The sequence below is a fragment of the Rattus norvegicus genome, chromosome 10 (assembly GCF_036323735.1).
Source record: "Rattus norvegicus strain BN/NHsdMcwi chromosome 10, GRCr8, whole genome shotgun sequence".
In the NCBI taxonomy this organism is placed as follows: domain Eukaryota; kingdom Metazoa; phylum Chordata; class Mammalia; order Rodentia; family Muridae; genus Rattus; species Rattus norvegicus.
In genome coordinates this window covers 50,841,999-51,995,431 of record NC_086028.1, presented here as the reverse complement: position 1 = coordinate 51,995,431, position 1,153,433 = coordinate 50,841,999, and the positions used below count along the sequence as shown (strand labels likewise).

The 1,153,433-nt window shown below is 42.2% G+C and overlaps 4 protein-coding genes, 2 long non-coding RNA genes and 6 pseudogenes across 33 annotated transcripts; 4 read left to right on the top strand and 8 right to left on the bottom strand.

Moving 5' to 3' along the window:
• Positions 1 to 15,821: 15,821 nt before the first annotated feature.
• Positions 15,822 to 47,251, bottom strand: Pgam1-ps11 (phosphoglycerate mutase 1, pseudogene 11; annotated as a pseudogene).
• Positions 47,252 to 48,226: 975 nt separating this feature from the next.
• Rpl15-ps7 (ribosomal protein L15, pseudogene 7) lies at positions 48,227 to 48,848 on the bottom strand (annotated as a pseudogene).
• A 146,909-nt stretch (positions 48,849 to 195,757) lies between these two features.
• Positions 195,758 to 196,759, top strand: Eno1-ps14 (enolase 1, pseudogene 14; annotated as a pseudogene).
• Positions 196,760 to 234,151: 37,392 nt separating this feature from the next.
• Positions 234,152 to 234,847, bottom strand: Rps2-ps29 (ribosomal protein S2, pseudogene 29; annotated as a pseudogene).
• A 28,049-nt stretch (positions 234,848 to 262,896) lies between these two features.
• Positions 262,897 to 264,728, bottom strand: LOC102554448 (glyceraldehyde-3-phosphate dehydrogenase-like; annotated as a pseudogene).
• A 7,018-nt stretch (positions 264,729 to 271,746) lies between these two features.
• On the bottom strand, positions 271,747 to 305,419 carry LOC134480810 (uncharacterized). The gene is made up of 2 exons (XR_010055662.1): positions 305,293 to 305,419; positions 271,747 to 271,997 (listed from the first exon to the last, which is right to left on the bottom strand). It is a non-coding gene; the product is annotated as an uncharacterized LOC134480810 (long non-coding RNA).
• Shisa6 (shisa family member 6) lies at positions 304,276 to 598,626 on the top strand. Of its 2 annotated transcripts, NM_001415765.1 has the most exons (6): positions 304,276 to 305,657; positions 327,574 to 327,734; positions 440,980 to 441,075; positions 585,823 to 585,879; positions 590,112 to 590,264; positions 592,294 to 598,626. In NM_001415765.1, the coding sequence occupies exons 1-6, from the start codon at positions 305,014 to 305,016 to the stop codon at positions 592,842 to 592,844; spliced, it is 1,662 nt and encodes a 553-aa protein (NP_001402694.1). In that variant the 5' UTR covers positions 304,276 to 305,013; the 3' UTR covers positions 592,845 to 598,626. The 2 variants fall into 2 exon arrangements, with proteins under 2 accessions (NP_001402694.1, NP_001178851.1); NM_001191922.2 differs by lacking the exon at positions 440,980 to 441,075.
• On the bottom strand, positions 480,782 to 631,527 carry LOC120095122 (uncharacterized). Of its 3 annotated transcripts, XR_005490297.2 has the most exons (5): positions 631,400 to 631,527; positions 554,754 to 554,847; positions 528,300 to 528,520; positions 498,223 to 498,358; positions 480,782 to 491,830 (listed from the first exon to the last, which is right to left on the bottom strand). It is a non-coding gene; the product is annotated as an uncharacterized LOC120095122 (long non-coding RNA). The 3 variants fall into 3 exon arrangements; XR_005490296.2 differs by lacking the exon at positions 528,300 to 528,520; XR_005490295.2 differs by lacking the exons at positions 528,300 to 528,520; positions 554,754 to 554,847; positions 631,400 to 631,527 and having other exon boundaries at positions 491,522 to 491,830; positions 498,223 to 498,671.
• Positions 631,455 to 998,636, top strand: Dnah9 (dynein, axonemal, heavy chain 9). 17 transcript variants are annotated; one of them, NM_001427097.1, is made up of 69 exons: positions 631,469 to 631,926; positions 641,074 to 641,270; positions 644,301 to 644,459; positions 645,756 to 645,886; positions 654,778 to 654,989; positions 656,740 to 656,973; positions 668,928 to 669,095; positions 671,973 to 672,089; positions 675,785 to 675,935; positions 677,231 to 677,345; positions 680,812 to 680,880; positions 682,980 to 683,106; positions 683,710 to 683,965; positions 685,024 to 685,265; positions 689,993 to 690,128; positions 707,098 to 707,294; positions 707,385 to 707,809; positions 718,292 to 718,514; positions 719,549 to 719,715; positions 740,880 to 741,750; positions 745,144 to 745,274; positions 745,927 to 746,053; positions 749,127 to 749,279; positions 750,425 to 750,550; positions 752,633 to 752,872; positions 753,484 to 753,644; positions 765,593 to 765,749; positions 773,350 to 773,454; positions 783,091 to 783,248; positions 787,332 to 787,470; positions 790,999 to 791,286; positions 794,709 to 794,919; positions 799,416 to 799,543; positions 801,791 to 801,899; positions 803,234 to 803,381; positions 810,961 to 811,135; positions 816,488 to 816,661; positions 817,106 to 817,313; positions 829,650 to 829,815; positions 832,267 to 832,369; positions 832,822 to 833,061; positions 848,464 to 848,625; positions 854,278 to 854,474; positions 863,319 to 863,481; positions 873,990 to 874,113; positions 883,672 to 883,814; positions 884,213 to 884,374; positions 884,531 to 884,764; positions 896,372 to 896,632; positions 916,319 to 916,744; positions 925,798 to 925,917; positions 929,642 to 929,830; positions 933,043 to 933,278; positions 936,740 to 936,862; positions 938,351 to 938,555; positions 941,110 to 941,274; positions 949,750 to 949,890; positions 954,225 to 954,395; positions 955,712 to 955,834; positions 962,131 to 962,324; positions 965,362 to 965,510; positions 974,955 to 975,082; positions 979,154 to 979,381; positions 982,939 to 983,130; positions 984,037 to 984,228; positions 985,875 to 986,045; positions 990,211 to 990,393; positions 995,400 to 995,789; positions 998,182 to 998,636. In NM_001427097.1, exons 1-69 carry the CDS (start codon positions 631,516 to 631,518, stop codon positions 998,407 to 998,409), a joined length of 13,455 nt encoding a protein of 4,484 aa, NP_001414026.1. In that variant the 5' UTR covers positions 631,469 to 631,515; the 3' UTR covers positions 998,410 to 998,636. The 17 variants fall into 17 exon arrangements, 14 of the variants coding, with proteins under 14 accessions (XP_038943229.1, XP_038943220.1, XP_038943221.1 ...); XM_039087292.2 differs by lacking the exon at positions 749,127 to 749,279 and having other exon boundaries at positions 631,456 to 631,926; positions 998,182 to 998,630; XM_039087293.2 differs by lacking the exon at positions 979,154 to 979,381 and having other exon boundaries at positions 631,456 to 631,926; positions 998,182 to 998,630.
• A 1,999-nt stretch (positions 998,637 to 1,000,635) lies between these two features.
• Positions 1,000,636 to 1,022,901, bottom strand: Zfp18 (zinc finger protein 18). 4 transcript variants are annotated; one of them, XM_006246695.5, is made up of 7 exons: positions 1,022,806 to 1,022,901; positions 1,015,175 to 1,015,662; positions 1,013,934 to 1,014,141; positions 1,013,470 to 1,013,561; positions 1,007,764 to 1,007,848; positions 1,006,870 to 1,006,983; positions 1,000,636 to 1,001,888 (listed from the first exon to the last, which is right to left on the bottom strand). In XM_006246695.5, the coding sequence occupies exons 2-7, from the start codon at positions 1,015,559 to 1,015,561 to the stop codon at positions 1,001,104 to 1,001,106; spliced, it is 1,671 nt and encodes a 556-aa protein (XP_006246757.1). In that variant the 5' UTR covers positions 1,015,562 to 1,015,662; positions 1,022,806 to 1,022,901; the 3' UTR covers positions 1,000,636 to 1,001,103. The 4 variants fall into 4 exon arrangements, with proteins under 4 accessions (XP_006246757.1, XP_006246758.1, XP_006246759.1 ...); XM_006246696.5 differs by having other exon boundaries at positions 1,006,870 to 1,006,980; XM_006246697.5 differs by lacking the exon at positions 1,006,870 to 1,006,983.
• A 25,467-nt stretch (positions 1,022,902 to 1,048,368) lies between these two features.
• Map2k4 (mitogen activated protein kinase kinase 4) lies at positions 1,048,369 to 1,153,084 on the top strand. Of its 6 annotated transcripts, XM_063268626.1 has the most exons (13): positions 1,048,371 to 1,048,554; positions 1,059,182 to 1,059,214; positions 1,079,258 to 1,079,360; positions 1,097,076 to 1,097,189; positions 1,102,175 to 1,102,349; positions 1,118,274 to 1,118,393; positions 1,126,131 to 1,126,250; positions 1,128,261 to 1,128,312; positions 1,130,657 to 1,130,784; positions 1,145,184 to 1,145,261; positions 1,147,880 to 1,148,028; positions 1,149,631 to 1,149,676; positions 1,150,608 to 1,153,084. In XM_063268626.1, exons 1-13 carry the CDS (start codon positions 1,048,446 to 1,048,448, stop codon positions 1,150,719 to 1,150,721), a joined length of 1,341 nt encoding a protein of 446 aa, XP_063124696.1. In that variant the 5' UTR covers positions 1,048,371 to 1,048,445; the 3' UTR covers positions 1,150,722 to 1,153,084. The 6 variants fall into 6 exon arrangements, with proteins under 6 accessions (XP_038941354.1, XP_063124696.1, XP_063124697.1 ...); XM_039085426.2 differs by lacking the exon at positions 1,097,076 to 1,097,189 and having other exon boundaries at positions 1,048,369 to 1,048,554; XM_063268627.1 differs by lacking the exon at positions 1,059,182 to 1,059,214 and having other exon boundaries at positions 1,048,372 to 1,048,554.
• Positions 1,084,357 to 1,085,565, bottom strand: LOC134480643 (THAP domain-containing protein 5-like; annotated as a pseudogene).
• Positions 1,153,085 to 1,153,433: the final 349 nt, after the last annotated feature.

Here is a 1,153,433-nt window from a genome sequence, read left to right as displayed (position 1 = left end):
ATATGCTCAGTAATGACAATAAATTACATTACTGGTATTTGTATCTATTTATTATATTTTTATTACTTTATAGTATTATTATTTTTAGAGTATACTGTTTCTAATTATACAGAGAACTTACGTAAAATATAATGCTGTGTTGTATGTTAGTGTTTCTCAACTGCAAGAAGAAACCAAGAGGAGCAACTGCCCTACACCATCTAGGGTTGTGTTCATACAATGATAGTTACTGACACCTTTTCCAGAACATGGCTGGGTCAAGAGATGGAGATACAGGACAATAAGAAGGAGGATCCTGCTCTCACCAGGACCAGCTGTTTTGGTCTTTGCTATAGTATGCTTCTCCTTATTTTGATAACCTCAGGTTAGTCTCCCCTCAAGGAACATTCCCTTTCATGCCCTGGCCCACAGGGAAGTCAGCAGAGGTTGGGGACCACCTAGAAGAGAATGGGGGACAAGAGATGTGTCAAGACAAGAGTCTGATCAAGGCAACAAATTTATTTTTTCCCAAGGCTGAATTTATACCATAGCAGGGGTAACAGAGGGAGGGGAGAAGTGGGAAACATCTACAAAAGCCAAGGACACAGAGCTCTTGTGGTCAGCTGATGTCAACAGGATGTTGGTTTCTCAGAAAGGTTACAAGTTTGTCATATCATTAGTCAGCAGGGTGTTGGTTTGTCATATCACTGGGCATCCTGACCACCAGATTTGTATTAGTCTTCTGCAGCTGGCTGGGGATTTTCCATGAAACCATTCATACTTAACTCTAACTATAATATTAACATCAATAATGGAGGAATTTAAGGGCATTGCTCCCAACACTTTCACATTTTGTTTCCACCTGGATTTAGAAGAATGTACTGTTGGCTCAAGGGCTGGACAAGTGAACACAATCCAGCCAATCAGAGCATATTTTTATTTATTTTTCTAAGCACAGTGATTGGCTTGTGGAGAGAACACAACAGTGACCTGTTGGAGACAGAATCTTCTCTATGCATGTCTGTGGAGAGCTCTAAAGCCTCTTGTATTTTGATGTTGTTTTCTTGCTTTAGGTTTTGGAAGCTTTCTACTATAATCTCACTTAAGAGTTTTGTTTTTTCCCTTTGATATTATCTCAGTTTTCTTCTTCTCCACGGATTCTCAACTTTGGGCTTCCCAGACTTCTTGGAAGGATTGGTCATGTTCAGTATTATTTTCCTTTATGTATGTTTGAGTGTGTCATTCTCTTGATTTTGTTCTGCATGAACCTCATTCTTTCATTGTAGGCAGCTGGTGATGCTTCCTGATGTGGGTTTTGTTGTGTTTTGTTTTGTTTTGTTTGTATTTGATCAGTTGTTTTTGTGATTTCTAGAATTTTTGTTTGGTTATTTTTCAGTGTTTCAATTTCCTTGGTGAATCTTTCTTCCATATTTTGGATTTTTCTTCAGTGTACCAACTGTTTTGTTTATTTTGGAGCCTGCCTTATTGAGGTCTTGAGCAGATATCCTTAGTTTGTGTAGTTTTATTTGAGTCTGTTATATGATCATTGATTCTTTTTAAAAGCAAGAATCTGCATTTTTTAAAAAAGATACTTTACCTATCTCGGGTGAAGGGGAGCTGGGAAGTGGGGAGAGAACCATAATGAGTCATAGACTTTTATCTTTGTGTTTCTTTGTTATATTTTATGTCATTGTCATATGTTGGAGTGAATATGTCTTCAAGTTTTAACTTTTTATTATTACTTTTTTTTTAACCTACTCTGTTTGTTAGCTTGCTTTATTTCCTGTGAGACATCTTAGGGAGTTAGCTGTTGTGGGTAGTTTTGGCTACTCCACTTTGAGCTCCTGGTGGAGTCACAGGTGAGTATCCACTCAGGAGCTATCTTGGATCTGTGAATGGAACACACACACACACACACACACACACACACACACACACACACACACCAGTTAATCTGAAATTGCCTTGGCTAAGTCAATGACCAGGCACTCTTAAATCTTCCCCTGTTACCCAGGGCCAATTGGGGAAGTGGCCAGTGGCCACTTACCCAAAAACTCACATGGCTGGTTGGCTTTATCTCCTGCCACTACTGCATCCCCTTCTACCCGAATCCCCTGAGTTTTTCTGCATCCTACCTGAGCAACTCTCAGTGTCCCACCTCTGTGGTCAGCCATTGGCCAATGGTATCTTTATTGATAGATCAAAAACCAACTGGGAACAAGGGTCTTCAATGTCTGGACACACAAATTCAAGGTATTAGCACCAATCTCCAACAGTTAGCTTCACTAGAAATTCATTTTCTGCAGTTATGCAGGCAGAAGGCACAATATTCTCTCCACCCCCTTTATTCATTACCACCCCTATTTTGGTGTACTTGTAGGGAACCCTTTTGCTATATATTGTATGCCTAATGTGGTTCAGAGACAGTGGCATCACAGTACAGTTAGAAAAGATTCAAACAGATTTTTTGGTTTTGTTTTTTGTGTTTTTGTTAAGAGCATAGGTACCAGTAGTGAAGAAGAAATGGGGAAAGGAGGAAAGAAAGGTGCAGTATGAATAAAAAGGAAGGAATATGGGTAGGAAGTATGAGAGGTGGCAGGGCAACTATTTTACATGTGCGAATGTAGAAGGCATGTTTTTAAAATGGGTGTATTAAAGCAAGGGATGGTAATGAAACCCTTCTCTGGGAATAAAGAGCTTAAAACACTGCCGCTTAACAATGTAGAAAACTGCAAGTAGATATACAAATAACTAATTAGAAAAAAGAAAATAAACCACTACAGTATTAGAAAAAAGATGTAACAAATATAAAATAATAGAACTAAAACATACATATTGAATAGCCAAGCAACAATGGCCACTCCTGCCACAAAGGGCAAGGAGTCTGCTCCCACCTGCATTCTGGGCTGTTTGTGTTCGAGCTGCACCTGTGTGCAGTCCAGCTGAGTGAATCAGTGACGCAGCACAATGGTCAAGGCTGACGCCCCAGCACAGGAGCTGACCTATGGGAAGGCTGGAGAGATCGGAGCCTCAGCATGTCCATGCCATGCTCACAGGGAAGATGGCCAGGCATGAAGACATTGGTGAGGACATTGGTCACAGTGGGTAACAGGCAGAACTGAAGTATTAACTTGCCGATGATGCTTATGAGGTGATTGGTTGGGCCTTGGCATGTTTGCTTTATTAATTACTTTTGCCTTGATGTGACCAAATGTCTGACAGATGATTCTAAGGCAGTAAAGATTTATTTTGATTGTAGAGGGGTCCATGGAGACTTGATCTCAGGCCAAGCATATACTTACTACACATAAATCTATGAATTTCTTTTTTTGTTTTGTATCATCTGCCGGAATGAATAGGTCTTCTAGTTTTAACTTTTTATTATTACTTTTTGAAAAAAAAAACAACTCCATTTGATAGTTTGCTTTATTTCCTGTGAGACCTCCTAGAGCGTTAGCTTCACTAGGAATTCATTTTCTGCATTTAGTGCTTGGAATGTGTGGTGGAGATTAATTCCACTAGTCTTGGTGCACAGGAAGTATAAAGACACAACAGGAAGCAATTGTGGGAAGGTGTAGCAGCTGAGAACATGTCCAGTGAATTTTCCCAAGTGTGCCTTTCCTACTTTTAACCATTTCCCATTAATTTCATCATATTATGTCCTACTATAAATCCATGTGAGAGTTAATCCATTCCTGAAGTCTGTAAGTATCTCTGGAAATGCCATTGCACACAGAGCTGGGCCTTACTAACCTTCGATCAATCAATCAATCCAATTGAGTTGACAACCAGGATTAATCATCACAGTGGGGCTCTATCTTTTGAAGCCAAAACATCCCTTACTAATAATGCCAGAGGAAAATTGAGGAGGGAGATGAACCAATTACTCATTGAACCACATTGTGAGAGTGGATGACACACGGCAGCTTGAGATCTAGATGGGGATTTGGGGGTAGATGTATTTTATGGAAAAATAATGACCGTGGGGCAGCTCACTCCTTCATGATGGATGACACATAGTTTCTGTAGACACAGACATCCTTTCAGTTACTTAAAAATTCCAGAAAGTTGGGGGCTGGAGACAGGGCTCAGCAGTTTTTTGTGAGTTTCAGAGTGTTTGCTGTTCTTCTAGAGGACCAGAGTTGGGATCACAGCATGCATACTGGGTGGCTTGAAACCACTTGTAGCTCCAGGGGATTAGGTAACCCCTTCTGGTCTCATCAGGCACATGCTCATGCTCACCCCCATCTCTCTCTCTCTCTCTCTCTCTCTCTCTCTCTCTCTCTCTCCTCTCTCTCCTCTCTCTCTCTCTCTCTCTCTCTCTCTCTCTCTCTTACACACATGCACACACACACACACACACACACACACACACACCCCTTTAAAACTGCAGCATTACTACCAACAAAAACTAGATGAAGACCAATAGGAAAGATTATAAAAATAAATGGGTAAGGTATATGTGTAGTAAGTTATATGCATAGTAAGATATATGTGTAGTAAGGTGTATGTGTAATAGGGTGTATGTGTAGTAAGATATATATATGTATATATATAGTACGTTTATGTGTAGTAGGGTATACATGTGGCAAGTTATATGTGTGGTAAGGTACAATATATATGTAGTAAGGTATATGTGTAGTAAGTAGATATGTAATAGGGTATATGTGTAGTCTCAAAATAAGAGCGAAGAGCAACACAAGGAAATGAAGAATAGGAGGGTTGGTTGTACATTACATAGCGAGACTTCAATGACAAGGTGGTTTACTTGAGACTTTGAGGGAAGGAAGGAAATTTGCTATGGCCAGAGCCCTACAGGTAGAGGGATGAGATACTAAGTTTCAGAGAGTGGAGTGGAGAATGAATCACATTTTCTGTTTTAATTCCTTAGTGCTCTTGTTTGGGTCACACAGGCTGCTATCTCTGTTTCTCTAAGGGTTCTTCCTAGTCTGGACCTTATAGCAATGTTAGCTGTAATACAACACCATTTCACTGAGTTCCAATGACACAGTAAAGCTGGTGGAAGGGAAGCTTCAGATGATCTCTGTAAACCTCTAGTTGATAAGGCCTGTGTCCCTGGGCTGTGGCCTCCATGGCTGTTTTCAGGCTTTTTAATTTTTCTCCTGGGTAACAGAGGATGAGCATAGGAGGATGCGATTGGAGATATTTCCTGGGGAGAGGTGGGATTGAGGCTCTGGTTTGGTCTTCATCCTGTGGCTTATGTTATAGGATTGCTCTGAGTGTTTCACACGGCTACTCTTCTCACCACAATGGCACAGCCGGGAGGACCCATTTTCACTGTGAGAACCTGGTAAAGTTCTTGGGGATAAAACAGGGGAATTGTGCTTCTTTCTATAGAAACTCCCAGGAGTTTCTTTTAAGCATTTATATTAGCATACATTATTTCTATTTAATGAGTTTGTTCTGACACTTTCAGACATGTGCATAATGTATTTCAATCATATTCAATACCTCTTGAGATGCAATGAGTTTCATTAGGACTGTTGACAGGACCTTGGCCGAGAGGTTATTTACAGATGCATGGGCACTTAACTGGTAGCTGTATCACTGGAGAAAATCTCCCTCCATCACCGAGCATTAGCTACATCTATATTCTTAGGATGTTGTGGGGACCCAGGAGCTCCTTCCCCTACATCCAGTACTGATAGGATCAATCTTGTGGAGATCTTGTGCAGGCAATTACAGTTGCTTTGTGCTCAAGTGTACAATAGCCATGTCATGCCCAGAAGTCATCATTTTACACACACACACACACACACACACACACACACACACACACACACACACACTTTCTCCCACTCTTCCATTTTTTTCTGTACTTTCAGTGGTATTGTCTGAACCCTGGCTAGTCATCAGCAATTTCTTGCTCTCAAGTTACTCCATCCCCTCTGGCAATTCATGTGAGTGACTGTTTTAGTGTCCGTACTAGTTTAGTCTCTTTTAACCTCCACTCCAGGCAAGCAGGTCTCAGCTCTGACTTTCTGGATGCCCTTGTCACTTACTATTCTAAGATGGCAGTTCTCAGTGCAATCTCTAGGAAATGTCCTTGAATTATTCATCTTATTTTTTTTTTTGCAAGGAGGAGGTGTGAGCATTTCTAAGAATTTTTGATGTTAGAGATGAAACAAAAGTCCACCTCATTTATACTTTAAAATATAATTGGATAGTTAGACCCCTGATGAAATTATGTTGGTTAAAATTCAAGCCTGAGCTTCAGTTAGTATGCAAATTGCCAACTATCTGATGGTTGGTAGACTGTGGTAGCTTGCTCCAGCTCCGTTACTTTTCACTTTGTATTCTGTCTCATTGGTCGCCATTTTCTGTGTTCTTCTTGCAAATTTTCACATATAAAGGGGACATTTTTTTCATGTAATTCAGCTGACTATGCAGAGCACAGTAATGTAGTTACATGGAGATTATTTCTGGCTCTGTGACTGGCAGGCAAAAACATGGGAAAGATAAAGAAAGGAAGAAAAAATGGAGGAGGAGGAAAGAGAGAAGGAAGAGGGGACAATGCAGAAGAAGCAGAAGACAACATCACCTTTAGCTCTTATAATATTCTGTCCCCGAGCTCAAGGAAGAAATTCTAATTTCCATCCTTCTCAATTTACATGGACCTCTGATGCTTAAGAGAGATTTTCTGTGTGTTCTGCACTCAGCTTCTACAGGTGGGGTGGGAGGGGAGATGATGGAGTTCTTATTCTGCCTCCATTTTTTATCAGTGATCTCTGACCTTAGACAAGTAGCCAAGCATCTCTGAGACTCATCTTATATTTTAACAAAGATTTATTCACTTATAATATATTTTTATTTTATGTGTATTGGTGTTTGTCTGCATGTTTTTCTGTGTAAGGGTGTCAGATCCCCTGGAACTGTTATAGAGAGTTTGAGATTCCATCTAGGTGCTGGGACCCCATGTCTTCTGGAAGAGTAGCCAGCACTCTTTTTTTTTATTTTATTAACTTGAGTATTTCTTATTTACATTTCGAGTGTTATTCCCTTCCCCAGTTTCCAGGCAAACATCCCCCTAATCCCTCCCCACCCTCCCCCCATTGCCGCCCTCCCCCCAACAATCACGTTCACTTGGGGTTCAGTCTTAGCAGGACCCAGGGCTTCCCCTTCCACTGGTGCTCTTACTAGGATATTCATTGCTACCTATGAGGTCAGAGTCCAGGGTCAGTCCATGTATAGTCTTTAGGTAGTGAGTAGCCAGCACTCTTAACTGTTGAGCCATCATCTCTCCAGTCCCTATCTATCTATCTATCTATCTATCTATCTATCTATCTATCTATCTATCTATCTATCTATCTATGTATATGTCTCACACAGTGTGTGAATTGCACCCATATATGCATGCAAAGAGGAGAGAAGGGGTGCCAGTGGTCTCTTGAATCCATATCTACTCCTTTGAGTCATCTCTCCCTAGGGCTTATGTTTTCTTTTATCTGTTTCTTTTTCCCAGCTGGGTTGGAAGCCAGCAAGCCCCAGTGACTCTCTAGTTTCTGCTTCACCCAGAGCTGGGGTTACAGGTGTGTACTTGATACCTGGATTTTTATGCAGGTGCTAGGATCTGAACTCTGATCCTCATGATTGTTCAACAACTGCTCTTGACCACTGATCAATCTCTGCAATCTCTGACACTCATGCTCATATCAGGAAAGTATTTGAACTTGTTTTGTATGGCTAACGTGGGATGTTTTATGTGGAATGAGTGATGCTATGGCCAGTTTATTAAACAAATTATTATTTATTTTTAGCCAGTATCCATGGGCTCCACCTTGGGAAGTTTTTGATGACTAGATTTTTACCAAAATAAACTACTTTATATAACTATGACCCCAAGGACAGCTGTTTTCCCTCCTTCATCCAAACTCAATTACTCCTTCCCTTTAATTTTTTAACCTTCTAGCAAATGAGATTTTGCTGTTGTTGTTGTTGCTGTTCAGGTCACATATATTTGCCTGCTGGCCTGCCCAAACAAAATATAACACGCTGAGTGGTTTTGCTGAAGCTCCAGAAGCACAGAATCTGTGATCAGGTTCAAGGTAAACCAATTTGTAGACTGGTTTCCTCTTGAGGCTTTCGAGAGAGACTCTGCTCCAGGGCTTCTTTGAGGGTTCATGTGGCATCTTCCTTCCATGTAGATCTTTGTGTAGAACTTCCCCTGGTTGAAAGGATGTGAGTCATATTGGATTCAAGTCCATTCCAATGATCCTACTTTAACTTTAGTGCCTTTGTGAAGACCCTGTCTTTAAATATGATTTCATTCTGAAATATGCAGGGTTATAACCTCAAATGGTATATTTTCCGAGGGAGGAAGTTATTCATTCTGCAGCAGTTACCTTGTTGTAATCCTTCTCTGCTGCTGTCTTCTACGCTAGGGCTCCTCATCTTGAGAGTTCTTCAGATTCCCTGTAAGACTCTGCCACCTGCCACATATACAGTTTTCAGTTTCAAACATGTTGTTCACCTTAGTCCCGACTTCGGGCTGCCATTCTGCTTCCTGATCCACTGAGGGGAAATGTTGTTACTAGTTGGCTGTTCTCCTGTAGTTACTGTGTTTGTCTTGGTTTTTGAAAGAATTCCAGAAAAATCCCCCAGTAACCTGTAATTTTATCCCCTTGCTGTCTTTTGTTGAGCTGCACACTGCTGGGTACATGACAGAGGATTCTTAGCCTTATAGCCAATCAACATGCATTCATGACATCTGTAAAGGTTATTATCTCTTTAGGCAGACACATCTGTAACTGTGCATGTCTCAGAACTGCTGGCTCCCAGCTTTTGGACAGGACTTAGAATGCATGTGTGAAATTGCCTTTGGGATTCTCTGTATTTGCATGCTTAGATAGTCTGCCTTCATTTCGATATAATGAATGTACCCGAGTACCTACTGTGCTCCAAACACTGGGCATAAATGAATTCGTAAGATGTGGCTGGTGATCTATGAGAACTTTTGTTCCAGGAGAAGGGACCGGCTGAAGAGGCTTAGAATGGCATCGATCTCATGATGTGAATTTCTGAATTTTGTTTAATTTTAGAGAGTACCTTGGAGCCTCTCCATCTCCTTCTCTCTCTCCACTGTTTCAGCATGACTGTGATGATTTCACTTGACTTTATTCCTTTGCAGTGTTCCTAGAATGTATTTAAAACATCAGAGTGGACAGTGGGTTATTTGGGCTGTGTGACCTGGCCCTGCCAAGGCCCCTGCTTCAACTAGACTCACCCTGTTTCTAGGATGCTATTTTCTACAAGCACAGGAAGCCTTTCAGCTGGTCAAAGCTGGATAGTTCTCCTCATTCCAAGGGCTAGGTATGGGGCTTATCTACTACACCTGGCCAATGTCTCACTTTCTCTGGCCTTCTGGAAAAAAATGCCACTTCTTTCAAAGACATTTACTGGGAATCCTCTGATTTCATCTCAGATGTTTGCTTTTCTTTCTTTTTAAAAAAATTTTTATTAGATATTTTTATTTACATTTCAAATGCTATTTCCTTTCCTGGTTTCCCAGACATAAGCCCCCATCCCCCTCCACTTCTTCTATAAGGGTGTTCCCCTCCCCATCCTACCCCCTTCCCATCCCCTAACATTCTCCTACACTGGGGGTCCAGCCTTGGCAGGACCAAGGGCTTCTCCTTCCATTGGTGCCCAACAAGGCCATCCTCTGCTACATAAGTAGCTGGAGCCTTGGGTCAGTCCATGTATAGTCTTTGGGTAGTGGTTTAGTCTCTGGGAGCTCTGGTTGTTAGTATTGTTATTCTTACGGGGTTGCAAGCCCCTTCAGCTCTTCCATTACTTTCTCTAATTCCTCCAACGGGGATCTCGTTCTCAGTTCAGTGATTTGATATTTTCTTTTCTTTATTCTCTTACAACACTCATGTACTTCCCCTCATCATGGTTCATGTCTATGTATTTGTGTGGGAGCTTATTTAATGTCTACTTTTCTTAGTGGATTTTGATCCTCAGACCCAGGCAGTCTCCTTCTTTAGCTCCTATGTCCAGAACAGAGTCCACAGGAAATGAAATTTCTGGTGAGATATGCCTTTAATCTTTCTGGTCCACCATGCTCTCTACACACTCGGTGATTCCAAGTTCTAGAGTCGAAAACCAGATCTTCTGGTCCCCAGTTTCCCGTTCTGTTATTCCACTCCAGTTTCCATGTGTCCTTTAATAGTCATCTTGTCAGCCATAGTTACATCACTTCTTTGTTTACTTGTATGGTCCAAAACATATTCTCTGGAAAGTGCTGGGTGCAAGAAGTTTGCAAAACAAGAGCTTGGGTTGGTATTTACACTTACTTCCCCTATTTTAAATGCGTATATCTTTTACTGGGGTGAATAAAACAAGGCCAGTGGCAAGTGAAGCGACTGTCAATTCTGTCTACTCTCAGCCTAGGGCAATATAATAAACAATGTGTGTTTAAGTTGAACTGGTTCTCACTTATAAAATGGGTTTTATCTCATGCCAGTTCTTATGCAATAGTGGCTGCCAAGAGCATGCTGCTGAAGGTCCTTCATGAGACTCTGCCTGACTTATAGTAAAACAGTGTCGCGGTTGATTGGCAACATCTATTTTGGGCCCAGTAAGCTGCAGCAGTGTGTGCCCAAACCTCCTCCCACTGTCCTGTCTTAGTTGTGGGTTCATTTACTAGCTAAGGGAAGATGGAACGTCTCCATATTTTTAACAAGCCCTGAGTGAAGATTGCCTTTTCCCTACTATTTTTTTTAACAGGCACATTGTTTCCAGAAAGTAAGACCTACATTTGTTTAGAGTTCTGCACTTTGGCAAATGTAACTGCCACCCAACCAAGGCTTAGAATAGTTTGTTCTCCCCTATAAGTTTTCCTGTGCCATTTTGCAGCCCTTGTTTCCTTTGTCCCCAGCTAACTCATTTTCCATCCTCATAGTTATGCTTTTCTAAGAACCTAAAGCATGCTTTGGCCCTGTCTTCTTCCATTCAATGCAATGAGTTGGACAAGTGTATTTATTAGTCTACGAGACCGGTTCCAATGCAAAGTTTATCAAGATATGAATCAAGGAGATAGGAACTCCAGAGTTCAACAGAGTCAACTAACCTGAACCCTTGGGGACTCCCAGAGACTGAACCACCAACCGAAGAGCATACATGGGCTGGAGTTAGCCACCCCCCAATGTAGCAGATGTGCAGCTCTGTTTTCATGTGGGTCTCCAAGCAACTGAAGTGGGGGCTTTCTCTAAAGCTGTTGCCTGTCTGTGGAAATCTGTTCCTCTGGCTGCACTGCCTGGTCTGGGCTCAGTGGGAAAGGAGAGGATACACTTAGCCCTGTAGAGACATGAGGCACCAGGGTGGGGGGCATACCTAGGGGGGAACCTCCACTTTTTCAGAGGAGAAGGGAGGGTGAATGGTAGTGACTTGGATGTAAAGTGAATAAATAAATATATAAAAGTAAAACAGAGAAATAATCAGTGCAAAGGACTTACCAACTGGCTGGGATTAGAAACATCCCCTAAGGTCTGTGTGTTTAAGGCTTATTTCCTAGCCCTGATATTGTGTGTGATGGGTCCTTTAGAAGGGCCATAGTCTGAGGTCTTCAGGTCATGGGGATATGGCCTTGAGAGGAATTGTGTTCTCTTCATTGTTTTTGTATTTTGCTCTGGAGTAATTTTGTACTACTATGTTCTCCTGCTATAGACTCATCATACACTCAAAGCAATGGGCTCAGCTGGTCTTGAACTAGAACCTCTGAAAACAGGAAGATTTTCTCTATAAGTTGATGATCTCAGGTATTTGTTACAGTAACAGAAAGCTAACACAGTACTTAAAATATTTTAATAGGTGAAGAGAGTCAGTGTTCTTCAAGGAAGAGGACCCTGGTAATATGTCCATACTTCTGTGGCTAGCCCTGCACTCAGTGGATATAGTTGAATCAATTAAGTATGAAAAGGGACATGAAGGGACGGGGGTGGGGAAGGGGGTTGACAGAGACTTGGAGGGAGATCAAGTGCATGTGATCAAAATACATTATGTACATGCATGAAGTTATAAAAACAAGTCAAATATTTATTGAACATATTAAAATGTAATTAATATGCTTATGAATACTAAATTATATAGTAAGGATATGTTCCCCTGATTCTAGATCTTTCTCCCTAATTTGTCTTTGTGTTTGTATTTCAAGATATATTAGCATGAGACAAATTGTGAGTGATTGTACATGGGGAGACATTTGATTACCATCTGGGACTTTCACAAAGAAGGCAGATGACATTTGAGTGGGATTGAATAGTGGCTAGACCATTTCCTTTTTGGAAACTGTTTATTATTAATTAGAGTATCAAAGTATTCATTTTTGCTTTTCAGTGACCATTTGGGCCTTTCTCATTTGCAACTGAACCTTATGGCCATGAACAAGCAGACACAATGGTTTCAGGCTGAGATGCTCATTTGCTTTTTCTTTATTGTAACAAATATTGACTAGTCACATGCTACTTATAAGGCTGAGCTCAAGGTGCCTTGGGTGATAAAGAGGAGAACAGACATAGTTTTACTGACTTAGTTCTAGGTCATGCTTATTTTTGCTCTGTCCCCATGGTCCCCTTTCTCCCTATTTTCTTTCATAAAAGATTTGAGTCAGTTTCCAAAGTCACTTGGGAAATGAATTATCAAAAAACACGGGTAAGATATCATTTTAGGAGTCAATATACTTGCCTCTCAGGAACATATGCCAAATTATCTTATAGAGGCACTGGAGATGGGCACAGATCAAGGTGTGCCTTTTCTGGAGACTGAAGCAAGGACATATGATCAACAATCTGCTTGCAAAGACAACCCAGTTGTTTAAAGTTTCCATCTTGCTGAGTTGGGAAAAATTGACTCTCTTGGGTCTTCATAAAAAGCAGGAAACCAAAACAAACAAACAAACAAACAACAACAACAAAGCCAACCAAAACACTTTTTGATTCAGCAGAAAGCATCTCAGACTCGACTCAGTAATACATTCAAGAGCCAAGTGTGCTCAGCTGAGTCTTCGGCATCCCTCGGTGCAAGCCATACAGAACGGCAAAGTTCAACTTTGTCAAGTAAATAGGACAGCAGTCAGAACAAGGCCACCCAGGTGAGCGGCAGCAGTCCAATGGTGTGAGTTGACCCATCAGGAAGACTTATGGTTTCCAGAAAAGAGATGAGTAGCGCTCCTTCAGATAATCCTTCATGAATATCTAGTCTCAAAACCAAGATCTTTGGAGGGTATGGACAACACAGCCATCTGAATAAGCTAGAACACATGTATTCCCTGTTTCTATGAGGGGCTGATTCACACATGTTGACAACAGATAAGGCAGTTGGCAGGATAAGAGAGCTTATTTAAAGAAGCACGAGGGCTGGAGAGATGGCTCAGTGGTTGAGAGCACTGACTGCTCTTCCAGAGGTCCTGAGTTCAAATCCCAGCAACCACATGGTAACTCACAACCATCTGTAATGGGATCTGATGCCCTCTTCTGGTGTGCCTGAAGACAGCTACAGTGTACTTATATATAATAAATAAATCTTTTTTTTTAAAAAAGCATGAAGACTATGGGAAGTGTATTTGAACACAGGCCATCTTCCCTTAACACGAAGATGTGCTAAGATCTTTAAACGTAGCCTGTCACCTCTACCTTCTATATTGCCCACCATTTTATGGGAAGCAAATGGCATGTGGAGACATCAGTGGCCTGAAAGCTTGTGGGTAATGGAAACGCTTTACTAAACCAGGTGTCTCTGGACTCAGAAATGGCACATTCCTTGGTTTTGTCTGTTTTAAATGCTTCACTGTAAAATAAGGTATGATATACTGGTGTATTCTTGTTGCCCAGCTCATACCATGAAGGGCGAGGGGTGGAGTTTATGCTTTTCTCATGGCCTTGATTTCATTCTTTTCTTGCCCTTCTTCATCCAGAGACGGCTACTCTCCTTGATTGGTACCATTCCTGTTAGTTTTATGTTACTATAGCAGAACACCTGGGATAAGTTGTATATAAAAGGAAGCAGATTTATTTGGGTTCATGGTTTTGGAGGCTCCAGTCTATGGTTGTTTGGTCATGATGCACATCTTCAAGCTGGGAGTATGTGGGAAGGTATCAGCTAGGAAGCAAAAGAGAGCCAAGAGCAGTGCAGAATCCTCTAATTCCTTTCAAATGCTCCCCCATAATGGTCTCTCTTTGGGCCTTGCCTCCCATTAGCATGCCTCTGGGGTCTAAGCTGTTAGCACAAAGATCTTTGAAAGGCATTCTAGATCTAAAGTACAACAATTCCTATGAATGGTTTTATATTTACAAATTTTGTTCCTAACACTAAGAAATTTGCAATGCTGAAGCTGGCGAGATAGTGCAGTGGTTAAGAGCACTTGCTGATCTTGTAGAGGATCTGGGTTTGGTTCCCAGCATGCAGAGTGGGTGGACCACAACCGCGTGTAACTTCACCTCCAAGGGATCCAGCACCCTCTTCTGGTTTCTTTGGGCACCTGTGCATGCATACTCTCACCTAGATGCGCACACATACCCAAAGGTTGAAAAAAAGAAGCAAACAAAAAACAAACAAAAAAAACCCTCTAAGATTTATATACAATGTTGTTTTGGACATTTCAAAATGTTGAACATCTAATGTTATATTATATACATTTGTATACTTCCTATTTTTCTTGCTCAATTATATGCATTTTGAGTTCACATCTTGATAGAATTTACATCTGTTCATTCATACTTATGGGTGAAATTCCATTATGGGGCCTGAATTTACTCTTCACGTAGTAGGTATTTTGGTTTTTGTCTTTTATTTCTTTTAATGACTTTTACTTTTTGAGATTATAATATAAATACATCATTTTAAGCTTTTCTCTTTTTTTGTAAATTTATCAGCGCTTTGAGAATTCAATACAATTTTTAAAATTATATTTATTTTATTTTTTTAAATTGCTCATTACTCCTTTATTGTACTGATCTGAAAAGAGACTTAGTTGTTATGCCTAAATGAGTCCTGACCCTTCACAGTAGGACCAAGCAGCTAGAACATGATTCAGACAATGAAAGACAAAAACCTGGACACGATCAAGGGGCTTCACCTCTACAAAACAAGGCAAAGGGATCCAAACACAGCAAGAGGTTCAAGGAGTTTATCCCATTTGATATGAGGAATGGCTTATTTTCTGGTGACCACACAGGACTGTTTCAACTGGCACTAGCAACCTCCGGGTTGCTTTTGTGTGCTGATATATGTATATATTCTTTACTTTTTTTTTTTTTGTAAAAGTAAATGTAACACATAGACTTGACAAGAATGATCCTAACCTTCTAGGGCCAGCAGCCCCTTTAGGGTCAGAGAGAAAGTAGGGTCTTTTAATCACCATGATGTTACTTTCACTCTCCACTAAAATGACTATGTCCCCAGTTACCTAATTGTGAGACGAGTGCAGGACGGGTTCCAGGAATAAAACTGGACCGCAGCTTCTTCTCATTGGTCAGACCACAGCACAGTTCCTCCCTGACTTCTTCTTAAGCAGACCCTTAGTAAACAAAGAACTAAGAAAAACTATAATTACAGTCTCTCAACTCTCCTGGTAGAGGGAGCTGTCCCTGGATGTGGACCAAGAATCTGCACCCTCAGAGGTGTTATTTTGGCTAGATTCTATGAAGGGAGTGGGTGCAAGGGATAAAATACTAAAACGAAAATGGTAGCCACAGGTCCCCATCTGCAGCTACAACATAAACTTAAGATCCTAAAGATGTAGTCAGTGTGGCAGGTGCGGGGGAGAGTGCAAGAGGCAGGACCAGGCAGGGAGGGTGTCGGGGTAGGAGTCTGCCTCCTCGCCTTCACTTCTTCACCTTGCCCTGAGCGGCCGCAGCTTCCATGGCTTTACTCGCGATCTCCTCATCTCCCAGGAATTTCATGGGCTTGATGGGCTTCAAGTTCTTGTCCAGTACGTAGACGATGGGAATGCCGGTTGGCAGGTTCAGCTCCACGATGGCTTCTTCTGAGAGACCCTCCAGATGCTTGAGGATCCCCCTAAGGCTGTTGCCATGGGCAGCAATCAGGACCCTTTCCCAGTTCTTGATCTGGAGGACAATTTCTTCATTTCATAAGGGCAGTGCTGGCAATAGTATCCTTCAGGCTCTCACAGGATGGTAGCTGGTCCTCAGTAAAGGGTGCATACCTGCGATCCTTGCTGACGTTGCTGTAGAAGGGATGATCAGGCTCCATTGGAGGCGGTGGAACATTGTAAGATCGTCTCCAGATCTTTACCTGTGCCTCACCATGCCTCGAAGCAGTTTCTGCTTTATTGAGACCTGTTAGACCCCTGTAGTGTCGCTCATTGAGGCTCCAGGTCCTAACCACTGGCAACCACATCGGGTTAATGGCATCCAGGACTGTTCATGGAGTCCAGATTGCTCTCTTCTACACAGAGGTGAAGCAGATGTCAAACTCATAGGCAGCATCTTGCAATGCCTGCCTGCCTCCTCGTGGCCTGCTAGGCTCAGGTTGGTGTCAGATGCTGACGTGGTTCTCCAGGTTCCAGGCCCTCTCGCCATGCTGAATCAGCACCAGTTTGTGGCAGCCATGGTGACGGGCAGAGGATGTGACAGCAACTCAATTATATTTATTTTTTTCTAACTCTTCTCAAATATACCTCCTCTTTTATACCCACCTAACATTGTGTCGTTTCCTCCCTCCCTCCCTTCCTTCCTTCCTCCCTCCCTCCCTCCCTCCCTCCCTTCCTTCCTTCCTTCTTTCCTTCCTTCTTCCTCTTCTTCCTCTTCTCCTTTTTTCTCCTCCTCCTCCTCCTCTTCCTCTTCCTCCTCCTCCTCCTCCTTCTCTTCCTCCTCCTCCTTCTCTTCCTCCTCCTCCTCCTTCTCTTCCTCCTCCTCCTCCTCCTCCATTTTTTTGCACCTATTAAGGCCAGTTTGTGCTGTCCATATGTTCCTCCTATATGTGTGTCTTCTGCTGGAGTGCAGTCCATTTGCCAGGACTATACTCTTAAAGGAAACTGATTGTCTCCCAGCTGCTATCATGGTCCAATAGCTCTTAGGCTAGGGGAGGGATTTTTATGCTCATCATCTCCCCTCTCAGTGATGGAATTTGGTCTGGCTTGAGCTTGTACAGGTCTTGTGCATTCTGTCAGAGACACTGTGAGTTGATGTCAGCTGACCTGGTGTGTCCAAAAGAGACTGTTTACTTTCATTCACCAACTAACTTTGTCCCTCCCACCATGTCTGTTCCATCTGTGCCTCACCATGCCTCGCAGCAGTTTCTGCTTTATTGAGACCTGTTAGACCCCTGTAGTGTCGCTCATTGAGGCTCCAGGTCCTAACCTTTTGAGGAGGATCTGCAATACAGATGTTTTATTCAGGGTTGTGCATCCTGTACAAGTCTTAATATCTGCACCTTGACTAGCTGTGGGTTTCAGAGTTGTAGGATATATATATATATATGTATATATATATACATATATATGTATATATCTCAATGGGGTGGTTTTTTTGTTTGTTTGTTTGTTTTTATGGTATAAAGTGAGAGCAAGAAAAGCCAGTGTCTTGTGGGGTGTGAGACTCTTCTGGGAAAGATGTATCCTGAGATCTCATGAGACTTTGAAGCATTATGCCAGGCATTCAGATGAAAAACTAATTTGTAATTAATAGCATCTATAAAATAGCTACTCTAAATTAAAACATAAAATATTCATCATAACTTTGATTTGCATGAGTTTTCTAAAAATAAAACTGCCATAGACTTTGCTTAAAGTATTGTGTTCAGTTAAAAATTTTGTCACATGGCCACCATCCTGGGCGCTAACCTCTCCAGCGTTGTTCCACTGGGGCAGTTGGGATTTTCACTGCACATGTCTGACCTAATAACAGATTGTGTGATTCTATACCAAAGTGTGTTCTAAATCAGTTAAGCCGTCTTTTTTTTTTTAATAAATGGAATGTTAGGGGAGGAAGCATTTTGAAATCACCTGTCAAAGAAAGGATTAATAATAGCCACAATATATAAAGCACTCCTATATTTGAACAACAATAGAGAGGAAAAGTCTTCAAAATGTCCTATTTGAAAACAGGCAAAGAATTTGAATAGAAAGACATTTCTCCAAAAGAAAAAGGGCCTGGAAGCACTTGAAAGGGTGAAACTGTCAATCCACAGAGAAATGCACATGAAGGTTCGAGCAAAATGCCATTTTGCACCTGGTACAGGTACTGCCCAACTGGTACAGTGGTTCCACAGTAGGAATACAATTTCCATACGATCCAGAAATGCTCTGATTTCCTACCCCTGAAATGGAAACTAGGAATTGAAAAGACATTTATACAATTACATTCAGGCATGCTTACAGTAGCCAAAAGATGAAAATGATCTAATGGTCCACTGGCATATGAAAGGCGGAATAAAAGTTAGCATTCACACACAAAGAAGATTAGCCAATAGTCAAAGAGAAGGAAGTCATGACATTACAATACGAATAAACTTTGAAGACCTAATGTTAGATGAAGTAAGTCTCAAATGGATATGTTACATAATTTCATTTATATTAGAGTATTCAGATTCATAGTATGCTAGTAGACTAGCATTTGGCAGGTGCTGGGGGTAGGGGTTGGGGAGGAGAATTTTTTTTTCTGTTTTTTCTTTATTAACTTGAGTATTTCTTATTTACATTTCGATTGTTATTCCCCTTCCCTGTTTCCTGGCCAACATCCCCCTAGCCCCTCCCCCTCCCCTTCTACATCTGTGTTCCCCTCCCCATCCTCCCCCCATTACCGCCCTTCCCCCAACAATCACGTTCACTGGGGGTTCAGTCTTAGCAGGACCAAGGGCTTCCCCTTCCACTGGTGCTCTTACTAGGCTATTCATTGCTACCTATGAGGTTAGAGTCCAGGGTCAGTCCATGTAGTCTTTGGGTAGTGGCTTAGTCTTGGAAGCTCTGGTTGGTTGGCATTGTTGTTCATATGGGGTCTCGAGCCCCTTCAAGCTCTTCCAATCCTTTCTCTGATTCCTTCAACGGGGGTCCCGTTCTCAGTTCAGTGGTTTGAGGCTGGCATTCGCCTATGTATTTGCTGTATTCTGGCCATGTTTCTCAGGAGAGATCTACATCCGGTTCCTGTCAGCCTGCACTTCTTTGCTTCATCCATCTTGTCTAATTGGGTGGCTGTATATGTATGGGCCACATGTGGGACAGGCTCTGAATGGGTGTTCCTTCTGCCTCTGTTTTAATCTTTGCTGGGGAGGAGAATTTAGTAGATAGAATGTTTCACCTGAGGGAGGTGAGAAAGTTTGAGAGAAGGATGTTGAAGTGGTGACAGTCTCTAAGAATTTTAAACTCTTTTTAAGTTCCCTGAACTGTATGTTTTATGTCATATACAGTTTATCATTCTCTTCAAAGAAGACATGTGCATATTGAAACATCTTCTTATATAGCTTGTTGCTTTTTAATACACAGGTTTGGGAGCTGAGACTGTAGCTCAGTCAAGAACGTGCTTGCCATGGGAGCCGAGAACATGAGTTCAACACCAAGAATTAATATAAAAAAGCTAGATATAGCTGTGCATGTGTGTGATCCCTGTTCTGGGGAAGCAGAGACAGAGGGATTCCTGGGGCTCACTGGCCAGCCAGTCTGGCTGAATAGGAGAGATTTGAATTCTGTGAGAGACTCTGTCTCAAATGAAATGTAGAGCAAGTAAGATCTGGTATCAATCTCTGGCTTCCACACACAAGTGTGTATGTCTCCCCCGATAGACACATATACTCACATACGTAAGAAATGCAATAAAACTATAGTTTGATGTCAAATGATTTTTTTATGAGTTAGACCTCCCTCTTCCTTCTTCCTTTGGCTCTCTCTTTCATGTTGCTAGGTAGCTCAATCTGGCCTAGAACTTTCCATGTAGCCCAGGCTGGCCCCACACTCATGATTCTTAACTTTCTTTGTGCTAGAATTGCAGACATGTGCCAGCATGTCTGTCCTAGAGAAATCTACAATTAACAAGTCATGTTTCAAAAGGCATTTTCTTTCACAGGTCTAATCCCCTTGAAAGAACAATGTTCTTTTCTCTAGGAATAGGTGCTAGCCAACACACTACCAGCTGCTAGGTAAGAGTCTCTTATAAGACCCTTGAGCACCATTTTGTGAAATAGATCACCCTTCCTCCTATGAGCTTAGGTATGGAATGGAGGTGGCAAGTACTTGTCAAGGCTAGACAAATGAGAAAAATAAATCCTCCTTTTTTGATTCATCAAAAGCTTAAATCACAGGAATAATTGCTGAATGTGGGTAGCGGTGGACTCTCAAGCATTTGGTACATCCAGGAAATTCAGGTATGAGACTTGTTGATCTGCATCAGAAGCCACTGGCCACAGAAATGGATGCAACCATCCAAGTACTCCAAGCATCCAGGTTGCTACAACAGTCTTTGGAGTTGGACGTGCTGTAGTCTGAGGGTGCTAAGCTTGGTTGCCTTTTCTTTAGGAGCTACACCAAACTTCCCAAGGTACAAACCCGACGAAGATGACCTGCTGACCCCAACTGATGGGTGGACATATTAATTATTTTATTATTTTTCCCAATGACCCCCCCTTTTGAAACTAACAATTTAAAAACATAGTAGGAATTCTCTCAGTTGCAAAAGTCTTCCTCACTCCATGGGCTGCTCAATTTGCCTCTGCACAGTTCTGAAAGCTTCCTACTTTGAGAAAGCTGTTCATCCCCATTCTTGTCTCCTAAGAAAAAACTAGTTCAGAAAGGACAGGACTCTGAAAAAAATGGTTTAAAATGCCACAAAGAAAGAAGTAGGAACAGGAGTTTGGTGAGAAGAGAGGATCAGCAGGAGAAAGAAATGTCATACCATTGGGAGCTGCATAGGAATATCTGTGAGCAAAGTGAAGACTTATATAGAAAAATTTTAAAAATGCCATTTTTCTGTTCCCTAGCACAAACAGTTGCAAGACATGGAATCTTTGTACAGTGAATACCTCACTTGGGAAATAAAACCAAAGAGAAGAGATAGTAATAAAAACACCAGAAGAATTTGAATCCTTGAACATATACTCTACTCTAGTGAAATTCCCATTAAATCCTATACTAAAGACCTACTTGCCTTGTTTACTATTGCCCAACACAGTAGAACTAGCTTTCAGGGAAGCTGAAGGGCAGCTAAGCATGGTGGAATGGGCTTTGTACACCCAGCCACTAAGGAGTCTGAGTCATATGCATTACTTATCTTAGATCTTTGAGGCCACCATGGTAAAACCCTGCTTCCAAAGTAGCCCATCAAAACCAATAATCAAGTAAAATATAATATGACGGAAAAGGAGATAGTGAACACATGGGCTAACATTAGAGATGAAAGAGGAGTCTTCCTACTAACCCTACAGAGAGCAAGAAAGTCGATAAGGAGCCTTTCATGGTGGCTCATGCTTGTAATCCCACTAGTTTGGGAGCCTGAGGAAAGATGATTTCAACTTGAGCTGACCTTGAATCACATAGTAAATTCTAAGATAGCCTGGGCCACAGAGTGACATCATGTTTCACAAAACAAAACAGAAACAAAAGAAAACAGAAAGATAAGGAAATTACAAACAACTTATGATCAGAAATGAGGTACTCAGATGAAATAATGTCTTAAAGATATGGACCACAAAAATCTCATTAAAAAATGGACAATTTAAATAAACATATCTCTATTAAGGGAGTAAAATCAGTACTTAAAATCTTCAATTGAAAAATGCACTCATACCAGTCCCAGAGTTCTATCAAACACTGAAAGAAAAAAAAATAACAGCAAGTTCTCAACTCCTTCCACATAGATCATTCTATAAGACTATCACTGTATTAACATCAAACTCTATTATACACCTCAACTCAAAATAGCTTAAAATAAGTCAAATCTAGCAAAGTATATAAAAGATAAGGTATGACCCACTGTGGCTTGCCTCAGGAATGCAAGGCTAGTTTGATGTTTGTAAGATAGTAAAGGCAAATCATTCCAAAAATAAATAAGTAAATAAAATAGAAAAGGAAAACTCAATGAACATAGCAGTAAAAGCAGAAAAGCTTCTCGACAGTTTTGGGCAAAACTCATATGAAACTAGAAATGAAGTAAGTTTACTTTAGTGAATAGAGAATGCATAGGAAATGCATACAGTTAATACCAGTATTGACTCTAAGAACCTTTGTGCTTTCTCTTAGGATCTGGAATAAGCAAAAGGTGTTCTTTTCAACATCCTTAGTCAACATCTTCCTGGAGGACCTACTAGTATCCATAGTAAACATAAAAAACATACTGCTTCCCTATACATTAGGAAAGAACAAACAGAATTATGAATTTCAAAAGGCTACAGTGGGAAAATGAAGCATTCACTATAGATCTAATAGAATGTATTCAGGGACTCAGGACAATATATGAAGAAAAGTATGAAACACTGATGAAAGAACTCTGGCAGATCACAGTGGTGTGTAGGTGTATTTTTTAAAAGCTATTTTATTGAGTTCCTATACCTATCAGCCTTCCAACCCTTAGTCCACCTTAGTCCCTTCCAACTTAGCAACACTACGTAATGGAAAGGAGGCATAGATCTCTTAGACTACTTCCTTTTGATTAGGGACATTGAGTTCCTTGGGGGCAAGTCCAATCTTCCTTGTCAGGATAACTAATTTCTTCTTCTCTTTTTACTCACAACTGCTTGACAAACTGCAACAACAGAAACCAGCAGCAGCTGCAGTTCCTCTCAGGGATCTCCCATTTCTACTCTCTCCAGAAGCTCCAGAATTAAACTATCTGCAGCTGGCAAAAAATCACACCCCTGCTAGTGCATGAGGCAAATCATAATCACCTGCTGTGAAGCCTGGGATTAAAACAAAAACATATTCACAAAATGTAATTGAGTTTTTAAAGAAACTAAAATTCACCTGGGGTGGTGGTCCAGGTACAAGTTCATAGACTGACAGTTGTATTGTCAATATATAAATTTTCTTAACTTGAGCACAGATAAATGGCAAAGTTGGTTAAAACCTAGAAAGTTATTTTGATAATATTGACAATTCCAATCTGAAAAACACATGGAAAGGTAAAGATCCTCCTCACAACCCTCAGAAGTTGGGTATAGTGGCTCATTTTTGCAATTCTAGCACTCAGTGGCTGCCTTAGGAAGATCAATGTCAGCCTGGGATTCATATTGAATACCAGAGCAGTCTGGGTTACAGACTGAGATACTATATCAGAAGCAAATCAGACCAAGCAAACCTAACCAAACCTGAGATACAGAGTGATCTGTACCCAAACCAAACCAAACCAAATTAAAAAACCTAAAATTAATGGGAGAAAAGGAGTCCAGCAAAGGTAGCACGGTACAGAAAAACAAAGTTAGGGGGCGCGCATGACCTATTTAAGACAATATAAAGTTATCATATTCAAGACAGTATAGTATTGCTCAATGTAAAGACATACAAATTGATGGAAGAGACTAGAAACTACACAAAAATACAACTATCCAGATAGAGGGAGAGGGAGAGGGTGAGGGCGAGGGAGAGGGAGAGGGAGAGGGAGAGGGAGAGGGAGAGGGAGAGGGAGAGGGAGAGGGAGAGGGAGAGGGAGAGGGAGAGGGAGAGGGAGAGGGAGAGGGAGAGTTAACTGAATTTTTGACAGATTGTTAAGTCAACTCAAAGAGGATTTACAAACTTTTCAACAAATGGTACAGAGGCAATAGACTATTCATGTGTGAAAACACTGAATCACTTATAACAACTACAATCTTAAGCCTTTATATCTTACAAAAACTAGTTTAAAATAGACCATAGACATATGAAGAAACTATAAAGCATTCAGAAGAAAATATAAGAGAAAATTGAGGCATCCTATACTTCATGATGGGTTTTACTGTGTAGATTAGCCACACACCAGAAGAAACACTTCACAGGTGAATTTTTTTTCATAAAAGTCTTAACTCTAAACTATATAAGAGGTGTATATAAAAAGAACCCAGTTGAAAAATAATCTAAGAAAATTTCATCAAAAGGATTGTAGACAGCAAATAAACAAATGAAAAGATGCATAACATCATTAGTCACCATGAAATTGCAAATTAAAATCACAACAAGATACCATCATACCAACGAGGGTGGCTGAGCTCCACAACATTGGAAATAGTAATTTCTGGAAGCTGTTTAGAAATGAGAGTTGTAATTCAGTGCTTGTGGGAATACTTAATGGCATAGTTACTTTGAAAGACAGCTTCTCATAAAGCTAAAAACAATTTTACTGTATGCACCAACTCCTTCTCTAGGTATTTACCTAACTGATATAAAACTTATGCCTACACGTGCGCTTACAGCATCTCTATTCATAATCAATAAATATTAGAAGCAAGATGGCTGTCAATAGGTTATTGAATGAGATAACATTGTATATGTGTACATTGTGATATTATGGATGGATTAAAAGAAAAGGGGTACTGAGCTGTGAGAAAACATGAATGGGTATTACATGCACATTGCAAAATGGTAGGGAAACTTGGCTGAAAATCCTACAAAAGTTATGAAAAGGACGAATTTGTGAGGCAGTGAACAGATAGATTATGGTGAGGAATTTGGGGAGGGGCCACATTGGTAGGTGGAATATAAGAGTGATTTTAGAGTGGTGAAATATTTCTTGTGCTTCTGGAAGGATGAGAAAAGGACAGCACATATTTGTCTAAAATAATATTTCATGAAAAGAATGGACTTTGCAATGTGAATCTAGAATTTGGGGAATACAGAATACTTAGTAAGTTGCCATATATATATATCATAAATGCATACATATCAGAGTTAGTTTAATGCAATTATATATACTGACTAGTATACATATAGAAACCAGGGGTAGCCTGGGCTATGTACACAGTGAGACACTGTTTCAAAAGAAAGCTCTTTTGTGTAGAGGAATTTTAAGCAATTTATGTAGTTTCTACACCTTTGAGGAGGTGGAACATAGGAGCCCACATCCAAAATATGGGCTCTGGATGGTACTGTCCTCCCTAAAATACATACCACAAAAAGAAGAAAAGGACTAACTTTTCAGTTGGAAAACACAGCAAATGCTACCCTCCTCAGATGATCAGCACTGGTGACAACAATGACAAGCCATGGTAATGTCATATCATCACAATATGATGTGACACACCTCTGTGGCCTTCTTGTAATCTCCAGATTCTGGAGTAATCATGAGACACATTAGTCAAACCATGAGAGAAAGATTTTTCAAAACACTATAAAAGTCTAAAGGTTACTCAAGATAAGCCAAGTTCAATAAACTACCACAGACCAGAGGGGCTATGGAAACACAATACCAGATGGGAAGTGGTAAGCTGGGCAGGGCCCTGAGTGGAACCAAAGAATGAGAGATAAAAAATGAAGGACAGAGAGGCAGTGTATAGACATGAGTTGCTAATGGTGAAGTGGTGCTGATTTCTTAGTTGTGGCTGGTGAGAACTTGTGAGTGTGAAGCGATATAAGACACCAGTCAACGGGAAAATTAGGAGTGGTACTCAGTGTTCTCTTAACTTTCCTATGAGTCAGAAATTATTCCTAGGAAAGGTTCTTCAAAAGAGAAATGACCTATTGAGTCCAGTGTTTTTTAAACAAGAAGCCAAAGAAGAAACGGGGAGGTACAGAGGGGACTGATTACTGGTTTTTATTGGACCCAACCCCTGTGCTATCAGCTGTCTATTACAGGGTGAGTGTGAAGCCATCAACGTTTCTGTGTCACTTACAAACAAAACCCATGACTTGTCATTAAATTAATTGAAGTTTTGAAGAACAAGCCTGTTTTCCAGTTTGGCGTATATAGTATGCTTTTCCAAAGACAAAATGACAGGGGGTGCCACAGGGGGAGAAGGCTAAAATTGGAGAGACAGTGTTCAAGGTTACATTTCTGATAGCAAGAAGGGGTCCAAGCCACATCATCACTGAGGACATTCTAAAGTCAAGTTCAAAATAATGACAAGTATTATGGTACATTGGAAGAAGGACATGTCATTGGCCAGATCATTTCATTGGCAGGTACTCCTGGCTTTTGAGGTTCTCAGTGGATTCCATAAGTAGTCAGTGCTATGATCTCACATTAAGTCATCTGTATTTAATTTGTACATGACCATTATTATGCTGCCTATGAATTCATTTTTGGTATTATATATATGCACATATATCTAGATAGATTTGAAGGAGACATATGTGTCTAACATATTGAAAAAATTCTTGTTAATTACTAAAACTAATGCCATGAAAGATATAGTTTTCACAATCTTATTTTATTTACTTTTAAATTTATGTCTATGCCTGCTATTTGTGAACTACCCAAAGTGCATTCTAGGAAGTAAACTTGGGGCTTTGCAAGAGCAGTATGCAACGAGCCACATCCCTATCCCCTAGAAGATACAGTTTTAAATTTACCAATTGATTTTCAAGCCCTTTTAGAGACTGTAGAATATGTTAGAATCAATGCCAAGGACAAGTCAGTGAATATAGACAATTGGGCATTGGTCCTTAACTACTCGGATGCTCATACCTGGATATCAACTCATTGCTTTAGCTAATGGCAGTAATCAGCAATAAGTAACATAACCCCCAATTCTGATTCAAGAAAAAAAGTGATGGAAAGTTTGCATGCAGTGAGGTCACAGAAGCTTTGGTTTCTTAGTTATGTGTTTACACACTGAAGGCTTGGTCTCCAGATTAGGGTGTTTTGGGGGGAGGTTTTGGAAAGTTTAGAAGGTAAGGCCTAGATAGAAGAAGTAGGTCATTAGAGGCTGTCCTAAGCCTATCTCTGGCTCACTGCTCCCTGTCTGCCATAAGGTGAGTAGCTTCTGGAACATGATTGCACTACTGTGAAATTGTTCCTCATCATGGGCCCAGAACCAATGGAGTAAAACCAATGGACTGACACCATGAGCTAAAATGAATACTTCCATTAAGTTGTTTGTAGGTATACCTGTATAAACACAGAGTAATTGACACTCATAGGCCATGGGTTTGTTTTGTTTTGTTGTTTTGAGACAGTTCTCAAGTAGCCCCAGCTGGCCCGAAACTCACTGTGTAGCTAAGGATAACCTTGAGCTTCTGATCCTCTAGCCTCTACCTTCCAAATTCTGGGACCCCATGTGTGTGTGTCACCATATGCAGTATTTGTAGTACTGAGGATCGAATCCAAAGGCTTTTTGCACCTTATATAAGCACTCTAGCCACTGCAGGTATTGTTGTTTTTGTTATATGGATAAATTACTTTTCAAAAGATGATCATTGGCCTATACCCGTTTGTATACACGTTATACACAAAGTTTATACCCAGAAATAAATATCTATCTTTTCTCCTGCAAGATATATTATATGTTACAGGATGGTCAGTGGGAACCTAGAATTGTGGCGCAGACGGAGCTTCTGTGACCTATGTTTTCTACATGCCAACATGCAAAAACTTAATGCCCCTTTGCATTTTTTGCTAACCAAGTGCACAATGTGACCATAATCTTTACAGGTTGAGGGGTAACAGCAGACCAACACCAGTTTCTTTTCATTTCTCACAATTTCCTAGATGGTAAGTTCATTCCTATCATAGGTTTTAGCAACAGAGGGACATGACATCTTTCCTTGACAGCTTTCACCTTTTCACTTAATGGAGGTATTTTGTGATTTTGTGATTTCTCTTCGACATATCTGAAACACCAGCATCACTACTCTTGTGCTTTGGGGTCATAATTAAGTAAAATAAGGGTTACATGAACACAAACAGTGTGCTACAATGATAACTGGCAACCAAGATGGCTGCTAGGTGACATGTGAGCAGGTACCACGGAAGGCATGGATATGCTAGACCAAAGGCTGACTCTATTCTAGGAGAGACAAAGCAGGCTGGAGTCAGATTTCATCACACCGCTGAGGATGACACACAATTTAAAACTTATGAATGATTTATTTCTGCAATTTTCTGCTTAATATTTTCAGACTGCAGATTATTGAAACTATGAAAAGTGAAACTCTGGATAAGAGGATCCTGCCTTACTCAGAATATGGAAGTTTTTCACTTTAGTCTCCCTTTCCTGCCAGCAACCACTGCTATCACTTTCTTTCTATAAATTGTTGACAAGAAAAGTGAAATAAAAACTCAACACATGTGACTGAAATCTCCCAGATATGAAAATGGAATATGGACCCAAGAGGCAAAAAGAACTAGAAAGGGAACTGACGAAGATTGGAAACACCCAGACAGCAGACAAATGGCTATCAGTGAATTTGTCGGGATGGGAAAATTTAAAGCTTTCTTTAGTTGATAGTGGAGGAAAACTAGAAGTGAGACTCCTCATCTTGAAAGGTTTTTGGATCTCAGAAATATAAGTACCAGGGACCAATCTGGGGATGGAATTGCAGAAAAGGTGGAAATAAGAAACATAGTGTATTGGATGTGGGCAGATTGGACTCACCCAAATCTCTGTTCTAAGTCCTTGGAAAGTTCAATTGCAGACTCAAGGGCAAAGCTATGGGTACAGTGCTGTGTTAGTTTTTCATTGTTATGACCCAAGTACACCATACATCATCTAAGGGAGGAGGGATCAGTTAGGTTCATGGTTTCAGAGGTGTTAGTCTATCATGATGAAGACAGTGCATTAGAACAGAGCAGCTCATTTTCTGGCAGCCACACACAGAGAAAGGGATATACAAGAAGGACTCAGTGGAATAGAGGGCTCTCAAGGACATATTCCAGTGATACACATCTTCTGACAAGGCCCCACTTTCTACCTTTCACCCCTCCTAATAATGTCATCAGAGTATGAATCCATCAAGAGATTAATTCATTCATTAGGTCATTGCCCTCATGATCTAATTGTTTCTGGAAGAACCATTAGAGAGGCTCATAGAGACATACTTAATTAATCTCTAAGACATTTCTTAATGTAATAAAATGGACAAGATTAGCCATCATAGGTGCATTAAATGGAAGGAAAGAGAAAGTATGAATCTATAAATAATTAGCTCACTCAGCTTTCATTCTTTCCTTGATTCTGGAAGGCTGTCAGGCCACATCTTCAGGGAGAAACTAGAATTAGGTATCTCAGTATCTGTGGAATATGACCCAACAAGAGAAAAGATATGGTAAAGTTGGGAATTTCTTCACAAAAATGTCTTTACCTGGTTGCCTCCATCAAAAGTGTTCCTCACTGTGGACTTAGCTAGAGTCTGATGCTGAGGAATTTAGCTCTGAAGAGTATAGCAGACAGAAGAAGCAACACCAATGGCCTGGGAAAGACCATGAAGGTACTCCATGTGCTGGATAGTTTTATGTCAACTTGTCACAAGCTAGAGACATCTGAATGGCTAGAACCTCGATGGAAAAATATGCCTTCTTAAGATCTGGTTGTGGGGCATTTTCTTAATTAGTGATTCATGGGGGGAGGGCCCAGTATAGGTAGAGCCATTCCTGGGCTGGTGGTCATAAGTACTATAAGAGTTCAGGCTAAGCAAGCCAGGGTGAGCAAGCAAGTCAGTAAGCAGCACCCTTCCACGGTCTCTTCACCAGCTTCTACCTCTAGGTACCTGTCTTGATTTTATTTGATAATAAACAGTGATATGGAAAGTGTAAGCCAGATAAATTCTTTTCTCCTCAACCTGCTCTTTGGTCATGGTGTTTCATCACAGCAATCGAAGCCAAAACTAAGACACTCCAGATGGAATCCAAAGGCTGAGCCAGTCAGCTTTCATACACTAACTCCATACAACTCCCTCCCCCATACACATCTATTCCTTCTTACAACTCTAGTTAGTGGTATGAACCTAGGAGAGTGGAGCCTAAGTATGAGGTAGACTAAAGTCTCATGCAATAGATGACTTTACTCAGGGCATCGATTTATATTCAGAGAGCATTCTGAGGGTTAAGCAGGGTCATGTTAACAAGGCTCAGCTGAGTTCAAGTTGTATATAGTCACAAGGGCAAGATTGTATGAGCTTAGACTGTATACAGTCAGGAGAGCAACCCATACTTGAATACATCACCTAAATAATAATGGGCAAGATGATGAGTGATCTAAAGTAAACACACTCCTTTTTATTACACATGGGAGGGGCACAAAAGTGTATTCCAAAGACAACCTATGTTATAGAGAAAGGTTTCAAAACCTTTGCCTTGTTTCTTTGAAGTTTTTCCACAACTTCTCAAAGACTTTGCTCACACAGCTTCATTCATGGACATCCCTTTTTCCATTTTCTTTCACATTTAATTAGGATAGACAACTTGTTACTGTTTTGTTTTTGTCACACACACACACACACCCACACACATACACACAAACAGGCACACTAAGTATATATACACATATACATACTTACATATGTATATACATAATTATATACATATACATATATACACACATAGATAATACACGCACACATATACAAATATATTCACATGTACGAATATGCATATATACACAATGTGTGTGCATAGTGCATACATATGTATACATACATATACATAGATGTATACACACACACACACACACACACACACACACACACACACACACATATCCTTCCTTTCTCTTTTTCCTCTCCCAAAGAACATAGACCCATCTGGTTTCCAGGGTCTCTGTGGCACCTCCTAAGAGGCAGAACTCTTCTGTTTTCTGACAGTATGTTCTTACCTTCCTCTCCCTGTTTAGTTCATCTCTAGCCAAAACTCTGTTATCTTGTCCCATAGTGTTTTCCTTTAGAAGTCCCATTTCTTGTTATATTTACTTCTGCTTTCACTCCATCAATCCCATGGAGAATCACTAGTCTTTGTGTACATTTTTCTTTTCTTTTTACAACTTATTTATATAATAGTCAATATATTACATTAGCACACCCAGAACTACCAGTATCTCTTTACTACTTGAAATGATTGATTGGCTCCAAGGGGGTGAATGCTTTCCTGTTGATTATTACTCTATTTCCTAGTCAGTTGTTGATGATGATGATGGTGATGGTGATTGTTGGTGTATAGTCTCCTACTTTGGGAAGGAGTATTATAGAACTTGGTGCCATGTACACCAATATGATGCCTCAATCTTACTACAGTCTAGACCCTTCTTAGCTTTGAAAACTTTTCCAATGAAAGGAGGTTAATCAAAAGAAAAATTTCTATGTCCTCTTCAAAATCTATCAATCACACAGTAGTGTTCCACCAGTAAGAGTAGACAATAACCTAGACAAAATTCCAAAGAATCCAAAAAGATGTTTATACATATGTTTCAAGAAATCTCAAATACTACTAATAAACCCTTGAGTTAATTCAAAAAGTACAAACAGGAAATGAAACAAGGAAGTCAATGGAGGATATGAAAGCGTCATTCAATAAAGATACAGAATTCTGAAGAAAAAACCCTAGTGAAATGAATCTGGAAATGAAAAATTCAGTAAGTCAAAAGAAAACCTGGGAAAACTTATAGAAGAATAGATCACAGAGAAAACAGACTATCAGGACGTGACAGCAAGGAAGAATAATTAAAATATTCAGTGGAGGACAAAGATACATTAACGAAAAGGTATAAAAGGAGCAAGAGAGATCTTTAGGACACCATGAAAAGACAACACTAATAAAGTATGGGTGAAAAGAAGAAAAAATCATCCATGCTGAAGGCATAGGAAATATTCCCTATTAATCACAGCAGAAAATAAAAAATGTCTAGGGAGAGGAAGACCATGCCAATACATGGGCACATAAAACTCTAAACAGAACCAGAAAACTCCTCTCAAAATGAGACAATTAAAATGCCAAGTGTACAGAACAAAGAAAGTGTATTTAAATGTTCAAGAAGTAACCACAAAGTCACATTCAAAGGCAGGTCCATAAGAATACGAGCAAATTTCTCATCAGAAGCTTTAAAAGCCAAAGGTATTGGAATGCCAACTCAGACGTAATAAAGCCATCTGTCATAATGAAGACAAGAGAACACATCTCCATAATACAAGCAGGCTTCAGGAATTCATGGGCACCAAGGAAGCTCTACAGAATATAGAAGTTCTTAAGATTGAACAGAATGATCAATACATTCAAGAGGTTACAAGGAATAATTAAAAATGATAGACTAGTGGTTACCAAACAAGGATTAATTATTATTATTATTCACATTATATACACATATGAAATGACCCAATGAAACACATTACTATATAAAATTAATATATACTGACAAAACATAAATTAAAAAATTAAACTATCTTGAATTGCTTATACGAAGATTCCTTTATTGCTGGGGAGTACCAAGACCCAGTGGAAACTCTCTGTTATGCCAGGCCAGGCAAACAAGAGTCTCAGAGGAAGCAGAGGTAGGAGTAGCAGAAGTGAAGCTTGCAAATCTTCCACTTACAAAAGGTAGATCTCCAAAGATGCATGGGGGAACAGAGGCAGCACAGGAATACTGGATGTGATGGAAAAAACACTTTGGAGTTAAGAATATGATGCAAGATGAGATATTCAATACATACATCTGGAGGATAATGTTGAGAGACTCCTTTACAGGTGGAACAAAAACAATAAGAATAACAACAACAATAGATCAGTTTGGCAGGTTTGATGGCTGAAGAATAGGAAAGGAAGGAGAAATGGATAGAAGAATGTTTTGAAGAAGCATCTTAATTAATTCTCTATTTTTTCTGATGGATGAGTTCCTAGATTGCAAAGAAAACCAGGTGTGTGTCAAAACAGAATTCCTCGAAAGAAAAAAAAAGATAGATCTCCTTAATTTTAGAACCTGTGAGAAAGAGATAATGAGACAGGAGTGGGAGGAAGGGAGAAAAGGAGGGAGGGAGAGGAATGAAGAGAGAGAAATGTGTCATTTTGAAAACTTTGATCGAATACATCAGTTTATTCAGCGAGCCAGGTGACAAGAGATTGACTGTGGTCAGAGTTCTGTGATAAATTTCCCACTCCCAGCTTCTACCATCAGTCAAACTATTATTCAGGTGCTAATGCAAAATTGGTAGCTCTCAGATCTCATGAATGTTGTCATCAATGTCCACTTGCCTATCTGTTTGAAAGTTGGTGGAAGATCAACTGTTGAAACAAAGTAAATAGAAAAAAAGATTCAAATATAAAATCCAGGAAAACAATGGCACTTGAGAGGATGAAGGAAGGCCTGAAAGGTAAATGGTGACCCCAGGGACAGGAAGTCAACACATTAATCCTCCACTTCGGTTTGAGTAGTAGGGGTAACACAGGTGAACATAGAGGTTACTTAATGGGGAAGACAAGTAAACATAGAGGTTACTTAGAAATATATGTTGTTCACTGTGGTTTGAAAAAAGGATCCCCTACACATTCATGTGCTAGAAACAACCTTGACTTGTGTTGGTATCATTGGAGGTAGAGGTGTCGGGAAGTAATTGGTTAGCATCAAGTGTGCACAGGTCTCCAGAATGGCACGAGTGATTACGTAAGAGGAAGACAGATGCATATTAGCTCACATGCCCTGCCTTACCATGTGTGCATTCCTGTCATGCTATGCAGCAGGAAGGCTCCCGTCAGATGCCAAACAGAGGCACACATGCCATTGCCATATTCTTGGACTCCCAGCTTTCAGAAATCCAGGCCAAGGACATTTCTGTTTTGTATACATTATCCAACCTGTGTTTTGCTATCGCACTAGAAATTAAAGTACAATGGAACCAAATGCACCCGAGAGGATATTCACAATGGTAAGAGAGTTAGGCAATAATAAGTGAGAGATACTCAGAAAACAAAGGAAGTAAGAAAGTCAGAAAAATAAAGCAGTAAGAGACTGCATGGATATAGTGCTTTCAGTATGTTTAGCCCATGGAAAGTGCTTCTTTTAGGAGGTGTTGCCTTTTGGAGTAGGCGTGGTCTTGTTGGAGGAAGTACATCACTGTGGGGGTGGGCTTTGAGGTCCTATGCCCAATGCAGAAGAGACCTGCCTCCTAGCTGCCTGAGGAAGATAGTCACTCCTGGTTGTCTTCTGATCAAAGTGTAGAACTCTTGGCTTCGCCAGTACCATGCCTGCCTGCATTCTGCTATGCTTCCTGGCATGATGATAATGGGGTGAATCTTTGAAGCTGCAAGCCCACCCCAATTAAATGTTGTCCTTTATAAGATTTGCCTTGGTCATGGTGTCTCTTCACAGCAATGAAACTCTAAGACTAGCTAACTAAGGTGAGCTAAAATAATAGCATATAATAAAACAAGGTAAGTAATGCATATGCGTCTAAGCAAACTGTGTTGAGTCTACATAGAAAGGATGGAGGAGGGAGTGTCATGTTTCCAAAGAGCAGGAAGAGCTGCAGCGGGAGATCTGAATTCTCATTGCTTACAATAATAGCCAAGAAGCAAAACCTAGTACCTGAAAAATCTAACACTCAGGCATGGTCTCTAGGAAAGTGGAAGTAAATAGAAGAGAAATGAATACATAATTGAAGAAATTGAAAGCTGATGCCTCTAAGGAATTGGAATTAAGGGTATATTATTATTTAAGCCACATAAAACAACTTTTCAACAGTAAATAAATTGATATGTAAATAAGCCAGGGAAAAAGGAATGAGATGAAGGAATTTTACTAGTGGAAAATTTCGTATATTTTGTCATTTTTAAGAGGTGTTTCTAAAGAGGTATTTTTCAATGACCTATTTAAATCTTAAGTGGCTTAAACTATCAATCTTCAGCATAGAATATTATAATTTTAAGGTTGAATAATCAGATATGAGGATTTTACAAACAGACCCGACTTAGGACAAAAAGTTCACTGATTGAAAAATGATTCTTTTCCATCAATTGTGACTTCCTTTACAATTTTCTTGTCAGAAGAAAACCCAGTGATGCATTCTGTAAAATCATATACAGGGAGTGCAGCATGCATAAACACAGAGAATGGGCCTGATAAAGAACAGACAGGGACTCTTGGGATGAGGCACTCAATCTTTTAGTTTGTACTCTGTTACTCTGGTGTCTTACTTGAATGTGGCAGGCAGTTTTCAATGACATCTTTTAATTTCTTCAGAACAAGTAAGCCTTGGTCCTTGCCATTTGCTGAGGATTAGTGCTATATGACTCAGAAGAAATGATGTGATTTAAAAACCAACAAGATGAAGAATTTAAACAAAGCACCGTTGAGATGGGTACCAGTAGCTCAGCCAAGATTGCAGCCAGTACTATCTTGTATCATGAAATGAAAGTCTGTTTCTGATGTAGTTATGTACCCTTTAATGAAGGGCATATGTTCTACGAAATGCACAGTTATAGACATCATAGAGTATATTTACACGAAAGAAATCAAAAGTAGCTCACAGCCCCACTCTAAAGTCTGATGCCTATGATTAATTCCTGTTGTTGCTGTTTATTACCAATGTACCTTGGCCTGGGACAAGTTACTTAAGCTGTGAGTTGGGACAACAGCATCCACCTCACCATCATCTCAGTTTTTTCAAGATGCAAACAGTTACCATTCAGAATATGCCAGGCATACAGTAGACATTCGTTTACACACGCTTACAGAAAAGTGCATCTCAGCACAGTATACAGAAAATGGATCTGACAAGTGACTCTGAAAGTCTGTCATTCCAGGGTCACCAACCAAATAGCTACATTGGGAAGGATATGTACAAACTGCAGCAGGTGTGACTTCCAGTCTTTGTGTTCACTTGCTGGACTCAGGATGCTCTGCGTGGTCTTGAACTATGTATGTAGACTCTTAGAGCTGGCTTTCAGTCTTCTATGCTGAAGGCCACTGCTTGGTGTTGCCTGGAGCTACTTCTCATATGGACAGTTATGGTGGCATTGCATTTCTAAATGCTTTAATAATGGGATGCAGACTGTGGGGTGAACTGCATCCATGCTAAGTCTTCAAAAACTTGAGTGTGATTTAAACAGCTACGGTAGCAGTTTTCCCCTTGGTGCACACTCTGAACACAGTTTGCTGCCGTCCTTTGAATTATGAGAAATGCCTCCATTTGGGGCTGAAAACCCATACTTAGACGAAAACAACAACAAGACTCTTGGGCAAACTTCACAGGAAGAAACTGTGTGTCTCTTGATGGTGGGAGGCACAAAGGTGCAAAGTACAGCGTATTCTGAAGCAGCACCTCACAGGCACAAACTAACACTATCTGCTCAGTCTCTCAGACACCCCAGCTGCCAGCACATGGGCAGATGTTCCCAGAGCAGTGCATCAAGCCAGAAGCAGGACAAGTCTTCTTGGCCTCCAACCCAAAACTTCACATGGGAAAGCATCAACATTCAAATTCATTTTGTTAAATGTCCTGGTATGCCAAAATAATCATGATATGATGCAGGAGTGTGGAGAGGTGGTGAAATATATATATATATATATATATATATATATATATATACATATATATATATCAGTGTGATAACATTAGAGAACATTTTTTAAACACAAGAAGCATCGTGCGAAATATCACCACTCAGACGCAATTTCTAGAATTTATTTTTATTCTTGCTCTTTCCCCCCATGCTTGTACTTTCTCTTCCCCCTACAAAGCAGTAACTAGTCTTTTTGCTTAGAGTTATAATAAGAAATTACCCTTGGGAAATTTAGTCTTATCATTTAAAGCTTAAAAGAATGCTACCCAACTTATCTTTTTATGCACTCACTGGATTTTAAATTAATCCTTTCTGTGGCCACTTAGCCTGCTGCCAATTTACATTGTACTAATATTGATGGTTTTAGCTCATATTTGTTTTTATTTTTAAGTCTAGTGCATTAAGTAAGATTACTAGGTTAAAGGGTACGAAGACGTTTATGACTCAACTCGTTCTTGTTTTTGCTGTTTAACTGAAATAGAGTCTTATTATGTAGCTCAGACAGTCCTTGTGCTTGTAATCTTCCAGCCTCAGCTCTTTGAGTGCTGGAATCATGGGCCTTTCATAATAGTCTGGCTTCATTTCCTCCTCTTCCTCACCCTCTTCCTCCTCCTGGTTTAAAAATAGTATCTTATTTATTTATTTTGTGTGCATGTGTAAGGATTTGTGCATATCTCTGCCCATATCTGGAGATCAGAGGTTGACTTGGGGTATTCAGTTTTTCCCTTTCACCATTTGGGTTCCATGTGACCAAACTCAGGTCTTCAGGCTTGGCACATGTGCCTTTACCAGCTGAGACATCTCTCCAAGCCACCCTCATCCTGAGTGCATCTGAAGTTCCATTTTCATAAGGAAACATCAAGAAGAAGTGGAAACATGTTGTAAAATTCTTCTATTACATCCATTCATTTTGCCTATGTGTAAGCACACACACCCTGAACTTGTGTGGAAGTCAGATGACAACTTGCAGGAGTAGGTTGGTCTTGTCCTTCCACCTCATGAGTCCTGGAGATTGAACTCATGTCTTCAGGCTTGGTGGCAAATTCATCAGCCCTTTGAGCCACTTAGCCAGTCCTAAGGATCAGAGAAACAAAGCAGAATGGAAGTGTCCAAGGCTGGACTAGTAAAAGGAAGGAACAGTAAGTTCCTGGGTAAATTCTAACCAGGGCTCAGATACTTCTTGAAACAGTTTTCAGCAGGAGGTTGCTACTTTTCATATGGGGACATTTGGTAATACCCAGGAAGACACAGGACCACAATGGAAAATCATCCACATGCTAGTAAGACAGGATGTTTGGTAGGCTAAGTGTGTGAACCACTTGTTCCTTTTATGATGGGTATATCAAGATACAACTTCTTCATAAACCAAGGGTGTCTTTAGTACTGTGAGTGGGCCATCAATTTGGGACTTGTGGGTGTATCTGCTACAAGTGATATTGACTGGGAGGAGGGGGAGCCTTGTAGTTGATAATCACTGTCCTTAGGCTGGGTTGTCTCCTGTCTCGTGTATATCCTTCATCCCCTTTTCACATTCCCACAAAGTGGTGATTTTGCAACTGATATAGAAAACTGACCACACACATTTATGCCATCTTTTTTCCTGAGTTCTTAAAAATGTGGAAGAAATCAAGGGGCACAGGATATACTTAGAAGGCCTAAAGAGGACAGCATGGTAACCTGAGGCCTGCCAAGGAGACTGCATGGTGAGCCCATAAAATGTATGTAGACAGGGAGGAGGCAGCTGAGTCCGCTCTTCAGGCATCCCCACCATGGCTCTGAGAATGTGAAGAAGCTTCTGGAATCCTTCAACCCAGACTAAGGAGAGTGATTATCAACTACCAAGTGCCCCACCTCCAGTCAATATCACTTGTAGCAGATACACCTGCAGGTCCCAAATTGATTACCCACTCACGGTACTAAAGACACCCTTAGTTTATGAAGAAGTTGTATCTTGATACACCCATTATAAAGAGAACATGTGGTTCACACACTTAGCCTTCCGAGCATCACTTCTTACTAACATGTGGATGGTTTTCCACTGTGGTCCTATGTCTTCCTGGGTATTGCCAGTCTCTGCCATTGTCCAGCTTGAGATAGGATTGTACTGCATATCGTGGGTCCAAGACAATATAAAAATTCTAAATTTGAAGTACAATTTCTGCTGAATGTATAGTGCTTTCACACCACTGTAACGTGAAGTATAAAGAAAATAATGAAAAAAGAAAGAAAGAAAAGAATGTGTCATAAGATGGGGGTTGTTGTATACTGATAACTTTTGCTGTGCCACAATAGATCACTAAAACAGAAGAGGAAAATATAGGCACAGTGTTAAAGGAGACTATGAAAAGGAGAGAAAGAAATGATCCCAGGAAAAGCAGAACATTAAGCGAGATAAGAAGCCATCACAGAACACAACTTTGGCCCTTGAAGGTACCATGACATGCTCAGTTCTTCTCTGACACTGAATTCCCTTGTTCATATTATAAGCCATGTTTTTATGAGTAGCCATATGTGCATTGTTGGCTTTTAGGATAACTATAAAATATCCCCTAGGGTATTTAAGAAAAGCACAGGAACTTCCTTCTCATTCATCCCATCCTCCGAGGCAGGCTATCTGGTCTTTCTGAGAATCCTTCTCTCTGAAGACACAGACAAAGAGGAACTGAAACAGGCCACGATAAATTCACCTCTGTTTATTCTGAGTAGATCACATCCTTTTCTTCCAGCCGAAGTTGGATAAGCTTGTTGACTCTTCATCAAATGTAGCATTAACAGTCATAGTTTTCCTTTGGAGTCCTCATCTCCGAAGGTTTGGTGTTATTATAAAGCATAGTAAATAATTTTTATGGTTTCTTCTTAATAACCTTGTTTTAGTCATAGAAACCTGTGATGTTAATCTTGACCATCAACAAATAAACGGGGTGGGAAGATGGACCAAAATGTGGGCAGTACCATCCCAGTCAACCCCAGTGTGAACATAATAGAGAAGGATATCACAGTAAATATTAGTTTTCTCTTGTCTTCTGATTGGGAGCACAGTGTGAGCACTGCTATGACTCCCTGCAATGTAGCGTTGTCCTTAGAATTGTGAGCCAAAATGACCTCTTCTTCCCTTAAGTTGCCTCTGTTATTTGTTTTATTGTGGCAATGAGATAATTAGCTAATCTAGGTATATGAGAATCCCTGTGCATGAGAAAAGAGTATTTTTCTTTAAAAAAATTTCACTTTTTAATTGTGTATGTGTACATGAATGTGGGTGTCCACAGAAGCCTAAAGAGGGTGTCAGATTCTCTGGACCTGATGTGAACAGATGGTTGTGAGTGGCCAGATATGAATAAAAGTTCTCTTAGCATCTGAGCTAACTCTCCAGCCCTCTCCCCCTATTTAGTATTTTACTTCTCTCTAGTACCAACTTCCTTGGTCAGATCCCCTGTAGTGGGCTTCCTGAGTCAGGCTAGGTGAATTTTTTGTAAAAACTCCTGATCTAGTCAGATACTGTGCAAGAGGTCACCTGATCCCCCAGCTGTTGCTCTTGAAAGCTCATTGGCCAGGGTCATTTACCTGGATGGAAAGTTCTCACATGCATGCATGACATCACCAAGTACCCATCACTCCTCTGGCCTGTTTACTTTTAGTTGCTTTGTTCCTGATCAACATACCCTGCCAGGGCCTTCTATGTTAATCAGATCTCAGATAAGCCTTGTCTTAGTCAGGGTTTCTATTCCTGCACAAACATCATGACCAAGAAGCAAGTTGGGGAGGAAAGGGTTTATTCAGCTTACACTTCCACATGCTGTTCATCACCAAAAGAAGTCAGGACTGGAACTCACACAGGTCAGGAAGCAGGAGCTGATGCAGAGGCCATGGAGGGATGTTACTTACTGGCTTGCTTCCCCTGGCTTGCTCAGTTTGCTTTCTTATAGAACCCAGGACCACCAGGCCAGGGACAGCACCACTCACATTGGGCTGGGTCCTTCCTCCTTGATCACTAATTGAGAAAATGCCTTATAGTTGGGATTCATGGAGGCGTTTCCACAATTGAGGCTCTTTTTTCTGTGGTAATTCCAGCTTGTGTCAAGTTGACACAGGAAACTAACCAGTACAAGCTTCTTCTGCTCCTCCTTCGCAAGTGAGTGTTGACAGGTTTATGAGGCAAGGTCTCCAATTAGTCAATCTCATGCTTTGGGGAAAATCATATTTAAACTCATCGCAGTCCTGTTTCATCATTTATGAAGTAAGAGGCTTTATATATATGTAGTCAGACTCCTGTTTCTTGGGTTCCATTTTTGTGCACTTAAACACCTGTGCATCCAAAATATTTTTTAAAAATTGTATCCGTAATAAACAAGCGTAGACATTCTTATTGCAACCACTCCTTAAACAGAATGGTCTAACAAACGTTTATATTCTATGAAGTGGTGTAAGTAGTCTGGAGGTGGTAAAGTATACAGGAGGATATTTGAAGATAATTAGCATATGCTATGACATCTGTGCAAAGTTCTTGCACATCTATGGTGATGATATCTTCAGGAGATTCTGGATTCTAACATCCATGTACATCAAGGTGTTCCTACTATTACAAAAATTCTCTCAATTTAATTATAACAAAGTATGCATGTAAATTAGTATTAATAATGCTTAGTATATAATATGTTAATAACTTAATATTAAGTAAATGTAAACTAAATATTCAGCAGTAGGACTTTAGTTAGATAAACTATGATATAGTTTATCAATTAACAATTAAAAGATCAAATGATAATTCTTTTTAAAAACTTTATTTTATTTTATTTGCATTGATATTTGCCTTCATGTATGTATGTGCACCATGTATGTACCTGGTGCCTGTGGAGGCCAGAGGAGGGGATCAGATTCTCAGGAATTAGAGTTACAGGTAGTTCTGAGTCACCATGTAGGTGCTGGAAACTGAACCCAGGTACCCTGCAAAAGCAGGACCTGCTTTTAACCATAGAACCATTTCTCCAGCTCCCCAAAGCATTTTGTTGTTGTTGTTTTGTTTTCTTGTTGAAACAATGTATGGCCAGAACTTGATATGTAAACCAGGCTGGCTTTAAACCCTCAGACATCTGCCTGCTTCTGCTTCCTAAATACTAGGATTATAGGTGTGAACTCCCATACCTGGCGATAATTCTTTTAAAATGTTTTTTTTTTTGTTCATTGTATTTCACTGGAATGCATTCATGATAGAATGCTAGGTAAAAATAGTGTGACATTTCAGGATAACATTTTACCAGTCCCTACTAGCAGATTCCTGCACAAGTCTTTATGAATGAAATGAAAACACACACAAACACAGCACAAGGTCAGTAGTATTACCCTGTATGATTGTACCATCAGTAATGTACAACCATAAAAGTGCATTTCCCTCCCTCCTTCCCTTCCTCCCCCTTTTCTTCCTCCCCCTTCTCTTTCTTGAAGTTTCTTTAATTTTTGGAGTTAAGTCAATTACTTAACCCCTGCCTAGCCTTCCCTTACTCCAGGACTCTGAGAACTCTTTAATTCTCTCTCCTGCGGTATCTAGAAAAAATGCCTCATTGCCACATTTTATCCTGCCTTGTAGTTTCTGGTTAGCACACCGGTACCCTACTGATTCTGAGCCTGCTGATGGCCAAGCCCTCGATTTGCTTGCCGATACTATCTACACTGTGATACCTGGCACAGAAAAGGCCAGACGCACATTGGATGAGTGTTTAATAAACCCATTCCTGAAACAATCTTCTGCAACTTTAATTCTGAACCTTAACATTACCAGCTACTTTTCATTTCCCACATAAATAATATCTCTGACTTTTTTTTTTCTTAAACGCTTTGTCTACACTTGAAAGAAATAGTCTCCAGATGTTCATGAGAGTTTGGGCTGGAGAATCCTTTGAGGGGAAGGTGACAGTATCAGACAGCCCATACCTACTGCCATCAATTATTTCTTCATACCTCTGTCTTTCACAGCTGAGGGTTCTCACTCACTTGCAATTCAGCTTCTCCTAGAAATGTCAACACAGAGTAAATATGCTATTCTAAGGCAGGAGGATATGCTGGCACGATCCATCTAACGGTTATGTTGCTGGAGGTAATGAATGAATTGGCAATGTCTTGTTTGCTCAGCTTTTCTCAATTAGCTATGAAACACCGAGAAGAACGGGAATGGGGATGTGAAGGATGGGGGAGGATGAGTCTGTGGACTTCAGTGACTCCCATGAGGAGCTGTCACCATTTGAGTCCTCTTGGAGTGCTCTATGCTTGTGATGTTCTCTATTTAGTCCCTTTCTCTAATGCCAGAGAATTAGGATTTCCCATCAGGAGTACTGGAAGGAATATGTCCGAGATGGAAGGGGAGGTCATACTGTACATGAAATGCCATTAAAAATCTTCCAACAACATTTTTTTTTCACAGGTTTTGATGAAACAAAATTTGGATGTGCCTGGGAGGAGACCAGTTTGACTTGTGCAAAGATTCACTATGGTCACAGGTTAGCAGGTAGGTTCTCTGTTGTATTTAGTCACTTGTATTTTCTGCATACTGTAAACTGTGTTTTCTTTGCATCTGTAATTGATCTAATTAATGTGCATGTTGATCTGTTTTACTTACCTGTTGCTGTGTTTGTATAAACGGTCTTAGTAGTTAGCAAGCATGTGTCACTCTTGGAGTCATTCACCCTCCCCTGTCTCTCTCCTTTTACTTGAAGGATTATCTCTGCTGTCAGCATGATCTCAGATAATACCACATCTTCTCATTCATTTTTTTGAGAGGGGGTCATTTATAACTAGACGGTGAGATCGAAACCAGCCTGAGTTTCTGATCTCTACCTTCCAAGTCCTGAGATTACAGGCATGAACTGTCATGTCTGACTCAACTCATCTCCTTGATAAACCAGTCCCTGTCATGGCCACCCTTTAGTGTAATCGGTAGGCTAGCAGTTCTTCAGCTCTGTGAAGCTTTCCTTAGCAATCCAAGCAAAACCAGTTCAAAGGATACTCACAGATAATCCCATATGGTATCCGACACATTAAGCATATCCTTTGGCTTTCTTCCAGAACAGCATGAAGCTTAATTTCTTGAGCTGATTGGAAAGACCCCAGCCCTACCCATTGAATCCATTCCCTACCACACGAACCAGGTTCTAATTCCTTGAATATGGCTTCCTGGTTTGTTACACAGCTGTGCTCTTGCTACGCCCTGTACTTTTGTCTGTGATACTTTTCCTCTACTCCTCAAAAATCCCATTTGCATCCTTCAAAACCAAAATGATCCATCATGTCAGCAAGCATCATTTCTCATTCCTTCCTCTGGGTTTTCACAGTCCTTTAAACAAATCTATTCTCTGGCAATTACCCCCTGCCTTATAACTATGCGTTCACACTTGTTTGTCTGTTACTAGACTATGAACTTTTCGAGAGCCAAGAGCTGTCATTTATCTCTGGAGAGTCAGTGCTTAACACAGAGCCTGCCTCATTATAGATTCTTAATTCATGTTTATTGAATTTATTAATTAAGCCATAACCAAGGCATCACCATCCATTTAATTGCAAATGAAACTCCACAGATGAGATTAACAGCCTCATTTTGATCAGTCTCGCTGGTAAAACAGTGACAGGCATGGTGCTTCACATAATGCCAGCCAACGAAGAGTAAAGAAAAGCACCCAAAGGGCACTGGCCTTGCCCTTGAAGAACTTACGGCACAGTTGGAGAGGTAAGTTTTTCATGCACAAAACAGGCTGAGGGCAAAATTGAGGCTGTTAGAATGCCATGCACACTGTAGGCTTGAGCTGTGGGCTCTATCACCAACTGGGCCAGGCCACGGGGGCATTATAGTCGGGCTCCCTTGGAGAGGATTCTGTGAGCATGGAGCAAGGCTACAACTCAACCAACCAATCAACCAACCAACCAACCAACCAACCAACCAACACTCAACCAACCAACCAACCAATCAACACTCAACCAACCAGCCAACCAGCCAACCAGCCAACCAGCCAACCAACCAACCAACCAACCAACCAACCAAGCAAGCAAACAATCAACACCTGTAGTTTGGGGATTGACAAGGAACTTGAGAGAAGATAGTCTATAAAGGTGAGATGGTGCTGGGAAATGCCACCCACAGGGATTAGGAGGTATCACACTGAATCAAATCTTTGCATACCCATGGGAGAACTGTGTTGTGTGACATCATCAGAGATTGACAGTTAAAACAACCCAGTTCCTCCCCTTTGATTTTTCCATGTACACAATCCTCCCACAACCTTAGTTGTTTGGTTCAATAATATGTGATGGGGTGAGTGTTTCTAGGTGGAGTCTTCCTTTGACCTTATCATAGCATGCACCACCCTCTACCCTAGGCTAGTGCAGAATCATCCTGTGAAGGATGCTCTTTCAAAGCTCCAAACATTCTGGCGCTTCCCTCTGATGTGACTCATTGACGTGCTGCTGTGCTCATTGGTTTATTCTTAGAGAAAACAAGCATCATCCTGTATCTCTTCCCAGCACCTGAAACAAACTAGGAGCTCAAGAAATTCTTGCTCCATGAATAATGCATGGTGTGCTGTCCCGCATGGCAGCCAGTCTATTCTTGTCTCCAGTTCCACCCAAGTTCATTGACAACTCAAGTCCTATACAGTGAATGGCAAGATTCCAACCCCTCAGAATCACCTGGTGACAAGCAATGGATGGACAGGTTTGCCCAGCCATCAGCTGGGCTGTCCACCCAGCTTGGGTAATAAAGATAGCAAAGCTTTGAGCCTGGAGAGGAATGTCTGCAAAGTACAGAAACAGACATGACCCAGCAGCCCTAGGCTCCTCTGATAACAAAAGCTTTCTGAGCAATGGCCCTTCAAAGCAACAAATCAAGACAGACAGCCTGCCAAAAACGTGCGGACTAAGCAGACTCTGAATCCCTTACCCACCAAGGAACAGCTATCCTAGCCCATCCATCAAGGAGACAACTCAAATTAGATGGTGCAAACATCAAGGAGGCTGAGTCTGCCTTCATGCACAGAGAAATGCACCCTGATTTCTTGGGCAAACTTGCCCCAAATGACCCTCCCTCCACATCCCAGGAACTTGAGGAATGAATCTGTTTCTTTGCCTATCACATTTTTCTTCATCTTTTGAGATTCTGCCCATAGCATGTCGTTAAGAGCAGGTTAAGAGCAGGTTTTGATATTACTGTTGTCAAGGATCTCAACAGTATTCAAATTCTGATTTTCTGATCACCTCTTCCTTCCCAAAGAGGTACACACAAGGAAAAGCTGTACAATCCCCTTTAACCTAACACTATAATGTAGGGCCCTTGGAATGAGCAGAATTGGGTTATAAATCTAACCTGGTACCCAAGAAATGCTTCTGTCTTCTAAAGGAGAAGACTATCACTTCTGGCTTGAGGAAGAGGCATTGAACCCAGCAATCCTAGTCTATGAAGGGTTGGTGATATTATCTTTGGTACTACTGCCATGAGGATTCATGAAGAATAACTTACAGTGTTGTATAGTTTTTGCTCTCTTTCCCTCTTCTAAGCCATAAAGTAAAGTGAAACAAACTTAGACTTCTGTTCTTGGAGTATAGGTAAGGGGGGGCCTGCAGAGGCTGAGCCACAGAGAATTGTGTTCAGACCTCAGGTCCCAAAATGAGACACAGCCCATCTCACCCCTGAGAACTTTCTTCCTTATCTGATGATTCATTGTCAGGCTCTTCCACTGGGAGTGAGGGTAGCCTCTGAGCTCAAGACCATACCTACTGTCAGACTAATCCAGTCTATCAACATGTATAGTCTGGTACAGCACTGAACATTTTCTAGATGAGCAAGTCGAAGTACAGAAAGCTAAAAATTACACTTCAAAGGTAACATACCTGATTAACTCCAAACCCTGTGTGAGCATTCCATTTGGTTTTCTATCTCTAATGCTAGGCTGAAACTAACTTTCACTGTAACCTTTATTTATAGTCCTTTATTTGTTCTCTGGCATGATCTAGAAAAAATTTCCATCATTTGAGGACTGTTAGATCATGTCGTTCAGTGAACTGTAAGACCCATGTGTAGTTGAGAGGAATGATGCCCAGGAGGCAGTCCTGGGTCCCTTTTGTTCCAACCCTTTCCAGAACGAACATCTCTGGGCTCTTTCAAGAGTTATAGCAAGAATAAGACAAGAGACCTTATCATTCTTAAAAAATAAAAATAAAACCCAACTAATGCATCTGTTCGTTTCTCTCTGGAAATAAGACAAAAATCAAATATTGATTGTTGGTTGTCCAGCTATGGCCCTTGATAGACCAGCATAAGGCCAGCAGAGATGAAAGGCTTCAGCACAGTGCTGTGTAATTTGCTACTTGGTACAGCTGAGGAACAGCTTGGGATGCTTCACTCAGGCCTTTTGTCCCGGGATAAGAGTTTAACTTGGACCACTTCTCTAAGTTCTGGACTCCAGCAATCTATGCTGCTTCTTCAGTTTGATGTTTCCTGGACTTTCTAACTCGAGGTTTCCCAACCTGCACTACAATCTCTCTATCTTGAACACACGTCTCTCCCTCACTCCTCTGACACATGCTTTTATTTCCCCATAATTCATTAATTCATTAAGTTAAATAGTATATTTACTATTACCTTTATCCTAAGCATTGTTCTGGTGGGCAGCTAGAAAAATTGATGCAAAGGAAAGATATCTCAGTTTTCATGGGACTCGAGTTAGAAAATGATGGATAATTGGCTAGGTACACCAATTTCTGCCAGCTCCTTGGTCCTTTCCACATCTCAGTACAATCATTTGCTGGCTGTTGGGACCAAAATCTTGAAGTCTGGTTTGATCTTTGCCTCTTATTTTCATGCTCAAGTTTGCAAACAAGTTTCAGTGTCTCCAACACCTACTTGGGATGGGGTCAGTGTAGCGGTGTTGGGAGCAGATGTAGTCAGGCATGATCACTAGATGTGTCTTATGCTTTCTTTGTGGAGAAAGAGGAATAGAAGAAAATATTTTACTACATTCTTCAGAGATACAGGATTGGAATCAGTCTCCAAACACAATCTCTTTTGTAACTAGGGCGATCTGCACTGCTGTATCCTTTGGTTTTCTATTTCTTCTGGACTCCATTCTTTAAGCTTCAGGTCCCCAGTTTCTCTCCTGGACTCTGAGAGCTATTGGTCCTTATCTTCCATTTGTACTTACTCCAAGGTAGATCCCATGCTGGGTCTAAGAAGCCTAACTGATACACAGGCACTCTAACCCACCTCTGTACCCATGATCCCTCTGCCTGGGTTGATGGTTTTAGAGATGTCTTGCCGTGTTCAAAGGGGTTCAAGTGGAGTAAGCTAGATGATTTTTTTTTAAAGCACAAAAGCACGGCATATGTCGTTTCTGCAAGACAGTCATCAAATGACCGGTTGCAAGCTGCCAAATGCCCAAATGCAAGGAAGCAACAGCATTTCTCCACAGTGCTCACACAAAGACCAGCTGGCCTTCAGGGACTCAGCTGGCTTCTGTGCTGTTTCCGAGTCCTAGCAGCAGCCAGAACTTTCTGTGTGACATAGGGTGAAGGCTGAGAGCTCCTTATGTTGACTGTAGAACTTCCTGCTTGTAGATGTTATCTAGAATCTGGTTTCTGTCTTTTCTCTCTGCCCCTGGGCTGGGGGTGAGAAACAGGGGTTTCATGCTTTGACATAGCCTGTGTACTTCTCTTCTTCCTGAGACCAAATATTTCCAGTGTCAAAACCAAAAGTGATCATGTCATCAATCTTCTGCCAGGACAACTGCATAGAATGACTGGATGAAGTTAGGTGAGAAAAATCACACCCCGAATGTACTAGAATGTCTGCACCATGCTTGCATTTTCTTTGTTTATTTTGACTCTCCTAAATTGCTTATTGGTTATGATTTTTACAAATATGACGTGTGTTAGGGGTAACAGTGGAGCTGGAAAGTATTGGGCCTTCTCTAGGCTGCATGGTGAGATCCACCTAGAGTTCAGTGGAACTTGTGGCCCTTTCCAAGGCCACAGCTCTTGCAGTCAGCAGATATCAGCTCACACATCTCTCTGTGCCTGTGGACTGGTTTGGTGATCCACTGAGTGTCAGGATTTCTTCTGACAGCTTTATGGAATGGATCAATGAGGATAACCTCCAAAAATTTATATGTGGAATCTTCAACAACCCAATAGGGATTCAGGACTCTCAAAGCCCCATAATGGCGCCCAACTCTCTGCTCAGCAACAGACTGAAGGCTTCAGGAAAATTTCAGTTGGGTAACACCATGGGAGACAGACAGACTTGCCATAAGTTGTACCCTTAGGAGCCAAGTGTTTGTGACCACTACATTGGACATGAATCTTATAAATGACAAAACCTTGTTTAGCCTTGTATCCCAGTCTTCATGCTTTATTGGGCCAGGTAGGGCAGGGAGCCCTGTGCAGTGCAGAGGAGAGCTGGCGGTATTGCCAGCAGCAGACCTTCAGAAGAAAGCACATCATGTCGGACTGCTTCTTTCTCCATAGCTCCTAAATGTATTTACATGCACCCATCTTGGATCACCTGAAGGCTGCCGCCAGAGGAAAGGAAGAAGCCTTCCTCCCACAATCCTTTTTGTCCCGTGCTTGCATTTTCATTGATGATAGACTCACAGTATGTGGGATGGTTAGCTCAACAAAGAACTGACAGTTTGAATTTTATAAGGAGTTGCCCTGTGTATAATGTCATTTAATCTTCACATAAATTTGGAATTAAGATGTCATTATGAAACCCATCACTTTGTACACATAAAGGAAAATACAATCTTTGAATAGATGTGTGTTTGTCTCTCTATCTCTGTCTCTGTCTCTGTCTCTCTGTCTCTCTGTCTCTGTCTCTGTCTCTCTGTCTCTGTCTCTGTCTCTCTGTCTCTCTCTGTCTCTGTCTCTCTCTGTCTCTCTCTGTCTCTCTGTCTCTGTCTCTGTCTCTGTCTCTGTCTCTCTCTCTCTCTCTCTCTCTCTCTCTCTCTCTCTGTATGTGCATGTGGGGGAGGAAGCTCCAGTGGCTACTGCTTGATAACTGCATACTGACAGGATGGTTACCTCTGCTCAGGATCCTTATGGACTATCAGCCTGAGCTGGCCAAAAGTATTTTCTACATCACTGACACCTCTTTCATACAGCTATCAAGAGATGGCCAGGAAGGAAACCTTTTTGTATGTGGAATTTCTTGGAGCACACTTGGAGCACACAAACTTATCCTCATTTTTTTGCAATGTAATCCTCCTTTGGCCTAGAATAAATGGAGACTTCTGCTCCTTTGCCCATCTGTCTTAGTCAAGGTTTGCATTCCTGTACAAACATCATGACCAAGAAGCAAGTTGGGAAGGAAAGGGTTTATTCTGCTTACATTTCTGCATTGCTGTTCATCACCAAAGGAAGTCAGGACAGGAACTCCACAGGGCAGGAACTTGGAGGCAGGAGCTGATGTAGAGGCCATGGAGGGTGTTGCTTACTGGCTTGGCTCCCCTGGCTTGCTCAGCTTGCTCTCTTATAGAACCCAGGATTGCTAACCCAGAGGTGGCATCACCCACAATGGGCTGGTCCCTTCCCACTTGATCACTAGTTGAGAAAATGCCTTATAGGGATCTCATGGAGGCATTTTCTCAAGGGAGGCTCTGTTCTCTGTGATAACGCTAGCTTGTGTCAAGTTGGCACACAAAACCAGCCAGTACACCATCTCAGGTAAGTCCAGACTGGGAAATATTTTCTCCTTGACAGTTCTACATACCAGTTTTCCAGAAAGCCAAGAGAAATGACTGCTTTGACTTCTCTGCATTCTTTTGTGCATCTAATGTCTTTAGTGATAAGAACCAAAGTCATCTCCTTTCTCGCACTTATCTTAGTGATGTGGTGGTTTGACTAGGAAAACTTCCCATAGGCTCATATACATGAATGCTTAGCCATCAGAGAGTGGTTCTATTTGAGAAGGATTAGGAGGTGTGACTTGTCAGAGTAGGTGTGGCCTTGTTGGAGGAAGTGTGTCTCTGTGAGTTTGCTTTGAGGTTTCAAAAGACCATGCCAGTCCTAGTTCTCTCTCTTGGCCTGCAGGTCAGGAAGTGGCTCTCAGACACTGCTCCAATGTCATGCATGGACTAACCCTCTGAACTTGTAAGCAAGCTCCCAACTAAATACTTTCTTTTTTAAGAGTTGCTTTGGTCATGGTGTCTCTTCATAGCAATAGAACAGTGATTTTAAAAGTTGGTTCCCTTCTATCCTCATATCCACAAATGATGCATTTCTAAGGCTCACCTGGTTCTTTGGAAGGGCTGTCAGATGCTTTAACATGTGTCTGTTGGGTATTTATTTCTGTGTGTATGAAAATGAAGCAGAATGGCCCTCACTGTTCATGCTTACCTAGACATTCTGCGAGAAGAGGAGGACTTGCCAGGCTCAGGGTCTGTTTCACCAGCCAGCATCATTAGAATTCTGCTCTAGAAAATATTAGGCATTGGCTCAGTAGTCCTGACTTATACCTTCTATTATCTCTCTTAATTTCTCTAATTTTACACCTTTGCCTTTCCTCTCATCTCTTCTTTCTGTGTTGAGTCTCCTACTCAACTACAATCCTTTGATATTTCTCTTTCACACGAGAACCCAGAAGTAAGAAGAAATTTATGCCAGAACCCAGGTACACTCCAACTACTCATATCCTAAACACTGGTGGGCACACACAGAAAGGGAGAGCAGGAAGATTTCTAAGAAAACCAAGGAGAAGTTCTGTTAGAGCACATCTTAGCTATAAACAAGCCTGCGAGCCATCAGGCAATACTATTAAAATGCAGAGACTGATCGAGGAGGTCTGGGGTCTTCATTTCTAATGAGCTGCCAGGTGATACTCATGGATTTCATACCTGAGGAATCTGGATTAGTACTACTGAAAGGTGGTCCAGAGACAACCCATGTAAGCACAGCCCGGGAGCTCTTATAAACACATAGTGTGAGGGGCCCATCCCCGATCCATGGAGAAATGTTGGCTTCTCCTGGGTAGCTAATTACTGTCCCGTCTTGTTTGTTTTGTGGCAGTGTCTTCTTCTTTCCTATCACACTCCTTCAGGATTATGTAACACAAACAGTTACAGCTGCTCTGGGCAGGACTTGGTTAAATTAGGATCTGGTCAGGTAGGAAAATCACTAATTTCCCTAAGGAGCCCCAACAGTCCTGCTGGCAGCTGGCCCTCCTCTCGGAGTCGTTGGAAGCTGCAAACAGGACCTTGTGCAATGTTTGCAGAAGGTAATGTGGCTGAATTAATGATGATGCAGGAGCCTTCACAGAGGTGAGGCTTGACTCTTTTAATTGAACCATTTCTCAACCCCAGTGCCGCCTTGCTGCCACCGCTACAGTCTGTACTCTCCACTCAGAGACAAACATATTGCAGATTAATTCTCCCACTCGAACTGATAAACTATCTGACACATAATTTATACTCATTTATTTCTGCCTTAATCTAGCTCGACTCTTTTTCTACTACTCTGTCAGCCGGAGTGCTTTGAAGGAAATTCATCTTTAGTGTACACAGCTCACACAGAGTCCAATCACTAACTATAGAAGACGTTCAGAGGCAAGGAAGGTCTGGGCTTTCTAAATTCCTTCTGGCAAATACTCTTAGACATCACCATGCTTGAGTCCTTTCCATAAGATAAACCATATTTTGTTCCATCCCAAATAAGTTTTCCTCAAGCTGTTCTATCTTAATGTGTAAACTTGCTATACATGGCTATTTTTCCATTGCATTTTGCCATCTGCCCAGCCCATCCTGTCCTATTTGCCCAGACACCTTCCCTAACTGAAGATTTACACTCTAGGCGACCAAAGCCATGCCATTTAGCTAGAGACAGCTGTCTTCTTCACTGTCTTTTTTCATGAAGGGAAGACCTGCAGTTTTGATTATGACCTCTATAGCCCAGCTTTCCATGATTTCTGGGCCTTTGGCCTTGCTTATACAGGTCCCTACGGTTATGTCTTGCTACAGCTAGTCTCTATGCTAGTATCTAGTTTTAGATATAAACTAAAGTGCTTCCAGAAACACCAAAACTGGAAACTCCACTTTTATATTTAGATAGCAGTTTCAGTATTTGTTAGCACCCTTCCTCCCAGTTGGACTCCTATTTCTGTGCTTCCAGAATGTCCCATCCTGACCCTGTTCAGGATGTGGCAGGACCCAGAGATCCAGCTTATCTAGTCATAGTCTCCTCTGGAGACTGAGAGTACTTGATGACTCTCTGTAAGAGGATCTGAACAGAGTGAGGGGACATGGAGTTAATGGAGCATAGCTAGCAGGTGTGTTCATGGCAATCCCATGAGCACTTTGAGAGACCTATTAAGGCAAGTCATCAAACTTTCTTGGGATAGAGAGTATGATGGGAGGAGACAAGTAACAGTTAAGATTTTGGAATCTGCATGATGCTCTTCTACCATAAAGCAAAGGCAAGGAGTCTAGAGCCAAGCAAAGCATGATTTTAGATTTCAATCTTTCATTCTAGAGGACAAAATAAAACAGGACAGCACTCTGTATTTCTTAGTAAGTTTCCAAGCTGTGGATATTCTTAGATGTCACTTGAGACTGTGTATCTGGGGATGCCTGGGTGCATGCCTGTATAGGGGAGTGGTAAAGATTCCAGAAGAAACTGTTTTTCCTTGATAAGGCCTAACTCCATGATCAACCCTTTGGGCACTGTTTATTGGATTTCTACTGACCTCTTCATCCTCACATGATCTGTCATGCCATTGCTCTGAAGAAAGTCCATTGGCATTTGGTCACCACCCCTTGGCTGAATCTTTAGAGACATTTCTACAAGTTAGGAAACTGTCAGATTACACGCATGTCTTTGGTACTGGCTCTGAATGGGATTTGGCCTTATACCCTTATGCAGGGTCTTCTTCAATTCTTATAAAAATGCTAACCCTTATAACCCTAATCTCTGGTTTTATCCCCACCTGTTGTACATCCCATTCCTGGACCACATCTTTGGTTCTGTTAAGATGAAGATATCTTGTGTAAGGCAGGGGATAAAGGAGAAAAAAACGCAGGTGAAGAGAAATGATTAAAAAAGAGCCTAGAGAGGAAATGAGTGTCTTTGGCAGTACAGAGGAGGTAAGAATGCCCTTCTCTGTTTCAGGCAAGAGGGAGGGACAAGATGCTGAGAAATCTCCATGACTGAAGATACTGGGGATCCCCCAGCATTCAGCAACTACTTAGCCAAGCCCTGTGGAGCCTTCCCAAGCCCCTTGCATTCTGTCACTGTTCGTGAACTCAATCTGTCTCTGATTAAGTTGGGAGTGAAGAAGATATCTGGAGCTAGAATCTTCAAACTAAAGCCAACTGCTTCATCACTAACTTTTATTTATAGACAAACAAGTGATCTCAACCCTAGAAGAAACTGTGACAATTCCTGCCCCTTTGCAGTACATGCTCAACAAGTCCAGGGCTTAGAGTTGAGGATGCTCAGAATTGAAGATGCTCAGAGCAATGGTCAACCTCATCTTTAAGCAGGAGGAATAGATATGAAAATGTGAGGTTATTCTACTGAGAACACGTCTTTTTGGCTACGTGTGAGATTTCAGGATGCTCCGAAAGTAGGGATAACAAAAGCTAGTATTCCTCCAGAAAGGATTCTTTTGCTTATCTCAGAAACAGTGTTCTTGGAGCAGAGGCAAGGGCCTCTGGATTTATTTCCATGTTCAGTGAGAGCTAATCATTGCTTTTGTGCATAGCAGGCATTTCTCCATTCTTTTACCATTCCTTTTCTCCGTGCTCTCCTTTTTCGGTCTTTTTTCTTCTGTCAGTCTAAGTTTAGACACAAACATCAGAAATCATGCTAAGTATTCCAAACATAGGGAAACCACCAGTTGGGATACATTGCGAAGGCACTGGATGGGCTGAGAGATGCACAAAGAGGAAAACTAGCTACTCCACAGTTTGGGAACAGCAGGAAACTAGTACTGCTTAATGGCTGGAGAAACCCAAACAGAAGTTCTACAGCCCAGCAGCTCATGGTACTTGACACTGCTGGGGGCTGTAGAGACTCATTGGGGCATTGCAGAGGGAGAGAGTCTATTGGAGGATACAGCTGCTGGCTAATGCCACGGCTGAATCCTTGCATTCTGCAAGTGCTGGTCACTCTGGCCATCACATACTGCAACCCTTGTTAGTATAGACCAGAGCAAGAGAGGACGAGAATGGTGTGAAGGATAAGAAGGTAATGATTGATAAAAGGCATTAGAGAATTAAAGTGGTGAACTCAAAGCAGTTTATGTCCCTGCAAAGCCAGTCCTCAGTCTAGAATGGCTACTGTGCTGAGTGGGTGAGAGAACGGGTTTTAACCCTCAACATCACAAGCCTCTTCAGCCTCTCCTCTTTGGCTGAGTAATCAGGAAGGTGCAATCTTACATTCATCTAGGTTTTCTCTTTCTCTCTGTCCTTTTCATTTCCCCAACAAAAGTTACTGACAGTGTCATCTCTATATTTAATGTTTTACATTTTGTTTATTGTAAAGCTTTCTGGGATGGTGGCCTGGGTAGGTCAGAAGCTTGTGAGACAAGCTTGATGGTTCATTATTTTCTACTCTGAACTTAGGGATGTGGTGGATGTAGCTCACCTGGCTACACTGGCAGACTCTAGTAGGGCCTGGTGTTTCCTGGTTATCTGTCTTACGACTTAAGATGGCTCTGGTCACTTTGAAAAATGAACCATCAGATATCAGCCTTCATATTGATGCATTCAATGAACACCTATACTTGTACCAGGAATTACGCTAGCTGGGAGACAAGGGGGTGGATTCAGAAACAGGAACAATGGCAACATCTCCTCAGGTGCAGGCACATGAAACATACTCCCTTTCCTTTTTAGGCAGGGATTAAGAATTGCCACTGGAAATGGGCCCATCCAAGTTCCCTGTATCTTACCCTTACCTGGACTGCTTTTGCTTAAAGACCATAGGGCAATCTTTGAGTGACTCAGAGGCAATGAACTGCTGTACTCACTGGACATTCCTGGGCACTATGAAAAGGAAAAGGGCATGTGAAATAGAGTATTTACCTCAGAACCCTACAGTCTCATGAGGACATGTGGCATCCCCAGCATTGTGAACAGTCTTACGACTCTGAACTGACTTCTTAAAGGCTGCTTGTAGGGTACACAGAAGTTCAGTGAGAGTGAGTAGGGTCTGGAGAGGCTTCCTGGGGAAGAGATTTTGGCCTGGGCAGGAATGGGTTGCATCCCAGAGATGAACACAGCAATCTTGGATGTGCACTCAACTCATCCTTATGTTTTTGGACACAACACTGCTACTTGTGTCTTCTTCATGCTATGGGAAGCCAGCATTAGAAGGCAGAGATACTCAGAGCTCACTTTCTTCCCTTTATCACAGTTTTAGTCTCATGACCTTACCCTAGTCAATCACTTGAGCCTGTGGGACTTGAACTCATGATGAGGGGATCATGACTCACTTTCTGATAACACAGATCTAGAACATATGGAATCTTGTAGTTCCATCCAGTTGCAGCTCCATGACCTGACCTGACTCATCCAAGCCCAGGGGTATGAGACCTCTAATTTACATGGAGCAATATAGAATCCAGAAAGCCCTGGTTCTTCCTTCTCAGTGCAGATCCTCATTCTGTCTTTGCTGTAGTGCATGTCTTGGAGCTGCTGATCCAATTAGATGCCTCCAGGTTTATTATTCTTGTTGGCTCCTATGCAGGTCCTTGCATATAGGCCCACAGAGGATAGCAGCCAGGTAGGCATCGATTCTCATGGAGGTGAAACTGTCAGCAGGCAAGAAGGTGAAGGGCGACATGGGCATGGGTTGTTCTTTGTTCCCTGTCTGCCTTTTACCTCATATCAAAGTCTAAAGTCCTGCAGCTGGTAGTGGGCACCTCAAGGCCCCGCAGATTTCCCTACAATGAACCACGACAGCTTATCAGATTTCCAGTTCGTTTCTCAGACAGGGATGCTACTGTCCAGAGAGCCTCATTAGTATCTTGCTGGAAGGAGACCAGGTAGACTTCCTCTCTTTTCCTCCCCAGGCTCCAATGTGGCAGTTTCCAACCAGTGTCTCCTCTCCTTCCCCTGGCACTGTGAACTCTTATGCTGGAAATACAGCAATGCCTTGCAAGATGGAGATGAAAGGAAGAAATTATGCATTTATTTGCTGAAAACTTAAGATAGATTGGAAGAGTCACCTTTTCCAACTCTCACTGAATTCTAACATGTGCTTTTTTTTTTTTTAGCTGAAAGAACAAAAGTGGAGCCATGGAGATCTGAGCTACTGTGCCTATGGATATAGTTATGTATGTCACCTATACCTATGTCCTTTCTGAAGGAGGATAGAGAGGACAACTGCCAATGATACCCCTTCTCCTGCCACGGGCTGGTTCAGCAGAGATGACAGTAGGGTACTCTAGACTCTCAAAGTATCCAGGAAGCAGCAGCTAACAGGGAGTCTTTCAAAACAGCATGTCTACACATCACCCAGGGAGCTTATTAACAAGCCCATTCTAGTACAGTAGGTTTACTAAGGGTAATTGAACATTCCCAGGCACTGCTGTGCAAAATGAGGACATTTGTTGATTCTTCTAGAATAAAATCATTTCTGACTTCTTTAGTAAAGTTCTGATGATTCCTTTGTTCTGCTGGTTTCTAAAGTTCTGATGGTTCCTCTTTTCATGGGCCCGCTAAAATATGCCTCTTAAACTTAGCTCATCATGTGAAAAAAAAGATAGATGTCAGTGAAGATGTGAGGGATGGACCATTCTTATATTGCTTTGTAGGGACTGGAATGATCCTGGAAGAATAGCAGAATTCCTGAGAGATCAAACTTGTAAGCTGAAAGGAGCTATAGAGCTCTTGTCCAATTCTCATTTAATGATAGAGAAGGCAGTGGAGGGATAGTTGAATGGTACAGGGGTTTCTTGTCCTGTGTAAGGGTCTGGGTTTGATCCTCAGGAGTGTATCAATCAGTCAGTCAGTCAATCAATCAATCAATCAGTCAGTCAAATGAAACTATTATCAGCTTAGCATCAAATACAGCATGACCCATCAATATTGGTTGAGTTCATCAGTATCTTGCTTTCCAAACCCATCAGAATAAGGGACTTTTTGTTATTCATTTTTAAAAAAATATTCTCCACTGAGAGTTGTTCCAGTTTGATTTCTGTTGTTGTGAGAAACACCATGATCAAAATCAATGGAGGAAGGAAAAGGTTTCTTTGGCTTGTACTTTTATATCACAGTCTGTCACATTAGGGCAGCAGCTCAAGCTGGGAAGCCAGAGGCAGGAACTGAAGAAGCAGAGGCCATGGAGGAGTACTGCTTATGCACTTGTTTCCCCACATCTCGCTCAGCTACTTTGCTGGTACAGCCCAGGCCCACCTACAACTGGCAGTGCCTTTTTACATCAATTAGCCGTTAAGGAAATGTCCCCACACACCTGCCCAGAGGTCTATCCTATGGAGGCAATTCCTCAGTTGAGACTTGTGCTTTCTGAATGACACTAGTTTATGTCAAGGTGACAAAAACTAACAGGTGTAAGAACTGCAACTCAACATTTCCAGAGACTAAGAACTTTTCCTCATAAGGTGCATGTTCTGACTGTGCTGTATGATGTATGGGGCTAAGTCCCCCCCAACCCCAGTATCAACCAGTGTATAGTTTTATGTGAAATGTGATTTTTAAATATTGGTAATTCAAATGATAAGAAGAAATAATTCAGATTCAAAATAGGAAACATCACAGTTAAGATCGGTTTCCCGCAGAGGACACCAGCTTGCTCTCAGTCTTTGATCCACATGTATGTCAGGGACTGGAGAGTGGGATGTCACAGTGAAGAGCTAAGGCACAGAAAGAGTCCTTGCTGTCTTCCTTCTGACTCTCTCATCCTGAGGAAAATTTCTTGTCTAAATAAAGAAAGGAAGCATGCTGACAGGCAGGATGAGGGCAGTTAATCAAACTGCAGAATTCTCGCTTCATGTATCCAGAATAAGATAAGACATTTGAAAGATTTGAAGTCAGCTCAGAGCATTCTTGGAAACTGCCTTCAGGAAGAGTGTGTCGGTCACCTTACAGCAGGCAACTGGGGATTTCTCTGAACTGATTTAATAAGAAGACCATAGAAAGTTCCCGACATCCACCTTCACACTGGCTGAGAAAGTCTGTGTGGTAACCTCAGGGCAGCTGAAACTATAGTGTATCTGTATGGTAGAAATATTTGATGAGTATTTGACTGAAGCATTAGTGCATTGTAATGTTTCTTTACCATTGTCTACTTGGGTAGACTGAGAGATACTTCAGGGATCAGTGTGGTGTACCCATTAGGCCTTACCATAGACAGCTCACTTGGGCCTTGATGTATGAAAATATGACAAAACATAGCAGGTGGGGGCTATTTTGAAGAAAGCAGATCATTGTGTGGGTATTGTTGTGGCTGTATATTGCCCTAGCCCTTTCTGGCATCCATCTTTTCTCTTCTTCCTGGCTGCACAGTGTGAATCACCCTTCTCTTCCATTATGATGGACTGGAATAAATCCTCCCTCTTTGTAAGTTGTTTGTCATGTATTTTTGTCACAGCTATGCAGAAATAACACACACACACACACAATTAACTTTCACAAATTGAAAATGTGGGTATGTATTGGCTATTTTTGCCTACTTCTTTGTGGTTTCAGAGGGGTTTCAGGCCATAGATGATTGGCCCTATGCTTCCGAGACAGAAAATCACAGAGATGGGGACATGTCACATAGGACAGCTATTCACACCATGGCTGATACATGAAGGAGAGAATAACCGGAAGCAGGGCTGGGCTATAACCTTTAGACTCCTACCCCTAGAGGCCCAAATCCACTCAATAGGTCACCTCCTAAAGATCCTACAGTGTCCAGAGCACAAGTCTGAGAGGGTCATTTTAGATCCAAGCCAGAACATCATGGAACCATGGCTCAAATCCAAAAACTACAAGGCGTCTTCCAAGACCCCTTCATATTCAATTTTCAGTTATTCCCTTCAAAGTGACCACTATTCTAACCCCTGATATCCTGGTTTATCTGCCTTCCCATCCACTTATCTTCTACCTGCCCATCTACCGCTGGGAACAAATTCTGAAAAATGTACTATATGGCTTTATCACTGTGTGGACACAGCAGTGTGACTATAAGACAGACATGATAGAAATTGCTTGGTCTGGGCCCTTGGTTTTGTAAGGAGGCACAGTAAGCAGGAGATGGATAAGGATGCTGTTGGCATAACACCGCATCATCTTTCATTGTAACTTTCTTTTCTGAGTAAAAGGAACATGCTCTAAAATAAGGATAAAAGCAGAATGTAGCAAATCCACATGTGTTATCTTTATCTGGCTCTATGTATTGTGCCTATGTGTGTGTGTTTTGCTGACTGATGAATGGAGAATCTATTTCCATCAACATGAACAAGCAAATCATGGGTTATTCTATAATAATAACTCCAATCACTAGGAAGTAGGGAAATTTGGTTCCAATATAATCTTTTTTTTTAAATAGGATTTTTATTTATTTATTTATTTATTTTTTTTTGTTCTTTTTTTCGGAGCTGGGGACCGAACCCAGGGCCTTGCGCTTCCTAGGTAAGCGCTCTACCACTGAGCTAAATCCCCAGCCCCCCAATATAATCTTATGGGACCATGTTACATCACACTATTTTTCAGTGAATAGGAACAAATAGTTTATTCATTCTAGAGAAGAAACTAATGGTCATTGAAAGTAATGATATCATCAAAGTCCAACTTGATCAGTCAATGAGCTTATCAGGGTTACTGATATGAGTATAGATGAAGGGTTACTTATAGGAACATAGACAGCTCAGAGCAGCTGCACCAGAGAATGGGCAATATGGGTAACAACTCATGAGAACCCTGGAGCATCTTCCCAGCTTTCAAGCAACTCCACAGGTCAGAGAGTCTCTCCAGAAGTCCTTATTGCTTTTATAACCTTGGGGAAAAGAACTTGTATGTCTAATAAGTTTTAGTAACTTTCTGAGACTTGAGAGTTGTTTACTTCCTGAGTCTTAGGAGCCTCCCTTTAGAACTTCCTGAGTGAACCTCCATCTAGGACGGACTGTTCCAACTCAGGAATTTGCTACAACAGACCGTTGTTGCTGTTGAACAGACTGTCTTTTTTTCTTTTCTTCTTCTTTTTTTTTTAGTGTATGACTATATATTCATGTTTGCTTTTCTCAGTTTTTTTGAAAAGCAATTATTTCATACTGTGTACATTTATTTGTGGCATATCACTGCTGTCTACTATTATATGGGTCTACCACTATCCATTCAATAATTAACATATATTTGGGTAATTTCCATTTGGGGCTACTCCAAACTATTCCACTATTAGATTTTGGTGTTATTTTACATTTTTGGATATATGGATGGGAATAGTATTTCTGGATTATGGGATGTACAAATGCTAAATCTTTGTACTGCCATCAGCAATCCAATATGGCTACATGAGAGCCACACTGCAGTGTTTGAGAGCTCAGATTGTGCCACTTCCTCACATTGCTTACAGAACAATCTCCTCTTTCCTCAGTGGTGATAGACAGTATACATTACTGCTTTGATTTATATTTTCTATGGTGGCTTGTTGAGTTGACCAGCTAAAAAATGTCCAACAAGTATATGGCTCAGGTTGTCAGTATTTCTGTTCACTGACTGAAAGAACAAGATGCTGTTCAGTCTAAACAGTGCTTAGACCTGGTGTCTTAGCTTCAATATTGACAAACTTCTTCTTTCTATTTGTTTGAGCACATTTTCTTTCAACTACTCCAAGGTCATAGAGGTGCTGTTCCTTAAATCTTATAACATTTTACATTCAAATTTCAAATAGAAATCTGAAGATTTTTTTTACCACATTTTAGTGACCCCGCCACCCCCAATTTCCACTGAATGTCTAAGAGGCTACAATGTTTGCAGCAAAAACTCCAAACCAGCTTTTGGGCTTTCTGTCATTCATTGTCTGGAAGACAGCTGGGCAGCTTCTCTATGCCTCAATTTCTTAATATAGGACAAGTCTTCTTGTAAGGACAGTTTTCTTGTAAGGAGTGGCTATAGTGACACAGCTTTTGTGCTTTGAGCAGGTGACCCTCACTCCCAAGAAGTTCATGTGTTAGAAACTTCGTCTTAATTGCAGTAACACAGAGAAGAAGTAGCTGGGTCTTGAAGGCTCTGTCTTCCTGAGTGAAGTAATAGATTAATGGACTGATAAGGGAGTGGTCCTCATTATGAGAGTGAGCTCTCTCTAGTACACTTGTTCTGTCTCACTATGTGATGCCCACTACCATGTTAGGATGCAGGGACAGCCTTTACTAGATGCCAAACTGATGCTTATACCTTTTGCTTGAGATTTCTTGGTTCAAGAAGTATGAGTCAAATAAACTACATACAAGGTTGAGAACAGGAGACTCTGACTCTTGGAGTTGCCTGCAAACAGGTTAGGTGTCTCCAGGATTCTAGCTTTCTTGATTTGTTGCTCATGCTGGGGTGGGCATTCAATGATCAGGACCTCACATATGATAAATGCTTATTAGGCCCTAGTTTTTATTAATGGGCTTACATAACAAGAAAAGAGAAAGAGAAAGAAGATTATGGAAGGCAGACATGGGAAATCAGTGTGTTAAAATGCTGCTGAGGATGGAGGGGAAGGGATAGAAAGCCCTTTACTTGTCTTTCTAGAACATGGGACAGCCATAGTGTAAAATTCAGAAGGTTCTAAGGCTTTTATTCTGGAAAGGCAAAGTAGCAAGCTCAGATAGTTCAGTCATTCTTGCAACATTTGTACCCTTCCATAGGGTGTGGAAGATAGAGCATATGCAGTCCCATTGATCACCTTGAAGTCATGAATGGATATTGATTGGTCAGTTCATTGGGAAGCACCATGGTTCTGGGTAGAGTGTGCTCTGCTGGTGGCCCAGAAGTTCACTTCCTTACCTGTTTTCTAAGAGGCAGATTGATTGTCCTCTGGGGTCAGGACAGGTGATTTTCCCAGAGCTGGGTCCTGTGCGACAATGGGTGACTCCAAGCATTAGAGATATCTCTGGGACACTGAGTTAAGATTCCAAGAATCTTTTCTGGATTTAGTAGGAGTAACTATAATACATTGTGTGTAAATTTCATTTGTATTTTATTTTAAAAATATTGAAAGTTTATTACAAAGAACTTGCTGATTAAGAGGTGATACAGAACTCTCTTAGGGACAGGAAAATGTGCTAATATTCTCTCTCTCTCTCTCTCTCTCTCTCTCTCTCTCTCTGAAATCTTCTGGTATATGTCTCAGAGAGAGGTAATATGGTAACCATATTACCAGCCATCCTACTAGGGGATCAAGAGATCAGACTCATTGAAGGAGTACAGTTCCCATAGTGGGGCTTGAGAGGAAAGTAGGCAGAATTGGCCACCAATCACCCAAACACCCCCGATTCTCCCATGTGGCTAGTTATTTTGGATTGTTGTGCACCTTACCCTCTTCCTGTGCAGCCATTAGCTACTTCTGCTAAGTAGCTCTTTAGCTTAATTCTAGGAGGTTATTGTTGGGTTTGAAGAGGTTGAACCCAGAAAGATACAGGCTGACCCCTCCCTAGTCCCCACTTTCAGAGGCCCAAATATCTGCCCTTGGAGTCTGACTCAGGTACTCAGGCCGGTCCTGAGTAGGAGATGAACTCAGGTATGTATTTAGCTCTGTTTGTGAAGTACAGTTGCTTTGTCCAAGTTTGCTCAGTTCAAATGAGAACTTTCTGCTTACTTAATTGTTTACAGAAATTCACACAAATGAGATTAGCATTCACAAAAAAAAGAAAGACAACAAGATAATTAAGTCTGATTACTCCAGAGCAGGTTGGTGACAGCCCTGGAAATGTGCCAACACTAATTGGCTGGAGATATTTCCCCTACAGTTAATTGCAAATGGTCATTGAAAGCCCTTGAAATTAACTCAGGTCCCCTCAGATGAAGTGTGGAGAAGGGATTTAGAAGTGTGAAGGAGACCAGGGCTTGGGAAAGAAACCCACCAGAGATATCTGGTCCTTTCTGTCCCAGAGCAAAAATTCACTCACATATTGTCTCTTCTTTAAGCTAGGTTTTCTGATGATCCTATAGCACAGGAAAGAAGGTGAGGAGGAGGGATGAAGGAGAACATGAGTTCCTGTCAGAGCAGCTAGCTTAGTTTTCTAGGATCTCTTCTTAACTTTGATTCCATTGTGACCTTGGGCAAGAACTGCATTGGGAATGGAAGGGACACAAAGATATCACAGTCCTCAAAACACAAACCATACACCTATGATGCTTTTGAAAGGCAGGGTGATAGGCAGAGAATTTTGGTGACAGAGTACAGGGTCAGAGGAAGAGAGAAGAACAGATCCAAATTAGATGAATCTGAGATTTCATTGGCAAAACCCCTTTGAAGTTGGAGCTTAAAGAGTAAAATGTAGGTACATAGATAAGTGGGAGAAGCAGGAGCCCTGAGTCAAAAGATATCCCGGGAGTGGTGCATTGAGGGCAGTAGCAACATGGCAGTAAGCCTGCAGTGGTTTGTCAGGGACAGCTGCCCTGGTCTTGATACCAATGAATAGTTCTCAATGCCTACTGAGCAGAATCTTATGGGAATCAGGGGTTTCCATGAGTCATCAGGAAGGTACACATTCTAGGGTACAGAGTAGCACAGTAACATAATCATTTCCTTGCCTTCCTAGTCTTTGCTATTCATGGAAAGATGAGCCTCATCCTCCCTCTGCTTTGGACATGGAAAGTGTCTACTTCTACTTTGTTGTCTATAAACAGTTAGGATAGGAATGGGATTAGGAGCTCTGACAAGTCCAAGAGAATCATGGAGATTTTAAATTTCTCAGCACGTATGTTGTGGCTTGTGAGGCTAGGTTATACAAATGAATGTTTGGCCATTCCAGTAGCCACATTAAAATTCCAGAGGAGTCAGCTCCATGAACATGAGGGAAAGACAAAACAAAACAGAGGAGAGGGATAAGATGAGGGAGATGTTTAATACCAGCTATGTTCTTACCATACAGTCATTGACTAAGGCTATGGCTTGGATATAGTTGAATGTATCCCCTAGGGGTTTGTGTGTTGGCAGCTTGTTCTCCAGTGTGGGCATTAGGACAAGTTGGAGTCTTTAAAAGATATGGCCTACTCAATGATTAGGTCATTGAAAACACTGCACTTGGAAGAAATTAATGTAGTTTTCATGAAATTGCTTTGTTCTCACAAAAAGATTGTTACAAAAGAGTGAATCTTCTCCTTGACCTTGGATTTCCTGTCTCCTGCTACAGCGTTTCTCTCCTGTTTGTGCTTATGTCTCAATGCTATCAGTATGTCACAGTAAGAGAGAGCCTCCTGCAAGCAGGTACCATGAGCTAAATAAATGTCTTTTTTTTAATAAAGTACCCAGTCCTGGGTATTTTGTCATAGCAATGGAACCGATATTTTACATTTCCTCAATATATATTGTGCTTATTACTTATAACTCAGAGTCCTGTTAGAGGATTACATTTTCAGGGATAAAAAAATAGATGTACTAACTATATATTGCCAACCATATGCAAAGTGAAGCTTGAATTTCAGTTGAAGCTCCATCAAGAGCCTGGATGATGAGACACCGCCGGAACCTGAAGGAACAGACTGGATAAACAGTTCTCTGCACCCAAATCCTGTGGGAGGGAGAGCTAAACCTTCAGAGAGGCAGACACGCCTGGGAAACCAGAAGAGAATGCACTCTGCACACATCTCGGACGCCAGAGGAAAACACCAAACGCCATCTGGAACCCTGGTGCACTGAAGCTCCCGGAAACGGCGGCGCAGATCTTCCTGGTTGCTGCCGCCGCAGAGAGCTCGTGGGCAGCACCCCGCGAGCAAACTTGAGCCTCGGGACCACAGGTAAGACCAACTTTTCTGCTGCAAGAGACCTGCCTGGTGAACTCGGGACACACAGAGGCAGAATTCCTCTAGGACCAGGCACTTCCTGTGTTTACCGGGAGTCCCACACCCGCGGATCCAGGCCCACAGCAGCTCTCTGCTCCCAGAGCCCGCGGGAGAGAGACCTCACTGCCTGATCAGGTGGGCACTCCTGAGGCTGCAGAGCAGAAGAGACCACCAACACTGCCCACCCCTGCCCACATCCCTGGCCCAAGAGGAAACTGTATAAGGCCTCTGGGTTCCCGTGGGGGAGGGCCCAGGAGCGGCAGGATCCCTGCGCCTGAGACACCGCCGGAACCTGAAGGAACAGACTGGATAAACAGTTCTCTGCACCCAAATCCCCTGGGAGGGAGAGCTAAACCTTCAGAGAGGCAGACACGCCTGGGAAACCAGGAGAGACTGCACTCTGCACACATCGCGGACGCCAGAGGAAAACACCAAACGCCATCTGGAACCCTGGTGCACTGAAGCTCCCGGAAACGGCGGCACAGATCTTCCTGGTTGCTGCCGCCGCAGAGAGCTCGTGGGCAGCACCCCGCGAGCAAACTTGAGCCTCGGGACCACAGGTAAGACCAACTTTTCTGCTGCAAGTGACCTGCCTGGTGAACTCAAGACACAGGCCCACAGGAACAGCTGAAGACCTGTAGAGAGGAAAAACTACACGCCCGAAAGCAGAACACTCTGTCCCCATAACTGGCTGAAAGAAAACAGGAAAACAGGTCTACAGCACTCCTGACACACAGGCTTATAGGACAGTCTAGCCACTGTCAGAAATAGCAGAACAAAGTAACATTAGAGATAATCTGATGGCAAGAGGCAAGCGCAGGAATCCAAGCAACAGAAACCAAGACTACATGGCAACATCGGAGCCCAATTCTCCCATCAAAACAAACATGGAATATCCAAACACACCAGAAAAGCAAGATCTAGTTTCAAAATCATATTTGATCTGATGCTGGAGGACTTCGAGAAAGACGTGAAGAACTCCCTTAGAGAACAAGTAGAAGCCTACAGAGAGGAATAGCAAAAATCCCTGAAAGAATTCCAGGAAATCATAAATAAACAAGTAGAAGCCCATGGAGAGGAGTCACAAAAATCCCTGAAAGAATTCCAGGAAATCATAAATAAACAAGTAGAAGCCAATAGAGAGGAGTCACAAACATTCCTGAAAGAATTCCAGGAAAACACAATCAAACAGTTGAAGGAATTAAAAATGGAAATAGAAGCAATCAAGAAAGAATTCATGGAAACAACCCTGGATATAGAAAACCAAAAGAAGAGACAAGGAGATGTAGATACGAGCTTCACAAACAGAATACAAGAGATGGAAGAGAGAATCTCAGGAGCAGAAGATTCCATAGAAATCACTGACTCAACTGTCAAAGATAATGTAAAGTGGAAAAAGCTACTGGTCCAAAACATACAGGAAATCCAGGACTCAATGAGAAGATCAAACCTAAGGATAATAGGTAGAGAAGAGAGTGAAGACTCCCAGCTCAAAGGAACAGTAAATATCATCAACAAAATCATAGAAGAAAACTTCCCTAACTTAAAAAAAAAGAGATACCCATAGGCATACAAGAAGCCTACAGAACTCCAAATAGATTGGACCAGAAAAGAAACACCTCCCATCACATAATAGTCAAAACACCAAACGCACAAAATAAAGAAAGAATATTAAAAGCAGTAAGGGAAAAAGGTCAAGTGACATATAAAGGCAGACCTATCAGAATCACACGAGACTTTTCTCCAGAAACTATGAAGGCCAGAAGATCCTGGACTGATGTCATACAGACCCTAAGAGAACACAAATGCCAGCCCAGGTTACTGTATCCAGCAAAACTCTCAATTAACATAGATGGAGAAACCAAGATATTCCATGACAAAACCAAACTTACACAATATCTTTCTACAAATCCAGCACTACAAAGGATAATAAATGGTAAAGCCCAACATAAGGAGGCAAGCTATACCCTAGAAGAAGCAAGAAACTAATCGTCTTGGCAACAAAACAAAGAGAAGAAAAGCACATAAACATAACCTCACATCCAAGTATGAATATAACAGGAAGCAATAATCACTATTCCTTAATATCTCTCAACATCAATGGCCTCAACTCCCCAATAAAAAGACATAGATTAACAAACTGGATACGCAATGCGGACCCTGCATTCTGCTGCCTACAGGAAACACACCTCAGAGACAAAGACAGACACTACCTCAGAGTGAAAGGCTGGAAAACAATTTTCCAAGCAAATGGTCGGAAGAAGCAAGCTGGTATTTGATATTAGCCATTCTAATATCAAATAAAATCAATTTCCAACTAAAAGTCATCAAAAAAGATAAGGAAGGATACTTCATATTCATCAAAGGAAAAATCCACCAAGATGAACTCTCAATCCTAAATATCTGTGCCCCAAATACAAGGGCACCTACATACGTAAAAGAAACCTTACTAAAGCTCAAAACACACATTGCACCTCACACAATAATAGTAGGAGATTTCAACACGCCACTCTCATCAATGGACAGATAATGGAAACAGAAATTAAACAGAGACGTAGACAGACTAAGAGAAGTCATGAGCCAAATGGACTTAACGGATATTTATAGAACATTCTATCCTAAAGCAAAAGGATATACCTTCTTCTCAGCTCCTCATGGTACTTTCTCCAAAATTGACCATATAATTGGTCAAAAAACGGGCCTCAACAGGTACAGAAAGATAAAAATAATCCCATGCATGCTATCAGACCACCACGGCCTAAAACTGGTCTTCAATAACAATAAGGGAAGAATGCCCACATATACGTGGAAATTGAACAATACTCTACTCAATGATAACCTTGTCAAAGAAGAAATAAAGAAAGAAATTAAAGACTTTTTAGAATTTAATGAAAATGAATGTACAACATACCCAAACTTATGGGACACAATGAAAGCTGTGCTAAGAGGAAAACTCATAGCGCTGAGTGCCTGCAGAAAGAAACAGGAAAGAGCATATGTCAGCAGCTTGACAGCACACCTAAAAGCTCTAGAACAAAAAGAAGCAAATACACCCAGGACGAGTAGAAGGCAGGAAATAATCAAACTCAGAGCTGAAATCAACCAAGTAGAAACAAAAAGGATCATAGAAAGAATCAAGAGAACCAAAAGTTGGTTCTTTGAGAAAATCAACAAGATAGATAAACCCTTAGCCAGACTAACGAGAGGACACAGAGAGTGTGTCCAAATTAACAAAATCAGAAATGAAAAGGGAGACATAACTACAGATTCAGAGGAAATACAAAAAATCATCAGATCTTACTATAAAAGCCTATATTCAACAAAACTTGAAAATCTACAGGAAATTGACAATTTCCTAGACAGATACCAGGTACCGAAGTTAAATCAGGAACAGATAAACCAGTTAAACAACCCCATAACTCCTAAGGAAATAGAAGCAGTCATTAAAGGTCTCCCAACCAAAAAGAGCCCAGGTCCAGACGGGTTTAGTGCAGAATTCTATCAGACCTTCATAGAAGACCTCGTACCAATATTATCCAAACTATTCCACAAAATTGAAACAGATGGAGCACTACCGAATTCCTTCTATGAAGCCACAATTACTCTTATAACTAAACCACACAAAGACCCAACAAAGAAAGAGAATTTCAGACCAATTTCCCTTATGAATATCGACGCAAAAATACTCAATAAAATTCTGGCAAACCGAATCCAAGAGCACATCAAAACAATCATCCACCATGATCAAGTAGGCTTCATCCCAGGCATGCAGGGATGGTTTAATATACAGAAAACCATCAACGTGATCCATTATATAAACAAACTGAAAGAACAAAACCACATGATCATTTCATTAGATGCTGAGAAACCATTTGACAAAATTCAACACCCTTTCATGATAAAAGTCCTGGAAAGAATAGGAATTCAAGGCCCATACCTAAACATAGTAAAAGCCATATACAGCAAACCAGTTGCTAACATTAAACTAAATGGAGAGAAACTTGAAGCAATCCCACTAAAATCTGGGACTAGACAAGGCTGCCCACTCTCTCCATACTTATTCAATATAGTTCTTGAAGTTCTAGCCAGAGCAATCAGACAACAAAAGGAGGTCAAGGGGATACATCGGAAAAGAAGAAGTCAAAATATCACTATTTGCAGATGATATGATAGTATATTTAAGTGATCCCAAAAGTTCCACCAGAGAACTACTAAAGCTGATAAACAACTTCAGCAAAGTGGCTGGGTATAAAATTAACTCAAATAAATCAGTAGCCTTCCTCTACACAAAAGAGAAACAAGCCGAGAAAGAAATTAGGGAAACGACACCCTTCATAATAGACCCAAATAATATAAAGTACCTCGGTGTGACTTTAACCAAGCAAGTAAAAGATTTGTACAATAAGAACTTCAAGACACTGAAGAAAGAAATTGAAGAAGACCTCAGAAGATGGAAAGATCTCCCATGCTCATGGATTGGCAGGATTAATATAGTAAAAATGGCCATTTTACCAAAAGCGATCTACAGATTCAATGCAATCCCCATCAAAATACCAATCCAATTCTTCAAAGAGTTAGACAGAACAATTTGCAAATTCATCTGGAATAACAAAAAACCCAGGATAGCTAAAACTATCCTCAACAATAAAAGGACTTCAGGGGGAATCACTATCCCTGAACTCAAGCAATATTACAGAGCAATAGTGATAAAAACTGCATGGTATTGGTACAGAGACCAACAGATAGACAAATGGAATAGAATTGAAGACCCAGAAATGAACCCACACACCTATGGTCACTTGATTTTTGACAAAGGAGCCAAAACCATCCAATGGAAAAAAGATAGCATTTTCAGCAAATGGTGCTGGTCCAACTGGAGGTCAACATGTAGAAGAATGCAGATCGATCCATGCTTATCACCCTGTACAAAGCTTAAGTCCAAGTGGATCAAGGACCTCCACATCAAACCAGACACACTCAAACTAATAGAAGAAAAACTAGGGAAGCATCTGGAACACATGGGCACTGGAAAAAATTTCCTGAAGAAAACACCAATGGCTTATGCTCTAAGATCAAGAATCGACAAATGGGATCTCATAAAACTGCAAAGCTTCTGTAAGGTAAAGGACACTGCGGTTACGACAAAAAGGCAAGCAACAGATTGGGAAAAGATCTTTACCAATCCTACAACAGATAGAGGCCTTATATCCAAAATATACAAAGAACTCAAGAAGTTAGACCGCAGGGAGACAAATAACCCTATTAAAAAATGGGGTTCAGAGCTAAACAAACAATTCACAGCTGAGGAATGCCGAGTGGCTGAGAAACACCTAAAGAAATGTTTAACATCTTTAATCATAAGGGAAATGCAAATCAAAACAACCCTGAGATTTCACCTCACACCAGTGAGAATGGCTAAGATCAAAAACTCAGGTGACAGCAAATGCTGGCGAGGATGCAGAGAAAGAGGAACACTCCTCCATGGTTGGTGGGGTTGCAGACTGGTACAACCATTCTGGAAATCAGTCTGGAGGTTCCTCAGAAAATTGGACATTGAACTGCCTGAGGATCCAGCTATACCTCTCTTGGGCATAGACCCAAAAGATGCCCCAACATATAAAAAAGACACGTGTTCCACTGTGTTCATCGCAGCCTTATTTATAATAGCCAGAAGCTGGAAAGAACCCAGATGCCCTTCAACAGAGGAATGGATTCAGAAAATGTGGTACATCTACACAATGGAATATTACTCAGCTATCAAAAACAATGACTTTATGAAATTCATAGGCAAATGGTTGGAACTGGAAAATATCATCCTGAGTGAGCTAACCCAATCACAGAAAGACATACATGGTATGCACTCATTGATAAGTGGCTATTAGCCCAAATGCTTGAATTACCCTAGATGCCTAGAACAAATGAAACTCAAGACGGATGACCAAAATGTGAATGCTTCACTCCTTCTTTAAAAGGGGAACAAGAATATCCTTGGCAGGGAAGAGAGAGGCAAAGATTAAAACAGAGACTGAAGGAACACCCATTCAGAGCCTGCCCCACATGTGGCCCATACATATACAGCCACCCAATTAGACAAGATGGATGAAGCAAAGAAGTGCAGACCGACAGGAGCCAGATGTAGATCACTCCTGAGAGACACAGCCAGAGTACAGCAAATACAGAGGTGAATGCCAGCAGCAAACCACTGAACTGAGAATAGGACCCTCGTTGAAGGAATCAGAGAAAGAACTGGAAGAGCTTGAAGGGGCTCGAGACCCCATATGTACAACAATGCCAAGCAACCAGAGCTTCCAGGGACTATGCCACTACCTAAAACTATACATGGACTGACCCTGGACTCTGACCTGATAGGTAGCAATGAATATCCTAGTAAGAGCACCAGTGGAAGGGGAAGCCCTGGGTCCTGCTAAGACTGAACCCCCAGTGAACTAGACTGTTGGTGGGAGGGCGGCAATGGGGGGAGGATTGGGAGGGGAACACCCATAAGGAAGGGGAGGTGATTAATCAAAGTGCAATTACTCTGAAAGAATTTGCTTTGTTTCTTCATGGCAGTCTTGAGGTAGCAGAGCTCCTTTCTCTGGAGTCCTGGAGAATTTGGGCAGTGACCTCTCAGATGCCTTGCTCCTGGACATTTCTCTGACTGCAGGTCTGATGATTTCTAGATTCTTCCTGGGAGCCTAGGCAGGTGTGCTTGGACTCCCTGGGTTCTGCCTTCTCCCGTCTCACCACACTGCAGCCTGGACTCTCCAGAACTCTGTTTCCCACCTCGCAAAGTAAGTGTGACCTTAGCGGGACCGCCGCAACCTCAAATTTTACTTGTTTAATTGTTGCTTTTTTATTGTTGTTGTTCTTATCTTTTTTTTCTCTCAGTCTTTGGCACTGGATCTGAAGAAAGAAAAAAAATCCCACACAGAGCATTTTCTGGGGTTGGAATTCTGGCTCCAGATAGGCCCCAGTGGAGGATCTCAGCTAGTTGAAATAAGACTGGTCTCAGGCAGTATGTCCCAGTAGAGACATCTACTTTGTAGTGTCATTGTGTGTCTAAAAAACAATAAGGGGAGAAAATCTTGAAGGAAATATGAAGAAAGATAAGAAAGTGAGCTGAGAGATGGCTCTGTTGGTAAAGTGCTTTGTGCAAGCAGGAGGACTTGAGTTAGAATCCTCATCACTCATAGAAAACCTGGGTATATGTGCACATGTCTGTGGCTCTAGTCTTGGGCACAACAGAGACAGGAGGAGCCTGAGGGGCTTGCTAGTTGCCAGACTAGCAGAAAAGGTAGGTCCCAGGCTCCATGAGAGATTTTTACCTCAAATAAAAAAAAATATAGACTGACAGAGAAAGGTACCTGGCATCAAGTTGTAGCCTCCACATGCACATATATGGGTGAGTATATCAGTACACACAATGCATGTACCACCACATACACAACACACATCAAATACCACAACCACCACACCACCACCACCACCACCACCACAACCACCACCGTCACCACCACCAACAAGAGGAGAGCTAGTAATAGGGCTGACAGCCTGATCTTTACTGAGAGGGGCTTGAATTTTAAGACATATACCTTGGAGGGATGAGCAAGGTGCTATGCCCTTACTTGGCTGGGCTCCAAGGCATCTGTAGCCTCACTTTATACAACACACTATTCTGCCTGCTGTGAGCATCTCCTAGGTCCTGGTCTGTAGTCTATGAAATCCATGAACATTTAAATGTCCTGCTTCCAGGAGCTTTTGTCATGGTAAATATCACAGGAAGATAATAACCTTTTGAGCCTTCCACAGGAATAATAGTAATACCTTTTGATTTAATGAGATAGGACCATGGATCTTATTGGAGGTGGAAATAAAGAGTATTCTATGTTTTTTCTTGGATGGCTGGGTGCTTAGAAGGCTTCCTGGCTGTGGGCCTTGGTGGCTGTTATTAGTGTCGCTTCCCAAGTGCACCTGCTTCTTTTGCATTTCTGGAGCTTGATAGTATTGCTGTTCCTGGGTTCCCTGCAGTTGGATATCCTCAGCTCACAGACACAGGGAGCATCTTCCTGGGGCCATTTGTTTTCTTTTCCTAAGCAAGGAATGCACAGGGCATTATCTGATTCTGGGGCAGAGAGCACGGGAGAAATTATAAATATTGCAGAAGTAAGTGGATATGTGACTGTCATTTCATTTGTTCTCCAGGAACTGTATCTGAAAAGGTGTGAGGCCTGAGAAAGTGCCATATGGTGATGCTGGACCTGCAGCATTGACCTGGAGCGTTGGAGTAAGGACAGGTTGAGCGGTGGTCCTCTGAAAAGCAGCTTCAGCTTCAAGTTCCAGGCCCTGCTGGCAGGTGGGAGGTTAACTCCATGCAGCTACAAGAAAGTAATGGGCCTGTATGTCAGGAGATATGGGAGGGTGAGAGAGAGAATACCCAGGGCATAGCTTCCAACACTTCCATTTCTGACCTCACTGTAGGAGTTCAGAGTTGGGCAGAGAGATCCTTTCTTCAAAGCATTTGCCTACTTCTGTTGTGCTCTCAAGCCTCATTTCCAACAGGATTATAGGCTATTCCTTTCAGAGTTCAATGCCAGGAATTGGAGGAAAAAGTAGGGAGTACCACTTTCTCCTATCATCTAAGAGGAGGGCATGCAGGTCAAAGTCAGAGCTACTTTTCTGGCAAGCGTTATTTTAGCATCAGGAGAAGGTCTAGGGTCATTGACTGGTTGTGAAGGGCAGTGTCAGCATCTCTGTTTAGTCACATCTCTGTAGAACACAGGAGTGACATCTGCTGCCCTGCTTCCTTTATTAGCAAGAAGAAGGTTGAATATGAACAGAGCATGTGACAGACCAAAATGAAAGGGTCATTATGAAACCCATCATTTCATATAATGAATTCATGGAAATAAAGGACCCCCTTATAGCAAAGATGTCTTCCATGTAGGTGTGAGGGTGTCTAAAAATCTTTTCAAGCTGAATTTGCTCACACATAATGAATGATGGACCTCCCCAGGTGTATATACCTCTCCCTTCTCCTTGCCATGCTTGCTTTTCATCGTCAACAGCTGTATCTGCCAGTCATCTTTGCTTGTCTCACTTACCTGGCCTTAGGAGCTCTGGGCTTGGTCACAGCCCTAGATTCTGGGCCACTGTGATGATTAACCTATTTCAATAACAATTTGGCACAAATTTGAATAACCAGAGTAGGGAGCTTCAACTGATGAGTTGTCCTGATTGCTTTAATTTGTGTGGGAAATGTGAGAGGCACATTCTGGAAGATGAAGGTCACTCATCCTTTGCTTACCCGGCCTTCCCTCTTGCCCTGAGTTGATTTACTCTGTTGCTGCTGCTACTGATCCCTTTGCTAATATCAGAACTAGTCTTCACAGGCTTCCATCACTAGCTAAGGACCATCTGCTTTCCGGGAAGGTCTCAGGTTTTCTATACCGGATTAGGGACTGCTGAGGTGCCCACCCCAGGAACTAAACAACTACCAGGGAGAGGCAGACACTATGGGCCCACTCCTGCTGCTGGGCATCCAGGTTCAAGGATCAAGCAGCTAACTGGTTCTCATTCCCTTCAGGTGTGGGACAGCTGTTGTTGGTATTCCAACACGGTCCGATTTAACAATCTCTCTCTCTCTCTCTCTCTCTCTCTCTCTCTCTCTCTCTCTCTCTCTCTCTCTCTCTCTCTGTGTGTGTGTGTGTGTGTGTGTGTGTGTGTGTTTCCTACTTTCAGTTCCATTTCTCTGGAGAACCCTGACTTAATATAGCCACTTAGGATTCTGAGCATTCTCCTGAAAGTTAACTCACATCCTAGCAGATTCACTTCGTATTCTTGTGACAATGCCCTTCATTTATGGAACTCTTTAGACTTCCACATCCATTATTGAATTCTCTTCTCAGGGGCTTCTCAAAACTCACAGCATGAATAACTGCGGCGAACACATGCTATTTGTAGCTCTTTTTTCCCCATCAGGAAAGCCAAAGCCATTTACACAAACATTCAGTTAAGGACATCGTACCTCTTTGTGAGCACAATAGAGTCCGAGTTTCATTCATTTTTTTAAATCTCTGCTGTTTCTCTGTTTTGCTAGAATGTGCTTTGGTCTTTTAGAACATCCCTCTCTTGATTATATTATATACATTCATACTTCAGACTTTCTGTGGTCTTAGGAAGTATTTATGCTCGATATCCCTCATTCTTTATTTTTCTTTTACCATCTTCTGTTTCAATACACCACTGTAAGTGCTTCTGGTGTCAGCTTTTTAGCCACACCTTCCTTTTTCTGCTATGTCGTCTCTCATTCCCAATATTTAACTTGATCCAGAACTCTGACAACGTTTCCCAATGGTATGCATTCTCCTCTCTAACCTCTGTGATTCCTATTAGAGCTTACTCCCTTGGTGTTCTTCAAACAGAACTCAGCAACCATTCACTCATTTATGTAGCCTTTGAACCAATGTTTATTGAACACTTGATACGTGTTGAGTACTGTCCTGGGCATTGGTGACATCCCATGTATAGGCCCTGCTCTCATGATCTTATGCTTGTACAGGGAGATAAACCAAGATTTACGTAATTAAGAATCATCATTCCAGGCAGCATAACACACTCTGAGGAAGATGAAGAAGAGTAAGGTGATAAATAGTTCTAGGTCTGAGTACCTGGAGGAATGATGCTGGAGAAAGACTTATATGAAATGTAGAAGCAGTTGTGCCCTGAAGAAGGAAGATACTAGGTGTGGGGGTGCTCAAAGGCAGTAGAACACTGTACCTTCAAGGGACAGCAAGGTAGCTGATGCTGCTGAGCTTGGTGAAGGAGTGGAGAGGGAGATAAGGGGTGGTTGTCAAGCTGGGCTTCTAGGTCACACTTAGTGTCTGGAATTGAATGCAGTAGGAGGAGATGCCCCAGAGAGTGAAGGGCAGGGGTGTAATCTGGCTCATGTGACAGAATGAAACCTCTGATTTCCAAGTGAAGGCTGGAGAGCAGGTAGGAATGGAGGAGAGAGCTCTTTTAGGATGCCACACTAGAAACCCAAAGCAGGTAGTGGTCCTTTTGGATAATGTAGCCCTGATGGAGGTTAGAAGAGACTGGATTTAATGTGTGTTTTGAGGACAGAGTTGGTATTAATGCTCAGGGGTTGCTCTCAGAGGAGGAGAGAACCTTATACCACCTCTATGCTTTTGAATTCACTGACGCTATACAAAGTGGCACTATAAATATGGCAGGAAAATCGCTGATAAAAGATGAACCATAGGAAATCAAAGGCTTGAGTTTAAGGACTAAGGGATACAGCAAAGAAAGAACTGTAGAATGAGTGGAGATCCTGTAGATGTGGATTGGGGTATAAATACTGCTTAAAGTCATTGGACTTGACAGGATCACTAGAGAATAAGCAAGGAGGGAAGGAAAGTGGCCTGAGGACTTAGCCTTGGGGAAAGTCAGACTTTTAAAGGTTAAGAAGAAAAGTGGGGGTCAGCAGAGAAGATTTAGAAGCCACAGTCTGTGATGGAGAGGGGAGAGCAGCAGAGTAATGGCTCCCTGAAGCCAGGAGAGGAAATCTTTCAAGGAGAACAGGATGGATGAGGTCAGCTCTTCTGTACTTTCAGTGAAATCTCAAGCCCAAATGCCTTGTCCCCTTTGCAGATAAGGAAGCTGATAAATCAATACTTTAAGGAGGATTTGTTTCTAGACGAATATAAACCATAGGGGGAGGAGCCCGCTTAGGGCTACACTTCAGCATTCTTTGCCTTAAATAACATTGCAAGCCTTTAAGGATGATTTCCAAAGAGAGGATAACAATTCTGCAGGGCTCAATGGCACCATCCCTAGGCAGGTAGGAAAGTTAAATAAGCAGGAACCTGTGAGCCAGCCAGAAGTAATGTCCTCCCATGGCTCCTGTATGCTTTAGGTTGCGAAGTGAGTTCCCTGCCTTTTATTCCTGCCCTGATTACTTTCAGTTATAGATTATGGTCTCAAATTGTAGGCAGAAATAAACTCTGTAAGTTACTTTGGTTAGAGTGTTTTATCACAACAACAGAAAGGAAACTAGAAAACTTCAACTTCGGTTTGAATATGAAAAACTCCTAATCTTCCTTCCCCCAAACCCTTCATGTGTAACATGACTGACATATTGGTACTGTCAAAAGATGGGGGCTTCCCATTAACCTTGTGATGAAGACTACATTCCACAGAATAGATCCCAACCACCCACTTCCTCTGACATACAGGAAACCAGTTTCTCATGGAGAACTTCTCCCATCAATTTGTCTATTATGGAGTTCCTCATGATATTTTCTCATAGAGCCAAGCTTCTGTATGTGGCCATTGTCTTCGTTTATAAGCACACATTGAACACTGAGTTGATTCCTCATCTCTGTCCTCACCATCAGGCTTGACGTTTGTGTCCTTCCTACAATCCCATTTCAGCAGAGGCCAGCTAAAAGAATGCAAGGCAGTATGGAGGGAGTTGTTAAACCTGGAGACCTGATGCCCTTGGAAATCTGGGTACAGTTGCCATGACTCCAGAGATCTAGCTTCCCTTTATCAGGCTACCAGTGAGCTTGCTTTCAGTCCACAGGATTCTGCAGGTCTTTGCTCCTCTCAGTCAAATAACTTCATGTGCAGATACTTACTCTGTCTACTCTACCCCCTCATGATGAGTTTCAGCCTGTGGCAAACATCCATCACTCACATATATTTCAATGAGTGTGGGTGTCATGTGACTCACCTCCCAACAGAACTATTACCTCTGTCCTCCACATGATTCTTCACCTGCCACTTCATGCAATGGCTCTGCAGTCTTCCTCATCTTGAGAACACTCCAAATTCTTTTGTGTAGAACACCTTCTTTGGCACTCTGAGGCCTTGAAGTCACCTGATGCTCACAATTGGCATCGGCCCCCAGGCTTGAAGACATCTAAGGAGAGTTGAAGAAAGAAGCCCTTATGGATTTCCCTAAAGAACATCCATATTGTAAGGGGATGGGAGATCTCATCTGATTTCCATTCATTCATCAAAGTGGCGCACAGTGCAAGGAGAGAAAACTGTGCGAAAGTCTGCCCTTTGTCTTCTTTGAGCAGCAAATCTATGAATTTAGAGAAAACACGGACCTTAGAACCACCAGGACTTTAATGACAAATACTTTCACCATCACTCCAGATTCTGGTTCTGCCAATTTGTGTGGAACCTGGCAGCAGTATCTTCTATGTCTCCAGTAGGGATTGTAACATGCGAACAGGGTTCAGGAGCTCTGATGGAAACTCGAAAACCAAGAGTCAGTAGACATCCCATTATTCATAATTCTACTTTTTTAAATAAGATTTATTTATTATACATAAGTACACTGTACCCTGTAGCTGTCTTCAGACACACCAGAAGAGGGCATCAGATCTCATTACAGATGGTTGTGAGCCACCATGTGGTCACTGGGATTTGAACTCATGACCTCTGCAAGAGCATGCTATCAGTGATCTTAACCACTGACCCATTTCTCCAGCCCATAATTCTACTTTTAAATGGATGGAAAACCCACAGTTTGTCATTTCAGAATTTAAAATTTATTCTTCTCTTATACAATACATCCTGACTGCAGCTTCCCTTTTCTCCCCTTCTCCCAGACCCTTCAAATCTCCCCTCCTCACTCACTGCTTCTTCTTTTCTTTTCAGAAAAGAAGTGTCATTTCTATTTTTAAAAAATTATTTCTTTTATTTTATGTGTATGAGTGTTTGGCCTGCGTGTCTGTATGAACAATGTATCTGTGCTTGGTGCTGGCAGAGGGCTGAAGAGGGCATCAGCTCTCCTAGAGCTAGAGTCACAGATGGTTATTCACGTCCATGTGGGTGCCAGGAACTGAACCCAGGTCTTCTGCACTAGCAACAAGTACTTTTAGCTACTGAAGCACGTCCCCAGCAGAACAGTATATTTTTCTTTTAAAGCTAGTTTTAGCATTTTAAAATTTATCTCTCACATGTTTGGATGTGTTTGAATTTCTTCTTTCAGAAAGGATGGATGGTGCTATCCCTTCTAAGTCCTGGCATAGAGATGTTCTTTCACTGTGCTTTCTTGGATGCTCCTTGGGTTGTGTCCGCCTGGCATGTCTAGACTATGCTGTGCATGTGACTCTCCTGGGGAGTTCATTAACTTTCTGGTTGAGAAGCTCAGAGTGGAGCTAAGATTTCGTTTCTAACAGGCTCTTAGAATGCTGCTGCTACAGCGGGTCCACGGAGCACAATTTGAGTAGCAAGAGTGAATTGGAGCAGTACAGTCTAGTGTTATTCCCACTAGACTTTCCACTTCTTTTCTTTTTCAAATGCCTTTCAGGAATTTACCTTGCTATCTTACCATGAGATCCTCATAGTTACACTGCTAAACTGATAAGTATAATTGTAAAGTCAACCATGAGGCATTGAGCCTGCTATCTGATGACATTCTGTCTGCTAAAGCTAAGCAGAATCAAGTTGAAAGCCAGCTAGAAAGTTATGTCATCTGATACCATCACTTGGACTCCTAGGGTTTAGCCATACTTGAAGATTTATCACAGAGTTCCTCTGGCAATGACTACCTTCCTCCAGGCTGGTCCAGGGACACTATGAAGTCCCAGTAGTGAACCGCTTAGAGGCAATTTCCAAGGTGGAGCAAACCTTCAATGCTGGTTGAGAACTGCAAAGTTTATTACACAATAATGAGGGAAATGACTAAACTTGTCTGCAGAAGCAGACTTCTGCAGTGGACACTGCCCAGGCCTATGGGCTCTGGAGTAGTCCCTCAGTGCAGCACAGAAGAAGAAAAGATAAAAATCAAGGTAATTAGCATCTCCCTTTTGTCATCATTACTTATGCTTCATGCCTCTGAGTTCCTCTTTTCCAGTTCTTAAAATGTTTCACAGGTTTCTTTGCAAACTGGAATCACCCCACCGTGATATCAAAATAAATTATTTTTGCAGCCCTCATCCTCTTTCTCCTAAATGTCTTCGTTGTGACATTTAGTAATCCCTATTTTATTTCCTCCATTACAAGGTCAACTTTTTTATTTCAACACATGGAAGAGAACACATGAGAAGACTTTCTGTCCCTGGTTTATTTCAGTGAATGTCCTCCAGATCTGTTTATTTTGCTACAGAAAGAAAGTATCTGATTCTTTTTACAGCTGAACAATATCCCATTGTGTATATATGTATATATATATAATATATATATGTATGTATATCACATATTCTTACCCACTTATCCATTAATGGACACGTTGCTTGGCACTGTATCTTAGCTGTTGGAAATAATGTGATGAGGTCGGACTATCAGGTGTCCGGTTGATGAGCTGATTCAGTTTCCATTGGATATATACCCAGAAGTGAGATAGTTGGATTCTATTGTGGATTTATTATCAATATTTTAGGCGTCTCTGTATTTTTTGTGCTCCTGTGTTGGGATTTGATTCAAGGCTTTATTAAAACTGAAACTTTAGAAAGAGGTCAGTAGGTTGGACTTTTTTCTTCTATTTTCATTTGAAAAAATATTATTGTTGTTGAGCTACCAAATATTGATAAAGGACAAGTTTTCATCCCAGCTCTCTACTTAGAAACAGGAAAGGAATATTGTGCCTGTGCAGCCTGCCATGTCAGCCCCCTATGAGAAGCAGTCAGATCACTATATATTCTGACAAGCTCAAGACTGAGTTCATGCAAAGCAAGCTAAGAGGTTGAAAAATTGTACCAATGATCTCCTAATGCATAAGGATTGTTCTACAGGGGCAGGGGAATATATCTCAGTAGTAGAGCGCTTGCCTAGCCTAAATCAAGCCCTGGGATCAATTCCCACTATCACAAAAAAATACTTATCCTACCACTAATGGAGGCGATGATATGTACTTATTATCATTTAGTGTTTGTGGACTGGAATTTCAGCACAGCATTGACAAATACCTCTAACTTAGAACATTTCATATAGCTACAGTCAAGGCTAGAGCTGTGGGCTGTCGGAAAATCTAATTTGGGTAGAGTGAGCGTTTGTATCTTAGTTCTCTCAAACCCATTGACAGATGGAAAACTTTGCCACACAGGCCTCTTCACTGGGGTGCCTCACAGTTTGGTATCTGGCTTCCTCCAAGAAAAGGACTGAGAAGAGAGGAAGAGAGAAAATACCCAAGGCACAATGCAGTGTATTTATACCCAACCTGTCAGAAACAAGTCTACATGCTTGGGCCATGCAAGAGGGTAGATGTTAGTAAAACAGATGGTGATTGTTGGAAGCATCTTAGCATTTGCTTAGCATGGGAATTTATTAAGGAATACAGTTGTCACATTTGAAGTGACACCAGACATTCCCCCAATGCCTTCTGTTTCATGTTCTAGGTCAGAGGTAATGGCTTCCCAACGCCTGTACTCAGAAGGTACATTCCTTCTGCCTCATTAGTTGGTGATGGTTGAGGCATCAGTTGAGAGGAAATCTTCAGAGCTTAGTCCCCAGACTGCATGACAAAGGGATACTGGTGAACATGGAACAGTGTAGGTGGGATCCAGCAGAGCAGGCAACAGTTAGTGGAGTGAGTGTTGCTTGTACAATGTCAGAAACCAGGTGGACTAACAGTAACAAGTGCCAAGAGAGAAGCCTCAAACCTGGTAAGAAGGGCCATGTTTTGTTCAAATCCCCTAGAATTCCTAGGCCCGTGTTTTCTAGCCTTTAGGGAATTATCAGCTAAGCAAGTATTGTCTAAAAGTCCTTTGTCCACACACAGATGCAGAAGATGGTGTCTAAATCAAGAGAAAGCAGGAAGTCAAATGATACTGTAGGTAGGAGACCTTTACTGTTTGCTGAAGGGCCCCCAAGGAACACTGACATCACTTTCCGTCTATTACCTCCCACTGTTGTCTTTTGTCATTGTGACATTAGGTTTTAGAAATGACATCTAGCATTTAGCCTCCAGGTGCATGAGCCAGGAGACCCATGTGTGAGCTTCAATCAGAGGAATGCGTGTTTTCTCGTCTCAATGAACCTGCCTGCAAGTACAGAACATGGCTGAGATGCAGAGCTGTCTTCCTTTGTGGAGAAAGCTATGTGGGTGTTATGGTTATACTGCAGATGGTAGCATCCTGTTCGCTGGGAACATTTTGTAGAAATGAATATAAAGCAAGAAGGGCATCTAAGTATGAGATCACTGGGCAGAATAGAGTAGACTCTGTCAGCAATGGGCATGATCCTTCTGGTGTGCCTTCATCTTCCCTTCTACTCCTTGCAGGGCTCTTCTGTCCTATTTTCTGGGAGCCGGTGAGATGTATGACCTCAGTTATCTGTTTACCCCTCACCCCTCCAGGGCTTCTGACTCTTGCAATGAGATTTGTCTGAATTCAAATGGATGGATGGAAAACCAATTTGATCTCATGTATTTCTCTTACAAACTTTACAAATTTGCCATTTAATGAAATAGAAGATAATCTGTGGAAGAGGGCAGTTGGATGTAATCAAGTACATTGTATATATGCATAAATTAGCAAAGAACAAATAAAAGATATTCTAGATGAAGGTATAAAATTTTTTAAATTTATTTTTATTTTACATGTTTTTCTTATTTGTTCTTTGTCAAGTTGATACAAGCTAGAGTCATCTAGGAAACTTTGTTTGAGAAAATGCCTCCATCAGATTGGCCTGTATGTGAGTCTGAAGGACTTTTATTTTATTTATTTATTTATTTATTTATTTATTTATTTATTTATTTACTTACTTATGAATGATTGATGAGGGATGGCCTGGCCCACTGGGGACAGTGTTAATCCCAGGAAGGTTGTTCTGGGTGGTATAAGAAAGTAGGCTGTAGCCTACCAGAGAGTTGATGTTCCATAGAGTTGCTACCTAGGTAGAGGGGTGCACCTGCTCAGAGAGGAAAAGGAAGGAGAATGGGGGAAGGATTGTGGGAGGAGGTGGCCGGGAGAGGGACAGTGAGTAGGATATAAAGTGCAAAAAACAAAACAAAACAAAACAAACAAACAACACCCCCTCCCCCACAAACATTAGGCTAAGCAAACCATAGGAAACAAGCCAGAAACAGTGGTGTTATTTCATGGTCCCTGGTTCAGTTCCTGCTTTTGGGTTCCTGCTTGGGTTCCTACCTTAAATTCCTTCAACAATGACACCTTTATCCCAGCACTTGGGAGGCAGAGGCATGTAGATCTCTTGTGGGATTGAAGGCAACCTGGTCTACAGAGCTATTTCCAGGACAGCCAAGGGTATACAACGTAACCCCTGTCTCAGACAAAATATTGGGGCATGTAAGCCAAATAAACCCTTTCCTCCCCAGGCTTTTTTGGTCAGTATTTTATTATAGCAGTTACTTACCCAACTAAGAGAATACGGGTGTTTTTTCTGAATATATATCAGGGCACTACATGGTTGTTAGATCCCCTGGTGATGGAGTCCCAGGATGTACACTACCTGACAAAGATGTGGGGAACTGAACTCAGGCCATCTGAAAGAAGAAGACATTCAAACATAGAGCCATCTTTAAGAAGACAATCTTGAAACTGTTTCTAAAAAGTAGGATAGGAGGGAACTTGTTAAATCTTCTACCCTCAAGTCAAAGATATATTTCTATTGGCAATTCAGTTTAATATTCATTGAAGCCTTTTGATTGGCAGGTTTAGGTCTTTGGCTTATGGATATTTCTCTGCCATTACTTTGTTTATTGTAGCTCACTCTCCCCCATCAAGCACGCCATCGATATGTATTTTGGCTGTTTGTGAGCTATCTATTTGCAACATCGTTTCTCTCATGACTTTACTTCTCCATCTCCTCTTATTTTGGGTGGGCTCATCAAAAGAGTCTTCCACAGTGCTGATGTGATTTTCTTTCTCCCTCTCGCTGTTGATTCTTTTCTCTTCTCTTCTCGTGCATTTAAAACAGTTCTTTTCAAGTGTTTAATAGTAACACTCTCTGCTAATTTCATCTAGATCCCTTTTTGTAACTCCTTCTCAGCAGCTGCCTTTTGATCTCACTGCGTCGTCTTTTGTTCTAATATTGTTGACAATACAAGATGAATGTCTACAATTTATGTCTGTTTCCTGCAGCAAACCTTTTGAGAAAGAACACACTTCCATTGCTCCCACAGATTGCCCTCTCCATCTGTGTTTAGAATCTCTTCGTGGGCTCCATATTATTTTGCTTCTGAGTTTTTCTGTCTGACAACAATGAAGTATCTTTCTGTGTCTGGAATTTTCAAACTGGATGGGTGGAGTCTTCTGAGATACATTTCAAAGGCATTTTTAAAGCTTGGAGGTTGCCTGAGGATACGGAAATGTGTGACTGGGTGATGTACATCCTGAGGCAAAGTTATAGGTTAGGGACACTCACCTGCATTGTCAAATATCTTCCCGGCCTTTTGTCCTGGCATATTGGAAAGAGTCACTGTGATGGTGAACTGTCAATATGATGGGATTTGGAATAACTATGGAGCTAAACATCTGGGTGTGTTTGTGAGAGAGCTCCTAGATTGGGTTGCATTTAGAAGACCCATGCTAAGTGTGTATCTATGGTACCATCCATGGTTTGGGGTCCTGGGCTGTATGAAAAAAAAAAAAAAGAAAATGAACCGAAAGAGCATTAATTGTTCTCTGCTTCCTCACTGCAGATATGACTTCATTAGCTGCTTCAAATCCCAGTTCACATGATGGTCTGCGTGTACCCTTAGACTGGGAGTCAAAATAACCTTTTCCTTACTTAATTTGCCTTTGTTAAAAACTGCCACGTGGGTTTCAGGAATCAACTTCACGTTGGTAGGCTTGACCCTTTGGCTAACTTTCCTTACCAACAGAGTCATCTCTCTGGGTCCCTTAAGTTGCTTTTGTCACACCAGTGAGACATAACATAGCCCTAGAATGGGGAATAGTAGTGATGTTTGTAGTACACCATCCCCGCCCCATTTGCTATTCAGAGCTGCTTTCTATATCCTGATCTATCCATGTGGTGGTTGCCCTTGAACTGCCCAATTGTCCCTTCTGGTATCTCTACTGCTCAAGAAGAAACTCCCCATACTCCATTACCACTTACTTACCACATGGGATTTCTTAGCATTCTCTGAATCTTCATATGTTACGTGTGGACTTGCACAGTTAGCCTCTCACATGAACCATCATGTTTGTTCTTATGCTCAGAGTACACCAACATATATTGTCACCCTTCCAAAGCTTACCCCTCTTCGAGCATCTCATCCAGTGCTCCTCATTTACTGCTGGTGTTTGTAATGTCTCACAGCTGGAGTTACATCTCTTGTTCCTTCTACATCACAACTGCATTTTCCGTTTGGTAAGTTGCATTTTAATTGCTTCTTCTATCTCCCAAGTTTGCATGGGCGGTCTGAGTTGTCAAGGTTGTGCTTTAATCATCTTTATTTTTCCTCTTTGTTCTTGGCATCTAACAGACAGTTCAGCTAGTGATTGTGAACTAATTGAGTGAGGAGGCTTGATACGCTTGATATGCCAGCAAACAGGGTCTTCAATCTGAAAGTATTTGCTTTGTTTTTTGGTTTGAGAGAGAAATGGGTCGTTCAGATGGGAACTCAATTGAGACTGGATGTTAAAGGTGCAGTTCTCCTGGCTTTGTGTCGAATCTCTGGTGAGTCTTCTACTTGTATAACCACAGAACAGCCCAGAGCTCCCAACACATTGTCTTTGCTCTTTAACAGGTACAAGTATTTTCAACCATGCCCGACTCTTCAAAAACAAATTCTGCTAACTGTTAATTGGGAGACACTTTTAAGTTTAAAAGAAGACAACCCATTTCGTCATGTTCATGTTTTTCAGAATCGCACTACCTCTGCAGCAAGGTGCCTGTCTCTTTCCTGACAGAAATGTGGAGCATATGATGTCAATCCTGCTAGGTACCTGTTACTTTCAGTATTTCATGCAATTGTCAATGGGACAAGAAGGTGTCTTATCTTAATGACACTTGTCTAGTGGTTCTGGAAGGGAGGTTGAAATGGGGCCAGGTGAGAACTACGTTCTGGTTTTTCCCTAGAATCTATCAGCAGATAGAACTGCATGCTGTTATGCCTTTAGAAGCAACTTGTCAGTCAGCTCAATAGCTGTTCAGAGCTGCTTTCTATATCCTGATCTATCCATGTGGTGGTTGTCCTTGAAGTGCCCTATTGCCCCCTCTAGTATCTCCACTGCTTAAGAAGAAGCTCCCCACATTCCATTACTGCTGCAGTACTTACCCCATGGGACCACCTAGCAGTCCCTGAATCTTCATTTGTTACGTGTGAGCTTATACAACTAGCCTTTCACATGAACCATCATGCTTGTTCCTATGCTCAGAGTGCACCAACATATATTGTCACCCTTCCAAAGCCTGTGGGTTCTTGACTTTCTGTTTTGAGTTTTAATTATTAGAAGAAAAGTGACACACAAGTGTGATGTATAATTTCAACTCTAACTTCTCCAATACATGGTTCTGCTGCCTCCTCACGCTAACTGCAGTATTCCATAGCATTGTGACGCTTGGTTTATGTTGACAGTGAGATCTGCTTTCCCCTTATTCAGTTTTTCCACTAACCATTCAATGGTAACTGCAGGATCCTCTTTTCCATAACACACAGGCAGGTCTTTAGAGAGGCTCTTGCTTTAACATAGGGCTTCTATTTTTTTTGGAAATACACTGGGATTGGGTATAGTGTTGCCCAGAAAGCAAAGGAAAACAGTAATTTGGATTATTTCAGGTCACTTCATGTATAATTTGAGGTATCTCAAATTGGAACAGGAAGTTTTCACTGAGATTATTATCTCCCCAACAGCCCCCTACACACACACACACACACACACACACACACACACACACACACACACACACACAAACACACACAGGATAATTTATTTCAGTTTTCCCTGACAGTATATTAAAAGTTGTGCCACATTCATAGTCTCTAAATTGCATTGTGGACACTTGTTTGATAAATAGGACAGAGTCATGTCTCCACAGGACTGTAAAATGTGTTTTACAAACACCGTTTGCAACAACCAGGTCGTCCACTGGGGCCTGGAAATCTTCCTGCCACGAGAGACTCTCATAGGTGTGATAATTATTATGTGATTTACACCATTTTATTCATGTGGTGAATTCACTGCCTACCACATTATGCAGAGGTTGGAAGAAGCAATGATAAGATCTTTCAAAGCTCAGGGAGAACTAGAGAAAGGTGATTAGTGTTGGAGTTTGGATATGGAATCTCCCTACAGGCTCATGATTTAAGTACTTGGCTCTCAGCAAGGCTCTGAGATTTGGGAAGGTTCTGAAAATTGGGAGGTAGAGACTTTCTGGAGGAAGTGAGGCACTGGAGGCCATCTCATAGCGGGTATGACATCCCTACTCACTTCTTGTTGTGTATTATGCTTCCTCGTCCACAATGTTATGAACAGCCTCTTTCACCACCATGAACAGAAACACTCCACCACTGTCCTCACCACAATGGACTGAGATCTTCTAGAACCATGAGCCAAATGGGCTTCCTAAGCTGCTTCTGTCAGATATTGTCATCATAGTGACACAAAAACAGCTAATACAGTGAAGAAGACTAGGAACAGGATTACAGAAAAGGACTGATAACAGGGATTTTGATATAGACTGGAAAATCCTTTGATTCTAGTTTCTAGGGATTAAGATGGATGGCTTGGGAATGGTTGTACATCTAAACTAATATTTTAGTTTAAATAATCTATAATTATATATGCATACACATACACCATATATTTTTATTATATCTACTCTTTATTTGCCCCTCCAATTCCCTGCGGGTCCCCAAATACATCTCCTACCCAGCTTCATTTGGCCTTTTTTTTCTTTTTCTTTTTAATTAACTTGAGTATTTCTTATTTACATTTCGAGTGTTATTCCCTTTCCCAGTTTCCGGGCAAACATTCCCCTAATCCCCCCCCTCCCCTTCTTTATGGGTGTTCCCCTCCCCACCCTCCCCCCATTGCCGCCCTCCCCCCAACAATCACGTTCACTGGGGGTTCAGTCTTAGCAGGACCCAGGGCTTCCCCTTACACTGGTGATCTTACTAGGATATTCAATGCTACCTATGAGGTCAGAGTCCAGGGTCAGTCCATGTATAGTCTTTAGGTAGTGGCTTAGTCCCTGGAAGCTCTGGTTGCTTGGCATTGTTGTTAATAAGGGGTCTCGAACCCCTTCAAGTTCTTCCAGTTCTTTCTCTGATTCCTTCAATGGGGGTTCTATTCTCAGTTCAGTGGTTTGCTGCTGGCATTCACCTCTGTATTTGCTGTATTCTGGCTGTGTATCTCAGGAGAGATCTACATCTGGCTCCTGTCGGCCTGCACTTCTTTTACTTCATCCATCATGTCTAATTGGGTGGCTGTATATGTATGGGCCACATGTGGGGCAGGCTCTGAGTGGGTGTTCCTTCTGTGTCTGTTTTAATCTTTGCTTCTCTATTCCCTGCCAAGGATATTCTTGTTCCCCCTTTTAAAGAAGGAGTGAAGCATTCACATTTTGATCATCTGTCTTGAGTTTCATTTGTTCTAGGCATCTAGGGTAATTCAAGCATTTGGGCTAATAACCACTTATCAATGAGTGCATACCATGTGTGTTTTTCTGTGATTGGGTTACCTCACTCAGGATGATATTTTCCAGTTCCAACCATTTGCTTATGAATTTCATAAAGTCATTGTTTTTGATAGCTGAGTAATATTCCATTGTGTAGATGTACCACATTTTCTGTATCCATTCCTCTGTTGAAGGGCATCTGGGTTCTTTCCAGCTTCTGGCTATTATAAATAAGGCTGCAATGAACATAGTGGAACACGTGTCTTTTTTATATGTTGGGGCATCTTTTGGGTATATGCCCAAGAGAGGTATAGCTGGATTCTCAGTAGTTCAATGTCCAATTTTCTGAGGAACCTCCAGACTGATGTCCAGAATGGTTGTACCAGTCTGCAACCCCACCAACAATGGAGGAGTGTTCCTCTTTCTCCGCATCCTCGCCAGCATCTGCTGTCACCTGAGTTTTTGATCTTAGCCATTCTCACTGGTGTGAGGTGAAATCTCAGGGTTGTTTTGATTTGCATTTCCCTTATGACTAAAGATGTTGAACATTTCTTTAGGTGTTTCTCAGCCATTCGGCATTCCTCAGCTGTGAATTCTTTGTTTAGCTCTGAACCCCATTTTTAATAGGGTTATTTGACTCCCTGCGGTCTAACTTCTTGAGTTCTTTGTATATTTTGGATATAAGTGGCCTTTCTTTTTAATAACTCACTAGACCTGTTAGTGTCGTCCCTACATGTAGTAGTTTGGAGCATCTGCTGGAGGTTAGGCAACCTACCAATGGCCACATACCCAAAGCAATGCTACTCTTTCTTCTCCAGAAGCCACCAAGAAGAGTCAAAAGCTCCCCAGCAAGAATTGAAACCCATTTTGACCCTTATTGTTGTTTAATAACAACTGAAAATTCAATATCATAAAGCCAGCTTTAATATGAAACACACATTGTGGGGGCCCAGCTCTAGAAGGGATGGCTTGTTTTATTTTAAAAATATGAAGACTCCGGTTGGAAAACTCAAGAGTGGAGTGATCCGGAGCTGCTAATGCCTGTGGATAAGGGCTCAGGTGGCACTAACTCATCTGGAATGAGTACACCGCTAACACAGGCGCCTGAACTTCCTCACAGTGTAACAGCCTCAAGGCAATGGCTTCTCACTTTGTGCTTAGCCACTAAAAGTCTTTTATATGAATGTTCGCATGGGCTGATTTTTATGACATCACTTTGGAAAACACAAAACAAATCTTCTATATTCTTGATTAAATTTGTGATAAATTCAGGAATTTCAAGGTGGAGATATAATCCATTTATTGGTGAGAAAGGTGATGAGGAGTACTGGTGACATACTTCCAAACCATTGAAGATTTATAGTTTATTGTACCCACCCTACTCAGGTTTTGAGGGATTCTTCCAAGGATCTTACTGTTCACAGCCATGCCACTCTGAATAAATCTCAATACACCACAGGTAGACGCTAAATAAGTACACATGGTTGTTGACATAAGAGAGCAGGAACTTTCTAGAGTAAAAGCATTGTTATTATGGTGGAGGAATTTGATTTTTAAGATGGCAAAAATCAATAGTAAAATACACTACGTTCTGCAAGACAACAGAAAATGTCAACAACAGAGTGAACAGCTCTGCTCATGAGCTATGAACCCCAGGGAGGTTGAGACAGTCTGTCCTTTACTTTATCTGAAGCTTGCATAGTTCTTGGCTTGTGAGATGTGTTCAGTTGATGCTTTTCTACAGTTGGAAAAAATTAATCTTAATCTGAGTTGACCATCACACTCCTATGAGTTCAGGAAAAGGCTTGAAGACATACCATGGAAGATAAACTTAGATCAAAGAGACTGATGTAATTAGGATAGGTTATGATACTGCCTTTGGATATGGAAACAATTACTAAGCAGCAGGGGAGGAAAGCTTTACCTGAAATATTCCAAAGGAGTAATTTAAGGACAGTGGTAAAGTGTACTGAGATAAGCTTCACAAAGAATTGTCACAGTATAGAATATATTTCCAACTTTGATTCACCGTTTAAGCATGACACAGAAATATTTATCTGTATGAGACTGAACATATTTATAATATGGGAAATATGGCAGTTCGATCTTATCTAAAGTCTGTTTGATACACATGAGTCAACACTGATAGCTCTTTAGGAACCATATTAGTCTTGGTTCAACCAAATGGGAAATTTGAGAACCCATACCACAGAAACATATTTGGTACATGTGTTACTAAAACATACACTTTACTTCTGATTCCCAATGAGTGGCTCCTTGTAAAACTCTCAATAGTTTAGGGACAGACTGGAAAAGTCTGAGTGACTAACAGGATGTTCATGGTCTCTGATTGAAGTTCATAAATACTGGTGGAAACTTCCAAGAACAGAGGTTCTTACAGTAACACCTCTACCATGGCATCAGTGTCACAGGGAGGTCTGTCAGAAGTGAAAATTCTTAGCCTTCAAAACTAAACCAGAGACTTAGCTGTGAGTCTCTAACTCTGTTTTAGTAAGAAATCCAAAACTCCTGATACAGGCTAAAACCTAAAACCACTGAAATACATCACGTATAAGGTTCTTCTTCACTGGGACAAATTCTACACAACCCCGATTTCTTTAAGAACAATGACCACCCTTCACATCACTGGGACACAGCTTTGTGGCTTAGGTTAGATCACCGACCAAAGAGTACACATAGAGAGACGCATGGCTCCACCTGCACATGCAGCAGATGATAGCCTTGTCGGGCATCAATGGGAAAAGAGACCCTTGGTCCTGTGAAGGTCCAATGCCCCAGTGTAGGGGAATACCAGGCGGTGAGGTGGGAGAGGGTAGATGGGTTGGGGAACACCCTCATAGAATCAGGGGGAGGGGGAATGGAATAGGGAGTTTTCTGAGGGGAAGCCAGGAAAGGGGGTAACATTTGAAATGTAAATAAATAAAATATCTAATTAAAACAAAAAAAAAACAAAAAGAAAAGAAAAACAAAAAACAAAACCAACAAAAAAAACAACCCACAAATAAAGGTCTCATCTCAGAAGATCTCAAGAGATTTGAGATCTCATATTCAAATCATATAGCTCCACATTTCCTGTATTTTCTGCCCTCGCAGAGTCTTTCTTGAAATTCAAGCTTCAGATGGGATCTTACTCAGCTCTCCAGAGGGACTTGTACAAAGCTCATGGAGATATTTTTCTTAAAAAATTTAGACCCCTGTGAAGCTTCAGTATTCTTACTGCTTTGTAAATGTATGTATGTATGGGTATATCAATTTTATTTAGATATATTTCATCCAACTAAGGTGAATACAATTTTGTCCTATTCCCGGAGAACAAATGCTAAAGTGTCCTCAACCTGGGAGCTCTTATCTGAGTCTGTGGTTCAGCCTTTTCCTTTGCAGATTCTCCAGCTAAGAGTTAAGAGAAGCGATCCAGGATTGTACTCTGGTCTCCAGCCTTTTTTCCCTGAGCACTTACCATGACATTAGAAATCCCCCAAAGCAGGATGGATGAGGCACATCTCCATTTAAAACTCTTAAAGAAAAGTAAATGTCAAGATGTTTTTTATAGTTTAGCAACATTGGTATATGCAAATTGCATGCCTCTATTCAGAAGATATGGCATGTCGGGATTAATTTTCCTTATTGTTACATTAAGTAGAAATGACTAGTCATCTATTTAACTAACTAAAACACATTGAATGGGAAATAAAATCGCTGCCCTAGAGCCCTTTCTGACACTAATGTATGCATGTTTATCTCTGCCTTCGCATTCTACTAGACAGTTGGGTCTGTGAGGATGCTTCTAAAAGTGTTTTCAAAGGAGGAAGAAGTTGCTCTTATAGCCCTATCTAGACATGACTGGCAGCTGTTTAGCATGGATGGGTTAAAAGTGTCTGTGGTGCTGCAGGCTTGAAAACTGGTGTCCAGAGTTGAGTTCTGGTATTGGTGAACTCTGCTTGCCTCTGTGCTTGATTAGGTATTTGAAATGTTAAATACAGACAGTTAGGAAAGAGAGATGGATATGAAAGAACAAAGACAAGTTGAGGACCCGGGGACAAATCAAAACTGATGGTTCATGTCCTTTGACTTCTCGGGTGGCTGGAGAAGTTGGTATCCCTCCTTATAGAACCCAGGGGGCAGCAAAACTGAAGGAGGACCTGGACAAGGGTGAGAAATACAGATGAGCTGTAGGTTGGCAGCAGGAGGAGGAACACAGAAATCAAATGACTGAGCTTCACTTCCCAGCCTCCAAGTCTACAGAGATCTCTTCTGTGCACGAGAATGGCACCGCCAGTAGGATTCTGAGATTCGCAGTTCAGCCTATCTGAGAGGTTGCATTGCAAAGCAGCCACATGGAGCTAACAACATGACCGCTCTGTGTGCGTGCTATGAAGACTGCACTGAAGAAGCACCTGTAGCTATTTATTGCCGTTATGGCAATGTTCACATGTGGGTCCCAGTATGAACAGTCATCTAAGTGCAGAAGAGACTGAGCTAATGATCTCTTGATCTCAGGCTTTTTACATTGGAATATAAGAAAAAAGACACATGCAGACAAGGCACTGAACTTTTATCAACTGTCATGAGGATGGCATCTCAGTGATTATTTTGTTCAGATGATCAGTTTGGGGCTCTTGATCCTTAAGCGTCAGAACCCCTCTTCTTTCAGTTGTGTTCAGAGCACATCTATCATTCGTGCATTTTACACTTTCTGACAACTTATATTCTGTGACAGGGACTATTAGGCTTTTCTTTATGATGCAGAGTTGTCACTTGGAAGTCAGCTATTGTAACGTTCTATAATGGGACCAGTTGTATTTGGGACAATTTAAGCTGACACTAAATGGCCCCATGATGGGTATCATTCCCCTTGCTGGCATTTCCCATGATTTTCATTCTTCTTACCAATGATGGTATTGCCCCTTCTAACTTTCTGCTTTCATCTGCTATAGATTGAGAAATCAGATAACTAAGCTTGTTAAAACTGTGCCCCACGCACAATAAAACAAGCCCCAGTGAAACCTGAGTCAAACTCATTTTGTCGTAATTTCCCCTTTCTTAAGAGCAGTGCAATTTCAGTGGTGTTTCTTCCATTGTGTGTGTTTCTAAGAATCACAGTGTGCTTCTAGGCAGAATGGAGGCATTTTCAGCAAGCAAGGTTATGTGGTGCCTACTGGCTTCGTTCTCTGCACAAACAAAAGTTTCCTCACAGCTCTAATGATGAGAATTAGTAGGAAGATGTATTGAACATGTTGGCATTAGAAGGACTTGAGCTAAAAGGGACGTTCTTGTGGCAACTGAGGTCATTATCTCTCAGGTTTCTGCAATTTAAATTCATCAAGAATGTTCCTTGGCCCATGGAACTTGTATTAGTAATTTGAGTTTATTAGTTGCATATTTTACTGCTGTCTCATTCTAAATTGTATCATTGTAAAAGACTTACAATGTGGAGCTACACATAAATCCTCATAGTGTGTTTAACAGCAGTCTGCTTGCTTGTGGGCAGAGAAGCAATTTCTTTTGAAAAGAAAAGTTACTTTACACTAAGCTGCAGCCCTGTCTGTCAAATTAGTCTAATTTTGGCTTTCTACTAAGGTTAAGAAGAAATCTTTTCATTTTGCCTATCTAGGAACTGCTTTTTCCTTCAGTATACCTATTGGCAACATTTAGTTTTGCCTTGCAATGCTGTGTAACACAGTAATAGAAATGGGCTGTGGGTGCAAGAGATGTGGTTTAGAATCCCACCTCCTCCAAATTACTAGTTGCATGACCTTGAACAAATTAAATTTCCTGATCCCCAGTTTCCTTATCCATTCAACAAAGATAACCGAAGTAAGGATCTGTTAGAAGGTTTCTGAAGATTAGGTAAAACAGTTCTTGCAAAGTGATGAGAATCATGCTTCCCCCACGTGGAACACTTACATGTGTTGGCTATGGGTTCTGGGTTTTCAGTCATTCCAAAGCCTCCAGGCATCAAATGATGCTGAAATAAAAGAAAATAAAATGAAAGGAAGAAGAAGCAAGCACTCAAAGTTAATAAAAGTTAATAAAAATATTGCTGTCAGTCCAACTTATTTAATTACAAGTACTTTTAATTTCAGAGGAGACTGGGCATCCTCATCAGTGTTTGGCAATATGCCTGTGCTTGAGGTTAAAAAAGTATGATCTCTCTCTCTCTCTCTCTCTCTCTCTCTCTCTCTCTCTCTCTTTCTCTCTGTGTGTGTGTGTGTGTGTGTGTGTGTGTGTGTTTGAAGGGGCAGGCGCATGCACACTTACATATAATGCTTTTGCAATCAAAAGTGAATTCAGTCATTGAAATCTGGCACAAAGTGACATTATCTTTACATGATAAACAATATAACTTCTGCCAGTCACAGTCTGTTTGTATAGTAGAAAGTAAGACACTGGTAAAGTAAATCCCATTGTACTCAATTCAGAGAAGTACATTTGATTTGTCTTTTTAGTTCTACCTTGAGTCCTAGACCATAATGGGACCCAGGATAGTATCCAAAGGATGACTGAGTCAACAAATCAATGGAGAAAAAGAAAAATAAAACAGAAGAAAGAACTAGGAGCTGTCAGCAGGAGTCAAGACAATGCATCGAAAGGGAATACACAGAATAAGATACAAGAAAAAGGAAATTGGTAGATAGCCGCATTTCAAGGTGTATATAGGTCTAGTGGGTGAACCTTCTCCTGGTGGCTCTGTATGGTGACTGGGTGATCTGAGAGGTAAAAATAATTCAGCAACAAATGATCAACTCCAAATGGAGCAAGGCCTCCAATTTAAACCTGAAACTTGGAAACATTTAAAAGGAAAGTTGGGAAAACACTCTGGCATTTGACAGATTTCTCATTCTCATTACAGTCACAGCATAAAGGAGGAAGCCCGTAGGTCCCCAGCCTCAGGAGTTTTCACAAGCTGCCTTAGTTTTCTCTTCCTTGTCTGGATTTGCTCATCAGAAGTGGCCGGAGGAACGACTGTCACCTGCTCCTCTCAGCCACCGGCATACCAGTGATTGAGTGCGTCTCCTAGGTCTCACCTCTCTTTCTCTAGCACTGTCAATGCCTTCAGAGAGCTGTTCCCATTTACAAGCATCCATGTCACTTCTTGCAGTAATTGTTCAGGAGCCTCCCGAGCCGCTGGCTATGGGCTGACTCTGACCTCTAGCTCTTCCAACCTGTGCCATTACTGTTCAACTTCACAAGTCAGCTCCAGGGCCAAGCTGTGGGATGAGGAGTCTCATGCCTTAAAGAAGGCAGAGTGAGAAGCTCTGAGTCAGGATCCTGGCTCCAACTCTCTGAAGCTTCACAGTCATAGGTGTGCTGCTTTATTTCCCTGAGCATAAGAACCTCAATGCGGGGTGAAGATACTGATCTCCCTGTAGAGTCTCCCCCTCTAAGCCCTGTGGCCAGACAGTGGAAAGCTTACTCCAGAGTAGATGCTAAGAGACTAAGTTGTAGTTTGCTCCTGACATAACTCTACAAGCCATGTTTACTCTGTGTTTTGACACTAGGGTCCTAGAGAAACCACAGAACATTGATAAAAAGAGACCACTCAAGTCAAGAATGTTGCCTGTCTATCCAGTTGGATGTGCTCATATGCCCCATATCCAAAGAGTCAACCAACCCCAGACTTAAGTCTTTAAAAAACACTTTAGAAACATGTGTTAATTGTGCATACAGATGAAATTGTCATGATAGTATGTTGGGAGATACCCAACATACCTGGGGCAGGGAGTTGGAAAAAAATTGGGTTGGAACAATTTCAGAGTTTCAGTTATGTTACACAAGTAACTTCCGGAAATTTGCTCTGTAGTATTATTGGTAATTAAACATGTGATATTGCATACCTATAACTTTTCAAAGGAAGGTCAATGACAAACAAAACAACAAAGTCAAGTTGGGGAGATGAAGCCTGAAAACTGGGTCCCATCCCTGGGCCCATGTAGTGGAGAGAGAGAGAGAACTAACATTTACATGTTGTCCCTTCACACCTAAACACTTGTTGAGTCAAGTGTGCACCCACAGGTGTACATATGTATACATGCAAAATAAAATTTCATTTGTTTATTCTTAAGATAAAGAACAGCAAGACCCTTAAAGGCTGAGAGGGCATAAGGAGACTTTAAGACAAGACCTGCCAAGTCAGCTGTTCCTATGTTTCTTCTTGGGTGGCTGTACTCTAGGTTATTCCATGTGCCAATTGCAAACTGTACACATGAAGTATGGGCAGTCACTGACTCCAGTTGAGTGAAGTTGTTTAGAATGTGTGTAGCTTAGCTTACTTGCTGTCTTATCCTTGGCAATGAAAGTCGACACTTGGAACTTTCGTTTCCATATCTATAAACAATCACTATGAGCTAAGAGCTGAGCTAAGAGTTGAGCCTTCCAGCATGTATGTGGCAAGCAGAGAGGATAGGCAGCGGGTCTGACTAACTTCTGGTACCCACGTTCACTGTATTCACAATTTGGTCGGAAATTTAGGGTCTGCTGTGAAAACTCAATCATGATAAACTAGGGGAGGGAGGCAGTAAGAAGTCTTTGCCACACCACTGTTAAGACTGGTTGGGAAAGTCTAGTGGCTGCAAATCAGGTCTCTAAAGTCCACTGGGCAGTAAGTACTTTCACTGGAATTGTTCTGTGTGCCTAGGGTAGGTCCCTCAACATTTACAGGATCTAGAGGTAACAACAATGAAAAGCAAAGCTACCATAAGTCATCAATTGCTGGTGGCTGGTACAGTGCTAAGGGGGAAGAGGAACAGAAGTGACGAGCTGGGGACAAAATACTGCTCGGAAAGAAGATCTACACAAGGTTCAAGAATCAGGCCAGGCTTAGGCTGTGACAGTGAGCACTGGTTATGAAATGGCGACAGAGCAAATTCATAGCGAGACTGGGCTAAGACTCTGTCTCACAAAAATTAAGAGCAATGATGAGATTGTGAGAGAAGTCAGTAATTGATTTCCATGAAGCTTGCTCTGGACCTCACTGCAGAACAGCAGGCTCATGGTTTGGGGCCAGGATACAGAGATGTCTCATGGGTGGAAGCCATTGGTTTCACAAATGCGAGTGGAGAGCCAGGCTTCTCCCTGAATGGGAAGAGCAGGGGAAACTCATCACAAAGCACAAATGCTTGGGACTGATTCTTCTCTCTAGAAGTCCTGTTTCTAAGGACAAGAAGACAGAAAAGAGAAGAGAAGAAGATATGTATCCTGTTCCTACTGAGTAAATAAACCAAGGCTGGAAGTAGTGGCAATGTGACGATGGCAAAGAAGAGAGGCACATAGATGTCCCTTTTCTCTAATGACAAGGCTTAGGAAGTTCTGAGAACAGCATATAAGGCTAAAAATCATATGAATTTTGCAAGTCTCAGAAGAAGCCCAAGGCTATGCAATTAATTTCTTCTTGGAAGACTTCTGCCAGCTGCTTTGGAGCCCACAGATGGACTCCAGGTCCAGCGGAGAAGCTTCTCTTTCCTTCCCGTGCTGCTTTCTGACCAAACACCTCAGAGCTCAGTTCCTCTGGAGACAATCTGCACCACCCGGCAATACATGTTGTCTGGAAAAGCAAGTGTCGAATGCTCCCTTGAGAAAGAATTGAAGGAAAAGCAGAGCCATGGAATGACAAAAGGAGACAGGAGAGTCATAAAGGTACAGTGTCTTCTTAAACTCACATAGGAAGGATTCAGGTAAGGACTTTTGATGGACAAGCAGAGCAGAAGCTCTGGAAAAGTCCAAGGGACACTTGGAGAGATCAAGGTTTATCATCTAAGCAAATATGTGTAATGAGGACAGAAACTTAGTGGGACAGTAACCTGAGGAAGCTGGTGCCAAGAGCTATCCCCGCTTGAAATTTTTTCTCTCCTCACACATTCTAGGCACATTTATCTCCTTGCCTATGGGTTCTGGTGGTAGGCTGTTATTAACATAAGCCAGCTCTTACTATACACCACAATCTGCTCAGAAGGTGGTAGATATGAACTCATTCCATTTCCACGGAATTCTATAAAGCATTGGTTTCTGTTGTGTTTCATTTAATTGATGCGAATTTGAATAACAGCTCATTATTTTTCTCACTTTAAATGAACAAGTGCACTACTCTGGGAGCATTTGCAAGGTGGTACAATCATTGCCACTAAGCTGTTTTAGAAGCTTTTCTTCACCCTCTAAAGAAAACTTCTACCCATTCATCTATCTCTTCCTGCCCTCTAATCTTTAAAAGCACAGCCTCTGGAGTAAAATTCCCTGAGTTCATTCAGTTTGTGGACTTAATGGTCAAGGAACATAGCAAAAGGTACATAGCAAAGCTGGAAAGCATTTGAAGCTGGGCATGGAGGCACAGGTCACACATCTGTAAACTCAATGCTGAGGAGAAACGCAAAGGCAAGAGGACTCCAGAGCTCATTGGCTAGCTAGAGTAGCCCAATTGATAAGCTTTAGGTTCAGTAAGACATCCTATCTTAAAAAAATAAGATACACAGTAACACCCAGAGAGTTGAACTCCGTGTTCCACAGGCAATCATGCATATGAACATGTAAATAACACTTATAGACACAACTTCACATATCCACACCTATCTATCTATCTATCTATCATCTATATCTCTATTATCTAATCCATCTATCATCTATCTGTCTGTCTATCTATCAATCATCTATATCTATTAATCTATCTATCTATCTATCTATCTATCTATCTATCATCTACCTATCTATCATCTTATCTATTAATCTATCTATATCTATCCATCCATCCATCATCTACCTATCCATCATCTTATCTATCTATTAATCTATCTATCTGTCTGTTTGTCTGTCTGTCTATCTATCCATCATCTACCTATCATCTATCATCTATCTATCTATCTATCTATCAATCATCTATCTCTTTTAAATAAATTAATTTTAATGTTTTATTTTCCTTTTCTGCCTCCTCTCTCTCTCTCTCTCCCTCTCTCCCTCTCTCTCTCTCTCTCTCTCTCTCTCTCTCTCTCTCTCTCTCTTGGGGGGGTAGGTGAGGGTGTCTGGGGCTTATGTGGAGGTGAATCTTAGGCCAGAACCTTTAAGCCTTGAGCAACCTCACTAGCCCAAATCTTTCCTTTTTATTGCTTAAGATCAATGTAGTGTGGTAAATTTTTCTTTACTTTCTAGACACAGCAATTTTGTGTTTCCCCCCAAAAAAGGAATTAAGAAAAAAAGATAAGTTTTCTAATGACATATTTCTTGTTGTTTTACACTTCCATTGCTTTGCATTTATAAAATACACTTTATTGAATTGTTCCATATTTTTTTGAAAAATCTGTTTTTTTCTTTCTCTTATAGATTTGGAAGCCAAAATGTCTCACCAGAATGTCAACATGGTTAGGTTCTGGTAAAGGGTCCTATCTGGGTTGCATGTTTTGTAAAATCCTCACAAGATTAAAAAAAAGAGTGAGAAATCGCTTGAATGTTATTATGTGGCATCCATTCCATTCATGAAGAGTTGGGATGTTATTGCCTCCTAAAAGTAAAGTCTTCGTTTGCTATGGGGTTGGAGTTCCATATGGGGATTTTGGAGGAACACAGACATTCAGGCTTGGCTTCTATCTTGATCCTTACTAACATTGTTTTGGCTTTGTTGCCTTATTTTCCATGATTTCCCTGTAAACTAATCTTGTAAATGGAGTAGCATGCTTGCAGTCATGTATATGTGTTGTTTCTGCATACTTCTTATGACATCACATCCTAAGCTTGCTACAAAAGACAAGATCAGCACATAGAATTCTTGTTGTTTTTATACATCCAAATGTTAGTCTGATCAATTTTATTATGGATTTTCAAGGTAGTTGCTTATTTCTCCCAGATGTTTAACTTTAGTTTCACTTCGTGTTAGAGCACACAAATCAGTCCTTCAATGATCACTTCATGGTGAACTGGTATCTTTCAACTCTGCTGTTTTGTCTTGGGGAAGAAAAGTGCTAGGACTTTTACATCAAGGGATCTTGAAGATTATAAGTATTTCTATGACTTGTGTGCATGGATTCAGTTACATCCCCACTAGCACTTCCTTGAGGATTCTGTGCATGTTTTCCACACTGTCCCATGGTAAGGATGTGGCCGTAATTAAATATTGACTTGAGGTTAATTTCACTCTCCTCCTTTTTTTATGTTTTCATGGTGGGGTTGGAGATGTTTAACAGATATCCTAGGATGCCTGCAATGGTCTCTTCCTCCTTGTATTTGTGTGCCTGAAATCCCTACCCTGTGCTAATAGCTGTATTTCCTGAATGATCTTTAATAAATATCCCAGGGCCAAAGTAGCCTAGTATAAGGCTGAGGAATGGTTGTGGCAGTGGCTTGCTCATACCCTCTCACTTTCTTAATGTCTTCTGTGTAGACTTGCCAGGCCCAACAAGTAATAATAAAGGGTTCTAGGTAATGAGCTATGTGAGCAATAAATAATCTTTTAGTATAGGTCTGTACACTACATTGTTTGGGACACAGCAATATTATAAGGTGATTGTTTATCTACAATTCAACACATTAGGCATTGTGGATTGCATCTGGCATTCAGGTTTAGGGGGAAAGCCAGCTGTCATACTGTTATCTGCTTTAAGGAAATAGTCTATGGCCAGAATTAGAGGAGAGAAACACTAGAGTCCCCGAGTAACTAAGTCTGACCCACAACACTGTGATGAGCCTGAAGGCGAGCCTGCCCCAGTGGAGCCTTGACAAGACTGCAGCACCTAAGGGCCACAGCCTCTGCCCTGCAGCCCAATTCCAGCCTCACCTGGAAATACATAAACTGTACAATAAAAATATTTGCTTTCTAAGCCATTATACTTTGAGTATCAATAGAAAACTAATGCAGGTGACCAGAGAGACTGCTAAACTACAAGTCTTTGCTGGCCTCCTCAGTCTACAGGACGGCCATGTGAATGACTTTGAATAACCTTCGTTATTCAAACCATATGCTGCACAGAATATACAGTGTTAACTCATTAGCTGAAATTTTTAAAAACATTTAAGGGGATTGTTGTTTTAACTACCTATATCCATCAGGTTATCATACCACTTGCTATATATTTATATAATTCAAACAATGATTTATGAAATGAAACTTTCCCACAAAAACAATTTTAGTTCCTAGTACTTATTAATCATTCTCTTTTTGTTTTGGTCAGAGGACTCTACATGTCTCATAGCTTTAACTTCTCATCTTTCAATAGTTTTCCTCATCTCTCTCCCCAAGTTTTCTGTTTTCTTTTAAACTCTTGGTTATTCCCAAATTTTCAATGTCTCAAGCCCCATTGCCTTTCCGCTGGCTGCATTTCTACATTATTTAGTTTTCATTTTATATCTTCTGCTGCTGCCTTCATTTCTGAATTGGCCTCATTTTTTTTCTCCAAGCTTTACCAACACTATTCTTTATTGTTCTTTTATTTCATATTAACGCTTTAATTTCTTTCAGAATTCTGGCTGTGATTTTTTTTACCTGGTTGTTTTCCAACAATCCCACCCTCTACCATTTGCCCCGTGACCTGCTTTCCTCTCCTCCAGTTCCCATTGTCTTGTTTCTCCTGTGGTCATTGCTCTTGTCCCAGCGGAATACATATTTCTTGCATGAGTTCATTAGGGTTGATGGTGAGTGATTGAAAGACTAAGCTGAACATGGTGATAAGCAACCTGAACTGTGGTTCACTGTCTCTCAACACCTTTTCAATAGGACTTTCCCTTACTTCCGTTTTGCTAAATTCTTCTTGGCCATAGGGAACCTTCACATGTCATGGTTATTCTTGGTGGGAGTGATTTAATCTCAAATTTGGTAACTTTAAGTACACATCTATCTCTCGTTTCTCCTCCATAAAGGCTTTCTTTTATTAAGGTGAGAATTTATATAACCTCATGTCAGCCCCACATCCCCAACCCACCATTCTGAGTTATGAGTTTTCAGAAAAACCCCTCAACTGACATGAACCTCAAACCTTTCCAACTGAAGAATCCCAGAAACAATCTTCCTGAGAGTTTTGTGTCCAACTGCCTTTGTTCAAAACCTCAGAGGCGAGAGTTCTCTCTTGACTACATGCTGGCTCACCCGTTCCAATTTTAATTGAGTACCTTTGCCTTCCTCATCAGCTCCGTTTTGAAGCTTTAAGTGTGTTTCCCATCCTCATCAAATTCAAAAGAATTTCCATGGGTTCTTCTCATTGCCTTTTCATTAACTTTCAAAAAAGTAAAATGAGCAGAGATTGTTTTTATTCCTAAGAAAATGCATACTTGTTATAAGACATTTAGACAGAGAAAGGAAGAGAGAGAGAGAGAGAGAGAGAGAGAGAGAGAGAGAGAGAGAGGAGACGAAGAAGAAGATGAAGAAGAAGGAGGAGGAGGAGGAGAAGAAGGAGAAGGAGAAGGAGAAGGAGAAGGAGAAGGAGAAGGAGAAGGAGAAGAAGAAGAAGAAGAAGAAGAAGAAGAAGAAGAAGAAGAAGAAGAAGAAGAAGAAGAAGAAGAAGAAGAAGAAGAAGAAGAAGAAGAAGGGTAAATTTTCCAACCCATCTCTGCACATAGTAACATAATATACTACTCTTTTGTGGATGGAGATACTATTTTAAAATCAAATTTGCTTTGGATATTAGATATTTCACATTAGCAGATACAAAACGTCGTCCTCTCCCTTTCCTCCCATTTGATGCAGTAGGCATATTTCTAGAAGTGCAAGCTCTGACTTAATCCTCATTTCCCAAGATTACTATAGCACAGGCTCTTATCCAAACGTCTAGAAACGTCTATAATACTCGGTCCACTGCAAAGCTTTTTCATTCCCCAAAGCCAAGGCATGACTCTGACTGCAGAATCCACAATTATGTTCACAATACTCTCAAAATTTCAGACCATGTCCAGCAGCCTCTAATCTCCTGCTAAACCCTAAACCACTCCAATGCCTACAATTCCTTCCCATTTCTATCAAGGCGGCTGGAGGTGCCTTGACGTTCGCTTAGAGGCTCTCCTGTCTGCTTTCCCTAGCATCTTTGTGGCTTGCTTTCCCACATGGCTTTGTTCAGATACTTGGGTCAAAGCTATTTCGTGAAAAACAGTGGCAGATCAAAAGGAGCAAACATACCAGCAAGTAATTAAATCAGGAAGTCAGTATCTCCTCGCAGCATGCCCAGGCACTTACAGATAAACTGCTCAGTCTACTCTTCTCCCTCAAACACTACGCGGACGACAATTCCACATGACTCAGAACATTGAGAGGATTACATACTGTTTTCAATGGGAAGTAATTATGACTTGAACCTCACACTTACATATCAGGGCTCCCTCAGCACACTTTAAAGATATGAGTCTTGCAAGTGGGACTTCATAAAACTAAAAAGATTTTTGCACAGCTAAATAAACAACCAACAGGTGAATAGAAAGCCCACAGGATGGAACTCTTTGCCAGCTACACATCTGACAGAAGATTAATAGCCACAATGTACAAAGAACAACAACAGCTAAATACCAAAGAGTCAAAATTAAAAAAAAGTATCCCAAATGATCCATTGGAAAAGTGATCCTGGGACCTGAAGAGAGGGTTCTCAAAAGAAGAAAAAAGGGCAGACAGATGTCTCAAAAGATTTTTCTCTCCCCTAGTAGTTAGGAGGACTGCAAATCAGAACAACTTACCCCTGACCAGATCAACAGAACAACTGACAACAAATGCAGGAGGGGATGTAGGGAAAGGGAAGCCTCTCCCACTGTTGGTGGCATTGCAAATCAGTGCAGTCACTATGGAAATCAGTGCAGAGTATTCTCCAAAAGCTAAAAATAAGTCTACCATATGTCAAACATCAATTCCTGGTGTATTCCTAAAGCATGTGACACCCATCTTCACAGACTTGCTCAGCCATGCTTATTGCTGTTGTGTTCCCAATAACTAAGAAATGGAAACAAACTAAATGTCCTGCAAGCTATAAATGGCTAATGAATATGTGGTAATATAGGCAATGGAATATTACTCACCTGAAAAGAACAATGAAATTATAAGCTTTCTTGGTAAATGGATGGAACTAGAAAAGATCATATTGAATTAGATTACGGAGACTCAGAAAGACAACTATCCCATGTGTGTTCTCTTTCATTAGAAGCTCCTACCTCCACATCTTCAGACTTGAATCTATCTTCTGCAGTAACTACAGAAATCAGGAAAGTAAATGGAATCATGGCCAGGATAGGAGGGGAGGGGAGCAATAGGCAGGAACATAGCAGAATATAAATGATCTAAATCAGGGAAATGGGAGATGGGGGCTCTTTGGGGAGTAGGAGGGATATAAATACAGAAGGTGGAAAGAGGGTAAAAAGGAAGAGCAGGATCGTGACAGGGAACAGATGATAGGGGAAATGGGAAGAGGGGACTCTTTAGTGAAGGGATTGGAGATAAATACAGAAAAATTGGAAAAGTAGTTAAAATAACAGTGAGGATATATTTAAAAAAGTTAAAAATGAATCATACTATTAACCATTTACCTAAACAAAACTCATAGTACACTTACTAATTCCAGGTATGAATAAATGTACATGTATAGTTTTATAAACTTTTCTCATCTTGGTTGATGCTGTTCCCTCCGAGAGCCAGAGACCACCTAACAAAATCTCAATACCAGCCATGAGAAGTTCTCTTTTGAGTTGTTTGCCAGGGTCGTGAGAGCAACTCCCAAAACATACAGCCTAGTGGAACTGCCTTTAGTTGTCCCCCAGAGATGGAAGGTAAGTTCCAGTTCCTGAAGACATTATGTACCTCAGAAGCAGAGCCCAGAGGTCCCTGAGTTGGAATCGACTTAAATGCCCCATTTCTGAGGACCTGGTTTTATGGTTGCTGAGGGTGACAAAGGAAGGAAGCAGCCAACATTCATACCTAGCCATGACACCTATGAACTACATAAATGACTAGCATAGCATACTAGCTCTAACGGTGTAGTACCGTCACACATACCTTGGTGGTAATCAACTGCTCCCTAATTGAACTTGAGACATGCTCAACACGAGGGAAACCATACTAGGTACAGGAATCCTAGGTAACCTCTCAATGCTACTGAATTCATTCTAATTGGAAGAGACTCTATCACCACTAATTTACTAAACCAGAATAATCTCTAATAACAATCTGTAAACATTTGTCCTTATACATACAGATAAATGTAGTCTTGATCCCTCATCAAGGAAACTTTGCAATAGACCGAAAGCACTACAGGAAAGAATAACCAAGCAAAAATGTAGGCTTCTGGAGCCCAGCACTAATGTGTGTCTCTTACTAGTATCAGAAGCTACACCCATAAAGTATTGCTAACATGATTCTCCAAATGTGAGCTGGATAAGGATGACACCAGTAGACATAGCAAAGTGTATGGGAAAAACCCACGAGGTCTCAACCTTACACAAAGGACTAGAGGCAACTGAGGAAAGCAATGGGAGAAGTTGTTTTCCCTGGCAAAGAGCACACAGTTGGTTGTACAGTGCTGAATGATCAGCCCTGAAAACATGCATACAAGAAACATTATATGGGCTCAACAGGTTATAATTTGGAGTGTGTGTGTGTGTGTGTGTGTGTGTGTGTGTGTGTGTGTGCGGGTGCATGCACAATTAGTGAAAAAGGAGGCCACAAATTTAAATGAAAGTAAGAAGGAATATATGAGAGGGTTTTGAAAAAGAAAGGAAAAGCATTGTAATTATATTATAATCACAAGTATAAAATAAAAGTGAACATTATAAAAAAGATATGACTCTTTGGCTTGTTTTGCCCAGAATAAGATACTTGGACAAGGGTTAAAGCACAAGCACATTTTCCAGGTGGCCTGGGAATCAACTGTACAACAAGACAGAAGGTGCACAGAGACAGGTCACCAATGTAGACAACCAGACCAGACTCATTTGATGTCTGAGAAGTGGCATGGAACATGCCTAAGAATTTTTCCATGAATGAGAAAGGTATCAGGAGTATTTGTCTGAGGCTCTTTTTCTGTTCACTATGATAAAATATTCTGAAAAAGCAACTTAGAGGAGAGAAGGTTTATTTTAACTCAGTTCCATCACAGCAGGAGTTTGAGACAGCTGGTCATGGACATCCACTGCCAAGACAGCAAGAATTGAAAACGCACACTCACATTCTTTCTTGTGCTTGGCTTGATCTCCCAACTCACACAGTTCATGACACCTTTCTATGGAGTGGTGCTGCCCACAATGAACTGAATCTTCCCATATCGATTACCTAAATTATAGCAATCTCATAAAGACATACCAGAGGTTAAACCAATGTTGAACCATAAATAAATCTCTCATTGAGACTCTATTTGCAGGTGATTGTCAGTTGTGTCAAGTTGACAGTTAAAGGTAGCCATCGCAAGGCTTTAAACTCTGATTCCTAGGCCTGTCACATTGATTTGAGTCGTTAGGTCTCTAGTGAAATATGTGCCTGGACATTCTTAATCATCTCCAAAGTGACGGTGATGCATCCACTCTGCAGGTCACACATGGAGCAACTGAAAACAATTGACTTCTGTAATGGTTACCACTGTGACTAGACCATGAGCCTTTGTTGTGCTTATCTATGCGTGTGTGTGTGTGTGTGCGTGTGCGTGTGCGTGTGTGTGTGTATTATGTATGTCTGTGTTTATCTACATATGTGTGTATATACACTGAGATAGAGAGATGCTAGATTGGTAGTTAGATAAATAGACAGACAGATAGATGATAGCTTAATAGATATGTATCACATGACCAGGTAACATTACTTCTGTCAGGATAGTGATAAGAATGAACCATTGTTTGCTGGCCACTCATGAGTATTTACATGGCATCAATATGGTGGACCATCACAGTGTTCTACTGAATTTCCTACAGTTCCAAAATTATTTTGGATTGTATGTGGCAGAGGAAATGAAAGGTAGCATTTAGTCCTAGGCAGAAACTATAATGTACACTACCGTCCTAGGTAAATGAAAACTGATTTTGTTCTTCTCTGTGCTGGGTATTGCCAGATCAATAGATTTATATACCAAGAGCTTCAAACTGTGGTGATCACTAACAGTAAGATACCAGGATGCTGAACAAAACAGGTTCAGTGGGATCTAGGGTTTGTTTAGATTTACAGTGTTTTTCTATGCTCCACTTGGTTTTTGCAAGTGTCATAGCAGAGAATTAAATGAGATTGTGAGGACAGCTACCTCTGCAATCAAGGTTTTGAGATCAATGCTAGAGGCTGCCATTTCAGCTGGGATGAGTTATTATTTTTAATTTACTCTCTTGGCTGAGATAGTGAACAATTTCAGGAGTTTCCACTTGGCCTTTCATACTATAATGGCTCTCTCTCTGTGGGTCAGGAACCAATGTGAAGGGTCTTCCAGCTGCTAAGTGTATCCAGCCCAATTAAGTGCTCGGAAACCATGAAAATTATCTCAGTGTGGGTTGGCAGACGCACTGCACGTTTATGAAATGGACATGGGCCAAGAGTTCATTTGTCACCTGGTTTTCACAGCCCTGCTCTAACAAGGGTATCATGCTGATGGTGTCAGCTAAGACTTCGTTCTAACTACCTTCACATATCTGGGGTGGAGGGGCATTCTGTAGCAAACCATGAAGTTTGCACTTTAGGGTGTTTTCCTTTCTGTTTAATGCATATCCCTTGGAGGTGGATTGGGGAATTTGTACCACATGTTATTGCTGGGGCTTTGTTCGGTATTCTTCTAGAGTTCCCATCATCTCCTCCACTGGCATGACTGAATTCTAGATGTGGGAACTAGCTCAGATCTGGACATCAAAGGGGAATTATTTCACCCTCTAGATTGGGCAACACCCAGCAGTGTGATCAGCTGACCTTGCTCTATTATGATTATACAAGCCAGGCGGTACTCTTGATGCCACCCAAACAAATTTGCTGTTGTCTGTCTTTACTACAGATTCCTGCAGTTCCAACCTTCCAGCTTTCTACCCAACTTTGTTGTCGATTTTGATCAGCAAATCTATCTTATTACTGATGATTAAGAACCTATGTCATGCCTCTGCTGTTCTAGAATTCTGTAACTTCCTAGAATTATAACAGACTAGGATACTACTGTCATGGCAATAGAGCTAACAACCTTAGACTATAACGGAAGCTACCACTGAACTACTTGATAAAATCATGGTCCCCTTCACTAGCACATCTTTCATTTTTTTCTGGCACTTTGGGCTTTCCTAAGGAACGTAGCTGGTGTGCTGTCTTGTCTTATATGAAAATCCATACTAACATGCATGCACCTGAGAGACTTCTGACACTTTCCTCAAATGTCTACCATGGCAACCCCACACCTCTGCTTTATTAGTTCTGCAAAACATCATTGTTTCTATGTGTCAAGAAGAAGCATTTTCAGCAGAATATTTTCCTCAGCTCTTGCTATCCTTGCCAGGTTATTAAACACACAGTCACCCGAGAGTTTGCCTGAATCAATCAACTTTCCACTTCCCAGTCTTAGATTTCAACTTCTTTAGTCCATCACTCTCTAGAGCCCAGTTACATTTTCTGAAACCTTTACAGTGCTTGCCAACCATGCCCTGAAGATCTTTTGCAGAATAATCACTTTATTTTCAAAGAGTAGATAGTATACCTTTGCTTGAGTCCCAGTGAATCGTGACCTTTATTGTTATTGAAAACATGAAAAGAGAGCTCAAGAAAAAGATGAGCTTGGTCTTTCAAGGCTTGCTCCACATGAGCTAGGTTTTAAAGATGTACAGGCAATAAGACTGGTATCTAGCAAACAGGATGTGGCTGCCTCTGTTGACTTTCAGGACTCAGAGGAATCTGTTGCTTTGGGGTACTCAAAAACCAGCACAGGACACCTGACTAGCTTCATACTTAGCATCCTCTGTAACTCTGACACTCTTACAATGAAGCCATGGAAATTATTTCTAGTATTGTCTCTCATTAGGAAAGGAGAGTCCAGTGCTCCATGAATGCTCTCTGACATTCCCACCAAGCTCTGAGTTGCTAACTGGTCTACCTGAGACTGTTATTGTCTCTCTAAAAAAGTTATAGAGAAATATTATTGAGGTTTAACTGCTAGAAAGTCTGGGCAATACAATTTGACAAGATTGAATATATCCACACACCTTTGAATCTATAACTATAATTATGTCATGAAGCATGTCCATGATTCCCTAAGTTGCCTTGAATCCCTTCATTTTGTTTTGCTTTTGTGATGAGACTACTTAACATGAAGTTTACTTTCTTGACAAATTTTGAAGTGTGCGGTATCATACCTCCAATGATGGGCACTATGTGGCAAAATAGATCTCTAGAATGTACTCATTGTGTGGAAATGAAACCTTATACATGAAGGAAATCTCTCCATTCTTCCCACCCAACTTTGTAGGAATCTCCAACTCTGTTTCCCTTTTCTAGCAGCTCTACTGCGTTAGATGTTGGATGTTAGCGGAATGTTTTAGAGAATAGACTCTTAAATGGTAGGAGCACTTACCTATGCATAAGTTTAAATTTGGTAGTGATTATGGTTTAGATATGAAATATCTCTTGGCTGACTAAAAACAAAAACAAGAAATCAATCTATGGCAATCTACAAGATTTTATATAGCCAAGAGGAAAGTGTAATAAAACCATAAAGTAATTCTTCCATCTTTGGCTGGTTTTTAGAATGGGCAATCTGTAAAATTTCAGAAAATGACTAACCAACCTCACTTGGACACGATTAAACCTCATTTTTTTTTCACCGATAAGCAAAAGAGAACAAAAACAACAAACTAATTTAAGACTTACACTTTCTCTTTGAAAAGAACCCCAAAGGCTAACATCAGATAAATGTCTGGGTTTGTTCCTTTCAGAATAAAATGAATTTTAATACAGCAATGATATTGGACCATCTCCCCTAGACTGGGTCTGAAGACACCATCCTCTCAAATAAAATCATACTGTTCTAATTCTATGGTGTCTTTGGCCTTTGTTCATTTATGATTGATAGATTCCAAATTCCAGGCCTCAAAATTCAAATGATACTAAGGGATGCCAACACTTAACCACCATGCCTGCCTCTGTATTAGTTATTTTTCTGGTGCTGTGATAAAATATCATAACCAAAAGGCAGGATAAGGAAGGAGGAGTTTATTTTGGCTTACAGTTCCAGAGGGATAGTGTGTATAGTGATGTGAGACTGGTTACGTTTTGTGAGCCTATAGAGAAGAGAGCAGGAAGCAGGAAGCCTACCACCAATGTTATACTTCCTCGAGCAAGTCTCCACATCCTAAAGGTTCCATTATGTCCCCTCGAAAGATATACCAACTGGAGACCCAGTGTTCAAATACCCATGAATACTAGCATTTGAGAGAAATCTAGCGTTCAAACCATTACAATCTCCTTCTACCATGGTCGTCTGGGTTAATGCCAAGTAATGCCTTACCTGCCTCTTCTTAGTATGAAGGGAGGGATATACCCAGCCAGCCCTGCTTAGTTCAGAAGTAACCTAGAATATTTGTCATACCATTCTCCAAAGAATGTTATAATAAAAATAAATACACAGGTTAAAAATAAAGATAAATGTGTTAAATCTTTACTACCTAGCTTTCGTAATTCAAGAAGTTGTTCTGTATGCTACGGAAGAAGAAAAGAATATCAGTGTCTTTTCTAACACTGGAAACTAGTATTACTTAGCACTGGATCCTGCATGCTGCAATATCAGTCACCCAGGCAAGATATGCTCACTGGTGAAATAGCAGCATGACTCTGTTGAACTTGAAGCCTATTTCACAATCATAGATTTATCCCTTGTACTGTAAACATGGTCAAAATCCATGATTAGGAAACTCAGAAGCCTAAGGGGAGAACCAATTAATGTTGTCTCATTAAGTGGTCATATTATTAAACTGCCTTTCTAAATATTATGTTTATAGCCATAGATTTGTGCTGCCTTCAACCTTCATCAAGAAAAGCTTCTTATTGCAGTGGGTAGTGATTAATGAAGAGATTCACTGCTGTTCAGAGTGCTGTGAATAATAGACTTTGAGAGTTCAGTCATAGATAGGGCATCAATCCCACCACACTACCCCAGGCTCAAGGAGCATCACAGGGATAGAGAGAATGAAACAGCCTGAGAATGTGAGGGAGTGCTGTGAAATGCTGTCCTGTGGACATGATTGCTGACTGTACATACTAACTTAGCACAGTTATCTTCGCCTGCACAGAACTATACAAGTTTAAGCCAGTTAAAAGTTACATCATGGAGGAGTTTGGGTCTTCCAAATCTCCACTCTAAGCTTAAGAATTGTCTTAAGATGTAGACAGACTAAGAGAAGTCATGAGCCAAATGGACTTAACGGATATTTATAGAACATTCTATCCTAAAGCAAAAGGATATACCTTCTTCTCAGCTCCTCATGGTACTTTCTCCAAAATTGACCATATAATTGGTCAAAAAATGGGCCTCAACAGGTACAGAAAGATAGAAATAATCCCATGCGTGCTATCGGACCACCACGGCCTAAAACTGGTCTTCAATAACAATCAAGGAAGAGTGCCCACATATACTTGGAAATTGAACAATGCTCTACTCAATGATAACCTGGTCAAGGAAGAAATAAAGAAAGAAATTAAAAACTTTTTAGAATTTAATGAAAATGAAGGTACAACATACTCAAACTTATGGGACACAATGAAAGCTGTGCTAAGAGGAAAACTCATAGTGCTGAGTGCCTGCAGAAAGAAACAGGAAAGAGCATATGTCAGCAGCTTGACAGCACACCTAAAAGCTCTAGAACAAAAAGAAGCACATACACCCAGGAGGAGTAAAAGGCAGGAAATAATCAAACTCAGAGCTGAAATCAACCAAGTAGAAACAAAAAGGACCATAGAAAGAATCAACAGAACCAAAAGTTGGTTCTTTGAGAAAATCAACAAGATAGATAAACCCTTAGGCAGACTAACGAGAGGACACAGAGAGTGTGTCCAAATTAACAAAATCAGAAATGAAAAGGGAGACATAACAACAGATTCAGAGGAAATTCAAAAAATCATCAGATCTTACTATAAAAAACTATATTCAACAAGACTTGAAAATCTTCAGGAAATGGACAATTTCCTAGACAGATACCAGGTACTGAAGTTAAATCAGGAACAGATAAACCAGTTAAACAACCCCATAACTCCTAAGGAAATAGAAGCAGTCATTAAAGGTCTCCCAACCAAAAAGAGCCCAGGTCCAGACGGGTTTAGTGCAGAATTCTATCAAACCTTCATAGAAGACCTCATACCAATATTATCCAAACTATTCCACAAAACTGAAACAGATGGATCACTACCGAATACCTTCTACGAAGCCACAATTACTCTTATACCTAAACCACACAAAGACACAACAAAGAAAGAGAACTTCAGACCAATTTCCCTTATGAATATCGACGCAAAAATACTCAACAAAATTCTGGCAAACCGAATCCAAGAGCACATCAAAACAATCATCCACCATGACCAAGTAGGCTTCATCCCAGGCATGCAGGGATGGTTTAATATACGGAAAACCATCAACGTGATCCATTATATAAACAAACTGAAAGAACAAAACCACATGATCATTTCATTAGATGCTGAGAAACCATTTGACAAAATTCAACACCCCTTCATGATAAAAGTCCTGGAAAGAATAGGAATTCAAGGCCCATACCTGAACATAGTAAAAGCCATATACAGCAAACCAGTTGTTAACATTAAACTAAATGGAGAGAAACTTGAAGCAATCCCACTAAAATCAGGGACTAGACAAGGCTGCCCACTCTCTCCATACTTATTCAATATAGTTCTTGAAGTTCTAGCCAGAGCAATCAGACAACAAAAGGAGGTCAAGGGGATACAGATCGGAAAAGAAGAAGTCAAAATATCACTATTTGCAGATGATATGATAGTATATTTAAGTGATCCCAAACGTTCCACCAGAGAACTACTAAAGCTGATAGACAACTTCAGCAAAGTGGCTGGGTATAAAATTAACTCAAATAAATCAGTTGCCTTCCTCTATACAAAAGAGAAACAAGCCGAGAAAGAAATTAGGGAAACGACACCCTTCATAATAGACCCAAATAATATAAAGTACCTCGGTGTGACTTTAACAAAGCAAGTAAAAGATCTGTACAATAAGAACTTCAAGACACTGAAGAAGGAAATTGAAGAAGACCTCAGAAGATGGAAAGATCTCCCATGCTCATGGATTGGCAGGATTAATATAGTAAAAATGGCCATTTTACCAAAAGCAATCTACACATTCATTGCAATCCCCATCAAAATACCAATCCAATTCTTCAAAGAGTTAGACAGAAAAATTTGCAGATTCATATGGAATAACAAAAAACCCAGGATAGCTAAAGCTATCCTCAACAATAAAAGGACTTCAGGGGGAATCACTATCCCTGAACTCAAGCAGTATTACAGAGCAATAGTGATAAAAACTGCATGGTATTGGTACAGAGACAGACAGATAGACCAATGGAATAGAATTGAAGACCCAGAAATGAACCCACACACCTATGGTCACTTGATTTTTGACAAAGGAGCCAAAACCATCCAATGGAAAAAAGATATCATTTTCAGCAAATGGTGCTGGTTCAACTGGAGGGCAACATGTAGAAGAATGCAGATCGATCCATGCTTATCACCCTGTACAAAGCTTAAGTCCAAGTGGATCAAGGACCTCCACATCAAACCAGACACACTCAAACTAATAGAAGAAAAACTAGGGAAGCATCTGGAACACATGGGCACTGGAAAAAATTTCCTGAACAAAACACCAATGGCTTACGCTCTAAGATCAAGAATCGACAAATGGGATCTCATAAAACTGCAAAGCTTCTGTAAGTCAAAGGACACTGTGGTTAGGACAAAACGGCAACCAACAGATTGGGAAAAGATCTTTACCAATCCTACAACAGATAGAGGCCTTATATCCAAAATATACAAAGAACTCAAGAAGTTAGACCGCAGGGAAACAAATAACCCTATTAAAAAATGGGGTTCAGAGCTAAACAAACAATTCACAGCTGAGGAATGCCAAATGGCTGAGAAACACCTAAAGAAATGTTCAACATCTTTAGTCATAAGGGAAATGCAAATCAAAACAACCCTGAGATTTCACCTCACACCAGTGAGAATGGCTATGATCAAAAACTCAGGGGACAACAGATGCTGGCAAGGATGTGGAGAAAGAGGAACACTCCTCCATTGTTGGTGGGATTGCAAACTGGTACAACCATTCTGGAAATCAGTCTGGAGGTTCCTCAGAAAATTGGACATTGAACTGCCTGAGGATCCAGCTATACCTCTCTTGGGCATATACCCAAAAGATGCCCCAACATATAAAAAAGACACGTGCTCCACTATGTTCACTGCAGCCTTATTTATAATAGCCAGAAGCTGGAAAGAACCCAGATGCCCTTCAACAGAGGAATGGATACAGAAAATGTGGTACATCTACACAATGGAATATTACTCAGCTATCAAAAACAACGACTTTCTGAAATTCGTAGGCAAATGGTTGGAACTGGAAAACATCATCCTGAGTGAGCTAACCCAATCACAGTAAGACATACATGGTATGCACTCATTGATAAGTGGCTATTAGCCCAAATGCTTGAATTACCCTAGATACCTAGAACAAATGAAACTCAAGACGGATGATCAAAATGTGAATGCTTCACTCCTTCTTTAAAAGGGGAACAAGAATACCCTTGGCAGGGAAGAGAGAGGCAAAGATTAAAACAGAGACTGAAGGAACACCCATTCAGAGCCTGCCCCACATGTGGCCCATACATATACAGCCACCCAATTAGACAAGATGGATGAAGCAAAGAAGTGCAGACCGACAGGAGCCGGATGTAGATCGCTCCTGAGAGACACAGCCAGAATACAGCAAATACAGAGGCGAATGCCAGCAGCAAACCACTGAACTGAGAATAGGACCCCCGTTGAAGGAATCAGAGAAAGAACTGGAAGAGCTTGAAGGGGCTCGAGACCCCAAAAGTACAACAATGCCAAGCAACCAGAGCTTCCAGGGACTAAGCCACTACCTAAAGACTATACATGGACTGACCCTGGACTCTGACCCCATAGGTAGCAATGAATATCCTAGTAAGAGCACCAGTGGAAGGGGAAGCCCTGGGTCCTGCTAAGACTGAACCCCCAGTGAACTAGTCTATGGGGGGAGGGCGGCAATGGGGGGAGGGTTGGGAGGGGAACACCCATAAGGAAGGGGAGGGGGGAGGGGGATGTTTGCCCGGAAACCGGGAAAGGGAATAACACTCGAAATGTATATAAGAAATACTCAAGTTAATAAAAAAAAATGAAAAAAAAATGAAAAAAAAAAGAAAAAGAAATCGATGTTACAAGGGTGGCTTATCAAGTGCTAGCTTAAGAAAACTCTACCTCCTGAGTTTTCTTTTAGTTTAGAACTTTAGTTTAGAACTAGACTGGTGGGGGGAGGGTGGCAATGGGGGGAGGGTTGGGAGGGGAACACCCATAAGGAAGGAAGGGGAGGGGGAGGGGGATGTTTGCCCGGATACTGGGAAAGGGAATAACACTCGAAATGTATATAAGAAATACTCAAGTTAAAAAAAAATTGTCTTAAGTTTGCTTTCTATTCCTGTGATGTGAACCATGAAAAAAAAGTATCTGGGGTGGAAAGGGTTTGTTTCATTGAACATCTGACACTTATGACCCATCGGGAAGGGAAGTCAAAGCAGGTACTTGGAAGCACAAACTGAAACAGAGACCATGGAGGAATGCTGCTTATTGGCTTGTCCCTCCTGGCTTATTCAACCTGCTTTCTTTCACAATCCAGGTCCACCTGTCCAAGAGTGAAACTACCCTCAGTGGGCAGGACCTTCTCACATCAATTGTCTATCAGAAATAATAACGTACAACCTTATTTACTGGCAATTTTCTCTGGTGAGGTTCCTTCTTTCAGATGACTCTAGCTTATGTGGGGTTGACAAATCAAAATTAAAACAATCAAAAATCAACTAACTAACAAATACTGGAGCTATTAGCAGTTGATGAGTAACAACAGTTTCAGGAGTCATCCCAGGCCTATTGTCCACGGAGTGACTGGCACTCCTAACTCTGCGACAAGAAGGGATGATAATGACAATATTGCCCAAGGATGGGTGCAGGATATTCTTGAGAACAGCTAGCAGGTGAAACATGGCCATCAGAAGTTACTATAGCTTATCCCTTCATATAAAAATGTCTGGGAGTAGGAAGTGGGAAACTCATCCATGGAGAGAATGTTTTGCCCTGTCTAGAGCTCTTGATTAGTAAGTCCAGTGCAATTGATTAAGTAGGGATTCCCCAGTCATAGCTCAATGGTTACAATGGCATGGTTTGATGACATCATTTATAGCTGTTGTTATTCGTTCCCTTGAAGGGTCATCTGAGAGGATACGCTACTGTGCCTACGACTCTTTCTATCAGGAACTCCTGTTGAATCCCTAAACATGGTTTCCCCAACCTATTTCTGCTGGACATATGTAGATTTGATGATGTTATCTTTGATTTGTTCTCTCAGTTGCAATATTGGAATGAGAATTCTGGAATTTTGGTTTCTTTAAAAGGTAGGGAAATATTACGAGAATATGATTTCATTTTAATCCCAGGTGTGGGAATATGGAGCTGCTTCATATCAGCTGACTCTGATTTTCCTCGTGCTCTAATAGAGGCATGGTTTTTCCAGCTGCAGGTAATTTCTACGATTATGCGTTGTTTGGAAATCTGGGAAAGTTTCAGGGGGTATATAAATGCTAGAGCCCTCATAAGTGAGGTGGGTGGATGGTGGTCATTCAGGGGGTGGGTTGTAGTTAGTGGCCATGCTCAAGGAAGAAAGAAATTAGATTAGGAGATCTCTATTTCTCTCTCTCCCCCTCTCTCTTTGTCTCCTATTTAGTAATAGGCGGTAGAACTGGGAGTAGGGACTAATAAAGGAAAAGAACCCACAAAATAGCAAAAGACTGGCTACAGGATACTCCAGTTGTTTGCTCTGTCCATGCCTCATTCTCTCTGATATTTGCTGTTTGCTCATTTATTTTTGCCTGCTACACGCTTAATAAATGTATCCACTTCAAACTTAAAGCACTGCTGTTGTAGATCATTCTCCAGACCCACACAGAACAATTCCTCTTTCTGCTTCTCCATCCCAGGTGCTCCTTCCTATGCCCTTCCCCATTATGTATGCTTGCTGTCTTCCAGGCAAGGAAGCCCATGACAGCTACCTCCAGGTAGCTGGAACTGCTCTTGACATCTGCCTCTGAGTGGCTAGTGTTTCTCACTCCACCCATTGTCCTCTTTGACTTCCACATTACCAGTCAGACCACAGGCCTCATTAGGCTACAAGAATGTGCTCCTTCGTCTGAATAACAAGCATGGAGGTGTAATACGGCATGCCATTCTCCAAATCTGCACTAGATTTTCCCAATGTACTTAGAGTTTGAATCCAGTAGTGTCTCTTCTAATCACATAAGGTGCTTTCATGTACAAAGATACATTACTTTTTTCATAGTTACGCTATAGTCTATACAAGTCCCCAGCCCCCGAAGCCCCTTCCTGCCTTCCCTTACCTTGCCTTAGGTTTCCAGAGCCAAATGAGTGGCATTTAAGATTTATTTATACTCATTTTATGCATATGAGTACTTGCCTTCGTGTTATACATGCATGATGGGGGCTAGCAGGGGCCAGAAGAAGAATGTCGTTGGTGTGCTGGGAACTGAACCTGGGTCCCCTGGAAGAGAAGCAAGTGTTTTGACCACTGGGCCATCTTTCCAGACCCTCCACTCAGTATTTAATTTCTGAGAATTAGAAGCTTTCTCATAAGAATAACTTCTAATGTGGAGCTCTTAATTCGCCTATAGAGATAAATGGATGTATAGAGGAGGGGTTGGGTGGGGGTGGGGAAGTGAAAACCCACCCACTGTGTCTGTGTGCCCTTTCACCCACCCACTCCCACACTTATCTTAGTCTATGGACCTAACCCAGAGTGATGTCCATGCTATAATATTTTGAAACATTCTATCATGTATGTTATATATTATCATATATATATAAACACGTTATCGTTTTGTGTGTGTGTATGCGTGTGCAGCCTGTGTGACGGTTCTTGCTTTCTACCTTGTTTGGGAATGGGTCTTTTGTCCACTGCTGTGTATGTCAGGCTGGCCGGTCCATGAACTTGGGGTCTTCTTGTATCTGCCTCTCATCTTGAGGTAGGGGCACTTTCACTGGAGTCACAGATGCAAACCACAGCACGTAGGTTTAAGTGGGTTCCGTGGCTTTTGATATCAGGTCCTCATGTTTGCGTAGAAGATGCTTTGCCCACGGAGCCAACTTCCCAATCATGCTTCGTAGTTTCAGGTGTCGCAAAATGGTGTACAAGGAGCAGTGCTTCTCTCCTCCAACCCTATGCGTCAGCCTCCTGATCTCCCTCCTGTGACACAGTCACTACTACTCTCTTTCTTCCATGCCTTTTCCAAATTGCTATATGCATATACCAGCCTGTATAGCCCTTCTAAAGCCCTTTGTCCCTCTGCAGAATCCTGTGAATGCAGTGTCATGTTTGGGTAACAGAAGCAATTCTGAGGGTGACACACAATTCATAGGGGGTATTCCCCCTGAGGGTCAGTTCCAGGAGACAGAAAACCAAATCATCTACTGTATTTCTTGGGGGAACTTGAAGTCTGTGAACAGTTATGCAGGGCTGAGTTTGATGAAGGTAGTGTAAATCTCCCACCCTACCTCCCTCCTTTTGTAGTACCAGCCTCTGACTGCTCAGTAGTGACTGACTATTAATTACATAGATGGAGTTTTGCAGGGAACTATCTAGACCATAGAGCTTTCTCTTTGTAGCACCAGTCCTCTGTTCACCCCAGAAACCTGCCTGGGCAGCCCCAAGGAGACCTCCACCCCCATCACTCTTCTCTGCCAATTCCAGCTCCAGGCGGATGCTTTGGTTTGTCTGAGCTAGGGTACAGTTTGCAAAAGGCTGTGATTTTGTGGGAGTTGAGACTGTGAAGCAGCCATTGTTTCCTGGATTAGAGTTTAGGCATTCCTAGTCACACCCAGCCTCAGGCTCCAGGAGCATGAAGAAACCCTATTTACCAGCATTCAGTAGGCCTCTGGGTGTTATTTCAGATGCAGAATAATTAGCAATATGCCCAAGAAGCAACAAAGCCTTGAATGGTATTTAGTGACAATTATTCAGCCAAACCATTGCTTACTATTATAGGGGCTTATTAGCACCAAATTGTTTCGATAGGAAGTGGCATCAGCAATAAAAATAATGGCTGCAGCTTGCTGTGCAATCCCAGAGTCAGCAGAAAGGGGCTGGAATGTATGCATGTCTCTTTTACATCCCCCAGAAATACGAGGGGACCCACTGCGATGTGTTGGCAACAGGAACTGACTCAGGTGGCTCAGGGAGAGGGAAGGCGGGGCTGCTCTCTGCCAATGTCTAGGGTTTTTTTTCTCTTCAAGTTTGCTCATGCTGGGAAGGACTGCACATACAGAAGAGGCTCCCTCTGTTTACCTGTGCCTGGCTCCCCTTGCAGAGAGCAGAACACTAGGCAGGAATAAGCTAGCATTCTCGAGCTCATCTTTTGGATAACTTGTACTCCTTATACCTAGAACGTGACTTCTGGAGGGGACTTAACAGAAGTCTCGACTGTACAAATCAAAATGATGAGTGCTCCAAAATGCCTTTTCACTTATCCAAGGTCACAACTGGACTAGTGTGAAAGTCAGGGCAGATTAGGTAATCCTGTTCTCTACATTTTCTGAGCAGCCTGGGTTGAAGCATCTAGTTTCCTCTACTGTAGCAGAGAACACTAGTCTGCAAGCAGTGTTTTCAGGCTATCAGTAACTTGAGGACATCGTGGTGGAATTTCAGGGCATAGAGTAGATGTGGAACCCGGTACCTGGAACAGGACGCATGATTCTATAGCTTTGGCTTAGCATCAACCACTACTGTCTCTGGCAGGCGAGCATTCGCACTCATGCTAAGTTTGGGGCTGCGCTACTTTCTGACTGTGGGCACTGGTTGCTTAGAGACCTGGTACCCCTTCTTTGGGGGCCAGTTCTGACCGACTTTGGGAAAAATGAAAAAAAAAAGTGTTACAACAACAGAACTTGAGATGTACATAAACAGAAAAATAATTAATAACCAGATGAAGATAATGAAGACGAATAGAACTCTTATTTTTGCCTTTTAAAGAAAGTCAACTTACATAACCTGTCCCTGAAGGACCGTTGACAGTGGCTGGTGGCTGGATGAAGGCCGCCACTGTCCACAATGGTGTAACCACTCATCAGCTGCCCATGCTGCAGTGACTAAGCCCCACTCAAGGCCACACGGGAAGCTCTGTTTAAACCAGTGGGTCACACACACAAGAAAGACATGAAGGTAGGAAGGGGCCTTGGGGAGGAGAAATGTTTTAGAAAGAGAAGGGAAGAGGATCAAATAGAGTGACTGGGTTAACTCATTCATTCTATACATTGATACATTGTATCCATGGATGAAACTATCAAAGAATAAACCATTGAAAAGATCTAAAAAGCTTTGGACATATTTGCAGCTCAATTTACTTGTTTTCTACAAATACATAACCTACAGAGCAGCTTGAATAAATGACCTTTGAACTGAGTACACCAAAATTTCAGTGCTTGGTTCTCTGGGGACTTGATAGAAATATCTAAAAGATTTATTTTATTAAGCTATGGCTAGGTAAAAGAGTAATTCATGAAAAGATACAAAATTTTTTCTATCGATATAGGGCAGAGGGGTGAAAATAACAAATAAAACACAGTCTTAAAAAAACAAACACATGAACAAACAAAAAACCGAAAAAACTAAGTGTATCCAGAACAAGGGGAGTGATATGGTTCCAATATATTTGGATGTTTGGGTAATAAATGCTACATGAGTCTTAGTATTCTCTGGCTGGTATAAAAAATACCTCAGGCTGAGTGGCTAATATAACAGAAATATAGTTTTTACATGTCTGGAGAGGCAGGGTGACAGAGTGGTGAGTTCTGTGAGGGCTTCTGCCCTAGGCTGGCAGGGCCACCTTCTCACTGTGTTCCTCCATTTTTTTTCCTCAGAAGGAGTATATAGAAGTATTCTCTCCTTTTATCTACTTACAGAAGCATGGATCCCATCAGAAGAGTTCCACTACCTACAAGACCTCAAATAAAGCTAATTACCTCCCAAAGGCCCCATTCCAAATTCCATCATATTGCAGGTTAGGGCCTTAACATGAGTCAGGGGAGCTATAATACAAAATACCTTACAGTTCACATAGCCAAGTAAAATAACGTTCAGAAGGTCAAATGTAGGTCTTTGTTAAATTAAGAAAACCCAGTGTAGACAAGAGAGAAGGTGGTAAAACAAGGGCTAGGTCCTAAAGCAAAGGAGCTGGCTCCTTCAGGCTGTGGAACCCTTGCCGAGCTAACCCTTGTGAGGGAGACTGATTGCAAAACAGTTGGCTCCCCAACACCATAAGGAGCTTTGAATGGGAAGTATTGTGACTTTTAAATATAACAATGCATACTAAAGAGAATTAAGAACTTTATTCTTAATAACTTTTCTGCTGTCCAAAGGCCCATAAGGAAGCAGCAGGTCGACTCTGCATACTTAGTGTCCGGATGCTGGCTCTGGGGGAATTTTCTAGGCAGCTTTCTGCACAAAGCAGCTATGGCTGTCCTCAGTTTGCAGATACCATCACCACACAAAACCCACACCTTGGAAACCATTCTAGCCTTGCTTAAGTGGTCTTGCTGGGTCTGACACTAAGTTTATATCAAGCAATGGATTAAGACATTGACTATCTGAATCAGTTTAGATTGCCACCGTCTCAGCTTTTCTAATTTCTGTAAGTAGAAAGGGGAACCATGTTGATGTTTTCACAAATTAATAACTAATAATAATTAATGTGATACAAGTAAAAGGGGCAGGTCTCTTGCCTTTGCACAAGAGACTGAAGCTGACTGGATAACCAAAGTGAGGCACCTGGAAGTCCTCTCACCCCTGGTCCAGCACCTAACAGAATGTAGTTGACTAGATGATCCATCACACTCAGTTCCTTCCTCAGGAATATGCACACTTTCTTTCAGTGTCATAGAACGAAGTTTAAGAGCCAGGGGGAGATAATCCTAAATTCTACCCACACTGTCTTAGTTTCTGTACTATTGCTGTGAATAGACACCATGACCAAGGCAACTCTTAGAACTGGGAGCTTTCACACAATTTTAGAGGGTTAGTTCATTATCATCATGATGAGAAGCAGACAGGCAAGGTACAGGATCAGTAGCTGAGAAATTTACATCCTGATCTACAGGCAGCAGCAGAGAGAGAGGCGGGAGAGAGAGAGAGAGAGAGAGAGAGAGAGAGAGAGAGAGAGAGAGAGAGAGAGTCAGAGAGAGACAGAGACAGAAACAGAGAAATCTCAAAGCCCACCCCCAGCAATATGTTTCATCCAACAAGACCACACTCCAGCAAGGCCAAACATCCTAATCCTTCCCAAACACTTCATCAACTGGGTACTAAGCATTCAAATACATGAACCTATGGGGGCCATTCTCATTGAAACTACCATCACAGACCAAACATGTAATGGATAAAAAAACTAAAATTAAAAAATGACAACTGCATTGATAATAAAAAGAACCAGAACAATTTGAGACTAAAGCCTTTAAAAAGTGTCAGTTGCAGAGCAGGTGCGGGAGATGTCAGAGTCTCTGGTTCTACTGGAGCCCTTGCCAACAGTCTTAGAAGCAAGCATACAGAACAGAGTCTTACCAGATTCCATGGATTGTCCTCAAGTTGGGGAGGGATACATCAAGAGCACTGGAGCTTCTAAAGTGTATAGGTGCCTAAATCCAGTCTGAAACTTCTCCACCACCATGGTCTTGTTAGAGACAGGAAACACATCCAGGAACAGTGGACTAATTGTAATCAGGGGGAGGTAATTATCATCAGGAAGAAACAAGGATTCAGAAAAACAGAGGACATAGGAAATACTCAAACAAGATCCTCTGAGGAAAACTGGAGGGTGAAGAGGAAGAGAAGCTATGGAGTCTCAGAAGAAACAGTGACCATCTGTGGGCCCTTGTAAACTGAAGGAACCCTTGTACTTACAGAAACACCACCCACCAAATCCAGAAAACAAGGGAAATTCTATGAGACAGTTTACCTCAATTTAAGCTTTTATATAATGAAAGCTAAATTAAATTATTAATAGGAATGAGTATTTAGGCTGAGATGACCCCAGACCTCTTCAATTGTACAAAGAACACACAGAGGTAGGGGTGATTGTGAATGAGCTAGTAGAATTGGGGAAGTGAATGATTTGTGCAGGAGGGGAAAGAGTAGGTGTGCAAGAGACACTGTGAATGGGGCTGCCAGTGTGTTTTAGGAATACCCAGAGGCCAGTCTGCTGGGGTGAGCAGATGAAGCCATGAGAGATGTGTTTGTATGGGTGAAAGAAAGTCAAGTCAAAGAAAGCTGACTTCTTCCTTCTTCCTTCCTTCCCTCCTTTTCTCCTTCCCTCCTTCCTTCTTTTCTCTTTCTTTCTTCCTTCCTTTCTTTCTTATACTAAAATATGACAAGACCATGGGGGTTTTAGGCAGCCATACTATTTGTGCTATGTTCTAACCTAATTGTTAAGAAATTATTTTAAATGTATTCTCAGTGCACATGTGTGTATGTGCACACACACATGTTAATTAATGGTACTGAATATCTCTACACTATATACTTAAATCAATACAATGTATCACATCATGTTTCATAAATAAGTACAATTATGATTACTTAATGTTAGTTTTTATTTTGTTTCATTTTTTTTGAGACATGATCTTACTGTGTAGCAGATAATGGCCTGGAATTTACCAGGTAATTCAGTTTAGTATTGAACTTATGATCTTCTTGTGTCCATATCCCAAGAGCTAGGACTAAATGGATGCTCTACTATAGTTAGCTGTTACTCAGTTTTAGCATCATCATTTCTGCTGAATCTCTGGTCATAAAGGAGAAACCATGGGTTGCATCATTCTGTTGGGTGGTCCAGAATGATGGAGATAGCAATGATAAAATGTAGTCATATTTTAAGTATTTAGTAAAGTCTTGGATGACAGAGTTGACCGAAGCTAACAAATAACACCCCCCTCATCAAAAATATTGTAGAGGAAAAAACAATGATCACAGAGGCCCAAAGCTATGTAGGTAGCAATAATACATGAAAATCCTCCAAGAAATAGAAAAGAAAATCACGAGCAAATAGTCAGATGCAAAAGATGACGTAGTAAATTAAACTTAAGAAAAGGTGGAATTGGCAAGCCTACAATGAAGACCTGAGTAAAGCTAAGAATAATTAATTTCAAATGTGATTAGTCAGTTTGGCTTGGTGCCTCATTTCAAACATGTTTAGCTCCATAGAGTAAGGTGAGGAATGTTTTGACCAGATCTATGGGCAAACCAGGAATGTGTGGTGGCATAAGGGAAGGAAGTGTATGGGGGCTGGAGTGATTGTCAAGACAAGTTACAAACTTAAGTGGAGAAAGGCTGACAACTCAGTGAGGAAAGGGTCTTTGGGATTTATTGAGTTTAATCTTAGAAGAGGAGAGACAATGATTAGGGAGCAGGAGAATGGAAGGTTAGTTTATGGACATTTGAGATTTTGCACCCATCGCAGTGATGAAACAGAATCTCTGTGTGATATTATAACTTATAATGATATGTAATTATTATTATAAATTATACTATCTATAATATCCATCTACCTATTCAACCATCCATTCATCTAATGTTCTTTTAAAGATCCTTAAATATGTTATAATTGTCTAGGTGATAAGTGTTATGAGAAACAAATGGACACTTCTTTGTCATTTTTAATAAGCCATCTTGAGCCACTCTCAAGTATATGACCCATTGAATACACCCCGAAGGATTAAAACTGGTTTCTAGAAGAACCCGCAATGTGATTCGTGCCTGGGAAGAGTTGATATTAGTTGAAGATCAATGATCAGCAATTCAATCATACATACCTCTATAATGAATCCTTCTAAGAAGCATGGAAGGATCAGGGTCTGAGAGCTTTTACATGGTCAACACGTGGAGGTCCTGAGAAAGCAATGTGCACAATGAGTATGGGACCTCTGTGCCCTTTACCCACACCTGGTCTGGGCAAACTTCAAAATGCCTGTGTTTTAGTACTGTCCTTGATAATCAATGGACAATAAAATCAATTCTGTGTTTCCTGGATCCTGTGATGACAGACAGAGGTGTGTGTTCCGGAGAAGGAGGGTTGCGTCTAGTGGCTGGACTCTTGCTTTCTCATTTATGCTGCAGTGGCTAAACATTCACCTCACAGGTTGCACACAAAGGCAGTAAAATGGTATCTATAAAAAGCCAGGCACACAGTGGCATTCAAATCTGAGTGCTTTTTCTCCTTCCTCTGACTCATACCAGAAGCCTGGAAATTACATCAAGTAGATGTTTCCATTTTTTTCCAGGTTAGAAAACAACAACCAGAAACCCCAGAGGTAAATTACGCCCTCAATATGACTGGCAGAGCTGAGAGGAAATAGGTCCGCCACCAGAGTGGATGCTCTTTAAGGTACATGGTACCTACAAGGAGCGAGCTGCTTAGTCACATCCAGCTTTCCCTCTGTTGTGATGATGCAGAAAGTGGGCTTTGCTTCTGGTATTTTTTAAAGATTTACTTATTATATATAAGTACACTGTAGCTGTCTTCGGACACACCAGAAGAGGGCATCAGATCTCATTACAGATGGTTGTGAGACATGATGTGGTTGCTGGGATTTGAACTCGGAACCTTTGGAAGAGCAGTCAGTGCTCTTAACCACTGAGCCATCTCTCCAGCCAGGGTTATGCTTATTGAAGAGACACCAGGCTTCAGGTCCTCAGTGAACGGATCATCACTATGACCCAGAAAGGCCATCACCATCTCTGTCTTTCCATCCCTTCTGTCTTCACATCAGTATGAATCACTACACAGTGAGCAGAGAAGCTGGCCTATTCTGCAGGGGCTACTTGTGAATATTCATTATCATCTCATAACATGTGTGTGACACTGTATACATGTATACAAAACTTTTGTATATTCTCATGAATTGAAACTTAATGGTGGGGGAGGATATTCTTGAGAAGTAAACATAGGAGTGAAAGTCCATTTCCCATGTTGTAACATATGTGAGAGAGGCAGTAACTTCTAGGCACTCTGAAAATCTCAAGGTATTCTGTTCTGGGAGCCAATGAGCCAACCAGCACACCATCTGTGAAGGACCAGCACAGACAAGCTATACCTCAAAGTCAATGGGAATCTGCCAAGCCAAGCTGACAAAGGGGACTCTCCAAACATCACCTGCTAATCAGCCCACTGAAAATTGATTATCAGTAGAGAGGATTCCCACATGACACTTGTTACACATGGGACCACTAGCCTAATGCCCTGTATAAAAGGCTTGGCTTATGTATGACTAAGTCATGTTTAGTGATGAGCAAAATGTCTGTCTTTATTTATTAAAAATGGAGTGAAGACTGTAGGGGTCCTTCTGCTCTCTGCAGTTCTCTAAGCCTAAAGAAAACACAGCTCCTTGCCTGGGCTACTCCAGGCCTTCATCTTCTGGTGGAATCCCTAGGGGAGTAATCCATCACCACAAGGTTCTGATTTATAGGACTGTGGAGGCTGGAATGATTCTACAGTCTGCTCAGTTTTTTAATACAACCATTGTTTGTTTAAAACTGGGCACAGCTAAACTTTAATCCCAGTTTTTAATACAGAATAATGAAAAGGATACTATGAGTACATTGGTAAGTATGGTGGTTGGGATGAGAATAATCCCTGTTTTTATATGTTTGAAAATTTGGTACCCAGGTGGTGGAACTATTTGGGAAGGATTAGGAGGTGTGGCCTCATAGAAAAAGTATGCCACTGGGATGGGTGGTCTGAGGTTTCATAAACTCACATGTAGTGATGAATTATTAAACCATTTGTGCTCCTGGTGGGTCATGAGCTCACTGAACCTGCCCAAGAACTCTGGATTCATGAATGAAAGACACACGTGCAGCGATATTTTTAATACACCTTGACTAGCTCAAAGGTCAAGCACTTCCAAACCTCCCCACCGCTAACGAATACTCCTCTCTGGTATTTTTTTAATAAATATCTGTTAAATCTATGTTTTATCTCTGCTACCCCAGACACAATCAGGAGTCACCTTCCCATATTCTTTCTTTCTTTCTTTTATTTATTTATTTTTTGGATATTTTTTATTTACATTTCAAAGGTTATCCCCTTTCCCAGTTTCCTCTCCATAAACCACCATCCCCTACCCCTACCTCTTCTATGAGGGTGTCTCCCCACCCAACCACCCACCCCTTCTTGCCTTCCTGCACTGACATTCCCCTACACTGGGGGGTCCAGCCTTGGCAGGACCAAGAGCTTCTCCTTCCATTGGTGCCCAACATAGCCATCCTTTGCTACATATGCAGCTGGAGCCATGGGTCTGTCCATGTGTCCTCCTTGTTGTTGGTTTAGTCCCTGGGAGCTCTGGTTGGTTGGTATTGTTGTTCTTATGGGGTTGCAAACTCCTTCAGCTCCTTCAGTCCTTTCTCTAACTCTTCTAATAGGGATCCTTTCTCAGTTCAATGGTTGACTGTGAGCATCCGCCTCTGTATTTGTCATGCTCTGGCAGAGCCTCTCAGGAGACAGCTATATCAGCTTCCTGTCAGTATGCACTTCTGGGCATCAGCAATATTGTCTGAATTTGGTGGCTGGATCCCCAGGTGGGGGTAGACTCTGAATGGTCATTCCTTCAGTCTCTGCTCCAAACGTTGTCTCCATATCTCCTCCTATGAATATTTTTGTTCCCCCTTTTAAGAAGTAATAAAGCATCTGCACTTTGGTTGTCTATCTTCTTGAGATTCATGTGGTCTATGGATTGTATCTTGGGTAATTTGAGCTTTTGGGCCAATATCCACTTATCAGTGAGTGCATACCATGTGTTTTTTTTTGGGGGGGGGGAATTGGGTTACCTCACTCAGGATGATATTTTCTAGTCCCATTCATTTGCCTATGAATTTCATGAAGTCATTGTTTTTAATAGCTGATTAGTACTGCACTGTGTAGATCTATCACATTTTCTGTATCCATTCCTCTGTTGAAGAATATCTGGGTTCTTCCTGCATTCTTTCATATCAGTGGGACTTTAAGTGTGATCTTTCTGCTTCCCTCTCTTTGTCTCTTGTTGGTAAATCTAAAAGTCCCACCTCCCTGCCCAGTCATTGGCTATTGGCAACTTTTTCAATCAGAGCCAGACGGAGGCAGGCTTCCTTTAGCCTATGTGAGGGACACTGTAAACAGTTTTTTTTGGGGGGGCGGGGGGTAAATATAATTGGCATGAGAACACAAGTCACTACTCATACTGTTCCCAGTTAGCTCTCTCTCTCTCTCTCTCTCTCTCTCTCTCTCTCTCTCTCTCTCTCTCTCTCTCTCTCCTCTCTCTCTCTCCATTTGTTTCTGCCTCATACTGTGGCTAAGGATGTAAACTCTCAGCTACTGCTCCAGCTCTGCCCACGTGCTCTTTGCCATGTTTCTTATCATAAGGTCATGGATTCTAGCTCTCGGAAACAAGTCCCCAAATTAAACACCTTCTTTTATAAGTTGCGTTGGCCATGATGGTTTATCAGAGCATTAAAAAGTAACTATGACATAAGGCTAAGAAATATCAAGTGTTTTAGCTTCTTAATTACATTGGCCCACTGTCCCTTGGTCTAGACGGTCTCTGAATATTAGAAGCCAGATGATTCCTCAATCAGGCAGTCTCATATCCTTTATGAGTTATGTTCGTTGTGCAGTAAACATAATTTGATGAAATCCAGAAATCAGCTTCTTAATACATTTCAGGCCAATGTCATAAGCATGGTAAAGCCAGGGAATAATTCCCATCAGTAGAAGTGTTACTACTGCTGTATTTAGAAGCTTTCCAATCGCCACATTACATTAGCTCATTACAGGAGCTCATCCTCCTGCTTCTGCCTCCTGAGTACTGGGATTGTAGTTGAGAACCACTATGCACAGCTCAGAACTCAGTCTCTTAACACTGAAATAGATATGATCACCTTTCTCATTGTGCAGATAAGTAAGTCAGGGTTCTTGTATATCTCTCTCATATAACAACATAGTAACAACATAGATGCGCACTTGCTGTGTGTTGTCCCCGCATAAATTACAATGGTGTTTAGAGGCCTAAGATAGCCACTTACTATCTCATATCATTTCCAAAGCAGAATTCAGGAGTTCCTTCATTGGATACTTCTAGGTCAATGTCTATCCTGAGGTGATGAAATGTCTGTCTCCATCACCCCAAAACTTGACCAAAGCTGGCAAGCTAGTTAGTACTACTAGCAGAGGAAGCATCTGTTTCTTACTACTGAGCCTCTCTTACATACCCTATCAATGTTTTAAAAACATATTATTTTTTGGTCTTTTTGTTTTTCATTTTGTTTTGTTTTGTTTTGTTTCTTTTGGGGAGAGAGAATGAGGTGGAAGCTATAGTTTCTTTATAACTTATCCCCAGAAGTCACACTCTGGTGGTTTTGCCATAACCTATTGGGTACACAGGGACACCATGACTTATAGAGACCTGCTTCTGTAGTCCTACAGGACATGTTAGAGACTAACAGAATTGGTATTTTGAGTCTTGTCTTAGTTTTGTTTCCCTTTGCTGCAATAAAAATATTAGAGCAAAAGCAACTTAATGAAGAAAGGGTTAATTTAGCGCACAGTTCCAGGTTCTAGCCCCTCACAGCAGGAAAGTCACAGCAGTAGGGGTCTGAGAGAGCTGACACTGCATCCTTAGTGGAGAAGCAGACATTGGTAGTGTTCCATTTTCTTTCTCCTTTTGCGTATCCCAGATTCATCATCAAGAAATAACATCACTCACAGTAGGTGGGTCTTCCAACATCAATTAACATAATCAAGATAATTTCCCATGGGCAAAAACCAGAGGCCCATTTCCTTGGTGCCTCTAGATCCTGTGAAGCTTACAATTAATAGTAACTATTCACAGGTTTGCTCTTTGTTAAGCTGGATGCTTGGCCATTTCAGGATATTGCCTCCCTAATGAAAACCATCCCTAAAGAGTTCACTATGTTTGATGGCCATGGAAAAGCAAATAATAACAAAGCAAGGAGAACATCATTGTCCCTAGTGCTTCTCATTAAGCTACTGCCATAATTCACTCGTCATATCTAATGATGAGGCTCAGAGTAATTAAATTATTTGCCCAAAGTCTCAGAAGTGAAATCAAAAGGATCTTTCTGTGTGTGATTGCTGTGCACAGTGAGTAAATAAGAGTGAATGGAAGCTCCTTACATGAAGTGAGAATGACGTCAAGGGAGCTCTAGCCTGTGGTTGAAAATGAGGAGCAAGAGACACAAAAGACAGACAAGAGGCCTCGAGTTAGAACTGTAAAGCAGGCTGCTGCAGATAAAAGAGATTACTACCTGGCCGGCAAGCCTCTGAACTCAACAGCAGGATAAAACTTAAGAGTCAGAAAAAGGAAATAATGCTTGGGGTACGGACTACATCATGCCAGCAACTGGATCCACTTCTGTCTATCTTTTTCTAAGATGTCATTTTGTTATCGTAAAGGTAAGGAAACCAAAGAAGGAAAAGTGAGAGAGAAAACTTGATTTATGAGTGTCGAGCCTAAATCATACCCCCACCAAAAGGGCAGACCCACTGATTTATCCAAAACTGAGTCTAGGCCTATCTTGACATGGACTATAAGAGGATTTCCTGCCATTAAGTAAAAGCCAGCATTCCTCAGGAATTTGTGAATCTGGTTCCCACCTGGCCAAAGGAGTCATTTCCCTTACTTCTGGCAAAAGGGATATATGGTTCTTCACCAGCATATACTGGGGTTCCGGTAAGCATTTCAAGGTTCATACCTTGAAATCCTAGCCCCCTTATCTCTTTCTCCACCCTAAACACCCAGCTCATGGGCTCCCCTCCTCACAGCTGGTTATCCTTCTTATAACCTGGCTATTCTCACCATCACTATGCTCGCTGGTCTCTATTCCTTGCTATTCTACCCTCTTTCACAGGTATCCCTGGCCATGTTCAGTCTGCTGGCTATGTTCAGTCTACTTTTCTCTGCTCTGCATTCCTTCAGATGCCTCTGGTGTTCTTTCTTTCATATCTATAAAAAGACCTTCCCATATTATGGAACAGTCACGTTGGCAGTTTTTGTTTTCTGTTTTTTTTTCTTTTTTTTAAACTGTATCTTTGCATACAATGAACATCTTTCTAGGCAAAGCATATATAAATGTATAGTAAGGGATCATGATTTGCCGAAGAATGATACCCTGGAATCAGACTCAAATGGTATGTTTAAGTTTTTAAAGAGTGTTTTATTCTGCAAAAGTCCAGCATGTTGGGGCCTACCATCTACAAAGACAGAGAGACCCCAAAGTGAGCTCAAAGGCCTGATTTAAAGCACATTAGGGGGATTGCAAAGAGGGGTAGGTAACCTCTGTCTTAATCTTGGCTCTATCTCTAGGGACATTCCAAAACCATTGCTAGGGCCCTGGGTGGAAGGGTAAGGCATGGGGTGTGGGAGTGGGACTGGAAACTTGTTGAAGATCTGGAAACTGCTGTTGACCCACTGTCCTTTTCTTAGGCCAGGTGGTGGGGCAGCTTCTGAGGCTTGAACTTGCCTGGACTTGCCTCATTCTTGGAAACAGAAATTTGGGTCTTATCTCCTGAACTACCAATTTGAAGTCCATCATGGAGTCAGCCCAGCCAGTCTCAATGTGTGTGTGTGTGTGTGTGTGTGTGTGTGTGTGTGTGTGTGTGTGTCTGTGTCTGTGTCTTTGTCTTTGTCTGTGTCTGTGTCTGTGTCTGTGTGTATGTCTGTGTGTAAGTAGGAAATACCTTACAACGAAAAGCATTTTAAATAGTACCCATGTCTGTTTTCCTGTTATTGCCCATTATCCATGGTGTAGCTAATACATAGCTTTAAAAGTGCAAATCATAGGCAAATGGAATGAACTAGAAAATATCATCCTGAGTGAGGTAACCCAATCACAGAAAAACACACTTGGCATGCACTCATTGATAAGTGGATATTAGCCAAAAAGCTCGAATTACCCAAGATGTAATCCACAGACCACAGGAAGGTCAAGGAGAAGGATGACCAAAATGTGGATGCTCCCACTCCTTCTTAAAAGGAGGTAAAAATATCCATAGGAGGGGACATGGAAGCAAAGTTTAGACAGCGACTCAAGGAATGGCCATTCAGAGCCTGCCCCACATGTGGCCCATAATTATACAGCCACCAAAACCAGATAAGATTGATGAAGCTAAAAAATGCATGCTGAAAGGGACCGGATATAGATCTCTCCTGAGAGACACATCCAGAGCATGTCCAATACAGAGGTCAATGCTAGCAGTAAACCACTGAACTGAGAACAGGACCCCCTTAGGGGGAATTAGAGGAAGTATTGAAAGAGTTGAAGGAGCTTGCAACCCCATAAAAACAACAATGCCAACCAACCAGAGCTTCCAGGGACTAAATCACTACCGAAAGACTATACATGGACTGACCCAGGGCTCCAACTGCATATGTAGCAGAGAATAGCCTTGTTGGTGCACCAGTGGAAGAGGAAGCCCTTGGTCCTGCCAAGGTTGGACCCCCAGTGCAGGGGAATATGTGGGGAATAAGGGAGAATGTATGAGGGGAATACCCATATGGGAGAGGGGGAAGGGAGGGGATGGGAGTTTATGGACAGGAAACCAGGAAAAGGAATAACATTTGAAATGTAAGTAAAGAAATATATCTAATAATTTTTTTAAAAAGTCCAAATCCCAGGTATTAAATAGCCACAGAGACAGTGGGCATTTGCTTACAGCATGTGAAGTAGTAGAGTGTACTTAGAAACAGGTTATGTTCATTACCCATACTCTAGAAAAGTTTAGATTATTTGTAGAGAAAAGTCTCACCCAGAGAATCCTCTGCAGGCTATGTGCAGGTTAATTCCTCATTGACTATAAGCTTAGGTAGAGGACCTTAGTATATTCGATATGAGTGCAGAGATAGTGGGAGAAGAATGAATTGGTAGGAAGGAAGAGATTTACAACTATTCATGATGGTCAAGTTTGGATTGGTCTCCTTGTGTATTTCTTTAGATTTCTGAAAGAGCAAATTGTAAGATGCAGATGTCTATGTCTTCAGTTTATTGAAGACAAAAGTACACAATTGTAGGAGGCAGACTATTGTGAGACAGGGTAGGAAGAGCCAACCAATGATGCATCACTATGGTTACTGCTGTAGAGAACTCAAGTCCTTGAGTGTCTTAGAGTATCATGCAGACTACTTCCTAGATTTCCCTTCCTGAAGAACAGGAGTGACATCCCTCTGCTGGGCTGGTGGTCAGGCTCCATAGGCTGAACGTTAACCTGAGAAGCATTAATGCCTTGTCCTTTCTTCCAGAATCAGGAATCTTCTGGTCCCCTTTGTTTAATTGTTATTAGCCAGAAATGTCCTACAGGGCCCTCTACTGAAAGGGACTATGGGACACTGAGCTGTTTTGGTGAGGCAGCTTATGAGTAAAGGAGCAGTCCCCAAGTGTGTTAGCTATTTCTCTTATCATTGTGACCAATATCTGACAGAAGCAACTTAACGAAGAAATAATTTACTTTAATTAAATTTACATAAGAGCTATTCTATCAAGATGGTGAGGGTATAATATTAACTGCTCATCAGTTTTCATATCTTAATGGACCAGAGCATAGTAAGATCCAAAACACACCCTGGCCTTAACCCTTAAGACCTATCTAAGCAGACTACATTTGTTAGCTACGTTCCATGTTCCAAAGGTTCTAGAATAACCAAAAATACCACCAGCAGCTAGGAAACAAATATTCTAACACACACAAGGGGGAACATTTTATAATGAAGCCCCAGTAGTAAGGGTCACCCTGAAGGAAATCAGAGAACAGCCCGTGGGAATGTGTGGGAATGGATATTGCATGGCTAGTGGCATTGGACACATACGGTCTCTAAAAAGGTCTCATAGTGTTCCAGACTGAAAGACAGGCTGGGTAAGCCCTTAGGCTCTACAGACCTGGCTATCTCACAAGTGACTATACTCCTAGTTGGGACTGCTCATGCTGGTGGTAGTGGAGGAGATGAATCCATGAGTTCTCTTGGAATGAGTAAACGAAAGCATAGACTTCCTTTCTCACTTTGTGCTCAGGCTTTTCCTGAGGAGAATCTTGCAACTTGATTTATCCTTTCTCGAATCATCCTATCCAAAAGAGGGTATAAGATGAGAAATACATTTCATCCCCATCTCTCTCTCTTCCCCTTCTGGTTACCATGGGGAAACAGTTCTGAAAAAGGTGTAACAGTTGTGACCATGGCAACAGGATAATTGACATCCAGTCTGAAAGTCATAAACTTAATGAAACTATAGTTTTTATTGCACCTCACCCTCATCCCTGATTAAATCAGATCTGCATAATGTGAAGATATTAAATTTCCATGTTTCTCATTTCATCTCCCCTGCCAATAGGAAGGCTCTGTTGTGAGGAAGTCCTCCAGTGGGCTGGGAACCTCATTGCTCCAGATTTTGCTGAAAAATGAGTTTTAATAATTGGTGCTGGCTTGTGTACAAAGCAAAGCAGACTTCTGAGAAATGGCCGGATTCTGGCTCTGGAGATATACAGATGCTTTCCTCTGGCAGGTGGAGACTTTATGGAGGTCTGTGGAAGCCATGGAGGGAGAATAAGACATCACTGGGAGCTACAACATCTGAGAGACACATTGATTCGGGAAACAGTTCCAGAGCATTATGTTTGGGCAGCAGCTCTGGGAGACTGGTGTCAGTGGTTGACACTCACCTGGGCTGTTCCCTCCAAGAGGCTGACTTCTAGCATAACCAGTGTGAACATAGTGTTGGGGTCAGAATCAATAGGGGTCTGAGTCAATGAACAGTCATCCACAGTGTGATGGTGCTTCAGGTGCTGTGTGAGGCTCTCTAAGAACATACAGATCAATGATATTGATGCTTATGCTGTAAGAACTTTCACTGTAACAGAGAGGAAGGATGTGAGGGGAACAAGGGATAACTTTTAGCAAGAGCTTTCAAGAGAGCATCATGGAGGCATTGCCCTTATCTGGTACTTAGGTATGTCAGAGATCTTATGGGATGTTCTTCCTGCAAGGAGACTTTGTCTTTTGGTATGATCTGATTTTATTTTGGAAAATAAAAAAAGAAACAAAACAACAGGACAGAGGTTACAATAAGGAAATGGTTCTCAACTGGGGACACAGTTGGCCACTTCCCTATACCCAAAGGACATCTGACAATGATTGAAGACATATAGGTAGAGATCAGGCCTGTGGCCAAGGAGTTGTTCCCTCATTTTAAAACTTGCCAGCTAAGGAGCACCTGCTACTTTATTTTCATAAGTTAAAAAAATATTAATAAAACATACAAATGAATAGTAGCTATGAAAGGGCTAAATTTGAATAAATCCTTGGAGTAGTTCCACTGTTTTCCTGGATAGAGGAACTGCAGCCCAGAGACATTAAAGACACTTTGACAGTCATATAGTCTGGAAATTGTCATCTTCCTGCTGTGTAAAACCCAAAGATAGCATCTCCACCCTGGCCCCTAGGTTTTCTCACTCAAAAAGGAAGGTGTCTATTTTCATATAGTCAATTGTTTTAAATATGGCCCAGACAAGCAGATCTATAGCTGTCAAGGGGCTGTCTCTTTTGCATCCAAACCATGAAGAACTTTGCCTTTGGAACCCTCAGACTCAGTTTCTACACATGGCTCCTGAGCAGTATAGCCTGGGCTAAGCTTCATCTGTGACATCCTGAGGGCTCCCTAGTTCTCTTTCTGGATGTGGATCCTCCTTCAGAGTCTCTGGACTTTCCCCAGCTGTAGGAACTCCGATCTTATGTAACCTCAGTCAACTCTGCTTCAACAGCTCATATATGACTCTGCCTTTGTGGTCATCCATTTTTCTTTGATCTCCTTCAAATCTCTCAAGTCCAGCACCATTCCCATTCTAAGACACGCCATAAAGCTCTGAGCACAATGGATTTTACCCCTAGCCTACAACTTCCACCTTAGTTTCCAACCTTTTCAACAAATGTGGTTACACAGCAGCATGGCCCCTGGGCACCATTCCTTGGAGAGGTAGGAGTTGATCTGAAACTTAATACATTTGGCTTGGTTTCCAAGACTCATGTTTTGTTTTGTTTTGTTTTTAAAGATAGTACCACCTGAGGAGAGAGGAAATGTGCTCTTATAAAGCACTTAAAATTAATTAATTTTGCAGTGTTGGGAATCAAATTCAAGGCTATGGACAGGCTTGGCAAGGAAGTGCTCTTGCAACCAATGATACCCTAGCCCTTTATTTTACTTATTTTTACTAACAAAGTACTTGTATTTTTGAAGCACAGTTTGTCCTGGTCACTGATCTATTGCTGTGAAGAGACATCATAACCAAGGCAACTTTTAGAAGAGAAATCATTTAATTTGGGGGATAATGACAATTCCAGAGGTTTAGTCCATTATTATCATGGTGGGAAACAACGTGGCATGCAGGTTCTGGAGCAGTAACTGAGAGTTATGTCCTGATCTGCAGGCTGAGGGAGAGACAACGGGCTTCGCATGGATTCTTGAAAACTCAAAACCCATCCTCAGTGACAGACTTCTTCTCACAAAGCCATACCCCCCTAGTCCCTCTAAACCTTTCAAATACCGCCACTCCCTAGTTACTAAGCATTCAGATATGAGCCTATGGGGGCCACTCTTAGTCAAACCACCATGCAAGATTACTTCATATTGGGCATCTCTAACATTAAAAACAAAACAAAACAAAAAAATCCTAAATGTTACAAATTGAGAAACATAATAAATGACAACATACCTCAAAAAGTTTTAGAATTCAAAGTATTTTGAACTTTATATATTCAGAGACAGTCATAACAATGGGAAGAGACACTCAATGGCTGCTTCTCCTTATAAGCATCTCAGATAAGAAGCTTCGTTTAAAGTATACTGTTCCAAATTCCCCATTCATCCCTGGAAGGCAATAAGGACAGGAAATGGTATCCTGGAGACTTGGTGAGAATCATCCTGTTGGTTGCCAGACACTGCCACTCTCTGAGGTTTACCCTGTGTCAGACAGATTCTGTCTGTCGCCTTTCCAGCAACTTCTACAGAATCATCATCCAGGGGTAATGTCAGTCTTCAGTGTTCTATATGTAATAGGTGGGTTCTCTAGCTCTCTCTGACTCTCTCTGTCTCCCCTGTCTCTGTCTGTGTCTGTCTCTCTCTCCTCTCTCTCTTCTGCCAGTTTCCCTTCTCTCCTAAATGTTCTAAGAGGCACAGCATAGCAGAAGGAACTCACCAGAGAAACTACCCCTGACTGCAGTTTCTACACTGGTTCAGGATCTGCTCTCTGACTGGTTACTAGGTTCTATGGTCTTTGCAGAATCAACCCAGCCATCCTGATGAAAGGAGGCCCCCTGAGGCAGAAAAATACTACCTTTAGCAGGCATAAAAGCCAGTGTGGATCCTGAAGTCACTAAGAGTGTGAGAGGATAGCTGTTATTTTCTATACTCCAACTCTATATATCTATTTGATTTGTCTTCTCACAAATTCCTGGCTTCAGGGAGGGCTGCACAAAAACAACAGCAGTTATAGACTGCAGCTTTCTTGCTTCCCCAGGGGTTCCAGCCCTTAGGGTGGCAGAATAATACTTATACAGGAGAGGTTGCCTTGCTAGGGAGAACTTGCTAGAAGGAACTTGTCACAATGCCTCTGTTTTCAATGACCGTGAGTCACTGTGAGCTGTTCTAGGCAGTGCTAGGAATGTAAGTCTGAGGACTGAGGCAAGACTTCAATCTAGGGTACAAGAAAGATAGATATGTGGGTCTCTAGTCTCTTTCTTCCCTACTTACCACTGTGCTGCTCAATCAATCAAATATGACTGCCTGATTTTTATTTTGAATGTGTAGGAAAGAGTTGTCCTATAAATCTGTATTTTTTTTCTTAGTCACACAGACCTGTGAAGAGCCAGAGAAGTTATACTCTGTCTAGAAACTGTCAGAAATAAAGGCGGTGACCTGGCTCCCACTTTATTATCCTTGCTAATGCAATCTTGGGTTTTCCTTCTATAATGTTAAGCTAATTGGTTTAAACCCTTTTATAAGGCAGGCAGCTGTGAGACATCTGTGCCATTCAGAAGTCTCTGATCTGGTATTTCATGACTCACAATAAACATTGGGACGGTCTCTACAGTTAGTATCTACTAAAGGTTCTGTGTCTTATTAGTTATGATTGCTTGAGGTATGGCTTGAAAATGTTGACTCCAGATCTTACTGATGTCTAATGAATTTGAAGATTTATGAAAGAGAAAACTTGACTCGGTGGTCCCAAGCCATAGCTGCCCCACAAGATTCTCACTTAATGGCAGTAGAATGAGGTCAGGGAACAAATAAGTCTGAAGTCTGAAGAGTCTTGATGAGGACAGCTCCTTCCAAGGCTGATGGTGGCCTTCATCTCTTTGTGTCAGTCCATTTCTGCAACTGAGGAGTGACCTTGCTTCTAGCAGGAGCTTATCACACTTTCCTGTTGCCAAAAGAACTTGAATGACTGGGGTATGAAATCACATGCTGCCTTCAGATATTTATCATCAGACATTATACATTCATTGGTATCAACAGTTAAACTTCACTGATAAGACTGATGATATTACTGTTTATTTAGTGATAGGAGCAAGAAAGGAAGGAGAGAGGGAAGGAGGAATAGGATAGAAGGAGAAAGAGGAACAAGGGAGGGATGGAAAGAGGGAAGTAAGGAAGGAGGGGTGGGAGGGAGAGAGAAAAGAAGTAAATCAAAGCATGAATCACGGTGGCATGGGAGTCACAGTTCTCAACCTGGGAAGTCAGGCAAAATGAGACCAGCAGAGAGTATGGACCAGATGTCTAGCCTTGAACATCTGAGCTCAGTTTCAGAGCAGACAGGTAAATGACCACCCGAGTTCCTGAGTTCTGTGGGACATCCTGTTTACAGTGGACAAAGATTCTATGCAGAGAGACAGGGGCTCAGGTGCAGTGAATTTAGACCCTTCAAGAGGTGGAGCAGAAATCAGAGGGTCCAGGGAGCACAGAGCAGAGCAGCTGGGGTTCCCAGAAATCAAAAGCAGAGCTGTCTTCAGTTCTGTGCTTCTAGGGACAGTACTGTCATCCAGCATTTATGGGATGGATAATGGCTTTCTTAACAGGTCATGGGACAGAGGAAGTTTAGAGATTTCCCCAGAGAAGCAGGCCACACAAGATAGTTTGCTACCTACCTACAAATCTCAAGATGCTGCTCCCTCCCCCCAGGACAGAGCTGTAACCAGTAGAACAATCACCTAACATTTCCAAAAGTTCTGTGTTCCATCCCCAGCACTGGGGAACAGGGGTGGGGGGGATGCTGGAGGAGGCAGCCAATGCTAGGTCCATTAGAGCAGCTTTCTAAATCTTCCTATTTGACCTCGGGAAGCCCCAGGGGAAGGTGCTCCCCGCTTTCTCAGAGGTGTGCTCATCCAGGTATTGAGCTTCACACCTTCCCTTTTCTGACCCCTTGTACTCAGTCTACTGTGGCTCATTTCTTGCCCAGTTTGTTCAGGCCTGTCAGGCAGTTCTACCAACCAGCAGTGGATGAGGACAGCACTGTAATGCCATCGTCTTTTCGCTGAGCCCCTCAGAGTGGCTGTTTTCTTGGCTATTCCTATACAGGAATTTGCAGTCTACATGGGAGATACGGCACAGCCTCTGGCTGCTGCCCATTACAACAACACATTGAGGCACCTGTCTCATACAATATGGCAAAGTCATTTCAGGAGACACGGAAACATAGTCAGGGAAACCTAGACAGATTCTGCAATCCTCAAATCCAAGACACATTCAGGAGCCTCGTCTATCCATGCTCCTGGGGTTGTTTTCTTGGACACGTCTTACTGAATACTTTCTGGCCTCCCCTGGGTGTGGAAAGGGTTGCTCCTCGAAGCACCACTACAAATTCGAAGCATTCAGGCCTTAACAAAACTCCCTGTGCAGAACTGCACACCAGCACAGCTTGTCTGTGGGAGGAGATGTTCTCTCTGTGCCTGCTTGAAAGGTTGCTTCCGAGTTCAGTGTTCCAAGACAGGGAAATGAATGGGGATTGCCTGAACCACCCTTTAGCTGAGAGAAATCAATGAACTGGATCAAGGATTTGGAAGGAATCCTTTTGCTCTTTTTATTCCTAAGATTTACGAGTTAGTTTGGAGTCAGTTAACTAGTACTTTTGTGGAGACCTTTCTCCTACTTTGCTCACACTTGGTGGTCCCCACTGGGGCTGAACACTGGAAATATCTCCCATGGCTTCTGCTCCTCAGGTGGCTGTGTCTCCCAACTATTGCTTCCTCATTGCTTTTTATTGCCACTATCTATATAACCAAGTCCATGTATGGCAAAAAAGCTGTCTGAAGACACTCTCTCTCTCTCTCTCTCTCTCTCTCTCTCTCTCTCTCTCTCTGTGTGTGTGTGTGTGTGTGTGTGTGTGTGTGTGTGTGTGTGGTGTGTTATGCATGCAGGTGACTGTGGAAAGCTCCAAAAGATCCAAGGTCACAGGTGATTGTAAGCTGGCTGACTATGATGCTAGAAACCAAATTCCAGTTCTCTGACAAAACAGTAATGGCTCTGAATCTCTCAGCCATCTCCCCAGTCCCCTCTTTCTGCTTTGAAGACATTTCTTTTTTGTTCTCCTATCTTGGTATTTTATAGCATTAAGGAGTCTTTATGTTATTAACTCACTAGATAGCCACAACTTTCCCTATGACTTATAAAGTGTCTACACAGGTAGAGATTATGCTATAAAAAGGTTACATAGTCCAAAAAATTAACTGGGATTTAAGGTATGCTTTGACTCAAAAATAAAACCACAAGGGACATACAACAAACATATGCCTTTGATTCACAGAACTTTTGAAGCCAGAACATAATAGGAGAAGAGAGAGTCCATGGTAGCATGATTATATCCCCTTTGCATCCCTAACCATTGCTGGATACAAGTGTAAATCCTAGGTTCTACTGCTGACCTACTAAGTTCATTTGAGGAATGAAAGGAGAATATCAGAACAAAAGAAACAGCTTTGAAGATGGAGGAAAGGGAGGACAACTATCTCTAGAAGTTAAGAAGGCAAGAAAGCAAACTCTTAACTCTAGAAGAACATTGCCCTGAAGACCCCTTAATTCTATTCCTGCTTTGGATTTCTGACTTCCAAAACTATACGATAATTTTTCCTCCCCTATCTCTGACCCTTGGCCACCTCTGAAGACAGAACTTCAGTTGGGAAAACTGACCCCAGAGTCATGAGACATGGAGAGCAGGCCTTGTCTCTCACATTGGCTCTGGTGGTGAGGGTTCAGGTGTGCCAAACCTGTGGTTGGAGTACTTGACCTGCCACTCCACCACTCCTCTGCTGTGAGGTGAGGTGGACTCAGAGGTGAGGCTCTCCCTCACTTGCCCCTGGCCATCTGCAGCCGTTGGGTGATCTGGCCACAGGATTATGAGAGCAGGGAGCTGGCCCTGCCTCTCATTTGGGCAGCACAGTAGAGCTGGCCTCAGAGGCAGAAGCTCAGGTAAGTAGTTCTGTGCGCATGGATGAGGGTGAGCTGGCCTTGCTACTTGTCTGCCCTGAGGTGGAGCAGAGGTGATGCTCCATGTCCCCAGACTACAGCTGGCCCTGGGGACATGGAAGCTGGAAAGCCGGCCCTGTCCCTTGCCAGCTACAGCACTACGGAGAGGGAGTACTATACCTCACCTGGACATCACCAGGGCAGAGCTAGCCCTGGTGGTGTGTGTGCACGCTAGACTCCCTGACAGTGAGAGCAGGAGAACTAGCCCCACCATTCCTATGCCATGGGGTAGCCTGGGAGCAGAGGTCATGGATCACACTACCACTACCACCACCTGTGATAGTCAGAGAGCTGGCCTTGAAATCTCGAGAGAGCTATCAACAGCTGTAGGGCTCAGGAGAATGGGCTCTGCATCTCACCCAAACAACACAGTGGAGCTGGCCCTGATGACAAAGGTGTGGGTGAGCCATCCCTGAGGGCATTAGAGTAGACGACATGACTATGTCTCTTGCCAATGACGGCATTGGGTTGCCTAGTTGGAACAGTGTTGAAACTCTTACCCTGGTGGTAAGGAAAAGGAAGAGCTGGTGTGCTGATGAGCTCAGGTCAGATCCAGGGCTTTGAGTAGGGCCACCCCCATATCTGCATCATCTGTGAATGATGGGGGGCGGGGGAGGAGAGGCCAGTCCTGCTGATCCAAAACTTCAGGATCTTTATGACACAGGACAACAAGATAAATGGGAAGAGCATCCAATATTGATGGTGTCATAGAAGCCAGAGACCTTGAACATATCCAATCATTCATTGCGAAGAATGAATATTTGCAAGTGAAGATGGATGGATAGAGAGATATATTGTGGGACACACTATGATGTACTACAGCTTCCCCAATGAGATGTTTACTATATTTTTATCTATTTTTGCTTATTTGTGTGTTTTTTATTTTGTGGGGGGAGGTTAAAAGGGCAGAGAGAGGATATGAGTGGGGTTGGGTGTATTGGTGCGAGACTCACAAAGAATTAATAAAAAGATTTTTAAAGATAGTTACTTTTATTGTCTTCAGTCACCATGTTTGTGATAACCTATTGTAGCAGCAAGGAGTAACTGATACATACTTCCTATTTCAGAGTATGTTAATAGGAAGATATAAACAGATATAAACTTAACTATGTTTTCAAGTACTTTCTTATATCTCTTCCTGCCTCAATTTGTCTTGCTTTTTATTTTATTTGCATTTTTGTTTTCGTGCATATGTGCGTAATATATGAATGCATATAATATCAGGTATCTTCCCCACCTTAGTTTTGAGATAGGCTTTCTCACAGAACCCAGAGCTCACTGATAAGGTTAGGCTGAGTGGACAGTGAGCTCTAGGTATTCACCTGTCTTCATTTTCCTCAGTGCTGACGTTACAGGTATATGTCACCATGACCAACTTTTTAGATGAACCTCAGGGATCTGAACTGAGGTCTTCATGTTTACATGGGAAGCATTTTACTGACTGAAGCATATCACTAGTGTATTATTCTATGTCTAAAACTTCCAAATCAAAATCAGTCTCCTAAGTCTCCTCTCTTTTTGCCTGATCTCTGTCACTGTGTCCTCTGGCACTCCCACCCTGTGATCAGCACTTCCCTTCAGTTTTCTCTTAGAATATTGCTTGTCAGACATGAAATGCCCATGATGCCTCATGCCTCTTCACACTACCTTTTAAGAGGTTGAGTTTTTTCACCATTGCTGTTGCCACCTCCAGGCTACAATTATCTCTCTTCAGCAGTCCCCCTTGCTAGAAGACTATGCGACTTTGCCCATTACTCTCCCCACTTCTCTCCATTGCCAGGCACTCCCCATCACTTCCTGAGGTTCAGTACCCTTGCAGTCCTGTCCACCACTGCCCCTCTGCTGCTGATCAAGAAGCACACTGGCCACTAATGATGAGCTCATCCTCTCCATTGAGAGTTTCCAACCGTCCATCATCTCTCCCTGTGGCCATAGCTGTTTATTTTCATCCTCAGGTACCAAATCACTCAGAAAAATCTAATTTGGAAGTCTCTATCCTCACACTGCTTCACCTACGCAGAATCCCCAGTCATAGCATTCTTGATCTTGTGGGACTTCACCCTCCACCCTCATTCCTAGCTACCTAGCTACAGATCCCTGGCTTATTATGTCAGTCACCTCTGCGAGACTGAGAAACAAAACCAAAGACAACTTTCCTGTTGTGCCTCTGTTATACAACACAGGAAAAGTCTGAGACCCTCACACACGGAAAGGCGCATGTTTCTATTAAAAAGCAGTGATTGGTTCTCCAGCAAGCATTGGCAGTATGACCTCTCACTAAATGCAATGTTGGCACTACCTAGAGAATGTCATCAGAATCTCGCAGGTCAAGGACATATGCCAATCCTAAGTCCAGACGCTCCTGCGCTCCTGATACATCCATCACCTGTAGATTAGAGTTTCCTATGGTCTTGCCTCAGGCTGAGTCAGTGGCTAGAGATTTCTGTATTGGTTTATTGTAAAGGATTACAATTGAAGATTTATAGAATAAGGCTGGTGACAAGGGACACTGAGATCCATTTCCTGTCTGGATAGACACCCTCCAGGAATTTCTGAGTGATCGACTGTCTAGAATTCTCTAAACTCTGTCCTTTTAGAGTTTTGTAGAACACTGTGTAGTTATAATTGCTTAAATGATTAGTTATTGGTGATCAACTTAGCTTTCAGCTCCTGGCCCCTTTGTTCATAAAGGTTGGAACTGAGAAGTCTCAGGCCTCAACGTCTACCTTGGTCTTCCTGGTTATTTGTCCCGAACCTGAATTTACTTAGGGACAATCAGTATCAACCATAACTCAGTGCATTAGCATATAAACAGCACCCACATGGAAAATGCAAGGATCCTATGGGCTGCACGCAATCAGAATGAAGATCAAATCACATTTCCTTCAATGTAAATTCCCTTAAATGTACATTTGTCTCTTGAAGCTACCTCTAGTCTCATGGTGCCTGGTGACAGTAGCCCTTGCTGAAGCCACCTGTTTGCTTTCTCCATTGTCTGCATTCAGATATGGCGGAACTTTGTGGTTTTAGGTAGAAAAATCACACTGCCAGATTAAAAGCTTGGCTTGAAAAAAAAAATCACAGCCCAGATCATCATGTGAGCTGACGCACGTGTCACCTTTGCTATGAGACCTCATCCATCATACCCTGTTGTGACTGTTCCAGGCTTTCCTTCTGCCTCACCCCCTCCCCACTCTCTCAGTTCCTAAGGACTCAGTTGATGCTTTCTTCTCCTACTTGCTAAGAAATGTAAATCATGATCAAGAGGGCAGGTTCTTAGCCTTCCTTCAATGAGTAGATGACCTCCTTCAGTTTATCCATGTCTCTTTCACTTCTTTTGTACCCAAGGAATCACTCCACCACTACACCATGCTTTGTCTTGTTCTCATCATGGAGTAGCATACACCTTTGCTTGTCTAAGGATTTTGTTCCTTTCTCCTTCTTCTCTCTCCCTTATAGGTTTTTCTGGGTGGAAATATGTAGCTTCATGTGCTTATATAACCACATAAGGAAAAACTGAAACCCAAGACCTAAGTTTCTACTTTCAGAATTCTGATACTGACTAAGGGCAAGGGGTGTGGCTCAGTGGTGGGACATAGGTCTGGCATGTGTGAGGACCTGGGATTGAGTCTCAGAATCACAAGTGGTAATTGGGATGGACCAAAAGAGCAAGTGTGAAGAAATTATTAAGCAAGAAGAGAATTTTAAAAAACAAAACTAAAACAAAATCAACCAAACCAACAACAGCATCAACCCAAAAAAAAAAAAAAATCAATGAAGCCTGAAGTGAGAGAGGTTTTGCTGTCTGGAGTTTGTTTGTTTTCTGGAAACAGCTAGTTAGCCTCAAATTTGCATGAATTTCCCTGCTTCTGTCTCTCAAGAGACACAATCGTGGGTGTTTTCTACCACAGGAGACTGAAAAGTTAGTTCTTTGAAAAGATCAGGAGTCTGATACATCACAAGGTTGATTCAGACAAAAAGGAGAAATTGCAAATTATCAGTGTTACCAATGAACAGGAAACAGTCATTATGGGATGCAAAGCTACACAAACAGCTAAAAGCACTTACTTCACCTCAACACATTTAACAATGCAGATAAAACTGACAGTCTTTGAAAAACTCAACCTGCCACAGTGGCACAAGGTGGTCTTGAATCTATTCCCCAATTAAACCTGATCTATCCTTATTTTCTTTTGCTCTCTGCAAGTTTCAAGTTTCAAGAAGGAAAAAAAATAGGTCAACATGAGCTACTTGAGAGAATAGAGAACCTGGCTATGTCAGGACAGAGGTGATCTGATGGACTTATATCATAGGCTTCCCATAAAGCCAAATGCTCATGCTTTGTGACTCCTTTTAAATGAAGTCCACAAATATACAAAACAAAAAGAATTTATTATGATGAGTTTTAGAAAGTGCAAAAGACACCAACAATTCTTACGGAGTAGTAGGAGTGAATTACAGAGGTGATAAGACAGTCCATGTATGTTTTGAATTACAATATCCATAAACTTAACACATTGTCAGAATAAAGGAGAGTAGGTGGACTTGGAGAGCTGTCTTAGTCAGGGTTTCTATTCCTGCACAAATCATGACCAAGAAGCAAGTTGGGGAGGAAAGGGTTTATTCAGCTTACACTTCCACATTGCTGTTCATCACCAAAGGAAGTCAGGACAGGAACTCACACAGGGCAGGAAGCAGGAGCTGATGCAGGGGCCCTGGAACTCTCTGTTAATGAAGAACTAAGGGGGGAACCATGCACAGAGCTTGATTTATAGCATGGGATATCATATTTCTGTCTTACACCATTTTCATTTACATAGTTCGTATCAGCACAAAATGGAGGGCAATTGTGTTCCCTATGAGTCCCATGCTTCAGATCACTGAAGCCAGAGCTAATATGCGTTCTAGACCCTGCTTCTCATCACATTATACTGTAAGCAACTTCGCATCTTTGCGATCATCACTTTTAATGGCTACCCTCTGGCTTCTTAATACTGAAACTCAAGTTTTATCTCATTATTTTACCTACATTAAACGTTAGTGCTACTCCGAGTGCTACAATTGGAATGTGCCCCACAGGTATTCTCATTTAATTATTTATGTTCACCTTGTCCTGGGGAGGACTTAAGGCTGCTTGAAAAGACACATCAAATGTAACTAGATAGAGAACACTTAAAGCTAGATACTAAAAGAAACATGAGGGTTAAAAACAGGGTTTTGTCAAGGATCTTTAAGGCAGGAAAAACAGCTTGATAAAACTCATAGGTAGAACATTTAGTCTTAGAAAATGCCATTTAGTGGGTGTTTTGGTTGGGTACCATAACCTCAAGTATCATCTGGAGAGTAGACAACGAGGTGGCCAAATGAAGTTGTTTCTTAAAAGAAAAATAGTTTTCCGAGGGTGCAGCCAGTTTATGAGATGTCTATAAAATTGATACTTTCACTTTAAGGGTATAGCTTAATTTAGTTACAGTATTGCAGAGCTTTTCATCTGTGAATAGCGGTGACAGAATGATGGGTTTGCCTATAGCTCTACTCCCCCAAGTCCTGAGAAAACAACCCCATCTTTCTGACTCTGTATCTTATCCTTGGTGAAATGGAGGGCAGGAAACAGGTTCCTTATTGTCTGGCTAACTATTTACTGAAGAAAGACATTTAAAGGATATTTATTGAAAGCACATATGCTTAGGCAGGTTTAGCAACCTCTGCTCTTTTTGATTGTAGTGGGTGGGGGGAGGGAACATGAGATATCATTTCAGATAGAGACCACGGTATTGAGTAAATGATGTGTTTAGGCAGCCATGTTGTTAAGACTTCAGGAGTATTGCTTCTCTGACTTCTAGACATCTTACAGCAAACTTCTTTTTCCTCTGGTTCCAACAGTCTTTCCATCCTCTCTTCTGTTATTATCCCTAACTCTTAGGGGGTTGTATGATAGATCTGTCCATTGGGGCTGGGCACCAAACTGTCAACTGTTCTCTGCATTTTGATCAGCTATGCTTTTCTGTAATGATCTCTGTTTATTGCAAAGAGAAGGTTCCTTATTGAGGGGAGAGGACTTATCTGTGGGTGCAAGGACAAATATTTAGAAAGTAGTTGAGGACCATTGTGGCCTCCTCCAAGTTCTCCTCCAAGATCCACGACCTCACCTATGCTGGGTAGTTGACTGGGTTTCTAGTGATAGGCATGATTTCTCTTTTGTTGAGTGAACCTTGAGTCTGATTAGAGAGCTAATTGTTGCTATCAAAGTATACATGCCAATATTACACCCTTAAGGATATCACATCATTAGTGTGGTTCATAGGCATTATAGCTGGGTAGGACTGTTGTTGCTTCTCTCTTTTGGAAGCTTGCATGGTACCTTCTAGTACCACAGAAGCTAGCCTTAAAGAAAAAATAGTCTTACTCTGAGAAAAGCCCTGAGTTAGTTATCAAATAGCAAGTGGTCAGTCCTGAAATCACACATGCACATGTATAGGCACACACACACACACACACACACACACACACACACACACACACACACACCATCATATGGACTGAGCAAGTTGAGCAAGTTTTATCTACAACTTTAGGAATATACATAATAACAAGTAATGAAAAAGAGGCCTTGAATTTGAATGAGTTGGGGGGAGGGCATGGGAGAGGTTAGAGATAGAAAAGGAAGGGGGGAAAATGATGCAGCTATATTTTAAATTTTAAAAATATTACAAAGAAAATAGTGTGTGTTCTGGGACTGAAGTAAATGGTGTGTGTAAGCATGCACTATTAAAAACTCACTGTTTCATGAGATGAGACAGATGCATGAAGACAATACCATATGATCCCACTCATTTGGGAATCAAAGAAATGTTGCTCATGTTGAAGTGGGGAGTTGAATGGTTAGAATCTGGGACTAATAGGGGGTAGACAGAGAGCACGAGTTGTAGATTCCCATAGTCAGAATAAGCTATGCTGTCAATCAAAAGGTAGCTAGAGTCAGAGACAGCACACTGAGGACATATCCCAGCATTATAGGATGTGCCTTAAATTCTAGCACTGGGAAGACAGAGGCAAGCCAACCTCTGTAAGTTTCAGTCTACATAGTAAGTTCCAGGAAAGCCAGCACTACATAGTGAGGAGAAAAAAATAGAGGGCAGAATTGTTTGTTCTCAGCAATAAAGAAATAGTAAATGTTTGAGGTGATGGTATTAATAAGTTAATTTGATCATTACCCATTGTTTTCTTGTAAGAAATGTCACACTAATTTCCAAAACTGTGCCCAGTTATTTGTCAACAAGAAAGAAGAAACTGGTGCATTGATTAGGGAACAGATCTTTGGAAAGACCATTCTAAAAGGAAGATGAACCATCTCAGCAAAGAGAACACCAAAGGGACTCATGTGCTAAGGAGTAGCTGAAGTGTGACTAGAACCATGAGTGTGGATACAAAGGGGCAGGTGGATCCAGGGATCATGGTGCCAGGCCTAGAGACTTAGGCTCTATCCCACACGCAAACAGAAGCTACAGGGGTTCCAGGCTATAGAGTTGCATGATGGGGGCAGAATGAAAGGCAGATTGTAGAGGAGGGGATAGGAATAATTGGTAGGAAGTGTCTAGGCTCTAGATATTCACCAAGTATTAATTAGTTTGAACTACTAATCAATGGGAGAAGTTTGTAAGGACAAGGATGTGTTTAGAACTAGAAATGGTTTTTGTGTTGGAGAAAATCAAGTCTTTCCATTCTTCTCTTTTGCAGTGCAGAGCAGGCACAGGACCAGTTCTATCCCTCCAGATTCTGACGGTCAAGGTCAGGATGAGAACACACCCTGTGGCTTTCAGTGCTGCCCCAAACTACCTTGACAGTGTGGGCATCAGCAGTGCCTACACCCCTTGTACTTCCTCTGCATCCCCCTCCATCTTCTCCTAGGCTAGCCACATTTGTTCAATAATGTGATGGAGCATCGTGGCTTCTACAGCACCCTAAGACCAAGGTCATAGATACTCTGAGAATTGAAGGATGTTCTGGTGCACTCCATATGTCCAGATCATGTGTTTGGGTCCCAGAACATTTTAGGTTCTTGCCAGTCTTTGCTTTTCAACTGTCTTGAACCCAAAGCTCCAGAATCAAAGGTGAAGAATCATGTAGTCAGTTTAGCCTCCCCAAGGTCAAATGTCAAGAATAAAAATGATATATTGTGTCTCCCTGTCTGTATGTCTACCTACCTACCTATATCCCTGTCAATATTTTTTTTGCTTCTACAATTGATTCCTAGTTGAAATAGCAAGAGTGATGTTAGAACAGGTAGAAGCAAACTGAAAAGAAATAAGGCCAATTGTAGTCCTGACTTACTCTGAAAACTCTAAAAGACTTTCCACAAATGGTATAATTCTAGATATATAACAGCACAGCGTAAGTATTCTTGAAAGAATATTATACCATACAAAATAAAGACATGGTGTAGATATACAATGGAGTGTTAAGCAACCTTTGAACAGGAAGAAGTTTTTGCTGCACATGCAGAAACTGAGAGGACAGTTTACTAGATGACACAAGTCATGTATGATATGCATGATCTCCTTTTTCAAGTTTGAAGACACTCTGTAGCCAAGGTTAGCCTTGAATCTACTCTGTAGACCAGACTGGCTTCCAAATAATGGAAATGTTTCTGCCTCATCCTCCCAAGTGGCATAATTAAAAGCAAGGGCCACCATGCCTGGCTGTATTATTTTACTTATACAAAGAATGTGGAAAAAATTAAATACACATGCACAACGACTAGAATAGAAGCCATAAAGGGTCATGGAGAAAGGCTGGAGAGTAGGGAAGTATTTACGGAGTCTGTAAGGAAGTAGTTACAAGGAACAAGTTGTACAGATTCATCATATAACTCGGCAACTGGAGTTGATAATAAATGTGTCACATTCTTGAAAATTGCTGAGAGAGATTTTAAATGTTCTGAAAAAAAATGAGATGTATCGAGGTGAAAGATAAGCTAATTGGCTTGATTTAATCATCTCCCAGTGTGCTCATACATCAAAACATGGCAGTGTACACCACAAACAGAAACACAATTTTTCACTTGTCAATCACAAACCTTGGAGAAGAGTGCGTGATTGAGCTCCACTCACCAGGAAGAGTCACCCACCATGGGCTTCCTCAATGGGTTGTGCAGAAAAGGCAATGCTGGAATTGTAGCTCACCCTACTTACATGATCACTCATGTCCTCTCCCGTGCCAGAGCTACATATTAAGAACAATTGACCCCTGTACTGCCTATTAATAATTTACTACTTTCTTGGTTGGGTATCAATGGGTGGTAGATTGAAACTGCTCCTGCAATATCAGTGCTTTGTAGACTTGTCTATAGCTCTTGTAAACCTTTGACTGGAAAAGCATATTGACAATTTGTTAAGCAATAACCAAAGCCCAATATTGGTGCATTGCAAGATAAATCAAATGCAAAGTAAATGTAGTTTCCGGAGAGTGGAGGTTTGGTGTTTCGCAAATTGAACAAAATGTGCATACTTCCAATCACATACAATAGATTGGGGAAGCCAATAAGCATTGCAGTTTGTTTGCAGGGGGTTCTTAAGTAGTTTCATTGCCAAAAAATATCTTTTATCTGTTCACTGTGGGTTTTACATATACGCTCCAAAGAGCTGATGCCTTTTTACAGTCAGAAGGGAGCCTGAGACATGCAATGTTTAATGCTCTCTGCTTAGCTCATAGTTGCAGAAGGTAGACCCAGGGCATGCCTGTGAAAGGCTCCCTCGGCAAGTGATGACTTCTTTTGCACTTGGTTTTTCTCAAATTCTCTTGGAGTTGCAATGTACCAAGCCTGGGTCACCAATTTATAAATTAAGATGTTTGTCTGGAGGGTTCTTAGAAAAGTTGTTTCTTTGTTGATAGGAAAGCCATAAGAAGAGAGTGCCTTTGTGTTTCCTTGTTTTGTTTGTCCTGCTCTACCTCCTGCCCTATCTCTCAGTCTCTGCTTCCTGTGTTTGAAAGCAGCTGGGGGTTCATTGCTGAATCAACTATACGACAACTATAAAATGTCAAACTTCCATACTGGGGACAGAGGAACAGAAGGCTAGGAACAATGTGGGTCTCATAGAGAAGGCTGGCTGGACATCTTAGTGGTGTGTGAGAAAAGTTTAGGTTTATGACTTTGCAAGGCAGTGTTCTACTCCTAACAGGAGCCACTCTAACCTGACTTTTCAGACTCCACCCACTCAGGCATTGGGTGAACACGGTGTAGAATCCCATCTCACCAGTTCGGAATGCAGGATTCAGGTCTTTCAAAAAGTACTGTCTAGTGTGTTTAACTGTCTCAGTAATAAGGTTATATCGAGTCTTCTTTTTTGATAGACCGTGTACTTGTCATATGGGAACTGTATTTGTCATGTCGAGACACAAATACTCTATTCTTCAGTGACTCTGGGATCTGTGACTCAATGTGACAGTCTGCTCCCAACACATTAAGGTTCTTGTGTGGAAAAATCAGAACACATGAAGGTGCTTTAAAACTTATTTTTATTTTACATGTATGCATGAGTGCCTCCTTATCTGCCAGATCCCCACATGTGTGCCCACAGAGGCAATAAGAGGGTGCTGATTCCCTAGAACTAGAGTTTCATATGACTGTGAGCTTCTTTTTTTTTTTTTTTTTTTTTTTTTATTAACTTGAGTATTTCTTATATACATTTCGAGTGTTATAACCTTTCCCGGTTTCCGGGCAAACATCCCCCTCCCCCCTCCCCTTCCTTATGGGTGTTCCCCTCCCAACCCTCCCCCCATTGCCGCCCTCCCCCCATAGACTAGTTCACTGGGGGTTCAGTCTTAGCAGGACCCAGGGCTTCCCCTTCCACTGGTGCTCTTACTAGGATATTCATTGCTACCTATGGGGTCAGAGTCCAGGGTCAGTCCATGTATAGTCTTTAGGTAGTGGCTTAGTCCCTGGAAGCTCTGGTTGCTTGGCATTGTTGTACTTTTGGGGTCTCGAGCCCCTTCAAGCTCTTCCAGTTCTTTCTCTGATTCCTTCAATAGGGGACCTATTCTCAGTTCAGTGGTTTGCTGCTGGCATTCGCCTCTGTATTTGCTGTATTCTGGCTGTGTCTCTCAGGAGCGATCTACATCCGGCTCCTGTCGGTCTGCACTTCTTTGCTTCATCCATCTTGTCTAATTGGATGGCTGTATATGCATGGGCCACAGGTGGGGCAGACTCTGCATGGGTGTTCCTTCAGTCTCTGTTTTAATCTTTGCATCTCACTTCCCTGCCAAGGGTATTCTTTTTCCTCATTTAAAGAAGGAGTGAAGCATTCACATTTTGATCATCCGTCTTGAGTTTCGTTTGTTCTAGGGATCTAGGGTAATTCAAGCATTTGGGCTAATAGCCACTTATCAGTGAGTGCATACCATGTATGTCTTTCTGTGATTGGGTTAGCTCACTCAGGATGATATTTTCCAGTTCCAACCATTTGCCTACGAATTTCATAAACTCGTTGTTTTTGATAGCTGAGTAATATTCCATTGTGTAGATGTACCACATTTTCTGTATCCATTACTCTGTTGAAGGGCATCTGGGTTCTTTCCATTTTATGGCTATTATAAATAAGGCTGCGATGAACATAGTGGAGCACGTGTCTCTTTTATATGTTGAGGCATCTTTTGGGTATATGCCCAAGAGAGGTATAGCTGGATCCTCAGGCAGTTCAATGTCCAATTTTCTGAGGAACCTCCAGACTGATTTCCAGAATGGTTTTACCAGTCTGCAATCCCACCAACAATGGAGGAGTGTTCCTCTTTCTCCACATCCTCGCCAGCATCTGCTGTCACCTGAGTTTTTGATCTTAGCCAATCGCACTGGTGTGAGGTGAAATCTCAGGGTTGTTTTGATTTGCATTTCCCTTATGACTAAAGATGTTGAACATTTCTTTAGGTGTTTCTCAGCCATTCGGCATTCCTCAGCTGTGAATTCTTTGTTTAGCTCTGAACCCCATTTTTAATAGGGTTATTTGTTTCCCTGCGGTCTAACTTCTTGAGTTCTTTGTATATTTTGGATATAAGGCCTCTATCTGTTGTAGGATTGGTAAAGATCTTTTCCCAATCTGTTGGTTGCCGTTTTGTCCTAACCACAGTGTCCTTTGCCTTACAGAAGCTTTGCAGTTTTATGAGATCCCATTTGTCGATTCTTGATCTTAGAGCGTAAGCCATTGGTGTTTTGTTCAGGAAATTTTTTCCAGTGCCCATGTGTTCCAGATGTTTCCCTAGTTTTTCTTCTATTAGTTTGAGTGTGTCTGGTTTGATGTGGAGGTCCTTGATCCACTTGGACTTAAGCTTTGTACAGGGTGATAAGCATGGATCGATCTGCATTCTTCTACATGTTGCCCTCCAGTTGAACCAGCACCATTTGCTGAAAATGCTATCTTTTTTCCATTGGATGGTTTTGGCTCCTTTGTCAAAAATCAAGTGACCATATGTGTGTGGGTTCATTTCTGGGTCTTCAATTCTATTCCATTGGTCTATCTGTCTGTCTCTGTACCAATACCATGCAGTTTTTATCACTATTGCTCTGTAATACTACTTGAGTTCAGGGATAGTGATTCCCCCTGAAGTCCTTTTATTGTTGAGGATAGCTTTAGCTATCCTGGGTTTTTTGTTATTCCAGATGAATTTGCAAATTGTTCTGTCTAACTCTTTGAAGAATTGGATTGGTATTTTGATGGGGATTGCATTGAATCTGTAGATAGCTTTTGGTAAAATGGCCATTTTTACTATATTAATCCTGCCAATCCATGAGCATGGGAGATCTTTCCATCTTCTGAGGTCTTCTTCAATTTCTTTCTTCAGTGTCTTGAAGTTCTTATTGTACAAATCTTTTACTTGCTTGGTTAAAGTCACACCGAGGTACTTTATATTATTTGGGTCTATTATGAAGGGTGTCGTTTCCCTAATTTCTTTCTCGGCTTGTTTCTCTTTTGTATAGAGGAAGGCAACTGATTTATTTGAGTTAATTTTATACCCAGCCACTTTGCTGAAGTTGTTTATCAGCTTTAGTAGTTCTCTGGTGGAACTTTTGGGATCACTTAAATATACTATCATGTCATCTGCAAATAGTGATATTTTGACCTCTTCTTTTCCGATCTGTATCCCTTTGATCTCCTTTTGTTGTCTGATTGCTCTGGCTAGAATTTCAAGAACTATATTGAATAAGTAGGGAGAGAGTGGGCAGCCTTGTCTAGTCCCTGATTTTAGTGGGATTGCTTCAAGTTTCTCTCCATTTAGTTTAATGTTAGCAACTGGTTTGCTGTATATGGCTTTTACTATGTTTAGGTATGGGCCTTGAATTCCTATTCTTTCCAGGACTTTTATCATGAAGGGGTGTTGAATTTTGTCAAATGCTTTCTCAGCATCTAATGAAATGATCATGTGGTTCTGTTCTTTCAGTTTGTTTATATAATGGATCACGTTGATGGTTTTCCGTATATTAAACCATCCGTGCATGCCTGGGATGAAGCCTACTTGATCATGGTGGATGATTGTTTTGATGTGCTCTTGAATTCGGTTTGCCAGAATTTTATTGAGTATTTTTGCGTCGATATTCATAAGGGAAATTGGTCTGAAGTTCTCTTTCTTTGTTGTGCCTTTGTGTGGTTTAGGTATAAGAGTAATTGTGGCTTCGTAGAAGGAATTCGGTAGGGCTCCATCTGTTTCAATTTTGTGGAATAGTTTGGATAATATTGGTATGAGGTCTTCTATGAAGGTTTGGTAGAATTCTGCACTAAAGCCGTCTGGACCTGGGCTCCTTTTGGTTGGGAGACCTTTAATGACTGCTTCTATTTCCTTAGGAGTTATGGGGTTGTTTAACTGGTTTATCTGTTCCTGATTTAACTTCGATACCTGGTATCTGTCTAGGAAATTGTCCATTTCCTGAAGATTTTCAAATTTTGTTGAATATAGGTTTTTATAGTAAGATCTGATGATTTTTTGAATTTCCTCTGAATCTGAAGTTATGTCTCCCTTTTCATTTCTGATTTTGTTAATTTGGACGCACTCTCTGTGTCCTCTCGTTAGTCTGGCTAAGGGTTTATCTATCTTGTTGATTTTCTCAAAGAACCAACTTTTGGTTCTGTTGATTCTTTCTATGGTCCTTTTTGTTTCTACTTGGTTGATTTCAGCTCTGAGTTTGATTATTTCCTGCCTTCTACTCCTCCTGGGTGTATTTGCTTCTTTTTGTTCTAGAGCTTTTAGGTGTGCTGTCAAGCTGCTGACATATGCTCTTTCCTGTTTCTTTCTGCAGGCACTCAGCGCTATGAGTTTTCCTCTTAGCACAGCTTTAATTGTGTCCCATAAGTTTGAGTATGTTGTACCTTCATTTTCATTAAATTCTAAAAAGTTTTTAATTTCTTTCTTTATTTCTTCCTTGACCAGGTTATCATTGAGTAGAGCATTGTTCAATTTCCACGTATATGTGGGCATTCTTCCCTTATTGTTATTGAAGACCAGTTTTAGGCCGTGGTGGTCCGATAGCACGCATGGGATAATTTCTATCTTTCTGTACCTGTTGAGGCCCGTTTTTTGACCAATTATATGGTCAATTTTGGAGAAAGTACCATGAGGAGCTGAGAAGAAGGTATATCCTTTTGCTTTAGGATAGAATGTTCTATAAATATCCGTTAAGTCCATTTGGCTCATGACTTCTCTTAGTCTGTCGACATCACTGTTTAATTTCTGTTTCCATGATCTGTCCATTGATCAGAGTGGGGTGTTGAAATCTCCCACTATTATTGTGTGAGGTGCAATGTGTGTTTTGAGCTTTAGTAAGGTTTCTTTTACGTATGTAGGTGCCCTTGTATTTGGGGCATAGATATTTAGGATTGAGAGTTCATCTTGGTGGATTTTTCCTTTGATGAATATGAAGTGTCCTTCCTTATCTTTTTTGATAACTTTTACTTGGAAATTGATTTTATTTGATATTAGAATGGCTACTCCAGCTTGCTTCTTCTGACCATTTGCTTGGAAAGTTGTTTTCCAGCCTTTCACTCTGAGGTAGTGTCTGTCTTTGTCTCTGAGGTGTGTTTCCTGTAGGCAGCAGAATGCAGGGTCCTCGTTGCGTATCCAGTTTGTTAATCTATGTCTTTTTATTGGGGAGTTGAGGCCATTGATATTGAGAGATATTAAGGAATAGTGATTATTGTTTCCCTTTATATTCATATTTGGATGTGAGGTTATGTTTGTGTGCTTTCATTCTCTTTGTTTTGTTGCCAAGACGATTAGTTTCTTGCTTCTTCTAGGGTATAGCTTGCCTCCTTATGTTGGGCTTTACCATTTATTATCCTTTGTAGTGCTGGATTTGTGGAAAGATATTGTGTAAATTTGGTTTTGTTTTGGAATATCTTGGTTTCTCCATCAATGTTAATTGAGAGTTTTGCAGGATACAGTAACCTGGGCTGGCATTTGTGTTCTCTTAGGGTCTGTATGACATCAGTCCAGGATCTTCTGGCCTTCATAGTTTCTGGCGAGAAGTCTGGTGTGATTCTGATAGGTCTCCCTTTATATGTTACTTGACCTTTTTCCCTTACTGCTTTTAATATTCTTTCTTTATTTTGTTCGTTTGGTGTTTTGACAATTATGTGACGGGAGGTGTTTCTTTTCTGGTCCAATCTATTTGGACTTCTGTAGGCTTCTTGTATGTCTATGGGTATCTCTTTTTTTAGGTTAGGGAAGTTTTCTTCTATGATTTTGTTGAAGATATTTACTGGTCCTTTGAGCTGGGAGTCTTCACTCTCTTCTATACCTATTATCCTTAGGTTTGATCTTCTCATTGAGTCCTGGATTTCCTGTATGTTTTGGACCAGTAGCTTTTTCCGCTTTACATTATCTTTGACAGTTGAGTCAATGATTTCTATGGAATCTTCTGCTCCTGAGATTCTCTCTTCCATCTCTTGTATTCTGTTGGTGAAGCTTGTATCTACAGCTCCTTGTCTCTTCTTTTGGTTTTCTATATCCAGGGTTGTTTCCATGTGTTCTTTCTTGATTGCTTCTATTTCCATTTTTAATTCCTTCAACTGTTTGATTGTGTTTTCCTGGAATTCTTTCAGGGATTTTTGTGTCTCCTCTCTATGGGCTTCTACTTGTTTATTTATGTTTTCCTGGAATTCTTTCAGGGATTTTTGCGATTCTTTCAGGCATTTTTGCGATTCCTCTCTGTAGGCTTCTACTTGTTCTCTAAGGGAGTTCTTCATGTCTTTCTTGAAGTCCTCCAGCATCATGATCAAATATGATTTTGAAACTAGATCTTGCTTTTCTGGTGTGTTTGGATATTCCGTGTTTGCTTTGGTGGGAGAATTGGGCTCCGATGATGCCATGTAGTTTTGGTTTCTGTTGCTTGTGTTCCTGCGCTTGCCTCTCGCCATCAGATTATCTCTAGTGTTACTTTGTTCTGCTATTTCTGACAGTGGCTAGACTGTCCTATAAGCCTGTGTGTCAGGAGTGCTGTGGACCTGTTTTCCTCTCTTTCAGTCAGTTATGGGGACAGAGTGTTCTGCTTTCGGGTGTGTAGTTTTTCCTCTCTACAGGTCTTCAGCTGTTCCTGTGGGCCTGTGTCTTGAGTTCACCAGGCAGCTTTCTTGCAGCAGAAAATTTGGTCTTACCTGTGGTCCTGAGGCTCAAGTTCGCTCGTGGGGTGCTGCCCACGGGTTCTCTGCAGCGGCAGCAACCAGGAAGACCTGTGCCGCCCCTTCCGGGAGCTTCAGTGCACCAGGGTTCCAGATGGTCTTTGGCTTTTTCCTCTGGCGTCCGAGATGTGTGTGCAGGGAGCAGTCTCTTCTGGTTTTCCAGGCTTGTCTGCCTCTCTGAAGGTTTAGCTCTCCCTCCCACGGGATTTGGGTGCAGAGAACTGTTTATCTGGTCTGTTTCTTTCAGGTTCCGGCGGTGTCTCAGGCAGGGGTCCTGCCGCTCCTGGGCCCTCCCCCACGGGAGCCCAGAGGCCTTATACAGTTTCCTCTTGGGCCAGGGATGTGAGCAGGGGTGAGCAGTGTTGGTGGTCTCTTCCGCTCTGCAGCCTCAGGAGTGCCCACCTGACCAGGCGGTTGGGTCTCCTGACTGTGAGCTTCTTGATGTGGATTCTGGGAACTGAACCCAGGTCCTCTCAAGACCCGCAAGTGCTCTTAATGGCTGAGTCATCTCTCCAGCCTCCACAAAGTTTAAATGGTCTTAAGTCAAGATGCAAAATCCAGGCCTGCCAAGTTCACACTGACAGGGGAATGTGCGTGCGAAGATAAGTTTCATCAAGTTTTCCAGTAATTAAGTCAAAACAAGACAAAAAAAAATCAAATGAATGAAGAAAGCTCGGGGTGTCAAAGAGGAGAGTTGACAATTTAGCCTACTCCTTGCAAGAGTTCTGCAGTTCATTTTCTGACAGCTGGCACTGAACAGGAAGAAGGAGGTGGTTACCATCTGTGGCCAGGACTGGATCCCTCAGGTTTCAATGGACAGGGATAACTCCATGGGGCATGTGCTTTTCATTTTCAACTTTTAAAAATAGTTCCTTATGCGATATTTCAAACACACAAAAGATTGCAGGAATAGTGTAACACACATTGATATTTGACAGATGTTAACATTTTGCCACGGGCTTTGGATGTTTTAAAAATAAACTGTGTTGACACGCGGAGGCCCCACATCAACCTGTCTCCTTATTCCCTTACTTTGCATCTCATGTGGTGTGTCTGCAAAATTAGACCACCTGTACAGCTAAACGTCTGCATTTATTAAGCTGTCCATAGGAGTCTGCTGTCAGAACATAGGTTGCTTGCGGGTTGATGCTTCTTACCCTACCAGACCCCCTTAGATCTTTTAATATATACTAGTCCTGATTTACTATAAACACATGTTCCTCGCCTCACTCCATCTTCTGATTAACTTCCTCTCACAAGTCTGCAGTTATATGTAAAGATCCTTAGAGACAGTGATGGAGACAACACAATAGATTAATCTTAACTAAACATGTGTTGCCTTCTTCCCAACCTCAAGGTGAACTTCAGAGCGTGGGGTGTCCTCCTTATGCTGCTTTACTCTTAAAAGGTAACCCCATAAGAGGCAATATTAGTACCAGCTCATGTCTTTGAAGAATGGGTATGGACACCCTAACTCCAGCCCAAACATCTGCCTTCCAGTTCTTTTTGCACCCTCCTTTGGCCCAAGTCTTTAAATCAATGTGTCCAGGCTGGCCTCTATCCTCTTCCTGGTTTGTACCTATTGCAGACTCATCTTTCACGGTAGTGCTTAAATGTTAAATTGAGCCTCTTTCCTTCCCTATCCCAGTTCTCAAATCCCTTGTCCTGGCAACAACCCTAGAATACAGCTTTTCCAGAAGGACATCTTATATTTCTTTAAGCTTACTGGGGGCTGGAGACATCACCGTTCTCAGGTACAAGCAGCAGGAGAAGGATGTTTTCCCATTGTCGGTGAGATGCTATGCGAATCCGTTCTGATTTAAGACAGTTGATTTACATGTAGGAAGCAGAGAGTAAAGCCAGGTATGGCAGGTAACACAGAGCTGTCTTTCTTGGAACACATCTGTAAGCCCAGTGCTTAGGAGGGAGTCTGAATTGGAGTTCACAAGCTCAAGAGCTCTAGAGTTCTGTACCGGCCTGGGTAACATAACAAAACTACAGAGGGGGGTACGGGTGGGAAGATCAATGCTTTCCAGGTTTTAAATCTCCTTAATGCAATTAAAAGTTTCATGAATTCTCATTCTTTGGATTATAATAGCTAATACAGATCTACCCTGAAAACCACCATTGCCTTTTTAAATAATTTCTAGGTAATGTTCGCTTTAATGCAGCCCCATACCACATACTTAAAAAAGATAGGGTACTTGTTTCAATACATATCACACTGGAAGAAAATCATCCTAAAGTCAACAATGTATCATAATCTACCCACCCCATTCAGTGCTCTTGGTCCTGAGAATGGGACACATAAGCTTCTGAATGATGGCAAAGAAGGAAGGAAGTTTTATATCAGGGGATGCAATTGCCTCAGTACAGAACATTGCCCGTTTTGTTTATTACTGAATGCATTATATCTTGGGGACTCCAATCAGTCCCAAGCAAATTAGAACACTTCCTCTTCTCTTTGTCAAGTGTTGGAGGGGTTTCTAAGACGCAGTTGAAAGCATTCTGCAAAGAAGAGGAGTCTTCAAAACTGGGAAAGGTTTACAAGTTCAAGGTTCATTGCCTGACACCATGGCAATGTCTCCACAGGAGTTTCCACAGGCCTGGGAAGAATTAAAGATCACTAGTGACTTGAAACTATGAAAGTAATGGACAAAATGAAGATCAGCAAGATACCACATGACATTTCCCAAATACACTTTTTGGTATGTGACCATCAAAGGAGGTTGAAAATCAGAGCCTGGTGGCAGGCTTCCAGAGTTTTCACCTGGGTGTTACTCTACTAAGGTACAGGGCAGGCTACTGTGGGCCAAAATAATGCATCTAAATTCCCGCTGCACCTGCCACTGGGCTAAAGGTATGTGATCTACTGGTTCATTCTGTTCCCAGGCCAATGATCCTACTTAAAGGAAAATGTAAAGTCTGTATAATTCTACCATGTTCCTATTCCAGTTACCAGAGATCTCCAATTCTTTACAAACTCTCAAAAAACAGTTTTAGTGTGATCAATAAAATCTTAATGTGATAGCTAAGAAACACATCTTTATGAGCTCAGGGCCAGTTTGGTCTATATAGCAAGTTCTAGACTGCATAGGGTTAAACAGACAGATGCGCAGACAGGCAGGCAGATACACAGACAAATCAAAAAGTTCACATTTTTTACATTTAAAAAGTCAAACATGTGGATTGATTCAAGTTGATGGTAGCTACCAGCACCCAAGTGACCACGGAGGAGCTCATAGGGCAGCTCCACTGTCCCCTAGGAGGCCAGGGCCAGCAGACCCTGCCTGCAGCATGGAGCTGCTATTGCTACACCTCCCACGCTGCTCACCCTACTTGTGGCTGGGTGAGCCTGGGGCCGATGAACAGCAACCAAGATGTCTTGGGGCATCCTGTACAGAAGGTCTGCAGTAGCCTGGAGCTCTCATGGATCCTCCCCCTGACACTTGCCCAGCCAAAAAATAACCCAGACTCTGGGCAACAACAGAATATCCAGTTGTTGAGATGAGTTTCAGAGATAGTTCAGTATTTATGGTGTTTCAGAAACCATACATCTTGAACCAGAATAATGACTCATTGCAATAAGTATTTGTATATAGAGCTATTTGTGTAGAATACACACACACACACACACACACACACACACACACACACACACACACACAGTGTGACACCCTGAAGTTTGCAGTTACTTCTGATACTAATGTGCAATGGAGATGTAGGAAACATGGTGGGTAGTAGGATGTCCAAGATGGAGAATGGTTCATTTCTGAATTGAACCTCCTTGAAAACCCTCTATAGTGCATGCTGCTATAAGAAGCCATGTTGATGCCCATGGATTGGGTTGCTACCTCAGGTCATATGGATGTCCGTGGTCTATGCTGCTGCCAGAGGCCATGTTGATATCTGTGGTACCTACTGCCACCAGAGGCCATATTGATGCCTATAATCTGTGCTGTACTGCTGCCAGAGGCCATGATGAGATTCATGGCCCATCCTGCCACTGGGGACCATGTTTATGTTTATGGCCAACTCTGCTGCCAGAGGCCACGTGGGAATCCACGATTTATACTGCTGCTGGTTTTGTGGGCAGGGAAGTTTCTTTTGCAGTGGTATTGATGACTGAGGACTCATGATTAGAATGATAGATATTGAAGACTTCAGGGATGACCTGTACCCAGCCCCTCAAAATGAAAGAAAAAAGAAAGAAAGAAAAGAAGGAAGGAAGGAAGGAAGGACGGAAGGAAGGAAGCATCTAGAGAGGAAGCCATTGAAGAGTCCCTTAAAAATTGTGGTAAAGATGCTGAAGTGTAGGACCTCACAGTTGAAGTCTTCTGACAGACAGGGCGGGAGGTGGGGAGTGGTTGGAAAGAACTAGGTTATCCTTAGGGGTCTGGCCCCTGGAACACTGGGAGTTTGGCCATGCTCTAGTGAGGAGTATATAGGCAACACAAATTGGAATTGGCTATTCTTCTTCTTCCTCTTCCTCCTCCTCCTCCTCTTCTTCATTTGGGGGGGGGGGGGCAGTGAGGTCACAAGGGTGAGAAGGGTGGACCTGGGAGGAATGAGAGTGAGTATCATTTGACATTCCTAAGTAATCAATAAAAATATTACGTTGGGGAAAAAGGTCAGGTATGTTTGTCCATTCTGGGCTTCTCTCCAGAGTATTTTGTTTGACACACTCTCTGAGTTCAAGAAAGACCTTGTGCTTTCGGTCACCTACAGGTATGTGTATGCATTACTTTCCCATTGCTGTCACCAAAATACCTGACAGAAACAGCTAAGGGAAGAGGAATATGTTTTGGCTCTTGGTTTCCATATGTCCATTTCATGGTCTCTGGATCCCATGTACTTGTATGCATCTTGATGGTGGAAGAATTCAGTGAAGGAGAGACAGTCACCTCCTGTCATTTTTTTCCCAATAAGACCCCTTCTAAAGTTTCTACAATCTCCCCAAAATGGAACCTCCAGCTGCAGATTGAGCATTTGAAGCACGAGCCAGAGGAAGATAAAAATGTCCTCAGTAGCCAGGTGGCGGTGTGCATACCTTTAACCCCAGCACTTGGGAGGCAGAGGCAGGAAGATCTTGGTGAGTTTCAGGCCAGCCTGCTCTGCAGAGTGAGTTCCAGGATATCCAGGGCTACACAAAGAGAAATCCTGTCTCTCAAACAAAAACAAAAACAAAGCAAATTTTTTTTCTGGTATTTTCAAGGCTGAAGTGTGTAAAACCCAGGACTCTTATTTTAACTCAAAAAGGAATTCTCTACTGAGATGCTTCTGTCTGAGCATTAAATGCCTCATGGCCATAATACATATTGCTTTCCTTACAAAAATAGTTTTCCCAATTCAGTAGGACAAAGTAGAAATTGAACAGCATTTCTTTGTCATCTGTTAATGTAATAGGATCACTCCCTGTGTAGTCCGATTAAATGTAATTAAAACAAAGCTTGAAATCATCCTCATGATTTCTCTATTTTTGACTATATGTTTTATTTCTAAATATAAGCTTTGATTTGTCACAGAAATTGGCTGGAGAGAAATGAAATGTGTTATTAAGGGAATGGAAGAAATTACTCATGAATTGTAAGAGAATTAGTCCTTCGGGGACTGAAATTTATTATAGATCTGTATCAAGTCAAAAACAAATGGTTTAGAGATGAAGAGCTCAATTAATGATCAGCCTGCTCTTTCTTCTACACCCTCCCTATCGATGGGGTTGAATGATTTTGGTTGGTACACAGAATGAACTTGCCTGTGTTTACTAGTTGACTGTAGATTTGCCACCGTAATTAGTCAATACTCCACAGTACTATTCAGATATACTGGACATAACCGATCAAACTGTCAGTAAAGGCCTTCCTACTTACATGTGGTTTCATGGCCCTAAGAGTCAGTGTTCATTTCTCAACCAGTTCAGTTCAATTGAAGATATTCAATACTGAATGGACATGGAACAAGTTGCTTTGTGTTACAAGTAAAGACTGTTGAGTAAAGACAGCTCTCCAGCTGGCAATCTTTGCATTGCCATATGGGATCTTGGATATAGACACAGGCAAGTTGTATACAATTCCATAGGATAAGGGTTAAGCAAAACGGCTAATGAATTGGCCTAGGGATGCAGGGGGTCTTATGGAACTAGTATAATGGAAGTAGGTCTTAGGTTCTGGATAGAATGCTCATGGTTAACAGGGGAGAAAGGAGAGTATTTCTGACAGAAGACCCCCATATGGCTAACGGTCTAGATGCAAAACACTGCTATATATTTGAGTGCTGGGAGATGTCTGTCATGTTGGAACTTTCTATGACTAGGGCTCTCAGAATTTATGGATATCCATGTCGATGGCCATCATCAGGGTCCTTCTACAAGTATAGCTATGGCCAGGAATGACAACAGCACAGCTACTCAGAGACGAAGAGTCCTGGCCCCTCTCTGAACCTGCCTTTTAAGAAATCACCAGTTGATTTTGGTACAGTTCATTTAATTTATCGCCTCTCAGGTCATGTGTGAGTATGCTATTTTTGTTCTGCTAGGAGTTTCTTCTAAATCTTTAAAAAATATGTTGAAATTTCTGGATTTACTGAGGTTTGCTCTTCAATAATGTAGCAGTTACTCTTAGCTCCTTGCCAGGATAATTTAACACCTTGCCTTTCTTTCCACCCGCCTCCTCCCTCTCCCTTCTCTACCAAGGCTAAAGGTGTCTCTGGCTTGTTTTAGCATCATGTCATAATCTCTATTTTGCTCTCACAGCAGTAATTCATATAATTTTTATTATTTTATAACTACATTTACTACAAGTATTTAGACCCTGTTCCATATGCATGTGAATTTAATCTAGCTGTGTTCTGAATACCAGTGTCCTTGCAAAATGCAAAAATCAATACTTAATTATTCCCCATGTGATTGCTTTAGGAGGTGGGGATTTTGTGATAGAGACCACATGATGAGGCTGGTCAAGAACACCAGAGTTCTTTACCACATGATGACACAGCTAGAAGATGCCACTTGTAAGCCAGGAAGTGCCTCTTAATAGTCACCCAATACTCAGCCATCTTGCTTTTGGCATTCTAAAATTAGGAGGAAAAAATTTGCTGTTTTAAGTCACTCAGTCTAAGGCATTTTGCTATAATAGTTCCCAATGGTTGGTTCTCTATCCCCATCATAGCCTTGCTTATTAACTTTGTATTGCTATTCTTTCTAAAGCTTGGACTTCACCCTTCCTCGAAGAGATTGGTGTGTGTCTTTTCCTAAACTTGAAAATAGTAGTTCTGTAAGAGATGACATTCATAGGCCTAAATATTTTCCTGTCAGGATTTTCTAAGTGTTTGTTTATTTTCTGTCATTTAATGTTGAGGAATCCCAGAGGTTCTTCTGGTCTCTTTGAGATGATTGGGTAATTTTACCTAGATGACGGTAGGATTCTTTATTGTTTAATTCTTTTTCACCAGAGAATGAGCAGCAGATGAAATGTCAGCATGTGACTATAGCATCTGAGTAGAATAGAATAAGCCTGTTTCCTTTTATTATTTTTGCCCAAGAATCAATGAATTCTTTTGATGCGCAAATTCAAATCTTCTCTCAACTCTAGGCATCTTCTTTTCATATATTTTTGGAAATATTTTTGTTTCTTTATCTTGTCCCTTTCCTCAGGAAATGGTTATCTATAGTATTAAATTTCCACTGCCTTCCTTTCATCTTCTAATTAATGTCTGATTGCACCCATCCTCTTGCTCTCTCCCTCTTTGGTGATTATAGGTGATTTGTAAAATGAAAACGTTGCTCGTCGTATAATTCAATTTTGCAACTCTTGTCATTCTCCTCCTGGCTTCTAACTGTTGCTACAAACTCTGAAGGGGTTTCTCTTTTACTTTTTCTGTTAATGATCCCATACTACGTTTATTTCTCATATTAACTCGACATCTTCTGTTTACTGAGTATACTCCCTTAAACATTCCATACTGTTACATGGTCAACATTTTTGATTGCTTTTGATGAATGTGTCCTGAGATTCTTCATTTCTTGTTTCTATAACTTTTCTTTTTAAATCGTTTATGTTCTAAGCTGTGTTTCATGCTCTTCTATATTTGTTCTGATCTTTACTACCCCTTCACATTTTATCCCCATATCAAAGCAGAGGATTCATAGCTGAATGGTAAGCCACCATATATTTACCTGGTTCTAACTAGCATCAGTCTAGCTCAGTCCCTCAGTAGTCCCATGTCCTGACCAGGGATGAGATGAGGTGTGTGTGTGTGTGTGTGTGTGTTGTGTGTGTGTGTGTTGTGTGTGTGTGTGTTGTGTGTGTGTGGTGGGTGTGTGTGTGGTGGGTGTGTGTGTGAGTGTGTGTGTATGTGTGTGTGTGTGAAGAAGGGAGCTGGACCTGAGAGGAGAGCTCACTTTCTTCTTTGTGCTCACTGAAACAGCACCACAGGATCACATTTTCCTCTTCAGCTTTTCAATTCGAAGAGGCTCCATATGCATAAACCAGACAGATTTGTCTCCTCTCTGCTCCTTGGGGGCTACTCCTGTCCCTGTGGTTTGAAAACACTATTTGAACATGAAATGACTCAGTTACTTTAGCTAAAACTCTACAGTGTGAGAAATAGCTAATAGAGTAAATCTCCGATGATCTCCTAGTCTCTGCTTCTTCAGACTGTTACCAGAGGAGTAAGGGGAGTTCTTCAGCCTCCTCTCTCCCTCTCCACCCACACCCTCCAGAAACATCCATAGCTATACCATGAACTTTTTCTTCTAGCCTAGCAAATGGCCTCGGGTGCTACTAACACAGTGGGATGGTGCCATTCTCCCATACCCCACCTGAAACCTGAATCAGAGATAACAGCTTGAACTGCTAGACTTTCCTCATCTATATCTCAAAATGCTGAAGAGCTTTCCCAGACATGAGACCTACACTCTGATACGATGTCTTCACTGAATTTGCTGAATTTGCCCGTATCCAGAAGTAACTGTGCACTGCTTTGATGACGGTAGCTCCATCATTGGTTTCATTCCTTTTTTCTGTCTTTTGTCATACACACCCCTGGCTATTCTGGTGTGTTTCTGGGACAGAGCACAGATGTTCATTTTAATAGTGCCATTCATTTGCTAAATATCTCCCAGATGTTTAATGGTTCCAGACTTGCGACAATGGGCTGTGTTGCTGATTGTCAACCCAATGCCCTTTGTGACCCTACATGTGTGTCTCTACAAACTGCAGCCTTGGTACTAGGCTCATCCTAGACTCTGACAGCAGAACTTTTAGGGATCTTGGAAGAAGGAAATGAAGCCTGTGTTATACCATAATCCTTCTTGTTGCTGTGTGTGGCAATGTGGTCATGCCAATAGGTTTTGAAAAGCAGCAGTGGGGTCCCACACTCCCATTATTAGCCCCACCATGATCCTGATTCTCACCTCTCTCTTCAGCTGGGAGGTCATAGCTGTAGTGCCCTGGGTTCCCCTCTGTATGTTCCATGGGGCCTTCTGCTGCTCCACATGCACTACTGAGGTACAGCAAGGTCCCTTACCCTCAGATGAGTAGAGTCCCACTTGGCAGGAGAACTTCTGCAGACTTTGAGGTCCAGTATCTCCTACCTCCTTCTTTCATTTCCAAGCTCTAGTCGTAGCAACTCATTCTTGTTCCTAAGCAAGAATTTTTGTCTTTGACCTTTCAGCCAACTCACTCAATTCATTCAATCCCCTGCATTCAATTTCTTCCATCGAAATGACTGGTTTGTGTTGTTTTCTCAGTAAACCATGACAGATGTGAAAATAGAGCGAAGTCCTACAGACCTTGTCATCTGAATCTTGCAAAGGATATGGACAAGTGAACTTGAAAGGATGAAGATGATTTAAGAAAAACATTTTGGTAAAAATAAATCCAGGCTTCAGTGGAGCCACAGAAGATCGAAACATGAACTTTATTTTAGGGGAAGACAGAGAATACTGCCTTTTAAATGAGGTAGCATCTAGGAGATATGCAATTCCTGTGGAAAGGAGGAAAGGAAGAATGGGTATTCAGAGTCATTCGTATTTCACCCAATTTGATGAGTAAAAGGTGGAGTCAAAGAAACAAGATCTTGAATTGTTGTATATATTCACATGAGAGATGTTAACATAAGTTAGGGCATAAGAGGTGGGAACAGCAGAAAGAGGCCATGTTTTGGAAACATAATAGATTAAAAACAGAATTAGGTCTTGTCTCAGTGAGGCAAAGAAGAATCAGGAATTCAACAATTTACAATGGATTTGCTGGTGTCCTTTATTCTGGTGGTGTGACAAAACACAACCAAAAGCAAGTTGGGAGGAGTTAGTTTTGGCTTACAATTCTAGGTCACATGCTGTCATCAGGGAAGTCAGGACCAGAAGTTAAGCAGGAACTCAATTTACAACCCATTGGGAAACACTGCTTGTTGGCTTACTCTCTGATAGTTCACAGGCTCAAGCTCAACTAACTTCCTATACAGCCCAGGGCTGCCAACATGGATATGATACCACACAAATGGGTTAGTGTAGAGAACGGCGCGGCGAAACAAAGATGGCGCCGACATCCAGCCTTGTCTGGATATAAACGACTTACTGCGCATGTGCAGGCTTGTCCCCTTGCTAGGTCTCCCTCTAGTGGTGAACAGCGGTACTGTACATGTGCGGTTTATGCACCAGGTGTTAGTTGACCGTTAATATGCTAATGAGGTGATTCATTCTCCGCCAATCCCTGGAGGACAAGTAGTGGGGTGATCCAAGCCCCACCAATCCCTGAGAGATAATTAGCATACTGTTGTCTATATAAGCCAAGCGATTTTGCTGCTCGGAGTCCCTGTTCAAGAGAGCTGTAACACTGAGAAGAGCTGTAACACTAAGAAGAGCTGTAACACTGAGAAGAGCTGTAACACAGTAAAGGCTTGCTCGCAGAAGAATCCTGTTGCCTCGAGTCGTTCTTGCTGGCGGGACATTGGGCACGCAACAAGTGGTGCCGAAACCCGGAAACCAACATCGCGGGTGCCGAGGGGACCCTTCAGTGTGCTGAAGAGGATTCAGAACTGAGAGAAGGTAAATTAAAAGGTAAGCTTCGAGAGGCATGCCCCTTTTTGGAAAAGAGCATGTCAGAAACGGAGCAGAGTGAGAAATTAGGCTTCCGAGAGGCATGCCCCTTTTTGGATTTAAGAGAGCATGTCAGAAACGGAGCGGAGTGAGAAATTAGGAGCGCGCAAAAAGAAAAAGGTTACTAAAACAAAAGTGAAAGAGATACAAAAGGCAGAAGAAATGCCGCTGGAGGAAAAAATAGGTATGCCCCGGAGGACGAAGTCATCCGGAGAGGATACTTTGTATCCATTAAAAGAATTAGAAGCCTTAGAACTGGCTGGCAGTGACTCTGAGCAAGAGTTGTCAGAGTTGGAGGAGGAGGAATTAGAGGAAGAGGCAGCCATATATGAGGAAGAAAGATATGGGCCTAGGTGGAGAGCCACTGTGAAGAAACCTAAAGTTATGGATCCTTTGTGGGCAAGGCTGGTAATTTTGTTTCTTTTTTTCTTTGTGTGGGATAGAGAAGCCACTGACTGCAAGCTTAAGCCCGGACCAAAACCTCTTTGGCAAATGGTCCCTGCCTGCTTAGAGGATAAACGATGTGAGGAAGCCGTTAGGACAGGTCAGAGGGTCCTTGCAGAGCAACAAGAAAGTATGTCAGAGGGAGAAAAGGTCTCGAAAGAAAAAAAGAAAAGAAAAGGAGATAAAAGGAATAGAGAGAAGGTAGAGATAAAAATGGGGTCAGTGCAGCTTTTGTTGTGGCTCAAGTTGAGGCTATTGTTAGGTATGTGATTAGGCTCTGGAAACCTCACAGAGTCATACTGATCAGATTTGATAGAGGTAGACCGCCTGAAAATTTATTCAGGAGAATCAAACAAAAAGATAAACTTGAGTGTGCCTACTTGGATTCCTGGTCTCAAGGAGATTTAGCAAGTGACAAGGTGCTTCTCTTAAAAAAGCAGTTTCAATCAGCCCTTGGAGCCTTGCACCTGTAGCTAAGATATGTGTAGCCACTTCAATTTTGTTTTCTGACTGGTTTTAAATGTATAAATATTCTCTACATGTCTTGGTTATGGACTATTGGCTTTTAAGTTATTGGATATGGTTTAAAAAATGTAACATTGATAACAGAAAGTTGACATAAAACTGGTAAAATTTAAAATATGCTCATGTTTCTGTTGATACTTGTTCCGGTATTATACACGCCACTCTGATGACTGGTGAAAAAGCTCGTAATGCCATTAGTCATTGCTTAGAGGCATGGGCAGCCTGGGGAAAGCCTGATAGTCTCAAGACAGACAACGGGCCTGCCTACACTGCAAAGTCCTTTCAGGCATTTTGCCAGACAATACAGGTCGGTCATACTACAGGCTTACCATACAATCCCCAAGTCAAGGAATTGTGGAAAGAGTACATTGTATCTTAAAAGAGCTTATACAAAAACAAAAAGAGGGAATTGCCAGCAGCTGAACACCAAAAGAACAACTTTCTTTAGCTCTTTCTACTCTAAATGTCTTAATTTTGGATGTGCATGGCCGCTCTGCCGCGGATCGCCATGCTGCTACTATACCTATAACTAATGTAGAAGTAAAGTGGAAGGATGTCTTAACTGATGAATGGCGTGGCCCAGATCCCGTGATTTCAAGATCTAGGGGAGCGATTTGTGTTTTTCCGCAGAATCAAGAAAATCCAATTTGGGTACCTGAGCGTTTGACTCGAAAATTGCCTTCTGCTCTTCCTGAAGATGAGACTATGAACCCTACTATTACTACTGGGAATGGTAATACAGGTTAATTCACTCACCCTGTGGGCTATTGCCAGATCCTGGCCAGTACCCATGCCAGTTCATAGCAATTCTACTGTTTTGAGAATAAGACTGGCAAACATAATCTCTGGCCTTGGTTTCAATGGATGCTGTCTAATGAGCAAGGGGCATATACATCCCTGACCCCCTTTGCTAGGTTGATGGGAGAGAACTTCGTGCTGTATAATGTTTCAGCTACCAGAAAAAGGTGATACCAGGTTGATCAATATACAATCTAATAACCTCTTGGTAAATATTACTGCCACTAGTACTTCAGTATGTGCTAGATCACCTTTTTTCTGATAAGCACTAATGTAAGCAGTGGTGCTTTAAATTGTAATAGCTCTGATGTAGTCTGCTATTTAGCTGAATGCTGGGATGGCACCAATGACACCGCAGTGATGGTTAAGATTCCCTCCTTTGTGCCAATCCCAGTGGAGGCAAACCCAGATAGCTTTCCTATTCTTAATTTTCTGAGAGCCAAAAGAGATTTTGGAATTATGGCAGCCATAATTTCAGCCATTGTGCTGTCTGCTGCCGCAGCTACCACAGCTGCAATCACTATGACCAATCAAATACAGATGGCTGAGACTGTCAATCAGAACTGCAGTGGTGCTAGAGATACAAGAAGAATTTAATACCCATTTGGCATCTGGCGTTCTATTAGCCAATCAAAGGATAGATTTAGTTCAAGAACAATTGAAGCACTGTATCATATGACACAGCTGTCTTGTGTTTCCTCCCTTAGAGGTTTATGCATTATTCCTTTGCGAGCTAACTTTTCTCAGAATTTTCAACAGAGCAAAGAAATCTCGAATTATCTGAAAGGAAACTGGTCCATGAAAGCAGAGCAACTATCAAGACAATTGCTGATGCAGATTGCTGTCCTCAACAGCACTAGGCTGGACCCCATCACAGTTGAAGACTTTACCTCATGGGTTACCAATGCTTTCTCCCTTTTTTAAGGAGTGGGCAGGCATGTTTGTCCCGGGGAGCTATTGTCCTCCTGGGTTGCGGAGTAGGTCTCTGGCTTATTGGCCGTTTAAAAAGAGAACATGCCAGACACAAAGTGATTGTTTACCAGGCTATGACCACCATTAAAAAGGGTACTTCTCCCAACATATGGCTGGCCTCTTTGAAAGATCAAGAGTTCGCCCTAGATCATTTTTGTCACAGTCATGTGGAGTCATTGTATCCAGGGACGGGCAACTTTCCTCGAGCTCGGACCAACCCAAGACACGGGGCCCGGTGGCGATAGGGTAACTCTATGACGGGTAAGGCCGAGTTTGGATGAGAACGACCTAAGACAGGAGCAATGACAAGATTGACATGACACCCAAATCTAGACCAGTCATTTTATTAAACAAAAAAGGGGGAGATGTAGAGAGCGGCGCGGCGAAACAAAGACGGCGCCGACATCCAGCCTTGTCTGGATATAAACGACTTACTGCGCATGTGCAGGCTTGTCCCCTTGCTAGGTCTCCCTCTAGTGGTGAACAGCGGTACTGTACATGTGCGGTTTATGCACCAGGTGTTAGTTGACCGTTAATATGCTAATGAGGTGATTCATTCTCCGCCAATCCCTGGAGGACAAGTAGTGGGGTGATCCAAGCCCCACCAATCCCTGAGAGATAATTAGCATACTGTTGTCTATATAAGCCAAGCGATTTTGCTGCTCGGAGTCCCTGTTCAAGAGAGCTGTAACACTGAGAAGAGCTGTAACACTAAGAAGAGCTGTAACACTGAGAAGAGCTGTAACACAGTAAAGGCTTGCTTGCAGAAGAATCCTGTTGCCGCGCGTCGTTCTTGCTGGCGGGACATTGGGCGCGCGACAGGTTAGGTCCTCCTACATCAATTAATAATCAAGGCAATTCCTCACAGACATACCCACAGACCAACTTAATAAAAACAATTATTCAGCTGAGACCTTCCTCCACCCCAGCCAGGTGATTCTAGGCTGCCTCAAACTGATAGTTAATAGAGTCAATGCTGAACAGTACACTTAGTATTTCTATAATATACTAAGTGTACTGTTTAGTATATGTGTAAAAACTTTTATAGTCCTGTTTGTGTGCTAGGGATTCAAGTCGGAGCTTTGTGTTTACTAGGTAAATGCTTTATGGCTCAGCTACACCATCAGCCTCAGGAAAGAACTGTTACAGCTGTATCTGTGATCAGTGCCACTCAATAGGGTTTGAAGAACTTTGTGGGTACCTTGTTGTCATTCATGGAATCTGACAAATCTCTGCAGCCAGACAGGAGTAATCTTTTTCCCTTTATTTCTACTTCCAACCACCTCATTGCATGAAGGACTTCAAGGGACTCTGTCCTCATTTAATTTATTGTGGTTGCAATAAACTCTGCAGTCAGAAACAAAGTGTCCATGAAAGAGTTTATTTATAGTTCACCATTGAAGAAGACAAAGCAGGACTTCAATGTAGGAGCTTGAAGCAGGAACCATGGAGGAATGCTGCTTACTGGCTTCCCTCTGGTTTGTTTAACTCCTTTTTTTTTTTTTTGTTTTCTTTTTGACACAATTTTTTTTTTATTAACTTAAGTATTTCTTATATACATTTCGAGTGTTATTCCCTTTCCCGGTTTCCGGGCAAACATCCCCCTCCCCCCTCCCCTTCCTTATGGGTGTTCCCCTCCCAACCCTCCCCCCATTGCCACCCTCCCCCCATAGACTAGTTCACTGGGGGTTCAGTCTTAGCAGGACCCAGGGCTTCCCCTTCCACTGGTGCTCTTACTAGGATATTCATTGCTACCTATGGGGTCAGAGTCCAGGGTCAGTCCATGTATAGTCTTTAGGTAGTGGCTTAGTCCCTGGAAGCTCTGGTTGCTTGGCATTGTTGTACATATGGGGTCTCGAGCCCCTTCAAGCTCTTCCAGTTCTTTCTCTGATTCCTTCAACGGGGGTCCTATTCTCAAATCAGTGGTTTGCTGCTGGCATTCGCCTCTGTATTTGCTGTATTCTCGCTGTGTCTCTCAGGAGAGATCTACATCCGGCTCCTGTCGGTCTGCACTTCTTTGCTTCATCCATCTTGTCTAATTGGATGGCTGTATATGCATGGGCCACAGGTGGGGCAGACTCTGCATGGGTGTTCCTTCAGTCTCTGTTTTAATCTTTGCATCTCCCTTCCCTGCCAAGGGTATTCTTTTTCCTCATTTAAAGAAAGAGTGAAGCATTCACATTTTGATCATCCGTCTTGAGTTTCGTTTGTTCTAGGGATCTAGGGTAATTCAAGCATTTGGGCTAATAGCCACTTATCAATGAGTGCATACCATGGATGTCTTTCTGTGATTGGGTTAGCTCACTCAGGATGATATTTTCCAGTTCCAACCATTTGCCTACGAATTTCATAAACTCGTTGTTTTTGATAGCTGAGTAATATTCCATTGTGTAGATGTACCACATTTTCTGTATCCATTCCTCTGTTGAAGGGCATCTGGGTTCTTTCCAGCTTCTGGCTATTATAAATAAGGCTGCAATGAACATAGTGGAGCACGTGTCTCTTTTATATGTTGAGGCATCTTTTGGGTATATGCCCAAGAGAGGTATAGCTGGATCCTCAGGCAGTTCAATGTCCAATTTTCTGAGGAACCTCCAGACTGATTTCCAGAATGGTTTTACCAGTCTGCAATCCCACCAACAATGGAGGAGTGTTCCTCTTTCTCCACATCCTCGCCAGCATCTGCTGTCACCTGAGTTTTTGATCTTAGCCAATCACACTGGTGTGAGGTGAAATCTCAGGGTTGTTTTGATTTGCATTTCCCTTATGACTAAAGATGTTGAACATTTCTTTAGGTGTTTCTCAGCCATTCGGCATTCCTCAGCTGTGAATTCTTTGTTTAGCTCTGAACCCCATTTTTTAATAGGGTTATTTGTTTCCCTGCAGTCTAACTTCTTGAGTTCTTTGTATATTTTGGATATAAGGCCTCTATCTGTTGTAGGATTGGTAAAGATCTTTTCCCAATCTGTTGGTTGCCGTTTTGTCCTAACCACAGTGTCCTTTGCCTTACAGAAGCTTTGCAGTTTTATGAGATCCCATTTGTCAATTCTTGATCTTAGAGCGTAAGCCATTGGTGTTTTGTTCAGGAAATTTTTTCCAGTGCCCATGTGTTCCAGATGCTTCCCTAGTTTTTCTTCTATTAGTTTGAGTGTGTCTGGTTTGATGTGGAGGTCCTTGATCCACTTGGACTTAAGCTTTGTACAGGGTGATAAGCATGGATCGATCTGCATTCTTCTACATGTTGACCTCCAGTTGAACCAGCACCATTTGCTGAAAATGCTATCTTTTTTCCATTGGATGGTTTTGGCTCCTTTGTCAAAAATCAAGTGACCATAGGTGTGTGGGTTCATTTCTGGGTCTTCAATTCTATTCCATTGGTCTATCTGTCTGTCTCTGTACCAATACCATGCAGTTTTTATCACTATTGCTCTGTAATACTGCTTGAGTTCAGGGATAGTGATTCCCCCTGAAGTCCTTTTATTGTTGAGGATAGCTTTAGCTATCCTGGGTTTTTTGTTATTCCAGATGAATTTGCAAATTGTTCTGTCTAACTCTTTGAAGAATTGGATTGGTATTTTGATGGGGATTGCATTGAATCTGTAGATTGCTTTGGGTAAAATGGCCATTTTTACTATATTAATCCTGCCAATCCATGAGCATGGGAGATCTTTCCATCTTCTGAGGTCTTCTTCAATTTCTTTCCTCAGTGTCTTGAAGTTCTTATTGTACAGATCTTTTACTTGCTTGGTTAAAGTCACACAGAGGTACTTTATATTATTTGGGTCTATTATGAAGGGTGTCGTTTCCCTAATTTCTTTCTCGGCTTGTTTCTCTTTTGTATAGAGGAAGGCAACTGATTTATTTGAGTTAATTTTATACCCAGCCACTTTGCTGAAGTTGTTTATCAGCTTTAGTAGTTCTCTGGTGGAACTTTTGGGATCACTTAAATATACTATCATGTCATCTGCAAATAGTGATATTTTGACCTCTTCTTTTCCGATCTGTATCCCTTTGATCTCCTTTTGTTGTCTGATTGCTCTGGCTAGAACTTCAAGAACTAAATTGAATAAGTAGGGAGAGAGTGGGCAGCCTTGTCTAGTCCCTGATTTTAGTGGGATTGCTTCAAGTTTCTCTCCATTTAGTTTAATGTTAGCAACTGGTTTGCTGTATATGGCTTTTACTATGTTTAGGTATGGGCCTTGAATTCCTATTCTTTCCAGGACTTTTATCATGAAGGGGTGTTGAATTTTGTCAAATGCTTTCTCAGCATCTAATGAAATGATCATGTGGTTCTGTTCTTTCAGTTTGTTTATATAATGGATCACGTTGATGGTTATTCGTATATTAAACCATCCCTGCATGCCTGGGATGAAGCCTACTTGATCATGGTGGATGATTGTTTTGATGTGCTCTTGAATTCGGTTTGCCAGAATTTTATTGAGTATTTTTGCGTCGATATTCATAAGGGAAATTGGTCTGAAGTTCTCTTTCTTTGTTGTGCCTTTGTGTGGTTTAGGTATAAGAGTAATTGTGGCTTCGTAGAAGGAATTCGGTAGGGCTCCATCTGTTTCAATTTTGTGGAATAGTTTGGATAATATTGGTATGAGGTCTTCTATGAAGGTTTGATAGAATTCTGCACTAAACCCGTCTGGACCTGGGCTCTTTTTGGTTGGGAGACCTTTAATGACTGCTTCTATTTCCTTAGGAGTTATGGGGTTGTTTAACTGGTTTATCTGTTCCTGATTTAACTTTGATACCTGGTATCTGTCTAGGAAATTGTCCATTTCCTGAAGATTTTCAAATTTTGTTGAATATAGGTTTTTATAGTAAGATCTGATGATTTTTTGAATTTCCTCTGAATCTGTAGTTATGTCTCCCTTTTCATTTCTGATTTTGTTAATTTGGACACACTCTCTGTGTCCTCTCGTTAGTCTGGCTAAGGGTTTATCTATCTTGTTGATTTTCTCAAAGAACCAACTTTTGGTTCTGTTGATTCTTTCTACGGTCCTTTTTGTTTCTACTTGGTTGATTTCAGCTCTGAGTTTGATTATTTCCTGCCTTCTACTCCTCCTGGGTGTATTTGCTTCTTTTTGTTCTAGAGCTTTTAGGTGTGCTGTCAAGCTGCTGACATATGCTCTTTCCTGTTTCTTTCTGCAGGCACTCAGCGCTATGAGTTTTCCTCTTAGCACAGCTTTCATTGTGTCCCATAAGTTTGAGTATGTTGTATCTTCATTTTCATTAAATTCTAGAAAGTTTTTAATTTCTTTTTTATTTCTTCCTTGACCAGGTTATCATTGAGTAGAGCATTGTTCAATTTCCACGTATATGTGGGCATTCTTCCCTTATTGTTATTGAAGACCAGTTTTAGGCCGTGGTGGTCCGATAGCACGCATGGGATTATTTCTATCTTTCTGTACCTGTTGAGGCCCGTTTTTTGACCAATTATATGGTCAATTTTGGAGAAAGTACCATGAGGAACTGAGAAGAAGGTATATCCTTTTGCTTTAGGATAGAATGTTCTATAAATATCCGTTAAGTCCATTTGGCTTATGACTTCTCTTAGTCTGTCGACATCACTGTTTAATTTCTGTTTCCATGATCTGTCCATTGATGAGAGTGGGGTGTTGAAATCTCCCACTATTATTGTGTGAGGTGCAATGTGTGTTTTGAGCTTTAGTAAGGTTTCTTTTACGTATGTAGGTGCCCTTGTATTTGGGGCATAGATATTTAGGATTGAGAATTCATCTTGGTGGATTTTTCCTTTGATGAATATGAAGTGTCCTTCCTTATCTTTTTTGATGACTTTTAGTTGGAAATTGATTTTATTTGATATTAGAATGGCTACTCCAGCTTGCTTCTTCTGACCATTTGCCTGGAAAGTTGTTTTCCAGCCTTTCACTCTGAGGTAGTGTCTGTCTTTGTCTCTGAGGTGTGTTTCCTGTAGGCAGCAGAATGCAGGGTCCTCGTTGCGTATCCAGTTTGTTAATCTATGTCTTTTTATTGGGGAGTTGAGGCCATTGATATTGAGAGATATTAAGGAATAGTGATTATTGTTTCCCTTTATATTCATATTTGGATGTGAGGTTATGTTTGTGTGCTTTCATTCTCTTTGTTTTGTTGCCAAGACGATTAGTTTCTTGCTTCTTCTAGGGTATAGCTTGCCTCCTTATGTTGGGCTTTACCATTTATTATCCTTTGTAGTGCTGGATTTGTAGAAAGATATTGTGTAAATTTGGTTTTGTCATGGAATATCTTGGTTTCTCCATCAATGTTAATTGAGAGTTTTGCTGGATACAGTAACCTGGGCTGGCATTTGTGTTCTCTTAGGGTCTGAATGACATCAGTCCAGGATCTTCTGGCCTTCATAGTTTCTGGCGAGAAGTCTGGTGTGATTCTGATAGGTCTCCCTTTATATGTTACTTGACCTTTTTCCCTTACTGCTTTGAATATTCTTTCTTTATTTTGTTCGTTTGGTGTTTTGACAATTATGTGACGGGAGGTGTTTCTTTTCTGGTCCAATCTATTTGGAGTTCTGTAGGCTTCTTGTATGTCTATGGGTATCTCTTTTTTTAGGTTAGGGAAGTTTTCTTCTATGATTTTGTTGAAGATATTTACTGGTCCTTTGAGCTGGGAGTCTTCACTCTCTTCTATACTTATTATCCTTAGGTTTGATCTTCTCATTGAGTCCTGGATTTCCTGTATGTTTTGGACCAGTAGCTTTTTCCGCTTTACATTATCTTTGACAGTTGAGTCAATGATTTCTATGGAATCTTCTGCTCCTGAGATTTTCTCTTCCATCTCTTGTATTCTGTTGGTGAAGCTTGTATCTACAGCTCCTTGTCTCTTCTTTTGGTTTTCTATATCCAGGGTTGTTTCCATGTGTTCTTTCTTGATTGCTTCTATTTCCATTTTTAATTCCTTCAACTGTTTGATTGTGTTTTCCTGGAATTCTTTCAGGGATTTTTGCGATTCCTCTCTGTAGGCTTCTACTTGTTTATTAATGTTTTCCTGTGTTTCCCTAAGTGTGTTCATGTCTTTCTTGAAGTCCTCCAGCATCATGATCAAATATGATTTTGAAACTAGATCTTGCTTTTCTGGTGTGTTTGGATATTCCATGTTTGTTTTGGTGGGAGAATTGGGCTCCGATGATGGCATGTAGTCTTGGTTTCTGTTGTTTGGGTTCCTGCGCTTGCCTCTCGCCATCAGATTATCTCTAGTGTTACTTTGTTCTGCTATTTCTGACAGTGGCTAGACTGTCCTATAAGCCTGTGTGTCAGGAGTGCTGTAGACCTGTTTTCCTCTCTTTTAGTCAGTTATGGGGACAGTGTGTTCTGCTTTCGGGCGTGTAGTTTTTCCTCTCTAAAGGTCTTCAGCTGTTCCTGTGGGCCTGTGTCTTGAGTTCACCAGGCAGCTTTCTTGCAGCAGAAAATTTGGTCTTACCTGTGGTCCCGAGGCTCAGGTTCGCTCGTGGGGTGCTGCCCAGGGGCTCTCTGCAGCAGCAGCAACCAGGAAGACCTGTGCCGCCCCTTCCGGGAGCTTCAGTGCACCAGGGTTCCAGATGGTCTTTGGCTTTTTCCTCTGGCGTCCGAGATGTGTGTGCAGGGAGCAGTCTCTTCTGGTTTCCCAGGCTTGTCTGCCTCTCTGAAGGTTTAGCTCTCCCTCCCACGGGATTTGGGTGCAGAGAACTGTTTATCCGGTCTGTTTCTTTCAGGTTCAGGCGGTGTCTCAGGCAGGGGTCCTGCCGCTCCTGGGCCCTCCCCCACGGGAGCCCAGAGGCCTTATACAGTTTCCTCTTGGGCCAGGGATGTGAGCAGGGGTGAGCAGTGTTGGTGGTCTCTTCAGCTCTGCAGCCTCAGGAGTGCCCACCTGACCAGGCGGTTGGGTCTCTCTCTCACCGGGTCTGGGAGCAGAGAGCTGCTGCGGGCCCGGGATTTGCGGGTGTGGGACTTCCGGTAAACACAGAACGTGCCTGGTCCTAGAGAAATTCTGCTTCCGTGTGTCCCAAGCTCACCAGGCAGCTTTCTTGCAGCAGTAAATTTGGTCTTACCTGTGGTCCCGAGGCTCAGGTTCGCTCGTGGGGTGCTGCCCAGGGGCTCTCTGCAGCGGCAGCCAACTCCTTTTTTTAATATAGTGCAGATCCACCTGCTTAGTGATTGTACTGCTCCCAGTGGCTTGGGTCCTCCCACACTTATCACTAATTGAGAAAATGCCTCACTTGCCTACAGACCAATCTGATGGATACAGTTCCTCAGTTGAGATACCCTGTTCCCAGGATGGTCAACCAAAAGGAGCCATCATACAATCCTCATAATTTACACTATTACTTAGGGGACACACACTTCTCTATTTTCTAGTTCCTTCAACCTTGAATGTTGTCTTTGCTCTTCATTGTATTGAGTAAGATAAAAATTAGAGGTTTTTTTTTTCTCTATAAAGTAATTCATTCTCTCAAAAGCTTTACTGAACAAGACATTACTGAAGAATATATAGATGAAGATGAAGAATATATTGTATTCACATCACAATAAACAAATCTAAAACCATTTTTACATATTTCTGTTCTATTAAAGCTTACACCATCCCTACACAGAAGGAGTTTTTGTGTTTTATACTTGCCCTTCTTTTTCCCCATCTTGGCTGACAAAGCTCAATTTTTCTGGAGACCATATACCTTCCTCAAAGGAAATACTTCACTTTACCTCTGCTAGAAGAAATTTAAAGTGTGGTCAGCATCTGGCGTAAAACTTGCATACTTAACACCACCATGATGTATCTAGTTCATTTACTCTTGCTATAAAAGTATATCTAAGGCTGGAGTGATTTAGACAGAAATTTGTTAGTTTATTCATTTCTCAGTGATTTATTTATGTCATATTTCACACATGAGAGAAAGTATATGACCCTTGTATTTCAGAGTCTAACTAGTTTTAGTTAAAAATGACGAGTATAAAAAATTGATACATTTTTCTACAAGGACAAGATTTAGTTCTTCCTAATGGATAAACACTGGAAGCCATGAAAGTAGGAGGGATCAGGGAAACAGGGAGAAGACAAGTGTCAGATGATAACTGGGCCATGGAGATAAGCACCATCACATATATTTGTCTCATTTGGAAAATGTCATAATGTAGCCAGGATTTTGTATAATTAATATATACTTCTATGTTTTCTTTATTGATTAAATTATTTATTCACTTTACATCCTGACCAAAGCTCCCCCTCCCTCCTCTCCTCTCAGTCCCATCTTCTCATCTCCTCTTCCCTTCTATCCAACCCTCCTCCATTAGAAAAGGGGATACCTCCCATGAACATCAATCAGCCCCAACATATCAAGCCTCACTCAGCAAGTCCAGGTGCCGCCTCTTCCACTGAGGTAACCAAGGTAAGCAAGATTAGGAGAAAGGGATCCGAAGGCAGGCAATGCTGTCAGAGGTAGTGGCTGCTTCTTCTCTAGGAGAACCATGTGAAGACCCAGCTGCACAACTGCTACAAATGCGTGGAAGGCCTAGGTCCATCTCATTTATGCTTTCTGGTTGGAAGTTCAGACTCTGCGAGCTTCCATGGGCCCAGGTTAGTTGACTCTGTAGGTTTTCTTGTGGTTCCCTTGACCCCTCTGACTCCCTCAATTCTTCTCCACCTCTTCCCAAGCTCCAGTCAACATTTGGCTGTGGGTCTCTGCATCAGCTTCCAAAAGTTTCTGGGTTAAGCCCCTCAAATGAACTTTATGCTAGGCTCCTGTCTGCGAGTATAGCAAAATATCATCAATAGTATCAAGGGTGGGCTCCATCGCATGGCATGGGTCTCAGGCTGAGACAGTGAATGGTTGGGCCTTCCCTCAAATTCTGTTCTATCCACCCCTGCATATCCTATAAGCAGGGCAAATTGTGGGTCTAAAGTTTTGTGGCTGGGTTGGCATTCCAAACCTTCCATTGGAAGATTTGCTTGGTTATGGGAGATGGTCAGTTCAGGCTCCCTATCCCCCACCCCCACCCCCATTTCTGGGAGTCTTAGTAGGATCACCCTCCTAGATTCCCGTTGTCCTAGGTTTCTAGCTCTTCCCATACAAGTCCCACAATCCAGTTGCCTCTCCCAGTTCTCTCTCCTTCTGTCTTTTCCTACCTTATTCTTGTTGTTTTCTTCCCTAACCTCTTCCCCACCAGGTCTCCTCCTTATATCCACCTGGGATGTCTAATCTATTGAGATTAAAGCATTCCTCCTTGAGCCCTCGTTATTATCTTCACTGGCTCTATGAATTGTAGTATGGTTATCCTGTAATTTATGACAAATATCCACTTATAAGTGAGTACATATCATGTATGTCTTTCTGGATCTGGGTGATATGTTTTAATTACATCATTTGCCTGAAAGGTCAAGATGTCATTGTTTTTAATGGCTGCATAATACTCCATTGAGTAAATGTGCCGCATTTTCTTTATCCATTCTTCAGTTGAAGGATATCTAGGTTGTTTCTAGCTTCTGGTTATTACAAATAAAGCTGCTACGAACACAGTTGAGCACATATCCTTATGGTGTGGTGGAGCATCTTTTGGGCATATGCCCAGGAGTAGTATAGCTTGGTCTTGGGGTAATACTATTCCCAATTTTATGAGAAACTGACAAATTGATTTCCAAAGTAGTTAGACAACTTTGCACTCCCACTAGCAATGGAAAAGTGTCTCCCTTGCTCCACATTCTTACCAGCATGGGTTGTCATTTGAGTTTTTAATTTTAGCCATTCTGACAGGTATAAGATGGGATCTCAGAGTTGTTTTGATTTGCATTTCCCTGATGACTAAGGATGGTGAACATTTCTTAAAGTGCTTCTCGGCCATTAAAGATTCTTCTGTCAAGAATTCTCTATTCAGATTTGTGACCAGTTTTTTACTGGGTTGTTTTGTTTGTTGATGTCTAGTTTCTTGAGTTCTTTCTATATTTAGGATATCAGACTTCTGTCAGATGAAGAGTTGTTGAAAATCTTTTTCCATTCTGTAGGCTGTCATATAGTACTTTTGACAGTGTCCTTTGCCTTATAGAAACTTTTCAGTTCCTTGAGGTCTCATTTATTAATTGTTGATCTTAGTGCTTGAGCTGTTGGTGTTCTGGTAAGGAAGGTATTCCTGTGCCAATGTGTTCAAAGCTATTCCTCACTTTCTCTTCTATCGAATTTAGAGTATCTGCTTTTATGTTGAGGTCTTTGATCCACTTGGACTTGAGTTTTGTGTAGGTGACAGACATGGATCTATTTGCATTGTTCTATATGCAGACATCCAGCTAGACAAGCACAATTTGTTAAAGATGCATTCTTTTTTTCCATTGTCTAGTTTTGACTTTTTTTGTCAAAAATCAAGTGTCCATAGGTATATGGATTTATTTCTGTTTTTTAGTAATATTTCACTGATCAACCTGTATATTTTTATGTATCATGTAGATCTTGTTACTGTAGTACAGGTTGAGATCAGGAATGGCAATAACTTTAGAAGTTCTTTTATTGTACAGGATTGTTTTAGCTACACTGCACTTTTGTTTTTCCATATGGCGTTGAGTATTTTTCTTTCAAGTTCCATAGGGAATTGTGTTAGATCTGTAGATTACTTTTGGTAGGTGTTTTAAGTGTTAATCATGCCAATTCGTGAGCATGAGAAATCTTTCCATTTTTCTGATATCTTCTTCCATTTCTTTCTTCAAAGATTTGACCTTTTGTCATAGAGATCTTGCTTGGTTAAATATCATCAAGATATTCAATATTATTTGTGGCTATTATGAAGGGTTTTGTTTCTCTAATTTTTTTCTCAGCCTGTTTAATATTTCTTATATAGGTAGGCTACTGTTTTTTTAGTTAATTTTTTTTATCTCCAGCCACTTTGCTGAAGTTGTTTATCAGTTGTAGGAGTTCCCTGGGAGAATTTTTTTGAGGTCACTTATATATACTATCATATTATCTATGAATAGGTATACTTTGACTTCTTCCTTTCTAATTTGTATATCCTTAACATTCTTTAGTTGTCTTACTGCTCTAGCTATATTTTCAAGCCTTATATTGAACTGATACTTTAATTGAACAAAAAAAGATGGACAGCTTTGTCTTGTCCCTGATTTTAGTGGAATTGCTTTGAGGGTCACTCCATTTAATTTGATATTGGGTATTGGCTTCCTATATATTGCCTTTATTGTGTTTAGGTATATGTCTTGCATCCATGATCTCTCCAAGACTTTTATCATGAAGAGGTGTTGTATTTTGTTAAAGGCTTTTTCACCATCTAATGATCAAGTTTTTTTTTTCTGTTTGTTTATATGGTGGATTATATTGATGGAATTTTGTATCTTGAACCATCCCTGCATCTCTGAAATGAAGACTACTTGATCATGGTGGATGATGTTTCTGATGTATACTTAGATTCAGTCTATGAGTATTTTATTCAGTATTTTTTCATTAATGTTCATATGGGAAATTGGTCAGAAAATCCCTTTCTTGATTGATTCTTTGCATAGTTAAATCGCCATGATTGTGACGTAATAAAATGAATTTGGCAGTGTTCCTTCTGTTTCTATTTTGTTCAGCAACTTGAGGAGTATTGGTATTGTCTCTTCTTTGAAGCTATGGTAGAACTCTCCAGTAAAACATCTGCCCCTGAGCTTTCTTTTAGTTGTAGGACTTGTAATGACTGCTTCCATTTCTTTAGGGGTTATAGATCTATTTAGATTATTTACCTGATTTTGATTTACCTCTGATAAGTGGCATCTATTAAGGAAATCATCCATTTTGTTTAGATCATCCAAGTTTTTGATGATAGGTTTTTTGAAGTAAAACGTAATGATTCATTGGATTTCCTCTGTTTGTTGTTATGCCTCCTGTCATTTCTGATTTTGTTAATTTGAATATTCTTCCTCTACCTTTTAAGATTAGTTCCTGCCATCTAACCTTCTTGGGTGTGTTTGCTTCTTTTTGTTTTAGAGCTTTTAGGTTTGCTGTTAAGTCAATAGTATGAAATCTCACTAATTTCTTTATGAAGGCATTTAGTGCTTTGAAATTTTACTACTTTCATAGTGTCCCATCAGTTTATATATGTTGTGCCTTCATTTTTCATTGACTTCTAGAAAGTGTTTAATTTATTTCTTCCTTTACTCAGTGGTCATTGAGTCAAAAGTATTTTGGTTTCCCTGAGTTTGTAGACTTTCTGATGTTTCTGTTGTTATTGAAGACTAACTTTAATTGATGGTGGTCTAATAAGATTCAAGGGGTTATTTCAATTTTATTCTATCTGTTGAGTCTTTCTTTGTGACCAACTATATGGTCAACTTTGGAGAAGGTTTCATGTAGTGCTGAGAAGAAGGTATGTTCTTTTGCATTTGGGTGAAATAGTTTTCAAATATTTGTTATATCTACTGGATCCATAACCTTTGTTAGTTAGTTTCATTATTTTGTTTAATTTTGCCTTGATGACCTGTCCACTGGTGAGAGTATCATGTTGAAGTTAATACATGTAGTTCAATGAGTGATTTATCTTAAGTAATGTCTCTTTTACATATGTTGGGGTCCTTGCATCTGAGGCATAAATATTCAGAACTGACCCATTATCTTGGTGGATTTTTTTCCTTTGATTAGTATAAAATATACATCCCTAGATTTTCATTAATTTTGGTTGGAAATCTATTTTATTAGTTATTAGATGGATATTCCAACTTCTTGGGTCCATTTGCTTGAAAAATCTATTTTTACCCCTTTACTCTGAGAAAATGACTATCTTTGATGTTTAGGTATGTTTCTTGTATGCTACAAAATGGTGAACGGATCCTGTTTTTGCATCCATTCTGATAGTCGGTGTCTTTTTTTGGCAAATTTAGTCCATTTATATTGAGAGATATTAAAGACCAATGATTGTTAGTTCATGTTATTTTGATGTTGTTGTTGGTAGTGTGTGTGTGTGTGTGTGTGTGTGTGTGTGTGTGTGTGTGCGTGCGTGCGTATTTCCCTTCTTTTGGTTTTGCTGGTGTGATATAATTTATTTCTTGTGTTCCATTGGTGTAGTTAACCTCCTTAGGTTTGAACCTCCTTCTAGTGCCTTCTGTTGGGCTGGATTTGTTTATAGTTACTGTTTAATTTTGTCATATAATATCCTGTTTCTTCCATCTATGGTGATTGAAAGTTTTGCTAGACATAGTAGTTTAAGCTGGACTTTTGAGCTGGAAATCTCCTTCTTCTCTTTCTCCTTCTCCTTCTCCTCCTCTTCCTCCTCCTCCTCCTCTATTTCTATTATATTAGATTTCATCTATTCATAGTGTCATAGTGTCAGAAACATTTTAGATGTAACATCATCTTTGACTGATGCATCTATGTCTTCTATAGTCTCTTCTATACCTGAGATCTCTCTTCCATCTCTTAGATTCTGTTGCCGATGCTTGTGTCTATAGATTTTTGCTTTTATGTAGGTTTTCCATCTTTAGGGTTCCCCTCGGTTAATGCTTTCTTTATTGGCTCTATTTCCATTTTCAGTTTTTGAACAGTTTTATTCATTTCTTTCACCTGTCTGATTGTATTTTCTTGTATTTGTTTAGGGGATTTATTCGTTTTCTTTTTAAAGACCTCTACCATCTTTATAAGGTTGGATATAAGGCAATTTCCTTGTGCTTCTGCTGTGTTAGGATATGAAGAGCTTTCTGTAGTAGATACCTGGGCTTTGGTGGTGCTCTATTGCCCTAGCTCCTATAGAATATGTTCTTACATTGGCTTTAGCCATTTGTTTGTCCCTTGTGCCAGCAAGTCTCTGCGAATGCAGGAAAAGTTGTATGCTGGAAAATGGAGCTCAGGAGAAAGACTGCAGTTTACTGCTGTTGGGTGTGCTTTAGAGAGACTTGACAGGCAGGGGAATGGGGGTGAGTGGTGTCTTACCTGGTTGTCCCTGGTGCTGGCAGGCCTCCAGGAAAGCAGTCAGAGCTGTGAGGTGGAAAATGGAGAATAGGGGATACTTCTATTATTTTTAAGGTGAAGAGCTCAAGGTTCTTGAGGCTTCTGCATGACTTCCTGTAGTAGCCTCAAGCTGCCTCATCTCCTAGAAGAAAGCATAAGGACAAATTGCATGTACAGAAGGAGAAACAGAGGAGGCAACCTCACCATGCAGCAGCCTCTGCCTGCAATAACCATCCAGCAACCCTGACATGTGAAGGCAAAAGTTACTCCTGGGAGAAAGACACTAAACTTCCTCATGACCCAATCAACACAAGGCCCCATCCATGTCTCAGTCTCATTCTTCTGGGAATTGGGATATCAACACATGAACCTTTGGAGAAAATTATCAACCATAGTATGGTTCTCAAAATACATAAGGATCTCCAAAAAATAATGTCATACTTGTTAGAAGGAACCTCAATAGTTTTTGCAAAGAACCTCAAGTTGGAGCAGTGGTGGTCTGAAAGTCTTAGTGTATGTTGTGTATGACATGTGAGGTTCAGCATAGAAATCCAAACTGGCAATGTGAACCCAAAAGTCTTTGTTGTAAATTTATTCTATGTTGTAAATATTATTTTGTCTTCTATTACTTTCTGTTGTTTTTAAAGTTCTACTTTACAGAGACGGAATACCTCTTTGCAACCTTCACACAGAGAAAGGACCACACAATAATCTTCAGATTGTTTCATCTTCATGTAAGCGCATCTGCCAATGGTGTGGGAGCTAAAGCGATGAGCATCAAGTCCACACTGCATCCCTACACAAACTGCAATCCTAATCTGACATTCTTCTGTTGATATGGATTCCTGGCAGTTACATGTTGACAATAATAGCAGTCTCAGCATAGTAGGATCCTGGTTGTCACAGCACAGGGAAGAGCCACTAGTTGTTAGGATCACCCATACTAAATGTTATGTGATGGTGAAATGAAATTTTTTGTGTTTATCCCTAAACATCCAGTGGTTTCTCTAATATCAAAACAATTTTATCACACACACACACACACACACACACACACACACACACACACACATACACACAGGGGTTTTGAGACAGGATTATGCTGGAAATCACTCTGTAGATCAGGCTGGCCTTGAACTTATAGGGATCTACATGCCTCTGTCTCCTAAATGCTGAGAGCAAAGGTAAGCACCACCACTACCCAGCTTATCACAGATATTTAAAGGTCCATGAGAGGACAATTAGTTTGGCGAAATTTCCAATAGTGTGAGGATGGTAAAATGGAGAGAAAGAAAATCCCCATTAATTACGTTTTAGAGGACAGCAGCAGTGACTCCACAGGGTTTCGTGATTTATTTATTCATCATTTATTAATTTAACTCCAGAGCACAATATGCATGCAAACTATTCTGCTGGGGTACATGGTAAATATAAAAATAAGATGCCATTTTATATCAAAGTCGAACTGTAGTAGAATTACATAAATTACAACAATAATTTAAAGTAAATGATTAATTATAAATATGTGTCATTGTATACATTTATCAAAATATTATTTTAATGTGCTTCTCAACTAACTTCTTAATGCTAAGCTTATCATCTGAGAATATATGACTTCAGATAATTTAAAGCTTATATTTCATGTCTTTCTAAGAATTTATCTTATCCTCCTATTAATTTCATCTATTAACAAACATATCAAATTGTTTAATATCTATCTATGTAATCTTTGAGGAACATAAGCATTACCATATATCATCATAGGTCTGTAGTTTATACCAGATCTATTTTATACCTGGGAAGAAAAATTATTAGAAAGAGAAAATTCATTAAGAAATTAATTTATTTGTTGAACATATATTATAAATTGAAATTATATTAATTAATTCTGCATTGCTGTGATAGAGTGTCTAACATAAGCAACTGAAGAAAAGGAAAGATTGATTTTGTCTTTTGGCTTCAGAAGGGTCATTCTTGTTCACTAGGTCACATACCCTTGGGAAGAATATCAAGGCAGTGGGAAAATGGAGGGCAAGACTATTTGCCTCATAGTAGGCAGAGCTAAGAGGAAGATGAAGAAACCAGGTATAACCTTCAAAAGCAGGGCCTAGTGACTTACTTGCCACTTTCTAAAGCTTCTAAAACTTCTCAAAAGATAACCACCACTTGGGAATCAAACACATGAGAATTTGTGGGGGACATTACTCATTTGATGCACAACAGATGTTTCTGATCTTGATTTGCAGGTAAAAAGACTGAGACTTTATCCAAGTCAAATGTATATTAATAGCCTTAGAAAATCACATTGAAATCTAAGCCAATGACTGAGAGCCAGAACAGACCAGTGTAGATTCATTATGCAGATCAAATTTGGAACAATTACTTTAAGGCGATTTTTAGAAGGTGTTTCAGATAGGATCCTGGACATTTGCTGAACAAGGAAACGAAGGCAGATGTAGTTATCACTAACCAGGTCTGTCATTCAACAGACCTACAAGATCTTTCTGGGAGAACAGTGTCTCCTCTTATTATTCTGGGTACCACCAGCCTGTCTGTAAGCTTCTCAGGCTTTCTCCCCAAAAAGCAGGCTGCTGGAAAGAGTGTGTTTGGGAAGGTAGGAACTATTCTGCTTGTGTCTTTTCATCTTCATGCCATGGAGCTAGTGGCAAATGGTGTGAGGCCATGTGGAAGAGTCTGCTTTTCTATGCCAAAGCAAGGAGCAGCAGCTCATGGTTTGTCACTCCTGATGGTGCCCTGAAGTCTGTAGACTCCTGAAATGTTGGGGCTTATATATGCTTATAGAAAAGGTACAGGGCCTAGGTCCTGACTCTTTTCTTAATATCCTTATGTCTGTGATTGAGGAAAGCTGAGTAGAGTGGGAGGTACTCTCAATCTATTCACAAAACTTAATTAAACCTTTGCAAATTGGAAGGCTCTCTTAGTAGATTTTTGTCTCACACTATTCTAATCACAGAATGAGAATCTGAATCTCAGGCAGGGGCATATCCATTTGATGTTTGGGTTATACATAGGAAAACTGAATAGTTTAGAGTGTGAAGAAACCGCCATGTTCCTACCTAGTCACTAAACTTTTGGTGACACAGTATATGGAATTAAGAGTGAATTGAGGTGGTGCCGAAAGATTCCACCTAACATTTGCAGGGGAATTATGAAAAGTCACAACACAGCCAACTCCACTAGCCTCCAGGATGTTATCAAACCACTGTAGATTCACATGTATGTGAATATATTTTTAAGAGAATATAACAAGAAAGCCTGTGAGACTCAACAGGAATGAGAGCGCCATCCTGTAACTACCATGACATCACTGATGTTCAGCATGGTAGGAGGCACCACAATCTGTACACAATGACACACCCCATTTCCTGAAATTATGTTTCTTTTCACTTAAGTCTCAGCAGGAAAGGGAATTCACTACAACTGCTTTAAACAAAGAGAATTGTGTGAAGGGATGGCTGCCAAAATGTAGGTAGGATTCAGGATGCAAAAACATTATGTGGAGACTAGCCACAGGGAAAAGTTATTGCATTCCCTGTGATATTAACTGAAGGAATACAGGAAGAACAGAGTATCTTTAGAGACACATGGGAGATGGGACAGTAGGGTAAAGGTCACACAGTAGGAACAACAGCCACAGAGGGAAGTCAGAGATCAGTGGGAGAGAGGAAAGCACATCCTAGTCATGCTCTTTAGTCTCCATCTCCTGTTCATAGTCTCATTGGCTAATTACAACCAGTAACCATCTGGAGAGGCAGCTTGGGTGAGAGAAGAGATCCACTGGACAGAAGAAAAAGTAGCAAATGAAGCTCTTGGAAGTTTGAGGAAGGAGTTGGCAGATGGCTGGTGTCTGGTATGTATCTGCTTTTACAGGAGGTTGAGATGGGTAAGTATTCACTAATACATATGTTTGAGACAAAGTGTTTTAGCAGGCATATTATCAGAAAAGATTGGCCTACAGGAAAACATAGCTGAGAAGTGTGTCTAAGCAAGGTCCATAGCTTGACCCAAGAGAGTAAGCTGCCCTGATATTTCTGAATAGTGCTGTAGTGGAGTCATGGCTAGGCTCTGACATAATGGAGAAGCACATGAAAGGCACCCTGTATGGCGGTCAAGCAAGGCTAGCTGGAGACACGATGTTTTCAAGGAACTCCTGGAGGAGATAAACCAGTTCTCTACAATCTGATGGCAGCCTTAAGAAATGCAAAAGGTCACTTAGAGAGCAAGTGCTTTCCATGCATGAGCCATTTGTAGGTTTTGGTTTATAGGCAGTTTCTACTTTTTAAGATATATGACCTCTTGCGTTTTCTCTTACTGGCTCACCATTCTTGTGTCTGTAATTGAGGAAAGCCAAGTAAAGTAGGAGATTCTTTGAATAGATTTATAAAATTTTGCAAGTTGAAAGGCTCTTCTAAAGGATCTTTTCTCATACTATTCTAACTATAAAATCAGAAGCTGAAATATAAAAAATTCATTTTGTCTGTAGAGTATCAATTTGAGGAAGATCCATAGTAACCCTTATCTGGATATTTCTGGCATGTCAACCATATCCTCTACAATGTAGCTGCAAGGATCCTTCTAAAGTACAAGTCCATAAAATAGGATGCTTGCTTATAAACTGTGTTGTGTCCCATTGCTCTCAGGAAATGGCCAATATTCTTACAGCTGCATCACCAATCTGGTCACTGTCTACTATTAGTCTTACCATTTTCCAGCCTCAGTGCTCCCTTTCCTCCCCATCCTTCCTCTTGCTTTCCATTCATGAGCCATCTTTAGGTTTTGGTTCAGAGGCATTTCCTACTCTTGCATTTTCTAAGGCTGACTTCAGATTGTAGAGAACTATTTTATCACCTCCAGGATTCCCTTGAAAACATCTTACATGAAAACTGCCCAATGTGTGGTACAAAATGAAGTGTGTGATCTTCTCATTAGTTTTTCTTTTAATCATCATAAAAGAAGTCTTATAAGTCATACTCCACTTTACAAGCAATGCATAACGATGAAGCCCAGCTCCCAATTGAGCAACCATCCTGGGAGTTCTCCATCTCTTACTGCAGGACCCAGAGGCTGTGCCTGAGATCGATAACATAGGGAGTCTTCTGGATAACTTCATGCAGCATGCAGGAGGCTACAGTGTTATGTTTGAGGAAGAGTTTATGAATACTTACATACACAAAAGAGGTCACAACATCAGGCCCCTGGATTATATTGATATTTTATTGTTACTGAATTTATAATCAGAAAATAAAATCATCCAATCATCAATCAGAGAAGAAAATACTTCTCTGTATGTAGTATGTAGTGAGAACCACTATCTCATATTAGAAACCATTTGGGGTCCTCAATTTAAAAAATTAAAAAAGATAAACATAAAACTTGTCTAAACTAAAGTAGATGTCAAGGACAGACAAAATAATCCATAATTAAGCACTGTTTGGTCAGTTGATGGCACAAGCTATGATGAAAAATGGGCCAGAATCAGAGAGGGTATGCAGCTGGGTTGGTGTCTTTGTAGAGAGATGGTCAGGAAAAGCTTCTTTGAAAACTAGAATTAGCTGTTCGGTGGGAGCATGCACCTTTAATTCCAACATTCTGGTGGCAGAGGCAAGCAGATCTTTGAGTTTGAGGCCAGCCTGGCAAACAAAGTGAATTCCAGGATAGCCAGGGCTACACAGAGAAACCCTTTCTCACCACCACACCCCACCCCAAGAATTAGCACAGATACCTGGTAGAAACTGGTGGAAATGAAGGAGAAGGCTATATAATATTTAGGGAAAGAGCATGCAAGGAAATGAACAGCAAGAAACAATACCCCAATACTAGGGGAAAAGAGAGGTCAACGTGTGTAAAGGATGGTTCTGATGGTCCTGTCCTGCAACTGGTTCTTGATCAATCAAAAGAGATACCAGTGACCAATGACTGAGGACGGGGCACACTTAGAGTTATGCAGAAGGACACAGGAAGAATTGGGGGAGGGAACTGGGGAAGGGGAAGGAGGCAGGAGATAAAGTCAACCAGCTATATGAATTTTCTGTTGGAGTGGTCAATGGCCTCTCTATCTGATTATGCCTGGAGTGGCAGGGGAGGTTTATGAGTGCCCAGTCATTGAGTTAGCAAAGGTATTTTAAGATTAACTGGTGTGTGTGTGTGTGTGTGTGTGTGTGTGTGTGTGTGTGTGTGTGTGTGTGTTGTTTTTGTTATCCATGGATCTAAGGGGTTCTGGGTGGGGCTGGAAATGCAGTCAGCCTGGAGCTTAAAGCAGGGTAGCAAAAACACTCACTATAAGTGGGTTCATGGTGTCACAAGAAGTACTGGTAGGAAACAAGGTCAAAAATATAGCCAGAGTTGAGGTGTCACAGGACTATGGAAGGACTCCAGGTGCTGTTGGATGGGAGGAAGTCACTGGAGGGATCAGAGCAAGTACCATGTTTTCAGAGGGACACTCCAGCATATACAGAATTGAAAGCAGAATGAGAACCACTAGATAGGCATTGTGTTGGTTTGGATGAGAAATGTCCCTGACAGTCTCAGATATTTCAATATTTGGTCTCCAGTTGGTGGTGCTTGTTTGGGAAGATGTAGGAGGTATGGCCTCATTGGGAAAAGTGTGTCACTGGAGGCAGAGTTTGAGAGTTTAAAAACCCATGACTTTTTAAAAATTCAGTCTCTCTGCTTTGTACTTGTAGTTCAAGGTGTAAACCCTCAACTTCCTGATGCAGCCACCAGGCTTGCTGTTTGCTATGCTTTCTGCCATGACAAACTCATTGCCTTCTAGAACTATAAACTCCTTCTATAAGCTGCTTTGGTCATTGTGGTGGTTTGAATAAAAATGACCCTCATAGACTCCTATATTTGAATGGTCAGCCACCAAGTAATGGAACTGTTGGAAAGAATTAGGAGGTGTGCCCTTCTTGGAGCAGGTGTGTCATTGTTTGAGAAGGTATATTACTAGGGATGCTGTGAGGTTTTAAAAGCCCATGGCAGGCCCAATCTCTCTCCCTCTGCCTGCTGCTTTCATATAAGGATGTAAAGCTCTTGGCTACTGCTCCAATGCCATGCCTGTCTTCTTTCCACTGTGATGATCATGGAGTAATCCTCTGAAAATGCAAGCAGCACCCAATTTAATCTTATCTTTATCTTATAGATTAGATGAGAGTATGAATGTAAGTAACAAGGGAGAGATAATCCAAGATTGGTGCCCTAAGCAAATGGGAAACAGGAGGAAATATTTTCTAAGTATAAATCTGAAAATAAAAGGAATTTATGCTGAGAATATAATTTTTTTTCTTAAAAGATGTTCAGTCTCAATAAAAAAATGGGAGAGGTACAATTAAAATGGAAGAGAAAATTAAACAGGCATGACATCAATGAAGGTATATGAAGGACTGGTAAATACATGGAAAAAATTAATAAAAGCATCTACAGCAATTTAATTGGAAGTATCATGAAATACAAATACATACCAAATACAAAAGCTCAAACATAACAGGCTAATTATTGCAAGTGTTAAAGAACCCATGGAGAATTTGAAAGCCTAATGCAACTGTTCATGGGACTGTAAAAGTCTATCACTTAGAAAATAATTTTGTGTCAGTATCGCTCTGGTACAGAGTCATGCTCATTTGTCTGTCCTTAACACTCTCTTTGGCGTCTACAGAACCCTCTTTCCTTCCTCTGCAGTGATCTGACTGCCAGAAGTTCACCATGTCTATTCTCAGGATCCATGCCAGAGAGATCTTTGACTCTCATGAAAACCCCACTGTTGAGGTGGATCTCTACATCACAAAAGGTCTCTTCTGAGCTGTGGTACCCATCAATGTATCCACTCGCATCTTTGAGGCCCTAGAACTCTGAGACAATGATAAGGCTCACTTTGTGGGGAAGGGTGTCTCAATGGCTGTTGAACACATCAAAAACACTATTGCAGGGCTTGGAGATTTAGCTCAGTGGTAGAGCGCTTGCCTAGCGAGCGCAAAGCCCTGGGTTCGGTCCTCAGCTCCGGAAAAAAAAAACAAAACAAACAGAACAAAACAAAACAAAACAACAACAACAAAAAAAAGCACTATTGCACCTGCTCTGGTTAGCAAGAAACTGAATGTAGTGGAGCAAGAGAAGATTGACCAGTTGATGATCAAGGTGGATAGCACCGAGAATAAATCTAAATTTGGTGCAAACACCATCCTGGGAGTGTCACTGGCTGTCTACAAAGCTGGTGCTGTGGAGAAAGGGGTGCCCCTTTGCCGTCACAGTGTCGACTTGGCCAGCAATCCTGAAGTCATCTGCCAATCCCAGCTTTCAATGCGATCAATGGTGGTTCTCATGTTGGCCATGTAAGAGTTTATGATCCTGTCTGTGGGGACATCCTGTTTCCGGGAAGCCATGCACATTGGAGCAAAGGTTTACCACAACCTGAAGAATGTCGTCAAAGAGAAGTACAGGAAAGACGCCACCAATGTGGGTGACGAGGGCGGATTCGCACCTAACATCCCGGAGAACAAAGAAGCCCTGGAGCTGCTCAGGACTGAAATGGCAACGGCAAAGGCCGGCTCCACTGACCAGGTTGTCATCGGCATTGATGTGGCTGCCTCCGAGTTCTACAGGGCTGGCAAGTATGACCTTGTGGTGGGGCTCTGCACTGGGCATCAAGACTGGTGCCCTCGGCATGTCTTGAGTGCCTGGCCAAGTACAATCAGATCCTTAGAATGAAGGAAGAGCTGGGCAGCAAACCCAAGTTTGCGGGCAGGTCCTTCAGGAACCTGCTGGCCGAGTAAGACAGGGACTGGAGATCCCTGGAGCTACCAGAGCCTCTGTCCCTAATGCCACCCAGGTGGCTCAAGACCAGCCCAGTGCTTGCCCCTCCCATGTCACTGTTTCCTTAGATGTGCACCCCTAACCACCTGGAGCCCTGCTGGAGACCCCAGCTTTGTAATCATGTGATTGGTCTGAATCATTGTTTCTGTCACCTGACTTCCCAGCTAGTGTCCGGAGCCCTCAGAACTCTAGTGTAATCTCTAGGGTACCTACACCATCAAGACTCCCCCAGTGGTATACGCAGAAATAAAAGCCCCAGAAGCCCCCCCCCCAAAAAAAAAGAAAGAAAAGAAAATAATTTTGTGGTTTCTTAAAAGTTAAAAGCAACAAGCCGAAGTACATCAATTGCACTCTTATCTATTTGCCTAAGAGAAAGAAAAAGCTATGTCCACACTGAAATGTAAAGGATTGTGCTTATAGCAGCGTTATTCATGCTATACAAAACATAACCAAGACTGTCTTAGTGAATTTTTGTTTTTTGCCAATTTGCCACAAGTCAGAGTCATTTGAGGAAAAAGAATCTTAACTGAGAAAATGCTCCAACTAGATTCACATGGTAGGAGATATTTTCTTGATGAATGGTAGATGTGGGAGGGGCCTAGCCCACCATGGGTAGTACCACTACAGCTGCAAGTGGTTCTGGGTAGTATAAGAACACTGACTGAACAAGTCATGAGGAGCAAGCCAATAAGCAGCACTCCTCCATGACTTCTGCTTTAATTCCTGCTTCTATGTTCCTGTACTGGGATCCTTCCCTGAGTACTCTCAGGGATGGGGTGGTGACCTAAGAGTTTAATTGAAAACAACCTTTTTCTCTCCAAGTTGCTTTTAGTCATGGTATTTTTATCATAGCAATTGAAGTCCTAACTAAAACAAAAACAAACATCAATAAGCTAGAGAAACACAATGTGATGCAGCCAAGCGGTGGAATTCTTCTTGGCAGTAAGAAGGAGTGAATTACTGATGCAGTTACAACATGGTAACCATTACAGTAAGCCATTATGATAAACACCATCATTTCGAGTAGCTTCCTCTACCAACACTCACACTGAAAGTTAATTCTCCAGCATGATAATACTATAGTTATGAAGCTGTTAAGCGAAATTCTTATGGTTTTTAGAGGGATTGATACTTTCACTCTGGATTAGGTTTTGGCTTTTGCAGGACTTCATTGTTTACTCTGAGAGTAGATTATTTTAAGGCAAGACCAGCTAGCTGTCTTGACAACTACTCTTTTGCCAATGATGTAGGTCTGGGAAGCTCTTGGGTATAAAAGACAGATTGATATCTCAACCCAGTGATCAATCTTCATTGTTTACTTGACTGGATTTTTAATCATTAGGAGAGACAGTTCTAGGTGTTATCTATTGAGAGTGCATTCAGAAAGATTTAACTGATGGGGAAGACTCACTCTAAACACAGGTGGTACCATTCTAACTTCAATGAATACAAATGCTAAAAAGAGAAAGGAGCAGAACACCAGCATCCATCTCTTTCTACTCCAGAAACAATGTGCCCAGAGATCTCACACCTTACCATCATATATTGTGCCCACACCAATGGACCGTACCCTTAATCTTTGAGCCCAAATAAATTCTTCTTTCCTTAAGTTGATTTTCTTAGGTATCTGGTCACTGTAATGAAAAAGTATGTAATGCATAAAAATGCATGCCAAATTTCTGTGATAAGCCTGGTTAAGTAGTCAGAGCCCTTGTGGGAGGACTATACAAGAGATTGACATTGAAGATTCACAAAGTCCCAGAATTCTATAAGCAGCGTTTAACGAACCATTCTTAGAGAAGCTTGGGACACCATATGCCTAGAGAAATGTGAATAGCAGTGAATGGGCTTACAAGGTGTCAGAAGGCAACAAGGACTTTGCAGGGTACTTGACTAGAAGATCTAAGTAGTTTGGTAGAAGAAGTCTCTAGAGATCACATTGTTCAGGCTGTGGTATTGTACTCACGTATGCAGGGAGAAAGCAGAAAAATATGAAAAAAAATCTACAGCTAGGCAAGGGAAGGAGTGTGGTGCAAATGAAGGGAATGAAGAGAAAGCAACTACAGTTGGTAAATGGATTACAGCTATAAGGAAATATTCATTCTTTGCTAAGACAACAGGAATGGTGATAAATGGATTAGAGCTATCAGGGAATCTCCACTCTTTACTAAGACAACAGGAATGGTCTTGAGGAAAAGATGCTAGCCACTGATTGCTCTGGCATGTGAAATGTAAATTCATTCAAAGGAGAGAAACTGAGGAATGCTGTTGAAAGGGTTCCCTCCTCAAAAACAACTCATTCCCTTCAGAAGGTGTTTCCTCTGAAGGCACTGAGACCACTGAAGCTATTGTGGAAGGGGGCCAGGCTACATCTTAAACTGTTAGCAGAACTTGGTAGTATCATCCATCTGGTCTTGTATGAATGCAGAATTTAAGAGATAGTGTCATGAACACTTGACTCAGTTTCCATAAAGGCCTCTGAGGTCAGGAAATGAGTGTCAGGATCTAATTCCTTGAGAGGAGTCCCAAGACACCATTGCATCAAGCTGGGAAAGTAAAGCCCAAGTTGCAGTTGAGAACTCAGAATGTTGGAGATGCCAGGACTGAAGAATGTCTGAAAAGGAAAGTTACAAGTGCCAAGAGGAGCCATATCAAGAGAGAGGCTGTGTGTATTGTAGGCAGCAGAGCTTGAGAAGGACAGACAGACCAAGCTTAATGCAGCACAAATGCTGCCACCACAAGCTCCAGATGTTGGACTCAGAGTTGCTGGGGTTCATTGTTTGAATTTCCATCTTGTTTCAGTCCACTCTCTCTGCTACCCCTCCCCCATCCCTCCCCTGTGGAATGGGAATATTAACTTTGTGCCATTGAGTGCTGGTTGTTTGCAACTTTATTATTATTTTTTTTTATGAGGCTCACAATGAAGACATTTTTTAAGTCTTGGAAGAGACTTTGGGCTTCTGAGAAATGTTAGGAATGTTAGTACTTAGTTAATTCTTGGGGATTAATTACCTGCATTTTACATCGTGAGATGGTCAGGAGTGTTTTGTGGACGAGGGATGGGATATTAATATTTACAGTAATATGACTGAGTGTCAAGTTGATAGGTTGTGGACTTTTGATATTTAACATTCATTATCAACTTGGCTGGATTTATTACAGCCTAGAAGAAACACCACTGGGTGTTTATGAATGTTTCCAGGGAGGTTTAACTGTATGTAGTCCCTCTCTGCATTTGGGTGACATCATCTCATGAGCTAGCATTCCTGTGCTCAATAAAATAGAGAAGGGAGAAGTCAAAAGAACCATCATTCATCTCTCTCTGTTTCCTGACTGCTGAAACTGCATGATCAGCTGCCTTATGCTCCTGCTGCCTAATGTGTTGTTTAGGTTGATTTACCTAAAACATCTTTCAGTATGCCCAGATTGATACAAATGAGAATAAACTAACACAAGCCCATATATTGGCCAACATTTGCATATGCGATGTCTTGATGGGAAGTAACTGATCAGCTGAGGACCATTAGAATAGGTCTGGAGTCAAATAGACTTGATCAGCACTACTGGAGGGTTGTGCTGAGTAGCTGGGAATGGTTTACAGCACCATTTCTCTGTGAGAGTCAAACAGTTACGATCAGCAGTTGTCTCCATCATGGGAAACATTATTGCCTTGAATCCTGCACCAAGGATGCTTGGAGAACTAACTGGGTTATTTTAAAGCCCAGGCAAAGTGTTGGTAGAGGTACTTTATGGTGTGAGAAAAGGAAAACAGCCATGAAAGGTTGTGTGCCTTTGCATCTTCTTAATAACTGGGCAGTTGGTAGAATTTGATCTGGAGCATGGTTTTATTGTGATATCACCACTTAGTGAGCTTCAAGGACCAGTCAGAGACATAATTCTCCCTGTCTTTCACCAATAGCAGCAATCAAATTCACACACACACACTAAGGGCTTGCTTGCCTTACTTCAGTCTAAATACACACAGTCCTGTTTCGCCAGTACTCATCTCAGATAAATTCATTCAACTTTAGTATTCAAAATGCAACTCAATGAAACTCGGACTCAAATGATGATGAAATCTCGTCTCACCTTTTCTCGTTCATCCAGCTAATGTTCCATACAATGCTCCCCTCTGCTCCTAGCATGAGGAATCTCCAAAGAGGCACTATGCATATCCAAAGAGCTAACAGAGGTCATGCTTGCCTCTTTGTTAGAACGAGGCATTATAAATGGTGCTTTCTAGACCTGGGGACTCTCCTCAGCTGGGACCTTAGTGACACTTGAATTAGGACCATGTTGCCTCCAGTGCTAATACCAAAACATGGCAAGGCTCCCTGCTAAATCTGAAGAGCAATTCCTCCTCTCCTCCCCTTTCTTTCCCTTAATTCATTCACTACTCCCCGGCCCCCACCCCCTGCCCTGCTCACATTGCTATGACAGGCAAAAATCAGAGCCTGACGTTTCTGCCCATTGACCTTCCATGGTTAAGGGAATGGCTTGGGCAGATCCTCCCATGTCTTTCAGACCTGCAGAATCAGATCTCTGCTCATATGCTGTGAACTCTTCTACGACAAGGTTACTGTAAACAAGGATTCAGTTCTTCTAAGCAGCTCTTAGTGGCATTCAGTTGTCGGAAGTAGGAATGTAGTTGGTGAAAGTAACTAGGGTCTCATGGAAAAAAATCCAACCAAGATCTCTTATTTGATGTTTTTACACAAAGGCATTTAACAGGAAAATACAAAGGTAATTCATGTAACGTGTCAGGTGAGCTCAGGGGAGTCCTGCTTTCTGTCTACTCTGTACAATAGGCTCAGGTCAACAAAACCCAGTAGGCTTCAACTCAACTAACATGCAGTAACCAAACTTTCCCAGAACCATGGTCTTTCATGAACTATCTGATGCATGCCTTGAAAGAACACTACCTAAGTTCTTTACTAGCAGCTTATATTGGACTATTTCAGCAACATTCATTTTGTTTTGTTTGTTTTGTGTTGCTGGGAACTGAATTCACAATTTTGCACAGGCTGAGCAAGGGCTCTCCCATTGAGCTAGCCACTCGGCCAGTCAGATTTCCTCAACACCCATGGAAATCGATTTCTAGCATTTGTGACAATCATGGATATTGATTAAAGATCTTGCAAAGTTAAAGAGAAGCAAAGCACTTCTAGTAGCCGCTTCTGGAACTTGGGCTTTTCCATCAATGTCAGCTTGCCTCGGTGGCAGAATGGATTCTTGTTGAAAGCATTGAGTAATGTAAGGTAAAATCAAGCACATGCATAGCCAACACCATCTATGCTGGGACACCCCACTTTGTGAACATAGGATACAAAGGTTTTAGGGTACACTATTGCTTACTGCATTCCTTGGGGGCTGCATCACCACTAGTGATTGTAAGATTCACCAGGCATCTAAAATGTTAAAATGTGAGAGCAGTAGTCTTCAAATTGAAGATATACTTAAAAGCAAACTCCAAACACAATTGCCATAGGCCAAGTAAGCTCTGTACTGAGCTGTATGTGGGCATGCCTTTGATACTGTTTTTCTCACGGAGGAAAATAAGGTCCTTTTTTCCATTTGACTTCTGGCTCTCTTGACTCCAAGCCAGATTTGGCCTCTTGTACCTACTTTAACATCTATAAAGAAATTTCTCTTGGAAGAAATTTCCTCTGGTTTGTTTTAATAACTTGAACTTGTAAGTCAGTATTTTTCAACTTATGAATTGTAGAACATGTGTGTGTCAGTTTCAATTCAGTCTTTGGTTAAAACTGAGTGCCCTGTGTGCCTCAACTGAATGTAAAGTCTACATCTGAACAAGACCTCCCGCCAATTTCAGGAAATTCCAAGATTTAAGAAAAACTGCTTAAAGAGGGAAACATACTATTATGGAAATGCCCTTTTACCTAAAAGATAAAGAGTTTCAAAAGCCATAATGAAGTAGGAAATGTCTGCCTAGAGGCTCACAAACCCATCTCCTCCTTCTAAACACAAACTGAATTTCATTCTCCAACTTTGGGCTGTGCTAGAAGGACACACTACTGAGTTAGGGCCAGTGAAATACAGGTAAAAATATGCTTGCTGCTTCTGAGCTTGGCTCCAAATATGCCTTTGGGAACCTACACACTGTTACTCTCTGTGGTGGTTTCAATGAGGAAGGTCCTCCATAGGCTTAGGTGTTTGAAGACTTGGTGCCCCGTGTGTGGTACCATATGAGGAGGTCATGCAGCCGTGCTGAGGGAAGTACATAACCAGGGGTAGGCTTTGAAAGTTCACAGCCTCACCCCACTTCCAGTTCACTCTGCTTTGTGTTTTCAGTTAAAGATGTAAACTCTCAGCTTCCTGCTCCTGCTGCCATGCCTACTGCTTGATGTCATACCTTCCTGACATGAGGGACTCTCATCCCTCTAAAGCCACAAACCAGAATAAACTCTTTCCTTCTTCAGTTATTTTTGCTCATTTTGATGGTGAATTTTGGTTGTCAATGTTACTATATCTGGAATCAATGAAAATCCAAATAGCTGGGTATGCTTGTGAGCTTTCCTTAATTGGATCGTTTGAGGTGGGAAGAAACATGTCAAATCTGGGCCACACTGTCTGGTGGCAGCCCACAGAACCAGATATGGAAAAATGAAGCTTCTACCTTTTGCCTGCTTGCTCTCGCTCTTACTGGTAAGTTCATCTGTGCTATATCTGAGCCATGACTTCACTAGTATTAGAAGGGACCTCCTTAGGTTTCCAACAGTAGACTGAAGACCAGCAGCAAGAGTTCTCCAACATTCCAGCACAAGATTGGGACTACTGAGACATTCAGTCTCATAGAGTGAACAGCTACCAGGTTCATGGTTTGACAACCGAGACCCATTAAGCCACTCAAATAAGTCATGTGTATGTGTCTGTGTGTGTGTGTGTGTGTGTGTGTGTGTGTGTGTGTGTGTGTGTGTGAGTGTAATAAGCCAGTCATATACATACATTCTTTGCAAAGTCTGGAGATGCAGCTCAGTGGTAGTGTTCTTGCCTTGCATATGCAAGGCCCTGCGTTTGATCCCCAGCACTACCAGTAGGAAAGGGTTTGTTTTTACCACTTAGCTCTTCAACCCTAAGCACTCAAAAGCACTGCCTGCTTCTTAGAATGTAGCATAAGGGAAGCTTAAATCGGGAGAGAGTTTGAGGAGCTGAGAAGAGAGAGGCCAAAACTTGTTGGCCAAAACTGCTACAATGTGAAAAGCAAAAAGATGCTCCAATATGGATGAGCCATCTGGGGTATGTTTCATGTCTCAGACAATTGAGCTTCTATAATGAAATGCCAATCATTTGAAGCAGTGCTTCACAACCTTCCTAATGCCGCAATCTCAATACAGTCCCTCATGCTGCAGTGACCTCCAACCATAAACTTATTTCATTGATACTGCATAACTGTGACCTTGTTACTATTATGAATTGTAATGTAAGTATCTGATATGCAGGCTATCTGACCTGTGACCCGTTTCACAGGCTGAGATCCACTTATTTAAGGCAAAAGCAATGCATTGCTCACAATTTTGGAGGTTATCAAGTCCAAGGTCAAGGCACTGGTATATTCTTTGCTTGGGGACAGCTGATCTCTAGTGTTGTTGTTCTCCATGTGTTCTCTAAGATCAGATAGATAAGCTCCTCAGCTCTTTTTTATAGAGTCCCAAATTCCATGAGGCACCCCATCTACATGACCAAAGGGACCACCTCCTAACACTATCACACTGAAGACTAGATTTCCACATATGGATTTTATAAGGACAAAAATATTCAGACTGTAGCGCTCAGACATGTTCCTCTCTTGTGTCAGTGATTATATCTGCCCCCACTTATGTCTCACATAGGAAATGCACTTGCACCAGAGATCTTTCCATGATAGACTAGGAAAATTATTTATCTAAAAGACAACACGACAGAGGTTGAAGGCAAAGATGGTCTTTGTCCTCTAGGGAGAAATCGAGAGTGATCTTTAAAATCCTCACACAGCTTGGCTGAAGAATTTAAGGGAATCCTAAAGACTAGAATGTGTTGCAATGTGAGAGAAGGTAAAAATGAAGAGGTAGTATAATGCTCTAACAGGATGAGGTTTGGGAGCAAGACTGGGAAGAGAACTATAGGATGCTCCCTTGGCTGGTACCAACTGTTAGGAACATTTTTAGTCTGGTTCTTTCTCCATTAATGATATAGCCTCATTGAGATCGATTGGTACCACCGATGCAAAGGAATGAGAGTTAAATGTTTTGAACACCCGCTTGGATGAAGAGGACACATATGTAGAAAGCCTTCAGAGTACCTGGGAGGTTTTAGTAGAGCTGTGGACATTTGGAAGTGATTTAGACATTGGAGGAGGCCAGAATGCTGCTCAGGCAGTGTCACTGGCCTCTGGGATGCTGTGGTAAGCTGTGCTCATCCCTTCCACGATGGCGGTCTTCCCAATGTTCTCAGCCCCTAAGGTGAAAGAATCATAGACCCAGCGACCAAGTTGAAACGTGGAGGTTTGCAGCTCAAAGGCTTCTTGGCTTTCTAATATTGCAGCCATGAAACTTCTCTATTGAAGCCAAATGGCTTGATGCTGCTGACTGCTATTCAGAGTTCCTAGAAAGTGGCCTCTCATAAGAGTCAAGGCCTGAAACAGGGATTCTTTGGGAAAGGCCCCAGTCGTCAAACTCTGCCAAGAATTGGCAGCAATAAGTAAAAGATTTCTGTCTTCTTTATTTCTACATCATTTGTCCATTTCTCCAACACTATGTGTTGAATACCCTACCTTTTAACTACTGATTCAGAATGCCAACTTCCTGATGGCATCTGGCCTAATGTGTTCTTAGATCCATTATTGGGCTTTGTACACTCTTCTTTTTAATTCTCTGTGAAGTACAGAGTTTGAAACATATCTTTCAAATCAAACTAATTAATTACACTATTCAGATGTTCAACTTCCTTATTTTTTTCCACTATTCGTCTGTCAAAGGTTTAAGGAGGTATAATGGGTTTCTCAGCACATTCTAATTCTGTCAATTTCTCTATGAATATCAAATATTTTGCTTTTACAGATTTTTGATGCAACATTTCTTTCTCCAGATAAAAGTTTGTGTCAGTTAATGCTCAGTGCAAATTGTAAGTTTTAGCAAAACAAAATGAGGCTTTAGGTTTTGAAAGTCATAAAGAAAAGGAGGTCGCTTGGTTTCTGTCTTTTCTCAGAATCATTTCATAACTCCAGAGAGAAACTGGCATCTCAATTCTATCTGTAACTAAATCAGAAGATTTCTATGGCCCCTAGTAGCAGTTTGAGGAGAGGCAGGTAAACATGTGGATATTAAATGGCTTAGTGATGGGACAAGTTCAAAGTCATTTACAGCAGAGGAGAAATGTGTCCAGAGTGGACCATGTATCCAACTGTGTGAGCTCCTGGGAGAGTCAAAATCAAGGAAGATGGCACAAACCCCACAAATACATAGACAGTGCCCTCTGCACTGCCCTCACTATCTGAGATAGCCAGGAAATGACTGGCAATATAAGAAGAGATGAAACACTGTAAAACATTGAACCAGGGCACCTTGAAATGGACGCTAATGGTTGAGTAAGGTCAACATGAGATACAGGACTCAAACCAGAGGAATCACCCAAAAGAGTACATGTCAAGTAATGAGAACACTGACCTACTTTATAGCTCTTGGTGAAAAGCTGGACAAACATTACCCTCCCCCCTCACCCTTAGAAAAGAAAGAAAACCTACCAGCCCTGACAAAAGTTCAGAGGAAAAGCTAGCCGGCTACACGTTTGTCATATAGTGAAATCCACCAAGTCTGACTGTAGCTTTATATTCGTAAAGGTGAATGGAATCATGTGAACTGAGAGTCAATATTATGTCTCTGAAGAAACATGTGTGGTTAGTTATGTGTCCATTTGACATAAGTTATAGTCATTTGAGAGGAGGGAACCTCAACCAAGAAAACAGCTCTGAAAGCTCACAAGATTGCCCTGTAGGCAAGCCTGTAGAACATTTTCTTAATTGGTGATTAATATGGGAGGGTCCAGCCCATTGTGTCTGGTAACCACCTTGAGTGGGTAGTCTGGGGTTATATAAGAAAGCAAGCCATGAGAAGCAAGCCATGGTGCCAGTATGCAGCACTCCTCCATGGCCTCTGCATCAGCTCTGTCTTCAGGTTTCACTCCTGTTTGAGTTCCTATCTTGGGTTCCTTCAGTAGGCTATCGCTTGAGATAGTTAAAGTCAAACAAACCCTTTCGTCCTCAGCTTGCTTTTGGTCATAGTATTTCATCATGACAATAATTCACTAATTAAGAGAGCTTCCTAACTGAAGAATAAAAGCAAAGAGAAAAATGAGGAAAATGCAGAGGGGAGGATAAACTTTAAAAAAAGTATAATTAATGTCCTCGGGAATAATACAACACAGTTCATCCGAGAAACAAACATAAGATGTTTATAAGATGGGGACTGAAAGGGATCAGGAAACAGATTTGAAAATTAAAAACTAAATTACCATCATTTAGAACACAACAAGAATTTGGAAGTCGAACTTGCATATCTTTAAGAAATTACAACAAAATAATAAAGAAATAGATGAGGGTAGACTCCATTTGTTAAGTTCATATAGTTAAAGGAATCTCAATTAAAGGAATAAGGGAGAATGCAGAGGTATAAATTCTACTTAGCTGAATGACACAAGGCTCCAGTTGAGGATTAACCCAGAGCCCGGCATGCACATCAATACACATGTTATCAAAGCTGCTGGTCCTAGAGGCCAGATCTCGAATGGGTTACTTTACATATCCATTTGATTGGTCTATGAGATGCCACACAGCCAGTGTGACCTTGTTTCTAGCCTACGTGTTAAAGGCTAGGTCCTAGCTTGGTGCTACTGGAGAGAGAACCTTTAAGAGGTGGATTAGAGAGCTCATTTCATGTCTTTGAGTCATCCTGATATTTCTTTAATAGAGGAATGTGGGATTATCTTTTCTTTCCTAGGCTTTGTTTATGTTTTGGTCTGCTGGCCTGGGTCTGTTTTTCCCCTGTGGATAACCAGGCACCATTGTACATCAGGCTGGACTGGAAGGAATAAAGCTTAGCCAGGTGGGTAGGTTAGCAGGATTTTAGTCAGCATGAGTGCAGGAGAAATAGCCTTCTCTGGGGATGGTTTTTCAGTGAAACAGTTATCCTTCATTGGGGGCAAAAAGGGTTATATAAACTCTGGCAGTAGGTAGGGTTTTCAGGGGTGGTGAGATCTTGGGAATACTTCATTTGCATGAAGAGGAGTTCCTGGTGCTTGATGGACATGTCTCTATAAAGAGAGAGTAAGTCTGACCTGTAAACTGGTCACCAGGCTCAAGGATGGCATGGGTTCTAAGGTTACATATTCTGGGACATGCATTCCCAGAACAGTAAGGAAGCAGTCCTACTCCTGCCAATCATAGGAAGAGATTTTTGGGATTTGGAGTCTCAACCTCACTCTTTCTTCTGACTTGCTTTCCCAGTATCATGGCTTTCTGGCCCAACACTGGTCATAAGAAGAACAGCCTCTTCTACCTGTTCCCCTCTGTGATGTGTTGCCTTGCTACAGACCTGAAAGCAGAAGGGAGGACTACTATGTGCTGAATTCTCTGAGGCTGTGAGCCAGTCATCACTAATTAATACTAATGATGAAACGCCCTCCACCAATGGGAGCCATCCTCCAATTTGCTGAGCCCCAAAAGAACGAAAAGCATAGAGGACTGGAGGTCTTCCTTCATTTTCCTTGGGCAGAGATGTCATGTCCATCTTTTCCTGTCCTCAGACACAGATGCTCCTGACTCTTCCCCATCCCCCAATCCATCTCCCAGGTAGTATGTCCTAGGATTTCTTGGCCAGCAGGCTCTGTTTGCAATTTTCTTTTTGGTGTGTATCTAGTCCCAGATCCTATTGGATCCTGTCTTTTTAGGAAAGCACCTACCAATACAGATTACAGATCCTAAAATTACACAAGGCATGGTGAGAAGCTGGTCACCAAGGATAGGTAACAACAATAAGACTGGATTTGGGAAGGATAAGAAATCAAGCAAGAAGCAGATGCTGGGTGGGGGGGAAGCTTCCAAATACTCCAGCCCCACCCCTACTCTCCCTTTTTTTCTAGAAAGAAAATCTAAGGGGTGTGTTCCAAACTAATCTGAGTAGTTACACACACACACACACACACACACACACACACACACGCACACACACACACAGAGAGAGAGAGAGACAGAGAGAGAGAGAGACAGAGAGAGAGACAGAGAGAGAGAGACAGAGAGAGAGAGAGAAAGAGAGAGAGACTCACTTCAGTGTGAGTCTCATCAGTCGGCACTGTATTATAGGGTCACCCCTAACATCCAGGCAGTGTAGCAGCACACATGTTTAAAAAGACGTGTGGTGCCTGAATAAAATTGAGGTTTTGATAATAAAGCCGAAAGAGATGTAGAAATTGGGAAGCCTAATCAATAGTGTCTGTCACTGATGATTTTAATTGTCATTAGGGTGTCAACAGTGTCAATAGAACACATTAAGAACACTTCCCCCATGTATGCCTTTGCCTGTGGGCAATGCCTGACCCATTCATTTACACTTCCCTCTGGTTATTTGATTCATTCTTGAGCTGGTGGATAGCTGCAAGCGATCTCTCAATATATGACCCATGCACTGAAGTATTTCAAATATTCTATCATTTGAAACCCTTTTCAGGAGGGTTGTGACACACGTCTCCCTGGGACTGCAATGGGCAAGGATTTAACTCTTGCCATTCTCTCTCTCTCTCTCTCTCTCTCTCTCTCTCTCTCTCTCTAACAAAGATATAAACAAGGCCAACTCCCCCCCCCAAGAAACACAAACATACCAAACAAACAAACAAATAAAAATAAGCAAGCAAAAGACCAACAAGGCAAAACAAATGCCCAAACAAAACAAAATAGGAAAAAAGGTCTACAAAAATATCTGTGAATTTGTTTTGTGTTGGCCAACTACTCCTAGTCATGGGTCCTGCCTTGAAGTGTGGTTGATATACCCAATGAAACTTCATTGGAAAACACTGACTTCTCCTTTTCCAGTGGTTATCAGCTGCAGACAGATTCTTGGTTATGAGTGGGAGCCTCACCATGTTCATTCCCCCTTCTAGGTGCTGGGACTCTGTCTGGGTTGAACCTTATACAGGCTCTGGGCCTGCTGCCATAGTCTTTGTGAGTCCCTGTGTGCCCCAGCCTCGTTGTATCTGAAAACCACTGTTTTCTTTGTGTCTTGTATCGTCTACAGCTTTTTACAATCTTTTCATCTCCTCTTTCATGTGCATTCTTCATCCCCAAGGGAAGAGTCTTGATAAAGGCATCCCATTTAGAAGTGAGTACTTTAGAGTCTCTCATTCTCTGCTCATTGTCCAGTTGTGAGTCCCTGTTCTTGATTCTCATCTACTGCTAAGAGAAGCATATCTGAAGATGGTTGCATGAAGCACTGATCTATGGGTATAGTAATCATTGTGGTGCATTGTGTGGAGGTGTGTTTCTGGGTTTTCAAGTGTTAATTCAGGCCTGGCTATATACTGTGGTAAGACCTTGGTATTGTTATTTCTATGACCCATCATAGGTCTCACTTTTTGTAAATAATCATCTTTCCTCACTAGCCTAGAAATCAATTTATAATTGTTTCTGATTGGCTGTAATAAAGAACTGTCAGCCATTAGCTGGGCAGAAAGTGGAGGGTGGAACTTGGTGGGCAGGGAGGAAGAAGAGGAGGAGGAAGAGGAGAAGGAGGAAGAGGAGGAAGAGGAGAAGGAGGAAGAGGAGAAGGAGGAAGAGGAGGAGGAGGAAGAGGAAGAGGAAGAGGAGGAAGAGGAGGAAGAGGAAGAGGAGGAGGAAGAGGAAGAAGAAGAAGAAGAAGAAGAAGAAGAAGAAGAAGAAGAAGAAGAAGAAGAAGAAGAAGAAGAAGAAGAAGAAGAAGAAGAAGAAGAAGAAGAAGAAATGAAATAATGAGATGCAGGAGATGTGCCAGCAGGCATGGAGGTGGATGACCAGACCAGAACAGAGAGGTAGAGCTTGCCACATGGCAGGACATTGTGCCAGGAGTAATAAGGTTAAGCTAGATAGTTGACTGGGAGACAGCCTTAGCTAAAATGCCTAAACTTTAAAACATTAAAAAGCCTCTGTGTTATTTTTCATACTGCTGGTGGGTCCAAGAAAGTCTCACTGTAAGTAATATGTCATTTTCAGTCATTTTATTGCTGTATTTCTTTAGCAGAATAAAAGTTTTGGGTTTTCCTCTGGGCCCGAGGCCTATTTAGTCTTAGGTTCTTGGCCACTTTAACAATGACTGGCATAGATTCCATCTACTGAAGTGAGCTAGCATTCTATAAGAAAGTATTTGATTTTTCTCTTAACATTTGTAGTACTATTGTACCAGCCCATTTTGTAAGCAGGTCACTGTTGTAGGTCATAGGGTGCGTCTGGGAGAGATTAACTATTGTCTTTCTCCTCTGGTACTATGCAAAATGCCTTCAAGTACCGTGAACATTAGTCAATAGTGGCGGTGAAGCTTCTCATTATGCACCAGTTCAGTTTCTCTGTTTAATGTCACAAGTAAATATTGTCTTCAGCCACAGCACCTTACTATCAGGTTCTGAAGAGCAACCAACATATCCTTGGCATTGTTCTGTGTTGAGGAAACAGACTTTCGGCTCATATGATGTTTTTAACTTTAGATTTATGCATTGCACCCTCTTAATATAATCTCCATATTTTATAGTTTTCTTCTGATCACTTCTGCTGCATCTTTGCCTCTACTTTTCTCTTAATCTCCTTAGATATTTTTGTGTCTTGACATAGATTTTAGAATAGGACACACACATTTGTTTACAGTTTGACCTAATCTGAAATTCTGTCTTTTCCTAAGGAAGCAGGGTGTGTTTGCTTTACTAACAGGAACATTACATCTGATCTTTTTTCTGTTATCTTTTTGTACTTTTCTATCTTTTATAGTTTATTTGCTTTTGGACGTTTGATAAAAGCATTTAGCATATTGAGCATTTAGCATCTTTTTAGTCTTACTGATTTTTATCACTAATTTTCTTTTAAAATGCCTTTTAGAAACAATTTCTTGAAATATATGTCCTTAATTATGAGAACCAGAACCGAAACACAAATCCAATTTACACATTTAAAACAAAGTACAGCTTGTGCTGTCTGCCTCCTTTCTGTGTCTTTCTCTTCTGTTAGGGTCTACATGCACTTTCTTTTCACAACTTATGTTTTATATATTTTTACTAATTCTTTGAGACTTTTGTACATTGTAATTAGATCATAGTCACCTTTTCTCCAGTTCATCTCAGATCCTCCAATTTCATACCCAACCAACTTTGTGTCCTGATTTTATTTTTTGAATGTTATTTAATCTTTTTTTCAAAGTCCAGATTTTATCTCCCTTCCAGTCCACCCTCTGACTGTTCCTCATCCCACACCTCTCCCCGCCCTGTTTCCACAAGGATATCTCCACCCCACACCCCCACCTCCCATCCTACCAAACCTCCCCACTCCCTAGGGCCTCCAGTCTCTTGAGGGTTAGGTACATTTTTGTGGTTTGCCCTGGAGTTATCTGTATTTTGATCCTAACTCCGCTGCCTCAAGGACTGCTACCTACTTAGGACTCAGGTGACTTCACTAGAACCTCTCCCCATTGAATTTGTAAAATACAGGTGAGGGGCAGGTACAAGATAGAAGAAGACCTGTCATTGGATGAGAGGAAGGATCGGTGGGAGAGAAGTTTGAAGGAAGAGGAAGAGATTGGAACAGAAAGGAGAAGAGAGGAGGGAGAGGGAGAGAAGCCATGGTAGGTGATGTTAAGATTCTGCTCTGTGTATTTACAGGTTGTTATTAATGTTCTTAAGGGATGGACTTTGTATGTTTAGGTCGGCAATTATATCTTATCAATTGGATCTAAGGTTATTGTGTTGTATGTTCTTTCAAGACAAGATTTAAGTGTAATGGAGTGTGGAGCAGCTGGTCTGGGCCGCCATGAAATTGGAATGTGTGCTTCTGGCAAGATATCCAGCAGATATCTTGGGGCACTGCGGTGCCAGACCAAGTGGGGATAAAAGACAACCATACTTTTTTTTATTTTTTATATTTTTACAACAACAGTACATCTTCTCTGACTGAGTCCAGTCCTGGCAGTATATGTGTTGAGGGGCTTATATCAAAACTCCATTCAGTCTAGCTCGTACTATGTATATACTTAGGTGTGTGGCCATCAGTGCAATTTATTAGACCTGTCAGAGTTCACACTCTTAAATAGAACCAACCCTTCTGATGGTTATCAATTACCAACAGTTCCTTAGCTAGGGGGTGGGCCTTCATGACCACACCGTGCTCCATGCTGGGGAGTCCTGTTTGTTTTGAGCTTGTATGTGTCTTATGTCTTTAATGCAAATCTCTATGTATCTCACAACGTACTTTTTGAGATTTTCCACCTTATCAACTTATTTATTCACTCCTATATTTGTTTTCAGTGGGGATTGTCACCTGGATCTTCCCACAAATACCAAAATATAAAATACTGTAATATTCTCACAAACCTACGTATATACTCCTGCATGCTTAAAATTCTGTCTAGATTACTCATGGCCCATAACAAAGTAGAGTTGCTATATACAAGATTCAGGTGGTATTTAGAGAATCATGACAAAAAACAAAAGGTCTGTCCACATTCAATGCAAACACGATTTTTCTTCAAGTATTTTTATCATGCAGTTGATTGATTTTACAGATACTGAATCTGTGGCTATGAGGCCAGTGACTGTACTTCTGTCCACATAACCAAGCCTGCTCCATGTCTGTCCTAGATGGCAGGATGGTATTGCTCAGTGAATTCTAGAGAGAACCACTGTCCTGCTTTCTGGGCATCTGAAGCCAGTCAGAGGAAGCTCTGTGGTCCCAGAAGGACACGGGCAGGAAAATGAATGCCCAGGGGATGTGCAATGGGTAAAGTACAGGAGACACAACAACCTGTATTTAATTTCTAAGGAAGATGCCCTAGTGGTGGTGATTGGTAAGGATTGTGTTGACTGTTCTCTCCAAAACTGGGACACCATCATAGAGAAGAATGTATAAAGTCAGAGTAAGAAGAAATACAAACAAATCAGTGTTACAGGAGCTTGGCTCCTGGTATGAAAACAAGAGAGGCAGAAGAGTGAGGTGGGCCATTCCATGAGGTTCAGAATGACCCTGAAAGTCACACTGAAGAAAGCTCCTGCTGGTGATTCATAAGAAGGATGTGAATGGCAGAGGGTGAGGGTCAAGGCTGAGGATGGAAATGCAGCAAGCTCTGAATACTACTTAGGACATTTACAATAAAAATGATGATTGAAGTGAAGAGCCACCAAGAAGGAAAGAAGCAGAGGGTGCCTCTGGATTGTTTCTTTGGCTAGACAGGGGAGCCTCTTCATGATCCACTCCAAACCCGTCCACTGTGTTTCTTGCTTAAAATCAAATTCCACTAGAGACGATACCTCAAAGAAATAGCTCTGAGGTCACTGGCCACAGATTGGATTTGGTTTGGGGATACAGTCCACTGTCAGAGAACATGAGATAGTAGAGGTAATTTCAAACCCTTGTAAGTGATGTCTATCAGGTAACCCCCATTTTTCCCACCTCAGAGTCTCACCTGACCCCTATAAAGTCTTTCATTTTTTTAAGTGGAAATCATTTGTAACAGGTGCTATGTCCACTGTGAGTATGGGCTGAGTGGTCAGCAGGCAGGTAGAACCGATCTTCTTAATGAGGTTTAGTTGTCTCACTGAACCCATGCACCATTCTTATCATCATCCCATGGAGCTTGGCGATTCTATTTCTCTTCATTCTTTATTTCTCATTGCATTTAACTTGCGGAAGTTTTCAGTAACATTTCTTCAAGTTCATTCATTCGTTTCTCCTCTTCTAAGTTCCTAATGACTGTTATTATGCTATTCTGGTTTTACTTTAGATTTTCCTGGAGTTTTCATCTCTTTGAAGACCCATCTGTTCTTTCATGCTGTCTGCTTATTCATTAGAGCCCTTAGCATGTTAATCACAGTGGTTTTAAATCCCCAGTCTAAGTCCAGTGTGTCTGCCATATTTGATTCTGAGGCTTGCCCTTTTTCTTGAAATGCTGTTTTTGTTTTTCAGTAAGTCTTGAATTTTCTTTTTCCAACTGAAGTACTAGGAATTAAACTCAGGACCTCATACAGACTAGGCAAGCGTACTACCCCGAGCTATGTCTCTAGGCCCTTAATCTTGTCATTTTTATTGTAAGCCAGGCAGGGTGTACTGTGTGAGAATCAGGACGTACTGATTCTCACTGCTTTGCCCCAGTAAAGACTGCTCACTGCATCTCCCTATTTGTCTCTTCACCTGTGAGACAACAACTTTCTGATGATCTGAGAAGAATTGTTGGTTTTTAGTTTGGTCAGCTGTTCCTCCTGGTGTGGGTGGGAGAGATGACTTCAAAGCTCCTTCCACACTGCACTAAAAAGCTAAATAAGACCTTCATTTGTGGTTTCATTCCCAGGAGTTTATACACTTTCTTTGGGTTTTTTAGAACTTTAGAATGAAAGCTTTTAACCAAGCTTTTCTATTGCTTACAATCACAAGTAAGAACTTGACTCTTGCTCTGAAGGTGTTCAATGAGAACCACATCTGTTCTTACAGACCTGTAGAAGTTATAGGAGCCTCCCTCCTGTTTTAAAAATAAAGATGCCTAAATTCAGGAAGGTAAAGTCACTTTCTCATCATCACAGACCCAGAGTCCAAGTGCAAGACTCCTGAGTCAGTTCAGTATTTCCCCCAAGGTCTTTGGGTGTCCCTGGTCTATGCTCCCCAGGACAATGAGGTTATCCGACCTTCATTTATAGATCCAATGGTCTCCACAGCAAATACTTTGGAAGAAGAATGGACAGAGCCTCCTAGGGAGCCGTGATGCTGGGAGGAAATGCTAGTGTGATTTGGAGCCGGGAAGAAGCATTCTGGCAGCAGTAGGATATATTGCCTCAGAAAAGCAGGAGTTAGAGGCTACAGGAATATGGGTCACCTTTCTTACTCCCTGGAGTTAATTCAGCACCCTGTCTGATTCACTATTGTCTGCATACTGATGCCCTCTAGTGGTATGAAGAAAGTTTTCCCCCACTCCAACCCCCACTTCTACAAGAAACTTCCAAGATGGAGTTCCCAGGAAGGAAGTGGGAAAATTGTCCACCCCCTCCATCCTACCCTCTGGCTCAGAGTCTTCTCTGGCCTGGTCTTTTTTTTCCTGCAGACACACCCTTTAACTTCTTTTTATTCAGTAATCCAAAGACATTTCAAACAACAAGTGCAGCAAAGCTTTGCCCATATGGAGAAACATATGCACCTAGGCCTGAGCACGGGAAGAGAGCACCGTGCAACTATTCCGCACACTGAGATGTGCACACACAATTACATACGTTTCTGAGGGAAGAAGGTTTTAGAGACCCCAAGGGGTGTGTTAATAAAATTTGAAACCCACTTTTGATAACTACTATACAAAAGTACAAATATAAAAGGTGGTACAGAGCCTTGGAAGGGCTTTCCCGACAGCTTCAACGTGAATAATCTTCCCACATAGCCATCTGCTTGTGCGCACACAGGGAAGAGACGTTGAAGCTGGAGATGATTTTAATTCTTAATATTCCTCCTGGAATTCTGTACCCAATGGGAATGAAGTCACCTTGGAAAGTCACACACTTAACTCCTATAATGTTCTTGCTGCTCAGAATATGTGGGCTTGATTCTTGGAATTGGCTTCAGGTCCTATAGAATTTTCCTTGAAATACCATTCGTAGTAGCAACTTTCATCTTTTATCAGGTAGGTGCAGAGTTCTTTTTTTTTTTTTTTTTTTTTTAAGAACCAGTGAATGCTGATAAGTTCTGCAATACGTGGTCAGGCTGTTCTGTGCTATTTTTTTGGTCCAGAATAAAGAATCATTTTTAAAGCCACCAAACTTTCTTATACTTTCTTTTGTAGCTTCTCTATTGTTCTGTGAAGAAGTTTCCTTGAAAAGAAACACCAAAAGATTTTTATCAATGAAAAAGATCATTTGCATTTAATACGTGTGCAGGGCCATAGACAGGGCTTTTCCAGCGGCCCTCAACCTGCAGGTTAACGTCCCTTTGGGGTTTAATATCAGAAATTCTCCATACCAAATGTTTATATTACTACTCATAGTAGTGGCAAAAATACAGTTATGAAGTAGCAATGACATTATAATTTTATGGTTGGAATCACCACAACACGAGGAAATGTGTTAAAGGGTTGCAGCATTATGAAGGTTGAGAATCACTGTACTTTATAGTCCTCCAAGAAGAACAATGGTTGGTGTTCCATTGCTGAGCTCTAAGATCTGAGCATATGGAGGCCAGGCTGACTACTCAAGAGTATATACACTCAAATATACCAGAGACACCAGGAAGAATTCCTTCCTAGCAAAGCTACCTTAGGTGACCAGCCTTTCCTCAGACACCCCAAGATTTCCAAAACAATTAAAGATTACAAGAAAGTCTGAGACGTTTCCACCAAACCTTCTCCTCCTCTCTCCTCTATTCAAGGTCAAACCTATTTCATGGTCCGATGTTTCTCCTAGCTTGTCTGGCTCCTTCATTGTTGTTGTTGCTATTGTTATTTTTCCCAGGTATTTCTCCCAAAAGTTCCTATGCCTTTAGTCCCATCTTGGTTTTCACCTCTTGAAGAATCTGGTTCAGCTTTCCATCATGGACACTTTCACAAATGTTATAGTTTTTGCTTGTTCCGCTAATCATGTAAGTGTACTAGAGTCAGACTCTGTTTCTCTACTTCTCCTTGTTGATATTTCTAGGCCTCAGTCCTTGTGCTTCATTTCTGTGGAACAGAAAAATACTGGGTGCTTCTTCCTTGAAAACACTAGGAACTATCTCTCTACCAACATTGAAAACTGAGCCCAGTTTGCAGACACCGGAGCCATTTTGAACCTGATTTGAGTTCGTCAGGCATGTAAGTGAGGCCCTTTCTATATTCAATGAGAGCAGAAGAGAACAGTCAGAATCTGAGTCAAAGTCTGAGAAGCCTGAGAAGCAATCTGACTACCTTTGGAAGGTGGACACTGTGGTAATTAAATATTGCTAATCATTAAAGACCAGAACTAGAACTAGTAATGATCCACCTCACTCTCAACCACTTTAGCAAAAAGCATCATGCTGCCTGGCTCCCACAGCAGATGCTCAGGTTTCTGAAATCACAGTGCCTGCCAATGGCAAACTCGGTTCTTAATGAAAACCTTCTTTGTCTCCTGTCTTATGGATTTCTCCCCGCAACTCTGTGGCATGAGAGAGAAGTAAGAGATGGGGGAAGAAGACCATGTTGTGGCTTCTCTCATTCTTACAAGGACACAAATGCATCATAGGTGCCCCACCCCCATTGGCTCATCTAACTCTAATTCTCTCCCAAGAGGTGTCACCTCCTCATAACATCTTGCTGGGAGTTTGGCCACACAGATGGACTTGTAGGGATCCTCTGTCAGTGATTGCTACTTATATCCACAGTGAAGGAGAAAAGTCCTCACTCTATACTGTGACAAAATATCTCAAAGAAACAAGAAAGCAGGGCACCAGTTGATACAATAGGGAGCATGACAGAACAGAACAGCTCAGTGAGCAGCCAGAGAGGAGATAGCACAAGGCATGGCGTCCTGGATGATGACATCAGTGTTCTATTTGCTCCAAATAGGCTAGAAGTCCCAGGGCCTCTTAATGATCTATTTAGATTCTCAATTCATCAATTGATGATGATGATGATGATGGTGGTGGTGGTGGTGGTGGTGGTGGTGGTAGTGGCTGCAAAACCTGGTTTCCTTTCTTCCCCACTCTTGGGAGGACAACTTTGAGACTAATTGTTTGTTACTAAATGTCTAGGCCATAGGCTTTGGCTCATTCCTTGACTAGTTGGTAACTTGTTTAACTCACTAAAACTATTCTATGTCTACTACTTGGTTAGTTACCTCTCCTTCAGTACTGGCCTGCTTCTTCCCTCAAGTCATCCTCAGCATCTCCTTCAGGGTCTTGGTCAAATTTCTCCCTGCATCTCCTTTTATTCTCTCATTATTTCCCAGAATCCTCTCTCTTCCTTCCAATGTCCCACCTCCTATTTCCTGCCTCAGTTCATTGGCTATAGGGTTTTTTTTTTTGTTTTGTTTTGTTTGTTTGTTTGGTTTTTTTTTTTTTTTTCATTAACAGGTATTGCTTATGAGAGATCCTCTCTACAAAGGTTAAACCAACCATTGGGTCAAAGCCCTCACTGTCTCCTCACAGGTCAACTAGTGGTGTATGCTAGGAACTGACAATGGAGACTAAACATTGCAAACACCCGCCTTCTCGCTTGAGGGAATCACTGGCTTCGGTGTCATTTCCCTTCCTTCAGCGTATGATCAGGATGACACTCAGCAAAGCTAGCACTACCTACCTACTCCCCACACACTGCTATAACATAAAAGAGAGAGAGGAGGTGGCATTTTAGAGGAATGTCATGTTCACAAAAAGCACATCTCTTTTCTCCTCAGTGTGAAGGGAGGGAGCCATTAAGAGATTTAACTCTAGCATGAACAGTGTCTGATTATCAGGAAACTACATCAGTTCATTGGGCCTCTCCCTGTCAACAGGATCCCAAGGCAAGATGGGATGGACAGATAGCCTTCACGGGTCCTAAAGTACTGTATCATGAATCCAGAGTAATTTACAGATTTACAGTGGGGTCACCCCTGTTAAAAACACTAGTAAATATCCACTGTTAAATAACTGGCATACTAGCCAGCCATAGTAGTGCATGCCTTTAATCCCAGAACTTGAAAGGCAGAGGCAGGTGAAGCCCTCTGAGTTTGAGGCTTGCCTGGTCTACATAGTGTGTTCCAGGACAGCCAGAGCTACATAGAGAGGACCTGTCTCAAAGAGAGAGAGAGAGAGAGAGAGAGAGAGAGAGAGAGAGAGAGAGAGAGAGAGAACACAGTCTGGAAACATAATGCACAGAAAGAATCATACCTTTTAGCTACTCAGTATTATAGGAGAGATGAAAACGGACAGAAATTAATGAGACACATGCTGTTTCCCTCCCTCCATTGAGCCCCAATATAAGCATGGTATTCACCACCTCTGTATTCCAAACTAGTAGCCCCAAACCTGTCCTTCATATTAGGATAGAGAGAGCTTCCATAAAAGAAGAGGAACTTTACACTTGATCTTAGTCAAAAGGCCGAGAAGTGCTAGAAGAGAAAGTTAGGCATCTAAAATAAACAACGGAGGCCAAGAAGAGACAGGTGGTAGAGCTCATTCTTAGGTTCAGGTAGACCGCAAGGCTGGGGAAGAAAGACCATAGTTGTAGGAACTGTGTGAGTTGGCTAGACACCTGCCTCTTCCTGAGATTCCAGACAATGACTTTGGATTTGAATCTCCTGTGGTTCACACAGAACTTAGAGGAGTGTCTGTCTAGTGAGTGTATGTGCTGGATGAAGCTCTAGTCTACTGGTAGAAGGGATGGCAGAAGGCCCTTTTAAAGTCCTGGGTCACATTAAGCTTCTGGAGCATTCCTGAACTGTTTGTGGAGAACATTGCTAACACTATCCATTTCTGTCATCAACAAGGGAAAAGAAAGACGCTCCCAAGAAGATATCTAGGTAATCCAATAAACGCTATGATAAATTCACTTTTCTGGAGGCACTTGTGACTCTGGCTGGTTTTCTGATCCTGCACTGCATACTTAAGCTCATCCCTCAGCAGGCCTCTGCTCTGAAGAGTCAACTCTGGGTACACACATATCTCTCTGTTTTACTTGAGGCACAGTCTCACCTGAATGCTTTACTCCATAAGATTGTTCACTCCTTGAGTCTGTCTTCCATTCCAGGCATAGCTGTTGGACATAGTTGGTACTGCTTCAGGCAGAGATGAAGAAGCCATTTGACAGTGCTGGCTTTATGATCAAGGGAGATCAGAATAAAGGTCAACTTCATTTGAGCATGTCATATAACCCAATGTTTGTTCTTGTTCTGAAATTGGGAAACAACTGTGGCCAGGACCAAGCCTTCCTGGTCTTTCCCATCAGCCTTTGGAAGTCAATCTTTTCATTATTTCTGTTCTGTGGATCCACAGTTTCTAGAGTACCACTTTTCCTTAGGAGTTCAAATCAGAATGGTCCTAGACAGAAAACTGGCTATAAAAGTCAGTCAAGTTGGTTTTTCCAAAACATTCTTTTGAAGTATAGTTCATATATCATATATAACTCAAAATGTGCAGTTTGATGGTTTTTGTATACTCAGAAATAGGTGTGAGTATTAAAATAGTGCATCTTTAAAGATTTTCATCGGAATGGACTCAGTGAGTCTTTTGTATATGGCTACTAAAATTGAAATAATATTTTTTAAATTTTATTGACATCATGGTATGCATCGTATGCACCTCTTTTGAATTATGCCAAAATATAACACGGTTGAAAATTTAGCATAGGACTGTATCTAAGGGAAAGAGGCTAAGACAGATCAAAAAAGTAAGAATGAGCGTAGAGTCCTGGAGTTCACCTAGCGATCATGAAGAAACTATAGGTAGCTGTGGGTAGCTGACAAAGTAATAGCAGAAACTCGAAAAACAAGATGGCTTTGTGTTTCTGTTCTAGTGACTTTTGTCTTTTAAATCACCTATGCATAGTTTTTTTTTATGCAAAACCATTCCAAAGGAACCGATTATGCCTCTCCTTTCATTTGATTCCCCACCCCCACCCCCATATGCCGTTACTCACTCTCCCACTTTTAGACGAGATTTGTTAAGACTGCGTCCATGATCTCCACCCTCACATTATTCTCTCCACCTCGAGCGTTGATCCTCCCTCTGTGGCTCCAGCCTCTCAATTTAAAATCTTACATTACTAGGAAAACAAAACTATCCTTTCCCTTCTGACTCCAGGGAAGAGAACAGCCCTTGGCTAAGAATTTAATCTAGCGCTTTCAAGAAGTAATTACAAAGCCTCTGTTAGGCCTTTGTGTAGTCCTGAGAGCAGTTCTTAAGAGGCATAAAGCTGGAAAATGGGCCCATTTCTTATTTCCAACAGACCCTAGGGGTCTTCCTCAGAAAGGGTGAGGGCTCTTGAACTGTTCAAAGATACATTATATGAAGTGTTAATTACACACAGATGGGAGGCACTGAAAACTATGGGCACATTAAGGAAATACTCCTCTTCTATTTTTATGGGTGTAGAATGTAATATCTCTGATAATTAATATTAGTCCTTGGGAGGGGTGTGTGTGTGTTCATAACGAATCTCCTGGCTCTCCAGCAAGTAATCAATACACTACAAGGATTGTATACAACACCTTGCAGAGTGGAGACTTGCAAGGGAGGTGATGAAGAGCATCCTCCTAAACCCCAGAGGCTTAGTGAGACATGAGAGCTAACCTTACCACTGCCCTCCGTGGGATATTCTCATAAATAACAGGGTGGAGGGGTTGCAGGAAGGGAGGTGCTGATTGCACTGAGATCAGTCTCTGTAGGAAAGACAGCAAGGCCTTCTTTAATGAGTTGAAGGGTATAGGAGGGAGGGTATAAGGAATGGCTTTTTGATAAGGAATGAATTTGAAGTCAGGAGAGGACTGGGGACTAGCCTGGAGCCTGGAGGGCATTTCCCATAAGCTCTATGTTGTATATGCTTTCCCTGGGGCTGCAGCAAAGGCATTTCACTTACAGAGTTTTAAGTGTCTGCTCTTTTAGTACAGTGGCTGACTACAGTCTCACAGAAGCATTAAGCTGAAAACACAGAAAAACAGATGAAGGGATAACTAAGAAGATGGCTGACTGGATGATAGGGAAGTGTGGTGGTTTTAGATCGAAAATGTCTCCCACAGTCTTTAGAGATCAAATGCTTGGTTCCCAGTTAGTGGTGCTGTTTGGGAGATGCTGGGAGGAATGGTCTGTTTGGAGGAAGTGTGTCAACTTTCAGTTTAAATACCCAACCATTCACCATTCCCAATTCACATGCTGTTTCCTGCTTGTTGTTCAAGCTGTGAGCTCTCAGCCTACTGCTCCAGCCACCATGCTTGCTGCCGTGCTTCCCATCGTGCCAGACTGCTCTGTTAAGAATGCTATCTCTGGAACGATAATGTGAAATAAACTCTTTTTCTCTAAGTTGCTTTGGTCATGGTGTTTTATCACAGGAACAGAAAAGTAGCCAATACAGGAGACAAGCAGAAGGCAGGCAGTGCTAAAATAGATGTAGAGTTAGGTAAATGACAGACAGATAGACAGGCAGATGACAAAGAGACAGGTGGATAGAAACAGAGGTAGCCAGGAAGACCAAAAGGACTGACAAGAATATGTATAATGAAGAAACTTGGTTCTGCCCAATTTGCCTTTCTGTGGGTGTCCATGCAGAAGAAGAAAAGCATCCCGAATAGAAATTTCCTCTCAGGAGAATGGTCAGAGGCCAGAGCTGGAGCTGTGGGAAGGAGAGTGGTGGTGGTAGAGTCCTGGGAGGTGTGTGAACTACACCTTCCTCGTCCTGCACATGTGAGAATAAAGTGACCTTTTTAAAGGGAAAGAGGCTGGTGTGTGGGTTACTCTGCTCAATCCCTGAGGCCATTTTCTCAAATGTCACATGCTTTACTAAGTTTTACAGGAGCTTGTTCACACTAGAAAGAACCTCCACCCCCATACCTCGGAAAGTCCAGAGCCCTTAATTTAGGGCTCCCTTAGGAAACTTAGCAACTTTTGTTTAAGATGAGTTATTTTGCACAGATACTGTTGATGCCTCTACTTCCCTCCACCCCATCCCTGTCCACTTTTACTCCCCCTCATCCTGCCTTCTTCCAAGAGGATGCTGAGCAGCGAGCATAGTCCCAGCAGACTCCAGACCCCTGGGCTTCAGCTGGTTTTGGCCCACAAAACAGTTTTACAGAGGAAAGAAATAGGTTAGGTTGCTCAATCCTTTAGTTTCCTCCAAGAGGTAACAAAAGGTCACAGAATTTGGGTCACTGACACTGAGCTCTTATCTCCTTCTCAATCACAGAATCCACCTTGTGCCTTAATCCTGCAGGTTCTGCTGCTAACCCAGAGCAGCACAGTAACCCTTGAGCTTCTCCTACCTTGGTTCCTAGGCATGTTTTGCTTCTCATACACAAAATGTTCCCTGTCGAGGCTTGGTCTGGCACTCCCTTACAATACTGTAAGTAAACACAATCTAGAAACACACAGATGCTTGGTTTAGGCTTGCTTCTGACCCAGGACTAAATTAGATGCTTACATATGACAGCTTTACAAGCTTCGTTCAAGCAACAGTGTGCCAATCTTCCTGCACCCAAAGAGATTTTCAACCTTGACATTGTTGACACTTGGGGACCTTTGCACAACGGCCATCCTTGCAGCTTGTTTAACAGCATACCTGACTTCTGTTTTTCAAGTACCCACTAGCAGTTCAAGTCTGATGTGATAGCTGACAGTGTTTGAAAACATATCCACAGATGTCCCCTGGGGAGCAAAACATAAACTGGTTGAGAACCACTGCCCTAGGCACCCACTTTCTGGCCATTTTAGCAGTCACATCACTTGAAACATTATTATTATTTCATAGTAACAGTCTACAGTCTACATCTATGCCTACATCTATGCCTACATACAGGCAAACAGTGGAAAGCACATAAAACAATCCATCAACATGGCAGACTAGAAGTTGCACAGCCTAATATTTACTAATGCATGTTTACATATAAAAATATCTGAAGAAGGCTTTTATGGCTAAGGAATCAAGGACATCATCTCTTATTTTCTTGCATAAAATATTTGCTATCAAGTTAAAAAGCTCATTTGAAAATTGGAAATATCATTAAATATGATTTCTGTGACCTTTACTGTTTTTCCTGTGCTCAGATCTTTAAAAGAGTGTGGGTGCAAATGAGTTACTAGTGCTAAACACAGCATAGGGTAGAAGGTGACCAGAAGACAGGAGTCTTTTCACACTACCATGATGGGAACACAGTGTTCAGAGAAAAGTCCTTAGATACCTAGGCATTCTTCACAGGCACACAGGAGTACACCAAGGCATTTCTTATTTTGCTACCCTCCAAGAGACCTATGAATGCTAAAAACCTTGAAAGTCTCTCTGTTCGCTTTCTTCTTCTCTCTTCTGTATCCATTTGTTCCTCCCCCACTTGTTCTCTCTGCCACCAGAGACACAGATTAACACTGCTGAGGAACTCCAAACCCAAAAGCCACGAGTCCCAGCACATGGCAGCACCCTGGCTGGAGCTCAACCTTTTATTAACCAACATGACAATGCCACCTTTTTCAAGTTTTCCTGAGCATGTGTCTTCTTTTCTTCATTCCTTGATTGTCCCCTAGAAGTCAATCTCTGAAGCTGTACAAGTCCTGGCAGTTCATGAGTGTTAGGGAAATTACAGGATTTCCACTGAATGTTCTCTAAATGCCCATAGGGTCTCTGAGAGGTGAAGGTCACCAATGCTGTGATATTGTGAAGTGGTAGCTCCTTTTGGATGCAAGGTTTAGTGGAAGGTCATCAGGCCATTCATTGTCCTTAAAGGGAATTTCAGGTCCGTGGTTCTTCTTGCCCAGCCCCACCCCCTTTTGTAACATGGACTGAGGGCTTTTCCTCAGCTTCACACTCCTCCCACGATGTCATTGCCCTGTTGTTGGTCTTGAAGTGAAGGGCCCAATTGACCATGGACTGAAGGCTTTGAAACTGATAGTCAAAATAAATTTTTTCTATAAGTTACTTTATCTCGGTCACTGTTTTTTATGGTGACAACAAGCTGACTGCCACAATTTTGGTGCATAGAATTTTGCTCAACCACTGTCGATTCCATCTCAAAGTTTCAATTGGCAGTTTAAAGGAAGAGTGTCAACGAGAACAGGCTTGGAATACTAAGAAAACTCAATATATAATACCAGAAAAGAAGAGATTTGTAAAAGAAGGATATGATAATAAGAGGATGAACCTTGAGACAATTCTTGATCCTGGGGTACTCCAAGGGGTTAAGTGCAAGAATTATGGTGAGTTTTTACATTGTTCCCAGAGTCTATGACAGAAGATGTATTGCTTTTAAAAGGACAATGACATAAAGTCAATCACAACAATAACAAGCAATTGAAATAGAATTGCCATCAATCAGACAAATACATCTGTGACTTTGGTCTAAACTGAATTAAGAGACTGATTGTTCAATGGATTACAGTTGAATTACAACGGAGTTCTCCCTATACCATGAAGCAAAATATGGTGAGACAAGTGGTACCTTGCTAGTTGGAGAAGGTTGTGGCTAACTGAAGTCTGCATTTTGCCATCCACTTCTAGTTAATATCCTACAGTTCAGACAAGACAGGCAAGGATGCTGCTTTATAGCCTTCTTTGCACATCCTGTGATGTTAACTTCATCTTTCCTCTTTACACTGACCACCTGGGTACCTTTTGCTAGTGTCTTCCCTCCATTTAAGCTGTCCTGAAGCTCTGTGATGGTCAGGGATGGTCTCTGCTCTTTGAATCTTTGCCTTCTCCTTAGACTTTATTGTTTTGTTATTTAAATTTTAAGTTATTTTATGTGTATGCATGTTTTGACTGCATATATGTATGCACATGAATGTATTCATGTATAACATAAGTATGTCTGGTGCCCTAGAATGTCAGAGAGGGTATCTTGGCTTCTAGAATTAAAGTTAAGGATGGTTGTGAATCACTAGCTGGATGCTGGGAACTGAATGCAGGTCCCTGCAAGAGTGACAAGTGCTCTTAACTACTAAGTCATCACTCCAGTAAGTTCTGTAATTTTATTTTATTTGAGACAGAATTTCACCTTATAGCCTCAGTTGACTACAAAGTTACTGTGAAGCCCAGGCTGAGCTGTAACTGACTGTTATCCTTCTGCTTCCTGAATTCTATGATTATATGCAAGGAGGTTTTGACCTCCTTGGAACCTTAAACTCATACAGTATAGAGCTGTTTCAACAGAACATAATTGTACTAAAATTATTTGACAGTTCATAGTGAATGGGGAAAACCCCATCCTGGTGCTCTGGTATCTGAAGCCTTACTATTCCTAGAACGAGTTTCTTCACAGGTCTGGGCAAGCCCTAAAGATAGTAGATGGGGCATCTTCAAACTGACTTCCACAAATAACATACTTATACTCCAAGCACCTACGCTTTCAAGTGCTTGCCCACCTAGCTACTATCCAACTTCTCTATTTATTCAAATGTCATATCATATATGGAATATTAGACAAGGGACAGCTTCTATGTCCTAGAGTCTACAAAACTAATTGTTTTGTTCAAGTTAATCAGTTATATGCTTCTTACCTGATGTTGCCATTCCCCTCCATGCAAACCACAATGCAAGCACCTACTCTTAAACTATTCTCCTGACATCCTCTCAAAGCATGGCCCCGTGTGATGAACCCTGCCTCCTATTTCTATGGACTATACATAAAAAACCTGTTTTTCTTTCAAAGCAGTTATTTCAATGTCTACATATCTCCCCATACTTGATTGGAACAAATTTTGGGTATGCGTTTAACCACATCTAATCAAAGACCCTCTCTAGTTGATGGTGTGTTTCATTTGTAGTTCTATGAAGCTCTGGAAGTGAACTCAGAATTCCATTGGTCTCAGACAAATATGAGTTGAGAGCTGATGGTGATCAAAACTAGGGATGCTCTGCTTTGTGGTACCAGCAAAGAAGTACCATGAAGAGAAGAGAAGAGAATGTTAGCGTGGTTTACTTGACGGTGATTGTGATACAGTATTTCCCAGCTTCTACCCTTGGGGAAAAGTCTCTGAATTCAAGAAACCTGAGGCCATAAAGAGGAGAAGCATGCATGAGGTAAGCATGAGTCTTGCAGAGAGTCAAGCATCCTGACTGTGGTACTGTGCTGGTTAATTCTTTTGTCAGCTTGACATATGTAGAGTGTTCTGGGGAGAAGAAACCGGAATTGAGAAAAGCACCTTCATTAGATTGGCCTGCAGGCAATTCTGTGTTACATTTTCTAATCAATGAGTAATGTGGGAGGGCTTAGTCCACCCCAGAACAGGTGGTCCTAGAGTGTATTGAAAAGCAAAGTAAGCAAGCCATGGTAAGAAAGCCAGTAAGCAATGCTCCTCCATTGCTTCAGTTCCTGCCTTGTCCTTCCTCTGTGATGGAGTTGAGAGTTCAGAGACGAAACAAACCTTTCCTCCCCAAGTTGGTCTTATCACAGCAACAAAGGAAGCAAAAGCAGTCTAAGGCAGGTACTTGAGTGTGTCTTAGCATAAATTGCTTGAAATCATCTTGTCTTGTTCCACATTCTGCTGCTGATATCACAATGCTCTCAACTGAGTAAGCCACAAAGCAAAGAGGTTCATTGGGATTCTTGGTTCTGGCCGAGGCCAAGGCTGCCTTTGGTGATGGCCCCGCTGGTAGAGAGATGAGAGGCAAGGAGTCTGCATGTGTGTCTGATGGTCTCTCTCCTCTTCGAGTAAAGCCACCAGATTCATCTGTGGGAATCACAGCTTGCTAATTGTATGAACCACTGTTGGATTGAAGATCCCATCCAACTAATGCTTCACAGTGGAGATCAAATTCCAACATCAATCATAGAGAAATCAAACCAGATTCAAATGACAGAGTGGTCCAGGAGATAGAACAACCTTCTTGAAAGGCAATATGACAGAAGGCAAGCTGTTCACCACATTGGAAATAAAAAAGGACTGAATGTACAAACAGGAGTAATTTGGGATAACTATCAAGGTGTTTTGAAGCTCAAATAGAAACAGTTAGGGATGTAAACACATGCTCCTGTGCTCTGTGTCCAAGCAGAGGTCTGAGAGGCCATCCTTGCAAACAGGCTGAGAATCAATGCAGGGGGCCAGTGAAAGAATGAGGCTGCTGCTTTGGTGCCCTGCAGCTGGAGCTGAGCTAGGAAATAGCCTTCAGGGCAAAGTAGCAGGGTTCTGCAAGAAAATCCATCCCAGCATCTTCAGCTGTAGTGGGCAAGGGCCAAACTGCCACACTGCCACAGACACACATGAGAAGCTCAGGGAAGAAGAACTTAAGAGGGGCTATCCATAAACACTCTGGGGAGCCCAGCATGAAGAGTGAGACTGGGGGAAATTACAGAAACCAGGAGAAAGTCAAAGCCAGCCACATGGGGTATCCAGTTCACCTTAATGCACCTTCATTTTAAACCACAGATTGATTTATTGAGAAAGTCTGGATGATATTCCATTCAAGCTTGGCTCAGATACCTTACCCAGGGAAGCTCTGACAACCTAAATGCTGATCTCTTGAATTTCCATACCCTTCTGCCCCTCCACACACCTTTCCAAGGTTGTTTTCTAGAAGAAAAATGAGAGTGTCTTGCAACCCACTGGGGCCAATAATTCATTTGGAAACAAGTGGCTTATCTCTTTGATCTGGATGGCAGCTAGGTTCTTCTGTATGAACTGCTCCCACACTGGGGACCCTGCTGGGTACCATTGACTTGCTGCTAGTCAGGAACCAAGGGATGTTAAGAGAGGGAGGGAGGCACTCCATACCTGTGCTGGCAGAGGTTTAAGCCTGTTAAAGGAGATATGAATACATTTTAGTTAGCAGCTGGGAATGCAGTCTCTCATGAGTAGGTGGCTTTGGGAAAAGTGTCATGGAGTACACATGCTGGACAAGAGGTGTGGCTACTGCCACTGAAACCTGAGAAGGGGGGGTGATAATCCTCCAGTGCCCCCACACCCTTCCTACTCTGAGTCTAAAAGCCCCTTTTCTGTCACCTTAGATAGAACAGACTTGAAAGGCTGCTGGTATTTTGCCTAAACCAAGAGCTGGGTATCTTGCTTTAACTATGCCTGTCTGGCACATTCAGTCAAAACAGCCCTGATTTCTGAGTTAATAACTCTGTCTGAGCAGCTATTCAACGACTCAAGAACAGAAACCAGCCCACAAATAAGCCACACCCACACTGTGGGAGGTACTCTTCTACCTCCTGACTTTTGGTGCTTTAAAAAGTTATCACTGGGCCACTTAGTGGTATAAACCATTTTTCCATTTTCATAGTTTTTCCTATTATGACTTTAGGGAATGTGCAGTATTCTGTGAGTTCATTTTCTGTATACCTACAGAATGTGCCTTAAAGAAAACGATGTGTTCTTCAAAGTACATCTTTAGTTCTGTATTTTTAACAAACTTAATGAGAGTGTTCTAGGACTCAGAAAAATTTCCCTCCCTGAACATGGGAGCATCCTGCTTCCACTGGCCTAATTCTTGGCATGGGCTCCCTTGGGTTTCCTAACACTTCTATGTATGGAGTCCTACATGTCTTTCTAAACACTGATCTCCTGCAAAGCAAAACTAAGTAGTTTAAACTCTGCATTTCTTACACTCCAGAGAATACCTGACATGTATGGTTCTCGTTTAAAAAAATGTAAGATTTTACAACTATGAAAAGGATGCTAGTAGCTTCAGAGGTCTTCATTATAAGTGTTTGGGGTTTTAAAAATATGACACACTAAAATATAACACTTCTTCAAAGTTGGATGTTTCAAACAAAAGGACATTCTCCTGCACCCACCTCCAATCTGACTCTCTCCCCTTTTCCTCCCTTCTAAGGCAGGAAAGGGAGCTTCCTTTGAAGTTCCCCAGCCTCCCTGAAGTTCCTGCTCTCTGGAGGACTGACTTGTAGGAAGAACAACTAAGAGTTCATGGCATACGAAGAGAAGAGGTAAATATCCAAAGACCCAAAGACAGGGCATCAACTTGGAAAAGCCATTATTTTTGAGCATGGAGTACTAGGTATGCAGGTCTCTGAGTTTCAGGCCAGCCGAGTCTATGTAGCAAGGCCAGACAGACCTGCGTAGTGAGAACTTGTCTAAACAATCAACAAACAAACAAAACATAAGACAGAAAGAAAGAAAGAAAGAGAGAGAGAGAGAGAGAGAGAAAGAAAGAAAGAAAGAAAGAAAGAAAGAAAGAAAGAAAGAACAAAAGAAGAAAGGAATCATAATTCTTCCAAAGTTGCTTACATTCCCACTTCACTTCTTCCAATGAAAAGGGAACTCGTCCTTTCATGCTCTGACCTTTCCTTGCATCTTTTGTACATAACTTTCATGTGTTTGCATATTCATCGAATTATGCACTTTTTTTCTGATATCCAACTGCCAGGTGCTTCATAGATGCAAATGGTCAGACCATCGGCAAGATGCAAAGAGAAGGTTCTTCCTGCCTTACCTACAAGCTGTGACAGTACCATGTCAGGTAGGTTCGGCAGAGATGCTTATTAAGATGAAGTTCCTGAGAAATAAACAATCTGCATCTTAGAGGGAAGACCCCACTGAATGAACCATCACAATTGTACGTCTCTATCCTGCTCCTGGTCCTCAGCGCTCGGGTGGCTAAAGTGTGGTGTGCAAATACCATGAGGCAGAGCTGGTTGTGGCAGCTAGTAGCCAGCAGTTTCCTCAGAGCTCTGTCAACCCCACTGGAGTCTGTCCTTTTTAACCTTTGTTGGGGCAGAGCAGAGTGAAGCATGAACTGAGGCACTGAGATAGCCACCAGGAGATACCTGGAGCATTAGCTGTTGTTCTCACAACTGTGACAAGACAACTTAACGAATACAACTCAAGAAAGAAGAGTTTATTTTGGTTTCATTGTGGTGGGAAGGCATAGCCACCGGAACATGAGGCCTGCAGTCAGGAAGCAGAGAGCAAACAGGTAGTGAGGTCCAATTATTAAAATACCTCAAGGCCCACCCTTCAGGATGCCCTTCCTGCAGAGTCCACTTCTAAATGGCATAACAACTTTCCCAAACAGCACTGTCAACTGAGGAGCAAGATTTCAAATACACTAGCCTCTGGGGCGTGTATATCCAAACCATGTCACCTGGGTTGTGAGGGAAAAGAAGAGAGGGGACATGACTTCTGTCTTGAATGTATTAATCTCCATCAGGCCCATGTCAGCCATCAGTCATCAGTAAATGCCACTGCTTGCCTGTACTGAGCCTGGCAGCCAGAAGCATGTGGGCAAATGGGTTTCTGGAGCACGTTCGGGAGTGGGAAATGAATGGGTCTCATTGCTTGAATTGAAATCACCTGAATGAGCAAAAGCTGGGTTAGAGATGTTGCCTAAGGCCGCACATCATCTTTTCTTGTAGCAGGAAATGGATAGAAATGGAGGTTGAATAATGCCTTCTTTCTTCATGTTTTATATATGAACCCATCATTTCTCTTAATGGAAAGACTTTGAAACCGCAGAGCCTGTAGACTTGGAGAGACGGCAATATTACCTAACAAATCTGAAACTCAGTTGCCTTGCAATGAGCTAGCCAAGACAGGGATGTCACCCTCTCCACAAGGGGGGAGTTTGCAAATGATCTCAACTAGCCCCAGAGTCTCCTGGTGCCAGCTCGCTGGCTTTTCCTATTACCTCCTTGCATGTTTGGCCCAGCTAAGGTTAGATTACATTTCCAGATTCATATTGTTTATTTGCTACTTGCAAAAATCACTCAATGTTTGCTCTGTAAAACAGGAATAAGGAAGAGGTGAGGCCCTTACCTGGTGCACAGCCCCATGGCTGGCCCTTAGGCTTTGCATGGGTCTCAGTGCTGAGCTGTGAGGTGATAGGAGAACAGGTAATGTGGGAAGCTGTGCTGAACTTTGCCCTTGAATGCTCACGCATCACAAGCAATGTTTGCTGGAGCTCACCTAAACCCAGGACAGACAATTCTCCCATCTGACCCCAACATAGAAATCTCTCAAGCACAGGAAAAAATGAGATGGTGGGCAATCAAGGTAAATGTCAGTACTTTAAATTCCCAACAATTAAAAAGCTCCAGGGAGGGTCCTTCAGACAATCCTGTGTACATGTTCTTCAGTTAGATTTGATTAAAATGGTTCATACATGAAATGGGACTTAAGTGGGAAAGAGTTTAAGTTTCACCACTATTCCCACCCTCAGTTTTCTCATTCATAGAACCTTAGATATCATCAACTTCATCCAGATATGATGTACCCTAAACAAAATAACTGAAGTGCTTGGCACAAGGTCTAAATTATCAGTAATTAGAAACTGGCATTAAACTAATGTTAACATGTAGAAAGAAAAATAATATATGCAAACCTGTAGTTCTAAAGAATAGCCTCAACTCTGCACAGTCTTTTCAACTAGCTTCCTTACCAAGAATGGCATAGCATCCCAGAGCTGTGATCCATGTATACATGTTGACCCTGTCTATTTCCACCAAGATACGAACAGAGGCTGGAGGGATGGCTCAGCAGTTAAGAGCACTTGCTGTTCTTTCGGAAGACTCAAGTTTAGTTGCCAGTGCCCATGTTGAGAAGCTTACAAATGCCTGTAACTCGTGTTTATTTTCTGGACTCCTTCAGCACTAGGATGCATGTATACATGTGCTACACAGACAGACAGACATACACATAAATACATGGTAAAAGAAATACTTTAAAATTATGGATAATATCATAGACAGAAAAGAATTAGGGTTAGAAAGACAAAGCTCCATTGATTAAATACTTGATTTTAGTATCAAAGTCTTATGCTCACTAATATTTATAATAATAATAATAATAATAATAATAACAGCAACAATAAAAAAACAAATCTTACTGATTCAAGGCCATTCATTTACTGCTGTTTGAAACTTATTTTCTTTTTCTTTTTTTTTGGTTCTTTTTTTTTTGGAGCTGGGGACCGAACCCAGGGCCTTGCGCTTCCTAGGCAAGCGCTCTACCACTGAGCTAAATCCCCAACCCAACTTATTTTCATTTAGATGAATTCTCCATTCATTTTAGAGAGTCTCCTCATCCTTTGCCATCCTTCTAGGTAGGAAAAAAATCACAAGTTTATGAGATAAACATGGGCGGAGGCACTGTGCTGGGTAGGTTTTGGTCAACTGGACACAAACTGGGATCATCTGGGAAGAGGAAACCTCAGTTGAGAAGATCCCTCCCTCAGGGTGGTCTGTAGACAAGCTTGTAGGACATTTCTTAAAATTAATGATTAATGTTGGAGTGTCAACTGTTGTGGGTGGGGCCACCCATGGGCAGGTGGTCCTAGGTTCTATAAGAAAGCAAACTGAGCGAGCCAAGTGGGAAAAGTCAGAAAGCAGCATTCCTTCATGGCTTCCGCATCAGTTCCTGCCTCCAATTCCTGCTCCGACTTCCCTTCATGGTGGATTGTAAGCTGTAAAATGAAACAAACCCTTTTCTCTTCAAATCACTTTTTTAAAAAACAGGCTTAATTCATTTATTTTTCTTGTATAAAAACCCTCATGTGGTAGCCAGAGCTGGAGCCTGGGTCCTCTGAACAGAGACTCTGGTGTGGGTTTTCACAAGATGGTCAGTGAATTCCTGATAAGGTGACTTGGTAAACACAGTCTCTTTCCAGAGGTCAGGGGTCAGGTAGCTGTAGGTCTTGGAGATGGCATCAAAGGTGGCCTTGGCAAAGTTGCCCAGGGTGCCCTGGCTGAAGTGTAGCAGTCATCTATACCGGCCATCATTAGTAGCTTCTTGGGTACTGGAGCAGAAACAATGCCAGTGCCTCCGGGGGCAGAGATGAGAAATACCAGCACAGAGCCACAGTGGCCGGTCACCTTGCATGGCACAGTGTGGTGCTTGCCAATCTTGTTCCCGCAGTAGCCTCTCTGCATGGGGACGATGGAAAGCTTGGCCAGGATGATGGCCCCTAGGATGGCAGTGGCAACCTTCTTGGAACACTTAACACCAAGACAAACGTGGCTATTATAGTCCCCAATAGCAACAAAAGCCATAAACCTGATCCACTGGCCAGCCCGAGTCTGCTTCTGCTCTGGCATGATTTTCAGAACCTCATCCTTTACAGATGCAACCAGGAAAAAGTCAGTAATCTCAGACTCCTTAATAGGCAGGGAGAACAGGTAGATCTCCAAGCACTTGATCTTCATGTCCTTAACCAGGCGGCCCAGCTTGGTGACAGGGTTCCATTCCTTGTCTTCAGCTTTACCTCCACAAGCCCCGAGGCCTCAACCATGACCATGGCCTGGTCCATAACTGTGGCCCCTAAGACTGTTGCGGAATCCTCCACAGAAGCCGCTGTGGCCTCCCTCCTGGTCCTCTGGACCCTCCCGCTATACTGGAGTCATCCGCCTTTTGGTGTTTTCCTGAAGAAGGAGGCAGGGACAAGGAGGAGGGGAATGGGGAAGGGAGAGGGGAAGGAGGAGGGGGAGGAAAAGATGTTCAAGTCACTTTTGATCTAGGGGATTAATTCAACAATAGAAAGTGGATCTGTGTGGGTGTGTCCCTACCTACCTGTCATGAGCAGAGACAGCTGTTGGGGTGACTGATGTAAGGTGTGGCTGGTGTCCTCAAGCCTGGACATCTGCTCCTGATGTGTATGATTTCCAAGGTCACGCCCATGACTTGTCATCACCCACCTCTCTCCCAATACTTCCAACGCATACATGCAGTTCCACGGTTTGAAAGCTTTGACAATGTATCTCTCCAAACATAATGCTCTCCCCTTTCTACAGAACAAGATTTAGCCCTTCTTCAACATTCCTCTATGTAATCTCCTGTCTGCAAAATAAAATTCAACCTCTTCCTTCTTGATATTCTAAACAAGCTTCCTGAAGCTCAAAATATTTATTTTACCTTTGTCCTTCTGCATGCCTGTTTGTTAAGAATCAAGGTTATGGTCTCTGCTACGGAGTTAGCACAAAGAGATTAAATCCAAACCTTAAGTCTTTTTACCTCAGCTCCTTTTTCACTTTATGCTCTCATAGTCTACAGGTGGTGGGTATGAATATTCTTCCTTAATATAAGGAGAAAGATAGACTCTTAAACCAGATTCAGTGACATCTAACTTGCTCCTTCACACATTTTCTGCCAGCAGCCCAGAGACACTTTAGGTAATTGTCCCCTAGTCCCCATGTGTACTATGGTTCTCTTCCTCAACAAGCCAGATTCAAGGCAAGATCTACAATGTCCACAAAAGGAGAGAGGGATGTCAGCTCTCCTTGTTTCTAAACTTCAGAGAGTGGAGTGGGCATAGTAATGGGAGCATAATGCCCCCTCTCCCCAAATCTCCCCAAATGGAAAGGCCTTTCTGCTATACTTGCCTAATAACATTATTTCTGTATTTCTGGTGAGGGCTGGGGACAGACTCAGCCAGAGGGGTGGCTCAGGACCACGATTGTGTTCTCACGAACACATTTCTTTATCCAACTTCCCTTGGTTTATTTTTTAAGATTTGATTTTTACTATCTTTAATCATGTGTAGGTGTGTTGTCTGTATGTGGGTGTGTGCACAGGAGTGAATGCAGGTACCGAAGGAGGCCAGAGGCATTGGATCACCTGGAGCTGGAGTCTGACCTTGGATCTGGGAATTGAGCCAGGGTCCTTTGAAAAAGCATCAAGTGCTCTTAACTACTGAGCCATATTTCTAGTTCCTCAACTTCTCTTGTTGAATGCAAAAGTCCGTTGAAGACATGGGGCCATATTAGTCAACTCTATTATCCTCCTGCAATTCCAAATGACTCCTAAGATTAGACAAACACATTTTCCCAAGTCCCTGAGGCAGCCACAGACGAGTCCTTGTGCCATCTTGTACCTTCCATCTCTTGACTTTGCCTTCCCCAGGGCCTGACAAGAAGCTCACCCTCAAAAACTGGAAAAGCAAAATAGCTCTTTCTTTGGGTCTTAGGAATTATTTTTGAAACACAGGTTCAAAAGGGGGGAAAGTAGGAGTTTCTAGGAGACTTTGCAGATTAAAAGGGATGGGGAAGTGTTGTAGAGGGTGGCAAGTATGGATAAATAAAATAGAAAGTTACATAAAGCAAAAGTCTGATAACCTTCCATTGTACATTGTAAGCATGGGGCATGGTGGAATTGTCAGGATTCCCAGTCCTATAATTCCAGATGCCAGCTGTTCTATGGGTGGAAGTGACCAAGCTTTAGGCAGCAGCTAGAAGTGTGCAGAAGTCTTTCCCACTTGCTAGCCTCCTGATTCTTTAGATATATATCCCAATGTTTTTTCCCGTGTAACATTTCTATCATGTTCACTAGGCTAGAGAGCTCTCCACTGAGAACCCCTAACCTTTTGCCATCTATCTTCAGTAATAGCATCTTCTGGAAGCTGGGACACAGAATCATCAAATTCAGTTGGGAGAATCTAAGGAGGAGTACATTGCAAGTCTATGGTAGAGTCGCACATTGAAGAAAGGGATCCCAAGTTCGGATTCAGTGTTCTTTTCAGCAGGTCAGCTATAGCCAACAGATCACAGCCAGCTCCTCAGTGTCCCAGGGCTAACAACAATAAAGACAAAAGCCATCTGCTAGACCCTCCCCTGGAGGCCCCTGCTGCAGTTGCCTTTACAGACTTACAGCAAGGCATCCATGGTTGTGCTGGGAGCAATTACCAGAGTTTAGAAACATCAGCTCAGATAAAATTAGATTTGACCTGAGAGATTGTTCCAAACACCAACTCATCCGCCTTTAATGTTCTGAATCCTATCAAATAAAGCATTGTTGTCTCTTCTCAGCTTTAAAGCCAGTGTCTTCATCAGAGAAATAGACCCGTTTTTTTTGTTAAGTTCCTTAAAGCTCTCTCCCCGACAGGTGTTGTAATGGGCTGGCAGATGTGGCTTGTGTTGATTTGATCAAATGCCACAGCACGTGACTAGTGGGGAAGGGAGTTATCATTTGTAGAGTTACTGCCCAGAGCCATAGAATATTGGCCAGGGAAGTATCTACCCTTTTTGTCCATGAAGAAACTGAGGGCCAAAACTGAGGGCACCTGTCCACAGGCATGAGGATCAGACTCCAGTCTTCTTTCACAATGGCTTCTGATGTTTGAGGAAAAGAGAGATGGTTAAGTGAAACAGACAGAATATGACCCCTAAAACTTTGGCTTCAGGATCTAATGATTTATGCCAAGGAAGGGAGACAGAGTCAGAGGACAGGGAAGCAAAAGCAAATGGGAAAATGAAGTCCTTGAGGGGAAATAGGACACAATCATATTCTTCACTACTTCATCTACAGCATCAGCTCTGTCTTTGATGCCCAGTGGATGATTAGTCACTACGTGAAGAAGAGGAATCGAAGGTGGAGAGAGGAACAGAATAAGTGGGCTGAAGACAATCTCATTCTGGAGTCTATGCGTTTTGTACTTACAATCTTGGGTTCAAGTTAGGAAGTTTTCCCTCCAGTGAATGATTTGTTTCTTCCTTTGTTTTGGAATTTGGAATTTGTTCTTTTTGTTTTCTGAGGGCTGCTGTTTCTCTGGGTTGTTTTGTTTCATGCAATTTAGAGATTGAGGTTGCTGAAAGTCAAACATCTGGATAAGTAAAACACTGTGAATTTTCTTTTTGAGTAATCTTCCCAAGTTCATATAAGAATAGCTACAGCCAAAACAAAGAAAAAAAAAGTCCTAAGTCTATCAAAACACAAAGTTCTGTTCCACTTGTTTGTCTTGGTGCCCTCCCATTTTCCCGGGTACTTTCGGGCTTACATTTTGCTTCAAGTGCAATCTAGTTTCTCTATGTATTATTCTTGTTTGCTGTTCTTTTGACTTGTAGATCTGACTACCAGTCTGAGACTGATAATGGTCACCCATCCATCCACCCATCTATCTATCCATCCATCTACCATTCAAAGGATAGGTGCCTCTTCTGTGGAACACACTTTGCATTATCTGCAGTGAGCGAAGCTCACCCCCTGGCTTTACACTCACAGGTAATATGAAGAGGTATTAGAAATATGATCAAGATTTCCAGAGGTGACAGATCAGGAGTCAGGCTTTACATCTAGGAGGTTAAGGCCTAATCAGAAGGAATAAATCCTGGATTCTCAGCATAGCTTCACATGGGGTTACCAAAAAGGCAAAAAAAAAAAAAAAAAAAAAAAAAAAAAAAACCACAGATATCTACAGTCTCACTCATAATAACATCAAAGTTATGGTTAGGGAATAGCAACAAAATAACTTTATGGTTGGGGTCACCACAACCTGAGGAATTGTATTAAAGGTATTAGGAAGGTCGAGAACCTTAAACCAGTGGTGGTTTAAGGTCACCACGATCCAAGTCCTCTCTGTTCACTCCACTCTCTTCTTATCATCTTTACCCCTTCCTCCCATTAGCATCAACTATGAACTTGACACAGAGTTATCTGAAGCAGTCTCAACTGGGAGATTGTCAGGGTCAGATTAGCCTGTGAGCGTGTTTGTGGGGTGGGCCTTTTCTTGATTTCTGATTGATATGGGAAGGCCCAGTCATCTACTACAAATGATGCTGTCTAGGCAGGTGGGCCTGCGTTGTATAAGAAAGGTACTGAACATGACCCTGGAAGCGAGACAACAAGCAGCTGTCCTCTCTGGTGTCTGCTTCAAGTCCCTGCCTTATACTCCTGCTAAGGCTTCCTTAGATGGTGGACTGTAACCGCTAGGCTGAAAAACCCTTTTCCTGCCCAGGCTGCTTTTGGTCAGAGTGGTTCATCACAACCAAAGAAAGCAAACTAGCACACCCCTGGTATGCAAGTGAAGGGCATTCCCTACACAGAATCCTTTAGATCATTTCTGTTGTAAGACACTTGTCCTTACTTTTTCCTCTGAGTAAAACGTTCCCTTTCTAGCTCTTCAGCTGAGTCCCATAATCTAAGACTAGTCTCCTACTCTGCTGTAGAAAAATTTAATTGCCACCTAGGGTTCCGCCCTGCCTTTGACCATTTAGCTCCAGGATAAAACACACACACACACACACACACACACACACACACACACACACACACACACACACACACAGCTTTTACAATTGCAATAAGCCTTAATCAGCACAAGAGTTAGGCAGACATCCATCCTCTATGCTATTATGTCTATTTCCCAGTCAATAATCTCCTGGTATAATTTGCCATGTTTCATCTGGGCTGCTCTTAACTCCTATTAACCAACCCACATGGCCATTATTTTATGACTCACCTAACCCATGGTGGATTCCTCCTCCATTCACCTTCTTCTCCTCCCCATTGTGCTCTCCTCCAACCCCAAGCCCGGGAACCCTAAACTCTGCCTATGTCTCTTCTGCCCAACTATTGGCTGTTGGCATCTTTATTTACCAATCAGAAATAACTTGGGAGCAAGGTCACATAGTGTCATTTGTTTCTACATGTGGACTGTCTCTTGTATGGGGCAACCAGGTATTTGGGTGCCTGGACCTAGCATTATAATACATAGCAACAGACCAAGCCATGCTCTTGGAATCCTCATTTTGAAAACCAGGACACAGTCTATGGCCATTCAATGACTTGCCCAAGGCCATACAACCAGCAAGAGAAGGGTGCTAAGACTTGAGCTAAGGCAGTTTGTGCCAACAGATCTGGCTCATATCCCCACCCTACAGTGCCAATCTCATGGTCAGAACCAATGTTACATGGTTTCCATGTTACAAACTTTATATCAGAGTATGTGCTTTCTCTATGCCTCTTCTGCTCACAACTATATCCTCAACACTGAACAGAGCCTGGCATACAGTGGGCACCTGGAAAATACTTCCAAATGAATGAATGGGGGGAATGTTGGAAGAGAGAAAGTATATGTGAAGAAAGGTTAGAGGTAGTTACTTCCAGATCAAAAAAAAAAATGTATCACAGCTTACCTTAGGGCGACCTCTGAGAGCAAAGCTACCTATATTCTTTTGCATAAGTGGTGACAGAATCATTAGAAATACCAGACAAATAGGAGCAGATACAGTGGTCAGTGGTGAAGTATTAGAAAAAACAAGGCTTTGGGGGATGGAGAGTCAGAACAGGCCTTAAATTACATTGCAGAAATGAGTGTAGTTCCTATCCTGACATGTAATTGGCACACTTAGAGGTCCTTTCCAAAGAGTATCCATGGTGCAACAGGAGGAAAATAACTCCCTGAAAGGTCCCCGTGGTGCCAATAACCTAGGAGTCCTCTCCAGCTGACCAAGTCTAGATGACATAGCAGATGGTGTTAATGAATCTGAAATGACTCAAGCTATTTCTTTAGCCTGCAGATTGCCAATTCCTCCCTGTTGGTAACAGGTCACTGATCTCTACAACATCAAGTTACAGGGTGTGTGGTGGCCTATGAGCACATCATTTCGTTGAATTCCCAAGATGGTGGTGCTTTGAAGGCAATGATTTTCACTGATGGCTGGGACTTGCTGAGATGGCCCAGGCATGCTGTGTTCTTCAAAAGGAAGCTGGAACTCAACATTGAGATTCTGACCCATGGTGCAGTCTTCCCACTGCTCACCCTCTGGCTTTCTAGTCTCTGAGAAGAAGCCCCGTAACATAAGAATTGAACGTTGTAATTTTCTATCCAAACATGTCCTCAGAACTTTGGTTGAATTAGTGATGATAATTCAGGTGTAGAAAGTTATAATGTGACTTAACTCCTCCAAATGGTGACTAAATTTACTAACTACTTTCTCTGTGCTAGAGACTTTTCTAAGGGTTTGTTGGTGTTCTAGCTTGCTTTCTATTGCTTTGATAAAGGCTGACCAGAAGCCTCTTGATAAAACAAGGATTTATTTAACCTACATCCTGATCACAGTCTATCATTTTGGGACACCAAGGCAGGAACTCAAACAGGGGAGAAACCTTGGAAGCAGAAACTGAAGCAAAGGCTATGGAGGAACACTGGTTAACTGGTTTACTCTCTATGACTTGTTCTTTGATTTTCTTATACAACATAGAACCATCTCCCTAGGGATGACACTGCCCACAGTGGGCTGGGCCTTTCTATATCTATCAGTAACCAACCAACCAACCAAAAACCCAAAATAAATAAAAACAAACCAATAAACAAAGTTTTTAATAAGCAAAGAGCAAACAAAATACTCCACAGACTTGCCTACAACAATCTGATGGACACATTTTGCCAACTGATCTTCTTCTTCCCTTTGATGCTAGCTTATGTTGAATTGAATAAAAAGCAAACCAAGATAGCAGATATCATCTCACTGAATTTTAGAACAACTCTGAGCAGTGGAAACTTTAAGAGTGTTGCACAAATGAGAGACAGAGACATAAGGAAGGTGACAGCTTATTGGAAGTCCTTCAAGCAGTGAGTTGTATCATCTACATTTGTCCGAAGGTTTTCCTAGTAACTGCATGATTTGACTGTATTAAAATGTACATGACTTCCAGCTTATCAGCACACCATAATCTAGGAAATAAAAGGTACCATAGTGACTAGACTATGGAGAATTCCTAAAGTTTGGATTTTTCCCTTAGAGAATTGCCTACGTTTTCCCTTCCCAATGCCTATGTTTGGCTTTCAAGACCAAAACCAAAGATATGGACACAGCTGTTCTTTATCCCTTCATAGAGTCGACTTAGGAACTCAGTGTCTGATACAGGATCCATACTGAGGACCAACCCAGTGACCGCATTGGCAAGCATTGCTGAATTTTAGATGAACTCCTTTAAGTTCAGCCGATATGGACCATAATGAAGGCATCTATACAGATGACTGATATGAAAAATGTATAGCAAAGTTTGGAGCAACTTTCTTTCTCATCTAACTATGGGCGAAACAAGCTGGCCCAATTTAGTCTTACTTAAACTATGACATAGGGCATTGCTTCTATATCACAAGTATTTCTATATTAGTCTATAGGACAAATATCAACTATTTACTTCTTATAGAGCTTCCTAGAGCCCTGGATATTCCAGGAGGCAATCGAGGAGGGCTGTGCACAGTGCAAAATACAATTGGATATGGCTCTTAGTCAACAGGTAGGATTCTGGAACCTGCCTGTGGGAGTTCTTTGGGGATGGCAAAGAGTCAGAATTTTGTCTGTTCCCTTGGTTAGAAGAAAAATGTTTTCAGGTCACACAACTGGGATCCATTGGGGCACAGGGCTCTTGAGGTAAAGTAGGCTTCTATCCATGTGGGTTCTTGCCCAGTATCTTTACTAGGTTTGTGAATAAATAAAACTATTTTTATATTCTTCTAAGATTATTGTTCATTGTTCCTAGATTTATAAGTCCCTAAATTTAGAGAATTTGTCTCTGTGGTTTAGTTTCTTCATTAATGATACCGTTTCAAGATATAGGATCCACATGGGTGATTGGTTAGGGTGCAAAGACCTTCTTAGGGTGTTTCCCCTCCTGATTAAATCACATAGCCACAGGTTGCTGACCACAGGAATGAAGACTGTCTCATAGGGTGAAGTGTGGACACGGAGAGCACATGTGCTGCTGGTCCTCAGGTTGGGTCTTGATGCAGAAGAGAGAAGAGCTTAAGTTAAGCAAGTTTCATTTCTTTTTCCGAGCATGTGTGTTAGCAGGCATTCCTCCTCTTTCTCCAGATGGAGAACTGGGAACATGGACAGCTGCAGGCATCCCTCTACATTCTTCATCTAATATGATAGAGTGGGAATTCACTCCTCCCTGGAAACATAACAAGTGGGCAATTTGTGTCACCAGAATGGTAATGGGCATGTCATGGAGACTATGACTCCAGAAAGTAGTGATTCATGTCAGTGGAATGTGTGAAGAGGGCGGAATGGGGGGATTACTCACAAAGTAACCATGCTTCCCACTCTTCAAAATTCTCCTATCCAAAATAAAAGAAAACTTTACAAACACACACACACACACACACACACACACACCACATACACACACACACATACACACACACCATACCACACACACACACACACACACCACACACACACCATACCACACACACACATACACACACCACATACACACACCACACCACACACACCATACCACACACACACACACACACACACCACATACACACACCACACCACACACACCATACCACACACACACACACCACATACACACACCACACCACACACACCATACCACACACACACACACACACACACCACACACACACACGAAGCTTAACTAGACAGTAACATATTCTGTGTCTCTTTTCATAACTTTAAAGACTTCTCTGGAATCTACCACTAAAAAAAAATGTAGATGTGCTCCCTCTGTGAATTTTAATGGCCTGAGGTCTCCTGACCAATTAATTAATCAATGGTTTATGGAAATAATCAGAATACACCTATCCATCCAATAGTTTTCACTGTCATTATAAACTCAATGTAATATTATGCCCAGGTCTTTGTCTGTGCTAGAGCCCAGATAAAAGCCATTTGGGAACAAAGACTAGGATTTGAAGAACAAGGAATTAAAAGCAGAAAAGATGTGCTCATCGTTCTAACATGGAAACCTTAATGACCAAAATCAAAGATACAGACATATCTTCTACTTTATCCCTGAGTAGATAAATGTGACCCCACCCCTGATGCGACATTCTATTAAATTGACTAGATTTATTGAATGCCTACCATGAACCACATATTAAATCCAATGCATTATCTAATCCAATTAGAGAGGAGTCAGTCCTTTGAATGAAGCTGCAGAGGTTATTAATGTCTTCAAGGTTAAGATGCAGGTAAGTTGAGCCACCAAAGTCAAGTCTATTTCATTCTTAGAGTCAAGTTTACTGCCATTTGTTTGTACTCTAAAAGCACAATGCTCCCTCTTCACAGAACAAAGTTTCACACTCATTGGCCATGGAGGCTAGTCTTTCACCCTTGAAGACTTCGAATCCAGTACAATGACTCCCACCATCTCCCCCCAACCCCCGATGCCCAATCATTTTTTTACTAGACAACAATATATTCTCCAACTTTACTTTTAATCACCTCATAGACTAGATTTAAACAACACAGGTTTTGTTTCCTCAAGAGGAAGTTTCACAGAAGAAGCAGTCACATACACCTGTGAGGCACTGTTATCGGATACTGCTGTGGTTTGGATGTTTTACCTTGAAACTCACACTGAAATCTGACTGACATTATGTAGTGTAGAAGGTGGGGTCTTGAGAAGGTGATTCAGTCATGAAGAGAAAGTTGTTCTGGGGGTGCTGTATCACCTCTCTCACAGCTGCCGCCCTCAGTTACAGCAAGCACAGGCTGTTGTGATGGAAAGCTGCCTCTTTCTTGCATGCTACTGAACCCTTCTAAATTGCACCACACCTTGAACAGGACAAAGTCCCCATTAGCAGCACGACACAGGACTAAACATTCACTAGTACATGAGCTAAACAAGTACCTGCTCTGTGGTATTTTGTTATATTGACAGCAACTGGAATAAGAAGATCACTGAAAAAACTCACTCCTGGTCCAGACATAGCAGTTGGGCCTCTGATTTATTATTATTTTTTAAATGGTATTAGATGCATTAAAGCTGATTAATACTATGCTGGGGTGTTCTCAGAGTCTCCAGAAAACTCTTGATATATACAAAAGGCCTCTAGGTTATTGTATCTTCTGTTTGTTTCTGTTTTTACTTTTGTTTTTGGAAGGTGTTCACTTTAAATCATACTCATTAGCTAATGCTGATATTAATCAGCTTGGCTAAATGCAGAGTCAGACAATAACATCCTGAAAGGTGTTCTGTTGAAATGTATCTGCCCCTTAGTCTGTCAGGGCTTGTAGGCAGAACACAAATTTGACTTGAAAAGAAAAGATGTGGAGACCATGCGATGAAACAGAAAGAAAAGAATAAGAAGGTAAAGGAAAGATTTATGGGTGACCCTGATACTCCAAGAATTTCGTACAAGAATCACAAGGTCTCTGCTAGTAGAGAACAGACCGTAAATATAAAATATTTCCAGTTAATAATTTATTGACGAACATAACATAGTGCTTACCATGTGCCAGGTGATCTCCTGAAATTTATTATATATATTGATTCAGTAAACCAACCTGACAATCACATGAATTAGGAACTATGATTATTCCATTAAAAAAGAAAAGAAAAGGAAGAAAAAGGAAAGCAAAAGGAAGGAAAGGGGGGAGAGAGGAAGAAAGGAAAGGGGGAGGGGAAGGGCTGAACAGAAAATGAAAGCAAGTTTAGACAAGTAATCTAAGACCATTGGTACTCTATGGCATAGCTGGGATTTGAACCCAATCAGCAAGGCCAGAAATGATGTAACTCCTAACAGTTTGCTCTTAAAGCCATTTTCTAATTCTTCTGAGATGTCATTGCTCTCCAGGGATGATTAAATCGGTGCCTGGGTCCTGTGTCTATCTTAACACATGCTGCAGCCATGGAATTGGTCAGCCCATGCTAATGGTAGTAATACATCCACTTACTTTCTTGTTTTAACTGTCATCCAATGCTCTGGATCCATCGCAAATCCTGGAAGTCACAGTTGGTGCTTCATTGTGACACTGACCATGACTATTGATGTGACAGAGAGTAGACAGGTGAGTGAAGGCTGAAAGATCTTGGTGCACCTACCAAAGATAAAGTTCTGGAAGGGTGTCTTAATTTCTTTTCTTGGTTTCTGTGATAAAATACTCTGACCACAGCAACTTAATGGAGAGAGCATTTATTTTACCTCATCATGCTTCACTGGGGAATTCAAAGCCCTGGGAACTTGAAGCAGCTAGCCATATTGTACCTGTGGTAAAGAATTGTAAACAATGGAGGATCCGTCTTCAGCTTACCTTCTCTGCTATTATAAAACCTAGGATCCCATGTCCAGGGAATGGTTCACCCACAGTGGGCAGGTATTCGCAACTCAATTAAACGCCAATCAAGATAATCCCCAGCTCCCCAAGCAGGGCCAGAGGCCCATCCCCCCAGTGATGTTAGATTCTGTCAAGTTGGCCATCGCATTGGTCATGTTCACTTTCCCATCTAAAAAAAACGGATGTCTTCACCTCCTTCTCTGTGGTTCCAAGGTTGTGAGGTTCATTTGGAGAACAAACATGAACTCTTTATCAACGGGAAACTGATGGGTAGGAGAGCGTCTGAACAAAACTCAACTTCTAGAGCAAAATTGTTGAGCCAATATTTTATAAACTTGAAAGGTAGTGGCAAAAATCTGTTCAAATTCCTGCTTATCTGTTTCTACGGTCACTGCTCACATGAAATGGATGAAAACAAACAGCTACAGAGTATCTGGGGCCCTCATAGACGTGTCATGGCATGAGACAGTGGTGTCACCTTGAAACACGATATGGCTTTACTATGGGTGAATAGGTGTGTATGTTATAACACAGGTATTCTACTTGTGAGTGTGTGTCTGCATACCAAAAATATGTAGTAGACTGCTCATTGTAGGCCATAAACTGAAAATTTCCCAAACATTCAGCAGTCATGAATGGGTAAATAAATATGGTATAATCATATCTGACATACTATACAGCAGTATACACACTGTGACTGAACACCACAATCAAGATGACTCTCACAAGACGAATGTTGAGTTGAAGAAGTCATACCACATACATATAATACTCGATATACAGGTTTACCTTTATAAAGATTCTGAAAAAGCAAAATTTATTGTGCCAGCTAGTTTTATGTCAACACAAGCTATAGTCACCAGAGAGAGGGGGGCCCTCGTTTGAGAAAATGCCTCCATAAAATCAAACAAATCTGTAGGGTATTTTCTTAATAGTGATTAATGGGAGGGGGTGCAGCCCATTATGGGTGGGGCCATCCATGGGTAGGCGATCCTGGGTTCCATAAGAAAGCAGTCTGAGCAAGCCATGAGGAGAAAACCCGGTAAGTGGCACCTCTCCATTGCCTCTGCCTCATATCTTGCCTCCAGGTTCCAGCCCTGCTTGGCTTCCTACCTGCCCTGATTTCCTTCAGTGATGAACTATGGTGTGGAAGTATAAGGCAAATATACCTTTTCCTCCCCTGCTTTTCTTCATGGTATTTTAACACAGAAATCCTAACCCTAAATATGTCAAAAATTGGTGCTGGCATAGTAGGGTAATGCTGTCACAGACCTGACCATGTTTTGGGGAGGATTATAGAATGACTTTTGGCACTTGGTGTTAGAAAAGCCACCAAATATTGAGAGCTCAGTGGGCTATTCTCTAAGGGCTTGAAAAATAAAAATGTTAAGAGATAACGGAAGCCTGGCTTATGAAGTTTCAGAGAAAAGTAAACATTCTTCCAGGTGTTTTGTGTGAAAATATGTGGTATGGTCACCTGGAGTTGAAGAATTGGCTGTGATAAACAAGATATTAGAACCACTAAAGTTAAGCCTTTGCTTTGATGGGATAATTGATGCTGGGTAGCTGGAGCTGAGAAATTTGCGGTGATTAAGAAGAGACCGGCATCACGGAGGTGAAATCTTCTGGCAAGTGTTTCCTCAGAGTCAGCACAAAGAAGCTATGTTCCAGAGGCAGCTAAGGTTGTATCTTATTGGAACCCTAACTTGGTAATGTGTAAGAGTCATCCTGGTGCTACTGTTCTGTTTTTGTTTTTTGTTTGCTGGCTTGTTTTGTTGTTTTTGTATTTTTTGTTTTTAAAGACACGAAGGGGTCATGGAAAAGAGCTGAGGCTTGACACTGTGAGAAGTCAGGAGAGACCATTGGTGAAGGTGCAACTGGAGTACCAGTGGAAGTCCCGATGAAAGGTTCATCGAGAAAGATGAGGCTCTGCACTGTGTAAAGATCCCAGAAGACACTATTGGTAAATGTGTAGTCGAGTTGCAGCAGAAGACCCCAGCACTTTGGGTGTGGCAGCACCACGAGACAGCTGCCAAGAACAGCGCCTTCATGGAATGGAGCTGCCCTGAGTCTAGAAAGTAAACTACTTGTGTTCTAGGTGAAGCAAGAGATGCATCCTAAGCAAATCGTTTGGAGGAGGCCAGGAGATCATGAGTGAATCTCAGACTTTATTGAGTTATTCATATGGCTGAAGCTTGGTTTTGCTTTGACCTGATTGTGACTGTGCTCTGGTTCTGCTCTCTTGAAGAGAAAGTTTTTAATTTATTTTTGATTCTATAGGAGTCCACAGTTGAGATACTGAATTTAAAAAAAAAATAAGGTTTTAAAAGAGACTTTGGATTTTTAAATGACTGAGTTTAAAAGTGTCTGAGTTTGTAAAGACTGTGAGACTTTTAAAGTTTATAAATTGTTTTATATTGTGATATTTATACTGACGTGGTCTTAGGGATGAATAACAAAGTAAAGGTTGTGGCTTAACAGTGATGTGCTTGTGTGTCAAATTGACAAGGGGTCAGTTGTGCTGGCTAGTTTTATGTCAACTTGACACAAGCTATAGTCATCAGAGAGGAGGGAACCTTAACTGAGAAAATGCTTCCACAAGATGTGGCTTATGAAAGTCTGTAGGACATTTTTTTTAGTGATTGGTGTGGGAGAGTCTACCCTACTGATGTAGGTAGTAGGGTTGGTGGTCTTGGGTTCTATAAAAAAGGAGGATGGGCAAGACATGAGGGAAAAGCCATGTGAACTCCTCTGTGAACTTTGCATCAGCTCCTGCCTCCAGGTTCCTGCCCTGCTTGAGTTCCTCTGCTGACTGCCTTCAGTTATGGACTAAGATGTAGAAGTGTGAGCCCAATAAACCCTTTTCTTCCCAACTTTTGGTTATGATGTTTCATCATAGCATAGGATCCCCAACTAGGACAATTATTCCATAATGTCATAAATCTCATGAAAGTTGATAAAAATATAGGCATCTGGGGTCAGGTAATATTCTGATTCTTAAGCTGAGAGCTGTTGACAGGACCATATGCAGTTTGCCAAAATTGTTAGGGGATGTGCAGCTTCCTGAATCTGTTTCATGCCGTAATTAAGTCTGCGCACTTGCATGCACACAGAGACACATATACACGCTTCAGCCTTTGCCTCTCAAAGAAATAATTAGGCTCCCTTTAGTAGCTCCCGAGAAATCCAAGTTCCCCACAGGAATGCCTATTAAAATTGCAAGATTTTAAAAAGATGCAAACGTACAGCACTCCAAGTTCAGCAGTCAAATCCGGTGTCTAGCACTGGAGGGAACTTTATGTGCCTCTCAAGACTGCTGCTCCAGGATTGCAAAAAATCTAAGCAGACTGCCTGTGCAATGCTACAGGCAAGTTTGCCTTTTAAAATATGTGAAAGGTTCCTCATCTTTTCCCAGAACAATGGGACAAAACTAGAGATCAGACTCAAGTCTTTGCACATGCTAAGATCATGGTTGACCACTGAGGCATTCAACAGCACCCCCATGCCCTTTGCACAGTTTTTACAATTAAAGTTATGCCAACTAGGATGATATTGCTCTACTGAAAAGGATTTTAAAAAAGTATGACCCCATTGCTTAAGACATCACATATTTGGCATAAAGGGTTGGTAAGAATCTGTTTGGATCCAAGCTGGAAACCTGAGGACCAGCTCTCATAGTTTCAGAAGGAGCCATACAAACTGCCCATGGAGAAAAGCAATTAATAATGTCATTCATCCACGATGACAACAAGCCACAATGACAAGATATTCTGGAAGCTGCAATGGTGGTACTTACATCCTGGGGTAGCCAACAGGCACCTAACAGTATTTTTGGCCCAATTAATAGAAGGGAATTCGTGCTTGGCACCCTAAATTTTACCAAGTACCTATGGCTGGGGAGGCCCTGGACTCTAAAGGAGAAACTTCTCTAGCAAATCTCCTAAACCAGTAAAATCTGTAACTGAATTTTAAACATTATATTCACAGGTAATTTAAGCTCAACTCCCTCACCAAAGAAGCTTCTGTTTGAGCAGACAGATCAATACAGAAATCCAAAATCTGTCAAACTGCAGAGATCAAATGACCACGGGGTGCCCATTCCCAATTAATACATTTACAACACAAACCCTTAAGGCTCAGGGAACATCAAAAAGGAGATGGTGAAAAGATTGTATGAACCAGAGGACCAGGATGCCTGCTATGATATAATGTCTTCTAAAAATAGCATTGAGGGAGGGAGTAGTCAGTCTGGGAGGAGTGGGGGTATATATGTCTAAGATATGTTCTAAAAAATTCTCGAAGAATTAACAATATTGTATATATAAATAGATGTAGGAACCTCAAAGTCTGCCCTGAAGTGGGAATGGAGGGTCTGTGGTTACACAGGGGCAGACTGGCAGGGACCTCTCCCCTTCTCCCACCCTTGATCTCTCCCCAACAATGAAAGCATTTCAGTTAGTGTTGGTGCTAAATTAAGAATCCATTTCTTATGTAGGTTCAGGAGGATATTTTAGCCACAGTAGCAGTCAGTCTAGCTCTGTGGGTCTTTTTCTATGACGTTTTGTTCATTCTTAGAAATATATTTCCTTGGCTGGAGAGATGGCTCAGCTGTTAAGAGCACTGGTTGCTCTTCCAGAGATTCTGAGTTCAATTCCCAGCAGCCACATGGTGGCTCACAACCATCTGTAATGGGATCTGATGCCCTCCTCTGGTGTGTCTGAAGACAGCAACAGGATACTCACATACATAAATAAAAATCTTAAAACATATATGTATTTCCACAGTGTATGTTTCCTCACATTATGTTATCCACCTCACAGTTCTTGTCAAGCTTGTTGATCATTGCAAATGCTATCTGGTATTACTGTCTGTGCCATTTTTTAGGAACGGTTCAAATTATTTATGTGTTTGGCATGCAACCACAGGAGAATTTCTAATCAAATGTCTATGTTTTTGTTTTAAGAAAAATTTCCAAAAGCAATATGCGATGATTTTCATTGTGAAAGGTCTTGAGTGAAAATGTTCTGTTTACTTAAAACGTATACTAAAGTTTTACGCAGTGTGAAGTGCCCTATAAGAAAGAAAATTTTAAAAAATGAAAAAAAGCAAGGAATAGCCTTCCTACAAAAAGGAGAGAATTGTAACAAGGATAAATAGGATAACTGAAAATGGTGATAAATGTACAAAGGATTGGACAGCTTTATCGTTTGTGAAATAAATGCAAATTAAAATAAGATTCTTAGGCTGATATTTTAATATAATGTTTTATTAATTTTTAAGAATTTCATACACACTGTGTATTTTAATCATATTTACTTCCATCCATTTTTTGATCCGAAATCTTCTACTTTATTTACCCCAAAGAATCCAAACCAGGATCTCGAGGTCATAGCTGCACCCCTCTCTGATTACTGCTGTGCTGTTTACAATGTCCAAGATGTGGAAACAATATGAACGTCTGCCCAAAGATGCATGGGCAAAGAAAACATCTAATATACATATAGATGGATGGATGGATTATCCAACATTTTACAGGAGGGAGGAAACAATTGAGTTTGTGGTAACATAGATGGCCCTTGAAGAAATTAAGCTGAATAAAATGAGTCACACAAAGGAAACTATGGACCTGATACTCTGATATAAGGTAGCTAAAGCAGACTAACCCGGAAGTAGTTCAATGGACTACCGCTTATTTGGTATATGCAAATCTCTGTGTTCAGCCTCTAGCACTGCACCCGCACATCCGTGCATATGTGTGAGTGTATGTGTGTAGATAGATAGATAGATAGATAGATAGATAGACAGATAGATAGATAGACAGATAGACAGATAGACAGATGACAGAAAGATGGGCAGAGATAGAGACAGAGATGTAAATAGATAGATAGATAGACAGATAGATGACAGAAAGATGGGCAGAGATAGAGACAGAGATGTAGATAGATAGATAGATAGATAGATAGATAGATAGATAGATAGATAGATAGAGTTTTCATACTTACAGTAGCTGATAATAGAAGTGTGGCTGCCAGTGAATAGAAGTGGATGCTGTAACTTAATGAGTTAATATTATACAAAATTAAAAGTTCAGAGATCTGCTTCACATTATCGTTTCTGTTATTAAAATGCAAATATTGTGCACTTCTCACAATAAATACTCTTGCTGGCCCAAAGGGGAAAAAAATCAAAGGGTCACAGGAAACTTTTCAAAGCGATACATATGCTTATTATGTTTGTTGCGGTGATGGTCTCATAGTTCTACACATGTATCAGAGCTCATCAAATTCCAGGCCTTACACATACGTGATTATCTGCACACAGAGTACACATGTCTAAATAAAGCTACAAAACTCTTGAGAAATGAACAGATGGAAGAGAGACATCTGGAGTATAATCTCTCAGAAGTCAGGAGAAATGTTTCCATGTAGGATATATTTATGAATATATTTAATCTCAATGAATATATTTAATCTCAAGAATATTAAAGACATGGATATTACCCAAACAGTCACTCTCATACATTGTTGGTGAGAACAGGGCCAGAACGTCCCATTTAGTCAGCGACAAATTTTTCATCTTTTTTTTTTTTTTTTCGGAGCTGGGGACCGAACCCAGGGCCTTGCGCTTGCTAGAATTTTTCATCTTTAAAATGTCCATTTTTCTCTACACGTTCATTTATAAGCTTCCGATGCTGTAGCCCCTACGGAGTGTGAAAGTGTGAGAAGACACAGATAAGAGGATATTCCTTGCAGGTTTGCTCATACGGAAAAATGGAAAAGAATGTAAACATGAGTCAACTGGAAATTTAAGAATAAATAATAGTACTGCCACATCAACTCGTTCAACGTGAAAATAAGGTAGGGAAAGAAAATGCGTAGTGTAATCTAATTCTGCAAGACAAACAAACATTTGTCTAGGCTTAAACAGTGAAACAATCGTACAGGAAACCCTTATTTGGGGACAGTGTGGTGACAGAGAATGCCACTTTCTGCTTTACGTATTTTTGCCCTGTCTGAATTTTTACAATATGTTTCGAAAGCTGTTGGACCAGAGAAAGACAATAAAGGGTTTTTAAATAATTTAGACTATGCTCCAAATGCTAGCGATGTTATGCCTGATGGCTGGGAATTTAAATGATTTTAAATATTTTTTTTGTGCCTTTTGTACTTTAAAAGTTATCTACCACGAATATCGTCTCCTTTTCAAGTCGAAAAGTAGGTGAATTTTTAAATAATTATATGTAATTTAAAATGTAACATATGGTCAAAATCATGTGAAAAAAAAAATAAAACGTGCACAGCATAAAGTCTCAAAAGACTTACAAGTAAAAGCTAATGGTAATTAAATGGGTGGCGGGATTAGAGGAGAGTTTTCCTTCCTCTCCTCATTTGCAATCAACAGCTGAGTGATTTGAAGATCAATGGTTGGAATGACAGTAGATTCGTCATTATTATAATTGATGTGCTCATTAGCACCTAAGCTCTCTCCCCTGGTTTCTTTCATACTTGCTATTTCCATGCAACAATGTTAATTATGGTGATAAAGTACTGGAGTGAATGGCTAGAAGCAGAGCCAAGGGTACCATGGAGACAGGCTGACAGAACAGCCTTGGGTCCATTGTGTCCTACCTCCTACCTTAACACAAGTAGGTTTCTGAGCCATATGCAATTATTGGTGCCTTTGCTGAAGATGACCCAGGAAACATGTAACAGCTTCCTATGAATAAGTTGGCCCACAATTCAACAAGTAGCCAGATAGGTGGCATTTCTCTTTCCTTTTGTAAACAAAAATGGGCAAATATTGTGAGCCAGTACTTTCTAAAACAAAACCCTAGTGTCAAAGGTTATATTCGGAAGGAAGTGGATGAAGTAAACAGTGAGGAGAGCTAGCAGCCTAGTCCCCATACCATGAAGCACCTTGTCTTTCTGAATCTCTCACCTGAAAGGTCATTGCCACCGCGCTGGTGCCAACCACCGACTTTCATAAGTGGTCCGAGCATAAATAAAAACATTTATATTTCCTCACAGAACAGGGTGTTTTTTTAAATTCTCCATTTTAAGCTATATCATGATCACAAAAACAAGATCAAACTCCGAAAAGATGCAACCAAAAGGTAAGTGTGCTTAAATCCAAAATGCTGTCTTGCACGTTTGTAGTTAATTTTTTTTTTTTTAGATCCTTCAAAAGAAGAGATACAAATTTGGGGCATGCAGTTGATATTTCCTGTATATGTGGAAACCCTTCTTTGTCTGAGGAGCGTTTTCTTCTAAGGGATGTTGGAGTGTCGCTTTTTAGTTAAGATGTTCTGTCATCTACTGTAAGCATAATTGTATGCTGATTTCCCATCCTCTGCTTCCATCATCTGCTATTTCTCTAACTAGAATTACCTCCCTTTTTCTTCTGTCCTTTTAAAAACAGCTCCAATTTGTCCATATGTCACTTGTATGTTTTTCTTTTCCTTTTAGGGTCAGATCTCATCTTCAACTGTCTCTAAAATGTTAGTTTTTCATCATCCTTCTGTCTGCACTTACGACACACCCCCGTCTTTTCATTTAGAACTTTCTCCTCATATGTATATATTTTATTACACAGCAGAAAGTAATGCCTTCCATGCTCTAATGAGAAGTCCAAAATAACTTCCTAATGCTTTGTCCTTGAGATTGAAGTACAGTGCCCGTTTATATACAAGTTCTTGTTTGTTTTGAGGAAAAGAGCTGGGTACAGAAAGTGATATCGGGACATTTTAAAGCATAGGTTACTTTCTTTGCAAATAATTTCTGGCTGCTTCCCATCCTACAGGATCTCAGTATTTCCCATAAAGGTGTGATAGAGGAATATTTTATGAATTATGAATAAGAATAGTGAGGGGAAAATAGGCATCTATGGCCCAATCTATTTCAGAGACGGGGGTCACAGAACTTTGAAAAAGTCTGTTTACTGTGTCAATACTCAGACGCTCAGGTACTCTGAGTTCGCTGTGGGTTTCTAAGAACTGGTTGGGCCTATCAGGCAGTCATCCCCAGACTTCACTGTCAGCGCTAAACACTTTCCTGGACTCGCTTGTCAAATATTTCCTGGAAGACACTGTGAGAAACAGTGTTCTAATTTTCATACAGATCTCTTTCTTACTCACCCTCTCTCTGCCCATACACGTAAGTGAGAGGCTTAGCGTGGCAAACCAGTCACAGCACATTAACTCCATAGGACTATGCAGAAAACCGTGGAGTGTATGTAACAGGGATGCACATAAGCCAGGAGTATCAGTGGTGCCTCTATCATCCACAGCAAAGAGAGGGAAAGATACATTCGGTAGCAGAAAGATGTTCAGACTGTTTCAGAAACTCTCCACATCCTTCATTCCGTGTACATACAGTCTAGAAAAAAATGAGTTTTAATATCTGAGCAAGTTCTATCATGTCAGAGCAGCCTTGGTCTGACATAGTCCCTAGTTTCTTGCAAACTTCAGAGAGTGAGACAAGGAGGGACGAAGAGGCTCACTGATTCCAGCACATGTAGAAGCAGGGAAGTTAAGCCTCGGTGATAAAGCAGCTGCAGACGGAGTACCCAGGGAGGCTGCACTAAATCTGGAACCCGGATCTCCCATGCTCTCCATGCTAGACCAGGATACCTAGCAAATGATTATAAAAATATCTAGATTAAAGGATGTCTCAGCCTAGGCCTGGAGAGATGGCTCAGTGGTTAAGATCACTGGCTGCTCTTCCAAAGGACCTGGATTACATTCCCAGCACCCACATGGCAGCTCTCAGCTGTCTCTCACTCCAGATCCATGGACTGCACTGCTCTCTTCTGGCCTCTAGTAGCAGGGACATACAGGCAGGCAAAGCGTCTATAGACATAAAATGAAGATAAACAAATCAGTTTTAAAAGACTGTCTCAGTCTGTTCTCTGTGGCCCACAAGTTAAAGCCAGACACTAGGCAAGTTGTACGAGAGAACAACTTGTTTGTTCTGGCGCAAGTTTTTTACGTAAGTTAAAGCCTACCTGTGGCATAATCCTACAGCAGCATCAGCAGCAGGTCAGGGCATTGCAGTGCAAAAGACAGAGGGAGTACCCTTGTGTAAGAGACAAACTCTTGAGAAGATCTATGACCCCATTGATCTTAAAGAGATTTACCCATTTCTGTGGGCTGAGTCTTAATCACCTTTTAAAGATCCTTCCCCTTAAAACCTCAGGATGGGATATTAATTGTCAAAATGCTTTTTGCAGAGAACAAAGCAAAGCCTCAAGCAAGAATACTTTATTATACATATTTTATCATTCTAAAAGAATTGCAAAAAAAAAAAAAAAAGCTTTCTAGCCTCCCCATTTGGTCAGGTAAAAAGCAAAGTGCTAATTTATTCATTCTTTCATTTACCGAGCATCTGCTAAGTAACAGTCACTCTATGGGGGCAGGAAGTTTAGTGGAAAAATTGGTATTATCCTTATGCTATCAAAATAATCACATAAATAAATATTACTGGGTTGATTTTAGCAAAGTGTATAAGTATTAGACCCATATAGACACAAAAAAAAAAGCTGACACAGAGCAACTAAACAGAACAAATAGTGATCTACGATCCAAAGAATTAAAAGACCTTAAGAAAAAAAAAACAAGATTATTTTTGTGACTATCCCCATTTGTTTTCTGTTGTTGTGATAAAATACTGACCAAAAACAACTCAAGGAAAAAAATATTTATTGGCTTATGGGTTAGAGGCCGTTATCAAGGGGAGCCAAAGCAGGAAGTCAGGGTAGGAATTGAAGCAGAGGCTATGGAAGAATGCTGCCTGCTGACTTGCTCCCCATTGGTTGTTCAGCCTGCCTTCTTATAAACCCAGGACCACCTGCCCGGGATGGTACAGCCCTCAATGGATTGACCTCTCCCACATCAATTAAATAAGAAAATGCCCCACAGACAGGCCAATCTGGTGGCAGTAACTCCTCAATAGAGATTCCTCTTCCCAGGTAGTTCTAGGTTTGCGTCAGGTTGACAAAGATTAAGACAGTCACCAAGGAATGCCACTTGTCAGAGAAGTGATAATAGAAACGATACTATCAACACTTGTCATGTCTTGAAAGGGGCTGTAGGGTGTACGCAGCTCTACGGTATATAAGATTGGTTTTGAAATAATTCCTTACATGGAAAACCCAAATGAAGCTCTTACCAGCTTAGTCATGCAGTTATTACTGTAGAAACAAAGAAGCATATAGAGAAACCTGAGTTGAATTTTACCTCTCAGATAGTAGGCAGGCATGTGGGAGACCTCTTTTCCCCGTGGTTTGTTTGATGTTTATAGGAGACATTTTAGATCCTGGAAGATAACTCAGAACTAGAGAAGCCATTGCTGAGCAGGGCACAAAGTGAAGCCCATAATGTTAATCCCAAAGACTCAAGGAGGAAGACTGTCAACTCCAGCCATCATGGCTACGTGAACTAAAGCAAGCAATTCATTAACGCAGCTTTTTTATTCATGCACATGGGCTGCCTCCCCCTAAAGCAGGGTTCAAGAGGTCAGCTTTGGACCTGAGGAAGACGATTTTTATAGCTCTTGGGTAGGGGATTTTCAAGTAGGTGGGCAAAATAAGTAAGGTTACAGGAGAAGAACATAAGTATAACAGGTTAGTCCTAAGGATTTCGTGAAACAAAGACATGACTGCAAGATGGTCATAAGGTAGTCATAACAATAGGTACTCATAACAACAGGCACTCATAACAATAGGTAGTAATAATACCCCTTTGAAATAAAAGTAGGAATACAAGGTGGTTATAACTCTTTGAAACAAAGACATGCTGTTTCTGGGACAGGCAGTACAGAACCATTTGTCGTTAAGGTTACACGTGGGGCGTGTTTTAGAAACAGAAGTTTAATCATAAACAGGAATGAACCTAGTTTGTCTTTACTATAAGATTACTTTTAAGCCTGAGATGGGGCAGGCTGGTTCGCCAGTGCCAAGTTGAGTGAAGGTCTTATATCCTCTGCCATTTCTGTGCACCTTTCAGAAAGGCCAGTGTGTACTTCCCAGATTCTACCAAAGAGTGAAATAAAGAGTTAAGCACATGGTTCTGGCACCATCACCCACCTTGCTCTCAGAGCCAGGCTGTGTGGACCATTAACATTGGTATTCTTCATCCTGTGTGGTCTGAGAAGAGTAGCGGCTACTTCTCTTGAAGCTGGAGTGTGGCTTTGGAAAGAGACCAGAAAGCATTTTCCACACCATGTGGAGTCTTAGTTCTCTTTCGTTTAAATCCCGCCCTCTTGAAAATTAAAAGAGATCACAAGTTTTGTGTCTGACATATCAGTAAGAGCACGAGAAATACCATCCCCTTCCCATCTCCTGCTTTTTCAAGCTGTCTTTTCTCTAACTCACGTCGCATCATAATTCACCTGGGTCTGAGTTACATCATGGACCAGGCAAGGCATAGGGTAGGAGGTGATGACTTGAAGTTCAATTTAGCTCAAGCTTCTCAGGAGTCCCTCATCAAGCCTCTCAGGAGTCCATCATCATAATAGATGCCCCACTGGGAGAGGAAGCAGCAGAAGCTGGAACTTCAGTCACTGTGGTCTGTAGGGGTGAATTCCAGAAGGTTCCCCAGCAACAACCTATGCAAAACAAGGCGGGGGGGGGGGTTAGAAAAGGGCTGGCATTGCAAGTGTACATGCCTGCCAACAATTCCACACAGTTGCGGTTGGTGGGGGAGCATGCGGAGTGGGGGTGGGGGGTGGCGACTCTGCTGGAAACTAGCATTTCATTTGCAGCTTCATTTGCAGTAGAAAAGTTGCCATGTGTAATAATGTCAGCCACTGACAGTTGGGAATCAGTGGTTCCTGGAGCGAGCCACCACCACACAAGTAATTTTCACTTTGCAAGTCAGAATGACCCTGGGAGCTAGGTGCTAGAGGGGGAGGGAGTGTGAGTGTCTGTTGGGGCAGGTTTGGGCAGAGTGTCCACGGGGCTTCTGATGGCTGTTTCTAGCCCATAGTTTTTGCCACTTGCACAGCTCTTCACACCATAAACACATTGCCTTTGTGGTTTGAGGAGCTCTCAGGAGCCTCTCCATCTCCCCTGGAGGCAGAAAGAGGAGGGAGAATGGCAGAGGGATTGAAAAATAGCAAGCAGAAGAAACAGCTGTAGAAAGCAACAAATAGAACCTCAGGTGACCCCAGGAGTGGTGGTATTGGTATTCTCCGGAAGCCGGATAGCAACCACAGCTGTCACTGCTCTCTGGATGCAGACTGTGCAAGTGGATGAAGGAAGACTTCCTTTTGCTTCTCTAACTCTCTAGGCTTAGTTGCTCTAACCCTGGAAAATGTGAGAGGAAATGGGATAGGAGAAGGTGGGCAGTGGGTGTGTGTGGGCATTTGAACCAGTGGATGGGGCAAAAAGAATGGAGAGGGAAGGGTTCTCCAACAACAAAGAAAACAACCACACAGCTCTGTGGAGGAATCGCAGAGAGCTAAGTTCTCTAAAGTAATCATGATTACCGTCATTATCATAAACAAGCGAAATGGTAATTAACTTTGTAAAGGGCAGCATCCTGTGGATGGCTCAGAGATGCCCCACCCACTTTTTGCTCCGGAACCCACGATGACATCCCCACCCCAGCCCCGTGAGTGAGTGCACAGCTTCTTCACTCCAGAGACCCTTGCTTTCAGCGCTGGGGAAGAAAGGGGAAGTGCTCAAGTAAAGGGGCCTAAGAACCCAGAAAGTTGGACTCAGTATGGAACAATTCAGGGGATCTGAGGCTCCACTTCAGGGTAGGTTCTAAGCAATCACTCACCCTACTCTGAGGTATCTACTCTCATCACTTTGCTCAGTTTGAGGTTTCCAGTGACTTCCTTAAGCTGGAAGGCTATGAATGGACTTAAAGTTTCCCTGTTTATGGAAGGCTTTTCCTGCTTCCCCACTCTATTAGATCACCCACCAGGGATGCTGCTGAATTTGCCATTAGCTCACCTGATTCCTTGGGACCCTTGAGTTTTTGACACATTGCTACTCTCAGCATCAACCTGGCCTCTTTCCCTCCCAGTTCTGCTCTGCCAGGATTGCTGGGTCTGAATTTCTAATTTAGAGAATTTAGCACTCTGTGAGGAACATCTTCCGCAGACCCAACAATCTCTTAACCGTTTCCCATGGAGTTCACAGGAGGCCCAGAACACACTGCACAGGAAATGCCAGGCCATCCTCGCCCAAAGACCCGTCTGCTTTATTTAGAGTATGTTACAGATTCTGGAACGTTGGTGCTGGGGTTGTGTAACCCACTGAAGGACAATTGCTGCAAAGAAGACAGATTTCAACCTTTGCAAAGAATTGACAAGCTTAAAAAAATAATTCAAGCCGTGTGATTTTTTTTTTTAAACCGAGGCCTGCAAGTCATACAGGTTGCTTGTAAAAACAAAAATTGATAAAAATATTGTAAGAAAATCCAAATTCAGAATAAGCTAATCGTAGTGATTTAGATGAACAGAATCATATCAGCATGTGGCATCAAGATGTTGACTAAGAGCAAGGTTGATGCAAATCAGAGAACAATGAAAAAGAAAAACCAGCAACAACTCAGAAGCCCAGAGGAGAAACTAGGTTGTTCCCTCTTGCAAGAACTATCAACTCTGGGGAATTTTAAAGCAGTTCTCTGGTTATAGGTAGGATGCCAATCCCTCGCCCCCCCCAAGAAAGTCTATAAACTCAGAAGAGACAGTAAATTTATTAGTTAGCACTCAGAGAATGCTATCAATTTCCTTAGGTAGAAACTGAAAACAATTACATTTATAGAGGACCTAAATTTTGGTGGCTGGGTTTTTATTTTGTTTTCATTCTGTATAATTGTCTCATCATATTTTAAAATATAAATATAGCAATTTTATCACCATACACTGTCATGCCTTGGCATTTGTTCTCTACATTTTCCTTTCTTTTAAAAATTTTTAAAAAGATATATTTACAATGAATGGGTTTTGCTTGCATACAGGTGTGTGAGTTTGTTGCCCACAGAAGTCAGAAGAGTACCTTGGATCTCGAATCCCCTGGAACTGGAGTTACAGAGGGTTCTGGGCTAACATGTGGGTGCTGGGACCTGAACCTGGGTCCTCTGCAAGAATAGCCAGTGCTCTTAACTGCTGAGCCATCTCTCCACCCACCCACTCATATCCCCAGCCTTCCTTTCTTACAAAGAACACAGTAACACATTGCCTTGTTCAGAATTGATCCCTGGCTGCAAGATGTTAAGCAGGCACTGAATTGGTTCTCCTACAAGGGGGTCATGCACATCAGCATTGGAAGCATCCAGAATGTTTGCCGAAAGCATTGACTCCCAGGAACCCAGGAAAGGTCTCCTTTTCTTAGATGGAATTCCCAGGAACCAGAGCTAAGATCAGATTTGGAACAGAACTCAGTGGTAACTATTTTCTAAAGCTATATGAAAAATTTCCCACTCCAAACCATCTTCTGTTGGTGATCTTTGTGGTTGTGCTGTTGGGAACTAGACTGTAATCCCAACTTCTCCAATCTGCCTACAGACATGGCTGTTTGCATCAACAGAGCATTACAGACGTGGCATCATGTGGCTTCTGAAGCTCAGAAGAGCAATGCTTTCCACTTTGTTCTCAATAGTCCTGAGCCTCCATAAGTTTACCCATGATAAAACCAATGACCCACTGAGCAGTGTCTGAGATTTTTTTTAGTCTTGGCCAAAGGAATAGGAAAAGCAGGAGATTCGCAAACACTAACAGTAAAATATATATTCAAAATAAATAGGAAGAAATAATGGGCTCATAAAAGAGAAAATGCTCACCTTTTTACTGAGAATGGGCAAAGAATTCTGCCCTAATCCTGAACTTTTTTCATGGTTCTTTCAAACCATGGGAACCAACAACAGGCACAGTGATTGGAGGGTATGTCATTTAGAATGAACGTAAAACTATAAAGAAGTTAAAGGTTGTCTGGTGGTCACTCTAGCAGACATCTTAGATACAACCAGCTCCAGTACACCCTTCGAGAAATATCTGGCCTCAGGCAGCCTGTCCTCCAAGTTGAATGAGGTATGGTAGGAATCCAGCTAGACCACATAGGTAGTATATAGGTAAGATAATAGAAGAGCTCTCTAGCATTCTAGTGGATACTTCCAACCTTCCAGTCATTCCAGATACTTAAGTAAGGTGGTCCCAGATGATTCTACCCAAAAAGACAGGCCCTCCCAAACATTGCAAAGATTAAAAAAATTGACATTTAGGTTGAAATGGCATTGTGGTTAGCCTTAATCATTTACTTGATTAACATGCAGGAGACCACTTGGTCCTCAATGTAGCCCAAAATGTCCATTAGTGAGTCCTCAGATGCCTGGTTCACCACTTTCTTGATATCATCATACTTGGCAGCTTTCTCTAGGTGGCATGTCAGATCCATGACCAACACGTTGGGAATAAGAACATTGAAGGCCATGCCAGTGAGCATCCCATTCACCTCTGGGGTGACCTTGCCCACAGCCTTGGCAGCACCAGTGGATGAAGGGATGGGGCAACCCCATGGCCGTCACACCACAGCTTTCCAAAAGGTGCCATCCATAGTCTTCTGAGTGGAAGTGATGGGATGGCCTGAGGTTGGAAGTCCTACCATGATGGCAAAGTTGTCATGGATGAGCTTGGTCAGAGGGACTAAATAGTTGGTGGTGCAGGAAACAATGCTGACAATCTTGAGTGAGTTGTCATACTTCTTGTGGTTCACACATGGTTCATACATAGGGGGCACTGGCAGAAGGGGCAGAGGTGCTAACATTTTTTGGCCCTACCCTTCAAGTAGGCCCCAATCTTCCCCATGGTGGTAAAGATAGCACTAAGCTCCACAACATACTCCACACCAGCATCATCACCCCATCTGATGTTAGCAGGATCTCGCTCCTGGAAGATGGTGATGGGCATCCCATCGATGACAAACTTCCCATTCTCAGCCTTGACTGTGTCATTAAACTTACCATGAGTAGAGTCATGCTGGAACATGTAGACTACGTAGTTCAGGTCAGTAAAGGGGTCATTAATGATAATAATCTCCATTTTATTAGATGAGGCAGCAGCCATGGTAACCAGACACTCAATACAGCCAAATCTGTTCACTCTGACCTTCACCATCAAGTGTAAGGGAAAAGGCTGGCATTGTATGAGAAGATGCGGCTGCCTGTGCAACACGGGAGCACAGAGACTAAAGCAGTGTTTTCAACAGTCCTAATGTTGTGACCCTTTAATATAGTTCCTCATGCTGTGATGGCCCTTGTCCATGAAAATTACTTTTGTTGCTATTTCATAACTGAGATTTTTACTACTGTTAAGAATCATAACATAAACATCTGATATGCAAAATATCTGATATGAATTGGTACCCTTGTGAAAGGGTCATTCGACTCCCAACGGGGTCTCCAGCCAAAGGTTGAGAACCACTGCTCCAAGTATTTAAAGATATGGCAAATACCAAGAAGCATCTCAGTGTCCTAGAATATATATTCTAAGGGTGGCAGGGCAAGCCGTGTCTGGGGTGAGAGGTGGGGGTATATCAAATATTATATTACGTTACATTAATAGTGAACATAGGGTAGCACTAAACACTGTGAAGACAAGAGAACAAAGTCTTGCGACAAGGAGGCTCTGCTGTAGGTTAGGTGGTCAGTGAAAGCCTCTTATGGGAAGTGCTTGAGTGCAGCTCAGTGTTTGCTTTGCTGTGGCTTCCTTAACAGGGGGCAGGCAGCAATGTGTTAACTCATAATCCTGGGGACTTGCTGGCTACCAGTCTAGGTTGGAGGCAGGAGCCTGAGGGAGGTGTCTTCCTGACCTTTGCCTTCCTCACTTGGAACTCTTCCTATACGAGGACCTAGATCTTCAATTCTCCTTTTCATATAGGACATTTCCTTGAATACTTCAATTATGATCCTATATTGGGGCAAACCTACATTCTAGGTTGTGGGGTTAAGACTCCTGCATGTGGATTTTGATGAGAAAGGACACAAATTTAATTCTTAATTAGCTCTGGAAGATAAATGTCCAGTGATATAACAATGGCAGACTATAAACATAGCAGAGGTAGGCATTAAGTGCATTAGGCAGCCAAGAAGAGATCAGTGGTCCATGATTGTCAGATTGGAGTATTAGCTTCGTAACCACCGTGAACATTACATCAGCTTTACTCTGGGGCAGGAGTTGGAGGAGTCCAGCTGTCACACGCAATCAGTACTGAACCCTGTCAGTCCTGACTCCATCTCGCTCCCAGACTCATTCTCCTCTGCATCCACCCTGGCACAACTCTAGCCAGGCATTTATATCGCTGTACATTATTACAGTTGTTTTATTGATTTTTATGCTTTTTGACTCTCTGGTCTTCTTTATACATTCATCCTCTGATCCCATGGACTTGTTTTCCAAGCTTAAAATCTGATCTGGTCCAGCCCATCCTAAAAGTTCTCCATTATCTTGCCAATGTCGTAACGTGTAAAATAGAATCCTTCATGACCTGTAGGTTTATCAACCCAGTGGAACTACAGACAGTTTTTTCGGACTCTCGCCCATCATTCTCCAGACTCACTGGGGCCTGTTTTTGTTTATGATTTCATACCATCTTTTTCTCTTTATAGATACTCTGTCATTCAAAGAGGCAACTCAAATAGGAACACATTTCACTAAACAAACAAAATTGCCATCCTTCCCCACTGTCTGCAGAATACCTCCTCCTGTGCCTGGGCAAAATAAACTATCTCCTGTCACTGTTCCCTTAGCACTTTGTTCAACATTTATTACCCTAGATAACATTTATTTGTTTGCTTATCAGTCATTTGTCTCCCTCGATCAACCATGAGGTCTCCAAGGCTCTTGTATAGCAGGCATTCAATAGATGTCTATCAGACCCAATTGACTGGATACAGTAATACAAATAAAGGCTTGAATCATGGTCCTTAGGTCACCCTCCATACAATCACTACCCTCTGGTCACAGACACCACTGGAATAGCATGAGCATTCATGGAAAGCCCCAGTGAGTCTCTTTATTACCATCAATATGCCTAGGCACAAATTCAAGTCTCAATACTGTCACAAATTAGGATGCTTGTGTTCAGATCATCTTAGTCTTTCTATGCCTTTCCTTTTCATGTATAAAATGAAATATTTGATCTGGGTAGACTTTAATTTTTTTAACTTGGCATTAGACTCATCTTTTGCAGTGAAGTCACAATTTATATAAGAGCATGTGTGTCTCTTCTTGTTATACAGTCTTAAGGGGTATAGGTTTAGGGATGCTGTTAAGATCCTCTTCTTTCTCTTCCCCCATTCCTGAATTATAACCCTAGACACTGCTATTACCTTCAGATTTTAGACCTGAGCATCAGAAGGAAGCGTGTAAGTGTGAAGACTAGAACTGTCTCCTATTTCACTCATGAGCTCTTGGCTTGTGGTAAATTGAAGCTGCTTCTCTGAAGATCCCCCACTTAGGAAGCATTGCTGAACTTCTCTCCTAGCCTCCTGGACTCTCTTCCATTAATTTCCTTCAGTCCTCATTAGCATGTTTCTCCTGCAGACTTGGAAGCCTGGAGCAGTTCTTGCAGCTAATTTAACACCTGCAGGTTTTGAGAGTTGGTGGAGAAAATGCATCAATAAAATACACTCTTGCTTGCTTTCTCGGAGATTTTAAATGCAAACTCTTTAAAGGTTAGACTTTTGTTGTGATTTCTAGTTGTGTTTTCACATCAAGTCAGATGGTAATTAATGCTCTTGTCTTTTCAGATGTGGAGAGATGAAAAGCAAGTCAGAATGAAATCGGTTTTGCTATATGAATGGCCATCTTCAAGAAGTAACCTCATGTTTCAGATGCAGGCTTGGGTTTTTCTTTTCCACAGAGTGACAGACTGCCTTAGAAGTCACCTGCAAAGCCAAGGGACAAATGTAAGTAGGGCCCAGTGTATGGGTGGAACTAAGTCCTTCGATTTGGGCATTGGGAGCATAGATGGAAACTGGCAAACTGTCTGCTTCAGTGAAGGGCACAGGTGTAGAATGACACCAAGAAAGCACGGACCAGAAAATCACAAGAGGCTTAAAGAACAGGTTCTGCTCGGTGTGCATTGGGATATGTCCAGATAAGCTGGTCCTACGCTGAAGAGATCTTAAATATCCTAAGTAGAAAACTCAGTGCGTACATCTTCCCTTCCAAGCATCCCAGCCTGACAGTATGAGCACATGACTGCTTTGAAGTTGTGGTTGCTGCCGCCTCAGTCCAATATTATAAGGGGTTTATTCTCCAATAAAACAAACTATTAGCAAAACCCAAGAGAGGGTTTGCTTCCAAGAATGTCTGAGAGAGAGATTTTGAGTTCCTGCTGGAAGGACAGATGGGTGTGCCACTCTGAGGCTGTTTACTTGGGAGACCAAAGGCTACTCTAGTGGTACCGTTAGAGCAAGGTACCATGGGATAATTCTCAGAAACATTCTGACCCAGTTGTTGGGGGGGGGGGGTGTGCATTTGACAGGCAGCCCTTCCTTGGAGACTTCTAAAGGCACAGCCCTTAGCCCTTGATCAGTGAAAGGTGTCAGGCAGAGACTAGGGGAGCATCAGTCTAGCCCCACCCCAGAGTAAGAAGAATTTAGTGATACTCAGACTACTTTGTGGAGGATTATGGGAGATAGAAAAATAACAAAAGTAGAGATGTGCTCGTACCTCAGCCAGGTGCATACACTAATAACCAGGAGCAGTTGGGGGACACAGAGACAGTTGGTCCCAAGGCAGACAAGGTAAGATTTCAGGGGAGCTGTTACAAGCACTTTAGGAAGAAAGCCTAGTTAGGCAAGGGTACTTATCCCAGGTAAATGATTCAGGAGGTACATTGTAGTGAAAAACTGAGAAAGGAGATTTAATCAATGTGGCCACCCTTGGAAGTACATATAAAAGGGCTCAGGAAACCCCAAGTTTATCTTCAGTGGGAACCTGGATTTAAAAGAACTAGCCAGGGGTAGAGGTATGTATAGTTAATCAGTTTTGATCAAGGTGTCATCTGGTTGGTCAGTCCCGTGGTACTTATTCTGCAAGGTGGTTTGAAGAAATCTATATACCTTGAGGGGGCAGGGAGTATAGGGAAGAGCAGTGGAGGAGGGGAACAAATGAGGACAAAATAAAATGAGGTCATGACCTCATTCAACCCTGTAAGAGAAGACAAAAAAGCAGACTCTTCCAGTAGAAAGCCATGAACCCTCAAAGCTGACTAGGGTAGATAGAGAATTTAAAATTGGATGTCTGATTAAAACCTGGATGCTGCCTTCATTTTTGAACCAAGAGCAAAGAGAAAGTCAAACAATTTATCTTTCCAGGTTGTAACTATAAGAATGTGAAGATAGGACAGAATATGGCTGAAGTGGTGAGAGTTCTGAGCACTTCTTTCAGGAAGTCATGATATCACCAGGATGTAAGGAACACATGTGACTGTCAGTAAACATACACAGAAGGCACACTCAAGCTTATTAACAATTCTCTGTAGCCTAACTTTGATTTCTCAGCAGCATATATGAAGCACATATTAAGCCAGACCCTGGTAGTACATACCTTTAATCTTTCTCAGGAGGCAGGGGCAGGCAGGTCTCTGAGCTTGAGACCAGCCTGGTCTACAGAGTGAGTTTCAGGGCACCAAGAACTACACAGGGAAACCCTGTTGCAAAAGATGAGGAAAAAAATCAGACTGAATTTCTAAGGGAGAAACACAGGGAATGTCATTGTTTATCTGATTCCTTTTACATATTTCTTTTGCAGCTTGCCCATTTGTGATACTTTTTGTGATAGTTATTCCTCTTTCCATTTCTAGTTTGAAAACTGTCTTATAAAAACACTTCATGTTCTATATAGTCTTTGTCATACATGATACAAGTACATGATACAAGTTGTTTTTTTTTTTAAATCTGGTTTGCTACTTTACTTCTCAGCCTTATTTTTGTGACTATAAGTTTCTAAAAGTTTGGGTCCTCTCACTTGTCAATCTTTTCTCTATAATTCCTAAGCTCATTATTTTTTAAAGCCTTCTGTGTCGCGTCTACTTCTAATCCTCATCTGTCCTGACCGTGTACTGCCCTTGCCAACCTTCCTCCCTTTTTCAACCTTTCTTGTTCTTTGTTTTATTTGAGGACTTTGGTAAACAGGCTCTTCTTATATAAGAAATAAAAAGACATACCTGTTGGATTCTTGTTTGTCCATGAAGTTCTTTGCTGTTCTTGGCCTTAATCTTTGTTGATAGCTTGGCTGGGTATAGAATCCATACTAATTCCTTCTTGGAAGTCTGAGCATATTATTACTTTTCTACCTGGAACCCAGAGATCCTGACCAGAAATGGCTGTCTGCTTGTCTTTCCATGAGTTATTTCCTCTTTGCACCTCCAGAAGCTTTGAGGACATTCATTTTATCCTGTAGTTTTTCTACTTTATTCTCAGTATCACTCTTTCTTAGGCATCTACTCTGAGCTCCAGGGATTTGTTGTTATGCTTTATTTCTCCAGCCATTTACATTTTTTTGATTCATCTGCTTCTTCCAGAAAGTCTTCTAAGATTATTCTTTGGTCTCAGAGATTTGCCACAAGTCTCCTCATGTTTCCCTTGTACATTTCACTTTCCCTTTTGCTCCAAGTTCTGAGAGTCTTGAGTTCTCTAGTTTGCTTCTCAGTCTTATAAAAATCCTTATTCCGTAGAGACTTAACTTCAAAATTCCTTCTTACTAAACTTTTTGTCAGGTTTAAAATAGTCTATGATTTATGCCTTTTCAAAAGGCATTAATCCTAATTTGTTGTTACAATATTTTTTGAGCCAATCAGCAGAAATATTTTAAAGTAGTTCTAACCTTCTTCCTACAGATTATATCTTTTCTTCTGAGATTTTGAGTTTCCACTGATCATTCAATTTTTTCTTTCTGATACTTTACATTTTTTATACTTTCAATTTTGGTTAGCAAGTGCTTCTTTTAATTTAATGACATAGATAGATAGCTGATGTTAATTTTCTCAGCTGTTGTCCATGCTTCTCTTAAAAAGAAATACTAAAAAGAGATCACAGTCAGCAGACATGATAATGATAGTCTGCCTTGGAATATTTGAGGACCAGGAACAAAGAAAAGGTTAAGGATTCCCATAATTTCTGGTGCCAAGATTGTTTGGGGGAGAAGAGCTCCCGTGAACATCACCTTTATTATTTATCTTGCTTTCCTCAATTTCTTTAGAAATGTTCTCAGTATAGATCAGTTTATCATAACCATTTGTTGGCTTTTCTCACTGAAGAGCAGCATTTGTTGCCTCTTTCCTGAGTCAGGGAGGTTCTGTAAGCACTCTGGCTCAGAATACAATTGAAGTAATTCTATCAGTTCTGGCCTGACTCTCCCTGTCTCTTTACTATATGGGGAATCTCTTTGGCATGTAAGACATCCAAGTATCTGGAGACCATCATGCTATAAAGAAGCCCAGGAAGCCACAGGGTGCTGTGCAGAGCTGAAAGATGATCAGACTACATATTTCCTACATATGTGAATGACTTGCTCCCAGGACCATGGATGAGGAAGCCTTCGACTAACCCCATCGGCTTCATCTCATCTCTCTGCATGTATCTGATAGAGAAAATCATTAAGCTGAGCTCAGTCAGTCCACAGAAAGGTAAGAGTTGATAATAAACCATTGTCATAGGCATAACCTTTTAGAGTGATAATTTTCAAAGCAATAATTACTCATTACATATTTTCCATTGCATTAGAAAGACAATTTTCATCATGAAGTCTTTTCACGCTACCTTGTCCAGGATAAAATAGCATCATCAACTCTCTTGACCTTTGGTAGGGATAAAACACAGTCCTATAAAAGGCTTAAAGATGAATGCTAAGTCTGTTCTTCCATTTAAAAGTCTTAATTTGACCTTCCTTTCATCTTTTAAAGGCCTAGAGTCTTGGCTCTGGTACTCTGACTGTTACACATTCTACTTCATCTTTGACCATTAGATAAAATCAGACATCCTCCATGAAATTCTCAAAATTTAAGAGTACCTATCCACCTCTTATGAGCTTGTGCATGTACCTATGACTATGTGAGTATGTACATACATTTATGTGTTGTGTGTGTGTGTGTGTGTATATGTGTGTGTGTGTGTGTGTGAGAGAGAGAGAGAGAGAGAGAGAGAGAGAGAGAGAGAGAGAGAGAGAGAGAAAGAGAGATATTTCCAGGTAATCCTGGGGAAAAATTGAAGAGAAAGTGTATACTCAGCTCAGACTGCCATTTAGAATCCGAAGCCTATTAAATTCTAAAGCAAAACACAGTGGTAAAATTGTGCATTTTATTTTATTTTTATCTTCATTTTACATAATGTTAGGAGCACTGAGCATGCAAAGATGGTCTCTCATCTACTAATATTTTATAAAAATAATTACTTAGAGTAATTCATTAAAAAAAGTACTGCAATGAAAATCTCTAAAAGACAGTGCTACATTTTCTAATAGAGTTAAATCTGGCCCTGTTTCTCACAGACTTGAGTAGCAGAGGAGACAATGTCAGTTAGTGGGAGGGAATTATGACATATAGTTTTGCCATTAACATGAAAAGTTCTACAGCTAAGTCTTCCATGCTCTATGAACCTGAAGAGTTTTTGTTACACACTGTAGGCCCTTTGAGTGAAAGAAGAAAATACCAGTATATTAGCTGTCTTTTTGCTTGAATATATTGAAGACAAGAGATATGCCTTTGGAATGTGAAAGGAACTGGGCAAGGACCCCTACCAGGCTCTAGACTCAGTTCAAAGGCCCCAGCTAGGAGAAAGAGGTGTCAGCAAATGACCTGATGTGACTTCTGGGAGCCATGAGACTTTCATTAGCTCTGGCTGCTTGTCACGCTTGTCAGAGTTCCCTCACAGATGCAAATAACTCTGATTTAGAGTGTAGGGGCTTAATTGGTTCTCTTTCTATTTTTAATGCACCAATGCTCTGGTCTCTAAAGTTCTGGCTAATGTTTAAGGGAAGGGCATTCAGACCAAGTAGAAAAAATAATCAAGACTGACAATGTAAAAGCAAGAGGTCAGACGGTTTTGACAGGACCAGACATATTTCAGTTCCTGAGAGGGTCAAAATGTTGGTCTCTCTTAAAACTGATGTGTATTAGTTGATCTAATAATTCCGAAGAATACTTGGCCATACTGATAGTTAGGCAGTCAAGGAAGGCCAGGCCATAGGCACTGGTGACCCAGTGCTCACTTTAGGATAATTGAATTTTGGCCTGAGCCTTAGACATTCCATGCAGAAAAGACAAAGTCACATAATTCACGCACACACATCTAGTTTTTTAATGGCCCTGGATCTTTATTGTTGTTTTTGCTAATATTTAGATGAGCTTCTTTGATGTTTTCTTCTCCAGCAGGTCAATGAGTTATTCCTTCCAACTCACATACATTCCTTCCTGGGTTCCTGGTAAGTACTCCATTCTCTGGACTTGTATTTTCAGTGACATCTCAGTGGCCATGTTGGGCTGGCACTGGCATAAACATTCTTTGGGCCTGCCTCTTACTCTTTCCATGTACTCTCCTGACATTCTGAAGAAAAGAACGGCAAAACAGGAGTCAGAGATGACTTAAGAAGGAACAGATACAGCCACATCCCCACTTCCCCCAAAATCAATAGAGCTAGGGAGAACACTGTTGTTAAAACCTTTTAAGACTCCTGTTTAGATAGACTCACCATGATTTCCCTCCAACCTTTCTTTTAGAGCAGATATTTTCAAACTTGAATAGATTCATGAAATCACCTTGGGAAATCAATTAAAAAAATCAGATGAGAAGTTCTGATTCATGGTTCCAGAGAAAGGGCTGGAAATGGCATTTCTAATAAGGACACCCCACCCACCCACACACTAGCAAATGTTGATGTAGGTGGAATACTGACTCCATGCTGAGAAATGATAGGAACACATTAAATAGAGTAAGCCTTGCACAGCATGGAAAACTGGATGCATTTATTTAATATGAGGAAGGTCTTCCAAAGGAAATGCTGTGCACCTATTCTTTTATAGAGGTCAGGAGCAAGGACCTTCCCATCAAAGGGGAATGAAGGTGGATACTGAGAAGTTCAAATGTACTCATCATTGACAGTTCCAGGTAGACTCCACATGAGGAGAGTCTAGAGAATAGATGGGTATGCTCAAGAATAATTCTTGAGAGGCTGACGGGATGGGTAAAGGTACCTGCCACCCAACCTGATGACTGAGTATAATTCCAGGGACCCTCATGTTTAAAGAGAACAGATTACTGCAAATTATCCTCAGATATTCACCTACATACCATTGCCCTGAACACATGCATCCATGTACACACACACATGTGCATGTACACACACAAGAACACACAATAAATAAATGTAATCAGACATGTAAAGGAAACACCTTTTAGTCCTTGGGACAAACAATCCAATAAAAGACACCCAAGGGTCAGGAAGAAAGACAATTACCTCAAAAGAAAAGTTTATAGAGGACACTTAGTTCAGCCATCAAATGTATTCTTAGGAGAAACATTCCAGGAAATGAACATGAGAAAGAATCAGTCGAGATGTGTTATGTCAAGATGGTTTTATCTTAACTTCTAAGTCTGATCAATGGGTACTGCTCCCGGGGGGGCAATTTGTTAAGAAAGACTGTCAAGTCATTTCCAAGCTTAGTAGAAGATTAAGCAAATGTTGATTGATTAGCTTTCATTGCTCTGGACGAGCAGAAGGACAATCAGGTACGACCTTCCTTACAATCTCTGTTTATAATATCCCCCAAATTTCATCATAGCAGGAAGAATCAATCCTCTCTCCCTCTCCCTCTCCCCCCTCTCTATCTCTCTCTCTCTCTCTCTCCCTCTCTCTCTCTCTCTCTTTCTCCATTCCTCTGACTTTTTTTTTCAATTCTGCACAAGGGAGTTGGCATGTGAACAATTATAAACCCATTGAGATTGTGTTTTCATTGTTAAAGATGCCAGCCGTGCTAAGAAACTTTCAAGTGCTTATCTGGTAGACATCTAGACCCTCTGTCCTCATCCACTGTCCATCACCACACTCTTCCAGCCTGGCCTTCCATCCTCCTTCATTCTTTCAGTTCTATGAAGAAAGACATGTAAGCTGGTCACTTTGAGTGACCTTTCAAGTCCTAAATTACTAGGTATTGCCCCCTCTTACCCCCAGTAATTTCCTGGTTTCAAAACATAAAAATGAGCTGTATTTCATGAGTGGGTGGTTGAGTATGCTTTCCTTCAAAGAGTACTCCTTTAAGGTACCTATTTGGAAGAAAATAAAGTACGTATAATTGAGAGGCTAATTGCCAATCAATCAAATCTCTTCATTTGAGGGAGTATCTGTCAGCACTTTACAGACCTAATTTGAGTTAAGGCACATATGTGAAAGAAATATAAATATGATATACAATATTTAAAAAGAAATATAGACTCAATGTCTTCAATAATTCGATTTTTCCTTCTCTTCGGTTCTGAGTCACCTTCTTCAACTGCAGTCAATATATGTTTTAGTTAGCGAGCGTTACTATTGCTTTGAGGAAACAACATGACCAAAGCAAAGCCACTTGAAGGAGGAAAGAGTTTATTCAGCTTTTGTTTCCACATCACAGTTCAAGATGGGAGGAAGTCAGGACTGAACTCAAGCAGGGAGCTGATGCAGAGCCCTTGAAAGAGTGCGGATTACTCCTCATGGCTTGCTCAGCCTGTTTATAGAATCCAGGACCACCCACCCAGGGACAGCGCCACCTATAATGGTTGGGGTCCTGTGATGTCAATCACTAATTAAGAAAATGTCCTACACATTTGCATACAACCTGGTTTTTTATTTTTTATTTATTTTTATTTTTTTTAACTTGAGTATTTCTTATTTACATTTCGAGTGTTATTCCCTTTCCCGGTTTACGGCCAACATCCCCCAATCCCTCCCCCTCCCCTTCCTTATGGGTGTTCCCCTCCCCATCCTCCCTCCATTGCCGCCCTCCCCACAACAATCACGTTCAGTCTTAGCAGGACCCAGGTCTTCCCCTTACACTGATGATCTTACTAGGATATTCAATGCTACCTATGAGGTCAGAGTCCAGGGACAGTCCATGTATAGTCTTTAGGTAGTGGCTTAGTCCCTGGAAGCTCTGGTTGCTTGGCATTATTGTTCATATGGGGTCTCGAGCCCCTTCAAGCTCTTCCAGTTCTTTCTCTGATTCCTTCAACGGGGGTCCTGTTCTCAGTTCAGTGGTTTGCTGCTGGCATTCGCCTCTGTATTTGTTGTATTCTTGTTGTGTCTCTCAGGAGAGATCTACATCCGGCTCCTGTCTGCCTGCACTTCTTTGCTTCATCCGTCTTGTCTAATTGGGTGGCTGTATATGTATGGGCCACATGTGGGGCAGGCTCTGAATGGGTGTTCCTTCTGTGTCTGTTTTAATCTTTGCCTCTCTATTCCCTGCCAAGGGTATTCTTGTTCCCCTTTTAAAGAAGGAGTGAAGCATTCACATTTTGATCATCCGTCTTGAGTTTCGTTTGTTCTAGGGATCTAGGGTAATTCAAGCATTTGGGCTAATAGCCACTTATCAATGAGTGCATACCATATGTGTTTCTCTGTGATTGGGTTACCTCACTCAGGATGATATTTTCCAGTTCCTACGAATTTCTACGAATTGCCTACGAATTTCATAAAGTCAATGTTTTTGATAGCTGAGTAATATTCCATTGTGTAGATGTACCACATTTTCTGTATCCATTCCTCTGTTGAAGGGCATCTGGGTTCTTTCCAGCTTCTGGCTATTATAAATAAGGCTGCTATGAACATAGTGGAGCACGTGTCTTTTTTATATGTTGGGGCATCTTTTGGGTATATGCCCAAGAGAGGTATAGCTGGATCCTCAGGCAGTTCAATGTCCAATTTTCTGAGGAACCTCCAGACTGATTTCCAGAATGGTTGTACCAGTCTGCAATCCCACCAACAATGGAGGAGTGTTCCTCTTTCTCCACATCCTCGCCAGCATTTGCTGTCACCTGAGTTTTTGATCTTAGCCATTCTCACTGGTGTGAGGTGAAATCTCAGGGTTGTTTTGATTTGCATTTCCCTTATGACTAAAGCTGTTGAACATTTCTTTAGGGGTTTCTCAGCCATTCGGCATTCCTCAGCTGTGAATTCTTTGTTTAGCTCTGAACCCCATTTTTAATAGGGTTATTTGTCTCCCTGCGATCTAACTTCTTGAGTTCTTTGTATATTTTGGATATAAGCCCTCTATCTGTTGTAGGATTGGTAAAGATCTTTTCCCAATCTGTTGGTTGCCGTTGGGGATTTAGCTCAGCGGTAGAGCACTTGCCTAGCAAGCGCAAGCCCCTGGGTTCGGTCCCCAGCTCCGGAAAAAAAGAGAGAGAGAGAGAGAGAGAGAGAGAGAGAGAGAGAGAGAGAGAGAGAGAGAGAGAGAAAAGAGTATTAGCTGCTCTCCCAGAGGACCTGAGCTCAATTCCCAGCAACCTCCTGGTGGTTCTGCCCATCTATAATAAACTCTGATGACCGCTGCTGGACATACAACCTGGTCTTATTGAGGCACTTTCTCATTTGAGGTTCCCTCGTCTCTGATGACATTGGCTTGTGTCAAGTTGATATAAAAGTAGCCAGTACTACATCTGATTGCTTTCTTGTTCCCACCCCCATCCCCTTCCCAGAATATTTTTTCTTTTCCTAACAATTCCTAGTCTTTCAGGCTGTCCTGGAAATGCCGACTCCAACCGTTTTAACAAGTTGTGCATTTCTGCTGCTTGGCTCCTTCAGCCTTATTCAGTCCAGTAATATTGACACTTTGAACTTTTGCTGGGAACAAATATGGCCTGTGTCTGTTCCTTGCTAGAACCATCTAAGCCCTTGAAACTTCTGCAAGGCATACTGGAATGAAGACGCAGACATAGGAAAGACAACTATTTTTGATGAACTGCTTAATAGAGAAAAAAGAAAAGAAATCCACAGCCAAGACCACTTGTGGAGTTTTCAGGCAAGTGAGTACATTTCTCTATTGTTAAATCCAGTCTAAATCACTTTCTTCTTCCTCTGGGCCATATAAGCTGATGCACCTAGTCTAATCTAATCTGAGTGGGGAGGACCCAATGCATTAGCACTGCATTGTTTTGCATGGGTCAACTTCTCCTTGCCCAGTTTTCTCTCTTTCTTTTTTTAAAGATTTATTTTATAATATTTATGTGAGTACACTGTCACTGTCTTCAGTCACATCAGAAGAGGGCATCGGATCCTATTACAGATGGTTGTGAGCCACCATGTGGTTGCTGGGAATTGAACTCAGGACCTCTGGAAGAGCAGTCAGTGCTCTTAACCGCTAAGCCATCTCTCCAGCCCCTCTGTTTTCTCTTAAGTGAGACTTGAGAAAGCAGGGGAGTAGACACCTGAGAATGACTGCTGGCAATCTTCATCTTGATCCTGAAGAATCACCTGCATCTTCTGAATCAATATCATTTATATAATGCGAACAGGAAAGGAATGTGTGGGTATGTGTGTGTGTGTGTGTGTGTGTGTGTATGAGAGAGAGAGAGAGATAGAGAGACAGAGACAGAGACAGACAGACAGACAGACAGACATGTGGTTGTAGATGGAGATGCTTCTGTACTGTTGGGAGGAATTAATCATGCAAAACAGTGAGATATGCGGAGACAAGCATTAATTTGTCATCCTGGAAGCTGAGCTTCCTAAACCTTAGTTTGCAGTAAATCGAATCATTGTCAAATATATTAAGCAAATAAGCTAAAACTCTAGTATGATTTGCATATTCAATCCTGCTGCCAGTGCACATGCTTTCCGTAGAACTTCCCCGCCACGGTTTGAATCCATGTTAGCATAGCTGCTCGAAGAAGAGCAGGATAAAATGGTGCCACTGAGTTTTACACATGGGAAGGGGTTGCAGAGAGGAGTCCACCCATTACAGATGGTTTATTTCTGAGAGTGAAAATAGATGCGGTAACCTTCCATGTAATATAACCTTAGGAACTCCATTTGCAGTCAGAGGAGAAAACATAGCAGGCTCTACAATGACTGTGCAGGAAGGAGGCCCTTCAAAGGGCAAGAGGCTTCAGGGTCTTGGAGCAAATAAAATCTTCTGTGAGAGGATGGATGGGGTAGGCAGCAGTAAGAACTAGTTGGCAATCTCCCTTGCTCACCTTAGTGATGTCATTACTTAGACGTCGTGCTCAAGGCTCAGATGCAGGGCAGAGGTTTGGCTGTATCTTGGCAGCATCTGATGCAGCCAGAGGAACTACAAAGTCACCAGCTGAGCTAGGCTTGCCTTACAGAGAGGATGAAGCAACCCTTGAGATTTAGAAGCACTTTTTCTTGGAATTGTCCCAAGCTGCTTGAACACTCTATTGGTAAGTTAAAAAACAAAACAAACAAACAAAAAATAAAAACAAAAAAACAAGAGGTGTCTCATAAATGCATTTAGTGAAATCATGTCATATAGGAGTAACTTCGGAATTAAAAATGAAATATAAGCCAGGGCATAAACATGTCCTTTGGGTTTTCTTATCAACATAGTTCTGAGGGCAGGTGCCACCACCAGACACTGGGGGACTGAGTCACTTTCTACTTGTCCCCATGCACTTCCCTAATGATCACCTCATCCCCACAGCCTGTCAATGCAGTGGCAATGGCTCAAGTTGCTTTCAATCTTGAGGATACAGAGTGGGTTTCTCTTAAAGTTGAGTGTTTCTCCTTTTAAAAATGTCACTTTTTAATTTACTTTTTATTTGGTGATGTTGAAGATCAGAGCCAGGGCCTTGTGCACCCTGACACTGAACTTACACCCTCAGCCTAGTCACTTGACTCTTAGTGTACCATTAAGATGCAGAGCTTACCATCTGAATATCAGGATATCATGCATGGAGAGAAAAATGATCTCCCTGGCACCTTCGACTCTCATCACAAAAGTTCTTTCCAAAATCACCCAAGTGATTTTTTTATATTTCGTAAAAATTGAATTAATATTTGTGTGGTGTGTGTGTGTGTGTGAGTGTGTGTGTGTGTGTGTGTGTGTGTGTGTGTGTGTGAGTTTGCACACACCAAGGTGTAAGATCAGAGGCAAGTTTGAGAAATCAGTTTTCTCCTTTCAACTTCATGAGTCTTTTATAACTATCAGGCCTGCACTGTCAGACAATAATTGCCTTTACCTCCTGAGCCATTTCTTTAAAATATATTTACTATTGTTGTGTGTGTGTGTGTGTGTGTGTGTGTGTGTGTGTGTGTGTGTGTGTGTGTGTTTTCTCTCCTTCCACCTTGACATGGGTTTCAGGGAATTGAACTCAGGTCACTAGGTTTGTCAAGCAAGTGCCTATACCGGTTGAGCCATCTCAGTGGCCCCGTTTTCCCTGCATTTTAAGCACTATAGGCAGGGGAAAGGATATGTATGTCTCCATCATCCTCCACATAATGGCAGATGGTGCATGCTATACTAACCTTGGCCCTTTACATCCCTATCCATGCAGATAAGTTCATATCCACTTCTAAAAAGCTTTCTTATGCTTTCACTGTATTGTTCCTTCAATGATTCTTCAAAGGATCTGCACACACATGGTTGGTCTTCCTGCTCCATCCAGTGCCTCCATAAATAACCTCATCCATGCGCCACCTTGCATGCGTATGACTTTACATGAAGGCTACATTGGCAGGAATGGAGCTGCTGAGTCGATGGGAAGTGTATGCTTGCGATTCTGAGAGATGTCTGGCTGTTCTCCACATGAAGTTAAGCCCTTTGAATTCTATCCATCAGTCTAGGAGACTCCCTCTCCCCCTGCACAGCCACTAGGGTGGGGCTGCCAAAGCTCTTTTGAGTATTGCCAGTTTGAGTGCTTACAGAAATGTTATGGTCATAGGGGAGATATCTTAGTGTCAGAAAACTTGCCCAGCATGCAAATGGGCCTGAGTTCTATCCCCAGCACTGAATAGAGGAAAAAAAGGGGAAGGGAAGGGGACGATGGGGGTAGGAAGGGAACGGGAAGAAAGGGATAAAGTTTATGATGGTCTGATTTTAGTTTCCACTTAAAACTGAAATCTATATCTGAACATGTGGGGTTTAAGTCATCTTGTCATTTTCAATGAACGGCCTTTCATCTGTCTGTCCTGAATGTGAGGCAGGAGCTCCCCAGGTATCAGAAAAGATAACACATCATCTGAGAGAGAACCACAGTTATTTTGTCGACTTGCTGCTTGTCTTTGACCTTACTCTGTGGGCCATCCATCCCTCCCATTCAGAACTTGTATTGCTAATTTTCTTTACCCAAATCCTCACTTTCTTCTAGGAAATTTGGTTCTCGTACTTATGGAAATGTAATTCTGAATCCTTTCTACTCCACTTTTCTCAAATGCTAACAACAGCGCCACTAACAGAAAATTCACATTGATGTCCTCTGTCAACACCTGTCAGATTCCATTAGCTTTGAGCAAGCACTTGCTATGTATCCTGAGTTCTGGGTATGGTCAGGTGTGGGTCTGTGTATGTTGAATCACCACCAGGGTCCGTTTTACTGTCCTCTAACAACAACAGGCACTTTCTCCCTACATTCCTTTCAGCCCCCAAACCCTGGCAACCATGAGTCTCTTCTCTATCCCTATCCCTTTGGTATCTCAAGAACCATCATGTAAATAGAAAATAGTGCTATGGGTTGGGAGAGTGAACCTCAAAGGTCCACTTGTAAAACTGGTCCGCAGGGTAGACGCATTAGGAGGTAATCTGGGCCTTTAAGAATTGTACCTAGTTGGAGTTCCTTATGTTTTGGGGGGTATGCCTTCAAAGGGAACCACTTGACTCACCCCCTCCCTATTCCTTTTCTCCATCTATCTCCCTGTCTCCTTTTTTTTCTCCGCTTCTCTTTCTTCCTTCTAGCGTCTAGTGTGATCCCTCACTCCACGGGGAGCTCCCCCTTTAGGTTGCCCAAACTTGTAAGGGTGCTCATTTGCCCAAACTTGTAGTCAAAGCTTCCAACAGTAAGTTCAAGAAACCTTTCTTCTGTAGGTGAATGGTCTCAGGTACTTTGTTGTAATAAGGTGAGGCTGACAGATACATGAAGCATGTAATGTTTGGGGTTTGGCTTTCTTTCTCACTGTTATGTGACGCAGATATGTTGCCTTTTAGCTGTCCATTATTGAAAGACTTTTTCTTTTCCTAATTTTGGGTTTTTTAGCAAGTGAAGCATGCTCACGTTCGAATGCATAGTCCTGCCCTTATTTCTCGGGGATGCAAGTCTAAGAGTGCAGGTGCTGACTCATGAGGTCACCGCATCTACTTTTCTAAGAAACTGACACATGGCTGTACCTTTTACATCCCCCATTGACAGCACAGGAGTGACTCCAGGTCTGTGTCCTCTCAATGGCACTCAGGGATGTCACTGTTTTTCATTTCAGCAGTTCTGATAGGAGTCGGCCAATTTCTCATTGCCATTTCAGGTCTCCCTTCCCTTATGACTAATGCTCACCGCTCCACGCATCTTCATAAGCCCATGTTTCATCTCTGTAGTTCCTTTAGCGAGATAGGCTTTTGTTCATAGTGTTCGTCCTGCTCCTGCCTCTCCTTTGCCTTCTTTGTGTTTGTTTGTTTTAAATATTCACTCTAGACTTTTCTTTATATATTCAAATAATAGCCTTTGGTTAGACCTGTAGTTTTGAAATATAATCTTCTAGCCTGAGCTTTTTGTTCTAGTTTCTTAACAGCTGTTTGTAGAGGACAGAAGTTAAGTTTTATGAGGTCCAACTGATCTATCTAAGCTTTACTTGGTTCGGGGAAGGGGGGACAAGGGACATAGTATACATACTGTTTAAGTGTGTCAGTGGCAAACACGTTTTCTGAATGATCCATGGAAAAAGTGGCTATACAAATAGAACACTGGACTGTAATATTTTTAATCACCTCACAGACTAAAGACAGTTAAAACTTGTACTAGAAGGGTGATTTAGTTAAACACAGTGAAGTATTCATCTGATAGGGGTTTGGTTCATAGATCTTTCTGTTCCCCCCAGAGTGAACATATTTCTTTGTGTGCATTTAGGCAATGGGACGTAATCTGGAATCAGATAGGTCATGGAACTCTTTTATTGCTTAAGTGACAAGTAGAAGATTTCCCTAGCTCCCACCCTTTTTAAAACAATTTCCTTTGAACCCACATACCACTTTGAACATCTTTTTATGTAGTACTCAAAATCATGCATTATAAATTATTTATATTTACGGGTAAAGTGTGTGTGTGTGTGTGTGTGTATGTGTGTGTGTGTGTGTGTGTGTGTGTGAAATATGTGCATACTTGTGTATGCCAAAGGAGACCAAAGAGGGCATCAGGTCCCCTGGAACTGGAATTATTGGCGGTGGTTTCGAGCTACCTGATGTGGGTCTTCTGTGAGAAGAGCACGTACCCTTAGACCTCTTACCCATGGAGCTATCTACCCAGCCACACATTAAAGGTCTTATGATGTGTTGTGGCAAACATGGACTTTTGGAACTTTAACTTTTTCAAAACCTACTTTTAATGATGGCTCTTGAATGCTTTAACCTCCCCTTAAGCCCACCACCCACCAGAGGTAGTAGAAAAGAAAGGACAGGGAAGTGTACCTATTTAGAAAGGTTCTTTAGAGTAACTCCCAACTGTGTTGTCTAGAAATTGGCAGTTCAGTTCACAGGTCAATAGCAGCAGCTTGATCCACTTGCGAACACTTCAGGAACACACGGGCAGTCCAGCTCACTAGAGTCAGGATAGCAAACAGGAATCAGCAGTGACGGCATTACCCATCAGAGACAGCCAAGCCTCAGCCTCAGCCTCAGCCTCAGCCTCAGCCTCAGCCTCAGCCTCAGCCTCAGCCTCAGCCTCAGCCTCAGCATGAGTCAGGAGGGACCAGGAGAAATTCTCAGCTGTGCCTTTCTCAGAGAAGCAAAGATCAGTGAAGACAGGAGACTCACAAGCATTGCACAGCTAGCTCTGTAAGCAAGCCTAGCTCACAGCTTAGCCTCCATCTCTGACCATTGTGTCCTATGCATACCCTTCAAGCATCAGGTGTCCTCCACGGGTCTTGTGTCAGCTGACAACACTCCGTGAATCAGCCTGAGTTCACAGAAGCAGCAAGAAACTACACTAGCCCACCAGAAGTTTTATGGTGCATTTTCCTCTATGGAGTCCTCACAAATGCAGCTCAACTAGGCAATGTAAGGTGGACTAATATATGTATATTCTTAGCAAAGAATCCATTACGTGTCTTTTCACATGCTTGCTTTAGCAGAACATCCTTTCACCTGTGTCTGCTTCCGCTAAACGCTTCTTCATAAGTCTGCCTTAGTCTTTCACCTGTGTCCACTTGAAGACCACACTCCTTTGCCTGTTTGCCCCAGCAAAACTCCCTCCAATGCAACTAACTTTCCAAAGAACCCTTAAGTGTCCACTACAGACCTTCAGGGCAGTTTGGTGCGTGCCTCAACTCAGCAGGCTAGAAAAGAGCTGTATTTTGAGATCCATGCATGTTTTTGTCACTTGTAATTTTAAAAGTCAGTTGGTGAAAAAAGCAGCATGTGGACCCTGGATGGTCTTGCACCCTTCATGCTGTCTAGAGACCTCAGTGGAGCCCTGAACCTGCCTGCTTGTCTCCTGAGCCAGGGCTCAGTGTTTAAGGTCCAACACTGATCCTTTTGTTTCTAGACTAATCTGAGCTGGCTCTTGCCTTGGGGGAGAAGTCCTTGCTTCTCCATGCCTGGGATCTGAGAAGATTGTACAGGAGGCAGCTTCTCAGAACACACTACTCCCCTCTCACTCCAGTGGTTATTAAGTTTGCTCTTGCTGAAACGTTTGGCAAATCCTGGAAGACAGGCAGGCAGACGGTGGCCTTTGCAAACCATCTCAAACTCCTTTCCTGGCTACCACCAGTGATAGCTCTATAGGAATCTTGTCAGGAAACACACAGGATTCTTATTCTTTCCTGCACCCAGAATGACAAAGGAAGAGTAGATTCGAGGGCCTGGTATTTTACAGAGCTACTCTGCACAGTTGGAAAATCCAGTACACAGAAAAGCAGTTGTCAAAAAGCCAGCCAGGAGAAGGCCCAGGGAGTGTGGTGCTCTTAGAGAAAGGGCCAAGAATGTCAGTAGCTCTTCTAGAAGGAGGGTATGAGAGGAAGTATAACTTCCACTATTTCAACATGGTGGCATCAGATGGAAATCCATGGGTTCTTTGGCCCTATTTCTGTGATAAAACGGAAAAATCCAAGCAGGAGTTGAGTTGTCTGATGAGATACTAATTCATTCTCTCTCTCTCTCTCTCTCTCTCTCTCTCTCTCTCTCTCTCTCTCTCTCTCTCTCCTTTCCTTTCCTTTCCTTCCTCCCTCTCCCCCTTCCTTTCCCTTTTCTCTCCAAGGGAATCAGACATACTCTTATTTTTAAGCCAAAACTGAGATACTCACAGGACCAGTATGATGACATGATTAACCGAATCACATGGCAACTGACGTTTTACCACAGAGTCTTCATTGTCTAGAGCCACTCCATCATTTCTTCAGAGCAAAATTAGAGGTAGCTGAGGGAAAGGTAGAACGGTGGCTTTGCCCAAGGAAATTTAAAATCTAGTCCACCTTTCCATGGTTTCTGTAACTTTTAGTCTCTCAGAGATAGCTGCCTTGTTTTGCAAGTTTCTCCCCTTGTCTTGAATTAGTAGAGGCTCAGGGTGCCCAAGACCAAGTTCTTAGCACCATGGGGATTTATTTGCCTGAGAGAGACAAAGGGCAAGGAATAAGAGACAAATTCAGGAGAGAGAGGAAGAGGGAGAAGGGGAAGAAAACAAGGGAGAGGGGGGAAAGGGTATTTGTCCTGAGGCGATTTAAAAAATATTGCCTGTGGATAAAGCAGAAACAGATGTAGCCCACAGGCAAATGGAGGCTTGTAAAGGTAAATTGGGAAATCCCATGTTAATTGGATGAGCCAAAAAGGGATTCAATGCTTTGAGTACTTTGCTGGACTTCAATGCTTTGATAGCTGGACCTTGGTAGTCAGTCTCAGGAGGAGGACGTGGCTAAATAAGGGAATGGACTTTGATGTAGTCTAATGCTTTATATTTGTTTTATTTTGGTTTAAGCAAGGGAGAGGGAATGAAAGAGAAGGCCTGTCAGAGCCCAACCTGCCACTTGGGCTGGTTAGAGTACCTTCAGTGGGTATCTATGTAGCTTGAGGTACTGTCCTGTCACTGGATTCATGACTAGTGTTTGATGCCGATTCCTGTGGTTACAACTCTGTCCCTCTCCTCCTTGGTTCAGGACTTAGAGTCGATCTCTACCAGCTCAGCTTCCTCTCTGTCTTGGTTAGTGCTGCTCCCATGCTCAACCCTTCCACCTCCCTGTGTCTGCTATGTGGTCACTGAATCTTCCTCACAGTAGGTCTCAGGAGACTAAATCATTTTCATACAACAAAGATCCAAGAGCAGCTCAGAGGAGCAAGCCAGACTTGGACCCAGCCAAAGCCTCTGGTGCTTAACTGCATGGATGCCTCCTGCTGTAAGTTGTTGTGACCTGTATATTATAAAGTATAGATATAGAAAGTAGATATAAATATAAATATATTAGTAGATATAGATATAAATATATCTACTTTCTATTATCTATTTATCATTTGCTTATCTATCATCTATTTATTGATCTATCATCTATCTGTACCTATCATTTATCATCTATTTATCTGTTTGTATCTATTGCTATCATTTATATATCATCTATCATCCCTCTATCTCCCTATCTCTCTATCTCTCTATCTATCTATCTATCTATCATTGTGTATAATACTTGTAGTTAGATACTACAAAAGTACTTTAAAATGGGTACCAGGCCCAAAGACCATCCCAGCATACAAACCCAGTGAAGCCTCAGAATTGACTTGAATTGCTTGTTTTGTCAGCAAGTAAAACTCAACTTTTCCTTAAATGTGAGCATAGAAGAAAATACAACCCAAGTGCATCCAATGAAAAGTAGCTAATCACCTGGTTCACAACTAAAAAACTTCTACTTGCCTTTCCTTTATTTCTATTCTCAGAAAGCATTTGTTTGAAGCTTTGTCATGATGTCCTCTAATTTATAATTGCTTCCCTCCCTCCCTTCCTTCCTTCCTTCCTTCCTTCCTTCCTTCCTTCCTTCCTTCTTTCATTTTACATCCTAATCACAGCCCCCCTCCTGCTAGTCACCCCCTTACATGGCTATTTCATTCCTTCCCCTCCCCTTCACTTCTGAGAAGGGGGAGATTGCTTCTGGGTACCAACCCACCTTGGCACCCAAAGTCACTGTAGGGCTGGGCACATTCTTTCCCTCTGAGGCTGGAGAAGGCCGCACAGTTAGGGAAACAGAATCCACAGGAAAGCAACAGATTCAGGGTAAGCCCCAGCTCCAGTTGGGGACCTACATGAAGACCAAGCGTCACATCTGAGATATATATATATATATATATATATATATATATATATATATATATATATATATATATATATGGATAGGTCCAGCCCTTGTATGTTTTTTGGTTGATGGTTCAGTCTCAGGGAGGTCCTAAGGGTCCAGGTTAGTTGACTCTGTTGGTCTTCTTCTGGAGTCCCTATCTCCTCTGGGTTCCTCAATCCTTCCCCAAATCTTTCATATGACTGCAGGTAATGGTGGCACACACTGGTGGGATTTGCTGAAGGAGGCAAAGGCAGGAGAATCATGAGTTCGGAGGCCAGCTGGCATACACAATCGCTTCTTATTTGGATGTCCTAAAGTTTTATTACATGTCTGTCAACCTTTTAAAGAACAAGGGCAAATAGGGCCGGCTGTACGTCTAATTGTCTTTCCTCCTCTTCTCCATACCCCTTTGCTCTGCCTTCAACCCTGGTATATTCTGTTGGAAAAAAAAAAAAAGGAGACCAACTTTAACTTCTGCCTTTTCCATCCAGACTTTTGTACTGGGAGCTCTCAGTGCTTGTCTGTTGCTGGGGATGTATGAACGGGGAACTGGAGAATGAGACAATAGCTGCTTCCCCATAGTGCCTGGCTCTATGCTGTGTTGTACACAGGGTGCTGGATTTTGAAGGTCAGAAGTTCCTCTTCACTTCCTTTCCAAAGCAGACTTTATGCATCTGCTCCTTATCAAAGCAGCCGCTTCTCTTCCCCAGGGACTAATGCTGAGGGAGGGGAAGGGCATGCACATAGAACAAACAAGAAAAACACGCGAAAGCTTTTCAAAAAATATCTTGCTTCTGTTTTCCACAAGAGGAAGAACTCCCTCTGGCAAACACATAAACACGACCTCTCCCCAACCTACCCTGTCCTTCAGGAATCTTTGGGACCAACAGAGAAAACCTTGAAGAGGGTTGCCCAAAAAAAGCTTTCTGCCTTTTAGAAGGGACAACAGTAGCTTTTGGGTTGTGGTGTCACAAAAGGTGCAACAGGCTATCCATGGTAGCAAGCGCTGTCCGGAAGGAAATGCCCCTCCAGGGGAAAGGCATCTTTGACCCTTGATCTGTTCAGCTGCCAGTCAGTCCGTGTGTTTGGTTTGCTCTGGGGAATCTCTCCTGGGTTGAGAACTAGACTATTTGCTACCCACTGCCTGGATCTTTCTCCTCAATTTTGCATCTTATCCTAACAGCATCCTTGGGTGATCTTTGTATCCTTGCTCATTTCTAGGTCTGGGTTCCTTGACCAGGTCCAGACTGGATTAATTAGCAAGGACTTTTGTACACCTTGCCCACCTCAGGATTTCTCTAGAGCTTTGATGATTTCATTTTTAACACAAGCCATCTCCTCTCATCCACATTCTGAACACTGTCTGGAATGTTATCACAAACTCTGGCTACGTGACAGAAGCATGTGAGAGGGAGAAGGATGAAGCGAGGCAGTGACTGTCAGCTGTACTCTTTTGAATTAGTGCTGAAGTCAAGCATCTATTTTTTTTAATGTACCTTTTCCCCCCCAGGGAAGATATACACAAAACTCTAAACAGTATTCGCCTCAGGGTTTGGGAAGAAAAGTGGCCTAGATGCATTGTGGGAGAAAGTAGGGGTACAGTGAGCCTGTTAAAGGGAACTTTGGCCTCATCTATGGTATTTTATTATTAAAATATAAGAATGTATTTATATATTGCTTATGGAATTAGGAGGTGGTAAATAAGTACACAGGTCTAGAACAAAAGGTAGAGTTTGTTGGTGTTGTTTTTGTCTTGTCATGACAAGATCTTTCTATATAGCCTAGGCTGGTCATGAACATCGTTTTGAAATCACTAGCTAGCTTACATTTGCCTTGGATTTGCTAGCTTTGAACTCGTAATCTCCCTGCTTCTGTCCCCCAGTTGCTGAGAATACAGGCATGCACTATTACACCTGGCTCTAAAAGATAATTTTTTTAAAAGTCCATAAATCCAGAGTCTACATATATAGAATATAAGGTAACACAGAACTGCCAATCTGCAGTACACCAATAATGCATGTCTTTCTGTTTCTGGAATGTTCTGTCCCTTGATGCATTGGCCATGTTAACCCTGGGTGCTGACAAATATTTGGTGAATGGCTGACTTTCTTAGAGAGAGCAGAGAATCAATTCTCCAAACAGAGAGGAGGTGTAGCCAAAAATACTGAGCTGAGATACCAACAAGGGAGGGGGCATGTCCTTTCATGTCTGTCTGTCTGGAAACGAGCACCAGGGTCTTGGGCACGGAGCACTCATCAGCTTACTGTCATCTCCGTGCTCCCTGTAATCTGGCACTGTGTGTAGTTTCAGGGAACCCATCAGCAGAGCATCTTCTTCAAAGGCTCCCAGAATGATAGAAAATAAGAATCAGTGCCTGTCACACAGGAAACGTGTTCTCACAGCAGTTGGGACTCCAACTAGACTTCCACGCTGCGCTCTGACATTCTGCATGCGTATTGTGAACTGCCCCAGAGTGTACCCAGATTGGGAGTGGAGGCGATCACCCCCTCCCCTTAAACTGCTGTTCTCTCCATTTGTTTCCTCAGATGCCAACATGGTTCTTGTTGCATTAATGTGTCTGGGAAAGCGAGAAAATGGGAGCGGCATTAATTAAAAAAATATGTCACTTGAGATAGTTTGAGCTAACTTCTCCTAATAGTCACTCTACGGTTATTTTTAAAAATTTACTCTTGGCAGTTGTTGGTGCAGAGAGGGGAAAATATCAATGTTAGTGGAAGCAGAGAAATAAGAGATGTGAAAAGAAGGAGGTCCCAGTGCAATGAAGTTTGCCCATCATCCACACATCTGTGAGGCCATCTTTAAAGGTACTCCAAGGATTACTAAAAAGGCAGGAGAAAATAACTGTGATCCTAACATGACATGGAAGGACAGGGAGGTTGTGGTAAACTCAATTAAGAGAAATAATGGTGTTCTCCAACCAAGAGAATTAGGAGGGCTTTGAGAAAGGCCAAGTCCAGGGCTAGTATGAGAAACACACAGAGAGCCTGGAGGGCTCTGTGGATCTAGGGAGGAAGGAAGTGCTCAGAAAGCAATCAAGACAGGAATTTGAAAACCTAGACGCATGTGTCCAATTGATACACAAGCCACCTAATGAAGTATTCAATGGACAAAGCTGCAAGAATTTGAGGAAGAAAACAAATCATGAACATTAACATAAAGTGTAAATAAATATAAATGGCTAACCACGATGGAGAAAACTGTCAAAAAATAATGTCTGGCTAGCACTGGTGAAGATCAGCACCATCATTAATAGCATGTGTCTGTAGGATATCACATTCGTAGTCTTCTTCTCTGAAATTCTTAGTTATGAGAAAAACTCTCAGACAAATCCAAATTCCAGGATCTTTTATAAAAATACCCTACTGGTGGTCTTCAAACTTTGAAGATTTCTCTTCATGCTAGGCACTAGAGCAGTGGTTCTCCATCAAATGACCCTTCCGCCGAGATCACATATCAGATATCCTGCTTATCAGATGTCTATAATTCATGACTGTAGCAAAATTATAATTACAAAGTAGCAATGAAATAATTTTATGGTTGGGGTCACCACCAAATGGGTTACAGCATTCGGAAGGTGGAAAATCACTGCTCTAGAGGAACCTAAGCTACAAGAGCTAAACGAAGCGCAGAAATCTGGGTGTGATTTTGAAGTGGAAAAGGGACACTGGAGAGCATCTGAGACTCCAGGATGAAGTAGTGGATGTGCTGGTGTTGGTTCGTGCATCTCTGAACAACTACCACAGAGCGGAACTGGAACGAGGTTACAAAGAAGAAGACTGTCCATGATGGTCATCAGAGCCACCCCCACAGCCAACCTTTTCAGGATGACGGTCACAGCATTTAAAATGCCATGCTTCCTAACACTTGTAGTTTCAGATGGTCTCCTTTAGAAGTAAGAGCAGTATTTTCAGCTATCTTATTCATTTGTACAGCCTTAGCAACAGAGTAGGGAAACTGAGCAAAGGAAGCAAATTTGGGGATGGATCCACGAAGTTGATGTTTGCATTATACAAACTTAAATTCCCAAAACAACAATAACAACAACCAAAAAGCCCACCTTTTATATGCACCCAGAGAAAAGAAAAAGGGTTTTGCCTTTCCTTGACTTTCTATAAGAATGAAGTTTCCCTTGTAACTGATGAAGTTATATTTTCACTCAGTCACACATACCTTTAAGAGGATGTCCTAATAAATTCAGTTCTTAGCAGCTGGAAGCCGCCTTCGTTTCACTTGCTGTTGCTCCCTTATTCCTCTGTTGACCCCCTTGCTTCCTAATCAAAATCACAGTTTCAAAATTAAGTAAAGAAGGGGTTTTGTTTTCTTAAACCGACCTAATGGGCGAGCGGATGGATCCAAAGCCTGCTTCCCAGAGCTGCCACCTCTCTATTTGTTGTGTTAACCAATTAAAAGGTGTTACTCTCTTGGTAATAAAGTGTGGCCTGTTCCCTGAGTTTATTGTTTCGCTTGCTAGCTGGGATCATTTGGGTCTTAATTTCTGGCATCCTTTTGGGGGTTTGGGAGAGTGGATTCTGTTTGGGTCACAACCATTATCAGTTGAAGTGAAGCTGTTGAACTATTCATTTCTTTACTTAGGAGTCTGCTGTTAGTAGGGCTGGTAATAAAGTCAACAACATACAAGGATAATTGTGGGAACCTCATAGAACAGTTGTTCTCCATAGGGGCAACTGTTTCCACAAGGAATGAGTCCTTGGTGATGTTGACGTGCCTCATCTGAGTTGGGTGTTCAGAAAGGAACAGAGTAGCAAGGCTTTATAATTGCATTTGTCTAAATATCTGGATAATTAATTTAATAAAGTGAGTAAATGCCATGTTGCTTCCATTCCCCTCTCTACTTGAACACAAAGCTAATGAGAAATTGGGCAAGATTTTAATGTCATGGAGGATGTGTACTGTGTTTCTAAAACTGCTTGTCCCTTGCTGCCAGAACTGGTTCGGTTTGACTTTTGACCCTGCCCTTCTGCTTTGATGGGACTGAGAGATTTGACAGAATGAAAAAAAGCTAAGACTGTTACTGGCCTTTTGATTTTCCAAAATGATTTCACATTTAGGTTACCATTCGAATGCACAAATCAGGGCTTGCCACACAAGTCGGTATCCCTCTCTATTGGTTAAGATTTGTTTTACCACAAAGTTTTAGGCTATCTTAGTAGGGAAAGCTTGATGGATTGAGTGCTGTGGGACATGTGGCAGACAAAAAAGCAGAGAGTTTAGGCTGCAAAAAGTGATTATCAGGGTTGGGGATTTAGCTCAGTGGTAGAGCGCTTGCCTAGCAAGCGCAAGGCCCTGGGTTCAGTCCCCAGCTCCAAAAAAAATAGAAAAAAAAAAAAAAAAGAAGTGATTATCACCTTCAAGGCCCATCCCTAATGATGTACTTCTAGTAGGCCACTCCCTGTACACTCTGCAACCTTTTAAAGCAACATCACCACTTGGCAACCAAGTCTTCAAACACATGAGCCTGTGGGTAACAATTCATATTCAAACTATAGCAATCTTTCTATTTACAGCAAAGAAAACTGAGCTACAGGTTATCACAGAGCAGTCACAAAGCTAGTAAACAGTAGCTTTGAAGAATGCAAATCTGATTCTATCTTTTAAGAGCTTGCCCTGTGTGTGTGTGTGTGTGTGTGTGTGTGTGTGTGTGTATAAATATATGTCAGCAGGAATCAGCTGGACAGATCCACACTCAGCTAGCGCCCATGGACAGGAAGTAGAGTGTTGAATGCCTGCTGCTTACCATAGTGAATGGATCTTCTCATCTCAACTAAGGCAATCCACATAACCCCTATGGATATGTCAAAAGGCCCCACTCCCAGATGATTCTAGATTGCCAGTTTGACAACACTAGCCACCATAGTATATTATATGTGCACATATATTTTTGATAAGGTTTTGAATTCATTTGTTGGGTTGATGAAAGAGCTCCTAAACACAGACACTTGTACAATGAAGTCTTGCTGCTTTATCACCAGCCCTAGGTTAAGAAGTGCTGTCCGAGATTCTGAAATGGGACACTGAAACCATAGAGATAAGAATTAAGACCAAGTTCTTTATTCCTTTGCCAAATTTTCTTTCTTGGAAGTTGGATCTATTTTGTATATTCTGAAACTAATTGTCTTAAAAATATTCAGGTGGGATATATGCGAAAATGGAAATACATAAATAGGAAAAAAAACCTTTGAGAAGCTATCAAGAAATTGGGATGAAGCAGATAAAGACAAAAAACAACAGTCAACTAGGTGCTTTTAATCACGGAGCTATGCAAGCACCATATCATGTCTACTTATGGTATTCACTCGGGGTGGGTGGGAGACCTTCAGACAGGTTTGGGGTAGAAATGATTTAGAACAGTGGCTCTTAACCTATGGGTATTGACCCCTTTGGCAAACCTCCATCTCCAAAAAATTCATGCCATGATTCATAACAGCAGAAAAATTATAGTTATGAAGTAGCAATGAAAATAATTTTATGGTTAGGAATCACCACAACATGAGGGACTATATTAAAGGGTCACAGAATTAGGAAGGTTGAGGACCACTGGTTGAGGACCAGGTTCTATTGACACTTAGATTGCTCCAGCACCATGGCTATACATCCAGGTTCTGCCAGAAGCAGAGAATCTATGGCTTGCAATTAGTATCTTCTGTGCCGCGAGTTTGCAAGGCATTTCATAGCCAGGTTCATCGTCGCTGTAACTTGACCCAGTGACAATGTCTTGCCCTGCCTTGTCAGTTTTTGTGGATGTCCTTATTCCCAGCTGCTAGATGGACATTGAATCATTTTTCCTGCTCTGAGTTCTTCCTGTCTGCAGAGTTTAATTCACTGCCCTGCCTTGACCTCTTTCTTTGGTGTAAACTGTCTGGGCTGACTGCCTGGTTCCAAATGAGTCTTCTGTTTCTTTTTCCACATGTGCTTTCACTGACGTCTGCCCACTTTAAGTGGCTCTAGCACAGGTCTGGTGTTACATGTCTCAGGATAATCCCAGGCTCAGTTTCTCATTTCAATCTATGAGTCTCCACAACCCTGTAGCTGTCTCAGTCACCACACCAATAGGTTTACAACCTTCTTCTTCCCTTGGTATTTTAGTGAGTAGGGGAGTCCTCCTGGTAGACTTATGGTAGGTAGAGGATTTATAGGAAGTTCATCTACTGTTCCCAAGACTTGTCTGCGGGTGCTAGAGCTGTAACAGGGACTGGAGAATGAGCTGGAATGAGAAATGGGCTTGTTCTTGTAAAAATAAGTTAGGCGTCTAGATTCTCAAAAGTTTGTTTTTAAAGGTCCCAGGTCATCTATTAATTCCCTTACCGAGAATCTTTGAGCTATCCCTCTTTTAATTGATACCTGGCTCTAACAAAACCTGCCTCAACACAGTTATGCTGTTCTGCCGTATCTTGATCGGGGTCTCCAATGTCAGACAAGACATCTGTCCTCTGAAATAATTCCAGGATCCAATTAGCAATTTTGAAATCCGATGCTAGGTAACAATCACAAAATTGGCCCTTTTCAGCTGAGTGACCTCAGTGCTTTTAATGATGGTACTTGCCTATTGAGTAATTCACCCTTTCCTGGCACTGACCCAGCAGATGGTCTGGCGAGCTGGTGTCTACTTCCTGACAGAGAATCGGGAACTGCTGCTTATTCATTTGACTATATTAATGGCAAGTTTGTACCTAGTCAATAGGATTAGATCAGTGGGTGAGATGTAATTGCAAGCTTATTTTTTTTCTATTTAAAGGACATTAAAGAACTTTTAAAAATAGATCGTATGCACTTTTTCTACTAAAAATAATACTTTGTGTGGTATGTTTCACAGTTGTCAGAAATGGAGCTCAAGGTGAGCTGGATGACATAAAATGAACATTCTAGAATGGGACATGATTGATAGGAATCTTGGGCCAAGAAAATACCTCATCTATGTATAATGCACTTGTAAGAGGACTCTTCTTATTTTATGAGGAAATATATTTTGAATTATTAATTCATTGTGGTTTTGAATAAAGTGTCAGTAAATTCCAACCAAAGGGCAAGTGTGACAGTGAGGTCCAGAATCTATGCAGGCATATATGGGGGTGGTGACATGGACTCTTTTTCTATCTTCATTTGGCATATTCTTTGTTATCACCCTTCTCTGGGAGAGCTAATCCCAGTGTGTATCTCCTGAGCTGAACAGCAGTGTTTGGTACACGTTGTTGGTGTCCCTTGCAGGATTACCCCTTCATTTCATAAATGTTTCCATTTCTGACAATAAGGCTGCATAGTTAGAAGAGACTTCTGAAATCATGTCAACATAAAATAATAAAGCCATGCTTGAACTATTCTGACTGCCATCTCTCACTGAGCTGTTAGGCAAATAGGATTAACTCTGTGTGCTAATTCCAACTAGAGTTAATGCCTGCTGGCTATTTGGAGCTCTGTATGTTGTCAGGTTTTCTGAGACTATAACTGGTCTCAGCAGGAAGGGTTTCTATAATTGATTAGTGATGTCTGCTGTGGGCGCAGGAGGGGGAAGTTATAGTATGGAACGGGGATGAACTGAAATATTAAGTAGAAAAATCATACTCCACAGACCCAGATAAATGTGTGTTGCAAACAGTTCTTTACAAACTCACCCAGAAAATACATAACTCACATGGCCTGTCTTATGACCCAAAACATATGTGTAGATAAAAGACTCATTTATATTTATATGTATGTGTGTGCATGTTAAAAGAAAACATAAAACTTGTATTTGTTGGATGCTATAATCACATCTTACTCTTAAGATCTATATCAACTCTAACCAGCAGGACTTTGAGTACTTTAGTACCCATTGCACTAAACATAAAGAATATGACACTGGATGCTTCTGGATTGTACCAACAAAAATGCAGCCCCTTAGGGGGACCATCCTTCTGCAAGCTGCTAGAATATTGAGAGAATCAGTGACCCATGTATTAGATCACTCAGTTATGTGTCTAGGGCATCCAATGAGGTGGTTTGAATCTTCAAAGGCATCTTTCTCATTCTGTAGTTGCTGACCTAATGGAGAGAGTCCTGTTCTTTAGAGCTACTGGGCATTCATTTAGGAGGAAAAGACATTCCTAATCTGCTCTCAGAGAAGCTCGATCTTCTTCCTCCAAGCCTCTGGCATATAATAGAATGAAGGAGGCAGCTTTCATGAAAGTGTGTACCAGATTGCAGATCAAAAAGTATAAAATATTTTGTGTATTTTTCAGGGTCTACACAGTGCATAGCAGTGAGTGGTCAGATGGTTACCTAATGGCTGAATAAACGATAAAATGAATGAATAATGAACCCAAAGATTTGTTAATCCTTGCCAGACTAACCATAAGGGTAATTTGAGATCATCCTTGCTTTTCCATTGTCTAGTTTAGACCAAAAGTAAACCAGAAGTGAAATTCCTAAGAGTGCTTATCTTATTCTACAATATCACAGCTTTATTTATAAGCATGTATCCTGACCAATTCCTGTTGCTGCATTTGTTAGGTGAATAAATCAGGGTCTACTTATTCAGAATCTCCCACCTGAGTGGGTGTGTGTGTGTGTGTCTTGAACAGGTCATGAAAAGGGTAACCATTCTTAAATTGACCTAAGTTGGTATCTGGGTTTCATTGAAAGAAAGAAAGAGAGAGAGAGAGAGAGAGACGGAGGGAGGGAGGGAAGGAGGAAGGAAGGAAGGAAGGAAGAAAGAAAGAAAGGAAGGAAGGAAGGAAGAGAGAGAAAGAAAGAAGAAAAAGAAGGGATTTTGAGACAGGTATGCAAGTGGAAAGAACATCATATGAACGAGAAGCCAGCCAGCAACAGGCTTGGCCAAGGACAAAGGCCGGGATGAAGCTTACCCTCTTTGTTCTCAGAAGCTGCCAACCTCTTGAACCATGAACACATTCTAGTTATTTAAATCTCTCAATTTGTGGTACTCTGTAATTCAGCCTAGGAAAACATTGAAGTATCTGACAAAAATCTGTTGGGACATAAATTACCTCTAAGCCATATCTGTTTTTAACCTGAACTCTTGGATTTAACTTAGCTGGCAATTGTGACATGACAGCACACCATAACACTGAATGGCTTAAGACACCTGGCATTCCTGGGATCTATCACTTTCGTTTGGGGCTCAGCTGGTTGGTTGTTCTGGTTTCACATTGGCTCAGTGCAGGGGTATATTCCTTTGGGATCTTGGTTGGTAATTAAATGTTCAAGCTGTTTTCTGGAATTCCAGGATATCTTTTTCATGGGATCTCTTGTCATTTGGTACTCTAGGTAACTGAATTTCTTACAGAATAGCTAGATTCCAAAATTGCAGAAGTAAATATCACCAGGCCTCTCCAGGGGGAGATGCAGAGCCAGCACAATGTCTCTTCTACCATATTCTCTTAGGCAAAGCAAATCATGACATCAGCTCCAGATTCAAAAGAAAATATATAGACTTTCTTCTTCTTCTTCTTCTTCTTCTTCTTCTTCTTCTTCTTCTTCTTCTTCTTCTTCTTCTTCTTCTTCTCCTCCTCCTCCTCCTCCTCCTCCTCCTCCTCCTCCTCTTCCTCCTCCTCCTCCTCCTTCCTCTTCCTCCTCCTTCTCCTTCCTCGTCCTCCTCCTTCCTCTTCCTCCTTCCTCCTCCTCCTCTTCCTCTTCTTCTTCCTCTCCTCCTCCTCCTTTTCTTTTTTCTTCCTCCTCCTCCTTCTTCTTCCTCCTCCTCTTCTTCCACTTCCTTCTACTTTTCTTTGGAGAAATGGGATGGAATGTGTTTTCTTCTCTCTCACCTTCTCAAAGCTGCTTTCCTTATACCCATCAATGACTCCATCTGTAGCACAGAAAACATAACAGCTGCTTAGGCTGCCCCATTCAAAGTCTGTAGTATACATAAGACTTAGGGTGGCTTCTGGCTTCTCCAGTGCTCTCAGCTACACAATGAAACAAATGTCCACATTGAGGTTCTCAATGTTCTTCCCCTATATTGACTCAGTTAGATACACATTTGGTTATTTGTTGCTGGATTTCAGTTGTCTGTGAGCATAGTGTTGATGCCAATATGCCACCAGCATACCTCAGTCTGTGCTTTGTCATGCTTGGTAGAAGAGGACAGCTGATGGTCCCTAACCACTGTGCCGTGCTGGTAATTATCTGGATCTCCAAATCTTGTGTCTCTAGAGTGTTCTATTAGAATGAATACTATGCTCCTGATACTTTTCAAAACTACAGTTGAGACTGATGTGTTCCTTGGACACTGTGTCTAGTCAACTCAAATTATTCTCCAGAACAGTTAACATGCCTTTCAACCCCAGACTTTGTTATATATGTCACAGTTAGGGTTTTATTGCTGTGAAGATACACTATGATCATGGTAACTCTTATGAAGGAAAACATTTAACTGTGGATGACTTACAGCTTCCGAGGTTTGATCCGTTATCACTTTTAGGAAGCATGGTAGTGTGCAGGCAGTCATGGTGCAGGAGAAGGAGCTGAGAATTCTACATCCAGATCAGCAGGCATCAGGAAGTAAATGTAACACTAGACCTGGCTTGAACACTTGAGACCTTAAGCCCTCCCCATTGTGGTGCACTTCTTCCAACAAAGCCATACCTACTCCAACAAGACCATACCTCCAAATAGTGCCATTCCCTATGAGCCTAAGGGGGCCATTTTTATTCAAACGGCCAGAAAATGCTCATGCTGACTTTCCCACCAATACTAAACTTACCTGTAAACTTCCCCTAGTTGCTCCTAGTGAACTACAGTTCCTCAACCGAAATCTACCTGTATCTCCTCACGACATCAGGTATGAAAGGACCCTCACTATGCCTAGCACCCACATATTGACACCACCTGCTCCTTTCTTTCTCAGCTATAGTGCTCACTTGCTGTAAACAGAGCAGAGGGTATGTCTACACACTCAGAGGACAGCTATGCTCTACCTTCCAGCTTGAACTCAGACTGATGAACTGTGAGATTGATTGTATTATCTCAGACCCTTTGGGTTAAAAAAAAAATCTCAGGGAATAAAACTGGAATGCATTTTCTAAGATAACATAAAAGTACAAGGTGATCAAGCTGGTTAGATAGGTAATTGTAGTGGCACTTGCCACCAAGCCTGATGACCTGAGTGTGATTTCCCTGACTCACATGGTGAAAACCCAACTCCCCAAAGCTGTCCGTTGGCCTCCACGGATAAGTGCATGCACGCACGGGCAAATGGGCATGCGCACTACCCCCCACAGACACACACCTAAATAAATGCAAATTTAAAAGTATATCTGTAGACAGACTTCAGATGATGCTATACTCAAGACTCAAATAGTGCTAACGGGACCATGTTTCTCTGTATCTCTTGGCTCAGTCTAGTTCCAGGCCAGCACCATTTTGGACTTCCTGTGAGGACCTCAGTAGCCACAGACCATTTCAGGGGGAAAGAGTGAGCCTTGTCACTTATCTCACTGGGTGAGGTTTTGTCACCACCTCACTCTGAATATCCAGGCTGATTAATGTGTGCTTTGCTTCTGTGTGGGACATACAGGCCCCTATGCAGATCCCTTGGAAGGATAGTCAAGGGAAGCAAACCTTTACAGTAAAGACGGGGGACAATACTACCCTGAAACATTACGCTGCACAAGAAGTTCCTCAAATGCACACAATTCTGGAGTAATGGGCTTGAATTTTTCAAGTGAGCTAAAGTGTATAGGCTGCATTTCACATGAATGCAAAAATGTCATCTTCATATGAGGACCACTCTAAACTACATGCTTGCTGTGAGCCAATAGATTGATTTGCCCACCAGCAACAGTAACACAAGACAATGTACTCTAATTTTCTGATTTATATTTAAAATCAGAACTAGTGGCCTTAGGATGTAGTTTCTAACTTGTCACTCTAAAGGACAGAGCAAAAGCCATGAGACTGCTAACAAGAATGGTGCTGGGAGAAATGGGGGACTCAGACACATTCATTCAATGTGTATTTCTGAATGCCTGTGGGACGAGATCAGAACTTTCTGAAGTTGATGTTTGGCATGCAGGCTTTTCTAAAAGAGCAACACCAATGAGAACAAAGAAGGAAGCAGGACTGTGAGATAGACCCCAATAAAACCTTGGTTCCAGGTTGCTCTGGGACTTTATACAAAATGAACTTACCATAGTTTTTGTTTGAGACTGAAATGCCTTTGCCTCAGTATCTCCACTGTGATTAGCCACTACATGTGACCTTCTTGGGGGAAGCTTGTGTGCTCCCAGAGGAGTTGACTTCTGAAACTGAGGAAGAACCCAGAGGATCTGACAGCTAGCTGAAAGGAAGTCTTTCAGTGTCTTTCATAGATGACTGGCTGTCAGTCATGGTTGTAGGTGTCTAGAATACAGTAATCTACAAAGCTGAATCCAAAGCCAGTATTATAGCTGAAAGGAGAGAGCAGAGTTGTCTGAAGTCCATCAGTGATAAATGCTGTGATGGAAAACATCCCACAAGGATGTGCAAACCCAAGACAGTGAAAGAGGTTCTGGGTATGGGCACTGCACCCTTTCTATTTGTCATACTTAAACAGAGCCTTCAGGGTGGAAGAAAGAATCCCAGGCTTGCCTTCAAGAAGGGAATCTGGGCAAAGAGCACATCTAGTACAAAGGCTCTTAGGGAGAAGAAGAGTGCCAGTGTGGTTGGAAGGAAGACGTCAAGAAACACGAGAAGGAAAAGGGTTTAGGACAGTTAAGGACCAGGTCATACTAGGCTTAAGAGCAAAGTTCATGTGTAGAGGCCATGGTTTATAATGGGTATAGTGAGTATAGTCAGAAAAGACAATAGATAAATCTTCTTGGACATAATCCCTAGGCTATGCTCAGCTCCTCTTTATAAAGGTAAAACAGAAGCCAACAGAACTGATAGGTCAGTACAAAGTTTCATAGCTAATCCAAAACCCTAGAGAAATCAGAATAAAAGAACTGTTAGGAACTATATTGGATACACTTAATAGAAAATCCACATTCAAAAAGGTTTAGTGAGAGAGAGAGACAGAGAGAGACAGAGAGACAGAGACAGAAACACACACACAGAGGGGGGGGAGAGAGAGAGAGAGAGAGAGAGAGAGAGAGAGAGAGAGAGAGAGAGAGAGAATGAGAGAGAGAGAGAATGAGAGAGAGAGAGAGAGAGAGAGAGAGAGAGAGAGAGAGAGAGAGAGAGAGAGAAAACATGGAGCAGAAGTGAAAGGACTCTGGATAAGTCCAAGAGTAGCTACACCACTCCGTCCATCATCCTTGGAACACCAGTCAGGATGAATTAAGATATACAAAGTTAACAGACTTTAGTTCTAGAGGCTTTTTAAAAAACAGAAATGCGTGGGCATGCCTTTAATCCCAGCACTTGGGAGGCAGAGACAGTGGATCTCCATAAGTTCAAGGCCAGCCTGGTCTACAGAGTAGACAGCCAGGGCTACACAGAGAAACCTTGTCTTGGGAGTTAGGGGGAAGAAAAATGAAAAAAAAAAAAAAACAAAAACCTAAAGTACCTATTTTATCTTTCAGTTATCTTTGCTTAGATCAGCTAAGAACCTTAGGTATCCAAACCACTGTCATAACAGAAGATTGCTGATCTCTTTGCGTCAGAAGGAAACAAGAACTGTGCAATGTGGTGCTACTGTAATTAGATGCTCTGCTTTAGAGACACCACACATAATTTCTAGTCACAACTCACCGAACGAACACTACTTGTCTATTTATCTTCCTGTCTTAGGGTCTCTATTGCTAAGAAAAAAAAGTCACTGTATCTAGAAGCAACTTGGCACAGGAAGGGTTTATTTTATCTTACACACCAGAGTCCATCATCAAAGGAAGTCAGGGCAGAAACTGATGCAGAGTCTATAGAGAAGTGCTGTTCACTGTTTCGCTCCCCACATCTTGCTTAGTCTGCTTTGTCATATACCAGGACTATTCTGCTCAAGGGTGGCACCACCCAGAATGGGCTGGTCCTTCCGCATCAATCACTAAATTAAGAAAATGTTCCACAGGCTTGCCTGTAGGCCCATCTTATCAAAGCATTTTGCTCCCTTGTGGTTCTCTCTAGATGTGGCTTGTGTTAACATAAAAAAACAAAGCAAGACACCAGCCTTTTACAGGAGGACCACCGTTGCAATCCCACTGTATGCTTGAAGGGCAGAGTAGAGACATCTGGTTAGCAGTACCAGTGACTATCAAGCTAAAACATCACCCCCACCTCATACCCTGCCGTCCAGAGCAAGTATGCTCAGAACAGGTGAATTATCACTACTTTTACCAGCAAGAAAATCCACCCAAACAACCCCCACCAGAATACCTTTGTTTACACAAGCTAGAACTAAATCATAGAACCATTCCTAACCAATCCTTGTTAGAAGGAACGGGTTAGTAAAGCTGGCTCAGACCAATTGGAACACACCTTCTAGAAATAAGGATTGGGACACTTTCCCCATAGCCTTAGGGCTCAGGAAAGTTGGTATGGGTTTGGGGAAAGATTCTTCTTCTCTGGAGCATTTAAATGGGTCAGATCCACAAATAAAGGACATTTCGGTACTGTCAAAGATCTGATGTTGAAATAAAAAGGAAAAATGGGATGGGGTTAGGGGGAAAGCACAGTGGAGGGTAAGTCACATGATCAACCCTAAAGAAGGAACAGGCAGCATATCAATAAAATCAATAAAAATCGAGTGCATTACAAAAGGATTGGAATAAATAACTTTGAACATGTCAGCCAACCTAAACACTATTTTTGTAAGATTTTTAAAATATTTTTTTTGTTTTTTATTGGATACTTTTTATTTACATTTCAAATGTTATTCCCTTTCCCTGTTTCCCATCCATAAGCACCCTATTCCATACCCCTCCTCTTCTTCTATAAGGGTGTTCCCCCTTCCTAACAACCCCCAATTTCCTCCTCCCAGCCCTGACATTCCCCTACACCGGGGGGTCCAGCCTTGTCAGGACCAAGGACTTCTCCTCGCATTTGTGCCCATCAAGGCCATCCTCTGCTACATATGCAGCTGAAGCCATGGGTCAGTCCATGTGTAGTCTCTACCGAAACACTATTTCTGTGACTCTGATGTCACTGTCAGTGAGCCCAGGGATTCACTGCATACTTGTCCCTGTGAAACCTAGTCAGTTTTCCTTTACCTGTGCCATTGATGAAATCTCCCTACAGTCCTGCATGAGAACGACTTACTCTTCTACCTCGGAGAGTGGCCAGATGCACAAATGGGGTCTCTGCATTAATGAAGGAGATGGAAAACACTAGAGGCCAGGAAGAGACTGGCTCAGAAACCACACACAGTACTCACATTCAAAGGTGGGGCATTGTTTTCTTCAAATATACTTTCCTGAGTACCAAGTATGTGGGACTATTTTTTTCCCCTGAGTCTTCTGTTCTTGCCCTGGGAAGTTGGGCAGACCTCTCAAAGGCACTACTGTCTGACCACTGTGAACTGTCCCGAGCCTGCTCTGGATGACGTAAGAATATCATCGTCGCTGTAGGCATCACCTCTCACATGTCTGGGCCACAGCTTCATTACTGTGCACCTGGGTTACAGCTTCCAAACTGCTTCCCCCATGTCCAGTTCAGTCAGTGTTCCGTCTTCCAATAGACTTGAAGGGGCCACGAACCTATAAATCTGAGGGCATCTTCTATTAGAACCAACCAATATTTTCCCAGCAGTTGTCAAATACATACAAATTCTTTGGCAGGACCTACAGTGCCTCCTGGCTGCCCTTATTCAGAAGCCCCTCTAAGGCTTTCACCATTGTGTTTGCTTAGCCCATCCGCTCTGTTTCTCCCAGTTTCCTGGTCTCTGCTGGAAACAATCTTACATCTTGCTTGCTTTTTCTAACTCCTAACCATTCCTCATCAGGCATTTCACTAGCACCCTGAGAACTGTATTAGACCCTCACTGCTCCCCTCCTGGGCTATGCTAGAAGCCTGTATCCTGCTCTCAGAATAGGCTGTGCCCATCTCTGTCATGGACACGAACATGCCGTGCAGAAATCATTTGACCGTCTCCTCTGTAAACGATCTCCTGAGAGAAGGGCTGTTTGTTATTCTTTATATACTTTATCTTAGCACTTCCCAGTGTGCTTGGCAGTACCTGCACTAAAATGATCGTTAACAGAGCCACTAAGAGACGGCACTGAGGAAATAGGAAGTGCCAAGGAAGAGGAAGAAGGAAGAAGGGGTTGAGAATGAGTAGCACGTAGAGAGTTTCTAGACCAGTCTGCCAGTCTTCTCATGTCAGGTAAAAATGTCCCTCCGTGCCTTGGACTCTGGGTTTCAGCTCCAATTCAGTCCATCCATTTAACACCAGTTTTCCTGAATGCTGAGCGTTTGTTCGAGTCACACCCTGAGCGGGACTGAGTGGACGACCTCAGGGAAATTTCTCTGTTGCTATCATTCCAACAGCCTGCCTCTGTCTCCCACCAAAGTTCTCAGGACTCCTGGCTGTCGGTTGCTGTCTTCTCAGTTCTCCCACCTTCTCCAAGAACACTCACCAAACGAAGACTCTGACTCCCTCTTGGGGTGGACACATAGCTTAGGAAGTCAGACTCTTGGGTTTCCTTTCAGCCAACCTGGTCTCAGGGAATGCTTACTTCACTCTGGTCACAAGGGAACGCCTCTCCTGTCTCCCCTTAGCGGTAACGACAGAAGTATAGGGTTTCCCCAAAAGGAATCTTTAAAATCTAGGTAGTTTTGTTTTTATTTATTTATTTTTAAACTCTAGTCTTAACGCTAGAAAAAAAAAGTTGGAGAAAGAGGCAATTCGCCAGGGCTGGAGTTATGTCATTCCTTCACCAGTGACGGAGGAGAAAGGAGTCTTAAGTTCATAGCACTAGGTGGCTCAATAGCCACTTGACCTCTGGCCTCAGTGTAGGAACCTGTAGCAATGGGCTTGACCTCTTATCTTGGCTGTGAACATCACCACTAGGGAGAGGCAGAGGCTTGCAGAAACCCCAACTTGCTTTCTGGCAGTGCAAAGACCAGACTGAACTAAAAGCGGGAGGTAAGGTGGAGGGGGCTGGGTAAGGGAGGGTTGGAAATACTTGACTGAAGGGCTGGAAGGACAATGCCAGACGACGTTTGACCCTGCCGCTAGCCAGCTCCAGAGGGCTCACTCTGGCCTTGCTCCGGGGTGTGGATAGCGGGGGTGAGCTCCCTCTTTGCCATCTTAGTCGCTTAACTGGTGTCCCGGCTTTGGTGACGCGAAGCTTCGAGGGGGAGTTGGGGGTGGGGGAGGCAAAGAGGAGTCCTGCCGTTCCCCAACCGGGCGCCCAGGCGTGGAAACGTGGGCGGCGGCGAGCGGCTGGCCTCCCTCCCCGCCCTCCCCGCGCGGCGCTCCCGCGTGTGCGGCTGTGTGAGTGCGTGTGTCTCCCTCTCCCTATCGCACACGCTCCGGCACTAGTGCAGGCGGTTCCCGGCTCTGCTCACTCGCTCCGGCCGCTGCGCTCCCGCCTAGCCGCTGCCGCCGCCGCTGCAGTCGCAGCCGGGCATGGTGAGTGACTGAGGTGCAGCCGCGGAGCACCCGGGCTGCCCTTCCGACCCCAGCCTCAGCCGGCAGCACCGCCCCCGGGCCAGGCGGCGGGGTGGCTTCCCCAGGGGCTCTACGTGCGCCCTCGGGCCACCGTCCCAGCCGGGACTCACTCCTCGAGGGCTGAGCGCTCCTTCTCCGCTCGGCTGCCGGCTGCTCCCCGTACCCCGTGACCGCTGCCCCGTCTCGTCCCGCAGGACCTGCCCGGACGGGACCACACCGCCGCCGCCGCCGCCTCCGCCTCCCGGAGCCGCGCTTCGGGGCCGGCCTGAGCCGAGTCGCGCGGGGCCGCCGCTGCCGCGGGCGGGGGATGGGGCTGCCCGCCTGGCGCGCGGAGCCCGCAGGGGGAGCGCGGAGCCGGCGCGCAGCCTGAAAGCCCCGCGCAGCCCGCGCCCGGCCGCTCTGTGCGCTCCCACTGCCGCCTGCGCCTCGATGGCGCCATCTCCCCGCCGCTGACTGGTCCGCCTCGCCCTCCCAGCCCGCGCGGCGGCCCTCGGAGCCCGGCCAGCCTCCCGGGCAGCGGCCTGCAGCCCGCGTCCGCCCGCGCCCTCCCGCCCGGCCCCGCCATGGCGCTGCGCCGCCTCCTGCTGTCGCCTCTGCTGCTGTCGCTGCTGCTGTCGCTCGCGTCCCTGCACCTGCCGCCCGGCGCAGACGCCGCCCGTGGCCGCTCCGCTAACCGGACCCTGAGCGCGGGAGCCGTCGGAGGTCGGCGAGCGGGGAGCGCCCTGGCCCGAGGCGACCGCGAGCTCAACAGCACCGCCCGTGGGTCCGGCGTCTCGGAGGCGGGCAGCCGGCGGGGACAGTCCGCAGCGGCGGCGGCGGCGGCCAGCGCGACTGTTACTTACGAGACGTGCTGGGGCTACTACGACGTGAGCGGCCAGTACGACAAGGAGTTCGAGTGCAACAACAGCGAGAGCGGCTACCTGTACTGCTGCGGCACCTGCTACTATCGCTTCTGCTGCAAGAAGCGCCACGAGAAGCTGGACCAGCGCCAGTGCACCAACTACCAAAGCCCGGTATGGGTGCAGACGCCCAGCACCAAGGTAGTGTCGCCGGGGCCCGAGAACAAGTACGACCCAGAGAAGGACAAGACCAACTTTACCGTCTACATCACTTGCGGGGTGATAGCCTTCGTCATCGTGGCGGGTGTCTTCGCCAAGGTCTCCTATGACAAGGCCCACCGCCCTCCGCGAGAGATGAACATCCACAGGTGAGGGGCGCTACTGGGTGCCTGCCTCGAGTCCTCAGGCCTCGCCCATCTCTTAACATAGCCCCTGGCCCTGTCCTCTCTTGCATACTTCTCCCCCTTCTAAGTCACTTCTACCGTTGCTTCCTTTAGGAGCAATAGGCTCTCCCGCATTCCCTGGGAAGCAGCTAGGTAGCTTTCGTGGTTAGAGGGATTTGCAACACAAAGTACCCATCAACGGAGTTTCAGATCTTCAAGGATAGGAATTTCACAAATTTCCCAATCCCTAGGCTCTGCTTTCCGTGGTGCTCAGACACTTTACTATGGGCTGTACGGTCCTTATTTTGTTGTTGCTGTTGTTTTTGTATTTTTTTTTAAACTGGAGTGTCGCTTTAATATACAGAACAGAGCAGTGTGAGCACCTCACCGAAAAGAAGAGCAAGCGTGTGAGGGGGGATGATCCCAGGTGTTAAGTGCAGGAGGCTATGGAAAGGGTGGTCACCTCTGCTGGGGAGAAGGTTCCCCATTGCGTGTTGACAGAGCACAGAGGGTAAGTCTTCCAGTGGGGTGTTTGTCTTTCCTGATGAGGCTGGAGGACTTCTCCCAGGACAGACCTCATCTAGGCTATCTTTTACTGCACGCATGGTAAAGACAGTGAGGACTGTCCCTTCCAAAATGTGTAACAGGAGCTGAAAACCTGACAGTCCATCGCTCCACTCTGATTTCCTTCCACCCATGTCTCTGGCTCCCAGGGAGATCATTGGAAAGTCAAAGCCAAAGGGATAACAGGAGCCCAGCCTCTCCTTTAGGAACTGCACAGGCAGAGGATGCGGAGTCAGCTGTGCTTCCAGCGTCCCCGTGAAGATGAATGGTTGGATGTGGCTCCAATGAAAGCCCTGCCCCAGGAAACACTTCCATTTCTGGGACAGAGTGGGCACTGCCCTAGTTCCCAGGCACAGCCCCCAGTCCACTGCTTGTGAGGTGACCCACCAAGCCCGGCCTGATCCGTCCACTTTTACCTCGTGTCTGCACAGTGCTCATTATTCCCATGGCTTGAAAACCTCCCGTCACTGCTCTGAACATTAATCACCCCTACCTTGCTAAAAAGAGGAAGGAAGGCAGAAATTTCTAGGCATGCTGAAAGAGCTGAATCTGCCTGCCCCTCCCCCTGATCTAGTAGGTGTTGGGAGAAGATGTCAAGGACTAGACTTGGGTGCACTCTGGAGGGAGCATCCCTTCTTAACCCCTCATTACCTGACCTTGTTGTCATAGTCCTCCTTTAGATACTCCCCGCATGGGCTTACTCAACATCCCTTTGGCCTGGAACTAGGCTTGCGACATTGCTATGTAGAAGATGGGCACGGCGAACAAAATACCACCGTGGCAAGACACTACTTCCTATGAATTTGTTTGGTCTGGCAATGAATTCTCTCTTGGCTTAGCTGGCAAAGCAAAGCCTGGCTCAGGGGTAGGTGCCTTTCTGAAGCAGATGTGTGCCACTGTTCCTCATCTGTCACCTCTGACTCAGGACTCAGGGACTCATCTCTTCCCTCCTGTCTTGTTTCAGCAAACCCATGCTGACTCTTACCACTTTCTAGTTGATCCTCACAAGCATCTCGGGGTTTCTCTCTGCCTTCTCCACTCCCCCCCCCCCTTGCACTCTCCCTCCTCCGCCCTGCCTCATTCAGTTTGTTCATCTCCGCTTCTGTTGGTAAAGTTGTGGCCTCAGAGATTAAAGTCAGATTACAGCCCCATGAAAACTGATATCGCCATGTGGTTCTGGAGAAGTCACTTGTTCTTAATGTTCCTTTCTTCTTCTCCACCTATTCCTTCTGTCCCACATTGGGGGAGGGGGCAGTTACTGGGGATGGGAGAAGGAGAGAGTGAACCTTGGGAAAAGAGCTGACTGAATTTCATGCCTCGGACCATTATGTAAATATGCGATGTTTCTCCCTCAAATTCACCTCCTGATTTCATTCAGTTCACAGCACCTCTCCAGCAGCTGCAGCCTCGCCTGATGGGTGCTTCCGAGACCATCATTCTGGTACTGGGTGGATAGGGGACAATGCTTATCAGTGTTTGTCAGCAGGTGGGGATTGGGGGTAGGAGGTCAGTGGTCATTAAGGACACTCAGGAGTGACCTTGAGCAGGTTAGGGGACTTCTTTTTCAGTTCTGGCAAGATAGCATATGTCCTGGACCTCTTCCTTCCAAGTGTGTCAGGGTGAGTGTCCACATTGCTCTCCCATGCTTCTCTGGACAGGAGTGGGAAGGGCTCATCTTCCTCTGCTTATACCTCAGAAGCCATTGCTTGCCACACCTGGGTGGGGATGAGCAGTTGTGTCGTCTGTGTTGTTAGAGAGGCAAGGTAGGGGGAAGGGACGGTGCTGTAGGAGATATGGATTCCCAGTAATGAGTTTTCCTTGGGAAAGTGGCGGGGGTGGGGCAAGAATGTTCACAGTTAGAGGTCAAGTAGGGAGATAGGAAGTGCTTCAGTTCCCTGCCTTTTGAAGTAGTGCAGCCTCGATGTGCCCTTACAGAAAGGGAGAGCAGAGCTGTTGTGTGTGAGCTTCCCTGAAGATAGGCAGACTTGCCCTTCCTGCTCTGGGGCAAGTGGACCTGAGTGTGAGGGAGTTTCAGTGAGGAAGGCCTCACTGCAAAGGGATACTGTGGGAGTTTGAGAAAAGATGGAAGAGGGATAGGCCATCTGCTCTGCCGTAGTGCTCAAGGCTGGGTAGCCCTCTGCTTGCCATACGCATTTGCATTCCTCGTGGGTCTTGCACCTCTCCCTCCCTTGCAGGGAAGAGCAGAGTTTGCTTTTTCTAGAAGTGATTAGCCCTCACTAGCATGATTCCGAGTGGGAGGTCAGTGTCCGGAGGGGAGATAGCCAGCTCTCTGGAGATTCTGACAGGCAGGCCTGTGGGAATGATGTGGACACACCCATATCCAGCTGCTGGGGCTCTGGGGAGGAGAAAGCGATGTTAGATCTGGATCAGGGTGTCTCACTTTCCAGGCTGGAACCCCAGGGCTATTAGAAGCTTTATCCTTTTCTCATCCCTGCTTTAGAATTTCCTGGGTTAAGGCTGGAATCACAGGCATCTCCTGATAGTCATGTTTCCTGAATGCCCCGAAGGTTGTTACCTGGGACTATTTGCCCGGAGAATCATGGCTTTGTCCTCCAGGAGTATGGGCCTCTGCCCAGCATCCAGCCTAGGAGGCTGGCCCCTTTTGACATTCTATTCTGCCCTTCAGTTGTCTCACATCCAACACAGCCCAACCTATTCTTCCTCCTCACCATGAGCTGATTCATTAATGTCTTGGAGATGGGAAATCACTCTAAGGAGGAACCATGTGACTCCTTTTTAAAGTGGCTAATTAACAGATGGGTTAGGATGGTGTTAAGATGCTGTAGACACAGTTGGTGAAGTCAGAGGTGCGTGTACAGGGCTGGGGATATGATGGGAGGTGGGCAGGGAAGATGGGAGGCTGTCAGAGAAGCAGAGCCTGGGTATATGCCATCAGGAGAAGAGGAGGGTATTCGGAGTTAACTCATCTGAAGCGTCTGTCTCCGAATTAACGTTCTGATTTCTACAGTAGGTCAGGGGAGACTTTGCTTTGCCTTGTCTCTGTCTGGAAGTCAATTACCAGCCAGGAGAGCTCCACTTTCCCTTGCACACCATCACTGCTGTAACAGGACCACTCCAGAGCTGAGCAAGTGAAGAACCTTTCTGAATACCAGGAGACAAACTGTCAAACCCTCTCCAATCCTCCAGTTTTTGAAGTGAGCTTTCCATAATGAATTGATCTGAACACAGCCAGCTTTTTTTTTTTTTTTTTTTAAACTCCAAATACAGAAGGTTGGAGGGAAAGGGAAAAAAAAAATCTTGCTTTGGGCTGAAGTCCTTTACCCTTTTCACGTCTCTTTTTCCCTGTGAGTTAAAAAAAAAAAAAAAAAAAGAGTGCACAGTGCTTACAGAAGTTTTATGAAGGAAGGTTAGGGCCAGGACCCTAGGAAGGCAGAAAGAGGATAACAAAACTAAGAAAGAGAGAAAGAGATTGGACAAAAGGTTGATGGTTATCTCGGAAGGGACAGAGCCGCACTACGGACCCTCCCACAGGCGTGGTTTCGTTATGGTTCTTGGATATATGTGGATACACTGCAAATGAGTCTGCTCACCTTCAAGAGGGCAAGAAATGGTTCGAAGTTCAAAGCACACGCCCTTGACACTCAGGCTAACAGACTTTATTCTTGCTTTTAGCAGCAGGACCATGCAAATGCTCCTCGACTCTCCCGAGACCTTGAGGACACTCTAGGGTCAGGTCACTCGCAGTCTTCGAGTTTCTTTTCTACCCTGTCCACAGGCTCAGGAGACTTGCACGTCTGCCCCACCCTGTCCTGTCTTGGAGTACATTCATTTCAAGGAATCTGCTGCTAAGAGACTGAGGGCTTTCCCTTAGTTCTAGTCTCCTAAAGCACCTGTAGAAGACAAAATGTAATTCATTGTTTTCAGCTGACTTGAAGGAGCAATTGCATTGACTGGGGTGTTGGTTTAGATCAGTTGTGCAGAAAGCCACAGTTAAGACATCTGAAATGTGCAGTGATTAAATGAGGTCAGCTATCACAGACAGACAGACATTCCTACATATCTGGAATAAAAAAGGTAGTGATACCTAAAAGAACTTCCCCTATCTAGTTCCACTGGCTGATTTTTCAAAGGCCTGGAAGGATATGCTTTAGGTCTTAATTTTTATAGCCTGGGAGAGCCTCTACCTACTGCATGTAGGAGTTAGCTTTCTGCTCCTGGCCGTCACAGTCGCCAGCTTCCTTCTTCCCTAGGTCCATCACGTCACCTCAACTTTCTAAATAGCCTGCGTCTGAGATCGTCAGACTCAAGTGCACTTTGCCTTACAGACTTATCATGTTCTTTGGCAACATATGCTTTGTGAAATCACAAAGTCATGGTTTGCCGTTATGGCTGCGTAAGATGTCTCCGGCGGAGAGGGACTCACGATGGGATACACAGAGACCTAGGCTACCTTCATCGCAAACACACCTTCGGTGGTGATTCTCTTCCTCTTTAGTTTAAAAGACTCAAGTTCATGATTTTTCCCTGAGTTACATTCATGACTTCCTATTTGTACTGATCTCACTGGCAGACATTTAGAGGGGGAAGAAGGCTGGGTGTGGAGAGTTTACCAGCAAATCCTAACAGAATTCAAGGCCCGTGACCACGAGCCTCTAGTAGGCTTATTGTAAAAGCAATCAAGGCAGATTGTTAACTCTATTTTTTATGTTCTTTTTTTTTCCTACAAGTGAAAGCAAAGTCTTAGGAAAAGGCAGACTAACATTCTATTATTTTTCCATCAGGTTCAGAATCATGAGCTTATTCCTACAAGCAATCTCACTCTGTAATTTTATAAGTGAGCTACTTGAAATCAACAGAGCATAGGTCACAGTGACACGTGTCCCAGCTGCTAGTTGAGTTAACCTTCGCTCAAAGCCCTGGTGTCTAGACCCTAGGCCCAGGCTTGGCCTCCTCCTCTTCATCAAGCATTGTTTTATGCCTGGTTCTTAGTCATCAGCAAATAACTTTAGATAGCTGGAGATGTGAGTGAGTGACAGTTTTTTTTTTCCCACTTCCCTGTCCTGGCTCTTGAGTCTTGCAGGCCTCTGTGTTTCCATCCACCAACCGGATTTCTTTCGATTGTCCCTGGTCGGTCTTTTTATATAGTTTCTCCGCGTTCTTTTCTAAAGGGCAATAACCTGATTTAAGCATAATCCTTTAATAAGAGGTGAGTAATGCAGACTGTTGAAGAAGGAAAATACAGCATAGGCCAAAGGAGGGTGGACGAGGGCAGGGAAACACTGAATAACAGTGTGGGTAGAAGTCTGAAATTAAAAATGTGGCTCTGGGTGTTTCTGCTCTCATCTGGAGGTGGGGAAAGTTGTTGAGACTTATCATGTCAGTGACTTATCATGTCAGTGAAGATCTTCGGGGCGCGCACGTGTGTATGTGTGTGTGTGTGTGTGTGTGTGTCTGTCTGTCTGTCTGTCTGTCTGTCTGTCTCTTTGCCGGCCTGCCTGCTTGTCTTGCCAGAATTGGCCTCCAGGTATATGTAAGATCACCCTTTGAGACACAAGATCACAGTTCTCTGTTCTGGATCAAGAAACCATCAGCCGGGGGTTCGGGGGTGGGGTAGGGTGGGGTGGTGGAGAAACCATCAGCCAATGGAGCTGGAAGTTTGGGCCCATCATTATATGAGATGAATCTCTATGACATGATGCCTGAGGGCTTTACATTAGAAAAGTCAGATCCTCCCTTTGGAAGAACTGGTGTGTCTGTGTATATTGAATTCTCTTTCTAAGTGGTCTCCTTGAGAGGCCATGTGCTGATTCTTCTTCTGCAAATGGTTCCCTAGCACTTCTCTTGGAAATACTTTGAGACTCTACGTCCGGTCACATTGGCTTTCTGTAACCACAACTTATTTTCACCCTCCCAGGGAGATCTGGTTTATTTAAGCAGTAACAAGTCATGGATCAGGTTGGTGAATGGACAAGATGATGGGAAACTACAGTGCCTTCACTAACGAGAGCCGCTAGGAGTAGCATTTCTACTATCTTAAAAGGTAGGAAGGACCAGAGGAGGACAGAGCCCCTTACCTGCCATGACCGTGCAGACAGGGCTGCTTCTCAGGGAACAAGATTAGTACCTCTTAGGCTAGACCAGTTTCAAGTGACAGCAGTGTACTTGCTGGGCAAGCTGTGGGATAGTTGGGAAGGAAGACAAAGGAAAGGAGTTGAATATGCATCAAACATTTCAGATAACTGCTCAAAAAGAGTGGAAAAAAAGAATGTCCCACATTTCTGCATAAAATAGTAGACAGATCGCTCAATTTAGCTTCCTGCTTTGATACTGAGGGTAAAGGGACCCAGTTTCTTTGGGATGCATGCAGGGAGGAAACCTGGGATCAGAGCCCTGTTCACTGCCCTGTGCTCTCTGTCACAGGGCCACCGCCTCTGCAATTCTGTATTCAGATGGGGTTACCACTTGGGTCGGACTGCATAGAAATTTGCAGATCCATGGAGATGAGACTGCCGCAGCATTTCTAGAAGATTCATAACAACCATTCTTCATGGCTGCCTTCTTCCCATGCCCCCCAAATAGATATTTATGGGATAGGGTTGTTGGGGCCAGAGAGTGGGCTGACTGAACCAAGAGCAAGTGGCAGGGAGACACCCACTGCGGTCTATGAAGTTGGGGACAGTCATGACTGTGCTGTCGCAGATAAGTACTTTCCCCCACTCTCCGTCACCCACTCTCCGTCAGTGGTTGGGGGAGTGGGGGCCTAGGCATATAGATCAGTCCCATGGCTCCTCCAATATGCGGCAGCCTCTTTTAAACACCTTTGAGGGAGTCCGTTCGACTATAAACTTGGGTAGTGGGTGTCAAAAGGTAGGAGTTTTTCCTGCAAGCAATTTCCACTCTTATCATCTGTGAAACTCAGGAAAGCTGTGAGGCCCTGAGGTTTCAGTTGGATGAGGTCTCAAGCGATAGTGCCTGAAAACTTACTATGCACCAGGAGTCCTGATCTGGATCTGCCAAGCCAAGTCTTACTGTAACCCTGCCCTCAACCCCCAGAGTATAGAGCCCTATTTTACAGATGAGGAAGCCTACTCAGAGAAGCATGACTTGCCCAAGGCCAGGCTACCAGTATGTCACTTATCTCTGTCTTCCTTTAGGGTCCAGAAAAATCAGTCTTCCCCCTTCCTAAGAGAATGAGAGATAGCCCCAAATGCATAAGAAAGCCCCTCCACCTGCCTCTGGGCTGACATGTCACCATAAAGGACAATAGGGCCAGTGACCTCTTATCCAGGGCTAGTAACACCCCTGCTTAGACTGCATGTGAGGTACAAAGGTGCCCAGTACGGTGAGAGGGTCTTGTTTCAAGGGTGGATACTGTTGGCTTAGATCGTGAAAACATACAAAGATGTGTAAGAATCGAGAAGAAACCTTGAAGTTCATTGAGGGAAAAACAAAAGGAACCCAACCCCTTGTGTAGTTCAGAAAGAAGCCCTGGGCAATTGTGCATGAATCATAGGCTCGGAGAGAGATGAGAGGAGCTAGGAAGTGGAGGAAAGATTCGGTCTAGGGAGAGGATGAACCTCAGGGCACCCCCAGTTTTAATTACGGAGGACTGCAGCTTGCTAACCGGTCCATTTATCATAGTCCCTCTCCACCCCACTTCCCCATTTATAACACCTGATGCTGCACATACAAAAGAGCTGCAGCCAATTCTCTCACGCCCATTCGAGTTATATCCTCTCTCACTTCTGTCCCACTAACTGTGCAAACTCCAGACTTGCTGCTTCTACAGGACCAGGTCATAGGCCCTGAGAAGGCACAGGAGGAGGGAGGAATCCTGACACATCCTAACGGCCACAGTGGGGTGTGGCCTTCATTCAGCTCTTATGTCTAAGTGTCAGCGTGGGGCCTACATCCTTGGTCTGCAGTACCTCAGCAGGGATACGGGAGCCAAGTCTCTAAACATGGAAGTTGTTACAGTAGCCTCCGGAAACCTAGCTCTGCACAGCTCTGGTTTGGTCCTCTTGCTTCCTTCCAGCCTTTTGCCTTCCCAGGATCCTCCTTGCCTAAAGTCACTGTTGCTGTCTCCAGTGCCGAAGCACTAGCAAGGCTTTGGGTGGCTAGAACCTTGGCCCTGTTCCCTAAAGGTGGTAGAAGAGTCTTTGCCTCCTGTCGGCCTTCTCAAGCATGCTTGCTATCCCTTGGGCTTCTGGCATTTGGTTTCATGTCCTGTTCCTATTAGCTTCTGCATCAAAGTCTCATTAATCAGGACACCTGTCTTCTGGACATGTTTATTGTTCTCCAAGCCATATGTCCTCTTCTGGGAAATGTGGGTTCCACCCTTTTCCCTCTTCCTGCACTCCAGGGAACTTGAACCCTGGGATGGGCTATTAATTAGGTACAATCTGAGAAAGCCTTATATAACTCTTCCGTTCCCTCCTTCCCTACATTCCGAGGCTTAAGCCCTCTGCTGGGTTCAGTAGATGGGTTCCGGGGAGAGAGAAGCAACAGTTGTTGGGAAGTGTGTGTTTGTTTTTCCAGTTCTGGAGTCAGGGTCAGATTTCAGCAGGAGAGTTGCGAGCTCACACTGACTGCTCTTTCGGAGGGTGAATGAGGTTCACATCAAGCCGCCTCCATGGAGTGATTGGCAGGAGACTAGTCTAAATGTGGATGCTGTTTCAGAACAGGAGGAAGACTACGGAGCATTGTCCTCCTGTTCTGGTCCTAGTTGGCTGTCTCTGACTTATTACCATGTCAAGAAAGCTGCCTGGAGTGCCCTGGGAGGAACAGCCCACAGGTTTCAGGAGCCAGTAGAGGTCATTTCTGGTTAGATGACCCACAGCCAGGACACATGCAGTGAGTATCTCTTCTCTGGAACCTGGAGCATTTGCAAAGAGGACTATCAGGTCTTTAAGCCAAGAATCTGCTGCGTTTCTGTCTTCTTTTTGAAGTCACAACAGTAAAATGTATCTTCTTGTGACTTTCCATGTCTCTTCTGCTATCATCACTTTTTTATTTCTCCCTCTCTTGACTCCTGGTCACTTCTGTCTTGTCTTTCTAACCCCTACTTTCTCCAGCTCTTCTTCCTAAATCCATCCAGCTGTGGCTTCATTAAATAGCATCGATTCAGATGCCACTAATTCAAAATTTATCCAAATTGGACCAGGACAAAGTTGTTTTTACCTCTCTCGTCTGATAGAAAGCCGCGATGAGCAGATTAATAGCTCAGATAAGATTGCAAAGTCTGTGCGGGGCACGTGCACTACAGAGAAGGACAGATTGTCTGAGCCAGCCAGGTAGACAGTTGGCATGTTAAGGACCAATTGTTCATAGCTATTCAATAAAGTAACTTCTAATGATCGATTTTATTTTATTGTTTTTAAATTTTATTTAAAATACCACAATGGCTCAAGGAACAGTAAGAATGTTATTTCCTGGCTTAGGCCCATTTTCAGCTATTCTGGAAGCAGAAGCAGGATGACCACAAGTTCAAGGGCTACCTGGGCTGTAGAGTGAGTTTGAGCAATTTAGTGAGACCCTATCTCAAACTAAAAAGTCGAGGACAGCAGCTGGGAATAAAGTACTTGCCTGGGATGCATTGTCCCAGGTGAAATCCTAGTATTGTGCCCAGGTGTATGCATGCACATACAGTTTTATCCTGAATGTGTTTGGTAATTTCATTCCTGTATCACCTCCCCAAATTGCTACCGAATGAGTGTTGCTCGACTCCCTTCAAAACACCATTTGAACTCCCTCCAGGGACTCACTCAGATTCTCTCTCTTGTTTCTTTTATCATTTCATTTTCTCCTGTTCTTAGAGTCCACAGCATTTTCAGCTTTGAGAAATAGTGTTTGTTTACGCTGTCGTAGCTGTAGGACCCTGTGAGGAAAAACGTACCAGCAGCCAACTTCAGACAGTGGACCCTACTTATGGGAGACAGAGGCTCTTTGTTCCCTTTGAGGGTCTTGCTCAGTGGCCTGGGGTGTGTAAATCATTGTCCTAACACCACTGTTTGGAGGAGGCAGCTTCACACCTCCTGTAGGAAATGACCTGAAAGCATTCAGCAGGCTTCCTTGCCTCTTCTGGATAAGGCACTTTGACATCCTTCCCTTCATCTGCATATATATATATATATACATATTCTCCAGGGACAGATAACAGAGCTCTTTCTCTTACTTTGGGGGTTGTCATTCATTCTTTCCTGCCTTGGAACATTTTCTGAATGTCAAGATAGGGAGCTGCTTCCACCACTCCATCTCTCTGATCTTGGTGAGTCCTTTCGTCCCTCTGGTCTATTAACAGGATGTAGGATAAGGGAGAATACACTGTAATGGTATGGACTTCTAGGGCTCATTCTGACCCCAGAACACCTGGGAACGTCAGGCTGACAGGTGACATCTCAGTTAAAAGAGCAGTATCCCTGGGGATGGAGGAGAATGTACTTTTCCTTATACATCCCTGTATTCTTATCCTGTAGTCCTTGTTGAAGGACAAAAATATCCTTTGCAAAAGGCCTCATAATAATGCTTGGTTTTAGCATGTTTATCTTGCAGATACTCTTGTCAGAAAGGGACTCAGAATGCCTTTTAGGTCTCTTCTCTCTGGACATTACCTCCTCTCCTCTTGGGGTGTAAGTGTTCGTTTATTCACTGATTCTGCAGACAGTCTGGTCTACTCTTAGAATGCATTTTTAGTTGACGTTCATGGGGAACCCAAACTGAATCTTCCCCTTCACAAGACTGCAAAGCATCTCATAGGCAGCAGTCACCCCATCATCTCCTCAGTATCCATCATTTGAATCAATATCCATATCTGTGAGTCTTCCCATGGGACCTGGTTTTAAGTCCCTCTAGTTCTGCAGAGACCATTTATCTACCACAACAACCGCACATCTTCCAAACTCAGCTTAAAGATCCAAAGGGTTCTTTAGGGAAGAAAAAAGAAGCTCAAGGAAGTAACTCTTCTTGGTTGCAAGTTCCATTAATAGGGCTGGTCGAGAAGTGTCAGCTTCATTTGGTTAAACTGGAAGAGTGCCCAGCATAATGTAAGCTACTGAGTGACCAACTGAGTAACATTCACATGAATATTATTTACTGGAGCGTGAAAATGATAATGTGTATACTTTTTTTAAAGAAGGAAAAGATGGATAGATAAATACAAAAAGGAAGAAAAAAGAGAGAAGCAAGAGAAACTGAATACTTTATAGAAAATACTTGCTTAGTCAAGTTGATAGGTTTGTCTTCTGAAGAAATCCAAGGATTTGCGCCTGTGGTGGGTCCTCTGGCTCTCTATGGGCCTTTATCCTGATGCTTCCTTGTATGACAGACAGTACACGATCTGATCCGTAATGGCCTAGTGCAGAAGAACGCACACTGTCTTTGCACCTGCCTCTCCAGGTCCAAGTACAGGGTTCAGAAACACCTGCTGTGCGAGCATGTAGGCTTCTTGTCATTAGGCCGGGGTGGGATATGTGGTCTGTGGGTGATCCCTTCCAAGATGACCGTGCCACAGCAAGACCACGTGATTGGAGAGTGTTCTAGTCAGCTTTGTTGGATCATTCTCCATGCCTTCTCTCTTCCACCTGGGCTATGCTTGTGTTTCTCTAGGCTGAGCCCACTTAAGATTTAGTCAAATATTTATTTAGCTTCCTTGGCACCAGACTCCATTGTAAGTCTTTCACTAATATTAACTAATTTAATAATCTTCATGATAATCTTAAGAGGTAGATGATACTAATTTTTGCCCTATTACTTGGACTTAATTTTTAAATGAGGAAACAGACCCATGGGAGTATAAGTAGCTGTCTGATGATCATTAGTGTATGAACTGGCCACTATTCCAAAGTAGGCTCCCTGTTTAGAATCCCAGTATTTAGCCACCAGGCTCTGTTGTCTGTGTTTTGCTCACCTAGAGACCGAGGTCTTTTAGCAGAAGCAATAAGGAAAACAAAACAAAACAGAACAGAACCTCAAAACCAATAGAAAAACTGAATGTACAATAAGTTCGTACGCCACATGCAGATGCTTTTATAAACTCACCTGTCATGTGATGGGTTTGTGGTTATACCAACACATCTTTGTAACAGTTCTCCCCCTATCCCCAGGCCCCAGGCCTCCACTTTCAGTTAGCCAGTAACAACACTTGACACACTCAAATCTGATTCATTCTCAGATCATCCAAAGATTGCTGGAAAGTCTGTTCGGTCTTGATGCTTCTGTATTTCTTAGACATAGATAAATTTGCATTATGGTTTCTGAGTTCCGGAAGAAATACATGGAGATGATGCTGGGAATGGGTTTGCAGACACTGCAGACCCCTGGCTGGTCACCTGTTAAGAGCCTTACATCGGGCAGCAGTAACTGGCCCTACTTACTTGAAAAACATAACAAGCAGGCCGCCCTTTCCTTGCAGAGATGTTTACTGGCCGTGATGAATTCCAATTGTGCCGGGGACAACTCAGACCTGCAGAACAGCTCAAGGCAGATGCATAGACATTGTTAACCAACAAATGAGATCCCGCATCCATTCTATGCCTCTGTGTGAGAAGAGCGGTCTTGTGCACACACAAAGCCAGCAGCTGTGTTTTCAAGTGGACTGTGCGAGAACTGGGAATAGGGAGAAATAAATTAAGCCATTCTCCTTGGTCCGAGGTTATTAAAAATATGTTCATTTCAGTTGTCCTGACTGTAGATTTTGGAGGATAAAAAAACTCTGACTGCCCAGAAGAGAATGTCAAAGGAGAGGTCAAAGAGGACACCAGCTTGTCCTTAAGTTTAGTGCCAGGAAGAGCTCAGTTATCTGGAACTCAAATAACTGGAATCCTTTACCTGGATTAGAGCATCTATCTATACATTACTTCTAGGAAAATGGAAAAGAAGCTATGAGAGATTTTCAGAAAAAATGAAAGTCAAATTCCATACTCTGTCTTGCAGTTTTGTCAATGAGTTCCCTTTCCTGAACGATACACTTTGCTTTCTCTGTGAGAAGGACCAACATGATGAGTGATGGCCCCTCTCATCAAGAACCCTAATTCGTCATAACAACAGAAGAGAATTAATTGTATTCTTTTACAGGGGCAAGGATGTCTTGAGAAAATACTTCAGAAATCAGGAGCATTCTGAGTTGTCCTCAGGACTGAGAACATTAGCTTCAGTAGTTTCTTTGCTGACTAGTCTACTTCAGCCTTTTACAAACCTCCACTGCAATCTCAGTTTCTTCCCGTTCTCTCCCCAAAGGAGAAGGGCACGGCTGGGATCTGCCTGTCCATCTAGCCTTGCTCTTGGTGTGGAACAATTTACTAGACTGCAGCTGAGCATATTTTCTTCTTTATGGGGCTTAAGCATTTATGTGACTCACCCAGAAATGTAGCTGCTACTAAATGCCATGTGTATTATTTCCAGGGACCCCACAATGGGGTGTTAATAGAAAAAAAGACTTATAAGATGAGATAGGGGGTCCCAGGTTTCCACGTCATCAAAAATCTAAAGTTTCATTTTGTGTTCTGTTGGCACAGTTGTTTTTAAACTTGGAAATTCATGAAAGCCAGGGGACCAGAACTTGGCAAAGCAGTACTTAGCTTCCCATTCTGGCATCCAGCAGAGCAGCGATCTAATGAGGTATAGTGGCACCTGGATAGGATTTCATTTGACCGAAAGGTTAGCTGCTAAAATCTGTGATGTTTCATCGTGGACGGTGTTAATGACTCACAGTGACAAGTAGACCCGAGCAGATAAGAGGTCCACTAAGGATTGAATACTCTGAAAAGCTTTATTGTTCATAGACCATGGAAGGGTCAGAAGCGGCTAAAACTGTGTTCGGGAGACTGGAAGGAAGGATGGATAGATCAGTGAGTGAACAGGATTAATGAATGTGTGGGTGAGTGAGTGAATGAATGAACAGGTGGGGAGATAGGTGGATGAATGCCCTGGGTGGTTAGGTAGATGGGTGGAGCATAGATGAATAGCTGGGCACATAGAAGAATGGTTGGGTGCATGAATGAGAGGATGGACCAATGGTTAGACAGGTAGGTAGAATGGATGAATGGGTTGGAAAGTGAATGGATGGATATAGATGAATGAATAAGTGAGGTAGGTAAAAATTGAAGCTAGTGAGTATCTGGTCTTGACCCAGTCATTAGTAATTGCATCCACATGCTTACCTATCACCTGCCATTTGCTAACTAGAAGGCCATAGCGTAAAAGTAATTTTATTCACCTGATGTGAATTGTCACCTCAGAGGCTTACTGCCTCAGTCAAGTAACCTAGGCCTAGTCCTGGAGACTTCTAGCCTCTATACCATCTAATCTAGGCCTAGAATGTTTTCAGCCTATGAGATTTACAGCTGAATAAGCTCACCCTTTCTTGTTCCTTCTGATCTCTGGCTGGCTGGTTCAACTCAGCTGTTCTGGCACAAACTCCTCTCCAAGCTGATTGATTCAATCTGGCCTCTCTCTCAGCCTCTGACTGAATTACTCTGCTTGGCCTCAAATGAACTCTGGCAATCTGGTCTAATCTTCTGGCTCCTTCTCATTCCCTGTCTCATTCGGTCTTGACCTGTGTCTAGCTTGTTCTCTCTTTAACCTCTCTCTGTAAAACTCTCCTGGTAAAACTGCCTCCTCCTTCTCTCTGCCCCTGCTCTTTATAAATGTCTGGGTAAAATTGTCTCCTCCCTTCTTTCTGCATTGCCCTTCAAGTGGCTTCCCCTTCCTCTCTCTTCTCATGAGAGTTGGGTGTATCCTATTCTGTCCAATCTTTCTCTGATTTGTCACTTTGTCTGCCACTCAATTAGATAGCACTTTCAACCCCTGGTGCTTCTTTCTACAAACTAGCTTAACCTTCATTGTTCAGGATTAAAGGTGTGTACTAAGGATGTGTCTGTATCACAGTCAGAGGGATTAAAGGTGTGTGACAAGGTATGAGCCACATTACAACTAGAAACAGGATTTTTTTCTCCAGTAAACAACACAGTCTCAGGGTTTACAGTGTGATGTAAAATCCTGCAACGTAACGGTGGCTCCTGATTATCAATTTAAAAGGCCTAGAGTCATCTGGAATGGGGAACCTTAGTTGAAAAAAAAAATGTCTTCATCTGATTGACTTGTAGGCAAGCTTGTGGGAGCATTTTCTTGTCTCATGGTTGATGGAGAGAGCCCAGACCACTCTGGATAGTGTTACCTATGGGCAGGTGGGTCCTAGGTTGTATAAGACAAGCTGAGCAAGTTATAGGGAGCAAGCCAGTAAGCAGCATCCTTCCGTGGACTCTGCTTCTATTCCTGTCTCCAAATTCTTGCCTTTATTTCCCTCAATGATGGACTGTGATTGGAAAACATAAGCTAATAAACCCTTTTCTTCCCAAGTTGCTTTTGAGCCTTAGCATTTATCACAGAAAACAAAAACAATAACAGCATAAAAACAAAACAAACAACAACAACCACACACACACACACACACACACACACACACACACACACACAAACTTGGACCCAGGCCCATCTGGCGAGAGCAGAAAAAAATCATTAAAGAGGAGAGTGAGAATACATGTAAGAGGTCGTCTCTGGGTAACAGAAGATGCCCAGGCTCAACTCAGAAGCACACATTGAATTTTTGTTCCATTTATTAGAGTACTGAGCTAAGTCTTAGTCTTAAATCAATAGTAAAATTTAGAGTACTATAGATGTAAATATCACAGTGCTAGAAGCAAAGGCAGGAGGGTACACTCAGGTCTAAGTGCTGTTCAAAGGTAAGGTGGCATTTCCACCCTCCTGATGACTAAAGCAATGCCTTGGACTGAAGAGGGCCCATGTTTCCTGGCCTGAGTAATCAGAATTGGATTGTTTCCAATTAATTGACCCTCTCCCATGAAGCATGCACAGTAGGAAACTGTAGGAGAGGAGGGAACAGTGAAATCAGCAAGAAAATGTATTTTTAAGGAAAGAGTTCCTGGCCTTGATATGTTAGTGCAGTCAGCATGACGGACAGGGAAAGAGGGTCAGGGTGAAGGTGTTCTGCAAGTTTCCAGATGAAGTACATTTGTCCTCACCTGTGATGGGCACCAGGTTCCTGGTGGGGTGGAGCCCTGCCCTTGCTCTCTCACATGGTCAGCTGTCTGTCTTTCCCTCTGGGTTTCCTTCTTTCTAAGCTCCAGTCTCTGAATATATTTTTTGGAATAGCTTTCTATCCACATTTCCTTGAGACTATTGACAACATTACTCAAGATTTTAAGCAAATAAATAAACCGGTCTTGACCCAAATCACTCATTTGCTAATTGTTTCTGCATGCCCAGATATCACCTGGCATTTGCCAAATTAGCAGGCCCAGCTGGAGAGAACAGGAAGCTCTGAATTGCTCTCTCTCTCTCTCTCTCTCTCTCTCTCTCTCTCTCTCTCTCTCTCTCTCTCGTGTGTGTGTGTGTGTGTGTGTGTGTGTGTGTGTGTGTGTGTGTGTCTGTCTGTCTGTCTGTCTGTCTGTCTGTCTCCTCCTGCCCTGGCTTCTGGTCTGAATCTCTCCTTCTTCCCTCCCCTCCCCTCTCCTCTCTTCCCCTCCTGTTCCCTCTCATATCCCACTTTCCTCCTGTTCTAACTCCTAACTCTAACTCTTTCCCCAACTGGTTACTTTTTCCTTGCTTTGCCGCGCCTTGCTCCCCCAGACCCTGACAGTTGCTGCCCATTCTTTCAAAGCTTCTTCAATTATTCCTGAGGGACAAAGTTTCTTTCCTGTGGTTAGAAAGTAGCTCAGTCCTTAACCCATTTCCTCTGGCAAATCCAAATTAATTAGGTGAGACCAGGATCACACATTTCAGAATTAGAATAATATTTATCAAACGCCCTGGAGAGTTGAGCGATTGAAGGTGGAGAGGAAGCAGAGCAAAGAGGTCACTGAACTGAGGGAATGGGCACGAAGAAGAGCTGGCAGATGTACCCTCAGACCTCTTGAATGTGGTAGTGGATGGGGAGCTCTGTGGGAAAGGCTGGATTCTGGAGAATGTTAAAGACCTGGTAGAGACTGGAAGCCTATGGCTGGTTACCATTCCATCATGGAAATAGCATACATTCAGGAGGTCATATGCTATTATATGGGAGGTTTGAGAAACACATATTCCAGACAACCCACCTTTCCCACTTGGCTGGGATCCTAGCTCAATCCAGTCCATTGGGCCACAGAAGATCACTCTGAACCAGTTTCCTGTAATCACATGGCCTAGGCACTGGAGGCCACAGCTCAGCAATATCCCAGTTATAACTCATTGTCAAGTTTTAGCCAGATTTCACTTACTCAGATTCCCTGGGCCTGCTGCTTTTTAAGAAGGTGGACATTTAAGCAAGTCTTCTTGGGGGATGAGTTCCTGGAGCTGCCGGTCCTGGGAGATAGACAATGAGGTCAAAACACTTAGGAAATCCCACTTACACTGTCTCTATAGACAAAAGTATGACACCAGACAGAGTTTTTTTATTCCTTTTTCTGTTACATCCAGGCAAGTACCACGTCTTGAGGGACCACGGAGACTCCAATAGAGAGAACACTCACTTTAAGGTCCCTTAGACACTCTGTGTCCCCAGAACCTGCTGGAATTGTCTTGATTAGATGTTTGTGGAGTTAGCACCTAGTTTACACAGTGCAGAGCAGATTTCCCAGGGGTTCCTCACCTCACCACTGTTGATACTTGATAACTCTGTTATGATGGGTGGCCTGTCCTGCCTACTGTAGGATGTTGGGCCCTATCCCTGAGTTCCACACACCAGATGCCAATAGAAACTCTCTCCTTACTTGTCATGACAACTAAAATGTCTCCAAATATGGCCAGTTGTCCCAAGTTAGAAAGGAGGGGACAAAACCGCCTCCACTTAGGAGTAGAGTAAGTCCTCCTGATCAAAGGGTTTAGCCATGTGAATCCATTCTTCATGGACATCAGAGAAGTAGGGTGGAGTCTTGATGTTTTCCCCAGTATTAGCTTTAAGGAGATGACATTTCCCTAGTGAATTGTTCATCTTCATATTTCTATAAGTACAAGTTTGTAGTTTTTTATTCTGTCTTGTGCAGCTGTCCGAATTATTTAAACGTTGTGTTTTATTATCATCCCCTAAGAGAAAGTCTACACCTATATTGGCTCTCTTTCCCCATGGGTTTACTCAACCTGGTGCTTTATATAGACCTAGGCTTTGTGGATGTCTCCTTTCACTCTGGGTGGTGTGTCTCAAGGCTCTCCCATGCTGTGGTGTCTATCACTACCCCTTTCCTTTTTATGACCAATTAATACTCTACTGTGTGGGTGCAAAACATTTTGTTTATCCATTCATTAACCAATGAGCATTTGGCTTACTCCTACCCCTTGGCCAGTTTTTCATGGCGCCTTTAACCTTCTTCACACACAAGTTCTAAGCTGATCTATCTTCATTTCTCCTAAAAGTAGGCTGGGCCACGTATTTGCTGTGTTCTTAGCATTTTGAGGAACTGTTAAACTGTTTACCAAAGGAGCTGCCCTATTTTACATCCCCAATAGCTAAGTGTGGAGAAGCCACATTTGTATCCTTGTTGGCCCTTGGCATGAACTTCCTGCTTGGTTTTGACTTCTGCAGACATATGCAAGGGTACCACAATGTGATTTTGATGGGCAGTTTCCTCAAGGGATTAATAGTGCTGACACTTTGAAGACATTGCCTGTTTGAATCTTGTATTCATTTTAAACTAAAGGTGTTTTATTGAAAGTTTGGATTCTTTCTGTAGTTTTTTTTAAAGACCTATTTTGTGTGTGTGTTTTGCTCAAATGTAGGTGTGGGAACCTTGTGTGTGCCTGGTGTCAGCAGAGGTCAGAAGGACATCCGTTGGATCCCTGAAACCGGGGCTATGGGTGATCATAAGTCACCACCTGCATGCTAGGAACTGAACTTGAGTTCTGTACAAGAGCTACAAGTGCTCCTAACTCCTGAGCCATCCCTCCAGCCGCCTCTCTGATGTTTTTACAAGCATTTTCTCCCAATGTGTGGATTGTATCAGCTACTGTGAAGGCTTCCTCTGGGCTAGTGATGGTTTTAATATCTCCACTTGTTCGTACGTCGCTATGTCTCTTAGACTTTTGAGTGTCATGTGTAAGAAATCATCTCCAGATTAAGAAGCCACAATGACTTACATTTACATTTTAGGACTTTATAGTGCTTGGATTAATGTTTATGTGTAGAATCCCTTTGAACTGATTTGTATGTATAGTGTGAGATTAAGATCTAGCAGGGAAAACTAGTAACTCCTAGCCATTTTTAAAAAAATGTTCTTTCTCTACTAATATTTGAAAAAATTTAAAAAGTTTAAAGATTGTATTTTTAATTTGTATGTATGCATGTGTGTGTGCGCATGTGTGTATGTGTGTGTGTGTGTGTGACTGCATGAATTTATATGCACCATATATGTGCTCAAGGAGACCAGAAGAGGGTGTTGGAATCGCTTGGAATTGGAGTTTCAGACAGCCGTGAGCCACCCAACCTGGTTTCTGGGAACCGACCCTGGGTCTGGAAGAGCAGTGTGCTCTCTCCTAACCGCCGAGTCTTCTTTTCAGCACTAATGTGTGGCTTTCCTCTTTCTTTCTTTTTAAGTTTTTAGACTATAAATGTAGAAGTTTGTGCTTGCGTTTTCAACTATATTCCTTTGGTCCATATGTCTATCATAATTTGCAATTCAGTCTTTTAAAGCATGAAAAGATGATAGGAAGATGTCTCTAATAATCATAAGGGTGAAGATATAAAGATACCAAACTGGATGTGGGATTGAAAAGGATGCATGAAAGAATTCAGTTTTAGAATCAGGAAAGATCTTAAAGCTTGTCTGGTGCTCCACTGACAGGGAAAATTATTAAATTTCTGTGTCAAAGATTAAGATCTGTTGAAAGTCTGTGGCTGGTCATTGGCAGATCTGAGAGACCATCTTTTTTTTTTTTTTTTTAACATTTTCTTCCTTCTTCTCAGGCCCTGAATGATGGCTCTCCAGACTGGCCCTGAACCCTAGGCTAGCTGAGTTTCCTTCACGGGATACTTGGCTTCTGTTTGGCCCTCACTGCCAGTTCAGCAGAGCGAGTGTGCTGGGTGGCAAGTGTCTGTTCTTTCTTTGACAGGCTGAGAGCACAGAAGGCCAGCTAGGGAAAGCACTTGAACATGTGAAGTTGCTGTGTATGTGCCACTAAATGATAAGATTGCCAACCTGAAGCTCTTCAAGATGGGTTCACTGTGTCACAGGCAGCACAGCAGGAGGGAGCCATTCGCTTAGATACATCAAAGGGGCTGTGGTTGTCACTTCTGAGGGGGATGGAGCTCTGGAAATGGGGATAAGGAAAGCCTTGGGAAGGGCTGAGATAGCTCAGATTGAAGGTTAGTGCCTTAGGGAGACTCTGAGAAGACAGAAGGGTTTTTGCCCCCTTCATGCAAAACTTGAGGCATAGAGCTTTAGCAGGAACAGGCATGACAGTGACAAGGAGTGCTCTCTGCAGTGGCTTGCCATGGTCTTCTGCTGCTCCCTTTGATCATTCCCCAATGTCCCTCTTTCCCAGGGCCAGTGGGTATCTCACGTCACATATAATGAGGGATTCCTGTCTAAGACCTGGTGGCAGAGAGACTTGCTTTAATTTGTGAGTCCCCAGAGGACAGAAGCAGGCACCTTTCCACTTGTCCCTGGAGCAACTGATGCCTGCATCAAGTAGTCCGCACTACATGCATGTTTGGAAGTGGAAGCTTGGTGTGAGTTAATCAAGCCAGAGCTCTTGTCCCCGAGTCTCCGTTCTTGCAGTTTCACAGTGTCCCTTCCCATTTGTACATGCCTCATCCTCTAAAGTGTGTTTACCCTCATTGTCTGCCCCCATCCCTGCATCCTGTTCCTTATCTTTTAAAAGTCTGTCCTGCCTGTCTTGGCACTTAAGACAAGACGGGCTGTAGGCTGCATGCTGCCCTTCTGCAAGTCAATAACTTCTAACACATGCTCCATGACATATATTTTGGGGTACAGAGGTTGGGCCACTTGATTAATAGTAACCTTTTGATAAGTGTCAGCTTTTTCCTGTAGGGCCATTGAGACTCTGAGGGTGCTGTTGTGGCATATATGGGTATCAGGAAAACTAGTATTTTGAAAGAGCTTATTGTTTACAGGTATGGAATGAATTACAGAATAAGATGCTATGCTCACACCCTTTCAGGGTCAAGCCAACTTCTCCCGCTATGCTCACCTCCCAGGCCAGCAAAAGGTGAAACTGTCTTTCGAGTGCTCATGATTGTACCTCTGACTCCTTCCATACGGTTTCCAAACTGAGTGCCTATGACTGTCAGCTTGTCACATTGTGGTTGTGTGCACCTCAGTGAGGCTCACTGTGTCCTTTCCTTGTCTAGGGCTCTGGCTGACATCCTAAGACAACAGGGACCAATCCCCATAGCACACTGTGAAAGAGAAACCATCTCGGCCATCGATACCTCTCCCAAAGAGAACACGCCGGTCCGATCAACCTCCAAAAACCACTACACCCCTGTGCGCACAGCCAAGCAGACTCCAGGTAAGTGAGAGTTGCTCATCTCTAAGTTGTATCGATGCCGAGGAGAGGTTGTAGTGGTGCTGCTGAGAGATTCTAGTGACGTTTCTGCTGTGTCTGGGCAGGTTGTGGAGCGTGCTGCAGTGGCGGACAGACAGGGCAGGTTTGTGTAAGTGTTTGGGGACTATCTTTCTGGGAAGGTTTGGTATGAGAGAGACTAGCTCTGGGACAGACAAGGACTGATGGCCCATCTCTGATTTTTATAGTGGCTGGGGTAATTCTCTAATGTGAAATAGAGCTTGCAGCTGCCATGGCTTACACATGTGACAGGAAGGTCTGGCCCTGTCCAGGATGCCAGATGTGTAAGAATAAGGGCTGCATTTGGATACAGAAGCTGTTCAGCTGTTGGAACCCAGAAAGACAGGAATGGTACCTTCATTTTAGGATGACCATTTCCTGTGAGATATAGAGTCCTTGGATTTAGGATGAAGTATCCTATGTAAGTAGGGAACTGGAGGATATAAAAGTCTATAGACCCTCAAACCCCTTATATAATTATATATGGATGGCATGGTGGTGATCCTCCTGTTTAAGCGGTTTCCAGATTCCTAATACAATATCCACACTATGAAACTTGCTTGCTCTGCCAAAGGCTTTAGCAAATAATGAGGAGAAAAAGTGTGTAGTTGTTCAGTAACTACAATTTGGGCTAATAGCTTTGATTCACGGTGGGTTGAATCCCATTGGGTTGATTGGTGTGGCTGGTGGGACCCTGCAATTGCATGTGTATCTGCAGATGATACACAGGGGCGCTGAGCTGCCTTTTGCTAATTTGTTTCCCCATCATGATAACCCTGTAAAGGCAACTGGGTGGGCTTTACTTTACTTTTCTGATGAATTAGTTTAGGAAACTCAGTAACTTGGACAAGATGAATAAGGCATACTAATAAGAAAGGAAAACCTGTAAATGCTAGTTATATATCAGGATATTGATCTAAATATTATTCAGAGGTTTTATAGGTATATTATTATTTATTCTTTGTAGCAATCTTGAAAATATTTATCTCCTACTTTATATGAGGTATGTAAAGGTTAACGTTTCCTAAGGTCACATGGTGAGTAAGAAAGCATCAGGATTCAAACTAAGACAAACTGATTGCAAACATCAGGATAAAAAGAAGAAAAAAATTCTATCCTTCCCCAGTTAGGTTCAGCACTGTAAACTGTCTGAATGGACAGCCCACTTACCAATATGCTTGGAAGGTTATATAACCCTGTGAGAATTATCAGCTAGCTTAGTCCTGATCTCACTCCCAGACACACAATTTCTGCTTTGGATCTGGACTCTTCACATCTGTTACCCTAACATCTGCCACTTTATCCAGGTCTGAACTAAGCCTGCAATAAGGGTGTAAAGTCACCAGGTGGCAGTAGCTGTGCCTGAGTCCTAATTGTAGCTGAGATCAAATCTATCCCATTTATGCTTTAATTCTCCTGAATCTATCAAGTTGTTCTTGCCTTTAATATAATAGTCTTAAATCTTTTGAGCGTCTGATAAAAGCTAAAGGTATTCTCTGAATACGTATGCCTATGAATACAGACACATATACACCTAGCCAATAGTTTGTAGAGGATCAAAGGGTTCCACAGGCCCCTCCAAAGTTAGGTGTCCCTGCTACACATGTAAAGATGAGTGAATTTTCTGGACAGAAGACTCCTCCAGGGCATTTTTCAATGGAGTACACTAGATCCTTAACATGGGAGCAGTAGAGGGAATCTTGGTAGAAGCATCTGGAACAGCGGCCACCTACCGGGTTATGTACACATTAGAATCACCTAGAAACATGTTAAAAGTGCTGGTGTCCAAGAGCCATAGAGTAGGCAGGATCTCTACAGATGAGGCAGTCATTAGTGTTTCAGAATCCTCCACAAGGTGGTTCTGACATGTAACTAGAGCGAAGAGTCACTCGGCCAGTTGGAGCCTGTCCCTGTTAGGAGCAAAGACACTAAATGCCCAAATGGCCCAACTTGGCTACATGTTGGAATCCTGTAGGAAGCCATAAAAATTAAGGACAGCTAAGCCCCATTCTCAGATATCACGACTTAATTGATTGTGGATGGAGGATGTGCTGTGAACATAGGGAAGTGTTCCCTAATGCAAAGTTTGAAAACAGTTGGCTCCAGGGATTGTCTATTGAAAACTGTTCCTAACTTTAATGTTCTTGCTAGCTATGAGTATTTTTATTTATCTGAAGATTTATCATTTGAAGCCGGTCTTCTCTAAGAATTGTGCTTGTGACTGGAATTTCTGGCCACCCAGGCATCAAAGTGCCCCCGAGTGCTAGTTCTCACCTTTCCGTTCAATTTTCACTGTCTTCATTTACAGACGGATTCAATGAACGGTGTTGATTTGTCCTCAAATACCCTCTACTGTTTTTTATATACTTTCTTCTGGTGAGTTGAGAGGGAAAGGCACTGCTTACATGACTCAGTTATGTTTCAAGAATCCCTCCTCGTATTTCTCAAATTACAACTCTCCACTTAGCGTTTTGGGACGAGAATGCCTGGGAAGTATTCTCAGTAGCGGAGCTGAAATGTACAAGCGATTTCACAAGCTTCATCTTCTATAGCTTGTATCTAACAGGATGCTCTTCCAAATAGCGGCTGTCCTTTGCCACACAATGTTGCAATTTGCACAGCCGTTTAAACAGAACTTTTGGGCACACGTTCAAAGTGGAAATTTACTGTGATGTTCCCGCTCAACCACCCACCAATTGTAGTAGAGTAGCTGAGGTCCTAGGGGGATATTAAGGAGGCAGGCATCAGAGAATGGAGTGGTTCTATCATTCAACATGCTGTCCTGGAACCAGTTGCCTGGCATCAGCTAGGAATTCATGAAACCTGTGGGGCCTTCAGTACCCCAGAATCTTACCTGCAGAACAAGGCTCTGTATGTTGGTGAAAAAGCTTAGCAATTTGAGTTTGAGAAGCAAGGAGAAGCGTGGGTATGCTTGGAGTACCTTTGAGTACTGTTTGTGATCCACACCCTTCTGACTTTCTTGTAAGCGACTGTGGCTACTAGCTTCTACTGCTAAGTGGTTCCTGCAGTTCAAGGTTGAGGATTCAGACAGACTCTGACTACAGAAAACACTCAGTATCAGCCATGAACACAGTACAGAAGCATATGCATAGTTCCTGGGAGGCAGATCGAATGGATGAGGGAATGAGGTGTTCTGAGGACAGGTGGAGTCTGGCATGATCAGGGTTTGGAAAGTTGAACAGTCATGCTCCTTTGGTATGAGGACTGGAGTGGTGGTCCTTCAGTGATAATAGAACATGATAATCCATGCAGCATAAGTACTGTGCATTGAGCACTTGTTATGTACTGGGTACTCTGCTCAGTACTTTGTGTGCAACAGAATGGATCCTGTAATGTTCTTGCGCTATTGAAACCTCTAATCTCTGAGTCTTTCACTTCTACTTTTCTAAGAAACATCTTCCCAACCTCAGAGGGAGCCATACTTGAGCCTTGAAGATCAGGGAAGCCTATTTTGTCCCCCCTACTCCTCAAGTCTAACTGCTTGTGAACCCTTATTGTTCAACTGGTGGGCCACGGACAAGCAGCAACTCTCTAATGAGAGCTGGTTTGAATTCCTAGTTGTAGCTATACCATGGATCCATAAGGGTTCTTGAAAATATAACGCTTGGTTCCCATCATGAAGATTCTTATTTATTTCCTCTGAAGCAGAACCCAAGTATTAATATAATAATTTTCAAAATTTTCTACACCATTCATATGGTCAAAATTGAGAACCAAGTTCCAGAGGGAGACATCCAAATAGGGAGAATATCCTTTTCTCCCTATTTGGTGTGGAGTTCAAGGTCAAGACAAAGCCCCAGGGTAGGAGCTGGCTGGTCAGTTAGTGGGCTGGTTGAAAAGTTCTCTACTGGTGGCTGTGGCTGGGGGATATAGAGGATTCAGACCCTTGGAAGAGAGAGGGCAGGTTACTGTGCATCTGAGAGGAGGATTGTGGAGAGAAAGAGGCACAAACAAAACCACCAGAATTAACAGAAAGACCCAGACAGGACTGTACCACACTTGGTGTTCCAGATCTCCAGAGGTCAGGGCCTAGAGGCTTGATATTCATAGAAGGAACCCGGGAAGACCGAATGTGTTCACTTGGCTTGGGCTTCTCATAAAGAGCTTGTATCTGGGGATAAGTGTGAGGTGTCCTCTCTGGCAATAGACTACCTGTGAAATTCCAGAATTTTGCTCTCCACCTTTGAGGATCCAGTGAGGCATCAGCTCAAGGCAGTAAATATTCCCGCTGTCTCCTCTGCTGTACACTGTGAAGGAGCACTTAGTCACCTGCTTACTGTTATAACCACAGCCTTCAAAGGCCAACTAAAGTCAACAACAGGATATGATGGTTGGTGTCTAAGGGACTGAGATTAAAGACTCAGTAGTGACAGGGGAGTGATTTGCCAAAGTTTGTCCCACCATCCTTGGGGGCCTGATATGAGTTCCGTCTGCCTTCTGCTTCTCTCTATGGCTTCTACTTATGCTAACTTCCTTGACAGCTTTCTTGTTTTGTTTGTTTGTTTGTGTGTGTGTGTGTGTGTGTGTGTGTGTGTGTGTGTGTGTGTGAGAGAGAGAGAGAGAGACAGAGAGAGACAGAGACAGAGAGAGACACAGAGACACTGAAAGACACAGAGAGAGACAGAGAGAAAGTGACAGAAAGAGGCAGAGAGAGGGAATATATATATATAATATAATATATATATAGAGAGAGAGACAGAGAGAGACAGAGAGAGACAGAGAGAGACACACAGAGAGAGACAGAAAGAGGCAGAGAGAAGGAATATATATATATATATGTATATATATATATATATAGAGAGAGAGACAGAGACAGAGACAGAGACAGGGAGACAGAGACAGGGAGACAGAGAGACAGAGACAGAGAAAGACAGAGAGAGATGAGAAATTTTGGTTAGATTTTTGTTGTTTGCTTAAGTTTGTTTTATTGAGATCATCTCTCAGTATCTTGGAGCTTACCGGGTAGGTTAGGCTGTCTATCCAGCAAGCCCCATGGATCTGGCTATTCACCTCCATGCCCAGTGTTGTTTGTTTGTTTGCTCGTTTGTTTGATTTTGTTTTCCATGAGTGCTGAGATGGAACTTAGGTCCTCACACTTGCACTGACTTCCCTATCCCCACAGCTCTTGTTCTATATATTCTGACCTCAAGGTATTGCCCCTCTCTGTGACATGACTCTGAATGTCCTAGCAGCAGACATTTGGGAGGTGACATCAGTGTTCACACGGGCCTGAGTGGACCCCTCACCTGTTCACATTACCTGATCTGCTGTCTCCTGAGAACCTGCCCCAGCTAAGATCACTTATGTGCCCATTTGTTTCCATTCTCCATTAGAATGTAAGTTACACTCTGTATAGGCAAAGACTTTATCTCTTTATCACTGCTCTGGGCTCCTCAAACTAGGCAAGCGCTCACAGTCCTCTCCTCCTCTCTGGGCTGATACAGCTATAGGCTGGGAGCTTTGCACCTTTGGCTTGGCTCAGAGAACCTGTAACCCAGGCCGCCCACCTACTCTGCTCACCATCTCCCCCCCGGGAGGTGTCCCAAAGTCTCTTGTCTGGGACAAGCTTGGGACTGACTATGAAGTTAGAAAGATGTGCTCTGCCCTTGAACTCAGGGGAACATCTGGGTACGCTCTACCTCTTATCTGGGTGAGAGGTAGGCTCTTCTTTTTATATCAGTCATCTGAAGGAGCAAGAATGTTTTGTTCTGAGTTGGCAGCCTCAGACATGTTGGGGTGGCTGAGGTTGGTTATCCTAACCTGGTCCTGGCCAGAGAGAAAATGGAAGCCCACAGGGGTCACCTGGGTGGGAGGCAACACCAGTATCAATGTGAATACCAATGTCCAGGATATTAGGATAGCTTTTGGTGTGAAGGGAATGCTACCTTAAGTGTGCTGGCCAGGGTGTTGGTCCCAGCAGACATAGCTGGTGAGCATTACATATTGACGTTGATTTTTTTAAACCTCTTTTTATTTTTCAATTATTAAAGTGTTTGAAGGCAAGTGTAGCTTAGTGATTCACATTTCATTCCATTAAAAAGATCTGATACAAAGGTCCTCAGTACCTAGCCTCCACCTGAGTTCAAGTATTGGCAGTGTATAGATTTATAACTAGTGCCGTTTGTAGATTAGTGGAGTCCTGTGTCCACTCCACCACAGGGCGTGGGCTATTCCAGGAGGCTGGACGTGGAAAATTTGTGCTTACCCCATCTCCCTGCCACTGGGCAGATGTTGGGCTGTGGGAAGCCACTGGGCACTGCTCCAGAGCTGTGTCTGAGAGCAGGACACAGCCAAAGCTGGCTTGGGGATCCCTAGGCCTGCAAGGAAGCCGGGGCCATCGGGTTCTCAGGCTCTTGGGCATCCAGGTGCCACTGGGATGCCATGGAAGAGCTCCTGGCTTTCTTTTACAGACATCTCTGTGTCTCAGTTTCCTGGTCTGTAAAGTAAGACAGTAGAATACACTCTCTACATGTGTCCTGAGGCTTGAGTGCTTTACTGACTTCTAGCACATCCCTTAATCACCAGGCCTGCCCCAGAGCCCAGCATCCATGAGCTGTGTACTGACTGTTCAGGAACTAAGTAGGAGACCAAAACCTCTACTTTCTGTCTGAAAATCTACTAGGTCCCCAGGCACAGGGTCAGGTAAACTGGGAGTCCCAGGATGGTGTTGAAGAACAGGCACATCAGTGCCTATGGAAACCTGATGTGTTCCTCTTCTCCTGGCCATGAGTTGCAAGGTACTGCTGTAAACATTCACAATCCTGCCTGGCTCGGAAAGCTTGAGGACTTTTTAAAGCACCCCCGCTGGCTGACTTATTTTAATCTTGAAAGGACTCTATGAGCCAAACACTACCATGCCAACTTCATAGGGGAAGAAACGGAGGCTTGGGATAGTAGAATCTTTTACTTGTCTGTGATCACGTAGACAAGAGGGGCTGTACTGTCCTATATAAACCGAGACACACTGGCCCTAGAATACAAGCTCTAATGAGTTAGAGGGGCACTGGGGCCCATTCCAGTAGTGGGAAACTTGTCTTGTGGCTGAGAATCTTTACTGATTCTGGTGGCCCCATGCATGGGCCTGAGGCTGCGTGGAGGACATCCAAGGGGGCTACTGTTTGCTCAGCATAGAGTGATGTTCTCAGTGATCCCTAAAGCAACTCCGTGAAGGCCTTGAGCAGGTAGAGTAGCAGCCTAGGCAGTTGGTGACCCTGGAGCCCTATCTGTGTGCAGGTGCTATGCTGACACATTTATGTGAATGCTATCTTCCTGGGAGATGAACCTCAGGAGCATAAAGGGATAGGACTTCCCATCCACAGGGTCCAGGATCTAGGTAGGACATAACTCCTGTCTGAACAGTAATGTCTGGAACTCACTCTCCCCATTCACACTTCCTTATGATCCTGGCAGCTCAGACAGAACTAAAATCCCCATCATAGTCCTTCGTGCTGAGTGGCAAGTAGATTCATTCCTACTTTGTAATTCCATGTTGCCCAAAAGCTGTCTTTGTATGGCAATACCAGGGAGGGAACATTGTTCTAGTTTATTTCTCTGCTGTGATAAGCACCATGACCAAAAGCAACTTGCGAAGAAAAAGCTTTACTTGGCTTATAGATTATAGTCTGTCAGGGCAGAAACTCAAGCAAGAAACATGGAGGCAGGAACTGAAGCAGAGGCCATGGAAAAGTGCTGCTTACTGGCTTGATTCTCCTTGCTTGCACACTGTTCTTATACGATGCAGGCCACCCTGCCCAGAGGTGACAAAACCACAGTAGGCAGGATCTTTGTGCTTTGATCAGTAAACAAGAAAATGTCTCACAGACATGCGCACAAGCCAATTTGATGGAGGCGATTCCTCTATTTAGATTCCTGTCTCCCAAGTGTATTAAGTTGACAGCTAAGATTAGTTACCACAAATAGCCTTACTCAGTACAAAGTGGCTTTGGAACATTGATGCCCAGGAGCTATCCAGACCAGCCATGCCCATTTCGTCTTCTTTTCCAGGAATGTCACCCTGTTTGGCTGCTGCACAGAGTTGGCTACTTGGATAGGAGTTACCTGAATGCTAGACCCCTGATCTTTCCACCAAAGAGTATGCTGAGTGGAGGCAGGCAAAATATGGTCTCATTCTGTGTCCCTGAGAAAGAAGATGCTCCCTGAGATGTCCAGCAATGACTCTTGAAGCAGGGGGATTTAAATATGCTCCAGATGTCCCCCAAATGAAGTGTGGGTCAAAGGGCATGCCTAAGCACCAAGGACAGGGTTAGAATTCTAGGTCCCTCCATGAGTTGGCTAAATGAAGGAACCAACAGAATGTGATGTAGTGGTGAGAGTTTGGAACTCAGGTAAGGAAGTGAGGTGTAGAGGGCACAGGAAGGATGGTAACTACTGGGGCTCTGAGGCTCTCAGTCTGTGTATATTGCTATAACAGAATACCAGAGACTGAATAACTTACCACGAAAAGAAGCTCCGTTAGCTCCATGTTCTGGAGATTGGGAGGTTCAAGAGAGCAGTGTAAACATCTTTATAGTCTGGTAAGTTCTTGTTGCCTCCTCAACTCATGGCAGAAAACCAAGGATGAGTGGATGTGTGTGGAAAAGAGGAAAGAACTGCCGTGAGATCTAGCCCAGTCCCACAAATAAGTCATTCAGACATTTAGACCTAGACACCTCCCACTGGACTTCCCCTTCCAAATAGCCACCCCAAGGAGGTAGAGGTCTAAGATCTAAACTTGGGATGCATGCTTACAACTTCACAGTGGTCAGTGTTCTTGAGCAGGGAGAGCCCAGCCTCTAGCCTGGTGGCCTTTAGAAGTCTTTCTCTGCGAGGCCTATCACATGCAGAGTAAGGATATTTGGAGGTGATGGAGTTAGCCACCTGTATCCAGGCAGGAGCCATTCATGGTGTGTGGAATGCACATTAACTGTCATGAGCATGAGAAGATATGAATCACATTTTAGCTCATAAACTTACATTTAAGACCTTATCTAAACCACATATGTCATCAGCCGTACTGGTACCCCATCAGAATCACAAGCCATTAGCTCCAAGCACTCTGAGGAAGGATAGGCATCATCACCACCAGCAATACCATCATCAGCTCCATTAGGAGCAAAAGCAGCAGAAGGATTGAATGGGCAGGAAGATGCAGGAGGAATCACTGGGTGATGCTGAGCTAAGGACAAATCCTAGAAGGGAGGGATGCTTATGGGTCTAAAGTCCTGGCAAAGAAGCAGTTGTCATTTTCTGTCAACAGACAGTGTTTGAAGAATTAGGACAAAGGCCAGGAAGGAACTGGAACTTTGTGTACTTTTGGAGAAAGCTGCACCGGTCATGGTTTGTCGTGACACACGACAGTGGGAGCAAGGGAGGTTGTACCCTCCAAAGAGACTAAGGGGAACCTTATGATGACCTATGGTGACAGGCTTCTAGAGGAAGTGACCTAAGGACTGCATCTTCATTAGCTGTATATTGACAGAGAAAGGAGAGGGAGGACCTTGAGGGACATTAATACCTTTGTTCATTCTGAGGCAACTTGGGTGCCTTTCTGGGTGTTGGGTGGGCATGAACAAAAGTCCCAAGTCCCTGGCATTTACCCTAAACTAAACTCACAAACATGTAGCCTAAAGCAAAATCATGACAAGTATTTTGAAGAGTAATTGGGTTGGAGGCAGTAGAGAGTGATGGGAAAGGCAGAAAGAGCCTTGTCTGTGGGAGAGAAGCTAAAGAATGAACCCAAATGAAGGAAACACCTGTGACTGTTGCAGAAAGTAGGCGGAGACACAACGTTGCCAGTAAAGATCAGGGATGGAGGTCAGAGAGGTAGGGCTTGTGCATCACAACAGAATCTTGGGACTCCCTCTGGATACAATGGGATTCCATTGTAGGGTCCCCAGAAGAGGAGTGCTGGCATCTTGACAATGGATCCTAGAGGGTCAGAAGTGGCAAAAAGGGGATGGATTGGCTGGAAAGGTGTGTCATCTGGGTGATGGGAGAGAAGTGGAGAGTTGGACTAGGCTGTTCATAGAGGAAGGAATGATAAGAACAGTCTCCTGGCTTACTTGCTTTTTTTTAAAACTTACTATTCTGAACAATTTCCAACCAATGGGGAATTTGTCAGAATGATACAATGGCTAGCAATATCATCTTAGCAGTTCTGAATACTCTGTTTCTCTTCTCAGTCTTCTACTCTATCATAGTTTTTATTGCCGTCATCTTCACCACCACCAGCAGCAACTGTTTCTGTCATCATCACCAACAGCATCTCTAGCAACATCATTGTTGCCATGGTTGCCATTATCATTACAGCCATTGGTTCCTATCACCACCCTTATCACTGAACCATGTGAGCATCAGTGACCTGGATCATGGCTCTTCCTTCCTAAACTGCCTTACCATGCAACGATCTCAGTTCAAGATGGTTCTCTTGTGTAACCATAATAGGATGGCCAGATTTATAAAACTGGCCACTGCTCTCAATGGCCAATACTGATAAAAAGTTTGAGTTTGATTTTATGCTAGAAATGACAGTATTGGCTAAAGGTTACATGAGGGCCACTGGGAAAGATAGGGGATAAAGATGGCTGAACTCTTTTGGACCAAATCAAGTAGTTAATTGGATTAGTCAGATCTGTGGAAGGACTTTAAGTGAATAGCTGAGAGGTCTTTCCCTAAAGAGCCATACGTGAGCGGGTGAGCAAAGTTAGTCCTCTAATTCTCTAAAAGCCATTGCTGGAACTACCAGAAAGTCTTCTATATTTCTTCTGTATTTACTATGTGTAAATACAGAATGTCCTCCTTCTGGGATCTAGACCTGACTGCATCCACCTGCATCTCTTTTACTCGTCCTACAAAACAGACCCAGAATCACTCATTCAATTCTAAGTGCTTTGTGCATAGGACCAGGCCTAAGTTGCTCACTCTATTTCCAGGGTGCAATACAGTCTGCACAGGTCTTGGCACTCAGTAGGCCTTAGCTAACTATTTATTGATTTAATAAAGGGCAGAGTAAATTGCCCATATTTAGTACATTAGTTTGCTGCACCAATGATTACAATGTGTCCTTGGCAATGATGGAACACCTAAAATAATAGTTGATCATACAACAAAGAAGCTCGCCTCTCTCTGCTTTAGAGGGAATCAATCTAGGGATGGAATTTTTTTTACAATGTAGAGGATCAGTCTCATTCTATCTGGTCACTCTGGTGTCCTAAGCATGTGGTTTTGTGGCATGGCCCAAGACGGCTGTCCAAACTCGTGTCATTATGTGTGTCTTCCAGGCATCAGGTAGAAATGAAAAACAATATGGCGCCCCTTCCTTCTCCGTTATCTTGACAGTTCTAGATGAGTACTCTAGCCTTACACATTGTTCCCGTTCCTTTTCTTATTTGTTTTTAAATTCTGAAACAGACTCCCAAAAAAGTTGACCAAGTTAGTCTTTTAAAAAATAATTCATATAATATTATGTGCATTGGTATTTTTGTCTGCATTCATGTCTGTGTGAGGGTGTCAGATCTCAGACAGTCCTAAGGTGCCTTGTGGGTACAGGGAATCGAACCCTGATTTTCCAGGAGAGCAGCTAGTGCTCTCAACCACTGAACTATCTCTGCAGCCCCAACCAAATTAGTTTTAAACTCACCCTGTAGCCCAGGATTTACAGGTCAGGATTTGTATCTTCCTGCATCAGCCTATCATGTAGCTGGGCTAACAGGTTTACATCATCAGGCTTGCTTAGTGCTTTATTTATTCTTTGCATTTAAAGAAAATCAATATTTTTTTAATTAAAATAGTCACATCACTTCCCTTCCTTCCCTATAGACCCACCAAGCTCCCCTCTTCCAGCTTTTCCCATGTTCTATTTCCTTATGGATCAGACCAGATCCTTGCTTAAAGCTGTCCACCACTCCTTTTGTCACTTTAATCAATGGTCTTTAAATGATGCATAGAAGTTAAAGAGGGGGCACCTTGTATAGGGAAAAATATCTCTTGGGAGCCAATTAAGAGTCTGTGTCACAGGTGTTCAGGAGGGGACCACATGGCCTTTCATACCAGAAAGTATGGTGTAAAAAGTCACCAGGTAGGATGAACATTTGTGGCTACCTCTGTTACCTACGGTCCTCTCAGATGACTATATCCTTGAAAGGACTTTGATGCTAGGCCTGGCCAGGCCCAGCCACTGGTCACTGCTAAGGTAAACACAACAGCTAGATATCTTGCTCTTTAATTGTACATGGTGACATGGACCCCACTGAGAGGTGCTCTCCAGGGATGCCAGAATTCCAGAGGATACTTGTCAGGAGAGTCCCTACCCTCATATCCCTCCAATCAGAGGCTGCTATTTTCATCCTCGAGTCTGTTAGGAGGTCTGGGGTCTCCAGCCATAGTTGCAGAGCTCTCAGCCCCTTGGTGCTGAATGGTGAGAAGGCAGCCCAGTTAGACTCAGAAGGAGGGAAGGCAGCCCAGTTAGACTCAGAAGCATTCAGGAAGCCACATATTCTGCATAAAATATGTGGAGGTTTGAGCAGAACTATCTAGAGCAATGTTCTTTCTCAGCCTGTGGGTCAAGACCCCTTAGTGGGGAGTTGAATGACTCTTTCGCAGGGATGACCTAAGACCATGGGAAACACAGATATTTACATTATGATTCATAACCATAATAAAATTACAGTTATGATGTAACAATAAAAAGGTTACATTTTAATTTAATGGTTGGGTATGGGTGGGTCACCACAATATGAGGAATTAATTGTATTAAAGGATTGCTGCTTTAGGAAAGTTTAGAACCACAGTTCTAGAAGGTATGTGGGTGTGGGCCTTTGCCTCAGCTTTACTCCCTACAGAGGGGAGGGGGAGGAGCCCACGCTGGGGGGGGGGAACCCACACCTGCAGGCTGAGACCCCATTCCAGCCCCTTATCTCTTCCATCTGCTCAGGACTCCAAGCTTTGCCTTCCTCTTTGTGTGCACGGAGCTCAGGGACTTATCCCAGCAGCTTAGATCCAGGATGAACTAGATAAGCCTGCGCTTTAATAAACGTGCTATTTCTTTCCCTTAAGAATTAGATAAAAGGAAATGGGGCCTTAGCGGAGGCTGGCAGGGTGGTAAGACCAAACTCGTGGCTGAGGTAGGCAGGAGATGCCACCTGCCAATGGCTTGGGGAGGGGACCCTTTGTAGAGGTACAGCATGACTCTTTTCTGGCAATGAAGCACTCTCCTATTTTCTACAGAGAGAAACCCAAACCAGCAGATCTTGCTACTCGGTGGATTCCCCTGGCCTAAGAGAGCCATTTGAATTCTTGTTTTTTTTTTTTTTTTTTTTTTTTTTTTTTTTTTTTTTTTTCGAGCTGGGGACCGAACCCAGGGCCTTGCGCTTGCTAGGCAAGCGCTCTACCACTGAGCTAAATCCCCAACCCTGAATTCTTGCCTTGAATGTTGTCCCTTCGCCTTGAGCCCTTGCCTACAATCATGTGGGAAGGTCCCAAGGAGAACGCCAAGGTATAGTCTCATAGGGCCTGTGGCTGTCAAAGGAGAAGACTTTGGCACTAGGCAGAGAGGGTTTTGAGGATCCGGCCCCATTGGTTTCTCTCTGCGTGAGAACCCCAGCATTGACTTGCTGGAAACTGGTGGATGTGGCCCATAAACACTGACTGACTCTGCCTTTGCCTCATCATTATGGAGTCTAGATGGGTAATGAACTGTACATGGAGGGAGGCTCTCCCTCTATGACTGTGGGGCAGGAAGCTGGGGAACATTCTAGGGTGATGGTTCTGGGAAGTCAGTAATGGTGTTACCTCTGTTTCCAGCCAAGGGCAAAATGTAGAAAGGTTAGTTTCTTTTCAAGGTCAAGGTCAAACCATTTGTCTTGGCAGTGTCTTCAGCTTGTCAGACAGGTTCCCTTCACTCCCCTGGCTGGGCCCTGCTTTCAAACTCCCTGTTATTATTTTTATTATTATTTTTTCACAGATCTAAGGTCAGTGTGACCAAGAACTGCAAAGAGGATAGGAGGAAGGGATTGTAGAGAGGGTGGTGACCTGCATTCTCATTTGCTCTCTTTAGCAGACTCTGGCTCTCTGGGTAAATACCCTGGCTTCCTTGCTTTTCCTATGAGTTTCGGCGGTTGGAGGAGTAGCAAGGGTTGGCTAGCCTCCCCTTACCTGTGGGTCTGAGTGAGCCAGAGAGACTGGGTGGGCCTTCTCTAAGCAGGAGAGAGAATTTCTTTTGCATGTACACCCTTACAGAGGACCCCAAGAATGTATAAGCCTCCATGGCATTTCTGCTTCTGCCATTATCATGAAAAGATTTGCTGAAGCACTTTTTAATTTATTCTCAGTGGCCTCTGGGTATTGGATTTGCTAAGAGTAAAATTTACTCCATGTAGATTAAGATTTATGGATCCAAGATCAACTATTATATTTATTGGTTGTTCTGCAGATTCTAAAAAAATATACAGTGTAAATGAATGGGACAGATGACAGGCTTCTTGGTCAGAAAGAATTTACAGTCTCAGTCGAGCCACGTTTGTGCTGATGCTGTAGGTGACTGTGCCTGTAGATGTGTCCCATTTCTACCATTAAACACTCACGTTTTTGGAGGATGAGGCTGCAGAAGCTTCCTGAGACCGAGTGCATAATGTGGGAGGTGGGCACAAACAAGAGTCATGCATCCCACAGATCAGAGTTCTAACATGTGAATCCATTTGAACAGCGAGCATGCTGTGAGTTCATTTATTCTCCAAGGCTTTGTGGAGGGCCTTCTGCATAGCAGGCACTGGGCCAAGGGCCTGGAATGGTCCAAATTGGCAGCCGAAGAGGTGTTGGATATTGACAGTGACCTTGAAGGGTAGATAAGACTTAGATGTCATAGAGCTTTGGAGACATTGGCCAAGATGGGACTGGAGTGAATCGAGAAAAACCACCAGGATAGAAACATAAGGCTTCATATGGGAGTGCATAAATCTGCCCTTCAGTATCGTTGTGCTTAGTGGGGTGGGAGGAGAGAAAGATGACAGAGGAGAGAATTGGAAACAGGCTATCGAGGCCTTTGAATGCCAGGGCTCAGAGGGAGTATCAGAATGGATACAGTTTTTCATCCACGTTTACACTCCCCTTCTACAAACAACTGGCCATTCACATTTCTAGCCGTTGCTAGTACATAAACCATGATTAATAACCTCATAACCCGCAAACTTGCAAACTCCCCTTACTCATTCTATATTCCGTTAGCATTTCATAGAGTCCTTGGGATTCCATTCACAGAAATCATGTCGACTGTAACCAGGCCTTTCATACCCAGGAGCAAGGAGCCTCTCATTGCTTTTTCCTGCCTTATTGCACTGGCGAGGGCTGAGTGTACGATGTTGGACCAAAGTGGTGACAGTTTTGTTTCCGGTCCTACCAGGGAACCCAACATTCATTTAGCGATTGTTGCTTAGTTCTGTGTTTTTATCACGATGAGGAAGTTTCCTTTTATTGCTAGTTTGGGCAGGGATTTGGACAGTAATTGATGTTGGGTTCAGTCAAAGTTCTTTTTCTTTCTCCCAGTATGCACAGAGATAGCACATGACCTTCCCTTACAGACACGTAGCAGAGTGAATATGTTGACGAGTTTTAAATATAAAACTGTTCTTGGATTCCTGGGGCAGACTTTTCTTGGTCATAATGTTTCGTTGGATGTGTTACTAGATTGGCTTTGTTAAAATGTTGAGTGCTGTTTACAACTGTGCTCTTCAGCATCCTGGCATTCGTTTTTCTTGTCATCCTTTATGTTTTTGGAGTAACGCTGACCTTCTGCTATGTGTGCAGTGTTCCCTCCCCTTTTCTGTATTGCACACTCCTTGTAGAACTGGACAGTGAATCCACATAAGCCTGGAGATATTTAAATAGAACGATTTTTACCTGCACATTAATTTCTTTGATAGGCATACAGCTATTTAGGTTTGCAGAACAAATTTAAATGAGTAAGCATGACTCAAAGAAAAACACTTGAACCCTCTGGCCCTGAGCACCCTCAGAGCGTCCTTCATTCGGAGTTGGCTGCCTGGCTTCAGCTTGCTGAACTGGTGCATGTACAGTCAAACCATCAAACTAATCTTCAGAATTTTCACTTAGTAACTGAAGAGAGATTTTGTTTCTCAGAGTTACTGACAAGGGACCCCACAAAAGGCAGACTGATACTTGCTGTCCTTTTAGACAATGTATGCTGTAGAATTTAGTACGCGTGTAGCACATACATATTTCCATGTAGCATTTAGCACAAATGATCGTGCAAGTCTATGTTCCCCAGATCCATCTATGGAGGAAGAAGATACGGTTTATGTTTAATCGCTCACCCTGATTTCAGAACTCTACATGATTTTCTGGCCATCATGCAGCCAGCAGATAATAAACCCAAGACTTGAACCTGAATCTTCGGACTCAGGATTCATTTCTCTCATTCCTTGTCTGTCTAGTTCCAGTCATAGCTCAGCCACTGAGCTGTCTGCTGCAGAACTTACCAGTGAATCTGTAGCCTCATGCTGGATGAAAGACTGTCCATGTTAATCCTTCCATTCTGAATTAGGTAAACAGAGCTAGTCACACTGAAGTGGTGTCGGCTCTAGTACAATGTGTGAAGCTCTAGCACTGGACTCCGTGAACCCAGGTATGGCTTCAGAATGCATAGATGCTGGAAGAGTACAGTTTCTGAGCCCTGGAAGACCAGCCAAGGTGGGCATAATCAAAATAAGAAATTAGCCACATTTCAGTAACACCAGAACCCCAGGGGCTGCCAATCCTAAGTGTGTCTCTTCTTTCTCCTCTGATGTCTGATGTCATTATGGAAGCATAGTGGAAAACAGTCCACAACAGAGCTGGGGTTCGGTGTATGCTGTTTGGTACATTCATTTCTTTGATAGCCATACAGCTATTTGAGTCATAACACATTACAAAGAAGAATGCTTGCCTACAAAGCCCTTGAACACGTTGCTAAACCCTTTGACCCAGAGCACCGAGAGTGTAGATCACACAGAGTCAAGGTGCCTGGATGCTTCTGTGTGATTTCAAGTCCCTTTTAAATTCTCCTACATTTTACTTGCTCAATCACTAATATATTTTTGTGTTTTGCAGAAAAGCACTAGATTGAAGCCATGGCACCCTACACTTGCAGAGCCCCTCCCCTGTGCACATTCCCACTGGCCTGTAAACACCGAGTGAAAGAATTTATATTACTTGGGGTCATGTTCAACTTGAAGTAACAGACGACTGACCAGTTAGTGGTTAGCAAATGAAGACTGCTTTGTTTGCGAACCAGTTCTAAAGGTCAGGCCATTTCTGGAATGGATCCGCTGCTCAGAAGTGGCTGCTGAGAACTATACTTCTCCCTCTCCTCTTCCATCATCCTTACTGATGGGCCTCCCTCCTTATGCTTGCTACTTTATGACCTCAAGATAGCTGCCCTACCTCCTGGCTTTCTAGCTACTTTCCAGGGAACCAGTGAAAGGCAGCGCGTCTGACCCTTATTTAGCAGGACATATTGCTACCCCCAAATAATTGTTACTTGTTTAAAAGGAACAAGATAAATTGACCCATGTCTGGACAATGAACAGTGCTTGCCAAAGCTTTGGGGTGTCATTTTGTCTCTGCCCTGAGTTTATATCAGACTTTCTCTATGAAAAGGAGCTTCTGGTTATATGATCACATTAACACAACTCCCTATAATAAAATAATCAGGAGGCCTTTTGGACAATTCACTGTTTACCTTGACTCTGGTAGTGACTTAGGTCCCCCAAGCACTTATGCTTGCATTGGCACGATCCTATTTAAACTCAATCCAGTCTCTGGATCAGGTGGCAAGACTTCCATCCTGCAAGGGAGAAATTTGGTGATGGCTTCAGCACAGGTCCTCTGCATGGAAGGTCTGCCACACTCTCTATCTCTTCTTTCCATGGCTCATGGGTTCTTGGTTATTGTCTGGACAATGTACACAGTGTTGGTCCTGAGACAAATGCATGGTCAAGGAGACCTAAGTGTTTTGGTCTCTTAACTAAGCCTCTCCTATAGGTTGGCTGCTGTCCAGCTCACTTTCCATACCATTCATCTTGGTACCTACTACTTTGTTAGCACAGGATATGCCTTTCACTCATGGGAAGTCAACATGGGACTATTCATGGAATCTCATCTTCAACTGATCCACTAGCTCAAATATACAATCTACCTGCAGAGACTCCCAAGTTCTGCAGTCTCTGCTGGCTTTGGTTTGATCTGAAGAACTTCAGATGCATTGTTAGAAGTCTGAGCTGGAATTAGACTCTCATATCCCATTTGGTGTGTCTGACAGACAGGGACCGATTCTTCATCTTCAGTCTTAGAGGTGTTGTTGCGTTGCATTCTCTTCCTTCCCTTCATCCAGTTGCAAATAACACATCTGGGGCATAGATTCCCACCCCCTCCATTCTCTGCAGGGAGCAATCCCTTCTGTGCTGCTGGGAAAGCTTGCTTCTTAAAGAAGTTGGTGAAGGATGTCATTTATAGGTTTGGAATAATGACACTCTTGTAAAGAATACATCCTACTGATTCTCAGAGGCAAAGTGATCCAGTTTAATACAATAGATGCTAATGAGAGCTTCATTTGTATAAGGTGCTGATGGGATGGGTCTTTCTCTCTCACTGTTCCCTGATGAGTATGTGTGGCACCTGTGCAGAATACAGGGTCCCATGGGGTTTGTGTTCTGTGTTAAAAAACCAAAACAAAGAAAACAAACAAAAAATGGCCCAAGTACTGCTCAGGGGACTACAAGTGACCCTGTGACACTTTATAGAAATGAGTGGCTGTACAATGAGTGTCTTGGGAAAAAAGGCCATCCTTAAGTGTAAGTGTATAGTTCACACAGACAGATGGAGGTGAGGCCCCACCTAGAAGATGTTTTAACTGGGACACTTGCCACTAAAACAGGAATAAGGGTAGCCTGTGAGAAATATTTGGGGGTCCTGTGGCCACCCACACCCAAATGTTTCAGTTCCCATCCATCCTGTATCATATCTACCAGACACTATCTTGTTGGGGTGAATGTTGGTGAATACATACAGGTCCACTGGGAGAAGGGCACACAGTCCTGCACACAGTTTCCTTAGCTCTGCTCCTAGTCTTTGGTTTTGATGTTCTCTGCTCTAGTAATTGCCTCATCCCATTGCTACCTGTGAAGTCCCTGTCATAACCCAAGTCTGAAAGGGTCTCTTCCTCAGCGCACACCACCCACTCCTGCCTTCTACAGCTTTGCCTGGTGCCTCTAGGCTGGCTCCCATTCCTCCTGCCCTTTAGTGAAGTTGAGCATCTGGATGCTGTTGAAACACAGCCAAGGAATATCATGGCTTGTCACTGGGAGGGAAGAGTGCTAGAAGGAAGGGGAGGCTTTACTCTTTTGGCTTACGATTTAGTTCAGCTTCCCTGCCAGACAACCACAGCCTGGTCACAAGTCCTCTATGGACCATGCATTTTGACATCTACTCATTGGACCAGAGAGTTGATAAGAAACTCAAAATCCATATACTACTTTTGCTCACTAACATGCTCGGGAAGCTCACAGATGCAGGCCTCTGAATGCAGCCCGGGAAGAAGAGCACAGGAGGGAGATTCTTAGTGCTGTGGGGATAATAGAAGAGGGGAGCGAGTGTCCTGTGTGCCTACCACAGGGGTTCAGGCTTAGGCTGAAGAAGGAGGGGTGTGTCCCTCCTTCTCTGCTCCTGTTGGAAATGACTCTATGGGAACCTCTTTCCTCTACAGAAAACAGTGAAAATACAGCGAAGGCTTCCTCCCCCAAACCCCCACTGATAATTGCACTCAAAATTGCCGGCTGACATTTGGCCTTTATTTGCACACATATCTGAAATTTAGAATGGAATTGAGCTTTCAATGGTCTTTCCAAACTTGCCGTCTTTTGTTTAATGGATCGGAGCTATCTCTACACCTCAGGGAACGCCAGGAAAGCACTTTGATTGGCAACTCCCTTCCTTGATAGACAATTTCAGCCATCACTAAAAATGATGGAGTATGTGTGCCTAATGAACAAACTCCTGGGTTCCATCACTCAGGGGCTACAGGTTGTCAGCTCGAGCTCATCCTGCCACCCAGTCATCATGCACTACAGTCTGTGGCCACGTACACACAACACTGGGACTCAGTGTTCGCAAGCAAGCACTGTGTGGCTGGCTCATCACTGACTTCTCAGGGCCCTGTCTCTACAAGAGACTCTGAAAAAAGCCCATTCATGATGCTGTAATCTCAGTGGCAAGCTACCAGCATCCCCCTAATCTGACCTTATACCCATCTCTGACTGCCAGTCATAAGACTGGCCCAGGACTCAATGTATATCCAAGTCTGGCTTTGACCTCATGACAATCCTCCGGACTCAGCCTCTTGAGAACTGGAATTGCAGTCGGGGGCCTCCACACCTAGCTGAGATCTCCTCTGTTGCTTCTTGTCTTTCTCTCCCTGTTGGAGCATGATTTATTCACTAGTTCCTTGACAGAAACTCATACTCTGTTAACCACTATTACAAACAGTTCTACAGTAAATGATGTCTACAAAAATTTGTGAATAGCTGTCTAATTATGATCTCAGAATAAGCTCAAAGAGTGTCAAGGCTGACTCAGAGCCATGCCAGTGTTCAAAGACTCTTAATCTAACCCCCGAGTCTCTCTTCCCCTGGTTACACTCCTGCAGTTTGCAAATGCTAGGCCGATGCCCAATTATTCTTGCCACTTTATTTTTATTCTTCTCTGTAAGCTTTAGAATCCGTTTGTCAAAATAAATTTGCAACAGGGATAGATTTTATTTGTTAGTGTGTGTTTGTGTGATAGGTTAATTTTAACGGCATTTTATATTATAAAACCAAGAATTGCTATCTACACAGAGATATTTTAACGTATCAGTAAATATGTTTTACTCAAACTTTCCTTTTTTTCTGGTAAAATGCTGGATCTTTTGTATAGTTTTCTATGATGGTGAAAGATGTTATTGTCCCCTCTTTCTTTAGTCTCTGCCACAACTAGCTCTTCAGTGCCGATATTAAATGATTAGCTTTGGGTTGGTGACATGGCTCAGTGGGTAAAGGCATTTGTCTCAAATCTAGACAATCTGAATTCCCCAGGATCCATGCAGTTGGGGGTGGTGAAGAAAAGCAACTCCTGCCAGTTGTCCTCTGACCCCCACATCAACACCGTGAGACACTTTTCTTAGTGTTTCCAGTGCTGTAATGAAGTGCCATGACAGAAAGGAAGTGGGGAAGGAAGGAGTTATCACTCTTTCATATCGCTGTTCAGCATGGGAGGAAGTCAGGACAGGAGCTCAAACAGGGCAGAAACCTGGAGTCAGGAGCTGATGCAGAGGCCATAGAGGGGTGCTGCTTACTGGCTTGTTCAGCCTGCTTCTCCTCTCTCTCTCTCTCTCTCTCTCTCTCTCTCTCTCTCTCTCTCTCTCCCACTTCCCCCCTCTCTCGCTTTTATTACTTGTTTGTTTTTTCATCCTGCTTTCTTATAGAACCCATGACCCACAGCCCAGAGGTGACATTACCCACAATGGGCTGGGCCCTTCCACATTAATCACTAATGAAGAAAATGTCCTACAGGCTTTTCTACAGCTTGATCTTATGAAGGCATTTTTTAAAATTGAGGTTCCCTTCCCTCTGATGAATCTCACTGTGTCAAGTTGGCATAAAACTAGCTAACACAACATGTGTAGGCAAACACACAAATAAATGATTAGATAGATAGATAGATAGATAGATAGATAGATAGATAGATAGATAGATAGAGAAACTTTTCTAAGATTAGTTTTCAGGGCTGAGGGACAGTGCAGTGGTAGTGACCTCAGCAGGAGCAGCACCAAAAAGCAACATTTTTCCTGTATGATTCTGTCATTGTCAAACTTTTTGAAAGACGTGAAATGTGGTGTGTTCTCCTATTAATTTTTTTTGATTTTTAAAGTCTATAATCTATATTCCTGTTGGTTGGTACCAATGCTAACATAATGCTTTTGAGTGTCTTTACTGTTATTCATTTTTTTTTGGTTCAGTTTCAGCAGCTAGTTCTCCTAGAGAAAGCAAAGTGATGGTGAGGGCATCTGTCAGCACTTGTGTGGAAACTGGTTTATTTTTCCTTCAAAGACACTGTTGGTTTGTGCCTCATCTTAGTCTTTAGCAAATGGTATCAAATGGTTAGCCTAGGGTCTTCCACAGGGTAAACATGCCAACTATATGTTTGCTATCTTTTCATCATGATATAAACTCACCATCAGATATATTTATGAATTAAAAATGAATGTTAAATTTGGCTACTGACTTTCATAGGAGGGTCTATTTAGTGACCTCTTAGTATTATAAATTAATACTAACAAATGCTTCATTCTTGGGATATATTTTTACTTATGCATATGTATGTATGTGTGTATGTGTATTTATGCCTTTGTGTCCCATATGTGTGAGTGCCCTCTGAGGCCAGAAGAAGGTGTTGGGATCCCTGGAGCTGGAGTTACAGGCAGTTCTAAGCCACCCAACCTGGCTACTAGGAACAAAACTCAGGTCTCTGGAAAGAGCAGCAAGCACTCCTAATTGCTGAACCATCTCCCTAACCCTCTTGTCTTGGAATGGAAAGCGAGTTTGCCCAAAGTTTGTCATTTTAAAATAATGCCGGCTGCCATTTTGTAGTGTTTAGTAGAGTCGGGGCATCTGTCTTCATGAATTTAGCTGGCGTCTGTCAGTGTCTCCTTAGACTGCAGATTTGGTTATGCCAATTGGCAGAGTGAGTTAAAACTGCCACCATTAGCTCTCTCCTTACCTCTCTTCCTCCCCACCTCCATCAATTCTTTCCTATGTTACCCGCTCCTTCTTACCTCATTTCTGTCTTGCAACCCAATACTCTTCTTCTGGAAAACATTTACTTTTAAAAGATTTATTTATTTTCTTTACGTATGAGTGTTTTGCCTCCATATACATCTGATCACCACATGCACTCCTACGGCCTGCAGAGATCAGAGGAGGCCATCTGATTCCTTGAATTGGAGTTATAGAGGGCTGTGAGGTACCATATAGGTGCTGGGAACTGAATCTGGATCTATAAAAAAACAAGAATGATTCTTTTTTTTTTTTTTTTTTTTTTTACTGCTGAGCCATCTCTCCTGCCACGGTCTGGAAAAATTTAAAGGCTTAATTACTCCTATGATATTCCATTAAGCAAGAATCCTATTAAATTTGAACTCACAGATAAATGTGTATTCATAGACATTTCTTGACAGGGTTTTAATGTCTTCCGTGGTCATTGTAACTTTTAGACTTTTTTTTCTTAATTTGAATTAATTCTGGCAATTTATACTTTCAAAGAAAATCACCCTGATCCACTCAGCGTCCTGGCCTCGAGATGCAGGCAGCTTCCTACCATTTAAAACAGCTCTCTGGCTCATCAGGGACCAGTTCCTCTTTTGTATCACTGAACACTATGCTCCCGAACCCTTCTGACTGCAGTTGCCAGAGATTTAATTAGTCGTTTCATAGAATGTATTAGAATTGGATTCTAATTCTTTTAATTTTATCGTTGCTGGTTGCTGCCTAATTATAAGAGAGGTTAACACTGCGAATTAGTTGAGAAAAGCAGCTATAATTGAATATAAAGGTTTTTATATACACTATTTCTGTTACCAGAGTGTCCCCAGTATCTGTGGTTGCTGTTCTGAGTTATACTCTTACCCAAAGATCTGGAGAAATGGCTTTAGTGAGGAGTGGTGCTTTCCTGAAACCTGAGGACCTGAACTCAGTGCCTTGAATCCATATGGTAAAAGGCAAATGACTTCCACAAATTGTCCTTTGACTTTGCCATGGCATATACACCACACAGACATCACACCCCCACCTCCACCCACCCACACCCACACATATGCACTCACTTACTCATGTACATAAATGTGTGGGCACACAGATACACATGCTCAGGTGCATGCACAGTAACTAAAATGCCTGAATGTTTTTTCCTTAAATGGTGGGGGATTTGTTCATATTTTGTTATTAATGTATAATTTCAGTGCATTTTAGATATAGCATTCCTAGCATGTTATGCCCAACTATGGGCAATTTCAAGTTTTGTGTGTATATATGGAATAGGATATGGTCTACTTTATATGGAAATTTAAAAGAACATTACACATGACTAATGTAAACCAAATAAATGCAAATAATTAATTATGTTATTAACTATTCTGTCCTTTTTTGGTTCATTTGATCAAAGTTGAAAGAGGGGCCAATGTTTTCATTGTAATTATGTTTTTCTTTTTCTGGTATGCACATAACTAATTATTGTAGCATGCATCATTAAATATTGTAAATTCTGTGTATGTTAACATGTGCTAGGATAAGTTCCTTGGGCTGACTTCAAATTCTCTGTGTAGCCCAGGCTGTCTCCTAACTTGTAGTCCTTCTATCTCAGGCTTCCAAGTACGGGGATTATATAATCCTGGCTCAATTTATAAAATTATGGGAGTTCATATCACAATGGCTGTTCAAAACCTTCCCTCTCATTCCCTCTCTGTGTATGTGTGTGATGCGTGTGTGTACACAGGTATTATAAACACTTACAGACACACGTGAGTATTGTTACCCCTGACCTTGCTTGTCTTCAGATTCCTCATGCACTTTCACTCATTCCTCTTGCTTCGTCTTCCCATACCCTGCAGTTTTAGGTCCATCTCTTGGCTGCAATGTAGAGAAACATTCCTTTTTGTGTCCCTAGGGAGACACACTTAAGGCTCTGACATATTCTCATGTATATTTATTTGATAGCTGTTGTACTTAGTTCACATATTTTATTTTTTCACTTTTGATTAAGGAAAAAATCTCTCCCTACTGTTTTCCTTCAACTCTTTTGCTATTTTTGCCTCTTTTATTCTCCAGTGGTTTGGAAGATAGCCAGTTTATTTTTATTCTGTTGGTAACTCCCCCTCTCCTTTTCCCATGTCTTGTCTTTTTTCAGCTTTATTTAGAATAACCTGGGGGGAGGGGCATTGTTTATTCCTCTATCTAGAAGCTGTTTGTCAAGGGACTCCCCCCAGTCCTATATTACAGGTGCAAAGAGATGGACAGTCAACAAGCAAGGTAGCAGTCAGAATTCCGCAGGAGAATGTGCTAGAAAGTCATGGTGCACGGGAATGTCTTTATTGAGTCTATTTAAGATGCTATGACAAAATGCCCAGTCTAGGGGCTTAAGACACAGAAATTGATTTCCTTTTTCCTCCGAGGCCTTTCCTTAGCTCTCAGTTTGCTAATGGTCAGTCTGTCTGTCTTGTGTGTGTGTGTGTGTGTGTGTGTGTGTGTGTGTGTATCTGTTTGTCTCTCTTTTTCTCTCTGACTCCCACATATTCTAGTAGTATTGTTTCAGTAATATGTGTTAAAGTTGTTCTTACTTAAAACAGTGATTCATTAAAATATATTAATTGTAACTTTTAATTTTAATTAAACTTTTTTGTCTTGGTTTTTCAGGGCAAAATTTCTCTGTGTAACAGCCCTGGCTGTCCTGGAACTCATTCTGTAGACCAGCCTGTCCTTAAACTCACAGAGATCTGCCTGCCTCTCTCTCCCAAGTGTGCCACCAAAATTAAAAAAAAATTAAAAATTTAAATATTTTTAAACTCTTGTTTTGAAGTTTGCAGCACGATGTTATAGATATATAGGGATGGTAAGTGATTAGTTATGATGTTATAGATGTATAGGGATGGTAAGTGATTATTTACGATGTTATAGATGTGTAGGGATGGTAAGTGCTTACTTATGATATAGATGTACAGGGATGTTAAGTGGTTACCTATAATGTTAGAGATGTACAGGGATGGTAAACAATTACAAACTGAAACAGATGAGCATATCAGTCATCTCACTTGTGAAGAATGACTGAAATCTTATTTAACAAAGTCTTGGGTTTCCTCTCTGTCACTGTCTGTATGAGCCACCTTCTCTATGTGTCCCCACATGTCCTCTCTGTCACTATCTGCATGAGCCACCTTCTCTGTGTGTCCCCACATGACCCTCTCCATCACAGCCTTTGTGATCCATTTCTCCATGTATCCCTCCATGCTCTTCTCCCTGTGGCTGTACATGTGTGTACTAACCCTTTCTTTATATAGGACATCAGTCAAATTGGTGTAGGGACAACCAAAAATACACGGTTTAAATAAAATAATAATTGCAAATCCCAAGCGCTAACAATATAATGTTTTGAGGCATCTAACATTGAGGAATGGCTGAAGCAAGCTACTTGATATAAGCATTGCTTTACATACTTCTTTTTGTAGCGAGGGGACTTAAAATCTACTCTTGGCAACATTCAAGTACACAGTGCATGATTAATAGCTACAGTGACCAAGTTGCACAATAGATCTCTTGACTTTATTCTTCCTGTCAAATTAAGTCTGTATCCTGGAACTAATGTCCCACAACCCTCCATCACTCTAGTGACCTCATCTGAACTGAGTCACTTCTTTAGAATCTTAGCTGCAGTTATGGTTGCATTCTAGGGCACAGAATTCCACATACTAATTTTGGGGAGACACACTGCAGCCTGCAGCAGCTTCAAGAAGCAACTTTATGCTGAGGTGTGGGTAAGGTAGCCATGAGGAAACAGAGGAAAAAGACTATAGAGAGGGATTAGGCAGAGAACCATCCCTAGCATGGGAAGGGACAGGGTGAGTCTAAGGAGCTGTAACTTAGCCACTTGGGTTTGGGGGCACAGAGAGTGAGAGAGAGGTTTGTTTAGTTTGGCTTGGTGTTTTAGTCGGTCAGAAGCTGTGATCAATGACTAGGCTGAGTTCGGAAAGGAAGGACTACTTCATCTACCACCTGGGCCTTTGGGTAAAGCTGCAGCCCTGGATCAGGGGAATACACAAAGGTTCTTCCTCTGCCTGTGCTCCTTGTTGCCAACCTGACATCTTGAACAAACGCATGCCTGGAAGTCTGAAAGACCACTGTTGGTTTCTTTCACATCATTCCCAAGGAGGATGATATATCTAGTTCACAGCTGGATTTTCTTACCATTGACAGCCAACAAAAGAAATTCACACGTTTTTCTCAACCACAGCCGTGGGGTCTAAATGAATGTGTAGTCATTCTTTCTACTAATGTATATTGAGTGTCTATAAAGTCTTAGGCACACCCAGATTTAGCAATGCAGCTGAGGACAAGATTCTAAGGCTAGTGTTAGAGAGAGTCAGGTAGTAAATAGCAAATATGCTTCCATTCCGGTGTAGAATTCAAACACAAGATTCATTGTAAGCCTTTTTCTTTTCATTTTGCTTCTTTTCTTACTTTTCTTTCTTTTTTTTTTGAAACAGGTTCTCACTTTGTAGCTCTGGCTTCTTTGGAACTTACTATATAGATAGATCTGTCTGGCCTCAATCTCACAGAGACCTACCCACCTTTGCCTCCTGAGTACTAGGATTAAAGGTGTGTGTCAACATGAGTAGCTTAAAGACAAAAAAAATGGTATCAATGATGAGAAATTGATATAAATGAATAAGTGGCATAACACATGATTTGAGGCAATTCTGGCAAACCACCTCAAAGGGGAGAAGAGGAGATATGTTAGTCAGGATTCTCTAGAGTCACAGAACTTCTGACACAGATCTCTCTCTCTCTCTCTCTCTCTCTCTCTCTCTCTCTCTCTCTCTCCCCTCGTCCCTTACCCGCCAACACACACACACACACACACACACACACACACACACACACACACACACACACACACGAGTGACTAACAGGCTGCAGTCCAGCTAATCTAACAGTGGCTGGCTGTGAACAAAAATTCCAAGAATCTCATAGTTCGACAGTCCCAAAAGGCTGGATGTCTCAGCTGTTCTTCTGTACATGCTGGAATCCTGAAGAGGTAAGCTCGGTGCCAGCAAAGGAATGGATGTTCTAGCAAGGTGAGGGCAAACAGGCAAAGAGCAAAAGTTTCCTTCTTCTATGTCCTTATATAGACTTCTGGCAGAAGGTATGGCCCATATAAATGTGTTTCTTATTGCCTCCAGATCCAAATTGAAGGCCTGTATCTTCTAGCCTTCAGATCCAGATCAAAGGCAACTGCCTCAGATCTAGATCAAAAGTGTATGTCTTTCTGGATATTAGTTCATTCCAGTTATAGTCAAATTGACAACCAAGAACAGCCATCACAGGAGGTTAAGTAGTTCATGAAGAACAGAGAGAATAGTGGTTTAGTCCATGCTGTAGACAGAGATATACAGAGAATGGTTGGTGTATTCAATGATTTTGAGGTGAAATAAAGGAATGACCACTCTCATCACCACTGGGCTTAGTTTGTTTATGCACTCCGTGTGGAAATAGAGAAAAAAAAGTAATAGTGACAGATCACAGTATGAGACCATTAAAACAACTTAATGAACCCAAAGATTAGTTAGCAGCCAACAGCACAAAACTGGAGGCTAGAAATTAACATTTTGCCCAGGCTATGTTGGAAGTATCCACAAGCACCTGGGATTAATATCTCAAGTGCTGAGGAACAGCCGGGCTGATGGATAAAGATGGGGGCTATCTGCCGCTAACAATGGAAGTGAAAGAGTTGTATCTCCTGGGAAGGGAATGTTGAATCAGCAAGAAGTGAACCCAAAACTTGCCTACTGATAACTTGCAGTTTGAGACTGGTTAAAAGAGAAGGAAGTTGACCAGGAGGAAAGAATAAGAAAACACAGGGGTTGCATTGCTCCAGAAGCCAGGAAGAAAGTATATTTGGAGGAGGGGGAATAACTTGTCCTATCCACGGCTGTGGAGATGCTATGCCAGCTTAGAACAGAAAGACACCCCCAAGGACTGTAACATGAGAGTCTCCCAAAACCTTGGAAAAGAAGTCTCTATGGTGCTTTGCCAATTTTGGTGGGATAAAGAGGTGGAGCTGGGGAAGCAGAAATGTCACTGAATATACAGGTGACATTTGGGAATTCTTGCTTGGAAAGGAAATGAAGAAAGGTGCTGGAGGGGACATGCAGTTAAGAATGCATCCTCTTTCAGTGAGATCTCAGATATGTGTCTGCCGTTGAGTTCTATCCAAAAGATAGTATGACACCAACTACAGAGAAAGAACACATAGAGGAGTTGCATCCAAGAAAAGTTGAGCCAATTACTGTGTATATGAGTTTGCAGTTGCTTAAGGGAGACCTTCATCGGTGGTAGCTCAGATAACACAGAAAATTAGTTATTTCCTTTCTAAAAATGGGTAAATGGTTTCTAGAGTTGGGATGCTGCTCTTCCTCTTTTCCTCCTCCCCTTCTTCCTCCTCCTCCTTTATAAGGCTGTTCACAGACTCGCTCCTCCATACAGCTTGTTTCCATCAGCTCCACAATCCTTGTACTGAGGCTCAGATTAAGCTATCACTGGATCCACATTCCAGGGTTCATGGTGAAAGCAGGGCACTAAAGGACCCAGCTGTGTTCTTTAAGCTGTGACCTGGAGGTCTCAGGTGTCACTTCTCTTCAGGTCTAGGGAGTCAGAACTTGCTCGCCTGGTCATGCCTAGCTGCAGAATGGAGCAGGATTTGTAGTACTTCACCCCTACTGTTCTTGTGACTGGCTGAACATTAGGTTTCTCTCAGTGTAGAAGAGTAGTCATTGGTCTTCAATCCTGATCAAAGTTGAGCCCTCTTCAGCAGCTTCTGACAGCCAGAAAGAATGAATCCCCAGGTAGGGTAGGGAGAGATTGGCCTTCAGCAAAAGAACAATTTAATCCTTTGTGCTACCAAGAAGAAAGTAGATGTTGATGCTGGAGGGTTTCTGGGTCTGGCGGTGAGAAGACAAGAATATTCCCAGCCCATGGGTGGCTTCTGTTTTCTATTGTATTGAAGGTGAGGTCATCAGATAGGAGCTCAGATACCTGAAAATTCTAAGTGAACTGAGCAGAGTAACTGCTTGCACTCACGAGTGTTTATTCTGCACCAATCTTGACTGCAAAATCTTTGTGCCCACTCATTTACACGGCCATTCAAAGAAGAAAAGAGAGTGCTGAAACTCAGAGAGATCTGAGTATTTGATTTTTACTCCATAAATGCTGAACCCCAACTGAGGCTTGAGCTTGACTGGCTCCATCCCAGGACCCTTTCCCTTACTCTGTGTATCAACTGCTACTATTCTGAGACCAGAGAAATGAGGCTGTTCGAGCAGCATGTTTCCCACTTGACATGGCTAGAAATTATGGTGACACGAATGAGTTCAACTGTTGGGGATTTAGCTCAGTGGTAGAGCGCTTGCCTATGAAGCGCAAGGCCCTGGGTTCGGTCCCCAGCTCCAAAAAAAAAGAACCAAAAAAAAAAAAAACAAACAAAAAAACCAAAACGAATGAGTTCAATTGCCTAGTTGTTCCCATCAAAGTTCAAGTTCAGCTGCTGAGTGTAGGAGCAGAGAAAGAGGCATATAGGTTTAATCAGTGTGATCTACATCCATGTGGCAAATGCATATTTAGGTAGGAGCTGGAGACTCTGGGAAATACCAACATTAGCATGACAGATTTCAGAACCCAAGAAGGATGTGGTACTGGGTAGGAGGACAAGAAAGAGCCTAGGAATATCACAGTAAGCAAACAAAGATGTGAACCTGCTAGGCAGTGATACCGTGGTGACATTCAAAGGGAGAGTTTGGAGAATTTTATAGATTCTGGTAATCCAAGACCCAAGATGGGAGTCTGGAGTTGGATGTATGGGAGAAGGCCCAGGAAGACCCAAGGACTCTGATAAATGGCTCCCACAGGCAAACCATGTGCCAGGTCTATTTGCAGCATCTGATCAACCAGACAAAGCTCATTTCTGGGTTGAGGGGATGCGTGTGGTAGAACTTCGATTCTGCACCTATGTTCTTGGATATGTTGACTTGTCCAGGAGTAGTAAAAAATTGATGTCAACCAAAAAAGGTTTACTTGGCTTCTGAATTCCTTTTTTTTTTCTGTGACTTGTGGCAGCTAAATTTTCTGAAACTCCCATGGATTCTTCCTTAAATAAGATGGCTACATCAGTGGTAGCAAATGAGGAGTGACCAAAGTTCCTCCTGGTGTCACTGTGCCCTCTAACACATTATAGTCTCTGTCTGGACTTTAATGTTCTCCCCTATAAAATAAAGTGATTGGATTGGTATAATCATAGCTAATATTTATTGAGAATCACTCTGTGCCAGATGGTGTTCTAGGTGATTTACATATATTATATTACATTTAATTGTCCCGACAGCTCCATCTGAGGTAGATATCATTATTTCTGTTTTTCTCGATGAAAGAACATAGACACAGAGAATAAGCAGCATGCCACATTCATTTCCTATTGCTGCTGTGACAAATTACTACAGACTTAAACAGCACAAATTTATTCCCAGTGATTAAAACGACACAGATTCATTCTCTTATAACTCCGAAGTCCAAAATAAGTTTCACAGGGCTAGCATCAGGAGCTTGTCATAGCTGGTCCTTTCTAGAATCTGTAGGTGAGAGAATCCTTTTCAATTAGTGTCTGGAGGTTGCCTGTCCTCCTTGGCTTATGGCCTCTTCCTCCATCTTCAGAGAGCCTCCATCAGGCCTCTGTTGCTACCCTTCACTTATCACCTTCTCTGTATTTTACAACTGGCTTACTACCCTCCACTGGCAAGGATTCTAAGATCCATCAGGCCATGCACATCACCTCAAAAGTTTTTACTTGGTTTTATCTACAGAATTCCTCTTTCTGTAACAGGACATAGTCACAGGCTTAGAAATTAGAATATAAATATGTTTAGGATGCATTATTTTGTCTCTTACACATATCAGAAGCACATGCTTTTAAACAGTACAGACCTAAGCCCTGGGTATTCCCAAACTGCATTGACTCAGGAAGGAGATATATGTGGAATGAAAACTTCCTCTCTTTCTGCTGCTGTCAATGGAGCATCAGCAACTGGCCAAGTAGAGCCCTTGTGTCTCTTGGAGTACAAATGAAGCTTTTGAATCCTTGGCAATATCTTTATTGGTTCAATCAGTTGATCTGAATGAGCACACACAACCTCCCTTCCTGTTCCATTTTGACTCCTAAGATTTCACTTGGATATGACACTCAAGACTTACACCAAGAGGTTCCAGTGACCTCTTATTGGCCTTAATGGGTTCTGTTTAGGGGAAATGATGATGTTCTTTGTAATGTGGTAACTAGAAGTCCATCATGCATCTGATCCTGAGTTCCTGTGAGGTTTGTGGATCTTTTCAGAGTTTAGGCAGTAGGAAAAGGATGTGGGACAACCAACAGCTGGAGGACAAAGCTCTGCCTTCCCTCCCCCTCTGCTCTGGTCTCAAGAACATACTGTGATTACTGAGTCCTGTGTATAGTGGGGGAGAGAGAAAACTCACAGCATGTTCATACAGAATGAACACAAGCAGCCTTCAACAGCAGACAAGGAAACACTTCTAATGGGGTCCTTGGAAGTCTCAAAGCCAAAGGAAGTCTTCAGTAGGGCCACCTGGCATTCCATCCCTTGTTTCATCTTGACCTTACCCTATTGGAGTGTCAGAAACTCCCTGGAATCCTTCATCAGACCCTTCCACTCATCCACGACCCTCACTGGCACTCATTCCTGCAGTGGAATGCTGTTGCTGGGTAAGGAGAGGTGGATTTTCAGCTGACAGACAGGCTGTTGGTCCCTTGGGCTTCACTGCATTCTCTAGGTCCCCTAGCCACACATTCTCCAGGGCATGCCAGGAGGGTCAAAATTCCATTGCAGCCAGAGGGCATGGAATGTTGACCTTTACTAGTGTCTGATTTTCTATTTCCTTGCCCCCCTCCCCATCCCCAGGCTCAACTAAGGCCTAATGAGCAGATCTAAATGATGACAGAAGTTTGGGTCAATATGCCCCTTAAAGAACCTCTTTGCAGAGGTGCTGAACAAAGAGCTGTGTGGGACTTAAGGAACACAGGATCCATGACAGCAGGCACGAAAGACTTTTGTCCTTCAGTTGTTCTCATTGCCACTGTCTTCCCTGCCTTGTATAGCCAGAGGCAGTGTCAGGGCACCATTCCACACTTGGTGCATTTCCACGGAGCTTCCTCCAAGCAGGATGAGTCCTTGAGGAAACATGAGTGAATGTCACACAGGTAGGAAAAAAAAGGTATTATAAGTATGGCAGTCACAAGGGAAGATTCCCCTGTGAGGGTTTATGACAAGCTATAAGGTTCTTGTTTGCATATAGTTTTAGGCTTGTGGCTGGAATTTTCTGAAAGAATGAAAATGTTTTACAGGTTTTCTTTTCTGACAGCAAAACTGGAGGTGTGTGTGTGTGTGTGTGTGTGTTTGTGTGTGTGTGTGTGGAGAGAGAGAGAGAGAGAGAGAGAGAGAGAGAGAGAGAGAAGCCCATAGAATGCTATGCTAGAAGGAATCCCCCACATTTATCAAGTACAAAGTCCTCATTGTACAGATGAGGAATTTGCCCAACATTCAGCTGTCTGGAAGTAGGAGACCAATGGGAAGAATCTAATCCTGTGCATGCAGATATTTTTTCTGATCATTCTCTCCGTGACCACCTATGTGTCTGGTTCTCTGTATTAAAGTTTCTAAAATCCACAATTCCTGGCAAGGCATATTGGGGAGGAGGGAGAGAGGACAGAGAAAAGCAGGGAGAATGACTGGGAGGAGAACCAGGAAACTGTATGGGGGGAAGTAGCTGGAGAGCTTTAGCTAGCAGCCCCTAGAACATCTGGACTGGTCCAAGCATGCTGTTGCTTCCAGCACGAATAGCTCCACTTCTGGAGAGAAGACAACTCCTAACTTGGCAGTTCTACACATAGGGTCATCGCTCTCAATAGCACCAATAGCAGCAGCAGCGGCAGCAATACCCAGGGACTGTGGGTTGCTATAGAGACGATGTGGGCCTGGCGAGTGATACGGAGATTGATCCAGGTAGAGTGGGGAGGGGTGTGTGAAGTTTGAGGCTTCTTGATGGAAACCTAGGGAAGTTCTCCTAGGTCGTGTGGGATAGTGACGGTCACCTCTCATGTGCACGTGAGAGTGGTTCCTTGTGTGTCTGAGGGCCTCCTGAGAAAGAAGATGAAGTGACTGGGGTGGGGGATAATTTCCCACTTTCATGCATTACTGGGATCTCTGTGCCTGTGGGAGCATGTGTGTTTGTGTGTATGTGTGTGTGCGTGTGTGTGAGTATGTGTGTGTATGTGTGTGTGTGTGCGTGTGTGTGAGTATGTGTGTGTGTGAGTATGTGTGTGTATGTGTATGTGTGTGTGTATGTGTGTATGTGTGTGTATGTGTGAGTATGTGTGTGTGTGTATGTGTATGTGTGTGTCAGTGTAGGAACTGAGTATAAGACTGTGGCTGTGTGTGTAATTCACAATGTAGTGGGAATTGAGATTCTTTGTGATTACTTGGCTGTAAATGTATGTGAGTGCATATGCACAATTGTGTGGCTTTTCTGAGTGATTTTGAGCTTGGTTGTGTGTGAGGTTTTTTTTTTTTGGTAATTATGGATGTGACTATGTGTGTTTGGTCTGTTTATATATGTGGCGTGTGTGTGTGTGTGTGTGTGTGTGTGTGTGTGTGTGTGATTTTGGGTATGTAACAGTCTGAGTGTGTGTGTAGTTGTGTATGGATGCCCATGAGAATGTGATTTGTGTGGTGTTTGAACTCATCTTACTCCATCAAAAGGTAATCAGAAACCTCCTCTCGCTGAGAGTACACAGGAGAGAGCTACCCTGAGCCTGAGCCAGAGAACCTTCCAAGATACAGAGAGCTGTCAGATCTAGTTTTCTCCAGCAGTATTTATTTTGTGAGCCCTTTCACCTGAGGAAGTTTTAATGCAACCCTGTTATATAGGTATACTAACTAGCTGTATAAACCAAACATTTACTGACAATAAACCATCAACTTATTTTAAAACAATTCTTTGAAATACACATAGTTTTATTTATGCAAGATGATAGCAAATTTGCATACTAATGAGATGTATGTGCTTGTTTGGTCTAGCACAATATAATCATAAGATGCACTAATTTGATACATGTTGAGGAACGAGAGAGAAAAATATTAAAAGTTGTTGTTTTCTATAATTAAACCATTATGTTTCTCTAAGAGCAAAAACTTTGTATGCACAGTTAAAACCCTGCAACTCATAGCAGATAATAGTCTTGAGTCTAAGCTGCTGCGAGTGGTGCTCGTTGACATTGTGCGGTGTGAGAGTACAGGAGGTGCGAAGTGTACATTTAATGTCTTGAGAACCAAAGTCGCTGCTATGTCATGTGCTCTGTCAGGGGCAGGCATGGCTGTACACAATTCCTACAGGTTCGTTATGCACTGTGCTTTGAGTTAATTTTAATCGTTGTACATTCAGAAGCCTTTAACTATTTCCAAATGTTTTTGTGACTCCCTACACTTGGTTTTGAGACCACAGATTGTATTATGACCAATGTTTAAGAATCTCTGGTCTGGGAAAGGTTGGAGGGAAGAGAGGGTAGGAGGAAAATGTAATTTTACTATAATCTCTCTCTCATATATATTCATTATGTAGATATAGTCATAGGCATTATATACATCATATGCACATATGTATACATCATATACATATGCATGTGCACATGCACACACACATACATATACACATACATATACATGTTCTTCTCTAGAGCCCCAGCTGTCCCCATGCTTCTTTCTCCTTAAATATCTACAGCACTGATGAAAGTGGAAACAAAGCTACATGACAATCTCCTCATTTTATGAACTGGAGTAGGATTGTGTAGGGTTGGGCACTTAATACTAGTATGGGAGTGGGGCCAGGGATAGGCTGTTCTTCTTGGCCCATATTGTGCAGTTGTATCCTTGTACACTGAAGTGGCTTAAGGAGTATGGTGGTTTGAATGGAATGCCCTTGTCTCAATAGACTCATGTTGGGATACGTGGTCTCCAGTTGATGGAACAGTTTGAAAAGTATTAGGAGGTGTGGTCTTGCTGCCACTGAGACAAGCTTTGGCTTTTCAAAAGACTCAAGTCATTCCCTATGCTCTGTTAGCCTCCCACTTGCTGATCAAGATGTAGGCCCCCAACTGTTCTTCTACCATATCTTTGCTTCACTCCCATGGGATACTCTCTAACCATAAGCCCAATTGAACATTTTATTTTTGACTTGTCTTGGTTGTGGTGTTTTATCACAGCAATAGAAAAGTAGGTAAGACAGGAACACTGGGCAGAATGTCCATGGACGGCCATCTTTCAGTTGCACTACAGATAGGCTCCCAGAAGGGCAGGGAGATGTTAAATATGAAGAAGCAAATCAATTAATACCTTAGACTCTGTACTTGTGGAGAGAAGAATGGAAATAAGACGGTGGTATCATAGGTCCCCTGCAGATAGGAACACTTTCCTTGAGGCCCCTGGCAAGTTTGCATTTTTCCTGGGTCCCTGATTGAGTAACGGAAATGAACAGAGTAGTAGAGCCCAAGGGTGCAAGGAACTAACCAAGAACTCCAGAAAGATGAGTGGCACCATGAAGCGATGGAACAAGGCAGAGGCTTGATGAAGAGAAAGATTGAGCTGGTAATCAAAAATCTCATGGTAAGTGATGTCCTGGGTTGAAGACCCACCTTTTCCTGGGAACCTGGATTCCAGCACCTACAATCAAGAGAAGGGCTGTTGTTGTCCTTAGCTTGAGCTTGAGTTTGCAGATCCCGTGTGGCAGAAAGGAATAGTTTAATTGCTAAGATCCTATAGAGGATCCCCAGAAAGAAGCAGAGGGCACGGGGTGCGGAGGAAGTGGGAAGAACAGTGTTCAGCAGCATTTTGAGCTCCTCAGGAAAGAAGTGGTTGGTGGCAAGCTGTTGTCAGGAGAGGAGATGATGGAGGGTCAATGCTGAAAGGTAAGACCATCAGGGCAGCTACTGAGGAAAGAGTAAGGAGACAAAAATCCAAAGTAATTCTTGAGATCTATTCCTTGTCCTGATAAAACTGACCGTGTAGGGGTGGTTCTGAGAACATGGTACAATCAAGTCCCATACCCCTTGGCTGTAGCCAAGTGAAACTTCTCCCTACGAAACTTCTGTGTGAGTGGTTGGAGAAAGAAGACCCAAGGCAGCTAATAAGGATGGTCTGCTAGTGGGCTTCCTCTGACCTCTGCCTCTACAGACAGTTGTGTTCAGATTTTCTTTGCTTCAGAGTCATTTATCAGTGATCGGCTTTAAGGTCACTTTGACCTGTGGTGTTGGGGATTTGGAGCATATCCATATATAGCACATCTCACCCCTGGCTGAGCAAAGCATAGCCTGTAGCATATCTTCTCATGAGTTGTTTAACGTCCTTTGTGCCTCAGTATCCTCATTTGGAAAGCAGGGCTTCCAAGATCAACCTCATTGGGAGTATATTGTTTGTATTGAATAAGCAAGAGCCTTTATAAAGCACTTAGAATATTGCTTGTGTTTGGTAAAATTAGCTATCTCTGGACCTTTGTGCAATTCTACTGATTATGAATTGATAATCATATTTTACAGAAATCAAGATTCAGTGAGTTTAAATACATTTTGAAGAGCCATTAACAACACATGAGGAAGAGGAGGAGAAGGAGGAGGAGGAGGAAAAAGAGGAGAAGGAGGAAAAAGAGGAGGAGGAGGAAAAAGAGGAGGAGGAACAATGTTAATAGACATTAAATATGGCTTCTGCTTGAGAGCCCTGAGATGAGGAGGAAAACACAAGGCCATGCTGCAAAGTTTAGGTCCTTTCCAATTAACAGTTGTCTGGGCCCTCAAGGCCCCTTGAATGACTCATTGAAGTGTTCTAAGGGAGAGATCCAACATGAAATCCAGGAATTGAAGGGAACAGCCTTACATTCCCTCCCTCCTTCACTCCCTCCCTCATTCCCTCCCTCCCTCCTTCCCTCCTTCCCTTCCTTCTTTCCTCCCTTCATCTCTGCAATTCCCCAAGCCTGTAGCTTTATCAGGAGAGTCAGAGCTAAGCTACAACCACCTATGAATCCCCATGGAATGAAAGAGCTTAGAGGAGGCTTCCAATCTCACAGCCTTTGCCCTGAGCATGCATGGTTGCTCTTATTTCTCTCATTTTCAAATGGACAAATTTCAAGGACAACTAGGAAATGATGAAAGTGTGTTTAACCATGATAGAGTAAAGAAAGCATCGTTAGTGGACACCTAGCAGTGGTTACCCTCCAATTGCCTCTTCCCTATCTAATCCTATACATCCTATAACATGCAACAATGAAAGAGAAAGAAAATCCACAAGAATGGTTACAGAAAAGTAGAGTGGTAAGCACTTGCCCACTTGCTCTGCTGGATGAGAATCTTGATTCAACAACAAAAGAGACCTTGCTCCTGGTTCCCAGGGAGGGTCATTGTCTATCACCACTATGTTACATGACCCTTTTTGTCTCCTGTACCACCCTTGTCCCCTTTGACTATGCTTGGATAGACATTGGTGGGCGCACCACCATGGAGGGAAAACTTCCTTCTGCTTTCTTCTTGTACACAATCAAACCACTATTCTTAACATGGCTGTTTGAAGCATTAAATAGTCGCAGACATTTCCAGAACTGACTCAGTCTTTCTTAGGCATCCTGATGTACAGTTTTGGCTCTGTTTGATTTCCTGCTATTATGGGGCTATGGTGGTCATACTCATGATTTCCTTGATGTACTTCTCAAACTTAGTTTTACCTTTTGCTTCTTTAGCTCTGTACCTGTCCCCTTTGTCTTAGTGGTGGCTATCTTTAAGACTATTTAAAACCTTAGTGTATAAAGCCTTCAGTTAATCTTGGACACAAAGATGTATGGTTTTATTTCACTGAAACCACTGGCAAGATTTGAGGAAATATTTGAAGAAAACATTTCTACTCTTTGCTGCTCAAGACACAGCAGCTGACAGCCATTCCAACTCTGTGCTTAAAGTGTAAAATTTTATTCTCATTTTGTATCTGTTTACAGAGTTCCATGGGAGTAACACTCTTCTTTGGTATCACACAGGGGATAATCTGCACTAATACAGAGGTGGTCAATGTAGAGACCCCAGCAAGACAACTGCTGCCAACAGAACTAGTGTCAAATAGACCAGTGACCTTATGCAGTGCTATATGTTGAAGACCATGTTCTTTCCCAGTTGTTTCTTTGCCTTTATTAAGTAGTTGCTGTTATCTGCATGGTCCAGATCTATTCTGGCACCAGCTTTCCACATAAAATAAAAAGGAATGTGAGAGAGAGGAGGCAGTCAACCATCAGGTTCAACCTAGAAGTGGCACTGGGGGCTCTCACATTCTGTTAGTGAGGTAACGAACACATGATCACATGTAAGAGAAAGGGAGATGTGTATGGCTCTTGGGCATCAGAAAGTGGTTCTATCGCCTTGGACATGCGTCAGCCATCTCCATCATCCATGCCATGGGCTGTAAGTCCGTAGAGTCATGAAGTCTATCCTAACTCAAGAACACAAAGGATTCAGATTTGCCATATAACTTCACATAATGGCACATGCTGTGTAGAAAAAGTGTTAAGGGCTTTTCAATAACCCTAATTATTGTTTAAATAAGTTTAGAGAATTCCTAGAAAACCGTTTGCTTCACAGATAAGAATGCTTAAGCAATGTTTAGTGTCAATAAGCAAATGAAGGCATTGAGAAGAGGCTGATTTTTCTGGTGCCTTCAAGTAATATAGTGGAGCTTGATGTCTCAGCTGCCATTCTGATTAGTGTGACTTGGAGTAGGGTAACGAAATGGGTACCAGAGACTAGAGGCCCACATCACGAAGGTAATTGTGATCAAACAGGCATAGAAGGACCCTATAAACTCCTCATCCAGCCTCTACTTTTATACATGGAAAATCTGAGGTCCTAAGTTTCCACCAGGCGTCTTGCCTCTACATGCTTTCTACCTGGGTGATGGCTCTGTTATAGGAGGCAGATGCTTGTGTAAAAGCGCAGTGAGAGATATCTACAAAACTTCTTCACAGATCCCTGAACATTCAATGACCTGCCTATGGCTGGACATCCCTTCCACCCTCAAGAGTATGAATGAATGGAGCAGATCTGTCTGTTCCTGGTACAAGTGCTGTGTTATGCCTTCTGCATCCAAGAGGACCTGGAGTATTTTCTTAATCTCTTCTACTGAGAGCCAGATATCTGAGGCTTCCCTGGGTAGTGTCCAGAACGTACTGACCACCCCCAGATACTGAACTCCACCGCACTCACTAAGCCTCTCATTGCATCACCTGATCCAAAAGGCAATCAGGTTTGTCCAGTGTGATTTGTTCTTTAATAAAGAAACTCAGTGATCTCATAGCTGATCTTTGCCCAGGGCTCAGGCTGCAGCCAGTACTGGAGTTCTGTTTGATAAGTATCCACAAGGGACTCTCTCCTGCCTTGGTGGCAATGAAGCAGGCAACAGCTGTAAAGATAATACTTTGTTATGTGAACTAGAGACCAGACAGCCTTTCGGAGTGAACCTGCAGACACAGAGCAAGTGCATCTGTAAGCATGTAGGGCACCCATTGTTTAGTTTTCTGAGAATCAGCATGGCTGCTGGAACTTGGGTACATCTCCCAGACATTCTGGAAATGGATGTGTGTGTGCTGCTTGCGGTTTGGCAGAACTTGCTTTCATCCTGTGGGAAGAATAAGATGCTTCCCAGGTCTAATCACAATTGCTTTCTGCAGTAACTGCATTGATTAGACTGTGTGTGTGTGTGTGTGTGTGTGTGTGTGTGTGTGTGTGTGTGTGTGTGTGTGTGTGTGTTGGGACTGTATCCATCCTACCAGGGACTCTTCTCATAAGCGATCTGACTGCTGAGTTTTTCCTTTAGGACCCAAGCAAATGCCTGAGCAGTGATGGGACTAAGTGAGCAATCCTTGGTTGGTCTCCCTTTCTGTGTGTTTGTGTCTGTGTCTGTGTCTGTGTCTGTGTCTGTGTCTGTGTCTGTGTCTGTGTCTGTGTCTGTGTCTGTGTCTGTGTCTGTGTCTGTGTCTGTGTCTGTGTCTGTGTCTGTGTCTGTGTCTGTGTCTGTGTCTGTGTCTGTGTCGTCTGTGTCGTCTGTGTCGTCTGTGTCGTCTGTGTCGTCTGTGTCGTCTGTGTCGTCTGTGTCTGTGTCTGTGTCTGTGTGTGTTTGTCTCTCTCTCTCTCTCTCTCTCTCTCTCTCTCTCTCTCTCTCTGTTGTTTTTGTTTGGGCTTTGAGTTTCTGATATTTTCATTTTGTTTTAAACTTTTGATATTACATTTTCCCCCTCTTGTGAGTGATAACTGCATTGTGTTAAGTGGCCATACTCTAACGCATCATCAATAATTTACAGAGTGGTTTGTCAATAACTTCGGCTCTTTATTAAATCAAGTGTGTTGATATTCCCCACACAGGCATGGCTTTGCCCCAGCATCCTGTGAAATCTCACTTAGCACATTGTACAAATAGTGCCTCTCTTAGAGTTCTTCCTGCTTAGAGTTTCTCAGGAATAATCTTTTCGGTTTGTTTCCCTTTGGTTTTTATTCCCCAAATCTGGGGTAGAAATAGAGGATTCATTTATTCACACATTCATTTATTCGTTCTATTTTTAGCCTTCTTTTTTCTCCATTAATTAATTAATTAGTTAACTTTACATCCAGACCAGAGCCCTCCCTCATCCTGCCCCTCCCCTCACACAGTCTGTTCCCTTGTTCCTCTTCCCTTTTCCTCTGAAAGGGTGGACACCGCTCTGGTTATCCCCCTACTCTGGCATATCAAGTCTCTGCAGGGTTCGGTGTATCCTCTCCCTCTGGGGATAGACAAAGCTGCCTAGTTAGGGGAATGGGATCCACAGGCAGATTTAGGAACAGACCCTGCTCCAGTTGTTGGGGGATCTGGACGAAGACCAAGCTGCATATGTGCTACATATGTGTGGTGCAGGGGCAGTCTAGGTCCAGCCTATGTATGCTCTTTGGTTGGTGGTTCAGTCTCTGAGAGTCCCTGAGGGTCCAGGTTAGTTGTCTTTGTTGGTCTTCCTGTGGAGTTCCTATCCTCTTCTAATTCCTTCTCCCAACTCTTCCATAAGAGTTCCTGCGCTCTGTCCAGTGTTTGGTTGTGGGTCTCTGCATCTATTTCAGTCAGCTGCTGGGCGTCTCAGAGAGGACAGTTATGCTAGTCTCACGTAAAGGGGGTAAAACAAGTCACAGGAGGCAGATAGAGGGAAAGGGAGATGGGAGAGTTCAGATTCAGATGTGGGGGAAGGGATAAAAGAGAGGGCCAGAGGGCCCGGAGAATGAATGGGTGGGTGTGGGTGGGGAGCATCAAAGACCTGGGATCCTGGAGGCTCTGAGAAGTCTATAGGGGTGACTTTGGCTGAGACTCCTAGCAGTGAGGATATCGAACCTGAAGTGGCCACTTCCTATAGCCAGGCAGAATCCCCAGTGGAAGCCAACATAGCCACAAAACTTTAGACTCAAAATTTGTCTTGTCTGTAAGAAATACAGGGACAAAGATGGAGCACAGTCTGAGGGAATGGCCAGCCACTGACTTGAGACCCATCCCATGAGCAAGCACCAATCCCTGACACCATTAATAATACTCTGTTGTGCTTACAGACAGAAGCCTAGCTTTGTTCATTCTGCTAAGCATTCTAAACCATTTCTCTAGTCTACACGTTCTAGAATCTCTCTTACAGTTTACAGGAAGAAGGACATAGGTTGGGGGCATAAGTTCCCTGTCTTTCAGTCTAACCAGAGAGTGACACACAGGACTCTGATTTTCTGTAGGCAAGGTCATATGCTAAAGTCATATGGTGAGGTCAAATATAAGGGTAAGAAAAGTGAGGGTATGTAGGGTGTGTGGTTCAAGAATCAGGTTGTAGCTGTGCCATGGAAAATGGAGAGGCTGCAACAGGCAGTGCACATGACATATGCCATGGTCGCCAAGTTTGTATGAAGCCTACTAAATAAGGCAAATGTCCAGATTCGCAATACAACTTCAATCATCACACTGTGTCAGGCACCGTTTTAGAATGGAGACCCCAAGAACCCATGTCCTACTTGTGGTACTGCTGTCATCTCAAGGAAATTGACAGCAAATAACCTGATCCAAAGTCTCAGAGGCGGGCAAAGGGATATGGGATAACCACACTTGCCCCTTAAAGGAAGTGGTGCAGAACATCAAAGATAGAGAAGACAAGGCCCTAAGACTGGGCTGAAATCGGGTTGTTTGGGGGACATCGGGAGCCTTAAATAGCTGGGATAGAACATGGGTCAAGAGAAGAAAGGAAGTGCTGGGACCTTGGCAGGGAGAAGGGTGTTACACATAGGCCAGCTCTGTGCTTCACCTAGTGATTGTGGGAAGTATGAGGAGCAGAAGAGACAAGTCCTGTTTCTGCTGGGGAAAGATCTCGCCTGGATGCTGTGTAGAGAGGAATCCTTGAAGTGTTTCCCTAAGAAAATTGCTCTTTTATCCTTGATTTCCTTGACTTTTACTTGCTAAAATTCTGAGTTATGAGCGTTGTTAATATATTACCATGTATTTTTTAATGATGAAATTGTGTAAAGCTATGAATTTTCTCTTTATTACAGCTTTTGCCACTTGTTCCTGCCTTTGCTTTATATTATGCTCATTGTTGTGATTCTCAATTCTCAAATAGTCTGTAATTACAATTTGATTATCTCCTCAATCCCAAAGTTATTTCAGATCACACTCTTTTGGAAACACCATCTGCTGTTGTTTTGGAAATGCACACCATTTATTTATAGATCAATTAAAAAGCAAAGTCTACCCACCTCCTTTGCATCTCTGTGTCAGTCCTTGGGATAATGGGTCCAAATAGACCTCATGCAAACACATATGAAACATTATAAAAGCAGTTGTTTCTGCTAATACAATGTTATAGACACTTTTCTGATTCCTTTACTTACTCAGCAGTAAGCTACGGCTGATTCACCAGACCTGTCTCTTTCTTAAATGGGTCCTTCCTTACATGGGATACATTTACTAAATTATTTCCCTAGTAATGAGCATCTAGATTGCCTGCAGTTTTTTTAATTTATATTTTTTTCTTGGGCAATACATTTTGCAGGCTATCAGACCAAAATTACACACATTTTGCTTTTGTAGACACAGATATGATTTAAACTGGGTGTCTAACCAGTACCGTCAGCCATCTATCTATCCTGTGTCTGTTTCCATGGTGCAAATATTGCCTCCATGGGGGGATTTCAGGCTACCAACTGCTCTAAAAAAGTCTTCAATAATTAACTACATACCCTTGTAAACTGGTACCAATCAATTTAAACTGATTCCATTGCACCCCTGGGAAAAACCATATTGCTTTCAAATGATTGAATTGATACATACCCTCCGTGTAAGTCAGGGCGAATCTTTCTATTGCTCCAGTAGTCCTGAATATTAAGATTCTGTTTTCCCATATGGAATATTAAAGTTGTATTTCAGTCTTATTTAGTTTCATTTTTTCATGTGTTTACTGTCACTTATACTTCTGTGAACAGCCTAATATTACCCCTACTCCTTATTTCTTTAAACATTTTATTTTAGCACTTTCTACATATCAGACATTCCTTTAGCTGCTAAGGCTGCCAAAATGAACCACACAGGTCCTAGTCCCAGCCCTTGAAAGCATATATTCTGAGGAATAAAATGACCAGAAGCAAGTAGCCAGGAAGTTACAGTTATTAAAAATTTGAAACAAGCTATCTGAGAACTAATCTAAGAAATCTAAGGGGCCCTCCTTTGCATAGTCTCTCTGGGACTTGCAGACGGTGGAGGAAAGGGGTATGCGTGCAGAGGCTGGATGGAGGATTGCTACATCCTCTCAGGCTTTCCAAACAGCAGCATGCAAAGGTTCTGAGAGTTCTAGGAGATCCAGAAAGACCAGCAAGGCACAGCGTAGTTCTTATAAAGGAGTGCTGGGCGAGAGAAGGGAGAGAGAATTAGGTCTGGCAAGACCCTGTGAGGCTGAACTTCTAATCTACACATCTTGTCGTGTATTAATGTTAAGTGGAGAATTGAATCCTGTTAGAAATAAAATCAGAAACATCCCTCCTTCTGTTTGGGGGAAGACAAATGATGGAGAGTTGAGAGGAGGGAGGGAGGGAGAGAGGAGGGAGAGGGGGAATTGAGATAGATAGAGAGTGTGTGTGTGTGTGTGTGTGTGTGTGTGTGTGTGTGAGAGAGAGAGAGAGAGAGAGAGAGAGAGAGAGAGAGAGAGAGAGAGAGAGAGATCGTGGGCAGTGTAGTCTGTGTTGCTGTAGTCCTAGGGAACAATCCCAGAGCCCTGTTAGAGCTGGGTGGTGGCATCTGGGGACTGAAAAAGCAACTATTTTTCTTTTTGTGTGTGTAAATGACTTGGCAGGTAGGTATGTAGACTTACTGCTAGTTACTATGCTGTTATGTATGTTTCAAGTATTTCCCACCAGTGATTATACCAGATCTCATTATTCAAGTACTAAAATTTTAAATTCTCTTAGGCCAGTGATATGGCTCAGCTAGTAAAGGCACTTGCTGACAGACTTGACAGCTTGAGTTCAATACTGAAATTGTCATCCTCACGTTGTTCTCTGACTTTCATTGTACACTGTGGTAAGACTGTACAGTGGGTGTACACACACGCACATGCACACACACACACACTCATATACGTAAAAAAATTAAGCAAAGCTAGATCTTTTTCCCTTACTGGTACTGCCTTTCCACATTGTAATTAGGAAGATCTCTCTCTTTTGTAAATTTATATACAAATGTGATTTTATTATTTCTTTCCTCCAATATTTAGATGAGTGGATAATTAAATTTTAAAACGAATCTTAAAATTACTTTGGTCTATAAATAAGGGAGACTAAATTTATATATGTAATTTACTATGTACCTTTATATTTTAACATGGTATTTTTAGACTGGAGCTCTAAATACATTTTTGGGTCTGGAAATGTAAATCTTTCATGCTCCTCTTTTATACAAATATGCATTCTTGTGAATATTCATGTGTATTCACTTTGCTATATGACTTATAGAGTCTGCTTGTCAGAAAACCCTCCCTCCCACTTCCACAGTGGTTGTGTGAAACCTTCGTCTTTGCTCGGGGAGAGCTGACGTGTCAGATGTCTCGGGTTTCCCCATCCACCGCTTGGGCAAAGTTCCCATAGTTTTATCTAATACTTCTCACAAGTTTATCATCACTTTTCTTATTAAACAACTGGAGTTACTTTTCATTGGATTTTGCCAGTGTGTGAAAAAAAAAAGGTATCGATCCTTGTATGTTTTACTTCTATCTGTTCTCCTTATTGAATTTTACTCGTAGTTTTAATCATGTTGACGGCCTTGAATTTTATGACTGTCCTATCGTCCGCAATGATGACAGATTTATGGCGTCTATTTCGATATTGCTTAATCTTGCTTTTTAAAAACTCAATATATTTATTGCAAGCTCCATAAGAAAATGGTGGGTAACAGGTGCTTATAGAAATATCTTTTAGGATTTATCAGTAAGATAACAATTTCAAATTATCCAAAGGTGGGATTTTTTTGAAGGTTACTAAAAATTACCTCTTAAATGTCTTTTACAATGATTTTTTTTATACTTACTGTTACAATGACATTTATCTTCTTTTTAAACAATGAGTATTATGTAACCTGTTTTGATTTTCTTCTGTTGAACCTCACCTCCACCCTAGAACAAATTCACCTTTGCCTTGATGCTTCATTTTCATATTGCACTGGGAATTTGTTTGCTTGGATTTCATTTAAATCTTTGCATGAAGATTTATAAATAAGATCGCTTTGGACCTTCCCTTTCTCCTAACAACCCTCCTGTGTTTGGTCATGAGAAGCTGAACAGAGAAATCTGATACTTCTCTTTTATTTGTTGAAAGGCATTTGATCATTCAAACTCAAAGAATGTCAGAACTCCACCCCCAACACTTCTTTTAATGCTGTGGAGAGGTTTCTGTATCAAAGAAGTCCCACATTTTCTTAAAATTTGACCAAATTCAGGCCTGAAATGATCTGAGCTTCGCTGACTGTAAGAGAAATAGTTCTGTGTCTGTTCTTAAACTTGGTTGTTACATATACTGGAATTTTTATTATATCTTGTGCCAGCTTAAGCAAAAATTAATGTTTCAAACTTGGTGGCATAATGATGAACATGGTATTTTAGAAACACCACCAGGGCGATTTTACCATCCCTCCTGCTATTGCTTCATTGTTGCTCTTGGTGCTGTCAAGAGTTTTCCTCATTTAGCTAAGATCATCCTTCTGGCCTCTTGTCTGTTGGACTTTTCAGTAATAATGGGCTTGACCTCACAACCTGCTCTGTCTTGTCATATTTGGTAGATTTCTTCTATGTGCATTAGTTAATTCCATCCATCTGTTTATTTAGAATTATTTGGTTTTATTCATTTTTACTTACTTAAAAATGAATTTAAGGGTATCATTTCTCCTCTAAGCAAGGTTGGTCATGCCTTCCTAATTTCAAAATATAGTATCTTCCAAACAACGTGTAATTTCAGCATGAGTATCTGTTTTACACTTGATGATTCAAGAGTTCTTATGTTAACAACTGAAAATCTTCCAGATGGCCATTATTTTGGCCATTGTTCCTTTACAAATATTTACTTTTGATGTGAGGTTGATGTCTTTTAAAGATTTTTCACCTTGAGAGATTTACTGAGCTCTTTGTGTGGCTAAGTGATTAATCCATCTAAATGTTTTATGAATGCTTAAAAATGCTTTTTATGCTGGTATTTGTAGGCTTTGTTGTGTAAACCATATACATCCTATGTAAGCTTGTGCTTAATGTCTTAAACAGCCCAGGGAATCAGTGTTGTTACATTATAATTGTAGTATTGTCTAGCTTGCTTCTATTTCTTCAAATGGTTCTGTTTCCCCATTGTATTTTGTTACTGTTTAAAAATAATCAAGGTTACTATTACTTTTCTCCAGTGGTTCTAACAAAATAATATTATCTTTTTATCCCCTTTCATAGTTGTGTTGCTTTGCCTAATTCCCTAACATTGCCAGTATTGACTTCTTATTGATAATAAAAAAATAGTTTTGTTTAATATTTTCTGTTTACAGAGTATATTATAATAGACAATATTTATTGTGTATGTCTAAAGATACACATATAGTCTAATATGGAATATTGGTATTTAGGACCAATAATACCCTTGATTGTGGTTTCATGAGATTATGTCACTTAGTGACATCATAGCTGTTTTATTTTGTATAAGAGTACACTCTGGTGTTTGCATAGCACAAAATCACCTGAAGAAACATTTCTCAGAATATATGCCTATCATTAAGTGGTGGTAGTTATGGGTGACATGTGTATATATGGTTAGCTGTTATTGTTTTTACTTCTTAAGAAGACTGGATGGTGGGTAAAGAGATCTGGGACCCAACTTTACTTTCCAGCAACCACTCTGGGTGGCTCAAAGCCACCTGTGCTTTTGGCTCCTGGAACTCCAACATCTCTAGTCTCTGCGGGACCTGAACTCACCTGTATATACCCACACAGAGGCAAATACACACAGACTTTAAAAATAACAAAAAGCAAATCTTTTAAAAAAGGATTTATTTATGTATTTTATGTATGTGAATACACTATCATTATCTTCAGACACACCACAAGAGGGCATCAGATCCCATAACAGATGGTTGTGAGCCACCATGTGGTTGCTGGGAATTGAACTCAGGTCCTCTGGAAGAGCAGCCGGTGCTCTTAACCACTGAACCATCTCTCTAGCCCACAAAAAGCAAATCTATAAAGAGAATAGTTGCAAAAGAATCAGATATGTTTCACAGCTATGGTGAGCTTTTTTACTTTATTTCCCACTGATATCTTTGCCACTATTCCCTTCAGTCATCCCTCCTTCTCTGTCTTTCTTTCTTCCTCTCTTCTCTCTTCTCTCTCTCTCTCTCTCTCTCTCTGTGTGTGTGTGTGTGTGTGTGTGTGTGTGTGTGTGTGTGTGTGTGTGTGTGTGTGTTTGGGGGGATTAAGACATCCTTCTTGAACATAACAATATAATTATCAAACTAAAAATATTTCTCTTATATTAAAATTAGATTCAGATTACATTACCATCACACTGAACTTCAATATTTTGAAGTCATTTTCTCTGACACCCATTTGTGTATTTAAGTATAATACCCATTTCTTTTCATAAATGAATTTATTGTTTTGATCTGTGAAAACTAAAAGAATTTGATTTGATTTGATTTTTTTTTTGCCAAAATCTTTCTTTATTGTCTCTGAAGCTCAGGCTGGCTTTGAACTCCTACTTTTCTTAACCAGTTCTTCCTAATTAGCCAGTATTCCAGGCCTGTGCCACCAAAACTGGCCTATCCTCTTGAAATTCTTTCTTTCTTCAGTATTTCTTGTTTTAGTTATTTTAAATTTAAATTCATTTTTTAAGAATTTTATACATGTGTACTGTGTTTGCACCATTTCTACCCTCCCCCTCCCTTTGTAACTTCTCCCAAGTTCACTAACTCCTTCCCAAATTTATGATCTCTTCTTTATTATTATTGTTTAACATGTTTAGCACACGCATACACACACACACACATACATGCACTTAGACACACATCAGTACACATATACATACCTGCATGTACCCACACAGAGGCACACACACATGCAGACACACACACACACACACACACTCACTTAGTCACACATAAGCACACATATACATACCTGCATGTACCCACACAGAGGCACACACACATGCAGACACACATACACACATACATGCACTTAGATACACATAAACACACATATACATACCTGCATGTACCCACACAGAGGCACACACACATGCAGACACACATACATGCACTTAGACACACATAAACACACATATACATACCTGCATGTACCCACACAGAGGCACACACACATGTAGACACACACACACTCACTTAGACACACATAAGCACACATATACATACCTGCATGTACCCACACAGAGGCACACACACACACACACACACACACACACACACACACCCACACAACCCATTGAACCTATTTAGTGTTGCTCATGTAGAACTGGCCGTTTGGGATTGGATAACCGTTATGGGTGTCCATCCTCAGAAAAGATTGATTCTTCCTCTCTGAGCAGCCATTAGTGACCTGCTCATCTAGGAGTGGGCCCTGTTGACGTTGTGCAGGTCTTGTTCAGAATACCACACTGTTAAGATCTCACAGGCGATGCTTCCTGCAATGTAGAAGACACTGTCTCCAGCAGATATCCTGGTCCTCTGGGCCTTATAATCTTACCACACCCCCTTCGATGATGTTCTCTGAGCCTTAGAGGTAGGCATGGCGTATTAGATTAATCCATTAGGTTTGAATGTCCCATGGTCAGTCAATCTTTGCGTTTTGACCAGTTGTGGATTACTAAAATTGTCTCAGTCTGTCCCCAAAAGAGACCGCTTTGATGGAAAGTAAGAGCTATCCTTATCTGTATTTAAAAATCTTAAATCTGTATTTTAAGTTATTCCTAAAAGAAGAATTTAAAGTGAATCTAGAACTTATGCCATTTAGAACAGCAGCTGACATAGGTTATCCTCTAGAGTCCATGACCTCACCAAGCCCAGGTGGGTTGCCTATGCTTGCAGGGCCAGGCATGATTTCCTTCCTACTGAGAAGGCCCTAAGTACAACTAGATGGCTGTTGGTCAGCATCAAGGTGTAAGTGCTTTTGTTGCAGGATGGGGGATATCTTGCCATGTTGGCTGTTCTTGTGATTCCTAGGTTTTACAGATGGCTAGGACTATTGCTTGCTTTTCTCCATTAGCAGCTGGCATAGCACCTTCTGGATCTGGAACTATGAGACCTAGTTCTAAAGGAAGAGGCTTCCAGGGCAGTTCCTAGGTTCATGGTGGGTGGCTTCAGCAATAGGGGTTCACCCGTTGCTGGGCGACATCTAAAGGAAAGGGCAATTGCCTCTATTTCTTAGATAATTTTCTCTCAAGCTGCCTTCAATGCTCTTTACATCGCTACCATGATTCTAACCTGTCATTCTGCTTAAAGATTGCTAACCTGTGCTCAGCCTTGTCTCCTATGCTCTTTGGCACTTCACGGGGTTTGTGTTTTCATGATGTGTTATTTCCTAAGAACCGTGTTTCTTTTTAGTGAGAAGATAGTCTTATTTTCCAGGTATAACATTCTCAGATACCGCTGAAGGAACTAATTTTATTTTGAAGCTGTTTTCTGCTTCTTGAGTTAATTCTCTTTTGGGGTTCTTCAGTTGATTCTGTCTGGTACTTCTTTTCCATGGCGCTGGGTTTCCTCGAAGAGTTGAAAATTAGGGATTACCTCCTTCTGGAGTGAATGCTCTCATCATCTGAATAAGGCACTACGGGCCTACCCCCTTTTTACACACTGGAGGGAAATGAATGGCATGATGGCTTTATGATTATTCAAATTATTCTGTTTCTCTATGCATGAGATGTAAGGATTATTCAAAATATGTTCACTGATTCATCAAACGGTTTAGCTGACATTCACTGAGATTATACTAGAATTGTTAGGCATTGGAGACTAAAATAGGAGTGGTCTGGGTTGTCTCATGTCAATCCTATTAAATGGATTGTGGGGATGGAAGTGAGGAGGTAGGTTACAAGCTGTACAGCCATCATGCTAATTAAATACTGAAAATGTAGAGAGCAAAGTTTTGAGTCCCTGGAGGTATTGCCAAGTGGTAGTGTGCTCACAGGTACCCATGAGATCCTGGCTTTTATCTCTGGCACTGAATGAAAGCACAGTAGTATGAGAGAGAGAGAGAGAGAGAGAGAGAGAGAGAGAGAGAGAGAGAGAGAGAGAGACAGAGAGACAGAGAGAGAGAGACAGAGAGGAGAGAGAGACAGAGAGAGACAGAGAGGAGAGAGAGACAGAGAGAGAGAAAAGAGAGAGACAGAGAGAGACAGAGAGAGAGACGGAGAGAGAGACAGAGAGGGAGAGACAGAGAGAGAAGAGGGAGAGACAGAGAGAGACAGAGAGGGAGAGACAGAGAGAGACAGAGAGAGAAGAGAGAGAGACAGAGAGAGACAGTGAGAGAGACAGAGAGGGAGAGAGAGAGAGGGAGAGACAGAGAGACAGAGAGGAGAGAGAAGAGAGAGACAGAGAGAGACAGAGAGAGAGACAGAGAGGGAGAGACAGAGAGAGACAGAGAGAGAGAAGAGAGAGACAGAGAGGAGAGAGACAAAGGGGAGAGAGAGACAAAGAGAAGAGAGAGACAGAGAGAGAGAAGAGAGAGGAGAGAGAGTCACACAGAGAGAGACAGAGAGAGAAGAGAGAGACAGAGAGGAGAGAGAGACAGAGAGAGAGGAGAGAGAAAGAGAGAGAGAAGAGAGAGGAGAGAGAGACAGAGAGAGAAGAGAGAGACAGAGAGGAGAGAGAGACAGAGAGAGGAGAGAGAAAGAGAGAGAGAAGAGAGAGACAGAGAGGAGAGAGAGACAGAGAGAGAGGAGAGAGAAAGAGAGAGAGAAGAGAGAGGAGAGAGAGACAGAGAGAGAAGAGAGAGAGACAGAGAGGGAAAGACAGAGAGAGAGACAGAGAGAGAAGAGAGAGGAGAGAGAGACAGAGATAGATAGAGAGAGGAGAGAGAGACAGAGAGAGACACAGAGAGAGAAGAGAGAGACAGAGAAGAGAGAGACAGAGAGAGAGAAGAGAGAGAGAAGAGAGAGAGACAGAGAAAGAGAAGAGAGAGACAGAGAGAGAAGAGAGAGAGGAGAGAGAGACACACAGAGAGAGACAGAGAGAGAAGAGAGAGACAGAGAGGAGAGGGAGAAAGAGAGGAGAGAGAGACAGAGAGAGAAGAGAGAGAGATAGAGAGAGAGAAAAGAAGGGAGGGAGGGAGAGAGAGAGGAAGGAGAGAGAGGAGGGAGAGAGACAGAGAGAGAAGAGAGAGACAGAGAGGAGAGAGAGACAGAGAGAGAGGAGAGAGAAAGAGAGAGAGAAGAGAGAGGAGAGAGAGACAGAGAGAGAAGAGAGAGACAGAGAGGAGAGAGAGACAGAGAGAGGAGAGAGAAAGAGAGAGAGAAGAGAGAGACAGAGAGGAGAGAGAGACAGAGAGAGAGGAGAGAGAAAGAGAGAGAGAAGAGAGAGGAGAGAGAGACAGAGAGAGAAGAGAGAGAGACAGAGAGGGAAAGACAGAGAGAGAGACAGAGAGAGAAGAGAGAGGAGAGAGAGACAGAGATAGATAGAGAGAGGAGAGAGAGACAGAGAGAGACACAGAGAGAGAAGAGAGAGACAGAGAAGAGAGAGACAGAGAGAGAGAAGAGAGAGAGAAGAGAGAGACAGAGAAAGAGAAGAGAGAGACAGAGAGAGAAGAGAGAGAGGAGAGAGAGACACACAGAGAGAGACAGAGAGAGAAGAGAGAGACAGAGAGGAGAGGGAGAAAGAGAGGAGAGAGACAGAGAGAGAAGAGAGAGAGATAGAGAGAGAGAAAAGAAGGGAGGGAGGGAGAGAGAGAGGAAGGAGAGAGAGGAGGGAGAGAGACAGAGAGAGAAAAGAGAGAGACAGAGAGAGACAGAGAGAGACAGAGAGAGACAGAGAGAGAGAGAGAGAGAGAGAGAGAGAGAGAGAGAGAGAGAGAGAGAGAGATTGATTTCCTCTCGTGTTCTGGGATAAAGGTTGTACTTGCTTCCTTTCTACACTCATGAACTTGCATCCTGACAGAGAAAGAATTAACATGGGCTGGATTTATGTCGCTCATCTAGACACGTTGAAGAAAGCAGTCCCAACTGGTAGCTGTGTTTTAACTCTCTTTGGGATGCTTCACAGATACCCTTGATGCTTAACAATTAAGTGACAGGCATTCTGCTTTCAGGAAAATAATGGGCCTTAGTCTTCTAGTCCTTGATTCTCTAGTGATTCTGTGTGAGGGCGGGGTGGTGTAGGGCAGAGACGAGACAGATCTCCCGTTGATACTGCAGGAGCAAATTGAGATATATTTTCTCCTCAAAACGTGAGCCCTGGAGTGATATATTAGCTGACATTTCTGTCATTTTTTGTCATCTTTTCTCACATGTCACAAGGTGGCTGCCATAGAGCCACGTGTCTCATTTATATTCGAAGCAGGACAGTGAAGATAAGGGATGATTTTGAATTTCTGTTTAAGTCTTTATTTATTAAGAAAGCTAAGCAGTCTAAGACCATTTCTATTTATGTGTTATTTCCTGGGTTTAGATAATGTGGCCACCTCTATGAAGGAGGGTAGGGAAAGGAATAGCTGGCATTTCCAGCTTCTTTAGAGAACTCAGGCAAATGAGAGAAAATAAGTTTTATATTTGTAATTAGTTTCAGTCAAGGATTTGAGGTTTGGCATGGTGGCTCCATTTGTCCCTTTTCATCTCAGCCTTTTACGTTGCATTTAAAGAACATCTATTACAAATGTGAGAGTACATCTTGCTTTAATAGATAGCATGGCAAGTTCTGGCTTGTAATCGCAGTGTTTACACAACATATTTAATGTGATTACGCCTGACCCTCGATATCTCTGGGTCTCACATTTGAGGGCTCAGGAAACCACTAATTAAATATATTATTTTTAAATTGCACTCCCCCAGAAAATGTACATATGGGTTCTTTGGCCCTAAGTAATACAGAATTATGACTTAAAGAAAACTATTCTATCCGTACTTGGTATTATAAGTAATTATAAGATGTAGAGATACATATAGAGTATGTGCAAACAATGGTGTTCTACTTCACAGAAGAGATTTGAGTACCTGTAGACTTTGGGATCAGTGAGTCATCCAAACCAGATTCCACTGGATACTGCAAGGTGAATGCACATGGAGAGCTGACTGCAAATTTCCTGCTTGGGGCTGGAGACATGCCCTGCTATTTAGTATGCTCTGAAGACTGTTCCTGTAGAGGACCTAAGTTGAGTTCCCAGCACAGAAGTCAAGTGACAAAAACTGTAATTCCCCCACCAGGGGACCCAGTGCCAAGAGGCCTCCATGGACACTGCATTCAGATGCTCGTGTACGTGCAAATGCGTACACACACTTTGTGTTCGGTCTGCTTCCTCTGTCTTCTCCCTTTGTCCGTCCACATTATCCAATGATGATTTTGTTATTGTTCTGTTCTTTCCCTGGATTTTCTTTCCTGTGGTGTATTTTTAGATATGCCCTTTTCCCCCAGTAATTTTGTGACCACTCTAGGAATTATTGTGTCTTTAACTTCCCAGGAGCCCTCATCACCACACATTCATATCCTATGCTTTGCGTACAATGTGAGTTTTACCCCATCTGAATCACTCTATTTTTTGCTTATTGCTAATGCACATTTTATATTCATGGGTATTCCACGCGCCACATTCTTATATGTTTTTCCTCCAGAGTGCATTGAAGAATATTTACTTTATCCTTTCTTCCTGTTTAACCTGCTTGAGAGTTTTGATCTTTTTATATATGTGGTTAATGTTTAAAAAACATCGTTTGGGGAAATTTAGCCAGTAATTTGTTCAGATAGAATTATTTTTGGCATTATTCCCTCTTCTTCTCCTCCATTCCAGTGATACATATCTTACAGGCCCCGGGACATTTAAAAATAGATGTTTTTTCTGTTTTCTTTTTTTCTTTTTAGATTGGATAATTGTTCCCAAGCTCACCAACCCCTTCAGACATCTTTGAATTTCCTTCATTTTCAGTATTGTTCTTTTTTACCTATAGCATCCCATTCAACTCTGGTTTTAGGACACCCCCTTTTTTTCTGTTCGCATTTCCTATCTTTCACTTATTAATAACATTTTTTCCATATGACGCTTGAAGATATTTGAAAGCATTGTTCCAAGATCCTTGTTTATAATTCTATTAGCTACATGGTATTTCTCCTTGGCTGTGAGTCACCTGTCCCTGCTGCTGCTTCTGTTTATTAGCTGGTTGATTTGTTTGAGCCCGGGACCTTACTCTATAGCATCAAGCTGGCCTCAAACTCTGTGCGGCCTGAGCAGCTTTCAAATACTCTATCCCTCGTGCCTCACCCTTCTGAATTTCTGCTGCTTCTGGTGTCCAGTTATTTTTCACTCGTGTGCTAGACAATATGGGTGACATGTAGTTGAAGGGTTGGGTGTGTAATGTTCTTTGGATGCCGTCCACATTTGTATGGCAAACAGTTTTATAACTAGCAGGGTAGCAGGGTAGCCGATTCGTGGATGATTGGGTGATTATTTAGTCTTTGTAAGTAGAGTTTCAGCTTGTAGATGGTGCCTTAGGGATAGAGCACCTCACTCTTTCACTGTGAACTCCTTAGCTCTGATTGTCCAACCAGGGCTGTAGCTACCAGTTGATGAGAGGGTTTTGAACTCTGTTAAGCACACCGCCTCCAAGCACCTCTGCTCTGCTCGGCTTCACACCTGTACTCTGCTCACATACATCGCTGTGTATTTTACCAAGCTGTAGAGCCACCCCCTGTCAGCCATAAGGACCCTTTATACCGCTTTCTCTATTTTATGAAACTGCTTCAATAACTATGGTGCTGGCTGGGTTCCATTCGGGTGATTATGAACCATGTCTTGTGCTTTTTTCCTCCATAACTCAAACCTGAAAGCTCTTCTATTCTGTCTGGTTTCACGCGTGTTCATAGCTGAAAGGACACTCTACTAGTAGCTCTTCTGTGATGGCTCTCATGTTTGCATTCTGAGGCCTTATTCTGGGTTTTAAATTTATGTCTATCTATCTGCCTGTCTTTCTTTTAAAAGGATGGATGGGTGTTTGGCCTGCATGTGTGAATGTGTACCATGTGTGTTCCTGTTATGCAGAAGGCTAGAAGAGGTTATTAGATTCCTTAGAACTAGATGGTTCTGAAAGAGCACATGACTATTGGGACTTGACCTCAGGTCCTCAGGAAAAACAGCATACACTTTTAACCAGTGAGCTATCTCTCCAGTTCTGTTTTAAAATGTCAATTATCTGTGTATATGTATATGTATATGTGTATGTGTATGTGTATGTGTATGTGTATGTGTATGTGTATGTGTATGTGTATGTGTATATGTATGCCTTTACATGACACTTAAACTTGTGGTTCTTTTCCTGAAGCTTCCTTATGTCTTCTGAAATTTCTCATGTCTTTACCTATTCTGCACAACCTATCCTGAAGTTTCTTCAACATATTTTAAAGTTCCCTATATGTGAGTCCAAAATCCAAGTCACATCTGCATTTGCTTCTTTTCAATATGTGCCATGTTTTCCATTTCTTTACGTTTGTGGTCATCATTTACTGTGTAGAGATTATGGGTCATGTGTTTACATTTGGAAGCACTCCATGCCTTTTGTTAGCATTTGCTTAGATGACTGATGGGTTATGACCTCTTAAGTGCTTGGTTTCGCTCCCTTTGGATGGACATGTCTCTTTGCAGTTTGGCCTTAACTATCAGGGATATTTAAATAGTCCTTGGTTCTGCGATGTGGTCTGCTTCTAAGGCGTGGTGTTCTGGAGCTATGGTTAGTATTTAAGCTGCACATTAAGTTTACCTAACCTGGGGCTTGAGGTTGTAGCAGCTGACGTCTCTTCTGGGCTCTTTCACTTTGTAGCTCTGGCTTTTCCTTCCCGCTCTCTGAAGTCAATGGATAATTGGCAGGGGTGTAAGTATAGATTTTGAGGCTTTCACCTCACATGATCCCCTCATTTCTGGAAATTTCTTTTCTTTTTCAACCCTTCTAAAAGCAGCAGTCTCCGTCATCTGATTCAAGAATGATACTTTGGCACCTAGCTTGAATTCTAAATGTTCCCGTCCATGTGCATGGTGCGACTCGTCGGAACGTGTTGTAGGATTTGTCCGTTGAGCTACATCATATAAATTCACATCTAATCAGACATGGATCTCTTCACTCAAGGGCTGGACCCTTCCAGTTTCTGCCTGCTTTTGATTTTTCCTTATACTGTTTTCAAGTAACTCGGCTTATATTTTACTATTCTTGCCCAGAAGTTATAATTACTTCCAGGTAGTTAGCTCAGTGGAAATCCTTATCGGGACTAAAGACACAGACATGTCATTCTTCTATAAAAACACTAGAATTGAAAACTTAGTTTTATTAATTAAAATTCAATATATTCTTTTCCGAAGAATACCCGATGTGTTTGGTTCACTATAAATGCATTTGCCTTATTTATAAATGCAGTGATTCAAGTGCAGAATTGCAGGTTTCTTTTTGAGTTTGTTCATCAAGTAACTTACAGAAAGACGCATGGAGTCTGCTGGAGTCACTATTAGAGTCCTAGTGCAGCTCTCAAAATGCATGCATTGGAAAAGTAATTCCCAGTGTAAGAGTGTTGAGAGGCAGGAGATGTTATAGGGGTGGGGGCTCCACCTTTGAAAGTAGCTTTAGCTGAACCGTTGTCATTGGGGCCTGTAGGAATAGGCTTGTTTTCTTCTGCTAAGAACTGAGTTTCTCTCTTGGCCTGTGCTTTCTACCATATGCAAACTATGGAGGCTATACCAGATGCCAGGTCTGTGGACTTGAATTTCTCAGCCTCTATAACTGGGGCAGAATAAGTTTTTTTTCCTCCCATATGAATTTCACATACTCAAGTCTTCTACACAAAGAATGCTAAGACAGGAACTTAGCAAAAATGTTGAGTTATGTCTATTCTTACAGAGTAAATCTGGCTTACATGTCTATGGGATTCTTGTTTTAGAAGTTAGTTTTGAAGTTTTTTTTTTTTTTTGGAGGGGGAGAGACATTTTTTAAAACATCATTTATTTGAAAAAAAATCCATGCAATATACGTTAATCACATTCTTTTCCCTCCCCTAACTTTTCCCAAATCCTCCCACTTCCCTACTTTGTGTTCTTTTTCTCAAAAACGAAGAAAAACAATAACAATGAAAATGGTCACACTAAAAAGGAAAATCATTAAGACAGTAAATATTAAAACAGAACTCATGCAAACACACAAAAAACCATGGAGTCCATATTGCGTTGGCCAACTACTCTGGGCAAAGGGCCTATCCTGATGTATAGTTAATATTCCCAGTTATACTCCACTGGAGAAAAATGATTTTCTTTTTTCATTAAATATCCATTATAAATAGCTTCTTTAGCTGTGGGACTTTATATCCAATTTTTCTTCTGTAAGTTGGGGATTTTGTCTGGCTTGAACCTGTCTAGGTCACATCTGATCGTTCTATCTCCTTTTCTGAATAGTTTCCTAAGTCTTGGGAGGAGAGGTTTAATAAATACATCTCACTTAGAACAGAGTGCTCCAATGTGTCTTACTCTCTGCACATTGTCTGATTGCGGACCTCCATTCTAATAACTAGGCACCGCAAGAAGATGCTTCGCGGATGAGGGTTAGTGATGAGCTCATCTATGGGTATAGCAATACGTCATTAGGGTTTATTATATTGCCAGGTTCCTTTAGCAGAATAATAGCAAGTTCTCCCTTACTTACTGGAGTAGGGGTCCATAACCTATCTAGTATCAGATCCTTACCACTTTAGCAGTGTCACGCATAGGTGCCATCTCGTAGAGTGGACCTTAAACCCATCTTAAAGGTGGTTGTTTACTCTCATAGCACCTTTGCTGCTATCACATCAACATAACCTGTGGGTAGATTTTTGTCCTAGGCCATAGAGTTTGTAGCTGGGTGATATTGGTTACCTTTCTCCTCCAATGGTGTAATAGTACCTTCTAGAACTTTGGACACTAATCGTTGGGGATGAAGCCTCTAGTTTAGACACCAGCTTTATTTCTCCAAGTTGGATGACATAAGTAAGTTGTGTCTTCAATAATATGGTCTTACCTTCATGTCATGAAGAGTAACCAGTAGTCTTAGCAAAAGCCTACGATATTTTGGGTAGGGAGTCTATGTGATCTCTGTGGCCAGTGACTCAGAGTGTCGTAACCTAGTCCTAGTGCTGAAGGTTTTATTTGGTGGCATAAGATGTCTAGATGGGATATTGTCTCCCCTGGTATTCGGCGACTCTATTTACATTTCTCTTATGTATGTATACAATGTGGGAAGCTCCTTCTGTAGTAGGTTGCCATATGGTTTTTTAAAGGTCCTTTAGTGTTAGTTGTCTGCCCCCCCCATATCCCCTCCCTTATCCTGCCTTCCCATTCTCTTCCCTCATTTAATCCTTCTACTCTACTTTTCCTCTTTATTTTTCTGTAACACTGTACTCTATTTCCCTTCCTTAAAATGTCCCTCCCTCTCCACTGGTTCCTTAGCAGTTACCTAATCTGTGTGGCTATTTGTATCGAAACTGAGATGTCTAAAGCTTAAAAGCTAGTATTCACATAAAAGAAAAAAAATGAAATATTTGTCTTTCGGGGCCTAGGTTACCTCACTCTGGATGACTAATTTAACTCTATCCACTAACCTACAAATTTCATTTTTCTTGACAACTGAGTAATACTCCACTGAATAAATCCACAATAGTTTCATTATTTAACCATCATTTGGTGGGTATCTAGACTGTTTGTGATTTCTGGCCGTTATGAACAAAGCAGCAGTAAACAGGGAGGAACAAACATTTCTGAAGTAGGAGTCAGAGTCTTTTGAGTGTATGCATGGGATTGGCAGCGCCGGATCCTGTATTAGATCAGTTTTCATCCTTTTTAGGAACCTCCACCCTGATTTCCATAGGGACTGCCGTGGTTTGCACTCCCACCAGTAATGAATACGTGTTGCCCTTCCCTACAGCCCTGCTCACACGTGCTGTCATTTATTTTATCACTCTGACTGGGCTAAGATGAAATCTCAAAGTAGTTTTAATTTGCATTTCCCTGATGACTAAGGGTGTTGCACATTTTTTAAAAAAGAGTCCCTCAGCCACTGTGCTCCATCTTTTGAGAACTCTCTGTTTAGTTCTCTGCCCCATTTTTAAAAATGGGTTGTTTCCTTGATGTTCAAGGTGTTTTGTTGTTGTTTCATGGGTTTGCATTTTTTGCTTATTTGTTTTATTTTTTAGTTCTTTAGATAGTCCGGATACTAACCCTCTGTGAAGTTATTGGCAGAGATTTTCCCCCCAGTCTGTAGCTGCTACTTTACTCTGTAACTGATCCTGTCCTTTGGTGAAAACAGAAGTTTTCAATTTCTTCTACATGTAGCCATCCAGTGTGACCAGCACCAGCTATCTTTACTTCAGTGTGTATTTTGGGCTTCTTTGAAAAAAAAAAGAAGAAATAAACAAACAAATAAACTAACATGTGTTCATTGGTGTGTGCATTTGTGTCTGGGTCTATCTAGTCTGTTGATCAATATGTCTGTTCTTATGCCAATACCATACTGTTTTCATTACTATGTCTCTGTAGTATGACTTGAAATCTGGGATGGTGATACCTCCAACAGTTCTTTTAATATTTAGGATTGTTTTAGCTATTCTGGAAATTTTTTTTGTTTCCATACAAAATTCAAAATCGAACCTCTCAATTTCCCTGGAGAATTGTTGAGATTTTGATGGGATGGTGATGAATCTGAAGATTGATTTTGGTATGATGGCCATTTTCACAATATTGGTCCTACTGATCCATACACGTGGGAGATCTTTCCATCTTCCGGTGTCTTCTTTAATTTTCATAAAGTTTTCATTACATAAATCTTATACTTATTTGGTTAGAGTTACTCCAATATATTTTATTGTGTGAGTTTTTGTTTTCCCTTTGAGATACTGTGGAAAGTATTGTTTCTCTGATTTCTTTTTCAGTCGTTTGGTCATCTGTATATAGGAATGCTGCTAATTTTTGTGTGTTGATTTTGTATCTTGCTACTTGGCTGAAGGTGTCTATCAGCTTCACACCTTTCCCAATGTAGTATTTTACGTAGAAACTCACATCATTTGCAAGTACATGTATGTTAACCACTTTCTATTTGTATCCCCTTGATGTCTGTAGTTGTTTTATTGCTCTAGCCAAGACTCAAGTGCTGCGTTGAATAAACATGGAGAAAGCGGACAAGTTGTCTTACTGCTGATTTTAGTGGGAATGCTTTGAGTTCTCCTTTGGATGGTGTTGTCTGTGGGTTCCTGTGTATTGCCTTTATTATGTTGACCTATGCCCCTGTGTGTGGGACATTCTTAAGGTTTGAGGAAAGGGAGAGAGAGTTGGGTCAAGGGTTGACAGCAGCAAGTCACCCATATCATGAGCTGTGGAAAGTGTTTTCAGATCAGGTGCATTAGCTTTCCTTACCTGATGCCTACAGGTACAAGCATTTTATAAATCATTATTCAAAGACGCAACAGAACATGGAATTCCTTGATCTGTCAATGAGAACAGGGTGAATTCTTCAAAACTCACACCGTTCTAGTTCTAATTTTGCCCAAATTTGAGTCGCATATCTTAAAATAATTCCCAAACCACAAAATAATGAGAGACGGCTCTCATCAGGCCCAGCTACCTTTGTGTTAGAAAAGGGAGCCTGAGACAGAGAGAAAGTATTACGAAGGAACATAGTGCCGGGCCAGGCTAAGGGGACGTTCTGAACTTGGAAGATTTGTGTTCCTATTCCAGGTCTCTTGAGGCTGAGCTTACCAAGCATTCCTTCCTGTGTGTTCTTCTTCTTTTTTAAAAGACATTTTTTTTGCCCCAGTGAGAACCTAATTCCTGATCTACTATCCCAACTGTCACTGAGCTTCATTAAAAAAAAGAAAAACAACAACTCAACTGTTGTTTAGTTTACATATCTGACAAAGAATCCACTTTTTGCTTATATTTTCTTTCACTTTTATCTCTCCCTTCCTCCTTTCTTTTCTTCCCTCCCTCCCTCCCTCTCTCTTTCTTTCCTTCCTTCCTTCCTCCCTCCCTCCCTCTCTCTCTCTCCCTTTCTTTCTTTCTTTCTCTCTCCCTTTCTTTCTTTCTTTCTCTCTCTCTCTCTCTCTTTCTTTCTTTCTTTCTTTCTTTCTTTCTTTCTTTCTTTCTTTCTTTCTTTCTTTCTTACAGAGCCTTATTCTGTAGCCCAGGATGGCTGCAAACTTACAGTATTTCTCGTGCTTAAGTTTTCAGAATATAGGGCTTACATGAGTGAGTACCACCAAACCTGAACTTTCCTATACATTTGCTTCACCCTTAAGTCTGCATCCCAGTTCACACAAACTGTCAAGTTTGAGAAGGAGGGCTATTCCAAATAAGATGACGGAGGGAGTCCTGACACCTGTCTTCCCACTGGTACAAGCACCTCTATTTCTAGGCAGTAACAACGCAAGAACACCCACAGTTCTAAATTTCTGGCCCAAACTCTCTTGGGAATCTTTCCCACCCATCTGCAGCTCTTCTCAGCTTTGGTGTGGGTTTTCGTCCTATCTGAGATTCATGTAAGTGTGTCAGACTGGCACCTGTAGGCTGTCAGAGATGATGCCCATACACAAGGGAAGACTTGTTTCCTGTCGGCGACACCTTTCTTTTCCCCTGTAACATAATACCCTTAGGGAGAATTATCTGTGAATTTGGCATGAAAGGAAAAATAAGAAACTCATTTTTTTTGTCCACCTGGCAGATCATTCTTGAATTTCTCCTGGTTGCTGTGCCAAGCAAGACAAGTTGTTGGTCAGGGGCTCTGCCCTAGAGCTCGCAGTGAATGAAATGGCCAAGCTTCCTGATGATGAGATTGTCTTGTCTTAGAAATCTGTCGTGTTCTTGGTTGATTGGTGAGGAGTGTGTGTTGGGGGACACACCTGTGCACTTGCCTAGGGACTAGAGCATAGTGCTTGTGTCAGCTTATACTTTACTCTTCCGTACCATCGTCTCGCATTGTACCTGGGATTTTTTTCTGTGAACACCTGAGAGACCAAGTTGGAGAACCCAGAACTAAATTCTAGAGATCAGCAATGTATGCACTCTAGGCTGACTTCAGAAGCTCAAATGATTATGTCAAGTCACTGCCAACCTCCATTATGGTTGTACATCAACAGCTCAGATGAAAGGATAAGGAAATCTCAAGGGAGGCGATGGAAGCCGCCCTAATGGATATGACCGGTTTGTAGCACAGCTGTCTGCAGTCTCTAGTACCTTCTCCACAATGGTAACTTTCCTCAGCGTCTTTATCCTGCCCTCTTGGTCCTCACAGTCAAGCAAACTGACTGGACCCCGAATTCCTAGTATAATGTGTGTCTCTAACTTTTTATGCAAAGGCCAAACGTCCCTAGAAATAGAAACATGTCCTCATTCTCACATACCGTCCCGGCATGCCAGCCTACCCTTGATCCAGGCTAGGAACCCCCCAAAGGGAAATGAGAGACTTGGGGGGCAAACCAAGGCCTAAATGTGGAGCAGCATAGCTGGGCTCAGTGCTTTCGTTCCTTGGGCTGAAGGGGCAGCAGGGGACTGGCAGGTGGAACTGCAGGCCAAGCTGCAGAAACAGAACAGTGCCAATACTTTTCTAGGACTGTATCTCATAAACTGGGACATCCACAATATTTCCTAAGCAAACTAGGTTACCCTCCCCGCTGCTGCAGCTACCCGAGGGCATTGGGCAGCTGGGTGACCCAGAAATGGTCATCTTCTTGTCCGGCTCCATCTGGAATTCCAGCCCCCAATTCCCTGGTACTGACAGCTCTAGGTGGAAGGGAGCTTGACAACATCAAATGGAATCAAGTCCATTCTTATTTCAGGAAGCTTATCCCAAACAATAAAGAGGGAGAGGCATAGGCTGTCCTTTACAAAAAAAGGCAGAATTAGGAAGCAAAATAGCAATAAATCTTCCCCCATCTACTTTGTTTTATAGTCCAAAGAAACATAGTGATTGTAGAAAAGTGTGCCATGTTGAAAAAAAAAAAAAGCCTTGAAATCAAGAGACATCGATTTGGGTCACTAAACTTGGAGAAATTACTTCCTCTCTGGGCCTCATTCTCAGTGGGACAATGAATGGATTGGCTTAGATGGTTTCTGAGTCTCTTTTGTGCTCTGAATGCCTAGCTTTATACATGATGTCTAGTTAACATTGCTAAAAACAGTAAGAAGCACAGCCACTTATCTTAGGATGCTCTTTCTCAGTCCTATACCTGAGTGCCTGCCTGGCAACCTTGTGTTTTCAAGATCCTACCAAGTAGTATTGAGCGTCTCAGACAAGGACAGAAAAGGCAGCTGAGTTCCCCTTTCCCTCTTAGAGCCATGTCCTCTCATGAGGTCATTCCTACTTCTGTATATTTGAGTCCTAGTAGTAGGACTCATTTGTGTGAAGGGTAATGTTGTGCTTTCTAAACTCCTAGTGAATTAGACAAGAAGGCAGGGTCTGCAGTCACCGAATATTATGGTTAATCACCACCAGAACTATTTTGACGTTGTTGTTGGTGGGACTAAGCTTACTTACTTGAGACTGATCGGGTGATTCCTCTAGTTTGTCTATGGCTACAGTGTGGTTCAGTAGAGAAAGGTGCCCAGAGTACATTTCAGCTAGTGCCTATCGGGCATGAGGAACTCCGGGCATTCAAATTTCTGTGTGAAGTCATTGAGCAGCACCCTGCCCACCTTGGAGGCTTGCCCTGATTACTTTCTTCAAGGGCCACCCTTTCATCTCCTAGCATTCCATAAGGAGCTTGAAGAAGAGGCAAACTGTCTTTGTCATATCTGTAGCCCTTATGTCTCCAGCAAGGCAAGACCCTGAGGAAATAATCTAGGGCAATGGTGTGCCTGTGCGCATGTGCATGTCTTGTTTCAAAACAAGGTCTCGTTATGTAGCTCAGGCTGACCTGGAACTTTTGATTCCCAAGTCTCGACCTCCTGAATGCTGGGATTACAAATATGAACTACCATAGTTTGGCTGGCAATGAGATTCTGAAATAGCAAATCAGAGGTACAAAAGACATCTTGCCGTAAGAGCTTCTACTTTATTTCTTATCCCCAAATGTTAAACTTATTAGAGTCAGTTCCCAATTGTGTCCTGGCCACAGAACTCTGTGGACATTTTAGCTTTCTGGATGGAAATAAGAGGTGGACTGGTGTTGAAATGCACTTAAAACCTCTATGGAGGCCATGTGACAGGGAACTATGTCCCCGTATATGGTTTTGGAGGCAGATTTGTTAGCCTTTCCACTATTGGGATGGTATACCAGATATTAGTAATTAAATTATTTAGGCTTATTTATTTTATGTGTATGAGTATCTTACCTGTATGAATGTCTGTACACTGTGTGTATGTCTAGGGCCCACAGAAGTCAAAAGAGCACTTAAGTTCTCCTGGAGTTACAGACAGGTGTGAGCAGTCATGTGGACACTAGGAATTGAACCAGAGTCCTCGGCAAGGGCAGCCATTATTCTTACCCATCAAGCTTTGTCTCTATTTCTGACACAAACAGTTCAAAAGGAGATGTTTTAACTCACAGTTTCAAAGGTTTTAGCCATGGGAAGCAGAACATCATGGCAGGTGTATAGATAGCAAAAGCTACCTGTTTCCTTGTGGTCAGAACGTAAAGACAAAAAGAGGACCTGGGACCATCTTCTAGAGAAGCCCCCTCACCCTGTGACCTACTTCCAGCTAGGTCTCACCTCTCAAACTTTCTTATACCTTCCCAAGTCCCACCATCATTTGACTGGTATAAAACTTTTCAACACATAAGACTGTGGTGAACAGTTTACATTGACCTATAGACTAGATGAATCTAACAGCTGAATGATTGAAACATAGACTATAAGGCAAAGACCAGAATAAGACCTGCCTTTCTTTTACATCCATCCATGACAAGGGGAATTAGTCCCACGGCATGTGCCGGGAACACACACTGACCTGAAACAGATGGACTGTATCATGAATTAGTGCAGTGTGAAGAGTAGTTCTCTCAGGGATGAGTTTCTGCTCAACACTGACCAGTGGTTCACCTTAAGAGATGGTTGGTTTTTCCATCAGAAGAATGAATGTGGGACCACAAATACAGTTCATGCTCTAACTAGATTCTTTTCTTTCATCTTTTGGAGAGAAGGCATCACTTTGTAGCCCAGGATGGTATCAACCTCACAGTCCTTCTGCCTCTGCCTCCCGAATACCTACCTACATGCAGCAATTTGTCTAGATATGGCTCTTGAAAAGAGTGCGAATGTTTCAGTTTACTGTTTTAGTGAAATCTTTGTCAGTTTGGGGCACTGATTAATCCAATATTGGTCTAGTGACAGGGAAAAAGTGGTATAACCTGGGACAAATATGTCTTTAAGAGGAAGAGGAGCATTAAGAGAGGGAGAAGAGAGGGAGAGAAGGTAGTTGAGATTGAGTATGATCAAAATTTCTTTTTTATTCTATAAGCACCACATGTACATGAAATTTTAATAGGTTTGAAAAATCTATATAGACCCTATTAAGAATAAACTCACTCTTTTGTTGGTGTGACATAACTTATTCCTCTGTCAATTGCTAATTACACAACCTCAGGCTGGTCTTCTAGCCCCTTCTGATTTAGTTTCTTGTTTCCAAGTGAAGCTAATGAACTGTGGTAAGGGCTAATGACCAACAAAGGATGGGAAGCATGTTGGTGGGGCATGGTGTCCTGCACCTGTGCCACATTCATGCAGGCTCTCCCACATCTGTGATCTCGCAGAACCATGCTAAGGAACCATTTCTCCTGTGAGGAAGTGGGAAACTCATAGCTCTGAGGCTGCCCTCGAAAGGATCATCCAGAACCCAGATAGCAGCATGGTCCCAGTCTTGACCAATACACAGATATGTCTTGAGAAGTTAGAAAGGTACTATATCAGAAGTCCTTAGGAGGCACCTGGAATTTATTAAGCACTAGGGAGAGAGAGAGAGAGAGAGAGAGAGAGAGAGAGAGAGAGAGAGAGAGAGAGAGAATGAATATCATGAAACAGGTGATAAGAATCCTTTGATAAAAACTTCAATAAAAATCATTAATGGTAAAACGACCGAGTTTCTCTCAGAGTTTGTTTTTGAAGAAGAAACAATGTGCAGATGAAAAATCAGCATGGGGAGAAGAGGGAGAGAAATATGTGGTGGACAAGGAGAAATGTCCAGAAGCGGTGAGCAGGAAGGAGAGGGAGACTGACTCTCCATAGAGCCCTCATGGAAGAGGGGAGAGTTTTCCACTGTCCTGTCCAGTGTTCCCGGCAAAGTGAATGCAACGGCTTCCTTCTTGCTCGGTTGTGTTTCTGCTAAGAATAGTGATTATAATGAGAATTTAGAACAATGCTTAATAAAGAGCCAGAAAGTTAGCTGTACAGAGGATAGCTGTTGTAGGACAGAGAAAACCAACCCAAGTCATTTGGAAGACAACAACGTATTTACCTATTGTAGAGAACGTGTCCAGACACTGTTGGATCAGGGTGCTCAATGATCAAGGCTCAAAGCTTTGCAACCATCTACACCCTGCATAAACCATGTGGTATCTGAGGCTTCCAGGATGTTTCTCTCTGGCTCTAGCTCTGTCTCTCTGGTCCTTTCCCTTCAACTACATCTCTGGTCTAGCCACCAGAGGTATGTGGCTCCATCCGGTACCGCCCATCTTAGATTTTCTTGCTCAGTAGGTCCAAGGAAAAGTAACCCTTTTGTTGTATTACCAGCAAGTATTCTGGGATAGTGGCTGATCTGGCCAAGAACTACACCATCTTCAGGAGATGGAGTAGTCTTATTGGTCAGACTGCAGTCCTCCAGTTGTCACTCAAGAACTCCAGAGTAGAGGAAACACCCCTTCTGAACCATGTACAATAAGCAGTATTGCTGTGAATTGGGTCTGACATGATCCCCTAAAATTAAGACTCAGGGTTGGGGATGGGGAAGCTTCATCCCTTCACCTGGGCTATATTAGATGCCAGTGGAGATGGGCAGGGCTGGCATCTACTAATGTGCAGGCAGTAGCCAAGGTAGCTCATTGGGACTATCTTTTGCCTTTCTAAGAGTGATGCTTTCGAGGTAAGGGGGAAGACTTGAGGTGGGAAAGATAAGGAAAGAGATAAAATTAGAGGTGCTCTTAAAGAAAGCCTATATAGCAGTCTTAGAGGATTCGTGATCAAAATCACCAGGCACAGATCACCTTTCCTGCTTCTCTTAATGAAGGAAGCGCTTCATTATATGCAGAAACACAGAGAGGAGAACCCCACATCCTTAAGCGGACACGCTGGCATAAACTTGTCATCCTGGAAGTGTGTAAAGGGATGTAGAGACCAGAGGATTGCTGTGAATTCAAGGCCAGCCTGGACCATAGGAATAAGACCTGGTCTCAAAAGAACTGGAGAAAAAGGTCCCAGGTGTGTAACTTGGAAGAAGTGTCAGCATAAACACACGAAGATAAACCCCAGAAAGTAGCCTGTCATTGAAGATAACTGACAGTTGTTACATATTGAGTATCGATGTTAGGCTGTGTGATGGGGCCGGGATGTGGTCTGCACTTTTGACGACTCTCAGGTCGGAGCACAAAACCTCCATGCAGATGACAGGATTGCCATCCCAAGGTAAGTCTAGTTTTGGAAGACAGCACATGGAATTCCTATGCAGCCCAGAGATGTGTGAAATTGGGAAGGGAGGAGATGTTTTGCTAACAGACCTAACTGGCAGTCTCTGAGGTGTGTGGCAAAAGCCCCACCATCAAATCCCCTGTGATCACCACCCCTCAGTCAGCTGCACTGACCACTCCATGACCGTGGAATGACTGTCTGTCCCATAGCATCTGCAGGAAGCCTAGCAGGCTGAGACTGTCTAGTTCCTTATTATCCATCATTATCAGGCTGACTCTAATTGAACATAAGCTATTCCCTTGCATAGCTTCTTCTCTCGAAAACCGCAGGCCAAAAGAGGACAGAACCAGTCACATCTCCCCCTTTGCACTGCCTGCTGTCGACTGGGCCTTGCAAAATGCTGCATGTAAGTTATCTCAGGTGAATTTCACCACGGAATTTGCAAGACCAATTAAGTAGGATTTACAATGACATTTAAAGTAAGAAAGGCAGAGCCTGCTTTCTTTGTTCTTGAAAAGTGGGTCTATGGGTGATTTCCTCTTCGCAGCTTTCTATCTATTCCTACCTTTAATGACTATGCACTTTATTACTTTTTTAAATAAAAAGAAACAATGCACAGTTAAAATAGAAAAGATGGCAGGCATTAAGCTGTACATGGATCACAGCGCTCACATTCACTCAGTACTTGCCCCTTCTCCTCTGCTCAGTGTTACACAATTCATAGGCACACACTCCATTTGCTCTGGGGTTCTCTTTCCATCTCTCTGTCTCTGTCTCAATCCCCCACCCCTACCCCCAGCTCGCTTCCTTTTTTCTATCTCTCCCCACTCAGCTGTGTCTCTCACACAAACACCCAGGCATGCTGTCGTCCCTCAGCCCCTTCCTGACCTAGCTCCATACCTAAATGCACGTCTCAGTGGTGGCCACTTCCCTGACTCTGGGTCTTTCATTCACAGACACACTCACTTGTCAGTCAGACCTCAGTCTCTTCCTTTCTTCTCCCAGTCTCTGGATTCCCATCCATCTTCTTAGCTTCCCTCCTGCCCACCCCTTCCGCCTCCTCCTGCTTTTCCCTTGCAAAGCACACACTCCCGCTGATGAGTTGTGCACACTTACAACCACAGGAGTTATGGATTCAATTATCTAAACTCTGCTGCCCTCCCCCCAGGTTGCTTGAAAAGTGAGGACAAGTGAGCCTCCTAATTAAAACGTTACCCGTCTCATTGGAGCAAACAGACAGAAGCATGAGGCTGGGAAACAAAATGGAAAGACAAGAACTCATCTACCTTCCCTTAGCTGGATGAGTCATCCTTGGGCTCTCTCTGCTTTTACACCAGCTCTCTGCCACTCTGGGCATAGCATAGACTGGGGACAATTTGCTTTTTGTCTATCCCTCCGGGTAAAATGATAAATTCTTTGTCTGGACACTTTGGAATAAGCATGGACTGAATCAGGGCTTGGCAGCAATCCATGGACTCCCAAAACTTTTGAAAAAGCTCTTTGTTAGTTGTCAGCTGTAAAATAAACACATCCCTGGCACCTCCTACCTCCCATGATGCAGAGTGGATGTGAGCCATATTTGATTTGCCGCCCTCACTTTTGGTTGAGTTTGCTTGCTTTGTTTGCTGAGACAGATGCAGCTCCCTGAGAACTGGCTGGCAGTAAGCTCCTCCCAGTTGATAAGGCTAAGCAGGAGTGGGTAGGCTAGACACACACAGAGCTATAAAATACCCCCACATTACCAGATCAGTTACCAGCTCACTCCTAATGCTTTGGAAAAACAATGAATAAGTTACTGGACGGACTCGAGGGAGCTGCCTACCACATGCTATGCCATGGGTAGCCTTTTCAACCTCTGGCTCCAAACTCATAGGAAGTGTCAGTGCTATTGTCCTTGATTTGTAGAAGCCTCACACCAGTGGAGCTGTACATGCCCAGAAGAACTAATAGGAACAGAGAATCCTCACTGGTCAGTAGGATCAGTCTGTAGACATCTTTGGCTTACTTCCTGGTGTACCACATTTTTGCTATGTGATGAATACATATCAGAAAGTCTCCCTTGCAGGGTGTTCGAGGACAGGGACTGGTTTTGCAATATAAGGGATGTTTATGTTTCAGTCTTTGATGCTCGGGATGTGAGGATGAATGGGTTCTTCTAGACCCTGTAGAGAGCAGACCCATGAAAGCCAAGGGGTTGGAGAGTAAGGCACAATAAAAAGTACATATTTGGTCTTTGTTCTTGGTTCAAGACATAGAGATCCTAAAACTTTTCATTTCGTGACTGACAGGAATGAAGAATGTTCTACTATTGAGTCTCTGTCCTTGCTTCCTGATCCAGAATTAACTCCTTCAGAATTTCCTGGTGGTGAGGGTATTCTTCTTCTGGTGAAGTAACGGTTAGTGAGCTGTTAGACAACTCTAGCAGGAGGATAGACCTCAGGAAGGTCAAGCCTGAGTTGTACCTTAGAACTTTCAGTTTCCCCCCCTCCAGAAATAGAATGAGAACTGAGTCAATAAGACAATCTGTCCTCACACATGACAATACTTCTTTAAACCCTTGTACTGTGGGGCTTAGAGAGCTTCTGGTTGGGAACACACAGAAGTGTTGGGGAGAGGGACCCACAGCCCAGCCCTCACCTTGTCCAGCATATCTCTCCATCTAGTTGTTCCTGAGGACTGTCCTTTATAACAAACTGGCACATTTAGTAAAAAGCATTCCTGAATTCAGTAAGCCATTCTAGAAAATCACTGAGGCTGCACAGGGGCCCTTTGGGAGCACCCCATTTATAGTAAAGTCAAAATTAGAGGAACCTGAAACTTGAAACTGGAGTCTCAAAAAGGGAGCTATCCTATGGGATTGGGGTTTTAAGCTGTGAGGTTTGCCCTAACTACAGTCCATTAATATTAGAACTGAATTGGATTGTTAAAAATCCACTTGGTGCCTGGAGAGTCGAAAAATCGTTAATATTCTCTCTCTCTCTCTCTCTCTCTCTCTCTCTCTCTCTCTCTCTCTCTCACACACACACACACACACACACACACACACACACACACACACACCACAGAGAAAGTGAGAGACTGTGGGATTGAGAATAGATAGACAAGCTTCTGTTCTGGGCAGGAAAGGGTGTCCCTGCAGGTCTAGGAGAGGAGCATGTGTGCGTGCTTGTGCCATAGGGATACAGGGATCCCTTCCTAGAAGTCCAACCCTCAGATTTTACAGCATCATTTCTGTCCCAGTGCTCAGAGCAGATGATGATGAAATACTGGCCTTTCCATGGCGGTCTACAGGATCCTTAAACACTCTATGCACGTTGACAGGTGGCACTTTAATATCTCCTCTTAGGCTGCAGGGAAGAGCTTTCCCTCAGCAACTCAGAAACAATGATGGTTTTATAACTCAGAGACATAAGTATAAATGTATGGCTTTCTTCCCTATTGCAAAAACCTATGTACCTTTGACCTTGGAGGTTGGCTTTGGTTCTGGGATCCAACAGTTTGGCCCAACTCTCTGCTTGAACACGTGCTGTATTGCACATCTTTATTCAGATATTCAGTGCTCCCTCTGAGGACCAGCTATATAATGTCTCTGACCAATGGATGCTGGTGAATAAGCAAGCTAGAGAGGAACTGAATGGATAGGGTCCTCCCTGTGATTGCATAGAGCACTTAGAGCAGGGGAGCCTGGAGCCTGAATGCTGTTGTGATCCCTGGGGCTGCCAGGACTTTGAGGTAGAAAGAGAGGGACAAAGTACTAATGTTTAATACACTGTACGAAGTACAATAGATATTTTGATTCTCTTGTCATGGGATCTTGTGGCAAGGACTTTGATTCTCAATGAACTACCTTCTAAGGCAGTGGTTGTCAACCTATGGGTCACGAGCATTCATGGATCTCAGAACTCCTGCATGTTAGATATTTACATTATAATTCATAACAGTAGGAAAATTACAGCTATGAAATAGGAAAGGAATATTTATGGTTGGGTTTCACCACAACATGAGGAACTGTATTAAATGGTTGCAGCATTAGGAAGGTTGAGAATCATTGTTCTAAAGAAAGAGCATGGAATATTTCCTGCAAGTTATCAGGTGCCCAGAATTTCAACAAGCAGAAAAGAGAATGGAACAGGGTTGGCCCTTTCTCTGATGACACCACACATTGCTGAGGAACTTGTGTATGTCATACTAACTCTAAATTCACCCTTCCTGATTTGTACGATAAAGGAGGGGTTACAATATGTTGGCTTGGAAGTTCAAGTGGACACCTACAAAACTGTGAAGGGTCAGCTAATCCCACAGATATTTTATGGCTCTAACCTTACAAATGCTTGTTTTTCTAAACAATCTTTCTGTGAATGTGGGATAGAGAGGGAAGCTGAGAGCAAAACCAGGAACAGAAAGGGCCATTCTAGAAGGAGAGGGTGAAGAGAGGACAGGTGCCATCAAATTTAATGCTAATGTCCCAGCACAGCCTTGAATGGACCCTTCCCCAGAAACTTCTTTATTAGACTCATAGAACATGTCCTTTACTTCCCCATTTGATGCCCAGGGTAGTCCACATTCATTCTGAACCCAAGATGTAGTTCTTCAACCTCATCTGCCTGGCACTTGCAAAGGCTGACAAAGAAGATTTGGGGTGAATGGAGGGAGAAGCCACAATCCCCCCTCCTCCCCTCCAGCCACAAACACAGCCGTCCCCTGACCATCTCCAAGGAACATCATGCAATTAAAGGGCTGACAGTTGCCATCTGTCCTGTCCTTTCCCGGTCGCCCAGGGCACAAGGATTCAGAGCTGGCACATTGTGATACTCAACATTGCTCATGTCACCTCCGATTTTTTCCAGAAAGTCATTAAGCAGACCTGTGTGTGAGCTGCTTCAGTGTCTTTAAAGCCCTCCAGGGCAGGCAGCACAGAGGTGGTGAGAACACACACCAGGATTCCTCAAGTTCAAGGTAGTTGCAGGCAGTACTAATGGAGACGAGAGACCATAAAGTCATACAAGGATGAACAGAAGAGGACTTAAGCCTCAAACAGACTTGTTTTCTTTCCCTTTTTGTTCCTTTGATTTAAGATGGACCCTCACATTCTCGCTAGGACCTCACAACTACAAAGATGTTGGACATGCCTTAGTTTAGATTTTCTCAAATAGTGGGGCTGGGGCAAGAGCTTGGTTATAGGTAGTTTATTTTGGAATGCATCTGAGGAGCAGAAGTGAAGGAGTAAAATGTTTGACAGAATAGCAGGAAAAGCCCATCAAAGGCTATGTGTTTGGACTGTGAATTGCATCAAGAATCCAGCCATTCTTGGGACTCTTGGCAGCATACTGTAGTACGAGCCTTGGGATTATGCCACAGCAGCTGCAAATAGCTACCTGTCCCCACCATTCTGGAGGATCAATTGCCTCTACTTCTGGCTTGTACCTTGGTTGAGCACTGGCATGTGACACACTGGGTATGGGAGACTTGCAACTTGCATAGAGCTGTGCATTGCAACTTTGGTGAGATCAGACTCAGGGCAGTTGTGCTGGGATGGGCCTTTTCCATCGGGTAGCACTAGCCAGGGTTTGATCTAGGCCCAAAGAAGCAGGGGTCTCTTTCCTTTGAGAATCACTTATAAATTATCTCGGGATAGTTCTGGAATCTCTATAGATCATTAGGTCTTTAGTACTGAGGTAAAAGCCAAATGAAACAGGATGGAACTACAATTCCAGCACTGAGCCAGGGCTTGCTGAGCAAGCAGGCAGGCTAACCAAAACTTCAAGGTCCGGGTTCAGTAAGTGTCTTAGGCACTGTTCTATTGCTGTGAAGATACACCATGAGTAAGGCAACTCTTAGAAAAGAAAGCTTTAATTGGGGTCCTTGCTTACATTTTCAGTCTAATACCATCAAAGCAGAGAACATGTTTGCATGCTGGCATAGTGCTGAAGAAGTAGCTGAGAACTATATGAACTGTATCTGGGTATGCAAGGAGAGGGGGGGTGCACTGACTGATACTAAGCCTGAAATGGGGTTTTGAAACCTCAAAGCCCAAGTCCAGTGACACACTTTCTCCAATAAGGCCATACCTACTCCAACAAAGCCACATCTATATGATCCTATGGGCTACACTCTTATTCAAACCATCACACCAAGAGATCTTGTCTCAAAAAATAATGTGGAGAGTGATAAATGAAGATACCAGATGTGAACATCTGGTCATCACATATATGTACACAAAGATGCACATATACTCTTGCACATGTATATATGTACACAAAGATGCACATATACTCTTGCACATGTATGTATGTACACAAAGATGCACATATACTCTCGCACATGTACACACACACACACACACACACACACACACTCTCACACTATGGAATCCAGGAATGTATGTGAATAGTATGCAATGTTGCTTACAATATTGAAAAAACTAGTGATAATTTAAATATATAGTGATAGAGGATTATTAAACTCTAAGGCCACCTAATTGCCCCTAGCTTATTAAAGATGCTGTCACTGATGTGTATCTGTTGGCCTGAAGATATGTTTATAATATGCTAAGTGAATAAATAAATTAAAAATCAGTGAGAATTTTATGGTTGAGATTTTTTACTGGAATTATTTTGATATGAGTGAAAAGCTCAAGAACAATAAATCTCCAAATGTTTAAGTGGGAAGATTGAGTGTTTGACCCACCAACACTGCTTTTTTTCAGCTTGTGATGTCTGGTGTTTTATACCACGGCCATGTTCCCTTTGTGTGCGCATAGAAGTGATTAGTCCTTTCCTTCTCCTTCTCCTATCTCTCACAGCAGAATAGCATTGCAAACGATGAGTGTACAAGGAGAAGTGAGGAGAGCCAAAGAACTCTGCCACTAGCACATGAGGAAACGTGAAAATATTTTCATTTTGGATATTTGGTAACCAGAGACAGACAGACAGACAGACAGACAGACAGACAGACAGACAGACAGGCAGGCAGGCAGGCAGGCAGACAGGCATGCAGGCAAGTAGATTGAGATGGAGAGATAGTTATTTGAAATAGAAATAGAAAGATAAAGATAGAAATAAAAAGATAAAGAGGAATAGGAGAGAGGGGGGAGAGGGAGAGAAGGAGGAAGGGAGTGAGGGAGGGCACAACCTGAGCATGTGGATATAGGATCCAGACTGACATGCTTTTGAGGGTCCAGGAAGTAGAAAAGAACACCTAACCTGCAGCTGAGACAGAAGCAAGACAAGCTAGGAAAGTCAGAGGCACTCAGAGGTTAATACTAAAGAAGGGCCCTGGATAACCCAGGAGAAAAACAGAGGGACAAACAGTTAAAGGCTAATTGCTGTTCTAATTGTGGCAACCTAATTAAGGTGTGATGACCTTGGGTACCTGAGCTTCGCCTTCCTGTAAGTGTTTCCTCAACCATTTTAAAAGCAGAGAGCTCATGGATTTTCTAGGTTCAGCAGCACACAGCCTAGATAGGATCTTGAAAGCCAGGAGGTATTGAAAATCTGCTCATGGCTAGCATCACCTCTCTGTCTCCCCAGTTATAGGGCAGTTTAAGCCTCTAGCTCTAAAGACATTGGCCAAGGAGCAACTGTTAGTAGAAAACTCAGCCTAGAGCCTACAGCTAACTACAGTGTGAGCATGACACTGTGAACCTGGGTACAATGTGGGTGTTACTTGCAGAACCAAGAGTCTATTGGTTTTATTGCTGCATAACAGACTATCCCAAGAGTCAGTGAATTAAATAACACCTTATGATGTCCTGTAGTCCTAGGGATGACTAGATTTCTTTTGGCATTGCACAGCCAGTTCCTGTGGCTGATTTAGCTGGACCAACTGGGACCTGAAGTCATCTATATCCCAGAGGGCTAGGTTTCTCTCTCTTGCACTTTCTGACTGTCAGTTGTCTAGGCTCTGATTCTTATGTGTTCCAAGAGGTCCACAGGCAGATACCTGTGCCAGCCTAGGCCCAGATATGGGCCTACTTTCCTTCTGTTTTCTAATGCTTAGCAAAAACAAGTTGCAGGGCCAGAACCAAGGGGATAGAAAGACAGCTTGACCTTCTGAAGGAGTGGCTACATGTACACTGAGTAATATGAGGGTTATTGGGAATCACCTGCAGACTTCTTAGTCCAGGAGCCTACTAGGTTGGTGTCTCCAGGATAATTTCTCGGCTAAAGAAATGATACTCTGTTGTATAAAATGCCTCCTAATGAGGCTATGATTGTGGGTGGTGTTCTTGGGGCTATGAACTATAATCATGGGCACCATAGAGTGGCTCTGGAAGGTGAGCCTAAGCAGCATTATGTCCCAGCCAGTCCCTATAAGGGTGAGAGCTATCAAACAGGGCAGGTTAAGTCTACGAAGGGCAGGACTGTACTGATCTCTCCTTCAGAGCTCTGCGACTCAGCTCCATTTGCAGAGGCAATGCTCAGCAGCCAAGGAGCTGTCTGGAGACCTCTTTGAAGGCCCTTCATGGATTAGCAATTGGTGGATCATGACAGCTATCCTACTGTGCCCTCCAAGGAAGACTTCATGAGGCAGCTTTCTGGCTAAGGCACACATCTTCCTAGTATTAGCAACAAGGGTGGGGCACTTCCAGTGAGCTCAGTGATAGTTGTAGCTTAGGCCCAGGATCCCTCCACTACTCACCATAGTAATCCTGCAGTAGTAGCAGTAGCAATGATAGTAACAGTGGCAGCCTTTCCTCACTGATTTGCTCTTCTAGGCAGTCCTTCAAAGTCACTGCTGTCACTGCAAAGCCATTATACACATGAGGGCTATGGAGGCATGTTAATTCAAAAATGTCTTCAGGGAGACGCAAAGCAGAGTATTTATCCTTAAGTACTTACCCATGTTCCTTTGATCAAAGGTGGCTAAAGCTCGTTGCCCCAGATTTTCTTGCATTGTAGAATGGTAGAGCCAATTTCAACAACACAGCAGAGAAACCCCAAGGGGCAGAAAGCATAGAGAAAAGAGCTACTGAGGCCAGCTGCTAGATGCCCGCCAGTTGTCACTGTAACAACTGCCAAGGCAAAAAGGAAGGGCAGAGAATGTGAAATGGGCATCAGCCATGAACGACTGGTATGCGGGAATGACACTATCTTTTTTATTCCCTTTGCCTTTCTGTCTAGGGTCTCATCCAAGTAACTGGGAGATCCTGCTATATTAGACTAGAGCTCAAACTTGAACTTGCTTCAGAACTCCCTTGATGGTCTATCAATACCTAAATTAGGAAGCATCATTCCATACTTTCAGATTCTTTAAGTCTTAGTGGACCTGAGAAGTCCCCAGATAATGTTCCCAGACTGAGTCTGGAGATATCAGATAGAATCAGTGAGTGTTGCCATGTACCTCAAACTCAGCAGTGTTTTGAGGTGAGGTCTTCCTTTTATCTTCATATAATGGGGTTCATCTGGGTAATAACCAAGCCAGACCTAGATGCCACTGATTGGTGGTGTGATGGTTTGAATGAAAATGCCCCCCATAGGTTCATACATTTGAATATTTGGTCTTCAGTTGGTGGAACGAACTGATGGGCTTTGAGCTTTCAAAAGCCTGTACCATTCCCTGTTAGTTCTCTCTCTCTCTCTCTCTTCTCTCTCTCTTTCTCTCTCTCTCTGCCTCATGCTTATGAATCAGATGTAAGCTCTCAGTTACTGCTCAGCACTATGCCTGCCTGCCTGCCTGCTGCCATGCTTCCTGATATGTCATAGACTCAGCCTCTTAAACTATAAGCCTCATATAAGGTCTTTCTTCTATAAGTTTCCTTGGTCATGGAGTTTACAAAGCAATACAAAAATAACCAAGTCAGGGGCTGGGGATTTAGCTCAGTGGTAGAGCGCTTACCTAGGAAGCGCAAGGCCCTGGGTTCGGTCCCCAGCTCCGAAAAAAAAGAACCAAAAAAAAAAAATAACCAAGTCATAGTTAGTACCAGGGCGTGGGCTATTGTTGTGACAGGCCATGGTATTCTTTGGAGGAATGTGGGAGACTTTGGAACACTCCATTGGGAAAGTGGTTAGACAAGTGGAGCTAAATGGGCTGTTCTAGTAGAAGCTTGGAAAACAGTAGTGACAAGAATTATGTGGACTGTGAAGACCCAGCTTAGGAGGTTTCAAAGGTGGACAAATTTAGCAACTGGGCTAGAGACCATTCTTGTGATATTTTGGCAAAGAATGTGTCTTCTTTTTCCCTTTGTCCTAAGAACCTAAGAATCTGAAGTTAAATTGAAAAGTGTTGGACTAATTTTGTTGTCAGAAATTTCAAGACAGCCTAGTATTGACTCTGTCAGTTGGTTACTAGTAAACACTCTTATGCAGATCTACGTTCAGTAAGAGTGAGTGAGGCAAAAGAGAAGAACTCAATGTACAATTACATTTGGAGAGTAAAAGATCACCAAGAAATTTAATGTTGGTGCCAAGGTTTGTAGTGAAAGAGATAAGGAAAGGCTTGATGTGAAAGGAAATACAGGCATTGGTGATTGGGGGTTGAGGCAGCAGGGCACACAGAACTAATCCTGCAAAGGAATTTTCTGGTCCTAAAAAGCAACAACAAATCAAATCTTATGCAAATGTAACTCAAGGAAGGGGCCAAGCTCCATCCCAAGTAGGCAGCTGAACTTGACACTATTTGACACTTGATTCTGGCTTTAGTTTTAGAGGCTACAATGTAAAGAGGCTATGGAATCTTCTTCTGCAGGTAAGAAAGCTACAGAGGCCAGGTGTGTGACAGGGCAGTCTGTGATTGGATGCCCTGAAAGGCCATTATATGAAGTTGTAAAAGTGAAGCCTAGATTAGAGACCCCAGGATATTAGAGGTGCCAGAGCCATGAGATGCTGACAGGGATTGCTGTAAACAGTGAGTGGAAATAGCAAGAGAGAGAGAGAGAGAGAGAGAGAGAGAGAGAGAGAGAGAGAGAGAGAGAGAGAGAGAGAGAGAGAGGAGAGAGAGAGAGAGAGAGAGAGAGAGAGAGAGAGAGAGAGAGACTGTAGTCAGCAAGAAGGAAGGAAGGATAGAACCATTTTACACCTTAAAACCTCAGACATGGAGCTACAGGATGTGAAGTTTGCCCTACTGGGCTTCCACCTTACTTTGGTCCAGGACTGCTGCTGTATATCCCATTCCTCCATTTTGGAATGGTCATGTGTATTCTGTGCTACTGTATGTTGGAAGTATGTAATGAATTTATTGATTTTGAATTTACAGGGAGTAATAGTTAAGAAATTCCAATGAATCTCAGAAGAGATTTTGAACTTTTAAATAGTTAAGAGACTGAAAGACTATGGGAACATTTAAAGTTGGAATAAATGCATTGTGCATTATGATATGGCTTCAAGCCTGTGGGGGGCAAGAAATAGAATGTGATCAATTGAATGAGAATGGCCTCCATAATGTCATATATTTGGATGATTGCCTCCCAGTTGGTGGAGCTATTTGGAAAGGAAGTGCTGCCCTCCTTGGAGCCGGTGTGCCACTAATGGGCGTTTTGGCGTTTTTTTTTTTTTTTTTTTTGTTTCTTTTTTTTTTCGGAGCTGAGGACCGAACCCAGGGCCTTGCACTTGCTAGGCAAGCACTCTACCACTGAGCTAAATCCCCAACCCCCGTTTTGGCGTTTTAAAAACTCATGTTCTCTCTCTCTCTCTCTCTCTCTCTCTCTCTCTCTCTCTCTCTCTTTCCTCTCCCCCATCCATGTTTGTAGATCAGATATAAGCTTTCAGCTACTGTTGAAGAACTCTAATATCCTAAAACCGTTACTCCAGAATCATTTCTTTCTTCTATAAGTTGCCTTGGTCATGGTGTCTTATCACGGCAATAGAAAAGTAACTATGGCAAGCGAGGATATCACTAGGGTGTACTAGATTAAAATAATAATGAGCGGTGGCTGCATAGATGAATTCTACTCCAACATGATACCCTTTAAAGCTGAAACTGGTTCCACCCTGCTTCTGGTTCTGTAGCAATGGTCAGACTCCCCAGATGTTTTAAGGGCTAGGTAGACAAGTATGGGATCTGAAACAGAATACTAGTTAGTAGGAAAGGATTGTTTGCTTGGTGACAAAATCTTTTTGTATAATTCACTGGTCATTTGCATACGTTTGGATTATTTTTCCTTTTAGATCCCCTTGGGTAATGCAGAGTGAGTGTTTATGAGCCCACCGCATGACAGGAATGTGTCTTGTTCTCCACAAACCAGTGGACACAGGGAGGGTGGACAGTGGAAACTCATCTGAAGACAGAGGTTGGAGCTAGAACTAGAATTAGTCTTGTCTTATGAGGGAAAAAATGAAGACCTATAGAAAAGAGATTTCAACATTAGCAGGGAGGAAGGATTAAAAACCAAACCTGAGTGATAAGACAGGGGCAGGCCGGAGGTGACAGTGAGAAGGACCAAGGAAACAGAGAAAGTGTGGGGACGTCAGTAGGTGAGCAACTGAGATGTATGTCTCCCTGGCTTGGAACAGTCTTCCTTCAGGTTTTCATGTGGTAAAGCTATTTGGTGACTTTATAGAGAGCACTCTGCAGTATACTTTACATATCATATTTATCAGAGAATCAAATGTGTACCAGAACCTAGGATATGTAGTTCACGCTCCTTGTCTTACCTTAGGAAGTAGCTCTCTGTTTCCATCCCACACGTGAGAAATCACAAGCATAGCAATGGCAATTAACTTGGCCAAGATCAAACCAAATTTCATCTGCAAAGTTGGGATGCAAGCCCAGTCTAACCCTAAAGAGAAAGAAGTAGGTGAACAGCTGATGAAGGCAAGGCATCCTGAGACAGGAACATGAAGAGTCTAGAACATTCCAGAACACAGAAATTGGCATTAGAAGAGAAAGTTAAGCCCAAGAATAAGACTGGTTACTCTTCCCGTAGGAACCCTGACTCGATGCCATTGGAGAATACCAGTGCTCCCTTTGCCCTGAGGCTCTTGGGATTGCCCCTCCATTGTCTCCTCCACTCCTCTTCCATGGACCAACTTGACCTAGAAATAAAGATCCACGAGAACACAGAAGCCAAAACTCAGAGCTGGGCTGACAGTAAACAGGTTTTTTTGTTTTGTTTTGTTTTGTTTTCAGAATGACAGAGCTAATTGGTGATCCATAACAGAATGTGAAAGTCTCCTTTGTTTACAGAATATAGTAGCTCGGTGAGGCATAATGGCACCATCAGAAATGTGTCCTCCTGAATTAATGAGGCCCCTCTCCTCCACATGTTGATAGCGCATATGGAGACACAGCATTTAATTGGGCCCTGTTGCTTTGAAATTTGTGACGGTCTGGTCAGGAGCTAGGCAGAAGCAGATCATTGCTTTTATTTGTAGGACTGAAAAAGAATTTGTACACTATTTGTTTATGTAAACAAAGATAAGTGGTCCTGTCGCCTCAAAAACATAATGTCTCAAGAGAACATATGGCCACATACCTGTGAACACGAGCATCCTCACTACAAATAATATTTCGATTCTTTATTTGAATCTCATGTGGCCCCAGTTGACCTTACACTCTTGATCCTTCAGCTTCTAGGGCTGATATTACATGCATGTGGCTTCTATGCCTGGCCCATGTTTTGACTCTTACTAAAGCAGGATTCAGTGACTTGGTGGACAGTTGTTGGTAAGTTAAAATGGTATTCAGTACTCTCTGTGTTTCAAGTAATTACTTAACACAGAAATTTAAGTGGTATATAATCATAACTTCTTTAAAAATAACCCATGATCTCCGATGAGTCTCTTCATTCTCGATCTGAACTGATGAATCAAGTTTTCTTCTTTTTATTCAGCGGGTCCTCGTCTGTGTCTGACTTCTTTCTTTTTTCCTTTTCTTTCTTTTTCAAGAGAAAAACAACTTCTATTGAGCCTGTATTTAGCAGTCTACTCAATTTGTATATTTTAATGTGCAAGATCCTAAGTAGTAAAATGGAATATATATTTCATGTTTGTATCAAGATTGCTCATTTCCAATCCACATAATTATCCGATGAACAACTTATTCTTCACACTGAGGCAGAGTTGAACAAATAGAAGCAAATATCAGCACTGGAACTGGGGAACTTAGCTTTCGTTTTTCTCTTCCCACGCACACAGCTCTGATTTCACTAATGCAAAAGAGCATAGGTGTAACTCCTACAGCACGGAGGTTTCATAACGAAGAGGCCTCTGACCAGGGTATAATACACGCTAATGGCTCTGTGTGGCACAAAAACCCCAGGCTTAGGTTTATGTCACACAATCAGATAGATACATCCATCTCTGTCTTACAAAGAGGTATAAAACCTTGGCCAGCAGTAACATTTAAGTAGAGCTGCTGGCCTGTCGGTTTGCCACTCCACCTCTCTATCATATATCATCAATGGAAGAGTGCACGACTTGATCACCTGTTGGCATCATATTATTGTGTTCATATCGCAGCTTTCCCTCTGGGTCAGAAGGGAGCTGTCTGTCAGCTGGTGACACATGCCCAGAGCTTTTTAGGTTAACACCTCTTGACTCTGTGATTTCTGTTTGTTTTGAAGTAAATGCACCAACGTGGGACTCTTGGTGTGTGTGTGTGTGTGTGTGTGTGTGTGTGTGTGTGTGTGTGTGTGTGTGTGGTATGTGTATGTGTGTTCCTGCATGGTTGGTTTAAATAAAGTCCTTTGAGTAAAATTTGGTTGCTCCCAGCACCCACAGTAGGAGTAACAGTAGCAGTTATTTCTTATGTGGATTTTATGGCTGAACATTTGGAAGGAAAATTATAAATGCCAGTGACTCAGCCTCTAGCCAGGCAGCCTAGGACGACGCTTAAGTCTTGTTCTAAGGGCAAGGGCTTTGTTTACAAAGATCCAGTGCTTTCCAAATGTCTGCAGTATCCTCCCTGTCAGTCAGCATCAACTGTCTCCTTAGTCTGATAACTGACAGGAAGGAAGGTTAATCGGAGAGTGGCTTGGGACGTAACTCAGTGGTGGAGTGTTCAGCCAGACAAGTAAGAGGCCTTGCATTCAGATTTGAAAACTCAAATCAATGGATTTGAGTCGGGCAGAAGTTCAGTATACAGAGAGTCCGTCAATATGAGCCTGCATTTAAGATCCCTGCACCAGGCCCTATGTTAACAGATACTAATGGACAGTTGTACAAACCTGAGACAGAGAAGGGTATAAAGATGCCTTGCCCTTATCTAACCATTGCCTTTACCATCCCTTCTGCTTTCCAATATGATGGATACCTTACCAGTTTTTCTTTCTTTTCATTTTTCAATGCCAAATGGAAATCTCCATAGATCTCTGGTTATCACATGTCCAGAAAGAAGTGCTAGGGTTGTGAATGCTATTCAGTGGCAGGATGCTTGCCTATCATGCACAGGGCGCTGGGTTTAATCCCCAGCCCCTCTGGTCCTATCTGTCTTTCTGTCTCTGTCTTTCTCCTTCTCTCTCATGCAGCGAATAACATGATACAACTCATGTCACTCATAAGGGAACAGGAAAAAGGGGTGGGATGCAGAATGGCAACAGAAACATGGAGCTGGTGCCTTTTCTTTGACAGCAGTGGGTGAGACAAGATCAGGAGTTGAACAGTGTGGTTCATGTGAATAAGACCATCTATTTCTGCAAATGCCAGTGTGTATGGAAATACAAAAACAGAATTTACCACCCTTCAGAGAGTTGGTAGTAGTTTGGAGAGGAGAGATGATGACAATTGCTGGGCATATAGCTCAGTGGTTTCCTGTGTTCTCAGCATGTGTGTGTTGCCCTATTCAAGTCCTAGTATCACAGGAAGGAAAAGAATTGCATGGGAGGAGAAAATAGCTATGGGTGGCACAGTTCTGACACACCCCAGCGCACCCTGATCTTTCCCACCCTGATCTTTCTGGCACTAGGAGCACCAACTCTTTCAGGAAGCTCAGTCCCCTTGAACAGACTTCTTTTGTCATTAGTGATCTGGTGCCTTATCTACTCATTCTTCACAGCTCAGGGACTCTCACCCAGCAGCTGCATGCACTCTTGATGTCCACTGCAAAAAGGCTCTCTCCAATGCCAGAAGCTCAGATTGTAACAGTCAACCAGGGAACAAAATGTCCACGCCCCATTCCTCAGCTTTTGAGCACCAATGACCACATAGTTAACAAACTGTTTTTTTTTTCTGATGTATTTGTCGTCTCATATTTGATGTTGTTGACCTTGTTCCTCCTGTTGACATTCTCCTTGATCCCCCAGCAGGAACGCTCTGAGCATCCTGTCTATTTTATCCTGATCTCCTAGCAGATCCCAGCTTCCCGGGGTTCTTTTTCATTGTCCGACTTCTGAAATCTTATTTTTCTTGAGGTTTTTTTTTTTTCTTCAGCATTTACCCTCTCCCTCTTCCTTCCCCTTTTTTCCCACCTATAGCTTTCTCTCCTGACTTCACACCTCTCACTTTTGACCTCTAAGGAAATCTTTTGTAAATCTACTTCTGTAGCTAGAAAGATGATTCAGTGGTTCAGAAAACTGTTTTCCCTTTCAGGGGACCAGAATCGGGGATATGGAGGCTGGGAGTTGGGGTTTTTCAATTCCCAGTAACCACATAACAACCATTTGTACATGAAGTTCCAGGGAGATGTGACACCCTTTTCTGACTTCAACAGACACAGCGCCAATTCAAAGATATACACATAGGCAAAACAGCCATGCATGTTAAATGAAAATTAAATAATCTTAAAAAATTCTGCTTTCCCACTTCTGATTTTCTACTTCCCTTTACTCCCTCCAGTCTGACTGTTTGATGGACAGAATGCACCTAGACCAATAACCTACCTAGGACTTTAATGTATCTGCCACCTCAAACACAGAACTCTGACTTACCTCTTCCGTCTTCTCCCACTTAATACCCTAATTAGAGGTTCAAAATACCATGAATTATCACGAATCCCTTGTTCTACACAGTTCATCAATAGAACTTTGTTGTGTGACCATAAGGCAAGCCTGTTTGTTTCCCTTCTTCCACTTGACATTATTGTTTTCATTCTGTGAATGTACATTGCGCAACTGCTATGCATTTGGATCTCTGCCAGGGTGCAGAGGCACAGCAAAGAAAAGTCACGTTTCTTGTCCTTATGAATCACAGAGTCTAAAAGAAAGAGAGACTCGTAGACAACTGTAATGGACTTTGATCAGAGTTGTAATGGAGATGCTTAAGAAATGACAGAAACAGCAGAATTCCATTTGTGGGAAGACTGGGGAGAAGGTTAAGGCTGGAGATGAAGCTTGAATGACAAGAAGGGTTTTACTGAATAAGCACTTGGGCGACTGGGTCTACCAGGAAAACCTATATAGCGATACGCAGAGACGTCCAAGAAAGATGATTTCGGAGAACATGACATAATTTGATATTTAGAATCCAAAGTCAGATATGTCAGGAGAAAAAGGCAGGGCATTTAATGTTATGTTAAGGAGTTCACCATCTACCCTTCAGTCAGCAAGAAACCATTAAGGGATTTGGAGTTAGAGAGTGACATGACCTCATTTATGTACCAGAAAGATTGCTTTGATCGTCTACAGTTATTGAGTGGAGAGAATAATAGAACAAAAGCTGAAAAATAGCAAGCAGGGGATTTGAATCGTCCTGTAAAAGAAGATTGACAATGGACTTAGGAAGGGATGGGGCTAAGCTATGAGATGGGCGAATCAGCAAGACTTAGTGAGATAAAACTATAGTTTATCAACAGATGAATGGATAGAGGAAACAGATGCGGTATGTATATAGACTGGAATACTATTTATCTCTACAAAACAGATGTATACCTTTCACTGGTGACCACATGGATGAACGAATAGCATTATTTGTGGTGCAATAAGCCAATAATTCAATGACAATACCATGTGATCTGTCTGGTTTGTGGAGTCTAACAAGTTGATCTCTAAGAAGCATAGAGTAGGTTTGTGATTATCAAAGGGAGGGAAGCATGGATGATGGAAAGGTTAGACAACTGGTACAAAATTTTATAGTTCAGAGAAACACTTTCTGGCATTCTGTCGCATAGAAGTGTGACTGTAGTATTAAACTGTACACTTCAAGACAGCTAGATGAGAAGAAGGCAGTCTCCTTCCAGCTCTGGGAAGACTGACAGGTCTGACTATGGTCCCAGGGAATGTTGCCACCCCATGGTGGACACCGAGGGCACCTTGGTAAATGGGACAAAATGAGGGATGCTTTGAGGAATAGAAAAAACATAATTTTCCTGTTTGTAATTTAGATTTTAATGTTGTTCTGAAATGGAACCCATCATCCCTGCCTTCTGGGATTACATACTGGAAGAAGACATCTGTTTACAGAGTTGTTCTGGGCATGCTGTAGAAACTCATGTTTAAATAATTTTGTTTGAACTATGAGGAAGAGAAGCATGGAGATGGAGCCCAGTAAACTCTTCGCTTTCTTTCTATCGGGTCCCTCTGCCTCAGTATTCCTGGAGTTTTGAACGGAATAATCTTTTGTTTTGTAGAGGGCTGACTGATCAGCCAGATGTTGGTCAATCACTCTAACTTCTATTTTAGGACATAATACACCTCCACCCTCCCCAGTTGCAATGAGACAAAATGCTTCCAGATGTTGACAGATGTCCCTTGTGAGTGCAAAATCACTACTAGTATAGAATCACCACCTTCTACTAATGCTTCTCAAATCCTAGTGAACAGAAAAATCACCAGAGACCCTTACCCTCATGCAGATTCTGGGACAAAGGTGTGTTTCCAACAAAGACCTATAATCTTCAGGCCGTTGGAGCCCACTTGGAAGAACACTGAAACATCCTGGACTAGTGTTGGAGTGATAGGAGAGGTTACCAGGGCCTCTTCTCTTGTTAACAAGAATGCCCACCAAGCAGAGACCCACCCACCTCCTGTCCCTTTCTCCACACTGTCAATTGGGGGGTTTTGTAGAGCAGATGGGAATAAATTAATGAGGCACATTTGAGCTGTGCTGGCATTGCCTTCGAGGTCACATGGAAAGCCTCAGGCATCAAGAGACTGGAGAGGCCTGGAGGAGCTCACACATCAGCTCAGGCAGCTGTGTCTGTGTCCACTGGGTGTAGTTCAGAGGGTACAACCGCTAATGGGACCAGATGGTCTGAGCCTTGTTTGCGAGCATGGGTCTACACCCCCCACCATACTCACACAGTGATTTCCCCATGTGTTCTCTCTCCGGAAACAGAATGGGCATTTTTAAATGAAACGGGACTGGAAGCTTGCTTCCTCTGTTTGCATGCCACGGAGCTCTCATGATGTGAATATGTTCAATCATCTAACTGGCTTCAAAAGTCTTATTAGCCAGCTTTCCAAGAAGCAAGCAATGTCATGATGTGGACCAGAATGGAAAAGAGAAGATGCCTCTCTGCTCCCACTTACTAAAGTGGGATGGTGGGTAGCTATCATTCCTAAGGATAAACCAATTCTTCCTGATGATTTCTTGACTTCAAACTTTGCTCTGCGCACAGTAGGTGAAACTTATTATGAAACCTCCCTTCAAGAAAGCCAACTGAGTATCATATTCCAGACCTGCACTCAGGCCCTAAGAGAAAGCAGACTCCATGGCCTCTGCCAACTCTGCCTACCCTCAGCCCCTGGGTAGCACAGAAGTATTCTAGCTCACCACCCTGAGAACTGTCTTCACCAAGTTGGAACTCCAAGCTATGAAGCCAGGGCCTGATTTCCTTTTACTACTTTTATTTGGGCATGTTGAAAATGAAGCCTATTGTGTCCCCCACACCATGCACTCCCCAAGTTGGGGGTGGTGAGGAACTCTAAACTGTGGGCCCTAGATATCCCTGTATCTCTTTAGGACTAGTGATGAAGGCTTCGTGGCAGCCTTTTCACCAGCTCAGCCTTTCAGTTCTGTAGGTACCTGAGGCACTGAAATTACAGTGGCAATAGGTAACAGTTCTTGCCACACCTTGAAGACTGTTCCTGCCTGTGTTGCTGACTGCTGTCAGTGGTGAGCATATGTCCAAGCTTCTTCCTTGCAGCCTGCTTTATGACTTCCTTACGGGTTCTCCCTGTAGTGCATGTGTAATACTCCACTGTTCTATCACACCTAATCTGTTCTTTATCTAGAAGAATCACTTCAGGATAAAGGGCAGGGAGGGCAAAATAATAGAATACATGAAACTTGGGGCTCAATTCTAAGTTACACAGTGTGTGTGTGTGTGTGTGTGTGTGTGTGTGTGTGTGTGTGTGTGGTGTGTGCGTGTGTGTGTGTGTTCATGCACACTGGCGCACACACATGCCAACACATGCACACACACACACCGCACACACACACACACACACCCCACACAGCACACATACACATACACACACACACAACACAGACACACACACAACACAGACACACACACAACACAGACACACACAGGACAGGTATTACTCTAATACCTTGTGGTTAGAAACTATTACTATTTCCCAATGCTTTATGAAGCAAGGTATTGCATTACTAGAGTGCAATTGGAACTAGCCTCATGGAGAGATATAACTGCCCCCCCCAAAAAAAACAAAACAAAAAAACCCCAAAAGTACAAACTTTTTTTTCTTTCATCATCCCACTAACTCTTGCTAGCATTGACATTTGGCTGAAAATGGAGGCCAAGACCTATGATCCCGAGACAGCTCCCTAGGGCCCAGAGCAGAGACAGGAAGCTGATAGGAGGTCTTTGGGACTGGTCAGTCAGAGACATAGGCGCAGGGATCAGCATATGTCCTTTTTCATCTTCAAGATGATCTGCATGTGACTGGCAAATGCTCCATGGCTCTTGCACTCAGTGTAAGAGAGATATGCTGACTATACCATGTTGCCCAAGGAGGAACATGGCAGCAGAGAGCAGCGGAGTAAGCACCACACCAGCTGTTATTAACAGACAGACAAGATAGGAACATCGATGACATGTGTGTACATTAACTGGCGTGAAGATTATCTGTATATGGAGAAATTTTTCTATAGACCTAAGACCCCCAGATGAACCATACGATATGCTGTTCCCATGTGCTGTAGGGTTGGACTAATGAGCAGACTCACAGCAATCTCCTATCTTCCTTGTTGATATACAACCCTTCCCACCCCAGTTGGGTACTTAGAGCCTCAAACACCAGTCTAGACAGTCTGAATTACAGATAGCATGCAAACTACCCATGCAGACTGCCTTCAGCTAGTCTCCTTGGGACTCTCCGAGATGGTCGGTCTCACTTGCATGAAGCCAGCTCCCAGAGCTGCCATTCAGCAGATGCAAACATCCTACACAATTACTCTCTTCCCAGTTGCAGCAAAGCAGCTTCCCCTAGCCACATCACTGGAACATCTTATTTAAAGTTCACACCGAGTAGATGAGAGTGTTAATGGCTTAGTCTCTCCTAAATGAACAAGAGAACCGGGAGGCCTTTTTTCGATGGCTGATTGCTGCAGACTTGGTGTCTATCTGGCTTCCGAGGGTCCTGGCGCTGAATCTCGGTGGATAATCCTTAATGAACTGTCAACAGTACAACATTACTTGTCCATTCAGGACACCAGCTCCCACTCCCAGAACCCAGGTCCCGTGGTGCCCCTTTCACATTATTCAATGAAGTCCCCGCTAGGTGAGTTGGAGTCTGATGCTATCTAAATGCAATAAGAGGACCTCTGTGGTAGCAAAAGAATGGTTTTCTTGGCTTTCCCAGACAAAGGGAACTGGGACAGAGAGCAAGTCCCCAAGCCTCATACACACATCATTATGCTTTCTGTGCCAAGAGATGACTGCAGAAAGCCAGCAGGGAGGCAAGACACATTAGCTATCCTACGGTGGTAAGAGGAGGCCTTGCTCTGGGTGGCTCTTACACAAGCCACAGCTTCATTTTGCTCAGTGGTTGATTACCCTTTCCCATCAAAATGCACCCTCTTTCCAAAATGGAGTGATTTTTCAATGTAGAAGAAATATCTGTCTGTTGAGAAACACCTGGAAATTGTATTCCATGTAGCAAATCTCTTGAGAGTGACTGTTATACCTTCCTCCCGGTCTATGTGCATATCTCCCTGTATTTTCAAAGATGTAATCACATTATATATTCACTGTAAACATTTTGTTTACCTAATGGTACTTCCTGAGGCTTTCTCCTAGCATTAAAATATTCTAGAAGCTCTCCCAGCAAATGACTGTGTGGCATCCACCCTTTGAATATAGCTTAATTTATTCAGCCATCCTCTTGTTGATCAAATTGAGGTTGGTGTACTTTTTCCATTATTATAAATAAGGCTGTGATGACAATCACTGCACACAAATCGCTGTTAGGTCTGTAATTATTTCCCTTGGATAGAAGGGAATTCCCTTGCTAGAGTGGAATTACTGAGTCAAAGGGCGTGCACGTTTTAACACTGTTAACACTCTAATAGCTCATCGGTCTATCGCCTTAGAGAGATACTGTTCGACTTATCTTCCTTCCTGTCCATATAGCAAATGTTCCCCAAGGACACTCAGCTCTTATTTGTAGGAACTTTTAAATATATTAAACACATTTGCTTTTAAATGTACAAGTTTGAGGAAGTGCTTGTAGCATAAAATTTACCATCTCGACCATCATTAGATAAACATTGTTCAGTAATATCTATTCTAATTGTTATAGGACAGATCTCCAGGATATTTTTTAATCTTGAAAAACTATAACCTTGTACCCATTAAACAATGACATTCTCCCCTCCCCGCGTTTTCCCCAGTCCCTGGCTACCACTATTAGACTTTATAACTCTACACATTACACTTCTCTGAATAGCTATGTGGAATCAATATAGTTTCTGTTGATTTGTTTGTTTGTTTTTTAGCTTATTTTACTTACCATAATGTCCTCAACTTTCATCTGTGTTGTATGTGAGGAGATTTTTGTCCTTTATAATATTTTACTGTACATGCCTACCACATCTTACTTATTCACTCATCCATTAATGGATACCTTGGCTAGTCCACTCTTTGGCCATTACAATGTGAACAATGCTATGAACATGGGCTCATGTTTGTGGTGACTTTTTACATAATCTTCTAAAATGATTTCTATAAAATGCAACCTGTTATATTTTTTAATTTCTTCCTCATTTGATCTCAGAGTAGGCATCTCTTACCAAAGATTAGGGAGATATTCAAATATTTTCTACTGTTTCTCTTCTATCTCTCTTTTCATACTAAAGTCTGGACGGTACAGAACTAATGGATGGTTTAACTAATATCATATATTGTACTCTTGTACACTGGTAAAAAAGACATATCAATTCAAAATTCCTCAGATAAAGGAAGCGTATTCAGTAACATGAGGCTGAGGCACCAGCAGGAACCCCCTCACCACCACCACGTTCCTCTCTGGTCCAAGGCCTTTGGCCTTCACACGATCTGGTGAGTTTCATATGGCTTTGAAGTATCTTAAGAGAGACCCTGGAGTTATATATCATTTTACATGCACAATACTTAATCTCTTAGTTTCAAACCTTGAGGGAAAAGTAAGATGAGGTTTAACATAATTCAAGGCTTGTTTGCCCTTGTGTCTGTTTGATTTTTATGGCCCCATCAGTCAGCTGTAATCCATTATCTTTCTTTATCTTTGGCTTCAGTGTTATCTTTCCTCTGTCTTCATTCCTTCAGCTTATTAACATCTTTTTCCTGGCTTTTCTGTTTTGTTCCATTTATGTATTCTTACATCCATGCCATTCTGCTTTTAATAATATAGGCTCCTTGGTGCAAGACGTTCCCTTTTGAATGACTTACTTCCTTTGGACATTCAGGTTTTTGTTGTTTTGTTTCGCTTTTTTACATCAACTTAAAAGACTATCATTTTCTGTGTGAGAGTAGTCGATGAGAATGTTTGTCCACAACGGGTGTCACATCCCTTGGGACTGGAATTCCAGGTAGTTGTGAGCCTCCATTTGGGTGCTGCTATTGCACACTGGTTCTCCGGCTGAACAGTCTCCAGCTTCTTTCAACATCAACTTTTGATGGAGTCTTTTTTTTGTAATCCTACATATGTTATTTTTAAAAGAATTGTTTTGAAACTAATGAATCATTAGTTTGAAGGGAAATTACAACATATAAGATTTCTTTCTACTTATTTTTTGCATAAAAAGTCAATTAAAAGTTTTCTATTTTAAAATTATTTTATATGTTTGAATGTTTTGCCTGCATGTCTGTCTGTATGCATGCATGTATGTATGTCCACTACATGCATGCCTGATACATGAGGAGGAGAGAAGAGGGCATCTGAGTCCCTGAAGATTTGAAGTTAGGGATGGTTGTGAGCCACACTGATGGTGCCAGGAATCAAACTTGACAACAAACTTCTGAGCTGTCTCTCCAACGCCTGATATTTTCTTTATAAAAATTAGCATGGGCTCTGAACACTTGATTCTCTTTGTCATTGAACAAAGGATGTACAAAATTAATCTTCACTCAGCATTTTTGCTGAGCAAGTGAATAAAGGAATGTTTGATTTAGTTTGTACCTCTGAATCCAGGCTCTACAGTGCTGGGGCCTCGAACCCATAGCCCCATGCATGCGAAGCACACGCTTCACCACTGAACTCTACCCCTAGCATAATGGCCGTGCAACCCAAAGGGGCGTAGAGAACTGAGATAATTATGTGGGTGGCTTAGGGGGAGGCATTTGCCTGCTGCAGATAAAGCAACAGTGCCATGACTCAGCCTCAGATAGACCGTGAGCAAGCAAACTGAAATTGTTAATTAATTAACTCAGTGCACAGCTGATGATTGCCCTGTGCAGGGTCTTAGGCTACATGCAGGGTGGCTGAAAGGGTGAGATGCATTCCTTCTTGTACATCCAGAGGGTGAGACCCAAAGAACCAGGAAGCAGGGTCCCAGCATTGCCAGGAAGAAGACTACGTGTGCGCTGCAGGTATTCACAGAGACGATCTCTCGCAGTCTTTAGATTTGGGGATGTTTCTCTCTCTCCCCTCTAACAGGAACAGACTGTTGGCCATATGCCTTAGCTCCCTGGGGGTTGCCAGCAGTTGCTCCAGCCCAGGCTTTGGTGTACTTTCACATTCTGTAATCTTCCTGCTTTGCACTGTTGAGCTTAAGTCTTGGGCTCACATTCTTCTTCCTGGGCCCATTTTTTTTTTTTTTTTTTTTGGAACCTGACCTCTGTCTGCTTCCCGCCTTGTGACTTCACTAATCCCACTTTCCTGCAATATAGTACATCTTTATTTCTCCTGACAGTCTGAAAAGCCACAGGCTTTGGAGTAAAGTAAGCTTTGCTCAAATCCCCAAGACTTACCTTGCTCACTATGTGGTTTTTGACAAATGATCTAAACCAAGAAGGACTTTACTTCCTTCTGTGCCACATGGGGGTAATTAATGCATGCGATTTGAGGTGGTTTCAGCATTTCAATTAAGTGAGATTTTATATGATGCTCATAGTCAAGTGCTACAGACAGAGTGATTACCATTTCTTAATAAGAGGTCCTTCCCTGTGGATCAGAGGTCTCCTAAACCCAGAGACTTATTACATATCATCTGGTTTCAGCCCGACTTTATCCTTCACTGAGAACACTTTTTACTTAAGTATTTGAAGGAGTTCTGAGCCTTAAATTCTTGTCACCCGTTGCACTGAGTTTCTTGGGAGAATAAATGTCTTCAAGCCAGCTGCTGAGATGAATACTCTCTGTTTCCTGGCTTGTATGGTCCACACTTTCTTGGAGTTTCTCTCTCATGTCTCACCCGCGTGTCATCACAGCTACTATGGCTTTATTAGAGACAAAGCTGGCGCTTTGGCTCAGGGCCCCATCATTCTGACATTTTTCCTGCATGGAGTCTCTTCTGCCTCTGCCTCTGCCTCTCTGCCTCTCTGCCTCTCTGCCTCTCTGCCTCTCTGCCTCTCTGCCTCTCTGCCTCTCTGCCTCTCTGCCTCTCTGCCTCTCTGCCTCTCTGCCTCTCTGCCTCTCTGCCTCTCTGCCTCTCTCTCTGCCTCTCTCTCTGCCTCTCTGCCTCTCTTTCTGCCTCTCTGCCTCTCTCTCTGCCTCTCTCTCTGCCTCTCTGCCTCTCTGCCTCTCTCTCTGCCTCTCTCTCTGCCTCTCTCTGCCTCTTTCTCTGCCTCTCTCTCTCTCTGCCTCTCTCTCTTTGCCTCTCTCTCTCTGCCTCTCTGCCTCTCTGCCTCTCTGCCTCTCTGCCTCTGGCTGGCATCACTGTGAGTTTTCTTTCTTAAGAAGGAGGCTTCCTGAGCTGTTCATTATCAGGGAATCAGCTCTCAATGGTCACACCCTAAATCCCTGAGCCGAATGGCGAATGTGGACCCTCTGAGCAAGATAAAGGCAGCAGGCTGATCCATCCTCACCTACTTTCCTCTGAACATTATGTTTTATAATTCACTCTTTTCTGTCCTGACCCCGCCCCCTGCTAATTAGGAGGTAAAATAGGTTGGTTCTTAGAGCCTTTGTAGTTTTGATGGCCTGTGGTTTATAAACCTAACTAAATATAGACATTTAGGGAGCTAGAATACCAAAAATATTATAGTTCTCTTCACTTAAATCAAGTTTAAGAAGCTACAGAAATATAGAAACATATTTTAACGTAAAGTATTAAACCTAAGTATTGAATATAATATTTACCTATACCTGTCACATCTCTGTCTGTCCATGCATCTTCCTCTTACTGAGCCACTAGAAAAAAATTACAGGACGTTTCTATCACAAGATTCCTTCATAGCCATTTATATTCTACATGTAAGATAAGCACTATTCTGACTTCTGTCATCATCAAATAGCCTTGTCTTTCTTTTGGGCTTGTTTCAAAAGAGCTTGCTTTAGCCACTACACGAATGGGATCTTAGAATATGTATTCTTTCACATTTGGATTTTCAGCTTCAAAGTCATTTATGTTATGGTGTCTGCTAATAGTGTGTCCTGTGCAGAACTGTATCTTGCAGACATGCTAGAATGTATTCATTCAATCTGTATTTGTTGAGAACTCTAATATTTCCGTTTTCACATTTTAAATAAAGCTGTAATAAATAATCTTGTACTTGACTGAACATATACTCATGTTTCTTGGGTAAATACCTTGGTGTGGAATTGTTGGGATCTAGAGCAGGCATATTTTATCTACAACACTTTGTAAAAGGTTTATCATTTCATATTCACACTAGCAGTGTGCTAAGACCCCCATTTGCTCTATATCTCAACAATCATTGGTATTCTCTATGGGTCATAGTATTTCACTGTGGTTAAGAGCATTGCAGAAGAGGGGACAGGAAAAGGGTAAAAGCCAGAGGCAGTGGAAGACTATATGGAAACATCTCTGGTCATAGGAGAGCTGCTGCATGTATGAACCTGTTACAGCATTCACAAGACCTGTGTAAACCCAAGGCAGACCAAATCCTAGCCAGGAGAGGGAGTTGGGTACAAAGTCCTATCTCAAGCCTGAATAGATTTGTAATAGCTTCTGGGAAATGGAGGGTCAGTTTTCTCTAATGGTAAGACAGATACTCTCCAGTGAAAGGTTATACATCCAAGAATATTTGGTGCAACACACATTGATCCTAGAGAGTTTAAAAGGGGGCATCACAACCTTGGCTAGATAAGGAAATAACTCAGTAAGAACTAGCGATGATGGATATGTTTGAAGTAATTTGGGAGAGAGGGTGTATGTTAGCTTCAGGTAGAGGGAATTGCAGATGCAAAAGACTGTGAGACGGATCTGAGCAAGGCATGCTGCGAGAGCAGATCTTCTGATACTCCTGCACTGAGGAATGAAGAAGTTGGCCTAAGTCAGGGAAGCCAGTAGGGCAGTAGCATAGAGCGAATAGTATTTTACTGTTATGAATATGCAGCCCTGGAAGATTTTAAGAGGCATAGCATGATCTGCCGCCCTTATTTAGGTGACTTTGCATGTGTGACATCGTGAACAGATGCCAGTGAGTTCAGCTGAAGTAACAGGCTTGGTTCAACTTCTGCAGGTCAGATGATCATTGCTTGTGTCGTTAGCTGGTAGCTGGCTGATGAGATAGAAGAGAATGCCTCTGAGATGAATTTACAGGCAGCTGTGGAAGTATTTGCTAACTTCAGGGGACGGGGATCAGAGATAGAGATGACAAGGATCTTGATTGGGGTGATCCTTATGAGGCAGGCTTTGGGAGAAGCTCTTTGGAGACTGTTGAAATGATGAAGCTTTCTTTCCACGACCATGGATTGTTTTGTGTTCCTGTATCAAAATGCCTGCAGTTGGATAATTTATAAAGAACTTTTCTCTTTGTGGTTCTTGAGGTTGGGAATCTGGGACTCAAGATCGCAGAGCTGTGTCTAGTAAGAGCCTTTGTAGTGTGTCATCATGACTGAGGGCTCCCAATGGGGAGAGAAGGACCGTCATCTTACCCTTGTTATCTGCTGAAGGTCCCGCTCTGTATATCAATGTATGGATTTACAGATTAAATTTCCAATGCTTGAACCTTTGGGGACATATTCGAGACTCAGCAGCTCTGAGAAGAGTATGCTGAAATCCCAGCCCCCATGCCTGTGAGTCTGATCTTACTTGTAAACAGGACTTCCGTTGATGTAATTACAGAGGTTCTTAATCCAGTCCCACAAAGGCTTATGCTAACAAGTGGAGAGGTGAAAGGAGGGATTTATAAGCACAAAGAGAACTTCAGGGTAGATAAAGTTACTATCAGGATGGCTTTGGTCAAATTTCACTGTGAAGGCTGGCAAAGAAATGAAGCACTGGCTGGGGAGGGGGCCATGGGAGTTGCATTTAAGGTGGTGAGCTGAGGGATGAGTTCCACTGTGGATGAGTTTATTGAGGAGAGAAATCGATGCTTTGAGGATGAGGGGATGAGCTGAAGATGAAAGGAAGTGGATGCAACAGAGACAGGGATAGTGCACTTACCAAAATGCAGGAAAGACAGAGAGGAGATGATAAATGTAAGTACCCTGTAAATGAGAGCCCCTTCCTTGCACCTCAGCCTTCTCTAAGGAGGAGAAGGCAAGGTCAGAGGCTGAAGGATACAGAAAGCAGAAAATGTTGGAGATCTCAGGTGTTACTGTTGCTGTGAGGAAACAGCCTGCCCAAAGAGAACTTGGGGAGGAGAGGGTTTATTTGGCTTACACTTCCACATTCCTGTTTACCATCTATGGAAGTCAGGACAGGTACTCAAACTGGACCTGAACCTGGAGGCAGGACCTGATGCAGAGGCCACGGGGTGTGGGGCAGGGCAGGGCAGGATTGCTGCTTCAGAGCTTGTTCTACATGACTTACTCATCCTGCTTTCTTGTAGAACCCAGGGCTTTCCACCCAGAGCCTCCCACCCAGGGTTGACTTTACCAACAGTGATCCTTATGACATCTTTCACTAATTAAGAAAATGCTCCACAGCCTTCCTTACAGCCTAATCTTACAGAGCAATTTTTTTTCTAAATTTTCTCAAGTCAAAGAGGGGTCTCCCTCCTCTCCAGTGACTCTAGCTTGTGTCAAGTTGACATAAAAGTAGTCAGCACACCATGTTATACTCCATAAAAACTCTGGGAACTGTACTATGTTGTGGTGGTGGGCCTGGACTTGTGGTCCTTACCTCTAGAAAATGCCAAAAAGACACAGAGTTGATTGAAAAATACAGGCCTTCATAGATCTAGGCACACCCTTTATATATACATGCTTTTTTGTGTATCTATTCATTAAATTCTTTCAGTCATCTAATGAGGAAGACTCTACTATTTTTCTCTTTGTTTTAAATGTATGACTGATGAATGAACTAGAAATTTTAAGTAATCTGTCTCAAAATAGACAGCTAATAAGAAATGGAGCTGAAATTTTAATCCAGATGGTCAATGTAACCTTCCAATCCCCACCCCTACTCCCACACCTGAGATAGGACCATGCTACTGACAGTCCCTAGCACTAGGTATCATTTCTCCCTGACAGACTCATTCACTTAGATTTGAATGGCAATGACAATCACTTATTGAGTTAACATGTCTAGTTAGGGTTTTAAACACTTTATATGAGTTAATTAATTTAGTTACCACAAAGTATGATTAAAGGTATGATTAAGTTGTATAACTCATATCCTTTTACAGATCATAACCATAACTGGCCCAAAGTCCCATGGCTCCTCAGTGCAGCTGATAGGGCTCTGTTGCTGGTGTTTCTGCTGGGCAATTGTGATGGGATGATGTAGGAAGGGGTGGCTATCAGCATAACCACTGCCATTCCAATGGACAGGGAAAGAAAGGTACTGGGAATCTAATGGTCCATAAGTTAAATTAGTTTCTCCCAGGAGAGTCAAGAAAAGCTGTAGTTTGTAAGTTGTTCTCTCTGATTTCTGCTCAGACATCAGAATAGTCTCTGCTAAATATTTCAGAAGAGGTAGAGTACTTCAAATAGAAGTGGATCAGAGAGGGGCCTCTTGAATTGAACTCCAAGCCTCTCATATGGCCCACGTTTCCAAGAACTAGAACCAGTAGATGATGCCAAGTTAAATGTCCCACACTTATGCCATGCAAATCAAGCAATGTCAAACTCTGGTTGCTTCTGAGCAATGCTCCATCCCCAGAATGGTGGTTGAATCCACACAGCATCTCATGACCAAGGTGAAGAACTCAAGACCACATGGCCCCAGGGCAGATAGGTGTGAGACACGACATTTCCTTTTAGATGAGATATGAACCAGAATTCAGCATTTTCCTAGTCTCTTTTTTTTCCCCAAATAATCTCCACATGCATTTTAGTGAGTTCCTTAAACCAGGGAGGGACAAAGACATTACCAGTATAAGCTAGAAGCGGGAGTTCCCTGGATCATTGCAGAAGCTTGAATCCAAAGGATCTTCTTGTGTTTCTCCTGAAGCATTTCGAAATGTTGTCAACATCTTCTTGTGGTAGTAGGGACAATAATTATCTTTACTGAGTAAGTGTTCTGTGTATTATGTGCGTGTGTTAATACTTACCTTATGAGGCAGGCACACTCCCATTCACCAAGGAGAATAGCTGAGGCTTGAGAAGCATTAGTGCTTTGCCCAGAGCCACTGATCTGGTGTCAAAGCCATACTGATTTATTGGAAGCCTGTGTTCTTATCCTCTCTGGAGTTAGTTGGCACCTCAAGCTTAGCTTCCCTGGGACCATGGTAAATGGCAATAGCCCTCAGTCTAAAGAGTCAGGGCATGGATACGAGCCTCTGTCCTAAATCATTGTATAGCCATTCTGACTTCGATGATTAACTTCTCCAAGACTATTTCTTCATCTTCAAAGTGGGAAAAACCAATAAGATTTTTCCTGTAGATAATCAGAGGTGCTGTCTGCCTTAGCACCGTGACGCATGGTCTGAATTGAACAAAGTGGTAGCAGTTTCTCAGGATTCCCCTCACTAAGCCCATTAATTTGGTAGCACTTGCAGGAAGCACAGTAGTTTTGTAGAAACAGATGAAAACGGGTCTTAGTCTGCCAGAGACTAAGAAAGTACACACCAGCAAGTGATAACAAGAGGGGCCTCTTCAATTCACTCAGGTCTTAGGGCTCAGAGGTCTACCCTAACCTCCATGACCTTGCAAGACATTTGGAGCAGTGAGAGAACGAACTGTTGTCCCTGCAGAGAGCTCCTGCATCTTCCACATCCTCTGCTGGTCCTCTTCAGGACTGCTCTTGGCCAGAGTCCCGCTTAAGACAATGAGGCAGCTCTGAGATTCTGATTGGAGTCAAAGACGGGGATTTGGTTTGGCTGGGCTATCTTCCAAGGGGATTGCAGCCAACATAACTGAAGAGAAAATAAATGGTGCACTGGGGTCCTCTGGAGTAGAAATAAGCTTTAGTGTCATTTCCTCCTTCGTCAGGCAGGCTGTATGCACTTAGAGACTTTGGGAAGAGCGGTGGCCTGGGAAGGCAGAGGCCAGCAGTCATATCTCCATGACTTTGGGCTGCTGACCCCCTCCCAACTTCATTTTCTTCATCTATCAATACAGAACCTAAAAAGGGTGACCTCGGACACACCTCTAGTTATAGTTCAGCTTCCTCTGATTCTGCCTTCAAGGCAGGAACTAGATAAAGGGTTTACACCACATCCAGTTTCTGAAGGTTGATATTACCATTTCCAAAGGGCACTCTCACCTTTCTCCTTGGCAAATAGTTAGGAAACACATGAGGTATGACTTGGAAAGTTTTATCTTCATAGCAAATAATCTTCTATTTTTTTATTTTCTTTTCTCCCCACTCCCTGGTGCTAAAGATTGAACACAGGGCCTTGCATATACTGGAGGACTCTATGTCTCCAATGACACAGTGTTAGCAAATTGTCTGTGCTGACCTCGAACTTGCTTCCTCTTGCCCTAACAAGTTGAATAATTGAGATTGTGCTACTACACTTAGCTAAACTGTGTAATACATTAACTCACCCCCAAACACACAATTATCCCCCAAGAATATATAATATTTAAGATATGCTGGTAAAATCTCTTGTTACAGTGAATAAAGTTGACTTAGAATTTTCCCTCAACCATGCTCTTTCTTTTTCTTTTGCCACAGCTTTGAGGTGTGGATAGAAAAAAATATGTCTGTTTTTGTTTATTTGGATTTTGTTTCCAAAATCAAACACCTAAACCAATAAAACTGAATAAAACATTTATTTGAACTAAAAGTGTGTGTGTTCCATTCTGGAGGATGCTTCCTTGTTGGGTGGTTATCAAGCAGGGTTTTAGTATCTCGGTCTCTACCCCCACCTTATTTGATCTCTTCATTCTTCTATATCTAATGGCATCCTCCCAAGACTGCACTGTAGAAAGAAGAGTTTCATTCTGATGTGGTTGGATCCAAGGCTTTCTGTGACCTTGAGAATGCTCCCTGCTTACTGCTCTTGGCTTACATACTTCTTCTGTCCATGAACAAGTCCTGCAGTCTAGGGTTGTTCATTCAGAGTCCTCACAGCTGTGGCTACTCGCCTTCATGGAGGTGTGGCAACTAATTTCTGGTCCTGGTCCTTCTTGTCTTCCAAGGTTACATACAGCCTAGGCAGAAGGAAGACCTCAGGAGGTTGTTCACAGTAGAGAGGTCTCATCATGAGCCCTGGAGTACAAGGTCACCATAGGCTTGTGTGAGCAAGTACCTGAGTCCTCAGATGAAATAAATAGGGCATTTCTAGTAGCTACTTGTTACAGTTTTAAGGTGAATAGAGCAGTCATCCTTCAATTTCCTTTGTTAGAATCGGCATGGAAAATCACCTAGTTTGTTTGGCAGGAAGAACCTAGGGATGCTTTGCCTCCTAGTTCTCAGCTCTTCCCTTATAGAGCTAGGCTGAGGTTCATGGGAAATGGAAGGAACTCCAGGGGGTCCACTAGGGGAATGAGGCCTCAGTCTGGATGCAAAAGCTGGGGCTCTCCATCACTTTCTGACTGGGCCTCTTTCTGGTCCAAGTTCAGTTTAAAATTCATGCAGAGTGAGAATCCCTCAGGAGCTCCCTGCATGGGAAAGAGGGAAGAGTGGGCTTAACACAAGAGCATAAGGAAGGATTATTATTAGCCTGGAGCACCCTAGGAAGCCCTTGAAATACCTTTCTGCATTAAATCCTCACCACCTTTCTGTGAGGTGGCTGTCAGGTTGTCATTTACACAAGGAAAAGTGACTGGCTTCCCTGGCCACCTTCTGTTTATAAAATGCCCTGTATTGGGTTTATTTATTTATTTATTCTTATTGTTACAGAAGAGAGGAAAACACTGAGCCTAACCCCTCTTCCCAGTTCTCAGATGCTCTATAAATATTTTGAAAAGTAAGGAGATCACATGGTTAAAATTTCAAACAGTAAGTTAGTACAAAATCAAAGTTAAACATCGCCCAAGCCCTCTCCCGAGGGAATGAACGTTGTAAGCAAGTTTATTACTAGAAATACATGTTGCTTGCATAAAACATCATACTTGCAATGGGCCTGCAAGATATCCTTTTTGTATAACTTCTAATCATTCTTTCTATAAAAGCGATCATACTGAGACATTGTTTTGTGCCTCACTGTATAGTCTTCCTCTATCTCTTTTTCCTCCTCCCTTTTTCCTATCTTTCCTCCTCTTCCTCATTTTCCCAAGCCTTGGAAATTATCACATTCAGCATACACTGCTCTGCCTCAATCTTTTGCATGGTTGCTCCTTGCTGGTTAAAGAAAAAAATTGCAATCAAAACTGCACTGTCTACTCTGGTTCATATCTTGTGGAAAAATTGGAAAGCACGTAGGGGAAATTTCCCAGTAGTCAAATGGCAAGCCACTTAGGTACTGTTCCACAAAGTAATGGGGGTATTGCCACCATGTTATTGGGTATCATGGAATTCTTAGAGTTTTGTGAAATTGATTCGTTTTTTTAAAGACATACTGTAAGGGGCACGCACATCTTTTATCCCAGGACTGGGGAGGCAGAAGCAGGCAGATCTCTGTGTGTTTGAGAGCAGATTGGTCTACATAATCAGTTCCAGGACAGCCAGGACTATGTAGAGAGAACTGGAATAAAAACAAAACAACAAAATCAAAACCAACCAACCAACCAACCAACCAAAAAATGCATATCATATTTTCATTTACATTTTCTTAATTAAGAGTTAAGTTTAGTTATAATTTTATGTATCCACTGGCTTTCTCAGGTAGAGTGGAGCCAGCTGCAAGTGGGAGCAATTGTCTGTTTCCAGTTGATGTACACTTTTTTGCAGTTGGTGTGTCAGTGACATGATTCAACTGTGTGTTAGCCAGGGGGCAGCCCTTTATCCTGTGCAATGAAGTCTCCCACTGGAATTTTATATGTCCTCCCTCTGTTGTCTGGGACATAGTTTTGCACAGAGGAGTTTCAAGTTGTGTGTGTGTGTGTGTGTGTGTGTGTGTGTGTGTGTGTGTGTGTGTCTGGCCCTCAGTGTCCTTCGAGCTGTCTCTCAGCTGCTCAGAGCCCCCACTCCATGTGAGCTCTAAGCGCATGCTCTGCATTGCAAGCAGGCTCCAAAGCTGGAGAGCTCTAGCTCTGTCCCTGTGGCGGCTCTCTGGTTTATTCCACCCTCACTTTTCTCACTGTTCGCAAACCACCTTCACTATGGCAGCTCCAGGAGCCTTTAGCCCCACTGCTGAACATAAGGATAATTCTGCAACTGTTTAAAACTGTGCAGTCTGCTTTACCAACCTTTCCTTGGGGAATGTTAGGGTTCCGAGGCTGATTGAAGATTATAAACACATGCAGCCAGGATTTCAGAAATCCTGTGGCTTGCCTCTTCTTGGCACATTAGTCCCAGCAGGTGCTTATGGGTAATTTTAAAACTAGAGACTCTTTGTTGTCTTTGTTCTTGAAAACATTGATGATGTTTGAAATTCCTGAGGAAGAAGAGTTCAGTCAACCCAAACAAATCTATTAATCATCAAACTACCTATTCATAGCAATACCTGTCTCTCCATGTCCCCTTTATCTATTATATATCTAACCATTCATCTATCTAGTACTTTAATTTTATTACATCTATCAGCAAATAAATAAATTATTTAGAGGTTGTCAGGTCTAAAAGAAACTACTTAGGACAAATGGCTATCCATGGTGCCTATTAGTATACCACAGCGCATCTGACTTCCAGGCTCTCATGGCATAGCACGTACCTATTACACAGTCCTTCTGACTTTTCTCAGCTCTTCTCACCCCATTCCCTACCCTAAACTTCTCTAGCTCATGGGCTTTCCTCTCCCAGCTTCTCATTTCCATATAACCCTAGCATTTTGTTATGTACTCTCTTTTATCTTTCGTTCTTGGTCCCCCCCCCATCTCTTGTCCCGCTCTCTTTATCCCCCGCCCCCCGCCATTTTTCTATGACCCAGTCTGCTGGCCATATTTAGTGTACTACTTTCGCTCTCTGCTCTGGACTCTTCCTGATGTCTCTGGCTGTACTCTTCCTCATATCTACAATAAAACCCTTCTCCACAAGCATATGTCTGAGCTCTTATGTCCTCTGCTTATATATTGATGAGAGGTAAGTCAGCAGTAGAGCACTTAGCATGTACAAGGTCTTACGTTCCATTGCCAGCACTGAAACTAAAGAAACAAACTAAATCAACCAACAACAACAGCAACACACACACACACACACACACACACACACACACACACACACACACACACACCAGAACTCTAGCTGCACATCGTAGTATAACCTTCAATTATGGCACTGGGGAGGTTGAGGCAAAAAGATCATGACTTTAAGCCATCCTGGAATACATAGCGAGACTGAATTTTAAACAAATGAACAAATAAATAGACAAAACAGAATTATTTGTTAGTCTAACACACCTCCAGCTTTCCAGTATAAGAAACAGAGCACAGGATCAGTTCCCAATAGCTTTTCTCAATTATGTTTATGTCCTCACTACAGAAGTAACTGTTACCTTGAAACATGTATTTAAATTTTTGCTGAATGTCTTTATATTTGTGTAACATTATGCATGGCAGTGTCCTCAAACACTATCAAATATTATATTGCATATTTCAAACCTCCTTCTCTATCATGCCACCCCATTTTGCTCCAGTTTGCTTTGTGTACTCAGCATTAGGGCTCAGACCCTTCATGTTGATATTTGGAGTGTCAGTGTGCTTCCTCTCCTTACATTTCATTTTGTGCTGCTGCAGAATTATATTCGATGACTGCACCATGGTTCCTCACCTCTTTTCCAGAAAAGATTGCAGAAGATTGTAGAGCCCCTGTCCCTCTTGATTACAAATGGTGCTGCATTGAACTTGCTTATGCATTAGCTCCTCATGAACTCTCAAGGATTGGATTGCGGTGGATAGCTACAAAGTCACTGGGTCTGACTTCTATGGTAGCTATACTCAAAGCTGTCAGCCACTCACTGCCATGGGGCTTTTCAAGGCAGCTTTAGCAATTGCCCTTCCACCAGGATTCTAGTCAGAAGTCTTGGGCATTTACAAGTGTGCCAGTCTACTGGCTGTGAAATTCTGCTTCATTACGGTTTTAATTTGACTTTCCCTGATTGCTTCTGAGACTGAGCACCATTTTATGTGTATTGGCCCATTGGGTTTTCTCCTCTATAAGTTGCCTATTTGTTTTTTGTTTTGTTTTAACTCTTTGGCTTGCTTTTCCTTTTGATTGCTTTGAAGATACTGATGGTCTCTTGATATTATTATCTATGTGTTTTCTAGCCTGCAATATATAGTTTTAGGATAGTTTTTGATGTATCATGATTAAAAGCTTTTCAATAGTTTCTTCTCTGGTCTAAAATTCTATATTCATTGTCCTATATTCTCTTTTAACAATTTTTAGGGTTGATGTGATATATTTAGGTTCTTAGTGCTCTTTGAATTGATTTTTCTGTTTCTTTATGTATGCATTTAACTATGGCGGTATATTTTCCCCACTGTCCTATTTAACAAAACCCCTGGATGTTTTTAACTAATTTTACTATTCTCTTTTCCTTTCATTATTTCCAGTGAATTTTGAAGTAGGCAAAAGGAAGTAAAACATTTTTATTCTAAAGTATTAATGAATTCTTTAAAAGGCCTAACACTAACATTCTGGGGGTTGCGTAATATAGATTTTGTGTATTAACGTATTTAACCTTCTCAAAGGGAATGGGTAACATTATTATGTCTGTATGGCTTGGCTGGGTTTGAAATGGCGTGTCAATTGAATTCTAGGTTTAAGTGTGCCTCTGCCAGGATGTTTGTTTGTCCCAAGAACAAAGGAGTGGGTCCTGACACTTTTTAAAAACAAAACCTTTATGTCTGAGTTTCTGTGTGCATGTGATTACATGGAGGGCAGAGGATAGTATTGGATGCCCTAGAGATGAATGTGCAGGTGATTATGAGTGCTGGGACCCAAAACACTGGTCCTCTGTGGATGTCCTTAAACCACTGAGCCATCTTTTCAGCCTCCCCAACATTATTAAGAGCGTGGTTTCAGTTCCTATAGATTTCCTGTTTTATGTGTTTAGATTGATCTTTTTTTCTTTAATTTTAAGTAGGATTTGTCTTCGTTAGGGTTCCCATTGCTGTGAAGAGACACCATGAGCAAGGCATCTCTTGTAAAGGCAAACATTTCATTATGGCTGGCTTACAGGTTCAGAACTTCAGTCCATTATGATCATGGCAAGAAGCAGGTCAAAATGCAGTCAGCCATGGTGCTGGAAGAGCTGAGAGTTCTACATCTTCACTGAAAGGAAGCCAGGAGCAAATTGTTTCCAGGCCGCTAGGAGGAGGGTCCCAAGGCCCACCCCCACAGTGACACAGTTCCTCTAACAAAGGCCACACCTACTCCAACAAGGTTACACCTCCCAATAGTACCACGCCCTGGGCCAATCATTTTCAAACCCATAGCACCTTCTATCTGGCTATATTTAGATGTTGATCCCTTCTAACAAATTGTTTGAAGACTTGATTCTTTCTCTGGATCTAAAGACTGACATCTTCTATCTGCTCAGGAAAACAACAATTAACTTTTATTTATTGCTTCTGAACTGTCCCTTCTGTCCCTCCTCAGGGAGTCTTACTTGAAATGGCTTTCGACTCCTAGAGTGTCTGCCTGTCCTACAACTGTTATCTCTTTGTCTTTCTCCCGTCATGTGCAGCATGCATCTCTCCTTGAACACAACATCACCAGTTTTCCTCCCCATGCAGTCTGTTGTCCAGGAATGTAGCAGGCCCCCATTCTTGCTTGGTTTGTTTCTGTCTCATGGCTCCTGAAGTAACTTCACAGATTCTGTTGCGTACTATAGAAATCGCCATTTGGATACAATCTCATTTCCCCATCCTTTTTCTTGCAGCAACTCTCCTTTATAGGAAGAGGTCTTTCTAACCTTTTCTTTTCAGAACCAGGAGCACACAGCCCAATTTCAGGAGCCCAGTCTTGACCTCTCTGCTTTAGAAACTTCCTATCTGGGAACAGTTTCCCCTTTGTACTATCTCAGACTTGTGGCTCTCAAAGAGATTTGGGAAGGGCATGGGATTCTGACAGGCAGTCAAGACAGCCTGGTTAGAAACCAAGACAAAACCAAACTTTAGCGTTTTGTAAAAAGCTGTCAGTAGTTCCAATGAGGGCATGATGGTAGCACCTGGGGAATAGATGTCATCTCAATGGTCTTCCACCCAGGCGTATTCAGCAGGTTGTGACATGCATGCTCTAAAGCCTGAAGCCACCGTACTCCTGCTTATAGAGGGTATGTTTCTCTGTCCTGTGGCTTGTAGACTCTTGAGCTTCTTTGTCAACATATTTCACACAACCCTTGTTTACTTCTACCTACAGCCCTGGTACATTCATGGTTGCTTTTCTGTAATTCCAGTTTCCATAAAGAGAACCTGTTCTCCCTTGTCCTCTGGCTCTGGTGGCTGACAGACAGGGAGATTGATGGCAGTTTCTACTGGATGGAGAATAGAATGGTTCTTTGAGTGACATACTGTGGAATTGGAGGTACCTGCTCATGTCCTTCACATCAGTCCATCAACTCAGTGCATCATCATCAGGAAACAGAAGAGATACTGACTCCTTTCTTCTGATTGACCACTGGCACGGGACTTCTCTTTTTATCAGTCCATCTTCCCTTGTTTGTACAGAGGTTTTTTATATCACTCTGGACTTGTTTCTGGGTACAGCTGAAGACTGATCCTTTACTAGTTCCAACAAAACGTGGCCTTTGAGGCTTGCATCTCATCTGTTTCCCCTGGTGTTTGGATGTTGTTGCTGTTGCTGTGACCAGACGCCTGCCGGAAACAACTTCAAAGGCAAAGTGTTTGATCTAGCTAAGAGTCTAGAGGACTCAGTCCATGGTGGGTAAGGCATGACAGAGTGGATCTGTGTCAGGAAGGAGAGGGCACTGAAGCTCTGCCTGCTTTCTCTATGTCTCGTATTTCCAAATGCTCAGCCTATGGTATGGTCAGGGTGAGGCTTTCCTATAAGTCAGTTCTCTGTGGATGCATCCTCATGCTCCTCTCAAGCATGCCTCATTAATCTTTAGGGTTAGTCTACATACGGTCTGGTTGATAGTGAGGATTAATTATAATAGTCAAGAACTTATTAGAAATACAATTTTCAGGACTAACTACCCACCTAGAAGATTCTGGAGGTCAGTGACCTTTGTGTCATCCTGGGTAGTTGGGTGCTCACTCAAGTTTGAGTACCACTGAGCAAACCAAAGTTGAGGTGGTCACTGTGCTTTCCATATCAACCACATAAGCTAATTCCAGAAAAACACCTTTAGAGATACCTTTGAAGATCACATAGGAGTTGGGGTGGTGTATACCTTTATTTCCAACACTTGGTAGGTCAATATGTGAGTCTAGGGACTTTGAGGTCAAACTAGACTCCACCGTGTGACCCTGTTTTAAGACAAAGAAGGAATCTGTAGGATTGGTTTCCACATAGCTTTTCAATTTATTAACTTAAAATTCTGCAAACTGATTGACCCCAGAATTTTTCCAACCTCTACTATGCTCCTGGTCCTGCTTCATTAGCTATCAACACCATTTATTCTTTTTTTTTCTTATGCAGAGTCAATTTCCATGAGTTTGGATGTTGCCACCCAGAATTTTCCTCCTAGGGTTTCTACTATTTACCTTGGGCTCAGTCTTGGAGAAGAGTAAGAGCTGCTCTTCTCAGCTGAGGGTTGCATAGACATTTTGGACTTGGAAGGCTGCAGACCTGGGTGGGATTGAATTGGCACTGTTGCCCAGTTCTAGTTTTTATGAGGTGTTGAAATAGCCATGTACCAGTCAGATGGCTAATACAAATACAGACATAGGTGTCTCCCAGTTTTGACCTCTTAGTCTCAGTCTTTTCACCAATAAAATTGGAGGTGATATTAAAACAATAAACATAATAAATGATTTGCAAGCAGTATTGATTAAAAGGTAAAGAAAGTAATATATCCAAAAAATGTGCGTAAACTATAAAATACTAAAAAGTATCATCTATTGTTATGTCAAAAGTCATGCTTGCAGAGAGTCTCCATCCCTCTGCCTGTCCTTCAGTAGAGTGATCCAGAATCTTCAGTTCTCTTTCAGACAGGCAGAGCCCCAGAGCACTAGAGTAATGCTTAGTCCTGAGGGACCTTGTTCTTCTGACAGGTAAGAATGATTTGTAAACAGTACAGGCTCTGTTTTATGTTCCATCTTCCTTAGTATTGATTTGTTTATCAAATTTTTATTTATAAGGGCACAAAATAAAGCAGCCCAAATTCTGCAGGATGCATCACAGGTTCTGAATTAATGAGGTCCAAATTTATGAGGGCTCTGGATTGTTTCCTCCTTTCTATGATGGAGTAAGGGAACAATTGTGCTTGTTATGGAAGAGAGGGTCCTGGTGTGCCTTTGGTTGGTAGCATGTACCTTTTACATGCCTCCCCTCTCCTCTTGGGAAGGATGATTTGTCCAGCTGCCAGCAGCTGTCACATAGCTTGAGATTTGAGCAGAAGCCTTCAGTTCAGCGCTGACAGAGCCATAAAGGTATGAATCCTTACTACACTTCTCCAACAAGAAAGTCTCCTATAAAAAGCTGAAGAGTGGATGATCTACTGCTTTTCAGAGTCATGGGACCAGTGGCAGGGTTCTTATGACATTGTTATCCTGGAACCAGGGACCCTGATAGAATTGCAAGCTCTTGATTTTTGTCTCGTGTCTGCTAAATCCATCTATTTAAAATGTTTCCAGTATTCTGATCTATGCTTAGGATTGGGAACTGGGCTAAGAAGGAAGGAACAGGAAACAGGCTTCACTTTCCAGAGGAAGATTTCTAGAGCCTGAATATAAATAGCACCTGCAGGGGCCCCAGAAAATGGTCAGTGACCTTCCCTGTTCACATAAGTCATTGAGTTTGGGTTGTTTCTCTACTTGTCCTCGGGCAGGCAATGGGCGTTAGCACTAGCTATTCACTAGAAACCAAGGAGCTTCTTTAAAATATGTCTGATTCACCGGCCTCAGAGTCAGAATGTCTGAAGTTTGTCTGGGCTTCTGAACTTTTCAGAGTTCCAAGTTACCATGTGTTGAAGCCTCCAGTACATGTTTGCTAAGAGAAAACAATTTTGTTTTGTTGGCATGAGATATAATTTTTCTAGATATTTATTTTGTATTTATATTAGAAATTTTTGCATTAACTATAGAAATAAGTTACAAAATAATAGCTAAAAAGAGAAATAATTAGCTCTTAGATGACAAGGTACTTGTGTATTTTCCTTCAATCACTTTTCTTTGTGTCTTTTTTTTAATGCACCGGCTGCATATGGTTCTTATTATATTTAATATCTCATTTTCAAAAACTTTTTTACTGTATATATTACAAGTTCAGTTTGTAAAGCACAGTGTGGTGATCTGAATGCTTAGAGACTTTCCTTCACATCTGTATGTGTACTGAGGGTGTTTCTTGATGGAGTTAATTCTTCACAGTATTTACAAGCCCGTGTTTCAAGCACACCTATTTGAATGTCACAAGTATAATATTAGCTTTTTTTCTCTCTAAATTTCTTCTTTCATGGTCCTTAACCTGCCCTTGTCTTTTTCTTACCTCAGTGCACATGAAGAGGTCCGTACCTTGCCAGTTAGAGGATAGAGTTTTATTGCATGAAGTCAGGAAAGGAAAACAGAAAGATGTTGCCAGTGTTTTATAGCCACCATTCCACCTGCCAGCTCAGCTGTTGCTGTGTTTCTTTTAACTTGCTGGTCTGTGGTCCCATGAGTTGTGTATGAATAATGGATACACACGTGCACACACACACACACACACACACACACAGAGGGAGAGGGAAAGGGAGAGAAAGAGGGAGGAGGGAGGGGCTACCATTAGGCCCATTCCTTCTTGCTTTAGAAGAGAAGAAAAACAAAGGTGAAAAGCAAAAAAGAAAACCATCTAGTAACCGTAGACAAGAATTCGGGCAATACAGAAAAGTAACACTCATGCGCCAGTCTCTCCAAAGTAGCTGTGTATCCTCTGTTTTTAAAACGCTTTTTGAAGACTTTATTTACTATTTTTGTGTGTCTAGGTATTTTGCTTACATGTTTTGTCAGTACACCAGATACATGCAGAGGGCACAGAAGCCAGGAGAGGGTGTTGGACCCTCAGAATTACAGATGTTTGTGAGGTCTGTGGATGTAGATGGGTGGCCTTAATCACAGAACCATCTTTCCAGTCTACATCTGTGCATCCTATCTCAACCTTTTCATGTCTTTTTATAATGTAGTTACCTGAAATTTTACAGCTCTGTTATTGTATTTAATATATCACGTCCTCGACACTTGTCAACTTTAGGAAAGGATGGTGGGACAAGGTTAGGGGCCCTCACTTCGCTTGGTTCTCTGTCTGACTTGTTCTTCAGGATGGCAAAACTGCAGTATGCAAGTAGTTATGATTTTACATCTGGGATTTCAATCTCTTCTTGGACTTCAAAGACATGGTGTGGTCATTGCTGGTGATGCGGGTTGGTGTCCGTGAGCAATGATAACAACCCCAGAGCACAGGTCAAACAGCTCACACTCTATTGTGCCCTGTTGCCAAATTCCAATGTTCAGCAATCATTTTCAACTTTAGATGCTTCAAGTTGATCAGCATGTGACTCTAGTATAAATTGAGGAACATTGTAGTGTACTTAGTGGTCATTCTGAAATGCCGCAGTCAAACTATGTGTTGTCCTTTCTTCTACTTTTAATGAAACATTAGTCTCTGTCACATAGTTATATACATATATATATAATATATTGTATATAATATATATAAGCTGTGTATAACATATGTGTATATATGTCTCTGTATATGTAGCAATATATTCTCAGTAATATATGTGTATATATTATATTTATTATAATATATGTAATATTTTCCTTGAGCTTGTGGCTTACTGCTGGTTTGAACATAATCACACCATCATTGTTGGGCAAGATGGAGCTGTGATTGTCTTCTGTGTTGCTGTCATGAATGTGTCAGGTAATTCTGACCATCTTCTTGCAGGGCATTATGGGAAGGATGCTTACCGAAGTGGAGGACCAGATCTCCATAACTTCATCTCATCTGGATTTGTCACATTAGGAAGAGGACACACGAAGGGTACAGTGGAAACCATTTTTTACTAAAATACAGAGGTTGCCTAGGGAACCCAAATCTGAAATGTGAAGATGGTGTAGAGTCCTGAGGCTTACCCAGGAATAAGTGGGGTAGCTCCATGGCAGCATGCCCTGGGCACAGAGATGACCAGGTGGTCACATTTATGACTTTAGAGGGCAAAAGACCTCCAAGACACATCCATCCTGCTCTGTACATGATGGGGACACAAATGTTGGTGGCTCCCTGTGGGAAGGGACCACAGGCAGCATGGTGGGAAATGCGACCACTGGATGCAGTACTTGTAAAGTGTGTGTTTGCCTCTGGGCTGTTATTCCCTTCCCTTTCAAAAGTCCTATCTTATACTCAATGTCAATGTTCTGTATTGTGAGTTTCTAAGCCAGCGTGCTATGTGGACAGTTTTGGCTTCCTCGGTGTGTCTCTGTAAAACTCTGTGATGTGGGCACGAAGGGAGAGGTTATTCAGACCTTCAAGCTGCAAGATGAAAGCTAAGCTAGCGTTTCTGCCAAGCTGCTTTACGACCTAGCTGACAGCTTGCAGAGCATCTGCGCAGGGGTATGGAATCCTCCACGATTCTGTCTTTTGTTTAAATAGTCCTACTAGTGTTGTGAGCATTCTGTCACTGGATCCCCGACTCCTTTGATTACCTTCCCAACACCTGTGTGCTGTTATAGACCAAATGTGAACCCTGTTGTTGGGATGTTCCATTTCTGTCTTCCTCTGAAATATTTGTCTGTTTCAAGTGTGAGTGAACAAGGACTTCACATTTTCTTACCTTCTGTGCCCCTACTTTTTAAATTCCCTGTGACGTGTGTTTATCCTATAGAGAAAATGATAACTGTATCTGTGTATGTATTTTCTGATGTCTATTTGTGTCTAAATAAAGTTTATTGAGGATACAGGTGGCACTTGTGGCTATTAAGAGTTGTAGCTGTTGCAGAACGGGGGGATGGGCTACACAGTTAAACACAATCAAACTACCCCAGAGACACTTGTACCAACTCAAACCTGGAGTTACCAGCCCCTACATCTCCACTTAGTGGTAATTACTGATTGCCATGAAACAGAGGCTTTAAAACTCAACATTTTAAAGCAAAACAAACACTTAATATCTCCCCTGGTTTTCGTGGGTTGAGGATTTGGAAGCTACTGAATTTGGAGGATCTCTTGTGAGTTTTAAGTCACCATGTTATGCAAGGCAGGATCATCTAAAGTATTGACTGGTGTTGGCAGATATAATTCCAACATGTCATACTTCCATGGTACTATATTGACAGGAGGCCTCCGTCCCTCCCCATAACACTCTCTCTGTGAGCTTCTTGAGTGATTTCATGTGTTGACTGAACATCCCTGGAGTGGTTGGTTCACAGAAGAAAAAGACATAAGCCACAGTGTCTTTTGTGACCAGATGTATTGATTGTACACAGCATGATTTTCACAATATCTTGTAAATGTGAGTTCTTTTCAGAATAGGAGATGGCTATCCAGAGACAAGAATTATCTGGGAGGTCAGGACATGGGGCACCATTTGGGAAGCTGACTTTTTATTACATATACCTCATGGAGTGGAGTTACTAATTTGTTTTTCAAACAGAATCTAACACCTTGCCAAGACTTCTCAACTGTATAGGTTCCCACTCTTATCCCAGCCCCTTGAAGGTGGTTCAAACCATAACACCAAGCAGTGAACTCTTTGTATTGAACAGAAAGCAAATAGGAGGTAAAATACAAGGTGTCCTTGTGTTGCTCCGTTTGCACCGTGGAAACAAAGTCAGGTCTTGACAACATGTAAGAGAATGGCATCAGAGGAGGGTCCAGAGATATCTGTGGGAGTAAGGGAGTTACTCTCACCAGGGATGAGTAATGAACAGAGAACCACACCCTCGGCAGGGAAAAGCTTGCAGTAGAAGTGCTCTTGTGTAGTAGAAATAGGAAGGAAGTGTTTATGGTCCTATGTAGCAGCAGAGCTACAAGGCAGTAGAAGGTGCTGGGATTGTTCCAAGCTTACCTGGGGGATGGAAACATGATGAGAATATCAGAGCTTCTGCTCAGTAAACATCTTCCTAGACCCCCATGAGGGGTCCCTGAATCAAGAATTTTCTCTAAATGATACTTGCCAGAGAAGACTCTGGATGTGATCAACCTTGACGTCTAGTAAAAGACATCATGAGGTCTGAGGCAGGAAACATAAGAAGGGAGCAAGTTTTGAGGACAGTGCTGAGGTTTTCAAGCTGTAAAGCCCACAGCCCTTATGCTAAGTTAATAATCTCAACAACAAAGGAAGTTGCAATGTGTCTCTCCAGCACTTGCAGCCCCAGAGATGAGAAAGATCTGTGGTAGGACTGTGGATATTCTAAAGATTGCACAAATAACACCCAATTTATCTCTGACACCCTGAGAAGGGAAGAAGCCAGGATTTGGTCTTAAAATTAATAAAATGCATAGATTTTAGCCAACAGTGATTCTGGGCAAATGGCCTAAAAATAATAAGAGTACAGAAGAAAACATTGTCAATGAGACAAGAAAAAGACATTATACTACAGGAGGGACATTTGGGGCAGCAGCATGGTGGGAAACACTGGCCCTGGAACCAGCATCTGCATTTGTTCTAGGAGGGGAGAAAACAGAAGTATGAAGTTTTCTACCTGTATCTATCCATGGCTTTGGGTGATAACCAGGGCCAAGGGACTAATGTGCTATTCAAAGGCTGGAAGAAGGAGAGATGCTAAGTCTGCTTTCAGAGACCCACTTCCACACTTCAGTACTACATCAACTGAGAACACTCCGCTAAGCACAGTCTTCTTTGTCTGGGCTCAATGCTGTCTTCCTGTAGACCTTCACCAGGCTTTGACACATCACTCTGGACAATGCTGACATCTCCCACCTGTACATTGGTCAAATGCTGTAGTAGTTCTGTTTTCTGTAAAGATTGAAATCAGGTATTTTCATCTAGAAATAAGAGGTGTGCATGCATGGGCCTCTATGGAATCATAGGCATGTGCCATGTACACATTGGAATCTAGGCATGAGCCCTCACATCATCAATAGATTGTAGCAGGAGACTCTGTAGCTCTTTGACTGAAAGAATCCAGCTTAGATACTTTCACAGTTTCAGGAGCCAGGGGAGTGAGTGGGTTGAACTGTACTAAGGTATTTGCAGGCTGGACTCCAGATAAAGCACAGAGCTCAGAAGGCGTCCCAGTCACCATGGCAACAGTGAAGCAGGATGAACAGCAAGAAAGAAAGAAGGTTCAACCAGCTTGCCTGAAAATGGCCTGTATGCAGCTGATACTACATAGGATCATTCTGTAATGTAGTTTTCTGTGAGGGAGGAGTGTATGGGCACATGGATACAGAGTAGGAAAACTCTTGGGCTCAAAACCAAAGGCATCATGACCCTCTATCACCACTTGCTTTCTGATCTGTAACATGGGACAACTTTCATGTATGGCCCATGCCTTTTCACTGTTAAGTAATGACTGAATTCTAAGAATCAGCCATTGGCTGGGAGTGTTCAGAGTTTTTCAAGGGTATTTCACATAATCCTAGACAACAAACAGGGTATTCCCTGAATCCAGTGTTTAGGAAAATACATGCCAACCACATGGTGCTGTTATAATTGAGTCAATTTCACATAATATCTGGCTGTTAAAATTGATGTGTTTCAGTCAAAAGTGCACCTGAACTCATGGAGAATGCTGCCTTCACGTAGTGAATACATCTCTTGACATAACTGCTTTTCAGATAAAACCAAAAGATAACAGACAAATAAAACCCACCACAAGACCTTTGAGAGTATTGGTTGGATTCTTCCTTTGTAAGCTTGCCCATTTTGCTCAACAGTGGCTAATCTACAAAGCTCTCCATAGGCCTGTTAACAAGAACACCTCCTACCCTTTAGAAAACTGAAAGGATGCTGCCAGTCATCTGGCCCTGAACTCTGTATTTAGAGTGGTGCCAGCTGTAATTCAACCATGGAGGCGATGTGAGGATCATAGTTTCCTATATACATTTCCCGAGTCACTCAAAGTCCATGTGTGGATTAACACAACCCTGTTGACCTTCATGGCATCTACTTGAGGAAAACAGGCTACTTTGCATTGAAGACATCAGATTCATGCTGGCCAAGAAAATAGCTATCATCTCTCCTTGGCTCAAGTCATTCTGAGAACTGATTGGGTTGAAACGACACACTGACTGATATCTTAGTGCAGCATCTGAACTGAACTCTATCACTCACTGTCTTGATTAATGGTGTCCTTGAAACTTAAACTACATTCTGAGTCTTGGGACACACATGCCCCTGGGTAATATTTACATGTAGATTTCCCATTATTGGCCAGGCTTGTAAAATAGTCTCTCAGAAATAAGGGGTAGTGGAGGGAATCAGGATGTACTGCAAAGGCTCTCTGCTTTAGGAAATGTCACTTCTTCCCTCTAAATATGAATACTTGTTTTAAAAGCAGAAGAACTTGGATACTATTAGATCTCTCATGATCTCCAGTAGTGAGACATGAGTGAAGGCTGTGGTAACTTTGGAGTGATGAGATCATTCCTTATTCTACAATATCTATCTTTCCAACTTTTCCCGTGACAGGAAGGAGTCTTGCACAAAGCCTGTTATACCTTAGAATACAGGGCTGTCCTCAAGGTCTCTTTGGGAGAGATGAGAGCACCAGGTTCTTCAAATTTTTTTCTGGAGGCTCGCTCTTCCAACCAGCCAGGATTTCTTGCTACTACTATGTTTGTGCTCTCTCGGCTTCTAGAATAGCTTTGTGGCTACTAGTCTATCTGCCTAGCACTGACGTTGGCGCTGACTGGTCATCCAAGTTGGGAATCTCCCTTGCCATGAGCCAGTCTTGGCATCTGCCTCCCTTGTCCTCTGCCATGTCACAACAGCCAAGCAATCAGACTACATCCAAGTCACTGTGGTCTGTGGCCAGGAGAGAATTTCCTTTCTATGAAGAGTTGTCTGAATTTCATGGGTGGCCTAGAAGTGGGACACATGCTCCCAGAGCCCCACTATATGAACCATAGCCATGTTAACCTAGAGTTTGTCCTCTACAAACACTAATAGCTTTGAGAAATAAATAGTCTCCAGGCCTCTAGGCTATGTCATATTTCCCTCTAAATACTGATATAAACTTCATTAGATGATCAGTATTTTTTAAAAAATGGCAGAAAGAAGAGTGTCACTAGAGGAACACATGCTTAAAGCTTGTCTCCACACCTCCTGTGTAGCCTGGACTTCTGTAACATCTATTGGTAAGATAACATCACAATGCCACCCACTTTTCAAGGCTGATAGGAAGACTGAAGGAGAAACACATGCACCAGCATACTAAGGACTCAAGTAAGGCCAGCACTTCCTATGCTCCCCCGCCTCGGGGTGCTATAGAGTAACACAAGGGCATGTACCAGGGCATCTCTGGAGCTAGTAAGACGGGCAGATTCACAGACTCCAGCACAAACTGACAGGGAAACATCATTTTAAGAAGATTGCAGATCATTCACACACACATGAAGATTTAAGGAACATCAGCACAAAGCAATTTCCCTTTTAAAATCTTGAGTAAATTCTCCTGCGGGATCTGAAGGTCACATCCATTTCTGAGATTTGTCGGTCATACCAATCACATCAGAAGCCAGATTTCCTAGCTGGGAAGGAAGACAATTGAAAAATGAGGAGTACTTGAGCTGGGAGGGGGAATACAGAATTATTTCTTAGTATTATAACACCTTATCCTAGATAGGGAGTGAAATATGGCAACCGAGGCACGGGCAGTTGCCTATTGTATTTATATTCATCTGTACGTTGAGTAAGATGAGCAGAAACACTGTCAGCACTTGAGAAATTGGATCATATAATTTCTAGCAAGTAAGGAGAAAGTTCCGTTCAGTAGATCCCAAAGAGAACAGAGGAGGTTAAAGAAAGGAAACATGACGTCTGCCTAAAATGTCCTAAGTGGTCTTCTGTAGGACACTGGAGCTGAGATGGTCTCTGTAAGGCAGGATAGAAGGGGAAGCTAATAGTTGGATGGAACATATATTTCCGGTATATGAGCTACCGATGTGGAAATGGCGGTAAGGTGAGAGTTTAGACATTGTTAGGGGCATCACAGGAAAGTGGCCAGAGCATAGGGCACCTGAGGAGACACCTCCAGGGAAGACATAAGAATGGGAGGTAGAAAGGTAGGCTGGAGGCAATGTCTCAAATCATCCCAGGCACAACTTAACAGGTTGAGTTAAAAAATTCTACTGGGAGTTGGAAAGAAGAGAGATGGGGTGACATGGGAGGATGATGGGTGGACAGTAAGGAACTTTTGAATAGGATTCTTGTATGCTGTTGTATGGCAAAGTGACTCTGAGTAACAGTATTGTGCTGCCCCCTTTATTGGACTGAAGGAAGGGAATTTGAATATTTGATGGTACAAATATGATAACCACACTGTGACCATTGTACCTCATTAACATGTGTCACTGTGTGTGTATACACATATATACATAACCTATTTAGTTTAAAATATTCTAGATACCTATTGATACCTAGATTCCTATTAATCCTTCTTCCTTTTTATTCTTAAACAAAATAATGAAACAATGCAATCACTCAATTAAAGGGGCCTCTATTGTCAGGTGACTCCTCCCTGGGCATATATGAACATAACAGTGACACGCCAGGCCCTTGGCCTCTGCTCTTTCCTAGAGAGTGTTCTCATTTGCATAAATTTATCCTGCAGCAGCCTGGGCTGCAGAGAGCTAGAGGGAGCTGAAGAAGCTCATGGACCAGTGGTCTATAGAGACTAGCTACAGCCTCTGTTAAAAATGTTTCATTATGCCGGGCCTCAGTTTCCTCTAACTAACTAGAGATGCATGAGACCCTTGTCCTTTGATATTTTAAAATCATTTTGATTGGGCACCCACTGAGCATAACGATGCAGCATCCAGTGAAACAGGCAGCTTTACCTCAGAGGTGACCTAGGTGACAGAACACAGAGTACTCAGAGTGATCTGTTTGCCAGCTCTGAAAAGCAGTGACGAGAAGCCCTTATCTCTGGAAGCACAATGGCAGGTAAGGGTGGTGCCCCTCGGGGTTAACAGCGGAAGTTCATACCTCAGCCCCGAAGGTCCTTCTGCCAACTGTTCTTAAACGTGCAGTCTGGCTTCATAGGGCCCTGAGCTTATGAAGTATTCAGCCCTGGATCGGATGAATGTTAGCACTTGTGTTCTCCATTGCTGCCCAGTGAATCATTTGTTCTCTTGCCCTGGGGGAATAATTCTGGGGAAGCATAATGCTTTTCTGCTTTTTTCACTAAGAGCAATTGAACACAGATGCCTGGAATTCATTCAATGTTAACTTGCAGGGCCGAGGCACAGGAGCCAGCTATACACAGACTGGGGGAGGAGGGCAGATCCTACAGAGGCTCATGCGCCTGCTGATGAAGAGAAGTGTCCCAGTGTGAGCAAAGATTGGGAAGCGGAACATGTGAGCTACTGGTCCAGAAATAAGTGGAGCTTTAGACTGTCCGGCTCTAAGGAGCAAGGCCCAAGTGGTTAGAGCTAAGGGTCTTTGGCAGCCTTGAGTAGGACCAGATGATGACAGCTGGTCAAAGGGGCAGACCCTGCTGTTCACTTTGTGAGTTGACTAACCCTGGGGGGGGGGCTGCAGTTTTTACTCCTCAGCCCAGTTTCTGTTGTTTGCTTCATCCCCATCTTCAGGAGACCGCATTTAAGAGATCATCACATTTGTCAAGGGACTGGGAAAGCCAAAGGCTGTAACTATTCAATGCTTTTTTGGAATTCTGGTGTCCCCGTCCCACTAGCAACTTGATCATTCAAGCAAAGCCCTGGATACTGCTCATGATACTTGTCACCTCTGTCTCCTTGATGGCCAGTTCGGAGTCCGTCCCTATTCTTTCCCTTCTCTTGTTCCTACACATGTTGTCCCCTCTTAGCCAGAATTATAGTCAGCACTTCTCTTGCTTCCTGTCCTGACAACTTGCAAAATCTCTTTTAAAGCATTTTAAAGCACTCTTCCATATTCTATGCTGTTCTATGGAATGATCTTACTTTACCCCAATTTAATGTGACTTTACCTACCTCATCTACTTAGCCTGAAGCTCACATCTGTTGTGAATGTTGATTTTATAGACTCTCAATGGCTCTTTATTGGAAACTTGGAACTGGATTCATTCATCATAAAAGTACTGACTGAGTTAAAATTCCTTAATTATCAATATATACACCCTCTTCCTCTCTTTTCATTTTTATTGGTTGGCATGACCCCAAAACAAAACCTCAAGGCCACGCACTGCCTAATTTGCTGTTCAAGGTTCCTTATTGGTAAATCAGGCAAACATTGACTTCCTTTATAGGCATCCTTCCCCAGGGACGTAATAGTCTTACTGGACTAGGAGATCACTACTCAGAATTCTACTTGAAGTTTCTTTTCTTAACCTTTTTTCCTAATTCATTCTGCACTGCTAGGTAATTTATCAATAATAAATGTTTATTTTGCTCACATTCTTGAGGGTAGGAAGTCTAAAATTGAGAGAGACCATCAGCAAGTAAATTCTTGCACTAAAGACACCACCATCATAATGACATTAATCCTCCCTTGAGGATAGAACCTTGATATCTGCACTTGTAAATTTAATTCACAATATTTCTATCCTCAGTGGCTGCAATAATCCATCTCGGGTGGAGTCAGAAGGTTGGCTCAGTGGCTAAAAGCATTTGCTACTCTTCTACTGGCACTGGGTGTGGTTCCCACAAGCACTTGGTGGCTTACAGTTTTCCTTAACTTCAGTTCCAAAGGCTCTAACACCCTCGTCTGGCCTCTGTGGGCACCAGACATACACACTGTGTACATACAGTACATTCATGCAGACATTCACATGTACTAAAAAAATTAACAAGAACAACAACAACGAAACCAAACCAAAACACCCCGCCATTGTTTATATAGCCAGTAGCAGGTTTATTTTTAATGTTGCTATTTAGATAGTTTCCAACACACAAGAAAATAACAAAAAATAGCTCAAGCAATTTAATACTCTCATTCAATTTTCCAAAGTTTAACATTTGATCCCATTTGCTTCATTTTTCTTTTGCCTTTTCTATCTCTGCGTCCTTATGTGCAAGAGCACCCATGAAAACATAGAGAGGTGCATCACATATGTTTTCCTAAGTATATGCAAAATTTTCCTGCATTATCAAAAATGAATTGCAGGTATAATGGCCACTTAGTCCCAAATACTCAAGTGAATATCCCATAAAACTAACTCTTCCTTTCATAACCACAGTGTAATTATCAAAGTCAGAAAATTGACAGAGAGAGGAAGCCTAGCTAGCTTTTATACAAATATGTCACAATAAGCAACTGTTTTTCCTAAACCAAACCTGCAAGTTATTAGGTTTATTTCAAAATATCTGACTGCATTTGTTGCTATTTGCAAATTGGGCTCTTGCACTATTTGTCCTCTGTAGCCCAGTTACATTTGTGTGGATGAAGACAATTGATTCCGTTCGCTGTACATTCTGTCTCTCTGGTGATTTCTCTTATTGTGAGAGTTACGTTTATCATTGACATTCTCGGTAGTGTATCATATCATATGCAGACCGAGGCAACTTCTGTACCTTATCTCTAATTAATCTCACTTGTCTGCTAGCATAAGCTTAATGCCTCCAACAGAGTGTCGGGTGATAGCAGTTCAGAGGGGCACTCCTGCTCTAGGTCTAGTCAGTGGGAATGCCCCTAGACTATTCCTAAATCACTATCCTTAGCAATGAGATAGATAGGTAGAATAGGGCATAGCTAGAGAGGACAGGCAGTTAGGTAAGCAAATATATAGTTGTAGAGAGACTCACATTAATTTTCATTAAAGAAGTGTTCGTTCACTCCTATGAGACTTGTAAACATATTTATCCAAGGTGAGCATTGAATTCACTTCTTCAAAGATTTATTTTTCCATTTTATGTATATGAGGGCACTGTCACTGTCTTCAGACACACCAGAAGAGGGCATAGTATGCCATTACAGATGGTTCTGAGCCACCACATGGTTGCTGGGAAGTGAACTCAGGATCTCTGAAAGAGCAGTCAGTGCTCTTAACTGCAGAGCTCTCTCTCCAGCCCTGAACATTGAATTCTTGTGAAAGATTTATATCTACACTTTCTTCCTTTCTATTAACATTGTACATACAGCAGTTGGTTTACTAACACTGGATCCATTCATGATTATATACATATATATGAGTATATGGTTTTACACACACACACACACACACACACACACACACACACACACACACACACACACAAATTCTGTGATATTACTTTTCCTCTATAGTCTTAAACTCATGCTTTATAGACTTGGCATGTGAAGGAAAGTTCATCCAGTAGTAAGATTCTAGGATCATACTTCTGATTTTTGGAAGCATTGCTCCTTGCCATTGAATTGCTTTGTATATATATATTTGAAAGTCTGATAGCAGCTTAAGTCTTTTTCTTTAAGCCTTGACATTTTCTGTTCTGCTTCGGTTCTTGTGGTTTGGGTTATTGTTTTGTTTTAAGCCTGTTAGTTTTACTAAGACATTTGCATATCATCCTTCCTAGGCCAGACATCCAAAGTCCCACTCTCTGAGCCCTGACCCCTTTAGGAGATTCCCATGAAGCCTTTTAGCAGTGAATTATCATTAGGCATAGAAAGAGAGAATGCTACCTGCATTTTCTGACTCACCTCAAAAGGGACTCATACTCCTTCCCTCAGAGCATAGCTATATTAAGTGAAAGTTCATTGACAGTCCCCTCTAGCTTCTCAGGATGAAATCATGATATCATTTTGCACGATTCTGTTGGTGTGCATTTCTTACGTCATCCTTGTTGCATGTATTCCCCTCCAAAGTATCCTTGAGCTCCTTCACGTTGGTCTAGTCCCTCCACAGAAGCCTGCAGGACATATTTCTAATTTAATTGAATAGCTGCCTGCCTGACAGTCCTACCAGCCATCACTTTGCTCTCCACTTCCCCACAGCCCATTGCAAATGAATCTTCCTTTATTGCCGTCTTTTTGTATGTGTGACTTCTGCTTCGAATCCTAGCAGAGCTCCCAGTTCACTACCTAGGATTATCAGTTTCTCCAACTTCCCAGTAGTTCTGACTGTCCTTTTTATCGGCTCAAGCCTTCCATGGGTGCCTTGCCACTCACTGGGCACAAAAATTCCTTCTGCATCCATAAAATCAGACATGGTTTTTCCCTATATTTTCAATGATTTTTAATCCTCCATGTGTTTTACTGTTCAACACAAATCTCAGCTTTATTTTTTACCCCATGCATTTCAGCCTCTAAAGGGTTTCCCACATCTGGAGCCTGGAGCAGTTTTTACACTGGCATACCAGTCTTTAAAGCATTTGTTGACGTATAATGTTATTTAACTGTCTGTGTGTATTCATATGTCATGTGTTTTTGGTGGTTCTCTGATCCCTTTGATTAAACCAGACTTAGGGCAATAGTATAGGGCAAAGAAACCAGGTCTTACCTGGGGGCCTCTTTATCTAATACATATTTCTAAGGCTGACTCTGGCCTTGTCTCAGTTGGATAAATGTTTTAACTCTGTTAATAGCTTTCAGCACATTTAATGGAAAGTTCAGAGTAAGTCACCTTGCACCCAAAATTACGTGATGGAGCTCTATAGTTATCAAGCAGCCTGTGGTGAGATACAGCAGTAGAAAGAATTAGCAAAGCCTAGCAAAGGTCTTCCTCCCCCTCCCCAACACACACAACGTTTACATTTGGGTAATCCTTTGAAGCCATTTTGTTTCATGTGGTGCCTCAGAAATGTAGACCATTGGGGGCTGCAGCATCATGTAGCTGCCTGGAGCAAGCATCCTCTTTGTTGAAACAGTAGAGGAAGAAGAAACCTGCATACTGCTTCTTGAAAACATCTACCCTGAACTGTCATCTCAGCTTTCATGATCAGCTTTCATCAGTAGCCATAGGTCAGACATTGTGCAGAGCACTGAGCAGGAGGTAGAATGCAGCCTGTCAAGAAACTGCAATGTTGTCACTCTTCCAGGAGGAGAGGACCATAATCTCCAGTGGTGATGCCTGGAATTTGAATGTTCAGATTGCTCTCTCTTGTACACAAAATATACTCTCTCCCACCAAACACTCAATGCCAATGTCATGGTATAGAGTTTAGAATCTCTGATCACAGAGTGATACATGGCAGTCTCTATATCTGGTCTACAAGGTCTCCTCTTCGTGCCCCTACAACTCTATAAATATGAGAAACAAAAGGCATGCTCACTCTGAATGCACATACTACTGCACACAAATTACAGAAGAAATGGGAAAAAACCAAATGCTTACTGATCACTGGTCATTAGAAATTTTGAAATCGCTATGATCAGAAATTGTTAGTATCTGGCAATCTGGATGGAGTAGTTTCCTTGATTGAGTCTTTCTCAGGGATAGGGCTTCCTTGCCTATTGGGTGCCATGGTGCCTGTCTCTACAAGTGTTCTCTGGAAAGGCTTTTTGTTTTCCCTACTTCACTCAGTTAGATGTGAAATGGCTAAAACCCCATGGCTTCCTCAGCTTCCCCTAGAGAATTATAGGTCCTAGCTTGCTTGGTATCCTTAAGAGTCTGAGAGCCTCTGTTCCTTTGTTCCACCAACTGTTCAGTTACAAAGTTTCTCTCCTTTTTGATTCCAGCATATTTCACATGCTAGAAAATATGCACATATCTAGTCCTCAGAACTCCTACAACTTCATTTCCCACTTCCTGGGAAGTGTCCTAAGCCTGTTGACCTTAAGCCCTTTGTACTAAGTCGCTTTACCCAATGAAAATGCCAATCATGTTAGTTGGTGTAGCTATGGAAGAGCGGCATAGGAAAGGATTCTTCAGTGTTTCCATTTTTCATGATGTCCATCTCAATGCTATTGACTATACCAAGTCATATGGGTCTGACACACATCAAGCAAGCAAAGTAAAGTATGCACATGCTCATTGGGATGGAAAGAAGACACAGAAACAGCATGGTCACTGAATACTACAGGGCAATTCAGTTTCAAGAGGACACTTGAACTTCCAATTGTGAGGAACAATCCAAAAGGTTGCAGCAAAACAGCAAGCAATGGTGTTGACTAGAAGGTTAATAGGAGGTGTGGCTTCTCCCTTCAGGCCAAGGATAGATAAACAGCCAGTCATTGCACACTCTAGAAAGATCCTGGTCCTCTTCAACCTCCCTGATTTTGATACCTTGAAACAACTCCCAAATAAGGAATATTGAGTGAGAATTAATTCCCGTGAGTTTTGGTCATCCACACTGGATAGTCCTTGCAAAAACACTTCTTGTAATGTCTGTGTTGATGTAGTAAGAGGGGTCTCTAAGGCCACAGGAAACAGTAGTGTTGAATGGCACACATTCATTAGTGAGACCCACTCTTGTGAGCACAGTTCATTAAAAATAATTCAATGAGCTGGGCAGAACTTGTTTCCAAGGTGACCTAAGGCTTGATGGTTGGAAGTGCAAAAGCCATCAGGGAGCATGCTGGAGTCTGAGCAGGACTTTGGACTCCATGACTTCACAAGAATGCAATCAGTGAGAGGCAAGGCACTCAGACTGTGACTGGAATCTCACTGTTACATTGGTTCCTTTCTTTCTGGGTTTTGAAATGGTCACATCTAGAGCGTGAGTAAAACGCTTGGCCTTGTTGTTGATAAGATGCGTCTGTGAGACAAAAGTCCAAGGCTCTGTAACCTACCCACAAAGGGCCTGGAAACCCTCCAGATGAGTGGGGCTGGCCCGATTGTAAAGCCTGCTGCATGAGTGGGAGTGGATATGGGTGGGGTGGGCATGAGTGCGAGTGGGCATTGGGTGACTGAGACAGGTGCTCATGCTCAGCCTGTCTCTTCTTCCTTTTGATTAATTGGTTTCTCCTTTGTTTTATGGAACTTGACAGTGGTGGTTGTGGATTTTCGTGGTTGACTACCCCCGGAGTACCTAATTACAGAGGAGATTTTTTAAAAGCAACAATGAAAACGTTTTCTAAATATGTTCTCAGTCCTCTCCCTCCCTCAGTAATTGGAGGCAGACAAAAAGAAGAGTTGGATGGTATTCCCAGGGACCTCCTGTCAATCAACCCTAGAGTCCCAGGCAGGTCCCTCTGGGGCCACTCCGGAACACAGAGGCTGGAAGACACAGGGAATGGAAAGTAGGGGAGGGTAGGACCTCAACCTCCCAGGCCATACTCCAGGTACAGAGAGCTCTCCACACTGCTTTTTCACTTCTGAACACAGGGCCTAAGGTATTAGCCAAGAACCACATAGAAAATTATATACCTTGATTAAAGAGGTAGTTTTTCTGTAAAAAGAAAAAACCTGAAAATATCACGTATCTTCTAGGGCGTTGAAAGCTGGTCTCTGTAGTAGCTCTGGAACTAGGTGAGGCCGAGACCTGCACTGTTGCCCCTTTGAATGAAAGGATCCATTGCAATGGCAGTCACATGCTTTTCCTTATCCATTCATCTGTTGCATACATTTGACCCTGCGAGAGGCTTGCAAGGTCTGTTAGTGAGAATCTTTGGGATGGAGAAAGACATTATGGATGAGGGTGACCCAAGGAGGAAGCCAGTGCTGGGATTGCCATCTGTGTATCCCAGCACCAAGGTGCCCCAGCAATTTAAAGGAAGACCACACACTTTCTGGCTGTGGCTAACTGCCATGGCTATTCGTCTTTGGCTGTCTTCCCCATTTGCCCTCTCACTCTTCACAAAGCCCTGGAACCTTCCACCAATTGTGGGCCAGATGGGAAGGTCAGTGGGATGGATGAATCATGGAGATCCTTCAGCTGGCTAGACATTTTTGTAAGCATGGAGAGATGCCAAACACACACCCTCTCCCTCCCTCCTCCCCATACATGAAACACAAAGACATTTAAACTCTTTGACTGTTGCATTTTGTTTTCTCGGACTAGAAGACCACATTGGCATTGTGAGTCATTTTACAGGTATGACTCATGTCCCAGTGAAATTTCTATTACTGTACCAAATGCGTGAGACCAGTTAACTTATTAAGCAAAGAGGTCTATCCTAGCCCACAGTTCCAAAGGCTAGGAAATCCATGTGGTGCTAGTGTCTGCTGGCATTTAGTAAGGCCCCTTTTGCTAGAACCTGATGTCACGATGGTTATCACAAGGTGAAATAGAGAAAATAAGCCCGAAAGAGGAGATGGGGAGAGAAAGAGAGAGGTTACATTTAGAATCATTTTCTGGCATGACTCAATAATCCTGTGGTGATCTATGAGCGCAAAACCCACATGGCACAGTCACCTCCCCAAAGTCCCAACTTTTAAATGCCAGCCTAAGACTTTGAGGTTATGACTCCAACAAGGTTGTATTGGGGGGAGAGGGTGATGTTCAGACCTTTCATGACCTGCACCTTGGCCTCTCCTCTTCTTCCAGGGCATGCATAGATTTGCAATAAAAGTTCTTCTCTATGTAGAGTTTTCTTGACATGAGGGGGACCCTCTGCCTTTTCCCAGCCACACTTACTTTGCAATAGAAAAGACAGCAGCAGTTAGTTAGCCCAGAGGATCATGGGACTCTCAAGTGCTGGGATTACAAGCATGCACCACCACAGTAGCTAGGAGAATGGAATATGATTACAAATGTATATCAGACTCATTAGCACTTTGGAGGATATGTACGTTAAAGGCCCTGCCCAATATTGCCTGGATCATAATCTGCAGTGCCAACTGGGAATCCATCTTTAATAAGCTCCCTCTGCGATTCTGATGCAGAACTGTGCTCTTGTCAAATGGTTGCGTGCATCTGAATCAGCTGAAGATGTTAAAATACAGATTCTGGTGGCTAAAGTGCTTACTGAGCAAGTGTGAGTATCCAAGTTTGGGTCCCCAGCACACAAATAAATCAGTCCCAATGGCATGTGCACGTGTAAGCCCAGCACTGGAGCGTGGTGACAGTTAGGTCTAGAAGCTTGCTCTCCAGCCAGCCTAGATGAAGTAGTGAGTTCTAGGTTCAGTGAGAGACTCCAGTTTCAAAAGAACAGTGAGAAGCAATTGAGGCAGACATTCAGTACTGACCTCTGACCTCTCTCTGTGCATGCCAGCTAGGGTAAAGACTCCTACACAGCATACACACACACACACACACACACACACACACACACACACACACACACACACACAAACACACACACACACACCAGGCAGATTCTGAACCAAAAGGAGAGACATGGCATTTCTACTCAGCTTCTGGTCCACAAACAAATAATTGGTAGCAAAGGTATAGTTTAGATCATCTGAGGAGGTTTGAAAATTCTCTGCTCTGGGGTTGCAACCCCAATCAACTACACCACAGTTCTGGAGGTGCAGCTCAGACGTGAGTCCGATGGAAAGCTCCCCAGATGATACCATTGTTCAGCCCACGGAAAGAGCCATTGATCTAGGAGCTATTTTTCACCAGGCTGAGTCTGGGACCATTGCTCAGCTCCCATCCCCTCCATAGCCCTCCCACCTACTCTCCAAAGCCTGGCTTCCAGGAAGCTGGGCACAGAATACATTTTCCAGGCAGGTAGGCAGTGCACATTATTGTTCCAGAAGAGCTCGTTGAAACCTGTTTCCGTAGATAACCAATAGCGGTATCAGCAGTCTGTACTTCCACTCCGCTCCCTTTGCACAGAAAATTAATTCTCAATTGTTGGTTATGGTTTCTTGGCTTCTCTTCTCTCCTGGGGCAATCTACATAGTATATTTGTACCATCGCATAGTCAGGAATACATAGCCACACTGCACGCATGAAGTGAGCCTTCCACTTGCACAGGCCCTTCATCTTTCCTATCGTTTTATACTTCTCAGTCTTTCAAGAACCCCGAGGAAGGGATTTTTTTTTTTTTTGCCTCACTGCAGCTTCCAATTTCCTCAGTGCTATCCAATGTCTCTGAACTTATTATACACAGCGTAATTTGGAATGCCCTCATGTATGTTGTGGCCAGACTGGCTCTTACTTGCCTTTTGGCTTATCCTCTCTCAACTCTCTTCTCAGGCCAAGAGAGAAAATACAATTATAGGCCACGCCTGTGCATTCTAAGGGAATGTCTTCACTGGTCCTTAATGCACTGTGCAGTGCTGATTGATTTTCTATTCTGCCTTTCCCACTTTCCTGTGAGCTCCTCTCCCATAGGAGTGAATGCCTCATCCACTTCTCAGTCTGCATCCTGATGCTTCAGTCTGAGCTCAGCCTAGACGCTCAAACAACACTCACTGAAGCCATTAACTGTCCTTCTCCTTATATTCCCCTTCTCTGTGACTTCTGTTAGGTAGTATACATGCATACAGAAAACGACCTGTTTTGAGCACAGTTCATTTAGTGCAGACTGGCACATTCGCTTAAACTAGTCCATACCTACAAAGAGATGATTGGGATTCCCAGTCCCTCCAAAAGCCTGCCAATCACTTTGTGTGTAAATAGGCACTGGTGACTGGTTCTAATCAAAGTCATTAGCATGGTTATAGAATGATCATGCTGCCATATGTAGATCATTGTGGCAGAAGTCTCAATGTTGGACATTAGCCAATTTAAATAACATTAGCATAAGGGATTTGCGTAGAACTAGAGAAAAAGTACAGCACAGTATTTGGTCATAAGTAGTAATGGCAGTCACCTAGCATGTGCAGCAATCAGTCTCTAAGTCCTTTACATATATCAACTCATCTACTCGACAGTACAGTCCATAGAGGTAAGAACTGTTAGTATCTGATTCTCATAGGTGAGGAAGTCAAGGCACAGAGCTGGAACTTACTTAAGATAACAGCTAGTCAGTAATGATGTCACTACTGAGACCAAGGAACCAGCCCTTCAGGTTTATGGTCTATACCTAACTGCTATACTATACTGGAAACTAGGTTTCGCCAAAGAAACATTAACCACATTTCTCAATAGGACTTTTCATATTCCTTGCAGCCAATGTATTAATAAAATAGTTCACGTGTTAACAGATAACAGACCAAACTTGATCCTTGGATATAGGATGGCATTTCAGCATTCTCCTTCTTGTTGTAACAGCAAACATCAAATGCCAAGTATGTCCACATCCATTTCCTTTTTTTTTTTTATTAACTTGAGTATTTCTTATATACATTTCGAGTGTTATTCCCTTTCCCGGTTTCCGGGCAAACATCCCCCTCCCCCCTCCCCTTCCTGTGGGGGTTCCCCTCCCAACCCTCCCCCCATTGCCGCCCTCCCCCCAACAGTCTAGTTCACTGGGGGTTCAGTCTTAGCAGGACCCAAGGCTTCCCCTTCCACTGGTGCTCTTACTAGGATATTCATTGCTACCTATGAGGTCAGAGTCCAGGGTCAGTCCATGTATAGTCTTTAGGTAGTGGCTTAGTCCCTGGAAGCTCTGGTTGCTTGGCATTGTTGTACATATGGGGTCTCGAGCCCCTTCAAGCTCTTCCAGTTCTTTCTCTGATTCCTTCAACGGGGGTCCTATTCTCAGTTCAGTGGTTTGCTGCTGGCATTCGCCTCTGTATTTGCTGTATTCTGGCTGTGTCTCTCAGGAGCGATCTACATCTGGCTCCTGTCGGTCTGCACTTCTTTGCTTCATCCATCTTGTCTAATTGGGTGGCTGTATATGTATGGGCCACATGTGGGGCAGGCTCTGAATGGGTGTTCCTTCAGTCTCTGCTTTAATCTTTGCCTCTCTCTTCCCTGCCAAGGGTATTCTTGTTCCCCTTTTAAAGAAGGAGTGAAGCATTCACATTTTGATCATCCGTCTTGAGTTTCATTTGTTCTAGGCATCTAGGGTAATTCAAGCATTTGGGCTAATAGCCACTTATCAATGAGTGCATACCATGTATGTCTTTCTGTGATTGGGTTAGCTCACTCAGGATGATATTTTCCAGTTCCAACCATTTGCCTACGAATTTCATAAAGTCATTGTTTTTGATAGCTGAGTAATATTCCATTGTGTAGATGTACCACATTTTCTGTATCCATTCCTCTGTTGAAGGGCATCTGGGTTCTTTCCAGCTTCTGGCTATTATAAATAAGGCTGCGATGAACATAGTGGAGCACATGTCTTTTTTATATGTTGGGGCATCTTTTGGGTATATGCCCAAGAGAGGTATAGCTGGATCCTCAGGCAGTTCAATGTCCAATTTTCTGAGGAACCTCCAGACTGATTTCCAGAATGGTTGTACCAGTCTGCAATCCCACCAACAATGGAGGAGTGTTCCTCTTTCTCCGCATCCTCGCCAGCATTTGCTGTCACCTGAGTTTTTGATCCTAGCCATTCTCACTGGTGTGAGGTGAAATCTCAGGGTTGTTTTGATTTGCATTTCCCTTATGACTAAAGATGTTGAACATTTCTTTAGGTGTTTCTCAGCCATTCGGCATTCCTCAGCTGTGAATTGTTTGTTTAGCTCTGAACCCCATTTTTTAATAGGGTTATTTGTCTCCTTGCGGTCTAACTTCTTCCTTTTTCAGTCCCTATGTTACATGGGAAACCACTAAAACTTAGTTTAAAAAATAATGTTGGAGCTGGAGAGATGGCTCAGTGGGTAAGGACACCTACTCTGTGGCCATTAGGGCATGGATTCAAATCCTCAGCACCCACATAAAAAATGGGTCTGACTGCACACGCCTGCAGCCCCAGCATTGATGATGGCGGGTGGGGAGATAGAGGAATGCCAAAAGCTTTATCTTATTTATTTATTTATTTATTTATTTATTTATTTATTTATTTATTTAATAGCTAGATTAGCTTCCATTTCACTAAGGGACCCTGACCTTAAGGCAATACGGCAAAGAGCAACACCCACCAGTCCTGTTCTGTCCTCTATATGCATGCAGCAGGTATGTACATATGTACACTTACATATCATGCACAGAATTTTGGTCCCAGCACCCCTGTAGCAAGCATGGTACAGTACCACACATTCCCCCAACTCAGTGCTGTGGAGGCCAGAGACGGGACTGCTGACCCTTCCTAGTCTAGCCTAGTTCAAAAAAAATAAAAGAAACATGAGCCTCAGTTTCAGGGAGTGATGTTGCCTTACAGGACTGAAGCGAGAAGGATAAAGGAAAAAAGCCAGTGCCCACCTCTGACCTCAGTGCACAAAAGTATGGCTCTCTGCATGGGCACATATACAACTACCACATGCACACACACAACCCCCCTGGTACACAGGCTCTCATAAATACATATACACATACACACATTTAAAATTTTAAAAGAAATGTAGCCAGTACTTTTTTGTTCAACGTTCTTTCTTTTTTTTCTTGAAAACATACTCTTTTCTCAAACATTATATCCTTATTGTAGTTTCCCTTCTCTCTACTTCCCCTAAGCTCCTCCCTCCTTCCTCCCAAGCTCAAGTTCCTCCCTACTTCCCCCAAGTTCCTCCCTGTTTTCCCTTGCCTCTGGATCTACTCCCTTTTCTGTCTCAAATTAGAAAAGAACAGGCTTCTAAGAGATAACGATGAAGCACGACAAAATAAAATATGGTATGATAAAGCAAAAATCAAGATAAAGTTGGACATGACAACCTAACTAGAGGAAAAGAGTCCCCAGGACATGCACGAGAATCAAAGATCCACTGGTACTCACACTGAGAAGTCCCATTAAAAAACACTAAGACAAAGCTACAATACAGTGGCAGAGGCCCTATGCTTGCTGCTTCAGTCTCTGTGTGACCTCATATGCTCCTAGCTTAGATGACTTAGAGGACCCCTCTCGCTCTTATATTCTTCTGCCTCTCCCCCTTCTGAAGGGTTCCCTGAACTCTGAAGGGAGGGGTTTGATAGAGACATCACATTAGACTCGCATTCTGTGACGTTTGTCTGACTGTGCATATTTGTATTTGCTCCCATCTGCTGCCAGAGGAAGCTTCTCTGATGACTGGACAAGGCACTGACCTATGAGTATAGCGGAATATCAATGGGAGTCATTTTATTGTAAAAAACAAATATTTTCCAGATCAGTAGTTTCTGGCTTTACCCTAAGTCTTTGGGCTATTTAGTCTCTGGTCCTTTGTTATCCTAACAGTGTGAGGTTTGGATTCTGTCTCATAGAGTGAGCTTTAAGTCAAATCAGATATTAGTTGACAAGACTTGTCCCTCCATTACCCTAGCATATTTTGTAATCAGGAAACATTGTGGGCCCAAGGTTTTGTGGATGGATGGTACTTAGGTTCCTCTTTTGGTAGGCTCCAGAGTACCTTCCTGCACCAAAGACACTGGAGCACAGGGGTGTGACCTCTATGAGGGGACGAGCCTGACTTCTCCATGGTCAGTGAGTTGTGTGGCTACCGTGCTTGGCACTCGGTCAACACTATCAGTGTGCAGCCCATTGTCTCAGCAACAGCCTGAATTGTTTAGGGATTTCCATGTGACCCCCTTGGCCAACAATTCAATTGAATGTAATGAAGACTGGCTATTGCAAGCCTCATTTGATGAGGAGAGATGGACAGTTGAGACTCCATATCTTCCATTACTAGGAGGCCTCAGTAAGATCATCTTCATATAATTTAGAAAGTTTCCACTGTACTAGGGTTCCATACTATCACTAAAATGCCTCTCAGTTCTAGTGCTTTCCCCACATTCTCTCTCTCTACCCCATCTTTCTTTCCCCCACCCACCTGATCACCTTGGTCTTGTCTCTAGCTGCCCCCCAAACTATTTCTCCTGCCCCCCAAACTATTATTCCTTCCCAGGAATACCTATTTATCCTTCCATCAGCCTTTCCTCTATATTTAACCTCTCTGGGCTTGTGGATTGTAACTTATTTATCATTTACTTAACAGCTAATATCCACCTATAAGTAAATATATACATATTTCTCTTTCTGGGTCTAGGTTACCTCACTCAGGATGGTTTTTTTTTCTAGTTTTTTTTTTCATTCACTCTTTTTAAACAGCTGAGTAATAATCCATTGTTTGGTGGTACCACAGTTTCTTTATCTATTCTTTTGTTGAGGGACCTTTAAGTTCTTTCCAGTTTCTGGCTATTATGAACACACCCACAATGAACAGAATTAAGCAAGTGACTTTGTGGTAAGATAGAGCATCCTTTGGGTGTATGCCCAAGAGTGGTATAGATGAATCTTGAAGTAGATATATTCCAAACTTTCTGAGGAACTGCCATATTGATTTCCAGCATGGGCATGTAAGTTTGCACTCCCACCAGGAATGGAGGAGTGTTCCCCTTACTCCCCATTCTTGTCAGCATGACCTGCCATTTGTGTTCCTGATCTTGGCCATTCTGACAGATGTAAGATAGAATCTTGAGGTAGTTTTGATCTCAATTTCACTGATAGCGAAGGGTGTTGAACACTTGTTTAAATATTTTTCAGTCATCTGAGTTTCCTCTACTGAGAAATCTGTTTAATCTGTACCTCATTTTAAATTGATTACTTGATTTTTGGTATCTATTTTCTTGAATTCTTTACATACGTTGGATATTAGTCCTCTGTCGGATGTGAAGTTGGTAAAAATCTTTTCTCATTCTGTAGGCCACCACTTTGTCTGAATGATGGTACCTTTGCCTTAAAGAAGCTTTTCAGTTTCATGAGGTCCCATTTATTAATTGTTGATCTTAGCGCCTGAGCCATCAGTGTTCTGTTCAAAATTATTCTCTTGTGCCAATCAGTTCAAGGATATCCCTACTGACTCTTTTATCTGGTTCAGTGTATCTGATTTTATGTTGAGAACTTGAACTTGAATTTTGTGTCGGGTAATAAGTATGGATACATTTGCATTCTTCTATATGCAGACATCCAGCTTTATTAGCACTCTTTGTTGAAGATGCTGTCTTGTTTTTTCCAATGTGTATTCTGGCTTTTTTTTAAATCAAAAATCATATGTCCCTATAAGTGTGGATTAATGTCTGGGTCTTCAATTTGATTCTATGAATCAAACATGTTTTTATGCCCAAAAAGGCTGTTTTTATTATTGTAGCTCTATAGTACAACTAGAAATCAGGAATGGTAAGAATTCCAGCAGTTCTCTTATTGTTCAGGATTTTTTTTTTAAGTATCCTGTGTTTTTTTATTTTTCATATGAAGTTGAGAATTTTCCTTTCAAGGTCTTGAAAGGATTATGTTTGAATTTTGGTGGCAATTGCATTAAATCTGTAGATTGCTTTTGGTAGGATGGTCATTTTTCCCATGCTAATTTTACAGACCCATGAACATGGGGGAATCTTTTGACTTTCTAATGTCTTCTTGCATTTTAAATTCAAAGACAAAGTTTTTAATCATATAACTCTTTCACTTGCTTGGTTAGAATTATACCTAGATATTTTATGTTATATTAGGCTACTCTTGAAGGTGCTGTTTTTGTATTTCTTTCTTAATCCATTGTCATTTGTATATAGAAGGGCTACTGATTTTTGTGAGTTAATTTTGTATCCAGCAACTTCGTTGAAAGTGTCTATCGGCTATAGGAGTTCCCCAGTGAAAATTTTAGGGTCATTTATGTATATTATCATATCATCTCCAAACATCGATACTTTTTCTTCCTTTCCAATTTGTACTCCCTTTGATTTCCTTTAGTTGTCTAATTGCTCTAGCTAAGACTTCAAGTACTATATTGGATAGATATTGAGAGAGTGGACAACCCTGTCATGTTCCTGATTTTAGTGGAATTGCTTTGAGTTTCTCTCCATTTAACTTGATGTTGTAGTCAGCACTTGTAAGATGGTATTTCTGTAAGTGTGTCCCACACCAGCAGCACAGAATATCTTAGAAACTTGTGGGAAGTGCAAATTCTCAGGCTGGATTTACTGACTCAGAAACTCTGGGGTGGGGGGGAGGTGGAGGTCAGCCACACAATTTCTAATTCATCACCTAAGAATCTGATGCATGCTGAAATTTGAGATGCCAAGACTTAAAGAATTAAGATATTTGGTCAAAGCCTGGTAATAATGCTTGCCATATAACTGGAGTCACATGGGAGGAGTTGACAGTGCAAGCATAGGGACACAGAGGGTTTGCTGTTAGAGTGTGGTGTCTTCAAATTGTATGTTAGCTTTGCTACCTAGAAATGTAATCCTATACCAAGCATAAAGTTTCAGCTAAATGGCAAGTATCTAAATGGAAACTGTTGAGAAATGGAAGCCTTTGGCTCATTACTGACCCAAAAAGTTAATTCTGTGGTATTCAAAGTGTTATATGCCCATTGATGAAGGTGGGGGTAGTTGATGTGGCTAGAGTTGGATTATCATTTCAGGGGTTTCCTACTTGGGACAGCTCAGCTGTCTTCCTTGCTCACAGCTGCCTTACTGAAGTGCTGTTGTTAAACCTGGGAGAACCCTGAAAGCTAATTCATCCAACTAAGTGTAATCAGTCAGGATGAGAAGACACCCTGGGAGGCTGTGAAGACTGGGGCTCTGGTCAAATGTGAATTTTATTGGCTCTGACTGGGGCAACTGAAGAGACCTAGAGAGCCTGTGGAACCCACACAGTGGGATATTGAAAATTGGCTACGGAGATCAAAATACAGGAAAACTGAAGTGAATCTTTTGTTCCGAGCATGAAAATGTATCCGTTCAGAAATAATTAATTTGATAAAATTACTCATTAGATCCATGCACCGTTGTGTCATTGCAGTTCCCGTGTCTGAAATAACTTGGCTCCTCTCTTTGATGGAGCCTGTGCGCAGTTTAGAAGTTCCATACCTAACTAGGTCAGACGGTACCTCACTTCACTTGCCTTTCTGATATTTTTTCTGGGGAGAACAGCGGTTGTAATTATCCTCTCAAAGGAGAAGTTAGATGTGGGTTCACATGAGTAAGAATAAAATAGAAGGTCACTAAATGTTGGGGGATGCTGAGTGCCAGGGTATCTGGGGGCCTCTGCATGGTTCTTTCTGTAAGATGATAGGTTGAATTTGGTGGAGGAACTGTTTTGCAGATCCCTGTCCAATCACATACACATAAAAATACAGAGGTTCAGAATTCTAGAAACACCCCTCAGCTTGTGTATCACTGTTAACTTCACCCAGATGGACATCAGCATAATTTAGCAAGCGGATACCCACTCTCTTTAGCTAGTTTCTTCTCCTTGATCCAAGGGTACTGAGACGAAAGGTCTCTAGGGAGCTGGAAGCAAAGGAACGAATAGCCAGACTCATTGTTTCACTGAGCCCTTCTTATAAAAGTAGGGCACAGTAATAAACTGACCTCTAATAACCATGCCAAGTGATGATTTGGAATTATGGTCCGTGAACACTCACCAGTTGTTTCATTAGGTAGGTCCAGGATTTTCCAACTATCCATTCTTCCAGGATAGATCTGTGAATAGTTTAGGAGTTCATGGGGGGTCAAAGGATGGCTCCTGGACCTTGCCACAAAGTGTCAATTATGAACAGATTAGAAATTCTCAGATAAACTAAATGACAAAAAGATAGGGATTGGTTTACCTAATCTGTGCTGTTACAAGTAATCTGGGTTGATTTTGATATATGAGCCTGATCTTAGAATTATCCATCTAAGACATGGTAAAGATCCTAAAACAATGACAGGTACCAGATTCACCCCAACAAGTCTCTCCTACTCTCTTTTTCTACAATTCCCTGCCTTCCATATCTTTTAAAACACTGATGGACTTTGCTGCTTTTGTTTCTTGAGTTTTCAAAATCACCTTTACTTTACTGATGATAACAGAGGCTCCCCACGCCTGGCAGAAGAGCCCTATCATCTTGCAATGACATCACCTGCATCGTCACTATAATCTTGCCAAGTATCAAGGATTGCCTCAGAGTTCTATTCACTGTACATATACCCTACAGGTGAGTTCAAATGGTCTCTAAGATCCCCAGAATTCGGTGACTTAAGAAAAGGCAAGCTCCAAGACAGTGTCTGGCCCTTCCATTTTCTCTAATTAATGAATGCCTACCAAGCCTACCAAGCTATGCTTAGCTTTCGGCAAGGGAACATTATTTTGCTTCAGCTTCCTTTTCCCTTAAGGATATTTGAAGAAGATAAGAAAAAGAGTGTGTGTCTGCGGCTGCTGCTTATTAACAGCAAGTCGTTGTGTAAGAAATGAGCTTTGAAGATCTTCAGAGCTGAGCTTAAGTATCATTTCCACTTCATCAGTTCTGAGGCCCTGGGAAAAATGATTTTAAGTCTCCAAACTTTAATTTTTCCATCTTTAATAAGGAACAAATAATAAGACATAGGGCTGTAATGAAAGTTATATGACCTGTGAGAGCGAAGTGTCTAGTTCAATGATTAACATGTAGGTGTTAAAGTAACAGCTGAATTCTTGTTGCAGCGAATAGGCTGGTCTGGGCTCCTTGAGAATCGATGTAGAGAAGCCACAAGATCAAGGTGGAATTTGTCCTTCAAAGACCACAGTTATTTCACAGTACGAGATACAAAATATGATTTCCTCATTAAAATGAACCAAGGTTTGTTTTAATCTTTCTGGTAGTTTTTAGTTTTTGAGATAAGGCATGATTGATTTTAAAGAAAGCTGAGACTTCTAATTCTGCTAATTTGTTTTTTGCCTTGATCTCTATATATTTCTTCCATAATCATCATTCTGGGCCGTAGGTATTGTTTGTGTTCCCTTTGGCACACTTCAGAAGCAGTCCTGAAACACTAGACAGCAGGATTGTGGCCAGTGTGTCAGTTCAGTAAGTAGGCAGATGACAGCTTAGGGAAAGTCACTTCCCAGCAAGTAGAGAAAGGATTACATTGTAGAGAGGAGCCACCTACTAGAAGTATCATAAATGGGACAATGGCAAACAAATAGAGGTCAATTAGTCCTTATCTTCTTTCCAATGATGGGACAAACCGTAGTGTATGATTCATAGCCACCTGGTTCTCCACATGCAAAAGCCCGAAGATAGGCACTTGGTGCATTTTTAAACAGCCAAATAAAAGAAACAATAAGAATGGAGGAGAAATGAGAAAACTGGGAGGGTAATTCAGAAAGGGGAGATAAATACAGAAGGTAGGGGAGAGTAAAATAATAATAAGGATGCCTGAAAAAGTCATAATCAGATTATTAACTACCTCCCTAAAATAACTATAATATGTATAAGCCTATATATAGTTTTTTTAAATGAAAATTTCCTCCCTAGGTTGACAGTGTTTCCCCAAGAGCAATAGACTATCTAACAAAACCCCCAACACCAGGCATTGAGTGGCTATCTTTTGCATTCTTTGTCAGGGTTGTACAAGATACTCTCAAAATATTATAGGCTATTGCTATTGCCTTTGTTTGCTCCTATCCCCAGAAGTGGAAGGTAATATATATATTGCCTATTAGTGAGTACAAGCATGCACTTCAGACACAGGGCCCAGAGGTCCTTGAGCTGGAATTTACCTGAATGCCTCCTTCCTAAAGCCTAGCTTTCCTGGTGTCAGAGGCTCCATGAAAGATTCCAGAGGAAGGAAGCAACAAACTGCTTAGTTATAATTGTTACAAATTACATCAGCCACCAGCAAGGCACCATAACCCTAGGGTGAAGTAGTGGTACGCATACCTTGGAAGTAAGCAATAACTTTCTAATTGGACCTCGTCCTCATTCAACACAAAGGAAATTATGCCTCGTACTGGAAACATATCCAACTACCCAGGGCTAGTGAGGTCATGGAGCTTAGAGGTGAACTGGATACCACCGTTTCACTAAAAACAGCACAATCCCTAATAGCAATCTATATACGTTTATCATTATCCTCACAGACAAGCATAGTCCTCAACCCTCAACAAGAAAATGTCTCTTCACAATAGGTGAAGAACATGACAGAAAACTAAAACTGGATCCAATGTAGAGTCCCAGCTGATATCTACAACACAACTCCTGCTCCTAAGGCTGGGCAAGCATTATGAAAGTGAGGAGAGTAGCATTGTAAGTCTCAAAGAAATGGGAATTTTGTCAGAATTTGTCTTTTAGAATGTCAGAGAAACTCCACTTATGAAATCTTATTAATATGGATGTCCAAAACAAGACCAGGACAAAGACAACACCAATAAAACATGCTAATGTGGAGTGGGGTAAAGGGGAACTCTCATGAGGCCTCCATTCTAGACAAAGAGTTACAGGCAACTAAGGAATGCTGACAGCATGAAAAATAGTCTTCCTTAGAATGAGCACACCAATTGGTTGTCCAATACCAAATAGCCCAGAAAACATTTGTATTGATATATTTAAGAATATGTATGTACACATGTTAAGTACACACACATATGCATATGTATATATATTCATGCATACAGTCTATGTCACAATTAAAGAAAAAGAATTTGAATGAGAGTAAGGAGGCATACATATATATTACACATATATAGAGATAGATTATATATAATTACATTATAATCTCAAAATTAAAAGAATTATTTTTAAGAGGACATAATGAATGAATACAGTCATTCTGATCCCCATTCAGACCATCATCTCCTTCCAGTGTTTTATTCTGTACCAGCCATTGCCAGTCATGGCAGTCCAGTGACTTGTCCAGCAATTCCCCTGAGCTATAAGTCACAGACAATCTCCACACAGCTACCAAGATTTTAATTGGCTCATAAACCAAAAAAGCCAGTGCTGGTCTTTTAGAGTTGCTTGATGGCCAGAAAGCTTTGGGTCTGACATGGTTCAACCTTCAGTGCTAAGATCTAGTTACCGAGACAGGAAGGGCAAGAACAGAGCAGGCAATGCCAGCAGATACCTACATCAATGGGTGTGTTGCATCTCTACTTGTACTTAACAGACAATCCCAAACTTGGCATGATGTAACTGCTATTGACTTTACTGACATGGAGGTGACCAGACAACATGCCATGACTGTGTGTCTATACTTGGTGGTTCCAAGTCAGCAGGGTGGGGCAGGTCCTATGAATGGGAACTTGAGCCACAGGCTTCCCTGGACCCCACCTCAGAAGCATTTCCAGGGGATAGTAGAATCGCCAAAACTCTTTGGCCTCAGAATCTTGTGGTATCACTTAATCCCATTTTTGTTGACCTAACCAAGCCACGAAGTTAGTTCAGCTTCCAAAAGTCTCTGCTCTGAGACAGGAGTTGCTGAAAGTCATACCTCATAGAGAGAGATGTACACACAGAGAGAGCTGGAGAAGGGCCATCAATCTACAACACTGGAAAGAGAAACTTCTTTCCATGTCCATACATCCTCCCTCCCTTCTTCCCTCCTTTCTGTCTGTCTTTCCTTCCACGCTGTCTTATCTTTTTTTTTTTTTTTTTTGGTTCTTTTTTCCGGAGCTGGGGACCGAACCCAGGGCCTTGTGCTTCCTAGGCAAGCGCTCTACCGCTGAGCTAAATCCCCAACCCGGTATCTTATCTTTTCCTTCCTCTTTTTCTACATCTCCTTCCCTCTCTCCTCTACTTTCTCTTTCCCTTTATTATCCTCTTTTCCTTTCTTCCTGTAAGTTCCATGAGACCCTAAAATAAAGAATAATTTGAGAAGGCAGCGGGGCAGGCCTTTGGGGTGAAATGCATTGCAATATCTACCATAATCCTCATCCCTCACTGGTAACTTGGCTAAGAAAGTTCTTAGACCAGCCTCCCTATTCTGTAAGTCTGCTGCTTGTGAACTGTAAGTTAGAACCACAGTCCAGACTGCTTCCCTTCATTGGTCAATCACTGAAAGCCACTCTTTGTGACTCAGGCAGCCCTCAGAAAGGCACTGGGTTCCTGTTGAGGCATTGAAGGTGTTTAAGTGATACAGAAAATATGCTTCTTTTCTACCTTTGCCCCCCCTTTCATTGAAATGTCAGTCACCGGGAACTCTTACAAAGCACTCCTGAGCACAGAATGGCTGCTTGGCTTCCCTGGCATTAGCACAGTTCTCCTCAGAAGCACATCTATGACAAGGTACAGAAAGAGGCCTTTAGACATCGGTGTGTAATAATAGCCCTCCACAAGGAAAAGCATAAATGGCGCATAGGTAAATACCAGTCTGTGTGCAGAAATGTGCTGGCTATCTTGGCATTCTGGTGGCTGTATATATTTAAGGATAAAGAAGGTACTTATTCACAGAAGGATAAAAATGATAAACTGCTGATCTGAAATTTATAAAACTAATAGCATTTCTTAGGTACTTTCAAGCCCAGCAATGTGATGAGTATTTTCATATGACCTCATTTCACAGAATCTAATAAAGAAAGAGTATTCCCATTTTGGATACGAGGGAAACTGAGTCACAGATAGGAAGGTATTGACACCTGGAATGTCAGGATTCAAGTCATCTCTGGGTTTTCCAACCCTGACTCCACCAGAATTCACCACATCCTTTTAAGTTGTAATCCATGTGCAAAATTAATTGTGAATAAACAGAAAATAATTAATGTGTCATAGACATCAGCAGACGATCTTAACTGGGCTGCTGTCCCTGTTTGAGAGCCAAGACAATTGGAACACAGATTAATCTGCAGTTATTCACAGACTCCAATAGCCATGGCTTTCCTTAATGAAGTTGAATGTATTACTCAAGCCAGATGATTACTGATAGTTTTAAAAAGTTGTAAACATGATCTTTATTAATGATGTTGTTCATTAGCTCTGTCATTTATGTATTACTATATTAAATTCCATTAACTAGCCTGGAATTCGTTGTGAGCTTTGCTATTTCTGATCATTGTTTACTCTTTTTGGTTTTGGGCCACAAGTTTTGGTGTCACCTGGAAGATTAGAATTTCTCAAGATTCTCCTTAGGAGAGCTGATGATTAGTTTCCATTGTCAATTTGATTGAGTTTGAGTTGCTGAAGTGATTGGTTCAGATAGCTTCTGGGTGTGTCTTTGAGGTTGTTTCCAGGGAGAATTGGAAGATTTGGGCATGATAAATTATTTACTCCAAGGATGGATTCAAACTGGAGATGGATGACTGGGGAATGTGTGTTGCAACTGTGCAAAGTAGGGCCTGGTGGGGCATCCCTGGACTCTTGCCTTGCTCCCACACCTCATTAATGTCCCACCATGCTCCTTATTGGCCATGACATAAACTGCTCCCTGTGCCTTCCCCACCACGATGATCTGAAACCAAGAGAAAATGAGTTGTTTCTCCCTTAAGTCGTTTCTGTCAGATATTTGGACAGGGACTTGGAAACTGACTACCACAGGAGACTGGCAACCTCTGTTAAATGGGGATTGCAGTCATCTTGAACATCTGTAACAAAATACTGTGGATTATGAGGCTTAGACAGAAGACAGCATATCTAATAGTTCTGGAAGCTGGAAGTCCAAGACACTGTGCCAGCAGATCCAATATCTAGTGAAGTCAGATTTCTGGTTTATAGATAGATGCTCTTTCTTAACTTATTTGCATTATCTGTAAATGGGAGAAAAGAAGGGTAAGAGGAGGGGAGGGGAGGCAGGGAAGGGGGAGAAAAGAACAAAAGAAAATAAAAAAGGGGAGAGGAGAGAAAAGAGAGAAGGGTGAAGGAGGGAGGAGAAAAGGGGCAGAGGAAAGAAGAGAGGGAGGAGAGATGCAGAGAGCAGAGCCTCTCTCTCAGATTTCTTGTTAAAATCCAATCACATTCATATGAACTTTACACTTGTGAGTTAATTACCTCCACAAAAATTCATCTCCAAATGCCATCATGCTGTTGACCTTGTCTTTAACTTGTTAATTTGAGAGGTGAGGATGTGAAAATTCTATAACTTTATATATACTCACACACACACACACACACACACATGCATGAACACACACAGGAACACACACACACACACACACACATACACACACACACACTCACACACACTTCCAAGGTTCTGACCAGCCTTGCTCTAAACAAAAAACAATGAATACAATTGGGACCTACATGTTATGTATATAGGGATATGCATAGTATGTATATATAATGTATATATGCTTATATACATATACATACATGTATATAGGGATATACATTGTGTGTGTGTGTGTGTGTGTGTGTGTGTGTGTGTATGTGTGTAACACAATGGTTCTCATGGTCAAAAAACCCATAGTATATAGGCCCCAACTGTAGCCATTGTGTTTGTTTAGGCAAGGATGGTCAGAGCCTTGGAAGCATACAGTTTGTGCTGTGTATTTCCTGAATGTGGTAGTTCGCATTGTTGGCTACACTCACTCACTAGTGAGATGGACCACACTGTTCAGTTGCTGCTCAGTTTGGTGTCACTGTTGTTCTTTGGGCTTCATAAATGTCCACAGAAATGTATGGGCTGCTAATTTCCCTCATGAATGCAATCATGTTTAATGTCGAGCAAAATTATCTTCTTCACAGCATGTTCCATTTTGAATGAAAATTGTTTACATTTTAGTGATTTTTTTTTTACTTCCTGTTTTGGCTTAGCTAAAAATTAATAAAAACAGGACTTACATGTTGGCTTTCCAATGTGAAAGATTATTCACCATCTTCTTTGTGTAGATTACAAAAACATAATGTATACCCAGATATATTGGAGCATTACTCTGTATTTCTGGTACCAGATTGAGCATGTAATAAAACCGAGCTGGAGGGAATCACATATGGAGTGTTTCCATGTGGAAGCCATGTCTATGTCTGACTTAAGTCTTTTATGACCCTTTAAAGAAAATGTTTGTGTTTCCAATTTAAATATAAAACCAAATATAAAACCCATATACTAGAAAAAGCAAACTATTTAAGTCTACACAAGTAATAAATCAGCGGAAATGGGATTTGAACTCCAAATAGTTTGACTCTAGAATCCATGCTCTACCTACTGTGAATAAATCAACCAAAGGATGCTGAGAGCGAAGCTGTGGGAAACTTGCCGTTTGAAAACAAATTTGATTGATTAACTACTGCTAACAGCAGCATGGCGTCTATGGCTGTCTGTGACTTAGAGGTGATTCACTTGCCAAGCATGTACAAGGTCCTGGCTTCCATTCTCAGATGAGTAAACAACAATGATGTTTATAATTATAATAACCATTTTATTACTTTCTTGAGACAGAAAATTCTAAAATGGGGTTCAGCCCATTTCTGCTAAACCAGAGATGGTGATTAAGAAACCAAGCAGGAGTGAGGAATGTGGCTCAGTTAGCTGGGTGCTTGTCGAGCATTCACAAAACCTTGAGTTCAATCCCCAGCTCTGAAAAAAACATAACAAAACAAAAACAAACAAACAAACAAACAAAAAACAGACAAAGAGATGGCACATGCCTCCGATCCCAGTATTCAGAAGGTGGAGACAAGAGAATCATGAATTCAAGGTCATTTTTAGCAATGTGGTAAGATTGAGGCCAGCCCAGGCTACAGGAGACTCTGGGAAAGGGAAGCAGGGGAAAAACTCCCTGGTATTTGAGAAGGCAGGATACCTCTGAGGAGGTGGAGTCTCACCCTCTGGGCATGTTCTGCTCTTTCCCCCAAGCTTTAAGAATCCAGCATAATTCAAGTATGGAAAGGTTAAGATCAATGACTAATCTCTGTGTTCATCTGAGAAGGGGGACAGACACAAGATACAGGCACAGATGTCAGTTTTTCATACAGTTCCTCATAGTGTGTGCCCACGAGAGAGGACAGTGCTCCCCAGCAAAGCAGCCTCTGTGTTTGTAGCAGTGCTGGACTGGAGCCTGGGGGCATGTTCATGGTAGCCTAGCTCTTGACATGTGTTGGAGCCCTATTTGAATCTGTTCTTCCTGGGTCATGTAAGAAAACTTGCTTGTTCATAATAAATATATGCCTTGGTGCTGCTGGGTGACCAGCTGAACATTCTAAACTGAATTAAATGGGAATTGCAGAACCATCCTGGGGTGGTGTCAAGTTACAGTTGAAATGCTGGCACAGATGTAGACTGCATGACACTTGGGAGACAGAGCCTTCTGATGGCTTTGCAAGTCAGTCTTCTGAATTAAGTCACTGTGGATATTGTTGTCAGGGAGGGAAGGCAGCTTCTGAGGGCCTGGGCCTCAGGGAAGCAAAGCAACTAGCATTTAATTCAGAATGTAAGACTCCATCCAAATAAATCCAGCCTACATTATTGTGAGAGAAGAAATCGGAGACTATGCTTTGTCTAGTTGAGGGGAGAGGTGACAAGAATGGAGAAAATCACATTCAGTGTCTTGTGAGCTGGCACATATTGAGAGTGTGCCATTGTGCCCCTTTCTAAACATCAAGCTTCTCAACAGGCAAAAGCCTTCCACACTGGGGAAACAAGAAAAGCATGTCTAGAGTCTTATGATAAAGGGTGACACCTAAGTCACAGTTCTTGACCCTGTTCATTGAGTTCTGAAGTCTGTGACCAGCTTGACTGAGTAAGTGATGCACCTCTCCCTGGCTGGAACTCTGCCTTGGTAAAGGATCATATGTAGACAAGGTTTTATCATGGTGATCCTTTCACTAGATTTGAAGGTTTTCCTCTATAACATCTCGCCCTTTTTCTTTGCCCCTATCCTTTCTTTTCTAGCCTGCCTTCCTTCTGTATCACATTAGCTTTATTTCTGGTGCTACTAATTAATGGCTGTGAGAAGCACCTCAGAATAAGAAGATATGTACCTGAGACTCAGAGTAGGGAAAGTGAGGCAAAATTTCAGTTTGGCAGGAGCTAGACATCTGCTTGGACAAGGAACAAAATCTACAGGGTGCCGATTTCTCACAAAACAGCGTCTGTTATGTTCCTGGTCAGTTTTCTCAGACTCTTTTGTTTCTCTTTGGCTAAATGAAGAATTCAAGTGTCTAGTATTATCCTCTCCCCAAATTCTTCATCCTATTGGTCAGAGGAGTATATATCCTGGAACTAAAGATTCTCTCTCTCCCTCTCCCTCTCCCTCTTCCTCTCCCTCTCCCTCTCCTCCTCCCCCTCTCCCTTACCCTCTCCTCCTCCTCCCCTCCCCCTCTCCCCTCCCCCCTCTCCTCTTTGTATCTATTTATCTTCCTTTATTTATTTATTCATACATACATACATACATACAAACATGCATACATACATACCTGGGATCAGTCACATAGCAGACTAACTTCAACCCTAGGATGAACTGAGAACTTCTAAGCAAGCAGGCACTATCTGGCAGCTAAGGAAGACAGGTGTGGTAGGTCCTGCTCTGCTGCTGTGCTCCAAAGACACCACATATTAAAATGGAGCATAATGATTTATTTTCCTCCACCACCATATTGATAGTGATGAGACGTTTGGCCCATATATAAGAGGAAGTGATTGACTGCTCTAGCTGCCTCACTTCACACACTGTAGAGTGCTATCTAAATATAAGTTTGTGTACCTTTCTAAACCTGAATCCTCACGTCGGTATTGACATGAACATGCCCCTGATTGAAGCTATTAATCATTTTGCTTAATGAAAGGGATGATAGGAAATGAAATACCTCCTGATGACCCCATCCATCTATCCCCGCTATCACACTCTGGAATACATAATGGATTTCTTCTTCTCACCCTTGGCTGCTTGTATAGTCCACGGAGATCTGTTCTTTCTTACTGCATTTTACCTGCTCAGCAGTTGCTACTAATTCCTCTCTGCTGTTTCCCCATTCCCCTGCATGCCTGCCTTTCTTCCGTACCAAGAGTTGAGAGGCTGCCAAGAATGTTAAAGGATATGATTACATCACAGGGCTCAACAAGGGCAGAGGGCAGGCGAGATGGGAACTGAAGAAAGAGCATTGAGAGGGTGTGGAGGGTGTTGAGATAATCAGAGAGTCTCCAGTACCACCATTAGTTCACATACTATGTGATGTTTCAATCATGGCTACTGTTTCAGTAGGTGCTATAACTTGAATAGATCATTAGAGTTTAAAGGCAGGACTGAAGACTTTTGTGTATGTGTGTGTGTGGCTCTCAAAAACCCTGAGCAAAGATTTCTTGAATTCTTTTAATATGGCTCATAAATGTTTTATGTCTATACTTCTATGCTACATGTAGAAATAAGCATCAAACCAAGCAGCATATAGATTTAATTAAAGAAATCTTTTGGAAGAAGAGGGTATAGAAAATGGAATGACACTGGTCTAGACTTAAGATCGCTTCTACCTGCTTACCCAGTGACCTGGAATCGTAATTCCAGCACTTAGTTCTCTTCAATTCAAAGTCATGATCTCAATTTGAACCCAGACATTGTAGTAATTGGTGACAGAGAAAACACAAGCTCTGGCCCCAATCCAGTCTGAATGTGCCACTCTGAGATGGTTGTGCATTACTGTCTACTCATTTGTTCTCATCTGGGAAGCATATTTAATAAGGTATTCCCATCTTGGGGGTGTATATTCAGAGGACAGTGAGACTATGTGTATGAAATGTCCTTGCACACAGCAATTTATGGGGTTTTAATGGAAATTGTAGACCTTTTGCTAGTGGGATTTGATGTTAAAAACTATAGAAACCAACTCTGAAGCAGAAAAATACCAATACCAGAGGTCTCAGAGAAAGGCTGAATATTCGAGATATGGCTACCATAGAATCCACCCGACCCACTCTTAGGTATATATTCAAAGAAATGCTAGCAATATATCAAAAGGATAGCTGCATACTCATATTTACTGCCTCACTAGTCACAGTGGTTGGCATATAAAACCACAGATGCCTAAAACAGATGAGTAAAGGAAATGTGATTTGTGTACACAATGAAATATTACTCAGCCATAAAGAAGGATAGAAACAGGGAGACGAGAAACTGTATTTTATCAGTACTTGCTGACATATCACACTGAATCTAATGAATACATTGTAATAAAAGCTATGCAGGAAGCGATATACCACACACTACTCGAGTTTGTAGTTGGGCATTGCTATTGCCATCACTTCCGGTCACATCACCAATCCTCAAAGTAGGTTGACCAAACAATTTCTAAGTAGCCATGCCATGTAACATCATCTGCTTTATGTTGAAGTACTGGGTGAGATCAGTCAGTTCACTAAGATTAGATCATCTGACTAAATTCAGGTTGCCAGGACAACCAGGTTGTATCATATCTGATCCTCCCAGTAGGAGGCAAAAGTCTTCAACCTTTCTTAGGATTCCTTCCCACCTAGGAAGGGCAGGTAGAGAACCTCTCCAGGACTATGTGGGTTAATTGAGTTTCTTGGGGCTCTAATTTATTACTATCAAGTCTGAGTCCCATTTCAATCCAAGTCTCTAGGCCCTTATCATCCCTTTGTGTGTCTTCATCTGAGGGTGCTCAGTCTTTTAAATGCTGCCTCTACCCCATCCATCAGCGTGGGCACATTCTTATGGCTCTCCTGGTCTGAGGCTTTAAGAGGCTGTGTATCCATGTAACATTTTTTCTGGTGATAAAGCACCATGTGGAGAACATTGTTTTCACAATGAAATTTTAGAGAGCTTTAAATTTAAAATGAAGATTACTATCAGGCACATCCTGCAGATTCAGCAGAGAGGCATTGCTGGGAAAGGTAATTTGTTCAGCAGAAAGGAAAGCGGAAATAACAGCACGGAGGTGGGGAGGGTGGGTTCTGGGCCCCAGCAATGGCCTCTGTTAAAGTTTATTATGCAGGCCGAACAGTAGGTCATATGGTTCAAGGGCTTTAAGACTATAACAGGAATGTGGGCGCTGGCTAGCTCTTGTGCTGTGTGCCATTTCCATTTACCATTGCCACTTTGCTTGCACTTGGCACCAAGACACAATGTGACCACAAGGAAGAAACATAGAGCGTTGGGGGTCTTTTCTGGGCTATTAGCAGTGTTGCATGATTTGATAATAGAGGACTGGGGAGATGTGTTTGTGTTGAAACCTGAGAACATGAGTTCAGATCTCCAGAACCCATGTTTTGGGAAGCAGAGACAGGTGGATTTCCTGGAGGAGAGTAGTTTCTGGCTATAGTATAGCCCAAATGCTGGACAACAGGTTTTAGACCTAAAGACCAGGGAGTCTGCTGACAATAACTTACAGAGTTTTAAGTTTCTCCCCTCCCCTCCCTTCCCTTGTTCCTTCCCACTTTCCTCCCACTTCCCTCTCCTTCCCCAGCTTCCTCTTCATCATTAAAAATAAAAGTAGTTGACATTTATTTCTTTTGCTAAGTTAGCACTACAAATCATTTTTTTTAATTATGAGAATTTTAAATCCTCTTAACCTTGGATAAAAGCACCATATTAGTTGCAGAACACCTTGTCTTTCAGACTTGAGTCTTCTGATCTGTGCTCACTGTACCATCCCAGGCCCACACTGCCTACAGCACCCACCTTCTCAGCGCTGTGTGAGGAAAATGTCTCCAGAACAGTTTCAAGTTTTTCTCAGTTCCAAGCAAAAGGGCATGAGACTCTAGCAAACAGCACTGAGGATCAAAATGTGTCTCTTTCCTTGGAGAACCTGTGCAAAACATGTATTCCTGTTCCAAAGATGTCACTCATACATAAGCCACACTCTAGCACCTGGAGTTACAAGAATAAAACAAAAGATTTCTTGCTAGTGAAATGAATTGTGAGGAACAGTATCATAATATAGTTCTAGCCTCTGATACTGACACACAGCCTGGTATAGCACCTGTTATTACAGGACATACAGTTTAAGGAGCAAACATATCCTGAGGGTTTGTAGTCTAATTTTATATTTCTAGAGAGGTATAGGGAACCATGAAATGAAAATATATAATAAAATCCATCATAAAATTGATTCTCCAACAGTTACACTCCTAGGATGCACAGCAGACGTAAATCAGACAAAATGTATTAAAAGGAGAAGCCACAGGGTTCCTACCTTCAGTGAGAACATCTGTCAAAGGTGGGCCAAGCACATCTCAGTGGCAGCTAGACCTCTGTAAGTTGAAGAGTGTGAAGAAAGAATGTAGACAGTATATTGAGAATTATTGAAAAATACAACTAGAGGCATTTAAGCCAATAGAGAGATTAGAAACTTATTAAGCACAGAAAAGACAACCATGGGGGAGGCACAGAAAACAGCTTCCCAACATGGAAAAAGTAGCAAACAAAAACTTAGTGAGCAGACAAATTAATAGTTTAAACATCCCTGAAACAAGAATTCGTGAGTTGGAAAGCATGTAGAGGACAGGAGAGAGCAGAGGGGATGTCACATAAAGCTAAAAGCAGTAACCTAAAAAGTGTGCACTTTGTAGGCTACCGGTGTCCGACAGCATCCCCAGGAAGAAATGGTATAAGAACAGGGAGAAACAGTGCTGCATAGGTCATGCTATCCTCAGCACTGATGAATCTACAGATTCAAGAAATGTGATAACTCCTGAGGTGGGTATGAATTACCCAGATATCCAAATACTCCAAACAATCAAAAACCTTCAGAATAAAATAAACAAACAAACAAAAAACCAAAACAAGACAAAAGAAAAACCTACACACTTTTATTTTAAAGCAGATAGAAACCAATGACAAGGGCCTTGCTGGGAAAGAATTTGAACTCGAAGTTGGTTTCTCAACATGCACAGTACGGCTGGATGACGCCATGCTGAGTCAGTAAGAAAGCCATCATTGAAGGAATCAGAGAAAGAACTGGAAGAGCTTGAAGGGGCTCGAGACCCCAAAAGTACAACAATGTCAAGCAACCAGAGCTTCCAGGGACTAAGCCACTACCTAAAGACTATACATGGACTGACCCTGGATTCTGACCCCATAGGTAGCAATGAATATCCTAGTAAGAGCACCAGTGGAAGGGGAAGCCCTGGGTCCTGCTAAGACTGAACCCCCAGTGAACTAGACTATGGGGGGAGGGCGGCAATGGGGGGAGGGTTGGGAGGGGAACACCTATAAGGAAGGGGAGGGGGGAGGGGGATGTTTGCCCGGAAACCGGGAAAGGGAATAACACTTGAAATGTATATAAGAAATACTCAAGTTAATAAAAAAAAAAAAAGAAAGCCATCATACTAACATCTGTAGCTAGCTAAACTATCACCCAGTCTCAACGAATCCCAAGACACCACGCTGAGTGAGAAAAGCAAGCTCCAAACAGGCTATGCCCAGTGCTAATGATGGAAAACCGTGAAGTTCAACACTAAAGCACATACTATTCAAGTACTCACTGTACAGGCACTAGGAAGAAAGGCACAACCACACTGAAAGATGTATTTAACAATGTGCTTCTGTTTAGAATGTGAATCAGGTGAAAAGTGAGAGAAAGGCTGTTAGTAGGGATACAGGTGCGACCTCTAGGACTGCCTTTTGCTTTTTAATTGAAAAGAAAGATCCAGGGGAAATGTCAAAAATATTTGCATTTTTTAACATAAATGAAGGTATACAGCATCCTTGATTTTTATGCATCCTTCGAATACTTTAAAAGAAAACTATCAAAGAAGTTAATCTACACTAAATAGAAAGAATGAAAGAAAGAATATGGATGGAGGTTGCTCAGCATGGTGGGTACTCAAGAGTGATTGGAAAAAAGACTGAAGGACTCTCACCTTCTTGGAAAAGGAGAGTCTATTCCAGCCTGGATGATATGAGCAGACAAAAGATGTCCAGTGTAGACTATGTCTGTACCTTTGACCCTAGCAACTATGTGAACACGTGTACCAGCTGCCTACCTAGACTCTCAGCTCCTCATTTTTTAGTTAGTGGGACCAGAGCCAATCAGAAAGAATCTCCTTTGCACTGTTCTTCAGTTCCCTTGAGTTTTTAGATGCCTACATATCTGGCCATAAAAGAATCCTCCCACAAACGTTGTAGATTACTTTGCTTCAGGTGTCAGAAAAATTCCTTCAGACCATCTTAATTGAGGTGATATCCTTCTCCCTTTTGCAATATAAAATCTCCTGAACTGAGTCCAGCTTTAAGCTTCATGGGCTTTAGGGTTCTGAAACACTATTCTGCACTCCAGGTACCTTCATTCTTGATCCCTGTGCTGTGCGTCCAGGCATGCTGGCTTTCTTCTTGATCATGTGATAAGCCTGGTGGTGTTGGCGCTCCAGTCCTTAAATCCTCTCAAGTTTTCTACAGCAATAAGAAAAGCAAAATCTCTTTCAATCAAGTCTCAGCAAAACACTTACTGTCTCTCATTAAGGTGAGAAAGTACTCAGGCCACCATTGAGCCACTCACTCTAGATAGGGCCAGGTAAGGCACTGATCAGCATGTATTTTGGCCATGCTCCCAGTGAGCATGCATCAGTCAGCATTCTGTCACCACAACTTAAAAATGGAAGGGTTTATTTTGGTTCATAATTTTGGAAGTTTTAATCCAAGATTGGCTAGTTCTAATCTTTAGGCATCATGACAGGTTGGATGCTAGAGGTAAACCGTTAACATCACAGGCTACAGAGTTAAAGAAAATGAGTACTGGATGCATAGTCCTCTTTAGGGATCACACCCATGATCTAAGGACCTCCCTTCCACATGCTACACTTCCCAGCAACACCACCCCAGAGCCCAGGCTTTTGATACATGGGCCTTTGGGTATTAGAGCAGAGCACAGCTTTGTCTCAGCCATGTCTACAATGAGTAGAAAAGCATTTTCCACCCAGAGGAAAACTGGGATGTAGATGTCAGTGAGGGGATGAGTTGATGGTAGATAACAAATACCCACCACTCTACAAAACTATAGGAATGAAGGCCCAGCAGGGACAGCCTATGAATTTTATTTTCATTTTTACAGAATGAAAGAAGTATTCAAGGTGATGGAAAGACCTTAGTAGTGAGATGCATTCTAAGCACAGAAAGGACGCAAGCAACAGTGCACATACGTTAGCTTAAGTTCTAGCACTACAACCAGGCAGAGAGCTGTTTATCTTGAACGATGCTGTTGAAACATCAGTCAAGTTCAGTTCTAGTGGGAATAAAAGATGCAATCATGGGAAGGAAGTGTGGGCCGTATTGTTCTTTCCAAAGACTGAAAACAGAGTATTGTATTTAAGGTAGGGTTACAGAGATTTGCGGATTGTGAAGCACAAGTCTTGCTGGCACAGAGGAGACCTACAGAGACGGTGCTGCATAAGGCAAGCCTCAACTCCGCCGACGGCACCTCAGCCAGAAATAGAACATGAGATTCTGTAAGTCATTTATCTTCACAGAACTGCAAGAGAAAATTACATTTATTTCTGAACCATTCTCAAAACACAATAAATCTAAATAAATGTTGTAATACATTTAAAATAACATAGATGTTTACATAATAGTGAGCAGTAAATATTTGCCAGATAGGATTCCCAGAGAGGTAGATAATTATGCAAGTGGGGAGCAGCACTCTAAGGGGGACAAGAAGCATTAGGAAACCATTTTCCTACCTCTTACACTAATCCAGCCCCGATAGATCTTCTACCTCACCTTATTTGCTCCAGCTTCCCTCATCAACCCTTCTGTCCCCCAAAGAAAAAAAGTTACATGCTACTTCCTCTCAACCATTGCACAGGCTGAAAAGATATAGCCCGAACAACCTAGCGTTACCCATTAATGTAAATTGTGAATGCACTGGAGTCCTGCAGATAATGCAAAAGTTTCTTAAAGTTATTATCTGGCTGCCTTTTAATTAGAGACACCCAGCAGACCCTCTTTCTCATGTCTTTCCCTTCCCATTTCTGTTTCCTTCAGCCTACAGCATTATTGCACCGGCTCTCATTGTAAGTCCTTCCCCTAGCCCCCAGGGCTGCTTTAATAAGTCCTGTTCTACCACAGACCCTAGTTGTTCATGGATAAAAGTCTCCAGTTAATAATCTCATCAATGCTCTTAAGATACTTGCTGTGTGGCTTTGCTTTTTATGGGTTGTGTACATGTCATAAGGTTTTGGTGCTAATTACCTACATTTAAAGAATTAGGAATTAGTTCTTCCCACCAGAACTGAGTGGCATATAAGAGCCAGTGGGAGATGAAAATGACAGAAACCCCAAATCTATTCATAAATGAAGAAAATAAGACCTTCCTACAGCAAGGGTTTATAGATGAAGGCAAGAGCTGAATTTATGACCATCTATGGTTCTGGCTATCCATGGTTTATTAATTCATATTGAGTTCCTTTGATGAGACCAGAACAGCATCAAGATGTATGGATGTTTGCAATACACTGCCTGTTGGGTGAGGCTTGAGTCTTTGATTAACAATGCCCCATTATCAGCCAAAGGCTATGCTGTAGGCTGCAAAGGCAAGCAAAGGCTTGCACCTGGTGGGCTCATTTAGCCTTTCCGCAGCCCAAGTTATTCCATAATAACACAGAAGAAAGTGTCAGTCTAGATAACGTCCCCCTGAAATCCCTTTATGAATGGAACTACATCAACCTCCAGAATCTATGATTTTTTTTTATAACCATACCAAACTGTCTTTCAATAAAAGAACTTCAGTAAGGATTGGAAAAAAAGATGTACTCAGTCTCTTAACAAAGCAGAGGCAGAGGAAATCAGCAGTCAAGAAAGGCACATGTGTGTTCTCAGATGGCTCACTCTAGCATGTTGAGACAGGAGTTGTCTTATCATAAAAGAAGGACTTAGTGGGTACTGTGTGGTGACATCATAATTGATTCTGGAAGAAAAGTAGTAAGCTCCTTCCATCTTGACTTCTATACCTGGGACGAGGCTTGGGACCTAGCTGTTTCCATCAGCTATCTATTGCTGCTTAACAAGGTAACCCAAGATTGGTGGTATGAAACTGTTAATTTGGATTCTGTGAGTTGGAAATTAGGCATAGAGTTGTGTGGGTTTGGCTCATGGTTTCCCGTCATCTGAAGACTGGAGGAAGGGTCTATTACCATAGTCTCTGTGATGGTATTTTACATTTCAATGCAGGCTTTAGAGAAGGGGCTCTCAGTTCCTCTGAAGCTACTCTCTTATATTTTTGGTTGTGAGCCTAGCCTTTAACGGCTGAGCCATCTCTCCAGCCTGAAGCTACTCTCTATATGCTGACTTCAGCTTCTTACAACATGGGCCTCTGCAACATGTCAGCATGTCTACAGAGTAGTCTAGAGGCAAGGCAAGAAAGGGTCATTAGCAAAAAGATGGAAATCCCAATGTTTTACAAAATAAATTGGAAGTGAAACTCCATCACTAGCTGTAGCCAACAGTCAAAAGGTGGAAAGCCCCCAACCATATTAATATTAGGGAGTAGAAATCCTGGTAACTATTTGTGGGGCTTCATTCTAAAATATCCAAAGCCTGTCTGTTCAATTGAACTTTGCCCATCAAACTACAAATATCCCTTGTGGGATTTGGAAAATAAAGCCCGGTGAACTCATTATCTGCATTTAACCTTCAGGTTGAAACTAACTAGCATAATAATTAACCTGCAAACCATGTGCTTACACATTCCTGTAATCGTAGTACTTGAGAGCCAGAGGCAGAAAATTTAATGTGAATTACAGCCAGTCCCAGTATATATTGAGTTCCAGGTCAACTTCAGCTACACTGAGAGAACCTGACTCAAAATATAAATCAACATATTTACCTGCAGTAAGATATTTAGTAGGAAAAAGGAGAACTAAATTTTGGGAACACTGTTTTATGCACCTAATTCTATGGATGTCCTAGGAAGCTGTGAGGTTCTTATTTCCCAAATGAAAAACTTAAAGGTCATAGACTCAAATACTTTGCTCATAATAACATGCATATCTAAGGAGGAGAGAGTCCTCAAACAAAAGCTTAGAGTTTTCTGCCTCTAAAACCCCATTTTCTCTACTCGTCTTGGTCATTAGTGCTATTTGTTACATTTCCCCAGTCCTTTCTGCTAGACCATGGGAAGATTGCCTGTCCTGGTTTTCATGTGATGGGTGGAACCTTCAGAATAACTGCAATCCTTTTATTATGAACATAAATAGCCTCACACCCAGACCTAAGCATTACGTTGAAAGACCATTCTAAAGCTCTTGGCATGGCAGTGACAGAAGTTAAATATCTGAGTGACGATGGAGAGCTGACCCACCCACGTGCAGCAGGCATGTAGAGTGAACAGGAAACTACCATTGGGGGTCACTAGGGTTTTTGAGCTGCCAGATGTTTGCTACTTCAGCATAGTCCAAGTCATTCTCCTTGGTGTATCACTGAACAGTAATTGAAGAAGCTTGGATCAAGGAGATGTGTTGGCCACATTAATCAATTTCATATATATTATGGCAGACTGGGAGAAGAACATCTAAGTGTGTGCAGACTGATCAACTCTTATTTCTACACACACCTGCAAGAATAATAAAAACATAGAGACTACCAGCATCAGTTAGAGGTCACGCTACTTCACTCTCAATTCCCCTTGCCCTAGAATAGCAAAGAACAGGGAGAGCAGACATGATATTCCTTCTTGGACCTCTCAGACACACACAGTGCAGCATGGGTTTCTGAGCTGGGTTAAGTGGAAAAGCATGTTTCATCTGCTCTTCTCAGCTGTTACTAAGGAAACTCTGTGCCTAGTAGAGCATTTGCTAAGCTGGTCTTCCTATGGATCTGGAGCCTGGATCATATAAGGCTTGGGTGTTAGGACTGGGCAATATGGAGAGGAACTAGAATGTGGCTTGCTGTGCAAGTTAGAGGTAACTTCTCCCACCTCCTTCCCTTGACAAGCTGGATTCCAGTATCCTTTCTCATCAGTTCAATGGTTGGTTCCCACTAGTATCTCTTCTACACCGTTAAAGACTCTCGTTGTTCCCGACGGAGACAATTCCCTTGATAGACAAGGGCACCTTCCACACAGGGAGTAGTAGAGGGACTGTGAGTCAGTGTTCGCGCCTCTCCTTCATGCCTCTTTCCCGCATTGTACAGTGCTGTGGTTGAATCAGAATTAACACAATGATTGCAATGCATCAACCAGGAATCCACATTTTCCTCTGCATATTCAGGTCTTCCCTTGTTCCAAAGACAACATCCCCTTCCAGAGGGGATGACATCATGGATACTTCAACTCCTAATGGTGCTTCTTTGGTCTCGATTCCAAGTCTATCTTCTGATCCATTATTTCTTCAAACTATCACACATAAATTTAACCTTAAAGAAAATCCTACAAGAGAGGATGATTTCACTCCAGAGTTATTTGGACCCTGTTCCTCTTCATGTGACAGAACCTTCCTGGACCCTAAATTGCTCAGTTTACAGACACTAGAGAATGCTATAACACCACATCCCAAAGTATGCTAGATATTCTAAGTCTAAAATGAAGAGGGCAACTTTTCCTCACTTAGCCTCACCTGTGTTTTGGGCTTCCACCTACAAGAACCTTTGAAGAGCTGGTTCTGTTGCTAAGTAAAGTTGAAGTCTCATTGACTTGTCCAAACACTCCCATTTTGCAGATGTAACAAACTGAAGTCACATGTCTTGCCTGTTGCAGAATGACTTTCAGGTACAATAGAAGCCTATACAGATAATGGACTGGTAAGAGGGAATAAAAAGATCCAAACTTACACTGAATGCTTATAGAGCACGATGCTATTAACTTACAAGGTTGTTGAAGTGAGGCCATAAAAGCTTGAAGGTATCAATGGACAAATGATTATTTAGAAGGAGCTAAAAGGATAACAATGAATGGAATTCTGGCTCAGCATTTATACTTAGGATTCTGATGTTCACCAGGAGGAATATTGCCTTTGGAGTACATAGGAGTCCTCTGAGATGGTAATAACAGAGCAGTAGGCTCTCAAGACATTCTTCTAGTCCTAAATTCTGAACTATTGAACCAATGATTATGCTAAACCAGAAACCCTGAAAGTCACAAGAATAAAGAATAAGGCTGAATGAGGCTCAGGGTTGGACTCTGAATCCTAGAATCAGTGAATCTGACATACACATCACATATGGACAGTTGTGGAGAAAAATTGATCTTTTATAGAATTTTCCCTTCTACATAATGGAAACATAGCCTGCCTAATGGAAGTAAAGAGGAATTTACTGCAAAGGCATTCAGCAACTTGTGTAAATAAGAGAATTCAGCCCAAATTCGTATGTACCCGTGAATGGATGGAAAAGAAAACACATTTTCTCCATAGAATACAACACCATCCAGCCAAAAAAAGGAAGGCAGCCTTGTCCCACAGGTTACCATGAGTAGAACTGGGACAGACACATGGTGTGAAACCAAAGGGGTTACAGTGTCCAGAAGAGGCACAGTGAGAGAGCCCAAGAAAGACTAGTTGTTGAGGGATATAGAGCCACAGAAGTGGAGAAGCAATTGATATTTGGTGTGGTGCCGTTTTGAGGGGCTTCAAATGTTCTGAATTAATTATAGTGCCAAGTATATGGCTCTGTGAATCTACTGAAAACCATTTATACTTCAAATTTGGCAATGGTATGATATGTGATTACATGTGGGTGTACACACACACACACACACACACACACACACACACACACTACTATAATCAGAAAGAGAATGGAAAAGAAAATAAAACCTCGAAGTACTGGCACTGAGAACTCTTTGCCTTAGAGAGCCCAAAGTGTTTCCTTCATGGATTAAGTGACCTTCAGCTTCTTTTGTCTATATTTTCAGACTCCAAGTTGCCAAGCCGGGGATGGCCATACTGTGACGTTTCTTGAGCACGTTGCTCATGGGAGAGTATACCAAATAATAAAGAATTTGTTGATCATAAGGAAATCAAGATGTTATTACCAAAGAGGAGAAGCTGGTGTTATGGGCCAAAGTCAGTGCTTAGCCCCCATCTTCCATACATTCTTCCATAAATACAAACAGTTCCTTGGGGGGGATTATTTTTCTCCAATAACTTGAGTCCAGACATCCACAGACTCAGCATTGCCTTCCCAGTCCCCTCACAAGCCAACACTCCTTTACCATAGCAATGATGTCTAACACCAGTGTAAGTGGGCTAGCCTGAACTCACTAACCCTTTGACCTTGCCCCAAATTCTCTTTACAAGTCTCTTCTTAGGTTGACATCCCCTTGCCTCGGAACATAAGCACGAGAACTAGCTAGTCTTAAACTCATTTTCAGCTTTTTTCAGCTGTTCCTCATGTCACCACTAGGTTTTCTTCCGTGTACCATAGAAACTAAAATAAATTGGTCATTTTTGTACTGTTAGCTCTGTAGCATTTTCTCTCATGTTTTAAATCTCTTCAAATCCAATAAAACAATCCAGTCTCTGCTTATGTAGTAAATTTGAATCTGAAAGACAAAGAAAGTGCTCAAGGAAAAGGAGAAAGGCTACTCTTTCTATTCTGATATTTTCCACAGATTTTAGAAATAGACACACAATTAAAGTTTGTTGAAAGAGGCAACTGTTATGGACAGTGTGTCCCCAAATTCATATGTTGAAGCCCACACTTCCAGAGTGATCATACATGGAAAAGAGCCATGATGGCAAGGCCTGCATGATGGCATTAATGCCTGATAAGGGATGTCCAGTATTCTCCATCTCCTCTCCTCCCTTTTCTTCCTCCTGCACTCCTTCTTTCCCCCCTCCCTTTACATACATATATACAGAAGAAGTTATACGAGTACATGACAAGACTATAGTGACAACACAGTCCATGAGATGCCTCAAAATGAAACCTACCTTGAGATATTTTTGTCATGAACCTTGGTAATGATTAGAAATAAATTTCTTGTATTCAAACAGCCCAGTCTATAGTATTTTGTTTTAATAACCCAAGCAGATGAATATAGCCACTAACCAGAAATTTTACCCCTGTATCCACATGGTTTTCTATAAACTGCCTGAGTGTCCTACATTCTCATAACATTCATGGATAATTATTTGTCAATCCCTGCACAGCAATCTCCACCATCAGGTATCATTCACTTTTAGCAGTATATGGATGCATACATGGCTCTACTTAACAACTTAATGTCTGATTATACTGCCAGACTCTCAGCTCCGTGATGATAGGGGCTCTGTCCATCCTGAGTTCATCTGACTCTTGGGAATTCATCACAGCAGATGCTGAGAAATAGCTGTTGAATGTATTGGTGTGTGAATGTATCCCGAAGAGAAATAAGTGACGAGTGATTTCTTTGTTTGACTATTTAGCAAATCTTCTGTTTTGAACTTCAGAAGAGCAAAAATGAATGATTATTTATATTATTGTCAACTCCTAACTAGAACCAAAAGATCAGGCTGGTGGATCATTCACCTCTTGTGTATGACCCAGGGGTTTCTCAATAGTATCCGTTTTTGTTCCACCGAGAGCTGAATGTATTGGAGGGACCTGATTCTTGGTGCAGTGACAGTATACAAAGAAACTTATGATGGAGGACAGGAAGATGAGAGGGAGAAAGAGGAAAATGATTGGAGAGAGCTACACTGTCAAGGTCATTGCCTGAGGCTTGATTAAGCTTCAGTGTCTGTGAAGTACACAGAACTGTGTGCTCAAAGGGTAGAAAGCTGAACATGGGCTATGAGTTCCAGCTACTACTGGACAAAGACTTCTCTTTCCACTTCAAAGAGGAAAGAAACACTATTTATTGTTGGAAGGCGTCACAACTCAAAGAATTATTGTTATGACTGCATACAAGGAGATGGGATGCCACCATGGTGAACATCACCTGAGAAATTGTACTCTATTTTCAGCCTTTTCACCTTGGGTGCAGATGATTAGATAATGTTTCTGTACTTTGTGGGGAACCCTACACATGAAGGGATGGAATTCTGCATGAGTTACTTAGCAATCAGAGAGGAAAACTTCTCCACGTACAGCTAGAATATAACTCACATTTAGAGACGCGGGGCATAGGTGATATGGTGGGGGCATTGAAAGGTTGAGCCTTTCCAAGGGAGTGGGTATGTGCAACTGAACAGCCTCACATCTCTAGAACACAGAGCTAGGAAGAGAGCAGGGGAAGATGGAAGAAGGAAGCAGGCAAACTTCTGAGAGCTGATCTCACCTGCAGAGGGGACACTGAGTTCTATGCCTTCCTACCCCTTCCCCCAAATCACTCAAAGAGAAGCAAGTATGTCCATTGTATACAAAATCACCCTTGCCATAGGTGCCAAGACCATGTGGGGGACCAAGAGGATCCAGGTGAATTACTGACACTGTCTGACTTCACGTGAGTGTACACTTGAGAATGGACAGCAACTATCTGTGAAGCACTCAGCTACACCCTGACCCAGCCATGCTACCCAGACTGAAACTAAGGCAGTGTTTGCTAGTCATCTCTTTCCAAAGAGATACGGGAAGGTACTAGTATTTATTGGTGGAGAGTCATACCTGTTATTAGTAGAAGCTTAAAACAAATGACTCCTTTAAAAATTGAGTAGACTTAGAGCCAAGTTGATTTCTTGATCTACAACTTACTAAATTGTGATACGGTCATTCAGTAAGTCCAGCTAATCCTAAATATTATCTTCTGCCTCATTACCTATGTCTTGTATTCCTAGATATGAGTTAGGCTCCAGCTCATATTGCTTGACACGAGTCATTTATAGCATGCTTAAAATTTCATTTTACTATTTAATAACCTTTAATTATGCAAGTAGGAAATTACCATTCACTTAGTATAACTTAAGGAAAATCAGATTTTCTCTCCACCTCCATTTTCTGTTCCTCTTCCATAATCTAACACAGCTCCTGGAAACATTTGGATGCAAATCTATCTCTGATGGCTTCTTATTGGTCAAAAGTTTGTACATATTTTGGGGTGAAGAACTTTAATGTTCTTGGTGACAGTATTTTCTTCTATACCATTTATTGAAAAAAAAAAACAGGAGTCATACTCTATTATAATCTGCAATGTAATGGAGTAGTGATAGTCTCCAGTTGGACTTTGGTCAAGGCAAGGGCAAAGTATCCCAGTTGAGAGCATCTCAATTAAACAGGAGGCAGCCAAGGTCTTCAGTATGCTGGTATGATGAATTCATTCCATTTTCATGTAGAAACTGCTAGGTGCTGATCACTGATGCCCTGGGTTCCCAGACACAAAGATTGATCACAGTGGCAACTTCTTTACAGAAGATCTCACTCCTCCAGTGGCTGTGAGAAAGCACAAAGCAATGCGTGAATAGAACCGGTGAGAGTCAGATGCAAATGTTTGTGACTGGTTTGCAGTAAACTCCACTCAACAACTATTGACCCATTGGCTCCTGTGGTTTTATTGGAGAGGAGAGATAATACGAAAAGTTCCAATTTGAACAAGGAAACATGCCAGTTCTCCATTGATCACTGCCTACACTCTTCTCCTCACTTGCCCGTGTCTATCTTTCAACCCTAGACTTACTTCAGATGAATGAAGAAGCCAACTTAGGTGACAGAGGATGTGGATTGTTCGTTAGGTTCTAAATACCTATAGCACTAAATCTTGTTATATCGCTTGACTGTGAACTTGGACAAGCTGTAATTTCTCTAAGCATCCTGATGCTCATTTACATTGATTGTAAGATTGTGGACGTTGTAGGGCAAATTTCTGCAATATAGTACAAGTTACCAAAAGGATAGAGGGTATTTTTTTTCTTCTGTCATTTCTAGAGCTGCCACTGGTGCCATCGCTGGCCTACTTCCGTTATCTGAGATAGCTCACCACTGCTGCTCCAAAGAATCCCAATCATGTTCTTCCTACAGCTCTCTTGGGAGACATGAGAGGAGGCATGGCGATATGGGGAAATGGGACATTAAATAGGAGAAAGGAATGGAGGGGAAGCTTGTTGAAGTGGAGGGGACAGCTGTGGAATAGGAAAAGAGGCAAACTGAAGAAGGAAAACAAAAGCTGAGTCCCTTGTTGCCATTGGCCCCATAAAGCAACATCCTTGATGAGCGAAGGAGCATCTCTTCTCCAAAAATCCACTTCTAAGTCCATCTCAGTCCCTGTGCTAGAAGGAAGCCTGGCTATAGGCAGTGATTTGGACAAAGTTGCCTTCCCAAGAATGACGAAGCTCACATACAAAGTGCAGGAGGGAAAACAAGTTTTCAAACTACTCTGAAAGAGAAGGGTTGAAAAGGTTGTAGGGGTAGAAGAATGAGAATGCTCCTATTTAAGGAACCAGATGTTCTAGGAATTGTGGTCCTGGTGAATCATTAAGTATATGGCATAGTTAGACTCTTTGGTATTGGGAAGGTGTGAAGTGGCTTGCGATGGCACAGTCAAAGCCAGTGGCTTCCACCAGCAGTGCGTGGCTGAAATTGTCATTATCCTGCATCCTGGAGCAGAAAGTCAGGGAAGCTCCCAGGCTGGTTTGTCAGAGATGCTGCTTCAAGTTTTCAGTCATTCTTGGTTTAAGCATCCATAATCAATAGAAGGAAGACCCAAATTACCCAACATTTTGCTGGTCTATTGAGAATCCCCAAGTGTTGTAAGTCTTCGCTGTGCACACAGTGAGTAATGGAAAAGGCTAGTCATAAATCTGAGATTCAAACTCCAAATGGACTGAGATTCGCCATGCCTCTCATGGTATTAGGTACTTTCAGCCACATTCGCTTGCAGTAAATCTTACACTCTGCCACTTTCACACTTACTTCCTGTGCATGGTCCATGCACTGTGATGAATAGCTCTGACCTGCCACTAAGGAGTCAGTGAGTGCAAACTTCCAGGGGAATCTTCTGCTGGCAGAGCTCAACACGGAGACATCCTAGCCTTTAATACTGAGGGAATGCTGTAGACCTTATATGCCTATCTAGTACAGTGCCCTGAACAACTCCTTAAAGGCAAGTCATAGACAGAGGCAGGAATTAGGAAACAGAATACAGTTCCTTCTTTCTCCTATCACCTCCTCCCCCTTTCTAGCTATGTAGAACCTTCTCCATCACTGTTGTCTTCATAGACCTGGTATCATACTCCTGAGATAGATGGCCAACCTTTTGACATGTAATACATTGTATCTTCTTACTATAATACCCATGTTGTAGCTACTGGACAGCCTCAAACTCAAGGCCACATGAATGCTAAGTGAAAACAGCAAATCATCTTGGGACCAGCATGAACACGATCCATTTGGTTCTGCACACTAATAGAGCCTCCCCAATTATTGACCCATTTTTTGCATGTTTTCAAAATCAATCAGTCAATCAAATCAATCAATCAACCCTACTTGCCCTTCTTGTCACTCTATCAGAGTCCTGATTTTGAGAACAAGCAGAGGAAACATTTTGTTCTGAAAATTAGACCTTTGCTTCCAGTTCCAGCTTGGCCCTCACTAGCTTTGTGACATTGAGTACTCTTCCATAACTATACAAAAGCCACTTCACATCAGGTATGTAATCCAAATAGAGAGATTCCTCATGACTGTATAAAACATGGGATCAACAGTCATTGGCTTCCTCACCTGAAAATGACATTAATGGTGGTCCCTGGCTTAGAGGGCAGCCACAGGGATTAACCAAAGTCGCATGTTTGAAACACTTAATGCAGTGGCAAAGGCTCATTATGGTTGCCTTGCACAATCTATACAAATACATTCAGTGATAACAGTTTTCTTGGGATAGCATCCTTCTGCCACTACCCTTGAGAATGATGGGAAGGAACCTGAGAACATGAGGCTGCACTATGCACAGTGTGGTTCAGGTTTGTCATTGAGCCTTTTAGTCTAATGGTATCTCACCCATCTTTATAATGGAGCTACTGTTGATTAACACGTTCTTAGAACCAAGAAGAGGCATGAGGCGAATTTCTGTCCATCTTGGTACTTTTTACAACAAAAAGTCAGCCAAGAACTCCACATCATTTAAGACTAAGTAGAAGGGCCATTGATAGAGAGGTTGCTCCCCTCTCTCCCACACAGTCTGGAGTATTTGAATGGAAGCTGCATTTGACAGTTTTGACACGTGCATTTGACCTAGCCTAAGAAGCCTTGGCTCCTGGATTCTTGAAAGACATCCTTGGGATTTGAGGAATTTCTTTTCTCTTGCTGCTGCCAAGACTTCAAAAATAAGCTGACCATCTTGGTCTAGAGCATATGGCTCAGAATCATATGCCTAGACTCTGTCTTCATTGCCGTCACCTTTTCCTATGCTTGTCTCTTGTCCCCACCTCTAAAGCAGGCAGCCTGATGTTCCTCCAAAACACAGCAGTGATGCCATGATTTTCAGTATTCCTATTAGTTAGCTGTGTCTACTGAATAACTTAAAGTTCTAAATATTTGCAGAATAAATGCCAAGTGCCCGAATGTACACAAATATGCTATTCACTTCCCAGTCAGAGCTGAGCATAGAGTCACTTTTCCTTTATACAAAGGACTTGACATATCCTATCTTCAATGACAAGCATGAAATAAAGTCAAAGAAAATCGAAAATCAAGATTAAGAAAGGGAGAAGAAAATTAAAGTTTTTGTCTGTGTGCCACATGATTTATGCAGACAGCTTCAAGGTGGCTTTGCCTGAATTATGGAAAAACTCTTGATGAGAGGGGAGGTTTCCAGAGCAAGTCAGAGTAAGGACAACAACAGCTCATTCACTGGGGCTCAGGAGGATACATTGTATTGATTTGGGTGCTCTGATCCACACAGTACAAAAGAAATCACAATGTAAAAAATCTAAACTTCATTCCTATATTGCCACAGGAGAGGCTTCTATCTAAAGTCACAGATCTAGATGGACCTGGTTCTCAAACAGCCATGCCCATTCACTTATACCACAGAGAGAATGATTGACTTTTTAAAAAATGATGTGCTAACTTACTCTACTCTTTTAAAATCAACTTTATTGCTTCCTGCCTATAACACACACACACACACACACACACACACACACACACACACACACACACACTTACTTGCTATGTAGCTGTGTAGATCAGGCTGACCTCAAACTTGATGTAATTCTCCTGTCTCAGCCTTTGAGTGTTGGGATTAGTGTGCACCACCACATTTAACTTATATGCAAAATGTAAAGAGTGTTGTATAATTCTCCCAGGAAATAGGAGGTTAGAAAGTAATTAGCAGATTACCTAAGAATCAGTAGAGGGAGGAGAGACATAACGTTGTGCTTCCTAGGAACCATGGTATGATAGTAAGTTACAGACAGCTCTTTACTAGAAAGAGAAAAGCTCATCAGTTCCATAAGGAGGCCATGTTTTTCTCAATGTTAAATTCTAAAAGAAGCCCATTTGATAATGTGGAACCGTAATGTAGAAGGTAGTAATGAACTTATACAATGTGTAGGTTCAGAGAGGGGTCTTTAATATGACCTTTTAAGGATGTACTTGGGAACGAAGTCAGATATGGCACTAATGCACAACTCAGTAATATTTAAGAAAGGATATATGCACAGACCTTAGTCCATTTGGATTTCTATAAAAATGGATACTTCAAAACACTGCGGTTATATCATCCATGGTTCTTGAGACTAAAAGCCCATGATGATGGTGCTAGTATGGTGGTATACTGGAGAGAGCTCTATAACATTTTGTAGAGTGCCAACTTTTCCTTGTATCTTCCCATGACCGAATGAGTCTTGAGTTTCAGTCCTATCTGTGGGGTCTAGGAATCATAATAACCTAATAACCCTGAAAGGCTACGTTTTTCCAATACTATAACCCTGGGATGAGGATTTCAACATATGGAGCCTGGTGATGAGGAAACAAATATTCTCTCGATAGCCACATAGCACTGTCATTCCTAAAAGAGGAGATCTGACCACAGTGTGTACACTCCATACATATATCCTTGCAAACTAACTCACCGTAATTAAATATTAATATGCTTTCACATAAAAACTCTGCTTGAGCTAATCAAATATATCAAATGCTGATTATGCAATAGTTTTTGTGCATGGTTTTCCCTAGGCAGTGAGACATTTACCCTTTATAAACTCAGATCATATTTGGCGAACAATGACTGACCCCTACTTTGTTCCAGGCCCTATTGCTAAGTACCAGTGATATAAAGATGTAAGAAACTCTGTCCTTGGCCATAAAACTAGGGATAGTGAAGACAGTAAATAAGCAAAGAGTTCCCAATAGCTAACCTTGTTCCTGAGGGGCTACACAAGTAGATATGCAATCTAGACCATTTGTGTTGGGAAAACAGTATATTAAATAAATCTTGAAATGTAAATAGTTGTTCAAAACCAGGAAAACCAAGTAAGAAAGAATACTGTATCTAGAAAGAGCATGAGTCCAATCAGTACTTGCATAAGTATGTCTCTTGACAGCCATGGTGATCATCACATGAATCTACATGTGAACAAAATGCAGAAATCTCAACACACATTATACATATGTGTCTACACACTGGACAAAACAACATGGCTTCAGGGAACTATGGTCATAGGTCACATGATTGATTATTCACTTAACTATGGACCACATACAAAAGAATAGCCTGACCATGCTACAAGGAAGCTGAAGACTTTCTGTGACCTAGTGACATTGTAGTTGCCCTGACACATTGTCACACCTTGCTGGCATATATGTGGCAATCCGGTTAAGTAACATTTCTGTACCGCTGGTCTTATGAAAGTACAGCACATACAACTATGCGCAGGGCATAATATATGATGACCATACATGGCCATGCTACTGTGTCTACCATACTTGCTGTCCCTGCCTATAAAAAATAGCTTAATATGAGAGAGCATGCAGCGCCCCACAATTGTCTATATCTGCTGTTTATTGTCCACTTGACTGCATCAGGAGGCCATTTTGAGTGACTGACATACACTGCCTAGGTATGTGCAAATCCACTCTGTAGTTGCTGATGGTCATACCTCTCTCATTCTTTTACCATCGTGTAGATCTTAGGAAATACTGTCTACATTGCCTTTTGTCTTGTGAACTTGTTGTACAAGTCATGAGCCATGAACTGTTCTCCTGCCAATGGAGATACCCCCACCTACACTCTATTGCCATTTCTCAGAACTCAAGTGGCACATGACTTTACAACACACAGTGCCAGCTGTCTGTCCTTGCTACCTGTGGCCATCTTTGTTAATGTCTTTGTGTTACTTACTTTCACTTGTGTGTCTGCATGATGTCTTTGGCCTTTAGAACCCTGCATCCCTAACCCACTTCCCCAGGTCTCCTGCCCAGAAAGGCTGATGTCTTTCCAAACTCCCTTGAAAAGGAACAGCTACAGACAGTTTAGAAGGAAACCTACATGTCCACAGAGGTGTGGAGTGCGGTAGTTTGCTGATGTGCTAGCCTGGGTCTTCAATTGTTGTTTTCATCTCCCACGTCTGCGCTCAGCCTCCAGCTTTTCCTCATCCATTTAGCATCACATAGATCCCAGGAAATGTGTTTTCTCTTGCCTTTGGTTTCATGAACTTGTACAAGTTATGAGCCACAAATTGTCTTTTCTGAAAAGGAAAATTCTATGCTTGCATTCCTCTTACACTAATGGGGAAGAAACCAGTAAAATAGAACTTTTAGAATCTCTTGTTTCTTTCAGTCCATTACCCCCAAAGACTGTGCAGTCATACGCCTCAACTTTGGCTTACCTGAATGTCCTCCCTCTGTGGTCAGCTCCTTTGTTATTTCCCAGTTCCTTCGGAATCTCTCTTCATGTTAATCAAAAGTCATCTCATTTCTTCTGAAGGAAATAGGCTTTGCCTCTCCTTGGTTATGATGAGCTATCTGTGGATGTAAATAAAGCCATAGGCATGTGTGACATAACTAATACACATTTGGGCATAGAGAATGCTACTGAAGTGGCATTTAGAACCAGAGTAGCCTGTTCCCATCTGCATTCTGAGTCCGCAAGCAAGAAGAAGAGGTGGGTCTGAATTAGAGACAGCATCGTAAGAAATCTAGGACTGGACTAATGCACCCAATGTGGGCCTATTGTCTGCTTCCCAAAATACCCTGGGGAAAGTGGTGCAATCTGTGGGGATAATGAGCAGTTGAATATTTTAACTTAACTGCTGCTGACCTCTGAGAAGATACCCCACAGCTTCCCGGAACGGGCTGAATCAAATCTGGGAACGCAGCCACCTCCCTCGGGTTAACACAAATCTCTTAATGCCAGATTCATTAACAGCTCACCCCACTCCAGCCTCTGCAGGCTTTCTTTTCTCTCCAGCTAAACCTTTTCATGGAATAGGTAGGCATTTCATATTTCTCTGTATATAATGTCCTAGTCAATGATGGTGCTGTAGAATAGGAAGGCCACCTAGTTAGTCATACAGCAAGCTCTCCCAAGTTTTACCATCCCCTCAATGAGTGTTTGCATTCTGAACACAGACCTTAGTGACAGACCTGTTGCTGCCAATGGAAATATCTCCACATGTGTGTGGAACTGCATGATGGGAAGATGGAGGGCTGGCCAGAGGAAGGCCAACTATGCTACCTCGATAGTATGTAGAGCAGAGGTATAGGATGAAGGAATAGCCCTGCCATGATGTTCCTTCTCATTAACTTCATCAGCTTTCTAATCCAGCCTTGAGCTCTTAGTTGAGGCATGATGTTAGAACCCGAAATGGGACTACCATAGCCTTCTCTATGATAGGAACAGAGGAGCAGAGGTAGAAATAACCTATGAGAGAGTCATCAGGGAGCCCTGGACCTCATGGACTTTACTCATTTCTCATGGTGCTCTGAGGTCTGCCTAATGGTTCTGTGGACCAAATAGAGGATACCAAAGACTTACATTATTTCAAGCCAGCCTAGGGCATGCAGAGCTGCTCGAGGTTTACTCAGCATTGATAGTGCCTCTTGCTTTCTGATGAGATCCTTTTCTCTGGCTGTACTGTCTATGTCCCAGGTGATTTGATGATTTGGGAGAGTGGTATGTAAATTTTTCTTTAAAATCTGTCTCTCCCCCCCCCTCTCTCCCCCTTTCCATGTTCCCCCCACCTCCCATGTGCACTCATCGCATCCTTGGAAAGAGAAAGAAGTTACAGGAAAATAATAGAATTCAAGGTTTACTGTCTGCTTTTTGACTGACATTTTTAGGATTTGTTTAGTTAGTATAACTCCTTACAATAGGCATTAGCATTTTCAAGTACGGAGAGGGAAACACCAGAAAAAACGTAAATAAAATTTCTAAACTTTGTTTAGCTAATAAGTGGTCATATTGAATTGAAATTCCCATTAGACAGCAGCATCTTCAAGATGGATGTGATGTTTAGCTTGAATTGTCAACTTCACACAACTTAGAGTCACCTGAGAAGAGTCTCTAGGAGGGATTGTCTAGATCAGGTTGGCCTGTGGGTATGTCTGCTGGGGACTGTCCTGATTTCATCGGTTGACATGGGAAGATCCAGCCCTCTGTGGAGAGGATCAGTCCTGAGTTTGGGTGCTAGACTATGTAATAGTGGCAGATGCAAGCTGAGCACTGGAAACCATACACACTCCTTTTCTCTCTGATCTGACGCTAGAGGGATTTAGCTGCTTCAGTTCCTTGCTGTCTTCACTTCCGAAACAGGGCGACTGTAACCTGGACCTATGAATTGAAACGGACCCTTTCTCCTGTAAGCTACTTTTATTGGGGGTATTTTGCAACAGCAACAGGAAGCAACACTAGGGCACAGGAGAATAAAGTTAACAAAGTTCACCAAAGTCCTCCCTGACCATGGTCTGTGATGATCAGCAAGGCAGAAAGTTAGGCTAACACTTCTTGGAGGGTCAGCTTAAAACTTCTTTAGAGATTAGGCTGGAGAGGGTAGGAGGGAGGGAACAGGCTCTCAAAGCAGCATGAGTAACCACAGCAACCACCTTCAGTATCCCATTGCTACAAAGGCTCACAAGACACAAAGAACCTCTTAGAGGAACAGCTTCATTGTGGAATAAAGACACGTGGGGCAAGAGCAAGAGAATGATAGGTGCTGAAAGTGCCTGTGCACCCAGGAGATGGAGGAACTGGTGAGCTTTTTTCTCCAATGTTCATTCTTCTTGTAGAGCCACCTGAACTCATATATTCTCTTCTGCAAACTGGCCTTAAGTCCTGCCATTATGTGTGGTTCTGCATGAGGAACCATTGCCATCTCTGTAGGGGAGTATTCCCCACGCCTCTGGCCCTGCCTGCCTAGTCAAAAGCATTGATAATTCACTGGCAGGACACCCTTGATGAGAAACCATGGTGCATGTACCATTTCTGTATCTTGAAATGTCTCCAGTTTATGTCCAAAGTGCTTCAATCCAGAAAGGCCCAGGTCTTCCAGATGAGGAGGTCATAAGATCTGGTATCTTCCAGCTACTTCAATGGCCTTAAGTGTTGAAGCTATCTCTGTATCCCTAGCCCCCATTGAAACCAGCTGTAGCCCAGGAGTATAATTATTATTGCCCAACCATGTCAGAATCCTGCTCCACAAAGCAAACCTCTGCTGTGTGGTTAGCCAACTACGCTAAAGATGAGACCTTGTCATGTGAGATGTTTATGGCCATGGGAATATGAGGAGCGGTGAGAAGATATACCATTTCAGAGCTACAGTAAAGACAGTATGAGACTAGCCTGTGGGGACTGCTTACTCCTAGAGTGACTACTTGCTTTTAAACTAGAATGGGCACCTTAAAAGCTTAGCTTCCTAGAAGTTATCAGAGGCAAGGATGAGTTAATGGGTGACTATTATAACCCAGGTGATATGGCCTTGGGTTAATAAACAAATGTGGAAGTGGAGAAGTCCAACTACTGAGAGGATCCTAAAGAGGATCAGAATTTCAAGGCTTCTGTGTGAGTTCAAGGTCATTCTAGGCAATTTAGGGACTTTCTCTCAAAATAAAAGTAATCAGAGGCTGGAGATAAAACTCCAGAGTGATTTGCCTAGGATGTGAAAGGCCCTAGGTTCTGTCCTCAATATGGCAAAATAAATTTTAAAAGGAAAAATCTGTGAGGCCACTGTCACTGTGGGAGACACTCTCTCTGGTGCTGTGAGCTCTGCTGCAGAGATGATCAGACCAAGGTTCAGGAAAGACCATCAGTGAAGAAGACTGCCAAAAATCTGTTCCAGATCCTTTAAATTCTAAGAAACTATGACTTCTTATCAAGGATGTCCTGCAAATAGAGTACCAATGCTTTTGTCCAGGGAGGCAGGACCACAGGAGTCAGAATTACCCTACTTGCAGAGATAGCCAATGACTTCTCGTGCACAATCATGCATGGCGGGAAGAGCTAAGTTCAGTTTAAGGAGTGAAGATGGTTAGCCAAGATGGCTCCACAAGAGGAATGAGTCCAGAGACAGCAGCTTCCCCTCTTCTGCATCTTTTAGGTGTCCAGTTTTCTTTGTAGGATTCCTGTTTGTTCTTCTTACACCTTCACAAGCATATCCTCATAGCTGTATTCCATGTATCTTAACAAATGCCCTCCCCACCACACACAGGCATGTACTGCATCTGTAAGACCAGATCCTTTCCCGGTCCTGATGGTGGTGATGGTTTGTACAGAGGAGAATCCAGCTTGTGACTCAAGCCCAAGCTTTGTCACCAAGTAAAAGAAGTAAGAGTGACCCAGTAGATCATTATGTTCTGTACCATAGATATAGGTGGGATAGAAAACCCAACCAGCACCTCAGATCCATGCTCATGAGCCAGAGAATCTGGCATGGAGTCATAGCTTTGTGGCATTTCATTCAGAAAATATTTGGAACTAGCCACATGTCATGTCTTGAGCTAGACAGATGCTGCCCCATAATGAAGTCACACACAGATTTTTTTTTAAATGGGAGAGAAGGGCTCACAATGTTGCCTTGCCTGACAAGGTCTAACTGGACTTCAGCCTACAGCCTTCCAGCCTCATGTACTAAATGATTACATTACAATGGTTACGACCATGTCCTGCTCTCACATGCAGCTTTTGAGCCCTTCAGATGTTGCTATTTCATACGGATTTGTGCTGTAACAGTAAAATATAAAGAAGATTTTGAAGACTTTAGTATAAAACAAATGGGGGGAAGTATCAATTGGGAAAACATTAATTGCACATCTGTGTGGATCACAGACTGAGATCTTAGTACTTTGGCTATATGCAATTAATATTATTAAATCAAACTTTACCTGGTTTATAGATTCCTATGAGAATGTTTAGCATTGTGCATGTGACTTGTGCTGTATTTTTGTTTGGGAACTGAGTGAGACACTTGATTTTCTTTTTCCTTTTTACAGAGCAAATTCTTATTGAATAACTACTAACCTGCAGTGGACATGCCTTACCTCCTAGAGTTTACATGAGATCATTCCTATTATCTCACAGATAACTTCATCCTACAAATTACAAAATAACAAGGGGAAGAGGCAGGATGTCATGATGCGGGAGACATTCTGAGAAGTCAGACCAGAGACAAAAACCTCCAATGGCTGAATGATTGCTTCTGCTCTGTCTCTGGGACAATCCATTGGGTGATGGCCTCTGCAGCTTTCTTTACATTGATAGGTTTTTAATCCCATGCGGGATTAACCAATGAAAACAGAAATCACTACTTATAATTTAGCATCTTCCTTTCCAACCTCTTGCTTCATGCATACATGGTCCATGAGTACGTAGCCTTTCCTGTGAGTCAGAGGAGGGTTAAGTTTGTGCCTGGTGTTTGCCTGTGGTACTACCTTTCAGGAAGCTACAGTTAAGCCAACAGAGGCCTGAGACGCTCACCAGAAAGAGGTGATTCAGACAAAGCTGTGGAACCAGCATCTTCCTCTCCCTCCTCTCCTTCCCTCCTCCCCTCCTCCCCTCCTCCCCTCCTCCCCTCCTCTCACCTTCCATCTACCTACCCTTTCTCCCCCTTTCTCACTTTATTTCCCCTTCTCTTTCTCCCATTTTATTCCTCCTCTCCTTTCATTTTTCTTCCTTATCCATTTTCTTCTACACCTCCATCTGGTTCCAGGTCCCCGGCAACAGCTTGCAGCTTTCCCCTGAACTAAGAGCATGCATGTTGAGACACCTACATTCACTTCCTGTGAGTCCTTCCTCTCCTCTTGAAATGACTCAGCCATCTATCCTAACAATTTTGGACAAAGCCCAGGGATACAAAAAGTAGTCCCCAAACCTGGTGATACTCTCCTAAAGATACCAGTCATGACCAGTATCCAGACAACAGAGATAGATGACAAAGGTCATTTTGCTGGGCTGACTCCAATTTAATAATGTTTTATATTTCTACATTCAAATTTGCATATACTGAAATTGGCTTCTTTTGTGGAAATGTCACTGGAAAATTACCCAAGGAGTGAGAGGGAATGGGCTCCCATAGCATGACAGAATATGAAAACCACAAGGGCAGCGTACCGAGGGAAGGAAGCCAGTCCCAATGGGCTACATTCTTACAATGCTCATTTTCAAAAAAGGTCAGACTGTAGGAACCAGAGCAGATCAATGGCTACTAATGATGAAGGGTTAGAGAGTACCATAACATGCATATTGATTTACCCACTAGGGGACATTTGTGCTACACGCTTTTCTGGGCACATAAGCTTACCTCTCTCCTGTATGAGTGCAGAGTGGGATTTCTGGATCATACAGTGTTTGCATTTAATTTTATAAGTTAAGTCAGTAATTTACATGGGCTGATATAAACTTAATAAGCCTGACTAGTTTTCAGAATGTTTGCTATTCCATATTTAAGGTCAAATTTAGACCACATCTACCACCTTCAATAGATCTAAAATTCCTTCGTGAGCCAACTTCCAAACAATAGCTGAAGCAGCCAATCTCCTCTAGTGTCATAGCCTCTATCTTCTAGAAGTGAATCATAGCATCTCTTACTTGGGTTCCCACCAAAGCTTCATCTCCCCCAGAGAGCTGCTGCTTACCCCCTACAACCACAACCATTCTCTCCAAGTCAGCTGCACGGGCTCCTTCCAGACACTCACCCAATGGTTTGACTCCTCATTGCAATTGACCTTCAGAACACTTAACAGGCTGGCCCATGCTACATCCCCATTTTTCTCACATTTTGCCCATGTCCTTTCTCTTCTGTAAGTTCTCAAAATGTTTCCAAGGCCCCAATTTGCAGCTATCCAAATTGGTTGTTGCTATAGTCATCTGCCCACTCATTTGTCATTTATCTCTTCACAACTAAAAGAGGAGACCACTTGGAATCAGGGATTCATCTTGCCAACCCCAAGTACCTGAAAGAGAGACCTCAAGCATCAGAGTCTTGATTCTAAAATATTGAGTGGATAAATGGATTGGTATGAAAGAACTGTTACTACCCATTCAAAGCTAAAGGGAGTTCATGGAAATTCTACTGGGAGAATGACACCTACCTCACAGGTGAAGGTCAAATGAGTTAAGATATGTCAGACACTTATCCCAAGGTCTGGTACCCAGTAATGATATGAGGTGGACTTTAAACACATAATAACATAAGCCAGGCATTATGACTGCTCTCTGTGGTCCCATTTATTTGAGAGACTGATGCAGCAGAATCAATTGGTCCCATGGTTAAGGAACAAACAAGGAATTAGATCAAGACCCTATCCTGATGATGATGATGACGATGATGATGATGGTGATGGTGATGATGATGATGGTGGTGGTGGTGGTGGTGGTGGTGGTGGTGCTGCTGCTGCTGCTGCTGCTGCTGCTGGTGGTGGTTGTGGTAATGGTGGTAGTAGTACTGGTAGTGGTGGTGGTGGTGCTGGTGGTGCTGGTGATGGTGGTGGTGGTGCTGGTGCTGGTGATGGTGGTGGTGGTTGTGGTGATGGTGGTGGTGGTAGTGATATTAGATTCATGAGAAAAGAGATTTCAATCTTCTTAGGAAAATGCACCCCCTTTGGTCCTCTAAAAATATTTGCGCCTTTGTATGGACTAAGACACCAACCCAAATGCAAGCACCACAACCAAACAACATTCTCCTGGGGAGAGGCTCTTCACAGTCTTTTCCAGGCTACCAAAGGTGTGCTGGCTCTCACTGCACCAAAGCTTCTCTCTCCTCGGCATCCCTGTAGTTTGCATTCTGCTTTAGAAGGGTACCCCACAGCACAGTGCACTGTGAGCCTGCACGGACTGCACTGCTTCCAGATCCTTCTAGGCACCAAGCATCTCAAGGTAAGGACCACCATATCCTCTCACTCTCCCCAAGCCACATCGCTGTTAGAAGTCAGCCATTTTCTTCCAGTGAGCCTTTAAAAGGACTGAGGTTTGACAATGGAGTCGAATACACAGAAAATCCACATTGTCCCAAAGCGACTTCTTGTCACTCATCTCCCTCTAAGTGCCTCTGCCTCTCTTAATCTCTTACTCTTGAAGATGTAATTTGACATGATCAGAAAATCCCTTTGTGAATCAAAACCTACATTTTTCCTTTTATACATACATATGAGGGTACCACTGTACATGAAGCACTTATTAAATGAAAGCATTAAAAAAATAGCTAAGAGAGACAGAGACAGAGACAGAGACAGAGGGGTTCTCAGGAAGGCAGGAAGATGCACCAACAATACTATAGATCCCCACTATACATTTCTCATTTTTCTTCCCATTGACCAGATCTTAGGCTGACCCACGTAACCAGATAAGGGGTCCCTTTTTGACCGTAGGGCTTCAGCCACCCAAGAGTCTCCCTCTTCCTAATTCCTCCAAAGGCACCGAATGAGCTCTCAGCTCTGATTTCATGAACAGTTTTCTTCACAGACAGAACATCAGTAAGAGCTATGCTTCCGGGCTGCTAAACTGAGCAGAGTTACTGAATTCCAACCAGGATTCTGTCACTGGAATACACAGGCCTTGTCCCTTCTCCAGCTCCGTGCATGCACATCCATAAAACAATGACTTTGGACAGGACAGTTTGTTTTCCTCACATTTTATTTTGTAGTTGTAAGGCCTTGTCCTCAACTGAAACTGTCCTCCGAAGCTAGTGAGTGCAGCAAACGACCTTGAAGCTGTGCTATAAGATGCGGGACTTTGAATGCTCAGCCTTCTCATGTACTTTTGCCCACAGTGAGGAGCAGCCAAAGTCCTTGACTGTCCTTAGCCTCCTGTCTAGCACTTTGTACCCATGATTTCATAAGAACTAGCCACACAGGGACATATCCCCTAGAGACTGGAAAGTTGTGCAAAAACACAATTTTAAGACCCTCTGCCCTACTGTGTGCTTGGATGCTTCTCACATTTTTGTAAGGGTGTGGGGGAGCTCTTTGCCTTTGTTGGCTGTCACTCACTCTGTTCCCTTTATTTAAACTCCTAGGTCTCTCCCTCCACCTACAATCCCATCCACATCTCCACAGTGGCATATGTTCCCTTGATACTGGGAGATTCTGAAAAGAAGTCAGACCCTTTTGTCAGTTTCAGCTCTCTCAAAAGCCTATCTGCAAATCTGCGCCTCATTGAATATTCATGTTGACCAGCTGAATATTCATGTTGTCCAAAAACCTCCATAGGGCCCTGTCTGCTTTCCTCTCTACAGGCAGTCTTTCTAATGCATACAGCCTTTGCTCCCTTGGTAGGGATGTGGCTCCTGTCCCTGCTCTTGCTACACACCCCGCCCCCATCCTAGTCATTCACTCTCTGCTTTTCACTTTCATTCCTTTCATGTTTCTCCCAGTCTTCCAGTCCTCAGTCCCTCCTGCCTTAGAATTCCACCTCTGCTGCTAGCCCCCATAGACTACAGGCTGCAAGGCAGGTGGAAGTCTTCCTTTCATAATAGAAGCTTCCATGAACTTCCAGAGGTTAGTGTCTACCTACAGCAATGGTACTGGACTTCCTGACAGTAGATGAAATAGTAACACATGACAAATATAATGTTATTGATGAGTTTTGTACACCGTAAGAATTGTAGTAAATATTATATGTCTTGACTTTCTTTTTTCTTTTATGTTTTTCTCCATTAATTTGTTTATTTATCCACTTGACATTTGCATGGAAGCCACTCCTCTCCTCCCAGCTGTGACTCTTACGTCCCCTCTTCTCTGAGAAGGCAGAGACACCCCACCCTGGTTCCAACCCACCCTAGCACATCAACTCACTGCAAGACTGGGTGATTCCTCTCCCACTGAGGCCAGACACAATCCACAGGCTGGCAAGAGATTCAGGAACAGCTCCCACTCCAGTTGTTGGGGAGACCAAGCTGTACATCTGCTACATATTTGTGTGGGTGGGTGGGGCTAGGTCTAAGTTCTTAGTCATCAGGAAAATGCAAATCAAAATGATAGAGATTCCACCCTACACCCATCAGAATGGCTAAGATAAGAAAAAACTCAACTGACAGCACTTGCTGGTGAGGATGTAGAGCAAGGGGAACACTCCTCCATTGCTGGTGGGAATGCAAACTGGTACAACCACTCTGGAAATCAATCTGATGGTCTCTCAGAAAATTGGGAATGGTTCCACCTGAAGACCCAGCAATACTATTCCTGGGCATATACCTAAAAGATGCTTCACCATACCACAAGGACATGTGCTCCACTATGTTCATAGCAGCGTTATTCATAATAGTCAGAAACTAGAAAACAACCCAGATGTCCCCTCAACAGAAGAATGGGAAAAGAAAACATGGTTCATTTACACAATAGAATACTACTCAACTATTAAAGGATATCATGAAATTTGCAGGCAGATGGATGGATCTAGAAAGTATCATCCTGAGTGAGGTAACCCAGACCCAAAAGGACATGCATGGTATGTACTCACTTATAAGTGTGTATTAGACACAAAATACAGGATACACACACTACGACCTACAGACTTAAAGAAGCCAAATAATGGGGTCAAAGCTAAGATGCTTTAAGTTCCCATAAAAGGGGAAATGAAAGTTATCGGAGGTGGGTGGGTGGAGGGAACTGGGCGCCTTATCTTTCTTAAGCTAAGTAAGTCTCTGTCTCCTAAGTCACAGCCGCATTTCCTCTGCCTCTGTTCTCTTATTGCCTGCTCCCTTTAGTCAGTTGTTTTGGTGCATGAAGGTAGACATGTCTTTAAAGATAGCAGTGATTCACTTTTGCCTTTGTCCCACTCTCTCATCCTCTGGATTTACAGCCACGGAATGGGAAGTTAAATGTGCCAAGGAGTGAGCACTGATGGAGCCCAAGGTAACCAAAGAACAGTGATTTCTATGGTTACCCTGTGGTGTATACCTGAGCATGTGTAGTGTATGATGTACAGTGTATAATGAGGATGGGATGTGTTCCCATCAGCAGCACAGATCTCTATGAGGAACGACAAGGCCGGGCAGCAGAAAGAATCAATTCTCTCAGAGGACACAGAGCCCTGCTACAGACAGCCCTGAAGGCCAGGATAAAGGCTTCCCTCAAACTCACAAGTTCAACCACCTAAACCTCACACCTCCCTTTGTAATACACAAAACCACTTGTGTGTCCTGGTCCTCACTCAGAGAACTGGCCAAGGTTACAGTGTCTCCCAGGAACAAAATGGTACCACACTGATATCGGGTGTATGCGGGCTCTATGTGGCTCTGTCACTGACTCTTCGTGAGCCTGGTGTCCAAAGAAGCATAACTCTCTTTGTCCCTGTCGTTATATAGTTGTGAAAATGCTAAGGAATCATTGTTTTTCTAAGTGCTGTGAATACAGATTCATTTCGATTGTCTCAATCCTCCACGATGCTTCTCCTCAGTTTCCTACTCGGAATTGATCCTCCATCCTTCCTACCTAGACTGTCTTCTGAGTAATCTCATATACCCCTGCTAGAGTATTGATGGAGTCTTCACTGCATAGTAATTAGTTAATCCAAGCATCGTTGCTTACTTGTCTGACTCCATCTCTGGGCCAGGTAGGCACAGTGCTCGGCACCACACAGGTACCACTAAGAGCTTAATAAATGAATCAATCCCTTCTTCTTGCTGTCAAGACTCAGGCTGCAGGCCTATTTTACAAGCTGATCCATATCTACAGATGGACCAGAGATGTTAAGTTCTACACTCCTAGGAGACAGTGCCCAGTTCTGCTGGCTGGTAACATAAGTGGGAAACAAGAAAAATATTGAGAGTTTGTATGTGAAACAAAACCGAGCTCCTTCCCTCCATCATCTCCAACATGCAGGCGCAAGAGCGTATCCCAACAATGGGATGGAGTCTTGGAAACAATTGCTTCTTGTCTCTGAAATTGCTTCTCTGTCTTCTGGGCAAGCCCCTGAAATGGCTGCAGAGTCCCAGCTGTTTAATAACTTGCCCACTGATAGGAGCGATTGCTCATCAAACTCCAGGACCAGAATGCATTCAAGAGGGACCGTCAACAGCCTCGGCTGCAGAGAGGTCTCAGACAAATGGTTGCCGAGTGGATTGGCCAACGTTAAGCAACAAACATGATTAAAGGCCAGAAAATGGGACCTGTGAGGAAAAGATGAAGCCATCTGTTTGATTTATCATGGAAGCAAACAAATGGCAGTGTGGAAGGCTGTGGAAATTTCCTACAAGAAAGATAGCAGTGCCTGGCTCAAAGAGCCAGGATGAGAGGAGAAGGGCATGAACTGCCACACCAGGGACCTGGGATAGATGTAGGAAGGAAGAACTTTGCACTGTCTGGCAACAGCTCAGCCAAGCACCAGCTCAGTCTCCCAGAATCAGCTTTGTGAAAATGACAGACTTGAGACTGGAGAAACCCAACAATCTTTGTACCTAGAAGCTGAGAAAGAAGGAAAATCATGAGCTTGTGCACATCTCTGTTCAGAGTAGATCCAGAGCTCCCAATAGTGTGCTAGATGGTGAGGAAAGAGGACAGGGCAATGAGACCCCCAGAGGCTTGGTTTGGCAAAAACAGCTTTTTTTCTTTAGCAGAAAACCATAAATAACTAGCTGTAACAATGGTAACAAGTATGCATATAATAGAGTGAGATGTTTTAGGATAGAATTTATTGTTTAATTTATACGTATTACCTGGTAGTCTAAATTATTAGTGGCTGCCTAGCAGTTTCTGTTTTCATCCAATCAAGATTATAAGTCTACTTAAAATAACTGACTTTGTTAAAATTTACCCTATTTATAATAAATATAAATGTCGTTCAAATAGCAAACACTTGTTTTTAAATGTCCCTTGAGATTTGTTATAATCAGCTATCTTAAGACAGATATGTAGACAACTGGGGTGTTTTAGTTAGGGTTTCATTGCTGTAAATAGACACCATGACCAAGGCCATTCTTATAAAGGAAAACATTTACCTGGGGCTGTCTTACAGTTTAGTCCATTATCATCATGGCAGGAAACAGGGTAGCATACAGGCAGACATGGGGCAAGAGGAGCCCATAATTCTACATTTTGATCTGCAGGCAGCAGGAGATGGTGTGTCACAATGGGCATAGCTTGAACATAGGAGAACTCAAAACCCATCCACAGTGTCATACTGCCTCCAATAAGACCACATCTACTCCAAGAAGGCCATGCTTCCTAATAGTGCCACTCCCCATGGGCCAAGAATTAAAACACATGAGTCTATGGGGGCCATGCCTATTTAAACCACCACATGGAGCGAAGAAAGAAGTTTGTGTGCTCCTAAGTTCCTAGAAGGAGGCCACATGCCATACAAGGCCACATTGGAGAAAACCAGGGAGAGGCAAGTAGCAAAAGGAGGAAAAAGGACCAGATCCTTGTGGTTGTTTCCATGGGAAAGGTAAAGGAAGCACACACGTTTAGGGTGGGCCAGAACAGATCATTTCAAAGGGGCTCTGGAGCATAGGAGTTTTCTTGAGCATTGTGTACCTGGTCTTGGGGAGATTAAGGCAGAAGAAGTGTGGTCTGAAGTCTTAGAGTCCAATAGAAGAGGAGAGTGGGAAATGAGAAAATGCAGTGGTGGGTGCTGAATGGTCGATAATTGGCGAATGCATAACCAGACAAAGCCATACACATGGTCAGTGAAAGAACAGCTGGCCAAGTTGAAAGAAAGCTACTTTAAAAATGGATGAAGTGACAGGAGAGATGGGAGGTCACCCCTGCCTCACTCCATTTTATCTTTTTTGCCCTCTGGGGCTAAGGAGGAGTCTAAGTTTGCATCCATGGAATATGCAGTCAGTTGTATGTATGTGACTATTTTGTGTGTACCAAAGTAACCACTTCTCCCAAGGATGGTCAGGAAGCTTCAGTGTATCCTAAGACCACAGATTCTTTTTTTTTTTATTAACTTGAGTATTTCTTATTTACATTTCGAGTGTTATTCCCTTTCCCGGTTTCCGGGCCAACATCCCCTTAACCCCTCCCCCTCCCCCTCTTTATGGGTGTTCCCCTCCCCATCCTCCCCCCATTGCCACACTTCCCCCAACAATCACGTTCACTGGGGGTTCAGTCTTAGCAGGACCCAGGGTTTCCCCTTCCACTGGTGCTCTTACTAGGATATTCATTGCTACCTATGAGGTCAGAGTCCAGTGTCAGTCCATGTATATAGTCTTTAGGTAGTGGCTTAGTCCCTGGAAGCTCTGGTTGCTTGGCATTGTTGTTCATATAAGACCACAGATTCTTATCTCTACCTTACTGCTTTCCGAGTATGTAGTCTCTGGGAATGGGACAGAGCACTCTCCACTGGCTCCAGGATATAGTTTTATGTGGCTTGCCTGTGGTGATGCCACCAGCCAATTCTACTTCATGCCCATTGCTCACATAAGGCCATCCTAAATGATAAGTTTGCTTCTCTGGCTGACAGCGTCTGTCAACTACAACACCATGGATAATTTTAAGAGGCAGCTCATTCAGGTTTGTGGAACACCTGCTAGGCATGGTGCTAAATGCTACGGATATAACAAAGAGCATGAGAAAGATGGGTCGTGCCCTTGTTTAGTAATGGGAGATGGAAAGTGCATAAATAAAATAATGAGATTAGTTGATTACACATTGTGCTAAGTGCAGTGATAGCAATAAACAAGGATGTGTGGAGGAGAATAATAAGGGGCATTATTGAGAAAGATCAAGTCTAGCTTCTCTAAAGAGAAGAAAACAGAGATCCAGAAGCCGAGAGGAAGCCAGCTTGTGACAAGGCACATACAGAAGAAGAACGAAGGCTCCAAGGAGAGAAGAGCATGGCTTCTTCTAGGAACTGAACTCCGAGAAATGTCAAGGAATTTGGATCTATTCCAGGGGTAGTGGGAGGCTTTAATACAGGGGCATGACCTGATTCACTTAAGGGTTTTAAGAGATCGTTTTGGCAGTTCTACAGAGATTGAGTCTCAGGGAGGCAAGAAGAGAGGAGTTGCCTAGGATGCTGCTGCAGTGGAATAATCCAGAGAAACTGTGTGTCTTGTGCAGCACATCCATTCAAGGTGTACTTTGGGAGTGATGAAGCTGTGACTTGAGAAAGATCATGAAGGAAGAGGAGGGTGGGGAGTGGGGGAAAGGCAAAGCTAACCTCTAGGCTTCTGGCTTTGGATAGTGGTCAGTTGGTGCCATTTTTGAAATGAAGAATAGGCATGTGTGAGAGTAAATTAATATTTTGCTATTGTCAGTATAATCACCATAATTATTATTGTATTAGTTGTTGTTCTTGATGAAACAGCTGACAGACAGAAGGGAGGAAATATTTGGCCAATGATTTGAGGCGCAGCCATCGAAGCAGGGAAGGCAGGGCTGAGCAGCTTTCTGGTGGTGGGAGGCCATGGTGGAATATGTCACACATCAGTCAGACCAGGAAGAAGGGAGCGATAGACACAAAGCAGAGGCGATATAATCTTCAAGACTAATGGTAGTGACAGACTTCCTACAGTTATGTACCATGTTCTACAGGTTCCGTGGCATCCCCAAATAGTCCACCAGGGCTTTAAATATGGGCCTGTGGGAGACATTTCATATAAACCATAAGACTGCCACACATGGGGATCCATCCCACATGCAGTCACCAAACCCGGTCACTGTTGGGGATGCCAAGAGGTGCATGCTGACAGCAGCCTGTCTCCTGAGAGGCTCTGCCAGAGTCTGACAAATACAGAGGTGAATGTTCCCAGCTGACCACTGGACTGAGAACCGGGTCCCCAATGGAGGAGGTAGAGAAAGGACTGAGGTAGCTGAGGGGGTTTGCAACCCCATAGGAAGAACAACAATATCAACCAATTAGACATCCCAGAGCTCCCAGGGACTAAACCACCAACCAAAGAATACAGATGGAGTGACCCATGATTCCAGCTGCATATGTAGCAGAGGATGGGCCTTGTCAGGCATCAGTGGGAGGAGAGGCCCTTGGTCCTGTGAAGGCTTGATGCTTCAGTGTAGGGGAATGCCAGGGCAGGGAGGCAGGATGGAGTGGTCGGGTGGGTAGGGGAGCACCCTCATGGAGGCAGAGGGTAGAGGGATTGGATGGGGGAGTTCAGGAGGGAAAAATGGGAAACGGGATAACATTTGAAATGTAAGTCAAGAAAATATCCAATAAAAGAAAAGAAAAAAGAAAACAAGTAAACAAGTAAACAATAAGACTAAATATCATTTTAATTTTACTTGCATTTCTCTGACGGCTTGTGAGGGTCAGCATTTCTTTCATGTTTATTGAGCTTTTCATTTCACCTTTTGAGAACTATCTGTTCATTTCATTGACCCATTTACTTATTGGATTGTTTGATTTCTTGTTATTTCCTTACACAAATAACTAAATTTTTTAGTTATCTGTATATTCTGTCTACACACACACATAAACACAAACACACTCCCTCCATTAGATGTATAATTAGTAACGATTTCTTCTCTTCTGTAGACTTTTTTTTTTGCCATTTTTATTGGATACTTTTTATTTACATTTCAAATGTCATCCCCTTTCCCCAACCTAACCACCCACCGCCTCCTTCCTCCCCACTCTGACATTCCCCTACACTGGAGGTCCAGGCAGGACCAAGGGTTTCTACTCCCTGCTCCCATCGGGGCCCACCAACATCATCCTCTGCTGCATGTGCAGCTGGAGACAGGGGTCTGTCCATGTGTACTCTTTGGATGGTTGTTTAGTCCCTGGGAGCTCTGGTTGGTTGGTATTGTTGTTCTTATGGGGTTGCAAACCCCTTCAGCTCCTTCAATCCTTTCTCGAACTCCTCCAATGGGGACCCTGTTCTCAATTCAATGATTGGCTTCTAGCATTCACCTCTGTATTTGTCATGCTCTGGCAGAGCCTCTCAGGAGACAGCTAATTTTACTCAGTAAACTTTTTGAACTCACTGTAATTGTGAACACTATAAAATTTACTGTATGTCTACTCCTCACCCAAAGAATAACATACTTCACGAGTTCTGGATGCTGAAAGAAGAATCCATTTTTTTCATCTTCCTGGCGATTCTAGAGTCTGGTCACCATAGAAAGGTAAAGGTGGTGGGTGACCTGCACCTCCATCTACTGCTAGATTTCCTTTCCCTGCAGGCACTCCTTGCTCACTTCTGTGCTCTGCTTTTTGAAGAAAGGGGACAGGAAGAAGGCTCGGAGTCCACAGTGGAGATAGAACCTACTACACCAAGCAAATACAATAAAATTAAAAAAATAAAATGCCCAGAGAGTTATTGACAAAGGGAACCCCCCCTTTCTAAACCCAGACCCATGCTATTGATTGAAATAATTGAAAATAGTTAAAAATAATTACAATTTTTTTATCTTTGGAATTTCCTCTTTTGTTTTTAGTTGCTCTATATTACCCACCAAAAAGTTAAACCAACACCTTAACATCTGACTATCTGAGCCTCGTGTGTCCCCGATTCTGCTCCAGCATCCTGGTCCTCTTGCCCTCAACATGCTACATTCCTTCTGGCTTCCCAGTTTGCTCTGTCTTCTCCGCCTTCATGTCCCCAGTCATACAATGCATTCAGAGCTTAGCGTAAAAGCCACCACTCCAGGAAGCTATAACGATAGTGCCTCTCTCTTACATTCTTTCAGCATTCATTATGCATCTCATATTCAGCGTGCATTGTTACTGTTCTAATATAGATGGCTTCTGCCCTTCATTAGATTATCAAGTCCTAGAGGACAAGGGCCAGACCACATAAGGCATTTTTAACAATCCAGTGTACTCTGCACATAATAAGCACTTAATTAATGAATGTTTTATAAAACCACTGCAATAACTTAGGAACATGACTTGTGGCTCCACGGTTCACCTAGAGTTTATTCCATAAGCATCTGGTTGTTGGGTTGTCTTCACTGAGTAGTAGAGCAGTGAGGAGGTGAGCCTCATGAAATGCATCGCTCAGTCCGTAGAGCCTCCAGTAAGGCTGACACAGCCCAAATTAAGGGAAGTAATAACTATGGTCCTCCGTTAAAGGGACAGAAGCAGCCTCTGCGGGGGGTGGGTCAGGAAGTTGGTATGTTAGAGGAAATTGTATATATTAGCTCTGGAAGGAGAAGGCAGGAGATGAGGTCCTTCTTCTTGAAGCTGGAGTCATGCTTTGCTCTCATCCTTCTACCTGATTTCTCTTTTCCTGTCCTCTTTCACTGACTGCTCCTGCTTCAGTTTTCACTGTCTGGTCACTGCAGAGCCTTCTCTGCAGAGATTTTGTGCTAGGTGACAGATAAAGGCCCTCTCTCAAGCGTATTTCACGCTGGACCTCATGGTAAGTCAGTCCGACGAGCACAATATTCTGCTCAGTTGAATCTGTCTCCAGATCTGTTCCCAGTGTGGTTGCCTGGGCTATCTGACAAGTTCTAGAAGAGCTCTGCTAGAATAGTGTTTGTGAATGGCCACGCTCATTTCGTTGCTCTAAATACAACTCTGTTGATGGCAGAAACATTCCTGCCACCTCCAATCTGAAGCCAGTCCTTAAGAATTCAAGATGGTTGAGCAGAGCCTCCTCCAGTGTAGTCGTAGGCAGGGGACCATAGGGAAATGTGCAGTAATATCCTATTCTGCTTTTGCAAAGCCTTTGTTTACAAGGTTTTTAGGGGGCATCTAGTTGTCAACACATAAAGCTCCTGGTAGTGTGTTCACAATAGTGTTGTCATGTGTGCACGTGTGTGTGTGCACACGTGCATGCACACACACACACACACACACACACACACAAATAATGAATACAAGCACCATGAAGACACAATAGGGCATTGGGAGGTAAAATTGAGCATTGTGATGACATAGTGGAGCATTGTGATGTTACAGTACAATGTGAGGTCACGAGAGAACACTTTGATGTCATGGTAAAATAGTAATACCACAATGCAGAACTGTGAAGGTAAAATTGGGCATTCTGATGTCACAGCAGAGGAGAATGGTGCTCAGCATTTTGATGTCACAATGTAGCTGTGATGGCACATTATAATAGCACTATTTGATACTGTTGCATAAAATGTGATGATGCAATGAAGCATTGTGGTAGCAAAATTGAGCATTGCGGTGTCACAATAGAGCATTTCATGTCACAATGGAGTTATGATGTCACAACCGAGGTGCGTTGGCAGATTGAAGATTATTGTGCAAAACAGAGCTGTGTGCATGTACTTTGGAGCACTGTGATGAGACCACAATGCTCTACTATGACATCACAATGCCTCGGTCCTTTTAATGGGTCTCCATTATACAGACTAAGGTAAAGGAAAAGAAGTCACATTGAACTACCTACTTTCATAAGTCAAGTGTCTGTATCTACAACAAAACACCCAAGGGAAACAATCTGACAGGAAGGGAGGTTTATTTTGGGCATGGCTGAGAGTTTTCAGTCCACAGTAGGCTGGCTCTAGTGTGGGGTAAGGGGACAGCACTGTAGCTAACAATGGAGAATGTGCAGTAGAAGATGCTGCTTATATGACTACTGAAAAGACAGAGAGAAAAAGGGAGAAGGAGTAAAGGGAACAGGAGTGAAGAGACGGAGACAGAAAGGTAGACAAAGACAGACAGAGGCAGAGGGTGCCCACTTTTATAATTAAGCCCCTCCTCCAAAGCCACTATGTTTTCAGTCCATTCCTTGATAAGGTAAGATCCAGCAGTCAGTTCCTGACAACATGCACAGGGGCAGCTGGTGAGAGCTGAGCATCCTAGCAGGTTTTAGATCTAAATGTTAACACTATTGCTAGTCATTCCTGAACCCAGGTATGGTGGTAGTGAGAACCACCGCATACCTCTACTGACAAACCTATAAGCTTTGCCATTGCCCTTCCTTCTCTAACCACCTGAGGTTCGCAAGGTTCTCTGTAAAAGATGTATCAATTTCCTAGTGAGACACTAACAAAAAGTGTACACTTGGAAATGTAGATCATAAATTAGCTATGCCATAGCACTAGAGTCAGAAGACTCTCAAGACATGTCTCATGGGTCTCTAAGGGTGGCAGAAGGGCTATGTGCTCCTTGAACAAACTTGTTCCCTATTTTCTGGAGGGAGGTTTATTGCACTGTTTGACTTATGACCACATCACTCTACTGTCTGCTTCTGTCTGTCTCATAAAGACCTAATGTTTATGTCAGCCCACCCCGATGGCCCAGGGTGATTTTTCCTGTCTGACGGTTCTTAACCACAACCTCACATCCCCATTGCCTAAGCTGGCAAATGAATGCACTTCAAAGGCATCCTTAGGGGGAGAGGTATCATCAGTTTTCTGCCCCTCTTGACCCATTCCCAGGTCACAGCAAAGCTAGCTGCTCCATGTGACTTCCTGTCACTGATTTTTGTACTTTGGTCAGGTGATCTCTCTCTCTCTCTCTCTCTCTCTCTCTCTCTCTCTCTCTCTCTCTCTCTCTCTCTCTTCCAGCCCAGATGCCATCTACCCTTCTTCCTGCCTAACCTCCAAAGATATACTTACATATGATGTCATAAGCATTTACTCTGAAACGTTGGGATTAAAAGACTAGAATGAAAGCAGATAGTCAGAAAACGTTCCAAAAATTCTTTCAGCCACTGTGTGCTCTAGAAGTGAATTGGCCATTGCCTCTGTAAAGGCTGTTTCTCTCTGTGCCCCCGGCAGGGGCTGGCACTTGCTTCTTTCTGCTTACCGTGACCTTTCATGCAGATTAGATCGTATATCCACTACCATGGATTAAAGAGTAATTTCCATGTCCTGAATGTCATTTAGTAATGCCATCTCTCTGGGGCTCCATCTCAGATTCCATAAAGGAATATAAGAAGCCATGAAAATGGAACTGTGCCCTCACTGTTTATAGCCAACGGTTTAGGGGAATGCTAGAAACATTTATTTATTCGTAATCTGTACAGAGTTGGCTCATATGAGTTTGAGGATTTATTTTTATCCTGAATATTCATTAATTCAATTAATATATAATTAGCATCTACTATGTCTGTGTACTGCCCTTAGCCTCAGGGTTTTATAATGGTGCATTATTTGGTTTTCAGTTACCACAACAAACACATCATATAGTCAACATACAGGCAGTAAGGGTGCTTGGGTCCACGGAGGTCTGAGTTCATGGCTGGTGGTTCCCCTTGCTTTGGGCCTGTAGTGGAGGATCTTGGCAGGAGTTTGCACAGAACACAGTTACTTCCTTCATGACTAGGAGGCAGATGACAAGAAGAGAGCAGCACCCTCACACTCTCTCGCCTCCAAAGGCACATCTCAAGTGATCCAAATACCTCCCCCCAAGACAGACCTCTTAAAGATTCTGCCTTCCTCCCATGACACCAAGTCGGACTCAGCCTTTATCTAACACATGAGCCTTTGGGAGAATTTCATATTTAAACTATAATAAAGGGTGAACACACGTGGATGCTCACATGTTTAGAATGTTCATGTTTAATATTAAGGATAAATCACCTTCATTTTATACATTCTAAGACCACTTGTAATTTGTTATCTTGTCTATGGGAAGGCAACGTCTGTGGACACATCAGTATGACATATTAGAACTTGCAGACTTACCATTTCCTCCAGTTATTCCTTACAAGGAAAAGGAAGCCATATAGGGTAAGTTAGCGCCTGCATACAAGAAGGGTGACTAGAAGATGGTGAGACAAATGATCCCCTTACTCCCACCCACTGTGATATCCAAATAAGATGCATTTCTGCACCTCTGAGCTTCCTGACCCGATCTCATCAAGAGTTCAAAGAGAGGCTTCCCAGTCCCTCAGAACTGCTTTGCCCCTCCCCAAGTGAGGATATGTGGTGGATTAAGGACTCTCTTCATGTGATATAAGGGGAAAGCCATCTTCCTGCTGCTGGGCTTAGTGCTGTCGAGCGTATCTAACATAAGTGTCTGGACGCAGGTTTGCTCAGGCTAAGCCTCCACTCAGACTGCGGAGAATCAAGTGTTCGCTTTTCCCTGTGGGCCTTCAGGGATATGCAGCAAACATCCTTGTTCCTGTTAGATACAGCTCCTAAAACCTTTTAAAGCCGTCAAAATCTCCTTGATATTAGTGGTTGGTTTATTCTTTTCCCCTGGAAGCTTATAAAAGCATAAAAATGTTAATGCTAGAAGGGACCTCCGAGAACAGATGCAGTATTTAATTTATATTCTTAATTTTCCTAATTCAACAACTTCAGGGAGATGAGTTTATTCGCTCTGCTTCCCTCTGCTCCCTGATTGGTTCTATCTATTGCCCCTTTGCCTTGCCTTCTTCCTGTCCCCTCTTCCTGCCATCTTACTCCTGGGCTAGCTTCCCACTGGATTTCACTATGTATCCTGTAGCCTTTGCGCCAATAGATTCACTGACCTGACCTTAAGCTAGGGTACAGTCAGAGCTTCTGCCTGCTTGAGGTTTCTTAGCTGGGTCACAGGAGACAGGCTGTGCATGACAAGGCCCAGATTTTTAAGTTAGGACAGAATTTGCTGAGGGCAACCTCCAAGCACCAGCCCACATGCTAGGGCTTGTGTAAAAGTGGGTTACTGTGCCTGATCCTATTGGACAGAGAGAATGGAGGAAGCCTAGAGGCTGCTTTCTATCTTGATATTGATCTTAGGAGAAAGGGAGCCTTGCTTCTTTGGGGTTATTTCTGGGTTTTCACAGGACAGGGCCTGGATCAAGCAGGCTGTACTAAGCCTGATGCTCATGAGAGAGAAGCCAGAAGTGCATTGTTATTTTGAAGAAAGGATAACGTGATTCTACCAGCTAATCGCCGATTCTCACCATGAAACTGCTATCCAGACACATGCCAAAGATTGGATGTGGCATACCTGGTGCCAACCATGAAAGACCTAACTTTCCTAATCTTCCTGAAGTCAGAACCCATGTGATTAGGCAGCCATGCTACCTAGCACCGAGCCATTTTGGATTTTCAAACACAGAGTGCATTTGATGTGGGGAGTCAAACATTCTCCCAATCAGGTGCTGAGGCTGGAACTGCTCATCTACCCCAACTTGTTTCTGTCTGTCTAGCTTTTCAGTCATATTTGAGCAGGGGAGACTTATGAAAGAATCCTCACTAACTACTTCACCCTGATCTGGGAGCTACAGTTTCTACCATTTCTTTGGGACCCAGTACCTTTCTAAGCAGGGGAGGTAGCCTATGGAGTAAGCAGAATTAGCTCATGGTAATAGCAAAAGAATGGCATCAGAAGTTGCCCACATCCTATTTCCCAAACTTACTAACATGGTCCTTCGCATGCCAAAGGAATCAACACTGGAAGATAATCATGGGTCACTTGTCCAAATTTACATCCATTGGGGAGTGAGCATGAGTTAGGGAGAGGAGATGGGAATGCTGACTACGGTAAACAAGGAAGAGGCCAAGAGCCAAGAATGCAGAAAGGCTCTAGGTAAGGGGGGATTGCCCCTGGAGCTTCCATGGAGAACCCAACCTGTGATACCTTGATTTCTCCTATGGGCTTCTGCCTTCCGGTATTGCCAGGTAAAAGCTTATGGTGTATTAAGACATTGTATTTATGCTAATTTGCCATAGCAGCAGCAGAAAACAGGTTTCTGCACCCTTCACCAAATGGATGAAGGCAGATAAAGAGCTGAGATCCCTGTCATTACTTGGCTTATGTGGACGGCACAGAGGGCAACTTCACAGTTTCCTTTGTGGCCCCATCTTCTAAGCACAGATCTTCTCTTGCTTCCTCCTTCTCTCCTTCTCCAACATGCTTCGATCTTAGACTATAGTGATAGGAGGCAGCAAAATTCTCTATTCTGTCTCCTATTTGGCCTCAGCCACCGCCTTTCAACTCTACATTTCTTCATCATTAGGCATGGAATTTGTCATCTTCCAGCAAATTTTGTGCACTGAACCATTTCCCTTCCTCATGTCAAATTCAAAAACAAAGCTGCTAAGAAGGTAACTGTGGTTAAATAAGGCCATTGTGATGGGGTCCTCAGGCTGGAGCGCTAGGGAACTTATAAGGACCAAAGGAACCACAGGGGTCTATATGAGCACAGAGTCCATCACAACAGAACAGGTACTGCCTGCAAGCCACAGAGGAAGATCTCTGAGAAACCAAGCCTAATGGCGCCTGGATCCTGGACCTCAAGCATGTAGAATGGGAAGATATGTATTCCTCGCCATTGTTGAGGACACCCTGTCTGTGATAGTCTGTCTGTTCAGACAGTGAGGCTGGGCAAGCAAACGCACTCATCCTGGTTCTGACTCAGAGTGAAACCTCCACTGCCCTTGGCTCTGGTCACACAGTTGGGCCAATTTGGAGCACTGCTGCCATTTTCCACTCTGAGCCTCCCTATTTCAAATGACCGATTATGCACACACAGTGAGAAGGAGGTCAGGAGCTTCTCCAGGGAACATTCCTTATAGTACCAGTCCCCGGAGACACATTTGCAAGACTGCTGATGCTCTTCAGCTTGTTCTGGCTGGGGATGAGCATCCCTCTGAAGGGGACGCCAAGGTCATGCAGGGGCCTATCAGTCTTAATTCTCTCCCCTATAAGGATGGTGACACACTCCTGAGAAGCAGCCAGGAGCCAGGCTTCCAGACAGTGGGCATCACATCCCCAAGTTCCTCCAGCAGCAGGAATAAAAGGACAAGGACAGGAAGATGTACAGGAGACAGTAATTTAGTGCACGAAGCACTGGGGTCATCGTAACTCAGGCCAGAGAGAGCATCCCACTTCTAAACAAGTGCGTGAGGTCCTATCTCATTACTCCCTTGTGGCAGGAAGCAATGGCATTTGAGAAAAGAGTGAGCCTCATTTCAGGGACCTTACAAAGGATGTGCAATTCCTAAGAGCCAACGGTGGTGTTAAGTTGTTGTAGGCACCGGGAGAGGTAAGGGGCAGGCGGTATTGGAACCCAGGCAAAGTGAGAAGGGAGCATACAAGAGTGAGTGTGCCTATGGATATCGGCTGGAGGTACATAGCCCAGTCGACTTCTATCCAACCTTCAGACTCCTACTGGTTGTCTCCAGTGAGCCAGCTCACTTGCTGATGAAATGTCAAGGAGCTTGGTAGAGTGGAGATGGTGGGTACCAGTCTGGAGAGCTGGTGGAAGGTAAACACACTGGCCTCCCTTTTCATTTTCTGATGCCCCAGGCTCCTTCCTGTCCATCACCTGCTGAGAGGAAATCAAATGCCACCTGCTGAGAGGAAGCCTTTTCTGTACTCTCCAAAGTAATGGTACTTGCCCTTTCGGGTGTCTTTTGAAGGATACAGAAGAGTCTGTAATCTATAACGCAAAGATGGTCCTTGAGAGCTACTGGAGGGAAGGCAGAATACAGAGATGTGGTGTAACTAGCACTGTGCCTGACCCACACTCTGTCTGTACAATAGGAATGTAGACAGATTGCCCATTAACTTCTTCCAGCCTCACACACTCCCTCTATCAGCATCTCCCTACAAAACGGTGCATTTATTACAGATAGATGCTACAATGCCATTGATAAGCCATTACCATTGACTATGCAGTTTGCATTAGGGTTCAGTCTTGACAATCTACATTCATTCTGTGGTTTTGACATAGTCTAAAAACAGAATATTTTCATTGCGCTAAAACCCGTATTTCTCCCGTTCATCTGTCTACCTCAAGCCTTCAGTGATCACTGATGTTTTCTACTGACTCTTTTCTACTTCTGGAGAGCTGAACTGGAAATTGTGTATCACCAGCCTCTTCAGAGGTTACTTCACTTAGCACTATATAATATTCCCATGCATCTTTTCCTGGTTAACAGTTCACCTCTTTTTAGTCCTGGGTATTGTTTTACTGTCTGGATGATCTTAGTTCATGTAAACATTCACCAAATGAAGCGCTTCAAACTTTGGATAATTATGAGTATTTGTCAGATTGAGTTTTTAGCCTCTTTGGGAAATATGAAAATTTGTAATTGTCGGATCATATAGTAAGTGTGTCTTCGGTTTGGAAAGAAGTCACCAGGCTGTCGTTCAAAGTGAGCGTACCGTGTTATGTGCACGCCAGTGATGTGAAAGGTCCTTTGTTTCATGTTTTCCTCAGTAGCCAAGCTGTCAGTGCTTTAGATTGTGACCATTCTACAACCTGTATCATGGCATCTCATGGTTTGAGTTTGCATTTCCCTGAGCATATCTGTCTGTGAGCTAATTTCCAACTGCATCTCTGTGATGAAGTGTTAATATCTTTTTCCCATTTAAAATATTTATTTTTAATCTTTTAATTTTATTTATTTTCTATGAATAGAATGTATGCTTGTCCCTGTGTGTGTGGGTGGGGGGGGTGGTCAGTGTGTATGTACTGTATGTTTGGTGTCCAGAGAGCCATAAGTTGCCAGGACCCATTGAACTGGAGTTCAGAAAGATTGTAAGCCACCATGTAAGTTCTGAGAATGGAACCCAGTTCCTCTGTAAGAGCAGCCACCATCTTAGCTACCGTGGCATCTCCTGGCCTCCTTGCTCATTTTCACAATCAGCTCCTTTATGCAGGTTTGAGTCTTTTTTTTTTTTTGATTTTTGTTTGTTTGTTTGTTTTGTCCTAACTGTTGAGTGTTAAGACCTATGTGTATATTCTGACTAACAGTCCTTCATACAATGTTTTCTGAGTACATGCTCCTACATCTATATCTTATCATTATGGATATATGAAAATATCTTTTGCACAGAATTTTTGATATTAATGAGGGCTATACTACCAATTTGTTTTGTTTTGTTTTGATTGATCACACCAAAAGGTGCTATACCTAAAGTGTCTTTGTCATCCATGGTCATCTAGATTTTCTCCTGTATTATCCAGTAGAAGTTGGATAGTCGTGAGTTTTTTCAGTTAGATCCATTAATTTATTCTGAGTTAAGTTTGTGAAGAGTGAAAGTCTATCTAGACTCATGTGGTAATCCGTGTGGATGTTTACAGTGGGACTTTCTGTGGACTCGTTAGCATTGTAGTGTGGCAGAGGCTTCTAGTATAGTTTAAAGTTTAGGCCTTTTGCTGAGACAGCCTTCTGCTACCTTATCTAACTTAGTCTGACCATCTTGCCTACAACTCACCATGTGACTAGCTCCATACCTTTCCCTGCTCTGCTGTTCAATCCATATCTCTTCCCCTCCACTCCAGAATTCTCTCTGAATCCCTCCTGCTTTCCTCCCCTGTATCATTCATTCTCTCTGCTAAGTCCAGCCCCCTCCTTCCTGCCCAGATATCAGCTGTCAGCTCTTTGGTACAACCAGTCAGTAGTGAGACAATCTCTGATACAATTCGAGATTGCCTTAGGCAGGTGAAGAAGGATGAATATTTACAAAATAGAAAACCAGGTAAAGGGCCATAAAAGTGACAATAGCAAAATTCTGCTAACATTTAACTCTCTGCAGGTACAGAATTAACAATTGAAAATACAGAGACACGCCTTCACAGAGTGTGAAAAAGGTTATCCTAAGTCGTTCCAGCTGCACCTGCTGAAGTCTGCCAGGACTCCTTTGTGCTGCTCAGCTACTCTGTCAAAGTTCAGTTAACTCTGTCTGTGTAGACTGCCTTCCATGATCCCTGTTTTCTCCCATGGGACTGCTAATCTGTTCTTTTACCAATGCTGCAGTGCCTTGATTGCTACAGCTTCATGTTTAGTCCGGAAGTGGGGGCAGTATCAGCTCTATCTTTTATCTTCTGCAGTAATGTGTTCACTCTTCTGGGTTTTCGGCTTCTCAATAAACTTCGTAATAAACTCAAGAAACATAAACTTCAGACTCAGTTGATCAATTTCTGTAGTATAATGTGATGTGAGATTGGATTGCACTTGTAGATCAAGTTGGTAAAAAGCTAACATTGTTCACAATATTGAATCTTTCTGCCAATGAAATCAGAATATTCTACCACTTAGTTCTTTTTACTTCTTTCATAAGATTGACAGATTTTCTCATATAAATGCTGTTTGAATTATTCTATTTAAAATTTGGAGTCCTGATTCAAGTTATCTCATACTTTTATTTATTTATTTTTTAGTTTGAACTTTGTGTGTTTATTGCCATTGAATGGAAAAGTCATAATCATTTTATGCATGTGCATAAATATATGTGCATGTGGAGTACTGCATGTGTGTGCAGGTATGTTGTCCAAACATTACATTGTGTATTCCATGTATTTCTGTTTTTTTTTCTAAATTATTTATTGAGGCAGAACCCAGAGCTCACCAATTCTGGCCAGCATAGTGAGCCAGCTTACCCTCGAATTCTCCATCTCTTGCTCCCAAAGTTTGGAGTTATGAGCAAGCTATCATTTCAATCCTGCATTTACGTGGATGCTGGAGCTCTAAACTCTGGTCCTCATGCCTGCATGGCTCACATCCACTAGGCCATCTCCCCAGATCATGATAGCCTTACATATATCAATCCTGCATCTTATGACCTTTTTTTAACCACTTAGTACTTCCAAGAGTATTTTTGATGATTCTTGTTGATTCTGTATAAAAATAATCATGCCATTTGCAGACAACGAAGTTTTTATTTCTTCCTTCACAAGCAATATGCTCTCTGCCTCTTTTCTTTGTCTTATTGTATCAGTTCATCCTTTCAATGTTGAAAAGCAGCAATGAGTCAGGATACGTTTGTCTTGATCCTGACCTTAGTGGGAAAGCTTCAAGCTTCAGTTATTAATAATTTTTAAGGTGTGGGGGTTTTATGTAAATATTGTTTATTGAGTCAAAGAAGTTCTCATTTGGTTTGCTGAGAGGATACTTTAAAATCATGAATCCTGGGGGTTGAATTTTTCTCAAATACTTTTTCTGCATCTATTGTTTTAGTCCTCTGACTTTTTTTGGTCCCCCAATGAAACGATGGCTACTTGAATGGATTCTTGAATGCTGAAAAGTCCTGAATACCTGGAACAAACCCCACCTGGTCATAGAATATAATAAGGTCTTGTGTGTTACTGGATTTGATTCAATATTTTGAGGAGTTTTGTGTATAAATAATGTTAAGCAAGATATTTGTAGATTTCTTTTCCTTAAAACTGTTTTTTATCAGCACACAAAAAGATTAGGCTCTATAATGACATTTCAAGCAGAATTTGCTTTGTTGTTTCTTCTTCCCAGGGCTTCTCTCCAAAGCCCTTCAGCCATGGGTCCTCCCATCCATGAAGCTTCCTTTCTGCTTTCACATTACACATGCCATGGTACTATAGGTGCAGATCTGAGTTTAGACGCACTCACTACAATTAACAGGTTCTTATGTTTCCAAACAATAAATTGTACACAGACCCATGGACAGTTGCATAAAGGGGAGAGTGCCTTAAGAAAGAAAGACAAGTGTAGGAGTGGACCAGTGAGTTGGAAGACACACCCATCCTAAAGTGCTGGACCACAAGTCCTTATAGGTCATGTACACAGCACCTTCCTCAATACAGCACCTGCCTTCTCACCTGCTTGCATGTTGAGGTTTTTCTCACATAAACTGCGTTACATACAAGTAAACCAGGTGGTAAAGGTTTTCTAATCAATCATATGGGCTTCTTTCATATGTTAATCTTGATACTGGTCTCTCTGTAACCCTACTCTTTTGCTACACTTTCACCCACCCACCCATTTCCCATCACCTCTTTTTTTCTTTTATTGGATATTTTCTTTATTTACATTTCAAATGTTATCTCCTTTCCTGGTTTTCCCTCCAGCAATCCAGCAATCCCCTATCCTCCCCCCCACCCCACGCTTCTATGAGGGTGTTCCCCCACCCACTCACCCACTCCCTCCCTCCCTGCCTTGATATTCCCCTACACTGGAGCATCCATCCTTCACAAGACCAAGGGCCTCTCCTCCCATCGATGCCTTCCTGTCACCCCTTATTCCCCTCTCATAATCTTGTACTTACTTTCAAAACTCCTGCCCACTCTCTCACCTCTTAGTTTGCATATGTGCAAACATTAAAAGACAGAATCCACACACAAGAGAAAACATGGAATTGTTGTATTTCATTTTCCTGTAAATTTCATATGATACAGCTGAGTAAAATTTCATTGTATATTTATGCCACGTTTTCATTATCCATTCGTCTGTTGATGGACAGCTAGGCTGATTCCATTTCCTGGCTATTGTGAGTAGAGTGGCAGTAAACATGAGTGTGCATGTGTCTCTGTGGTAGGAAAGAGTCTTTTGGACGTGTCCAGGAGTTACCACTCCTTCTATCATTGGGTCATTTGATAATTCTATTTTAAATATCTGAAGAATTTCCATATTAATTTCTGTAATGACTGGACCAATTTACACTCCTACCAGCAGCAAAGGAAATAGATTCTTCATACACAGATTGAACAGCATTTGCTGTCCTATCTGACTGTTTATTTTCCTTCATCATAGCTTTTCTGGCTAAAGTGATAAAGAATCACAAAGTAAGTTTAATTTGCATTTTCCTGATTGCTAAAAATCATGAACATTAAGATATATTATTGGCCCTTTGTGTTTCTCTTTAAATTTGTGTGTGTGTGTGTGTGTGTGTGTGTGTGTGTGTGTGTGTGTGTGTGTGTGTGTGTGTTTAATCTTAGCAGTTCTTTACCTTTTATACATAGTAATCTCCTGTAGGCTGGCTGCTCATTCTTCTGATAATTTCCCTTGATGTACAGAAGTTATTTTATTTCACGTAGTTCTATTTATTGATTCTTGGGTTGATGTCCTGTGCTACTGGGAGATATTGGTAGTTTTCTTACAATATTTTCTTCTGGGTTTAAAGTATTTGTTTAACATTGAGCTAGGAAATCTTCCTTCTGCTTCTACCCTCTGAAAGAAAATTGAGAGAATTGTTACCATTTTTTCCATAAATGCTGGCTATAATTCACCAAGAGATCCATCTGGGCCTGGTGGTCTGTTTTGGAATTGTATTCACTATTTTTTTAATTGATTGAAAATTTCACACATGTGTATAATGTGTTTGGATCACATCCATGCACCCATTCTTTCAATTTCTCTCCTACCTTTGCTACCACTAGTCCCTCCCTCCTAATTTTATATTTTCTCTCTCCTTCTCTCCTTTGCTCCCTCCCTCTCTCTCCCTCTCCTTTCCCTTCGCTCCCTCCCCTCCACCTCCATCTCTGTCCCCCTCCCAATAGATTTTATTACTGCTAGTAGTACGTTCATGGGTATAGGGTCATCTGTTGGAGCATAGGTGCCCCCTCAGTACTGCATTCCAGAAAAAAAAAAAAACTACCGGGAGAGGATCCCAACAGCTATCAAATTCGAATAGCACTGAAGCTAGGGGTGAGATTGTCCAACCATTTCCTCTCTGTGCTGGGATTTTACCCAGTTTAATCTTGTGCATTCTTGTGTATGCTGTCACAATCACCGTAAGTTCATGTGTATAACTACTCAGTTGTGTCTAGACACGCCGTTTCTCTGTATCCATCCACTCTCCCTGTCCTTCAGCCCTTTCTGCAGTGATCTCTGAACCTTAAGAAGAGAGAGTGTGATAAAGATGTCGTTGTTAGGGATGAGCACTCCTGAGTCTCTGCACACTGACCACTTGTGTGTGTCTTTGTTACTCACCATCTACTGCAAAGGGAGCGTGTGTGATGAGGGTTGAGATTTGTACTCACCTGAGGGAATGATGACAAGACTTAGGAGTTGGTTTAAAAGCTTATCTATCTAGCAGAATAATAGCAGTAGCTTTTCCTTCAGGGCCTGTGATTTACCTACTTTCAGATTTTTGGCCCTGTGGTTAATTAATGGTGCTAGGTATGAGTTAAGTCTTGTGGAAGGAGCCTTAAAGACAATCAAAAGGTGATTGGTAACTTTCATAATTTGTGCCATTCTTGCACCAGTGGGCATATTGCACAACCAGGTCAGTGGTTACGCAGCTCAGGGTTCACATCTACAGAAGAATAATGACTACTTCCAAGTTATTTAATATAGACAAAATTATTGAGACTGGCTGTTTCTTCTTGTGTAAATTTTGGCAGATGGTTTTCCTAGGAGTTGATCCATTTCATCTAGAGTATCAAATATGAGGGTGTAGAATTATATACAGCAATGTTTTTTGTGATTTGTGTTCTCTGTCTGTTTTCTTCTCATGTGCCTGGCTAGAGATCAACTCTGTTTATTTTTGCAAAGAATAATCTTTTGATTTTGTGGATTTCCTGTCCTCATTTGCGGTGACTTCCATCCGAATTTTAAAATCTTTCTTCCAACTTCTGTCTGGTTCTTGAGGTAAAAATTAATGGTGACTAATTTTGGTCCTTTTTCATTCACAATCTGAACGTTCAATGGTATAAAATTCTCTCTAAGAATTGCTTTTGTTTAATAACACAAATTTTAATAAGTCGTGTTTTCACTTTCAATTACTTCAAAACATCTTCTGGTTTCTTTTGAAATTAATTGTTTGGCTCAGTACTATTGAGAAATGAGTTGTTTAGTGGCTGTGTGTTTGTGGATAACCTAGTTGTCTTTTTGCTGTTGGTTTTGGACTTGATTCTACTGTTGTCTGAGTGCAGGCACTGTTATTTTCATATTGAAAATATTACAATGGTGCATTTCATGGCCCAGAAGTTCTCTGTCTTGGCAAATGTTTCTCATGAGTTTTATGAGTGAGTGTACTCTGCTGTTGCTGGATGAAATGGTCAATAGATGCCCATTGCAACCAGTTAATGTTTACATGTCATTTCATTCAAATGTGCCTTTGTTCACTTCTTCTGCTTTTTCATTTTTCTGTTTCTAATAGTGGATTATTAGATGATTCACCTATTTCTTTTCACAGTTCTGTCTTGATTTTTTCTTTATACTTTAGTGCCCTGTTTTTGGGCACATAGAACCTATGGACTGTCATGTCTTCTTGAAAATTAGCTCTGTTATAATTCATTTTGATAACCCAGCCCCTTCTTCTTTTTGTGTAAATTTGAGCTCATATTTATGTCACATTTCTTCCCTCTGAAGAACTTCCTGTAATAGTCCATGTAAGTTTAGCTTTGTTGTAAAATATCGTGTTTTTTTCTATTTATGACGATTAAAAATTTGCTGCACACAGTAGTCTAAGCTGGAATCTGTGGTCTCTTAGCGTCTGCAGATTATCTGACCAGACCCTTCTGGCTTTCAGATTCTCCATTGAGAAGTTGTGTGTAATTCTGATAGGTCTACCCTTATATGTTACTTGCTTTTTTTCCCTTGAAGCTTTTAGTACTCTTTCATTGTTCTGAATATGTAATGTTTTGATTATTATGTGGCAAGGGGACTTCCTTTTTTGGTCCCATCTATTTGGTGTCCTGTAAGCTTCTCGTACTTTTATGGGCATCTCCTTTAGGTTTGGACTTTTTCTTCTATGATTTTGTTGAAAATATCTTCTGGATCTTTGAGCTGCAAATCTTCTCCTTCTTTTCCTATTATTCTTAGGTTTGGTCTATAGAAGGGGAGGAAGGGTTGTAGGAACCAGAGGGGTCATGGACACCACAAGAAGACCCATAGAATCAACAAACTTAGACCCGTAGGGGCTCATTGAGACTGAACTAGCAATCAGGAAGCCTTCATGGGTCTGATCTAGGCTTCCTGCATATATATTATAGTTGTGTAGCTTTGTGTTTCTGTGGGACTCCTAACAGAGGGAGCAGGGTCTGTATCTGACACCTTTGCCTGCTTTGGGAACCCTTTCTACCCCTGGGTTGTTTCATCCAGCCTTAATATGAGAATTGCCTGGTCTTATGGCAACTTGATATGCCATGTTTAGTTGATATCTCTGGGAGATCTGTCCTTTCCTATCGAGGAGGTGGAAATGGAGATGAGGATAGGGGATGGGGCTGGGATGGGGATGGGGATGTGGAGAGGGACTGAAAGGAGAGGAACAGGGGGAAACTGTGGTTGGATGTTATATATGAAAGAATAATAAAAAAAAATAAAATGTCCATGTACTGCCACATAATGCAAATCTCAATTTTTGTTTGGGTAAGGAAGTCTTCATTTGTCCACTACTTTTGAGGCACAGTTTTGCAGGATGCAGAATTTTTGCATGGCTTATTATTTTAATAGCTTAAATATTTCACTCTACTCTTTTTCTGTTAGCTATTTCTTTAAAATGGATATAATTGTTACCTTTGTTCTTCTAGAGGTAATAATACTTTCACTTCTTTCAAGATTTATTTTTTAACATTTAATATTCTACAGGCTGAAACTATCTAGTTTTTTCCTCCTTTTATTTATCCTATTTCATGGTCTTTGAACCTCCTGGATATGTAGTTTGATATCTGGCATTAATTTGAGGAACTTGTTGAATGAATCAAAAAATGAGTAAATGAATGGATGAATGGGTCAATGAATAAATGAAACAGAAATCCAAAGAATGAATAGGAGTCAGCTAAATGACATCCACAACACTTGGTATCCGCCAAGAAATTGATCCTCAGATATCAGGCCTCTCCGTGCATCTGGTTCTCAAACCCAACTATGGAAGGTGTTTTGCAGCCAGTATAAGACTGTACTCCGCATTGTCAGTACATCTCACAAAATGCTTAGCCTGGGTAAAAAGATATATCTCGGTAATCATGGTCCCATCCTGGAACCATGCACATGTTTTTCTGGCTCCATAAGGACATGTAGTTATGCTTAAATTTACATTAAGTCATTATCCAAGTGGGAAACCCCCTGGAGAGTGGAGGAAGGGGGCCCTTGGGAGAATCTATTAGTACTTACTGCTTTGGGGCTGGTTCAGATGGAGAGAGCCATTGTATTTCAAGGTAAATCACTTAAGGATAAAGAAAGTGAACTATATTACAAGTGCAAATTATACAAAATGATAATAGGTGTTAAAGAATGTGAAAAGATCTCCAGGAAGAAGTCTCTGTAGACTTCTGGTCAGAACTGCAGCATGGTGGAGAGATTGGATGCTGCAGGTCCAGAGGCTACTTATCTTACCATGGGCTAGTTCTAGCTCTTTCAGAACAGACATCCTTTGCCTCCAGAGGTATCAGAACTGACATCTTGTAACTAATAGATAGAAAACTTTTAGAATCTATTATCCTAGCAGACCAATAGCTTTGACCCACCCAAAGGCTCAGCTAGCATCTTGGGCCTATAGAAAAGCTCCTCCCATCTCTCTGTGCCTGCCTCTCCATTATATTTTAAATTTGCTTTAATATTTGAATTTCTTCACACTGAAAACTATAAAACTTCAAGAAATTGCTTCCATGCTGAAATGTGAAATTTGTGATAACCTAAATCTGAGTTCTTGGGCCATGATCAGCTCAAAAGTCTCCAGAATAAATGATGTCTTATTCCCTTTAAGATGAGATGTGGTTTCTATATCAACAGAAACTAGGATGAAATGATTGAAAATATTTATAGCTACGTATTAAATATATTAGTTTGCATTTACTTAATTGAAATGGAGAAAATCATACTTTTAATAAAATGTTAGGTGAAACAGAATGACAAGAGAATAAACTGAAGCTTCCTTAAGCACATGAAGAAGTCTGAAAAGGATCCGAGAGGACAGAGAACGCCACTGGAAATGGCTAGGAACAGCAAAGAGCTTAAGCAGTCTTAACTAAAACCAACAGGGAGTGAAGTTCAGCCCACTGATGTTCCAGATGCTTAAAGGAAGCCAGAGGAAAGACCTGGAACTTTCAGGGTGAAAGTGATATCTAGGCCAAGACTTTGAATACGAACAATTTGACCAGCATAAAGGGCAACCAATGTAGGACAGAGCAGAAGAAAACTGTTCTGAACTTGAATAGGTAGGTGGGACAGGCTCCTCAGGCACAAGCCATTAACTAACTCATTACATTATATAATTTATATTCTATATAGATTTGATAAAGATTTTCATATTCTTTATGTGAATAAAAATATTTCAACAAATGTCTAGGCAAACAATTAACAAAGGAAAAAGGCACCAACAGAGAAACACAAGTGGAATTTGCCACACCGAGTCCCACAGTATAAAGCCATGTAAATTCCAGAAGGTGGCAATACCCAGTGGGGATGGCTTTGATCTGGAAACACATGCGCCAGGCAAGAAGCCATTTACTTTTCAAGACAAAACAAAGACTTTCTCAGATGTGCATAAATCGCGAGAAGGTAAACATCCATCCCCTGATACTAAGGTAGTTTATGAGGGGCTGGGCTGTGGATCAGAGATAGAATGCTTGACTAACAGAAGGGGATCTACGTTCCACTTGCAGCCCTACAGCAAGTAAAACTGTGATAGCTACACTGTGAGTCAGAGTAACGAGAATCAACTCTCACCTAAAAAAATAAAATAAAATAATAAAGAAGTCTAATTGTTATCAGTGCTAGTAAGAAATAGAATCTGGATTTGCTCTCCATACCCTCCCTCCACAAAGGTGATGCAAATATGGTGATTCTTAGAACCTACAAAGTAATCAATAGCCATAATGCAGAGATAACTACTCTGTTTGACAGGACTAAATGGGTCATTTTGTGGGAAAGGAACAAAAAGATGTGAAGGTATGTAGTCTGCGTTCCCTGTCCCCATGTGTCCTTAGTTACTGCTTCACACACACTTTTATAGTTATCAAAAGTAGGTACACTGATATTTGTACAATTTAAATAACTATTTGTAGGGATATATACCATGTAATAGGAAAACAATATCAAATAAATAAACACTTATTAACCAAAAATGATCTCATAAAAGTAACATATTGATGTGATTCAAAGAGCTAGAAAATGTAAAAGTGGGGAAAAAGACAAAAGGTGATATGGCCTCTCCATTTAATAACAGAATCCTAAATGGATCAGGAAATAAGGTTTGTCTTTAAGTCATCTGTGGGAGTTATAGCCAGAGCAAGGCTACTCCCAGAATGTAAAAGCTGGTTGTTAAACAATGGTTAGCACCAATGAAATTACAAGGTAAATTATGTCAAAGACTGCACAGGAACATGCATGATGATGGGTAACTAAGGGAGAAGCCATTGTGACACCTGATAGGAAGCCCTAACAGACTAACCCCTTCACTAAACAATGAGGTCACATACAAATACTTCAGGCAAGAGTAGTTACAATTGAAGAAAACATTCACAAAAATACTCAAGGGAGAAATGTTTCTTGAGCAATCCAGAATCCAAAATAGATGGATGGATGGATAGATGGGTGGATGATAGATAGATAGACAGACAGACAGACAGACAGACAGACAGACAGACAGACAGATAGATAGATAGATGCATATGTATGTATGCATGTATGTATTATAGATGGAGGGATGGAGGAATGGGTGAATAGATAGGTAGATAGAAAGATTGGACTTACTTGAGTATTCAATGAGCAAATATTTATGCCACTAACGTGAAGAGACGTGAAATCATTTTGTCTCTTAGGGGCCAGAAGACATTTACAAAGTCTGACCTTGAGTTAGACTGTAAAGAAAATGTCATGAATTGAGGGAAAAATCAAAGAAGCGAATGAAAACAAATAAATTTCCCCATCATGGAAGGATATGGAAGCACAGCTACATAAATCCTGGGAAACTGGAAGTGCATAATTGATAAAGATAAAAGCAGAAATTAATAAATTACAGAGCAGAATTGATTAGCCAGTTCCAGAATTGTGGATTAAACAAAGTACAAATAAAATAGGCAAAGCATGCATCTGCATTAATGAGAAAGAACCGGAAAAGGAGCTGAATGTTCAAAATAGGATGAAAGGCACAAACAGAAATTCAGGACCTTTCGCACCCAGAGGATGAACAATTATCTGTGGGACTGTCAGAGCTGGACCTTAGCAAACTGACTTTTTAAAAAGTTTAAAAGCTTGAATAGGGAACACCCAAAGGAGAGACTGAAAAAAATCTGTCAATGTATTGCCTCCAGAATAAGCACTAAACACAGATGAGCTTTGCAGGTACCCCAGAAATGAGGGGGATCTTACCAAAGTCAAGCGTTCCATAAGGATGTGAGGGGCCCGAGAGAGGGAAAAAAGAGGTCATTTCAGACTTGAGGGATCCACATAGCAGTCAGCATGCATATAGTTTCTCCAGTGCGGGCTATCAGTCATGTATACTCTGGGTTTTTGTAAAGGACAAGCCTTTCTCCCTTACAGCCTTCTGTAAGAGGAACCAGTATACCAACGCCACCTGTCATTCTCCTCATCGTTGAAAGGGAGATAGCTGCATCTGAAGAAAGGGATCAGTGGTTAACTGTGCATTGATCTGGACCACAGTTGGATTTCTAGCACCCGGGGGACCAGAACCCCATGACTACACACACACACACACACACACACACACACACACACACACACACGGAAGTAGAATTTTTGTTATTGTAAAAGAAGGAAAATACTCTCTTTTCCCAAGGAAGCAAAAGAAGTTAAAAGACAGAGCAGACAGGGAGGCCGGCCCCACCACCCATTTGTGGGGTATTTAGCATGCCCTTGGCATAACACTGGGAAGGAAGCAATGGCTGAGACAAGATGATGCATACTGAAGTGGGTGGGTGTGCAGCTGCGCGGGGCACCTTGGCATGCATTCGTCTGTTGGACCAGTTCTCTCACACTAACCATGGTTGATCTGACCACAGTCCAGGTGCAGAGTTCCTGCAGACACTTGAAGTCCCAGTGATACTCTGGAACAGTTGTTCAACACTACCCCTGGCTCTGGCCCAGGCAGGCAGGCAGCTTATGTGAGGGTGAATCCTTTCCCCTACAAAATGAGTTTCCATATGATTATTACAATAATGACCTCTGAGAACAGGAGGATTCAAATTGGCCCCGTTTCTAGGGGCAGACCTAGAAGGCAGGAAGTGGGTTGAGGGGGCGAGAAGAGAGAGGAGAGATGCTTGGCCAGCACTTTTCTTATTTTTGACACCCTCCTTGTAAATGAGTCTGGATTTGTGTTTTTTCATTCAGGCTGGGTATGCTGAAGCATTTTCATTTTGCTCTTTCCCTCCCACCCTACCTTCCAAGCAGACTCCATTGCTGCTGTGCAGCCCTGTTGATTTCTGTCTTGCGACCATTATGGAAATCTGGCTTCATTTCTCCTCCTAATTTATGATCTTGTTAACATGCCCGCATGCCAGATGGTCCTGTTCTTCAGGTTGGGAGATAATGAGATAAACAAAAACTGCTGTAAGAAGCAAAGAGGGGGAGGCTTTTTCCTTGAATGGGCCCCTCTTCATTTATACAAACATGTTTAGGAGGCCCAGGGCCAGGGCTCAACAGGATTCTGAGCAGGTGAAAGGTAGCCAAAGGTTCTCTGGGGTTGGCCTTGAAGTGAGTGATCCCTTTCTTTAAGTATTGTGCTCTATCTGTCCTTTCTCCACCTTTGAAGACATGTTGGATCCACTTGTCAATCTATGGAACTGTTTGCTCGGGGAATGTCACCAAGGTTACCAAATGTACTGTAATTGTTTTTCTTTCTGTTAACTATACTATGAACTCCCTGGATCCTAGAATAGGGGCTTTTGTTCCCTCCTAGCCACAATACCTAGCCCAGAGCCTAGCACAGAATAGGCAGATATTCAACCCATAATCATGAAACTCCTCTACTATAAGCATCCTAAATACTGCACCAGAGAAAAAGCAAGGAGTTGAATGCATAAATCAGCATTACTCTCTATCCATGGAGGATTCCAAAACTCTTAGCAGATTCCAAGCTCTGTGGATGCTAAGTGCCCTGTATAAAACAAGATGGGAATCTAGGCACACCTTCCCATAGAGTTAATCACCATTTACTCTTTCTGTGTATTGGAAACATTCACACTCTGTCAGCTGCTGGATGTGGTGTTATATAACTTTAATCCCAGCTACCTGGGAAACTGAGACTGAGGATCATGAGTTTAATGATCCTCGGAGACTTGGATCCTTGGAAAACACAGAAAGCCCTGTCTCAAAAATAAAATATTCTCTCTAGTAGCCATTTTGATGATCTGTTAGACATGCTCATAGTCAACCCCACTATATATCAGCAGATATTACCTCTCCTATACAACTGAACCCTAGTTTTAGGGAAGCAGCTTGTCTCCAGTCTCCTACTCGTATGTCCTACCTAGGACCTGGCAACCACTACTCTACTCTGCTTCTCTGCTATCAACCTCAGTTCTTATGTATACGTTTGATCATGTGATAAATGTGATATTTGCTTTCTGTGCATGACCTTACCTTGAATAATGTTTTCCATTTCTACCCATGTTTCTGTAAATTACATTCTAAGATTTATGGCCATGTAGACATAGATAGAGAGAAAGATATGCATGTATATGAACACACTGTTTTTTCTTAGTCCATCAATAGATCTCCTGTCCATTCCTACCTTACCTGAGATTATGTTTCAATAATTTTGTTCAAATTTGGATGTTTCCTTGAAGTCCTAATTTACTCCAGTACATTAAATCATCTCTAGATTATTATGCAAATTGTATGTTAACCATGGTTGAACTGTGTTGTCTATAGAATAAAGAAACTCCACCCAAGGTGTGATCACAGATGGGTATGCTGAGGCAGAGTTTCCTTTACAATTCTCCCACTTCAAAACCTGATGTCAGGGCTCCAGAGGAAATCTCAAGGGGCTATATATTATCTGCTTCATCAGCAGCTGCTATCACTCATCCAGAAGGGAAGAAATAAAGCACTGACCAAAGAAGGGGAGAGAGAAAATAGACCATCATGGCATGTCTATACTGGTACACCATACCACTCATAAGCCTGGAATTCAGACAATAGCGTGACCGCCTTGTAGATCTGTCTGCTCTGCACACAACTCTTAGTGAGATACAATCACACCAGTGTGTTTATGCACTGTGTATAGCTACATGGAGCCACAATGGCAAAGGTGAGCAGCAGTGACGCAGAACCTACCCAGACTAAAATCTGGAGTGTTTGGCTCTTTACATTGAGTTTGCTGACCTGGGACTTGTGGGCTACAAAACTTGCCACTCCTGTCTGTACACATGCATTGGCTTGTTTTTGCCTAGGTGGACCATCACGACCCATCAGCAGCCCTAGAGAGAATAAACAAAACAATACCCTATGGCAGTCTCGCCTCCTCCCCTGTCAACCAAGGTGGGGGTGCGGAGAGCTTCCATGAAATGCACTATCCAAAGCTGGGAAGCCAAGGTCAGAGGTTGTCTCCCATTACTGATCTCCATCATTCACGGAGAAACTTTCCGTGTTCATTGGCTTGCCACCACTCTAACAAAATACTTGAGATAATTATGTCATAGGAGAAGAGGCTTGCTTTGGTTCAGCTTTGGGGGCTCAGCCTATGATTGGGTACCCTCATCGGATGGAGGCTTGTGTGATGCAACAACATATCGAGGTGGGTGCCTTTGGAAGACCAGAGCCATTCATTTCATCAGCCAGGAAGAGAAAGAAGGTCCTACATGCTCTTTAGAGGACTCACCTCCTGTGACATAAGGACCTTTCCAGAAGGCACCAGCTCTCTTAGAGTTCCCATCACTTTCCAGTAGCTGTTCATACATGGATCTCTTGAACATGTACCCCTACACCTGCACTTTGTCATTGGCTTATCACTAGCCATAAGCAGCCTTCTCAGGAAGAGTGTGGGATGTGTTTGGAAGGAAGATAGGGAAGGACTGGCTGTGCACTGTCTTTACATGGCTACCCAGGAAATCTTGCTAAGGCACTGGGGACAGGAATGGAAAGAGACCCCCTACCATAATCAAGAGGCTCCTCATGAGGCTCTAGTCAGAACACACTGACAAAGCTTTGGACAGTAGGATTAGCCTCAGGCACAGCACACGGATGCCCTGTGCTTTGTCTCCCATTGGAAGCCATTGAGTTCAGTAGTTTGCTAACACGAGGACCCTCTTGACAACGCTCTTTCTGGACTGCCATTCACCTTTCAGTTCCAGCTTGTAATAAAATTAGCTTGGACCGACCCCTCTAGAAAGCCTGGAGTCTGGCCATAGAGCTAGGGTGGGAGCTCTCTGGATTCCTGTTTTCTATGCCAGCTTCCCGGCAGGCTACAAAGAACCTGTCAGATTGGTTTGGGTAGTGGTGGGGAGGCATGGAAGGAGGCCTTTGGGATGAAGAGCTTGAAGGACTGTAACAATGGAGCATTTGCCCAGGGCCAGCCCACACAGAGTAGTAACACACTTCCTCTTCTTGGATCTGGGGACCTCTTGATGCCTAGTACTTATAAGCCTGGATGATTGGCTGTAAGAGCAATGCCTCGCCTTCTTTACTACTGGGAAAGGTTTTTACCATGGACTTGTTCAATATGTTCTTATAGAAAGAACAAGCTGAAGGATGGAGAAGTGTCCTAGCCTCTGCTACCAAGGTTGGCTCCTGATTGCTTTGCCAGCCAACTGGCTGCTTTCCTACACAGACCCCTTACATCACCGAAGAAGACCAACTCAAGTGAGACTAAGCACAAATTTATGACAGAACCTATTATTTCATTTTAACCCCCAAATACATAGATATGCATTATGGGAAGGTGGATATTAGACTTCGGGCATGGCTACATCCTAATAAACAGATATTATCATCACTAATACATCTCTGTTCTCAGAAAAGGTCCCAAACATGCTTCTGGGTTAACAGCATCAGCAGGAACATGTGTATCTTAATATCCTGTGACTTAGGGGGAGCACCAGTGCTGGAGCACATCAGCTGTGGGCTAGGTGCTCAATCCTAAATCAATTTTTCACAACCCAGAGAAAATGAAGAAACAGATACTCCCCAAAGGAAAACCAGGGCACCATTTCCAGAGGACAGAGCAGGAGAATGTGAGCAGCCAAGAGAGCAGGTGTCTGCAGGTGCTTCTCTAAAGCTCTCCCAGTTTTCACCTGGGAGGTTTCCACACCTAGGCGAGCTCTGCCTTCCTGGCATTCCCTCTTGAACTGGCCAAGATGTCTCCAATATTCTGGTCTCCCCCAGTTTCCCATCTCACCACATTTGCCTTTCAAACCAAGACAGAACCCTTCCCCCATGAATCAAAGCATTCCCCCTACTTCAGGAAAGAGCTCCAAATCAGACCTCATTCTCCTGGCCCCAGTGCAGTTCCAGGGCTCCAGTGCCTTCCTAAGTCTCCTCCTACTTTTGCTCCTTACTCTCATCCAGTCCAACTGTTCAGTGCCTCTCCCCTTTAGACACTTTGGCATAAACCTCCCAATCCAATCTACTGGATTCCCATTCTGCCTTCTTTCCTCATCACTTAAAATTAACTCTCCCTTGAGTATCTAGCCAGAGTCTTATTTGCATATAATAACAGAGTAGTGATTAAACATATTTCATGTAGTATTATGTGGTACTTTATAGTTTGTATCTCATTTGTTCTTCTCATTAATCCTGGGAAGTAGGCAATGACCCCATTTGCAAAATGGGAAGGAAAAAAAAAGAAACACTCAGAGAGTTAAGTGCAGCAGACAGAGCCAAAGGGCAGGCATAGCAAGCATCCTAGTGTAACACTCAGGCACATAGCCTCTTAGATGCCTAACAGAGAAGCCAGGCTTCCACAATGGTTCTCAGATGGGAGCATTGTTGCTGGCTGAGGAAAATACGGTAATGTTTGAGGGCCATTTTTGACTAGTTCAGGTTGGACTGGTATCAGTTTCCTGGCATATAATAGGTTAAAGTCAGAGATACTGCTGAACAGCCTACAGTTGGAAGAACACCATGCCTCACCATGCAAGAAATTAGCTAGCCTCAGATGTCAACCTGTCTATGGTGAACTCAGGTTCCCATGCTGTCCTCACAGCCTTCCTCTACCATCAAAGCAGACAGGACAGTACCGTGGTTTCTTCATAGTCACAGAAGGCCTGATTCATAGCTTAATAGAACAGATACCTCTCCTACAAACATGTTTGGCTCACACATGCCACAGATGCCCACTCTTTGGCCTGCGTTTCAAGTTCCTCAGTGGAGACCTGGAGCCAAATTCTCCCACTGGTTTGTTGGTATTCAAAGGGTTGAGGTCAAAGGATGAGAGGGGAAGGAATAGTGAATGAGGGTGAACCCCATTATACTGTACAGGAAGTTCAAATACAGACAGTAGGGGTCAGAGAAGTGGAGGGACAAGGAGAAGGGAAAGTGAGGGGATGATGGGAACAAATGGGAGCAGACTTACAATGGACCTGGATGGAGGAGGGCATCCTAGGTTAACTGGGCAGATACGTTAGATCTCCCCCTACCACTGTGACTTCCAGAGAGTGGGATGTTAGTGTGCATCTAATTAAACCAGAAGCATTATTTACATATTCCTACAGTCACTAGGAGCCCACATATGGGCTCAGCATTATCTGCAGAGGTTCAGCCCTGCCTCCCATCCTCTCAATGAGAGCAGAGCATCGGCCATGATTAATTCTGATGGGTTGGGAGTGGATGGTCAATGGGGGTGGATTCCTGAGGGGATAGGAAGTTCAAGAAAAAGCATGCACCCAAAGAGATGTCCAGCATTGTAGGCCTCTTCCATACCCTGGAGATGCAAGACAGAGAAGGGGGCTTTCCAACAGCCTGGAGGTATAAAGTGAGGGAGTGGACCTCTAGCCTAAGCTCTTCTGGAGTCCTTCACCAGTTGGCCTCTTCTCTGAGAATATATTCTCTAAGAGGCCAAAATACTCAAGATGGGGAAATGGGAGCTGGGGAGCAAGCCCAGCGCTACAGCCTTCTCAGTAGTCAAGAAAACACATCTGCTATCTACACAATGGGCCAGTTCAGAGAAAGAATGATGAGTGGATTTGGACATCAGGGGGTATAACTGGAAAGGAAAGACTTGAGATAAAGATTACCACTTGGAAAATAGCCCAGCAGGCTTCTATTTAACTAAGGCCAGGAACATGGTTGAAAGAAAAGGCTCAAAGAGTCCTGGGGACCTTATTTGCAGGGACCTGGTACATGCTTGAAAATTAGTGTCAAGGTGTATAAACCACAGGGAACCTATGGAAGATGTTGGAGATGAAGTCTGATGCCGGATGAGGGGAGTGGTGTGTCTTCCTCGATTTTCCCTATTTTTCTTGTAATTATCTGAGTATGTCCAGTCCAAGAAGGATGAGATATGCGAGATACCAAGTGTCCACTGGTGCTAAAAACACAGTCTTCAAAGCAGTCAGCCTCCTGTACCTCAGTCTAGGGTCCATGCACCCTTAGCTGTAACTATGTCCACTCAGGGAAGTTATGATTCACACTCCTTCAACTTTAACTCATCCATCCATCCATCCATCCATCCATCCATCCATCCATCCATTCATTCATTCATTCAGGTATTTAGCATTAGGGCACTTGCATACCATGACACATGCACACAGAGGCTGCAGAACCACTCTTTGGAGCCTACTCTCACCTGTCACTTTGTGAGATCTTGGGATCAAAGCCAGGCCTGAAGGTAAGTACCTACAGCTGATGAGCTACTTCTGGGACCCAGTAATGATTCCTTGACCAGAGAACTAACTGTTCTGTGTGGATGGCTAATGGTCAGCAACATCCCTTAACTAATTGTGAGTGTGTACAGTGGACAAACTAACCCTCAGACTACCTTAAGGTTCTGAATTTTGTTCATCAAATGAGGGTCTGATGGATATGTCCTAATGTTGTTGTGGAGAGTGAGTGATGCATGAACCTCTACATGGTAAGCCTCAGTAAACACTGCCTTCTCTCTACCTCATCCCTACTCTGTACCAAGAATTGCTGACCCCTGACCCTTGTCTAGGTGTCAGGTGAAGACCCCAGAACAGATCGAGGTAAGGGCGTCCCCCTCTGAGGCTGGGTGACCAGAAGCATACCTCTGATACCAGATCCTGGTTCAGTCTCTCTTCAAGTTCAGTCTGCATTAGGGCACCCGAACCCTTCCCCAACCCTCCCCTCCCTTTGTTTCTTTGTTGGTCCCCACTACAGGATCTTCATAAGCTTACATTTGTGTCTCTGTCCTTCATCCTGCAGTTTCTCTCAGTCATTTAACCTATGTCAGAAAACCCCCGTATCAGCAGGGAGGAAACATGGAAGCTGTCTTCTTTCTCATTGGCTGCCTTTTGTCCTTGCCTTTCCCAGCACTGAAACTCATTTAAGTTTTCCCCCATGTAAAAATTGTTCCAGAACCTTTAGCCAGTGACTACCATGCACACAGAAGAGTATCCTCATTTATGTAGCAAGGCCATCTCTTGAGCATTGTGGCCACTTGGCTAGCTAGCCAAGCTAAAAATCCTGCTGCCAGCTTTACACACACACACACACACACACACACACACACACACACACACACACCCCACCTACCAAATCTCAAGAATCAAAAGAAGTCTTTTATTTTTCTTCTGTGGATACTGCAGCAGGATATTCTATGGAGCACTAAGTGGAAAGCATCAATGAAGGGGATCCAGTTAGAGATGGGGGCTGCAGCCTTAATACCTTGACAGCCAGCTATGGATTTCTCCCCTAGTTGGAGAGAGCTGACAGGAGTCTGCCCAGAGACCTCAGACCTTTCCTGCTTATAAGATGGCTTGAAGAGCAAAGGGAGTAAAATGCCAGTACACAGAGTCACTTTAACACTTGTCCCTCACTGAATTCTGCTCTTTTTTTCCCCCAGACTTGCTCTTTTATAATACTAATTTCTCATTTGAGTTAAAAATTATCTCACTGGAGAGGTGGTGATTAAATCTGATAATTAGAAGAAATACCAATTAAGTCAGGTTCTCCGTGCAGTAGGCAGGCCTCAGTCACATGGTGTTTGAGGTGAGGGCTGAGCCAGGGGTGCCTGCTCTTCCCTGCTATTCATCCTCTTAGTGCTGAGCCAGAGTCCTGTTCCTCCCTGTGTCCCCCTCATTCTTTAGTATGATGCCTTTGTCCAGACCCTTTCCCTCATGGGTCTGGCTCCCATCACCCAATCCTTAAATTTCTGTTCTCTTTAGGGTGTGACAATACACACTGGTAACCCCACCATAGGGAAGAGAGGCAGAGAAGTGTCCTGAGTTTGAGATCACCCTGGACTAGGCAGCAACAACCTATCTTAAAAACAAACAAAAATGAAGCAAAATCAAACAAGCAACAACTGGCATATTCATGCCTGTAACTCTAAATTTGGGATTTAGGAACAGGAGGGTGGCTGAATTTTAGAGGGTCAGCCTAGACTACATAGTGAACTTCAGGCTACCTAGGCCTCAAGTGAGGGCCTTTCGAAACTCCCCCATACCAAACCAAAACAGAACTCTCCTGTCCTACAAATCAAAGCTCTGCTGTTCCCTGGTTTACGGGTTCCCTGGTTTACTATTTTACCTAACACTCCACCCCTACCCTCCACTTCCACAAGTCCACATGTGCACGGAACTTTCAGTGAATAGTACATTAGTGAGAGGATGGGGACAACATGGACAGGTACTACGTAAGCTGGAAATAATGTCAGTCCCCTCATCTGAAGTCACAGCTCAGAAGCACCTGGCCTGCCTGTGTGTCAGAATCACTTGGGAAACCTGATCTCAAGGCAGTTTGGAAGCCACCGAGTCAAAGTGCCTGCAGTCAGAAGCCAGTCATTACAGTCATCAAAATGTTCATTTTTAAATGAACTATTACTGGCTAAGGACCTCAACTGTCTGGTGAAGGTGACCTGCTATTCTGAGCCCCATAGTCTAAGGTTCACCGAGAGATTAGCCTCCTAAGCCAAAACAAACAAAAGTCACAAACAGGTAAGGAACTGGCAAGGTGCTGACTGGCCTCCAGCAGACTTTTCATAGCTCTAATTGAGAAATGCAAACTCCAGAACAAGCCCTTTCTGTCAGCTGTCTTATATGTGCATTGAGTGAAGAGTCTTGGATTCAGGGAGGCCCCAGCTCTGTGACTTTCGGGCAGTCTGCTTTTCCACACAGCATTTCTCTTTACTCTCCCCTTCCTCTCCTCTGTCCATGGAGCCAGTAGACTGAGCTGTGTCACTGGCCATATTTTCTGGCCTGAAGGCCAAATGAAATATATTCTTCAGGGTCCGGGAGAATTACAGATGCTTTCCATGTCACAGAGCAGGGAAGGAGGAGAGAGAGAGGCTGGCCCATGCCTCAGGTCCTGGCTGGCTATGGTAGGTACCATCTTCTCTTCTTCCCCCTTCCTGTATCAGTTGCCAGAATTTTGCAAAGAAGAGCCCCATGCCCGTGATACTCTCTCAGAGCCCCTCTTGTGACAGCTGCACCTTGTGTCCTAGGCATGCTATGGTCTGATTAAATGACATGCAGACAGATGCTGAACATGTTTCTGACATGACCCAGCCACCACGTCATCCCTGAGAACTAGGTAGGCGTGTTAGCTCATATGTTCAGGGATCACACTCTCTCCGTCCCCTTCATTTTTAAAGCATCAGGGGACGGATTTATCTGTGGAATGTGTAACAGTTGTGTTGTTTTGGCTGCAGGCCAAACTTTTAAATCACACAGTTAGAAGCTGTGGGAAAGAAGTGTCAATTATTAAGGCCATCTGTGTATGGAGGATTCCCAAAGAGAACTCTCAGAGTTCCTTCTTTATATATGGTCCATACCCCTACTCATCCATTGCTCATGCAGCCATCCATAGTTCAGCCACTGATATAAAAACCAAACTTTTTACATTGTGGGAGCTCTTTGCTTCCTTTGAATCTGAGTTCTAATCACCAAAGATTTTCTTAATGATCTGTGGGGTGATGGGTCTTCACTGTTTAGTTTCGTGCCAGGCCTAGTGTCCCCTTACTCAGTAAGTGTGCCTGTTACTTTTTTGTCATTGTGATCAGTCACAAAAAAGGCAGTTAGGTACAGAGGAGGAGAAAATGCTACCAGATGCTTTCAGTCAGCAGAGCAGCCCAGGAACCTCTAGACATGGAGGAGCTGGAAACAGTTGAGGTCACACCTCTCCTTTAGCAGCAACACATAGAGGCTTCCTCAAGATATGGCGTTAACACCCAGCCAAGAAGCTTCTCTTAAAAGAGGGCAAGGAATGCTTCAATGCCAGGGTCTACCTTGGGGCAGCACATATTTAAAATTTGAAGCATCATTGAGTTGAGAATGAGCAGCGGGCTTAGAGAGGCTCACAAGGCTATCTCAACTGCCCACACACATATTAACCATTCCACTGTTGGGCAAGCATCAGGCATAGGGGTATCCCTGGAAGTGTGATAGTATTCCCTCTTACAGACTTTCCAAGTCCATCTGGAGGACTTCTGTGTGTATTACATCAACACATAGACACAAACGTTAGCTGTGCTTCACTCTCAAACATGTGCTCCCTAGGTCTCTCATCACAAGGTAGCTGGTGGGCTCAAAAAATCTCTCCCTTAACTGAACAGCTCTTGGCTACTCAGCTGTCTAGAATAGGCTACAGATAGAAGCACTGAGACTCATACACACTTAGAGCATTGACAGGGAGCAATAGCTTTCGCTCAGCCCATGGAGTGTGAAGTCTCAGCAGACAGTTGAGGCTACTCCAGGAAGTGTTTGCCACATGCACACTCTCCGCATTTCTTCCATCTGTCCTATACCATCAAAAACTGCATTCTGGAGTCACAAGGAAATTCTTCCCAACATACAGCAGCTATCAGCGGAGGCTGCTTGGAAAGGCAGCTTTGTTGAGCTCCAGAATGGTTAGAAAGACTATGCAGCTCTAAAACTCCAGGGAGCCTCACACTGCAGTCTCTATCTACAGAACTAGTTACCTGCAGTAACTCTGCATCCAGCCTGTGTGCTTACATACAACAGCCCCCAGAGGAAGGGATCTTGGAACATTAGCCAACAATATTGGGAATGAGAAATCTAAGGCACAGAAGTGAAGTAACCTGCTCCTTGTTCCATAATAATGTTGATTGTCCATTCCTAGCCCAGAACACATTTCATAACACATTTTGGGGTGTGTTCATAAGGCCAGCCCTCCTCTTGTGTGTAGCAGAGAAGAGAGATTGTCAGAGAGAAAGTGCTCTGCATATTTCAATATAGAAATCATTGATCATAGACAACTCCTTAAGTTAATTCAAATGAAATCAAATTAAAAATTCATTTCCTGAGTCATCCCAGCCATGTTTGGGGTGATTGATTATATTGTGAATGTACTGGAGTTTTCATCACCTCAGAAGGTTTATGGAATATGTTTAGGTATTCAGAGAAACCAGGATGCCAAATTGGAAATACTTTCAGGGGAGCTGTGTGCCAGGAATTGTGTGTGGGTCCTGTCATGCACTAGTGCCTTCAGTCTTCACTGGGGTTGGCCTGAGAGGTTTCCCTGAATCCTGCCTTAGAAAGGAAGCTGTAGGGTTAAGTAACCAACTACGATTACACAGCTTGTAAGTGGACTTGGATTTGAGTCTGTTTGACTTCAGAGATCAGGACTTAAGGATTAAAGAACATAGGCTACAGCACTGCTATTGAGCCAAGAAAACAGATGCCATCCTCAAGATGGGAAAGACAATTAAAGGGCTTGGAGCTAATTACAGGAATTAACGAGGCTTGCTGCATACTTGAAGAGGAAAGCCCAGGGGTGATGTAATCCCATCTCTAGGAATGGGAGGCTGCTGAGCTGGCAGCCTCCTCCATAGGTGCTATAGGCCAACAGAGAGAAAAGGGCATGAAACAAAGCCAGCTCTGGTGTTCACAAGACCATGCTTCTGAGTTGTAGAGAAAAGAAGATGAGGTGGGCCACCACACCTTGAGATAATCAGAGAAAAGGAACCTTCCATCACATACCCTGGAAGGCTCCAATGGTGTCAGGGAAAGGGGAATTTTGTTCTTTCACTTGATGGTGGAGTCAGAGGGGAAAAGGTAAGGAACAATGGATAGACATGGTAAGGGGTCAGTTGTCCCCTCACAAGGGCTTTATTAGGAAGTAGATAATTTCTTGATACCAAATCACCTTTTTCCCACTTGGTTCTTCAGAGGCCCTTCTCCTGGAGCCTCAAGAACACAAAAGGAGACCTCAGTGCTTGGAGAGCATCTCTAGTTCAGTCCATTCACTCTGACATGTGAAGGTGCAGATGGTCCAAAGTAAAAGCAGTCTCTGTCTACCATGTTCTGGGTTGGGGTCCTGGGGTCACATCTAACTGGGAAGCTCTGGTGGACACATAACCTCCTGAAGCCTTCCTTCAACAGGACAAGAGATAGCATTTTGAGGTTGGTTTGGGCACAGAACCATGCCTCTAGGAACTCACTGTGGGTAAGTGTGGGTGTGGGGAGAAGGGTTGAGAGGCTGAATCCAGCCGTTGATCAACCATTTCAGGTTTTATTTTATTTCTCCTTCAGAAAGTGGTGCTATTAAAACTCGATTTAATTTCTCTGTGTAAGATTTTGAAGAGGCTTTGGAGGTCATCTCCTAGCTAGGACTGTCATCTTGCAGATAAAGAAACAGGATCATAGAGGTAAGATGATTTGCCTATGATGGTTCAGCTGGTCAGTGACCAAGTTAGAGCTGGAACCCTGAGACTGACAACATGGACGTTTTTAATTGGAAGTTCTCAACATCAGGAGGATGTCTTTTGCCTATTATCCAGTGCTGGGAACCTAGTCAGATAACAAAATAAGAGCAGGGTTCCTCTTTGGTCATTGACAAATCAAATTAAAGCCCTGAATTTGTTAAAGGAGGTTGGAAGACAGAGATGAAGTCTGGACTAGTGGTCTGGATGGAGCTCAGTTGAGCCACAGAGACAAAGTTTTGATCTTCTTGCTGTCATCAAGACTCTGGAGGACATGGTGGCTTTGAGTATCCAACTCCCCCTGGTCCCCACCTAGCTTCATGGATTTTCTCCAGCTGCTTTCCTTGTGCTGTTAGCTGGTTTTTCTCTTGCTCTCCCAGACCAACCTGACATGGCCCTCGACAAGCTCTCTGTGGATTCCTAAACCTTCTTAACCCCAGAGATGTAATGATGCTTTGTGTGCTGTTGTTGAATGTATACTGAAAATGGATGTTGATTATGTTAAATTATGATGTTTGCCAACCTTCATCTTCTCTCTGTACCCGATGCTGCTTCATGTAGAATGCAGTAGGATGAAACCACATCCTGTCCCTGTCGTCTGTATTGTATGTGGAACTGTATGCTCTGTCAGTGTCTCTGTACCCTTTTGTATGTACAATATGTTGATGTGTATGCTCCTTGCAGCCTTCTGATGTCTGTCTCTGTGTCTTTTTAACCTTGTACTGATGTTCACAATGCAATAAAACAACCAAAATAACACAGCGCCTTCTGGCGATTTTTAACCTCCTTGGGAGATTCTCCTTTATCTGGGATGGATGCATGTGTTATTAGTAAAAGAGAGTGGGTTGGATAAATGGCTCTTTGGTGACCTGGAAAGAGTCTGTAGGCTCCTTGACCCTCTAGTGGATGTAGGCAGATGAGAACGTGCTCATATATGTGAAAGAAGAATGATGGCTGCCTCCACAAGCTTGTCAGGTGAATCACTACCATCTAGAGTTTGCATGAGATCCTAGAGTGCACAGCAGAAACCAGGCAGCTAATTACCAGATTGTGCTCACTGGTGTATGTAGAAGGTCCATAGAACCCACTCTTTAATATTAAAACACTTAAGCTACTGTGCAAACTTTTGCCCTAGAAACACCCTGTCATCACGGAAGCACCATACTTCCTACCCCGCTTTTTCTGCTGTGTCACTGAAACTCATTTTACTGACCCATTTAGAGGATGCTTCAGATTTTGAGACAGTCCTGTCCAAAAAAAAAAAAAAGGAAGAAAGAAAGAAAAAAATGAAAAACAACAAACAAACAAAACTCAACATTCCTGGACTTGGCCAGAGATGTGAAGATCAGAGGAGGGGGATAGCTTGCCTCTGGTCACATGGGTAAGCCTAGGTAGAGTAGTGGGGGATTGCAAACAGAAGAATGTGTGGTTATAACTTAACTCAGGGGTCTCCCAGCTTCTAGGGATGTAAAAACCTGGGTAAAAGTCTCAGACATATCATGACTAAAAATGATGGTAAAAAGGGCGGAAGAACACACCCACCCTCACATTCTTCATGGAAAAGAGAAAGAGCCAAGGTCTTAGGGACACTGGAATTTAAAAAGTGCTGCTTAATCCAGACATGTTATGCTGTTGGCCCTTCCCAGGGGCCAGAAAATGTGTACGAGGGAAGCTAACACAGCATTATTTATCCAGGTTCTCATGATTGTTCCATAAACATGTTTCTAATGCTGCCTTGAAGCTGGTAGGTGCCTCCTCTGGGATTCCTACAACTAGATTTCCAGAGGCTTACATATCCATCTAGTGTGTTCTCAAAACAAAGCCTTTTGTTTAGTACCTAGAAAGACGTAGCTGGAATCTTAACTATTTGAGCTGTTGGGAGAAATTTTCTGAAATTCCAAACAATTGGTTCACTACTTTTTCCACGAGTGTACAGTCATCTTCCCTCCAGAGAGTAGGAAGAAGTGTGTTTTATTCCCTACAATTCCAAATTCACACTCAGATTTAATTAGAAAAGTTCTTGCCAGGAATATATTTCTTGGGCATGCTTGGGTTCATGAGTAGGTTACAGAAGCAGACACCTTCCTGTCTGCTACCCTTGCAGTGCACAGGATAGAACTCCACAGACTTTAGCCCTTTGTGTTATTTAGGAGAATATTATAATGCTTGTCTAGAATCTTCCCTATTCTAAGTCCTCCTTGTCTGATCACCATACTCATAGTCTACAGCACTCTGTAAATGGACCTTGAATCAGACAAGGTTTCAAGGCTCTTTCATGGCAATGCCAATAAATTGGATCCTTCATAAGTTTTAAAGATATTCTTTGCACTTAAGCATTATGATGTGCCTGATTTGTAAACCAACATGATTTGTGTTCCAAGAAACAGGATCCCCAAAGAGAGGATAGACCCCTGCCTTCCAAAAGTCATGCGAAACTCAAATGAAGAAGAAAGCCTCAGGCCTGTTCTTTCATCTCACAAAATGACTTATAAGTGTTGGAACAGCAATATAATCTAAGAATCATGGAGAACTGGGAGGAAGCTGTTTCTCACAGATATGGTGACATGGGAAAGCTTCCTGAAGGGAGTTGAATGGGAGTGAGACTTAGAAAGTAGGCAGGTACACTCTAGGATTTCACAACTAAGTACTTCTTAAACAATGGCATTAGCAAAGACATGTAGCGTGATGAGAAGTGAGAGGAGATTGGATATTCATAAGCTTTGGATATGGTAGAGCTGGAAAGGGATCTTTTATTCCTAACCTGTTGTTGTAACATGACAATTTGTAAATCTTAATGAAGTTCCCACAGAAATAAGATATAGTGTGTATTTGTGTGTTTGTATGCTTGTGTGTGTGTTTGTGTGTGTGTGTGTGTGTGTGTGTGTGTGTGTGAAAGAGAGGGGGGAGAAGGGGAGGGAGAGGCAGAAACAGAGGCTTTTTTAAGGACTGATATTCATATAATAATTTCATATGTGATACTTAGAGGAAGCTACCCTCATTTGCTTTTCTTGTCTGACCTTTCTGTATAATCTTCCTTTGTCTGTTCCAAGCTTTCTTCATTTCCTTTCATTTCTCCTTCTCTTTCCTTGACTCCCATCTGTAATCATTTTGGAAAGATGCTATAAATCAACAGAATAGTCTTTAACACTGGCTCAAAGACTCCAGGCACCACACAGAAGTTAGTTAGGGTTAGACAAATTCTTGGCACATTCCTTTTCTTCTTTGGAAGAAAAGGTGTTGGTTTTGCTTGTTCTAATACCATAAGTGTGTCTTTAGTTACAATCATATGAGGACTTAGATAGGATTCGGCCCCAAAAAGTCACACCAAGCAATAGCTGCTGGTGGGACATGAGGTCGGTGTTGAATTTAGTTGCTCTCTGCAATCACTATCAACAAGAGGAACACTGACCTGGAGAAACTTGAATGGCTAGACAAACAGTGATCTTGCACCATGCAGTAATGGAACTGAGATAATAGAATCGCTTTATAAATGAACTTTAAACTAAAACCAGTCAGGCAGAGAGCATCTTTCTTTTATGCCCACTAACAGTTCATGGCTTACAGACCAAGGTTCAGCACCTAGGACAGCCACAGCTCCCAGCCTGACCTGCTGTCTAGCAGATAGAATGGCAGGCTGACTAAAGGCAGAGCTTGAGGAGAGCAAAGAGATGCTCATAGTACACCAGGTCCAGAGTGAGGAGTTCTAGTCTTAGCTGTCCATGAATGGACAGGAAATTGAGTTTATAGGGTTGGGAGAAAATGCTTGAGGTGCCTCAACTTCTGGGTAATGTTAACTTGAAGCAAGCATGTCCCACTAACCCAATAGAGCTGGTGACTCCGCATCTCTACACCTGCTACTACTGTAACCCTTGGCAGGTTCCTTCACTGAACACTCAGCTTCCCAATCTCTCTGAGCTGTCTCCCTAAGAGGGATCAGAAGGAAAAGATTATTGCACACAACAGCAAGAACACAAGGGAGGTTGGGCTTGGCCTGGAGGGAGCAGAAGGAGCTGCTGGGCAGTGTCCCACTGAGGAGGATAAGGAAAGCTGAGACCATGGCAAGGGTGAGGAGGGATACTTGACTTCCTGTTGTTCTGTGGTACTACAGGCACTTGGATACCTTGCCCTGGGTAGAGGGACATTGGTGGTCTCACTGACCATTCATGCTACAAAGAAGAGCATCTTGAAAGTGGGATTTATAAATGAGTGACAGGAACAGTAGATCTGGGGTGGATGACAAGAGAGGAGACACAGAGACCAATGGCACTTAGGGGAGGCAGAGCAGAAAGGCACACATAACCTACTGCTCTGCACCTCAGGTTGTCACAATGAGTTCATAGTTTCCCTGTCCCCTGATGGTTCCTCAGCCATGTCCCTCTGGTCCCTCCCCAGACTCTCTTTGCCAGCTGTTTCTCAATATTACAGATGGAATGCTACAGCTGGGGAACCCTGAGGTGGGCAAAGGGCTAGAGCCTCTGCTCTTGCTGCATGGGGTGGGTGGGGGTGCTCCTGAGCTGGACAGGGATTCTGGTGGCTACATGATGTAGTAGCCTCACACATAAATGGGGTAGTCAGTGATTAGAGAAAAAAACTTCCTATACCCACTTCTGCCCACACTACAAGTTCTGAGGCCCACTGAGGGGTAAGTGAAGTCTTTGTTCTGCCCAGTTCCTGTGTAGAGACTCATCAGGTGCCCCACTGTATCTTTTCCTCTGCATTTGACCTGCTAGACAGAATGCAGGCATTGATGAATGTGGGTCTCCACCTGAGCTTCCTAAGACACTGGATAAGACTTGAATAACTAATGCCATTCTGAATTACACGCAAGTCATGGGAGGTCAGTGTCGACTGATCTTAGTGCCTAGCTCAACACATCTCAGCCAATGGCAGGCACAGTAACTCATGCCACCACTGCAGAAGGTGCTGAGCAATTAGGAACTGAAGGTCTAGATTCCAAATAGGTGTGTATTCTGAAACTGGGAACTTCCACCTCCTGCATATGACAAGGCATTTTTTTCTACAAATACCACATTGCCCTCATCCATTAATTGGGCCCAAGGAGAGCTCCCACCTGATAGAATTGTGATTATGAAACCAGAGAGTGTATAAACAAGGCTGAGGCTCATACCTGGTGTTTGGTAAGTGTTTAGCCAGTACCAATTTGCTTACTTAAGTTTCAAAGCTGTGTAAATTAAGCAAAGTTATCCTAATACTCATATCTGTGCATAGTCTTCTCATTGAATGCAGTCAGTGAACCCATTCCACATGACTCGTCCTTCCCAAGCACACATAGATGGGGTGGGAGATAACATGCCCATGTTAGTGGAAACTATAATCCGAGGATACATCCACACACATTGACAGACAAGTCAGAGACAAAGAATAGAGACCAGCAAATATCAAGATACTCTGGCCCTGACTCCGCACTTTCACTTTACTGAGTTAATTATCTCGCCCCACCGACCCTTGACTTTTTATGAGGAAGTATGACTCCAAGGTCCTTCCCATCAATGTTCAACATTTAATGATAATGAAGTATGGTTTCATTCCCCTTACTGTTGTTTTCAACAGTTTCTTGATTTTTAAGAACTTTTGGAGAGATTTCTATTCAAAACTTAGTTCTTTGAATGAGCCTTTGATGATCTCCCTGAGAAATAACTGTATGATCCTTAACACATTAACAAAGGCACATCTTGCCATCTTTGTGTCTGGAAGGCTCACCTCTTGGGGGAGAATCCATTATCCTTCTCCTTAAGGCAAGTGAAGACAGCATCATCTACTGTTGTTCCCCTTTCGCCTTTGCTACCAGCATACTCTGGAAGTTTAGAACAGAGTTATATCCATCAGGTCATCATACACACACAGCCAGGGTCACTTCCACTTTTCAGTCCCTAGAGCAGGTCTGACTTTTATCTAATATCTATAATTTTATAGCTTTCTGTTTAGCCAAATAAAGTCTATTTGGGAACTGTCCAAATGTAATAACTTTAATTTTTTTAATCATAACCTTTTTATAATTGCATCTATGTAAATGGTAGACAAATGAGAATACATGAGTCAGCCGAAAAACATGGAAAAGTGCCAGTAAGGGGACCTACCATTCAGAGCTAACCATTTCTTATGTTTCTTTGATCACTTGATGCAAATAATTTGTATAATTACAAATCATATTCTAGCCTGTTTTCCTGTTGCTTCCCAGATCTGTCTTACATAAATGTGTTGCTTACCCACAAAGGAAGGCCAATGACAGCTTGGCCTTAAGTATTTTATTCAGCTTATGGACTGTGACTGGACACTTCTAAATGCCTACAATGACTGATGGTTCTAAGCAGAACTTTCTGAAATAATCCCTTCCTTCCTTCCTTCCTTCCTTCCTCCCTCCCTCCCTCCCTCCCTCCCTCCCTCCCTCCCTCCCTTCCTTCCTCCCTCCCTCCCTCCCTCCCTTCCTTCCAATCCTCACCATTAGTCAAATATTCTGGGGAAATAGTCTGTACATTTTTAAGATTTGGGGAAGTGTACTCCTGCTTTTAATGCTGTACAATTTGAAGTGAGTGTGAATACACAGTTTGTTCCTTGGGCAGCATGTGCCATTGCTGTACACTAAATGCCTATCTCAAATCCCATAAGCTTTGAGTCTGAGGAGGAGATGGGGTCTTGCTGTTTGGGTCATTTCTTTGGACACTGAGGTGCATTTATTCTTCATAAGCTTATTGAGCAAGTGCGTGCCATTGATCCAACAGATATGTATTACCTGTCATGTGCCAAACACTCCTATGGTATATCTTCCTTTCTGAGTCTGTATTGACTAGACAAGGATGTGTCTTCTTTGAGAACTGATGCTTGAGCCCCCTCATCATTAGCCTGTGCCTCATCTCTGGTGCACAGAGACTGTTATAAATTCTTTCCCCCCACTCCATGGAGATTGTCACACCTGGGTATTTATTACCAATCTATCTGAGCCTTTTCTTCTCTAACCTCTTCACTAAAGGAGTACAGGAATTTGGAGACCAGCCCGCTGGGAAAAGGCAAGAGGGCTGACCACAGGAACCCTGCAGGGTGAGATCTGAGTGAACGGCCACACCTCTAAGTCAAGCCTAGGCTTGACACGCCTGGAAACTTGATCTCAGTGTTCCAGATGCACTTCTACCAAGGCTGATCCACACTGACTAAACTCACTGGAGGCTCAAGTGTGCATTACAAAGAGACTCATTTGTGATGAGAAGAATAAAAAATAAGAAGAAACTGACAGGCCATCAGACAATTGTTGAGCCCTTCAGTACAATTTACTCCCCAGGCAAGTTGCAAGATCAGCCAGACATCTTAAGAGGGCTTCTGCATAGGAGAGCAGAGCAAGGGCCAGGTTATGGATTTGTAAGTTTAGTAATATGTTCTGACATCCAATGCACTGTTCATATCCTCTCCCGGGACAGTGCTTGGGTAGGGACAGCCAGTTGGGCACTGAGCTTTGCAGCTGACACACTAACACCCTCACCTTTACCTGGACAGCATTGTTATGGCTTAGGTGAGATCCCAACAATGGGTGGAATAACTTCTGGCTTCAATTTGCTGTTCTTCATTATGTTGTTTCAAGATGCTTTGGCCCACACATCCACAGCACTGGCTTAGCTGCACGAGTCATGAGGTTTAGATTTTCTGTGTCCAATGTATGCATATTGAGAACTTTCAGGTAATCACATGCTGTGGGACAAAAAGGTATGGGCTTCTGGTGCTCGCTGACATCGAAAGGCATGATGGTCAGTCTTAATGTTGGTTAATCAAATCTGAGGTAACAGTTCTAATCAAGTCCCCCTTGGGGAAATTGCTCTTCTTTCACAGTTACTACAGATCTGTACTACAGCAAGGCAGACATCTCCACACCGGCATCTCAAGCCTTTGGCAAATCTGTGATCAAGCTTAATTTCAGGGGACAGTTTTGAGTAACCTTAGGCTCCTTCACATGGATGGCACCCCATCTTAAGTTCATGTTTGTGCTTTGAACTCAAGAGCAATTCTCAATGTAGCAGAAACCTAGAAAGTCCAGTGCCAGTGAATTAATAAAGTGGGAGACTCTCAGCCTCTGTGGGATGGAAGCCAGCTTCTAAGTACTCAGTCTCCTACCACAAGGCACCTGTGATTTCCTTAGGAGGCCCTGCACATGCCACATGCTGCACTAATTACCAATACATACTAGAATTTCATTCTTCCCACATCTTGACATCAGAGGTCAATCTACACAACACAACACACACACACACACACACACACACACACACACACACACACACTAACAGCTTTGAGTGCTGTAGAGGCCAGGAAGGTCTTGCTGTGGGCATAGGGAGTTGAGATGGCATCAGACAGAGCCCTGTGAGCCTCCTTCAGAGACTACAGTGGGTGATGGAATTACCTCAGGCAGCATGAGTGTTTTTCACCACAGGACACTAAATCCTCTAAATCTTCCTACCACTTATCACCATGTTACCAGGAGAACCCTTAGTAGATGTTCCCAATGATCACCAAGACTCCATTTAACCCTTGAAGTCCCAGCTAGATGAATTTCCTATTTTAAACTGGGCCTTTTAAGAGTCTGAGCCTCTGAGGTGAAACTCTGGCAAGTGAGTGATGGATTCTCCCCAAACAACAGATTGGAGGAAGAATTTTTTTTCTTTTTTGTAAGTGCTATGACATCATCCTAGTCATTAACACGGAATTGCTCATAAACACCATCACTTTTGCAGTGTTCCACAATGATCACTGGGAGCCATTCTATACACTGAAGGTTAGCATTTCCTCAAGCACTAGGTTGTCTCAAAGGTGAAGCCTCTGCTCTCCTGGAAGCCTGTGGTCATGGGACATCTCTTCTGTTGAAGCATTGGTAGCAGATGTCAAAATGACTCCTTATAACAATTCATCAGAGTCCAATTCCAGGGTGCAGAACTTTGGTGGTAAACACTAGATTTCAATCCCCGTTCTGCTGAGCACCCATCAAGGACTCCTTGACAACTCACCTCCTTCACTCAGCCTCCTTCATCCCTGCTGAGCGCATTGCCAGGGACAGAACAGAGATTAGATTTCAAATGAACATAGCAGTCCCTGATTGCAACAAGGCACAGAATCAGTAATGCGCTAAATCCAGCATGATGATGTCTCTTGCTACTTTCAAAGAGAGACAAATGAATTAGAAAGGGGGCTGAGGAAGGCTACTGTCCCCGGCCATGGATGGTCTCAGCAATACCATCTAACAGACTATCGGTGTCATGTTCCTCCAAACCTTCAGACATGTTGGTAGATTCCGTGTGTTAACACTTGTTACAGCCAGGGGTCACATAGCTTCAGTACTCTCTGGAATAGGAATCATGTCAAAATGTATCATGTGACTTGAAGTCTTTGGGGTTAGGAAAGCAGGTACCAGAGGTAGGAGTCTAGAAGCCAGAAAGAGGACTGACTGGGAGTGAGTGGAAGCAATTCTCTGTTTCATGAGTCTGTGGATCACAGGATTGCTCATGTCCAGGGGACTGTCCAGGAAAGCAGAAGGCTGCCCCTGAAGCCACAGTCAAGTCCAATAACTTGTCTGTACTTTCCACTCTGTAGCACTGGCCTACACTCTGCCATGGCCACCTTTCCTGCAGACAGTTTACTGCCTCGGTGGCTTTAGCATAGAGCTGTATGGATACTCAGGATTCCATGGGGAAGGTGCAGAGTTCCAAATTGGCCTTTGGCTTACCTTTGAAGCCTTCTCCTATAGTATGTAGAGAGAAGTTAGCTTGGCCTTGGCTTGTATTTCTTGCTCAGCCACTGCACTGTCAGCTTTAACTAGGTCCACCCTTTACCTTTCATTACACCCGTGTGTCCAGGAAGGTCTTGTACATGTTTTTCTGTTTGGTTGCTTTCTGTATTCATCTATCTATCTATTTGTCCATCTATCTATCTATCTATCTATCTATCTATCTATCTATCTATCTATCTATTTATCTATCTATCTATCTTGACATAGAATCTCTCTTTGCCACTCAGGCTAATCTCAGTCTGCTACCCAGGCTAGCCTGGACCTTCTGATGCTACCGAGTGCTGGGATTACAGCTATGCACATCAGGCTTGGTGCCAACAGTTTATCAAGGCATTTCTCCCAGGACTTTGAGGGGCCCTTACTAGGTGAATTCTTGTTTATTCTCCTGTCTTATTTGTGTATCAAGAAGCTCAGGACTGGAGGTCCCTCTTTTGTTCACACATCTGGGTGTGGTGGTGGCTGTGGTGGAGTTGGTGATGGAGAAGGTGGTAGTGGTGGAGGTGGTGGTGGTGGTGATCGTAGTGGTGGTATGAGCACAAATTTTAGTTCCAGATTTCCTAGTCTCAAGTGCCATGCTATGGTTCATTAATTACGTGTGTCAGCATGTGCCTGAGTTTCTCACTTTTTCTATGCAGAGCAGATACACGGACTGCTTGAGAACTGTTAGGCACAATGTCTAGAAGCATGCTGGGCATATAGTGACATTAACTGTTACCGTTATAGATGGTGACACTGGAGAGAAAAAGACGGGCTCTTAATTGAGTCAGTTGAAAAAGAAAAAAAAATCTAATGCAGAGTCTTGCCAAACTTGTTACATGTGGGACAGGAAACACACACACACACACACACACACACACACACACACACACAGACACACACACACACACACACACACACACACACACACACACACACACCCTGATGCTTTGGGAATCCTGCAGCTTTCTTCTGACCAGTTGGCTTTCCTGCTCTGAGACAGTTCCACCGTGCGGCAAGGTAGGCTCACCTGGGGAGCTGCCCTCTGTTTGTTTTATATTGGAAAATGATAGTTGTGGGTGTTTTGTGGAGTACAAAGTGATGCTGAGTTCTTTCTTAATATGACTGGAAATGATTAAATCAAGCTAATTAACATATCCATCACCCCAAATGCTTGATTGTTTTGGGATGAGACTGTTTGAGATTTCCTCTCCTGGCGATAGTGGGATATGCAGCGCTCAGTTGTTCGCTCTATCCACCACGCTATGTAATCACATTTTTAAAAGAAGCAGCGTTATTGCTCCTGTCTAAGGATTTGCATGCTTTAACTCCCGCTCCGGGTCTGAGTTACCCCCCTCTATTCCTTACACTGTGTGTTCAACATTTTTCAGATGTCACACAGAGTGAACGCGGTGTTCATCTTCCCCTCATTCTCAGCCCATGTAACACACGCAGTCAAATAGGAGAGTTTCACAATTACAGTGCCCAGGCCTCACCCAACGCCAATTATATCACGATTAAATTGTGGAAGAGGCAGCAGCTGTCAGACCACTACAAACATTCTGCTTTGAGGGGTAAGGAACAGCCAAATCAGAAACCACCCTGTAGCACACTACCCCATCCCTTCTTTCCACACCTCTTCTCCCCTCTTTTCCCTTCTCTTCTTCTCCTTTCCTCCAGTAACCCCAGCAGAGGAACTTGCATTACACTTCTGAGAAAACTGAAGTCATTAGATGGACTCTTCCTTTTGCCCCTGCCAAAGCTGTCAAGGGACCCCTTTCTCCAGCCACACCATCCTCCTCTCTTCTCAGAACCAGTACTTGTCCCCTCCCTAGTGATGCCTCCCCTATGTCATTGCTGCTTCCTCTAGTTGTTCCTCTCTGCTCAGTGGCTGTCTTTTTCTCTTGCAGTCATTACTAAGAACATACAGCTTTAGGACCAACAAACAAACCAAAACTATACAATTCCTCCAGCTCTTGCCATGAAGAGCCGCTGGCCTGGGCACCAAAAATCACTACAGAACTTTTCCTAGTAGTCAAGACGTGGAAACAAATTTTGTCCATGGGAGTACCAATGGAGAGAAAAGGCAAATGTGATACAGTCTTGTAAGAAGGTGTAGGGCTAGGCACCTCAAAATCTATGAATGCTCAAGTGTCTTTTTAAAAAGGCTCTATGTTTTCACAGCACACGTGAAATCCTCTCTTTGGCGTTAAATTACCCTTAGATCACAGGCTATGCCTACAGCATTTGTGCTATGACAATAGTGCCGTGTTCCTGGGAGAACGATAACAAGAGAGTTCATGTTCAGTATAGATGTGACCATTTTCTGAATACCTTGATCTATGATTTGTTGAGTTGTGGATATAAGAACTATGGGTGCATAGGGCTATCTGTATTATTTAGTCTTCAAGATAAATGAGATTGTGACATATTCTTCAAGAGGAATGAATCTTTGGGGGCTTTTATTAAGATAGGCCAGCCACTAAACAAATATGTGATTCTATTTATATGATCTACATTTAAAAAATTAGTAATAGTACAACCTATAGTTAGAAGTCAAAGGCTCAGGATGGAGAGGGTGTGCTCAGTCAGCCTTTATTAGGATGGACTCCTAGAGTGAAACCACTCTGGAGCTGGATGGTGGGGTGTCTGGAAAGGATCAGAAATACCCATGCTGCTATGGAGTGTCCAGCCAGGAGCAGGAACAAGCTCATGTTATATCCTGTATTTTACCATAATTAAAAAGTTTAAAATAATAGAAAACATTGTAAACACTAGCTTCCCTGCTTGAACCTCACCTTCATTTCTCAGCCCACCAGCTATCTGGCTTCTGCGTCTCCATTCTAGCAGACTTCCAGCCGCAGTCACCTTGACACATGCTTAAAACCCAGCAAACTGCTTCTTTCTCTCCTCCCATAATCCCCACACTGATACCTGCTGGCGACTCTTCCAGTACTCTCGCCTCCATCCTCCAGTTTCCATTGCTCCACACACTCCTATCTCTAACTCTCTCCACCCCACTGTATCTGGTCCACGGGTTAGATATTGGTTCTTTGAACATCTAGGTCCTTTCAATTCTCTCACCCAGCACCACAACATCCCCACTCAGAGGAACTCATCAGATCTCACAGTTTTAATGCAATCCACACACTTATGACTCATAGAGCTGCATCTCCAGGCCTGGCCTTTTTCTCTGAAATTCTTCTGCCTGCTTGACCTCACCATTCAGGTGTTTCAAAAGCATCTCACATTTACTGTGTTCCAAATACAACCTCTGACTTTACATTCCAGCCCCAAACCCTGCATCCAGCATTCTCCCTGGTCTCAGCAAAAATGAAATTGTTCAACTGCTCAGCCAGCATGCCTTCTGTCTCTCGTTTTCTTATAACACCCATGTTTACAGTTTCATGTCCTCCCTTTTCACATATACGGTATGCATACACATTGCGTTCAGCTTTGAATGATGCCTTCAAGATGCCTCGAATCTGCCTCATGCTCTTTCAACCTTCTTGGTCCATCAGCATCTTTCTTCTCCTGTTGCCATGCTCTCCTTACTGGCCCAGCATGCTTCATTTTTTTTTCTTTTTGGAGCTGGGTACCGAACCCAGGGCCTTGTGCTTGCTAGGCAAGTGCTCTACCACTGAGCTAAATCCCCAACCCCTGGCCCAGCATCCTAAGTGTTTCCTTTTCCTTCTCTCCCTTGCCTTTAGCCACATAAGAACTCTACCTCCACAGGCCATTCAATGTTACTTCTGTACTCAGCTCAAGCTTAGCTTTGCTCTATCCCCAAACTCTGCATATACAGGACACACACACACACACACACACACACACACACACACACACACTTCCATTTCTTTATTCTTCAGCCTATGTCCATTTTGCTTAGCTGGGTCATCATTTTCAAGACCTTTTTATGGTGTCACTTGTCCGAGAATCCATTCTTGATCACTGGATGATCACTACATTCTACTATCATCCATTCCTCATGTCTGACATTGGCTTGGCCTTTACTACGAAAGCAATTCTTCACCTATTTGTTTCACACTTATCATTACCTGTGTCTTCCTATAAACTTTGGATGCAGTACATACCTGAGCCGCATCTGCTTGGCTCAGTAATGTATTTCTAGAGACTCTCTGACAGCGCCTGCCTGGAACCCGGCATGTTAATGAATCCTTGTTTGACAGATTGAGGTAATGTCACCATGAAATGCAATGTCTTTGACTTAGTTTGTGTTTCTATTGAGATTAAAAATGGCCATATTTTAGCAATTTATAATCCCTGATTTCCCACATTTTGTTAACAAGTAAAAATTAATTAAAGTAAATAATATCCAGATTCATTAATGCATAGATTTTATTTGTTTTCTAAAAGGGTTTGAGGGTAATATTTAATGTTTATTTTGTACTTAAAGCAAGAAGATTTTATAAGAATGAGTAACAATTTGGCGCCATTTAAAATAATTCATATTATCAATTTATCTTCATTTTTAGCATCTTTTGGACTTGGGGCTTTCAATCAACTTGGCTTCAATCATGCTTCTAGGATCGCTTCCAGTTGCTGGTTAAATGTTTTAGATACTCTTTCTTGCAGTTGCTGCCTATCTTACTTAGCTATGACTGTAATGAAACATGATTACAAAAGGCAAGCTAGAGGGGAAAGGGTTTATTTGGCTTTCACTTCTACATCATAGTCTATCATTGAAGAGAGTCAGGACAGGAACTCAAACAGGGCAGGAACCTGGAGGCAGGAGCTGATGCAGGGACTATAGAAGGGTGATGCTTACTGTCTTGCTTCCCCCGGCTTGCTCAGCCTGCTTTCTGTGTGAAACTCAGGAGCACCAGTCCACGGATGGTCTCACCCACAATAGGCTTGCCTTACCAGATAATCTGCTAATTAAGAATGTATCCTACAGGCTTGACTCCAACCCCACTTTATGAAAGAATTTCTTAATCAAGGTTCCCTCCTCTCTGATGACTTTAACTTTCATCAAGTTGACATAAAACTATCCAGCACACACTGCCTTTCAATTAGCAACTATGCGGTGACTAACTGGACCTCAGCTCTGCTCTCTCAATTTATTCTTAATGAGACAGCCCATGTTGCAACTATATGGAAGTTTTACATTGGGAGTTAAAAAAAAAAAACAACTTCTCACTGGTATCTCTAATTATGACGTTATATTTTCAGATTACATTCCTCTTATGGGCTATTGTTCCCTGGTCCAGTAATGCATTTCCAAGCATGATTTCTTTATACTGGGTTGGGTGCCTTAATACTTACATGGAGGCTTCCAGAAAATCCTCTACCTTGTAGAGTTTCCAGATAAGTCTTGAGCTTACAGGCAGCCTCGGGCTTGCTGCCTTCAGAGCTTTCCTCCCGAAGCAACTTGTATGCTTTGCTTGAACATAATTTTTTAAAGATAAAGAAAAAAATCGCTCGAGCCCAATTTCCTGGCAGGCATCTCATCTGCAGACTTAGCTGAACATTCCGCGAGCCCTAAAAAGACCCATCGCTGTGTTTTCTAGGAACCACCGGCGAAGCCCGTCAGCAATCAAATAAGGCGCATGTGACAGGCATATTCTCAGGGCTGAGCAAGGAAGTTGCTCAAGTCTCCAACTCCAAAGAAACAAAAGAGAGAAAAGCCCACTCTGCCTGCTGGGTTCTCTGCTGCTGCTCAAGGTTGCAGCGTCTCTTGTTTGTATTCTGAGCGATTTATTCTTCCTGGTGTCTGTGGGTGGAGTAGACTCTGCAAAGGAAATCTGCCAAAACACTGGAAGCGTGCTTGAATGAAAGTGCTGAAATATCACTGTGGGTGCAGGCAGGTGCCTCTCTCAAGAGCCAGAGAGAAGAGAATGCTTGATAGAGAAGAGGCTCACATTGGCCCAAACGCTGGGAGAGAGGTTGTAGCTTGTATCATCAGGGGGAGTTTGGCATCAAGCTTGGGCGACTCTGGCTATGGTTGTTTATGTATGTGTGCCTGTGTGGGTGCATATGTGCCTGCCTTGAAAACAGCTCCGTTGGTGCTTGGGTTTACCTCCTTTACGGTGGGTTCTTTACTGGGTAGTGATGTAAGGAGCTATGACTTGAAGGTGTTGGAAATAGTATGTGTTTGAATCCTATGACAAGGTCCCACTAATGCCATGTGAATTGAAATAGGCCCCAAAAGTTCTAAGAAAAGCACCGGCTCTTGCTTTGAGACTGGGGAAACAGCAGGTTAAACACTACGAGAGATTGTCTTGGGGCCAAGTTGGGCAAAAATAGTATTGGGAGGAGACAAGCAGCTCCTTTTCTCCTGTAGATTGGCACGGTCCAGAGTTGCTCCAGAGTTCCAGAGACGGCGGGTTAAACCCATGAATAACACATTATCTGACATGCTTTAAGACGTAAGATATTTCTCTTGATAATGGACCTAGGCATGGTTTTCACTTTACTGCACTTCACAATTTTTCTATAATTTCTGAATGCCTTGTAACATCAATTACTTCTATAATGTGAGATTTCAAAGTCAGTAATAAAGGGCTTCAGGACATGGCTCAGTGGTAGAGCACTTGTCTGGCACTGACAAGACCCTAGTTCAATTCCCAGCACAGTTAAATAAGGAAACAGATAAAATTAATCACCCTCAAAAGAAATAAATTAGAGACTAATTTTAGAATCTGATTCCCTTACCTGCTGAAACCCTAGGACAATGGATCCAGGATACTCTCAAGTCTAGTTAGCGGAGGACCAGCAGGTCTTGGCGGTTGCTATTTTGAATTTGATTTGGATATTGTTCATTTATCTTTCACCTTCTTCCAGAAAGACATGAAATCATCTTTATAAAAGAACGACTTACTTAGAAGGGAAAGAAAAACTGAGGTAGAGTAGACAAAGAAAAAGGAAGAATTATGCTAAACTCCATGGCTTTGCCATCCATTCTCCCATGGGTTTGTGTAGGCCATTCCAACATCCAGTCACAGAATGGTGTCATCTTGGTGAAATGATATATGCCACCCTAGGGGGAAAGCAGTCACTCATGTGGTGGTCTCTAACACCTGGGATAAGGGTCAGGCTTCCTTTTCCCAGGGCTTTCTTCCAGAGTATGTTGTATTATAACAAACAAGGCTATTAGAGGTGATTTGCATCAAAGGCCTATTTCACATCACAGTCTTCAAGGGAAGGACATATCGATGTCAGTAAATGTAAATGGTGGTGGTATGACACGATCCCGGGAGCTCCTTGTCTCTGTTGATTCGATTTGGACAATGTGGCTCTAAACGTCAGCCTGAGCAAATGGCCTATATTTACTTTCTCCACATCTCCCTTGGTATCATTTCCCTCAAGCACGCTACTGACACATACACAGGGGGGAGATGTAGAGATCATATTCCTGGCAGTGCAAGAGAGCCTGTGGGTGGCAGGGAGTGCTTCTGGAAGGAATTCACATCTGCTCGAGAACCTGAAGAACCTGGCAAGAACGTTACTCCATCTTGATGGCAGACCTGCATCCAGCGTGCACCTGCAGAATGTCCACCCGTGCACCTGCAGAATGTCCACCCGTGCACCTGCAGAATGTCCACCCGTGCACCTGCAGAATGTCCACCCATACTGTTCTTTCCCGCCTGTTCCCCACATGTGCTGGAGAAGAGCCGACACGTCACGCTCGTGCTCCACAAAGCAGGGGCAAAGCCATCTTAGCCCACAAGGCTTTGGAGCGTGTTTTTTAATCACATGCCTCCATCTCGGCAACTTTGTAGTTTGTGTTGTGGACCCATCACAGCATCCATAAGAATGAACAGTTCACAGAACGGACAGGGAACTTGCATGGGATTTTATACACGATTGAAGAAACTATCATGGCAACTCCCATCAAATCTCTCACTTTCTTGAGAGTGCTTCACAAGACCGAAGACATTTCAGTTGTCCTTATAGAACAACAGGGACTGACTTCTGCCATTTTGCATAGGAATGCAAAATAAAATTGACCTGAGAACCTAACCTCTTGCTTGATAAGCAGGATGGTGGTTTATTCATTGGGAGAAATGTCTAGGAAAGGAATAGCTCCACCACTGGGAATGGGTAAGGGGTTGGGGTTGTCTGTTTCGAAAGCAAGGCCTGTTTTCCTTCTGGATTAGGCAGGCGAGAATTAACTTGAAGTGCTTGGTAAGGTTTGTACAAAGCCACCAAACAGAATGACCTGTACACAGCTATAAGGTCAAGCCACTTCCTTAAGGGCTGCACCCTGTCCTGCTCTCCTCTGGTTTGTTGGGATTTGGCTGCATATATATATATATATATATATATATGAAACCATTGCTGAGTTCTAAGGACCCCAAGATAAGACAACATCACAGGAATTATATAGGACTTCTTCTGTGTGTTTGCTGGGGATTGAACCTGGGTCTCTGAGTGGGCTAAATACACTCTCAGCACTGAACTGCATATTCAATTCATGATCGCTTTCTATACTTAGAGACAAATACTTCTTGGTATCATTCAAGCCAATGGACCCAGACAGACATTTTCATCAGCTCCCAGAATAATCATGCATTGAAATTTCCTGTTTCCATCTATATCAGGCTTCTATCTGAAACCACTATAACCAGGGTGTGGGCCTCCATGAGAACCATATACCCTGAAATGAGTGGACCATTTTGTCAGGTACCACAGCAAAGTTTACCAATCAGCCTCTGTTGCTTGCAACTACATATTTGCCTCATTGTTACTTTTTCTTTTAGTATTGTATGAGCTCAGAGAGTTACTTCCAATTTTTGCACAGATTGAACTTCCACAAATCACCTTTAGTGACTTTTATAGTATCCAACTAGGCACTTATATCAGTTGTAACAAGGTTATGATATGATGATGTCATATAAACCCTATTATTAAAATATTATGCTTAAGATCAGGTGGGGTGTGGTTCTGTGGGGCAGCACTTGCATAGAATGCCTGAGACTTTGCATTTTATCCCTAGCACCACAAAGATAAGGATTAATAGAAAACTAAAAGATTTAACTAAATGAAGGAAGATATCATGTGTTTGAATGGAGACTTTTCAGCTATTTCCAAACTAATTAACAAATACAGTTTCAAACAAAAATTCTGAATTGGTTCATATGACTAAAATGATATCTGAAATTACACACACATCCACAAGAATGAATGGCCAAGGCACACATCTAAAACGGCAGGCAGATGTTTGTGCTTCTACACATTCAGATAGTCAAAGGCTGTGTACGTTTTTATGAGTACAATGTTGAAAGTGGAAGCACACACAGATACCAGGCGGCATGCAGTTGAAGAAGGAATTTTAATCCTCAGGGAAAGCATCCCAGCATCGACACTGGGTGGAAAGAAATGTTCACTTAATAATAAAGAACTGGCTTGTCCTTTTTGTGTGCGCAGTGTGGGCACCCAGAGGATGGCCAGGAGGGGATTCAGAAGTGTATCAGCTGGTGTTCAAAACCCACAGAGATGCCTTTGGGCAGCAAGCCCTGATAACAGACAGCAGCTGAATGAGGCAGGCTTCAGCAGACCTCACTCGGAGCTCTTTTGTGTTCAACTGTGGCTTACTTCACTAGCTGGTCCTGGTCACCATGCACCCTTCCTCCAGCTGCTCTTCTGCAACTGACATGGTCTCCCCCTGGTCTTGGTAAGCAGAACTGTGATCCCAGTGCCCCCAGCAGAGGCTGAGACAGGAGGATCTTAATTCAAGGTCAAAGTCAGCCTGCACTACACAGTGAGTCTCTGTGTGAAATAATAATAACCTCAAAATTGATGCGTGGCTTTGGATGCAGTTAACTGAGAATTCTCCCTATGCACCCCTCTGCCTGGACAGTCTTCCCTACATGCTCTTCTGGATACTGCGCTGCCAAATTATGAAATCTTTCACAATGGCTCATGATTCGGTGTGGAATTAAGACAGATTCATCCAAAATAAAGAAAAGACTGAATCCCGAGCAGTATTAAGCCATTCCATAATAAATTCCTATCTCAGGACACAAAACAAATAGATTCCACAAAAAGCATAGAAAAGCACTGTGTGTCTTCATGTGAATGGGACGATCTCACTAAGCAGACCCTACCTGAGGTCCAGACACGGTGCTCAAAACCTGTCCTTTGTGCTGAGGCATGGCTCGCTGGTGCAGTGCTCACTCTGCCCATACAAGACCCCAAGTTTTATCCCAGCACTACCAAAAATTAACAACTTTACACATTGTAAATTAATAAATGACCAAAGAGAAAGAGTAACTGTTGGAGAGCGAGAGCCAGTATCCCTTACATATCGAACTCTTTAAAATGTTAAAAAATAATTTCCCCAATAGGTGTGTGTGTGCTAAAGAGAATACTGAGTATATTAAACATATTCAAACACAGATAAAGCCTTCCCTACCAAACACAGGTGAGATGGAAAGATATGGAAAGATGAGTGTTCGTCTTAGTGATTGGTGATACACAGTAAGAACTGGCTATTCACAAACGTCCTTCAAGTTGATGAAAACAACCCCTCAAAGAAAGGCCCAATGTTGCTCAGGGTGGAGGGAACCGTCATCAAATTTCCATTCCGAATAGGAAGAGTTATCCATCCGCACAGCAATTCTGTCAAGAATGTTATCTGAAACCGTTATAACTTAGAGATGCAGAATCTAGAGATTTTTCTCTAGGGAAAACAACAGTGGTCCTCCTGCAGAGTACTGCTTTATAACACACAGCAATGGAAACGAGGTAATGTTTAACACAAGGGACTGCTTTAAAGAACATACTGTGGCAAGGATTACGCTGTGCTCCCATAGCTGAAGGCTAAGCTGCCATTTACACTCACGGGTGTATGGCTTACCTTCAAAATAGTCATGCTATTTTGTTATCAAGAAATAATTGGCTCAAAGTTATTCCATTTTTATGGACAAAATGCACAATCACCCTTTATTTGTTTGCTTGCTTGCTTAGCTTTGCTTCCTAGAGTTTCAACAATCGCATGTGTTAATTATGTAGCTTTTAAGCTTAAAGTCTGTAGCCACTAGAGTTGCTTTTCAGAGACCAGTGATCCTCAGCTGTCCCTGGAAGCCAGACAGTGGAGCACAGATGCGGAAGGTTCCCACCACTTTCCCACTGCTTTGTCACAATAGAAGGAAGGTCTCAGGGTCCCCTGCTAGACCATTCTACCAGGGTCATTGATGTTTCTGTTGTCAAGGATGACCATTTATTTAAGATGCTCTTCTTTGTGTCCATAGCAGGGGGCGAGAACCAGAAAGCAGGTTATGAATTTTTCACCAATGCCAGGATATTTCACGGTGGAGGCACAGAGCTCTGTGATGCTGGTAGACAGTTCTCAGTCTGACAAGTGAAGGTGGAATTGGACAGCAAGCAGGGAACTGAGTAATTGCTCTTTCTTCTCACTGACAATATCAACTGATGTTTGGTATTTTATTACAGTATTCATATGGGCAAGGTTCCCAGGAGACCAATAAAATCTTTCCAGTTGTCTTCAAACCTGATTTGAATAGAATGTGACCATGACAAGATCAAGTGCTGCGCTGAGAAACAGAAACACTGCTTATGTGGTTAGTGTCGGTGACTTGGGTATGTCTGCAGTGGGACTGTGTGCAGCATCAGCCAAGCCTTGCGACCTGAGCAAGTGGCTATGTCAGGTCCAGGTCATTTTCTCTGTGCCATGAGGATGATATTAGTTTCTGTCTTCTGGAGTTTTTGTAATGGTTCAAGTAATGTCTATAAAAAGTTAGACCCCATAATTTACCATGTTATTCAGTCTTTTTACACTGATTACATTAACACACATAAGTGATTTTGTGTACAAAATCAATGCTGTAGATGAGTAATATTTGAGGATTTATTACCCAGAATGAGGACTATAATTAATAACGATTCCAGTCCATTCATGCTTCAAAAGTAACGGTGTGCACTGCCACCACCCATTTTTTCTAAGAGGATAGAATCCTCCTTTTTTATTTGTTTGTTTTATTTTGAGTTTTAGAGACAAGGTTTCTCTGTGTGGCCTTGGCTGTCCTGGAACTCACTGTGTATAGGTAGACCAGACTGTCTTGAACTCAGAGATCCACCTGCCTCTTCTTCCCAAGTACTGGGATTAAAGTTGTGTGTCACCACCACTTGGCATGTTTCAAAATTAATAATGAGATTCTTAATATTCCAACTAGAGAAAACTGGTAAGTATGTAAAAATAATGGCTTTTAAATTAGCCCTATTTATTCACCTCTTGATATAAATACATATCAAAACATCGCACTGAACTGAAAAAAATCACATACGGTCATTATTTATAATAACTAAAGTGTAACTTAAAACAAACTATACTTGGTAAAAATTCAATCAGAAGAAATATGAATGAGTTAGAAAATAGGAGAAATAAGAAGAGATTCCCATAAGAAGGTGGATGGCAAGGCAGTGAGATAGAAGAGGGAATTTGATCTGCTACTGAGGATGTGGAAGGGAATAGAGTTTGCAGTGATGTACATTAGGACTTGACCAGCATCAGTTGGAAGCTGGAAACTGGGATAAAAGTAGAGCAAGCTCTAGAGGAGACTTGAAGTTGAAGATCCCCCAGCAGCAGAGCCAGTCATACACAAACACACTCACACACTCAAACACACATAAACACACACATACATGCACTCACGCACTCACATACATTCACATACATACACATACATACATATACTTTCACACACATACACACACTCACATACATTCATATACATACACATACTTTCATACACAGACACACATACAGACACACACACTCACACATGCACTGACACACATTCACATACTCTCACATACTCACACACATACACACACAATTATATACACAACTCTTTCATATTGCCTCAGTTAATGAATTAATTAATGCTTTCCTTGATCATTCTCACTGTATCAAAAATCTTCAATCCATTTTGTATACTCTATAATTACACACACACATATTATATATATATATATATATATATATATCCACTTAAATATTTATTGACAATGTGGGTTGTGTCTTATGCACCCTCACACTGCCCAGTTGTCCTATTTAAGCCAGATTTATCCATTCTATAGATGCTCAGGAGGTAAAAACATTATGTCAGAATTAAGAAACCCAGGTTGATTCTTCAATCACTTGTCATGATTAAGAGACAAGGTCTGCATGCACACAATTATAACATGGTGTGGAAAGTGGTATCCAGCCCTGGGAATCCATGGAGTATAGGTGAATTCACATTAAGGAATACTCCTCTACGGGTGAAGGGACTGAAGAAAGCTATAGAGGAAGAGGTGGTGTTTTGGCTAGCCTTGAAAAATGAACAAAAAGAATTGAGTGAATAGTAAGTGGGGCGAAAGACATCGTAGGAAGAAAAAGGCATGGCTGAGATTTGAAGGAGCTCTGAAAAGACCAGTAGGGAGGTGGGTGCTTATTGTAAGAAAAAAGAAGGAAGGAAGGAAGGAAAAAAAGAAGGAAGGGAGGGAGGGACGGAGGGAGGGAGGAAGGTAAAAGGAGAGAGGGACGTAAAGGGAGGGAGGGAGGAAGGAAGGAAGAATGAAGGAAAGAAAGAAGGAAGTCAGGCAGGCAGATAAGGGTAGGAGCAGAGCCCCCACCCCCCATATGCTCACCCACTATCTAGTGGACATAACTCATTGGAAGAAGTGCTTTGCATGTGGTCCCTAGGAAAGAAGGACTCTGTGCTTAACTCCTGGTCTTAAATACCTGTATCGGCAGAGTTCTCTAGAGTTACAGAACTTATGGAATGAATCCATATATAAAAGGGGAAATTATTGGAATTATTTATAGGCTGCAGTCCAACTAACCCAACAATGGCCAACTGTGAATGGAACATTCAACAATTAGTGGTTTCTCAGTCCTCCAAGGCTAGGTGGTTCAGCTGTTCTTCTATAGGTGCCAATAGATGTGCTGGCAAGTAAGTGCAAGCAGGTGAAGAGAAACGAAACTTTCCTTCTTCTACTGTCCTTATTTAGGCCTCCAGCAGAAGGTATGGCCCAGATTAAAGCTGTATCTCAAGATCCAGATTAAAGGTGTGTGTCGTCCCACCTCAAGCTCTGGATCAAAAGCTGTGTCTTGCAGCTGCAAATTCCCGATCGAAAAGTGTGTTGTCTTCTTGCCTCATGATCTGAGTCGCAGGTGTGCCCTCCATTTCTGGATTGTAGTTCATTCCAGATATAGTCAAGCTGACAACTGAGAATAGACATCATAATACCTAATCACACTCACTGTATACATGGTCAATTCCATCAGTTTGCATGGTCCAAATGAAGAAACAGAGAGTGCCAGAGAGCTACAAGTTCCCATGTAAAGGATTACTGCACTGCTCTCAGCTGAGTCCGGCAATCTGTGTGCAGGTATTTGTGGTGTACAGAGGAACAATACACATTTCTTAAAGTATCAGCCATATTTGCGAATTGGCAAATCTAAATCTCTAAGAAGCTCCATCCAGATCAACAGGAAAGTCTACGTGTGTGTGTGTGTGTGTGTGTGTGTGTGTGTGTTTTCTAGAAAATTATTGATATAATATGGAGTGCAAGATTATCACATGGAGACTTGAGAAGGAAGTAATCTTGTATCTTGCTTCAGCTTCTTCTTTTCTGTCCTTAAGCAATTTCGTACCATCTCCAAAATGAGAATGACTTCAGAGTTTGTTGTAAAGTTTCAATAATATAACTTTTGTAGATTATGACGTGTCTGGCATAGCAAGTAGTAGTTGACACAAAGAGAAGACTAAGAGACTAGAGAGAGCCTTCATAGCTAAGAGTACTGTTTGCTCTTCCAAGGAGCTGGGGATTAATTACTAGCACCCAGACAATGGTCTGTAACTCCAGTTTCAGGTGATCCAGTGCCCTCTTCTGGCTTCTACAGGCACTGCACACGTGTGAACTACAGACATACATGCAGGCAAAGCACTCATTCATACATGAAATTCTTCAAACAGTTTTCAAAGAGAGTATGATGGATGATGGTGAATAAAATAAATAGATGTGTCCTCTGAGAGGTTCCACCCAGCAGCTGGCTGAAACAGATGCAGAGACCCACAGACAAACATTGGACAGAGCCCGGGTAGTCTTATGAAGAGTTGAGGGATTCACGGTCCTAGAGAGGCTAGGTCCTAGGATGGTCAACAGATGGATGGATCTTAGGTTCTCCCAGAGACTGAACCTCCTACCAAAGAGCATACATGGACTGGGCTTAGCCACCCCCACCCCTACACATAGTCAGCAGATGTGCAGCCTGATCTTCATGAGGGTACCAACAACTGAAGCAGGAGTTGTACCTAAATCTCTTACCTGCATTGCGGATCCCACTCCCCTAACTGAGCTGCCTTGTCTGACCTCAGTGGGAAAGGATGTGGCTATTCCTGTGGAGACTTTGGAGGGTTGGGGGATACAAGGGAAGGCTCAAAAGAAGAGGAAGTGGGATGGGGGAGGGACTATGTGAAGAGCAGACCAAGAGGAAGGGGGCAGCCATGAAAATTATATAATTTGGTATATAAAGTAAATAAATTAATTAATGAAAAAAGACAAATAGATGATAGATAGATAGATAGATAGATAGATAGATAGATAGATAGATAGAGACAGACAGATAGATAGATAGGCAGGCAGGCAGATAGGTGATCTTTGTTAAATCACAACAAAACTACTGATCATGGAATAGTAATGTATGTAGTTTCTTGAGCCAGCCACCAGACTTAGACTTTCTCCCCTTAATATAATGTGTGTAATAAGCATGAAAATCAAGCATGGCTGTAAATACCAGGTATTTTACTTCCTAGAGGGAAATATCATTGCGTGTCAGATACACTCCTAATATTACAGGGTATATGCAGGTCCTGGGGTGGCCTGCTTTGTGCCAGGATATTTCTGAGGCTTCCAGAGTGTTGCACATCCTTGAAATGTCAGATGACATTGTCTGTCCCAGTTATTTTTCTTTGAGTTATACTTTGAAAAACTGAGTGACTTTGTGTTACCCAGTAAAAGAGTGAAGAGGCCTAGACTAGAGATTTGGAGGGTGCAGTGCCCAGGTGAGGGTAAATGGAATCTGAAATCTGCAAATGAATTCCACCGTAAGCCCACTCCTGGGAGAGTGGCATAGACCCTACACTTCCATGGGGAGTCCATTAAATTGCTAGCTTGGCACAGATACAGAGGTCAAGCCTCATGTACCCTCTCACAAATCCACCTAAGGCCTCCTGAGGCTCCCACCTGATCCCACTTCCAGGAAATTCCCAGACTTTTTGTCTTTCATGAGCAAGATTTAAACAATTCAAGGGGACATACTTGGGCCTGCCTCCATGCCAGGAGGAGGATTAGCTCCCTGGAGCTGAGCAGAGGATGCTAAATGATCCTTTTGTAGTGATTACAATAGCCAGGAGCTAAACAAACCATCCTCAGCCTCTCTGGACACAGGGGAGACTTGCTACCATAAGGAAATGGACCACAGCCGTTGGCATGCAACCCTTCCAAGGAGACCTAAAATTTGCCTTTTAAAATGAATCTGATAGGAAAAAAAAAGAAATAAAGCATTGCTTCCCCATGTGGGCATAGCAACCCATGCAATATCATCTTTTTCAGGCAGAATTAAAAATGAAAAGTCCTCTCCAGAATAGGGAACCCTAACAAGGCTACACAGGAGAGGCTCATTGGCTCGATCCTGAGGGGTGAGATTCCAGAAACTCTGTATGAGAACCTATGTAGTAAGGAGTGATGAGGGTTGGATGAGAGCATCAGAATCAATGAACGCATGATGTCACTGGCAGCCCACCCGTCCTTGGAGGACTACCACATTATGATGCCAACCCTTACAGTTTGCCTCCCATGATATCTCATAATACAAGATGAGAAATGCTTGTGCTGGACTGTGTTAAAATAGCAACCAATCCTCAATCATTGCCAATGTGCGTTATACGTAAGGTGGGGAGAGAGTGTTGCCTGACTCCTCCATACACATTCATACCCTGATATACATAAAGCATTATAACCTATAAAAAACTGGTTCACACCAGTTTCCACTTTGGTGCTTAAGAGAGAGAGCAGGTGGCAAACGGGGGAATTCACCATGTTTTTCTGCCTCAAGAGTTGATTTGTTTACTCATTACATCATTCAAAAATCTGCACAAGGACCTTAAAGAGCCTAGGAGGGCTAAGATACAATGTTACAGATGCAGTTCATCTCATTCCCCTAAGTGTTCAGTGTAGTAATTGTTGGAGAGATGAGGCTGAACGGAGAAGTATTTGATCAACTTAGGAAAAGTGAGAGTAACCAACCACTCTGCACCGTGGTGACTTAGGCTCCCCTTCCAGAGGACTGAGGAGCACCACTGCCCTGGAGGATCTACGCATGGCTGTAAGAGCAGAAAGTGAAGATCTGGTCGCAAACATGACAAGGGTTGAAAGAAAAAGGCCCATGCAGGTGAAAGGCATTTCAGAGGGAACAGGAGTAGGCAGAGAGGGAGGCCCAGCCACTGTGAGTTCCTGGACTGTTGGGTGAGAGGACATGACCAAGGACCATGGGTGCTAGCTAATGCCTTAGTGGATCAGAACAGTTTTCCCCCCCTAACGATTCTTCCTTACACCAGAGATTAAACCTCTGGCTTTAAGCAACTAAACTGACCTCTTGGGAGTTTGGTGCATTCAAAGATTCAAGACCAGATTGGCAGTCTGAGAAATGATGCCATATCTGAGAAATGCTGTTCTAGCAGCCACGCAAGCAAACCCTAAAGGGGCTGGGCCTGGAAGAGAAGAGAGGTCATAAAGTTGTTTTGGCAATTCTCGAGTGTGGTGTTAGGACACAGTCACAATGCATGCTGGATTTGCCCTGTATTCTTGGATCTCATTGATAAAGCCATGATTTATAATTTGCATAGAATCTGTACACTTACCAGATTTCTGTGACTCACTGAGGAGGGATTCCATGTGTTATACTTATGCCTGAGTTACCATTAAGGGTATCTGACCCCCCACCCCCAAACACCAAAGCACCCTTCCTCTTTCAAGTATGGGAATTGCATGCATGACCCACCATGTACTCAGCTTCAACTTCTGTCCTCATCTACCATTTCCCACTCCAAACATACACACAAGCAAAAAATAAAAAATGCTTAGCCAGATACATGTACACGTGTGTCTCACAGAGAAAACTGACCATTTCTCTTAGTATGGTATATAAATCAGTACCAGTGATGGAACATTCGTGGCAAGCCCAATCAGCACTGACTGCCTAGGTGAGGATGGGAATTCTGTTTCTTGGTGGTCTATTCCCATTTCCAGAGATCCATCTGCTGTTGGTGGGCAGAAGGTTCTTTGCTCGGCTCCCTACTTCCTTCACAGAGCCTTGGCGCTCAAGTGGAGGTTGTTTTTCTACTTTATGGCCCCATCAATGTATCAATCAATGAGGCCTGGCCACTAATTAATTGTTATGCTATCCTGTCCCATGCATCAGGAAGACTGGTGGCCCCGACTGGGCACTGTGCCAAGACTCAGGAACTGACTAAAGCAAGGAAAGGAGGGGAAATGGGTGAGTGAAGGAACACAGATGAGATCAGTTGATACACCAAGGGACAGAATGCTAAAGTTAACAGACCATCTACATATCCCCAATAAGAACTCCTGGCAAACTCTTGGATCTACCATCTTGCCTGTGCTACATAATGCCAAGAATTCTGCTTTTCTATAGTCTGGACAAGAGCCTACTTCCCACATACCTCAAACCATCACCATAGACCCTACCAGAAGTTCTTGCGGTACACTAAAGTAGAATTTGTCTATGTGAAAATGTCAGGCGTAGTATGGAAAGTTTTCTGACTGACTCTCTATTCTTGATCAGTGGCTGTCCTACCTACCCACTGGCTCCAGATGGATTATTGGATGGGCTGTCTTGTACCATGGCTTTCGGGTGAGCTTAATGAATAGACACTCTCTGAAAAGTATGGAAGAGTGACAGAGAGTGAAATTGGAATACTTAAACCCCACAGCACTTCCCTGTACATTTATGGGCATGCAGCGGTGTCCCTCAAAGGTCAAAGGGCACTAAGCAAGCTCCTCCTACATTGCACTCCATGGTGGATAAAACTCCCTACGAGTTCCAGAGTACTGACCCATCCTTCTGGATTTCCTGCTCACATCCTTGAATGTTGCTCATACATTGAAGTTGTCCCAACATACCCAAATGGATACATATGTATTTCCTTCATGCACCCTGCTCCATGGACAAATATTAAAAACAGGGTATTTGTGGTTGAGTTTCTCAAGTTTTCAACGAGTATTTATCCAAGAAAAGGATCTAGAGTCAGCATGCTTCACCTACAGTCACTGCATGTCTCAGCTACAGTCACTGCATGCCTCACCTACAGTCACTGCATGCCTCACCTACAGTCACTGCATGCCTCACCTACAGTCACTGCATGTCTCAGCTACAGTCACAGCATGCCTCACCTACAGTCACTGCATGTCTCAGCTACAGTCACTGCATGCCTCACCTACAGTCACTGCATGCCTCACCTACAGTCACTGCATGCCTCACCTACAGTCACTGCATGCCTCACCTACAGTCACTGCATGCCTCACCTACAGTCACTGCATGCCTCACCTACAGTCACTGCATGCCTTACTTATAGGCACTTCATGTCGCTGAACCTCTTTTCTTACCTACAAAATAAATAGCTTTAAACCCACTTCTTGGCAGTTGAAATTTTTCTTCCAATGAACTCAGATAAAATAACAACTCAGAAGATTAATGGAAACAAAGGAGCACTGAGTGAAAAGTGGGGTTGGGAAGGACAATGAGGACACAGAATCCTGAAGACATGACCCTTTGAATCCTTTTAAGAAACCTACATAGCTTACTAGAGGCATGTTGGAATACATAGTTCTCAAGGTGCCACCCAGAGACTATGAGACTTGAGCACAGAGTAGGTCTGCATCACAGGGTCACCAGTGTTGCCTCTTGTAACCGGTCCAGGGAGTCACTGGCCTTTCACTTAGGGCATGGCAGGTAAGGGCCAGGGATGGTATATCAGATTTAGTGAACCAATAATGTCCTTATTGTCAGAGTAAAGGCACTGAAACCTATTGTGCCATCCTGTAACATACCTTCCAAACTGGTGGACTCTACAATATTCCAACTATTCAAACAGGTAGATGTTCTGAGATGTAAACCTAGAACATAGTCTACCTGCAGACATGCTCAGTGATTTTGCTAATATCAAACGTTTTGAAAATATCTTTAAGTTGCTCAGGGGAGAAGCACACAGCCACAACTGGTCCACCTCCATCAGATATCTCTTTGATGGAACACCAAAGCCTCTGGGCTACTAGGGAGCCAGAGGATAGTAGAGATTTTCTACAATATAGGTACATCTATCCATGATTTAATGAGAAGACTGGCAAATCTTTTCTCAGAATTCAGTAAGAAACGAGTGCACAAAATTGTGACAGCCATTCTATTGCTCCAGACTTTAACTGATGGGTAAGTCTAGTTGTGATCTCCAGGATTTGGACATTCCTGGAGAACTAGTAAAGCATTGATTAGAATGTGTGCGTTGATGCTGTCAGCAAGGATCAGCACGTGGGAGTGGGTGAACTAAGTGGAACAGATTTCATGTTGGCTTTCCCTATCCTAAAGGCTGGAGAGAACAGATGTAGAAAGCAAACTTCTCTCTTCTCCAAGAAGGGGCTCTTGTTTCTCTTCTGTCTTGGACATTAAATCTGCTGGATCTCTGGGCTCTGGACTCCAGAAAGAACAGCAGCAACTCCCCCATCAGCTTTACCACCCCAGGTTCTCAGAATCTTGACCTTGAACTATGCCAATGGCTACCATGGTCCTGGGTCAGTCATCTGGGAATGAAGTCTTGCTTCCAGCATTCCATGGCCTCCTGCCTGGTGACAGCTTATCTTGTGACCTCTCAGATACCATGGTTATGAGAGTCAATACTCTCTTATATACGTTACATATAAGAATCTATTGGTTCTTGTTTCCCTGGAGATCTTTCAATAAAACACACTGGCTTTAAAAAAAACCAGTAATTTGAGAAACATATCTTTTGAAAACAGCTCAAATTTGGGTGAGAGCACTGAGCACATAGTAGCCATAGTCAGTCTTGTCTTGGACTCATTTTTCTCTCCTCAGTCAGCACAGAAATACAATCAGTGTTAGATGGAATGCTGACCTTTGTGCTACTGTAGTCTAAAGATGCTCACCAGCTCCTGTTTGTTCCTCTCAGCAGAGAAGAGCAGCTATACCAGTACAGGATAACTTCTCTTCCTAAAGCAATGATGGTGGTCAGGGTCCACTGGGAAGATGTATTCTTCTAGATGCCAAAAAGAACTCCAGATGTAGTTAAAAAGTAGAGCATAGGCTACTAAACAGAGGACTCAAAGTTCAATCCTTGGCATTGAAAGCCAACAAAAAAACAAAATCAAAACAATTGAGAACACATGCCTGGCCAAAGCAGCTAAGATCCCTGGAGTTTGGATGGCAGAGATTAAGTACAGAACCATGTTAGAAAATTATAGCCGTCAAAGACAGAATGCTTGATCAAAGAGAGGCCACTGTTAATTATTTGGGCAGGCTACAAGGCAGCAAGGTGTGTGAGTGTGGGTGTGGTGTGGGTGTGCATGCATTTGAATGCCCAAGAGACAAGCTTAAGACAACACGATACAGAAAGGTTAGATCTAACAGATTAGGCAATGTTTGTCAGGCTAATGCAAAGAAGAAGGAAGTGGGACTGGCAATATAAAAATCAAATCGAGTGAACTTATGGGGCAAAGGAGGCACTGAACAGACAGAGTGCTATTGAATGGGGATAAAGGAGAGGCATCATAATACAGACCTACCATCCTGAGCCTTTCTTACTCCACAGTGTAGTCCTGCCATATAGAAAGACAACTCTGTTAAGAATCCATACAGGAAATGACAGGGATGCAGGAGTAGTGGGAGACCTTACCACACCTCCCTCAGTCTTTGACAGATTAAGTAAGTGAAGAATGAATTAGGGTGTAGAGGGACTGGATAATATGTTTCCTGTGTCTGATGTACTAGATAGATGCCAAATTTTTACTGTAAGAGATGAAAATTCACCTTGTGTCTAACTGCCAGTAAAGCATTCGTGAGAACCGATTTTACAGTAGCTCACAAAAGAAGTCACAGTAAGTTCCAAAAAGTACAATTTGGACAGGCTCTGTTCTCTGATCACGTTAAAATGAAACAATACTAATGGCCAAAGTTCAAACCAGCAACCCCAAACACTTTGAAATTTAACAGTACTCTACTAAATAACTCTTGGGTCGATGAGAAACTAAGGCTGCAATTATAGAGCCCTTAGGTCCCAGCCACAGGAAGAACACCGCATGCTGACACATACAGGACAGTGCCAGAGATAAGGTCAGTGCTGAAGACCTGAGATGATTAACAAAAGAGACATAAGATAAGTGGACTAAAGAGTCAAGTCCAGAAATAAGAAAACAAGAATAAACCAAACCAAAGAAAACAAAGAAGCAGGAATAGCAAATTCCACAGTATAAAATAATTTTGGAGGTTGAAAAAAAATGCTGTCAGTGAGATGGGTCTTTCTAAGTGAATAATAATATGGATGAATTGCTAAACTAAAAATATCATGCTAGCACCCCAAAAGTGAGGAAAGGGGTACGCCTTCATCAACAGGAGCTTTTGGGGGCGGTTCTATAGTTTTAGGCTAACAGACTTTAAAATGTTCAATAGATCCTTTATTTTATTATTTTTTTGTTATGTGTATAAATGTTTTGCCTGCATGTTAACTATGCTATGTGAACTCTGTGTGTGTGTGTGTACACACACACACCCCTCCACAGGCCAAAAGAGGACACTGAATTCCCTAGAGCTAATTAGGCAGTTTTGAACCACCATGTGGGTTCTCAATCCTCTGCAAGAGACTCTAGTGTTCCTAACTGCTGAGCTACCTCAGCGTTGATATTTTAAGGAAAGCTATGACTTATAATTCAAGGAACAAAGAGCAAAAATCTCACATCTTTTCAGTACTTAATTTAGACTAACAAAGCTAGAATGGATGAATGGATGGATGGATGGATGGATGGATGGATGGATGGATGGATGGATGAGTGTGTGAATGGATGAGGACTCTACTCCCAAGTATGAGAAGGTAGCACACACACTGGCCAGGATTTAGGGGCTAGTGCCAGTGCCAGACTCAGTGGCTGGCTATAGACCCTTAAATAATCTTTTCCAACTTCAATTGCCTTATTTCTAAATTGCGAATGACAGTGGTATGGAGCTTCTGAAGTTGTCAATGAAATAACAAACCCAAACCTCTAAGAGTTTGCTAAAGAAAGACTCCATATCCAGTATTCATGGAGACACAAAAGACACATGTAGTGATATATATATACCAAGTCACACAAGATAGAAACACACACACACACACACACACACACATACTAGACATTTATACTATTGTACTCCTCCAGACTCTCTAAGTAACCAATATGTCAAATACAAAGTAAATAACTTTGAAGCATAGAGACAGAACCAGCCCAGAGATAAAGATTGCACCACTTTGCTTTGCAAAATCATAATTTTAATACAAACCTTAGCAGTGTTAGCACAGAAAATCCAAATTCTTTACGAGCATATGTGTATACATATATAAGTTAAATATGAGCAAATGAAATCCAGAGTTGCAATAAAATAAAACACCAGAATCAAATAAGGCATGTCCTGGGAGGAGAGGAATGTTTCAGCATTAGAAAATCTACCATCTACGTTGGCACATTGGGAGGCAATTGACAATGTGTTGACCCAGAAATGTAGTTATTAGCCTAAGGAAATAACACTCAGCCAAAGACTGTGCTCAAGGTTATCTGAGGTAACGTTATTAAATTCTTAAGAAATCCAAATACCCAAACTGGAGGAATTCTCAAATATACTTAGGTTACACTATGCTTAAACAAACAGACTATGCTTTGTGACATATAGAAATAAAAGATAGACTCTCCTACGAGAAGGACTTTGGTGAAATCATTAAAAGAATGTTTCAATGAGTATTTCAAAATGTAAAAATATATTCATGATGTTCAATAAACATAGAAAAAAATAAAATAATATACGGTGAACAGAGGCTATACATTTTAATGTCTGTGTTTATGTGTATGTATATGTACTATATACATAAGAATCACATAGATACACAAACATGTAAATATAAATATTGAGCTAACTCCTTGCTTTTGCTGATGCAGAAATGATGCAATGTGTAGTTGTCTACAGTTATCATTTTATGAAAATGTGAAGATGAAATCACCATCATGTTTTGATTCTTTTTAGGCAGATTAGTCTGCATGAAAATGCTCACACACATGCCATTATTCATTATAATGTTTAAGTGTGAGAGAGAAGAGTGTGCACAGCCCTTTGTGAAGCAAGGGAAATCAGACGGAATGGAATGAAGTGTCACAGTGGTTATTATAGGGCAGTTTTAATTTTCATTTCTGTACTTCATTTGAAATACTATTCCTTAATGCCAGCACATAAAATAATGCCAAATGTTAGAAAAATTACCTTCAATGAGTCTCAAAGAAGGAGCAAAATTCCACACATATTTTATGTCAAGTTACTTACCTGGTTATGACCTCATCTTTTCAAGATGCAATTTAAAGATTGCAGTTCAGGGACCTGGGGAATTTCATATGGTGTCTGGCTGTGACAAACTAATGGTATATATTCGTTAAACTCCACTCCCTAGTCAAGACATTTTTAGGATTAGTCAAGAAATAAAAGATGCATGTAAGAACAAATAAATCTAGACATTATGTTAAGTGAAATATGTCAGCAGAGAAAGATTGCAGCACATTCTCCTTGTGTATGGATGCCAAAATAGTTGATCTCGGTATTGAATATGATTTCTAGAAGCTGGAAAGTATGGGGGGGGGGGTGAGACAAGAGAGAAACTGGTTAAGTTCTAGAGCTTACACCATGGGCTTGGGGGTAGCAAAAGCTGTCTGCAATGCCTAGTCTGTGTTCTACGACTGGCAAGACGCTTTCAAACATGAAACAATGACAGAGGCATGTTAATTCCCTGGTTTACCAACTCACACTGTACATGTGTCTTTAAATAGCATGTTACACACTCAACGAAATGCAATAATTAAAATCACAGAAAGAGTCTAAAACGACAAAGGTACCCTTTTTTAGCATGGGTCATGGAATGTAACTGGCTATCAGAAATAATTCCCTAGATTCCAGGGATCTAGCACTCTTTCCTGCTGTCACTAGAACTGTAAGGTGAAAGATTCAAAATATCACCAGAATGGTAGTTACCATTCCAGCCATTCAGCATGGACTCTATTTTCCTTTAAATCTTGCCACTTTGTTTTAAAATGGGAAAACAAACCAAATAAGCAAAAAAGGAACAAAAGTTGACCATGACTCCTGTCCTCTCCCCTTGCAACAAGAGGTTTCATTAGGAGGCCTAGGGTGGCCTCAAACCTCCTCCCTACCTCACCCTCCTCAATTCTGAGACCACAGAACTTCCCCACGACACAGTTTCTCTTTTCCCTTTCTTTCCTCTATGACTCAACTCTTCTCCCCCTCTCATAGTCACCTCTCTCCTCTCTTTTTATTCCCCCTTTCTCTACAATATGGAGTGGAATTTTCTCTTGCTGCTTAAAACCAGGTCTAAGGCAGAATGGATTTAATAATGGAATCAACCCTCCTCCTTGACTGGATGTTTTGCTGACCTATTTAAAAGATTCAGTTTTAATAGACGAAACAAGACATCATTCACCCATTCTGGAATTATGTGTTTGAAAGAAAGAGAATAATTTGTCATAGAAATGGTGAAAGAGAAATCTTGATTTAAAAAAAATGACTTGTGACTGGATTGGGGAGATTATTATGGAAGAAAACTTTATGTTTCATTGGCTATGAGGGTTGAAAGCAGAGAGTTGCCAAAATGACTAATGTTTGGAATTCTAAGCTCATGGGGCATCAGTGTCATAGGCCAGAGCTCAGAGCTTAAGCATTGAAGACTAAAATGGCAAAGACATTTTGTAAAGGGCAGGGACTTCAAGGGGATGAAAGGGGTCCATATGTGTTTTAAGATTTAACATTCAAGCTACATGTGATTTGAAAGTGATCCTTTTAGGCAAGAAGCTATGAGCCAGAGTCCAACTCTTCATGAAGCCCAAAAATTCTGGGCCCAACAAAGGCAAAAGGGGGACTAGAGTTTGAGACCATGGGTTGGAAGGTCACTTTCAATAAGATGCACAGAGACGGAGATAATATCCCAGTCCTGCAATGATGGAAGACCTATGACTTATAATTCAGGGAACAAAGATCTCATGTCTTTTCTTCCCCTTATTTTGGCTAAAATCATATACATGTACCAATGAAAAGCAAGAATATAATACTGTGTTAAAGTAATAACATAGTGTTGGGGTATACTTTAGAGGCAAGCCAAATCTTCATTCAAACCACTTTAGAAATCTTTGGAATGGCATGAACTCTGAGCATTGGCAGTCTGGCTCTATTGATTTTATTGTTCATTCGATCTAAGTGGGCTTCTGTGTTATGAATAGAGAGAATGCTTTTGAACTATCGGGCTGTGTCAGTTAGCCAAGGACCCAAGACTCCTGATCTCAGACAGTGAACAGTACCTGATCTGCATCTCAGGTGTTGTCAGAGCTGTATGTATGAAAAGAAGAATCTCCTTCCCCTTTATACTACGTTCTTCCTTCCTGACCCACATGTACCCTAACATAGCCTCTATGGCCAGTCAGCCAGATCTAAGGATGTGTGTGGAGGGGGTTTGTCACACAGTGACCAAAGAAGGTTGATGTCGTTGGAAAGAGACAGAGACAGCAGGAAGAGTTTGTTTTTGAGCCTAGTATATTATTGTATGCCTTTCCGGGAAAGGCTTCCTTTGAGTCAGATCAAAACTGTAGAGATGAGTAAAGAGAAGTGCTGTTGGGTTGGAAAGCCAACAGAATGCCTGACTTCCTCTAAAATGTCTTTTCTGTGACTTTCAGGTGATCGTCAGTATAATCATCCTATATTAAGCAGCGCTACCCAGACCCCTACGCATGGTGAGAGTTGATTGAGAGCACCCTGCATCGTGTCCGCATGCCACGTGGCTCCATTCCAAGGATGGGGGAAGAAGGTGGAGCCATTGTGCCTGCCTTCCTCCAGACCACACAGCTTCACTTTCCTTCGAGAACGTTGTCCCCTGGATGTTTGTGTCTGACAGAAGAATATTTTTTCTGCCATAAAAGAGAAGGGAGACCCTTCCTCAACTCATTCATATTTGTAATCTCCATTGATTCTTGTGGTCACAAATTCTATACATCCATAGCAAGATTAATGTGCTCTTTTGCGTAAAGCCTTTAGGTATTATTGGCAAGCAAAACAAGACTTAGTTGAACCATCTTGATCTTCCTCAAATTAATTAATATTTGACCAAACTTGAGACTGACTTGAGTTTTACCCTCTTGGCAGAGAAGAGGCTGATGGTTGCCCAGCAGAAAGCTGTTCGCAAAAGGACAATGGGTGATAAGCCCACCTTTCCCTGTCAGATCCTATCATCCTCCCAGAAGCCCAGAACTTAACATTTGGATCCCCAGATAAAAACTATTTGGAGTCTTTCTCAAAACTCAATAGAATATATGACAGCCCTGTAAACTGTGATCTCTTAGTCATGCTTGTTTCTTCCCTATGAAAACCTAAGTAATTAAATAGTAATGATCAGTAGGTGTTTCTTGAGAGACACACTCAAAACAAAGATCAATCTGAAGCCAGGTCTGACGGTGCAGGCTTACAATCTTACACAATAAGAAACATGAGGCAGGAGGATTGCCAGTTTCAAGGCATATTTAAGCCAGAGAATCAGTTCAAGGGCAAACTGGGAAACTTAGTGAGCTACTGTCTCAAAACAAAAACGAAAGCTAGATCCGTGGTAGCACTCTTGCCTCCCATGCACAAGGTCCAGAGTTTATCCCCCATACAGCAAGAGAAAAATAAGATAAACTAGTCAGCACATAGCAGAGGGATTACCATTCTCAAGTCATATTATATAGCACCTTAGGACGGAGGCTAAGACACATCTAAATTAGGAAGAAGAATAGGGTATTGTGGCATGCTTTTCCAGTGCTACAGGTTAGAGGACACCTATTATGAGAGGATAGGAACATAATTAGAAGCTCTGGTTGTAGGATATAAAAAAAATAGAACTGAGATCACTTCAAAGAGATTGATGCCAGTTGTAATGTTGATTGTTGGAACAGTAAGGAAGACTGAGAGCAGGAACATCTTAAGGTAAGAATTGAGATGGTTTTGTCACTCAAAATTTGTATCTCAATGAGAACCAATGAAGACTGAAATGAAGAACCAAGAGTATTTGGAAGAATGGAGGCTTGGCTATGGATACCATCTAAAGAAAAACAACCAGTGTGCAGGAATTGGTGAAGGTGAATTTAATTCTGAATTATAGAATATGCTATGACTGTAGAAGATAGAAGAAAAAAATGTTCCCTAGGTAGTTTGAGGTTGGAGTCAGAGATGATTTCATTAGTCTTTGAAGGGAGTAACAGAAGGCTTGAAAGTGGGAACTATCTGTGCAAGAATTCTTCAGAGGGGAAATAGAAGGCAGAGGCAGAGAGTCTGGGAGATGCTGTGGGGATTAGTGAGTAGGAAGAAGAGTCAGAAAAGGCAGACCAGGAACGCTTGCACTTGTTCAGTAACATTCAGGAAAGAACAACTACTGAGCTGAGCCTCCTCAGGAAGAGCCACTACAGGCATCGAGCACAAACAGAAGGGCTGTTCCCTACTCCACCTCTTCCTGTCTCCTCACTTCCAGCTGGTACAAGGAGATGGGGATAGATGGAGCCCCAATGTCAGTTCTCAAGCAGCTTGCAGAATATTTGAAGCAGAGCTCATTCCTTTCTTGTCTAATACGCTTTCCCCCAACACCAGAGAATAATTAGAACTACTGGGAAGTCCAGAAAGACCCACAGCTACTTGGTCAACCCAAAAAACATTAACTAGAGCCTTAGTTTGTGCCATTATTATTGGAGAGAAACCAGAAATATTAGAAAGCTTGTCTACTGATGCCAAGATCTTTGAAGTCATTTGGGATGACCAAAATCAAGTCATATCAAATCATTAGAAATTAGTAAGAGACTGAGTGTCACTGAGTAAATTGGGGGGTGGGGGGCTTAGGTAGAAGAGCCGATATCACTGAGGACTGACAAAATGTAACAAGGTCACAGTCAAAGCCTTTAGTTAAGGAAGAATGTGGTCAAGGAAGGAAAAAATAAAGCACGGCATCCCAAACAAAAACAATCTTGATCGAGGGGTTCTTAGGCAGCCACAGTCAGGACAAAAGGCAGAATGTTCTTGGCTCAGTGGTAATTTCAGAATAAGTGGTAGATGACAGCATATAAACCTACTGCGTTTGGAAGAGGGAGAACGGAGCAATGACCTCAGTGGCAGAAAGATGCCAAGACTCAGAAGGAACCCTGTTCTTCCCCAGCGTGGTGAGAACTGAAGAAACAAGAAGTAGTGGATCCGTGGCTAAGCAAGTCTAGGGAGCAGCACTCGCAGCGCCAGGCCCACTCCACTTCCTGGCATCTGTCCTAGTCCATGCCAGGGAGGCTTGCTCTGTACAGCATGTTCTGATCTCTTGGGATACAGAGCATCCCTCACCCCCTCACATATGTACGAAGCTGGCACAAACACCAGCTTATTGGCTGAAATCCCCTGGCTCAATCCCCAGATCTGGGGGTGACAATGCAGGCAGGGGAGGGGAGAGAAGCCAGGAGTTCCCATGCCTGGGGCAAGCCTTGGATACAGCCTAGGAAGGTGACTCTTTCTCCCAGGGACAACAGAATTCTTGCAGTCTGTAATGCAGCAGTCTCTGCCAAGAGGTATAGGAAACTACAATTCACCTACACATTGATCCCAGCTTGGGGCTGCCCCTTCTCAGAGAAACTATGGCTTTGAGGGGTTCCAGACAAAGAGGATGGATAGATGGTACAGCCAGACTGCTGTTTCCCTACTCATTTGTGGAAATGGTATCACTATCTCCCCGGAAACCAACTGTTGACTTCCTTTTTATGGTTCCTCCTTCTCAAGTCAATCAAGTATTGGGGCATTTTGTTTCCTTTCCCTGAACCTCCATTTCCTTCAGATCCTGATGCTCACCGTTCCCTTACCCATCCTTTACTCCTGTCTTGTGTTTATCTTTAATCTTTCCTCCAGATACCACTCACCCTGAGTATGCCATCATCATTTATCCACTCTGGTGACCACTCACACAAATCTCTATTCCTTTCTTGACTCTTCCCCTGGACCTAGCAATGAACCATACTCTGTTGTGTGTCTGGAATCTTGGGGTCTATCTTAGGGAAAGTGGGAGAAAAGAAAAAAGTATGATAGGCAGATTTTGCTCAAGTTTCTCCTTCTGGGAGCTTAGAAATTCCTAAGGCAGTCTCTGAGAAAGGACTGAAAGTAAGCAAACAGTGGTAGCTGTGTAGCTCACAGAGACTTGCCAAACATGGAGACTAGAAAGACCTAAGGGAACTCCCCTGGAGATGCATGGCACCATGGATTGAATGTGGATTGCTGTTAGTACTGTGCAGGCTCAATACCCCAGCATAGGGGAGTGCTAGGGCAGTGAGGCAGGAGTGAGTAGGTGGGGTGCTCCCTCATAGAAGCAGGGGAAAGGGGGAGAGGATAGGGGAAGGAAGTCAGGAGAGGAAATAGAGGAAGAACCTGGAGCAAGAATTGAAACAGAAGCCATAGAGGAGTACTGCTTACTGGCTTCTCCTTCATGGCTTGCTCAGCCTGCTTTCCTAAACCATGTAGGGTGATGGTCCCAAGGGGGCACTGTTCCTAGTGAGACAGGCCTTCCTACATAAATCATTAATCAAGAAAATGCCCACACAGACTTACCTACAGGCAAGCTGATGGGGGCATCTTCGCAACTGCAGTTCCTCTTCCCATGGGACTCTAGCCTGTGTCAAGTGGCCAAAAGGCTAGCTAGGACAATGCTCTTTCAGTGCACGTGGTTCAGTTTCATCAGACAGACCAGCGATGCACTGGAAGAAGACATCGCTGCTGAGTGTTACAATTGAGTCCTCAGGGACTAATCAATATTCACAGGAGCCTGAGGCACCTAAGACAACACCTTGAGAACTGTCCCCACTGGATCCTAGCATAGGAAAGCAGGATGGGGACTCTAGTCAGGGGTGGAGCAGAAAGATGAGAGAAAACTTGGCCACACTGCCTTTCTGTTCACTGATGCCATGCCCTTGCTTTTCAGAGAAGCCACGGATGAATAACATCCTGACATCAGCCACAGAGCCCTATGACCTCTCCTTCTCGCGCTCTTACCAGAACTTAGCCCATTTGCCTCCATCATATGAATCTGCAGTGAAGACAAATCCGAGCAAGTACTCATCTCTGAAGAGGCTAAGTAAGTCAAGGCTGGCTGGAGTGTCGGGCTGTTTCAAGGGTCTCCAGGTTATTCTCTTCCATGGCACTCTCTTTTGGAGTATCCAAGGGACTAATTATGGAATCCCAAGAGCGAAGGAGTGAGTTGTACAGAGGATAAAGAGAATAGACAGAAACTTTTCTTTTGTTCTATTGGTCCTAAGCCCACCCTTTTCCCAGTGAAGAATGATGCTATAGGGCCCTGAGGCCACCTTATCTATCTTTACAAGCTGTACTTACCATTCATATGTCAGCTCAAAGGGGGGCTTCTTCAAACCATGAGCCTAACTGTGTCATTTCCTGTAATTGAGGCAGCAAGGGCCAAAAGAACCATTCTATCCCAGCCAAGACCATCTCAAGGGCCTGAAGCCTGCTTTATCCAGGCATCCACCTCTGCTATTTGAGTCTGAAATGGGTGTTCACATTGGTGGGTTTAACACACTAAAATGTCAGAAAGTATATTTAGGGACATTTTTCTTCACTGACCTGATCTGTGTAGCCTGCTCTCATTTCCCTACAAATGAGTCAACACCTCTACCTGTGTATTTCTCTCTCTCTCTCTCTCTCTCTCTCTCTCTCTCTCTCTCTCTCTCTCCCTCTCCCTCTCCCTCTCCCCCTCCCCCTCCCCCTCTCCCTCTCCCTCCCTCTCTCTCTCTCTCTCTCTCTCTCTCTCTCTCGTGTGTGTCTGTGTGTGTGTGTGTGTCTGTGTGTGTGTGTGTGTCTGTGTGTCTTAGAGATGTTTCAGAGCCCTGTGTATGCTAGGCAAGCATCTGATTCCTGAGCTGTACCCCCAGCTCCACAGGTCTCTTTTGATGGCTACCCAACTTCAGTGGGTGCTCCACCACTGAGCATGCCCTTGAAATTCCAGGTGAGCCACTCTGTACAGCCCAAGTGCATAGCAGTCATATTCAGAGAGATGTTGAGTTCTCATGGCAACAAATAAACAACTCTAACCATCTGAGAGGTGGCCAGAAATGAAAAAAAATGGGTCTCAGTAGGCAAGATAGACCCTACCCCTAACCCTGAGCCCACAGAAGAGAAAGCAGTTTTCCCACAGGAGCCAGAGAGTACCAAAAAACTGTTTGTAGGAGGCCTCCTTGCTGAATTCTGAGACAATGCAGCCTTGTGTGTGCCCTGGCAAAGGTCAAGGATCCATAGGGCTATTCTGGGAGAACCTACTGGGACAGGAGCCCAAAGCTTCTGAGCAAGATGCACACACAGTATTGCTACAGCCTGCTGCCTGGTGGGCACAAGGAGTACATGGAGGCTGATGATATGGCTGTGTGGGGGCTGGATACCCATGTGTTGGTTCCCTGTACATTGGTTGTTACTCCAGAGAAGGTGTTACTAGGTTCCTAGGTTACCAGAGAAGCTATTCACAGACAGCTCCTAGATGAGCATCCTACTTAATTCTAACAGAAGCTGGTTCTGTGCCCAGTTTCCATAAACAAGGGCTCTCTCTATCCATCATCGGAAAGCTGTCAACTCTACCTGTTTTTTTTCCCCCTGCAAGACTAGGAGCCAGTCTACTTCAGAACCACATGCAGCAGACACAGCACGCAAACCAAAGGAATGAATACTCTGAGCTTGCCTTCAGCTCCACTGTGAGCTGGGTGGGAAACCATTTAACTGACTCCCAAGGTGATCCCTGGAGGAGAAACAGCATCTGGGGACCCACTGGAGATAGAACTCTGGGACAAAGGCAGTTAGTACCCCCTGAATCAGAGCCCATTTTTCACAAGCCTTCAAGAACTGGTCTGTGTATACAGTAGAGGAGGAAGTTAAGGTCACCTGTCTGCACACACACACACACACACACACACACACACACACACACACACACACACACACCCTCACCTACTCTACTAACTAAAGGAGTATGATTTCATTATCCCTGCAGATTTTCAGATCTGTGTTGTTCGCCGGCACATGCACACAGGCACGCTCACCACATCTTACTCCCTGGGTCGTGGCTGCCCCTTCACCTCACTGCTTTCTCTGTCTCCTTGCAGCGGACAAGGAAGCTGATGAGTATTACATGAGAAGGAGGCACCTGCCAGATCTTGCAGCCCGTGGTACTCTCCCCCTCAACGTCATCCAGATGTCTCAACAGAAGCCTCTTCCTCGAGAACGGCCACGCAGGCCCATTAGGGCCATGTCCCAGGACAGGGTCTTGTCTCCACGTCGGGGATTGCCAGATGAATTCGGCATGCCCTATGACCGCATCTTGTCTGATGAACAGCTGCTCTCCACAGAGCGCCTGCACTCCCAGGACCCGTTGCTGTCCCCAGAGAGGACAGCTTTCCCGGAGCAGTCGCTGTCGCGGGCCATCTCGCACACGGACGTCTTTGTGTCCACACCAGTGCTGGACCGTTACCGCATGACCAAGATGCACTCCCATCCCAGTGCCTCCAATAACTCCTATGCCACCCTGGGCCAGAGCCAGACGGCAGCCAAGCGCCATGCCTTTGCCTCTCGCAGACATAACACGGTGGAACAGCTGCACTATATCCCGGGCCATCACACCTGCTACACAGCCAGCAAGACCGAAGTGACAGTGTGACCCGCAGTGTGGCCAGGGCTGCTTGGCAGAGTCAGGGCAGGACAGAGCAGAGTAGGGCAGGGGTGAGGAGCAGAGTATCCAGTCAGGCTCTCCTCCCCTCCCTGGTTCCCCCCATTGAAGTTGGAGGTGGGCTGCCTCTGTCCAGAAAGCCATACCCCCAGGGAGATGGCGCCAAATGCCTGGTACAACAAGCACAGACCCAGGCTCTTTAAAGCTCTTTCTCTCCCAGTAGACTCCCCCTGCAGATGAGAAGTGTGGTGAGGCCCAAATCTCTCCCTCAGTCCCTGCCCCGCCCCTTCCTGGGGACTCAGCTGCAGGTTCTGCCAGCCAGTGGACCCTCTCCTGAAGGTGATGTGAAGCTGCCTGAGTTTGATCAGCCAGCTGGCTAGAGGGTGCAGCGAGTGGGCTAACCAAATAGGCTACTCGGTCTTCTTCCTTTATCTACAACTGCACCGCAGATATCTCTTAGTGCCTAAAAACTGCCTGCTCGCTCTCAGCCAGAGAGCTGCTGTGTCCATAAGCACAATATGATTCTCTTCCGCCTGCTGGAACTCTGGTCTATACCGAGTGGCCCTCCCCTCACTGAGCCCTGCAGCCCGACGACAGGGAGGATCCCCTTCCTTCAGCTGCTTGGTTGTCTCTGCCTCTGTGCTGTGAGGGCTGTGCTCTTGCAGCCTTCACTGTTTCTCCTCAAAGCTCTCTGGGGCTTTAGCTTTTGCCCACAGGAGGGGGCATTAGCCCTTGTCCTCCAGAGAGGAGTAGCGACAGGTTGCCAGGACTTTAGAGGTGCCTGGGCAACTGCCTGATTGTCTCCCCTACTTCCTCCAGGCCTCGGGTCTTAACTAGGACCTCCTCTCAGGCCTGCCTTCTGCACCTGAGCTCTGCTCCCAGGAGGCACCTGCGGTGGGCAGAGAGCTAGGGTGTGGAGGACCACTGTGATGCCCAGGGTCTCAGGGGCTCACCATTCTCATTTTCTAGGGCTCTGCCTGTCCTCCATTCATGAGCCTCAGGCAGAAGTTTCCAGACACAGACAGAAGAAGCTTAGCTCTCAAAAGAGCAGGAGCTCTCTGAGGTGGTCATGCTGGACCCTGCCCAGTCTTTTCCATCATCTTTGCCCACCACCCCACCACCCCGTTTCTGTTTAGAACCCTTTATCTCTCCCTCTGTTCTCTCCCAGGCCTATCTTTCCACCTTGCTGCCTGCAGCCCCATTAGTTTCCTCAGACCAGTGGATCCAAGGGACCAAGATCCATTGGTAGATGCAAATAAATAATGGTGTCCCAGGATGCTCTGGGGACCGTTTCAAGCTTTCTTCCTTGCAGGAGTGCTTGGGCATGTGGCAGAGGCACCATGAGCTCTGCCAAAGGCTCCATTGTCAATCCATCTCAGCCCCATCTTTGCCTCCAATCTGATGGTGGACAAGATGTAACCAGCTACTGGGAATGAGAGCAATCCTGCTCCCCCAAGATCAGAAGGAGGACGACAACAAGACCCCACACATCACACACACACACACACACACACACACACACACACACACACACACACACACACCCTTCTTAGGGCCAGAGCATCTCTCTGAGACTGGGGAGAATCAGCCCCAGAATGTCTTGTGAAATGACATAAGAGTTAAAACCACCACTTACCAGACTCCAGCAGCAATGCCCTTACATCAGGTTTTATACCCCCACCCCCAGTTCTGCATGGATAGCCTTTAAAAAAGTGAGGTGATGAGAAGCTTGCATCTGTCCTGGTCATTTTTAGTCCAGCCAAGGGAAGTCAGAGGATTGCTTCCCCTTTCTGCTTTCAAGAGCTGTAGGCTCTCCTGGCCCCTCTCCAGAATCCCTACTCTGAGAAGCTATGTTCTGCATAACCCAGAAGGATGAAAGTTGAGACTTCCAAAGGTAGTCTTTAGCCTCCCCAGTGAGGGGTTGTCCCTGGCAACATGGGGCCGGGAAGCCTCGGACCATTCTGATTTGCTCCCTGCAAACATATAAAGCTTCTTAAGGGCTGGTCCCCATGGGTCTTTGAGCACTTGTTGCAGAAGGTAAGGATCACAGGAAGAAAGGAACTCAATCCAAATAGAGAACAGCTCACTTCTAGAAGCAAAGGAATGTCTCACAGCTGGACCCCAGCCTAGCACCCTGTAAACTCTCTTTAACCCTAAGCTGGTCCCTTGTGCTGGTGATGTGCTGGTGGGAAGGGGAAAGGACAAGACTGTGGTGGGCGAGAAACCCCTCCCATTTGTTTGTACATCCCATGGAGACTCTTCCAGATACCAAGTTTTCCAGCCTTTGGGGAACAAGACTTTATCCCAGGCTCTTCCCCCAACCTTGGCTCTGACAAGGTGTCTGTCATCTGTCTATCTTCTGTCTGTCTGTCTGTCTGTCTGTCTGTCTGTCTCAGGGGTTGTTTGATAAGTTGTTTTCCAAACTATTTGTCATCCCTGCCTTACCACCATTTGGTATAAAGTACCTGGCATCAGTTACATCAGACAATTCTAATGGAATGCTTGCTTCTCCTGAAGGCTTTTCTTCAGCTTCATCATTGGAAGGAAAGAAATAATAACAGAGACATAACTCTACAAACTACACTAACCTAGTTCCCTGCTCCAAACTCCGGAAAACTGTGTCTTAACTGGGACATGGAAATACAGTAATCAACCCCCATCTTCAGTTCTGCATGACTCCATTTCAATTACCTGTAGACAACCATGATCCAGAAATATTTATATTTGTCTTAACTCTTTTGAGAGAGTCCACAATTACATAGCTTTTATTACACTATATTCTTATAACTTGCCCTACTTTATTATTGTCAATCTCTTTCTGTGCCTAATTTACAAATTAAACTTTATTGTATGTGTATGTAGATGAAGAAAAATTCAATACCTATATAGAGGGTGTGGTACTCTGTGTGGTTTCAGGCACCCAATGGGATTGTTGGAGCTTATCCCTCAGTGATAAGGGAAAACCACTAGATCGCATCAACTCATCCATCACTCCAGAACCAGCTAGCTCTGTTGCTATATGAAGTCACTTGAGAGTGTCTGGGGCTGGAACCCCAGTCACCGCTTCTAACCCGAGCAGGCTGTGTCCTTTGTCACATAGAAGGGCCATGGCCCCTTCATGATAAACACTCATATCCCAAGCAAACCCAAGATTTCCCTCTGCATGTCTCCACTGCCCTGGACTTGGGTATGTACAGATCTCACTTACCCCAAGTGTTCTTCCTGAAGACCTCTTACCACCCACATTCTTTACCACATCTTTCTTACTTCCTCCAGTGAACTCTTGGCTCCATATATTCATGAACCACACAAGCTTGCCAATAATTCCTTAACCTCCTAAGTGGACTTTGACCATCAGAATTCCCCAGTGTCTTAGGCAATGTGTTTCCCTTGAGAAGGTCCAGTCCTTCCCCCACTGAAATCTCTCCCCTTCTTTACATTCTTATTCCTGTCTTAACCTCCTATGCCAGTTTTCTCTTGCCTTCCTCTCATTTCTCTCTTCACTCATCCAGATTCCTCCAGCCCTGATTTCTTTTACCTGGGCCCACTGAAATCTCTAGTTTTAAGAATTAGAGCTCTTGGTGTAAACTGTGAAGACTCTGGCATTCTGCGTTCAAGTTCTTTGTTGGCCTCGTTGGTTTGTTATACTTCCTCATGTGGGAAATGATGCCCCAAGGTGTAAGGTCATTGGGCTCCCTACATCCCTATGATCTCTAAAAGGGAAGGGAGAGAGCTGGCTGATTAGAGGTGCCATGGCCAAAAGATCAGCTTTGGTTCCTGTGGCTACCGGACTCAAGAAGCTCTTGACTAAGACTGCTACTAGCCCAGAGTCTTCTGCTCTGGCCAAAGATTCATCCCCTTTGATGCTTGTAGCTCTTGCTTCTACTCCAACACTCTTCTTCTTGTAGACATCACAGCTTTTCCTTCATCCCAAAGACATGAGGACCTTGTATGTCTTCAACTATGAGTAGTCATCCCAATATCTCTGCCACCAAACTCAACCCATTGCCTTTGGAAAGTTCTTGACTGCCACCTGCTTCATCCTTCATTCCTTCCACAGATGTCTGTGGACTGAACCCAAGGTTTGAAAGGGCTGCCTATCACTTGAACCCTAGAAGGTACCTGCTCTGAGAGGAGCAGGCACATCGGCCACACATTCCTCTGCCATCCTCTCTGAATCTGGGGAACTTCTGAATAGCTTCAAGGGGCTTGCTCTGCTTTAATGAAGTATTATCAGGGCTTAAGTGTTATTTTTATAAGCAGTGCATTTTAATGGTAGGTTAAATATGAAAGATAAGTCCTTCTAGTCCCTCTCTTTGTTTTTAGAAGATGGTATATCAAAGAGAAAAAAAAAACAGCACTGAAGCTCTAGACACATGGCTTCCAATTTTGACGTTTGTCTCCACCTTGCTATGTGAATATGGGCAAGTCACATTCCAGTGCCTCAGTTTCCTCACTTATAAAATGAGGGGCTTTGGCTAGATGAGCCCCCTAAGTTTCATTCAGCTCTTATGCTATAGGGTTTTCAGTCTCCACTCTCCCCTCTCTACATTCATCCCCATTTCAACTGAGCTGTGCCCATCATACTCTGCCTGCCCTATGGCAACATCACCAGACTCCTCGACAGATTTTTGGATGGAACCAATGGGTTTGGCATTGTACCTGAAAGTTAAGGCCTGACTACTCAACAGGTCACCAACTGTGTCTCAGAAGCCTCTCATATAAACATACATCTGGGTGTCTGTCGCTGTGAAATTCTGAGTTTGGAGTTTTCATTTTTGATGTTGTCCTTATAGCTGGAGGGAGGTAACTCTGCTTTTAGAGAGGGGACAGACTGAAAGATGGTCCAGAAGTCTGACCATGACATTTGGGCATGGAATTTTTATTGAAGGTCAGATGGGAATTTTGTTCTGTGTCTCAAAGGAGCATGCGTGGCAGAGGTTCTGTGTGGCAAGGGATGCCATTGTATCCCAGGTCACAGCATGCATCCCAAAGACCACATCTGGAAGCAGAAGCTTCATCCTGGCTGGAGAGAACAAGGTACTACCACCAGGGCTGCTGGGAGGTGTGTCTTCACCCCATCCCAGTATGTTTGTGGCCCCTCTTCATGCTATTATCACCCTCCCCATGAAGGCTTGCGAAGCACCAATGGAAATTCCAAGTCTCTGTCATCAAGACCATCTTGTAAATCGCAAACACATTAACCCTTCCATCATTCAGGAAAAAAAATGATGCTGTGTGTTTGCTTAACAACCTCCCTCAGGTAGGGGAGGAGAAGACCCTGCTCAACACTGCTGCCAACCCTTCAATGACCCTCCAATGCCTCTCCACAGGAGGACTCATTCATTTGCTTCATAGTGGCAAATACGTCTCTATCCTGTAAACTCAACTAGATATTTTGTAGTAAAGAATTCTTGAAATTCTGTAATAAAAGGCAATTCTTACTGTAACATTTTTAGTTTGGGGACACAATTTCCTAAGGGGGGGTTAAGGAACATTTTTACTCATTAGCTGGATTTATGGATTCTATGTTTATTATATGGTAGTATTATGAAAAGTACCTTTCTATCCATACCGCTGCAGTTTCGCCATCACTCACATGCCCCCATTACTGCTTCTGTATAAATTCATCATTCTCCTACCCTGTCAAAGCACACCCTATATGTACTGTAAACAGAGACTGCTTTAGTAAGATTTAGTCTTAAGGATTTTCCACTTTTGTCAGTAACATATATTTATGGATCAAAAAAAAAATAAAGCTGTTTCAACATAACCTCATGTGTCTTAAAGTAGCTACATACAGAACCAAAACCAAGGTGACACAAAAGCAAGAAAGGGTATGGGAGATAACTGCAGTTGGGAGAGGAAGCAGGGATTGGCTATAAACAGTTGCTAGGGAACTTTAGGTGTGATGAGAAGTTCTAAATCCTGATATGGTACCAAGTTCTGTGGAACATAACTGTAATCCCAGAACTCAGGAGAATCATACAAAAGGATTATGAGTTGAGTTTGAGGCCAACCTGGGCTACATACCAAAATGTTATTTCAATAAAACAACAAATAAAATCTATGTTGCAGTAATGACTGCAGCACTGCATAGATTATGAAAATCACAAAAGTGTATGTTTATGGCCGCAGTATGCTATGGCATACTAATCAAACGTTATAAAGTGAGAGCAGAGGAAAGCAGAAAGTTAGACCCAGGACACTGCGTCACCTGAGAGCAGATGAATTTTCCAGAGCTGTATATGCAGATGTACTCCAGCACCATCATTGGTAGATATCGGGTCTCAGTTTTATTTTAGTATTAGCTACCATGGCTGATCAGATTAAGGGTGACCAAAACCCATGATATTTAATCTGGAACATAAAAAACTTGCCCCATGAAAATTGATTCAAATTCACAGTTTTGTTCAAGACTCTGTCTCTGCATGTGGCTTTGATATTATTTTCTTTGGCTCATGCTCGATTTGCTGCTAAGGTTACTTGTTGATCAGTAGAGCCTAGAAGCAGGCTGAGCAAACAAAACGCTGCCAGGGAGGGCATTTCTCCTACCCTACAAGGCAGCATTTTTGTAGTTTCTAGAATCCAGGGTTCAATATCCTCTCTTTCCAATCGTCCAACTCTCCTATAACCAAATCCTCTTCATAGGAGGCACTGGGCTATTTTTAAATCCTAAGTCAGACCTACTAGTATAGATCTGCAAATCTCAACTACTCAGGAGGCTTGGGTAAGAGAATCAGAAGTGAGTTCAAGGTCAACTTGAGCTAGAGCTGTCTCAATAGTGATTGATTGACTGATAAATGGGCTAAGGACCTATCTCAGTGGTAGGACATCTAGTTACCAAGCAATGTTCAATTCTGCAAAGAAATCCTTTTATTTTTCTATTCCCAAAGGTTTTCACTCTCCTGAAATCAGCACAGCATTGGTTTTTTGTCTGCACATGTGCCAGAACATGTTCCTTCAGCATGACATTCACCATCTCTTCTTCTCTAAGTCAATCTCTCTAACACAGGACAACTCATAGCAAGTGCACGCATGCACTGATACCTTACACAGGCCTTGTAGCCTATATTCATCAGTGAGAGGGAACCTCAGGGAAAACAAATACATTGTTAGGAGGATCTTTAAAGCAGTAAGATTTAATCATAATGCTTACAAATACATATAATGACTAAATTACATTAATAATCCCCCAAAATCTCTAGAAAATTCCCTTGTTGAATATACAAAATAATAAGACTTAAATTAAAAAGCATGTTCAAAGACTGACCTTCCTTCCTTGTTGCCTCCCTCCCTTTGTCCATACTGCCTTCCTTTCTTCTTTTCTTCCTTCAGCCTTCCTCCCTTTCTCCCTTCTTCCCTTTCTTCCTTCCTTCCTTTTTTCCTTCTCTTCCTCTTTCCCTTCTTCTCCCTCCATTCCTTCCTCCCATCCTTTCTTTCTTCTTTCCTTTGCTTCTTTCTTCCTTCCTTCTTCCTCCCTCTTTTCCTCCCTCCCTCCTTTCCTTCCTTCATCCCTTCCCTCTTACCTTTCTTCTTTCCTTTCTTCCTTCCTTTTATTGCAGTGTTATGCTGTGGCCCCCGGCCAAACTGGCTTGGCACTCATTAGGAGTCCACTGATTGAACTTGGAATCTTCCTGCCTGGGCTTCCTGAGTGCTAAGATTACATTCCTGAACCTCTTCAAAGCTCAATTTTCTTATTTAAAACAAAATAGGGCAATCTGTGAAGCAAGCAATCCCTCTGAAATATATCTTCACCACATTCATCAATTATTCTATAGTGTCGCTAAAACTTCAGAGAACAGTAATTAGGAGAACTAGGAGAAAAGAGGAGAGTGAAAGAGTAGACTGGGATAGGGAGGAGGGGGGTGCCACTTATGAGACAGAATCTTCACACATGTCAGCCTTATCTACCCTTGTATCAAAAGATGGACGCTGAGGACAGTGATTTTGATTAAGATTTTGAGGAAAATCTCTTTTGTTTAACTTAATTGCTTTGTCGTGGTCATTGGTGGTTCTGGAAGTTGAACTGAGATATACTTTCTCATGCCAAGAAACTAGTGTACCAACATGCCACATTCCCCCATACCCTTTTCATGTTTACTTTGAGAAAGGGTCTCAGGAAGTTGCCTAGCTTATCCTTGAACTCACTCTATCACCAACTTATAAGTCTCCTGCCTCAACCTCCGGAAGTAGCTAGAATCGCAGGTGTATGCTACTATATCCAGCTGACTTAACTTGTTATGATTTTCTCAAAACCTACAACTTGAATCTCACAGAAATTCCAAAGACTGAATTTTTCCGGGCAGTTGGGTTCACTACCCTGATCTTGAGAAAGCAAGCTTAGCTGTATTTAGAAACACAGAGAGGAAAGAAATTGTTGTTTTTGTCATTTAATCCCTAGCCTTAATCTCAATGTCAAATCCAGGATACACCAATGGATAGCATCTGTGGCATCTGTACTGAGTGTCTTTTAAAAATTCTCCTATGAACTATAGAGCAAGCTATTCCCATGAGTCCATCATAGCCATCATAAAAAAAGACCTCCGTTTCTGTATATAGGACACTGGTCCACATACTGAACTCCATTTTAGACTTTTAGAAAACAAAAGATCGAAGTGAGGTTCATCAGTACCTCTAGGCCCTCAGAATATGTACAACCAGAGCACATCCCAGACTTTTTCAGTTGAAATTCTTGGTGGTGGGCCCTAAGATTTGCTTAAAAGCAGATCTCCACATGACTCTATATATGTTAAATATTGAGAAGCACACCATTTTTTAAATTTTTCCCTTAAGTTTTGAAAGTATTTGACTATAAGAAAAGAACAGTTTTTAGTTCTGGTAGTCAGCATGGCCTTGGTTTCTGTAACACAATGAGTTTAGGTAACTGGCTTTTGTGAACATATGAAAACAACAAGGAGCTTATAAGAGACTAGTATATAGGAAATGAAGAGAGAACTGAGGCTTGATATACAAATTACCCATAAAAATTTATTATAAGAGAAACTATATGGACTCTTCAAGGCAGTCTCAAGAGGCTAGACAGGAAGCTTTGGGATCATTCACATAGAACAAGTGTGGCAGATGCAGAAAGAAAGGGGGCTAAGAATACAGATGTGGATGCATATCTAGGCTGAGTTCTGGGCATGGTCAGACCTGTTCCCCTTCTGTTTCCTGGGAAGTAAAGGGACAGCTATTTTAAAGGAAGGAGAAATGACAGTACAGGGGTGGATTCCTGGAGAATCCCAGTCACAGCACATGAAGGGGAGCCCGCCAAGAGTGTGGGAATGGCTGACTGTGATGAGGTGGTACTCTTAAACTTCCTTCAAACACCATAGGATTATTTTTACCCCATTGTTGTGGGACTTATGTGGTGACTTCTCATCAATCAGAATCCCCAAAAATAGATGTGACAGCCATGATCAGCAGTGTTTTCTGTCACAGGGGGAAAAAAAACCCCAAAAAAACAAAAACAGAAACAAAAACAAAAAACAAACAAAAAAACCTAGAGGGACTAACAAAGAGTATTGAGTAGTGTGTAGAGTGATACATATCCTTTCCACTCATGTCTTCTTGGCTGAATCTACTAGACTGTCCTACCACACCATACCAGAGTCAAGAAGTATGATTCTACTATTTCCAGAAAGACAGGGAATGGAAAATATGGAAGGAATACCATTGATGACTGCCCTGGGTGGCATGCTGTGTTTAGAGAAAAAAGCCAGGGATTTACAGAGAAAATGATGCCTTCAGTTGCCATAACGAAAACACTCTGAGTGTTTCAATGGTAAAGCTTTGTACAGCTGATTTCCTACATCTGGAGCTTCGTCCACTTTTATTCCAACTTGGTTATTGGATGTCTTTTTCAGTAGTCATATGATGGTTAGAAATAAAAAAAAAATTGACTCAAATTAGTTGAGGCAAACAATGAGAATTTCATCATTATCTATTATTAGCATAAGATGTAAAAAGTGCTCATAAGACATAAGGCCTCACAAAAGTTAAGAACTTTCCTCCATTCAACTCATGACAATATCCTTCCTCCCACTCACATGCCAAGCACTCTCTTTTCTCTAACTCTGCAAACTTCCTCTCCCCCCCCATTATATATAACTTTTCCAAATGGTTAAGCTAAACTGAAATAATATCTTCAGTAATTAAGCCTCAACAACCTTCCCTGCCCAGTTCTTATGGCCAACTGCCTCAAGATCTGTCTCCAAGTTCCAGAATTGCTGGGAGAAAGCACAAAAGCGTCTGTGGCTCACTCTGCGTACCCATTTGCCATTATTTCACGCCCAAACATTTTGTTCTCATATTGAGAATTGAACATAGGCTTCGTGCTAGACAAGAACGTCACCTCTGAGCTACATTCCCAGCCATAAATGCTCTAAAATTAATAAGCAGATGTTTATTAGTTGTTATCATGATTATAGAAAAACAACTAGGTTCCATAAGATAGTTCTGAACTGGGTCCCTTACAGCTGCACTCAGATGGTGAGGAACTGGAAGAATTGTAAAGCCTTCCTCATTCATGTCTGCCTATTAAGGCTAGCTGTCAGACGTCAATGGAGACATGCTGTTTAGTATGTAGCAAGGGTCCCCTCCACAAAGGCTTCCTCAGAGCATTGTAGCAGGGTTCTGGAAGCAAGTGTACAGAGAAAATAAGAGAGCAGGTAGATGAGATAAACATATTAAGAGAACAAACCTGGCTGTACATCTGCTCCTTTCTTTATATGGTGCACTCTCAGAGGTCATACATGTAATATGCTCCCCGAGTCACACATTGGTGAATATCTCCATAGGTCACAGAATACAGGGTACAGTGTGAAAGAAGCATAGCAGGGTTATTCTGGAAGGAACATATGTTGATGGAAGCTATTGATATGGTTGTCTTTGAAAATAAATCTACTACATTTTGTGCCAAGTGACTATCTTTGATACTGCAGCTCTAGTAAAGGAAATTTGTATCACTTACTTAAAAAAATAGCTGCAAACATATATTCCTGAAGAGGTTTCAGAAAAATAAGATGTGTGGGTGAGAACCCATGATGAACAGATCCTTTGTAGAGGACCTTCCTTAACTTGTTAAGAATATATCCCAGAAGAGAGCACCTGCCCTCTAGTTCTATCCCAGGACCCCAGATGTCATGTGACCATGACATGTACATAGCAGATTTTGTAGGACATCTTAAAGTATTTCCTACCACAGGGTGATGATTCTAAACTACAGTACTGCCTTTTCCCCCCATTTTCCATCTCCTTCCAAACCAGGACAAAACCAGCAGAAACCACCCTTCAGTCTGCCCTCAGAAAAAAAGGCAAACTGAGACCACAGAAAGAAGTCTTTGTGAATTTGACTTTCAAAATAGACCATTTCAAGCCCAAAGTGCAGACTGCTGTGCACTTTCAAGAGGCACAGTGAAGAAAGGAAAGAGAAAGACGTGTCCTTAGTCTTTAAAGGCTGACTGTTGAGTACCATTGAGTCAAACTCGAGGAGTTTGAGGTTTTACAGTAAGTCACAGAGTAGGAGCACATAAAATGTGAAAGGAACATATATATATATATACATATATACATATATACATATACATATATACATATATACATATATACATATATACATATATACATATACATATATACATATATACTTATATACTTATATACATATATATATACATATATACATATATACTTATATACACATATACATATATACATATATACTTATATACATATATACATATATATGCAGGTATGGAAGAAAAAGAGAAAACTCTGTTATGCTTGGAGTGGGGGGCCTGGCAAGAATCATTGAAAATATAGAGGGAAGAATCTTTTAGGGACGTCCCACCATGGTCATCCATCACAGATTGAGCTGTAAATGATGAGAGTAGGAAGAAGTAGATAAAAAAAAACTTTCCAAACAGATTTGAAGACCTCAAGGCAGAATGGACCTCTAGGAAGCAAATTCCTGATGATGCCCAATGTTCAAATAGGGCAGAGATAGGAGCATGTAAATTGTTGTATGCTAGGACTATACAAAGTCCTCAACTCTGCCTCTAAGCCCTCAGTTCCCTGTCTGGGACTTTGAAACATGTCTCCAGAGGCATCTCAGAGCTTACAACAGCAAGCACTACCACACAGGGAAATTAGGACATGCATACCCATGCAATTGCATTAATCGACAGCTGCTCCACACATATCGTAAGGCTCAAAGTCCTTTAACGCTAGTTGTCATGTTGCTTCATTTCAAGACCTGTTACACTCTTAAAACGTATGGAAGATCACAACGGGCTTTTGCTTCTTTAGCACGTACTGTATACAATTATTAATATTCAAGATTAAAATGCAGAACATTTAAATTTTATTTATAAAAATCACAGCCAGATGGAAGGAACAAGTCTGGTGTTCTATTACACAGAAGTGTGATTATAGTTAACAATATTGTAATGCATAATTCAAAATACCTTCAAGAGGCAGTTTTAAATGTCTTCATCACAAAGAAACAGATAATGCTCATGATGATGGAGAACTGAAGCAACCTTTTGTCAACATACAATATATAAATAAATAAATGTATTGCGGCACTCACATTACACTGCAAACCCCATAAAGATGTATGATTTTGACCTATCGATAAAGATAAGCAAAAAGGAAACATATTTATTAGTTCATTTTACAATAACAAGGCAACAGTGATGTGTTAACATAAATAACATATTCTTGTGAAAATGACTACAATTTCAAAAAAGCAAATTAGCCAGAAGTTTGAAATTGTTTTGCATTCTTAAAAGCTGTTGAAAGTCTGGCTTTCTAGAAAACTAACAGATTCTGATGTTTGCTTCTGTGGTAAATCAGATGCAGCATCACAGACAGTACATCTCTCAGGAGCAGCCTGCTGAACATGGAGACAGGAGAGAGTATTCTGACAGAGGAGGCAGAGAGATGAGCATGACTATTTTCCCACTATGGCCTAAGATAAGCCTGAGTTAAGGTATGGCAGAAACTTGGGCTTTATACTGATTTGGAAGCGAATGATCATGGACTGCCTTTAGTCATTAGGTAGAGAAATTATCACGGGGCTTCTCATTCTACAGAAATCCTCAAAAACAAAAAACGGGAAGAAGAAATAAAGTTGCTCATTGATGGTATACTATGTTTTTCTTGCTTGCGGTACAATTATGTATACAAACCTACCTGGCTTGGGAACTGTGTGGGAAGAAGAATTTTGTGCTGAAGACTCACTGGAAGAGCACACTGCTGCCAGAATAAGAAACTGTTTCACGTGGTTGATAGAGGGTAAGAAGATAAGACTTTCCCAAATTAGGGTCAAATCTTCAAAAGATAGCAGGATAGGATGGGAAAAGAAAAGACATGGGGCATAGACATCTGGTTCTTTGTCATATAGTATCCTGGCCACCACCTTGTGTCCCAGTATTAAGGCCAAAGTAAAATATTAAGACCTAAATAGAGTGTTAAGGCCTAGGTAAAATATTAAGACCTAGATAACAGGTACCTAGCTAGCCTGCCATGGTGAGGAAACTTTTACATACGTTTCTGCTGCTACTAGGAAACTTTCTAATGCCAAGATTGATTACATATTCGGTTATGTTCTCTGCCCTTGGAAACCAATCATGATAAAAGTCAGTAGAACTGCTTTGTATAGTTACCACGATAAGCTTGCTCCTGAATCAACCACCTGTGTATAAGCTTTTATGGGACTAGTTGCCTTTGGAATGGACCCCAACATAAGAGAAACACCTGCGCCAACGTAATAAACTATTTGGACTTCCAAATAAGTCTTCCATTTTGTGTAGTAGTCTAGTAAAGTTTAAATTCCCAAGACCTTCCTAGGAAATAAGATTCTACTTGGCAGAAAAAGACGTGTATGTGGGTCACTGACATCCGGATTGTCAGGTTAAGACATGAATGTTAGACAAGTCCTATCCTGGTAGACAAGTTAGGACATGAATATTAGACAAGGCAAGTCCCCTGCCATAGTTGGATACCCCAACCAATGGGAGCAGGATAAGTCTAGAACAAAGACATGTTCCTAAGGAAATCCCATATTCCTAAATCCTGATCGGTGAAGTAACTTGGCACAGATGTTTGTGGATTTGGAACTTAAAAACCCTGTAAGATCTTAACTCAGGGTCATGGTTCAGTTCTCAAATCTGGACTATGGCCTTGTGACCTTCCTGGGACATATGTGCAATAAACTATCCCTATCTGACAGAGATCAGTATTTGTGTGGTTTGTGAGGCAATTCCTAGACTCCAACATCCAGCATCTCCTTGTCACACACTGATTTTAGCCCACTGGAGAAGCAAGACTCAGATTAGACCAAACTGAAACAAAGAGAAAATAGCTTCATTTTCAGGGGCTGAAACTTTAATTATATAAACCCAGCGGTACTCAAAGATGCATTTCACAAAATATGGAGATGTTGCCCAGCTAATTAAGGTTAAAAAAAAAAAGTCTACCATTACCCAGATAGTCTTCTGGGAGTGAGGGTTTGGTGGGAAGGCTCTTCACAAAATGGCAAACTCCCTTTACTAACAGGGCTTCTCCATTTCTGACCTTGTCTGGGGAATTCAAACCCCCCCCCACACCTCTACTTTCAGAATATTACATAGCCTTGGTTAAGATGACAGGTTCAGCTTCCTTTTGCCCCCATAAGAACCAGTTCAGCTACCACCTGAGATTCCTGGAATGCCTCCCCATGCTAATGAGGCATCTCAGTACCTTAGCTTTTATCCAATGAACTTCGCCCACCCTACATAGTCCTACCTCCTTAACCCAAGACCATATAACCATTGAATTACCCCAAGTAAAGTTGATCTGTCTCCTGGAAGCTAGTCCTGGTGTGCCATACATACTCACAGGGCTTCCAAACACACACACACACACACACACACACACACTCCATTTGTCCTTGTGGATAATATCAGCCAATGATCCCCAGGGGCAGGGAGGGTCACATGGAGAAAGAGTACAGGCAACAGAGGGTATAATAATGGTTCATGTGGATTTGATACTTGCTATACTTTGGCACTACTCCAAAGCCTTTTCATACATTATTCAGGGAATCCTACACCACTTCACATGGGCAGCACTTACCACATGCCCCAATACTAAAGACCATTACCTCATCCTAAGGACAAAGAAAAGTCATTGAGGGACCATGGAACACACAGAGGCAGGCTATGCTGCCTCAGAGGAACAACCAGAGCTCTAAACAGTGTGAAAACTGAAAGACCAATGCTAAAGTTCAGGCACACTAGAGAGAAGCATGATGGAGGTATATGGAGGCACCACCAAATCCTAGCCACCCTAGTTAGGATTCTGTTACTGAGATAAAACCATAAACAAAGGCAACTTGAAGAGGAAATATTTGCCTTTAGCTTACAGATTACAGTATAAGTCTATACTTACTGAGATAAGCCAAATCAAGAACTCAAGGCAGGCAGAGACTGAAGCAGAGACTATGGAGAAACATGGTTTACTGGCCTGCATCTCTTACTTGTGCTTAGCAAGCTTGCTTATATAACTAGGGATTGCTAGCCTAGGGATAGCACTGCCCACAGTGGACTGAGCCCTCTATACCAGTTTATCAGTTAAGACAATATAGCACAGGCCAATCTGATGGGGAGGGAAATTCTTCAATTTAGGTTTTTCCTTGGGGGTATGTCAATTTCACAATCAAGATTATACAAGGCTTTTTGCCAAGGACCAGCCTCAGCTTGGAGAAAGGTTCTAAGGAAGGGGTATTTGGAAGTGGCAGAAAAAAAACAACTTGAAGTCAATGGTGGGGTGCAAGCTGACAGCTCTGTATTATGCTCAAGATGGCTTTCTCGATTGCTCTCTGGTTCAGACAGCTCTCTTTTTGAGATAGCTCTGTGCTCAAGACAGATTTCTAGATAGCTCTTGGGTTTTCTGACCAAAACCAGAAACCCCTGCTAAAAAAACTGTTTTAAAAGAGCTGTAATAGAACTCTAAATAGCTTTTGGGTTTTCCAACCAAAGTCAGAAAACTGACTAGGAAAAAAAATCTAAAAGAGCTGTGTTAGCTCTCTAAGTAGATTTTTGAGGACTGACCTCGAATGCAAGAAATCCACTTGCCTTTGTAACCACAAACAATAAGCTTGACTGTGTAGGATCCTCCCTGAGATCACCACAATCTCACTTCCTGATGTCTTTTTATTACTTAAACCATGAGCCTTGTTTTGTTTTGTTTTGTTTTTGTTTTTGTTTTTTTTAATATTCTTTTCCCTTCACTGACTCATTAGTACAACTGCCTCTGTTCTCCTAGGTCTGTGAAGCCCCTCATACAATTCATATTGCATACTTTATATTTTGCATAGCTGAGAAATCCTATAAAGGAAAGCTCTTACAATGGTTTATGTATTCTTGAAGTCAGATTTTCAGAGTTCTTTTCCACAGCATTAAAGGGCTGTCCTGAAAGTCTCAACATCACAAAGACACCTTCTTGCTTCCTGGAATTGTGCTGTTTCTAATTATTATAGAGACATTAACATTGACAGAGAGGACATTTCCCTAAAGGAGAAACATAAAGTAAAATATATACATTATTATATAAATAAGCCTTATGCCTACAACATCCATCAACACTTGTGGAGGCCCATGCCCTGCTGGTCCTGATCCTGGGATAGGAACTGTGTCACTCTGTCCCTTCCCACATACAGGACTTAGCAGCTTTTCTTTTCCTTTAAATTTTCAGAGAAATCCCAGAAGAAAGGGAACGTTGACAGGGGTATTGTTCTAAGATACAGAACGCATAGACTATAGAGTGTACCCTTTCTCAAATTCATACAGAAATATATTACATATGTTGTGTATTAGTCAAAGTTCTCTAGAGGGACCAAACTGATAGGACCTAGTACACAAAATATATATCCCATAAAATATAAATATTTATATAAGTATATTATACAAAATAATAGTGTAAAATATTATAATATATAATATACTGAATACATATTTATATTTTATATTATATATGTATTATATTTAAATTATTTTAGTATAAACATAAAACATGTTATAAATATACATATATGGTATTATAAATATGTCATAAATATATGTCAGATATAAAAATTAAATATTTGTATATAACATAATTATATATTTATATTATATATTTTAAGCCATTGTTAGAATGGCTTACAAGCTATGGTCCATTTCGTCCAACACTGAATGTCTACCAACAAGCATTTCAAGAATACAATAGTTGTTTAGTCCACAAGGTTGAATGTCTCAGCTGGTCTTCAGTATATGTAAGAACGTCAAAGAAGTAGGCTTAATGCCAGTGAAGGAGTGGATTTGCTATTGAGAGTGAGAGCAATCAGGGAGAGAGAGAGCTTCCTCTTCCATGTTCTCTGTATAGGCTGCCATAGAAGGTGTGGTCCAGATTAAAAATCGATCTTCCCATCTCAAAAGATATGGATCAAAAGGGAGTCTTCCCAACTCAAGTGGTTTAATTAAGGAAAAAACTCCCTCACAGGTGTGCTCAGCCATTTGGGTATTACTGAATTCCAGATGTGGTCAAGCTGACAAGCAAAAATAGCCGTCACACCCTGCATCCCTGCTTTCTTTCAAATGTAGACTGATAAAATGATTAGCAGTAGGTGGTATATACCACAAATCCCCTTTCCATATCTGATCATGATTATTATGGTATGTGCTATGCTTGAAAATCTAGACAGTGTTTTTGTGTAAAATGTAAAAAAAGAAAGACTAGCAAACCAATTATCATATCCACTAGGTAATGAGAATCCATCCAATTTGTATGACTTTATTTTAAAAAGTCTATAATTTCTGATTTTCTAAAACATACATTATTTTTTCATGTAATAACTGGTACATGTAATATTGATAATAGATATGAATATACATATGTGTACACCACAAAATGACTGGGTAGAATATTCCCCAATTACTGAATACGATAGTGAGTGTAAGTAGTTTTTGAAATAGTTTTACTTTTATGTATTTTCCAATGTTTTATAATGAACATATACTACATTTTAATGGAAGCAAAGATATTTATTCTTTTAATTTTTGAATGGAGTGTGACTAAGAGACTCTCTTTTAGCTACAACACCACATATCCCTTGCAAAAGAGCAGCAAATGTTCCTAGCCATTCTCGGCTGAGGCTCCTTCTACAAAGAAAGATCTGTCTTGGATAACTGCTGTTGAGAAGCAAAGTCCACCATTATCTGCTTTACCACTGGGTCTTGTCCTTTTCCAGGGCAGTGCCGCTATGACTGTCTAATAGGCTTCTTCTTTTCCTATAGTAGTCTTCTCTGTGGGTGAGGAAATGTTGAGTTAGGGACCAGAGGAGACTGGTGGCCAGTGACCTTTCTGGAGAAAGAGCCATGTAGTTCCCTAAACTCCCTGCCATAGCCTTCATAAACCAATTACTATTGCCTTTAGAAAAACATACTTCCTAGACTCTTTTAAAAACATTACCCCCAGCACAGTGCTTGATTCCACTTTGCACTAAATTATAGAAGATGGCATATGTCCAGAAAGACAGACAACACACACTTGTTTCTGGGGACAGGAAGCAAAAGTGAGGTGTTGAGATATGCACTATTTTTATTATATGTGTGGTTTTATGGACATACACTCTAGAATCCATCAAATTGTATACTTTTAGATGTGGGTAGTATGTTGTATTAAATAAAATCCAGAATGCATTTGTCATCTAATCCTCTTTGTTCTCCCACAGTTTCACCCCTTCTCCCAGGCTCTTCAGTCCTGTGCTGTACTTACTTTTAGCACTGACAAGACAGTGTTTCCTACAGAGACTAATGAATCTGCCTGCTGTGTGAGAAGTCTTCCTTGCATCCATATTTTTCCCAAATGCAGACACATACAACCCTGTAGACACTAACGTGTCTACAGCACCAAATGACAGCTCAATATTACAAGCAATAGCTTAACCTCGGGATAGTTTGTCATCTATAAATTGGGTATATTTATAATACTCCTCTTACAAGGTTGTTCCCAATAAAAAAGTTTTCCTAGTCTGAGAACCCCCCAAAAACCAAACTAAAACAAAACCTCATGTAATTACTCATTAAAACCAACCAAGCAATACTATATAAACTTTATGTTGATTGATTTCTCATAGGATAGATAAATAGGCTTATTATTTCTGTAAAATTCATTTTTATTTTTACTTAAGCATTTTGTGTATGAAAGAGTATATATCATGTGTGTGAGTAGCTATGAAGACCAGAAGAGGGCATCAGACACTCTGGAGCTGAGGTTATAGGTAGTTGGAAGTGACTGATGTGAGTACTAGGAACCACATTGGGTCCTCTCCAAGGGCAGTAAATGTCTTTAACCACTGAACCATCTCTCTCCAGCCCAGTGTTTTTGTTCTTTACCAAATGTTGTTTTAAGGGTTGTCCACAAAAACACTGACATTTCAGCAAAGCTCTCAACCCTGCTTACTTGCCAAAGACAGGAATTGTACAGAGGAAATTCTCAAGTCCTGTACTCACTCCACCCCCACACCCCAAGTATACCTTTGGCAGGTTTCCCAACTCTCAAAGCTGACTCTCTAGAATTCCCACTGACAACTTCTCCAACCCTGCAGCTCAATAAATAGTGCTAGAGTTTCCTCTACTAGTACTCCCAGCTCTCTTCTTAATCCCCCCACAGATTTCTGCCTCTGCCTGCTTCATCACGTGGGTTGTGGGAGGGAATGGGCAAGACGGAATTCCCCCTATTTATCTTCCTATATCAGTCAGAGTTCTCCAGAGAACCGAATCCCACCATCTGCCATCTGAAGACCTAAGAAAGTCAGTGTCACAGTTAGAAGGCCCACGAGTCGAGAACAACTGAGATAGATTCTGGCAACATCTGAGGCCTGGACACCAGGCGGGCTGAGGCTGGATGACCAATGTCTTAGCTCATGTGGTTAGGCAGCGTTAATTCAGCCTTCATCTACCTTTTGTTCTCTTCAGGCCCTCAACAGATTGGATGATGCACACCCACATGGGGAGGACCATCTGCTTCAGAAAATCATCCCACCAATTTAAATGCTAATTTCTTCTGGAAACTCCCAGAAATAATGTCTTACTAGCTATTTATGCAACCGTCCTATAACCCAGTCATGTTGACATGTACAAAATGAACCATCACAATCAATAGCTGAGTTTCCCTAATTTTTCTCTGACTCCTAATTTCAAAACAAGGCAGGGAAAGTCAATTCTGCTCACTGCTAGGCAGCCTAACTCTAGCTTCTTCAAACCTACACCCTTTTGATCAGGACACAGCACAGTAAGTGGTTCCCTCTTAGGTCTGCCTTGGAGTATCTCCCAAATACAAGCTATGAAGCTGACTCCCTGAGGAAGGAGGTCCAGCTCTGACTGCATAGCCTTTGCTGGTTTTCATGCAGGTTGTCCTTTTTAGTTAAACACAAGTCACGTGACTTGGTGGGCGTGGTGGTGTGGGAAGGTTGTCTTGCAGCAGGCGGTGTTATTTATGTAGCTCGCTTTTGGCCTCCACTAAGTTGTGAGCTCATAAGCTTAAAGAACTTGCTTTACTAAGGAAGGACCAAGGAGTCCTTCTCCATGGAGCCTGGCTAACAAATGTCATCAGCATGCTCCCAAATGGGGAGCTTCCTTCTCAGTGGGGCTGAGTTTGGAACCAAATAATCTGCATTTCTATAAAGTTTTTGGGTGCCCCTGCAGCCTTATGGCTGCTGAGACTACCCTAGGAACAAGGACCCTACTCCTTGCTCAAAGCAGAGATAATCATTCTGTCCCAAGGCTCTTTAAGGCTCTGCTTAGCTCTCTAATTCAAAGCTTTCATCGAAAGTTATCACTTCACACATAACCTCTGGACCTAAGGGACCTCCCTCCTCTTATGGGAATTGAACCCAAGGCTTTCATGATTATAGGCTACCACTGTATCATTGAGTCATATATCGAGTCATATATTCCTCCTCCTCCTTCTTTTTTTTTGAGATAAAGTCTTAGTTGCCTGTGCAGGCCTTAATCTCAGGATTTTCCTTTCTCGGCCTCCAGAGAAGCTGAGATTACAAATCGGTGCCAACAAGCCCAGCAAAGGTATTTTGTGGTTTGGTGCCTGGATTCGCTAGATATGCTCTACACCCCAGACCCTAGGATCTGAAAAGATCTCAAAGAAATAGGGATGGTGCTTAGCGGCTTAGCTTTCTCTTAGGGTGTATGTTACCTCTGTGGGCTCATATCAATAAGGATAGTTGATGAAACAGAGAAAGTGGTAGGTAGCAGCTCACTGATACAGTGATTGTCTACTCTGTGTGTGTGTGTGTGTGTGTGTGTGTGTGTGTGTGTGTGTGTGTGTGTTCCTCCTGAGTTTTGGTATATAGCCACTGCCTTGTTAGAAGGCAAACATCTATTATCATTAATGAATGGATACAGAGTGTGCTCCCAATGAAGTTTATACTATCACTTGCCTCTTGTTTTTATCTTTTCTTTGAGTTTTTCCTATTTTATCCCCAAATAAAAATTATGTGTGTGCTTAATTGGTGTCCCTGCAGTGCCTGCAGATTCCAGAAGAGGGCATAGGATCCTCTGGTACTGGAGATACAGACAGTTACGAGCTGCGGTGTGGGTGCTGGGAATCAAACCTAGGTCCTTTGGAAGAACAGCCAGTGCCCTTATTAATGGAGTCATCTCTCCAGCCCCTGTATATGTGGTTGAAAAAGGAAAACATAAACATAGGATCTAACTGCTTCCACTTCCTCCTAGAGAAGAAAAATCTTTTCAATCTTCAAGGTTCTCTGCCTTGGCATGCAATGGAGTCATCTACAGATTTTCCAAAAGATGCCCAAGTTGGGCCCTAATAGTGGCTCAGCTATTCTGGAACGGGGCAGGGTGAGCATTTTCCAGGCATAGGGTCTTGTGAATAAGCATATGCTGTGCAACCTTTGCCAGCCCCAGCCTCTGGTCATACATCAAAATATTCCCAGGTGAGTTTAAGCTGTAGCTGCATTGAGAAGCCAGACCGAGAAAACACACACCAATGGAACGTACTTGTAACTGTGTGGAAACCTTCTCTCCCAGGGACACTCTCCCACTTTGACCCACTCTGACCAGCTCAAAGCTAAACATAATTTCTCAAATTGCATTCACAAATGAATATGTGTCACATAACTTTATACGCTCTGTTCCACCAGAAAAACGGGCCCCATAGAGCTACAAGAAGTCTAATTTCCTCTAAAACCATGGGGTTTATATCTAAGAACTAAAGTTCACCCCAAGCCAAAGAATTCCCACAATTGCTGAAAGAAAGAGCCAAGAAAGGGTGTTTGCTCTGTGGCATTCCTGATTCTTCCCACCCATACCCTGCGGTGTAAAATGCAAGTTATACTCTATAGATGATTATAATTAAGTAGTATGTGGAACTTGGTTTTAAAAATAGCTTCATCAACTCTTCATCGCATATTTCAGCAAGACAAGTGTACGGGAAAGTAAGTAGGACTATTATTGTTTAGCAGGTTTAATTAAGTAAGTATTTCTTTCACCCTTTTGGGAATTAAACATAGAGCAGAGAGTTAATGCAAGAAAATCTGCCCATATTAATTTCTGGCTTACTGCTTTCATTCAAAAGCAGGTTGAAAACGGAGGGTCCTGTCTATGATCTGCAGCTTTTATGTGTTAACTGAAAGGATTAAAGCCCCCCCTCCCACTACAGAAGTAACCCAGGAAGTGGCCTCTTTATGTTCTAGCTCAACAGTTTCCTTGAAGGCTTACCAATAAGCATCTGTAACTTTGTTTCTTTGTGCATTAGTTGCTACTCTTGTTTAATGAGGAATGGACAGAACTGAAGTTTGTCTACTGGGGTGGAACATGCTCATACAAAAGAAGTGTGTGTGTGTGTGTGTGTGTGTGTGTGTGTGTGTGTGTGTGTGTGCGTATGTGTGTATGTGTGTGAGATAGTTCTCGATCCCAAACCCTATCTTTAGCACTCACTTCCTCTTCTCCATCTCAGCTCCTTTCCATTGTCTGAGCTCCACTTCCAATTGGCTCGTAACCTCAAGGAGCCTAGGTGGCTGCAAAGCCTTATTCTCTGTACTCCTAAGTTCAAAACCAGTTGAAAATAGAAATCCCTCATTTACTTCAACATTCAAACCAAACATCTGTCTGGCTCTACTGACCCAATGGGATTAAATGAGCATCAAACACTGCTGATTGGGAACAAGACATACAAAATGAACCAAGACACCTGTTTCAGGCAGAGCTGGGAGCCGAGTTTTGTGGAGATGTGTGGGTTAGGGCTAGTGCACTAAGGGACCTAGGGGATGAGAGTTTCTTAAATAAAAACTATCCAACAGTAACTAGCAGAGCATATGGTCTATGGCTAGCTGTGATGGCTCACATCTGTGACGTGAGAGGTTTAGTCAGGAGCATTAGGGCCAATCTAGGATACATAGTGAAATTTTATCACAAAACAAAAGGGCTAGCCAGGCATGATGGCTCATTCCTGAAATCCCAGGACCTGTGAGGCTGAGTCAGGAAGATCACCATGAGTTCCCAGGCCAGTATGGTCTACATAGCAATTTCCAAGCCAGCCAAGGCTTCACAGTGAGACCTTGTCATGAAAAGCCAACAAACCAAGAAAAAAATTCAACAGCCATATTTTTGTTTTAAATATACCCCCACTTTCATGTATGCTTTATGGAATACTTGAGACATTACTAAAATTTTTATTCATTGCTCACCTGAAATTCATCTTATGCCCTTTTTGCTCATGTTCCCCGGGGACAGATTGACCACTTCCAGGAACTCTCCTTCTTGTTTCTGGTAGACATGCTTTTGAATATCTCTCTGATTGGGAGCTGGTGTTCTGACACAAGGTGCTCTGGCTTCCCACGGTCCTCCACAGATTTAGGCTATTCCACGTATAACAGGACAGTGTGCTGCTGTTCTGATCAGGTCCCATTCCAGCCTTTCCCTTGTAGCCTTCTGTACTCCTGTAAATTCTAGTTTCTATGCCAAACTCTCTGTCACATGCAGAATAACACCTCTCCTTCCCAGTGGCTCCAGGGAACAGTTTGTCAGGACCACAGATCCAATTAACTAGTCACTGTGTGTGTGTGTGTGTGTGTGTGTGTGTGTGTGTGTGTGTGTGTGTGTGTGTTCCTAGATCCTGGCAGCTTATACATGATCAAGCTATAAGGTGAGGGGTCACTTGGTATACACCTGTCCTTTGTCTTGCTGAAAAGACATTTTATATAGATTTAATTATTTGTTGGTTTAGAGGCAGTATCTTTCTATGTAGCCCAGACTAACCTAGAACGTACAATTCTCCTGCCTCATCCTCCCATGCCCTGGGATCACAGGCATGTGCAATAGTATCCAGCCTTACGTAGGCTTTATAACCAGGTGTTCTCAGTTAGGAACACTTCTAAGCAACACAGCTACTTATGCTGTCTCCAAACTGAGCCTCTAAGTGGTTTTAGCTCTCTTCCTCCTAGCTACAAAGATTGTAAAAGCTTTCCTGTCACTGTTGCGTGATTGCACATGGCCTCATCAAGATGTTTCTAATCCCCCTCCTTAGTCTTTCCCTTGCTGCCTCATACCAAAGCTTGGGCTGCATGAAGACCTGAAGCTTTCCCTGACTTTCTGGGGAAACAATGCCCAGGTGTCACATTTCTCTGGACATGTGGGTATTTCCACCATCACTGACATCCCTTCCTTTCTCCTGGACCTACCTGAGAAAATGCCACAGCTTTGCCCAAGGTGTTTCATTGTTGTTGTTCCTTTACTTGTTGCCATGCTGTCAATCAAACCGGAGATCTGGGCATTCCAGACAAGCATCCCACCACTGAGCAATATTCCAAGTGACTTTTAAATTATGTTTTCTTTTGTGACTGGTTCTCATTGAGTTGCTGGGGATGACATTAAACTCTGTCTATATCCCACACAGACCTCGAACTTGTCACCTTGCCCTAGCTTCCATGCCACTGAGATTACAAGCCTCCTTTTTGTTTCCCCAAATTCTTTGTGTATCTTAGAAAAGGCTCTTCTATCTTCTTTGTGAGGAAATATGTTTATTGTAGTTCATGTCTATGGTGTAGACGGATAACCTCTTAGTCTCTCTACTGTGCCCTGTATATTCAAACCAAGTTTTAGAATTAAAACACACATGCATAACAATGCAAAGCTTTTTCTCCCTCTGTGTGCTTGGTTATTACAATATAAGAAAATTAATGGTGTGGCTATCATAGCTATTGTCTCAGATTTGTGTTAAAAGTGACTCAGAGTCAAAGGAATGTTTGAGGATGAATCTATAGTCCCCAGAGAGTGTTGCTAACTCACTCGGTAGAGAGCCATCAGACAGCATGAAGATCCATGAAAACCCCCAATTACTACCTCAGGATATATTCCCCACTCATAACTGAGAGCACATTTTATCAATTTGTATTACCAGAAAATCAAAGCAGGGTGTCAAACGTGAAACACAAAACACCCTGTAGAATAACCCATCCAGCTTAGGAGAAACACTGTCAGATAAGAACTGAATACGCTCTTAAATTTGGGGTCAAAATCCATCAAACAGGCTTTATTTCTGACTTCAAATATTGTAAATATCTTTATCTATCTATCTATCTATCTATCTATCTATCAATCTATCTATCTATCTATCTATCATCTATCTATCTCTGTCTCACACACACTTAAATATTAAGGTAATTTCAGCACGTTACTTACAAAGAAGCAAACATCAAGCTAGCTTTCAACTTCTCTTGTAAACTCAGTTCAGCATCTCCGTAGAGGTTTCTTCAGTAGTAGAGATTTAAGCTGGAAGTATAGAAGCAGCCTGGGAAATTCTCCTCAGGTTCATGTGAGATGGTGACTTACATCACAGAAAAGAATTTGGGGCCATTTGGTATGATGCATACTTGGAATTTATTAGGGAAAAGGGTGTACTATAGGTTGAAGTATTGAGATATGTGAGGGGACTCTACCCCTCTTCCCCCAGCACACCTCTGTATGGGCAATAATGGGGACACACATGTTAACTACACTTCCAAAAGCTGTACCCCTAACTGTCTTTTTCTTTTATTTGAAGAGGAGTCTTAAGTTTTAGCTTACCCAATAGATTAGGCTAGGCTTGAATTCATGATCCTCCCTCCTCCTGAGCTTCATAAATAGCTAGAAGAGTTGAGGCAGGCATATTGAAGAGACAGTTTATTACCCTAAGACTCTATTTAATCTTAATTATGTACAGAAACAACGCCTTTTCAGAAACCTATCTCTTTACCTGTATGTACTACACACATGCACTACTCCAAAACAATGCATCCAGCTATCTCAAATCCCCCCATACCCAATTCTATATTCGGTTTCATAAACACCAGTCCATCAAGAGTATATATTTCTCTGTCTCTAACAAGTCAACTTAGACAGATTCTATTTGTATCTATCCTTATTGTATCTAGGTATAAAAACAAGAAAGGCTGACCCAGTCCACATTTTTAGAGAGATCATTTACCATCTCATGCCTACATATAATTGAGCATACATATGATTAAAACCAGATGCATTATGGGAAGGAACCTAACCTATTGTCTTAGTCAGGGTTTGTATTCTTTCACAAAAGAAGCAAGTTGGAGAGGAAAGGATTTATTCGACTTATACTTCTACATTGTTGTTCACCAAAGGAAGTCAGGAAAGGAGCTCACACAGGGCAGGAACTTGGAAGCAGGAGCTGATGCAGAGGCCACGGAGGGATGCTGCTTACTGGATTGCTTCCCCTGGATTGCTCAGTTTACTTTCTGATAAAACCCAGGACTGCCAGCCCAGGGATGGCACTACACATAAAGGGCTGGGCCCTCCCACCTTGATCACTAATTGAGAAAAATGCCTTACAACTGGATCTCATGGATGCATTTCCTCAAAGGAGTCTCCTTTCACTGTGATAACTCTGGCTTGTGTCAAGTTGACACATAAAACCAGCCAGTTCACCTATAAATCAAAACAGAGAACACCCAAACTACACAGCCAGTAACCAATTCTTTCTTCCTCTATACTCTAGACTGTGACCTAGAGTCTTTGAGTATCTCATTCATGTGTTTCCTGTCAGAATCTTCTTGTTTTTCCTTAAAATTAACCCCCTTTGCTATTTCTACAAAATGTTGGCTTCTATTTCAATTCCTTAAATAAGAAACCTAGAACTGGGAACCACCTTGGCCAGATCCCAACCACCAGTAACACAGGCACACTTGTGAACAAGGCAACTGTCCATGAAGCAGGATAGAAAACTAAAGGGACCTGAGACATGAGGACAGAGCCCTCACCATGGAGTTTGATCATCTTTACTGCTGACTGCAATTGAATACACTTTTACACAACTGATAAAACTCAACTGCCTACAGAGATAATGTGTGTTTTCCTAAAGACATGTTAGACTATGATGTTAAAACATATCCTGCCTCCTTAGGATTGGAATGCATCTTACTTTGAGTGTTACTATCTTAGCATCCTTCTCTCAGCCCTAAATCTAAACACTGACTTCATAAAGCTACTTTAATTTCATTTCTGGAAGAAAATTGTCTTTCATCATTTTCTTAGTTGAGAATTTTATACAATGCATTTTAACTATATTCACTCTCTTCCTCAACTTCTAGATCTAAGCCCTCTTCCACCCCCCCTTCTTACCTCATCTCCCTTCCTAATTTATCCAGTTTAGTTTGTGTTACTCACATTACTTTTGGATGTACTGCTGTCACTGAAGGTTGGTCAACCTGCTGGAACCGCACTCTTAAATAAAATTGACTCTCCCTCTTTCAAAACTATCACTACTATAACTCCTTAGCCACTGGGAGTAGGATGGGGTTTTATTCACTTGTAACCACCCCCCATGCTGGAATTTGTCTGGCCTGAGCCTACACAAGTCTTGTACATGCTGTCACAACTACTGTGAGTTCATTTGTATCTTGTCGTGTCCAGAGAACACTGTTTCTTGTAGTCGTCCACTATCTGCGAATTTTACATCCTTTCTGGCCCTCTTCCATCATGATCTATTGGAGGAGCAGATATTATATAGATGCTACAGTTAGTGCTGAGCATTCTGTAGCTCTTATTCCCCCTGTTCAGTTATGGTTCTCTGCATTTAACTAAATGGGCATAGTATTACACTGACTCCTAATAACTTATCATTATGCCCATAGATTAGTACATTGGGTTATCCAGCATAAGAAGAGGTTTTTTTTGCAGTAAATAGTGATTAACTCAGAGACCCCAAGGAACATTCTTTAAGAAAAAACAATTAGTAAGAGGACTCGAGATGAGATAGTAGACAACAACACTCAAGCATGCTCAGTGATACTCTCCAGGGAACAATCTGGGGAAGTCTGAAAACCAATGATCAGACAGCAACAGATACGCTAGGCTCCTCCCCATTTGCTATGGAAACCAACAGATCAGACACGAAGTGCAATTTCAAAAAGATTCATTCTGCAGTGGCATAATCAGAGCCCAACATGCATATGCACGTACACACACACACACACACACACACACACACACACACACACACACAGAGGTAGGGACTTAAACATAAATTGAAATAAATGTATAAAAAGAAAAGGAAGTTGAATCCATTTGGTTGCTGCTTCTAAGAAACACACCTCACCATCAAAGAAAATATTAATTTAATTATCTTTTGGGGATATTTGTATTCCAGGTACAGAAAACTAAGTAGCAAACATATGTTGCTATTCTAGTATCTGATAAATATAGCCTTCAAAACAAAAAGTAGTTAGGAGAGACCAAGAAGGGCACTCTGCACTGATTAAATATACAATCCATCGAGAGGACATAACAGTTCTCCACAGTGAGCACAGGTGAAGAATCAGGGGGAATTATACCATTCCAATAGTTCAAAAAAGTAAATAAAACACCTGGGACTAAGCTTCACCAAGGAAGTGAAGATCCCTAGAAAAGCCAACTTTCAAATGTCAAAGAAAACTGAAGAGGATGTTAGAGATGGCAATGCCACTATTGTTCATGGATTACAAGTAATTTTGTGAAAAATGTTATCCTACAATCCTCCACCAAATTACAACATAATTCTTTACAGAAATAGAAAAAAGTTTTAAATTCATATGGAAGCACAAAGACCCTGAATACACAAAGCACTGGTGAGCGGTAACAATGTTAGCGGTGTCACCTATGGTTTTCAAGTTATATTACAGAGCCATGGTCATAAAAGCAGCATGTAACTGGCACACAAACAGACATGTAATTCAGTAGGATAGAACAGAGGACTTGTATAAATTTACAAAGCTATATCCAGATCATTTACAAAGATCATTTACAAAGAATCTAAAAATACACATTGGCGAACAGACAGCCTCTCAGCAGATGGTGAAATTGGATATCTGGATGTAGAAAAATGAAGGTAGATACTTATCTCTCACTCTGTACAAAACTCAATTCCAAGTATATGGAAGACTTTAGTGTAAGACCTGTAACAAACTAATAGAAGGGAAACACTTCAAAAGACAAACATGGGTAAGGCTCTTCCGGATACAACTCTGGATGCTCAGGAAATCAGACCAACATCTGACAGAATCGAACCTCAGGAAATTGCAGAGTGTCTGTATAACAAATTACAGAGTGTCTGTATAGAAAAGGAAACCATCCATCAACTGAAAAAGCAGCCGACAGAATGGGAGAAAATCTTTGCTAGTTATATAAAGGAGGATTAATACCTAGACTATACAAAGAAATCCAAAAATAATAAACATTAATAAAATATCCTAATCCTAGATGGGCAATAAAAATGAATGGAGTTTACAAAAGAAGAAATACAAATAGCTAACAAATATTTTAAAATTATTCAACATCACTAGCTATCATAGAAATGCAACTTGAAATTATTTTTGGATTCTATCTCACCCCAGGTATAATGGCCCTCGTCAGAAATAACAAATGGTGGTGAGGACATAGAGAAAGGAGAACATGTGTTTGATGATATACTGTAAAATAGTTCAGCCACTGTGTTACGCTGTGTTAGGTTTCTCAAAAAGAAAGAATGAGCATTTGACCCAGCTACATCAGTATTGAGCATATACCCAAATGTTTCTGTATCCTCCTATAGAAATACTTGCATATCTCTGTTCACTGCTGCTCCATAGTGAGGTAAATACTTCAGAACTCGGAGGTACATTAGCACGATGTAATTCTAGTTAGCTATGGTGGAAGTGAAATGAAATTTGCAGGAAAATGAATGGAACTGGAAAAGAATATACTGACAATATTCATAGTGAATTAAGCCAAGCCCAGAAAGACAAATACTGCACATTAGCTCATATGTGGATCCTAGCTTCAAATATTTATATTTGCATGTTTACGTTGTTGTACAGGTAGAAGTGGTCGTTAGATGAAGGAATAAAAATAAACGGCCCTTAATTGAGAGAACATCAAACACCAATGATTCAAAAGTAGAGGTGGGGTTGGAAAGGTTTAAACAGGGATAAGGGTGGTCAATGGGGACCTAAGTGAGTTAAAAGAATTAACTGAAACTACAGATATGAAAAAAGATTGTACAAAAACTTAGTATTTTAAATCCAATTAAAATAGAACTTTTAAATAATTTGAATGTGGGTATACTGCATTGGTATATATTACTGTCCCCAGAACTCATATGTTTGCAAATAAAATTCCAGTTCCAGGTGTAGAATGCTTCCCTGAGTTGCTGGTTAGGGATGTTCCAGAGGCCCCTAAAGGAAAGCAGGTTATTGTCATTCCTCTTAGCTGCCCATTACTAGGTAAATACACCATATGCTATAATTGTATGTTGTAGAGAAATGAAGTGGGGACTGAGCTTCCTCCCTGCTACTTATCTTTCATAATGTTCCACACTGCTGGAGAGAAAAGTCATCAACAGTCTTATTCATCAGTGATACAATGTCAACCTACTAGGAATGACATACCCACTAGTACAATGGTAGAATGACTCTTAAGGGGGTAACCAATCACTTTTTTTTAAGATTCGAGGCCTGCTCCACTTAAGGCACTAAACATATAATCAACGGTCCATGGCTGTGAGGTTATAGGCCTTAATGAAGAACCTAGTAATTGTGTTTTCCTAAGAGGACATATGTCAAATTGCCTTCTAACTGTTTGTTTATAGCCAGCTTCGTGCCGATCTCAGCATTTGTCACAGAGGCTTCCATCTGCAGTAGATAATGGTTGAAGCACTAACTCCATATTGATCAAAATGTTGAGACTACATGACTGTTGGCTGCTCCGCCCAAAACAGCACACCTGTGGCACCCCTCTCCCAGAACACAAGAGATACTGAAAAGGAGGAAGCAAAAAGAATGTATAAAGAGGACTGAAGGGGAGTGTTGACACCGGAACAGCATATGACCACCGAACTCATAGATTCATTGCAGTTGTGCTTACCTACATGACACATGCGCAATATGGTCCCTGTCCACATTCCATCATGGACATTAATGGCTGTGGGAGTAGAGGAGTTATTTTTCTTCACTTTACAAGTTATTGACCACTTGTAAGTCACCTGTGTGCCATTAAAAAATTCCACACCCATGCTCATGCAAACAAAATGCAAAAGACATGATGGTAGGAGGACTTCTTGTGAAGGAGGAGGACTTGTGAAGGAGGACATCTTGTGAAGAAGAGTACTCAGCAGGAGTTGAAGGGTATGAGAGGAGGCAAACATTTACTTTGATTTCTGTTGCTATGACAGAAAATAACCTAAGGTCACATATGTTTAACTTTTAGCCTTTACTGAAATGTTTTGTTTATTACATCTTTAGAGGGGATATTGCAGCTTCTAATTCTGGGTTATAGTTCATCACTGGAACTCACAGTGGGGATTTTTGCTAGTCACATCACATCTACAGTTAGGAGGAGAGGAAAATGAATGCACATGTACTCCCTTGATTATTTGTGCTTTGCTTGATTTTTCCACTCTTAGACAGTTTGGCAAACCTTGCCTACACAGTAGTCTGGATCTTAGTGACCTTAACTGAGAAAATTCTCCATAGACATGCCCTTAGGTCCCCTCAATATAAACAGCCTTCATTGAGGCTTTCTTCCCATTCTCGGTTGTGTTAAGCTAACCTTTACAGCAATGGTTGGTGAAATAACCAAAATTCATTAAATATATTTATGAAATGATCAAAAAGTTAAAAACAATAATTAAACCAACTCATATGTTTTAAACTTCTAATCTTCTTTTAAATACTTGGTCTTTAGATATTGCTATAAATCATATCTTTTGAGAACTGTAACTTTAGAATCTCCAAGACTGTACATGTAACCATCATAATTCTACATAAACATGACTCTCTCTCATGAAGTTTACATCCACATCTTGGGGTCATATACTATTCCTTTTCTACATAACTCTTGGTCTAAATATATACTAAATTTTCCTCACTCTTGTTTGTCCCAAACATACTTTTCTGTGACCTAATCAGAGTCAACTTTATTTCAATAGAGGTCTCAAAAGAGACAAGTAACTCTGCCTCAGCCTTTTGGTGGTACTGCTAGGCTGTCTTCCTGCCACCAGAGCTGGTACATACCCAATTACAGGCACAAGCATCTGAGGAAAATCATCTTTCATAGTCTAACAATAGCTATATGTACAACTTTGAAATGACATTGTCCAGGGCTTTAAAAGATTAAGTAGAAATATTTGATTTGCTTATTGTCTTTGTTACTGTTATATTGCTAAGAGACACCATGACAAAGGCAATTCTTATAGAAGAAAGTATTTAATTAGAGGCTTGCTTACAGTTTTAGAAGATTAGTCCATTATCATGACAGGACACATGGCAGCAAAAAGGCAATCTCGAGACTCAAAGATTACATCCTGATCCACTGGCAAACAGGCAAAGGGAGACCAGGCTTCATTTAGGTTTTTGAAACTTCAAAGCCTACTCCAAGTAGGCTTTCCACCATTGCCACCATTAAGGGCACACCTACTCCAACAAGGCCATGCCTCCTAATCCTTCTCAAAAAGTTCCACTAACCACCTACTAAATGTTCAAACATATAAGCTTATAGGGACGATTCTCATTCAAACCACACGGCTCACTTCCTGACCCCTGATAGGCTTGTAACCATATCATAATTCAAAATTTATTTAGTCCAATTCCAAAGTTCCCAAAACTCTTCCACCATCTCAAAACTGCTCAAAGATCTCTTCGGAGACTCAAGGCGATCTCTTAACTGTAACCCCATGTAAAGACCAAACCAAAAAATGCAAATCACATATTTCCAACGTACAATGGTACTGAATATACATTATTATTCCAAAGCGGAGGAAAGGAACACTCGACCATAGCAAGAACAAAACCCAACATGACAAACTTGAAATCCTGTATCTCTATGTATGACGGCAAAGGGCTTAGATGGTTCTTCTCTCCTAGTTTTTCTGAATACAACTCTATCTTATGGTTGTTCCACACCCAGTATAGACCTCTTTACGCCAGGTATCCCTCAGCTCTGGCATCTCCCATATCTCAAGGGCTCCAATATAAACCAGGCTTCACCCTTACAGCTAAACACAAAAGCCTTCCTTTCTGGGTCTCCATGAAGGGACTTTCCTGCCACAATATTGGCCTCAGTGGCTTTCTCTAACCAAGGAGGATGGTTTCACACTGCATTTCCTAGATTCTTCTTGATTGACTCTAAGCTGAAACCACATGGTGGAAACTACCAAGTCCTGCCTGCCATGGCTGGAATATGGTCCCCTCCTTGAATTGCATTCGCAAAGCTTTCTGTTGTTGATTCTTTCATTTACTCACTTTTCATAAACAAAGCTTAGCATGGTTGGGACTTGCCTTGAGGGTGCTCCCTTTATTTCATTTTGAATCAAGCTTTTCTTCAAACATTTTATCTACCTGAGTACGAGAGTTGGCTCCAACTTTACATTTCCTGATTCTCCTTTTTTCTTCAAGCTGCACATTAGGTCTACATAAGAGTCAGTACTAATGACAAGGTGACACAGCAATACTAGGTTGTCTTGAATTTTCCTTTTCCAATGTCATTAACCCAAAAACTCTTCAATTTAGCCTCAGGCAGATTTTTAGGACAAGGGCAGAAAGCAGCCACATTCTTTGCCAAAATATAAGAATTGTCTCTAGGCCAGTTGCTAATATTCTTCCACACTGAAGCCTCTGAGTTGGTTCTTCACAGACCACATTGCTTTCCAACACTACTATCTTTTATGTTCCTACTAGGATGGCTTATTTAGTCCTGTTTACAACATTCCACTGCTCTCTAACTCAAGTCCCAAAGTCTTCCATATTCCTCCAAATAATATGGTCAGATCTGTTACATCAATACCAGTCCCTGGTTTCAACTTCTGTCTTAGTTACTGTTCTATTGCTGTGAAGAAACACCATGACCTAGGTAACTCTCATAAAATAAATCATTTAATTGGGAGTGGCTTGTTTATAGTTTTAGAAGTTAGACTATTTATCATCATGGCAGGAAGTGTGGCAGCAAGAGGGCAGTCTTGGGTCTCAGAACTTACATCCTAATCCACAGGCAGGCAGGCAGGCAGGGGGACAGAGGGGAAGGGGACTGGGCTTGGCATGAGCTTTTGAAACCTCAAACCCCACCCCTAGTGACACATTTTCTGCGAGAAGACCACACTTACTCCAACAAGCCCATGCTTCCTAATCTTTCCCAAACAGTTCTACCAACTGGGGACCAAGCATTAAAACACATGAGCCTATGAGGGCCATTATCATTCAAACGACCAGACTTATTTTCACCTAAGCAACTTTAATAAATAATATTATGAGGTGGCATATGGAACTCATAGCAATTGTGCAGGCTAATAAGATAAAAATAGGTCAAAAAATTAAAAGCATTTGAGACATATATTTTGACTGTAAATATGGTTTAATATATTATTTGTGGTTTTTGTTTCAGAAAAGAGATTATAGTCCTTTGCTTAATGGTTTAGAGAGACTTAAACCAGATCTCTGAAATAAAGAGCTCATTTTCTCTTCTTATATCCAGTTAAATTTCCCTTTCTACCCTGCCTCAGTTTGAGGGGATAAGATGTATTAATCCAAAATACAATACCTTACCCAAATATAGACTGGACATATGGGTGTGTGTGTGTGTGTGTGTGTGTGTGTGTGTGTGTGTTCACACACATGCCATTTGATTAAAGGGAAGAATTGTTGCTTTGGATGAACAAGTTCATGCAAGGATATGGTGGATATTGACAAGAGAGATGAGGCAGAGGACTGAAATACTAATGTTGAAGGAACAAACACAGGAGAGAGAGTCAAGGAGACTGACAAGTGGTCACATGGGAAGTGGCTACATGGGAAGGAGAAAAAGGAAGAGTGCTTGTTATAAAATCGAACGATGGAATGCTTCCCATCCAATCAAGAATCAACTGGGTTGAACAAAGTCAATAAACACATTAAGAGACAAGGCCTACTAGACTGGATAACAAAGACGCCACTAGTAACACACTTGACTATGAGGTTTGATTTCTAGGATATTTGATTATAATTTTATAACTAAAACCATGAGCATTTCCATGAAATAGAATGAACCTTCCCATCTTTTGATATAGATTCTCATACAGCACAATGTAGCTGAAACTCTCTATGGAGTCAAGGACTTACTGGTCCTCTGGCCTCCACCTTTAAGTGCTGAGATTACAGGCACACATCCCATACTTGGTGTGCATATTTACTTATATTTTTTGAGACAGGACCTAACTATGTAGCTCAGTTAGTCTTGACCTTCGCTGTGGTCACTCTACTTAGTCTTTCATATGCAGGACTAGAGGCATGAGTAACTGTTTTAGATATATTTATTTATTTGTATTGTACATTATATAACTATATACAAAGTATAAACTTGTCTAAAGTTAAAGCAAGATGGTAAAAATAAAACCCAGGCCTGAACAAGGATGACGCCAATACGCATGGTAATGTCAAAAGCTCACAAGGCCTCAATCCTAGACAAAGAACTACAGGCAAACAAGAGGAGAGCAGGAGAATCCGTCTTACCCAGGGAAGCAAACCAACTTATCCAATACCAAATGGTCAGCCCTGAAATATGTATACAGGCAAGTAATGTACAGGCTGAGCATGTTGTATTTATGTACCTAGGAACACACACACACACACACACACACACACACACACACACACACACACACACACACTTAAAGCCAAATAGGCCATGGATTTAAAAGGGGGGGGGGCTCCTGCCAGCATTCAACCTGCCACTTTGGAGCCAGTCTGGAGCGTATGCCAGCTTGCAGGTCACACTCCGAGCCTGCTCAAGCCTTCAAATGACTGATGGAGCTCCTAATGGGAGCCATTTTACCTTCAACATCACTAAAGATCCTAATCCACAACCATCAAGACAAGCTGTTCTCAAAATCCTCACCCACTGCAAAATGTCTGGGTATTTACCAGTATTTTAAACTGCTGGGCTTGTGGGTAGTTTCTCATTACACCTATTCAATCTGTATGAAACAACTCATTGGTTTTTAATAAAAACCCATCAAGAAATTTTTACAAAATCAGCATCTAAAACGAACAGGTGTGTTACAGAGAAACCAAAGCAGATGGCGGTGTTCACTTTAGGCAGATATGTTCAGGAACTCATGCAGTCTTTCTGTGTACATACACATGGGTGCACATACATGCTTATATGTGCTTATACATGCCCCATGCCAGTTTAATTTTAATTCGCAATTAAATAGGTATACGTGGCTAGTAGTCACTTCAGATGTCTCCTCTTCAAACGTTTATATAAATTATTGTAAAAATATTCTTCAGTACCTAGCTCTGCCTGCGTCTTCTTTTGCCAAAAGGGCACCTGTGATGAGCTGGGCAATGTGATTCCATGGGAGTGACCCGAGGCTAACTCTTAAATGTACTGAAGCCCTTGTAAATATGCAGCATGGTCTTCTCTGCTGACCTGAAAAATTATCACTCCTCATAGATTCAATCCTTCTCAATGATCAGCATCAACCGTCTGAGTCTTTGCATGCATGTGTGAATGAAGGTGAAGGTGTGTGTGTGTGTGTGTGTGTGTGTGTGTGTGTGTGTGTGTGTGTGTAACAAGGAAATGGACACTCAGCAAGAGTGTCAGCAAGAATCTCCTGTCTGCCCCTGCACTCTGATTGTCTTACCTCCCAGGGACTGCGGGGCTTTCTTAGTAAAGTGAAAGCTTACAACAGGCTTCAAAGAATATCAACAGAGTGGCACTTATCGAAGGCAGCTTGGCTTAACAAGAGCCCCCCTCAGGACAACACCAGTGCTTGGAAGCTGAAATGATTGATTTCTCAATAACTGGGAGCCAGGGTGCTGTGATGAAAATGTTTGCATTAGAAAATGGATCTTTATGTCTGTCTATAAAGAGTGTTTTATCATTGGGGCGTTAAACAACAAGTGGAGCAATTATGACAAAAGGGGCAAAATGAATCTGATAATTGATATTTCCAAAAAGACATTGGGGAAAGTAGAAATGTTGGAGGATTCTTACATATCTTAATCCCTTCCTTCCCTCCTTCCTTCCTTGCTTGCCTCCTTCCACCCTCCTTCCCTCTCCTCTTCCCATCTTTCCATAAGCAGTGGTCATGCCATTTTTGGGTGGCAGATCTCCAATGTGTCAATCTGCTTATGTTTTATATAGAGAGTGAACTCATTTACTTCCTATGAGCCCTTCAAATAAAATTTGTGCCCCTTTCACCCTGGCTTTGTTTCCCCTCCCTTTTTTCCCCTCATCCCTCAACATATATAAAACTGGGTGAATGATGGGACAGAACGATGTGTTTGTGGATAGGAAAACTTACTTTGCAAGCACAAGGGTCAGAGTTCAACCTCCCTAGGGCCTATACTAAAGCTTTGCATAGCTGTGCATACCTGTAATCCTTACCTTGGCGTCCAGGGACAGGTGGATCCTAAGAGCTCACTGGTTAATTAGCCAGCAGTGAACTTCTGATCCACTGAGAGAAAGGGCAGAGACCCATAGAGAAAGATTCCCTACATCATGCTTTGACTGGTATGGGGCTTATGTGCGCGTATAAGCATATATGTGCACACACGTGCACGTACACAGAAAGAATGAGAGTTTCTGAAGATATCTGCCTTAAGTGAACACCGCCATCTGTTTTTGTTTCTCTATAACACACCTATTCATTTTAGATGTTGATGAACTTCTATCCAACAGCATTCTCCGAGTGTTTGAGTTGTCATCTTGGAAAAAGAAAGTTCTATTGCATTCAATTTTGTTTTTTACATTCGTGGTATTATGTTTGGCATTGTGATTAATTTTTTAAATTATATATTTAGGACAGTTTGTTTATGGAGGCGTCTGAAGACTTTAATCTGGCCTTAGACAAAAGAATCCCACGCAAGCCTTTGCCGTGCAGTCTTCTGTGCCTGTCTAGTGTACCAGACCAGCCTGGTTGTGGGAACCTCCACCAGTTTCCCAGCAACAACGACGCGACCCCGCCCCTTCTCAGCCCCTGCCTACCTTATTAACTTAGTGGGGCGGAGCTACCGTCCAGTGCCCAATATAAGGAGAGCAGAGGCGGGAGGGCCTGGCATCTCCGTCGCTAGGGAAACGGACGCTGCAGCTGGCAGCGCGCGATGCCGGGCGCGGAGGAGCAGGCAGTGCTGGCGGAGTCTGGGGACGAGGAACCTGGAGACCCGAGGCTGCGGCTCCTGGGGACTTTTGTGGCTCGGAGCCTGCGTCCGGCCGCGGGCACCTGGGAGCGTTGCGCAGGCACAGCCGAGGCAGGGCGGCTGCTGCAGGCCTTCCTGGATCATAATGCCGCCGCGGGTCCGTGCCCGCTGCTGGTGGTTCAGTCCGGGCCCGGGGGCCTGGTAGTGAGACCCGGTCTGGATGCAGGACCGGAGCCCAACCAGGCTCGCGCCAAGGGGCTTTTTTTCTTGCGCACCAGGTCCGAGCCTCCGGGAAATCACAGCCTTCGCGGCACGGTGCTCTGCGGGGACCTGCCCGCGGTGCCGCTGGAGCACCTGGCTCCGCTGCTTTCTGAGGTGAGGGTGGGTGGATGGCCCCTGGCTAGCAGAGTCTGAAGCTTAAGGGGGGAGAGGGGCGTGTGCATGAGGGGAGGAGTCAAAACCAAAGAGGTGGGGCGACGCAGCAGAGGGAGGGTACGTGGGCGGGGTCACAGGCGGAGGGCCTTGGCCAGGGGTGGAGTCTGGAAGAAAGAGGGCTGAGGTTGGAGCATAGGCTGGAAGGGAGTGGAAGGGCGGAGCTGCCAGAAAACCAAAACTAGTGATCTGCTAGGGACGAGTCTGGGTGAATGCCAGGCCACAGTAAGAACCAGTCTTGGGTCAGGGGTTTGGTTCAAGAGGAAGCCATAGTGTGAAGAATGCCTGAGTCCTGGCAGCTTTGTAAGTCAGCAAGCAAGGGTCGAGGACAAGAAAGTGGTGAATTTTGAGTTAAAGTGGGTCTGATGGATGGAAAGGAGCTGCACTGCTTTATATATCTACCTTTGCAAAGAAGTTCAGAAGAAAGCTGTTTGGTTTTGATTTTTATGTCATTCATTTACCGTGCAAACATTTATGAAACTGACTTGTGCCGGCAGCGGTGGAGTATCTTATTGGAAATGACCAGCAGGCATTGGGAAGATTCTGTCCCTCCTCTTGGAAAAGGGACAGGGATGAAGCCTCTGGGCCTTCAGTGCTCAGAGGATTTTCACAAGGGTAGCTAGATGAGATTCTTGAACCCCTTAAACCTTCCCAAAGGAAGAAAACTTTCCTGCTAGTTGAGCACATGTGCTTCTGGGAGCTGGCCCTCTCTAGGCCTAGCCAGTTGTGAAATTAGTGTGTGCAGATACTAGCTGTGTGATGTTTTGGGGGCTTAGTACCCTGGAAGCGGCACAAGAATAAAAAGTAAGTTCCCATCCACGAAATGCTTCCTAAATACATGCATCAGCTCATGCATTCAAAATACTTGAAACGGAAGACCGTGAAGGTAAACACTTGCCTAAAACTGTGACCCTAGTGGTAAAGCCGGGACATGGCTGTTCCTTGGTTCATCTTATGTTAGCTCCATAATTGTGGAAGGGGGAATTCCAAGGATGAATATGGTGGATAAGCAAGCTCTCAGGGTCTAGGGACGCTAGGCTAGCATTGAATTCTTTAATAGTCTTATTACTGTGTTATGTTTGAATACCATCTGTACAGAAGTCCATCTGTAGGTTATTGCCCCTGGCCAAGGATGATAGAAAAGTGTCCTTGGCTTCTGAGGGACGACAGATCCATGTAGCCTCAAATGCTGCCTTGATTTTAGTGGCACACTGACTTCTGATCAGGGAGAGGCAGTTGAGGGCACATACTGCTCTTGCAAAAGACCCATATCAGGAAGTTCACGACCACCTGTAACTCCAGCTTGGGGAGATTTGATGCCCTCTTCTAAACTCTATGGAGATCTGAAGTCATATGTACATAGACATTTATATAGACACACACAGATATGTAGCCTTAAAAATAAAACTATTTTTAAAGGCTTGGAGATAGACACAAACTAGAATATGTAAAGGGCTTAGCACAATTCAGGACTGCACAATCAGTAAGGAAATCCAGTCCAGAAATCAAGAGTGACTTTAGGAACTAGAGGGATGACTTAGAGCTTATAAAAGTTCACTTCCAGAGGAGCAGAGTTTGTTTCACAATACATAAGTCACAAGTCAGAAACCTCACAGCCGCCTGAAATCATAGATCTGACAGCTTCTGTGTTCCATAGGAACTTACACACATGTGGCATACATGCACATAGACCATCTATATATAATATAATATATATATATATGACAGTTTAAGAGATTTTATCTCTTCTTTTCTTTTTCTTTTATTGAGACAGTCTCGTGTAGCCCAGGCCAGGCTCTACCTTGCTATGTAGCTAAGGATGACCTTTTAACTCCTGATCCTCCCACTTCTACCTCCCAAGGGATGAGCGAACAGGTATGTAGCGCAAAAAACATAGGTTTTTTAAAAATTTAGATTGCAGACAAAAAGTATTCGGTTAAGGAGTAAATGGATGAATTATGGGGCATTTAAACAGTGAAATACTGATGCAGAATATTCTTTAAAATATTATTTTATTAAAAAAACAACATAAACCCCAGAAGGTCCTAACCATACAATACAATGTTGTCAAGCACAAACACCCACATCTTAGGCCTCCCCTACCTAACGTGATTGAACACTCACCAAACAACACCCATGTCCCTGTCCTCACACTCGCCAAATAGTATCCCCAGTTTGTTTTCCTGAATGCAGCTGCTCTAGTCTACATGTACCTACGTAAATGGAGTCACCTACCATCTGTCCTTTTGTTGAGTTTCAGTGTTTCTCCTGACAACAATTGTTTCCACAACCAAAAGGTCCTCCAATCACATGGGGTTTCCTGGGTCTTTCTCCTCCTGTCCCCACCACTTTGTGATCTAGTGCACCTCTCTCTCTCTGACCAGTGCTTCCGCTTTTGCAACTTCCTGCACCCCCTATCCCCACACTCCATATCCTGACTACCTCACTCTCTGCACATGACTGGTACCTCGATCCAGTGTCTTTGCAATGTTCCTCAGCCACAACAGTACATTTGTTCCTTGCCCATCTTGAGAGGCAGCACCACCATTATCATTAACATTTCACTGGGTCATTTCACTTATCCAATGAAGATTCACTAGGTCATTTTACTTAGCCAAGGCCTTCATGGTTCTTCTTGTTGTCACACACAACAGGTCATTTGTTTGTGTGTATATTCTATTAAAGCCAAATATATTATACTGTATAACACATTTTTCCAATTCTCTCCATCATATTGGCTTGTGGGTGTGTCTATGGGGCATTTTCTTGATTGATGGTTGATATGGGAGGGTCCAGTTCACTGTGGGTGAAGCCACTCCTGGGCAAGTCGTCCTGGATTATATTTTAAAAGGCTATGCAAGCCATAAAGAGCAAGCCAGTAGGCAGCACTTCTCCCTAGTCTGGTCTTTGCTTTAATTTCTGCCCCTAGGTTATTCCATGAGTTACTGAGTCCCTCAATGAAGGACTGTGACTAGGAAATATAAGGTAAAATGAACCTTTTCCTTCCCCGAGTTGCTTTGGATCATGCTATGTACTACAGCAATGGAAAGCAAACTAAGGCAAATGCTGATTCTAGTTCTTTCTTATTGTAAATAATGTGGTAATATGTTCTTTTAAAGTGTATCATTTATAGATAGTATGTAATCATTTGTGTTAGAGAGGTGAGGGGCTGCAGAAATAGCTCCAGGGTTAAGAGCACTGGCTGTTCTTCAAGAGGACCTGGATTGGAGTCTCAGTATACATATGACTGCTCACAACCAGCTCTAACTCTAGTTCCAAGGGATCCTCCACCAACTTCTGGCCTCTATGGGCATTACATACACATGGTGCACAGACATATGCAGACAACATAATAGTACACATAAAATAAAAAATAAAAAATAAACAACAACAAATGTAAAGAGAATGGAAAATCTGGAAATTGCTGCTCAGTACTTGAAATCCAAGTACTTGAAAGACTGAGGCAAGAGGATTATTATGAGTTTGAGAACAGCCAGAGCTATAGAGTGAGTCCCAGGACATCTTGAGCTACATAAAAGATTCTGTATAGAGAAAGGTATGAAGGGAAAAATAGAGGAGAAAGAGAGCAAGGGGAAACGGGAAAACTAATCTATATTTGGAGAACTGAATGACTGAGGTAAAGGGATGGGTAGCATAATGAATACAGAGGCAAATGCTAGCAGCAAACCATTGAACTGAGAACAGGACCCCCATTGGAGAAGTTAGAGAGGGGACTGAAGGAGCTGAAGGGGCTTACAACCCCATAAGAACAACTATACCAACCAATCAGAGCTCCCGGGGACTAAACCACTACTTAAAAGAGTACACATGGACTGACTCATGGCTCCAGCAGCATTTGTAGTAGAGGATGGCCTTGTTGAGCACCAATGGGAAAAGAAGCCTTTGGTTCTGCCAAGGCTGGACCCCTCCAGTGTAGGGGAATGTCAGGGTGGGGAGGTGGGAAGAGGTGTGTGGTTGGGGAGGGGAAACACTCATAGAAGAAGGGGAGGGAGATGGGATAGGGATTTACGAACAGGAAACCGGGAAAGGGTGAAATTTTAAATGTAAATTTAAAAAATCAAATAAGAAAAGGGGGTGGATAGATGATTCATGAAACTTGTACTATATAAATGTTTATTTATTTAAATCTTAAATGAATAATTTTAAAACACCTCAGGAATCCTTAAGAACTCCCATCTACTTCTGTCCTGAACCCCAGAGCTGATCCCACATCCCTGTGAAATCTGGCCTCTTGGCCTGTGTTCTTCTACCTTCTTATTTAGCTTCTGACCCCCTCCCCTGTTCTCCCCACCTCACTGCACACCATTTAAGCCAGAAAATGTCTTCTACTCTGCATGTAGATGCATGTGCTTCTAGTAACCCTGCTGTAACCCACACTGGTTTCTGCCTGGCACTTACCTATATTTCACCCTTAGCCCTCCTACCTGTGAGCCTGTGTACCTGAACAGGGAAGGGGGCATTGGTGAGAGGAAAAGTTATAATTGTAGCTTCTTCTCTGTCCCACTGTACCAGATCAGGGTGAAATATGGGAGACAGGTTTGGAGGGGCATTTCCAGAATTCCCTCCCCCTACCCCCTATTCCCTTTCCCCTCTCCCCTCTCTCCTCTCTGCTCTCCCCTCACTGCTTCCAGTAGCTGGCTGTTTATTTGTGCTCTGGACAGCGGGATTTAGAGTAACACATTCCTTGGGTTCAATCCCAGTTTCTGTCCTATCAGCAGGGTAAGGTCAGCATCTTGCACCCTCTCTGTTATGCTCATATGCTCTGATAGGGTCGCTATGAAATCTTATCCTTTTTATTATTTTTGTTTTAAGGACAGCGTTACAAAGCTGCAGGCCAGGCTGACCTCAAACTTTCTACAATCCAGTTCCCTCTGCTTTGCATGCGCTGAGATTAAAGGCATGTGCCACAAGGCCTAGCATCTGAAATGTTATCCTAACTAACAAACTAGGATGCGTAAAACCATGTCCCTTTATAGGTGTTCCACACACAGTGGCAGTCCTGCGCCTGACAACCCATCTTTACCTCCCCAACTGGCTCTTCTCACCTTTCTGTAGCCAATGCTGGTTCAAGTCTAGGCAGGACCTCCCATAGCCTTCCTACTTCTGAGCCTGCTTGGGGGCAGGTGACTTTGTCACTTTGTGGGGCTACTCCACACATGGCCATGAACCTGCAGCTTGAGCGTTTTCTCATCCTATGACATTACTCTCTATGGTTCTAAGGTATCCTGGCTGGTTTACTGTGACTCCCCGACATTGCTTCTACTTTAACAGTGATTTCAACAGAAAATTAAAGGTCCTCCAATCGCATGGAGAGCCTATCTCCTGTGTTGGGAGTCAAACATGTTAGTGTCTCCACCACTCTCTCCTCACCAATCCCTCCATTATCATCAGGGTGAATAGGAGGTGACAGATATGACAAAAAGAGAGAAGACCAAAAGAAAAGAAATCTGTGTAGGTGGAGGTGACCAGGGGTGCAGGAGTAGACATTTTAAAAGAACAGCTAAGTTGAGAATCTTAACTCTATATTTAGGGCGAAAATAGGCTGGTTGAGGCTACCCAACACACTTTTTTTCTTCAGGAACCCTTCCCACTTTGAGAGATGGATGCAGAATTCACCTGAGACAGTGGGAGTGAGGCCCAGTCTTTGTCCCAGCTTTTCATGGAAGAGAAAAGCATCTCTTTCACACTGGTCTGTAGCTTTAGGGGGTACCTAAGGTATAATCTTTGGAGTATAAGATATACTCACCTTAGATCCAGAGGGAGCTTTGGAACAAAATAATTTAGAGAAAAGAGAATTTACAAGGGGGAAAAGGACTTGGTGACCATTTTAGCTTCTGAATCAGGCTGCTCTTGAAGATTCAGGGCTGTTTAAAACCAAGTTCTATCACTGGCAGCTTGTAAAGAAGAGCTAATGAGGAGACACTTCCTATTACAATACAACAACTAATATAATAGTGGAAACACCAGACAGACAGGGGTGTGTCCATCAGGTAATAGGTCCAGGAAACCATGGAAAAATGTATTCAGAACTGATAAATAAGTCCCAGTGGCTGCAGAATGGATAGTTCTGGCCTGGTCTTTCTGGAAACACATAGTGAGCAGAGACAATTACTAAATAGAGAGCTAAAAAAACCTTCAAAAAAAGATCACACACTAGATTCAGTCACATTTATGTTGGAATCTGGGTAGAAGGCTGAATAAGAAAAGGATTTGTCTAGGACCTCAAAGGCAGAGACTGAATCTCAATTGATGCTTAAGTACTCACATTCTTCCCTAGGGTCCGTCTGGCATCTTGGCACATCCCTTAGAAGTTGGCAAGTGTATACTAACAGAGAAAAAGGTGGTGGGAGGTTTGGGTGGAATTATGTAAGGATTTGAGGTGCTGTGGTATATCTTAATTGGGGGGTTTCTACCCCACCTTAGATCAAATAGTTCCCAAATAAAAGACACAAAACGTTTGTATTTATAAAAAGCCTTCAAGCAGTAGAACTGGACATATATCAACCCTCTTTGCTATATTGTCTACTTCCCTGTCAATAAACTCAAGATATCATTTGCTATGTTCCACTGCTCCTACTCCAACGGGCTGGCCCTCATGGCCATGTTCTCACAATCTACCTACTCCCACTGCATTGTTCTCCTCTTCTCCTCTCCTCTCCTCTCCTCTCCTCTCCTCTCCTCTCCTCTCCTCTCCTCTCCTCTCCTCTCCTCTCCTCTCCTCTCCTCTCCTCATGGTTTCTGCCTCAGACTCCAAGTCCAGGAACCGAAGCTTCTCCTACCTCTCTTCTGCCCAGCTACAGGCTGTAAGCACCTTTATTCAACCAATAGTTTTAAATTAAGGAGCAAGGTTACTTAGCATCACTTGGTGTACAGTGAGGATCTCCTTATCTCTGGGGGCAACCAGACCTTGGGGGCCAGTATTTAGCATAACAATACATAGTAACAGACCAAACCTCAACACTGAGGTATAGAAAACAACGATGACAGTTTTGAAGAAAAGAAAATTTTTACTCTTTGTCTTTTGTGATGATTGTGGTTCACTCATATTCACCCAGATGATGAGGAAGGGATTGGTGTGGGAGAAGTGGGGGAGAGAGCAACATATGACTTCCAACATAGCAGATGACATGGACAGCACTTATTTGTCATGTTTCCCAGTGAGAGGTGCAGGTCAGTCTACCACACAGGACCACACTGAGGGACTGTGGGAGGCATACTTCATAGCATTAAATGGAGTGGTGAGTCTGTGGTTGACTTGAGTCATCCCTGGGGTTAGCAGGGAATTGAAGCCTTCCATTAAAGGCTAAGCTGCCTGGTCCCTCCTAGTGAGAACTGTTGGTCTGGGGGACATTTTCCAAGGAGCAGATGAGAAGAAAATGGTAGGAAGGTTACTGGGGGCTTCCCTGATGTCTCCAGAGGTCAAGGCAACATGTAAGGTTGGAACCTACCTTTGTAGTAGAGTGGCATGAAGAACAGTGTTTAAGAAAATGCTTCTTCACCCTCTCTCCTTCCTCCCTTTCTTCCTTCTCTAGTTATATATCCTTTCTCACTCGTTTTTTTTGTTGTTTTCCATTTTCCTTTAGCTTTTCATTATGGATAGTTTTAAATTTACACAACCTGTTATTAGCATGTTCCATTACCTTCTCTTGTTCGTCTTTTACTCCTACTGATTCCTTCCTAACCAGTCCCTTTCTCATGTGTGTGTGTGTGTGTGTGTGTGTGTGTGTGTGTGTGTGTGTGTGTACCTATCTTGTTCAAGTGGTCACAGCTCCTGTGTGTTCATGATTGTCTGATGCATTCCACTCCCAGAAGATAGCATTTTATAGCTCTTTGCCCCATCCTATGGTGATCACAGTCCTATTTTCCTGTCATCTGCACTGTCCCCTGGCCCTTGGATTGAGTGACAGAGCTGTTCCACATAGACTTGAGTATTCAGCAGTCCTTTATCCTGAGTACTTTGACAGGTTATGATTTTCTAATTTAACTGTCCATTGCCAAGAGGCTTTTCTGACTTGGGCTAATAGCTACGCTAGCCTGCAGGTGTTTAGAAGGTGTCTTAGTTACTTTTCTACTCCAGTTAAAAGACTATAAACAAGGCAACAATAGGTGTGAGAGCCTGTGGGGGCTTACTGCTCCAGACAGTTAGTCCAGGACTATCCTGGTGGAGAGTCCAGCAGCAGGTAGGCAAGGCGCTGGAGCAGGAGCCAAGAGCTTATATCATCTGCAAGTAGGGGGAAGAAATAGCACACTGGAAATGGCACAAGTCATTGAAACATAAGGGCTCACCTCCAATGACACACCTCCTCCAACAAGGCCCCACCTTCCAATCCTTCCCAAACAGTCCCACCAGTGAGGATCAAAGTATTCAAACATGAGCCTATGGGGGACATTCTCCTTCAGACCCCGCTATGCAAGGCAACTTAACAACATTCCTGCTTATCAGAACAGTAGTGGTAGATTCTCCCATAGGGCTGATAACCTCAGCAGCAGTGGGCATTTCACCAGGTTTACAAATCTACACACATATTCCCACCTATGGAGGGGGCCTCAGCTTCAATGAAGAAGCAGTTGACTATACCCACAACAGTCATGTCACTTTTCCATCAGTGGTTGTATTTTGTCTGGCAAGTCAGTATTGTAATATACAATATCTACATCTGGGTTAATTTATTGATACCTTTTCTTCCACAACAGTTTGCCTGATATCTTACAATACTGTCTAGTTCAATTCCCATTTGATTTCTCCATGTCCTGTATCCGATGGGCATATTGTCCTCAGTAACAGGATCTTACTGTCTAGTTCTGGTGAGCAGTCCAAAGCAGTGACAATAGGCTCTATTGTTTTGAGAGCCTTTGAAGGCTCTTTCCCCAGCAGTTCATAGGGAGGTGTCCCATGTACTAAGATTTGGGGGTTAAATAATCCATGACTTCTCAAAGCTGCATTATCTACCCATGCAGGGTAATTCCATTCGGGTTTTTCTTTTTCCTATTGAGACAGGGTCTCACTATGTAACACAGGCTGGCTTGAATTTGCAAACCTCTTGCTTTCTTGGTGTCTCTCTTTTCCAGGTCATTATTCCTGTCCTGGACAATGAAAAGAACCATCTAGACTGGCCCCACATGGTATGTCAAGACATCAGGCATCATGCCCACTCCCTGCAGTCTGATCTCCTGGTAATTCTTGAACACATGAAGGGGAGAACCTTGCTACCTCTTCCAGTTGGCTCAGAAAAAGTGGAGTTTGTGGATGGCCAGAGTGAGCCGGTGTAAGTACCAGCAGCCCACAGACTTTGGTGATGACACAGAAACAGGTTCATTTGTAGTATATTCCCCAGGGCTTTTCCTGTTCCTGACTGTGCGTATCTTAGTCCCCACACAAGCCCACTGTTGACCTCTGCCAACATCCTTGGACAGTGTTTTCGTACTGATTATGCCCCCTTGCCCAGTCTTAACTGTTTGAGGTCTCCTAAGGTTCTCTTGGCAATGTGACTTTTTTTTTAACCCAAATCATTTCAGGGCTCAGTTCAACCATGGGATCTTCAGTGTACTCGAGATTGGCCTATGCCCAGCTGATAGCCAATCCAGTGGCTATATAGCTCTTACCTGCATTCCCCAGTGTGCAGTGCCATAGTTCTAGCTTTCCTGTATCCCCAGTGTGCAGTGCTGTAGTTCTAGCTTTCCTGCATCCCCAGTGCGCAGTGCTGTAGTTCTAGCTTTCGGGAGCTTGCTGACATTCCAGTCTCCATTCCCCGACAGTTTCAGACTTTTAGCACCCTAGAGATCTTTGATTTTGTTTTCTAACCTCAAGTCCAGACAAATCTGGCTCTATTGGGGAGTCGGTGCCCACTGCCCCTGAGTGGACATTAAAACTGCAGCCTCCATTGCCTATGTTGGTTTTGCTTATTTATTTGAGACTGGCTTTCCTTCTGTGTCTTAAGCCATCCTCAGATTTTCTACATAACACAAGCTGGTCTTGGACTCAAGATTCTCCTTCCTCAACCTCCCCAAGGGTAGGATAACAGTCCTGTGCCAACACACCAGATCTTCTGCATTACAACATTATGTTTTTCATCTCTAGTTCCTCTCAACTCATCCAGGCTTGAGTTTTCTTTGTCTTTATACCCAGGAGTATTTTCCCTTCCAATTCAGGCTATGTAAATATTTGTTCCTTATATTTTTACCCAGTATTTCTATGCATTTGTGGCAGTAGGTCATCTCCCTGCATAAGTGTGGTCTGGTTGTCATTGTGTTGATTCAGGAGCCTGAAGGATAAATAAAGCATGCAATTGCAGCTTATTTCTCAGTAGTTTTATGTGAGAAATGATTATATATCTGTATATAATTTGAAGTAGCATCCTAGTTAACTAGAAAACTAACTGTAGTTTAATAAAAATGTCTAATTTTCAAAATAAATACAATTAATCTTTTCCATTTCCCAGCTCCTCTATACCATACCTTAATAACATTCAGCTCATATATACAGATCCTTGCTCAGTCTGTCTTCTTCTGTTCATCTTAGATAATTTCCACACAGGCTGCATCATTTGGGGGAGAAGAGCATTTTCTTTTAATGTCTTTCATAATCACTTGTGCTGTATCATTTCTGAGCAAATATGAATTTCCCATTAAGTCAAGGTAGTTCCCAGTGTAAAAATATCATCTATACAACTATATATTTCCTTTCCTCATTATTGTGTCCTTATTGCCTGGCATATACAGTTTCCTGTTAAGACCCTGAAGAGGAGCCAGTCCAAGTTTTATTTTAATTTATTTAAAATGAAAATGCAGTTACTATTATTGTGGTATCTGGGAATGTGTATTGGAGTATGTGTGTGTATGTATGTATGTATGGTATGTACGTATGTATGTATGTATGTATGTATATGTGTGTATTGTGTTTGTGTATATGCGTGCTTGTGTATATGGAGTGTATGTTAGTGTATATGTGTGTGTGTAATATATGTATATGTGTTTATATGTGTTTGTGTGGTTGAAAAGGGATACTTGGGAATTCCATTTTTTGTTGGAAATCTGAAGACAGAATGGAATCACCCTGGTAAGTCCTAGGGAGGTAGATGTAGCAAACTGTTTCCTGGAAGAGCTAGTTAGCCAAGGAATCAGGTTCTGTGCTATGCAGGGAGCTTGTCCTCTGGTGAGATTCACAGCAGAAATGGACGTTTGGGGTGGTTTTTCAATGTTTCAGCCATTGACAAGATTTTGTGCCATTTAAAGTTCTTAAATTAGCCTTCAGAATATTGGTGGAGGCTTGACTGTATGGACAATGTTGAATATATACACGAGTAAGCCTGTTTCCCTAGAAAAGGATTTACACAGTTTGTTGATGTGCTTTAAAAGAGTCTATTACAGGGAAGAGGGGTAGAATTCTTAGGGTAAAGGCCCTGGAGAGGGTTCTGTTGGTAAAATTCCTGGCACACAAGCATGGGAACCTGAGTTCAGATCCCTAGTACCACAAACACTGAACATGAAATTGTGTACCTGTAACCCCCTTGCACTGGGGGATCAGTAAGTTGGAGACAAGTAAACCCCTAGAGCTCCTCAACCAGCCAGCCTAGCCACACCAGTGAACTCCAAGCTCAAAGAAGAGTTCCTGTAACAAAACATTAGGCAGAAAGATTCCAGAGACATTACATAGCAACCTCTGGACTCCATATCCATGTGCACAGGCAAGGCACCAACATATACACATCTATATGAACTTGTACATAGGCAGACACACCAGCACACAGACACACTTTTTAAAAACAAAAGGATTCATAGGTTAGGTGGGATTTTCCACCTGTTTTGAAAGACTGAAAGCTTTCTTTTAGAGAACACCCAGGAATATTTCTTGAATTAGCTTAAGTTTGTTCCCCCGAAGTTTTGCACATTGGCAAACTTTTTCAGTGTTGCTCTATGGAGAGATGGTGGGATCCTTAAGACTTGGAGCTTAGTGCCGTGCCATTAGGTCATTGGGAGCACTACCCTCAGAGAGGACTAATGTAAATCCTGGAGGGCCTCAGCTCCCTCCACATTATAAAAGGGTAAAGCTAGCCCCTGCCTACCTTTTGGCTTCCCTCATTACTGTGTGAATCTTCATGCACTTGTTACTACCTCAATGCCACCCACAATATATCCTGCACTTTGTCATGAACTGCTGACCTTCCAAAGCACTAGCTAAATGAACTTTCTTGCAAGTTTCCTAGCCTGGGGGATGTTGTTACAGCCACAGAGGATGAGTGAATACACCAGACTTAAATTCTTTTTAAACACACTGGAGAATTTCTTGTCTTTTGCAGCTTGGATTCCATAGACAAGTCAACTGTCTATGCCATGGAGTCTGCAGTGATCAAATGGAGCCACCAAGTCCAGGTGGTACTCAAGAGGGAGTCTTCTCAGCCACTCATACAAGGAGAAAAGCCCACCCCCAAGGTGGAGCTGGAGTTCTGGAAGAGCAGGTAGGCAGGGAGCACATGTTTATACGCTGGGAGAGAACTGGTTACAGAAGAAAAAGCCAGGGCTGGCCTTGGGGAGCCACCATTGACTCTGGTCCCACCTCCAGGTGTTTCTCATCCTCTCTAGGGTTGACAACTAGGTGTCTTTGGTTCAGTACAGTTTCTTTCTGTAAACTGGGAACACATTCTTCCCCTGAGGCTCAGTAGACATCCTTCCCTTCTGGGACACTCATTGTCAGCTCATTGGAGAATCTTTTAACAATGTGTATATAATCAAATGGAGACTTAAAACATTGTTTTTGCTCCTTTTTGGATTGTTAAAATTTTTCCTGTGAATGAATATTTTACCTGCATGTATATATGTAGATCACACTTGTTCAGTCCCCTGAAACTGGAGAGAAAGATAGTTGTGGGTCACAGTGTGCATTCTGGAAACAAAGTCTGTGTACTCTAAAAGACACTCAGTACTCCTGACCACTGAGCTGTCTCTCCATCCCGCACTCAGTTTATTATACTTTTTATATTATTTATTATATTTATTTTGCATTTATTACATTTAGGATAATTTCTGTTCCCCTTTTCTTGGACATCCAAGGTTAAATGTATATACCTCTTTAAGGATCTGGGGGGAAAGGAGAAGGAATTTTGGACATTGGCCACAGAACTGCCTGTCCTAGTTCACAGTTCATCATTACCATCCATGGTGTTTCCCACCCAAAGAGAATTTCCTATCTGACCACTTCCCTTCCTACCCTCCATGCTTTGCTACTGTTTATCATTGTGCTGGTAAGTCTTTTCTGGAGGAGACAGGCAGATGCTGGAGGCAGATGTCCCTGGCCCTACATAGAACATAGTGTCTGTGTCATATCCGTAGGACCAACTGTCCTGTAGGGCTCCAGTGCTCTTTGCACTGCCATGCTGAGAAGCCCATGGACGTCCACTCTTTGACCATTTCCTGACCTACGATGAGGCCCTTCTCTAGATGTCCCACTTCAACAATGCTTCTGTTTCCCTGCCCCAACCCTGCTGTAAGAACTGATGACCTCCAGCTGCCAGGCTTTTGGGTCACCAGCTGGTCTGATCATAGCAGTGTTTCCTGGAGCTTTGAGCCTTTGTTTCTGACTCAGGCTTTGCCCCCACTGTTCTGAAACAGATGTCTGAGTTGGATTCTTGGGAATGGAGCTCAGTCTTTGTGCAGGCACCTGAGGCAGGACTCTCCTCTGCCTGCAGAAGGGCAGGGCATCGCAGTGTGACAGCGTTTCCTTGTGCTCACTTGCATCCCCCTCCTGGGCATTGCAGGTGCGAGGACCTGGAACACATTTATAACCAACTAATGACAATCAAGGTAAGGGGCATGGCTGGACTCCTGGACAAACTTCAGAGCAGCTACTTGCCAGCTTTCAAAGCCATGTTCCAAGACGTTGAAGCAGGTGAGGACCAGCAAGTGACTCCACAAATCTATTTGGCTCAAAGTTTTCTTTAGCACCCCATCTTCTTCTCACTTTGTCATAACAGCATCTTTACATCCTTGCTACCTTCTTATGTGGCATGAGACAGCCTGGTGGCAGGAACAGCAAATCTGGAAGCAGCCAGGTTTGTAGGTCAGCTGCCCTGTGGCTTTAGATAAACTGCAACCTCTCTGTGGTTGGAACCTCAGCTCTGGTGTGTCTGCTTCCTTGCCTCCCTTAGAGCTTGTCAGATAATCTAGATGGGAGAATGTTATTAACTGTAGCACACTATGAATATATGCAGTGACAGAGATGACATCTCACCTCTGGAGGTCAGGTCCTTCTGTGCTGTCCTTGGCATCTTGAGAAATCTCCTGTCTCTAGCACCATTCTAGCTTTTGTGTTCAGATGGGACTGCAATTTCCTGTCCCTCTGAGTGCCAGACAAGATCAGCCTTTGTCAAAATTGCATAGCTGGCAAGGGCTATGACAAGATGTAGGTGCATTTTCCCAGGGTTTCCGCTTCCCTTTCTGGTGTGTTTGCTCCTCAACCCCAACCCCGACCCCCATTTTTATACTAAACCCTTCCTTGTTCTTAGTTCTGTAGGTCAAAATGTGCTTTTAAAGATATTTTCTATTCTGTATGGATTAAACTTAATCTAAACTGTGATTTTCAAGTATTCTCTTTTCCCATAACTTTCTTGAAATACGCTGCCATATGTAGGTCCAAAATATAAACCTAATCAAGGTCTACCTGTTCTATAAACAAATCCAGAGCTCACTAGCTGATCAGTCTGTCATCTTTCTCTGTCCGTCTGCCCTTTGGAATAAAAGATTCAGTGACAGGGTATCTTTTTCTCTCTTCCTTTCCTTGTATGTATCTTTATTGTTTTTAAGATAGCATCTTTCTGGTTAGCTAAGGTTGCCTTGAACTTAGTATGTAGTCTAGGCTGGCCTTGAACTCCTGCTACAGAATCCTAAGTGTTAGAATTATAGGCATGAGTGAACATACCCAGTTTCAATGCTGGAGTTTTGAAATGATTGATGTAACAGAAAAGAGCTGTCATAGAATCCTGAGGTCTACCTGGCCCCACAAGCCCTTACAGTGGCTCCTGAGTTAGCAGATATAGCTGCCTTGAACATGTTGAAGCTTCAATTCCCTCTTCTCCAGAGGGACTATAACAGGAATATTAGGTATGTTTCTAATTTAAGCTTCAGTTGACACACATAGGTATCTCTAGAATTTGTTATGGTATACTGTTGTGTATTTGAGAAATGACTGGACAAGTGTTTTATAAAATGACTTTTAAAATGCCCTGTTTCCACAAATTATTCCAGTTTTCTACTTGGGACTGAAATAAGTTTTCATTTTATATACAAGCACATTTTATATACCCTCCACATCTGTGGGTTGGTTTTCATGGACTCGATTGACCATGCTTTTAATTTTGCTCCTTACTGAAAACATATTGATTTATTTCCTGTTGTTATTTCCTAAACCCACAGTGCACAGGTTTCTCTGCAGGATTTATATTCTACTAGTTAGTATGAGCAAATTTCAGGAATGCAGGATGGCCAGGCATAGAGGTGTACATCTATAAATCCCAGTGCCTAGAAGGCTGGAGATCTCAAATTTGAGGCCGAAGAGATGCTTGTCTCAAAAAAACAATACAAATATACTTCATTGTGGGTCTAGGTTATACACAAACAGCACACCATTTTATACAAAGTGATTGAGCATTTATGGCTCTGGTTATTGGCAGGGGGACCTGAAACAGACCCCCCCCTCCTCCATGGATTCTGTCTTAGGGTTTTACTGCTGTGAACAGACACCATGACCAAGGCAAGTCTTAAAAAGGACAACACTTAATTGGGGCTGGCTTATAGCTTCAGAGGTTCAGTCCATTATTATCAAGGTGGAAACATGGCAGCCTCCAGGCAGACATGGTGCAGGCAGACCTGAGAGTTCTACATTTTCATCTGAAGGCTGCTAGCAGAATACTGGCTTCCAGGCAGCAAGGATAGGGTATTAAAGGCCACCCCCACAGTGACACACCTACTCCAACAAGGCCACACCTACTCCAACAAGGCCACACCTACTCCAACAAGGCCATGCCTCCCAATAGTGTCACTCCCTGGGCAAGCATATACAAACCATCACAGACACCGAGGAACCATTATAACTTTATGTATTTTATGTGGGAGTTTTCACTGGGGAAGCAGTGCTACAGTGTGCACAGCACATACATGTCACATGTTTAGAGCTCAGCTAACAGAGCATAAAGGAAGAGTGTGCTCTGAACTGGTTTTTCCACGCTCCCATGTATCTCTCACACTAGCATACTAGGAAACTCACTGGCCACACACATTAATGGTTGAAAAGGATTTGTTTCTCTAGACCAACTTAAAAAAAATCTTTCTTTCCAATCAACTGTTTGCTGAGAGTGATATTTGAAAAACAAACCATACTATGATAGTGTCAAACATACAGTACAGCAACAGCAGAAGTCCTTTAAATATGTGTGATTCAATTCTCATGATGGGAGAAAAAGAAAATTAGATTAGAGGTGTTAGGGAGAGCCTTGGTTGGGAATTTGGCAGAGCCCACAAGACTAAAGAGATGTTAAAGGCTATTGACTGGCTTTCATCATGTCTAATCTAATTTCAGAACATCTGGCTCTCTTTATCCTGAATAGATACAGTGGGTGGGTTATTCTGATTAGTCATGGTTGGCCAGTTCATTGGCTTTTGTCCAGACTAAAGAGGGATGGAGGAGGTGGAGTATCCAGATGTGAGCACAGGTCAGAGAACTAAGGATGAACTGTGGGAGCAAATATGATTGGAAAGTGAATTGCTTGGAAATTGAAGATGCTTGGAAAACAAGTAGAGTTGACTGTCCCCTTGGGAGCAAAAAATATCTAGTGAGGGAGTTCTCTTACTGGTCATTAGGAATGGTAGACACAGAACAACCTGTTTTCAAATTACCTTGGTGTATCTATACTGCCCTAACAGCTACCACAGACTGGGTCATTTAGTTGTCACTGTTTTGGACTCTGAGAAGGTCAAGACTATGACCAAAGAGTTCAGTTGTCTGGTAAGGGTTACTGTCCTCCTGCAGGATAGCTCTTGGTTGCTGCATCATGTTGGAGGAGAAATGCTGTGTCTTCACATATGGAAGTGGAAAGCAAGCTAACAGAATGGTACAGGAAGCCTTTAATCCTAGTCACAAGGGAGGAGCCATCATTGCCTAATCAGCTTCTCTAGTTAGTTCCTCCCATTGACCATTAATTTTCAACACCTGACTTTTGGGGAAGTGGTTCGGTGGGGGAATACAATGAAATCACAGCTCCAAGCAGAGATGTTGGAAGGTAGAGTACCTGGGAAGAAGGCAAAGCCTTGGGCTGCACTGGAGCCAGAGGGCTGGCCCACTCCTCTGCACATCTCGCTTATTTTCCTACCCCTACTCTCCAAGACGTACTCAGATAAGCCAGTAGCTTAAAACCAGACATAGTGTGCATACTGTGAATATTTGTACAAGAAATTAGCAAATGGACACACTAAAGCATTTCCCTTATAATTTGTTATTGAAAGTTTACCAGAAAACGACTGTATATGCCTATCAAGGTTTAAATAAATAAATATAGTACAACAACATAAAACTTTACAAAATCTAACATGGGCAGGTGGAAAGATGGCTTAGTAGAATCACTTTCTCTGCAAGCATGAGTTCAAACCCTGGCACCCACATAAATATTGGCTGTAGATATGAGTACCTGTAAACCCAGCATTGCAGCACTGCAGGGCAGAGAACGCACAGCCCAAGAGTTTCTGGTCAGCCATCCTAGTTGAAAGGAAAACTTTTAATCAAGTAAGAGATCTTGTCTCAAGGGGAAATGGTGGAGATTCCTAACAGCAATACGTTTGACTTCCATCTCTGGTCTCTTGCTTGTACCTGTTCCTGTGACACACACACACACACACACACACACACACACACACACACACACACCCCAGTATGGCATATCAGATTTCAAGCTATAATAATAAACATAGCACAGGACTTGTGTAAAAACATATACTTGTGTAAAAACAGCACAGAACAGAGAACACAGGCATAAGTACTCATAGCCATCTCATATTGACAAAGGAGCCCCAAATATACACTGGAGAAAAGAAAGCATTGTTAACAAATGTTGCTGTGAAAACCGGATGTCCATGGTAGGATGAAAGGAGGCCCATATCTATTCCTCTGCACAAACATCAACTGTGATGGACAGAGGCCTCAGTGTGAATCCTGAAACACTGATGCCATTTTCTGTAAGCCATACCCTCCAGGATGTAGGCAAAGGAAAGAACTTTCTGAGTGGGACTCCGTTCACTCAGGAATTAAAGTAACCAGTTAAGGAATAGGGCCTCATTACACTGAAAAGCTTCTGTGCAGAAAATAAAACCACAAAAACACAAACGAACAAAAAAGAACCAATTAAGTAGAAAGAAAGCCCACAGGGTGGGAGAGAATCTTCATCAATTAGACATCTACTAGAGGATGATTTCCAGAATATGATGAGAACTTTAAAAAAAAAGAATCTAAAAATACAAATAACCCTAAGAAAAATAGACTCTATATCTGAAGAGAAACTTCTCAAAGACTTTAAATGTGTTCAACATCCTTAATCATTACGGAAATGCAAAATAAAATGGCTTTGAAATTCCATCTCACCCTAGTCAGAGTGGGAAGATCAATAAAAGAACAAATGCAGAAGACACTGTAGGGAGAAGAGGACCCTACTGCAAACTGGTGAAGCCACTTTAGAAATCAGTGCAGGGAACTCTTTAAAAAGCTAAAAATAGTCACACACTGAAAACGGTGGTACACACCTTTAATTCCAGCACCCAGGAGGCAGAGGCAGGTGGGTCTCTGTGAGTTTGAGGCCAGCCAGGCCTACAGAGTGAATCTAGGATCCAAAAAGACAAACTCAGCATGTTCTCCCTTATTCTAGCTCCTAGTACTGAGTCTTAAGATGTGAGTGTATGACCCCAATGCAAGTGCAGAAGCAAAGAAAGGGTAATACAGAGGGGGAAAGGAGAGAAAAATAATCTTGGACATTTGAAAAGCCACAGATAAACATTATTTTATGATATATATACACACAATATACTCCTGGGTGCTGGAATTAAAGGTGTGTACCATATATAAAACATTATATATATTACCACATAGGGTGATAATTCTCCCCAAAGGAGCTATAACTAACAGGCATCTTTGAGTTGTTGGTTAGGTTCAAGAGAATAGAGACTATTACCATTACCTTTGGTTGCCTCCCCAAACTTGAAGGTAAGAACCTATTGTTGAAGGCAAGACACAATTTGAACAGAGGATTTGGAAGAAACCAGCTAGAATTCACCCTGAGGACTAGCAATATCTTAAGGTGCTATACAAGCTGCTAAGTGAAAAGAGCGATCTGCTAATAGTTCTATCCACCTGTAAAGCCTACTGGTCACAGCAATGACTGGCCCCACAAGATATCCCCAATGGTGTGATAATGGTACTTTTGTTTTGGGGGTAAAGGGTAGCTGTGTGACTGAATGTAAGGCCTGTTCAGTGTGCAGGAGTTCATAACCAACACTGCAAATCTAGCCAAAGGCTGGTGACCTCATAGACCCTAGAGGTGAGGCTGCTACTATTTCCCTAAACTAATATGATTTCTAGCTCTGGTCTAAATACTTGTCCTTCTTCACACACATAAGTGTAGCTCTCATCCTCATCAAAGAATTCTCCTTTTGCAACAAAGGGAGACTATTATAGAAATTCTCAGCTGGCCAAAATTCAGAGGCTAAGTGACCATCAGATGTTCAGTCTCCACTGGTACCTGTAACAACACAGCCCCCAAGACAGGGAAGGGAACCTGTAAAGCTTTAAAACCCAAAGGCCCAGGATGCTGAGGCTACCTAGTATCTTCAATATATGACAACCAGTCATGACAGCTCAACAATATGGTTACATAAAGCAAGCCTTTATAATGACACCAAGTGACATACCAACATAGATGGGGAAAATTTACAAGTTCCTACCCCCGGTTGAAGAGATACAGGCAATTAGTGGCTGCTGAGAGAATTACCTTTCTCTAGGTATAAGTTCCATGGTAGGTTATCTAATGCCAAGTGGCCCATACTAAACACAGATACATAGGAATAACACCAGATTGACTCAGTAGGCCATGTATATATGCACATGTGTTATATTCACACACACACATGTGTATATATACAGTCATTGTGTGTATACATATATGAATATATAACATATGTGCATATATATATATATATAACCTAATACACGTGTGTGTGTGTGTGTGTGTGTGTGTGTGTGTGTGTGTGTATACCTATAGTGAAGGAGAAAAAGTCACAAATTTGAGAGGGGGTGAGGAGGCATGGAAAAAATTTGAGGGTCAAGAGGGAAGGATGGAGGTAATATAAATATGTGGTGCTTATGTATGAAATTCTCAAAATATTAAATTCAGAACGTACTCAATGGGCTAAGTAAAGCTCAGCGACAGTGTGAATGCTTGACATTCGTGGGACCTTAGGTTCTACCCCCAGCACACAATAGAACATGGGTTTGAACAACGGCTCAGCACGGTCACTGTGTTGGATATTGTAAGTGACAGAGAGATCTCACGTACACAGCGGACTGTGTAGCTTATACGCCAGGACTGTAGTATTTTACACAAGAGACTTGAGAATTATTGCCTTTGGGGATCCAGGTGGAGCTAGCGACCAGTATCCTTCAGACATTGAGAGAAAGGTATCTTTGAAAACAAAACCAAACAACACCAAAACCAAGCATAATCCTAGCTCTGTCACCATTTTTTTTTTCCACTCATAGTGATCACTCCTTGCTTGAGCAAGGGAGAAACCCTTTCTTTCCCAAATGTTATGGTCTTAAAACAGTCAAGTGGATGTTCAGATGTCCAGTGGTGTGAGGAAAGTGAGTTTTAAAGTCCACCCACACAGGTTGACCCTGTGTCTACGCCTCAGCCTCTTCCACCCTGTGCACGCATCTCGACCTTGGCTCTCAACAACATGTAAAGCCAGGGCCCGTGCTCTTTAGAATGAATGTGAAAGTCCTCTGCCCCAACTCAATGGTTCTAGTACTGTCAGCCTCCCACACAGAATTACTGCTCTTATCCGAGTGCCATGTCATTTGACTGACTCATACCACTGAGATATAAAGTACCATCGTCCATCCCCACATATCATGTGTCCCTTGGGTCTCATGGCAACTGAACCAGAGGTTCAGAAGAATTAACAGGGGTACCACTCCTCTTGTTCAGGGAAACGGGGCTGGTGGAGTCACACAGTGAATCTAGAGAATTATTTAAGTCTTATAGGATGCCGCATGTCTACGGGTAGAAAAATTACTGAATGATTGTAGGTTGCAGCTAAATCAGGGAAGTTTTGAGTTTCCTTTAGGGTGGACATGGAACCTCATCCATATACTATGGCCTAAGTCTACCTGCTCTCATAGACACCACCTGCCCAGGAGGGAAACAACTGCAGCTATTCCCTTCAGTATGGCTTCCATTTCCTCTGGGTTGCTAGGCACATGCCAATGCTACCAGTGTTCCCACATTTCCTGGTGGCAGCATCTTGCCACCTCAGGCCACACCACTCCTCCATCCCGCATGACTTCTCTTTCACAAACACTCACTCAGAAGAGTTTCTATTAAACTCTCACCGGAGACACTGTCATTGATTAACTGAATGGTACAGTCCTGGCACTGTGTGGCTCTCCAGGAAGATACCATTTACCCTGTTTCCTGTTTACATGAGGACTTGTGAAATTACCTCCCAGAGCAGGCTACTTTGGGGTTGATATTAAATGTGTCCTAAGTCATAGAATTGAGAGGTGCCTGGTCAGCCTTTGAAGGCACACTCCGCTGGCTTTTATACATGTCCCGTCAACTGGCTACATGTCATCTTTGTGATATCAGCATCAATTAATTAGCAAGCATTAATCAAAGTAGAGGATCTGCCAAAGTGGAGCTGCAGACTGGGGCTGTGTGCTAGCTAGTTTTATGGTAACTTGACCCAAGCTAGTCATCAGAGAAAAAGGAACCTTAATGGAGAAATTGCCTCTATAAGGTTGTACTGTAGACAAGCCTATAGGGCATTTTCTTACTTCGTGATTGATTGGGGAGTGCTCAGCCCATTGTGGGTGGAGCCATCCTTGGACTGGTGGTCCTGAGTTCTATAAGAAAGCAGAATGAGCAAGGAATATGGAAGAAGCCAGTAAGCAGCCCTCAGTCATCCAAGGCTTCTGCCTGAGCTCCTGTCTCCAGGTTCCTGCCCTGCTTGAGTTCTGTCCTGACTTCCTCCCATCATGAACTGTAATATAGAAGCATAAACTGAATAAACCCTTTCCTCCTCAAATTGCTTTGGCTGTGGCGTTTCTTCACATTAAGAGGAACCATAGCCAAGATAGGTTGGGAAAGTCAGGAAGAAATCCTGATGCAAGAGTGTTGTCAGAGAGCTTCTTAGTCCATCATTCTAGATTTTTCTGAGTGCTCTAGGCTTCAGACTTTCTATCCAGGAGGTATTCTGTGTAATAATTATAAACTTTTTTTCTTTTCTTTTTTTTTCGGAGCTGGAGACCGAACCCAGGGCCTTGCGCTTACTAGGCAAGCACTCTACCACTGAGCTAAATCCCCAAACCCCCCAGGAAGCATTCTGAACCCATCTCCTAGCTGTCTTCTCAGGTCAGGAAGAAACTGAAGCTTCGGCATAGCCAACTCTTCACTCTCCAGGCACAGGGGCTCCATGAGGTAGGTGGTGCCCCAGCAGGGATAGCTGACCATCTTTGATTCCTTCCAGCCCTGACAGAGGCCCAGGACATCCGTGTGCACCTGTTACCGCTCCAACAACACCTGGACATCCTGGAGAACATGGAGTTTCCCGAGGTGAAGGGCAGGCTGCGGCCTCTGCTCCATGTGGTCTGTCTGATTTGGGCTAACTGCAAGTGGTACCGCTCCCCAGGGAGGCTCACGGTGCTGCTCCAGGAAATCTGTAACCTCCTCATCCAGCAGGTGAGCTGATCTGCGCATCCCAGGAACTTCTCCTCAGGGGCTGGTTGTCACAAAGGCATATGGGAGAATAAAATATGTGTTTCCCTAGGCACAGAAGTAATTAAGGCCCAAAGAATTCTCACACTTGAATTTTATATTTTCACAAGCCAGAAGTTCATAAAGAGGTTTTCCTTACTGCTAACATGGTGGTGGCCCAGTCTCTCCTACTTTCCACCTAAGCCCTGGGGCAGGGCTGTTAAATTGCAACCTCTTTCGTGATCTGTATGAGGGATTGGTATTGTGTCACCAGTGGAGCCTGGTAAATGAGACAGAAGCCTGAGAAGTCAAGGGATTCTATTTCTGACTTACTACGTGTGAGCCCTGTGTTCTAACACAAGCCACTTACCTGCTCTGTGCCTCATTGTCCTGTACATAATGGTGCTCCGAGGAGGAACTGTTTCACAGGGGTCAGTGAGGGCTTCAATGTAAAGACGCCAATGAGATCTGTGTCCTGGGCACGCTCAAAGCTGTTTAGCTCTGTACCTTCAAGATGCTGTTGTTTGGATTGCACAGATTCTTCCTCTGCATTTTGTTGCTGATGGTGTTTTGTTTTGTTTTTGTTTTTGTTTGAAGGTTGAACCCAAGGTCCATATTTTTAAATTTTATTTTGAGACATGACATTATATTTCCCAGCCTAGCTTTAAACTTAAACTTGCAATCCTCCTGTCTCACCTTCCCAAACCTATGGGAATTCAGCTGTGTACCACCATGCTGGCTTTCCTGGTCCCCTTTAGGGGTTCCTGTAGAATTGAGAACAGTATAAATCTTAAAGCGTGCATCTGTAAGTAGAACTAGAAACCTTGGTGTAGGTGACCTTCCTTTCCTCCATATTGACTTCTTTTGGCATCTAAGAACAGTCAGCTCTTAGAAAGCAATGAGCGAGCTCTCAGAATGGTTCGTAGTAACTGTCATCCTCTGGGCATGAGGCTACAAGATGGTGTTACACTTACAATCCTAGTCAGTCATCAGCTGAAGGAGCAAGAAGGGTCTCAGAGTTTATCACTGAAGGGTGTCGGTCAAGCTTTAGGACTTGGCTCACCCAAAGCTGCACTCATATCTGGAGTGTTTGTCTCACCCTCCGTGCGTCACCATCACTACTGATGTGGACTTTTAGTTGAAAGTATAAGGAGACAAAATGGAGCACCAATAGAGAACACTATTAGCTCCCATGCTTTGAAAATCCCAGGGAAGGCTGACTCACACTGTGGTTTCAGATGATACCATCTAGACCCAGTTCTCTCTGCTGCTCCCTGGGTTGATGACAGGGACTATCCAGTCACCTAGCTTCCCAGCTCCCAGGTTCAAGTCTCTTAAAGAGAGAGAAATAGGTATGACCCAACTAATTCTTGCATTCAAAGTATTTTTCTGTCAAAGCCATTAAGTCACAGAAGAGCTTGTTGGGTTCAATATCTGCCTGGGTCCATCTGACCCAGTCAAGTCCCATGGTGCCTCCTGGTATCTAACCGGTCACTTGTCGAAACACAGTGTGGTTCAAAAACACATTGTGATTGAAGGAACATGTAGATTGTTGGATTTAGACACTGGCCCAAGGTCATCTGTGGAACTGGAGGCTTGGGCAGAAGTTTTCTGTGTTGTACTTGTGAGAAATACTACAAGGGCAATTATTTGGTTCTAAGACAGTGTTGACATAGTTATGGGCTATCCTGTAGCAGCCACCATACCTACGGATGCTAATTTATTTACCTCCCAGGCCTCTAATTACCTCAGCCCGGAAGACCTCCTGAGAAGTGAGGTGGAAGAGAGTCAGAGAAAACTGCAAATAGTCTCAGATACCTTAAGCTTCTTCAAACAGGCATTTCAGGACAGAAGGGAACATCTCCATACTTACTTCAAGGAGGACTCTGAAGTCAGGGCATGGGATTTCCAAGCATCTCTGGTCTTTGTACGACTGGATGGCTTTCTGGGCCGACTACGCATGGTGGAGGTGAGTATATTCACTTACTCTGGGCTCCAACGCAGTAGTAAGCACAAAGCCTCAAATGCTTCCTCGTGGCCAGAAAGTTTTATTTTGGTTCACAGTTCCAGAGAGTTTTAGCCTGTCATGGAGGCAAAAGTCAGGGAAAAATCAAGCTTCATCTGTGGCAACAGGGACACCTGGCAGGTGTTGTTCACATAGTGATGAAACTGACAGCAGAGAGCAAGACTCGAACCGGGGCTAAGCCTTACAGTTATACTCCAGAGGCCTGAACTGCTTCTATCAGTCAGGCTCTGTCCCCTAAACATTCCAACCCTCCCAGCACAGATCCACCACCTGGGGATCAAACATCTAAACATGAGAGTCCTCGGGTGACATTTTAGATTCAAACACAACAGTCACCCGCGGTTGACTGAAGGAATCATAGAAAGTTTCAGTATATGGTATATAGTTGTCATTTGGATTGACCCTTAAGCAAGGCTGGTTCTGTCAGGAGTCAGAGAGTTTTATCATAGGCACTCGGGAAGAGCGCTCTAGAAGTCAGTCTGTGAACTCCGCTTGTTTTCAAATACACTCAGGCTGCAAAGTCCACTGTTCAAATCTGAAAGAGAACAGGTCTACATGCAGCTGCCCATTCTCACAGAGCAGCTGCTTTGAACTTCACCCCTAGACTGACCAGTGGCTAACATTGGTGAATCCCTGGGACAAAGAAACATATCTGATTGCTAATCATCTTTGCCCCCAAATATTTAAACATTACTATAAATTTTAGTTTAAGTTCTAAGGGGAAAAGACGTGAGACATTTTGTTTAGTGTCTTACAGCTCTGGGCTTACTTATTGCATTTTAATTTTTTAAAAATACTTTATCGTTGGGGATTTAGCTCAGTGGTAGAGCGCTTGCCTAGGAAGCGCAACGCCCTGGGTTCGGTCCCCAGCTCCAGAAAAAAAAATACTTTATCATGATCTCTTTCCTCCTTCCTTTCACTCTCAGTTACCTTTTCTGGAACTCCTTCCTTGTACCCCCAACTCTCAAGTTAAAAGCATATTTTTGCTATTATTGTTACACATGTCTGCACAAATATGTACGTAAACGCAACCTGCTGAGTCTGTTTTTGTCATTTGCCTCTACAATGTCTGCTTTGCATTTGACAACTAACCAGGGAGCTTATTCGTGGGAATAAGCTAATTCTTTTCTCAGAAGCCATTAGTGACCTATAATTCTTCATCTAGTTGTGGACCCAATAAGATTCCCATGCTTCCACATGAACATATCCACTGATATCACACTTGTTCTGGGCTTTCTAATGCAACCATTTCTAGGAGAGACATTTCACAGCTTACCTCCTGGCTCTTGCAATCTTTGCAGCCCTTCTTTCCACATCTTCCCCTAGCGGGAGATATGATGTAGACATATTGTGGGGACAGGCTCCCACAACGTATTGATCTCTGTATTATGTCTAGTTAGGGTTTTTTGTGATGGTCTCCTTTTTTTGTGCAAAGAAGGGCTTCTTTGTAGTTCATGTAACCGGATTGAAGTTTTTTGGGAAGGTAAGAATAAGAAATACATAGCTAGGGATAACTTGAGGACGTCAGCATCAAGTTCAATGTTAAACCAATAGCTGAGGGAACAGAGAAGACTGTTGAACTTATGCTCCTACTTATTAGTAGCGCAGATTTGGGATCAAGAGAGATGTGTTGCAGAAATTCTGTAATGAGCCCAACAAAACCATTAGATGACAAAGATAAAACAATAACAGACTAAATATGTTCATGTCAAAATTTTTTAAATGCAGATTTAAATTTCCTAGGCACCGAGCCAAGAGCTGGCACCCAAAGATCAATAGAATATAGTTTTACCTAAAGAACTGTCATGAACATGTAGTCATAGAATGGGAGAAGAGAGATAAATTAGCACAGGACATTCAAGGTAGAAAGACATAGAATCAGTAAACTTTGCCAGGGTGAATTGAATGTCATAATAAAAGTACATGTAGATAACTGGGAGCAAAAAAGAGAGGGGGGATCCTAACCCAGGAGAACTTTGAAAAATAGCAAAAAAACACAAGAGGAAGTCAATTTTGAACTGGAAAAAGAATTCACTGGGGAAAGGCATGAAGGCAGAAAATAAATGAGAGAAAGCCAGAAGCTAGATTTTATGAAAGGCATACCTTAAACCGTTCATCAGAATCAGGGGGTATTAATAATTCATATGTGGCATCATCTTAAATGCCTCATTTTCTCATGGCTATTTCCAGCACAGTTCTTGCTGCTCAACCCCTGTTCCTTTCTCCTCCATTCATTATTCTCTCATCTCCACTCAACTCCTTGCCGCTGTGTAGCCAAAGTGATGGACACCCTGGCCTCTGGGCTGACCAGGGAGGAATAATTACCTCTGTAGCATTGTAGCAGTCATGTTTGCAGGATCTCCAGCCTCAAAACAAGCTTGCACTGACTAGGAGGGGCTTCAGCCCTGTACACACATGCTAACCATATGACATAAGGGCATCTAATGTGCATAGGGTATCAGTAAACATCAGCATAGTTAGCCATAGCCCTCTGACCATCGTTATCTCATAGTATTCCCTTCTCGGCTTCTTTCCGGAATCAATGGCTCAGATGCATACAAAGGAGTTGCCCTGGTTTGACTGGAGAGAGCTTGATGCCCTCTGCTCTCCGTCCTTCCTAAGTTGTCTGTCTTGTACGCTGGGTTACTTACTCTTTTGCTCCTGGGCACACCGCCTCCGTTTCTTTCTTTCTTTCTTTTTTTAATCTCTCCAATGTCGGCTCAGATTCATCCCCCTTGCCCTTTTCCATCTTCTCTCCGCCCCCGTCCCCATCTCTTCTCTCCCCCCTCAGTGCAGCAGGACGGGGGAATATTGATTGTCTTCTGGCATATTTCATGTAGCCCTTTAGTTAACATTCTGAGTATGCAGTGATCAATGTCTGTTTCAAATGAGATTAATCTGCTTCTCTCCAGCAAGAATTAGCATTGACTTAAGCTTCTTCATCTTCTATTCTAATGCGATATATGACCACCATGCTGTTGGCACCTGCAATTAATAAATAGAAGTGAACTGAATAGTTTGACATCGGTACCCTCAGCTCTCCTCTGCTCCTGCTGAGGGCCAGGTTGCAAGAGGCTGGCTTTTAATCTCCACACTGCTCCAAGCCTCCCGTCCTCTCATCTGTGACGTTCTTTGCCCTTTTGCTTATTTTGCACAAGAGAATTTTGTTGCACAGGTCCACGCTTCCCTTCTGGGTGCTTGCTGAAAGAAGGTGGGTGGGTGGGTGCTGGCAAATGGTGTGCAGTCTGGGTGGAGCAGCAGCTTCCCAGGACAGCAGGATGCTCTTCTCATGCTCTCCTCTACATCACAAGATCCTTGCTGTGGAAACTGAAGACTACAAACAGAGAAAAGTGAGATACGCAGGTACTTTCCTCATGTGTCACTTAGAGCATGTGTCACTGCAGTTCTCAGGAAAGCTAATCATCAATTCCCATCTTTAATAAACAGTTCAACAGGATACATCAGTTAATTTATGCAAAGTCACCCAGTGCAGAATGCTGAGCTGGGATTTGTTTGCAGGAGTATGTAATCTTCTCACTAAACTTCTACATGCTTCAGGGCGCCATAAATGTCTCCTTCCCTCACTCCCTTTCTTTTTCCTTTCCTCCCTCTCTCCATCCTTCTTTCCCTCCTTGCCTTTGCATTTGGCTGAAATTGGCTTTGTGGTGTTATTTCTGCCCTTACATGCTTTTTTTTCTATTTGTGTACCCTGCTTTTAACCATATAGTTTTTAGGTCTTTTTAATTAAGTAGCTCACATAAAGTTCTAGTCCCCTTTCCAAGGAAGGGCTTTATTTGACTTTATGGCTTCACATAAGACTGTGGTTAGCCTTCTTTTTTAAATTTTTTTTATTAGATATATTTCTTTATTTACATTTCAAATGTTATTCCCTTTCCCAGTTTCCTGTTCGTAAGTCTCTATCTCCTCCCAGTCCCCCATATGGGTGTAACCCCCATCCACTCCCCTTATCGCCCCCCCCACATTCCTCTGCACTGGGGGTCCAACCTTGGCAGGACCAAGGGCTTCCCCTTCCACTGGTGCCCCAACAAGGCTATTCCCTGCTACATATGCAGTTGGAGCCCTGGGTGAGACCATGTATAGTCTTTTGGTAGTGGTTTAGTCCTTGGAAACTCTGGTTGGTTGACATTGTTGTTCTTATGGGGTTACAAGTCCCTTCAGATCTTTCAGTCCTTCCTCTAATTCCCCAAAGGGGGTCCTTTTCTCAGTTCAGTGGTTTGCTGCTAGCATTGACCTCTGTATTGGACATGCTGTGGATGTGTCTCTCAGGAGAGAGCTATACCCTGTCCCTTTCAGCATGCATTTTTTTTTAGCTCCATCCATCTTATCTAGTTTTGGTGGCTCTGTGTATATGGGCCACATGTGGGGCAGACTCTGAATGGCTGTTTCTTCAGTCGCTGCTCTAAACTTTGCCTCCATATCCCCTCCTATAGATATTTTCCCCCTTTTAAGAAGGAGTGGGAACATTCACATTTTGGTCATCCTTCTTGAGCTTCCTGTGGTCTATGGATTGCATCTTGGGTAATTCGAATTTTTGGGCTAATATCCACTTATCAATGAGTGCATACCAAGAGTGTTTTTCTGTGATTGGGTTACCTCACTAAAGATGATATTTTCTAGTTCAATCCATTTGCCTATGAATTTCATGAAGTCATTGTTTTTGATAGCTGAGTAGTATTCCATTGTGCAGATGTACCTCATTTTTTAAATCCATTCCTCTGTTGAAGGGCATCTGGGTTCTTTCCAACTTCTGGCTATTATAAATGAGGCTGCTATGAACATAGTGGAGCATGTGTCTTTGTTGTATGTTGGAGCATCTTTTGGGTATATGCCCAGGAGAGGTAGAGCTTCTTAATACCATGACCCTTTAATACAGTTCCTCATGTTGTTGTGACCCCAAACCATTACATTATTTTCATTTCTACTTTAAAACTTCCATTTTGCTGCTCATTGTGAATCATAATATAAATATCTGTGTTTTTGGATGGTCTTAGGCCACCCCTATGAAAGGCTCATCTGACTCCCAAAGGGGTTGCAACCACAAGTTAAGAACCATTGACCTAAGAGTACATCCAAAGTACACAAAAACTTTGCAGTTTGAATAGTCAAGGAACTGAAGAAAGGCCATTTCTTCATGCCTCTGGGTTTCTTGACTCCCCCTTCCCCTGAGCACTGTACTCCAGCACAAGCACACATGCATGCTTGCAGTCCCCCCCACTTTTTGCCACAATATTGTAGAATCTGAATATGTTTATGTTTCTGCCTGCAGCGTCTTCTGTGCGAATGACATGGGGAGCCGCTTAGAGAGAGCCCTCATTTCTTTCATTATAAAATTGCTGTGATTCACTAGGAGACAAAATGATTTCCTGCTGGGGCTTTATGCAGAGTGATTAGCAGGGAGAGAGGTAATAAGCTGACCTGATACACACCACATTTCCTTGTGGTCCCTCTGCCATCTCTAGCCAGTCTGCCCAGCCTCTCTTCATTCCTGGCCTAATTGGGCTGGCTTCCTTTTCAGCCCAGCTTGAACACATGGTCACGTGTGAGACCATTAGCCGCATAAGGTCGGTGGCAGTCGAAAGGTAAAGAAAACCGTCTTTCTTCAAATGACCTTTAGAGATTTTCATCTGTGAGTATCTGCTTTGTGCTCTCCCTTAATGAATTCCGAAGACATTTCTTTTAAGACTGGCGGCGTGACCTCTCCTTCGGGAGTTAAAGTAGCCGTTGGTGAAGCTTGCCATTACCTCTGGTTTTGATTCTCCATCTCATGGGCCAGAGCACAAATTGAGCCCCATCTCTCCACCTGCCACCACCATTAAATGTTGCTTCATTTTTCATAAAAAAAATAGGGCCCAGTCAGCCCAGTAAGAATTCTGGGACCCCGGGCACTTTGTGATACCTGCCTACAAAGGAGTAGCAGCCTCTCTTGGAGAAGGTTTTACTCATCCAGTATCTAATGATGTGAGGGTGGCGTTGGGATGGTCACAATTAATTATAGTGCTGACTCTGACATCCTACATTGGCCCCTTCTGCAGAACCACATGATATGTTAAATATCACTGTCCCCAATCCCATTGTATGTTAAATATCACTGTTCCCATCTACAGATTAGGCAAATGAACCTTAGAATCTCAGTGTCTTGCTCCAAGCTACAGAGCCAGCAAACAGCAGGACCAGGGTTGTATGAACATGAGTGTCACAGTTCTTCTAGCTCCAAGGCTCCTATGCACATCCTGTACACAGCACAATGCATTTCATGGTTCTCCTACTAGGATTAATAACCATTGACATTTAAAACATATCTAAGCCTATTGGCTTAAGCTTGCCTTTTATCTGTCACTGAGAACTTTTAAATGGGCTGTGAAAAGAGCCTATGTGTAAATTAAGAAACCTTGATGGGTTGTGATTAGGGTACTAAGTCTGTGTCTGCAGCTACAGACATAATTTCTACAGCACTGTTCACTGTGGATTTCATCAGAATCTTCACAGGGATAAAGAACTCACTGGCTGTCTCAGTAGTCCGGTTTGGACTGTCTGGAAACTACATGCTCTATTTGTTGGCTTCCCAGGAACTGCTCCCTTTTTAAAGATGAAGATGATTACACATCAGCAGTTAACTAACTTCAACCTATATGGTCTATTCCTATGCTCTTTCAGTCATTTGCCTCTTGCCTCAAAGTACAGCCACCAAAGTATCTACTTTGCACTTGTCAAGGATCCTTCTAACACCGAGCTGTCCTGCCTTTGACTTCTCTGCCTACCTTTCTTCATTCCCGCTAACTGCTCAGCAGTCCGGCTTGCTAGGTTTTCTGTCGCTTTGTTGCTTTCTGTTGGATGTGCGGCAGCTAAATCAAAACAGAAAGAACATGACTTCATTCACCAAATATTGATTCAGCATTGAGCCTTCTCTCAGGCACAGTGGAATCTGGGAGACCTTTGGAATATTTGTAAACTCCTGGGAACGATGGGTAGAAAATAACACAATATAAAGTTAAATATTATCATGCCTGAGTACAGTAAGATCTCAGGGATAAAAGCTCAAATTAAAAAAAAAGAGAGAGGGGCATGCTGAGGGATGGAAAGAGGGAGCCCTTTTGACAGAAATTGAAGGAAAGCCTCCCAAACCTTCCCATGAGCCCCAAATACAAGTTTAAGTTAGATAAAACATTGTGTCTATGATTTCCTAATAACAAGATACCCCAATGGGAGGTTACATCTGGCTTTAGGGAACCAGTGTTCTATTTTATGTCTGGGGACCTCTCTCTGTGGCAATGAGGGCAGCAGAGACTGACAGGATAGCCTGTTGTAATGTTTCTAGTTCCCGCAGTAAAAGTATGGTTCATTAAAAAAAAATTATTTGCTTACATTTCAAATGATATCCCCCTTCCTGGTTACTCCTTCACAAAGCCTCCATCCCATCCCCCCTCTACCCCTCCCTTTCGCCTCTATGAAAGTACTCCTCTACCCACTCTCCCACTCCTGCCTCACCACTGTAGTGTCCCCCTATGCTGGGGCATTAAGCCTTCGCAGGGTCAAGAGTCTCCCCTCCCATTGATGTCAGATAAGGCCATCCCCTGCTACATATGTGTCTGGAGCCATGGCTCCCTCCACATATACTTTTTGGTTGGTGGTTTAGTCCCTGGGAGCTCTGGGAGGTCCGGTTAGTTGATATTGTTCTTCTTATGGGGTTGCAATACCCGTCAGCTCCTTCAGTCCTTCCCCTAGCTCTTCTGTTGAAGTCCCCAGGCTCAGTCTGATGGTTGGCTGTGAGTATCCACATGTGTATTGGTCAGGTGCTGGTAGAACCTCTCAGGGAACAGCCATACTAGGTTCCTGTCAGCAAGTGCTTCAGCAATAGTGTGGGGGATTGGTGTTTTAAGACAGAGAAAGAACTTTGAAGAAAGTCACTAACTAGACTTTCCCTGAAAATACAGTAATTAACTACCACTCTGATCCCCACGATCTCCTGCTTATACTACCAATAGAGTGCCTCCCACTGACAACCTAAGAATGTGCATCAGGGCTTCTTGAGAAATAAAAAAGTAAAATGAAATTATCATCTCATTTTCTGCTATAACCAAATGTATCAAGATGCATCTGTCTTTTAAAAATGGCTAGAGAGGATTTCCCAACAAATTGAAATCGACATCCACACAATTGTGAAGAATGACTTCAGGGGAAGTATTCCAAGGCACAAATATTTTTCTCCTGTAAAACAAAGCAGCTAGTAAGAGATATGAATTGCCATCGGAGTCATTTTCATTTTAATAGGATCCATTTGCTTTCTTCTAAGCATATAAAGTTGAACAGTGTTGCTTCTTTGAGTCAAAGTCTCTCTTAATAGCCCAGGCTGGCCTATAAATCATGGTTCTCCTATCTCAGCCTCTATAGCAGTAGGGTTACATATGTGTTAGGATTCCCAGCCACTATCTTATGATTATTTGAATTGTGCAAGCTTATGAGATATAGCTGTGACAATGTGTCATGTGTGTATAGTGTAATGGTCAAATGAGAGTAGTTAACATGACCATAAACATGTAAGCACTGAAAATGTTATGGAATGCACTGTGATATTTCAATGCATTGTGCAATACGTGTTATCAGCTCAGAGTGATCAGCATTTTCACATTCCCATTACTCTGTGGAGCTTTTGATTCCTTCTTTCTGTTCTTTATCAGATGTGTTATGATGAACTGCCAGTCTCCACCATTATGTGGGAGTACTAGACCTCACTTCTGTCTGATTGTGTGTGTCCCCATTATCAAGCCTTCACCCCCTCCTTGCTGTGACCTTCTGTCTCTAGGAGTTGCCATGCACTGTTGGATTGCATCATTTTAAGCATCTACATGTGACAGAACATGACTTACTTGTCCTTCTGCATGGGACTTTTTTGACCTCATATATGTTCTCCAGTTCTATAGACTTTGGTACATATAACAGAGTGTCATTATTTATAATGAATTTCACCTATTACCAGCTGATGGCTGTGAAGGTCATTCTGTATTTCATCCGTTCTGAATAGCAACAAATGTGGGCATGCTGGTGTCTCTTTAATATACTGAAACCATTTCTTTCAGACACTTACGTGGAAGGGAATGGACGGTCGTGTGGTAGATCTAGCTTCAGTTGTTTGTTGACCCTCTGTACTTTTCTCCCTTGTTGGCCTATTAAATTCATCACCAGCATTTGCTAGCTTGTGTCCTTTGGATTCTAGACATCTTAACTGTGGCTGTCTACTTCATTGTGATCTTAAGTTTCCTTAACAACTGGTAAAGTTAAATATTTTTTCATGAATTTGAAAGCCCTGTGATTTTCTTTTTTAAGAACAAAGTGTAAATATAAACTTTTAATGAGTAATGATCACACAAACTACCCCAGCTCCACAATCACCACAGGCCAAGAATGAAACATAGTCAACAGATGCCTGTCTGTGTTATTCCATGATTCAAACTCTCTCCCCCCCTTCAGGTAAAAGCATTAGGCTGGCTTTGTGGATTTGGATTGTATATGCTACCTCCACTCCTTTAGTGACTATGCAAAAAAAATCAGTGCATGAGCATTCACTTATCAAAAGCTCACATAGTTTTATATCTTCCTCATGTGCTCTGGGCTGAGGTGTATTCTTTCAGCACACAGAAGATATCATTTTTTTAAATTCTATGTCATTATGTGTAGCCTCTATAGCCAACACTGAGACATCACTGTCAGTCTAACCCTTGCTTAATTTTTCATACAGTTTCTTTTAACAGGAAGTGTCTAATTTGTGCCCTCTATCCAATGTATACTTGGTCTATTTGGCTTTTGGTTATAGGGCTCCTTGTATACTCTTGGTATTTATTTTCCATCGGAGGAATCACTTGTAAATACTTTGTAGATTCACAGATGTCTCCTTGCTCTGCCTCCTAGTTCTGTAGATTGCTTCCTTTGCTGTGCAGAAGCCCTGCAATCTCTTCATTGCTACTGATGTGCTCTCACTTCTGTGTCTTCTGTCTTGGAGTTTTTATTCAAAAAGCCTTGGCCTATACTGGTGTCTTGAAGTGGTTCCATATTTTCTTCTAGTATTTTCTTTCCCTCCTTCTTCTCAGCCTTTATCCATTTTCTAATACTGAAGATTGAACTGGAGGCTTCACTCTGCGAAAGAAGAGAAGTGTGCTTTCTCTAACATAATTCCTAATATTTTAGGGTAGTGATTCCCTAACACACACACACACACACACACACACACACACACACACACACACAGAGAGAGAGAGAGAGAGAGAGAGAGAGAGAGAGAGAGAGAGAGAGAGAGAGAGAGAGGAGCGTGCACACGTGCACAGAGGCAAGGGTTCTGATCCTGATGATCCTATCTCCTCCTTGCTGCTGTCTCTTTCCTCCCTTCCTTTTCTGATGATCCTGCCTCAGCATGGCCGAATGAACAGACTTCTGAGTCATTGCCAGAGGCTGTGTGGGAGACTTCCTGACAGTCTGAGGAGTTGGTGGCTTCTCCTCACTGCTGTTCCTCTGTCACCCTTTTTGAACTTGGTGTCAGTAGCAGCAGTGATCACTCACCATGGGAAGTTCTGGAGTAGAGGCAGGGCCTGATGTCTCACAGCTCAGGTATGCTGCTATAACTTGCTTTTGCCATTCCAACATGTCAGAGGGTCTTCTCAGGGCCCCTCACAGACTGTTTACAGAATGACAGTTATATGTCTCTCCCTCTCCCTCTCCCTCTCCCTCTCCCTCTCCCTCTCCCTCTCCCTCTCCCTCTCCCTCTCCCTCTCCCTCTCCCTCTTCTTTCCCCCTCCTCCCCCCTCCTCCTCCCTCCTCCTCCTCCTTCTTCTCTCTCTCTCTCTCTCTCTCTCTCTCTCTCTCTCTCTTTCTCTCTCTCTCTCTGTAACAATAACTGAGAGTACAGTGAGAGTACACACTGAGAGTTCTGACAGCAAATACGTCTTGGATCTTGGAAGTTTTGTGCTTTTAGGCAGGTCTTCACAAGGGATGAATTTAATCTTCCCTATTCTTCATGCTCAGAAGTCATCCCTACTATTAGACATGATATGGCTTCCATAGGCTTGGGAGCCACTCTGCCCCAAGGCTTTGGGGCTGTGTCATCCATCTGCCATTTAATTCTGAGCACAGCTGGGATGTGGTGTGTCAATGATGATAGCAGTTTACACAGTGTCCTGGAAGCCACTTCAGTCCTATGCCTACACCAACTCAAGCTAGTTCCCACCACAGTGTTGTGGAGTGTTACCACTACCCTGCAGCAGATGGAGAAACCCAGGAAAGAGATGGTAAGTAACTGCCTTCTGTCAGTGAGATGGCAATGTGATTTTGTGTGCCAAGAAAACATTTGTGTGTTGGGATGGGGATCTTATTTGGTAAAGGGAGTTGCAAGAAGGCCAGAGACACCTTCTGAACTGGTCATCTGGGCTGTTCCAGGGTTACATTTTACCTCTCTCCTCTTGAACATGAGGCCTTGAATTCACTTACAAACAGCCTAGCCTTGATCCTCCTTCTTCTGTCTCCTCAGTGCCTGGAGAACAGGCATGCATCACCATGCCTGACTTGACATTGACACTTGGAATAAAAATCCACACAAAACATACAAGTTATGATGGTCTTTTGTAGTCTGTAGTAGAACACAGAAAGGCTGACACATACGTCTCATGATTTCTTTCTTTATTCTGGCTCGTGTGAATCCACTTTATCTGCATTGTTCCTTCAGGTTGTTATGGACTTTAACCAACCCATTCTAATAATAAGGCTGAAAAACCTAACCAGACATTGCCTTTTCCTAAGCAGCCACCACACCTGTGATTTTTGTCTCCTCCATCTGGTGGGGAGGGTGAGGGTGAGGATGATTCCTTCAACAGTTCTGTGAAATATCCCGATAGGATCTTCTGAAGACAGCCTTGGATTTCAACAAGCTGGAAAAGCTTGAATTCAGTGGCCTCAGAGGAAACTCACTGAGTCAGAAAGTTCAGCAAATGCATGAGGAATTTGAAGAGATGTACAAGGTCTTCCTGGACTGTTCCTATGACTGTTTGAACCCCGAGAGCATGGTAGGACTCGGGGGAGAGGGGCTAAATCACAAACCTTGATCTTTCTTCTGCTGCCTCTAGCTCAGCCCCCAAGCATTTATGAGTTTTACTTTTTCCCTTAAGAATTCCATATGGCTCTGTGGTCCTATTGGTTTCGTTATTTAATTATTGTTGTTGTCAGGAGAAATTGTCATTCCTGTGTCATTAGAAAGACCCTAATTATTCTATGTGCAAGTAAGTCAGAAAGGACCCAGCCATTGAGTACTCCAAACCAATGCTATCTAGGGTTATTGATGGGGAAGACAGCGGGAGTAGTGGCTACTTTAAAGCTTCAAAGGTTTAAGCTGAGCAAAGTAGACCAGTTGCAAAGGTACAAATACTTTATGACCTCACTTTAACCTGGGATCCAAGATGGTCAAATTGTCAGGTCTATGGAGCTGACAAGAATGGATCTTGCCACTGGGCTGAGAGCGGAAAACAGTAGGAGCTGGTCAATGACTACAAAGTGTCCTTGATGCAGGGTGAGTGACTTCTAAGGTGTAATGTACAATGTGGTGATCACAGTTAATAACACTGTATTGTGCATCTGAATTCTGCTGGTGGGTTAGTTTTAAGGACACACACACACACACACACACACACACACACACACACACACCTGTTAGATATATGAGGTGATGAATTACCATAGATTTTAAATAAAAACTCATGCTAAGTCTATCATTCATGGTAGGTCCATTCCCTCTGTTGTGTTGATCATCTCACAGTGTTGTACAGGTATCAAAACATCACTCTACAGCTTTTACACACTGCTTTACCAACTATACTCAAAAAGGCTGCAAATAAACTCTAAGCTTCAAGAATAGACTGCCAAGCAAAGATGAGATATATTGGTAGAAGTTTCCTTATGATTCAGGGTTGGATAGAAAAAGACCACTCAAGATAAACAAAGGCAAGGCAGAACTTTCTAAAGATGGGGCACAGAGTCCAGATTTCACCCATGGTCCCCTCAATGTCAAGCACCAGAGGAAAAGAAAGAACTTTATATGATGGGGGAAAGGAAATAGGATTCTCCCTAAAGAAGGGCAGGATTACAGAAGAAGAAATTACAGTCTGGCAGGAAAAGTAAAAATTAGGGCAGGAATCTGTTTTGAGCACATTCAGCTTCAAGGGATCCTTGTTGGTCAGATCCAGCAAGACAGGGCTTGATCAAAAATACCATTAGTTGGAGGTATTAAAGAAAAAAGAAGATAGATTACAAAAGAGAATGTATATGCACATTTATAAATAATATACATATATACATATGATGGATTTGTAACTATAAAAATATCATATATCCTATGTATGTATATTTATATATTATATATACCTATATAACACACATGCACACATATATAAATAATACATATATAAAAGCACACCATAATACCACAATGCCAATATAGCTGAAATGTATAAATGTACTATATTTTCCTACTTTTCTTTGTTTTTTTTTGCCTTGTTTATTCTTTTTTTTAACAAAAATGGGAGCTGAAGTGATGCTCAGTACTTCCAAGCCGGAGTCCAGGCCCAGTGCCCACACTGGGCAGTTCACAACCACTTGTAACTTCCATCCCAACATCCGACACCTTCTTCCAGCCTTTGCAGGCACCTGTACTCACATGCATACCACAAAGATGGACTCTTATATGTAAATAAAAATAAATAAATATTAAAAATATAGAATAAGAACATGTATGACTTCCATAAAGACATATTAATAAATAGTATTTGTACAAATTAGAGAGTTGAGCCATCTAAGTTTTCCTGAAAATTGCTACATCCTAAGAAGTGAGGCACGCTTGCACGCTTAGGGTTGTCAGATAAAGAACAATAATTAAGAGACACTTATACTTTTTAAAAATAATTGTTTGTCTGTGACTCAGATTTAACTGTGTACCCTGTGTTTTGATTTACTAAATTAAGAAACTTAAGAACAATGGCTAATTGCTGTCTTCGCCAATTAAGGTATATTTGGAAGGAATAGTGTGTATTCATTTAATTAGTTTACTTTCCTTCTAAAGACTATATTAATTTGGAGGCTCTGAAAAAGAGCTGCATTTTGAATTGGGGAAGACGAGAAGATCGTGACCCTGGGGCTGTTGCTGCTTCAATAATCTTTAGGGTAATCAGAGCTGACACTGTGGGCAGACTAGAAAAGGGCTTGGAAGTGGAAGAGAGAGGGGGCACAGTAAGGAAGGCGAGTGAATGCCAACTTTGTTTCATTCAACTGTACCATTTTGGCCAGAGCATCATAATCCCAGGGTGTCATTGTTAGGTTTTGGCAACTGGACACACCTAGACATTTGTAGGAAGAAGAAAACTCAGTTGGAGAACTGACTCCATGACATTGGCCTCTGGCCAGGTCTCCGGGGGCATTTTCTTGATTGTTTGGTCCAGGAGGGCCCAGCCCACTGTGGGCATAACCAGCCCTAAGCAAGTAACTCTTGTCTGTATAATACAGATAAGCCAGCAGAAATCCAAGTCAGCACAGTTTTCCTTTATGACTTCTGCCTCAGTTCCCACCTCCAGGTTTCTGCTTGAAGTTCCTGCTCCAATTTCCTTTAGTGATGGACTGTGATATGTATTTGTAAATCAAATAAACTTCTCCTCCCCAAGTTGGTTTTGTTCAGTGTTTTATCACAGCAACAAAGGAGCTAACTAGGCCATGTGGTGAGGTTTAGAGAATTAAAATGAATCTTTGGTACGACTGATTTTAGTACAAAGGTTAGCAGCCAAGGCTCTGCTGAGATTGGGTTGCAGGAAAACATCGTTTCCTTTTCTTTTTTTAAAATACTTTTTAGATTTCGTTTCTCTTGGATAGTGTATGTATGTACATTTCAAATGTCTCCTCAGGAATTTGAAAATGATGTTTGTGGATTTAACAAGAGAGTGGAAGATCTTGACCGAAGACTCGGGACTATCTTAATTCAAGCTTTTGATGATGTACCTGAGGTAGAGCACGCCTTTAAGGTTGGTGCCAGTGGAGCAGAAGTTTCACCTGTGTGTCCTCCTCAGGTCTCATCAGAGGATAATAAGTGTAACCTTCTAATTTCTTCCTGCAAACATCCCCTCCTGAGGGGAGGGGGCAATGAGCATATATAATTGGGTTTCTTGGGCAGATCATTCATGCTTTCTTTAAAGTTTTAAAATGCCTTGAAAATGTCAATGCTCTTTTTAGATTCCGTGCATCTATCAGGAGGGTCACCATTAACAGGAAAAAGGTCCAATATGGTGACTGTCTTGAAACCAGGGCTCAGAAGTATTAAGGCTGCTTCCTACAGAGAGGTTGACTTAGCCTTGAGCACAGCATTTATGAAGAATGGGCTTACAGAATCCAGGCCTGGTAGCTGGAATAACTGTTGTCCTGTCCCTATTTGTCCCATACCAGGCAGTAAGAAGAATAGAGAGATGGTTTATGGTGGTGAGAGCATAAGTGGCTACACTTTCAGGATGCTGATGTAAGACAAAGGATTCGGTAGGATGTGAGAGGTCTCTGGTGAACTGTGCAGAGGCCTGATGCCTCAAGGACTTGGTTTAGGAGACAGTCCTAGGGAGAGGGGGCATTTTGGTTCAGGAGGGAAGAGAGATTTTCATCAGTGTTGTACAAGAACTTTCTTGATAAGTTTCTAGTCATTGAAAATGTCCAAATAGACTAAATAATTTATAGGACAATTGTCAAAGAAGCATAAACCTTGGGTAAGCAAATCTATGCTATTCTAGAATATTAAATAACCAAAATATAGCATACTCCATTTATTCACACACACAGAGAGAGAGAGAGAGAGAGAGAGAGAGATTTAATAAATGTTTATTATTTAGTGACTCACCCTCCAAGACTCCAGTAATCCTTCAGACATCGCAAATGGTTTATGAGTAACCATAGAATGACCCTATATACCATGAGCTGACATGACTAACTGAGACTCAGCAGCAGATACGATGGGATGCTATAACTCTACTCATGTGTAGAAACTACTCTCTTCAACCCTCAGAATTTCTCGGCACCTGCCATTCCGAGGCTGCTCATGTGACACTCTGTGGCCACCCCATTACTCTGCCTAGGATACTGTTGCATATTACTGTTTTGTGTCTAGAGGTAGCTTCAGAAGTTCTTCTACCAGGAAGGTGTTTGGGGTCTTTCTAATGGTCTTTGGATGTTCCTGTTGTGAAAACATCTACATTTATCCAAGGATCATACCTCTTATCTACAGGTTTCAGAATGTTCAGTTCTTGAAAACATACAGAATGTTTTAGACAAAAGAGCAATGAACCCTTTATAGCCTTGGCCCTGGTCCCAAAACATCTCTGTTTGCGGCCAGACTCTCAAAGTGTTTTCATAAAAGCGCATTTCTTATCTAACCCTAACTCTTCTTAACAGCTTTTGGAAACTGCAAGGGAAACCACAGCCAGCCAGTCCCTCCTACCCAATCAATTTCTCTTTTGGTCATCTCACAAATAGAAAAATTAAAACCTTCTCTCCTTCTTCACCCAGTGCAAATGTTCCAGCAGATATAAATTAAGATAAATAAGTAGCCGTTAAGTTTGGGGGAGTTCGCCAGAGAGATCACTTAACTCCTGTTACCACTACACAATCATCTAACATTCCATGAAGCTTGGCAGTCAGGACCAAGGGGCATGCAATTTAAAGTCCCAAGTCAGTGCTACAAGATGGCCACAGGGGTTTATCAGCCACTTTGTCTGCATATTCTTAACAGGAGGCTTGAGTCCATAACACAGCAAAAGATGCACAGAACACAGTTGCTCTCTTATGCCGTCATCAAAGGGGAGCTGCTTTCTCAGGTCGAAGATAGCTCAGTTAGTAAAGTGTTTATTTTGCAAGCACAAGGACCTGAGTTCAATTCCCAGAGTTCTAAGCCAGTGAGAGATCTTGTTTAAAATAATAATGCTAGATGGTACTTGGGGGAATGATACTTGAGTTGGTCATCTTGCCTGTGTACACACACACACACACACACACACACACACACACACACACACACAAAAGATGGATTCCTTCACATTCTGTATCTGCTTATAGAGAAGAAGATGCTCCTACTGACTTCCTTGGAAAATGTCCAGCACCTTTATATAGGCTCAGTGTGCCCCTGGAATCATTGAGGAAACACTTGAAGCCATCTGTCCTGGGAGACAGCTGATGCAGGGTTGCCCTTCGCATTGCATCTTCTCTGTGCTCAGCTATTATCCACAGCATGGCCTGGAAAGCCAAGACTTTCTAGACCAACCTGAGATTCTGAACCAAGCTAACTAGATCCTCTCTCTCTCTCTCTCTCTCTCTCTCTCTCTCTCTCTCTCATTCAGCCAGTTTTGAAGGTTAGTGATAAAAAGTGGTGAGGGAATGGCTTCTTGGGAAATGAGCTGGTTACAGCAGGTGTTCAGATTAGGGGTCTATTCAGCTCCAGAGTTAGAATTTGTGGGTAGGAACTTAACATTGTATCTCTTATTCTCATTTTCATTGACTTAAAGGAAGACAGTGCCTCCCTCAAAGACTCAAAGAATAACTATTTTAAACTGTGAGCATATATTTTCATAGTTATTTCCCTCTGTCTCTCTTTGTGTCTTTGTTTATTTCTGTTTCTTTGTTGGTTGGTTGGTTGGTTGGTTGGTTGGTTGGTTGGTTGGTTGGTTGGTTTCAAAAGCTCATTTGAAAAGTGTCCCATGAAGCAAGGCCATGGACCAAGTTTGGTTGTCAGCTGCTGTCTTTGTGAACCTCTGACATAAAGTATGAAGTAGAGATGAGAGCATATAATTCAATGGTTCCCAAACCCCTTGGCAAACCTCTATCTCCAAAAACCACTTACGTTGCAACAAATAACAGCGGGAGATTATAGCTGTGAAGTAGCAATACAAATGATTTTGTGGTTGGGAGTCTCCACAACATAAGAAACTGTATTAAGTGGTAGCAGGATTAGGAAGGTTGGGAACCATCGTTTTTTATTGGATTCGGGTTTAGAATCCAACACAGCTGAATCCCTAGGTGTCTTAGCTCCAGGTAGCATCGCAGTTTAAAAAGAAATCACAAACCAGGTGTCATCAAACCATTTCTATCTTCTGTTGACTTAGAAGGCACCTAGGTCTGGTTTTAATAGACAGAAAATCACCTCAAATTGCCATGCCTGTGATTGCTATGGCAGCTGATTCCTGAAACTTCCTTCTTCTGTCTTTTTCTATCTCCACTGCTCTCCCGTGTCATATCTTCTGTGTGTAGTTCAATTTACCTTGCTGGTGTCTTTGGTTTTCCTTCAGTTTAGATCCTTACAACAGAGGAACACATGGGAGATACCCAGGAGGACAAAAGAAAGGCTAGGTGTAGTAAACAGAGAAGTAACAATCCTAGAACTGAAGATGCTGAGGCAGGAGGATCATGAGTTTCAGGACACTCTTGAGCCACACAGTAAGAACTTCTCTCACAAAACCAATAACCTACCCTTCGCCCACACAACTAAGAAGCCAAGAAAGGAGAGGGGGAAGGTTCCAGATATCCACATGCTTGTGGCACAGCTGCAGTTCCACCATAACATATGTGTATCCCTCCTGTATTCGGACATAGAAGGAAGAAGAAGAAGAAGAAAATCAAATGGGAAGCAGAATTTTTGCTGTCTTAGAAAATTAAAGTGCATATTCTTATCATTTTCCCCTCTCTACAGCTCCTAGATATCACAGGGACCCTTGTCGAAAGACCCCTGGTAGCACAGGATGTGTCACACAAATACCTGGCCCTCATCCGAATGTTCAACACAGAACTGGATGCCGTGAGGATCATCTACAGTCAGCACATCCGGGAAGAGGTGGAGCATGGTAGGGTGGTTCCCAGGGGATGGGCGGGGCATGTTTTGTGACTGGGATGAGTAGAATACACTTATCTTGTATTTAACTGTCCACACATGGACGGACATCCTCTGAGAGTCATGAGTCTAGTCCATTTGGTGAAAATTCTAGGTCGTCTTGGGAGATTATAGAGTTCAGTGAATTGTACATTTACTGTGTGGGAGGCTGAGATTGCCAGGGTGGCTCAGACCTGTGAAATCTTGACCACCAGTGGTCAGCTGTGGCTTTGGCATAATGGATGAGTTGATGGGTCTGTGTGGCCACACTGGTTAATTGTCATCATAACTCAGTGTACGTTTTATGAGCCTGAAAAAGAAGGTCCCTGTCCTTGCACTGCCATAGCCGCTCTGCCTCTGGAGGGAGAAACTAGTGGGAACCTGAGAAGGGGCAGTCACTATGCAGATGTGTGGCTCAGCACCAGTTCCTCTATCCACCCACCCTTGGAGCTGTTGGCCACAGTCCTTTGGTGACCGTTCTTTTCATCTACAGTGGACACCGGCTCTCATGCTGAAACCACCCAGACCCCATGTACATACCATGCATATAGTGAGGACTCAAGAAATATGCCTGGAATAAACCCATGTTCCACTTTTGAATGTGTAAGATAGAGTATGCAGCTAGTAAAACCTGTAGCTGTCACACCTCTGCAATGGAACTCATGGTGGGGTAAAGGGACTGTCCCCTCTCAGCTACAACTGAGCATTAGAAATGCCGGTAGACAGTGGTTTTAATTTTACCAGAGAAGCTAAATGGTTTTAATTATAGGTGAAATCTCACCTTTGCTAAATTGTGATCACTGTTTATACAGAAGTAAAGTCAATGTCCGGACTAAGATCGTAATCCACAGGCTGCTGACGTAATTCATTATCCACATGGCTTGTCCATTCGTAGCCTGACAGAATTCTCAAAGAAACCTCTGGCTGCTATTAAGCAAGGGAGATGCCACCCTCACTTTTAAAATAAGAAGAGTGAGTCCCAGAGAGATGAAATTATCTGTTTAAGACCACTGCCTCAACCCTCAGTGTTCAAGTAAAACTCTCTTGAGATGTTCTAAAAATAATTCTGACCAGCTGCTAGACCAATTCAATCACGATCACTGGGCAGAGGACCCACGTTCTCTGAGCTGTTGTGTTCTCCCAAAGTTTAGCAGGACATTTGACTTCAGTTTGGAAATAGATGTGGGGTTAACTGGAGAAGGCTCTCCTGGGGTAGAGGGAGCTGGGGGTTGCACCCCCTTTCTTCAGGATAGTCGTTCTTGTCTCCAGGATTCTCTCCCGTGCACAAAAATATGCCCACTATGGCTGGGGGCATCCGCTGGGCACAGGAACTGAGGCAGCGCATCAAGGGTCCCTTCAGCAACTTCAAAAATATACCACACTGGTGAGTATCTGATTCTTGAGATGCATCTAAGACACACACACACACACACACACACACACACACACACACACACACACACAACGTTGTTCTATGTTCAGACCCTATGTAGGTTCTATCACCCCAATCAAACCTGTGGGCTGAGATATGGGTCCTTCAGGGTTAACTTAAGCTTAGCCCCATAGGTGATTTCCAGAGGAAAATCAATCAGGGGCTTCATACTCTATGGAGGCCCTCAACATTACTTCTTGGGGAAAGCATTCTCTGTGCCCCTGAGGCAGCTGGGAAATAATGAGTTCTTCCCAAATGTGCTGTGAAGATTGTGTTAGAAATTCAGCCTCTTGGCCTCACCAGTCAAGTCCGAATCCAGGCTGGGACTCTGTGTCTCTGGCTTGGTGACTGATGGTAGCCAGGTTAGGGAAGCATGAGCCTGCTTCACGCCTGCACCTAGAAGCTGAGTGTCTTAGAAGACTCCCCGCTGCTGGTAGTGCATGACAGGGAACATTGGATTTAGGATGCTCCCCGCCTGGGGACAGGCGGTCTTCCTCTGATCCCTCTTTGTAGAAGACTCCATCTTGTTCAAAGCACTTGACATTGGCAAGTACAACAAAGGCAAAGGGTCTGGAAGTTGACTGTTGGCGTTACAGCTTTTCTTAGAGTCAGGAATGTCCGCAGAGACCCTGGGCTCAGGTAGCGAGATTAAATGTCTTTCAAGATGTGAGACAGAGACGACTGCAGGGTTCAGTCACTACCTCACTTCTGGTCACTAGTCAGACACGAAGTCTCAACATGAGCAGTTGAGATGGAGCTGATCTCTGCTCTGCTTTGTGTAAGCTTTGCATGCTGCATGTGGAGAAACCAGAGAAAGAAGGGAGGTGACTCCCCTCCTGACCCAGAGTCAAACAAGAAATAACTGAGGCTTCTTCCCCTCCAGCTTCTAGGCCACACTTTCTTGCAGTACTTTTCAGCCATCGAGAATTTGACCAGAAGTAGGGCTGAGGACCCAGGCCTCATAGGCAAGTCCCTTAGAGCAGTGGTTCTCAACCTGTCTGTCTCTACCCCTTGGCGGGAAGTGGGAGGGTAGGACAACACTTTTATGGGAATTGCATAACAGACACCCTACATAGCAGAAATCCTGCATCTCAGATATTTACATTATGATTCATAACAACAACAAAATTACAATTATGAAGTAGGAAATGTGAAAATGTTTTTATGGTTTGGGTTGTGTGTGTGTGTTGGGGGGCTTCACCACAACACGAGGAACTATAATAAAGGCTCACAGCATTAGGAAGGTTGAAAACCACTGCCTTAAAGCCAAATAAAGAAGACATGCATGAGGGAGTCAAGGCTGCTTCCAGGCATAGGAACTGCATTGCTGTCTTAGGTCTGGTTCTTAGGAAGCAGAGTCTGCAAAGGATGCTCTCAGGAGCTAAAGGAGAGAGGGAAGAGAGCTGGCTCAGAGTGGGTAGGGATGAGCTGCTGGTTGGCAGTAGCACGGGCATCAGTGGATCCTGCAAAGGACACAGCATCTAATAAGAACCCAGGCTTGGAGTCTCCACCTCAGCTAGTTCTTAGACACGGAGTTTCACCGTAAAGAGCATGACTATGTGCTACATGACTCTCAGTCCAAGAAAGCCCAAAGCCCTAGTCTGGCTCCATTGATACCAGACCATAGGCATGTATGCATGCGAAACACTCATGCACATATTATTAAAACAATAATGAAAAGAGAATGCGGTAGGTTTCTAGCAAAAAGTGAAACGGAAACATCATTGCATTCCCTCTGGGGGCCCCTCAAGCCCACTAGGCAGCAAAGCCAGACAGACACTTTGTGAAGTCAACCATGTGCGCCTCTGCCTTAACCTCTCCAGATCCAAGTCTGAGACTTGTGAGGTCATGGTGAGGCCTGGAGAAATCATGCAGCATGTGAGGGCATTAGGGAATAAGAGGTGCAAGTCACCCGCCTGGTGTGGAGCACTCTGAGATACGGCTGCTTATCCAGCACAAAAGAGAACAAAGCAAGCTGTGCTTTCTCTGCAGGAGTGAGGGTTCCCTGAAGGGCTCCAGAGATCCTGGGAAGAGACCTGTGCCGGCAAAAGGAAAAAGTGGATGTTAAAGATTTAGCAATAAGCTGCCTAGTTTCACAAGCAGGACAAACAAAAGCAGACTCCATGCAGTTAGTGTAAAGATATTTGGAAATTAAAGAGACTTAGTTTTTCCCAGGAGCTGGACACTTATTTACTGTTATGGTCAGTGTCAAAGGCAGTGGGAAAAGCTGTGGGTAAGAGTATTTGCAGGGTAGACTCTGTTCTCTTCTGTGGTCCTCAGTATCCTGGCAGAAGCCTCTGCTGTGTGTGTGAGAAAACGGTGTTTGTGGATGCATTTCTGTGTGTAGGTGTGTGTGTGTGTGTGTGTGTGTGTGTGTGTGTGTGTGTGTGTGTGTTGCATTGCATGTGCACACATTTTCTGAGGAGAGAGGTGGGTGGGGCCTCATACAGACATGTCAAGGAATAGCAGTGTTTCTGAACAAGTGTCCTTGATGGATTTCAGAAATCCTTTGTCTCGGGCTGGAGAGATGGCTCAGTGGTTAAGAGCACTGACTGCTCTACCAGAGGTCCTGAGTTCAAATCCCAGCGACCACATGGTGGCTCACAACCATCTGTAATGAGATCTGATGTCCTCTTCTGGTGTGTCTGAAGACAGTGACAGTGTACTCACATATATAAATAAATAAATCTTTAAAAAAAAAAAGAAATCCTTTGTCTCTACCTATCTAGGGAAAGTGAGTCTCTGTCTGTCTCCTATCTATCTATCTATCTATCTATCTATCTATCTATCTATCTATCATCTATCTATCATCTATCAATCTATCGATCATCATTTATCTATTACCTATATATTATTATATGAAGCATTGTTGTAATCACATATACAAACATGTAACATTATATGGATTTTTCTTTATACACAGAAAACAGTATCACCTAGAATTTTTCTTTACTCTCCCAATTTTCTTTTTATTCATGTTTTGTTAAAATTCCTCTACTTGGTATATATACGACCAGATTAGCCAGGACAGCAGTTGGTGGAAACACAGCAATAGACTTCACACTGTCCCTGCCATCTGGGGTACTGCCGGGAATTTTAGGAAGTGCGGATGCTCCCTAGTGGCCTGTTGAGAATGTTCAGGGAGGAGAACGCAATCTCTTCCAAGGCCCTTTGAAAACTAGCCCAAAAGCTGTTCCATGTCCAGTTTGGTTTTTGTTTTGTTATTTTATTTCTTGAGATTCCTGCATTTGTCCCAGGCAGGCCTGGAATACATGATCCAATTGCCTCAGTCCCCCAATTATCATTTAACGAATAAACTGCAGGCTACAGAGAAGGTATTGGTTGTTTTTTTGTTTTTTTGTTTTTTGTTTTTTTCTAATTGTATGACTTTTTCTTCTCCTTTCTTGTAAATTGATAGGTGCTTGCAATCTGCTGAAGGAAAGAGAATGATACAAAAATATGAAGATTTGCTCACCCTGCTAGAAGAGTAAGCAGCCTCGGGATTATATCTTCCTTAGGATTACCCAACCCCAAACCCCCTCTCCCCACACCCCATACCTTCTCACCCCTATACCCTCACAGCCATGCACTTTGTCATTCACAGGGCAGATTCTATATCAGCTATGAAATATCATTGTGTAGTTTATGGTATAGCACAGGTATTTGTGAGCACAGCATTACTGGGCCTTGAGAACAAGTCTCTGGGAGAATGTGGCTGTATTCTGGACACAAATATGTTCCTAGTGTCACTTTCCTGGGTCTCTGAACCTTGTGGAATGGAGTGATGCTCTGAGAAGCCTGAACTTTCAGTTGCTACTCAGTGAAAAGAAAGCAATCGTTTATACTGCAAGGAGTGAACTAAGTTCCAAAACATGTTCTCCATCCTTTTAGAGAGACAACATAAGAATGGAATTTGCACGTGGGACCATACTTGTCCCTGCTCTGGAGCCCAGTGAATCTTTCACAAGTTCAAGGTTGACAGGCACCTCTTCCAATATGGCCCTACCTTCTGCTTTTGCCATTGCTCCTTCTCCTGGCTCTGGAGAGCAGGGTAATAGGCATAAAGGCATCTGATACTGCTTGCCATTGGGTTAGACAAATGGACTCATAGCTCTCTTCTACCTGCCAGGAACCCACATGTCTACCCTTTACCCTGTAAATGTCTTAAGTGTATTTTCCCTTTCCTGTCTCCAGGACTGGAATCTTCTCAAAAAGACCCACATCTGCTCCAGACTGACCTACTGTAGCAGCTTCCCGACAGCCCTCCTTATTTGTGTTCCTTGATGCACACACTAGCCAAATCCAATGCTTTCACTGTAGCCCCACCCCTCAGGGGTTCCCATTGTTCCCCAGTCTTTGCTTCCCTCCAGCCTCCTATGTACTATTCACCCTTTAATCCCAGTTAAGTCAGGCTGTTTCTCCCCTCGCCATGGCTTCTGATGGGATTCATCCCACCACCTCTGCTCAGCCATGAGACAAGTCAAGCATTGCTCCATCATCTCTCCCATGAGGTTTTCTTCGACCTCCTTATTCCTGCCATCCGGTGCCCGACACCCATGGCAACTCTCTAAGGCTGATTTTGCTGTACTGTGTTATTCTGATCTTCCAGTAGTCCCCACCATTAGCTGTGTCTCTCAGTTATTAATTCATGAATTTATTCTCCAAGCCCAGCACATGGCACGTACCCAGTCAATGTGCAATGACTGAATAATGAATTCCGCGAGCTACTCAAAGGTTAGTGTGAGAGCAGTTGTTACCAATATCTTCTTTTATATGTCCCTGGAGCTAACCAGAACCTTCCATTCTCACCTCCCCCCTCCAAGGATCATTGAAAGCTTTCTGATTCTTTGCAGATCGCAGTGGTGTCATCTGTAAAAGAATGTATATTATTAGAAATGTGTGCAGTGAGTTAATATAGTGGCTGTTTTTCTTTATCCTGGCTGGTTCCCCTACAACAACACAGAGAGATCAAGATTTATTTGCAAATTAAAAGCATAATAACCTAGCATTATTCTATCCCAATCCTCTAATCTAATCTGGCTACGTATCAGCCCAAATCACTGAGACACTTGCATGTTTGTATTGGTCTGGCTCTGTAGGCTTCAGGTGTGTTCCCATGATGTCTCTCTGGACCTCTTCCTTGTGGTGAATTCTCTCTTCCTCCCTTTCCCTCCCTCCTCCTCTGGCTGGCAGAAGGAGAATAGAGAACAATTTTCTCTATTACCTAATTATTGGCTTTTCCAGCCTTTATTTACAAGGTATAGAATAAATGGTGAGCATTGTTTACACAAATTTGAGACAGGAGATTCTTAACATAAGCATTACAATGCCATGTCCAGATTGAAACCAGATAGCGGGATAGAGAAACTAGCCTTTGTATAATATAAATGGATAAATTTTACACAGTGCACAATAACATTATGCCTACAACCACCTTCAAGGATCAGTGGGCCCCTGAAAGAGCTGGCTCATCCTGGCTGGGTCAGAGACTAGTTGTTTCTCCAGGTTGTTTTACTACAGAGCTGAGCCAAGAGCTGGGGGTTCACAGCCTGTTTCTGAGGTTGCTCTCATCTCTGGTTGTTACAGGTATGAGAGAAGACTTTATGAGGACTGGTGTCAGACAGTGTCTGAGAAGTCACAGCGCAATCTCTCCCTACCACTTTTGCATCGTGACCCCATCACAAAGCAGCTCTCTGTCAACTTTAACTCACAGGTCAGCTGGGTGGCAGTAACTTCCACTGGTGTCCCAGAAATATCCACTGAACTTCACTGATTTCAAGGGTCAAGAAATTTTTTTTCATATACTACTTGAAACAGTTTATACTTTTCACTCTCTTGTGGGGGGATGAAACTCAGGTCGGACTACTTTCTTATGGTATTCATGTCCATGATTTCTCTAGGCTTGATCAATGGGTTTGATTTTGTACGATAGGGAATCAAACACGAGTTGCACAATGTCAGGAACACTTCCTCAAAATACATTGCTAAATGACTTTGCCATGGTACAAGCATCAGAAGGTGTTGATGAAACAACCACGGTGTTACTACAAAATTTGAACTTATGGGGCAGGAGCTCCTTTCTCAGTTTCCATTCTGCTTGCGCTTCCATTTATGCTTCTGGCCATCTGGCTTCCCTCCACTTACCTTCTTTCTCCTGAACCTTCCTCCCTGATGCTGCATGTAAGGAACTGATGGGAATAGAAGTTAACAAGAGGCCCAAGGTCTTTAGGCCCTCAAGATGGTTGGGTCCTTCATGGACACAGCTACATTTTACTGATCCCCAGTAAATGCTACTCGTGTTTGCCTCTTTCCTCAGCTGATTTCAGTGTTGAAAGAAATGAACTATCTTCAGCCCACTGAGGTGAAACCGATCCCCGAGACCGCAGCAGCCATGTTCTCCTCCAGGGAATTCTATCGCCAGCTTGTGGCCAACTTGGAGTTGATGGCAAATTGGTACAACAAGGTTATAACAACTCTGCTGGAGGTGGAATTTCCACTAGTGGAGGAAGAACTGCAAAATATTGATCTCCGTCTGAGAGCTGCAGAGGAGACTCTGAGCTGGAAAACAGAAGGTAAGAAAGAACAACTTGCAGTCAGAGAGGAATGTGGGAATGGAAAGACCCAGTGAAGTTAAAAGACACCCTCATTATCCCACTGGACCCTGATCCAAGTTGCAAACACAAAACTAGCCTCCTCTCAGATATATGCCCAAGCCTGGAAACACAGAGAATCCGTCTTCCTCCTTCTTCTCTCTAATTGTAGGTTGTCAATTTAGAAACCTCTATAACCCATACTGCAAGGGCCTCGTAGGTTGTATATGGTACCCCCATTTCTCCTGCTATGCTAGGCTCTTTGTCAATGAGAACTCAGATGCTCTCATTCCTTGTAGGTTGTTAAACTAGGATGTGGGCACAGAAAAGAAGAAAACAACGGATTTACTGCTCTAGCGTCTTATAGTTAAATCCAGTAAATCTTTAGTTACTGCTGATTGAGAGCTTGTGAGGGACTCTAGGGACAAGATGGGACATGTGATATATTACCATCAAAGAATTTGCATTTGTGGGAGGGCAGGGGGCATATGTATAACCCAAATCATGTAAGACTGGCCATTTTTTTAAACCCATCATAAAGTTTAAAATGAAGTGTAAAGAATGATGGAATAGGGAAAACAATTAACACTAATGTTATTAGAAAATTAAGAGTTAAAAAGAAGACCATAATTAACTCATGAAAGTGATAGAATATTTCATTAAATATGTTAGAACTTTACCCAATATATGTAAGAGGATAACATTTTTAATATACAATGCATTGCAAGTTACTAGAAACAAAACATGATTAATCAAAAATCATCAAATTGATCTGATATTCCTTAGCAGTTATGAAAATTCCTATGTGCTTGGTACGTGAGTATTTCCTTGTTTGTCTTCCTGTTTAATCGGAATTAAGGGAGGGGCTGGCTTTTTAATACAACCAGGGAGGAGGAGACTTTGCTGATAGCAAAGTAACCTGTACAGAACAGTCTCCTACAGCCTGATGGCTTAAATTCCTGTCATTCATAGCACATGGTCCTTCAGTTCTGCCACCACCCTATGCCATTTTAGTTAATTCTATTTCTTTTGGGGAGCAGGCATTTGGGATTATGCCATGCAAATAACCAATAGCATTCATGACCTGGAACGAAGAATTCAGAAGACAAAAGACAACGTGGAAGAGATTCAAACCATCATGAAAACATGGGTGTCTCCAATATTTAAGAGAAAGGATGGGAAAAAAGAATGCCCCCTTTCTCTGGATGATCAGCAGGATCTCCTGGAAAAATACTACAGTCTCATCAGGGAATCAGGCCTTAAGATTCATGCTCTTGTTCAGGTAACAACTGACCACGTAAGCACTGTACCAAGAAGGGTCTTTGAATGTTAAAATGGAATCTGTATATTAGAATGATCGATAGATGCTGAATCTTCTGTGGGCAAGAACAAGCTCTAAACTAATAAAATAACTAAAGCTAATAGATAATAGGGCCCCCAAATCAAGAAGCCAGTATTAATACTGTCAAAATTAACTCATCTCACCTAACTCCTCAAACTAGAAAGCAAACCAGAATCCTAAATCACCAGCTGCAGTAACCACCCACCCCGGCCCATACAGCCTGGTGTGGCTGTACTGCATTATCCTATGACCTACCTCTAAAGAGCCCAGAGAGATGAGAGAGTGCCATGGCATCCCTGGCTTTGATCGGAAGAAGAAAGAATTCATAGTGTCACAGTTGGCACAGCAAGGATTATTGTCCTGTACTATGATCAGGGCAGCCTCCCATCCCATGATCAACAACTGAAGGTTCACTGTGAACAGTGGGAAGGATATAAATGACCCCATCCCCAACACTACTGAAAAAGTCATGGATTCATGCCAGAACTCAGGAATAAATCACCATTCAATACAAGTGTGGTTTGAAGGGCAATTAAGAGTCCTCGTTATAAATATTAATGATAACCGATTACATGAAGGAGAATTTCCTAAATTTTGCCTTTGAAAGATGAAGAACTCTTACTTGATTTTTTTAAAAAAAATCATCTAGTCCTAGATTTAGTAATTTTAGGATGTATTGCTCATCTATTTTTTTTCAAGACTCTCAGGATAGAAGCTGAGTGTCTTGGCATTAGGCCCTTCCTTCTTCCTTTGATGATGCCCCCTTGGCATATTTTGCCTTCATGCCACAGTCTTAGCCTGACTCATGTCATCATTGCCTTCAAATGTTTCCCTGCATCACTTCATTAATTCAACGGTCATTTAGGAATGTGTTTTCTAATTTCCTTACATTTGGGGCTTCTCTGCATATTGTAATGGAATGGATGTCTAATTTAACTCTATGTTCAGAGAGATACTTTGAATTTCCTGAGACTTGTTCTACATCCCAGACCACAGCCTATGTTGGTGAGGATTTCATGGACATTGACAATGTCTATGCTTCCGTTTTTGTTTGGAATCCCCTGAATAAGGCGTGATGGTTCTGTTAGGATCTTTCGGATGCTTTCTGGTCTTGTATATCTGTTTTTTTCTATCAACTTGTACAGATAGAATATTAAAATCTCAGTGATTTTAGAGTTATCTGTTTAATCCTTTGGTTTTGTCAGATTTTTTCATGTGAGCTCTGTTGGCATAACAGTCATCATAAAGCCCTGATGACCTGAATGTACCATCATTGTTAAAGTCCCTCCTGATTTCCAATGATGCTCCTCCATCTTGAAGTCTGCCGTTTTCTCATAATAATGTAACCTTCCCTCCTGATTCATTATTCTTATTCTTATTTGCATTGCCCATCTCCCCAAACTCATACCTTCAACCTCCTTACTCTCTACAGTCAAAAAATGTCCCTTTGTACCCAGTATATATTAAAAGCAGTGAAAATTTCTTAAATATTAATAATTCCATTGTTTATGTGTATATCCACATGTAGATGTGTACACCAGTGCTCATAAAGTCTACACTTGATCTAAGCCAAAAGGCCGAGAAGCGATTGCTCATAAAGTCTAAAGATGACACTGGATCCCCAGTTGCTGGAGTTACATATGGTTCTGAGCCACTTGAAGTGTATGCTGACAACCAAATTCTGGTTCTCTATGACCACAGTATGTGCTCTTAATTGTTGTGCCATCTCTCTAGGGGCCCAAGAAATGTGTTCTTAGCTCTAACAAGTCTACCTTTTACATGGAGGGTTTGAACTGATTATGTGTGGAAATAATTGAATTAAATTCCGTTATGTTCCCACATGTTTTGTTTCTTCCTTCCCCTCTGATTTTCTGCGTCCGTGTCCTTGTAGGTTTACACATAATTTTCAGCATCTTATTGACAGCTCAGTTGCTGTTCCAGCTCCTTCATTGTTGCCTCTCCATTTCTAGGAGCAGATCTAGGTTTTGACTCGGTTTTATCCGGAGGTGTAGAGACCATGGACAGTGCAGGTCCACTTAACCCCTCTCCCTCGTGATAGTTAACTTGGATGGTCCACTCGACTCAGTGTTCATTCACCTAGGTAGGGAGTTTCAAAGAGCAGTGATCTCAATTAGACTGACCTTTGAGCAAGCCTGTGAGGGTTTGTGGGGTTATTTGAGGTAAGAAGGCCTTCCCTAAGTGTGGGTGGCTCGAGTTCTGCAGGCTGGGCTCACAGAGAGTGAGCTGAGCACTGGCATGCAGCACGGATTCATTGCTTTGTGCTCTTGACTGTGAATGTATTGTTCTGCTTCAGGTATCTGCTGCCTTGGCTTCCACACAATGATGGACTGGAGGTTGTATGTGTGTGTGAGTGTGTGTGAATGGATGTGTGTTTTGTATTGTTTTGGGGGGTTCAGTTTTTTTGTTGGTGGTGGTAGTTTTTCGGGGTGGGTATTTTGTATTTTGGGGGAAGGAAAGGATATTTTATCACAGCAAAAGAAAACAAAACTAAGACACCCTCATTACATGACATCTATATTACATCAGTATATTAAACGTAATAAAATAGTATGTCTAGTCATCAATATATTAAATCCTGCTAGACTTTTCATTAAAATTTTAAGGAAGAAAGAGATAAAAGTAGGAGAAAGTCTTCTTGAAGAGAAGGTGTCAAAAGGAGGGGGAGAGAGATGAGGAAGAGCAATGAGAAGTGGGTGTATTAAAATACATTATGTGCATTTGTGAAGTAGTCTTAAAGAAAATAATAGGGAAATGCATTCTTGACTACATTATAAGTGATTCATCTATCTTCTTTATAAAAATATCTTAGAAATGTTGATAGTGTTGCCTTTTTACCCCCATTCATGGCATCATGTTTTTCTTCTGTGCTGTAGCTCTGTGCTTCTAGCCAGACCCTCTTAGACCTAAGGAATCTTCTTTAGTCTCCTGGAGTTCAGGCCCAATGTTGATACATTGCTCAGCTTTGGGTCAAATGTGTCCTGGCTTCACCTGGCTTTGTAATGGCAGCTTTAGTGGATATAGAATCCTGCGCAGTCTTGTTTTAGTTCATCCACTGTTGCTTGTTCTTCACCCCCCATAGTATGTTCCATAAGAAGCAAGCCGCAATTGTGTCTTTGTTTCTCTGTGATGTATTGCCTCTTCTCAAGTTGCTATAATAGATGCTTAATCTTTTCTCAGTTTTCAATTTGGCTATGATGTGCCTAAGTGGAGTTTCACTGCAATCACCCCACTTGGAGTTTGCAAGCTCTTTGGATTTTCCTTTTTACCAAATTTGAGAGGATATTTTAGTTTCATTCGTTATTTTCTTTGTTGTTGTTTTGTTTTAGAGATGAGGGTCTCCCTGTTTAACCTGGACTGGTTTTGAAGTCATGATCCTCCTGCCTCAGCCTACTGAGATTCAGGATTGAAGGTGTGTGCAATCCATGTTTGGCTGACTTGTTGGTTGCTTGTTTTACAACTACAATGATCTTGACTAATAACTCCCGAATCTGCTCTGTTTTCTACATTTGATTTTTTCTTTAGTGAAACAGAAGTTTGTCACGTAAAATAAGCCTACCAGTTACTTAGTGTAAAACATACATCCTAGCACCTGCAAGCCACCGCACATCATCACGTAGTATAATTTGCATAATGATGGGTTTAAAGTCATTAAGAAAACCTTAAATCTACTTAGGATGTAAAGGCATTGGTAATGCATCTTAAAATTTTTAGAACCGTGTCATTTAAAAGCAGGATCGTGAAATCATTATGCTCCAGTGGGATCTGTGACATGGCAGTGTTTCCTCAAGGAGTAAGTATGAGTTGCTTTAGAGTGTCACCTCTCTGGTTACCTACTGCCTTCTCTGAAAACATCAGCTCCCTGGAAAGAAGCTGTAAAGTCCTAATAATTATGAAAATGAGGAAACACAGATGACTATCTGTGCTGAGAATCACTGAGTACTTAGGCTCCCTCTCCTTGATGTCCAAACCTTGTTACCATGGTGATACTTGGTACCATAGGTCAAGAAGAGAGATAGAGGGAAAGGGAGAGGAGAAAGAGGGAGAAGTGGGGCCAAGATTGGAGAGGAAGAGAGAAGGAGAGGGAGAGGGAGAGGGAGAGGGAGAGGGAGAGGGAGAGGGAGAGGGAGAGGGAGAGGGAGAGGGAGAGGGAGAGGGAGAGAGAGATATTTCTTGTATGGTTTGTTTCCTAAATCACTCAATGTAATGAAAGGCCTTTACTTATTATTAGATGCCAACCGCAGATCCCAGCCCATTTCAAAGGATTATTATCCAGGAAATACTGTGCAATCCTCAATCCTAGTCATCCTTCCACCTACTCTACTTCCTGCCCTGATGTGCCTCCCACAGTAATATAAGCGGCGAGAGCTGGCAAAGCACTCCACGTGTTACATTCCTCAGCATCCTCTCTGAGAAGACAGCCAGACTCTGTCCTTCAGAGACAGATATGACCCCCACATCTTCTTCTTGGAATGGGCTTATGTTCTTGTCATACAATGGCTATCCTCCTTTGACAGAACAGACTGTAAGGACATGTAACAGCAAAGTCTTTACAGAGAGCTTTGGTTATACATTCCTATTGGTGGTGATTTTGCCAGTTTGCCTGTGCTGTTTAACATGGCTTACACCCTGTCTTCTTTTTTCTGTAGGAAAACCTGGTTCTATTTGCAGCAGACCCAGCATCCAGTACCTGGAAGTCTTACGTGGGCCACATTGACTCGATGTTGTTGGATGGATTCTTTCTTGCCATTGAGTGTTCTCTCAAGTATCTACTAGAAAACACTGGTACCTATTGATTGATGGCTACAGGCTATGACAGGGCAGATAGCAGCAGCAGTCTGTGCTGTATTAGAGTAAAATATAGTTGATGTTGGCCAAAGTGCTGGGGTTTTTTATGAGTGAGGGAGAGTAAACTACAAAGGGTAGTCTGAATAAAAAAGATGCTTGACTCTAAACATCACATGACACAGCAGGCTGCAAGATAATAAGGCCCATGTCCAAAGCAAAACGAGGACTCCACCAAAATAAAGGTCCAGGAGAGGAGTAGCTGGAACTGGAGCAGAGGGAAGTGGTTACTAAGGATGCCTTCCTCCACATTTGACTCATGGGCACATAGTGCGGATGTTCTGTGCCTTGAAGCTCTGCATGCTCTATCTCTGTGGCCTTTGAAGAACACAGAAGGTTTGAAGTTGCCAGGTACAGTGGGGAGAAAACAGAATTATGTGTGAAAAGGAGACAAGAAGCAAGGGAGATGACAGCTCTCAATGGAAAAAGAAACGTTAAGAAGGTAATGAGCTGTCTCTGAAGCTACTAGAAATAGGTAAGGGCTTTGAATTAGGATGGACAAACTATGGTAAAGTGTACAAAGTCAAAACTCTATAGCAGCCCAACTTATAGCATCTAATAAATGGTGAGACAGAAAGGGCTGAAAAGTTCAAGACTAAAAGTTAAATTAGACCTTCACATTCTGGTAGATTCTTGGCTGTCTAGTAAGAGTCATGTTGAAGAATCTGGCAAACTATAACAGCAAAGGAATATTTTGAAGGCAGAGGATCAATGTGAGATGGGCATTTAATGTCAGGTCTAATCAAGTACAGAAATTGACACCATTAGCAGGCCATCATGAATCCCAGTACTCAGCCTGTGAAAGAAGGTGCCTATGTTGAAGATGCAGACAGGATCGGTGCTCAGCTCAGTATGTCTGCAATAAATAACACCATGGCATTTGTAGTTGGAAATGCTACCTATAGGGATCAGGGCTGCTCCAAATGAAAGAAGGATGGCAGTACACTCTGGGATGTTAGTTTCTAGAGCCTGGGGCATGAACCACAGATGCTGAAACCCAAGGAGTAGCTCTTAGCTACAAACATGGCAACTCTCTCTTTACTGAACTGGACAGACTTCTCTAATGTTGGAAGTTTGGACACTTCCATCAGTCCTCCACTAGATCTATGATAAAGACATAGCCACTTTATAGGCAGTATCTGCAGATGGCATCTCAGGTTAGTGACTTCACCCTTGACTAGTGGCTGTCTGACTTTGATAGGGAATAGCCTTATGTACTACCTTCCCTCTGTTGGAAGATGAGATTGTAAACAAAAGGATGGAGAGGAACTGGCAGTGTTTCTCCAAGATTACCAACATCATGTTCCCTCCATGGTGACTAGAAGACAGAAGAATATCTTTTCTTTAAAATATAGCCCTTCCACATTATTGGAGTAGTAAATATTTTGTAGCAGCACACAGAATTTATAACTGCCTGAACTGAAGTATTCTAGCTAAAATTTAAGCCCAGGTGTGGAGGTATATATTTATTTTTTTCAACTTTTTCCCCCAATCTTTATTAAATTGGGTATTTATTATTTACATTTTTTTTATTAACTTGAGTATTTTTTATATACATTTCGAGTGTTATTCCCTTTCCCAGTTTCCGGGCAAACATCCCCCTCCCCCCTCCCCTTCCTTATGGGTGTTCCCCACCCTACCCTCCCCCCATTGCCGCCCTCCCCCCAACAGTCTAGTTCACTGGGGGTTCAGTCTTAGCAGGACCCAGGGCTTCCCCTTCCACTGGTGCTCTTACTAGGATATTCATTGCTACCTATGAGGTCAGAGTCCAGGGTCAGTCCATGTATAGTCTTTAGGTAGTGGCTTAGTCCCTGGAAGCTCTGGTTGCTTGGCATTGTTGTACATATGGGGTCTAGAGCCCCTTCAAGCTCTTCCAGTTCTTTCTCTGATTCCTTCAACTGGGGTCCTATTCTCAGTTCAGTGGTTTGCTGCTGGCATTCGCCTCTGTATTTGCTGTATTCTGGCTGTGTCTCTCAGGAGCGATCTACATCCGGCTCCTGTCGGTCTGCACTTCTTTGCTTCATCCATCTTGTCTAATTGGGTGGCTGTATATGTATGGGCCACATGTGGGGCAGGCTCTGAATGGGTGTTCCTTCAGTCTCTGTTTTAATCTTTGCCTCTCTCTTCCCTGCCAAGGGTATTCTTGTTCCCCTTTTAAAGAAGGAGCGAAGCATTCACATTTTGATCATCCGTCTCGAGTTTCATTTGTTCTAGGCATCTAGGGTAATTCAAGCATTTGGGCTAATAGCCACTTATCAATGAGTGCATACCATGTATGTCTTTCTGTGATTGGGTTAGCTCACTCAGGATGATATTTTCCAGTTCCAACCATTTGCCTACGAATTTCATAAAGTCATTGTTTTTGATAGCTGAGTAATATTCCATTGTGTAGATGTACCACATTTTCTGTATCCATTTCTCTGTTGAAGGGCATCTGGGTTCTTTCCAGCTTCTGGCTATTATAAATAAAGCTGGATGAACATAGTGGAGCACGTGTCTTTTTTATATGTTGGGGCATCATTTGGGTATATGCCCAAGAGAGGTATAGCTGGATCCTCAGACAGTTCAATGTCCAATTTTCTGAGGAACCTCCAGACTGATTTCCAGAATGGTTGTACCAGTCTGCAATCCCACCAACAATGGAGGAGTGTTCCTCTTTCTCCGCATCCTTGCCAGCATTTGCTGTCACCTGAGTTTTTGATCTTAGCCATTCTCACTGGTGTGAGGTGAAATCTCAGGGTTGTTTTGATTTGCATTTCCCTTATGACTAAAGATGTTGAACATTTCTTTAGGAGTTTCTCAGCCATTCGGCATTCCTCAGCTGTGAATTGTTTGTTTAGCTCTGAACCCCATTTTTAATAGGGTTATTTGTCTCCTGCGGTCTAACTTCTTGAGCTCTTTGTATATTTTGGATATAAGGCCTCTATCTGTTGTAAGATTGGTAAAGATCTTTTCCCAATCTGTTGGTTGCCATTTTGTCCTAACCACAGTGTCCTTTGCCTTACAGAAGCTTGGCAGTTTTATGAGATCCCATTTGTCGATTCTTGATCTTAGAGCATAAGCCATTGGTGTTTTGTTCAGGAAATTTTTTCCAGTGCCCATGTGTTCCAGATGCTTCCCTAGTTTTTCTTCTATTAGTTTGAGTGTGTCTGGTTTGATGTGGAGGTCCTTGATCCACTTGGACTTAAGCTTTGTACAGGGTGATAAGCATGGATCGATCTGAATTCTTCTACACGTTGACCTCCAGTTGAACCAGCACCATTTGCTGAAAATGCTATCTTTTTTCCATTGGAGGGTTTTGGCTCCTTTGTCAAAAATCAAGTGACCATAGGTGTGTGGGTTCATTTCTGGGTCTTCAATTCTATTCCATTGGTCTATCTGTCTGTCTCTGTACCAATACCATGCAGTTTTTATCACTATTGCTCTGTAATACTGCTTGAGTTCAGGGATAGTGATTCCCCCTGAAGTCCTTTTATTGTTGAGGATAGTTTTAGCTATCCTGGGTTTTTTGTTATTCCAGATGAATTTGCAAATTGTTCTGTCTAACTCTTTGAAGAATTGGATTGGTATTTTGATGGGGATTGCATTGAATCTATAGATCGCTTTTGGTAAAATGGCCATTTTTACTATATTAATCCTGCCAATCCATGAGCATGGGAGATCTTTCCATCTTCTGAGGTCTTCTTCAATTTCTTTCTTCAGTGTCTTGAAGTTCTTATTGTACAAATCTTTTACTTGCTTGGTTAAAGTCACCCCAAAGTATTTTATATTATTTGTGACTATTATGAAGGGTGTCGTTTCCCTAATTTCTTTCTCGGCTTGTTTCTCTTTTGTGTAGAGGAAGGCTACTGATTTATTTGAGTGAATTTTATATCCAGCCACTTTGCTGAAGTTGTTTATCAGCTTTAGTAGTTCTCTGGTGGAACTTTTGGGATCACTTAAATATACTATCATATCATCTGCAAATAGTGATATTTTGACTTCTTCTTTTCCGATCTGTATCCCCTTGACCTCCTTTTGTTGTCTGATTGCTCTGGCTAGAACTTCAAGAACTATATTGAATAAGTAGGGAGAGAGTGGGCAGCCTTGTCTAGTCCCTGATTTTAGTGGGATTGCTTCAAGTTTCTCTCCATTTAGTTTAATGTTAGCAACTGGTTTGCTGTATATGGCTTTTACTATGTTTAGGTATGGGCCTTGAATTCCTATTCTTTCCAAGACTTTTATCATGAAGGGGTGTTGAATTTTGTCAAATGCTTTCTGAGCATCTAATGAAATGATCATGTGGTTTTGTTCTTTCAGTTTGTTTATATAATGGATCATGTTGATGGTTTTCCGTATATTAAACCATCCCTGCATGCCTGGGATGAAGCCTACTTGATCATGGTGGATGATTGTTTTGATGTGCTCTTGGATTCGGTTTGCCAGAATTTTATTGAGTATTTTTGCATCGATATTCATAAGGGAAATTGGTCCGAAGTTCTCTTTCTTTGATGGGTCTTTGTGTGGTTTAGGTATAAGAGTAATTGTGGCTTCATAGAAGGAATTCGGTAGTGCTCCATCTGTTTCAATTTTGTGGAATAGTTTGGATAATATTGGTATGAGGTCTTCTATGAAGGTCTGATAGAATTCTGCACTAAACCCGTCTGGACCCGGGCTCTTTTTGGTTGGGAGACATTTAATGACTGCTTCTATTTCCTTAGGAGTTATGGGGTTGTTTAACTGGTTTATCTGTTCCTGATTTAACTTCGGTACCTGGTATCTGTCTAGGAAATTGTCCATTTCCTGCAGATTTTCAAGTTATGTTGAGTATAGGCTTTTGTAGTAAGATCTGATGATTTTTTTAATTTCCTCTGAATCTGTAGTTATGTCTCCCTTTTCATTTCTGATTTTGTTAATTTGGACACACTCTCTGTGTCCTCTCGTTAGTCTGGCTAAGGGTTTATCTATCTTGTTGATTTTCTCAAAGAACCAACTTTTGGTTCTGTTGATTCTTTCTATGGTCCTTTTTGTTTCTACGTGGTTGATTTCAGCTCTGAGTTTGATTATTTCCTGCCTTCTACTCCTCCTGGGTATATTTGCTTCTTTTTGTTCTAGAAATTTTAGGTGTGCTGTCAAGCTGCTGACATATGCTCTTTCCTGTTTCTTTCTGCAGGCACTCAGCGCTATGAGTTTTCCTCTTAGCACAGCTTTCATTGTGTCCCATAAGTTTGGGTATGTTGTATCTTCATTTTCATTAAATTCTAAAAAGTTTTTAATTTCTTTCTTTATTTCTTCCTTGACCAGGTTATCATTGAGTAGAGCATTGTTCAATTTCCACGTATATGTGGGCATTCTTCCCTTATTGTTATTGAAGACCAGTTTTAGGCCGTGGTGGTCTGATAGCACGCATGGGATTATTTGTATCTTTCTGTACCTGTTGAGGCCCGTTTTTTGATCAATTATATGGTCAGTTTTGGAGAAAGTGCCATGAGGAGCTGAGAACAAGGTATATCCTTTTGCTTTAGGATAGAATGTTCTATAAATATCTGTTAAGTCCATTTGGCTCATGACTTCTCTTAGTCTGTCTAAGTCTCTGTTCAATTTCTGTTTCCATGATCTCTCCATTGATGAGAGTTGGCTGTTGAAATCTCCTACTATTATTGTGTGAGGTGCAATGTGTGTTTTGAGCTTTAGTAAGGTTTCTTTTACATATGTAGGTGCCCTTGTATTTGGGGCATATATATTTAGGATTGAGAGTTCATCTTGGTGGATTTTTCCTTTGATGAATATGAAGTGCCCTTCCTTATCTTTTTTGATGACTTTTAGTTGGAAATTGATTTTATTTGATATTAGAATGGCTACTCCAGCTTGCTTCTTCTGACCATTTGCTTGGAAAGTTGTTTTCCAGCCTTTCACTCTGAGGTAGTGTCTGTCTTTGTCTCTGAGGTGTGTTTCCTGTAGGCAGCAGAATGCAGGGTCCTCGTTGCGTATCCAGTTTGTTAATCTATGTCTTTTTATTGGGGAGTTGAGGCCATTGATGTTGAGAGATATTAAGGAATAGTTATTATTGCTTCCTGTTATATTCATATTTGGATGTGAGGTTATGTTTGTGTGCTTTTCTTCTCTTTGTTTTGTTGCCAAGACGATTAGTTTCTTGCTTCTTCTAGGGTACAGCTTGCCTCCTTATGTTGGGCTTTACCATTTATTGTCCTTTGTAGTGCTGGATTTGTAGAATGATGTTGTGTAAATTTGGTTTTGTCATGGAATATCTTGGTTTCTCCATCCATGTTAATTGAGAGTTTTGCAGGATACAGTAACCTGGGCTGGCATTTGTGTTCTTTTAGGGTCTGTATGACATCAGTCCAGGATCTTCTGGCCTTCGTAGTTTCTGTCGAAAAGTCTGGTGTGATTCTGATAGGTCTGCCTTTATATGTTACTTGACCTTTTTCCCTTACTGCTTTTAATATTCTTTCTTTATTTTGTGCGTTTGGTGTTTTGACTATTATGTGACAGGAGGTGTTTCTTTTCTGGTCCAATCTATTTGGAGTTCTGTAGGCTTCTTTTATGCCTATGGGTATCTCTTTTTTTACATTAGGGAAGTTTTCTTCTATGATTTTGTTGAAGGTATTTACTGGTCCTTTGAGCTGGGAGTCTTCACTCTCTTCTATACCTATTATCCTTAGGTTTGATCTTCTCATTGAGTCCTGGATTTCCTGTATGTTTTGGACCAGTAGCTTTTTCCGCTTTACATTATCTTTGACAGTTGAGTCAATGATTTCTATGGAATCTTCTGCTCCTGAGATTCTCTCTTCCATCTCTTGTATTTTGTTGGTGAAGCTTGTATCTACAGCTCCTTGTCTCTTCTTTTCGTTTTCTATATCCAGGGTTGTTTCCATGTGTTCTTTCTTGATTGCTTCTATTTCCATTTTTAATTCCTTCAACTGTTTGATTGTGTTTTCCTGGAATTCTTTCAGGCATTTTTGCGATTCCTCTCTGTAGGCTTCTACTTGTTTATTAATGTTTTCCTGTGTTTCTCTAAGGGAATTCTTCACGTCTTTCTTGAAGTCCTCCAGCATCATGATCAAATATGATTTTGAAACTAGATCTTGCTTTTCTGGTGTGTTTGGATATTCCATGTTTGTTTTGATGGGAGAATTGGGCTCCGATGGTGCCATATAGTCTTGGTTTCTGTTGCTTGGGTTCCTGCGCTTGCCTCTCGCCATCAGATTATCTCTAGTGTTACTTTGTTCTGCTATTTCTGACAGTGGCTAGACTGTCCTATAAGCCTGTGTGTCAGGAGTGCTGTAGACCTGTTTTCCTGTTTTCTTTCAGCCTGTTATGGGGACAGAGTGTTCTGCTTTCGGGCGTGTAGTTTTTCCTCTCTACAGGTCTTCAGCTGTTCCTGTGGGCCTGTGTCTTGAGTTCACCAGGCAGGTCACTTGCAGCAGAAAAGTTGGTCTTACCTGTGGTCCCAAGGCTCAAGCTTGCTCGTGGGGTGCTGCCTATGAGCTCTGAGCGGCGGCAGCAACCAGGAAGATCTGCACCACCCTTTCCAGGAGCCTCCGTGCACCAGGGTTCCAGATGGCGTTTGGTGTTTTCCTCTGGCGTCAGAGATGTGTGCAGAGTGCAGTCTCTTCTGGTTTCCCAGGCGTGTCTGCCTCTCTGTAGGTTTAGCTCTCCCTCCCACGGGATTTGGGTGCAGAGAACTGTTCATCCGGTCTGTCCCTTCAGGTTCCGGTGGTGTCTCAGGTGCAGGGGTCCTGCCGCTCCTGGGCCCTCCCCCACAGGAACCCAGAGGCCGTATACAGTTTCCTCTTGGTCCAGGGATGTGGGCAGGGGTGGGCAGTGTTGGTGGTCTCTTCCGCTCTGCAGCCTCAGGAGTGCCCACCTGACCAGGCGGTGAGGTCTCTCTCCCACGGGGTCTGGGAGCAGAGAGCTGCTGCGGGCCGGGATCCATGGGAGTGGGACTCCTGGTAAACACAGGAAGTGCTCGGTCCAAGAGGAATTCTGCCTCTGTGTGTCCCGAGTTCACCAGGCAGGTCTCTTGCAGCAGAAAAGTTGGTCTTACCTGTGGTCCCGAGGCTCAAGTTTGCTCGCGGGGTGCTGCCCATGAGCTCTCTGTGGCGGCAGCAACCAGGAAGATCTGCGCCGCCGTTTCCGGAGATTCAGTGCACCAGGGTTCCAGATGGCATTTGGTGTTTTCCTCTGGAATCAGTAATGATTGCAGAGTGCAGTCTCTTCTGGTTTCCCAGGCGTGTCGGGCATGATCTACTCTTAAGTGCTAAGAGTCCCAGGTTGGGAAAGATCCTCTTGCTTGGTTTCAGTTCAGATGAATAGAGATGCCTAACAGGTCCAGCACCAGACTGACTTCTGGAAATGGTATCTATTATTTACATTTCAAATGTTATTCCCTTTCCCAGTTTCCAGGCCAACATCCCCCTAACCTCTCCCACTCCCCTTCTATATGGGTGTTCCCTTCCCCATCGTCCCCCCATTACTTCCCTCCCCCCAACAATCCCATTAACTAGGGATTCAGTCTTGGCAGGACCAAGGGCTTCCCCTTCCACTGGTGCCCTTACTAGGCTATTCATTGCTACCTATGCAGATGGAGCCCAGAGTCAGTCCATGTATAGTCTTTGGGTAGTGGCTTAGTCCCTGGAAGCTCTGGTTGGCTGGCATTGTTGTTCATATGGGGTCTCAAGCCCCTTCAAGCTCTTTCAGTCCTTTCTCTGATTCCTTCAACGGGGGTCCCATTCTCAGTTCAGTGGTTTGTTGCTGGCATCCGCCTATGTGTTTCCCATATTCTGGCTGTGTCTCTCAGGAGAGACTGCATCCAGTTCCTGTCAGCCTGCACTTCTTTGCTTCATCCATCTTATCTAGTTTGGTGGCTATATATGTATGGGCCACATTGGTTGCAGGCTCTGAATGGGCATTCCTTCAGTGTCTGTTCTCAACTTTGCCTCCCTATCCCCTCCTGTGGGTATTCTTGGTCCCCTTTTAAAGAAGGAGTGAGGCATCTGCATTTTTGTCATCCTTCTTGAGTTTCATGTGTTCTGTGGATCTGGGGTAATTTGAGCATTTGTGCTAATATCCAATTCTCAATGAGTGCATACCATGTGTGTTTTTCTGTGATTGGGTTACCTCACTTGGGATGATATTTTTCAGTTCCATCCATTTGCCTATGAATTTCATGAAGTCATTGTTTTTGATAGCTGAGTAGTATTCCATTGTGTAGATGTGCCACATTTTCTGTATCCATTCTTCTGTTGAAGGGCATCTGGGTTCTTTCTAGCTAATGACTATCATAAATAAGGCTGCTATGAACATCGTGGAGCACGTGTCTTTGTTATATGTTGGAGCATCTTTTAGGTATATGCACAAGAGAGGTATAGCTGGGTCCTCAGGTAGTTCAATGTTCAATTTTCTGAGGAACCTCCAGACTGATTTCCAGAATGGTTGGACCAGTCTCCAATCCCACCAACAATGGAGGAGTATTCCTCTTTCTCTACATCCTTGCCAGCATCTGCTGTCACTGGAGTTTTTGATCTTAGCCATTCTGACTGTATGAGGTGGAATCTCAGTGTTGTTTTGATTTGCATTTCCCTTATAACTAAAGATGTTGAACATTTCTTTAGGTGCTTCTCAGCCATTTGGCATTCCTCAGCTGCAAATTCTTTGTTTAGCTCTGAACATTTTTTTAATAGGGTTATTTGTCTTCCTGCAGTCTAACTTCATGAGTTCTTTGTATATTTTGGATATAAGCACTCTATCAGTTGAAGGATTGGTAAAGATCTTTCCCCATCTGTTGGTTGCCATTTTGTCCTAACAACAGTGTCCTTTGCCTTACAGAAGCTTTGTAGTTTTATGAGATCCCATTTGTCGATTCTTGATCTTAGAGCATGAGCCAATGCTGTTTTGTTCAGGAAGTTTTCTCCAGTGCCCATGTGTTTGAGATTCTTCCCCACTTTTTCTTCTATTAGTTTGAGTGTATCTGGTTTGAGGTGGAGGTCCTTGATCCACTTGGACTTCAGCTTTGTACAGGGTGATAAGCATGGATCAATTTGCATTCTTCTACATGCTGACCTCCAGTTGAACCAGCACCATTTGCTGAAAATGCTATCTTTTTTCCATTGGATGGTTTTGGATCCTTTGTCAAAATTCAAGTGACCATAGGTGTGTGGGTTCATTTCTGGGTCCTCAATTCTATTCCATTGGTCCATATGCCTGTCTCTTTACCAATACCATACAGCTTTTAATCACTATTTCTCTGTAATACTGCTTGAGTTCAGGAATAGTGATTCCCCCGGAAGTCCTTTTATTGTTGAGGATAGTTTTAGCTCTCCTTGTTTTTTTGTTATTCCAGATGAATTTGCAAATTGTTCTCTCTAACTCTTTGAAGAATTGGATTGGTATTTTGATGGGAATTGCATTGAATCTATAGATCACTTTTGGTAAAATCACCATTTTTACTATATTAATCCTGCCAATCCAAGAGCATGGGAGATCTTTCCATCTTCTGAGGTCTTCTTCAATTTCTTTCTTCAGAGGCTTGAAGTTCTTATACAGATTTTTCACTTGCTTGGTTAAAGTCACCCCAAAGTATTTTATATTATTTGTGACTATTATGAAGGGTGTCGTTTCCCTAATTTCTTTCTCGGCTTGTTTCTCTTATGTGTAGAGGAAGGCTACTGATTTATCTGAGTTAATTTTATACCCAGTCACTTTGCTGAAGGTTTTTTTTAATCAGGTTTACTAGTTCTCTGGTGGAACTTTTGGGATCACTTAAATATACTATCATATCATCTGCAAATAGTGATATTTTGACTTCTTCCTTTCCAAACTTTATCCCTTTGATCTCCTATTGTTGTCTGATTGATCTGGCTAGGACTTCGAGAACTATATTGAATAAGTAGGGAGAGAGTGCGCAGCCTTGTCTAGCCCCTGATTTTAGTGGGATTGCTTCAAGTTTCTCTCCATTTAGTTTAATGTTAGCTACTGGTTTGCTGTATATGGTTTGCTGTATATGGTTTGCTGTATATGGCTTTTACGATGTTTAGGTATGGGTCTTGAATTCCTGTTCTTTCCAGGACTTTTATCATGAAGGAGTGTTAAATTTTGTCAAATGTTTTCTCAGCATCTAATGAAATGAGCATGTGGTTTTTATCTTTCAGTTTGTTTATGTAGTAGATTACTTTGATGATTTTCCATATATTAAACCATCCCTGCATGCCTGGAATGAAGCCTACTTGATCATGGTGGATGATTGTTTTGATGTGTTCTTGGATTCGGTTTGCAAGTATTTTACTGAGTATTTTTGTGGCGATATTCATAGGGGAAATTGATCTGAAGTTCTCTTTCTTTGTTGGGTCTTTGTGTGGTTTAGGTATAAGAGTAAATTGTGGCTTCATAGACGGAATTCGGTAGTGCTCCATCTGTTTCAATTTTGTGGAATTGTTTGGATAGTATTGGTATGAGGTCTTCTATGAAGGTCTGATAGAATTCTACACTGAACCCATCTGGACCTGGTCTCTTTTTGGTTGGGAGACTTTTAATGACTGCTTCTATTTCTTTAGGAGTTTTGGGGTTGTTTAAATGGTTTTTCTGTTCCTGATTCAACTTTGGTACCTGGTATCTATCTAAGAAATTGTCCATTTCCTCCAGATTTTCAAGTTTTGTTGAATATGGGCTTTTGTAGTGATCTGATGATTTTTTTAACTTCCTCTGATTCTGTTGTTATATCTCCCTTTTCATTTCTGATTTTGTTAATTTGGACACACTCTCTGTGTCGTCTGGTTAGTCCAGCTAAGGGTTTATCTATCTTGTTGATTTTCTCAAAGAACTAGCTTTGGGTTCTATTGATTCTTGTATAGTCCCTTTTGTTTCTACTTGGTTGATTTCAGCTCTGAGTTTATTTCCTCTCTTCTACTCCTGCTGGGTGTATTTGCTTCTTTTTTGTTCTAGAACTTTGAGGTATGTGGTCAAGCTGCTGATATATGCTCTCACTGCTTTATTTCTGCAGGCACTCAGAGCTATGAGTTTTCCTCTTAGCACAGCTTTCATTGTGTCCCATATGTTTGGGTATGTTGTACCTTTATTTTCATTAAATTCTAAGAAGTCTTTAATTTCTTTCTTTATTTCTTCCTTGACCAGGTTATCATTGAGTAGAGCATTGTTCAACTTCCATATATATATATATATATATATATATATATATATATATATATATATATATATATATATATGCATTCTTTCCTTATTGTTATTGAAGACCAGCTTTAGCCCATGGTGATCTGATAGGATGCATGGGATTATTTCTCTTTCCGTATCTGTTGAGGCCTGTTTTGTGTCTGATTATATGGTCAATTTTGGAGAAAGTACCATGAGGTGGTGAGAAGAAGGTATTTCCTTTTGTTTTAGGGTAGAATGTTCTATAACTATCTGTTAAGTCCATTTGGTTTAGGACTTCTGTTACTCTGTCTATGTGTCTGTTTAATTTCTATTTCCATGATCTGTCCATTGATGAGAGTGGGGTGTTGAAGTCTCCTACTATTATTGTGTGAGGTGCAATGTGTGTTTTGAGCTTTAGTAAGGTTTCTTTTACATATGTAGGTGCCCTTGTATTTGGAGCATAGATATTTAAGATTGAGAGTTCATCTTGGTGGATTTTTCCTTCGATGAATATGAAATGTCCTTCCTTATCATTTTTGATGACTTTTGGTTGAAAATCAATTTTATTCAATATTAGAATGGCTACTCCAGCTTGCTTCTTTGGACCATTTGCTTGAAAAGTTGTTTTCCAGCCTTTTACTCTGAGGTAGTGTCTTTCTTTGTCTCTGAGGTGTGTTTTGTGTAGGCAGCAAAATGCTGAGTCCTCGTTATGTATCCAGTTTGTTAATCTGTGTTTTTTTGTTGGAGATTTGAGTCCATTGATATTGACAGATATTAAGGAATAGTGATTGTTGTTTCCTGTTATCTTTGTATTTGGAGGTGAGATTATGTTTCTGTGCTTGTCTTCTCTTTGTTTTATCATTGCAAAATGATTAGTTTCTTGCTTTTTCTAGGGTGTAGCTTGCCTCCTTATGTTGGGCTTTACCATTTATTATCCTTTGTAGGGCTGGATTTGTAGAAAGATATTGTGTAAATTTGGTTTTGTCATGGAATATCTTGGTTTCTCCATCTATGTCAATTGAGAGTTTTGTTGGATACAGTAACCTGGGCTGGCATTTGTGTTCTCTTAGGGTCTGTATGACATCTGTCTAGGATCTTCTGGCTTTCATAGTCTCTGGTGAGAAGTCTGGTGTAATTCTGATAGGTCTGCCTTTATATGTTACTTGACCTTTTTCCTCACTGTTTTTAATATTCTTTCTTTGTTTTGTGCATTTGGTGTTTTGACTATTATGTGACAGGAGGAGTTTCTTTTCTGGTCCAATCTATTTGGAGTTCTGTAAGCTTCTTGTATGTTCATGGGCATCTCTTTCTTTATGTTAGGGAAGTTTTCTTCTATGATTTTGTTGAAGGTATTTACTGGTCATTTGAGCTGGGAGTCTTCACTCTCTTCTATACCTATTATCCTTAGGTTTGATCTTCTCTTTGTTTCCTGGATTTCCTGTATGTTTTGGGCCAGTAGCTTTTTCCATTTTACATTATCTTTGGCAGTTGTGTCGATGATTTCTATGGAATCTTCTGCTCCTGAGATTCTCTCTCCTATCTCTTGTATTCTGTTGGTGATGTTTGTATCTATGGCTCCTTGTCTCTTCCTTTGGTTTTCTATATCCAGGGTTGTCTCCCTTTGTGCTTTCTTTATTGTTTCTATTTCCATTTTCAACTCCTTCACCTGTTTGTGTTTTCCTGTAATTCTTTCAGGGATTTTTGTGTTTCCTCTCTAAGGACTTCTACTTGTTTACTTGTGTTTTCCTGCGTTTCTCTAAGGGAGTTCTTTATGTCCTTCTTAAAGTCCTCCATCATCATGATCAAATGTGATTTTAAATGTAGATCTTGCTTTTCTGGTGTGTTTGGATATTCAGTGTTTGCTGTGGTGGGAGAATTGGGCTCCGATGGTGACATATAGTCTTGGTTTCTGTTGCTTGGATTCCTGCGCTTGCCTCTTACCATCACGTTGTCTCTGGTGATACCTTGTTCTACTATTTCTGGCAGTGGCTTGACTATCCTATAGGCCTATGTGTCAGGAGTGCTGTAGACCTGTTTTCCTGTTTTCTTTCAGCCAGTTATGGGAACAGAGTATTCTTCTTTCAGGCATGTTCCTGTCTACTGTCTTTCAGCTGTTCTTGTGGGCCTGTGTCCTGAGTCCAACAGGCAGGTCACTTAGAGAAAAGTTGGTCTTACCTTTGGTCTCAGGCCTGAAGTCACTCCTCAGGGGTGGGTTTCAGCTCTCCGTGAGGGCAGCAACCAGAAGGGCCTGCCCCTACTTCTGGGTTCCTGTGTGCAGGAGGCCCTGATGGTGCTAGGTGTTTTTCTCTAGAGTCAGAAATGTGGGCAGAGAGTAGTCCCCTCTGGTTTCCCAGGTGTGTCTGCCTCTCTGAAGGTCTAGCTCTCCCTCCTACAGGATTTGGGTGGAGGGGCTCAGTCTGGACCGCAGGGCTCCTGCAGTCTGAGTGCCCCTATTTTCCTGTTCCCAAGGCCCTATAAAGTTTCCTCTTGGGCCAGGGATGTGGGCAAAGGTGGGCATGAGTGGTGGTCTCTCCTGCCCTGAAGTCTCAGGATTGCCCACATGTCTGGACGATGAGCTCTCTCTCCCACTGGGTTTGAGGTATATATTTATAATCTTAGCCACTAGGAAGCCTGAGGCAGGAGAAATGTATGTCTGGGGCCAGCTGGATTACATAACAGGACCATGTCTACAAACACACACACACACACACACACACACACACACACACACACATACACACCATGTTTTACAGATACTGACTGGCTGAGGGGCAGTGAAGTGATCCATTTTATCATTTTTGCCTCCCTAAGTATGAGCAAGTCTGTCTTTGGCTGGCCTTCTTGTCAAATCTGCTCAAATCTTGCGTAAAGAGCATGTCACATGCTACCTACCCCACCAAGAAACAACTCTGCAGCTTTCCTCCTAAAGGACTGGCTTGTACCTCCATTGGGAAGCGAGGCCGTTTTCCTCCTATAATAATAATGATGATGTCTGCATTTTATCTGATGTAAAGATTTAATTCTCAGGCTAGCACATGTGACAAAAGTCCCATAGCCCGCCAATATTTTTTCAAATCTTATAAGTGCTGTAAAGCACATGCAGACTTATCTCGTAACTGTGATGTGCAACACACTGTGACTGCACACTCAGCACCCCTGACCAGAGATCTGGGGTCAGAAATGCTCTGAGATACTAACCAAGCCTGAAACATTTTGGATTTCAGACCATTTGCGATGATGGATTAGGAATGCTTCACAGGCAGTCTGCGCTGCCTGATGCTCTTGTCCCAAGCATTTCAGACAAGTGATGCCCAACCTATTCAGGATGAATTCCACAGAATTTTTTTGCTGTTTGTATTGTTTTATTTTTTCCCACTCTCCCCAGAGATCAAACCTAAAAGGCTATTGGTAAACCTGTCTCCCTTAGGTTAAAATATGCTTGTTGAAACTCTCCCAAGTCCCGTAATACAAACTCATTATTTGATCCCCTTGGTTTTTTAACTTTTTCTTTCTTTTTTTTTTTTTCCCAGAGCTGGGGACCGAACCCGGGGCATTGAAGCTTGCTAGGCAAGCGCTCTACCACTGAACTAAATCCCCAACCCCGATCCTCTTGATTTTGAAAATAAGATCTTAGTCTTAAATGGGGTCTTTGGGGACCCTGTAGTTTGATCACCAAAGCTCTATCTAAAATGTGGCTTAAGGGATAGTGAAGCCCACCCAGCCCAAGCGATAGTCCATGAGAATTGCCATTCTCTAGCAAGTTGCTCTGATTCTGTAGCTCTGCCATTCTCTAGGGCCTTGGCCTCACTCTATGGTTGAGAAGTCACATCACATCTAACCTGTAGTCTATGAAAAGGGAAGAAGGAACTATAGCAAAGGCTCACCTACCCCTCGAGGGTCCCCTCCCACTTTACCCTAGTGGGAATCACATTACTACACATAATACTGGGTAGAGCTGGGGAATTTGCTTACACACCAAGTTTTAGCTCTTTTTCTAGGCAACAAGAGGGCCAAGGTTCAGTTAGGAGATTCCTTTGCCCACACTGTCCAACCCACAACCCTCTCCTACTTGTTTCTACTGTCAAAAAAAAGCATGATACTTGGTTACTGATTAAGACATTAAGTATTTGTCTTATACATAGAACACTGTGCTCCATGTTATATTTTGACTTAAATCTAGCAAGGCAACTTTGTCTAGCAAGTAATCAGGAATCTGTGAATTATTTATACTGTTTTTAAAATTTTTATCACTGCAGGACTATACAGAATTAAAGTAAGTCCCATGTTTATAGCAAAGGAACAGAAATATTAGGATTGTAGCTTTTGGTTGTTCATTCCTGTGTGGATGTGGGTGGGCAGACCCCCAGTCATGAAATGGATGCTGGTGGGATTGTGTGGTTAGTAAGTCAGCCTCTTCTTGAGGAAAAGCAGCATCACTCCAAGTTAGGGTGTTGAGAATGTAGAAGGGGACTTTCTGCTCTATGGCTTGGGTTGATCGGTCACTGGAATGTGCTCTTCAAGGACAAGACAAGAAAAGTAAATGTCCTGTAACACCCGGGAGAGCCCCACACAAGAACAGGTTCATTCAGAATGTCAGCAGTTCCCTGAGGTAAAACATTACAGGGCTGGCCCCTCCCCTCTATAGGCAAAATCTATTTTTGTATTTTTCTGCACTCTAAAGAAATGTTTGAGTCTTGGTTTTAGGAGATAGTGCTGTGGCCACTTGTCCTGCTCATCATCATTCTGCTGATTTGTTTTCCAGAGTGTAAGCCTGGACTCACTCCAATATTTGAAGCACAGCTCAACCTTGTCACCCCAGAATTAGTTTTCTACCCCTCCCTGGACTCAGGGGTAAAGGGAGGCTTATATGACATTGTCCAGAGTCTTGTCACCAGCATCTTTGCTGTGCCATCCCTGGTGCCCCGGCTTTCCCCACACAGTGGCTCTCCTCACTATCAGGTACTAGAAGGACAACCATCTGCCCCTCCACATCTGGGTGAGCCCACTAAACACCAGTGTAACCTTCTCACCATTGTCTCACTCCCCCAGGGTGACCTAGAGGAAATGGCTGACTTAGCCAGCCTTCGGAGCTTGCTCCTGGAGAGGGTGCAGACTATGATGACCCTCTGCTGTAGCTATCGGAATACCCTCAGCCAGTATTCTTATCTGTATGTGGAGGATAGGAAGGAGGCCCTTGGCCAGTTTCTGCTCTATGGGCATGTCCTCACACCTGAGGAGATAGAAGCCCATGTCGAAGATGGCATCCCAGAGAGTCCGCCCCTCCTCCATCACTTCAAAGACCAGATAGACTCCTATGAAAAGCTATATGAAGATGTGGTCAGCCTGGAACCCAGCAAGGTGTTTGACGGCTGGATGCGAGTGGATGTGAGACCCTTCAAGGCATCTCTGCTGAACACAATAAAGAAGTGGAGCCTCATGTTCAAGCAACATCTTGTTGACTTTGTCACTAACAGGTAACACCATTGTCCTGGCTACCTCCTAGCATTCCAGGCTACAGGAATGCAGTGCTTGGAAACCTCTTTGTATCTTTTCCTGCTGATTCATTGATTAAATTAAAACAGCTGGGTGGCATCTCTAGTCTTCCAGATATTGTGATAATTTCAGCCCTGTCGCTTCCTTTGTTCACCAGACAATGGTCTGTGTAGTTTTTCACGTGGTGCTCAGTGGATGAGAGGCACCTAGCAAGTGGTAAATAACATTAGAGACCATAGTCACAGATCTAACTCCCTTCACAACTCTGATGGTGAAATCTAAGCCTTGGAGGCAGAGGGAGACTAAGCTCATTTTAGATTCTATTTCCTAACACTTCACCCTTGCTCTAGATGCTCCAGTTGTGCAATATGGAAGTCATTAAAGCTGCAGGCTCCTGTGTTCTTCCCTGTGCCATGCTAGTCACATCACACATAGAATCTGAATGGCCACCTCTTCAGACTATATTCTCTAATCTGGAGCACTGTTCTCTGCATTAAAGATCTACCTGCTTGAGTCCCCTGGTCACACCATCTTAGTCATTGTCCCTAGAATCTCGCCATCAGTCTCCATTCTAAAACTTGAGGAATGCCCATGTACAGAGAAGGTACAGCCCCTCTGTCTAATGATTGCCTTTGGTGTGCCAGATGACTTTGCAAGGAAGCCAGCCTGGCCCCACTCCTGGATTCTGAGCTGACTCTGTATAGTACTGAAGTCTCTCTAATCCATGGTTTAGAACACTGAGTGGAAAGGAGAGAGCAAGACTGAGGTATCGCCTACCAAAAAGAAATCCAAGAGACTGCTAGGGTGGTACTCCAGCACTGTACAGAGACTCTGCAAAGTATCATGGAGGTGATTTCCACAGGTCACCAGGGTTCCTTAGGAAGCAGCAGCACGTTTCTTTACATTCAGAAAAGCTTTTCCTAACCAAGGAGCTGGAGGCAAAGGGAAGAGTTGCTGGTGGGTGGTTTGGTGCAGACAGATGCCTGTAGAAAAAGCTCCACACAGGGAAGATTTTATGGTCCTCCATTGGTAGGTCTGGTAACCCATAAACACTGGGCACATTTTTCATGTATAGTTTGTCTTGTTTTGTTTTAATTAGGGTAAGAACAGCATATTACAAACTGTGTTCATTGTAGTTTCCAAGCAGAAAGACACCTACCTTTGCTACACAAGTCCATGCAGGGAGCATTTATGTTGGGCAAGAAGAGGGGAAATAATGGGTAAGAGCCCCTGTCATGGTTTTTGGAGGGAAGGAAAGGGTGAGGCACAAAACTCACTTAGGATTGGTGAATTTGAGCAGTTTTAGTGGGCTCTGGAGCCGAAGACCATCCCGGGGATGATAGGGACAGAGGAACATGGCCAGAATATAGGAGCTTGGTATAAGAGATAGACTCTGGGGTTTGTTTGTGTATGGAAGGCGAGCTTGTCATTCAGGAAGGCTCTCTTAAGATGGGCTCCTCCTGCACAGAGTGATCCCCTCAAGGGCTGCAAGATTATATATGTGACAGAATAAAATCACTGGTTGTTAAGTATGGTTATCAAGCTAACATGGACAGCCACCACATAGACTCAGGGAGCCTTAAAATTGGTTTAACAAGATAAACCCACAGCAGAACAGTTCGAAGATCTGAGCTCTTGCCTTTAACCCTACTTCCTTAATGTTGAAAATAGACAGTACAAGGTGGTTTCAGCTTAAACACTAACTCGGAGATGCTGCCTACTTTGCAAGCCTTAAAGAGAGTATTTCATTGTGTCACTGACAACCAGATAAAAATAGAAATAATAAGAAAAGAATAAGAGCCATTTATTACTGAATGTCTGTTTTGCCCTAGAAAATAGGTGATATTTGCCTTTTGTAAGTAACCTGGATGGACCACAACTTGCCTTACATGTTATGAATGTCACTTGCTGTCCAAAGTCTAGCCCTCTATTGTCACTTAAACTCTCACCCCACTTAGCTGGGGTGACTTTAATCTGACTCAGTCCTGGAGAGGTCCACTCTACCCCTCCTTGTACCTTTCAATAGACTTAGGTTTTCAGCAAACAAAGCAAAGGCCCCTGTTCTCCTGCCTCCTTTCCACCCCTAACTGAAACCTAGTTGTCCCATTAGTAGACTAATGCCATGACAGCCCTCCTAAATGGAGGCTGACTCTTCTGTATCTTTCTGAGCACTGGGCCTAGGATAGCGCTTACTGCTGTTATCTGATATTGGTAAGCCACTTCCCCTCCATTTCTTCCCAACATCACTCTTGCCACTGAAGTGACTATCAGACAGTACCAACTGCACCCATCCTTGCTGAAGCCACCTACTAAGCTCTAACTCAGCATCAGGCTTAGAACCTTTTCCATTACCCTAGTGACCTCACATATCCTGGGAGCCTCCCAAACCACCTAATATGTTGTTCTGTTGACTCTTACATGCCCCATCTCTCTGCCAGGCAGCTATGCCTATTTGTATGCCTTGCTCCCAGCATGGGAGGGAAAGATGGGGAAGTAATTATTCTCTACTCAAAAACTCAGGGGTAAGCATTCCATTTTCTGACCACACCTGGTATGTTTCTGCCTCACTTATTTGGCAACCCCACAGTGCAGAATTCTTCAGACCAATCAGAATTTCCAACCCAATGATTCCACCAGCTTCTCAGTATCTGTCAGTTCACCATAGCTTCCCACTCCCACCCTGAAAAATCCTGACTCTATTTAAATCTCCACATCTGCACCTAAGCCATTTCTTCTAGCTGAAGCCAAAACGAACTGTTCTTCTGACCAGCCCCACATTCAGAAACGTAAAGTACCTGGTTGTAGAAATGCCTCCACGTCCCTACATATGTTCTCCCAGACTTCCTTATCTTTATTCTCAACAAACTCTGAAGGGTTTTGTCAATATTAGCAATGATGCTCTAAGCAGTGTTGCATGCATATCAATATATGTATGGGCAGGCATTCCTTTAAAATATCTACATATGGGCAGAGTTCTCTGGGTCAAAGGCAGCTCAGCTCTGGTAAGCCTACTCCAAGGTAGATAATAGCCTTGTGTGAGATTCTCTTTGTCCCAGCATCCTCAGCTCCTCTTCTGGACTCTCCTGTGGGAGTATCATAGTATTTCATGGAGCCTAGCACTTTAGATTCTTTGGTCAGGAATAGATGGCTCATCTTTTCATGCTTTTGGTGACTGTTTCTGTGCTCTTTGAATCCTATCTCCCCTTTTCTGTTGGGTTTTACTTTGCATTTGTTGCTATTTACTTATTACATGTTGTTACTTACATATTTGAGCTAGAGGTCTGGCCCAATTTTTAAGAGCACTTGCTGCTCTTGTAGAGGACCAGGGTTTGGTTTCCAGAATGCACATGGTGGCTTGGCTCACAATTACCTAATTCCAGTTCCAGGAAATCTAATGCCTTCTTCTGGTCTCTACCGGATATTGCATGGGTGGTACATGTTTGTGTATATATACATGGCACCCATGACTCATAGCAAACCTCATAACACTCATGTACACATGAATTAAAAATAAAGTCTTTTTAAAAGTTACTTATATATTCTATGTGTGATATTTTGCTAACTTATATAGAACATGAACATACAACTACCCAATACAGCCTGTAGTCTTGTAGCCTATCTGTCCCCTCCATTTACAGGCAGCCATCTGTATTGATATGGTCTACATTGTTGACCCAAACCACCTCACAGCAAAATTATATTTGAAAAACTGCATTTGAACTGAACATGTGCAGTCTTTGTCATTGTGTGATAAACAAAACAGCAACAACCATGTACACAGAGTTGACACTGTACGAGGTAATCATAAATAACCTGGGGGGGTTATTTGAAGTACAGGTTAAGATTTGCACAGGAAAGTGGTAACTCCCACCATATTTTACAGAAGGGATTTGGATGTCTAGAAATTTGGTTGGTTGTAGCGTGTACTTCCTACTAGCCCACCTTAAGCTCTGAGTGGACCATGCTACCAGTCCTGCCCCAGGTTCCCTTGAATCTGCAGATGAAACATACACACAATTGTGCCTGTGACAATTGTAGCCTTTTCTCTGCCTTTTCATACTCTTTTTGTCTAATTTTGGATTTGCTATTTTGCCAGCTTTGTGAAACAAGTTAGGGCTCAGTTCTCCTTACTTATTCCCTGGGAGAACTGTGTGATGTTGGGATCCTTTGGTCCTTTGGAGTTTGATTTAAATCGTTTATAAAAGCATTGGCGCTTGTAATTTTCTGTGTGAAGAGTTTTAACCACAGCTTATGGTTATAAAGATACAAAGATTTTCTCGGCATTACGAAGTCATACTCTTTATAAATGTATCCATCACACATTAGTCATCATATTATTGTCATGAAATGTACAGCTTCATCTTAATTCATCTATTCCAGCCCTTTTTATTTCAATTGATTTCTTATTGCTCTCTTCGGCTCCTCTCCTGATTAGTTTTACAAAGAGCTACCTCATACGTTCATCGATTTCATTGTTATAGCTTGACATTTATTTCAACGATCTATTATTTCATGTAAGTATTGCTTTCTTTGGGCTTATTTTCCATTTCTTTGCTGACTTAAGATGAATGCTTCATTTGTTTTAAGCACCTGGCCCTTTCTGAATGCTTTAGATTAAATTTTAAATCATAAGTTCCCTTTTCTGTGGAGGTTTACCTACGTGCCTGCCTCTACTATGCAGTAATTTCCTAATGATCTACTTTTAAACTGTTAGCATTCGTCTTAATGTGTCTGTTCCAATTGCTCTGTCCTTTACTTCTGACTTGCATTGTGATATGTATAATGACAAGTGTCAGGAACATGCTAATGTCTATCCTAGAAGCCACAGCCATTTTTGTTGTTGTTGTTGTTGTTGATGATGTTGTTGTTTGTTGTTGTTGTTGTGTATGCTCAGATGAAGAGACTATGTCCTGTCATGGACGTGATGCTCTGTGCCCCTGCTACTTGCTCAAGCTTCTTGACTATTTTAGTGAAATGTTCTGATCCTTGGCTGCCTTCTTATTTATTCTGCCTGGTATATCAATTGCTGAGCTCAGTCTGCTCGTGTCTTCTGTTTGGAGGCTATCTAGGCCATCTGCACTGTCCTTGAGATTCTGTCCCATTGTTCCATATTGTATGATTTTACAGCACTTGGCTTCTTATTTATCATCTTGTAAACTAAACCTGTAAGAGGACATCAGAGCCTTCTTCGCCCTGGCTCCGTCTTTGTAGTTAAAGTCTGCTATGCTGGCTGGGCATGAACATAACTAAGGCAGCTTGCCTCTGATTGCTACTTTCCCAGAGTATCTCATTATCCTTTGGCTTCCAACCTCCCCATGAAGTTACATTAGGAGAAAGTTTTGTGATTGGCTTAGCTGAATGTTTAAAGTGCTTTTAGCATGTTCACCTTTCATAGTGAGTTTTGTTCCCTGAACTCACTGGGCTGTATTTTAGTTTAATTCTAGCACTTTATTGGATTTGTTTTATTTTTGCAATCCTTTCTGCTTTTCTTTTGAGTTGAACATATATTCCGTTCTTCCCTCTGCTAGCTTACCTGTTATATTATCCTGCAGTTTTAACCAGTACTGCTAAATGGGTAAATGCATTGGTATTGTCACTCTTCCCAAAACCAATGCAGAAGGTTGGAAATGGATCTCGGGGCTAGAGTACTTCCTTAGCATATGCAAGTCCCTAAGATCCATGCCCTAACATCACACACACACACACACACACACACACACACACACACACACACACACACACACACCATGAACACAAACACGAACACAAACATTGTAAGAATGTCATTCTATTATTTTCCCACCAGAATATATCTATCCATTCCTCATCACTTAAATCACTTTCTAACATTTCTTTAACCCTCTCAAATTGAATCTTATTTGAAGTATTACATAGTTTGTTATACAGTGCTGGGGATCAGACCAGGCAGGTACATGCCAGTAAGCGCTACACTACTGAGCCACAGCCCTAGACGTCCCTGTTCTTTTTTATTTAGATCCACTCATACCGCAGGCCCCGGGTATATTCACTGGCATCTCTTTAGAAGCAGTTCCTTTAGAAGGATCTACTGACGGGACCTGTTCTTCATCTGAGCATACTCATCTTGCTCTCATTACTTAAAAAATGTGAAAAGAATTTCTTTAGAAAGTCAATTTTTTTTTTAGATTTTTGAACTATTATTCCATGGTGTCCTGACTTCTATTGTGGTTTTGCTACTCGTTGCTATTAGTTTAAGTATCTCCTCTCCCCCTCCCTTCTGCCTCTTCTCCCTCTTCTGATAACCTGACTTTTCACACTGAAACATCTGTGGGGATTTCTTTATATGTCTTCTAACTGTGTTTGTTTGTTTGTTTGGTTGGTTGGTTGTTTGGTTGGTTGGTTGGTTGGCTTTGCTTTTGGTTTGGTCTTTCTTGATCTTGTCTATTGATTTTCAGGAATTCAGAAAAATTTTAGCCAAGCTAGCCTCAGATATTATTTTTTGTTCACTTTCTCAGTTCTTCCTTCTCGAGCTTTCATCATGCTTAGAGAAAAGCCTCACATTCTGCCATAGCTTTGAACATCACCCGTGCTTTCCTTGCTGTGCCACAGCTGAAATGAGCAGCTCTTACAGCTACCACAGATGAATGACTCCTTCGGTTTAGTTTACAGTTTAATCAGTTATTGAGGAAGGATATGTATATTATATATATATTATACATATGTATAATAATCTCACTCTGACTATATATATATACATATATATATATATATATATATATATATATATATATATATATATATATATATTCTGCAGTGCACACACTAGCCTAAACTCATTCTGAAACCCAAGTCAGCCTGCTGGAACTCATTCCATAGCCTAGGTGAGCCTGAACTCACTCTGCATCCCAGGCTGAGCTTAAATCAGCAAGGATCCTCCCACCTCAGCCTCTCAAATACTGAAATTGCAGGCTTGAAGTGTCATGCCTGACTTCACTGCTAATCAATTTGAAGTATCTCCTTAAATATTTTAGTTTTCCATCAGAAAAATAGTTATATCATCCTGTGGACTGCACAAGAAATAAAAGCCCATGATACTTTGACTTGTTCTCTCTCCTGGCATTACTGTGCATGTCACTGAGATCATTTTTGTCAAGGCCATGAGAAGTCCTTAGATGGTCAGTCCTGGAAACATTCCCATTCTTGTCTCTCTTCTGCTTATCAGCATTGAATCCTCTTCTTCTCACTCCTCTGAAGTCCTCAGGTGGCCTTCATGTTTGCTTTCTTAATCAGTCTTCTATTACTTTGAGGAAACACCAGGACTAGAGCAACTCTTGTAAAGAAAACATTTAATTGGTGGCTGCCTTAGTTCAGAGATTAGTCCCTTGTCATCATGGTGGAGAGGATAATAGCATGCAGGCAGACATGGTACTGGCAAGCTAGGTAAGAGTTCTATATCTGGATTGGCAGGCAACAAGAAAACAGAGTGAGCCACTGGGTCTGGTTTAAGTACCTGAGACCTCAAAACCCACCCCCAGTGACATACTTCCTCCAACAAAGTCACACCTATTCTAACAAGGCCACACCTCCTAATAGTGCCACTTCCTATGAGCCTATGGGAGCCATTTTCGTTCAAACTTCCATAGTTGCTTTGTCTTCTGGTTGCTTTATCACCCCACTAGCTATGTCTTCCTGGTCTCCTTTGCTAAGTTTTGCACATCTCTGAGGTCTGTAACCACTGGAATTCCTGCAACCTCTATCCTAGACTTTCTTTTGTTTTGCTACTACCACTGTTTTAGGCATTTCCAATGCTTTAAAAAATGTCTATAGAATTGGTGGTGTAGCTCAAGTGTAGAACCCTTGCCTAGCCTGGTGAGTCCCTGGGTTTCATTCTTTCACCAACTTAATTAATTGATTGATTGCTTTAAAATATCTACGCGCCAGACATAGTATCACATGCCTGTTATCTCCATATTTGAAGCAGGCGAATCATAAACTCCAAGGCCAAAGAGGCTAACATGTTGAAACCTTGTACCAAAACAACACAAAGAAACAAAGTGCTGCTAACCACTGGGTTTACAATTTAAGCCTCATCTCTCAGAAACTGGCGGGGCATATGTAACTGCCCGTATGAGTTATTTTTGTGTCCAAGAACTCCACAAGAAGCTATCTAAGGCAGTGGCTCTCAACCTTCCTCATACTATGACTCTTTAATACAGTTCCTCATGTTGTAATGACCCCCAACCATAAAATTACTTTTGCTGCTACTTTATAACTTTACTTTTGCTACTGTTAGGAATTGTAATGTAAATATCTGATATTTCCAGTGGTCACGGGTAACCCCTCTGAGAGAATTGTTCTACTCTCAAGGGGTCATGCCCCACAATTTGAGAAATGTTGACTTAGGGGTTATTTTTTTGGTTTACATTTTGAGAAGGTGTCCAGCACATCATTGTGGAGAAGGTGTGATGGTTGTGAGGCAGCGAGAAGGTAGAATAGCTCAGGTGAATGCTGGTTCTTAGCTAGGCCTCACCTTTATACTCAGTCCAGGACCCCAGTGTGCACAATGGTGCTGCCTACTTTTTTTTTTTTTTTTGGTTCTTTTTTCCGGAGCTGGGGACTGAGCTAAATCCCCAACCCCTGGTGCTGCCTACTTTTAAGGTGGGCCTTCATAGTGCAATCTAGAAACTTTCTCACGGACATGCCCAGAGGCTCGTCTTTCTAATTACACTAGATCATATCAAACTGGCAATCAATATTAACCATCACACCTGGCTGGTACCTACCTTAAGTGTCTGGGGTCTGCTAAACCTTCACAACATTTTCCTTTCCCACTCCTCACAATACAGCCCAGTCTTACCTAGTTTGCCCTCATATCTGCAAATGGTGTTATCATTTGGATCACTGCTAGAAGCTCCTTGGGATTTTTCTCATTCCCTTTATGTCTCATCCAACCCACTGACTCGTCCTGTACTGCTTTTTTGTACCATCCAGGCCAAGAGCAGCACCGTCTATCTGATGGACAGTACTAGCCTCCTTTAGATACGTCCCTTAGCTTCCATTCTTGTCTCCCTATCACCAAGGCCACCGTGCCCAGCTGCAGACCTCTAGTCAAAGTCAATTGTCCAACTGCAGAGCTGTCTACAGGCATGACTGAAACCATGTATTGTCATCAGAATTCTTTGACTTAGAATAGGATCTGAGCTTATTAAGGCCCACAAGGGCTCTGTTAGGCACACTTTCACTCTTCCATGGTTCTTTTCCTTCTTGTGCCTCTGCCATCTTGACTTTGCCTTCCTCAAGCACACAAAATTTAATCATCCTCCACTGCACTTTCTTCCTGCCACTAAGGTTCTCACCTCCCTGCCTTTCTCTGGCTCCCTCCATTACTCATTCATTTCTCTGCTCAACATGCCCTTCATAGAAAGGCCTTTGCTGACCCCACCCCCATCACATTAAATCTTGGCTTCAGTTTTCATCCCTTCATCCTGATTCCGTTCAGTTCCATTCATCTCTGTGTGAAGTTGTACAGTGCATGTTATTCATTTGCCTCCTACTTCCTTGTCTTGTTGCTATGTGAGCTTCAGAAGTGCAGAAACTTTGCTCATCTTCTCTGTTATTCTATGCTCAACCCCTGGAAGCTTGGTAGGACTCCTAATGGATGCTCACTAAACACTTGCCGAGTTACAGGATGTGCCTCACTTAACTCTCATAACAGTGAGTGAGACAGAATGGGTCTTCCAGTGTTTTTTAGGTAAGGAAACCAAGGGCCTGAGAGGTTAAGTGTCTTGGCCATAGTGACATGTCTAATAACTGTCACTCTGTGTGTGTGAAAAAGACAGACAGAGAAGAGACAATTTGAAGGCAAGAACTTTTTTGTGTTTTGCTTTCTTTTGAGACATGTTATCTCTGTCCTGGGTCTCCCTATATAGACCAGTTTGGTTTTGAACACAGAGACCTATCTGCCTCAGATTCTCAAACACTAGCATTAAAGGTGTACACGACTATGTTCAGCCCTAGTGTTTTCCTTTTAAAAATGATTTAAAATTATTTCAGACTTAACAAAATTTAGAAAAAAAAAACATGGAGAATTTCTGTTTATGCTTAATTTCCCAAATGAAGCCATCTTGTCTAGCCACAGCATGTGATCAAAAATCATGATTTATCATTGATAAAGAAGTAGTAACTAATTCATAGAGTTATCGAGACAACATAAGTTGCCCCACTCACATACATTTTTCTGTTTCAAGATCCTACCTAGGAGCATGCATTCCATTCATTTGTCACATATCCTGAGGGGCCAGGGCTGCCCTTCATCATTCATAATCTGCACACTGGTGAAGAAAGCCACATTAATCACAGGGCTAGCCCCACCAAGTGCCAGGCCCAGGGTGGGATTTCTGTGACAATAGCTCCTGTTAGAGATGCCAGTAGCTTTCCTCTAGAGGAGCACAAGGAGATCAGCCCTGTGCTTTGTGTTCTTCCAGCCTGGCTGACCTTGACTCATTCATAAAGAGCACTGAGTGTGGTTTGCTCAAGAGGGTGGAAAAAGGAGATTTCCAGGGATTGGTTGAGATCATGGGACACCTTGTCACCCTTAAAGAACGGCAGAGCAGCACCGATGACATGTTTGAGCCCCTGAAGCAAACGATTGAACTGCTGAAGTCCTACGAACAAGAGCTGCCTGAAACTGTGTTTAAGCAACTGGAGGTCAGTGCATTTGACCATCTTTTACAAGACAGAAGGAGAGTCTTAGGATTTCAGAGGGCCTATAAGTGGAGTCAAAGTAAATGAAGAATGGATCTGTGATGACTCCAGACACAAGGTCCATGCCTTATGGTGCTAAGGTATAATGTGTAGCATTTTGGGGAAATCATCAATTACTGAAAATTGTAGTAGCAGAACACATGTGGATACCCATTTTACCCCAGATTTAAAGATAACTCAACTCTTCTTGTTTAGAAACTGGATTTTTATAGTTATCCCAGACTAGGGTTTATTTCCTCTGACAACTCTCAGGTCACACTGCATCACTGAAGGAATCCAGGGCAGGAACTCAAGGCAGGAACCTGAAGTAGGAGCTGAAATAGATAGCTTAGAAGAGAGATGCTTATTGGTTGTTCACTGGCTACCCAGCCTGCTTTTCTTGTACCGTACTGTATCATTTGCACAACACAGAGGGCCTATCTCATATCAATAATTAATTAAGAAATACCTCACAGACTTGCCTAGATGCCAATCCGATGGGGGCGTTTTACAGTTCAGGTTCCCTCTTCACATGTGATGCTGGCTTGTATCAAGTTGACAAAAAACATCTAACTAGGATTGGCATCCTTGCTCTGCCCCGTTCTCTGACAAAAGGTTGAGACAAACATTTGATCTGGGAGAAAAAATCAAATGTTAGTGATGTTAAGAAGGTCTGAATTTAAAAAAAAAACTCAAGAAAATAACCAAACACCCTTAAGGACTATAGGAAAGGGCAGAGGTTACTAGGTCAGAGGTTGAAGAGGATAGGGGTAGTTCTGCATCCAAAGCAGATGGGTGTGGAGAGAGAAGACTGCTGAAGAGGTAAGTGAGGGAAGAGTAGGGGGACAACACAGAGTTAAACATGGCACCAGTAAATTCCAGTAAACCCTACTAAACCCTACAGTGGGGTGAAAGCAAGCTGGTGGTGGTGTGACATCTCAGGTGGTAGGGGAGGGGAGAGCAGTATGGGTGTGAGCACTCCCAGGTGTTCTTCACAGGAACTTCCGGAGAAGTGGAAGAATGTGAAGAAGATGGCCATCACTGTGAGGCAGCAGGTGGCCCCTCTACAGGCAAATGAAGTGGCCCTCCTCCGCCAGCGGTGCTCAGCCTTTGATGATGAACAGCAGCAATTCCAGGAGAGGTTCCACAAAGAAGCTCCCTTCAGGTATGGGCTTGGCTCACAATCTTCCCCTTGAGCTTATGCTTTGGCTCTTATGGCAGAGAACGGCTTGTTAACGTCCGCCCTTCTCTGTGTAGACCCTTTAGTTACAGTGTGGTACTGAAGTGGGTGGAGTCTCAGTCCCACTGTGTGAAGGACTGGACGACTATCTTCCCTTTAGTTTTAGAAGACTTAGAAGCTTCTTATGCCCCCTGGTTAATGAAGGAATTGTAGGGGCTCCTCAGGGAATTATGATAAAATGGTTAGGATTTCCTAAATTAGAGTTCTGAATTCTCAGACTTTGGTTCTTTCACTGGGCTTAAAAGGTGGTTACTAGAAAACACACGGGCACATATCATGTATGTCTGTGTGTGTGTGTGTGTGTGTGTGTGTGTGTGTGTGTGTGTGTGTGTGTCTCCACACACACTTTTAAAACCTGATGCTAGAATGCTTAAATAACGTTAGAAGGCATTTTAGTAGTTTGAGATTTTGGCAAAGGTTAACATCTGAGGACCTTTCTCTGCACTTGGTAATCCTATGGTACCTCTCTGTTGGCAATCACAGGTCTTGTATAAACACATGAGCTCTGGGAGAGACAGTACCATTCACCTGTACCCCTGAGGCATACTCCTGGAATGAGATCTATGGGACATCATCTTCCCATGCACTGCTTAACCTCCAGGTCTTACCTCAAAGGTGAAACCACATCTCAAATGACCCTACACCTTAACAGTTACTTTAGAAGGTCATACCTTTATCCCAAAGAAATGTTTGTGCTTCTTAAAGTCCTCTATCATCGTCATGAGATGTAATCTTAAATCCAAATCTTGCTTTTACAGTGTGTTGGAGTATCCAGGACTTCCTGAGGTGGGAGAATGGGGATCTGATGATGCCAAGTAGCCTTGGTATCTGTTGTTTAGGTTCTTGTGCTTGCATCTCGGCATCTGGTTACCTCTGGTGTTAGTTGGTCTTCTGTCTTTGACTGGAGCTTGTCCCTCTTGTGGGCCTGTGACCCTGCAATCTTAGGAGTGAAAGCACTCCTGGGAGGCCAGCTCTCTCCAGGCAGGATTTGGGTACTGAGGGCTGTGGAACAGCCTTAGCTCCCTTAAAGAAATACAGGAGAACACAGGTAAACAAGTAGAAGCTGTTAAAGAGGAAACACAAAAATCCCTTAAAGAATTACAAAAAAACACAAACAAACAGGTGAAGGAATTGAACAAAATCATCCAAGATCTAAAAATGGAAATAGAAACAAAAAAGAAATCACAAAGAGAGCCAACCATGGAGATAGAAAACCTAGAAAAGAGATCAGGAGTCATGCAAGCATCACCAACAGAATACAAGAGATAGAAGACAGAGTCTCAGGAGCAGATAATACCATAGAAAACATGGACACAGTAGTCAAAGAAAAGACAAAATACAAGAAGCTCCTAACCCAAAACATCCGGGAAATCCAGGACACAATGAGAAGAGCAAACCTAAGGATAATAGGTATAAAAGAGAGTGAAAATTTGAAACTTAAAGGGCCAGTGAATACTCTCAAAAAATTATAGAAGAAAACTTCCCTAACCTAAAGAAAGAGAAACCCATGAACATACAAAAAGCCTACAGAACTCCAAATAGATTGGACCAGAAAAGAAATTCCTCCTGTCATATAATAGTCAAAACACCAAATGCACAAAACAAAGAAAGAATATTAAAGGCAGTAAGGGAAAGAATAAGTAACATAAAAAGGCTGGCTAAGAATTACACCAAACTTCTCAACAGAGACTATGAATTCTAGAAGGTCCTGGGCAGATGTCATATAGATCCTAAGAGAACACAAATGCCAGCCAAGGCTACTGTATCCAGCAAAACTCTCAATTACCATAGATGGAGAAACCAAGATATTCTATCACAAAACCAAATTTACACATTATTGTTGCACAAATCCAGCTCTACAAATGATAATAGGTGGAAAACTCCAACACAAGGAAGGAAACTACATCCTACAAAAAGTAAGAAAGTAATCTAATTTCAACTAACCCAAAAGAAGATAGCCACAACAACATAATTCCAATTCTAACAGCAAAAATAACAGGAAGCAACAATCACTATTCCTTCATATCTCTTAATATCAATGGACTCAATTCCCATATTAAAAAATACATAGACTAACAGACTGGATATGTAAACAGAACCCAGAATTTTGCTGCACACAGGAAGCGTACCTCAGCAACAAAGACAGATACTACCTCAAAGTAAAAGGCTGGAAAAAATTTTCCAAGCAAATGGTCCCAAGAGACAAGCTGGAGTAGCCACTCGTATATCGAATAAAATCAACTTGCAACCAAAAGTTATCAAAAAACAAAAAGAAAAAAAGTAACACTTCATACTCATCAAGGAAAAATCCACCCAGATGAACTTTCAATTCTGAATATCTATGCTCCAAATGCAAGGGCACTCACATTCATAAAAGAACCTTTATTAAAGCTCAAAGCGTACACTGGCCACACACAATAACAGTGGGAGACTTCAGCACCCCACTCTCATCAATGGACAGATCATGGAAATAGAAATTAAACAGAGATGCAGTGAAACTGACAAAAGTGATGACACAAATGGATTTAACAGATATCTATAGAACATTTCATCTTAAAAGAATATACCTTCTTCTCAGCACCTCATGGCACCTTCTCCAAAATTGACCATATATTTGGTCACAAAACAGGTCTCAATACATACAAGAAGATTGACATAATCCCATGCATCCTATCAGATCACCACAGATGAAGACTGGTCTTCAATAACAACAAAAACGACAGAAAGTCCATATATGGAAGCTGAACAATGCTCTACTCAATGATAACTTGGTTGAGGAAGAAATAAAGAAAGAAATTAAAGACCTTTTAGAATTTAATGAAAATGAAGGCACAACATACCCAAACTTATGGGACATAATGAAAGCATGGCTAAGAGGAAAGCTCATAGTTCTGAGCCTCCAGAAATAGACAATTTTCTAGACGGATACCAGGTACCAAAGTTAAATTGGGATCAGATAAACCATCTAAAGAGTCCCATAACCGCTAAAGAAATAGAAACAGTCATTTAAATCTCCCAATCAACAGAAGCTCAGGACCAGATAAGTTAAGTGCAGAATTCTATCAGACCTTCATAGAAGACCTAATACCAATACACTCCAAACTATTCCACAAAATAGAAACAGAAGGAACACTACCTAATTCATTCTATGAAGCCACAATTACACTTATATATAAACCACACAAAGACCCAACAAAGAAAAAGAACTTCAGACCAATTTTCCTTATGAATATCAATGCAAAAATACTCAATAAAATTCTTGCAAACTGAATTAAAGAACACATCAAAATGATCATCCATCATGATCAAGTAGGCTTCATCCCAGGGATGCAGGGATCATTCAATATATGGAAATCCATCAATGTAATCCACTATGTAAACAAAATCAAAGATAAAAACCACATGATCATCTCATTAGATGCTGAGAAAGCATTTGACAAAATTCAACAGCCCTTCATAGTAAACGTCTTGGAAAGATCAGGAATTCAAGGCCCATGCCTAAACACAGAAAAAGCCATATACAGCAAACCAGTAACCAACGTCAAAATAAATGGAGAGAAACTTGAAGAAATCCCAATAAAACCAGGGACTAGATAAGGCTGCCCACTCTCTCCCTACCTATTCAATATAGTACTTGAAGGCTTAGTCAGAGCAATTCGACAATAAAAGGAAGTCAAAGGGATACAAATTGGAAAGAAAAAATTCAAAATATCACTATTTGCAGATGATATGATAGTATACTTAAGTGACCCCAAAATTTCCACCAGAGAACTCCTCCAACTAATAAACAACTTCATCAAAGTGGCTAGATGTAAAATTAACTCAAACATATCAGTAGCCTTCCTCTATTCTAAAGATAAACAGCCTGAGAAGCAAATTAGGGAAACGACACCCTTCAGAATAGTCACAAATAATATAAAATATCTTGGTGTAACTCTAATCAAGCAAGGGAAAGATCTGTATGACAAGAACTTCAAGTTTCTGAAGAAAAAAATAGAAGATCTCAGAAGATGGAAAGATCCCCCATGCTCATGGATTGGCAGGATTAATATAGTAAAAATGGCAATTTTGCCAAAAGCAATCTACAGATTCAATGCAATCCCCATCAAAAATCCAACTCAATTCTTCATAGAGTTAGAAAGAGCAATTTGCAAATTCATTTAGAAAAACAAAAAACGCAGGATAACTAAAACTGTTCTCAACAATAAAAGAACTTTTGGGGGAATCACCATCCCTGACTTCAAACTGTATTACAGAGCAATCATGATATAATCTTCATGGTATTGGTACAGAAACAGGCCGATAGATCAATGGGATAGAATTGAAGACCCAGAAATGAACCCACACACCTATGGTCACTTGGTCTTTGACAAATGAGCTAAATCCATCCAGTGTAAAAAAAAGACAGCATTTTCAACAAATGGTGCTGGTTCAGCTGGCATGGAGAATGTAGAAGAATGCAAATTGGTCCATTCTTTTCTTTTCCTTATTTTCTATTTGTCCTTTACAGGAAGGCATGTAGTAGAAGTCTTGAGGAGGCAAGATTTTTGCATTTATGAATTTATACTATAATATTAGGACAAGTAACTAATAGGGAATGATTTGGCAAATTCATGTGTGCTTCTAATTTTTTTTTATTAACTTGAGTATTTCTTATATACATTTCGAGTGTTATTCCCTTTCCCGGTTTCCGAGCAAACATACCCCTCCCCCCTCCCCTTCTTTATGGGCGTTCCCCTCCCCATCCTCCCCCCCTTGCTTCCCTCCCCCCAACAATCTAGTTCACTGGGGGTTCAGTCTTAGCAGGACCTAGGGCTTCCCCTTCCACTGGTGCTCTTACTAGGATATTTATTGCTACCTATGAGGTCAGAGTCCAGGGTCAGTCCATGTATAGTCTTTAGGTAGTGGCTTAGTCCCTGGAAGCTCTGGTTGCTTGGCATTGTTGTACATATGGGGTCTCGAGCCCCTTCAAGCTCTTCCAGTTCTTTCTCTGATTCCTTTAACGGGGGTCCTATTCTCAGTTCAGTGGTTTGCTGCTGGCATACGCCTCTGTGTTTGCTGTATTCTAGCTCTGTCTCTCAGGAGCGATCTACATCCGGCTCCTGTCGGCCTGCGCTTCTTTGCTTCATCCATCTTGTCTAATTGGATGACTGTATATGCATGGGCCACATGTGGGGCAGGCTCTGAATGGGTGTTCCTTCTGTGTCTATTTTAATCTTTGCCTCTCTCTTCCCTGCCAAGGGTATTCTTGTTCCCCTTTTAAAGAAGGAGTGAAGCATTCACATTTTGATCATCTGTCTTGAGTTTCATTTGTTCTAGGGATCTAGGGTAATTCAAGCATTTGGGCTAATAGCCACTTATCAATGAGTGCATACCATGTGTGTTTTTCTGTGATTGGGTTACCTCACTCAGGATGATATTTTCCAATTCCAACCATTTGCCTACGAATTTCATAAAGTCATTGTTTTTGATAGCTGAGTAATATTCCATTGTGTAGATGTACCATATTTTTTGTATCCATTCCTCTGTTGAAGGGCATCTGGGTTCTTTCCAGCTTCTGGCTATTATAAATAAGGCTGGATGAACATAGTGGAGCACGTTTCTTTTTTATATGTTGGGGCATCTTTTGGGTATATGCCCAAGAGAGGTATAGCGGGTCCTCAGGTGGTTCAATGTCCAATTTTCTGAGGAACCTCCAGACTGATTTCCAGAATGCTTGTACCAGTCTGCAATCCCACCAACAATGGAGGAGTGTTCCTCTTTCTCCACATCCTCACCAGCATCTGCTTTCACCTGAGTTTTTGATCTTAGCCATTCTCACTGGTGTGAGGTGAAATCTCAGGATTGTTTTGATTTGCATTTCCCATATGACTAAAGATGTTGAACATTTCTTTAGGTGTTTCTCAGCCATTTGGCATTCCTCAGCTGTGAATTCTTTGTTTAGCTCTGAACCCCATTTTTAATAGGGTTATTTGTCTCCCTGTTATTTGAGTTCTTTGTATATTTTGGATATAAGGCCTCTAACTGTTGTACGATTGGTAAAGATCTTTTCCCAATCTGTTGGTTGCCGTTTTGTCCTAACCACAGTGTCCTTTGCCTTACAGAAGCTTTGCAGTTTTATGAGATTCCATTTGTCGATTCTTGATCTTAGAGCATAAGCCATTGGTGTTTTGTTCAGGAAATTTTTTCCAGTGCCCATGTGTTCCAGATGCTTCCCTAGTTTTTCTTCTGTTAGTTTGAGTGTATCTGGTTTGATGTGGAGGTCCTTGATCCACTTGGACTTAAGCTTTGTACAGCGTGATAAGCATGGATCGATCTGCATTCTTCTACATGTTGACCTCCAGTTGAACCAGCACCATTTGCTGAAAATGCTATCTTTTTTCCATTGGATGGTTTTGGCTCCTTTGTCAAAAATCAAGTGACCATAGATGTGTGGGTTCATTTCTGGGTCTTCAATTCTGTTCCATTGGTCTATCTATCTGTCTCTGTACCAATACCATGCAGTTTTTATCACTATTGCTCTGTAATACTGCTTGAGTTCAGGAATAGTGATTCCCCCTGAAGTCCTTTTATTGTTGAGGATAGTTTTTAGCTATCCTGGCTTTCTTGTTATTCCAGATGAATTTGCAAATTGTTCTGTCTAACTCTTTGAGGAAATGGATTGGTATTTTGATGGGGATTGCATTGAATCGGTAGATCACTTTTGGTAAAATGGCCATTTTTACTATATTAATCCTGCCAATCCATGAGCATGGGAGATCTTTCCATCTTCTGAGGACTTCTTCAATTTCTTTCTTCAGAGTCTTGAAGTTCTTATTGTACAAATCTTTTACTTGCTTGGTTAAAGTCACACCGAGGTACTTTATATTATTTGGGTCTATTATGAAGGGTGTCGTTTCCCTAATTTCGTTCTTGGCTTGTTTCTCTTTTGTGTAGAGGAAGGCTACTGATTTATTTGAGTTAATTTTATACCCAGCCACTTTGCTGAAGTTGTTTATCAGCTTTAGTAGTTCTCTGGTGGAACTTTTGGGATCACTTAAATATACTATCATATCATCTGCAAATAGTGATATTTTGACTTCTTCTTTTCCGATCTGTATCCCCTTGACCTCCTTTTGTTGTCTGATTGCTCTGGCTAGAACTTCAAGAACTATATTGAATAAGTAGGGAGAGAGTGGGCAGCCTTGTCTAGTCCCTGATTTTAGTGGGATTGCTTCAAGTTTCTCTCCATTTAGTTTAATGTTAGCAACTGGTTTGCTGTATATGGCTTTTACTATGTTTAGGTATGGGCCTTGAATTCCTATTCTTTCCAGGACTTTTATCATGAAGGGGTGTTGAATTTTGTCAAATGCTTTCTCAGAAAGCATCTAATGAAATGATCATGTGGTTTTGTTCTTTCAGTTTGTTTATATAATGGATCACGTTGATGGTTTTCCGTATATTAAACCATCCCTGCATGCCTGGGATGAAGCCTACTTGATCATGGTGGATGATTGTTTTGATGTGCTCTTGGATTCGGTTTGCCAGAATTTTATTGAGTATTTTTGCGTCGATATTCATAATGGAAATTGGTCTGAAGTTCTCTTTCTTTGTTGGGTCTTTGTGTGGTTTAGGTATAAGAGTAATTGTGGCTTCATAGAAGGAATTCGGTAGTGCTCCATCTGTTTCAATTTTGTGGAATAGTTTGGATAATATTGGTACGAGGTCTTCTATGAAGGTCTGATAGAATTCTGCACTAAACACGTCTGGACCTGGGCTCTTTTTGGTTGGGAGACCTTTAATGACTGCTTCTATTTCCTTAGGAGTTGTGGGGTTGTTTAACTAGTTTATCTGTTCCTGATTTAACTTCGGTACCTGGTATCTGTCTAGGAAATTGTCCATTTCCTGCAGATTTTCAAGTTTTGTTGAATATAGGCTTTTGTAGTAAGATCTGAGGACTTTTTGAATTTCCTCTGAATCTGTTGTTATGTCTCCCTTTTCATTTCTGATTTTGTTAATTTGGATACACTCTCTGTGTCCTCTCGTTAGTCTGGCTAAGGGTTTATCTATCTTGTTGATTTTCTCAAAGAACCAACTTTTGGTTCTGTTGATTCTTTCTATGGTCCTTTTTGTTTCTACTTGGTTGATTTCAGCTCTGAGTTTGATTATTTCTTGCCTTCTACTCCTCCTGGGTGTGTTTGCTTCTTTTTGTTCTAGAGCTTTTAGGTGTGCTGTCAAGCTGCTGACATATGCTCTTTCCTGTTTCTTTCTGCAGGCACTCAGCGCTATGAGTTTTCCTCTTAGCACAGCTTTCATTGTGTCCCATAAGTTTGGGTATGTTGTACCTTCATTTTCATTAAACTCTAAAAAGTCTTTAATTTCTTTCTTTATTTCTTCCTTGACCAGGTTATCATTGAGTAGAGCATTGTTCAATTTCCACGTATATGTGGGCATTCTTCCCTTATTGTTATTGAAGACCAGTTTTAGGCCGTGGTGGTCTGATAGCATGCATGGGATTATTTCTATCTTTCTGTACCTGTTGAGGCCCGTTTTTTGACCAATTATATGGTCAATTTTGGAGAAAGTACCATGAGGAGCTGAGAAGAAGGTATATCCTTTTGCTTTAGGGTAGAATGTTCTATAAATATCTGTTAAGTCCATTTGGCTCATGACTTCTCTTAGTCTGTCTATGTCTCTGTTTAATTTCTGTTTCCATGATCTGTCCATTGATGAGAGTGGGTGTTAAGGTCTCCTACTATTATTGTGTGAGGTGCAATGTGTGTTTTGAGCTTTAGTAAGGTTTCTTTTACGTATGTAGGTGCCCTTGTATTTGGGGCATAGATATTTAGGATTGAGAGTTCATCTTGGTGGATTTTTCCTTTGATGAATATGAAGTGTCCTTCCTTATCTTTTTTGATGAATTTTAGTTGAAAATTGATTTTATTTGATATTAGAATGGCTACTCCAGCTTGCTTCTTCTGACCATTTGCTTGGAAATTTGTTTTCCAGCCTTTCACTCTGAGGTAGTGTCTGTCTTTGTCTCTGAGGTGTGTTTGCTGTAGGCAGCAGAATGCAGGGTTCTCATTCCGTATCTAGTTTTTTAATCTATGTCTTTTTATTGGGGAGTTGAGGCCATTGATGTTGAGAGATATTAAGGAATAGTGATTATTGCTTCCTGTTATATTCATATTTGGATGTGAGGTTATGTTTGTGTGCTTTTCTTCTCTTTGTTTTGTTGCCCAGACGATTAGTTTCTTGCTTCTTCTAGGGTATAGCTTGCCTCCTTATGTTGGGCTTTACCATTTATTATCCTTTGTAGTGCTGGATTTGTAGAAAGATATTGTGTAAATTTGGTTTTGTCATGGAATATCTTGGTTTCTCCATCTATGTTAATTGAGAGTTTTGCAGGATACAGTAACCTGGGCTGGCATTTGTGTTCTCTTAGGGTCTGTATGACATCTGTCCAGGATCTTCTGGCTTTCATAGTTTCTGGCGAAAAGTCTGGTGTGATTCTGATAGGTCTGCCTTTATATGTTACTTGACCTTTTTCCCTTAATGCTTTTAATATTCTTTCTTTATTTTGTGCGTTTGGTGTTTTGACTATTATGTGACGGGAGGAGTTTCTTTTCTGGTCCAATCTATTTGGAGTTCTGTAGGCTTCTTGTATGCCTATAGGTATCTCTTTCTTTAGGTTAGGGAAGTTTTCTTCTATGATTTTGTTGAAGATATTTACTGGTCCTTTGAGCTGGGAGTCTTCACTCTCTTCAATACCTATTATCCTTAGGTTTGATCTTCTCATTGAGTCCTGGATTTCCTGTATGTTTTGGACCAGTAGCTTTTTCCGCTTTACATTATCTTTGACAGTTGAGTCAATGATTTCTCTGGAATCTTCTGCTCCTGAGATTCTCTCTTCCATCTCTTGTATTCTGTTGGTGAAGCTCATATCTACAGCTCCTTGTCTCTTCCTTTGGTTTTCTATATCCAGGGTTGTTTCCATGTGTTCTTTCTTGTTTGCTTCTATTTCCATTTTTAATTCCTTCAACTGTTTGATTGTGTTTTCCAGGAATTCTTTCAGGGATTTTTGTGATTCCTCTCTATGGGCTTCTACTTGTTTATTTATGATTTCCTGGAATTCTTTCAGGGATTTTTGTGACTCCTCTCTATGGGCTTCTACTTGTTTATTTATGATTTCCTGGAATTCTTTCAGGGATTTTTGCGATTCCTCTCTGTAGGCTTCTACTTGTTCTCTAAGGGAGTTCTTCACGTCTTTCTTGAAGTCCTCCAGCATCATGATCAAATATGATTTTGAAACTAGATCTCGCTTTTCTGGTGTGTTTGGCTATTCTGTGTTTGCTTTGGTGGGAGAATTGGGCTCCGATGATGCCATGTAGTCTTGGTTTCTGTTGCTTGGGTTCCTGCGCTTGCCTCTCGCCATCAGATTATCTCTAGTGTTACTTTGTTCTGCTATTTCTGACAGTGGCTAGACTGTCCTATAAGCCTGTGTGTCAGGAGTGCTGTAGACCTGTTTTCCTGTTTTCTTTCAGCCAGTTATGGGGACAGAGTGTTTTGCTTTCGGGCGTGTAGTTTTTCCTATCTACAGGCCTTCAGCTGTTCCTGTGGGCCTGTGTCTGGTGTTCACCAGGCAGGTCACTTGCAGCAGAAAAGTTGGTCTTACCTGTGATCCTGAGGCTCAAGCTTGCTCGTGGGGTGCTGCCTATGAGCTCTGAGCGGCGGCAGCAACCAGGAAGATCTGCACCACCCTTTCCAGGAGCCTCCGTGCACCAGGGTTCCAGATGGCGTTTGGTGTTTTCCTCTGGCGTCAGAGATGTGTGCAGAGTGCAGTCTCTTCTGGTTTCCCAGGCGTGTCTGCCTCTCTGTAGGTTTAGCTCTCCCTCCCACGGGATTTGGGTGCAGAGAACTGTTCATCCGGTCTGTCCCTTCAGGTTCCGGTGGTGTCTCAGGTGCAGGGGTCCTGCCGCTCCTGGGCCCTCCCCCACAGGAACCCAGAGGCTGTATACAGTTTCCTCTTGTGCCAGGGATGTGGGCAGGGGTGGGCAGTGTTGGTTGTCTCTTCTGCTCTGCAGCCTCAGGAGTGCCCACCTGACCAGGCGTTGAGGTCTCTCTCCCACGGGGTTTTGGAGCAGAGAGCTGCTGTGGGCTGGGATCCACGGGTTTGGGCCTCCCGGTCAATTGGTCCATTCTTATCTCCTTGTACAAAGCTCTAGTCCAAGTAGATCAAGGACCTCTACATCAAACCAGATACACTCAAACTAATAGAACAGAAATTGGGGTAGAGCCTCAACCACATGGACACAGGGGAAATTTCCTGAACAGAATGCCAATAGCTTATGCTCTAAGATCAAAAATTGACAAATGGGACCTCGTAAAATTGCAAAGCTTCTGTAAGGCAAAGGACACTGTCAATTCAACAAAATGGCAACCAACAAATTGGGAAAATGTCTTTACCAATCCTACATCCCATAGAAGGCTACTATCCAATGTATACAAAGAACTGCAGAAGTTAGACTTCAGAGAACCAAATAATCCTATTTAAAAATTGGGCACAGAGCTAAACAGAAAGATTATCAACTGAGAAATATCGAATGTCCAAGAAGCACCTAAAAAAATGTTCAACATCCTCGGTCATCAGGGAAATGCAAATCAAAACAACCCTGAGATTCTACCTCACACCAGTCAGAAGGGCTAAGATCAAAAACTCCGGCGACAGCAGATGCTGGTGAGGTTGTGGAGAAAGAGGAACACTCCTCCATTGCTGGTAGGATTGCAATCTCATACAATGACTCTTGAAATCAGTCTAATGGTTCCCCAGAAAATTAGACACAGTGCTACTTGAGGACCCAGCTATACCACTTCTGGGCATACACCCAAAAGATGCTCCAACATATAACAAGGACACATGCTCCACTATGTTCATAGAAGCCTTATGTAATAGCCAGAAGCTAGAAAAAACCCAGATGTCCTTCATCAGTGGAATGGATATAAAAAATGTGGTACATTTATACAATGGAGTACTACTCTGCTATTAAAGCAATGACTTCATCAAATTCTTAGGCAAATGGATGGAACTAGAAACCCAAGTAACCCAGTCACAAAAGAACACACATGATATGCATTCACTGATAAGTGGATATTAGCCCCAAAGCTCGGAATACCCAAGATACAATTCACAAAACATATGAAGCTCAAGAAGTACAACCAAAGTGCGGATATGTCAGTTCTTCTTAGAAGGGGGAACCAAAGGCTCATGGGAGGAAATACAGGGACAAAGATAGGAGCAGAGACTGAAGGAAAGGCCATTCACAGACTGCCTCCTCTTGTGATCCTTCCCATAGGAAGCCACCAAACCAAATCACTGTTGTGAATACCAAGAAGTACTTGCTGACAGGAGCCTGATATCAATGTCCTCTGAGAGAGCTCTGCTCTCAGATCCTTACTGATGCAGATGAGGATGCTTGCAGCTAACCATCAGACTCTGCATGGGAGCTCCAGTGGAGGAGTTAGAAAGGACTGAAGGAGCTGAAGGGGTTTGCAACCCCATGGGAATAGCAACAATATCAGCCACCCAGAACTCCCATGCACTAAACCACCAACCAAAGAGTACACATGGAGGGACCCATTGCCTCAGCAGCATATGTAGCAGAGGCATCAAGAGGAGGAGAAGCCATTGGTCCTGTGAAGGCTCGTTTCCCCAGTGTAGATGAATGCTAGGGTGTTGAGTTGAAAGTAGGGAGTAGGAGGGAGAGCATCCTCATAGAAGTATGGGGAGGGAAAATGGGAGAATAGGAGCTGGGAAAGGGGATAACATTTGAGATGTAAACACATAAACTATTTAATAAAAAAGAAAAATGATTGCAATGAGAAAAAAAGAGAAAGGTTTGTTGCTAAGAGTGTTTGTGGAACACATCAGGTGACCATTCTTTCACAGTGCAAGGCATATCTTTTGGGCCTTCCTTTGTGTATACATTAAAAGTTCTAAATTGAACTCAGATGCAAGCCGGCAACACAAATGGGTGGGGTGGGGGGAGATTTGCAAGAGGTCAGTGTTCATCACTATCCTGTCAATGGAAGCCATATACAAGCCTTTGTGTCAACTGTCTACTTAAAAATCCTTCAAATTAATCCATAGATGCTTACAGAAATATCTCTTCACAGTCAGTGACTGGTTGACAGGAACCAATTATGGTGTCCTTTTGTGGGTTCATCAGAATGGTGGTAGTCATCGCTCATGCGTAGGTAGCATGTGTGTATTGTTCAGCTGCTGGGCTATTTTATTTTCTTTCTGTCTGTGATTTTCCTCCTTTTCAGCACTCCTTCCTGTTGCCTGCCATGATGGTGTTATCTTAGCTGGCTTTCTAAATTCACATCTGTTAATTTCACATGCAGATGAATCTTTGGAAGAGAATGCTTTCCAAAAGAACTCTCGCAATAGTTGGAGAAACCAAATGCTGCTGAAATTTTGATGTATTTCTCTTCCAGAATCTTGGGGCTCTTGCCAAAGGGAAGCTTAGCAGGCATCAACTCCTGTGATGTTTTGTTTTGTTTCTTCCTTTGGTGCGTGTGAGTGTGTAAAATGCGTAGCCAACTGTGCTCTTGTCCCTATACATCTTGATTCTTTGTAGATCTCCAGAGCCTGCTGCATTCTCTGACAATACATGTTTCTGTCCCTGTAGTGGGCTATGCTCAGATTCTAATGTTCTTGTCTTTGAGAAGAAGAAGAAAATGAGTGTCTCATTAGGCCCTTGCCATCTGACAGGTGCTGCACAAAGTTGGGCTTCTGAAATTTAGATTCCCTCTTCGTGCCCAAGTCAAATGTTTCTTCTTCCTTTAGTTCTTCTAAGACAGCTCAGCATTTCCTAGCTGAGTTTCCACTCTTTACAATAATTGACTAAACTGTCATATTTAAATTCAAGGACCCTTCACTGCCTTTTCAATCTATGACAAATTGCACTGAAATCAATGTTCCCTGCTTCTGTCAGTCTTTGCCCTTCAGTACATGTTTCCTGACTGTAAAGAATGGTGCCACCATGGTAAGTACTCTCCCTACCTTTTCAAGGCCAAGGTAACACAAGGTCTTTTCATAGCCTAGAAGTCTATCCTATGAGTAACAACTCACAGAGAGACTGGTAGAGCTTTCAACTGGCCTCCAGGTTCTGTGAAGAGCTGGCAAATCTGACCCGAGGATGCCCTCCATTAGAAGCTGTGCACAGCAGCAACAAGACAGAATAAAGTGTCCTAATGGCCTGACACAGGAGCATTAGGGAAGAAGAGGCCATGGATTCTGCTTGCAAAATACCTATTGTCATTTCCAGCACTAGAGAAAAGAGCCATATTGGTTGTTAAATTAGTACCAGAGACATAGCAAAATGCTAACACAAAGATACATTATTGGTTTAGCTTGCCTGACTTACCAGTTAACCTGACTTGCTTGTGTGATTTAGGCTTCCATAGAGCACATGAGAGTTGGCCTCAACAGTGGAGTTAGCTAAGAGTAAAAGCACTAGAATTTTTCAGAAACATACGTCCCCTGACATCAACAAATTATAGCCTTAGGGATAATTTCAAAAACAAGAAATGAGACATGTTCTTGCTACCATCCTTAACTGAAACTGCTCACACATCCTGGGTGTTTATTGATTCAACGGCAAGTAAATTCCACTTGGGATTAATAATCAAGATGGATAGCGTTGATGTTCTATAGAAAGAATACATGGACAAGAAGGCACAATGGCTGAAAGTATAAGGCTCAGACTGAGCACATCTGAAATGCAGGAGTTGGGACATGAGGGTAGACAGAGAGGTCCAGATGACCCAGTCTGAAGAGTCAGCATGTGGAAGCACAGCCTTTTAGCTGCACAGTGGGCTTTGTTGTGACGATATTCGACATACCTGACCTACCAAACACCACAGCTAAGAGCATAGTACGGCCAAAAGGTCAGTTCTGCCCTTCACGATTACATGTCTGGTTTTCTGGTACCTGCTCTCTAGCATCGTGACAGAGGATTGAACTTCAAGCCTATTTCTAGCCTTAAAGGAAAATAAAATGCACATTCAAAATTCTAGTGCTACTCCATGAGTACTGCCTTTTTGCCACTGTAGAATAAAAGACATACATTAAAGCATAAGATACTAGAAATTTTTCTGTAATATAACTCCCACTTTCACACAGAGCAGGACAAACTGAAGACCAGGTCTCAGCTGAGACATTATAACAGCCATGAGTCAAAGTGCTAAGGCCTGAACTGAAGCAGTGTCCAAACTGGACTTGAGAAACTGGGTAATCAACAGGAACAGGGGGGAAATATGGGATACTTCATCTTTTAGATTGGACAAATGGGTAGATATTGGTCCTGAGATGGGCCAGCGCAGAGTGTGCAGGACTGGAGATCACAGTTCAAGGTGGACACACCCAGTTTGTGTGCTGGTAGAGTATTATGCAGTATACACCATTCTTCATCCTGCATAAAGACGCCATGCTCTCTGTAGTCAGCATTTTTCGGCTGTGGCTAGCTTCCCAAGAGTCAGAACAGACCCTCCTCTTTATGGACTCATATTTGAGCAACATATTTCCAATACATGATTGTACTTTTATTTATGCAGAAGTTTCTCCATCAGTTTAAGATACTCGTTACATCTTTACTTCAGTTTCAAAGACCCACTCTGCCCTTCCTCTCTCTGAGTTTATTGTCCTTAAATTCATTTCTTTCTCTAGATTGAAAAATGCTTCATTGTTGGCACATGGGTAAGGTTTATGGCTATCTTAAGTTGTTATAAAGGAATGTTTTTTGAGATAGAGTCTCATTATATAGTACAGTGTGGACCTTGCCATCTTCCTGCCTCAGCCTCCTGAGTGGTGGGATTATAGGCATGTGCTACCATGCCTAATTTATTCTAAATGTTTGATATTACTACTGGTTCTTATATGCAGAGATTCCTTCTAAGCTTACTCAAAAGTGATGTACTTGTATGAGCAAATATAGGAAAAGATCTTCCACAAATTTTGTTTAAACAACAAACAAAATCATGCCAAAAACACAGTTAAATAACCATTGTTGGTTTCTGGCTGTTTCTGTGATGTGGGAAGAGAGTAGCACATTATGACCTTCTGTGTCCTGCAAATGCCCCCAACTCACATCTTGTCTAGTAACTTCTTCCTCTATTGTGCACCATAATAAATTAATTGGGGTTTATGTTCTTTCATTTAATAAATCTTATTCTCACACCAAATAGTCAAATTCACACTCTAAGTTTACTGTAGACTCCTGAGAAAGTAGAGTTGACATATATCAACAGTCCATTTCTGAAAGAAAGAAAAGCAGAACTCTTTGTGTCTTGGTGATTGTTCTTGCTGAAACACTTGTCACAAAGACAATTCTATGTTTTTCCATTTAGTCCCTTATCTACTGCTTGTTGTAGAGAAGTCAGGGAAAACTAAGAAAGAATACTGTTTCCACCTCTGAAAACTACCCCCAAAGTTCTATGCAAAAGGTTGGCCCTGATCTGTGCATAGCATTCAGCCACACCTCATGGTAGCCATAGCCCACAAGCCAAAACTGATTCAGAAGGAGCAGATGGGCAGCAGGCAGAATGTGTGTCCTGGCTAAGCTGGCACTAATGTAATGGTAAGTGTGTGTGTGTGTGTGTGTGTGTGTGTGTGTGTGTGTGTGTGTGTGTGTGTGTGTTTTATTACTGTACTCCTCACTACTGTAGTGAGTAAGCAGTAGTTCAGGTCAACGGCTTTAATTAGGCTGCCTTTCCAACTGGCAAATATTTCTGGATAACTGGAAGAAGGAACAGTTCATGAAATAGAGTCCCCATGTCAACCTATTCCCCATTTCACCCTTCCATATCCTGTCAGTAAACACTCATATGCAGTAATAGCAGGAAACAGCCAGTTCTCTATTCTCTTGTATCCATTAATCATTTCCCTGAGTAGCCTCTATGGCCCTGTCCAGAGTGTGGAAGAAGGTATTCATTCTCTATTAAGTCATGGACCCCAAATATCTACCTAAACACACAGAACAGAGCCTAAGCTTGGGAGTGGAGAAGAAAGATAACAGGAGATGAGAAAAGGAAACGCTGAGGCCCTTTGAAACTCAGGTCCTCCATGCTCCGGACTGCATGTCTGCTCTGTGAGCTCCTCTACACAGGAAGCTTTTCTGTTGAGGAAGGGTTATGCCCTGAAGCATGCCTTGCGGGGCAGAAGTGCAAAGGGTTGACACTCAAGGATCAGGAGCCATTTCCAACTGAGTATGTGCTTTCAGCAATCAGCAGAAAGGGACAAAAGTGAAGTAAGGAAATAAAGCTAGGTATTACGCTTAAGGAAGTCAAGTGCAGAATTAGAGGCTGCCAGGAGGTACCAGGCCAGAGAATGGGGGAGATTGGGGTAGCTAAGGAGAAGGGCTTGGGAAAACCTGAAGCTGAGATTGAGGCAGTGAAAAAAAAGGACAAATTATTTAGGGCTTTAAACTCAGTTTTATTGTTAATGACAGTGGTTCCTATTAAAGTCAAATACCACTGCTGATGCTGGTGAGATCTAACATAGATGCTGGTGCTGATGCTGGTGCCGATACGAGCTATAGGTAGGAGCTTTTCTGTGGACGTGAACATTGCCTTAGCACACCAGAGTCACTGCAGCAAGATTGAACACTGCTATGTCCTGGACCCTGTGATGAGTCTGACCGTACTAGATTTATATCAACTTGGCAAAGGTATAGTCATCTAAGAGGAGGAAATCTCAATTGAGAAAATGTCTCCGTAAGATCTGGTTGTAGGCAAATCTGTAGAGCATTTTCTTAATTAGTGATTGATAGGGGAGGGCTCAGCCCATTGTGAGTGGTACTGTCTGTGGGCTATTGCTTCTGGGTTATATAAGAAAGCAAGCTGAGCAAGCCATGGTGAGCAAAGCAGTAAGCAGCACTCCCCCATGGCCTCTGCATCATTTCTGCCTCCAGGTTCAAACCTTGCTTGAGGTTTTGTCTGGCTTACTTCAGTGGTGGATGACAATGTGGAAGCATAGCCAAAGGAACCCGTTCCTCCACAGCTTGTGATTGGCCATGGTGTTTCATCAAAGCAATAGCAACCCTAAGACTGAAATCAGCACCAGAAGAGTGGAGTGTTGCTGCAACAGGCCTGACCATGGTATTTTTAAGGGGATTTTGGACAGACTTTAGAACTTTGGGTCAGAAAAGCCATTGAGTATTGGCTGCTCTGTAGGAGCTAGAAGATAAGAATGTTGAGAGCAGTGCAGACAACAGAGGCCTGGCTTGTGAAGTTCCAAAGGCAAGTGATCACTCTCCTGGGCCTTTTGGGTGAGGAACTGTGGTATCTGGTCAGCTGGAGCTGAAGGATGAGCTGTGGTTGACAAGAGACCAGAACCACTAAAGTGAAACCTTTATTTTGCTGGAACAATGGATGCTGGTCCACTGGGACTGAAGAATCATATATGATTGACAAGAGACTGTCATCACTGAGGTGAAATCTTCTGGGAAGTGTTTCCTCTGGATTAGGACACAGAAGCTGTGTTCCAGAGGCAGCCAAGGTCACACCTCATGCTGGCAGCTGAACTTGGTAAAATTCACTCAGGTGGTGCTGGTGTTGAAGGTGTGAAGGTTGGATTGAGAACATGCTGGGGTTATTCCCTCTTGAAGTAAGAAAGTAGTTCATTAATTTTCAGTCTTACAGGAGCCCACAGTTAAGAGACCTTGAACTTCAAAAAAAAGGGGGTTTAGAGTTTTACAGAGACTGCATTTTAAAGAAGACTAAATACTTTAAAAGAGGCAACTGTTTGTTGCTCTTTTCAGACGCTATTTCCTGTCCCCTTCTTCTCTGAGAGGGTAGATTCCCCCCCACCCAGATATCTCCCCACCCTAGAACATCAAGTCTTTGCCATATTAGTCTCATCCTCTCCTACTGAGGCCAGACAGGGCAGCCATGGAGACCGAGCAGCACATCTGCTAACTAAGTGCCGGTGGCCTTGGTCCAGCCCATGTATGCTCTCTGGTTGGTGGCTCATAGTTTCTGAGAGCTCCCAGGAGTTCAGGTTAGTTGACTCTGTTGGTCTTCCTGTGGGGTTCTCATCCCCTTCAGGACACTCAATCCTTCTCCCAACTCTTTCATAAGAGTCCCCAACCTCAGTCCAGTATTTGGCTGTGGGTATCTGCATTTGTTTCAGGCTGCTGCTGGGTAGAGCCTCTCAGAGGACAGTTATGCTAGGCTCCTGCCTGCAAGGATAACAGAGTATTATTAATAATGTCAGGAACTGGGGCTTATCCGTGGGATAGGCTTCAAAGTGGGCCAGTTACTGGATGGCCATTCCTTCGGTCACTGCTCCTTCTTTGCCCCTGCATTTCCTTTAGACAGGACAAATTTGGGGTGAAAGATTTTGTGAGTGGGTTTGTTTCTTATCCTCCCACTGGAGCCCTGCCTGGCTACAGGAAATGGCCTCTTCAAGTTCCATGTTCCCACTGTTTGATATCTTGGCTTAAGTCACATGCACTGACTCCTGGGAGTCTTCCCTATCCCAGGTCTCTGGGACTTCCTTGAGAATAGGAAGTCCAGTGGAATATTATTCAGCTATTTAAAACAAGGACATCATAAAAGTGTGCAGACAAATGGATAGAACTAGAAAATACTATTCTGAGTGAGGTAACCCAGACCCAAAAGGATATGCATGATATGTACTCAATGATAAGTGGATATTAACCATAAAGTATAGAATACCTATGCTAAACCCCACTGACCCAAAGAAGTTAAACAAGAAGGAAGGTCCAAGTGAGGGTGCTTGAATCACACTTAGAACATGAAACAAAATAGCCATAGGAGGCAGAGGGAGGGGAGTAACTTGAAGGGGAGGTGGAGGGAGGGACATGGCAGGCAGGATCTGGTGTGGAGAGAGACAAGAAAGAGACCCAGAGGGCCAGGAGAATGAATGGAAATCTGCAGTTGCTGGGGGTAGGGGGTTAGGAGGCAACTTTTAAAGTTGGAATTTTTAACAATGTGGGACATTTTAATTTTGTAAGATGTTTTATATTGTGATGTCTTTTGTATGGTCTTGGGGATAAACATCAAAGGAAAGGTTGTGGCTTAACAGAGATGTGTTTGTGTTTCAAGTTGATAAGGGTTCAGTTGTGCTGTGATTTATGTCAATTTAACACAAGCTATCATCATCAGAGAGGAGGGGACCTCAGTTGAGAAAAATGGCCCTGTAAGATGAGCTGTAGGCAAGCAAGCCTGTAGAGCATTTTCTTAATTAGTGGTTGATGGAGGAGGGATCAGCCCATTGTGAGTGATGTTACCGCTGGGATTTTTGCTCCTGGGTTTTATAAAAATGCAGGCTGAGCAAACCAGGAGGAGCAATTCAATAAGCAGCGCCCTACTATAGCCTCTGTATCAGCTCCTGCTTCCTAGTTCCAGTCTTACTTCATTTCCTGTCCTGACTTCCTTCCGTGATGGACTGTGATCTGACAGTATAATCTAATATAACTCTCCTTCTCAACTTGCTTTGGTCATGGTGTTTCATTAGAACAATAGTAACCCTAGTAAGGACACTGCTTTAAGTGATCTGGGAGATGTTTGTGCACAGGAAACTTGCAGCTTCTAGAAAGTCCTAACAAACAGGCACGACTGAGAGCACTGACCCTGTAGCAGACAAAAGCAGACCAGTCTAATGAGGGCCTGGATAGGGACCCTGAGGTTAAGTTTGAAGAAGTACAAGATGACAGGTCTATTTTTATCTTCTTGGATTTGGTAAAAGATCTAAGCAGGTCATTGCTCTTTTATAATTGTGTTTGGCTTTTGAGAGGTTTTCACTATAAAGCCCACACTGATCCCAAGCTCAAGATCTTCCTGCCTCACTCTTCGAAAGGTAAGAACTAGAGACATGTGCTACCCTACCCTGCATTTTCTCTGATGTTCTTGAATAGTTCTTCCTTTAGTGATTACCCAACTCCATTCAGTCTGGGATGAGAATTCATGTAAGGAGCCTTTGCTCTGCTGTGGGTACTAAACATTTCAGCAGATGCTACCTTAGTGATTCTAGGAGTTAAGCCCCGTGTGCTATGTTTACCAAGGGAATGTGTTGTGCTTTCTAGGTTTGATAGTATCAATCCACATCAAATGCTAGATGTCTGGCACATGGAGATCCAGCACATGGAATCGACCATGGCAACCATCTCCAAGTCAGCTGATTTGTTTGAAGTCAATGTTCCTGACTACAAGCAGCTGAGGCAGTGCAGAAAGGAGGCCTGTCAGCTAAAGGAACTCTGGGACACCATTGGAATGGTGACTTCCAGTATCCAAGCCTGGGAGGCCACCAGCTGGAGGAATATCAGTGTGGAAGCCATGGACTCAGAGTGCAAGCAGTTCGCCCGGCAAATCCGCAACCTAGATAAGGAGTTCAGAACCTGGGATGCATTCACAGGCCTGGAAAGCACAGTACTGAACACTCTGACCTCCCTGAGGGCCGTGGCTGAGCTGCAGAATCCTGCCATCCGGGAACGGCACTGGAGGCAACTGATGCAGGCCACAGGGGTGAATTTCACCATGGATCGGGACACCACCCTAGCTCACCTCCTGCAGCTTCAGCTCCACCACTTTGAGGATGAGGTCCGGGACATTGTGGACAGAGCAGTCAAAGAGATGAGTATGGAGAAGACCTTAAAGGAATTGCAGACTACCTGGGCCAGCATGGAGTTCCAGTATGAGACCCATGCGCGAACCCACATACCCTTGCTGCAGTCAGATGAGGACCTCATTGAGGTCCTGGAGGACAATCAGGTGCAACTTCAGAACCTGATGATGTCCAAGTATGTTGCTTTCTTCCTGGAAGAAGTGTCAAGCTGGCAGAAGAAGCTGTCCACGGCTGACTCGGTCATCTCTATCTGGTTTGAGGTGCAGCGTACCTGGTCTCACCTGGAGAGCATATTCATTGGCTCGGAAGACATCCGTGCTCAGCTACCCCAGGTAATAATCAGGGAATCCTATGCTACCTAGTCTCTGGTCCATGTCAATGGAAGGCCATCCCAATAATGTCAGGGTTCCTTTCTCTGCACTTCATGGTACCTCCTACAAACACTAATCTGGCCCACCAGCAAAAAAAGAAAAATGGTAATATGTTAGCAACAAGTTGCCTTTACATGAGGAAGAGAAAGGAGTGATTTAGTTTGTGTTCGTTCTCTCTCTCTCTCTCTCTCTCTCTCTCTCTCTCTCTCTCTCTGTCTCTCTCTCTCAAGTACTCATAAGAAATGAGATAGAAGACTAGCAGCTGTGGCTTGGGAATGACTCTTTATGGGTCAATGCATATAGGGCTTATAAGACAAGTAGTCAAAGAAATTGAATCTTGTTCTCAGGAAGTTCAAGATCATCCTCCCCAGCCAATGAACCATGCTGCAAACCTTTAATTGGCACAACCATGCCAGATACCAGCTCTCTGCTCAAGACTAACAACAGATTTCCCTAAAATATATGCGGCCATCATTACCTTCCCCTTCTCATTAGCCCTAATTAATGTGTCATTATCCACCTCTATCTCAGAGAACTCTAATTCCTCCCTTTTTGCCCTAGACTTCTGTATCCATTCAGTACAGCTAGTTCTTTGCTGACAAATTAGTTTGATTCTAAAATGTCACCAGTTGTCCCGGCCTTATTAAGAACTTAAAGCACATGATGCCACCCAACACTGCCATTCTCCATCACATCTATTGACACAGACTAGTGCAATAAGGTGGCTTAAAGGGTGACATTCACAATGGAAACTAACAGGGAACAATTCTGTAGGGTGCTTGTAATGAAGCCAATTCCAGACTTTATTTATCCTAAACACCAGCACCTGACGAAGAATAGGCTTAATTAGAAAGGGCAAGGACATAGGCACAGACTTTGTGAGAGAGTTTAAGAGGATTGTGAGAACCCTTTATGAAAAACATTAAAGAACTGGGTCTCTGGATAGTGCCACAGGTTTGTGCACACAGCCTGTAAATGCCTGCATTTCCCTCCTATTAAAAACATAAAGAAAGGAATTAGTCGCATTACACCCTAACTAGTAAGTATTTTCATCCATTATGTCTATTTCCCAACATTTCTGCATGTACACACATAGTTTTTACATAATTGCTTCAGGAATAATTAGAGTTTTCTGACTGGCTCTTTTCATTTGAACATTTACGCCAGGTATTTTCCATACCCCCTGTCACCTTGATACCTTTTTATTCTCAGTCAAAGCAAAACACGTCATGGAGAGGGGACTATAATGTACTTTACCCATGTCCCTTGTCTCTTGATCTCCTTGGGCAATGGCTGTGGCTTACAGGTAAGACAGTAGACCTAGACTTCAGCATTAACTCTCCCACATTGTGGAAGTTACTGAATGTCTTCATGCCTTGGTTTCTCATGTGTAAATTGGACAGATAATGGTACCTCTTTCAAAAAGTCTATTAAAACAATGCACACAGCATATACCATTATGTTTGCTGTTTGCAATAATGCCATCTATTCTTACTAGGTGCCACATTTAGGCCAAAATGCTTTATATATATTATATAATTAATATTTATACATAATATATTTACATATTACCTTCTAATATATGATAAATATAAAATTTTATAATATATAATATATTTATATTAACTTCTTCATAGTTTTAGCACCATGGAACTGATAACAGTAAATAATTTTGACAGCATAGTGATACCATTGAGAAAAAACTTTGGTCATGCAAAGATTTCTATAGATCTAGAAAAACCATCCAATCTGCTGCCCACTTGACTTAGGAAGAGCTTATTGGACAGTTAGAATAAGAGTGGAGAGTCCCTGAGACTTTGTTAGGGGTCTACAAGGTACACACTACCTTAGTGATCCTGTGTGCTATTTGACGTTTTGACCTCTGCTCTTCCATAAGCACACATGAGCTATAATGTTCCACAGCCTGTCAGAGCAAAAATCAAAGGCAGAAACCCACGTGGGAACACTGATGAGGTCCATTAAGTTAAGCAGTCCTGCAATTTGGAGGTTGAAAGGAAAGCAAAAGGATGCTATTTGGGTTTTCAATGTAGCAGTTTGGGTTTTATTTTTAATACACTTTAGATTAAAAACATGGTGTTAGGCTAATGTGATAGATTTATTATTGTCACATCTTAATTTTATTTTGAAACCTCAAAGCAAACTCCCTGTTCTCTGGCTTTTTTCACCCTCCTCTGTCACAATAATTGCGGGGCTTTCGACTCAGGCATTGTGAGGAAGACATATCCGCTGGACTTGGGCTCCGCAGGCTGCCTTTGATCAGTTGTGGTTTTTCTATAATTGTCTGCAAAGAGAAGTTCCCTTGATTGTGGGTGAGAACTACACTTATCAGCAGTATAATGATAAGTATTTAGGATGTAGTGGTGGATTATATCGTTTTAGTAATGTGGCGGGCAGTTGTAGGCTCTCCTCTGTGATCCATGACTTTACTAGCCCTGAGTAGTTCTTTGGCTAGGTTCCTAGTACCAGGCATGATTTCCTTCTTATTGAATGGGTCTTAAGTCCAATTAAGGAGCTTCTGGTTACTGCCTAGGTATAAGCGTCACTGCCGTACCCTTAGGATTGCGGTGCCATGCTGCTTGATGTTGTGTCTCATGGGTGTCATAGCTTGAGAGGACTGTTGGTTTCTTTCCTCCCTTGGGAACTTGAGTGCCACCTTCTGGTATCCTGAAGGCTAGTCCTCAGGGAGGTGGCTTTCAGGTCATTTTAGGGCCCTGTATCTGAAGTTCATGATATCTCTAGCAATAGGGACTTACCTTCTACCTCTGACAGGGGAAGGGGGAAATCTGGGGCATCAGCAAGGACTGTAATATTTTGGGAGTCTCTTGGACAATCCTGACCAATGCAAAAGAGGGCTTCTCATGGCTGGTATTGAGAATTTGTCAGATAGTCTATAACTCCTGAGGAGAGCAGTGTCAGCCCATATGGGAAATTTTCATTTAAACTCTATATGTATATTTATATACAGACTTAAATGTGTTATTGATATTTAAGAGTAGAGAGTTAAAGTATGATTCCTATGACTCTTTAAGATATCCCTAAATACTCTTATTTTACCTTCCTCTTTGTGTATACCCTTCTTCCTCCACCCTAACATCACCCGTACTCTTGAAAGGAATTAAATAATTTAAAAGTTTCTTTTAAAATACTTTAGCTTCTAGTACACACTAGCAGATCACCTGAATAAACAAAAGAAAGGGTTCCAAGATGACCATGTCCAAATGCTGCTTTCCTCACCCGGGTCTCTTCTTGGGATTGGACTGGTTTCTGCCTCCAGATGACTGCAAGGGTCAATGTGAGACAAGTATTATTATTTTCTGTGTGTTTCATTTGTAGGACGCTAAGAGATTTGAAAGCATTGACTCTGACTTCAGAGAGCTGGTGTATGATGCTCAGAAAACCCCAAATGTGGTCGAAGCCACAAATAAGTCAGGTCTCTATGAAAAACTGGAAGATATTCAGAGCAGGTGGGTCCGCTCACTGCCCCTGCTGTGAGGAGGAAACAAACTTTCCTTTTCTGTCTCTGACCTTTATTATCTGCCTGCCAATGACAGCATGCTTGGCCCTTGCTTTGCCTACAGGTTTGGGCAACACAGGGCGTGGTATCCTTACGGGAGTTGATATATGTGTCAACAGATGTGTGCATTTGCGAATATCCCTAGGTATTCTTTATTCTTCTGTTTGTTTATATCTTACATATCGCAAACATAGTTGTCCTTCAGTTTCCACTCAGCATTGCTTCCAAGACAGCCTGCAGATATTCAGAAGTCTGGGCAAGTTCCTTATGCAAAATATAATTGTATATAACCTGTATAGCCCTCCCATGGGTTGTACCGCCCTCTGGTCTATTTATAATACCTAGCGCAATATAAATGCTTTGTAATGGCTATGTTGTATTGTTTAGGGATTAAGAACTAAAAATGTTTGGATGCATTAAAAAGAAAAAAAACACGTGAAGAGATTTTCTGAGCATTTTCAATTTTCAACCTGAAGGTGGTTGGACCCTCAGAAGAGGAATTTCCAGACGCTAAGGGCTGACTTTATTTGCATTTAGGTAATGCACGTGCAGCCTGGGAATAAGCATACTAAACTGTAAGAACCTGTGCTCTGTGCTCTCAGGTTGTGCCTGTGTGAGAAAGCCCTTGCAGAGTACCTAGACACCAAGAGACTCGCCTTCCCTCGCTTTTACTTCCTGTCCTCCTCTGACCTGCTAGACATCCTTTCCAATGGCACAGCCCCACAACAGGTAAGTTGGGTAGCAACTTCAAGATCATCCAAATGGCTGGGACACCCCAGCAGGGGGCTCCTCTTCCATGTTACTTTGGGCATCTCTGCTCCCTTCAGCTTTCCACACACACACACACACACACACACACACACACACACACACACCCCACTCCTCACAGGCCACCCACCTCCCTAGCAGCTGAAACAGACGTGGAGTTGCAAAGGAATATGAAATTAAGCCTCCATCAGGAATGCCTTTGATCTGGCTCCGAGGTGACATCTAGTCAATTGTGGTCAACAGTGACAGCTATATAAAGAAGAATGATCTTCTGTCACTGGCAGGATGGCATGCATGGAGCTGGAGGAGGATGTGAAATGAGATAAGTCAGTCACTGGAAGACAGATGCCACATGTGGAGGCTCAAGTTGATCTCAGAGAAGCAGGGGCAATGACAGTGGTTACCAGAGGAATGGGGGATGGCTAGTGAGTGAAAGGTACTGGGTGTGCCATGACTCAATAACTTTTAAAATTTGATAGCATAATAAGATAACTGTAGTATACCACAGTTTACATATTTCAAAAAAGCTAATAGAAGTTCAGTAATTCCAATATAAGAAAGAACCAGTGTTTGATATAACAGTCATACCAACCTCCCTGACCTGACCATATTTGTTATATAGATCTGTTGAAGTGTCATATCAGACCCCATAAGTCAGTACAATTATTGTGTACATATTTGTAAATTACAAATAAGAAGAATGATGCCTAGAGTTTCCAAAAGGCCTATAAGTTGAGTGATTTTATTGGTTAAGTCATAGGGTGGTTCAGTCAAAAAAAGCCTGTGAGGAATCCCAGGTTTGGGGCTCTCCCTTTAATTCTAGTCATTTGTTGGCAGATAGGCTATTATTGTTTTAAATGGTTTTGCCTGTAAAAGTGAGGTTTGCTGAATAACATGGTTTTCGAGTGTCCGAATAACTAGATGAAGCTCCCTTGGTGTTTGTATCAACAGACAGTGGACCTCCAACTTGAATAAGACCCTGTGGAGGGTCTGTTATGAGCACACCCTCTCAGCCTCTCCCAGAACTTCTGATTTCCTGGATACAGGTGTGGCTGTAGGCTTTGTTTTTTTAGGTTTTCCCACATGAGCCCATACCTTTAGAGCCAATGCCATTGGCCTTGCAGGCTGTGTCTCCTGCTAAATGACAGGTGCTGCCTCTGTTCACACCTGAGATGAGTTCATAGATCTTTCATTTTGCCTCAGACTGAAGATGTATAGACCAAACATTCAACTGAGAAGTTGTTTGGCTGAATTCCTTCCCTCCCTTCTGGGTGATTTTTTTATTCATTTGAAGTACAAAGGGGTTTCTCTCTCCTTTTTTTTCTCACACAGAAGGTAGCATACTGCATATTCCTGTTTGTACTTTGTCTTCATGGGGGAAGGGCAGAGTGTCACTCTGTGGTCCAAGGCAACCATAAACTTGTGATGCTTGTGCCCCTGCCTACTGAGAATTCAGGCATGTGGTATTAGTTTTGTACTTTGTACTTTGTATTTTGTAATTTTTTACTTAGTTATATGTCTTTCATCTCTGTCTCTGTCTCTCTGTCTCTCTCTGTCTCTCTGTCTCTCTCTCTTTCCCCACCCCAGCCCTCCATTCCAACATTTGCATGATACTCTATTCTGGTGTATCATAGTCACACCACTACATCACTATTATTTTCCTATCTCAAATGAAGTGGCATTGGTGCCACCTTGTGTTTTGGAGACCCATCTTTTAGACCTAGAGATATTCCTAGAGAGTGCTGGCTGAAAGTAAATACACAACATCCTTGTTTGCACACACAACAATGCTTCCCTACATGGGAACTGTCCCCTTGGCATCACTGCCAACCATGCCTGAGAACTTCTCCAACAGAGCCAAAAATCAGATCCAGCAGGTCTTCGGTTTACTTGTTAATAAGAAGCAAATACTAAAGGGCATCGTCCTTGCATTTGTGGTCCTTCTGATTTTAGCCTGCAGATTGAGTTTCCCCAGTGGCCCAGGCACAGTGAAGTTGAACTATATGTCATATCAGTATTCTGCTTAGAGTTGTACTAACCCCATGTGTAGAAAGGGTCAGACTGTCCTCATCCTGTCTATAGCTTTAGTACCTAAGGTACTCATTCATAAGTATTCACTTCTCATTTAGTTGTAATAAATAATCCATTCCTCCCATATCCTAGTGAATGAAGCACAGTAAAGGTATTTCCTGACCCCTCTTCTGTGTGAGCAACTTAATGAATTGACTTAGAAGTCATAGTGACAGTAATTTCTTTTTTATCTAGATGTCTATAGAAATCAAAATGTATATTAATATGCAAAATATGTTTTTATTTATGTGTTTGCTTTATTTTGTTAGTTTACTGACACTTGAGATTTACCACTACCTGGAAACCATGGATTCTGTTGTCTTGACAGTTTTCTTCCACAATGTTTTAGAACATTTCTATTATACTAATCTGCCCCTGTCCCTTTAGGTTTTCCACACATCTGTAAACTGAGGTCTGTTACCTTTGACTGCAGAAACCGTCTTCTCTTTGAGTGTAGACTTAGCTCTTGGTCCACTTCCTTGGCATTCTTCAGAACTTCTTCATTTAGTTTTTGTGTCAGTTGAACCTCGAGTGCTGTTAATGCTGCTGTAAATTGATTTTGAATTTGCTTCCTTCGTTTCTTACCAGCCCATCTTTCATCTTGCGATTTACAGTGCCTACATTTCTTTTATTTAAATGAGAGCAAAACCAAATGATAGTTATTTCCCTTTAGGTTACACATTCATTCCTGTTTGCACTCCTCTGATCTCAGGAGAGGGCACTGACTCCCATGATGGAATCACAATGGTGCAATGTTCCCACCAGTTTTATATTCTTTTGGTCATGTCTGTCCAGCTCACATGGTCCCTATCTTCATACCTGCATAATTGCTGTAATCTTCCTTCAACACTCTTGACATTCACCCTTCTATGTTATGCTAGAGTTGTCCCTGGCATACCCTAGACAACCATGATCAGCTTCCTGTGCATCCTCTCAAACCCTTTGCCATGACTTCCTTTCTCAGGTTCAACGTCACCTTTCCAAGCTCTTTGACAACATGGCTAAGATGCAGTTCCAGTTAGATGCCAGTCAGAACCCAACCAAGACAAGCCTGGGCATGTACAGCAAAGAGGAGGAATATGTGGCCTTCAGTGAGCCCTGTGACTGCAGTGGACAGGTCAGCTACAGCCTCTTCCTCTCCTCGTACTTTGCCCACCCCTTACTACTCAAACCAAATTCATGAACATCAGTTTCTTCAAGCCAGAGCTTGTGACCTGGAAAAGAAACTTTTCTTGACTAGGGTCCACACTGAAGCTGCCTCTGATGCCTTACTCTCTCCAACATAAACATATGTCAACATTTTTGTTCCTTCACTCAGCAGAGACCAGTGCTCAGAGAAAAAAAATGCATACAGTCACTGCAGTCAGCTATGAGATTTTCTGATAATTGACAGTATAGAATACGTTAACACAGCCACCTCTGAAGTACCCCATGGGGGAATCTGGAGCTCAAATGCCTTCCTCAAATGTCCTTTTCTTAGATGTCTCCTCTCTGCAAATATAACCCAGAATCACTTCATCCCATAGTTCTTTTCCTCAGAGAGCCCACTACACACCCTTTCTCAAAGAAGTCCCACTACACCTCCAGGCCTCTCACATCCAACTGCAGGCACATGAATCATAGGACAAGTCCTTCCTTACACCCCACCCTGTCCTTCAGCACCGCTGAAGTAAAGTTCCATCCTGTTCATTATTTATAGTGATAGAGCCAAGCATTGTCCCTGGGGAAATGGGACTCACTTCCCATGAAGATACGGCCTGAACAAGAAGGTCTTTCAGAAGTTTCTACAGAAAGAAATTCTCCTATCAGAAAATAGTCCAAACTTCTCAGCTAGATGCAGGTGTCTGGCAACCTTGAGTTATAATTTAGAATATGCACTTTTGATACACTGGGACCAGAAGGCATACAACTGAGAAATGCCAGCTCAGCTAACATCTTTATGATGTATAGACAAGTCCATGAGAATCAACTAAATCTGCTTTAATCTGGGTCTGGGGTTCTTTGTATGAGCTCTAATTAGCATTGCACCACCCTGTCACCTGTTGCCATCTTCTTCTGTGTTCTGTGTTAGCACATTAGCCTAGCTCTCACTCATTACATCCAAGATTATAATCACAGAATCCCTTTGCCTTCCGGCATTTGATTTGTATACAATACTGGAACTCTGTTGTCTTCACTCCCTCAGGCTGGCTGAAAGAAAACAGATAGTATCGATCAACCCTTCTCAGGCTTGTGAAGTCTAACACAGAGCTCTTCTTCCAGGTTGAAATATGGTTAAACCGTGTGCTTCGTCACATGAAAGCCACTGTGAGGCATGAGATGACAGAGGCGGTCACTGCCTATGAGGAAAAGCCCAGGGATCAGTGGCTGTTTGATTACCCAGCTCAGGTATTTTCCTAGGTGAACCTTCCTAGACTTCTGTCCTTGTCTGTTTTTCTCCTCCAACAGCTTCTGTGGACCTTCTGAGGGAGAAGGGCCTCAAGCTAACTACCCAGCGCTTCAAAATAGGAAAGGCTTGAATCCTAGACTATTGTGAGGACCAGAAGACAGAGCAGAGGCATTGACAGCCATGACTGAGTTCAACCATTGCTTTGGAAAATTTGGGTTAAGTTATCTGTATCATTGCTTATAGGAAAAAGAGGTGAGCAATTAAAGTCTGAATCCCCTTATGTATGGATGTGCCAGATTTTTGCTGACTATGAGGGGAAGCTCAGCAGGAGACAAGATGAGGCAGCCTTCCCCGCTGGTATTCACAGGCTGCTGAGGAACCTAGGCACTTGTAAATCACAGGGTAGGCTCAGAACTCCCTGGCATCTATAACTGGCTAGTAAGGTCTGAGGTTATCTTCCTGTGGATATACTTAAGACAAGCAAAAGAGCAGAGAGGAATAGAGAAGACCTGGGCATGACTGAAGCTGGATGGGCGAGAACAGGAAGCAGCTGATGGAGTCTATCTTGGAAACTGGAAGCCAGTTCTTATAAACCATGTTACAAGACTGTCTTGATCACAAATTTCAACTGAATTCTGCCCATGTTTCTCAGGAAGGTCCCGACTTAAAAAACAAGTGAAGGTTTAAATGACTCTGGCTGCAGTACACCCACTCTTCTTGCATCCTAATATGGGGTAGTACTGGTGTGGGTTGTGTTGATTTATCTAGGTGTTGAGAACAAGGAGAAATAATGGAAACCATAGAATTCAATTAGAGTGATGGTGGGTATTTGGTGGAATGAGAAGGAATAGCACCAATCTTTGAACATTACCAAGCGCCTGAGCAGGTAGGAGAGGCCAATCAAGAAAAGGAGCAAAGAATCTTAAAAGGAAAGTCTGGGACACAGTCACCACGAAATTTAAAAAGAGCTGTGGGTAGCAGACGAACAAATTTCCAGTTACTTCTATCAGGTCAGGCAAAGCAAAGACAAAGTCTCTCCCTGGGTGACTTAATGACGTCATTTCAGCGGAGGACAATGGAACAGGTCACATGGAAGTGGGCGGAAGGCTCTGAAGAGAGCAGAAAGGATGGAGTGTATGTGGAGAGCATGGAGACATAGGGCTGTAGAGAGAAATGCATCCCATCAGGCCATCTGATACAGCACCACTGCAGAGGACACGATCTCATAAGAAAGCACAAGTAACCTAATGGATGGGACTGCTTACAACAACTATTCCTGTTTCATGAAGGGAATAACTCCCATGAGGTTTCCTCATAGCATCAGCCCTGTATTAGAATTTTGAGCCAAAAAATATATCGTGCCTCCTGCTCATAAAAATGTAGTATCTAGAACAATGTCTCCAAAATCAAATGAAACTACTGATGAACTATGCAACTAAATCCTCCACTATAAATACTCAAAAGGATGTATTTGCCATGTACAAGTTCACAGTCAACAGGAGAAATGTTGGTTTAAATCCCCCTTTCTGTGTTTATTTATAATCTCTGACAAATACAAGCATAAAGACCACATTGTTTCTTTTATTCGTCTGACCTTCAAAAGTACTTATTTTCTGGTTGTATATTTTGGGAAATTAAAGATATGGTAAAAAGATTAAGAGCAAGCAAATGTATACTCCTGCATTAGAATACTTGGACCATGAACAGATCAAAGGCTAAGCATCATCGAGATGCTCAGTGTGCTATACTCCTACATGGGGTAGAGGTACCGTCTTTGAGAAATAAGAGGTTATTCCTGTAGCTATTCCTAGAAACCTCACCATTAGCCAGAACAAGCCTTTGACTGTTCTCAACCATAATCCAGCTTTCAAGAGCAGAATGTGCTCTTCTCGTTTGTGCTGTAATTAGTTCACATCTCTGAGGACTTGGAGCATATGGTCGCCTTAGTCAATGATCAGGAAAGAGGGAGGGAAGGGGCCTTTCACCCACACAGTCACATCCTGAACTCTTGCTGCGTTGTGAGTGGGTTGCTTGGAAACAGCCCTGGTAACGGCCTTACTAAGCAGCTGTTGGTCCCACAGGTGGCTCTGACCTGCACTCAGATCTGGTGGACGACAGAGGTGGGCATTGCATTTGCCAGGCTGGAAGAAGGCTATGAGAATGCCATGAAGGACTACTATAAGAAGCAAGTGGCCCAACTCAAAACCCTTATCACCATGCTAATCGGGCAGCTCTCCAAGGGGGACAGGCAGAAGATCATGACCATATGCACTATTGATGTGCATGCCCGGGATGTGGTAGCCAAGATGATTGCTCAAAAGGTAGGTGCTGTATCACCAGATATGTTTCCCATTCCCTCTGGACAGCTCCAAGATAGCCCCTGGATCTACACATCATCAGAATGAGAAGCATGGTAGTTCCTGCTTCCTTTCAAACCTTCCAGCACAACAGTATAGGGGTAGTCCTTGATAGATGATAGCTCAGTGTATGATGTTTTGACTTAATGGAGGTAGGAAAGCAATATGTATGTATTAGAGACTATACTTTTATTGTAGTGTGTAATTAAGAATATGAGCTACTCAACACAATCCTGTATTGGACATTATGTAAAATGGTTTTATCCAACTATAGAGTAATGAAAATACTTTCACTGTGTAAGGTGGTTATGGTGTTTAGTAGGATAAGTGGATCAAATTCTTTTTCCACTTAAAACATTTCAATCTATCATGAGCTTATTATCGGGATGTAACCCCCGCATAATCTGGGAAACATCTGTAATCAGAACTGCCTATGCTTTTCTGTTCTATGGGCCAGAGTAACCTGCACTCTGAATTATCAGACAACATCTAAGCTGCCTAGAGGCTTCTATGTCCTATGAACAGAGGGCTACCTATCTATAAGGCACCCATCTGATCTGCCACTCCTCCTTTAGGTTGACAATGCCCAGGCTTTCCTCTGGCTGTCACAGCTACGCCATCGTTGGGATGATGAGGCCAAGCACTGCTTTGCTAACATCTGCGATGCCCAGTTTCTATATTCCTATGAGTACCTGGGAAATACCCCTCGCCTGGTGATCACGCCTTTGACTGATAGGTATGTGCTGTGGCCAGCTACTGATTGGTCTCTGTTTCTGGACAGGCTAACCAGTAGTCATCCACAATCAAGGTCATCATAATTTGCTGTCTGTTTACATAACTTCAGGAGAGAGAATCTTGTTTTCAGTATTCAAGAGAGCATATTCTCTACCCATCACCCTAGCTCATAAATGAATGAACTCAGGCTGCACATGGCAGCCACAAAACAAAACTATAAAGAATGCAAAGTGGTCTTCTCAGAACAAGCATCAGAGCCAGTCTATGAACTGTAGCTTTCTTGAGGAATTGTTGAGGCCATGAGGTACCCAACAATAGATCCAATACATGCTAGCTGCTTACCCACACCAAAAGTGACCTCACATTTGATCTTCCTAACTTATATCAAGAGGAGGTAGTAATGCACATGATCCCCCCACCACAACTCCTGAGGATAAGACAGTAATTCTATAGAGAAGTTATGAGGCCGGGGAATATCTCAGGTGGTAAAGTGCTCACCGTGCAAACATGAGGCCCTGAGTTCGTCCCCAGTTCTCATGTTTAAAAGTACATATGCATTCTCAACTGGGACATGTATTCACCTCTCATCCTCAGAATAAAAACCTGTAAGGAACATACTAGCAACCATTAAGGTATTTTCAATGTTTCAAGAGAGCATATTCTCTACCCTTCACCTTAGTTTCATAAATGAATGAAATCAGGCCTCACACTGAGCTGCTCACTGACATTTCCAGATGACTAAAATATTCTCTACCCTTAAATACCAATCCTAGTGAGAAGAAGGTAAACACATGCAGATAAAAATTTAACTAGAACAAGGGGCAGGGAGAAAGTGCTAGGCCTTAGACTCGACTAAGGCTCAAAGCCATTGGCTGTGAATTTCCAGGGATGGGACACAGAGTGTACCCTCTGAGCACAGAGGATCCCATCAAAGCAGGAAGAAAATGCCTAGAAGTTTTTGAGCAACAATAAAAATCAAGTGCCTGGATCTTCAGGGCCTGCTGGACCCGGGGGGAGACTGTCAGGGTGGTCATCCTGCAAAATCTGTGTCTGTACCACTCTTGCTGGCAAAAGGGACTCTAACATCTGTTTTGTTTCTCTGGATGTTTTAAGACAGCATCTCCCTGGAATGCACCATACAGTTCAGGTTGGCCCTGAATGTGTGATAATCTTTCCTCAAGCCCACACCACCACACAGCACATTTGTCAGTTGTCGCAGTAGATGTCCCCTCTCAACCCCCAGCCCCCGCCCAAGGGAAAGAACTATAGGTAATCATTACAGGAATGTCCCAAGCAAAGTCATGGAAATGAGAGACCTTGGAATGGATGTAGACTCCTGACTTTGGGAAAGGCTAGTCACTGCAGTCAGTCTAGGAATGTAAAAGATGTGTTCTTTATCCAATAAGTAATGATGAAAGTCATACTTACAAAATTTTATTCAGCAGTTAGAGTGGGCATGAAGAGAAGAGGGCATGGGGAAAATGTCATGAGATACAGTATTTTAGTTCTTCCCAAGTGCTCTCTCTCTCTCTCTCTCTCTCTCTCTCTCTCTCTCTCTCTCTCTCTCTCTCTCTCTCTCTGTGTGTGTGTGTGTGTGTGTGTGTGTGTGTGTGTGTGTGTGTGTGTGTGTGTGTATGCGCACGTGCAGAAGACATCCTTAAATATTATTCTTTAGGCATTTTCTACCTTTTTCCATTGTTTTGTTTTTGGATAGGGTCTCTCTCTGGCCTGGGAACTTGCCCAGTAGGCTAATCTAGCTGAGCAGCTCCAGGAATCCACCTACTTTGGTCTCCCTGGTCCTAGAGTTACAAGTACACACCTAGTTTTTTTTCTTTTTTCATGTGGAGTCTGAGGATTGAACTCAAGATGTTTAAAAATGCATGCAAGATAAGTACTTGTCTTAGCGTTTTATTGCTATAAAGAGACACCATGACTAAGGCAGCTCTTATAAAGGAAAACATTTCATTGGAGCTGGCTTACAGTTTCAGAGGTTTGGTCCATTATCATCATGCCAGGAAGCATGACAGACTGCAGGCAGACATGGTGCTGGATGAGCTGAGAGTTCTACATCTTGACCCAAAGACAACCAGGAGGAGGCTACAATGTTTTACACTGGGCAGTGCTTGAGCTTATATATTTCCTCAAAACCTTACCTCCACAGTAAAACACTTCCCCCAATAAGAATATACCTCCCCTAATAAGGCCACACCTCCTAATAGTGCCACTTCCCATGGGCCAAGCATATTTAAACCACCACAGTACTTTACCAACTGAGCCATCCCACCAGCCAGATAGCTGGTATCATCTGTCTTACAGTCAAATCCTCACACACATTTCCAAATATCGGATGAACATTTTCAAGTGACTTAAAGAAACCACTATTTATTGAACTGGGAATGTATAGATACCCAGCATCCTCTATGAATGAAGACATCTTGGCTTGTTTGCCTCCAGGTTTTCTACATCATTCATTCATTTTCAAACCCCGTTTGAAAAGTCCCTTACACCCAGACTCCCACTCGTCATTCCCTTTTTATTCCCATGACTCCTTTTCTGTGTGATCCTCATGAGACCGCATCCCTGATTTCATTAGCTCCCCACTGCACTCCAACTAAAGTCTAAAGTCCTTGCAGGACATGGTAATCCCTGCTGATGCCCCCTTCTCCTCCATCCCTGGTACTGTCTTCAAAACCTCCTTTCTACTCATCACCAGAGCTTCATTCCAATTTGGAATTTTGTGCTTGGGGTTTCTTCCTCCAGGCTGTCTATTCCATCATGGCTCCTAATCCTTCCCTGACTACCATGTCTAAGGAGCAGCCTCTTCCTGGTGATGTACACATACACCAGGCAGTCCTTACCAGTCTTTCTCCTAACTTGCCCTGCCTTCTGAAATGATCTATTTGTCTGTTTGCTTTCTCTCTGCGATCAGTGACTTGTGTCTGCCTTGGGTATAAGATCACCAGCACCTAGGAGCACTGAATGAGTGAATGAAGGCCAAAAGTGGAAGTTGCAATCCTAAGGACAGGCGGCATCAAGGACAGGCTGCATCAAGGAGAGGCTGACTTGGGCTTTTACTTGCACTGGGTTACCTCTGGGGCCCGTCCATTGTAAGATGAAGGGAATTTTTCACCAATTCAAGGTACATTAAGACTGGATTCTCCCAATCCTCTTTTCCAGTTGTGCTTCTCAGTCAGACATCCATCATTAGAAAGAAACCTGGCAGCACATTTCCTTTTACTGTGAGTTTTCTGGCTTGCCATGGAATATGAGCTAATAGTTAGGGAAATTATATCACTTGAAACAGTATAATGAAGCTATTACATGTTTGAGCAGTTTGGTTAATGTCTGTCTCCCACTCTAGAGGGCATGTCCTGTGATAGCCTTGACTTTGGTTTGCCCTGTTCTGTTCTCAGAACTTAACACTGTGTTCAGCCATAACAAGCACTCAGGAAGGACTCCCCAAATTCATGCAGGGAAATGAGGCCTGAGGCATGGATGCCATTTTCCCATAGCATCCAGAGTTTTGCTTTCTTTTCTTTCTGCTGACCCATCAGATATTTCAAGTCATAGGAACTATAGACTCCTATGTCTCTAGATCTTGGTACTTGTCTGAAAGCTGAAGAAAATAATTAGTACGTTGGGATTTAGATGACTCTGGTGCCCTAAGCCAAATGCCTGTGAGAGAGTGAGGAGAGTAGTTTGGCAATGAATTGTTTCTAAAACAGGCACTTATCCCCTCTTCTATGGAATATTGCAAATAACAACTCGAAAGAAGAATTTGCTGCAGATATTGGTAAGTGTGATACAAACCTTGAACTCATTTTGAACATTAAATGACTTTCTGACAGAGTATATGTAATTGAATATTTAAATAAGTTCCCCTTTCTCATTGATTTCCATTATTATCTCAAAAAATATTTTACTCAGTAAAAAAAGAAGAGAAGGAAGAGGAGGAAGAAGAGGAGGAGGAGGAGGAGGAAAAAGGGGAGGAGGAAGAAGAGGAGGAGGAGAAATAAAATTGGTCTTCATATAGGAAATCACATTTTAGAAAGCATTCAGACTTTACTTATGTGTGGCATCAGGACATTTAATTCGCTCCTGCCAGAAGAATTAATCAAACGAACAATTGATCCATACAACCTTTGCACATTCATTAAAAGCAACCCATGTACAGTACATCCGACTGATTGTTCCCATGCCCGTGTCTTTGGAATTTCCCACTGCCAGGATGGGACTTGAATATGTAAGTAGGCTCTGTCGATGCTGTCACGGGACTTAGGTACAGCTCTAAATTGAGGAACCAAAAGGAAATGTTTTCTCAGGCTGAACAAAAGCAATTCTTCTAGGCTGTCCCTTAGCCTTGGGTGAGCACTTTCTATTTCCCCTCCCATTTTCTTCCCTCCCCTTCACACACAAATGCCCCTTTCTGCTCTGTACTATATTAGGTAGTTTTAATCAGCTGCTTATCAATTTTGAGCACCTCTTAATTTCTCTGGAAAAACTGTACTTAGGTGAGATATAATTGATGCAAAAGTCTTTGAAGGTGATTTACTGGAAAAGGACAGAGCCAGCAACTCTCTGGAAGTTTTTCTTCAATATGTCTGTTAAAGGAAATCTAAAAACATTAGTAGTTAGAGAAGAGAAGCCAAATCACCCAGAGGTGACCTGTCACTGTTTGCCAACTTCTTTCTATGTGTGGGTTCTAAAAAGAGAAATTGAGATCATACTGTGAGCTGTTATGAGACATAGAGGATTTCTCATTTTACTTAACACAGTGTTGTAAAAACCTCTTCTCTGAACATGGCAGCCATTACCATCGTTCTCTGGTCAGCTTAATCACTTCTTGCAAGACACTCTGAGGCTCTGGTCTGGTGGCTTTGCCTTCTTGCTCCACCTCTGATCTAGATATTTGTAGTTCTTCCCCAACTGCCTATGACCCGTAAGGTGATGACACGTTTAGATTGTGAAAGGTTAACTTAAGGGGAGAGATTCTATCTATGTCACTCATAGAAGATGTTATCCATGCTGAGTTGAGACTCTCAAGTGGCCAGGCTACTTTACTCCTGTAAGTAATGTCTCACCCATGCTCTCTAAGTAAACTCAATACGTACATTGGTAGTACATAAGTACATAAGTAGTTTATGTAATGTAACCATGTGGTGGGACATTTTGGTTATAACAATAAAGCTTCATGAACCCCTCTGAATGTTCCTCCAAGGTTCTTATCATTTCCTGAGATGATAACGTTAAAAATAACCGAATGGTACAAACTTATACTTCATCATCTGTGTACGTGTGTGCACACAAACATGTATGGGTAGGTGCGCCTAGAGTCCTGAAGAGAGACTCAGGTCCCCTGCAGCTGGAGTTACAAGTAGCTGTAAGTCACATGACTTGACAAGGGTGCTTCTATCCTAATTCCTGTCTCCTGAAAGAGCATCAGGTTATTCTAGCCACTAAGCCATGTCTCCAGTACCCTGTTGGTTTTGTTTGTTGAAAATTAATGTCCCTACTCTCCCTGGTTTCTGAAAGTGTTCAGTGCAGGGCACATTAAATAGCTTTATATATTGCTTTAATGTCCCGATTCATTTTTCTGGTCACATATATCTCCTTTGGGTTTGGGCCTTAATTACTCCCAGGCTTCAGAGTCATGTGTTTATTGGCGATTGGATTTCCTTCCACTGAGGGTTACACTGTCACCACTCTGGTTCTTCACAAATTACTCTTAGGTTTAGAAAAGTTTCCATGGAAAGAGAAAGGTATTTACTTATACCTTTTGCTAGATTGTTTTAGTTTACTTTTTATTTAACCTCTTTGAGTCCTCCAGTAAATGTTTTGACTGTTGAAAATGGTGAGTCAAAATATTTTTTCATCGAACCATTTTTAATTACAAGTAATAGCAGCCCAAATTAAATCAACTTTGAATAAAAGAGGAAGTATTACACAAACCTGGGAACTGTGTCCATCTGGCAGGAACATGGTTAGCACTCAGCCCTAAACAAAAAAGACCCTAACCCTAACCCTAACCCTAACCCTAACCCTAACCCTAACCCTAACCTCATGGACAGACAATGTTCTGTGCACTTAGATGGTAGCAGACACTTGGACTGTTTCCAGCTGTGGACATTATCACAATACTAATATGAACATTTTCATGCAAGTCTGGCTTGTGAATGTGGGTTTTGCTTGGATGGGGACCTATTAGGTCTTATGCTCTCTCATGCTTGACTTTGAGAAACTTCCTAATTGTTTTCCAAAATGGGCGTACTATTTTAGACTCTCACCAGCACTGAATCCTTGATGGTGGTGGTCATTGTTGACGTACTGTTGCAGCCATGGTGGTCAGTGTAGAGGGTTCTCTCATCCAGACTGTACTTTGCGTTTTCCATGTCAAGCAACTTTTAGCATGTACATTGCACTGTTCAAATTTCTTCTTCAGTACAATAACATCTGTTTGTGTTCTTTTGGAACTGTGGAGAGTCTTTGTATGCTCTGCTAGATTACATATATGCTTCCAGAGATGTTATCCTAGTTGGTGGTGTATCTTTTCATTTTCTTTATAGTATCTTTTGAAGTTCAAAGGTCTTGAATTTTGATGCAGTCTAATATTTAATGCTTGAGTGTTACTGTCTTTGTTTCTTTGCTTGCTTGATTTAAATTATCTTAATTTATTTTCTTTTGTGAGTATGGAAACTTTTACCAATTATCTTTTATTTTTCCCATTTAATGCCCAGATTTAGAAATTCCAAGCATTTTACTTGCAAGTATTTTGGGTTTTCTGTCATTTCTAGCATTTCTTTTCATACATGAGACTCAGAAGCCATGTGATTGTGTTGTTACCACTCAAAACTAGTTATAGGCACCCTACTCGTTATGCTAGAGAGATTGCCTCAGGGATACTTGGGCTGTTTGTGCCATTTCTTTGCATCATATATTGAGAGGATACTTCCTAGATAGTATAAGCAAAGAGAAAATGCACCCTAAACAGAAAGGACCTCATAACCTAAACAGACACAGAAGCATAGCCAGGTATGGTAAATATGAGACAATAAAATGTAAATGTTGGGCTGGGAACTTAGCTCAGTGGTAGAGCACTTGCCTAGCAAGCACAAGGCCCTGGGTTCAGTCCTCAGCTCCAAAAAAAAAAATGTAAATGTTATAATGGAAAAGGAAAATTTGTTCTAGATTGAAGTGGATGCCATTTTTCTTCCCTTAACACTGCCTTTTATGTTGTGGTTGGGACCTGTTAAAGTCTCTGACCCTTTTACATGGGCCTCCCTCTAACTACATTTCCCCAAGTTCTCTGTGTGTACAAGGGTTAGAGGACAACTTTGCATTTGTCTTTTTGAAGACAAACTTCTTCATATCTGGTGCATCATTTTTAATATTTCATTAATATTCCATACAATATTTTTTATCATATTCACCCTGAATCCTCCCTTTAGCTTCCTCCAGAGCCACTCCTTACCTCCCTAACCCACTCCCAACTTTGTGGGTTTTTTTAGAGCATCATTTTTAATTACTAAAAATGTTCAGAAATTTAGTCCTGGTTAAAACCAGTGGGTCACAAAGCAAAATGATGTGACTATGAGAAGAGGGCCTAGAGGAAAAAGGGACAGAGATGTGTGTGTTTGTGTGTGTGCGTGTGTGTGTGTGTGAGAGAGAGGGGGGGTGGGGGAGGGGAAGGAGAGAGAAAGGAGAAGAGAAGATAGGATGGGAAAAAATAGAATGCAGTATGCACGTGTATGAAACTGTCAAAGAACAAGTGAAACCAATGAAAAAGTTTTGTCTATCTTCTACATGATGAACCAATTCTTAATTCAAATTACCAATAGTGATATTATTGAATGTTGGGACAGCTGAGTTCTGGGCATATTGCTTGAGACCTCGCTCCAGGTAAAGACTGCTGTACCAGTTTGATCCCTCAGTTCTCACCATTGTAAAAGTCCCTGTTCTTTGAGTTGAGTGGAAATGATGACTATGCCGAGGTGTGTCACTCTGTGGTAGGTTAGTGAGCTTTCCGTCACTGTGACAACAACCAAATTGGAAGAAGAAAGATTTGTTTGGGCTTCTAGATTCAGGGGTTTTATTCTTCATCACCTGGACATGATGCTTTGGTCCTGTGACAGCACAGGGCATTGTGGTAGAAGAGCATGTTGGAGAGTGCCTCGTCGACTCATGGCAGAGCATCTCCCACAAGGAAGCAAGAGCAGATGGAAGTTGCTTGTGTGTTTAAAAAGATGGCTTAAGGAGGCCACAGGGCCTTCTAGAGTAGGTATCTGTCTGAAGGATGGGTACATGTGACTGGCTAGGTGGTTTGAGCATCTTGGCAGTGTCTGCTACAGCAGATGGCCTCTGCTTGCTTTGGGCTCTTCTTGTTGCCCATTCTAAAGTCCCTATTGATGGTGTTTTAGTTATTAGATCCAATCAGATGGCCCAGTTCCCCAACTGCTAAGCCCCAGCCTACCTTTTGTTAGAGATGTTAGATTTATTGACTTTGGAAACTTCTTTGGGTTCTGAGTTCTATTACTATGGATGGAAATAACAACATTTTGATATTCCCCAAGTGCCCAGAAACTCAGCATATCCTCAAAATAAGAGTGTCACCTAGTTCCAAATATTTCACTCAAATGAGTTCTTTGTTTCCAATGGGAATTCTGCTTTGTGAAACATTGCCTTTATAAACTTCCAAATTCTATGTGGATACTGCAACTCCAGAGCAAAGAGGCCAAGCCTGACTCGTCAGCTTTAGGAAGAGAGATATGAGACAGAAGGCGGTGGTGTGTATCTTAGTTAGGCTTCTGATAATTCAGGCTGATGCCTTTCCTCCTGTGTATGGAGTTTCGAACTTCAGTGACTGGGAGAGGTGGCAGCTATGGATCAGTATGGAACCAGAAACCAAGAGCTGAAGAAGCTAGATGTAGGGCTCTGTGAAGGGCTGGCTAGAGTAGCCAAATGGCAACAGGGGCCAAGAAAGATGATAAGAGGACCATTCAGCTTTTTACCTCAACCCTCATTTACTTCATCTTACTTCACAGTCCATCCAATGCTCAATGTCTGTCATCTTGCCCCATGGCCTGTATCATGTTCAATGTCCCAATTTGTCCATGGAAAGTAAGGTAAGCCAAGGAGCCTGCATGGCTAAAGGTTAAGGCTGAATGTAGCCCAAATCCCTGTGATCAGCTAAGTCAGTGCCCCGCATTTCACAAACAGATGAAATGATTCCAACCCACTTCTCTCTGCCCAAGGAGACTGGCCTCCTAGGTTTTACTCTGAGACTGAAACATAAATGGGAAATTGATTAGTGGAGAATACAGAAATATAAATGTTAGCCCCTTCAACACTATGTTGGTGCTGAACTCCATTCAACCAAGAAAGGCCTCTCACCATCTGGCAGGAAAGGAACTGACTCAGTTGCTGGTCACCCTGAAGCATCAGATACTAAACCAGGCAGATAATACTGGACACTGATTCTATCAGACAGACATCATGAGTAGAGTCTGTATTCATTTGCTAGGCATGAAAAAAAAGTTAGACCATTGATGCAATTTAACAGATTTATTGAGGTATACTTTTAGCGTTTTAAAGGGTATATAAACGTATCTTTTATGGCATTGTGGTAAATCCCTACTCCCACCCCAGGCCTTGGCAGCCATTGATCTAATGGCTGTCTCTATCGTTCATTTCTAGATGTTTCATACAATCGTTTTATCTGTCTTCTTCCACTTGTAGAACATGGCGATGATTCATCTGTTCTGTACTATGTTCACACCTCCGTTTCCTTCCTATTGTCCCAGGACTGGTCTGTTGCTTGGATACTGCATTTCATCTATCTATTGGCCATAGATAGGCATTTGAGTTTCACTTAGTTTTATTGATATGACTATCATGACCATGATTGAGTTCTATGAATGAGTGAACTTATTTTTCTTGGGGAAACTCCAAGGAAGGGAATTTCTGAATTATATGAAAAGCCCTTCTTTGAAGAAATGTTTAGCTGGTCTTTCAAAGTAAATGTATCATGTAACATTCCCACCAGCAACATATAAAGCTTTCTCTTGAATCCTTGCCATTATTTCTTATTGCTATATTCTGTATTGTAGACATCCTGGGTAATGTATCTTTTGTGGACTTTTTATCTAATGAGCACAACTAAATGAAACTATGAAAACTACGAATACTTTGAATACCTTAAATAATTGTGTGCTTGATGTGTGTATAGGAGGGGTGTAGTATGTGTATGTAGTAGTATGTATGCATACATCTATAGTATGTGAAGTGGAAATGTGTGTAAGTGCAGCATGTTGGGTATGTGTATTTTGTGTGTGTGTGTATGTGTACGTATGTGAGTGTGTATATGTGTGTGTTGCATGTATACATGGGTTCACATGCCATTGGGTAACATTGTTCCTTTATTTTAATGACAATGTCTCTCTTACTGAATGAACCTGGAGCACACCATTTCAGCCATACTGGCTGTCCAGGGAGTATGAAGGATCCTATGTCTCCATCTCCATAACCAATTCACACGTGTGCATGCATATACTACACAGTGCTTGGATTACAGGAATGTATCACCAATACCCAGATTTCACATGGGAACTGAGTATCTGCAGTTGGGTCCTCATGCTTGAGCAGCATAAGCACTTTACCACTGAACCATCTCCTCAGCTCCAACAATATTAATCTTAAAGCTGATGTTATGCTATTGTCATTAGTGAAGATAGTAATAAGAATACTAAATTAAATGATTACTTTTGGAATAAACCATTCATGTGCTTCTTAAAGAATCTCTGAGGGCTCGTATGTGCCTAGAGCTCTGCTGGGTCCTGAAGGTAAAGCAATGAACAAGAAAGTTGTGCATCCTAACTCCTATAAATGCGGATATGAGAAATCTGTGTGACATACATGGTGGGCATTAAGGTGGACAGAGTAGAACAGGGGCTCAGCTAAGCAGCTTCTTCTTACTCATCCCAGTCCTGCCGGGATTGGGGATACTTCATGCATAGACTAATGTCAACTCCTACCCAGAAGTTACTAGCTATTGCCTAGACAGATGGGAAATGAATATCACCTAGGTAGGCTCAAAGGGGTTGTTAGAGTGGGGAGGAGAAAGGGCCAACACAGTCTCAGAGCACTTGGAAAGCAAGGGTTGCTCTTCATAGCTTGTTGTTGGTGTGCTTTCGGAGAGAGCTTCAATGCAGCTAGAGTAGAACATGCAATCAAGGTTAAGATGGGCCAGTGAGGAGCCACAATGCCCTACGGGGAGGTTGTAATGGTAATTTTAAAAGGTATGTAGTTTTTCTACCCCCTGCTAGGTCCCAAATGAATAAGACTGAGGCTGATTTATTTAATTAAGCTTTACTGCATAATACCTGGGCAGTCATTGATCTATTTTAATCCTCTAAGATAATCTGACTACCCCTGCCCCCCAGCCAAAATCCCCAAGATTTTTACATTTTAGTATTGGTCTGGCTCTCTGGGCTTTAGTTGAATTTTCTTGTCCTCATAGTAGCTGGATCCCCCTTACTCTTTTCTCTCTTTTTCTCCCCTGGGTGGCAGAAGTCCCACCCAATTCTCTCTTCTGCCCAGTCATTGACTGATCAGCTTTTATTGGAAAGGCAGAGAATAAACGGTATACATTGTTTACACAAACTTGAAACAGGAGATATTTGGAATAAGCATTACAGTGCCTTGTCTGGATTGCAACAAGATAATCTTTACACAGTGCACAAAACCATTATGCATACAGGAGGCAGTCATGATCAGATTGGGTTGTTCTTTGGGAAGTTCAGGCTCTGTGGGGAACAGACAGGGGAGATGTTCTGGGTTTTCTTTCCTTGGTAGATGGTAAGTCAGGCCTATCTCTCCTTGAGCTTCCAACTCCCTGACACCCAGCAGAGCCATCAATGGCACAGGTAATAGAATTCTCCCTCCTGTGTTTTGCAGGTGCTACATCACTCTCACTCAGTCTCTACACTTGACCATGAGTGGGGCTCCAGCCGGACCTGCAGGCACAGGCAAGACAGAGACCACCAAGGACCTGGGCCGAGCACTGGGCATCATGGTCTATGTGTTTAACTGTTCCGAGCAGATGGACTACAAGGTAAGCACTTGCTTGTCTTCTGGAGAGACTGACATTTGGGTGGCAGATCAGATCAGGTGCTTGGTTTATCTGTATTTTTATTTCCCTTCTATCCCAGGAGATACAGAACCCAGACAGGAGGTTTCTTCTTCCTCTTTCACAGTAGACTTAAGGTCACTTTAACCCTTATTGGCCTCCTGTCAACCTCTTAGGTAATCAAGAGGCACAGCCTGTTACATCCTGACTCCACTGATGAACTTTGTAAACAAATAGATTATTTGACAAAGTGGCCTTTCTCTTGTCACCTATAAAATGACGATACTAAACAACTCCCCCCTCCCGCCAAAGTCCTAAATTTACTGTCGGGTGAAAGGGCAGAGAGACTCACGAGTAGCTAAGATGAAAACACTGGCTCCAGGTCATGGTTTTATGTGCTCTCTTCTGTAAAAAGGGGCATTCTCCTAGGATATTATGCAAAGGCAGATGAGAATCCTGTAACCAGAAGAGATCAGCCACTACTCTCTGCAGGAGAGGCCTGCCAACAGGCAGTGCAAAGACAGTGTACTTCATCCCCAAACCCAGCACTTTTCAAACAATGAATGTGTTCCAGGTTGTATCCTGGAGAAAAGCCAGAGAAACAAAAGGCCCACAAGGTCACTTTCAAATAGAGACATTCTACTCGCAAACGAATAAAAACTCATTTTAAAGATACGTAATGACAGTTTGCCCTGCTGCCTCTAGATAGGGTTTTCTCATACTGTATGTTTTTAATAAGATACCTTATGATTCTCTTGTAACAGATAATGTGAAAGTTTCAGAGTAGAAAAAAATGATGTGAATTAGATCAAATAAAATTTCATGTTTGAAAATACACTTAGTGTAGAAATAATTTTAGAGACTGCAGTTACTAAACCATGACCCTTTAGACAACACTCATTTTTCAGAACTGGGATAGTTAACTTTAGTACATACCCCTTCTGTGTACAGAGTCCTGGGAAGCCACGTTTTCTCATAGCAAATAAACAGAAGGGGCATCCAGACCTGCATCCAATCCTTCCCTGAGCCATCGCCTCTAAATTTGAGCGCAGCTGTTTTTATTGATGAATACATTAAGATAATGTTTCTTTTCAAGGCTGCAAGAAGATTTTCTTTTCCTCTTTAAAGAAATAAGCTCAGCTTTAAGGATTATTTTGAGCTTTTAGATTCTTCTGTAGTTAATTATTGGCAGGATTGCTGATATAAGTAAATCTCCCAAGGGGAACATTGTGGAAGACACACTCATTTGAACGTAGAAGGCGTGTGTTTTCATGGCAGAAAATCAGCAGATTTCTTCAAAGTCAAATCAAGCACAGCAAACAGAAAGAGTTGACTCCACAGCCAGGGATCATAAAGGCCATTTATCACAATTCTTTCAAACTTAATCGATTGTCCCTAACCCCACTGATTGCTCTGAAAGTACAGGGTAGAAGAGCATTTGTCCTTGGCTCACTTGGGCTGTCAGTTAAGTTTCAATCTTTTGAGTCCAGGCCAGACATGGACTAGGGCAATATCAATAGGAGACTAATGGTAGCCCAAAATGAAGGTTTTCATTTCCTATGCACCAAGCATCATTGTAATCAGATAGCTTCACTAAACTGCTTCTGCAAGCCTTTCCTCTTTATTGTCCAGCTTTCTGGGAACTTTATTTTATCACAGAATACTCCAGAAACAAAGTGGGTTGGTTTACTGGTTACTGCCATTGCTGAAAACTCAGGGAACATTTGCGAAGAGACCAAAACAGATGAGGTTTCATCTTGCAGAACAAAAGTAGCCACAAGGGAGGTCCTACCAGGGAGTGTCCTTGGGGATAGGAAGACAGAACTGGGAAAGATTCTGAAAGACAAAAGGCTAGGGTGTCACTTAGTGGGAGAATGCTTACTTAGCATGCAGAAATCAATAGGCCTCTGGGTTTAATCTCTAGCAGCAGAGGAGGTCAGGTGATCAGTGAAAGGCAGGAGAGGAAGGAGGACAGAAAGACTAGATACTAGGGGATCTATTCAAAACACTTAGTAGAGGAATGAGTAGAGCACTGGAACTTACCTCTGAAGATGAACTGTGACAGGCCAGAATATTGTCTAGGAATCTCCTCAGCCACAAGTCAGTACATGTGGCTCATAGGATATTTAAGAAATTTTCTTTATGACCAGGGCCAGTTTCTTTAGGTTTGAGAAACAACCCAAAAGTCTTTACTCTGGTGTCTAAGAATACTCAAGACCCCTGTTTAAACTCAAGCCTGCTGGAAAAACTTGCAGCCAGCTGAGTCAGGAGTGGACAAAGAACTGTGATTTTCAGTGAGGACACAGAAGAAACATGGGAGAGCCCTGGGAGGACCCTGTGGATGATATAGATGAGTAGACAGATGGAGCAGGTAAATCAATAATTGAAAGATGATAGGTATATGCATCGGTTGAATATAGTCCAGCCTATCTGGAGAGACAAAACATTTATGGACTAATTGATAGGACTAATTTTTGCTGAAATGCCACAATCCAGGGCATGAATGAGTAACCTATAAACCCTAGGCCTTGGAATATCCCATAACATGGGTGCAGACACAGTGGTTGCTGGTGAGGAAACACATTAAAGAGCTCATAAGACCCAAGGCCATTTGAGTCCTGAGATGTAACACTTTAACATAGCATGGTCTAAAGCCTGGCTTTAAAGCCAGGATCTAGTTCTAAGCAGCCAGCATTCCTACCCAAGCCCTCATCAGCTTCACTCCTGAGTTTTTCTCCTAGAGCCTGTCTGGGATAAGGAGAGAAAGGAATGAGAGCCAGGCATAGCTCTCATGCATTTTGATGTGTCTGTTATGACACTAACAATAATAGATTCTGCTTACATTTCTCCAGGATAGAGACTAGAACTGAGCATGGTGTAGTGGCCAGGCAGTCTTAGGGAGCATTGGAGGATGTCAGGAGGGTCATGGGGATAGAGTATGGATGTCAAGGACCATAAGCCCTTCAAATGATGGGCTACAAAAAAAACCTATGGGCTTTAAAATAACAGGAAATCGTAAGCATGCCAGGAGGTCATTGTAGGGATCCACATGAGCAGAGGCAGCTGGAGAGGAGATGAGAAAGTTACAGTCCTTCAGACAGAAAGAGAGAGGGCCCGAACATCAAGACAGTAAAGGGGGAAAGAAATAACGAGAGGCTTAAAGGAAGCAAAGCCAATTAATGATCTAGGAAACATGACAAAGAGTTGACAAAGCAAACAGGCACTAGAGAGGGGGGCTAGGGATGTAGGTGGTGACCTCCTGAACTTCTGTCCCAGGAATTCCAACAGGATACCAGCCCACTCAACTCCACAAACATAGGTGGAGGGCCTAGGTGTTCCTAGAACAGCACAGAAATGTAGACAGAGGGAAAATAGAAAACTTAACAAAGCTAGCCAGAGTCCCTAGACACAGCCAATTAACTCTGAGAAGACCTATTGGTCTTCTCAGAGATGGAATTTGACAAGTTGATGACATATGAGCCATAAATGAATTCACCCACATCAGAATAAAGCCGCAAAGCTTATTAGAACACTGCAGCAGAGCTGAAATGGGTAAAACAGCCAAGAGAAACTTTACACAGAGCCATTTAAAGGTTGCTTTTATGTGCAAGGTTTGCACATGGACTGTCAGGCAGTGTTTCAGTGACACAGTGTCCTGGAATAATTGTAGTCAGAATTTATCGTGGTTAGCAACAGCCTGGTCCCGAGGCAATGATGGTCTCGCCCTGAGTCAGATATGGCACAGCACAACCGCCTGGCCTACACTGGCACCCACATTCTGCAGCTACAACTTATAACAGGAGTTCTTTCTGATGAGATAATGGTCCTGTTTGTAGGCAGAAGTGACCTAGCACAGCCATTCATTGTGGAATGCCATCTACAACTCATATTACAGCAGTAATAATTTCCCTCTGACCTTAATACAGAGGCTGCTACAGAAACATCCAATGGCTTTGAAGCTGATAACACTTGGAATGATTTCTGAACCATGGTGGGGAGGGGCTAGCCTACTGTAAGAGTCATGCCTATGTCTCAAGACTTCTGACGCCCTCGGCTTCTCCAATGTCATTTTTCCACCTCTCCTCTCTTGATCTCTCTATCCCATATGCTGTTCTTTTGTGGAGTTTCCATTTCAACTTCTGGTGCCTCCACATCTGTCCCCATCTTCACCAATATTCTAGTCCTGGCTCTAGTTAGGCACAGGGTTTCTGGTACAGATGGTCTCTCCCACCTTGGGCGGAGCTTGCCACTCTTCCCTGTCATATTTCTCAACCCATCACTATGTTGGAAACGTCAGTCATCCTGCCTGTGTGAACACTTAGTTCCCTAGTGCAACTCAGTCATCACCATGGATTCCCCTCACCATCCTCCACTTTCATCCTTTTGCTGTGACCTGTCCTTATTCCAGGCCAAGAGCTCTGCCTAGGTGATGCTCCCACTTACCAATGATACCAAGAGATGTGTACAGCAAGCAAGTGGGGTGACATGAGTTCTACTGCTGGTTCTCAGGGAATAATGAATTTAAGACCTGTACTTATGGAAGGTTTTATGTTAGGCTTACGATTTGGTTCCTGAATTTCTAATTTAGGGTCCATTGTACTTATCAGGTTGATATATACATTTATACACCTACATGAACATACATACATACATACATACATACATACAAAGGGTGGGTGTGTGGATGCATACATACATTTATACATACATACATAGATACATACATACAAAGAGTGGGTGTGTGAATAGATAGATATATACATACATAGATACATAGATTCGCACATAAATACATAGATAGATGACAGATAATAGTCTCAACCTATAGGGAGAATAAAACACAATGCCTGGCACCCCCTCATTCTCCTGGAGACATCCCTAATTACTAGCCCTAAGGCAGCTGTGTCATCTTCATTCTGACTACAGTTTCACTCTCTCCCCATTTGATGTGTGTGTTCTTGTTCATTGTCTTCTCTTTTCTCACAAGAATGTCACCCACAGAAAGACCTTTCTTTTCTATCCTGTGTACTGTTGATTCCTCATGTCCCAAACATTCTCCAGCAGACAGTACCTACTCAATTAATATTTGTTAGGTGAATAGATAAGCAGGATAGCATGGTTTTGCTTTAATTTACTAGTAGTCTTCTTTTGTAGAGCATTTTCAAATTTGGAGAAAAACTGGTACACAGCTCCCTCATTTCTCTCCCTTCCTCATACATAGTCCCCATCCAATAAATCATATTACATTAAATGATAGGTGATCTAGGTAGTTTTATGTCAACTTGACACAGCTAGAATCACTGCAGCGGATGAAGATTCAATTGAGACTCTGCCTCCATAAGATCAAATTGTAGGCAAGTCCACAGGGCATGTGGAAGGGCCCAGTCTATGGTGATGGTGGTCCTGGGTTCTGTAAAAAATCAGGGTGAGTAAGCCAATAGACAGCACTTCTCCCTGGCCTCCACATCAGCTCCTGCCTCCAGGATCCTGCTCTGTTTGAGTTCCTATTCTGACTTTCTTCAATGATGAACAAGGCTGTGGAAGTGTACGTTAAATAAACCCTTTCTTCTCCAGCTTGCTTTTTGGTCAGTGTTTTATCACAGCTACAGTACTAACTAAGACAACATGTTAGTGTAGCATAGACAGTGCCAAAACACTGCTCTAAACTAAATCTAAGACTATGTCGGGATCCACTGTTTTGAAGAACAGTTGAAAATATAGCTCCATGGGCTTAAGGAAGTATATAATGTCATCTACCCAATGTGACAGTACCATGTGCAGTCCTCTCTCTGCCTCTTCTCTACCTGGGTCTCATTCTCTTCTCCCCTATTCCTTCCCTCAAAACTCTTGGGCAATTGATGATCCTTTTGGTTCCCTTATGTTTGCCTTTCCCTCCTGAGTTTGAGTTGTAGGGTTTAACGTGGCTTGGGATGCATTTTCCCTAGCTCTTTAAACTCTGCCCTACATCTAACCTTGCCTAGGTAGCTTCCTGACTGATTCTGACAAACCATTGCCTTAATCATCTCTGCTCATGCAAACCTCTAAAGACTCCTTGTAATAAATTCAAGGCTTTGTATTACTAAGACTTTCCTTAGTAATCAATTTTCCATCCCAAATGGCACCTTTACTTTTCTCTGGGCACATCATTATTTTGCTCATTTTTCTTCCATAATCTTTCATCCTCCTGGATGGCCTTCCCCTCTCCCCACCACACAGACAGGAACATGCACTACAGAGTGCTTTCTGAAGCACCTTCTTCTGGGAACTAGGTATTCAGGCTTATGTCTGCCTCCTTTTGTTTTCTCAGTAGCCCCATTTTATTGGAGTGTATTCTGAGACGATCAGAGGAAAAAGAAATTGCAGCCATATAACAAATTCATCTTATTTCATAAATTTATAGTGTATATATGCATATGAGCATATATGTATGTGTATGCATTTTTGTGTAGAAGGAAAAAGAAGGAAAGAGAGAGAGGGAAAGAGACAAATATGTGTGTATGTATGTATGTATATATATGTCAATATATATATATATATTCTTTTTAGATTAGACAAATACATGCTCTCCTACTGATCTACCCTCATAGCCCATTGGTATATATTTAGAACTTGGCAAAGGTAGATTATGGGATGTACTGTTTCCCCTGCTTTCATGATAGCAAAATCCTTTTCTCAAGGAACTTCTGGTTTTCCACAAAACCTATCTTGGAATGTGCTATTGTTCTGCCATGTTGTCTTCACCTATCACACTGGACTATTCTTATCCATTCCTCTCTGGGCTCTGTAACTCTGTGACACTGTGGTCTGCAGTATTCGCCAAAACCAATACTTCTGTAGCAATTCCCTCTGATTTGTATCTTATTGCCAACACCTTCCCAAAAGTCCCTAGAGGAACCATATCCAGCAGTGGGTCCTATACACACAAGCAGTCATTTCATAAATGACATCACAATAGATGTCAGGGCTCCTATGACTGCAAATCACTGGCATTTTAGAGGCATCCCGTAGCCTCCTGGACCTGCCCCTCACCACTCTCACATTGCTCAGTAGTTCCTCCTTAATGCCAAATTTTTTATATTTTAGGACAGAAATATATTCTTCCATTTGAAATTCGTTTTCTGCTTTCATTTGACAAGATTTGCCCTTAGTTGCCTCTATAACTGTTGTCAGTTCCTGACATCCCCAGCCCCACTTTACCTGGGAAGTCTGAGCGGCAGGGCATGGATTGAAAATGTGGGCATTGGGTTCCCATTAGGGTGTGCCAAAGCCTGAACAGAAGCTTATTTGTCTATGTGGTATAAGAGAAGCTATCTTTTATTCATTTCCTGGGACTTTGAACATTCCAGAATGCTCAGGAAGAAACCCCGATGGCATCTTAAAGGGGTTTCTCCCTACAGCATTGTGGAAAGCTTGTTTGATACCATGACTTGTGTTGTGACCTGTTGCCTTCAAAAGCATAATTGTTCTTGAAATTACAATGCTAGTTTCAGGAGACTGATGTGTCTACAATAACAAGGCTGGAAAATGACTGTGGGCACCACTCTAAGGTGTTGTCATCATTTAATCTTTATATGTTTCCTTGCAGTCCTGTGGCAACATCTACAAAGGCCTGGCTCAGACTGGTGCCTGGGGCTGTTTTGATGAATTTAACCGAATCTCTGTGGAGGTCTTGTCAGTGGTGGCTGTGCAGGTATGAACAAAGAGGGGGTGGGAGCCTTGCAGTCTTCATAGCTGGCCCTGTGGAAGTCTATAGCTTGGTGTTTTCACTCTTCCTCAACATTTTCTCCTACCACTTGGCATTCCATTCCCCTTTCTCCATCCTCACGATAAGTCTCCCTCCATGACCCATCAAAGCACATCCATTTCTAACTAGGAGAGTCTCCTCTGTGTATAAAGCAAGGACAGAAATTATCTGCCCTACCTGCTTCAAAGGGGGGATCCCAGCCGCTTGAGAGCATGCACATTGGCTGTAAAATCAGGGCTCCAGTGTCTTTTCATTGTTATAAAAGCCTGTAAGCAAGTTGCCACACATCTCTCAGCCCAAATCACACACATTTATGTATAAGACTACAGTGTCATGGAGCTTGAGTGTGTGGCGGTACCCAGTTCCAAACTTCAAATGTGTTTTTGAGACAGGTGTGAGCATTTCAGTATTCTAGTAGGGGTCTGAACACTCATACTATAGAGTAAGACTCTGCAACATTCTATCTTAAAGCCAATCCCTAAAGGATAACTGGAGAGGATTTGAACTGGGGTCAGCAACCCATGGACAAAGAGGGGGAAACAGGAGAGAAGCAGAGGGTAAATTCCTTTGCTAAGACTCTTATACCAACACACTTCACATATCACCCCTTATCCTCCAGAGGCTATTCTGGTATAACTACTGGTTTAAATGGAGAAAACATATCAGGAAAGAAAAGGAACTTGCCCAAGGCACACTTTTGCAAAGGGACAAGGGAATTTTGTCAGGATTTGGGCCTACTTCCTTCATCCACACCATCAATGTACACATCTCAGTGGCCAGAGAAGGAAGTTCAAATCAAGAGATGGATATAAATGCAAGTGGCAAGGAACCCTGAGGATTCCATAGGAAAGTTAGCCTATATTTGATGGTGTTTTAGAGCTGGGCACAGGAAAGATCCTTGCCTGAGATCAAAGCAAGGGACATTCCCACACATCTTCCTTGAGCAGCAAAGTCTCTGGTAACCTTGTATCTTCCCATCTCCTTTGCCAGACCCCTTCCTCCACTCCTGTTACTATAAGCTGAGGCAACCTCATTTTCCACCAAGGTGTGGATGGTTGCAAGGATCCTTTCTCACCCTCTTTCGTGGAAGCTCAGCCTCTATGAAGCACTATATGCAATGAGGTGCATGGGACAATGGTGTGCCTTCTGCGCCGAGTTTGCATCTATATACCAACCAGTCAACACAGTTGAAATTTCCTCCCTTTTGGCTTATTTTTAGAGTATTACACAGGTAGCATTATTTCTTAAAAAGAAATAAGGAAGGAGGAGGAGGAGAAGGAAGATGATGAGGGGGCGAGGAGGAGGGGGAAGAAGAGGAAGAGTAGGAGGAGGGAGAGTAGGAGGAGGAAGAAAAAGAAGATGAAGAAGAAGAGGAGGGGAGGAGGAGGAGAAAAAGGAGGAGGAGGAGAAGGAGGAGAAGAAGAAACAAGAAGAAGAAGAAGAAGAAGAAGAAGAGGAGGAGGAGGAGGAGGAGGAGGAGGAGGAGGAGGAGGAAGAGGAGGAAGAGGAAGAGGAGGAAGAGGAAGAGGAAGAAGAAGGAACAGAAGAAGAAGAAGAAGAAGAGGAGGAGGAGGAGGAGGAGGAGGAAGAGGAAGAGGAAGAGGAAGAGGAAGAGGAAGAGGAAGAAGAAGAAGAAGAGGAGGAGGAGGAGGAGGAGGAAGAGGAGGAGGAGGAAGAGGAAGAAGAGGAAGAGGAAGAAGAGGAAGAGGAGGAAGAGGAAGAGGAAGAGGAAGAAGAGGAAGAGGAAGAGAAAGAAGAAGGAACAGAAGAAGAAGGAACAGAAGAAGAAGGAACAGAAGAAGAAGAAGAAGAAGAAGAAGAAGAAGAAGAAGAAGAAGAAGAAGAAGAAGAAGAAGAAGAAGAAGAAGAAGAAGAAGAAGAAGAAGAAGAAGAAGAGGAAGAAGAAGAGGAAGAAGAAGAGGAAGAAGAAGAAGGAACAGAAGAAGAAGAAGGAACAGAAGAAGAAACAGAAGAAGAAGAAACAGAAGAAGAAGAAGAAGAAGAAGAAGAAGAAGAAGAAGAAGAAGAAGAAGAAGAAGAAGAAGAAGAAGAAGAAGAAGAAGAAGAAGAAGAAAAGGGAAAGGGAGGGGGGAGGGGAGGGGAAAGGAGATGAACAGGAAGAAATAAGGAAATAGGGAAAAAAGGAAGTAGGGGAGAGAGTGAAAGGGAGGAGAGTGAAGGGGGAGGGGAAGGAGTCTAAAGCTATGAGAAAGTTTCTGATCTGGTCCCTGTAGATCTGTATGATTATAAATGCCCTACTCAACTGGGCTGAGCTTTTCTTTTTTTCTTTTTTGGCAAGAACATGGAGTGGAGAAAGGTTGGCAGAATGAGGGTAGGGATGGAACATCAGGCAGAGCAACCACATGGGAGAAACTGGCCAAGGCAGCATTATCCCCTTCAGTGGAGTATGTGCCCTGGCAGGAGCCTTCCTCCTCTACATAACCTCCAGCTGACACCCCTCTCATCCAGCATGCTGTCCCTGTCACCAGAGACTAAATGTGGAGCTTTGAGCAACTGCAGGGCTGGAGAGTGGTCAACCCTATGCCAGCTGCTATTTCACAGCACTATACCCCTGGGCTTCAGCTGCCACTGGGAGCGAGAAGCCACCACGGGACTCTCAGAGGCCTTTCACTTGCCTGTTTTGTAGTGGTCAGTCCTTTGGGCTCTCTTGTCTGACAAAGGCTACTCCACAAACACTGACTCTTGCCCCAGCTGTCCCTTAGTGAAGCTTCCCAAAGCAAGGTGAACTTTCACCTTCCTTAGATTTACTCTTTTCAGTAGGAGTCAGTGAAGGTCTAGGTACAAGGCCCAAGTTGTGACCTAAAAGCTCTTTTGCATCAACATTGTTCTGCCTTGGCTTGGTGGGTCGATTATACAAATTTCTGTGGTCTCACATTATCATTATTTGACAGAGCCTAGGAAGGAAGTATTTCTACCAAGAAACTGGAGCTAAGGATGTGAATGAATGGGAGAGTACTTGCCTAACAGGCACAGGATCCCAGGTTTAATCATTGTAACTGTTTCTTCCAAAATCTTCAGCTCATGTCACTGATCTATTCAATATATAAAGGCCTTGATTCTCTGGACAGTTAAATATTTATCAACACACCTCTTCTTGTATAGATGGGAGCCTGCTATTACCTAAACTGAAACCAATATTCATATTTTTACAAGAAAGTATGTTAAACTTGTTCTGTGATTATAATGAAAAACCTGAAATTAGACAACATATAAAGAAAATGTGTTTACTTGTCTCACATTCCTGGACTTTCAAGTACACATATCTGACAATGATTTTTTGCTTTTAAAACTACAAGATTCAATCATGAGTCCTAACCCAAATAACCTTATCTAACTATAACCACCTCCCAAAAGTTGGGTCTCTAGGCACCATAGCTGGATCAAGTTCCCTCTCAGTATCTTATAACGAAGATTTAATTCCAATATATTAACTCCTGGAGACAAATTGACATTATATCCATATCATACCATACCATACCATACCATACCATACCATACCATACCATACCATAAATTACACATTTTCTGACTGTCTCCACCCCTGGGAGGTCGTATCACAACTTGGAACCAGAAATAGTGCTGTAGAATCTCTCTGTGGACTGTGGGGACTAACCCCTTCCTGTGTAGCTTATGAGTGGCTCTGAAAACCTGGGGAGATACTGTCTTTTCCTTGTAGCAGCCACTGGACATGACTCTGTTTCCTTCTGTTGTCCCATGTACTTGGAGCTTCTCTTCTCACTTTTCCCACCATAGACATCCACTTTGCCCTTTGCGCACTGTTCTATTACCTCCATTCATCTGTATGAATCCCTCTCATCTCTGCATTCATGATTGCTGTGCCCTCTCCTCTGGCTGCTTGCCACATTGTTTAAAGGACATCACTTGCTCTCACCAGCCAGATATTGCGGTCTCTGACTTCACATAAGGCTAGAGCACTCATGCTGCCTAATTCCATTGATGGGTGTCTCAGGGTGATGCTTAGTGCTAGCAGCTTGCCACAGGCTGTCTTCATGTGTGTTCCAAGGCATTCTTCTCAACATTCCCCCCCAGAGAGCTCACCAAGCCAATCGCAGTTCTTTCAGTGTAATAATTTTTCAATGATTTGATGTCTAAAATACTTAACTCAAAGATCTCTAGATCATAGGGGCTCAAGTTTTAGGGCAATAATCCTAGTAGTAGTCATGTTAGCTATGGTGATGATGGTGTAACTGATGATAATGGCAATGGTCGTGTTAGTGATGGTGATAGTGGTGGTGTTTGTGGTAATAGTAATGAAGGTAATGATGGATCTGGTAGTGATTTTGGAGATTGTGTTAGTGGTGATGCTGATGGTAATGAAAGCATTGTTGTTGTTGTGGATGATGACGACGATGATGATGATGATGACAGTATTGATGATAGCGATGATGATGAAGGTGATGATAGTGGGATCCATGATGAGGATGAGCACACTAGTGATGATAATGACAGTGATGGGGATTAGAACGAGGGTGATGGTGTTTATGGTGGTAGTGCTAGCAATGATGAAGAGGAAATGAATGGTGGTGGTGGTAGTAATGGCAGTGAAGGTGGTGGAGTATATGGTGGTGGTGATAGTAATGAGGAGGAGGGTGGAGGTTTGGGTGGTTGTTATAACAGCAATGGTGTTAATGATGTTGAAGGTAATGGTGGTGGTGATGATGAAGAAGATGATGATAATGATAGTCCCCAGATGATCTAACCAACTCTAGCCATTCACTAGTTTTTCTTCCTGAAGGTATCGTCCAGGACTCCATGTGGTCCATTTCTCAGGAGCCAGAAAACAGAATGGCCTTATGTTGAAAGGTCAGCGTAGGGCTTTTCCTCTTTTGTTCCTAGAATTAGTAAAATATGTTCTACTTGGGACTCTCCGATGCTGCCATATTCTGGTCTAGGGACATACCCTTAAAAGACAGACAGGAGGAAGTGGTCTGATGACAGCTAAGGCAGAATTGGAGCTGGTAACATTTAAAATCATATAAGCATCCAAGGAGAAAATTGTGCTTAATTATTTACACACTCATCTTGGCTGGCATATTGGTTTGGAAGCTGTGCCAGCTGCTGACATCCCTGCTGTCCCCACTCCCCCACCCCTCCGTGCTCTCAGCCCAGTTACTTCTGAAGAAGTGATTAAGCTCCAGTGTTTACGTTGCCGGATATTTTCATGTCTCTGTCAGGTTGGTCAAGCAGAATTGCATATCCATTTGGGAAAATCCTCACTGTGGCAATTTCGAGAGAAATTACTCGCTATTTTTAAAAAGCATTATACTGCTTAATTCTCCTCAGAATCTCCTCATTGCTGGCCCAGCCAGCTCTCTAAACCTTGGCTTATCTGAGCCTTGGGAAACAGTCCACCAAGGGTACAACTTATTACCTTGAACCTGCAGCCCCTTAACTTCCCCCATATTCTCTGGTGTCCCTACTACTTGTGGGTACAGGCACTGACTGGAGGCTGAGTTGCGGCATGAAGCACCTGAGCAGTTGATAGAACCAAGTCAGGCCTGGCAGCCAATCCCAGTTAAGACTGTGAGTTCAAGCGTAGCCTGTGAGGCCTTGTCCTCCCCCAAATAAATAAAAGCCAGAAGATCTATTAGCAAGGGATTTACAGCATAGTTCCAAGGACGCCAGGCCTAGAAGAAATGCTCCAGCCTCAAAGCCCTAAGAATGTCCCAAGTTGCACCCTTTTAAGAGAAGCTTACTGTAAAGGAACACAGAACTCTGACAAAATGTACAACATGGTGACTGATTTGTTCTTCCTGAAGGCATCCTTCAGGACTCCATCCTACCATCACTGTGGAATCCAAGCAGGATTTTAATAATAGATGGAATTGGGACAAAGGCTTCATAAAAGAATAACCAGAGAATGAGCTGCAGCCCTAGACTGGAAGGAGTATGGTAAAGGAGTGGGCAGAAAAACTGAGAACATTCACACAGGTTGGGTTAGCCTGTGACCTCCCTAAATTGTACCATACGCACAAGGATAAGACAATTTGCATGTGTCATACACTATGAGAGATTCGAGGCCTGCATGGGAGAACACAGGACAGACTTCTGAGAATGCCAGCTTTCAGGATAGATCTGTTGCAAAGTCTGTCCTGGGTCTGTCCTGGGTAGTGTAGAATATCTACCCACTCAGATGTGTGGAGCATTCTTCCTTCCATGTTGTAAGAATGTCTCCAGATTCACCCATGGAGATTGGGTGAAAATGATCCCCAGTTGAGACTCAGCACCCTTACAGATTTACATTTCTGTGTCTTTAATGCATGATATGAATGTCTTTTACTGTTCATAGGAAATGTTTGTAATATATAATAAACATTATTTTCAGGGTAAAACAAATGATGTGTTCATAATAAATGCAAATAAACTTGCAGAAATAATCTGTCACCTAGGTGACACCACAGTTTCCTAGTAGGTACTCTCTGTGGTAGTCATAACAACCAGACTGTCTATTAGAATACATAGGGACCTATCACCAGTTACCTGATGTCAGCCTGAGTCTGATGAGGTCGTGCTTGACTTCTGCCACGCCCCTTCTGGATGAAGTGGCTAAACATACATCCTGTTTTCAGTTTGTTTGGTTTTAGGACGTGGCCTACCCCACTTGCAACTGTTCATTTTTTACCTGGTAACTTTTTATTTTCAGTCAATTTTAGATGCAAAAAAGTTTCAAAGATAGTAGCTTCTATTCACCCCCACACATACACACAATGTTAACTTAAAACCTTTTGCCTTATTTCCACCCCCACAAAATTAGAGTCTAAAACCATCCATTTCAATCTCTAGAGACATGACTGGGAAGCTTTCTGTACATGCTTCATAAAGGATAGTGCTGGTCTGGTCAAGTGCTTCAAAATAACATTTATTATTATTGTTATTATTATTATTACTAATAATTACTAATAATAATTATTACTAATAATAATAATACTCCCAGTGGCTTTAAAATCCCCAGAAGTGATGCAAGTTTAGAGATGTGTGTGCAGAGTTGGCCTGGTAGCCTCCACCCAACAGGGTTTGCATTAAATCCTCACCTTCTCTGTGCACCTGTGTCCCCCTGTGGCACCCCCAATCCTCTGGTCTTTATCTGGCCCCTCGGATCCCGATTACCATCACATCCCTGAGGCTTGTCCCAGTAGTCTCAGTTGCTGCAGAGGCAGTGAGGAAAGTCATAGCCATGGTCTTGTGCCTGGCACGGAGCAGGCTAAGAGAAACACCTGTCAACACAGAGACTCCAGCGTCCCCCACACCCACCAGCCTGCTCAGTCATTTCCCTCAAGAGCCCCCAACAGAATTTTACACAAAAGCACAGATGCCTCCAATCCAAAGGCCGTCATGAATTCCTGCTGAGTGTGGGCTTTCTGGGCTTCAGTGTTTGGGTAGAGATTGCAGAGTCAGAGCCAACAGCAGGAGGGTCCTACGCTCTAGCCTTGGCCTTCACCCAAAGGCAGCACAACAGCTTGTAAACACTAATTAAACTTGCCTCCCTGTCCCTAGCCAAGAAAGTGCTCTGTATAGTTTATAGATTTAACGACTAGGAAAGAAGGAAGGACACCAGCTCTTACTGGCCATCTAACGTTCAGACATCGAGGATGGCAAGGAGCTCCAAGACAGAGCAGGACTGGGCTGTGAGCCCAGAGTGAACCAGCAGACTTCAGCCTGGGTGGTCAGTGCACAGGGTGCTGAAGGCTGGCTCTGCCTGAGTGACATTGGTATTCTGCACATAGAGAAGTCTCTGGTTCCCACTAATTGCTGTGAGCTCAAATACATTCAGTCATTAGAACTTCACTGCAGAAGAAGAGCTGCATCCCAATTGCCAAACTGTCACTGTCACATATCCTGGCAATGGTGCCTCCTTCCCTTTCTCTCCCACCTTCACACACACACACACACACACACACACACACACACACACACACACACACACTCCATAGCCCTCTGCAGAACCGGGCAACCCTTGGCTTTTCTATCAGCCATCCTTGACAAATGTGCTGGAAGTTCATTTCAAACTCTGCCCTGGTCTTAGCTTCAAGTTATGCTTCTAAGACCCACAAGAGGCTAGAAATTCGCAGCAAAACTGTGTGGGCCAGCTGAGCAAAGTCAGCCTGCAGGTATGTGCTTCTTGTCTTCCTCCTAGAGCTGATCATTTTTGCCTGTATTTCTAAGAAGAGTGAAAAGCATACCTGGTTGAGTTCCCTCTGTTGCTCTTCTCACTGTAAGACCTACCCAGAACAGACAGCTCTGACCAGATCACACTTGTTAGATTGGGACTGGTGGAGGTAATAATAGAAAAAGGAGACAGATGTCTAAAGAAGCAGGGTAACTCGTAATCAGAACAATGAGGGGCAGTAGTCTAAGTGTGTGTTGAAGCATGGGCGTGGGAGACGGGGGCTGGAGGGCTTGGAAGTTTTATAGGGGAAAAGGGGAGAACTTTTGGGAGTGGAAGATTCCACCCAAAGACTAGTTCGCATGTGGCCTCAGGAATGTCCCTCATCCTAACATCCTACAAAAGCTATGAGGCTGTTATCAATGTGTCAATCTTCCTGTCCAGAATTTCTCAGCTCTCCTGAAGATTTGGTATAACTAGCCCTTTAATGCCTCAGCTAACATAATCATCTGGCTTCTTCAGAGGCAATTAGGAAGTGGAATCCCCTTGAATAGGTTCCTTTTCAAGTCTTAGCTTACCTGTGTCATTCTGACTCATGACAACCCTCCCCATAGTCCAGACTCTCCAATCTGTGAAGACAATATCATTCAGACTCCATGAATGCATAATGTCACCCTAGACATGCAATGTGGGGAGAGATGGCTTAAGCTGAGACAATAAGCACAGCTGCAGGGGCAAAGTTCACATTCAAATGTTCCACACATGCCGCTATTTTCTTCCAAGTAGATTTTATCACCATTAGAACCAGCCTGGGGCGGGGGGGGGGGGGGGGGGGGGGCAGGTACCTGCATTCTCACCATGGGTCCGGGGCCAAGAACACATCCTCAAGAATCCCCTGGCATGGATTCAAACCCTGCTGCCCCACAGAAGGGCTCTGTGACTGTGGGGACACCACTCCACCTCCCTGTGCCTCTACTTTGTGACAGTGGAGTGGAGGTGATGGGTTGAAGTGTTCCCTCCAAGTATCTTGATGAGGTTTAAATGTCTTTCTGTGCAGAAAAAGTACTCAGGGCTAGGAATGAAGTCAGGAGGCATGACACAGGCATGCGCATGTGCAAGGCCCTGAGTTTGACCTCCAGCACCCCTGTCCCTCAGGCCTCTCTCTCTCTCTCTCTCTCTCTACACACACACACACACACACACACACACACACACACACACACACACACACACACACTCCCATTCTAGTAGATACCCAGACTCTTTCAGTCTCATGCTTACTGCCATCGGCAAAGGCTCCAGGCGCCCCCACCATGCCTGTCCTTCAGTGCAGGGGTCACAGAACAATTGCCTGTGCTGTGTATCTGGATTTCCAGCTTTAGTGACCAGCCACCACTGAAATTTCAGGAGTCATCTTTCCTCTGATCCTCCGCCAGGTGAAAAGCATCCAGGACGCAATCAGAGACAAGAAGCAGAGGTTCAGCTTCCTTGGGGAGGAGATTAGCCTTGACCCTTCTGTGGGCATCTTCATCACTATGAACCCGGGCTATGCTGGCCGCACAGAACTGCCAGAAAACCTCAAGGCCCTCTTCAGGTATGTATGTCTCTACACAGGGCCTCCCCAAAGAGGAGTTTGTTGAATTTTCCTACTGAAAATTTAGTTTATTCGTTAAAGAAAATTTGGAACGTTTAGAGAGCAGACTTTCTTCCCACTGTTGACATTCCGTTGATCTTCTGTTTGCCCTCAGATATCAGTAGCAGATAGCTTCATGGTTTGGGGTGGGACCCTGGGGCTGTTGCCCTCTCTCCATGCTATGACCCAGTCTGGCTTGGAGCTTTGCAGGTCCTGTGTGTTGTGCCACTGTCTCTGTGAAGTCATATGTACATAAGTCCTATTGTGTTGGAGAAGGGAAAACATGGTCAATATATTTTATGAAAAAACTGAATAAAAAAACAAAAGTAGATTTTAAATATCTACTTTTACTATAATGACGCCACCAGTAAAATCATTCTTTGCTTAATTGTAGCTCACACATATAGCATATGTATATATTAATTTCTTTTATATACTTGCGATATACATTTGCTACTTGTGTACAGTTTCATTCTTTATTTTTATCCCCTACCCTATCATAAATATTTTCTCCCATTGGGTATTTTTAATAAATCTCATTCCATGGCTACATATTTTTCTATCAAGTATGTGGTTCATGGTATAATTAATTGGCCTCTCATGGCTGCATATTAAGTGTTTCTAGCATTTAAAATAAATTCATACATAATTCTGTAATGTACATTTTTGTACATAAATCTTTTTCTGTATGCATGATTATTTTGTTTGGCTAGCTTCCCAGAGTGGAATTACAGAGTTAACGAGCAGGAACATTTTTAAGGCTTTTGATACACATTGCCAAATTACTTTCTAAAAAGCTCAGTGTCAAATTACATCCTGGTAAAGACACATGGAAACACCTCTTTTATTTCACCCTTGTTGCGTGTGCATATGGCAGTGGTTTTAAATCTTTTTTTAATTTTATTTTGATAAGAAAACATCAAGATCCTACCTAGCAGGAGCTAGAGTTTGCGTTCTTTCTTCAGGCAAGTGAACTTGGTCAGACAAAGAGAGAAGTGGAGAGGATGTTCCTGCTTTTGGAGCGTCTGTTCATTAAACTTTGTCCTAGGAGAAAGATAGTGGGAAGTGCGATAGTACTGCCTGTCTCATTGGACAGCTGGGGGACAGTGACCTCTCCAAGGAAGGTGGAGTCAACCTCATGGTCCCCAGTCAGGCTGCCAGACATCTCACTAGTTGCCCTACTCTCTCCCAGATTTGGTCTTTTGCTTGCTTGCTTGCTTGTTTGTTTGAAAACATGGTCCTACTGTGTAGCCCAGGCTGGCCTAGGACCTGTGATTCTGTTTGCCTCAGCCTCTTGAGGGCTGGGATCTTAACTGTGTATCACCACACATCTGGCTGAGCCTTATACTCCTGTTGAAGCAATTCTCTGAGTCACACCAGCGTGGGAGTGGCCTCACTCAAGCAATTCCTACATTAAACAAAAACCATTGAAATATTAGCAGGCTATACTCACCGTCCAGGAACACTGCACTGTTGGCTGTTTATTTACACATCTATTAAGTAAGGTAGATATGGCAAACAATACAGGCTCCTCATGTTTTCTCTTTCAATTTAAAGTCATCTTAGTCTAGGCCATCTACAGTAGCAAACTGCTGTAGACCAGCTGACCTAAACAGTAGATACTTTTCAGAGTGCTTGAAGCCAGAAGTCCAAAGTCTCAGAGGCTCAAATGGTCAAGTTCTAGAATGGATCACTTCCAAGTTGCAAGAGATGGTGACCTCAGGTATTCCTCTGTGGCAAAGACCAGCAAACTTGATCTCTGACCTCATCCTATTCCTATGGCCTCAGTCTGTATGACCTGTACCTCCCAATCCCATCACACTGGGGGGTTTCCATAACAATTTTAGAGAGACACAATTATTCAGACTCTGGCAGTCTTAAATATATTCATAGAAGAAAGATGGGAAAAATAAGAACAATAGTTTTAAGTTATTTATTTTTATCTGAGGTGTATAAATATCTTGCCTGCACGTGCACTACATACATGTTGTACTGGCTGGTTTTGTGTCCACTTGTCCCAAGCTAGAGTCATCAGAGAGGAAGGAGCCTCAGTTCAGGTAATGCCACCATGAGTTATAGCTAGAAGGCATTTTCCCAATCAGTGATCAATGGGGGAGGGCCCAGCCCATGGTGAGTAGAGCCATCCCTGAGCTGATGGTCCTGGGTTCAATAAGAAGGAAGGCCAAGCAAACCATGAGGAGCAAGCCAGTAACAGCATGTTTTCATGGCCTCTGCATCAGCTCTTGCCTCGAGGTCCCTGTCCCATTTGAGTTCCTGTCCTGACTTTTTTTTGGTGATGAACAGCAATGTAGAAGTTGAATAAACCCTTTCCTCTCCAACTTTTTGGTCATGGTGGTTTTGTTGCAGCCATAAAAGCTCTAAGACAAAGCCTGATACCCATGGAGGCCAGAGAAGGACATGGTGTCTTCTAGGACTAGAGTCACAGATGATTGTTATTGACCATGTGGGAGCTTGGAATGAAGCACAGGTCCTCTTTCAGAACAGCAAATCATCTTAAGCACAAACCTGCCTCTCTAGCCCAGAGAAAGAGATCTTTTAAAATATTAAGATGAACATCTATTTTATATTAATTCTCACAAAGGTCCTATAACATCGATACTATTAGTATCCCCCTGTACTGCGACAAAATTGATGGATTCTCTAGTAATTAACAGCAGAATGGGAGTTTGAAACTGGAGCTTTGACTCCTCCCAGCTCAGTCCTGTTACCTAGGGGCAATCCTGTAACTTCTTGTCATTTTTCATCCCATACCATGTCAGCATTTATTTTTCATAGCTGGGAGCTGGCAACATTGTTTAATTAATATAATTAATTAATATTTTCCCATGTTACTTGCTAATCTTCTTTCTGCAGCATAATTTTCCACAGCCCCATTAAATTCCATTGATGTCCTCATGTTCAGACTGCCAAATGATTTTGAAAACCTAAATATTTGGTGGCTTCTTCGATTCTGACTGCAGTGTAAAACATTTCAAAGGACAATATGTACTTCAATAATTTTGAAAAATAAATGTTAACCATGCAGGAAAATACAATTAAAGAGATTTGACAGGGAGATATCTCAGCCAGTGAAGTGCTTGTGGTACAAACATGAGAAGAACTTGAGTTCAATCTACTTTTAAAAAGCTGGTTATGGTGCCAGGTTGGAGAACAAAAGTATCTATCTCCCTGGAGTTTGCTCCCTGGAGCCAGCATATCTGAATCCATGAGCTGCAAGTCAATGAGACACATTGTCTCAACAAGGTGGGTGGCTTCTGAGGAATAGTATTGAAGCTTGACTTCTGTCCTCCATATCCATGCTCAAAACCATGCACATCAATTAAATAATTGTAAGTATACACAACACCAAATAAATTAATAGTTTTGACAAGTCACTTAAAATTAAAAATATATATATCACTAATGACAGAGAAAAGAAAAACACAATAAATTATCTTATAATCTTATATAAGATAGAATTTCATTTTATATAGAGATGAAAACCTCAGCTCTTCTGTGTTCTTGTATATGCTATCTTATGTCAAGATGGTGCTAATCTTGACCTTGGTCCTTAGCTTTAGAAACTTAAAAACATTTATATAAATAAATGCAAAATGCACCATGACTGCCTGGAAGACATCCCCACCTTGAGGAGATGGAGCTGAGAAATGCTCTAATTCCAGCAGACACCCAGGGAGAGGCTCCATTCTTCGATCTTAGCTCCTTGCCTATTTTAGACAGCTTGCTATGTTAATCCTTGCCTTTGTGTGAGGCACATTGACCTCAAGACACAAGACCTGAGCTGTAGCCCTGACTCTTCCCCATGCCTGCCTATATTATCCACCACTTTAGGGTAAGAGGGTCACTCCCTTTATCCTTACTTAACTCCTCTCAGATTTTGAAGTGTGAGATGGAGTGATTACAAAGGTCTTTCCATGAATTTTTGCCCTTGAAGACAGCTCTTTGTGTGATCACAGCAAGCATCTCTTATCCTGCCGTCTCCCCTTCAACTCAGTTTCTCAGCCTCTGTCTCCCTGCATCCAGGCCCTGTGCAATGGTAGTTCCAGACTTTGAGCTGATCTGTGAGATTATGCTGGTAGCAGAAGGATTCATTGAAGCCCGATTGCTGGCCAGGAAGTTCATTACCCTTTACCGGCTGTGTAAAGAACTTCTCTCCAAACAGGTAGGATCTCTGTGGAAGCTACTGACCAAGCACCACTCGGGGGTCTGGCTCTAAACCAATGCAGTATCTGTCACAAAGTGTCTGGTCTGACATGCAATAATAGAAGATCTTGGGACTTCTGCAATAAAAGTTTGTGTTCAGTTTTCAACTCGGCACTTGTTGAGAGTCTTGGAGCACCAGATTATTTTTTAATGGTGTTCTTCATGGCCTTTCTCAGACAAGTGCCCCATTGGAAACATAGCAGTGATGAGTGACAGTTCCTAGAAGAAATGGGATTGGGTGTGTGCTGGGAGTGGTTTAGAATAAGAGCTTTATGCTTTTCCTTAGAAGCGTGATTTTAAAATGCCTTCTACTGAAGGCAGACCCAGGATTAACATCTTAATAAAATTGAACCCAATATCTGCAAGGACCATCCATACTCTGCCTGGAGAATTTCTTGGTGTTGAGGATAACCACAAAAGCATCCCAGGAAGTTTCATGCTCCCTTCGGGGTCACCTTGCTTTGATTACCTTCACTGCTGTGGACTCTATCAGTCCCATCACATATTTACAAGACAGATGCATCCTGTGTCCTCCATAGCTGCACATCACATCCTCTCTCTAGGTTCTCCATCACCAATGACTTTCAAAGCCGGTGAGTTCCGTACCCAATCCTGCCACAAGCCTTTCCCGTGTCTAAACATATATTGTCAATGGTGTATCCCCACCATTCTCCATACATCTAGAGAGCAGCTCCATCCAGCACACTCAAAGCTGCTCTTCCCTGTCAACCCCAGCAACCCTTCTTTCCCTGCTGTCTTTGACACAGTTTGTGAAGCCACCATGTACTTCTTGCTAAGGCAGAGTATGGGAGTGGGGGCAAGGATTCATCCAGGATACTTTCTTCTCCTTCTTGAACCTAATCATTGACAAAGTGATGTTGATTCTGCTTTCTAGAGTCTCCTTGTGACAGGTCATCTTGTTAGTCACCTTGGCACTCTTGAGAAGAGAGAGCCTCAATGGAGGAACAGCCTCCATCATTCTGACCTGTGGGCATGTCTGTGGTGGGGAATTTTTTTGGTTGATAGTTGATGTAGGAGGGCCCAGATCACTGTGAGCAACGCCATCTCTAGGCAAGTAGGCCTGAGCTGTATAAGAAAGAGAGCACAATGTAAGCCTGAAAACAAACAAGTATGTGGCTCTCAGTGGTTTCTACTTCAAGATCCTTCCTTGGGTTACTCTCCTGGCTTCTCTCAATGATGAATTATAATCTGTGAGATAAAATAGACCTTTCTCCTCAAATTTATTTTGGCCAGGATACTTATTGCCTCAGCAGAACACTGACTAGCACTAACCAGAATCAGCCATGCTTTTCCATGCTCACTGGACCCACTCTAGTTGCAAGTACTCATGTATCCCTGTTAAGCTCTTGCATCTGACTGTAGAATAAGTTTGCTGCTGGCAATTCAACTTCCTCAACCACTTCTCAAGATAATAGCTAAGCTAAAGTAATTATTTTGAAATGTCCCTCACTGGTCTTAGAATCGAGGCAAATTTGTGATCCCTCTGCTGGAGGCTGTAGTGCTCTGTCCTCTGCCTTCCTCAATGGCTCTCACTCATGTTCCTCATTCAGTGTTCTACCTGCCTAAGTCCTCTTGGACTTCCCTGAGATAAGCCATCATCGCATCTTGAGCTGGTGAAAACCCTGTTTTCCTGACTGCACTGCTCCTATCTGTGCCTAACTGACTTCCAGTGTTCCATAATGCCTTTCCTTCATCTCTGGTCTCCAGTCCCCCGGGTAAAGCCACTGCATCTTTTGTCTTCACTGCACATGGGAACCTTTTCCTTTGTGCCATTTATTACAGCTCTAATTATATTGTGATATGGTGGGAGGCAAAGTAGGGTCTTGAACCTAGATTCATGAGAGCAAACTCTGTATTCTGTACCACCTCCTTCCCTCGCCATGTTGTGGAACTCTGGGGCCAGTTTTACAATCCATTTGCCCCAGAATCTGCCATCAGCACTGGTGGTACTGTGGAAATCTTACAATTCTTTTTGTAGTGTTGGGAATCAAACCTAGGAGCTTGCGTATGCTAGGTAAGATTTCTGCCATTAACTATGCCCCTAGCCTCAGGAAGTATACCTTTTTTTCCTTTTATTTTGTTACTTATATTTCAAATGTTATTCCCTTTCCTGGTTTCCCGGACATAAGCCCCCTATCCCATCTCCATCCCCTTCTTCTATAAAGGTGTTCCCCTCCCCTCCACTGACATTCTGCTACACTGCGGAGAACCAACCTTTGCAGGACCAAAGGCTTCTCATTCCATTGGTGCCCAACAAAAACATCCTGTGCTACATATGTAGCTGGAGCCATGGGTCAGTGATTTAGTAGTGGTTTAGTCCCTGGGAGCTCTGGTTGTTTGGCATTGTTGTTCTTATGGGGTTGCAAGCCCCTTCAGCTCTTTCAATCCTTTCTCTAATTCCTCCAATGAGGATCCTGTTCTCATTTCAATGGTTTGCTGCTAGTATTCACCTCTGTATTTGACATGCTCTGGCTGTGCCTCTCAGGAAACATCTATATCCGGTTCGTTGCACTACCTGAGGACCCAGGTATGCCACTCTCCTGGGCATATACCCAAAAGATGCTCCAACATACAGCAAAGACACATGCTCCACTATGTTCATAGCAGCCTCATTTATAATAGCCAGAAGCTGGGAAGAACCCATATGCCCTTCAACAGAGGAATGGATACAGAAAATGTGGTACATCTACACAATGGAATATTACTCTGCTATCAAAAACAATGACTTCATGAAATTCATAGGCAAATAGATGGGACTAGAAAATATAATCCTGAGTGAGGTAACCCAATCACAGAAAAACACACATGGTATGCACTCACTGATAGTGGATATTAGCCCAAAAGCTCGAATTACCCAAGATACAATCTACAGACCACATGAAGCTCAAGAAAAAGGATGACCAAAGTGTGGATGCTTCACTCCTTCTTAAAAGGGGGAACAAAAATATTCATAGGAAGGTATATGGAGGCAAAGTTTGGAACAGAGACTGAAGAAAAGGACATTCAGAGCCTGCTGCCACATGTGGACCCATATATATACAGTCACCAAAACTAGATAAGATTGATGAAGCTAGGAAATATACTTTTAAAAACTATTCTTGATGAATTTGGCAGCCTCTAAGGAAAATCTCAAGCTCAAGCTGTACCTTTTCTAACAGCTAAGATGCTCTCTTCTTGATAGCCCTTTCAGTCTCTGAATATCTGAGGAACAACAAGATCAATTTGAAAGTGGGTCTTGTTCATCCTCCAGGCCCCATTCCCTTGAATGTTCTGCCTGTTGTATTATCCTAGATGAACAAATATAAGAAATGCCAGATTGAGAGCATAGTGTTCAGAGACCTATTCACCTCCCCTCCACCTGAGCTTCAGTAGTGACCTTGCTGTAATTTTGTGTGACTTATGTAGCCCATGCATATGATACTCTACATCTAAGCAACCCTGGCCTTCCTATGCTATCTTCCCACAGGATCACTATGACTGGGGACTTCGGGCCATCAAGTCTGTCCTTGTGGTAGCAGGATCACTGAAACGGGGAGACCCTGACCGACCAGAGGACCAAGTCCTGATGCGCTCCTTGAGAGACTTCAACATCCCCAAGATTGTGACGGATGACATGCCAGTGTTCATGGGTCTGATCAGCGACCTCTTTCCTGCTCTTGACGTCCCCCGGAAGAGAGATTTGGACTTTGAAGCTGTGGTTCGGAAAGCAATTGTGGACCTTAAGCTCCAGGCTGAGGACAACTTTGTGCTCAAGGTGTGTGGGGCTTTCCCTGACAAGCCTCTCTGGCTCTGAATTCTTTACTTGGACCACACATTAGCCTTCATGCTCCATTCCAATGGAATTTTAGATGTACAGACATACACCTAATTAGAAACAACTCAATATCCGTAGTAGTTCTTTAGTGGGGGACCACAATGTGGAATAATGATGGGGAAGACAAGACAAAGAGGGATCCCCCTGCCATTAACATCAATAGAAAATGAACTGTTTAGTGCTATGGACCTTAAGAGGAAAAGCTGAATCTTCACTATATCTTGCTGGCGTCTTTAAGACCAATTTAGGGCGCTCATGCGCTGCTGCAGAAGCTGCAAGAGCACACAGAGACCCTGGGAAACTGTCTCCCTCACATTCAAACAGTGGCTTAATGAGGAAGGTTCCATCTGGGTCTGATCTTTAATTGATATTAAAATAGTCTCCAACAGAACAGGACCTGCCTCGCTAATGAGGGAGCTGAGTGCTTAAACTGGTTTAAGCCTGCAACATGCATACTGACATTGAGGCAAAGTAAAAATGAATTGTGTGCCCATGGCGTTAGGGACAGGGGTCACTGCTGACGATTTAGGGCTTGGAGCACAGTTTTCTGTATGTCTCCCTGCCCACACTAATCCTGGTTTTCCACGAGTCTGTCATTTTCACGTGTGATTGTGCCAAATGTGATGGCTTCACAGTATATATGAAATGGAAATGCTAGAAATGACTGCTTGTCCTGGAAACAGGTTTAGCTGACTGAAGAAGACAGTTGCCGGAAAGAACAGTCAAGGTGTCCAAGTACAAAGACATAGATGTGAGAAACACATGTGCATCACTTTCGAGTTCCCACGTGGGTTTTATAATCTGTCACACATTTGATCTCCCCAACAACCTGAGGCAGATGATACAGAGGCATTTCACAAGTGGAAAAATGAACCTCTAGAAGACAGTGAAGGAAGAACTTTTATGAGGGAGAAAGTGCCCCACCCCCAAAGGGAAGTAAGACAAAGATCTTCCAGGAGGAATTTCCACCACATGGTATGTTCATTGGTAGAGAGAGAATAAGCCCCAGTTAGGAAAGGACAAACTTTAGAGTGAATTAGCACACACCCTTCCCAGTGCAATGAGGTATGTGCTTTCATTGCTGGAATTTCATTTTACAGAAGCAAGGAAAGCATGATCTGCCCTTTGCACCCAGTTGATCCATCCCCACTCACTATCTCCTGCCTTCCAAGTTCAGTGGACAGATGGACCTTTGGAGGTAAAGAAAGGCAAGATTGCCTTCTATTCAGGGTAGTTCCTTCTATTCAAAGGAATGTGTGCAGGAAACACAGGTTATGCAGACAACAGCAGAGAACCCAGTAATGACAAAGGAAAAGGTATTGTGGTGATGGGAACTTGGGTAGAAGGTTGCAGTTAAGACTGGAGGGATAGCATGGGGCTGTGAAGGAGAGGCCTCCGAATGTCAGACTGAGGGTGTTCCCTTAAAGTGGCTAATCCTGGGATGCACCCTCTCCAAAGAGGTGAGGTAAACCCAGTGAGGTTCATACAATAGTTGTAACTTAAGATGCTGTCTTAAAATCAGGGCAAGTCATGTCTTCCCTGACTTTCTGGAGTCTGGTCATGACATTTAGCACACAAATGCCTCCATGATTTTCTTCTAGTATCCTGTCTTTCCCTTTGTAGGTTGTCTGGCGCTCTGCTTTCTTCTTTTCTCCCTTCCTTTCCTATAGCTGCTTCTGATAAGATGGAGGCACTCTGCTAAAAACTCTTAAAGTAGAAGACGACATTCCCTACTCACTTCACGTTTGCATCACCACTTCAACTTCTACAAAATAATCCCCCAAAACTGTCTCATTGAGCACTTGTGCAATCCTGTGATCCCTTAAATTCCTGTTAGAATTCCTTAAAGGCAAAGAAAATAGGTCATAGAACTATAGAAACTGAGAAATGGACATCATGGCAAGTCTCTGAAAACATGGCAGAAGTCTCAGCCCTGATAGAATGTGAGATGGGATACCCTCAGACAGAGAGCTTTAGGAAAAAAGGATCTTCCACATGAGAAGTCCAGACTAAAAGGACTTAGCACAGAGCAGAGGGCATGTTGTAGTGTCACTCAAAGACACATTCTCATGGAGATTCAAGGGTCAAGAGCAACAAAAATTAAGTTTTCTAGCTGGGTGGTAGAAGTGCAGGTGAGTCAGAAACCTTGAAGTTCTAGGGCATAGCACCTACTTTGACTCAGCACTGGTGAGAGCCAACAAGACAGGCAGCAGTGGCAGTACTATGCCCTCAAGCAAGCAATCCATCTAGGAAGGAAACTTAAAAGGGCTTGAAAGAGCTGGGGCCAAGTTTAGGAGTCTTTTATATCCACCTTCTCATGAGAATAAACCAGGTCTCACCGGATATCACAAGATATCCTTGTGTCCCTTGTGATAGCATATATCTAAGTTGCCTAAGCACTGCCCACTAGGCCCCACCCCTTGAAGTCCTAGCTCCTTTGGTGAGCTGGCTATCAATCAGTGAACCAGAAAAGTAGCCACCATGATGTTGTCAAGTTCTGGGATACAGGAAGGGTACCTGTAAGCACAAGGCAAAGACATGGAAATCAGCATAGGAGAGCAGTATGTATGTCTATGTGGGGGAAAATGTGCATAGTGGGAGATAAGAGATGAGAATGGAGTCTGGTTTGAGCTAGATTGCCGAAGTATTTAGGACTTTATCTCCAGTGCTATAGGTAGCCACTGAAGGAGCAGACAGACGGCAGGAGCTTGACTACCTACAGGTCTGCTTGTTCTTTTGAGCTTTAATTTAATGCACAGTGGTTTGATGCATACTTTCTGCATGGTGTTTTCTGTTCGCATCCTCCAATCCACCCTATCATTCACATCACATTCTATATCATACTGCAAACCATTGTCATCCTCCTGTCCCTAGGTCTTCCAATATACCCTTTCTGTGCATCCTCTGGACAAACTCTTATTTGCCTGTAGAACCCTGGTTTAAGTGCCCTGTTCTCTGGAAACTTTTCCTTATTCTTGTTGTCTTCAAGATCAGTAATTCCCACACACTTGGTAAAGGTTTATGTTACTTTCACATGCAGACACACGCACACACACACACACACACACACACACACACACACACACACACACATATCTGTACTATGATTTTCCAACATGACTTTCTTCCCCATCAGAGTATGACAGCTATCAGAATGTTCCTCATCTGGCAGCTCCTTAGAACTTAGTCAGCTGCTGATACTCACATGGGCAAATGTGGGAACTGTGATGCTCTTGCAGATTAATCTCCACTATGCTGGTGATAAGCACTCCCATTGTTCCATGGCTTACGTCCAGCCTCACTTCACACACCAGCCTTGCTCATAGCAGAGTGGCCATGATAACCTGTCCTTCTCCTTCCAGGTAGTCCAGCTGGAGGAACTGCTAGCCGTGAGGCACTCTGTGTTCATCGTGGGTGGTGCTGGTACTGGGAAGTCACAGGTACTGAAGTCTTTACACAAGACCTATCAGATCATGAGATGTCGCCCTGTGTGGACTGACCTTAACCCCAAAGCTGTCACAAATGACGAACTCTTTGGCATCATCAATCCAGCCACTCGAGAATGGAAGGACGGTAAGAACGAGATGCTCCAAGACAAAGTCTTTATCCATAGAGTTCTGGGCTGGCTCAAAAGTTGAGATGAGCTGCAGGGAAGAGGATGATGAGCTGGTTGTGGGGACCACCAAAGAAGATTAGAGCAGCATCAGAAAGGAAGGAGCCACTCAGCTGGGAGGAAAACCCTAGCTTTCCAAATGTCCCTCCCCTAAGAAATCTTCTAGCCCCTCTTGTAAAGGTCCTTAAAGTATCCCAGAGTGGCTGCATTGCCTCATATGGACTCAAGGGATATACAAGAAAGGGAAGTTTGTAGTTCATTCTCATAGAAGTAGCATCTGCCAGCAGCCCAGAGAAGGATCCTCCCTGCTATGGGCACTGCCCTGGCAGTGATAGAAAGTTGCCTGCTATGTAACAGTGTCTGGATCTAGTGCCTAGTGACACATGGGATAACCTCTCTATCCTAGCTTGTAGGCTAATTTTGTCCTCCATAGAAATGCAGAGGACTCCAAACACACAAACCCTGTGGTCTGGGTGAGGAGATATCAGCCTCTCCTAATGGTTCAATGTCTGACTTCATCAGAGCCAAACTGTCTGAATTTCTTTAATTTAGAAGTTTCAGCCAGAGGCCCAGAACAAGGAAAATTAATGAACTGATTCTCTGGGTTTTATTTCCCTGTTAGTGATGCTCTTCTTCTTGTTGCTATTACTGCTGTGCCTCTTGTGTTTTGCTTCCCTTTGCTACTCTGTATCAGTGTATAAGAGTTCATATATTCATATGTATACACATAACAGAAGCCCTAAAGACAACTCTGTTTATGATACATTATGTGTGTTGCTAATGCTGTCTCCTGTGATGTTTCTTTAGAATTTCATGCTGTAATTTATCGTGCATTTTTTTAAAGGAAATTATGTGTGTTTGACTCTTTTAGCAGCTGGGATTCCTGTTCATTTATAACTCTGTCTAATTTTCAGCTGCACATATAAGATCATAAATTTGGTCAATAAGGATTCTTTTACATTCATGTTTTTTTAACCCATCTGGAATTTATTTGGGGGCTTAGTAAGAGGCAATGTAGAAAAATCAGCTTTGCTTCCTTCCAGATGGGCAATTGATTCTGCCAGTACCATTTATTAAATAGACCATTCTTTCTATCCGAGCCTAAATGCCAGCTTGGTGTGTATTAAATCCCATGCACACTGAGCTCCTACTCCAGACTTCCCAGTCTGTCCACTCTCATCTTTTCCTGTTCCTAAACTAGTTTTATTCTGTGTCAGATGCAGTCATTTTGAGGCATATCTTACAGTCTGATGAGGCACATTGGCTCTCGTAATTCTTTTATAATTTTTGGGAATACTCTCAGACACTTGTTTTGTTCATATTAAATTTGAGCTTGATATGATAATTCAATGCTTTAAACTTTGCTGTAATTCTAATTAAAACTATATTTAATTTATATATTATGTTTGGAAAACTTGCAGAAACAATATAGTAATCAAGGTTCTATATTCAGTAAATAGCACAATTTTGAAGCAAATGGTATATAGATTTTTAGAGTTTTTTTAGAATTTGCTAAAATTGTAGGGTACTATTTTTCTATATCCCCCTTCCAAAATCATATGGTTCCAATAGAGAGAAAAGGAAGTGCACGCACAGAAGAATCTCAATATATCACTGTATCAAAATGATACACAGTTATTCAATTTTGTATTCCATAAATAGAAAACATTTCTTTCTTGCTATGTTCATGGAATAGTTGTAAAAAGTTTAGAATTCAGCTAATTTCACAGAAACGTATATTGAATTCCAAAGTTTCATGTTATAGGTTACATTCTCTGATAATGCAGCTGAATTATAATTGGCTAGCAAGAAAATAACTCCCAAACAATCTTCTACTTGAAAAATCAAGAAATGTTCTCTGTACCTGAATCACAACGATGATCAAGGTAAAACCCATCAAAGAACCAGTGAGTAGGATAATTCACACAGAATCCAGAGAATCTTTCCATCCTGCAGCTCTGAAGCCTATTAAACTCTATCAAGAAAATAAACTGGAAACAAAAGTTGTTATCGTCATGGAACAATTAAACTAAACCTGAGGGAAATGAAACTAATAAAGACAAAGTCTGAAATTAGTCAGAAGGAGACAAACCAACAAATAAAAACAAACATAGATAAAATTACCCTGAATGTTTTGTGCATGCGTGTGTGTGTGTGTGTGTGTGTGTGTGTATTTTGTAAAGATTAGTAAGTTTCTTGTGAGCCTTCTTGGCGGGAAAACAGTATATATTGTGTGTACATGTGTGTGTATGCATGTGTGAGGGTGCGTGTGTGTGTGTGTGTGTGTGTGTGTGTACAAAGAGGCGGGGGACAGGCCTGGAGAAATAGCTTGGTTGTTAAAGTGCTTGACTTGTGAGCACCAAGACCAGAGCTCATAACCCATAAAGCCTTGCGGTGGCACATGCTTGTAACCCTAGTACTGCAGAAGGGGAGATTGCTCTGGGCTGCACTCGTCAGCTCCCCTAGCTTACTCAATAAGCTCCAGGCCTGTGAGGGACCTTGTCTCAAGGAAAATTAAATGAATAGCACCTGGGATGCACACCTGAAGCTATCCTGTGTTCTCCACACACATCTGCACATACATAACATTCTCAAAATTTATTTAGAAATTATTATAGAGCAGTAGAAATAAGATTTAAGAAGAGTGTTTAAGCGGATGACCTAATATCTGAAGTAGATAACCTTGAGCAAAATGTAAATTAGCAACAATGAGTCCATAACAAGTAAGGAGCTTGAGTAAATTAATGAAAATCAAAATGTACAGATAATAGAGAGGCAAAAACAAATAATTTTGAACCATAAAATGGTGGCTCAGCCATCATTTTGTGGACCCAGGATAATTTTGATACTGGCATTTAGGTAAAAATCGTGATCTTTTTGCTTCCCAGGCAAAAATTCTAAATCAAGTAACCATAAATAGAATCCAACAGTCTGAAAAGAGTTCTCGGAGTACAGGCCAGACAATTGTTTTTATAAAACAGTGACAAAATGCATTGACAAACTAAAAGAAATTAATTGGATTGATAAATAAATACCAAAAGTTCAGTAGCCACTTCTAGCAGGAAGTTCCAAGTGAAATGGGATCTGACAGGCTCCTCCCCCAATATGATATGCACTGTACTTAAAGCCCTCAGGAAAATCAGCCCTTCCTGATGTTTACATATAAGTCCTCTTCCCTAGGAAGGGCAGCATGTCAGGGAAGCCTCTCGTCATCATTATTGTTTAGACCTGCTCTGGTGGCTCAGAGACTGCAATGAGGCAGGGGAAAGAAGCCTATGATGTACAATGGAGAAAAAGAGAAAAAAAGTTTGAGTTCTTTAATTCTGCGACTTTACAGTAAGAAAAACCCGGGAGACATTATTAAAAAATGACTGATGTAGCTCAGGGGGGTTTGCAGCCCCATAGGAAGAACAACAATATCAACCAACCAGACACCCAGGGATTAAACCACCAACCAATGAGTACACATGGAGGGACCTGTGGATCCAGCCGCATATGTAGCAGAGGATGACCTTTTCCGGCATCACTGGGAGGAGAGGCCCTCGGTCCTGTGAAGGCTTGATGCCCCAGTATAGGGAAATGCCAGGGCAGGGAGGCAGGTGGGAGTGGGTAGGTGGGTGGGGGAGCATTCTCATAAAGGCAGGCTGGGGGCATGCGATCGGAGGATTCCTGAGGGAAAACCGCGAAGAGGGATAATATTTCAAGTGTAGATAAAGAAAATATCTAGTAAAAAATGAAAAATATTGGAACTAATAAGACAATTTACTAAATATAATTGAACATAAAATATATAAGATTCGGTAGCTTTTCTCTCTACTAGTAATAGCTAGCTAGCAAAAAGTGAAAACCCCAAAGGAGAAAATCTCATTCGAATTAATGGCAAACATATGATATCTTTAGGAATATCTTGGCCATTGAAATAGGTGTTTAAACTGTATAATTTTAGTATTGGCATAATTTTTTAGAAAGAGACCCTATTATTTAGTAGGAGAATTTAACATACAAATCAATCCTACCCAAATCAATGTATAGATCCCCAGGTACTGATAGTGAGAATGGCAGGACTTGGCTCCAAAAGTCCATCCTAAACCAGATTGGCTAAGGTCGTGATTACAAAGCTCAGAAACTTCACTTCAGAAACCGTGGTGTGATTCTCAGGTGATACAGTCACTTGCTGAAATGATTTGCTGGGTCCTTTGAAACCTAAAAATCTCAACTATCCAGAACGGCAGCTACTGTTCTGTCCTCACTTCTGTTCTGGTATCAGTCTGGTACACAGAACATATGCCTCGGGAGTGTGTGTCAGGTACCAGGGAGAGCAAGATGCAAAGCCGGGTCTGTCCTGTCTTGTCTGTTTGCACCTCAAAGAGTGTTGTAGCCAACGTGGGGAAGCCATGTTAAGAGAAAGAGGGTCAGTGCTGGAATGGAAAAGAAGCCGTCTGTGATTACTTTTCAGGACTGTTCTCTTCCATCATGAGAGAGCTTGCCAACATCTCCCATGATGGCCCCAAGTGGATCTTACTGGATGGTGATATAGACCCGATGTGGATCGAGTCTCTGAACACCGTCATGGATGATAACAAGGTATCCTGCTAGGGGTGGTGTGTTTGCCTATGGTAATATGTGGGGGTCGGGGGAGCCCCATGCAATGTTCATCTAAGAAGATAAATTTCCAGTGCAACAGCACACCTGGAAATCTTGATTCCACATCATGGTCAGCCTAGCATAAGCAGCCCTCCCTGGTGTCTTCAGTAAGACACCCAGGACTTACCTGTCCCCACTCAGACCTGCTTAAGAGGCCCTGCCACTGCCCACCCTGTCTTTGGTATGGTTTTCATGACTTTCAGAATCTCCTGTCTGTGGATTCGTTTAATATTTAGAGCTGAGAAGAATGTTAGTCATCCATTCAAATCCTTTTTATAATTCGTTTCCTCTTAATAAATAAGGAACTAAATATCGGAAACATCCTGAGTCTGTCAAACACCCTATGGGATGATAAATGTCTATCCTCAAAGAGTAAACATTTTTTCTTACAATGGAAACTAACTGCATCTCAGTAAAATGGCTGTTATGCTGGGAGCTGCATCTAAACTTGTTTAAAAACCATGTCCAGATTGGAAATGTTCAAACGACTCCAGATTCACAGAATCATTAGAATAAATGCATAGTTTCCCAGCGGGGCTGCTTAGAAAGAAGAGCAGAAGTATAACACACGAGTCCCTTTCTTTTTATAGTTTTATTGTTCCAATATGGTCTGGTTCATTCAAATTATCAGCATCAATTTGAAGTGTTTAAATAACTTTTTTTCAGACTCACTGAGGTTCAAGGGTGAGGGGAGAAAGGATGCAAAGAAATAGAGACAGGATTATTAGAGAAAACACTTGGGCCTGAGAACACAGAAAACACACAGTTGTGAGGACACACACTTCTAACCCCACCACACAAGAAGTAGAAGCAGAAAGATCTTGAATTCAAGAGCACCTTGGTCTACATAGTGAGTTTGAGGCCAAACTAGGGTACACAGTAAGACCTGAGGTAGGGAAAGGGTAGTGAGAACCAGTCCTGTCTATGTTTTGTGCTCTGTGTCAGAATACTGGAGACTGAAAAAGACATTATTTGGCTCACAATTCTAGAGACTGGAAGTGTAAGATCGAGGGGCCATACCTTTTAGCTGGGTAATCCTGTGTAATCCCAAGAAGGAAGAATGTGGGCCGGGGTGCCATGGAACAGTGGGGAGCAGACCTGGAGCAAAAGTGGGGTCAAGCTGCATCTAAAGCCTGGGAATCTCACCCTGAGATGGGCAGGCGTAGGATCATTCCTCCTCTGCCCTGGGGCCTGCATGTCCCGAGGAATGTAGCTCTGTTCCCCACCTTTGCCCACAGGAGGAGGTCATGTATCCTAGTAGCCAGGCTCAACTTCCTCTCCTCTCCAAAGGTCACTCCCAGCAGCACCAGGAATTCTTACTTGTGCTAATGAGGCATCCACAGCACCCTAGCCATGCCTAGCCATGCCCAATGTTATATACTCATCCTGAAGAAAACCCCTCCACACTCCCCAAAGGTTTAGCTAGTGGTAGCTCATACCCCCCATTAAATGAGCTGTCTCACTGATGCTGCCTCCCAAGAGCCTGCTCTCAACAAGCTCGCTGATGCTTGAGGTCACTTAACTCCCAACCACCATGCCTTACTTTCCCTCCCAGGATCTTCCAGTCAAGATCTCAGGCTGATCACAGAGCTACAGGTGGGGAGTGGAGCCTGAATGGCAGGGGAAGGACAAGAGAAAGCAAAGGGGAGAATTCAGACTTGAGTCTTTGGGTTCATCATTAATCCATGTACCCAGATAGAGCCTCAAGATCTTACCACTTCTACTTCTTATGGTGTTTGGAGTACATACTCAAAATGTAGCATATCCACATCCCCAGCTGACAAGAGCCTACCAAACCCCACTGGCTACCAATACATTGGTATTAGCTACTTCTTTTTCTCTGTAGCTAAACACCTGACAGAAGGAGCTGAATGGAGAAACAACTGACTTCCATCAGTTTCATCATGGTGGGAAGACACAGCAAGAGCAAACACATGGGGATGGGGCTTCACATCTTGGTGGATGGGATGCAGAACACAGGACTGGAATAGCACCCTACTGTAACCCTCACAGGTCTACCATCAACGATCCACCTCCACTAGGTGGACCTGAAGTCCCAAGGGTTCCATAACCTCCCAACAGCACTGCAAGCTGACGTGTCCCTATGAGCCTATTGGCCATTTCACCTTCAAACCATGACAACATCATGGCTCTGTCCTAAGTGATTATCCTTTCTGTGGATTCCAGGTACTGACCCTAGCAAGCAACGAGAGAATCCCCCTTAACCCCACAATGCGTCTCCTTTTTGAGATCAGTCACCTGCGCACAGCCACACCAGCAACCGTCTCCAGAGCAGGTATGGCTGACCTGTCAAGTCAAATGGCTCACTTGAGGGATATGTTTTGGGTGCACATCTGCTTTCTCATGTGTTGAAGAAAGCTCCAGACAGGAACTATATAAACCTGACCCTTCAAAACTCAAACCAAGTTCTCAGCCCGTAAACCATGCCCACAAGAGCAAACAGGTACCATGAGACAGGCTACCCACATGACTTTGTACCTTCTGGGAAAATATTGTATCTAAAGAAGAAGAAATAGCCCCTGATCTGTACAACTGTGCACTTATGGGAATGTCTTGAGTTGGACAAGATTCAGATCAAGTCTGGCCTCCTTGTCAGTAGAGACAGGCATTGCCCCTTCTCATTAACTCCTTGTGGCAAGTGGCAGTGTGATCCTAACTCTCCCCTGTGTGCACCCACTCAATTTATTGGCAGAGACTAGAGGACAAAAGGGGGTCTTGTCAATGAGATGGTCAAAGCGAAGGTAGGATGCTATCTATGGTTGCTAGAATCTTACTGAAAAACAGAACAGAGCATGAGAGCCATAGAGATCCTTCAGTGTGATGGGCATATTGATGGCTGCCATCATGGTGATAGGTTACACTTGGGTTCACAAATCCAAAACTAACAATAAGTCTATGTTAAATGTGTGATGATTTACACATCATGGATATCTCACTAAAACTACTCAAAGCTTTTTATAAAATAGCATAAAATTAATAAATAATGAAGAAATAAAACTTTATGATCTGAGACATCATAGCAAATGTTCTCTAAATGGCTACACTGGAGTTGGTGAACTCTGTCTCTCTCTCTCTCTCTGTCTTTCTGTCTCTCCCCCTCCCCTTTTCCCTCTCCCCTCTCCTCCCCCTTTCTCCCTCCTTCCCTCCCTTGTAGTGACACTGACAAATGTCCCATCTAAATAATCTGTGACAATATCCTCTTAAGATCTTCAGTTCAGCTACATCCAGAAACTACCTTTGGTAAAAAAAAAAAAAAATGCCAGATTGAGAGTGAGCAGCAATGAAGACATGGGCATATCCTTAGAGGACCTCCATTCCCTTGCTGTGCTGACATTCCCATTCCCACATGCTGACAACCATTGTTGACCAATCCCAGCGTTCTTTCCTCCTATCTAGACGTGTCCCCAGGTTCTTGTCTGTCACCATTCTCTCTTCTTTCTTGACTTGGCTTCGGTCTTCAGCAGCAAATCCGTGTGCCTCTTTGACCTAAGTGAGGACCCAGTCCTAGGTCCAGTCTTCTGCACATTTTTATACCGAGAAGCTGACTTTCTTGTGTGAAGAATCTACTGGCATGTATGGAATACTCAACCACATTCCTTGTTCACTCAGGGATCCTGTACATAAACCCTGCAGACCTGGGATGGAACCCTCCAGTAAACAGCTGGATAGACCAAAGAGAGGTCCAAACTGAGAGAGCCAACCTGACCATCTTGTTTGACAAATACCTTCCTACCTGCTTGGACACCCTCAGAACCAGGTAGACCAAGAAACAGGAGCAAAGCACATCAATAAAGTCATTAAGAACTTGATGGCTTGCAGTGGAAACCCTGCTGATGTTCTCTCCTGTTCTCAAAACCAGAGCCTTCTAGACACAGCAGTTGGCAGAGGGAAACACACATTAGGATGACCATGAAATGCCTGTTGTCACCCAGACAGAAGCGAAGGAGAGGAAAGAAGGAAGGATGGTTTAAAGTGCTCTTCCTAAGAGCCACATGGTTCTGTCTACAGGGGACAATTGTTTTTAATGGCTGACAGTTGTCCTGGGCCCATAGCTTTGGCTTACAGAGCAGTCAGCTGGCCCTCCAACTAGACCAGGTATAAAGGATACACTCTTCAAGGACAGACACCTATATCCTGTTCCTGACTCTGTGTAATAATGTAGGATCTAATGTGACAGGTCACTTGACCAGTCCTGCCAAAGCTAGATTCTGCGAACTTACTTTTACTCTGACCACCTGCATTACTCAGGTTTCTATCCCTGCAAAAGAGAAATACCCTAGATAATTAGTTCATGAAGAAGGATTTGCTTTGGCTCTAGATCTTCAACTTTAGTCCATAATCAGTTGACCCTGTTTTGAGGGTGTCTGTAGAGACATATGGGCAGTATGTGTGGCAGAGTCAAACCATTCATCTCACATCTGGGAAGTAAAAGAAAGAAGGAACAAATCAGAGTGCTATATCTTTGCAAAATCACATCTGCAGTAATCAAAAGACCCCACTAATCCCCTCTTCTTAAAGGCTCCACTCCCTCCCAACTGCACTAAATTGGAACCCAAGCTACTAATAGGTTGGTGCTAGGAGACACTCAAGATCCAAACTATAGCACCACCTGTCACTTAAATAAAAGACTAATTATGCTTGACTAAGCAAAGAACTATTAAAGCAAGAATAATGCATAGGTCAACAGAGAGGCTCCCAAGTTTAAAGCCTACTTCTCTCTCATTCACTTATAATTTATTGGCTGATATATGTATTTATGCTCCATTTGATGCATTATTCTGTAACCTGGGACCTGTCACCATAATCTGGCCAAGAATGGCCATATTGATAAAGCCCCCCACTTAATATCTATTTCTTTCATCAGCGGCCTGCTTCCAAGTGCTCACAAGGACAGAGGCAGTGGGGAGTGAGGTTTTAACCAGAGGCAAAGTCACAGTGGACACAGACACTCTTACTCTATATACCCTGTCCCATCCCTACTCTAAAAAGCAGATCTACCCACATTACCAATGTATTCTTTACAACCAGAAATGGAGCTGTGGTTTATTAATTGAAGTAGTGGTATATTTTAGATATTTAGGCAAACACTGATTTTGATGTACTTTCTGTTGGGGGTGTTATTCACAATTATTTTTCACTTCTGAAGCATTTGAGAAGCCTTCAGCCCCTGGGGGGTCTGGGCCCTGCATCCTTTATATCTGATGTGTCTCTGGGAATGAGCAGACCCAGGTGTGAAAGCAGTGTCTCAAGCAAGCAAGAACCGTATGCAGCTGTAGTAATGAAGAAGGGTGGGGTATTAGCAAGATGTATGACACAAGTTTTCTTGGGGAAACACAATACACATGCCCCAGGAGGGGAGGCCATAACAGACCGAAGCATGGATACCACCAAACCAATGAGTTTTATTGGGGTTACCTGTAGGTTACCTGAGTAAGAGATTACTTATAGAAGAGGAAGTGATTCAAAGACATCACTAAAGCCCATCCCAGCATGGGCAACAGCTCATAAAAGCTGAGAACCTTGAACACACTGCTCAGCCTGCAGGCCGGTCAATAGATTGGACAGTGTCTCTTCCAAGTGACTCGGTTGGTCTAAACCTTTTCCAGCTATACTCATTTCTGCTTCTTCCAAGCAGCTTATGAGGTCTCAGAGTCTTCGTTGCAGTTTGGCTTGTCTGAAAGTGACCATCAGCGCTCTTTCCTGTTTATATACCATTGGGGATGGAGGTACCTATTGAATGTGGTCAATTTAGGGGCTTCGTGAGTTGTTTATTTTCTAAGTTAAAGAATTCCCTGCAGGATAGAATGTTTCAGTCTCCAAGAAAACTGCTGTACAATAGCTGGTCTCTCTTCTTTGAGTTTCTGCATGGACAATGGGTGATACCAACACATATAAAAAGATCTTGTTTTCTTTTGTTCCATATATTCATTATACATGATACTGAGTCACAAAAAGGGATTGTCGTGCAATTATATATGTTGTACCCTCAGTGGTTATTCTCCATACCCATCAGTCCTCCTTGTTCTCCTGAGTGTTTCATTTGTTTTTTGATCATGAATGCATTCATGTTCTTACAGGTTTATATAAAAATCTAGAGCTTGCAAATGAAAAAATCATAATGTCTGTGACCAACTTCACTTTCTTAATACAATCATCTCTAATTCCATTCATTTACCTACAAATGGCACAACTCCATTACTTTGCATGACAGGAGAAAACATATATCAAGTTTTCTATCCATTCCTCTCTTGAGAGACAACAGGTTGAGTTTATAATTCAGTAATTCAGCCTTGGGGCCTTCCAGTAAGTACGCAGGCATAACATCATTGGGTCATATGGTAGGTGGTTGTTAGTATTTTTTAGAAGTTCACATAGTGATATTTCCATAGTAACCTGACTGATTTACATTCTAGTAGAATATAGTGTTCCCTCTTACCCACAGCCCTTACTAGCAGTTGTTGTTCTTTGTTTCCTCAATGACTGCCATTCTGACTGGAATAAGAGTTGTTTTCATCTGCATTTCTCTGGTGGCTGATGAAGATGAGTGTTTTTTTCACGTGTGTGCTGACCATTGTACTTCATCTTCTTAGAACTCTCTGTGCATTTCATTAGTGCTTTTCTTCCACTGAGTTGTTTGTCTTTTTGTTTAGTTATTTTTAGTTCACATATATTATAGAGTAGCAATCCTCTATCAGATATATAAATAGAGAATATTTTCCTTGACTTTCTTTTTACTGGGTTATTTCCTGTTCTTCATAGAAGCTTTATAATGTCATGAACTTCTACTTATCCATCATTGATGTTATTTTCTGAACAACTACAGTCCTATGCAGAAGTTCCTTGCTTATGCCTATATCCTGAAATATTTCCCTACTTTTTTTCTCTAACAGTTTCAAAGCTTCAAGTCTTACATTAAGATCATCAATCATTTGAAATTAATTGTTTTGCAAGTTGACAAATGCAAATCTAGGTTCATTATTCCACACAGAGAGCTTCCATTTTCTCAGTACTGTTTGTTGAAAGAGCTGTATTTCCTCCAATGTGTACTTTAGGTAGTTCTGTCAAAAATTAGCCGTCCTTAGCTGTTATGGGTTCATCTAAGGGGTCTTTGTTATACCTGTTACTCTATATCCCTGCTTTTTTATCCATACCTGGTTGTCTTTGCCACTATGGCTTTGTAGCATGATTTAACATCAGGTGATGTGATGTCTCCAGTAGGTTATATCTCCTTAAGATTGGTTTATATCCATGGCATTGTGTGTTTCAATACAAACTTATTTTTTTCTTAATTCTGAGGCAAATGTCATTGGAAAATTTATAGGTATTGCACTGAATATCTAGATTACTTCTATAACATACTCAGAATGCTAATTCTTGTCATCCATGAGCACCAGAAGCCTTTACAGCTTCTAGTGTCTTGTTTTGATTCTTTCCTAGATATTTGACATTTTCATTAGGAGGTCTTTTGCTTCCTTAGTTTGGTTAGGTCAAGGTTTATTTTTGAAGCAATCATGAAGGCAAGTGTTTCCCATATTTCTTTCTTGGATGCTGCTTATGGGTATTTGGAAATGATTCTGATTTTGATAATATTTTATACTTATTTAAGAATTTCATATAACATTTTCCAATCATATCTACTTCTTCCTCCTCAAACTCCCCCCAGACCCATGTCTCTAACCTGCCATGAGTTGCATGTTTGACAAAGGCTGATGTTCCCTCTCCCAGCAGCGATCAAATACCAATAGCTCCTCACCCAGGGTAGGGCTTTTCTTTCACCTCCTTTCTTCCATGCTGTGGTTTTGTCTGGCCTGAGTTCATGTTAGTCTTGTGCATGTGGTCACGGTTATTTTAAATTCATGCATTCAACTGCTCTGTGTATCAAACAAGAACAACAACAACACAATAACAACAACAACTAAGGCCTATGACCTAGCTAGCAACAGATCCTTTGTCCCAATATGATGATTTTACATAAAAATTTTTATGAAAGTATTAGTCATACCTAAGAGTTTTCTTAGGGAGTTGGTATATCATCTACAAATGAGAACACTCTGACTTCTTTTCCCAATCATATTTCTTTCGTTTACTCTAGCTAAGTCTTCAAGCACTATCTTGAGCAAGAGCGAACACAACACCCTGTCTTAGCCCTGACTTAAGAGGAAATGCTTTGTGGTTTACCCACTTACTATGATGTTGGCTATAGGCTTTTTAATATGTAGAGGTTATGATTTGGAGAGATGTTTCTTCTCTTCCCAGTGTTTTCAAAGCTTTTATTATCAAGGCATTTGTATTTTGTCAAAAGCTGATTCCTCATCTTCTGGCATGGTCATGTACAAAGTTGGCATTAGGCTTAAAGCAAAGGAGGATCCATGTGGAGGAGAGAGCTCAGTGGGGATAGAGCATGATTGTAGTCTGTCATACTCTGCAGGTTCCAAATCTCAAGTCCTTCAGTATTCCTTGCCAGGCTCCCAAACACTGGCCATACCTCTGGGAGGGTTTCAAGAATCTGGTAGTCACACCAGCCCTTCCCCACGTGGTCCTTCCTGGCCACAACCACTTGTACAGACTCTGGCTCTGATCATGTTTCCACCTCACTGACTACCATCCACGGCTCTGACTCAAGGTTTCTTCCCAGTAGTCTAAAACAATTCTAGACCGGGTGTCAGTATACAGTCCTGTGACACATGTTCTGAGTCTCTCAAGAGCTAGTTTGCAGATGGCCTTGTGCCACCCAACCACCAGCTCAGCATGGGTCTTTATAAGATGGCTTTTCACAGCTGCTCCCCTACAGTGCTAAGAAGAGAGGATTCTCCCAGTATGGCTCCTCTTTCTGCCATCACAGCACACTCCGCTCTGCTCACTGAAACATCTGTTTCTAAAAGTATGGTACAGACATTCTGAGGCTCATTACCTTAAGCTGTGGCTACTGCTGCCTGCTGTTGGCACCCTCTCTTACTAGGGAATGGAAAACTCCCTAATATGCCAAGATCCCGAGGAGAGAACACTGAACTTTCTCCCCTGCTTTGTAAAGTTCCCTAGTTGATTTGCTGTTAAAGCTATAGATATTGGAAGGAAGCCAATCTCTTCTGAGCTGTTATCCAACTTCTCCCCGTTTATTTCCTGATGATTCTGCCAGCTTGTGTGTCACTGATCATCTTAGAGCTCATGTAGTTTTTGTATAATTCATTTAATAAAGTTTAACTATAAAGCAACTTTAGGGTCCCTTCAAAACTGTTTTTGTAGAGTTCCTTTCCTGCCCCTGGGTAAGATGTAGGTGTAAGATATGCATGATGCCACATCTGTGTAATCGGGGCACTAGGGAAGGTATGGTGAGATTAAGTTAAAAGACTAGTACAAAATTGAGTTATATGCCATCTTGATCAAACAAACACTTACAAAAGACTGGAGTCAATGTTTACAAAGTTACCAGTCATTCTTTGGTAATAAAAATCCATATACTCACTTCTAGTCACACACACACACACACACACACACACACACACACACACAGAGAGAGAGAGAGAGAGAGAGAGAGAGAGAGAGAGAGAGAGAGAGAAGCATGCAGCAGTGTACTGAAAACTTAAAGAAACAGACCTAATGGGAACTTCTGATTCAGAAGCTCTATTCCATGGTGAGGAATGGGAGTGTTCATCATCGCTTCTTTTCTATACGTAAAAGCATCCCTCAGAGCTGAAAGAAGACAGTACAAAGAGAAGGAGGGGGTTGGGGTTTCACTTGGCAGGAGCTGTGTATCCATGACTACTATAACTATAGATCTCAAAATCTAACCCCTTCCTTTGGGACATGTGGGAGTTCCTTGTGACTCTCCTCATTACTAGCATCGCCCATTTTTACTTCTTGAAAGATATGTGTCCAACTCCTTTATGTGCTACTGGCCATGCAAAATTCTGCAAGGTGAGCCTATAGCCTGCCAAAAGTCCTAGTGGATTCCCAAAAACCTTTTTCTCTCCCTTGCTTTGACAAACTAGAGCTCAGGATGCCTCACCAAGGAGCTTCTCTACAAATTCTCTCAGATCCAAGAGCCCCTTGTGTTCCTCAGACACCAGAATTTCCAGCTGAGAGCAATCCAACTGAGGCCTGTTCCCTGATTTTCCCTTGGGGCAAACCCTCACCTTCACAGACATAGAGATAGAGTGTCTGCTGAAAACCAAAATTCTCATCACAATCATTTTGATCCTCACTAAGAAGTCCAGAGGTCAGACTTGCAAGTTGGTCCCACCTGGGATGTCTGGAATCTCATTTTATAGTAGAGAGGCAACTGGTATATTTTATTCTGGTGCCTTATTCATTATAGAGCCAGAGATGATGGCATTTTGTTACTCTGTCACAAGTATGTATTGAACAAATGATGGATGGATCATTAGGGTTTGGCTTCTTCGTTGCTCATGGACGTTATGTCCACCATTAGACCACACACTCATGCTGTTGTAAGAACTGCAGACAGATTAGAAACAGCTGCAAACAAAAAAGTTAGAAAAACTGAATGTCAGTCAATTTACAGGCCCAAGGGCTCTAAATGATTTTTAAGATGGTTGTTGGAAGTGCTGTTCATCTGATAATACTGGATTACAGTGAACCTGCCTCCAACAGTCTAATAGGACAGTACCCCATAGCAAAATGTAATATGAGCTGGCTATATGTTTACATGATGTATACTGTCCACATAGTTTGAAGGATAGAAGTGTGTGTGTGTGTGTGTGTGTGTGTGTGTGTGTGTGTGTGAGAGAGAGAGAGAGAGAGAGAGAGAGAGAGAGAGAGAAAGAGAGAGAGAGAATGTGTGGTGTTAAGAGTATGTGACTAAATGACTGTATATGGGGGCCCATGCATGTGTGTATATGTACATTCACAGGTGGTGCTGGAGATTGACCCAGAACCTTGTGTATACCAGGCAAGTTCTCTACCACTAAGCTATATCCCCAGAACTTAGCTGTTCTTTGGGCATTAAAAAAATTGCTAGATGGGTAAAAACATGAACATTGGTTCATTTTTTTTCTCACACCTGCACTCCCCAAATACTGTGAATGAAATTTCAATGCAAACAAGGGAGAAAATAGGAAAAGAGAGTATCAGAGGACAGATGCAAAAGAAACCTTATTTCAAAAGACTCTGTTGGGCTCAGTTCTTTAGAGGAAACTGACCCCAGAGTATCTGTAGATACAGAAGGCCTATACATGATCCTTTGTGCTCCTAAAGAACATTAAAAAAATAAGCACTCTGAAACCAATGTGCTTCCGTGTTGTCTTGTTGAATTTCAAGAGCATAATACTCATGGAGTCTTTGATGTATTCTCTTTCTCTCCCCGCCCCCCTCTGCAGATTTAAGAAGATAATCCCAGTCCCAGAGCAGAGCATGATCCAGATGCTGTGCTACCTCCTTGAGTGCCTCCTGACAAAGGAGGCTGTCCCTGCAGACTGCCCCAAGGAAATCTATGAACTCTATTTTGTGTTTGCTGCCATCTGGGCATTTGGCAGTTCCATGGTCCAAGATCAGGTAAGATGGCATGTTGAGACCAATGGCATGTTATAGTATACAGCAACAAAAGCCGATGCAGGAGGATAGGCTACTAAACTCTGCAGTCATTTGAAATCATCAGAGTAGTTTCTTGCACACTGTGCCATTAAAGGCATGGATCCCTGGCAAAGCTTCCTAGGCTGAGACAGAGTATGGTATGTTTGGAGCTGTGGCTTTCTGGGATGAGGAACACATCTCTGCTTTTGTGGAAAGCTGTGCAGTGCCGAGACTTAGACAACTGCAGGGATTGGTATATGATACTCTGCCAGATGACTTTCATTTTCTAGAGAGGAGTTAGAGGATGTTGTACTATAGAAATCTAAAGGAAAGGAATATCTTCAGCCTTCTAGAGAGCCTTCTGTAGCTAGCCAGAGTCCTCCAGGGGGTCTCTACATCTCTTAAGCATAGAGAAGGCCAGGTCAAATGATAAGTGTAAGTAAGAAACCAAGTCATATTTAACATCAGGTATTGACCACTGTGGCTTCATGTTGTTGAGGAATGGAGACATTGACTCAGACAATGACCCCAGCACTCGATTCCTTAACCCTTCCTATGTTCAAAGCCCCTTTCTTTACTTTAGTATGTTTTATCTAGACATAACATATTCAGAATTATGCAAGCTGGTGTTTTATTACTGGATCTATGCAATGTTATAAAGATGTCAAAAACATGGACTATATTAGCAAATTTTAAAACCTACGTTAAAGTGTTGTTAACCATGGGTACAATCCTATACAGATTTATCCATCATAAGCTTATCCCCCTGCTATGAATGAAACATTTGGCCAAGACTTACTACTTTCTGTTCCCTGAAGTCTCTGGCAATTATTATTTCTCTCTACTTCTAGGCATGTGAATATTTTTATATTCATTGTATATGGAGGGTCAGTCCTTCCATGTTGGGTTTATTTCACTTAATATCTCCCTGTTAAGATCACCTTGTCATAAAGAGATTGTGTGTTTGGTATGCTTATCCCAAAACACAACAACCATAATAGAAATCAGAGGAGTGGAAGGCAACAGGGAGGCATTGCATAAGCTCATGCATTGTCTATGGTGATGACTTCACCAGTATGTGCTTAGCTCCAAACCCTAATTGTATCCAATGAATGTGTACAGCTTCACTTATCAATAAAGGGGTTCAATGATAAACCACTGACAAGAGAAAGACAAGGAGAAGAAAATACAAGGAAGGGATGCAGAAAAGGAAAAAAACATTTACAAGATTTGAATTGTATCTGTCAATATTACCTGGGAGACTGTGAGTGAGACGTTCAACCTGCCTCTTCCTTACTCTCCCCATGTGTCCAAAGGATGATGTCAGCTCCTGGGTGGTTGATGAGGGTATTGTTCTAATTGCCCGGTGTGGATACTTGGAAGGTATTGAGAATAATGCTGGTGTGCATACATGTTTGCTAGCAATATTCTCCTGACTCAAATAATCAGTTCTACGGAAGTACTTGGTACTGTCTCACAACAGGAGGCCAGACAAGCTATTATTGCCATTAAGTTATGATTTATTTCTTCTGATTCAGGATGATTGTGGAGCTAGCTCTCTCTCTCTCTCTCTCTCTCTCTCTCTCTCTCTCTCTCTCTCTCTCTCTCTCTGTGTGTGTGTGTGTGTGTGTACACATGTGTGTCTACATGCACATGTGTGCACATACAAATAGAGGTCAGAAATCAATGTAACATATCTCCCTCAACTGCTCTACAACTTATTTTTAGAGACAGTTTCTTACTGTGATCTGAGGCTCATCAACTAACCTAGCAGACTGGGTGACCAGTATGTCCTAGAGACCCCCAGCACTGGGATTATTGGCATGCACTGCTGTGCTTAACTTTTGTATGGGTGTGGGAGCTTGAACATGGAGCCTCATGTTTGTGTGGCAAGCACTTGACCAACTAACCCATCTTCCAAGCCCTCTAGAGCTCTTTTTTCTAAGAAACCTAAAAAGGTTCAGCCTTGCCAGACAAAGTCATATCTGAAGACTCTGAGAAGTCAAGGACTAAGACCACAGGAATAAGCTCTGCTCTGTCATGGGAAAGCTCTTGCTCTAGCATCAATCCATTACTGCATGTTGCTCAGACATCAGGGGGCAACTCTCACAGGTTCCCTAGGAGCCTTTTCCTGATCCCATCCCAGAGTCAGAGGCTTTGAGGGTAGGAAGGGAGGAGATGTGTAGATGTGTTGACATCTGGAAAGTCCTATGCCTGCTCTATAGTCCTTGGGGGGATGCTCTTTGGACTTCGTTGAGGTTCCATTCTTAAGGTTTCTGTTACTGCCATGAAACACTATGACCAAAAAGCAAGTTATGGAGGAAAAAGTTTATTTGACTTACACTTCATTGGAAGAAGTCAGGACAGGAATTCAAGCAGGGCAGGAACCTAGAGACAGGAGTAGATGTCTGTGGAGGAGTGCCACTTACTGGCTTGCTTCCCCGGACTTGCTCAGTCTGTCTTCTTATAGAACTTGGGACTGTCAACCCAGGGATGGCACCACCCACAAAGGGATGGGCCCTCCACCCTTGATTGCTAATGGAGAAAATGCTATATCTTGTGGAGGCATTTTCTCAACTGAGGATCCTTCCTCTCTGATGACTCTGATTTTTGTCAAGTTGACTCACAAAACCAGCCAGTACACCCTCAGAGGCATATTGTGCAGGGTGGATAAAACTTGGAAATTTTTCAAAATGCAGAGACCTATGCTTTCTATCAAATGCAGTCTCTAGCTTTCTAGCTGCCGAGATGTCAGATAGCAACTCCTGGGGTTCTCATCTACATTGACAGTGGGGTAGCAGGATAAAGACACCTGATCAATTTTCCAATCTATGTAGAGGTATGTAAATCCACTCCATTCTTTCTAAAAGCCTGGAAGAAAGCACCCTCCCAGGTGTCTTAAACTCTTGGAACTAGGAACAGCTATGCTGACCCATGGGGAAGACACAGTAGAAAGCTTTTAGCAGCAGGAAGTACCCAGAATCCCACACAACCTACATTAAAGCCAAACACCAAAAAGTGATGAAAATTAGAGAATAGAAATTTGGCCAGATATTTGCATCAGCACTACCAATGGTGTCTCAATTAACTAGCTGTCAGTAAGATCACACACCAAACAAAAATGGAGCCTATGCCTGTGTAGAAGGTCTGATTTAAAAAAAAAGGCAATGCAGTACTGGTAAATACTTTGCAACAATCACAGGAGGTGATCTCCCACAGGGACATTGTAGAGAAAGCCCAAGACTGGGGGTGAGAGCTGGGGGATCGTTCTAACCAGCCAGGATCATTCAGAGCATTGTGATAATTGAATATGGTGAAATCAGACCCCAAACTCTATAAATGGGATGCCAGTAGCATGTGTTACCATCATGTAGTTTAAAAGGCGTGGCTGTACCAGAACATGAAGCACATGGGAGACTGGATTTTATCAAAATGCATTGCTACAAAGAGCCCCCAACAGAGCTGAGTACAAAGGAGAACAATGGCTCAGTCAGCTGGTGTCACCTTGTCTCTAGATTGGAATCTTAGCTTAAGTGCCAGATTATGGGGTTGGTAGGAAGACAAATTAGAGTTCTTGGCCCAAGTCTGGCCAAGGACTAACCAGATAGATCAAGGATGAATTGAGGTGAGATGCAGAAAGGACGAACAGCTGCAGTCTTCCTAGGTGCAGCTCATCTAGGGGTCTCCCTAGAAACCAAAAGGGTCTCCAAAGACTTCATCCATGAGTTCAAATGGCGATTTCTCTGGGATTATGGTTAGCAAATGGCAACATCCCCTTAATCTGAATTGAAATCAGAATCAGAACTACACATAAGCCTGTCCATATCATTGGCCTCTTTCCATTCTCATTTCTTATTCTTGGTTCAGTTTTTCTATTTTGGTTTGCTGTTGGGTTCTTCTTGTTTTGAGACAGGGTCCTCCTCCCTAGTTGAGGCTGGCCCTAAACTCTTGATCTATCTGCCTCCACTTCTGGACTGCTGGGATCACATGTGTGCCACAAGATCAGCCTCCATCCTCGCTTTGAAACAAAAGAAGTCTATCTATAACTTAGAAGACAATAAATGAGAAGTGCCCATCTCCATCAAGATCCAGATTAATTCCTCCACACCAGCCCCATCACTCATCTAGTCTTAGAATGCTCTCTCAGCCCTGCCCTTCCTGGATGTCTCCAACAATGGTCAGTCCATCTTTTCGATGGTATTTCCTATGTCTGAGTGTTTGCAGCATGATTTTGCTGTGCTGGATGGTTGCTAAGTTTCAACTTGGAAACAATGGAGTACATGCATGTTCAGCTCTATCTCTATGGGGTTTGTGTTTTATATTAAGGCATGGGAATTGTAACATACAACCTATTATTTCTGCCAGAAAGACCAATAGGCTTTATCTCTTCTGCTGTTTCTGGATGTCCTATTGGGTCTTGAAGGAAGCTCTCCTAAGGCTCTTTTCTAAAGCCTTCATCTTTACAGGACAAAAGTGAGACCCAGAAGGATGTGACTAGCCTCTGTGGCTCTTCCTGCTCAACTGGTCTGTGTTTTTGCTGTCAGCCATTATTTAGGTCATGAAATTGCACAGTCTCAGATGTCTGGGAAGGTTGGAAAAGGTTTCTCTCTTCAGGAGGTCATGGCCCACACTTCCTCTTCCAATGCCAAGGATCCCTACCTCCTCTGTGTTCTTAAACTTTCCTACTTTCAACCTTCTCTACTTTTGGGGGGCTGTGCTGAATCCTAGTGCCGATGTTGCCAACACATTGTCAAGCAAAGCTTCTTATGTGTGGTTGTCTTACTCCATTTCCTTTGTACCACATGCTAGGTTATTTATAAAGAATAGAAATTTGTTTTGCTCTTAGTTCTGTAGTCCAGACTTCTGGAGCATGGCACTGTACCTGCTTTTTGATGTATCATAACAGAGCAGAGGGCATTCCATGGACGACAGAGCAAAAGTGCTAGCTTAAGTCTCTCTTCTTTGAAAGCTACCATGGAGGCCCTGCCACGTGGCCTCATCTCACCCCAATTCTCCTTTCCATGAAAGCCCTACCCCCATGTACTTTTACACATGACTAAAGACATTAACTCTCCAGCATATAAATGCTAGGACACATTCAAACCATAGCAACTGCCAGAAGGCAACACCTGTCTTAGGGCATCACCTGCCTTCTGGTCCTGGACAGGGTTGATGCTCCAGGAGCTCTGTCATTCCAGAACTGCTCCATCCTAGAGACATATGTAGGCAGGAACTCTTTGTGCCCCTATCTCAACCTCTGTTGGTGCCAGTGCTACCTGCGTGGGTCCCTTGGGCTCTGGAAGATCTATACCCTGACCAGCTTTGTCTTTGCAGCTTGTAGACTACCGGGCAGAGTTCAGCAAATGGTGGCTGACTGAGTTCAAAACGGTCAAATTTCCTTCCCAAGGAACTGTCTTTGACTACTACATAGACCAAGAGACCAAGAAATTTGAGCCTTGGGGCAAGCTCATCCCCCAGTTTGAATTTGACCCTGAGATGCCTTTGCAAGTAAGTGGGACTGACCACCCAATGACATGGTACCCATGAGAGTGATCAGCAGCAACCCCTATTTGTATTGAGTGCTTGACTTTGTATAAACCAGTTGGTCCCCAGCTGTATTCATTTTCAAATCATAGGTGTAATGAAGCCATAAGTCCCCTACAGGAAAGGAAGCAAATAGAGAAGTCAGTCAGCATCATTGGGGACAAAGGACAGGAGATGGCAAAGCCAGATGATACTGTAGTCCCTTTGGAGATGCCTTAGAGAGACAGAGGACAGTCTCTACTGAACTCCAGGGTACAATAACAATGGGTTTACAAGATGGACAAAAGTAGAAGTTAAGAAAGATACTCCTACCTCCCCTTACTAGGCAAACTTTCTTATGACAGTCCCCTGTTCTGGAATGTCCTGGAACATAGTGTTGTGTGACATGCCTATTACATTCTGTTCCAGGCTTGTTTGGTACACACAAGTGAGACCATCCGTGTGTGCTACTTCATGGAGCGGCTCATGGAACGGCGGCGGCCGGTTATGCTGGTCGGCTCTGCAGGCTCAGGCAAGTCTGTGCTGGTGGGAGCAAAGCTGTCCAGCCTTAACCCTGAGGAATACATGGTGAAAAATGTGCCCTTCAACTACTATACTACATCAGCAATGCTGCAAGGTAAGCAGCCCCAGGGCCTGGGGTGTTAGCTACTAAAAGGCTAGCAGAGCTTCTGGGCTGGACCTCAATCACCCACAGCACTGTTTCCTCCCTCAACCCATACTTCTGTCCCTTGTCCCCAGCACCCCTTAACACTGCCTCCTTTTATCATTCTTCCTGTGACCTATGTATGGCCTGTTAAATTCCATCCGAATAGTCCCGTGGCTTCAAAGCTAGCCCAACATCATAGGGAGTTCTGTATAGCCTTGTAGGCTCAGGTGCTAGGAGCATCTACAGATATTATTTCATCCGTCCCTCGAATCTGGTAGACTGGATCAGAAGCTCAGGTTGGGAAGCTGGGTGCATAAGGTCATACCAAGAAAAGCCTCATTATGCATCCCATCTTCTGAATTTCCTGGGGTCAAGGCTAACCAGGAGTGTTCATTCATTGGCTCTGAGTGGAGGTAGGCTCAATGCTGATCGTCTCCCTGTGCTAGTCACTTCTCATTGGTCCTCAGTTTATGAAGAAATCCTTCACACATTAAAGAATAACATTTCTAAGATTTTAATGGTAGCACAGGTTTGTAATCTTCAGACCTGGAGGCAGAGGCAAGAGGGGTCATTCCAAGTCCCACCAGTGTAGACTACAAAATGAGTTCCAGAGTAGTCTGAGCTACTGAGGGAGTCCCTCTCTTGAAAAACAAAGCAAACCAAACATGCTTTCTTTTAAAGATCCATCCATGATAATGCTTCAGCAAAATAATGGAAGAAGTGGGGTTGGGGGAGTAGCTTCTTCCTTGTCCTGCCAGTTGTAGCTGTTTGAATTATAGAAAGCTTATACATGCGCATACGCGCGTGCGCACACACAAACACAGACACAGACATGAAAAACCACAGTGTAGGTACTTAGAACATGCTTGTGTACCTGATATTCTAACCAAAGTCATCATCATTTTGCTTGAGACTTGTTTAACTTTTTGTGTAATAATCTTCTGTCTGTGGTGGAAATACTCCCACCACAACCCATTGCAGGATACTAATTCAATGTCGGAGAACATGGAGTTACTGGGAAAGAGATGCCCCATCATGGCCACTTCCCCATACCTTCCCAGATCTAAACAAAGGAAAGAACCTCCAGGGCATAGATTATGGTAAAATGACAGCAAATTCATTAAGATGTTAGTTTTAAAGTTTTATCCCATTCTTCTTAGTATAGTTACATATAAGCTTATTCTTTTTAAATAATGGTTTTATTGGCCATGCAGCCAAGTGCTGAGAGAAGTGGTCCAATTGTTGAATTGGAAAGGGGAAAGCTAGACACCCGGTGTCAAAGGGGAAATGAAGCATTGAATGACACCTATGAACTCCAGAGACAGCCACCTGGACTCACTCAACAAAGAGGCAAACTAGTGCACTCACTGTGCAAACCCCCTAGTCTGAAGGTCAGCATTTCCACTGTAGCTAGCATGAAGGCACTGCAGATTAGGGAGACTAAAGCACATACATGGCTGAGCTACACAAGACAAGCAGCATAGTGCACAAACAACAGGTCTCTACAATGGACTTCCAATGGTGAGAGAGGAGATGGACGTAGCCTAATTACTCACATGGTGGAGTGATTTGCAGAATTACAGACAGAAAGTTTCACGAAGGTAAGGTTGGAATTATTTCCATAGCATTGTCAAGAGACAAAAAGGGAGATACAGGCCAGTGTGTGTGGTGCTATCTACATGATGGTTTAAAAGACATATGTGTAATATTTCTTTTATATTATATTACCATACATTATATTATATAATATACACACACATACATATATATGTATGTATGTATGTATGTATGTATGTATGTATGTATGTATATGTGACTGGAGAGAGGAGACTTAGCAGTTAAAAGCCTGTGCTACTCTTGCAGAGGACCCAAGTTCATTCTCCAACGCCCACATTAGGTGGCTCACAACACGTGTACTGCAGCTCCAGGAACTCTGGCTCCCTTGTGTAGCCTCCATAGGAACCTGCACTCATGTGTACATATATACACACATTCACATGGGAACTCTGGCTCCCTTGTGTAGCCTCCATAGGAACCTGCACTCATGTGTACATATATACACACATACACATGGGGGGAGGTAAAAGTTTTTAAATCATTTTTAAAGAAATAGAAAACTATATTACAGAATGCTCTTAACTTACAGAGGCTTATTATACAATGGCTACACATCATGGCACATAAAAAAGTATCTCCAGAAGGAAATATAAGAAACTGATAACAGCAGCTCTCCCTGCTATGGGGGAACCAAACACTGAGAGCAAGATGGATAATTAAATGTTTCTTAAAGTATTAAATATTTCAATAGTGCAGAAAAGCAAAGACTAAGACATAACAGATGTCCATTTGCCACCACCCAGATTCAACAGATGGTAACATACCTGCCCCCAAACCATCCTCCTCCCCACTCCTTATTAATGTGAATTCTAAAGCCAGTATGTATCAGTTAAACCCTCTACCCACCTGCAGTCATAAAACATGTAGTGCTCTTGTATACATTTAAACTTCATATCATACTGTTTCTCTTTGGCAACTTACTTTATTTTAATCAATGTTTTGATACATCCAGATCTATTTCAACTCCTGCACAGAATTCTATTGTGGGGATAAATCCAAGCTCTTTATCTAAGATTCTACTGAAAAACATTGTACATTTCTTTTTAAATTTTTATTAGTTCTTTGAGAATCATGTACAGTGTGTTCTTGTCATAGTCACACCCTCCACAACTCCTCTCAGATATATCCCCTTTCCTGAATACCCAACTTTGTGTCTTCCTTTCATTTTTTTAACCCAAATCTTATTTGTGCTGTCCATATATTAGATGTATGGTCTTCCATTGGAACATGGCCAGCTTATCAGGGACCACAATCTTAAAGAAAACAGACTCCGCCTCTCCCAGTAACTGTCCTCAGCCATGGGTGAGGCTTTGTGCCTACCTCCCCCAGCCATCTTGTGATTTGGTCTAGCTCAAGCTTTCACAAGACTTGCCTATGCTGTCACAACTTCTGTGAATTTATGTGTCTGACTGTGGAAGACACTATATCCTTGTAGTCATCCACTGTCTCAGCCTCTTACATTGTTCTCATACCATCTTCCTCCATGATCTCTGAGCCTTGGAGAAGAGGGTGTGATACTGATGTCCCATTTGTGGCCAAACATCCCACATTCTCTTATTCTCTGCACCTGGACCAGCTGTGCGTCTTTGTGTTTATTGAAACTTTTATAAGAACAAACTTCTCTGATGACAACTGAGAGATATATTAGCCTATAATAATAAGTCATTGGGAGTAAGTGAAATACTGTATCTGTTTAGAAGAATAGTAGTAGTAAATTCTGCCCCCAAGGTCTATGACCTATACAGCCATAGGTTCCTGGCCCGAAAATACTGCCAGGTATGTGTTTCATCTTGTGGAGAAGAATGTATTCCAATCAATTAGGGATTAGTTACTCCTATGATATCCACACTACTCATGCAAGAGTAAGCGTGTCTTATGGGGCCAGTTATTACTGTAGCTCTTAGGGTTCACAACTGGGTAAAATTGGTAATTACCTTTCTTCTCCACTGTTGCCTGTGGAACCTTCCAGAACTATGAAAGTTAGAGTAGGGATAAAGCCTCCATATCAATACCAGCTTGATCTCTTCATGCTCTCTGGCTCAAGTGTGTGGTGTTGTTACCAGTAGGATCTTACAACCAAGTCTCAGAGCTCAGTTAAGAGCATTAGCAACTGCTTGTAATGTTTGGGCATCTATGGACATCACTGGTCAACAACTCCAAAGAGACAGCCCATTTCTGGCACTAAGATTGTTGTTGGATAGCCTGTGGTGTCAACTATGGGCACTGTGGCCCCTTAGGGTGGCCCCAATTTAACTATTTATATCTATTATATTAAGTATATGCTCATATTTATATCTATTATATATAACTATATTTCGATATACTAGAAAATGATAACTGTAGTAGGTTTCCATATATTTTTGGAGAGGTCTTTAGTGTTATTTATCACTCTATAGTCCCTTTTCTACCCTGCCCTTTCATTTCCCATCTCAAATTCCTGTTTAATTATTACCCCTTAACTCTTAATATAACTAACTGTCCCCCCGACACACACACACACACACACACACACACACACACACACACACACACACTGACCTCTCACTAATTTTCTGGCATCTTTGAATATTTTAAATGAAACACACATATCTGAAGGTTCAAAGTTATCAACAAGAGAAAAAAATAAATGTGCAAGGTTTTCTTCCTGGATTGAGTTACTTCACTCAGAATGAGCATTTCCAGCTCCACCCATTTACCTGAGAAATTCATAATTTTGTTATCCTTAAAAACTGAATAATATTCCATTGTGTAAATGTATCCAATTTTCCCGTCCCATTCCTCAGTTGATGGACATGTAGGTTCTTCCTGTGAACACCTATTGTGAGCACAGCAGCAGTGAACACAGTGGGCAAGTATCGCTCTCTGTCTTAGGGTGTATGTGCAACGATGCATATACTCCTTTAAATATATGTGTAAAGATAGTATGGCGGACCATGTAGATCTGCTTCTAGGTTTTTGTGGAACCTTCACTCTGATTTCCCTGGTGTTTGTGCCGCCCTGTACTCAGCAATGACTAAATATTCCCATTCCCTTCACCCTTACCAGCATTTATCATTATTTGTAGATTGATTTCTGTTACTCTTTATTTGTTTTGATGTCATTTTTCCCTTATCCATTCTGACTGGGATAAGATGAAATTCCAAAGTAATTTTAATCTGGATTTCTATGATGACTAAAGATGTTGGACATTTAAAAGAACGTTTCTCAACCATTTGCATTTCACCTTTGAGAACCATGTTCAGCTTCATGCTCCATTCTTTAAATTGGCTTTTTTTTTCTTGGTGTTTCATTTTTTGAGTTCTTTGTGTATTCTGGATACTAACCTTCTGTCAGATGTATAGCTGGCAAAGAATTTTTCCCATTTTATAGGCTTCATCTTAGGAAAAGTTTCTATTGAGTTATAACAAATATAATAAATTACATATTAAAAGTATAATCTTTGCTAGGGTTTGAAATATCTGCACACTGATAAAACCATTGTCATTACTGAAATACTGAGCACAGCCACCCAGGATCCTTCGTGTTCTTTGATAATCCCTTCTTGTTTCTCTTTCCACGCTGCCCTATGCCAGATATCCACTGATCTTCCTTCACAGTCGATGAGTTTGTATCTTGTATTATTTTATACACTGAAATAGCGTATGTGCTCTGTTCTTCCTGTTTCCTCACTCAGCTGCATTTTAGAATAACCCATGTTCTTCAATGTCAACACTTCATTTTTTCACTCCTGAATAGTAAGATAAAATTTGTAAAATACCCCGGATGATTCCTAACACACAACTGCTTAGTAGAGGGAATCTATTATTACAGTAATATTAACAAAAGTATCTCTCAAAGTTAAGAGTCTATATAATACCATCCTTCCTAAGCCACAGCTGCCAGAATCAAAAGAGCATAAACAAAGTTTTCTTAGTTAACAAAGAAGCCAAGCAAAAATTATTCTTTAAAAAAAGCTAATATTTTTTTGAAAAAGATGTTCTTGCTTTGAAATAAGGAATAACCCCCCCACTTCACAGGCCAATTCTGAGGGATATCAGGAACATTTTGCAGCTCACACATTGTTCTTGCCCAGTAGATGCTTTTGTTCCCTCCACACCAGAAGCTCTTATATAGAGAAGGCAGCTGCTGACTGTACCTGCCTCTCTTCTCTCTCAAGGCATTCAGTTCTGGGGTCTCCATTGAGTCCTCTTCAAAGTGACTGAAATGCAAATGATGAATGTCCTTCAGGCTTTCCCATGTCTTGCATAACTGTATAGACAGCACAAATTCAAAGTTAATGTAGTCACCCTTATGCTACACGCTCCATCCCCAGCCCCTTTAGTTTACTCGATCCCCCAGCCCATCCAGTAATTTATTACTTCATTGGTAATGTTTTTGGTTGTAAGTAGCAAAAAAACTAATAATGATAGCAAAGAAAACACACACACACACACACACACACACACACACACACACACACACCAGGAAGTACAAAGGTAAACATTTACAAACTCTAGATCCATTGTTTAATGATACCAGTATTAAATATTGTTATTCCCCTGGCTTATCATTCAAGATGACTGAATGGCTTTTGCTTCATCCATTGTATTTTCATACCAAAGAGGGAAATACATGGCTGCAGCAATGGAATCGAAGCAGCCTGAGCTATATGGGGTAACCTAATATAGATGGATAGATATGGATGGATACATGGATGCATGGATACATGGGTAAATGGGCAGAACACTCAAGAACCTCGAAGGTTTATACATATGTCTCCTTCTTCACACTATGGTCATCCCAGCAGGAAAGCATCAAAAGGAAATGAAGTCGAGAGCCATGGTCGTCACAGCTCTGATGGAATCTTTCTCATAAGACAAGCACACAAGACTTAAGGTTTTAAATGTGTCTCTTGTCAGAGTTAATAGCACAGTTGCCTGACTTTATCAAACTTTACAACACTTCTATTTGATACCCTGTAAGGCATGCATCTTTACCTTCACAGTAGAATGCCTGCAGTGTGCTCATAGTTTTTTCTTTGACTGTGACTACAGCAGGACCTCCCTTCACCCTTTAACAAGCTACTCCCCTTTCCAGGCACAGCCAGGCTGGCAAGGCTATGGCTGAGGTCTCTGGTCTCCACCCCAACAGACTCTCCACAAAGCAGCTGTATAGTTCTGCCTTCCTTTGCTAAACAAGTTGTTTATCCTGGGTTCTGTTTCAGGCTACTATGATGAAAGCTCATTTTAGCCTTATTTTAATATCTTCTGTGTTGAAAATCATTGAATATCTTTATGTCTCCTAATAGGTCATAGTGAATAACTATGACCTAAACCTTCAAGAATTTGTCACCTGAAATGAGTTTTCATTTAGAAGAAGTGGGATTGTACTGCTAATCTAAGAAGTTGTGGTTACCGGAATTAAGCATAGATTTAGCTCTGAGCTTTCAAAAAGGTGATTCATAAAGCCAAATGGGAGATAAGTTTTATGGGTTATGATAACTGTGTCATCTTAGATTACTGTTACAAATGTCTCTTTCCAAATTGTTTCGTAGTCCCCTTAGGTATTTGTTTTACTAGATCTGTTTCTGTGTCTCCTCCATTTGCTCTCTTCTCATTCTTTTTTGAAAATATGAATAAGTTTTTAATTTTTTTAGTTCTAACCATACTAATAATCACTTTGTCAATGCTCTAAATATGTCAGTTAAAAGAAGATTGTCAAAATTAATTTAAAAAACTAAGATCCTATTATATGTTATTTACACACAAACACTCTCAACTGGCCATGGTAACAGTTGTTAACCATAACTAAAATGAAACTAGAGGAGTCATTTTCACTTCATATGAGACCTGAATACGTTTTTTAAATGATGATGATGATGACAATGACGATGATGATGATGATGATGATGATGATGATGATGATGATGATAAATTTTCCAAAGAGCCACAGTCTGATCAAGACAGAAAAGGGAAGTAAAGAACTTGGTCAAGGTCAATGGAGTTAGAAGGAACTGGCTGAACCTAATGCTCATGGTTACCCTATATTCTCTTATTTTCTAACTGAGATTAGAATTATTAGTTCAACAAATACTTTAGAGCTTAATTATACAAATTAAAGAGGAACTCAGATGTCTGAAAGTGGAAGACAAGTCTCTGTAACCTGCCCATTAAAGCTTAAGGTTACTCATTACCTTCAAAGCTCTACTCAAATCCCTGCCTCCAGGGAGTGCTGGGCTTACACTGCTTAAGTAGATAGCTCTCTTTTACTCAACATCTTCCCAAAAGAAAATGACACAAACTAGTGCTAGGTCATCTGCAATCCGTCATCTAGTGAGCAAGAATTCTGCTTGGAATTGTAAGTGATTCAAAGCACAATGAAACTGTGAACCGTGAACAACAGAGAAGTCATCCCATTGACTATGAAGCATAGCACAGCCATTAAAATCCTCTTTCAAAGGCATCTTTATTATCAGATGGAGAAATTTGCCATAGAGTCGGACATGGTGGCTCACATTCGCAATCCCAGCCTTCCAGTGGTTGAGGCAGGAGGTTTTTTAGTTTACGGAAAGCCTGTACTTTATACTGAGATTCTGTTGCCAAAAAATTATAAGAATTATATAGTATATTAAATGAGAACTGAAATATATAAGCAATATGTTTGAAACAATTATGGTTTGTATATATTCAAAAATCTAATAAAAACAAGTATATCAAAGTACAGGACACAAAAATGTTGAAGGAATTGCTAACTGCTAGGTGAAAAAAATTTGGCCAATTGTCACTTTCATCACTGTGAATTTTTATGCATTCTAATCTTCCCAGAATGAATATGTATGATTTTATAGTAATGCAAAGCAAGCTATTTCTTGAAAGAATACATCAAAAGGCCTTACAGATACAACCAAAAAGTTTTAACATATGAAAAACTTAAATAATCTGAAAGGAAAATAGTTCAAACACAAGTACACAAATCATGCGATTGCAAGGAAAGTCATGATTAATTATTGATGCTATCTATAAAAAAATACGGAGCAGGCAATGAGCTGAGAATTCTAAAGGCAAAAAGCAGATTAGAGGCCTGTGCAGACTTGGTTGCCAGCTGTGGCTTCCCGAGAGTCTGCAACCAGGCAGACGTGAGGTAAAGCCTCTGCTTTGTCTCTTTGTAGTCATTTGATATTCGTAAAAACCTCTTGATTTATCTGAAGCCCAGTCTTCTCTCCGAAAATAATTTTTGAGAGGTAAAGACAGTTCATCAGAGGGCTCTAAGAGGAATTAGTAATGTGGGGTGTGTGTGTGTGGGTATGTGGGGGGGGTATGTGTCTGGGTGTGTGTGAGTCAGTGCTCACTACAATAGGTCTCTGGCATACCATATGGATGTATGAATGCACTACTCTTGAATCTAGATTCTGTAGAACCAGAATGATCAGAAACAACCCAGAGAGGCTGAGGATGAAGGCACAAGAGTTCACTCATCCAGTGTGATAGCTAATATTTATTGTGAAATTGACAGAATATAGAATTACCAAAAACACAAACATCTAGACATATCTATAAGGAATTTTCTAGAATGAGTTAACTGAGGTAGGACAACCCACTCTCAACATGAAAGCCAGTATTCCAAGGGCTTGGGTCTTGACCTGGATAAAAATGAAAAGCAAATTCACCTCTCTCAGCTTCCTGAAAATGCTTGCAATGGACCAACCGCATTCTGCCTCCTTTGTCTCAAACTTTGCTTTCAACAAGTAGTTTGTTATAGAAACTGGAAAAGTCACTCCTGTGTCCAGTGAGGGAAAAAATAGGATCAATAACCAAAGATCTAAATTCTGGTTTCAACAAGGAGCTTAACCTACCTTCCTTAACTTCTGTGCCTTTAGCTCCAATACGGAGATAAGAATTGTATTTGCTGTTTCTCAGGGCCTGTTATATTCACTTATCCTCAATGGGATTAACAATTCCTAAGCACTCTTCAGTGTGCTAAAGAATATGCTAGAAAAAAAGCAAAATAATCCCTGTCCTCTTGTTTGATATCTCACCTGCTCTTTCTGTAGAAGAATCTATGCTCTTGAGGACAGGAATTATTAAATAGTGATGAGTGTTATAAAAAAATTAACAAGAGTTAGGAAAAAGATGAGGTCTTAGTTAGGGTTTTACTGCTGTGAAAAGACACCATGACCAAGGCAACTCTTATAAGGACAACATTTAACTGGGGCTGGATTACAGGTTCAGAGATTCAGTCCACTATCAAGGCGAGAACACGGTGGCATCCAGGAAGGTATGGTACAAGAAAAGTTGAGAATTCTACATCTTCTGCTGAAGGCTGCTAGCAGAATACTGGCTTCCAGGCAGCAAGGACTAGGATATTAAAGCCCATTCCCACAGTGACACACCTACTCCAACAAAGCCACACCCACAAATAGTCACTTCCTGGGGGAAGCATATACAAACTGTCACAGATGTGGTCTCTAAATTAGAGTACCATGAAAGCCTTACTGGACAGGGGCATTTCTGAGTGAGTAAATGAGGAAACAAAGCAGGCCAGCATTTGGAAGACACAGATATGAGGCATAGGAAACAGTCAGAGCATAGGCTCTGGAGCAACGAATCCTGATTAGATCTGAAACAGGTGACTGAGGCAGAGAGCAAAGAGGTTGCTCAGCCTGAAGAGAGGAGCTGTACTTAAGCAGAGCACTGACATGACCTGGGTTGCTCTTCACAGGGCTTCCCCAGTTGTTTTGAGAGCATAGTGAAAAGATTGGAAGAGGACATTAGGGTGACCAACTAGGGTACTGTAATTGTCATGTGACAGCCAGAGCACAAAGATGGCAGTCACAGTAATACTGTGGTCTTCACAGACAAGATAGCGCTGCTCCCAAAGCCAAAAACTGAACTGTGGTATTCTATGCATGCCTTGAGAAGTTCAACAGTGCATAAATAAGGTGGGCATGACTCAGACCTGTGTGTGACAAGTTAGAACTCAACCAGAAATGCTCAGAGAGGCTTGCTCCCTTTATCACTCCTGTTTGTCTTGCAATATCAGTATATGACAGCTTCTCTCAAACTTAATCCACACCCACTCCTCAGTCCCACCAGGGTACAGAGCCACTCAATCCCACTCCCTCTTAGATGTGAGCAGAAGCAAAGTGAGGTTTGAAAGGCTGAGGACCATTGCTTGCTCCCCCTGTCTTTCTCAGGAGAACTTCACATATTCCATTTGAGACAACCAGCACCCTCCAAGGCCACTTCTTGCTAACGGGGGTGGGGGGTGGGTTGGGGGAGTGCTTTATTCCTCCACCATCTTGTAGATGGCTAAAAAGCTTAATCAACCCAAATTACCAGGTCTGCTTAATTCAAGGGGCTGATTTGAATACCATTGCCTTGGGAGGTTGGAGAAACAAGTATTCCTAAGATCTTTCCTATTAACAGGACTGTTCTCAAAGCATGTCCTTGGCAGCCCATTAATTATATTTCATTTTGACAGATTTCATATATAGTTGTTATATCTTTGGGGGGGAGGAGAAGGTGTTGGGTGATTAATTGGTTGATAGTGTATGTTAATTGCATGCTAATTAAATTTAAATTTAATTCCTATTTGAAACACTTAATTTAACTTCAGCCCAGGAAATTAGAATATTCAAGCATCTTGAAGGAACTTGTCTTTCTATCTGTCACCTTCCTTGTCTGTTGACACTTTCTCCCTGTTTACAAACTTGTTCTTCAGGAGAAGAAATCAGATGGTTCTTAGGGCTCCCAGCTGTAATAAGAAAGTGTTGGTTCTTGCAATCCATAAATATTTAATTGCTTTACTAGAAAAAAAGTAAAGCCTAACTTTCCACCCTATTACTTAAGTGTGTTCTCAACAAGCCCCATCAGGCTGGAAGCTGTGTGCCTGATTCCTTCCCTCTGGCTTGATAATGGAAGAGATGGCTTGAGGAGAGTGCCTGTACTTAGTTCTTTGAAAGTCACTGTTCTACAGCAATAGGGGGCCATAGGACTGAAGGCAGGCAAGGGCACTGATGGATACTCTCAGACATTCTCTGAGGCTGTTTTTCTGCTCTCCCTCACTGTGAACCCCAGGAGATGAAAATTCTGCAAAGACTTTTGGCAAAATGTCTAGTGATTCCTCCTACAGCTCTGAGGGTCAAAAGGGACCCCCAATTGAGCTCTGGATAGGAGCCATGGCCATTAGCCCCCTTTGTGTCTTGGGCACAGTGCAAAGGTCTGTGGGGGCTCCAGTTCTGTGTAGATTTCCTTGGGGTTAAAGACCTGGCCTGGTGACTGTGAATGCGACTCCAGTTTCTAACCTATAAACAACTAAAACTTGGGAAGCACAAGTATGGCAAGGACATAGGTTTTGGGGCTTAACTCCTCTGTTCTGCTTCCCCTTAGTAATTCTGTTCAGTACTTCTGTGCCTTCGTACTCCTAGCTCTGAAGCGAAATATAATTTGTTTCATTATCCTATGTTGTAAGAATTGGATGAATAAACAACACACACTATAAGATGCTTGGTTGCCAGCAGGTAGTGCTACCATTTCTGCTTGACTACTCCGGATTCCTCTCCTGGTCCTACAGAATGACCAACCTACCAGTAAAATATCTGCAATTTGTGCATAAGTGAGATGTCACCTCATCTTGTCCTGACTTGTACTGCCTCAGTATTCATCTCTGAAGTTCTGCCTTTCTTCCCTAACTAACTGGATCTCTCCTCAGCTGTCCTGGAGAAACCTCTAGAAAAGAAAGCTGGAAGGAATTATGGCCCTCCAGGTAACAGGAAACTCATCTACTTCATCGATGACATGAACATGCCCGAGGTGGACGCCTATGGGACAGTACAGCCCCACACTGTCATCAGGCAGCACCTAGACTATGGCCACTGGTAAGTGTCCCCACAGAAGGGTTTCAGGACACTCAGCTCAGTAGGTACTGCAATGACAAACTTCTGTTGGCCCTAATACCACAAAGGGAGTCCAAAGTAAAGAAGATCATTCCTCGGAGGCTTCTGTGCTTCTTGGTGTGCTCTCTTAGACAGAGCCTCCAGGTCAGAGGGGTACGGAGCTCTTACCCCAAAGGGAAACTACAATTTTCTTCAGGACACATTTTCATGAGCTATGGAGATTGGGAAAGATGGGTATGTTGGAAGAGTGGACAGAAGCTAGGAAGGGAATTTTAAATTTTATTGGCTATATACTATATACATATATGGAAACACACCAAATTTAAAGCTGATGACCCACAGTTTTAAAATAAAACTATCTCAAATTTACACCCTGTGAGACTTCCTCTAACCACAGAGCTAAACTCCCCACTCACCTCCACTGTGGCCTCCTACAGAGATGCTCTGATAATAAGAGGTACACTCCCAGATAACTTGCATGGTATGATGGTTTGTATATGATTGGCCCAGGGGTGGCACTATTAGGAGGTGTGGCCTTGTTGGAGTAGGTGTGTCACTGTGGGCGTGGGATTAAGACCCTCATCCTAGCTGCCTGCAAGTCAGTATTCTGCTAGCAGCCCTCAAATGAAGATGTAGAGCTCTCAGCTCCTCCTGTACCATGCCTGTCTAGATGCTGCCATGCCCCTACCTTGATGATAATGTACTGAACCTCTGAATCTATAAGACAGCCCCAATTAAATCCTGTCCTTTATAAGACTTACCTTAATCATGGTGTCTATTCACAGCAGTAAAACCCAAACTAAGACACATGGGTTTGATGTCTCCAGAGAAATTATGAGTCTTAGTTTCTCTTGAAACAACCTAGTTTTTAGTAGCAGACACTGAACATAGTCTACAGGACAAAATCGGTGATCTAAAACATGCCTGGCTCCCCTTCTTCCTTCTGTAAAGATGGGGTGGGGGTTCCAAGAGAGAAATGAGAGAAGGATCATAGTAAAGATACCAATTCGAGTTGCTTCTCAATCCTTCCTAAAACCTCTGTCAAACACCATTAGCACCTTGACTGCAGTCTCCACACTAGGATTTAAGCTACTAATTGCTATAAGAAAGGTAGAATGATGGCAAGGTGTTTAAATGGGAAGTAGAAACTTGACAGAAATCCTGCCCTGTTGCTTTCTCTGTATGAATGTACTTTCTCTGAAATACCGATCTCCACCCTCTTCTCTCTCCTCAAATTCCCAACGTACCAAAACAGATGACTTGGCTTTCACTGAGGAAACTAATGCCAAGTCGATCCTTGCTTCTATACAACTTGCTCACTGCCTTGCAAACCCTGTATCCTGGCCTCCCATGACATCTCTCCTAAAGCATGTCTCCCATACAATGGTTCTACTGACTCCTGCTTCTATAACTCTGTACTAGCTAGACCCCATCATCTCCTTGTTGGCTCTTTCGTGTCACTGAGACTTTAGTTGTTTTTTAAAAGTCATTTATTTCCCTATGGCCAGTCTCTTCTGTGTATAACTAAATTTCCCTCTCTGTCCTTGCTTCCTGCCTAACTTCTAACTCACTCAATACATTGTTCTTTGATTACCTCCCCCCAATTTCTGAACTATTCCTGCAAACCTATTAACTATTATTCCTGTAGAATTCAAGAGACCCTATTGAAAAGAGGTATTTCTTCTCTCTGCAGTTCTAATGGGAGTACTGGATTCCATTGCTTTCTGGGCAGCCACATCTTTCTGAGTTTCTTCTTTTCTGTCAGTCCTCTTCTGTGTGCTCTCCTCCTGGACTACTTCTGTGGATACTGGGATTTTCATAATTTCATCTTGGGCTATTATTTCTTCTTATTCTCTCAGTAAATTTAGAATTCTACTTTTTTATTTAATTGCCTATAGTGGATTGAATGAGAATGAACCCCAGAGGTCGATATGTTTGAATGTGTGGTCCCCAGTTGATTGAACTGTTTTGGGGAAGGATTAGGAGGTGTGGTCTCATGATGAAGATGTGTACTGGGGTTGGGCTTTGCAGTTTCAAAAGACACATGCCATTCTCCATGCACTCTCACTGCTTCAGGTTGTAGAGTAAGATGTGAACTCTCCTCTATCCCTTCTGTCTGATATCATGAACTCTAACCAATCTGTACCAAATAGAACAATTTCTTTTATAAATGTCCTTGGTCATAAATGTATTATGACAGAAATATAAAAGTAAGACACAACCAAACATGTGAATGATGAAAATTGTCCTACGTCACCTTGAGGAAGTGCTACCTCAGCATGCAACTCTCATTATAAGTTTGCTTAGTTTTGTTTAGAGACAATTCCACTATGTAGCCCAGGCTGCTCTCTTACTCACAGTTTCCTGCCTTCTGAGTATCTGGGTTATGGACATACACCACCACATGTGGCTCACTGGAGGTATCTATTTCAGGTATGATCGGAACAAACTGTCTCTGAAGGAGATCATGAATGTACAGTACATTTCCTGTATGAACCCCACTGCAGGCAGCTTTACCATCAACCCAAGACTCCAGGTACAGAAGGAGGCGGCAGGTAGGGGTGTTACCTCTGAGTCCTAATGCTATCTATCTGGGCTGATGACCTTTGATTACTGGTCTTTCCTCTGCCCAGCTTACTAAAGTAGCAAACCAACTTGCATATCTCAAATAAGAAAGGAGCCTCGATGGAATAAGGATCTAGAGTTAGAGGGGTTCACAGAGTTCACACAACTCAACTCCCTCATTCTTAATATAAGAGACTTCTGATTGATAGAATTATCTTCCTAAGGGTGCACAGACGCACTGTGTCAACTCAGATTTGAACTCAGATTTTTTTCCTCATCTTTGATTAAAGCTTCAATGCCATCATCCTCCTAGTCATTTCATGTTCAACCTAAACTTTGATACAGAATCTTTGATTACTGTCACTAGTCTAGAGCAGTGATCTTCACTTACTTCTCTCCCATGTGTCTTGTTTTCTTCTACAGCGCCACTTCAGTGTGTTTGCCCTCTGCTTCCCAGGAGCTGATGCTCTCTCTTCCATCTATAGCACCATCCTGACCCATCACCTGAAGCTTGGAAACTTCCCCACCACCCTGCAAAAATCCATCCCTTCTCTAATCAACCTGGCTGTCACCTTCCACCAGAAAATTGCCACCACATTTCTGCCCACAGCAATCAAATTTCACTACATCTTCAACCTCAGAGATTTTGCCAATATTTTCCAAGTAAGTTCATAAGATACTATGAAATCTTGGAGATGATTTATATGGTCCTATTCCTAATTTTTAAAAAAATGATAAATGGCAAACTTCTTTGAACAAAGACAAGAAGTGTATGGAGTTGGGATCATGAATAGGTAAAGAATGTCATGATCTCTGTGGGAAATACTTTAACAAAGCAATGTTTTATTTTAGAAGTATACTATTTCTCAGTAAGAGAACATATTCCTCAGTTGGTTTCTTTGTTCTAAGGCTTACCATTGGGGAGACAGTGGTACATTATTTAGTGGACTCCTAATACACTCGTGTATGGGGAAGAAAAAGGAAGAAGATGGACAAGAAAGAGAAAAGTATGAAAAGAAGTCATAAGAGAAGGAGGAAAGGGGAAAGAAGAGAAAAATTTAAAAAAATAAGAGGGAGGAGAAGAGTAATGATTTAGGAATCCTCCATCACTTGTGATACTCATTGTTTTCATGATAAAAAAGAATGTCTCCAAAGACAGACAAGTTAGAAAATGTGTTTATAATACCCCTAAATGTCATTCTCCGTCTTCTGATACAGCGTCAGACCTACGAATTCGAGGTTCAATTCCAGATCAAAACTGTTTCAGATATAGTCTAGGCTGGTATCCAACTTGAGGTCCACCTGCCACAGCTAGTTGGGAACAAGACTAGACTATACAACTAGATCTTACCTCAAAAATATCAAAAGCAAAACCCCACTACTCTGGAAAGTCTGTGGTGCTAGGGTTCCCACACCAAGGGAAAGTATGTGTTTACTCACAATTAGCTCTTACATTTTGAACATTAGTTGAGAGAGACATTACTTATAAAACAACCTCATGCTTAAACTCACTGCAGTGTGATGGAGTCTAGATATTACTATCTACATTTCCTAAATATAAAGCAAGAGGTAAATTGGTCAAGTTCACATTACTCTTCAGTGGCAGCACTAAAGGAGAACTGGTCAACCACCCCTGATCAGAAGCAGACTTGTTTAGGGTCTTGTCTGGACATTCGCCTTCTCATCTAGAAATCCTGAAACCCATGACTCACCTGAATACTTTGGAATAGTTTTATCAAGTCTGACACAAACCTAGATATATATGGGAAGAGATCATTGATTAATTGAGAAAATGCCTCCATAGAATTGACCTGTGGTTAAATCTGAGAGACATGTTCTTGATTAATAATTGATATGGGAGGTTCAGCCCACTGTAAGCAGTGCATCCATTGGTTATAGAAGAAAGTAAGCTGAACAAGCCATGGGGAGCAAGCCTACAAGAAACATTCCTCCATAGCCTCCTTATTAGTTCCTGCTTCTAAGTTTCTGCCTTGAGTTCCTGTCCTAATTCCCCCAGGCAAGCAACGAGGAAAAATAAAACCATGTCTCCCTGGGTTGCTTTTGATTGTGGAGTTTTATCACAACAGTAGTAGAAACCCTACCCAAGACAGACATTATTACCTCCATTCAGTAGAGACTTGAAGTTACTGGCTAGGAAATAAGGATGTGGATGCAGGAACTGGGAGACAGAAAGCTCAAGGTGGTATTAGCACAATGGTTAGAAATGGGTGAGAAGAGCAGTGGTGGGTAGTGAGGAAGCAAAGGATGAGACTACAAGACAATTTGAGACCTGAAGAGAGGCCCTTGTAAAAGGTTTTGCTTTAGTATATAATATTTACCAAGCACAGCACTGAGCCTTTTTATCAACTCTTTCAATCCTCTCAACACCCATAGAAAGTAAAACATGGACTACAGTCAACTGTCTTTAATCTTGCATTCCACAGAGTTGGATTCAACCTACTATGAATGGAAATTACTCTGAAAACTTGGATCTTTACACAACAGATTATTTTCTTTCTGATCAGTGTTCCACTAATCGTACAATATATAGCAACTATTGACCTTATCAACTTCATTAGCTGTTATGCATAATTTAGTCATGGTTGAAGGCATGCAGAAGGATTTGCATTCACTATATGTTTATACTGCTGTATTTCATATGAATACATGAGTGTACATGGTTTATGATACTCAAGAGCATCCTGGAGCCAGGGCCCATGGGTCCACAGGGATGGCTCTATTTCCATTAAAAAAAAATGATACAATTATCAGGTTCCATAGGTAATTTAGAGCCACAAAGTGCCTTCCAGAAAGTGGATATTCTATTCTAAGCTTGTTTTGTGTGATGAATCAGTGTCATGGAAGAATCAGAAAGGGGAGAGATGCCAAACAGAGGCTGAGTCTCTTGTTATCCTTGCCTGTCTTTACATAACTCATGCAGTCTGAGAGGCAACACCTTGGGCTCTATATCTCAGCCTGGCCTCTTGGCAGCCTATCAGATGTCAGCCAGCTGTCATAGCATTGGGAAGGACATTTCCCATTGGAGTACTACCTCCTTTGACTCCAGCTGCACAGCTCTGCCCATGTCCCCCCAGAGGACAGCTTCAAGTTCAGAACTTGACCTCTGCCTCCTGTTTTCTTCTTGGCAGCTTGTCTGAAGGCCTGGTAAGATATTAGGTGGTTAATTGAACAGCCAATAGGAGAAATATCCTTCCTACAGAACCCAGCTCATTTCAAGCCTTTGTATATTCTCCACTCATTGTAATCACAGTAGAATTTGGTGGGCTGTGGTCACAGAAATCATGAACCAATTTTCCCTGCTCGGGGGCAGCATATAACAAATTAAGACAGTGCACAATTTGTACTTGACCAGTTCACAGCTGTTGAGCACTTCATTGCTAGTCAGTGTGACTATGATTGCAACAAGAACTATAAAAGTCAAGAAATAATGCCCCTCACTGTCAATTGTCAAACCTCAGAAGCCAGGACTCCCAAGTGGCACTTGATCTCACACTCCACATTTTATGTATGTGGGATACCTCAGAGAGTTAATGAGAAGAAAGAGGCCAAAGTATATATCTGGCTAGGACCACAGGAACTTCCTCTTCTTTCTTTATTTTCTTTAAATTTTTCTTTTTTATACTCTATTGAGTATTGAGCATGCAGGCAGAAAAGCACTCAGGTCCCAAGAATCTGACTTGGTTAATTACCACAAGTGACCACATCCTGTAATCACACCTTATCAAGAACAGCACCCCACACTCAGATTTTTATTCACTCTTCCCTCTGCCTTCTAGCCATCAATATTATCCAGACTTCTAACATCACATATTATTCTGGCCTAAGTGTTAAACTTTTTAACAATAAAATTCAAGTGAATGTTTCCAATTCATTCAATGTTTCTTTCCTTGTTCATTGCTTTAGTTGTATTGTTGGATTTAAAGGAAACATTCAAGGAAGGGTGGGATAGTACAGACCATCAAGTCTAGCACTGTAGACAAAGAAGTCAAAGGCTGCCTTGAGCCTGAGACAGATAGCCTACATAGCAAGTTAAACTATACAGTGAGACTCTGTCTCAAACAAACAAACAAAAAAACAAAAACAAAAAAGTTACATTTATATTTCTTTCCAACCCTTAATTTTTATTTTTCTCTTATGTGTGGATTGTTTTTTTGTTTGTTTATTTGTTTGTTTTTGTTTTTTTGCCCCAACTTCCACTAGAGTTTTTAAGAGGAGTGCTGAGAACAGAATCTTTCACACTCCTAGTTTCTCAGAGATAAATGCTTTAACAGCTCATCAATACAGTATTTTCCATAGGTTTCTTTTTTTTTTTTTTTTTTTTTTTTTTATTAACTTGAGTATTTCTTATATACATTTCGAGTGTTATTCCCTTTCCCGGTTTCCGGGCAAACATCCCCCTCCCCCCTCCCCTTCCTTATGGATGTTCCCCTCCCAACCCTCCCCCCATTGCCGCCCTCCCCCCATAGACTAGTTCACTGGGGGTTCAGTCTTAGCAGGACCCAGGGCTTCCCCTTCCACTGGTGCTCTTACTAGGATATTCATTGCTACCTATGGGGTCAGAGTCCAGGGTCAGTCCATGTATAGTCTTTAGGTAGTGGCTTAGTCCCTGGAAGCTCTGGTTGCTTGGCATTGTTGTACTTTTGGGGTCTCGAGCCCCTTCAAGCTCTTCCAGTTCTTTCTCTGATTCCTTCAATAGGGGACCTATTCTCAGTTCAGTGGTTTGCTGCTGGCATTCGCCTCTATATTTGCTGTATTCTGGCTGTGTCTCTCAGGAGCGATCTACATCCGGCTCCTGTCGGTCTGCACTTCTTTGCTTCATCCATCTTGTCTAATTGGGTGGCTGTATATGTATGGGCCACATGTGGGGCAGGCTCTGAATGGGTGTTCCTTCAGTCTCTGTTTTAATCTTTGCCTCTCCCTTCCCTGCCAAGGGTATTCTTTTTCCTCATTTAAAGAAGGAGTGAAGCATTCACATTTTGATCATCCGTCTTGAGTTTCGTTTGTTCTAGGGATCTAGGGTAATTCAAGCATTTGGGCTAATAGCCACTTATCAATGAGTGCATACCATGTATGTCTTTCTGTGATTGGGTTAGCTCACTCAGGATGATATTTTCCAGTTCCAACCATTTGCCTACGAATTTCATAAACTCATTGTTTTTGATAGCTGAGTAATATTCCATTGTGTAGATGTACCACATTTTCTGTATCCATTCCTCTGTTGAAGGGCATCTGGGTTCTTTCCAGCTTCTGGCTATTATAAATAAGGCTGCGATGAACATAGTGGAGCACGTGTCTCTTTTATATGTTGAGGCATCTTTTGGGTATATGCCCAAGAGAGGTATAGCTGGATCATCAGGCAGTTCAATGTCCAATTTTCTGAGGAACCTCCAGACTGATTTCCAGAATGGTTTTACCAGTCTGCAATCCCACCAACAATGGAGGAGTGTTCCTCTTTCTCCACATCCTCGCCAGCATCTGCTGTCACCTGAGTTTTTGATCTTAGCCAATCGCACTGGTGTGAGGTGAAATCTCAGGGTTGTTTTGATTTGCATTTCCCTTATGACTAAAGATGTTGAACATTTCTTTAGGTGTTTCTCAGCCATTCGGCATTCCTCAGCTGTGAATTCTTTGTTTAGCTCTGAACCCCATTTTTTAATAGGGTTATTTGTTTCCCTGCGGTCTAACTTCTTGAGTTCTTTGTATATTTTGGAAATAAGGCCTCTATCTGTTGTAGGATTGGTAAAGATCTTTTCCCAATCTGTTGGTTGCCGTTTTGTCCTAACCACAGTGTCCTTTGCCTTACAGAAGCTTTGCAGTTTTATGAGATCCCATTTGTCGATTCTTGATCTTAGAGCATAAGCCATTGGTGTTTTGTTCAGGAAATTTTTTCCAGTGCCCATGTGTTCCAGATGCTTCCCTAGTTTTTCTTCTATTAGTTTGAGTGTGTCTGGTTTGATGTGGAGGTCCTTGATCCACTTGGACTTAAGCTTTGTACAGGGTGATAAGGATGGATCGATCTGCATTCTTCTACATGTTGCCCTCCAGTTGAACCAGCACCATTTGCTGAAAATACTATCTTTTTTCCATTGGATGGTTTTGGCTCCTTTGTCAAAAATCAAGTGACCATAGGTGTGTGGGTTCATTTCTGGGTCTTCAATTCTATTCCATTGGTCTATCTGTCTGTCTCTGTACCAATACCATGCAGTTTTTATCACTATTGCTCTGTAATACTGCTTGAGTTCAGGGATAGTGATTCCCCCTGAAGTCCTTTTATTGTTGAGGATAGCTTTAGCTATCCTGGGTTTTTTGTTATTCCAGATGAATTTGCAAATTGTTCTGTCTAACTCTTTGAAGAATTGGATTGGTATTTTGATGGGGATTGCATTGAATCTGTAGATTGCTTTTGGTAAAATGGCCATTTTTACCATATTAATCCTGCCAATCCATGAGCATGGGAGATCTTTCCATCTTCTGAGGTCTTCTTCAATTTCTTTCTTCAGTGTCTTGAAGTTCTTATTGTACAGATCTTTTACTTGCTTGGTTAAAGTCACACCGAGGTACTTTATATTATTTGGGTCTATTATGAAGGGTGTCGTTTCCCTAATTTCTTTCTCGGCTTGTTTCTCTTTTGTATAGAGGAAGGCAACTGATTTATTTGAGTTAATTTTATACCCAGCCACTTTGCTGAAGTTGTTTATCAGCTTTAGTAGTTCTCTGGTGGAACTTTTGGGATCACTTAAATATACTATCATGTCATCTGCAAATAGTGATATTTTGACCTCTTCTTTTCCGATCTGTATCCCTTTGATCTCCTTTTGTTGTCTGATTGCTCTGGCTAGAACTTCAAGAACTATATTGAATAAGTAGGGAGAGAGTGGGCAGCCTTGTCTAGTCCCTGATTTTAGTGGGATTGCTTCAAGTTTCTCTCCATTTAGTTTAATGTTAGCAACTGGTTTGCTGTATATGGCTTTTACTATGTTTAGGTATGGGCCTTGAATTCCTATTCTTTCCAGGACTTTTATCATGAAGGGGTGTTGAATTTTGTCAAATGCTTTCTCAGCATCTAATGAAATGATCATGTGGTTCTGTTCTTTCAGTTTGTTTATATAATGGATCACGTTGATGGTTTTCCGTATATTAAACCATCCCTGCATGCCTGGGATGAAGCCTACTTGATCATGGTGGATGATTGTTTTTTTTTTTTTTTTTTTTATTATTTTTATTTTTTTTATTAACTTGAGTATTTCTTTTTTTTTTTTTTTAATTAACTTGAGTATTTCTTATATACATTTCGAGTGTTATTCCCTTTCCCGGTTTCCGGGCAAACATCCCCCTCCCCCCTCCCCTTCCTTATGGGTGTTCCCCTCCCAACCCTCCCCCCATTGCCGCCCTCCCCCCATAGACTAGTTCACTGTGGGTTCAGTCTTAGCAGGACCCAGGGCTTCCCCTTCCACTGGTGCTCTTACTAGGATATTCATTGCTACCTATGGGGTCAGTTTTGATGTGCTCTTGAATTCGGTTTGCCAGAATTTTATTGAGTATTTTTGCGTCGATATTCATAAGGGAAATTGGTCTGAAGTTCTCTTTCTTTGTTGTGTCTTTGTGTGGTTTAGGTATAAGAGTAATTGTGGCTTCATAGAAGGAATTCGGTAGGGCTCCATCTGTTTCAATTTTGTGGAATAGTTTGGATAATATTGGTATGAGGTCTTCTATGAAGGTTTGATAGAATTCTGCACTAAACCCGTCTGGACCTGGGCTCTTTTTGGTTGGGAGACCTTTAATGACTGCTTCTATTTCCTTAGGAGTTATGGGGTTGTTTAACTGGTTTATCTGTTCCTGATTTAACTTCGATACCTGGTATCTGTCTAGGAAATTGTCCATTTCCTGAAGGTTTTCAAATTTTGTTGAATATAGGTTTTTATAGTAAGATCTGATGATTTTTTGAATTTCCTCCCAATCTGTAGTTATGTCTCCCTTTTCATTTCTGATTTTGTTAATTTGGACACACTCTCTGTGTCCTCTCGTTAGTCTGGCTAAGGGTTTATCTATCTTGTTGATTTTCTCAAAGAACCAACTTTTGGTTCTGTTGATTCTTTCTATGGTCCTTTTTGTTTCTACTTGGTTGATTTCAGCTCTGAGTTTGATTATTTCCTGCCTTCTACTCCTCCTGGGTGTATTTGCTTCTTTTTGTTCTAGAGCTTTTAGGTGTGCTGTCAAGCTGCTGACATATGCTCTTTCCTGTTTCTTTCTGCAGGCACTCAGCGCTATGAGTTTTCCTCTTAGCACAGCTTTCATTGTGTCCCATAAGTTTGAGTATGTTGTATCTTCATTTTCATTAAATTCTAAAAAGTTTTTAATTTCTTTCTTTATTTCTTCCTTGACCAGGTTATCATTGAGTAGAGCATTGTTCAATTTCCACGTATATGTGGGCATTCTTCCCTTATTGTTATTGAAGACCAGTTTTAGGCCGTGGTGGTCCGATAGCACGCATGGGATTATTTCTATCTTTCTGTACCTGTTGAGGCCCGTTTTTTGACCAATTATATGGTCAATTTTGGAGAAAGTACCATGAGGAGCTGAGAAGAAGGTATATCCTTTTGCTTTAGGATAGAATGTTCTATAAATATCCGTTAAGTCCATTTGGCTCATGACTTCTCTTAGTCTGTCTACATCACTGTTTAATTTCTGTTTCCATGATCTGTCCATTGATGAGAGTGGGGTGTTGAAATCTCCCACTATTATTGTGTGAGGTGCAATGTGTGTTTTGAGCTTTAGTAAGGTTTCTTTTACATATGTAGGTGCCCTTGTATTTGGGGCATAGATATTTAGGATTGAGAGTTCATCTTGGTTGATTTTTCCTTTGATGAATATGAAGTGTCCTTCCTTATCTTTTTTGATGACTTTTAGTTGGAAATTGATTTTATTTGATATTAGAATGGCTACTCCAGCTTGCTTCTTCTGACCATTTGCTTGGAAAGTTGTTTTCCAGCCTTTCACTCTGAGGTAGTGTCTGTCTTTGTCTCTGAGGTGTGTTTCCTGTAGGCAGCAGAATGCAGGGTCCTCGTTGCGTATCCAGTTTGTTAATCTATGTCTTTTTATTGGGGAGTTGAGGCCATTGATATTGAGAGATATTAAGGAATAGTGATTATTGCTTCCCGTTATATTCATATTTGATGTGAGGTTATGTTTGTGTGCTTTCATTCTCTTTGTTTTGTTGCCAAGACGATTAGTTTCTTGCTTCTTCTAGGGTATAGCTTGCCTCCTTATGTTGGGCTTTACCATTTATTATCCTTTGTAGTGCTGGATTTGTAGAAAGATATTGTGTAAATTTGGTTTTGTCATGGAATATCTTGGTTTCTCCATCAATGTTAATTGAGAGTTTTGCTGGATACAGTAATCTGGGCTGGCATTTGTGTTCTCTTAGGGTCTGTATAACATCAGTCCAGGATCTTCTGGCCTTCATAGTTTCTGGCGAGAAGTCTGGTGTGATTCTGATAGGTCTCCCTTTATATGTTACTTGACCTTTTTCCCTTACTGCTTTTAATATTCTTTCTTTATTTTGTGCGTTTGGTGTTTTGACAATTATGTGACGGGAGGTGTTTCTTTTCTGGTCCAATCTATTTGGAGTTCTGTAGGCTTCCTGTATGTCTATGGGTATCTCTTTTTTTAGGTTAGGGAAGTTTTCTTCTATGATTTTGTTGAAGATATTTACTGGTCCTTTGAGCTGGGAGTCTTCACTCTCTTCTATACCTATTATCCTTAGGTTTGATCTTCTCATTGAGTCCTGGATTTCCTGTATGTTTTGGACCAGTAGCTTTTTCCGCTTTACATTATCTTTGACAGTTGAGTCAATGATTTCTATGGAATCTTCTGCTCCTGAGATTCTCTCTTCCATCTCTTGTATTCTGTTGGTGAAGCTTGTATCTACAGCTCCTTGTCTCTTCTTTTGGTTTTCTATATCCAGGGTTGTTTCCATGTGTTCTTTCTTGATTGCTTCTATTTCCATTTTTAATTCCTTCAACTGTTTGATTGTGTTTTCCTGGAATTCTTTCAGGGATTTTTGCGATTCCTCTCTGTAGGCTTTTACTTGTTTATTAATGTTTTCCTGTGCTTCCCTAAGTGTGTTCAGGTCTTTCCTGAAGTCCTCCAGCATCATGATCAAATATGATTTTGAAACTAGATCTTGCTTTTCTGGTGTGTTTGGATATTCCATGTTTGTTTTGGTGGGAGAATTGGGCTCCGATGATGGCATGTAGTCTTGGTTTCTGTTGCTTGGGTTCCTGCGCTTGCCTCTCGCCATCAGATTATCTCTAGTGTTACTTTGTTCTGCTATTTCTGACAGTGGCTAGACTGTCCTATAAGCCTGTGTGTCAGGAGTGCTGTAGACCTGTTTTCCTCTCTTTCAGTCAGTTATGGGGACAGAGTGTTCTGCTTTCGGGCGTGTAGTTTTTCCTCTCTACAGGTCTTCAGCTGTTCCTGTGGGCCTGTGTCTTGAGTTCACCAGGCAGCTTTCTTGCAGCAGAAAATTTGGTCTTACCTGTGGTCCCGAGGCTCAGGTTTGCTCGTGGGGTGTTGTCCAGGGGCTCTCTGCAGCGGCAGCAACCAGGAAGACCTGTGCCGCCCCTTCCGGGAGCTTCAGTGTACCAGGGTTCCAGATGGTCTTTGGCTTTTTCCTCTGGCGTCCGAGATGTGTGTGCAGGGAGCAGTCTCTTCTGGTTTCCCAGGCCTGTCTGCCTCTCTGAAGGTTTAGCTCTCCCTCCCACGGGATTTGGGTGCAGAGAACTGTTTATCCGGTCTGTTTCCTTCAGGGTCCGGCGGTGTCTGTGGCAGGGGTCCTGCCGCTCCTGGGCCCTCCCCCACGGGAGCCCAGAGGCCTTATACAGTTTCCTCTTGGGCCAGGGATGTGGGCAGGGGTGAGCAGTGTTGGTGGTCTCTTCCGCTCTGCAGCCTCAGGAGTGCCCACCTGACCAGGCGGTTGGGTCTCTCTCTCACCGGGTCTGGGAGCAGAGAGCTGCTGCGGGCCGGGATCCGCGGGTTCCATAGGTTTCTTTAAGGCACTCTTTGCTGTCATAAGATGATTGTTTTATAATTTATTAAGAGTTTTATTTAGAACTAAGTATAGTAACTAAATTCATTTTCTGATTGAAATAATTAAATCTTTTTTCTTCCCTAGTCTGATACTATGCTAAATTATGTTACTTACTTTTGAATCATAATAACTTTGTATTCCTGGAGTAACTTGGTTACTACCTGTACACTTTCCTTAGATTCAGCTTTCTAACTTACATAATTTCTACATCTGAATTGCTAAATCTCCATTCTTGCCAACCTAAAGTTCTAAAATCTAAATAAAATGCCTTGGAATTTTTTTCCATTTTTTTTCCATTTTTGGAAGATTTTGTGAAACATTGCATTGTACACTCCTCACGGGGTTGACAGCCACCTAGAGTTTTCTTTGCAGAAGTTTGAAATTATGAACTTGGTTTTTGATACACATAATACTACTACATTTTGTATCATATATTTACCACTATATCATTTAACAATAGGTAAAAATTCTGTTGTCCTTATATTGCCTTTGAAGACTTTCTGCAGGCAGAGTTCTGGCTCTCTTCAGGAACTGCTTTTCTTCCCAAAACCTTCAGCTGGCTGGTGGTAGCCCACCTATGCAGCGGCTTCACAGCCACAGACACAGTTATCTGTGGCATTCATTTTTCTCCTGTGTCACTTCTGCAAAGGAATCAGCCACTGTTAGTCCTTGTTTTTGTTTTTTAATGAAAATTGAAAGAACCCAATATTTGACTTTATTAAATGTTTTGGTTTGATACTTGTTTTTTAAAATATATATTACGAATATTTACTCTTTCATTTGTTCCCTTACTATTTAACTTGGACATGGATTCCTTTAGCTTAGTTTTCATATCTTGATATGGTTTCTTATCTTAGTAACTGTCCTCCCGACTTTTCTGTAGTGTTCACTTTAGGGTTTTCAATTTTCCTTGGGCTCTTGTTCCTTCTTGCTCTCTTGTTTTGCCTTTCCTTCCCCCTCTCTTCCCATTCATCCCCCCCCTCTCTCCATGTGCTCATGGCCTCTCTCTCTCTCTCTCTCTCTCTCTCTCTCTCTCTCTTTCTCTGCCTCTCTGCCTTTCTCTTTCTCTGACTCTACTACCCTTTTGACTCCCTTCCCATGCCTGAATAAACCCTATTCTATACTAAAAATGAAAAATTCCCTCTGCATTTGCAACATGCAGGTTTGCCGTGTTGCATAGTTTATAACCTTCAGTGTAGCATTCATTTTCAAACATTTAGAAGTTTTGGCTGTTGTTGTTGTTGTTGTTGTTGTTGTTGTTGTTGATGATGATGATGATGGTGATGATGATGATGGTGATGATGATGATGATGGTGATGATGATGATGATGATGATGATAACTACCTAATTTCAGCAAATTCCATGTGATTTCATTCAGTTGAAATTCATTAAGATTCACCATGTTTCCCCTGACACAATTAACATGCACTTTTGAGAAATATGTTCTCAGACTTTAGGAATAGTTTAATCAATACATTAATTAGTACATGTTTTTAAATCATGTAACTTAAGGTTAATATATTTTTACTGATACTGATTTTTTTAAAAAAAATCTATATGTTCTGCAAGTCTTTGAGAAAGATTTGTGAAAATCTCCCAAGTAGTATGAACATATGGACATATCTTCTTTTTCTATTCATTTTTTACTCTTTGAAGTAATATTGACAGAAGATAGAAAGTTAAACCACTCTATTTCCTCACATATATGGATATAGTTAGAACTAGCCCACCTTCTTGAACTGTTGCTTGCATATTAAATGTAATTCTTTACCTTCAGAAAAGCCCTTGCTTTAAAGTTGACTTTGTCTGATGATAGCACAACTAATCCACATTCCTTTAGTCTGTAATTTCACTTGCCCATTGGTGTCCACAGGACACCGGACCACGACCCCTCATAGATATGAACATCTCCAGATGCTCAGGTCCTTTATGTGAAATATCAGAGTAGTTTTGTTGTTGTTTCTATCTTTTTGCCAATGCTGGAAATTGAGCCAAAGCCTCAGGCATAATAAACTAATCTTCTAACTTCTGTCCTTTCCATGGAAATTGATGTAACCTGCACACATCTCCCCTGATACTTCAGATAATTGTCAGGTTACACAAAACACCTAACACAATGCACATGTCACTTAGGTAGTTGTGATTGTTTATTGTTTAGAGACTAATGGCAAAAAATGTACACAAGTGCTGCAGACATAATCCTCTCTGAATATGTGTTATCTAAGACTGGCTGAACCATGGATTGGAGAGCCCACGGATAGGAAAAGCTTCTTTTCTGTCTTATGCTCAGATTTCCTATATTCTTATGCTTGAGAATAAACGTTAGTGTTATCTATACATTTGGCTTTTAGAAAGCAAGCCTGGCAGTTGTGACTTTCCTGAATACTGTTCATCCGCTCATGTTGTTATACCTAGGCATGCATTTGAGGTTCCGGCTTCCTGTACTACTTTCGTGTGTTTCCCGCCATTCTGTTTCCTTTCTCTCCCTTCTTGTATTCTATGGAACTTCTGGACATTTCTGCTATTTTATTTTCTCCTTCTTTCAAGATATATATTTTGTTTGCTATTCCTCTAGTGAATGCTGTATCAATCAGAGTTTCATGAAAGTTAGTATTTGTTCAGTCCAATGCCTAGACCTAGATCCTCTATGAATTGGGTCTCTCTCTCTTTCTCTCTCTCTCTCTCTCTCTCTCTCTCTCTCTCTCTTCTATCAATCATCATTATCATGACCATCACCACCACCACCACCACCACCATTATCATCTGACTTTTGTGAGACAGGGATGCCCTGGCTGTCCTGGAATTACCTCTGTAGAACAGGTTAGCCTTGAACTCAGAAATCTGCCTGCCCCTGTCTCCTGAATGCTGGGATTAAAGGCATTTGCCACTACCACCCAGCTCCTCCTTTTTCTTTTCCTCTTGGTTTCAGTCATTCAATCTTATCTGGTCCTGACATTCCTCATAATTTTTGTTTGATATGCAGTTCTGATTGGCTTTACCATGAGCAGATAATTTGAGGGCTGAACAATGATGGTTTTCTTTGAAGGTCACACACTTCTGCTTGTCTGTGCGTCTCTGTAGCCCACAGTGATTGCACCTTGGCTTCCATCTCTGTAAGAGCTGACTACAACCCTTTGGGTTCCCTATGGGTTTTAAGTATGGTTCTCCTTATTGTAAACCTAGTTTTGAAAACCTAGTTTTCATCCTCCCCTTCCCACTCCATGAGACAAGACAAGATCATGCAACATCTTAACCTCCTCCTTGTCTCCATCTTTTCCTTGTCCTAACTTGTATCCATAGTTGGTGAACTGAGAAAAGTCTCAAGACGAAAAGTGATATTGGTTATCTGACTCATTTATCTGGCATTTTATCCTCTTAAGTCTTCACTATCTTGGTTATTCTCTAGGCAGTGACTGAAAATAGGAAGCTTGAAAACACATTTTCTGTCTTTTCTTATTAACCTTAGAGGGTTTATGCATGATCAGCTAGTAAGCCATCACTAAAACAAATCTTGAAAGATTTCTTGCTATGCCATATAACGATATGTAGAAGATTTAATACTAGGCCACTCTTTGTTTCAATAAAAATTCATTTCAAGGGGCTAGAGAGTAGTTAAAAGCATGTATTGCTCCTGAGTTCAGGTCCCAGCACCCATATAACTTATATGGGTTTATAACTTTCCATAATCTCTGATCCAGAGGATTTGGCAACTCTGGACCCTAGATACCTGAACTTATATCCATATATCCACACTCAGATACACATACATATGAGCAATTTTTAAATAAATCTTTCAAAAGGCGGATCCATTGTAAATATCTGTCTGGCAGCATGCTAGGCACTGGATATACAATGACAGGAATCAACTGCAGTCACTGAAATTCATTTGCTTCCCTTTGAGAGAGTTATCATGGTCTGTAGTAAATGAACTTGAAGAAATAAATAATCAGAAGAGCTAATAATTCTTATATTTTGGAGGTTTATACAGAAAAGGCCATATGGGACATATCAGAGGTTATGGGTGCTATTGAACAGGGAGGGAGAACTTATAAGTCTTCCACAAAGGCATTGGAATGAAATCATGACAGATGAGCAGAGGAAGCAAAAAAGGAAGCAAAAGTATGCATGGTCAGAAAAACAAAACTGAAAGCGTAAACTAGGTGTTTAGGGAAGCAATGATGAGGATGTTTATAAAGAAGTAGACCATAGCAATGTTAGGACCAGATGTTTGGTTTGTGTACTTAAAGTCTAAGTATGAACAATAAGGAACCATTAAGTGGTCCCCATCTTCTCCAGGACAAGAAGGCAATGAGAGTAAACCAGATGATTGTTTTGAAGCTAGATAGAGGACCCCTGAGGTTGTTAAGTCTGCCTCCATTTGCCTTTTCATGAAAAGCAGATGTTCATGTGTTGGATAATAACAGGAAAGAGAGGTGACAGATTGACATCTCTATAATACATAAGAGAACTCAATAAAGATGAGCATTTTGGCTGCTGGCCTGCCAAGGCAAACTATTTTTCTCCTATTATCTGTCATTGTTCTGATGTTAATGCATTCAATCATTACCACCATCAATTTGTAAAACAAACCTTTTAGGAATGAAATATGATGTGTCTTCCCCCCAAAACGCCTTGTCAACATTCCAAGTTTCCCTTCCTCTATAACAAACTCCTTAGTGAGATAATCCTGAGGTACCATCCCAGGTTGGACATAATGCTCTAGAACAGTTTGGCAAACCTTTATCTCTAAAAATACTTACATTATGATTCATAACAATAGCAAAATTACAGCTATGAAGTAGCAATGGAAATAATTTTATGGTTTGGGGCTCACCCCAACATGAAGAACTGAATTAAAGGGTAACAGCATTAGGAAAATTGACATCCACTTCTCTAGAAAGTGTTGTACTTCTGAAATGTCGTTAACATTATATGTTGTCTGTTCTCCTGGAAGGGCATTCTTTTCTCCTCCACTGAATGTGTGAAGTCCACACAGGACCTCGTAAAACTCTATCTGCATGAGTCAGACCGGGTTTATCGGGATAAGATGGTGGAGGAAAAGGATTTCAATCTTTTTGACAAACTCCAAACAGAATTCCTCAAGAAAAATTTTGACGTAAGTATTGTCTATGCTGTTTCTATATTTGAAACATAATGAGGACCATGCAGGTGATCACCAAAACCACTCTAGTCCATGAAGTCATGGAAAGCCAGAGATTGGGTTATAAAAAGAAATTATAGCATGACTTTCCCCAGTCCAAAAGAAATGGGCATGACACAGTTTATTCACAGATTTCACATCTACAGATCCCTAAAAGCATCTGATCCAAAGGCTTACATGATACTGAGGCTCTTTCTAACTGCCCGGGTGACATCGTAAATGGTGTCAGCATCCTGAGACTGTGAGCCCCCATCTCTCCCTTGATAGCCATCTTGAAGGTGTTCATAACTGAAAATGTGAAACAATTCTGAAACTCACATTTAGAATGATTCTGGACACTAGGTGTTTATATTAATGACGTAAATGCATTTTCCTGTCCAGAAATCAGAGAGAAAAATTACTGGTGATTGTTCCCTCATTGGCTCCTCCTCCTCTTCCTTCTCTTCTCCCCATCCTTATTCCCCTCACTCTTCCTTTTCAATGAGACAGGATTTTGCTATACAAGTAACCTATTCTTGAATTCACTCTGTATCAGAATCCCTATGCAGCCCAGGCTAGGCTTGAACCCTTGGCTTTCCTATCTCTACTTCCCAACACATGAGATCACAAGCATATGCCACCATGTGATCCCCTTTTCTGATACACCATGGTTCTGTGACTGTGATCCTTGACACATGCTCTTCTAAATAGTTGAAAAGAAGTCTTGACAGGAACAGTGGAGAGGGGCTTCATAGTACACCTCTGCCTTGGAAACTCACAGTGCATCTAATGCTTAAACCCAGAATCTGGAATCATCCTAATTTACACATTGCACCCTGAAACTCATTCACCTTTGTCAAGAGCTCCTAACTTCTAGAGAGAATGTCATATGGATTGTGGCTTGAGATATGTTGACCCTGGAACACTACCATTCCCAGTGACAAAATTACCCAGCAACTAGCATAAAAAGTTCTGCAGAGTCACCATGTTTTCTGTTTTCTCTTGAACTGGAATCATACCCTGTCTGTAATTACATTCTCTCTACATATGCTCAATGAATTAGCCTGTTCTTGATCATTTTAACAAAATGCCTTAAGCTTGGCAGTTTAGACATGGTTGTATTTGGAGCACAACACTACAAGCTGACAGTCTAAGATGGGGTAGCCCCGTTGGTTTGGTCTCTGTGAGCAGACTGACAGTGATGACTAATACAGAGTTAGATGGGACAGCACGCTCAAAGGAGATGAAATCAAGAACTTAGGTTTATTTTTAATGTACCATCAGAAGAGCTGACAGCTCTTTGCCCAAGATTAGAATCATTAGCTTCTTTTGTGACTGGGTTACCTCACTCAGGATGATATTTTCTAGTTTCATCCATTTGCCTAAGAATTTCACATAGTCATTGTTTTTAATAGCTGAGTAGTACTCCATTGTGTAGATGTACCACATTTTCTCTATCCATTCCTCTGTTGAAGGACATCTGGGTTCTTTCCAGCTTCTGGATATTATAAATAAGGCTGCTATGAACATAGTGGAGCATGTGCCCTTGTTGTACATTGGAGAATCTTTTGGGTGTATACCCAGGAGTGGTATGCACTCACTGATAAGTGGATATTAGCCCAAATGCTTGGAATCCCTAAGAAAAAAATTCACAGATAATATAAACCCAAGAAGGAAGACCAAGATGTGGATGTTTCATTCCTTCATAGAAGGGAGAACAAAATACTCCTTGGAGGAAATACAGGGACAAAGAGTGGAGCAGGGACTGAAGACAAGGTCACCCAGAGACTGCCCCATCTGGAGATCTATCCCATATGCAGCCACCAAACAGTCGCTATTGCTGATGCCAAGAAGTGCTTGCTGACAGGAGCCAGATGGTTATCTCCTGAGAGGCTCTGCCAGAGCCCTACTGATACTGATGAGGATGCTTGCAGCTAACCATTGGACTAAACAAGGGGATCCCAATGGAGGAGTTAGAGAAAAGACTGAAGGAGCTAAAGGGGTTTGCAACACCCTAGGAAGAACAACAATATCAACCAACCAGACACCACCAGAGTTCCCAGGGACTAAACCACCAACCAATGCGTACACATGAAGGGACACATGACTCTAGCCACATATGTAGCAGAGGATGGCATTGTCCAGCATCAATAGGAGAGAAAGCCCTTGGTCTTGTGAAGGCTTGTTTCCCTAATGTAATGTAATTCCAGGTCACTGAGGTTGGAGTGGGTGGGTGGAAGTGGGAACATTCTCATAGAAACAGGGAGGGGGGAGGGAGGAGGGGAGAGGTCTGAAAGGGGATAACATTTGAAATATAAATACATAAAATATCCAAGAAAAAAGAAAAGAAAAGAAAGGATCATTAGCTTCATAGAGCTGTGTCCCCAGTGATACAACTACCTCTGTCTGGCCCCACCTTTTAAAGAGCCCACTGCCTATTACATGGCCAACTGGGGATCTAGCTGCCACAGGTGAACCTTTGGGGAATGACCCACACCCATACTGCAGTACCTTCTTTGGATCAGCGCCATATTTTCTCCTGATATGTGTGTCCCTGAAAATGGTACACATAATGTCCTCAACCAGTTATTCTAAACCTGTTCATCACTAACACTTTGGCGCCTCTAACTCTAAAAATATTTACATTACGATTCATAACAGTAGCACAATTACAGTCATGAAGAGGCAATGAAAATAATGTTGTGGTTGGGGGTCACCACAACATGAGGAACTTTATTAAAGGGTCACAGCATTAAGAATGTTGGGAACCCTGCTTCAGAAAGTGCTTTTAACTGTCATACTTCTGACACCATCCTAATTTACATATAACCCATCCCAGTCTAAATGGCAAACTTTCTGGTGCTGAGCAGAACTTTCGAGTAGCTTCTTTTTGGCCGGCTGTTTTCAAGGTAAACACCTTCATTTCTATTTCCCTCGTTATTTTTATGGAGCCTGGCGTTCAGATCTCTCACATCTGAGATGGTCCCCTGTGAGCACTGCAGCGTTAGCCATTTGTGTACTTAGAGTTAACTTTGCAAGTAATCCTTGTCTTTATGAGCTGGTCTGTGCTGAAACTTTAAAGTCACAACACTTGGTTTTTGAAGTACAGATCCTTATGAGGGTTTGATGAAAAAGCTCACATCATTTGATCAGAGACCAAAATATAGTTCACACAGCCATTATTCTAACTAACAACACTTGTGAAGACAGCTGAGGCCCCTTACCTGCACATATCCTAACACTGGTATCAGCACAAAATTGCCTGATTCCTCCCAAAGGAATTCAGCCCCCTTTTTACTGCTTGTAGCTTGTAGTGAAACACAGTATAACTGTTAAGGATGCTTTGATTCATTGTATCAGGTGGCTTCCTTTCTCCCTTCTGCACAACATGGCTCTGATCATTAAACTGGAGACTTGTTTTGTTCATCAAAGAATCTTTGTATCTCAGGCTTCTCAAAACTGTACTTTGTTTTCTCTCCTGATAGATCCTTAGTGAAAACTGACACCCATCAGGATCAACCCAGTAGGTTAGCTTGTTCTTAAGATGGGCAACTGGATTTCTGCATTCCTTTCCTGTCCTTACTTATTTGCTTTATGTATGTCTATTTTGTGTGTATATGTGTTTGCCTACATGTGTTTCTATTACCATGTGGCATGCCTGGTGCCCTGGGAGGCTGGAAGAGGGCATTAGATCCCCTGAAACTGGAGTTAGAGGTGATTTAAGCCATCAAGTGGGCAGTGGGAATCAAACCTGGGTCCTCTAAAAGGGCATCCATGGCTCCTGACCATTGAGCCATCTCTCCAGACCTTTCCTATTTAAAATAACTTTTACTATGATACAACACCGTGACCAAAACCAATGAGTCAAAAGCATTTATTTCACTTACAGTTTCATGTTTCCTAAAGAACCCAAAGCCTCCAATCCAGGAAGTAACCCCACCCACAATAGGCTGGGCTCTCTTACATAAATCAGTAATTAAGAAAATTCCCTATAAGCTTCCATTTAGTCTGATCTTATATAAGCACTTTCTCTTTCTTTTTTTTTTTTTTAGAGTTATTCATTTATTTTACGCACAAGTACCCTGTAGCTGTCTTCAGACACACCAGAAGAGGGCATCAGATCTCATTACAGATAGTTGTGAGTCACAATGTGGTTGCTGGGATTTGAACTCAGGACCTCTGGAAGAGCAGTCAGTGCTCTTAACCGCTGAGCCACCTCTCCAGCCCCTATATAAGCACTTTCTCAACTGAAGCTCTCTCTTTTCTGATGACTCTAGGTTGAGACACATTAGACAAAAAACTAACCCAGACAGGACCCCTACTACGTCTTCTTAAACTAGACAAAGTAGTTCTTTTGCATTGCAATCGACCTACCCAGATGTCTAAGATAGGGTTTTGTCTTTCTTTCTTTCTTTCTTTCCTTCTTTCTTTCTTTCTTTCTTTCTTCCTTCCTTCCTTCCTTCCTTCCTTTCTTTCTCTTTTTACTTAATCACATTACATCCTGTTCACTGCCCCATCCCAGTTACTACCCCTTCCCACAATCCTTCCCCCTTTCCCCTCTCAGGGTTTTCCATGACTCTTAAAAGACCCTCAAGAGTCAGGGCACATCTGATACTCAATCTTCTATCCCTCTGTTCTTTTTCTCAGTCAGCAGGCCTAGTTTCCCTCTTTTGTGTTTGGGGGAATCTTGTCCAAGGAATTTATAAGACTAACAGGGTTATGACTTAGCCCTGGCAATGGCCCCTTCTGGTTACCTGTTCCCGGCATGAATTTCCTAATCTGAATTTCAGAAAGCTTCCTGGGATACATTACTTCTGTAATATTTTTTCCTACATGAAATCTTAATTATTTGACAAGCAAATAATTTACTACTTGTTCTCTAATGCAAACTAACAATAGAAGTTTCCAAAATGCTTAGAGAATAAATTGTTAACAAAGAAATGAAAAGTTGTCTCTGTTTAATTAATGGAAATGTACTAGTCATTATGCAATGTGCTAATATTTGTCCTGGAGTAAGATTTGACAAACAGGAAGGAAGAATTCTTACGAAAGTGTTATAAACAGTGCATTATACTCTAAATGTTTTAATATTGGAAGGAACCTTATATATAAACCAGAAAATTAAGGATGGGGAGCTACTAGTGATTATTCAGAACCAACCAAGCCTTCTCTATGGGTGGACCAACTTCACAAAAGATATGCTGTATGAGCATTCTGAAGGTTAGGGAATAAGAACCATTGAAATGGCTGTTGGGTAACTGAGGCCCCTGGATAGTGATACACTACATCCAGCATTACCAAAGGAGGCCCTGCCTAGAGAAATCTAGCCTTGTCCTCATCTACTCTCCTGAACACAAAAAGATTCATATAGTGCTTTGAAGGCAGATGCCTCCCACTTTCCACTTCCCACCATTAATTCATAAGGAGTAACAAATATTTATGAATCCCTGGAGCTGGTAAACCCATGGTAAACGTCTACTTCCCGGGAAAGTGTCAAAGAGAAAATTCCCAAGAGGACCTGATGCTTAATTTTCACTAAGTATGTGGAGAGAAAAAGCAGTCAGTTTGATATCTCCCCCATATTGGGTACCAATACAGAAGATCCTCTTCCCTGTGTCTTCTCTCCAGGATAGCAAAGGGATGCTGGAGCAGACCCAAAACCTGAACATGTATTGTCACTTTGCAAATGGCATTGGTGAGCCCAAGTACATGCCTGTGCAATCATGGGACCTTCTGAGCCAGACTCTGGTGGAAGCCCTGGAGAGCCACAACGAAGTGAATGCTGTGATGGACCTGGTTCTCTTTGAGGATGCCATACATCATATGTGAGTGTGCATCTCTTCCTTGCCTCCCCTCAGTGGCTTCTCCTTCCTAGGGTCAGAGGTCTCATTTGGTTATTTCAAGTCACTTTTTTCTAAAGTTTGTAAGTGAAGGTCAAGATGACTGGTAGCAGTGCTACAACTGCAGTTTCACTAATAGCCATAGGGGGCAGTAGAACACAGAGTTCAGCTCCAGCGAGCACCAGGACCCTCATCTACACACACACACACACACACACACACACAGAGAGAGAGAGAGAGAGAGAGAGAGAGAGAGAGAGAGAGGCACACTTACACTCTCACACACTTGTGCATCTTTTTCGAGTACTCATGTATTTCAAAACTTAAATATTATTATGCATGCTCTATTTAATGTATCACTTATCACTGGCAATAGTCACCAGCTCTCCCTGATAACTTACACTCACACAATGTGGCTCAGATCCAACTGTTTATGTTGACCAGTCTGAGATCTACTTGATACTCTTGGTGCCTCACAGTGTCCTCCCACTCTAACCAACTTCCCCAGGGTGTTCACTAACAAATGCTCACTGACACACAGCTGGCCCTGACTTGAAGGGAGCTGTTTCCTCTTTCCCACCCATCCCAAGAACCTCAGAGCTCAGAGAAGGACAAGGCTCCTATCCTCACCTTCACCACTATGGCACGATTTAAGTCATTTCTCCCTTTAAAAAGGTTTATTTGTTTCTATGTGTTAGGTGTGTAAGTGTGTTGCCTGAATGTATATATGGTACCAAGTACATGCCCAGTGCCTATAGAGGCCAGCAGAGGGCATCAGATCCCTTGGAACTGTGGTTACAGGTGATTGTAAGCCATGGCTAGGTGCTAGAAATCAAATCCAGGTCCTCTGCAAGAATAGAAAGTTTTCTTAACCACTAAGCCATCTCTCTAACCTACTCTGTCCCACACATTTCTCTTTCTAACCTTCAGAAGGCGCAGTCATTGTGAAGCACAGGGCTCTACTTTTATGCCCCCGGCCTCTCCGTGTCACTGTCTACTGAAGCCCAGCCATCTCCTAAGCACCTGAGCAATCTCCTTACCTCTGACTCCACTCATTCCCAACATCCAGCCCTGAACACTCTATTCCCTGGCCAATATGTCTCCTGTGACCTTAGCTACATGCTCCCACCCCTCCAACACATATTCTTCCCCAGCATGTCTACTCTCAGCACTGAGCTCTCTTCTAGAGTCTAAATTACAGGCATCTCTATGACTCGCACATCCATCTTTCTCTTCTACTCCCTCCAAGCTCCAGCTGTTCCCCAACTCCATCAAGGCTTCCATTTATGGGCCAGATGCTTTAATCATACTCTTGTACCCATTTCCCTGTCATGTCTTCTTAGTTAACAGATGGTTATCCTAGTCCAAACTTCTCTCACTCTCCTGTCAGAGTGTCTATGGGACCAAACACAATTCTCGTTAAACCACACTGCCGTCTATTTCATCCCTCTCCCAGTTGTTGAAGAAAATCCCTCAACCACGGTGGTTAGTGTTGCTTCTTCTTTGTGTCCACACACATCAGGTAGACCCTAATCATGGCCTGAAACCCTCCCCATCTACCCTGAGAACTTCATTCCCTTCAGCTTCCTGAAATAACTGCACAGATCTGATTGTGCTTTCTCCTCAGTCTCTGACAGCCCTGCCCTGCCTTCAGTTACTGCTACAGAATGCATCTTTTTTTCCTCATGTAAAATCTTTTAATTGACCACTTATAAGCAGCTATTTTAAAATGATTTATTACATTTAATGCCCTATTTATCTAAGACTAGAAAGATTGTAGCTGTGCCCCTGAATTTCACACATCATTTAAAAAATACTTGCCACATTGAAATCACACAAGCTTAGGACATGCAAAGTGACCATGACCATTACATTTTATACCTGAACTGTCAACATATAAAATATGCAAATAGAAATTTTAGCATTTTTTGTGTTTTTAATAGTCATTTTCTTTTTCTGTTTCCTTTTTATAATTTACTTTTTATTTTTATTTTTTAATTGGATATTTTATTTATTTACATTTCAAAGGTTATCCCCTTTCATGGTTTCCCTTCTGCAAACCCTTATCCCATCCCCACTTACCCTGCTTCTATGATGGTGCTTCCCCACTGACCCTCTCCATTATTCCTCTAATTGAGGCATCAAGCCTTCACAGAACCAAGTGCCTCCCCTCCCATTGATGCCAGATAAGGTCTCTTCAGCTCCTTCAGTCCTTCCCCTAACTCCTCCATTGGAGTCCCTGTGATCAGTCCAAAGGTTGTCTTTGAACATCTACATCTGTATTGGTCAGGATCTGGCAGAGCATCTTAGGAGGCAGCAGTATCAGCCTCCTGTCAGCAAGCACTTCTTGGCATCAGCAATGGTGTCTAGGTTTTATGTCTGCATGTGAGATGGATCCCCAGATGGGGCAGTCTCTGGATGACCGTTCCTTCACTCTGCTCTACTCTTTGTCCCTGTATTTCCTTTAGACAGGGACAATTCTGGGTTAAAATTTTGGAGATGGGTAGATGGCCCTATCCCTCAACCAGGGGTCATGCCTAACCTCTAGATACAGTCTTGACAGGTTCTCCCTCCCCTTTGTGGGAGTATTTCACCTAATGCCATGCCCATGGGGTCCTGGAAGGTTCTTGCTTTCCTGGCATCCAAGACTTCCTGTTTGCTACCCCCAGTCCCTCCTTCCCTATTGCTACATACTTCTGTTCAATTTCCTGACCCTCTGTACATCTCCTCCCATATCTGATTCTGCCCTTTTTACTGAAATAACAAAATGACTAGAAGAAAATGCTCATGCTCACCCCAATGTACACATCACCGACCTGAAAGCCCCCTGCCTCACTGCCTCATGCATTCTATGCACAAAGTCCTATCAGCCTTCCTGTTTCCATTCGAGTCACCTTGTTCTTTCTGAAGGCCAATCACTCTACCTGTCATGAGGTCCCATCCCTTCCCCTTCCTGGTAACTTTATTTCTTCCCATAGATATTTCCCCTCCCCTTCCTCCTTTCCCTTTCACCCCATCACTGATTTCTGGGTCACATGTGTCAGCATATGCAAACATTTTCACTTGTCAGAAATATAATAAGCTATTCCTTAGCCCAATCTCCCTTTTCATCTACCAATCCCCCATTTCTCTGCGCCTCTTCACAACAAAACCCATCACAAAGGCAGTCTATACCTGTCAACCTTTCTTGCCTCTAATTCTCTCTTCAACAGGCTCTTTTTGCTGCTCGAACAAAGGAACTGTCACTGTAAACAATCCAGACCTACCGTTCACTAAGGTCAAATGCTATGACCAGGTCCATACCTCATGCTCCTTGACCAGGTGCTGCATTTCTTATGATTCTCCGCTTGGTTTAACATCCACCCATCTCCCCATCCAACATAGGTTTGTAGACTACACAATATCTACGCAGTTCCCCTACTCAGCTTCCAGGAAGCAGTCTGGCCTCACTCTGTACCTTCTTCTCTCTCTGGGAGTAGACCGTCCCTCCAATGACTCCCTTCACCAGCAGATCCTGCTGTTTTTGCTATAAACTTTTTTTTCCTTTTCTTTTATTGGATTTTTTTTTATTTACATTTCCAATGTTATTCCCTTTCCTGGTTTCCTGAACATAAACCCTGTATCCCATCCTGCTCCCCTTCATCTATAAGGGTGTTCCCCCACCCCCTTCCTTCCCCCTCCCCCGACATTCCCCTACATTGGGGGGTCTAGCCTTGGCAGGACCAAGGGTTTCCCCTTCCATTGGTGCCCAGCAAGGCCATCCTCTGCTACATACACAGCTGGAGCCATGGGTCAGTCCATGTATAGTCTTTGGGTAGTGGTTTATTCCCTGGGAGCTCTGGTTGGTTAGTATTGTTGTTCTTATGGGGTTACAAGCCCCTTCAGCTCTTTCAATCCTTTCTCTAATTCCTCCAACAGGGATCCTGTTCTCAGTTCAATGGTTTGCTGCTAGCATTCGCCTCTGTATTTGACATGCTCTGGCTGTGCCTCTCAGGAGACATCTATATCCTGTCAGGATGCACTTTTTAGCTTCATCCATCTTATCTAGTTTTGGTGGCTGTATATATATATACACACACACACACACACACACACACACATATATATATATATACATATGTATATGGTGGCTGTATATATATATATACACACACACATATATATATACATATATATATACATATATATACATATGGGCTGTATATATGTATGGGCTCTGAATGGCTGTTCCTTCAGTCATTGCTCCAAACCTTGCCTCCACATCCCCTCCTATGAATATTTTTGTTCCTTCTTTTAAGAAAGAGTGAAGCATTTGCACTTTGGTCATCCTTCTTCTTTAGTTTCATGTGGTCTGTGGATTGTATCTTGGGTAATTCGAGTTTTTGGGCTAATATCCACTTATCAGTGAGTGCATACCATATGTGTTTTTCTGTGGTTGGGTTATCTCACTCAGGATGATATTTTCTAGTTCCATCCATCTGCCTATGAATTTCATGAAATCATTGTTTTTGATAGCTGAGTAATATTCCATTGTGTAGATGTGCCACATTTTCTGTACCCATTCCTCTGCTGAAGGGCATCTGGGTTCTTTCCAGCTTCTGGCTATTATAAATAAGGCTGCTATGAACATAGTGGAGCATGTGTCTTTGTTGTATGTTGGAGCATCTCCTGGGTGTATGCTCAGTAGAGGCATAGCTGGGTCCTCAGGTAGTGCAATGTCCAACTTTCTGAGGAACCTCCAGAGTGATTTCCAGAGTGGTTGTACCAGTTTGCAATCCCACCAACAATGGAGGAGTGTTCCTCTTTCTCCACATCCTTGCTAGCATCGGTTGTCACCTGAGTTTTTGATCTAAGCTATTCTGACTGGTGTTAGGTGGAATCTCACGGTTGTTTTGATTTGCATTTCCCTGATGACTAAGGATGTTGAGTATTTCTTTAGGTACTTCTCAGCCATTTGGCATTCCTCAGCTGAGAATTCTTTGTTTAGCTCTGAACCTCATTTTTTTTTTTGCTGCAGTCTTTATACTAGTTCTTTCACTTCACTTTGGCATAGTCCTCAACTTTCTCTTTTCCTCTTTGATTTTTTTTCTCTTCCTGGATATTTTAGTATGGTGTTTTCTTCTCTTAGAATCACAATACTTATTTAATCATACAACCCTTTGGAAATACTGCTTTTGTGCTCCAAATGCCTTATTAGTCAGAGAAAGAGAGAGAGAGAGAGAGAGAGAGAGAGAGAGAGAGAGAGAGAGAGAGAGAGAATCTTCAAAGACTCAGCTTCCTCCAGCTATGCTATGGAGCATCTTTAGCTTTTGTTTTTAATCTCTCAGAAATTCAGTGATGGGCTTAACACAGACAGTCTTGGTTCTCTGGCCCAGGAGTCCTCTAGAATATTGATCTTCTTTTTAAATTTTGTAATTTAAATTCAGAGTCCCTTGCCCTTGTCAGAGGTTGTTAATGAAGCCCCAGCTGGAGTCTAATGCTGACGGCTGCTAACTTAGCCATACTAACTCTGAAACTTCACCACTCCGGATGCACTTTTTTCATCTAAATATTGAATGATGCAGCCCATTCTATACTGACTCTGGGCCTTCAAGAATAGAACTGTGAACCAGGCGACACAATGACCCAGTTGTACTCCAATTCCTCCTCCATGCCTGCATCCAGGAGTCCAGTCTGCTCTCCATCTTTCCTGAATGGGAAGATAGAGCTTGGATATTTGGCACCAGTGTCTCCTTCCATCAGGCATCAATTCAGACACAGAAAAAAACACAAGCTCCTGCACAGAGCATAATGAAGAATTACAAACAGTGCCTTAAATGTGAGGTTGAGTATAAGTCACTGGGTTTTGTTTCAATGTAATAAAACTATATTGGATAGCTTCGATGTGTTTGCTCTGGAATGAACACAAAATAAACATGCATACTCTTTAGGCATGTGGAAATGAGTTTAATAGGAGGGCAAGAGAAGGGTAAATCTAGCTGATAATGACAGAGCATACGTTTTACAATTAAATAAGTGAAAAGGAGAACTAATAAAATAGGTAAATATAGGCCAATAAATAACTCCTGGATACTTAAGCAGACAAGCCTGAGCCACACAGAATTCAGTGATGTATGGTTTTAAGACCTAAACACTTTGCTAGGTCTAAAGCAGAAAACAAAAGGGTGGAAGTAAAAAATTGAAGGGAATTAGAATGCACATGAAAGGGCCTTACAAACATAGATGTCATCCTTGGGAAAAAAATAGAAAAGGCATAAATGAAAAACATTATGACTCATATGCATGAAAAGTATTCTACTCCCTAAAAAAAATCAAGTTAAAACTGTAATATGTAGCTTTTAAAGTTGTCAAGTGTGTGTGTGTGTGTTTGTGTGTGTGTGTGTGTGTGTGTGTGTATGATAACTACATACATGAATGAGGTCCATGCCCAGTGCATGTTGCTTATGAGTTGTTGATACACAAACACCTATGCAAGGGTTTCCATCCCAACAGCAAATATGATCCCCAGGAGAGATGAGGCAATGAGGATCCCCAGTTTCTTATGCTGGTTATGATTGAGTCAGACATCTTCCAAAACTACTCCCAAGCACCAGCTCCATGCTAAGTTTAGTCAGATCCTAATTGTTCACCACTTTGAATATGAGGTATCTACTGTAGCATCTTTAATATAGGGCAGGGATGCAGAGGCACAAGATCCAATGTCAAATGGATCCTCTGATTCTTAGCCAAAAGTGTCATACCCAACACACTGTAGTGACAATTTTGGAATTTTGGTTTCTTCAAAAAACACAGAAGTATAAGAATGTGTTATTATTCGAATCCCAGAAGTGGGATATGGGGCTGCTTCAGAATGTCCACAGCAGCTGACTATGATTTGCCTTGTGCTCTAGCAGTGGAGTGATTTTGCCAGTTGCAGACAGTTTCTGTAATTTTTGTAACATTTGGAGTTCGGGGAACTTTTTAGAGGATATATAAATGCTAGATCCCCACTAAGTGGGGTTGGTGGTTGGTGGTTGTTTAGGGAGGTTGGTTGTAGATTGCTAGTAATCCTGATCAAAGAAGACACAAAAGGAAAGAAATTAGGTTCAGGGATTTTCATAGTTCCTCTCTCCTCTATCCTTGTTTCTCTATTATCTGGTGTTTGAGGACAAAACCAGGGAGATAAAGGGTGGGGAAAAGAAGAATCCACAAAAGTAGAAAGACCAGTTATATTGCACTCTTTCTGTCCAGGATCACCAACATTAGAATTCACTGACTTACACTATAAGTCAGTGAATACAACCCAGTGTGTTCTCACCCTCCAGCATTATGGAGAAGTTTTACTTGAAAAGAGCACAGATGGGCACCACCATTCTGAGCAGCTTTTTCCCCATTAAATTTCCTGAGCCATTTAAAAATTGCCTTGCTGTTTGGCTCAGCAACTTTACATCTAGGAAACTCACCCCAAGGAAATGAATAGAGATATAAACAAAATGTTATAACACATTATATGAGACTGGAGATATTGGAAACAGCCTAAGTATCCAATAGTAGGATAGTTCAGACAAACAAGTTATTGTATTTTTATTATCAATACAATATTGAAATTCTATATGGTGGTGTTACACCATCAAAGGCATAGTCGAGCAGATTGCTTAATGGCTTAGAGAAGTCATCACAATCTACTGCTAAGTGAAAAACTGGTCTCAGGACACTGTACCCAATGTTTAGGAGTTGGTTTGGTGGTAGAGCGCCACGCATCATTGTGAGGACTTGAGTTTAATCATCAGGACTTGGAACAAATAAACAAAACATTACGCTCAGTATGTAAGCTGCCCTTGAATTTTAAAAGCTACAGGATAGAAATGCATTGACATTTCAGATGTAATAACCAAATATATATTCACAGACATCTACACACACTAGTCTGCAAGCCCATAAAATTAATGTCAGTAGGATTTATTGCTAGACCATAGAATAGTGTGTTTTCCCTGTATTTTATATATTTTGTATAATGAGAAGCCATTAGGAGCCTTATATAAGATCCACGGCTAGTGGAGATTAATGGAAGGTTGAAATGAGAGTCTGGAGGAGGTTGCAGGTGTATCATTTGAAGAAGACTGCTTGGGTGGGTAGTGGTTTCCTTCAGAGGTGATGATCTAAGCCCAGAGGAGACCTGAAGTATTTTCCCAGGGCTGGAGTAGAGAAAGAGATACTTGGGGTGCTAAGATGTTAGAGGGGGGAATCCAGAAGCTAAGGAAGTGACATCTACAAATATCCATTGCTTGAACATCAGCATCCAGGAAGGGTTAGAAGACTGAGGCTCAGGTCTGAACTCACTGCTTTCTTCCTATTCTTTAACTGTGTTCTTATTCTTCATGAGACAAACACTTCTAGCCTTGTCTTCAAGGCTTCAGCCTTCTCTGATTATTTTCCTAATAGCAGGGTTTTAACTTTTCTTCTTTTTCATGGTTCCACTTTTACTCAAAGTCACACAAGGATGAGAAGGAGGACACTGAGGGAAAGGCAGATTCAGTGAGGGAGAAAAAAAATTCATCCAAGTCCCTCTCCAGTACCACAGCTCATGCCACCAGGCCTGCCAGCCTTCCCTGGCCATTTCTCCCACTCTCAATCAGTTCAATGGGGCCTCTGGCTTTATGTAAGCCATAACAATTTCAGTACACTTGAACAAGAAGATGATACCATGTTTGAGGGCAAACTGTGAAAGTTACCCAGAGTTCAATTATGCCTCCAGGAGAGGCTTTCATTTTCTCTCCAACCATCTCACCCTCTGTGCTTTTCACTGTGGACAGTGGACTTTGTGATACACCTCTGCTTACTCCTCTCCAGCTGTCACATCAACCGAATCCTGGAGTCCCCTCGAGGAAATGCCCTGCTAGTTGGTGTAGGTGGAAGTGGTAAGCAGAGTCTGACCAGGCTGGCAGCTTTTATCAGTTCCATGGATGTGTTTCAGATCACTCTTCGAAAAGGCTATCAAATCCCTGACTTCAAGGTGAGTTTGAACAGTGTAGAAGAAGACCCTTTGTCTTCCTTAGAGTTTTTATTGCTGTGAAGAGGTATTATGACCACGGCAACTCTTATAAAGGAAATCATTTAATTGGGCTCATAATTCAAAGGTTTAGTGTATTATCATGGTGGGAGGCATAGTGACACCCAGGCAGACATGGTACAGGAGGGATAGTTGAGAGTTCTACATCTAGATCAGTAGACACAAGGAACAGATAATCATACTAGGCCTGGCTTATGCATTTGAGAATTCAAAGTTCACCCCCAGTGACACACCTCTTCCAAAAAGGCCACACCTACTCCAAAAAGACCACACCTCCTTATAGTGCCACTCTGTATGACCGAACATTTAAACACATGAGTCTATTGGGATGGAGGTTGCACATTCCTATTTAAGCCACCAAATTTCACTTTCTGGTCCCCATAGGCTTATAGGCATAATATAATGCAAAAAAAATGCATTCAGTCCAAATTCAAAAGTCCCCATAGCCTTTAACAGTCTTAAACTTGTTTAAAAGTATGAAGTACACAGTCTCTTTTGAGATTCATGCAATTTCCTAACCATGGTGTCCAAAAAAATCAAAATAAAAAAGCAGACCACATACTTCCAACTTATAGTGGCACAAGATATACTTAATCATTCCAAAGGGGAACATAGTGAGGAAATACTGGACCGAAACAATACCAAAACCCAGCCGGACAAATCCAAACTCTGCATCTCCATAGTGACTGAGACCAAAGTTGCTCTTCAAATCTCCAACTCCTTTCAGTTTTGTTGACTGCAACACACTTTTTTCTCTTGGGCTGGTTCCACTCCCTACTTGCAGTTTTCCTTGGCAGGTATCCTAAAGCTCCGAGATCTCCAACATTTGGGCTCTTCAACACAATTCATAATTCACCTTCACATCTTCCCACAATTGCCTCTCTATTCCTCCATGCAGGGACACACCTGATACATCCCTGGCCTCAGCGGTTTTCCTTAGTCAAAAGAGGACCCTTTCTTTTATCCTTGACTCTAAAACTAGAACCATGTGACAGAAGATGTCAAATGCTATTGCTTGCTGGAGCTAGAGCATAGTCCCCTCATTCAATTATATATTCACTGGCTTTCTCTTTTTGACAGTTTCCTTTGCTGGAACCACCTGACTGATTTATAGACCAGACTTGTTTCAAACTCAGAGATCCACCTGCTTCTTCTACTGGAGTGTTGGGATTAAAGGGCTGTGCCATCACATCCAGCCCTAAACTATTCTTTAATTCCTTTTCACAAGTTGTAAGCTTAGCTGGGTGGGGTCTTGCCTGAAGTCACCATTCTCTTTATTCCATTTAACATAAGGCTTTTCTTTAACCTGTTTATCTCCTTGAACACAGAATTTAGCTTTATTCCATTTTCTTTATCCTCCTTTATCCTTGATATGTACATTTTGTACTTTTCTTTCTCAGCTGGCTCCTTTTCATTATAGATCTCCATAAGAGTAAACACTAATAACTATAAGACAAAGTCAATACTAGGCTGTTTTGAAATTTCCTCTTCCAATGCAATTTATCCAAAATTCTTCAATTCAGCCTCAGGAAGTTTCTTCAGACAAGGGCAAATCTTCACTAAAGTGTCACAAGAACAGTCTCTAGGCCACATAGTAATGGTCTTCTCTTGAGCTGGGCCTCCATAGTTCAGATTACCCTCAGGACCACTGTCTTCCATGTTTCTACTAGAATCACCCATTAAGTATGCTTAAAGCATTCCGCTGTTTTCCTAACTCAAATTTCCAAAGTCCACATTCCTCCAAACAAAAGTATGGTCAGGCCTGTCACAACAATACCCCACTCCTGGTATCCACTTCTCTCTTAGGATTTTTATTGCTGTGAAGAGACACCATAACAAACGAAACTCTTATGAAGGAAAACGTTTCATTGAGGCTGGCTTACAGTTCAGAGGTTTAGTCCATTATTGTCATGGTGGAAAGCACGAAGGAATATAGGCAAACATGGTACTGGAGAACTAGCTGAGAGTTCTACATCTCAATCAGCAGGCAGCAAGAAGAAACAGTTATACTACGCCTGCCTTGAGAATTTGAGCTGTCCCCCAGTGACATACTTTCTACAACAAGACCATACCTACTCCAACAAGGCCATACCTCTCCCATGACAAAGCATCCAAACACAACAGTCCATCGTGGGGTCATTTCTATTTAAACCACCAACACTCTGATTCTCTCCACATATAGTAGTCGCCAGCCACCTACAATCCTTTTCATTTTCCTTGGTTCTCCACATCTTCTACCCAGAACTTCCCATCAGTCATCCATGTTCCCTTTAGTTACTATGCTGGTAATATATGTGGTTCTTTTCTCACTTGACTCAGCATAAGGACAGGGTCTTTTCAAGAGTCAACATCTATGGGACCTCATCTTTTACATCAGTGTGACTTGGCTCTTATCTAGTCTGTTTCAAATTTAGGACATAGATTGTTAGCAGCTATTGTAGACTTGGGAAGGATTCAGAGAGTCTGTCCAAGTTTTATAAGAAATTCATATTGTAAAAGACAGGAATAACTACTGCCTCTGGGACCTTCCATATTTCCTGGTTTCAGGGTGTAGGCACATAGAAATCATAGTCTATGCTCTGGACAGTGAAGAAAAGTAGGATACACAACTTTTAAAGGTCACGTATCCAGCAGTCTCTTGAATCTACAGCCACAGTCATGTCACTATAGAAAGTTATGGTGTAAATCCCATCAGGAACTGCCTTTAGTATTCTTGAGAGAACTCCAGCCAGCCCTGATCCAGACCCTACCCACCTGACCTCATCATCTCTCAAGCAGTGATAAGAGCAGATGTTCTCTTCTGTTTTGAAGTCACAGCCCTTTGTCAACACTGGCTGCATACAAGGTCATAATCAGGCTCAAGTTTGGTCTTTCTTTGTATTTCTAAAGACCAAGCCAGTAGGTGGGAAACAGGCATTTGCAGAACAGTGTAATGCTAAATCTTGGCTATAGATCAGAATCCCTGGGAATTTTCCAATAATGCTGATGCCTGCCTCCCTTCCAGAGCTGTTCAGATTTAACTCACATGGGGAAACCACCTTGGTACTGGGACTGCTCAAAGCATCCTCTGGGTGATCCTAATGAAAATTGAGAAATGTGTCTTAGATCAGTCTGCAAAAGTGGGGGATAAGAACCATTAATTCAAAAAGAAGTCAGTTGCCTTTGACATGTTACTTGTAAACTATAGTAAATGCTATAATAAAAAAATGTTTGAGGCTTATCACTTTGTAAGAGTTATAGAAAAGGAGCCAAGACTGGATACACTGGCCAAATTCACGACTTAGCGTCCCAGCTTCAGATTTCGTCTATCTCCAGTGTTGACTGGGCTTCCTGTGGGTAGTTTCATGTCTACACCTATGACTATGTTGTCCAGCACATTTTTTTTCAATCAACATCTGTCTCTGGAGCCAGTCATAAGAGTACAAAGCATTGCTGATATGGGATGTATTCATTCCCATACAGGTAGCCCCTATACATAACTTTTCTGATAGCTTACCCTCTGGAACAAGTCATTTCCTCCCTTGATACCATTAGTCAAACAGATGAGTAAGACCCTCATCTGGCCATTGGGAGGGATCACCTCGGTTAACTTTCTATAGGCGCTCAGCAGCAGTGTATGAGCATCTGTAGTTGTACGAATTAAGAACCCCACTATGTGATCCTTACTCACCTCCATCGAACCAATGCCTAGAAACATGGCCTATTTCCCTTCCTCTTGCTGAAAAGTAGTGCTCCTCCTGGCCTCACACGGTCATCTTACTTTATTTCCAACTGAAGTAACTAAGAAAATGGTTCCTTCCTGGTGCACTGAAGCTCCCGGAAGGGGCGGCACAGGTCTTCCTGGTTGCTGCCGCTGCAGAGAGCCCCTGGGCAGCACCCCACGAGCGAACCTGAGCCTCGGGACCACAGGTAAGACCAAATTTTCTGCTGCAAGAAAGCTGCCTGGTGAACTCAAGACACAGGCCCACAAGAACAGCTGAAGACCTGTAGAGAGGAAAAACTACACGCCGGAAAGCAGAACACACTGTCCCCATAACTGACTGAAAGAGAGGAAAACAGGTCTACAGCACTCCTGACACACAGGCTTATAGGTCAGTCTAGCCACTGTCAGAAATAGCAGAACAAAGTAACACTAGAGATAATCTGATGGCGAGAGGCAAGCGCAGGAACCCAAGCAACAGAAACCAAGACTGCATGCCATCATCGGAGCCCAATTCTCCCGCCAAAACAAACATGGAATATCCAAACACACCAGAAAAGCAAGATCTAGTTTCAAAATCATATTTGATCATGATGCTGGAGGACTTCAAGAAAGACATGAACACACTTAGGGAAACACAGGAAATCATTAATAAACAAGTAGAGGCCTACAGAGAGGAATGGCAAAAATCCCTGAAAGAATTCCAGGAAAACACAATCAAACAGATGAAGGAATTAAAAATGGAAATAGAAGCAATCAAGAAAGAACACATGGAAACAACCCTGGATATAGAAAACCAAAAGAAGAGACAAGGAGCTGTAGATACAAGCTTCACCAACAGAATACAAGAGATGGAAGAGAGAATCTCAGGAGCAGAAGATTCCATAGAAATCATTGACTCAACTGTCAAAGATAATGTAAAGCGGAAAAAGCTACTGGTCCAAAACATACAGGAAATCCAGGACTAATTAGAAGATCAAACCTAAGGATAATAGGTATAGAAGAGAGTGAAGACTCCCAGCTCAAAGGACCAGTAAATATCTTCAACAAAATCATAGAAGAAAACTTCCCTAACCTAAAAAAAGAGATACCCATAGGCATACAAGAAGCCTACAGAACTCCAAATAGATTGGACCAGAAAAGAAACACCTCCCGTCACATAATTGTCAAAACACCAAACGCACAAAATAAAGAAAGAATATTAAAAGCAGTAAGGGAAAAAGGTCAAGTAACATATAAAGGGAGACCTATCAGAATCACACCAGACTTCTCGCCAGAAACTATGAAGGCCAGAAGATCCTGGACTGACGTCATACAGACCCTAAGAGAACACAAATGCCAGCCCAGGTTACTGTATCCAGCAAAACTCTCAATTAACATTGATGGAGAAACCAAGATATTCCATGACAAAACCAAATTTACACAATATCTTTCTACAAATCCAGCACTACAAAGGATAATAAATGGTAAAGCCCAACATAAGGAGGCAAGCTATACCCTAGAAGAAGCAAGAAACTAATCGTCTTGGCAACAAAACAAAGAGAATGAAAGCACACAAACATAACCTCACATCCAAATATGAATATAAAGGGAAACAATAATCACTATTCCTTAATATCTCTCAATATCAATGGCCTCAACTCCCCAATAAAAAGACATAGATTAACAAACTGGATACGCAACGAGGACCCTGCATTCTGCTGCCTACAGGAAACACACCTCAGAGACAAAGACAGACACTACCTCAGAGTGAAAGGCTGGAAAACAACTTTCCAAGCAAATGGTCAGAAGAAGCAAGCTGGAGTAGCCATTCTAATATCAAATAAAATCAATTTCCAACTAAAAGTCATCAAAAAAGATAAGGAAGGACACTTCATATTCATCAAAGGAAAAATCCACCAAGATGAACTCTCAATCCTAAATATCTATGCCCCAAATACAAGGGCACCTACATACGTAAAAGAAACCTTACTAAAGCTCAAAACACACATTGCACCTCACACAATAATAGTGGGAGATTTCAACACCCCACTCTCATCAATGGACAGATCATGGAAACAGAAATTAAACAGTGATGTCGACAGACTAAGAGAAGTCATGAGCCAAATGGACTTAACGGATATTTATAGAACATTCTATCCTAAAGCAAAAGGATATACCTTCTTCTCAGCTCCTCATGGTACTTTCTCCAAAATTGACCATATAATTGGTCAAAAAACGGGCCTCAACAGGTACAGAAAGATAGAAATAATCCCATGCGTGCTATCGGACCACCACGGCCTAAAACTGGTCTTCAATAACAATAAGGGAAGAATGCCCACATATACGTGGAAATTGAACAATGCTCTACTCAATGATAACCTGGTCAAGGAAGAAATAAAGAAAGAAATTAAAAACTTTTTAGAATTTAATGAAAATGAAGATACAACATACTCAAACTTATGGGACACAATGAAAGCTGTGCTAAGAGGAAAACTCATAGCGCTGAGTGCCTGCAGAAAGAAACAGGAAAGAGCATATGTCAGCAGCTTGACAGCACACCTAAAAGCTCTAGAACAAAAAGAAGCAAATACACCCAGGAGGAGTAGAAGGCAGGAAATAATCAAACTCAGAGCTGAAATCAACCAAGAAGAAACAAAAAGGACCATAGAAAGAATCAACAGGACCAAAAGTTGGTTCTTTGAGAAAATCAACAAGATAGATAAACCCTTAGCCAGACTAACGAGAGGACACAGAGAGTGCGTCCAAATTAACAAAATCAGAAATGAAAAGGGAGACATAACTACAGATTCAGAGGAAATTCAAAAAATCATCAGATCTTACTATAAAAACCTATATTCAACAAAATTTGAAAATCTTCAGGAAATGGACTATTTCCTAGACAGATACCAGGTATCAAAGTTAAATCAGGAACAGATAAACCAGTTAAACAACCCCATAACTCCTAAGGAAATAGAAGCAGTCATTAAAGGTCTCCCAACCAAAAAGAGCCCAGGTCCAGATGGGTTTAGTGCAGAATTCTATCAAACCTTCATAGAAGACCTCATACCAATATTATCCAAACTATTCCACAAAATTGAAACAGATGGAGCCCTACCGAATTCCTTCTACGAATCTACAATTACTCTTATACCTAAACCACACAAAGACACAACAAAGAAAGAGAACTTCAGACCAATTTCCCTTATGAATATCGACGCAAAAATACTCAATAAAATTCTGGCAAACCGAATTCAAGAGCACATCAAAACAATCATCCACCATGATCAAGTAGGCTTCATCCCAGGCATGCAGGGATGGTTTAATATACGGAAAACCATCAACGTGATCCATTATATAAACAAACTGAAAGAACAGAACCACATGATCATTTCATTAGATGCTGAGAAAGCATTTGACAAAATTCAACACCCCTTCATGATAAAAGTCCTGGAAAGAATAGGAATTCAAGGCCCATACCTAAACATAGTAAAAGCAATATACAGCAAACCAGTTGCTAACATTAAACTAAATGGAGAGAAACTTGAAGCAATCCCACTAAAATCAGGGACTAGACAAGGCTGCCCACTCTCTCCCTACTTATTCAATATAGTTCTTGAAGTTCTAGCCAGAGCAATCAGACAACAAAAGGAGATCAAAGGGATACAGATCGGAAAAGAAGAGGTCAAAATATCACTATTTGCAGATGACATGATAGTATATTTAAGTGATCCCAAAAGTTCCACCAGAGAACTACTAAAGCTGATAAACAACTTCAGCAAAGTGGCTGGGTATAAAATTAACTCAGATAAATCAGTTGCCTTCCTCTATACAAAAGAGAAACAAGCCGAGAAAGAAATTAGGGAAACGACACCCTTCATAATAGACCCAAATAATATAAAGTACCTCGGTGTGACTTTAACCAAGCAAGTAAAAGATCTGTACAATAAGAACTTCAAGACACTGAAGAAAGAAATTGAAGAAGACCTCAGAAGATGGAAAGATCTCCCATGCTCATGGATTGGCAGGATTAATATAGTAAAAATGGCCATTTTACCAAAAGCAATCTACAGATTCAATGCAATCCCCATCAAAATACCAATCCAATTCTTCAAAGAGTTAGACAGAACAATTTGCAAATTCATCTGGAATAACAAAAAACCCAGGATAGCTAAAGCTATCCTCAACAATAAAAGGACTTCAGGGGGAATCACTATCCCTGAACTCAAGCAGTATTACAGAGCAATAGTGATAAAAACTGCATGGTATTGGTACAGAGACAGACAGATAGACCAATGGAATAGAATTGAAGACCCAGAAATGAACCCACACACCTATGGTCACTTGATTTTTGACAAAGGAGCCAAAACCATCCAATGGAAAAAAGATAGCATTTTCAGCAAATGGTGCTGGTTCAACTGGAGGTCAACATGTAGAAGAATGCAGATCGATCCATGCTTATCACCCTGTACAAAGCTTAAGTCGAAGTGGATCAAGGACCTCCACATCAAACCAGACACACTCAAACTAATAGAAGAAAAACTAGGGAAGCATCTGGAACACATGGGCACTGGAAAAAATTTCCTGAACAAAACACCAATGGCTTATGCTCTAAGATCAAGAATTGACAAATGGGATCTCATAAAACTGCAAAGCTTCTGTAAGGCAAAGGACACTGTGGTTAGGACAAAACGGCAACCAACAGATTGGGAAAAGATCTTTACCAACCCTACAACAGATAGAGGCCTTATATCCCAAATATACAAAGAACTCAAGAAGTTAGACCGCAGGGAAACAAATAACCCTATTAAAAAATGGGGTTCAGAGCTAAACAAAGAATTCACAGCTGAGGAATGCCGAATGGCTGAGAAACACCTAAAGAAATGTTCAACATCTTTAGTCATAAGGGAAATGCAAATCAAAACAACCCTGAGATTTCACCTCACACCAGTGCGATTGGCTAAGATCAAAAACTCAGGTGACAGCAGATGCTGGCGAGGTTGTGGAGAAAGAGGAACACTCCTCCATTGTTGGTGGGATTGCAGACTGGTAAAACCATTCTGGAAATCAGTCTGGAGGTTCCTCAGAAAATTGGACATTGAACTGCCTGAGGATCCAGCTATACCTCTCTTGGGCATATACCCAAAAGATGCCTCAACATATAAAAGAGACACGTGCTCCACTATGTTCATCGCAGCCTTATTTATAATAGCCAGAAAATGGAAAGAACCCAGATGCCCTTCAACAGAGGAATGGATACAGAAAATGTGGTACATCTACACAATGGAATACTACTCAGCTATCAAAAACAACGACTTTATGAAATTCGTAGGCAAATGGTTGGAACTGGAAAATATCATCCTGAGTGAACTAACCCAATCACAGAAAGACATACATGGTATGCACTCATTGATAAGTGGCTATTAGCCCAAATGCTTGAATTACCCTAGATCCCTAGAACAAACGAAACTCAAGACGGATGATCAAAATGTGAATGCTTCACTCCTTCTTTAAATGAGGAAAAAGAATACCCTTGGCAGGGAAGGGAGAGGCAAAGATTAAAACAGAGACTGAAGGAACACCCATTCAGAGCCTGTCCCACATTTGGCCCATACATATACAGCCACCCAATTGGACTAGATGGATGAAGCAAAGAAGTGCAGACCGACAGGAGCCGGATGTAGATCGCTCCTGAGAGACACAGCCAGAATACAGCAAATACAGAGGCGAATGCCAGCAGCAAACCACTGAACTGAGAATAGGTCCCCTATTGAAGGAATCAGAGAAAGAACTGGAAGAGCTTGAAGGGGCTCGAGACCCCAAAAGTACAACAATGCCAAGCAACCAGAGCTTCCAGGGACTAAGCCACTACCTAAAGACTATACATGGACTGACCCTGGACTCTGACCCCATAGGTAGCAATGAATATCCTAGTAAGAGCACCAGTGGAAGGGGAAGCCCTGGGTCCTGCTAAGACTGAACCCCCAGTGAACTAGTCTATGGGGGGAGGGCGGCAATGGTGGGAGGGTTGGGAGGGGAACACCCATAAGGAAGGGGAGGGGGGAGGGGGATGTTTGCCCGGAAACCGGGAAAGGGAATAACACTCGAAATGTATATAAGAAATACTCAAGTTAATAAAAAAAAAAAAAAAAAGAAATACTCAAGTTAATAAAAAAAAAGGGGGGGGGAATATTCATAAGAGGGGATATGGAAGCAAAGTTTAGAGCAGTAACTCAAGGAATGGCATATATATATATATATATATATATATATATATATATATATATATATATATATATACAGCCACCAAAGCTAGATAAGATTGATGAAGCTAAAAAATGCATGTGGAAAGGGACTGGATATAGATCTCTCCTGAGAGACACACCCAGATCACGTCCAATACAGAGGTCAATGCTAGCAGGAAACCAGCGAACTGAGAATAGGACCCCCTTGGGGGGAATTAGAGGAAGTATTGAAAAAGTTGAAGGAGCTTGCAACTCCATAAAAACAACAATGCCAACCAACCAGAGCTTCCAGGGACTAAACTACTACTGAAAGGCTGACCCAGGGCTCCAACTGCATATGTAGCAGAGAATAGCCTGGTTGGGGCACCAGTGGAAGGGAAAGCCCTTGGTCTTGCCAAGGTTGGCCCCCCAGTGCAGGGGAATATGGGGGAGGGAACAAAAAAAAAAAAAAAAAGAAAATGGTTCCTTTCCTAAAGAATGAGTTGTCCATCTCTTCTGAGGGATCTCTGACCCTGATGATCTTGCAGGTGGACCTGGCCAGCCTCTGTTTGAAAGCTGGGGTAAAAAATCTCAGTACCGTGTTCCTGATGACTGATGCCCATGTGGCTGATGAGAGGTTCCTGGTGCTCATCAATGATCTCCTGGCATCTGGTAAGGAAGTCTTTACCCTTGAATACCTCTAACGAAGTGAGAGTCGTCGAAAGGTAGAGGAGTGGTCTGACATCAGGAAAGTCAGGCCATAGCTAAAGAACATTAACACAGTGAAGGCTGATTTGCTGAAGTCTTTGCCAAGGCCGCTGCAGCTTACAGTCATGCTGGTTCTTTTCCTTTTTTTTTTTTTTTTTTTTTTTTTTTCGGAGCTGGGGACCGAACCCAGGGCCTTGCGCTTGCTAGGCAAGCGCTCTACCACTGAGCTAAATCCCCACCCCCTATCATGCTGGTTCTTAAAGTCTCTTTTCATTGTAGACTGAGCAGTAATTTTGAGAATCTTTGTTGGACTGGATCTGATCAGTGGAAGAAGGGTGTGTAAGAGTCTGAGAATTTGCTAAATTCAGAGAACAGATGATATTTCCTCAGAATCCCCATGAGAAAGAGAAAGGGGAGCGCATATAGGTCTTGAGCTTGGTTGGGTACTAAGAGAAGACAGAGGGAGAGAAGATGTGCTGATACCCCAGGGTAAGATCAAGTCACCAGCCAAGGGTCCAGCAAGGATTCGGAATCTTGATGAAAAAAAAGAGAGAAGCAGCAGCAGCAGATGTAGAATTTCTCTATGTAACTGTTCTCAGACTCCACTGAAGTCCACATGCATTGCCAAGTACACCACAAAGGAGGAAGCAAAAAACGCAGTTCTTGCTGCTTTGTAGTTCTTACTTATGCATGAATTCACAAGTAGCATAAGTTCTTCTAAAAATGTATGTTTAAAGCCGTGTACACAGTCATGTGAAAAAATAAAGCACACAAACAACCCAAATGTAATTAATAACTTCTGCATATGATAATAGGTTATGCATTTACATGAATATGTCAATCAAAGATAATATGCTTTCCTGGATCTTACACCAAGCATATGTGTAAAATACCCTTTCTCTGGGTCAGTATACAGATGTCCGTAAGCAAAATCCCCATGTCACTTCCCTGTACTTCAGAAGCCCATTCCTCCAGACCACCCCTGCTCTGTTTCATATTCTGTAGTCTAAGGAGTATGATCGCAGGATTTCTCTCCACCATCTCTCCTATATCACAAGGGTTATATTTCAGGACGATGTCACTGTTTCAGAGTCGTTGGCATTTAGCATTGCCCCTCATGGCATTTGACCGTCATTCCATGAAGAGCCCCTGACTCCTGGCCCAGAACATGCACGAACAGGTTCTGTGATGGCTTGTTTCTAGGGAGCACCTCTGCCCTGGATTCCTCCCTGTGCTGCCTCCTAGAACAACCCTGAGCCTACACTTAACCCTGAGCCTACACTTACATCTTTCCCATTTGATTTTGTCTAAACTAACTTTATATCCAAGAGTTTTCCTGGAAACTCTTACACTTGTTCTCCTCCAATAACAAATGTTTCCATTCTTACTTGCCATCTTTAACATTTTATCAATGTATTTAATCTACACTATCACCACACCTTTGTGTGATTTTATTATATGAGACAGGGATCCAGTTCTCCTCCCACACTAAAACTATCTTATATTTTGGTTGTGAGCCTAGCCTTTAAAGGCTGAGCCATCTCCCCAGCCCACACTAAAGCGATCTTAAAGCCTAATTCTGAAACAACTGAAAGAGTAAAACAGAGCTTTCAAAATGTACAGCTTTGGAGATGTCAGACATGGTGCCTGCCCCAGCCTGGATTTCACTTGGCACCACTAGAGCCAGGTCACCTTCTCCAACATTGATTTTAGCCCATTGAAGTTTCATTCCTCAGTGATGTATCTTTAATTTATTTCATTTAAAAGACAGTTCTGTTGAAGTGCAGACCAATTTCTGAAGTCTCACCCAATAAAATGTAAGCCTGCTGGTGCGGCTTTCCGTTCAGGGTGCAGATTTTCCCAAAGTCATGATTCACACATGCGTGTTTAAGTAGGGCAGCAGGTTAGATAATGCTCTCCCTTTTAAATTAGCAACCTTAGTAGAGAGGATTAGGGCATATCTTCTACTTTTCACTTTCGAGTAAATAATTTCAGACTGGGAAGCCACTGGATAAAAGTCCAACCAAGAACATGGGGGTCCTAAAATATCTCTCAGAAATGCTTCAGTTCTGTGGGGTTGTCTGATCACTTGGTTGTTGGAACTCACAGTGAAAGGAGGAAACTATACCTTGTGGTCTAAAGTCAGAAAGGCTGGGTTCTAGAAAAAAAGGGAGAATTCTACCACAGTGGAAGGCTGGGTTGTGAATGCCCTTCCTGGACCTGATGCCTTGGGCGCTCCTGCTAATGACTCAGTGCGCAGTAGTTATCTACAAGTCAGATGGGCTATAAATGTATGTGTGTACCACTGATGCTACCCTCCCCCAAAAGTGTGCCCCATAGAGCCAGTGACCTCATGCTGTAGGCTACAGTGTTTCCTCCTGTGCACTTTCATTTGTTAGTATTACAACATCGCTGTCAAATCAAGCCACGATGACAATACCGACCCCCCCCCCAAAAAGAACAAAAGAAAATCGCCTAAATGATCAGCCTCTGGTTCTCCTCTGTGTTCTAGACTCTATGTCAGTGATTCCCTCCCAGTGTTGGCCCTTCCTTTAAAATCTCTATCCACAAATGCTGTTTTCTCTCCGCCCATCTCTGAATCCATATCTTTCCTATCCAGACCACCCAATTGGTTAATGTTTGCTATGACAAATTATGACACTTCTTAACTATGTCCTTCTATCCCAGGCAGCCCCCTGGTATTATAGTTGAGGCATGGCCTGTCTAAACCGTGATCCTGTATGAATCCCTGACTGGGTACAGTATGCAACCTGAAGCCCCTAGGTACAGGGAAACAGTCTTTCTGCTGCCCCTTCTCCCATTGCTACCAACACTGCTGAATTATGGGTTTCCAAGCTTTCTCCAGACATCCTGGTCTTCACTGTTCCTTCTGAAGTATATACTCTTCACCCAATATCTGAAGACTCAAGTGACTTATTGGTAATATGCCTTTCCTTTACCATTCTATGTTCAGGACTATGAGTGGCCTTGTCTACTTGAAAGATCAGTGGCTACACCATTCCCACTGTATTAACACAAGATTGTAATTTTAAGGACACGAAAACTATGCTAGCAGTTGTTTGTTAATTTTACAGTGTGAAATAATCCAGGGACACAAAAACATAATGATTAAATACCTACTATCCAGTTTAGGAAGGAAAGCTAACAAAACTAGAGCCACTGCAAAATTTTATTTCAGTTTTCTTCTTAGTCCTTAATGCCTCTTAGGTCTTAAACAGCATTCTGGGAGGTCTCTTTAAACTGAGGTATACAATACTCTGTGGGTAATACCATGAGGATGGTGTGTCATATGAGATAGTAGATATTACCATAGGATAGTATGTTTTGGTAAGTCTTCATGCCAAAGATAGTGAGAAACATGGGTACCAAAATAGCCATCACAATCCCCAGATTTTTCTTCTGGGGACAAAGGAAGCAGTTTTGGTTTTGTTTATTTGTTTGTTTTTATTATTGTTGTTGTTGTTTAACCATAGGATCTAGGTGGGGTCATAGCTGAGAATCGAGTGTTATACTGAATAAAGCACTTCCCTTTCATCCCAAGCTCCAAATGACTGAACCATACCAAGGTATCAGAGTGCTACCAAAACATGCCAATTGCATTTTGCTAATGTGGTTTACAAGATACTATAGCATTTAGCCTGTAAATGCCTGCAGGTAGACATGGAGATGTCAAACTTTAGGCCCTACTAGCACAGTTTTGAGATGTTTAAAGAGCTTCTGCCTTTATACAGATCACAAAATTCCCTAAGGCAGCTCTTATCAAATCACACACTGATACATATCACAGGCTAAATGACACGAATGTTCTCAGAAAAACTAGAGGGATGCATCTGAAAATGGGAACATTGCTCACATTTCAGATGCCACTAGATATTCCATCCAGTGATCTTATAGGTTCCCAGGATCTTGAGAAAACCATGGTGAACGGATGAACCTGGATGAGTTTCAAAATGCCCCCAGAGCTCTAGGCATCTTGCCGCTAAGGATATTCCATAAGTTCAGAGGAGCAAACATTGTCTACAGGGCAGAAAGAAAATACTGCAGGCTTTTCGGGTCACCTGGTCTCTGTCGTAGCCACTCAAGTCTGTCACTTAAGTATAAAAATAAGCATAAACAATATGTAACTATAAGAATATGGCTGAACATAATGATTCATGAACAATAAAATTCTGAACTTCCCATAACTTTTGTGTGCCACTAAATATTGCTTTATTTCCAACATAAAGGATTATCTAAAAACGTTCATTTCTCAGCTTGTAGGGCACACCAAAAAGAGGCAGCGAACAAATTTAGCCTGCAGGCCATTGTTCTTCTTCTCAGTATGCAGCATTTTTTAGAGAAACATCAAAAGTACATCAACTCTGCATCTTTCAAATGAAGGAAAGGTGAAAAGGATGTGAACTAGTCAATTACAAATGTCTTAGATCAAGGGGAAGCTATACCCTACCTGAAGGGCTGTGCCATACTCACACACAAGGAGGTGCAGGGGAGCACACAGTGTGGCACAAGCCAGCTCCATCTGTCTAACAAAACAACACAAGCTGCGCCCTGAACCCCAACACTCCCAGCACACTAAATACCCTTTTCTTTTCCTAGCAGTTTTCTCTGCTCCTCTTTTTTTATCAAGAGAGCTGAAATATATTACTTCATTTGGAAGTCCGTAATTTTGACAAAAGATAGCACAAGGTATTTATCAGTATAACTACTTTTTTAGATTTATTTTTTACTTTGGTTTTTATGTATTTTTTTATTTTTTATGTTTGTTTCACCTGCACATGTGATTGTGCACCACATGTGTGCCTGCTGCCTGTGGAGACCAAAAGAGATTGCTAGATGCCTTGAAACTGGAGTTAGGTAGTACGAGCTACCATAGCTGCTGGGGGGTCAAACCCTGATCCTCTCTGAAAGAGCAGCCAATGGTCTTAACTAGTGAGCCATCTCTTCAGTCCTGGTTCGATCTTTTACATAATTTATGCTGTCATAAAAGTCCTATCTGGGTTAGTGACATTAGCCAAGTTTCCTCCAGGTGTGGTAGAAGTTCAAGGACGTGCTCTAGCTCAGATCATAATTCTAGGCATGCTAGTATTGGAGACCATTGGCTAAACTACCCACTTGGAGACCTCAAGTCCTCATAATTGGAAATGGACAGGGTGACCCTAAGAATTCCTTTCATCTCTGCCACTTCTGCAGCATTAGAGTTGACATGCTGGTTTCGGAGAAGAAACAAAAGCTCATAAGAGCTAAGGACCTAAGGGAATCTTGTGGACAGTTCTGGGTCCAGATAGCACTGTGCAGACCTTATGGTTTGATCCAGCAATGCGCCCGTGATATTCCCTAAGCCCTCGCATGAGGAGGCTCTTTTAACTCTTCTCAGGTCGTCTTCTGCTTCCCTCATTCTTCCATCTCTCACACTCATTTCGCTAAGACTGAGCTACGTCATTGAGCAAGAAACTCAAGTCTCCCCAGGGGCCTCACAGAGTCTGAGTTTCTCTGCAGTGTGCCCCTGGCCTTCATCGTTTCTCTTCTACCCCTCCAAGGTCAGCCCTTCCCTTAAGCAGGATCCAACCCAAGTCAGAATTTTTCTCTGTCCCGTATCTTCTTTCAATTTTGGCCTCACTTGCTTCCTGGCTTTTAAACGGGTCTAAACCTGCCCCTTCTTATCTAAATATATACATTTTCCCCTCTCTGACGTGAAATTCAAACATGTCTTAGATCCTTCTCCCAGACTGAATTATCCAAAGAATAAAATTCACAGTATTCACAGTATCAGCCTCACGTTGACTGTTTTCTTTACAAAATATTTTGAACATTCAAAAACATGGGGTAAAAAACAATCTTGGGATTGGAAATGATATTGAAAGATTAAAACTTTCCCCTGTGTGTATGAGTGCTGGCTGATTATATGCACTTCAACTTTACCAAATAAGAGTAGTTATGCTAATTGGCAGTCCAGCTGTGGGGGCTCTATGATATTCCCTACATCTATTCCTCCCACCTTTAACGACTCTCCATTTATCTGACACTAGGTTGTCAGTGAACAAACAAAATCTCGTTTTCCTTTCCCATTGTGCAAAGGACTTTGAACCATACACAACTCAAGGTATTTATTTAAGAGATTAAATAAAGAGGGTAAAAGCACTTGCGGCCAAACCTAATGACCCATTTCATTATGTGGAACCCACACAGTGAGAGGGAGTTCATTCCTTTAAGTTACCCTCTGACCTCCACCTGCTCTAAATATTTATTGGACCCTCCACCTCTGCAGGACGTGTTATATGCTTAGTTTCCTGTTGGCCCTTAGACTGATGTTTCTTATGGGTTTGTAGATGTTCTTTCTATACTTTGGATACTAACCTCTCCTTATTGTACGGGTGGTAAATGCCATTTCAAAGTCCTGTATTCATCATACCAACTTAGCTGGAACATCATAAAATTAAACTGTATTTTTAATGTCTTAGCTTTCTCATTCTCTGATTCAGAGGTTCTGTCCTACCCCAATACCTATATTTTAATGTCTAAATTGCTCCTGTCTTGCCTTTTTGTATTTATGTTTTTAATCTACCTGGAATTTATTTTCACATTGTAATCTAACTGCTCTGCTGTGTTGATACTGAATTATCCAAGCATCTTTATTTATTAGTCTCTCTCATTGCATGTCAATCTTCAATATTAGATTCTGTTGCTGTTTCTTTTATCTGAGTTGCCTCATAAATACATCGCTTTTATTACGTTAATTTACCCCAGGACCAATTTCACATTGCTTTAACAGTCTTGGCTTTACAGGGAGATTTGGCTTCTTACAGGGTGACAACCTCCTTCTAGTTCTTCTCTCCTCTTTAGAGTCTTTCTTCGGATATCTCATTTAGGATCAATTTTTGCATAGGTTTTTGTCTCTGTGTCAGGTGTGGGACTTACTGTATCACACCCGTGAGCATATGTCTCTCTTTTTCTACTAGGATTTCACTTCATTTCTTCCACAACACCTTGTCTCAGGCTTAAGACCTTGCACTTTTCACATATTCACTACTTAGCTGCCTGCAGTTGTGTTGCTATTCCAAATGATAACTTTTAAATTATCTTTCTCTTTTGCTGGATAACAAAAACCACAATTTATTTTATCACGTTGTCTTTGTATACAGTAAGGCTGGCTGGCGTTAAACACTCTTGTAAGTTTTAATTATTGGTGCAAACATTTTCTTAGATTTTCTCTGTATAAAACTGGATTTCAAGTGATAATATTTACATTGCTTTAATTATCTTTATACGTGCCTCTGGTTTTATTGGTTTTTTTAATTTTTGCACAGTCTGAAACAGCCTGTGTGATGTTAAATGGAAACATGTCAGCAGCTATGCGTGTATTCTTTATTTAAAAGTAAACATACAGTGTTTCATTATTAGTATGTTCAGGATTGATATCTGTCATTGGATTGAGAAATCTTACTTCTTCCTGTCTGCAAACAATACTTTAGAAACTCTGCCTCTATTCCAATGATTTTGTTGTTTAAATCTTCCTAAAAACATTTTATTACATTTCCTTATTTATTGTGAAGCATAAAAGGTACATGTGCCACAGTACATGTGTGGGTTAGAGGGTAACATGAAGGACTGAACTCTTTCCTTTTAAGACCATGTGGGTTCCGGGGATCAAACACTGATCATCAGGATGGGCACTAAGTGCTTTTACCTGCTGAGCCATCTCACTGGCCCATTTTGCTTCTTAAATCTTTTATTGTAGCAAATTATTCATCAAATTTTCTGATGTGTAAACATCTTGGCATTTCCATTAAGATCCCTATTATATATACCGATTGATGTATTTGATAGATTTTTTTTAACTTTATTTATTTCTGGGATTGAACATACAATGTCTCATATACTGCCTCATTAATGTGTTTTATCTCATCTTAAGATCTTGCCAATGTGGTCAAAGGTCAACAATTTGGCATACTTTCAACATACATCTCTGTTAGTTATTATGAGTGAGTGTAGACTCTTTTCATAGCTGCAGACCTCAGGTATATTAAAAAAGTGAGCAGTTTCTCTTGGTAGATGAACTTGAGCAGAGATGTAAAGAAAGGAGAGATGGACTGATACAGAAGAGGATGCTTGCAGCTAACCATCAGACAGAGCATGGTGATCCCTATGGAGGAGTTAGAGGAAAAACTGAAGGAACTGAAGCAACTCCATAGGAAGAACAACAGTATCAACCAACCAGACCCCCTAGAGCTGCTGGGGACTAAACCATCGCCCAAAGAGACAGACTTATGGCTCCATCTGCATATGTAGCAGAGGATGGCCTTGTCAGGCATCAATAGGAGGAGAAGTCCTTGGTCCTGTGAAGGCTCGATGCCCCAGTGGGGAATGCCAGGGTGTTGAGGTGGATGGGTGGGAGTGGGAGCATCTTCATAGAAGCAAGGGGAGGGGAGGAGGGAGGATGGGAGAGGGGGAAACGAGCTAACATTTGAAATGTAAACACACAAAATATCCAATAAATAAAAACAAGAAAGAAGAAAAAAAAGTGAGCAGTTTCAGTCAACATTTCTGTTCTTACAATGAGGGTGGGCACCCTATCCATGTGTCTAAAAGACCTTTTATTTCCATTATTGAGGATTCTCCTTTCCTAGTCTCATTTGTGAAGAATGTCTTTATGCAGTAAGTAAATCTTCTGAGCTGCTGTCTCTCCTTTGCAGTTCCTGGGTCGTGCCACTGTTTTGTCATTTTTTAAGATGCCAAATGTCTCCATTTGGGGACATCAAATTAATTTTTTAAGTTAATTGAGTTGTATCAGAAAATTCTTTTTCAGTCAAAGCTCTTAAGAATTTTTTCTCCACCATTTTCTGATCCTTTTATCAGCTTTTAATAGTTAAACAATTGATCTATTTAAAATTTATCATAGAGTACAAATTAAGATGAGAAACCAATACTGATTTTGTGAGTCTTAGTTCTGCAAACACAGTCTGCTGAATTCTGAGGTAACTCCCCCCCACCCCCCGACCCCCGCTGCCCATTGACTTAAAGCACTGTGTTTTCACATTAAACTGCAGGGTCCCATCCTGGTTTCACTTACCCTGTAGTAAGTGACTTTGCTCAATCTCCTTAATCATATGTTCATAGTTGTATGTTACTTTTAGCCTTTTTTTTTACTGTAAGTCTTTCAAATAAGCATGGTTTATATTTCCTTCTAAGTAGTAAACTCCTTAAGGGTACAGTTTCCATAAAGGTCAATAATATAGTAGTTGGTAAATAAATGCCTTGAACCAAAGAAGAAATGACTAGTTGGGATGTCAACACAAGATAACAAAAAGATACCGTGTACCCCTTCCTCTCATTAATGCATCTGTTCCCTGTCTTGGTATGATATGTCCAGTTTCACCAGTACATAAGGTTGAACACAGTGGAAAACAAAGCAACCTATATTTTAATGGGAAATAACTCCCTTTTTGTGATTGTGTCAACTAACATGCTGTCAAAGCCATCTGTCTGTCCCCCTTTTATCCCCAGGTGAGATCCCAGATCTCTACTCTGAGGAGGAGGAGGAGAACATCATAAACAATGTCAGGAATGAGGTCAAAAGCCAGGGACTCATTGACAGCAGAGAGAACTGCTGGAAGTTCTTCATAGAGAGAGTCCGGAGACAACTTAAGGTATGGAAAGACTAACTGTGGGGCATGGGCACCACCAGAGGTGGCTACCGGATGTGATAAATTAGACACTGCCCCTCTGGACTGTGTCAGGAGGACATAGTAAAGATACAATGATCTTTTGGCTGACCAGTACTGCCAGTCCACTGTTTTCCTCTACTTTATGAACAGGACCATCTTGTGCACAATGTGGTCCCAGCATTATTGAGCCCTTTGCTAGAAAGATAGGTTGACAGGGGAAGATTGTGACCCTCTTCCTGTTCGGCGTGCTTTTCAATTTTCTAGGAGATTAATAACCCAAACTTCTGCCTGTTTCTCTGTGGGCTTCTCTGATACTTCCTTGGTCCTCCCTCCTCTTCTGATGTCGCCTTTCTGTCCTCCCTCTCCTTCCGATGTCTCAGGTGACTCTCTGTTTCTCCCCTGTGGGGAACAAGCTGAGAATTCGAAGCAGGAAGTTCCCAGCCATTGTGAACTGTACTGCTATCAACTGGTTCCACGAGTGGCCTCAGGAGGCACTGGAGTCTGTGAGCCTCCGTTTCTTGCAGAATACAAAGAACATTGAGGTAAGAGGGAAAAGGGCTCCCCTGAGGGTCCACCTCACCTTAGGCATCCCGGGGTCAAGGTTAAAGTTGGAGATTGGATAGAACCATTGAGCATAACTTTCTATGGCGTCAAGGGTTGGATAATCATAGTCAAACTCATTACTTCTGGTGTGTTAGCCTGCAGTGAAGCAATCGATTAGCAAGTTCATGGCCTTTGTCCACATAAGTGTCAACAAGATATCCCAGTCATACCTGATCAATGAGCAGCGCTACAACTACACCACTCCCAAGTCCTTTCTGGAGTTCATCAGACTATACCAGAGCTTGCTGGAGAGGAATGGAAAAGAGCTCCAGTCCAAGGTGGAAAGGCTGGAGAATGGGCTGTTAAAGCTGCACAGCACCTCAGCCCAGGTAAGCAGTGTCTCTCTTTTCTACCCAGTGAAGAGCAACCCTAAGCCATTGCATTGAAAGTTAAGATTTGAAAACCCTATGTGGTCATCTAGAACCACCACAGCATCAGAACTAGGATCAAAAGTCAAGAGCAGAAGCACACATCTTCAGCTAAAGTCTTGTCTGCCCCAGCTCACTGAAGCTGGAATCCTCTAAGGAACTTTCCCTATTTCCTCAAGGCCATCTTTTCTTTCTCCTCCATTTTTCTTTCCTTTTCAGTCACTGCCATTCTGTTATAGTCTATTTGAGTTGCTATAACAAAGTATCTGTGCTGGAATACTTTATAAAGAACAGAATGATCTTTTTATTCACCGATCTGGAAGTACCAAAGCAGAGCAGCTCTCTATGCTAAGCTCTGGTGAAGGATGTATGGCAGTGGTAGAACCACACATAGATATATGCGGTGTGTATAGAAGGAATTGGAAAATTCCGGGCTTGCTTTATATAACAACCCATTGTCATGTAAAATGACCCTGTCCCATAAGATAAGATCAGCATTAATCCATTTGTATCAATGGACATCTTAGGATCTAGTTGCCTTCCACTACACTGAGGACCAAAATTCCAGCACATGATCACATGAACATTTGGGGAACATATCACACCCAAATCATTCATCTTCCATACTCAGAACCAAAGTAAAAAAGTGATGAGGAGAATTGGTTCAGGGTTATAACTGTGTGTGTGTGTGTGTGTGTGTGTGTGTGTGTGTGTGTGTGTGTGTGTGTGTGTGTGTTTGTACAGCAGTATCTCTTAAAAGCTCTTATTTAAATGAATATTATCTTATTTCATTCATTCTTACACTATTTATAAGTAGTTGGTTATGATAAGAAGACCAGTTTCATCCTGTCCTTTCTGGATCCTTCTATTTACTCTTTCAAATGGAACTGGCTCATTTTTTTCCAACTTTCTATTCTTCCTTTAAGGACTAGAAGAGCTTCAGTACCTACTTTGCTTCCACCCATGTTTGTCAAATAACACCTTTCCCTCAAGGGCCAATTTCTATCCTCTGTCTATCAGTAACCAAGTCTGCTGCTAAGGTGGTATGGCATTTCATGAATTTGCAAATTTCAGGGACCATTGTACTCACCATAATGAATGTCACACATTCCAGTGGATAGCCGGCCTCTTGGTAAACATCACATATGTCTGTAGATAGAGGACCTATTGATAAACATCACATGTCCTTATAGGTACATGGAGCTCTTGAAGCACATACGTTCCTGTAGATACATGGGCCTCTTGGTTAACAACCCATGTAAACAGAAGACAGCTGTCCTTGCCTACAAATTTTGCCTTCAGAATTATGCTTTTGAACTTTTCTCTCTGGGCTTTCTCTCTTCTCCCAATTTTAGTTTCTTGATTCAGAATACAATGTATCTAAAGGACCTATGTTCACTCAGGGGATGAAGTGAGCTCTCACAATCTGAAAAGGTAACTCCTCTTGTACTCTTCTTCTACACTAATTCAATAGCTGTTACATTCTCTGTTCATCTGGCCTGGGCTGGCCTCTAGGAGTCATGAACAGCTAGCTGCACCTGTTCCTGGGCCTGAATTGATCATGTTCTCACTGTGGCCATCATCCTGCTGGCCATTTTCTCTGCATTACAGGAGAGGCTTTCAGGTTAATTTCAACAATACTAGCTTTATGGCATATAATATTGCTTCTGCTTCATATGCTTCCAATAGGAATTTTAATGACACCATTGCATTTTAATGGCATAGCAGCATTTCCTTCTGTCCTCTTTATCAGAACACTCAATCGCTTTTACTTCGTCTGGTTTTTGGCAAATGGTTTCGTAGAATTCTTTGAACCTGTGAATCCAACAGCTTTGGGACGTTTTCTCTAGTCTGCTGATGGTTACATTCTCTATCTCCCAGAATATACCATTTCCTTGTCTGTTCTACGGGTTTGGTTTCCTTCTTTTTCTTAGTTTGCCTTTAGGCCAATTGATATTACTTCAGTATCTGTCATCAAGTTGCTGTGTGATGACCAGCAGCCTGTCTCAGAGTTCCAGTTCACAGAAAAGTGGAGCACACAGATTCTAGGCAATGCAGGAACACTTTAACACACGTGCCTCTGTGCTGTAGAAAGTGTGTGTGTGTGTGTTTTATCATTTCTCTTCTGATTTTTTGATCTCTGAATTCACAGAGAAAAGCAGAGATAACTCCCAGTACAGTATCAGATTTTCTGATGCCTTCTAATTATCCTCCCTTTCTTTCTCCACTCATCACCACAAGACCCTCAGAACACTCTCCATACCTCCTCTAACACATGTGCCATCTCCCCCCTTCCTCCTCTGTGGGAACCACTGATTTATTTGTGCAGAGAGTGGTATGCAGGGAGTGAGGGATGTGAAAGGTGTCCTGACCCCATGTGGCAGACACTAATATCTCTTTTGTTCAGATGCCTTAGAATAGACAATGAAGAAGGCACAAATATTCATGTTCATAGTGGAGGTAATTTCTCTAATGAGCAAATGCCAAGTTATCCCATTGGCTAAATCTAGCTCTCTGTGTGCCTACTGGAGAATCTTGACCTCAGGTTCAATATCTGCCACCAAGAATCAGCTTTCTCCTTCTGTGTCCTCTACATCTGTGATTACCACTTCTAGCTACGGATATTACTTACACTGGAAGCTTCCCACATCCAAGATTCCACAAGTTCTGGGTGTTTCCTATGTATCTCAAAATCTGTCCACTGGGCTGCTTCGCCAAGTCATTATCTCTTTTAAAAAAATGGCTTCCTGCCTGATCGTTTTTGACAGAGTGAATTCTTAGTCTCTTATCCTCCACTCTGTATTATCCTCCACTCTTATTATCCCACATCATCCATCTCAGCCCAAATCCCTGGAGGCATCCTCAACTCTGCTTACTCCTTTTTCCTTCCATATTCACTCCCAAGCCATCGAAGTGCATTGTTAGTTCAGGCTTCACAATATATTAGCACTCCCTAGTCACTCCCTGCACTGCTTCCAGCTCAGTCTGAGCTCCTGACATCTTGACCTAGATAGTCATGACACCCTCAGAATGCACATATCTACTTCTGGTTTTGTCCCTCTTCAGTCTGCCACCAAATGAGCAGGCAGGTTTCAAACACAAATCAGACCATATCTTTTCTGCTCAAGATCTTATGATCCCTCCCCCTCCTCCTCCTCTTCCTTCTCCTCCTTCTCTTCCTTCTTCTCCTCCTCTTCTTCCTTCTCTTCTTCCTCCTCTTCCTTCTCCTCCTCCTCTTTCTCCTCCTCTTCCTCTTCATCTTCCTCCCCCTCTTCCTCTTCCTCCTCCTCCTCTTCCTCCTCCTCCTCCTCAGTGGCTTCCACAGATCCTTTCTAGCTCTGCCCTTCAGCTCCCAGACTTCATCTCCTGCTAACCCATCTCTGAAGCAACAGCCAGCTGCCTCTGAATCCCCTTCTCAGATACATTGGGACTTGGTGACACTGTTTCCTTTGCCTGGGCATCTCTCCAGAATCTCCATAATACACTTCTTTTTCCCATATCACCTTCAGAAGAGATCACCACTCCTCTCTACGCTTGCCCCTCATTATTCTACCCCAATGGTTCTCTGTAGTGTGTGTCCTTATCTGACATATCTTATAAGTTACTTATCTGTTATATAGTCAGTTATGACTGTTGCTATCAGTTGGCTATAAGCCCTGGAAGGACAGGAGTTCTTATCTGTTTGAACACTATACCCTAAGAGCCTCAAGAATGGCTAAACAGAATAACACTAATTTAATAGCCGTTGCATGAATTAATCAGTGACTGCACAGTGTTTGACGCTGTGTTCCTGGCTATGTTCTGCACCCTTGAATAGTGTTCTACTTATGCTTTTCTCCCTCCATTCTGTCCAGCAGAACCCCAGAGCTGAGTCCTGTCTGTGTGTTCTCACCAGCGCCTGCACTGACAGCTGATCCTGGGTGGTTTTGCTAGCCCTCCCAAAACACTATCTAAGCTTAAGGAGTAATTCATGTCATTGTCTTCAGTACCTTCTGGGAAGGAACCTCTCTCTTTGGCAGTATGTGTTTGGGCCTTAAAGACCCAAGGTTTGCCCTTCTTCAGGCATTTCCCTGAGAATAGAGCATGGTTCTCATTCATGGAGGCAGCCCTACTGTGGGAAAGAGCCTTTTCTGGGTTCCTGAGGTTGCCTTAATGTTCTGTTCTGGTAGAATTAAGTAAGGAGAAATACAAAATGTAGCTTAGATGTTTGTTAGAGAACAAAAAAGCCTTAACCTAGCCTTCCCTGATCTGTTGCTCTGTTGAAGAATCCTAAATTGAACCTGATCTCCTTGTTACTGGAGAGTGGCCTCTTTCTGACTGGCAGGACCCTGCTGTCACTCTACACCTCAGCTTAAGAGCTATTAAATTCCTATTCGTGGTGAAGGTAATTATTTACCTTAAGGTCACAGCCATATCTGCAATCAGCAAAACAAAGCAATCACACAGAAAAAAAAGAGGGAAAAACAAACAAAACGCACTTCGATTTTTTCAAATCTCCCAAGATTTAAAAGGAAACAGAAAGTTACTGGTATATGTGCTGGGTTGATTTCCTGCCTGTATTATTATCAGTTCTTGGTAGAAAAGAGCAAGATTCATTTATCCTTTATCTCAAAGACCAATACATGGTATTCTATGAAATATGTAATTAAGTGGACATGTGAGTATATAGTGGGTTAAGAGACAAATCATTATCTCCAGGTTCACATTAGGGGTGCAGGCCAACTTTAGGCAATGGGAGATGTGTGGTAGGCACTCTCTAAACACTTATGGCTACTGGCATTATTCCTATAGTAAATGTGGCATATTAGTTTTTAACTCTGGTGTACTCACTTCATCTGTTCTTGAATTGGTTGATTTTTGGTGGGGTAGGCAGAAAACTTCTAAATTATGCCCTCATATCATGGTATAAGGCAATAACTTGAATCATAGTAACAGAATCCTACCACTTGAGTATGACAGTTTTCGGTGATCCTGATCAGTGTGCGAATGCTAAAAGAATGTTACAGATCTGGCTCAGACACGATGTAAATTCATTTATTAATATTGTTATGTGAGAATGGCTCATGATTATGGTAATAATGGAAACATGAAAATTGTGAGGAGTGACTGGAGAGGTGGCTCCAGAGTTAAGGGTAGATATTGCTCTTATAGAGGACTCGGTTTAGTTTCTAACACCTGCATCCCTCACAACTGCCTGTAAGTCCAGATCCAGGGGATCCAAAACCCCCTCCTGTCCTCCGCAGGCACCTGCACCCAAAAGTGCACACACCCACTCACACATGGACACACATATTCATGTAATTGAAAATTAATAAATCCTTTAGAAAACTGTACAATAATCCAACATTGGTCAGCTTCAGGTGTATGATTTTGTACTGAGATCTGGTTTGGTAAGTAGCTTTTTGACTGTGGGGCTAAACTTCCTTCTGATTCATCCTTTCCAATTAAGACTCAAGTGCTATTGATTTCAAATCTTAGCATGATTTACCTCCTCTAGATGCTAGAGCTTGGATATCTAGGGGATGTCACTCAAGAGCTTGTCTGCGGGAGCCCAGTACTAGTTCTGATGGTGTTAAGGAACACTGAAGAGGTGAAACAAACCATGAGGTGACTGTATCTTGGGATGCCAACCATGGAGGGATTAATAATTTCAGAACTAAACAATAGTTCTTGATAGTGTGGGATGGTTGGTTTTGTTTAATTGTTTGTCGGTTGATTTGGTTGAGACTCTCATTATTTTGAGACAGATTCTTACTCTGTATTCTAGCCCAGGCTGACCTCAAAGTTATGGTGATTCTCCTGCCTCACCATTCCAAAGTACTGGGGTTATGAGCCATAACTGAAATGGCTTAGATAGATAGATAGATAGATAGATAGATAGATAGATAGATAGATAGATCGCCTTCTATGTACAACAAGTGTACTTCCACTTCTCCACCAAATTATAATGCAGCCTGGAAATATCTACCAGAATATTGGTTGCCATGACATTTGGATCCTCCACCCAACAGAATCATAAGAAAGTCATAAACCTCTTTACTCTGTACTTGAGATTCCAGTCTCACGTGTTTTCTTACAGCCACAGAATAAGCTGGAGAAATGTCTCAGCAGTTAAAGAACATACTGTTCTTCCCAACGACCCAAATTCAACTCTTTGCACCCACACCAAGCAGCTTACAACCACCTATAACTCAGGATCTAGAGGATTTGATAGCCTCTGCTGACCTCCGGGAGACCCACACACATGGCATACACTCATACAAACACATGTGCACACATACACATAAATAAAAATAAATTTTTGGAGCCTATTATTTGGAAGGCATCTACTTCAGAGTCCAAAGTCCATCTCATGGATATATTCCTCAGACAGGTGTTTATGTCCTCTCTTGCTATGGTAGCATGTCGTTCCAGGAGATAACTGATAAACATGATGTGGTCTTACAGTTCTCGGTAGCTCTGATGAAGTTCTTTGGGTAGCATCTTTTTCTAATTTTGCATCAGCTTCAATGAAGTCTTGGTATGAAGTGTATTCTCCTCTCCCTCTTGGTATAGGCAGAGTCTACAGCCTGACTGAAGAGGGGGCTGTTGGACTCAAGAAATAAGCACTAGAGACTCAGTTCTCTGTATACATTATTTAATCTGCAAACAAGAGCTGAAAAGTTTTTTTCCTTTAATTATTTTGCTTTTTGGTGATTTTTATATTTAAAAGTACAGTGTAATATTGTGATTCGTGTATATTAAATTCAGTTTATGTTGGTACTGTCAAATAGTGTCAGAAATCAAAGGTACCAAAAGATGGTGGGCTTAGTGACATTCATCCTTTGCTTTGAAAAGTGGAAAATCTAACTCAAAATCATTCTGAAAAGTAAGAATACAAAAATGGAAGGAGGGAAAGGAAGAAGAGAAAGAAGGGGGGAAGGGAGAATGAGAAGGGGAGGGAGCATAGGATAAGAAAAAACACATGGAGATCTCAACCACAGGATGGACACACTGAGCCACTTACCACGTGTGGCTACCAAATATTCAAACTATGACTAAGTAACTGTGGATGTCAGTGTTAGAACATTTATCTAGCTGGCAGATGGCTCTGGATTTGATGCTTAGCAGCATGAGAGAGAGAAAGAGAGAGGGAGGGGAAGAGGAAGGGGGAGAGGGAGAGGAAGGGGGAGAGGGAGAGGAAGGGGGAGAGGGAGAGGAAGGGGGAGAGACTGGCCTGCACTCCACAAAGAGGCCCTGTCTCAAAACACCAGCAACAAAATTGTGGCTAAGCCAAACTTCAGTGTTAGAAGTATTATGTAGACACGAACTTAGACAGGAGAGTAAGTTTGCTGAAAGGGGTGTAATCTTAGTGGTTTTTCTATAATTATGTGTGAAAGTAACATGTTGCCTGTGCTGGTTAAATACAGTACAGTGTTGTAACTTTTACATCATGGCTTCCCCCATTTTTTGGCTGTCTTTTCTGTCACTCATGTTCAGCCAGGTGACTTCATGTCCCATGACTTGTATGATACAAACTCAGGTTTGTATGTTGTCTGCTTGACAACCAAGCCAGTGTCTTTCCCAAGGATTTTTCAGCCATGTTCCCTGGTAAAAAACCATTGGCTCTAAGGAGTTGTGACCTGGATCCTCATTGGTCAATCCAGGGTCAAAAAGCAACTGAAACAACACAACCCTAATTACAAGGACTTGAGGAAGACTTGGTGAAGGGGTGTTCTTCAATGGAAACACTCAACTCTGCTCCCTAAATAGATAGAGATAAACCTCTCTCTCTCTCTCCCTCTCCCTCTCTCTCCCTCTCCCTCTCCCTCTCCCTCTCCCTCTCCCTCTCCCTCTCCCTCTCCCTCTCCCTCTCCCTCTCCCCTCTCTCTATCTCCCCTCCTCCTCTGCTTCCTGTTTGTGGTTCAGGAGGTAAGCCCTGGCTCTCAGCTTCTAGCTCCAGTTATGTCTGTCTACTGCCATGTTTCCCATGATGGTGATGGACCTTATCCCTCTGGAACCATGAACCCCAAATAATAGTCCTTTTTCTATTAGTTTTATTGGTCATGATATTCTATCATAGCAACATAAAAGTAACTAATACTAAATGCAAAGAGTTGGCTGACTGAGGTAGAGAGAGGCCCTGGACCCCAACCTCTTGCTGGAGTGTTTGCTCCTACCAGTTACCCTAACCTCCATTTTCTAGCAGCTAATGCTGTCACAGCCCTCTCTAAGAACCATGTGCTACAGGAAGTCAGTGTTACACCCTGCACACTCATGGGCAACTCTGGAAAGATGCATGACTTTTGTCCAGGAAATCTGCCTCTTCTCCAATCCCCCAATTCTCAGCATCTTCAGGCATTTCCCTGAGAAAAGAGCCTAGCTCTCATTCAAGGAGGCAGCCCTACTATGGGAAAGAGCCTTTTCTGGGTTCCTGAGGTTGCCTTAATATTCTGTTCTCGTGGAATTAAGTAAGGAGAAAATGTGGCTTGGATGTTTGCAAGAGAACAAAAAAGCTTTAACCTAGCCTTCCCTGATCTGTGGCTCTGTTAAAGAATCCTAAATTGAACCTGAGCTCCTTGTTACTGGAGAGTGGCCTCTTTCTGACTGGCAGGACCCTGCTGTCACTCCACATCACAGTTTAAGACCTATTAAATTTCTATTCATGGTGAAGGGGATTATTTACCTTGGGCTTGAGGTCACAGCCATATCAGCAATCAGCAAAAAGAACCACAACCACACAGAAAAAAAAGAAAAAAGAAAAAAAAACACACTTCAATTTTCTCAAATCTCCCAAGATTTAAAAAGAAACAAAAAGTTACTGGTGTGTTTGCTGGGTTGATTATGCAGCTCAATCATTTTGATTTACAATTGCATCTTTGTCCTTGCAGAAGTAACTCTGCAGCTGAACAACAGACATGGAGGCAGATTAACCTTCCAACGCGTGAATATAAGACTTGTTCCAAGGAGCAGCCTCGATTTGAGGTTAAAACGGGCTCTGGCTCCCATGAATACACAAAATTACAGAACATTCTTTTTTTGCCCCCTTTCCTTTTCTTCCTTTTGATCTGCCATGAAAGGGGAATTATCAGCCGCGTCTAAGCCTCAGTTTTATTTTTTGATTTATGCATTTTGCATCATAAAGCTCTTGAATCTGTTTGCCGTGTTCCAGGAGCTCCAAAGTAATCTGTGGTTGTTGCATGCAATACACTGCAAGAAAATGAGAGGCAAGAGGTCAGCCTGCAATGGAAGGTTTATGGGCCACACTGCAAATACAAACAGCGTCTTTGCTTTTCAGAATAAATAGGCCTGTCTTCCTTTTGCACTTGAAAAGGCCATTATGCTAGACCAGCCTGGCTCAAACCTAGGCTAGCAGAATCAAGAGGGCCCTCAAGGCCTCACCTTAGAGTTTCTGACTCAGTGGGACTGGAGTATGATCTAGTGTTTGCATAGTCAACTTGTTCTTGTAGGACGCTTCTGCTGCTGCTGCTTCTGCTAGTGGTGCTGGCGGTGGTGGTGGTGGTAGTGGCGGTGGCGGTGGTGGTGATGTTGATGACAATAATGGTTCTGGTGCTGGTCCTAGTGTTGATGCTAATGCTGATGTTGATGCTACTGATGCTGGTGCTGCTGCTGTTGATGCTAGTGTTGGTGCTTATGCTGATGCTTACAGTGATGCCAATGCTGAATCCGATGTTGGTGCTGATGCTGGTGTTGATGCTGGCCCAGGGAACACATTGTCAAACCTTAACTCTGCTGATCTGGAGAGACACAGAAAAACTAGACCCTCTCTAATCTATTTACAAGGCTTCATTATGCCTCCCCATGATATTTGACATCAGAGGCATTGTGGGGAATCCGGCTGGCTATAACCATTGGTACTCTACTTGTCTAATCTTTACATGGTCACCTATTTGTAGTTAAGGATTGTGGAAATTAGTAAAAAACTACTCAAGTGAAAGTTACTCAGAGCTACCAAATCAGAGCCTATTAACAGCACAGGAGTCCAGCAGCACAACTGTGCCTATCTTTAGCCAAGGCAGGGAAAACATAGGGAGGCTTTTTAGTCTAGAAAGAGAAGGCCCTTCACCTGGGGAAGTGAAGACAGGCTCCCCTGGGAGTGAACATTTTGTGGGATAGGTTAGGGATTTCTTTGGTCCTCCATTGGAAGTGACAAAAATAATGACACTGTTAGTTGTCTATTGTTAATTAGGTCCTGGCCATTGAGGGCAACTGCTACACTGACATACAAGTTACTAAATCTTTCTGGATTGTGGCAATAATCCAGAAATATCAGTCAGACAGCCTAAATCTCTGACTCGAAGCAAGGCGGCTTTCTGAAGGAGTCATTAGACAGTTTTACGCAGGTGCCCTTTAAGTTTGTTCTAGGGTTGGAGGGAGGGTACATGGTTACATCTGTTTCCTCATTTCTCTTGAAGGTGAGTTGTTGGAGGCCTAGGTCAGACTTGTACTTGTTTGTATACAAGGTCTGGACACACACACACTATGACTCTCAGACCTCACAGTAGATATTCCTACTTGTGAATCTTTAGCACTTTTGACAACCAACAATTTTAATTAAATAGCTACTGTTCAGGTAAAGTATAATGTTAAGCACATAAAGGGTTTTTTTTAATTATTAATAATAGTCTTTTTAGTATTTGGACGGAAAACAGTTGAGTTTCATCATGGTTGCCCCATGATGATATTATGCATTTTCCTCATGCATTACCCTCCCCCACTGCCACTGCGCTGAGTACTTTTTGTTAACTTAACACACACTAGAGTCACCTGGAAAGACGGAGCCTCAGCTGAGAAATTGCAGACACGTCTGTGGAGCGTTTTCTTAATTGCTAATTGATGAAGGAGGGTCCAGCCCACTGTGGGTGGTGCTAACCCTAGGCAGGTGGTCCTGAGTTGTATAAGAAAAGCAGCTGAACAGGAGCCATGAAGAGCAAGCCAGCGAGCAATGTCCTCTGTGGTCTCTGCTTCAGTTCCTATCTCAAGCTTCTGCCCTGGTTTCCTTCTGAAAGACAACAACCTGTAAGCTTGAAAAAACTCTTCCCTCCCCACATTGCTGTTAGTCAATATTTTCTCACAGAAACAGAGAAACCAACTCAGACACTGCCCCTTAATCCATCCCCACCTCCAGATAATCCACTTCCTCCCCCAGTTTTTTGCTCTTGTATTCATTTTATTTTCCACTTCCCTTAAGGTCTCTTCCTCCTCTCTCACAAGTCTTCAGTTGATAGGTGCCTAGGCTGGTTTCATTTCCTGGTTACTGTAACTAGTAAAAGCAGCAAATATGGATGCTGCCCTGTGGTGTTTTAACAAACATAAGCACTAATTAAGTGAAAGGCATCTAGGAGAAGGTTCTAGGCATGTGGATGTCAGAATAGTCCAGCACACCTAAAGGTATCCTGTGTGCCTTTCTATTTGTCCCCAGTGCAAGGAGTTCCACTTGAGAATGCAACTTTCCATCTCTGCATTCTTGAGTGGGCTCTTGGATCTCTTCTAGAGAATTAGGCCCAGGGAGCCATGAGCACCATTTCTCTGCTCTGCTCCTCATGAGTCTGGTGTTCTCTGATGCAGGTGGATGATCTGAAAGCCAAGCTTGCCACCCAGGAAGTGGAGCTGAGACAGAAGAATGAAGATACAGACAAGCTGATTCAGGTGGTGGGTGTGGAGACCAGCAAAGTGAGCAGAGAGAAAGCCATTGCAGACGAAGAGGAGCAGAAGGTGGCACTGATCATGCTGGAGGTGCAGCAGAAACAGAAAGACTGTGAGGAGGACCTGGCTAAAGCTGAACCAGCCCTTACCGCAGCCCAGGCAGCCCTCAACACACTCAACAAGGTAGGAAGTTCAGGCAGGCTTGCCTTCCTTCCACCCACCTCTCCCTTCTCCCCCTATCTTCCCATTCCCAATCCCCCTCTCCCCTCTCTCCATTCCTTCCTAATTTCTAGATTACCAAAAAAGAAATATTTTATTTGTATACCAATAACTTGTTCACTGATTATTTCTTACTAAGAAAATTAACATCTTCCTTGAGATCTATTGACGCAGGAGTTACATTTCCTAAGATGTTCTGAAGCAAATATAGGAACGTTTACTGTGTTACTCCGGGAGTCTCTGCCTCCTCATTTGCTAAGAGGAAGCAATGATGATATAAACAGCCCCATTGTTATAATAACTAGGCGAGATAATGTATGAAAACTAGATAATCAATAGCAGTCACTATGAAAAACTTCTTTTCTGTCAATATTGTTAAAGCCAGGATAATCACCTTGACTCTCATAAAACCAGAATGAAAACCTGCAAACTCTCTGGTTGGTTGTTTAGTTGATAGATTGGTAGATAAAAAAAATACAGAGTATGAATCAATAACTCAAGGAGTGATAAAATCAAATACAGAAGTCATACTGGATCCCTCTGCCACAAAAGAGGTGAAATGTGTGTTTACTCACTGCCTACCGCAGACGCATAAGTCACTTCCTCTCCCTACCTGTGTGGGATGGCACAGTTCTTCCATTTCATTTCCCTATGACATAGAAAGGGGGAGACGGGGATTAGTGGGTTCTTCACTATACCTAAATAGATCTAGAAATAGAAACAAATAGAAAATTTGATCAATGCTATTTGTAAAATGTATCCAGGATCCAAATGCTTTAATAATCTCTCCTGTATCTGCTTGATGAGAGCACTCTCATGTTCTGATGCTGTGCCCGCTCACAGCAATCTGAGATCTTCTCTCCCCTTTATTACGCACTGACAAATTATAAAGGTAGTTTTGATGTATATGTCTCCGTGGAATGATTGAATTAAGCTAGTTATCTTATCAATCATCTCAATATTTAGCAACTTTGTGCTGATAAGACTTGAAATTTATTCTCTTAATACTATATAATCAATCATATAGCCTTTAACTCTTAACTTTATTTACTGCAGTGATAGATCTCCCAAAGCCGATGCTTTGGCATTAAGCCCTCCGTCCCTACTATCCCAACCCATCCGGTTTCTGGTAGTCACTGCTACAGTCTTTCCTTATATGTTTATGTGCCGTTTTACATTCTGCACATAAATAACGCCATGTGATGTTTGTCTCTGTTTGGTTTATTTCATATAACATAGTGTTTTCCAATTCCATCTGTCTCCTCACAAATGACAGATTTTCATATTATCCACTTCATCTACTGAAGCCTTGAGTTTTCCCTACTGTGGCTATTGTGAATGGCAGTGAACATGGAGGTGCAGACATTTCTTTGATATATTGATTTTAGGGCATCCAGATAAATGCCCACAGACAGGATCACTGAATCCAGTACATAATTCGGTTGGGTTTCCTGAGATATCTCAGTATTGTTTTCCATAATGTCTGTATTAGTCTTTATTCCCATCGGGAGTATACAAGGGTTCCCCTTTATCTGTGTCCTTGTTAGAGGACTCATCATCAACTCTTATGATAATCACCCCTCTGCAAGGCCTGCATGGTGTGTGTATTAATTCGAGTTTTTCTAAGGAGCGCTGAGCCTCTTGACGCCAAGAGTCTTTCAGGGTATTTCACATAAAACTACCTATTTATATCTCTTACCCTTTTCTTGAATGAACTGCTTCTTGTCTATGGAGTTGTTTAAGGTTGTGTATTTTAGATATCAGCTCTAAATCGAGTATATGGTTATAGATATGTTGTACCAGTTCTATACATTTTTTTCTTTATTCTTTCTTTCTCATGAAGAATTAAGGTTATTTCTATATCCATTTTTGATTCTTTTCTTGTGTTTTAGGGATCAGATCTAAAGATCATTGTCCAAAACAATGTTGTATTGCTTTCCCCAAGTTTACTCTCTAATGGTTTTACAATTCCAGGTTTTAGATTTGATTCTGTAATTCATTATGAGTTGATTTTTACATGTGATACAAGTATTTTTCATCCTTTGCATTTGAAGACACAGTATTCTCACACTGTTTATTGAATGAGATCTATATTCTTAGCATCTTCATCAAGAATCAACTGACCATAGACTAGATGCTCAATTCTAGGTGTTCAGTTCCATTGATCACTTAGGCCAGTATCACTTTTTAGTAGACTGCAAACTCAGTCAGTATGATGCTTCCAGTTTTATTCTTTGGGATTTGGGAATTTTGTTATGTTTGTGAATGCATATGTACCTTAGGTTCAGATTTTCTCTATAAAAACGGCACTTAAATTTTCAAAGAGATTACTCTAAATCAGTAGATCATTTTGAGTATTATGGGCATTTAAACAATAGTACACTTTTCTAATCTATGATCACATACATAATCTCTTTTCCCTTATCTGTGCCTTTACTACCTGTGACTGTTTTATATTTTGCAGTGTTCTGCTATCTTATCTTCTTGCTTAAATTTATTCCTAAGTGTTTTGTGAGCCTACAATAAATGGGATTTGGGGTAGTTTGAGAATGGGGCTAGGAGCATATGCTTGTTTAGTCCCCAGTTAGTGGAACTATTTGGGAAGGATGAGAAGGCGTGGCCTTGTTGGAAGAGGTATGTCACAGGAGGTGGGCTTTGAGGTTTCAAAAGCTCATACCAGGCCTGTGAATGTGAATGTGTGTGTGTGTGTGTGTGTGTGTGTGTGAGTGTGTGTGTGTGTGTGTATGCTTGTGTGTATGTATGTGTATATGTGTGTGCACATCTGTACCTGCTGCCTATAGATCAGAATGTAGCTCTCAGCTAATTATCCAGCCTTGTGCCTGCATGCTGCCATTCTCTCCACCATGATGATAATGGACTAACCCTCTGAAACTTTAGGCAAGCCCCAATCAAGTGCTTTCTTCTATAACTTGCTTTGGTTAGAGTGTCTCTTCACAGCAATAGAATAGTAACAAAGACAGGATTATTCTCTTGGCTTCCTTCTTGAAACCAACATTGCCAATGTGGAGAAATGCTTCTGGTTTTTGTGCACAATATTTTTTTTTGCCTCCTACAACCTTACTGGACTAATTTTTAGTCTCAACAGTTTATTGGTAGGTTAAGTTCTATATATGGTATTGTGTTGTCAGTTTACTGTATCCTTTTTCCTACTTGCATGCCTTTTATTTGTGTGTGTGTGTGTGTATGTGAGAGAGAGAGAGTGTGTGTGTGTGTGTGTGTTTATATGTGCGTTTGTATGTATGTGTTACTTCTACAATGACTTGAACTCCAATGTTGAGTAAGGTGGCAAGGTTGGGCATCATTTTCATCTTCTAGACCTTAGAGGAAAGAATTCAGTTTCCTATCACATTAGTTGTGTGTTTGTGAAATGTATCGCTTATTCTTATTGAGTTGTACTGACATGCATCCCTTCTATACCTAACTTGTCAAGTATCTCTGTCATAAAACACTTAAATATTGTTAAAATATTGTTAACACTTTCTTACATCTAAGAAAATGACTTTTTGTCTTTTAATCTATTTTTATTATTGAACTATCCTTGCATCCTAGGGGTAAATGTCATTTGATATTGGTGAATGGTCCTACTAAAATTGTTGTGACATGAAACTTGTTGAGGACTTTTTTATCTTTGTTCTTCAAAGATCTTAGGCTGTTCTTTGGTTTTCCTTGAGGTCCTTTGTGTCTTTGGTGTCAGAGAAATGCTGGCTTCATAAAAGAACTTGAAAATATTTCTTCCTCTATGTTTCTGAGATTGTTGTTCTTGTTGTTGTTGCTGCTGCTGTTGCTGCTGCTGCTGCTGCTGTTGTTGTTGTTGTTGTTATTGTTGTTGTTAGAAGAATTTATGGTGCATTCTTGTTAAGTCATCTTTAAAGGTTTAATGAAATTCTTCAGTGAACTCACCAGATCTTGGGCTTGGGTATCTGATAGAGGATTTTTATACCTGTTTCAATCTCCTCACTCATTATCAATCTACACAGAGTCTCCATTTATTCATGGCCCATTCCTTTTACTGGTCAACTTCTCCTACCTTTTCCAACATAAGGTTATGACTGTTCAGGGAAGTCTCCCAGGATCCTTTATATAAGTAATTTTAAACCAGGAGTTTGATCCTCCATTGATTTTCCTTATGTCCAGACTACAGTCCAAAGTGGTCATCATGACTACAAGACACCATAAATTTTCTCCTGTGATGCCTTTTCTACCACCCCAATTGTTATGTCTCCATTGCTACTCTTCTCTGCCCATGCTGACTTCTCTCTGTAGCCCCATAAACCCAGCCACAGGCAAAAGCTCTGAATGAACCCACGCAGAATGTTCATTCCCTGGTCCTCTGCTCTTCAGTCAGGTGTTTTCTCAAATTACATTAGCAAATAAAAATAATCAATTTCAGAAAATTAAGGTATACATGAAAACATATAATCCAAAGCAATGTTAATAATTATATACACATAAATGTTAGCCAGAAATTTTATGTAACCGTTTAGGGAGGGGATCATTAAAGGTAAATAATCATAGTCTCTGCTCAAAATCACTTAATGTTTGAAAAGAAAAAAATAGAAATGTGAACATGCTCTTTGATGATAAGGCAAGTATGGGACTGACAGTGAAGGAAAGTGTGTGTGGTGGCCTCTGAGGACCATAGTCACTGTACATGGGCTTGCATGTACCCTTAGCCTTATACTTCTATTATGGCTTATAAGCTATACACATATCATAACAACAGAAACAAACCCTTTTTAATGACTTGAGAGCTTGGTAGAGGGCAAAGGTAACTGCCTGACCAGGTAGGGAACAGAAAAGACAACTTATTAAGCAAATATTATTAGGATGGAGTCAGTGGTAGGAAGGGATATCCCACTTAGGAAAGACATTTGCGAAAGTGTGGAAGCATGAGGGGCTTGGTATGAGTGAGCTGCGGGTATAGAAGTAGACAGGTGACAAGACAGGTGAGTTGTAAAGGTGAGTCAAGCAACTCTAAGGTTTACCTGTACGGAGTGTTTACCCTCTGCAGGTGGCAAGGGTCAAGTGGCTCTTTGTTTGTTTGTTTGTTTGTTTGTTTGTTTTGATTATTTTGATGGAGTAGGATGGATCAAGGAGCTTGCATAGTTCGAGCATACATTGCTTTGTGAACTGGAGGGCTCCTGGACATTATTCTTAAACCCTTTGCTATTCTCAGGACTCTGGCACTTAAGAACCATTTCCCTGTTTACCCATTATTCTAGAAGTTAGGAATAAATCTTTAGTTGATGCGGAAACAATACCTGTAAATCAGAGCTCAGTAGGATCTCTGCATATTCTGCCTCCATCATGGCAGTTTTATTTTGCTTTTATTACCGAGATGAAATAAATCCAGTGTAACTTTGCTGCCTTAGTTTAGGAGTATTTTATCTTTTAATGTCATGGCCTTTTCCCCTCCACAGAGTTACCTGTAATTTTCTATTACCCATGCATTTTACAGTGAATTTATTTTTATTATACACAAAATATGCAGTAGCACTTTGATCACTAAATAATTCAAATGGCATAGAACCCACAGAGTCAAATATAAAAGCCTTCCTATTTCCCCTCCAGCCACAGTTTTCCCCCAAGAAACTAACAATCCAGGGGTCTCCACATCAGCAATTCTTTATGTATTCACATTTCTAGAAACATGCATATAGATATATTATATTTTGGCTAGGTGTGGTACTTACCAATAATTCCATAACTTGGGGGTGGGGGAAGAAGCTGAAAGACTGATGAAAACTTAAAAACAGGTCTACATAGAAAATCTCAGCCCAGCCACAGTTATAAAACACATACACAAATATAAATGCATTTTGATATGACTGACTTAATTTCTCTTTTGGTTGTATGTATTTGAGGTATGAAACATGATGTTTTAATATCCATAGTAAAATAATTATTCAACAAAACTTACAAAACCATCACTTCACATACTTATATGGTATATATCTTAACTTCTTATCCTATTGCTGTGATGCAAAACCCTGACAAAAGCAACTTGAAGGCTTCTTTTAACTCACAGTCCCAGGTTACAGACCATCTCAGCAGAAGTCACAGTGGCAGGAGCTTGAAATGGCCAGCCACAATGCATCTATAATCAAGATAGCAGCAAGCAAGGAATGCTATGTGCTACTTAGCTTGTTTTCTTGTTTAATACAGTCCTGATCCCCTGCTTGGGGAATAGTCCTATGTACAAGTGTGATAGGTCTTCCCATACGTATTAATATAATCAAGATAATCCTCCACAGGCATGCCCAGAGGCCTACTACCCAAGTAATTCTAGATTCTGTACTCTATGTAGTTAGAGTTTCTATTGCTGTGATAAATATCATGACTAAAAGCAACTTGTCAGGGCTGGAGAACAGGGTAGATACTGCACTTTGTTAACTCCAGGATCACACCTCATCACTGAGAGGAGTAACGGCAGGAATGAATTCCATTCTCATGTCGTCCTGAGTTGTCTTCCTCATTTCCATCCTCCTTATGTTTGTGTTTTCCTGAGCATCATTCCGATGTTTAGTCTCCTCAGGCTCCTTTTTTCTTGATTTTTGCTGAACTGTTTTTAAATATCTTCTTTAAACTCCTTGAGTTCTTTGATAACGTTTTTGATTGTTCTTTTAAATTCTGTGTCCTGGAGTTCATCTAAGTAATTCTTGTTGACAAATATTTTGACAGGACTGAAAAGTTTTGGAGAGAAGATATTGACTTGATCTTTCATATTGTTGCTATTTTTTGTGATGAGACATGGGCATGTGGACTCTGCTCGAAATTTGTGATGGATAGGGTAGGTTGGGAAAGAAGAGAAAACGTGGCGGTAAATTGTGTCTAGAGTTTAGAAATGGCTTGGGCAGATTCAAGTCAGGCAAAGAGGACTGGGCTGGTGTATGGGATGTGTATCCTGTTCAGAGCATGGAGTATGGTAGAACTCCTTCTCAATGAACTCAGGGAAGACCAAGGTAGGCCAGTGAACTGGTTGTAGTAGCCTGGCTAAATCTGCTGAGTTGTAGGAAAAACATGGAAGAGGAGTTGTTCATAGATGTAATCCTGGAAGAAGATATGTAGAAGCAGGCTGGAAAGGACCTAATGGTAGTTGCAGTTATGGGAGGTCCTGATGGAATCCAAGAGCTTAGCTTGGCTGTGGCATATGTGGTCCATCTTCACTTAAAATAACTTTTCTTCTTGCTACTAATTTACATTTATTGTTCTTAAATTGTTTCTGTTAATTCTTGGTATGTACATTGTGATACTCTTTTCCAGTCTATCATTTGGCTTTTTATTTTATTAATAAGCAATATTAAAAACACATTTTATATTCAAATAACTTTTGGAATTCCAGCTTAACAGTATTAGGCATTCTTCTTTCCTATTGGATTTCTCAGGACTCTTATTATGGGATAACATTAATCCTAAAAGTGACAACATTATGTAAGAAAAATAAAACCTCTGAATAATTTATGAGCAGTCACATGAAACCTGTGTGAAGTGCTAATCACATGAATCTAATCAAATACCAATATGCAAACAAGTGGTACAATAAATAAAGCATTTATGCAACCATGCCTATCATATATTTGAGAAAAAAGGCTGCAAGTCCCTTTGAGAAATGGCAAAATGACTGTATTTGCTACTTCACTGTTGCTGTGACAATATGCCTGACAGAAACAGCTAAAGGGAGGCAAGTAACTCATTTCCCAGGAAAACCAAGTCCCTTGGCCCCTGGGAAACAGATATATCCGCAGAAGCATGAGGTAAAGGAGAGTTATTTGTTTTATGATCAACCAGAAGTGGAGAATAAGACAAGAAAGGAACAGGGATAATATAACCCCAAGGACCCACAAACAGCAGACTGATATTTCTCTCTTGACCTCACCTCCTAAGATTCTACAGCTTTGACAAACACCACTATCTAGGGTCTAAGCCTTCAAATCATGAGCCTTTGTGGGGGTGGATGGGAGGATGAGAACATGTCATTATATAGTCAAACTGTAACAATGGTGTTTAATACAATTTAATAACCATTACTTAGCAAAGCAGGAATGGCAGGGAATTTGGATCTATTGCTAACAGCAGGCAACTAACCTAACCGAATGACAAAGAACCCTACCAAAAGGGCATAAGATACATTCCCATTAACATAGAAAAAGCACAAAAACAACTCCCTTTGTTACTATTGCTTAAAAAAATTGTCCTAGATTCTTATCTAATACAATAATAAATCAAAAATATTAACTGTATACATACTCTGTAATAGCAGATGAATGTGTTATTTTTCATAAAACTTATAGAAATATAGTAAAGCAAATAAAAGGGAAGGGATGGGGTCTTATTGCAAAATAAATTATAAGATTTAATAGCTTTTCTAATATCAGCAGTAGCCAGTTGGAAAACAATTTCAAAATAACAACCAAAACATAACATACAAATAAGTGTAAGGAAATTTGCCGAAACTGTGAAGAAAGCTGTGCCTTGGGTTTGAAGGATTCAGAAATGATACAGAAAAACACATAGATCAAGCTTAGGAATGGGATGACTACTCTCTCTCTCTCTCTCTCTCTCTCTCTCTCTCTCTCTCTCTTCTCTCTCTCTGCAGTCATTCCTCCAGTTTATTCATAAGTTACATATAAATCTAATTTAAGTCCAATTTGGTTTTTAGCTTGTCTCTAATGTCATTAGAAGATTATATTTTTTAATCAATTTTATAATCTGAATGTTCAACAACCTGAAACTAGCTAAATTATGACATTCAAGTGAGAGAAACAGTACATTGCTCATTTCAAATCATGATTTATAAAATAGTGGCATAAGAAATTTGATGTTTTCAGTAAAAAGGGGTTTAAAATAGAATGATTAACATGTATGTATTCTTATAAATATATTATGTGCACATGTATGTAAAGTCACAGAAAGCGAGGGAGTACAAGACTAACAGAAAGACAGATCCAAAAAACAAACAAACAAACAAACAAACAAACCAATTAACCAAACAAACAAACAAAAACCCTACTAGATAGAATACACCAGGGCATAAATATCTTTTATTACTGAGTGCTGTTCACTTTAATTTTTTCTTTGTGGAATTTTATACAGTGTATTCTCCTTTAATGAAAGAACAAGACACTGCTGCCTTATAAAATACTGATGCATAGGAAAGAAATGAAAGTTTAAAAGAAGCACACTTTGCATAAGTTTTCAACTCAATTGTTAGGCTCATGAAAGCTTTCTTTGAATAGAAACAAAGTACAATGTGATTGGAATATTACAAAATCACACAACACAAAAACTTTAAACTGTTGGAGAGTACAAGATACCATAAAATTCCACGAGAGGCTTGCAGCACGTAAAAGAAAAGGTAGGTAGCCCTTCTATGAGAAAAGCTTTAGAATTCTGTCAGGAAGCATCCATGGACATCTCTCCCCTCATATTCATCCCATCAGATCTCCTATTCTATTGTTCCCATGACTCAGAAGACTGGTTCTTATCAATGGTGCGTTTGTCCTCCGGCTTCCTTTGACCTTTGCCCCCATGAGTCCAGGAAGTCACAGGAAGAAGAACAGCCATGGAGATGCAGTGTAGGCCTGGATTCCTTAGTCCCAGCTCACCCACAGCTGGAGGTGACATCTCCCTCCTGATTCCTGACTCACATTCATCTACTCAGCCAAAACCCTAGAACAGCCCACCCTCGTTTCCCTAGACAACTTTAGATTCCTAATTTCCATATCCATCACGCCTGCTAGAAATTTTTTAACCCCATATCAAGCTTTCAAAACAAAAATTTGATCATTTCATCTTAACCTTCCAACGGCTTCCCATATAACCGAGAATAAAGAAAAACTATACTTGTATTAGTAGCTGGTACCTATAATTGGCTCAACCTCAATTGCTATGATTGGCTGAGAACCAGTTGCTTTTATAAAAATATTCCTTAATTCTTCAAGAATTTCATCTGTTGTATTGAACATTTTCATCCCCTCTGTCATCTCCAAGATCTACCCTCTACTTCATAGCCACTAAACTTTGTTTTCATCTTTTTTTCTAAAGTCAAAGAATCCCTTAGTGAAGCTTATAAACTCTTAGTGTGTAGCCATCAACCTGAATGTATTTGACCTACCAGAGCCACACCTTAAAGAATAATCAATATCAACATACCTCCCCCCCCCTCTCTCTCTCCTTCCCTCCCTCCCTCCCTCCCTCCCCCCGAAGCTGTTGATTACCAGTAGTTCTTAAGGTAGGAGTGATACTTTGTGATTGCTCTCCTCTCTCTCCATAATGGGATTTTCTGCCTATTGAGTTAGTAGACATATTGTGCATGCCATCATAATCATTGTGAGTTCTTATGTGCAACTAGCCTTTTGTGTCTGACAAACACACTTTGTATAGTCATCACCACCTCTGGCTCTTATAATCTTTCTACCACTTCTCCCAAAATGATCCTTGAGCATGGGGAGACAGCTGTTACACAGATGTTCCATTTAGGACTGAGCATAGTCAATCATTCTCAATACCGTAAGCAGTGTAAAGAATAGATTATCTCTATTGGAGTTTCTGGATAGTGAGATCCCATAGACCCCCCTCCCCAAAATATTACAAGTTATTGCCATTGCTCTTGGTTGCCTTCCAGAACTTAATGGTATGAACCTTTTGATAAAGGTATCACATACTTGAGCCACAGGACATGGAGGTCAAGTTGGTATTGACCTAGAAGCTTCAACTCTTCTAGCTAGCTTTCATGATGCTAGAAAGTACTGTGTGCTATCAGAGACAAAATTAAGCATCAGCTTACTCTCTGTGAATGCTGTGAGACAAAGTGATGATCAGATGGCAATATATGGCTATTGATGCAATCATGCCACCAATGGCATGGGAATAACCAACCACTTTCTGGTTAACTGTAAAGCCCGCTCCACAAGATGGAACCCACACCTGACAATTGGGGCCAAGAGCATATGTGTAGACAGGCCATGGTCCCTAGAGGAGAACCTACTACTAATAATCTGTTAATGGGGCTTAGTATTAGATCAACTCCTATGGATTTCTTATTACATTCATAGATTTAGAGCTTCTCTCAGTTCTCATCATAGAAGGCATTTTTGTAGTAGACAGCATTTAACACAAAGACTCCATTGCTTCTTACAAGAGTAGGCTGTGGCCTGTTTATACAACTCTAGCTACAAACACAAATTGTCCATTTGGTAAGCAAACCATTCTGAACCTTTGGTTCCAGACAGACCATCAAGGGAATCTAGAAACCACAAATAAAAGCCAATTAAGACCTTAAAAAATAGATCTACACTTTCTTGATTGATTCCTCTAGTTAACTTTCCTCATAAGAGCTAGTATGTTGTCTCGTGTTTTTGCCTGCAGGGACCCTGACTAATATTGTAATTATTAAAAAAAATATGGTGACCTTTAGAAAATAGGCAAATAACAAACAGCAAAAATAAAAGTTCAAATAGCTTGCACAAATCAGTAAAATGCTTAGGAGATCTGGAAAGTAGGATCAGTAGGTAAAAGCATATACTGTTCTTGAAGAACTGAGTTTAACTCCCATCACGCGTGGTAGATTATAAGTAATCCCTGTAATTCAAGGGATTAATGCCTCTGACATCCAGAGCTACCTGCACTCATGTGTACATACCCATACACAGAGACACACAATTAAAAATAAAATATTTTTGGGCTGGAGAGATGGCTCAGCGGTTAGAAGCACTGACTGCTCTTCCAGAGGTCCTGAGTTCAATTCCCAGCAACCACATGGTGGCTCACAACCATCTGTAATGGGATCCAGTGCCCTCTTCTGGTGAAGACAGTGACAGTGTACTCACATAAATTAAAAATAAAATATTTTTAAAGGAGGAAAATGTTTAGAATCACTGGTGAATATGCACATCCACATACAAATATATAAAGGAATTAAACCAATGTTTAATACCATTCTTAACTTATCAAATGAAAATTAAATCATACTATTCAGTGTTGGAAGGATGTGGGTGTACATAAGCTCCTTCAAATACTAATGACTGGGACTAAAATTTCTGCTAATAATTTTGAAGTATGGTACTGGGGAAGAAGCTCCGTCTATAAGGTGCTAGTCTCGCAAACACAAAGACCTAAGTTCACAAAGACCAAGTTTTTAAAAAGCTAGTCATGATGGCAGACATTTGTTATTTAAGGGCTTGAAGAGGCCAAGATAGGAACATACCCGAAGGTCAGGCAGCCTAAACCCAGTCTGCCAAGTTCTAGGCCAGTAAGAGAACCTGTCTCAAAAGACAGAAAGCACACAATAGCTGGATGATCTGTACATATGCACACACATATATGGAAACCAGGAAAGGGGGTGTACGGAACAAACAATACGGATCTCTAAGAAGTCTTGTTGGAGAAGAATACAATAGGGCATACCCATCACGCATTAAAGCCATCGGTAACTTAAGCATACACTATCTCTAAATAATGCTCCATTTCCCACAATCCAAATTGTAGAAAGATGGAGCCAAGTAGGCTACAGCCTTTCACTTAGAAACTTGGCTGTTGGCAGTTCCCTATCCTGTTATGCCAGATCTGGTTGAATTCTGTTCTTATTTGAGGAAGAGACTTTTAACTACTACTTCTGTTTCACTATGGTCTGAGTGAGGATGACCCCCATGGGCTCATATATTTAAATGTTTGGTCCCCATTTAGTGGAACTGTTGAGAATAGGGGTGTGGCTTTGTTGGAGTGGGTATGGCTTTGTTGGAGTGGGTGTGGCTTTGTTGGAGTGGGTGTGGCTTTGTTGGCGTGGGTATGGCTTTGTTGGAGTGGGTGTGGCCTTGTTGTAGGAAGTTTGACATTGAGATTTTAAAAGCCCACACTAGACCCAGTCTCAGTCTCTCTCTTTCTCTCTCTCTCTCTCTCTCCCTCTCTCTCTCTCTCTCTCTCTCTCTCTCTCTCTCTCTCCCCCCACCCCCGTCCCATGCAACTTGTGAACCCTAAAAACTCTAAGATACAAATCCAGAGCCATGCCTGCCATTTTGATGGTCATGGGCTAACACTCTGAAACTGTATGCAAGCTTCCAATTAAATGCTTTCTGTTATAAGTTGCTTTGGTCAAGGTTGGAGAAATTTTCTTCTATGATTTACTTGAAAATATTTTCTATGCCTTTGATTTATTTTCCCCTTCTCTATTCTTATTATTTGTAGATTCTTTTTTTTCATTTCATAGTGCCCCAGATTACTGGATGTTTTGTGCCTCCTCACAGAATATAACCATAACCAAGACAAGGTCTTTTTTAAGTTTCTTTTCCTGATCTTGATTTAAGTTTGGTAAGCCATATATATATAAAATAATTCACCCATTTCTTTTTGGTTTTCCAGTCTAGTGGAGTACATATTTCTAAAGTATTTATTCATTATTGTCTATATTTTCATGGCATCTGTTATGATGCCTCCCTTTACATCACTAATTTTATTAATTTGGATCTTCTCTCTGGACTTTTAGATAATTTGACTAAAGGTTATAAATCTTATTAATTTTCTCAGAGAACCATTTTCTCTCCATTCTATTATTCTTTGTTTTGATTTTTGACTTTTGTATTTTACTAATTTTGGCCCTGAGTATGATTATTTCTTGTGTTTTATTCTTTAGGGGTATTTTTTCTTTTTGTTCTAAAGCTTTTGACTATACCATTAAGTTGCTAACATCTCTCCATTTCTTTTATGTTGGTACTCAGTGCTATAAACTTATCTCTTAAACCTCTCTTCATTGTGTCCCATAGGTTGGGTGCATGCTCTCTTTCCATTTTCATTCAATTCTAAAAGTTTTTCATTTCCTTTTTGATTTATGTCCTGACCCATTTTTCATTCAGTAGTAAGTTGTTCATTTCCCATGAGTTTGTGTACTTTCTGTTGTTGATATCCACTTTTGGTCAGATAGGAAGCACGAAGTTATTTCAATGTTCTTATATCTGTTGAGACTTACTTTATGTGAAAATAAATAGTCAATTTTAGAGAAAGCTCCATGAGTTGCTGAAAAGATATATTCCTTTGTGTTTGGGTGACATGTTGACAATTTGGTTTCTTGTACCTTGATAAGTACTTCCTTCTTTAGTTTGGAAGTACTTAGAATTTTCTTCTATGGTTTTGTTGAAAACATGTTCTGTGCCTTTGACCTGGGATTCTTCTCCTTCTCTATCCCTAATATTCATATAGTTGGTCTTTTCATAGTGTCCTAGATTTCCTGTTTTGTTACATAGATATTTTTTAAGATTTAACATTTTCTACAACGGGGGTATCCATTTTCTCTATCTTGTCTTCAATGCATGAGATGTTCTCTTCCATGTCTTATATTCTGTTAGTGTGATTTACCTCTGAGGTTTTGGTTAGGCTTCGAAAATGTTTTATTTCAGTTTGGGTTTTCTTTAATTCTATTTTTATTTAATATCTTACACTGTTTTCATTATTGTATTCTACTAATTTTTGTGTTTTCACAGACTTTATTAAGTGATTTGTTTGATTCTTCTTTAAAGTCCTTGACATTATTTATAATTGTTATTTTGAAATCCTGGTCTTATGCTTCATCTATACTACATTCCTCGGGATCAATTGTTGTAAGTTTCTGGTGGAAACGTATTGTCTTTGTGATTTTGTACTGGTGTCTAACCATCTGGAGTTGAGATGACTGAAGTGATTCTGAGTGTTGGTATCTGGTCTCTGTTTGGTGGGTGTTGGGATTCTTTGGTTTATGTTATTCTCCTTGGATATTAGGAAAGTGTGGTAGCTGTGTATTTCCTGGAAAGGGATATTTTTGAGGATCACTTTGTGGCAGAAAGGAATAGCAATGGGCTAGGAGAAAGACTGAGAAGGAACTATAGGAAAGAGATATGGGAATCCTTTCCACACCAAAAGTTGAGATACCCAAGGTGTTACAGGTCGGTGGGAGAAGAGCCTTCTACAAGTGGATTGCAGTGGGACAAAGGATATGTCTTGAGGGACAGGGATGACAGGGCTCGGGGACTCTGGGTTGTTACCAAGAGTTGGACCTCTAGCGAATAGAGTTGAGATGGAAAGAGAAGCACCTGCAAACAGGCTGCTGCAGAGCTGAGATTGGGACTGGAGATGTCATAATGAAGGACAGGAAGGTCAGTAAAAACCACTTCCCAGAGTCCTTTCCAAGTGTAGCCAATGGGGGTCTCTGGTAGAAAGTGTTTCTGTATACCGATGGCTAACACAAGGAATGAGGATGGTCAAGGAGGGAGGAACAGGAGGGTTAGCACAGTGGAACTAAGCTGGGTGCATACCAAGTGCTGGCAGGATCCCTGGGGAATACAGGTAGGATGAAGGAGAGGCATCTGCAGGCAGGCTGCTATTGGGCTGGGAATGAGACAGGAAAGATTATAGTGGAGGTCAAGAGGGAGAGTGAAGATTGCCTGTCTGAGCCCCAGCCACTGTAGCTCCTGGGTCATATGTGTTCTTGCCATAGCCTCCCAATCTGCTGATTCATCAACCTAAACTGTCTCCTAAAGATCTCTGCAAACCTGTTCCTTCCCACAATTTTTATCTTGGCTAGACTGTTGATCCTCAAAGAGACCTTCCTAGATCTACCTCCTTAGTTACAGTGGGATCCTCCTGTCACAAGTGGTAACCATCTTGGCAGCATTAGCATGTATAACTTTTCTCTCACTACAAAAGAGCCAGCAAGATGACTCAGTAGGTAAAGTCACTTGCTACCAAGACCAGCTACCCAAGTTTGATCCCTGGGACCCAAATGGTGGAAGGACAGAGCTCACTCTCACACGTTATCCATGTGTGCACCATTACACATGGACCTGTACCCATATGCAAAAAAGTAAATATACAAGAATGGTTTACAATATAATAATCGAATGTATCTCTTCATTATTCTACTCACTTGAATGAGTGACAGGACTTTGGTTTTCTTGTTTAACTTCCTTCCCTATCTTTTAATACTCAAAACCATGCCGGACACATCCAAAATAAGTATTTATTTAAGCCAAGACTAGTCATGAACATTTATTTATGCGCTTATTTATTTATCTATCTACTCGTTTAGCAAAGACTTGGTTGCTCTCTGTGTGCTAGGCCGACATGAAGTAACCCTAGGAAGCTTAGATTCTAGCAGAAGCAAGAGACAACGAGCCAAATATCACTACTGTGTCTGTGTGGAACAGAGAAGCAGGTTACTGGGGCAGGCAGCCAGGGAGTGAAGGTGAAGGGGACAGATGGTTTCTGTGGTCTAGAAGGTGGCATAGCTTACTTAATCAGAAAGTGGGCGTAGGGCTAGAGAGATGGCTCAGTGGTTAAGAGCACTGACTGCTCTTCCAGAGGTCCTGAGTTCAAATCCCAGCAACCACATGGTGGCTCACAACCATCCGTAATGGGATCTGATGTCCCCTTCTGGTGTGTCTGAAGACAGCTACAGTGTACTTATATACAAAATAAATAAATAAATCTTTAAAAAGAAAAAAAGAAAAGAAAAAAGAAAGGGGGCGTAGCAAGCAGGTTCACGTAAGTCACAACAGTCATTTCTGCAAATGAAGGGCCCTGCTTCTTATGCCATAGTGGTAAGGATTGCAGCAATACGTTTTTCCCCCAAAAGATTCAAAAGGCAAGAAAATCAAGGTCTAAGCACTCATCCAAGTTTTATTGAAAACACACACACACACACACACACACACACACACACACACACACCAAATAAAAAGAGGGTGATTACAATAAAGATCTATCACTAGCATTAACGTTAAACATTGGCATCATTAACATTAACAATGCTTTTAGCAGTATTTATAGTACTCTAATGATATTTGACTCCTGCCCCGGTGCCCCAGAGAGAGATGGATTCCTCTCATCTGTCGTATGAGACAAGGGTGGAGTGACGCCAAGTGCTCCTAATGTGTGTTCACTGAAAATAGTGTCTACTTCCTTCTGAGAAATGTTCCTTCCAACCTTGTGTTCCTCCTAGTTACGGGGGAACTGTCTGCCCTGTGGTGGCTGGCTTGCAGCCCATGCGTAACAAAACAAGATGTTTTCCTAGCCATTTTTTAAAGTATTGGCCTCTGTTGGAGGAAAGGGCGTTTCCCTTCTGCTTTGCAAAGCTAAGGATGTGTGCTGAGCTGCCGTCACACATTCACCCCATTCAACCATCCGAAGTCCAGTTTGAAAAGTGTCTGCTAGCCAGCACTAAACAGAAATCAGATTCTTAAAAGACAAACATGGGTCCCCGTTCTCATGAGGAAGAAAAATATAGTAAGTCAATAAAAAGGTAGTGATAATTGTTTGGGATTGCAGTAAGTTTTCTGAAGAAAATCACCATAGTATTAAGATAGGGAAAGACTAAGAAACAGAGGTTGGTGTGGAGAGTTGCTCTGAGTAGAAAATGCTTGAATTAAGGTCTTGAGGGATGGGGCGGTATCAACCATGCAAATAAATGCCTCGGGAACAAACATTTTTATAGAGATCCTGAGATAGAAATGAGCTTCATAAACCAAAAGCCACCAAAAGGAAATATGCTAGTATTGAAGCACTATAATAAATATCCACACTGGCTACTGATGGTAAGTCCAGCTTTATTTGGGCTTATGGCTCTCATGGCTCAAGACCAAAATTGGGCCTCTGTCAAGAACAGTGCATCAGTGTAGGGGCTACTGTTTACGCCTCCAGCCAGGAAGAATAGGAAAACCTGAGTCTGGCAAGCCTCTTCAGGGCCATTCCCCTTGTTACACCAAGTGCTTCCCACTAGGCTCCCGAAATAGCCGAACCACCTTGTAATAAACAATGTCGCCTTTGGAACAAAGCTCTGTACTTTTGGGAGCATCTTTCAGATCCCACCAGGAAGCACATGTGATTTGAAAGGAAGTAGAGAAAAAAGGAAAGAGTCCCAGGGCAGAGAGTCAGCCATGTGCCTTGCAACACGAGGAAACCAGTGTGCAAAACTGAACCCCCACAGTGAGACCCAGAAGCAAGAGAAGGGCCAGAGTTCCCTGTGGACACTCATGTGGTCCTGTTTTTCTCTACTCCATGACCCACCCTTCCTAGACAAAAGAGCCGTTAAAGAAAGCCTATCTCCACTCCAGCGGGGTTTCTGTCTCTTAGACCAATACAGTCACCACTGGTTTCTGGATGTCTATGGATATGGAAAGGGTTGAAAAAATTCCATTAAATTATAACAGCACTAGGTCTGGATTATAGTTCTCCCCTGTCTTTACATGTGTTTTCTAGTAATCATCCATTCACTGTGCCTGACTTCCTAGTTGAGATGGTGAAGACTCTTGCTCCACTGCATTTTGGTTTCCTTCCTGTACCCTCACCCGTCTCCTCTTCCCCTCCTGTGCTAGTGCCCACTTACATCCATACCGTTCTTCACCCCTGCCCCTGACAGAGCACGGAGATCTAATGTGAGGAGAGTAAATGCAGCCTGCTGAGGACAGTATTGGTGTTGGTGTTTGTATACGTACAGTTCCGAGACTGACTACTCTGAACACGGGGGCTCTAGGCATGTTCTGTCTATATATCTTTATGTACACACACACACACACACACACACACACACACACACACACACACACACACCAAATATAATCAATGAAAAAGAGTCTATCAACTTCAGGGGAAGTGATGGCTGGGGTTAAGGGAAGGTAACTGAAAGAGACTAGAAAGAGGAAAGGGAAGGCAGAAGTGATGTAATTCTCTTTCAATTTAAAACAATTTTTAAAAGCTGAAAAAATGCAAATGGAGCATCTCCTTCACACCACCTGTTCCTTTGCCTGGTGTTAGAACTGACCCCCTCAATGTGAATTTCTAGGCTCTAGAGCAATTTGAGTTCATTTGTAGAAGGTCTTAAACTTTGAAACAAGATCCTTCCCACCCCACTTTAAAAATCACCAATGCAAAAACAGGCTTTCTGGTCTTTCTCTGTGACTGTCACAGCTTTCCTTTGAATCAGCTTCCCGCTCATCTACAGCCACAATTGCATGTCCAGATTAGCAATGCCCTGGTTCCAGGTTATAGATGAGGACACCAAGGACCGGGAAGCTTAAATATCAAGGTCGACATCTTTCTGCTGCAAAGGACACAGCAGAGACCAGTCAGGAGCAGCTGACTCTCAAGCCACTCCTGGCTTTCAGTCTGAATTACTTCTTGGCAAAAACTGCCACTATGCGTTCAGGACAGTCGAGTGTATTTAGAATGAGCTCAGGGAAGAAAGCAGTTTAATTAAAAGAAAAAAAAATTAGTTGAGTTTCAGTGCTATTCTCTTCAATCCAAGATGGAAATTAATTTATAATAACCTTATCTTTTATTCATGCCATGCTGCATGTTTCAGAGTATATTGGCATCCTTTTATTTCTCAGCTAGATGTGAAATAATGGTATGTTTCTAATGGGCTGTAAGTCACTTAGTGCTCAGAGAACATAGCTGTGTCTCGGGTAACTATTCAGGGAAGTCTGCAGTCACAGGGGAGTCACTCTGCTTTCCTTTTGATGAGTCATGATATTTAAAATTCAGAGGGCTGCTGCTGGCTTCAAAGCAGCCCTTTCAGATTGATCACTCCACAGCCTAACTCCATTAGCAGCCCAGGACAAAGAGAACTCATCTATTTTCTTCCAACCTCCTCCTCTCTTCTCTTCTCAGACCAACCTGACAGAGCTGAAGTCATTTGGTTCGCCACCTCTGGCTGTCAGCAATGTCAGTGCAGCAGTGATGGTCCTCATGGCCCCAGGGGGGAAGGTGCCCAAGGACCGCAGCTGGAAGGCTGCCAAGATCACCATGACCAAGGTGGACAGCTTCCTGGATTCCCTAATCCACTTCGACAAGGAGAACATTCATGAGAATTGCCTCAAAGCCATCAGGCCATACCTGCAAGATCCTGCTTTCAACCCAGAGTTTGTGGCCACCAAGTCCTACGCAGCCGCAGGCCTCTGCTCTTGGGTCATAAACATTGTGAGGTTCTACGAGGTCTTCTGTGATGTGGAACCAAAGCGCCAAGCTTTGAACAAAGCCACCTCAGACCTCACAGCTGCCCAGGAGAAGCTGGCAGCCATCAAAGCCAAGATCACCGTAAGTGAACCTAGAACCCTCCTGCCCAACACTGCCAAATGACAAAATGCATGGCACCTTCTGGTGACCTCCAGAACCTGACAATATAATGCCTAAGGGGAAAGCAAATGTTCATGCAAAAGCCCGTCCCTTTTCAATGGGGACAACTTTCTACATTTCCTTCTCCAACACATATGGGCCAAATAAGAAAAACCAACTGGGCAGTTGGTTCATTGATCTGGGCCAAAAGAAAGGAAGGGGGCGGGGGTGATATTGTCCTCCTATAAAGAAAGGAGAGCCCTGGAAATACATAGCAGACCTAGCAGACAGAGAAAAAAATGCAGTCTCAGCTGTTCCCTCATCAGCCAAATTGAAACTAAATGTTGTCAAACCTTTAATAGTGAGGAACAAAAGGTTAAGGTTTTGAGATGTTTTCCTCCTTGAAAGGTACATTGGAACTATCTTAACTTCACCTTTTCTACACATTATTTCCAGTTCTGGCCATTTGTGAAGCTGCCTCGTTTTCTACAGTGTGGCCATAGTGTGTGCGATCTTCACTGTTTTAGCCTATAAGGCCAGCACTTAGCAAGATTAAGTTAAGTAAATGAATAGTATGGTGTGCAATACAGCGGTGCTCACTCCATCCAGAGCTCACTAGCATTTATAAGCACCACACGTTAACTCTCTTTCACTCAAGTTTGAGGGCTTGATGTGACCTTGGGCTCACACTTACTAGAGAGAGGAGTACGCTTGAATTTCACTTTTATTATTGTAACAGATGAGACTAGGCTGGGTAGACCACAGGTAGCTCTTATGTGCACACATGATGCCCTGGGCTGGAATCGCAGCCAAAAAGAAGATTAAAAGTTAGTGAAGTGAGAGGTAGCAATCAGAAGACTTAAGACTGCGTAGTTAAAAAAAAAAATCTGTCTCTACCAAGTCCCACCCCTCACCAAGAAGCTATTTGTAATGAATACCTCTGGGAAAGGGGAAATCGGTTTTCCCTACTTGGTGTAACAACCGCAATTCAGGGCAGGTAGGAAGGCCAGGAGTAGCTGGTGGCCAGAAAATTATCTCCAAGTTTTGTGTTGAGGTTTTTGTTCACGTTTTTATTCCATTTTGCCACTTTTATCCTACTGACTTTTTGTTTTGTCTTGTCTTGTTTGTTTTCGTTTTTCCTATTTTGCTTCCCCCCCCAAAAAGAATGTAAGAGAGAAAAAGAACAGGAAGTTAGTGTTGGTAGGGAGGTAAGGATAACCTAGAAAGAATTTAGCAGAGAGGAAAGAATATGGTCAAAATATACTACATGAAAAAATTAAATAAGTAACCCATCCATCTCAACAGACCTTCAGGCTCAGCTGTAACATTTACTTCTTTGTGTCGTCGGAGCGCTGAGGCTTCAGCTCCCAGAAAGAAACAGAATAATAGTACCTGCCTTGTGGGATTGTCCTGAGGACAGCCGGCAACCAGGTGTGGAGCATGAGCCAGAGGCTGCCTGTGACAATACAGCAAGGGCCTTAGGGACCAGGGCCATCACTCACTATTCTGCCCCTCCCCCCAAGACTGCTTCTTGTGCTGTTGCCCACAGGCACATCCAGTCATGTGCATAAATTCAGTTACTGCCACAATCAAGTACAAACCAAACAATATTCAGGATCTCCTGGTCCTCCACATGCTTTCCAACCAAGTAAGGTTCCTGCTGCAAGTGTGCAGTGATGACGGGTGGCAGGGTTTCAGACTGAGAATTTGGACTGGCAATGGGCTGATGAGTTCATTGATGGTCTGCTGAAAATCCCAACATGGAGGACCATTGCAACCAGTCTCGATGTGTAATACAAATCCTTGAGACTGGGATATCGCTCAACCATGTATTTTAGGCTGAGCGCTCACTCCATAGCATCTTAATAACAATAGTAACTGGGTAAAGAAATTAATCTCCTATCTACTTTAGAAACCCAGAAGTTCATGGACCATTTTCTTAAAACAGGTTGAAATGTTCAACCCCAGGCCTCTCCAAGTATAAAAACCTTATTAACATCCCCATTGCACCTTTTTTTTTTTTTTTGCCGGGGGTGGGGGAAGACTTCCTAATAATTTTCATATTATTCAGTCTCTCCCAGAAAAGTGTAAAGAACTGAATTGTTAAAGACTTGTTACTCAAGTTATCTTAATTAAAGGAACATTTGGTACAGAGGGGATGTTTTAAAAATGTTTATACCTTTCCAGTAGCCAAATTCACATGATGGGCCCACCCCACCTGGGAATGCGAGAAGACTCTAAAAGAACACTTGGCGACCATAGCAAGTGTCCCTTCTCTGCTAAGGCATTTTCTGCTTTTAACCACCTCCTCTCCTTCCCATGCTTATACATACGTCTATTAGCATCCCAAGATCATGATTGACCTCTTGCTACTGCAGCACAACCAAAGAACCAGCACCCATCCTACATATGGTGGTCCCATGGGCCAAGAAGATGCCTTTCCAGGTCCTTTCCATAACCTTCTCCACTCATACATCCCTGCCGTGCATTTACACTTAGACACACATACACACACATAGACATACACACATACACACACACATACAAACACACACACACACGGGGTTGGGGATTTAGCTCAGTGGTAGAGCGCTTGCCTAGGAAGCGCAAGGCCCTGGGTTCGGTCCCCAGCTCCAAAAAAGAAAAGAAGAAAAAAAAAGAATTAAAAAAAAACATACACACACATACACACACACATACACACATACACACACACACATATACACACACACACACACACACACACACACACACAAATACATACACATGCTTTGTTAACAGCATTGGCCTGAGTGATAGATTTGGGTGGTTTTTGTTTGACCATCTTTATTTTTATTTTCTACACCAGTTGAGGCCATCTCAGAGCCTGCTACATAGTAACTGAACTACCTCCTTGGGTCTGTATCTCATACCTGTAGATGACTGAGGAACTTGCTGTCTTAGTTACCATTCTATTGCTGTGAAAAGACACAATGAGCAAGACAACTCTTATAAAAGCAAGCCTCCTAGTTAAATGCTTTCTTTTATGAGTTGCCTTGGTTATGGTATCTCTTCTCATCAGTAAAACAGTGACTAAGACAGTTGCTGATATTGAAAACATCAGATAATTTACATAGAAGTATGACTTCTGGCCACTATACAAACAATCAGAAGCTCCCCATATATCATTCACTGCCCTGCAGTTAGTATCTTCCTGTGGGAGCAAATAGCCGGCCATGTTACACTATGCCATCAGCCCAATCAGTGCCTGTTGCCTGATACTAGACTGGTATCTGGCCAGTGCCCGTTATTATCTCATTCCTTTGAACATTTGACTTCTGTCCATATGTTAAGCTGATATTTCTACTCCCTGGTGTACCTTATTCAGGCAACTGACGGGTCTAAGTTGTTTATTTTGACATCTTCTGAGAAAACTTGAGGCAACCAGTTTTAGATGGCACCTTCTTGTTTCTTGCTTTGTTGCATGAAGTTGGCTTCCTGGGAGCCTCCTCTTTCCTGATGAAGCTGTCACTTATCCCAAACTTCTGTTCTTCTCTTGTCCTCCTACCTCCCGACTTCTGACATCACAACATTATTTCTGATTTGTGATCCTTGTGGCCAAAACTATCCTTATTGGCATCTGTAGCCAAATCTAAGTGTCTCTGTCCATAGACTGATTTGTAAAATTTTAAAAAATCAATAACTTCCATTTATATTATGTGGATGTCTCGATGGTTCACTGAAGATCTAAGTGATAGATTATAATTGTATTTCTTTTATTTATTTATTTATTTATTCACTTTACATCCTAATTACTATCCTCTTCCAGTCTCCCCTTCCACATCCCCTCCCCCATCTCCCAACTCCTTTCTCCTCTGATAGAGCCTCCTGTGAGTATCCTCTTACCCTGGCACAGTAGGTCTCTGAAGGGCTAGGTGCATCCTCTCCCATTGAGGCCAGACAAGACAGCCATGTTAAGGGAATGGATTCTACAGATAAGCAACAGTTTCAGGGATAGCCCCCCTGAAGTTCTTTAGGACCCACATGAAGACCAAATGGTACATATGCTAAATATGTGCAGAGGCCTAAGTCCAGCCCATGGACACCCTTTGGTTGGTGGCTCAGTCTCCGAAAGGCCCAAAATGTCCAGGTTAGGTGATCGTCGAACTTCCTATTGAGTCCCTCTCCCTTCAGGACCCTCAGTCTTTCCCCCAACTGTTCCATAAGAGTCCTCAAGCTGCATCCCATGTTTGGCATATTTTCTTTCTAAAAAATATTTTTATTTTATGTATTATGTGTGCTTGCCTACATGTGTATATGTGCTCTATGCATGTATCCATGTCCTTGGGGACCAGAAAAGGGTGTCAAATCCCCTATAACTGGAGCTACAGCTGACTATGAGCCACCATGTAGAAAACGAAACCTGGGTCCCCTACATTAGCAACAATTGCTCTTAACCACTGAGACCTTTCTCTAGGTCATAACTTAACATTTTTTTCTTACAGCCTCTTTCCCTCCATTGAGTTTCTATCTTTCTTTATTGGTTTCATCCATTATTTCCTTTTATGTAGCCCTCATTATTTATCCATTCTCCAACCACATCCTAATCAAGTCATTATCCTTAATATCTTTCTCCCTTGTCCCTAGTTCAGAGCTCCAGTCAGTGTTGAGGATAAACAAGGACCACTGATTCATTTCTTGGGATGGATTCAATGGTGTCTGAACCCCAGACTACCTCCTTTCTTGGCTTCTCATTTTATTTTTGCTGTAGCCCATCCTCCAGTCACTTTCTCAGGAAAGTGGTATGTTAAGTGAGAAGTAAATTTTTAGAACCGTTACAGTCTGGAAATGTCTCTATTTGCTAACAAACTGAAATAAGGACTTAGTAGAATATCAGAGTCTGAATTGCTCAGTTTTCTTCCTTGAAATGCAGAAGTTAGAGAAAAGACTGAAGGAGCTGAAGGGGTTTCCAACCCCATAGGAAGAGCAACAATGTCAATCAACCAGAGCCCACCAGAGCTCCCAGGGACTAAACCACCAACCAATGTGTACACATGGAGTGACCCATAACTCCAGTCACATATGTAGTAGAGGATGGCATTGTCAGCATCAATAGGAGGAGAGCCCTTGGTCCTGTGAAAGCTTATTTCCCCAATGTAGGGGAATGGCAGGGGGTTGAGGTTGGAGTGGGTGGGTGGGAATGGGAGCATTCTCACAGAAGCAGTGGAGGGAGGGGGAAGGGGTATAGAAGAGGGGGGAAAGGGGATAACATTTGAAGTGTAAATACATAATATGCAAGAAAAATAAAATTTAAAAAATGTTAAAAAGAGGAGAAACGCTGAACAATTTCAGCTCTAGTCTGCTGAGCTGCCAGCATCCTGCTCCCCTTTCCAGAATCCCTTTGACTTTATTATTCACAGTACCCGATGCTCCACACTGATGTATTTAGCTTTCATTCTTTATTATGTATTGACAATTTCATATATGTATGTTATGAATTTTGGTCATTTACACACATGCTTATTTACAACTCTGAACTTTCCCTCTCCCACTGAAACTCCTACTCCCTGCTCCTGCTTCTGTGTGTGCATGCTTTGTGTGTGTGTGTGTGTGTGTGTGTGTGTGTGTGTGTGTGTGTGTGTATCATTGAGTTTAACTAGGGTTGATTGCATGAATATAGATAGGGTTATTTACTTATCCACAGTGGCTACTGTGTTGAAGAAAATGACACCCCTCCCCCAGGAACTATTAACTGTCAATAGATCCTCAGAGAAGGGTGGACCTTCATTAGCCCCTCTCTTATCCATCATGAAATGATAACAGGCTCAGTCTTGGACAGGTCTTATACATTAACCACAACTGCTATGAGTTTGAATTGAACAACCATATGATATCCAGAAGACACTATTTCATAGCACAATTGCCCTTCTTCTAGCTTTTATGTTCTCCTACATCACCACACACACACACACACACACACGCACACACACACGCACACACACACACACACCCCACTTCTGCAATGCTCCCTGAGTCCCAGAGGAAGTCTTATCAATGTCTTTTTTAGGACTAGATAGTCAACAATCAGTTAACTTTCGGTGCTTTGAGCAGTTAAGAATCTCTATGCTGACCACCACACACCACCAGAAGAAGCTTCTCTGACAAAGGTTGACAGCAGCATAATCCATAGGTATAAATATTTAGAAGATAGTTCAACAACATGTCCAGTTAACAAAATAGCAGAGCTTCAGGTCATGGAATTTTGGCCAGGTTTACAGTATGAGTTCCCTCCTGTGGAGTAAGCTCCAATCTAATCAGAAGGCAACTGGTTACACACACACACACACACACACACACACACACACACACACACACACACACCAGTAGCAGTCATGCCATTATTGAACCAGTGGTCACATTTTGTTTGGCAGGTTGCAGTTTGAAGGGTTCACAGCTGGGTAAAAATATTAATGACTTTTCCCTCCCAGTGCAGCCAGCTTGATACCTTCCAGGACTATGAAAGCTAGCCGGCAGGGAAGTTTCCAGGTCAGCCCTAGCTTGATGCTCTTTATCCTACAGCCAAAGTTTACGGTATCTTCAGCAATAGGGTATTACCATCTGGCTCTGGTGTACAAAGGAGAGGAATGGCAGTAGCCTACATTATTTTGGATGAGTTCTGGGGCCTCCCTGACCAATGGCTTTTAGTGCCATGCCTTGGCACTTAGACTTTCACTTTTAGACAATGGTTTCCAAGAGGAGTATTATCTACCCAATGCAAGATATCTTCTTTCAAAGCCTTAATTATATATTTAGTAAGCTTGCATTGCAACATAGTAGATTTCTGTACTGCTTTTTTGTACCTCCTTAGTTTGAGATAAGCCCTACCCCACCTTCTTGTCTTTCCTGTCTACTTCCCAACTTCTATCTTCACTTAAACACTTCCTCCTCAAATACAGCTCCATCTTTTTCATGTCAACTGTTTCTAATATCCCATTCTTTTATATTATTCATGCTGACATAGGAGACCTACAATCTTCACCTCTAACATATTGTTTTCTTCTTAGGCAATCTCCCTTCCATTTTTTTTTTAATCTTATCTTCTGTAATACAGGTAGATTGGATGTCCTAACTTTGTTCTCTATTTTCCCTCATCTTTTGTCACTTCCTTTTCCCAGGCTTTCTGGGAGATTTCTGAATCTTCGTGTAGTTTCTTAGATCATCTTTATTACCCACACTCGAATCACTACTTTTTGTTTACTTTGTATAACTGTTTCTTTATTGTTTGTATTATTGTTTGTTTACTTTTGTATTACTATTCATTTGCTGTTTCTTTACTGTTTGTTTACATTAAGAGTAAAATGATAGAGATTCCCAGTAGCAGTTTTGCTCTCCGCCCATTTAATAAAATTCTGTTCTCATGTCGAAGGTGAAGCACCTTGGACCTGGCTGAGAACTGGTCGTGAGGTCTTCAGTGCTGTTCTTGTTGCTATTTGAAGTTCTGTCTTTTCCTCCCACCATTGTTTACTTTAATCTAGGCATTCGCTAACATCTTCTGTCTGTTGTGCCTTGGACAAAACTAAGATACCACAGCCACTGCAGTAATGAGCACGGCAGCTGTGATCATCTGTGGAAAACCTACAAAGATGTGAAAGCTGGAGGGGGGTTGGGAGGGAAGAGGGGCTAGAAGGAATAGGAAGATGGGGGAGGATAATGGGGCAGAAATAATATGTTCATAGTACACTGTACCTAAGTCAGAAAAATGCCGACAATTCAAAGAAAAGCTTTTTAAAAGCTGGTATTAACTCTGCAGATAAAGACAGCTCTAACTGATAGGATTCCTTCCTAAGATCAGATGAGGTGTGCCGGATGCACCCTAACTACCTGAAGCTCTCTTTCATGGCGATGCTGAATTCTACACTTGGGCAGAGATACTCGTTGGGATACTAATAGGCTCCTGTTTGCTCCCCACCCTGTCACACTTCCAAAATCTCCACTTGCTGGAAGGCTGTACAGATAGATGCCACCTCTGGTGACCTGTGGGAGCCACAGTCTCCTCGCCTACAGTCTCTAGCCATCCTACAGTCCACTGGTACAGTCTTCCATCATCTTACTGGACGCTCCCACTCCTGAATAACGCCCACTGATTCACAGCGCATAGAGCTTATGCCTGTGTAATTGCTTCCTAGTCACGTCAGCAACAGTTTGGGAAGAAGAGGAGATGATGGGTGTGCTCAGTTTATTACTGTTAACCCCATGCCTTGCCCACTTCTTTTTTAATGTGTTCTGTTGTATAAGTTCAGAAACCATCTACGTATCTTACACCATAGCAAGAGCCCAAAAGGCAACCTAGATTTCAGTTACTGCACAGACAGGTGCTGAGGTATCTGCTGTGCATCCCTGTGTGGCCGCCTATGTGAATGTGCACTCTAAAGGTGACATTAAGGTGACTTAATTCTTGCTAAATTTGGGGGAAAAAATGAGGCTATAACTTTCCTAAAACCATCCTGCCCTTTCTGATGATGAGGTAGAATTTATGAGGGATAAGTAATAATTTCAGCAGAAGGCAGCCAGCCCAGCCTCATCCCAGTCGGCACATATGGTCAGTGGCACTCCCAAGTCCACTCTGTGCCTGCAGCCATATTCTAGTTTCTCCAGGTCTGATGTGTGTTTGCCTCCAACAGCAAAAGCTGTGCTTTGTAAACTCACTGAAATCCCCCTCCTCCGAGCACAAGGAGAGGTGGGACTCACATCATTCCTCTGCTGCGTTCCCATCTCACCTCATTGCCTATACACGTCAGAGCTCTTAGCTTTGACTACACTTCTCTAGGCTTCTATCTCGTGCTCCCCACTGCAGGAAAAAGCTGAGGTTGTCTCTGGGCACTCCTGGGATCACCCTTCACTGGGCTTCCTTTCCTCCTGCTTCCTCGATGTCCTTAGTCACTTAGCCTTCCCCTGCCCAGGATTTCCTTCTAAATTCTCTTCCCACAAAGCTTTATCTCAGAAGCACTAGAGGTAGCTTGTAATTACTGGCCGACTCTGTGTCCCTTCCTCAACAGCACCTTAATGAAAACCTGGCAAAGCTCACCACCAAGTTTGAGAAAGCAACAGCAGAGAAACTCAAGTGTCAGCAAGAAGCAGAAGTGACTGCGGGCACCATTTCCCTTGCAAACCGTCTGGTGAGTGTGAACTCTAATTACATTAGTGGTGCTTGTCAAGTGCCTCAGAGGTGTGAATAGATGAGCTCAGCACAGTGCAGCTTTGGCTCGCCTGTGAGAGGGAGAGAATATTAAAATGTGCAGAGATGCTGGGACTGTGACCTGAGAAGTGTGGGTACTCAGTCTTCTCTGTTCAAAGCCAATTTCATAAGGAGGTAGTTAAACCAGGGAGTACACTGGATCTACCAGATAGCTGGCATAGGCATGGCCATGCTTCTCCGATATACATGGGCCAGAGGAGCTGTCATATTGTGGGTCAATCCTAGAGTTCTTGTCCATGTGTGAGATTAGCGACTAAGAAGCAGAAAGGAAAGACTGATCCTAACATATCTGAACATGACCTTATTCATGCACACCTGTGTATACACAAAGGGAAATATGGGAGAGAGGAGCAGGCTCTAATCCTCCTGAGAAAGCAAGTCTAAATGTTAGAACAAAGGTGTTGCTTTTAGGACATCTGTAGCTATATAACAAATTAACACACACACACACACACACACACAAATTATCCAAGGGGCAATTTATATATATATATATACACATATATATGTATATATAATGTATATGTATATATGTATATATATATGTATATATATGTATATGTATACACACACACACACACACACACACACATATATATATATATATATATATATATATATATATATATATATATATATATATATGCTGTCATTGGTTGGGATAGGAGAGAGTTGATACCGGTGGGGGTAGGACCAGGGGAAGGTACAAAATGAGTTAAGTGGTGTTGCATGTCTCCTGAACTTTTTGCCCAGTGTTTTAGAGGGTTACAGTACATATTGTTTATAAGACCAAGACTTCCCTTCTTGTTTCATAGGAACTGTTTTGGAAAATAAAATAGTTCAGTAACAATTCTACAATATTTCAGAATTTTGTGGGGGCAGGGATTTGGGTAGAATTTAGCTTTCTGTGTTGTCTCCATGCCTGAGGAATTCAGTGTTACTCAGCCCTGGGGCTGGGCTAGATTGGAGAATGACTTCCTTCTCCTGGTAGGTACCTTAACAGGTAAGGCTATTAGGGTGGACTCAGAAGGTTCTCTCTCTGTGTCTACATGAAATCTCTCTAGTAGAGTCATTGGCTAGGACGGAAAATCTCTGGTGACTCTAGTAAAGTATATGCTATCCCAGGACTCTATAAGCCAGCATTTCAAGAGATGGATGTCACTTCTATAAAGCCTGGAACCAAAATCCAGCACAGTGCCAATCACTCTAACCTTAGTCCATCAAAATAGTTACAAATTGAAAGGTCTATAAATAGACCACTATTACTTTTGAAATAGACAACTGCTAGCCTACTATGTGCTCAGCCTATTAATTCTAACCTGCTTTTATAAGGGCAATGGAACCAACCTTACCATGCTTTGCCCTTCTTTCTTTCTTTTTTCTTTTTTTTTTTCCAGAGCTGAGGACGGAACCCAGGGCCTTGCGCTTTCTAGGCAAGCGCTCTACCACTGAGCTAAATCCCCAACCCCTGCTTTGCCCTTCTTATGTAATCAGCTTTTATAACCTAAGCTAATACAGAGCTTTAATATTAAACTGTGTGTTCCCATGCCCACAACCCATAATCAGCTATGTGCAAATAGACAACCATTACTTCTGTCTTCTGTCTGTTTTGTTTTGTTTTGAGATGGGCTCTTACCCTGTAGTCTAGACAATCCTCCTGCCTTGGCTTCCTAAAGTCTTGAGATTACAAATGAGAGCTGCCATGCCTAACTTTTGATGAGTGGTCAAAGAATCTGTGGCCTTTTAACGTTTCTCATGGCTTGCCTTTCTAGCCTCCCCAGCATGGAATACTGGAGATGAGCTTCTGCTGAGAGCGAATGCTCTTAGGCCTTGAGCCTTTGCAGCACTAGCTTCACCAAAGTAGAGAAATATATCAAATTTCTATCCCAGCCTATTTCAGCTACAGCCATATTCCCTTTAATCAGTAGTAGCCCCCACTGGACTGAGCCATGGTTTAGTGACGATGTTAGACCTCATGTTTTTCAGTTGCTGGGTGTGCTGATGTTGCATTAAGACAAAGAAAATAGAAATAAAAGAGAGGAAGGTTCCTCTTGGAGTAGTTTAGACCAAGAATGAAATGAGTAGGATTTCTCACCTCTCTCCCTATGTCTTCCGTGTCTCGAATTTCTGCTCTGTGGCCTGTCTGTTGCATTTATCTGATCTGTACATTTTGTCTGTCCCTAACAAAGGACTTTGCTTCTTGTTTATTGAACAGAACAGAAATCAATGGTATGGGAAATGAATGGGGGATATTTTTCAACAGAAATCTTTAACAGAATTTTATCAGAAAGAGGTTATGTCACTGACCATGACTGACCCAGAATAGCTCTCAGAACCTCGCAGATGTATTATCCAATATCCATATGTTGTTCCCAATATTTATTGGATATTTATTTTAAGGTTTTTAATCTGTTGGCTGCTTTCAGCAAATAATTACCACAACATTCACACATACCTATACTTCATTATGAGTCAGGGGCATGGGAGTACAAATTTAAGATTAAAGCTTTATGTTAGCTTGGGTAAGCAGGGCAAAACACGGTAAGGTTGGTTATATTGTTCTCATAAAGGCAGGTTAGAGTTAAACAGGCTGAGCACATAGTAGGATAGCAGGTCATCTACCTAGACCTAAACAGTCTCAAAGCATATTATCAGTTTAGATGCAAGGACAGGCAAAAAAAAAAAATGTGTCTCCCCAATTGCAGGCGGGACAAGCTCCTTATGCAGCCATTAGATGATCAGTTTTATAAAAAATAACTTGATTTGGAGAAGGCACTTCTCAGACATGCAAGAAATCAAGCGAGATCTGGCTGGTCTGCCTCCCATCTAGCTCTTTACCTGGCTCCCAAAACTCAGCACAGCCTTCTCCCTCGCTGGGGCCTCCTCCGTATATATTTCCATGGAAGGTTGTGGGGCTGGGCATATGGATGTATGGACACGAAAACAACTTCTGGCTCTACCAACAGAGATTCTGTAGAGAAACTTGGACTTCACTGTTCTAGTCTAATGTGACAGGGCTTTGTTGGGTTGGCAAGTCCCTTCTGCCTCTGTCAGCTCTAACAATATATGATATTCTCCCAAGAAGAAAGATGTCTTCCAAATGAGCCAAGCCAGTTGAGATGTGTTCTGTGGTCCCTGTTATTTTGTATGCACTCATATGTATACACCTTCTATCACTCCCTTGATTCACCCCCATTTCTCCATCCACTGGGGAATTATTTAAGGCACATGAACCTGATTTTATTTTCCTATATCAAGCACTTAGGGAGGAGAAAGAAGAAAAAGCTAATTTTTGAACATGCCTTACAGACAAGGCACTATGCTGAGTGGAAACATACAGGAATGTGTTTCACAACATTCCTGGAGTTGGTCTAGCTGTCTCCACATGTAGAACAGGCAGAATGCTGCAGCCTGCATTCAGAACCGTTACCATTCCACAGCCTATGTGATACACAGCGCAGAGTAGGGGCTGTGTGCTGGAGTGTCACCTGCCACCAGAACATGGCTTATTGGAAGGGCTGCAAGACGCACAATGACTTACTGAGACTTCTGTGGGCACATGGCATGTAACCTCCTTGATAGAATACATGGCTCTGTGGGCTCCATCTGATGCTTCTGTCTCCTTTCTGCCTTTTAAATGGTAGGTTGGAGGACTTGCTTCTGAAAACGTACGGTGGGCAGAGGCCGTGCAGAACTTCAGACAGCAGGAAAGGACATTATGTGGTGACATTCTGCTTACTACAGCCTTCATTTCCTACTTGGGCTTCTTTACCAAAAAGTACCGAAAGAGCCTCATGGATGGGACCTGGAAACCCTATCTGAGCCAACTGAAAGTACGTATGGCCTGAATTTGTCCTGTGTGTGCCATTGCGATCCTATGACCATAATAACTCAAACCTTCATGTACTCAAAGCTTCATGTATGCACTGCCACTCCAATCTGAGCATCAGGCATGGGACATACATGCAACATTCCCTTAGTATATTCTTACCCTGTAGTCTCATCAGTTCCCAAGCACTACCCAAAAGTTTAAAGTGTCCTACATGCCACGTCAGGGGAATGCAAATGCCATCATCCCAGGCCAGAATGGCTTCAGTATGTCACAGGACGATAGTTAGGTCCACTGGATCTTTAGCAAGAAGAGTGAGCACAACTCACATTGTACCCTTAGGTGTATCCCAAAGTCCATTCACAATTATAGCCCTAGAATGGAAACTATATTTCCATATAGTGATGGGTGAGTTTTCCCAGATCAGCTCATAAAATTCTGAGCACTTGATAATTTTGACGGACTGGTTTAAAATGGTTACAATCCTGGGAATAGCACAGAGACTAGTTCATCAGTAACTAGTGGCACTAGTTGTGTTAACTCTTTCGACTGACAGCACTAGTTGAACTGTGATATCATTCATCATGAACTCATGGAGGAAGAAGTGCCAATCAGAGAAGATGAATGGCTCTTAGCAGCATAGAGGGGTTGGGCTTGTTGGAGACTCATAAGTGTTTTGTGCCGCACACTCCTTTGGCGGTGTCTTAGCCTGTTTTGGGTGCTATAACAGAGTGCTGGAGAGCAGGTGATCAATAAAGAACTGATATTTACTGGTTCGTGATGCAGCAGTCTGGTAAGTCTGCTGCAGACCTCGGTATGTTGACATCCCATTACAGAAGGCAAGAGAGTAAGAGCCAAGGACATAGATGAAACCAAATTCACATCTGTGACCCATGATCACAGGACCTAATTCACTCCCATGGTATCAATGGGAACCATTGATAGGGTAGAGCCCGCAATGAGCTGCTCACTGGGGATTAAGTTTTTAGCACCTAGGTTTTGGGGAACACATTCAAACCACATAAAACAAAGACTGGCAAAGTCTATGAATCCCAGAACAATGTTTTATTCATAAGATTACAGTGAAAAATATGGCAAAGCACATTTCTGGTTTTGTTTTATTTAGTTTTCTCCACAAAGCTCAGGCCTATCTCAAACTAACAATCCCCCTGTCTCTGCCTGGCTACATAAAGCTTCTCCAAGGAAATAAGCCATGTGGTATTCTTATCCTGAGATCAGAAATGTGTTTTAAGCTTGGTAGAGTATCATTTATATGTAACATCTGTGTAATTACAGCAGTTAGGGAGGCTGAGATGAGGAGTGTGAGTTCAAGGCTGGCGTGAGCAACATAGTAAAGATGTTGGAGGGAAGGAAGATTAAAAAAGAGTGTGTCTTAGTTAGGGTTTCATTGCTTGTAAGAGACTCCGAGAACACAGCAACTCTTATAAGGACAGCATTTAATTGGGACTGGCTTACAGATTCAGAGGTTTAGTTCATTATCATCAAGGCAGGAGCATGGTAGCACCCAGGCAAACATGGTGCAGGAGGAGGCAAGAGTTTTAGATCTTCATCTGAAGGCTGCTAGAAGACTGGCTTCCAGACCGCTAAGATGAAGGTTCTAAAGCCCATGCCCACAGTGACATACCTACACCTACTCCAACAAGGCCATACCTCCTAATGCCCTGGGTCAGGCATATTCAAACCGCGGGGTGGGGTGGCGGAGGAAAGGAGAGAGAGAGAGAGAGAGAGAGAGAGAGAGAGAGAGAGAGAGAGAGAGAGCTTGATACTATTTTATGGGTCATCTGTTTCCTTCTTTTAACCTTGTTTAACCTTTGACATTGTGACATGATATTCTCACCTATAAATTTCACACTCTAGATTCATGTGATTGAGCTGAAAAAAAAAAAGAAACTCACAAAAATGTCACCATGTTTTAAGTAAGTTGATGACTTTTGGAAGACCACATTCAAAGCTGTCCTGGGCTGCCACTTGAACATACCTAAAGGAAAAAGAAATGGTGTAAATGGTTTTCCTGAGGTAGCTAGGCAAAACTGCAAAAGACAGTTGAATCAAAGAGTTTAAGTGGTGTTAAGTCTAAACCTTAAAACCATTATTCTAAATTAAAGTGGCCAAACACAAAAGGTCACATCTTGTATGATTCCATTTTTATTAAATATCCAAAGTAAGAAAATCTATAGAGACAGAAAACATATTAGTAATTGCCAGGAGCTTACAGTAGAGAGACACAGGGAGGGATTGTTTAATGAGTCCGAATCATCCTTCGGGGCCATGAAAATACCCAAGAGTAAATGGACCAAGCCGAAGGCTCCATAACCCTGTGACTGTGCTATCCGCCCCCCACCCACACACTGAACTATATACCTTCCAATGGTTCATTTTACATTGTGTGAATTTTACCTCGTTTTAAAAGTGCATAAGCCAATGGAAAAGATTGTTTGTAGGAGAATTAGGTGAATTAGGTGTCAAAACAGAAAAACAGAAAGGATTCTTCAGTCCTGAGAGTACATAGAGTGATTGTGGGTGGAGTTCTCAAGGCTGAGGCTGTGCTCCAGGTATGCTTGCTTGGGGGATGGGAGAGAATATGGACAGCCTTGAAGAGAGAAGATTGGGTTAGGGGAAAGGAAGCTTCCCTGGCCCTTTACAAAAATAAATGAGAGGAGAACGTAGTGTGTGAGCTGGTACTGCCACCAGAAAACTGCCTTGAGAAACAGAGAAATATGACAAAGAAGTAAAGATTCACATGGTTGTAGACATGATTAAGATCAGGCTGGCAAGATAGCTCAGTCTCCAAGCCTAACTACCTAAGACAGATCATGGAGACCCACATAGTACAGGGAGAGAGCCAATTCTCCCAAATTATACTGTGACAACATTGACATGCATGCCATGTCATGTGCTCACCCACCCACATACATACAGATGCATGTACATGCAATAAATAATTCTTTTAAAGGCATAAAAAGCATATAAAGGAATGGGACTTAGATGGATATACTAAAGAATAAAGAATTGGTCACAGGATAAATGTCTATTGTTCATCCTTCAAGGTGGTTTCAGCAATAATCACATAACAAGGAAAGCCCACATCAGGAGGATGTTGGTCTTACTTTTATAGGGGTTATGTTATGTAGTTATACTATGGATTCTCCCCCACAGAGGTAGAGTTTTCCATTCAGAGTGTCACCTCTCCATCAGGTTCCCATTCCAACCACCCCAACCCTGGACCCCCTGAAGATGCTAACTGATGATGCTGATGTGGCTACCTGGCAGAATGAGGGTCTCCCTGCTGACCGAATGTCCATGGAGAATGCCACCATCCTCATCAACTGTGAGCGCTGGCCACTCATGGTCGACCCTCAACTGCAAGGCATCAAATGGATCAAGAACAAATATGGGGAAGAACTCCGTGTCACACAGATCGGCCAAAAAGGGTAAGTGGGTGGCCACACAAGTTGCCACTGTTGTCTTTTGTATAAGAAGAAAACATTGCGTGGAGTAAACATAAGCCCTGGTGGCTTATTTTTCCTCTTCTGACCTCCCCAACAGGTAACTCCTGATTTTTGCAAGTTTTCTCAGTTTAAGAAATATTGAAGCAAGATACTTGGGTACCAGCTCTGTGCTACTGACTCTTTCTCATTAGAAACCATGTGCTGTCAGTAGGATAACTGTAGCTCATAATTTATTTTACATTTCATAGGAAGAGAAGAATTCAAAGGTCCAACACAGAGAAATGGTAAATATTTAAGAAAGCAGAAACACTGCTACCCCGACCATTGTGTAAAGTATACATGTATCAAATTATCACTCTATACCTCACTAGGACATACAGCTCTTGTAGGCCAGTTAAAAGGATGCTGTACCTTCTCGTCTCATCTAGGCATTGTCACTATCTTTGGTGGTCATCTCTTTGACAATTATTGTTTATCAAATATACAATTTCAGAGTCACCTAGGAGTTAAGTTTCTGGGATGCCTGTTGGGAATCATCTTGTCCAGGTTAGCTTCCAGCCCTTGATTGAGTTAACTGAAGTGAGAAAACCACCTTAACAATGGATGGCACTAGTCCCTAGGCTTGGCTTCCAGACTATATAAAAAGGAGAAAGGTTCTGTGGTAGTTGGAATGAAAATGTTCCCCATGCTCATAGGGAGTGGCACTATTAGGAGGTGTGGCTTTGTGGGGGTGGCCTTGTTGAAGGAAGGGTGTCACTGAGGGTAGACTTTGAGGTTTTAGAAGCCCAAACCAGGCCCCGAGTCATTCATTCTTCCTGCTGCCTGCCTATCCAGATGTAGAACTTTCAGCTACCACTCCAGTACCAGGTCTGTCTGCATACTGTCATGCTTCCTGTCTTAGATTGTATTTTCATTGCTGTGAAGACACACCATGACTAAGGCAACTCTTATAAAGAACAACATTTCACTGGGACTGGTGTACAGTTCAGAGGTTTAGTCCATTATCATGAAGGCTGGAGCATGGCAGAGTACAGGCAGGCATGGCATGTGAGGAACTGAGAGTTCTACATCTTGATTGGAAGGCAAATAGGTGAAGACTGACTTCCAGGGAGCTAGGAGGAGGATCTCAAAGCCCACACCCCCAATGACACACTTCTTCCAACAAAGCCACACCTACTCTAACAATGCCACTCTTCCTAATAGTACTATTCTTATGGGCCAAGTATATTAAAACCACCTACCATACTTCCCATGATGATAATAATGAACTAAACCTCTGAACTATAAGCCAGCCACGATTAAATCTTTTCTTTATAAAAGTTGCTGTGGTCATAGTGTTCTTCATAGCAATAGCATTGACTAAGACACTAACTGAGCATGAACATTCTATTCCTTCTTGTTTGGGGCTATGAATGCCACTTAACCAGCTGCCTCAAACTCCTCCCTGCAGACTTCCCCTGATGGACTGTACCCATGTGCCAAAATAGACATTTTTCCCCTTAAACCAGATCAAGCCTGAAGGCACATTGAATGTAGACCAGCAGGAGTCAGGGACTGCTCTAGAGGGAGGAAGGCAACCTGGTCACTGGATTAGGTTTACTTTATTCATCCTGGCTCGTGGGCTCTTGGGTTTTGCTGCCAGTTTGTCCTCCCTCTACAACATGACTCTTCTCATGATGTTAGACATGCACCAGCAGGCTCAAACTGACATCAGTGGAGCCATCTGACTGACACCTGTCACTCCACGTTCACTGCATCAGAGAACACAAAGCATGAGGACTGTGAATGGACAAAATAAAGGAGTCCCTAGGGACCTGCCTGGCAAAAACAATAGTCAGGAGGAAGTGACTAGACCAGACTATCATGTGGCATTGAAAATGAAAAATGGCCAGAGCAAGGCTGGCCTCTTGCCCCAGAGTGGCTGCAAAATGCTCCCATACCCTTACAAATTGATGGGAGGGATTAGCCTAGAAGAGTGTCCATAAAGGAAGAGGGACAGGAGCCCCTGACCGTGACAGCTCAGGAACCATCAGATCCAGTACCAGGGGATCAGGTCCCTCTTCTTGTGGCCTTCATTTACATGAAAGCATTCACAGCAAACAAGTAATAAAAATAAAATTTTTAAAAAATAGTATATGTTTCCTAGGACTCCCAAAGTGAGACTTAAACACAGCTATTTGTGGGTTAACTGGTGGTGGTGTGCCAGCTTTGCACTGTGAGCTAAAGGGATACGCCATGTGCCAGTGTAGAGTTTTCATAAAGTAGATAAAATCTGTTCTTAAGTATAATAAATGTCTTATTTTACATGTGTAAAAACCTACTCTGGAAGAATATTCAATGCCTTGGGGAAATGTTTACATTTTATATATAAAAACTAGGTTATAAAGCAAAAGTGTCATATGAATTCAATGATAAAAAAAACTAAAATTGAAAATGTAATGTGGTCAGCTCTTTATACCTACAGGCTGCACAGAGACACAGGCTGCCAACCCTGTGTCTGAAATAATCAGGAACAATTGTGTGTGTAACATATGCAGGCACCCCCACCCCCATTGTTGATAATCCTATGCAACCATCATTACCCAGCATTTTCTGGAATTAAGTATTCTAAATAAGTGTATGGAAGGATGACTTCAGAGTGTATGCACACATGACATCATTTCATGTAAGGGTGTAGTTGAAACATTTAATGCTATCCCCATCTAGCTTATAAATGAATGAGACTTAGACTATGCTTATTTTATTTGTCTTTGACAATTACTGAGGGAAACCCCTAATCTACTGGCCTGCCTGCTTCCCCAGTGGTGTACCCCAAATACTTGCTTTTTCTCCTGGCCATAGTTCATCTTTGATGGTAGCCTCATCCTTCCCTTCCCCCTCCTCGTCTTCCTTCTCCTTCTCCTCCTCCTCTTCTTCCTCCTCTTCTTCCTCCTCCTCCTCCTTCTCCTCCTCCTTCCTCTCTCTCTCTTTCTCTCTCTCTCTCCCCCCACTCTCTGCAACCCCAACTATATTAACTCCAAAACTACCTACCTCTAATCCCTACAGAAATTGTCTATAGTCATTTTTATTTAACCAATAGTTTTAAATTGAGCACTTGTTGATTTTGTTTCCCATGGGGCCCCAAACCAACCCCCCACCACCCAGTATCAAAGAGCCACCCAAATAAGCAGATGTCTACAGTAAATACTGAACTTTAAATAACAGACAGAGGGTTTGTGGTTAATTTTCATATTTCTTTTTATTTTGTCATATCTACTAAAAAATGTTTTTAAGAATCCCATAAATGTCATTTTAAGTAGAGATAAACATAGCAGCTGAAGACATTTCTGGAAGCTATGCCTCCCTGTCCAGCACTGTATTTCCCTCAGAGGCACAGTGGATGTGTTAAATTGCCTCAGATGCATGCATTGGTATGGACTCACACTACCTAACTTGTTCCTCAGCTGCCTTCAGACCATAGAGCGTGCTCTGGAAGCTGGAGATGTGGTGCTAATTGAGAACCTTGAGGAGTCCATTGATCCTGTCCTGGGACCTTTGCTTGGGAGAGAAGTCATTAAGAAAGGACGGTGAGACTTGGCTGCACAGCTGCCGTGCTCAGAACGGGTCCACTGCTCTGGTTAAAGCTATTGAGAGGTCACTTCTAGAACTTTTACCCCTGGGCTTAGGTCAGGAAGCTGGGTGCAGTTAGCCCGCCTTCCTCTCACTTAGCATCAGGGCATTTCATTGCCCTTGGATTCTAGAAGTCTACAACTCCCTGCCCTGTTTCTACAGTGCACAATTTAATGGGGGCCCTAAGGGAAAGGGGTCAGAGTCAACAGACTTCTAAGACATACATTTGATTCAAGCCGAATGTGTGAGGCTCAGAACTCAGGTCCCAGTCAGTTTGATGACCCTTAGTGACTTTGAAGGCATAGCAGGTATAGGGTAGAGAGAGGAAGTTTAGAGGAATGAGAAAATGAAGGAAGTAGAAGGGCTTCCCTCTCATATGATAGACATGCTAATTAACATGAGAGTGTGTTAACTCTGGGGCCATCCTTACCTATTTCCTGTTGTTGTAACAAAAGACTCAAGGTTAAGTAGTTTATTAAGAAAATTCATTTGTGTGGTTCACAATTTTAGAAACAGATAGTCCAAGGTTAACCAACTACATCCAATAAGAGTTTTTTCTGTTGGTTTGGCTTTGGGTTTTTTTGTTTTTGTTTTTGTTTTTGTTTTTTGTGATATCATAACATGATAGATAGCATTGTGGCAGGAGTCCATGACAGGGGCGGGGGGGGTGTTATCATGATGAGACAGAAAGCAAGAGATTGTAGAGGGTCCAAGCTTACTCTTTCAGAGTCTAATCCACTCCTGCTAGACCCAGGCCCTTCCTAAGAGACAGCATTAACATTTACAATTACCTTCCACCAGACCCCACCTCTCCGATGGACAGACAGACAGACAGACAGACAGACAGACAGACAGACACACACACACACACACACACACACACACACACACACACACACACATGCACGCACCCAACCATACTATAAATATACAAGGTCTGGTTTCTAGTACATGCATCTTTGGATACCAACCATGTCTAAGCCTTAGCAGAAACCTTACTGGTTGCAGAGTTCCCAATTTACCCTTTTGTGTTTCAGGTTAGACCTGCCTCTGTGTTTAGTTATTTTCACCCATTGAAGTCATTCCTTTGCTAGCCTAGAAAAAGGAAGCCCTCTAGCTGCCTAGGACGATCTTCCTGCCAACTGCAAGCAGATGCCCCTTCTGGCAAGTTCCGTGCTGCCATCTGCTGGGACATTCTCATAGTATCCGAATCTATACTGACAGTGGGAATGACTCTGTCTAAAGTTTTATAGTATAAAATGAAGCATGAGATAAAACTTAATCTTTCCAGCCTGTTCCCAACATTAAGGAAAAGAAAGGTCATAGGTAGTTGTTGGATATAATTAGGAAAAATTTATGAGACTATGATAATACTATTGACTGTGCTCCTATTAAAAAAATAAATCTAAAATTATACCTGAAGGCCCCCATCCTCTGTGTTCCAGGTTCATTAAGATTGGAGACAAGGAATGTGAATTCAATCCCAAGTTCCGGCTCATCCTTCACACCAAGCTGGCCAACCCTCACTACCAGCCTGAGCTGCAGGCTCAGGCCACCCTGATCAACTTCACAGTGACCAGGGATGGCCTGGAAGACCAGCTGCTAGCTGCTGTAGTCAGCATGGAGATACCAGACCTGGAGCATCTGAAGGTGTGTCAGAGATTCACTGAGGAAGGAAGGAATGGGTGCCTTCCGCTGGGTCCTGCAGTGTAGCCACTGTAGGAACAGGGGTGGACAAGTTTCTCCTAACATCCAGCAAAGTAGGTTCATCAAGATATTGGATGAGTCCCAACCCTACTTAGTCACCTGGGAATACCCAGTTGGGAAAGGAAGAATGTGGTTGGCTGAAAACAGAAGCAGAAAGCTAGAAGAGGTAACATTCCTGTCCCCAAGAGTAGGGCCTGGCTCAGTGCTCTGATATGAGAGCATCTGATCTCACTACTCACATACAGCCATCCAAAGCCAAGTAGGATTAAATTATGCATGGGTAACAGAAACAGGGTCATTCTGACTGGGTTGTGTCTTAGCCAGTTTAAGGTACATGTCAAGTGGCATAAAGAGCAAGTGCCTGAGTCCTATCACTTCTGCAGGTGGGGAGCTAGAGACCATGTTGCTGGTATAGCTATTCCTTGTGAGGCTTCTTTTCTTGGCTTGCTGGCAGTGCCTGCTCACATAACCTCTTATACATGTGTAGAGCTAGGAGCCCCCTCTTACGTTTCTTCTAGGAATATTAATCCCATCTAGCAAGAGCTCCCCTCTATGACACCTAAGTACATTCCTACATAGTCCGTTGGAGGATTAGTCTTAGCATACAAATTTGAGGGAGCATAGTCCATGCCATGAGCATGCTTTCCCTTCTCTCTTTAGATGTGATTAGATTAGATAATATAGGCCAAGAAGGGAAACCAACCTTTCACAGCATATGTGAGATTGAGTCCAAACCTCCCTAGAACTCACCCCAGATCATCATATACTGTTAAAGACACACTCTAAAGCCCAAGTCTACAAGCAAGGTTATTGTGTGGAAGACCCAAAAGGGCCCAAGGAAGATCATGTAGCCATCTACAGAGTTTACAGACAAGCAGAGGGGAACACAGGAAGTAGAAATGCAAGCTGAGAAATAACATCATTTTAGCTACTAAGAAGAATTTTTGGAAAATTAAACTAGGTAATATAGAAAGCTACAGGGCCAAGTTGGCCTCAAACGCATCATTATCATGTCTCTGCCTCCCATTTGCCAGAATCGTGTGTGTGTGTGTGTGTGTGTGTGTGTGTGTGTGTGTGTGTGTGTGTGTGTGCATTCATCCAAAAGGTACAGTTTAAAGGAGTTAATTTAAGTAGTAGTCATCAGAAAGCTTCTATGAGGTGTTGGCCTTTGAGCTATTTCCTAAGCAATTTGAAAGCCTCTAGGTACAGTGTTCCCAAAAGGAATACCCAGTCCTACCCTCAGGCTTAACTAATGTTTTTAAGAGACTAAACAGGGGTTAGAGCAATGGATCAATAGTTAATAATACTTCTTCTCTTGTAGAGGATCCAAGTTCTGTCCCAGCACCCATGTGAGACAGCTCATAACAGTCTGTCACTCCAGCCCCAGGAGATCTGACACTTTCTAGCCTCTTTGGGTACCTGTATATATGTCCGCATACAGGCACATGTATACATAAGTCATACATGTAATTAATAAATAAGTTAAAGAGGGGGAAGAGAGAGAGAGAGAGAGAGAGAGAGAGAGAGAGAGAGAGAGAGAGAGAGGAGAGAGAAGAGAGGCATGGCTAAAAGCCCTAATATGTAAGTTGTTCTTAACTGAGATCAAAAGATTTCACAACTCAAAGATGCTAGGGCTATCTGGAGTTAACTCTCATCTGCCAGTGTACAAATAAAGAGTGCTCAGTGCTTTAGGCTGCCCAGTCAAATGATCACAGAGCAAAGACGACCTGAGAGTTGCTGGGATTCCAGTACTACCCTGGCCACAGGTGAGGACCTTGTTAGAACTGCATGAGCCGGATGAGTTTGTCCTTTAAGTACTTTACTGTTCATCTGATGCCAGCAAAGCAGGAGACAGAAAACTCTCTGGAGAACTAAACTGTTTATGTTACTCTACTCTCTGCTCATGAGTTCTGTGTAGTGATCGCATAGCACAGAACTATTAAGTATAAGGACTGGGAGTCACAGATTACTCACATGCAAAGAGCACAAGCCAGCCCATGTTCTCCATTCTAAATCAGTGGGGAGTTGTGTCCTGGAGTCCCTCAGATACTAAACTGCTGATGGTCTAGTTTCTTATGTAAGTGATCTATTTGCATAGAACGTGCCCACCTCCTCTCACATACTTCCAATCATCTCTGGATTACTTCTAACACCCACTATGTTGCAAATGTACACTGATCACTCATAGGCTGCTGTTCAGGGAACAATGACATGAATAGGTCTGGTCATGTTTGATTCAGCTGAAACTTTAACCACAGTTTCAGGCTAAACCACTTGCATTTTCACTCCCAGAATCACGGCAGTCAACTGTACAGACACAGCTGGGACCCCACTCACCTGCTCACTTCTGCTCAGAGTCAAAAGCATCCTGCCGCTCTACCCTTGGTACCCTCTCTCTGCAGGGAGAGACTCTGGCCCTTCCAACGTTTATTTATTCAAGCCTGTCCTAGAGTAAGATGCTATGGGGTCCCTGATTCCTCTTGCTTGATGTTTACAGTCAGATCTCACTAAGCAGCAGAACGGTTTCAAAATCACCCTCAAAACCTTAGAGGACAACCTGCTGTCTCGCCTCTCTTCAGCCTCAGGGAACTTCCTGGGAGAAACAGCCTTGGTGGAGAACCTGGAGGTCACCAAGCAGACAGCTGCAGAGGTGCAGGAAAAGGTACGCCCACTCTGGAACGCCTGGAGGCCCAGACCACATGTTCCTTTGGCTCCCACTTCCTCCGATCTCAGAACCTGAATCTGGCTTCTGTTTCCATCTTCCCAGGTTCCTTCTAAAAAGTCCACACACATAAAGGCAGTGCTACTTGGATGTTACAGGTTGTCAGAAAGACATAAAGTCGGGAGGTAGACATGTTGAGAGTGATACAGGGAAAATTAGCGGAGAAAAATGGGGGTAGATATGATCAGCTTTATTATATACAAGTATAAAATTCTCAAGAATAAAGAAAAATATAAATTTTAAAAGGTGTTTTAAAAATCCAGGCACAATTCTAGAATGACCTCTGCCCATCCTGGATTTCTAGAAGCTACTGCCTTCTAGAAAAAGCTTTTGATATTTCCATTTCACAAACCACTTAAGTCTGAGTGGGGTTCTGCTTTTTCTTCAGGGAATGGTGCCCACAGAGAATGCCAATGTTTGTAGAGTCACCTCATAACTGTCTAAATTGAATAATTCAGATGTGATTGTGTCCTAAGACAATCTCCTGGCTGACATAAGGATCTCAAAGTCTGATTTTAATGAGAAAACATTAGTACAATCCCAAGAAACTCAGCTCTTAACAATATCATCCTGGGAAACAGTTACAGTACACAGCTTTCCTCCCACATCGCATGTTGGGAAAGCTGTTTCCCTGTGGAGACTAGAAAATGACTTGATGAGAAAGAGGACTCAACTCTTCACCCTTCCCACCAAACCCCCACCCATGGGCACACCCTTCTGTATTTCCTCCCTGCCCAGATCAGACCAGTTCTGAGACTGTCCCCAATGAGGACTTCTCACATCTACAATGGGGACCCAGAACCAACAAGTCTCTGAAGGAGTGTGCTAACTGCCTGCTTCCTAAGATTCCTCCAAACAGGAAAGGCTTTGTTCAATGTCGGGTCAAAATAAGAAAAGAAAGGAAGGCCTTGTATGTGCAAGACCCTGTGTTCAGTCCTCTATACCACCAAAATGTTAAAAAACAGAACAAGTAATAAGTCACAAGCAGCCAGGTCTGAACTAAGCAATAATGGTGATTACATTGAAAAGTCCCAACCTAACTGAATGGCTGCTCTCCGAGGAAGGTTTACTGTCCATCATCTTGGAAGCTGTATCTCCAGGGAAGTAGGGAGCCATGCAAGCCTGAAAATATAGAAAGTCCACAGCTCTGATCCCGAGAGACCAGATCAGAGGGCGGGCCAGCCTTGCTGATCTCTTCTCACACCATCCTTCCTTGCTTCGTTTTTTTAAAGTCAACGAACCACTGCTTGCCACATGCCAGACAGAGCTTTCTCATCTCTATTGTCCTCCCTTTTAGAGGCTCTTTCCCCCTTCCTCATCCATCTACTAGGTATTTAATTGAAAGGTGCCAGATTTCTAATTCCATGGCAGCATTTGGGGCTACAAGCAGCATGAGTGGATTATAAGGAATGGTGGGCCTCTGAGGCAAGGCCCTGAATTCACAGCAATGAGAGGAGATGTTTAGTGCAATGGGTCTGGTGAGATCATATAAGTCATGGTAGATGAGAAGTTTGTCTATAGAAAAATGGAGAATCAGTTGCCAATGTCATAAGGCGTAAGGGGCAGACATGAGGCTACTATTGGTCCATGGGTGGATGAGTACAAGTGGGAGAAAGATGCAGATAATTAGAACAGGCAGAAATGAAGGTAACTCATCTCTGACTGACTCTATAAAGCCAAGGGGGCTTAACAGCAGGGACATGTGGTGAGAAATCTATCACTTGGAGGACATCAGAGAGCAGTTGTGCAGACAGTGGCGGTTAGGACTGTAGGACGCACGGAACTGCATTCTGTCCTGTGATGGTAGTTTAGGGACTTCAGGAGTCAGTCTTACCTGCTCCAAGTGAGGGAGTGGTGTTGAGATATGATGTTGGGAGAGAGGTGAAAATTTGTAATATTTATGAAAAATTAGAACAAGTTGACTAGAGGCACAGAGATTAATGAGCAATGCTAAGCAGTTGGGGGCATTAAAAACTAAATCTGTAATGACAGTGACTGAAAATTATGTGATTTTAATGCTCTTCTGAGGTTCAGCTACTGAACTTAACCAATTTATATTTATTAGCATCATTGACATATGGTAGTTGGATTTTTTCTTAGAGTTCTTATTAGCATTTTCATCTCAAGCATTACAAATTCTTGTAGACTCTCGGCCATAGGATAGCAGATCTATTTGTGTAGGGGTGTCTCTTATTTAACCTCTGTGGTGTTACTCGCCCCACTGAGTCCTGCTTCTAGCGATCACTGGTCCAATCTCTGCTTCTGTGTCATCCATTTTCCAAGCTAATAAAAACACAAAATGCTTGGGCTGCTATGCCTGGCCTATTTCACTCAACATAGTTCCTTCCAGTTTCATCCCCTTTATTAGTATCAGAACTACAGCCCTCCTTTTAGCTGAATAATAATCCATTATGGATATCTACCACATTTTCCTTCATCTATTCATGTGTCAATGAGCATCTTGGTTGGTTCTATGACTTGGCTATCATGAACTAAGAATGCTGTTATAGTAAACTACCTTTGGACACATGCAGTTGATCCTTTAGATATGTGCCAAATGGTAGATCAGAGATGAATTGTGCTGTTTGTTTTGCTTTTAGTTTTGGTTTTTACTGTTTTCCATGTTGGTTATAGTACTCTTAAAAATATTTGTCTATTATTTTATGTGTATGAATGTTTACATGTATGTATGTGCACTATTTACGTTCCTAGTGCCTGTAGAACCCAGAAAACAGTATAAGATCTTCTGGAACTAGAATTATAAATACTTGTAAACTACCACATAGATGCTAGAAATTAAGCCAGCATCCCCTGAAAGAGTTTAAGTAGTTATAATACTTATGTTCTCATCAACTGTCCATAAAAGTTCTCCTCCTGCATCCCTACAAAATGTTCTTTTATTAACTTTATAAATTGACATTAAAAACAAACCGTTTTCTTAAATACTTTTGTTTTTTGTTTATAAGAAGTTCATACACACACACACACACACACACACACACACACACACACAATAAAATATGATCATTACTGGTAGTTTGAATAAGAATAGCTCCTATAGGCTCGTTTATTTGAATGCCTAGTCACCAAGCAGTGGTATTATTTGAAAGGGTTATAAAGATTATGAGGTGTGGCTTTTTGAAAAAAAGTATGTCACTGGGTAGCATTGAGGTTTCAAAGACCCACACCAGCTGCCTACTCCCTCTTGATCAGATTGCAGCTCTCGGCTACTGTTCCAGTAACTGCCTGCATGCCACCATACTCCAGACCATGGTGATAGTGGTCTAAACCTCTGACACCATAAGGAAGCAGCCCAGTTAAATTCTTTCTTTCATAAGCATTGCCTTGGTCATGGTGTCTCTTTACAACAATATGACAGTGACTAAGGCACACATTCACCCCATTCATTCCCCTGACACTTCTCCCAAACCTTCCCTATCCCAGAAAACCCTTTCCAGCTTCGTTTCTTTTCATGTTTTGGTAACCAGCAAGTCCTGATAGAGCTGCGCATATGCTTGTAAGCACGGCTCTAACCTCTGCAACACAGGAAACCTAGCAATGGCTACATCCTCAGTACAAAGTGATTCCCCCCGCCCCCGCCCCAAGCAACCATCAGTGCCAATAGCTCCTCAGAAAGGGGTGGAGCCTGGAGACCATCTGCTCCGTCTATGCCAAGGTCGGGATGGTTTGATACTCTGCAGCTCTTAGAAAGGTAACGAGAGCTACTGTGAATTAATTATTCTGATAGCTATGTCATGTCCAGAAGACAGTGATTTACTGTACTCCCTCCTATCCTCTGACACATTCTCTCTGTTTCTGCTTTCCCTTCTGCGATGCTCCCTGAACCTTGAGTGGGTTAGGAAACATAGATGTCTTGTTTAGAACTGAGCACTCCATATCCTCTGCAGTTTGGTTGAGGGCAGTCCAAATGTGTGGGCATAAACATAAATATTTACAAGATATTTTGATATTACGGCCATTCAGCAAAAGAACAACAGCAGGTTTTACCCTTTAGCCTCCCTGGACATGGGTTTTGACTAGGATTAAAGTAAAAAAGTCTGAGAGCACTTCCTCAAATCCAGTGAGAAAGTCCTTAGTTACCCCTTAACAGCCATGCCACTACTGCGTGAGTGGGACTATGTCACCTGGCAGGCCAACGACGCAGTGAGCACTGAGACACTGAGGAAGATCATGAAATCACTCCCAAACAACTGTGTAGTGCTTGGCAGTTCTGTAAAAGCTAGCCAGCAGGGACAACTTTCCTGTTGCTGTGAGATTGCTACTTTTGTGTCCTCGCAGCCAGTGTGTGCTGACGTCAGCAATGGGATTCGCCATGGAGTTGTGATGAAGGACAAGAGCAATGGCGAAAGCCTGTGTTGTCTGAAAAATCTCAGGGGGCTCTTGGAACCAAATAACTTGCAGGGTGGTAACTTATGCCTCATCCTGGGGTTTCCATCTGTTAACTCATGTCTTCTGGGGTCAACACTGTCCACCTGTGGAGAGTACTTCTGTCCCGACTCTCTTTTTTCAAGGTGTATTTTGAAGCTAGTATACTAAATGCTGTGTTTACATGCAGCTCTTTCATGCATCCTCAGTTTGAGCTAATGGCAGTTCTAACTACAGTTGGATCATTCTTCTCTTCACTGATTTTTTTTCTTTACACTTCTTCTCTTAGCCTTCGATGATTTGAAAGATGCCGCTATATTTTATCTTAACCCTTTTTGGTTATATAGCATATGTATTTCATTTTAAATGTGACTTCAATATATATGTTTCAATGAGGTATGAAATTAAGCAATATCTCTAGCATCTTCCAAACCAATTTTAGAGTACCTTAATCTTAATCATTCCCTTGTAGCTTTCATTATTGTTTCATAATGTATCCTATGGCTTGTTATTGCTGTTAAGAGTCTGCTTTCCATCTAATTACTACTCTTTTATTGGTACTTTATACTTTCTGATAGCTTTTAATATTCCAATGTCATCATTGATGTTCTAAAGTTTCACTGTATGATAAAGATGAACCCTTATTTATCATATTAAGAGGGATATGCTCCTTTCAAATAAAAGCTGTGATATTTTGTTAATTGCAAGTAATTATTAGCTTTAGACATTACCCCTCCTTCATTTTCTCTATTCTCTACAGTGTTTCTGCTAAGCTTATTTAGATTCTCTCATCCTGATGCCATTCTTGTAAATGCTCACAACTTTCCATCCTGTGTCTTTCTGAGCTCATTTTAACTATTCTCCAGGTCTTCCAGTTTTCTTATTCTGTTCTCAATTCTATTTATTTCATTCACTATTACATCTAAATAACTGGGTTATTTTCAGGCATTCTTGTCAGTTCCTTTTCGAGTAAGCCAGCTCCCTTTTTGAATGCCTTTGTTGGAGGCTTCCTGATATATCTACTGCTCTGAGTATACTCATTTAATGGTTATTTTGGGGTTGCTTACCTGCCTTCCATTCTTAATATACTAACCTTCATGAAGTATGTTGTTTAAGGGAAGAGGTTGTTTTAGGAGAAAAGAGGTCTTTGTTTTTGAGACAGGGTCTAACTCTGTAACCCAGGCTGGTCTAGACCTTGTGATTTTCCTGCCTCAGCCTTCCAAGTGTAGATGGAAGAAGTCTTCTAATTGTCTCCTTTAGTAATGATTCTATCTGAGGTACTTTCTGTGCTATGACGAAGCACCATGGCCAAGGTAACATATGAAGGGAGCGCATTTAATTTGGGGTTCATGATTCCAGAGAGTTTGAGCCCATGACAATCATGGCAGGCAGCGTAGCAGTGGGCAGGCAGCAGGCAGGCCTGATGACACTGGCTGGAGCAGTAGCTGAGAGCTGATACCTCAATCCACAAGCACAAAGCAGAGTTGCATGAACTTTCGAAAGCTCAAAACCACCTCCAGTGTGACACACCTCCTCCCACAAGACTGTACCTCCTGTTCCCAAAGTCCCGCCAAGTAGGAACCAAGAATTCCAACATATGAGCCTATAGAGGCCATTCTCATTCAAACCACCACATTTCCCTTCCCAGCCCCCAAAGCTTATGGCCATGCCATAATGTAAAATGCATTTGATCTGATTTCAAAAGTCCCTGGAGTCATTCAGTTTAAAAGTCCAAAGTTCAAAGTGGAAGACAGTGGGAATCCAAAATCTCGATTTCTTCTGAGATTCACAGCAATCTCTCACAGTAATCCCCTGTAAAATCCAAAAGCAAATTACGTATTTCCATTATACAATGGCACAGGATATATATTAACATTCCAAAAGAGGGGAAAGAGGGCATATTGAGGAAATATTCTATCAAAGAAAGACTAAAACCCAGTAGGGCAAACTCAGAATTCTATGTCTAATGTCAATGACTTTTATGCCTCTTCTTGCGGCTTTGCTGACTAGAACAAGCTTCTCTCTTTCATGGTTCCACTTCTGCCTGCAGCTGTCCTTGGCAGGTATCCCACAACTCTGGCATCTCCAACGTCCTGACATCCCATAATACACTTCCCTTTCACAGCTTCACACTATGGGCACTGTAGGTCTCCATACAGGGACTTCTTCCCTACCACTCACTTGGCCTCTGCAGTTTCCTTTAGCCACGCGAGAGGATTCTAAAATGCCTTTACTCCTCCTGTATTGTTCATGACACTAAAGCCAGAAGTACATGACTGATAATGCCAAGTTCTACCGCTTGCTTGGGATGGAACCTGGCCCCTCCCTCCATTTGCATTTGCATACTCTTTGATGTGTTTATGCACATGCTTTCCGTTTTTTTGCAAATTGCAAGATGAGTTGGGTCTTGCAATGAAAGCACCACTCCCTTTATACCATTTCACATTGGGCCTCTTCTCATCTTTACAGAACAAGCGTTGGCCCTAACATTAAATTTTCTAATGCTCTCTTTCTTTTTAAAATTATCATTTTGTACTTTTTTCCATTCTTGCTCTTGTTCATTGTAAATCTTCATGAGTGGTTACTAATATCCAAGTAACAGAATCAATATTAGGCTGCCTCAAAATCTCTGCCAATTAAATTTTTCCCATATTCTTTGACTTAGCCTTAGGCAGATTCTCAGTACAGGGTGAAAAGGAGCTATATTATTTGCCAAAATATCACAAGGATAGTCTCTAGCCTGTTACTAGTATTGTTTCCCTCTGAAATCTCTTGAGCTTGGCCTTCATAGTGGACACTGCCCTCTGCACGGCTGTCTTCCATACTCCTGTTAAAATGGCCTGTTTACAGTGTTCACTCACTTTCCTAGTCTGAAGGCCCATTGTCTTCCACAGTCCTCCAAAACTCAGCACGCTCAGGCCTGTCACAGCAATAGCCCACTTCCTGGTACCAATTTCTGTCTTAGTTGCTTTTCTTCTGCTATGATAAAATGCCATGGCCAAGGTAACTTATAGAATAAAGCATTTAACTTGGCACCCACAGTTCCAGAGAGTTAGAGTCCATCGTGGTGGGGACTCAGTGGCAGGCAACTAGGTATGGTGCTGAAGCAGTAGGCCAGAGCTTAGATCTTATTCCATAAGCACAAGGAAGAGTAAGCTAACTAAGACAAGCATGGGCTTTGTAACCTCAAAGCCCAGGCCTAAGGACACACCTGCTACAAGACCACACCTCCTAATCCTTCCCAACAGGCCCACAAACTGTGGACCACATATCCAAACATGCAGTATGGCGGCCATTCTCATTCCACAACTTCCAACTGTAAATTGTAATCATTTGTTCTGAGAACATGCTTTTTCCTGATGGACTCTCCAGTTCCCAATATTTTAATTCTATTTTGGAATCTAAGGACAAGAAAGAGTTGAAGCCCATGTATAAAGACACAGTCTTACAGAAATATACAGTCTGGACACTTAACTCTCTTAACCCTCTTATTACCTATGACTTGAATACTTCTAAAAACAAAATATTCCACCGAAAGAATTTCCTTAGGACTTAATATATAGCTCTTCAATTTAAATTAAGAAAGGAGTTAAGTTTGTAGCTCAATGATGAGATACTTTCTGGCATGTACAGGACTCTGGAATCAACCCTCATCATCGCATACGTGCACACACACATACACATACACTCACAAGAATGAAAATTATGTTGTGCCCCCTTCTCTGACTTCTACTAGTTCTTACTTTCGAGTGATATATATCTCTTGATTTTCCAAGAACTCATCCCGTTAGACATGGTGCTTAGAGTTTTCCATACTTCCCAACTAGAGGAGCTGACACGCTGTCAGGGACAACCAGGACTATATAATCTTCTTGAGCTCTATTAAGGAATATCACAGTGATTTTTTTTTTGAGCTTCTGTGCATCCCAATTCACTGCACTCCATATGCAGACGGGTATCTACTCAATGGAAGGTGGAGGTTGCTTCCCTCAAGTCCTGATTGGTTTAAGCAATGATCTATGTTTCCAGGTCCAGGAAGCCAAATTGACGGAAGTAAAAATCAATGAGGCCCGAGAGCACTATAGGCCAGCAGCTGCCCGGGCATCTCTGCTCTACTTCATCATGAATGACCTCAGCAAGATCCATCCGATGTATCAGTTCTCCCTCAAGGTAACTGTCACCTAGACTTTTCCCCATAATCATAATATAGCAAAATAGCACTATCGACCTAGGGTCCATGAGAACTTACCCATCTTCTTTAGTGATGGCAGATCTTCAAGATTTAAGCCAGGGAAGCAGCTGCACATTAGACTTATGTGACAGTCCCCACTTCTTTGATTTCATCTTATGTAACTTACCATAGCGAAAGAGGTTTCTGCTGTGAATATCGTCCTCATTTGTTTAGTAAGCACATCGAATATCCATTAATGCTGGATGATGCATAGCAAAGGATACCAAGGAACAAAAGAAGTGTAAGGAGTTTTTCTTTCCCCAAAGAGCTTAAAACATAATGGAGAAGATCCAAAATATATATTGTTTTTATTGATGGAAGACCAACTCCAGCAATTAAGAGAGACCAGCACTAAATTACTTTTCTTATTATCCTAATATTCCCAAAGCTACTACTTAGGGCTGTTGAAATACCCATAAAACTAAAGTTCTTAGCACATTTTAAGTGCTGACTAAACTTATCGTACTCATAAAAAAATAAAGACCTATAAATTTTTGGGACTCGATGAAAGTACATCTTATCCCCTACTGCATTCATCAAAGGACCATAATTAAAGAGGCATTAAGATGCTGTGAGTGGGGGAGTTCTGAACAACATGATTGGTTTAAACCAATAAGCAGAAAGGTTGTATACACACACATACACAGAGGGGGGGGAGTGGGAGAGGGCGGGGCGGGGGGCATTTCTCTCATAGTGGAACTTGAATGCACACACAAAGCACACCTCAGTTCCATGAAATATTTCCAATTTAATCAACAGTGGAAGTCAAGGTCAGCATGTAGGGTTGGTGATGAGTGACTTAGAAACCTTCAGGCTTTCAATCTCTACGGCTCATTTAATCGGAGATGGCCTGTCACTGTTTCCCAATGTCTTTCTTACAGCCTCGATACTCTGCAGCATGTATGGACTATGTTTATGATATTTTGTGGTTTTAAAAATAATCATAGGCTGATATTCATATCTTACAAACATGCAAAAGAATTACAAGATAGTAGAAAGCCAGCATAGAAATGAGCATAAGTGAACTACAGGATGATGCCCTGAGTTCAAGAGCAGTAGAAATGCACCATCAGTACCAGGACCCTGGCACAGTGATGCTTTCTGAAAATGAGATCATGTGAAACTTGTGAATATGTGTTCAAAAGGTTGTTTGTAAATTGTTTTATGGTGATAGAAGTCTGATGCAGATGGTTTTGAAGCATGACTTCCAAAAAAAGAAAGAAGTCACCTGGCATAGTGGCACACCTGTAATGCCAATCTTGAGGTGTGGTGCTGAAGTACAAGGATCGTGAGTTCGAGACCAGTTTAGTACTACTGAACTGGCTTAAAAAGGAAGCAAGGAAGGAAGGAAGGAAAATATATTTTGAATCCTGATATTGTTGTTAAGAATGCTAAGGACAGTTGTTCACAGACCTATGTGATCTTTGAAAATAGATTTAAATGTGTAATGATTAAGTAACTGTGACAAGATCTTAAAAAATATAAAACAGCAGAGAGGCGACAAGGAGGGAGGGCTCCATGGGCACAGTATGTAAGTGTGCTGTATAGATACACACGCAGGCAGAACAACTATACATGCAAAAATTTAAATAAATAAGTCTTTTGAAATAATTACAATTATAATAAACAGACTTGAACCTGTGATCTTAGTCCTAGCACAGGGTCCATGTATACCAGACTCCATAGAGCACTTATAAACAAGTGTAGGTGACTTTTAGCCCCTGGTCTTCAGCATCCTTTAAGTTTTTTCTAATATTTTTTTCAGGCATTAGTGGGACACAGTCATCCACGCTGTGCTTTCTAATGCCTACAGTAAGACAAGGGTAGGAGTCTAGAAAACATGAGCACCAGAGCCAGCCCTACTCTCAGAATGCACTTATTATTTTCTCATAAGTAGAAGGAATTTTTCAAAATACTAATGTGTTAGAAAATTGATTTGGCCCCTAAAAGTTTCAGAACAGCTGTTAAGAATCTTCAACGGTAGTTAAAGTCAGTGAAAAAAGAAAACCTCTGTGGGGGAGAGACCTTCTAGGGAAGCTGTGAAGGTAGGGGTCAGGCCCAGCCCCAGAGGCGTTCACACACCAAAAGGGGATATACTAGCAGCCAAAGTAAGTTCGGTGTAAAGTAAATGCTAAACATAGACAGGATTTCTATTTTCTCTGGGGGCTTTTCTGGATTATAAATCACCTTACTCAAATTTAGTGCCGTGAGGTTCTTTACTGACACTGCCTTTGCAGGGGATTTTGGAGGAAGCGGACAGTAATAGCAAGGAGAAGGCGAGCTACTCTGACCCATTCTCCCCATCTGCTCTGCCAGTAGAAGCTTCCTGAATTGCTCCCTGTGGCCCTAGGGGGCATTATCAGCCTCTAATGAGCTATCATTTTACTTTAAAATCTATCAAGGGAAGGTAAATACAATGGGTTGGGTTAAGGACTGGCAGAAGACTTGCTGAGATCATCAGCAACCGAAGAAAGCTCCTAGGACTTTGTTAACAAGAAAGTCCTTGGCGCTGGGAGAAAGAAATGTACGTCCTCACTGTTCTTAAATGAAGAACACCAAGACTCAAACCTTGTGTGGCTTCCACTGAGGTTCAAATAATCGATGTAGAGACTAAAACTTCTTAGAACCACAAAAGGAAAATGGGGAAATGAATAGAAAACTGTAGAACTAAAGATAAAATCAACTTATATATTGGTTTTTATTTCCTTTCATTATTTGTTCTATCTCACACTTAAAATGTAGTATCCCAAATATTTGTTTTTATAAGAAATCAGTAAGTTTCAAATAATAGAATATTAGTCAACATGTAGGCTTAAACTTTTCAAAAACATCTTTAATAAGGGTTTTCAAACCCTTTAACCCTACTTCTTCTAGCCCACCCTCCAAGGGTAGGAGAGAAAAGATCATAAATAGGGCAAAGGGATGTGGACCTGTTCAGAAGTAGCTCTTTGGGGTCAATCCCAATCTCTGTTGTCAGGATATAGGCAGTCAGATCAGTAGGATCAGGATACTGACAGACCAATTCAAAAGTGTCACCAAGCATGAATCAGCAGCAGTGCCCGAATCAGCACAAGTCAGCAGGAGTGACCAGAATCAGAACGAGAGGAGAAGTTCTCTGCCATGCCTCTCTCAATGAAGTGAAGATCAGCAAAGACATGAGACCAGTGAAGCATTGCACAGCTAGCAGTGCAAGTGCTCCAACACTGTTAGGTCCTGCTTATACTCTCTCCAAACATCATGTGTCTTCTCAGGGGTTTGCTTCAGCAACACATCAGATGAGTCTACATCACATGACACCAGAAATTTCTACTTCAGTCACATCATTTTTATTTCATACCATGTCCTGATTGTAGTTCAAAGGAGCTGAAGGGAGGTATGCTCCTTCCATTGCAGGAAAAGGCAGTGAGATTGAAAAATACTTACGAAGACTTGGGAGAATGAATGCAAAACTAATAGAAACAAACATATGGCATTTGAGATTCTTGATGAGAGGAAAAGTCATAAACTAAAGTAGATCTCACTACCTACTATGTGCCAGAATCATTTTTAGAAAGGAAAGTTGTTCAGAACACTGTCTCTGCACCACAAGAATTTTGTCATCTATTAAATAACATCACTAACACAAAGAATCATTCTTGGCTGTCTCATTTTTGTGTTTAGGGAGTTATCTGATAAAAACGTACTAGATCGAGCCCTTTGGCCACAGTATATTTGTTTTTCATTGATTTCACTAATCAGCACTCAATATATACATTTATTAAACCATTTTGTGTGGCTAATAACCTTCGAGCCATCTCTCCAGTCCCTAATAGCACTGAGTAAGTTATAAAGATAAGCTTATTTTGGCTCATAGTTCTTGGTCCAAGATCCAGAGGCTGTAATAGTGGCAGTCTGTTCATTGGCGAAGTCCATAAGTTGCATAGGACATCACTCGGTCTGAATATCGTAGTCAAACTAGAGTTTTGGGAAGGACAAACGAGGAGCTAATAAAATGTCTGGTGCCCTCAGAGAAGTATCAAATCTCCTGAGACCGGAGTTACAGTTGTGAATAACCATGTGGGTACTGGGAATCAAACCTGGGTCCCCTGGAAAGAGCAGTCACTGCTCTTAACCTCTGAGCTACCTCTTCAGTCCCTGATAGCACATCTTCTTCCTAGTGTCTTGTCTTAGCAGGAAGTGATGGGAAAAGCTTTCAGTGAGTAACTAGAATTGTAATATTCCTCAAAGCGAAGAGGCTTCTATAAATCACCTCTGATTCCTCTTCTCTCCACAGGCCTTCAGCATTGTCTTCCAGAAAGCTGTGGAGAAGGCAGCTCCCAGTGAAGATGTCAAAGAGCGAGTCACTAATCTAATAGACAGTATAACTTTCTCAGTGTACCAGTACACCACGCGTGGCCTCTTCGAATGTGATAAGCTGACCTACCTAGCCCAGCTCACCTTTCAGGTAAAATCAAATCAAAACTGTTTCCACGAATAGTATTTACCATCGAGTCAGCTTGTCTAAGAAATGATAGCGATTTCCCAAAGGAGCTCAACCTGGTCCTCACATGCACTGACCCACCATAGTTCAACTCATAACTCGTGAGTAACCATTGTCTTCCTCAGAGCAGACATCCTTAACCATTGTACTTTCTTCCTGCTGACAATGGATATTCTGAGATCCTCAAAATGTCCCTCCAGAAGCCACCACCAGCCAATCAAACTGGCACTGATCATGCAACCAATAGATTGGTGCACAATCCATATCTCAGACTTCCTATTGCTGTCACCACAGCACACTAAGGGATCTTTGATTCTTGGGAACTTGAGCACTTAAGACTTCCCACGTCACTGTAACATAGGAAAAGACCTTGATTAGTCTTTTAACCCTGACATCAAAAAGCCTTAAAACTTCACTTCTTTGCTTGTACCTTCCTCACCATTTAGAATTGGGATTTTTTTCCATGTAGAAGTGCATAAAAAATGTGCATAGCACAGGCTACATGAGCCCAAAGACCCTTTCCAGTGCTAAAAGTCCAGTGTCCTGTCATCCATTTGTGCTGCGTGTATGTTTCGGTGTCTGAATTCAGACATTCATGTTAGCCCAGCTGTATGACCCAGATGACAGAGTAACCGTCAAAGAAACCCAGATCCCACCTCTCATGTGACTCATATCCACAGCCAAACAAAATCCATCCCATGCACACATCTCTCCACACACCTCTCCAAGCCTCTAGACCTTCGATTCCCTTTCCTTGGAAAGTTTCCCCTTCCTGTTTTAATAACCCTGTCTCTTATCTTCCCCAAGACCCCAGGACAGAAATTGTACTTAGATTAATCCATTCCTTCTCCTGCCTGCTAGTCACTTCTCTACTTCAGAACTCCTTATTGATTTATATATGCACTTCTATTTTGCATATATTCATATGTTGCTTTGACACTTCCTTCTAATCATGCCGTTTGTATGTGTCATCTGCTCAATTAAATTGCAGGCACATACTACATGGCACTTATGATTGATATATAATACTTGCTAACCAAGATATATAGTCCTCCTCTCTGTGCATTTAAGTCGCTCTGGCGTTTTGGCTGAAAACAGATGCACATAGCAGAAATTTGCATGAATATACACTTCTAATCCACCCTCTTTAAATAGCCAAAATTGATGGGCAAGCTCTAGAGCTAAAGGCAGCAGTAATTACACTAAGTGACAAGCCCTAAGATCTCCAGCCCGCCGTGACCACAGCTGAAGAATCTCCGTGTTGTTTTTCTACATTGCAGATTCTCCTCGTGAACCAGGAAGTCAATGCAGCAGAGTTGGACTTCTTGCTTCGGGCTCCAGTACAGGCAGGAACTCCCAGCCCAATGGAGTTCCTGTCCCACCAGGCCTGGGGAAGCATCAAGGTAAGTATCAGTCTCTAGAAAAAGTCCTGTTCTTTCAAAGGTTTGACTTAAATACCTGTCCTCACGACATCAGTGTGTCTCTCTCAGAGTTGAAACATGGAGCCATTTTGAACACAGGCACGTTCCCTTTCTTGCACCACCACAACCATCACATTCTTTCCAAGCCTGCCAAGAAGCAATCAGTAAGTGCCCCGGTGAGAGCTCCCCCTTTAGGATGGAAGGGAATCAGAAGTCCTGGTGTTTTGTGTTTCTTGTTTTGTTTTGTTTTGGTTTGGTTTGGTTTGGTTTGGTTTGTTTGCCAGCTCTGCTTCTTTTCCTCCGCCAAGGCTTAGGGCTGGAATCTAGGTAGCTCAGATGAGCCCGGCGACTTGTGAAAGTACTCTATACCATTTCCAGAAGTCAGGCTGGTGCTGGACCTGTTAGGCATCTCTATTCATCTGAACTGAAACCAAGCAAGAGGATCTTTCCCAACCTGGGACTCTTAGCACTTAAGAGTAGATCATGCCTATTGGGTTTGTTGGGTTACACTAGTTCATCCTCTTGTCCAACTGGGAAATGGGTTTTGTTTGTTCCCAGTTAAAATAGGAATATAAAACATAGGTCCCACCATTTAAAAATAGCAAACCCAGGACACAAGTCCGTGTTAGGCAGATTAGTCTAGTTAAGATTTTATGAATGTTGAAAAGATCACAAGCTAGAAAGTCCTTTCAGTAGGGACTGAATCCACATTCGGAACCAGACCTGATGTCTATCAGGAAGTGAGGAATGATTGACCCCAGATCCAGAGAGTCCATGCCTGCACTCTATGGAGGCAACTCTCTAGGACATAACCAATGAAGCAGCACATGTGTAAGATGAATCCTGTTTATGTTTGTTCTCACAGCAAACGATAGTGGCTACCTTGCTGGACTTGGAAATCCTGACGAGAGTGTCTGATACCTTTAGGGAACGTCTGTCCTGAAAGCAGTTCTGAATGAACCCATGTGCAGAACAGGAGCAACAATGGAAATAAGTTAGTTAACACCAGCCCTAGATTCAGTTTACCTGGGTGTGTGTGTGTGTGTGTGTGTGTGTGTGTGTGTGTGTGTGTGTGTGCGAATGCAAGTATGTGTATGCTTGTTTGTATGTGTGTGTGTGTGTGTGTGTGTGTGTGTGTGTGTGTGTTGGGGGCAGGGGAAGTACTCTGGCATGTTACCAAACTCTTTGGATCCTTTGTTTCCTTTTCTGTAAAATGGACATCATAATATCTTCCACAAAGTAAACACTCAGGAGTTAGAATCTGCCGATAGTTGTGGTGTTTGCCTCACAGGCTGCTGTTGTCAAGCTATAAGTCAAGTTTCCTAAAACAACAGAAATGTACAGTTGTGGAGCCTGGAAATCTGAAGTGATGATAGAGGCAGAACCAGGCTGCCTCCAAATCCTCTTGGCAGGACTTGTCTTGGCGTCTTCCAGTTTCTGGGAGCCTGCGACATCCCTCAGTCAGGGTCCTATAGGCTCACTCTCAGTTTCCAACTGCTCAGTCTGCCCAAAGCTGTCCTCCCTCTGTGTCCCTCTCATTCTTGTAAAGGCACCACTCACTTTACACTCTAGTAAAGGCATTCGAGTAGAACTAGGTCCTACCCTAATAAAACCTTTTAAATTGAATATACCTACAAAGACCCTATTAATTTTTAATTTTAAATTTATTGAAAGACAATGCTAGAGGATAACTCTCTGGTATATCTTTTGATAAACATAATTCATAATAATCCTGATTTCGATTTCCCCAATATAGGGGACAGGCATGCTATGGCTGATAGGGGTGTGCCTACTAGAATCTGTCCCTTGGGGTGAGGGAATGTTCAGTCAGTGTGAACTGCCAGCCCGAGCCAGGTCTAGTTGGCTTTCTCTGTATCCTTCCCCACTATGCCCTCTGTGACATAAGGGAAGAAGAAACAATTCACGGGCTCCCATCTTACACAACTCTACTCAAGCTGGGGCTGGGGTACAGGTAAACTGAATCTAGGGCTGGTGTTAACTAACTTATTTCCATTGTTGCTCCTGTTCTGCACATGGGTTCATTCAGAACTGCTTTCCTTCCTTCCCTCCTTTCACAGAGTGCATTGCTGGCGTGACTTGGCTTCACTCTGGTTTTTTGTTTTGTGGAATGAGCTCATCTAGCTGTTTAAAATATTTTGCAAGTGAGCAAAAAATCTCTCTATCTCTCTCTCTTTCCCTCCCTCCCTCCCTCCCTCTGTCTGTCTGTCTGTCTGTATGTCTGTCTGAGTTTGTTGTATGGAAGAGCCGCTCCAGATCTCCAGATCCATCAGACGGGAGCGCAGCCTGGGATGTGCACAGGTGAGGCACAGAGCAATATGAGCTGTGCATCATGGAAGCCTTTGATGAGTGCTTTTAAAGTGTGTGCTTGGATGGTAGCCTAAAGATACAAACTGAGTATAATTGAATAGGAGATGATAAAAAAAATATTTTAAAGGATTCTATCTAATGAGGAGGTTGATTGCCTTGCTTCCTTCCCTAGAACTAATAAGTAGGGAATGAATGACATTTCTGTGATAAAATCCTGCTTTCATTGTTACCCTTTGTAAGGATGTTTTCAGTTCCCTCAAAGGCTGAACTTTCAGGTAATGGGCATGTTCTGTTCTTCATTAGAAAATCTCATCTGTGCTGAATGTCTTTGTTTGCCTTTGAAAAGGCCCCTCACTGCCACTCTGGTTGCCAATTTAGCACTGTTGTATTTTGCTGCACAGTCCAAAGTAATTAGGTTAATTAGTCATTTCCATTTAGCTTATTAGAAGGCTAGAAATCCCTTTCCCTCATTTGGGAGATTAAATGTTGCAATTGTGCTCACCAAAGAGCTTCAAGGATGTGGTTTCAGACCCAGGCCTGGCATCTGGGAGCTCTGGTCATGGTATAAATTGCTCTGTTTTCTGGATAAGATAAGGGCAATTGGAGAGCAAAGGGTTAATGATGCTGCAAGTTGTTGGGGGGTGCAGGGAGCCTTGAAAGTAGATGAGAGTCAGCTCCTCAGCACAGAAAGAAATAAGGATAGCAGATGCAGCTTTGCCCAGCCCAGCCCAGCCCAGCTGAGCCCTCCCCTCATGCTGGTCCTACAGACATCCCACTTCCTTAATTAAACACTTCCCAAAAGCTGCCTATGCCTAAGGAAGTTCTTGCCCACAGAGAGGTCACAATCTTATGGGTATTAGAGACAAGTGATATAGCAATTGAAATCTAATAGCTGTCAAGGCTCCACGGAAGGAACTTTTGTAGTCTTCAAAGCTTTGTGTCTATACTAGAATATAAGCTATGTTACATGATCACCCAGCCTCATTTTTTTTTTGCATGAACAAACCCAAGCCCAAGTAAACTTCAGGAGTAAACTCCAGTAAGCTGTTCATGGTGGGACTGAACTGTCTCCCCACCCCTCATCTACTTTTCCTCATAGCACCCTCCATCACTTGTCATGGAAGGTGTTTCTTATGCTATATGGTTGGGGCAGAATTAGTAATCCACTGAGCCCAAGGGAGAGGATGTGTCCTCACAGAAGAGCACAAGTACAGTCAGCCCTTCTGCAGCCCTCCCTCATCCTAATTCCCAGTAAAGATTCTCTGCTTCTGTCTTAGGGTTTTACTGCTGTGAACAGACACCATGACCAAGGCAAGTCTTATAAAGGACAACATTTAATTGAGGCTGACTTAGAGGTTCAGAGGTTCAGTCCATTATCATCAAGGCAGGAGCAGGGCAGCATCCAGGCAGGCATGATACAGGAAGAACTGAGAGTTCTACATCTTCATTTGAAGGCTGCTAGCAGAATACTGACTTCCAGACAGCTAGGAAGAGGATCTTATAGCCCACACCCACAGTGACACACCTACTCCAACAGGGATATACCTCCTAATCATGAAACTCCCTGGGCCAAGCATATGTAAACCATCACAGCTACCCTTGTGCTTCTCATGGTCCCATCTCACCCTCAAGGTTTGGGCTCACTTTTATCCCTCCCATAAGATCCTTCCTCATTCCCTCTGCCTTTGTGCCAGCCTAACAGAATCCTCCATGCCTTCCATGACTTTCTTCATCTCCTTTTTCCTTAAAATTTTAAGCTACTAGAAGGCACATACCTATTTTTTCACTTATATTCTGATGTTCTTGGAATATAGTAGGAACTTAAATGTTGAAAGAATAATTAATGAATAAATGAATGCACGAATTAATAATTAACTGATTATTGACTGATAAGTGGATTCAAATAATAATTTTGAGTTTTTTAACATTCATTGCATAAATGGGTGTTTTAGACCATCTACTATTGGAGAAGAAAAATATAAAGTCAGAGTGGAAGCAGTGCAAGCCACTACATGTCATAAGGGGATTCTCTGGTGTCAAATCTCCACTGAATTCACTTACTTTTTGTCACTACAATGAAATATCTAACAGCACAACTTAAGGTGTCAATAATAATTTTGGTTCATAATGGAATAGGACTCAGTTCATCAGAGTGGGGGAGGGGTGAGGGACAGCTCAATTTACACTGTGGTAGGCCAGAAGGCCGAGAGCAAGACAAAAGGTAGCCAGGGATAATATAACCACAAATATCCCCTCTCGGTGACCTGCTTCCAGATAGCTCTTCCCTTGAGTTTCCAAAATAATGCTACAAGCTGGGGACTAAATATTAAAACCCAAAGCTATATTTAAACCATAACACCCACCTAATATTTTAATATCAAGACCGATGATACCATAGACACATTAAAATGGTATGGTATGATTTACTACTCTTTGCTCATCCTGAAATATACTCTCTATAGCACATCCCTTACCTCAATGGTCAAGGATTTTAACAGAAAGGACAGAAAGATCTTAAGGGCCAAGGGAGATGGTGAATAACATCAGATAGTGTTTTCTGGACACAGCATGTCAGCTATGCACTCACAGTGACTGTGGCAGCATGTACAAGACCTATGTCGCCTCAGCCAGACAAAACCCCAGCACAGACAGGAGGAGGTAGGAGTTAGTTCCCTAACTAAGGATTTATTGGCTTTTGATAGCTGCTAGGAGAAGATGCAATTTTCTTTATGGATGTGACTTTTGGTATGTAACCCACACTCTAGGGCAATTACTATACCCAAGAGTATATGGAAAATATGACCTCAATTTGGGGTAGAGGAAGAGAAGGCACTAAAACAAAATTGGCTGGGTAGAAAGGTGGAAATGGATCTGGTAGATGTGGAGGAAAAGGGTTAAATATGGTCAAAGTAATTTATAGTACTCTGAGAATGAGGTTTTCTGGATAGAAAGGGGTAGCTTCCAAGTAGTGAAAAACTGGCTCAAAATCGAGGAATGAAGACTGCCCTGGGAGTCCCATTCATGGGAACTATGACTGGGCCAAGGAAAGGGCCCCTGTGCATAAGCAGAGGCTACATGATACAGGTTCCCTCCAGCTTCAGGGGAAAGAGTGCCCTGGCTTACATTCTATCTTTCCCAAATAGGAGGAGAAAGAAGAGATAAGACACAAGCTATCAGAAATCAAACATCTAGAAATTGACTGTTTATTGGAAACTTAAGCTCCATGAATGGCTATAAGTGCTCTGCAGAAAGATGCAGGAACATTACACTCTAGATTACAGAGGATGTGCTGTGTTTGCTGATTTCAAACTGGACTTAGTGGAGCCTTAACAAATAATAAGCATGACCAGCACAAGAAAAGGAAAGAGTCTAAGTTAGTGGCAAAGAGAATAGAACTTTAGCTGACTCGGTAGAGTGAGAAACATACCCAAGGATGAACAAGGAACGGTCAACTGGGATGGGATGGAGCAAGATACCTTGGAGAGTGAAGAAGTGTGGTTCCCACATTCTGATCCTCACAGACTAGGCGGTCCATGGAAACGCATCCTAGGGGCATGCGAGAGAGATAGGCAGAGTGTGGTGGTACACTGAATGTAAAAAAGTACCTCTGACTTGGGTGTTGGGGCTCTGCAACCAGAAAACTACAGCACCTACTTTAACTCCCTTTCATATGTAGCAGTGTGCTGCTGGCTGCAACCCAATCACAAACATTTTATTTACAGCTTCTGTGTGGTACTGGTGAACAGTGTATTAGGGATGCTCTTGAGTATATTCTGCCACTTTCTTGACTCTTTCTAGAGGAAAATCCAAGACTCTAGAGCAGACTGTAAATGAGACTGCTTTGTGTATAAAATGCCACTTGCCCTTTGGCCCTCTACCGCCAATGCAGTGCAAACAACAACTTTCTAGAGAAACTACACTTTAGAACAACATTCTCTGGCATTCTCTAGGCACTCTCATCCATGGAGGAATTCTGCAATCTGGATCGAGACATTGAAGGCTCTGCCAAGAGCTGGAAGAAGTTTGTGGAGTCAGAGTGTCCCGAGAAGGAGAAGTTTCCCCAGGATTGGAAGAACAAGACAGGCCTTCAGCGCCTCTGCATGATGAGAGCCATGAGACCTGACCGGATGACCTATGCCATGAGGTAGGGATCAGGGTACAGGCTCTAGGAAAACATATATACAGGAAATCTTAGGAAGAGTAGTCTGGCAGAACTGTTCTTCAAGGCCATGTTCATATAGTAATGGGCACCTTTGTATTAAGACTAAATCCCCTGAGGTCAGTTACCTTGGATGTGGCATCTGTTGTATTGATGTCTTAATAGAAATTGTGGGAGGAAATACTCATCAATACCAACATTGAAAATGATGCCAGTCATCTATAATATGAAGAAAAATGAAGGACTCCAGAAGGCATATAGAATTCCCACATCTGACATCACAGAAACAAAGAAAGTGAGCTGGTTATAATTCTAGGTTGATAGTTGAAAGACAGAATTAGTAAAGCTATTTGAACTTCTATTTTGACTTCTAACTTCTCTGCCAAGTTGGATAATCATCTGTTGAGTTTGTGTGAGAGGAGATGGCAGAGTGAATATCTCTGAAAGAAACTGGAGAAGGTTTGAAAGGGATCCTGTAGTTTAAAAGATGGTAAAGTTTACCATGCAAGTGAGAGGACCAGACCTAGATCTTCAGAACCCACATCAAAGCTGAGTGAGTCTGACAGCCTTCCTGTAACCCCAGTGAATGGGCAGAGAGGGAATTCCTAGAGCAGCAGTTCTCAACATGTCAGTCCTCACCCCTTTGTAGGGGGTGGGGGTCAAATTACCCTCTCAATAGTGGTCATGTATCAAATATCCTGCATTTCAGATATTTACATTATGATTAATAACAGTTATAAAGTAGCAGTGAAAATAATTTTTTTGGTTGGAGTCAATACAGCATGAGGAACTGTATTAAAGAGTAGCATTGGGAAGGTTGAGAGCTCTGCCCTAGGGCAAGCCAAAGTCAGCTAGTCAGAATCACCAAGGTCTGGACACCAGTGGGAGACCCTGTGTTGATATTTAAGGTGGGAAGCAATTGAAAAAGATGTTTAGTATCAATTTTGGCCCTCCAGAAACACATGCATGCATACTTATACATATATGTTTGCCTACATGTATGTCCACATGCATACATGCACACTTATTCTACATATGCAAAAAGAAAGAACAGGGATCTGTAAAACATGAGAGAAATGGGGGAATAGAGATACAGCCCAGTTGGCACAGTGCTTGCCTAGTATGCATGTAGCCCACGGTTCTATCCCCAGCACCCTATAAACTGGGCACTCAGGAGATTGAGGCAGGAGGATCATCAGAAATTCAAGGCTATCCTCTGCCTCATAGCAAGTTTGAGGCCAGCCAGGGATACATGAGACCCTATCTGAAAAGAGAAGAAGGACAGGAGAGGAGGAGAAAGTAGATGACAGAAGGATGAAGGGAAGGCAAGAAAAACAGGAGAGAAGTATGGGCAAGAAAATTCATAAAATCCGAAGGCTATACTTATAATGGCACCAGCCATCACCATTGGATGATTTTTTTCCTCAGATATAGAGTAAGAGGTACCTGGTTCCTAGACTAAAGTTCCGGTACTTTCAAAGTGGTGAAAACAGAGTTGGGAAAAGCAGGTGAGGATATAATTAGAAGTCAAAGGCCAGGGAGTCTACAGAAGCAGAGACTAGCTTAACAGTCACTTGTGAAACCCTGGAATGTGAAAGACCTCACTGGTGTCCTGAAAATATTCTACCACTGGGCTGTCAAGGAGATTGCACAACTTGGTAGATTTATTTTTTTTTAATCAGTGAGTTATACACTTACATAAGTGAGTCATATGGGGTGTTTGTTACACCTCAAAACATTACTTTTTAAGTAAAGGAATTATAAGACACAAAATCTACACCAGATAGGAAAGTGAGAAGAATGGGCTGATGGGAAATCATCAGGAGACCCAGAAACTGAAATTCCTGCACTTTTCCTGATACTCATTTAGATAAAGCCTTGTTTGAGATAAAGGTATGGTAACAATAGTTGCAAGGATTTGAAGATTTTGGTCTAAAAATGGGATTCGTTTTCAGACATATAAAAGCAAAAGCCCAAGTAATGACATGGATTGAGGGATGGCCATGATTTGAGTCAAGAAAGGGGTAAGGAATGAAAATCAATTGGTGTAGGGGCTAGAGAGATGCCTCAGTGATTAAGAGCACTGATTGTCCTAAGTTCAATTCCCAACAACCACATGGCAGCCATGACCGCCTGTAATGGGATCTGATGCGCTCTTGTAGTGTGGCTGGAGACCTCTATAATTCAATGTAAATCAATTAGTGTGAGGTCTGTCCACACAGATGTTGATGTCACCCAGGCTTGAGGAAGTTGCCTGAGCCAAGAGCACAAGTGTTGCGTGAGTGTTTAAAGTGACCAAATAGGATGAGGAATGGCACTGGTGTGCACTATTAGTGCTGACTCAGTCAGGGAGTGAGCCTCAGGAAAACCACACAAGTGGGAAGGTGCTGACTTGAAGACACCATTAGACAACGAGTAAGATGTGGCCACTGCCCAACGCTGATGTCAGTCTGGTACAGGAGACTAAGCCCAGCTGAGAATTACACAGGAGGAGCTATGTATTGGGGTTAGTGGAAGGGTCAGTGAGAGTCTGGAGTCAGACATCTAGAAAGCAGGAAGTGTTTGTTTGACACAAAATGGGACAAGTTGGAAAAGACCACTAAAGGCAGGAGTGGAGGAGAACTCAGTTAAGAATAGAAGAGAGCTATGTGGGACTTTAAATACTAGGCATTGTGGCATATCAGAGGGATATGGCATGGGTTAGATTTGGCTGCCTATAACCATTCAAAGAAGTTGGTCCTTATTCTCCAGAAGTATGAGGTGATAGAGCACCAGGTCTACAGAGGCAGGTAGCAATAGTCTGGGTAGAGAGTGGTCAAGAGCCCGGATCTAAAATGCATGGCTTGCAACTAGCAGTACAAACATTAATTGTGGCAAGGTGCAAATCTGGAGCTACTCCTAACTCTTTAACTGTCACCCCATTGAGCTTGAACATGCTTTTTCATTTCTAGAAGCTTCCATTTTGCAAATGTTATGATTTGGGCTGGGAGAGACTAATACATATGCTTCTCTCCTCCTGCAGAGATTTTGTTGAGGAGAAGTTAGGAAGCAAATACGTGATGGGAAGACCACTGGATTTTGTAAGCTCATTTGAAGAGTCAGGACCAGCCACTCCCATGTTTTTCATCCTGTCTCCAGGGGTGGACCCACTGAAGGATGTGGAAAATCAAGGTGAGAAGAGCTTGGTTTGAAGATGAGGTTGCAGTAGTCCTGTGCCCTTTCACTCTTTGGTCTATTGTTTTGTTTTTTTTTTTTTCTTATCTGCATTCAAGGTTCGTTGTGCAAAACTATCTTTGCAGGCCAGACAGAAACCAGGATGACTGATAAAGCAAAGCCAGCGAATCATGTACCAAAGAGAAGATTGAGTTTCTCTTTAGCCATTCTATTTAGTCCCGTGATTCATGTTGAATTGATATTTGTATATAATATGAATAAGGCATCCAATTTTGACCTCTGTTGAGTAGCTACACTGTCTCAGGACCAGCTGTTGGAAAGGTTGGATTGTCTTGGAATTCTTGACAAAGTTAAGATCATCCAGGGAAGAAAAAAAACAGCATCCACAACAGATGGCTTACAGGCACCACACTCGGGATATGCCCACACAGATATATATACATAAATAGAAATAACAAGAAACATTTTATTTTTTTACATTAAATTGACCATAAGTATAAGAGCTTGTTTGAGGACTATTAATGGTATTCTGTGGATCTATGTGTTTATGTATGCTGACAGCAATATTGACTTTGGAGCCTTATGGTAAAATTTTAAGTGAGGAAATGAGTCCTCCAACAACTTTCTTTAAGACTCTTTCAGCTTCTTGGAGTCTCTCATGTTTCCACAGAACTTTAAAACTAGGTGGTCAAGTTCTACAGAAACTAAAGAAAAGTGCATTCAGATTTCAGTGGGAACGGCTGTGGTACTCCTGTAGGCCAACCAAGGACATGTGGCCACCTTACCAGTATGAAGTGCTTTAACACATGAACATAGATCACCGTTCCATTTAATTTTTTAATTTTAGTTTATTTTGTCAGTGTTGCATAGTTTGTAGTGCACATACTTTGCATTTGTCTTGATTCCATTGTATATAAAATTATTTTGCTAACTTTAGTTTTACTGGTAGTGAAATTTTATATATGAACCTTCTATTAAAAGTTGCTAAACTTATCTGTTGGTTCTAGTGTTGTTATGACTGAGATGACTAAGGCTTTCTAGATACTGGGTTCTGTATGCAGATACACATATGTCCACATACATACACATATGCACATACACACATGTACATACACACACATGCACATACACACACATGCACATACACACACATGCATGTACACACACAATTTTCTAGATATAAGACTATCCCCTCCACAAGTAGAGATAATATCTTTTATAATCTTAATGTTCTTTGTTTCTTTTTTCCTCCCTCATTGTCCTGATGAGACTTTTAGTGTGATGTTAAATAAAGGTGGCAAATTTCGGTACCTTTATTTTCTTCCTAATCTTAGGATAAAGCAGCCATTGAACTTGGTCTTTTCTAAACAGGAAGGTCTAAAATTAAACGTTGAATCTCCTTGCCATTTTATGCCTACTCCATGTTTCTATTTCTCACTGAGTATGTTTCAGTACTTGGTTTCTTTCTAGGCCTTTGTTCTCTTCATCATAGTCATATATATGATATATGAATTAAAATGTTTAATTCTTCTAACTAAACATTCTTAACTAGTGTAAAACTTAGATGTGAGTGTGTATGTGTACACTCGGGCATGGGTGCATGTGTGTGCATGCAGGTATGTGTCCATGCAAATGCATATGTGTGCAAGTCAGAGGTCAGCCTCAGGTGTCATTTCTCAGGAGTCATTCGTCTTGATTTTTAAGGCAAGGTCTTTGTGTTGGATGAAAATAGCCCCTACGTACTCATGTGTTTGAATACTTGGTCCGCAGTTGGTAGGACTATTTGAGAAGGATTAGGAGATATGGCCTAGTTGGAGGAAGTGTGTCACTGGGGGTGGGTATTGAAGGTTCAAAACATTTGTGCCATTCCCAGTGTGTTCTCTGCCATTCCTAGTGTGTTCTTTACCCTCTATTATGAACCAAGATATGAGCTCTCAGCTGCTGTCCTGCCTTCACTCCAGTACCACAGACTCTGAGCCTCTGGAATTGTCACTCAATTGAACTCATTCTTTTATAGATTGTCTGGGTCAGGGTGTCTTATCAAGCAATAGAAAAGAAACTAATACAGCTTGTTGATGGCCTGAAGCTCACTGACTAGAGACTAGGGTAGCTGGCTAGTGAGTCACAGAGATCCTCTGCCTTCCCAGCAGTAGGATTACAAGTGTGTGCCAACACACTTGTCTCCATTATGTGAATTCTAGGAATAGAACTCGGGTCCTCACGCTTACATGGCAAACACTTAATCACCTAAACCATCTCCCCAGCCCCAAACCAATACTTTACAAATTTTAGATAATTCTTTTCGACTTCCCCTCTATATAAACTACAGCTTCTATGTTTCAGCTGTAAACTGATTTTATTTTTACATAACCAAGGTCAAGTACATGATCATTTTCCTCTGTTAATATCATTAATTCTATACATGCCTGATCTAATATATTCACATTTAAGCTTGAAAATCATAAATATCCCTAACCTAGTCAATAGAAAAATCCCCCCTCTGAGACAAAGCACGTGAGCATGATGTTGGGGAGTAGACACATGGACCACTGGTGTGTGTAGAAGTCAGAGGACAACTCATGGAGTGGGTGGAGTCTTTACCCACTTAGCCCTCTCCCTGATCTACATACTAAGGGTTTCTATTCCTATGTTGGAACACCATCACCAAAAACAAGTTTGGGGGGAAAGGTCTGTTTGGCTTGTTCCTCCGTATCGCAGTTGATCATCAACGGCAGTAAGAGCAAGATCATGGAGGCAGGAGCTGTGGAATTGCTGTTTACTGGCTTGTTCTTCATGCCACGCTGCTCCACACGGCTTTCCTAAACTATTTAGGACCACCTGCCCAGGGATGACATCACCTCCCATGGGACGGGCAGACCCACACAGAGTAACTCTAGCTTGTGTCAAGTTAACAGAAACAAGCCAGCACACCCACTTTCTCTACTTTCTGTCTCAATGTCATGATTTCTAGCTATCCTCAGAAGAAGCGTTTCACTAAGAGCTTAAATCATGCAAAGTTCTACTTAGTTTCATATGTAAATGAAGATTTTCTTGAAGAGTGTCCAGTTTTTTTCTGGAGAATTCTCAAATTCCCTTGAGAAAATAAATAAATAGTATTTGTACTTGTCACTAGCTTCTTACTCGTTCTGTGTATTGAAAGGTGTTTTCTTTTTAGTCTAGAAAGGCATTCTTACTAGAATCATTAGCATCCCATTACAATATGAATGAATGGTATTTTCCCTTTATAGTAAGCTGATATTCCTGGGCTTATTTTCTTCTACTTTAATCATATGAATATACATATTTATATAAATTGTATAGGATCATGGATACTGTAATAGGATGGCACTAACTCTAGTAACAATGCCTTCTAGAATTAAAAAAGAGAATGCCTTTCAATATATAGAATAAATAAGAAGCTACATAGATATAGATAGGAATAGATATGTATACATAGATATGTATATATACACATATACATATATGCATATATAGAGAAAGATGCCACTTATTTCCTGTCTTTAATCTTCATTTCGCTAGTTCACATAATCAGAAAAGAATCCTAAGAAAGAAAATTTCTGGATTCTTGTCTGACTCCAAACCCGTTGATGAGTTTTCTGGGTACAAAATGATTCTACTTAGGATTCTGCTATATGGCTCTGTTGTGCTCTTGAGGCCAGTTTTGCTTGTTGTGTGAGCATAGGTCATGTTTCTTTGTCGGTGACCCATTTCTATCCCCCAGGAACACTGAGCTCACCTGCTTTGCGTTCCGCTATTTCATGAGCTGTGTTTCCCTGGGGTCCTTTCTGCTCACCTGCTCAGCTCTCATCATGTCTGTTCAAGGAAGGAAACCTTCCTTTAGCTTTACTCTATTGCTTTTGGTAAATGCCACCATTAGTTACCAAAAAGGAGTCATTTTAAACAGCCTTTCCCCTGCCCTATCAAATTACCTATCAAATTGTCTCGATTTTTGTTTGGATTCTGCTGAATAGCCACAATCTCTCACTAGGATTATCAAGATTACTTCCTGACCCCTATCCGCCCTCCTCCTCCTCCTGAAATCCTTTGCTACTTTGGAACTTTGTGACCAGAGTTCCCTTGCTAAATCTCAAATCCTGTAATGTCACTTTGCTCCCTGAAGCTTTCTTGTGGTCTCTCATCATATTAAAGGTTAAGTCAAACATCCTTCACATGATTGATGCAGCCTACAGGGCCTGGCCTCTCTGCCCAGCCTTGGATCTTACCTGCCCCAGACTCACTCTTTTAGATTCCCGGCCATATTTTGGACATTTCAGCAAATGGCTCCTTTCATCTGAAATATTCTCAACAGCCCAGTTCTTACTCATCCTACAAAGATCAGCCTGACCTCATCACTTGGTTCCCCATTATGGATCCTTGTGGCACGCAACACATTGATGGCATAGCATTTAATAGAATCCTAATTTAATCACTCTTTTGTTGCTGAATTTTACATCTGCATGCCTGCCTGTTGCTAAGATCCTTGAGGTCAGAAACCATGCCATCTTGGTCCTTATCTTATCCGAGTCTCACAATGTGGCTAGCACGGAGAATGAACTCAGTAAATATTTGCTAAATAAATCAATGAATGAATAAATCAATGAATGAATATCATAAGGCATTCATCATAACTATGGTATTCCTGTCTTTCACGTGTTTATGAGTTCCTTGTATCCACGTTCACACATTCACAGAGTCTGTGTTCCTTCTATCCACTTTCTCCTGTTTAGGGAGCCACTGTTCCTTCCATCCAAGTTCATAATTTATGGAGCCTTTGTTACTTCTGTCCACCTGGGGCTTTGTTGCTCTCCAATGAATACATTCCGTTTCCTCATTTTCACTCACCATTCTCCCTTTGAAAGTTTTCATATTCTCCATTCATGAGCAATCTTGCTCTTAGCCAGTTGACCTCCAATTATTCCACCATGTTATTTGAAGCTTCCTGTCATCTCAGGCACACTGGCCCCGCCCCGATCTACATTGTCTCGGACCTGCCTCAGCCTTGCCCTTGGCTTCATTTGAATGCATGCCTCTAGAAGCATATTGCTGTTCATCGGCAGGAGACCACTTCTGCACCTGTGCCCGCTCTCTTCTTCCCTCCCTTCCTGACTTCTTGGTGGTTTGATTTATTTTCTAATTTGTCCATTTAGACGTAGGTTCTGGGAGAATATATATTTCCCATTTCTTGACTCTAACCCGTTTGCCTGATGAGCCCCAGTTCTCATTTGGAATCCCCAAAGCTGACGCAAGCGGTTTCCCCTATCACCCTTAGTCCTTGCACATTAAGTACTGTCTCCGTGCTTCGATTTGCAGTATGGGTAGCAGGTAGTTCATATCCCTCTGTTTAGACTCTTAGAATATTAGGATCCCCTCTCAGCCTCAGGCAGCTGAGCTTAACTTGTTCACTGCATTTCTCCTTTGTTTTGCAGTGGTAGCTGTTATCTGAGCAGTTTTTTTTAAAACCTCAAAAGTGAGACAAAAGATTTGTTTTCTTGTTTTCATCCACTCCTCAGCTGAAACGCATTTGCCTTCATCCTAACGAAGAGATGGGTCTGCTTAGCAGACACAATCCTTAACTTACCTCCGATACTTGGCTACGATACTTCTCTGGTACTTTGCTCTGCTCAGATTTCTCCAGAATATCTCATCCTGAACACTGTGGGGCAGGAGAGAAAGAGAAGAGGAGAAATGAGGAGGGAGGGGAGAAGAAGGAGGAGGAGGGGAGGGGAGGAGAATGGAGGAATAAGGGAATAGCAGGGTGGGAGCAGGACTAGGAGGAGGAGAGAACTAGATTCACACTGCCTGGTCTCTGTTTGAGCATGAACTCTCCCACCCCCACTGTGTACATCTTTCCTTGAGTACTGGGATTAATCCCTTAACAGCACTTTGATTTTGCTGGTCCTTCTTTCTTTCCTTGCCACTTTGTTTGCACATTTATTTTTTCTCTTTTCCCCTGTTTTCTATCTCCCGACATGCCTTCGCAGCCCCAGAGATAAAATGAAATCTCTGATGTGAAAAGACTTTGAAAAGTTAAAAGCAAAGCAGAGTGTACAGCACAACAGTGCTGAAGACGCAGCTTCTGTTCTCCAAGGCGGTGCACTCCTCACTTTAACTCCTGTCACGTCCTTCAAAGCCAGCTTCATCTTCAACCTCACACAGGCCTCATCTCTGGTCTCTCTCCCACACGTCTGAGGCATGATCTTGCTTGGTCCCCTTTCTCCTTTGTCCGAGTACTTGGCTTTGAGAAAATGAGGTCAGCTCCTTCTATTCCATGATCAGAAAGTAGCTGTTTATCTCACCTTTGGCTTCTTCTGTGTCTATGTGTGTTCAGAATGGCAAGTTCACATAAATTAAGATAAACTGCCACAAGGTAAGTTCAAAGATGAAGGATTCACCCTTTGCAGCCAGATTATCAATATGTCGCTTAGGTCTCTTGTCCCATGTTCCTATCCCCGTTCTTTCTGTTGGAGGCAGTGAAGTGTGGGCTAGACTGGTCTCTAGGAAGCAGTGTGAGGACTGATGGAACATGCTTTTTGTGATGGCAAGAAAACTCTTGATGAGTCCATGTACCAGAGAGCAGGAGGGTGAAGAGAGAAAAGCTGGAGATACAAAAAGACAGTGTGTAAAGAACAGACTTATAGGCAGAAGGAGGGGAGAATGTACTAAGGGGAGATATAATGGCAACCAACTGAAGGGGTTTTCTCCACAGGGGTATAGAAGAAAGTGGAGCATTTGGTTAACAACAGGAAGGAGGCTTAAAACCAGAGAAAGGGCTGACACAGTTAACATCAGAATACACAGAAAGCTTTCCCAATAGCTTTGAGGCTGAGGGCCATGAGCTTGTGTTACCAACAATTCACTGAAGGCATTATTTGATTTTCTCTTTTACTAGTGTTTGGGTTCACACAACATTAAGGTGTCTAAAGGTCTTAGGTCTAGGTCTAAGGAAGACATAGAAGGAAGCAGTGGAGATGAAGATTTCATAAGATCACAATTCAAATTCAGCATCATTGAGTCTATATTAAACTAAGTCAAAATGGTAAAGGTGAGGATTAGAAAAAAAATGGTGGACCCAGTGACCTGGACATTTGATTGAAGTAGAGTGGAAAGAGTCAGAGTGAACCTGGGCGTCAGCTGTGATAGTCTTAAGACAACATAGGCATAGTGACCCCATGCCTTTAATCCCAGCAGAGGCAGGAAGATTTCTGTGAGTTGAGGTCAGCCTGGGCAACAGAGTAAGTTCCAGGACAGCCACCTAGGGCTACACAGAGAAAACCTGTCTCAGGGCAGGACCCAGGGGTATGGAATAATAGCTGAACCATGCAACAGTTCTCAGTGATGGGAAAGTCCTGGGTGCAGCCCTTGGGAGGGGCAGCAGCAATGGTGGTAAGGTAAGTTCTCTAAGGTTGAAGGAAACAAGGAGGCATGTAGGCAAATGTCAGCCAACTCGTCCATAATGGCATTGATGATAACAATGAAACAGGGACCAGGTCAAGCCCCTCACAAAAGTCAGTCTCACCAGGGAGCTGGGAGGAAGCACAGAACACAAAAAGCAATAGCCAAAAAGCAAGAGAATTGTAGAAATGCATTCATTCCCCTGTCTCAGAATGCCATCAGCACATGGCATGTAAGAGTGGACTGCTGGCCTTGTGGGATCCTCACAGAGACAGGAGGGGATGACACACCCTAGGAGAAGCTCAATGAGTATTTGAGGTGGCACAGCCATCTAGAGAGGCGCATAAGTCAGAAATAGGAAAGCGGGTCACACACAGTAAGGCAAGAGCATGAAAGCCATACCACAAAGTAGTGTGAACGTGAACCCCAAAAGCACTTTGATACCTTGGGGAACTTGCTAAGGCCCTCCACAGTATCTATGAGCCTCACCGCTGCAAATGAAAGGACTCCGTAAGTTCACCTCACACACACCGCAAGGCTCGTGTCTCACAGAGTCAGAATCAACTGAGTACTGAGTAAACAGAGCCCCATCAATTGTCCCCTTTCCTACCATTTACAAGATCCATCTTTCTTGTCAGCCTGGATTAACGCAGATTGATCCAAGCTGACTCTGCAGGGCCAGGCTTTGCTTCACCACGACCCCTCCAGTCTGTAGTTTTCCAACTAATCTTTATTAAGCGCCTCTTTCCCTATATCCTTCTCCTGCAAATAAAGGAAATAAATAGGCTCCTTTGTGAGCAAAACATCATGGAAGCCATCTAATAATCCCCACACCTGTTACCCTGGTGTTTGCTCTGTAGTTAGTTGCTTATCTCCCCAGCTCTAAAGCTGACATCAAATGCTTGCCAGCTAGGATTTATCGAGTTTAATAAAGGCATTTCTTGGGTTCATCTCAGTCTAATCTATAATAACTATTCCTCAATATAAAAAGTCATCATCCTACTTGTATAAGGTTGAAGAAGGGTACACAGACATTTTAGTATTTAAAGGAAATATCCAATATTAACTGTTTTCTTTTCAAAACTTTCTCACATGAGTTATCAAGTTATATCTGTAATTTTAGTTCTTCTGAAAGTAAATTTTTTATACAGACTCATATTACTTTTCTCTTTTTAAAATGTACCTTCTCTCTCATCTATTTTGCCTTCCCAGAAAAAATTGTTCAATGATTCCTTCACGATATTACACAGTTTTATGATCCTTTTATCTAAAGAATGACATACACCTTTCCCAAACTTTATTGGGTTTTGCTAACAGCTAATGCATAAAGAGAATTGGTCCCCTATATTAAGGTCATTTTTTTTAGGTTCTGTTTTCTTTGGGCTTGAAAAGCAGCTCCATGGCATTGGCCTTGCCTCTGTGGTGTATCTATGATATTTTGTTGTTGTTCTTATTGTTTTATCTTGTTTCTTACACTAATAGCACAATATAACATTTACAAACCCTGTTTTGTTCTGTGTCTTCCTTCTCTCCACTTCTTATATGAAAGAATGGCACAAAGATTCCCATAGGTTATGAATAGTAAAGGAGGAGACTGATAGAGGAGGAGTCAGGACTGACTAAACACTGCTCACACCTTCCTGGGTTGTCCCGAAGAAGACTGGATATACTCAGAAGACAAAGAGACCATGCCCACATGACTATCCTTTACCTTTTTATATCAGCACTCTGTAGGCAGTGGGTCAATGCTCAGACATCAAGTAGGGACCTTGTAAGAGAGCACCAACAATCCCGCACCATTCTTAAGGGTTAGATAAAGAAGCAGGGATGGAGGATTTGGATGTGGATAAATGTTTCCTTTTCTCTGGGATTGCACATCTGAAAGATTTAGTCTCCTCTGATGGGGGGAAATATGATTCTTGAGTATGGTTCCAAGTATACCTAGATTTGAGGGATGACAAACAGGGCAGTTGTTAGGAAGAGATGATTAGACTCAGGAAATGATACTAAATCCCATGCTTATCTTAGGAAAGAAACTCGGATATACATTCAACAATCGGAACTTCCACAACGTGTCTCTAGGGCAAGGTCAAGAAGTAGTTGCTGAGGCTGCACTGGACCTGGCTGCTAAGAAAGGTCACTGGGTGATTCTGCAGGTACCGTCCCTCTGCCCAGATCTGGATCAGTCATGCCTTCCTGCCCATTCAGGCTGCACCTCATAGACTCTGGGCTTCCTAAGCCCTCTGACTATTACCTACCTGTTCCTCCGTGCCTTGACTTCCTACTCTGCTCTAACCCTCCTCAGTCTCACATCTTCTTCCCAAAACCTCCTCCAATAACTCTTCCCCACACCCACTTGACCATTGTCTCCAAACAGTTCTAAGTTCCACGCAAAAAAGGAAATAGATTTCGCTCCGATTACGCACTCAAGAAATTAGCATTTGATCAAGGTCCATAGCAGCTGGACACTTTCAACGGCTGAGCTCTCCCATGAATGCCATGGTGCTCTACTCCCATTTACGTTCCTGCTGTGTTGTACGTTCTGAGTCACGTACCCATAAGACTAAAACTTAGCCTCTCCACTGGGAGCTTGTGTCGTCTGGAAACGAGGGACCCTACTGCCGTGATTCCATGGAACAAGAGTAGGCGGGGGTAGAGGGGGATCTGCCATTCACTCTTCTATCAAAGCCTGTCCCCCGTGCAGCTTATTTAGAGACTGTAGCTGAGTCAGAGCAGCGGGCTCATTATTCTTTTCTCTTAAAGCACTCCGCAGTCAGTCCCATCGGGACTGGTTTGTCAGGACATGTTCTCGCCAAATTTCCTTAGAGAAAATGATGTTTCTGATTTACCTTTACCATCACGATCACAGCCTTCAACTGTTCAACAAAAGCTCTGGGGTAGGGGGTAGAGAGATGATTAAGTGGTTAAGAGAGCTTGCTGTTCATTCAGTGGACCACAGCTCCATTTTCAGTACCTTTATGAATATGAAAGCATATTCTTTCTCCAACACACACACACACACACACACACACACACACACACAAATAAAGTCATTTTTGAAAGCCTATTGGGTGTGGGAGAGTAGCCAGAGAGTAACGGGGACGGTGCATATGTATAGCACATGTATTTTTACATGTCGGGTGACAGAATTAATGAGGAAACTAAAGAAAGACTATCTGCAAAAGCCAGTCATTCACCCATCCTGACTTCATTACCAAGAACTTCATCAATCCCATGATTACTCACTCCTCCACATCTTGCTACTGACTTCTCCTTAATTATACTTTTATTTATGGGGAGCCCGGCAGTGGAAAGATCTGCCATTCCCTGAAACTACTTTTTCGGGAGTAGTAGGAATCCCAGGAGAAACAGCAACAACAGCTGGAACCCCTGCTTGTCCATGCGCTGGGAGGTAAAGTCACCAAGTCTGTAGATTCGTCTACCAGGAGACCTGCTCCTGGCCACTAGAGAATAAAGGAACTGAGCCTCCTGGTATGGTGATCAGAGTCCATTTCTGAAACTGTGGTTCTGCCTCCAACAAGGTTCCTCAGACAAGGAACTGAGTTTCCTTCCTTTGTACCTACTGGGTACACAGTATGCCCACATCACATGTTGATGTGGATTCCAAGCTCTGAGTTCAAAACCCCCTCTTTAATCCTTGGTGACAGAGCATCCCCAAGGGAAACAGTTTCTCTGGATAAGACCTAGTTACCTGAGAGCTCTGTTTTTCCTCTCAAGTGAAGCATTGTGGGTATTGACTACAAATCACTTGTCTGAACTGCAGAGTCAGGGTGGAAGAGAAGGGCCTCTCAAAAGTTATATCTTCCTGAGACTCCTAGACATTCTGGTTTTAATATTTACCTGGTGTTGCTGAGCATAATGGCACTCACATGCAACCCCAGTAGGCAGGAAGATCTTGAGTTTGAGGCCAACGTGGGCTACCTATCAGGTTTCAGGCAAACATGGGCTATAAAGTGAGAGCCTGTCTCAATGACCCACCCCAAAATAGTTCCTGGAAAAGGGAAAAACCACAGTGAAATTATTCTCCTTTCAAAATGTATACACGGAACAGTATCAACCCTTTCAAGAAGAGTTCGGCCTCAATGATCGAGTGCTTCTAAGAGCTTGAGACACTGAGCTCTTGTTCCAGTCACTTCTCCTCCACTGGATCTAACAACTATTCCATCTCATGTCATCCCAGGGAAGGCTATTTAAGGTTGCAACCAAAAACAGTCAGTAATTTGTCAAGAGTACTCGTTTCCTAGGACCTGAGGACCCAGGCAAGGCTCAGGAGATCTCAACTCTTCCTGGCTAATCGCTGTGGGTTGAGTTTCCCCAGTTCTGGAAGCCCCATGGATCCTTGAATACCCGCAGTGTTCCTTCCACAGAAAACAGGTTTTCCTCTCAGCCCTACCCTGCTCTGTCCTGCTCTAAGGGACTTGAGCTCTGTGGTGCCTATGGAATTGCTCACTGCTAGCTTGCTTGTATTACCACCCAACAGGAACCTGGGCTCTCCAGAAAGCCCACTGAACTCTGATTCAGTCATGTGATTCTAAATGATCTCCTTCACAATGTTTCATGTCACCATCTGCTATAATCCGCACATAGCAGTTTCTAGTATAAAGAGCCCTTTCAAATTCATTGCCCACAGGTCTTTGCAGCAGCCATGAAGTATGGCAAGCATGAATTGTTAACTTCTTTTCTATAGAACCAAAAGCAGCAGAGGCCAGATTACTGTGGTCCTTGTACTCTGCTCAGTGTTGATTTGTGTATTTAAAGCTCTGCAAGTCTACTTGCTCAAATATTGACTGAGGAGCCTTTATCTATTCATCATAATGAAATATATTGCCACGAAACCACAGGATCTACTTAGGAAAAGAAAGGTGCTGTTTCCAAATGACTGTGAAGAACTAAGTCTTGGTAAAGAAAAATAGACAGGAATCAGATTTAGGATCAAAAGACAGGCTCAAAAGCTAGACAGAGAAGCCCATGACGAGAGTAGGGACCTTTGTGGGCCATTGACAGCAGTGTCTCCCTGTGTCTTAGGGAGATAATTTTAGTGGCAATTAGAAGAATGGTTTGGTGAGCAGAAAGCTGTGTAGAGAGAGTTTGAATCTTTACCTTTCAAACATGAATACATATGCACTGTACTAGCAGGTCCCATTAAAATGTGCTAACTCAGTAAGTCTGAATGGGGCCTGAGATTCTGCTCCCAAGTACCGCAGCTGTATTCATACCTTCTAGTTCTGAGGGGTTCAGATTACCCAGGCAGTTAGAGAATTAGACTTAAAATGTGATTGCATTTTAGACTCAAAAGTATAGTTCCTGGACCCACAGTAAGGTACCATCTAGGAGGTTCTTAGAAATACAAATAGCCAGTCTCTACTCACCACTGAAGCGGAAGCTGCAAGGAGGATCCAGTAATCTGTGCTTGAAGCCATCCTCCAGGGGATTCATACGCAGTCAAGTCTGAGACCACAAATGCTAGATTTATGATTATCAAAGGACAGAGTTGAATTGTATGTTGCTGTGGGGGGTGGGTCACCATTACTGGGTAACTCTATGCTACTCAAGGCTATGAATGACCTGGCAGTCCAGGAATAAACAACTCTACTGAATACTTTAATATGTGTGTTATAGGTCGAGGGCACAGCTCAGTAATAAAGTGCTTTCTTGGCATGCGTGAGACCTATGTCCAATCCCTAGCACCACCAAAAACAATAACTGTACAGGCGAAGGTGGTTAAGTACTACACTGTATCTATTTTATTGCAATTTTTAAAAAAATTACTGAAAATTAAATCCAAACAAAAACAAAACAAAACAAAACAAAAACCTATAGGTAACTGAGCACTGCTGAGAGAGAAACAGTCTTCTCCACGGACAAGTCTCCAGTAGCAAGTGGTCAGCCTTGAAATCATTTACACACAGAGAACACTAAACAGACTCAGTGGGCTGTCTTTATATATTTATGCATTTGTATATGTTTATGTGTACATAAGAACAATAATCACAGGGAAAGGCCGTGAATTTGAGAGGGAGTATGGGAGGGATTGAGAGGAGGGAAGGGAATGGGAAATGGTGTAGATGATATATATAATTTTTAAATTATCTAAAAATGATAATGAAAAGCTTGGTGTCCCCTCTAGCTGCCCACCTGATAACTGTTTACTGCTAATAGATATAAGCATGTGTCTACTGGGGGGGGGGGTCTTTCCTTCCCGACAGAACATCCACCTGGTGGCCAAATGGCTCAGTACCCTGGAGAAGAAACTGGAGGAGCTCAGCGAGGAAAGTCACCCAGACTTCAGGGTCTTCATCAGCGCCGAGCCTGCACCCTCCCCTGAGGGCCACATCATTCCCCAGGGCATTCTGGAAAACTCCATTAAGATCACCAACGAGCCCCCCACAGGCATGCATGCCAACTTACACAAAGCCCTGGACAATTTCACTCAGGTACTGCCTGGTAGGGAAAGGGTGAGTGAGGAGCACCGTACCCCACAAAGGGTCAATTCAAATCCAGTGGGAGAAACGTGAGCCTGGGCATTGACTGATATGGGCCAATGGGCACCCTCTGGCATTGACTGCTACCCAGTGCCCGCTCAGTATTGCCCAGCTCCCAACTTCTAGCTGTATCTCAAGGAGATGAGGGTAGTAGGGCCTTTCTTTAGCAAGAAGGGGAGATTTCATGCAAGTCTGTTAGCTAATATTTCAAAATGAAAACGGGAAAGTTGTTACACTTCTAAGTGCTCTGAAAACACGCACTTATTGGCTAAGCGTCCTCTCTTCAAGTAGGAGGAGGCTATGCTCATTCAGCTACTCTCACTGGCTGCACCAAAAGAATCAAACGGTCTAGATGTTGGGTAGTAGGAAGCTGGGTTTGGGCTGCATGCAAATGTTCCAGTAACAAAGTATGACCTTTGGATGGTAAGCAATGCCTATGGACTTGATGAAAATGCAAATCCTGGGGCCCTGCTCTAGAAAATAAGGCTCATACTGAGAGTACTATGTTCTGGAGAGAATCAGAATATCAAGGCTCAGGGACATTTCCACAATTCCCATTACTTTTAATCTAAGACTCAAGCTGTGGAGGATTTATTTAAACCCTAGTTCAGGAGGACTAATAATAATAACCATAATAAATTAATAATGATATATGTCATATATACATATTTATGACAAAAGTAGGAGAAAGACTGACAGAAAGTGAGGACAGTGGTGAAAGGGAAAGAAATGGGGGAGAACAAGAAAAGAGAGGATAAGAAAAGACTAGAGAATAAAGTAATGCAGGTTTTCTCTCATATTCGATATGTATGTTCTCAGGAAGCTATCATTTCTCAGCTTTTCTCCATGGGAAAGGGAAATACAGGAAGGTAGGACCTACGGCCCATCTTGAAACCCCAGTGAGCTTTATTCGTACTTATGGAGAAGCTTCTAGGAGCTGTCAGAAGGGTCTTCCTCTCTGCTGTCAACCGTAAGTCTCTGTTCTCCAGTCATGCTAACATGCATGTCAAATCCAGGTCCTTTAAGTAGGCCATGGCACACAGCAAGTCCCCAGCCAGCCTATACTAACCACTAGTGGTCCTAGCCCTTTGGGCCTGGTTTAATTTACAATATGGTAAAAGCAATAGCAAAGTCTCAAAAGATTTTACATACACATGTTACACGAAGTCACACGATCTGAGGGAGAAATTTCCACAAAGGTCTGAGAAGCAAAACTTGCCTATTCTGCTTTTTCACGCCCTCTCCTGCCTAGTTCCCAATACCTAATACCATCTGACAGCAAGGGACACTACAGCAGATGTTGAATTATTTTAGCTTAAAATTCCCTGCCCACCACAAACAGGACAGAAGATAGGGTATTCCCCTAGCCAGGGTCTCTCTCTCTCTTTACCTTCTCCCAGGTAATTAAACTTAATTAAATTCCTGGTCAAGTACAGAGACAAACCTCTAAATGCCTATCTTTAATATTCTTCTTATAGGGAACCTACCTGCTCAAGTCCACACCCCAATAAAGAAGTCTTGCAGTAATGTTGGGTGGACAACAGCATCACGTTTTGTCTGTTTTTCTTTAACATAGAAGTTGCAAGATATGAAAGTACCCAGTGGTAGGGTACTTGCCTCTCTTGAGAAAGGTTCTGACTTCAATCCCCAGTGCTAGGAAGGGCAGGGATGGGGGTTGGGAGAGAAGGAATGAAATGGTGGTAGGGACTGGGAGAGGCAGAAAGCATAGAATGTACTTAGCTGGCTCTAGACCGCAGGCCCCACCCGTGAACCATTCTCAGCTGTCCTGCCTTGAGGGTCTCGGACAGTTGGAGGTGGTGGATCCTCACCTGCCGTTCCCCCTTGTATGATCAGCTGTAACCACACCAGGCTTCCCCTTTACAGCCAGTGAAGGCCATTGTCCCTGGGCTTCTCTCCCTGCACTCCTGACGACCAGTCTTAGATGGTGCACAAGTAAAATAAAGCTGAAGTGACAGTATCTCTTCCTGCTTATGCCATCCCTGGCTCGAAGGGCTCACTCACTGTTTATAGCCACAGAGAGAGACTCATTCTGAGGGCAGATTTATGAGGTTGTCCATTGCTTCCAGCAGAGGGCTGTGTAAATTCATCCTGCTCCCCGAGAAACCCATTTTAACCCTGTGAGGGATACATTTCTTGGCTCCCTGCTTCCCCAATAGTTACTTTATTTGGAGGTGGTGGTTTTATTTTGACTTTGATGGGAATGTTTCACTGTCGGCCCATCTTGGCATTAAAGGTATTCGTGCTAAAAGGCAATTTCCCACAGAATCTTTCTTTTCCAAATGTGTAAGGAGTAACGAGGCATCCTGTAGTTGATGGAGAGTTGTCCTATCCACAGAGCAGTTGTGGAAGTCTCACAAGGCCACAGCTTATCCCTCCATACCACTTCTGCCCCAGTGAGAGCAGCAACCAAAGAGGTGTCGTGTGTTCAGGAGGAGTGTCCCTGTGGGAATGTCAGCAGTACCAGAAGCTCCCACAGTCTGCTTTCCTCTGTGGTCCCTGCCCTGTGCGAACACAGCCTAAGGTGGTTTCTAGAACAAGCATCAAGACTGAACATATGCAGTGGGGAGACTTCCAAGCACCTTCTTGGACTCTAGCTGCCACATCTTGCTCCAAAATGAAAAAGAATCTCATTCAGAGAAACTTTGTATTTTTGTTTCTTTTTTTTTTTTTACTTCAGGGGATCCAGAGAGTGCTCCCCCATCCCTTTAAAATGTAGGCTTACCCTTATTGTCTGTCACCAACACCCTCCTGAAGGTCCACCAAGCAGGACCTCGCTGACTTCCTCTGGACCAGCACCTGCTTCCTTCTTTCCTTGTACCAGTTCATTCCTCCCTTTGTCCTGAGCCCCTTACCTGCCCTCCACATGCTCTGCAGTCAGACCCCCTCCATACTGTTTGCTCAGCCTCATGTTGGATATTCCTTCCCAGAATGCGGGGAGCAGGGAAGCGCATGGATGGTACAGCATCTCCCATTGCTGTGAGTCTGGATCCCATCCTCTCTCTCCTTTCAGAAGCTTTGCAGTTCAGAAGCCAAGGGTTCCTTGTCACATAGACAGAAAAACACATTCGTATTCCGTGAGGGGCAGGAAAGGACAGTTTGTAAGGGTCCCCACGTACATGGGACACAGTGACATTGATAGAATAAATGAGACATTCATAACCACAGACCCTCTGCTGCTCTCATTAGCTATGCCCAGGTACCTAAATAGTTCACCTGTGTGCACAAGGTTATAGACAAAACATACTGTTGCCTGAATATAAACTTTAACTCAAATGCTGAACTGAACCCCATCTTTCTGCACGTCTGCCTCCAGCTGGGACCCTCACCTTGCCTCACCTCAGAACGATAACTAGTCCCTTCACTGTGCATTACACCATAGACATGACTGACCATAACCTTACCCGGTGTGAATCCCGATCTTCACCACACCCTTGCCTACCCAGGTAAGGGGAACTATGTCAGTACTGTTAATGATGCTTCTCTTCCAGGACACTCTGGAGATGTGCTCCCGGGAGACAGAGTTCAAGACCATCCTCTTTGCTTTGTGTTACTTTCATGCCGTGGTTGCCGAAAGACGCAAGTTTGGGCCGCAGGGATGGAATCGTTCCTACCCCTTTAACACTGGGGACCTCACCATCTCTGTGAATGTGCTGTACAATTTCCTGGAGGCTAACACAAAGGTGAAACACAGGGGTATGGCTACAGTTCATTACAGCATGGGCTTCCCACACACAAGGGTTCTGTGGTGTGAGGAAGGTCTAAGACCCCACGCAGAGGAGATAAGGAAGTTCCAAGCCAAGGACCAGCCCCAGGCTAAGTTCTACTGTGATGTCAGAGCCAGGAAGTAAAGGAATCCAAATTGTCAGCCCCATGAGAATTCATGCAGAGATCCATCAGACTGATTGTATGTGCTTACACCACAGCAGGGATTTGTGGGTTGACAGGAAGAGACCCTATACTCGCCCAATATAAGTTCCCAACCCAACTTGATTAGACAAAGGAGTGGAGCTTTCATTGGTACACGCAGCTCCTCCTACAGATATGGTTCCGCCTCAGGTGGAGAAAAGACCATATTCATACCGTAGCCAGCCTCCTCTTTGTCAGACCCATTTCAGAGAAACCGCAAAGGACTGTTTGTACCATCAAAGCTCTTTCCTCAGAAGCCTCAGCAAGGGCACCATAGGGTCAGATGCCACAAGAAGTCCTGCCCATGGCCCTGAGTCCAAGGGAGCCCAGCCCCACAGCTTCACCCCCTCCCTCTGTTGGTTGGCTTGTCTCACATGGCTTCCCTCCCTAACTCTTACTCCAGCAGTTTTCTATCCTGTAATGTATTTACTCTGAACTTTCAGAGGGGACAACTGATCCTGTTATTAATGGCAAAAAATTGAAAAGGGGTCACATCCTCCACTGACATTCACTGCTTATGTGAAGGGTTCAGGAAAGAAAACCTGATATAACCCAAACATTACTACTGCCAGCGGGGACACACAGTTTAAAAGGGCATCCCTTTTAATCTCAAGATGGCATCCAGCAGCAAAGCCTGTGGGGAAATCATTCTTTCTTACGCTCTCTCACTTCTGACTCAGGTACCCTATGATGACTTGCGTTACCTGTTTGGTGAGATCATGTACGGTGGCCATATCACAGATGACTGGGACAGGAGACTCTGCAGAACCTATTTAGAGGAATTCATTAGGCCAGAAATGCTGGAAGGAGAGCTGTCCCTGGCCCCAGGGTTCCCACTCCCAGGCAACATGGACTACAGTGGCTATCATCAGGTAAGAAACTGCTGTGTTTGCAGCAATGTGACAGTCATGGAGGCACCAAGAATTCCTCCTGACTGATGTGCACAACTCAGCATGCACATGCGCACTCTGGGAGCCAGGGAAGAGGCCCTCAGAGAGCTAAGTCTGAGTATATTTCAACCTCACTCTCTGCCCCAAGATTACAGTGCTCAACCCAAGAGACTCAGGATTTCCAGCCTCAAATTAAAGATGAAATTGAGCTTGGAGATCTTTGTAACCTTGATGTTTGATTTCATAGTTCTACTTGTCAATCTTCCCTACAAATAACATCTGGGGCAGTTATCTACTTGTTTTGATTCAAGATGTTGACAAAAAACAATCTTAATGGGGGAAATTCTCAGGTAGCAATTTAGAGACGTCTGCATAAACTTTATCATTATCATCATTGAAAGTGATCTTGTAGCCAGGTCACTTACTCCTCCTATTTCCTGTTGACAGCTATTGACAGAGGCATGAACCCACATCAGGGAAAGTCATTCTCCTTAAGATTTCTAACTAGCATTTCCGGTTTTCCTGTGCTATTAGCGCAGTTATTTTTAAAGCATCCCGTTCTCTTTTTAACCTGCCATGAGAAATCTACTGAGAGACTGTTTTTTGTGGGGGAGGAAAAAAGATTTTTAGATTTTTCAGCATTCTCAAAAGAACTAAAACTTACCAACATTTATAGCAAATTTGAGAGGAAACAGTTGTCATAGAAACTTAAGCTTTTAATTCATAAAACTTAAAGAGTCGTAACCATAGACGTCATTTGATCCAGAAGAGTCATACCTGTGAGAAGAAATTCAAAAGGGGGAGACTCATGAGAAATGAGCAAGTTTCACACCTTGAGAGGCTTTGCCCAGGCTCCCAGTCCAGAGCATCCCCTGGTGCCTGCAGACCCCCCTGCCAGGGCAGCATCTGTGAGGAGGCTTGGTTGGGTCTTGGGTCTCACAGTAATCTGACTTCCACATATCCAACTGGCTGAGACGGAAGCCCTTCCTGGTGCTTCCCTGAAGTCTGCCAAATCAGAGGTGGTTCTCGGGCACCTGCCAAGGGCCCAGGGATGGGCTGGAGGAAGTGTAAAGCTAAAAACTCAGCTTGGAAGAATGAGCAGCATTTAAACTAGTCACAACACCAAGAAGCCTCAAAGGCCCCTACGGGAGCTTAACTTGGAAGATAGCTTCTTGGGGTTATAAAACAAACTGTGAATGGGTATGAATAGCAATCAGTGAGGAAAGTGGCCTCCATAAGCTGGGTAAGACTCTTAGGCTGACTAACCATGGCTACCAGAATTAACGAGAGATGCATTTAGGCAGCACGTGTTTTAAAATGCTTCAACTCCAATTTCAGAATTTTTTTGTTTTGCTTTGTTTGTTTGTTTGTTTTTGGAGTGTAAGCCCTTCAGTTTGCAAGTAAACTGTCTGCTTCCTCCAGCCCTGTCTCATGCTCATTTTGTACGGGAGTTGTGGGGAACTGGTCCCGTGTGAGGAGAAAATGGTGCTGAGTGGAAACCGTGCCTGGTGTGTGAAGTAGACGGCGATCCACCAGCAGGATGGTGTGTGGTTCTATGTCCCACAGAGGATCTGGCCCAGGGTGTGAGACAAGTTGGTTACTCTGGCCGATCTTGCCTTTGGTTTCAGTATATTGATGCTGAGCTGCCCCCTGAGTCTCCCTACCTCTACGGCCTCCACCCAAACGCAGAGATCGGCTTCCTGACCCAGACATCGGAAAAGCTCTTCCGAACCGTGCTGGAGATGCAACCTCGGGACAGCCAGGCCGGAGATGGAGCTGGCAGCACAAGGGAAGAAAAGGTGAGTGTGGCTTGCAATAGTTTAGGGAACCCAAGGCTTGCAAGTAGATGCCTTTCTGCTAATATCATCCGTAGTGGTAGTGTGACTAATATACACAAACCAGCTTAGATGCTCGCCTGCCCCAACAATCCCTCTCTCCCTACTTCAGCCCATCCCTGAGCCTCCGATTAAATCAGAGGAAGTCCTTGCCTTTGTGTTCTGCCAGTTCAAAGTCAGATTTTTGGTTTTTGTGCAGAAATAAGGGAAGGTCAGGGCTAAGCAGGAAGGGCTTGGGAGCTTTGATAGCAACTTCCAGATTCTTTGGCAAAGTAAATAATGATGCTGCAGAGTTGGCTGTAAAACCCCTCTCCACTCAGTTACTAACCAATAAGAAAAGCGATACTATCTCAGTGACATCTAAGGCAAGCAAAATGTCATTTTCCACAACGCTAAGGGTTTTCAAATGTGATGGGCCACAGTTGTGAGACCTAAAACAGAAGGCCTAGTTATCTCTGTTGGTAAAGGTCGAGTTGGTAGAACAATTTGACAAGAGCTGCCAAAGTTCAAAGTGTTCCTATTTTCCACTCATGATTCTATTTCGTAGAAACCACCCAGCGAAAGCACCAGAGTACACAGATTTTATGATGTTTTTACATTTATTTATTGCAGAATTTTTATGCTGAGGAAATGGTGAATAAAACAATTACAAGTAGAAGAATAAATTGGGTACATTGAAAGGGTGAAATAATACACTTTAAATGAAGAAAGCAATTTCATATGTAGCAACAGAAGGCTTTACTCCACATTTATAGGGAAGCCAGTCGCAATAGCACACACCTTTAATCCCAGAACTGGGGAGGCAGAAGCAGGCAGATCTCAGTAAGTTCAAAGCCAACCTAGCATACATCGCAAATTCAGGTACAAAGTAGGACCCTGTATCAATAAGTAAATCAATAATAAAAGATTTATAGGGATAGGCCTGGATTCAATCCCCAGTACTGAGGAGAAGAAAAGATTAGTGTGTGTGTGTGTGTGTGTGTGTGTGTGTGTGTGTGTGTGTGGTAGACAGAGGGAGAGAAACTGATAGGCAATGGTAGTGGTTGGATAGGTGACGAATGCATAAATAATAATGGTTGAGTGAATGTGGCTGGCTGGATGATGACTAAGAAGAGAAACTGTTCTGTACATTGAAGAAAATGTGCAAACATTGGCAACTTTACAGTATTTTCTGTCTTAAGAAGAAAAGATTCTAGAAGGCCTTTTCCCCCTGATATTTCTGGTAAATGTGTATTACTTTCTCAAAAAGAAGGAAAAGCAGAGGTGTTGCTTATGGCAATGAAGTTGACCTCACTCCTTGGAAGGCACCCCTTCTCTTTGAAGGACTCCAAGGCCCCCTGAGAAAAGGAGAGTCCTCTCTGTCTCTGCCCAGCTTCTCCCCATCCCCAGCTCCTTCCCAGGCCTTCACATCCTCCTGACTTGACAAGAGACAGGAGAGAACTCAGTGTCCCCATCCTTGTGTATTTTGGAGTAATGCCTCTAGACCATCTCGTCATCTCATTGTGAGTCACAGCCAAATGGCCGCTCACTGATACAGGACTGTACATGCTGAGGACTGAGAGAAATATAATATAAATTTAGCCATTTGTCTTCGGCTCTGGCAGCAGCTTTCAGGTACCATTAAAATTCCATTCTACTTTTTGCTATGATAGCAACCAGAGACCCATTGGCGTAGGATGATGGGCTCTTTTTTTTTTCCCTCCTACCATCAGCTCTTTTTCTGGGGAATGGATTGTGTGTTCGCAGTTCAAGGCAAGGTGTATATTAATCATCCTTTACATTAATATAGTCCTTTAAAGCTTTCAGATGCCACAACATCCATCAGCTCATTTGATTTGATCTTCAAGTCAACCCTTGGAGTTGGGGGAAGGGAGCCAACCAAGAAAGGCTCTAGTGGATGTGCTTACAGATGAAAACCTGAAGCCTAACTCACTTGCTTGCATCCCATGAAAACAGGGTTAACTCAGTCAGGGCTTCTTGGTTGTTAGCAATAGGTACAGATCTAGCTAAACTAAGCAAAACCTAGTTTCCTGTCAGATGAACCAATCAAAGGAAAGGCAAAGACAAGTGGCTCCAGGGTCTCAGTGGAAGAAGCCTGCAGGGTCCTTCAGGATCCCTCCCTCCTCCCACTGGCTTTAAACTTTCATGCTCCTGAGAATATAATCTGATCCTTACTTGAGTAAGGAGAAGCTTGCACCAGCAACTCTCCAGAAAGATGGAGAAGACATTTCCCAAAGAAAGAGGTCTGCTCTGGAGGGAGGGATGGAGATGTCGAAATGAACGAAGTACGGATAGGCACAGGCCTCTAGAGCTCAGCTCTTACATCGTGGAAAGGCTAGTGTGTGCTCACCTGCTCACACCTTCTGGCTCCCTCCACTCTACTCTGCTGGCCATATGGCCATGACGTGTGCATAGCTTCACTTGTCTTTCTCTGCTAACAAACCTCCCAGGCTCACTCATTTCCTCCAAAAGAGCAGGCTCAGCCTCCAAGTGCTTGCCTCCAAATAACCCACAGTCTTTGTACCTCCGTTTCAATTTCCCAGGGTTACTCTAGCTCCTCGGGCCTAATGAGCTGGTAGTTTGTAAAGGAACAGGAATTGTGGGAAGGTGTTTAAGTGACAGATGACCATACCACTTTCAGAATTCACAAATTAAAAAAAAAAAACTAACAGTATCACTGCATGGAAATACAGAACAGAAGGAAGTGAAGGGAATCCCCCAATATCCATGCCCCTCCCTGTAAATGCCAAAGTCCCAAATGCCTTATGTCAATGGCTTAGTATCAGCATGTAAGCTCTGCACATCCTCTGGTATACCATTACACAGTGCTGGGCCTTATGCATTGCTAGGAAAGTGCTTTACTAAGGTATAGTTTATGCCTTATGTCACCACTAGATTAGTTATAATGCCTAAAGTTGTGCAAATAGTTATACTGTGTTGTTTAAGGAATAATGACAAGATATGTTTGGATTTTGATCCCTGGTCGGCTGGATCTGAGGATGTCAGAACCACTGACTTGGAGAGCTGTCGATATGTGCTTGTGTGCTTTAGCCCCACATGGCCCACAAGGGGCATCTGAGGCCAAAGATCCACTTTAGTTCCTATAGCTAATCAGGTCAGCTTGTGAGTTTTTCAATGTTAATTTTTAGAATTCTTTTCAGGCTGGTCACACAAGTCACAGGGATTGGCCAGCCTCTGGAAAGAAGTGTCCTGAGGTCATTCCTCAATCCTGGCTTAGCTGACCCAAGCAAGCAAGCCACTGTGTGATGAGAGGAAAGGCAGCAGGTGGTAGGTGACCATCATGTAGTGTCCATTATAGGGGGATAAAATCCCTTGAATGTTTTTTTAAGTATTATATTAATTCTTAGAGATTTTCATACAATGTATTTTGATCATATTTACCCCCTACTACTTTCTGGAACTCAACCCAGATTTGGAACTCCATCTCCGTATACCCTAAGCATCATGGGTTTTGTTGCTTCTGTCATGGTTGGTTTTTAATAATCACCTCATGTAGGGCTGGGAGTGGACTGGCTTCATCATTTGCAGGTCTTTTGCAAGCAACCACAGCTGCTACAAATTTAAAAATACAACAGTCCTGCCATGTCCTGACACTGTTTTGCTTAGGTCCTCGCCAGCTTCCAGCTATTACAATCTTTACCCCCTTTCCTGTCATGCTCCTGATCCCTGCGGTGGAGTGATATAGATGCCCCACGTGTGACTGAGCGCATCACAGTCACTGACTGGTCTTGAATTTCTACATTAACCCTCATCCGCTGCACAAAGCAGCTTCTCTGAGGAGGTTGAAGAGCTTCACTCACCCGTGGGCAGAGAGACGTGAATTTAGAAGGTAGTTTGATAGTACAGCCATGTTAAATTAATTAATAAAAATAGGGGCCTACTACCCCTGGGGCTTTTGAGCTCCCCACCCAAAAGAATCTGATTCATATAACCTGAGTAAAGAGAAGCATACACCCAGAAAGATGGGTAAGACATTTCCCAAAGAAGAAAGAGGTCTGCTCTGGAGGGAGGGATGGAGATCTCAAAGTTAGCAAAGCCGGATTTACCATACGAGGCCAGTGTTTCCATGGAGTCCCTTCTTAGCTCTGTGTTTTCTGTCATGGAACAGGTCAAAGCCTTTCTGGAAGAAATACTGGATCGGGTGACAGATGAATTTAACATCCCAGAGCTAATGGCTAAGGTGGAGGAACGCACCCCCTACATTGTAGTTGCCCTCCAGGAGTGTGAACGCATGAACATCCTGACCAGAGAGATCCAGCGCTCGCTAAGAGAGCTGCATCTTGGTTTACAGGTGAGTGAGAGGGACATAGCTGGAGGACATGGCTGGATCCGACAGGGACAGAGTGACAGACAACAAAGGGCTGGGGCACTGAAGGGCAACTGCTCCAAAGCCACAGAAATACCTGAACGGTGTCACTCCACAGAAGCCAGACTAGCTATGCAGATGTCTGAAAGAAGGACCATTGTATTCGTCCCTGTTCAATAGTCTTCTATGTATGTGAATGATGACATGCATGCGTCTACACTGACATCATTAGTAAAAGAGTTATAATCTCTGGTGGGAGGAGCAGCTCAGTGGTAGAGCTTGTCCAGCATGCACAAGGCCCTGGGTTTGATCCCCAGTATCTCAGAATGTGCCTATAATCCAGAAACTTGTAGCTTACATCGAAAGCTTAGTCAAGCCCTCAAAGTCCACTCTAGTCCAATGTCTAGTTTTGGAAGTTATACAATGATGGCACTGTGTGTGTGTGTGTGTGTGTGTGTGTGTGTGTGTGTGTGTGTGTGTGTGTGTGTGTGTGTGTAAACAAACTACCAAGCAGTAAAAAAATCTAGAGTTAGACGAAATGGGTAAGCCTGGGCTGTTGAGGGCAGGCAGCATTTGATGGCTTCCAAATTCCATGCCAGCATATAATCAGATACGCTGATGGATGTGAAGCAGCCCCTTGCCTCTCGTACTTTGCACCTCATCTATACAGTAGCAATTCTCTTGAGTAGGTTTGCTGCCGTCATAGCCTACTGAAGCCTGCGATTTGGCACAGGCTGTACCCGTTTGACTTCTAATATGTTCATTCATTTTTCTTCTAAGAACCTTCACTGTGCCTCTGTGTAGTCAGTCATGAAGAATGCCTGGGCAGAGATAGGGAAGCAGTGTGGAGTTTCTCTCCCTCAGTTTAGCTCCCACAGTGTTGATCTGTGGGCAGATCTCAACACTCTGTGGGGAAGGACACAAAGATGCTGACGTGGATGCTTGCCTTCCCTGCAAGACAGCCTGATAGAAGGTTCATGAGCAGATGCTAGAGGAGGAAGCAGAAAGAGGCCCATGAGATAGGAGAGGAAGGCACAGAGAGGCCTTTGAGGAAGGGTGAACAGGTATACTGAAGGACAAAATAACAGAGCTGCTAGAGACCACAGCAGAGGACCTAAGAGCCTGTTCTAAAAGTCCATCTGCTGTGCCAGAAGCAAACATTTCACATGTTTGATAAACTTCTAGAATGTGATGGAACAACAACCTAGAAGTGAGGAACCTGTATGACCTGGAGGGTATTTTCCAGTCAGTCCTCTTGGGAAACAGTTTCATGTGGATGGTTCCCAGAGTGGCCTGGTCAAAAGACTCATGTAACACATTCTCCTATCTCCATCTGCATCTACCAGTCTGGTTGTCCTCCCTGATGACCTCAAGGTGAGGCCTTGTTAACAGCACCAGATGACCCTGGGAGTGAGTACAGCTTCCATGGAGGAGGGAAGGCAGAAGGAAGCCAAAGCAGGGAAAGCATTTAGGCTTAGAGAAGAGAGGAGCAGCAGAGGAAGGAAACCCCAAGAGGAAAGCTGCAACAGGAGGGCCTCCCATAAGGATGTACACCAGAACCTGCTAGATGGACCAGTGGGGAACTCTGCTTCAAGCTAAGCAGGGGCTTAGGTGACCTGACAACCTAGCAGGGACAAGAAGAGCTAATGCTGCTAACATTTCCCCTTTGTTCCTTACCCCTTCTCCACAGTCACTTCATGACTTGAGGCTACTGCTGGCTCAGTGTAGGAAAAAGTGGGTGTCTCCAGCCTCCCGGCACTTAAGTCAAGCCAACTGTTATCCCAAACTAGGCAGCACAGTCACAAAATGCCTGACCCTTTGAGTTATTCACCAAACACCCTCAGCCGTATGATAAAAACGTTTCTGTTCCCAGTAAATCAGGACTGGCTGTAAGACCACCTATACCAAAAGTCCTAGCTGAGCTATGAGATACAGCCCTGCAGGTCTGTAACAGCTCAAAGCACAAAACATGCAGACGGGGGGGGGGAAGGGGGCGAAGGAAGAAATCTGGGGGAAAGCCAGCTGGCCACAGACGTGTCCCACAGAGAGAATTTCTCTTGAGAATTCACCAACATGAGACACCTGGCTCTCGGTCTTTCTAGGTGTTCTGATTCCCATTAGCCAGATGCACTAAAGCCTGATCTACAAAATTCCTAAACGCTGATTTTTTGGGGGGGGAGGGGAAGCATTATAATTAGTTGTAATTTTCCAAGGAGCATACACTGATATAAAGAAGACTAGAAAATTCTCTTCCTACAGAGGTACACATGAGAATCCAAGTTTTTAGACCTGTCCAATACAGTAGATACTAAAGTAAAGGGCACATCAGATTTCAAAGATAAAAGACCAAAAGCTGTAAAATGTGTCATTAAAAATTTGATTGTGGGGCTGGAGAGATGGCTCAACAGTTAAGACCACTGGCTGTTCTTCCAGAGATCATGAGTTCAATTCCCAGCAACCACATGGTGGCTCACAACCATCTGTAATGGGATCTGATGCCCACTTCTGGTGTGTCTGAAGTCAGTGACAGTGTACCCACATATATGAAATAAATAAATAAATCTTTAAAAAATTTTTTGATTGTATATCCAAATGTTTTCTATTTTAGGTATATGGCATTAAAAAGGAGGCATTAGGAAAATTAGACTCACCTCTTCCATGGTTTGAAACACAGCTGCCGGAAAATCTTGGAATCCCAATGGGCCTCGTCTCCCTTGGCAAACCCGGCATCAGGCATGCCTGGAACCTCTCATTGTTCAAATAATTGATGACCTTAGTTGTTTCTCCCTGTGCTTTATTTTTTTTCTAAGTCTGCCCCCTTGTTCAAATGCAAAGGCTGCCTGGCCGATGTTGGGTCTTGACTCCTGCACACTGTTGACTTCAGATCAATTCCTGAGGAACATCTTGCTCTGACTCTTTGACCATCCTAGGCCTGATGCCTTTGGCTATCTCCTTCTCTACCAGAGATTCAGACGAGCTGGCCACTGCCCACCTCAGTCTGGAAGCCACCGTGGAAGATGTGGGACCCTTACCATTCTATTTCCTTCCCATCTCCTGCTTTCCTGGTGATGTGTGTGAATGAAAGCCAGGGCCAGGGAGGATGATGTGTGTACTTGTCTACAATCCCAGCACTGGAGAGGCAAGATTACAAATTCAAGGCCAGTTTGAACTATGGAGTGAAACTCTATTTCTAAACACTAAGGATAGGAGAGATAGCTCAGTGATGCAGGGCTTTACCTACAATGTGTGAAAGCACAGGCTCAAGCCCCAGGATTGGCTGGGGTGGGGTGGGGTGAGGTACAGCTGGCTACAAAGACCATTTTCCTGAGAATGGAGAGAGAGCGGACCTTGAGCCCTCAGATGGATGGAGCATGAAGCCCTGAAGGGACGTGTCCTCTCCAGCCTGTCCTCTTTGGACTCAATGTCTCTGCTGCCTTGTGAGCACAGCCTGGCTGCCAATGACCTTCCAGATGGAGGTTTCTAGGCTTGCCTACCTCCTCCCTTACCTTTGGTCTGACTTCAGCCTATGAATCTAGCTTCTAACACACTGTGACTCAAAGGAACGAGAGTCTATAGGGAGAAATAAGGTTTTCACTCTATTGTATCAAAGAAAGATTATGAAAGCATTTATTTATAGGGATGAATAAAATAGATAAGGTCACAGACATGCTGCCTTCACCATACCTGGAAAAGGTGCCACATGGACTGCAGTGTTCTCCCAGTTTCCCATGCGTGTGGAAACCAAGGAAGTGTGTCACAGGTCTGGGAGTATTTTAAAGTTTTTTGGGTTTTTTTTTGTTTGTTTGTTTTGTTTTTTTGTTTTTTTGTTTTTTTGCCCATGTGAGCAGGTATGTTTAGAAAGTAATCAGTGCTGCTCAAACCCAGGCTAGGGAAAGTTAGGAGACCATTTCTTTACTGTATCACAGTTTTTAAGAAGAGCCCTAGTAGGGGCTGCTGACAGCCCATCCATTAAGAGCACATGTTGTTCTTGTAGAGGGCCCAAGTTTGGCTCTCAGAACCTATGGTGGGCTATAACTTCAGCTCCAGGCAGCAAACACCCCCCTTTTGACCCCTGCAGAGACTGCATGCAGACATGCAAACATTCACATAGACACATTGCGCATACACATGATTTAAAAAATGAAAACGGGCCCTGGTGATCAGAGTTTGGCCCTAGTCTCTTCCTATCCACCTACAGCAGCTGTAACATAACATTCTACAGTCTCCATCAATGGAAAATTTGCCTTTTCACTCAGAGTAGGAACAGTCTGAGAACCCAATTTCATACCCAGGCTTACCCTCTACATCTCTGCTGTACAGAACAGACCAGGACATCAGCTCTACCCCATTCTCCTACCTTTCCTCAGCCCCTTTATGTATTACATATTCACAAATGCTCTGGGTATCCAGGAGACCCAGCTGAAATTTTACCCCTCCTGACAAATGAGAAGACCAGCATCCTTCTCTTCCCTGTTATGCCATGTGACTTCCTTACCCTCACTTGGACTAGGATGTAAGTCGAAGCAAAAGAACTATGCATGTTGAAGCTTCTCTGATGCTCGGAACATCCATGTCTGACTGACCACATATGGCTAATGGGTACATGCAATGCTGCCAATAGGACTTGGAAAGTGTTAGCCCATGAAAGGGTTGTTGACTTTGCCAGAGCTACCATGGGAGCTTTCAGTATCCAGGCCCAGTAACTGCACTGGAATTCGGCTGCATCTGTGCTGCCACTGCTTTGTGGAGCAGCAATGCATTGCAGCAGCAGCAGCTTTCTCATTATTACTGCCCTTGTGCAGCTGTGGGTACTAGGTAGGTTCTAAAGCACCAGCCTTCATTAGACAAATTCTGCAAAGCAAATACAAGACAGAACCACACTAGCAGCCTGCACCGCTGGAGTCAGCTCCTGTCTGAGTCAGAAGACACAAAGGGCAGTGCTCCCTGAGACTTCTGCCTCCTTAACTCCTTTTCTTCCCTTTGGTCTTTAGGGGGAGCTGACCATGACCAGCGAGATGGAGAACTTACAGAATGCCCTATACCTAGATGTGGTCCCAGAGCCCTGGGCCAGGAGAGCCTACCCTTCCACAGCAGGCCTTGCAGCCTGGTTTCTGGACCTGCTTAACAGAATCAAAGAGCTAGAGACCTGGACAGGGGACTTCGTGATGCCCTCAACTGTGTGGCTGACGGGCTTCTTCAACCCCCAGTCCTTCCTGACTGCCATTATGCAGTCCATGGCTCGCAAGAATGAATGGCCACTAGACCAGATGGCCCTGCAATGTGATGTGACAAAGAAGAACAGAGAGGAGTTCCGGAGCCCTCCTCGGGAAGGGGCCTACATCTATGGGCTCTTCATGGAAGGCGCCTGCTGGGACACACAGGTATAGTCTGCAGACAAGCCAGATGACACCTTGGGGTGGGCTTGATGACATGCACATTGACTGTCCGGTGCAGTGCTCTGGAATCTTTTTACCTAGGTGCCCTTTCTCTCCTTGAGAGCTTTTTTTAAACCTACCCAAGAGCAAAGGCTCAGAAGAGGGAGAAGAGTGTGCTGAAAATGAGACCCATGCCACCATGCTAGCTGGATCTGACCTTTGCACCTCCATTTATTAATCATGTGGCTATGGTCTAGTGTTTCCTCTCAAGAACCCCATTGACCAAACTGCAAAATGGGAGAACGGCCACTTGTGAAATCAAATGGGTTTCCATGTAAGAGAACTGGACTGCATCTGGTCCGCAGACAGCTGACATAGATTCCATGGTACTGATTGTTGGCCTTTTTGCTCGGATGGGAAGATATTCTGGGACTCAGAAGCCCAGGAACCACACACATCTGAGGGGAGAAGCTGGCCCAATGGAAAGGTATCCCAAGACACTGGGGTGCAGGAACTACACAGCTCTGAGGTGGGACAATGTCCCAGTGGAAAGGCATCCTGAGACAGGTGAGCCCAGGGACCAAATGGCTCTGAGGAAGCCTCAGCAGAGGCAGTCCAGATCCTGGGGGAAGGGAAACCCCGGCTGAGGAGCTCAGGAGACTCAGTCCTGCTGCTGCTTCCCCTCTCTTCAGTGCTGATCTTCCTCCAATGAGACTCACAGCAGGCAGCAAATCTCAAAAGATCAGAGGCTCCAGAGGATGGAGGGGTGGATGCAGGAGGGTTGCCTATGCTCCAGGAGCGGGCAACAGGGAATTGGACAAAGTGCAGTGATTATTATATAGGGGTTCTTGGAGGGTGGAGCTTTCTAAGAGCTTTCCAGGATGAGCACTGGTAGGATTTCAAGTCCTGAGCTTGGGGGAACTCAGGGATTGGTGCGTTTTGTTCAGATGTTTTGCCTGAAATTAGCATACTCTTGGGAGGGTCCTGTTAAGGGGCTAGAGATGACCTTTATGACAGTTAGGTCTGGGGAATGGCCTGCTGCTGCAGCTCTTCAGGCAGGGCCCTGGCCACTTTCCTGCCTTGAGGGTTTATAAAGTTTACAAAGGGAGTCCACCTCTGCGAAAGCCTTTCCCGAAGCGTAGGTGGTGTGAATATCTAACATTGGTGGCAACTGGTAATGGGCACCTCTTTCTGGAGGAATGAATATAATCCGAAACTAATATTATTAATCCTTAAGAACACTGACCCATTAACTTTTAAAGGGCTGGCTTTATGGTACGTTAAAAACAGCCTAAGTTTGGCCTGCTCATCCTCAGCTTGAACGTTCTGTCCTGTGGACAAACGGCAGTCCCTCTGTTCACTAGTTTCTATTCTCCACCATGACTCTGAAAGAACTAGAAAAGCAAATCATTTTAATACATTTCATGAAAATAAACCAAATTATTCTGTTCATTAAAAAGGGCAGGTCAGAGGCACATGGTAAAGGGATCAGCAGACCCAAAAGGTCCAAGGGGCGCTTCATGAAGCACTCAGCACCACCTGTGGTAAGGAAGAGTCCTGTGGTTGGAGAGAGTTTGGGACAGCAGCAGGTTAAGTGTCTTCCGAAAACTCGAGAAAGTCACACCTTCATTGTGCTTGCTGCAAGTCCAAGTTTATCTGGCTAACAACTCTTTTGTTCTGAGAACATCTTAGAATCCGTAGTCTTTATAGCCAATTAGATAGTGGTCTTTGATAAGTCTATTGAGCCCTCCCAGAAAACCATAAGACAACCCAATCTGAAAAGTTACGAAATAGCAAAGACCCACCTTGTCCCCAGTTACTGGAGTGGAAAAAAGTACCTCCTTACAAAAAGGTGAAATGCCCCAGAGGTAACAAAATATCAAAGAGGTAGCAACTGTGTGTAGCTATAACCTCAAATCTAAAAAGCATGTGCTGGCAGAAATTGCATTCCCTCCCCTGTCTAGAGCTCTAACATGGCATCCACCACATACTTGCCCTTCATATTCTGATAAAATGGATATATGAAAGAGGGAGAATCCATCTGAAAATAGATTAATCTGTACAGGATAGATAACCTTTAGAGCTCAACATCAGCAATTGACTTTAAAGCTAGTTGTAATATCACATGCTTATAATCCTAGCACTCAGGAAGCTGGCAGAAGAATGAGTTTAAGTACAGCCTCAGTTACACAGCAAGACTTCCCTTTCAAATAAATGAAGAAACAAAAGAGATGATTTATGTTAAGCACAAAGACATGTATTTTTAAAGTAGGAGAGAGTTTCCATTGTAGGTTATTGGGAGAACCCTGAAGAGTGGGAGGGTTCGGCCAGAACCTGGGGAATGCTGGCTGCCTGGACTCTGGGACTAAAGTGGCTCTCTTCACATTCTTGTTCTTAGGCTGGGATCATTGCGGAGGCGAAACTGAAGGACCTGACACCCCCCATGCCTGTGATGTTCCTCAAGGCCATTCCGGCAGAGAAGCAAGATTGCCGAAGCATCTATGCTTGTCCTGTGTACAAGACTTGTCAACGGGGACCCACGTACGTGTGGACTTTTAATCTGAAGACTAAAGAAAACCCTTCCAAGTGGGTTCTGGCTGGTGTTGCCTTGCTTCTCCAGATTTAGCATCTTTAAGAGACCCTGGGAGAAGAAAGGAGGGTCACTCACAGCTCCCTGACAGGCAAGCGGGTGATTTCTTAGAAGAAATCATAGGCATTAAACCTCTGTAGAATTTCTCTAGAGGACTGGGAGCGCCTCAAGTGAGGCTGAGTTCTTAGAGTCAGCCCAGAAATAGTGGGGGAAACTTTGAGTAGTAAATTTCTCAAATAAAGTGGTTTACCCAACTATTCTAAGATCTGCTGTCTTAAATAATGGTAAAGAGAACAAGACGAGCTGGTAATGACCACAGACCTTGTTACACAGCGCAGTCCTGGACCTTTGTGCTCCAGCTCCCAGACACCTCCCACGGACAGGCAGTTCCCATCGATTGTAATCTGCATGACATCACTGCTTGGGAAACACTGCCCGGTTTAGAAGTCTTAGTGTTACAACACTAGCATTTCTCTGTAAACAGTCAGAGTAAGTACCCAAGGCTTCACAAGCCACATTCTTGGCTAGAAACCCTGTATATGGCTGCAGCCTAGACATGTAACCAAGTGGGTGTGGCTGCATTCCAGTAAGACTCTAACAAGATCACCTCTGTGGTAGCGGCTGTCATATGGCACCTGTCACAGTGGTCTGTGATTAAGTCATGCATCTATCAAATAACCTTCCTACTCAGTTTGCTGAGGATACATCTGTAAGCATGCAAGCAGATCCCATTAGCTTTGCTATTCTGAACACTCCTCATGAGACCCCAAGGAGAGGCTTAGACCATGAAGCTACTCACCTGAAACTTTCCAGATTTCCCACTGTGCACACCTCCACTGGATACTAAATGGCTGTGCAGTTTTGATGGGTTTGACACACTCTGTCAAGTGACTCTGGTAAAGAAGGTCAGGAGGAGCGGGGATCATCCTTCCTCTTTCTTCATACCCTTGCAGCAGTATTTAATTTCTATTAGACAGTGCCTCATGAGATACAAGAGGACTTGTCAGAGCAAAGCTGGAATCCTACTTTATATAGTTTCTGACTCAACTTGGTAAGGTTTAAAAAAAAAATGGGAAAGGGGAATTCTTTAGGGAAGAAGAAGGTGGTAATCCAGAAGATGGAGGGAAGTAGATAAAACAACAATAAGGATGGCTGAAAAAGCCACAAAGAATCATACTATTATTAAAAAACTATAATACACATAATTCCGTGTATAAATATGGGTACAGTTTTAGTGAACTTTTCTCATCTAAACTGACCCCCAACAGCATGCATGAGAAGCTGTCTTTTGCGTTTGTTGGTCAGGGCTATCCCAGTATTTAGCCTATTATGTCACTGTTCTTACTTACCACCAGGTGGAGGTTCCTCTTGCTGAAATACGACGCACGTCAGAAATAGGGCACAGACCCCTGTGTTACAACTGACCTGATCCGAGAACTAACTTTCTTAGTACCAGAAGGCTCAGTGCAAGTTTCCAGAGATGATAGGCAACCAACAGTCCTAGCTAGCTCTAACGCCTGCCAGCACAGCACTTACAAACCACTCCAACAGCCAGCATGGCACAGCAACCCTGAGGGTGTGGTAGTGGCACACACAACCCTGGCAGTCACCAACAGCTCTCAAACCACTCAACAAGGAGGAGGCCTAGCTAACTACTCAGCACTAACAGTGGTCATTAGGGGCGATTCTAACATCAGGACAGAGATACACACATGCACACATTCACATGGTGAAAACAGAGGCCATGAACTTGAATGGGAGCAGGGAGGGGTACATGGGAAGAGGGACATGGGGGTGTTGATAGAAGTTTCACTGTATCGAAGCAGGAAACTTTGAGATATACAACTTGTGATTACAAGGACAAATGGGCAGGTCAGACATATATATGCTAATAAAGTCCTAGGCAGTATTAAAAACGAGATCCATACTATTGATTTCTTCCTAACACCCTACGGGCAAACAGAGGTAATAAAGAACATTTTAAAACATAAAACAGTCTGGCAATAATAATCGTTCAAGAAGGAAGCTAGGAGAAAGGAGGATACTTGAGGCATGCGATCACGTGGCAGGCAGACTTACCTAAGGCAAAGGTTGCCCAGCATGGCCCGGGCTTTTGCTTTCTAGTTCCTTTCTGCCACATTACCAACCTGCTAGGTTTCTATGGGCTGGTCCTGGAGCTCAGTGCCCACATAGGCTCTTCTATGAAAACAGTTTATTCAGAGGTGAGTCAAGACACAGTGAACACAGCAGATACAAGGAAGATAGAGACCAAGTGAGCTCAGTTTATTTCAAATAAGGGACAGTTAAACAGGAACTCTGCACCTGTCTGACAAAGACGGCGTGCACTCGCAGGCCGAACTGCCTCCCCTTCTGTGACAGCCTGCTCTAGAAGCCCAGTTCTAAAGCTCATCTGAGTTTCCCATTGCCAGCTACAACTGTGGCTACGCCAGTCAGGTTCTCATCCAAGAGAGCTACTAAAGCCATTACCTCCATGGCATGCCTTTCCCAAGGGGTCCGAAATAGGAGGCCAGCTGAAACAAACAAAAACTGTTTCCTTTTCCTGGTGCAAAAGGAAAAACTAAGCACACTTAACTGAGAACAACATCTCCTCCACATCAAAGTGTCCAGCTCCTCTCCCTGCAACACAAAGAAGAGGAGGTCTTTCTGGCCGAAGTTCCTCTAGGAGGATCTGAGCAGGGTTGCAATGGACCGCAGTGTCTCGGGGTGTGGCTATGGGCAGGGCTTCTTCCCCAAGTGTGATCTCTGATGCTTGTCAAGGCTGGAGCTCCAGCTGAACCGCTTGCCACAGTGTGTACATTTATAAGGTTTCTCACCTGTATGAACCCTTTGATGTCTATTGAAGTTTGACCTCTGAATAAAGCTTTTCTCACAGATGGGGCATTTATAGGGTTTCTCTCCCGTGTGGATTTTCTCATGGTGGCGCAAGCCTGAGAAGTCACTAAAGCCTTTACCACAGTAATCACATTTACAGGGCTTCTCTCCTGTGTGAGTTCTCTGATGTTTCACAAAGTCTGAGCTTCGTAGAAAGGCTTTTTTGCAAATGCGGCAATGAAAGTATGTCTCTCCGGTATGAGTCCTTTGGTGAAAAACAAGCTGTGAATTCCTATAGAAGGTTTTCCCACACTCTCTGCAGGTGGGCAGTTTCTGGGCCATGGGGGCTCTGGCCTGGCCCTTCTGAGAGGCCTCTCTCTTCTCCTCTAGCCACAAGGCAGACAGCTCTCCTGAAGAAGAGCTCTGTATGTGCTGACCTAGCTGTTTCCCAGAGCCCCTTTCATGAGGAAAGAGATGCGCCCCAGTTCCCTCACCCTGAAGGTTTTCCAGAGCCTCTGGGACACTCTCTCCTCCAAAATGATGTGGCTCACTCTCACCGAAGAAATCACTCAAGGCAGTCTGTGGTGGAGCCTCTCCTGGTGCTTGATCGAAAACATCCAGACATCCCTGGTCCCTGTGATTTTCCAAGTTTAGGTTCTCTTTGTCATTTTCTTGTCTGTCTTCTGAAAGGACAAAGAAGGTTTAAATGGCAGTAAGTGCTATGCCCTGTCACCTGACTGATGCAAGGATGGTGTTAGGCAAGCATCATGTCTCTTTCTACTCAGAGGGATCAATGAATGTGGAAGAAACTGTCACCCAGGTGCCTGAGCACTCCAGGCTCACTCTACCTGTGCTGAGTTCAAGGCTAAATCACTTGGCTCTGGAGCTGAGCCACTCACCCTGAAGAGCACAGGCTTTTCTGGGCTTTTCTGATCCCTCCACAAGCAAACGGTATGCACTTCTTAAGGGCCAAAAACCCAAACGTTACATACAATCAGTGCTTGTTAAGATGGTTGGTTTTCCGTTAAAGGTTTATTTTTACTATCTGTAATTGTGTGTCTGTAAGCATGTTTGTGTATATACAGACATGAGTGCAGGTAACCTGAGAGGAGCTGGAGTCACGGACCTCTGTGAGCCCCCTGACACGGGTGCTGGGAACCAAACTCAGGCCTTCTGCAAGAGCGGCACACGTGCTCTCAACTGCTGAACCAGCCTCCCGCCCCAAGATTTTATTTGATTATATATAAAAAATGAACACAGTAAGAATTTAGGAAGAGAAAATAAACACATGTGAGAAACCCCAATCAACCCCAACAGCACTATCAAACATGATGACATACATGAGACTGGGCTCACTATGTGGCCCTGGCTAACCTGGGACTTTCATTGGCCAGGCCGGCCTCAGACTCCAAGAGATCTGCCTACTTCTGCCCCGAGTGCTGGATTAAAGGGGTGTGTGTGCCAACGCCATGTCTGGACTTCCAGTCTAATTTCACTTGCAGGCACATATGCATAACCTACTTTTAGATATAACTGATGTCATATTGAACACAGTTCTATATCTGGCTAGATAGCATTTATATAGTAAATAATGACCCTGGTCTATTTAATATTTAACATGAATTCTCATATAAGAAACCTAAATTTTTTGGGGGGAGGGGCAGGTATTGAGATAAGGTTTCTCTGTTGTCCTGTCTGTCTGAGAAGTAGGTCTGTAGGCCATACTGGCCTTGAACTCACAGAGATCTAAATGCCTCTGTCTCCTAAGGGGTGAGATTTAAGGCGTGCACCACCACTGCCTGACTGAGAAACCTAAAATTTAGTTAATAAACTTCGTTAACGTTTTATTGCATTCATAATTGTATTGCAGGTTCAATACAATTAGGCTACATTGTGCCAAACTAGCTATCTAGAGCAGTTCTATGTGCCTTGCTATGTGTATATATGTTTTATGTACAAATTTTTGGTTTTGCTATGTTGCCCAGGCTATCCTCAAACTCTTCAGCTCGTGGTACTCCTGCTCAGCCTTCTGGGTTCCTAGGAATTCAAATACTAGACACCACACCTAGCTATAAATGCTTTATTAACTTCTGTAAGCAATTATGCTTTTTCTCCTTTCTGATTATTATTTATAAAGCATCTGGTAAAGACTTTATGTTTTTATTTTGGTTCAAAGGTTTATTTAAACTTTTTAAAATTACTTTATCCTTATAAATCCAAGATTCTATTCAGTGCCAGGCATAGTATCATACACCTACAATCCCTGAGCGGGGAGGTGAAAGGCAGAAAGATCACAAGTTCAAGGGCAGCCCAGGCAACACAGCAAGACCCACCTTTTAAAAAGAATCATCCTGAGCTGCAGAGAAAGTTCAGGGCCAGCAGTTCTACATAAGACTGTCTCGATAATTTAAACCAAACTAAACAAAAATAAACTAAAGAAACAAGAGGATGTTTTCTTCTCTCTTTTTATTCTTACCTTACCAGTGGCCTGCCAGGTCTACACACCTAGCAGAGAGCTAGGCCTGAACACGTTTGTTCAAGACATAGTCCCATCTATTGTCTTTAAAGAAGAGCCAAGTAATAGCCACCATGAAAATTATAATTAATATATTGTGAATTTAGGAATTCCCCACTGTGGAAACGTAGGCCCTTAATCATGTATTTATAAATATCACTGTAATGAGCAATTCACTTCAGAAGTGTTTGCCTATTTTCTGATCAATGCCTTAAAGGAATTCCTCAGAGTACAACTGGGATACCTAATGGCTTGAACATTACGGTTTTGTTTTGTTTTTTAAATTGTTCATAGATTTATTAATTTTATTTGTACGTGCCCACATGTGTGCACCACACATACACAGGAGCCTATGGAGGTGAGAAGAGGATGTCGGAATGCCAGAGACTGGCATTACAGATAGTTGTGAGCTGCTGTGCAGATCCTGGGAGCCAAACCCAGCTCCTCAACATGAGCAGTAAGACTCCTAAACCACTGAGCCATCCCTCCAGCCCCACAGTTATTAATACTTGCTGGCAGCCTAACTTTCAGAAGGGCTCTCCCATCCTCTAGTATGCTGTTAAGCAGGAGAAATGGGGAGGGTGTGAATACTTGAGTACTGAATGCTTTTTCTATGTACGCTATTTAGATCAGTGGAAAATAGATTTTTGTTATTTTAAATGTTAATTCCTCCGTGATAAAGGATAAATCTTTTCTCTTCCGCATCTGGGAGCTACTTTTTATACTCCAGAACTGCTGTCCACATTTTACTGAAAAGGGTAATTTGTTTTCATCAACTTGCTTTAACTTCTGCTTTTTTAAGAAAAATAAAACAGACCATCATTTATCTATCAAGTTCACGAAAATGTTTTATACCAATTTAGCTGCAGTAATTTTGTTTGGAATTATTTTTATATAGAATTTTTTTTTACTTTATAAGCAAATTATTATATGTCTGTTATCTTTTCCTCAAAGATTTCTTTTATCGCCTCTATGCTTAAAAAATGTTTCCAATCCAAACAGGATGCAAATAAAATACCCACTCATGTCTTTTTCTTTGTATCTACTGTGCAAATCATCTTTAAAAAACTGATTTCTAACTTATTTTGTTAAGCAACGTAGGCAAAGCTCTCAGTAGCTGCCTTACAGCTCTGCACAGAGAAGCCATTCCTGCCCACGGTTCCCTGCTACCTCCTTCATCAGAAGTGAACCTGACAGCCTCGCACCTGTTACGATTTCTACCTAGGAATCACATAACAGGTTTGGGGGTTTTGTTTTGTTTTATTTTTTGCTGTTGTTTTATTCCCTGGGTACTGCAGACGCAGTACACAACTTTTTGAGGCTGATCCTGCTGATCTGCTTTCACTCTGAACTGTCCTTCCATGTGGTCAAAGAAAGAGCACTTCTCCGTCATGACTTCTGCACTTGCCGTTATTACACATCTGGTCGTCTGCCCAACGGTTGAGTTTTCCAACTGGTCCTTTTCTATCTTGTCACTATAGCTTCCACCCCAATTCAGTGTCTCTTCCTATAAACCTGGACCCCTACTTAGACCCTGCACAGACTTCTCTCTCCAAGTGTTCTCTTCCCATCTGTCCCCATCACCACCAAATTAATCTTCCCACAATTACGTTTAATACCCTTTCTCTCAATTCTATCTCTAGCTATAAAGATGGGCTATGCAAGGCAGAATCTAATGGGGTCAAGTCAGCAAGAAGGATGGAAGGAAAAAAAACAAAACCCCACACAAAACAGAAACAGCTGGGTATAGTGAGCTGAATGTCACAAATGTCACAAACAAAACCCTACTGCTGCAAGGTACAGGCAAGCTCTGTCCTTCATTCATTTTTACTGGGAATGTAAATATGCCAAAAGCAGCAGCAGCAGCAGCAGCAGCAGCAGCAGCAGCAGCAGCAGCATCATCATCATCATCATCATCATCATCATCATCATCATCATAGGTGAGGCATCATCATCATCATCATCATCATCATCATCATCATCATCATCATCATCATCATCATCATCATAGGTGAGGCAGATAGCCCGGCCCATCCCAGGCTCCTTTCCCAGGTAACACTCATGAAGCGTCTCCTTCCAACTTTGCTCACCACTCTTCCCTGATGACATGACATAATATGAAATCGACTGCTCCAAAGGAGCTCTTGTGAAATAGTAAATATACTGCTTCAAATTGCAATCATAACTGGGTGTAAAGCTTGCTTTGCATATATAAAATGTGACTTGACTCCCAGCACAAAAAGCGATAATAAGCCCTACCTATCAACTCTTATTCTCTGTGATACATTAGCAGAGGAAAATGATTAGACTCCATCAGGGAAAGGATAATTTGAGTCCGTTTCCTTCTCCAAGATTCTAGAATTCAATACATGTGTACATGGGCATGTGTGTGCACATGTGAGTGAGCTGTTATGTGTTCTACGGATGACATGTTTTAGAAGGAACACCCAAGGCGAAGGGATGCACAGCACAGAAAGCTCAGATTTATATCAAGTGCTAAGCATCACTTGCTGTCGCTATTTCATGAAGCCCAGGCACGCAGGGCTATATAGAACACTCTTCTGTTTGTTTATTTTGCTGAAATAGCTGGTTAGTTCTGATTACGATCAGGTTAAGAAAAGTTAAATTCTTAGCCAGCAAGATGGCTCAGTGGGTAACAGTGCTTTCCACACAAGCTCTTGACCTGAATTTGATCTCCAGGACCCACGTAACACTGGAAGAAGGATGCATAAAGCTGTCCTCTGGCCTCTATAGACAGGCGATGGCACAGCATGCCCCTACACACAGACTAATAAAATAAAAATATTTTTTTCCAAATCCAGAGAAGTATTTTCCCTGAATTTCTTTGCTGATGTTATGGCTATTACATGGAGTCTTGATGAGAAAATTTTAACTACCTATCTTGGCCTCATGTCTGAATATTATTAGCTCTCTGAGAAGGAAAACTATCAACATAGACAAGACTGACAGTAGATCAACATGTGCTCTTTCTTTCATGGTTAAATAAATATACCGACAGTCCTGTAGGTAACGACTGTTGGTATTCAAGTCAGATCACAGTTAGCTATGACCAATGCAATAACTCCTTTACCCACCACCCATGGTTTGATCCGAGGTCAGAAATGGCTAGAGGCCAAGACCCCACTGACCTTTGCAGGGGGCTCTTGCCATCTTCTCAGCGCTGTGAAGGTGCAGCCCCACCAGCTCTTCCCCATATTCTGCCATGTTGGTCAGGTCAGGTTTGGAGTTGGAAATGCCTGCTACTGAGAGAGAAAAACTTTGTGGGCTTAGACAAACAGTGATGTCTGGAAGCTCAAAAAAGAACTCCAGTCACTTACATACACTCACCAGAAAACTAGATGGTAAGTACATATGGTGAAAGCCGTGAAAACAAGAATCTAGACAGGTGGCAAGAACCCAGGGACCACTGGCAGGCTGGTGCAAACATCAGGACGAGGTCTCTTAGCTTTTATTAAGACAGTTCAGTTTAGTAGAAAAAGAATACGGACCCAAAGCCAGTAGCAATTGCATCCACATAACTCAGCCCCTGAGAGCTGTGGAAGACTGAGCAAGCCCTTGATCTGATGCTCCCCTGGAGCATCTGTAAAAGTAGAATGCCAGGGGTATGTGTGGTGGCACATGCCTTTAATCTCAGCACTCGGGAAGCAAAGGAAGATGGATCTCTGTGAGATCAAGAGCAGCCTGATCTATATAAGTCGATCGGGGTTACCTAGAGAGATCCTGTGTCAGGAAGGGAAAAATAAGGGGTGGAGGGTGAGGAATAGCGTCACCATGCCCATTTAATTTGTCTCATAAATTAAAGGTATTACTATAGTTAACACAATCATACAGTTTCTGAAGAACAGAGCGCTTTCAATATTGGGACTTACATGCCTGCTATTTCTACTCATCAACTTCCTATAATAGCATCGATGACGCCCTTTACACACACCTTCGACAAGTATCTCTAGGAATGTACAGAAAATACCTAGCCGTTTTCCAGTCTTTTCATCTCCTCCCATCAAATGGGCCCATACCCTCACCTCCTGAGACCATTTTCCCATAGGTTTCCAGCATGAGATCCCAGTACTGCTCCTTCTGAGTAGAATCCAAGTGTCTCCACTGTTCCTGGGGGGAAAACACAAAAGTATCATTCCAATGAAGGCACTTGAACCTGCCTCCCCAACCACAGAAAGCCGAGAGGAAGGAATGGCTGTGGACACTGGTCAGTAAGAGACCCAAGAACTCACTGGAACAACGGAGTCCTTTGTCAAGGACAAAGGGGGCATAAGAGGATGGCAGGCTTCCGATGCCCATTGCTTGCCCGGTTTATAAAACATTAGGGCGTACTTCTGGGTAGGGCGGGGTTGGGTTCCATGATACATATTAGGAGTGGAGAACACCACACTCCCTGACCCTTGCTCTCATCTCTTTCAAGAGTTGCAGTGAAGCTCTTTTGACACTGGATGCCTGCCATCCCCGCTATTGGAAACCTAGAAATCCAAGAGAAAGGAAAGACTTTAAAGGGGAATTAGTGAGAAAAGCAATTGTAAATGAGTGAAAAGGTAGGAAGAGTTAACAGCCGTAAACCCTGATTCTGAAACAAGAGCATCAGGCGTCACAACTGCATACATCTAGAGTCCCTCAGCGGTTCACAGGCATCCTACCACGAAGCTGGTTTTACTCTCAGTGTTCCTGAGCAAGGTGCTCCCTGTTAGACAAAGCTGCCTTTCTCCTCTTCAGCAGCAGGCTGAAGATGCGACAGGAAAGGCCACCCACCTCAAACCCATCTACTTTTCCAAATGAAATTTCAGCCTCCCCACAAGAAGCTGACAATAGCAACCCATAGTAATTGACAGCACACTCTGGAGTTGTACAGGCTAGACCCCAAGTCCCAGATTGGCCACTTTCTACTCTGCCATCTTGGGCACATTATTTAACCTTTTGGAGTCTTGGTCCCCACCTGCTGGCTGTTCGCACTAAACTTGTTGGGAAGTTTGAAAGAATACAAGCACCACTGTTAGAACAGGCACCATGCACTTCTCACCCTGAGTTCTAAAGCAAGTCTGCCACCTAGTGTCAGGAATGTCTCCAGGAGAGACAAAGTCTAGAATTAGCAGACACTGAGCATGGGGGAGAGAGGGAAAGGGGAAGAAAATTTTTGGTATGAAAAACATCAGAATACTCAAAAGTTCTCTCAATAGTCTTGATTATATTGTAAATATAAAATTAAATTTAAACTTATTATTCTGTTACTGTTACATGAATCAAACTCCTGAAAAAGCCAGTCTGAGTGAATGTTGCTAGATACAGGAGTCCTTAGTTGGAACCCAGAAGACCTTCATTTGAGAGCTGTCAGGGAAAAGGACGCTATACAAGAGCCAACAGAATGGCAGCTTTACTGGACATGGGACATTCTCCATGGCACCTGAACAGCTGCTACTAAGTGAAGTGACAAGCAAGAGAGCACAAGCACTGGAAGCTCCAACATCACCAACTGACAGCCCAGAGTCACTGAAGACTGCACACATGGCTGAAAGCTACACTCCAAAACTGCCAAGAAGCTGAGGACTGAATGTAACCCTTAATATAGATCAGGGTACCTGTCCCTTTAAAAGTCCCAAAGGCCATTGTGTGAGCTGATGGAAAATCATGTTCCCATGTGGAAAGAGCACCATCTTGTGGGCTTATAAACTCCCACGTGGAAAGAGCACCATCTTGTGGGCTTATAAACTATACCACCTTCAACTCAAATAGAGTAGGGGTACTCTACCCAGTCAGTTTCTGATGACATGCTATATACTGGTAATCATAGCCCCTCTGCGTTCTGACATGATTATAAAACTTCTAATTTACAGACAAGACTGGAAATAGGGGTTATACTTAAATTTCCCTTCACTTTCAAATGATTCCATTAAATATGAAGGTTTTGCTAAGGCTGAAAACAGGTGGGGTTGGTGGTTACTGGGATATGTAAGGAGAACTTGTTCACTCTAATGGTTGGTAGGCAGTTGTCAACTAATACAGCATGTGTATATAGTCACCAGTCAACTAATACAGGCACTGTGTATGTGTATCATTGCCAATCAGCTAATAAGGGCACTGTGTGTGTGTGTGTGTGTGTGTGCGTGTGTGTGTGTGTACAGAGTCGGCATTCAACTATTACAGGCACTGTGTGTGTGTGTGTGTGTGTGTGTGTGTGTGTGTGTATGTGTGTGTGTGTGTATAGCGTTAGCATTCAGCTATTACAGGCACTGTGTGTGTGTGTGTAGAGTCAGCATTCAGCTATTACACCCACTGTGTGTGTGTATGGTGTGTGTGTGTGTGTGTGTGTGTGTGTGTGTGTGTGTGTGTGTGTGTAGAGTCAGCATTCAGCTATTACACCCACTGTGTGTGGGTCGGTGGGTAGTCACCAACCAGGTAATACAGGCACTATTCATATTCATAGTTGCCAATTGGCTAACGCAGGCACTGTCTGTGTGTAGTCACCAGGTGGCTAATACAGATATTTTGTGTGTGGAGTCACCGATTACCTAAGACAGGCACTATGTATGTGCATGTAATCTCCAATAATGAACAGTGATCTGAGGATTTTGAATATTTGTTCTTTTATTTTGTGACTGGCCTGAAATTCTAATACTGCTGCCCCAGCCTTCTGAGTGTTAGAATTACAGGCACGTGCCACCATGCTCAGCCTTGGTCTTTTAAGTTATCCAGAACAGATAATGGTTGGTGTCTGTACTGTTTCAAATATATTAACCAGTTCTCTGGCCTGTCCCTGCACACTCCAGAAGCAATAGTCTTTTGATAAAGTAAGAGATAGCTTGGTTCTACAACAATATGAGCACCAATGGCATAGTATACTGGACCTAAAAATAAGTTGACACAGCTATGTACACTTAATTTTTACCACAGAGGCCAAGTATTACACTAGAAAAAAGACAGCCATTCAATAAACACTACTGGTAAAACCAGTTATCTACCTGAAGGGTGAACTTGAATTCTTAACTTTCCCCTTGTACAAAAATCAACTAAAACCTGAACCAAAGACCCTAATTTAAAACCCTAAGTGCTGAAACTTCTGGAAGAAATGATAAGGAATGCTATTCAAGACACTGGAGCAGGCAAGAACTTTCTGAATAGAACACTACCAGCACAGGAACTGTCAGAAACAAACAAGGACCAAGTGTCAACAGACGGACCACATAAAAATCAAAACCATCTGCACAGCGCTGGAAACAAGCAGCAGCGGAACATGCAGCCCTGGGATAGGAGAAAAATCTTTATAGGCCTCACCGTAGACAGGGAATAGCACCCAGAACTGACAAAGAACTGTAGAAAGTGAGTACCATAGGATGAGACTGCCATAAGGAAAAAAGGAATCAGTGGACAGTTTTCAAAGGAATCTTGGCCCTGGGCAGCAGGCTCCTCTGGTGCTCAACCACAAGCCTGCCCACCTCTATTTTCATGTCTCTGGTTTCAGTTACCCACTATCAACTGCAGACTGAGAGTATGAGATGGATGTCTCATAAGTATTTCCTAGGCTGTAAATTGTACACTATTCTTTCATTTATTATCTGTCTGCTTGTTTTTCTGAGACAGCGTCTTCAGTACAGTTCACTGTGGCCCGAAACTCACTTTGTAGTCTAAGGTGGCCTCGAATCTACAACACATACCACTTCATTGTAAGTGCTAGAAATACAGGTGTGCCACCACACCCAGCAACTCTACATCATTCTAAGTGGGTGACATCAGCATGTGAGTCATCACTTAGCCAGGACATCCACCCTGCATACATTGCCCACCAGAACACCTGCCCTGCACACACTGCCCACCAGGACACCCACCCTGCACACACTGCCCACCAGGACACCCACTGCACACACTGCCCACCAGGACACCCACCCTGCACACACTGCCCACCAGCACACCCACCCTGCATACACTGCCCACCAGGACACCCACCCTGCACACACTGCCCACCAGGACACCCACCCTGCACACACTGCCCACCAGCACACCCGCTCTGCACACACTGCCCACCAGGACACCCACCCTGCACACACTGCCCACCAGCACACCCACCCTGCACACACTGCCCACCAGCACACCCACCCTGCATACACTGCCCACCAGGACACCCACTGCACACCCACCTGCACACTTGTTATTTAGCAGCTGTTTGCTGTCAGACGCACTGTTGCAGGATCAGTGCTTCTGTTCAACTGGCCCTTATTTTACTTAAGAGAAGCCCCGAAGTACAAGAGATGGTGGCCATGCCTGAGAGAAGCCATGAAGCACTAACTGAGTGGAAAATGAAAATATTCTCACTAAGGAAAAATCCATACACAGAAGTTGCCGAGTTCTGCAGTAAGAACAAGTTTTCTACCCATAAAATGGTGAAAAAGGCAAAGCATTAGTACTAGTTTTGCTGTCATGCCACGAACTGCAGAAGTTATAGCCACGGTGGCTGAGAGTTTTATTACCCACCTCACTCCTTCTCATCATGCAGGCCTGTGCCATCTGACATCAGCACTCAAAGCATGAGCACAGTGTTACACAGCAAGACACTGACAAGATTCATACTCATGTAACTCTAATTACAGAGCTGCTAGAAGTAGTCCATTATTAGTGTCAGTGTTAACCGCTCGCCTTTCATAACTTACAAATTAATCCTTATCAGAGGAATGACTGGAAAGCCCCACTCTATATAGAGAGTGAACAGTGTTATGCATAGTCTCAGACATCTTGTAATGACACACACAGCTGAACAGTGTGGGCAAAATAGAGCAAACTTTGTCCAAATAACTGCACCCCAAGAATATTTATAAAAACAAAGATAACCCAGCAAGTTCTTGAGATGTAAGTAGATGGACAACACATTCCCAGCAAGAAGACATTTTAAAAACAGAGGAAATAATACATTATATGTAGAGAAAACGAAGAAGAGTTATTTCATAAAATTCTATTTTATATAAAGGTCTAGAAAATGTGCTTGTGTGTTAACAGAAGGTAGTTAATAGGTGTCAGGGGTCTCAGAATGGCTGGGATACTGCAGAGACAGGAGACAAGGACAGCTCAGCAGCTAAGAGCACTAGATGCTCTTCCACAGGACCTGGGTTCAATCCCTAGTATGCACATGATAATTCACAACCATGAACACCAGTTCCTGTAACACCAGTTCCTGGGGATCTCCCTCTTCTGGCCTCCATGGGACATACCAGACAAAACAACTCATAAATATAAAAAAAATTTTTTAAAAACTTTTAAAGAAAAATGTAAAATGTGATGTTTTAAGAAAAACGTAAAACTTGAACGTGATGGAGATATTTATTCTCGATTATGCTTGTGTTTTAGGGCTGCATACATACACCAGAACTTACTAAACTGCAGGTTTTGAGTATGTACAGTCTATCAACATTACGGTATGATGTCAGAGAAAAAAATTCACCTGTCGCACATGAGAAATAACCATTCCACGTTTCTAACAGACTCCTGTGTTAGTAGCTCATACCAGGAAATGAAATAGCCCTTTCTTAGCATGGGCTCAACGTGATGAAGAAAATTCAGAACCTACCATATTTGGGCAAAGCAACTTGCACCTCTTCCCAGAGGCCAGACTCCATTATTCATCTGTCAAGATGACTGGCTAGAGAAGCAGAGATTCAACTCTTACAGGGAAGCAGCCATGTTCCTCCACCTCTGCTCCTCTTCTGAGTGTGTCCCACAGGCAGAGAACCCCCACTCACCTCCTGTAGTGATGGGAGAAGTGCTGTTCCCACCTCTTGGTCTCTAGTAGGCCTTTCCTCAGGTCTGGCAGGAAGCTGGGAAGCAGCCAGAGCTGTGGCAAAGAACAGGAGGCTTTCAAATCCCCAGGTCTCCCTTAACCACGCCCCAGGGGACACCAGGAAATCCTCACGAATTAGAACAGTTTGCAGTGTCAATCAAACTCAAAGACTTGTGATTCCCTACTAACACCCACACCCCCCACTCCGAACATCCAGTCGCACCCATGTTTCTCCCAGCTTCCTCCAAAGAACCAAAACCCAAATGGTATGCTATGGCCCAATCATGCATGGTTTAAAATACAGTCTGGTCTTTCCACACTTTCCAGAGCACTATACTGTTTCGACACACACTTAGCCATATTCGCCACAATCCCCAAATTTCTCCCAGACACTACCACATAGCACAACAGATAACTTCCCCTCACCTAATTCTGGCTCCAAATCTGATTCCTCTTTCACACCATGGCTCAGTAGCTCCCCAGGTGCCGAGGATGTATTCTGAAGGGGCAGGTCCTGAGGCACCACCTCCACAGTGGGTTCCGCCTCCAGTGCAGGCTCCACCTTGTCCCCACGGCAGCGTGCTGAATTCTCCTTCTCAAATGGGATCTCTTGTCCTAGAACCTGAATGCTGATCTGGACACCAAACAGCACTAGTTACGGAAGGATGCAGAGTCAAGATTACTCGAAAGCTAATGGAACTGGCCTTCTACAACAGACCATGATATAGACAATCTTACGGCTATTGGGCAGAGAAAAAGAAAAGCCCCTTTTAATCCAGAAAAACAGATCAGAAACTGAGGCCCGAACCAGGTCTGAGACCTTCCAGTCATACCGCTAATATTATGTTCTCCTAGACAGTCTCCAACAATGAGATTCAATGTAAGCAGACATGCTGTTCAGTTCTGGGGAGAGCTCCCTGAACCTGTGATTCACACAGGGATCTTCCATCATGCACAACGCAGGCTGTTCACCCACCTCCAAGGCCTTGCTGAACTGCAAACTCTCGGTGCCCCTTAAGTAGCTTCAGGAAGGGGCCTGTTGCCAGAATAAGTAATCACGGGATTCCAGGCTTAAAACTCGCAGCTGGCCCCACCCCTATCTCTAGGGAAGGGAGAAGGATATGCAAGCACTGATGGGAAGTGAGTTAAGCAACTGTGCCAGCCAGAATGGTAAGACTTCCCCCAGAGAAAATATATAAACAATTGGGTGTCTAGAGCTGCCCGTTGGTGAACTCCCTGAGGTTCTAAGAAAGCAGCACACTGGGACAGGACTGGGAAGCGCCCTGTCTGTCTCTCCCTTCCATTTATTTACTTGTGAGTTTTGCTCTATATAATAAACTGGTAAAGTAATAAAAGCGTATACCGGGTCCTGTGGATCATCGATCATCAAACTGGACAGACAGTTTGTGAAGACACTTGGTCCTGACATTAGTAAGTGGCATCTGAAGTGCCAGACAGCATTATAGGGCTGGGCTGTGCAGACAGCTATCACCATAACTGCACTGACCTACTGATACTTGGATTGTATAGAGAGTCAAAGGACTGGTCATTGGCTTGGGAAACCTATATATTTGGGGTCATAAGAACTGTCAAGAAAGAAAAGACAATGAACCAGAGAAGCCCCAGAGGAACCTGAGCATTACTCACAGACAAGATAGTGTGCTTACCCACTGCCACAGTTTCTGGGGATCTCCCTTCAGGCTTTCCACAAGGGTCACTGCCTCTTCTCCGCTGCCCGGGCACTGCTTCCTCACCCACATCTGAATCTCCCCAGGGAGGATGGTCAGAAACTGCTCCAGCATGAGAATCTCTAGGATCTGCTCTTTGGTGTGAACCTCTGGCCGCAGCCACTGGAAACAGAGCTTCCGGAGTTGTCTCAGCGTCTCCTGGGGCCCAGACATCACCTGGTAACGAAACTGCCTGAAAAGCTGGCGAGCAGTCTCAGGGTTGGCAAGCTCTCTTTGCTGGATAACATCTGACCCAGAGAATGTGGCATCCTCAGCCTTGGCCAGAAAAGGAAGTAGGCCCAGGGCCTGCCCCAAGTTAACAGGCATTGTCTGTCTTCACAGGGCCTTTTAGATGAGGGGATTCCAGGATGGAGCAGGTTCTGGAGAGAACTGTGTCTTCTAGGGATGTTGAAGAATGAGAGCCAATGCTGTACATGAACAACACAACAGCACATGGTCAGAAACAACACACACGTGTGCTCTCCCTGGAAGGCCTGCAGGCCTGCAACTAACTGTTCAGTGTGTATACAATTCTATTTTGAGAGGTTGTAGAACTTGAAGGTACAAAGTCAACTACAGCTTTATTCTGCCCGTATTTATATTCTCCATTGGTATTCAAATGTCCAGAGACTCTATAGAAAAATGGAGTGTACCGCACAGGTAGGTATGGTGGCACACATTACAATCTCAGCACTTAGAAGATGGTGAGTATGGGGCCAACCTGGGCTATATAACAAGTTCAAGGGATGTCTCTGCTAGGTAGGAAGACCCTACTTCAAACCAGTAAAATAAGAGATTGGCATGATACCTCAACAGATAAAAGCTTTTGCTATTTAAGCCTAACCACTTGGGTTTCATCTGAGACCATGGAAGGAAAGAACCACTCCCAAAAGTTGTTCTCTGACCTCCATATGTGCACTGTAGTATGCACATGAGTATCTACACACACTAAATAATAAAACTTTACATTTTTAAAAAGAAAAACATGAGAGAAATGCACACGTGAAATAATTTCACTATGAGTGTCCAAGTAAACACATACGTCTGTATCTCTGTACCTGTAAGACAATACATAACACTATTCAGGATTGGGGATGTAGATCCACGAGTACAGTGCCTACCACACACAAGCAAAATCCTAGGTTCAATCCCTAGCATCTATTAACTGGCACAGTGACTCATGATTTCAATACTAGCACTTAGGAAGTAGAAACAAGAAGATCAATAGTTCAAGGCCATCCTCAGTTACACTGTGAGTTCAAGACCAACCTGGGATACATGAGACCCTTTCTCAAAATAAGACTAGACAGATAGACAGACAGAAAGATATGGACAAGAGCCCTAGGAACACAGGCTAATACTGAAAGGGTGATATGTTTCCATATCAGCATATCATGTTATCTCAAGGATAAAGCAATAGGGCCAAAAAAAAAAAAAAACCAAGACCAAAGCTGCCTATATACTTCCAACTACAAGCCAAAATAAACCTCTCCTTAAAACTTGTTTATTTCAGGTATCTGTACAATGATCAAAGCTAGCAAACATAGAATCAGGATCAGAAGAGGCAAATAAGGCAGTGAAAAGGAAAGCAGTAGGTGCCAAAGTTATTGAAGTGTTCTCAAAGGATCATGTATTCTGTAAGTAGCTGAATTTATTACAGGTGCTCATAATAGTGGGTCATTAGACTGACCCTTCAAACATCATAAAGGGACAGACTAACAATCACCATTTCTCTATAACACTAATGGCACATGCATGGACACACGGACACACACACACACACACACACACACACACATATACAATAATAATAAATTAAATTAAAAGGACAAGAGGGAGGAGGACAGAAATGAAGGGGAGGGCAAAAAGATAAAGAGGAGGAAGAAAAGAAAGGTAAGGGTAACATTCAAAAACCAACCAGAGCAATTTTCTTTCAAGGTTGCAAAAAAGGAGAGGTAAGAACAGCTAAATGCCATGTGTTTTGCATAAGGAACTCTTAAATTTATGTGTTTTGTTTTTTGGGTCTTGTTGTTGTTTTAAAGAGCCTACACACCTCATTCACATACTCAGGTAGTACTCAGTGGTACAAAGGTAACATTACTAAAGTAAAAAATATTACATATTTGGGAAATTGTATTTCTGGCCCTGGCAAAATAAGTGACAATACAAACTAGTTGGTCAGCTACAACCAATTCCCAAACTGCAGAAAGCATGTAAGACAGCCTGTTTTAAGCACTCCATGGAGCAAGTGAGAATGCAGTTCTGAGAGAAATTGGTGAGGTAAGCCCACAGCCATAGTGGCTGGCTATGTGAGGATATCTTTGCTGCCGCAGTGCAGGAAGCCGAGTTCAGGTGGAGCACAATGGTTTCAACAAGCTGAGGCAACATGAGCACAGCTGAAGGCTGCTGGAGTGACTCTATTCTGAAGAACATAGCAGGGAGGAACTTTGCAAAGAGGAACAGATGTCAAAAAGGGCTGTCCCCTAAGTCCTGGTACAGGCTTGAGGCTGCTTATCAGGAGGGAAAAAAGCACCAAGGTTTAACAAAGATCAGAACACACCCAAAAGGCCAATCAGAAATGAGGCACTGGAATTTTTAAAATCACTCCAGGAAATCCAGGGCTGAACAGAGAAGCCCTGTATCAAAAAACCAAAGAGTTTTTCCAGTAAGACCCACTCTCACCTGCCCTAACAAAACCTAAAACCAAGTTGCTACCAGACCCACCGATAGCAGTTTGATTTCATCAACTGGAATGCTGTGGGGAAGCACCCTGCTCCTTCCAAAGACTTGTTCAACCACGCGTAAGATAAAGTCTAGTTGCCTGCTCCAACAAACATGGAACCTAACTGGCCTTCGGCATCACGAATGCAACCACTGTGAGAGTCAGAATGCACTACAAGATTACTAGATACACAAATAAATAGGGAGATATGAGTCCGAGGCAAGTAAAAGAAGCAGTCAACAAAAACCAACTTCAACTCGTTGGTCGAGGGCCTAACGAAAAGCAACTCCAAGTTCAGCATAAACATCCTTTAACAATTGGAATTAAAATACACAGTTTACACGAGTGAGGCAGAATGCAAGCCTAGCATGCATGAGGCTCTGGGCTAGGACCTCAGAACCTTAAAACATGCATGCACACACACACACACTAAACCACACACCACACACAGCACACACTACACATATACCACACACACAGAGACACACATGCACACACACACACCATGTACACATATACAGACATAAACAGACACACCATAAAACACACAACACATACACACACCACACAAACACACACAGACCCACACACACTGCGCATACTGCATGCCCTGCACATGCACACACACACACAGCCATGAACAAATATTTCAAGAACCCAGAAAATTTGTCACCAGTGAATATTTACTACAAGAATAAAGGACATGCATTCCTCCAACTGCTAGGAAACTCCTATCCTGAGAAAAGAATAAAAGGATGCAAAAACGTTCAATGTCCGGTGAGTATAAATACTATATATTTTTTTATTCTGATAGCTATCATAAAGGGCAGATGAGGGCTGGTGAGATGGCTCAGCAGGTCAAGTCACTTGCTGCTAAGCCTGACAACCTGAATTCCATCTGTGGGACCTACACAGTAGGAGGAGAGAACTGAATTCCACAAGTTGTGCTTGAACCACCACACATGCACTGTGTACATATACATACAGACATATACAAATAAAAAAATATCAGGGCTGGAGAGATGGCTCAGCGGTTAAGAGCACTGACTGCTCTTCCAGAGGTCCTGAGTTCAGTTCCCAGCAACCACATGGTGGTTCACAACCATCTGTGATGGGATCCAATGCCCTCCTCTGGTATGTCTGAAAAGAGCAAAAGTGTACTCATATATAAAACAAAAAATGATGTCATTTAAGGTTTTCAAGAAATAGTAGTATAAGAGAGATTAAGATCACATGGGGGAGGACACATTTAATGAATCTGTTTTGTTAATATATTTGTGACTTGCCAAATCAGAAAAAGAAAATCAGAAGCAATTGGTGGGAGTTTGGGGAGGGTACCAGGTAGGAAATGGGAAGGGTCAAGTTAAAGAGTCGAGAACTGGCAGATCTGAATTGGGATATATAAACTGGCACAATGACAGACTTCGACAGTTTAAACTCTACTTCGTAAGGACGCATAATGTTAGCATTGACTCATCTTCTGGATAACCCAGGACCCAGGTTCCATACCCAGCACCCACAAAGTGACCCACAGACATTTGTAACTCCAGTTTGAAGGGATCCAACATCCTCTCTAGTCTCCTATGCTGGCACCAGCTACACACAAAGGTGCACAAACATTCATGCCAGCATAAAAATCATACACACATAAAAAATAACTTATTAAAAAAACAGAAATGTCACAGGAAAAGAGAAATAATCAGAAAAAATACAAAGGAAAACAAGACAATGCAGTAGAATAAAACCCAACCATACCAAAAACTACATTAAATATAAATGGAATAAACACTCAAACTACAAGACATATACCATAGCCAAGTGGTGCTTTAACCACTAGCCTGTGTAAAAGCCTGGGTTCCATGCCCAGCACCACAACTTGTTAGGTAGAAAAAATAGTTTAAAAATAAAAGTTAAAGAAATGAGTATGTTTCTACATGAATATATTTCTATTTAAATTGCACTGAGGTTGGAGTTTCCAGTTCTATAAAAACTTGTGCCTAGGGTTTTTTCAATAGTGTTTCTTAGGTGCTTGAACTGAATATATCACAGATGTTGAGCCAAATTTTGATTGCTACTCCTAGGAGCTGGCATATTATATGAAAATAGTATATGGCATAAGCATATGAAAACTGATATGACTACATTAACATATTTGGGCAAGCCGACTGGACAACCTGTTAAGAGTTTCTACTGCTGTGAGGAAACACTGTGAACAAAAAGCAACTTGTGGGAAAGGGTTTCATATACACTTTTAATCTAACAGTTAATTATCCAAAGTAGTTAGGACAAGAACCCAAACAAGGAAAGAACCTGGAGGCAGGAAGAGACCATGGAATACAGTTTACTGGCTTGCTCGGCCTGCTTTCTTACAGAATCCAGTACCACCTAGGGGTTGTGCTACTCACAATGGGCTGGGCCCTCCTTCACTACTAATTAAGAAAATGCCCTACAGGTTTGCCTACAGCTCTATCTTAATGGAAGTGATTTCTCAACTGAGGTCCCCTCAAGTGACTATAGCTTGTGCCAACTTGACATAAAACTAGTCAACACAAAGACAAAAAGGTAAATGGGGGTATCATTTCATTTTGAGAAATGTGTTGGCTCATCAATAATAAATAGTGCGGCTACAATAGTACTGACAAAGAAAAAAAAAAGATGGCAATGTCATTAAAGCAGATGGGTCCAATCATCTAGAAACAGAAGTGTACACACAACTAGTATCAATTTTGTGTTGATTATTTGGTGTGTGTTTGTGGGTGTGAGTGTTTGAGGCTGCTGTTGTTTTGAGATAGGGTCTGTCTCGGTAGCCAAGGCTAGCCTGGATCTCAAAGTAATTTGCATTGCATGCACCAGCCTCCCCAGTGCTGATGTTAGAGGAGTAAGGTACTGTCCTGACTTCTAGTATCGACAGAAGCTAAACCCCACAGTAAGGTAGGAAAAAGTAGTTTAAAAATAAAAGTTAAAGAAATGAATATATTTCTATTTAAATTACACCGTAGTTGGGAGAATAGATACTTGAAGTTTCCAGTTCTATAAAAACCTGTGCTTAATAAAGTCCATAAGAGATACTTTTCATAAGATTGGAAACTTCATGTCCTATTCTGTAATCACAGTATCCTAATTAGGGTTACTATTACTATTATTATGATTAAACACCACAACCAAAAGCAAGTTGGGAGGAAAGGGTTTATTCAGGTTGTACTTCTACATCACAGTCCATCACTGAAGGAAGTCAGGACAGGAACTCAAGCAGAGCAGGATCCTGGAGGCAGGAGCTGATGCACAGGCCCTGGAGGGGTGCTGCTTACTGGCTTACTCCTCCCAGCTTACTCAGCCTGCTTTCTTAGAGAACTCTCAAGACCATTAGCCATGGATGGTATCACCCACAATGCCATGGGCCCTACCACATCAATCACTAATTAAGAAAATACCCTACAGCCAGATCTTCAGGAGGCATTTTCTCAACCAAGGTTCTCTCCATTCAGATGACTCAATCTGACATAAAACTAGCTAGGACATAATGTAACTAAATGAGAAATCAATACCAATAAGGGATCTTGAAATCTCAACTTGAGAAATTAGTAATCAGTAGTCAAAAGACATCACAATGGAAAGTAAAATATATTTTCACACAAAATGATCACGAAATCACAGTTTACCAAATGTTGCGAACTTAGAACAGCAGCTCGAAACCTATGGGTTGAGACCCTCTCATGGGGGTCACATAGGACCACGGGAAAACACAGATATTCACATTACAATTCATAACAGTAGCAAAATTACAGTTATGAAGTAGCTACAAAATTTACTCTATGGCTGGGAGTCATCACCATGAAAGGAACTGCATTAAAGGGTCTCAGCATTAGGGAGGTTGAGAACTACTGCACTAGGAGGAAAACTTTCAAAGAAGCCTCTGTTTTAGGATATGAAATATACGATACTCCTCCACTATCTAAATGAACTATTTCCTGAGTTTTACAAAAATAACAGAATTTCAGTCGGCAAAATTTCTGCCTGTAAGATTGGTCAGAATTAGTTCCCAACACTAATTTGGAGAGTATTCAAGAAACGCTATTCTGGGAACACTGAACCTTACATATTTAAATCTTACGATATTAATACGACTTGTTCCAGCCAGTAAAGGCCAACAGCTGGCTACCACCCAGGCATTTGTGACAAGGTGTCCATTTACTCAAAATTAGAGAGACTTATGGATTTGTGCCTTGATGAGAATTTACTTCTCACTCCTCACAGAGGAAACTCATGATCCTCAGTTATATTTATATTACTGACGCTTTAAGAAATTGAACTGAAATGCACATCTAGGTCAGCATTTTTCTATACACACGGAGGTTACACCCAGGGTTGAACATGGAGGTAGCCCTTTGTTTATCAGGCCACCGTAGGCTTTGCTCCTGCTATTGCTGACCTTCCTGACAGCCCTGGAAAGTACTAAAAGTTTACAGATCTGGTTCCTCCAAGGCTCCCAAGCCGCAACGCTTCAAGCCCAGGAAGAGCTAGGGCAGACTTCTGAGAGTTTGCAAGGAGCAGCTGGGGTTGTCACTAAGAGCCAATAACTAGCGGTTGGCTTCCAGGCAGTGTGCAACCGGGGCCCGGGCCTCACCGTTCGGAATCTCTCTCCCAGGGCGAGCAACCCGGAAGAGCCCACTTTCCGATCCGCCCCGCGTCCCCTCCCCCGCACACGCCTGTCGTCCGCGAGTGCGACAGGCACGGGGTCGAGACCGCTGCCCTGCCGCAGCTCACTCACGACAGGGCGCGAGCTAGAGCGATTCCAGGTTTGACCCCAGGAGCCCGCAACCCCTCCTGTCCGCCCAACCTACGCGCTTACCTCTGCCCTGGCCGCCCGCTCCAACCCACTTCCGGAAGCTGGACGGCTGCGCGCTTCCGCGGCCCAAGCGACGCGCGGCGACGGGGCGGAGCCAGGGACCGGGCGGAGCGAAGGCGGGACTACCTGAGACCCGGCTCTCCCATTGGCTCCCCAAGAAGTGCCCAGTTCGGGACTGGCGTTCCCCGCCTCCCTCTCAGGTCCCTGGGAGCTCCTGGTTCCCACCATCACTCATCCCGCCTGATCCTGTTTTTTAGCCCAGGCTGCACCTACAGCCTTTTCGCCCATTTTCAGACCGCCCTGCGCCGGGCCACAGCTGTCACCTCGTGTCACTAAACCCAGTTGACAGAAGCCTGCTGTCCATATCCAGATACTCAGTCTTGAGTAACTGACAGACAGCACAGCTTTGGAATAGAGATGTGTCCTCTCCCTGCCCTGTGGTTAGAAGGGTTGACATCTCCGAAGAAACGGCGGGGTCGTGGGTATGATATGTGCACACGCCTGTAAAACTGATCAGTAGGAAAGGAACTTGGCGTGTACTCAAAGTCCTTGGCGCCGAAAAGACCGAAGTTCGTGAGAAAGTCTTTCACAATCCCGGTTAAAGCAATCCTTGACTCAGAAGTCAAGAGACATATGTAGTTCACAGGTTAGTAGTCTGGCAGAGGCGGAAGTGTCTATCACAGGAAAGCTTGGCGGACTGATCATTCTAGGGACCCGTCTCGCGGGTTATTTTCAATTTTGAGAAACTTCACTTCCAAGATCAAGTGGTTTGGTTGGGACCTTGATAAGGTTCCTATTAAACGCGTTGGGCTTTAGTTGAACAACATTCAAGGAAGATCAGAGTAACTCAAACCCTGGAGTTACGCAATACACCTATGAGAATCTGACTGAAGCTGAGGCTTTCCCACGGGAAATGTGGAGACATATCTACACACACATTTCGTTCTGCAATTCAGGGAGCGAATAGAGGCAACCTTGGAATCCACAAAATTCAAGTTGACAGTTCTAAGGAATGTCCCTTTGGGGATATGTATGTATGTATGTATGTATGTATGTATGTATGTATATGGCGATTGAGAGGAGTAATGACACTTTTTGAGCAGACTGAACAAACAAAACACGTTCTAAAAATAGGAAGACATTTAACTTAGCTGAGGAAATAATAGAAAAGTCCCATCTATTTTCATTTGCTTCATAAATATTTTCCAGCCGCCTTGTCGGATCCGGATACTATTCCATATTCGCTAGGGATAGAGCAGTGAACTATGCATGCAACACTCTGGCACTTAAAATGCTATTCATGAGGAAAGCTGATGAGAAATAAATGCACAGGTAATAAGTATGCTGGGTAATGATCAGTAGAAAAACTTGAATCGGGTAAGACGGGAGGTATTAGAGTCGTATTGCAGTTCATGTAAAATGATTAGGGGAGGACGAACGGATAACCTCGAATTGAGACCAGAAGTTAAGGAGCACACCTGTGTACAGGGCACGTTTTCCAGGCGGAGGAAATAACAAATATCTAACCCCTGAGACAATAAGAAAATATAAAGAGAGCTCTGAGCCCTGGACCACAGCAACAAATGGTTCCCACAAAAGAGCATTTACCAAGGGAGAGAGGAGTACATTTAGGTTATGGAGTGCATCTCTCTCATGCAAGAAATCTGGCTTCCAGGGACCAAATAGAACGGAATGAGTTGGTTCCTGTATTGAGCAGACTTGGGAGTCTGTCACGAGGGAAGGGGAGATTCTTCTTGTGGAACAGGTTAGTTCAAGACCAGTCTGGGCTACATGGGACCCTGTCTCAAAAAACAAACAAACAAACAATATTTTTGCTTGTTCGAAACCTATTGAGAAAGGCAAGTTGGCATGTATTGAGTTCAGTAGGTTTGTGAATTGTATTACCAGATTTTAACTAAACCCTAACAAAATGCACATGTAAAAAGTCCCCTGCATAGCAATGTCAGCTTAAAGATATGAGTTGAAACTACATGTAAAGAACATGGGAGAACTACATTTCAAATTTGTTGTTGTCACCCAGGCTAGCCTTGAACTCAATTCTGACCCTCCTGCCTCGACTTCCAAGTGCTAAGATTACTAGTACTTGTAATACTAGGATTACGAGCACATGTACAACCACACCCAGATTTATGCAGTACTGAGGGCGGAAGGCAGAATACATATGTGTGTGTGTACCTATTTATTTATTATGTGTACCTGTGCCAAGGCCTTTGTGTATGAAGGTGAGAAGGCAATGTTAGAAGTCAACTCCCACCATGTAGGTTCCAGGATTAAACTCAAGCTTTGTTACCCACTGAGTCATCTTACCAGCTTGGAGCCTAGGATTTAGTACATGTTAGTCAAGCACTCTACCAATGGAGCTCTATTCCCGGACCCCAGAGTACATTCATAATCAAATTCTTAATCATAATCCATAATCAAATACTATATGTGTAATGTAGTAGAATCAAGAGCAGTGCTAAGTCAATCAGATATGACCAAGAGGCCAGCAAAATGTGTATGTGATACATATGTATATATATGTAAATTATATGTACAGATTATACATACAGATAATCTATGTAAAGTATATGTGAAGATTACATATGCATATTATGGTGCTTGTGTGTAGTGTTAGAGCATGACAAAAACTTTTTTGTAGTTTGCAGTCATACAAATTATAAAGTACTTTATGAAATGCTATTAAACCTATGGAAAAATGATTGGCAACCTCTTTTTGAGTCCTAACAGGCAAGAATCAACACAAAAGGTTCCATAAGAAACATTTTAGTGCTTTCATTGTGAGACTATTAATTAAAATTATTAAAAATGAAATCTAGCGGTTGGGGATTTAGCTCAGTGGTAGAGCGCTTGCCTAGCAAGCGGAAGGCCCTGGGTTTGGTCCCCAGCTCCGAAAAAAAGGAAAAAAAATGAAATCTACATAATTAGTTTGCAAGAACTACTGACTTACATGAGGGACTATGGAAATGACTAGTAACAAATGATATTAAAAAATAAATATGTAACCAATAATGTAATTTATCCATTTGCATCTTTGTGAAGTGTGTTTCGGTGTTTTGTTATGGCAATGGATAAAGCCATCAAAAATAAACTCAACTTAGGAGACCTGAAAAGTCTCCATATCCCAGAATAGTAAAACAGCATTTGCTCAAATTACATTTTAGCAAGAACTTTATTTACTAAAGAATATGTGTGTTTTTCATTCATATTTCATAGTATGTATAAGCCCAGAGGCAGGCTAATCACTACTTTAGTTTTAAAATACTTAGCTGATTGAAAATATTTGAACAAAAGTATAGAAAAATGTACAGAACTTTGTTCTAATTACATTCTGGCCATGCAGCATAGAGTGGGAGCGAGCAGGTTAAATAAAGCCATATCATTTATGCCTCTCCTCTGAGTTTCTCAAAGGCAATGCCTGCAACTGGATCATTTAAACAACCATTTTAATGCAGTTCTGGGGTCACTAATCTGGGGAGCAAAACCACAATTCCTGATTTTAAAGCCTCCTCCATGGGAGCTAGAAGGATGGTGCAGTGGTCAAGAACACATACCGCTCTTGCAGAGTACCAGAGGTTGTATCCTCTTACCAACCAATCTTGAATGACTCACTAGGGGATCTGATGCTCTGTACTCTGAGGGCACCCTTAAAGGCATGCGGTAACACACATGCATACACATGTACACACACCTACACATTAAAAAAACACATCATCTTGATATTCAAAAGATATAGGCATGATTATCTGCAATGTTAGTGAGTTTTCAGGTAATGTAATAAATACCCAAGAAATCGTTGGTTTACAGTTTGGGTTGGTTTTGGTCCATCACCGTTTGGCCTTGTAGCTTTAGATCCTGAGGCAAGTTAGCACTTCATGGCAAAAGTGTGTGGATAATAAACCCACCTCTTATGGCAGAGAACAAAAGAGAGGTGGTGTCTACTCTTCTATTCAAAGCCATATCCTGTTGTGGGGCTGGAGAGATGGTTGGCTCAATGGTTAAGAGAACTCTCTGCTCCTCCTGGCCCCAGATAAATCCCCAGCAACCACATGGTGGCTCACAAAGGAGTTCCTGACCCCTAAGAGTGAAAGACCCCAGCTTAGCAGCAGTAACGCCATTTTACAAGGCTGTACTTAAGATGACTGGTTCAGGGAAAGGTTAGAACACTGAGTACACAGCGGCTGCCAAGCAGGATGTGTTTGGTTGAAGGCCTGGCAACAGGACGACTTCGGTTGAGCACCTGACAATGAAAAAAAAGCCCCGGGAGAGGTCCCACACCCTGGTGGGGGGCCGAGTCAGTCGTTATGTTCCAAGAAGGTAGCTAAGAAACTTGCCCCCGGGCTGAACCCTTGGGGGGCCGAGTCAGCCGTTATGTTTCAGGAAGGTAGCTAGGAAACTTGCCCCCGGGCTAAACCCTTGCCATATTAGAATCCACCAATTATATCCCTGTAACCATGCATCTGCTTCTGTATGCTTGCTTCTGCTCCCCAAAATCCTATAAAAGCCCATCCTTGGTTCCGTGGGGCGCGCCAGTCCCCCGAGTGACTGAAGCGCCCGCAGGTGCCTGTGCCTGTGTATCCCGACAATAAACCAAATCCTCTTGCTGATTGCATCCTGTGGTGTCTCGGTCTGGTCTTTGGAGTTGGAGGGTCTCCATCCCGAGGGAAAGTTCTCCCTGAGAGCTTTTCATTTGGTGCGTTGGCCGGGAAAGGAGATCCTCCACCCAGGGACCACCGACCACCCACTGGGAGGTAAGCCGGCCGGCGTCTGTCTGTCTGTCTGATTTTGTCTCGTTCTGCCTTATTCTGTCTGTTCTGTGAGCGCTCAGCCGGGTCTGTTCTGTGAGCGCTCAGCCAGGTCTGTTCTGTGAGTGCTCAGCCAGGTTGTTTGGAATTTGGGCGGGACGAAGAAGGAGCTGACGAGCTCGGACTTCTCGCCCCGCAGCCCTGGAAGGGTGTTAGGGGCCCGACTTTTCGGGGCCCAATCTGGGAGAGGAGAAAGATCCGGACTAACGGCACCTCTGTCTGTATTTTTGGCTTTCAGAGGGCCCCGGACCTTTGCCACCTCCATCTGACTTTTTGCTTTCAGTTTGGTACCAAAGCCGTGCAGCACGCCTGTCTGTTGTTTGTTTGACTGTTGGTGTTGTTTGTTTTCTCTGTGTTCTAATCTTCCTTAGAACTAACATGGGACAGTTCCTAACAACGCCCCTAAGTCTCACTCTTGATCATTAGAAAGACGTCCACGACCGGACACACAACCAGTCCGTCGAGGTTAAAAAAAGGAAAATGGCAGACTCTCTGCACATCCGAGTGGCCCACTTTCGGAGCGGGATGGCCAGTGAATGGCACATTTAATAAGATCATTATTTTACAGGTTAAAGATCGGGTCGTCCACAGACATCCTGACCAGGTTTCTTATATTATCACTTGAGAGAGTCTCGCCTTAAAACCCTCCCCCTGGGCGGAACCCTTCGTGGACCCGAATTGGCCTCCCCTCAACCCCCAGCCTGTCCCCTCGGCCCCGCCCGGTCCGCCGGCCACGTCTTCCTCTCTCTACCTTTGTGAAATCAGAGCCTTCTAAGAAACCTGTCCTCCCGGTAGACCCAAACTCCCCTCTCATAGATCTTCTCTCTGACAGGCCCAGCTAAAACGGAGGAGGCAGAGCCGCCGGCCAGATCAGTTGCCGGGCCACAGTCTGATAAAGGTTTCTCCCCTGTCGCAGGGAGATTGTGCAATAAGCGCGAGGTGATGCCAGATTCAACCTCCCAGGCTTTCCCACTTAGACAGGGAACCGGTGGCCAGACCCAATACTGGCCGTTTTCAGCAGCTGACATTTACAATTGGAAACAACACAACCCTTCTTTCTCCAAAGATCCGGTGGCACTCACCGACCTAATAGAATCTGTTTTACTTACCCACCAGCCTACTTGGGATGACTGCCAACAGCTCTTACAGGCCCTCTTAACCTCAGAAAAAAAAACAAAGAGTGTTCCTAGAGGCCAGAAAGCATGTTCTGGGAGATGATGGGCGTCCCACCCAGCTGCCTGAAAAAATTGATGCTGCATTCCCACTTAAGAGACCAAACTGGGATTTTAATACAGCTGAAGGTAAGGGGCACCTACGCCTTTATCGCCAGTTGCTTCTAGCGGGTCTCCGAGGGGCTATACGACGCCCTACTAATTTGGCTCAGGTAAAACAGGTATTACAGGAAGCAGGGGAAACTCCCTCCGCCTTTCTAGAGAGACTTAAGGAGGCCTACCGTATGTACACTCCCTATGACCCAGATGACCCAGGACAAATGACGAGTGTCTCTATGTCCTTCATCTGGCAGGCTGCTCCAGATATCAGGACTAAGTTACAGAGGTTAGAAAATTTGCAGGGCTATACATTACAGGATTTACTTAAAGAAGCTGAAAGGATTTTTAATAAGAAAGAGATAAAAAAAGAAACAAAGAATTGAGTCGAATCTTGGCCACCGTAGTTCAGGGCCAAAAAAGGAAGGGAGATAGGGGGGAGCTCGAAAGGGGCTGAAGCTGGATAAAGATCAATGTGCCTATTACAAAGAGAAAGGGCACTGGGCCAGAGAGTGCCCCAAGAAGCCTGGCGGACCCCGAAAGCCTCGACCACGAACCTCCCTCTTGGCTCTAGATAAAGATTAGGGAGGTCAGGGCCAGGAGCCCCCCCCCCTGAGCCCAGGGTAACGCTTAAAGTTGGGGGGCAGCCGGTTACTTTCCTGGTAGACACAGGAGCCCAGCATTCAGTCCTCACCCAAGCTTCAGGACAACTCAGCGACCGGACGGCCTGGGTACAAAGAGCTACTGGTGAGAAACAATACCGATGGACTACGGACCGCCGGGTTCAGCTGGCTACTGGTAAGGTGACCCATTCCTTCTTACATGTTCCGGACTGCCCGTACCCTCTGCTGGGCCGTGACCTGCTCACCAAACTAAAAGCACAAATTCATTTTGAGGAAGGAGGGGCCCAAATAACTGGCCCCCACGGAACTCCCCTTCAAGTTCTAACCCTATGAACCGGGACAGGACACTGGCTTGGGCAGAGACTGGTGGGATGGGGTTGGCGCTCCAACAGCCCCCCTTAATTACAACTCCAGTCTCCATAAAACAATACCCCCTGTCACATGAAGATCAAGGCATCCTAGTCCCCTGCCGGTCGCCTTAGAATACGCCTCTTCTGCCTGTTAAGAAACCCGGCACTGGAGATTATAGGCCAGTACAAGACTTGAGAAAGGTCAACAAGAGGATAGAAGATATTCATCCGACTGTTCCAAACCCTTACAATTTGCTCAGTAACTGTTCATCGATGAGAAACAGGGGTATGCTAAAGAGGTCCTAACACAAAGGTTGGGACCCTGGAAACGCCCTGTGGCCTACCTGTCTAAGAAATTGGACCCTGTGGCCTCCGGCTGGCCACCGTGCCTAAGGATGGTGGCTGCTATTGTTGTCCTGATCAAGGATGCTGGAAAATTGACTTTGGGACAGCCACTCACCATCCTAGCACCCCATGCAGTGGAGGCCTTGGTAAAGCAGCCCCCAGACCGCTGGCTCTCTAATTCTCACATCAAGCCTTGTTACTGGATGCAGAACGGGTTCAGTTTGGGCCCGTAGTCGCCCTCAATCCTGCCACCTTGCTTCCTCTACCAGAGGAGACAGAACAGCATGACTACCTACAAATCCTCGCAGAAGTACATGGAACCAGGCCGGACCTATCGGACCAGCCTCTTCAGAATGCTGACCACACATGGTACACGGATGACAACAGCTTCTTGGCAGAGGGAGAGCGAAAGGCTGGAGCTGCGGTCACTACGGAGGACAAAGTGATTTGGGCGAAAGCCCTGCCTGCTGGTACCTCCACACAACGGGCTGAACTCATCGCCTTGACAGGCGCTCAAGATGACAAAAGGTAAGAGGCTAAATATATATACAGACAGCCGTTATGCCTTTGCCACGGCACACATCCACAGGGAGATCTACCGGAGGCGGGGGCTGCTCACATCTGAGGGTAAAGATATGGCTAAAATTCTGGCCCTCTTAGAAGCCCTATTCTTGCCCAAAAGACTGAGTATTATACATTGTCCAGGACCCCAAAAAGGGCACAACCCAGAGGCACGAAGAAACCGGCTGGCCGATGCCACGGCGCGAGAAGCGGCCATGAACAAACAAATCTTGCCCTTAAATAGCCCAGACCAACCCACGCCCCCACCAGTGGGACAAACCAGTTGGATTTATGCCCATGAGGACATAGAGCTCCTAAAAAAATGGGGGCCATCTACCACCCTCAACTAAAACAGTGGGTCTACAAAGGACTTTTGAATTGATCTCCTTTTTACATAAATTAACCCATTTGGGGTTTAAAAAGATAAAAACCTTACTAGATCGAGAAGAGATAAATCTGTGTGTTTTTTTAAATTGGGACAAAGCGATACAAAAGGTGACTGAGAGTTACAAAGTGTGCGCTCAGGTTAACCCGGGAAGGACCAGGATTGGACAAGGAGTTCGTCCTAGGGGACACCGTCCCGACATCCATTGGGAAATTGATTTTACTAAAATTAAACCAGGTATATATGGATACAAGTATCTCCTAGTGTTTATAGACACCTTCTCAGGATGGGTCGAAGCCTTCCCCACAAAGCACGAGACTACAAAAATGGTCACCAAGAAGCTCCTCGAGGAAATCTTTCCCAGGTATGACATGCCTCAAGCGTTGGGGTCGGACAACGGGCCCGCTTTCGTCTCCCAAGTAAGTCAGTTGGTGGCCAAATTGCTGGGGATTGATTGGAAATTACATTGTGCCTATAGACCCCAGAGTTCAGGTCAGGTAGAACGCATGAATAGAACAATTAAGGAGACTTTATCCAAACTTACGCTTGCAACTGGCTCAAAGGATTGGGTGGCCCTCCTTCCCCTAGTTCTATATCGGGCCCGGAATACCCCGGGCCCCCATGGTCTAACTCCTTTTAAAATAATATATGGAACACCACCCCCATTTGTCCATTTCTTTGATTCAAACATTGCTGATTTTGCTGACAGCCCTTCTCTGAGGGCCCATTTACAGGCCCTACAGATTGTGCAGAGAGACGTCTGGAGACCTTTGGCCGCTGCTTACCAGAACAAGCTTGAGCATCCGGTGGTGCCACACCCGTTCCAGATTGGAGACACTGTGTGGGTGCACAGACACCAGACCAAGAATCTCGAGCCACGGTGAAAAGGACCCTACACCGTCCTCCTGACTACCCCGACCGCCCTAAAGGTAGACGGAGTCTCAGCTTAGATCCACACACCACACGTCAAGGCAGTCCGGTCTGAGGAATTGACTAATCACAACACTACACCCCAGACATGGAGAGTTCAGCGCACTCCAAACCCCTTAAAGTTAAAACTCCTACGTGGCTCCTCCTAGCCCTTTTGTGGCCTAGAGTCAGTGGGGGAATAAGCCCCCACCAGACAGAAATTTCTTGACCAAGTCGAGTGAAAGATTTCACTCAAAGTTAACAAAAAAAAAAATGGGGGAATGAAAGACCCCAGCTTAGCAGCAGTAACGCCATTTTACAAGGCTGTACTTAAGATGACTGGTTCAGGGAAAGGTTAGAACACTGAGTACACAGCGGCTGCCAAGCAGGATGTGTTTGGTTGAAGGCCTGGCAACAGGACGACTTCGGTTGAGCACCTGACAATGAAAAAAAAGCCCCGGGAGAGGTCCCACACCCTGGTGGGGGGCCGAGTCTTATGTTCCAAGAAGGTAGCTAAGAAACTTGCCCCCGGGCTGAACCCTTGGGGGGCCGAGTCAGCCGTTATGTTTCAGGAAGGTAGCTAGGAAACTTGCCCCCGGGCTAAACCCTTGCCATATTAGAATCCACCAATTATATCCCTGTAACCATGCATCTGCTTCTGTATGCTTGCTTCTGCTCCCCAAAATCCTATAAAAGCCCATCCTTGGTTCCGTGGGGCGCGCCAGTCCCCCGAGTGACTGAAGCGCCCGCAGGTGCCTGTGCCTGTGTATCCCGACAATAAACCAAATCCTCTTGCTGATTGCATCCTGTGGTGTCTCGGTCTGGTCTTTGGAGTTGGAGGGTCTCCATCCCGAGGGAAAGTTCTCCCTGAGAGCTTTTCAAGAGTATCAGATATGTATATGGTGCATAAACATATATGCAGGCAGAACACTCATGCACATACACTAAACATTTTTTTAGCCAAAATCATGTCCCCGATAATTCAAAGACCCTCTACTAGTGATGCCACCACTTCTTTGTTTCCTTGTTTGTCTTATAAAATAGAATTTCACTCATAGCCATCCTCCTGCCTCAGCCTTTTGAGCAAGCCCTACCAATAGAATGTGTTGTGATGGTTGGTTTGGAGGGGTATCTGTAGTTAAAATCCTAAGCCCTTTCTTAGTGGGGAGACCAGGACTTAAGGATTTTTAAGAACTTCCAGCATTCTGAATGTTGAGACTGCAAGAGGACTCGGAGCCCTTCAGGCCAGCCAGACTGTGGGGCACAAGCATCTTCCAACAAACACACAAAGATGAGCCAAAGCCCCAAAAGCCTCTGAAAATCCCCACAAGCTGTAAGAACAGAATAGCAATCTCAGATGCAGCAGGATGCTAAAAAGACAGAAATAACACAACGGAAGTAAAGAAAGAGCTTATCATGGAGGCTCATTAGCCAACAGCTGGTACCTCAGTGAAGCGACAGTCACATTTCTGGTGAGCTTCAATCTGGAGGTGTTGGTCTAGAAGAACAGGACATATTGCAATGTGCATAACCCAACTCCTTTGGAGACTTTTATGGCATTTATGCTCATTATGAATCTCACTTTTGGGGTGTCCCGTTAAAATGCCGTGGCAAGAACTTTGGTAAAATAATTCGCTCAGTGTGTGTGGTGTGTGTCTGTGTGTGTGAGTGTGTGTGTGTGTGTGAGTGTGTGTGTATGTGTGTGTGAGTGTGTGTGTGAGTGTGTGTGTATGTGTGTGTGAGTGTGTGTGTATGTGTGTGTATGTGTGTGTGAGTGTGTGTGTATGTGTGTGTGAGTGTGTGTATGTGTGTGAGTGTGTGTGTGAGTGTGTGTATGTGTGTGTGAGTGTGTGTATGTGTGTGAGAGTGTGTGTGTATGTGTGTGTGAGTGTGTGTATGTGTGTGTGAGTGTGTGTGTATGTGTGTGAGTGTGTGTGTGTGAGTGTGTGTGAGTGTGTGTGTATATGTGTGTGTGAGTGTGTGTGTATGTGTGTGTGTATATGTGTGTGAGTGTGAGTGTGTGTGTGTGTATATGTGTGTGTGTGTGTGATTATGTACGTATTTGATTTTTTGAGACAGGATTTCTCTGTATAGCCTTGGATGTCCTGGAACTCTCTCTATAGACCAGGCTGTCCTTGAACTAAAGGGATCCACCTGCTTCTGCCTTCCGAGGGTTGGGATTAAAGGCGTGTGCGACCACTAGCCCACCAGTTCCAGTTCTCACTGTCATTATCTGCAGGAATCGCTCTTCCTAAAACAGACACCATACTCGAGTTCTATGAATCACCACCAGGTTTTATGGTGCACCAGGTATGGTTTGTTCTCAGAATTTTACATCCATTTCTTCATTTCATTCTTGCAGTCATCCTGAGAGGATGATGAAGACTTAGCTCTCATGTTACTGAAGAGAACAGTGAACTACATCAAGATACCCAAATGCCCTTGAGGCTTTACCTTTGACATCTCAGTAGACACCGAACACTTCTTAACCTCAGTTCTACTTACGAAAAAAGAATAGCCTTCACTCAGACTGACAAAACTACCATGAGGTCTGTTGGTCGTTCCTATTTGTGTCCTCTTTTGTTTCGTTTTGCTGTCTGTGGATGGAAGCAGAGCCTCCCGCTCAGCCTGGGCCAGTGCTGTACTCTTAGCTTCACCCAAGTCCCATGTGTGATTATTTAATCTCATTAACTAACCTAGGATCTGTAGGATCTGCACCTAAGTGTCTTTAACATGATTCCCTGGCTTTAAGGTACCAAACTGATCTGCCAACCAAGAATAGCCAGACTTCGCCCTGCTATGACATCAACCTCACCTTGATAACTAGGACTCTGAAAATTCTTAGCGGTGAGCAGTGGGCGATCCCATCTGTCCCTGCTGCCTGTACTGGGGATGGTTGGATGCCTGCCCAGGCTGAAATTCTGTCTGGATTTGGGTTTTTTTGACTGAACTTACTTACCTCCTTCCAACAGAACCCTCCGTGAGCATGTGGTGGTTCCCGAAGGTGCCCTGGATCAGTGGAGAAGCAAGATTATTCTTTCCCTGGAATGATGACAAGACTGAGTTATCTGTCACAGCTAATTAGCAGGCAGGTCTGAATCCTGGGGAACATACTGAGAGAAAAACTGGGAATAACCAGACTCCAGGGCAATTCTATTTAAACTCCTATTTCTCAGAATGTAATGTTTCGGGAGAACAGAAAGAGATGAAAAGTTAGCCAAGGAAAGGGGTCTGCCCTTAGGAACTCTTAAAAACGGATGGGGTTGGGGATTTGGCTCAGTGATAGATGCTACAGAGAGTTCTGCATCGTCCGTGACGATACATGTGTAATCAAAAGCACAGAATGTAAGTTCAACGTTGGAGGACACTGGTTACCCACAAGCAAGCAAGAAGTGAATGCTTTAAAGCTTACATAATTTTGGGCTAGTGAGATAGGTCAGCAATTCTTGCTGCTCTTGTAGAAAACACAGACAGGTTCAGTTCCCAACACCCACATTGAGCAGCCTACAAACTCTTGCGACTCACAGGTCCAGCGAATTCAATGGCCTCTTTTGGCCTCCGGGGTCCTGCATGCACATGACACACATCCAGAGAAGCAGACACAGACACATAAATACAAATGAATAGTTTTCAAAGATGTATCCTTATATGATATGTATGGGTGTTTGCCTGCATGTATGTCTGTGCGACACATGTGTGCAGTACCAAGGAGACAAAAAGCAAGCATCAGATCACCTGGAGCTGGAGTTACACACTGTACTGGGAACAAAACCTGGATCCCCTGGAAGAGCAGCAAGTGCTCTTAACCACTGAGCCATCTGGCCTCCTCCCCATCAGCTAGCTCTGCCTAAGAATGCCTCTTGCCCACATCCTCATCAACACATTGTGTTAATAAAGTATGCTTATAAAGCATCATAGTTCACTGTTTTCTAATTTAAAATTCATTTTATTATGACTAAGACTCTCCCCCCACCCCCAAACCTTCCATTGCTGGTAGGAGTGCAAACTTGTACAACCACTATTGAAATCCGTGTGGCCATTCATCACAAAGATGAGACTCGATCCAGCTACATCACTCCTGAACATAGCCTAAAGAATGCTTCATCCTACTACAGAAATTTAGCTCAACCATGCTCATCGTTGCTCTCTATATAATAGCCAGGAGTTGGAAACAACCTAGACTGTCAATGACTCAATGGATAAAGAAAATGTGGTACATTTACACAATGAAATATCACTCAACCATTAAAAATAAAATCATGAGATTAGCCATTAAAAATGAAATCATGGTGGGCTGGAGAGTTGACTCAGTGGTAAAGAGCACTGACTGTTCTTCCAGAGGTCCTGAGTTCAAATCCCAGCAGTCACATGGTGGCTCACAACCATCTGTAATGAGATGGGATGTTCTCTTCTGGTGTCTCTGAAGACAGAGACAGTGTACATATATATAAAATAAATAAATCTTAAGAAAAATAAAGTCATGACAGTAAGGTCCTATGACTGAAGACAAATCTACACAACCAATTGAACAGAAAGAAGTTGAGCTGGTGCCTATCAAGAGCCTTCATTCCTATGGACTGCATTCATGATACTGGAAGGTATTGTGTGTGCTACCAAAGGAGAAAGGTAAACACCAAACCAGCTACAAACTTTTTTATACTGGTGTAATAATGACACAAAGTTTGTGGGACCAACCAATACCTGCTTTGAGTTAAGGTCTAGTCCATGAGATGGAACCCATACCCAATGTTTTTTTTTTTTCTTTTCTTTTTTCTTTTTTTTGTGGCTAAGAATCTGAGATTAGATAGGCCACAGACTAAGAGAAAAACCAAATAGTACTGTTCTTCTAAAGGAACATAAAAATAAAATGACTCCTACTGACACTCACTATACTCATAGACCCATGCCTGGCTAAGCTATCATCAGAGAAGCTTCCTCCCAGAACAGATGGGAACAAACACCGAGACCCACAACCAGACAATATACAGAGAGAAAGAGACATTTGAACACTCAACCATAAGGGAGTGATATCTATCAAACCCCTCTCTTCAGAGCTCAGGGGACGGTGTAGTAGAGAAAAAGTGCAAGACCCAGAAGGGGTGGAGGACGCCACGAAATCAAGGCCTTCTAGTCACAACGAGGCCTGGGATCCACATGAACTCACAGAAACTGTGACAACATGCACAGGGTCCACACAGGTCTGCGCCACATCAGGTCCTAGAGCTGAAATGAGACACAAACACACACTTAGCTCTAACCGAGAAGCTATCACCAACGGATAGCCACTTCCAAATGAACAGCTAGTTTTCTCCAAGTGACTGTCACTGGGGAAAGTTCTCTGAGGGCAGGCCCCATGCTCAGCAGTAGATGCTAACACAGAAAAGAATTCGAAGGCGTCTTTGGAGGGTTTGTGTCATTACGTCAGGGCATTGTTTATTACTATTTTCACCTTACAGGTTCTTTGCGTATCCATTACAGTGTCTGCTTTTGAATCCTTCCGTAGTTTCTCCGTGTGTGAACGTTTGTGACTCTGTGTCTATTCACACTCCTGGGCTTTGTCTTTGGCTTCTTTTACTGATAGGTTCTTTGTTATCTTCTGATTTGTTTGTTTTGACTTATCATGTTTCATTTTCTGATTATTCCTTAGATGCCTGTGTGTTTTCTAAGGAGAGAGAGAAAGGGTGTGGATCTGGATGGGATGGGAGGTGGGGAGAAACTGGGAAGAGTAAGGGGAAGGGAAACCAAAATCAGGATATATTGGATGTCAGAACTCTGTTTTAAATAAAAGAAAAAAGTTTTCCTCCATGTTTCTTTCTTTATTTCTTCCTTATACTTTCTCCCTTTGTATCGTTTTTGGTGTGTGTGTGTGTGTGTGTGTGTGTGTGTGTGTGTGTGTGTGTGTGTGTGTGTGTGTGTATGTGTGTGTGTGTGTGTGTGTGTGTGTGTGTTTGTACATGGGGGCAGGTGTGAATGATGGGGCTCTAACTCAGAATCTTGCTCATGTTAAGCATGTACTCCCCTGCATTTTACTAGTCCTGTAGGACATTTTAATAGTGAGACTAGCTCTTCTATTTGATCTAAATAGAAGTGTACTTTCCCTGTCCATTCTTTGGTCTTTGTTTGTTTACCATATCTTTGCCAAAAAGCACCATTTTTATTCTCCCCTATCACGTTTGTGCTATCTTCTATTGCATCGAGTTCCTGGGTTTTCTTCTTTTCTTTGTCTGTTTGATCGTTGATTTATCTTTGTGTGTGTGCTAATTTCTTGTATGTTGTTGCTAAAATTTCTCCCCTGGCAGAGAAGTAAACAATCTCTACTCCTCTTCTTAGGGTCTCAATAACAAACCAAGTTATGTTTCCACCAGACTACACCGGGAAACCTGTCTTAATTACTATTCTATTGCTTTGACAAAACACAATCACCAACACAACTTCTAGAAGAATGAGTTTATTGGGTGAGTTTTGAATGAGGTTTGAAACCTCAAAGCCCATCCCCACTAGCAGATCTCCTGCAATGAGACCCGCATCTCCTAATCCTTTTTAAAGAATTCCATCAAATGAGGACAAAGTATTCAGAAGTATGAGTCTACATATACAATTGGCTAGGAGAGGCAGCTAGACACTTAGAGTCTACTGCCTTTCCAAACTGTCTCCTTCTAGGAGGAAAGGAAATGGTCAATAGGCAAAGCTCTGATTATCTTTCGTGACCAGGTCCAGAAGAACTCTTGAAATGATGGCAGTTTGGCTCCGAGATTATCCCTGCATTACAGATCGATCCATTGCACCTTATTCTGATTTAATGTTTGAAATACAAATCAAAGTTCAACTGTTTGCAGTTGTCTGCTTGTGATTTGAAAGCCCATCTTTAATTAAACTATATTGTTGCAAGTATTGGGATTTATTTATGGTTTTGCTAATGAATTATGTTACTCTGTCTACTTATGTGCTGTATTTGGTGAGTGAATGTTTATCAGTCCTACTTTAATCCAAGAGAATGAAATTGGTTATGTTGCCATTTCTATAATCTGGATGAAATTACTTTTCATATTTTATATGACTTACAATTTCTTCTCCTTTATTAATTTTATGTGCATGTGTGCCTGTGTGTACCTGTGTGTGTATGTGCCTGTGTGTGTGTGCCTGTGTGTGTGTGTGTGTGTGTGTGTGTGTGTGCGTGCGTGCACATGTAGGTACTCACATGTCCTAACACTGTGTGGACATCAGGGCACAGCTTTCAGGAGCCAGGTCTCTCCTTCCACATGAGTTCTGTGAATCAAACTCACACCATCAGTTCTCACTGCCATCATTTTTTAACTCACAGAAGCACCTTGGGGACCTACAAGTCCCCCTTTCTATAGGTTAGCTGTGTTTTATAGGAGAAAAAAAAGATTCTCTTTTATTCAGTCTGAAAAAAAAAACAAAACGTGGGCTGATCGTGACGTTCACAGGAAAGGCTAGTCAAAATAGACATCTGAAAGATGAAAATTTTGCAATCTCTACTTGTGCTAGGTATTAAAATATCCCAGGCTGGCCTCAAGCTCACTGTGTTAGGAGGGTACATGAGGACCACAGGCTGGCCCAAAACTCACTATGTGGGAAGGGCATGAGGATGACCTAGAACATCTGATTCTGCGTCTACCTGCCTAGCGCTGAGATTGCATTGTTTGTCATCACACTGGTTTCCGTGGATCAAAGCTAGGGCTTTGTGTATGCTAGGCAAACACCACACCAGCTGAGCTACAGTTTCAGTCCACATTTCAGCTCCTTACAAGCAACTTTACTCTGTGTAATTTGGAGACTGTGTGGTTCTGTGCCGACATTAAGATGTGCTTGTGTTGCATGAGCAGCAGGAAGGGGTCTGATTCTTTTCCCTTTCTTTTCTCCCAGTGCCGAGAATTTGCGAGGCAAGCAGTCCTCACATTTGCTAGACAAGCACTCTTTCTTTGAAGAGTAGACTCAGAACAGTCTCTTCGGCCATTAGCTAACAGTTGAACTAGAGTAAGAAATGGAAGAGTTTTGAATGGGAGAGGAGTTTAGTTTTACAAACTCTTGGAAGTTCTAGGGCTTGTATCTGAGATATCTCATATGCTATAAAGGCAAAGAGAAATTAGATGTGGCAATGGATACCTGTGATCCCAATATCTGAAAGGCTGAGGCAGAAGAATTTCCAAAAGTTCCAAATCAGTACTGAAAGAAACCACAAAACACCAGAAAGGGATTTGGTGGGTAGCGAACACCTTTAAGCATAGCTATTGGGAGGTGTTGCACGACACTGTTCCTGAGGAGATGTAAACAGATGTACATTCACTACAGAGAGGAAACAGACAACAGACCAAAGCAAAAAAAAAAAAAAAAAAAAAAATACCGTCAAAGTCCTTTAGCGAACCAATGAATTCATTGGGATTAGTTATAGAAATGTAGGTGTGGGGTTACTTAGTGTAACAGAAATTACTCATAGGCAGTTATCCCACCAAAGTTCAAAATGGCATGGATGGCAGCCCACAACTAGAAACCCACTGGAATCCTAGAGTGCACTGAAATCCTGCAAGCGGCTCTGCAGGTTAAAGAGTGCGTCTTTCAGGTTATTCTGATGGTCTAAGATTGTAATCCTCTGGGCTCGCATATTCACGGAAAGGCAGGAGCCTAGACATCCGGTCGGTTTCAAGGACTTCCTGAAGCTCTTAAATTGTGTCCTTCTCTATTTCGCTCACTTTTTAGAGCACCTTAAGGCTTAATGAGCTTCCCATCAAAACGGGGAGTTTTATCTTGGAGGAAATTGCTCAACAACAGGAGGCAGAGGCAGGTGAGTCAATGAGAGTTCAAAGCCGGTCTGGTCTATGTAGCAAGTTCCAGGCCAGCCACAGCTATATTGTGAAGCCTTGTCTTTAAAAAAAAAAAAAAAAGGTGGTGGTAAGGAGGAGTCAATAAAAAAAGTTATCAAACATTTCTTTGTCTCTTTTTATAAGCAAAACATCACAATAAATCATTGTTTTAATGTGCATTACTGTAATTACACATGAGAGCTATAATCATAGGTTATAAATAATGAAATATAAATAAGTCATTCATGTTTTATTCATTTTTATTGCAGTGTGTTAGCATATCGGCTTGTGTGCTCTTTGGGTATTAAAATAATTAAAAGTTTTTCTATGAATTATTTATCCTAAACAAACAACAATATAAAATGTTCCTGGTAGCTGGGCCTAGTGATATCCACTTGTACTCTTGGCAGTCGGGGAGTGGAGGATAGGAAAACTGGAAGACTGAGGTCATCCTGACCTTCACTGAATACTGAGACGCCATTTGAAAAACAATAAGCCAATCAAATATAATAATTGTTCAAAGCCAATTCAGTTTCTTCCTCTTGTGACATCTCTCCTGCTCAGTCCCATCATTGTGCAGTGTATGGCTTTTAGTTTTCTTGTTAATCCCAAAAGTTGGGGAATTCCACTCTTTCACATTCCAAAAATAGCCCAGCAATAATTGTTGCTAATCTGTGCTGATGAGAAAGTCATTTTTTCCAGTTACTGGCAGATTTTAATTACTGGTATCTCATTAGTATACAAGCCCAACTTCCAGCATGTGACTCTTGAAAAACGGAAGGCTTTTCTGAGCTCTGACTGCTTGAATCTGTTATGATGTGATTCAGTCCAAAGGGACTGTTAATGACCTCAGAGTTCATGGTAGACTGTCTTGAAACATAGATGTTTCCTTTGTGGTTTTTATATAGTCCTTATATAGTTTTATATATAAACATGCAATACCTGTAAATGCTCAGTTTATTGGATATTGTAGGCAAAACGTCCCCCCAAAATAACGAGGCTAGATAGTGAAGCTACACCAAGAGCAACAGATAACTATCTGTATGGAGGTGGTGAAATCAAAACCCTCGGGTATTCTGGGAATACAAATGACTCAGCAACTTTGGGAAGGAGTCTGATAGTCTTTAAGTGGCTTTTTGCACACAGAGTTTCCCTAAGAGCCTTCCGCTTCACTCCTAGGTACATTCTCAGAGATCAGAAAATTGACCCACACAGGAAATGTCATATACAAACCTTCACTGCAACATTGTTGAGAATAACCAAAGAGTAAAAACACCCCGAAATGCCCATCAAGGGACAATGGATACACACAATCTGTCACATTGATACAATGTACCCTTATCAAGTCCTCCAAAAGAACAATGGCCAAAAAGCCAGGCAAATCTGTGGAAACAGGAAGTAGATTAGTGCTGTCCTAGATCTGGGTAGGGTGTGTGAGTTGGGGTTTCTACCTGTGTGATAAACATGACAGAAAGCAACTGGAGAAGGAAAGGGTTTGGTTTATCTTAGAGCTTACAATTCCTCATGAAGAAAAATCAGTGCAAGAGCTCAAGACAGGAATCTGAAGCAGAGACCAAGGGTGGGGAAAGGGGGAGGGAAGGAGTTGGGGGTGGGGACTGCTGCTCCTTCCTCACCAATCATCAATCAAGAAAATACCTCCCAGGCTTGCCCACAGGCCAATCTGATGGAGGCCTTTTCTCAATTAAGAATTCCTTTTCCCAGCCGATTCTAGCTTGTACCAACACAGAGGATGTGGCTGGAAGTCACAGAGGCCAGTGACTGTAAAAGGGATAGGTTTCTTCTTCTTTTTTTTTTTTAAAAAAAGATGTATCCATTTACTATATATAAGTACACTGTAGCTGTCTTCAGACACACCAGAAGAAGGCATCAGATCTCATTACAGATGGTTGTGAGCCACCAGTGGTTGCTGGGATTTTGAACTCAGGGCCTTTGGAAGAGCAGTTAGTGCTCTTAACCACTGAGCCATCTCTCCAGCCCAGGATAGGCTTCTTTTGTAAAACATTGTAAACTTACTTCGTGTGATGGCTGCATATTTCAGCGACTATACTAAAAATCACGAGTGTCATGTCAAGTGTATAATCTGCATGGTATATGGAGGATACATCACTGAATCTCTTGCCAGAAAGACAGAATGAGCCAGGTACATCCACACTTCTCTTCTTGCTATGACCAAAAACCTGACTTAAAGGAGAAAGGGTTTATTTGGCTCATAGTATGAGGGTACAGTCAGTCTGTCGTGATGGAAAAGGCACGGTGGCAGGCATGTGAGACTGCTGGACACGCTGCATCTGCAGTCAGTAGTGCAGAGAGATGGGCTCATTCTCCCCACTTTTTAAATAAAAATCTACATTGGTCTTCTGCCTTCATGTGTCAGAGGGTGTCAGATCCCCTGGAACTCGAATCACAGACAGCTGCAAACTGTCATGTGGGTGCAGGATTTGAACTTGGGTCATTTAGAAAAACACCCAGCGCTCTTAATTGCTGAGCCATCTCTCCAGTAGCCTCACAGGCAACCTCCCTTTTGTAATCAAACTCACAACCCCAGCCTGTGAGACAGTGCCACCCACATTTTAGATTTCTCACCTGGATTAGCCTAACCTGGAAATTCTCTTACAGGTTCTCTCTGAGGTGTGTCTCCTAGGAGATTCTAGATTCTGTCCAGTGGACAATCAATGTTGGCCTTCACAGCACACAAGAGGGCACATGCCTATAATCCTAGTGTGTGGTGTGAGAGACTGGGACTCTAAGACCAACCTGTGCTGTTCTGGAAAGGCTGCCTTAAAGCAAAAGATACAATGAGATAAAGAAATGTTACTAAATTTGAACCATAAACCTGTTATATATTTAAAAACAGTAACAAACAAAAAACAAAACAGCCAACCAGAAAGGGACAAAAACATTCCACACACTACCTCAAGCAATTGCTAACCTCTATTAACAAGATCTAGCTGGTAGGACGAATTTTACATTGCTTCTTTTGCAATTTTATTGACAGCATAACGTACGTGTTTAGCTTTAGAATGCTTTTTAGTGGTCTTGTGCTTTCGGCTTTTGTAATATTATGAAAATTTCACTCCTAAAATTGAAAACACTCTAGTTTGAATCAGTGTACCGCTCCTCTAGACTTTGCCAGTTTAAAAGCTTTAGAACACTCTGGAAGGCTTCTTTTAGCATCCCTTTGCTCACCTTTCCACCGTGTGTTCTTCAACTCAACCACTTTTCAAAAACTATCGCACATTATCAGGCAGCACATGGGCTCCTTAAATATTCCAATACATAATCGGCTGGAGTTTCATATTCATTAGGGTTGTTTTAGATGTAAAATATACATACAAAAGTATACAAATCTTTAGTATCCATTTATAGGGCTTTTCCCCCCATTTTTTTCTCAAGAACTTCCTTTCAAGAGCTAGAGTATCACTACCATCCCTGGAGAGTCTCTCTCTCTCGTTTCATCTCCAAGTTCCCTGCTCCCAAAGCAGCACATACTGTTCCCTTTCCTCCCTCCTCTTCTGTCCTCTACATAGCCTCACTTCCTTCCTTTTTCTACAGTGTCTCACTATGTAGCCCAGGCTGGCCTTGAATTTGAGATCTCTCTGCTCCAGACTCCCAGTGCTGGGATAATGCCATGATGGGGTTTCATTTCACTTGACTCTTCTTGTGTCCCTCCTCTTCCTTCCTTCCTTCCTTCCTTCCTTCCTTCCTTCCTTCCTTCCTCACTTCCTCGCCTCCTTTCCTTCTTCCCCTCCCTTCCTCCTCTTATCCTTTCTCCCCTCTTCTTTTTGATACAGTTCCTCGTCCCCTTCTTTCTGCTTGAGGCAGTTTCCCCCTTCTACCCCAGGCCGGCTGGAATTCACAATCTTCCTGCCTTAACTGTCCTTCCAGAGTTCTGGGATACAGACATCCCTTACAGCACTCAGCATCCCTCTCCTTTTAAAAGTGAAGTCAGAGAAATAGGACACAGATTCTGAGGGCTGGGTGTGGATGTAGTTCTGGTAGAATAAAATCACATCCTTTTGAAGTACATTGGTATCTGGTCACACCATAGCCAGCGCTGCCAATATTACTTTTCTCTTGGTGGTAAGACCTAGAGTTTCAAGACTTTCATTTTTATTATTACAAGCAGTGCCATGATAAGCATTTGCCTGCAGTTCTACACAGATGCATGGTTATTGGCAATGTTAGTAATATCATTTGAACGGCCATCTGACTCTGGCTGAAGTGCCAGCTTTTCTGGTGGTAGGATGGGTCAAAGTTTCTCTCATGCACTATGTTTCCAGTTGACAAGCTGCTCAAATGGTACCCAGAAACCACACAGTTCATTGTGCCTGAAGAGGCCACATGGACAATGCAATGGCCTGGTCATAAGCTCTTGATGACTTTGGGAAGAAAGGAGATGGGTTTTTCAGAAAGTAGTTTGTGGGACACTTACAGGAAATGTCTGTTGACTCTGTTAGCCATCCCCCGGGGATGTTTCTAAACCTCTTATTACTTTTCCAGATGTCGAAATGGGGTCCTAAGGTGAAATCCATCCGAAATTACTCTTGTTTTATTTGGAATATAAAGTGAAAATGTGTCCTTTTTTAATCAAGATGTTTAAGACTTATTTTATTTTCTGTGTATGAGTGTTTTGCTTGCACATATGTGTGTGTAGCATGTGCATGCTTGGGGCAAGCCGAGGTCAGAAGAGGGTGTCAGATTCCATTACAGATGGTTATGAGGGACCATGATGGCACTGGGAATCAAACCCAGGTTTTCTGTGAGAAAAACAAATGTTTTTCACTGCTAAGTTGTATCTCCAGCCCCTAAAACTCTCCTCTTAATCTAACCATTGACGTTGAGAGATGAACCAAAAAGAAGCAGCAAACTAGATTTTGCAACCAAGTTTCCTGAATCAGGTGCTAGGCAAACATGACTCTTTCTCTGTAGCTTCTCTTAAGGCACCTTGCTCTCACCATGCATTACTCAAAGCAGTAGACTTAATGCCATTCCAATTCTCTGGTTGCACAGCAGTCTGGACTTCCAGGCCCATGCAGAAATTCCGTACATTGGTTTATAAACAGGATTTTTCTGGGGTTTAATACACATTGCCTAATTGTCCTCCCCCCTCTCCCCAAATTATGATAGCCACTACTATTATTACTCCAAATTCTAAGCTTCCTTTGAGACATTTATTGTTAAAAGCCATATACAATGTTAGTTTTCTATGGCTGCCATAACAAAGTACCACAGGCAGCTAGCTTAAGCAACAGGAATTTGTTTGCTCATAACTGTGAGATCAAGATGTGGCACAATGTGGTTTCTCTTCTTGGCTTGTTGATCCCCATCTTCTAGTTTCCTCGTGTGGATCCTTCCCCTGTGTGTCCTCCCACCATCTCATGATAAGAACACCAGCCTTCACTACCTCTTCAGTCTTACCAATCTCCTCATGGACCGTATCATCTTCAAACACAGTCCCTGTCACAGCACCAGGGCTTAGGACTTCAACAAATGAATTCTTAGGAATTCAACTCAGTCTAGCATGAACACAACACAGAAGCTTACAAGAAAAGTAGGAACATGAGAACAAGTAAAAGGCATGCACACAGCTTCAAGAGCTTTAAGAAGTCAAAGTCCTGTCTTGTTTCTGCCCACGTGTAGATTTAATCAGAAGTCCTTGTTCTCAGTCCTTATCTGTCAGTTTACAGTACCAACAGTGATGCAAATCCAGGCCAGATTTATCACAAGCCCAACATTACACAAATAGCTTGGCTGGGTTCACACCCCTTCATTTCTCTTACCCTCAAGAACTTGCTGGGTTGAATGTTTTCTTTAGGTTTCTTTGTTACTTGTTTTTCTCATTCATGTTCATTTAACTATAGTGGCTCAGTATTTGCTTAACCTGATTAAAGTCCTTTTGTATGACCTATATACCCTCTAGGGCAATATTGGAAACAATAATATCTTTTAGCATCCATCCAGACTCTGGTAATGTCTTTAAGAGATTGGTACACACACACACACACACACACACACACACACACACACACACATATAAATAATATATAACAAAATAAAATATATAATGTAACATAATAATATATTGTACTATCATATACCATATTGTATAATAAATATCTTATATATTTTGTAATATATTACATATAGCTAACATAACACATATTTTAGAATTTATATTTTATATTATATAGTATATAATGTATATAGTGCATATACTTATAATATGATATATATGTTATTAAAGAACTATAAACTTGTTGGAAGGGGAAGGGATTTACAAAAGCACTTTCCATAGGACTGGAAACATATTTATTATTATATTTATTATTCACACCAAAGACAGGAAGTGGGAAGCTCATGGTGCTACGGAAACAGGGAAATTCAAATTCCTCTAAAATATTTCTTTACATTGCTCCAGCCCCCAAGAAACTGTGGAAATGACACTCACAAACCATAGTGATGCTAGAGCGGGCTGGGATACTTTCCCGGCAAGTCAAATGTCATGATACACTGGGTCTAGAGTAATGACAGGACCTGATACATTGCTAGCAAATTATGGAGCCTGCATGTTAAAGTGTCCAAGCCAAAAGAAATATACAACTATATTGTATTGTTTTTTTCTTTTGTGTACATCCATGTTTTCTAATATGGCAATTTGTTTGGAAGAAGTATTTTATTTGATTTTTTTCATCCCTAAAAAAAGCTGTAGAGAAGATTCTGGAACTTGTCCATAAACCAGCTTGACCAAAAAACCTCAAAGAGATATGCCTCCTAAGTACTGGGATTAAAGGCATGTGTCGCCTTGGTCTGCTTTATGATTTTTGATTCTTCTCCTGGACCTAAAGTATAACCTTCTTCAAAGAAAGCCACCTTCTGACCTGTGCTTGAAAAAGAGATATGTTTGAAGGCCACCACAGCCTCTCCTTTTGTTGTTTGCTGTTCTCTTCCCACACAGAATAAATTAACAAAATATTTAGTGTGCATTCTGGGCTGGTAACCGACACCGGAACTTTTCCTTTTGGATTGTGATACTTATTTTCCGCGAAGTACTCCTGTCAGCCTCCAGCAGGACAGAGAGCATTGGGCTGAGACCACAGCTATTGCTGCTTCTTCTGTAATGGTGGATCAGAGACTGGACAGGAAGCATGACTTCTGAGATCTCTTAGAGCGCTACTGTTCTGATTTTGGGTTCTGAGGTTCGGAGAAGGGAGTTCTAAAGCTTTGGGGCCATAAGTCTTTCCCTCCCCTCAATGCACATATATTTTTGATTCTGCAAGCCACTGTGGGTCCCTGGGGGGTAGGTAGAGGGCCACCCTGATTCAAGACTGCAGGCCCAGCCCTTAGTTCTGGGTGTTGCAGCTCAACCTGTATTGCAGGCTGCGCGTCAGCGCTGGTGGGGGTGTGCACGGGGGCGTGACGGAGGCGTGTCCGGGGCGTGGCCAAGGCGGCGCACGCCGCGCCCTCAGCGGGGCGAGAGGCCGAGCTTGCTGCATTGCAGCCGCCGCGGCGCCGCTCGGCTCCTCATTTCCAACAATGGCGGCTCCGAGCCCGAGCGGCGGCGGCGGCTCCGGGGGCGGTGGCGGCACCCCGGGGCCCATCGGGCCTCCAGCTTCTGGCCACCCGGCGGTCAGCAGCATGCAGGGTAAGGACAGCGGGCGCGCCGAGACTCTGGGGCCCCTCGCGAGGCGCTTGGCCGAGCCGCGGCCTGTGAGCCGCTGCGTCCCCGGGGCTGTCTGAGGAAGCCGCCCGAGCTCCGCGTCCCGGGCCCGGCCTCGCCCCGGGCTCCTCATCCCCGGCCGGGTTTCGGTGAGCGCTGTGGCGGCTCTGGCCCCGCGGGCTCAGGCCCACCTGGCCGCCCCCGCCCGCAGCTCACCTGGCGCCCGCGGACTCCCGGAACGCTCGCGGCGGGGCCTCTGACTTGCAGGTCGGCCGCGTCCCGGCCCTCGGCCCCGCCGCCCCCGCGCGCCGCAGTGGGGCCGGCTCAGGGCCATCTTGCGCCTCACGGTGCGCCGCTGGAATAGGGCCACCGCGCTGTCCCCCGGTCCCCAAAACTTTGCAGGGTGTCTGCGTGGGAGGGGCGGGGGTTTGCGAGGCTCTGTGCCACCTGTAAGGTGGATAGACAGCCATTGGCCCGGGAGAGGCGTTTCGACCGAGGCCCGAGATGTGTGTTATCCTCTCATACAGAAAAGAAAATCAGATAAAAATAGACGGAGTTCGGCTGAAAGGGAGAGAGATTCAGGAAACCGAATGGCAGAGGTCAAAGTGATCATGTCTGGGCATCTGAGGCAGCTTTCCTGTAATGGCCTTTTCTCCCGGAGAGGCCTTAGGAGCTCTGTGTGGGTTTTGACAGGGGGTGTTGTGAAAATAACAGGCCCGAGTCCATTTCTTAAGTTTACTGGGGCTATTGACACAGGCAAGCCCAGAAATCTCTTGACAACTTTAGCAAACGACTTATGCTGCATTATTAGAGTCGTTTGGATATCCTTGGTATCAGTATGACCATGTTTTCTTTTTGGTTAAACTCTTCATAAAGGGCTCCTTGTGTCTAGTGAAGTTCAACAGATTATATGTTGAATATTTCGTGTTTAATGACAGCATACCATGATTTGGGCAGCAGAAATACGATTTGTATTTATATCCCTTCCCATAAGAAAAATTTGTGGGATAATATATAACCAGATCGTGCACTTCAGTCAGAAGATATATTCTGTGCAGGTCCTAAGCTAATTAATTCAAATGTCGTTAGTGGATGCCTGCTGTGCTCCATAGCACATTGCACAGAATACAAGATGGATTTTCTTGATATCATACCTTTATTATTTGTTAAGATAATTTGAGTTTATCCTCTCTTTTGCCCTGCCCACAATGGGTGTGATTTAAAGTTTAAATATTTTAAGGGTAGTGACAGAGCCTGATTTGAGTTCAATCCTTGGGACTTACATGGCAAAGAGAACTGATTTCCTCAAGTTGTCCTCTGACTTCTACACTTGAATACACAATAAATAACTCAGTAAAACAATGTATACATTTCAAGATTGAGTGTGTGTTTGTGTGTGTGTGTGTGTGTGTGTGTGTGTGTGTGTGTGTGTTTGGAGAGAAGAGGCTGACAGTTCGAAAAACCTGTATACATTTTTTTTCTTGTTCAGAAAATACTGAGCAACTGCTTAGAGCCAGCATAGAGCTCCGTTTTGAGTGTGTAGAGACAGTGAACCCAGCTGTCTCATCTCTGGTGGGGCATGTCCCTGTGAGGGTGGAGGAGGGAAGACATGGAGGTAAACAGGAGAAATTGCTTAAGAAAAATGAAAGCAACAGCTGGGTTTTGTGATAGAAGATAACTGGGCCGTCTCTTTGATAAGATGACAGAGAAAGACTGTCTGGAAAGAACAGAGATGGGGCCTAGGCAGTGAGAACAGTGAAGAGGGGAGACTGTCTAGGAACTCAGAGTCACATAGTCAGTGATTCTGGTGTTCTTTAATCTCCTTCTCTGCTTTTTGATATCTGGAACCCTTCTTAAAAGGGCCCTAAACTGTCTTGGAATTATTGCTGATTTTTTTAGAGGTGGGGGGGAGAAAGAATGTTTTGCATGTATGTATGTATGTATGTATGTATGTATGTATGTATGTATGTATGTATGACTATTACATGAATGCTTGATGCTGGAAAGGTCAGAAGAGGTCATCAAACCCCTGGGGCTCGCTTTATAGATGGCTCTGAGCTACCAAGTGGGTGCTGGGAATCAAACCTGGCCCTCTTGCAAAAGCAACAAGTGTTCTTAACCACCGAGCCACTTCTCCAGCCCTTGTTTTGTTTTTGTTTTTATCTTTACTGATATGTCTTTACTTGAGGCTAGAGCATGTCAGTTCTATCCTGTGTTTTGAACCTGTTTTGACGGCTCAGAATAAAGAAATGTTTAAGGTGTTGTATAGTGCAATCTGAATCAAGAACCTTGGGCTTAAGCAGCAAATTAATTTTTTTCTAGGTTTGAGCCAAACTACTCATTTTTTTTTAACCAGTGTCTTTCTTTGGTTTTATTTTTATTTATTCTTCTTGAGATGAGGTCCCCCTGTATTTCCCAGGCTGCCTCCCATTTCATAATCTTGCTACTCAAAAGACTGCCTTTCTTGGAGTTGTTCATTGTCGGGTCTCATTGACCAGCAGATTCAGGTTTAAGGACATAGGATTATGGTTCAGCAGTCTTTGAACCATATCCAGGAGGATAGGTACTTTGCTTGACCAAAGGGCTTTGTGGTGTTTCATGGCTTGACATCTGTGACCCAACTGTGATACAAAACTGGAAACATTATTTCCATTATACTGTAATGCTTAATGGCCAGAGCTCTGGAATCCTGAGAGTGGATCCCATCCTCATTCACCTCACCAGGACTTAAGCTTTTTGTGAGTATAGTGTTTAGCCTCTCTGAACCTGTGTTTCTTACTTGGAAAGTAAGAATAATGCCTGTTCCACAGGCACAAGGATAATGCATACAAAGCATGAGACTTGGCATACAGTAAAGAGGCCATGCATGTTGGCCATCAACATTTTCATCTGTTATTTCCCCTGGTCCCTATCTCTTTATCCCAAGTGTCTCTAGCCTCCTGTGACCAACTTACACATTTCCTTTTCTAGCTTTTATTGTCTGTGGGTTGGACACTTCTTCTAACCTGCTGATGTTACTATATTTCACTTCTAAGGGACCCTATTTTTAGAATTCCAGAGAAGAGTTTGTTCAACTTCAAACTTTAAATCCTTGTTGGTTTCTGGATCTGAGATTCTCAAATGATGATGTGTTTGAGGTACTCTTGTAGCTGTAAATGGGCTGTGGGCTATGGGTGGCTGGAGTGGGAATTGTAGCAACCTTGGCTTCTTAACAGTCATCATTTGTTCATTTTGTTACATTTTCACAGAGCAGTTATACTTCTGATTTGGCCATTGTTAAAGCATTCTTCCCACAGAGTCTCAGCTATTAGAGAATAGTATCTGATTTTGCTATTACTCATATGTTCGAGCTTTCATTCATTCTGACTCACTTTGTTTTTGAACTTCCTCATGCCCATATACAGACGTACAAACATTTACAAGCTGAATATGCCTCTCCCCATCCCCACCCCCATTCCTCCTTTGATTATTTGGTGAGTAAAACTATCAAAATGTAGATCTGCTTGCCAGGTTGGGTAAATAGTATTATAAAAATATATTAGACATTAAAATATGCCTTTTTTGAGGAAGAAATATTCAAATGAGCTATTATTAAATTGGCCTTAAATCTTAATATTTACTTAGAAATTGAAAAAAGTATTTCCCAAATAATTGAGAGTTTGAAAAACCATTTCCGTGATAATTTGTCATCACAGACTAATTTAACTGAGGCTTCTTGCATGGTATGGTACTGTGTAATAGTGTAATAATTCAGCCCAAGAAATTTTAGTGAACTTAAAAATGCATAATTGCCTTCTTAATATTCAAGAGACTTTGTAGTGGTATCTTGTAAAAGCCCAGGAATTTAGCCAAGTCAGTGGAAGTATATCAGGTGCTCAATCTCAGGGGAGCTGGGCATAAGTATGGGCCCTAATGTTCCATAAAGTCACCATGGGCATGCTAGAGAGTAACAGATACTCTGGTGAATAAAGCTGTCCAGCTGAGAGTTGAGCATCTTCAACAATGAAAACACAGCAAGATGATTTCTTCTGTGCTAGTGGCTTTACCTCTGCATAGAGCAGTCAGTGTCTTAGAAACAAGACTTCAAAGTTGGAAGGATGCTGTGTTTGGACTAGGAAAAACCAAGGTTTAGAGTGTGCCTTATGCACACTCCGCACCCTTGGGAAATGACTGGATTTTTCTAATTTCCCCTAATTTCTCATCCATTGAAAGAGAAGATACATAGCTTATATAGAGACTATTTTAAGAATCACATTAATGTGTGTGAATATGTCTTACATCATAAAATACTATAAATATGTAACAGTTATTACAAATGGTATTGACCTGTTTTAAGCTGCTAGTCATTTAATATGTAGTGAATTTAAAAGATCTCTTAAAATGTGATAAATTGAATTTATTATAAAGACTTAAGGAGACTGGGGAGATGACTCAGTGTGTAAAGTGCTTGCTGCACAAGGGTGAGGCCCTTCATTTTGTTCCCCAGCACCAGTGCAAAAGGCTGGGCATGGTAATGGGCATCTATAGTGCTAACCCTAGGGAGTCAAGGACAAAAGGATTTCTACGCTTGCTGGTCAGCAGGCTCAGTGAGAAATGCTTCCTCAAAAAATAAGTTGGACAACAATTGAAGAAGATAGTGTATATTGACTTGTGGTGTATATATGTACACATCTGAATGCACAGATGTACATACGTAATAAGTTAAAAAAGAAGGCTGTGAAAAAAAAAACAGAGCCTTAAACTTGAGTAATTGAGAAATGTCTCTTTAAAAGCGCTTTTTCAAAGTGGTTAGCGTAGCTGGAATTATTTATGTATTTATGTAGATAGCCCTGTATGCTGAACTTAAACTTGTGGTTCTCCTAAGGGTTGGGCCTACAGGTGTGCAGCAGCACGCTCAGTTTAGAACCCCATCGACGAGAAGCACTGAATCATCTGTAAAGTACTTTCTGTACAAGCAGCTATAGCATAAATGTATGTTCTTCATGTATTGATCCTAATGTAATGATTTTTCTCCTTAGATCTTAAGTGTAAGTGTATAGTATGTGATTAATGCCCACTCTTGGGTAAGCATTTTTTATATGTCAATTAAAGTAAACGTATGCTTAAAAACATAAACTTTAAAATGTTCTGAAGTATATCTTTTAAGAGAAAGTGGAGATTTTGAGATCAGTCTGCTTTTCTCTTCCTAGCAATATTTAAATGTATAAAACAAATATAAAAAAAATCTGGTTTTGATTTAGTATATGGTCTAAAGAACTGACGTTGGGGTTGGGTATTTAGCTGAGTGAGTGCTGCCTAATGTGCAAGGGGCCCTGGGTTCTAGCCTCAGCACCCTGTGACAGAAGGTAATACATGCTGTGATCCAGTTCAAGTAGAGAGTTCAAGGCCATCTGGGATAGAGAAGACTATTTCATATTACACACACCAAACAATTTAAAATTAAAATAGCAACAATAGATCCTGATAGCAGACAATAAAGAGATCCAAATCCTACAGTTGCCTGTTTGTTTCAGAATACTCTTTCTTTGTATGTGCAGGTGGTATGTACAGGTATATGTATGAGTGTGTGTGTAAGGATGTAGGCAGGTGGGAAAATCAGCCTGGAGACCTTCAGTTAGTGTAGACTGGTTAGCTAGTGAGCTCCCTGCTCTGGGATTACAGGCACATGCCATTTATACCTGGGCTTTTATATGGATATTAGATATTCAACTTGGATCCTTGTGTTTGCACTGTCATGGCTACTTTTGTGTAGCTGTGATAACATGCCCTGACAAAAGCAACCCAAGGAAGGAAGGCTTTATTCTGGCTTATAGTTCCAGGGTACAGCCCATCATTGCAGGAGTCATGGAGACAGGGATTTGAAGTTGCTGGTCACACTGTGTTGACAGTTGTGAGGAAGAGAGTGATGGTGCTTGCATTCAGCTCACTTTCTCCTTACACATTCTGTCCAGAATCCTAGCCCAGGAACCCTGAGCTCCTCCTCTCTCTCCCCCCACCTCCTGTTCCAGAAGAACTGGGCTCTTTAGCTTAATAAAGATAATCCTCTACCCAGGTAGTTTAGATCATATCAGGTTGACAACTGAAATTAGCCATCACACATGAGATACTTTAACATGCACTTTCCTGCCAGCTCCAAATGCCATTTCTTTTACCGTTATTTAACATGACCTGGTATTAGTACAGCACAGTAAATTAGTTCTCCCCTGAAGTACATGTTGAAATTCTTTTAAAATTTGGGCTTTTAAAAATGAGAGCATATTTAATAAGATTAAGTAAGAAATAATCTTTTAGAATACATATTTTCTCACTTTTTGTCTAAAATACCTTAGATGACATGGTGAAATGAGTCCTAAGGTCAGTTAAACTGTGGTGACACTGCAAAAGGAGCATCAGCTGGTAGTTAGCACTGCCAGGGTGGGCCTTTCGAAGGAGAAAACAGACGTGCAGCTTGATTCTTCAGAACAACATGTTGTTCCCACCGCTAGGGAAGAGGACAGAAGTGGATATTGCATGAACCTTTTGCAGCTCTATTGTACTGTATTGTTTCATCTTACTCAAAATTGCTGAAAATTTTTTTTAAAAGGATCAGAAAAGTGTTGCTACATGTATTTGTGTCTGCACACATTTGGGGGTGGGGTGGGGGTTGCACACACTAATAAATAGCATGTTTATATGTATTGAGTGTGTGACTTTGCCAAGAAATGATATTAAGTGTCTCTTCTGATTGTATTTCATTTTATGTGTGTGGAGGTTTTGCATGCCTGTGTATCATAGGCATGCCTGGTGCCTGAAATGCCAGCAGAGGGCATTGCATCCTCTGTACCTGGAGTTACATATGGTTGTGAGCCACCATGTGGGTGCTAGGAATTGAACCCAGGTCCCCTGGAAGAGCAACCGGTGCTTGTAACCATGGGCCCATCTCTTCAGCTTCTCTTCAGTTCTTTTGGCATTTTCTTTAGGATCTGGGTCAGGTATGTTTAAGGGAATGTCAGAGGACACCAGACTGTGCCAAGCAAGAGCCACAGATGAAATAGGTTTGTTTTTGTCTCTGTTCTTGCACTGTAATGTTAGCACAGAAGACTGATGTGTTGTCAATGGTGTGCAGATTTCTCTTTACTCAAGCCAGTTTTGCTGGGTGACTTCTACTTCAGTTCTGATACTGTTTGTTAGGAGATCAGAACTGATTGATTGCACAGCTTGGTCATCTTTCCCATCTTTACATGCCAATCACAAGCTCAGAAATTGGAGTTCTTGGTCCAGGAAACAAGTTTACTCATTTATGATAAAGAATATTACAAGAGACACAGAGGAAATACCTGTGGCAAGATAAGGAGAGGGAGCCTGGAGCCTTGGCTCACTCTCCAGGTCTGAATATGGAGACTTCATTGTGTAGCCTCTGCTCATAAACTGGATGGGGGAACCCAGCAAGGCTGGCCTGCTTTACAGTTGTGACCTTTCCAAGCAACATTCCTCCCTTCAGGTTGTGGGTCAGAACTCCTCTGGAATGAGGAAGATCTACAGTGTACTGTAGGACAAGGGTAGGTCAGAAAAATCCCCTTTTTTTGGGTGGTAGGGTTTGAACTCAGGCTCTCAAGCATGCTGAGCAGATGATATTTCACTGAGTTGCATGCCCAGCAGCCAGAGAAGTTCAGTGCCAAGACTGAGAAGTCTGGGAAGATTAGAGCTGCTAAGACCCTGTTGGGGAAGAGACACTCTTTCTTCCATGGCCTGCCTCAGGGGAGGGAGTTAGTTACCAGCCACATGTTGTAGGTGGAAACCAAAATACATATATCATAATACCAAGGTGGTAGAATGTGGGGTGTGGGGTTCGCCTAAGACCTTCCTTGTTGCCTTGTTGGGTTCCTGGGAATATAAAGGGGGAGGCTTTGTGTAGGTTAAGCTGCTCTGATAAACACCTGCAAAGGTAGGGAAGGCACTGTTAGTGTTGCTCATCCAAGGGAGTGGCTGTGACTACAGTAATAGAAGCCGCTCTTTCTTGGCATTAGACCTTTTATTATTTATTTATTTATTTATTTATTTATTTATTTATTTATTTATTTATTTACACACACTGTCACTGTCTTCAGACACAGCAGAAGAGAGCATCGGATCCCATTATAGATGGTTGTGAGCCACTATGTGGTTGCTGGGAATTGAACTCAGGACCTCTGGAAGAGCAGTCAGTGCTCTTGACCGTAGAGCCATCTCCCCAGCCCTGGCATTAGACATTTTAATTGGCCCAGAACACCTCTGGGTCTTAGGGAGTCTGATAGATGCTAGTCCACACTAAATGTCACACAATTCTAAGTTGTCCTCTGGTAGCCGAGATACATTGAAACAATGTATTCAGTGATGCAGCTAGAAAGCAGAGGGTGGCTGTTAGCCACAAGGAGAAAAAGAGCTGGCACATATGGGCTACAAAATCCCATGTTTGAAAACGTGGGAAGAATTTGATGACTGGTGTCTGAATGATGTAGACAACCTGAAATTACTAATTTAGAGATCCCTTTTGATAATGGCCAAAAATCCAAAGGAAATATAGCAGTCAGGAAAGAAGTCCTGTCAAAGTCTCTCTGAAGTACAAATACAAATGAAAATACAAAGTTCGGGCAAGGTTAGCTAGATTTTAAAGCTATAGTGGGAATACTGTGCATGGCCGTACTGTCAGAGACATGCCAGGATTTTGAGGTGAAAGTGGGAAGGTGGCCAACAATAATAATCTTTATGCTTCTGCTAGAAGGAAGGATTTGTAACCTGGTTGATGCATGAGCCTGTAAGAAATCTCTGATTTCTTTTCGGTTAGGTTGGCTTCATGATGCATTTTTGTAGCTGAATGTACACATTCAGCAGCTTAAAGCCCCTAAGTGCTCATATGAAAAGTATATGTACTGTGCTCTACTGCCCACCCAAAGGAGGAGGAGCAGAGATAAGTGCAGAAGTTCAGAAGGGCTAATACATAGCCAAAGCTAGATTTAACCACAGCTTTCAACCCCCGAGATTACTGGACATCATCTTCACTAGAGCTTAAGTGAAATGACTTAAGTTCCAAAGAGGGCCTGCAGTGTTGGTGTGATACCTCTTGTTTTGTTACCTCTCTGGGCTACATCCTAGGAGCCTTTCCTCCTGACTTTTCCTCCTGACTTTCCTCCTTTCCTCCTGGACTCTGTTTATTTGACTGCTAGGAGGCTGGCTGGCTTTTAGATGCTCCAGCCTAGAGAAAACATGTTTAGTTTCTTTTTGTATTCTGTTCCTGCTGCATGGCTGACGGTACATCACCCTTCATGTAGAGTTGGGCTCTCGAGTGCTCTGTTGTCCAGGCTTCCCAGGACTTTGTAACCATGAAATTTTCATTTCTGTTTCCTTGTGATTGTCATTTGAGAAGTTAAATGGTCAGCAATGGATTACTTAGTTGTGTGAAAGTAACTAAGTAACTGCATAAGCGGTTTCCAGCCTTTATGTATTGTAAATGTAAAAATGTAACTAAGTTAGAGTCTTAAGGATTTTGGCAACTGGATATGAACAACTAGTTAAATTTTTTCTTTTAGAGGCTCTTTCTTTTCCTTTAAAAAAACATGTTTTGATTGAATTTGTAAGGGAATTAGTTAACTCCCTTCCTGTTTTGTTTCCCAAAGTCATAATATATATATACGTATAGGAAGATTTCTAAGAAAACCACATGATAGAGTCAGTAAAATAGTGGATAAAGAATATTTTACAAAGGCAGGGGACTTCACTTTGATTTTTGAAATAGGTTCTTTCTATGTCACTTCAGCTGCCTTCTGCCTTGTAATCCCCTGCCTTGGCCTGGAGTACTCGGATTGCAGCTGCTTCACTTTTTAAGTCATTGCACTGGGGGCTTTGACAGATAATGGCGCATGGGTGCAGTGCTTCCCTGGGTATAACCAGATCCTGTGAGACCTGGAGACGGGTCATAGAAGACTTCACAGGTTCTCTTTCTGGAACTTCTAAAGCCTTTCTCATAGCATTTCTAGGGACATCTTTTTTTAGGGGAGGGGAATAAGGTCTCACTTGCTATATGGGCCAGGTTGGCCTCAAACTCTTCTGAGTTCTGAAATTACAAAACATACCATTACTCCAGCAAGGACTCCACCCACTGTCCTTCCCCATGCCTACTATACAAGAATTTTGCCCTTTGTGTAGTGATTTTGCTCTTGTCATTTGAAGTTAGCAGATTGTCTAGAAAATTTTGTTTTATGTGTTTAAGTTTTAATAGCCTGTGAATTACTAAAATTTCTTAGTCATGGGTAATAATTAACTTGGGCACTTCTTAATCAGTTTTGGCTAGTAAAATAACTTGTAATATATTCTGGATAAATAGGTTGAGAACATTCAAAAATTGATGAAACAGCTTTAACAATTTTATTAACTGTTGGGGAAAATAACAACTAAGGTGGTATAGATGATTTAAACTTTAGAGCTGAGGTTTTCCAGCCAGCCTCTGCTGTCCTTGTTGGGATGGTGGGAGAACGTGATTTGAACTGTTCTTGCATTAGTTTTTATTCATAGTGTAATATAAAGATGCAATGTCTTGTTCTGATTTGGTTTGTTTGATTTACAGCAAATGAACTGCAACTTATCTCTTTTACTTTAGGCTTTCAGATAAACTTCTGTGAAAAGGCACAAAGTAAGCGACAATTTTGATATTCTGTTCCTTTTTTTTTTTTCATATCCATCTTGGTATTGGGAATGTGTCCACTTTTGTTTCAACTAACAGACCATGGTGATTTTTGCACTGAAAGAGCTTCCATTTTTCATTCTGTTCCTTCCCGTTCTTAGTTATATTCTTGAGTATAAATTGTTCTTGTTTTTACTTGAAACTCAAACAGGAAAAAGGTATGTATAGACATTCAGATGTATATGGGCCTAGAAAAAGAAGAAAGTATTCAGACTTAATTATAATTTAAATCACAAATTGAAAGTTCATGATTAAGACTGTAGTATAGAAAGCCCATACTGCATGCAAAGATGATGCTTTTATTTAAAAGTGTTTAGTGTGTTTACGATTTTTTTTTCCTCTTTAAAACTAATCTTGTTGCAGTCATGTCTCCATCCCACCCCAACCCACTCCTGTCTTCTATTGGAACATTAGTCTTTATAGACCAAGTACATTGGCCTTAAAATATGTAATAGGAACTTTTAATTGCTAAGTGTTAAGCAAGTGTTATGTTAAAATGTAAATGAAAACTAAAACTTACTGAGTGTATTAGGATATGGCTCGGCCATAGCTCTTTGGTCGTGTAAGTACCAGTCTCTGGGATTGAGACCCAGCACCACAATTAATCAATAAATAAGTAAATAAATAAAGTAGATGTATTGATTCATAGAATATAGAGCAGAGTTTTTAAAAATAAAAAGATAGTATTTGTAAAATTAAAACAATACATTTTGAATTTTAAACATTATAAAATACAGGGTTTTTTTGTTTGTTAAGTCTCATCTGAAGGAGACCGCTCTAGTTTACAGGAAGACATTCCAAACTGAGTTTTAATCTTCTGGTTCTTTTGTGTCTGGGGAATAATGATGATCACTTGATGTATATCATTCTTAATAATTTAGTTTGTAGGGAAAGTTTAAACTATTTCTGTTCTAGCCAAGCATCTTTGTTTGTTTGCGAGGGAGGGTTCAGAAAGCTTAATTTTTATTGACTGGACATTGTGGACATTTTCTTTGTAATGCATTGAGCACAAGTTTCTTTCTTGAATGGGTAACCCAGGATGTGAATATGTGCTACATGTTAGAGATGGGCCAGCAATATTACTAGTATAAAAGTTTCTTAGTAGGCACACTACTTAACTGTCTTCCTGTTAGCTTAAGTGCTGAACCCAAAGTGTAAGTGAATCCCTGACTGTAATGAACATACGATTTTAAAAGTATGAACTGGTAGTTTATATCTTATGCTACCCTAATATCCCAGTACACTCAGTAAGTTTTAGTTGTCATTTACATTTTAACATGACATTTACTTAATACTTAGCAATTAAGAGCTCTTATTACATATTCTAAGGCTTAGAATTTATTATTGTGTTCACCATGTTCTCTTTGCCTTTAGTTCTGCTGTGTGCAGCATAAAGCAAGAGGCACATGTTTGTGTCAACTCTAATGTGTGCAGTGCTATAAAGAGCTCTTAGGATTGGTTCGCAGTACTTGGGGTTCTGAGTGGCTCTGCCCTCTCCTGATGCTGCAGCTCTGCATACCTCACTGTTTCTGGCTGACTGAATAAGAGGCTGAGACTCCAAGACCATGGGAGCTTAACTGAGTGTGGGGGCCATATGCAAGCACACTTTTGCATTTATCTTCTCACTCAGCTTATTTAAGCTCCTGCTTTCTCCTGGCTTTCCTCAACTCCCCCTTTATTTTTTCCACTTTTTATTTTCTGCCTTTTGAGATTCAACTTCATTATATTTACTTCTTTATGAGGTTCACATTGGCAGTAAGAACTGTACAGTGAATGAGAGACCTATACAGAAATTAATAAAAAGAGGCACCTACCCTCAGTGGCCTCACAGTGTAGTGGGCAGAGTTAACTCCCTACTAATTATCAGTATCTAACACTGATGCTATGTACAGACTGCTTAGAAACTGAAGCCAGGGAAAGAATGGGTAAAGGAGCTGATGTGTCCATGACACTTTTATTTCTGCTGAGTTCAAGAACAGATAGGCTTAAGGACGCTGTATGTCTCATACTCACTGCTTGCTTGCTTGCTTGTTTTTTTCTTAAGATGGGGCAGAGTCTTACTTCGTTTCAGAGTTGGCTTTGAACTTGGTGCTCAAGTGGTCTTCCTACCTTGTCCTTCTGAACAGTTGGGACTGAAGATACATTCTACTGTGCCCCTTGCTGTTGCTGCTTTCTGTTGAGTGCTGGAGGCTCAGGGATCTTGCTATGGGCCTAATTTATTTCAGAGTTAAACAGAGCTGTCTGTGACTGCCTCTGGAGGATTCTGGAGGAAAAGTGCACATATCAGGGAGAGGAGGGGGAGTTTGTTTTTGTACAAATCATTGCTTATATTTTAGGATAAGGATAAACTTGTATCTTAACACCTTTTCCTATAATTTTACAAATTAAAAAATTTAAAGTGTACTTCTAATTTTGCAGTAGCCTTCTAGTTTGTTTTAGAATACAAACATTAAATTTGTTAAAGCAGTCACCATGTCTTTAAAAATTAAGAATTTGAAAACATCAATTGTGTAGTTGTTGTGTTGACTCATACTTTTCCAGAAGTGCCAAAGGATGTTTCAGAACTAGGGAAACATATTTAATTTATTAATACTATATACCATACAGTAGGTGCAGGAAAGGACGGAGCAAAGAGCAGAAGGTGCATGGAAAGGTGCAGTGGATGCAGCAATGCCCAGCTCTCCAGCATAGTGAGGACTGTTGTGTTCTAGGATGACCATGACTAATGGAAGCTCTGAGATATTAATGTTCCCATTGTTTGACATGCACAGTTTTTGTTCTTCACTTTCTACATCACAATTCAATCAGTTGATTGTTGCTGCCTGTTCTATGTTAGTGAAAGCTAACTGGAAATATGTATATGTGTATGTACAGGTAGTATGAGATTCCACTTTTAATTGGGGGTCCTGATTTTGGTAGAATTTGAATACTCACTTTGCACCTCATGTTTTTAAAATAAATTACGGTCTCTGCATGTCTGATATTTTTATTTTCTACATATTTAAAATGATATATTTTAGACAATAAAAATAATTTATGATAACTATGTTATATCTCTTCTAATACCATTGGGTCATTGAATTTTTTCTGAATGTAAAATTACTTCAGGGAGAAATACCTTTACTTTTGTGGGAGTTCTAAATGTATAATTCCTGCATTTCCAAGACTGAACTTCAGTTAGAGCCTACTGGTTAATCATTTTAAGAGACTACCATTGCTCATGTAAATATGCTTTTATAACTAATGACCAAGTTTGAATGCATCTATTGTCTTTAATAGATGAATTTCACAGTGTGATTTGCCTTCTTTATAAAACCAGTCTCTAGGAGTGAAGGCAAACTTTACTTAGAAATATGTTTTTGAAAAAAATGTTCTTTTTTATTTACATAAATCAAGTTTGCATGAGGTTTACCAACCAGCTGACTTGGGGTGCGGGGTGGCAGGTAGAGGACAAGAGTGAATGAATGTCTGTTACAAATCCCTGGTCATAGGGTTTCCCTCAAGAAATACCTGAAATCTTGTATACATCAAGAGTATTTAGGAGGTTGTCCCAATAATTTAGTTTTTATTTCAGTGTATTTAACAGCTCAGAGCAGAAGACTTCTTGGTCTCTAAGGAAAATTTGGCAGTATTGTTTCTGTAGCTTTGCCTTTTACACTTTGGTTTGCTTTAAAATTTTCTTGTGTCTCTTAAGAGTGTTTTGCTTGGGAATGTTTGCATAGCAATAGAATATTACCACTCTACTCCTTATGTCTCCACCCATGATCCAGACTGTCTCAGAACTCTTTGTAGTTCAAGCTTGGAGTTTTGTAACCGCCCTTGGCAGCCTCTTGATGCTGGGATTTCAAACATGTTCAATACTCTTATTTACAACCAAACTGTTATGTAGAAACCTATGTGCTACAGAGGTGACTGTTGTCCTGTGGTGTTAAGTGAAACTAGACTACATTGGTAGTTATTCTTGGTGACACTGCATATTGATATATTAGGGAAAGGTTTATGTGTAGGAGAGAAACATTCTAGTAGCTGATTCTAATTAGTGTCGTCGTCGTCGTCGTCGTCGTCGTCGTCGTCGTCGTCGTCGTCGTCGTCGTCGTCCTCCTCCTCCTCCTCCTCCTCCTCCTCCTCCTCCTCCTCCTCCTCTTCTTCTTCATTATTTATTTTGAGTCAGGATCTTGCAATGGATTGTAGGCTGCCTTGAACTCAAAGTTATGATCCTCCTGCCTCAGCTTCTGAGTGCTGGGATTACAAACATGCACCTTATACCTTTAATTCTCTAGTAATTGTCTCTTATTGTTTTTAAGTGGTACTAACAAAAAGGACAATAGTAAAACCGAAGGGAGCATGTTTCCTGAATCTTTTCAGTCTTCATAGTTTTCTGACCTGATTAGAGTATTTGCAAAAGGTGTCGTTTGGCTTTATTGATGGGATATAGAGAACCATGGAAAAGAAGTAATGGAGGGAGGGCCAGTTCTTCATGTTTTAAATAAACTAAAGGTTTAAGGATAACTTGTAACTTGTTTAAAAAAGTATTTATTTTTATTTTATGTATATGTATATATACCTACTTGTCTGTCTGTGTACCATATGCATGCAGGAGCCTGTAGGTCAGAAGAGGGTGTTGGAGCCTCAGAAACTGGAGTTATATATGTGACTGTGAGTTGGATGAGTAGGCACTGGGTGCTAGGAATTGAAGCTTGGTCCTATGTAAGAGCAGGAAGTGCTATTAACTACCAAGCCCTCTCTCCAGCCTTGGCTGATTACATTACTAAATCTGTAGTTTTTGTAGTAAAAGCCTTGTAGCCACTGACTAAAATTTTATCATTTAGAAATTATTGTCCTCAGCTGAGATTTTCTTAGGAGACAAAATGCACACATGTACAGCTTTTGAGTACTAGTGTAGTTCTTTTATATTGCTGTAGATGGTGAAGTTAGTTGACAAGAGACTTTTGTGTAACTGGCCTGTAAGCCATAGAGCTGATTCCCAGTATATTCATCCTGTTGTCTGGGACCCATGATAAGATGTCAGTATCAGTCCTCCCGGAACAAAAGCACCTCTGTGGTAAAGCAGCAGTAGAGCATTTGTGATGTGTGAGCAGAGTCAAGGCTTCTTGCTCCTTCTAACATGCTATCACAGAGATGTTGCCTGATTATCTGTGACCTTGGAAGTTGTTAGAACACGAACTCTCCCTAAAAATTATTTTTGTTGCTAGAAGGAAGATTTCTAATGGTCATTACATTTAAGTCAATGCTATTTTTGAAGAAGGGAAGTATTTAAGTGGCATTCTCTCAGAGTTTTCCTTAATATACCAGTTGATATTACTGACAGCAATGAGATGTTTGTCAGAGCTTGTGTGGCCGGATGGATGAAAATAGAAGTGATGTTCTCAAGGCCTGTCTCAGCAGCATTCCTAGTTTGAGCTTTCATGTTTGCTTACAAATGGAGGATGGCATTTTTAAATAAGGTGTGGTAAATGCTAGAATTCTTACTTCATGGTTTTCTGAGTGTTTTCCGAATTCAGGCAAACATTTTCAAGGAGGTAGGCTGTCTCACCAGAAACTGTCATCTTGGTATTGATCTTCTTATCAGGTGGGACTACCAAGCAAACATTAACCAGAAGTGAGGACTAAGTGTAGACAAGTATATCTCCTCTTTAGAGAGCCCTTATATCAATACTCTGCATGATTGAGACCTATCTGTAACTCTGTCTAAGTGCTGGAGACATTAAAACTGAAATAAAACCAGAACTTCCTTTGAAGAATCATGTTTTAGAAAGTGAACGTACATACACAAGGAATGTGCTAGAAAGAGTAGATGATGAAGGAGGAGGAAGAGGAGGAGGGGGAGGAAGATGAGGAGGGGAGGAGGAAGAAGAGGAAGAAGGGGAGGAGGAGGAGGAGGAAGAGAGGAAGAGGAGGAGAAGGAAGAGGAGGAGGAGGAGGAGGAGGAGGAGAAGGAGGAGGAGGAGGAGGAGGAGGAAGGTTGAAACAGACTCACCACCCTGGCCTGCTCCTTAATCAGGTGTTCTATCACCTAATTAAAAGCAAAACGAAACAAAACACCCCTTTTAATTCCTCAATCAAATCAAAAGTCACATAAAGTGAAAAGACATTATTGGAACAAGTTGAACAGTACATGTACAAGACTGGTTCTTCTGAACCAAGAGACTAGCTTTTTCATTTTTCTTATTTTATCTTTTTCCCAGTGCCTAGCAGGAGTCATTAACTGTTCAACAGTAATGCTGACTTTGAAGTATAAAGTGTGCCCCCCACAATGTTCTAAAACTGCCTTAATCTTTTGCTTTTCCTTCTTGGGTCTTGAGGGGATATGTGACAAAAAGAACCATGTCAGTCAGAGTCTGCTTGTGTACTGTATGTGCATGAAGTTAAGAGTGTTGTGTGTACTCTTAGAGTACCATTTACTCCTGCTATTTTTTTTTCTTTATTAACTTGAGTATTTCTTATTACATTTCGATTGTTATTCCCTTTCCTGGTTTCCGGACCAACATCCCCCTAGCCCCTCCACCTCCCCTTCTCTATGGGTGTTCCCCTCCTCATCCTCCCCCCCATTACCGCCCTCCCCCCAACAATCATGTTCACTGGGGCTTCAGTCTTAGCAGGACCAAGGGCTTCCCCTTCTACTGGTGCTCTTACTAGGCTATTCATGGCTACCTATGAGGTTGGAGCCCAGGGTCAGTCCACGTATAGTCTTTGGGTAGTGGCTTAGTCCCTGGAAGCTCTGGTTGGTTGGCATTGTTGTTCATATGGGGTCTCGAGCCCCTTCCAGCTCTTTCAGTCCTTTCTCTGATTCCTTCAACGGGGGTCCTGTTCTCAGTTCAGTGGTTTGCTGCTGGCATTCGCCTCTGTATTTGCTGTATTCTGGCTGTGTCTCTCAGGAGTGATCTACATCTGGCTCCTGTCTGCCTGCACTTCTTTGCTTCATCCATCTTGTCTAATTGGGTGGCTGTATATGTATGGGCCATATGTGGGGCAGGCTCTGAATGGGTGTTCCTTCTGCCTCTGTTTTAATCTTTGCCTCCCTATTTCCTGCCAAGGGTATTCTTGTTCCCCTTTTAAAGGAGTGAAGCATTTGCATTTTGATCATCCGTCTTGAGTTTCATGTCTTCTGTGCATCTAGGGCAATTCAAGCATTTGGGCTAATAGCCATTTATCAATGAGTGCATACCATGTGTGTTTTTCTGTGATTGGGTTACCTCACTCAGGATGATATTTTCCAGTTCCCTCCATTTGCCTGTGAATTTCATAAAGTCATTGTTTTTGATAGCTGAGTAATATTCCATTGTGTAGATGTACCACATTTTCTGTATCCATTCCTCTGTTGAAGGGCATCTGGGTTCTTTCCAGCTTCTGGCTATTATAAATAAGGCTGCTATGAACATAGTTACTCCTGCTGTTTTTAATGTAGTCTAACCTTTTCAAAAACACCAATTCATAGAATGCATTTATGGACAACAAATAGTGCTTAATTGTGTCCACTAAGAAATGAAAGTCTTATTTACATCTTGATGCTTTTAAACTTGGAAGATGTAGTGGTTCGAATTAAGAAAGGCCTCTGTAAGCCAATATGTTTGAATGTTTAGTTACCAGTGAGAAAGGACTAAAAACTGTGTTCTTGCTGGAGTAGATGTGGTCTTGCTAGAGGAAATATGTCACTGTGTGTTGGGTTTTAAGGTTTCAAAAGTCTATGCCAGGCCTATTCTGTCTCTGCTTCTGTCTGTCTGTCTGTCTGCCTGCCTGCCTGACTGACTGACTGCCTGCCTGCCTGTCTGTCTGTCTATAGCTATATATCTGATCAAGATGTAACTCTCAGTTACTGCCCCAGTGCTGCCATGCACTTTGTCATATTGATAATAGACTAAACCTCTGAAACTGCCAGCAAGCCCCCCAGTACTTGCTTTCTTTTATTTGCCTTGCCTATGGTATCTCTCCACAGAAATAGAACAGTGTCAGGAGGCATTTAATAAGGCTTAGAAGAAGCTATTTGCATTGTGGAAGGAGCTAGAACAATACTGTGGTAACTGTTTGTACATACACATTACTAAGTTTGTGCAGTTAAGCCCACTCCTTTCCCACCTCTCTTTTGCCTTGATAATAACACTGTTAGATTTTAATTTAAATTAGATTGTGCTTTCTTTCCTTGAGCAAATGGTGCTTTAACTGTGAAATTGTCTACATCTTAAAACTTGCTTTATCCTAGTCTGTTTGCTAATGAAGTTCTTGCAGAATTGGGAAGTCCAGAAGAGTTAATTACTTAATGACTGGTGGGAATCCCTGTGGTAATTGGGCAAATAAAGAAAGTGGATCACATTCCTATTTGACAAGAATCTGACTTTCTTATACGGTTAATAATATTGTACTAAGCAAACATCCTAAGCAGGAAAAGTCAGAGCTGGTGGTTTTTGGTGGCTTCTCAGCTTATGTGCTGTTGTCAATACTTTACCTGCTAGCTGTATGCTGGTCTTAGCCTTGTTACCTGGACTCAGTGGAGCTCCAGGCCAGTGTGCTTTAGCTAGGAACATTCTGCCCCCCTTTTTTTATTTCATTGAACAAATATTTTTATCCCATCATCTGTAAAACATACAGTTTTACGATGTTGATTGAAAAAGTACTGATAGAATAGTAAGGAATGTGGTTAGGGCGCTAAGTGTTCACTCTGAAGAGTTATGTGGCTCCCTGTTTTCTATGAGGAGATATGTAGAGTAGAGCTCATTGGCATAGTCTTCTTTTTTCATTATGCACAGCTCTACATTTGATCCCTAGTGCTACAAAACCATTCCTGGGTAGAGTTAGGGCTGGCAGCTAGAGTTGGGTGACACATTTCTGTTACATTAATGCTTACTTATAGTGTAACCAGATCCAACCAGAGACACACTGAAATATGACAAATGGAAGAGCATGAGTATTCAGGTTGTTCTAGCAGTTATATGAAAATGTGTATGTTTTTGTTTTTAAGGGCTTTAAAAGCCCAACTTGTTCTCTAGGCTTCTATATGATGAGTGTAGAGAACTGACTGTTCTCTTTTAGAGAGATTAGAATAAGTGACAAGGATATTGCAATTTAAAACAGAAACAGTGAGTGGTGCATGTAGAAAAACTGAAACAATTTTTGACATGTATGTGTGTGCATGTTTGTACATGTGTATGTCATTTGTTTACTTGTGCATGTAGAGGCTAGAAGTCAGCTTCAGGTGTTGTTCCCCAGGTCCCATTTACTTCCTTTCTTAAGCCAGAGTTTCTCATTGATCTGGAGCTAACTAAGTAGGTCAAGGTATCTGGCTAGCAAGCATCATCCTCCTTCTGCCTCCCTCTTGCTGGGGAACAAGTGTGTGCCATTTTGCCAGACTGTAACAGGTTCTGAAGATCAAACTCAGGCTCCCATGCTTCCATGACAAATGCTGTATTGAACAAGCCACCCTCTCAGCCTTCTGAAGCAGAATGTTTAAAAGGGGGGAGAATTTATAATTCTAGCACCTTCAATTGTTGTAACATTTTGGAGATTGGGGTGTGTGTGTGTGCGCACGTGTGCGCACATGCACATCCATACACCAGTGGGTCCCATAGTGAGCATGTGGAGGCTAGAGGAGTCTCTCCTTCCACTATTTGGTTTCTGAGAATTAGATTCATTATACTAGGCCATAGGTTTTGTAAATGGTGTTTCTTTTTTGACAATATGATATTTCAGTTATGGATGTGGCATAGTTTTTATAAGTAATGCAGTGTAACTATAATTGCTTTGAACAACTTGTTTGTATAATTTTTAATATCCTTAGCATAAATTTATAGAAATGGAGTGATAGGTTAGTCAAGAATATTTTGAGATGTTTGAGATGTTGCCTTTTGAACCAGTTTACAGTTATGGTGACAATGTGCTGAAGGTTAATGTGTCTGGCATAGTACCAAGTGCTGAGACAGGTAAGAAAATGAATTTTTGTACTCCTGGCAGATGTTATGCTATGGTGGGAAAGGCCCTCTTTCCTCAGATAATGGCAGATTGGACAAGTTTAAAGAGGATGCCTACTGCTGCATTCTTTGCTACTGTTGATACCAGGTTATTCATGATGGGATTAACGGTTTTGATTTGTTTTACTTTTCTTACTGCTATCGCCAGAGAGAAACGAGTAAAGGGAGGAAAGACTGATTTTTGACTCATGGTTAAGATGGTTCAATCTGTGGTGGCATATGACCCCTTGCATTTGGGCAGGCTGGTGATCATCACAGTGGGAGGATATGGTAGAGGAAAGGCTTCACTTCTTTTCATACAGGCAGCAGAGAGAAGGGATTCAGCATGGATTCATTTAGAAAGTCTCTCAAGCGCACAGCATGCCTAGATACCACATCCCTGTGGGCTGAGATACTTCACTTAGACTCACACTAGTTCAAAGACTTTGACTTGGAAGTAATAATAATTACCCTTCTAGCTTCTGTAAGGCAAAGGACACTGTGGTTAGGACAAAACGGCAACCAACAGATTGGGAAAAGATCTTTACCAATCCTACAACAGATAGAGGCCTTATATCCAAAATATACAAAGAACTCAAGAAGTTAGACTGCAGGGAGACAAATAACCCTATTAAAAAATGGGGTTCAGAGCTAAACAAAGAATTCACAGCTGAGGAATGCCGAATGGCTGAGAAACACCTAAAGAAATGTTCAACATCTTTAGTCATAAGGGAAATGCAAATCAAAACAACCCTGAGATCTCACCTCACACCAGTGAGAATGGCTAAGATCAAAAACTCAGGTGACAGCAAATGCTGGCGAGGATGCGGAGAAAGAGGAACACTCCTCCATTGTTGGTGGGATTGCAGACTGGTACAACCATTCTGGAAATCAGTCTGGAGGTTCCTCAGAAAATTAGACATTGAACTGCCTGAGGATCCAGCTATACCTCTCTTGGGCATATACCCAAAAGATGCCCCAACATATAAAAAAGACACGTGCTCCACTATGTTCATCGCAGCCTTATTTATAATAGCCAGAAGCTGGAAAGAACCCAGATGCCCTTCAACAGAGGAATGGATACAGAAAATGTGGTACATCTACGCAATGGAATATTACTCAGCTATCAAAAACAATGACTTTATGAAATTCGTAGGCAAATGGTTGGAACTGGAAAATATCATCCTGAGTGAGGTAACCCAATCACAGAAAAACACACATGGTATGCACTCATTGATAAGTGGCTATTAGCCTAAATTCTTGAATTACCCTAGATGCCTAGAACAAATGAAACTCAAGACGGATGATCAAAATGTGAATGCTTCACTCCTTTTTTAAAAGGGGAATAAGAATACCTGTGGCACGGAATAGAGAGGCAAAGATTAAAACAGAGACAGAAGGAACACCCATTCAGAGCCTGCCCCACATGTGGCCCACACATATACAGCCATCTACAAGATGGATGAAGCAAAGAAGTGCAGACCGACAGGAGCCGGATGTAGATCGCTCCTGAGAGACACAGCCAGAATACAGCAAATACAGAGGCGTATGCCAGCAGCAAACCACTGAACTGAGAATAGGACCCCCGTTGAAGGAATCAGAGAATGAACTGGAAGAGCTTGAAGGGGCTCGAGACCCCATATGTACAACAATGCCAAGCAACCAGAGCTTCCAGGGACTAAGCCACTACCTAAAGACTATACATGGACTGACCCTGGACTCTGACCTCATAGGTAGCAATGAATATCCTAGTAAGAGCACCAGTGGAAGGGGAAGCCCTGGATCCTGCTAAGACTGAACCCCCAGTGAACTAGATTGTTGGGGGGAGGGCGGCAATGGGGGGAGGGTGGGGAGGGGAACACCCATAAAGAAGGGGAGGCGGAGGGATTAGGGGGATGTTTGCTTGGAAACCGGGAAAGGGAATAACACTCGAAATGTATATAAGAAATACTCAAGTTAATAATAATAATAAAAAAATTACCCTTCTGCTGTGTTGTCCTGGTTAAAGTTACATGTTCCCCTAAAGGCATTGAAGACCTCAACTTTAATGTAATAGGTATGATTTTAGTCATGACTTTACACTTTTTGAAATGAGTAGTGTTAAAGATATATGAGTTTGCCAATGTTTTATAAATTGTAAATTACCCTTTAGAGATGGAATTTATGTTGTTCAATTCTGATCATATCGATAATAGAGTTTTCTTTCTTATGATGCAGTGAGAAAAATTAAACCTGTTAGGTTGAGTTGGAGGACATTGAGGTACCAGCAAGTAAAATAATATAATTTGAATCCAATAAATGTTTGGTAACTCTTCCTTGTTTTAGGTACTTAACATGTATAGCATATTTGCAGGTTTCAGAGGTAAACCAAGATAGTTAAAAATCAAGAAAGTTGACAATTGAATCATAGAAACAACTTCTTGGGGGTCAGAGCGAGGCAAGGTAGACCAGTGTGAGCATAGTCTCTCTGAAGAAAACTTGATGGTAATGATGTCTGTGCACATCTGTGTAGGATCATGTCCCTTGTGTTCCTTTGCAGAGGATGAAGTTGATGTCAAATGTGCTCCTTTTGCTCTTTACCTCAGTTTTTGAGACAGGATATTTTCCTGAGCCTAGAATTCACTGGCTGGCTAAACCAGTGAGCCCAGAAATCCTGGGGCTACAGGATGGCACCTCTGCACTTTTCATGCAAATTTTGGGGATCTGAACTCTAGTCCTCATACTTGTACAGCAAGCACTTTACCCATTGAGCTAATTTTGATGATTTTGAAACTGTACATAATGCTGATTCTTAATGAATCATGAGAAAAGGTGTTTTCCTTATCTGTAGAAGTTGAGGGAGAGCTGTTTTAAGTTGCCTGGATTTCTGTGACTGTGGATTCAGTACACAAGTAGGACACTATCTGCATTGGGGTCTTTGAGGGAGAGCCAAACTGTAAGATAGATGAAGCTAGTTGTGAACATGGTGTTTAATAAAGGCTTGTGTTGCTTGAGCACTTACTTAGTTTAGGGAGAATGCCTAGGGTTCTTTATCCTCTTGCTTAGAGCTAAGTAATGCTGGCTATCGTTTCCCTTCAGTGTTCTCGAGAATTGCTCAGCATTGCAGGGAAGGACATGTCTGTGCCTCTGTGCATCTACTTGGGTTATCAATGAATCTTTTAAAACATATTTTTCAGTTTTGAGAATTTCATATATCTGTATAATACACTTAATGTATTTTAATGATACTCCCTCCCTCTCTTCCTTCCTGATTCCTCCTGGATCTCTGATTTTCAGATTCATGATTCTTCATAACCTTGATGGCTCTACACTCTTCTCTGCCTTTCTTATGGGAACTTTGAGGAGAATATTGTGTATAGGTGAAGTAAAAGCTCATTTTGCATAGCGTGGGGCATCCTCTTGAGACAGGTCGAACAACAAGACTCTTGAGAGTGATGCTAGGAGGGTGACTCACTTTGTTCTGGGGCTGGGGCTGCCAGACTCTAGGCCAGCTGGTAGGCCAGGCATGGTTTTAATTTTTTTTAGTATTAACAAATGTTCTCACATTCTACGTGTCATGAGGAGAAAGTTAGGCATTGTTTTTTCAGCAGAGGTGGTGCCTAGAATTCTTGGGAAGGACAGACACTAGCCTATGTACACACCAGTAAGAACAATGTATGCTCATGTTTCTAGTACAGTTACTTGAGAGCTGAAAAGGAGTTATCTCTGTTGTGTGTCATGTCTGTTCAAGGTCAGTAAGCTTGGGAAACATGTTCATCTCCTGGCACTGATCTCATAGAAAACCCCTGCTGTGTAAATATAATATGGTTCTTGGTTTCTGTTGTTATATTTAAGGGGAAGTTCTCTTTATCTCTATTGGCTTGTTACTACTTGGCCATGATGATACCACCAAAAGGGTATTGTCACAAATATGGTTTTTATCCATTATGTTCAATTCTATTGTATAGTTCTTGATCTCTTTCAAACTAAAATCTCCATAGGCTTTTCAGAAATATAATTTATTTTTATTTTATGTGCATTTGTGTTTAGCTTGCTCCTGAGGGTGTCAGATCCCCTGGACTTGGAGTTATAGATGGTTGTGAGCTGACATGTGGGTGCTGGGAATTGAACCTGGTCCTCTGGAAGAGCAGCCAGTGCTCTTTACTGCTGAGCCATCTCTCCAGCCCTCCATAGGCTTTTATAGCACCAATTCTTTTCTGCAAGTAAAGTATCATTTTAGGTTTGGTGTTTTGTTTTTTGGTGTTTTTAATTAAAAAGTATCTGTGATAGTGTCCTGTTCCCTCCCTCCCTCCCTCCCTCCCTCCCTCCCTCCCTCCCTCCCTCCCTCCCTCCCTCCCTTCCTTTCTGTGTGTGATTTCAAATATCTGAGGGTGTAGCAGCTCTGGGACACTTGAGAAAGGAAGAATCAGTGCAGATGGGGTGCTTTGAGGGAAGGGCTAGTCAGCCTTATGGATGTTTGGAAACAGCATCTTGGATCTGAAAGGCTACCTCCTCATTGCCTTAGACTCACCTGCCTTTGTGGCTTTTTTTCCTCCTCAAGACTAGTTTCACGTCCGCCCTCTGTTGATGAGTTTCAGGGTTAAGGTGTCTTTGTGAAAGCTGGCAAGGCAACTGGGTCTTCCCTAGACTCCTTGGAGCTGAGACATTTGTGTTCAGAGTCTGAAAATTTAGAATTCTTTCATATATTTGCTAATGGATGGTTGAAACATATATTTGTTTGTAGATTGAGTAGAGTATGTTCAACTCTAACTTATATAAATTGCATTGTGTTAAACTATGTACATTTATTTATGAAGTCAATTACCTTTAAAACCCCTCTTCCCCAATATTTGTTTAACTGTAGATCTAGTGCTCAAAAAGAATTTCCCTTTTTGTGTGTGTGTGTGCTTTAAGTATTTGTATTGTCAAGGAAATAGCTCAAGTGAGCTTTCATTGTAGCACCGTGCTTCGGTATTCCTTGCAGAGTTTGCCTGTTACTGGCCTCTTGCCCACACCTTGAGGAAAGTTGTTTAGTGTTTTGCTTTCGGATAGCTTTCATAACATTTCTTTGTTTTGTCTTTGACTCATGTTTGGTCTCTCTTTTGTCAGTTTTTCTTCATGTATGGAAATCATACATTATGTGTGTGCTAGATGATTTTAAGTAAACACAGCATGTAACAGACAAATGGTATTTAGCTTTCAACCTGGTGACTTGATTGGGTTTGAGCTCATAAGATATGTGCTTGCTAGTCTTCAATCTTCACTGCTACCCTTGCTATATAAGGCAAGATTCATAGGTCAGGGATTAGGAGTTGGTTATCTTTGGGGTGGGTTGGGGCGGTCACCATTCAGTCTGCTACATTATGGAGTTGAATTAGTCGTATATATCTTATGTGAAAAATCACATTTATATTACCTCAACACCTCCGAGTTTTATCACATTACAGCATCAACTCAGACAGTCTTCAGAACAATTCAGTCAGTTAGTGGTGAGCCTTAGTGTATTATCCATCTCTGGCTGGATAACTGTATTTGAACCTAGAAACTGGAAGACAAATGACCTGACTTCACAGGTGAATGCTGAGAGGGTGGTGTGAACACCATTCCTGCTCACAGAAGACACAGTCACAGTAGGCTGCTGTCGAGAAGCCAGCACAGTGACTTCCATTAGGGCTTTTGAGAATCACAGACAGATTTCCAAGAAGAAAGGAGTGCTTCATTAAAAAGGCTTTTTATATTGCTGAATTCTTTTAAAAAGCAGTTTGCTGTTTGTGATTCTTTCACTCAGTCACCCTGATCAACCTATTCTCTAGCCAAGCTTGTACTTAATACAAGTCCTCTAGACTTTAACAAATAAAACATCTTGAATGTTTTTGGTGTCAGCACTTTATGTAGTTCTTCGTCAATTTTGTTTTGCTTTGCTGGGGGGGATGGGGTGGGATAGATTGCACAATGAAACCCTGGCAAGTAGGAATTTTCTTATGTTAACCAGGTTGGCTTCAAACCTGTGCCTCACTTCTTGTGTGCTGGCCTGAGCCACCATACCTGTCATGTTTGTCTCTTGTTTGTGTCTAAATGTTAAGGATCGACTTGCTGTGCCACATGCGGTGACACTTGAATTCCCAGTAAGTAAGAGGCAGAAGCAGGAGGAGATCATTGTTGGTTGGTTGGGCAGTGTTAACCCTGTGATTGTCCCCATCCCTATTGCATACCTCCAAAAGAACATTTTAACCACTTTAATACTTCATTGAAAATGTCGCTATTTCATGTAATACTTTCTGATTATAGTTTCCCTTCCCTCTACTAGAAGTTTCTCCCCACCTCCCTTCCCATCCAGACCCACACCCTTTCTGTTTTTTCTTAGAAAACAAACAGGCATCTAAGGAATAGCAATGCAGTACAATACAGCACAATATAATACATCAAAAACAAGCAAATCAGAATGTGACAAAAAATCAAACAAGAAAAAAAACACAAGAAACACATAGAGATGCAGAGATGCACAGGCACACACTCTTAAAACCCCCAAGCCAGAAAATATACTTTATATACAAAGATCCTATAAGGTCAAAACAAAAATTCAACTGCTTCCTGACTTAGTATTACAAGACGAAGAGCCCCCAAAGATGCCTTCTTTGGAATGAGCCCTTTATGTGTTGGCTGGCCATCTGCTGCTGAGCATTGGGCCTACCTTTTAGAACAGTTTCCCCAGTGAGATTCCTTTGGAGAAAACTAACTTTTCAATTGGAGATAGCTTCTCAGTTAGGGATAAAGTGTGTGCCCACTTCTTATTTCAGCCCTAGGACCTTATTTGGTACAGACCTGTGTAGACCCTATGCATGTTGTCACAGACTCTGAGTTCATGTGTTTCCCAGCCCTGTTGTGACTAGAAGGCCTTGATTCCTTGATGTCCTTCATGCCCTCTGGGTTTTATACTCGAGTATGCCTCCTTTTCTACAGTTTCCTGTTCCCTGAGGGGAGGGATTTGGAGACCTCCTGTATAGGGCTCTCTCGTATTGTCTGGTTGTAGGTCTCTGTTTGTTCCCATCTGGAAGAGGAAGCTTCTCTGATGATGGCTGAGCTAGGCATGGATTTATGAGTATAGTGAATATTTAGGAGTAATTTTATTGTTACATCTCATTAGCAGAACAATAGAATCTAGTTTTCTCCTAGGTCCCTGGCCTATCTAGCATTGGGTTCCATCTCATGAAGTAGGCCTTAAAACCAAAGCTGGTATTGGTTGGTTCCCACAACTTTGTGGTACTATTGTGCTAACATATCTTGCAGGGTCACTCTTGTATATTCAATTCTTTGTACCTGGTTTGTTGTTTACCTTTCTCCTTTGGGAGCTTGCAGAATACCTTCCAGTATCATAAATGCTAGTCCATAAGGATGAAGGGCCTAGGTAGACAGCAGCTCAACTTGTCTGTTTTCGGTGAGTTGTATAGGTGTTCTCTTCAGCTGTAGAGCCTTCCTGTTGGTTTGTAGAGAGCCACCAATAGCCTTGTCAATAGCCTGGATTGTTTGGTGATTCCCATGGGGACCTCTTTAGCCAAGAACCTGATTAGCTTTAACTCATTCCTGGTATTGGAAGCTCCATTTGGTGATGATAGATGTCCAGTTGGGGCTTTGTCCCTGCTGTATGGCCATTTCACTTGTATTGCCTTCATATATATTATGTATATATAATCTTCTACTATATTACGTTTCTATATGACCTCTCAAATGGCTCTTAGTTTACCTGTCTATCCCTGTATTCCCTCCCTCGGCCCCCTTTTTTATCCCCTTTCCCGTCTAATCTTCTCATTCCAGTCTTCCTTCTTTTTTGTCTGTTCCTAGCTGTCTATTCTATTTATCCTTCCTAGGGAGATCCATTCCTCCCTCTGTCCCTTATTCTCTACCTAGCCTCTGCTTCTATGAATTGTAGCTTGCTTATCAATGACTTTACAGCTAACACCTACATATAAGTGAATACATACCATATTTGTCTTTCTGTATCTGAGTTACCTCATTCAGAATGAATTTTTTTCTAATTCCATCCATTTACCTGCAGATTTCATAATTTTATTTTTTTAATTTTTTTCAGTTGCATCTAATTTTATTTTAAAAAATATTAACTTACAACGTGAGCCCCCATGTTAACCAAACCTTAAAGAGCAGATAAAAATCCTAGAAAGTCTGACAATAAATTAAGAAAACAATAGGAAGACAGAAAACTTATATTTTCTAAGATATTTTAAATTATATTTCTTTTAAATCTGGAGTACAGAGATGGAGATAGGGTGATGTTTCAAATATTAACAACTGGTAAGCTCTTATCATAGCAAATATGAATTTTTTTTAATGGCTGAAGAATATACCGTTGTATAAATGTACCACATTTTCTTTCTTTCTTTATTCATTGACAGGGATCTAGGTTGTTTCTAATTTCTGGCTAGTGTAAATAGAGCAACAATGAGCATGACTGAACAGGTGTCTGTGTGGTAGGATCCTCTGAGTATGTACCTAAGAGTGGTGTGGCTGGAGAGTGAAGTAGACCCAGTCTCATCTTTCTGAAGAACACTGATTTCTACAGTGACTGGACATCCCCAGTCAGCATGAGCTCCCCCACAATGATCTTAGTCATTCTTATTGAAATCAAAGTAGTTTTGATTTTCATTTCTCTGATGGCCAAGGATGTTGAACGAACATTTTACTAAATGCTTCTCAGCCTTTTACATTTCCTTTTAGAATTCTGTCTAGATTTGTACCCCATTTTTAATGAAGTCATTTGTTTTCTTGATAACCATATTTTTGATATTAGCCCTATCAGATATGTAGTTGGTAAAACAAACAAAAAACAAACCAACCACTTTTTTCATTCTATACCTTATGCTTTGTCCAAATGATTTTTCCAAATTTTGATTTCAATTTTAAAAGTTTTAAACTGTGGGTTGTAATGCATGTCTGTAAGTCCAGCACTAACACAGGAGGTAGAGACAGGAAAATTAACACATCAAGGTTATTTTTCAGATACATGGTGAATTTGGGACCAGGTGGGCTGTGTGAGACCCAGTATTAAAAACAAATAAGAAAAATGTCTTATTCTTCAACCCTCTAGTAACACATGCCTTTAAAATTAAATCTGATGTTTTTGTACACAGTACCTTTTGCATGTAGTTTGAATGTCCTAGTTGAGTCAGATGATGTAGAAACCCTAAAGAAGTGATTCCATGTGATTTATTGACCCAGAAAGAAATATGACAAACAAGGAAAGCATGTTGAAGTAGTACCATGGCCTGATGAGATTTTGAGATAAAACATATATCTATGTTTAGGGAAAGCTTGCCATAGAAACTAGTAGATTGGTTTTTTTTGGGGGATAATTAGAGTGATAAATGGATATATATTTTTTGAAAATATTATTACATATATGTTTATCATTTTAAAAACTTGTTTTCTCTGAATTTTCTGATTTTTTTATAATGGACACAGTTTAGTTTTATATTAAAAAGTGTCGATACTTCCCTGCTTTAGCTTGTGTTGCTAACTTGAAGTAGACTGTGCAGTGATGACTTTATTCTTATAGCCACACGAGTTTCAGATCTGTAACTCAGCACTGATACTGCATTTGAAGGAGGGGATTCTCTTAGACTGAAGACATTTTGGCTTCTAGTAGTGTGTAGTGCTTGAGCTTACCTTGGGAAAGGTGATTGATTCTACAGCGACTGGTTCTTTTCCTGCAAAGTGTTAGATTTCTGGACACTGAACTGGAAGCACTGAACGTCATGTGATGTTCTACAGCACACAGAGAGATTTGTGGGGAGTGGGCATAAGATAACTTTTGCTTACTTTTTTTTAAATTTTAAGATATTTGGCAACTTTTCAAACATTATTCTATATTGAGTAAGATTTATTAAAGGAAGTTTCTGTGTCTTTCACTGAATTTCTCATGTCTTCAAAGTAATACCTGTCTTATAATATCTGAATTCTAAAAAGAGTAATTAAGTTTAATCAACACAGTTTATATGTGTCTGTAGTTAGTATTTGAAACTTTCACTTTGTCGTTTCTCAGGTAAACGCAAAGCCCTGAAGTTGAATTTTGCAAATCCACCTGTCAAATCGACAGCACGGTTTACTCTGAATCCTAATACCACAGGAGTCCAGAACCCACACATGTGAGTACCCAGCAACTAAATGCAGAGCTTTCTGCCTGCCACATTTTATGCAAGGCAAGGGGCTGGTATTTCCGTCTTCTTAAGAGAGTTTAAAATGTTACTCTTTGAATTTAAATAGACAGTTACTGATTCTGTACTCTTAAATTTAAGGAACACAATTTCCTTCTTTAAACTTTTAGTTGGGAAAATAGTTCCAAAGGCCCAGGCTCACTTCTATCTTTTTAAATAACTGTGGGTTTCAGGTAAAGTTCAGGTAGTATCTGGGAATGCACTGTCAGCCTCCACTGTCCACTTAGCAGGAATGTAGATGCTCTTTCCTTGGAAACTCACATGGTAAGTCAAAGTTGTGTTCAAGTTGGTATACACATGCCATGTCATCTGTTATTAGTTAATATTTTAATTAAAAAGGTAGAAATGACAGTGTATCGTACTGAAAAATAGTAGGAACATACTAGTTGATCTTAACCAATAGCTTGAGAATAATAATTTTCTGAAGCCTTCAGTCTGGGTGATGTAATCACTTCAGTAGTAGTCTCTTTTCCCTAACTTTCCTGAGCATGGCAGCCAGCGGCTTCACTTTTATTCATATGCATTTTCATCTAGTTCTAGTATTGAGATGCAAAGAGCAAGCAGTGAATGTTACAGGTACAAAGCTGGGGCAGAGTATTTTATGCTTAAAACTAATTTCTTGATGCCTGGATTGAGGCTTTATTAGACTTCAGATATATCTAGTGTTCTCCAAGAGATGTGGCCATTGGTTCCTCTCTTTTGAACTTAAGTATGCCTTGTATTAGCAAACAGTAACATGTGGGTGTAGTGTCCTTTGACAGGGATGACTGAAATACTGTATTTTTGCAGTAGTAATGTTTTCATGTGAGGAGTGTATGTGTGTATATGTTTAGGTGTTCATAAGTAACTTTAGAATGAAGAATATTTGTCTGGGAAGGCTAGTCACTCATGGTCAAAAGTCTTCCTTAGAGCTCAGTGGAAGAGGATGTGCCCAATCCTGCTGGGAATAGATGCCCCCGGGTGGAGTGGTACCCAAGGGGAGGGGACAATGGGGGAAATGGTGGGATTGGGAAGAGAGGAGGAAGGGGACTGTGAGTCGAGTCTCAGTCTGTTTCCTTTTGAAACATGAAGCAAGGCTTATATTGAGCAAGAAAACCCAGTCCCTAACCAGGCACTACTCTAGCACCAGGCAGTGCTCTTTCCTCATTTCCTAGCATTTTGGTGAAAACTAGTCGAAAGTAAATTCATTAAGAACAGGCCATTTTGTTATCTGGTTACCAGCTTATCACATGCTTGACATGTAAGACCTGCTCCCCTGCTTCCTGATTCCCCTTCCTTTCTTTCCCCTGCCCATTTGAGTCCTTGGAGGATAAAGAAATAACCTCTTGAGGGAATACTAGGCTTTGATTACCATAACTAAAACTATTTATTTATAGTATGTAAAAAATTAGTCATATACTAGAGACCCTTCCACACTTAACAGCTGTTAATGTTTTGGCTTTTGGCTCATAAAATGAAAAGTTAAGTTGTGTAAACCCAAAGAATGTTAAGGAAAGTAGATTAAAAGAAAAACATGTATGACCTCTTTCTATATTTCTGCCAGTTTCATTATACCAGGCACTCTTAAGTCTCTCACACACTCCAGGGGCTATTGTTGAGAATGCAGCAGACTTGTGCTATCACAGATCCTCGTCAGTGTGTAAATTGGAGAAGAAGTAGATACTCTCCATTGTTATGGTCTGTGCTTTTATCATGGTGAGTAATGGTTGACATTTTCAAAACAAAATTGTTTAAAGTGTGCACAGCACAGTCATTGCTACAACACAGTACAGGTATTCAACAAGGAAAAGCAAGTTTAAAAGGTAACTTGGAAATGGGGCAAGAGAGATAGCTCAGTTGTTAAGAGCAGGGATTGCGGGGTTGGGGATTTAGCTCAGTGGTAGAGCACTTGTCTAGCAAAGCGCAAGGCCCTGGGTTCGGTCCCCAGCTCCAAAAAAAAGAATTAAAAAAAAAAAAAAAAAAGAGAGAGAGAGCAGGTATTGCTCTTTCAGAGGAATCTGGCTTAATTCCCACCATACATATGAAATTCCATGGAACTTGACACCCTCTTCTGGCCTCTGAGGGTACTGAGTGCACATACATATATGCAGGTGAAATACACACACACACACACACACACACACACACACACACACACACACACACGCATGCACGCACACCCACATGCGTGCACACACTATATTTTTAAATTAACTTAAATAAATGAGTTGATATGTTTGGGGCTTAAGCACTGGAAGTCACATTTTAAATTCAGAGTCTTTGTCGAAACCAAGGCCTCATTTACCTTTGTTTGAAATGTTGGAAAAATTCCATTTTTAAGTCCTATTTTAATCACCAACATTGCATTTTGTAATGAACTTCCTCAGTAAAACTTCACTGAACAAGGCCATTTAGTCCTGAGAAAATTATAGAAACTTTTATCTTCCACTCTAGTTCAGACTGGCCTCTAACTGACAGCATTGCTCCTGTTTCAGTTTCCTGAGCCCTGAGATTATAGGCATGAGCTGGCATCCCTGGGAAACTTCTGTTTTTAGCCTTTTCTGTAGATAAAAGCAGTAGGTGGAAACTTAAGTGATGGTTTCTGCCCCCTGCTATCATTAACTCTTGCCTGTGAATCACTTGACTGTGGTGTGTAGTCCACTCCTGACTTAGAATACCAGTATTCACTGTTTCATTTGGTGAATTGAGGGAGAGAGTGGGAAAGGTTAAGAGTTTGGTGAGAGGAGGGAGAGAATTAATCTTTTTTTTTTTTGGAAGTATTCCTTTACTTCCTCTTCAAAGTTGACAGTCTGAAAGACCAAGAACTCCTTAGCTGGAGATGGGAGAAGCTCTGTCTGCATTCCTCAAGCAGCCCAAGGACACCTCTGATCTCTCCTAGTCAGTCTCTGTGTCTTCCTCCCCCTTGAATAGACAGAGAGTAGATTCTATTGTGGGAGGAGGGTTTATGCATGAGATTGCTGCACTTTCAGTTCAAACTGGGCAGAAGGTAAGCGTTATCTCTATTACGGACGTTGACTGTGTTTCTCTGAGTGCGAGTGCCTTTGTACAGTTTCTACACAGGAAACAGCCTTAGGTCATTCCTGAAGCAGAGAGGGCTGGTGTTTGCTTGGCATCATCCAAGGCTCTGTGGCTTCTGATGTCTTATGGGTTTACATAGATTTTTGGGATTGACCCCATCCTGAACCTCACTGATGCACCCCTTATTAGATCATCTGTAGTGAAAACCAAGCTCTATGGCTTATAAAATATGGTAGTTAAAGATATGTACATGACTAGGAGGCTCTTGTAATCAAATAGAAAGTGAAGCAGGTCAGAATCTGTAGATAAAACTTTAGAGATCAGTCAGAGGTTAGATCGAGAAGGTCCTCAATTGATTAGGCCCAATCAAGAAAATATCTTTAAGTATTTAAGATATTATTTGTTTAAACTATTAACTTTAAAGAAACACGGTTAGATACTTATATTACTCAAAAAATTATAACTTTAAACAAATAGGAAATTTGAATGATCTTTATTCTTAAATAAGGTTAATTTTTTCCATTTGTATGACTTATTTTAAATTGTTTATTAACAAAATGTAACACAGGAATACTTAATTTCAGGTATTTTCCTTTATAGTTACCTAATAAAAATAATAATGCATTTTTGTTAGCTAACATGATTAAAGAATACCAATTAGCTTTATTATCATAAAGAAGCAAAATGACATGATTGAAATTGATTACTATCTACTTACAAGACAGTTATTTTTTATTTAGGGCAACTAATATTTATTGAATACCTTCTATTTTTTAGGGTCTCAGATATCTTTGTTACATTATAGAACTCTCAGAACCGTTCTTTTATTTTTCATTTAACAACAACAAGAACAAAACAAAAACAAAAAAAAAAAAAACAAAAAAACTAAGAATGAGATCAAAAGGATCTCACTTAGTACCACAGGCAGTTGTATACCCAGGTAACATGTTACCCTTCCACACAGGTGTCCTAGAGCCATAGTCTTTAGTTGTAAATTTACTTCTCTTAAATTCAATATGGATGTAAACAGTATTTTTTCTTTTCTTTTCTTTTTTTCAGAGTTGGGCACTGAACCCAGGGCCTTGTGCTTGCTAGGCAAGTGCTCTACCACTGAGCCAAATCCCCAACCCCTTATATATAGTTTTATAAATACAGGGTGTTCAGGAACTTAAATGACTGAATAACAATGGTGAGCAACATATACACAGGTGTGTGTATATTCTCTTCAAGTTAAAAATAACTTTCTGACAGCTTGAGTTCAGATGAAATAGAATATTAGTAGTGGTATTTTCTTTTACGTTGTAGACCTAGAATTAAGGCCAAATGGTTACACAACAAAATGAGAATAATCTGATAGTATAAATTCTGGACTACTTCTACAATAGAAGTAGTTATTGTCTTATAGGAAGTCTGTTCTGAGCAAAGTATCTTCAAAGAAAGAGAAGGAATTACAAAGAAACAGATGAGGAACTGTGTCTACCCTCTTGCCTCTATGACTGGGGACTGATCCCCAAAGCCTTGCACAAGCCAGCAAGTCCTGTATCATCAAGATCCATTCCCAGTCTTCTGAGGGCTGAGCTACTAGCTTGTTCAATTCATATGCCAATGGCAGAAGCAGGACCGTTGCAGTCTGGGCAGTTTTGACTAGTTTTGTTCTGTTATTTTTATAATTTTTACTGTTTTAGCTATAGTTAGGAAAAAACTATCATATAATAAAATTGTTTCTTCGGCAAAAACCTCTTCTAGTTTCCCCTATTATAATGAGCATTATAAGAACAGGATGTTGTTTGTAATATTAGATCATTTTCATAGCTTCATTAAGAACTTTGTCTAGGGCAAAATCATATCATATATGATTTTGATTTACTTGGAAAAAGCTTATAAAAAAACCATAACTTTCAAAACGTATTTATATCATAGAGACTGCAAATGTTTTGAAATGGTTCTCTGTTGTCTTGAGATTCCCTTCACATAGCCAGTCCTCCTACTGAGGTTGGCTCATAAAAGCTTGCAAATTCTTCAGTCTTGCTAGAGATTGTTGTTCTTATAGCTCAAGAAGAGTGACCTTTGAACGTAGGTTAGAGACTGGCCGAAGATGTTCTTTATCAGTGTCTTGTCTGCACTATGAATGTTCAGTTTGTAAAGTTTCTGCACTGTGGTTTACATCCTTATTTAAGGAGCCTTCAGAGTCCTCTATTTCCATGGCCTACTTTTGGGGCTGGTATGAAGAGTTAGCTTCAGGGTTTGATTATTCTATGGGTATGAAAATGGCATTTATAGATTCGTTATTTGTATTTAATTCTTCAACTGTGCTGAAGAGGAATGAATTCTCCTGACCTGACACAGTTTCTATGTAATCATTTGTAAAGTTTGGGTTATCAAGATGTTTGGTAACAATATCTCTGAATTTAAGTTTGAAAGTGACAGTTTCAGAATTTAGATTCTTAGAAGATGCACAAAACCCAGCAACACCTAAATCTTGATGTTTCCAGAACATCTTGTTTAAGTCAATGTATCACTTTATATAGTATGTCTTAGAGCTGCTGGCTCCATCAGGGAATGGGAGTCATGCAGTTGTGTGTGTTCAGGTGGTACATCGGTGTTACCTGCATTTTCTTTGCTCCATTTGATATAAATTACTCTTTTGACTCAGCTTTTAGGCATACTTAATGTCCTTATTCTCCCTCCCCTCCCCCATCTCTCTCTGTAGTTTTTCCTTAACAGTCTGTAGGCGATGAAAATATCGTTGGAATTGCAGTTGGAATTGAAGAAATTCTGCTCCTGTTTAGCTTATCTCAGTACTTTTCTTTTTGTGATTGTAGAGAGTTTAAGAACGATCTTGAATGCAGTATATAGCCCAGGCTGGCTTGAAATTCCTGTTTTAGCTACCTAAGTGCATGGATTCTAGCTGTATATCATGAAGCCTAGCACTATATGTTTCTTAGTCAGAACCCCCTCCCCATCTCCAGAAATGGATGTGCTTTAGCAAGTGATACCCCATCGGATGTCAACAATCAGGACTAAAAGGATCTCTGTTTGGGAACTGATATTTATTGGGAGTCCCAGAGTCTTGTTTCATGTTCTCTAGCCACTTTTGAATTCTTTCTTTATCATATGGAGGAAACAAAACAGCTCAGCTCTCAACCTTTACAAGCACCTGATGCCCCAGCCCACAGGCACAGGGAGCTGCTAGTTCTTCTCTAGTTTTCTAGTGCCATCTCCTTTGCTAGTTTCTTTTACATTGTGAGCCTGACTGCCATAAGTGTCTGCTTCACTAGTGTTAGAAGAACAAAGGGAAAATACTGCATGTATTTTAAAGGATTAAAAGGCTTTGAAAACCTTTTGATTGAAGGAATTCTGCTCCTGTTTAGCTTATCTCAGTACTTTTCTTTTTGTGATTGTAGAGAGTTTAAGAACGATCTTGAATGCAGTATGTAGCCCAGGCTGGCTTGAAACTCCTGTTTTAGCTACCTAAGTGCATGGATTCTAGCTGTATATCATGAAGCCTAGCACTATATGTTTCTTAGTCAGAACCCCCTCCCCATCTCCAGAAATGGATGTGAGTTACACTCAATCTGAGAAATTACAGAAGTTCTAAAGAGTTAGAAAATGAATCGTAAGGTTATTATTACTAAGCATCTCCCAGCCTAGGCAAAGGACAAAGTATCTTTAGAAGATTAATGAATAACATTGAAGAGCTAGTAAAGAGTGAATTCAAATATTAGATAAGTAGAAGAAAGGAGATAACAGAAATAGCGCAATTCTAGGCCATATGTAATGGATGAATAGTAGAGAATACTCAGCCCTTTCAAAAGTTGTTCCTGGAAACTAAGAGCTATGATATATGCCTAGGATGGACAGACAAACAGACAGGCAGGCATGCAGGTGGGTGGGCAAAAGAGGGTGGGGGTGGAGGGAGGGAAGGGAGGGAGGGAGAGAGAGAGAGAGAGAGACAGAGCGAGACCTAGAGAGTGGGCAGGTAGCAGCCGCCCCTGAAATAATCCTGTAGATCTACTACTTGCTACTTGGAAGTACAAGAAAAGAGAATTTAGAATTCCAGGCCAGCCTGAGGTAAATGGAAAGATGTCCCCTCCCAACAAAGAAGGAAATGAAAAAGAACTCCAAACTACCACTATAAGAAGGAGAGAGGGGCTATCACTGCTGATCCCATAGGTACAAGGTACAAAAGCACAGAAGTACAGGGCACGTTGAGTTAGTTTATGGCATAACTAACAAAAGCTTACTCAAGAAGTTCCTCATCTGATAAAAAGATGAATTTGTATTTTAACATTCTCATACAGGAGAATGGGACCTTGGTGGTTTTTCTGTACGTGATAGCAAATATGAGAAGAAAGAGCTGTGGACACAGTGACTACGTAATGTCTGCATCCTACCTAACGTGTGAGACCCTGGGGAGACAGCAGGAACAAAATGCAGACAGAGGAAAGAATACTGAGTTTACAGAACTCCTACTATTACAGAAATAATATTAAGTTTACAGACAACAGAGTAAGGAACATTTCTCAGCTCATTCTTTGACGTCAGCATAGCATTTATAGAAAGCAGGCAAAGACATTAGAACACAAACACAGAACTCCATCCTTAATAAACATACACTTGAAAATCCTCATAAACAGTACTTGGATTAATCGTGGTTGCATATTTGATCCTTATAATTCATTGTATTAATAAACTAAGGGAGAAAAAATATGTGGGCTTACAATAGGTACAGAATAATATTTGACAACATTAATTATCAAACATTCCATTAAGCTAAGAGGGGTAGTTCTTGACTCATTGGTGGCATCTAAGGAAACGCTTTTACTGTGTGATGCTCTTAATGATGAAAGACTCGATGTTGTGTCCGTGATTGATGACAAAACAAGAACCCCCCCAGTCTGAACACAAAGACTTAAAGATTGAATTGCAAACCAGCCTTTTTTCAGACAGATGTTTTAATTTCATAAGTAGAAAATCTTGATCTACCAAAATTACTAAAATTATTAAGTGGCTTTAGCAAAGGGTAAGGGTAACCAAATCAATTCTTTCCGTAAAGACCTGTTAGCAAAAATAACCTCTTGGAAAGTAAAATTTCAGAATGATTATAGTAGCCTAAAAAAGTACAAAATATTTATTGATACAGTTAAAGAAAATAAATTAAGACTTCACTAACATTAATTACGGGGGGAAATGAAAGACTTAACTATATGAGTAAGATGTCTTGTTCTGGACAAGTCATATAGCTCAGTGATGGAGTGCTTACGCCGTGTATGCCAAGCTCCTCAAGCCTACAGTCATACACAGACACACACATGCATGTGCAAAAACGATGACTTTCCCTGTATTGGAAAGTACAGTATTATTAAGGTGCCTGTTGTTATCTCTTTCATTTATTAATTCAACTCAGGAATATCTTAGCAACTTTAACACACATACTACACACACACACACACACACACACACACACACACACACACACACAACACCACACACACAATTTATGTGGAAATTAAAAGGATGTAGAATAGTAAAAAAATACTTTTGTAAAAACTAATGAGATGAAGGGTGTAAATTAGGAAGATACAACAACTAAAGTTTTATAGAAGAATGGTGTATAAGATGGGATAGGAAGTTTAGCACATCAGCACACATGTACAGTCTGTTAATTTTTGTCTAAGATTCCTGTACAGTTCTGGGTACATGATAGACCTTTTATGATGGCGAAGCACACTGGGTGAGATCTGTAACAGAGTAAACCCCATTTCCTAATTCACACCATATGCTTGAAATACAGCATTGTCCTAAAGGTTACCTAAGCAGAAATTCCATTCAACTTGTAAAAGAAACTATCCTAATGTATTTATCTGGCATAGGCAAATACTTATTTGATAGTACAGAGGAGCATAGTAGTATAAATTGCCACCAAATATATATTGGAACTCACTGAAGATAATGTTTCTGTTTACCAGAAGTTTCTTAGGAAAGTGTATAGGCCAGTCATGCAGTGAGAAAACACTGCATTTAACTGACAAAGGACTTTCAAATATACAATGAACTATTACAACTCAGAACAAATGATCCTGTTAAATGGGTTTTAAACTTACGTGGACATTTTACAGAGAAACTTAGGAATAGTTGATAAATGCATGGGAGGCATTTTTAACATTAGTAAGCAGAAGAGTGAGATGAAAATGAGAGTGATACTGCTCACCTACCAGAGGGCCCAAACTCACACATAATGGTATCCGAATTCTCATATTGCTGAGGGAACAGAAAAGGACTCAATTACTTTAGAAAGCCCCTTTGTAGTTTCTTTTTCTTTTTTTTTTTTCCATCTTTATTAACTTGAGTATTTCTTATTTACATTTCGATTGTTATTCCCTTTCCTGGTTTCCGGACCAACATCCCCCTAGCCCCTCCACCTCCCCTTCTCTATGGGTGTTCCCCTCCTCATCCTCCCCCCCATTACCGCCCTCCCCCCAACAATCATGTTCACTGGGGCTTCAGTCTTAGCAGGACCAAGGGCTTCCCCTTCTACTGGTGCTCTTACTAGGCTATTCATGGCTACCTATGAGGTTGGAGCCCAGGGTCAGTCCACGTATAGTCTTTGGGTAGTGGCTTAGTCCCTGGAAGCTCTGGTTGGTTGGCATTGTTGTTCATATGGGGTCTCGAGCCCCTTCCAGCTCTTTCAGTCCTTTCTCTGATTCCTTCAACGGGGGTCCTGTTCTCAGTTCAGTGGTTTGCTGCTGGCATTCGCCTCTGTATTTGCTGTATTCTAGGTATGTCTCTCAGGAGAGATCTATATCCGGTTCCTGTCCCCTTAGTAGTTTCTTATGAGTTAAAACATGACCTAGCATTGTATCATTGCCCAGTGTAAAAATGTTTTATTAAAATTTGCATTTGAACAGTCATAGAAACTATTTATCATGGTTCTCCAAAAATACAAATGTCTATTCATGGGTGGATGAATGAGTAAACTGTGTCTTAGTAGAATCTAATAGGAATTACTGACCCACATAAGCACATGTGAATCCAGAAATGCTGAGACACTGCCAGGCACAAAAAGGAGCACACGTTTTTTCTTCATCTGTCTGAGATTGCAGAGCAGGCCAGGCTGAAGTCAGTGGGGGTGGCTGATATGAGAACAGTCTCTTGTCTTGTGGAGGTTGACAAGACTGGTACAAGGAACTACCTGGGCGGGGTGAGGGTCAGGTTTTCTGTCTTGTTAAATTTTGCAAGACCTAAGTGAGTATGAATTTGCCAAAACCTAATGGCTGTGATGTGGATGTTTCACTATATGTAAATAATACCATAATCTGAAGTAATGATTTTTTTGGTCCTTTTTCTCAAACTACACATGCATTTTAGCAGTCATAATATTTGGTGATAATTACATGAACACAGGTGTTGGTTAAATTCACTTCTTATACCAGAAGAGAAGTGTGTTGCAAATGTTACTTTTGCTCATTCAATTTCCTTTGCTAGGATGCTTGAAAGAAACCTAGAATGGCTCATTTAATTAATTTATTTAGCAGTGCTATTGATTTCATCTTTCTATTTTTGGGCAGACCCCAAATATAGAGGGATTTGTCTGTGAAAATTTTACTTAGTTAGTTTATATGCATATATGTAGGAGTGCCTGTGTGAGTTTATGTGCACTGGTGCCTATGAAGTCCAGAAGACGGTGTTGAATCTCCGAAAACTGGAGTTATAGGTGGTAGCTATCTGATGTAGGCTCTCTGCAAGGGCATTAAGCACTCTTAGCCGCTGAACCATCTCTTTAGCCTGAGTAAAATTTAAAGAAATTATCAAGTGTTATTGGTGCTCAGCCTACTTTGAAGTATAGTGTATACCTGAATGGTTGGCTCCTTTAAATAACATTAGAGACTTGTCTTTAGTGTGCTATCAATAGAATATTTTTTAAAGTCAGATATGATGTCATGAGCTTAGTTCCAGCTACCAAGAAAGCCAAAGAAGTAGTTCTCTTGTGCCCAAGAGAAAGGCCAGCCTGGATAGCATAGTGAGACCCCCTCTTAATCAATAAACAAATAAACACTTTGTTTTAATAGAGATCAGTGTAATCTTACCATGTAGGTTGAACATAGTCGTCTTTAAAAAAAATAATTCAAGGGTTGGGGATTCAGCTCAGTGGTAGAGCGCTTGCCTAGCAAGCGCAAGGCCCTGTGTTTGGTCCCCAGCTCCAAAAAAAAAAAAAAAAAAAAATAAATAAATAAATAATACATGCTTCAGGTAAGAGTGTTCAATTTGGCCAGTCATGGTAGCACATGCATTAATCCCAGCACTTGAGAAGCAGAGGCAGGTGGATCTCTGTGAGTTTAAGGCCAGCCTGGTCCAAATAATTAGTTCTAGGATAACCAGAGCTACATAGTGAGATCCTGTCTCAATAAACCAAGGGTGGGGGATGGGAAGAAAAAGAAAAAAGTATTTCATTGATCCAGAAAATTATAGAATAGTAAACTTTGTGCAATTAGTTCTTTTCCAAGACAAGCCTACTAAAACAAGAATATATATACATATTCTTATAGAACAACTTAGTAGATATGGAAATAGATAGCTGACTTTTCACTGTGACAAAATACATGATAGGAGTAACTTTATTTTAGAGGGAGACCTGACTTTGGCCTGTGTCTTCAGAGGGTCTTAATCCAACTGTGCCAAGAGAGTGGTAAGAGTGACTCCGTATGGGCAGGGGTGTGGTGTAACTGGTTACACCGATACATCTGACAAGAAGTCAGTGCTAAATTGGAGATTTAAAAAGTATTGAGTTGTCAGGAGGTAGATGATAAAGTCGCCTAGTAAGAAGCTGGTACTTTATTTTGATGAGAAAAATGTACACAGGGTCAAAATCCAGAGAAATGTAGTAGAGGCTTAAGGAGCAGGCAGAGAATAAGAAAAGGTACTTGGGAGGTGGAATGAATCATCATACTTGTGTGTGATGTCATAGAAGCCCAACATTTACAAGGAAGCAGTTGGAGAAGGATGAATTAGCAATGTGTGATGCCAAGAATCTTTAGTGGAATTCCTTAGATACCATTTTAAGTGCTGTGGTGGTCGGGGTGAAAACATACAGCCTGTTAGCTTAGGGCAGTTCCTTCACCTTCTTCTATATGAAAGCCCAGGAAGGTCAGCTCTTAGCAAATACACTGGCTGTAGCAGCAGTATAAAAACATAAGTGTTTGCCCCATCCTCTTTAACATCATTCTTTTCCTGGTGAGGAAATATTTACTTTTTCATCTTAAATCCGTTTTGGCCCAAATACTGCATATTTCTCTAATTTGTCCCTCCATCCTCCTTCCCATCCTTCCAAGAGACAAGCTCTGTCTGACTCCTTAGCCCAGACTGGCTGAGGGCTTCTAGCCTCCTACTGCAGCCTCTTAAATCCTAGGGTTATAGGTATGAACTGCACCCAGCTTCTTACTTCTTTCTGATTAAGAACATTAGAATGTGAGTGTTTCTAGTTGGATTGCTTGAGCAAATTTTTTGGTGACCTTTCTTTCTTTTGCTGCTTTTGAGATCTAGGCGAAGAGACTCATTTTGTTAGTAGAGCCAGGAAGCAGGCAGTTTCCATGGTAACCGACAGGCTGAGTTTACTGTGGAAATTTCCGGAATTAACAGAGCTGCATTGCAGAAGGATGCATAGAGCAGCAGTATTCATCTAGAGATCTTCACAGCGTATGCAGAGAGTAGCAGTTATCGGGATATGTGCATGTTTATTTTCTTGTCTAAGGAAGATTGGTGTGTGTGTGTGTGTGTGTGTGTGTGTGTGTGTGTGTGTGTGTGTGTGTTCGTGTTCACTTGTGTGCATGTGTGTGCGTGTTGAGAGAGTTAAACAGCTTTGAGGCATTTCATACATCCTGGCTTGGTAACCTGGAGCTTGCTTGAAGACAAAAATGAAAATGTGGTTTGGAAAGGAGGATCTGCTTGGTGGCACTAGGAGAGAATTAGGTAAGTGCATCTCTTGGGGGGGGGGGTGGTAAGGAGGCAAGGAAAGTACACCCACTTCAGTAGACAGTCAGCAGTTCTGAGGAAAGGTGGGCCTAGGCAGAAGATGCTTCTTGCTTTTTAAAGGGAAGGTGGTAGAATTCAGCATTTTTGAGAAATCAGATTTTTATTTTGAGCAAGAAGTCCATCAAGGTAATTGCTATAACCTGCTGAAAGACAGTAGCTAGAGGTGCCCAATGCTAATAAGGAGCTATGCTGCACTAAGCACTTGCCTAAATGATAAAAAGCCTCCAGAAGGCTGTTAGATCCTCAATCCTGTTGATCTGGCGAGTAGGATACTTAAGAAAAAAATCCAAGTACATTTTAAAATTAAATTAAATAAGTGTAACATTTGATAATTAGGGTTTCTTTTGATATAAAATTATAAACTTAAAAGAGAAAAGAGATCTAGAAAAATATAGTGGTTTAGTTGTTTAAGTGATAACCAGATAACATTCATGCCTTGTTAGCTCCATGACAGGCTCTTCTTGCAAATGAAGTTTGACTGGAGCACAGCCAGTAATCTGGCTGCATGTTTACGATGGAGATTGTTTGCAAAGACCTTACTGTGAAGCCTGAAGTAATTACTATCTGATGTCGTACAGAAAAGTTTGATACTCATAATGTATTCTTATGTCTGTTGTAATTAACAGTTGTGACAGAATTGGTACCTTAAAGCAATAGCAATTTATTTTATCACAGCACTAAAAGCCAGAAATTGAAAGTTAAGGTGTTGGCTAGGCCGTGCTTTTTTCTCCAGGCTCTAGGGAAGCCCGCCTCCCTCTCTGCTCCTCGTGGTGATATTGAGTGTTTCTGGCCTTGTCTCAGTGGCATTATAATTTCTTCCTTTATCTTCGCTTTACCACCTTTCATTTTTCTCTCCGTGTTTCCGTAAAGGAGAGCCATCATGCTTGAAAAATCATCCGTGTGTATGAGTAGTGAGATTCCTTTTTTTTAAATTCATTTATTTATTTTATGTATATGAGTACACTGTAGCTGTCTTCAGACACATCAGAAGAGGACATCAGATTCCATTACAGATGGTTCTGAGCCACCATGTGGTTGCTGGGATTTGAACTCAGGACCTCTGGAAGAGCATTCAGTGCTCTTAACCGCTGAGCCACCGCTCCAGGCCCCCCCCCCTTTTTTTTTAATTTTAAGAAAGGGTCTTAGGTTGGCCTAGAACTTGTTATGTAGACCAGGCTGACCCCAAACCTGTAGGTCCCCTTCCTGCCCAGTGCCACCATGCCTAGTGATCCTACTATTTTGGACCTATCTTAATCAAGGTGATCTCTTTCTGAGGTCTGAAATAAGATTGTAAAGATAAGGTTTCATTCTGTGGTTCTGGATAGACATATTTTGGGGTTATAGGAGATTATTCAAAAACTGGGTTTTGTTTTCTTACACCACATTCTGTGTTAAGGCTAGTCATTTGCTGGCCAGCTTCCTTTGGAAACTTGTGAAGAACACATTTTGCAGGAGATTTCGACTATTGGGAAAGATACTGGACTCAGTCTTCAAGTATGGGGCCATGTAAGCCATAGAGCATGGCCATGTGGTGTTGAGGCATTGGGCTGAGCACTAGGACGCTGGAGAGGGAGAGTACCGGAATTCACAGGGGACTTAGGAAGACAGCGCCAGGATCTTCATCTCGTCCTCTTCTCATCTCTTCATGTCTCTCCTCAGCTCTCAGCTTTCAAACTCCAAACAGTAACAAACACATTTGGAGTTTTAATGAAAATGATTGGAACCAAAGCAAGAATCTGAGTTATGAGGGATGAGACTCATGGCTATGCCACTGGAAACAAACTGATTCAGAAGAAGCACCAAGTAAGCAAACAGTAGATGGCGGCGTGGAAGGAACATGGCAGTGCAATTGCCCGAGGCTTGGTTTTGCTGGGATGTTTGTCCTGGAGTGTCTAAAGAGCCAGCTGACGATGGAAGGTCTGCAGTGTTTCATTCGTCATTTATGAGAGCATTTGTGAGCCACAGTCATGGTGTTAATATCTGTCCTTGTAGTACCTAGAAATCTAAGTCATTACCTTTGGGTCCATGTTTGAAAAGGGATGTATGTGTGGTGAAGAATCAAACAGAAAACAAGTGGTTCCAGTGTGGATGCTGTCTTAAAGAGAAACCCAATTTTAATTTGATGGGCTAGTGCCCATAGCATCATCTGATTACTAAAGAATGGAACCCCTGATAGAGTTGTGGAGGTGATCCTCTGTGGAGATGATCATAAAAATTAAGCAAAACAGTAGATCCAAATTAGTATTTACTAAAAGCAAGGAAGTACTAAGCAAGCACACCATACTTTTTGAGAATGTTGCTGGGATTATAGATCATCTGTCTGCTAAGGGCTGTTGTGTTCTGATTCCATTCAGAGATGCAGCGGAGGAACATGAATTCCAGTCCAGGATTTTCAGGGAGAGTTTCCCAGAGAAAAAAAAAGACCAGATGAAGTCTTGTTTCTTTTCTAGTTGAATTCTTTAGTCTATAAATATGTTCATATTGGATGCCAAGTTGAGATGTAGGAGGCCATGGGAATATTTTTTTTTCTACTTTACCAAAACATTTGTGCGTATGGTTGAATTGTATGCATAAGCTTAAGTAGTTTTCTAGAAATACAAAAATTTTCTTGAATGTAATAACAGTTGTATTTTTGGAATCACAAATATGTCAGGCTTATTGTATATGTGGGATTAAGTTAAGATGCTTTATCACTGATCACAGTTATGCTGAACTCTTTACCCTCCCTTTGACAGGTCTTATAGAATGTTCTATACTGGCTTGGAATCTGTGATCCTTCTGCCTCAGCTCCCAGGGTGCTGACTTCCTGGTGTGTATCAACATACCTGGTTCTCATGCTGACTTCTATTGGCAGCTGTGCTAGTTAAGATGCTACCAAAATAAAAATTCTACCCAAGTTTTCTCCTCAGGCAGAGACTGCCTGTGGAAAGGTGGCCTCAGGTTCCCTTTTATCCTGTCCTCCCCACTAAACAAACAAACAAACAACATCAGTTCTTCTCCTTAAGGGAAGAGAGATGGATTGGGGCATACCTTATCTGGGAAATGAGGTCATCATGAATAAAGCATTATGGGTAGAAGTAGAAGATTGTAGTAGCAATAAGACCAGGACTTAGGTTTTAGAGTCCTCTGCTGTCAATTAAAAGTTCAGTAGTGAAGAGCAAGCAGACTGGGGTGAGAGGATTTGCACTGGAGCTGTGGATATTAGCATCACTATACTAGGCTCTGGATGTCTGCCTCATCAGCCTGTGGCATCTCCCACATGCAATGATACAAAATAGAGAGAGGTTTGCATGACTGCTGGATGCTTTTTATGTGTACCCTGCCTTTTTGAGTCCAGTTGCCATGATCTCTCCACACTCCCAATGTCAAGGATGTTGACAAACCTTCCTGGATCCCCTTTCCCCGCAGTAGTCTGAGCCCTCCAGGTAGGAGCTAGGGACAGTAGCATTTTTCTTTTCTCTTGGGGCCTGCTACCATCTATGCCTGATGCCTAGTATCTTAAGATTGTATCTTGTGTCTGTCTTCTCTGCTGTGAAGTCATTCTTCTCTCCATACTCTAGAATGGGAAACTTGGTGCCGCACAGACACAGATAAGGAAATAGGATTTGTAAGAGGAGAAGACATCTTGGCTGATGTTAGGAAGACTATCTCTGAGTAACATTTCTCAGGATTCAGATAGTTTCCTTCACCCATCCCTAGCCAGGACTAATTCTCTTGAAAATGAAAAGAAGTTAATTTATAGGGGTTAGAAAGATGGCTCAGTGATTAACAGCCCTTGTTGCTCTTGCAGAAGACCTGGATTCAGTTTCTAGCACCCCCAAAATAACTCATAATTGTCCATAACTGAAGATTTAGGGGATTGACACCCTCTTCTGGCCTCTGTGGGCCCCAGACATGCACATGGTGCACATACACACAGCCAAAGTACTAATATAAATAAGTCAAAACAATTTTTAAAATGAAATGTTACTTGTAAGAAAGGGCTGAGAAGCTAAAATGTGAGACTAGGTTTGATTGAATGAGCAGTAGTATTACTGAACATAATGTCACGTGAAGGAGCGTGATTCCTAGGAATCAGGAAACATTGGTAGTGAGAGACCATGTTACATGCAGCATGCACACTCAGACACAGCAGGTACCAGGAACTGGAGGGAAATAATTGATTTAAAAACATAAATAACCGAATTTATTTTTTACATTTTTGAATTCATTGAGAAGGTAAACAAGCCTGTGAAACATTTTTGGTGGATGGGATTTATGGTTCTAGAGAGTTCTCAAGTTTCCTAATGCTGCAGCCCTTTAATACAGTGTTGTGGTGACCCCAACCATGAAATTATTATTATTGCTACTTTATAACTAATTTTGCTACTGTTATGAATGATAATGTAAATATCGGTGGTTTCTAATGGTCCTAGGCCACCTCTGTATGAATCGTTCGACCCGCAAGGGGGTTGCAACCCACAGGTTGAGAACCACTACTCTAGATAAAGAGCTTGTTGGGCAGAGCAGATCAATGACAAAGCAGACTACTTGGACTAGCAGGTCTCATTGGTGATCTTTCAGGCAGTAGAACAAGAAGTGCTTCTTATTACTCAACAGGCACAGATTGTTGAAGTCCAACAGTGACACAATGAAGTATATCTTGAGCCAGCACTGGTCGTGTGTGACTGAAACCCCAGCACCTGTGAGGCAGAGGCAAGAATTTGAGACAAAGTGAGTCTATATAGAACCTGATTCAAAAGAGACAGAAAATGTCACTTAATCTTAGTACCAGTTTAAGTTAGACTCTTGACTGGTGGGTGTTGCTGTTCCTGCCAAGTCAGCGTAAGCATGCTGTTTAGCCCTGACCAAAATGAAACTGTTACTAATGACTGCTGAGTTAGAATGTTTTGGTGGAATTTGTAAAATAGTTTTGTAATTGATGCATATAGTATAGACAAATACAAATAGAAAGTGTGTTTTCTTTCTGAATTGTGAATGAGCTTTTCCTTTTCTTTACTCTTGCAGCCTTGTCAAAGGGTGTTGGCTTAAGGTGTGTGGTTGGATAGGAGTGGCTCAGGAACTTGTTTGCAAAGTAGACACCACTGTATTAACAGTGCAGATGTGGAAGTTTGAGTACTGCTGGAGCCATTTATCACCACCTTGTTTGTGTCACTGTTTTAAACAAAGCAATGGGAAGTCTACCCACCTACACAGGAAACAACATGGAATCTACCTACCCATACGGAAAGCCCCATGCTGCTTTGCCAGACAGGTGGAATAGAAATACAGCTTTCCTCAGGGTTGGGTCTGATTAAGGCTCTGGAAGATAATGTCACAGACAGTTATTTGTTTTTAAAGTCTCTAGGTGTTAGGAAATTGTAGGTTTGTGTGGTCAGTGAGAAGATGACAGCTAACATAGATGCAGTGTTGGTAAATGGAAAATTTGGTCATATCTGCCCAAAAGCTAAATAAGCAGAAGAGACATCAGTTCAGATTTGCCAGTTTGCAGATTTTCATGTGGCAAGGTAAGTCTAAGAGTTGAGATTTTAATCTCTATACATTGATGCTTTTTAATAATAAAGCCTATATTAAATGGATTAAAGCCCTATATCAAATGTCCTATTTAAAATCTTGCATGCCCCATAGGAGGTTACTTTTATAAACATACATTTCTTTTGTATGCACACATAGTTGTGTCAATTTTTCACTATGTGAGTGTATATGTGTTCCTTTTAGGAACCAAGAATTATTAGATTTAGGATTTATATCTTTAAGTAATCAAGAACTATTTTTAAAGCAGAGCTTTTGACTAGAATTGCTGTGGGTTTGAAGATGTTTAGGGTTATTGTTGGCCAGCCACTTTATGCTCACTGAACTTTCCTGCCGACTTGTTTCCTTTTAAGTGCTGTATTCCTATTTGCCACTTCTAACTGCAAGGATTGTTGGTATCTTAGATTAGCCCCTTTTGAGAACTAAAACCAAACCATTGACAGTGTGGCTCAAACAACAGAAACTAATTTCCCACAATTGTGGAGGCTAGAGAGTCCAAGATATAGTTACTAGGAAGATAGGTTCCATTGCGAGCTCTTTTCCCATGGCTTCCTGTTACCAATGTCTCATTGGCTGTTCATAGGACCTCTTTTCTTTGTGCATGTGGTAATGCAGCAAGCTCTCTAATGTCTTCTCTTACAAGAGCACTAGTCTTGGAGTAGGTCCCATCTTTACTAACCTTCCTTTAACCTCAGTTATCTCTAAGGACCTATCTTCAGTACAGTCACATCAGGGATCTTTGGTATGTGACTTTTGAGATGGAATACAATTTAGTTTATAAACAGTCAGGACATACAGCATTGCTGTCTTATGTAGGAAAGATGGAAAGGAGAAAGGGTGTTGGCCAATGTGGTGGTTACCTCAGTCACATACTCTGGCTAATATATAGATTAGATATTATAGATTATTCACTGAAGACATTTCATAGAAAACTGTGACAAGAAATGAAAGCTATTGGGGAGATTTTTGGGGTTTTTTTGGTTTGTTTTGTTTTTTATGGAACAGGTTGTTGCTTCTATTTTTTTCTCAAAAGAAGGGTTATCTTAGGAAGTTTTTTCTTCTTCAAGAGTGCAGTCATAAAATATAAACTTAACACATTTTCTGTGTTATTATATCTTCATTGTTTTATCTTCTACTTATGCCATTTTTTGTTATTGTATGCATATGTGTACATATGTGTGTCTGTGTGTGTGTATACATATACATGCATATCTGCCGCGGCATACTTTTTGAGGTCAGAGCACATAACCTGTGAGGGTCAGTTCTCTCCTTCCTATGTTTAATCTAGGAATTGAACCCAGATGGTTGGACGTGGCAACAAGTCTCTTAACCCACTGAGCCTTAATGCCATCCATCCCCCTGGTCAAGCTTTTCAATAGATGTGACTTCTGTTGTTTGTAGGTTTTGTCTTCTAGGCCCCTGTCTTATACTATTCCATTGCTGTAATGAAACTCCATGACCAAAGCAACTCATAAAGTAAGACATTACCTGGGGGTTGGCTTACAGTCTCAGAGGGTTGGTCCATGACCATTGTGGTGGAAGCAGTGGAGGCAGGGAGGCAGGCATGGTGCTGGAGATGTGTCTAAGAGCTACTCACCTCCTGATTCATAGGCAGGAGGCAGAAAGCCTGGGCCTGGTTTGAGCTTTTGAAACCTCACTCCTAGTGATACAACTCCTCCAATAAGGCCATACTTTATTCCAACAAGGCCATACCTTCTAATTCGTCTTTAAAAGTCCCACCAAATGGGACTCAAACATGCAACTGCTTGTTTGCAGCTCTGGAGGCTGTTTTCATTCAAACTACCCTAGCTCCTAAAGTAGTTTAGATCAGAAATTGATTGCCAGTGAGAGTGCATGTTTGGGTTCAGGAAGGCTGCCTAGCTAGTGCTATACTAATTTATCATCCTTTGGAAGCCATTAAGGTTGGGCTGTTGAAGTGGACGCTCAGAAAGTGGTTCAGTTTTCCTGGAAAGGTGTGAGGCCCAATATGAGTCAATGACATGCTGTGGCGATGTTGTAACCATGACATGTTCTCTGTGACTTTGTAGTATGTTCACAAAGTTGAATATCTGATGCCTTACTCAATTTTGGGCATTTTTATTAGTTCAGTAAGACAGTTTGTATTTCTTAGCTATTTAACTGTTCACTTTCCAAAAGAAAATAAGGGTTACTCTCAAAGCTAGACCACTGACTAAAGTAACCTAAACTATTAGCAGTGAGATTCCATAATGCTAAAATTTGCCCTTAACAGTAGAGAGCATCATGTCTGTTGCTATTCCATGCTTTTATATAAAGCTTTCATGTAAGAGTGCTGCATTTATTTCCATTCTCAAGAATGGTAGCGTATGCATGTGACATTATGCAGTCATGAAGTGGTATCCCATTGATCGTTACCATATTGTGTTTTGTCAGAACAAGTCACAGATTCTCCTCTCCAAAAGGAGAAAGATGAAAATAGTATGAGGCCAGGAGGGGAAGAAGGTGGGAACCATGTAGTGGTTATGACCCTCAAATATTTAAAATATTGCTTCTACTTTACAAGTAATTTCAATTAACTTTTTCTAGATACCTTCACTGTTAGGCTAGTGCTATATTTCATTGATGATTAAAATGAGTCATGGGGATGGTATCATTTAGTGATTATAAATGGAATTTCTTTATGTTAGAGTATTTCCAGGCTTACTCTATTTCAGGAGAAAAATTACTGAGAAAAATCTCTTTATTATCACTTGAATCTTTTCTGTCTTCAGAGATCAGTGCTGGCTTCATCAGGACTAAAGTGATCACTTGGGCCTGGTTGCTGGGCTTCTGTCATTGGGAGCTAGATGTGCCAAGGCAGGTGAAAGCGAAAGGCGCTTGTGTAAGTGGAAGCTACTGACTGAGAACTCTCAAGCTTGCAGCATGAGAAACTCCTGTTTGGAGCACAGCTTCCCTAAGTCATGAGATAAAATATATTAAGCTTTTAACTGTACCCTTGAGTCCTGCTTATTATCAACATTAGTCAAGATAGATTTGGGGGAAGAGAAATTCTAGCATTCTAAAGTTTTGAGGCCCTTAGAACTATCGACACAAAACAGTTGTACACATTTCAGGAGACATCCCAGAGTTCTTCAAGAACAAAATAGACAACTGAGTTGTCAACCGTCCTGGCTCTCATCACAAGGCTGGACTTCGAAACAGATTTTTGTAACTTAATATGAAATTGAAAACTAGCTGATATTCCCAGGTCTCTTCATGGGTGTTGCACTTTCTAGTTTGACATAGTTTATTCTCACATATAGGGAGAGGGAGAGAAGAGAGAAAAGTCTGTTTACTCTGCTGGGATTTGGGTGTGATATTTAATGCAAAGTGACCTCTGCATTTTCTGTGAGTAACCAACTCCCTTTTAAGCCCATTCATTACTCCTGCTGTTGAACAGAGGCTGAAGCTTTGAATAAGACAGGGCGGATTCCTCTGTAACTGGTTCTTTAACTGTTGCCCACTTTTTTTTTTTTTTTTTTGGTTCTTTTTTTCGGAGCTGGGGACCGAACCCAGGGCCTTGCGCTTCCTAGGTAAGCGCTCTACCACTGAGCTAAATCCCCAGCCCCTGACTGTTGCCCACTTTAATATAGTATAAACAATAACAGGACAGTATATTAAAGTACTCATTCCCATGTAAAACTAAAACCACCGAGGATACTAGAAATGTTGCTTTCCAACTTATCCCATATGCTCTGCTTTAATTGCTATAGGCTGCTCCTGGGTTCTGGAGTTTAAACAGTTGGTCAGGCTATTCTCAGGTACAGCAAACTTTGGAAACAGCTTTACCAGCTAGAGGGTGTAATAGGGTAAGCGTTTGTAGAGATGAATTCTCAGTTCTGGGACTCTTGAGGGAATAGAGTTTTGGGCTTGAAAAGGGTCTGCTATTGAGTAATCAAAACTGGTAGTTTCATCAGCAAAAGGAGATTGGGTTGTATGAATGTCTTTGAAGCTGTGCCTTCTAATGCATTCTATTAAAATTCACTGTGTATAAAGCAAGATGGCACAAACAGCTCCAGAACGGGGTCAGGCTGCTTGTGTCCTTAGGAGCGGATGAGTGTTCCCACAGCATACTCAGTGCTAGCTAAAAGAAAAAAAGTTAAAACCTATTTAAAATGTGGAAAAATTGCTTCCCAATATTTTAACAGAGAGAGACTGAGAACCCACAGCATTGAGTCATCAGGAAAACTGAAGATCTCCCCTGAACAACACTGGGATTTCACTGCAGAGGACTTGAAAGACCTTGGAGAAATTGGACGAGGAGCTTATGGTTCTGTCAACAAAATGGTCCACAAACCAAGTGGGCAGATAATGGCAGTTAAAGTAGGTGATGCCATGATTACTTTTGGTACTTTAATCCACTAGCTGACATTTTGTGGTGCAGCAACCACTGCTCTGTTCTCACCTTTGTGGTAATGATGGGTGTTAAACATTCTGTCTCTGCTTTCCCCGAGGGTGTTTGTGTAAAGGTTGTCTTACTACTTGTGTGTTTTCTTGCTCTGGAATGTGAGTGTGTGAAGTATGTGTGTTCATTACATTTTTGCCATGATGCATTAACAGGTTTTAAACTTCTGGCCCCTTCACTGCCAAGGTGAGTTCAGGCTGGGCCACTGCACCCCTGGGAGCAGGGCAGTGCTGCTCTGAGCCAGGCGGGAGCTGGAGGAAGAAGCAGCACTGGGCTGGGCAAGGTGCGGGGCTAGGGCTAACAGCAGTCTTACTGAGGGTCTCCTGGAGACCACACACATGCTGTTACCACTAACCTCAACCTTACTCCGTCCTGACCGGCTCGGCTTCTCTTGGTTTACTCCATCTCGACTCAGTACTGCCCTGTTCCCTGGTTTAAGGTTGTATCTAAATGTGTACCTTGTGATAATACTGTCACCTTCTGTCCTAACTGTGTTGTGCCATTTAATTTGTTCATGTATCTTCTTCCCCTAAAGAAGGCCAGAAGTGGAGGTTTTGTCTAAATCATACCTAGCAAGCCTCTGTGTACCTGTGATGAACTGACAGTGTTCATCTTGCTCTTAATGGATTTGCATAACTGTACTTTGTTCAAATGTTTAAAAAGCATTATGTTCGGTTTAAGATACTGAAGGCACATCAGCAATTTGGGGGCAATCTTAAAAGAAACAAAAAAAAGATACAGCCATACTCTCACTAAACTCAAAATACCCATGAGCACAAATAACATCTCGGTTTATAACAGTCGAGAGTGGCTTTGCAGATAGTCTAATTTAATCTTATTACTCTCTATTTTGAATATGTCAAAATGGCTTGCAGGGTGACTCCGAGGAGTGGGTCTGTCTCCTACTATTTTCATGCTATTTGAGGCCACTTGCAGCAGCATCTTGAAGGTGTTTTGTCTCCAGGTTCAGTGTTTTCCTCACTGCTGGGTCATGTCAGGATAATGTTAAATTAGTGTTGAGGAAACATTTTATGTTTCTCTCCAGTTTCTTGGTTTCCACCATATTTTTACAGTATGAAGAGAAACATGCTTTTGGTAGGATATACCTCTAAAAATACAGAGTAGGACCTCTGCTCTAGAGTATCCATTAAAACAAAATGTGCTTCTTAGAATTTGGAATGGTTTATTTATTGTTATCTTTGCTCCTGTACTGTAAGAGGAGAAAGTCATTGGGTTTAGGAGCTTCTGCCGAGTGTTCTGCTATTCTTATGCTCTGTCTCTCTGTGTTGGCATCCAACTTCAGTTGTCAGGGTAGAGGAGAAGCTTCATGGACAGCACATGTTCTAAATCCTCCCACATGTGAGGGAAAAATACTTTAAAGATTACTACGGATTTTTTTCCTTAATGTTGTATGTACTTCATCTGTGGTGATCAGTACTATATGTTATTTACCCATGTGGATGAACTTTAAAATAAGTAAAAGACTTTAAGGAAAAAGAAAGTACTCCATTATGACATTTCTCAGTGACTAATTTGATCATAATTGGGGTTGTATAATAGTTAATCAAGTTTTGAGATTGAAAATATTGTATTGTTGTCCAACACTCACAATATATAAAATAGATACTATTATAATACTAGTGACTCCTTTGAGGGCTACATTTGCAGTGCTAACATGAATGCGCAGCTTGTGTTATGGAACCTACACTTGTAGGTGTTATGTGGTATGGTTATGGAACCTACACTTGTAGCTGTCAAATGCACACCTCCTAGCTGAGCTGTTTGTGCAGTCCTTTAAGTAATTGAGCACACATAGCAGCTTGGAGCATGAGAAGATAACAGTAAGGCATAACTTGACAGGTCAGGGAATGTCATTGGACTCCATGACTTCATTAATACTAGAAGAATAAGTCATTTTGGATCAATATACATTGGTACTGGTTGGTGAATGATAGATGTCACCTACTTTGGAGTTTTAACCATGTATTCCTTTAGAGAGACATAGTCTTTTGTCACAAGTCATCATGTAGGCACACAGAGCACCCTGACAAGTATGATTGTATAGAAGGGATGAGTGGGTGAGGACGTGTTAGACTTTGTATGTCATAGTTAAAGAGAGACAGTCACACAGTGAATAACTTTTCATTGTTGTTAACGGAGAGATATTTCCTGAGATAGCCCAGTGCTAGCTAGCATTTGAACATGTATTTTGATACTATGGAGAAGGATTGCTGTATTTAAATCTACCCTACACATTATCTTCAAAATTTACTTGGAATAGCTGTGCAAAAGTGGACTGTGAATTTCTTTTCATGTTTTGATTCAACAAGGAGTGTATAAAATGTGTCTTTACACCGTTCCTGATATGTTCATTCAGATGTGAACAGTTTAATCTCTAAGCTTTAATTACACACAGTGGGCAAAGACCTATTTCTTGCTAATGAATGTAAATAATACTATTTGCCTGTCAACCCATGCCAGGGGAAGTCCTTGTTGGCATCGAGGTCTCCTAAAGTATTGTAAATAGAGGGCAGCTGTCATCTCTTAACTGAGTATTCTTTCATTCTTGACTTTGATTAGTATTCTCTACAAATGACATTTATTTAATGTCCCATTAAATTTTTTAAATTAAAAAATTCTAGAAGAGATTCATAAAAACAAACCAGTCATAATGAGGTTCTCTCTCTCTCTCTCTCTCTCTCTCTCTCTCTCTCTCTCTCTCTCTCTCAGGCGCGCGTGCGCGCGCACACACACACACACACACACACACACACACACGCACACACACACTGCAGTGCTTAAGTTCAGTTAAAAATATCAATTACCCATCAATTACCCTAAATTTTTCATTTTTTTATGGTGGATACAAATTTGTTTCTTGAAATATACCGCATATTCTCTATTCAAATATTAATTCTTATGCAACAAAATAACATATGAGAAGTTCTTATTGTTGTAATAACTATTTATTAGCATTTACCCGTAGCTCTCTTTGTCCACCATCCAGTACCCACTACTGTGTTCTTAGCTTCTGAGAGAAGCATGTTTCAGGCTCCACAAATGAAACAGTTTGCCTACACAGCTGGCTGGCTGCCTTGCAGCTCTCACAGAGTCTTCATGGCCAGGGCTCCATTTTGTTGTGTTCCATTGTGTGAACACGCTGGATTCTTTTTAATCTACTTCTTAGAAGTTGGATGTGCAAGTTGTTTTTATCTGTGGATGTTGTGAATAGCACTGCAGTGGATTTTGAGGTTAATGGCCTATTTTTCTTGATAGCAGGGTAGTCACAGATGGAAATAAGCATGAACTCATTGTCCTATAAGAAAAGTTGGTTTCTCTGCATAGCTGTCCACAAGAGTTGGTTGCAGTAGGTAAATCTCAAGGTTTGGACTCAGTCTATTATGATTAAGTTTCTTAGATAACGTTAGAGAAATTGATGTCTGGGAGAAACACCTAACGCCACCAAGATGTAGGTAATCAGAATCAGAAGACAAGGCATACCCTGGGATTTGGGAGGAGATGAAAAAGAGCAAGTTTGGTGTCATACAGTAACTCAGACTGACACTTGTATATGGTAGCCAACACCCCTTGCTACTGTGAGAAGGAAGACAGATATGAATCATCCAGCTTGGCCTTTCCACAGTAAGTACTGCATGCCCAGAGAGTGTGGGGATGATGATGGTGTCTCACCCCGCTGCTTGGGGAGCTTTCTGGGCTAATCAGGAAAACGGGCTATTTGTTTAGGTTGGATGCCTGTACCAGACTGCCAGTGGTGTGACAGTGTATATTAGGGCCGCAAAGGTTTTCTTTTTGTTGCTGATTTGCCTGATATGTTTTAGTTTTTTCTTATCCTCAACTCTGCTCCTTTGCTTGTTCTGTTTTATTAATTCAATTATTTTTAATTCAGGACTGGCAACTTGATCTTTGATATTTGTATATTGAACCCAGTGTTCTTGAACTAGAACCTAGATGTTTAGTGGGAAGGACAAGGTTCCCTACAGCTCAGCCCTTCCCTACCATCTGCTGGTTAGGTAGATCTGCCCTTGGTGGGGATGGTACAGGTGTGGTATGAATAACTTTTCCAGGGATATATAAACATTTACCCCAAGAAGAGCACTAATGGCAGACGAAAGAAAGGTTCCAATCCAGGGTGAGAGAACTAGTGTGTTTATTGGAATTACTTACAGGGACAAGATGTGAGATTACTCAGAGGGGTAGGAGAACTTGGGCCGTGCACTTAGGAAAGCTGCAGCTCTAGTATTCAGGCAGTTCAGCTTGCTGGAAGAGCAGTTGTTACTGTTTGTATATGCTTCCTACACCCCTACCCCCTCAGGGCTGTGTGAGTCTTCTAAGTTTCAGGAGTTTCCTGGGCCTTTTGCATTTCATTTTTTTTTTTCCTGCATCTTAACCTCCCTCCTTTCTCTGAGTTGGAAATACTTAAGTTTGAAGGAAATCAATACACAGTGCTCTACCTTTTCCTCTGTTTCAATGTTTCTGCTTTCTGTTAACAGTGCCATGTTCTCTGAGATGTGGAAGGGGTAATAGATATATCTGATTATTTTCTTCCATCTACCCACTGAAGATTAGGCTACTGTGCTACAGCAACAGTCATCTACTCTCAGGAGCTTGACTGGCTATGAATCTGCACTAAACACTGCCCATTATAAGAAAGAAGTTTCTCTTCATGAGTCACCTAGGCTGACAACAGCAGTAACCTGTGGTTATAAATACAAATGTTATTAAGGCAGTTTGATAGGCACAGCATATCTATTTAACAAAACAAGTCGTCCCCCCCCCCCCATTGGGGCCTATTACCTCTCCAGTCATGTGTTTTTGCCATAGGATATAGTAGCAGATTATGTTCACTCTCGTGCAGAGGGCCTTGAATCCAATCAGAAGACAGGTGTTCTACCCATGATGGTTATAGAATGTAGTCTCACACCAGTCAGCACATCTTACCCAACATGCTGCTGGCTCCATAACTCAGTAACACTGTCAGTGTCAGTTAGCCCCTAGCAACCTATTGTAGTACCTTCCTGTACCACGAAAGTAAGCCAGTGGCGAAAGGACTCCATTCCAGTTCATGTCTTAGGCAAAGGTAGTGGTGTCATCAGCATAGTTCTAGTTCTACCATGTAACCAATAGCAGTGACAGTAGCTTTTATGGCTTGTGGGGCTCAGGGCCTCCTTGACTAATAACTGACAAAAAGGAAGCCCAACTCCTAATACTGATTTTTTTTAACCAACAACTTTATGGCTCCTGAAAGTGCCATTTGCCACTCAACAAGGAGCTTTCATTTAAACTCCCTAACTGCACTCTTTACTGTTCTTCCAGATGCTTTTAAGGCACTTGAGGGTTAGCATTATATAAATGAACCATTTTACAGAAGGTAGACATCATCTCTAAAAGCCTGCTCTCTATTCTAAGCAAGTACCAGTTTCTTGGATGGCTAGGAATATCTAAAAAAAAGAAATATTATCCCAGGTCCAGAGCACCATGAAAAGATCTCATCACTTGTATCAGTTCTTTTGTTAGGAGAGCCTGTTGGGCAGGTGAGATAGCTTAGCAAGAAAAGCTCCTACTACCAAACTGATGGCCTTCTTAGTTCATTTCCTCTGACTTGTGTACACCCCCAACACATACACACAGAGCAAATACAATATAGAAATATAGAATAAAGAAAATATAAAAGACATAAATAACCTTTGTTGGGTCCAGCAGTGTGGCAGAGAAACACTACCCCATTTGGCATTCTAATTCAGTCCTTGTCCGTGAGCCATCCACTGACCTATCCTTGGTTTCTCTGCTTTACTTCGTCCCCGATGGTCTCTGTGGGATCATCTTGCTCCAGTTGACCTGGCTTAATCCCAGGGTGAGCAAGGCACATCTGTGTCTGTGACTGGAGGTGGTGCTTCAGTTCTGACAGGCTTTGGGTGGCCCTTGCTTTTTCATGAGCCACATCTGGCTGCTCAAAGGGGTGCCAAGCCAGGCAAACAGTATTCACTCCCAGAGTTGCATGACTTTTCCTAGGAAGAAGAGAACAATTTATTTACACCAGATAGGACTCCGGTGGCAGACTAGAATAACAGCTCTACCTAAGTGTAGCTCAGTGAATCACTGAGTTCTTTAGTGCTGCTCACAGGGATCATAGCTGAGGGATTCCTTATAGGAGAAGCTTTAGTGACTCCGAGGCATCCATATCACTGAAAGCCCCAGCTCTGAGTGGGTGATGACTCAGGAAAGCTCCATTTCTTGAGTTCCCTGTACAACTTGTGTATGGCAAAGCCAGCAGGAACTCCCATCTGGCTCTGTTTGTTTTACTGTTTGTATAACCCTAGGATGGGAGTGTGTAGGCGGGGATGCTTATACATCTGAGAGCTTCAGGAGCTTCCTGAGTCTAAGTTCATCTCAGGTTCCTGAGTCTTGTGACCCTTCCTCCTTCCTCCACAGGAAAATTTTAAGGTTGGAAGTCAGGGATGGTAAAAGTACACTTTGGCTTGTTCTCCAACACTCTGGCAACTGCCAACACTTCTGTTAGAAGTTCCATCGGTATGGGGGGAGGATGGGGAGGGGAACACCCATAAAGAAGGGGAGGGGGAGGGATTAGGGAGATGTTTGCCCGGAAACCGGGAAAGGGAATAACACTCGAAATGTATATAAGAAATACTCAAGTTAAAAAAAAAAAAAAGAAGTTCCATCGGTGAATGGTCTTGGTGGACATTGATGGTCAGTAATCACTGAGGGAGTATGTTTATTTTAGTGTTTATATTTATGCCTTACATATTGCTTTAAAGCCTTTATGGGATAATGACAGAAGTGACTTTGGTGGGAAAGTTCCCTTTTGATATCATATTGTGCTTTATTAAGCAATTAAAAGCCCATAGTGATGACATTTAGTTATTTAAAGCAGGATAGGATGTAGAAGTCATGGCTGTGTTGCTTGATTTGAGAAAGATGTCTATTATCTTGTGATCTCACTTTATTGGTCAGATCATGTGGCTAAATTAAGAAATCCATGGTTACTTAGAGGTATATTTCCCATGGAGAGTACAAAGTGAGACTACCCAAGAGTGGGGATTCCATCAATATGATAGAGCTGCCCCTCGAAAGGCTGGGTTTTGACTTTTATCTGTGCTTTCTTTGTTGTAGTCAGTGGTTTTCAGAGCGTGAGTTCCTTTTTTTGTAAACGTTTTATGTGAAACTCAGTAAATAAAATAGATAACTCAGTAGAGGTTAGAAGAGGCTGAGAATTTACTAAAGTAGTAGAATGTGCTTAAAGCATGCCTGAAGTCCTGGGTTTAGTCTTCAGCATGAAACAAAGAAATAAATAAAACAAAATGAGAGAAGGGGTTGGGACCATGGGGAAAGTGATAGCTCTTATCTACCAGTTTTGGAAACTCTGAGAATGCCAGTTCAAAAGCAATATTGTTAGAGTTGGAGTAAGGTAAATTTTAACCAGTCCATTGTTTGTTTCAGATCCTTCTTGAAAACAGACCATTGTTTCATAGACCTTTCTGAATTGTGATACTGAATTATATCCCAGCATAGCTATTTGGAACGATACTAGGCTTATCATAGCTCTCCCTCCTTGGGCACATCTGAACCAATATTTGGTAATTCCCAACTCTTACTATCTTAAGCCTTTGCCCCTGGTTATCCTGTAGATTTGGATCATTGTCTCTTAACGTCTTAGGCACAGGAATGCGGAAGCCTTTGTCAAGGCTTACTGAGCTTCTTCCAGTACACTGTCCTCTTACTGTGTGCGAGATACGCATGTTCTCCCAAGTTCTCAGTGCACAGCCAGTATGTAAAAAGTGTCAGACCCTCGTGATTTCAGTGAGAAGATGAACCAATATACCATTATTAGATTATTAAAGATAAACCTAGATGTTTATAAATTGATTTCATTTATAAAAAGACTTAGTGAATTTTCAGCTAAAATTCACATTCTTGTGACCTTAGTTACTGCAAATACCCTCACGATAATTTAATATTCAATAGATATCAACTATTATTTTTGGACATGGAAACAAATGTTGTATCTTTATGCTCATCTCTATACCTCACCTCTATTTTGGATGATGTCGCCATCTGTTCTCGTTGATTATGGCATTATGAAATGTATTGGGAATTTAAGTATGTGATCTGTGTAGAGACTTGAGCAGCTAGGGATGAACTTCTTCAGCAGAAATCTGAGTCAATGGAAGATAGAAAATAAAAATTCTTAAGATTTTTCTCAGTGTGTGTGTGTGTGTGTGTGTGTGTGTGTGTGTGTGTGTGTGTGTGTGTGTTCGTGTTCCAGATGATAGTTGTATGGAGTGAGTAATGGGGCTATAACAGGTAGAACAGGGTGCAGGGCATCTGCTTTTCCATTTTCTTCACAGACACTGTGTTTAGCAGCAGATATTAGTAGACGACAGTGTGTGTATGGTACAGTAGTTTTGATGCATGTTAATTAAGAGACTAGACACATTTCCCCCTCTCCCTGTCTTCCTTTCTTCTCGGATCCTCTGAGTTTTTCCATGCCCCTTTCTCCCTTTCTTTCTCTCTATCCTCTCTCACCATTTTTTTTCACTCTCTGTTTTCCTCCCTTTTCCCTCTCTTCCTTCCTTGTTCCCTCGTTCCCTTTGGAGAGTTTCCCTGTGATATATTTGCTTCTGTAACAAATGGTTTTAGTATTTATCAGTGTCAGCACTGGAATTCATGGGAGTAGGGTTTTTTGTTTTGTTTTGTTGTTGGTTTTTTGTTTTGTTTTGTTTTATGGTTTTCACACAAATTTGAATTTGGCAGTTGCTTAAAATATGGAATGCACATATCTTGATAACATGACAATAGGTGCTTTTGTAGAGGAATGAGCCACATAAAGAGAAAATAGCATTTATTGTTCTGCATTTGGTTGGCAATACATTGAAAATGACGTTTTGCTCCTGAGCAGTGGGTTGTTGTTTGAATGCGCCATCAGATTGTTTTGATTGGGCCCTAGGATAAGGTGAACAGTTTATGCCCTGATCTTCAGCAGTTACTGAGCCTGTTCTCCTGCTGAGCTTTCCTGTCTGTACCCCACTTTGATCAGGAAACCTGCTCCTTTCCATTAGAGTACCTCTCAAGTGTGATGTCTAATTGACTTTAATATCTTTCTGTATATGCTGTCGTCTGCACACTCAGCTGAGCCATACATACAGAAACTTAGCAAATATTGGTCACGTGACAACATAGGACTTGTCTGTAGGATGGGGCTGTAACCGTCCCCATTTCTGAGCCCCTTTGTTTTAGCCTCTATTTACATTTTTTCCTTTTCAAAACAAAGTGACAGAACAGACAGCCGTGTTACATGTTTCTTCTTGCTGTTTTCAAGTCTGCTTACTGAAATCGATGTTTGATCTCCTCAGCTCTTGATTCTGGTATGTTTATTGACTCATATCTTTCTTGTGATTTAATTCAAGAATTAACATGTGTCATGCACCCTGTGGAGCTACAATTCCATAATAGCAAACATAGCTTGCCATCTTTGTTTTTGTTTTTTGGTTTTTTTTTTCTTGTTTGTTTGCTTGACTGTTTGTTTTTAACTCTAGGTTATCTTTGGAATGTATGATGACCCAATTTTCCTTTCTCCAGACAGAAACGGAATCAGGGACCCAGAGGCCACTGCACACACATCATCCAAGAGATAGAACCTGTCATTCTGCCCCACCTTTGCTCATAGCTTAATGTAGTAGGAAGAAAAACTGAGTTGATCTTGTGAGACCAAGTAGTTGTCCAGTGGACAGAGGGAGTCCCAGAGTGCCGTTCAGGTAGGCTTTGACCGGCCTCTTGAAGTGCAGAGATTTTGGAGAATCCTGATTTGGCTATAAGGGACAGCCTTAGTCAGAGTTATGGCAAGAACCATCTTGTGTTTATTTAGCATTTAGCAAAATGCTTCCTGGTGACCCTCTGAAAAGACAGGCTTTGTCTTAAGTCACTGTTCTGTTGCTGTGGGGACACAATATGACCATGGCAACTTTTATAAGAGAAGGAAGGCATTTAATTAAGGGCTTCCTTACAGTTTCAGAGGGTCCATTATTTTCAGTGGCAGGAAGCATGGCAGGCGTAGTGCTGGAAAAGTAGTTGAGAGTTAGATCCTGATCTGCAGGTAGAGACCCTGGGCCTGGTGTGGACTTTTAAAACCTCAAAGCCCACCCCCAGTGACACATTTCCTCCAACCAGGAGGCTACACCTCCTTTTCAAAGAGTACCACTCCCCACGACTAGGCATTGAAATCTGTGAGCCTATGGAGGCCATTCTTATTCAAACTACCATGGGCTCATAAGAGGAAAGGAAGTCCATGAGCCTTTCTTACTTTATTTTCCCTACGTATCTATCCGTAACCATAGTCAACCTTCCTTCCTACTTTCTTTGTCACATATAAGTCTTCCTAATCTTAACCCCTAATATGGATTGGTTTGTCATCCTGCTCCTCCTCCTTTGCACTCTGGCTCTTTGTCCTCAGCCCTGGACATAATTGTAGACAGGAAAGAGGAGAGTGGGAGTGGACACATTTATGGCTCTGTCAGGTCATACTGTGCCAATAAGAAGGGGTCATCCTTGTTTCCTCTGGATTGTGTGCTGCTTATCTGTCTTGTTGCCTCTCTGCCTCCAGTCCCCAGTCCCTCCTATGAATGGAGTTTACGAGCTCCTCCAACTCCTTCCCATTATAGCATCCATCTTAATTTACTTGGGAATTTTCATGCTATTTTTTGTTGCTAACCATTCATTTCTCATGAGTGGGAGGTGTGGGTCAGGCTTAGAAAATCATGGTGCATTGTGGAGAGAGCGGCCTCAGAGGTCTGAGTGAAAAATTAGAGGATGGCTGCTATTCTCACCTTTGTATCATTGCTCAATATCAGTGAAAAGGATTGTATTTGTACTTCATTTGCATTTAGGTTGGAGAAGCACAAGGCATTGGGGGCTGCAGATTCGGCTTAATGGTAGAGCAATTGGCCAGCACATCAGGGAGCACCTTCCCTTCCCTTCACAGTCAATCCTCAATCCTAGCCATAAGAAAACGGAAGTGAGAAGATGAAGCAATGCTCACCACAATCAGAAATTGAACCAAGGAATTCATGCATGGTTTCTAAGAAATGTTCTATTTACATCTTAAATTAAACCGAATAAGAGAGGCCAGCCCACTCAAGGCCTGGATTCTTCATCCTTAACCACCACAAACAAAGTCAAGGCATTCTGCATGAGGCCAGTGTGTTAGTGTTAAATTAATTAGTAACTTCTAGCTGATGCACTACATAGAAAGGATAGTAAGCTTCCAACAGCTTCTTAGGAATCGGACCATCTGTCCTCCTGGGAGCCACTCCTGTGAATATAATGAAGTAGGGAAGGCAAGAGGACACTTTCCTTCCTCTGCTCCTCCCAGCTCCTCCCAGTCCCCCTCTCCTCCAGATCCACTCTCCCTCTGTCTCCCATCAGAAAAGAGCAGGCCTTCAAGAGACAACAACCAAACAAGGAAAACAAAATACAATAAATGGCAAAAGCCCTCACACTGAAGCTGGACAAGGTAGCCCAACAGGAGGAAGAGAGTACCAGGGACGAACAAAAGAGTCAGAGGCACACCCTCTCCCACAACTAGGCGTCCCACAACCAAGCTAACAGCCACAGCATGTATGTAGAAGAGCTCCCTGCTTGCCACTTCAGTCTCTCAGCACATTCATACCCTGGTCAGTTAATTCAGTGGGCCATGTTCTGGTGTAAGAGGACACTTGCTGATGAAAGATGGTTAGCTTAACCTCTGGGACTTGTAATTTCTACTAACTGCTGAGCATAAATAGAATTCTCTATACCTGAATTTGTATCTCTAGCCACTGGTGAATTAGTTAACCCACCCTGTGCTCCCGACAGGTCACGTGCATGCACCTGCCCAAGAGCTATCTGGATTTCCAAATGATGTGTGCAGACAGACAGGCAGGCAGGCAGGCAGGCAGGCAGGCAGGCAGGCAGGCAGGCAAGCACACACACATTCATATTCATTCATTCATTCATTCATTCATTCATTCATTCATTCATTCCCTCTCTCTCTCTCTCTCTCTCTCTCTCTCTCTCTCTCTCTCTCTCTCTCTCTCTCTCTCTCTGGCAGTTCTAATCTTCTCGGCTAGCAAACATTCCCCTCTGGTATACTGGAGTTAACGTCATTTAAAAATCTGTATTTCATCTCTGCATCTCTGCTTACATCTCCACTACTCCAGGCTCAATCGCAGAAGTGACCATTAGAGCCACCTACTTGAATTCTTACATGGTTGCTCTGTCCCAAGGCTCTCTCATGCGGATTCCTTCTTCCTATCTCTCTCCCACGCCCAGGAATCCTAAAAGTTCCAACTCTGTCCTTCCCAGCCATTGGCTGCTGGCATCTTTTTTTTACCAATCAGAGCCAACTGGGGGACAGAGGACCAAATTAACATCATAACACAAGAAGAATTAGGCTAAACCTACGTTAGTTTTAGGATAGTGAAGATCTTTGCTTAGATCCATTTGACATTTCTTATAATACCTACAATCTTATTTTATTGACATTTACCTGATTTAAAGCCTTACCAGGTGTTTAAATGACCATAAATATAAATTTGGACAATTAAAATATTTTTACAGCTTCAAGTATATAATTTCTTCACTTAAGAAACTTGTATATGCAAATTATAATTTCCTATTTGATTTTACAGTTTCTTTACTTTTAACACAGTTTAATACAGTTTCTTTAAACTGTATTACATTCAGATAAAGTAAAAATAGAAATAATCCAAATTGGAAAAAATGTATAAATTATTTTTCAAGAATGACAGCTATGTTTTCGCAGGGGCGTCTGTTCACTAAGCTTGGCTAATCAGGTAGTAACATATGAAAAGCTCAGAATGATCATAGTGAAGAAAATTATCATTTTTCTGATTTTTTTTCCTGATATTATAAATTAACTTCTTTAAAAATGAGATGACCTTTCAAAGTGTTTCATGGTCTTTTCTAGACATTTTATCTTATTCTTTGACTTAAAAAAAAAGGAGGAGAAAAAGATAAAGACTTGTATTGCCTTATCTAATATCTATCTTATTCAGCTTATATTTAAGATGTAAATAAGTGAACATGTCTTAGAAACCAGTGCATGAGTTCCTTGGTTCAACTTCTGAGCATGTGAGCATTGCTCCATCTTCTTACTTCCCATTTCCTGTGGCTGGGATTAAGAACTGACTGTGAAGGGAAGGGAAGGTCCTTCCTGATGTATTCAGCTTATGGGCGTTCTGCTCCCTTGGGAGTAACCTGTTGCAAATGTAGAAGCTTTTCCCATGCTTCTGTTCTGATTTCCAATAAGAAAGAGTCCTCTAGTGACTGTGTTACTACTAGATTTATACACTCATTATCCTTGGATATTCTCTAATGAGGTATTTATCAAGACCTAAGAGTCGTTAGCTTGAATGTGCTGTGAATGTAGGCTTATACTTGTAGTTGATTCTCCTTTGGGAGGACTGGTAGGCCTCTTGATTTGGTTAGTTTGTTAGGTGTTCATTGAGATAAATGTTACAATGCAGCCCCACAGCTTTACTGTAGTTCCTGAGCTGTGCTTTTCAGGTCAAATTGTTAGGTGGAATCGCAGCGGCTGGCTGCTCACCCCTACCCACAGTATTCGAACAAAGTGAGAAGGGAGGGAGGCATGAGTCTGGTACAGTGTCCCAGGCATAGCAGTGCCATGCTGACTTGAAGCCGTCCAGCAGTTGTGTTCCTTTCTGCACTGAGTGAGCTGAGAGCGGTGTTGCAGGTGAGCAGAGTCTCCCGCCAATCTTAGCGTCCAGGAGCCGCCCTTCATTCAGGACAGGAGCAGCTGCCAGAGATTTCAGCTTCGCTCCTGTGCCAGGGAGTGGCAGGTTTTCTTTCTTTAGTGATGGCAGAGTTTGGAAAAAGCTTCCAGATGTCAGACACGGTTGTGAACTGTTTTGGTTTTTTACTGTAATGTCCTTTTTTTAGACTTAGGAAAAGAAAATTTAAAATCTTGGTTTCTAATCATGTGTATTAGTATTTACCAGTATAGACATGTAGATAGAAGAAAGATAGAAAATTAATGATTAAGAAAAAAACTTGAATAGTAAGAATTCTTAAATGACTACATAGAAAGCTTTCTCAACCAAAGAGTAGTTTGAGATTCCTTTTATCATTTTATTTATCAACTCTTTGTTTTAAAATCAGATATGTGAAAATTCTAAAATTCTTTTAAAAAAATCATGTTAACTATTTTTACAACCACCCAACCAATTTGTATTATTAAAATAGAAATAAATGTTATTAATTAAAATTATCTCTACCATATTTTGAACAAATACAAATCACTTCTCTGCTTACTTAGACTTTTAACAAGTATCCTTTTGGAGCAAGATAGTAATTTGATTTAGAAGCAAAGTTGTTTATATCACACTATGAAAATGTGGATACAAGGGCGAAAGAAAGGGCTCTCACCCCTAAGGACTAGCTGTCTCTCCTGTCTCGCATTCTTACGTTTATCTTTATTTCTGTGACTGTGGTATTCAGTGTAACATGTTAAATTAAAGTCAAGACATTTGTTATGAAATACTATAGATAGCAAGGTATGTGCTTTAAATAAATACATTTTTAAAATACATATTTGGAGAATATGGGATTGATGCCTGCTGTAGTGTCAAAACATAAAACTGAGAGAACCCACTTCTGCTCTTTAACTGCTTGTTCTCGTGTCACATGGAATACTCTTTTGTATCTCTGCCTTTGGCTTCTCTTCTGTAAAATGGGCTCAAGAATTTAATTGACTGCCTTCATTCCTTGCAAGAACCTTGAGGACAGATACCTTGAAGTCTTGGAGGACATATGCTACCTTGTGTATTTTTTGATACTAACTTACCTTGTAAGTATGTGCTTTGTGTTGTGTACAGTGACACGGTGTGACATTGTGAACTTTTTTTTATGAGAATAAAAGTTCTTTGCATGCTTTAATGTTAAACTGTATTTCTGTTATTAATGTCTTATATTTTCTGAACTCGATTCTGTTCTATCTTACTAGTGCAGTGGGGAATTTGAAATCTCTGTATTTTATAGTGTTTGAGTTGAGAGGTGGAGTATAGATGTTTTCTGATAGAAATGTGCAGAGTTGTACAGTTTGGTTAGAACCCTGCTGCAAGTCTGTAGTTTGCAGAGGACTGCCTTTCCAGCTTACAAATAGACAAGAGAAGCCCTGTTTCTCCATTTTAGGATTTCCCCCAGGTCATGCTGGCCTGCATGCAGAACCATGAATAGGAAGCTGGGGAAAACTTCCTGTTTTCAACCTAGAGGAAGTTCAATGAAGGAAGAGCCAGTCAGGATTTGAAAGGCTTAGATTCTCATCGGTATGCTCCCCATGCAGGTCCTCACTTTCCCTGTCCTGCACTGTTTCCCTTTGCAGTCTAGTGAATAAAGATGCTAGGTAGTCAAGAAAGCTGTTGTTGCATTGGATGCTAGAGCCTATACAGTTCTGAGATGATGGTAAAAATATATTTCACAGTTATCCCTGTGAAAACTTCTATACTCTGATTTTCTTTGTATTTGCATGTGGGCATAATTCTGAGAGCCTAAGGGCATTACTGTGTAACCCTCACCACCATCAGTGAGTGTGTGACCCAAATAATTCCTAAATACTTTTTTGTTATATGTTCTTTGACCAAATTTACAATTATAAAGTATAAGAAAATATGATAATTTCCCAGCCTCGTTAATAATGTAAGGTTTGGTAATTTTCAGTACTGCGGTAAAGGTTTTACTCCAGTTTCTAAAACTATTCTGTATGCATGACGTCTGTTATCATTCTTTTCCAGAGAATACGATCAACTGTGGATGAAAAAGAACAAAAACAACTTCTCATGGATTTGGATGTAGTGATGCGGAGTAGTGATTGCCCATACATTGTTCAGTTCTATGGTGCACTCTTCAGAGAGGTACGGGAGACCATTGGGTTTTAGCTGACAAATGCATATCTAATTTCGATGAGGAAGAAGAGGGTAGGGTTCATTCTACTCTCAAGCACACTGCTGCACGTCAACAGTGACGTTGTCCTAGTTACCCTGCAGGCTGTTCTTTCTGCTGAGGATTGTTTTGGAATTCCACTGAAGTTTAGACTCAAAGCTTCTGATATTAAAGGATAACTAGCATCTATCAATATACAATATATGTGTAAATATTTCTGTGTCTTTGTGGTTACCCCTTCTTGCCATCGGTTTTTCCCTTCATGTTTTCTTTGAAGGATGTGACACATCTGTGTGTCAGTACCTCAGTGTAGAGTTTTAAGAATTATTACGTTTAATTTTTTTTTGGTTAGTAATGAAATGTGTGTTATGGTGACATCTTTAGCTTTTTAAAAAAAATTCATTTTAACTAAAATAGACTTTTGTCACTTTCCCGCTTTCCTTTCCTTCCGCTAGCCTCCTTTATGTGTATATTTCATTACAGTTTGTTCTTTTCACCCCACACCACCTGCCATCCTCGTTTCCTTTCTCCTTGCTGCTCTCCTTCCATTTTCTAATGATCCCCTTTCTGCTCTCGCGATAGTACCTCATCACACCGCCCTGTTCATGTCAGCCCTTCCTTCAGACCTCTTCCCCTCCTCTTAGTTTCTTTTATACTTCGTGTGTGTCTGTCTGTATGTCTGCCTGCCTGCTTGCTTATCTGTCTGTCTATCTATCTTCTGTGTGTGGCAAAAAATATGCAGTATTTGTCTTTCTGAATCTGGCTCGGTTGCTTCTTATGATTATCCGGTTTCGTCCACCTGGCTGCATAGGCTATAATTGTTGAAGAGGTTTCTTTTGTAATTACATTTTTAACACATTTGTGTAAGATTTGATGGCTGTCTTTCTGGATTTATTTCTGGGTCCTGTCTTGTAGATCACTGGTGTGTGTGCAGTACCACTAAACAGTGTTGTTATTGTGACTGTGTGATATCGTTTAGGGTCAGGTATTAGGATACCTTCAGCATTGTCCTGCCTAGTACTGCTTCACATCCATCTGCTTGCTCGCTTTTTGTTTGTTTTGCTTTTCTTACTAGTTTTATGTGAAATTCTACTGAAATTTTTAGATGAAGACTGTCTTAGGGTTACTATTGCAGTGAGACACCATGACCATAAGCAACTTGGGAAGGAATGGGTTTATTTCACTCATAGTTTCATACAACAGTTAGTTACCAAAAGCAGTGAGGGCAGGAGCTCAAGCAGGGCAGGAACCTGGAGGCAAGAGCTAATGGAGGCAGACCCTGGGGATAAGGGTGGAAGGGCTTGCTTCCTATGGTGTTGCTGAGCCTGCTCTTTTATAGAACCCAGGACCACTAGTATGGGGTGGCCCCACCCATAATGGTCTGGGTCTTCCCCCCATAAATCATTTGTTAAGAAAATGTCCTGCAGGCTGGTGAATCAATTGAGGCAAATACAGGCATTTCTCAATTGAGACTTTTCTCTGATGACTCCAGCATGTATCAAGGTGACATAAAGCTAGCCAGAGTAGAGATTGTGCTAAGCCTGTGATTTGCTTTGGGTCATGTATATCTAATTTTCACAATGTTAATTCTGCCAGTCCATGTGCTTGAGAGGTCTTTCTACCTTCTAGTATATTCTTCAGTTTCTTCCAGGCTTTAGCGTTTTTCCTTTTGATTAGAGTTATTCATAGGTATTTTACTATTTACTTTTAGAAACTTAATGAATAAGGTTTTGTTTTTTGTTTTGTTTCACCCATTTTTTTTCTGGGCAAATTTATTGCTGGTTTATGGTATATTGGGAGTAGAAACCAAAATGCAGTTTATGTCTTAGTTATTTTTTCATTGATATGAAAAGACCCCATAATCAAGGCAACTGCTAACTTACAGAAGAAGGAGTTTTGGGCACCTTGTAGTCCACAGGGTTAGCATTTATGACCATCATGATAGCATGAACATGATAGCATGCAGGTAGGTTTGCATGAGAATGATGCTGAAGAAGGGAGAGTTTACACCCTTATCAGCATGCAGCAGGTAGTGAGACCTAATTGGGAATGGCATAGGCTTTTCAAACCTCCAAGCCCATCCCCAGCAACACATCTCCAATAAGGTCATACCTCCTAATCCTTCCCACATAATTCCACCACCTGGGAACCAAATAGTCAAATATATGATCATAGAATTCACTCTCATTTGAACAAGGGAATCTACTTTATTGTGTTTATCACATCTAGGGTTTTCTGGCAGAATCTATAGGGTCTTTTAAAAATAGGATCATGTCAGCCAGGTGTGATGGTGCATACCTTTGATCATGTCAGCCAGGTGTGATGGTGCATACCTTTGATCATGTCAGCCAGGTGTGATGGTGCATACCTTTGATCATGTCAGCCAGGTGTGATGGTGCAGACCTTTGATCATGTGAGCCAGGTGTGATGGTGCAGACCTTTGATCATGTCAGCCAGGTGTGATGGTTGGTGCATACCTTTGATCATGTGAGCCAGGTGTGATGGTGCAGACCTTTGATCATGTGAGCCAGGTGTGATGGTGCATACCTTTGATCATGTCAGCCAGGTGTGATGGTGCATACCTTTGATCATGTGAGCCAGGTGTGATGGTGCATACCTTTGATCATGTGAGCCAGGTGTGATGGTGCAGACCTTTGATCATGTCAGCCAGGTGTGATGGTTGGTGCATACCTTTGATCATGTCAGCCAGGTGTGATGGTGCATACCTTTGATCATGTGAGCCAGGTGTGATGGTGCATACCTTTGATCATGTGAGCCAGGTGTGATAGTGCAGACCTTTGATCATGTCAGCCAGGTGTGATGGTGCATACCTTTGATCATGTCAGCCAGGTGTGATGGTGCATACCTTTGATCATGTGAGCCAGGTGTGATGGTGCAGACCTTTGATCATGTGAGCCAGGTGTGATGGTGCAGACCTTTGATCCCAGAAAGGCAGCACCAGGTTGCTTTTTGTGTGTTTGGGGCAGGACTGAACTACAAATTCAGTTCTAGGACAGTCAGGGCTACAGAGAGAAACTGGAGGGGGTCTGGGGGTGGTGAGGGAATCATGTCATCTGTAAATAAGGATTCTTTTGCTTCTTCTAATTTTTTTTCTTTTCTCAGTGTTCTAGCTAAGACTTTCAGCATTACATCAAAGGAGAGTGGGCGACCTTCTTTCTTTTCTGATGTTAGAGGAAATGTGACCAGTTTCTCTTAATTCACAATAATTTTGGCTATCAGTTTGTCATATAAGCCCTATGTTGTACTCAGCTATGTTGCTTCTGAGCTTAGCTTCTTTTGGGCTTTCATCCTGAAGGAATATTGCTCTTGTTAAAACATTTATATCTATTGAGATGGTCACGTGACTCTCTCCTTGAGTCTTATTTATATGCTATATTATTGTATGAGGTGGCCTGAATGGTAAATGCTCCCCATAAGTTCAGGCATTTGATACTTGGTCCCCAGTTCCAGTTGGCAACACTGTTTAGAGAGTTTTAGGAGGTTGGGCCTGTCTGTACAGTGTGTTTGTTAATGGGGACAGGCTTTCTACGTAGAGTTAGTGTTCTGCTTCATGCTTGTACTTAAAGATGTAAGCCCTGGGTTTCCTGCTTCTGCTGTCACTCAACCCTGTGCTGGGCTCTATCTCTCTGGAACTATATATAGTTCAAATAAACTCTTGCTTCTAGGAGCTGCCTTGGTTATGAGGTTTTATAACAGCAACAAGAAAGTAATGAGTATGTATAAATGTATGTATGAGACAATCCTTATATTACTGGACTGAAAAAAATTGGGTATTTATGGATTTTTGAATTCAGTTTGCAAGTATCTTATTGAAAATATTCTGCATCTGTATGGGTTTGGTGTTGTTGGAACGGCAGCTTTAAAGAATGAGTTTGCTGTTATCTTCCTTTCTATTTCATGGAGCGGTCTTATGATGCTGGTGGTTACTCTGTAGAGGCCTGATTGAATTCAACAGTCTGGCTTACCATCCCTGGCTTCTCCTTGTTGGGAGATTTTTATCTTCTTGATTTAATTTTAGTAGGCCATATATGCCTATAAATTTATCCTTTCTAGATTTTCTAGTTTTTTAAGAATATGTTTTCAAAACATTCCCTACTAGTCCTCTATCACTGGCATATGCCCTAGAGATACCTATTAAGTTAACTTTATCTGTGGTGTTATCTCTATTTGCTTGTGTTGCTATACTGTTTGGCAACATTTTATAGTTGATTGTTGTGTAAGTTTGTTTTTTTTTGTTTTCTTGTTCGATCCATTCCTGTGTGACCTACCACTTTGATTTCTGTTGTGAATGATGTCTGTATAAATATTTTATTTTGTAAATGGTTGTTGGTGTGTAAATAAGTTGTTGAATTTATCTAGATTTTAATTCAGAAACCTTACCTTGTTAATTCAGTAATTTTCTTCTTCTCCAACCTTTGTGTCTCGGTCAATGGGCATTAGAGAATTTCTAGTCTTGTGCTTCAGCCACCTCTGGTTTGAACATGACAGGGGTCACTGCCGTGTTTCTTTCAGGCAGCTCAGATGGTTTTTCTCCCATTTTCTCCATCTTCCTTTTCCTTTGTTCAGGTGAAGCTCATGGCTTTTGTCCATTTTTACTTGTGGACAAAAGCAGATGTCAGAGAAATAAGAACTTCATGTTAGTTATATACCTTAGAAAGGGCAAGGCCGTCCCATCTGGGGCTTCTTGCTTTATTTCCTTCTCACCTGCAGTTCCAATTTCCTTCTTTCCTCTTGTCAGCCTGCGCCCAACCCCATCCACATATTAACCTTAGCTTTTAGCACACGCAAGGCACTTGATGTTTCATATTTGTGAGCTCATGTGACCTTTATTACAGTCCACCAAGGGTGGTGGGACAGCCTCATTTCATAGACAAGAAGGGAGGAAGCTTGGGCTTCCATAAACAGAAAGTGTCTGACCTCCCAGGATCTCAGCATGAGGGCTCCTTCTACCATTGAGATTACTTACTTCTGTTGGGGTCTGAGTAATTTGTAGTTTTCTCTAATAGAAAGCTCTAGTCAATCTACTGAGGTGTCATGAGATCAAAATAGAAGTGAGTACATGCTTTGGTGAAGAATTTTCATTTTTCTGTGTGAGCTATTCCCTGAGAACACTGAAGAAAGGAAATATAAAGAATTTTATTTACATATGCATATGTTCTATGCATATGTTCCCCAGTTGTCTAATGACATAAATGTTCTAGTCTGTCACTCATGTCAGTGTTCTTCAGTGAGCTCTACACACTTGTAAGTTAAATATGTTTGTGCTGTGAGGGCTAAATTAGTGACAGCATAAAAGTTGTTGAAGAAGACTTTCGTCATTATCTTATGGTAGCTTTTCTACTTTTATCCCTGCTTTATGTCCTGTTCAAATGGACACAGCTAGTTCCTTCACATCCGCACACCTTTCCTGCTTACCTCTCTTACCACAATGTCAAGAAATGGAGCCTAGGTACTCGCTTCAATGTTGTATACCATTCTGAGTTTAGAGTTTTCCAGTTTTTGGTTTTTTCTTTCTGTGTTTATGGAATATTAAAGATATATTCCTGGAAATAGGATGAGTCTATCAAATGTCAATATGGCTACAGTAGGCCCCCCTTATCTGCAGGAAGTGCGTCCTAACATATCCACGAGACCTCTGATATTACTAATCTATATGTGGCTTATTCTTGCACATATACCTGTGAAAAAAATCAACAGAATATTGGCAAAATAAGTGATAATAATATTTTACCAATCATAAGGTGTAACAATTGTAATAACTTAGGAATACTTGAAGTGCAGCACTGTAATACTATGGCAGTTAATCTAATAACTGACGATGGTTACTATAGAAACATGGCTACATGGGTTGCCTATACCAGGTACTATAGAAAGCACGTTACATAGGATGAAATGATACTCACACTCATGGTGGATGGGGTAGAACATCACTGGGTGTCATCACCTGTGCACAAGTCACTAGAACACTATTTGTATTAGATCATAGTGACTGCAAGAGAGCAGGGACTTCTTTCTTTGTCTTCATGATAAGATTGCTTTCATACACTGATTTAATTGCATTGATTTATTGGAGACAAACATAAAAATGAGCCGTTATACATTAGCAGACAGTGGTAAGTGTTTAAGTTTTCTACTTGAATGGAAGGGTATTCCTGAGACACAGGAGCTCAGGAACCACACAGCTCTGAGGTGGGACAGCGTCTCAAAGGAAAGGTATTCCTGAGACACAACTCAGAAGCCCAGGAACCACACAGCTCTGAGAAAGTCTATTCAGCAGAGGTGTTGCAGCTTCCAGGGGTGGGTGTTTCCAGCTGAACTGATGAGGAGCTTGGGGGCCTCAGCCCTGCTTCTTTGCTTCTTTTCTTCTCAGCTTCTTACAAGAGAGTCACTCCAGGCCATTACTCTCATAAAGGAGATTTACTGAAGGGAAGAATCTAGGAGGAGAAAGAAGAGGAGGGACGAATCCAGGGATGGCTGCCCTCTGCTCCTGGTAGTGGGCAGCAGGGAATTGGACAAAGGGCAATACTAATATAGGGTTTCTGTAGGGGCAGAGATTTTCAGGGTAGAGAATTTGAGATTGTTGGGACTTCCGGTCCTGAGCTTGGGGAGCCCAGGGACTGGTGGTTCTCTTTTCACTCCCCTTTTCCTCTGCATCAGGCCTATGGGTTAGGGTGTGAAGTCCTTTCCAGCTTCAGCCAACATTTGCTGTGGCATCATCTCTTTGGGGATGCTCGAGGAGACTGGAGAGGAGGTGCTGCCACTGTGGACAGCTCCTGTGGGATATTTCATGCTGTGCTGTAGGCTGAGGCAGGAAAGAAGGTGCTGCCACCGAGGACAGCTGCTCATGACTGGAGTAAGGTGAAACAGGAAGGGTGTGGTTACAGCTCCTGTGATGTTGCAGGCCCAGATGTTGCGGTGCTGCTAGGAGCCACCATTTTTGACAGCTCCTGGGGTGGGGTTTAGGGAGCATCTTATGGCAGCTGTAGGCTGGGGCAGGAAGGAGGGACCAGCTGTCGGACTACAGTAAGCACCATAGGGAACAGACAGGGTAAAGGAACTCAGTAAAGTGACTCATCTTACGGAGAAGGCTTCTGCTCTGAAGATTACATTTGCTATTTGTTTTAAGCTTTCTAATGAGCAAGTTTTATTAGCTTCTTAAGGTAAGCTCTTTTGTCAATGAAAAAGGATGCTCTTCTGTTATTTCCTAATTTTATGTTTGGCTATGGCAGAATTCGAACTTTTTATTAAAGCACGAATGCTTTCTCTGTAAACTAAGGCTGGGTAGAATAGGAACTGAAGAGACGGTTCAGTTGTTAAGAGCACTGAGTGCTCTTGTAGAAAGGATCCAGGTTCCATTTCCCAGGGGATTTGTCACCCTCTCCTGGTGTCTGAGGGTACTGCATTCCCTCTCACCCAGGCATACTTTTAAAAAAATGAGTAAAATTAAAAACAAAAACAAAACGGATAAAGTAGCATTTGGCCACATAGTTGTGCTTAAACCCAGATAGGATATCCTTTCCAGGTCCTTAATGATGAAAAAAAATCACAAGTTTGAGGTTCAGCAGAAGTTTTACAAAGATTCTCTGTAAAAGCAAAGATGTTTTCCTTAATTCTGTCTCCTCCCTAAGGGGCGATGCCAGTGTTTAATATCAGGATTTTAGTGGTGACGACTATCTGTTGTTTTACAGGGCGACTGTTGGATCTGTATGGAGCTCATGTCTACCTCGTTCGATAAGTTTTACAAATATGTATATAGTGTGTTAGATGATGTGATCCCGGAAGAGATCTTAGGCAAAATCACTTTAGCAGTAAGTATTTGGCTTCCACAAGGCTGATGTACTCTGTTACTGGTTGCTGGTGTTTGTGAATGCACTTGGTCTTGGATTTTGTTGCCTTTCTGAGAAAATCATTTGTAGTAGGATAAGAGAGTAAGTCACGTCTATGCCATAATTACAATAATAGATCTGAAGAACATTTTTCAAAACAAGGAAGGTCTATGAATGCTATAGTTTTTTTCTTATTCAAATCACAAATAACTATAACAGACTGTTATAGTAAAACTAAGAAGGCTATTTTATATTTGTTTCCTCTTATTTTTTTTTAACTATTTTTGTAAAGTTTATATCCCTAAGCAAATCAGAGTGGCAGAAATCTTGTTTTGAAGCTTTTTGACAAAGTATGTTTTGCTGTGGTTTAAGGATATTGTCTTGTAAGTTTAGCAGCCAACATCATGATTGATCAATTTGTGTTTACTAGAGTACCAGCAGGGGGAATATGTGTTACGAACTCACAGTCACTTACTTTTCTGCTCTAATCTTCTAATTTGTAAGTGTGTACAGCTTTTTTTTTTTTTTTTTTTTTTTACAAAGGAAAAGGTAACTTATTTTCTGTAAAGCAAAACTAATGAGACATTGAGAGCTCCTGAGACTCCGAGCCAGAGACACTCGTGTAGTCATGGTGTGAACACTGAATCACGGATGGTCGCATATGCCTTATGATTTCTGTGAATCAGCCCTCCCCAGATTTCATTTGTCAGTTGCCAACTTGGTGATTTCTAAAGCTAACAAAACAGATTTAACAATATAAATGATAACTGAACTCTTTCAGTTGTAAGAGATGTGTGTCTAGTAGACTTTTACAATTTTGATTAAATTGTAGTTAGTAAATTATCTAAAAGTTGATAATTTGCTAAAAAAAAATTTCCCCTGCCAAATTATTGGTTAAATTTAACTCTTTTATGGGGTAGCTAACTTTTGAGAAACATGTTCTTCCATATAACGCTATAGAGGGAAAGTGAGTTGAACTAGAAACTATTCAATGTTCAGATGAAGGTGTAAACCTCACAGTAATAGCCACCCCTCCAGTGTACCGAGGCACTGTTCCTAGTGTAACAGAACTATAGTGGGCTAGTACTGCAGTACTTTATAATAACTGAATAATGATGGTAGTTAATGGTGAGTGAATATTATTTGTGTTGAGCTAAAAGTCTATCACATAATCTTTCTGGTGAATGGTCAGTAATACCCCATTGTTACACATGGGAAACCCAAAAGGATTGAAATATTAATTTGCTTTGGTATTTACATGGTTTTAAGTTATCGATGATTAAAACCCCCACAACCTGATCTCATAACCTCACTCTTACTGTAGCCTACAAATATAAAATTACTTTATCATGTGTGAATATCATATATATGTATATATACATACTTAGTACATATTTAGTACATATTATATGCTTAGTGTATATACTTAGTGCATCTGTGTTTGTATTTTCAAACATGGTGGTGCTTTCTATATTCCTTATATATATTCCTTATGACAGCAAAGACTTGACCTTTCAAGTCTCTGTTTCCTCCCTTTGTGAAAAAGCCTATGATTTCTAATCATAGTTAATGTGACCCAGGAAGTACAGATTGCTACTGCCTGAGCAGATATGTCGGCCCTGCAGAACTTACTTCAGGGCTAGTGAATGATTGTGAGGAGCTGAGAACTTATAAAAATTGTCACCATCATGGATACTAGAACCAGCTTTTATGATTGTACAGGTTTGAAGTACAAAAACAATACAACATTTTACTGAATTAAAATATGTCATATTTCTGTTTTCTTAGCTGTCAGAGAGGACCATATAAAAGGCAACTTGTCAGATGTAAAATTATAAACCATCATAATTCAGAATACAAAAGGGTAGCATTTCAAACATTAAATGGGGAAAGCATACAGAGGGCAATGGAGGACATTGCTTGTGGTAGGTTGTTGGGCTATTTTATTAAGTAAATAAAGATCTTTATCCCATCTCTTCTTTTTCTCCCTAGACTGTGAAAGCACTAAACCACTTAAAAGAAAACTTGAAAATTATTCACAGAGGTGGGTATGACTGCTTTCTGTGGAGTGGGAAGGAATGTAGCTTGACTTTTGGCTACTTTGCAGGTTATTTTTCTTCCACCCTTCTCCACCCCACTTCTTCTACCCTTTCAGCCCCCTAACACTAGATGAGAGAGAGAAAAGGATAAAGAGGAAAGGGGGCGGTGTTATGCTTAGACTACTTCCTGTTACTTGGGGCAAGTTTGATCTTCGATATCAGGATATCTGATTTCTTCTTTCAGTCTCTTTGCACACAGCTACTTGACAGACTGCCACAAACTGCAGTCTGCAGCATCTAGTCACCAGCCAGCCAGCCAACAGCAGCTTCTCTATGGACTCTGGGATTCATGTACCCTCTGAAGAGTCCCCAGCATTCCCAGTCACATAGCTTCCGACAGCACAAAACCACGGCACTGCTAGAGCACAAGTCAAATCACAGTCAGCTGTTCTGGGTAACCTGAAGCAGCTCCATACCCCACATCTGGGGTCAAAATGAAAACATCCTTATATTTCTGTTCTTATATTCTGTTCTTATATTGACATTCAAAGAAGAATCTGAGGACATAGCATCTTAAGCCATTTTTTTTCCCTATTGCTGGGAATTGAACCCAGGTCCTTGTGCAAGCTGGACAAGTGCTCTCTACCACTTGGCGATGCTCTTAGCCCTTATACTCAAGCATTTTAAAGCCATGATATTTCTCCCATGAAATGTTTTCTCTTTATTTTAGAGCATGTTTTTATAAAAGAGATTTAACATTCACATTACAAACAGAAACTCCTCTAAACTATGACCTGCTTATAAAAGCATTGTCATGGCTTTAATGACCACATCAGCTCCCAGTATCCAATTCTTCTAGATCCTGTAGTGTCCCGAAGAAAGGACTCTCACTTCCCATGTGGCCCTTTTAGCAGCAGGGACATACTTTTTTACATGTTTGTATTCTATGTCACATTTACTAGAATTGTTTCCTGCTCTAAGAGTAACTACAGCCAAGAAGTATGAGACTTAGTGTCTTAGAGATATGGATAAAGGCCTTGACAAGATGCAGATATTTCTTGGTGTCTCAATTATTGTTTTCCGTGATGCTGACAATGAAATAAATGGAAAAATCATGATAGAAATAAAGAATTGGAGAGCATAGGGGGAAAATTTGACAGGCAACTCATTGGCACATTGGTAGTGATTGCCAATGAGGAGGAACTTTGGCTCCCTGTGTGCTGAGCACAGCCATTCTGGAAGTTATAGAAATGAGGCCAAGGGAAAGGTGGTTGGGAGAAACTAGAGAGAGCATTTTAGGTCCCAAGACTCAGGATGAGCATTGGCCCAGCAGTTAAGTGTGTGCTGTTATCCAGAGGACCCAAGTTCAGGTCCCAGTACCCACACTGGGTGGTTCACAAACTCCAACTCCAGGGGATCTGATGTCCTATTCTCACCTGAGTGTCTCCTCACACACTTGGCCTATACTTACACACACACACGCACGCACGCACGCACGCACGCACGCACAGGCACAGGCACAGGCTCACAAATAAAAATAAATCTTTAAAAAAATTCCTTAGAAATAATTGATTACATTTTTGGAAAATAAATAATTTCTTCCTTTAAAATAATCCTTTCATAAGTTAAAGCCATACTTAATGAAATTAAGATTGTACATCCATGGGGGCTGGAGAGATGGCTCAGCGGTTAAGAGCACCCGACTGCTCTTCCAGAGGTCATGAGTTCAATTCCCAGCAACCACATGGTGGCTCACAACCATCTGTAAAGAGATCCGATGCCCTCTTCTGGTGTATCTGAAGACAGCTACAGTGTACTTATATATAATAAATAAACAAATCTAAAAAAAAAAAAAAAAAAAAAAGATTGTACATCCATAATTGGTATACCTTATATTTAGTTGTATAGTCATTGATTTCTTTTGAAAATAAGCTTAGTGTATTATTGGATAAAGTTCATTCCCCATCTGACTACTGAATACCATTATTTTCTTTGTGTTTTATATGTGTGAAAATGTTAAGTGAAATCTTTTGGCTTGTTAAATTGTAATAATGAAAGGAATTTGACAGTTACATTACAGTCTCCTTTTAGCTTTATAGACAGTGTCTTACCCTGTAGGTAAGGCTGGCCTCAAACTCTTATCAATCCTCTTTGCACAGTGTCACAAGTACTGGGATCATAGATGTTAGCCACTGTCTCTGGCCTTAGTTGTTTACATGTGTTTATAACAAGAATAATGATTACAGTGCTAAGTGAAGGTTTATTTCCTGTATTTTTAGTGTTTTTGACTGTGGTACTTTAGTTACTGCACTGCTCAGTTGCATACTGAATGGCATGTGTCTCTTGCAGACATCAAACCTTCCAATATTCTTCTGGACAGGAGTGGAAATATAAAGCTCTGTGACTTCGGCATCAGTGGACAGCTCGTGGACTCTATTGCCAAGACGAGAGATGCTGGCTGTAGGCCGTATATGGCAGTAAGTGTACAGCCAAGTCTCTTGCTTGGCAGCCATTGCATAGGGAGCCTGTGCCCTTTGGTGTTGAGTGTAAGGAGCTGCCTTCAGCTGTGCAGCTTCACTGTGCTAGAATGTTTCTCTCCTAAGCATTTCCCAGCTCAAGTTTTAACTTCTGGAATATTGCTAAGTTATTTCATTGCCCTCCTGTATACATGTTAATTCTCTTGTTTGTTTTTTAGCATTTATGGTCTTTCCTGATTTTTTTTTTATTCAGCTTAGCTTATCAACCACATGGTAAATTGTCAATGTCTTTGTCTTTCTTATATCTCTTGTACTTTCTTGGCCAAAATAGATAGAATCTGTAGAGAGGTATATGTCCTAGGCCGCTGAAGGATACTGTTACAAGTTACAGAAGAGTAGGTTGGTACAGGAAGACAGTTCCTGGAAAAATGGACTGTGCCTTATAGAAATCTGATGGTTTGCTCCAGTTGTGATTTCTCTCCTCAGGAATGGATAAAACACAGCAATAAATGCAAAGCCAGAGGCATTAGGCATTTAACTGGAAGCAGCTTTTCCCCAGGGAAATAGATGGACACTGTTCTTTCAGAGCTTCCCTGTTTGCCTTATCCTGGTGTTATTTGCATGGGCTGGCCCACAGCCCAGGTTTTCAATTGCATTTGTTAGTGTTTGGTGTCTGTATTTTAATTTTACCCAGGATCCTAGTTTCTCCTTTCACAATCCATGGTCCTAGAGAGATTAGCATGCTCCTGGAAGTGATGATTGGTTGGCCATTGCTTTGGCCTTTGCTGTCAGCCTGTCCGCTGTTTAAATCACCATCATTATCCTCAACATTGTTGGGCTCATACATGCCATGGGGTCAGTTACTCCCACCACCTTTCTAGGGATTCCGAGAACTCAAATCAGGTTTCCAGTCTTGCTCAGTGTCCTTAGCCACAGAGCGATCTTGCCTTTGTGAACCTTGTTACAGATTATCTAAGAGTTGAATAATTATCTTCCTCCTATGCTTCCTTTGTGATTACTTCTATAAGTGTTATAAAAATTTTAAATCAGAATAATCATAAACTAGAAGTACAAGATTTTCTAACATGCTCTGGATGGATGGGCCTGATGCATCTTCAGGTTTCATATTTATTTAAGAATATATTTTATTTCCTACATCACTTGGAACTCAGTTTGCCATCGGTTCTGTTTTATACTTCAGTGTGGGAGCATGCGAAACACAGTACTACCTGTTTTTACCGTGCATTCTCTCGTTGTGTATACTTGGACTTTAGAAAGCATTGCATGGGAAATGTTTCAGTATTGGCAGTATTTTAGAATTGTTTCTGTGTGTGTGTGTGTGCATGTGCGTGTGTGTATAGATAAAAATGCTTTTTTTTTTTTTTTTTTTTAAAGAATCTGAGTTTGGCGAATGTCTCACTTGGCAGATGCAATTTAGAAAACCCTATTTTCATCATGGTAATTAGGAATAAATGGCATAACAGATTCAAAGGCAAGAAATAAAAGTCAATAGACACACATCTGTTGGTTGCCATAATTGACACACTCAGTGACCATACATCTCAGAGAATAGCTGAGCATGTTACCTGTGTTGAGATGGTTAAGGCTAAGGTTAGCTGGATGTTTTCCCCTGTGACAATATGATTTTATTGCTGTTTGACTGGTAACAGAATGCCTAAGGCTGAGTATTGTAGGGAAAGAATCTTTAGCTTGTAGTTTTAGGAACTGAAGGTTGATAGTTGAGTGGCTCTCCTCTGTTTGCTTCAGATGAGAGCCTTTTGGCTTTACCACAGTTTGGCAGAGAAATGAGAAGGGAATTGTCAGCAAGAGGAAGGGTTGAAGGGCTCTGTTTTGTAACTGTCCACTTCCAGGAGATCTGACTTAAGAGCCCATCATCAGTCCTTTGTGAGTCCTCCCGAAACCAGCTTACCTTTTTAGTGGGCCCACCTTTTAGTGGCCCATTGTCTAAATGATTGACTTGTCATAATACTGACACCTTGCAGACCAATCCTTTAGCTTAGGAACAAAACATATCCAAACATTAGCACTGTGTGATATTCCTTATGAATTTTGATTCATGCAAGTCTTAAAAATGTAGCTGTGGTCCAGATATGGCAAATTGTTTTGAATTCAGGTAAATTTTAAAGAAAGAAGCAGGCTCTGCATTCTTGTATAGAAATATGATTCTACGCCTACAAAAAGAGAAGTGGTATAAGGACTCACTATTCTTCCTGATTTTATCCTCCTTTGGGACATGTAGGTCAATGATAACGCTGCAGCTCTGATACTGACTAAATCAAATGAAATAGTCCTGTCATTGGTGTACAGAAGCCAACCTGTTAATAAATGGACAGGAGTACAGAATTAACTTTGAAAGCCTCGAGGGGCTTCAGTCTCCTTGGTATAGTATAGCATATCAGAAACAAAGTTTCAGGAAGTCCCGGTGGGCTCCAAGTTTGGGCTCTTCCTGCTTCAGTACCTTACAGTACTGGAATCACCAGAAATACCCTTGTAGTAGGCTTTTACAAGTTTTCCTCAGTCTAGAGAAGCTGGGATTACTCTTTAACTGTTGAACATAAAAGGATCCGAAATATAGAATTTTTACATAATGTTTTTGTATGGAAATTTTAAGTTTACCATCTCTCTTCCCCACATATAAATATATGAATGTATTCATGTGTGCATATGTGTGGTGTATATATATATTCATATGTGTGGTGTATATATATGTGTGGTGTATATATATGTGTGGTGTATATATATATTCATATGTGTAGTGTGTATATATGTGTGGTGTATATATATATATGTGTGTGTGTGGTGTATATATATGTGTGGTGTATTTATATATTCATATGTGTAGTATGTATATATGTGTGGTGTATATATATATATGTGTGTGTGTGTGGTGTATATATATGTGTGGTGTATATATATATTCATATGTGTGTTGTATGCTTGCATGCTTGCTGAATCATTTTATTCTAAATACTTGAGTGTCCCTTCTCCCAAGATGGATATTCTTTAACATGACCATGGTAACAGTAACATGCATTAAATAATTAAGAATTATATAGTATTACATAGATAATACTTATATTTCCTAAATATCCAAGACACAAGTCATCTTAAATTGATGCCTTGTTTTCAGCTTTTGCATTTGTTGTTTTAGTCTGAACTGACCTGGAACCCCTCCTTTCCACTCCCCATCTTGCTGACCCCAAGGGGACTCTTGACTGGACAAGGAAGACAAGGAAGGAGATGGCTTAATGGTTAAGAGGACTTGCTGTTCTCTTCCTAGCATAACTGTAACTCCAGCTCCAGGGGAGCTGGTAACTCTGGCCTCCATGGGCACTTGCATATACCCACTAACATGAAGACATACATACCTATAGAGGATTTAGAATAAAAACCAATAAAGCTAGTACTTCTCGTTGGATAAATGCTGGGAAGGATTTGACATTAACGTACCCTCTGCTCAAAATTGATTTAAACACTTTTTTAAAGATTATTTAATGTATATGAGCACACTGTCCCTGTCTTCAGACACACCAGAAAAGAGCATTGGATTCCATTACAGATGGTTGTGAGCCACCCTCTGGTTGCTTTTAATTGAGCTGGTCCTTTGGAAGAGCAGCCAGTGCTCTTAACCGCTGAGCCATCTCTCCAGCCCCTTCTTACGCTCTTCTAATTCTGTTTTATTTTCATGAATACTCTGTAGCTGTCTTCAGACACAGGGCATCAGAAGAGGGCATCAGATCTCTTTACAGATGGTTGTGAGCCACCATGTGGTTGCTGGGAATTGAACTCAGGACCTCTGGAAGAGCAGTCAGTGCTCCTAACCACTGAGCCATCTCTCTAGCCACAGCATTCCTCATTCTTATGTTACCCTCTAACACAGTGACTTCTAAAAAGTTACTTCAGGGGCTGGAGGGATGGCCCAGGTGTTAAGAGCACATGTTCTTCCAAAGGACTCAAGTTTCAGTTTCTAGCGCCCATTTTATAGGTGGCTTACAAATCCCTGTAAGCTTAGGCACTTGGGATTTGAGAGATATTTGCAAAGCCCACACATGGAAAGAAATTCTAGCTCCTTTGTGACAAATACAAAGGCGTTCAGAGTGATCTTAGCACAGTAACTGTGAATGGTAGCTCCTTGTGCTAAATTCACACTTGGAGTATTGGCAAATAGTCATTCATCACACCAGTGAAGATACAAAACACTTCTTGCTTGACGAAGATCTCTTGTCTTTGTCATTTGTGTTTTCCCAGTCCTGCCTAAGACAGCCAATGCCTGTCTTCTCTGGCATACTTTGAAGATATCTCGGTGCTGTTATGCCGAGAAGCTTGGATTGTATAAATCTTCCACCATTTTTGCTTTTCCATTCTTGTGTTGACACTAAAGGTTTTAGTTCCTGTTATGCCTCCATTCATTTAGATATTTTGCTCTCTTAGCAGTGCCCATAGTTTTTAGCATGGAAGTCATTTTAAATTTATTCCTAAAGAATTCATGAGTTTGATCGGTATAGGTATACATCTTTAATCCCAGCACTCAGGAGGCAGAGTCAGGCAGATCTCTGTGAATTTGAAGCTAGCCTGTTCTTCGGAGTGAGTTCCAGGATAGCTAGAGCTGCATAGTGAGACCCAGTCTCACAAAAACCAAAAAGAACTTAGGAGTTTGGATACTGCTTCTGTTTCTGGAATGAGGTCTTGTTTGTTTGTTTGTTTGTTTGTTTGTTTGTTTTTTACCACCTTTTATTATGTGGAAATACCAATAGTTGCCTTAAGTTGCCATTGTATCTTGGTGACCTTGCTAATTTAGATTCACTGAGTTTTAATAGAGAATTCCTAGGAAGAGGATTGTAGAAATTTCAATGTCTCTGAATAAAAGTAACACCTGTACCTTAAATGTCACACTAGCTGCAACTTAGTTCTGAAATAGTCAGAGTGACTTAACTAAAAAGGAAGTGTTGTATGTAGAATTAACTCTAGGCTACTTTGTATTTCTTTGATGAAGTTAAGAGCTTTTATCTCTTCATAGCATGCTAAGATTTGTTGCTATTTTTGCCATTATTATTGGGGATTGAATTTTGTCAGAAGCTTTAGATTGTACAGATTTCCCCAATATGTGAATATGTACTTTATTCGTATTACATGCATATGGCATGTATCCCTGAGACGGCACACTGGTTCTACTGCATTAGCTCTTCTGTGGGTTGAATTTATTCCTATTGCTAGTGTTCTGTGTTGTGTACAGGAACATTGTCTTGCACTGTCTGTGTGAGGTGTTCCTAAGAGCTTTTATGGAACAAGTTGAGAAACATCCTGTCATTTCTTTTCTTTTCTCTTTTTCTTTTCTTCCTTCCTTTCTTTTTCTTTTGTCTTTTGAAATAAAATGTGTATGAGATGGCTGATATTTCTCCCTTGCAAGTTTGAAAAGGCTCAGTGAGCTCACTTTACTGTGAGTCTGTTTGGGAGAAGGTGGGATTTCCTTATTGTTTCTCCATTTTTCTTTTAGACAGAATCTCTCACCATACCTGCTATACAGGAACCTGCTATACAGCCCAAGCTTGCCTTGAATTCATGATATTCCTCCTGCCTTATCCTCTCCAGTATTGAAGTTATAGTTGTGAGCCATGACATACAGCTTATGGGATGGTTTTTAATGACAAATTCATTTAAAAAATATACTTCTAAAGTTGTTTGTATTTGTATTTCTATATTGTCTTGATAGGTTTTCATTTTCCTTTTAAAACATATTATTATTTCTTTTAGAACTTCAGAGTGCATTAGATCATAGTCACCTCTTTATCCTCCCCCCCCCCCCCCCTTGCTGGACCAATTCCCCCACCCTTCTGACTTTAGATGTGTTTTTTCTTTAAATGGCACATCAAGTCCATTTTATACTAACCATATACTCTTAGATATCCAACCATCTATCCACTGGAGTTTGGTTGACCTATCAGGGACCACACCCTTCAAAAAGGCCTGCCCTTCTCTAGAAGCTCAGCTGTCAGTAGCTCCTCAGTTCTGAATGAAGGCTCATATTGTACCTCTCCTAACCCCATTTCACAGTTTTTCATTTGTTTGTTTTCTTCAGATGAATAGGAATTCCCAGCCTTCATTCTTATGCAGTAATGTCCAGGCTGTCTCCTTCTCTTGGTCAAGCCAGGTCTGGCTACAGTGTATGTTCTGGTATTGTCCAGGAAGTGCTGTGGTTTTGTTAACTTCTTCTTCTTCTTTTTTTTTTTTTTTAAATTAACTTGAGTATTTCTTATATACATTTCGAGTGTTATTCCCTTTCCCGGTTTCCGGGCAAACATCCCCCTCCCCCCTCCCATTCCTTATGGGTGTTCCCCTCCCAACCCTCCCACCATTGCCGCCCTCCCCCCATAGACTAGTTCACTGGGGGTTCAGTCTTAGCAGGACCCAGGGCTTCCCCTTCCACTGGTGCTCTTACTAGGATATTCATTGCTACCTATGAGGTCAGAGTCCAGGGTCAGTCCATGTATAGTCTTTAGGTAGTGGCTTCGTCCCTGGAAGCTCTGGTTGCTTGGCATTGTTGTACATATGGGGTCTCGAGCCCCTTCAAGCTCTTCCAGTTCTTTCTCTGATTCCTTCAACGGGGGTTCTATTCTCAGTTCAGTGGTTTGCTGCTGGCATTCACCTCTGTATTTGCTGTATTCTGGCTGTGTCTCTCAGGAGCGATCTACATCCGGCTCCTGTCGGTCTGCACTTCTTTGCTTCATCCATCTTGTCTAATTGGGTGGCTGTATATGTATGAGCCACATGTGGGGCAGGCTCTGAATGGGTGTTCCTTCAGTCTCTGTTTTAATCTTTGCCTCTCTCTTCCCTGCCAAGAGTATTCTTGTTCCCCTTTTAAAGAAGGAGTGAAGCATTCACATTTTGATCATCCGTCTTGAGTTTCATTTGTTCTAGGCATCTAGGGTAATTCAAGCATTTGGGCTAATAGCCACTTATCAATGAGTGCATACCATGTATGTCTTTCTGTGATTGGGTTAGCTCACTCAGAATGATATTTTCCAGTTCCAACCATTTGCCTACGAATTTCATAAAGTCGTTGTTTTTGATAGCTGAGTAATATTCCATTGCGTAGATGTACCACATTTTCTGTATCCATTCTTCTGTTGAAGGGCATCTGGGTTCTTTCCAGCTTCTGGCTATTATGAATAAGGCTGCGATGAACATAGTGGAGCACGTGTCTTTTTTATATGTTGGGGCATCTTTTGGGTATATGCCCAAGAGAGGTATAGCTGGATCCTCAGGCAGTTCAATGTCCAATTTTCTGAGGAACCTCCAGACTGATTTCCAGAATGGTTGTACCAGTCTGCAATCCCACCAACAATGGAGGAGTGTTCCTCTTTCTCCGCATCCTCGCCAGCATCTGCTGTCACCTGAGTTTTTGATCTTAGCCATTCTCACTGGTGTGAGGTGAAATCTCATGAACCCCATTTTTTAATAGGGTTATTTGTCTCCCTGCGGTCTAACTTCTTGAGTTCTTTATATATTTTGGATATAAGGCCTCTATCTGTTGTAGGATTGGTAAAGATCTTTTCCCAATCTGTTGGTTGCCGTTTTGTCCTAACCACAGTGTCCTTTGCCTTACAGAAGCTTTGCAGTTTTATGAGATCCCATTTGTCGATTCTTGATCTTAGAGCATAAGCCATTGGTGTTTTGTTCAGGAAATTTTTTCCAGTGCCCATGTGTTCCAGATGCTTCCCTAGTTTTTCTTCTATTAGTTTGAGTGTGTCTGGTTTGATGCGGAGGTCCTTGATCCACTTGGACTTAAGCTTTGTACAGGGTGATAAGCATGGATCGATCTGCATTCTTCTACATGCTGACCTCCAGTTGAACCAGCACCATTTGCTGAAAATGATATCTTTTTTCCATTTGATGGTTTTGGCTCCTTTGTCAAAAATCAAGTGACCATAGGTGTGTGGGTTCATTTCTGGGTCTTCAATTCTATTCCATTGGTCTATCCGTCTGTCTCTGTACCAATACCATGCAGTTTTTTATCACTATTGCTCTGTAATACTGCTTGAGTTCAGGGATAGTGATTCCCCCTGAAGTCCTTTTATTGTTGAGGATAGTTTTTAGTTATCCTGGCTTTCTTGTTATTCCAGATGAATTTGCAAATTGTTCTGTCTAACTCTTTTAGGAAATTGATTGGTATTTTGATGGGGATTGCATTGAATCGGTAGATCACTTTTGGTAAAATGGCCATTTTTACTATATTAATCCTGCCAATCCATGAGCATGGGAGATCTTTCCATCTTCTGAGGACTTCTTCAATTTCTTTCTTCAGAGTCTTGAAGTTCTTATTGTACAGATCTTTTACTTGCTTGGTTAAAGTCACACCGAGGTACTTTATATTATTTGGGTCTATTATGAAGGGTGTCGTTTCCCTAATTTCGTTCTCGGCTTGTTTCTCTTTTGTGTAGAGGAAGGCTACTGATTTATTTGAGTTAATTTTATACCCAGCCACTTTGCTGAAGTTGTTTATCAGCTTCAGTAGTTCTCTGGTGGAACTTTTGGGATCACTTAAATATACTATCATATCATCTGCAAATAGTGATATTTTGACTTCTTCTTTTCCGATCTGTATCCCCTTGACCTCCTTTTGTTGTCTGATTGCTCTGGCTAGAACTTCAAGAACTATATTGAATAAGTAGGGAGAGAGTGGGCAGCCTTGTCTAGTCCCTGATTTTAGTGGGATTGCTTCAAGTTTCTCTCCATTTAGTTTAATGTTAGCAACTGGTTTGCTGTATATGGCTTTTACTATGTTTAGGTATGGGCCTTGAATTCTTATTCTTTCCAGGACTTTTATCATGAAGGGGTGTTGAATTTTGTCAAATGCTTTCTGAGCATCTAATGAAATGATCATGTGGTTTTGTTCTTTCAGTTTGTTTATATAATGGATCACGGTGATGGTTTTCCGTATATTAAACCATCCCTGCATGCCTGGGATGAAGCCTACTTGATCATGGTGGATGATTGTTTTGATGTGCTCTTGGATTCGGTTTGCCAGAATTTTATTGAGTATTTTTGCGTCGATATTCATAAGGGAAATTGGTCTGAAGTTCTCTTTCTTTGTTGGGTCTTTGTGTGGTTTAGGTATAAGAGTAATTGTGGCTTCATAGAAGGAATTCGGTAGTGCTCCATCTGTTTCAATTTTGTGGAATAGTTTGGATAATATTGGTATGAGGTCTTCTATGAAGGTTTGATAGAATTCTGCACCAAACCCGTCTGGACCTGGGCTCTTTTTGTTTGGGAGACCTTTAATGACTGCTTCTATTTCCTTAGGAGTTATGGGGTTGTTTAACTGGTTTATCTGTTCCTGATTTAACTTCGGTACCTGGTATCTGTCTAGGAAATTGTCCATTTCCTGCAGATTTTCAAGTTTTCTTGAATATAGGCTTTTATAGTAAGATCTGATGATTTTTTTAATTTCCTCTGAATCTGTAGTTATGTCTCCCTTTTCATTTCTGATTTTGTTAATTTGGACACACTCTCTGTGTCCTCTCGTTAGTCTGGCTAAGGGTTTATCTATCTTGTTGATTTTCTCAAAGAACCAACTTTTGGTTCTGTTGATTCTTTCTATGGTCCTTTTTGTTTCTACTTGGTTGATTTCAGCTCTGAGTTTGATTATTTCCTGCCTTCTACTCCTCCTGGGTGTATTTGCTTCTTTTTTTTCTAGAGCTTTTAGGTGTGCTGTCAAGCTGCTGACATATGCTCTTTCCTGTTTCTTTCTGCAGGCACTCAGTGCTATGAGTTTTCCTCTTATCACAGCTTTCATTGTGTCCCATAAGTTTGGGTATGTTGTACCTTCATTTTCATTAAATTCTAAAAAGTCTTTAATTTCTTTCTTTATTTCTTCCTTGACCAGGTTATCATTGAGTAGAGCATTGTTCAATTTCCACGTATATGTGGGCATTCTTCCCTTATTGTTATTGAAGAGCAGTTTTAGGCCGTGGTGGTCCGATAGCACGCATGGTATTATTTCTATCTTTCTGTACCTGTTGAGGCCCGTTTTTTGACCAATTATATGGTCAATTTTGGAGAAAGTACCACGAGGAGCTGAGAAGAAGGTATATCCTTTTGCTTTAGGATAGAATGTTCTATAAATATCCATTAAGTCAATTTGGCTCATGACTTCTCTTAGTCTGTCTACGTCTCTGTTTAATTTCTGTTTCCATGATCTGTCCATTGATGAGAGTGGGGTGTTGAAATCTCCTATTATTATTGTTTGAGGTGCAATGTGTGTTTGGAGCTTTAGTAAGGTTTCTTTTACGTATGTAGGTGCCCTTGTATTTGGGGCATAGATATTTAGGATTGAGAGTGCATCTTGGTGGATTTTTCCTTTGATGAATATGAAGTGTCCTTCCTTATCTTTTTTGATGACTTTTAGTTGAAAATTGATTTTATCTGATATTAGAATGGCTACTCCAGCTTGCTTCTTCCGACCATTTGCTTTGAAAGTTGTTTTCCAGCCTTTCACTCTGAGGTAGTGTCTGTCTTTGTCTCTGAGGTGTGTTTCCTGTAGGCAGCAGAATGCAGGGTCCTCGTTGTGTATCCAGTTTGTTAATCTATGTCTTTTTATTGGGGAGTTGAGGCCATTGATGTTGAGAGATATTAAGGAATAGTGATTATTGCTTCTTGTTATATTCATATTTGGATGTGAGGTTATGTTTCTGTGCTTTTCTTCTCTTTGTTTTGTTGCCAAAGACGATTAGTTTCTTGCTTCTTCTAGGGTATAGCTTGCCTCCTTATGTTGGGCTTTAATATTTATTATCCTTTGTAGTGCTGGATTTGTAGGAAGATATTGTGTAAATTTGGTTTTGTCATGGAATATCTTGGTTTCTCCATCTATGTTAATTGAGAGTTTTGCAGGATACAGTAACCTGGGCTGGCATTTGTGTTCTCTTAGGGTCTGTATGACATCAGTCCAGGATCTTCTGGCTTTCATAGTTTCTGGCGAGAAGTCTGGTGTGATTCTGATAGGTCTGCCTTTATATGTTACTTGACCTTTTTCCCTTACTGCTTTTAATATTCTTTCTTTATTTTGTGCGTTTGGTGTTTTGACTATTATGTGACGGGAGGTGTTTCTTTTCTGGTCCAATCTATTTGGAGTTCTGTAGGCTTCTTGTATGTCTATGGGTATCTCTTTTTTTAGGTTAGGGAAGTTTTCTTCTATGATTTTGTTGAAGATATTTACTGGTCCTTTGAGCTGGGAGTCTTCACTCTCTTCTATACCTATTATCCTTTGGTTTGATCTTCTCATTGAGTCCTGGATTTCCTGTATGTTTTGGACCAGTAGCTTTTTCTGCTTTACATTATCTTTGACAGTTGAGTCAATGATTTCTATGGAATCTTCTGCTCCTGAGATTCTCTCTTCCATCTCTTGTATTCTGTTGGTGAAGCTTGTATCTACAGCTCCTTGTCTCTTCTTTTGGTTTTCTATATCCAGGCTTGTTTCCATGTGTTCTTTCTTGATTGCTTCTATTTCCATTTTTAATTCCTTCAACTGTTTGATTGTGTTTTCCTGGAATTCTTTCAGGGATTTTTGTGTCTCCTCTCTATGGGCTTCTACTTGTTTATTTATGTTTTCCTGGAATTCTTTCAGGCATTTTTGCGATTCCTCTCTGTAGGCTTCTACTTGTTTATTAATGTTTTCCTGTGTTTCCCTAAGGGAGTTCTTCAGGTCTTTCTTGAAGTCCTCCAGCATCATGATCAAATATGATTTTGAAACTAGATCTTGCTTTTCTGGTGTGTTTGGACATTCCATGTTTGGTTTGATGGGGGAATTGGGCTCCAATGGTGCCATGTAGTCTTAGTTTCTGTTGCTTGGGTTCCTGCGCTTGCCTCTCGCCATTAGATTATCTCTAGTGTTACTTTGTTCTGCTATTTCTGACAGTGCCTAGACTGCCCTATAAGCCTGTGTGTCAGGAGTGCTGTAGACCTGTTTTCCTGTTTTCTTTCAGCCTGTTATGGGGACAGAGTGTTCTGCTTTCGGGCGTGTAGTTTTTCCTCTGTACAGGTCTTCAGCTGTTCCTGTGGGCCTGTGTCTTGAGTTCACCAGGCAGGTCTCTTGCAGCAGAAAAGTTGGTCTTACCTGTGGTCCCGAGGCTCAAGTTTGCTCGTGGGGTGCTGCCTATGAGCTCTGAGCAGTGGCAGCAACCAGGAAGATCTGCGCCGCCGTTTCCGGGAGCTTCAGTGCATCAGGGTTCCAGATGGCGTTTGGTGTTTTCCTCTGGCGTCCGAGATGTGTGTGCAGAGTGCAGTCTCTTCTGGTTTCCCAGGCGTGTCTGCCTCTCTGAAGGTTTAGCTCTCGCTCCCTTGTTAACTTCTTTCTATTGTTTCTCTATTACTATTTTATTTAACTTATTGTCTCTGTTACTTCCTGCTGCTCTGTTCCTTGGGTCTCATTTCTTCTTCTGTATTTGTTGTTGCTGTTTTGTTTCTTTGAGGTTTGGTTTTATAGTTCCTTAGTGTGTACAGCTGGGTTATTGATCTGAGATGTCTACTCTTTAATTATGTGCATTACGGAGATGGTTTCCCTCCGAATAAGCATCAGCTGTGTCCTGTAAAGTGATTCCTTGGATCCACATGTAAGTATGTTTTTTCTCTCTGCTGTATAGAGATATTAGGGTTTGAAGATTCTCATGATTTCCAGTTCATCTGCAAATGTGTTCTGCATTGTTGCCATTCTGTTTAAGGAGGTATATGTTGTACCTCAGTACACCAGGTCTGTATTAGTGACGTTGGGGCAGTGTTTTCTCCTGTGGTTGAATAGTCAATGTTTTTACATAGTGTGCATCATTTTCAGCAATATAATTATATTTGTAATAAAAATGTAAATAGCTCTCAGTGAATTATTATAGCACAGCACTTGTTTTCAAATTAAAATGAATGTCTCCAAACTAGTGGCATAGTACAACCATTACACTTTTGGGATGTTTCTTTTTAGTAGCAGTTACAATCAGCCATCAAGATCCACCCCATTGTTAACTCTGTGCCACTCGCATATTCTCCTGTGTTCCTCTGCATCTGTGTCATATGTAAAAAAAAAATAGTACCTAATTTCAAGGAAATATAAAAATGTTCCCTTCATGGAAATTGCTAAGATGATTGTTTTCCTGTTCAGGAACAAAGTAATATATTACACATTGTGCTTTAATTTGGCTAAAATGATTCATAGACATGTATCTTTAAAGGTAATACAAGTAATTGAGATATTCAAAGAATATTGAAAAGAATTAAAGGGTGTTGTCATACAGTGATGACAGTTCCTGCCTCTCTTTTTTTCTCATAAGTACCTTGTGATCAGTCTTCACATTGAGCAAAGGCTGGGAAATCAGAATGTTGCTCTTGTCTTTCCGTGATACTTCCTATTTACCAGCATTTGCTGGAGTAAGACCTTGTTAATTATTTGCTTTGTTCCCTATTCCCTCTCTCACCTCTCCAACCATTCTCAGCTTTCGCCTTGCTTGAGTATTTAGGGGGAAACTCCGAAGGTCTATAATGTAGTCCTTGAGTATTTGGGGGGAGAAACTCAGAAGGTCTATAATGTAGTCCTTTGTTATTTGGGGGGAGAAACTCTGAAGGTCTATAATGTAGTCCTTGATTATTTGGGGGGAGAAACTCAGAAGGTCTATAATGTAGTCCTTGGTTATTTGGGGGGAGAAACTCAGAAGGTCTATAATGTAGTCCTTGGTTATTTGGGGGGAGAAACTCAGAAGGTCTATAATGTAGTCCTTGGTTATTTGGGGGGAGAAACTCAGAAGGTCTATAATGTAGTCCTTGGTTATTTGGGGTTGCTGTTGCTATGATGAAACACCATGACCAAAAGAAAGTTGGGGAGGAAAGGGTTTATTCATTTCCACATTGCTGTTTATCATGAAGGAAGGCAGGACAGGAACTCAAACAGTGCAGGACCGATGCACAGGCCATGGGACGCTGCTGCTTACTAGCTTGTCCCCAATGGCTTGCTTAGACTGTTTTCTTATGGAGCCCAGGTCCACCGGCCTGGGATGGCACCACCCACAATGGGCTGGGATCTCCCCCATCAGTCACTAGTTAACAAAATGCCTTACAGATGGATCTTATGGAACATTTTCTCAATCGAAGCTCCCTCTCTCTCATAACTCTGTGTCAAGTTCACATAAAACTAGTTAGCACAGTTCCTCTGACATAGCCCAGAGGTCAGTGAAGTTTCTGTTAGTTGTTCCTAATACATGGTGTCTCTGTGTTGCCCCTAGTTTGACTGTGGGCATGGGTTCTGGGACGATGCTGAGATTTTGTCTTATCCCCAGCTACTCCTCCATTGCCTGCTTCTTTACAGTCTGCATAGCTAACGATGCTGACTTCTCTTTGTATTCCAGCCTGAAAGAATAGACCCAAGTGCATCAAGACAAGGGTATGATGTCCGCTCTGATGTCTGGAGTTTGGGGATCACATTGGTATGTTTCTCTTGGCTAAATGTGGTCATAATAATGTAACAGTAAGAGATTAAGAGGTAAAAAATGGTGAAAGAAAAGGAGAAACTTTGTGATTTGTAACAAACTGAAACTTTTCACCTAAAGATTATGTTGAAATTTTGGTTTCCTTTTAAATGTATCTGTCTTAGTTTGGAGTGCTTTAGCAAAATAGCGTAAGTTGTATATCTTACTTCAAGAAGTTATTTCTTGCAGCTCTGGAGACTTAAGAAGTCCAAGAACAAGGGTTTAACTTATTTTATACAGAATGAGATGTTGTCTTTGTTGTTTTCAAATGGCAAAGAGGGTGAGGGACATGACTATCAGAGGTGTCTTGTAAGTTTACTGACTGTGAGGTACCTAGTCACTTCCCTGAGCTGTTCTTCTGGGGGCTGTAAGAATTGTGAGGGGCACAGTGTAAACAGTGCCTGTTTATGCACTCATGGCTCCTCGCCAAGGTGCACTTGCAAGTCTTACTAAGATTGTTTGTGTCTTGTTTTGAGCAGGGTCCATAGCTTCTTCTGCATTGTCTGAAGTTTCTGTCCCACATGGATTCTTGGATATAGATAGTATAAAATTCCTTTTCTTATATTCCCCCCCCCCCCATTTTCAAGTTGAGCCAGGGTCCCTTTGTTCATATTAAAAGCAGTGAGCCTTTTGTAGCTTACCAATCTCATTATTTAAAGTGGAATTTCTTTCTGTAATGAGAATCACGTGTCTGTTAGTTTTGGTGAAAATAGTTGACAGACTAATGGGTTGATTCTCTTATAGGGAAGCTAACAGTTTGATTCTGCAGGCTGCAGCCATCTCCTCTTTTTCTCATTGTCAACCCAGTTCACAGACTATGTAGGAAGACCTGTTGATCCCACTTAGGTGATTGTTTGCATGTAAAGCCTTCAGAAATCCCTGTCTGCTACTTTCCTGTTGTTATGCTTATACAGCAAAATAAACAAACAAACAAACAACAACAACAAAAAAAAAAAAAACAGGCAGAATGACCTGCATTTGTAATACTAGTGCTGTGAAGGCAGGACTGTGAGTCCTCCTGGTTCCTAACTGCTCAGTCTCCTTGGTGAATTCTTGGTCTTAGAGAGATCCTGTCTCAAAACCAACCAAACAAAGGAAAAGAAAACACAACAAAAACCCAGATGGCAATGCCTGAGGAACAAAATTCTTAGTTGTCCTATAGCTTCCACACACCTATGTGTGCATGTACACACAGCATGTCCATGCTCACCTATGTACACACAGACACACTCATGTGTACATGTGTACACACACAGACTTGCAAACAAATGCATGTGCATCTGTATACACACATCCAGAGTAGGTATGCTTTTCCTTACTAAAGAGAACTGTTGTTTAATAAGTTGGGTTTGTTTTGTTTTGTATTAAAGGGAGGAGGGGAGGCAGTTGTACCAAGGCCTTAGGCATAGTAGACAAAAGTTCTATCACCCCATCACACCCCAGACCTGCGAAACGTTTAACATAGAAATGTTTACCCAAGTCCTTTTAAGCTGCGTTAGCCAAGTATTTGAATACTTAGGACTGCTTGGTTGCTGACTTTCATAGGATAATCTTAAAGTAGCTTTTTGCCCTATAATGCAGGCTTTCCTTCTTATTCCAACCTGTCCTCCAGAGTAAGCCTAGTGAGATATTCCTAGTGGGTAAGGGTTACCCTTTCAAGGCATTTTCAGTTTTACTGAAAAGGAACTTAAGACAAAGCTATGCTCCTTTCCTCCCTGTTTGTGTGTGCATGCCTGCATGTGTATGCCTTCATACTTCCCATGTGCACCTGTGTTTAAGTGGAGAGACAGCAGTTCTAAGGAAGAAGTGGAGTTGGTTTTCTAAGGATGTTCACCCATAACGAACCATTTCTCTATACCATTTTGGAACCTCATCTTCATCTGTCAGTGTTCTGTCAAAGTGCACACTCATAACTCCATGTCTCAGGAAAAGTACAAGTTCCTTGGTTTCAGAATAGAGCTAGGGCAATGTTAGACATATTGGTTATTAACAAATATTTTGAGGTCATAATAGCTTTTGAATGTGCACTGTATGCTTTAATGGTACTCTTGTGAGACCTTTATTGGATCTGTAAGCCTAACTTGGTTTCTCAGGTAATTATAAAGCCTGACTGGATTTGAAGTAACTACAGGATTTGCATTCTCTTTCCTTTGAATTCAGACTGGCCTTTCATTTGTTAAATGTTCTTTTTACCTTAGAAAGGAATCTGGCCACTGTTTTGGACTGAGAACTCCCATGCAGGTGACTACAGAGTGTGAAAATGTTTTCTGTGGAAGTTGTAGACTAAACCTTCCAGAACCTTTCATACAAAGGGTTGGACCTGCATTATGGATGTGTAGTTGAACCTAGACCCAGAGCTTTGCTTTCAGTTGTAGTCTAAGGCCTTGGGTTTGTTTGAGGCACATTTCTTTACAATCTGTCTTCCACTTAGCTACATGATCTAAAGACTCCTCCCTAACTTGACAGAGTTTGAGGGATGGCTTTAAAAGAGGTTTGTGGATCTTTGGATTGACATCACTCCTTCAATAGGGAATAATCACGCCTGGTGTCTTCTGCTTCCTTCTTGTTCTCCATAGTACGAGTTGGCCACAGGCCGATTTCCTTATCCAAAGTGGAATAGTGTATTTGATCAGCTAACACAAGTGGTGAAAGGAGACCCTCCCCAGCTGAGTAATTCCGAAGAAAGGGAGTTCTCCCCCAGTTTCATCAACTTTGTCAACTTGTGGTAAGTATTATATTAGCCAAGGTTCAAACACAAATTGGGGGAGTAGTTAAGCAACTTAATCTAATTACATAGATGCTTTACAGAGGGAAGAAGGTCTTTCGTTACATTACCCCTAGCTAGGACTCTGGGTCACGGCTATGTAGAAGTTCTAGCTGCCTAGAGAGGCAGCATCCTCTTCTTCTACTGCAGGTATTGGTGAGAAGCAGCTGTGGGAGATGGGGAAGCAGCTGCCTCCAGATGGCTAGTCCCTGGTACAAGTTACTAGGGTAAATGTCTAGGTTAGACTGCTGTTCTTCTCACAGTGAGGTTGTATCAGGATCACCTGGGTGCTCTTACTACTCAGTACCTCACCAAACCAGACTGTAAGGCCTGGATCTCTGGCCTGATAAAACCTAGAGCATAGTTGGGTATGTGTGGGAATTTCAAGTCCAGGCTTGAATTCATTGGCTAAAGTTAGTAATATTGGCGCTCTCTAATCCTTTTTCCAAAGAAGGCTTGGACTCCATGCCTATTATTCTTGTCTGTATCATCAGTTCTTTTTATATGCACATGGCACCTAAGAAGATGTATGCAGGGCTGGGGAGATGGCTCAGTGAGTGAAGAAGCACTTGCTATGCAGACATGAAGCCTGGAACTCTGTCCAGTCCCCAGAAACCATTAAAAGCCAGGTGGCCTGGATGGTCTGCTTGTATTGCCAGCACTTTTGTGACATTTGTTGACTGGAGTTTTCAGGTCTCTTTCGTCTTCTCTGACCAAATCCTGCCTGCTCTGATCTTTAAGAAAGGGAACAGAATGTGTCAAGAACTAGGAAGAAGAAAGCTTATTGGGTTACAATTGGCTGGCTCTCTCTCCTCACTGAAAACAGTCTGTTGTTTACTAATTTGCACATATCAAATGCAGTTGTACGATTCCAAAAACTTGGCCATTCTGTACATTCATTTTAATATTTGCTAAAAAGAATCTAGTGTACATCACAGGCTCTTTATTTTAAAGTGTTTGTTTGTGTGTGTTGTGTGCAACAACACAGGTGCCACAGCACACATGTGGAGTTCTCGCCTCTTCCCTTGTTTTGTGAGACTGGTCCTCTTGTTTTTGTCACTGTGCTGTGTACTCCAGGCTGGCCGATCTGTAAACTTTTGGGTGATTCTCCTGTCTCTGTCTCCCATCTCTTGGGACTGTAGGGATTACTACATGCATGAGTTAATACATCCAGATTTTCCCTGGGTTCTAGGGATGGCGTTTAAGGCAGCTCTGCTGTTTTGATCCCTTGGCCTCCTTTGGTTTTCTTTTATATATATTTGTGTAGTTTTGTGTTATATTTCTCCTGTTTCTCTCTGCGGCACAGCAGGTAGCAGTGGTGAATATAAGGGTCCCATGCTTTTTATTTTTCAGTATATCAAAATTGCTGTCTGAATCATCACCTCTGCAGTTGAAGGACATCTGTACTGTCCTCATAAGAGCTTTGTTTAAAGCCAGGCTAGCCTTGAACTTTCTAGATAGCCACAGATGACCTTGACTGGGTCTGCCATTCATTTGTAAAATAGTAAGATAATTGGGTCATTCTGACTCCATCCTAACACTGTTACTTTCATGTTATTTTAGCCTTACGAAGGACGAGTCCAAAAGGCCAAAGTACAAAGAGCTTCTGGTGAGTAAGTACGGAGCTGACCCAGGAGTTGGTGGTTACTGTCCAGCCTTCGATTGCCTCGCTCATTTCTCATAAGAAGAATTTGGTCTTACCATGTTAGAAAAGTTCCCTAAAACATTTCATTGTGCAGTTCAAGTGTATGTAACTCCTGTAGGTTAAAGTTAGTGAAATTTTATTCAGTATGCTTACTCTCCTTCTGGTAATGCACATCACTATGCCAATTCACTGTTCTTTGAGACGTTCTTATTCAGCTCGTGATATGTGGCTTTCCTTTGAGCAGAGAAGAAAGTGCTGCCTGTGGTCCAATGATGAGGAGACATTAAAGAAAAGAGTGTGTTGCTTGTTACATTTAGGGCTTTCTAAGGCTGTTAAGCCAAACTTGTGATCAGGTACTATAACAAGAGAGTTGTGGGAAGAACTGGTGTTGAAATGAGAGAGAACAGAAAGAGGGCTTGGTGACCCAGGTGCTGGAGAGCACTGGGAAGGTCTTTCTTGGCCACCGTTCTCTTTTAGTGGAAATCAGAAGGTTTGAAACTGAAAACCCCTTTGAAAGATCCTTGAGCTACCAATAGGGGGAGCAGAGGCTTATTTTAGTGTCCTAAGAGGCTGGACTGAGATTCTTGTAGTTCTTGGCTCTGAGGTGGTTTGGTAAGGAACAAATAGTTCTGTTTTCTTCCTCTGCAAATACTCCCTGTGCACACACAGTTCTGAGACCTTACTGCCAGGGTAGACCCTCCAGATGGTCGGTAACCCAGTATCTCACATCTAGGGCATCCACATCCATCCATTTTTATGTGATGAATGCCTTCTGATATTTGAAGTTATATGTGATTGAGAACTTGTAGTGCTATGTTGCATAGAAATTGAGAAGGATTGAGTTAGGGCTTTGATACAAAAGTTTGACACTTTTCCCTGTTCAATTTTCTTGCAGAAACATCCCTTTATTTTGATGTATGAAGAACGTACTGTAGAGGTCGCATGCTATGTTTGTAAAATCCTGGATCAGATGCCAGCTACTCCCAGCTCTCCCATGTATGTCGACTGATACTGCTGCTACATCAGACTCTAGAAAAAAGGGCTGAGAGGAAGCAAGACGTAAAGAGTTTTCATCCTGTATCACAGTGTTTTTATTGCTCGCCCAGACACCATGTGCAATAAGATTGGTGTTCGTTTCCATCATGTCTGTATACTTCTGTCACCTCGAATGTGCATCCCTGTAATACCTGACTGATCACAGTGTTAGTGCTGGTCACAGAGACCTCATCCTGCTCTTTGTGATGAACATATTCATGACGTGTGGAAGTCAGTACGATCAAGTTGTTGACTGTGATTAGATCACACCTTAAATTCATTTCTAGACTCAAAACCTGGAGACGCAGCTACTGGAGTGGCGTTTTGTGAGCCTTCCGAAGGCTGGAAAGACACAGTCATGGATGTACTATATCTGAACATAGAGACCTGGGCTTGAGTGAGAAGAGCTTGCACAGCCAGTGAGACACATTGCCTTCTGCAGCTGGGAGACAAAGGAAGGATTTCCTTTTTTCACCAAGTGCAATAGATTTGCTGATCTGATACTCTGTTCCTTTACAGTCACAGTCGATGTTGGGGGATCGATGTGCTCAGCCAAATTCCCTGTTCAAAACATGTTAAATTAGAATTAATCTATCTTTACCAAAACCTATGTTGCTTTCAGAGAGGTGAACATTAAACGCTGAGACAGGACAGAATGTGTTCTTTGTCCTTTTCCAGCCCTGCTCATCACTGGGAAGATACAGGAGTCTACCACTTGTCATAGAAGGGTACTGCCAACTTGATGTTCTACCTGCCACCAACCGCCAGGAATGAACGAAGGAAACAGTACTGAGGGCAAAGTTTACAGATGTTTTTGATTCTGGTATTTTGTCCAGAATAGCTTGTAGCAGCTATAGATTCCTCCTTGGCCCCAAGCCTGGGACTTGAGCCATCCTAACTCACTAACAGGGAGAATTAGCTGGTAGCAATGTGCCTTGATGAAGATTTCCTCCAGGCAGCAAACACCAAATCACAACTCTTTGCTTCTTGCCATTGTGGGCCAGGTCCTCGGTTTCTAACCCTTTCCCTTCCCCACAGTTTGTTGTCACCATGTGGCTTTGGCTCAGTCCAATATTCCACCTTGTTTTTTACATTGGGAACCCTCGCATTACCGGGGATGCTACTTACCACAATCTGTAACCCTGAATCTCTCCTGTGCTCTGATGTTCAGAAAGCTGAGACAGCTGGACCCAGTTGATGTTGTAGGTGAGAAAGAGGCAGTCTGTTGGAGAGGTATATTTGAGCAGAATAAAGATTTGAAATTTCAGCCTTTCAGATAAGCATGTCTGTCACCCGATGGGGCCTCTACCAGTTCACTATCTCCCTTGGAAGTGGAGTTTTACCCACCTCTGCCCCCAAAAGACAAAATGAAAAAGAAGCCACTTCATCTCATGTGCTGCTTGTCTTCAGCCCATTAGTCAGGCCATGAGATCAGGCTCTGCACAGCCATTAAGCAGCACTGGTAGTTGGTCTACCACACAGGTGATGCCTGCCATGCAGGATCTATCCCTGGAGGGCACTGCTGTGTCTCCCAGAGTGGCACTCAAAGTACTGTCAAACAATAAAAGGAGAATGGTGCTGTTTGAAGTTACATCCCTCTCGTTGGAGGATTTAAAAATGATTTATCTCTTCATCCACTTGCCTCATTTCCCCATTTTCCACCCTTGGCCCCCTAACCCTTAGATTCTCTGTATTCCATAAGGGGACATTATGGGATGTCTTCCTGAAGCTGCACCAAGCCACTGTCCTCTGTTGCTCCCAGGACCCAAGAGGCATCTGTTCTGTGCTGTCAGCTTCCTGTCTGTCTCAGTACGGCCTCACTCCGCCATTATGCAAATGGAATCAAAGCAATTCTGACTGTCCAGGAGCTATCTCACTTTCTGCTGTGTGGGTGACCACATAAAAAGGCAATTTTAGTGTATTAATCATAGATTATTATAAACTATAAACTTAAGGGCAAGGAATTTATTACAATGTATCTTTATTAAAACAAAGGGGTGTATAGTGTTCACAAACTGTGAAAATAGTGTAAGAACTGTACATTGTGAGCTCTGGTTATTTTTCTCTTGTACCATATGAAAGTATATAAAAATTATCAAAAAGCTGATGTGCAGGGATATTGCCTTATTTGTCTGTAAAAAATGTAGCTCAGTAACATAACTGCTTCTTGGAGCTTTGGAATATTTTATCCTGTATTCTTGTTTGAGTCCTTCCTCTATTTAAAACATAGCCGTGGAGTCCACATGTTTATTAAAACATAGCCGTGGAGTCCACATGTTTATGGAATAGTCTACCCTTTGCCTGCAGGTCAGTTGTAATAAATCTAGGTTGTGATGATGGTCTTGTAATTTGATTTTCTGCAGTCATGCCCTGAAATCATCTGTGCATTTCATATGGAGGGGAGTTATCTCCTTCCAGAAGTTTCTGGTTCTTTTCTTTATCCTCCACGTTCTCTGCTTGTTCCCTGATCACAGATGCAACACTGTAGCACAGCTTGCTTTTCCTTTAGCAGCTGAGGTGCACAGTCTTTTCCAGCTTGCACTTGGGTGTCTGGATCTACTTGGCTGTAGAATGCTGCAGGAAGCAGGTGCACTCTGCCTGTGTCAGCACTGACAGCACTGACCTGAGGCCGGTTGTTGCCAGCCAGGCTCCTGCTGCTGAGACTCCCAAGTGAGAGGTCAGTTGT

Excerpts from the sequence above, each read along its gene's own strand:
- Shisa6 (NM_001415765.1), top strand. The coding sequence starts at position 305,014 with ATGGCGCTGCGCCGCCTCCTGCTGTCGCCTCTGCTGCTGTCGCTGCTG. Across the intron at positions 305,658-327,573 it reads CGAGAGATGAACATCCACAG|GGCTCTGGCTGACATCCTAA; the intron begins GTGAGGGGCGCT and ends TTCCTTGTCTAG. Across the intron at positions 590,265-592,293 it reads CTCATCTCTGAAGAGGCTAA|CGGACAAGGAAGCTGATGAG; the intron begins GTAAGTCAAGGC and ends GTCTCCTTGCAG.
- Dnah9 (NM_001427097.1), top strand. The coding sequence starts at position 631,516 with ATGCCGGGCGCGGAGGAGCAGGCAGTGCTGGCGGAGTCTGGGGACGAG. Across the intron at positions 641,271-644,300 it reads GATGGCCAGAGTGAGCCGGT|CTTGGATTCCATAGACAAGT; the intron begins GTAAGTACCAGC and ends TGTCTTTTGCAG. Across the intron at positions 962,325-965,361 it reads CGGATGACCTATGCCATGAG|AGATTTTGTTGAGGAGAAGT; the intron begins GTAGGGATCAGG and ends CTCCTCCTGCAG.
- Zfp18 (XM_006246695.5), bottom strand. The coding sequence starts at position 1,015,561 with ATGCCTGTTAACTTGGGGCAGGCCCTGGGCCTACTTCCTTTTCTGGCC. Across the intron at positions 1,013,562-1,013,933 it reads AGATTTGGAGCCAGAATTAG|CTCTGGCTGCTTCCCAGCTT; the intron begins GTGAGGGGAAGT and ends TCTTTGCCACAG. Across the intron at positions 1,001,889-1,006,869 it reads GGCAAGAGCCCCCTGCAAAG|AAGACAGACAAGAAAATGAC; the intron begins GTCAGTGGGGTC and ends TTGTCCTTTCAG.
- Map2k4 (XM_063268626.1), top strand. The coding sequence starts at position 1,048,446 with ATGGCGGCTCCGAGCCCGAGCGGCGGCGGCGGCTCCGGGGGCGGTGGC. Across the intron at positions 1,048,555-1,059,181 it reads GGCGGTCAGCAGCATGCAGG|GCTTTCAGATAAACTTCTGT; the intron begins GTAAGGACAGCG and ends CTTTTACTTTAG. Across the intron at positions 1,130,785-1,145,183 it reads GCTGTAGGCCGTATATGGCA|CCTGAAAGAATAGACCCAAG; the intron begins GTAAGTGTACAG and ends TTTGTATTCCAG.